The sequence below is a fragment of the Artibeus jamaicensis genome, unplaced genomic scaffold, assembly GCF_021234435.1.
Source record: "Artibeus jamaicensis isolate MK-2021 breed Jamaican fruit bat unplaced genomic scaffold, CSHL_Jam_final scaffold_1019, whole genome shotgun sequence".
Taxonomy (NCBI): Eukaryota; Metazoa; Chordata; class Mammalia; order Chiroptera; family Phyllostomidae; genus Artibeus; species Artibeus jamaicensis.
Window position 1 is genome coordinate 17563387 of NW_026522025.1, and position 1088456 is coordinate 18651842.

At 36.7% G+C, this 1088456-nt stretch overlaps 5 protein-coding genes, 1 long non-coding RNA gene and 3 pseudogenes across 22 annotated transcripts; 4 read left to right on the forward strand and 5 right to left on the reverse strand.

Annotated features, from left to right (window-relative positions):
• The first annotated feature begins 12679 nt into the window (after window positions 1–12679).
• Window positions 12680–503772, forward strand: LRRC7 (leucine rich repeat containing 7). Its single transcript, XM_037145320.2, has 27 exons — window positions 12680–12976; window positions 124155–124252; window positions 194901–195103; window positions 234634–234751; window positions 254492–254570; window positions 264094–264183; window positions 268112–268168; window positions 326035–326098; window positions 361026–361100; window positions 366644–366788; window positions 371517–371589; window positions 387052–387181; window positions 388242–388357; window positions 389756–389825; window positions 392122–392221; window positions 394344–394468; window positions 396496–396744; window positions 401282–401482; window positions 417867–417978; window positions 418193–418373; window positions 420617–422294; window positions 426078–426218; window positions 434656–434775; window positions 456893–457114; window positions 473337–473429; window positions 488846–488920; window positions 503582–503772. Coding segments are annotated over exons 1-27 (4725 nt in total). The 5' UTR covers window positions 12680–12974; the 3' UTR covers window positions 503690–503772.
• A 20237-nt stretch (window positions 503773–524009) lies between these two features.
• On the reverse strand, window positions 524010–565585 carry LRRC40 (leucine rich repeat containing 40). Of its 5 annotated transcripts, none has more exons than XM_037145296.2 (15): window positions 565381–565585; window positions 560129–560310; window positions 558634–558707; window positions 555775–555904; window positions 552555–552678; window positions 550103–550245; window positions 548908–549080; window positions 543142–543229; window positions 542984–543029; window positions 534068–534176; window positions 531183–531290; window positions 530563–530673; window positions 528507–528584; window positions 526833–526958; window positions 524010–525435 (listed from the first exon to the last, which is right to left on the reverse strand). In XM_037145296.2, the coding sequence occupies exons 1-15, from the start codon at window positions 565529–565531 to the stop codon at window positions 525330–525332; spliced, it is 1749 nt and encodes a 582-aa protein (XP_037001191.2). In that variant the 5' UTR covers window positions 565532–565585; the 3' UTR covers window positions 524010–525329. The 5 variants fall into 5 exon arrangements, with proteins under 5 accessions (XP_037001191.2, XP_037001190.2, XP_053511518.1 ...); XM_037145295.2 differs by having other exon boundaries at window positions 526833–527018; XM_053655543.1 differs by lacking the exon at window positions 528507–528584.
• Window positions 565586–565665: 80 nt separating this feature from the next.
• SRSF11 (serine and arginine rich splicing factor 11) lies at window positions 565666–611615 on the forward strand. Of its 9 annotated transcripts, none has more exons than XM_037145300.2 (13): window positions 565666–565771; window positions 580551–580775; window positions 587233–587366; window positions 591159–591268; window positions 592917–593009; window positions 595568–595617; window positions 596811–596938; window positions 600390–600471; window positions 603697–603828; window positions 605607–605696; window positions 609345–609461; window positions 609985–610144; window positions 610249–611615. In XM_037145300.2, exons 2-13 carry the CDS (start codon window positions 580573–580575, stop codon window positions 610444–610446), a joined length of 1497 nt encoding a protein of 498 aa, XP_037001195.2. In that variant the 5' UTR covers window positions 565666–565771; window positions 580551–580572; the 3' UTR covers window positions 610447–611615. The 9 variants fall into 9 exon arrangements, with proteins under 9 accessions (XP_037001195.2, XP_037001196.2, XP_037001194.2 ...); XM_037145301.2 differs by having other exon boundaries at window positions 565675–565771; window positions 580548–580775; XM_037145299.2 differs by lacking the exon at window positions 565666–565771 and having other exon boundaries at window positions 580362–580775.
• Window positions 611102–691569, reverse strand: ANKRD13C (ankyrin repeat domain 13C). 2 transcript variants are annotated; one of them, XM_053655501.1, is made up of 14 exons: window positions 691292–691569; window positions 690567–691068; window positions 672429–672470; window positions 663600–663704; window positions 654196–654281; window positions 653038–653083; window positions 649546–649612; window positions 645317–645461; window positions 638809–638940; window positions 635500–635661; window positions 630041–630120; window positions 628050–628148; window positions 623696–623796; window positions 611102–617968 (listed from the first exon to the last, which is right to left on the reverse strand). In XM_053655501.1, exons 2-14 carry the CDS (start codon window positions 691009–691011, stop codon window positions 617838–617840), a joined length of 1641 nt encoding a protein of 546 aa, XP_053511476.1. In that variant the 5' UTR covers window positions 691012–691068; window positions 691292–691569; the 3' UTR covers window positions 611102–617837. The 2 variants fall into 2 exon arrangements, with proteins under 2 accessions (XP_053511476.1, XP_053511475.1); XM_053655500.1 differs by having other exon boundaries at window positions 691189–691569.
• An 11410-nt stretch (window positions 691570–702979) lies between these two features.
• Window positions 702980–703634, reverse strand: LOC119045301 (high mobility group protein B2-like; annotated as a pseudogene).
• Window positions 703635–709260: 5626 nt separating this feature from the next.
• On the forward strand, window positions 709261–738083 carry CTH (cystathionine gamma-lyase). The gene is made up of 12 exons (XM_037139961.2): window positions 709261–709625; window positions 712563–712644; window positions 715078–715173; window positions 717228–717337; window positions 719803–719934; window positions 723529–723586; window positions 724046–724123; window positions 725227–725379; window positions 728903–729024; window positions 730379–730431; window positions 733684–733822; window positions 734097–738083. The coding sequence occupies exons 1-12, from the start codon at window positions 709458–709460 to the stop codon at window positions 734115–734117; spliced, it is 1212 nt and encodes a 403-aa protein (XP_036995856.2). The 5' UTR covers window positions 709261–709457; the 3' UTR covers window positions 734118–738083.
• A 134849-nt stretch (window positions 738084–872932) lies between these two features.
• LOC119045303 (proline-serine-threonine phosphatase-interacting protein 2-like) lies at window positions 872933–874175 on the forward strand (annotated as a pseudogene).
• Window positions 874176–895905: 21730 nt separating this feature from the next.
• On the reverse strand, window positions 895906–898023 carry LOC119045304 (S-adenosylmethionine decarboxylase proenzyme 1-like; annotated as a pseudogene).
• A 48040-nt stretch (window positions 898024–946063) lies between these two features.
• LOC128625866 (uncharacterized) lies at window positions 946064–1049085 on the reverse strand. 4 transcript variants are annotated; one of them, XR_008389709.1, is made up of 6 exons: window positions 1048934–1049085; window positions 974875–974997; window positions 972084–972139; window positions 949923–950030; window positions 949315–949377; window positions 946064–946899 (listed from the first exon to the last, which is right to left on the reverse strand). It is a non-coding gene; the product is annotated as an uncharacterized LOC128625866 (long non-coding RNA). The 4 variants fall into 4 exon arrangements; XR_008389710.1 differs by having other exon boundaries at window positions 949319–949377; window positions 972084–972142; XR_008389708.1 differs by having other exon boundaries at window positions 972084–972142.
• Between the last annotated feature and the right edge of the window lie 39371 nt (window positions 1049086–1088456).

Consider the following 1088456-nt stretch of genomic DNA (forward strand, 5'->3'; position numbering starts at 1 on the left):
CTAGGGTGCCTAAGAGTGAGGGTAGAGAAAGAACCCAAGTCTTCTATGATGGTGTTGGGATATTAGGCCAATCCTGAGAAATTCTCTCCATCTGAAGCTTGTATTATTTGAGCCAATGACTTTCTTTATTGGATAAACTAATTTGAGTTACATATTCTGATATCTGTAGCCCAAAGCATGCTAAATTCCACAAGATAGCTATTTTTATTATCAAACTTCCGTTAAGTAGAATTTTATAGATCTTCAACCCTCCTCTGTTGTATTCTTGCCATAAGGAATAATTTTCAGGGCAACTGATGTTCATTCTCTTTCATTTCTCTAGGACACCCTCATTACCCATTTCAATGATTGATTCAGGTTTCAGGTAAGGCCTTTTAAAAGTTTTGCTTTATGGTTTCCATAGTAATAAAAATTCATGATGCTACACTAACAGGTAATGTTGTTTATAATTCTTCATGCTTTTACAAATGCACTCTCATATTTTCAGCACTTTTGAAAACTTTATTATAGAGTTTATCATACCAAACCAAGTATAATATTTATGACTACCTAAGAAGCTTATTGTTTTATTCAAAATATGTGCTGTTTATGTTTTGTATATAATATTCCCTATGTGATCAAAATGCTATTATCGATTGACTAAAATATAAACTAACCATATAGTTAATTTGTTTTAAAATAAATACACACAAAGTTCTCATGAATCAATTAGAATGATTTTGATTTCATGTTAGAGAATGCCCAGCTAAAAGTGACGTAAAGTTGTTTTTGTTTTTTCTATGGCAACAAAATATCTGAAGCTATCCTGATTCCAGGATTAATTCAATAGGTGAATAATGTGAAGGTCAACTTGTCAGGGATTCTCCTGGCTTTTCTTTATGGTCCACAAATAAGTGCCATAGTTTTATATGACTTCCTCAACTTATACTATTCAAAGTCAGAAGCAATATATATACTGTATGTTTGTCTCTATCCTTTGTATCAGAAAGGAAGATATTCTCCCAGGAAATCACAGCTGGCCATTCTTTCCAGTTTATGGCAAACCCAAATGGGGCATGGACAAAGTGTCACTGTGATAGACTGGCCATCCTCCCCTTCCTTCCCTTATACTGATGCTCAATATCTGTACAAAATGTGGTATCTCTTAATAAGTAAGAAGAGGATAATGGCTGAGCTTAGGCAATAAACAATATCTCTCTCTTACCACCACCCATATGAAATGCAATTTAACTCTGTTTCCCCCCCCCAAAAAAATCTGCTCCTGCCAAAACCTACTACTGAGTGTTCTGGATAATGAGAGTTATTTTCACCTACTTCTGAGGACAAGTGGGTTGTTATCACAAACCAAGATAGAAAGGGAAGGGCTGGTATGTAAGTAAATCTATACAAATCAGTCACCTGTGATAGAAAAGGTAACCTAATCCAGTGTATTCAACACTTTTTGATTTGATAAATAATGCCTAGTCCTTAAAAATTACACTTCAATATGAAGAAATAGAAATGGCATAAACTTGAAATGAGAGTTCTGGTGAAGAGTAAGTACAGTTATCCTCCTTGGAGAAGTGTCTATTTGGGTCCTTTGCCCATTTTTTAATTGGATTGCTTGTCTTTTTAGCATTGAGTCATATAAATTCTTTATATATTCTGGAGATGGGCCATAGACATATGTAAAGATGCTCAATATCACTAGCCATCAGAGATATGCAAATTAAAATCACAGTGAGATATCACGTCATACCTGTCAGAATGGCTATCATCAATAAATCAAAAAACAAGTGCTGGTGAGGATGTGGAGAAAAGGGAACCCTAGTGCACTGTTGGTGGGAATGCAGACTGGTACAGTCACTGTGGAAAACAATGTGAAATTTCCTCCAAAAAAACTAAAAATGGAACTACCTTTGACTTAGTGATTTTTCTGCTGGGAATATACCCAAAGAATCTAGAATCACCAGTTCAAATGAACTTATTCACCACTACACTCATAGCAGCACTATATACAATAGCCAAGGACTGGAAACAGCCTACGTGCCCATCAGTAAATGGCTGGATTAAAAAACTGTGGTACATTTACAATGGAATGCTATGCAGCAGAAAGAAAGAAGGAACTCCTCCTACCTATTATAACAGCATGGATGGAACTAGAGAGTATTATGCTAAGTGAAATAAGCCAGGCATTGAAAGACAAATACCATGTGATGTCATCTATAAGAGGAATAGTAAACTAATGAACAAAATAGAACCACAGGCATGGAAACATGGAACAGCTGACAGCGATCAAAGGGGAGCAGGGAGGGGAGAAAGGTACAAAGAAGGGGAAGGGACTAGTTCAAGAACATGTATGAATGGCCCACGGACATGGACAACGGTGTAGGAATTGAGTACAGGAGCGGAGTTTGAATGGGGCAGAGGAGGGCAAAGGGAGAAAAATTGAGACAACTGCCAAAAACCCGCCAATATACAGAAAATGTTTAGCAGAACCAGGATTTGAACTTAGACCTTCCTGATTTTAATGCCTTGTCCTTAACCTTGTAACCAGTGTACTTCCTACTGGTTACCTCCAGATGTATCATCTGGAGTTTTGTATTTATTGATAGAAGTATATGTTCTTGGGGCTTGTTATACTTATCTTTCCCAGTATTATCTAGAACTATAAATGCCTTTATAGTATCAAAGATATCAAGTGTTACTGGACATGACATTGGATATGAATGTTAACAACTATATTTCAAGAGGACAATAAAAAAAAGTAAGTAGGATTTAGGACTACTCAGAGATAGCCCAAGGATATGTTTTGTGAGGATAATAATTCTATTGAATTTATTTTAAGCCCCTTTTTATATTTTTTCTTAAATGCTTTTGGTTGCTTGGGTTAATAATAAGAATGTAATTTAAGATACCAAGTCGTTAGTTGACAACACATCTTTTTCAGAACACAAGAAAAAAGGAAGACTCAGTTTCTCCTCTGTTGCATGGTATAGACAGAGTATTACCAAAAATTCCAAGGGAAATGTTTTTATGACAGTTTTATGAGGGTGTTAACAATGATTTCTTTGACAGGCACACTGTTCCCATGTGCAATAATCATAATTAATCTCCACTACCCAGGCTGAGAGCAGGACTGAGACATACTCTCCTATTCTCTGGGATATAAATTCTGATATTGGTATTCTCCACAGTCGCACATATGCGTACTCATCCTTAGTAGTTTAAAATCTGAGCTTTGTTGGGTGCCACTTGGGTTACTATTTGACAGTGGGCAATTTTCAACATAAATTGGTAAGGACTTCAAAATCTTTCCTCCTTAATATAGCCTTTCTGGAAAGGGGTGTATTATTGAGTTTTTGTTTTTGAATTAATTAAATCCTATTGAAGTATTCATTTAGAACTAATTGTGCCCTGCCATAAATTATTATTTACTTGTTCATATGCATGACCCATATATGAGATGACCATTCTTCTAAATCAGCAATTATCAACATTTTTTTTACCTCCTGGCACACATAAATTTCTACAGCATACCAAAACATGTGTTTGTTTTTGTTTTGTTTTGCCAATCTGACCAAAAAAATAGGTATAATTTTGATTCATTCACACTGGATAGCTAATGTGTTGGCTGTTTTTTTTTTAACTCGCCAGTAAGGGAAAAGAGGTCAGTGCCCCTGAATGGTCAGGTAGCACATGTTTTAAAAATTCTTGTGGCACACCAGTTGAAAATCACTGTCCTAAACTGATTTTTGTCTCCCCCATTCTGGAAGCTGGTACATAGCTGTTGGTTCCTTTATTGTTCACTACCAGAAATCTAAGCATCTCCTCAGCTTAGCCCTTTCTGTAAAGATTTGTGTTATGGGGCTGAATCACAGTTTGACATTTGATTCCCATAACCTCATCATCTAATTTTCTTCCCCAAATGATTTCATTTCCAAGGATCTCTTTTATAAATTCTGCAACAAATAGTGTCCAGAATCCTAGTGCCTGCCTCTCTCTTTGAATTCCTGTTCATGTCAGTTGTCAGCATGGCCTCTGCCCACTTTATTTTACAGAATAATAAATCCAGAATGAGCATTACCCTGAACTCTCAAACCCATGTCCATTCCAGTTCTCAGAGAAAAAAATAATAAACTCATTCAGCTACCATGAGTAATCAGATCCTAGAAGACAGGATTATAAATAATTTCCAAGGATTTGTATATATTTTACCTCCTCTTACTGGATTGAACATACTTCAAAGGATTGCATTCTCTATCTGTGTGTCATCCATATCTTTTTAGGTAAATACTTTTTGTGTGTTGTTTGACTCGTTTAGATAGAATAGACCATTTGGGAAAGTAAATTAGTAAAAAAAGAAAATGTCCTTATTTTCAATGCTTCTAGATGAGACTATATTCTTGAGTTTATTTGTTACTGGAATGAGAGAAACCAGTATTTCATTTTTGTTAGGAGTTTTTCAATTAACATCTATGTGAGCTCATTGGACTTAAAGTTTCTGAAAGACAGCTTCATTGTCATGCTGAAAAGTCATGGGAATTTAGAGAGACAAGAGTTGTGTGATTGCTCTGCTGTAAGGGGAGGAAAGAAAGACAAGGATGTGGAAGCAGGAGGAGCCAGGGCACACGTATAGACTCTGCCTATGTTGAAAAGCTTCTCTGTGTTGTACTTTGATTTACCTGCCTGAAAGATAAGTTATGCAAGTTTAAGGCCAAAAAGCTTTGAGCTCTTGGAGTGGCATCATCAGATTCTGGTAGAAATAATGAACTCCTTCCCTGGGGAAAAACATTGCAAGGAGCCAACCTTGTAGATACAAAGAAATGATCAGCACCACACTGGGGCAAGGTAACAGATATTGGCATCAACTATATAGATTGTTGAATAAATATCATCAAGCAAATGAGGTTTTGCTATTTTTCTTATTCTGTAAGAGACTCAAATGACCATGCCAGTCCTTGCCAGTCAGGTAGTGTACTTATATTCTCTATTTTATGTAAAGGGCTTTGTACATAGTAAGTACTCTCTAAATACCATAAACATCATTTTACATGGTAACCATATATTCAGTAGGAGTAGAATTTGAAAACAGAACTCAAAAAGCCTTAAGGAGTCGTTTTTATGGAAATCAGCTAATGACACATAATTTCTAAAACATAGGCATATTAATGACATAAAAACACAATGTTGAGAGTACAAATTAAAAGAAATTTTACTTTAATAATTTTGGTATAGATTATAGCAACAAAGATACTAAACATACATTATGGATTATATAAATCAGCAGTTCAATTTTAAATTAAGGCATGTTCAATGCAATAACTCTGCTACCTATATAAAATTCTGTTTCATTTCCAAGGAAGTGAGATAATCCCTTTAAATTTAATGTCAGCATAAGCATGGAAATATTAAATTAACCACATGTGTACTTAAGATAAATAAAACTATATCTTGACATATTTAGAGATATACAGTATGTAAAGGTTAAATAGCAATGGGAAAATCTTTCTGGTCATTTTAGATATGCATTTAATATTATAAAACACCTTGCTAGTATCTGCATCTGATCCAGTACCTATTATACAGTCTAATGAAAATATACTTTCACTGTTTTAATGGAATAAATAAATTGCATTCATGCTTTTTACATTATCTACTCTCAACATTTTCATAATCTCACCTACTATTTTTAAATGCCTTGTAGTACATAGGGAAACTACTACTGAGGAACAAATACATTTTGATTTTATTTGAAATCAAATATCAAGCTGAAAACAAATGACTGGAACTGAGCTGTATTTAATTTTCTTTTCTTATGAAAGAACAAATACACTAAGCAAGCCAAGCTCAAAGACACTGGTCTATGGCATTTTCAAGCAACAACGCGAAGAAAATGTTATTGAGTCTGAAGATTACACAATGTGAACTGTCAGTGTCTGGTGGGAAGAATAAGGTTATCAAAAATGCTTTGGCTATTTATAAGAAAGGCCAAGTTCCTGTCTGAACACTAAAACATCCCTTTAAATCAGCGGGGTGAAGCGTAGTTTGTTGATGTGTTTTAAATCCAGGAGAATAGCAGAGATTCTCAGATCTGTGACCTTTCTCTTCATAGAGAAGTGAAGAAAAGAAGCTTGGGGTTGGGAGTGTGGGGATATGAAATAAATTGAGAAAACGTCAAGTTTTCCTAGTGTTTTCCTTGTACCACTGTTTCATTGCACTTAACTGAAACCTTATTTTCTGTAGGGAAGACTTTGATTTCTGTATTTTAACCTCATTTCTCATTATTTTCTTGCTGCAAATAAATAGTATCATGAAAATAAAGACAGTCTCATAAAAAGACATGAAATAAAGACTGTTTTGGTAATAAGGTGGTCCATCTGCATTTCCAACTTTCGTAAAAGACATAATGCATTAACTCAATTTAATAAGTATTGCAGATACACAAATCAAATAATGACATGTGCTTGTCTATTAGACTGGGAAGGTTTAGAAGATGATTCGTACCTAGGGTGAGCAGTGATGTGAAAAACAAGAATATTGATACACAATTTTTGGCAACATGATTTAATTTAATATTCAGGGAGGAATTTTGGTACTAGCTATCAAATTTTTGTATATGGATAGTTTTCATACTGTCAGTAATATTTCTCAACATACGTTATACTGTCTTACATTCAGGCCCTCTGCGCATTTTTAAATTGAATTTTGTTTTACTTTTTTTTTGTTGGTGGTAATCTGTATGAATTCCTTACATATTTTGGATGTTAATCTCTTATTAGATGTATCATTGGCAAATATCTTCTTCCATTCAGTAATCTGCCTTTATTTTGCTGATGGTTTGCTTCACCGTACAGAAACTTTTTAGTTTGGTGTAGTCCCATTTATTTTTGCTTTTATTGCCCTTGCCCAATAAAATATATTCAAAAAGATATTGCTAAGACCCGTGTCAAAGAGTTTACCACTTGGGTGTTCTTTGAGAAGTTTTATAGTTTTAGATCTTACACTTAAGTATTGAATTCATTTTTATTTTGTTTTTGTATATGATGTAATAAAGTGGTCTGATTTCATTTTTTTACATGTATCTGTCCAGTTTTCCCAATAGGACTTATTGCAGAGACTGTCTGTACCCCATTGTATATACTTACCTTCTTTACTATAAATTAATTGACCATATAACTAAATATTTATGTTTGGGCTCTCTATTCTATTCCATTAATATTCTATTCCTTTAAGATATATATATATGTGTGTGTGTGTGTGTGTGTGTGTGTGGCAACACCATACTGTTTTGATTATCACAGGTTTGTACTAGAGTTTAATGTCAGGGGGTATGATACCTCCCACTTTGTTCTTTCTCAAGGTTTCTTTGGATATGTGAGGCCTTTTGTGGTTATTTTTTACACTATAATGTGTCAGTGAACTCATTTATATTGTTTTATAAAGATATTTAATTCTTATTAGCTAATCTTTTACTCATATTTTATCTAAGATAACCTCCCTGCTGGAGCACTAGCATAATAAATTTAGTCTGAACCATTTGTAAGAGAGAATTGCCAATACAATATAGCATTAAATAGAACAAGTCTTGTGATTTTACAATATTTTTTCAAGGCATGTGTGGTATCAAAAAAAATTAAAGAAGCTATCATGGATCTAATAGTGCTTAAAATTAATAGTCCCCCTCCCCCCTAGAAGGATGAAGAAAAGTCAAGACATTTTGAAGAAGATAAGGTGCCTTGTTTCCCCACATACCAATATTGATTATGAAACCCCAATAATCTATGACAGATCTCAACTGAGACAGTGTGGAGGAACAGATGGAATCAAACATGCAAGCCAAAAGTTGACCAATTGTCTGGTATATAATAAATGAGGTGGTAGTATGTACAATCAGTTATCTCTTGAGGAGAAAAATGAAAACAGAAACAAAAAGTAATCTCTTACTTCATACCATACACAGAATCAACATCAGATGGTTTAAAGTCTGAAAGGTAAAAAATTAAATTATAAAGCTTTTAGAATATAATATAGAAAAACTACATTTTTGGGGTAGTAAGGTTTTTTCAAACTAAATACAAAGCACATATCATAAATGAAAGTACTGATAAAGTTGATAGTATTAAATAAAAATTATTTTTATAAAAATACACCATATTAAGAGTGAAAACTAAAGTTGAGTTATAACTGACATAAATTAGAGTCTGGGACACACACATATCAAGAAAACCAAGTCTAACAAGGACCAAAATATATAAACTGAGCAATTCATATTGGAAATGGATATATAGATTGTTAATAAACCTATGAAAAGTGCTGAATCTCATAAGTAACAGGAAAATATGTTTTTAAAACATAATGAAATACAATTTCACACTCTTCAGACTGGAACATGAAAATGTCTAATAATTCCAAGTACTGCTAGGATATTGCTCAAGAAAATCTCTTATAAATAATCACAGGAATGTAAACTGTTTAAAAATAATTTGTTATTAAATATGTTTTATAACCCAAGAAACCTACTTTTAGGTGACATATAAATTAGAAAAACTCTCATAATTATACATAAAGAGATATAAACAACATCTTCATTACATGTACCTAGAAAAACAAATATTGTCATCAGAACGTGAATATAGTAAATTCATACAATCAGCTATAATGCAGCAGTAAGAAGTAGTGAACCAGAGTGACACATGAAGATTCTCACAAATAAAATATCATTATTGTTAAAGAATACATACCTCATTATATCACTTATGTAAGGGTGAAATATCCAAAGCAACACAAAAAGATTTTAGCAGTAAAAAGGCATGAAATTTAAAAACATATAAATGTACAAATAATCCAAAATTAAGAATGAGGTTACTTCTGTGGGTTGAGGGGAACAGAAATAGAGGAATAGGGATAAAATCCCAACTTTCTTTCTTAAGGTACAAGGTGGGTACATCAGTATTCATTGTATTTTTTATATCCTAAATATGAAAATTAAAGTTTAGAAATAAAAATTATGGAAATGATTTAAAACCCCTAATAACTATTTATTCTCCTGAGCTACAACAGATTGTTAATCTGAAAGATTAGCTTCATGGCAAAGGCCACCTAAATACTTTGGAGAATCTTGATAAATTTCACTTCCTATTCAGAGCTTCTCCCCCGCTGTTCAAAAGCTATGGCAGTGCAGCAGTTCTGACCCTCAGGGTATGCTGCCGATCCTGTTCTCCCAAGCTATGGGTTCTTCAGACCTGTATCTCCATACACCGAAATGGAACAACGTTTTCTGTTTCCCCAAAGACTAATATCCAATTAAGTCAGTCCTGTTAAGGTTTTAACATTTGATAAAATGAAAATTGTTGTGCTTTCTATACGTAACTTTATTTTATTCAAGATGTGCCACAGAGAAAATAATTTTGAGGCAGAGGTGACATTCTGGGCCTTCAAAGAGAAAACCTAGGAAGAGAGAGAGTTGGCACCTGATTGGTTAATATAACTGTATGTCTTTTTTAAATTTCAAATGAGGTTTGTTCTGCTTATCCTATGAACAGATTATCATCTCAAAAGTTTTAGTAGTGGAAATCAAAGAAATTGATTAACAATTTACAAAATTTTATAAGCTTAATGTGTAGTCATTCACAGACGCAGTCTGAACAGGTAAACTGTTAAAGCTGGTGTGAGCTGATTTTTAAAGTTGTTGCTGTTGGACCTCTGCTTGAATGACAGCCTAGGAATATTTAACAGTCATTTTCTTCAATTTTCAGATAGTCATCTGTATTTCCAGAGGGCTGATGACAGGACAACTTGGAGTTTAGAGGCAGCATCTGTATTTGCATTTCAATGGCTCCATAATTCTATGAAACCATTGAAGTCTCTTCAATATACCTTATTGTTTAAATAGTGAAGATGGCCAAGTTTTGTTCAAGATTCATAAATCTTAGAAAAAAATGAGACCACTGCATCCAATGCCTAATCCATAGAAAATACTCTTCCTCCTTCTCATTTTTATGCTACAATTATGTTTGTTAAAACCCACGGGCACTACATCGCATCTGTACGTATTTAAGATCTTTTATCTTTTTGGATATTTGCGGCCTGAAATCATGGTTCTAAGGTAAGATAAAGCAGAAAGGAGAACATATGTTTTAAAATATATTATAGGAGAATCGTCAATTTTTAAATTAGCATTTTAAAATATACCTTTCTCCCAATTGAATGGAATAAGTTTGTTTTCAGATACAAAAACAAGTCCACTTAACACATGGAAGATAATGCCATTAGTAGTTATGTTGCATGTTTGCAAGGATCTGCAGTAATTCATAACTGGCTGTGACATTAAATGGATTTTTTTTCAATTTAAATATTTTGGTTGAAACAAATTGTCCTGAAGTGACAATATGAAATTCTGAGTTCAAGTGCAGGGCAACTGGGTACCTTTATGAGTTGAGCCTTTCTGCCTTCCTGTAAGTGTGGATGACATTTTCCACCAGACAACTTTAGGAAAGGATGGACTGAAAAAATATGTGTGAAAGTTCTGTGTAAACTGTATGCAGAAGACTTAAGCCTACAATTGCTACAATTGTGCAGTTATTATATCAGATTATATTTTTTAGATTTTTAAATTAGTATCTAAAATTTTTCAATCACTTCACCCTGCTAAGCCACTGAGACGTGACAAAATGTTTACAAAGACAAAACTATGGGTGAAAAATGCAGCTCCGCTGAGGTCAATTCAAGAATTTGCCCTTTTAACAATTTTTTTTATCTCCTTGCCATTTCAGAACCCTTTCTCAGAGATGTTTTAAAATAATCTGGCTTTTCACAATATACTTTCATTCCTTCTTCCGTCCACACAAAAATCATATAAAATACTGGAAGGCTGTCCTTAAAAGTCAGCCGACCTTTATGGCCCAGATAAAATGGGAAATAATCCTCATTCTTTGTACTCAGCAGACTGGGTGTCAATCTCCAATGTCTCTTCCTAGAAAATCCCTAACAGCCAGACAAGATGATTTTTGACCTTGAAGATTTTAGCATTGCAAATCTAAAAATACAAGCAAGTTTACCTTTTTTAGAAATACAAGCATTTTCTTTTTAGAAAACTGTGAGTTTACATCCACCCCAAAGTGGCAATTGGATGCCATGCAATCCGACTGTATTAGCACTGTAGAACTAAAGGGAAAGGTTCTTTCTCTCCCCTAACGAGGAAGCAAAACCTACAGTTTATATTCCGCAAAAGAATGATTCCAATGTAATGAAGCCGTTCTCAAAGAGAGAATTCAGTAAATCGCTTTAGATAATAAAAGTCTAAATATAGTACTAACTTCATCAATATGTTTCTTAACATATTGCTGCTTATGAGAGTTTAAGAGAAGTATATGAGAATATAAAGTGTGTGCTTTAGGGGAGGGAGTATATGAGAGAGAAAGAGAGAGAGAGAGAGAGAGTGTCCATGGCAGGAGGGGCAGTGGTGAAACCACGAAGTGTAGTTGGAAAACCCCACTTGCTTTTTTGCACACTCCCAGAGCAGCAACCTCGACCCACAAAAGAGAAGGGATGGTGAGAGCAGACGCAAAGGTCGCTGCCCTGACTGACGTGAAGCGACCGACCGACCAGCATAGACTTTCTCCTTGGCAGCCAACAACCTGCAGCAGGAAAGGCGGGCGGGGGAGGAAACCCCAAGGAGGCGCTCCTGGCCGCCTCTTTGCTGAGATAGCAGGAGCGGTAGCCTGCGGAGCCACGAGCGCAGCGTCACTGAGCTGGTGCTGGTGCAGGGGCGCTCAGGCAGGCGCAGAGGCTGGGAGCCACTTCTGCCGCCCAGGCGCTGGCGCTGCAGGACTCTGCGCGTGGCGAGCGCCCTGGACCAGTCGGGCAGCGGGAGGAGCGACGGCCGCGCACTGCCGATTGCCGTGCCTCCAGCACCTGTCTCCCGTTCCCCGGGCTACAGAAGGAAGCCAGAGTGCTAGGCCGGCCTGTTGTCCCGTTCTCTAAAAGCAGCCTGTGACAGAGCGGAGAGAAGGCGAGCATTTCCATTCTCCTCGGGACAGGGATATTTCTTCTTGCGTTTCGGGGGAACCCGAGTAGAGGTCAGAGGGGCAAGAGAATCTCAAAAGGGGGCCGGGAGCTTTGAACATGGTCACCCCTCCTGACGCTGGAAAAATCTCCTTGACATTTTTCACACTTTGAAGCAGCTGCAGCTGGTGTCGTCGGAAAAGGGGGTGGGAAGAAAGAGGGGGCGGGGAGAGCGGGGAGACACAGCCAAGAGCCACAAGCAGCGCCTCCTCGCCTGCCAATCCTGGCACCTGTGCGCGGAGCCACTGCACCGAGGAGGACCCCACTCTGGGCGAACCCCAGGCTTAAAGCCACGGACACCCTGCTCCTGGGCAGCGGGTTCTTGCCAGTGGGGATCTGCAGCAGCCCACTCCGGCCACCGCGGTCGCCTGCAGCCGCGGGAGCGCACGGCCCCTCGGAGCCTCCCACTGCACCCTAGTCCCCAGGGATTCTCGCCCAACCGAAGCGCAGCAGCGGGCAGGGGGGTGTTACAGAGTTGGGTGCACGATTCGCCTTTTCTGCTCATCTCTTCTCCGCCCAGGATTTATTGTCTGTGAAGCCTTTTGGGGGTGGGGAGGGAGCTGCGCCTCCGCCACCGCCGCCACCGCTGCGGTCGCTAGCGCGGCGCGCAGGGCAGGCGGAGGCTGGGGAGTGGATGCGCTCCTGCCACCCCCGCTGCCAGCGCTTCGGGCTATCCCTTGGCCGCTTCCCGCCGGAACCGCTCCAGCCGTCCACCTGAAGGACACCGGCATCATGGTCTAACGTGGCACCTTCCTGGAATCCCCTCTTTCTCCTCCTCTCCCTCCTCCTCCTACACCCCTCCTCTGTACCTCCTCCAAGGACCCTCGCGCCCACTCCACTGCGGACCCCCGAACACTTTAAGGAATAACCCTTGGCAGCTGCACGATTCACTCTCTCCGGAACCACATGGGCAGTTTCTCCTGCCGATAATGTGAGTAGGATCATCTTGCTCGGTGACCCAGGGGGCTGCGGGGGGGCCCTCTTCGCTTGTACCCAGGGTGACAGCTCGGGAGGTGTGGGACCCAAGGGGGCCGACGTGGGGCGGGGGTGGGTGTACAAGAGCCTTCAGCGCTTTCCAGAATATGCTCGCGTGGTGGCCCGAGGAGGTGGAGGGGATGTGGAAGGTTGAGGGGCATTTGAAAATGGGGTGCAAGTTGTGTGGGTGCTTGGGAACACCGAGTGGCCTGGGCTGGCGGGAGACCCTGAAAGGTTACATACTGCAAAGGAAATGTAAAGAGCGAATGCTGGGCGCGAATGCTGGGACGGTTGGCCGAGCTGTTAGTCTTAGCTCTTCTTTATTATCATAGGTATCTACTGTAAGCTTTTCCCCACCGAGGTGTCTGACAGTGAAGCACTCTTTTTTGTTCGTGTCACACACACACACACACACACACACACACACACACACACACACACACACTTGTGGCGGGTCTCATTTGCCCCTTTATCTTGAAAGGTGTAGAATTACTGTTTGAAAAATACAATTAGAAGATCTTTATGCCTTTGGGGATTGAAGGGGAAGGGTGGGGTTTGGGGGGCTGGAGAGGAAGAGCAGTATGACAGGCTGGAGGATGGAAAGAAGTGGGGAGCAATGGAGTGAAAGCTTTCCTGGGAGAACCATGTCGCCCTCCCCCTAAACCAGACAACTCCTGCCCACACATCTCCTTTGTGTTGCAGGGCGAAGCTGGTGAGCCTGCACTATTCTCAATCCCACTGGGGGGGCCCCCCTAGACCATCTTGTGTCCTCCTCTTAAAGTCATTAAGGATGCAGGACTAGTTTGGGATCCTCCATGGAAAGAGGGAGGGCAGCACATTAACGTTACGGGAATCATGGCACCCCAGCTCATGGACAATTAGACTGGCTTCCCTAGGTCTCTAGTCTTGCTTGTTTGCAGAGTCAAGAACGAGGATGAGGGGATGGGCATTGTATAGAAGATCTTTAATGCGTGACTTCATAATAAAGGCGATGGCTGCCACATCGCTCCATTATACTACTTCTTGGCCATCAGAGCTGAATAAAGGACCCGCCTCCGCCCTCTCCCTCACTATCTCCTCCCAACCAAGTCACAAAGCCTGTGGGCTGGGCGAGAGGGCGCAGCGCCAGGCAGAGGAGGGAAGGGGTCACTTTCACAACTCCCTGGAATCGGCTTCAGAAAGGAACCATCTGCGACTCCCACGACTCCCACATTCCTTTCGAAGTTCTCCTTCAAAAAGAAGTGGGGGGAGGGGTGGCGATGAGACATAAAGGTCCTCCACCTGCTCTTTTTTATTACTTTCCCAGTACACTTTCAACATATCGAATTTACCTGCAATGGTAACTAGGTCAACACGTCAATGTGTATACCTGTATTCGTTGCAATGTGACTCTCGAGAGACGTAAAACAATCGCATGGGGGGCTTATTTTTACCTGGACAAAATTTCTAAGCACGATAGAGATTTTATAGCGTGGGCGAGAAGTAGCATTCCAGCGAAAGCGGGACACGTGATCTCTCCAGCCGGAGAGATACAGTATTAGGAACTCGATTTTCTTTGTTCCAGGCTGAGCCTATGAGATGCTCAGCATCCCTGTTGCTTAAGTCCTCCTATAAGAGCGAAAAAAAAAATTAAAGTTGCGGGGGTGGGGGAAATAGAAGGTAGAGAAACATGGGTAGATAGCTACCTGTGAAGGACCTGAACCTTCCCTGCTGCCCACCGCTCCTGTTTTACTGCCTAGCTCTCACCCCGCCCCTGGCCCTAGCCAGCTAGCTCCCTGGCCAGGCGGTCCTCCTCTGAGGTGTGCTGGAAAAGTTCTCCAGCCCCTGCACACGTGGGTTCTCCAGCGACTCAGAACCTGCTGTGATTCGCAACAGATTCTGCCACCTCCCAGTGCAAGTGTCACGCCTCCATCCAGGCGTCGCTGAACTGACTTCACAGACTCTGGGAGAACCGCCACAGGATTTTTTTTTTTCTTCCTAAAAACAGTAGAGCAGAGTCAGATCCCTGCTTCTTGGAATCCATTGACCTGGGACAGAATAAGAAACTAGGGATGTAGGAATGCTCTTATTTTTCCTTAAAAATAAGAGTCATAGCATTAAAGTATGTAGAGGGTGATGTTTAACTATGTTTGCATTTGGACCCGCGGGGACAGGTCTCAGGCCTGTGGAAAGTCCTGAGCTGTGATTATAATTTAATGGAGGTAGAACTTGTTGTAGATCCAGAGTTTAATTAGAGTTACCTAACTCGAAGATTTATTTAATTTTTTTTACTCCATATTTTATAAGCCATCTTAATGGGCTGAAGTTTTTTAAATGTGGGCTATTTCTTCCCCGTGCTGCATTGCATCATACTAATTTGTTGTGGTACAGAAAGCAGATTCCATTTTCATGACATGTTATGAAGTGAGAGTTCTTTATACATTTTATTTTTATACTTGACTGTTCAGGAAAAGCTGTGTACTTACCATGGCAACCCTCACATTCTCCGTCACCTGCCCCTGCACATATGCAGCTTCAGAATTAGAAACAACTTCTTAAAGAAATAAACCTGCTTCAATTACAGTAGCCATGTTTTGTTCAGAATTTTAGCACCACTTTAGGCTGGCATTACAATTTTCTTAATTAAAATAACATTGCACTTTCATAAGCTTTTAATTTTTCTGTGTCTAAAAAATACAAATCATAGCTTAAAGTGTTCTTGTACATCTACAGTTTTGTATGCTTTGGATTTTTTTAAATTGCAAAGATATAGTTAGTATTACTATGAATTTTTATCACTTACAGAAAGTCATTAAATGACTGTATTATCCACATAATGGTAATTCTCAGGGATATTTCCTAGATCTCTCTTCTTTTCAGTATTTATTACATGGTAATAATACTCGATATAAAATCCTGGTTTCTTAAATCACAACTTTAAAAGTTCACTTTTCAGAACAGTTGAAAATTTGAAGATAGGTTATATTTTAACTTACATTGACTGTGGCCTCAATATAAGGATGGATCACACATTCCATGATATTAGAGCTTCATTCCATTCCCACATGAACAGAGTACACAGAATAACCACCTAGTGATAAATTACCATCTGGACTCTTATTACATTTTTTCCTTCACATAAATTATTTCATAATTTTTATTTATTTATTTAAAGACTATATACCATTCACTGAGTGAAATGATTATAAAAACCACACCATTAATAAAATACAATATTGTGGAGTATTTTGTTCTCCCCAGTAACGGTAACTGCTTTGTATGGCATCATCCACATTCTGGTTGGGATGAGTCCAGTCAGTCATGTGACTTTTCAACATGACTTTGAAGGCAACATCAATTCAAATCTGTGACACAAAATAGATCTCTAGTCTGCACCAAGCCAATGCACCAGTCAGTAATTCACATCTCCAAGGAAAAATATACTGAAGATGATTCTAGGATCTTGTGAGAAATTTTCACTTTGAATCTCCTTATTCTGGGGTCCACATCGGTATTACAGAGAGCACTTTTAATGCCTCAGAACTAAAAATGGAATTTTAATATAAAAATACAATATTACCATATAGTGTGGCAATTAAATTATTTCTTAGGAAGCACAAGAGCAGAAAGGAGATGCATAGATGGTAGGTTTTGCATATGTGTTAAAATACTGAATCATAGATTGTAAGTGAAATCTCAAGACTAAAAGTAGCACTATAAATCAACAGTGTTTGGAAGATGATGGCCACAAATCCATAATATTTTTCTTTTATGAAGTTTTTAGCTGTGTTCTTTGAATCAAGTTTGCATCATTACAAATGTTCAGGTTTTTATAGAGAATAAATACTCTAGGGAATCGTCCTGAGGTGGTGAAAGGAGAGTAAAGAAAACCTTAGGTACCTCCATGGTTAACATGTGCTCTTAGGCAAGATAAATCAGCCCCTTTTAATGCTATAAAACAGAGGTAGTCATTAATGCTATTTTATAATTCTAGTACATAATAGACGATAGGACAAGGTGGTACATGAAAAGTAGTTTGGGCATTCTGGAAGAGTGCAACATAAACTTTTTGCTACAAGTCAGTTTTCTTATTGTATTTTGTGTATGTGTGTGTGTGTAGTGATGGCACGGTGTATTTTTAATACATGCACTTAAACAGTTAAATATACCTGTTTCTTATCTTGAAATTCGGTGGTTCTGCCAGGAATCTACGAACTCCTGTGATCAAGGCCCATCCCTTGTCACCCTGCCTTTTTTACTTTAGTGCATGAATTGTGACAGTTACAACAACAGCTACCTGTTACTAATCACCTACCATGAGTCAGGTGCTTTGCTTCACAGTGAGCCTTTAAGAATCATTATTGTCACCATTTGAAAGAATTAGAGAACCGAGCTCAGAGACAGCATGTGACAAGTCTATATCACATAGCTAAAAAGTGATAAAGATTCAACCCCAGATTTGGCTCTTGTACCTTTTTCTTCATATCATGTCATCTCCTTCATAGGCACATATTAGTGATTGTTAATGACTGAAACCTGTGGATCAGAAAACTATTTCCCAAAGAATAAAGAAAAATTACCTGTTTTTAAAACTAGCTTTTCAAAGTGAACTACATATTTGGCAATAATGCACCATATTACTTTTGTGACCATCATTTAATATTAGTACAAAATATACTGGTGCTTATCTTCCTGGTATAATTCACTCATGACAGAAACATGTAATAAGCTATCAGACATATTAAAGTATACTAAGGAAGTTTTCAATAAAGCAAGCTTTGAGTCAATAGTTGTCATATCTAGTTTGAAACTATGATGACACATTTGATATATAAGTCTCTGGAGACATACAATATGTGTTATTCAAATTATTAACTATAATAGAAAAATGATCATTTGTCATTCAATGGCATATGGAAAATTATTAAGTAAATTTAAAACACCCAAAGGATGTGTTGTATACCCTCACTTTCATTTTACTTTTCAGTTTGATAAATTACTTAACATCTCTATACAAAATATTACTTTAATACACATGAAAGCAACAGTATATATCAGAACAGAAGTATTGAAACTTACATTAGCACTGACATGATCTTTTTAAATATTTTAACAATGAAGTAGACGCTTACATTGTTTAATTTACTGGCTTCTGAAAGATGCATTTCCTTCAGTCCTGCCAGAATATTTTTGTTCTACATGCAGTTCAACAAGGCTGAGAACATAATGAACATCAGAAGACAGTGATACCATGCCCAGGATAGTAGCAAACAAATTTGTTCAATCAAAACAAGGAAATTGTAAAACACATGTAAATGTGTGTGTGTGGTATATGTGTTCAGATTGAATTAAATTTTGTGCTGTTCGAAGGGCAAAGTGCTGTGAGAACAAGTGAGAAGCTATAGGTTGCAATTATAGGGAAGGGATAGTTGACCTGAAAAGAAAAATACTGAGAGTATAAGTGCTATCACTATTATTATAAGATTTTCATAGGGAAAAAAGAAGGTGGTACTGTGAAATACATAGCTAGCTGAAGAAAAGATGGGGAAAATAGTTGAAAAGGAGCTATTTGAGTTAATTCACCAAGAAAAATATTATAGCTATTTAAGCTATTATCATATTGAAAGAGATAGATACTTTTGTGTAGTGGCAAAATATTTTATGGCTGACTGGCTACATTATCAAATTATTTGGGAATAGAAGGAAAGGCAAGAAATGAATTTTATTGAGACAGTGTCTAAGTGTTATGAAGACATTTGTTGCACTAAAAAGGTGAGTAATGGACACAAAGCTAAAATGTGTCAGCTACATTTAAAGAATTAATGAGACACGAATGGTGTAACTAAAATAATTTGAAAGTGCAAATAATTACACTTCTTGAGTAGTAACTGCTTAAGTGGTCTGCATCTAATGCATTCACTGGTGTGGTTCTTACCATAAGCAAGCATCTCTGGGACAGAGATGTACCTCAAACCTTATATTTTGAACACTGATATCACATTAGTTACTCCTGTCTTATTCTGAGTCAGTGTAATTCAAGACACACCAAAAATTTTCTACCCCTCTTTCCTTCAAGTGTGATTAACTTCTTAAGACAATTATAAAAGTTATTGTAATTAAATTAATTAAATCAAATACCTATTTAAGCTCTCAGTGACTGTTAAATATTAGCAGTGTCCTTAGGGTAATAGCATGTTGTTGAACACGGGGCTGCCCACACACATGGGGCACGTCTGTTTCACAACACGCACGCACACACACACAGCTGTCATCTTACCATTTTAGGAGTTCATAACACTCCCGGGATGCAAAGTTCTTGAGGTCTTGCTTTCCAACGGAGGAAACTGCGCCCAGCTGTTTGCTTTCTTGCGCACACGGGTGCACAGCTGTTAGCAAGAGACACAGGAAGGGAACCAGACCTCTGGAGTCCCAGACTCGGCCAGAGACACCTCAGCCCTGAAACTGACAGCGTCCTTCACACTTGAGCAAATGAAACAGGAAAAAGAACCTTTATCCGATAACTTCAGCTCATGAAGTAGGCCAATGCGATGACCCCACTCCAAATACATTTCGTTTTCATTTCATTTTTACCTGAATTTTGACCTGTGTTTTTATTTGGCCTATGTTTTTTAGAAAATTGCCTTATCTTTTATGTTGATTTGACTGTCTAGGCAGTTTAATACTGTGTCTTGAACATCTATTGCATTCTTATTTTATTTTTTATAAAGATGTCTTAATTTTAGAAAAGCAAAATTAATTTTAGAAAAGCAAAATTAATTTTACAAAGACACCTTAAATTTGGGTACTATACCCTTTGTAATGAAAATCTTCTTTTAAATTATTGAGCTTTTTAGTATAATATCAACTAAATGTTAGGTGATGAAGAACTGTTCGATTCTTTTAAGATAAATGAATTCCCTTGTAAATGTGCTAACTTCATTAAAGAGCAATTAATGAGTTTTCTTACCAAAAAACAAGTGATTTAATATAAACTTATGACTTTCTATAAAACATTGCCTTAAATGTTAATTAGGAAAACATTCTAATCAAGAAAATAAAATATGATACATTTGGAATTTTTAAAACATACTCATTTCAATGGATTTTTTTCCATTACAAAGTTACATTTTGGAGGGTGCTTAAAAATAATAAGTTCTCTCTTACTACTAAATATAGGTTTGAGTATCTGTTATGACTTAGTTCGACTTTATGAGACAAATTCAAAATAAATATTTCTTATTTGATGTTTGTTCTAATGCTGATATTTTGAGCCTACTTTTTTCAGAAACTTCAGTTCCTGGGAAACTCAGAGCAAGATGGTTTTGCCCTAACTGCTAAACATACTAGCAATAATTCTAAAGCATTTTTGAAATTATGTGATCTATTAAAATACATATTTGGTTTATAAACAATGACATATAGAAATATTTATAGACAAAAGTCTTGATTTAAGAAGACATACTACATAGTCAGACATAATAGTCCTCTCTGGGGTGGGTTGGCAGTGGTGGGAGAAAGTGGAGACAACAATAAAAATGTGGAAAAAATGTCTTAGTACAGCAGTAATGTATAAATTTTTTTAAATGATGACTATATTAATCCATTATATAGGGTCCAGTACAAATAATGCCCCCTTTTTTATTACAAAATCTTTTATTATAAAATCATAAGCACGTAATTCTGTAGCATTAACAATATCACACTCAAGCACACCACATGACATTTTAGGTGAAATGTTCAAGTTAAAACTATAAATTATTACACCATATTATTACCCCACCAACCACACTCGAGCAGGCCTTATTTCTGCTGGACCCTGTGTATGAGCACATTAGCTATGCTTTTCACTTGTAGATTGGTTCTTATTCATGCCAGCTTTCAGTGTACTGTTCTGGGACTCGTGGGTGTGATGGAACGGAACATATTTCTGTATCTGTGAACATAATCCCACACACCATTTTACATGACAAAAATCTGAATGTCCTAAGACTAGGTGCTAAAGAGATGACAAGGTTTCAACATTTACCAATCCAGGGTTTGAATTACTTCCATAATAAAACCTGTTTTATCTTTCAAAATATCTCATTTTACTTGTTGGGGTTATTTGGACATAGAAGGAATTAAGAACATTTTGTGTTGCTTCTGTGCTTGCTCGCTTACTTGCTGTTTCCACTTCAACATAGCTAAGGTTTGCTTCCTGCAGACAAAAAGCAAGCTGCTGGAACTCAAAACTGTAGCCTCCAAAGTGGGCTGTCAACCAGGGAAAAGAAGTGCAAAGGTGATGTATTTGTTTTACTTTGGCACAGGAAGAAATGAGTAGAACCGCAACACATTTATCTCATATAAAAATTATAAGAAAATAAGCTTTATTAATACTTAATATATGGATTAACAGAATCACACTCTACATTGAGATTGGGTACATGCTTATTTATGAAAAAATTAGAAAAAGTAGTAAAGCAATGGGTGAAATTGAGAAGGCATTTATCTTAAAGTGTAAAGTGCTGATGAGTAAAAAAAAATAGAACAAGGTTTGTATGTAAACAGTGTTTACACCTGTTTCTCCTAAATATAACTATATATATGTTAAATTCTTAGATCCTTCATGAATTTCACCCTAAATATACTCGCTGAGCAAATCCAAGGGCACTTGTCTTCTATAGAAAGTGACAAGATATATACCTTCTCTGGGGTTTATTAATTAGCATGAACTCAGCCCTGAGGACAGAACATGTTTTTGTGGTGGTTGCTAAGGGTATAAGAGGTCAGTCCCTTTGTCCGCAGTCTTAGGGATGCAGTTGTCACTCCTTTTGGCTCTGTGTGGGACCAGGACAGCCCAAAACCTCAAGGGCACACTTCTTCTTTACATGTGTAAAGTTATCTATAATCTTTCAAATGGAATTGGTTCTTAATCTTTTTTCATGTTCCATGGTAGAATTTATTTGTATAATTATGTGTGAAAAATACCTAAGAATACCAAAAATAAGAAAATTGGATTTGGGTTCTGAGAATATGGATGAATATTTTCTTGACATAACCGTCACTTGCTTTTATTATGTTATTGTTTAATAATGGATAAAATAGTGTCTTTTGATATAGAAGGTACAACAATTTATTGAGAGTCAAGAATTACAGTTTGATGGGTTCACATGATAAAAAGCAATATAATGACTTCAATACTAACAAAAGAAGTCTACAATGCTACTTGAAGAGTTTTATGCTTTTCTGGATTTAAGTGAAGGAAGACACTCTAAAGTGAGTAGAGATCAGTATTAAGTTGATAAATTCTTTTTCGAGTCTTTTGTGGGGTGAAAAAAATATAGAATATGAATATAGTTAAATGAAAGTTTAGAATTCCTTGATTACCCCTTTTCAAAAAAAATCAAACCTTTAAATTGTGTGATTTGTGTGATCACCCAAAGATCAATTTAGTTCATCTTCTCCAGATGTTTCAATTTTTGAATATTCTTTATGTATAGCATCCTTAAGTAATTATTTGTTTACACAGCTGTCCCCAAAACTAACACATACATAGTTACTCACCTGATGTTTTATCCCTAGCAAAGCAGCTCATAGAAGAATGCAGAAAACCATGCACATTATATGAACAAGTAGTTTCACTTATGCTTCTGAATGCTTCTAAGTGACTCTCGTGGCCATCAGTGTGGTTTTCTTCAATTTATTTCTTCTCTTTCCTTCCTGAGAACATCATAAGACTTTACATCCCAGTCCCTTTTTGAAGTTAGGCATGGCTTATGACTTACTTTGGCCCATGTAATTGGAGCAAAAGTGGAGAGTCTCTCCTGTGTAGAAGTATTTATGGTCCAGTGCCCCATCGGCTCTTCCCCTGATGTAGCCATTACAGCAGCCTGCACCACAATGGAGCCCCCATCAGCCTGATCCCTGACCACCTACAGTTGTCCTAGCACACATGCATTCAGCGTGTAGCATGAGCAAGAAATAAGGTGTTTCGTTAAGATTTGGGGAGTGGTGTTTATTACTGAAGGTAACCTAGCCTTTCCTTCCTGTCAAATTCACTGAGTGAAATTCTAGTGAAAGTGGTATCCTGATGTCCAGTTTATGGCATCACAATGACAGGGAAGCTATACATGGCCACGCCTCTAATTTAGATTTTCAGTGTAAAAATGTATTTTATTTTATGACTGATTAAAACTATAATGAATAACAAAGCTATATTTAAAAGACAACAAAGATTGATCTGATCTACTTGATAGCATTTTCTAGGTTTCAAGCACTTTGACTTTTTTCAATTTATAAGCTTGTGTACTCTCATATTCTGACACACAGAAGTGTAAGAACTCTGCTACTACTCTTGTACAATGCAGTAATGACTCTTCTGATTTGTAAAAAAAGGAAACCAGGATGATACATATATTCTCATTCTGTAGATTGTTGCGACAATATTTATAACAAAAGATTCTACCACACCTATGGAAATCAGCAGCATTTTCTCATTTCAATAAATGTTGCTCGAACTAATACATTTATTCATGCATTCTTCGTAATATTTATTGTGCTATTACTCTGTGCCAGGCCCTGTGCCAAGTAAGGCCAATTACAAATCAGCCGGCTGTTTTAATGGTTCTTATAGTCTAAAGGGATAGGCAGACATTTAAACAAATAATCACTCTAGGAGTATATCATTTCAAGTCATGGTAAGTACTAAGAAAGAAGAGACCAAGGCATTGAGCATAGTTATAGTAAACGGTCTGAGCAGGAGAAGTAGAATCTCTGATGAACTGATATTTAAATAAGACCTGTGAGTTGATAGGAATTACCAAGGCAAAGGGAGGGAGCAGCAGAAATCCAGCTGGGCAAATGGCACAAGCAAGGACTGTACGTCCTGAAAAGACGGTGCAGTGAAAGGCATGTCGTTGAAAAAGAGCGAGTGTGGCTGCATATTAGGGAGCAGGGGTGATTGGCGTAATATGAGACAGGCATAAGTCAAACCATCTCAGAATGTTTTGACCCATTTACAAATTAAATATTTTTATAACTTACACGATGTCATTAAATATTTTTAACAGAAGGCAGCCAGAGTGGAAGGAGGGATTTATAAATTAAGAAGTGTTTATAGTGTAGTTCAGTGGACTGAGTGCAGACTGTGAAACAAAGGGTCACCCATTCAATTCCCAGTCAGGGCACATGCCTGGGTTGCAGGCCAGGTCTCCAATGCAGGGACATGCAAGAGGCAACCACACATTGATGTTTCTCTCCCTCTCTTTCTCCCTCCCTTCCACTCTCTAAAAATAAGTAAATAAATAAAAAGAGAAGTATTTACAGTAGGTCAGGCAAGAAATTAAGATTTCGTGCTAGCATTTTGGTAGTGGAAATGAAAAGAGGTGAATGGAACTGAGATATGCTTTGTGGAACCTATTGGATTCATTGTTGAATTGATAGTGGGATAGGACTAACAAGAAAAAAGGAGGTATAAAGGATAATTTCAAGATTTCTGACAGGAACAACTGGATACAGAGAAGTACAATTTATTGTCTGGAGAATCCTGGAGAGGGAGCACAACTATTCAAGTCAAAATAGAGCGGTGATCCTAATATGAAGGAAACTGAATAACTGGTTGACATAGTGATAAAACATGAAGTGGAGACTCATGTCATGAAATTAAACACCACTATATAAAACTACTGGAAATGTAGTGAATACTTTTGTGGGGAAAATAAGACTCTTTTTAAAAAAAACAGTTTTCAATAAACGATAGCAGAGTGTGCATTAGAGTGACTCACTCCATATTACTATCTTCATTTTCTTTTTATTGTTATTGTTGGCATGAAACAAAAACATGAATGCATACCACTCTTTCTGAATACTAAATTCTTCAATTTTTTTTTATTCTTTAAATTTTGGAAAGAACAACCTACTCCCGGTCCTTTCAGATTTGGTTTGCTATGATGGCAGACTGTTGTTAACCAGTGTATAGTTTGTTTTAGCAACCCAGCTCAAGTGCTTCCTAGCCCCATGTTGCCCTGTAGCTACCCAGATACCCATACTGTTGATTTTCCTGGGTAAGGCCACACACATTTGCCATCATCCCCACATGGTCCCTTTTCTAGAGCCTTTTCTAGATCCCTTCACATTTATATCCTGGTGCAGTTCTGTCCATTAGGACACACAGTAAATTACTGTCCAGAGAGTACATATATAAGCAAAGTGATAATCTTTCATTCAAGTACATGTTATCAACTCATTATTTTGGAATTTGTTCAGTTTCAAGTTATCAACAATTAGTGGTTTAACTGACTAAAATAGTTATTTTACCCCTTCTTCCGGTTAGGATTGGCACTGGTAACTAACAATTTCAAAACATCTTAGTGACTTATAACCACAAACATTTATTTCTTACTTACAAATGTGTGAGGCAGCAACAGCTCTGCTTGGCTCTACCTAATCTCACTCCAGCATCCAGGCTGAAGGAGTAATTCTTATCTGGGATGTGTTGTTCTGGTAGAGGGCAGAGGCAAAAGGCCAAACTGACCCACTCAAGTTCAATGAAAGCTTCTTCTCCTACATAAGACACTTTTTGTCCATAGACATTCCATTGACCAGAGCGAGTCACATAACTGCGTGTGGAGTGGCAAAGAAATGGATGGGTACACATCCAAGCTAGTATCAAGGCTCAATGATGCCATTAGGAACTCTAACTTTTTCCAAAGCACTGTCTATATCATGGGTGTGTGTGTGTGTGTGTGTGTGTGTGTGTGTGTGTTTAATTCAGCATAACTGCCATCAAGTGGACTGGCAAAAAAGATAATAGAAGCAGTAAATATGGATTATGAGCTCCCTAGATCGCTCTCTCTTTCTCTCTAAATCTTGGCCAGCATACAGTGTACAGTAGTGTTTAGAATTATATTTTGATTTTTCTTCTTTGATTGAGTTGAAATTCATTTTACCAGTTTTTCATATAAATTACTTCTCTATGTCCTGCTATTTTCCTCGCATAGCTATTTCCCTAGCATAGGTCACTTGGATAAAATAACATTCGTTTTGAAATTGAGGTTAATGGTAATTCAGTTTGTGCATGGGAAAACAATTTCATATCTTTTTAAGTATTGAGGCTTAGTGATAAAATAAAATTTTATTTTTTTATAAAAAGTTAGATGATTTATAGAGGCTTTTTAGATTTTAAGAATGGATGTACTCTGGACCTTTCAAGATAAACATCTACTGACAAAGCAATATTCTCTAGAGCCACTTACAATTTAAAACATTTTATATATTACTTTTTGTTCAGTTCTACTTTATCTAAAACTTTGGATTATAACCATTGTGTATTTCATAAACCTTATCTTCACAAAGTTTTATTTTTTGTTTTATCAAACAAAATCATTAAAACTGGATTATTTCTAATTAAAATAATTTTTTCAAAAGTAAATACATTAAATCACTTATCTTTGGCCTCCTGTGTTCTTCTGAAACCACTTGGACTTCTACTTTGAATGGTAACAAAATCACCACTACATGAGTGTTTTCAAACATTTCTGTAATCATGCAGCACTTTTGTCAAGTAAATAGTACAAAAAGCTTCAACACATAAATCAAAGGCAACAAAGACAGCTATGTTTAAAAATCTTTTTTTTAAGATTTCATTTATTTATTTTTAGAGAGAGGATAAGGGAAGGAGAAAGAAAGGGAGAGAAATATCAATGCGTGGTTGCCTCTTATGCACCCCCATACTGGGGACCTGGCCTGCAACCCAGGCATATGCCCTGACTGAGAATCCAACCAGTGACCCTTTGGTTCACAGCCCATACTCAGTCCACTAAACTACACCAGCCAGGCATGAAAATCGTTGTTTTATATTAAAGAATCATCACACTATATCGCACCTGTTTTATAATCTCACTTCCTATTTTAACAGAAAAAAATTTTGTCCCTAACAGGAGAAATTGTGAGAAAATATAGACATTATTTATTTTCAGCTACAAATTACCAACAAATTTAGAGTTGAGTAAAGTCATTTGAATTGTCTTATGAGAACAGATAGTATTACACTGCATTAGCTTTTTTTTTATTATTATTGGATTGACAGAAGGTGATATTATCCACACAAAGACTTCCAGAGGGTTTCACGTAATCTCACCAATTATCAGTGTGTACTACAGGCTTCTCCAAGACCCAACGGTATTTGGGACTGCCAGTTCTGCCTCTTAATGAGTGTCTTCTATGTCCAGCTAAATAAACTAAATGGTAGAGAAAACACAATGCCAGGATAATCTGAGACAGATGAAATGACTTGTTCATTTTGCTGAATATGGCTCATTAGAATGGCTTTTGTTTCTGTACTTGTCATGGTTTAGGATCACTTACTTCCCTCATCCTAAATATTCTATTGAGGCTGATTACACTTTTTGTGAAAGTGGACTCCAGATTGATCAGTACAAAAGAGCTTTAGAGGTGAAGATGGACAGAATGATTATTTCCTCAAAATTTCATTTCTCTATTCCATTCACAGAAATATTTGAGGGTATTTTGGGGCTTTTCTATTTTAGAAGACATAGAGTTCTTTTATTCTGTTTTTATTCTCTCATTAAGCTTGTAGTTCATTAACTTTTTTAAAATTATATTGATTATGTTATTACAGTTGTTCTAATTTTTCACTCATGCCCCCATCTACCTTGTATTCCCCCACTCCCTCAGGCAAACCACCCACCCTTATTCATGTCTATGGGTCAAGTATGTAAGTTCTTTGCAACTTGCTTTTTTATACTGTACTTTTCATTCTCACGGCTATTCTGTAACTATTTAATTGTACTTCTTAATCCCCTCATCTCTCACCCATTCTTCCACACCACCCCATCGTTGTTTTTTTTTTAATTTCCCAGGGGCTTATTGGCTATTGCAATTTTATTAACATTTATTTGATATCATGCTGTCACAATTTTTTATCTTTTAAGTTTTTATTTTATTCTTTATTTTCATTGTTGTTCAAGTACAGTTTTCTGTCTTTTACTCCCATTTCAGCCCATCCACGCAGGCCTCCCCCACTCCCGCTCATTCCCACCCCTCTAGTTTTTGTCCATGTGTCTTTTATACTTGTTCCTGTAAATCCTTCCCCTTTTCCCCTGAAAATTTCTCCCCTCTCTCTTCTGGACACTGTTAGCCTGTTCTCTATTTCAGTGTCTTTGGTTATATTTTTCTTGTTTGATTGTTTTGTAGTTTAGGTTCCTGTTAAAAGTGAGATCATGTGGTATTTGTCTTTCACCACTTGGCTTATTTCACTTAACATAATGCTTTCCAGTTACATCCATGCTGTCACAAAGGGTAGGAGCTCCTTTTTTTTCCCCGCTGCATAGAATTCCATTGTGTAAATATACCATCATTTTTTGATCCATTCATTTACTGGTGGGCACCTAGGTTGCTTCCGGCACTTGGCTATTGTAAATTGTGCTGCTATGAACATTGGGGTGTATAGGTTCTTTTGGATTTGTGTTTCAAGGTTCTTAGGCAACCCTAGCAGTGGAATTGCCAGGTCAAAATGCAAATCCACTTTTAGTTTTCGGAGAAAATTCCATACTTTTTTCCATAGTGTTTGTACCAGTCTGCAGCCCCACCAACAGTGCACTAGGGTTCACTTTTCTCCATAACCTCTCCAACACTTGTTTGTTGATTTGTTTGTGATGGCCATTCTGACTGGTGTGAAGCGGTATCTCATTGTGGTTTTAATTTGCATCTCTCTGATAGTTAGCAATATTGAGCATCTTTTCATGTGTCTCTGGATCCTCTGTATGCCCTTCTTGGAGAAGTGTCTGTTCAAGTCCTTTGCCCATTTTTTAATTGGGTTGCTTGTTTTCTTAGAGTGGAGTTGTGTAAATTCTTTATATATTTAGAAAATTAAAGCCTTATCTGAGGTATCATTGGCAAATATATTTTCCCATACAGTTGGTTCTCTTTTCACTTTAATACTGTTTTTTTTTTAGCCATGCAAAAGCTTTTCATTTTGATGAGATCCCATTTGTTTAGTCTTTTTTTTATGTCCCTTGCTCTAGGGGATATATCAGTAAAAATGTTGCTGTGTGAAGTATCTGAGATTTTCCTGCCAATGTTCTCCTCTAGGACTTTAATGGTGTCATGGCTTATATTTAAGTCTTTTATCCACCTTGAATTTATTTTGGTGTATGGTATAAGTTGGTGCTCGAGTTTCATTTTTTTGCACATAGCTGTCCAGTTCTCCCAAAACCATTTGTTGAAGAGGCTATTTTTACTCTATTTTATGTTACTGCCCCCTTTGTTGAATATTAATTGATCATAGAGACTTGCGTTTCTTCTGAGCTCTTTGTTGTTTTCCATTGGTCTATGTGCCTGTTTTTATGCCAGTGGCTGTTTTGATTACAGTGGCCTTGTAATACAGTTTGGTATCAGGTATTGTGATCCCTCCCACTTTGCTCTTCTTTCTCAAAATTGCAGCAGCTATTCAGGGTTGTTTAAAGTTCCATATAAATTTTTGAAGTGTTCTATGTCTGTGAAATATGCCATTGGTACTTTAATAGGTATTGCATTGAATCTGTAAATTTGGGGGGGTAGTATGGATATTGTGATGATGTTAATTCTTCTGATCCAAAAACACAGTATATGTTTCCATTTGTTTGTGTCTTCCTTGCTTTCTTTCTTCAGTGTTGTGTAGTTTTCTGCATACAGGTCTTTTACCTCCTTGGTCAGGTTCATTCCTAGGTATTTTATTTTTCTTTTTGCTATATTGAATGGGATTTTTTTCTTGATTTCTGCTTCTGCTGTTTCATTGTTGGTATACAAAAATGCCTTTGATTTCTGAATATTGACTTTGTATCCCGCTATTTTGCCAAGTTCATTTATTAGATCAAGCAGTTTTGGGGTGGAGTCTATAGGATTTTCTATGTACACTACCATGTCATTTGCAAACAATGACAGTTTTGTTTCCTTCTTTCAGATTTGGATGCCTTTATTTCATTTTCTTGTCTGATCGCTGTGGCTAAAACTTCCAATACTATGTTAAATAGAAATGGTGAAAGTGGAGAACCTTGTCTTGTTCCTGATCTTAGCAGAAAAGGTTTTAGTTATTGCCCATTGAGTATAATGTTGGCTGTAGGTCTCTCATATATGGCCGTTATTATGTTGAGGAATGCTCCCTCTATTTTCACTTTGCTGAGTGTTTTTATTATAAATGGGTGCTGTACCTTATCAAATCCTTTTTTTGAATCTATTGATATGATTTGCCTAGGCCAGTCACCTGCAAGGATTGGCTGTGACCACTTACTACCAACCTCCACCCTCTGTTGAGAATCAGCTGTGCAGGGGCAGGGTGGTGGTGCTCTGACGTGGTCTCTAGCTGTCCACTGGGTGCACTGGCCCCTGGGGTTCCCCAGATAGTGCAGGCCAAGATCAGCCCCTACCTGTGTTTTGCTCAGGGCCACCCTGCCTAAGTTATAAAGCAACCTGAGATGGCTGCTACTTGTGCTGGGCTTGGAGATTTCCAGATGAAGCCAAGCTGTGAATTTAGGCTGGCTGCTGCTAGTGCTGTATGTAAGGCTCACTGAGACCAGCTGCTACTTGTTTGAGAGGATTTAGGAAGTTGTGAAGCATAAACCAAAACCATTCATATGGAAAAGCAGCTTGAGTGGACCTTGAGGTGGGTTGGGATGGAGTCTCTCAGGATCACCGAGGTGGGTCAAACAGTGTTAGCCAGGTTGATAGAATCTTAGATATGATATCTGTCTGTCAGCTCTGCTGGGGGAGGGCCCACAAAAGGCTCAATGATCTCTGTTTGCCTTGATGCCAGACACCTCAGCCTTTTTTGAAACACGACTGGTACCCCTCCAGCTGCCTCTCCATCACTGGAACCCAGGAAGAGTGACTTTGAACAGGTGAGTCTGTATATGAGTTCTCTAAGAGGAACTGCTTGGGGCTTCAGCAGCTTCTTTCACCAACTCAATTCCCACTGGATTTTGCAGCCAGCAGTTGGGATGTATGTTCTCGGCACTGGAACTCTGGGCTGAGAGGCCTGGTGTGAGGCTGGGACTTCTTGTTCCCAAGATATCCATCCAGAAATTTTATCCACTGCATGTGGATGTGAGAGCAGCCCATTCTACATTTCCACCCCTCCTATGAGTCTGGATGCATGTGGTTTCTCTGATTCTACAGTTGTCAGACTTCCATGCAATTTGATTTCTGTCAGTTCTGAGTGATGGTTGTTCTATATTTTAGTTGTAATTTTGGTATAGTTGTGCAAAGAGCCGAGCCATGTCTGCATACATTGCCATCTTGACCAGAAGTCCTCGACATGGTGTCCTTATTGTTTCTGTTTGCTATGGCTTATTACGCTCTTGTCTTCTGCTACCCTGATATTAAATTGTTTATTTCATCAAAGATCTGTTAAAATTTTATTTTCTGGCATCTGTGGTTCAGTTAGTGACATGAATATTTAAATTGTAGTCAGACAAAAATTATAGGCTTAAACATTTTTTGTTTCTTTCTTGCTACATTGTTATTTACTTACCCTTGCAATGAAGATGATGATACCCATTCCACACACATGTTGTAATGACTAAATAATTTATGTAAAAAAAAGTATCTAGCACACAAGTGCCCTAGTGATATTTTGGAGATGCAGATCAAATAACCTTATTTTCTCCTATGAAAAAGGGTCTATTGATTGGTCTTTTGTTTGAGGGGAAAGACTGCAATCCATAACTTTTCCTACAAGTCCCTCAAGTCTGGCTGGTGTCCATACTCCAGTTCCACTTCTATATGTTTAAGAAGGTTGGCCGCCTTTAAGTACCTTGAAAACGCCTTGCTTTCTACAACCTCAGAGCCTTTACAGGTGCTGTTCTCATTAGCTGCTGTCTCTACCGGGTGATGCCCATCATGCCCTCCTATTTCACTTCCCGTGGAAAGCCCCTGCTTTCCCATTCTGTTTGGCGCGGTGCTCTACGAAGAGTTCCATACATGCCATTGCATGTGAATTGCTCTACTGATCTAAAACTTTATCTTTCTCATCCTTTGAAATGTTTTATGTTCAACATCTACAAAAATGCTTCAAAGTTAATTTATGTAAAAATAGACTAAATGGAGAAGAAAGGAACTCAGATGTATTGGAAAACTACTATCATTTCAGGAACTCACCTAAGTATGCTGTATGTTTTTTCCTCATGTAATTCTCACCTACTCTGTGAGCAAATATGATTCGTAGAAAAGAAATAGTATACATATGCATCATTAAGGTCTTTGTGCCAAATCAAGAGGAGGAAGGGTAGCATGAAAATTAATTTACACATTAAAAAAGTACATTTTTGTTGGTTAGAGAATTACAAGAAAGATTTATGACAGAAGAAAAATTTCTTGTTGTAGAATATTTTAATCCTTTTATTGCCAAGGATACATTTACCTTTTGTATAGCTCAAGCTAGATAAAATATAAAGCTTTTTAAAAAATGATAAAAATAGTCTATATCATGCACATAATTTATATGTTTATAAATTAAGTTACTATATGAAAATAATTCCTATGACATAAGGAAGTATCTATGATGTCAATTTCCACTGACATCATAAAAACAAAAAGAGAAGCTTTCAAAGAGCCTGGGGGTGTCAAGTATTCGTTGTGGGCGATCACAGCAAATGTTTCTTAGAAGTGCTATATGTGCTAAAACACTTGCAGCCACTTAAATGAGGGCCACTGACCTTGTCAGAATGACATAGCCAGCCGCCAGTGAATTCAGAAGGAACTACATGAACGGTTGCTAAGGAATATAGTCTTCTAAAATTTTTAATTAGCAAACTGTTCCTGTTTATTTTACATATTTTACAGATAATGCCTTTGGTTCCTTTACAGCTCAGATATGGTAAATGTCAGCTAAATAAAAATCGTTGCTCGCAAAAAAAATTACTCTTAAAATGGAAGAATTGTGGATTCTTATAAGAATCTGTGGAGAATAGAGGGTTACTCTAGACATAAGTCTACTACAAAGTAGTGAAGGTACTAAGAGCTGGTCTTATGATGCCCGGCCAGGCTTACTGTTTCCAGTTATATTGATGATAAACCAAAATTCTAAAATAAATTTAAGTTTTTGTCAATTTAAAACACTAACCCGCTTAAAAGGCTTTTCTTTCTTTTACCTCCTTTCCTATGTGTGAGAATTTAATATGTTGTTGTAATTGGTCTTTCTGATGTTAGTCTCCTTCACCCATCTGTCAAATTCATCTTTGTGAATGCCTTTCTAGTAAAATTAATTTTCCTTCTGGGAGATCTCCAATTGCTCCCTGCTGCTTGTAAAAAGTCTTAGTTTCTGCCCTGGCCGGGTGGTTGGAGCATTGTCCCGTGCACCAAAAGGCTGCATATTTGATCCCCAGTCGGGAAGGGAGGTAACAGGTCTGTGTTTCCCTCTCTTTCTCTCTCTCTTCATCCTCCTCCCTGAAATCAATGGACAGGTTTCCTCAAATGAAGATAAAGAGAGAGTCTTAATTTCTGAAGTTAAAGCTTACTAGACTGTAAATTCCACTTACAACTTTCTCAAACTTATTCTTTCTTTCTTCTTGACACAAATATTCCACTGTAGAAACAGCCATGTTCTCCAAAGAGACCAAGCTCCTTCATAAGAGTGCTCTAAAGATTACATAGAATAACAGATATAAAGCAACAAGTAAAGAACCTAGCACTATTTGCTGAGGCTTAATAATTGCTAGTTTGCATATCATTTGAGTTCACACTTCCCTTAAAAGTACATTTGAATTGTACTTCAATTCACTGTGCCCAGGGTCACAGTGAAATATACATTCCATTGATTATGAAAAAACAAATGTGCAAGGAGGTGGTGTAGGCTGTGTGGTCAGGAGCAAGGGCTTCAGCTCCAGCTGGTCTGGAACAAGCTGTAATGCTGTCTCTCCCAAGCTGTGAAACTGTGAACAGATTAGTCTCTCTGAGACTTGGTTTCTGGTGTCTAAAATATGACATGTCTTCCTGTTACAATAGGGTGAAAGAATTAAGTTACATAATGCCATTTACTTACAATAATTCCAATAACCCCTGATAGATGTTATTTTTTACTGTTGTTGAAAAGTTAAATGTCTTACAATATTGTAAGAACTTTGTGCGGGTCCCGTTGGGGACTGGAAATATCGGAGAGAACACTTTGTAAAGCATATAATGGTCTAACCACTGCGCTGCACACCTGAAACTAATAGAAAATAAAATGAATTAAAAAAGATTAAAAAAGGAAGTGTCTTTTCAGGCAAGTAAATGCCAAATGTAGATAGTTTTTATTAAACTATTAATGTAAAAAAATCATTTTTATCTAACTTTATTCTTGGCATTTTGAGTGCTATTTAAGGCTTTAGTGGACACTACATATATACTTGTTCTTTATCTTTCTAAAATCCTGTCCTGTGTCCATTACTAAGAAACAAAATCTAAGATCCTAAAAAATTCCATTTACTGTTAAATCTTGGACCTACGCTTTTCTAAGTTTTGAGGAACAAAAGAGAGACTACTAATTCCTACATGTCCATACCCTTTTAAAAACGATTTTATTTATTTATTTTTAGAAAGAGGGGAAAGGAAGGAGAAGGAGAGGGAGAGAAATATCAATGTGTGGTTACCTCTCACGTGGCCCCCACTGGGGACCTGGCCTGCAACCCAGGCATGTGACCTGACTGGGAATCGAACTGGTGACCCTTTGGTCCACAGCCTACCCTCAGTCCACTGAGCTGCACCAGCCAGGGCTCATGCCCTTTCACAGCTGTGTCTCGGTAATGTCATTTGTAGGACGTATTTAGAATATTTACCTGGAAAATCATACTGTCCATGTTTGTATACCTAGATGCCTGTTTGTTATCTGGGATATTTTGAAGTTTGCATGTGTTAAAATATAGGTATACCATAGAGTACTTTACTGATAGATTGAAAATATTTTCCTTTTTAAATGACTTCTTTTTGATTATTGCTTGCATTGCTTACTCAGCTATCCAGACTTAAAATCTCTTCTTTTTCCTTTTCTTATCAGCATATACTTTTTTTCTACTTTTATGATATCTAATTCCTAAATGGTTTTCAAATTCCTTTGCCCTCATCGGGCCCACTACTGCTCCCCAAGTTCAGGGCCTCTTTATGCCTCCTCATCTCTACTACAGTATTGCCTCACTGGTCCTCACTTCCTCTAAACTCCTCTCTCTCCAGTGCAGTCTCTCTGGGGCTCTTGAAACTGTGAAATACAGATCTACTTAGGACATTTCTCCTGGTTCAAAATCATCTTTGACGTGTGTTTTATATACATACAGTGACTTCTGCTCTAACTCTCCCTCTATATGTTTTTAATTCTCCAACCATGTTAAGCTACTAAAAGCTCTGAAAATGTAACCTTGCCCCAAGCCATATTATGTGCCAGAAATACTGTCAAACTTCTACTCATCCTTTAGGTTGCAGTTCCAAATACCACTTTCTTTGTGAAGCTTTTCTATAACTTTTCCCCTAATTCCATTCCCAAGCAACCTGGCGCTTTCCCTCTCTGTCTTGAGAGTGTTTGTATATACTCTGTCAAAAGGCTAATTATCTTATATTTTTATTGTTTATGTGTCTTTTTCACTAGAATGAGCATATTAATATAAAAATAGCATCTTATTCTTTTCTATACATTCAGCTATTAGCACACAATACCTATTTAATAAACATTGGGAGAATTCAAATATTTATTGAATAGGCACTGTGTATTAATTTGAATAAATGAATAGCAAAAGAATAGGTGAACTAGACAAGAAGTGAACAACTAACATGCAGATACAGGTTACTTATTACTTCATACACAATGTCCTCAGGAATATATTCTAAATTTTCTGTTTCTTTTTGTTATTAGATGTAGATAAAAGAATATTCTAACCATTTAGTTTTTAAAATTGAGAATATTAACATACAATAAGATAAAACCAATGTAGAATAATAAAGTATATCCTTTATCATTGAGTTTTGGTTCCAGCATTACAAGTAATAAATATGAAAGTTGAAGAGACTGAATAATTTTTTGAAGAGTTGGTTTTCCATCTATATAAAGAAAATAATAATATCACCTTACCATTTTGTTATGAGAATGAAACAAGATAGATGGAAATGCTTTATAAAGTATTGAATAGTATCTGTTTTTAATGTAGTATTTTAATAGGTTTAAATGTATACTCACAGTCATAAACTGATGTGCCAAACACAGCTCTTAAAAATCTATTTATATTGGGTTGGCCAAAAAGTTCATTTGTTTTTTTCCATAAGATGTCCTAGTAACACTTAGTTGTCTTTTACTTCATTTGGAACAATTTTGGTAGATCGTATTGTGACAGCTGTCATATCAGTGTGCATTTACAAAAACTTAGAACATTGGTGAATTTTTGTGTAACCACTTTAATATTGAAGTTGGAAGAAAACATGCAAGGTTTTCAGCATATTGGGCTTTATTATTTCTGGAAAGATAAAAACAACTGAAACACACACACGAGAAGTTTGTGCAGTGTGTGGAGAAGGTGCTGTGACTGATCAAACATGTCAGAAGTGGTTTGTGAACGTTTGTGCTATAGATTTCTTGCTGGATGATGCTCCAAGGTCAGGTAGAGCAGTTAAAGTTGATAGCAATCAAATCAATACATTAATTGAGAACCATCAATGTTATACCACACAAGAGATAGCCAACATACTCAAAATATTCAAATCAATAAAGTTATTGGTGAAAATGAAAAATATGCCTTTTATTTTACAGAAAAAAAACTGAGCAGACATTTTGGCCAACTCAATAAGATAGCAAAGTATCTCACAGGGTCTCATTTTGTACTTGTTAAGTTTATATATGTTCAAAAAATTTATCAAATCCTGTTTTGTATAAAACAGTATATCATTCATCTTTGTTCTCCCTGCTGCTGCAGCTGGTGCACACATATGTTTGCACATGTGTGTGTATGAGTGAGAGACACACACACACACTGGTGGGAGGGTACCTGTGCCCCATGCCATTCTCTTTCTCTGCTGAGGCATCTAACCACTGGATCATCTGACCTCCCTATAAGTTGCACTTGATGTTTCTGCGTGTCCCACTTGGACCACTAATCATCATGTGTCTACATTTTAAGTTCTCCGTGTACCCCAACTCCCCATCCCTGCAGCTGCGCCAGTCCTTTCAGCACTTCATGTTTACCTCAGAAACTTTCTCGTCTCACTTGGGTATGCAGGGCTTTATGAGTCATTCCCAAGCCCTGTGTCTGTTGAGACCTCTGTTGCCAATTGTGGATCCGAGGTGTTTTAAGAGGCTTGTAGACTTTCAGGTTCTATTTTGGGAAGAGGAGCACAATCCCTGAAAAGATGCCATTGAAGCTAGTTGGATGTTTCTGTTCTACTCACCCTGAGATTTTAATCCTAATAATGGACCAATTGTTCAGCAGCGATGGTATCCACACTCTAGTTTTGTTCGCTTTGAATCATTCTCTTGTCCTGTATGGGGAAGTGCCTGTTTCGTTTGGAGGCAGTCAAGCAGATATTAAGTCATCAAGCACTCTTGTGCTCTGTGACTGATAGTCCTAATCTATGCTTACTTCTCTTTACTTCATCCTTGATACTTAATGTCCAGCTTTTAAAATTCCAAGAAAACCTCTATCTTAACGAGTGTTTGGCTCTGACTATTGTGCCAGAAAAGGACTTTAACAACTCTATTGGAAATCTAAAGTTGAGTAGTAATTTTTTTGTTCTTAGCTATTTTTACCCTCTCCTTCTGTAATGAAGGCCACGGGTCCCACAGTGGTAAGGGAGACAAAGGTATAGAAAGAAAGTATAGGAAAGAATATTATCCACATTTTCATCTGCCACTTAGATATTTTCACTGTTTAAAATAAATAGTCAATTATATACTAAAGTTTCCAAAAAATAGTTAACAAAGTTGGATTTTTGTGCTGTGGCCCCAGATAGAGTATAAATTGAAGACAAATGCTGTGTTAAGTTTATCTACAAACTGAGGCTAACAATGTCTATCTGAAGTTTTTTGAGTATTAAGTATGACACTATTAATGGAGCACCCAGTAAATTCCTAACACATGGTAGGTCTCAGTAAATGTAGATTCCTATGTTTCCTCTCTTTTGTTATGTTGCATTCTTCCAAAACACTTAATAGAGTCGGTCAGCAGTTGGAATCAGCAAACTAATATATTAATAATAAATGTAAACTATTGCACTATCAGCCAGCTATGGTAGATATTTGCAATCTTTGCAGAAGCCTAAGAACATATGACATTCTGCATACAAGAAGCCTATTGTGTTTCAAAAACGGTCACCAAAAATGGGAACTGAAAAGCCTTTTCTAGGATAAGCGATACGCTAATATAAAATTGACTAGAATGTCATGAAAAGACATGTCTTTGGAGCATTTAGTCACCATGTTCTGTGTTTCTGGTAGTGGGTCCAATTAATTCTGACGATGCCAACCATGGACTAGTTGCCCCGGCCAACCAGTGCTGTTCAACTGTTAAATCATGTCCAGTTCCAGACAGCTCATTAATAAAATGAACTGTCAAATATGAGGCACAAACATCACATAAAGTATATATATGATTTATATAGAAATTTAGTCTCTTTGAATTGTCACTCTTATAGAGATGTAAGGACTGGGAGAAGATGCATGTGAAAACACTTAAAATATAAGGTTCTATAAAATATTATAAATAATAATTTCTATATTATTGCTATTATTACATTAAGTAGTGATTTGAAACTATAGCTATTTTCCTTAAGTATAGGAAATCTTAGCTATACATTTTAATTTTCACAAGATGAGGATGATAATGATATGTTGACATAAGAAAAAAACCTTTAAAAAATCCTATTAAAAACAGCAGGACATAATCATTGATTGTTGATTCTGGTTAGCATACCAGAGAGAGATCCAGTGGCCAGCAATTATAAGAGTTAATTTGATTTACTTTTTGAAAATGTCCAATAATTTCTTCAAAATAAAAAGGCAGAAACAAAAACAGTGGTAACCAATACCCCAAAATGGGGTGTTCAATTATCTCAGAAGAACTTACACTTTATCTACATTTTAGTTACATTTGTTCACACCAGTGTCTGATGTTGCTGAGAAACATTTCTGTTGCCACTTCATAAAAAGGGCAGGAAGCATTTTGGAAGAATAGCAGTTTCTTCATAGATGTCAAGAGGAAAAAATCTCTGCCGAGCAAACATAAATCATATATGCTTTGAAGTAAGGCCATATGATCCTCAAGTAATCTCCCTACAGAAAAGCATAATAAAAACGATAGCTTCCACAATGGATTTACTCTATGAACATTTATAAATCTGATTTTTAGTATTTTGACAACTTCCTCTGACTCCATAGTTTTTTTTAACCCAATATGACCAAGATAAATACAGCGGAACCTTGGTTCTTGAACTTCATTCATTGTGGAAAACCGCTTTGGAAGTTATTTGTTCAAAAACCGAATCTCCTTTGTCTCCTAAGAGACACATGACTGATCATACAGGTATCAGCACAAAAAAGTTGGTGGGCAGAGAATTGAGACCCTAAGTTTTGTTAGGCAACCAAGACATTTTTTCCATGAGAACCAAACTGAAAAACAAGACAACTGAGAACCAAGATTTGGCTGTATTTTCTATTTTCCTCCATTATCTGGAAATTCATAAGAATTCTAATCTGCAAATCAGGAATGACGATCAGGTGGGTACCTAACTCCTCATGCCTTCACCCAATTAGATTATATAGTAATTAGATGAAAAGGGAATGACCATTTTCATTCTTATTAATAAAGCATTAGCAAATTTATCACATCTATCTGTACAGTATCTCCTTAAGGCTGGTCTATAGGCTTACCTCAGTGATACAAAAACTGTCTTCATCTCTCTCAGTGTCCTCATTACTTCTTTTGTTTCCTTTTTAATTTATTTTTTCTCCTTGTTGCCCTGTAAATACTTATTATTAAAATATGTTGATCTAATTATGTTCCCTATGGGCAAAGCATCCCATCAAGTGGTGGGGGTGGACTTAACTCCTAATCTTCACCACCTTATAGTTTAGAAGGGAATAAAGGCAACTACTTTACTTCATGCCAGATGCTACAATAAAGTTGTATGGATTATCTTGCCTCTCACATATTCTCTTTCCTCTCTCTCATCCCTCCCTCACACTCAGGCACATCCACACACCAACACACACACACACACCAACTCACGCTATCTACCATATGTCTTCAGCCTGTAAAAAGCAGATGTTTCAAGTTAATGAAAGTTTGAAATAAAGTTAAATTATTATATAAAATATGCTGATTCAAAAGAACATTAGAACATCACAAAAAGAGATAAAGAATCAAAATTTCTGAGAGCTTGTATTTTATTTTATTTTTTTAAATTTATCTTTAGAAGGAAAGGGAAGGAGAGAGGGAGAGAAATATCAATGTATGGTTGCCTCTTGTGTGTCCTCTGCTGGGAACTGGCCTGCAACCCAGGCATGTGCCCTGACTGGGAATTGAACCACAATCCTTTGGTTCACAGGCCCAAGCTCAATCTGCTGAGCTATACCAGCCAGGGTGAGAGCTTGTATTTTATTTCTAACAAAAGAATAAAAAGAAAAAGAAAGAGCAATGAATATTTTTGGGCTCAAAAAAAAAAAAGCTGACTTTTTGGGAACATTTGTTTTCATAACTTTTGAGTATTTACTTTATAAACACCTGATGCTAACCAAACACCACAGCATTTTTGTTAATCTAGGGGAGCATATTGCCTCATTTGAGTTTAGGACTAGATATATGGCAGTTTTCTGCCTACTAAGATTTTGGCTAAAGCATAGCTGAGCATTTAGGGACACTGCAGGAATGTAAGAACTTACATTGGGAGGAGCTGTGCCAAGCACCTTACTTTTAGATTAAACAATAAGAGCTAATATTTCATGTAGGAGGCATACTTTGATAAATGCCTTACATGTATTTAAGCTTCACATTTCTGGGAGCAAAGAAATGATGTCTTCCCATTTTCACGAATGAGGAAGTTGCACATGTGTGACTGGAGAGCTTGAGTGATCCCAGGGTCTTAAAGGGCAGAGCTAGAATCCAAACCCAGGAATCCTGACACTTAACATCTACCTTTTATTGACTCATAAGGGTTTTAGCTTTGTATTTTTATAAAAATATTTATAATCAATATTTTGTTTTATACTATATATATATGTTTTTCAAATAATCAGGGTTTTTTTCAGAGAATTAAATTTGACTTTGTAGCATGTAGTATGTAAGACAGGCTGAGTAATGAATGAAGCATAAGTGAAAATTTTGTAATTTGCACTACTTCAAAATTTAATTATGCTTAGAATTTTAGTTAATTGAAAAATAATATTTTATTATAAGTAAATTAATAAAAATAAGTTCATAGAAACCCACAGTAGAATCCAAGTGGCTTTAATAGTAAAACTGTATTTGTATATCTAGCAATCCTTTATATTGTTTTGTATTATTTTGGTTTTAGAACAAATTAACAGGTGGTTAAAGGAATATTTCATATTTATTCTTAATCAAATAATAGATATTTAATAAACAGTTTTGACTGATTTTTTTAATGTACTGATAGTTTGAGATGTCTGCAAGAGAGTTGGGTGTGTGAAACATAAAAGATTTTTTCTTTATATTTACTTGCTTTAAAATGTCCTTTATTTGTAAAACCAACTTGAAACCATACCTAAGGACTTCAAAATTTTTTTCAAAGCACAACAGTCCTCATTTCTTTGTACCGTCCTTTGATTTCACTGTTAGGTGTGCATGTTTTACAGTTGAACTTCATCTCTCATCATTTTAGCGTGACTTGGCAAGGCTGGGGTGCAGAATAAGGTGAATCTGACCTGAGCTTAAATCCTTGTTCTGCTCTCTCCCCTCTGTGGAAGCAGAGGCTGGGAACTTCCTACAGCTGTGGGCACACACAGGTGACTCTAAATCCCTTAACACACCCATCCATGGACAACATGTCCAGCCCCTCCGTCATTCATTTGATGGGTGACCTTGGGAAATTTGCTTAAAATCTCCACAGCCCATTTCTCTCCCTTGGAAAATGGGGATAGCAGTACCCTCTGTAGAGAATTATGGTGATCAAATGAAATAATCTACAAAGTGCCTTGTACACTGAACTTGGTAATAAGTGGAAGGAGCTATCAATATGTATATTTCTTATTATCTGTGTAACATTCTGTGAAGTTGGTACACTTCATATCTCCTTCTGAAGGTCACTCAGAATATGCAGACATTTTCCCTATTATCAATAATGTCTAAATCATACCTTTTTTTCTTTATCCCTTTATTGACTAAACTCACTGAAATAATTCATTAGAAGTAAAATTCTTATATGATTGATTATAGACAAATTTATGCTTCTTTATACATTATTTTGTTTAAATAAACACATTGTTTTCCAAAAAGGATTACACTAATTTTTGGTGCTTTCTCTGACCAATTTTATTTAGTAAGCAAGCGTTTCAGAATACAAATAGTAACACGAGAGCAATTACACTCTTTTTCTACCAAGTAACCTCCAGGAAGGCTTTGTTCATGCTGATAATTCTGTTAGGGCTCCTAACGATTCTGAAGCACCTTTGGAATTGCTTTTCTAACCTGCTTCTCATGGCTTGAACCTGAATTCTCCCTCTCCTTAGCGCCTTATATTTTATTCATTGCTCAGTGCTGTTCCTATTCCATCCACACAGGTTTTCCTCCTCGCCTACGATCTCCTTCTCCTGTTATCAATGCTTTAGTGCAGACCCCCATCACCTCTGACCTGAAGTAGTCCAACAGCATGTGACCTGGCCCCTCTGCCACCCATAGTTTTCTTCTGTACGTCACACTGTCTGGTGCTGACAGGAGTCTTATCAACGCCTAGATGTGTTCAAACCCTGCATTTATTATGAAGACTCACTGTGTTGCTTCTCTCCTCAGAGGCTTTGCTATTTGTTTGCCTCACTGACTCCTGCTCAACCTGGAGGAGGTGTTACCTAAACTATGTTAAAGGATGAGGAGGAGTATGACATTTCCTTTTAATATCAACATATATAATCAACAAACAGAAGATGCACTATATCTAAGAGAATTTTGAGTATTTATGGTATACCAGGTGCTATTTTAAACATTTCACATAGATGGATTAATTCACTTAAACCTCACAATTACCTTATGAGATAGGCAGCATCATCTTGTCCTTTTTTTTATGAAGAAAGTAAGGCACCAGAAGATGAATTAACTTGCCTGTCATCTCAGATGGTAATGAAAAGGGCTGGGTTTCCAATCCAGGAAGTCTGGCTTTTAACCACTACTACACCAATAGCTGCCTGTAACTCATATTTTTCCGGTAGTAATTTCTCCACTGCAACTACTACCCTTGCAACATTATTTCCTTTAGCTTGGTTGTCCTGCTCTAATGGTGCATTGGGCATTACCACACATAGTGAAGTTCGGCCAGTGCTGGCTTCAGTGTCAAGTGTGGTGAAAGGGTATAGCTCATTACTCATTTGAAAACAATTAATTCTTCCAGATGGCACTTCACTAATAGGTTATGTTATATTATGAAATCTGTACACATATCACATCACTTGCCTCTTTTGAAAATATTTAACTACAATTATATTCCATTTAATTTCCCAGTGAATTTTCTTTACTACTCAGCTTTTATACTAAAGCATATATTTTTATTTTAAACATTAAGCGACTGCCTACTCTTAGGCTCTGAAACTCTCATAAAGAGTAACGGGTGTGATTTGACGTGAGGATTTACTTACCCTTTACTTCTTAACTCTTCTAGTAACTGTCCTCAGTCACACACACAGGGACAAATCTGTGGGTGTACATCTGTAGAGTAAGGACTGTTCAGGTGCTTTAAAGCAAAGAATTTTTGTTTTCTGGGGAAAGTCCTTCATAATAGTAAGAACACTTAATTTCTGCCAAGCATTATTCTTAGTATTTTATTAGAATACCTCCTTTGCTCTTCACAGAAGCACAGGTGTTACCGTTATTTTTGGATAAAAAAAATAAAAATCCAGAGATGCTAAGTAGCTTACTCAGGACCACACAGCTCATTGGATGGTGAAAAGAGAACAAAAAACCTGGTTATTTGGTTCTAGAGCCCTCACTGGTAACCAAGCAGTCTAGTGGAATGTCCCCGTGCCTGGATTCCCACATAGAAACCCTGGTACTTTGTACTTCACAGAGTTTAATTAAGGCACAAAAGATTGGCACAGAACAAGATACTTGGAATTATGGAGATAAGCCAATAGATGGAAATAACAGTGTCTATGCAAGTGCTTCAGATAACCTGTTTTATAACTAAATGATAGTTGTAAGCACAGTTTCAACTTTTTAAATATGTTTTATTGATTATGCTATTACAGTTGTTCCATTTTTTCCTTCCCTTTATTGCCCCCACCCTGTACCCCTACTCCCTCCAGGATCCCTTCACTTAGTTCATGTCCATAGGTCGAACATGTAAGTGTTTCGTCAGTATTTCCCAATTTGCTTTCACAAACATCATCTTATTTAATCCTCACAAAACTCCATGAAATTGGCACTGTAAGAGTTTTCTAGCCAGATCTTGAATCCAAGGCTTTAATCTACAAATCAAAATTATTCCTAATGTATATTCATTCATTTATTTTCTCATTCATGCAACAAACAGTAATTGAGTAATTCATGTGTGCCAGGAATATTCTAAGAACTTGAGGGAAAAATTACTGAACAGAAGAGTCAAAAATTCTTGTCCTCATGGGGCTTATATTCTGGTTGGAGGAAGGGCAGGCAAGAGGAAAATAAGTGGCAGTTGATGAATATTTAAAAACATTAAAACCATAAATAATTAAAATAAAATAATGAATTTATAGATTACGTCGGAAATAAGTATTTTAATATCAGTAAGTAATGGCCTAGTTAATTAATTCATATTCAGATATACTTTCTTAAGCAGCACATGTTAAATATCTAATTATAATTTTGATATACAAAAGTAGAAGCTTAATTCATAATTATTGAATGAATAAGTTAAAGAATGAATAGGGTAGAGACATGAAGGTGATTAGATTTAGAGAAGGGATCTGCAATTTCTATACTTATTGTGGCTTAACTGACCCATTCATTTGTTTGTTTGACAAATATATAGATTAAGCACCTACTGTATGCCCTAGAGATAAATATATATCAAGAAATACATGGTTCCTTCTGTCAGAATGTTCACAGTTTTTCGAGAAAGATGAAACTGAGTAAGCACTGCAGTTCTGCAGTCAGAGAAAGTGCATAGTGATATGGGAGAAGAACATAGTCATCCGACTGGAATAGGCAGGAGCACTTGTGGGTGGCAGTGACATTTGCTTCCTGAGAAGAAAGGGGGTAGAAGCTGGTCATTGATCAAAAATGGCCATATACAAAGGTCCAGAGACTACAAAAAGTTCATTTGATTATCTAAACTATTGGAATCTATTACCATGTAAAGAGTTGGTGTTCTCCAAGCTTTCAGAAGAAAAAAAAACCTGTCTTTTGCACCTTCCTTTTGCCTTTGTTCCTTTCTACCATATACTATAAATAAAAACTTCCATTAAATGAGATGGGTCCCACTGGCTATAATTTAAGTGATAAATCTAGATTGAATTTCAACCCCAGCATCAAGTGCAGTGTCTTTAGCACCTAGAAAAATTCCTTACCCATAGTAAAAGCTCAGTAAATTGCTGTTGACTGAAAGAGGTTTTTGACTTGAAACCCTGAAGTGGCCAGGGTTTAGAGTGAGTGCAGAGAAGATACTAGAAGCGATGTCTGAGAGACAGTCTGCTTGACTGACTTACCTATTTCAGATGATGTCCATTTATCTTTAACTTCAACCTGGACTGCTGGAATATTAAGTCAAACTGTTAACATCACATAATAAATAACGTACATCAATATGATCACTTATATGCAAAGTCGTCAACTTTGCAAATACTTCTATGACTCAGGGAGCTTATTTAAATCATAGTCATAAAAAACAGGGAGAAAGAAATCAAGGAATCAATCATTTTTTTTATCTGACAGAAAAAAATCACTACAGAATATTTCATGAGGGACTGTTTCCATCCACCAAATGGCACTTATATGTGTGAAGAAATTGATTTGAGGAACAAAATTCTGTTAATGCATCACTTGAATAGATGTAAATCTGAATGTGTCATCCCATCACTAATGCTTACCTGGAAAGATGTTTAGTCACAGTTAACTAAATTATAGCTTTTTAATGAAGTGTGAGCTTTTCCTACTCTGCTACTACAGAGTGTCAAGTTACTAAGCTTCATTTACCTTCAAGCCAGAGACTAAACTCAGGAATATAGCCTATGGTAAAAAGTCAGGGAGTGTGTTTTGATCTGGTTTAAGTATATTAAAATATGAAGGCCTGTCTGGAAAAAGTCCAGCCATTGTTAATATAAGCAAGAACAGTTTGTGTGACATCAGTGTAACCCAACAGCCAACGAGAGTAGACTGGATTGCACAGGCATGAACAACGACAACTTCACTGTGCTGGTCAGTGGGGGTGGTAGATGCCATTGAATGAGCATGTGCACTGTGTGACCATCACATTCAAAATGAGTGAGTAGAGCAACAAACCTGTATGAAATTTTATGTTGAGTTTCAACATTCCTCTATGAAAACTACTGAGATGATTCAGAAGGCCGCAGCTGTGGACTGGTGATTGGCAGCTTCATCACAACAATTTGCCTGCTCATGCATCGGGCATCTTGTACAGAGTTTTTTGGCAAAACATCAAATCACCCAGGTGACTCAGCCCCCCAACAGCCAAGATTTGGAGCACTGCAACTTTTGGTTTTTCCAAAACTAAAATCACCTTTGAAGGGAGAGAAATTTCATATTGTCAGTGAGGTTCAGGAAAATATGATGGGGCAGTTGGAGAACTGTGTGAGGTCCCAACGTGCCTACTTTGAAGGCGACTGAGACATCATTGTCGAATGTGCAATGTTTCTTGTATCTTCTTCAATAAACATCTCTATTTTTCATACTACATGGCTGGATAACTTCTGGACAGACCTCACATGTAGCGATGGCAATATCTTGGTCAAATACAGTAGTGCCATTCTGGGCTGAAAAATCTATGCAAAGGCCTATTGAACAGTAAGTTGATGGCTGGTACAAGGGCAGGCTCATGGTTATTCTCAGAAGTTATCAAATATTATTTCCTTGTTTTAGAATTTTTTCTAAGAATTTCCCAAAAGCTAAGTTTAAATTTTTGAGACATAGACTGTGCTTCCCTGCAAAGAAGTCCTCTTGTTTCCATTAATCAATGGATTGTTCTCTAGCAAGTGATGTGAATAATGATGCTTAACATGGTAAGAAAAATTATGATAACCAATATTATACTTTGTAATTAGAAAATACCTTTCACATTGATATTTATGTCTCTCCATTAAGGTGGATATGATTACTGCTATATAGTAAATATAGAAAATATATAGCCCAGGGGAATAAATCAGACAACTAGGAAATAACCAAGGAGACTTAGTAAAAGGAAATGACAGAGCTCCAAATGAAACCAAATCTTCTCTTCCCATTATAGGTGCCTTTCCACTACCTCAAGAAATGTCTAAGGTAGGCCCACAATACTCACAACAGTCCCTGCATAGCCATAAGGCATGTGTAACAAGGCCCTTAGTGGATCCTGAAACCAGAAATAGTACTGAACCCTATACATGCTGTTTTTTCTATATGTACATACCTATGATAAAGTTCAATTTATACATTAGCCACAATAAGAGGTTATCAACAATAATTAATACTAAAGTAGAACAATTACATCAATATGCTATAATAGAAGATACATAAATGTGGTCTTTCTTTCTCTCTCATAGCCGAGATGTCTACTTAGTGACTAAGAGTGGGTAGTGGATAAAGCATGGATACAATGAACCAGGGGATGGTTTGCATCCAGGGCAAAACAGAGCAGGAAAGTGTGAGACTTCATCATGCTGCTCAGAATAGAGCACAGTTTAAAATGTTATGAATTACTTATTTCTGGAATTTTTCATGTAATATTTTTGGACAAAGGTTGACAGCAAGTACCTAAAACCATGGAAAGTAAAACCACAGACAAGGGGTGAATACCGTACACTATTAGTTAGGGTTCTCCACAGAAATAGAGCCCAAAGGTGTAATATATGTCCTGTGTGTCTCTCATGACAAAGAGAGGGAGGGAGGGAGGGAGGGAGGGAGGGAGGGAGGGAGGGAGGGAGGGAGGGAGGAGAGAGAGGTTGTAGGTTTTATTCATTCTGTTTTCTATTAAAAATAGCAATTTGGATTGGATGAGGTCCACCCACATTATGGAGGGTAATCAATCTGCTTTTTTCAAAGTTACTGATTTAAATGTTTATTTCCTCCAAAAAATACCTTTCAGAATAGCATTTGTCCAAATACCTTGGCACCATAGCCCAGCCCAGTTCACTTAATATTAAGTATCACATAAACCAAGGTGTTTCCAACCAAAATATACAAAAGTATTGGATGCAAGTAATTAACTCAAAGATGTCATTAACGAGTCAATGGTTGAACACTCTACAGATGTCACAGTCCAAGGGTTCCTACTGAACATTATTACTTTGGTCTCACTGGAGGGCTCTTGTTTTCTTTCTTCTACACCCACCTGTTTCAGACTATTTGAGAGTCACCACAGATTTGTTCACACACATTTTTTTACCTGACTTGACATGGCAAATGAAGCATAATAATTGCCTCAGATGTGACTGAAGCTCTAGGAGCAGTCTATATAGAGAAAGCAGAAAAAAGAAAAACAGTCTGTATTGCTTGTTTCTTACATTTAGCTAGTGTATACCTCACAGTGGTGAGGTACAAATGATCTCAGTTTTACAAATGAGGAATCAGAGAAATATAGTCTGAGCTGTATTGGATTATAACTCAAAGTATGAATTTAAAAAGTGATAGGCCTAGGGTAACACAAATAAAATCGAGTGGAAGTAGGGTTCACACCAATTTCTTTTTGGTTTACATGTTCTTTTCATTTTGCTACAAGTGCCAGGAATTCTTGTGTACACCTGAGGAAGAAGACTGGCAATGTTGTTGATCACTTATTTCATTACAATGCTTCTTTAATCGATCTGTGAGAGTATGCACAGGCTAAATTTTCACAGGGAAGTTTATTGCATTCCTTGGGACCTTTTGTTCTCATGAAATAACTTATATAAACTGAAATAGGAGACTTGACAGAATATAGGATGACTGCCAGTCTTTACTTCCTAAGTCATGTTGTGAGTTATTTGTAGGTTTTTTAAAAATCAATATAATAAAACGATAGTAAGTCCTTTGATTATATATGCTTTAGAAATATTGAATGCAGCTTGAAGCCATATCTGACAAAGTAGAAGCAATGTACTACAAATGAAAAGCAGTAAGAGGGGTAGCCTGAGGTCTAGCCGTGGCACTTCCATTTACTTGATTGTGGGGTGTCCACACATGACTAGTCCTTGACCTCTGGACCCTTTCTCTTCCATGCTGGCAAACCCTGATTTTATTTGGGACTCTGCCCTCCCCCCACAAGTCTCCAGGAGGGAAGTATCTATTTCAAGCTTCAAGGTAAATCATGATTGGTCTAGCCCAGTCATGGCCATTCCAATCTCTTCACCAGTTACTGGTTTAGACCCAGTTCTGCCCAATAAGACAGGAAAGGAAGTCTGCAAAAAAGTGTCCTTAGTCTTAAGAAGATACACAGAAAACAAACTGCCTCTTTTATACATGTGCACATTTTCTTATTTGAATATTATATATGAAATCAAGATTATTAAATGTATCCATATTTGACCGCAAAATGAAACAGTCTTAGAGTGAATCTTATTTAGGAACTGGCAGAATGGAGAGATGGAAGCTCCCCAAAACCACCCTACCTCTAAACTTCACCTTATATATCAAGTTAAAACAGTATTATTTATGGTTTAAGGCAATATAAGCTAGGTATCAGTCAAATGTATCCTAAATTATATAATAGACTTTTAATGAAAAAGAATTCACTTTCTTTGTGGTGATTCCATGAATATTGTTTCATTGTTTATTATTGTTGTTTATCCAGACATACTAGAAAAAATAAAATTTAGCACAAATAAACAAACAAACAACCTATTTCAAATTGAAAAAATAATGCATAATTCCAGATTCTACCATTACTGCTCATATGGGCAAGTCATTTAACCTTTCTATGGCTCATTTTTTTAACTGTCAGTGGAAATGGCAATAAACCTATACATAGTAATTAAATATAATAATAGATACAAAGTACTTTAGTATAGTGCTGGACATCTTATCAGCTTTAAATACAGGCTAATTCTCAATAAATGTTTATTAGCTATCTATATTATTCATTTCTACTGCAACTGTTTTTGATTCTGAAAGCTTATAAGCTGAGATACTTTCATCCCATAGAAAACCAAATAAACATAGATATAGCACATATACTATTATACCTTTAAATAATCCTTAGAAGCTCGAAAAATTTAGGTAGTTGTTTCAAATTTCATTGCTAAAAAATGGCAGAGCCCCAAACTCCCCTGTTCTAGTACTTTCTTTGATACCACATGGCTGACTTCTTAGAAGTAACAGAACTGAAGGAGGAAACTGCCTGTCAAAGGCTAACAAAGTGTATGACAAAGTAAAACCTAGAAATGTGGCCATGGAGGAAGAGATCAATGACCTGCACAAAGTGATTGTAAAGACCAAGGTTCAAGGTGTGCAAAAGTACACACCCAAAAGCCCATTCGGGAATCACTGAGTTATAAAAGAGCACGTACATGATCTTTAGAAAAGATCATATTCAATATCTTCTATTAATCTAGTAAGTAAAATATACAATATGGTAGTGTCTAAACACTGCTTATTTACTTTCCAGTTAAATGTAATAGCAAATTACTGAGCTCTATTGAAATTATGCCACAAATATTACTGAGTTATGCACAGCATCTACTGAAATGGGATCATCAGAAAATAATGTATGAGGAGAGACTCCCTAAAACTGGAATTTATGTATAAAAATTGTGTATATATTCTTACATTTTTATACCTCAGTTGCCTTCAAAGTACTTTCCATCCAATGCAATACACCTTTCAAGACATTTTTCCCACTCCTCTAAGCACTTTGAACTTGTCAGTTTTGATGCCTTTTAGTGCTTCTGCTGTTTTTTGTTTCACCTCTTCCACATCAGTCCCTTTGAGGACTTTTTCATCCTGGGAAACAAAAGAAATAAGTTGTGCAGGTCGAGATTGGGTGAATAGGGAGGGTGGGGCATGGGAGTCATGCCATTTTGGGTCAAAAACTGCTGAACACTCATAGTGGTATGAGCAGGTACTCAAATCACCCATCATAAAACAGGCAAATCCATTCAAAGAGTCTTAAAAAAATCACTGAAGCTGAATGCAGCTTCTCAAAACAACACCAGCTGGAACACTGATACCGATGGGTTCCTAGAACACTCACCTAGTTGAGAACACCTGTACTATAAGGGGCCTGCCCTCCAGAAGATAATTCTGGTTTTTTAAGGGGACCCTTTATAAAACTAATCCCATGAATTTTACATTTGTTTCCAGTAATAAATTGTTATTTTAGTATAGAGGATAATACATTGAACTAAATACAAATCTCGGTTTAGTTCCTTTAATAAATTTTATGACCATGAGCAAGTATGTATCTCAGTTTTATTCATAATGTGAGGTCATCGGAATGCGGGAATAAGTCTGCTTCTTTGTCTAAGTTTCTGTGAATATAATCTTTTTTTTAAAAAATCTTTTTTAGAAGTAAAAGTATTTAGATTTATAGAAAAATTGCAAAGATATTTCAGGGAGTTCCCATACACCTTCATGATTATTTTCCCCTTTATCATCTATGTTAATATGGTACATTTTTCACACTTAATTAACCAAGATTGAGACATTATTATTAGTTAAAATAATGTATTCATGTTTCCTTAGTTTTTACCTAATGTCCTCTTCTGTTCTAGGATATTATCCAAAATACCACACTGCATTCAGTCATCCTGTCTCCCTAGCCCCCTATTGGCTGTGGCAGTTTTTCAGATTTTCTTGTTTTTTTAATGACCTTGACAGTTTTGAGGCATACTGGTCTGATATTTTTTAAATGCTCCTCTATGGAGACTTCTGTTATGTTTTTCTTATGATTACCCTAGTGCTACAGGATTTTAGTTGGGGGAAAAAAACAGTGATAATGTGCCAGTATGGATGCCTGCATGTTTTTATACTTTGGGTTCTAATCCAATGCAACTTTGTTTACTTTATTGCCGAGACTATTCCAGCTTTAGCCAATAGGTGTTCTATTATTTGACTAGTGTGTTCCTTTGATATACATCCATATTTTTATCACATCCTTATTTTGTGGTTCTACAGATGCTTTATATATTTGTATATATCCTATATATTTGTATATTTATCTTGTATATTTCCTGACCAGTCCTAGAATCAGCCGATTCTCAAAGGAGCTCTGGTACCTGTTATTAAGTCATGGCATTAGAAACCAAGCTTGGAGCACTAGGTGTGTTCTTGCTGGTGGGGCATCATTGTTTCCAGGCCCTATCAGCTGACAAAGCAAGGAAATACATGTGTGAATACTAACATATATTCCACACAGAAGTTTGTCTGTGTGTAACTATCTATATCGAGATTAAACGAAATGTGAGTTCATACTATTCTCAACTCTAATCCATTACCACATGGATTATTCTACCCTCCTCCTCCTCTTGTTTCTCTATAACCTCCCACTCAGAGACTTGGTTTCCACTGTCCACCATATAGTTACTTAATTGTTCATTCCCACTACACATGTGTAGTAGTTTCAGAATGGTTAAATCATTTCCCCTTATGGGAAACAGCATGACCAACAAGAGAACAGTACTTATGTGCAATTACTTTTGTGTTTAGTGTTATAGACTCCTTTTGTTAGCAAAGTTGCTTAAGTCATTTTCCCCTGCCAATATAGTCTTTTAACATAACAATCTAATCTTCAAACTGCTAATAAATATTTCCAAAACCAAATATTAATACAAAACTATTGCTGAATCAACATAGGAAAATAGAGATATTAGGTTATGCTACTAACTTCTTTTAGACTGTCTTCTTTTGCATTTATTAACAAGAATAAAATGGTTATACATGTCTTTTGAGGACTAAATTATTTTCAAATTTAATATTTGTTAGTTCTATGTATTACTTTTTGCACCTTAAAAAAAACGACTGCTTCCCCGGCTCGTGTAGCTCAGTGGATTGAGCACGGGCCTGGGAACTAAGGGATTGCAGTTCGATTCCCAGTCAGGGCACATGCCTGGGTTGCAGGCCAGTTCCCAGTAGGGGACGCACAAGAGGCCACCACACATTGATATTTCTCTCCCTCTCTCCTTCCCTTCTCCCTTAAAGATAAATGAATAAAATCTTTAAAAAAAACAACTACTGCTTTTGAGAGCTGGATTCAGTTCTATAAAATGGTTCACACATACATTTTCTTTGTACTTTGTTATCAAAATATTACTCAAATTAGAAAATTTCGAAGTACATAGCTCCAATAATGTAGAAATGAGTCTCACATACCTTTCATTTTTATTTCATGGAGAATGTTAAGGAATTAGATGGGAAATTTTGTCAGTAATAGCTCACAAATAAAGAAATTGAGGTTTAGTTAATCCCATGTTCATATGACTTTAAAACCAAAGCAAGAAACAGAACACAGACGTTCTTTCTTTCTCCCTGTTCGATGATAATTTTGACAGCATCTTCCTGCCATCTCCAGATGGATTCACTCTAATACATGTATTTAATATTTTAAAAAATTATAATTGATTGGTGGTACTAAATGACAAAAGCAATATTTTTAGTCATCAGTGCAAGACTGATCATAATGCTTAATATTTAGAACACGGTACACAAAGTCAGCTACAAGAACATAGGGGTGCTTATGTCCTTTTGAATCAGTGCTTTAGGTTCTCTCGGATGTATTCCCAGAAGTGGGTCAAAGGGCAGATATATTTTTAATTTTTTGAGGCATCTCCGTACTGCTTTCCACAGCAGCTGTACTAATCTGCATCCCTCCAGCAGTTTAAAAGGGTTCCCCTTTTTCCACTTCCTCACTATCACATGTTTATTGGTTTATTGATGATAGCCATTCTGACAGGTGTGAGATGATATCTCACTGTGCTTTTAATTTGCATTTCTCTGATGATTGGTGATGTTGTTTCCATCAGTACAGAAGAAAATTTTACCCTTTGTAATGGTATGGATGGACCTGGAGAACATCATGCTAAGGGAAATAAGCCAGTCAGAGAAAAACAAATACCATATTATTTCCTCATATGTGGGATCTAATGAACAAACTGAACTAACAAGCAAAATAGAGACTCGTAGATGGAGACCAGGATGACAGCTGGTGGGGGTGGGGTATTGATCGACAAGGAAAAAGACTTATACATGGACAACAGTGTGGTGATTGTGGCGTGGGGGCGGGGTACAAAGGGAGTAAATAGTAATGGAAAAATACAACAAAATATAAATTAAAAATGAATAAAAAACAAAGCTATAAGAGAGTAACTGTCCTTTAAAATAATGATTTATACAAGTTGTATATCGCTAGATGGTATGATACATGTTGTATTATGTACCTGAACTCTACAAAGCTTTTAAATGAAAAATGTTAATTAAGATGTATATTGATAGAACAGACTAAAATCAATTTTAAAAGCACTGACAGTCATTATCATTTTTATACTTTTGTTCTATGGTATATTCATTTCCCAGGACTGCTGTAACAAATTACCACAAACTGGGTGGCTTAAAACAACCTAAATTTATTCTCTCATTGTTCAGAGACAGGCAATCTGAAATCAAGTTGTTACGTAGCAAGGTTGGTTCCTTCCGGAGTCACTGAAAAAGAAGCAGTCTGCTCTGGGCCTCTTTTCTAAATTCTCGCATCTTAGGCCCAGACAACGGACCCTTAGCAACCTTTGGTTGATCCATGCACCACTCCAGTACCTCTCTCTGTCTGCACATGGGTTCGCCTCCCTCTTTTCTATTTTTCTGATTCTTGAGTATGGACACTCATGATTGGATGCAGGGCCCACCCTAGACTTGCATGATGTTATCTGCAGATCCAAAGACCCTTTTTTTTAGAATAAAATCACATTCAGAGGTGTCAGAATTTAAGACTTGGACATAGCTTTTTGAAGCCATTCCAAAGTCTACTACAGGTATGTAGTTTGGACTATAGAATTCAGATGATTCAGAATAACATCAGTAAACTTGGTTGCTTATATGATTATGGTAGAATTTGGAAATGCTGGTGGCATATGTGATGACTAGAAGAGCTCCATTGATTTGATTGTTAGGAAAAGAGCTTAAATATGTTGAAAATGATTTGATGTGTTATAGTCATTATATTTTATAACTCTTCATCACATAAAACTGTAACCTACACTTATAATGAATTTACATTAATTTTTAAAAAATATATTTTATTAATTATGCCATTACAGTTGTTCTACATCCCCCCTTCATTCCCCTCCACCCTGCATACCCCCTCCCCCACCATTCCCCCCTTTAGTTTGTGACCACATGTCTCAAGTTCTTTAGATTCTATATTTCCCATACTATTCTTGCCCTCCCCCCTATCTATTTTCTACCTACCATCTATGCTACTTATTATCTGTACCTTCTCCCCCCTTCTTCTTCTCCCACTCCCCTGTTGCTAACCCTCCATGTGATCTTCATTTCTATGGTTTGGTCCTGATCTAGCTGCCCTCTTAGTTTGCTTTTGTTTTAGGTGTGGTTGTTAATAACTGTGAGTTTGCTGTCCTTTCACTGTTCATCTTTTTTATCTTCTTTTTCTTAGGTTAAGTCCCTTTAACATTTCATATAATAAGGGCTTGGTGATGATGAACTCCTTGAATTTGATCTTATCTGAGAAGCACTTTATCTGCCCTTCCATTCCAAATGAAAGCTTTGCTGGATAGAGCAATCTTGGATGTAGATCTTTGGATTTCATGACTTGGAATACTTCTTTCCAGCTCCTTCTTGCCTGTAAGGTCTCTTTTGAGAGATTCGCTGACAGTCTGATGGGAACTCCTTTGTGGGTGACTGTCCCCTTATCTCTTGCTGCTTCTAGGATTCTCTCCTTCATTTTAATCTTGGCTAATGTAATTATGATGTGCCTTGGTGTGCTCCTTCCTGGGTCCAACTTCTTTGGGACTCTCTGAGCTTCCTGGATTTCCTGGAAGTCTATTTCCTTTGCCAGATTGGGGAAGTTCTCCTTTATTATTTATTCAAATAAGTTTTCCACTTGTGACTGTTCCTCTTCCCCTTCTGTACCCCTATAATTCAGATGTTGGAGCGTTTAAAGATGTCCTGGAGGTTCCTAAGCCTCTCCTCATTTTTTTGAATTCTTGTTTCTTCATATTTTTCTGTTTGGTCTTTTTTTTCCTCCTTCTGGTCCACTCCTTTGATTTGAGTCCCAGTTTCCTTTTCATTACTATTGGTTTCCTGTGTATTTTCATTCATTTCAATTAGTTTAGCCTTCATATGTTGCTCTAATTTGTGACTAAAATCAACCAGTTCTGTGAACATCCTGATCACCAATGTTTTGAACTGTGTATCTGAAAATTTGGCTATTTCTTCATCATTTAGATTTATTGGCTCTGGGCCTCTGAGTTGTTCTTGAGCCATGTTTCGCCCTGTTCGTGCCTGTTATGTATGAGGAGCAGAGTCTTAGTTGTTCACCAGGGCGGGACCACCCAGGTCGCTGGTTTGTGACACTGTATGTGGGGGTGGGGTCAGAGAGGGACAATGGCGGTTCCCTCTGCCGCTTCCTGCCACTGGGGCCTGCGGGGTCCCTCTCACTGCTTGCTCCATCACCGGTTTATCTGCGCGCGAATGTGTGACCACAATCAGCCCTCACTGGGTCCACCCACTTCTCCACACCTGGGATCCGCCCATGGCTTTTGGTGCATGGGTCAGTCCCGTCAATCTTTCCTGCCCAACCCCGCTCTGCTGCTGGCTCTGCCCCTCTTACCGGTTTGGCTGAAGGGTTTGTTGTTGTCAGACTTCTGTGTAGTTCAATATTTTGTGGTTTGGCTGTGTTTTTGTTGCTAAAACTTTGTTGTTTTTAAACTTAGTTGTGCGAGAAGGTACAATGTTTCCACCTACGCCTCCATCTTGGCGGAAGTCCCAATTTTGATCTTTAATGAAATACCATTTACCAGGTACTTTTAATACATTGTAACTTCTGTTTGACTAATATCTTAATCCAAAAGACTGATGAAAAAATGTTTTTAAGCAAAAAAAAAATGTAGAAATATTTGTTTCATTTATTGGGGCAAAATAGTATGATATAGCTCTATCTTTTTAATGCTTATATAATATCTCTTTCATAATATGTATGTTTCTTCTTTGCTTTTTAAATTAAAATGTATTGTATATTTTTTGGACTACCAGAATACAGATAATGAGTTAGGCAGCATTGTAACCACGCTCCTTGGTAGTTGTTCCACTTACGCTCTTTTCTCTCTGTGCCCTTAGTATTTTATTTCACTCCCAAAACTTTGGTAAGGAAATAAATAAAAATTTTAAAGCATATGAATCATGTAAAATTATAATTAATATCAATTTTTTTAATTGCTTTTTTTCTCCTAACCAAGCTCTTGAATATTTTAAGATTTTCATTTTATTTTAATTTTGTGGACCGAGGGAGACAAATTGTATACCTGGGACTTTTTTAGAAGGTGAATATGACTTCTGGGTTGTTCTTTGTGGTACTTGGCATAGATGGGTGTACAATTCTCAAATTCAGTATCTAAAGTGCTAAGCCTCTCAAAAATTATACAGTTTAATGATTTTATTTTATTTGGCTACATCATTCAGATTCTATCCTAGCCCCCAGAGATGAATACTACAATATTATTTTTGTTCTTCAAAACAAAATATTTTTTTCATTTTAAATAAGTGTTAATAAAAAAATCATGTGATGTTCTGTGTTGCACCTTTAAAATAATTTACAACTCATAAAATCCCCAAGTAATGTCCTCAGTTGGAGAAAGGCAGATGGATTCTAGAAGTCTCCTGTTAAGATCAAAATATTATGTGAAATGTAAAAATATTGTCATTAATGACTTAACTCGATTTAGTGATTTGCTTTATTGGATTAGGTCTAGCAAAGAACATGATCCCAAGAGAATGACTTGCATGATAGATTAGATTTTGATGAAGGGTTATTGTGTCTTTGGCATCACTATTGTTTTATGGGTTTTGCTATAATTATTTTATAAGTAGTTCAAAACCAGCCAATGTGTCTATCACATCCCCGTGGGTGCACTGACATTAGGTGACAGTTGATGGTGCATAGCAGGATGGCTCTAAGAAACTTTCTGCTGTGTTAGAATTTGAGGAATAAGATAAGACAAATTAAAAAGTATCTACTCTGTAAAAGAAAGTTAAACTATTTAGTAGTGATGATATTGCACAACTAAGTTACAAAGCACACATTGTATATATGTAACAAAATATTAAAATTCAGTCATTCAGTAAACATGTAAGAGAAACTTGGTCTTGACAGAAAGCATCAGAGTGATTGGCTGTCTGGGCAGGTGTCTTCCCCTTAGTGAGGATGGCTGTCCCAGCAGAACTGGACTGTTCTATTAAATACATAGAATGCTTCCACAAAGCTATCGACAACTTGCTTTGTGTGAGGCACTTGGACACATACCATAGAGAATGCTGAATTAAAACAGGATGTCTTCTTTAGAAGTTAGGTCTGTTAGCAAGATGCAGTGTATGTACTGGTAAAGCATAACCGAGGTACATGGATAAGTGATATGCGACTCTAGTTCTGATTAAATAGAGACCACTACTGGCTCTGGTGCTGGGGGACAGTCCCTAAAAAGGGAAGGATTTCATGCAGGTCTTGAAAGATGGACAGTATCTCAATAGTCCAATAAGGTAAAGATGTGGCATGAAAATAAATACAGGTCGGAGTGCATGGGTATTTATTTACTTAGAATAAAATCTACTTTGAGTAGAATATAGGGACTTAATGAAAGTTATGACTGGAAAAATAACTTTTCCAGGTTTATGGAATGATCCCCATGCTAGGCCAAAGAACTAGAGTAATATTCCCTAAAAATTAAATTTTCAATCAAACTCAAAGATACTTTTTTATCGTATAAAGAATTTTATTTTTAAAGGAACAAATTGCAGTTGCTTTGAAAATTTTTTAAAATATATGTGTGTGTATTTCTGTGTATAGATCTTAAACTTTCTGAACTGAACTGAGCTAATTTCCTCCCACTGGTTGATGAAAAACTTTATATAAAACAAATAAAAAAATTTTTACATCCACCCACACATTAATAGCTGAGATTTTAACTCAATAAAAACTATTCTGAAAGTCCACAGCATAACTTATTATTTTGATGAGGCACTGTTTTAAACCATGCATACATAGAGCTCCTTCAGAGCTGGTTTGTTACCTAGTCCCTGAGCCTAAGAAATCACCAATTAATTCTCTAATCATGTCTCAAACACATAATATTTGAGAACTCTCAAATGATGAAGGGTTATTTTGTCTTTGGCATCACTATTGTTTTATGGGTTTTGCTATAATTATTTTATAAGTAGTTCAAAACTAGCCAACGTGTCTATCACATCCCCGTGGGTGCACTGACATTAGGTGACAGTTGATGGTGCATGGCAGGGTGGCTCTAAGAAACTTTCTGCTGTGTTAGAATTTGAGGAATAAGATAAGACAAATTAAAAAGTATCTACTCTGTAAAAGAAAGTTAAACTATTTAGCAGTGATGATATTGCTAGTAGTGTTGTATTTGAGAACTCAAATACAACAGTTCAGAGCAAATAGCTGGGGTTCAAGGTAGTAGTATTCTTTTCTCTGTTGTAGGATCTTTTGGGCTTTCTCACTTTGTGTTATTCTTTTTCCAAATCTAAAACCACCATTCCACTGGAGTCCACATCATTTTCTTAATAGTGTAGAAACCTTGGTGATTATTTGGCATGGCACATCTTCATATCACTTGGCATTTGCCAATGTCTGCAAGTTTTTATTCCTTTTTCTCTTTCGTATCTTTATGTCTTCCAGGCTAACGTGAAAGGACATTTAAGGCACCTTTCTTTGGCCACTTCTGCTTTGACCACCACCTCTGCCACAGTCTTCCCTCTTATATTCCAAGTCTCCAAGAGGTTGCGAGCATGGCCCTCTCTCCCAAAGACAGTGGCAGCATTTCCTGTCACCCGTTGTGTCTAGGGCCACATTTGAAATTCTCCTCTGCACTGGCCTGTTTGGCTGCCTGGAGGTGGTCACGGGAGGTGAATGTGTGCTGGAGAAGAACATTCTCCTGCAGAATGTCAGGAGAAGTTCTGCTCTGCCAGGCAGTCCTACAGCACCCTAAAACAACTCAATAAAAATATATCACACTGGCCACCCTGCCAGATTCAGTCCCTGACTTAGTTTCTTTTCAGCTTCTTCCACAAATGCAGTAAATATTTAAGTGCTTTCAATATACTGGACATTTTGCTGAGCGATGGAATCACAGAAGTGAAAAAGACATTAAGAACCTCACCCTCAGAGATTGTAGTATCCTATTAAATATTTTACTTGTATAGGTTTAAAATAAGAACTGAGAGTTTCTCTAAATTGCTATGCATATATTTAACTTTACATAGCAGGAAAGAATAAAAAGTAGCAGAAAATGTGTCCATATAAATACAACATGGTATTTATAACATTAATATTTTTCCATAGGAAAAATTTCCAGATAATGGGGTATTTGATGATTAGCAGAGGCAGCGTGGAAACATTAAGCTTTTTAGTTGTGGTGGGAAATAGTAAGTCTATGAAAACAGAGAAAGGAAAATGGAGGGAGACTTCACAATTTGACCTCGAGCCAACCTTGCTTTAATAAAACTATTACAATGTTGCTGATGTTCTGTATAGTCGGCCTGAGTGTGACATTTTATCCTCTGACTTTTCTAATCTAACCCACTTCTACATCTCCATCATGTTGATTAATTAGAACAATATCAGGAATGATTCAATATGTTAGTTTTTACATTATTTTAGTCTTAGCTAAGAAAAAAATTATTGTATGAAATCAAAAGATTGGGTAAATTTATATCTTAATTTTTTCTGTATGTACCCAGAGAGAGGGACAGAGGCAGATTGAGAGAGAAATATGGCAGAAGAAAACTAAAATTGTAAGAAAGAAAAAATAAAATGATCCTACCACCCAGAAATTAATACTGATTACACTTAATCCTAAATATACCTTGTTAATATGAGTACTATTATAATTTCCATTTTATGGATTCAAGGCATAGATGGTTTAAGTAACTTATAATAATGCTCAGCTGGCAGGTGGCATAGATGTGATTTGAACCTAATTAACTTCAAAGCCCTGTTTTGGGCCAGTGTGAATTGTCTTTGTAAGTTATTGTTTCTAATGGGTGATATATATGTATTTCATTTAACCAATACTCCATTTTTAGATATTCATTTTGTTTTCACTTGTTTTCATATATAATACTCAGTAAACACTGAACATTTTTGGCCACTATTTATATAGAATAATACCTAGAAATAAGAGGTTATTTTCCAAATGACCTGCCAGAATGATTTTCCAGTTACATAAAAAAGTAGAAAGAATGTTAAAGTCAGGCTGAATATACCCCATCAGCCAGCTTCCACAGTGATTATTTCTTTACCTCTCCATGGCTAGTTCCTCTTCTTGAAACAATCTTCCCTTCCCTCACCAACTTCATTTAGTGAATTTTCACTCATCCTCCAGATCTCACCTCAAACATCATCTTTCCATCTGCAAGGGGTGTCTCTCAAACATAGATGCTGAGCACTCGGTGCCTCCCTACTAAACTGATCACAATTTGTTATGTCTGTTGCCTTTTTTGCTTGTCTGTGTCACTGGTGAGGAGGAAAGTACGTTCTGTTCACCATTGTACTCTCAGTCCCTAGCACGCTGACTGGCATAGAGTGGGCCACTCACCTTGAAATATTTACTGCTTAAATGAACACATATTTCCAATGTTGAGCAAAGCAACATTTTTCTAGATTCAGCAAATGTAAGCATCTTGATAACTTCCAAGAGGGTAAATTTCCTGAAACCATTATAATTGATTTTAAGAAGGTGCTCAAGAAGAGGAATTATTCTGAAAAGATGCCTTCCTAGTGTCATTAGGTTATAATTACAGGATAAATGGCAGGGGAAAAAATACCCAAGAGGAAAAGATCATGAAAAACAATTAAGGGTTTTCATTTAAAGCCTAGAAAAATAGTAAGGAATAATGACAAGAAAATATAAGAATATTGGGCTGAGCAAAAGTAGGTTTACAGTTGTTCATGTGGAAAAAACATGCAGGTTATGATCATTATAGCAGCTTTAGTAATGCAAAACAATGTCACAATGTAATTGGGAGCCTATTTTTGCCCACCCCTCTGTTTATCTAATATCAGCAGGTGGAGAGCATTCATCTAGTCATACACCTCATAGCTCTGTTCTTGACAAGTTGGTTCACTTTTTATTCCATGTTAACTGAGAGATATCCATGGATATATCATATGCATACACACACTCTTCACTGGAACATTTTATTGGTTTACATTATCAAGAGCATTTTTAATCACTTCTGTGCCTGCACTGACACATGGGAGGGACACCAGTGTAAAATGAGCATAGCAGAACTAGGTCCTCTTCTTAGAGAACTTTATTGTGAGACAAAGGCAAACACCCAGGAACATAATAATAAACTATTAATATAATACTAAATTTTTCATTATAACCAACAATTTCCAAATCCCACTGTCAACATATTTCAAGCAATACTAAATGCACTTCGAACACGATCCTAATGTATGTGATAACTGTGTATCAGTCTTTACTAAAACTGAATGCAAATCAGCTGGGGCATTTGTTCATTTTTACCTGTCAGCGCTGTAAGCAGATAAAACTGTCATTTGTCCTGGCCTCTGCGGCACCTTGCTATCACTGACCAAACAGCAATTTGGGCTGTGTTCTTTTGTGCAGGAAATAAACAGGAGCAATTTAAATTGCCCTTAGGCAATTTTCATTGTCTTTATTCATGTTCCCTTTCTTGGCACTGATTACTTATCTTGACTCTCCAATTAACTTCTGTGTGACTTGAGGGATACAGAAATTTAACAAGTTGTGTGATCTATCTCATTTGTAAAATGCAACTAATCTACTTATTGTGGCACTGAGTCAAATTCCTAATAGCAGGAGGTAACCCATTACTTGAACGACTAGAAAGAATTTGCCACAAATTTGGAGGCTAGAGATGGGTTTTATAAAATGTCTCTCAGTGTAACACAGGCCATATCCACAATGTATCCCACGAGGTAGGATAAAAACTAACCTAGACTTGATGACCAGCAGGAAAAGTATAATGAGTCCTTAATTAGCCATTACCTAGATTCAACAAGTATTAAAATTTTATTTTAGTCATTTTACTTACTCATACTTTTTGTCTTGTCTTCAGTAAAATGTTTTCAGGCAAAATAAAAAAAGAAAATGAGGTTAAGTGGATTATCTTTATGTCTTTGCAAGAGCCTGGAGGTAGTTTTGGCATAAACTATTTCCATTAAATATAAATATTCTGTACTAGTAATTAGTTTTTCTGCTTTAAAATCATTTGTTAGATTTTATCAAGATAATCCCTTTTATTAAAAAAAAACTTGTAAACACTTCTCTAGCAAATACTGTTAGGTCCCTACTCCCTTGCCACTTGCATCTATAGGTGCTAAACAAATAATTTCTCATTCCCCCAACCTCCCTTGCAGCTAGAGTTGGACTTGTAAAAATAGTTCTGGTCAATGAAACATTAACAGAAGCAGGGGGTGGGAGGGTGTGGGACAGTTCCTGAAATGCTTTTGCTTTTCTAGTAAGAGAAGCAAAAGCTGCTGATACTGTTCCTTCTCCCTTTCTATCTCATTGAAAGAAATTTGCAAATCTGCAGTAGCCATCTTGAGGAAAAAACCAAAATGATAACAAAGAACAAAGAGCTGACTCTCTTGAGCTATTAAACCAATGCAAACAGCTTCCTACTTTCAAAATTCTAATAACACAAGAAAAATAAACCTCTGTTTATTGAAACCACTGTAAGCAGTGGTTAACATTCTTAGAACAAGATGAAAAAGTGTATGTATATATATATATGTATATATATATAAGCAATTATATATTTGTATGCATATACATACGCTAACAAAGGAAGAAATCTGAGAGGTAAGGAATTCCAAAAATCCAATTGTATAAAATGCAGGTTCAGATTCTAGGAGGGCTGTGAGGTAGGTGAAAGCTACACTCTCCTCCCAACACCAAACTGAATTACAGATAAATTAGAGAGCAGTCAAACTCAATGACCAACTGAAGGACAGCTGGGCAGGTATTATAATGAAGGGTTCACAGAAGAAACCCCATGGAGACTGCTGAAATGTGAATGTGGAGAGGGCTGGCCCCTGCACCTACACAGGTCAGCCACTGAGGTCCCCATCCTGAGTCCCTACCTCACACCACCCTCAGGTGCCTCCTTCCCAAGGTCAAGCACTCCTATTCTTACAACATCATCCTGGGAAGTGCACTAACCCAGACTTGCAACTACTGGAGACACTACCTTGCCAAGCATGAGCCCAGCAGAAAGGTCTATGGGCTGCACCCAACAGGTAACTGTGATGTTCTCTTTTTCTGGAGAAGCTCTTGGTGGACACTCAGTCTCTAAGCTGTGTGGCTTTGGAACCAGAGCCAGTCTTGCCCACTTCCTGCAGACTCAGCCAGCACCATCCCCAGTGGAAGACTATTTTGATCTGTCTTCCCATGTCCCTATGGCTCCACACTGCTGAGCTCAGTTCCCCAGGGGGAGCGGGTGATGCTCAGAGCTGGGGCCCTTGGAACATGTCTATCTCCCTTGGAAGCTCTTGTACAGGACTGAGACAGATGCTGTGTTGTGGCTGCAGAGCTAAGGGGACACAAAATGTTTCCCACTTCCTGCAAGCTCAGCCAGAACCAGCCCCAACAAGAGACTCTTTAGTTCTGTCTTCCCAAGTCCTGATGGCTCTACAATGCTGAGCTTGCCCCTGAAGTGGGGATGGCTGGCTGCACCCAACCTGCACCTGCAGTGTGCTCATCCTGGGGGAGTCAGGGTTGGAGACTCTGGCAGAAACTAAGTGTATGGCTCTGGATTAGGAGCCACTTTCCCCCTACTGGGTGCCTCATGACACTATTCCCAAATAGAATACCCACAAGCCCCATTCTCCTGACCCAGGCTTATGGAGGGGGTCTGTAGGTCATGGCCAGCTTGGGCCCACTCTACAGTCTTTCTTTGGAAGGATTCAGAGAAAGACCAAACAACCACAGGGAATGTTGGAGTAGCCAACAGGTGGAGGAGACTTCAGGGAGCCTTGGACCTCTTACAGTTCTGACCCCAACTCAGAATTTGAGGAAACCAGCCTTTGAACATAGCTTTCCCCCTCTCACACATATCTAGGCCCAGTAGACAAAGCCACAAACAGTGAATAGAGTGGTAGCTCCAGACAGGTAGCTCAAGGCCAGTTACACATAACGTCTGACATCAACCTGCACCATAACCCCACCCAAGTAGACTCAGCACCAGCACACCAGAGCTCAACCCAACCAGCTGCACAGGTGGCACACCCAAGTGGTGATTCCAGGAGGCACCGTACCCTGTTGAGAACAACCTTGTCTCCAGGGGCAGCTCCTGCACAGAGACCCGTACACAGTGCTCAAGTTCTGTCCTTACAGTCAGCCAGCCAGATTTTCTTTATTAGATTGTTTTAACCACCCATTGAATTTTAAAAATCTCCATTGATCCATAAGTAATCATTTTCCAGCATCCTGATGCCCGGTGCCCCCTCCTTTCTTTACTCTTTGACCAGAGAAGACAATGATTTTAGCTCCCATGGGGCTGGTCAGAGAATGAGATTTAATCACCAGTTATGTTTTACTGAGATTCCTATTATATGAAGCTATTAATTTGCTGTAATTTAAAATATAAGGCAACATTTAAGTGTGATTATCAAATGAATTACATATTTCTCAAATGGCATTCATGAAAGTAATACCGTGCTAGTGTTGTAAGGTTCACAAAAGTATAAAATTAATACCTGCCTTTAATAAGCTTACAATAAACATTGAATATATTTAAGCTAACCTCAGGGTTATAGTCATAGTGCAGTAAATGAAATTTAATATCAATTTTTAACTACCTAGATAATGGATATTTTTGTAGAAAAATTTAAATCCTTCTTGTTATTATAAAACATATGCCTAACTTTTTACTTATACTATTAAATAATTAATAGATCTGTTAATCCCTGTTAAAATAAAATCTCTAGTACTACAATACCACATATAAGTCTATAACAGCATCCACATCACCAAATATGTAGTTAAGTAAAAATAGTCTATGAAATATGTAGTGAAGCCATCAAGTCCTATGTGTTTGCTTCCTCAACTAGTTCAGGAATCTTTCATGTAAAATTATTATTATAATATAGAAAACTTAATGGGAAAATCTTTTCAAAGGCTTAATAACTTGATACATTCATGAACTTTATAATCAGGGGAAATAATAATTTCAAGCCTAGAAAGACCAATTGAAAATAAATTTTCCTTAAAATACCCCACATTGCTAATGAATAACCAAGGTTAGTTTGGGTTCTGCCTCAAAGATAGGTTGCCAAAAAGTTGAGCTTTGTCAGCTCTTTGGAGAAATGAAATGGCCTGTATTTCAAACTGGAAGGGACACTCTGAGAATGACAAGGTGTGGACAGGGTAGGGGCAAAGAGAGTAACTGAAGAGTTACTCTTGTTTCTGCTCTATAACTCACTCCATTTTCATGCCCCGCGAACTTCCGTGTTCAGAATGCTGCTGGAAGTGAGAGCAGCATGTGTCCATGAAGAAATTCTGTCAGAACACATACCTGACTTGAAATCACTAGGTCATATTTAAATACTGGAAGTCCAGGTCATTCATTGCTCTTGAAAAACTTTAATTTGCATATTACAGTTGCATTTTTAACCCTACATTATTGATCCAAAGCTGTATGACAAAGAAATTCAATTTCTAATCAATAACATAACGAGTAATTTTCTGGTGGCCAGTTTCATCGTTTATGTTCCTATTTTTAAAATACTTTTTACAGCTATGGTAGTTGAATGGATGTCCCAATTATATTGGAATATGCTGGCAGAAGCAAAAGATTAAGGTTCATCCCTCAGCAGGGCTAGGGTGGCATCTAGCATAAATTAAGAGAATATAAATCAAATGCAAATAAGTCAGCAAAAGCAAGAATATTATTTCTTTGAGTTTGGAGAGCACATCTGATTTGCTTATCATGGTATCGCAAGCACCTACTACAATGCCTGGCTGACATTGTAGGTTGACATTGTCACAGTAAGTTGACAATCAATACTTACTGAATCTGTAGTTTAAAAAAAGGTCAGAATTATCTTGGGAGTTTTATTTATAAGAAGAACACACTAGCAATGAGGATATAATGTGGTACAAAATTCTTAGTGATCTGAAAGGTATTTAGTACCTAGAGTCAAAAATCAGAAATACTATGAGTTTATGTGACTGAGTCTATAGGTGGAGGATCTAATTTTGTCTGTGAATCTCAGCCTCTCAGGGTAGCTGACAGCTGTAACATTAAAAAATCTGCAAACCTCTGCAGGTAATTCTAATAAAAATTTATTTCACACTCTTTTCAAAATCCAGTGTGGGTCAATAGAGTGCAGTCTACACAAGCAGTCATTCAGGGATTCAGCCTCCTTGGTTTTTTTAATCTCCTCTCTGTAAATCTTTGAGATTTTCTGCATCAGCCAACAGATGGAGAAAGAGAATGAGGTATTTTTGTACTCAGAAATTGGCACACAATACTTCCACTCAAATTCCCTTGTCTAAAAATAAGTCACAAGTCCATGCCAAAAGGGTATGGAAAATGTACTCCCACTTTGCTCAGGAAGAAGAGGAGAACGGAAATTGGTGAACACTAGCAGTGCATCTTATAGTCCAATCTTCAGACCTCACATATCTGTTTCACTCTTTTTTCCATGATAAGATATGTGCAGTCCTCCTCCAGAGGGGCAGCTCCATGTCCCATCTAGTCACAGGATCCGGGTCAAAGCACAGGGCCAGTGCTTGGGTGATGGGCAGTTACCTCCATGGGATTTGGATGTGGGTCCTTGTGGGCCAGCAGCCCAAAAACTAAGAGAAAAAGTGATGCACTACCTCCTATGTAACAATAATATACAGTGATAAAGCATATTCAGGAAAACAAAATGGAAGTTTGTTTTTATTTAGTTTTGTTTTTTTACTTTTTTTATGGAATTTATTAGGGTGACACTGGTTAACAAAATTCTACACTTTCAGGTCCACAATTCCACAACACATCGTCTGTTCACTCTGTTGTATCTTCACCACCCCAAGTCGAGTCTCCATCCGTCATTGTTTATCCCACCTCTACCTCCCTGCATGAAACTTGTTTTTAGATGGAGAACTAATGAAAGACCCTGGCCTCTAACACTATGAGGGATCACTAGTTAGGATGTGAAGATGTTTACTATAGTGGGGGGTGGAGGGATGTTCCTTAATTAGACTTCAAGTCTACTAAGAACACTCTCATCCCAGACCCCCAGCTCCAGGCTTTGGGAAGTTCTCCCTTTCCCACTGGCCTCCATTGTCCTATCAGCATTGGCGTTGTGCTTACATTGGTGACAGCCTAATATACACAGCTTACTTCTGGCACATGCAAGTACTGGGGCCAGAGAGTTATTTTAAACATCTGACTCCTGGTTTCTTTGGACATACAATTTCCTTAGAAACTTAGTAGGCTTTTGATCTAGTCAACTCTATGTCAGTAACTACACCCAAAGTTCTAGCCCGTACATGCCAGTCTCCCTACTTAATGGTATCTACACTGGGCCATCACACATGGCTGGGGAGACTATCTGGAGTTGATCTTTGCTATAAGGACTAACACTTAGTGGGCTTTTGACTCACGGAGACCATTTTTTTGGTCTTATTTTCTTTGTTTGAAGCCTAGAAATAGTTGTCTTCAATATTCCTTCAAAGATTCAAATTAATGGACATTCCTTTCCCTGTCTTTTCTGTCAAAAAACCTGCCAGTTCTTGTTTAAGCTTATTTCTTTCTCATAATATTCTTCTTAAAAGAGCAGCAATAGCATCCAACATACAAGATCATATTGATTCTTTCTCATTACTTCCCCTAGAGCTATTGGCTTTGTGAGCAGGTGTGTGCTTTCCATGTTATCACTGGTAACAGTTTTACCAAATGTTTGAAAATGCAGAACAGAACTTTGCATCCTCAGAGCTCGGTTTCCTTGACACCTGTGGCTCAAACACCTAGCATTAGTTTAATGGCCCATATTTTGGTTTTTGTCATGGTAACACCCAACTTCAAAGTATCAATTTCTGCATCCACAAGGACATATTGCTGCAACAAATAACTCAACATTGAATAGCTTCAACAATACAAGTTTATTTTTTACTCAGGTCACAGAGCAATGTTCTGAAATTGTGCTCCATGGACTTTTGCAGGGGAGGAGAAGTGACCTATAAAGACAAAACTTTTTTCTTAGTAATTAGTAAACATTTTATACCCCTTTCAGTATGTTGCCATTTGCGCTGATGATTTTAAAAAAGCAATGATGAATAAAACCACTGGCAACTTTGCACAAACCAAAGCAGTGGCATCACACACATGGACAACAGTGTGATAGTTGCTGGGGGAGGGGTGTATAAAGGATTAAATGGTAATGAAAAAATACAATAAAGATTAAATTTAAAATAGCCATAAAAATAAAATAAAAGAACTTTAAAAAATTGTTAAAGTAGTAGTCAACTGTCTTCTTCACTGATGCTCGTTTGCAGTCAAAACATTATCAGTTTCTTTTAAAATATGCACTTCATAAAGAAAGAATACTTATTTCAATAAATCTTAAGTCTTTGAGTGCAAATCTTTTTCATATTGTACATGAAGAAATTCGAATTATGCGTAAAGCACTTCCGCTGCGCACCAGAGTATGACAGGTGTCTCAAGGGAAAGCTCTTGTTTCTGTTGTGTGAATTTCAAGCTGAACTTGACTTATTATTTCCTGGAGTATAATTTCTGCTTGGGAGAACAGACAACTTAGAGTTGGCTATTAGGAAGAATTTTTTCTCAAAAATTAACAAAGTGAGCCAATTATTTCAAAGACAATATTGTCAGTGATTATAGCAAATGTTAAAATTTAAGGTTTTGGGTGAAAAATTAAAATTCTGGAACATGTGTTTGTGTCACTATGAGCTTGAAGGCTTTCCAGTGTAGGAAGACATTTCTGATGAAGTTGGTGGTAACACTGATGTTATATAACAAAATGTTTTAACATTTAGAAATTATGTAAAACGCAATGAATCAATGTTTTCCAAATGACCAATGCTTGGTATTACAAAATTATGTATTGGTAAACCATCCATTTACAGTGTAAGATAGAGCCATGGATTTTAATGTAACAGAATATTAAAAGTCGACTGATATGATTTCAGGTTCTGTTTTGTAACAAAACTTTAAGAAACAAGCTTTTGTGTAGTATCAAAGAAAAAATGTGCAAAATCATCTTAAAATACTCCTCCTTTTTCAACTACTTATGTACATAAGGCTAAATTTCCTTCATTTGCAGAAGCAGATATAAAAATCTTGTTATATTAAGTGGGCATTAAAAAAATTGCAGAAATGTAAAGAATGCTACTCTTGTCACTATTTTTTTGTTTTTGAAATTACAACTATTTTTAATATGGGAAGTTGTTGATAATATTCCTTCCCTCACAAGGATTATTCTCATCATTTCCTATTCACTTCCATTTGATATTTGCTTATTTTGTAAATATGTGTCTTCTTTTTCTCTAATTATTATTTATTGAGCCCTTACTCTGAATTGGCCATGACAAAGTGATTTACTTTCATATTTAAATACTTAAAATAATTCTATGAGGAAGTGTTGCTGTCCCCATTTTACAGAAAAGGAAATCTCAGTGCAAGATAGTAAGGTAACTTACCCAACATCCTCTTATATCAGAATTCACACCTACCCCTGCCTGGTGTGTCTCAGTGGACTGAGTAGTAGCCTGCAAACCAAGGGTCACTGGTTCAATTCCCAGTCAAGGCACATGCCTGGGTTGCAGGCATGGCCCCTAGTGGAAGTGTGCAAGAGGCAACCACACATTGATATTTCTCTACCTCTCTTTCTCTTTCCCTTCCCCTCCCTCTTAAAAAAAATTCACATCTAGATTCATCCAATTTCACTGTGTCTGTTCTTTCCACTTTCATGTACTCTGTTATAGAAAAATATCCCAAATCAAAGTGTCGTCATCTGATTTTATATTATATTCTATTGGATTTTATACGTTTGCTACTCTAACTCAGATTGTTTGGAATGTTAGGATTTTAGGAAATCTTTGGAATTGAACTTAGATCATGTTCTTGACTCAGGTGCATACAGGAGAATTTTCTCACTACAAAATGTCCTGGCTGAAATATCATAGTTGTTTAATAATCACACTCAATCCCTTTACTAGAGAATGTTGCCTATTTTTGTACTCTTAAAGTGTTAGCTTGCAGATTGCCTTGTCAGGTTCTCTGATGTTTATTTGTTAAAAAAAAAAAAAAAAGAGTATGTCTGTCCCAGACTTTCTAACAAGTCTAGTATCAACCTCTCCAGCAATTTCAATCTTTGCAAGAGATAAATTTATCACCACCTCCCTTTTTTATTTGCTGCCATCTTACCTGTTAAGGATCTCATTGCCCTCCTCTATAACTGTTGCAATAAATATGAAACATATTTCACCTGCCTTTTATCTTTCTTTCTACTTGCCTCATTCCAAGTCTTCCCACTCATTGCTGACTGATGGAGTAATCCCTAACATTCAAAGTTAAATACCCCTCAGGTAGCTACTACTGAGTAGCAATTCTGACTTGGATTGTACTGAAAGCCTCTTCCTATGACTTGGCATGTCTTCCCCTACTGCCATGCAATTTTCATGAACACTCACTGGACTGGACCACTTTTTCTCTAACCTCTCTTTCAGCCCAAGCCTTACCTGCCATGCCTTTTCTTTTGTCACCAATGTTCTCTCGATCCTACTTATTCCTAATTAATGCTAATTAATTGATTTTTGAGTGTCTATCTGAGTCCCTAGCTTTTCCCAAACTTTGCCAGATTATTATATATAATCTTTCTTTCTAAGAACTCATTTTCTATTTGCATCTTTCTTAAAGCCTCCATCACGCTACATTCACCTTATCTGTTTGTGTCTTTGGATTCCTCTGAAATAAGACTCAGAAATTCCTTGAACAAAGAAATCTTGCTTTACTCGTCTTGATTTTAATAATGCCTTATGTATAAAACAGTGCTCATTCTGTACAACTGTGTGTCAGTATGCTTTCTGTCCATCAAAATTTACTAATTATCTAATATAGGTGGAATATTCTCTAAGAATTAACATCATATAGAAAGTAGATGATATTCTAAATTATTATTCAGTTGCCACTAATCTTAGGACATAAACTTTACTGTCCACATGTGGACTACACTTTCATTATATTTATTCTCCAAATGACTTGTATACATAAGACTTCTCAATTAGTTTGGGACCATTTCTTACATGTTAGTCTATTCAAAAAGGTCATGAAGAAACACAAATTGTCCTTTTTCTTTAACTTGAAGATAATCCATTATTCTATTTGGTCTTAGTATCTGTGATATAGACTTCAGGAGAGCCCATAGTTAACTCTATAACCAGAAGAGATGATAGATTTATACATTAATATCCAAAGGCATGAAACTTCTAGGAAACACTGGCTCTCATTGAAACGCAAGACCCAATTCACTGTTCAGAATGAAGAGATTCTGAAGAACTGTATGGAAACTCATTTTGAAGTGGACGTAGCAAAAAGAACTACAATGGATTTTTAAGAGGCTAGTGTTTCAGGAGAAAGAACAATACTCTAATCAAATGATTTGCTTATAGGAAATGAGTGTAGGAGAGATCTCCCCAATAATTCCCCATAAGACATCAGGGGCCACAGTGTTATTCAATTTAGGAAGTGAAAGCTGAAAACACTAATTATACTCAAGAATTAGAAGCTTACAGCTCTGTTAGAGGTGATTACTCTTTGTAGATGATAGGTTCAGAACTGGACTCCACTCTTTTCAAGGCTACATCTTGAGTAGTTCTTGGATCCTGATCTGCTCTCTCTGGCAGGAACAAATTGTCTGCTATTCCTGGAAGTGTTCAAGCATCTTTACAAATCAGAGTCCAGGTTTGCTGCCTCTTGGACATTTGAGCTTTTCACCCTTACCTTGACTTTGATCCAGTCAGCAGATAAAACTCTTCCCAACACAACTGGCAGTGGAAATGGACATTTGTTAAGGAACTGCAGCTGAAACTACAGTGATGTGCACTTATAAAACCTTCTGAAGGACAATTTAATTAAATAAAAATTCAATTGACTTAAATCAATACTTTTTGAATTACAGAGTCTAAATGGTACCACAAGGTAATAGATGTACTTTCTGTAGTCCTCAGTGATTTAGAGATAGAGTGGTTATCTACAGCATACATAAGCTCAATCAACTAAGATAAAACCAACAATTCTATCCAAATTCCAAAGATATGTAGTTTTGCTGAAAGAAACAACAGATGTACATGTCTAAGTAGGGCATTTAATTTCTCAGCCTAAATCAGCTACTTTACCAAAAAGTAGTTGATTTAAATATAAAGCTAAGACTTTATATTTGTGTAACTAAAAAACCCATAGCAGTGGATCTTCCCTAAGAGTGGAACACTTAGGTGTAAATTTAAACTTCTATTCTGTAAGAATCAAATGACTTCAAAAAATATAAAAATTGTATTATTTAGAGTCCTTTCGAAACTTACCAAAAAAGGATGGCTGATAATAGAAAGAATGCCTACTTAGAAAGAAAGCTAAAAACACAAAAGAAGCTAGCTACCACATGTATGTTCCCAATCGCATTTCTTTCTTTTTTTTACAGAAGTAATTATTTCATATATTTGGTATTTATCACTACGTGCATGCACTCATATTTAACTATATATGCTTGAATTAAAAACTGTAAATTATTTTTCTTCTTTTTTAATTTTTTTAAATTTAATTATTTTTCAAGTACAGTTTTCTGCCTTTTACTCCATTCCCAGCCCACCCCCCGTGCTACCCACCTCCCTCCCATTTCCACCCGCCATAGCTGTTGTCCATGCGTCCTTTATACTAGCTCCTCTAAAACCCTCCCCTTTATTCCCCCGAAATTCCCTCCCCTCTCCCCTCTGGTCGCTGCCCCCCCCCCGGTTATCCATTTCAGTGTCTTTGTTAAAAACTGTAAATTGTTTTTTATTGTTTTAAACTTGATGTAAAGAGTATATACCAAACATCCTTCCACAGCTTGCTTTTTCTGTTTGACCTTGTGAGTTTTACATTTTTAATCTATGTTCATAAAAAAGATTTCTTTTTTTATTGATGTTCAAGTACAGTTGTTTCCATTTTTCCCTCACCTTTATCCCCCACCCCACTGACCCTCACCTCATTTTTTAATTGGATTATTTATCTTCCAGGTATGGAGTCATTTGAGTTTTTTACATATTTTTGAGATCAAATCTTTTTCTGAGGTATCATTGGCAAATATATTTTCCCATGTGGTTTGTTTCCTTTTCATTTTGCTGTTTTCTTTAGCTGTGCAGAAGCTTTTTACCTTGATGAAGTCCCATTTGTTTATTCTTTCCTTTGTGTCTCTTGTTCTAGGGTAAAAACATTGTTGCATGGAATATCTGAGATTTCCCTGCTTATGTTCTCCTCCAGGACTTTTATGGTGTCCCGACTTATATTTAAGTCTTTTAAGTCAAGTTTACTTTTGTGTATGGTGTAACTTGGTGGTGAAGTTTTTTTTTTTTTTTTTTGCATGTAGCTGTCCAGATCTCCAAACACCATTTATTGAAGAGTCTATTTTTACTCCATTTTATACTTCTGCCCCTTTTGTCAGTTATTTATTGACCATAGCAACATGGGTTCATTTCTGGGCTGTCAGTCTGTTCTATTGATCTGTGTCTATTCTTATGCAAGTACCAGACTGATTTGATTACTGTGGCCTTGTAATATAGTTTGATATCAGGTATTGTGTATTCCATGTACTTTGTTCTTCTTTCTTAAAATTGCTGAGGCTATTTGGGATTGTTTATGGTTCCACATAAATTTTTGAAATGTTCGCTCTATATCTATAAAATATGTCATTGGCATTTTGATAGGAATTGCATTGAATCTGTACATTGCTTTGGGTAGTATGGACATTTTGATGATGTTAATTCTTTCAATTCATGAACATGGTATATTCTTCCATTCATTTGTGTCTTCCTTAAATTCTTTCTTCATTGTTAATTAGTTTTCTGAGTACAGGTCTTTTACCTCTTTGGTTAGGTTTATTACTAGGTGCTTTATTTTTGTTGTTGCTATAGCAAATGAGATATTTTTCCTGATATTTCATTGTTAGTGTGCAAAAATGCCTGCTATTTCTGAACATTGACTTTTTATCCCACTATTTTGCCAAATTCCTTATTAGGTTGACTAGTTTTTTGGTAGATTCTGTAGGGCTTTCTATGTACACTATCATGTCATCTGCAAGCAATGACAGCTTTATTTTCTCCTTTCCAATTTGGATGCTTTTTATTTCTTTATCTTGTCTGATCACTCTGGGTAGGACTTTCTATAATATGTTGAATAGAAGTGGTGAGAGCAGACATCCTTGTCTTGTTCCTGGTCTTAGTGGGAAAGCTTTTAGGTTTTGCCCATTTAATATAATGTAGGCTGTGGGCTCCTTGAATATGGCTTTCATTATGTTGAGGTACGCTTCCTCTACTCCCACTTTGGTGAGTGCTCTCATCATAAATGGGTGCTGTACCTTATCAAATGCCTTTTTTTGCATCTATTGATATGATATGTAATTTTTGTCTTTCCTTTTGTTCATGTGATATGTTTGTTGGTTTGCTAACATTGTACTATCCTTGCATCCCTGGGATATATCCCACTTGATCATGGTGTATGATCTTTCTACTGTATTGTTGTAGATGCGATTTGCCAATATTTTGTTGAAGATTTTAGCATCTGATGTTCATTGGTGATATTGGCCTGTGGTTTTCTTTCTTTGTAGTGTCTTTATCTAGTTTTGGAATTAGAATAATACTGGCTTCATAAAAAGACTTTGGGAGTCTTCCCTCTTCTTGGATTTTTTTGGAATAGTATGAGAAGGATAGAGATTATCTCTTCCTTAAATGTTTTGTAAAATTCCCCTGTGAAACCATCCAGTCCAGGGATTTGTATGCTGGAAGTTTTTTGATTACTGCTTCAATTTCACTAGCAGTCTGTTCAGGCTTTCTGCTTCTTCTTCACTCAGTTTTGAAAAACAATTACGTTATAAATAAGTGACCATTTTTTTCTGTTGATGGACAGATAAGTTGCTTTAATTATTGGTTTATTTATCAATAAAAAGTTATCTCTCTTCTATTATTTAACTATCAAAAGTCAAACAATTTTTTGACATCCAATCTCATAAAGCTAACTCTGTTACTCTAATGAGCATGAACAATGTTTCACTTATATTTTCATGTTTATTTATTAAGTACTTGTTAAATACTATACTTATTTTTCCACTGGATTTTTTGTCTTTTATTAATTTGAAAAATTAATTATGTAATAAAAATAAAACACTTTATCAGATAGGTACAATTGTTATTTTCAATTTATTATTTGATATTTTGGCTTTTATTATTATAACACATATACAACACTGAATGAACTATCACAGACAATATCACTGTAACTAACACACTAGTCAAGAATTGAGGACATTGGTCTCATCCAGGCACCTCCTCATGCCTCACCATCACCACTGTCTTTTTTTTCCTTAAGGAAATTACTAATTTAACTGCTAAGACTATATACGGTTGGTTTTGCCTGTTTTTCAACACCATAGAGTAAGACATACTTTTCTATGCCTTCTTCTTTTAGTCTATATTATATTTATGAAATGCAGTTTATCCATGTTCATTCTTCTATAGTTTCCATAATGTTTTCTATTGTTTAAATATACCTGCCTTTGTTTGTTTGTAATGGTGGTGAATTTTGTGTGTTCCCAGTTATGGCTACTATAAAAATATTTCGGTGAATATCACTTCATTAACTTCCTGGACATGTGCCACTTTTTGGGGGGTACAGACACCTAGTAGTCAAATAGCTTGATCATATGCTATATACATATTCGACTCCAGTAGATAATGCCAAAATGTTTCTCGAAGTTATTGAGCTATTTTCAGTCACTCTAATATTATGCTTCTAAATTTCAGATTCCACTTTATCCCCAAATAGAAAATGTTTAGCCATAAATCTAACAAAATATATATAATGTCTATACAAATAAAACTACAAAATTCTGATGAAATCAGATGTAAGCCAAATAGAGCTATATTCCATGTTTATTGATAGGAAGACTCACTATTGTAAAGATGTCAGTTCTCAAATTAATCTGTACATTCAACACAATCTTCATCAAAATCTCAGCAAATTGTTTTATGAATATTGACAAATTGAATACAAAGTTTATATAAGGATAGCCAACACAAAAATAAAGGACAAGTATGAAGTCAGAGGATTGGCACTACCCGAATTCTAACCTACTATAAAGCTACAGTAATCAGGACACTGTGGTATTGGTCAATGGAAAATAAAAGAGAACCCCAATATAGAGCTACACCAATTTAATTAATTTATTTTTGACAAAGCAACAGTAGGTAGAGCATCTTCAACAAATAGTTCTAGGACAACTGGATATCCACATGCAAAAAAATAAAAGAATCTAGAGTCTGATCTCATACCCTTTGCAAAAATTAACTCAAAGTTCATCATACACCAAAATGTAAATTGAAAACCTATAAAAGTCTCAAAGATAACATAGGATAGAATGTAGATGACTTGGGTTTGGTGATTTCTTTTTAGGTATACCACCAAAAGCATGATCCATAAGAGAAATAGTTTACAAACTGGGCTTCATTAAAAATTTTAAAAATACTTTGTTATGCAAAGGACACTGTCAAGAGAATTAAACACAAACCACAGAATGGAAGATACATTTGCAAAAAGACATATCAATAAATGACTGTTATCAAAAATATACAAAGAACTCTTGAAACTTAACAATAAGAAAATGAATGGCTTGATTAAAAAATAGAAAAAAGATCTTAAAAGACACCTCACAAAAGGACATACAAATGGCAAATAAGTACTTGAAAAGATATTCATCATATACCACTAGGAAATTGCAAATTAAAACAACACCGAGAAACCATGACATATTTTTTAGAAAGGCAAAAATCCAAAATTCTGGCAAACACCAAATGCTGGTGAAGTTGTGAAATAAGAACTCTCATTCATTGTTCATGGGAATGCTAAGTGCTACACCACTTTGGAAGACAGTGTGGCAGTTCCTTACAAAACTATGTTCTTTAACATAGTTAAAGTGATCCAGTAATCACACTCCTTGGTATAAGCACTCAAAAGTTAGAAATGTATGTCCACACAAAAACCTGCACAGAAATCCTAGTTGGTGTAGTTCAGTGAATTGAGTGGGGGCCTGTGAACCAAAGGGTCTCTTGTTGGATTTCCAGTCCAACCCAGCACATGCCTGGGTTGTGGGTCAGGTCCCCGGTAGGGGGCACATGAGAGGTGAACAGACATTGATGTTTCTCTCCCACTCTTTCTCCCTTCCTTCCCCTCTCTCTGAGAATAAAATAAATAAAATCTTTTTAAAAATGGCACAGAGTTGTTTATGACACCATTATTTATAATTGCCAAAACTCGGAAGCAGCTAACATGTAGGTGAATGTATAAATAAACCATGGTATATACAGACATTTGAATACTTACTTTCAGTGTTAAAAATTGAGTTATTTAATCATGACTATACATGGAGGAATTTTAAATGTACATTACTAAGTGAAAGAACTCATATGAAAAAGTTGCATACTATATGAGTCCGCCCATGTGAATGACCTCTAGAAAAGGCAAAAGTGCAGAAACACGGGAAAGATCAGTGGTTGCCAAGCTATGGAGGGTGCAGGAAGAGATGAACAGTCAGAGCACAGAGGATTTTTAGAGCAGCGAAACTATTCTAACTCTCATGTACCACGAGAGTCAATACATAAATGTATTATATATTTGTATTATACATTTATAGATAATACATAATATGTACTAGTATATGTGTTAAATATTTGTCAAAATGCATACATTGTGCAATATCAAGAGTGAATCATAATGTAAAGTATGGACTTTGAGTAATAAGGATGTGTCAACATAGGCTCATCAGTTGCAGCAAATATGCCATTCTGATGTGGGATGTGGATAGTAGAGGACACTGTAGGTAAGAGGAGAGCAAGGAATATATGGGAACTCTGTGTGCTTTCTGCTTAATTTTGCTGTAAACCTAAAAATTCCCTAAAAGATAAAATCTAACTTTGTAAAATCTATTGATTCTTCTCAAAACAGAATTATAAGAAACCATTGGCAACATTTTCAGCTGTATGGGGATTTTGTTTAAATTGCAAATAAAACCACTCATTAAGGTTGGTTGACAGTTTTATGTATTTAGTATAGTATTTTCTTCCAGCAGCAGGTAATTCACACCTTGAATTGTATTATCAGCTGGAAATATCAACTCTTTGTAACCTCACATTAGCACCTCACTCTCTGCAATCTGCCCTTCTCTAAAATCAGTCACTCAGCCCGTCACCTAGTCTTCAAACACATTGAGACTCCAACTCTTATGAGAACTCTACACATTCTATCAATTATGTCAACTTCATTTTGACCTACTTTTAACTACTTAATATGTCATGTTAACTGCTGTCTCTTCAAATATTCTCAATTCTTTTTTCTTTGTTCTTCTTATTCTGACAAGTTTTCTCTTGGCCTTCATTAACTGTGACCGATAGAACCCCATAGAGTCATCCCTTTAGAGTTAATATTTCTATGCATTTTACTAATATTCTGTAGTTCTCATTGTATACACTGGCTATTTCTTATCTTTTTTACTTCCCCCAAATCTAACTTGAGTACATCTTCTCCAATGCTCAGAGACTAAACTACTTTTCTTCTTAAAACTGTGGAGAATATAGACACCATCAGATGTGATTTTTCAATCTCTTGTCATCAATTCTATAATCATGCTCACATGGGTGACCGTCCTGTTCCTGCCTATATCACAGTTCTTAAAAAGTGACTCTTCTGCTCAAGCTTGGGATTCCATTGGCTTCTACCTCCACCTGTTACGCACAGTCTCTGTATTTCAACATCTCTCTATCGTTTCTTGCCCTCCTCACTTCAAATTCCACAAGTATCTCTCACTAAAAACAAACAACTTGCTCTCCATTGCTTTGGCTCCTGTCCCCTTTATCATTGATTTTTCTCTTTCTGTTTGCTTTGAACCTCTTAAAATGGTTATCTACTTTCCTACTGAGGACTTTTTCCCATGTTATGCTATTCCAGACAATAGCAAAATTAGAACATATTTCTGTAGGGCAGATTGCTCTTGATGGGTTATTGGATTTCAGTGCTTAAAGGCTTGATAGTGGACTTCCGCCAAGATGGAGGCATAGGTGGAAACATTGTGCCTTCTCACACAACCAAGTCTAAAAACAACAAAGTTTTAGCAACAAAATACGTAGCAAAACCACAGAAAATTGAACAATACGGGAGTCCAACAACAACCACCCACTCAGCCAGACTGGAACGAACAGATCAAAACATGGCTCAGGAAGAACCCAGAGCCTCAGAACCGATAAATCTAAGCGAACAAGAAATTGCCAACCTATCAGAGGCATAGTTCAAAACACTGGTGATCAGGATGCTCACAGAACTGGTTGATTTTAGACACAAATTAGAAGAACATATGAAGGCTAAACTAATAAAGGGAAATGCACAGGAAAGTAATAGTGATGGAAAGGAGACTGGGACTCAAATCAAGGGAGCAGACCAGAAGGAAGAAAAAAATGACCAAACAGAAAAATATGAAGAAACAAGAATTCAAAAAAATAAGGAGAGGCTTAGGAACTTCCAGGACATCTTTAAACGCTCCAACATCTGAATTATAGGGGTACCAGAAGGGGAAGAGGAGCAGCCACAAGTGGAACACTTATTTGAACAAATTATAAAGGAGAACTTCCCCAATCTGGCAAAGGAAATAGACTTCCAGGAAATCCAGGAAGCTCAGAGAGTCCCAAAGAAGTTGGACCCAGGAAGGAGCACACCAAGGCACATCATCATTGTATTAGCCAAGATGAAAATGAAGGAGAGAATCCTAGAAGCAGCAAGAGATAAGGGGACAGTCACCTACAAAGGAGTTCCCATCACACTGTCAGCTGATTTCTCAAAAGACACCTTACAGGCAAGAAGGGTCTGGAAAGAAGTATTCCAAGTCATGAAATCCAAAGACCTACAACCAAGATTACTCTATCCAGCAAAACTTTCATTTAGAATGGAAGGACAGATAAAGTGCTTCTCAGATAAGATCAAATTCAAGGAGTTCATCATCACCAAGCCCTTATATGAAATGTTAAAGGGACTTATCTAAGAAAAAGAAGTTAAAAAAAGATGAACAATGAAAAGACAGCAAACTCACAGTTATTAACAACCACACCTAAAACAAAAGCAAACTAAAAGGACAGCTAGGTCAGGAGTGGAAACATAGAAAGGAAGATCTCAAGGAGGGTTAGCAACAGGGGAGTGGGAGAAGGAGAAGGGGGGAGAAGGTACAGAAAATAAGTAGCATAGACAGTAGATAGAAAATAGATGGGGGGGCAAGAATAGTATGGGAAATATAGAATCTAAAGAACTTGAGACACATGGTCATAAACTAAAGGGGGTAATGGTAGGGGTGGTGGTTGCAGGGTGGAGGGGAATGAAGGGGGGAATAGAACAACTGTAATGGCATAATCAATAAAAAATTTAAAAAACAAAAACAAACAAACAAAAAAGGAAAATAGGTGGGGGGAGGGCAAGAATAGTAGGGGAAATATGGAATCTAAAGAACTTGAGACATGTGGTCATAAACTAAAGGGGGGGAATGGTGGGGGAGGGGTGTGCAGGGTGGAAGGGAACAGGGGGGGAGTAGAACTGTAATGGCATAATCAATAAAATATATTTTTAAAAAAGAAAAATAAAATAAAGGCTTGATAGTTATAGCCAAACTGCCTTTCAAAAATGCCTTTAACAATTACCAACCCATCAACAGTTCTATTTACTTGTACTTGCCACCATTAATTTGTTATTAATAACTAATTTTGGTTAATCTAAAGGCTGAATATTATACTTTGTTGCTTTAATTTTTTTCAGTTATGATATTGACATCCTCTCAAATATTCATTGACTATTTCTTTTTCTATGAATTATCTATTTATATTTTTAAACCTCTTATCTTTATGTTTCTAGGAGCTATTTATAAATTTGTACGATAAACACATATTTCATATATTTTCCCATTTGTATTATAAATTGACTAATAGTTATATAGCTAAATGTATATCATTTTGTTTACTGGCTCCCGGGTCGCATGCTACAAAAATCATTCCCTTTGAGGCAATTGTCTACATTGTCTTCACTTATCAAAACCCAGTTACACCCTAATCTATTACAGTGTGAGTTTTCTAACTTTATCACTGCACTGTCCTTGTTCTTGCCAAGGTAACCGAAGGCCGCAGTGACTACAACTTCATTAAATTCTCTTTACTGCTGTTTTATATGATACCATATCCTACTTATTTTTGCTCCTTGCTTTCTGACTACCTCTCAATCTTCACCCTTGTTTGACTCAAATTTCTTTGTTAATATTCTTCAGAGTTCTGCCATAGGATCTCATCTCTTCTTATTACACGGAAACTATGTCTTATAGCAGTAATAATCATCTCTGAGTTTGATGTTATGTTGACAATTTGGAGATGAGAATGGTGTTCCTGTACTGCCCAATATCATTGGAGTTAGTCTCTCAGAACTGAAAAGATCCTGCCTGGGCAGTTGCCCTTCTCTCCCTTCTCCATAAGGCCCAGAAAGAGCTTTGCACAAAGAACGATAGTGAAAAAGGGGAGTGAAGCTGCCATTTTTTAATCAACACTTCACTAATACCTATTGTCAGATAACACTCAATAAAGAGTTATCTTTGTTAAATTAGGGAATAGAGCCTTATGTAGATTTCTGCCACCACCTTTTCCTAAAACTATAATCCCTACATTTGTATCTTACCACACTCTGGCTAGCTGCTTGCAAAAGAAACACAGTGAACAGTTTCTCAGTTTGTTCACAACCTATTTCTGACTTCCTCACTTCAACTTGCAGTAGCTAGCTCATATATTCATGTTCACCTTGGATCTGTCTGATCATGCGTGTCTCCGACTCAAGTCACTCTGAAGACTCTCTGTTGACCTGAAGTTAAAATCCAAAACATGAATCATGGGTACAAGACTTTTTGGTTGACCACAGTTCCCAATATAGCATTTTTCCTTTGTTAGTATTTTTTTTTCTTTAAACTAGGTAGTCACTAGATAAACATGGGCAAAACATTTCTCTTTGAGGACTTTTTTCATCTGGGGAAACAAACAAAAAAAATGTCACTCAGAGCAGGATTGGGTGAATAGGGATAGTGAGGCACCGGAGTCATGCTATTTTGGGGAAAAACTGAACACTCAGAGTGGTCTGGGCAGGTGTGCTCATAAATCACCTACCATGAAAGGGGCTAATGTGTTGAAAGAGTCTTTAAAAAAATTCACTGAGGCCAAAAACAGCCTCTCACAACAAGGCCCGCTGGTATACTGATGCAGATGGCTTCCTAGACCACTCACATATAGCACAGGAAGCCTGTACTATAAGGGACCCACCCTACAGAAGATAATTCCATTTTCTGGGGGGGGGGTCCTTCTTCATACATTATTTCCAGAATGGAAATCGACACAAAGAGAATAAGTGACTTGTTAAGGTTACAGGGGTTAAAAGTGAAAACAAAATAACAAAGTATACTTAACCAGTCTTTTTGTAGAGCCTCCTTTAACCACCAAACTTTATTGTCATCCAGTTTTATGTTGATTTTGAGAATTTTTGGATAATACACTATGTGCACTCTGCAAAGATAGTTGAGATAGCCATTTAAAATGTCGTTAGTAGATTTTAAAAAATCTGTTTTCAATATTGCCCCGCTGCCCTGCTGTTTCCACCTATGCTCTGGTCTGAAAAATACCTCTTGGTTCTTGAAGAACATTGCTCTACATATCTAATTTGTGATTCTGTTGAAACTTTGTATCTTTTTTGCTTTCTGGATGAAGGGTGAAGGCAAATCTCACTCTCTTCCAACCTAAGAGTTCTGTTATAAGCTGTGTATTATTACTGCGTTATACCTATAGCATCCAAGTTGTCCTTCTCTCTCTCAGCTTTCTGGCTGTATGCCCATCATTCCTGTGACACCTCTCTTAGGATACTTTGGGATTGTTACAATACAACCACTGGCACTTCAGCCTGTGAGAACATGGCAGGTTATGGTTTTGATGCTTTAGGATGGTCACAGAAGGCCTGTGAATCTAGCAGTGTAGACAGAGACTTGGCTTAAGATTGAGGTAAATATAATAGAAAATCTGACTGGAGAGGAAAACTTAGGGGTGGGGAGGGAGGGTGTCTGACATTCAAGCATTTAACTGTGTTTGCTTTAAGCTGAGTGAATACGATTAATCTTTAATTACTAAAAGACTAAAAGAAAAATATTACAACTACTTTTAATTAATTATGGAAACCATTATGGGGATAATCATTTTTGTGCATTGAATTAATGAGGTAAAGCAGTAATTATAAGAATCTACAATAGATAATAAAGATAAGATAAAAAAGGAGAAATCAGAGCTAATGACATAAGTGTTATAGGTAACCAAATAATGTAACTATATTTTCAATAGAAAATTTGACTAATTTTTTCATCTTTTTTGTCCACTGGATGTACATAATGAAAGTAATTAGAATTTTTATTCTACTGAAATTTATTTTAAAGGAAAGGTGTTAGTGTAATTTTTCCACTTAGCAAAGTGTAATGTTTACTCAAGGAAGACAGCCAAAAATTTGATCATGTGTATGTCCAAGGTTAGCCCTACCCATCCAGTGCCTATGAATCTAAGGTTATTAAAGAAATATCACAATGAGGTACATATCATGTGTTACTCCTGTTTATTTTAAAAACACTATGTCATATGTTGGCTATTGGGAATATTACTGCAATAAATATAGGAGTTTAGATATCTTTCAACACCCTGTTTGTATTTCCTCTGGCTGTATATACCCAGAAGTGAGGTTGCTAGGTAATTTGGTAGTGCCATTTTCAGTTTCTGAGGGACCTCCATACTATTTCCATAGTGGCTGAAACAATTAGCGTTCTCATTAACAGTGTACAAGGTTTCCTTTCTTTCCTTTTTCCCACATGCTTGTTAATATTTATCTCTTATTTCCTTGGTGATAGCCATTTGAACAGGTTATTCACAATAGCCAAGAAATGAAACAACCTAAGTGTTCCTCAGTGGATAAATAGATGAAGAAGATATAGCATGCTCACACACACACAATGGAATATTTTTCACCCCGAGAAAGAAGGAAATCCTGCTATCTGGGGCAACATAGACAGACCTTGAGAGCATTATACTAAGTGAGATAAGTCAGACAGAGAAAGGCAAATACTCTATGATCTCATTATATGTGGAATCTAATAATAGCAAACTCATCAAAACAGAGAGTAGAATAACAGTTACCAGGGCCCGTGGGTGGGGGAACTGGGGAGATGCTGGCCAAAGGGTACACACTTGCAGCTAGAAGATGAGAAAGTGCTGGAAATCTATGTGCAGCATGGTGGTTACAGTCAAGAAAACTGTGTCATATTCTCAAGGTTTGCTAAGAGGCTAGATCTTAAATTTCTCTCTATCAAACACAAATGTTAAATATTGGATGTCATAGTGGTATTAGCTAATGCTAAAGGTGATAATCGTATTGCAATATATAAATGCATCAAATCATACATTGTCTACCTTAAACTTATACAGTGTTATGTGTCCATTATATCACAATAAAAAACAAATATTAAAACATGAATTACATAGAATTATCTAATAGAAGGTATTGGTGTAAATAAGCACAATGTATCAGTCTTAACCATAATCCATGCAGAAAATATTATAACAAGCATCTTTATATGGACTAATTCATCATTTTAAGTGGTAGTCTTTGGGACATATTCATTGAATGAGGAAATAAATGAATGAATGCTGAACCAACTCCATGGTTCAAAAGAACCACAGTGCCAATACAGTACTAGCTATGAAAAACATAGAGTTATTCATTTCTTGAAAAAAGAAAAACCAGATTTGTGTTTACAGGTTGTGCAACCACATTCATGATTCTATTCAATTCTGCTCTGCTTTAAGTGTATTGAATACTTTTTCTGTTCCTGGCATATGACAGTTTCTTCTGTTAGGAACTTGCATTCTTCTTGGGCAAAATGAGAGTGTAAATTTTAGTTAAATTGTTCTCAAATCAAAAATAGAAATGCAATAAACCTACCAAAACTACAGAACCAAAGGATTTTACACACACACTATAGATAGATATAGATATAGATATAGATATAGATATAGATATAGATATAGATATAGATATAGATATAGATATAGATATAGATAGATACGCATGTATAATGGTATATTAGAGACATTTTGTAGGAGGAAGATAGACTGTGGTTATCTAAAGATTTCTAGAATCTTTGAATCATTTGTTTTCTTGTAGCTGTTTAGGAGCTCTAGTACATTGTCAAATACAAATGTTGAATATTTGTGTGTGTATGTAATAACCACAAATATTGAATATATATATTATATTCAATATATATATGTATTCAACTATATATATGATTCTGGCTATGAATAAAATACTTTTGATGTTTACCATCTAGCATATTTACTAGAGGTATTAAATATGTATGTTCCTTGAGTTAGAGAAATTTTGGCATTCCTCGTTCGCTGGCATATAGAAAAGTCAGAGTTGAAATATATCTAAATGTTTTTGCAGCAAGCGAAGTAGCTATATGGTTTTCTCCTTTAATATGTTCATAGGGAAATTACAATAATAGACTGTCTAAAGTTAAACTGACCACGTATTCTTGGAACAGACATATTGATTATAAACGAGATAAATATTTATATCCAAATTGATTTACTTTGCTAATATTTTATTCATGATATTTCAACTATGTTTATGAATAAAATTAGACTCTGATCTTCTTCTCTAATTGCCCTTGTCTTGTTCTTTGATATAAGGCAGCAGTGGCTTTATATTAGTTGAAAACTTTCTTCCCTTCCATTTCACTTCTCCCATTCTCTCACCTTTTCTGCCTCTCTCTCACCTGTTCTCCTTCTTACCTTTATCATGGTTTGTGTAGATTATCCAAGTCACCTAAGCTTAGTGGGAGTTTTGTAGAGGTTTGATTTTGCGTATTGAGGATAGATTTTAAATTACTGGATGAATGTCTTTAATGGTTTTAAATACATTTAGATTTTCTAATTCCTCCTTAAGACTGTTAAATTATATTGTTAATAATCTAGAAGTTTAAAACAGTAAAGGGAGAATAAAATAGCTGGGCAAAACAAAAAACAGATGCCTGTGGTTTGAGGTAGGACAGTTTGTGACCAGATTCCTGGAGTTCGTCCTGCGGGTTTTGGATAGAAGCTGTCTACTTTATGGAGTTGGCATCTTTATCCGAACAGCCTGGGTGGGAGCTGTCACTTTGTTTGGTCTGAAAATCTTTGTCAGACACTTCATGTTCTCAAGGTTTGTCTGCTTCTCAAGAATTCCTTAAAATTTTCATATTGACATCTACAGAGAATGTAGATCTGAGGGGCAATGCTCTAGCCCCTGCTGTGTTTGTGGTTATCAGTACCTGACAATATCCCCCTCACTGTCGTCAGGCAGATTTATTTTCTGATGTCTCTTCCAGAAGATGCTGTCTCTGGGAACATCATCATGATGGTAGAGATTGAAATCCTCTATTTAGACACAACACACAATTAATTTATAAATATGTAATCCATGATTGCCAGGGGAAGAAGATGTTATACATAGTGTGAATTTTTTTATTTGTGAGATAGTAGGTACTATGATTGTCCCTGGTTAGTAATGATAATGGAATTATTAATCAGAAATGAAATCATTTTAGAGTCCTTGTACATTGTTCTTGTATAATACACAAGTATATTCCTGAGAAATATATAATCTTTACAACTGATATTTTTATTTATATCTAATGACATTAGAAGGACTGAATTTCTCTTGATTTGTCATTTATAAAAATTCTAAGTTTGGTAAGTGATACACCCATTTAATTTTGAGTTAATTAAAACTTGGAGAATTTGTCACAATGTTATTTTTACTATCCTTTTACTTGTAATATAAAGAAACAAAAATAATTTAAGTTTAAATGATTTTAATGGTTGTATTATTCTGAGTGGGGACTTGAATTTGGAAAAGACAAAAATCAATAAAGAAGGTTAGTGGAGCAAAATGCTGACATAAGCCATAATATCTACAAAGTAGCAATAGGTGATATTTTAAATAATAAAATTATTTATTGTAAATGAATAAAATTAAATTAAAGTAAGGACTTTTCTTTCAAAAATAAGAAATCAGGAATCAAAAAGTTTAGCGGATTAATACAATATCTTTAGTAATAAAAATAACTTATTTTACCTGAATTGAGAACTTGTACTTTAAAAAAAAAACCCAAATTCTAAATTTATTTTTCTGTGTAATACTTTATAGTAACTGATATATAAATATTTTTATTAGGAATAAATCCACCCTACTGGGCCAGCAGTGTACAAAAATTTATGTAAGATAATTTATATATTTCTTCCAGTTTACTATTTATAGTTTACTATCTATAGGGCAAACCAAAGTTGTCAATCTCAGAGTTTTTGCAAAAATGTCTTTAAATTTGTCTTTTTTATTAATTATAAACATTTCTATTAATATTAAAATATGTGTGTTTAGACATAAACAAGTATATAACCATCCATAGAAATATAGGTAAAATAAAATCAAACTTTAGCTTTGAAAGATAAGTAAATTAATCAAAATATTGAGTAATATATATGTTTATCATATTAATGAATTTAACAGTTTCTTCTAGAAACAGATAAACCATATTTATCATTCTTGTGTATATTTTTATTTCTCTGTATTATACCTAACATTATCTCAGTTATTAATATTAATTACCACTTTTTACCAAAATAATCAGCACTTGTTTTTCTGGACAAAAAGAGAAATAGAAGATAAAAAATCAAGAATTTCTAGCTATATTTTTATGAGCACCTTTTCTTTAGCACTTTAACAAACTTTAAGGGCTGGGGGGAAATAGACATATAATTGTTTAGGGCATTTGCACATACCACTGATTTGTGCTCATTCTATATATGTGTTAAAAGTTCATTTAAAATTGTGCTTAGAGACATGTGCTTTTATAATTATTCTTAGAAATTTTTCAAATAGTCAAAGATCATTTATTGATTAACTTATGTTAATAATAGCCAAAGGTTTTTAGTTGAAAAAAGATGTGGAAGTTATAATTTAAGCCATTCATTAGCACTTCATGGTTGGTAATGTGGCAACATTAAAGAATTCATAACCCTAAACTATTTTAACAGTAGCTAACAGTATTGTTTTACTTAGTTGAACATAATTTTATGTTTTTGAAATTATAAAGCTTTATCAAAACAATAACAATTTACAAGACATATATTAATATAATATTCTTACAAAGTTTGAATCATGAAATATTAAAACAAAATTTTATTTTAGAAAATATGCTGACACTATTTTAATATAGTGATCAAATCAGAGAGATATCGATTTGTAAACTTGAGGGTGACATGGTATTTAATCAGCTCTCAAGATAGAAAGTCGCATATCCTACACAATGCCTAAAAGAAAAAAATAGTAATTCTGCTCCATCAGGGACACAAGGTTTACCTTGATTCATTAAATGTATTAAAAGTGTGTGCAAACTAAATAACTAACAGAGCAGTTAATGACATATTAAATCTAATTTGGGACATTTCTTTCTACAAATAATATGTGATGACAAGGAACACAGATTAACTATGTCACATGAACATTTGAATCCCAGCTTTGCCATTTCCAGTTTAAGGCTTAATTACTTCATGACTTCAGTTTCCTGAGGTTTTATTTAGTCATCTGTTAAATGGCTAAAATAAGGTTGCTAAAAAGTTTATAGTAGTAGGCATAAAATTCCAATGAAATTCCTTGTAAAACAAGTATGATTTAGCTTTTTCTCCTCTCAATAGGTCATATGGTTATGTGTTTATAATCATATACATTATTTTTCTCTATATCACAATAGGAATTGATTTTTTTCTTTGCATTCCCAACCTTTTCATGGCTTTTATTTAACCCTTACTTTATAATTAATTATACTTATAAACAATTACAATTTAGTGGAATTCAACGTTTTGGTTGTCTCCTTAGTCCATATCTTAAACTACACATTGCATTTCCTGACCCTTTTCTTCTATTTTCAGAAGACTTCATAATTTTCTGAAAAGTTTCTGATATTTCCATTTTCTTTCTAGTTTAAAACTTATCCACAAGTCAACATCCTTCTCTTCCTTCTTCTAGAACCAGACAGACCAGTCTTCAATTCAATAAGTAAGGAGAATCATCTGCTCTTTCGCTCCTCTTCCTCTTCCAAAACTCCTCTTATGTGTGGGGCCATCATGGGAGAGAGAAACAAGGGGCTGTTGCTCATCAGGCCCCTACCGAAGACCTGAGCTGACAGTTACCACATGGCATCTTCCGTCAGCGCTCACTGAATGGAGGATGTCCATTTGCCAGTTCTCTTTTGGGACATAGGTATAACTTGTTCTGAGGAGTCTGTACAGGAGGCTTCTTCGTGGCTCTGTTCTTGAATAACAGGAATTTGTATCCAGCTCATTCCCATCCAGCTTTCCTAAAGGTACAGTCCACATTCTTTTGCAGTTCAGTCCCTCTTCCCTAAAAATTTTACTCTTTGCTAGGCTAAGTGGTGGGTACATCTTAACTACCCCAAATTCTCTGTATATTCAACCCTTACTCCAAGATCGTTTGCTCTCCTTATTCAACAGGCTGAAGGAATAATGTCAGATTAGTGAAAACCATTTTACAGAAATCTCAAAATTGTGTGATTGTTTTGGAGTACCCTTCCCCTCGGCCCTACTTGGGAAGAACATTAAGTTGGCCTGTTGGGTATACTCTCTGACTACAGCAAAATTAAATTAAAAATTATTTTTTAAAAAACTACACTTTTTTAAATATTTTTAAATTAAAAAACATATTTAAAAATAACCCATGGATGAAAAAGAAACCACAAACAAAAATTAGAAAATATTTCAACCTGAATGAAAATAAAGATTATCAAAATTTGTGTGATGCAGCTAGCGCAGTGCTTAGAAAAAACTTTTTTCTTTTCAATATTTTACTTTTCCATTGCCCTGTAGTTGGTTTATCTTGTAATATTACCCATGTGTACCTCAAATGAATATGTATTCTGTAGTTGTTGGGTATAGAATTCCGTAAGTGTCAACAAAATTGAGTTGATGGAGAATGATTTTTCACAGCTTCTATATTCTTATTAATTTTCTCTCTACCTATTTAATTACCGAGAAAGAGGTATAGATAGAAATTTGCAAATATGATTGTGGATTTTTTCTGTGTCTTCTGTCAGTTTTTTGCTTCATGTGTTTTGAAGTGTTTTTGTCTAGTGTATGCACATCAAGGATTTTTATGTGTTTCTGATGAATTATCTTGTTTACCATTATGAAAGTCCCTCTTTGTTACTGATTACATTTTGGTCTTGTATTTTACATTTTATGATACTATTCTAGCTCCACCAACTTTCTTATATTTGTAGTTTGTATAATATGCCATTTTCTATTTTTTTACTTTGAATGTACCTGCATTTTTATATTTAGAAGGTATTTTGTAAACAGGTAAAGTTTAACCAGGTGGCTTTACTGGTGAATCCTATCAAGGACTGAAGAAAGTAATGATACTAATATTAAAAATGTTCTCTCAAAAACTGCTGGAGGAGGAAATGCTTTCCAACTAATCTGGGTTCCAAAATCTGATATTATAAGAAAAGTAGAGACTGTCTCACTAAGGAGAGGACACAAAACACTTAAAAATTGTTAGCAAATTGAATCTAGTAATATGTAAAGATGAGAATACACCATAACTGAGGGAAGTTTATCTGAGGCTTAACATTCAAACATCAATGTAATATGATGCTAATAGAACAAACGAGAAAAATCATGACCATCACAAGAGATGCAGAAAAAGCTTTTGACTAAATTTGATTCCTTTTATTCATAAAAATCCTTTGCAGTTCTGGAATAGAAAGGAATTTCCTTCAACTAATAAGGGTATCTGTGAAAATCCACAGCTACTACTTAATAGTTAATTAAGTGAATGCATTCCCCTAAGATAGGAATAAGACAAGCATGTTCACTCCTATAACTTACACTGAGCATTGTGCTAGAGGGTCTCGCCACCGTGGTAAAGTAAGGCATAAACTTCAGAGAAGATGTCAATCCCTTTCTGTATTTACAGATATCATGACTGAGTGTATAGAAAATCTGAGGGAATCTACAAAACTATTGGAAGTATGCAAAGTTAGCAACTTCAAACTATGCACATTTAATATAAAAATCAATTTTGAGAGACTGTCGCATCAGATGTTACAAAATACTTAGTCATATGGAAGGCCTTCACAACGTGGAGGTTCAAGTCTTCAGTTTGCCCTGTCGTTCTATGATGTTTCTATTTATGTGTTCCTTTTGGAATTGCAATGGGTCAAGATACTTGACTCTCAATTTTTTTCTTTTCTCTACTTGTTCAACTTTCTTTATGTTTTTTTTATCATCCTTCACATTTTATATCTCAGGAGAGTGAGGCACAAAGAGCACAAGTGGTCGTCCTGATCTGCAGCCACCGCGGGTCTGAGCTGCAGTTCGAAAGCAGGCCGGCTTGCCTCCAGAGCCCACGGTCTTTGCCTCTGCACTCTCCTACCTCTAGTAGAAAATGTTCTTGTAATAAGCAATTTCATGTTTAATAAAGAAATATATCTTATAAAGAAGAGAAACCACAAAAATATATCACTGCACATTCATAATACTATAATAAAACCAAGATCAGGTTTTACAGACTTCCTACTGTAAAGGTCGACACTGATTTTGATTTAGAACTGTGATAAACACTGATGCCCTAAAATTTTTTTGTAAACATTTAAAATTAAACCTAATGAATTTTTTTCCCCAGATTGCAAAATCCTCAGGGTCAGAGGCTATGTTCTATTAGTTTTAGAACTTAAAGTGGACACTTTGTAATTGTTATTGATGCATCGCTGACATTCTAAGATTCTGGAAATTATATTATTTATTTGCATGATTAAAAATACACACAATAGCTAATTGGGCAACATACTTAGAAGTAGGCTGATAGTTCTACTTCCTTTTTAACATGGAGAAATATGCATAATGCACACCATATGTTTTAAATTTTATTTTTGTAGCTATAACAATAACTTGGGTTGCCGTTAAAGAGCAAGAGCCTCATATATTTATTTTACTTTACTCTTTCTTCCATCTGCTAAGAGGTATTTTTTAAAAAGATATGAGGGTCTTATGAGTATTTTTGCATAGATTTCCACCTGAACCATCGTTTTACATTTTGTCTTTATCTTTTTGGAGTAAAGCAATAAAATAATACAAATAAGCCAATCCATCATATTTGAAGCAGTTATAATAATGTGTGATATATATATATATATATATCACTGAAAATAGCAATGCATAAAAAGAAGATATTAGGGAATTACCCGTATTTGTTTTCATAGTTTCTTGGCATGTTATAAGCTAAATATTGCCCTTCAACTTGAATGTCAATATTTTTTAATTTAGCTGGTAGTCAGTCCTTGATGCAGTATTCGTAAGCATATCACAAATTTGCTAAAAGGAGAAGGGTGAGACATGAGATAGAAATTAATGAACACATTTTGTAAACAGAGGGATTCTTATTGGCTGTTATGCTGCCATAAAGAAACGTGTGTTGAAAACCAGGTCAATCTTGGCGCTCTTCTGCACGGCACTCCTTGACTTCAGCACACATTTCCTGCTTCCACATTATCTAGTCTTCGGTTCTGAAAAATCTATTGTTGAAGAGTTGTGCTGCTGTACCTCTACAGTATTGATTCCTAATCCTGCCACACTGATATATCTGGGATGCTTTTTAAATGATTTGACACCCTCAGAGTCCTTTTTGGTAATTGTGAAATGAAGCTTAATAAGAAATATATAGTCATCTTGAATATTCAGTGAAGGAGAAGAACTCAGAAAATGATATACCGTGAAACATTTTTTAAAAAATTAGTTGGTGAATACTGATTGAAGAGTTATGGCCTGTAAGAATGGAAGAAGAAAACTATAGGGCAGTATTTGGTTGAGATAAAAGGAAAAAACAACAACAGAATAAATGTTATCTGATTTCCCATGTTATTATTTTCTACCACTTTAGTTCCATTATTAGCTTCGAAGATTACCAGTTTAGTCTTAATGTTTAAAGTCAATATTTATTTAGACTTACCACTATATTTTACCAATTTCTTTGCTGAACAATGCATTTTGCATTCTACTTCCCTTACCACATTTAACTTCCTTCTTATAACGCATCCTTTAAAGATTTTTTGAAGCAAAAGAAGCTCCACTTCTTAGTAAAGATGCTTTTCATATTGTTCTAATTCTTGAGAGTTAGAACAGTGCCTGTTAAATTCGAACTGTTCACTTACTTTTCTCAATAATAAAAATATTTTAATTTTATCTACCATTTTTACTCATGAGAAGTCTGCTATCATTCTGATCATTGATTCTAACAGACTCCCTGGTATCTTTTAAGAACTTTATGTTTAATGTTTTGTATTCACACTTCAATATATTTAAGTGTAAATCAGTTTTTATCTCTTTTGCTTTCAGATTGTGGGCTTCTTCAATTTGAAATTCTATAGTTATTTACTTCTGGAAAAATATCTGTAAACTCTTGGCATACTTTGTCCATTTCATTATCTCCTTTTCAAAATACCATTATATACATATTAACTATACACAAGCAACTATGCATGCCTCTTAATATTTCTATTTCTCATATTATTTAGTCTGCATGCTACATATGGGTGACTTTTCAAGATAGTCTTATAATGCAATAGTTTTCTCTTTAGTTGGTTTTATTCTATTGTTTAATTTACTTATGTTATTTACTTATTTCAGTGTTTTGATTTCAGATGTTTTTATTTCCAATGTTGTATTTATTTCAGTCACTTTTAAATTTCTGTTTGCTTCTTTCCCAATTGCACCTGAGGTATAGGGCTAGTACACTAGGTATCATTTAGATATGCACACACATAGACACTTTTGCTTTCTGAGGTCTACTTTTTCTTTCATATTTTTGAACATTCAAAAAACTCTTACTCTACAGCTTCCATGATCTGTCATTCTTGTGGAGCGAATTGTGTCGCTTGTTGTTCTACAGACCTTTCACATGGCAGTTTCGTTCTTCTTGAAATCAATAATTTTATATTTTCAGTCAGAGTAACTTCCCAGGGAAATCCCACTTGTATCACTTGTTCTGAATAATAGATCACTCTTTATAGTTCAATTTTGCATTTATCTCTACCAAAACAACAGAGGAGTCATTATTTTCATATTGGTAAGTATATTGACCAGGTTTAAGATCAAACATGGTTAGAGTAATCCCAACTCCTCTTGATTCACAAGCTTAGTTTATAACTTTTGATTACCCTTTTTCCTACTACCACCCTGAAGGGAAAGCTTGTCACACTCTCAGGCCAAAGTAAAGAGTCACCGTAACCTATTCCATGTCTCATGAGGCTAGCTCTTACAATATTTAATGGCATGCATGATGCTTAATTCTACCTACTAGCCACTGGAATAAGCTCAAGAGAATAAGAAACTTTTCTGCTTTGTTTACCTTGAAGTTCTCAGGAAATAGATCTGTGCCTGGCATATTGTCAATAAATATTTATAAAATACTGAATAAATAAATTCAGGGCAGTCACTGTAATTCACATATTTCTGATGATCAAGGAGGATTTATTAGTATATAATTTTTATAATAAAATGTATTGAACATGATTTCTCTCTAAATTTACATGAAATAGAGTAATATCTACTACTATTTATTCTTCACACATTATAAACTTACTTCCTTTATTTTTCTTCTCACAAAGAAAATACATTTCTGGTTATTCTGGTTTTAGTTTCTAGGATACATGTAATCTTTTCTCTATGCTTTCTTAGTAAAAAAAAAAAAACCAAATAGGGGCTTAAACTAATTTAATGAGAGGGTTGGAAAAGGTCTATCTGGAAAAGAACTGTATTTGCTTATAAAAACATTGTTCATACCCCAGGATTAAGCACATCATCTTTTCATCCCAAATTGGAGTTGATTTTTTTAAGTAATGGGAACAGCTGTTGAACAAATGGTACTGTCTCCCACACTTACTTGCCCGCATTGCTTAGATTTCTTGATCATCAATAGAACCGTGGCTTTCTTCTTCTATATTAAATAAAAATACACTTAAAAAACCTGTTTAAGTCTTAGAAATCACTATTCATATTCACTAAATGATTTTACTGTTCCTTTATATACCTACAGAAATGAACAATATCTGGTTGGCCAAAAAGTTTGTTACTTTTTTTCCATAAAATAAAACATTTTTCATTTTTACCAATAACTTTATTGATTTGGTCATTTTCAATATGCTGGCTATCTTCTGCTATCGGCTTCTAGTGGGCAGAGGCCAGGGGTGATGCTAAACATCTTCCAAAGCATAAAACAGCCCCACAGCAAAGAATTGTTTCACAGAAATGTCTGTAGTACCAAGAAACTTAGCAAACCACTTTTGACATATTTGATCAGTCACAGCACCTTCTCCCTTAAGTGCACAAATCTTTTTTGCACTTCAGTTGCATTTTTACCTGTCTTGAAATAATAAAACATAATATGCCAAAAATGTGTGTTTTCTTCCATGTTTAATATTAAAATGGTTGCACACAAATTTACCAATTTCAATAAATTTTTAAATGCATGCTGGTATGACAGTTAGCACAATGCAATCTAACAAAATTGTTTTGAATGAAGTTAAAGACAACTAAGCACTACTACACAAAAAAAAATCCATAATGGACTTTTTGGCCAACCCAATAAAAACAAGTTTGAGGAAATTCCATCAATTTTAAAAAGAAATAAAAAACACTGGTCACAACCCTCATACAAAATTTGCTTCAGAAAGACTCTCAAACAGTCAGATTTTGACAAATTTGTCTTAAATGTTAATGCAGAGCTTTATCCCCTCAAGGAATTCATTCCTATTTGTTAAATATGCAGCATACTGACTTGTCACAATCTAGATTTTAAAATTCAGTGATTGCTTGAATAATTTTCTCTGAATACAAATGAAAATGCCTTTAGCTAATATGAAAAAAGTTTTAATGCTTAATCTGTAATACTTTTTTTTATGTTTATCTCAAGGAACTTTAGTGATTCAATCAAAAGATTGTGGGTTCCCCACTACATGTTACAACCTATGTGTACGAATCACTAGGCCAATAGAAAACAAAATAGAAAATATGGACCTTGCCCTCGTGGAACTTCCTGTCTAGAAATATAGACTTTATTGTAATGATTGTTCATAGGTTTAAATGAGAATGTATGTAGCATTTAATGTCTTTTTCATTGATATTTGTATTGATAATAAGTTAATACTTGATTAACTTAGTTTATTGAAGAAATAATACTTGAGGTATTATGAGAAGGGAATTGTGTGGTTCTGTGGGAGAATATAAGATAAGCGGAGAGATTTCTCTGAGGATGGCCTAAGAATGAGGCCAGATGTGTAGCATCTGGGCCTATGTCTCCTCAGGGTCAATTTTCACCCTTCCTCTGTCCTGCGCCATGTCTCACAGTGATGACTTTTTAGCTGGTTTGCACCTGGACCTGGTCAATGGAGACCCTAGTTGGAGAAGAGAGAAAGGAGAGACAAGAAAAGAAAGGAAAGGCCAGAGTATTTCTCTTCCGCTCGCTGCCCTGAGGGGCTATGCTAGCAGTAGCTGCATCCCCCCATGCCACGGTTCTATCCCCGATGGTCAGACTTACTGGGCTCCAGCCTCTGTCAGATGAACTGATACGGAAACCCGCTCTCTCCCTGTGTCCAGTGATAGTGCCGACAGAGGCTTCCTGCTCTCTCTAATCTCGGTCCACTGTTGGGCTTCTCAGTCCTCCACCTCCGCTGTAACCAATTTCCCTGCATAAACATTTGAAGTGTTTTTTTTGTTTGGTTACACCTTGAAACACCAGGTAAAAACCAGTGATGAGACATGTTCTAGATAGTGCAAAAAGTACAGAGTATACTGAAAATCTAAAGATGAGAGTGTAGATGGGGTGCAGTTTCTAACCCATCTCCCAAGGCACTTTGGCATATCTAGGTTCATAAAAATAGGTGATGGGTGTCACCTGTCACATCGTTTCTGTGGATTATTCATGTCAGTTCTAGGATTATAGTCTAAGGCCTCCAGCTAACTCATCCCCGAGGCAGTTTGGCACATCTAGATTTATGAAAAAACAAGTGATGAATGTCAACTCTTTCTAATTAGGTGACAAGCCAGAAGTAGCACCTGAATATAACTAAGTTTTGGAATGAACTTAGAGACATAAATCACAACTTTTAAATATTTTATTCATGATGTTCATATATAGTTTCAAATATGTAAATCTACTTAAAGATAAAAATGCTTGACAAAGTTATTTTCTGAGGCAAGTTTAACCTAGTTTACAAATTAGCTATGATACGGATTTAGAAAAAGAAAAGAAAGCATGAAAGTTTGAAATAAAACTAACTTTCTCTGTAATTGAGACCATAATTATGCATTCTTCTGGTCATAATAAAATTTTGACAATCCAACAACACCTGTCAATTCAAAGATTATTTATTTTGCCTCACAACATCTACTAACATTGTTATTTTTATAATTTTTATTGTATTTTTCCATTACCATTTATCTGCCTTATACCCTCTATCCCCACAATCTCACCCTGTTGTCCATGTCCATGAGTCTTTTCCTTTCCGCTCAGTCTCTCTACCTCCTAAGCTCCCCCCATAGCTGTCACCCTGCTCTCTATCTATGAGTTTGTCCCCATTTTTCTTGTTAGTTCAGTCTGCTCATTAAATTACATATATGGGTGAGATCATATGGTATTTGTCATCCTCCAACTGGTTTACTTCATGTAGCATGATATTCTCCAGGTCCATCCATACTGTCACAAAGGGTAAAATTTTCTTCTCTTTTGTGGCTGAGTAGTATTCCATTGTGTAAATGTCCCATAGTTGTCTTATCCACTAATCTACTGCTGGGGACTTGGCCTGTTTCCATATCTTGGTGATCGTAAATAAGGATGTAATGAACATAGGAGTGCTATGTTTGTTTGAATTAGTGTTTGGGTTTCTTTGGATATAATCCCAGAAGTGGGATCATTAGGTCAAAAGGCTGATCCATTTTTAATTTTTTGAACTATCTCTATACTGCTTTCCAGAGGGGCTGCACCAGTCCGCATTCCCACTAACAGTTTAAAAGAGTTCCCCTTTCTCCACATCCTCACCAGCACTTGTTAGTTTGTTGATGTATTGATGATAGCCATTCTGATTGGTGCGAGGTGCTATTTCATTGTGGATTTAATTTGCATGTCTCTGCTGAACATTGAGCATCTTTTCATATGTCTATTGGCCATCTGTGTGTCCTCTTTGTGGAAGTGTCTATTCAGGTATTTGCCCATTTTTAATTGGATTGTTTGGGGAGTTTTTTGGTGTTAAGCTTTATAAGTTCTTTATAAATTTTGGATATTCACCCCTTATTGAATGTATTGGTGAATACAGTCTGCCATTCCACCAGTTGTGTTTTTACTTTGTTGATGGCACAATTCCTATCAAGATTCCAATGACACATTTCACAGAACCAGGACAGAAATATTTCATAAATCTATATGGAACCACAAAAAGCCCCACATAGCAACAATGATTCTGAGAAAAAAGAACAAAGTTGGAGGAATTATGCCAGTTAATATCAAACTGTATGATAAGGCCATAGTAATCACACAGCATGGCACTGGCATAAAAATAGATACTTAGATCAATGAAACAGAATAGAGAGCCTAGAAATAAACCCACACTTTTATAGTCAATTAATCTTTAGCAAGGAAGCAAGTTCATACAATGGGGTAAAGATAGTTTATTCAATAAATGATATTGAGAAAACTGGACAAATATATGCAGAAAAATGAAACTAGACCAACTTCTTACATTACACACAAAATATATTAAAATAAATTCAAAATGGATTAAAGATTAAATATTAGATTCAAAACCATAAAAATCCTAGAAGAAAACATAGGCAGTAAAATCTTGGACATTGCTTGTAGCAATATTTTATCTGATATATCTCCTCAGACAAGGGAAACAAAAGAAAAAATAAACAAATAGGACAAGATCAAGCTAAAATGTTTTTGCACAGCAAAGGATACAAACATTATTTTAAAAAGCAATAGCAGAAAAAATTAATCAGATGATTTATTTAAAAGTCAAAAACACAGGAAAAGCATAGACATGGTACAAAGAACTTCATATTTATCTCAGAAACTATAAGAATATCAAAATAGAGCATCATAAGAAACTTTATAAAAGTATCCAAAAATGTGTAAGTTTTAAACTTGTCACCGGTTTAGTTAGGTTGCTACTTTACTTTCTCTTCTAGTGCATCTTCTTCTTCACCTTACCAAAGAAAACTATTTGGGTACCTTTCAAAGAACATTAGGTAAAATATAAAAATATAAACTGCTGATCCCTTTACCTTTTCTTTACACAAACCCAGGTAAGACAAGATTTATCTTAATTGTGGTTATTCCAATTTAAGTTCCTAACAGATACTTGCTTCCAAAATAAGAATGGTGATAAAAAGAAATAACAGCACATTGAATTGCCTCTTACCCTGCAGCATCTGTGCCAAATAGACCTTAAGATGCACCCCCAACACTGCAGTTATACAGTGATTCTAAGGGAAAAGCCAAGTTACCATTTTTAGTAAAAGGAATCTAATTTTTCAGTTTTAAAACATCATTTCTGAAACCTTGCCCAGTATACTTCTTTTATGCATTATAGTTTCATTTTTAAAACATGATAGCTTCTATTATGCTACAAGAGAAACTGCAAATATTATACTTCTGCGAACGAGTGAGAACAAACTTAAGCCAAGTTAATAGCAAATATGGCAACCTGCCTGCCATTTGTTCACCATTAATAAGTGATAAAGTGCTTTAATAACATATATGGGCTACACTTTCCAGAAATGAAATTAATTTAAAAAATATACATTTTGATAATAAATTTTCAGAATTACTCAAACCAGATAGGCTGGCCAGTGTTTCCCTGTTGCCATTCATCATGATCGAGGTTTTCTACTAAAATGGTGCACTATTCCATATCTCACAGCTAATTGGTCTCATCAAGTCAGTAAGCAGATGAATCCCTGGGGCCACTTGGGCACATTGAGAAAGCTATAAACTTGCTCACATTTCTGTAATGAATTTTTACTGGATAAATATTTAATGGAGTTAAAGAAAAGAACTCACAGACCTTAAATGAATGCTTGAATACATTTATTATTAAAAGACATTTGTATCGGTATTGGGTTATATTCAATTGTGAGTAATATAAATCCCCCCAAACAGACTTAAGCAAGTATGTATTTTATTATTCTGTACTTAGCTCCACTATAAGTAGTAGTATCAGGCTGCAGAAGTAGCTAGGAGATGCCTCTGGGAGCCCAGCCTTCTCCTAGCTGTCTACCCAGACATGTAGATTTTGTTTTGCTTGTTGCCTGCATGTTTCATGTGTCATCTCTGCCATCCTGTCCATGGCACAATCAGGCAGCAAAGAAAGGGCAAGGAAAAAGACACAGAGAAGCTAGCCAAGTCTATAATAAGCATAATGCATTTTAGTTTTAAAAGAATTGCCCAGTTCTCTTCATCAACAGTGTGGGCTTGGAGCTGGAATTTATCATTTATTATTATTATTGTTATTGTTCTTATTTATTGGTAGCATTATTAGTATTTATTATTTGGGCAAGAATGTTCATAATGGCTTTATTTACAATTGTCCCAGTAGAAACAGCACAAATACTCACCAACGCAGAATGGGCAAACCCATTTTGGAATGTTTACACAACTAAAATCAAGTCAGCAATAAAGACGGATTGACTACTTATATAGACGAATCTAAATCAACACACTGAGTTACTGATTGCTACTAGCTATAAAGAGGACTAACTACATAATTTTATTTACATGTAGTTCTAGAACATACAAGGAAAACAGGTGTTGAAAATATCTATTCAGTGATTGCCTGGGGATTGAGAGGGTTGGGGCCAGGAGCAAACTGGGAAGACATAGATGGTATTTTTCTAAATTCTCTTTTAAAGAGCTTTCTGAGAAGGGTCTAGCAACTTTGGCTTACAGAACTTTAGCCTGGAGTGGGTCACTTCAGCACCCTTAGATTCAAAGTAGTTGGGGAAATGGGTGATCGTAACATTTAGGGACCTACTACCTCAAACAAAATTGGGGCTCTATTAGTAAAGAAGAAAAAAAAGTAAGTGACATCAAAAAGAATGCTTCTAGAATTTGAAGCATTCGTAGGACAATAACCACCAAAATAAGAACATTCTTAATCATTTGTCAAGTTTTGAAATTTGGCCGTCAAACACTAAGAAAATCTGAGCTCTTGAATTTATTAGATGGTATATTAACTATCAGGTTGGTCCAATAGCTTTTGTAATGAACTATGTAATAACAGGAACAAAACTGTACACTTCAATAATGCTAACAATGCATGATGAATTATCCTGCAAAGTGTAATACTACAAAGTATTATATAACATTTGTTATATGAGCTTACATCACTAGGGCTGACTAAAGCTGTTAGAAACATTGAGGTTGGTTTAATTCACATTATTTAAAGTGCTAACTCTTTTGTTGACTGATTCATATAAGTTCAGGTGACAGCTCCTGTAAAATAATGCACTGCAGTTTAAATACCAGGCTTTATGTTTTCAAAATCTTATTCCAGCATTTGTCTACTTAACATTCATAAAATTGAGTACCAATTTGTCCCAACCACTTTGGTTGACCATGAGGCTATAGTATGGGATGTGGTTTGGTTACTGCTCTCAGGAGTTGATAGTTTGTCCTAGTAAATGCCAAGAGTAACTCATGGTTTCTAGGACCCACAATTCCGGGGCCACCATTCACGTAATATTCTAAGTGAAAGATGCCACACCCAGGTTGCTATAATGAGAAAGCTCTGTGTAATCCATCTGTGTATTAAGATAACTTCTCACTTTTCCAGAATAATTGAGAAATGAGACTTTTCTCAAGGGGAGAAATGTTACCTTATAATGTTGTTTGGAGAATTATATAGAATAACACATAGGCATTATATAGGCACAACAAATTTTAGTTTTAGAAGAAATATTGTCCAGTGATTTTGGTCAAGATTGTGGGCTCTGGATCCACAGGGCCTGGATTCGAATTCTGACTCCACAGCTTTCTAGGGTAAGATATGTCCTCCTCCATGAATGCTGACTCTTAGGGTTACTGAGAGGATTGAATGAGTTGTGTGACTCCTATAGTCATACATTCTCAGTACCTTTCAGTTATTAGCTTATTAGTAGAAGCTGAATTATTCAGCCTCAGCATTCATTTTATCAAAGGGTAGTCCAAGGACATTTCTCAAACCATTTTATGCACTTTTATTGGTCTTTCTTAATAATATAGAGTAAATATAATTTCAACTTTTCCTCCTATTTAAGCATAATTATTACAAATATTGCTATAATACTATAGTAGAATTGCCTCACACTTATTGTTTGCTCACTGAGTACTCCTGGAAACATATTACATATATAACCTCATTTGATACTCAGAACAAAGTTTGCTGTTAGAAGATTTAGAGGTTTTATTTTGTTTTGTTATTAGCTTCCTTGCATAGTCTTCCCTATAATTTAGAATCTTGAGACTTCTCAATAACTGAATATGTTAAGTAAATATGGATATTTTTAGTACTTTGCAATAAAAAATGCTAATCTCACAGTAGCATTCTAGGCTAATGTTTCTTGTTCTATTTTTCCCAGACAGATAACCCTCAATATAAAGGGAAGCTATGATTCTCACCTATAGTTACCTCTACCCGACCCCAACTGTAGCTATTTGATTTATCTCTTTAGAAAATTATTGCTCTTGGTGTTTAAAAAAATTATAATTGACCAATGCAATAATACTTCATTAAAAATACCTACCCACAGAAAATTATTTAATATCAATATAAAATTCCAAAATTATGGAAGAGATTATTTAAGAGTTAAGCTTTTTTGTTAAAACAGGATTCTAGTGTTTACAAATCTTGCCTGCACTCACATCATAGAGTCAGCCTCCCTGACCTGAGCCCAAAGTGACAGAGGCAAGCTCAGCAAACAGTTCCTCATCTGGCTGAAATCAGACCATAAAACTTCAGTTAATTGAAATATCAATTGCCCTTCAGCACAAAAGATTAATGGAGATGAAATCTATATCATTTTTCTAGGGGTGTCATGGCAAAGTTCCACAGATGAGGTGGCCTAACCAGCAGAAATTTATTTTCTCACAGTTCTGGTGGCTAGAAATTCAAGATCAAGGTGATAGCAGGTTTGAGTTCTACAGAGACTTCTCTCTTTTCGTTTTCAGGTGCCCACTATTTCACTGTGTCCTCATGTGGTCTCTTTTCTGTGTTTAAGCTCCTGGTGTCTCTTTGTGTCTGCAGATTTCCTCTTCTTATAAGGACACCAGTCAAACTGAACTAAGGCCGACCTAACAGCTTGATTTAACTTAATCATCTCCCTAAACACCCTATCTGCAAATGCAGCCACCCTCCGAGGTACTAGGGAATAGGATTTTAACATATGAATTTTTGGGGACATAATTTAGTCCATAACACAGTCTATTTTAAAAAGTTAAGAAAATAGAGATCACTTTTTTTTTACACCTCCTGGTTACTGTGCATTAAACTACAGCTAAAATCCACAAAACAAGAAATAATATGAAATAATATTTATTTACTTTTAGAGAAAGAGGAAAGGAAAGAAAAAGAAAGGGAGAGAAACACCAATGTGAAAGAGAAACATTGGTCATTTGCCTCTTGTATGCGCCGAGCCAGGAACTGAACCTGCAACTCAGGTGTGTGCCCTGACTGTGAATCAAACCTGCGACCTTTCCTTTCCTTGGTGCAACAACATTCAAACAACTGAGCCACACTAATCAGGATAATATACAAGTATTTTTATGTTGTGGTTATACATCATGGTTTTCTGGTAAAGAACATGCTTATTATTTTAACAAGCACAGAGGACAACTTATTTAAGTACAAGGTCTAATAAAAACTTAGTTATATTGATGACTATAACTTAGTTATAGTCATCAATATATAACATCAATATATAACTTAGTTATATTGATGAGACCTATTTCAGATCAGATCACAAATTGACATATGATATCTTATGAATGCTTCTATTTACCTAACTTTTATATTTTTATCAATACCTATTTACATAATGCCAATCAGTATAGAAGAAAATGCCATTCTAGGTCAAAGATTTAGGAATTGTGCCATTCAATGCTAGCAAATATAGATTTTACTCAGTTCTGGCAAAATAGTTGATTGATTATTTTTAGAGACTCCTGTGTAAAATAATATTGCTAAAAGAATAAGAGAATTTTTTGTTTAAAAAGAGCATACATTAAAGAAAGATTGTTTTAGTTGTCATTTTTATCTTCTGTCTTTTCTGGAATTGACCTGGATTTAAAAGGAAAATAACTTTTTCCCTCCTACATCTTTAAATAGATTTTATTAAGAGCACTCAGGATGTGTATTGGTTATTGGCATTTGTTTTGTTCAGGATTTATTGGTGCATGTTTTAGTGCTTGTCCCTTTCATGTTGCCAGGCAGCTGGCTCTCAAAATCAGTTCAATGTACAGAACTTCTGACTGGGCAACACACATGCAAATATAGTCACACATATTGCCCTGGCTGGTGCAGCTCAGTGGATTGAGCACAGGCCTGTGAAGCACGAGGTCACCGGTTCAATTCCCAGTCAGGACACATGCCTGGGTTGTGAGCTGGGTCCCCAGTGGGGGACATGTGAGAGGCAACCACACTGATGTTTCTCTGCCACTCTTTCTCCTTCCCTTCCCCTCTCTCTAAAATAAATATATAAATATATATATATATATATATATATATATATACAAACACACACACACACACACACATATTGACAAGTGTGCTTTTATTCATTTGATATTCACTCAGCTACATTTTGGAATACCTACTGTGTGCCAGGTAATGTGCTAAGCAACTCCCCTTACTTTTTTGTGCATTTTTCCCTGAGCAAGTGTGTCACCAAGCTTCAATTTACCAAGTTAGTCAAGAAAGCCATGCTTTCCCAAAAGATCCTCCTAAATATATGCAGTTCAGTGGTATCCATATATTGGAATTTTACAGAGCAATTATTTTTTAACTGGGATATTTTATTAGACTAGTAACAATAAACTTACTATTTATTATCGCCATCATTTTAGGAGAAAGAACATTTTAATACCAAAAAGATTGCTTAATGCAAACCTCAAAACATTGCTTATTACTCTTATTTCCCTACTGAATATTTTGTCTTCCACAGTCCAAAATTTGGGAACCACTGATCTGGAAAACAGAACAGAGGGAAAGACAGGCAGTAAATGTCAAGAGAACTAATTAAAACCTGTGCATAGAATAGTGCATGCCTTCTCAACATGTAAGTGATTTTCTCATTAAAACATCAAAAAGATTGCTGCTTTTTGATGTATAACATTTGAAAAAATAACATTAAGCTTATTCAGTGTATAATAATAGATAAATGAAAATGAACCTTTTTTTTTAAATAAATTATGATATTATTCACTTCTGGCTTCAGTTTCCTGACAAGATTCCCCGGGTTATTTAACATATCTTGTAGTACAAACATACCCCTCAATATAAAAAGTAGAGCTTCATTAAACAAAAACTTCAGATTCATAGTCAATTATAGATCCAAAAATTAGATACTTGCATTGTAAGTCTGCACGTGTGAGAGAGGCACTGGCTACCCAAATTCACACTGACCTAATTTCTCACCAGTACTTGTATGTTTCCAACAGTGGTAAATATTCCTCACATATACTCTGTGATTAATCTGAATCAGCAAAGCATAATATTTTAAAAGTATAAATACTAGTCAGGAACATTATAACTATTCATTTAAACAACAGTTTATTGTAATCTTAATGGCTCTTTTTTTAATTGATTTTATGTAAAGAATCACTGATGCTTCAGGATATTTCTTATAGGTAGAATTCTTCAGAATAATGTGTAGAACTATACGTGGAACCAGATTAGAAGGCTGCCTACATTGTCTAAGTCGAAAAGTACTATAAAGTTTCCCAAGGACCCCCTTTATCCAGGTGCTATGTACCTGAACTACTGTAAGTTAAATGCATGCATGTTCTCTTTTTTTTGCCTCCTATATATCAGATATAAGATATTTTTAAGGGATAATATTGAATGAATCCACCAGTAAACATTATTGACTAAACCAGCTCTGCAGAGAATCTAGATAGAATAGAGGTAAAGAAAGCATGAGAAACGAGGAAAATGAACTTGAGAAATCTTGTCTAGGTGTAGTTCTGTTGAAATCACCACTTGCTATCACATTAGCTTTCAGGCTGATGGTTCGAGCTAGGTTCACAGATTTATTTATCCTCCATGCCTTTTCATAGAACATTTCTGACAACTAAAATTGTAACCGAACAGAGGTTCAGCTGCCTGCTGCAATGAAAACTGAACTTGTGACACAGATGCTGATGAGAAGAAAAGTAGTTTATTCAAGTGCTGGCTACCGGAGAAGATGGGGGAACTCTTGTCCCAAAGTCCATCTCAACATCTCAGTGCAGGCAAGGGTTTTTTTCTGGAAGCAGTGAGAAAGCAGAACAAAGAAGTCACTGGAGGGGGCTGGGACGTGCAGGCTGTGTTCTCGCTGGTCCCTATATGCAAGGAGATCTTTAATGTCAGCCAAAGTCTGGTTTTTGAGCTGGCCCAGGCCCTGGCAGGCTCCAGGACAGCCTGTGTCTACAATGTACTCACAAAAGGCTCCTAGCAATTTATGGCAGGCAGGACTAACCAGGTCTTGGTTTTAAGGCACACATCTTGTTTCCTGACCTGGGGAAAAGAATTGTTCATTGTATGTCATGTAATCAAAACGGTTATTTTGCCATTCAGAGTAAGAATTCATGTAGGATGTGCAGAATGTAAAGGTTGTGCAGGATGTCATCCCATAGGCTTTGATATGGTTCATTATGGTCACTGTTCTTGAGTTGGTTACCTGGGCTTTTTGAGGGTTGAAATTCTGTTGACTGAGTAGTCTCATTAGCTGGGCCTTGAGGCCAGGCTGCTTCCTAGGGTCACACAGGAACAGACATTCCTGAACTGTAAAGTATACTAACAAGCTTTCAACATGCAAGCTCCAGTTTTTGAGAGAAACATCAGGCTAGAATATATTATTACTTTTGTTCTATAGCTACTCAGACTAATATAAATAGTATATCACATTCATTCCTCATTACAAAATAAATTCCTTCGATTTGTTAATATTAAAAATGATAGAATCCATTGCTTAAAATGTATATAATATTTTTTAATATTTTATTTATTTATTTTTAGAGAGAGGGGAAGGGAAGGAGAAAGAGTGGGAGAGAAAAATCAATGTGTGGTTGCCTCTCATGAGTCCCCTGCTGGGAACTGGCCTGCAACCCAGGCATGTGCCCTGACTAGGAATCGAACCACAATACTCTGGTTCACAGGCCCGAGCTCAATCCACTGAGCTATGCCAGCCAGGGCTAAAATGTATATAATATTTTTACTGATTCTTTACAGTAAACCTTATAACAGCTGTTTTATAACATCACTTCTATACTAATAGCATGGACATTTAAAGGTCCTTACTTGAATCTAAAGTAAATATATATATATATATACACACACATATATATATACACATGCACACACACATATACACATATATATGTATACACACATACATATACGCACACATATATTTGGCAATTGGGGTCAAAAGGGGTTTTAAAGCCTGGACATTTTGGAATTAGAGTAATGTGAATTTGAATTCTACCTCTCCTACTTCCTATTTGTGTCCATCTCCTACAGCTTAGCATTTCTAAGACTCAATTTTCTCAAATATTGAATACAATGGCAATATTTTAAGTAATTCCTATTAGCTTGCTTTTAATTCCTTCTAAAAATACATCATCATTAGAATTGAATTTGTTTGCTTTAAAAAAAATAACTTCTATTACTATCAGCATGAAGCAATAAATACCCTGCAAGTACCTTCCCATGAAAACAACTAAGTAATCTGGATAAAGTATAAACTAATTGACGAGGTGGCTAGAAGATAAGAAAGTAGTTAAAAGCTAAAAAAAAAAGAGAGAGAGAAAGTACTAGAGGGTGGGTAAGAATTGAAACTAGGTCTTACCCTAAGGGCATCTGCTAAACTGTGGGAATCTTGAGATTCTGTTCTGGAAATGGCCAGCCTGTCAGGGCATAAACCTTAGATATTCACTTCAGTAGATACACTACAATCTGGACTTCAAAGATAAAATTTCCAAGAAAAATAAGCTGAGCATATCAAATCACAGAACACACAAAGGAACCAGAAACCATAAGAAGCCTAGCACCATAAATCAAGGGTCAGCAGAAATAAGAAACAGAAGTATCATACCACAGAGTCTTCAGATACTGGAATTTTCTTTTTTTTTAAGATTTTATTTATTTATCTTTAGAGGGGAAGGGGAGGAGAGAGGTAGAGAAATATCGATACATGGTTGCCTCTCATGCGTTCCCTGCTGGGAACTAGCCTGTAACCCAGGCATGTGCCCAGACTAGGAATCAAACCACGATTATTTGGTTCACAGGCCCACACTCAATCCACTGAGCTACACCAGCCAGCTGGAATTTTCCTAAGTGTCTGTGTTTAAGAAATTAGAAAAGAAAAGGAATCTATAAGAATGACCAGGTGGATTTACAGTAACAGTACAAGCAGAAATAAAGAAACCAACAAGGTATAGTAAAGCATCCTGAGGCCAACAACAGCAGGAGGCGTTTTCACTTCTACGTCTTAAGGAACATGGAAGAGAGGTTACAAGAAACCAGAGCCAGTATAATTGCAGCCATAGCAGAGGATCATCTGAGAGGTTCTACAAACTTTAGTAGAAGAATGCAGCTTCTGCTGAGCCACAGCACATTACGGACTCAGTATGGGAAGTAAATAGCTTACCCTGTTGGTAACTTTCACTTGCCCAAACACACCAGATGTCAGAGCCAAGGAGCTCTGTTGATGTGAGTCATAGAGGCTAGTGTGCCAGGACACAGCAGAGTGGAGAAGGGAGGATCAGACAGGCGAAAAGGGGATTCCCAGCCAAAGACATTAAGAGACATTGAGGATAGAGTGCAAAGTCCTAAGTTACATTTAAACATAGGTATAAAAAGAAACAATAAGGCAACACACATATTCAAAGATGAAACGAATGATAACTTTTTGGAACTGCTGAAAGACAATACACCTTCGATCAAAAGGCAAACTACTATAAGAAGAAATTCACAGGTAGACAGTATCATAGTGAGACTGAAGAACACCAAAGATGACAAAAGGTCTTAAAATAACCTAGATAGAAAAGTAAGATTACCTAACAAAGGAGAGCATAACTGATTATGCTCTCCCTTAATTAAATAACTAAAGTCATAACTGATTTCTCTCAACAGCAACCAGGGAGCTACAATTTGGAAGTAACACCTTCAGTGAGCTACCTGTCCACACTTAATTCTCATCTTTCAACGCTATCTTTCAAGAAGAGGTGTAATGTGTAGATATTTTTCAGATACACAACAACTGAGAGGTTTAAAATCTCATGGTTTACTTGAAAGACAATATCAGAGATGAACTTCAGGCAGAGAGAAAGTGATCTAAGCCCAAAGGTCTGAGATGCAAGAAAGACCTAGTGAGCTGGTGTTAAAGAGGTGGGTATATCTAAACACGCCAATCATAATTTCCAAAGTAGAAGTCAAAAAATAGAATGAAACCAGGAAAAAGCTCTCAATTCAAAATAAGGAAAGAAAATAAAAACAGAAACTGTATAAATAGAAATCACAAATAAGATTATGGAAATTATTCTAAATCATTATCAGTAATGTCTGGTGAATGCAAATATAATGTTCTGACTAAAAGCTGGGATAATATTTTATTTACAACAGACATACCTTAACTATGAGGACTTCTCCCAAAACACTAATCCAAAGTTTGGAAAATGACATCCCACACAATTGCTATCCAAGAGAACTCTTGAAACTAAAGAGATTTTAAGGCAAACAGCCTTGTTAGATCTTAAAAGCATTACATAATCACTACACTACATAATAAAAGGTTCATTTCATCATGATGTTATAAATTCTACATAACAGTATAGCCTCAGGTTACAGACAGCAAAACTTTCAGAACTAGGCGCAGAAATAGACAAATTTGCCATTACATGTTGGAAGTATTCACACTTCTTTCACTAATTAATAGATAAACAGAAACAAAAATCAGCAACATTTGGATAATGTACATTTTTTTCAAAACTCATGGACTTTTACAGTCAATAAACAATATATTCTGCAGATAGGTATGTTAAAATTATGTTAAAAATTGGTAAATACCAGGGTAAAAGAAAACACAGAAAAGAAGGATCAGGAGTGTTCGTACAGGAGTGAAATTTGGGGAGAGCTGTTCAAACTGCAGTGTTAAATGTGGTTTTCATAAAAGATATCATTGAAATGGTAACATCTGAGTTCATGACCAAGGTGAAGGCATTCCAGAGAGAGGACCGTGCTGGAATAAAGGCCTGAGGCAGGAGCATGGATACATTCAAGTGGCTTGATGGTGAGGGGAAAAACGGGTTATGAGGAGAGGTAAGAGTAGGCAGAGCACTATGGGCCCCACAGGCCGTTAAAAGGATGTTGGCATTTGCTCTGAGCAAAATGAGAAGTCCTCACAGTGCTGGGCGCAGTGCAGTGACTGGATCTGATTCACGATTTAAAGGGATTCCCTGGCTGCTGAATTGAAAATTCACCACAGGAAAGCAAGGTTGTAGCACAGAGGCAGTGCATGCATGTACACTCTAACATTATTTTAATGGATCACATATTTACTTACCCACAAAAAAAGATAAAGAAAAGGAAGGGAAGAAAAGCAAACCATTCTGGCTGTGTAGTGGGAAAGAAATGGGGAAGAAACGCCAGAGGAGGATTTTTAAGTGTAAGTTGCTATATAATTTGTGATGTGATCCTTTCTTGTGAACCACACATTTTTAGAGAATGCAAAAACATATTTTAAATGCTCCTAGCATGTAATTATGTGATGTCCATTTGAGTAGTTCAGGCTGTTCAGGTACTTACTCATTCAGTCTCAAATAGGAACTTAATTGTGTTTTTCCTGAAACCTATCTTTCTAAGTAAATGTAATCTTGACTTCTTTCTGTAGTAAAAGATACAGCATATTCCATTTTTCTCTCTTATTATAAGATACTAAGAGATCGAAAGTATTTATGTTTTAACACATCCTGGAAATCAGAAATATGATTCTGATTTTTTAGTCGATAAAAATTATTGCCATCCAACAGTACTCACCTGATTAATCATAACAGTTAATTTATTTAAACAAAATGTTGAATATCTTCTGTGCCTCACACCCCATGCCACAACTCTAAAAAAATTTACTAGAAATACAGTGTTCTAAACATTCACAAATCGCATACTGAGAACCATTGGCCTGTGGGCGGTAACTACAGTTGAAAGAGATTCATCAGGGAGAGGAGGCCGTAGAAGCCTAAGGCAAAACTCTGCGTAAGAACTTGGTCTTCATGTCCCTGGATTATAAAGACTATGAAGATTTTTATCTTATATATCACAGTATGTACGTGTATGTATGAACATTTTGGAAAAAATAACATTGACTCATATTTGCCAACTCTATCCATTTTACATTGAGGAAGGAATACATGCTTTTCTTGCCGAATAATTTTAGTTCTTCCACACACTCTTTTCTCTGCATCTGCACAAATGCTTTTTTAGTGGACCCTTCTCTGAGACTTAAGAAAGTTCCAAGTACAAGTGGAATAATCTGGAAATGAGCAGAGCAGTTTCTTTTTTTAGGCATTTGTGCTCAGGTGAGGAGATCAGGAGAAATCAGAAAATTCAGAGGAGAGTCTGGCTTTGCTGCTGACCTTGGGCAAGTGAGCCTCTCGATTCATCTGTAAAATACCAAACCCACAGGCTCTTTCTGAGAAATAAATAATATATACAAAGATGTGGTATAACTATAGATCACATCAGAGCTTTATTGGATATATATTTATTTCTAATGCCATTCAGTCAATCATTTAAAAATGAATATTTAATTACTACTGTGTTCTGTACATTGTACGATAGCCTCTTCTGCCCTCAAGAGATTTTAATGGGGGCTGGGATGATGCGGTGTATGTGTAGTGCCCTGTAACAGGACAGAGAGACAGAGATAACTAGGCAGGCAGACAAAATTACACAAGGCTTTCCAGAGAGGAGATAAATCTGTATCCCGCAGGCATTAGTCTTCTCTTTTCATAAATGTTGACTGAAAATCATGAACCCAAATGTTGACACTAGTGTTTTCCTTTTCCTTTCAAGTCAAAGTGGGTCAGAGGAGAAAAGGGAAAATGGAGAACAGGAGTCAAGCTAGGCTTACACATGTATTAAGTACACATTCAAATTTCTAGATGGCAGGTATTATGTTGCCTTTCTATATTTCACCCAATTCAAAATACAATTTTACAAAAAATAGTTTTTACATGTTATTCAATTTAAGAAAGATAGATAGTTCAGATGTAATGTTTTATTATAACATGAGTGGTAATGATCTTATTAAAGCACCTAGCATTTTTCTGTATTTCTTTGTATCAATTTTATGTTTGCATAATATGTGATTCAACATTTGGATTTTCAAGTATTCTCACCATTCTTTAACTGCTATATTTTTTCCACATTGCCTGTTTTTGCTTCTGAGAGTTATTGATTTCTTATTAAGCCTTCTTTACATTTTTGCCATCCTGTGAATATAATTTATTTTTGCAGGCAAGTGTTTCTATCAATTTACCCAATTAATTTATATAATTTTAAGAGACTTATTTTCTGAATAACTCTGAAGTTAGTGAACTTAAATGATTGCCTTTTTGAGATTTCAGCAGTGAACACATTCATCAATCTGGCATGTAACTCAGTTATTTCTGAAAGGGCCTTCACCAAGGGGAACTTGCTATTTCTTGTATTGACTCAATTAGGCAATAATACCTTCATAAAGATAACATATTGCTGATACAGTATTACTTTGTGTGTGGGTGAAAAACAAACAAAATATATTTTTAAATATATTTAAAAACTAGAAGGTTGTGAATAGTGTGCTTCCTGAATTCATGAGGAGCTTGACTATTTTCCAACTGCTACACACGCTCTTCTCATTTATTTCACTGGCGTTTATGTACAATAATTATTTGTTGCAATGTTATATAGTAAATTATAAACCATATTAAATGAGCACAGCTACCTAAATGAAGGGACTGTTCTCCTTATTTGCAGATTATTCTACTTTCACTTGGCTCATTCCTAAATCTCCGAGAAGGGACTACTGTAATTTATAGATTCTAGATTCTCAAGAAGTCCAGAATGATATGCAGCTGCTTGTAATTCTATTTATTTGATGAAAGGTTAGAACAATGTATTATTGTGTTTGTCATTCCCTAAATGTGTGACTTGGCAATGTAAAAACAAGCTTTTTCCTCTTGGACACAACTGATGACTCTTGTATTCTCGGTAAATCATCACTACCCTTGAAAACCAGGTGCCGAACTCTCTCCCAGCTCCACATCATGTCATGCACCTTGTGTTCTGTTGAACATTTCACTCTCTTTCTAGGCAGTATAAGTATAGTTGAGATGTGATTGCTTTTCACAATGATCTTGCTCTTTAACTTCAGCTTGTCCTTATTAACTATCAGCTCAACATCTTTGGCTGAAATGACTGGGTATTGATTATTTTTATACTGTCATTTGCAGTTTAAATGGGATCTTTATAAACACTTGAGAATACTTTTTTAAAGGTTTTTTTCACATTTTTTATTGCTGTTCAAGTACAGTTGTCTCCATTCCCCCCCAATTCCCCACCCCACCCTAGCTGTTGCCACTTCCCACCCTTGACCCTACCCCTCTTTGGTTTTGTCCATGTAGCCTTTATACATGTTCCCGAAAACCCTTTCTTCTAACACCTATTGTATGCTCACTATGTATGCATCATTCTAGTCTGGGGTTAGGTTCACCGTTCTGAATTCAGGTTCAACTTCCTTTAAAAGAAAACAGCAGATTGGTGATAAAGCAAGAGCAATTTCCACTACTTCTTCCACTCTTTTTCTCTTTTTTTTTTCTTGAAATATAAGCCAAATAAAGAATTTGGAAACTCTGGTGGCATGGGGAAGGCGGAGGTCATTTGGCTTTATAACTTCATAAGGATGGAAGGCCAGGGCGTGCTGCCCCTAGTCTTCTCTTTCTCTGGACAGGGCAGACTGTTAATCATTATTTCCAAAAATAATATAGCAATACTATTCTTCCTTTTTTGTTTTCTTATTAAAGAGAAAGAGAGTGAGAGAGAGAAACATTGATTTGTTGTTCCACTTATTTATACATTCATTGGTTGATTCTTGTATGTGCCCTGGCCAAGGATCTAACCAGCAACCTTGGTGTATTGGGACAATCCTCCAACCAACTGAGCTACTCAGCCAGTACCTTCCATTTTTCATGCGCATACTTAAGCACACTTGTATTTTAATCCCTATTGTTTTCATTTTAGCTTTCCATGAATTATTTCTGTTGAGTTTTTAGACCCACAGAAGCATAAGTCAAAGTGACAATAATTTTATTCAATATTTAAAGATATCTTGTGCATCTGTGACTCACAAGGTAAGAACCCTTCTTACTCTATGAGACACTAGAAAAACTAAAATACTGATAATATTATCTATGCATAGTGGCATTGTATAATTAAAGTTGGAATTTGGGAGCCAAAGGACCAAAGTTCAAGTTCTTACTCTGGCTTTCTTTTGTCACTCTGCATATGCCACTTAGTTTTCAGACTTTTACTTGTCCCCTGTATAAATAGTGATGTACTAATACCTACTTCAGAACTGTCAAGAAAGTGAAATAAATTATAGCAATATATTTTGATGACTGTGGTATGTGATATCCAAGCCCTCAAATGGTTTAGAATCTACATGAGTAAAGGACACATTGAAATAAAGACTAATACTAACTGGAAAGTCACTGGTTACTCTTCCAAAAATTTGATAGATACAATATAGAAGATTCAGAAGGCCAGCACTGAGTATATGTGAGGTGGTTGGAATTGTTTCTGAATAGAACCGGGACTTAAAAATTGGCTTTCGAGGATAGGTAAAATTTGAATATAAAAGTAGAATCTTCCAAATGTCCCTGCCAGGAAGGAGCCAACTTCATTCATTCATTAAATCATTTTTTAAATATTTACAAAGTGTTTACCATAGTCTATGTACTGTGCTGTGTTAACGGACATGGAAGAAGTGGCTATGAAAAGAAAAAAACTGCCTGACTTTCGTCACGTGGTATGCATTCTAATCTTTAGACTCTGACAAATGAAAAGGTAAGTAGCCTCTCTAACAACAGACTAACAGGATGAATTTTAAGATAGTAGTCAACATCTTGTGGCTTTGTACTTAAACAGAAATGCTCCTATATATTTATTGTCAAATTTGAAGGCAACAAATGCTCCTATTTTTTTACCGTATATTTTATTAAGTTTCCTAGTCATATCGATTGCCATTTTAAATATAATGGATTGTGTTTTTTTATAGATATGTAGTTTACTGTGTCCAATTCTGCTTATAATCAAGTTAAATAAAAACTCAATGAAATGCCAGTCTCATTTTTTTAAATGTCTGCATTTGTTCAAGATTATTTAATTAGAAATTATTAAAATATAATTGAATTTTTTACTTTCCTAGAAACTAATAAGTCAAAGATATTTACCCTTTGTAATTTATTTTATATTCACTTAACTGATTAAAAAACCCCTTCTGGAGTCCGAGGAGCCTCCAGAGGACAAAGCAGAAGGGCGTGCAAATACTCAGCTCATTGCCTGGGAAGCAGACCTTCCGTTAGAGCAGCGGCGTCAAACTCATTTTCACTGGGGGCCTCATCAGTCCCGCAGTTGCCTTCAAAGGGCTGAATGTAACTTTAGGACTGTATACATGTAACGACTCCTTAACCAGGGGCAAGGAGCTCTGCGCTGCCTCTGGGTAGAAACAAGGTACCTGGCTGGACAAAACAAGGTGGAGGGCCTGATTCTGCCCATGGGCCTGTGTTTGCCACCTGTGAGTTAGAGGCTTTTCTAAATTTGCTTTTTTCAATCTAATAAATTCATTTAAGTACTATTTATTTATAATTTGGGATGTGCTCACAAAATAGCAAATATAATAATAAGCTCAAGGAGAGGGGAAAAATAGCTTTGGTATCTTTGGTAACTTATAAACAAAACAAGTTGATTTTACTTTTTTACTGATTTATTTGATTTCATTACTTCCCTTGGTTACAATCCTTGTCTACTTGGGAGGGTGCCTGGTCTTTACAGACTTGTATCATCCTAAGGAGAGCAGCCCCCCAATGAACTCCTCTCACCCTTCCCCTCTGAACCCCTTGGCCCTGCAGCAAAGGGAATCTGAGGTGGTCCTGACTTCCGATAAGTCAGGGCTGATAAGTGGTCAGCCCTGATGGCTGGTGGAGAGAGCAATGGCGAGAGGATGCTTTTGAGGGCAAGGCGATGGCCTGTTAGGGAAGTGTTAGGAAGTGGGTGTGGATGATTGAAGGAAAGCACACAGGTTGGGGGTAATGAAAAGACATTATCATTTGGACGGTCGTTGATTAGTTTGACTTCCTAGCTCACACCCCATGACCATATGAACATATATTTGCCTTTGTGGCAGGATTAGGGGAGACTCATTTATTCAAACAACAAATACTTCATGAATGACAAACACTGTGCTAAATTTTCCAATAGAGTAGAGAATAATACTGATACTGTCCCTGCCTTCACAGAGATTACAGTATAAGAGACAGGCAGATGCTAAACAGAAATTCCAGAAGACTAATATATAATCGCAATTTATAATAAAAGCTATGGTGGAAACCTCTGGGCTGCATGATAAGACCATATTTAGGGACCTAATTAGATAAAGGGGTCAAAGTGATCCCTCATTATCTCCAAAAGTGGTACCATTACAAAGACTGGAGGGATGATTAGCGGTTATTCAGACAGAATAGGAGGAGGATCTTTCAAGGGAAAGGGAACAGTGTATGTAGAGGCCCTGGATGGAAAGGAGTTTTAAGTGTGTGTTCAAGGCACTTAGATGTGCTAGGAGAGCTTCATAGTTGAAAACTGTGGTTGCATGAAAAAGCGTGTTTCTGCAAGGAGGCTCTTAGAAGTTACTGTGAGCCAATTCTACAGTGAGGAGTTTAGTTCTCCATTTGTCTGTGAAGACTTTCATATGGAGTACTTTTCCAGGACTTTTCTTGCTTGGTCGTATTGAGTTTCATTCAAAGATCTTCAGTGGAGTTTTATGTGTTTGTGTTAGTCATGTGCTGAATAGGGGCTTCTAGATAGGCTGTGCTGTGTACTGCAGAAGTCAAAAATGGCGATTGAAATTTAAATAAATTTAAATTCAACACAATTTTAAACCCACAAGTTCCATTCCTCTGTCACGCCAGCCACAATTCAAGTGCTCAATAACTGAACATGGCTAGCAGCTACTCTACTGGACAGCACAGATATTAAACATTTACGTCATCATGGAAAGTTCTATTGCACAGGTCACATGGTAGTTAATAACATGAGCTCTGGAGTCAGAAAGTTCTGGATTAAAATCCTCATTTACCTACTATATGATTCTAAACAGTTACTTAACATTTCTGAGCCTTAGGTTAACTCTGGATAGAATAAGAATGTGTAAATAATGTATGCATAAACTTACCTAGCATCTAGCACATAATAGAAATTTTTGGAAAAAACTAGTTATACCTGATATGTCTATTGTTTTAATCCAACTCCGTATCTTCTAGTGACTCCATCCTTCCCCATCTCCCTTCCCCATCTAGTATAAATTTATTTCAAACATACTGTCACCCAAGCTTTATTTTCTTATTCATTAATCCCATTCCCAATTCAACCCACAATTCTACATCAATCCAAATATATTCTCTGATCCAACTGTCTGACAAACCTTACTGAAGGAAATTATTTCATTATTGAGATTATCAGCCTTCTAATGGTCCCTCTCCTATACCTGCAAGTATATATATTTTCAAATGGGTTCCCAAATGTCAGTATTGCGACCAGTGTAAGGCTACTTTAGAAACAACTGATTAATGTTAAAAAATACATCTACCTTGACCTGATCCCAGCCTACAGAATGAAAATCTTTAGTGTTGGAAATGGGAGACTCTATATTTGTTTAAAGCTCCTCAGGCAATTTTTTAACTAAGTTTAGGAGAATCGTGGACACCCTTGCTCATAATCTCTGATAGTTTTTTCAGATTTTTTAATATCAATCTGGCTGCCTCTACTTCTTCCCAGCAGTTGCCACGTAGGCTGCACTTTTCAGAGCTCTTCGATGAGCTGTTAGAGCATCTGTCTTGCCTGTGGTCATCACACCTAATCTCTCCCTGCTGAAACTGTTAACACGCTCCTGTTGGTGTCTTGCCAAATTGAAAGTAGCTGGAATAGCTCCTTTGCTGTGTCCTGGCTGTGCTTCAAGACTTGATCATTGGTCATTTTGTCTGACTATTTAATGCGAACTGTAGATCATCGATGACACTGGGTAAAGGGTTCAAGCAGCCAAACTTGGAATCTCAGGAAGATGGAAGTGCTGCAGTCATATAATAGCACAGACATGAACACCACTCTGTAAAACTTTTAATTAGATCCAGAGTGTTCTCTACTGGGCATAACATTAAGCATTCTAGAGAAAAAAAGGACATTTAATGCTGTTTTAAAATGTTTTCTTCTTTTAGTGTGTGGTATATATAATTTATAGTGAGGTTTTTTTGGCCCCAGTTCTTTTTAGTGGTTCTCAAAAACTTAAAATGTCACAGACAGAAGCAAACATTTCAGTGAAAATAGCTAAATGATCAAAAATCAACATGTCATTAGCAGATCAACATATACACATATATATTTGAGTAGTATTATTATTTTTAAGATAATATTTATTTATTGTTAGAGAAAGGGAGGGAGAGAGGCAACAATGAGTGGTTGCCCCCAAATAGGGACCTGGCCCATAACCTAGGCATGTGTCCTGACTGGGAATCAAACTAGCAACCCTTTGGTCTGCAGTCCCACACTCAATCCACTGAGCCACACTAGCCAGGGCTATTTGTGTAGTTCTATATTTCTATATTTATAATACGTATGCTATTTATATATAAGTACATATTACCATAAATAGTAATATTACATTTAGTAACAATTTCATCAAACTTACATTATGTATTACATAATAGAATTTCAACTATTCAGTCTCCTAGTGGAATTATTTTCGTGACTCTGTGGTTATTCATTATAATTTTTTATTAAATAAAGTCCAGTTTTCATATGTCTTAACATAGTAGACATTTCACATTTTAGTAGATGATTTCATTTTTATTTGGGATCATTGTGATGAATAACAGTGACATTTGCTGTGCTCTTGAATTGTGACAGACACAGTGTAAAGCACTTTACATATATTAACATATTTAGTCATCACAACAATCCTATGAGGTGGCTGTTATCCCTATTTAATTATGAGAAAATTAAGGCACAAAGTACATACTCTTTCCCTAAAGCCATTCTTTAAAAGACAGAATTAGAGCCCTGGCCAGGTGTCTCAGATGGTTGGAGCATCATCCCATAAACCAAAAGGTTGTGGGTTTGATTCCTGTCAGGGCACATCCCTAGGCTGTGGGTTCAATCCCCAGTCAGGGCATGTACAGGAGGCAACCCTTCCATGTTTCCTTTTCACATCGATCTCTCTCTCTCTTTCTCCCTTTCTTTTTTTCTTTCTCTCTCTCAAAGCAATAAAAAACATATCCTTGGGTGAGGACTAAAAAGAAGACAGGATTAGTATCTGAGCCCAGGTTGCCTGATTCCAGAACTTGGGTTCGTCACACTAGGCTATGCTTTATTTCTAACATGACGTAATCTATAGATCTGCTTGTGATCATTCTCAGGGTGCACCCTTTGGGCATGATTCCTGGGTACTTGATTTGGGGATCTTTGCTATTTTCTGAAGCCCCATTAGTACTTTTTATCACTTGTATTTCAAATCTTCTGACAAACCTTCAAACACAGAGAAGTGGAAATTAACTAGACCACTTTTGCTTTCACATGTTTGATTGCCAGAAATATAAAAGGTAAAAGAATAGCTCATCCAAGAGAGAAGTTTACATAGAATTACAACCAGGATAAGTTGCCATTCCTCATCAGAGTATGATCACAATGAGTGAAATTGGTTTCTAAAATTACATTACAATGATATATAGAGATTTGCATGTGAAGGTTATGTTTGCTGTCTTTTACTATTTTGAGCTTATAAATTTGAGCAAATAATCATTAGTTCACTTACATTATTGTTAGATCATCGTGAAAATTCATTTATTTGCTGAAATGTAAATAAAATTGCACATGGAATTAATTCAAGAGTCGCAAATCAGAAAGTTTATAATTTAGTTTATATGGCTAAGCCTCATGGCAAAACTGCAGAGACAGGCCTAGAAGCTTAATTTTCCCCCATATATAGTGTTAAAGCAAATTATGTCATAAACTCTTGGTTTCCTGGTACTGTATTATTATAACCTACAGAGAAATATCTCTGTTTTTCACTCAAAATGAACTTCTGCTGAAAGTAAGTTTTAAGTTATCATTGCACATTGAGAAACATTTTTGCATACTGCATATACACAGACATGAACATAAAAACACACACACTCAGACAAACACTTACTGCATCTCCTACACATAAATGGAGTGATTTCAGGACGTATATTTGAAGAAGTGGATTTAAAAACCAGGGACAATTTCCCACAAAAAATAGTGTTATGTTACTATCCCAGTACAAAGTGTTACTTGTCTCATATTTCACATTATTTTGAACAATGGTTTTATGGGATTCTCCTGTCCTGATTTTCCTCTCTAGACACCTGAAGCACAACTCTGTACCACCAACTTCAGAAGACCCACTATCACAACCCATAACACGTGGTTTTCAAAAGTATACATGCTATCAACCAGCACAGTTATCAAAACCAGTGATATCCCATTAGAATAATTATATAGATATTAAGAAGCCATGTTTATATTATCAAAATGATAAATATCATGGTTTTGTTATGAATTTTCAAATCCTGAGCAACTCAAATCCTGTGTTTTTAAATCTTATTAAAATAAGTACAAGACTATAAGGTTTACTAAAACCAGAAAATACTAATCACAAGGTATATATGCTGTTAAATATGCTAACCCAAGTTGCATTTGATGCTTTAATTATTTCTGGATGCCAGCATTTCTATGTAACTAGTAACTAAGAGTACACTTTATATTAACCAATTTTTTAAGAAGTCACAATTATTGGAACTAGAAAACTCCTCCCAATTTAGTATTATCATGGAAGAAAAGCAGCAATTCCTCTCTTGAAATTGATATTCTAAATGTTGGTGAAATATGTATTCTTTATTTTCTAAAGGGTGGCCTGATTTTTGACAAATTTGTTTACAAGTAATCACTCTTTAGTCAGTAGGTCTCTGCCTTAGTTATCTAGGTTGCTATAACAAAATACAAGCCACTCCGGTGGCTTACATAACAGAAATTTATTTCTCACAGTTCTGAAAGCTGAGAAATCTGAAATCAAGGTACCAGCAGATTTATTTCCTGGTGGGAGCCCCCTTCCTGATTTGTAGATGACTACCTTCCCACTCTGTTCTCATAAGCCAGAGAAAGAGAGAGAGAGAGAATCCAGACTCTGGTCACTTACTGTTCTTCTAAGGACACTAATTCCATCACGAGCATCCTTTTAAACCTGGCTACCTCCCAATGGGTCCACCTCCATATATCATTACACTGGGGCTTAGAGCTTCAATGCATGAAATTACAAGCGGAGAGCACAAACTGTCCATTACGGCCTTTAACTAAAGAATGTGCATATAAGTCTCTACATGGTCTTTTTACATTTTTAAAACTGGAATGTCTTGGAAAAGTCAAGCACTCTTCAGTTTACCATGGTCCCTGCCACTCCCTGTTGTAGTATTCCTTGCTATATACTCAATGATGTAGTATAACAAGCCTCTGTAGAGAATTGAATAGTTGACTATTGCTATAAACCATTTATCTTCTCATAATTTATCAAGATTTTGGTAGTAATATATTCTTTTGGTTATCTTTTACAGGATGGAGAACCTAATAAGGGGAAGGAATCCCCCACAATATCAGAGAAGTCCTTGTAAAGAAGTTCGTGCAGCGCTTCGGAAGAGGCCTGAAGAGGAGTGTAAGTATTTCAATAGAATTAACTATATTCTAGATAGATTTTGGTGAGTAGAATAAAACTAAAGGGTTGACCTTTAAGTAATTAAAAAATAGAGTTACTTAATAAATATTTGTTGAATCAAATTGAATTCATTTTTTAAAACACATGACCACACAGTACACGGATGCATTGTTAAGATGCTCTACTGATAATATGGTGTCCAATGAGACTGGAAAGGGTTGCATAATCTACCACATCTTTCTTAGATAGTCATGTTGTGAATGTTAATGTTTTTCAGGAGTCCTAAGGTTAAAAAATCTTTTTGAAATGTGTTTAAAATATACATTCTCTAGTTTCCTTTGACCATATTGTTCTTTCGGCATTTTTTAAAACTGAAAACTCTTTGAAAACCACTATATGAGACTAAATAACAAATATCTTGTGGTAAATATAAACCCATTTAACAAAGAGAAACATTTGATTCAATGCTATTTAAGAAAACATTTTGCAAGATAGAAGGCATGTTTCCCACCATTAACTCATTTTATTTCATCTTGATATTATCATATATTAGAGTATAAAATTGTCTGTGAAGATTCTATTTAAATATTTCCAATCATTAGCATTTTTTGAAATGTTTGACATAATATTTGCAATTTTAGTTTCCAGGATGACCCATAATACTAACTTTCCTCATGGTAATTGCATATAATTATTTTCAAGGCAGTAAATCACATACCATTCTGACAAAATTTATCTTAATAAATTTTGCTAATGCAATAGGTTCATTGGCATGTACAGTTAGGTAGACTTATAACATTACATTGGCCTTTTAAATTAGTTTGAAGTACACTGTTGTGAGTAAAGACCTAGTACATTAATTCTGGGCACACTCGTGGCAAGTAGACTGTTTTTGTTTTGTTTTGTTTTGTTTTGTTTTGTTTTATTATAAAGTCAATAGTCTACCTGATTTGGTTAGCACTTATATCATTCAATGTATTAGTTTTAGTTGACAAGAGTTATAGCTTCTAACTCTTCAAACAATATGTAATTAAAACTAAAATTTCAAAATGGAAATTGAGTTCATGGATATCTTAAAGTAAAAACTGTAAGATGGAGACCCTTGCATCTTTCACTGGGTTCATAGGAAGGAAAACTTTGGGGTTTCTTCGCTATGCTAGTTCATCACAATCAGCTTAGTCTGGTGTCATTCTGTAGATTTCATTTAAAAATTTAGAAGAAATTTTATAATTAAATCTGTAGTTGATCTTACAGAGTTACTATTCAACATACACAAAGTAATTGTTCAGGCTTCTTGTACTGAGTTGGTGTGGACCAGATGTTCGCCAACGATAGTCTATTGAACAAATCCAGCCTGACACCTGTGTCTGTAATAATACCATCCTGAAACACAGCCATCTCCTTTTTACTCAGGTGTTGCATGGTGTATGGCTGCTCTGGGAGCAGAAGGGCTGCAAAGGGAGAGTTCATTAGTTGTGAGGCAGACTCTATGGCCCACGAAGTCAAAGTCATTTACCTGATTCTTTATGGAAAAAGGTTTTTTAACCCTGGCATCAGCCACTAATTCTTAAAGTGTGTTCTTTGGACCAGCAGCAGCACCAGGGAAGTTGTTAGAAATGCACATTTTAAGGGCTGCAACCCCCATCTACTGAGTGAAAACTTCTGAGAGTCAGGTCCAGTAATATGTGCATTTGGAAGTGAGCCCTACACGAGATTCTGATGCAAACTCAAATTTGAAAACCACCGGCCTGAGTCAAATGACTGGCTAAAGACGATAGTAAATCATCATGGATGCAAAAGACTGAAGATTGTAGGCATATTTCAGAGTTAAGCTTTATCATTACCATCCTAAGGTACATAATATGACTGATGCTTATGTTATAACAAGAAATTCCTCATGAGTCAGATTATGGTGGTCAGGACTACTTCTGAAATATCACTGCAGGAACTCAGCTGGATTGACCTACCGTGTTATAAATACATGGGATGACATCATGGGAAATGAGAAACCAATGAAATATTATTCTCTTCTGGAGAGGTCTTAATTACCCCTTGTTAGTATAATGAACAGTTCTTCTTGTCCTGTTACAGACCAGTGCTGAGTCACTAAAAAATAAGACTTTTTTTTTTAAGATTAGAAGCAGCGTATATTAGTTAATTAAGACATTAACTTTAGAGTCACACAAAAGGGCTTATTCTCTAATGTGACATTTAATGTGACCAGCTACAGGGCTCTCAGTACATTTTTAAACTGAGAATCAGTTTACTTATTTGAAAAATGTTACACCTACCTTGTAGGATTCTTTAGAGACAAAGTTCTTGGCAGAGAACCTGGAACACAGCAAGTTTTCTTTCCTCTCTTTCTTTTCACTTATTATTGTTTTTTTTATTTCAAACTAATCATATGTGTGAGAATAATCAATCGTGTTTCTGATCACAGAAATGAAAAGCCACCGAAATTGCTACCACCATTTTTAGAAACAATAATGCATGGTGAGGAATAGGTTTTAAACAAGTAACATAAGCTGAAATTCTTGCAACATTGTTAGATACTAATGCACATTAGATAGTAATTTGTCTCATACCACAGCATAGGTCTTTCCCAATCATTCTACAAATTCAATATGGGACACAGACAAAGATTTGCTGGTCAGCTCTGATGGAAAATATCACTTAGAGAATCAACATAGAAAGAGAAATGATAATGGTTACGCTTTACTGAGAATAGAAAGGAACCGCCAACTTAGAGGATCTTCCAGATTCAAGGAGAGCTCCCTTGCATTTAGAAATATTGCATCAGGAAGGTTTTACTAAAGAGCATGATCCATACTTCCTTCTTTCATAATACTTTCAATGTGAAGATCGACATTAGGTCATTACATCTATTGTGCATCTAGCAAGGCCAACTTTCAGTACAAATAGTTTCTTGTAAAAGACAGGGATTGAAACATGCTCAAGTTATTTCACATTTAAAAAAATAATAAAAAGTTTGTACTTGAAACCCCACATTCTTGCTCTATTCTCAGGTAAACCTCTCTAAAGAATCACTTATACTCACTCCATTTACTTACCTTACACTCACTCCTCCAAACCCACTCAGCCTGGCTCCTCCCCAGTCACTCTGTGAGACAGCTCTCATTCTCACCACCACTAATCTCTTTACATTGCTGTGTTAGTTTTCTATTTCTGTGTAACAAATTGCCACAAATTTAGTGGCTGGAAGCAGCCATCATTCATTTTCTCACAGTTTCTGTGTGTCAGGAGTCTAGACAGGGCTTAGCTAGGTTCTCTGTCTCAGCGTTGTACCAGGCTGAAGTGTCATTGAAAGCTCAACTGAGAAAGAGTCCATTTTCAAGCATACTTAGGTGATTGGCAGAACTTTTTTTCCTTATAGTTGTATGACCAGGAGCCCTGCTTTTTGCTGACTTCCAGCGGGAGGCCACCTTTAGGTTTCAGAGGCCTCCCGCAGTCCTTGCTTAGGTGTAGCTTCTCAGTATGGCTGCCCACTTCCTTGGGCCAGCAAGGAAACTCTCTCCTCCCTGTCCTTCTTTTTAGGGATTTCACCTGATTAAGCCAGGCTCACCCAACATAATTTACTTTTGATTCATTCACAGCCAGCTGATCTGGAACCCTGACTACACCACCATCTTTTCCATATTCTGTTGGATAAAAGCAGGTCACAGATCCTGCCAATCCAAGTGGAGGGGATTACTAAGGGCTTGAACACTGAGGGTGTGGTGACTATGGGGCCAACTTAGAATTCTGCCTACCACTTGCTAAACCCATCAGGAGTTTTTTTTTTCAATGCTATTTAACTTGTTAGCCAAAATGAACACTGTTGATTGTTTCCTCCTTTTGAAAACCCTCTAATGCCTCCATCACCTTAACACAGTTCTCTCCTGGATTCCTCTGTGTCTCTGGTTATTCTTTTGCATGTAGAACACATTACAATTTCTGAAAACTATTTGAAGTCTTCTCCCAAATATATTGTCTCCATGGACAGCCTCAGTACACCCACAGCATCAGTTATTCCTGTAACCAGATGACTCACAAAGTAATACCTCCAACCTATACATGTCTCCATATATCCAAATAGCTACTTGACACTTTACGCCTATTGGATATTTTATTTGTGCCTCGAACTCACCAAATCCACGATCATTCCCTCAAAGCCTGGGCTTCTTCCAGTGATTTTGGTGTGAGTGTTTGTTAGGTGTTCTTAAGCATTTTGATACAAAAAACATACATCTTGGAGTCATCTTTCATACCTCTTCTCCTTTTTCCTCTGACATTCACTATCATTTCAAAGTCTGTAATTTCAGCTTCTCATTATGTTTTGAACCTGTTCACAGATCATTTCTTCTGCAGAGACTCTAAGATTCTACTGGATATTCCTGTAAGTGGCTTTCCTAGATATTGTTCTGACCGCTTTCATCCTAAAATGGTTCTGTGGGCACTGCTCACTGAAGAAAGACGAAAGCTTTACTATAATTAAAGGATGTGCACAGTCTGGCTCCCACCCACCCCTTCACCTTGATCTTGTGCTCGATTCCCTTGCCCTGTGAATTACAACCACAGGGGGTTCCTATAATTCAGTAATGGGGACACAGTATATATATGTTTTAAATGTTATAGAACCAGAGGAAAAAAATTACCCTGAAAAGGAAGAGTATACTTTTGGAAAATAATAAATTCAGAAACTAGAAGAAAAAGTTATTAAGTTGCTAAAACTTTTCAGTAATCACAAAAAGTAATCACAAAAAGATATATCTAGGAAATAGGTATAAAATAAGCAATACAGAAGAATCAGCAACTTTTTTTCAGGAAAAAAAGAAAGAACTAAAAATGAACATTGATGAAGAAAAGAATTATAAAAAGCCAAACATGAAGAGCAGACTTCAAATCTCCACAGGCGTCAAGAAAACAATTAATACTGTAAACACACCTGGAATTTAAAGAACAAATATTAAAAATCACAAATACAAAGAAAGTATGACCAAACAATAAATACGAAGGGAAATAATGACAATTGTGGAGAAATAAAAAGTGAAAATCCAACCTAAGAATTATAAATGCTTCTAAAAAAGAAATCAGAGCAATTTAAAGGAAAAAATTATCAAAGTCTTAATTGAATATATTTGTCAAAGTTGAAAAATTATGGTGACTCTACTTATCAGTAAAATGAGAGCATACCCAGATACATTCAGACAAGCGTTTTAGAATTACACTATCAGTTCTTTGAAGAATAAGGTTCTATCTTATTTACCATTATGTCAACAACACATAGCATAGTGCCTGGAATCAGGAAGTCTTTAACAAATATTTCAGAAGGAATAAAGAAATTAATTAATTTATTTAAAAAATAAAAGTACACCACAGGGATCTGCTTGAGAGAAAGGGGGTGGAGAGAAAGTACAAAAAAAGGAGAAAAGAAGGAAAGAAAACCAGATAAACAGCAAGACAGAGAGAAAGGAGGGAAGGGAAGGAAGAGGGAGGGAAGGAAAAATGTCTGATTACGAAACAGATAGCATGGTCTCACCTTTCCCCATTTCTCCCTTCAAAATTCATTAAACACCCTGGAAGTTATTCAATAGACCATGATAAAATGCCCTCTGAAAGCTTCAAGAAAGAAGACAGACTGGCTGGGACTTCCAAACTGGAGGAAAGACAACATGACGTGTTCCTTGGGATTTCTTTTCATCTTCCATGAATCCCCGGACTAAGCAACAGAGAGACCTACAACATTACATTGTCAAAAGACATCATCATCACAATCATAATCATAATTATAAAAGTAAGAACAGCCTGTTGTCTCAATCTGCCTACAGCAGCAGAACAATGGGGCCCCGGGACACCCTAGTCTTGCTGTCCACAGCATGCAGATCTGTCTGAAAATGGTGGCAACAATGACATCCTGTGTCTTCATACTTCCACTCAGTGGTTCTGTGCTTTCCCTGAATATAACTCAGCAACATCAGGGAACCCAGAAAAGCACCTTCTTAACCTGGCAGGTGGCACCAGTAGTGTTTGAGCAAGACCTCACCAGTGGCAGAAGAACAAAGCAGACGAACAGTGTTAGCATTACAAGGGATCAGAAACTTTTTTTTCCATTTGAGTGCCAGTGATGGACTGAATGTAAGTCTGTTTAATGGCACAGCTGCTACAAAGTCTGGTAAGCAGGTGTCTTTGGTCCTGGACCCCTAGTGGCCATTGCCATGTGCATTGCTGTGGAATTGCTTAGGCTTATGTAACCACTGTCTTTCTTACTGTTCTAATCTGGAGAATTAACCTCCTCATGTTTCTGACCTCAAAACAGCTGTTGTTAGTTCAAAAATGTGTGCCTTTAGGGACCTAAATAGGATAAGTGTCTGCTCTTTCAAGAAACTTGCTTTCCTCAACATTTGACTGTTCTGGGCATGCCTTGAATAGAATTTTTTCCTGCTCTACTTTTTTTTTTTTTACAGAAGTAAATTAGGCACATTGTGTTTCTTCTCCATCTATGGTTCTACTGCTTTTAGGGTAATGTCGCCAGATAAAATACAAGGCACCTGGTTAATTTAAATTCAGATAAGCAACAAATAATTTTTTTAGTATAGTATGTCTCAGACAATATTTAGGAACATTTATACTAAAAATTATTCATTCTTTACCTGAAATTTAATTTCAACTTTAACTGAGTGTTTCTGTTAGGGTTCTCCAAAAAAAAAAAAGAATATATATTTTAAAGGAAGATCCAACAAAGATGAGACATACTGAAGGAGACATATGTGATTTATTAAAGAATTGGCTCACGTGCTTATGAAGGTGGTAAGTCCAAAATCTGTGGGGTAGGTCAACAGGCTGGAGACCCTGAGAGAAGCCAGTGTTGCAGGACAAGTTCAAATGCCATGTGCTGGCAGGATTCCTTCTTTCTGAGGGAGGTTCTTTTTTATAAAGGCTTTCCACTGATTAGATGAGACCTACCCATATTATGGAGAGCAATCTGCTTTACTCAGTGTTAGCCAATGAAATGCTGACCACATTCAAAAACACCCTCACAGAAAAATTGAAAATAATGCATGGCCACATATTTAATGCACTGGACTGTAGCCCAGTCCATTTGACACAAAATTAACCATCAGAGTTTCTTTATTTTAATTTGTTAAATCTGTCAACACTATTTCAGGGGTCTGACCTAAGTTCCTAAGAGTTTTAGTTGCTCATTTATTTGGTAAATTTCTTCTTTAACAATGTAAAATGAGTACTATTTACTGATACTTTTTATTTTTAGTTTTTTATTGCTTTTGGATGCAAATAGTTATTTTCTAACATATTTACCTAAATTTTTGTCTCCTGTACAAGAGATGTGAAATCAGCAAGTTCTAAGTCTTTCAAAATCCTCCATTATTCAAAAAAGTCATATTTATTCCCATCTTCCTAGATCGGATAACCCTATTTAGGAAGAAACTTGTCATGAAATCTGCATCAGACTGAAGCCTGGATTTGATCTCTTATTGTTCTGCATGCTTTTTCCTATAATATGTCCTATTTAATATACTTTATTTTTGCTGGATCTTTCTTTAAAACACTAATTTTATACATTTCTGGGATGTTTTTAAGGGCAAGGCAATACTTGAACCCTTACCTCTGATGATGTTAGCATTTGAAACTTACCTCAGAATGCTTTAAATATTTTTGTTGGTTTTCTGTCTTCTACCCTTAGATTTGTCCATATTTTTTGATACTTGCTATAGTGTCCCCATTCTTCAAGCTGTATTTCCAAAATGCTATTGCAATGGATTCTTCAAACACAGCTTGAAAAGGCCGCACCACCAATAGTTTCCTGATTCTGGCCTCTCTCAGGGATTCATTCTAGATTGCGCTCTGAAATTCCTTCTCTGCTTTGGTTAGATTTCTTTAGGCTCCAGTCACAACTGTTAGATTTGGTAAAGCTGAAACATTTCTTGCTTTTCTATTCACCTCTGTAGCATTAGTCAGATCTGGATCTGTTCATTTCTTGTTCGTATTTGTTTCTTTCCACCTTCAAGATCCCAAGTTCTATGTCATATCCCATAAAACTCAATATTTCTCCTGGGGAAATCTTTATTTTCCTTCAAAATAAGCAGCCAGTTTTCCTTTATTTTGTTTTTATTTTTTTACTCCTTCTGTTCTGACAATAAAACTGAAGCATGACTCTTTTTAACACCACTCTGATTCCTGCCGGATGCCTTACATAAACTGTTCTAAGAGCCAAGTGCTCCAAACACAGTCTTTGTTACTTCTTTTCATAAGTGTTTAGGCATACAATAATTTCAATGATTTTGTTGTCTTTTTCAATTTTACCGAGGAGAGGGCAGATTCTCTTCAGTGTAAGGGCCCCCTATTTCTTTTCTTTATTTGTTAATCTAATTCACCACTCTTCTCTGGGCACATCCACAAGAAAAGATTTCTGAATTATAAGGCCATGAATAGTGCTTATGGGATTATCCAGCTCAAAGCTCAAGACCATACAGCAGTAATTCAAACACTGTGGCCAGCATCTGTTAAGGTCAGCAGGATCAAGGCAGTGCTGATAAAACAGTCCCATCTGTGCAAAACCAACCATTTGCTTGGAAGTAAATCTGCTGTAAACCATCGTAAACCCACAAGTCAAATCCTGCATGGCCCACTTACTAAAGCTGAAAGCCAATAACCATATGTGCTGCTCCCAACCAAAACTTCTCCAACTGTTACTTGAGTCACCAAAATCTACTTTTTGTCAGTTTATGTTTATGTGATGAAACTGATATTGGAGAATGTGTCTCAGTTGCATGGCTACAATGGTCTTCCTAAGATTAGCCCATGTAACCTCATCCTCTGGCTGCTGTTATACAACTGAGGCCTTGGCAGAAAAAAATCAAATGTTCCCAGGTAAACGCCAATTGATAACTCCTTCTACATCCATGGAAAAGAGAATAGGGCAAGGACTCAGGAAGTTTAGGAAAAATGCTTCCTCATGGAATCCTGAGAAGTAAGAAACAAGACTGAACCCTCCTGCAACACTGCTATGGCATTTATCACCATGAAACAGCTCTTGGGGGTTCAATCTGCCACAACATGTGTTTACATCGATACCTGGAACATCTGTTTCAGAATGAGTGGCCAACCCACTGAGCTGCATCTGATAAAATGTGCATACCCACAAAACATCACAACTCCATTAAGATTGTCCTATGGTAGTTTAATTTAGTTTTTAACCCTCATGACCTTCTTGGACTGATGCCACCTCTCTGGTGCATCACAAAGTTGATCCTCTGCCAAAAACCTTGATCCTGGTTTGGCTTCCAAACCATACAACAGAAAGCACAGGTCTATCCAGAGCTCCCATTGACTAAATCAACGGGAAGCCTCCCAAAAGTTGAGAATCCCTCTGGCTTTTTTTTTTACTCCCCAGGAGTACAAAGAAAAATACACAAAATTTCTAGAACCATTTCTTTCTTTTTTTTATTAATTAATTTTATTTAGTTATTTTTCAAGTACAGTTTTTTGTCTATTTTTCCCATCCCAGCCTCCCCCGCCCCCCACTCCCCACCTCCCTCCCATTTCCACCCCCCATAGTTCTCATCCCTGTGTCCTTCCTATTTGTTCCTCCAAATCCCTCCCCCTTTTTCCCCTTAACTTCCCTTCCTTCTCCCCTCTGGTCACTATCCCCTTGTTCTCTATTTCAGTGTCTTTGTTTTTTTTTTTCTGCTTGCTTGTTTGTTTTGTTGTTTAGCTTCCTGTTAAAGGTGAGATCATATGGTATTTGTCTTTCAGTACCTGGCCTATTTCACTCAGCATAATGCTTTCCAGTTCCATCCATGTTGTTGCAAAAGGTAGTAGCTCCTTCTTTCTCTCTGCAGCATAGAATTCCATTGTGTATATGTACCACAATTTTTGGATCCTCTACAACTAAACTCATTGCGTTCTACTTCTATTCTAGATACCCCTGTATACTTCAGATTTTGAACAACTATATCTCATGACATAACTGAGTACAGCTATATTTTTGTCTACCTGTGTAGGAGGATAATGTCCCCCTGCCCCTGATGTCATCAGCTTACTCTTAGGGAACAGAGAGCCCTGTGTTTGCTTTGAGTCACAAAATATAACCTCAGTTTTCATATTAGACATGGCAGTCCAAATTATTGATTGATGATTTAATCTTCATTAGTGTTTTAAAGGAAGATTGAGTGAAAAATAAAACACAATAAACAAGACATATTACAGGGAAAAAAGCATGCAGAACAGCAAGACATCAAATCCAGGCTTCAGTATGATGCTGAATTCATGACAAATTTCTTCCTCAGTGGGGTTATCCAATCCAGGAAGATGGGAATAAGTATTAATTTTCTGAATAATGGAGAACTTTGAAAGACATAGAACTCTCTGATTTCACATCTCTCATCTGGGTGACAAAATTTAGGTAAATATGTTAAAAAAGCATGTTTGAACTGATGGTGTGTTCATGTGATATGAAATACAGAAAGTCTTTGCAGCAATAATTTATAAAATCTGTTTTTAAGTTCATTTATATTTCTTCATAACAGCTGTCCAAAAAGCAGGCATTCTGTTCTATCTTGTATGAGTTTGAACATCTCAGCATCCACAGCAAAGCTAAATACTTCTGTATTTTTAATCTATTTTATTGATTATGCTATTACAGTTGTCCCATTTTCCCCCATTCATTCCCCTCCACCCTGCACATCCTCTCCCACCCACATCCCCCCCTTTAGTTCATGTCCATGTGTCCCAAGTTCTTTAACTTCTACATTTCCCATACTATTATTGCCCTCCCCCTGTCTATTTTCTACCTACCATCTATGCTACTTATTCTCTGTACCTTTCCCCCCCTCTCCTCCTCCCACTCCCTGTTGGTAACCCTCCATGTGATCTCCATTTCTATGGTTCCACTCCTGATCTAGCTGTCCTCTTAGTTTGCTTTTGTTTTAGGTGTGGTTCTTAATAACTGTGAATTTGCTGTCCTTTCACTGTTCATACTTTTATCTTCTTTTCCTTAGATAAGTCCCTTTAACATTTCATATAAGAAGGGCTTTGTGATGATGAACTCCTCGAATTTGACCTTATCTGAGAAGCATTTTATCTGCCCTTCCATTCTAAATGAAAGCTTTGCTAAATAGAGCAATCTTGGATGTGGGTCCTTGTTTTTCATGACTTGGAATACTTCTTTCTATCACCTTCTTGCCTGTAAGGTCTCTTTTGAGAAATCCACTGACAGTCTGATGGGAACTCCTTTGTAGGTTACTGTTTCCTTAACTCTTGCTGCTTCTAGGATTCTCTCCTTCATTTGAATCTTGGGTAATGTAATTATGATGTGCTTTGGTGTGTTCCTCCTTGGGTTCAACTTCATTGAGACTCTCTGAGCTTCCTGGATTTCCTGGAAGTCTCTCTCCTTTGCCAGATTGGGGAGGTTCTCCTTTATTATTTGTTCAAATAAGTTTTCTACTTGTTGTTCTTCCTCTTCCCCTTCTACAATTTGGTACCCCTATAATTTGGATGTTGGAATGTTTAAAGTTGTCCTGGAGGCTCCTAAGCCTCTCCTCATTTTTTTTGAATTCTTGTTTCTTCATTCTTTTCTGTTTGGTTGTTTCTTTCTTCCTTCTGGTACACTCCATTGATTTAAGTCCCAGTTTTTTTTCCCATTACTATTGGTTCCCTGTGCATTTCCCTTCATTTCACTTAGTGTAGCCTTCATTTTTTCATCTAGTTTGGGACCAAATTCAACCAATTCTGTGAGCATTCTGATCATCAGTATTTTGAACTCTGCATTTGGTAGGTTGGCCATCTCTTCATCATTTAGTTGTATTTTTTCTGGAGCTTTGATCCATTCTTTCATTTTGGCCATTTTTTTCGTTGATGCACCTGTTATGCACTAAGGGGTGGAGCCTTAGGTGTTTACCAGGTCCAGGCAACCCAGTTGCTGGGTCGTGATGCTGTATGTGGGGAGGGGTCCAAGAGGGAATAATGGCACTTGCATCGCTCTCTGTTGGATTTCAGTCCCTTCCGATGCTCCCCCCAAGAAAACTAGGCCTTTCTGGTGCTGATTCTCATGTGGGTGGGCTTGTGTACATTCTAAGACCCTTTGGGTCTCTCTAAAGAATTCTCCTGTGAGGCCGGGAGTCTCTCCCGGCACCTCAACCCCCACAGGTGTTTTTAATTTGTGTTTGAGACTTTATTTCCATGAGCTGGGGCCCTGCATTTTGAGATCTGTCTCGCTCCCCAGTTTTGCCTGGTTTATCTACATGCGACTGTGGGACCACCCAGTCCACCAGTCACCTTGAGGGCCATGCCCCTTTAACAATAGCTGCCTCACTGGGTCTTCCCATTGCCACCCCATGCTCAGGGATCTGCCTGTTGCCACTGCACACCCAGGGTCCACCCACTGCTGTCTTGTGTGCCCAGGGTTTGTCAGCTGCGGCCTTGCAAGCCTGGTGCCACCACTTTTTTTGCTGCAATCCCTCTCCACCTGGCCACCTACCCAACTTCACCCCTTCTACTGGTCTGGATGAATGTGTCTATTTTAACTCCTTGGTTGTTGGACTTGTATACAGTTCAATTTTCTGCCAGTTCCAGTTGTTTTTTGTCTCTAAATTGTTGTTGTCCTTATTTTGGTTGTATGAGGAGGCACAGCATGTCTACCTATGCCTCTATCTTGGCCAAAAGTCCAATACTTTCTCTTTTTTTATTAAATGTGTAGTAAATGTTTATTAAGTTTGTAAATGACATTTAAGTGTTTGAGATTACCTGGTTTACTATTATTCATTTAAGTTCAACAGGTTTTTGTTTTTTTTTTTAATTAAATACTTTTAAATTTTATTGTTGTTCAAATACAGTTTTCCTTTTCAATTTTAAAAGGAAAAATACATGACCTGTGCCATTGGCTGCGTGTTTCAAGAGTGAGTAATGTTTACCCATCGGCTGGAGGGGCAGCGCTCACCGTGCTTAATCAGGAACACATTTTCCCCTGTAGTATCTGAGATGCCACAGGCCTACCAGCTTACTGTCAGGCAAGATAAGATTCATCAGTACACTCATGTTCTTACTCCTCTCTTTTGGAGCCCAGCACTGCAGATGACAGTTAACATGACAGCTTTTGTGATCAGCAACGTTTTTTTCCTGGCACCCTGTGATTAATAATACTTTGGCTAGACAGTATTACCAGGGATAATCCATGGTGGAATAATCATCCCTTCATCATCAGCCACAAAATGATTTTTAAGCTTTTTCGAAGGATTTCTTTTTTCAGATATTTCTCCCCTTTGGCCAAATTCTTCACTAAACTTGTTTTAAAATAAATTGGGAAGGGAAAAAAGGGAGAATAGACTATCAAAGGCTCAATCTTTAATTCTTGACTCAAAGGCCATGTTTACCAACTTTTCAGAACCATAATATATACTAAAGGATACAGTCAAGACAGTGTGGTAGAGAGGTGAATTTAATATATATAAAAGATATAAAAATGATTTTAATTGACTATACAATAATAGCACTTGGGAAAACTGATATTGAGATGGATATTTCTGATAACATGCAAGATGTAGACAGTATTCCAGACACAGTATAATATGTACTTAATAGCTACAATGCCTTTTTGAGTTTAAAAAAAAATCAATGACTCAGAGAAGGGTGAGCAGTTTTATGACTAGCCATTATCCAAGCATGTTTCCCTTTACTAGGATCAATTGCAGTGTTTATTATATAGACATAATTTATATTTCTGGAATTATGTATTATCTACAAAATCATTAAGTGAAGTTCACGAGGTGTCCTGTACCCCGGCTCACCGATCCATCTTCAAGGACTCCAGCCTTCAATTATTTAACACTCTTTAGTTCTTGTGAGATTTAGGAAGACTAAAAACACCAAAACATTTCAATGAATCCTGCCTTGGTTTCACACACCACCTTTCATTTTCACCTTGTTCTGACTTATTTTATTTTGAAAAGTCTCACAAAAAATGAGTCTCTCCTGACATCATTTTTTAAGATAAGTGATTAAAAAACAGATGATTGGCTTTCTCTAATTATTTAATATTTCACAACAAGGGCAAATAAATCTTGTTTCACTTTGTTTCATAAAATTTGATGCTGTGTTTTTATGTTTCGATGTTAAATCTAAGTGTTTTATATAAATTTTTAGAGGGGACTATGAGAATTAGGGAGATGGTTATTTTTATTTTTAAATTGCACTTGTTAGCTAGTTTACCTAAGAATGGGATCACTTTAGAGGTTTTTATGCTATTCCACTAGTTACAATATTTTTCAGACCATAAGGGGCACCCAGGTTTTAGAGGAGGAACATAGAAAAAATTTTTTGAAGCAAAAAATGTGGCAAAATATTTAATAACATAAATAACATAATTATTTCACCAATGTAAATGTAAACAGAACTCAACAGAAGCATTAACAATCATTATTCCTCCCAAATTTGGGGGGGAATTTGCATCTTACCATCCAAAAAATACGGTGTATATGTATATGTATATGTATATATATATATTCTAAGAATAAATTTGAATCTCTAATCTATAAAAATCCTTCAACAGACTACATAATTGTTGCTTAAAATTCTCAGAATTGTGTAAATACACATTTGTGAGAGTGTTTATGTAATATATATACACATAGTAAGTTAACATATATTAACTTTATTTTGAGCCTTGCCATTTAGCTAACATAAAAATATTTATAGTAAAAAGCTATAAATATAAAAGGATAGATATAGGAAGTCATATCTTTGACTTAATCCCTTCTTCATTTTATTGAAATATCTTCCATTTCCTTTTTAAATTTGAAATAGTAAAGGATTTAGTCAGTGTTTACAGATATTCTAGATTACAAGACACATAAATCAACAAATTAAGTACCTTTAGGAATTTTACATAAAATTGATGTTCTTTCTTGAAACAGATTAAGAAAATTTGTGGCCTATACTTTTCTTTTTTTGACTACCTTCCAGGAAGCAACAAACACAGAATTCAAAGCTAAGTCACAGTAAACATATTAATCTTATAATAAGGTTTTTTCTTTTCTTTTTCCTTTTTCTGGTGCTATTTTTTTTTTCTTAAAACTACTTTGTACCTATCTTTTACCATAAGCTTTCTCAAATTCTTCTTTGAAGGAGATAAAGAAAAGAATAGTAAAATAAAATTCTTGGTTTTTTGCACTTTACCTATTAGTTCAGTGAGCATTTATCAAGCGCTTGTTATATGTACAGTTTGCTTTTTTTTTCTAGTTAGGCATTCTACAAATCTCTTCTCATGTTAAGGAATAATCTTGTCTCTTCAGAAAACAAAAATCTCAAAAGAAAAATCAACCAGAGAACCAATTTTTCCAATATACAAATATCTACAACCTTATTTATATTTGACAATTTAGAAAACTTTTACAAATAAACATGCATTAACATGTTTAAGACAAAAAAAGAAATTAAATTACATTTTGTGAGCATTTGAACGTCACTTTGCACATTGTAGAATCACTAAATTGAGTAAATTACCATCATTTTGACTGTAGGCAACTTTGATTTCCCTGTGCCTCCATCTCCTCCTCTATAAAATGGGAAATATGTCACTACTCTATGATTGCTTTTGTGTTGTGAACTCTTAGTGTTATAGAAAACTTTTGTGCAAAGACCGTTCATGGGTATTTGCAATTTTAAATTGATTTTTATTTTATCAAATTAAAATTTTTCACTTAAACCTACTTTTTTAGTATAAAAAAAGCTGAACATACAAATCTTTTTCTATTTATAAATCTGGTACGTTTTCAAAGTCACCTCAAAATGTTATTATTTCAAAACTGTTAATTTTTTACAAAATATTTTCATTTTTAGGCCCTGGCCAAGTAGCTCAGTTGGTTAGAGCATCATCTTGATAGCCAAAATCGCAGATTTGTCTTGGTCAGGCCATATGTGAGAAGCAACCAATGAATTCATCAATAAGTGGAACGGCAGGTTAATGTCTCTTTCTCTCTTTCTCTCTCTCCATCCTCTCTCTCATCGGTAAATAAAATTTCGATTTTCTTCACAAGTTTAAAACATTTTTAATTACACACTTTATATTCTCTTGTAATAAGCAAAACTGCCCCAAAGATTTAAGACACTCTTGGACATCTAATCAGTTAAATATATAAATGTAGTAAATTTTGACTTTTCTTAAGCTTTACAATACCAACTAAACTACATTTTTAAACTAAACCCCACAGCCCAGTAATTCATTTCTCAACAACAATTTCTCATTGCATTTGGAATTCTATGCTGTTATTCCCTAACATGTCAAATTTTTTTAACATTATCGATACTTTTAATATCACTGATAAATTTTTGTTACATTAAGCTCAATATTATGAATAGAAAGTAGTTTTCTTCTGATCTCAATTTTTAATTTATAAACTTTCCCAGAATTAGAAAGACATCTTTACCCACTTTTTCTTACACAACCTATACCATTGCAATTGTAAAATAACCCCAGGCCTTAGCGTTATAACAACTAAGGTTTATTTTTCACATCATTGCATCTGGGATATGTACTGCCTAGGTCTCTGCTCTGCCTTCTTTTTGTTCCAGAATCTAGAAAGAGAAAAAGGGGGCCCATATTTACAATTTACCAAAGAAGGCAAAGCAAAGGCTGGCTTAAAGCTTCCCCTTGGCTTTTATTCTATTATGCAAAGTGCGTCACATGACGTAGGCTAACGTAATTGGGGCAGGAAGCATGGCCCTCCCATAAGAAGAAGAACCCATAGGAGGAACTGACAGTATAAGAAAGTGCTTCAGAATTATTGATCAATCAACACATTTTCATAGCACATGGCCATATCATTACCTAATTATTTCTTGTGTGAATTTTCAACCTAATACTCAGACTGCAGCTCTCTTCCTTCAGTCATTTCTTTACTGCATGACTGAATTCTTATGCTTTGTCAGGCCCTACAATCATGAAAAATGACCTAAGGCTTCAATGCAATAATGTACATGGCAGTTTCCATACATCCTTAGCAAATACAAGTAGGAATACATTGTTTTCGTATCCTCATTTCCAACTTCATCCTTCCTGGTTTCATTTTGCTTGTGTACTTGCGTGTTATTATTCGGGCTCAATCATCTAAAGCAAAATCACTCACCTATGCATGTATAAAGGAATTTTGCTGTTCTATCATCAGTTACTCTGAGTTCCAGTCATATTGGCTTCAGATACAGAGTCTTACACTCACCATCACTAATACCTCTCTGACTATCCCAGAAATTATAATCACAGTCATTTAGCATTTTAGTTTGGAGTTTTTAAAGGCTAGATTACACTATTCTCTCATATAAAATGAATTTTGACAATAAGCAACCTGCAAGTCATTTTCATATATGATTTTAAGCAATATTTCATTTATCTTTTATGAACGTGTGTACTATTTTTTAAAGATGCAAGAATAATCTGCTAGCCAAGTTGTAGAAGGAAAGAAAGTCAGGCAGAGGAGTTTAGACTTAATGATGTAGGAAATAGGAAATAACTGAGGTTTCTGGGAGAGGAAATAGGAAAACAGCATGCTGTCAATCAGTATCAAAGAGTACGTGATTTTACGTCAGATCATCGTGGATTGGAGTCCTGTTACCATCAATATGGCCTTAGTATTCTCTCTGTCACACTACCTGTCTCATAGGGCTGTGCTTCTTTCTACTGATTCAACACATTTTGAATTCCTACTTTGCACTAGATTTTTGATGAAAAAAACAAACTCAGTTCTTGACTATATTATACTCACTGTCTAGGGACAAACCCGGAAAATTACAAAAAAGGGGCAAATTCATAATGAACCATTGTGATAGGAGTTCAGAAAGAAAGAAAACCAAGGTACAGAGAATTTGGAGTTTCTTTCTTTAAATTCAGTATTCAGGGAAGCCTCTCCACAACGGTGACGTTAATGAGGAATGCATGAGAAACGGTTCTGTAAGCTGTTGCACGCCCTTGCGTGTCCTCTGACCCCTTAACATCTGGTACGTGCCTATGACATCTAAGTGCAGGCTCTGTCAGGTCCTCCTGAGAACACTCATTTTTCTTGTGGTCAGTGTACAGGGGGAGTGACGTCTCCAAGTGCAGGTGTCAGTCATTGACAGATGGGCGTGGGACAGTGAGGAACTCACCTTCCTCCCCGACCACTGGCTCACCCTCCGAGTCCCCAGCAGGAGAAAGCTTTGGTTGCCCAGAGTGGTAATTGCTTCATTATACACCCATTACTGGCTTCCTTTCCTTCCCTGATTCACTTCTTTTCTCTTCTACTGTTTTTCCCTAGAATTGCCTGTCCAGTAGAATATTTATTCTCAAATCTTGTCTTAATCAGTTTGTTGCAGGGTAAAATCAACCTCAGGGAAATATCATCTCCAGTCACCTTGGATAATATCTGGAATAAAATACACACTCAGCGAATTTAGTTCTTTTTTTCTCCTTCTTCCCCTGAGTGAAACATGCATGATGAAAAAGTTTTAGGAAGTCATCTGTGGACTATATTACAGTCTTGGAGGAACATAAAGTTAGAGTCCTAGAGGCCACTGAAGAGGCTGACTGTTGCTTGAGAATTGACTAAAGCAATAAAGACCCAGATAGGCCAAGATGAGATGCCAGTACAATTTAGTTACAATGGCTCATTGATGGCTCTTTTGCATCCCTCACCATGTATTATATACTCTGCTGGACCATGTGGTTCTGTGAAGTGGTGGTACAAGAGGGTATATTGGTACCATAAAGATACCCCTGGGTAAAAAACTTATATATACTATTTGACCAATAAAAGTAGGTAGAGAGATGGGCAAAGTGTTCTGTGAAATAGGCCAGAGTTTTCCAAGTGTCCTGCTCTTATCTGTCATACCTGACCTACCAGGTAGCAGTAACAGGGGAAATATACAAGGGCCTTTGATTTACATCAGGACTATCAAAGCCACTATGTATATGATATTGTTCTTTCTTTGTGGAATGCCATTTTAAGGATGTATTTTAACATAACTTTATCTTTCATGCAAAATGTTTTTCTCAGCTACTAACATCTTTAATTAGAATTATTGGAATGACATTGCTTAATAAAATTATGTAGCTTCCAAGTGTGCACTTCTATGATACATCATCTGTATACTGCCTTGTGTGCCCACCACCCGCAGTCAAAAATCCCATTCCATCACCATATACTGACCCCCTTTACCTTTTACTTCCTCCAATCCCTTCCTTCTGGAAACCACCATAGTATTGTCTGAGTTTTTTGTTTGTTTATTTTTATCATGTATTCTTTTGTTGCTTTCAGTTTTATATCTCACATATAAGTAAAATCATATGGTTCTTAACTTTTTCTGTCTGACTTATTTTGCTTAGAATGATGTTTTCAAGGTCCGTCCATCTGTTGCAAATGTCAGTATTTTACATTTTCTTATAGCTGAGTAGTATTCTATTATCAGTGTCCAGCACAAATAAAGCCAATAAGATAAAGAAGATATTTTTTTATCACAAAATATTTTATTACAAAATTGTAAGCATGTAATTCTGTAACATAAAAATATCACACCCAAGGACATCATATGACACTTTAGGTAAAGTGTTCAAATTAAAACTATAAATTATTACTCCCATATTATTGCCCTACCAACCACACTCAAGTGGTGTTACTTTTTCCAAGTGTGATATATATATCACATCACACCTTTATCCAATTATCTATTGAAGGAAAGTTTGGTTGTCTTCCTGTCTTGGCCACCATGAATAATGCTGCAATGAACATAAGAGTACATATCTGTTTTTAATTTGGGGGGCTAGATACCTAGAAGAGGTGTTGCTGGGTCACATGGTAACTCTGTCCTTAACTTTCTGTGGCGCCTCCACAATTTTCCATAGAGGTTGCACCAGTTCACATTTCCACCATCCGTGAATGAGGGTTCCTTTTCTTTACAACCTCTACAACACTCGTTTTTACTTGTCTTTTTGATAATAAACATTCTAACAGGTGTGAGGTGGTACCTCATTAATGTTTTGATTTGCCATTTCCCTAATAGCTAATGAGGTTGAGTATCGCTTTATATATCCGTTTTTAAATGAACGGGACTATATCAAAGTAAAAAGCACAGCAAAAGAAACCACCAACAGAACAAAAAGATAACCAATTGAATGGGAGAAGATATTTGTAAACAGCTCTAACAAAGGGTTAATATTCAAAATATATAAAGAGCTCATCCAAGTCAACACCAAGCAAACAATTCAATTAAGTAATGAGTAGAGAAACTGAACAGACAGTTCTCCCAAGAAGACACACGAATGGCCAACAGATAATATGAAAAGATGCTCAGCTGCTAACCTTTAAAAACATCTGTTTTATTTGGGAATAAAGCCAGTGACGGAGCCAGACTAAAAGGGTGAGGGAGAGGTGGTTAACCAAGACCACTCTGTGTGCAAGTCCTTCCCATACAAGATCAAAGTGACACCTGCAGGCATTATATATATAAATGTTTTATATATATAAATTTTATAAATATATGTTATATATAACATAAAATCAAAGTTAAAACAGTGTGCTTGCTATATAAGTGCATTTTAAAATTAAGTCCTCCTTGTCCTCTTTTCTAACTCATTCTCCACTTCTAAACTAGTCTAATGGACACTCTGAAGCCTCTACTATATCTTGGAAATTTAAAAAATTAACTTTTTACCAGGGCCTACAAAGTTCTATCTATTACCAATCTATTTCTGAGCTATTCTCCTTCATGCTGATTAGGCTCCAGCATACTGGTCATCATTCAGTTCTTCAAAATATGGCACATACCTTAGTGTCTTTTTTGGTGTCGTTCCTTCTCTCTGGAATTTTTCATTGGACACTTACATATAAAGCTTTCTCATTTTTAGGTGCCTACTTAAATGAGCTCTTCCCTGACCACCTTATCTGAGAAGATGTATCAGTTAGCCAGTACTAAGGTAATGCTGCATAACGAGCAACAGCAAAAATGTCAGTGGCATGTAATACAGAGGATTTATTTAGCCCAAATGTCTGAGGACCATTTTGGGGCCTTTCAAGCCAGGCCGGGCCTCACTCAGTGGCTCTGCTAATCTTATCTGTGCTTGTTCATGTCTGTAGGTCAGTTGAAGTTCAGCTAATCTAGGGTGATTCTGCTGTGCAATTCTGTTCCATATATCTCACATCTTCCTACTAGGACCAGCAGGCTACTGCAGACATGTATATTTCATGGCCCTTATACATGACAGAAGTGTAACTATATAAGCAGAAATATTTTGAGGCCTTATGAGGCCTAGACTCCGAACTGGGCTATTATGTTGGCCAAAGCAAGTCATACAGCCAAAACTGAACATCCATGGTACACTACTCCCTTGGAAATATGGCAGGTGGGAAGGGAATGTTTCTCTTTTTTTAATTTTATTTAGTTATTTTTCAAGTACAGTTTTATGTCTATTTCTCCCATCCCAGCCTCCCCTGCCCTGTGCTCCCCACCTCCCTCCCATTTCTACCCCCCTTAGTTCTCGTCCCTGTGTCCTTCCTATTTGTTCCTCCAAATCCCTCCCCTTTTTCCCTTTAAATTCCCTTAACCATAATCTAATTAACTCTGTCATTCCAGTTCATAGTACTGTATTTTCTTCAAAGTGATTTTTGGTGTATTCATTTGTCTAGTGTCTGTCTTGCCCATGAAACTTTGTCTTAGACCAGAAATAAATAATAGACTATACTGTGGCAACAAATGAAAGCCCAAATATCAGAAGTTTAATACAATAAAAGTTTATTACTCTGTCATGTCACAGTTCAGTGCCCCTGGGAGGCCCTCCTCCATTATAGCTCTAGAAACTGGATCCCTGCAGCCTGCTCTGGGGAAGAAAGGATGGAAAGATCAAAAGGATGATATTTTTCAGGGCCAAGCCGAGAAGTGGCTTCTACCACTTTCACCCACCGCTGTCCAAAAGTCAGGCACATGGTCCCGCTCTAGCTGCAGTAGCAGGTGGGGGCACAGAAACCCAGTCTTCTCATGTGTTCGGAAAAAGGAAAATGGTGTGGTGAACACATAGCTTTGTTCCTTCTGAGACTGTGAGGTCTTCAGCGGGAAGCTGAGTCACTAGCTCCACAGTGCCTGGAAAAAAGAAGCTCTTTATGTGTCCAAGGAATGAATGAATGATGCCCTACTCCAAAGTCAGTTTTTCATCCATGAAAAGAGGTAAATGAGACCTACCTAACAAAACCATTTTAAAGAATAAAGAAGTAATCTCTATGATAGAGTTTCACAGGAAAGGTGTACTATTTGAGGGCTTTTCTAAGTTTATGACTTCTATCTCAAAAGTGCATAGGAAATGTTACTGAGTGTGAACTATTGTTTGTGATAATGAGGAAACATTGTTGATTTATGCAGATGTATGTGCAGCTATATAAAGCAAGGCTTTAATTTTCACTTCTTAAGATGATGGTTGAGAGAATATGAACTAAAAAGAATCAAAACAAGACCTGTTTTGACAGCAGAGGTGGAACATCTAGCCCAGAGTCTTCCCCGCAGCGCAGGGCTTCTCTTGCGGGCACTGTCCAGGCCAACAGTTCTATACGTATGTGTCCCTCCCACTCCCTGCAGAGTGTAGGGCATTTGGAGAGGTCAGTAGACGTACAAGGAATAATAAAAGCCTTATGGTGAGTGAGCCCAAGGCTCTGTCATTTTTTTATTCTGTTTTTCTAGTGGCCTCAAGGTAGAACACATACAGAAGAAATTTAAGAAACCTTGCTTTTTCAACAACATATATAAAATACTTGGGGCATCCAAGATACTGACTGATCACTGGGTCAGAAGTCTCTCATGAAACCCCGGGTTGTTCTGAGTGCCCCTCCTCCAGGCTCCCACAGTATATTCTGCACACCTCTGTCATACCATCTCAGATTATATTTAAATTTGCTTTGGATCTTTGTCCCTCAAATATAAGTTTTTCTAGAGATTTATTTTTACTGTATTCCAGATCCCTCACAGGCTGCATACCAAGAAGGTCTTAGTCTCATATAAGGCATTCTGTTTTGCCCTCTAGTTTCTAGGAGGTCTTTGTATCTGGACTTTAAAGCTCTGCCTTTAAATTTAAATGACTTAGAGGACCTACTTTTAAGACAACTTTTGCTTCACCCAGATCTCAAAAATCCAGTGTTGAGTGTATGGTCTTCTGTTTTTTAGAAAGCCCTTTGGCTTTAATTCTTTAGGTTGGCACCTGCATGCATTTTCTGAAGACACTGGTGCCCTTCAGAATATAGTAGATTCTCAGTTGCTAAGGGTGACTGTTGTGAAATTTCTCCTAAAATAATGAGCAGAATATATATTTAAAATTTCCCTCAAGCTTATAATTCAAACTAAATATGTTCTGTATCATAATTCATACTTGGGTTAATGTTTATCAGATTCCCTTGATATACAGTGCCTGTACTTCATTAGCTCTAGAATCTTATAGCTTCAAATAGTCAAGGATTACTAGTAATTATATCATAAAAATGCTAACAGAACATTAACCATCAGACAGAGTTAAAATTTTTAATCAGTGCAATATCTATTTCAAAGGATTCTTGATATTTCAACCCCCCTGATTATTTTTTATTTATGTAGTAGTCAGAAACCTAAATCTAAAACTTTAGTATTATCAGGAATGCCCACTGTGCCCTCTGGATTCAATAAGTGAATTTTAATGAACATTTAAACACGTGCATTAGGCCATCTCATTTACTTATAATTAAGATGGAAAGCCGGAAGCTGTAGGGTTTTGCATCTGGATCTGGCCTGCTCACTGTGCAGCCATAGTTTGAGCCCTGCAACAACACTTGTTAAACATTGCAGCGTCTACAGAGTGATAAACACTGATCAGCAGCATATCTGAACAGGTCCTCGTGCCTGAGAGATCATGTTTTAAGTAGGAATTTATATCTTAAGGACTTTTCATGTGTATTTTGTACTTTTGAGGTGCAGGTAAAAAGGGCAGGTCAAACTGAGGTTAAATACAGCCTGGGTCACAGAAAGATATGCAAAGTGCAGGAAGGAAATAGCTGCAACAGGGAGGGCAAGGCAAGCGAGTGAGAATTAGCATCCCCTAACACATACAATAAGTGGGGTTTGTGTGTGCATGTGTGTGTGTGTGTGTCATTTACATATGATTAAGGACTAAGTGAGGAAGTGGTATTTCAAGAATGTTGACTAGAAACCAGAAGTTTTTAACTGGAAACCAGTCTTAACTGGAAACTGGAAACCAAAAGTACCACAAACCAAGTAGGACCCTAAGCAAGGAAACTTTTTATAAATCTTCCCAATAAGTCTTTTAAAATGGACTTGAATGTGGAGGGCTGGGAACTATACCTTGGATCCTGATAGCACTGACAATGATGCTTGAATATTTTGAAGAAAATATTTTAAGTTACTTAGTAAAAGGGAACCATCAAGGCTAGTATGTTCATCTCTATTATAACCAAAAGGCTCTTTTTCTTCCACTTTAAAATTAGCCTTAAAGAAATAATGTTACCTTAACTAAGTATATTAGATATCTTATAAAAGAAAAATTCAACACCATATATAATGGTCTTCCTCACATTATCTTTCTTTTCTGAATAGTGTACATGTTGCACTATAGCCAGAGCAGGGTCCAGTTCCAGGGACTGCAAAGAACAAAAGCAGGTCTAATGTAACTGATAATCATATAACTACAATTAGTAATATAACTATTATTATAATAGTATAATATAGTATGGTATACTAGATTACAGTATGGCATAGTATAATAGTAATAATATAATAATATAACAATAATAATATTTTATTGTTCTAAATTGAGACATATATTTCTTTCATTATATTCAATGGAGAATCTGCCAAAAAGTGAAGAAGCACTTTTTATTTTCAACAAAATAAGAAAAGATTACTGTAATATATTTTTAGGTATATATCACTTCATGGGTACTGAAATAATATGTTTAGGCTTTCAATTTTACTTATTATAATAAAACAATAAAATAACCAATAACTTTTCCTGTAAGGCACAGGTGGCCAACACAAGACCCATGGGCCAAATCCAGCCCTCCACCTTGTTTTATCTGGCTGGGCACCTTGTTTCTGCCCAGCAACAGCACTGAGCTCTCACTTAATTGTTAAGGAGTAGTTACATTTATACAGTCCTAAAATTACATTTGGCCCTTTGAAGGCAACCTCAAAGCTGAGGTGGCCCCTGGTGAAAATGAGTTTGACACCCCTGCACTAAGGGGAGTGCTTGGCTGTTCACAACTGTTAAAGAACAGAAATTCAGATTTAATTGGCTTTATCAAGCTATTCATAAATCAGGCAACATCCCAGCTAGTAAATAGAGATTTGCTCCACGAAACTGTAAAATATAAAAGGCTTTTATAGGTAAAAACTAGGCAGGACAAAAATGTTATAAGAAAAGAAAGAAAGAGAGAGAGAGAGAGAGAGAGAGAGGGAGGGAGGAAGGAAGGAAGGAAGAAAGAAAAAGAAAACATTGTTTCAGGCAAGGTTAGTTTCCTTTAGGGGAAGGCCAGATCTTATCAGGCACATTGCCTCGACTTCATTTGCAAGGGGGGCTTGGGGATGAAGAGGGCCATGATGAATTACCTCCTCAACACTGACCCCCAAATTCCAGACTGTCCAATTGAGATTGCACTCCTGGAGAAAACTGAAGGTGATTAGGTCAGGTATGAAGTCTAGATTACATGTGATGGCTTTAACACCAATGACTCCATTTGGGGCACGTGTTTTTCTTTAACAGAATTTGTTTTATATTATTTTCCTAAAATATTACTTATGAGACACTTGAATTATTCTTTCAATTTTACAGATAAAAATGTTAAAACAGATAGTAAATAGATAAACAACTTTTCTTATCTAGACCTAGACTATATTAAGTGGTATTTAATAAGACTATATCTTTGTGTATCTACAGAATTCAGAGTAATATACTGTGGACTTAAAGCATTTTATAATGTAACACTGTAATGGAGGTGTGAAAATCACTTTTAATTTTACTATAAAAGTAAAAACAAAAGTATTAAGGGGAATTATACTATAAAATTTAATTTTTATTTTATTTTAATAATGCATTTGTAATCGGAAAATTACTTCAGCTTAAATATGTAATTTGCTAAGCTTTATTTATTCTAAGATTATGTGTTTTATACAAGTAAATAATTGCATCAATTATATACATATTTTCCAGCATTTTAAGTGCTATTTAATATTTTCACTACAGTTTTTATTTTCCAAAATACTCTAGATTCCTAATTTCAAGAGGTGATTTTTGAGTATGTAAGCTTTACTATGTTCAATTGACTTTATTAAGCAGATATTGAATATTTTCTTGGTCCTTTTATGCCTTTTAAAAAAAATTTATTAGAAAATTGCACTGAAATATAACAACTAAGCTTCTGTTTATGACTCCTGAAATACACCAGGCAGTGTCTTGTCTGACTCTGCGCATAGACTAGATGACTTCTCTGCTCCCCTAATAAGTTGAGGCTCCGTACCATAGTCCCAGCCTCCATATGTAATAATTATATAGAGATTCTTAGATTTTATAATTATAAAGGCTTTACATCAAGTATTCAAACAAATCATTTCAAGGTAATTTTTCATTTCTCCTACCAACCATAGTCTGTAAATGCATAAAGTGCAAACTGCAATATTAAATAAATGTGAATACCTGCATTATTCACATGCAAATCACTTTTCTAAAATAAATTTCATTATTACAAACACATATGGATATTTTAGGCTCAATTGTTATAATTATAGTGTATCAAGCATATTATGTTATAAATACACACACATATAAAAGTGCCAGTATCAAAGCAATTTTTTTAAATGATCACTTGGCATTACCAAATCAGCATCAAGGTGTAATAGTAAGGACATAAAACTTTATTTATTCAGAATAATTAGAAGAAATGGCAACTCTGATCTATAAGAATGCAAATTATAAAAATTTTAAAAGAAATTTTGTTTTCATAATTTTTGAAAACAAGGGAAAATACATTTCTCATTTACTATTTAGTTATCAGGAATAAAACAAGGAAAAGCACTATACAAAGAATTTTCCTTGCTGCTATCAAAGTATTGCTTTAGAAAGGAATATTGAACAATAGAATTACCCTTTTGTTCCACACTGAATTTACATATTCACAGCTCAAGTATTTAAAATGTAGTGTTTGTGGAATTCTTCTGATAGGATGTGTAACCTGACTATTAGAAAAGCATCTGATTAAGCTCTTCACAATCAATTCTTGCTTATTATGTTCATTTAGATGTATTTGTCACTTTGTAAGTACAGTTAATTAAAATTTTTTAAATTTTCTTTTTTTTTAAAGGAGCCCGCTACATGAAAAAAATGCAAGTCAAAGTGGTCACAACCTAGAAGTCTGCAGAGACAGGAATAACTAGCAAGTAGATACTATGTTATTTTACTATGCTTAAATATATAGAATTCAGCAGCGTGCTGAGACTCTTACTCTATAATACCAAGTAGTCTTGTAATTTAAAATTTATACTTAGTATTTTTTTATGTTAACTCTGCTATATCACAAAAATAGGAAGGAAAATAATAACTGGATTTCAGGATAGTAATTTTCTGTCAATAATAATGAAATGATTTTGGTCATAAAGATAAATTTAAATATTGTATTCTCTCTCAGGTTTATTGCTAGAGCCCTAATTCAACAACATATTCTTTATAAAAAGAGTAAGACTCTATGCCTTGTGACATATTTAGCCACTACATGAATATATTAATTCCTCTGATAAACCATTAATATAAATTATATTATAATCATGCTTTTAAGACCAGAGTAAATTACATTCACTTTGGAAGATGACATTTCAACATTTCAAGGTGCCATCTAGTGAAATCCAGACACAAAGCAAGAGCTTCCCACTCCTCAGGGCTCACTGACATTTACAAGAAATGAAATCAGGCAGTATTTGGGTGAGTGGAAAAAGGGCTTAAGAATGTGGGAAGGGTAAATACGATTATTCAAATGGCAAGAAACATCTTTGAAAAATCTCATTGTTCCATATTAAAGTAGTTGGAGTTGACTCTTTCTCCTCAAATATATTTTGAAGATTGTAATAGAATCAGAAATGTTAAAGCTAAAAAGATTTTAGAAGGTATTTACACCAAATCTCTTTTGGGTATGGATTAAGGAACTAAGTTTTCAATTAGAAACTTATTTTGCATATTAAAATCTGAGTAACAGTCATAAAACTAGGAGTAAAACTGGCTTCCATTGTTGTTGTTCTAAAAATAAATGAAGATGAAACAAAGAAGCAGAAAGATTCACTGAGTGTCAAGTGTTGCTGAGAAGCCTGGCGGAAGATGACTGAGAGCAAGAGCTTCAGACGTCACAATTAGTCAGTCGTTGGAAACTTAATAAAGATAATCCAGCTTTGGAGGCCAGATGAATTTATGAATCCTTTTCAACATAGTGGCTTTATTTGTTACCTTAGCTCTTTTCTGTATTAACCCGATAGAATTAAGTTGTTCAGATTTATCTTTGTGTAGTTTTATAATTTTTAAAATTCAGACTTACTTATACTCAGAATACTTTTCAGTTGTAATCTCCCTAAAACTTCCCATAATTTGAATAGTTAATTCAATTTAATGTAACTTGGTTAAGGATGTCTTTATTACTGTGTAATCCTTTCAATTATATATGCCCTATTATTATTTCACTTAGCAATCTCATAAATGATTTCCTACAGTAGGCTCACAAATATTCTATTTGCCTCTGTGTTTGGGAAAAATCCACTCCTTTTCCGATTTTTCCCTTTACTTTCACATTACTACCATCCTCAACAAGGCTTCTGACAACAGGTATGTGGGTTTTTCCCCTACAACATACAATTTTCTGTGATAGCATTTGGGCATCTCACAATTTAACTGAATGCTGTCACTACCTACCTGGAGAGAGCATCAGATCTCATAGGTTATGCCCTCAGTCCCACGAGACTGCCCCCACCCACACACACCAGATGGCAATCACCAGCAGCAGACCCCAGGTTCCCCACAACTTGGCTACACATTGGAGGTTCTCGTGACTTCCTCCCCTTGGATTCCATGATTTGCTGGAACAGCTCACGGAACTCTTACTGTACTTATATTTACCCATTTATTAAAAGGCCACATGAGGGATACATAAAGGATACAGTTGAAAAGCCACATGAAGAGATACATAGGACAAGGTCTGGAAGGGTTCTGAGCACAAGAGCTTCTGTCCCCGTGGAGTTAGCGTGTGTCATCTCCCTGGAATATGGACATGTTCACCACCAGGAAGCTCTTTGAATCCTGCACAATTGAGATATGATGGAGGCTTACTGATGTAGGCATGACCAATTTTTAACTCCACTTCCAACTCTCACTTCCTTTCTTGGAGAACAGGGGATAAGGCTGAAAATTCATTTAATCATGGCTTTGTCTTTCCAGTGACCAGCCCCCATCCAGAAGCTATGCAAGAGCCCACCCAGGGCTCTTCTGTCATCTCCAAGAGATTTAGGAGCCCTGTGTCAGGAACTGAAATCAAAGACTAAATATTAGACCAAAAGATTCTGCTAGTGCTCTTATTCACTTAAGATTTTATGAGGGTTTCAGGAGCCCTGTCAAGAACTGGGAGTAGAGATATGTTTTTTCTTTCCTTCCTCCCTTCCTCCCTCCCTCCCTTCCTTTCTTCCTTCTTTTCTTCCTTCCTTCCTTCCTCTCTCTCTCTCTCACAAGTAATAATTTCAAGTAGTACCTGGCACATAGTATTTACTTATAAGTTATTTTTGCATAAATGAATGAATAAATGCTTTTTTCACTTTGAGTTATTCCCACATTCCTCTTAAAGTACTTTTACCAACTTCTTGAAGCAAATACACTCAGAATTATTTGACTACCTTCAAATCCTTAAATAAATAAGACTAAGAGAAAAATAAGAGTAACACTTTTATGTAAGATTTTTCAACCTAATTTTCATTAGTATTATTTTACATTTTTCTTGCCTTAGCTCTATAGACTTAATTTTCATGGCTGCAATTAGGGCATTAATAGCCACCAAATATTTTAAATATTTTATTTAGAAAGAGATTACTCTTAAATCTTTGTACTGCTTTTTTCTTTTTTTTGTCCACAATAAAAATAGCTTTCATGTTTTATTTTATTATATAATTCATGCTCATTGTAAGACTTTCAACCAATACATGAAAGTATAATGAAGAAAGTAAAAACTGCTTGAAAAGCCAGCCAAATGATACTACAATTAACACTTATATTTCTTATAAATTGACCACTTTCTCATGAAAGGTTATGAAAGGTTATTTTTTATTTCTAATGATGAGTCATGCTTAAAGTCTGATCTTTCTGTTCTTAGTACAATTACTAACAGTTTTCTTTTAGTTAATATGTGCATGTATCTCTTAATTGAATTTATTGGAGTAACAATAGTTGGTATGATTATATAGGTTTCAAGTATGCAATTTTGACACATCATCTGTATATTATCTGCATGTTTTTCTTTTTGCATCCTATTTTCAGTCTTCTTGTGTCCTTACACTTATGATTTTATGTAAACATCATATAATAGCCTTTTAAAGAATCTAGTCTAATAATACTGATCTTTTACTTGGAATATTTAGTTCATTTACATTTATAATTATTTACTAATATAGTTGGGTTTATATCTATCATGTTACTATTTATTTTTTCATTCCTTAAAAATATTTATTTATTTATTTTTAGAGTGGGAAGGAGGGAGAAAAACATCAGTGTGTGGTTTCCTTTTACAGACCCTCTACTGGGGACTTGGCCTACAACCCAGTATGTGCCCTGACTGGGAATTGAACCAGAGACCACTTGCTTTGCAGACTGGTACTCAATCCACTGAGCCACGTCAGCCGGGGCTATTTATTTCCCCTTTAAGTCACTTGATTAGGTTTCCTTTTCCCCCTTTGATTGCTTTCTATTGAATTTTGAATTAGTTACTTATAAGTTCTTTGGCTGCTTGCTCTGTTTGCCATACCATATGGATGTGATCTAAGGTAGGGCAGAGAATACTGGAGGATGAGGAGTACAGGCCAGAGGGGGGATAAAGGGGAGAAAAAAATTGGGTAGGAGAAACCACTCCTACCTCCAGCATTCCCCCACCTTAGTTCATGTCCATGGGTGGTACATACAGGTTCTTTGGCTTCTCTATTTCCTATACTGTTCTTAACCACCCACTGTCCATTTTGTACCCACCAATTATGCTTCTTATTGCCTGTACCTTTTCCTCCATTCTCCCATCTCCACCTCCCCACTGATACCCTCCATGTGGTCTCCATTTCTGTGATACTATTCCTGTTCTAGTTGTTTGTTTTTAATTGATCTTACAGTGGTTAGTTAGTCTAGAGATTCCAGTAATCATCCTTGACTTATTACAGTTTAATACAATATATTAAACAAATAACCTCATACTACTTTTAATAATAATCTGATATTAATGGAATCTTAGAAGATTTTAACTCAAGACATTTCTATGATTGTTTTATCCATTTATATTTACCATATAGTTAATTTGGCCACTGTCTTTCATTTTTTCATGGGTATCTGTGTTCCATTTGGGATTTTTCCCCCCAATTTGGGACTCTCTTTAGTATTTCTTTTAGTGCCAGTGTGCTGGGAATAAATTTTCTTAATTTTTATTTCTCTGAATATTCTTTATTTCATCTTTGTTTTTGAACATTATTTTTACTGGATATATTTTACTGGAGGCTTATTCAAAAAAAAGTCCAGTCATTGCTAATATATAACAAGAACAGTTTTTACAACACTGATGTAACCTGGAAGCCAAGTGGAGTGGACTAGAATATGCATGTGTAAACAATTATGACTTCACTGTACTTTTCAGTGGGGGCAGAACATGCCATTGAATGAGCACATGTACTATGTAGCCATCACATTCAAAATGATTGCGCAAGTAGAGCAATGAATCTGCATCAAATTTTGGGTTAAGCTTGAACATTCCTCTGTGAAAACTATTCAAATGATTCAGAAGTTCACAGCTGTGGGACACTGGTGATCGGCGGCATCATTCCAACAATGCACTGGCTCATGCATCACATCATCACGTCTCGTGCAACGCTTTTTGGTGAAACATAACATCCAGGTGACTCAGCTCCCGTATGGCTCATTTTGGAGCCCTGTGCCTTCTGGCTTTTCCCAAAATTAAAATCACCTTTGAAAGAGAAGAGATGTCAGACCATCGATGAGATTCAGTAAAATACAATGGGGCAGCTGATAATGACTGAGAAAACCGTGTGAGGTCCCCCTTGAAGGGGACTGAGGCGTCATTGTCCTGTGTACAATGTTCCTTGTATCTTTGGTAAATGCCTCTATTTTTTATAGCACATGGCTGGATACTGACGCAGATCCCAGCCAGCAGGATCTGTGTGTTATGGTTGCTATGAACAAATACACATGAACTACAGAAGTCCTGGAAAAAGGGAAGGCATGGCCATTGTCTAAGAGAGAGAGAGAAAGGCCCCAGCCCCTGCCTGGACAGACTTTTATTGTTTCCCTGGGTACATTACGTTGAGGATGGTCCTCATTTACTATGTACAGGTTCACTGCAGGTGATTACCTTTTACAGATAACAAAGGAAAGAATGTTGTTAACTACTTGAAAGAGAAGGATGTTGCAGACCAAGGGGAAAAGTGGTTGAACTGGTTACACTTCATACTCGAAAGGTTTAGCACAGATTTTAGGAAGTTACAGTAAGCACTCTCTGCTTCAATTCAGGATAAGGAAGTTTTAGCAAAAGCAAGTCTCATAGCAGTCTAGGTACAATGCCGGCCTTATTCCCCACAAGAAAACCTCTCCATGGTTGTGGTCCTGCATGCCGCTTGCTCCCCACTGGTTTTCCACGTGGAGGCTGAGCTACATTTCCATGCCATGTGAAACAGTTCCCTACAGATACTTTCCAAACAGACCTATTAGACTTTCAACACTTCAAAGATGCCATTTTAGTGTCTTATATATTCCATTTTTTTCTGATATGAAATTCGTCAGTCTTACTGGTGTTATTTTGATAATTGTTTTATTGTTTAAACAATTTTTAAAATCTTTTTTATTCCTTTTTCATTGTTGTTCAAGTAGAGTTTTCTGTCTTTTACTCCCATCCCAGTCCACCCCCTCAGTGCTCCCCACCTCCCTCCTCTTTCCACCCCCCTTAGTTTTTGTCCATGTGTCCTTTATACTTGTTCCTGTAAACCCTTCCCTTTTCCCCCTGGAATTCCATCCACTCTCCCCTCTGGTCACTGTCAGACTGTTCTCAATTTCAGTGAATTTGGTTATATTTTGCTTGCTTGTTTGTTTTGTTATTTAGGTTTTTGTTATAGGTGAGATCATATGGTATTTGTCTTTCACTGCCTGGCTTACTTCACTCAGCATAATGCTCTCCAGTTCCATCCATGCTGTTGCAAAGAGTAGGAGCTCCTTCTTTCTTTCTGCTGCATAGAATTCTACTGTGTAAATGTACCATAGTTTTTTAAGTAAAACCTTTTTTTTAATTATTTTTAATTTTGCTAACATAAACACAATATAAAACTTATAATTTCAACTATATTTAAGTGTACAATTCAGTGGTATTAAATACATTCATACTGTTGTGCAACCATCACAACCATCCATCTTCATAACTCTTTTTATTGTGCAACACTGAATGTCTTACCCACAAAACAACAGCTCTTCATTATCCTTTCCCCCAACCCCTGGCAACCACCATTCTACTTCCTGTCTCTATGAATTTGACTACTCTATAAAGCTCATGTAAATGCAATCATACAGTGTTTGTCCTTTTGTGACTTGCTTATTTTACTTAGCATAATGTCCTCTGGGCTCATCCATATTGCAGCATGTGTACTGAGAATACCTGTTTTTTTAAGGCCAAATAATATTTCTTTTTATCTATATTTGATATCATTTATTAATCAATTGATGGATACATGGTTTGCTTCTACCTTTTAACTATTGTGAATAATGTAGCCACACACATGGGTGTACAAATATCTCTTTGACTATCTGCTTTAAATTCTTTTGGGCATATATCCAGAGTGGAATTGTTTGATTATACAATAATTTCATTTTTTAATTTTTAAACTTATTTTTATTTTAAGTTTCAATTCCAATTGCCATTTGATATTATATTACTTAAAGGTATATAGGATAATGGCTAGACATTTATATAATTTATAAAGTGATTCCCCCTGATAAGTTAGTACCCACCTGGCACCACACGTAGTTATTATAATATTATTTATTATACTCCCAATGCTGTATTTACATCTCTATACTAGTTTGTAACTGCCAGTTTGTACTTCTTAGTCCCTTTACCTTTTCACCTGGTCCCCTTGGCAACCATCACTTTGTTCTCTGTATCTATGAGTCTGTTTCTTTTTTGTTTGTTTCATTTATTCTTTAGATTCCAACACAAATGAAATTACATAGCATCTGTAGTTCTCTGATTTATTTCACTAAGCAAAATACCCTCTTGGTCAATCCATGGTGTTGCAAATAGTAAGATTTCATTCTTTCTTATGGCCAAGTAATATTCTATTGTATAAATGTACCACATCTTTTATCCAATCATCTATCAGTGGATAGTTAGGTTGCTTCCATGGCTTGGCTATTGTAAATCTGCAATGAAAAAAGAGGTGTATATAGCTTTTCAAATTAGTGTTTTGGATTTCTTCATATAAATACTGAGAAGGAGAATTGCTGGGTCATAAGGTATACTTTTAATTTTTTAAGGACTGATTGCCATACTATTTTCAATAGTGACTATGTTCCATTTTACATTTCCACCAGTGATGTACAAACAAACTGAATTTTTCACATCCTAGCCAACACTTGTTAGTTATTTTGCATTTTTCTCATCTGGCTGAGCACTTTCTATCTGGAATTTAGGAACTGAGTTTAATTGTTTAAATCATAGCTGGAACCATAACTTGGAGAGGAAAAGAAGGACAGAAGAGAGGGAAATTAACATTTATTGAGTGACTTTTATGTAGTCCAAGTACATTTATACACACATTTTCTCTCTTGGCCTTTATGATATCTCTGTAAGAGAGATGAGAAACTAAGGGGCCAAGAAGTTAGTTGAGTGACTTTTCCACAGTGACCACAGTTGGTTACTAAAGGGAAAACCAGTATTACAATCTTTTTCTATGTGACTCATAGGACCTTTCTCTTCGTGCTATATTGGCAGGAGGGAAATGTTTGCATGAGAGACATTAGACAGAGAGAACATCATAAAGTTTTATCACCTTAAAATGGAGCGACCCCTTCTTAAAGCAACAACAATAGGACAATGACAATAGCAGTCAGTGTTGATGCTTTGAAGGTGGCGCCTCTGGCAGTAGTATAAAGGGTTGATGGGTGGGGCTCACTGTGCAAGGCAGAAAAAAACAGCTCTCAGGAGCAGCCCAAGAATATCCGGGGAATAATACCGAGTGAGCTCTTGTAACAAAGGACATATATTTGAGCTAAATATGTTGATTCAGGCGATTTTGCCATTAACATGGGAACTTAAGCCAAGGGTATAAATGAGATTTCCCAAGAAAAAGTACAAAGCAAGGTCAGAACAGTTTTGTTGTCAGCACCAACAACAAAACTTAGGTTAATAAAATAAACTACAAAAAAAACATTTAGAGAGGTAAAAATAAGATGAGGGTAAAGTGAATTTACTGAAACAAAAGGGGAAAGGGTGCAAGGAAAAAAATCTGCTCAACAGAGTTAAATAAAAGCTACAAAGAAAACTAAGGGTTCATGGAATCTGGTGGTTGAGACAGTGGAGGGGACATTTGGGAGAACTTCATAGCAGTGTAGATTAAGGAACGGAGTGTGTCTTAGGTTGGGATCATTGGAAACAGACTCAGAAATAAAGATAGGACTGTTGGGAGTGCTAGGTAGAGAGAGAAATTAAACTATAATGAGATTGTAACAGAGGCCTCAGCAGAGCCTCGGGATAGCACTGGGGCTGGCAAAGCCTTGCAGAATTAGGCCAAAGTGAAGCAAGGTGGCTAGGCTGTGAAACCAACATCAACCAATTAGTGGAAGAGTGTAACCTAGGTGAGATAATTTCCTTCAGTTAAAGGCAGGGCCCAGAGAGGGATGCACCTTTGAACTATTAGCAGGCAACCTTCCAGCAACTGGAAGAATGAATGGTTTCTTCCTATAAGGGCTCTGGATTGGAGAGTGACTCACAGCATCCCGGGAGAGGAGGAAATGAATGAGAAAGGCCAGGCTACTATTTTGAATATTTTGCTCTAAGGGACTTTATTATTGCAGCCACTAATCTTCTTTTCCAAATTCTTCCCTACCACCGTCTTCTTGCCAGCTAAGTCCTTTACTGACAGATTTTCTTCATAGATAAATGCTTCATTGACTTGCATGGCCTCCAATTAAATAGTTCTCTTTTCCTTTACCGTTCTTTATTAATTACTGTTCTTACGCTATGTTGGAACAGTAGGGGTAGATATAAGCCTAAGTGGGTTCTATAGCCACCCCCATTAATACATGTTATGTGAAAAATAACCATAGTTTGCAGAATTTCTTTTTCCTAGGTCAATTACCATTAGAAAAGAGGCTGTCCAAGAGAACTCTGAGTTAAGGAGTTTGGAAATTATAAGCAAACACTTGATATATCACTGCAAGTTTTGGACTGTATTGAAGAGTCTGGCTTTACATATTTTGTGTGGGCCTTTACATTTTCTTAGAAGATGCAAAATAAATAGTACAATTAAAAATATGAAATCTTACCACAATCACATGCTCATGAATATAGAAAAAGGTTTAAAAATGCTGTTAATCATTTTGGTGATTATTAATGTATGGCAGCTCTGAGTGTGAGGACAATGTAAAACTAGTTCCCGGGAGAGATTTAAGTCAACATGCACTTATATCATCGTGTCAACCACATTTATCACCCTGCAGCCTGTGATCCCCCAGGTGCTTAAAGCAATGTCAACTGTCCCTAGCAATCATCTGGGATGTGTAAGTACTGGCAATTTCCTTACATTTTTTAAGAATGCATAGGACCATATATATATTTCTCCTTTTAAATTATCAATAGAATAGTTTAATATTTGAGATGTTTTGGCAAAAATATTTTTAGAAACTGAAGTTTCAATACAGGGTCCAATCGAAGTAATGCCTCTTGAGTGTGGTTGGTAGGGTAATCATATGGGTGTAATAATTTATAGTTTTAATTTGAAGATTTTACCCCAAATGTTATATGGTGTGCTTGAGTGTGATATTGGTATGTTACAGAATTGCATGCTTATGATTTTGTAATAAAAAATTTTGTAATAAAAAGGGGTGTTATTTGTACCACACCCTGTATATGAAATTTCCATTTAATACCCACCCACCCCCCAAAAAAAAAACCCTGAAACACGTACAGCTCTATGGAGCTCTCACTAGAGACTTTGAAAAAGACAGATTTGTTCTTGCTTAGAAAATAGCATATAAACACATGCGCGCGCACACAATCAGTCCCATCTGTCAAGTTGCCTGGAGAATGCTTTTAACAAGGAATGAAGCTACATTAACAGCCATAAAATATGCAGCAGGGGAAAGAAGGATAAAGCCATCCTGCAGTTTACTTGCTTCACCTACTGTGCAGTGCTCGCCCTGTGAACAAGACAGATTGGGCAGTTATTACTTCATCAGAATACCTGCCTTTGTAGAGAGGAAGAGAATTGGAAAGAGTGCTGGACTCCAAATTAAAGCTCTTTCCATGATTATTAGCTAAGGAAATGTGAAAACTAATGCCTTTTTCATTTCTACTAGAAAAAAAAACAAAAGTTTTATTTGCAATCAAGGATCTGCAAATCCATTAATATTATTCTAATTTGGCAAGTAAGAGAAGTGAGTTTTAATATACAGTTTTGCAGCTGTGCCTAAGGGAAACAAATTGCTAAAGGGTATGTTTGTAAGCTATATATTGACAATTGTAGAAATTTGCAATTGCTTTACCAAAATGTGAAAACAGCACAAGAAAATGAAATTCTTTTGGAGGATGCTAATGAAAAACTTAATTACTCCTCTTAACCTCCTGTAAAAAAGACTTAATACAAAGAATTAGACACCCTTTTCAAGATAGATTTTTGCTTTGATTGTAATTTTGAAAGGGGTTCACTTTTCTGTCAAATAATGAATGGAAAAACATTATCTAGAACAAAAGCTTCATTGATAAACTTAGTTAAAGTGGTCTCCATCTGTGAATGTTAGCAAATCTATCCAAGGATTCTCTATAGATGAATTTTGAGGGCAAGAGTAACATCAGATTTTCTGAACAGTTTACAAGCCCTTATGAAATAGGAGTGTCACTATTAAAAGGTAGTTGGTTATTAGTAACAATAGGTTATTATTTAGTATTTCCAGGTAACATATGAAAATGTTCTCTATGCCACTCTAAATTTTCTCCATTTACAGGAAAAAAAATGACTACTTTTATGGCCAACTAATTATTTTAAAACATGGTGTTTTACTTGATTTTCTTTATACAAACTATGAAACTAGTCTTCATTTAATGGCTAGAAAAGTGTAATAAAATAGAAGAAAATCTCTCAATACAAATCTATTACAATATGCAAAAATAATTCCAAGTTAGTAGTAATAATAATTAGCCAACTTTAGAAATACTATTTTCTTTAAAAAGGTGTAAAACATAACTTCAATAAAAATATTTTTAATGAGGAAAATATTTAAGACTCTGACAGATAAACTGATTTACTGTTTAACTGATTTCTGACAGAAGACTGATGTACTGTTTTTATACATGAGGACACTTTAAGAAAAAGTGAATAGACACAGATCATGTGGCTACTTAAATGGCAGAACTGGGATTAATATTCATCTCTCCTGACTATTAATCCAAAAGTCTTTCATGGAAATCTGGCAAAATTCCTGATGACACTTGATGTTCCCTGTTAGACATGCAATTAAGGTTATAATTGATCCTTGTTCCACTTCTCTGTGAGCATGCTCTTCTTCAGATTCTATGAGAGGATACATTATTTACCCAGGGACAGAGAAGTGAGTGTGAAAATTAAGTCAGTGAACTCATTTTAAGTTATCTAGTAAACAAGGATAATAACATGATTTGATTATTTGTTGTTTTCTGCTCATGTTTTCCAATTTACATTAACTGAGTACCTAATTCATTTATCTTAGGTACAAATGAATCCAAATTTATTTTTAATTATATTTCTAAGTAATGAAGGGAAAATGTTGTAAATTGACACCTCCCACATCAATTCTTGCAGGCTTCTCCTGAATTTTGTCATTAAATGTCATCCCCAACTTTTTCCTTTTTTAAGTTATTAAAACATTCTTTGCTAGCACTAAAAACCTCTTCAACTGATTTGATAATACTGACCCTATTTTTATGTAGAAAAACACTGTCTTCGCTAAATTGTAACTGAAAGGCATTTAGCTTTACTCTATCAAATTATGCATCTCTTCCCTCAGAAATCATCCATCCTGCTTGCTTACCATTGCTAATTGCTGTGATCTACCCAGCAACCCAGCTAGGCTTAGTGTCTCCTGTTGCTATTTTTTTAATTTAATTATTTTTCAAGTACAGTTTTCTGCCTTTTACTCCCTTCCCAGCCCACCCCCCCCCATCTTTAGGTGGTCACAAACAGGAGTTTTAGTTGTTGATTTGGTGCAATTATTTGTAGCAAGGTACATTGCAAAAGTTGCAGGCTTATATAAAATGGTATAAATAACAGGGCACTAAGGTTGGGAAAGTCATATATGTTTGTCAAAATCCAAGATCCTGCTTAACTGTATTTCGTTCTACATTAATGTTTTATCTTATTACTAAAGCCAAAAAGTCATTGTAGAAGTTATAAAACACATATAATCAAACTGAAGAAAATTTAAATAATTCATAAACTATCAGAGATAACCCCTACTAAGTTTCAGATATATTTAAACAAACACACTTGTCCATGTACACACTCACACCCATGAAAAAATTCTGAATATATAATATGTTAAGATATTTATAAATTCTTAGCAATACATGACAAATATTTTTCTCATTAAATATAATCAGTTTTGAGTTTAAAATAGTAATACATGGGTTTTGCATTTTTATTGCCTCCGAATAAATAAGATCTATATAACCAGAGTAGAGTATAATATAAGCAATATAAACATCTTATCATTATTCATCTACATCATTTTTAAAGGTAGCATTGTATTTTTCATGAGTACATTCTTTCTTTATTTAACTAGTTCTCCATGCCTATATTTTAAGTTATTCTAAATTTTCCTTGCTTTCATAATTATTCATGCAAGACCTTATACACATTCAATTCTGGGTAGATTTTTAAGGGTAGAATTACTGTTCAAGTGAAATGTTTGAATAGCAGTTTTGAACTCTTCACTTCTTTTTTTTTTTTATTTCCTATTCCCTTTAGTAATTTGCTTTGATGCATGAGAAAGATTTTTCATAATTTAGTTTTAGTGCACCATGGACAAAATGACTGATAAATAATCTTTAAAAGTTGTATGGATAAATAATCTTTATTCAATAGCAATATATAGAGAAACATCATGAAAACAGTAAAAATGTCTTTTTTAATTTTAAGAAACATCCATATCTATAAGAAACTAAAAATAGAAAATGGAGTATTCATATTCCTTTCCTAAATTCACCAGTTGTCAACATATAGCCATCTTGGCTTTGTCTCTCTGTCTGTAAGTTACAGACATTATGATGCTTCACTTTTCGATATTTATCTCTAGAGCTCCTAAAATTATCACTGTCTTTTCCATAACTACACAACCATTATCAGGCCCAAGAAAATTTACAGTTACTTCATGATATCATTCACCATATTTAAATTTCTCCAATTGTACCCCGAATGCTTCTCCAAGTTTTAATGTAATCCAATAGTATTTAAATGATGAGCCATTTTAGAACATCAAAAGCCGCTTTTCAAAATCTGCACGACCAGTGTTTAAGTGATGGTTCTCTTCCAGAGGAACAGAGCACCTGAAAGATGAAATTTTCTGTGCAGAACCTCGCAGAAAATTTGGGTGAATTTCAGTGTGAAGGTCCATTTGGTGATCAGAAAGGAGTGTGTGTAGAGGATAAATACAGATTTATAGTTAAACTGTTGTTTGGGTTTGAATCTCCATGTATACACTGCTTTGGGACTTAGTCTCCTTATCTATGGAAAGGGATTAAAGCTTCCAGTTCTTTCAGCTTCTCCTGAGATTCATGGTAGGCCCTCACCTAATTAATGCCGCCACCATGGTTACTATTATCACCGTCATTTTCCTTGCATTGCCTTTGATATGATCAGCTCTTGAATTGACTGGACAATAAAATTGTAAGTAAAGGTTCTGAAAGTGTGACTCTTTGTTATATAAATGAGTTAAAGATAACCTCTATGTTATTGGCCCCAGTGTTGTTTATTTCTTCACAGCAAGCTAGGAGAACCAAACTCAAATTCTCACACATTCAGTTGCTTTAAATAGAGCCTCAAAAGCATAGTTTTTAAGAGCCTACCTGCTTTGCATGGCCCACAAAACTGCATCCAAAATACCCTAGCCAATAGATAATACAAACCCTGCGGCCTTGGAAGAGACCAAATGGCTACTACCCTTTGCAGCTGTCTGACTCGGAGACTCCTGATCTTGCTGATGAGCAATATCAACTAGATATGAAAACCCCTTCTCCAATTTTCCTCTCCCCAAGAGGTCCCTTGCCCTATTACCCTTTGGATGGTGGTCCAATACCACTGTCTCTGGAAGGTCTCTGGTCCCGACTTTCCCTGGCTCAGACCCTGATATTCTTAAACTCGCCAGTCTTATACTTGAGTTCTGGAACAAAGACTAAGAAGTTAAGTCTTTTAGTAAATATTAAGCCTCTTTTGCTTTTTTTTAAGATTGGAAAGAAAAGACAGAAGGGGATTTTTGCTGCGTTTATTTCACAGCTTCACCCCAGGGAATTAGACTGTGGGCTCTTCTTGCACTTGGTCAGCAGGGAACCTGTGTGTGTCAGAAACTGTCTCATTTTATTTCCAGAGGCAAAATATCCACTAGGCTTTCTGAGCACTGTTTTGGGTGCTAACTCAGGGCTAAACTACTCAAGAAGAGCTATCTTTGTCTCGCTGATACCATAGAAGGAAATGTACTGAGTTCTGGTAAGGGATTTTGCACTGGTTCCTTCACGCAGAGAAGAGAATCTTTGAAGAGAAGATGTTTAGAAGAGAATGTTTAGAAGAGAATCTTCCTATCTGAAAGGGACAGTAGTGGGGATAATAGAGCTAGTAACTGGTAGATGTGGAATTTAAAATTTGATGTTATGATTTGGTGGGCCACGTTCTAGACCTCCCATCATCATGCTACTTTAGGTATTACAGAGCTTATAAAATCTGCAACTAAGTATTTCACAGGAAGTCTGATAATAATACAGATTATTTTTTATATTCTGCCAGTTTTTACTTCTTTTTTTTTTACTGTCAATTCATCAAGCATCTTATAAAATTGAAAGCTGGAACTATTTAAAACAAAATGCTTGCTTGAAAAACTTGTCATTATGTGTTTCTTCTATACAAAGTATTAGTTTATCTGTAGGCTGCTGTTTGAGTCAGTTGCTTAGAAATATTGAATAGTACCCTTTTGTGAGCAAGAGGAAAAAAGGCTATTTTTATTCAAAAGCCACACACTGATAGATCTGTTAGTTGTATAATAAAAGGCAAGGCCACCCAGGGATAGTTTATGGGAGAGAAATAAGACTCAGAAAGAACTAAATTGCTTTACTTAGTAAACTATCAGGTATTACAGACTTAACTGTTGGCAGCTTGAAAAGAAAAAATACTTAACTGGATCCTGGATACTAAGTAAAAATAGGCAAGAGTGAGTTCTTGGAGAACTCGTAATAACTTGAAAACAAACAGGACCTAGAAGAAGATGGTCAAGTGACAAATTCCTTCAAGAGAAAAACACAGTTTTTAGATTACTGGGTATAATGCCAAATCCCAATATTGAACAATAAGAGGGTTTGAGAGACACAACTAAAAGCAAAATAGCAGTGTAGAAAGTGGTCACTATAGTAACCAGAGGTAAAATGATGCTGAAGGGAAAGAACACTGTGAGATTAGGTTGAGGTTATGTAGAAAAGCCACAGAGTGAGGAATCAAGTTGCTTTTTATTCCCATCTATTTCCTTCTGACTTGGAAAAGGAAAGAAAAATGGATAAGCACTAACTAGGAAATATCACAATTTAAATGATATAGTTCCCCCTGGCCTTGTTGAGGTTAGCAGAGATCAGGGTGAAGCCAGTAATTAAAGGTGTTAGTGATAGAGGGACAGCCTTGGGCTTTCAGGAGGTGCATTGTAAGTCCAGGAATATAGAAGAAGGAATGCTTTCATGCCACCAAGGCTCAGGGTAGCCCGAGGCTATCTTTCTACTGCCAGGGCTGCTGCAGGATGATTTCAACTGTTCAGTCTCAGAATGAGTGCAACACGAGAGCATAAGGTCAAAATAAGACGAGGAGCACAGATTTAGAAAGTTCATTGATTTGTCTGTAGACTTTTGTGTTCGTTGACTTTTTTCAATATTTACATTTTTATTATGAAGAGGAACCATTTTTTTTCCATAAAAAAAAAGTTTATGGAACATTCACTCTGTGCCAGACACTGCACTAGGTAGGTGCCTGAGGAAGCTCAGTGAGGAAAGGTAAACTTGGATATTATTCTGCAGATTAATGGGAAAGAGGGTGATTTAAACAATTATATTACGTTAGGTGAAAAGTGCTCAGTTCACTGAGCTATGTAGGAGCATGTAGCAGGGGTTCCAAATCTAGTCTTGCCAAATCAAGTATAGAATGCACTCAGTTAAATTTGAATTTAAATATATATATATATATATATATATATATATATATAACTGATTATGCCATTACTGTTGTCCCAATCTATTCCCCTTTGCCTCCCTTTACCTGGTACCCCCATTCCCTCTGGCAGTCACGCACTTAGTTCATGTCCATGGGTCATGCATATAAATTCTTTGACTTTTTCATTTCCTATACTGTTCTTAACATTCACCTGTCTATTTTGAACCTACTAATTTGTACTTCTTAATCCCTGCACCTTTCTCCCCATTCTTCCCCTCCCTCCTCCCAGCTGATAACCCTCCAAATGATTTCCATATCTATGATTCTGTTTCTGTTCTGCTTATTTGCCTATCGTTTTTTAGGTTCAAATGTTGATAGTTGTGAATTTATTGTCAAGTTAATGTTTATAGCTTTAATCATCTTCTTTTTCTTTTCTCTCATTTAAATCACTGACTTCATTTGGGTATTCTTTCAAAATAACATTATTATTAATGTTTATGAATAAGAAAACAATTCCAGCCTGGCAAATTTCTGCTTATAAGTGATAGTTTAAAAACCTGTTCTGTTTTCATAGTTACTAGTGGTGAAGCTTGTTTGGTTGTAGTGATGGGCAGGTTTATTGTGCCAACATTTAATGGGAGAAATACTGTAGTACTGAAAATGTTCTGGGTTCTTCTCAGTCCCTCTTATTTTTTTTACCACTAAGGATATTTGTATGCAAATAATTTTCTTATTCTTTAGGAATTCCTCTTCTTATACAGATTATTTCTCTCACTTGAAATAAAAATGCATTTTTATTCTAAAATATACCTAGTAGCTCTCCCCAAGAAAACCAGATTAAATAAATCTAGTTTTAGTAGGATAATCTGGTAAAATAAATCTTTTACCAGATTATCCTACTCTTTCCTAAAGACCATTCTGGGCTTGTTCTTTTATATAGAAATTCTCCTATTCCCAAACATTTAAGCTCATCGTCCTATATGTAGCTAAAATTTTGTGTCCTTGATACAGTTTTCTTGGTGGTTTGAAAGGGAGGTTACTGCTTTCATATATTTTAGTTTGCCTCCCTGTACAGCTCTCTGAGGTCAGCATTCCTCAAACAACTTTGGTATTTATAATTTGTTCGTGTTGAATCACTTTAACCCTGAAGTGGAAGGAAGGGAGTTATTTTTGTGTCTGTTGGCCATTTGATATTTGAACTTCTTTTTTTTTCTAAAATCTCCAGGATGATGGACAGAGTTTATGGGAAGACTACCAGACAATTACATCCAGTTATATTATTAACAATTTTTGGTGCTAGTATCCCAAGATAGCAGTTTATTTGTTTTTCTTAATTGGAAGTGTTTAATTGACTGTGTGCATATTCAGCTCTCTTTGTGTCTTTTGCATGGACAAAGACACTAGCTAGGCACAGTACAGATCAGAGAGAAGACACAAGTTCTATCCTGCCAGCACCCTCCACAAAAGCAGCCTGTTAGCAAGGGATGATGCCTTAGACTCAGCTTAGAGCAGAGGAAATTTTGTTCATATTGGCCGAGAGCCAGCATCAGTCTGTCCATGCTTTCTGGGAAAAGGTCCACTCAGAGTGCCTGGTCTGCTTCCCTTTTCCAGTTGATCTTCTTCTTTTTCTTAAATAAGTCCTTTAACATTTCATATAATAATGGCTTGGCAATGATGATCACTAAGCTTTAGCTTTACCTTGTTTGGGAATCAGCTTATCTGCCCTCCCATTCTAAATGATAGCTTTGCTGGGTAAAGCAACCTAGGTTGTAGGTCCTCACTTTTCATCACTTTGAAACTTCTGGCCAGTCCCTTCTAGCCTGCAAAGTTTCTTTTGACAAATCAGCTATCAGTCTTATGAGAACTCCTTTGTGGGTAACTAACTGATTTTCTGTGCTGCTTTTAAAAGATTCTCTTTTGTCTTTAACTTTTGGCATTTTAATTATGATGTATCTTGCTGTGGTCCTCTTTGCCTCCATCTTGTTTGGAACTCTCTGTGCTTCCTATACTTGTATGTGTATTTCCTTCACCAAATTAGGGAAGTTTTCTTTCTCTTTCTTTTCTCCTTTTGTCACCCCTATAATTCAAATGTTCTTTAACTTGAAGTTGTCCCAGAGGTTCCTTATTCTATCCTCACTTTTTTGGACTTTTTTTTCTTCTTGCTGTTCTGATTGAATATTTTTTTCTTCTTTATGTTCCAAATCATTGGTTTGATTCTCATCTTCATCCACTCCTCTATTGGTTCCCTGTAAATTTTTCTTTATAACACTTAGTGTAAACTTTATGTATGCCTGGGTCTTTTTCATTCTGTTGAAATACCCAGTGAGTTCCTCAACCATCTTGATAAGCAGTGTTTTGAACTCTGCATCTGATAGATTGCTTGCCTCCATTGTGTTTAATTATTTTTGTTTTTTTTTTCTTTCTTTCATTTGGGCCATACTTCTTTGTCTCTCATTTTCGCAGCCTCCCTGTGTTTGTTTCTATCTATTAGGTAGACTGCTTTAACACTCTATCTTAGTAACATGGCTTATTGTAAAAAAGCATAACCATAAGTTGGATGGTGTGGAGCCTTAGATAATCACCAGGGCAGGGCAGCTGTGTAAACCAGGTTGATGGAGTCTCACATATGGTGGCTCTGCTCTACGGCTCTGTAAGGGGGAGTGTTATAGACCACTCTGCCTGGTTTTAGAAATTATATCTCGATCCCTTGTGGCTAAGGGTGAGAGACGACCCCTGGAATGCGAGCCACAGGAGACAAAGCTTGTCTCTAGTAGCAAATGCTGTCTCAGTTCGTCTCCCTGTCCCCAAAGCTTGGTCGGAAGTCAATGATGGGTAAGACCCCTCACGGCTGGGGGTAACCTAAGCCAGACTCGATCACTTGGCAGGCCTTCATGGAAGGATTCCAGGGGCTGCAACAAAGAGCAATGGACTCTTGCCCCCTGGCTTTGACATAGCTCAAGTCCCTGTGTTCTCTGGGAGAAGTGCTTCCCAGCTCTAATCCCCTTAAGCCTGAATACCTGCTGGGGAGAGGTGTAGCTCCCTGCCTTGCTAGAGCGTGTCCTGGGGAAAAATCTGGCATCACAAAGACCTGTTGATAAACCTGTGAAATCTGCTCTGCTAAGAGTGTTTTCATTCATATGATAAGGGTCCAAGAGGAAATGAGTATGTCTCCCAAAGTTTCTGCAACTCTCTTCCTGACAGACACTGACTCAGACTTTGAAGCCCTCAGATTTCTTTGAAGTGTTATCTACTGTTTGATCCTTGCCGCCCTGTATTCCTGTGTATTACAACCCAATAAAAGACTGTGGAGAAAGATGTTGGGGGCCTTTTTCTCCTCGGAGAAACTGACCATTGCTGGCCTTTGTCTCTCCTGAGAAACTGGCCTCAGCCCACTCCTCCTCCCCCAATCAGATCCAGCATGTCTAAGTCATTATTCATTCACTAGTGTCCATGGCACTGGGGGGACTCGCAAAGAAGTCGCTCCCACAGGGGAGGGCTCAGGAAACGGACTATGGCCATTGCCTGGCATCTTCAGCTTTGCTCAAGAGAAAGCTCTCCGCCAGCATTCACTTTGATGCCAGACACTTCTTTTTGCCTGTGTACCATTGGGGACCCTCCAGCTACTGCCCTGATGCTGAAGTCCAGAGGGAGTGAGTCTGCATAAGTCCTAAGTCCATTTTGGGTCCTGTAAGAGGAAATACCTGAGAAACCCTCAGTTTCTTCCTCTACCTCAACCTCTATTGGTTTTCATAGCCAGAAGCTATGGGGACCTATCTTCCTGGCACTGGAACACTGAGTCGGATGTTCTGGGATCCCTCACTCTCAAAGGTATCCCTCCTGATTTTCATCCACCACATGTAGGCGTGGGACTGCCCATTATGCATCTCCATGTCTCTGCCCTTCCTACCCATCTGGACTAATGTGACTTCTTTAATTCCTTGGTTTTTGGACTTCCATATAGGATAATTTTCTGAGGGTTCTGGGTGATAGTTGTTTTGTATTTTAGTTGTAATTTTTGCTTTGTTGTGCAAGGAGGTGAGCCATGTTTACCTATGCTCCCATCTTGATGAGAGTCCCTATTTTTCTTTCAACTGGTATAGAATTATAGACAGATATCCATTCTACTTTTCCATTTTCGAGGTGGTTTCTCCACTGTGCCAGTCAGTTTAGGAGCCAGGCAATTCCTCAGCTGCTGGGGCTGCTGGGCTTCTTTGACCATCTGGCTCCTGCTCTGCAACAGAAGCTGCTCCAGTGGTTACTGGGCTCACTCAGGAAGCTGAGGCGGTAGAGGATGGAGTAGGCGGAGAGGCAGGAGGAGGGTCTCATGCTTCTGTCAGGCTTGCCATGGGGCTGAATTTTAAATAATTTTTTAGTATAAACTTGTTCAAAATATTTCATGGGATATATTTCTATTATCTATTGTTTATCTGACTTTTAATTTTAACTGGGCACTCTATCTTTTACTGTTTTATTTATTTATTTCTGAATCTGGCAACTCTTGTATTGAATTAATGAAAATTAAGAAAGCTCCACAGATGAGGTGAGATGTAACCTAACACCTGAGGGAATGAATAAGGTCAAGAAAAGACTGGTGAACCAAAAAAAAAGACAAGAGGAAAAGATTCCTAAAAAGAAAGATGCTAGAGACTAGCAGTGAAGATGGAAGTCACCAAAATGAAGAGCAGATGATAACGAATGGTGAGAAAGACATTGACAATGATCAGCTATAGAAATAAAGAATAAAAATAAGCATGAAGAGGAAATGATGAAAAATGTAATACCCAGTTTTTCTAGCCTCCAAAGTTATTCAATAGAAGAGCAAGGTAAAGGTAGTATAACAACTGTGACTAGCTAATCATCAAGTCTTCTTATTGTAACTTGGGTTTATTTATTGATTTATCTACTTAATCTTTTATTATGTTAACTTCTCTTGTCCCTATGTACTTTCTGGCTGCACTTTCTCAAGAGCCCCCTGATTGGTTTTCCAGCCTTCTCCAAATGATTCTTTCCTGAGAAGCAAGAATACAAAGCAGATCTGATCCAATCCTGTCCACACTTAGAACTCTCAGGATATCTCCAGATGAACTTCCATCCTGTTTATTCAGTGTAAATCATTCAATAAGTGATGCTAAGATTTAAAAAGCTGATGGAGATTTTAACAACATTTTAAAGGAGCAAGAACAGAGACTTCCCAGGAGGTTTAAGTAAACACAGTTCATCTCTTCACACTACCACATCAACATTACAACTAACCTGTAGAATCACTCAGAACTGTCAGAAATTAAGTTGAATGGAAGTCTGACAACTACAGAATTAAAGAAACCACAACCATCCAGGCTGGTAGGAGCAGCAGAGACACAGAACAGACTGGTCCCACTTCCATGTACGATAGATAAAACTTAGGCAGGGATACCTTGGGAGTAAGAAGTCCCAGCCCAACACCAGGTCCCCCAGTGCCAGGAAGATAAGTCCCTATAACTTCTGGATGCAAACATCAGTGGGGATTGAGTTGGTGAAAGAAACATCTGGAGTCCCAAGCAGTTCCTCTAATAGAACCCACACATAGACTTACTCAGACTCACTCCCTCTGAGCTTCAGCACCCTGGTAGCAGCTTGAAAGTCACTAGCGACATGCAAGAAAGAACTGAAGCGTCTGGCATCAAGGCAAGAACTACGGAACAGCTTTCACCCAGACATAAGGCCCTCTGACCCTCTTCTGAACCCTCTCACCACAGAGCCACAGAACCAGCAACCAGGAGCTGTATCTGAGACTCCATCGACCTAGCTAACAGTTTGCCCCACCCTGGAAATCCCCTGAGGCTTCCCCCCATCCAATTTATGGACCCACCCAGCAGTTAACAGTGGCTTTTGCAAATGAATGGTTAGTCTTGACTCATGCTTCACAGCTTCCTGAATCCTCTCAAAGAAGCAACAGCCAGCCTAGTGAACTCCCAGCCTCCATACCACTTGCTAAGTGGTCTCACGCCTAGCACTAGCAGCAGCAAACCTAACTTCATAGATTGGCTTCCCCTGGAATCTCCAAGTCCAACATAAGTAGCAGACATCTTCAAATTGCTTTATAGCTCACGAATGGTGGCCCCTGGAAGAACACAGGTGAGGACTGACCTTGGCCTGAACCACCTATGAAAATCCAGAGCCAGCGGAGAGAGCTACAGACAACATCGTAGTACCACTATCCTGCCTCTGCACAGCTGATCCACCACAGAAGGTAGAGGTTGGTGGTCAGTAGCCATAGCCAGTCCTTGTATCCTTGTAGCTGACTGGCATAGGTAAATGCCTCCCATTGACCTGCCAAAAGCAATCATCTCAACTACAAGAGGAAGGTGTACTCAGCTCACTCAAAGGGTGCACCTCTAGGGGTGGCTGTGCCCCTGGACCCTATAGTACAGTCTACCTAATACATAGAAACAAACACAGGGAAGCTGCCAAAGTGAAGAAACATGTTCCAAATGAAAGGACATAGCAAAACTCCAGATAAAGAACAAATCAAAATGAAAATGAGCAATCTGGCAGATGCAGAGTTCAGAACTCTAGTTATAAGATGCTCAAGGAACTTAGTGAAGACCTCAACATCATAAAAAAGATCCAGTCAGAAGTGAAGAGTACACTAATTGAAATAAAGAACAATTTATAAGGAAATGACAGTAGATGGATGAAGCCAACAATCAAATCAATGATTTGGAATATAAGGAAATAAAAAACAACAAGAAGAAAAAAGACTCCAAAAAAATGAGGACAGTGTAAGGAGCCTCTGGTATAAAATCACATCATAAGGGCACCAGAAGAAGAAGAGAAGGAGCAGAAATTAGAAATCTATGTGAAAAAATAATGAAAGAAAATTTTGCTCATTTGGTGAAAAATAGAAATGCAAGTCCAGGAAGAACAGAGTCCCAAACAAGGTGGACACACAGAGGACCACACCAAGACACATAATTAAAATGCCAAAGGCTAAATACAAAAATACCATCTTAAAAGCAGCAAGAGAAAAGCAGTAGTTACTTACAGGGGCATTCCCATAAGACTGAAATTATTTTTCAAAAGAAACTTTGTCGGCTAGAAGGGATTGGCATGAAATATTCAGTCATGAAAAGCAAGGATCTACTGCCAAGATCTCTACACCCAGCAAAGCTATCATTTAGAATCAAAGGGCAGATAAAGAGGTTCTTTGACAAGAAAAAACTAAAGAAGTTCATCATCACCAACCATTATTATATGAAATGTGAAAAGTCTTATTTAAGAAAAAGGTTGCCAGATGAGAAGGGGTTATGTCTGAATGGGTGAAGAGGTGAGGGGATTAAAAAGTACAAATAAGTAGTTACAGAGTAGCCACAGGGATGTAGAGTACAGTATAGGAAATGGAGTAGCTGAAGAACTTATACACACGACCCATGGACATGAACAATGGTTTGGCAACTTCCTGAAGGAATAGAGGGTACTCAGTGGAGGGGGGTAATGAGGGAAAAACCGGGACAACTGTAATAGTATAATCAATACAATATAATTGAAATTTAAAAAATAAAAGACCAAGAACAAAAATATAGAAACTGTATATGGGTTTGTGTGTACTTATATGAGTTTTATGCCATAAATACTCAGAAGAAAAATGGCCTAAAATCCTTACAAATTCTAAATAATTTAAAACAAAGTAGAGCTATGTATATGAAATAATTAGAATCATAAGTTATACACTTTTGGCCAATACTGGAGCAATTTCATTCCAAAATTATTGTTTTCCTTATGAAAAACCAGACATCAAATAGTTTAAGACATTTACTAATGTGCATCAAAATGAAGATTAGAATGCAGGTTTCTTGGTGTTTTAATATAGTATACTTTAATCATGCTATTTTTTACAAGTAATATATAAACAACAGATTATTTCCAGTGAAACAATATCCAAGTCAACAGTAACTTTAGAGACTCATTTTATATTAATAAAATAATTTTATATCAACTTTGATATTTTATTTTGTGTGTGTTTAGTGTTATTAGATGATACGATCATTAGAAGATTTTGTGCCCTGGCCGGTGTAGCTCAATGGATTTAGCGCAAGCTGCGAACCAAAGGGTCACTAGTTTGATTTCCAATCAGAGCACATCCCTGGGTTGCAGGTCAGGTCCCCAGTGGGGGCCACATGAGAGGCAACCACACACAGATGTTTCTCTCCCTCTCTTTCTCCTTTCCTTCCCCCCTTTCTAAAAATAAATAAATAAAACCAATAAAATCTTTTAAAAAAAGATTTTATATATGTATGTATATGTTTATTAATATGAGATACCTCAACAGTGGCTATGAATAATTTTGGAGATTCATTCATTTAATATATTTACCAAATTCTGTACTAGCATGGTCAGCCATTCTTAAATTAAAGCAGAAAAATTGTGACTATTATTTTACAAAGATATGCTATAAATTATTATTTCAAATCTTGGTGACTAAAAATATAATTATAGTAGTCCTTTTAATTTTTATCCATTTTGTTATTGTATGTAGAACATAATTGTAATGTATAAATGACAAAGAATTTTTAAAACTTGATATATATTATTTGTACCTGAATCGAAATAGCATATTTTAGTGTTACAGAAAGCATAGTTGGTGTGTCTGGTCTTGTTTATTTTAAACTTCTAGGATGTTATTTAGGACATAAATGTTACTATAGAAGACATTTCATAAAAGAGATAATTCAAAATTTAGATGATATTGTATGTAAGTTCTAGTAAAGCATGAAAGTTTTTATTTTTTATTTTTTTGCAGTGAAGTTTAAAAATAAATTTGAGTTGTCAGCTAGCTAGGAAAGGATACTTTTAACGTAAAGAATTTTGTAATTGTCTGTGTTGGTCAAGGTCAGTGTCATGCTGAGTCCTCAGAATGAGCTTTGACAACTTACCACAATAAATGCTAGAAAGTGCTCTAAGGACAAAGAAGAGCGTACCTCACGTTCTAAGGAAATTGGAAAAGATTTGCCGAGGGAGTGACATTCATCCTGTCTGGAGGATGAATGATTCAGATTTCCCAAGTTAAAAAATAAAAGAGTGAAGATCATCCCTGGCAGAGAAATGCACTTGCAAGAGCTTGGAAGAATGTAAAGGCATTGTAAATATGTGTTGGGTGGAAGAAGTTGACAGCATTTACACGTTAAGCTATGTAGAAACCAACTAAAAAGCTATTTAAGAAGTCAAAGGAGGAAAAGGCAACAAGATCCCACGCTTCAGCAGTGATTACAGAGACCGTGGGCCACACTTGTAAATCTGACTCATGTGTGAAAGTGGAAAATGATAGAAAATGAGAGTGGAGGATGCTTTCAGAGGTTTAGCTTAGGAGACTAGATGAGCTGTCAATTCATTTAACTGAATGATGGCAGTACATTACAAAGGTCAGATTTGGGGGAGCAAATAATGAGAGGATGCACTAAACGTCGTCACCAGTTTAAAGGACAGTGAAAGTGGTCAATAAGGGAGGTTGTACAGGGGCACAGATTCACTGGGGAAAACGATCTTAGGAGGCTTACCTGAAATATAAACTTTTAACAAGAAAAAATCTTTTGCCTCTTACTCTGATTTTGAGGTTAAATGATTGTAATATTTACTCTATTTCTATTTAAAAGTGAAAAATATCTAAAAATATGATAAATTGCTCTTTAATTTCTGCACTCTGCCCAATTACATGTGTTAGAATCTTTAAAAGACAGACTACTAGTGCTCAGGATCATTCTGAAACAAGCAGGAAAAACTAGTTATTCCAAATACATCCCTTCACTATGATTAGGGAAAATAGTTTAAAATGTAAATAAAATGCTTAATTTAAGAAACTAAAGAAGTTGGTCCACTTATCTGGCATATTCTTTTATTTCAAAGTATCCATCTTTTCCCTACTTTAACATGGAAGTCTCTCAACCTCAATACACATGTGAGCACATGGCAATGTAAATAACGCATTTAATGAATTATTTTCTACTGTCCTTAAAAACTAAGCAGATGGTCCAGGAGAATGATGAATTTATGGTACTTTTTGCTTCAGGTTAGATCTGGCCCTTGGTTCAGAGCCAGTGTAGGTAGACAGTTGTTGCTACTTCATGAGAAATCAGGTGCATTGGGTCTCCACTGATGCTCATTTCTGTACCTTGTTCTGTCCCACATATATCTAGAAAATGTGAAATAGAAAGAAGATTTGTTCTGACAGCATCCATGTGTTAATCTGACTATAATTGCTAGAGGCACAAAGAGCTCTAATGGGATTTATGAAGAGAGTAAAACATTGAATTTATATTACTAAAATAATTATTTGGTCTTTGGCATCCTGTATCAGTAAGAAAAAGAAATAAAATCTAAGGCTTGGTGCAAAAGTTCAAGGTCAGTCAACTGAAGTGCTGTCAGGAGCCATTTCCATTTGAAAGGGTTCATTATTGACAATGGGAAAAAATCTTAGAGATGTTTTTATCCTTATTTATTTATGTTAATTAAATATCATTTCCATGAAACCATACAACCAAATGAGAGCTTGAAGTCTATTAACCTTCCCATATAAAGATGTAACCTTTATATTATCATTTACATTGTTCTCTTCTAAGAGATCAACCAGCTCACAAACCATGGCCAATAGTAAACTTTCCAAAATATCTAGATTATTTCCACATTATGATGGAACTCTACCTGAGAATGAGTCTAACTACCTACATGAGACTGTTCCTAAAACTGAGCAGTTAGAAAGCTATGATACATGATCTTGCCCAAAAGAGGAGAGGAGAGTTTCCAAAGACGATGTGTAAAGGCAAATGATTGGTGAAAAACGAAGTGTTTCTTAGCAGTACATCCTTGAGCTAAGTCCACACAACAAACTGACTTTGTAAGCATAAATCAAGGGAAGATAAAATGAAGGAAGAGATTAAAAACTCCTTAAATTTAACTTTAATGTGTCAAGCTGACAAAGATTGGAAATAAACAGGTAATGTGTTGGCAGTAGTACAAGGAAATGGTCACATATACTCCAGTAGCTATTAGTTGGTGCAGATAACTGAGCAGTTTTACAATATTTATCAAGAAAAGTAAGAAGAGTAAAAGTTTTCAACTATTTCTCACTTAGTAAATGCACAAGAACTTATATTTGAGGTTGTTAAATGAGGCATTAATTATAATTTGGGAAAATGCTGAACTATATAAATTTCTAAAATAAGAAAGACTGGTCAAGTACGTTGGTAGATATATTTACAACACAATGTTTCATGTTTTCAAAAACAGTATCTTTTAAAGAATATTTAATGATATGAGAAAATGTCTACATATGTAGAAAATGTTCCTACTTATAGTGCTAAGTAGAAAAGCACGACACAAACAATACACTTAATCTTAGTAATTTGTGTGCAGTGTGTGTGTGAGTGTATGTGTCTGTTTGTGTTTATAGTGTGACCTCGAGTGATAGGAATTGCTCCACTTTGGCAATGGTGCTTTACATCTAGATGATAAAAATATAGTAAATTTTATTTTCTTTCCCTTTTCTATGTTTTTCAAGTTCTTAATTATAAATATATAATACTTGTATAATCTGAAAAAAATAGCAAATGGAATTTTGAGGGAAAAATTTTGGTTGAGCAGAATTATATGTCCAAAATGTCTAAACAGTTCTTCTCACCTTATTTTTATTTTTTTCTCTCTGGGCTAGTATAAAATTTTATTAGAAATGTATCACTCAGATATATTCTACATGACCTGGTATTTAATAGTGTACTTTCTAAGCCAATATAATTTCTATTTTCACCCTCTCTCAAATGTTCTTCAACTATTTCCATTATCAGTTTAGGATGTCCATAGAGACATATAGTGTCCTCTCTTTTCTATTATAACTGCTTCTTCTGAACAAGATATCCCCATTATTTCCATATAATAATCATCATATTAACTTTTCAAAAATATTTTTGAAATATTATTTAATTCTTTGGGTTCAATTTTTAAATTCAAGTGATTTATATTTACTATGTGTGCTGATGAAATACTTTGAGTCTTTTCTTTTCATGGGTGTTTATTTCTGAAAATTTAGTAGGTCACCTATCTGTTGTATTCTTTTGGTAATGCCACATCTTGATTAAGGGTATATAACTTTATACTTTTGTTGGGCAATTTTATTGCATCTGAAATTTCAGTCTTAAATCTTTGCAACAGGTTGGCAAATCTAAGGCCAAACAAACTTTCCATTTTTGCCTCTGTTCATTAATCCATATAAAAAGATTTTTATATTGTATACCTGCCTTGGATTAGGAATACAAATAAAAGACAGAATTCATGGTCGAATTAAGAACTCATGCTACTCAAGAGATCAACAAGGAAACAGTCATAGTAAGTCTATGCTGGATTGGGCCTTAAGTTCTGTAAATGCTGGAGAAGACACACCTAACTTTTTCTTGGAAGCTAAGGAGGGAGTTATATTAGTTTGCTAGGGCTGCCACCCATAACAAAGTAAAAACTGGGTGAATTAAACAACAGAAATTCATTGCCTCATTAAGTCTGGAGCCTGGAGGTACCAAATCAGGTACTCTCAGTGTTGGATTCTTCTGAGAACTATGAGGGAAAGATTGACTCCAGATCTTTCTCCTTGGCTTGGAGATGGATGTTTCTCCGAGTCCATACACATTGTCCCTCTATGTGCATCTCTCTTCATATGGCCTTCTATGAAAATGGGGCCTTCCTCCAATATGACCTCAGCTTAACTAACTACATCTTCAACAATCCTCTTTCCAAATAAAGCTACATTCTGACATGTGGAAGATTAGGGCTTCAGCATGTGAATTTGGAAAGATACAACTCACCAATAACAGGGACAGTAGAGGAAAATATTTCTACAAAGATAATGTTTAATTAAAAATTCGAAGAAAGAGTAATCCAGGAGAGATGAGCAGGCAAGAAGTTCAGGTGACTAAACAGGGAAGGTAAAGGCCTAAAAGCATGGAAGGTAAGGGGTGAGTGTGGTGTGAGAGGAGACTGAAATCTTGGCAGCTGCTTGTACACCTAGCTCTGCAGGACAGTGGTGCTGATAGTGAAGGCAGCAGGGAGCCCATTGGAATTTGAATTTTGGAAGTAGTTATTCTGGTAGCACTGTGATCTTTGTGAATGGCATTCTGTCTTCTAGCAAAACCCCCCCTTTTAAGGCATGCTCTTCATTTAAAGAGCTCACCTGCCTTCTTTAAAACTTCTTCACTTCTCTTTGCAAAACTTTTACTCTCTGATTTTATTCTATTAATTCTCTCAAATCCTGATGCCTTTCCTCATCTCCTAAATAATTTAATTCAGTAAGAATTTAAATGGAAAAAATGACATCCATGGCATGTATTAATTATAAGATAACAAGATAAGTATTTAAATACTCAGGATATTTTAAATTGTTCTTTGAAATCATACTTGTAATCACATATTGTAGAATAATAATCAAAAAATTCAGAACCCTAACAAAGCTGTTCAGTTTTAACATCAGCCTCTGAGCCAGACACGTTAAGCTTCCATGAGTGCATTCTCCAATGCTTTTAACTTCCTGCCAGCTTTAAACTTGTTAATTGTCCTGTTAACTCTTCTTTCAGCCTCAGGGTGTCATCAAGCAAGGTTATATGTTTCATATAAGCTCTTCAAATCTCTCCAATTATAAAGTAACTACCTAGATTTATACCCAAAGCAACTTAATTGATTAAAAGATCACCACTGCAAACCCTGTTCATTTACGTGAGTTTCAAAATTGCAGCATTTGCTTTAAATATTCAGAAGGTACAAGTACCACCAACAGCAGCACTAATTAAAGTATTAATAATCCTAGCTAATGTTATAAGTTATCCATGGTTATGGTTGAAGAGTAAATATAAAACAGCCTGAAATGGCATTTAAAAATGCTCTAAGTTGCTTATATCAGATTGAAAATATAGGTCTTTCATGATGGCTGGCAAAGGGCACCCTATTGACATTGTGTCACAACACAAAAGGCAAGGAATCCCTGAAATGAGAGCTACCTGGAAGATGCTTTCTCACTAGTTCCTAGTTAATGCACCTACTTAAGTATTTGAAAGAAGATGTGGAGTGAAGTGTTTCACACAGAGTGGACATCTTACAAAAATAAATGTTTACCATCATGTACCTAAATTTTCATTAAATAAAATATTTGATTACACTAGATCTTAATGTACTATACACAACTCTGGTTTGTCAACAAATCATGCTGAATAATTGACCTTTTTCTTAATAACTCGGCCATCGTTAAGAACATAAACCATTATACTACAGATAAAAATATCTCAGGAGATATTAAAGTATAAGATCATTTTATGAGTAATTTATTTAAGGGTGAGAAAAGTGATTAGACTGAGGTCCCAACCAAACCTAAGCTTTTATTAGTTAAATAACCTTTATCTGAATACTTCTGTTCCATTTTCTTATTCTGTCTCTCGGATATTATTCCTGCAACTCACTAATTTAGGTGGTCACCTTTTAAAAGTTAGAATGTCTTAATGCTTCGAAATGTGTTTCTTTATGCTGTTTCTTGCCTGAGGCTCACAACTTGCCTGAAAGAAAAATTCTTTAAGAAACATAATTGTAACAGTTCTTTTTTTCAACTGGAACTTTTTTTCTGAATAGAACTTAGGCTATTAGTAATCAAATCTTGAAAGTCTAATTTCTACTGCCTCTTCCACTATATACATAGTTGCATATTTAAGTCCATAGAGAAAAATTCCAAGAGAATATGTGTGGAAGGGATGAAAATATTAAAATACTGTTAGTCACCTGTGATATAATAAGCAGACATTTTTTTTAATGTTTTTTTTTATATTTTATTTATTTATTTTTAGAGAGAGGGGAAGGGAAGGAGAAAGAGTGGGAGAGAAACATCAATGTGTGGTTGTCTCTCATGAGTCCCCTGCTGGGAACTGGCCTGCAACCCAGGCATGTGCCCTGACTGGGAATCAAACCGCGATACTCTGGTTCGCAGGCCCGCGCTCAATCCACTGAGCTACACCAGCCAGGATAAGCAGACATTTTTGAGTAAAATTATAAATGCTACTAAGTACAAATCTTCTGTCAAGAGGTTTTTTCCAGATTGATTCTGTAATCCCTAGATTGATGTTTTTTAAAGTAGTTAGCTACGATGACAATAATAATGGCAATGAGAAGGGGAAGAAAGACAAAAGAAAGCAACATTTTAAATAGCCTGAAACAGAGAAGGCTTTAAAAAGAAGCCGAGCTTCAATAAATGATCTAAAGTGAAGCCCTATGGACTTTTTAATAGCACAAATTGTGACTCATAGGCAACGACCTAAATAAAGAGTAAAACAGGACATTCTGTTTATCATTCTAGGATGTTCCAATGTCCAGGTTTCTGTAATATCAGTTACTATGAGGTTTTAAGACCTGTAAGTGAATTATGATACACTTCATGGTTTAAAATGATATAATGGGTTTAGTATAGATCAGCAGGATTGGTATGGTTGAAAAATATGGATAAAGAACATGAAGTATTGGGTGTATTATAAGTCAGAGCATAGAACTGGAAATGCATGCTTATAGAAGTAATAGACAAAATAGCTGAAAAATTGAATTGAAGATAGTCTGAATGTCACGCTAAAAGATCTTGTAGACCAGCCTTCCCTAAAACATGTGATTCAGAATACTAATTCTTTGTTACAATGATAAACTAACATTTTCAAATCTTTACCTTTTAAAAAACAGTTTAAGAAACACTGGTTTGAACAAAAATAAGCATATTTCTTTATCACAAGACCTCTCTGAGCCCTTAATATGCTAATACATACTGACAATTTTTTAGAGAAAGATACAACTCAGAAATATGAACTGGGCAATACTGCTCTTGAAAATGTAGACTCAGGGAAGCTTCTAGAACTACAGAATGGACATATATTTTAGGAGATTAGTCAATACATTTAATGTGTATATCAAAATATAAAATGGACAAAACTCTAATTTTTCTTTTATAGCAATTATGGATTTAATTGTACAACATTTTATTCAATATTCATTTTCCTTGCTACCCAGTAAATTCATTAGAGCAGGATCTAGAATTCTTCTACTCATGATAGTTCCCAAAAATATAACCCAGTACCTACCTGCCACCGAGTAGACATTGAATAACTACATGTTGAATAAATGATGGCGTAGGAAAGATATCTGGAAATAGTATACTTCCATATGGGTATATTTTTGGCAGTACCAACAGAATATGATAAGAGTCTGAACCAGATTGAATGAATGGTAAAGAAAGGAATAGGAAGATGTAAGATGCCTACTATGCAAGGAAAGAAAGAAGGAGCAGTAAAGATGACTACAACGTACAGAATTAAGAGAATTAAAACACAGCTAATCAAAACAAGAAATCAATAAGGAAAGCACAGTGTCAAGTACAAAGTAGGAGCTTTTAAAATATTTCCAAGTTCTGCTTTAGGCTAGTTGAGTTGTATTTAAATATAGGTAGCTCATTAAGCAGCAACTGAATTAGGGATGATGGTTTATATTAGAAATCATTCATAGAAAGAGCCTTTTGAAGTCGATAGATGAAAATTCTAGGAAGACTGTGTATAGAGAGACAGAAGCATTGCTGTTCTTAGAAGTAGCTTGTCTAATGGCATAACTTAGAAATATTTGATAAGCTTCTTCTTGGCACCAGGCACCATGCTTTCCTTCCTGATTTCTTTTTTTAAAAATTTTTATTCTATATTTTTCCATTACCATTTATCCTTCTTATACCCTCTTCCCCCAACCCACAGTCGTCACACCGTTATCCATGGCCATGAGTCCTTTTTGTGTTTTACTTGATCCATCCACCTTCTAACACCTGCACCCTCAGCTGTCATCTCGCTCTCTATGAGTCTATTTTGCTTGCAAGTTTAGTTTGTTAATTAGATTCCATATACGAGGGGAATTATATGGTATTTTTCTTTCTCATACTGCCTTATTTCACTTTGCATAATGTCTTCCAGATCCATCTATGCTGTCACAAAGGCTAAAATCCAAATTTTAGCCTTTACATACTTATCCAAAGAGGACTTACAGATGGCCAATAGACATGAAAAGATGCTCAATGTCACTAATTGTCAGAAAAATATAAATTAAAACCATAGCCCTGGCTGGTATAGCTCAGTGGATTGAGCACGGGCCTGGGAACCAAAGGATCACGATTCGATTCCCAGTCAGGGCACATGCCTGGGTTGCAGGCCAGTTCTCAGCAGGGGACACATAAGAGGCAACTATACATTGACATTTCTCTCCCTCTCTCCTTCCCTTTCCTTCTAAAGATAAATAAATAAAATCTTAAAAAAAAACACAGTAAGAGATCACCTCAACCCATCAGAATGGCTATTATCAATAAATCAAAAAACAAGTGCTGGCAAGGATGTGGAGAGAGAGGAATGCTTTTGCACTGTTGGTGGGAATGCAGATCGGTGCAACCACGGTGAAAAGCAGAATGGAGATACCTCAAGAAATTAAAAATGAGTCTTCCTTTTGACCCAGTGTTCCCACTTCTAAGAATACATCCAAAGAAACTAAAAACACTAATTTGAGAGAACATAAGCACCCCTATGTCCATTGCAGCATTATTTATAATTGCCAAAATATGAAAGCAGACCAAGTATCCATCAGTAGATGAGTGGATAAAACAATTATGGGATATTTACACAATGGAATACCACTCATCCATAAAAAAGAAAGACTTCTTGTTTTCATGTCAACACTAAAGAAAAAAATGGATGTATCCTAATGATAATTCACTGATCTTTATTAAAAAAAAACTGGTGTCCATGTATTGATAGCAAATCAAATCATGTAAAATAATTATAGGTTTTTAGATAGTGTAATGGTGAAAAGAAAACAAACCCATGAAATATGAATATTTTTAATTATGATCATTTTAATAGTCAAAATATAAACAAACTTCAGATGCTCCACTTGGAGTTCTAGAATCAACATGCATGTTGTCTTGATAAGGGGGTTTCAGGGACCTACTTGAGGCTGGATAATGGTTTTAAAGATGTTTCTTGAAATAGGACGTGGAGTGAAATTGGCAGTTTTCCATATCCCTGTGGCATATTTAGTGAAGCAAAGGGTTTTCTCAGTGAATAAATTAGAAACATTTGTCATTTGAAAAATTTAAATCTGTGCCAACTAATGAGGAAAGCCAGAGTATTTGTCACAAAAAAATCTTGGAAAGATTGAACTTTCCTTTATCCCCTTATCTTTCAAGGTACGTAATATTATACAAGTATAACATGGATAGACATAGGTACAAAATTCTAAGGGAGGCAAAGGTATCGAAAGTCTAGTATTTTGATACCTGTATTTTTATAGCTTGAGTCAACTATGCAGGCATAATTCTCAAGTGCTTGAAGTTCTTTTTGGTATAAATTATCAATAGAGAAGGATTTGAAGAATGTAGACAGATGAGTCTTCCTTTTACTTCAACTAGGTCAGGCCAGTTGTTAGCAAGCCTTGCTGTTTAAATGCATTTGATTCTGGAAGAATGTCGAAAGGGAGGTTGTTGACTATACACTGTGATTATAGAAAAAAATCCCCTTACCTATTCAATTTATATATACTTTTTTTAAATACATGATTCAGGAGAGAAGGGAATCAATGCATTATTGTGAGTATCCAGGAAAAAAATGCTCTTGTATTTGATTTCAAGGAATTTACTGGAAGGGCCTTAACAGGAAAAGATGAACATTGTTTTGCTTTTGCCCCTTTAAATCTTTTTGAAAAAGTGAAAATCGAAGAATTCCTTTTTTGGTGTGTACTAAAGATATGTAGTAACACAAGAAATCAGAGAGTTTCTGAGTCAAACTCCAAACACTCCTCATGAAACTACATGCCTCTGATGTATAATAGGCAATGGTCATGTTTCAGAAAAAATATATAGGTACTTCTGTGTAGCATGTATGTAATGCATATGTACTTGTGTTTTGTGCTTACACAAGTTCTGAAAAGCTTTCTCAATTCTACTATATTACATTTCCAAGTTTTTAAAATTGTTCTTCAAGTACAATTTTCCGCCTTTTACCCCCATCCCAGCCCACCCCACCAGTCCTCTCCACCTCCCTCCCTTTTCTGCCCTCCTAGTTTTTGTCCATGTGTCCTTTATACTTGTTCCTGAAAACCCTTTCTATTTCCCCCCATTATCCTCTCCCCTCTTCCCTCTGGTCACTTTCAGCCTGTTCTCTATTTCAGTGTATTTGGTTATATTTTGCTTGCTTGTTCATTTTGTTGATTAGGTTCCACTTAAAGGTGAGATCATATTGTATTTGTCTTTCACTGCCTGGCTTATTTCACTTAGCATAATGCTTTCCAGTTCCATCTATGCTGTTGCAAAGGGTAGGAGGTCCTTCTTTTTTTCTGCTGCATAGAATTTCATTGTGTAAATGTACCATAGTTTTTGGACCCATTCATTTACTGCTGGGCACCTAGGTTGCTTCCGGTACTTTACTATTGTAAATTGTGCTGCTATGAACATTGGGGTTGGTGTTTCAAGGTTCTTAGGATATAGTCCTAGCAGTGTAATTGCTAGGTCAAAAGGCAGATCCATTTTTTATATTTCTGAGAAAATTCCATACTGTTTTCCATAGTGGTTGTACCAGTCTGCAATCCCACCAACAGTGAACTAGGGTGCCCTTTTCCCCACAACCTCTCCAACGCTTATTGTTTGTTGCTTTGTTTATGACGACCATTCTGACTGGTGTGAAGTGGTATCTCATTGTGGTTTTAACTCGCATTTCTCTGATAGCTAGTGATATTGAGCATCTTTTCACAGAGGATCCAGAGACACATTTCCAAGTTATTGACATTCAAAAAAGTCTTTAAAACTGATCACTAGGAAAAAGCACAATGTCATTCCCCTCACTGCCAACCCTTCATTCTGTTTTGCATTTATAAAGTATTCTATGTGAATATCACTCTGTCATGTGCATGTTGTGCGTGAGACAGAGAACTGGTAATAAAGTTATGTCTGTAAAAAATCATATGCTAATCTATATACATTGCTATCCATGTAATGCAGGAACTGCTAATGAAAAAACTCAGTGACTCGGGGTAAAGATATGTGAGATTCAATCTCAGGTCTACTCATTATTCTGTGTGACCTTATGTACATCACAGACTTACTAAAGCTTAATTAGTTATGATTAAGATATGAAAAATAAGATATGAATGGCTATTTTTATGAAAAATACCCATGTTAATAGATTATAAATAATTTTGAAATTTTTTGCAAGGACTCTGCAAATAAAAGTTGTAATCTTCTTAGCTCCCATATTTTTAAAGTATCAACTCTGGACCAGAAACTAGAAAAGCATTGGAAATATGAATTGTTGAACAGGCTTAACATTGTCCCTGTCCTCACAAAGGTTTCAATCTAGTAAACAAGATTGATATTGAATTAAGTAATGAAAATGTGATCAAAGGGAATTGCAGTATATAATTGGAACATATGGTCAAGCATCATAACTTGCCCTGATGAATAAGAAGAGGCTATTTTTCCTTCTTAATCTAATTTTTTTAAAGGCAGCAGAGAGGAGCCTATGCAGAGGCAGCCTTATTGCTGAGGGCCTTAGATAAGAAAGATCATGTAGTCTTAGGAATATAAGAGAAGCTATGAATGCAAAAGCACAAAAAGGCATGAGGAGAATGACTGTGGACAGCAGCAGTTAGGCCACAGAACATTGTCATCCTTTGTAGGCCAGAGTGAAAAATTTGGACTTTGCCTAATGTCAGAGGGGAGTCACTGAAGTATTTGTACCAAGAGGGTGACGACATAATATTTGTATCTTTAAAAAGTCACTCCAACTGCACTGTGGAGGAAAAAACACAGAAAGAGAGAAATGGGTATACATGCAAAAGATAATAGTTTGAGCTAGGTTGCTGAGCAGTTGAAATGAATAAAAATAATCTTGATTCAAGAAATGTTTAGGCTATTTAACAGTTAGGACATGGTGACAGATGTGGGAAGTGAACAAACTGGACGAGGCAAGAACAGTGCCAAAGTTTCTATGTCGAGAGACCAGGTGAATGCCATTGCCATTCTCTGAGACTGAGAACACAGGAGGAGGTGGAGGTTTGGGCATAAGAGTAGTTGCTAACATTGCAAATGCTTAAAACTTGAAGACATAATTTAAGTGTTTCAAATGTACTCCATTATTCAATAGATGACTAAACTGATAGAGTTAAAATAATGTGTCCAGAGTCACACAGCCAGGGAGATAGCTCCATAGTCTTGACCATCGTGATGAGCTCCACACCTTCAAGAGCATCACTTTAATGGAAACGATAAGCAAAACAAATCTGAGGAGAGATAAAAATTTTTTTACAAACATCCACTCATCAAAGTTGAATAAAGTGAGAGTTGCAAAAAGTGAATGAGCTTGAAAAAGGAGAGAGTGTATAATTAGATGGGAAGAGCCCTGGGGGGTTGGGGAACTCAAATGCTATAAACCTCAGTCCTTGGTAGAGAAGACGGCGCCTTCTCAAAAGACTGAAATGGAGAAAATGAAGTGCAAGGATAAAGGTCAGAAGAGTGTGAGGTCGGAGGGGCCAATGGAAGAGAGTGTTTCCAAAAGAACAATGTAGTTCTTTGCCAAGTACTCTTAATAGGTCAAGTAACAAGGGATTAAAAGTACGAAAGCAATTAAAGGAAAACTTTCTTTTAAACATGGAAGTTAATCTCCCATCTTCCTTACTTATCTATTCTTACAACCAAGATCCCACTATATCAAAGGAATTTTTAAATACATATGATCACAAGGACAGAGAAAATAGGAAAGAAAACCAAGAGATAAATTTCAACAAATTTTGAGAAGACAGGGAATAAAGATATACTTTATATTCATCTACATATAAAGCACATTATTAGCTACATTATTAGCTGCACAAATGGATTTGAAAATTTATTTATTTCATAGACCTCTTCAGAGTCTTGAAGACAACAGGTACCATGAAAGAACTGAAGAGACTCAGTACTGAAAATAGAAAAACTGACAGGATTTCTCTATACGCAGGACTGCATAGCTATGCCCCAGACAGAAGGGGAGAACATTCTTTGACTTGCTGCCAGATTGCCCTGCAGGGAAGCCTATTATGCATACAAAGCCTCCAATTAGCGTTTTAGAGCTTTGCTCTTCAGTATTGAAGGGCGGCCAGGGATCACTGGGTTTTTTTTTAAACCCCTATCATGTAAGATAAAAATCTAAGTAAACAAACAGAAAATAGAGCTAAAAAATAACACAAGAAGCAGGAGGAAAATATTTAAAGTACATATTTAAAGATATTTAAATATCTTCTGAGAGAACATGAACATGTTACCGTCCCCTGAAATACAAATAGGGCTCTGAAACAGGAGCGTGCATTTAGGAAGCAACAAATAAGTCTGGAAAGTAAAAATGTGCTATTGGATATAGATAAGAGAGTCGATGGATTTAGAAGAAAAAGTTGAGAAAAATCTCTCAGAAGATAGAATAAAAAGGCACAGATATAAAAATACAAGAGGAAAAAATAGTCACAAGAGAGATCTATGAGGTCAGTCTTACATCCATCTAATCAAGATTGCTGGAAAAAGGGAACATGAAAACAATGAAGATTAGGAAATTATAAATTAAATAATAATAGAAAATGTAACATAATTGAAGGGTAAGTGTCTCCAAAGTGAAAAGGCCCATCAAGGATCCTGTACGATGGAATTTTTTTAAAGAGCACACATCAAGATACATTGTCATGAAATTTCAAAAGACTGCAGACAAGATAAAAATTCAAAAATATTCTGGTGGAAGGGAATGTGGGTGTAAAACAGGATTTTGAATAGTAATGGGACTGGATTTCCTAGCAACAGCTTTAAAGACTAGAAATAATAAATTAAAAATCCCTTCAAATACAGAAGGAAAATTATTTCTGACCTGGAAGTATAAATTCAGCCAAACTTTCAATTGCTTATGGGTGAAATAAAGCCATGTTCAGACTTTCAAAGTTCTCAAAAAATGTACCTACCATAGATGCTTTCTCAGTAAGTTATCAAATGTTATATTCCACCATTGGAATCTATATCCCAACAAGTCTAGAAAGCAAAAAAGACATGGTATCCAGAAGATAATAGACATAATATGATAAAGAAATGAAAAAATCACAGAATAATAATGAAGACACCCTCCACAAGTCAGATATTGTCAGGTCTAGAAAAGCAACCAACCCGGACAGGAGCAGGAAGATCCAGTGCTCCCGAAGGATCATTTCAGGGGAAGGGAGATGATTAAAAACCAAATTACGTGTGTTTATGCCAAGAGGACATAGGATATTAAGTTCATGGAAGATACATAGAAAAACCAAGCAAAGAAAACAAGAGCCAATTTTTAAAGAAACAAAGATTCACAAGAAATAAAATGTGATCAAATTACAGTGGTATATATTCATCATAAAATAAATACTATTAATTTAAAAAATATATATGTTACAAGTATGTGAGAATGTATTAGAAAAAAGATAAACTGCCACAGTTTGAACTAGAAATATGTAATTGAAAAATGAAGACTAGTACCATGATCAAGTTATTTTGAAATGTGGGGTAGAAAAAAGCTCTAAAAAGTTGAAAGTTATTATGCATAGGGAGCATAGGTCAGGAACTGAAAAGATAGTCCATGAATTAGATGCCAAAGTTATCAAAGGGTGGAGAGGAGGTTCAAGAGCTGGTAAATGAATGGTATGAGGAAGGGCAGAGAGATGTTACTGCAGGGTAATGAGACCATCAGAGGACAGGTGTTTCACAGGATGAGAGAAGAGTAATAGTTTTTTAAAGAGCAAGGAAGATAATTGCACTTTCCAACCCTAAAGTATTTAAGGTGTTTGAAAGTCATCATGCTCCACTTGTAAAGCCTGTAGGTGAACCAAGCTGCAGTTGAGACTACAATGGGGAGGGAGCATTCAATAAGAGGATGAGGCTCATAGAAGTGGTTGATCATGCAGTAAGGCATAATCCCAGAGTGCGGAGGGAGTAGAGGAAAGGGAATCTGGGCCAAGGAAAATCTTAGCACATCGTGGGGATGAGAGATGAGACAGAAGGGATGCTCAGAAGAGCCTACATTTTAGGTCAGTGAAAGGAAAAACGTTATAAATGAGTAAAATTGCAAAAGTGTTGGTGGGGAGTGAACACTCTGGCCAAAAGCTTCAGGTACAGACCTGGATATTCTGTTTTCTCTTGGTTCATAATAAAAATCTTGTGGTAGTAACAACAGATAGGTATCAAAAATAACCTTGTTTTTCAGCACTAAAGGGTAAGTGCAAGGTGCTGGGCAACAAAAAACATTCCTTACTTACTCATCTGTGGATCGAGAGAGACAAAGTATGCACCTTTAGTTGGCACCACAGTTGGGTGGTCAATGTGGCTACTAGTGACTCAAATTAAAAACCTGGGAATCTCTTAAAACACATTCTTTTCCCCACAGCCTCTCCTTTCACCTGTTTTTTAATCCACCACCAACACTTTGAATCGTGTTTCTTAAATATCCTTCCCATTTATCACTCCTCTCCATCCTCACTGCTACTATTCTAGTCTAAGCCACAACCACTTACCTTTACAACTGCAATAACCTTAACAAATATTTACTAGGTGCCTAATAAATGTCAGATATTTACTAGATGCATTTGTTGGTTGCTTAATATATTCTACACCGCACATGGAGACATGAAAGGCACCAACCTATAATCGGAGTTGCTTCTATATCTCAGCTCCTGTAAATAACATTGCAATAAGTATAGGGGTGTATATATGTTTTTGTATTAGTGTTTTGTATCTCTTCAGACATATTCCAGGAAGTGGAATTGCTGGATTATAGGGTAGTTCTATTTTTAGTTTGTGAGGCTCTTCATGCAGTTTTCTACAGTGGCTGCACCAATTTGCAACGCCCCCCAACAGTGCACAGGGTTTCCTTTTCTCCATTCTCACCAACACTGTGTGTTGATTTATTGATGATGGTCATTCTGAAAAGTGTGAGGTGATATCTCATTGTGGTTTTAATTTGCATTCTTCTCGTGGTGAGTGATATTAAGCATCTTTTCATATGTCTGTTGGCTGTCTGTATGTCCTCTTTGGAGGACTGTCTGTTCTGGTCTTCTGTTCCTTTTACTGGATTGTTTGTGGTTTGGGGCATTGAGTTGTATGAGTTCTTCAAAAACTTTATATATTAACTCCTTATTGTATATACATTAGTCAGTGTCTTCTCCCATTCAGTAGGTTATCTTTACATTTTGTTGATGGTTTCATTTGCTGTGCAAAAATGTTTATTTTGATGGAGACTTTGGATTCTTTTAAATCTTGTGGTAACGTTGTCTCAGCACCCAGGAGCACAGAGGACACCTGTCATGTGGAGATTTATCTTCTGCTCTTAGGGGGAGAGAGCAGTCGGGGTTTTCTTCTTGTGGAATAGTTTCTTAAGTAAATTTAATTAAAAATAATTAACATGCCATTTTGAGGTATCTTGGGATTGCCCGTCCTTGGTCCCAACAGAAGTCACTTATTATATAGGGAAATAGTACAATTAATTAGGAAACTACATGATTAGTGTTCTGAGAATTCAGAGGAAAACACTAAGCATTATTCTTCCTGGGGAGACATTCACAGACACAGTGACCTTTTAGTTGGTATGAAAAGTTTTTCAAGTGAACTATCAGTAGCTGATGTGGTTGTGGCAAAGGGTCCCAAACATGTTCATTTATTCATTCATGCATTAACATGTTCATTTTACATTTGTTGTTGAATGTCTACTATGTGTCAGGCACCAAGACAAATAAATGCAAACAGTGAACAAAACGCAGTGTCTAGCTTCAAGAGGATTATAGTCTGCCAAAATAATGACACAAAAACCAATAGATTTAATGAAGTGTTGTAGGTGCCATTATACGAATCTGTAAGTTTATGGCATTCAGTCAGTTTAACCTAAAGATGTGCCAAGAATGTCACAGGTTTCTACCGTGATTACAAGTTGTTTTTCCCATTAGAAGCACAGGATTCATAAAGATAGGCCCTCATTCTGAAGAACATATTCCAACTCTGACCTGTAGCTCCAACAAAATATAAGCTTCATAAAAACAGAGAATTTGCTCAATTTATCACTGTATCCAGTACCTAGATGGGTGTCTCAAACAGAGTGGCTGTTCAATGAATATATGTTGACCAATGGAATAAATTTGTGGTCAAAAAAGGATGTCATAAACCTTAGGGGTGAAACTTGAATAACTGCAGAAATTGGAGAAAAATATTTTCCAACAATTTCTGGAGGTTTCTGTTCTGCACTGTTATTTGCGTAAAATTAAAACTATATCATAGATCCATGTTTCAAATGAACGTATAATTATGGTAATAGCATTGCACTGAGTCAGGATATATTCTGCCCAGTTCTGCTCTCTGATAATGAGAAGTTTTTAACCTCTCTAAATCCATTTCTTTCTTTTCTTTCTTTCTTTCTCTTTTTTTTGTTTTATTTTGTTTTGTTAAACGAGAATAAAACTATCTCACATACCTCGTAGGGTTGTTTAAGGATTAAATGATGTAACACGTGGGCATGTCCGATATAAACTTTGAGGTATTATGTAATTGTAAAATGTATACCAACATTCAATTTCTAAGTTTTAAATGCTACAAAAATGCCCTCCAAAGGCAGTGGATTAACTATTGCGTTCTCTTCCCCCCGTTTTCCTCTAGTGCAGTGCCTGGAGATGACCACCAAACGGAAAATCATCGGCCGTCTGGTGCCCTGCCGGTGTTTCCGGGGGGAAGAAGAAATCGTCTCCGTTTTAGATTACTCCCACTGCAGCCTTCAGCAGGTGCCGAAAGAGGTCTTTAACTTTGAACGGACATTAGAGGAGCTTTATCTAGATGCCAATCAAATTGAAGAGCTACCCAAGGTAATTTTTGACAGCCTAAAATATACCCTGTAAATGAGTACTTCATAATTTCCAAAAATTTGCATAATGATCATGCAAACTACAGCCCTCTGTTCTGGTGATTAACAAATCACTAAAGTTGGTATAAGTTTCCCCAATAGTCTTATTATCTTTTAATGCCATCTCCTTTGTAACCTCATGTGATATTTTAAGACGCAAACTATGGAAATCATCATTTTTTAGATTATGCCTTGTTATTTTAATTTAAAATGACCTCCGCAGATTGGTAGGTTGAGATCAATAGCTTATTTTTTTTAAAGGAAAAATATGACACCATTTCAGAACTGAAAATTTTGTATGTTGTATGTTCAGTTGGCATTGTTTTAAAACCTTAAATTACATGTTCTAAGAAATACTTTTAACACTCACACACACAGTTAATACTAATCTGGAAAACATTTCTGGTATTTGAAATCTTTGATTATTACAAATACCACTGAAGTTATATGATATACAATTGATAAATACACTGTAGCAAAAATTTTTAACTAATATCAAACTTTGCACACACAGAACCATTATAACTTGGTGCTATACAAAGAAAATGTCTCCCGTATCTTGTTACCTACTGCAGAAAATATCAGATGATAAAAGATTAGTTAAGGCATATGATGGTCACACAGCAGAGAGGTTCAAAATCTAAACCACTAGACCTTAATAATCACTTAAATAAGTGACTCAGATTAATTGATCAGCATGGCATTTTCCTGTGAAAGATTTGCGCAATGGCTAAGAGGGAGAAAATGTCATACAACAGCCAGGAACTAGAAAAAGAATTTTTTTTGTAATAAAACTAAATTCTGTATCAAAATCTAAGTATAGCATGCTAATCAAAACAAATGATGACTCTTTTCACTTAGGGTTATTGATTATGGTGTTTATAAATACTTCAAAGGCAAGAACTATTTGATGTTTACTTCAAAATCCAATGTACTTCTTTTTTGGCAACGGAAATGTGTGGTGCCATCTTAGATCTTTGCTCAGGAGGCTGGGTCAGGCCTAAAATTGCTTTGGCCAGACACACTACCATCTGGGTTGCCCATCCAGTAGAGGCTGGACCAAAACTGGCTTTCTTTTTTCCCACCAGTCTGTGAGCTACTTGAGGGCAGGAATGACACATTTTCCATCTTTGCCTCCCTGAACACACACACGTGCATGGCCACTTCCACACAAGGGTCCCTCAGCTTGTTTGTTGTCACTGCCATGAAGCAATACAGAGAACTGCACCTGCTAGGCGAGTCATTAGCAAAACTACGTAAGGGGGGAATAAACTGTGTAAGGGTAAACGATGTGCCATTTAGCTCTAATTTAGGAAAATAAGCACAGCATTTTGTAGAGAAGGCCAATCTAGGCTTTCTGGATAAAAATAAAGGGCACCCAGTGACATTTGAATGTTAAACTAGAAAGCAGACAATTTTTAAATATAATTATGCTGCAAATATTCCATTGGATATGCTTATGCCAAAAAATAATTTGCTATTTACCTGAAATGTATATTTAATTGAGCATCCTATATTTTCATTTGCTAAATCTGACAGCCCTAGGGCCATCTAGTCACTTAAAGTTTTTTCTAGATTCATGTGACAGATTCTGTAAGATAATAGTAAAGTCATGATTAATTAATAAAGCAATATTTATTTAACATTTGCTACATGGTATTTTAGGCTTTAGGGGAGGGATTGGAAGCAAAATAACAATTTTTGCTCTCAATAATTTGACAACCTAATTACAGAGAAAATGGAAGCATTAGAGGTAAATGCACAGTAATGTGTAATCAGAGCCAAAGAGCCAAATACTGCGGTAGAGATTACGTATAAGCAAAGAGCTCTATTCTTGGAAGAGAGGGGAGAGGCTTTGACCAAAAAGCGAAAAGCATAGATGTGAAAATGAAGGTGGTAGATATGGAAAGGAAGAAGTGGGGAGCAGAGAGCTGTGCAGAGTCAGGAGCTGATGGTACGTGTCTGAGAGTTCCCACTATTCGTAGGTAGAGTAAGGAATGTGGGAGGACCCAGATTATGACAAGCTGTCAGTCATGCCGCCTTGTTTGACTGGATGCATTAGGCAGAAAATGCCATTGGGGAGTTTTAGACATCAAGTCAGTCACTAGAAGCTTAAATAGGCTCTCACCGACAGTAAAATAATGCAAGTGAACAAAAGACATTCCCAACATATTAGACGTATCCTTTCCCAATGTATTAGAAATAAAAATAAATTATTATCTTTTGTTATTGGTGTGCTTTATATATTTCAAAGATCTTTTGCATAATTTCTCAAGGTTTCTAGGATCCCCCCCAATTTAATTCTGTTGTTTTTATAAAGTGGCCTCTACCCTAGTTTCTTCTAAAGTATCTGCTAGTGAGCTAGGATCTAAATTATCCGACATTGGGATGTATCACAATAATGCATGAATACATTTGTGCATTTTAAAGAAATGGGAAATTAAGAAACAAAAAAAATGATGTATCAGTGAGGGTTCATTATGTGGATTTCAGGTAATAGAAAACCCAACCCAAGGTAACTTAAACAGGGAAATAGGACTGATTGGCTCACATAAGTGGAAGAGCCATCAGAACAGGCTCCAGAGTTGGTATGTTTTTAATTGCCTTAGGCGGGATGAACTTTATCCTGGGGCTGGTTCCTCTCACAGTGGCAGACTGGCCACAACAGTTCTAGAGCCTGCTTCTGTGACACCCAAAAAGAAGAACATCTGGCCTCTAACAACTCTCTTTTCCTGAGAAGGACAAGAAAGTGTCTTCCCTAGAATTCCTCAAATAATTTGCCCTTAAGTCTCATTGGCCTTAACTGTGCGTTTGTTTATTGCTGATCCTATCCCTTTGCTATGGGATCCACTGTGGCAAGAAAGACAGCAGCGTTATGATTGCCTTACGTAATGATGGGCTACCTCTATGGAGCTGCGATTATTGGCAACAGTGCTAAGGGAAGGAGTGGAAGGACTGTTGAGATTACCACAGTGAACACTGCAAACAAAATGTTACAAAAGCATTTCACGAGGGACATTTTCTCTTAAGCCAAAATGATGTATAAAATTTTGATGACTTTTAGGCAAAGTATTAAGCCCTTCAGGAATTGAAATCATTAAAGTTAGATTAAATAACATTTTTGCCATCTTATTTTATGGTTTTCTTTGTTTTCCTCTGGCATTGCTAATGCAAAATGACATGCTTTTTACAACTTACAGAAACCCACACGACTTATAATTTAGCACTTTTTGCTTGTTATTTTTGAATTTGGAATTTAAAAATTATAGACAGAGTAATAATATATAATAGGTATATATTATATATCCTATATGCAAAGTAGTATGGGAAGGCAACTGTGAAAAAAAGCAATAAGGAAAAACTGCAGAGAAATTTCTTCAAACTGAAGAGCAACTTTTAAAAAGAAAATATAAATAATCCTTGAAAAGTCAAAAATGTGATCACAGTTGAAAGACATGAAAAGTAAATTTGGTGTATGAGGTCAATTTAAACATATGTAAAAGAGGATTAGACTAAATCTAAAGAACCACACTTTAAAACTTTCTTCCATTTAAAAGTTTTTTCATCCTACTCCAAAAGTATTTTAGAGATTAAGAACCTGAGCTTGGGACCCCAAAATCGTGGAATTAGATTCCTAGTACTTCTATTTAGTTGGAAAGGTATTTTATTTTCTAGAAGCCTCACTGTCTTCATTAGCAAAACTGGAAGAACAATAGCATCACTCCTGTGGTCAGATAGATGATGGGTCAATAGATAGAATATTGGGTGAGATAATGCATGTGGAATACCTGAAATATAAAAGTCTTTAATAATTGGTATTCATCATTCTCTTATCACATTGACCCTCAGTCAAACAAATGTAAGACTCTATACCATCTCCAGATGGTTCTGGGGACTGACTCTCCAACAAAAATGTGTTCTGTCATGACTACTTCATCTCTATCTGAAACCTGCAAAGACAGCTTTAAGGAAATCAGTCCCCTGCCCATGATGGGCAATAGGTTTTTGACCCTAACCACCGCACCAGCACATTTGTAACAAAACCACCACTTCTTCAGAGAATTTCTTTGAACTCACAAAATCACAATATTATATCATTTTTGGGTAGAGCACACCTTGAATGTATTATATACATTTTTGGACAGAGCACACCTTGAAGTTTATTTACCCTGTATTATTACTAATAAGCAAATCCAGGCAAGAAAGGGTAATTAACTTTCCTTAGGCCACATGGGATGTTATATTCTATCCAAAATGATTACAGAAGGCTATGTATTGGTTAGGATACAGTAGGTTCTGCTGTAGTAACAAGTCAAAAATCTCAGTAGAAAACTGAACAGTTTTACATTGAATCCCATGAGAGTTCGCAGGAACCCATAGCTAACAACTAGTTCAACTTCCCACTCAGTGCAGAAATAGCTACTTATTTATATTGCAACAGTCATCCAACATCTTCACAAACATTTCTATTAAGGAAAGAAATCACCAAATAAAAAAGCAGATGGTTGCATTATTGGCAAGTTCTGGTTGTTAGAAAGTTCTGCAACTGTCAATAATGTTTTTCCAGGTCCGTCCATCCACTCATCTGACACTTGGCTAGGTACTGAGGGTCATACAAAGATGATTAAGGCATTCCTTCTCTGGGCAAGAAACCATGCTGCTGGCATTACTGCCTGAATTCTTGAACTTTTTAAAGGAATTCATACAATTTGCCTTAGAGTTCTTTTTTCCCAGAACTAGCTTAGAAGTTTCTTTTGACCATTTTTAAGGACATGCTTTCTAAATGCTGTTTCACCATCTTGGTGACTTTCTGGACCCCTTCTAGTTTTTAACTTGGTTAAACTAGATAAACTTGGTTTATCAGGTTAAATATTATCCCAAGTAGAAGTACCCAGCAAAGAATTAAACAAAACATAATGAATTCTGCACAGAGGTCAGAGTTGGAGATGGATTTAAGAAGTCATTCTCCTAGAGGTAAGAATTAAAATGAGGAGACAAAATAATATCCCTTGGAGAGAAAGGAAGAAGAAAATTGCAGAGAAATAAACGTTAGAATTTATAGAGCAAACATAGTACGAACTTATCCTAGAACTTACTGGAAGTTACTTGTGTTTTCCCCACCAGATGCTGCAACTTTGTAAACAGGGGTAAAATCTGGAAATTCTATTTCATTTGTCTCTGTGGTGAGACAAATGTATATTTCAACTGATTTTGGTCTAGTTCTACAGGAAAAAAAAGATACAGTCCTTACTCTGTAGCACTTTCAAAGCTGATTCTGGTTGTTTCCAATCTTTCAAGACATTTTAAATTAAGGTCGTGAGCACTTCACTTGTAGAGACTTCAGATCAATTGTTTTATACGAGGAAGATGAGGTTCTAGCTTCTTTTAGAGTGCAGTAAATGACTCAGAGGGTCAGAACACAAGTGAGATGTGTGGAGGTCATACAGATATTTTGAAATAATTAACAGGAAAGCCAAAGGAACGAATATTAATTTGAATGTTAAGCTATTTGTTCTTCAAACTTGCTCATTTTCTGGAGGCATATTGATGATATCTCCATTTGGTCTTTGGTTTTGTTACTGGAAGGGACCCAGCTTGCAGTGGGTCTGTCTCAGGTCTCTGCCTGCAGTGAGTGGGACCTGACTTCGTGTAGGAAGGATTTCACAACCTGAGTGCAGGTGATTTTGAGAGTACACTTATTAAGGCTTGGGCAGTGAAACAAAGGAAGGGTGTGGGGTAGAAGAAGTAACAGGAGAAAGCCTAAACGGTGCTCTGCTTTGGCTCCTTAGAAAAGTTATAGGAAAGCAATGTGCCAAGGTGGGGGCTGCTATTAGCTCCCTGGGAGGTGAGGGTCACAGACAGAAGTGAGACAAGGTGGGCTGCTTTTAGCTTACCTGAAAGTCAGAGGAAAATGGGGCCCTGGAGACAGGATCAGGGCTAAGCCCAGGTCCAGCTGACACCTCCCACTGATCTCCTGGCTGCAAGTCTCCTTGGGATCTTTGGAGTTGAGGAGGAAATAAAAAGTTCATGCCAGAGAGGGGACATGGGTGTGCTCTAGAGTGAGCCCACACTGAGTCTGTGTGTGGGAGCTTGTATCTTTTTTTTTCTGTGGGTGAAAATGTTAGGGGAGAGTTTACCAGACTATTCATCAGCTTTCCAAGTGCAGTTTTTATATGCTAACGTGTCAAAGTGAGCGCATAGAGAGGTTTGGGAGTATTCTTTGGTCTATTATACTGTTTTACTTTTATCTTGGGTCTGTCTGGCTTTTAATGGGGTGTTTGTTATTTGTTCCTCTGATTTCATCTGTCCATGGGTTTAGCTGGCACAAATGACATTAATTGAGTCTCTGTTCTCTATCTCCCAGACGAGGGAGATTTAAGCTATGTCCTTGATTAGGGGAGATACGTTCTTGCAATTCACCAGCTGGTTGTAAATTGCTCAAACTGTTTGGTCTTGTTTAATTTTCTTGTCTCACTTTCCCCATTCCACTTGCCCAGGAATTTTCCTAGCTTCTTACTATCCCACCTCAGTTTTTACTCAGCATGACCCAAATCGGTAGATCCCACTCTTCTGGATTACAAAATTCAACAAAGTGTGGGAACTGACATTCTCTTGCTCTTCCTAGATAAAAGTTTTTAAAGTCTCATACAAAACTTTTACTATTTTATTGTAAAAACACATTTTAACAGTCAAATATGGAAAACACTCGTAAACACCAAATACATGGTACTCCTTCACAAGAACAGATAGGTAGTAGGGAAAGAAGGGAAGGGTGTAGTCAAGGAACATGTGTAAAGGACCCACGGACCTGGATGATGGGATGGGGATTGTCTGTGGGGGTCGGTGGGGCAGCGGGAAGCAATGGGGGAGAAGTTGGAACAGCTGTAATAGAACAATAATAAAAATAAAATATAATATAAAAATAGGTAGTAAACCTACATACTTTTTAATGGCAGTTTTACTGACATATTTTTTCACATACTATCAAATCTACCCTCACAAAGTGTACAGTTCCTTGGTTTTATTATATTTACAGAATTTTACACCATCACCACTGGCCCGCAGCATCATGGATGAGATACAAGACAAATTCACACGGGCTACTGAGTCCTGTGGAGGAAAAGGGGCAGCACAACTACTCCCTCAAGGGGGGAAAGCCTCAAAGCCGCTCTCTTAAGAGGAGAGCACACTGACCCTTGCATAGATAGGCTTTTATTGGGTTTAATTTGCACAAGAATATAAGTAAAGTTTATTAATCATTGTCAGGCAGTGGGGATCAAACACTAGATAGCATACAAAGAACTATTAGGACTTCTTCTGAGTCAGGGTCTATCAGCTAAAAGGCTACAAAACTTTGGGAAACAAACTCATTTCCTATTCAGACCTTTATCATTTAACTAAGAGCATTCTTAGCAAAGCAGGCTTCACAGGATTTTACATATCCTCTTCTCAGGCCTGACCCCTGGGGGAGCCTGCCCTTTCCAGCACAGGGCTGCACCACCCTCTGTCATTGTTTCAGGCTTAAGTCAGGCAGAGGAGGCAGATAGCCAAGGAATTCTCAGAGACTTCTGGAGGACTCAGGGGAGTCAGGCTTCATCAAACCCGAGGGACGAGCACCCATCACCCCCTTTTTCCATAGCCCCCCAAGTCCTTCCCTGGGGCCTCCACATGATCATGCCTGTCTTAGATGGTTCCCTCCTTGGGGAATCTTACCCATCATTGGCTAACTGATCAAGCATTGGAAGCCAGTTATAAAAAAAAGGAGCAGAAGCAGCGCTCCTGCCAGGGAGATAAGCTTTGTCTCCTTAGTGGTTTATGGTCTGAAGGTCACCACTCAGCCTTAGCCATGTTGGGGTTACAGCTCCTGAAACCAGGCAGAGCAGTTCCCAACACTCCATGTTTCCTGCTTCTCCAAGCTCCTGGCACTCTCTGTATGAATTTGCCTATTCTGGACATTTCATATAAGTAGAAACACACAACACAGGGTACTTCGTGACTGGCTGCTTTCACTGAGCATAATGTTTTCAAGGTTCAGCCATATTGTGGCGTGTGTTAGTGCTTTATTTCTTTTTATTGCCAAATAATATTTCTCTGTATGGCTATACTATATACTACTTAAAAAATAGGATATAACACTTTTTGACATGTTGAAGGAATCACACTAACTATACTATATCAAACTATAGTATAAGGCCATAGTAATCAAAACAGCATAGTACTAGCATCAAAACAGACACATAAATCAAACAGAACAGAGAGCCCAGAAATAATAAGAGAGCAAGCACATAAAAAAAAAAAAAAAGGTTAAAAAAAAAAAAAAAAAAAAACAAAACCCCATACAACACAAAAAAAAAAAAAAAAAAAAACAAACCAAGAAGAAAAAAACAATGAAAAAAAAAAAAAAAAAAAAAAAAAACAAAAAAAAAAAAAAAAAAGCAGAACAACCAACGAAAAGTATTTGCCAATATACCTGATAAGGTGTTAATACTCAAAATTTATAAAGAACATATAAAACTCACCACTAAAAAAACATACAACCCAACTGAAAAATGAGCAAAGGACCGGAATAGACACTTCTCCACAGAGGACATACAGATGGCCAATAGACATATGAAAAGATGTTCAATGTCACTAAATATCAGAGAAATGCAAATTAAAACCACAATGAGGTGCTATCTCAGACCTATCAGAATGGCTGTCATCAATAAATCAATGAACAATTGCTGGCGAGAATGTGGAAAAAGGAACACTTTTACACTATTGTTGTGAATGCAGATTGCTGTAGCCACTGTGAAAGCAGTATGGAGATACTTTAAAAATTAAAAATAAATCTGCCTTTTGACCCAAAGATCCCACTTCTGGGAATGTATCTGAAGGAACTCAGCACACTAATTCAAAAGAACATAAGCACCCCTATGTTCACTGCAGCATTATTTATAATCATCAAAATATGGAAGCAGCCCAAGTGTCCATCAATAGATAAATAGATAAAACAACTATGGGACATTTACATAATGGAATACTACTCAACCATAAAACAGAAAAAAATTTTACCCTTTGTGATATTATGGATGAACTTGAAGAATATTATGCTAAGTGAAATAAGCCAGTCAAAGAAAGACAAGTACCATATGCTTTCACTCATATGTGGAATCAAGTGAACAGACTGAAATAACAAGGAAAATGGGGACAGACTCATAGATGGAGAGCAGATGACAGCTAGTGGGGGTGGGGAGGTGCATGGGGTGGAGAGATTGAGCCAAAACAAAAAAGGACTCATGGACATGGACAACAGTGTGATGATTGCTGGGGGTAGGATGGTATAAGGGGACTAAATGGTAATGGGAAAAAATACAATAAAGATTAAATTTTAAAAAAGAAATGCAGAGGAATTACTATAAAATGTTATTTTTCTGTGTAATTGTTTTCTCAATACAACTTTATCAGTTTGAGGCCTTGTAGTCCAAACATAAACTTGTAGTGAACATGAAATCGAACTCCAGTACCCAGCTCCTTCCAGTATTTTTTTAATTGATTGTTGAAATTCAATTTTTAAAATATATGTAGTAAAAATGGAAGTAAAATAATAATATTTCACCCAATATAGAATATTGTTAATAAGCTGAAAGAGGCCAGAGAAGATAGCATTCATGTCTATAGCGGCTTTTCCAGGAAGAAAGACATCAGGAAGCCAAGTGCCAGGCAAGGGCTACAGGGAAGCAGCTGCATGGCACTCAGTCCTCATGTTGCCACACACACAGCACTGTGTTCCTAAAAGGTTGATCATCCAATGCCAAAGTAGTCAGGAATTTATCAAAGAGGGATGTTCAGACTGGTGAAAATTTTGTCATGGCTTGCTTCCAGTCACTGGACCATGAATAGCAGAAGTCCTCATTGATTCTTCAGAAAATGAATGAGCAACAAAAGTACACCTGAATTTTGCCAGAAGCCGGCAGGTAAAATAAAGCTCCAAGTTGCTGCCCAGCAAGTGGGCTAGGGCAAGAGTGTGGGAGCAGTTTGTACTGAGCCTTTACATAAAAGCCACACAGGCTCTTTGCTCTTGGCCCCAGACCTTTCCTCGGCCAGCATTCCTTCCACAGGGCCTGCTCTTTCATCTCCTTCTGGTACCTGCTCAAAACCCCCTTCCCAGAGGAGCTTCCCCCTTTATGTTATATAAAATAACGACACCCACCGCCACTGCTACTTATTCCCCCCAAGAAAATTTTACGCTTAATCGTATCTCTAGAGAATTTTCTAGTTCAATTCAATTCTTAGCCAGCATTAAGATACTACCTAAATACTTTGTCATTGCTATAAAATACCAGCATAAACAGCTTCCTGTGATGGTGTTGATTATATTACAAAGGGTAGGACCTCTGACAGGAGCCAGAGGTGAGGAAGGACAGGAAAGGTTGAAGCATATCTGCATAGGACACAAAAATAAAATTCTTTCTTGATGGCATTTTTTAAATTCTATTTTTAATTTTTGATGCTAATTTTGGGTGCTGAGGTGAGAGGGGATAATTTTTGAGGCTCCTCTACAATTTATTACCTAATACAGTATATTCTTTGCATTTTTATTTACTCTCAATCTCTGAGTACTTTATCCATAAAAATTACAGCTGACACATAATATTTTTTCAAAAAAGAAACACTTTCACGGATTCTAGAAGCTGTCAGAAAAAAGCTCGTCATGGAACTTATTTTTACATGTATGGAGGTGGAGAAGGAAATAAGTCCTTCAAAATTCTGTTCAAACTTAATGTTTTGTGATTCACTCATCTGAGATATATTTAACAGAACGAATGATAATGGAAGGAAATGTTCTGACAGTCTAGGGACTCTGGTTACTGGTTCTTTTCACAGAAGCACCACAGAACAGTGTAAGGGGTTCCGAGGAAAGCAGGCTGGACTGCTGTTTAATGCAGTCTGGACACTAACTAGTCATGTGACTTCAGAATCTTAACCCCTTTGAACCTCAGCTTCTGCATCTTCGTAGATGCTAACAAACTGGTTCCTGCTTGTGCGCTATGATTGCAGTGAGGATGAAATAATATAAATTATATAAAAGTCATATAAAGATAGAAAAATGATACATAACTTCTTGGGTTAAGAGAAACAGCTTATTTTGATAAGAGAGGCTATATTTTAAATAAATTTGACTTAATTCTTTAATATAAATTTAGACAAAATAACACTATAATCAAAAAAGTTAAACTGCTAAACAAATAGCTATGAATTTATTTCTTAGTTGTTTTTTTATTGCAGTCCATAAAAACCAAGTGATCGTTTTAGGTAAAGATGGATATTTATTGGAAATATATCTGAAGCTTATAAAATTAATAGGAGCCTGATGAACTTTTTGTAGGAAAAGGGTTAGAACCAGAGAAGCCCTGGATAGTTGCCCAGAATTCACAGAATGGGGCACAATGGGCCACACTCGGCTGCTCTCATACCCCATGTAACTGTGCTGTTTGCGTGAGATGAAAATGCCAAATGCCTCCCAAAATAATACACAGTGAAGGATTCCCTTAAAGAAAGAGCAATGCCTAATGTAAAAAGGGGAAAGGATTCAGAACACAGAAAAAATGTCCTCCAGTATTTTACATATCTTTTGTCTTCAATTGTATTGATTTTTTCTTCTTGTCATTAACTGATACTTGCTACTCAGGATTCAGGATCCCGAGGCCATGTTTTTCTTGGACTTTTAAAATAAATTTATTTGAAATACATGTCACTTGCTCAATTTGTGAGAGATTTTAATATTAATGAGATCAAATTAACCACAGAAGGATTATTTTAAGGTGACAAATTATAAGATGTTAATTCATAATTGTGATTTTAGTTTATTGAAACTTGAATGAGCATGGACTATTTTTTTTCTTTTACTCAAAGGGGATCTTTTGAAGTGAAAGAAACTACTTTATCACCATAGTTACTGATTAAACAATTGTTACAATTGAGAAATATGAAAAGATTTGCTCTAGATTAAAGATGGCCTGAATTTACAAATGTGGAACATAAAAGCTGTCACTTGTTCCATAAAATTGTCTCATATTTTCATCTCACATTAACAGATAATTTCTTAAGTGTTTTTAGTGTAGAAACAATTCTCTATAACCTTGGCATTTTATATAAGTAGTCCAACATACATATCTACGGAGGGCTCTCATAAGATCCTGGGTTTACATAACGGTGGAAAAAATGACCTTCTTCAATTCTATCCCTCCCTCAAAGATATTCAGAATGCATTATTCTGTCCTTCAATGCCAAGGTACAGAAATTATCTGAGTATATAAAACCATGTCCAGAATAAAACTGTCACATAAGTGATACATAAGTAATCCAAATGCGTCTCTGTTTAATCTTTTGCCTGAAGCATTCTCTCCAAATGTATGCTTTTATTGCAATTATTTTGGCATTCCCAGGTAGTTATTCTTTTTCAATAAATAAATCATGGACATGGACTCTCTAGAAGCCCAGGGGAAAGTGAGGTGGAGAACAAATTTGTATCAAAAACATAGTGTATGTGTGGAACAGTTTAGATCATTTTGTCTTACTCGGATTTCCATTTGTGTTTAAAATGTTTTACTGGTCCACAAGTTTGTAGCACCACCAGCTCGGGATTGTGTCAGTGAGAAATGGGGCTTCTGCAGCACTAACATGAGCTGAGCTGCTTTATCTTCCAACTGCGCATTCACTCACCCTATCGTTTATTGCTGATCTTTACCCAAATGTCAACTCTCTTTAAAATCTAAGTTCACTCTAATTTCAGTGAGATTGAAAACTCATTTGCTGACTTCTACTGCCAGGTTTAGGTAAAAATACATCTATTGATCTGTTCACTCATTCAGCAAACATTTTCTTGAGTAACATTTATGTGCAAACACCTGTTCTAGGTGCTAGAGATAAATTAGCCAGCCTGACCAACAAGTTCTTATTCTCACAGAATCTACATTGCTGGAAAGAAGAATGAAAATGATTTTTAAAGGAAAATATTAAGCAATGGCAAATGTCATGGTGAAAAAGAATCGGAGCAATTGCTGGGAGATTACTTTAGTTTGAAAGGACAATAAATGCTTCTCTAAGGAGTAACTTTTTGTGTTGAGGTTCGGATGACAGGGAGGAGTCAGTCATGCATATCTGAGAAAAAGCATATCTGAGAAAAAGCATCCCAGACAGAGGGAATACTCTAGGGTAGGAAGGAGTGTAGCATGTTCAAAGCACAGAAAGAAGGTGGGCATGTAATGAGTGATCAATCAATGAGTGATCTTGAAAGATCAATGCAAGATGCAGTAGTTCTGGGTAATAGTGCGGCGAAACCACGTAAGTTCTGGTCAGCTAGGGAAGACCTTAATATTTTATTATAAGCAAGATGAGGAACCACTGAAACATTTTAAGAGAAAAGGTGCTACAAAATAATTTACGTTTTAAGAACATCTTTCTGGCTGCAGTGTGGAAATACATTGAGGCAAGTCGAGAGTAGAGGCCAGGAGATTAAAGGCTGCAGTAGCTCAGGTGAGAAGCCAGAGGCTTCAACTAAATTGAAGTGAAGAAAAAGGGAAGCATTCCACATCATGCTTTGTAGGCGAGGTTAATGGAATTTGCTAATGGAATGGATTTGGAAGATAATAAATGAGGACCTGAATAGAGATTTAGAAAGAATAGCTATTGCTAGAGGGAGGAAACAAGGAGAGAAAGAGTTGCCATGGATATTTGGAAGAACCCACCTGTTGTTGTCGTGGAAGCTAGAAAAGAAGGAAGCTATTTTAAGAAGAGAGAGTAGTAAACTAAGAGATTGACTTAATGAGACAGGGGGGGACCACTTCAATTGCAAGTAGTGAAGTAATTGGCAACTTTCATGAGAGTAGCAGTGTGGAAACCCAGTGAAACCAGATTGCAGAAGAAATGTGGATATTCACATCACTCTTAAGAGGTTTTGCTGCGAGAGAAAACAGAGAAATACAACAAGCTAAAGAGAAGTTGAAGGTTAAGATAAGTTCTTTTTTTATTTGTCTGTTTTCTGATCAGTGACATGAAAGCACATTTACACAAAGATAAGAATAAATTAGAAGAAAGGGGGAGAAATTAAATGAAGGAAATTGATGGAATAATTATAGGAGCAAAGTCCTGAAGGTCTTTCCTGAAGTCACAGAATGCCTGAAAGGCCACCTTTGAGAGGAGCAGGCACACGTTATCCATTCACTGAGACAGAAGAAAGGTCGGCGCCGATGATGATAGTTGGTAAAACCTGAAAATGTGATGAATATTGAAACTGGGTTTAAATGATAGAGGTCTCAATATGGTAAAGAAGTGCTGGAATCAGTGAGCTAAGGGATGGGAGTGGCAATATTGCAGTGAGCTGAGAGGATGGGTAAATGGGATGCATGAAACTGAGGAATATAATTTACAAAAGGAGTTAAGGACCTTAAATGAATAAATCAGCTATATTTGTAATGTTTCTTTTTGGAGTGGCAGGTAATTGAGAAACAGACACTGGAGCAGTTCTTCTAAAGTCATATTGGCTTATATGCTTGGACACTATACTATGTTAGCTATAGAAAATGAAAAGCTGAAGGCAGGTGAAAGAGTTACTAAGTAAAAAAGGGAAAGGTAGGAAATGCAATAGATATGTACATACTGAGCATCTATCTACAGTGTGCTAGGCACTTCATATGCAATAGTTCCCATGTTCTCAGAACAAATCTGGCAAATAGGTTTTGATATCCTCATTTAAGTTCAAGGGCACTGAAGCACCTAAGGCAAAAGTAATTTAGCAAGGTTTATGCAATTAAAAAATAGCATGATCCTTAGAATACAAATTTCGGCCTATATTACTTCAAATCCCATGTTCTTTTCACTTTACTAATTTGAGGCAAACCTTCTGTAACTTGGCATGTGACTAGACTTAGGATGAGCAGGAGGGAAAAAGAATAAGATTTTCATCCTAGAGAGCTGGGACAATGATACTATTAAAATATATTGGAAATTGTCTATTCAGAGCCTTTGACCATTTTTGAATTGGGGTGTCTTCATGGTGTTGAGCTGTGTAAATTTATGTATTTTGGAGATTAACCCCCTATCTGATGTATTATTGGCAAATATGTTCTCCTATTTCTTTGGTTTTCTTTTCATTTGGTTTATGGTTTCTTTTGCTGAGCAAAAGCTTTTTTGTTTGATGTAATCCCATTTGTTTGTTTGTTTTTCTCTTTGTTTTCCTTGCCCGAGCATAAATGGGGATGGTAAGAGACTTTGCTTGGTGTGATGGGTTCACACTGCAGTGGGCAGATGGTATTTTGTTTAGTTGTACACTTGAAACTTATATGGCTTTATAAACCAATGACAGACACCCCAATCAATTTAATTAAATATATATAATATAAAAAACAAAAACAATAAATTCTGTTTTAGGTGCAAAATATGAGCATCCTCATAAAGACACCAAAAAAAATAGTGAGATATTTGAAACTGAGCCTTATCAGATCAGGACTGGCAATACAATTTACCTTTTATTCAGGAATGAGAAAAATGAGAAACTAACAGCCATGTTTTGTTTGCCTGCCAGTTTTTAAAAAGTGAGCTAGTAGCCAACTTACAACATATTTTACCAAAAAAATCAAGTCCAGATTCATGGACTCTGTTTTTTTTTTTAAGGAAAATCTGGTTGGGTCTGGGTGGCCAACTTGTAACACTTAGGCGAAATAGTGTATCACTGGGCTCCAGAGCAAGCAGCTCTAGTTTGTTCCAGACCCCACCTAGGCTGCCACAGACATGGAAGTTACCCATTCAGCTCCTATAGGAAATTGTGTTTGCAGCCTAATATGCATATGCATTAATCATTTCATGGAAATGTATCTACTATACGCCTGGTACTTTGCTAGTCACTGGGAAAATAGTGACTGAACAGACATACATTGTACAAGTAATTGAATCTAGCATGCTCTCTTTTATAAGAGGAGGGGAAAGCAGTCAGGGTTTCGGAAATATTCAGTGGAGCATCCTGAGGCTTGTCATTGCAACTAAGACTTGAGGATGAGTAAGAGTTCACTAGAAGAGCAGTGAGCGGTTTTGGAAAGATGGAAATGAGGCATATTGAAGGATCTGAAGGAAATTAACTATTGTTTAAATACATCATACAAGAGTGACAATGGGAGAAATGAGACTGGAGAAATCATAAAGACCTTCCATACTAAATCAGAACTTTGAATCTTATCTGGAATATGTGAAAGTTCATTGGGGTACAGCCAGGTCAGGTATGTATTTTAGAAAAATAGTTCTAGCTGCACTAAGAACAGACAAAAAAGGATAAACCCACAGGCAAGAAGACCAGTAGAAAGAGGTGAGAGGATGATGGCCTAGCCCAGGATAGTGACCCTGAGGATGGAACCAAGGACACAGATTAGAGAGGCCATTTGGAGGCCAAATTTACTAGATTTGGTCATTTGTTTGATATCTTGATTCGGTGGGAAAGAGCAAAATGAGTCACAGTTGACTCCCAGGTTTCTACTAGAGAATGTGGAATAAACCAAAAGGCAGAAGGTACAGAATCCAGAAAACCAGAGCTTAGTCAGAGGTGGGCTGGGTAGGAAATGAGTATCTGTGGAAGCCACTTGTGCATCATATTGAAACAGCAAGCTGCCCAGAAGGGGGCCAACTATGTTATATGCGGGCATAAGCTCCTCAGGAAAATGTGCACCTAGCTCTCTATCTGATATGCTTTAGCATCTCAAAATATAAATGCTGGGCATTTCACAGAGCTGTTTTAGCATTTGAAAAAAATAAGGATTAAAATATGCAGAAAACCAGCAGATAAAAATATAGCAACTGCAGGAAAAAAATTTAAGAGGAAAAAAACAAACAGTATGCAAATAAACATTACTGTCAGTGTTAACTACTGATACAACAAAAACTTTGGATGTAAGTATATGGAGAAGATGAAGACAAAGTGATGGTAGAAATGCTACATCTTGTGGTGGTGAGAAATGCTGCAGTTCTTCACATGCCATAATATGCAAGAAATATGCAGTATCTGTAACTGATAAAACAAGAACTAGAAATGCATACGCATTCCCTCGAAATAGAAAATACAAGAAATAACAGCCAGAAAGAGTTGAAAGCAAAAACCACTAGACGAAAGATGAGGGGATGCAAATGAGAAGACAAAGAACTGATGTAATGCTTTTATAAAAACAAAAATTAATTTTAAATAAGAAAAAGAATTAAGCTGAAAGAGAAAAGCAACAATGGTTAACCTTTTGGTAGATCTGACCAAATCTGACCAAATTATGGTACTTCCTTTTGAAAATGGTCTGTAAGACACACTGATAAATTAGATGTCCAATGCTCCAGTAAATTATGAAGTACCATTGGAGCAAAATAAATGCCATAAAAAGTTAAAATGTAAATTTATAAGGTGAGTCAATATTTGCTATCTATTCTTTTCACTAGTTCTTATAATACTAGCTAACTGATTACTACATATTTTACTGTTACTCGTTTTCAGGTTCAGCTCTTAGTACGTGAAGTACTTCTAAATCAGAGGGCATTTTGCTAACACAGCAATGTAGACTCTCTTCTAGAATGAAATCAGCCTTTAGAGAATTAATTGAGAATTACTCTTCTAGTGTATAAAAAAACTTTTTTCTGAAGTTGCTTCATTTTTTAAATTTATTTTGTTTTCCATACATCTACCCTTTCAATTTCTAGAAAAATTTCTCTACAGTATTTATTATTATACTCTAGAGAAATTCCCTAATGGCTGATTTCATTCTAGAAGTAAGTCCAAAATGCTGCATTGTTAGGATGCCTTCTTTGATATAGAACCACTTCATGATACAACTCTTGTATCATGGGACCAGCGACTCCTGCGAAGTCAGGGCACACTCAGCTTGATATAGGAACATGGGTTACATCATTGTAATTACTACGTTGACCTTCCATAGAACTGGCCTGCAGTCACATGTAAAGTCACCATGTAAACATTTGCTTTCGAAATTATGCACAGACCTATAAGGCCATGAATTAGGATCCACTATAGCGCACATGTGGCACATTTTTTATTAAGAATGACAATTTAAAAATTTCTACATGAGAAATGTGGATATGTTATGGAATCAAACGCAAGAGTCATCTGAATTGCAAAGAAAAAAATCACGTTCCTTTCATCCTATTCTGTTGTTAGAGGAACTGTGATAGAAGTTTGAGACCCTAGGCAAAACTTCAGACATAAACTGTTCCTCAGGTAAGGAGAAATAACAGGAAAGGAGGGATGCAAAGGATATGAATAATGTAAGCGCACACTAATTGCCTGCTAGCTAGCACTGCTTAGCTGCAAAGGTCAGCTCCAGAATCCCCCTAGGTGCTCCAGGTGCTGAGATGAGCAGTTATAAGTGAAAAGTTTGGTGTGGCAGAAAGCAGTAGAGCTGTAGAATTTGGATCTCAGATTGGGGAAGGTCTCTAATCACAGTTTCTTTCTTGCTCAGCCGAGAGCATCTACCTCAGAGGACTATTTTTGTCATCTACTGACCTAGTGGCAACTCTTCATTGTTGTAGATTAAAAATGTAAAAGCCTGTAAAGTGTGAGCATGGGGCCTGGCAGAACATAAAACCTTCCACAAATGGTAGCAATTGTTAGCAGCTGAGGTAGTATAAAGAACCCCCAAAAGCTGAGTTTTTCTATAAAATGAGAAATGATAGTCCCACTTTACAAAAAGGAAGTTATAATTTTCTAAATGAAGTGATAGCTAGTCTTCCAAAATTTATGTCAGAATTAATGTTTAATAAAATCCTAGTGATATTTATGTTTTCTATACAAAGAGGCAGCTTGCTGTGTCTGTGATGAGCCCAAACAGCAATAACAGAGTTAAATCTTGACCAGACATTTACGGGGAATGCCAATATTCTCTCTCTCTCTCAAACCTTTTTCCTGCTTGTGGCTTTCCTTCTAGCAGAGTAGCTTTGCTGTTGATTTTTCATTTTGGCATGTGTGAAAATGTGTTTGTTTGTGGTATTTATTGCCTAGAAAGTTACCTTTTCTGTTTTCTTTACATTTTAAGTGGATGAATTAAACGTTTGTTGCCTTTCATTGAAGTGGCAATCAAGATTAATTACGTTGAATATAACCCCCATGGCCCTTAATTGTCTATTTTCTGTCTGTCAATGGCCTTTAATAGGCATAAAGATTATCTTTAGATGTTCAAAATAATTAAGAGTTGACTACATAAAGGCCTGCAATACAACATTCACCATGGGAATTTACCCATTCACATTAATGATGGCTGCCCCTGTCATTGGCTCTGTGGCACCTCCAGCCTGCAGAGAAGTTCTGACTCCCAGGAGAAGGGAAGGACCAGGGCCCACAGGGCTGGGTGCGCAGTATGCTGGCACATGGAAGAACAGTCACAGAAACCAGGGAGTGGAGAGTTCTAAGGAGGGAGGGATGGCATTGTCCAATGGAACAGGGAGCCCAAGTTGCTGCAAAAACTAGATAATCCTTTAGACTGGGTGGTACAGTTTCATTTGTGACTTTTGCAATAACAGTGTTAGGCAAAAGGATGTGAGAGCTTCTTGATCTTCCAGTTTACTAGAGTTATCACTATAGCCGTCCATTCTGATGTTCTCTGCACTGAAGACGTACAAATCTTTTTTCCAGCTAAGCTCTATTCCTCAGTTTTCAAATGCGTACCTGCTTTCTGGATTTACTTGAATATTACACTCAATAGTTTAATTTCCCCTTTGAAACCTGTCTCCTGTACTACATTCTCTGTCTCAGCTGGGTGACTGTCCAGTCCCCATACCAGGACCGTGTCATCCTTTACTCTTACTTCTTTCTCACCTTCCTCGTCAAACCAACTGCCAAGTCCTGTCAACTTTGCCACCTTTTCCCTAAATCTAATCTCACCTCTCCACATTATGAACAGAGCCTTTGTCAGGCCTCGTCCATCTCTTACTGGGCTGATGGAACAGTCTCCTTATTGATATGTCTTAAAACCCCTCCCCCCCAATTGTTCTTCACATATCCAACAGTGGTATTTCCAAATATAATTATGACCAGGCCATAATCTCAGCTAAACTGTTCTCTGTCTTCTGTAATTTACAGTGGGGAAGAGAATGCAACTGAGGCCTCCCACTGCCTGACTACAGCCTACCTCCCCAACACCTTGCTTCTGTTCTAACACAAGGTGTCCAGAAACACAAAACTCTCTCTTGCCCTTAAGCTCAGGCTGTTTCCTCTGCCTCCTACGGTACTTTAAGATTCACCTCAGTTGTCACCTCCTCCCACAAATTTCATTCTTCTCTCACTGGCACAGTTATGGAACTCTCATCTACCCCTCCATATCAACATGTGTACAATTCTACACTTACCAAACCTATGGTAATTATTCTTTCAATACATATTTCTTGAATGCCTATTCTACTCCAGAGAATCCAGGTTGAAGGGGAAAGACAGTAGACACTAATTGCTCAGTAGTATGTGGCTTGTTAAGGGTAGAGCCAGAATTCAAATGTAGGTTTGTCTGATTCCAAATTTTATAGTTTTTCCATTGTGATCAGACGTAGAGGACAGACTCCACTCTTATACTGTAAACTATCTTCTCTTTGGTTACTGACCTGGTCAAAAATGTATGCTAGTATGAAGGCTAGATTATGCTATTCAACCCAATCGTGCACACACCATATTGATTACTCTCTATAGACAGAACTAATACCTTTATAAATAACCAAATGTTTTACCAACTAACAGTTACTAAAAAAGCAACAGGAGAACTCCCAAGGCAACCTGTGCATACCACCCCCCACACACATACACACACCACTGAAGTATAGTAATAAAAAATTTGCCCCAAATGCCTGGCAACAATGAAAATTAAAAGCATTTAAACTTATGCTTTTATATTTAGTTTTCACTTTTCCTATTTTTTTCTTGGTGTTATTAGCTTGTTTCCATCAAGTAAATATGTAAGTTAAAGAATATTTTATTTAAATTTTTTTAGAAATAAAATTGCTATCAGGTAGAATGGGTATGGTAAGATACTATTCCTTGTACATTTAACCCAACAGCTGTTATCCCAATAAAACAGATATATCCACTTCCTTCTAAGATGATGACAAATGCTAAAATAACCTTGCTGTTTCAAAGGGAAAAAATGATTCAAAAATGCCTCTGTACAAACTGTTGCTGAAAAGATCTGTATTTTAAAAACAATAGCAGTGATATTTATTGTTCTCTGGGATAAAATGCCTGGGCGTTTATTGTGGTTGCAATTCTGCTGCAGGGGAAAAAGAGCTCATCCCTGCAGCACATTCAATATTGCTAAAACCCAGTAAAAGGGATTGTAAGCGTGCGTTCTTGTTTCCTACAGCTGCAATCTTTTTTGAGGCCACCAGCACTTGCCCAGCTCCACACCTCCTACACCAGCCCAAAGTTCCACAGCTACTCAGACCTTGAAGAGTTGCTGAACCACAAAACCTTCCTTTCTTTGACTGCCCATATACTACTGATACCAAGTATTAATAATTTCTCCTCCCAATGTCTCCTTCCTCATCCTCCTGACAGTGCTTTAAATAAGTCTGTCATTATTTTTCACCTGGATATTCTCTAATTACCCACCTGTCTCCTTCTGGTAACAGGTACCAGCTGTTACTAAAAGCAAAAATCTGAGTCAGTCACTTCCCTACTCATGAACATGTAAGGGTTGGATGTGACTGTGAAGGAGCACAAAGACTAGTTTGAAAAGCAAATTAACACATCCAGATTGTCTAGGTTAAGGGCAAGTGCTGAGGATGTTTCTTTTGGAATAAAATGTAATGTGAAAAGCATATTTTTATAGTATTTTTACATTGAATTTTCTTTTTTTTTTAATTTATAACCTCTTGTTCATTGTATACTTGAGGAAGGTAATAGTTTATTAGTTCATCCTTGGGTTTTGGCACTTTGCATCACTGAGGAGTTGTTTAATAGGTGCTCAATAACACAAGCAGTCAGGAAAGAAGGGAAATGGGAAAGGGAAAGGGAAAGTGAAGGAAGGAAGGAAGGAAGGAAGGAAGGAAGGAAGGAAGGAAGGAAGGAAGGAAGGAAAGAAAAGTAAATGGATGTCATAAGGAGCTTACAATTTCACCAAATGCATATAAAAAACATTTTTTCTCTACTATTTTTAGTTGATTCATTTTATTTTATTTTATTATTTTATTTTATTTTACTTTATTTTATTTTATTTTACTTTTATTTTATTATTTTATTTTATTGTTGTTCAAGTACAGTTTTCTGTCTTTTACTCCCATCCCAGCTCCCCCCAGGGCTCCCCATCTCCCTCCCATTCCTACCCCCCTTAGTTTTTGTCCTTGTGTCCTTTATACTAGTTCCTATAAATCCTTCCCCTTTCCCCCTGAAATTCCCTCCCCTCTCCCCTCTGGTCACTGTCTGCCTGTTGATTCATTTTTAATTAAGTTCGTTGGGGTGGCACCAGTTAACAGACTATTATACAGGTTACAGGAGCACAATTCTACAACACATCTGTACACTGTATTGTATGTTTACCAACCCAAGTCAAGTCTTTGTCCATCACCAATGATTTCCCCCTAAACCATTCTCCACCAGACTTTTCTTACTGAAGATAATTATCAACACATTAAACTAAAGAATTGAAGACATTTTTTTTATGGGCACAAAATAATTATTTCTCTGAAACATCTTTCAGATTTGGAAACACTATAGCCTGAACACTCTTTCTTTTTTCTTTTTTTAATTTAAACTTTATTGTATTTTTTCCATTACCATTGAGTCCCCTTACACTCTCCTCACCACAGCAATCACCACACTGTTGTCCTTGTCCGTGAGTCCTTTATCCTTTCTGCTCAGTTCCTCCACCCTGTAACCACCCCTGCATCTAGCTGTCATTTGCTCTCCATCTGTGAATCTGTCTCTGTTTTGCTTGTTAGTTCAGTTCATTAGATTCCACATATGAGTGAAATCACATGGGATATGTCTTTCTCTGACTGGCTTATTTCACTTAGCATAATATTCTCCAGGTCCATCTAAGCTGTCGCAAAGGATAGAATTTTCTTATTTTTTATAGCTGAGTCGAATACTACCATGTAAATGTCTGATAGTTGTTTTATCCACTCATCTATCGATAGACACTTGTGCTGCTTCCATATCTTGGCGATTATAAATAACACTGCAATAAACATAAGGGTGCTTCTGTTTTTTCCAAATCAGTGTTTCAGGTTCCTTCAGATATATTCCCAGACGTGGAACTTCTGGGTCAAAAGGCAGATCCATTTTTTATTTTTTGAGGTATCTCCATACTGCTTTCCACAGTGGCTATACCAGTCTGAATTCCTAACAATAGTGTAAAAGTTTCCCCTTTCTTCACATCCTTGTCAGTACTTGTTTTTTTGTTGACTTATTGATAATAGCCATTCTGACAGGCATGAGATGATATATCATTGAGATTTTATTTTGCATTTCTCTGATGATTAGTGATATTGAGCATCTTTTCATATGTCTATTAGCCATTTGTATGTCCTCTTTGGAGAAGTGTCTGTTCCAGTCCCTTGCCCATTTTTTAATTGGGTTGTTTGTTTTTTTTGGTGTTGAGTTTTGTATGTTGTTTGTAAATTTTGGATATTAATCCTTTATCAGATGTATCAGTGAATATGTTCTTCCATTCTCTATGCTGCCCTTTTATTTTGTTGATTTTTTTGTTGTTGTGCAAATACTTTTTAGTTTGATGTAGCCCCATTTATTTATTTATTTTTTGTTTGTTTGTTTATTTCCCTTGCCTGGAGAGATAAATTCAATAAAAATATTCTATAAGCAATGTCTGAGATTTTGCTGTCTATGTTTTATTCCACAATTATGGTTTGGATCTAACATTTAAGTCTTTGATCCATTTTGAATTTATTCTTTGTGTGGTGCATGAATGTGGTCTAGTGTCATTTTTCTGCACATACCTTTCCAATTTCCAGAACACCGTTTATTGAAAAGCTTATTGTTAGCTCATAGTATGTGCTTGCTTTCTCTGTCCAATATTAATGGACTCTAAAAGTGTGAATTTATTTCTGGGCTTTCTATTTTCTTCCATTGATCTTTGTGTCTGTTTTTATGCCAACACTGTGCTGTTTTGATTACTATGGAGTTATAGTATAGTTTGACATTAGGTAGCATGATTCATCCAACTTTGTTCTTTCTCATGATTGCTCCTGCTATGTACGGTCTTTTGTAGTTCCATATAAATTTTTCAAATATTTCTTCCAGTTCCTTGAAATATGTCATTCAAATCTTGATAGGAATTGCATTGGATCTATAGATTGTTTTGGGTAGTATGAACATTGTAATGATGTTAATTCTTTCTCTCTTTAAACATGGTATGTGCTTCCAGTTATTTGTATCTTCTTCAATTTCTTTCTTCAGTGTCTTATAATTTTCCATGTATAGGTCTTTTACATTCTTGGTCAGGTTTATTCCTAAGTATTTTACTTTTTTGAAGCAATTGTTAATGGGATTGTTTTCTTAATTTTCCTTTCTGTTACTTCATTATTGGAATATAAAGATGCAAGTGATTTCTGAATATTAATTTTGTATCTTGCTACTTTGTGGAATTCACTTATCAGTTCTAGTAGCTTCTTGGTGGAATCTTTGGGGTTCTCTATGTATAGTATCATGCCATCTGCAAATAAAGACAGTTTTACTTCTTCCTTTCCAGTCCAGATGTCTTTTATTTTTTCTTCTTGTCTGATTGCTGTGGCTAGGACTTTCAGTACTATGTTGAAACAGAGAGGTGAAAGGGGAAATCCCTATGTTGTTCATGATCTTAAAAGGAATATTTGTAATTTCTGCCCATTGAGTGTGATGCTGGCCATACATTTGTCATATGTGGCCTTTATTGTGTTTAGATGTGTTCCCTCTATTCCTACTTTACTGAAAGTTTTTATTGTGGATGGGTGCTGGATTTTAAAAAGTGCTTTTTCTGCATCTATTGAAATAATCACATGGTCTTCATTCTTCATTTTGATTATGTGATAAATCACATTTATTAATTTGCAAAAGGTGTACCAACCTTGCATTCCTGGAATAAACCCCCCTGATCATGGTGTATGATCATTTTGGTGCATTGTTCTATTCATTTTGCTAATATTCTTTTGAGAATTTTAGCATATATTATCATCAGGAATATTGGCCTATAATTTTCTCTCTTTGTAGTATTTTAATCTGGTTTTGGAATTAGGATAATGTTGGACTCATAAAATGAGTTTTGGATCCTTCCCTCCTCTTGAATTTTATGAAACAGTTTGAGAAGGCAAGGTGTTAGTTCCTCTTGGAATGGTTGATAAAATTCACCTTTGAAGCTATCTGGTCCTAGGCTTTTGTTTGTTGGGAGTTTTTTTTTTTTTATTACTGCTTCAATTTCATTAAGTGTAATCTGTCTATTCAGATTCTCTGATTCTTACTGATTTATTTTTGGAAGATTGTATGTTTCTAAAAATTTATCCATTTTATCCATGTTGTCCAGTTTGTTGACATATAATTGTACATAATATTTTCTTACAATCCTTTGTATTTCTTTGGTGTCCATTGTTATTTCTCCTTTTCCATCTCTGATTTTATTTATTTGGATCCTTTCTCTCTCTCTCCTTCTCTCTCTCTCTGTCTCTGTCTCTCGATGAGTCTGGTTAAAGGTTTGTCAATCTTGTTTATCTTTTCAAAGAACCAGTTCTTACTTCATTGCTCTTTTGTATCATTTTTTACACTCTGTTTCATTTATTTCTGCTGTGATCTTAATCATTTTCTTCCTTATACTTACATTGGCTTTGTGTGTTGTTTTTCCTTCAAGTTCCATTAAGTGTGAAGTCAGATTTTTTATTTGAGCTTTTTGTTGTTTTTTGAGATAGGCCCATAATGTGACTAATTTCCCTTTTAGGATTGCTTTCCCAGCGTCCCACAAATTTTGGATTGTTGTGTTTTCATTTTCACTTGTTTCAAGGTATCTTTTGATTTCTTACTTGATCTTGTCCACCTATTCATTGTTTAATAACATGTTATTTAGCTTGCATTTGTTTGTATGTTTTTCAGGTTTCTTCTTGTGATTGATTTCTAGTTTCGTAGCATTGTAGTTAGAGAAGATGCTTGATATGATTTCACTCTTCTTAAATTTGAGACTTGTTTTGTGTCCTAACATGTGGTCTATCCTAGAAAATGTTCCATGTGCACTTGAAAAGTATGTATATTCTGCTGCTTTGGTGTGAAATGCTCTGAGGATATTAATTAAATCCACTTGATCTAGTGTATTCTTTAAGGCCACTGCCTCCATGTTGATTTTCTGCCTGGAAGATTCATCCATTGAATTCAATGGGGTGTTAAAATTCCCAACTGTGACTATATTTCTGTTGATCTCTCCCTTTATGTCCATAAAGATTTGTTTTACATATTTAGGTGCTCCTATGTTGGGTATGTAAAGGTTTACTAGGGTTATATCCTTTTGTTGTATTGTTGCCTTTATCATTATGTAGTGTCCTTCTTTATCTCCTGCTATAGCCTTGTTTTTAAAGTCTATTTTGTCACATATAAGTACTGCCAATCTAGCTTTTTTTTCTTTTTCCATTTGCATAAAGTGTCTTTTTCCAACCCTTTACTTTTACTCGGTGTGTATCTTTTTATCTGAGATCTGTCTCTTAGAGGCAGCATATATATGGCTCTTGTTTTCTTATCCATTCCACTACCCTATGTCTTTTGGTTGGTACCTTTAGGCCATTTACATTTAAGGTAATTATTGATAGATATGTATGTATTGCCATTTTGCCATTTTATTGTTAGATGGTTTTTCTCTGCTTTCTTCTTCTTCTTTCTTCTTCTTGTAAGCCCTTGTTACAGTACTGGTTTGGTGTTAACAAACTCCTTTAGGTTTTCCTTGTCTGGGAATCTCCTTATTTCTTCTTCAATTTTAAATGATAGGCTGGCTGAGTAGCCTTGGTTGTAGGTGCTTGCTTTTCATCACCTTGAATATTTTCTATCATTCCCTTCTGGCCTGAAATGTTTCTAATGAGTAATCAGATGAGAGTCTAATTGGTGCGCCCTTGTAGGTAACTACCTGCTTTTCTCTTGTGGCTGTTAGAATTCTCTCCTTACCTTTAAGCCTTGTCATTTGAATTATGATGTGTTTCAGTGTAGACCTCTTTGGATACAATTTATTTGGGACCCTCTGAACTTCCTGGATTTTCTGTCTTTCACCAGATTAGAAAAATTTTCAGTCATTATTTCTTCAAATAGATTCTCGATCCCTTGCTCGCTCTCTTCTCCTTCTGGTATTCCCATGGTGTGGATGTTGTTATGCTTCATGTTGTCCAAGATGTTTCTTAAGCTCTCCTCATTTTTTAAAACTTTTTTCTTTTTGCTGCTTTGCCTGAGTGTTTTTTTCTACCTTGTCTTCTAAAATACTGATTTGATCCTCTGATTCATCTACCCTACTGTTTATTCTTTCCAGAGTATTATTTACTTCAGATATTCTTTTCTGTATTTCTGACTGGTCCTTTTTCATGGTTTCTGTATTTTTTTTCCTGCCGTTGAGTGTCCTTTTAATCATTACTCTAAACCCCTTATCTGATAAATTGCTTCCCTCCATTTTAACTAGTTCTTATGGAGAATTCTCTTGTTATCTTGGGGAAAATTCTTCTGTTCACTTGGGGTCTGTTTCTTTGTCTTACTATTTGGCTGCCTCTTTGTATTTTCCATCTTAGATTTTAAACTAATCAGATGTTAATCCACTCAGTTGTTAATCTAATCAAACTGAAAACAGCAGTCAGGTTTTAGCAATTAAGGCTGGGGCAGAGTAATTCCTATAGGCAGGATTATTGCTTCCCATCAGACTAATGCCACTTGGAGAGGAGTGCTCTGCCTGAGAAAGATGGCTCCTACAGTACGGGTAATGGCTCAGCACAGGGAACCTGATAGCTGTTACTTTGTTCTCTATCCAGAGCCACCAGCCCCAGACTGGGTATCTCCTCTGGTATCTCTAGTCTACTCTATCTTCCTTCTGCCAGAGCCCAGGGTAAGAGGCTGCAAATGAAATTTGGTGCATTGGACCTTTAAGAGGCTCTCTGCATCTTCAAGCATCTCTTGCTGGCAAACAGAAACGCTGCTGCTTTTCACAGCTGGAGGTTATCTGGGTTCATTTTCAGCTCTGGTAATATAGGCTGGGGAGCCCAGCTTGGGGTTTAGACCCCACACTTCTCAGGTGGAACACCTCTGGCTGCTGAAATATCCCTCTGAAACTTCAGCTGCCACCCATGAGAGCCCAGCCACCCTTTTTGCACCTCATCCACACTCCCTACCAGTCTTGTGATGAAGTGGTTCCTTCTGTATGTCCTTGGTTATAAGGCATCCCTACAGCTAGTGTTGAGTTGGTTATTATGCTTTCTCTACAATTTAGTTGTAATTCTAGATTGGTCCTCTGAACAGGTTAGTGTAGCTTCCATTCACTCCTGTGCCATATTGGATCCTCCCCTGAACACTTTCAAAGGGATTCAAAGGAGAAACTTCTAGGAAACCAGCCATTCAGTAATGCCAACTAATTAAACAACCAGTTCTTTTCCCTGGTGGAATCCACTTGTGCCAACATATGGCATCAATAACCCTCTCATTGAATATTTATGATTTTATTTGAAACATTTCAGGAAAACAGTTTATCTTTTTAAAATTCACAAGCAACTAACACTTTTTTAAATTTATGATACAAAAATAAACAGCTGCTTTATTTTTTTCTGAGGAACTGTTTTAATATACAGTTAGTCACATTCATGACATTTTTATTGTGTCCTTGATTTTCCAAGCTGGAGTACAAAGGTGATAATGAAATGCTAATTTGAAATATAATAGTTTGCATTTGTATAACCCTTCAGGATTGGTAAAGTGCTAAAACATATACTCTCATTTAATTCTAATTTATGTCCTTGGTGTCAGTAGCCATTAATCCCTTAATCCCCCTGGGACCATAAGGACAGGCTCAAGGTTCCCTTTTTTATTCACTCTCCCCTACCAGGAAGCTTCCAGCTGTTGTCACTTGTCACTGTTATCTTTCCAAAGCTCTGATCAGATCGTGCAGAGGGAGCAATGTGCTGCAGCGGAAATGGCTTGAATCAAACAAAACTCAATGTGAATGCTGGCTCTGGCACTTCCTAGGTACATGACCTTGTAAAACTTAACTTCCTGAGTTTTCTCACCTGCAAAGTAGGGGTAATAATACCCTCATTGAAACATTGTTGCAAGAACTATAGATGATATATTTTAAAATCTGGTTTAGTGCCTTGCACATATACATGAGCACTTCAACAAATGACTGTCTAGTTATTTGTCACCACCCTGCATAAGAATGTTCATGAAACAACAATTACTTACTGAGAAAGTACCATGTGTTAGGTATTGCATTATACACTGAAGATGCTGCAGTGACTAGAAAGCTTAGTCTAATGATCCCAAAACAGAGACATCCAGACTTCAATAGAGGTAAATACAGAATATTAAGAAAGTACAGGAATGCAGTGTGTAAACCAATTTTAAGTTGTGACCTTAAATTTGGGCAGACCTGAGTTTGGAGAAGGAGTTAAAGAGGAGATGGGATAGGGAAGGGTGGGGAAAAGCTTTAGCTGGAAACCTGGCATTTACAAAAGCAGCACAGAGCTTGGTCAGTGCAGAAACTAGAAGGCACTGAGTGTGGCTAGAGATATGGTAATGCAGAAAGGTGGAGGGGAAGGAATGAGGAAGAGCTGGAGAATGACAAGATGAGAGACTGGAGAGGTGAAGGGAATTGAAAGCCATGTTAAGAAATTTGAATTTTGTCTTAAAGAGAGCAGAGATCTCTTGAAAAAGTATAAGCAGGAAATAAACCTGATCACATTTGCTTTTGCTTTTTTAGAAGTGACATTTCGTGACCTGTCATGAAGTCCTTAATCTAGCCTACATAACCATACATGGGCTTTTAGTTATTTGCAATTTCCTTGAAATTGGATGCAAATTTATGTGTATGTGTGCACATGTATGTATGTCTGTGCACTTTTCCAGAGATAGCATCCATAAGTCTGACTCAAAAATGAATAAAAATCATCATCTGAACGTTTCCTGCAGGATGAAACCCAGACTCTTTCATATTCAGGCTAAAACCTTCATTTTATAGTCCCTTCCACAAAGTTTAGAATAGAGCCACCTCTAATTTTTTGCCATTGGTAATATTCCTCTTAGTCTTTTCCTAGTATAGCTCTCCGGACTGGTCAACCCTTACCTTCTGCTCACAGAACTCCCCCTCTCTGAAAGCCTGGCTAAGCTGTTTCTTCCTTCTCCACCATTCTCTCATTTATCTTCCCCTTTTTCTCTAGCTGAAGCACATTTCACAGTCATAAAGTTCAAATGACCCAGCTGGAATGAGAAATGGACAAGAGACCAGGCCACTAGAAATAGAAAGTCCAGAGACTGACCCGTACTTACATGGCAATCAGATGCACAACAGAACTCATCTTGAAAACCAGTGGGGAGGCGATAGGCTGCTTTTAAAATCGTGCTAAAGCAACTGGTCCTCTATAAAGGGAAAAGAAAAGATTCATACCTCATATCATTCTCAAAAATAAGTTCTAAATGAGTAAAATTAAAGCATTAAAACTTTCAGGAGGGAAAAAATGGAGACCATCTGCACATATGAAAACTAAGACATAAATTTGATTACTGTAAATGTCTTTTTATTGAAACATACCATAAAAAGAATTGAATGTCGAGCCATATATTGAGACTGTTACCAAACAAGAGGTCCAAGGGAGGGGCAATACAATATTTGGCCCACCTAGGAATGCCCAAAACTGCTATACAACAGGGGCCCCTCCCAAAAACAAAATACTAAAATCTACTGGGCCCTTCTGTCCGCCGCCAATTGGAAAGACATCTCTTAATGCCAGAGATTTGTGAAAAGGAAACAAAATGTTTATTTAATGCTACTCAGGCCTAATGCCACCACTAAAATATCAAAGTCCTTTAGGGTATACACCTACACCCACACAGCGCTCCCCTTCTCCCACTGTCCCAACTCTGGGTACCGTAAATCAGGAAAAGAGCACACGTCTGTATTGCAGGCCGCTGGCACCGTCAGCTGTGTCACTGTGCAGGATCTCGAGTTAATCCAAAGTACTGTGGTACCCTCTCATGGTCCACTGGCAAGAGTCCTTTGTACCCAGTTCCAGTCAAAGTCTCTGTTGCTTTTCAGGCCCCGCGGCCAAAGGGGGCACCCCAAAGCTGCGTGGGCCTCTTCTACCAAAGCTGCAGGAGTCCGCACTCCACTAAAAGCATGTGGCTGTCTTCTTCACCTGGCTGCAGGGATCTCCATTCTGGCAAAGCTGCGTGGTTTTTCCCTTTCACCTGGGAAAGAGGGGGTCCGCACCCTGCCAAAACCACGTGGCTCCCTCTTTCCAGGCCACGCGGCCAAACGGGGCACCCCAAAGCCACGTGGCTCTCCCTCTCACCTGGGCAGTTATCCCCTCATGTCCCAGAGCCAGTCTTTTCCAAGCTCTCACACAGGCCTTCTTACTCAGGGACGCAGCCCCTAGTTACATTCTGAGTCTAAACCCTTCTCCCTCAGGAGTCCAGACCTTAGTTACATCCTCCTGAGTCCCTGGCTACTCCCTTCTCCCTGGCTCCAAACTTGGCCATAGCTATTTAGCATATCTATGAAACCAGTTAAAGGTTATAGATATGTTAAATAACCATTCCAGAGGTTAGCTGCAAAACTGTTGCTATGCAAAACAGCTCTCAGTGGCCTGGCTCCATTCGTTTCTTCCCCCTGGGGGGAGGTGTGAGGACATCTTATATGTCTCTCCATTATTCTTATACACTTTGAATTCTGGACACTATTCCAAATCTTTTTGGGGCCCCCCTGGCTGCACCCTGTATCAATTCAACTGTAAAGGAATTAGTTACAAAATATGTGACAAAATCTTTCAAATGAATAATACAAAAAAAGTTCAGTTTTTTTTAGATATTTTGTTAAAAGGTGTTATTGTTTTACATACCACAAATTGAAAAAAAAATTAAATAGTCTGAAAAGATCTAATTTTGGAAATTGTACAAAGAAATAAGTATTCTACTCTCTGTTGATGGGAATTTAAATTGTTATAGCCACATTGGAAAACTATTTTACTATTCTGTAAATCTGAACATATGCGTACCTCTTCAAAGAAACTTTTGCATTATGTGCACTAGCAGATGTATATAATAATATTTGTAGCAGCACTGTTCATATTAGAAAAAAATTGAAATCAACCCAAAAGTCTGTGAACATTAGAAAATATAGGAAAATTGTGCCATGTGAAGTATAAAGTGGTAAAAATGAATAGATCTTATGCATATATATCAACATGAAATAATGTTAACAACATAACATTCAATGAGGTCAACTCGCAAAAGAAAGCAAAGAGTATTATTTCATTTACATATGGACAAACAGACAAATCTAAATATATGTTTTTCAGATTACTAGACCTGTGGTAGACATAAATAAATGAGGCAATTTTATTAACTCCAGACATCAGTTGCCTCTCAATGAGTCAGGCAGGACAAAGTAAAGGGACATGAGTAGAAAAGACATACAGTAGCTTTCTTAAACTGGAATAAGAAGTATGGGTCTTTGTTTTATTATTACACATTATAAAAGAATATGTATATTCTTTTATTATTACACATATGTAAAAGAATATAGAAATTATGTATACTCTTGTTATTTGTATATTTCACCATAAAAATTTTGACAAAACAAAACCAATCACAAGATGAATGCAATGACCCACAAAAGACATGGTTTCTCTGCTTAAAGAGCTTCTAGTCTGGGGCTTGTTTCAGATCTCTGTCCTTTCTGCTCTATATGCTATTGTAAAGGACTCTCTTTATTATTTCTTCTTTCTGTATTATGTTACATTTTTTCTGTCTTCTTAAGCTGCATGATTAATGCATTCATTTTTTTCTTTTTCTTTTTTTTCTTCTATTTTTCTTTTTTTCTCTTTTTATTGCCTTCTGCCCTGCACCCTCCCTCCCACCAGCATCACCCCCCTTGGTTCATTTCCCTGGGTAGTATATATAGGTTCTTTGGCTTTTCCATTTCCTATACTGTTCTTAACCTCCCCTGGTCTATTTTATATGTAGCATTTATGCTTCTTATTCCCTGTACCTTTTCCCCCCATTCTCCTCCCTCCCCTTCCCCACTGATAACCCTCCATGAGATCTCCATTTTTGTGATTCTGTTCCTGTTCTTGTTGTTTGCTTAGTTTATTTTTGTTTCTGTTTTTGTTTTAGGTTCAGTTGTTGGTATTTGTGAGCTCATTATCATCTTCTTTTTATATTTTTGATCAACTTTTTTTTCTTAGATAAGATCCCTTAACATTTCATATAATCGGGACTGGGTAATGATGAACTCCTTAAACTTGACCTTATCTGGGAAGCACTTTATCTACCCTTCCATTCTAAATAATAGCTTAGCTCTGTAGGAGACCATTCTGCGTGGCATGGGCCCAACTCCCACTGGGAGATGCACAGGACCCACGCCCACCGATAGGTTCTCCCATGGGGGATCAGGCCTGCTATGTACCTAGACTTCTTTGAGTCTTGCTTTATGCTAAAAACTCCCTCACCCAGATTTGTGGCAAACATTTACTGCAAAGTAACTTCCTAAAAACCATGCTAAACCTTCCAAGGATCAGTGTAACTGGTTCAACCACTCGCCTTTTCATTTGCAAATATCCCTCTTCTGTGATGTGATTACCAGCATCCTCTCCTTTGTTTTCTGTAAAAGGTAATCACCTAAAGGAAACCTGTGCATAGTAAATGAGGATCATCATGTAATATGCTGAGAAACCCAATAAAGGCCAGTCATGACAAGGACCGAGGTTTTTGCTCCCATTGAGAGAAAAGCCAGGCCCGCCCTTTTCCTCCACAGGACTCAGTAGTCCATGTGACTATCTCATTTCATCCATAATGACCCAGACAATGTGGACTGGTGTCCACATCATTGCTGGTTAAAGCAATCTTAGATGTAGATCCTTGCCTTTCATGACTTCGAATACATCTTTCCAGCCCTTTCTTGCTTGCAAACCTTTTGAGAAATCACCTGATGGTCTTATGGGAACTCCTTTGCGGGTAACTCTCTCCTTTTCTCTTACTTCTTTTAAGATTCTCTCTTATCTTTAATCTTGGATAATATAATTATGATGTGCCTTGGTGTATGCTTCCTTGGATACAAATTCTTCTGGACTCTCTGGGCTTTCTGGACTTCCTGGAAGTCTATTTCCTTTGCCAGACTCAAGAAGTTCTCCTTCATTATTTGTTCAAATGAGTTTCCGATTTCTTGCTCTTCCTCTTCTCCTAGCACCCCTAAGACTTGCATATTGGAGCATTTAAAGTAGTCCTGGACATACCTAAGCTTCTCCTCATTTTTTTGAATTCTTGTTTCTTCATTCTGTTCCAGTTGAATGTTTATTTCTTCCTTCTGCTCCAACTTGATTTGAGCTCTGGTTACCTTCCCATCACTGTTGGTTCCCTGTATATTTTTCTTTATTTCACTTTGCATAGCCTTCACTTTTTCCTCTAACCATTTAACAGGTTTGAGGTGATAATTACATTGTGATTTTTATTTGCATTTCCCAGATGATTAGTGATATTGAGCATCTTTTCATGTACCTGTTGTATGTCTTCTTTGGAAAAGTATCTATTTAAATCCTTTGCCCCTTTTTCATTCAGAGTGTTTGTTTTTGTTTTTACTGTTGAGTTGCATTAGTTCTTTCAAATATTAACCCCTAATCAGATAGTTTGCAAATATTTTGTCCCTACCCCTTAGGTTGCATTTTTGTTCTTTTGATTATTTCTTTTGCTGTGCACAAACTTTTTAGTTTTATGTAGCCCCACTTGCTTATTTTTGCATTTATTGCTATAGTATGTGTGTCATATCCAAACGGTTTTTTACCAACGTCCATGTCAATGAACTTTTCCCTTGTTTTCTAGTAGTTCTACAGTTTGGGGTCCTCTACTTGTTCTTAATCTATTGTGAGTTGGTTTTTATGAGTGTAATAAGATAAGGTCCTATCTTATTGTTTATGTAGTTATTCACTTCTTGCAACACCATGTATTGAAAAAGCTGTCCTTGACCCCATTGCATCTTTTTGGCTCCTTCTTAAATATTTTTTGACAGTAAATGAGTGGGTTTATTTTTGGACACTCAATTCTGTTCCATTAATTTATGTCTATTTTTATGTCATTCATACTCTTTTGATTTACATTGATTTTTAACCCCACAATTAGACATTTTATTATTGTTTTATATAGTTGATATTGTTTAGATTTAGCCACACATTTTCATTTTTTTTAATTTTTAAATTTTTTTGTGGTTCCTTCTTGCAACTCAGACCTCTCTGCAAAAGTATGCATTCCCCACTGGCTCCTTTTGCAAAGCTATTTCCCACATAGACCCCATCTCCTTATGGGGTGGGCTCTAAACCAGTATCCCACTCTGTGCAGACCCCAGGCAGTCTTCTATCCTTCCCCTTGGGAAAAAAATGCATATCGTCCCATTCATCTATCAGGCACCAACAGATACCAGCAAAGCAAAAGCTAAAAACAGACCTACTTAACCCTGTGTTAAGATGTGTTACTTAAGATGTGTTACTATCTTGTTATTCTGGTATTTTAGAAATTTCTGTAACTTTACAGCCAGAGCTCAACTATCCATTAAAGGTGTGTGCATGTTTAGTTTTGTTGCATTGGAAGGTTTCTCTCTGCCTGTTTAGTCTACCATACTGCTGCAAACAGAAATTGGCAATATCTTCTATATTCTTATCTTAAATATGACCAGCATCACATCATTGGTATTCCATAATTTTAAATGTATGTAGATGTAGACGCCAAGAACCAAGATCCATGTCTCTTCATACTATCAAACTAGTTTGACTTATACATGTACTGAATTGAGAGTACATGCTACAAGAAAAGTACACTATTACCCCTATTTTGTCTTCATCTTCTCACTTGTGGCGGCTCCTGAGTGATCCACTTTTCATTACCTGTTCCAGGAATACTTTCATGGGTCATCCTCACTGCCATCATGAACATAAGCTAGTACAGGCATGCTACATGTGTCTTTTTATCATACCTGATATTTACCTTGGTGTAGATTTTTCACTCTATTTAATTTATTGTCTAAATATTAACTTGTAAGAATCTGAGCTTAGTTGCTATGTCTTGTTCACTTCATGTCACTTGCACTTGGCATAGTGTCTAGCTTGTAGGAAGTATCAATTAATAGTTTTCCATGAATGAATGCACAGTTCATTTTATTTTTTCCAATAGATAAATTTTATTGCATTTCAAAAATATCAGAAATCGGTTTTTAGAATATACATTTTTGCCTCAAAATATGTTTTTGCTTCCAACCTTCAGGCCTTTCTCTTTATGTCAGCTCTCTTAGAAAACATCTAACCATTATTTTTTTGAGTCAGTATTTAAATTGAATACTCTTCACAAACCAAGTTATGTCAGAGTTAAATTGCTTTCATTAGCCCAAGAAAAAACTTTCATACAAAAATACTTTAAGACTCAAAACAATTTCATTGTTTTTGAAATGCAAAATGTCATTAGCAAATCAAAGGCAGGATAACTATATCTATTAACAGTCTTATTCTAATTAGCTATTAATTATATTTGCTATTTCATACTATGTTGAAGAATTACAGCTATTTCATAATCATCCGTGATTTCATTTTCATTCAAAGCTTGAATCTTGAAGGAATCATTAAAATGTCTTTTTAATTTATTTCATTATATAGACATCATGACTCATATTTAAAAAGTCACCACTGTTTTATGAAATTAGATTTCACTTAAATTGTTTACCTCTCTGAAACTTCCAATTCAATAAAGTCCCATTTTCAGCTGGAAATTAGCACTCTACCCATTTTCCCTGTACATATCTATTTATTAAAATATATTTTTAAGTATATACTATATATAGTAAGACACTGAGCTTGTTACTTTGGTATACACAAAGATGAAACAGGTTGCTACCAAGATGAATTAGATATGATTTGTACCTTCAAAGACTTATCATCTAGAGAAGTAAAAAATAAATTATATGAACCTCTGTATCTGTGTATATAAATATTAGTAATGGCTAACAGTTATCAACTCTTACTGTGTGCCAATCACAGTTTTACATTTTTTAAAGATTTTATTTATTTATCTTTAGAGGGGAAGGGAAGGAGAGAGGGAGAGAAATATCAATGTGTGGTTGCCTCTCGTGCGTCCCCTACTGGAAACTGGCCTGCAACCCAGGCATGTGCCCTGACTGGGAATTGAACCACAATCCTTTGGTTTGCAGGCCCACGCTCAGTCCACTGAGCTACACCAGCCAGGGCCACAGTTTTACATTTTCATAAGTAATTCATTTCATCAAATCAAGGCCATTGATTATAAGACACACCATTATTGTTGTTGCACTAAGAAACAATCCCTAAAAATTCTAAGCTACTCTTGATTATAAGATGCATCCCCAAAGTATAGATATTAATATGTAAAAAAATGCAGAGCTTTAAATTGATGAAATGCAATAACTTATTTAATATTCTCAATAACCCTTCAGGTTAGGTAATGTTATTGTTACCATTTTACTGATGAGGAAATTAATGGGGTTCAAATACATTAAGCAATTTACTCAAGACAATACAGCCAGTGAGTCGATGAGTGGGGATTGAACCCACATCAGTCTGGTTCCGAATGGCAGGCTGTGAGACTCTGTACCAGGGAGGTCTCACATGTTCTATGTAATAGGGTGCTCATGAGTTTCCATATCTTTTATTCTTGACATGGTTTTATTTAAAGTTAGAGAAGAATACAGGAATATCTTTTTAAAAGATATTCTCTCTATTCCTGAGAGAAACTCAGAATTTAGTTGAGAGGAGATTTGAATTTTAAAAAACTTCTGTTTTGAAATTTATTTGCCTACATTTGGCCTAACATGGTTATGGTAATAAGACTAAAGAATAACTAGTTTACCTTACCAAGAGCAGTCACAAGGCAATTGATCTTATCTTTTTAATCTATGAATTTATACAGTTACATTGCCTGTAGATGTAATGATCCTTACAGAATATTATAGAGGGGACAAAAATTCAGTGAACTTTCACAATGAGTGTAAACATTTCTTTTTTCAATTTTTAACCAAAGATTGGCCGTTAATAGACACTATCTATTAAATTTTCACTTTTTAACTTTTATTTAAAATGATAACAACATTCTGTATAGCATGTTGAAATTCTAGCAAGGAGCCACAAATAACTAACCAAAAGCAAGAAACTGTATATTTAATCTTAAGTGGCAACTACTACAATCCATTTTTTTAAAAGAAACAAATGAGTTAAGACACGACAACTATATATTACATTGTTTCTGCCTATAAGTAATGAATTACACATAAGAACGAGCAGCAGTTAGATGTACTCTGGGCCAATTGCATAGTCATGGATACCAGAGAATTCATCTGTGAAAATTTAGCAAAACAAAATTAGAAATGTCACACTGAAAGGATCTCATTAAGATAATTCTTCCAGAAGTGAATAAAAATTCTGTCCCAGCTGTTCATGTCCTGAGTAGTCAACATGAGATGGACATATTTAAAAAACCTTGTTCCCCAGAATATGGTACTGTGAACACCTACATCACAGAGTGCTTGTTACAAATACAGATTAGACCTTCATCCCAGACCCACTCTACCAGTACAACTTTGGGGAGAGATCAAGAATTCACATTTTAAACAAGCACCTCCACCCACCAGGAATTATAAGCATGAAGGATTTGAGAACCATTGGTTTAATACTCCGCATTTCCCCACTAAGTACTTTGTACTATGTATGGACTGATGGCAGATGTTAATGAATTATTTGTGATTTTTTTCACCAAACATCAGAGACTAAATGTTTCAGTTCCTAGATATTTATCAGCAGTGTAGGGAGACACAAAAGAAATGTGAGCTCATGTACTCAAATGTATATCAGTTCCTGCATATTATATAAATGGTGTGCACCACGATGAAATCAAAGTGCGTACCACTTTCTGAAATCTAACATGGTGGCAGGAAAAGAGAATTGAGGTAATCCTAGTAGCTGTGAAAATAGAAAGAAAAGGACAACTCAGAACATTAATTCAAAAAAGAAACTCCATAGGGACAGTGACAAATTTAATATTAATAGTAAACAGAAGGCAAAAAAGTAGAATACCTTGGGTGTTCAGCCTGGGCACAGAGAATGATGAGCATGGACATGGGGATGGAAAGTGTTCTGAAAACAATCGAGTACTGGAAGCAAGAAGGTGAGTGTTTGTGGTTGGCTCTTTCACCGCCACATTTATAACAGTGAATTGAATTTTGTTACTGAATTTACATATAAATGGATTTAACCAAATTAATATCTAATTAATTTTTTTTGCAGCAATTGTTCAACTGTCAAGCTCTACGAAAACTAAGCATTCCTGACAATGACCTTTCAAACCTGCCAACCACTATTGCTAGTTTAGTTAATCTTAAAGAACTCGACATCAGTAAAAATGGTAAGATTTTATCTCATGTCTAATTTTTAGCAAAAATATGCTTTAATGTTTGCTCTTAGCAAATGATATGCTTTTAAAATTTTATTGTAACTCTAAGTTAATTTTATTAGAAAGTTAAATCTTATAAGTCTCAGATAGAAAACCTCTCTCCCTTTCTTCTACTATTGTGTTTGATTTCCCTCTACATTCAAATGTGTTATTTAATCTTTTTAAGAATATTTTACGGCTTTTACACTGTTTATTTTCCTCATTTTCAGAAAGTGTGGTAGAGGGCTAATTGTGTTTTATATAAACATAGAAAACAAAGATCTTTTGTTCAAAATATTATAATTGAGTTGAGATATGCTTGATATTGAATATAGTGCCTATAATTAACAAGATGATCTTGTGAACTTCAAAATTTGTTAAGAGGGTAACTTATGTTAAGTGTTCTTAACACACATACAAAAAGTAAAAAACAAAAGAGGGAAACAAAAAACCAACAAGGGGACACAAGGAAACTCCAGGAGTTGTTGGATATGTCTATTAACTTGATTGTAGTGATGCTACCATGTCTAAACTCATCAAATTACACATATTAAACATGTGCAGCTCTTTGTGTATCAATTATATCTCAATAAACTGTTAATAAAGAAAAGAAAAAAGGAAAAAAAATAATTATGTACCCTACAAAAACAGAAGTTAGTTAAGATTGGCTTGACATTCTAAGTAAACACGGCGGTTAATTTAATCTGTTTTATTAAGGACAACCAGAAAAATCTCATGATTACATTAAATGTGATGTTTCTAAGAAATCCTGGACCATCCTGTTAAAATTAAGATCTTGCTGTTATTATCCACTAGAAGCAGAACCTATTTCTGTTTCTGGTTTTATTTTCTTAATAACGTTTATGAGAAACTGACATACTATATATTTAAATCAATTATGTATTGTCTGGGCTCCTCTTACTAGAATTAAAATTCAGTGGTGTCTCAATTTCGTTGGTTTCATTGCTGGTGTACCTGTATTGCCTAAACCAGTGTGTGGCACACTGTAGGAACTCAACAGTTATTGAATGAATTCATTCATGAGTTCATTAGTGAATGGGTCTTCTAGGTGAACATGAAATACTTGTTAAAATGTACTAGTGTGAATTGCTAGTAAGATTTCTTCAATAAGTCTATGGGAGTCAGAGAGAAGTACAGTGTCACAGGAGAGGTAAGACTAACATCTATAAATAATCAGTGAATATCATAAAACATTATAAAAGGAAGTGTTTAATTATATAGCACAAATTACAATTGCAAATTCTTAGGTAATAGAATGATTAATTAAGCCTGCTTTATAATGAGAGAAGAGTTCAAGAAAAAGATGTAACCTGAGGATTTCCATGAAGCATAGCAGCCTCTGAATAAAGGAGAGCATTTGTTAGAAGGCAACAATATGAATACAAACAGGGAGTACACACATACATTCTTCTATAACAACTTGACTTACTACTCAGAGGGGTTTCAGGAAAACAATTTTGAAAGGACTATATGCAGACTTATAGAACAGCAGCTGGGTTTAGGCCCTTTGAAAGATGACATGAAGTCTACCTTTATTATTTTAAGATAAGATTTATAGGCCACATACTTATATGGATTGGCATTTCTGTACTTTATTAACAATTAATACTGCTTATTTCTTTAAATACATTTACATATGAAAAGCTATTTTCAAATTATAATCTCTGAGAAATATAGTATGGCCAATGGACCGCATCAACTGCCCTTCAGGAAGGTTTGTCTGTGGGGTCCAAATAAATAACAATCTCTCTTAAAGAAGATCAGAAAGAATTCATCACCAAATATGAACATAAAGCTCTTGATAAATATGAGATTTTTGAGAAAAAAGTCTGTGAGCATCCTTAAAAGTTTTGTACTATTTAGGGACTTTTAATTATGTTCATTGTCTCTATATTCTGGAAATGTTTATGCAAAAAGACATGCAAGACAAGGCAAGCCACTTTGCAAGTTAGTATGCTACAGGTTCGGTGAGCATGATGATATATGAGCTATTGCTAGAAGTTACACAAACACTAAGATATTTCAACACATCACCCCTTTCAGAAATCATACCTAAAAAAGATGTCACTGCATTCTGAGGCAGAGACCTTGAGGAATAGTTCCTTGAGGAACTATTTAAGGAGCCTAAAACATCCTTTGGGAATCTGTCAGGTGAAGAAGGGACAGCTAACAGAAAATAGGGGCATTTAACAGTTAACAAGGTTGGAATATCCCTGGAGAAAAGAGTCAAGACTAAAGAGAATATCGATGTCAGTATTAGTATTTAGAGACAAAAAATAGAATGGATACTTTTAAATAGATACTCATTTAAGTACTACTCCATCTGGTAAAAAAATTGCCTGAAATGTACTTAAAGTTGATGAATGACACCTTGCAATGAACTAATGCACTTGGAGGCTGAGTTTAAACCTGATCTTGGTTGTCCATGTGGCCTCCAATCTTTACTTTTCATTTCCAGTTCTTCCACCAAACTCATCAAACCACCCCACTCTGCTTTTTCCTCATTATCTGGTTCTCTCTTAATGTAACTATTTCTACATAGGAATTCAATGCAAAAATCCATTCTTTCCTCTGACCATCATATGCATTTGGTTACCAAATTCTGCCAAATAGAACTTTAAAATATGTCAAGTCTCTTTTCTTCTCTCCATTGCCATGCAATAGTAATTTAGCCTCTTTCTGTCTCCTAGACTCCTTAAATAGCCTCCCAAGTGGTTTCCCCATATGCACTATTGCCACCACCATTCCCAATCCTATCCTCCTCAAAGTAGCTTTAGCAATCTTTTTGAATTACAAATATTACTAGGTTATACTTACTTAAGATACTTCAGTTGATCTAGGATCGAGTGTAGACTCCCTAACACAGCATTAAAAGTCCCCACGATTGTCCTCCACATATACTTCCATTCCATCTGCCCATCTCATCAAAGATGATGTGCACTTTTTGACTTCATGGTCTAGATACTCAAATATTTAATGCTATTTTGCCATCTCTATGACTCTATATTATTTTCTCTGCCTAAAACATCTTTCATACATATTCTATCTGGTTCAATCTTACTCATCATCCAAAACTCAATTTAGTATTAAAAACATTTAGCACTTAGGAATTTCACCAAGATGGAGGCATAGGTGGAAACACTGTGCCTTCTCTCACAGCCAAGTTTAAAGAAAACAAAGTTTTAGCAACAAAAACACAGCCAAACCACAGAAAATTGAACTACACAGAAGTCTGACAACAACTAACCCTTCAGCCAAACCGGTAAGAGGGACAGAGCCAGCAGCAGAGTGGGGTCGGGCAGGAAAGATCCACCAGACCTACCCCGGGCCAGTGACCCAGGTATGACGGCAGCCGTGGGTGGATCCCAGGTGTGGAGAAGCAGACAGACCCACTGAGGGCTCAAGGTGGTAGACCCACTGGTCACACATTCATGTGCAGATACACTAGTAAAGGAGCAAGCAGTGAGACGAACCACTGCAGGCCCCAGCAGTGGGAAGCAGCAGAGGGGACAGCTATTGTCCCTCTCTGACCCCACCCCCACATACAGTGTCACAAACCAGCGACCTGAGTGGCCCCACCCTGGTGAACATCTAAGGCTCCGCTCCTCATATATAACAGGCATGAACAGATCAAAACATGGCTCAAGAACAACTCAGAGCCCCAGAGCCAATAAATCTAAGCGACAAAGAAATTGCCAAACTTTCAGATGCACAGTTCGAAACGCTGGTGTTCAGGATGCTCACAGAACTTGTTGATTTTAGTCAAAAATTAGAGGAACATATGAAGGCTAAACTAATTGAAATGAAGGGAAATGCACAGGAAACAAATAGTAATGGAAAGGAAACAGACTCAAATCAAAGGAGTGGACCAGAAGGAAGAAAAAATGACCAGACAGAAAAGAATGAAGAAACAAGAATTCAAAAAAATGAGGGAGACTTAAGAAACTTCAGGACATCTTTAAATGTTCCAACATCCGAATTATAGGGGTACCAGAAGAGTAAGAGGAACAGCCACAAGTGCAAAACTTATTTGAACAAATAATAAAGGAGAACTTCCCCAATCTGGCAAAGGAAACAGACTTCCAGGAAATCCAGGAAGCTCAGAGAGTCCCAAAGAAGTTGGACCCAAGAAGGAGCACACCAAGGCACATCATAATTATATTAGCCAAGATTAAAATGAAGGCAAAAATCCTAGAAGCAGCTAGAGATAAGGGGACAGTCACCTACAAAGGAGTTCCCATCAGATTGTCAGCGGATTTCTCAAAAGAGACCTTACAGGCAAGACGGGGCTGGAAAGAAGTATTCCAAGTCATGAAATCCCAAGACCTACATCCAAGATTACTCTATCCAGTAAAGCTTTCATTTAGAATGCAAGGGCAGATAAAGTGCTTCTCAGATAAGATCAAATTCAAGGAGTTCATCATCACCAAGCCCTTATTATATGAAATGTTAAAGGAGCTTATCTAAGAAAAAGAAGATAAAAAAGATGAACAGTGAAAAGACAGCAAACTCACAGTTATTAACGACCACACCTAAAACAAAAGCAAAGTAAGAGGACAGCTAGATCCCGAGCGAACCACAGAAATGAAGATCACATGGAGGGTTAGCAACAGGGGAGTGGGAGGAGAAGGGGAAGAAGGTACAGAAAATAAGTAGCATAGATGCTAGGTGGAAAATACATAGGGGGGAGGGCAAGAATAGTATGAGAAATATAGATTCTAAAGAACTTGAGACACATGGTAATAAAGTAGGGGGGAATGGTGGGCAAGGGGTGTGCAGGGTGGAGGGGAATGAAGGGGGAAATAGAACAACTGTAACGGCATAATCAATAAAACATATTTTTTTAAATGGAGAAAAAAGAAATAATCAGAAAAAAAACATTTAGCACTTAGTTATATTCAAATATTTTTGTAGTCTTCATTTTAAGCTATTAAACATTTTAACATAAAGAAAATGAGACTAATATGCCCACCATGAGATTAAAGTGTTAACATTTATTAAAGATATCATGCTCCAGTACTTTTTAAAAAGCAAATAGAACATTCCAGAAACTTGTAAATTCTCATTCTCAACTCTTCCCATTTCCTCCCTCTCAGAGTTAGTGTGTTTAAATTTTCAATGAAGTTCTAATACATTGTGTACATTGTTCTACAAGTTTATGATTCCACATTATGTTCTGAAATTTGTCCGTGCTGTTCAGTGTGGATCTAATTGTCCAAGCAGAGTACCATGTGCCCACTGCTTCATATCTCTGCCAACACTGGAGGTTATTATGTATTTTAATTTTTGGCCAATTAGATGAAAGGCAGCTAGATATTTAAATTTATATTTCCCTAATTACTAGAGGAGTTGACTTTTTCCAATTTCTTCTTATTGGCAAGTGTAAAGTATCTTGCTCTACAAAATTCTTTTTTGGTCAATTTTTATGTAGGATTGTTCGTTGTGCATGTGGACACTAGTCACTTGGTTAAATGGGTTACAGATATCTTCTCCCAATTTGTTACTTATCTTCTTACTTTGCTTGAGATGCCATTTGCATAGAGAAGTTGCCATTTTTATGTACTAAAATGTATCATTTTTTTCTTTATAGTCTGTATTTTCATAACTTATTCAAGAATTTTTCCTACTCTAATGTCATAAAAAATATTGTCTATATCGTATTCCAAACCTATTAGTTTTTCTTTCTAAATTTAGGCCTTCAGTTCATTTGAAAAATATTTTTTACTCTACAGGATCAAAATTCTATATAAATAGATGATTGTTTCAGCAACATTTATCAAATAGCCTATTGTTTCCCCCCTAATTTATAATTCTACCTCACTTGCATATAATAAACATTTTCCCCAAGTCTCCATTCTACACCATTGGCTTATTGGCCTGTTCGTGTACCAGTAGCACACTGTTCTACTCTCTAAAACTTAATATTGTTTTAATACCTGATAATACAAGTACTTTTTTTTTCTTTACAAATGTGTGTTGCTGTTCTTGGTATTCAATTCTTCCATACAAATTTTAGGTTTAACTTATTGTGGCTCACAAACAATCTGTTGGATTTTTTTAATTGGCTTAAATTTAAAGATTAATTTGGGAAGAATTTATATCTTTGTGAGAATATTACAATCCATAAACATGGTATTTAGATTTGTTTCTTTATGTATTATCATTTTTTAGACAATTTTCATGAGTTTATTTGAGCCAAGTTGATGATATATTCCAGGGAGCAAGATCTCAAATGCTATTATATACCTTTATTTGGGTCTTATTTTGTGTCTTTCAATCAAGTCTTTTATTTCCTCTAAGAAAGTCTTGTATATATTTTATTAGAGTTATCTCTAAGTTGCTAGTTATAGATTGCATTATTTTTTTAAAGTATTTTATCTAAATTTAGTTGATGCTATGTAGGAATATTACTCATTTTGATATCTTCATCTTACATTCAGCCACAGTGCTAATTATAAGTTCTAATATATAACCAGAAGATTCTTTTGAATTTTTCTAAATAAAATCACATCAACTGAATAAGACCATTTATTTTTCTTTTCCACCATTATAAATATATATCTTCTTGAGTATCTTTTCCATAAGCTATAATTTTCTGGGAAGTCATTTGGTACATAAGACAGGCAGTCAATTTCAATGTCAAGCATTGCCCTTAGGCCTCTCTTATGTGTTTTATAAATCTCTACCATATTTGTGGTAATGACATATTTGTCATTTGTTCTCCTAATATAGTTGAATTATGCCGTCTATCTTTTTTTTAATTATTATCCATCCTGCAGAGGTTTTCCTACTCGACTAATTGTTTAAATAATACTCTTTTGGCTTATTAGTCTCTCGGTTGGTTGGTTGTTGGTTTATTTTCCAGTTATAAATTTCTACTTTATTACTTCCTACTGTAGCTATTTTATAATGTCTCTTCTACTTCTAATGTTACTTTTTTAGTATTTGAAGATATTTATAGCTTTTGTGGCCATCAAATTTTTTTGTGATGTGTTGCAGGCTACACTATCTAGATGGCGCTAATTCTTACTACTCATTGACTTTCACATCATGGCCAAGTATACAGTCAATTTTTAAAACACATTTGAGTTTCTTGTAATATGAATACATGTTCTCTGATTATTGGGTATGAGCTCAGAATCTACTAATTATTTATTTTATTCCCCATTCCATTATAAGCTTTTTAAGGACAAATACTATTTCTTAAGAATTTTTGCATACTTGGAATATTGAAAGCACTCAATGCTTGGAATATTTACCTACTTGGAACACTGAACACACCTAATGAACTGTAAAGAAATGAACTGGAAAATGAGATTTCAATCTGTTGTATTCAATAAAGCTTCTACTCTTTCATAAAGATTTTATTCACCTATTTTAACAATAAGTACATTAACCTTTATCTTTTTAAAAAATTTCAATTTCCTGAACTGTTATTTTATATAAAGTTATATATTTATTTATGCTGCATATAAATTACCCTTCCTCTCTAAAGTCTCTCTGTTCTCCAAGTTACATGAAGTAATTCATGGGGGAATGCATCAGTTTTCCATACCAATGGACCTTTTGTCCTTTATTCCTCAGATCTTAATTCAGTAGTAAAATAAAAATCCATGTCTATCTGAGATGAATGCACTTTACATGCGTGGTCTCTGAATAAATAGTTTCTGCCTGTTTATAGAGCTGTTTCAGGGTCATAATGGAGTAAATTGTTTTATATGAGAAAGCAAATAATGAATGATAAGGTTTAAATTAGTCAGTGATTCAGTTTTAAGTATGATTGTTGATTTATCATAGTTCAGAGAGACTATGACACTATAGTTAAAGGATTTTAATGAGAATGAATTAATGAAAAAGCCTTTCTTAATTCTGCAGCAATTAAGTGATTTTTCTCTCATCCTCTAAAACTTAATTCTATACAAGAATAGATTTTAAAAACATCATAGTGGACAAAATTACTATTTTTAATAAAAGGCGATCAGAATTGAAGGCATTATTATGTGTTTTTCCATCTTGCCAATTATTCCTTCCCTTCCCCAAATGCATGCAAAACACTGAAGACAAACAATATCCTCACTTTCAAATAAGAAGAGGGAGTTTCTTTCCAATACATTTGAGAAAATAGATAGGAGTACTCAGTGAAATGATAAAAATATTCAAAATGTTGAACGTTTTAAGAATAGAGATCCTGGTGACAGATGATAGGTAATACACAAATACATACATAGAGATACAGATGAGATAGAGACAGAGATAGAGGGAAATAGAGGTGGAGATAGATACATGAGATCAGTCGGTCCAGAAGGTATCCAGCCATGTAATATGAAAAATAGGGACATTTATTAAAGAAGATACAAGAACATTGTACATAGGACAATGATTCCTCAGTCCCCTTCAAAGTAGGCACCTTGGGACCTCACACAGTTCTCCCAATCCCCATCAGCTGCCCCTTTGTATTTTTCTGAATCTCATTGATGGTCTGAAATCTCTTCCTTTTGAAAGGTGATTTTAGTTTTGAGAAAAGCCAGAAGTCACAGGGCACCAAATCTGGGCTATAGGGGGCCGAGTCACCTGGGTGACCTGATGTTTTGCCAAAGAATGCTTCTCAAAATGTGATGCATGAGAGGGCGTGTTGTCATAATGCCGTTGCCAGTCACCACTTGCCCATTACTGTGGCCTTCTGGATCATCCAGATAGTTTCCAGGGAGGAATGTTCAAGCTTAATGAAAAATTTGACACATTTTCATTTGCTCTACTCACTCAGTCATTTTGAATGTGACAACCACACCGTACACATGCTAACTCAGCAGCGTCAACTGCCCTCACTAACTAGTACAATGAAGTCATCATTGTTCACACATGTGTATTCTAATCCACTCTCCTTGACTACCAGGTTACATCAGTGTGTTACAAACCATTTTCATTATATGAACAATGGCTGGACTTTTTCCAGAGAGACCTCATAAATAGATAGGTATTAATATAGATGATATATGATATAGATATATCACCAGATACATCTATTCATAGGGAAGTCTATTTTGGGATGCCTTTGGTGGGCTGGGGAGAAAATGTCACCATGAATTTGTTCTCAATTAGCAATAAATGTGCTTTTTGGTGTTTGACAAAGCATCACTATTTATTTAGAGTAAAGCTTATTATCTCACCCTATTAAATGCCTAACTTTTAGCACCCTTAATATGTTACTTATCTGAAAATCACTAACACTTCACTCACTGTAAGACTACTTTACCTTTCTAGAGAATCTACTTCTGTCCAAGTTTGTAGAGTTACAACAACCTTGGATTGACTCCCTCTATTACTGTTACTGATGGCAACATAGACCAAGTCTGTTCTATTGCCACCTTCTCAGTCTTGTGCCAGGACTTTTCACTCTTTCCAATGTCTTCATCAGGAAATCCAATTAACAAGTAATGCATTACTCACACTTACTCCATGGGGTACAGAGTTTACAATCAGGCCATGTATTTAAATGTAAGGAAGAAATAAATTGCTCCTACCCCCTCATCCTTCTGAAGTCTGTTGAAGTCTGTCACCTAGACTGATAAACTTCCCTAGAGTCACAGCAGAGCCTTTTCTGAGCTGAGTGACTAAGCCGTATTCCATGTCCCTGTCAATCCTAGAAGATTGTAAGAGAACAAAATGATAGCATTGTGAGCCCTCTCTCTACTAGGCCATACTCCCTCCCAGCTTCAGTATAAACTCCTTGAAAGCAAAATGAGCACTGCAGCACATTAGCTATGCCGTTTCTAGAGCCACAACAGCCACTATCAAATCATAGGCATAGTAAGTGCTCAATAAAGTAGCTGAATGATAAGGGAAATGAACTCATTAGTCAAATATGAAATAAGGTTACATAACAGTTCATTTCACATAATAGTGATTCGATGTTTGTTGTTGAAGCAGAGAAGGAATCAGATATCATTTTATTTCATTTTGGCAAAGTCAGATTCATTCCTCTGTTAGTGAACTTGTTGGTCAAGTTCATAAAGTCTTTATGGAGTTATTCATAAAGACTTCTCAAAATTTTCTCTAGATATAGGCCTAAGGAGAATCAGTTGAATAACTCTCCCAAATAATTGATCACTTTACCTGCATTTTTTGGTTTATAATGGTACTGAAATATGCAGAATCTTGTCGATGACCTTTAGTTCTTTTTGCTTAGGTTCCTACTGAGTTCTTGGCTCCCTTCACTAGAGTGCTCAAAGGTAAAGCCCACCAGTCCAGTCTGTTTGTTCTCTCTCTCCCCTCTCCCTCTTTAAGATATGACTGACCTGTACAGTTTCTACCCAATTTGCTAACATATCGCTGGATGCTTTTGCTTCCTCCTATATAACAGATTCCCTCTCTGAAACACCCCTCTAATCAGCACTGTTATGCTATTAATACAGTATACTATTGGAACTTAATATACCATTATTCAATAGTATATTTTCCCATATACCAAATATTTTGGGGGAATGTGGGCTTATACACAAAATAATTTTTCAAAATAAAATTATAGCTTATTCTTTTAAACATCAAAAAGTTTTTATTTTATTTGAATCATTCTGAATGGAAATTATTCAAATAATGTTTCATATCACATATCATTTTCATTATAAATTAATGCAATTAATGCAATTTAACTTTTCCAGGTTGACTTGAGATCAGTATAAGCTGTGTTTTTGACATTTTTTGATATGTGTAGTTGCTTGCCACTATACAAAATTGATTGGTGTCATTGAAGAATTCTGATGTTAATAGTTTTTTCATCACTGCCTTTATTATCAGACCATCCATTATAATTCAGACTGACACCCTGCCTATTTTGAATAACTCTCCTTTCTAATTATTCCTTCTAATAGCTGTGTGTTGGACTCATATATAAAAAGAATATAAAGATTCTGAACTTGACTTATGACACTTGTTGACAGTATGATAAATTTAGAAATAAAGAACTTTATTACCTGAGCATTTCACTCAAAGTTCCAGAATATTCATACTATCTGAACTTTGACCAACTGATTATAGAACAAATGCAGATCACAGTGCCCCATGCAGAATGCTACATGGTCAGTTTTCAGCATGCATCAAACTCAAAGTTTCAGAATGTTGGAGTTATTTGTATTTGACTTGCAGAGTATGCAGGAAACAAATGTAATATATAGTGCCTTCTGATAAATGCTGCATTGCCAACCTTGAGTAACTAAAATTTACACCTGAAAGTAGTTTTAATTCTTGATTTGTTGGAGTCAGCTTAATGTAGGTAAAATATGATAGTGTTCAGAATAAGGTTGGCCTGGTTTCGGATCCTGGCTAACCTCTGAGCCTCAGTTTCTTTATCAGTTAAGAGGGAATAATAAACCACATTATAAAATAGTTGAGAAGATGAAATGAAGCAAAGTGCTTATAATATTTTTTCAACAAATTCCATTCTTTCTGCTCCTAAATCTAATTCAATTTAATAAATATATAAATAACTGCCTGCTTTCTCTGAACTAAAAAATAATATGAAAATTGGTATCACAATGAAAATATCACATGAAAGTCTCATGTATTTCCTCCTTTTTATACAAAATATAACATTATTTTTTATTTCAGAATATAGCACATATCATAGGATAAATGATTGAAGCTGATACCTGTGAAATTCAGAAAATGAGCATTCCCAAATGTACTATCCATAACTATTATCAAATGTACTGATTTATATAAAAATTTATAGCTAAAAAACATAAATTTGAGTGCATTTAATAGGACACTAAGTCATTCAAAAGTTTATATTTGTAGGAAGTCTTTTATATTATATTTGTATGTAGATAGTTACCTTTTCCATCTTAGAAAATGTAATTTGAATCTAAAGCCTTTGTACTAAAAGCAAATATTTCTGTTTGTAAAGTGTTTTTAGTTCATTGCTTCAAGGTTTGATGCAAAAATATAATTAAATGCAATTTAACAAGCACTTGCTAAATTACCATTGTTTTCCTAGGACTGACCCAGATAACATCAGGAACACCAAGAAATTGAATGTCAACTGACGAGTCTTGCTTTCTGACTCCATCCTATCTTTTTAGAACATCTCCTCTTAGACAACTCCAACCACCATTTGACCCCATCAGAGCCACCCATCTGTTAAAGCCCCCACCTCAGGAATTCTTCCCTCCTTGATGTTTTCTCTGCTTTTTTTGCACGGCTTAAATTTCATGGTCAATTATCAAATAGCACCGCCCCCACCCAGACACCCTTGTTTTTCTCTCATGTCACTGTTTATGCTCAGTAAAATCACAATCATGGCTGAATCCAACTTTCTACCTATTACTGAAAGGATCTGGAAAAAAACCCTCAATGTCACTGCTTGATATCACTTTAAGTTCACGAGTACAATATCAAAGCACAGTCTTAATGCTTCCCAACTGCTTGAATCCATTGACTTTCCTCTTCTGGTGACCACTCCACATGTTTTCCTCCATCTACAAACCTTCCACACCTCCTCTGCCATCTTCATGTCTACTGATCCTACTCCACGGAGAATATTAAAGGTCTCAAAAGATTTCCACAGACTATCACCAGCATGTCTACTCACCTACCAGCATGTGCACTCATATTCTCCGTTTCCTGCCTGTCAGTGCAGATGAATTATCCCTGTTCCTTTCTGAAGCCGTTAACTCCACTAGATAACCATTCTTCTTGCATACCCACCGACATAACTCTAGTAATTCTCCTCAGTCTCTACTACATCAAGATTTTCCTCTCCATTATTTTCCTCTCTATTCCTTTCCTCTATTTTCCTCTCTCCTGTTTGTTATCATCATCACACATACACATGCTGTTATTCTGCTATTCCAAAAAAAAACTTGTTCCCTCTTACCTTAATAATTCCCTAATCCCTTACAACAAAAGGTTCAGGTGGAGTTGTCTGTATTCTCTATCTACAATTTCTCTTCTTCCAGTCTTTATTCCTACTAGTCCACTAAAATCATTTCAGTCAAGTTCACAATGATCTCCTCATACTAAATCCAAAGGAAATTTTGGGTCATCTTACATGACCTATCAGCATCACTTGAAACAGATAATCACTTCTTCCTACTGGATACATTTTCTTCATTTGATTTCTAAGACTCAATATAATTTTTTTCCTTCCCATCTCACTGATTGATCTTGTTCAGTCTCCTATGTTTATTCTTCCTCTTCTCTCCACTCCCATTTCAGAGTGCTTCATGATTCAGTTCTTGATCTTCTTTGTTTTGTTTTTTTATTGTTTATACCCATGTCATTGGTGCTCATGATTTGTCTCATGGTTTAAATACTATTTATATAATAATGAATCCCTAATTTTAAATTTATATTTTACCAGGTGTTTCCAATTTTTTTTGCATCTCTGGGCCACACTGGAAGAAGAAGAGTTATGTTGGGCAACACATTAAATACACAAACACTAATGAAAACTTATGAGCAAAAAAAAGGTTTTAAGTAAATTTACGACTTTGTGTTGGACTGCATTCATAGCTATCATGGGCCACATGCAGTTTGGGCATGCTGCTTTCCTAAACTCCAGGTTCATATCCAAACACCTACCTGACATCTCCCTTTTCAATCTAACAGATATCTCAAATTATGCATGTTCAAACGTGAACTCCTCTCCAAAACTCAATTTCACATATTCCTTCTCCCATCTAAGTTAAAGACAAACCATTCACATTGCTCAGGATGGAAAACCTGGAGTCATTCTTTATTTCCATTTTTCTTCCACACTTTACACCCAATCCATCAGGAAATCCTAATTGGTCTTGCATTCAAAACTCATTTAGATTCCATTCACTTCTCATTCCTTCCACTGCTCCCACCCAGATTCAGGCCACTTTTTTACACAGTATGTTCACACCCTCTTCATGATTTACTACAATAGCCTCTAATTGGTCTCCCCCTTAAAAAAGCCACCCTATTCAGGAACCAGAGTGATGATCCTCTCAAATTATTAATCAGACCATTTTATACTTATGTCTTTCAATGTCTCTCTATTTTATTCAGAGTAAAAACCATAGTTTTTTTAATGGCCTCCAAGGCACTAAATGAGTTGACACCCCCACCTTCTCTGCCACACATACCACTATTACCTCTCAACAAATTTTTTTCTACTATCATCTTTCTCACTGTGTTCTAGCAACACTGGGCCCCTTGCTATTCTTAGAATACACCAGGCACACTTAAGCTTTAGCAGAGTTGTTCAACCCACTGCCCACAGAATCCTATGAATATAGTCTAACACAAAATTGTAAATTATGCATGGACCTTTTTTTCTCTCATTCTAGTGTTTGTGTATATAATGTGTGGCCCAAGACAACTCTTCTTCCAGTGTGGCCCAGAGATGCCAGAAGTTTGGACACCTCTGCTTTATAGCATTTCAATTGTTCATTCGCTCCTCCTGAAATAGTCTTACTTTCCAACCTCAGATGCAGACATCTGTGTCCCTCTCTCTTTCACTTTCTTCAAGTCTGTGCTCAAATGCCATCTTCCCAATCAGCCAGGCTTACCCTAGCCAACTTAGTTACAGTTGAAATTCCCAGGCATTTCTGATTCATTTTTATTCTGCTTTAATTACCTTTTCCTGCAGCATATTTCATTGTGAAAATACTGTAATTTTATATACTATATACATATATGTTGATTTATCTGTATAATTTATTATATGTATTCCTTTGCTACAATATATGCTACACAAACAAGGAGCACATATACACTTTTCACATGGTATTTTCAGTGTTTAATACAGTTCTTAACACAGTGTAGGAACTGTATTAAATATTCATTGAATATGAGATCTGTTCAGAAGGCATCCAGCCATTCAAGATGAAAAATAAAGACATTTATTGAAAAAGATACAAGAAACATTGTTCATAGGACAATGACACTTAAGTTCCCTTCAAAATAGGCACCTTGGGACTTCACACAGTTCTCCAATTGCTGTCAGCTGCCCCTTCATGAATCTCATCCACAGTTTTAAATTCTGCATCAATCAAATGACTGATCTGATATTTTACCAAAAAACTCTGCATGAGACATGACGAATGATTGGGTGCATTGTCATGATGGAGCTTCCAATCGCCACCTGCCCATTGCTGTGGCCTTCTGAATCATTCTACTAGTTTCCATGAAGGAATGTTCAAGCTTAACGCAAAATTGGATACAGATTTGTTGCTCTACTTGCTCAGTGATTTTGAATGTGATATTCATACAGTGCACATGCTCACTCAGCAGCACCCACCACCCCCACTGCCCAACACAGTGAAGTCATCATCATTCACACATGTGCATTACAGTCCACTCTCCTTGGCTGCCAGGTTACATCAATGTGGCAAAAATTGTTCTCATATCAACAATGGATGGACTTGTTCTAGACAGACTTTGTATATTAATGACTTCCCTGTAGAGACCTAATAATTAAAGTTAGCTGCTCAAATATAAGAGAACCATATAAGACAAATGATAAAGCAGTGATTCCTCAATATATAACCACATATTGTGTTTCATTGTTAACTTTTATTTCATGCAGAATACATTTTAAAATGCTAAACATTAAGAAAAGAGACCCATATATAGTCAAATAGTGTAATAATTTTTCATGCAAATGATAGAATTTAAATGTATTTATATGGATGATATCAAGATTCAGGATTTAGATGAGAGAGAGTGGATGGAAACTGGTAAAAATTATAACACATTAAATTAATATATTCGGCAAATGAGATTAAAAGACAACATATGTATTATAGAAATGTCTTACACCAAGCTCTGCCTTTCAAGGACCTTCTATTCATGATCATAGGTATCAATGTTGCTATTGCTAACGCTATTCCTGGGCCCATGTTTGATTAAGGACAAAATTATTTGGTACATTTAATTTCCACATTTACCTATTGCATTGGGAAAAATATTTTTCACACTTTAATATCAGCTTGTAAAACCTAACAAGATTTTAAATGACCCTTTAATTTGGCTTTTATATTTATATCAACAATATTCTTTTACAGTTACATAAAGTTGAACACTATGTTAATTATGTATTTCAAAATCTATCTGTCAGGCTTGTTTGTCTGCATCAGTAACAAGCAGCGTAGTCCAAGTGAAAACAATTGACTGAATATACTAAACCCTTAGCCATGACTTTCAACTTTTCTCATGCTAGGCAGGAAAATTTCATATTGGAGTGATTTCAGAATTCTTCTGAATAACCTTTTTGTTTTATTATTCGAAGACATTGTGTTTCAGAGCACCAGACAGACCAATCTCAAAGACTGGTTAATGAAAGTGTGGGTTCTATAATAAAATCTGACATCATTTTAATAGAAGTAACATAATGGAGTTCAGAGGAACAAGAGATATGGTGATAAAAAATAGAATTAATCCCATTTCATCTATAAACATTTGTTAAGTATTTAAATGAGTCACTTAATTCATGTGAATGCATGGTTTTTTATCCATAAAATGAAAATAATATTGCCTAATATATCTTCCTCACAGGATTATTAGGAGAATTAAATTATTTTACACACTGACATAAAGAAGTCTAAGTTACCTTTCCTCCTATTAATACATGAATTTTATCTAGTATTTATTAGATACTAAAATTAGAATCATGCCAAAGATGATACTAACTGCTTTACATTAATATCATCTAATACTCAGAACAGACCTTCAAATTAGGCAAGAAGTAAGTGAGTGATACACGAATATTATAATGTTTGCCAGAGATAACATGACTAGTTAAGTGATAATACAGGGATTTGGTCACCCTTCTAACCTGTGCTTTTAACTACTGTGCTATCCTGTCTCTCCAGTTTAGATGCATTATAAGTTGAGATAATGCTCTAAGAATTCTTTCTAAATTCTAAGTCCCATGTATTAGTATTTATGGCAGTTCCCTTGGCATATATTTTTCCAAATGTGTTTCAACTTTCATAAGCAAACTAAGTTAGCTATAATGACCTCAGCAAAAATATAAAAATATTGGCCCTGGCTGGTGTGAGTCAGTGAATTGAGTGCCAGCCTGCAAACCACAGGTTCACCAGTTAAATTCCCAATCAGGGCACATGCCTGGGTGGCAGGCCAGTAGGAGGTGCATGAGAAGCAACCACATACTGATGTTTCTCTTCCTCTTTTTTCTTCCCTTCTCCTCTCTCTAAAAATAAATAAATAAGAAATTGTTAAAGAATAAAAGTATTGCTCAATACAGCTATGTATAACATATAAATATATTTATAAACATGCATATTCATACATTGAATATTTTTTATAATTTACTCCACATCTGCAAGAACATTTATGTCAGCTATTATATTCACTAGTTTTGGGGATATTCTTTCAGCACACTAATTTATACTTCTTTGCTGTGTTTTTCTAAGTAGATAAATTTTACAAATTTATACCTCAAGTTAGCTCATTTTGACTTGATTGTTGGTTCCTTTTTGACTAGTAACCTCTGCATCTATTTATTTCTAATAATTATAGGGAACATTTTATGCAGCACTTTCTGCCAATTACTTTACCTGATTTATCTTTTTCAATCCTCACTGCAACTCTCTGATGAAACCATTCATATAATCACCATTTTTAAAAACATTTTACTTATTTATTTTTAGACAGAGGAGTAGGGAGGGAGAGGGAAAGAAACATCAATGTATGGTTGCCTCTCATGCATCCCCCATTGGGGATCTGGCCCTCAACCCAGGCATGTGCCCTGACTGCGAATCAAACCAGCTACCCTTTGGTTTGCAGGCTGGCGCTCCATCCACTGAGCCACACCAGCCTAGGCTTATCACCATTTTTTTAAAGTACAGGGCATTGTACTTTTTTAAATGTCCTAAGGAAACTAAGACATTGTACACAGACATGACTTGCCTAAGGTTACCTAACCCATAGTGATAAAGTTGGGATTCATCTCAATCTGGTAGTCTATGCTCTGAACTATTTTAAGTTGAAACTATGAACAGCATAATAAACATAATGCAAGTTTAAAAAAATAATGTAGTAACATTTTCAACACAGCATGGAATTCCATTTTCAGTAGAAGATGAGGAGATACAGTCTTAATATTATGTTTTATTTTGCTCTGCTTTTGTACCTTGGTTTAAACATAATTTCAGGAAATATCGTTCTAAGGCCATGTGGGCAGAAGACTTCAGGCACACCAGTGTGTAATGAGCCCAGATTGGAAACTGAAGAGAAAAGGCTTGAAAAGGGGAAGAAGAAGACTTATACCCCAGTTAGTTGCAGAGATCCAAAGTAGATATGAATACTAAGGAGAAATGTTAAAAACTGTTGAAGGACTAGCTTATTGACTTCTCCACCATTTGGTTATTGTCTCACTAATGAGAAAAGCTCTAGGTGTATGGCTTTCCAAAGAAGAGAATCATTCTTTCTCATTCAATTCACACATAAGGGAACTCCTAAAATTCCTTGGGTGCTTATTAACAAGGCAAAATACTTTAACAATAATTTTAGGATGGCATAGTTTCTGATGAACTTTCACAGAGGGAAGAATGGCATGAGAAATGCCCCCATGCCCTCTTTTGTACCCATATTTTATACTGAATAAATGAGGCACTGACTCACTGGGCTTCCAGGTCCTGTGGTCATGGCAGTCTAAGTCAACTGAATCTAGGAAGGGAGAGGGTTTTCTTTCTTAACTATTGATAGAGAGAACTTCAGCTAAATCCTGACACAAAATGTCTCTCCACCTTCTGTCAGATACAAGGTTTTGGCAGGACTAGTATTTCATGGAAAGTTTTTATATCCTTAATAACAGTTGCAAAAATTGAGAGCGGGTAGTATGGCAGACATGTAGGAATCGCTTCATATAACCGTTTCCTCTTCTAACTCTTGCAGGGGCTACTATACTTGATTTATTTGTGTCCACTGATTGAAATGTCCCTCTGCATCTATTATTTCTGATGCTCATATTTGGGACTAGGTTTTGTGGCTCAATGATTTTCATTAAAAAAAACTTGTGCTCTTCTGTCATATAGCCAACAGCACAGCTGTGCCAGCAGATGAGCAGCTCTCCAAGGGCAATTCTCTGGGCTGGCTGCCTCAGAGCCTCCGGAGAGAACTGTGAAGGGCTGCTCACCTCTGCAGCTTTCAGGCAGAGGCAGAGCTGCACTCTATACCAGCAGGGAAGAATTGAAAAGATTTGTTAGAGTCCAATATTAGTTCAGGAGTAACTGTCGGCTTTGAGATTTGTCCTTAGTTATTTTTCAGATGTATGCATGCAATCTCCCCAATCTTATAAAATAAAGGGAGCAAAGATTTTATCTTGTTTCCTTATATCTGCTGATTTCTCCTCTCTCCATTTACAGCACTATAATAACTAAATAAACCCAAACTATTTTTAGGTATTTAGATATGTAAAGAGACAACATCTGTCTTATGCCAAATATGCTATTGTCCTCAATTTTACACCCAATTTCCAGTTATTACTATTATAAAATATTTAATGTTCTCTTTTTTAAATATATATATATGATATGTGGCAAATATATACCATTATTATTTTTACTTAATGATAACACCAGCAGTGTTTATACTGTGTATTTAATTAATCATTCTTAATGTTAAAATTATAACTTAGAGAAATCTTACTGGAACATTCTCATGGTTTTTTTGTTTGTTGTTCTTTTGTTTTTTACATTTTAGGTGTTCAAGAATTTCCAGAAAACATAAAGTGCTGTAAGTGTTTAACAATTATTGAAGCCAGTGTCAATCCCATTTCTAAGTAAGTATGAGTGATTTTATTGTATTTATGTTATGTTTCCAATGGCATAATGCACCAAAATAAATAATTCACAGAATAAATTAATTATAAATGCTGTATTTAAAACTCAATTCAATAGAATGATGGGAAAGGAATAATCAAATCAGAATAGTTCAACAAAAGATGGTTAAAAGCATTTCTGAGTAACAGGAAGGCCTCACTGGTGCAAGCTGGCATTACTTTGCAGCGAACTGTGCCATTATGTTTCTGTGGTCCTCAGGCAGCATAATGTGGAAGGGCACCAAAACTAAGGAAAGAGTTATTGGTTATGGTCGATGGGGAAGTAGCATTGAGAATCTATCTGATGAAAGTTCAAGAAAGTACGAGAGTTTAAGGTGTCAATAAGTGTGTGAAAATAGCTAATTATCTACTTCAAGCTGGAAAAGGAATTAACCATGACCAGGAAAATAAAAAGATAGTATTTGTGTACCAGAGATTATAGGAAGAGCAAAAAGACAATTCTTTGAGGCTAGCAGAATGGGAGAAATGGAGAGGAAACATGCTGTGATCAGACATGGGGTATTTGTAGTTCATGATTTGTTATTAGAGAAATGCCATGGAAAAAGAGACTCAGCAAGTGACCATGTTGGCAAATTAGTTACTTCATAGTGATAGAGTATAGTGTGGATCAAATAGGTCAAGAAACCACGAAGTGAATGGAGCGGATGGGCCATGAACCTCAATGTTAAAGTCACTCAGCAATGGAAGTGAACTTAACATCTAGAAAGGTTGTTGACAGTTGTAGTAATATTTGGAAGAGATTGAAACAAATCTGTGAAATTGGCATGCAGATAATGAGTGTCATAGTAAGGCTGGCATTTTAATTATACAAAAACTGAAAGTAGGATCTGAGAAAACTTCCTCAGACCTTTGTCCACATGTTGTTGCAGAGACAGAGAAACTAAAGACCATTGGGAAGTCATTTAGTGAAGGAAGTGTTTTTAAAAGACCAAAGGAAGTTTATCAAAGGAAATTTTAAGGGAAAATGTTCACAAGTTGAGGTGAGGAAAGGGAGTAATGAGGATGCTTTCTCAATGGACCATGAGAAGTGGGTGGAGATGAGAATAGTAGTAAAATAGAATGTCAAAGGAGATTGAAGTTTAGAGAAAAATCTTTACACCAGTGATTTATTAGAGTTTCCATAGTTTCTCATCTTTCTCAGAATGTGGTACTATTAGGTTTTTTTATTCTTTTTTGCTATTTAGCCAGTCTAGTAGATGTGGTATCTCATGGTGGTATCTCACAGTAGTTTTAATTTACATTTTTTAATGTCCAAGTAACATCTTTCCATGTACTTATTTACAATCTGTATTACTTCTTAAGTAAAAGTTCAAAGTTCAAATCTTTTATTTACATTGACTTGTCTTTTTATTATTGATTTATTAGAATTGCTTATATATTCTGGCTAAAAGTCCTTTATCAGATATCTGTTTGCAAATAATTGCTCCTATTCTGTGACTTATCTTTGCATTTTCTAGATAGTAGTTTTTAAAAAGAAGTTTTAAATTTTAAAGTCCTAGTTATACAATTATTAATGGCTTATGCTTCTTTCTCTTAGTAATCTTCATATTCATAAATATTCATAAATTCATAAAGATTTTCTCCTATGTTTTCCTCTGGAACTGTTGTAGTTTAGGTTTTACACTTAGATCTGTGACCATTTAAAGCTGAATTTTATATATGGGAAAGTGTGAGGGTCCTATTTTGGTTTTCAGCCTGTTGGTTGGTCTGCATATGATTTCCAATTGTTCTGGTACCATTTGGTGAGAAGATTATCTTTTCTTCGTAAAATCACCTAGTACCTTTCTGTAAATCTATTGATCATATGTGTTTGGTTCCATTTCTCAAATCTCTGTTTTGTGCATTGATTTTATTTTATATGCCATCTTCTTACATCAGTTTTATACACTCCATTGCTCTAGTGGCACAATGCTTCATACAATCGGGGAATGTGAGTCCTTTAACTCCGTTCCTCTTTACCAAAATATTTGGGATATTCTGTGCCCTTTGCTTTCCATATATATTTTATAATTAGTTTGCCGATGGGTACAAAAATTTAAAAAATTCTTTCTGGGATTTTGATAGGGGTTGCACTGAGTCTTTAAGATCAGAGGGGGCAGAATTGTCTCAGAAATATTGAGTATGCCTATACCTGTGTGTAGTTCACCTCCATGCTTCTTTAGATCTTTAAAAATATTTTATCAATAGTTTATAGATTTCAGCATACAAATCTGGTATATTTTTATTCCAAATATTTTGTGTTTTGTGCAAATGCAAATGATTTTTCCATTATTCAATTGTATATTGCTGTTATATTGTAATACAACTGATTTTTTTAAAATATGGACTTTACGTCCTGCCTCCTCACTATATTGACTCATTAGTTCTAGTAGATATTTTGTAGATTTGGAGTGATTTTCTAGGTAGTCTATCATGTAACCTGTGAATAAAGACAGTTTTATTTTATTCTTTTACATCCATAGGCCTTTTATTTATTTATTTTTCTTGCTTTATTTGTCCTGGCTAAGACCTCCTATACAATGTCGAATAGAAGAGGTGAAAAGAGACGTCATCACCTTGTTTGCTGACTTAAGGAGGAAGCATTCAGACTCCCACTGGTCTGTGTCACTGTCACTTGTTGTTTTTTCCACACACTGTTCATCAGGGTGGGGAAATTTTCATAACCATCCCTCACGTTTAAAGCCCTCCTCAGCAAGATCCTCAAAGTTTCCATTTTTACTCCTCATTCTTCTCAAGGAAATCTAGGCTTTTCTCTCTAATGCTTTTCAACAATTTTTCAGTCTCTAACCACTGCCTGGTTCCAAAGCCACTCCACATATTAAGGCATTTATGAAGCAGAATCCCAATTCCAGACACCAAAATATGTGTTCGCTTTCTAATACTGTGTAAGAAATTACCATAAACTTGCTAATTTATTGAGTTTCTGTGAGTCAGACATCGGGCCAGGGTTGAGCTGGGCTCCCTGCTTCAGAGTTCGATCAGGTTGAAATAAAAGCATTAGTCAAGCTGTGTTCTTATCAGGAGGCTCAAGTGGAGAACAATTCACTTTCAAAGTCACTTAGGCTATTGGCAGAATTCCTGTACTTGTTACTATAAAGTGAGAAGCCCAGCTTTTTGCTGGCTGTCAGCTGGAGGCCGCTTTGGAATCCCAGAAGCTGGTACTGTTTCCAGCCACGCGACTCTCTGCACAGACCGTTTATAACATAGCAGCTTGTTTTTGAAGGCCAGCAGCTGAATCAAGTGAGTCTTCTGGTAAGATGAAGTCAAATAATGTAAAGTTATGGGAGTGACATCTCATCGTATTCACCAAATTCCATTGATCAGAAGGAAGTCACAAATCCTACCATACTCAGAGGGAGGAGATTATACAAGGGCATGAACATCAAGAAATAAAGGTCACAGGGGGCTACCTTAGAATCTCTCCACCATGTCTTGATATCTGGTTTACTGAGCCTTTTCATTGTCAGTGGATGTTGCATGATTTCAAAGCTTCTTATTTAAAAAATCTATTGACACAATGATATGATTTTTCTTTTTCAATTTAATGATATGTTAAGTTATACTGATCGATTTTTGAGCGTCAATTTAACTTTGCTTTCCAAGTATAAATTCTACTTGGTCATGAATTCTTACTCTTTTTATAAATTGATGCCTTTGATTTGCTAATATTTTGTAAAGGATTTTTTCATCTATATTTATGAGACATATCACTTTCACTTTGAATTTCTTTTCTTGTAGTGTGTTAGCCTGATTTTGGTATCAGGGCAAAACTGGCCTCATAGAAATAATTGGGTTATATTCCTTTCTATTTTTTATAAAAGTTTTATAGAATTGGAATTATTTATTCTTTAAATATTGGTAGAATTTGCCAATGCAGCTATCTGGACATAGATATTTCTTTATGGAAAAGTTTTTCATTACAAATTTAATTTTCTTAATAGCTGGAAGGCTATTCAAATTACCTATTTGTTTTTCTTGAGTGATCATTTGTAGTGCGTGCTTTTCAGGAATTTGCACATTTCATGTAAGTTTTCAACTTTATTGACATCTCCTTTTTCATAGCATCTTTTATTAACCCTTTCTTATCTATGGGTCCTCTAGTGGTGTTCTTTTTCATTTCTGGTAATGTGCATCTTCTTCCTTTTTCCTCCTTTTTTTTCTTTCTTTCCTTTTTGAAATTTGTCAGTTGACTAGATATTTAGCAATTTTATTGCTCTTTAAAAAAAGACTTAGGTTTCCTTGATTCTTTTAATCTGCTGCTTTCTGTTCACTTTATTTGACCCAAGCAATGTACAAAGAAGTCAAAAAACTATGGAATATAAAAGTTATAGTTTTGAGTGTTTCATCTCAGTTTTAGCTTTAGATGTGAATTTTATAGGATAGTCTTAATGCCTTAACTAAGTCATTGGTAAAAATTACCAGGTAAGTGTGAAAATAACAATTACTCATTTAAAAAAAAACATGGACCAACATTTATTGAGAGAGAACCTGTCATGTCTCAGGCTATTAGATACACTATTTTATTTTCATCTTCACAGCCATCTTAAAAAAAAAGACAGGTAAATCTTACCTACATGCTTTTTTACAAGTTAGTGTTTAAGTCCCTAGGTCCCTTTTACTATATTTCACCAATTCTAAAAGAGCATATTGATGTTGATTTAAGTTAATAGATATATTTTTTAATTTTTAAATATTTATAATGCTTACCAATGAGAAAATTGCAAGTAAATTGTGGCCCATCTACTGAACGGATACAAATATGTAAAGAGAAGCACCTGGCTGTTTACCGTCATCCCAGTTTACAACCCTTGATGTGGCCTGATTAACAACAGTTCCCTGTTAGCTTTCAAAAATGTCCTAACTTGAATGATAGATCATGTAGTCACTCTGGTTATACAATTAAATAGAAAGATAATTACAAAGTAAAGGGAGAAATCATGATACAATTCTGCAGTGATGTTAGAACAATTAATTGGAAATTAGATTAGAAATACATGAAATGGTAATGATGGTTGTGTTAAGGTAGAATTACAAGCAGTATTTTATCTTTATGTTCCAAACCTTCTGTAATATTGTTATATTAATTTTACAAATTTAAGTTGTATAAATTTCAAGAGTTAGATGTAAAATATCTTTCTAGTATGGTAGATCATTTTACATTAGTTTCTTAAACATAACATATAAAACCTATAATTTAATGTGGTCTAACCATTGTAGTGGAGTTCAAATGCTTGTAGTATGTTTTTATTTAACTTCTAAAGTAAATGGAATTAAAAAGAAAATGTTAAAACATGAATATCTGTAGCTTATCTTAAGTTGCCTATTCCAACAGTAAAATTGGCATTAATAAAAAATATTTAAATTAGTGGCATAGTTAATATTGAAATATCAGAATAAAAACAATACTGTACCATGTAAAGGAAATATAATTGTTTCCATTTACTGAGTTCTTACTGTGGGGCAGGTCATCATTTAATTATTGGAACAACTCTGGAAGTGGATGTTAGCCTCAACATTTTAAAAAGAAAAATCTGAGTCTCACAAGGACTAGCAAAGGTCACAGGGATAATAATTGAAAGAACTGTTATTAAAACCAGGCCTTTTGACATCAATGCTCATGTGCTCAACCACTAAGCCATATGGTGTCTGATTCTATTATCCTTTCCTTGTTATGGTTTAATATACTACTTTTAAGTTAAAAAATTAATAAAATGGAAGTATTATCTTAGCAGAGAATTATTTACATTTATAATGCATGTATTCTTTGAATTTTTTAATATGTCAGGCAAGTGTAAACAACTGCCAGTTATTCTAAGAGTGTAAGACCATTTCATTGTTGAGAGCCCCTGAACTTGGTGGAAAATGTTGGATTTCACTGAATGGCTTAGAGGAGGGTAAAGGCAACCCATGACTTACATCTTCATCCAGTTTACTTCTGTTGCTGGGGAATATCTTTTTCCTTGCTGCTCCTTCAATACTCCTCTGGAAATTGCGATATTAACAAATGGAACCATTTTCTTCATAATAATCTGTAACTTTGTACCATAAAATTAGGAATAAATAAAATTGAGTATCTTTTTTTAATGGACATACTGTCTTCATGTGTTTTTCAAATAATATGTTTCAATGTATAAAACTAAATCATTGAGGAGATTATAAAATTCTTTGTCTTCAAGGAATTTATAATTTACCCAGGAATAGAAAATACTCCACACTTGTACAAAGAATAATTGTTGTAAGCGTGTTGCTAAATCTATGAATAGAATTTTATGGGAAAGTAAGGAAGAAGACATTAATTGTGAACCTAAGTGCAAAGTAACCATCCAATAAATTCTTGTTAAAGTGAATTGAAATAAAAAACACACATGTTGTTAAATAAGACATACTGTATAAATATATTCTTTAAGTCTGTACTTAAAAAATAGAATGGTTCAATATAAAAATGTCAACTCATCTTTGTTTATAACCAGGCTGAAAAAAAATGCCTTACTTTGTATTCTGGTTTCTCACATAATTTATTTTTGGCAGTCCAATTTTGCTGTTGGAATCTGCACAATGTGGTCACCTCTTAAATCTTCAAAGAAATGTCGTATGTAAGAAGCCAGATTTTCTTGTGCCAGAGAAGCAGCAATTGTGCCAGAGAAGCAGCAATTAAGAAATGTATTTTTGATCAAAGAAGTAGTACAATGTAATACCATTTAGTGCATAGATATGCAGAATAGTAGACTAAGGGAAACTGGATAATTCAAATTGGATCTACACCTAGAAAATTAGTATTTTAAACTCTTTTTAATTATTAATGGTTACAATGTTAAAGTAAATTATTGCATCAAAGGTTGTAACATTTGTCTCATTTACATGTATTAATCTTCTTTTCTAAAAAGTCATAAATGATTCCTTCTTTTAAATGAGTAATCAAAAAGACATTGAAGGAAGATAGTATTTAAGTGTGGATTGTAATATATTCAACATCTCTACCATTATCATAAAAACTATCATTGTATAAGGATATGAGCTCTAATGTATTATAGCAAAGAAAAATATAGAGAACTACAATGATCACCCCTAGATTTTTTTATCTTACAAGATAAAGTTCAAACCTTTGAGTCAAATATTTAATACTCTCTAAACCCTGTCTTCTGCTGAAATTCTCAAATCTTAACCCCTATTCTCTCGTACATACTTTCTCTAGAGCTCATCTTCTCTTGGTCACCTATCTCAGGTGACTTCTTACCCCTATGTTATAAAAGCCTTCACTCTTACCAACCTCCTTTGTCTTTCTCTTCTACTTTCATGAATCCTACCTTCCCTTTAGAACCGATGTATGAAAACCCTTTATGAAACCATATACAAACAATTCAACTCCAAAATACATACTAGATTAAGATAGTTGCAGCAAAAAAAATAATTACTGGTAATATGTAGTTAGGATCCTAAGAATGTGTAAAAATTTTTTATAAATTATTATAAAAGTATTCATAGTCTTTTTAGTCTTTTTTCCCTAAAAGCAAATGTTTAGAAGAGAATTCAAGCAGTATATTTATGAGATGGTCTCCGGAAATACTTGTAGAGGGTTGTTATGAAGCTATTTACTAGTATGGATCATTAGCCTTTAATCTCTATGGGGAACTCTGGCAAACAGTGCAAAGCACCGGTGAGGGAGCTGAGCTGGTGATCCACCTGCTGGTCATTAGTCGAGGGCTGTTCCTGAGGGACATCAATCTCACGTAACCAGGGATGTAACTTAATCTCTTGTATAAAGGGATATATGTTCAAAATATTCACAGAAGTCCTGTTTATTACAGAAAACAAATAAGACAATAGAAACAACTGCAATGTTCTTTAGAAGGTGCATAATAAATGAATTGTGGTATATTCATACAGTAGAATACTATTTTATGGTGATCAGTCATCCATATCAAAAAGGCTAAATTTCACTAATAATGCCAATTTTTGAAAGTGTCAAAATGGTCATAGTACAATTTGATTTATATGGCATCCAAAAAAACATGCCACTTTTTAAAAAGGATTTAAGCTGGTGTAGTAAAAATTTTTTTAAAGCAGAATAGTAAACATCATTCAGGAATTTTTGGAGTAAATACAAAATGTAGTCAGGGAGGGGTACCCAGAGGGTTTTAAAAGTACCAGTGTTTTTATTAAATTTATTGTGGGTACATATATACTCTTTTGTAGACATAAAACATTTAACAACCAAAGATTGGGCAAGAAAGATGGAAAACTATGGAGTAAAACTCAGATATAATGTCTCAGCAGCAGGAGAAGCAGAAGAGGGGGTGTACTAGGGGCCAAAAAGGAGAAAGCAATTAGTGATGGCAACTGTTGCTGGGTAGCGTGGGATGCGACGTGAAATGAAGTTAGTGGAATTGGGACTTAAGAGCTCATTGGAGGCTATAGTAACTGCAGTTTCGGTAATAGAGCTGGGGCATGGGCCAGGAAACAGTGGCTTGAAGGCAAGCAAAAGGCTGTGTGGCTAGGTGGCTGTTCAAATCATCTGGTCAGTAAATGCAAGGAGGGAGCTAGGTCATAATATGAAAGGAGGGCAAATCTGAACACACTATTTAGAAGTTTGTAAAAGAGCATAGTCTTGTCTGGACCATAGATAAAGGCATTCAGATGTTTAAATAGAAATTTAATTATAGAAAAAAAAGTCCACACCCTTCTAGGCAAAAGTGTCATGGAAAATCTTTGAATTAAATCTAATTGCTGAAAAAGATTTAAATATTTCAAATAATTACTTTATGTAACTGGTAAAATTTCCTCAAAGAATATTTTCTTAATTCTTGTAATGATTCTGAAAACCTTTAGGATTCTGTCTATTATTGTTTCAATGATTTTGCTCATTTTCAGTGAATAAGAATTGGACCAACTTGATTATAACAAATATGCATGATGAACCTGCTTTAAAGAAATTATCAGCTAAGGAGACAAAATACTCCTTTTTCATATAGGGCAGCCTTAGCCATCATTGTAACAAATTGCAGACAGATTTTAATGATTAACTTAAAGAGTAAGTAGCCATCCTTGTGACACCTTTGCCTCAATATATGTGAATATCTATTGAGAAATATATGTGAATATCTATTGAGAAAGAGTATTCAATTAAAAATTAAAAAACATTGCATATGACTTGAAATTCCTGATTTAAAAAATCCTGCAAGTGTGCATCAGCCAGGGCAACAGTGAGTGATGTTGCTGACTTTGGCAGGGACATTAATCTCAGCCTAGTGGAGCAGTGTGGAGGTGGGTGAGTGCCATCTATTTTAATAGCAGGCAAAATTTTCAAGCTGTAACAACATGCTCAATAAATTCTCCCATTACTGTAATACCAAAGGAGAGTTGAAACATGCATTGCACTTCTATTTTTTCCCCTTAGAGATATATATTTTTGTTCTGTTTCTATGGCAACATCGATGCAATGACTAAACCTTTAACTTCTTTCTAGACTCCCTGATGGCTTCACACAGCTTCTAAACCTGACCCAGCTTTACCTGAATGACGCCTTTCTTGAATTTCTTCCAGCCAATTTTGGAAGGTAAGAATAAGAAATTTAAATGATTCAATTTTATTTCACTTTAAGTAGGAACTTTTCCAGAGCCAGTAGGTGAATGAAGCTTTAAGAGTAAGCATTGTGATAAACCTCATTATCACTCAGTAACTGAGGCAATGTTAACTTATGCAGCGTAGCGCAAGAAAATAAAGTAAAATTAGGTCATTAACAATCAAAGTAATGAGTTAAATATTAAAAATATTAAAATATCTGGAAAAGTACATGTGATTATTTATGGCTCTTCAGTCAGAAGATGCCCTGGTAGCATAGGAATAAAAGAAAATATCATAGATGGATAAATAGATATGAGTACATCAATACTTCTCAAATAAAATAACATCAGAAAATATTTAACAATTAAGGAAAAATAATAAACTGTAGAATATTTTCACCATATGTAGGAAACAAATTATATCCTTAAGTATATGGAATTCTCACAATTGAATATGAAGACAAAAATCTCATTAGAAAACAAGTGAGCAAATAACACATACAAGTAGTTCATAATAAAGTACAAATTGCCAATGAATGCATGAAATATGCTTATCCTCACAAAGAGGAAAATAATACAAATTAAAATGATAATAAAGTGCCGTCATGTTCTAGCACATTACAGAAACTGTGTCTAGCAAATGAGGGAAGAGGCAACCTCACATACTGCTGATGAGATTGCAGGATGATATAAACTTCCTGCAGGGTACAAAAATTTAAAGGTTTTAAAAATATTTAAAACCATTGCTTCTCTAATTCATTCCCAGAAATGTATCACATCATCATCAAATGCCACACTAGGATTTATGGGCAAGGATGTTTATCATTATTTACAATAATGATAAAAAGTGGAAGCATGCATCCATCTAGCACATCAGTTAACTATATTATGGTATATCCATATCACAATATGTAGAGATTTATAATGTTGTATAGAGAAATATGTTTTTAATTCCTATGATAAGTTATGTTTAGGAAAATATTATAACAAAATATATAAACTATGCTCCAAATATGAATATAAAATATGCATGAAATAAAAGACTGGTTCCTTCAGAATGATATTAAGGAAATTTTTATTTTCATCATTATATTTATAATCTTTTCCATGTATTCCTCAATAAATTGTTATATTCCTTCAATTTTTTAAAGATAAAGTTGACATACAGCACTATATAAGTTTAAGGTGTACAGCACAATCACTTGACTTCAATGTCTTGTGAAATGTTTACCACAATGCATTTAATTTGCAATCATCACTTCATAGTTACAAAGAAAGCTTTTTCCCTAGGAGATGAACTTTCAAGATTAACTCTCTTAGCAACTTTCAAATATATGACACAGCAGTGTTGAACAGTTATCACATTGAATGTTACATCCCAGTACTTGTTTATTTTATAACTAGAAGGTTGTACCTTCTACCTGCCTGTCAAGCAACTTCACCTAATCTATTCTGCACCTCCGGTAATCACAAATCTAATCTCTTTTTCTATGAGTTTTTTTCCTTGTGGGAATTTTATTTTATTACACATGTAAGTAAAGTCATGCCATATTTCTCTGTCCAGCTTATTTTACTCAGCATAATACCCTCAGGCTCCATCCATGTTATCACAAGTGATAGTATTTTCTTATTTTTTATTGATGAATAGTATTTCATTATACACATTTATATTTTATTTGCCCATTAATCTGTTAGTGGAGAATTAGGTTGCTTTCATGTCCTGGCTATTGCAAAATCAAAATATATATCTTAAAATTTGAGACAATTTATGTTTATTGTCAACTGCATTTTTTTAGTGATCACCTTTGAAAATATTGAAATAATAGACTGAGTATAACTTGACACCTATCTGTTAGCAGAAGCTAGTGAAGACATGTAGCAGTCCCCAACTGCTAGAGAGTGTATCAATATTCCCCAAATCCCCTTACTTTTGCAGATCATGTTACAGCACCTTATATTTAGACAGTTGTTAAAATTCACAGATCTTCAAAAGAGCATTTACCTAGCTTCTAAATGAATTAACACTTCATTCATTCATTCATTCATTCATTCATTCATTCATCTAAATTAACATTGCCCTTCTGGTAGTGACCACAACACTACAAGTGTGCTTTTGATTTATCAGATTAGAAAATGCTTAGCCCTGACTGGTGTGACTCAGTTGGCTGAGCGTAACTCTGCAAAGCAAAAAGCTGTGGGTTGATTCCTGGTCAGGGCACATGCCTGGGCTGCTGGTTTGATCCCCAGCCCATTAATATACAAGAGGCAATCAATAGGTATTTCTCTCTCACATCAATTTTCTCTCCTTTTTCCCTCCCTTCCCCTCTTTCTAAAAATATACAAACAAAATCTTTAAAACTAAAAAGTAAATGTTTAATTGTCACCTGAAGACACACTTTTTGCCTTGAATTTATGTCAGTTCTCTTTTAGCAGTCCTAGTATGAGGGAAGAGATTTGGCAAATAGGAAACAATACCAAAACCAAAACCACCTGAAATTAGAACTTAATTTTGTTCAATTAAAATATGCTCTATTCATTATTGTAAACTAAAAAGTTTTTAACCTTCAGCCGGATAGTTTGTCAAAAGGATGCAGAAAATCCCTTTCAAAACCTGAGATTTGATGCTCCTAAAAGCCAAAATAAATCACAAAATATTATCACCCTACCACAATGTTGAAAATCTCTGAAACGTGTTTAAGAAATCTCTATTAGCAGTATATCCCATACCCTGAATAACTGAATCACTTTACTTCGTATGCAGATTAAGAGGTCTAAGATTAAAATTAAATTAGAAACTTTATGGGAGTCAAAATAAAAAAAAAAGAAAGAGGCCTAGATGAATATCCAGAAGCAGAGTAAATAAGGGCAATTGTAGGTGAAATAGTTTAAATTGTGGGTTATTCCCTAAACACTAAGAATTCAGAGAATTCGTTTGATGTGTGTTCTAAGGTAGTTTCAACTTAATACATTGTAAAGCTCAGCAATAGACATTAGTACAAGAGTGTCCTAGACTATAGACTTTAACAAGTCATTAAGTGTGAAATGCATTCCTAACCACACATGTCACACAGCACCAGAAACAGTGAACACCTTATTCTCTTCACAGGATTTCTCCAACCCCAGTACTGTCACCGGACAGATGATTTTTAGTGCAGAGCCACATCATAAATGTCAAGATATTCATCTTTGAGTCAGTAAAATGTAGCATATTAGACCTCTTTTCCACTGTCCAATTATTGGCAGTAGTAATATATAGCACAAATGAAAACGTATGATGTGCCCAGTACTATGCTTTACACATGTGACATATTTAATACTCAAAACCTATACATTTTGGTGCTGTTATCACATACTCATTATTGATGAATTTGCTTAAGTTAGGGGGAATTAATTAATTTGCCCAGTGTCTCACGGACAGAGTATGGGAGTCTGGATTTCATCCAGATCTATCTGGCCCTAAACCCCAAGCTCTTAATCACTACTCTAGATTATCTGCTTTACAAGTTCATTCACAGTCTTTCAAGGAAAGTATTGCCGTGTTCCAGTGAACATGATAGCACTTGGAATTCAGTAGATATTCAATAATCTTTGAATGTATACAATGAAACAATAGTGAACATATTTTTATAAAACATGAAATGCAGAAGACTGAACCCAATGATATCTTTGAAAAATATTTATTCTTAGGAAATTTTGATTTTACAAATTATTTGTCAAATTTGATTTGACAAATGCTGTTTGTTTTGTCTAATGTTGATATGACTCTGTTCACAATCAACTTGTGAAATTCTTTAAAATCTGTAACCATGGTGTATAATGTTGGCCATAGTTGTTTAGACAATATAGTGATTATTGACTATAACATAATAATATTGTCTTGTAGAAACAATTAAGAAGCAATTTTTAAATTTATTTCTACAGACTTGTCAAATTGCGGATTTTGGAGTTAAGAGAAAATCACTTGAAAACACTACCAAAGTAAGTGACTGTGCATTTTCTAAATTCTGAATTGTAATTTTTTCTAATAGTAGGGAAAAAATGACTACTATCATTTGGCTATGCTTTGGCATTTTGATTGAGTAAATTTTTCTATATTTTTCATAAAGACTGAAAAGTACAGTACACTAAAAGAAATTAAAATTAAGTAAAAATGTATCCTGCCTTATAAAATCATATAATCATTAGGTAGGAAGAGTTCGTTCAAGGTTCATGTCATGTTGAACTTACACACCAGGAAATTACCACACTAAAACTTAGAAAATTGATATTTTTAGGCTCAAAAACAACAGTTTCAAAAGATTCAACCTCATAAGATGCTTCATTTTTCAAGTTAATTTATGGGTTGTGATAGTTTTTAGTTTTTAAATCAGTACTATACAAAAATATTACATTAAAGTTACTAACTTTTTTCTACAGATTCTACAATGGTTTGGAGAACATTTATATTTGTAAATTCTTTCAAACTGTTCCTTTTCATTCATCTTTTTAAAATTTGGTTTCTATAAAAGCAGGATATTTTATGTAAAAGTTAATACCTAAAATTTTATGCAATGTTTAGTATAATGCAATGCTTCTTTTACCCTGCTTTGAGCTATTCATGTTTATTAAAAGAATTTTGTGTTGTTAAAAAATATTTTCAAAAGTCAAAATTATTCAAAATGGAGGTGTTTTTACTGAAATAGATTAACATGACTTGTGTATGTTACAATTAAAGTACAGAAAGTACCATGTTGCTATTATTACCTTCCGACTGTATTACAGGAAAATATTGAGTACAGTGATTGATTTTTCAAAAATCAGTAAGACTTAGAAACTTTTCCTCTGCTGAACGAAAACTCAATTTTATTTTTTACTTCTTAAATCTTTTTGCTAAGCAAACTGGACTGAATTTTATCTACTTTTTTCAGCCAGTATTTTAACAAAATACCTTCATGTACATTTTATGTATGCTATTATATATAATTTTGTCAGTTCAATACAAAACTTTCAGTAATGATATGGATTTCACTATATATATACACATAAAGATAAATATATATATATACATAAAGAGATATATATATATATATATACATAAAGATAAAACATAGATTCATTCCTCCATAAGTAGAAGACAAAGAGAGAACATGAAAAAGAGAAAATATCCCTACATCTGGAGACCCTGAACTTTAAAGAGGCATCTCTAATCCACAGCATTATGCATAGGTCTGATACAAGACACCCTTCCAGGCTGGGGGCACAGATGAGAGAATGATGGAGCATTTGCCCGGTTCAGCATCGATCTCCTGTAAATGGAGCTTGTGCCTTCATCTCCATGCACAGTGCTTTAAATGTTACATTTAAAGCAGAATAAAAATATGGTTATGCAGAAACTAAACCATGGTGAAAAGCAGGTGTCCCCAATATATACACTTAGATCAAGGAGAAAAGATCGAGTGTGGGGAGGAGAATCCTTTTTTTTCTGCTCTCAGATAATGGTTTTGGTGTGAAATATAAAATAAATCTAACATAGGTTGTCATGTTTTTAAATATATGTCTAAAAAAGTAAAATTTAAATATAAATTAAAGTCTGACTGCATATAGCATTTATGGAATTTATGTCAGATAGCTGTGTGAACAGTTCAGAGTAATGAGTAATGAGTAATGAGTAATGCTCATAATGGGTGCATGGCTATTCTGTAGGCTTTGAGATAGTGGTCTAGTATTAAACAATTAAAGTAAGTAGAATAATATACATTCAATTATTTTTTGGCCTGAAAAACATCATAAAGATGTATAGAAATGGCTCTGACTAGTGTGGCTCAGTGGATTGGGCAGGGTCTCACAAAGCAAGAAATCACCTGTTCAATTCCTGGTTAGAGCACATGCCTGGGTTGCATGCTAGGTCCCCAGGTGGGGGCGTGCAAGGGGGAACTGATCATTGTTTCCCTCATACATCACTATTTCTCTCCCTCTTTCTCCCTCCTTTCCCTTCTCTCTAAAAAGAAATAAGTGAAATCTTTAAAAAAAAAAAAGATGTGTAGAAATGGCACTGGGTCTCCTTGATAGAGTTAATATGTGTATAACTTGTATAGTTGTTACAGTTTTCACATTTAAAAACATTTTCAAAGTTATTTTCAATCTAGTGTGTTCATTTTTTAACTTACAGACAAGATCTAAAGAACCAAAACCAGCATAAAATATGCAGACCTGTATCTTAGTTTTTAGTGTCTATAAAATGAGAATTACAGAACAAAGTTCTGTCTTGAATAAAAGTAAACTATGTTTTCAATAAGTATTATACACAGTACTTTCTGATCACTAATCTGGACCTATAACTGAGAGATATACGAGAGTGTTCTACTCCTCTTTACTTTGTATGTCCAATAAAAATTTTTAAAAATGGAGTTTTAGGAAAAACAATTTAGTTTTATAGTAATTACTCCAAGAAGAGAGAGCTCACAATTTCCTCAGGGATACAACTAAGACGCAAATCTTCAGTGGGTTCTCAGTGATTTTCTCTTCTTTCTGTCTTCTGTTTTAAAATATATGTGCCTGACAATCTCTGCAAGAGGTAAAAATGTGAAAGAATTATGATATGTCATCTATTCAAATATGTATCTCTTAAGTAAACTGATAGAGACATTTTGATATGTGTAGATTCTAGAACATATTCTTTTAGTTATTAAGTAGAAGTTAGCATTATAAAATTTTATACTATTTTTGTGATCATCCTCTAGGTATATCAATGAGTGAGAAAATTAATTTTTTCATATATACATTTGCTTAAAGTCATTGAAATAATTTGTCTTGATTATGAGTAATAATTAAGGACTTTGAACATCTGAAGAAACTAGATAGCCAAAAAGGAAAACCTTTAGATTTCAAGATACAATATTTTTTCATAGCAGAATTATTCTCTCAATTACCGTATGTTTTTTTAGGGCAAGTGAGAAATGAGTTTCTTCCCATTTTGACGCTTTTGCACTAACAATTTCTCTAATTCTCTCATACCACAAATCATTGCATGACTAGATCTTCCTTACTCTCCCAAGGGTGTCCAGCCTTTCACCCATGGGCTCCATGCAGCCCAGGATGGCCATGAATGAGGCCCAATACAAAATCATAAACTTACTTAAAACCTTTTTTTTTTGCCTATCAGTTTTTGTTAGTGTTTTTGTATTTAATGTGTGGTCCCAGACAACTCTTCTTCTTCCATCATGGCCCAGAGACACCAAAAACCTGGACACCTCTTCAGATGCTGCCGCCCCAGAGGCTCTCCCCGATCACATCCTATAAGGTTGTCTGTCCCCTCTGAGGCCATATACCATCTCACTCTTGCATTTGATCTCCTTCATAGCATTTATGGTTCTCTGCATTATTTTTACTCTATTTACCTGGAGATGATCTTTTTAGGAGCACCTAAGTTCCATTAAGGACATGGTTTTCTTTTTTCTTTTATGTCACTGATAAATCTCTAGAGCCTGTAGCAGTGCCTGGGCTATTGTGAGCACTCAACTCAATAAATAAACAAAAGTGCACTCAACTCAAATAGGAAATATCTGTCATGTGACCTCAAAATTTTATAAGTTGATTTTTTTCCCCATAGAAAATTATATGGAATAACAAATATTATAATCAGATGAGTCTTTGGTGAGCATCAGATAGAAGAGGACAAAGATAAATAATAGGGGTTGCCCAATGGCAGGCAGATGAGGCTTGAATTCCAGACTTACACACACACACACACACACACACACATGCTCTCGATCTCTCTCTCTCAAGATATACATAATAGCTAAGGCAGGACAAGAGAAGAAAGTAATTTCAAATTAATTAAATTAATATTTATAACAAGTAATGAAAATGCAAAAGTGGTATAACATATTTCTTTTTTGTCATTAAAATGTGGTACAAAATAGACAGGGGGAGGTTAAGAATAGTATGGGAAAGGGAGAAGCCAAAGAACTTATATGTACAACTCATGGACTTGAACTAAAGTGGGGGAATGATGATGGGAGGGGGTGTACAGGGCAGAGGAAAAAAAGAAGAGAAAAAAAATGGGACAACTGTAATAGCATAATCAATAAAATATATTTTAAAATATTTTTAAAATGTGATACATTTAATCAAGGAACATAATGTATGTCAAGATAAAAAGAAAGGCATAGATATAGTATTTTTTAATGAAATTTAAAAACCATTTTCATAAATGGTTTTCCAGAAATTTAGGAACCATTTCTACGGACGTAACATAACAACATACAGAGTCTAGCAAAAATAACACCTGCCTGAGTGTGGTTGGGGAGGCGCATGAATGTCTCACATGAGACGGACAGCAATTTGAACATTTCACTTAAAATGTCATATGATGTGCTTAAGTGTGATAGTGTTATGTAACAGAATTACATGCTCATGATTTTTAATAAAAAAAGGACATTATCTGTTTTGGACACTGTATAAATGGTTAGTAATAATGGTGTGTTTTACCTTTAATTTTTTTTCATATTTATGAGAAAAAATTAAGGTGTTCTCTAACACCTTATTTAAAATAGGGCTGTTCATTATAATATGTATGGCTATGACTTTGTTTAAAAAAAGGTAAATTTGATTTTATATAACTATCTGTGATGATTTTGAAAATATGAATTAATATGAAAAATAAACACAGATTAAGCTCATCTTAATGTTTGTATTTGTCCTGCCTTATGAGTGTACAAGGCTTATGAAGCGTGATTCCTCAATCTGCTGCCACAATACACTGACTAAGAGGAGTATTTCAGACTGTGTCAGGAGAATTACTGGGGTAATACCAAAATGTAGAATAAACCCTGATGAACAAATCTGAAGGGGAAAACTAGACGAATTTGGTGCATAAGGAACTCTTAAAAGCTGTTGGAAGAAAGAATTTAGAGTGGAGATTTTAAACTTGAAGTGGTATCAGTAACTTCTTTTGGATCATAAATGCTTCTGAGAAAGGGAAAAAAGGGCTGTGGAATCTAGAAAAGTATTATTTCTAAAATTCCAACTGTGTGTATTTCCAATATATTCATGGCCTATTTTTATTTTCCTCTGACAGTAGATTATTTTGCATTTTATGTAAAGTAACATAAAAATATATAGCATACTATGAAAGAGTACAAGGAAAAGACCCTGTCAGTTTTAAAGTACCAAAGTTTTTCAAATAAATAACTTTAACGATATAAATGTTTCTAGTATGTTTTCTCAAAAGAGAATATTTTATTGAGCTTGATTTTACTTGGTTCATAAATAGAATTATATTTCAGTATCATCTATGAAATCTCTGTAGAAAAAAATTATTAAGGAATAAAGAAAAATATTCCCAAGTAAGTACATAAATAATACTCTAAAGCTACTAAACTATGTATGCTTGAAAACTAGAACATAGTGTATCCATAATATGTGATTGTATTCCTTACGCATCATTGTTTTTATTTAGTGATTTCCCTCTGAAAACAAAGGTTCAGAAACTCTACAGTACCCCCCTTCTCTGAATGCCTAAGGACCCATACATAACACTCATATTCAAAGGTGTCAGAACATTACACCTTATCTAGACATGCCCTAAGAAAAAAAGACCCCCTTAAATTATAAATATAAATTAAAACCTGAGCTACCATAAAGTACCACTGATGGAAGACATTGGATCACAAAAGTCAAGAAATAAAACTATGGAAAACAGTATGGAATTTTCTCAGAAAAATACAAATCGACCTGCCTTTTGACCCAGCAATTCCACTGCTAGGATTATATCCCAAGAATCCTAAAACATCAATATCAAAGAACCCATGCACCACAATGTTCATAGCAGCACAATTTACAATAGCCAAGAGTTGGAAGCAACCTAGGTGCCCATCAGTAAATGAATGGATCAAAAAATTGTGGTACATATACACAATGGAATTCTATGCAGCAGAGAGAAAGAAGGAGCTCCTACCCTTTGCAACAACATGGATGGAACTGGAAAGTATTATGCTGAGTGAAATAAGGCAGGTGTTGAAAGACAAATACCATATGATCTCACCTTTAACAGGAACCTAAACAACAAAACAAGCAAGCAAGCAGAATAAAACCAAAGACAGTGAAATAGAGAACAGGGGGACAGGGACCAGAGGGGAGAGGGAAGGGAAGTTAAGGGGGAAAAGAGGGAGGGATTTGGAGGAACAAATAGGAAGGACACAGGGACGAAAACTAAGGAGGGTGGAAATGGGAGGGAGGTGGGGAGCAAGGGGCAGGGGAGGCTCGGATGGGAGAAATAGACAAAAAAACTGTACTTGAAAAATAACTAAATAAAATTTTAAAAAAAAGAAAGAAAACTGAAAGAGTATTTCAGATTGAAGAATACTAGAGAGACATAACTAAAAACAGTGATTCTGAATTGGTTCTTTTGCGCACACACGCACACACATATTTATATATATATAATGAGCAAGTAGCAGAACTTGCATGGACTCAGAATTGGATGGCAGCCATGTATCAATGTTAATTTCCTAATTTGGATGCTTGCATTTTGGTTTGGTCAGAGTATGTTTTTGCTTGTAGCAAATGCACACCGAACTATTTGTGCATCCCCAACATAGGATGATGGGGCACCAGGGTTGCAGTGTACTCTCAAATGTTTCAGAAAAGTTATATGTATAGTACTTTGGAACTTTTTGTAATTTTATGATTGTTTAGACATAAAAAGTTCTAAGATTTTCAAACATAAACTCTTAAAAGTTAAAAAAGCACTATCTCATGGAGGAAATTATCAACTTCATTTCTGAAACATTTATAGAGGTCAAGGGGAGAGTTTGCATTTATGTACTAAAATGCTTAATTATTTATAAAAATGAGTATTTGTACACATGTGGATAATATGTATCCTGTATATTTATTTTTTCCTGCCTGAATGATAATAAATATGCTACATCTATAATTTATCACTCAGATTTCTATTCATTTGCAACAATTTTTTAATATTTTATATTAGTTCATTTATTTTTTTAAGTAAGATTATAGGCAGACTTACAAAAACATAATGTAGTTGTTACATTTTCCTTTTTGAAACCTCTCTTTCTTTGCTATCTATTTTACTATCAGTTATCATTGTCAGCATAGTGAAGAAAAATTCAAAAATAAGATGTCTTCTGAACTAGACAGGTGGGACTAAGTTATTTTTTGTTCTCATTTCAGTGATTCTATTAAAGAATTTATTTCATTTGGCATTACTTTAATAAAATATATCAATAAGTTCCATGGTTCTATTGTAACAAAAAAATTCTATTATCAGGTGCAGCTTATAAAGTAGGTTTTTGATGTTAACTCTGTTTTTTGTAACTATAGTACATAATGCTGCAATGTTTTTTTATAATCATATTACCTTATGCTTTTACCAATGTATACTGATTTATAAGGCATGGTGTTCTGCTAAACCCATGGTACCATCCATTCTGGGTTATTGTTACTAAAAGTGAAAAATTAACAAGCTAGTTAACCAGGGGTAATCATATTTGTGACCTCTGGTTGTAAAGAATTGCACTTAGAACTATATATACTCTTTTTTTTCTTTTTAATATATTTTCTTGATTATGCCATTACAGTTGTCCTATTTCCCCCCTTCATTCCCCTCTACCCTGCACACCTCCTCCCCCACTATTCCCCCCCTTTAGTTTATGTCCATGTATCACAAGTTCTTTAGACTCTATATTTCCCACACTACTCTTTCCCTCCCCCTATCTATTTTCTACCTACCGTCTATGCTACTTATTCTCTGTACCTACTCCCCCCTTCCTATACTCTTTACTTCTTCTTACCTAGTCTTATACTTTAAATTCAAATGAAATGAGTGATAGTTATGTTATATTTAAAACCATTCTATAAATTATAATGCACTATAATAATATAAGTATTAGAGTCCCTTCTAAAATATCAAACATACACTTTCCAAAGAGTCACAAAAGGAAAGGCTAAAGCTGTCTCTCTTATAAACTAATTGTATTCCTTCTTAGCTTACTTTCGACATAAAATTACAGCTAAGAATAGTATGGTTAGCTAAGGCTGAGTCACCTGGGAGGAGCCATAATGTACTTGAATGGGTATAAACTTTGCAGTCAAATCAACCTGGATTTGTATTCAGGCTCTTGCTGCTTGTTTATGAATTATTTAATTTATCGGAACTTCAGTGTCATTATTTTTACAGAATACTGGCTGATCATTACCTCCTTTAAACTATAAATTATAGTTTGGGTCATAGTTGAGAAAGTGAACTTTGTGATTATTTAGTACCAGGAAAATATTTAAACAAAAGAAGTACATGAGGTCTGTCCAGAAGGTATCCAGCCATGTAATATGAAAAATAGAGACATTTATTGTAGAAGATACAAGATACAAGAAACATTGTACTTTGGGACCTCACACAGTTCTCCCAATTGCCATCTGCTGCCCCATTGGATTTTTCTGAATCTCATTCATGGTCTGAAATCTCTTCCCTTTCAAAGGTGATTTTAGTTTTGGAAAAAGCCAGAAGTCACAAGCTACCAAATCTTGGATGTAAGATGGCTGAGTCACTAGGATGATTTGATGTTTTGCCAAAAAATGCTGCACCAGATGTGATACCTGAGTTGGCCACGTTGTCATGATGAAGCTGCCAATCAGCACTTGCCCATAGCTGTGGCCTTCTGGATCATCCAAATAGTTTCTGTGCAGGAATGTTCAAGCTTCATATAAAATTTGATGTACATTTGATGTTCTACTTGCTCAGTCATTTAGAATGTGACAGCCACACAGTACACATGCTCACTCAAAGGGGACTAGTGCCCCCACTGACTAATACAGTGAACTCATCATTGTTCATGCATGTGCATTCCAGTCCACTCTGCTTGGCTGCCAGATTACATGGATGTGGCAAAAACTGTCTTTGTTATGTCAACAATGACTTGACTTTTTCCACACAAACCTCGTATTTTGGCATTCTGGAAACTTGAGTATATGCTGGAAAAGATTGGCATGAGTGATATATATTTTATTTTTTCTCAGAAAAATCTTTTTATTAGAAAGTGATAGGAAGTATCTTTTAGTATTTTGTTGCTTTAGTATATTTGTATGCTTTTGTTTTAGGTGTGGTTGTTAATAACTGCATACAAATTTCTTAATAGCACATTCTTAGCAGTAGTGGGCCCTCAATAGGTGTTGGTGAATTGATTTTTCTCTAGAACCCTTTTATAGTATAGGCAGTTGCCAGCTTAGGATGGTTTGACTTACAGTTGTTCTTGGTTTTTTTTCACTTTACTATGGTGCAAAAAACCCTTCTCATCCAGCAGAAACTGTACTTTGAATTTTAAATTTTAATCTATTCCTTGGCCAGCAATATGCAGTTCCATATTCTTTTACAATGTAGGGCAGTGACAGCAAGAAGATTTTGCCCAATTGGAAGCTAATGGAAGTGTTCTGAGCATGTGTAAGGTAGGCTAAGCTAAGCTGTGATGTCCCGTAAGTTAAGTGTATTGAGTGCCTTTTCAGCTTATGATAGTATCAATTAACAATGAGCTTATTAGGACATAACCACATCGTTATGGTTATGGTTAGAAGAAGCATCTGTATTTTCTGATAAGTACAGAAAAAATTGAACTTCAGGATGTTTTATTCCAGCATTTTAAGGTTTCTCCACCATTCATGTTTTGATTTTTACTTTTTAAAAGGACTCTTGATGAGTAAACAATAGACTACTTTGTCATTGAGAGTTGGCTCAATAATAAACACTAAAACAAATGAAATATATCTAACCCTACATAAATGTTCTGTTTTCTTGTGTCTCCACTTTCCTTTCTACTCAAGTCAGGGTTAATTCAAGTCTTTCAATATGCAAAATACATAATAAAAGAGACTTGATTTTCTGTTGAACAGATGCAAGGGGAATGAATATTAGTAATTGCTATAGTTTTTGACAGTTTTTGTGATATTTAATATCAGGGCCTGAACAATATTAAAAATAAAAATTCACTAGATTGTTCATTAGATTCTACATATGAGTAAATCATATGGTATTTGTCTTTCTCTGACTTGCATATTTCACTTAGTATAATGAACAAACTGAACTAACAAGCAAAATAGAGACAGACTCATAGATGGAGAGCAGGATGAGAGCTACGGCTGCGAGAGGTTAGAGGGTGGAGGGATTGAGGAAACAGGACACATGGACATGGACAGCAGTGTGGTGATTGTAGGGGAGAGGAGGTTATAAAAAGACTAAATGGTAATGACAAAAACAATAAAAAATAAAAATAATTAATAATAAAAAATAAAAGTTAACTTCATGACATTAATCTCTTCTAATGTATATTTTACATTTATTTTTTAGTTAAATGAGATTTTGGTTTATCCTTTCTTGGCTTTTAAAAATTATTATTTCTTCCCTGTCATATTCCTAATTTTATTATGTTTAGTTTTACATTATTTACACTCTAAAAGATCTCTAATCCTTATTTAACTATGCTGTATTTCTATTAATTTTTCCTTTCTATTTAAACACTTTAAAAAATATTTTTAAAAACCTTCTGTTAACAGTAAATAATAGCAATATTTTTCCAGTTATAAATGCCCTATAATTTTCTAATAAGAAATAAAATTAACCAGATTAAAATGCTATAACTTTCATCAAGCATTAGCTTTTTAGTTTATGTTTGTTCTAAAAAGTTAGGTTAAAAATATTATGCTGCCTGAACTGGTTAAAAGTAAGAATAACACATTCTCTATAAAGGAATATTCAGTGACATTTTAGACAAATTACTTACATTAAAATGTTATTAAGGCTATTGACTCTTCTGATTGTTGTAAAACATTTCTAAATTAAACAAATTTCTAACACTAGAACTTTACTTTGATTAAAAGTCTCATGCAATTTCTAAAAGCAAAAGGAAAAGAATTTCTTATACTAAATAGAATCTTTAAAAGCATCTCTAATTATTATAATCAATTAAATGGATACACATTTAAATATATACTTATGTGCTTTAGTTTTGTTAAAAGAAGATTCATTATGTAGGGATCTATTTAAGAGAGAATATAAAATTTTTAAATGTGAGCTTCCCTTTGCTTATATAAACTCCAAATCACTAAACAAGACATTCAGTCTGACCCCTACCTTCCCTCCAATCACTCCCCTACTTAACTCACTAAATATGACTTGTAGGTTTGTATCTCTGTGCACCTACTGATAAGTTCTTACTACACAGGACTTTGTATCACATATGACTTTCTTATAAACCAGTTTAATAATAACTACATGTACCTAGTGTGTGTGCCTACTGTGACAGACACCATTCTAGGTGTGAGAGGATATGACAAATGAACACGAATTCTCTCTTCTTCATTGACTTTCAAGCCTGGCAGAAGGAGACAAACCATTAACACATAAACAAATAAGTGATAGGTAATTGTTCTAAAGGAAACAGGATGATGTCATAGAAAATGGTTAAGTTTGGCAGGGTTGTTTGACTGATTGGTTGGTAGAGATTTTGGTTTTTCTAATTGTTTTGATTTGGGAGCTAGACTGGCTCAGGAAGAACTTTGTGAAAGGTGGCATTTTCATAGTCAAGTAAGATGGGGACAGAAAACTGAGCACTGACATCAGTGGTATATAGGTCACTGATAGGAGCTTGATAAACGTATTTCAGTGATGCATTAGGTACAGCCTCATTGGAGTGGTGGAGAGAGGAGAGATTAGCAAAAGAAGATAATAAGATAAAAAAATAGAAATAGGTAAATAACTTCAGACAACGAAGGTACAATGATAACATGAGAGACAGAGCAATATTCTGAAAGCCCAGCTTCCAGTCACCCCAAAATTTAGCAAACATTCCCTGAGCACTCACCTAGGGGGGCAGGATTGCATTGCCATAACATCCGTAAACACAAAAACTAAAAGTGAGTTGAAGTATGACATTTAACAAGAAGAAACTAAGTATACGCAACACCTTCATGAAGTTTAGCTGCAGAGCGGAACCACGAGAAGGCAGCCATTAACTGGATGAAAATGTGGTGTGGAAAGGATTTTTTTTAAGATGGATGATGCTAAAGCATCCTTGCAAGCTGATGGTAATAATCTGGTTTAAAAAAAAAGGGAATTAATGATGCAAGAGAGGAGGGAAACAGTTACAAGAGCAAATTCTTGAGGAGATGAGGGGGCGAGAGGCAGAGCACACATGGAGGAGGTGGCCATGGAGGCAAGGGTCCCTTTGACATGAAAACATAAGGGTCCTGGGCAAAATGGAGATAGACAGAGATTGGTGGCCTGGGTGTGGAAACAGGAAAACCTTCTCAACTAATTGTTTTTCTCTGTGAAGCCTGAAGAAGAATCATTAGTGGAGAGTAAGTAGGGGATGCTGAAGATTGAGGAAATTAGAGAAAGTGAGAAAGGGCAGTTCTCTTAGACAGAGAGAGCGAATGTATTAGGGTGGTGTCCTGGAATTGTCTGACAATGTTGAACATCCATTAGAAATTTAACCTCATATGTTTGAAAGATATCCATTCAGCCACGTGAGCAGTCTTCTTCAGAGAGTCAGTTACATTGCTGGGTTTTGCCAAGCATGCCAATGGAGAAGGGGGGGGCAAGAAAACTTTGGCTTTTACAGGTGCTTGACTGGGGTATGGGACTACAGAGTCTAACACAGGCGTGGGGTGACTGAGGAAAGAGGAGAAATGTTTCATTTTGTCCTTCTCTCCTTTTTGATGCACTATGAATTCTTAAAGTACAATCCAAATGTCACTTTGTAAAGTATCTCCTGACACTTCAGGAACAAGTCAATTATCCTTACTCTGCTACCCTAGCATTTTGTATATTCCTCTATGATGGCCTTTATCACATTGTGCTGGATTTTTTTATGTATCAGTTTCCCCAAGAAAACTGAAAATTTTCAAAAGAAAGAACACTCTCTTCTTTATTCACCTTCATATTGATAACAACATGAGGCATAAAGAAGGTTTTCAAAGAACATTTGCTAAAGGAAGGCAGGTGGTTCTTTAGTGCCTAGAGAAATGCCAAGCAATGGTAGGCACCTGATGAGAACTTGATTGATTGTGAGGAACAGAAATAAATAGGAAGTTAAGCTCTGTGATAATTTCTCATTAAGCAATTTGTCCACTGCAGTTGCCTCTTGATTATTGAAAAGTTAACTCAAGCATAAAGGCAGTGTTTTTCTATCTTCTCATTTCACTTGCATCCTTTCGGCCGTTCTATTCTTTGTTAGCCTTTAAGAGAGTATATACTACAGAGGTCAAAAGGGTGTCGCTATCTTGCAGGGGTCTTTTTAATGTTGGAAATATAAATACATGGCTTAAACTGACACTTTTAGTTATACATTCTCTTTATTTTCTTGGGTTAGTTAATAAATATGCCATTTATTTTAATTAAAAAGTAAATATCTATTTTAGATACATTCTTTGACTATGTGTATTGATAAGAAAATGTTGTATTTTCACATAGAATGAATTTCCCTGACATCATGTAAAATTAAAATATATTCTAAAGAAGGGAATAATGAAGAACAGTGAATTGTGAGGCAACATGGCCTCTTCTAAGCTGCCAAATACTGTTGCCAGGGAAGCAGACCATGAAAACACTGTATTTGGATATCTATAATGCAATTATGATTCGCTGTAGACGTGTTTTAGTAAAGTCTCCGAGCTTCCTGAAGGCCTTCTGCCTGGAAATGTTTACAAAATCTTTAAATCTTCCCTAATGCCCAAGTGCAGCTTCTGCACATTCCCTGATGACACTGCTCTCATAAAAAAACCCCACCAACCATGAATAGGTGGTACGCAGCGTGTTCTACTGCTGTACTGAAGGAAGGAGCATTTAGTGGTTGGTGATCTCTCTGAAACTGTCAAATAATGGAATTCTGTTCTACTAAAGTTATCACTAAGAAATTAGTGTTTTATATTTTCATTTAGATATAATTCTGGATAGGAATTTTAGCACTTAAAAAAATTATTCAGACTGTCCTAGAAAGAAGTATATCAAAAGAGTCTAATCCAAGATAAAGGCAGAACCAAATCTCAGTAAATTGTGGGAGAAAAAGTCAATGAAAAATATGAATTTAATTGATTTGGGCAGTGGATAGCTGTTACCTTTAATAGTAACAATCAGAAACCTGAAATTCTTGCTTCAGCCAAAATTCAGTAATTTATATAACACAGTCATTCCTCACTATATCGCGGTTCACTTATTGCTGCTTCACTGTATCATGGGTTTTTAAAATATATCTAATTCTGTATCACGAAGTTTTTGCTATATCGCGGGATTTTGCAGTATAGAATTTTATATGTTGTTAAAATTATGTAGGTTTAAGAGTATAGAAAGTGTTTAAGAGCATATGAAGTGTTTATAATAGTGCGGGAAAGGTTAATAAGAGAGTGGAAAAGGTTAATAAGAGGTGTGGAAAGGATTTATAAAGCCTTAAAATATATATGAATAATAAAAAATATATAACGCCATTACTTCGAGGATTTTCACGTATCACGGTGGTTTCTGGAACCTAACTCCTGCCATAGGTGAGGGATCATTGTATTTTGTATATTTTTATCAAATATAATGAATAACATTCAATATTGGTTTATAAGTCAAATTTACTCCTTTAAAAAACTTGGCAAACACCCTGTCTGGTGTGGCTCGATGAATTCAGTGCCAGCCTGTGAGCCAAATAGTTGCCCATTGGATTCCCAGTTAGGCACATGCCTGGGTTGTGGACCAGGTCCCCGGTAGGGGGGGTGTCCCCGGTAGGGGGGGTGTGAGGCAACCACACATTGACCTTTCTTTCCCTCTCCTTCTCCCTCCTTTCCCCTCTGTTTAAAAATAAATAAAAAAATATTGTTTAAAAAATCTGGCAGACATTCCATTGACAAGGTTTTGAATAGATGATACAAAATTCCATGAAATGAACTGACTTTGTTTTCTATTTCTATTCTACCTGCAAAATAAGTACCAAATAAGTAAAGCAGCATAATTTTAACTCTGGCCTATTTTTAAGTTGAGAACTTGGATACAAGCATAACAAATATGATTAACTTTCTTAAAATATCTTCTATTGTTTTCTGACATTTTTTCTATCTGTATTTTGAAACAAATGCACTGACTTCTCCCTTTGGTATTACTAAATAAGATGAAATGAGAATATTAATTTTTGATATATCATAAATTCTTTTTAACTATAATCTGATGCAATGAAAATCCAGAAATCTTTATTAATCTCATGTAGAATAAGATTATTGCTTGAAAGGTATGTAATAAAAAGTAGATAATACTTTGGAAAAAGAAACAGCTTTTAGGTGAGCTGCTCAATGGTTAAATAGCCTAGTGCATGGTTGGTGGGATTGCAGACTGGTGCAACCACTATGGAAAACAGTGTGGAATTTCCTCAGAAAACTAAAAATAGAACTGCCTTTTGACCCAGCATTTCTACTACTAGGATTATATCTTAAGAGCCCTGAAACACCAATCCAAAAAAACCCATTCACCCCTATGTTCATAGCAGCACAATTTACAATAGCCAAGTGCTGGAAGCAACCTAAGTGCCCATCAGTAAATGAATGGATCAAAAAAACAATGATACATTTACACAATGGAATTCTATGCAGCAAAAAGAAAGAAGGAGCTCCTACCCTTTGCAACAGCATAGATGGAACTGGAAAGCATTATGCTAAGTGAAATAAGCCAGGTAGTGAAAGATAAATACCATATGAGCTCACCTTTAACAGGAACCTAATCAGCAAAATGAACAAGCAAGCAAAATATAACCAAAGACACTGAAATAGAAAACAGGCTGACAGTGACCAGAGGGGAGAGGGGAGAGAATAATGGGGGAAAAGGGTGAAGGGTTTACAGGAACAAGTATAAAAGACCTATGGACAATAACAAGGGGGTGGAACCAGGAGAAGGAGGTGGGAAGGGCTGCAGTGGTGGGGAAGGTTGGGGGGGTGGTGAGGGGGAAAGGCAGATAACTGTACTTGAACAACAATAAAAAATTAATTTAAAAATGGTTACATAGCAAAAATTTTTTAACATTTAAAATCCCATGCAAATTTCCAAAATACCCCATTATTTTAGAAAATCAAAAATTCTATTGGTAATGTATTTTTTTAGTTCCACAAAATAAAATCTAGATTATTTTCTTCTTAACCCACCCTGTGGTTCCCTGGCTGCTTCGGGAGCAGGAAGGGTATCACGGCCAAGTGGTGGGGGGCTTGGGCAACCTGAATTCAAATCTCTCGCACTTATGTGCTTGATAGCAAGTGACTAAGCCTCTTTGAAATTCAGTTTTCCGATAATATATTTAGGCATTATAACTAATACAATATGTATACAGTGGTGTTTGCACATATTTGATGCATGATAAATGAAAATGATTCCTATGCTTGCAGGAGGGAACAAAAAAGAAGTCAAAGGAAGTTTCCTGGGGGGGGGGATTCAAAATACTGCCGTAGTCTTTGCTCAAAATAAAAAGAAATTCGAAAAGGAGGAGGCCATGCCCAGGCAGGCTACTCCAATAATACAATGCCAAAAGTCTTCTGATGTTTTCTTTTCTCTTTTCCCTTCATGCTTTGTGTTGGGAATTTTAAGAGAGCCTCTGGGTGCCAAGTTTAGCAATTTTGCTCTTCCTGCTTTGTCTACTGGCCTCACAATGGCAGTTACCCAGCAAGGTGCAGATAACAACTGCTCAGAAAGCCAAAGTGCTGGTATGAGACTCACCTGCCCTGCCCACTAAACCATAAGCCATAAGATATTTACACCAAATCACCATGATGGAGGGGCCCGTTTAGGATTTTCTGAGTTATCTGACCTATGGTTCCTGAAGAACTATCCTCTGAGTCCTTTTACCCTATTTATCCTAGTAACCTTGCATTCTGCCTTGCACAAAGTTGAACACCAATCCATAATGGTTGAATAAGTGAAGGAATGAAGAAATAAATGCCATTTGTTATCTCAGAAAGAATACTGGAAACCAGAAGGCCCAAGGACACATATATATCATAACTGTAACAAGAGGCCATATAATGTGTTGCACCACAGTGCAACACCATACTCTGAATGAGATATCGTGTGTCCCATATTCTCATGCTGAACTATGGCAAACTTATGCAAGTCAAAACTTAAGCAAAACCTTAGGTAGATATATGGGTTATTAATGTGACTGAAGAAAAATGTATTTATAGAAACAATGTTTCTATAAATATCAAAGTATTATTTTTTGTTTATACAATGAAAAATGAAGATCTGTGTATTTTTAATATTAGCTACTATTTATTATTTTATGATACTTTTAAGGTCAAATAGTCAACTTTCTTTGTTATTTTTATACTTGCTTGGTGATAAATATAATATGTCTTATACCAGGGTTTAGGTCTGTTATGTTTTCACAGTGTTCTTGGCTTAAATAAAACAATGTAATTTCCTAAATACCCATTAAGATCATATAAAGATTAATTCAAAACCATTAGATTGATTCTGGACAATTTAGAAAAGTTGTTTTTAATCAGAATGTTGTAGAACACAAGAACCCCATCAATATTTCACAAGCATGCTAATTCCAGTTAACTTATGTTATTTTTGCTATGACTGAACATTCTTATCATTATGGCAGTGAGTGTAAGGCAGAACATTGTCCCTGACTGGAGACTATGGTACTGGGTAGAATGAGACACAATTTCTGTAAATAAGAGGCCAATACCAAGAAAAGATGGCATATCTATCGAAACAGGGGATAATTTTTCTCCTGAATATACTGTAGTTCAGGTGAAGGCAGCAAACAGCCAAAAAGGACATAAAGATGAATAAAGAAGATTTTAATGTTATGGATGCTTTCATAAATAGTGTGCGATGTTATTAAACTCTCATAGCTATTGCATTAAATTATTGCTGACTTGTTTAGTGTTGCCATGAATCTTTTAATACATTAAGTATACCACCATAACATATGGTATAAGAACAGCTGCAGAGAACACAAAAAATAAGATTTTCTGCCTAAAACAATCCATTGGAATTTATAAAAATTTAAAAAGTAGTTCCATATGTTTGACTTCATTTAATAATTCACTCCTTTCCTGCTGCACCTGTTTTCTTATGAGAAAAGTTCAATAGGTTATTACCGGTGACAAGGAAAATATTTATAGCAAAGTTTTTTTTCTTGATTTTGTGACATGATGAGAACAGGGTCATTTGATGACTGTACCACCCATAGCTTTGAAGAAGCAAGATAACTTACTGTTGATTTTTATAAGAAGACTAAATGTTTCTTTTTTCCAATCAAAACACACATAAAGAACAGTTTAGACAAGTTTCTATGTCAATATCCAACAAAGAACCCCTTTAGTCAGAAATTGAAAAGGTAAAATTTGGATTGCATTTATATCCCAACAGGTGTATAATAGAAAATGGCACTAGTGAGACAATTAAAGACAACCTTTCTTTTCTATCACAATCTGGAAGAGGGTAAAGTGGAAGGAAATGGTTTGTGCAATTATGAATTGCACTCTTAAACCTGGGTGACTGACTGATCAAGAAAATGATGTCGCTATTCATAAACAAAAATAGACTCTTCTTCTCCCCTCAGAAAGATTTTCCTGGATCATCCCAAACCCAAATTTGTTTTCTCATATACAGCCCATAATTGTGTGTCCTGAGAATGGGTCAGTTTATACCATCTGTGTACATGAGGATTACACTAATAAATGTAGCAGAATTGAGAGTTATGGTAATTTTCAACAACTAGATGAAAATAACTTTAAGTACTTTTTAATAATTCACAATAAATGCATGTATTATGACTCCTGCATTATACAGATTGAAATTTACTCAATAACTTTCCTATTATGTTATATCATTATCACATACCAATATAATATATTTACTATATATATGTTGTCAAAATTATCATGATATCAGTTATGATTCCCAAACCCATATGCTATTTACAGATAGCAATTTGAATATTCTGTCCTCTCTTTTTGGTTAGTAAAGGCTTTTATTATAACTTGAGTGAAGAATTTGTATTCCCCTTTGTTTTGCTCTGGTGGCAATGAGGGTTAATGACTTCTGATATTATCTCTTCTGACACGTGTAATATAATCATTTTGGAAAAAGCTTTTCTTAGCTAAATTATAAAAATTTAAATGTTAACAGTCTTTCTCTAAATGTTATATTTTTGTAAAGAGCTAGCAAAGTTGAGAGAAGAATAAAGAAGCCAAAACACTGGAAATTTTTTCCTCAAATTGACAGATGCTCATTTTGACCCATTTTTAAATCAAGAAAAAGCTTTCCTAGAGAATGTACTCCAATTAGTTAGATTTTAATAAATGTTAATATTTAAATAAACTGTATTAATCTTCCTTTATTACAGTTAAATATATTAAGTGAAATTGAACTAAATGATGTGAGAAGACATTTATACTGAATATATCCATTTCTCCCACAGTCAAATTATGAGTTCAATTCTTTTTTCCCAGTGGTTTCCACAATTCACAGAATTTGATTCATCATCCTAGTTCTCTTTTATTTTCCTTTGTTTATGTGACATCATTTCTCTATAGGGTTTTTAAATTGTTTTTTTAACTTTAAAAGACTCGTTAGATGACATACATAATCTTTCTTGGATTATATTTTAATAAATAGTTGACTATCAGTGTATTGGGGGGGTCCCTTTTTGTTTCATATTACTCTGGAGAATGTCTTGCTACCTAGAATAATCAAAGCTATTCTATCTTGCCAATTTATAATCTTATATCTATTTTCCATTTAAAAATAGTTAAGAGCCCTGGCCAGTATGGCTCGGTTGTGGCTTCCAGTACACTGGGTTTGGGGGATTTGGTCCCCTGTTGGGTCTCATACCTGGGTTGTAAGTTTGATCCCTGGGTGGAACACATATGTGAGGCGATCAATCCATGTTTTCCTCTCACATCAATGTCTCTCTCTCTCTCTCTCTCTATCTATCTATCTCCCTTTCTCTCTCTCTCTCTCACTTCTTTTCTCTACAAAAAAAATTATGCTTGCTACTTAAACTGTTTGTCTGCCTATAATTTCTTCAGCAGCTATAGTAGCATGGTATCCATCACTTCACACTATTTTATACCTGCCAGCATTATACTAACTTGATTTATATCTACCAACATATTTAATCTACATGGTATCACTTTAATATAGATATCATTATCAGTTTAATTTTATAGATGAGGAAAATAAAACTTAAGGATATTGAAAAACTTGCTCAATATTGCCCAACTCTAGAGGTAAATTTACATTTCAAAGATAGTTCATCTGACTAAAAATGTTAGTAGAAATACCTAATAGCCACAGTTATAGTATTTTCTCACCATACAATTACATACACTTGGAAATCTGAGCCCCAATATACTACTAAAATGAAGAAAGATATTTGCAAGATGGCTGGAGTCAGATTTTTCTAGAAAAACAACACTGATGATAGAAACTGAAATAAATATTTCATTCCCAATAGAAATACAAATTAAGTAACATTTAGAAATAAGTTATTTAACAAGACAGGCATAATGCTTCCAAAAGAAATCAATGAATTATTATTGAAGGCCATAAAAGATGATCTGCATAAATGAAAAGATAAAATCATTTGTTACATGGAAATACTTAATATCATAAAAATCTTACTCCCCAAATTACTCATTAATTAAACACAGTATATATTTAACCTACTTTGAATTAAAATTATAAAGGATTTTAACTGGACAAAATAATCTTAAAATGTATATGGGAAAAAAAAGAATTATGGATAACAGAATTTATGGAGCTGTTAAGGGACAGCAGCAGAGGAGGTGGAGGTTATATTCACTTTCTCCCAGAACCAAACTGGAATTACACCTTAAATGTAGAACAATCAACCTAAATAACCAACTGAAGACTGGTTGAACGGAAATTCTAAAACCAAGGATTTACCAAAGAAAACACATCAAGACTGGTAGGAAAGACAGAGTTGTGAAAAGGGATTGTCCTGCTCCCACAGGCTGAGGTCTGAGATTCTGGTGGGATATCTCAGCTGTCAAGGTTCCCCCTAAAAAGTCTGGGGTCTCAACCCCATGGCAGGCTCCACAGCCAAGAATGCCAGAGCTGGGAATAGGTACCCATATAACATCTGGCTTGAGTTTCAGTGGGGATTCTGTTCACCAGGGAGAAATGCTAGAAACACAGGTACCCTTTTAAAGGGTCATCAAACAAAATTGCATTCACAACTGCTCACCCAGGACTTCAGCAGAGGGAGGACAGAGCAGACTAGAACCCTGTGAGGAGAGCCTGAGGTTTATGGCTCCATGGAGCGATCTGAAGGAACAGCCTCCAGGAGCCTGTGCTGAGTCCTTCTCTCACATTGCAGACACCATCTTTCTTGGGTGAAACACTCCCCTCTATATGGTATCAGCCTGGGGGAAAGGATTAGCCCCACCCTCTGGTCACCCTGTTGCCCCACCGTACAGAGCTAATGCCATGTTGGGGTCAGCTGCCTGGAACTGGGGTGTTGCGGTCCAGACAGACTCAGAGGGTATCCGTTCCTGAGTCGTGTGGCTCTGACAGGGGGCCTTTTTCCTCACCATCCATGACCCTGACCTAAGACTTTCCCTCATGGAAATCCACTAGCCCCACCCCCTGAACTTGAAGCAGCCCTACAATCCCAGCTCCTGGTGGCCCTTCCCTGCTGAATTTAGGCACTCCAGGAGATCTGGGAAGAATCCAGGACAGTTTGAGTCATGTGGCTCTGGGGCCATTCCCGTCACCTTTCCATGAGTCTGGCCTGCACCTTCCCCTCACTGAGATCTACTAACACCACCCTCCAGATGCCCCACAGTCCTGCCCAGCTGAGGTTGGGCTTTCCAGGAGGTCCAGGCAGAATCTAGGAGCAAAATACAAAATCAGAAATCTTAGTGTTTATAAGGATCTTAAATATGACAAGATGGGCACATTACATATCAGTGGAAGGGGTGCACTATTTAATTAATATCATTGGTACAACTGGGGACTCATGTGAAATAAAAGGGAATTAGTCTCTAGCTTATTCAACATACAAAAACTGTTGGTGATTACCTAACTTATAAGGTTTACTGCAGCAGTGTTTGGAGTGATCAAAACAACAAAATAGGAAAATAAAAGTTAACACAGTAAATAAATAATGTTGATACCATAAAGCCATTAAAATGATGATTTTTTACAAGCTATTACTGAAAGAAAAAAGATTCCAAAAACTGCATATAATATAATTTTATTTTTATAAAACAAATAATTCCACAACCCTTTCTCTTTGTATGTGATTAGATAAACATCTAGAAAAATAAAATAAGCAATGTGGTTATATATTTGGGTCACCTGAGGCTGGAGTGGGAGTGAGAAGATAAAAGAATAGAGTGAAGAGGAGGAAATATGCAAAAAGTAAATAACTTAAAAAAGTTTAAACTATGTGGAAAAATATAAGTAGCAATCATATTTATAAATTTTGAAAAGTTATATTTTGTTTATATGCATATGTAAAGCATTCTCAAGTAGCAAAAGTTAGGAAGGACTGACAAGGACTTACTTCAGTTGTTATCAGCAATTTATGAGTCATCTTCAACAGTGTTGATGCATTTCTAAGTTCCTACAGCATGTTCTTTAAACAAGTTCAGGAATGGAATTCTTAACTAATATTCAATGGACACAACTTAATATGACCTTGTGTCAACACATTGCTTTAGAAAAATGAGAGTGTCAGTAAAAATCTAGCAAGGCTGACTTGACAATTGCCAATGCTCCTTAATGGACTTTGACTCCTGAAATGTAAGATTCGATCTACATGGCGAGTCCTGCTGGACATGACCGGCAACTTAACCAGTCAATTTTATACAGAGCTAAGAGTAGAAAGCAGATTAAAGAGGAGGAACCCCAGCAAACAGGCTGGATAAAAGCCAAGTACATCCATGAAGGTAGAAAATCAAACTCAAGGAAAATAAAACTTAAGTTTGGTACTATAGAACGAAAAAAAGTAGGCAGGATCCAACTGTCAATGGAAGTAGCCATGTTATAATAGGCTGATGGAGAAGCTTAATTTTAGATGAGAGATACTTTGTTTGTGCCTTTATATCGGGCAGTGCCTATGTGGGGTGGAGCTGAAAGCCACAGGTGTTCTTTCAGTTCAAAGACAAGTGGCTACCAAGTCCTACCCACACTTGATAAAATTAGTTGATGAAGTCTAGCTTTCTGGCACTTTTATTTAAAAGTTATCTGACATGTAAAATAGGTTTATCAGGTTGAATTCCTTATAGTTAAGTGTTTTTATTGAGATAATATTTCAGGGTGAAGTTGCAGCAGCTCTGTATTTATGCAGCAGGACAGTCTCTGGCATGTCTGTGCATAAGAGACAGGTTCTATCTCAGAGGGTCATTCTTCAGTACAATACCTTCCAAAATTAACTGAAAAAGTACCCTCAGTAAAGAAGTCTATTTTTCTCCCTTCTACTTTATGCTGTAAAGGGAGATGTCTCCAGCCCAAGACGTATCCAAAGATATTTGTAGTGTATTACACCGGTCTGAGCCACAGCCTTAAGTCTAGTTAGAATATGGAAAAATGGTGGTACATTCTTATATATGACACATACATTATTTTATTGGGAAAAAAGCAGTGAATGAAATCTCCGAAATTTTGAGACTCTTAATAGGAGTGAAGCTATTTTTACAAGAAAGCATAAATTAAAACAGTGTTGAAGTATGATAATAAAGAAGGCAAGGGAAACTAAAGCAAATAAACAAATGGGATGTCATCAAACTAAAAAGGTTTTGCACAGCAAAGGAAGTCGCCAACAAAATAAAAAAACTCCACAGAATGGGACAACATATTAGCCAGTACATCTGATAAGGGGTTAATATCCAAAATTTATAAAGCACTTTTAAAACTCAACACCAAAAAAAAAAATCCAAACCCAATTTAAAAATGGACAAGAGATCTGAATAGATCCTTCTCCAAAGACATACAGATGACCAATAAATATATGAAAAAATGCTCAATGTCACTAATTGCCAGAGAAATGTAAACTAAAACCACAATGAGATAGTATCTCACACCTGTCAGAATGGCTGTCATCAATAAATCAGCAAACAAGTGCTCATAAGGATGCAGAGAAAGGGGAACCCTTTTGCACTGTTGCTGGGAATGCAGACTGGTACAACCACTCTGAAAGCAGGATAGAGATACTTCAAAAAGTTAAAAATGAATCTGCCTTTTGACCCAAAGATCCCACTGCTGAGAATATATCTGAAGAAACCCAAAATACTAATTCAAAAGAACATAAGGACCCCTGTGTTCATTGCAGCATTATTTATAATCACCAAGATATAGAAGTAGCCCAAGTGTCCATCAGTAGATGAGTGGACAAAACAACTATGGGACATTTACACAATAGAATTCTACTCAGCTGTAAAAAAGAAGAAAATTTTACCCTTTGTGACACAACAGATGGACCTGGAGAACATTATGCTGAGTGAAATAAGCCAGTCAGAGAAAAGACAAATACCATATGATTTCATTCATCTGTGAAATCTAATGAACAAACTGAACAAACAAACAAAACAGAGACAGACTCATAGATGGAGAACAGATGACAGCTGATGGGAGAGGGGAAGTTAGGGGTGGTGAGATTGAGCAAAAAGGAAAAAGAACTCATGGACATGAACAATAGTGTGGTGGTGATTGCTGGAAGGAGGAAGGTATAAAGGGACTAAATGGTAATGAAAAAATGCAATCAAGATTCAATAAAAAACAAAAACAAACAAAGAATGCAATAGAAGAGTCCAGACTTCCAGATTTCTGCCTCAAAACAGTCCTGTTTAAGCTTACCGATAATTAATAATCATGTTACAATTTGATGACCACATTAACAGAAAATTCGGAAACAGAGCAGAGTCTATTGGACCTGAATAACACAGGGTATTGGGGAGACTTTCAGCAAATGTAGTCAACCAGAGATAGTGTCAGTTAAGAAGTTTCACTTGGATAACACTATTGCAACCATCCTTTAGCAGTGTGGTCTATATCCTTCCTGTTTTTAAACAGAATCTTAGAGGTAAATTACCATCCACATATTGCAGTGCATCACAAGTGTCTTAAAGTCAACAGTTCCAGTGCTGACCTCATTGTTTGTCACTATCTGTAGTTTTTCCAGTATTCCCAAGCTTATTAGAAATAAGAGAAATAACATTTTCCAGATCCTGTGAATCATCCTAGCCCTATTTCTTACTCCTGCATCCAATCAGTCAACAAATTCTGTCAAATCTGTCTAATTTGCTTATTCATTTTCTTTGTCTGGAAACTTTTGCTCTCAGATCCATCCATGGCTGGCTCCTTTTTTATCTCCCAAATCTTCAACCAAATATCCATTGTCCTAAAATTCTTTGATGACCTAGAGACTCCCACTCCAGCACTTTCCAAATACCTTATTTTAATTTATTTGTAACACTGATTATTATTGCAAATTCTCTTATTACTTGTTTCTCCCTTTCCTAAAATTTCTCCATGAGAACAACAATCTTGCCTACCTTGTTCATCTGTATCTTCACTGCCTACTGTATTGCCAAATTCATAATATAAATTTAATATAAATGTATTTTTAATGATTTTATTTATTTTTAGAGAGAGGGGAAGGGAGGGGGAAAGAGAGAGAGAAACATCAATGTGTGGTGTCCTCTCTCGTAGCCCCCACTGGGGACCTGGCCCGCAACCCAAGCATGTGCCCTGACTGGGAATCAAACTGGCGACCCTTTGGTTTGCAGCCCATGCTCAATCCACTGAGCTACACCAGCCAGGGCTGAATATATATTTTTAATTATACAATCTATTCCACAAATACTTCCTAAGCAGTTGTGTGCCAGTCACTGTGCTATGCATAGGAGATACAATAGTGGGCCAAATAAACCCTATCTTCTATTCATGGAACTTCTATTTCATGAAAAATCCAGAACTAAATGCAAAATTCAACTATGAGTCGTTACTTTCAAATCCATTTTCTCTCTTAATCTCCATTATCATTGCTTTAGTTTGGGTTATCATCATTTCATACGTCAACTATTAAAATGATCTATTTTCCTGCCTCCATTCTTGCCACCCTCTACCCTTGTTTTTTAAAATTAAAGTGCAGATCATAAGTAATTTATATCTTAAATATCTTAACAAATTCAATGACCTTTAAGAAAAAAAACTGCACTCCTTAAGATAATGCCTCTTCATGACCTGCCCCTCCACCATCTGTCTTGCTCTCCTCACCACTTCTTTCCCCTCCTCACACTCGGGGCCCCAGTCACCTGAATCACACTTTTACTTCCGGGCCTTTGTGCACGTGGTTCCTGCTGCCTGGTACCTCTTTGCTTCCTTTTTGGTGAACCACTTTGCTTATCCTTTCTGACTCAGTGGAGATAACTTCTTCAAGAAATTTTTTCTGAACCCACTCAGACTGTCTCAGTCATCCCTTTTCTGTGTTTCCTTAGAAAAATATTATACATATAATTTATATGTATTATTTATCAATGTATTGTTTATAGATTATATATTAATTATATATAATTTATATATCATGATTCATATGCTATAATTATTTATTTCCTTGCTTGTTTCCCCCACAAGCCTAGGATTTTCTTTAGGACAAACCGTCTTGCATATTTCTATACCCATTGCCTAGAGCAGTAACCAGTTTGTAGAATAAATGGAGGGATGGTTGGATGGAAAAATGGATGGATGAATTCATGTGACAAAATTAAAAGTGTAGGTTGACATTCAGCACAGCCTCAAACATATACTGTTAAGAATGTGTGCAAAAACATATTGGCCGGAACAGAAGCCTAGTGAAGCTCATTCTGGATCTTCCAAGCACTGTAGCAGGCAGCACTCAGTAATTTACTCACTAAATGTATTATTCCCTCTTTGTTGATGTTAAGAAAAGAACATCGATTATCCATAGCCCTGTGCTGAAGTGTGGGAAGAAAAGGCAACATGGCCATTACATCATCAGACTGGAAGACAGTTTACAGGCTTTCCACCACCGATGAAACACTGCTTAAACATAGAGTGTTCACATCCTCTCGTCTTCAATGAGGAACTTTGTAACCAAAGGAGAAAAGCTGCAGTTACAATCTTTTTGTCACTGGACACATGGAATCATGGAGGCAATATCATAACACATGTTAGAGAAACCATGTTAGACTAAGACTTACTAATGAATGTACAGAAACCATTACTGCCCTTGGAAAGTTGACTATGTTTTCTAGAGAAGAGAAGTTTGAAGGCTCAAAGAGAAGCCGCTTCTGGAGAAACTGTGTATACATTTGCAACAAGAAAATTGCTTGCTGCAGTTAGCCAATATCAACAGAATGAGTATAGATCAAAAGTATCAAAATGAGGTGATTTTACCAGAAGGAAAGTGCTTCCACTGTATGCCCAACAAATTAGATAAAAATAACTTCCCTCATCTGGAAAGGGTAACTTAAGCACCAATGCAAGTACCAATACTTACATAGTAGCTATTGCCCTAGTAAAGGTGTCAGTCAACTATCTGCAAAATATCTGTGTAATCTTAAGCAAATATTTGTTAAATACCTGCTGTGTTTCAGGCACTAGGCTGCACGAAGCTTAACCATCAGAAGGAAAAACAAAAGGTAAAGGTAACTAGTGGAATGAAGCCATAGTAAACTTTTGAGTTAATACTAGCTCTGATAGCTTCTGATAGCCAAGGAATTAAGGTCCTCCAGAGCATCAAAATAAGTGAGCAACTGAAGATAGTTCCTTTTGTATAGACGACAGAGAGAGAGAGCTACAGAACGCAGTACCACTCACTTTAAAAGTGGCCTGAAAATCAGCCTGCAAGCACAGTAACCTTAGGTTCAGCAGTAATGAGTGAAAACATAGCTCCTAGGTTCTACTGCCAGGTGGAAAAGAACAGTTAGTGTGGATGGAATGTTTGCAAAGGAGCAATTGAGCCTAAATGAACCTCATCTAACTCTTACTCGTGAGTGGATTTGCAGCTGTCAAAATGGCAGGTTCTCAAATGGCAAAAAAAGAAAAAGAAAAAAACCCCTCTAAATAAACTCAACAGGAAGCTTTCCTTAGGTCTATTACTGTTTCTGTAAGATCTGAAAATGGGGGAAAAACTGGAGTGCGGAGAACCAGCAATGTAGGACCCAGCAATGTGAGACCCACCGCAGCAGGCTGGAGGTTAGGGAGGTGCGTCTTCTCATTCTCCCAAAGTAAACTCAAAGAACTTTCAGAAATTAGGATGAAAGGGCATCCAGACTTGTCAGGCTTGGAGCTTCTGATTTCAAGGGTGTTCATTTTCTATTATACTTCTTACTATAATTTTGTCTGAAGAATGTATATGTTACCAGCTGTTCCATATAACAAATACATTAAAACATTCTTAAAAATTATAATAATAAAAATAAAAACTGAAAAAAAAGAAAAAATTATAATAATAACCATTCCTGATACTGGTGTTTTGCAAAGCAAAGTTTGTTTTCAATTAGCTCCCAAATTAATTCCATAGCACTAAATATCAATTCTGCATTAGTGCTCCTTTGGTAATTATTGCTTACCATCAAGGCTCCATTAGTTCCCATGTTTGAAGTGATGAATATGTACCTTTACTGATTACTGCTTGTGATTTAATGAGTTATTCTTAGAATAATAATGTTTTTAGCAATATGTTTATTGTTTTTCAACTAACCCTTGAAACATTTATATATATTTAAACTCACAGTAGGAGAGCTGAGCCACATTTGTCAGACCTGCTGGGACTCTGGTATAAATAAACGAGTAAAGGCTCTATTATAAAGAAGTTTACAAAGTTATCATACGTTTCCATGCCAAAGGAATTCAGAAGTGTAAAAATAAACTTTATTGCAGTTTATATTATGAATGTATTATGTTATTTATTTTATTAGTTCCTCTTTCTCTTTTAATAGTCTGCCTACTGAAACCTAGATTGAACATTTTGCTAACATAGATATTTAGACCCACTAGCAATTTATACTTTTTATTGTTTGCTCTTACGTGTTTATGTGGCTGAGTGCATGCTCATCTGGAGATGCATTAAGCCTCATAAACACGTAAGTAAACAGTCACAGGATAGTTCTTCATGACGCACTAGTATAAAATGGAAAAATCCTTCTGACTTCCTCAAAGGGTTGCAAGAAGGATTGAATAAAATTATATTTATATCACCCATTACAATGACATGAGAAAAGGTTGAACCATGGTTTGGAAAAACATTAAGCTGAGGAGTGATATGAACAAATTTGCATCTTTAACAATTACAGTGACAGTTATGAAGCATATTTGAGGAAGATGTGACTGAGAAGTCCAGAGATGGATTTAGAGACCTCTTCAGTACCCATAGATCATGTGAGCCAGTTCAAGTTAACAACAGTGAAGTTCAGTGAAGAGGAAAGACACAAAATGTCCTTAGAAGATAAAAGTCAAACACTTCAGTAAAGGATCACATTTGAATTAGGAACAGTTGAAGAAAAATAAAAGTCAGGATGACCCACTTGTTGCTGGGAAAATTTGGGAGAATTCCAATTTGGGTTCTAATTGCAAATTTGGGAGAATTTTTGAATTGCTATAGACGGATACAGAAGAAGGTTTAGGAGATTTGGGAAGGGTGGGACAGGTACTAAGTGAAAATACTGAATTTAGTTTTGAACCAATAAAATTTTCATAAAATACTATTGTAGTGAGGCCCAACTGATAAACAAATCATGACAAGTCAACTGACAAAAGACCACAAAAGAAGTCTAGAATTAGAAGTTTGGGAATCACAACATGCACTTAAGCCCAGGGCAGTCTACTAGAGCTTCTGAATTTCTAGTCGTAAAAGAATAATTATGTTCATTGAGGTCATACCATGGCAAATATATTTTGAAGTCATTAATATTATATTTGTAATGTTGAAAATGTTCAAAGAATAATGTCAAGTCAAATAAACACAGAATGTAAAATAGCTTGTACAGTAAAATCTCACTTGTGGAAAAATCAGTCTTAAAAGACTAGAAGGAAAAGCACTAAAAAATTATTTAATACCATGGTTATATTGGGGTTAAAGTTTATAGTGATCCCCTGCTTCCATGTATCTATATTTCACAACTTTTATTTGTGTATTACTTAAAAATCAATTTAGGGTAAAGAATAGCTTCCTAGAAAGATAATTATTAAGCAGAATCTAAAGGACTGGTTAGAGATCAGCCAGGTAAAGAGAATAGTAGTAGCAAAGGTACGAAGATGAGGAATGCAGTGTGTACAGGGAAGTCTATGCAGTTGAGGGTTGTTGAAACATAGCATGATGACCCAGAGTGTTCGAAGGAACCAGATAGAAAGGCATGGTAGCTCTGTGGCCACTTATTCTGTTGAGACTCTATTCCATGTATTCTGAGCAAATGTTAAAGAAATATACACAAGGTAATATGTTCATTAGCTAGGGCCACCATAACAAAGTATGACAGACTGGTGACTTAAACAACCGACATTTATTTCCTCACAACTCTGGAAGCTTGAAGTCCAAGGTCAGTGTTTCACCAGGGTTGGTTTCTTCTAAGGTCTCTCCCCTGGACTTGTGGATAGCTGTCTTCTCCCTGTGTCTTCGCAAGACTTCCCTCTGGGGATCTTTGCCCTAATCACCTCTCCTCATAAAAATACCAGCACTATTAGATTAAGGTTCACTCTAATGACCTCATTTTAACTTACGCATCCCTTTAGAGACCATATTTCCCAATACAATCACATCAGGATTAACTGGGGTTTAAGACTTCAACATGTAATTTTTTGTGGTGGTGGGGGGGGGAGACCTAATTCAGCCCATACCAGACTGTAATGTGGTTATATTTCCTTTGGTAACCATGTTGAATATGAATTCGAAGGAGAAAAGATGAATTGATAGTCTATTGTAATAGCCTAGACAAAATAATCACAATGTTCTGTAAAACTGTAACTAAATCAATGGATTTAAAATAAATGTAAAAAAACATCCAGAGACAGGAGCTAGGTTAATGGGACAACAATGAGTTTGATTTTAGGAGATTCTATTCAGTGCCTAGAATACAGTTAGATATAGGAATCTGAAGCTCTGAGATACCTGACTGAGCTGGAACTCTAGATATGGACATTGGTAGTACATTATTTGAAACTATGGGGACAGATTCTTGTGTATTGAGTGATGGGGACGATGCACCTGGAAAGAAAAACCAGTGTTTACAGAACAGGCAGAGAATAAGCCCATGAAGGAAATAATAAACTGCAAGGGAAAGCAGAAGAGTATCTTATCATAAAATCTGAGCAAGTAATTATTCCCTTCAGCTGAGCTTTGATGAAGGGAATAATTAACAGTCAAAGCCAGCTAAGACACCCCAAAGATAAAGACTAAGAAATGTTAGTTGGATTTGGAGTGAGAAAAACTGTATATCGATACTTAACAATTCCTTGAACTTTTACGTGTGAGGGTATGGATTAAACCACTGTAAAGCAAGCATTATATTTCATTTCGAGCTTCACTCAACAGACTGAGGGGAAGTGTCATTGTGTCTGTTTTACCAATTAAAAAAATAATGGTTAAGGAAAGTCAAATTACTGCCTTAAGGTCAAAAGACTGCCACAGAGGTGGAAGTCAGTTCTAGATTTCTTTCTGTGTCACCAAAAACTAGCATGATTAACCACTAGTAATACTACCCTAAGAGCAAAACCATTTCATTAAGTTGGAGCAGCTAGAGATCCAGAGAGCATCAGGTTGATGAGTGAATGCTTGGTGAGAATGATAGACTGCTTTTTCCTAAGGGAAAGCAAGAAGAGCAGAGAGCAACTCACCTTGCTCTTCATTTTCTCATGCATTGCCTGGCACACAATGCATGCTCAGTGAATTTTAGTTCAGTGAATAAGAAATAAGTGTTCATTTGAGCTATGCATAATAAGGTATATGTATTTAGGGGTGGAAGGAGGTGTAGAAGAGGTGTAGATTGTACACAACCCACAAGGAAGAAACCAGTGAAGAACACTGAAGAAGGAAGGGAGGAAAACTTAAGAAGCTAGATCCTTCCTGGAAAAGGTTGATGAGGCCTGGGATCAAGTGCACAAGAATTTGACCTGATTAGGCGAATAAATACCTTATTTAAGGTTGAACAAAGAGTGAGGTATAGAAATAAATGTGTCAGCACGTGTGGCAAGTTACTTCATCTCCCATCAATCCCCTTCGTATTAAAGAATACGAAGAATATCAAAGAATTCCTTTATCAAAGAATATTTCACTATTCCCCATTTGTTATTTGTTTTAAAATTTTAAATATACAATTTCCTATGCCTACCACTCCCTCATTCATTTGCTGTCAGGTAATCTGTTATTGAAAATAAAGACTCAGATCACAGATTAGCTCAGAATTTTTTGAATTCTCTGAACAGAATCTGTCGCTCCCTCCTTGTTACATCTTTTAACCCAATCCCTGTGTAGTGACTTGGAGGCTACACCCTTCCACTTATTTTCTAAGCTCTTTGAAATGCCCTGGCATATCAACAAAATATTTTGAAAGTTATAAGGTGTTTTTAGAGCAAATGAATTTCCATGTTGACTTAGCTTAAACACTTTTGCAATTATTTAATTCAGCCTTTTATATACAAAATAATACGTATAATTAAAATTTACTAGTCAGCTAAAACGATTCTGTCAGATGACTGCGCTTTAATAATAAAAGCACATTCTTAACTGAGTTTTAATAACCTCATACTGAAAATGACACAGATTGGAAAAACTTACACAATGTATTTAAAGGACAAAATATTACTTGTCAGTATAAAGATTTATCTATTGATGACCTTGGTATTGAAATAAAACTATTTGTACTTGAGCCCTATCTTCAAAGCCAAATTCCACGTTGCAATACTTTCAGCTTTCAGGTGGTGTTGACTTTTGGCTGGTTCGGTAGTGCAATGAGAATAGCGACTGCTCTCCTCTATTTTGTTAGAAAAATCCTTTCTTGAATAATATGTATGCTCTATGAGAAGGTAAAATGGTAAGGCAGAGAGATCTGAGACAGAACACTAAGGTTTCATTGTTTTGAATTCACCAGCTAGCCAGTTGTTTATTTCAAATTCTTCAAGAAAAATACAAAGTGCACATTGTATTCAACTGGAACCTGAACTTGAACTAGGTAGCATTATCTGTATCTAATTTATGCAATGTGGTAGGATGTACAACATATAATATCCTTTGTAATATATGTGCATGTGGTTATTTCTCTTACATTGCTAAAATAATAATGTGGATATAATAAATATGTACTGGGAGACTTATGATAATGTTGTGAAATAGCCATATTGATTTGTAAATAAATACCTTTTTTAAAGGACTACTTAATAATGGAACAAAAAATAAATAAAACTAAAATTCTAGCAAAATATGAAACAAAATATTGTCACAAAGAATTTATATATGTATTGCCTGTCAATTAAACATGCATATAGGTAGTTTTTGTTCAAATAATCTATGTTCAAATACCTACTTTTAGAGTACTTACCAAGTTTTTCTAATGTAATTAATAATCACATTAGAATGGGTTTGAGGAGTCTACTTTTTGCCTTCTACTGTGAAAATATGTAAAATTAACATGCACTAATTTCCGCTGTATGCAGATATTCTAATGTAAAATTATATTTTTTTATTTTTAATTGAAAATATTGAAGTCTTGTTGATGGGGGAAAGAGAAAATTCTAATGCAGCTAAGGTATTGAATCATCATTTAATATTATATATAACATAATTGCATTTATCTCAGATACCATAATTTGCTGTTTTGCTATTTAAGCATATCAAATTTTTTAATCATTGTATGTTAGTGAAATTATAGCATTTAATTAATTTGAGTATAATGTAGTACATCAGGGACAAGTGTAATAGCATAAACAATAAAATATAATTTTAAAAGTGTAGCATATCAAAAGTTGTAAATAATATATATATATATATCATTGGTGTCTTCTCTGGAAAAAATGGAGAGCAAAATTAAAGACGAGTAATAATAATATCATGATTAATTGATTCCATATAGTTTCTGCTGAAAAATTATGTTCAGTGAGAATCTGTCATTATAATTTGTGATTGTACATCACTTTACAGTCTACCCAATATAAGGAATTCATGTGCACAGCTGTATAAATGACTGTCATAAAAATGCCAATGTTGTGAATAAAAATATGGTTACTTAACTGATTTAATTCAAAATAGCCATGGTGTATTAATTTGAGCTACTGCTGTGTTTCCAGATACAGTGACTATATTGTAAATGATTTTGGTCTAATATATACATTAGCATTTTTCATCCAAGTCAATGATTTTGTAAATGTTTCAAAGCACAAATTATACATATTTAATTAAAATATGAAGATACTGGGCAAAAATTTCTGTTTAAATATTTTATTAAGAATAAATGGGAAGAATGATTTTTTCCAATCCAAAACATTCTTCCAGTCAAAATTATTTTCATGTAATAAAATGTACTCCTCTAAATGTCCACTCACATTTATGTCTCTCGCTGGTTTCTCTCAGTGATGTCTTCACAAATAAGAGCTTTTTTCAAACTTGATGCAGATTAAGCTTCATTGTTCTACATATGATGGGAACTGATATACTTGAGAAAAAATTATTTAACAGAATAATAAAATTCATAAACCAAATTCTGTTATTTTCAGAAAGAAAAAGGAACACTGAAATTCAGAGTAAAATACCAATGGATTCATTTATATTCTGCCTTAAACAGCATGCATTGGTAATGCTTGTTATTGTAGAGAATTAATTTAAATGAGCAGAAATAACCTTGGAAATGGAAGTTTAAGCAAGTTATTCTTTTTTTGAAAAATGGTTTGTCATTCAGTAATCTTTATATGAATATTTTGCTTCCTCCTTTCAGGAAGTGTGCATGTTTTTAGTCATCTGGTCCAATTCCACTCAGTTTAACTTTTGATTTCTATGATATCTAATATTTTTCCTAATCCTAGATCCATGTACCTCTTTACAAAAATCCTGCTTAAAACCTATTTCTATGGAATAGTGTTAAAACAAGCAAATATCCCACCTCCCTGTTCCGCACACCCGTTGGTAATTATTTTAGTCACCTTCTACATGAGGAGTTCCATCTTTTGGGCATTGAAATTGATTTTTCTCATCTTAGCATCTGAAGATCCAGAGTGTGCCCCTTGCCCAATCGCCTGAGACTATACAGTGACACCTACAACAGAGGATGTGGAGGCAGCAGCTTTTCGGTCACCAGAAATGGCAGCAGCATCAGGAGCATCAGCACGAATAGACTTTGTAGAGGTAGTTCTCCCAAACCATCTTATGAAACCAAACATTTTTGGCCTGCTGCCTGCTGATGGGGGCTGCCTTCTTACTGCCTAGTGCTATGCAAAATGTTTGGTCTTTGTTAAAGTTTAACAATGACGTTTCTAACTAATATAGAGAAACGTGATTTTTTTTCCAAATGTGTTCAGTTGCCTAAAGTTTCAGTGAATATGAATTTTTATCAGTCTCAGAAAAAACATTTACATCCATATTTTGACAAGTATATTTCCCGATTACATAAAGCTGCTGTCATATATATTTTTGTGTAAATATTTTTAATATATGCAAATAATCCATCATGTTAAAGGTCATCCTAAATACAGTAAGCGAGAGAATTTCTTTAGTTAGTTTTCTTCAGAGACTGAACACGGTAGCCCAGACTTCTATGGTACTCACTAATGATATTTTGTTGTGAACTTATTTTGCAAAGTGAAAGATTATTCCCACATGTCCTCAAGTCAAAATATGAAAATCCAGTGACTGATTGATATTTTGTACCCTTTTATTTTATGTATTTAATGTGAAACAATTATTTTGTAGCTATCAGACACATTTGCCAATTAACTGCCTTGGCTTTATCTGTACAGTTCAGTGACTTACAGCATTTCAATTTGCATGTGAAATGAGTGTCTGTAATGATGTTTTTGCAAAATAAATAACAGTCAACATAATGGGTAACTTTACTTCTAAAACTTTATGTGTATTGCTTAGAAATAGGATATGTTTCATCTCAAAATTTACACGAGTTCGAAATTCAGCACATACAGATCTTCATGTTGATGCAGTACAGCAAGCCCATCGGTCACCCCATCTTAATTCCCATTAAGAACATGCCAAGATACAAAGAATTCACACTAGTTTTATCAGAACTATTGCTTTATTCAATATAATTTGAAGGTTCTTTTTATAAACCAAATATGAGCAGGCTATGTTAAACTTAACAGCTTTCCTTCCTTTGGGGTTTTTTTTTCTGTTTCCTTTTGTTATTTAGGAAATTATAAGCTGTTACGACTTTTTAAATAATATCTACACTATGAAGATGAAATGTACTTTTAAAAATATTTCTACTTTATTTTAACGCATTGTAATTATGTAGAATATATAAAATAATGAAACTATATTCTAAAATGCTGAGCCATTTGTAAAAAGCACACATACATCTGAAAGTGGATGTTGGGGTGTTTTTTGAGTTCTAGTTGTGTAAATGCTGATTTTTCCACAAGTACTTATGCAGATCTCTGTAAAAGTTCATAAATCTACTTAACTGAGCATGTACAACATTGTTTTTAGTTGTGCATGCCATATGCTGTCTTCTATCATTTTCACATACATTGCATATATCCCTAGAAACTATGACAAATGCATATTGATATATAGGAAGACAAAAGTAAATCTCTAATTCATCTTTAAAATAAATTGTGCTATTTTAATGTAGTTTTATGTGTTTTAACCAGGTCTTTCAAAAACTATTTTAGAGATTATTGAAAACATCCTGCATGAAAGTAGCTTTAATGATTAAAGATATACTGCTGTTTTGCCTTTATAAAGTTCCAGTTAAGAAACTGGACTTTTCATTGTTAAGCTTTTAGAGTCTCATAGAGCTGCAAGTACACTCTGAAGTAACATGCAGTCCTTCTGTTGTATAATCGTCTTGTTGGCACGACCTTACTGCAGTAGCCATGTTGCATTTGTGGCGTTATGATAATATATTGTTGTTGAAAGCTTGTATATGTAGGATGAAGGAATTTTTCTCAAGACAACAATTTAACAAGTGACTTATCAAAGCCGGAGTGGTTTAAACTGCAACAGCAGGAGTGATTACAGAAGTAACAACTTAAATACAACTGAATATAATACTTGATTCATTTTTGTTCATTGTCAATGCTATGTGCCACTTTTAGTGTTCTAGTGTAAATGAGTGTAAATGCATTCACAATGCTTATGCCACTCTAAAGCTTGCCTTTTTTTAAGAGGAGTCACTCACACCATTTAACAAAAATGTGAAGTGTTCATTTTAGAGTTACATATTTGTTAACCTTTATATATATATTTTAAACTCGATAAATCAGTGAAAGGAAAAATGTGTTTATATGCATTTGTGGTTATTGAAATAATAATAATATCCTATGGAGCAGACTTTTAGAAATATACTCTATTTATTATACATTTATGAGTATAAAAAAGAATTTGACTAAATATAATCAATGATAAAGAGAACAATGGAAACACCCTTAAGAAGGCAGCACAACATACACTTCCCCGTTCTCCAGGACGCCCAGTACGATGGGGCTCTTCCGTCCCCCATAAAGTGTCAACTCCTAGGAACCAACCAGGGCCACCATGAGAATAATGTACTGAGCTGCTCTTCAACGTCTTATTGAGACCTCATTAAGTCAGTTTTAATGGCCTGTAAGGAGTACCTCAGAAAATAGGGTACATCCTCCTTGTGTTTCTCAGAAGTTACAGGTTCCTGCAGGTTTATTAAGAATCTCATACACTCTCACATCCTATTTTTTGTTCATATTAAATTTTACCAATTAGGGTTTTAGTTGTTTTGTATTTTTTTTAAATCAAGTGAACATTTCCTGAAGCAAAACTGGCAGATCTAAATTTCATCACCAAAAAATATATAATTATTCTATCAATTTTTAGTCAAAAACAAAATTGAAAGAATTCATGTTAGGTGTTGTTTTATATTGTTTGCTCCTGCCATTAGCAATCAATACAAAGTTGATAAAAACCAGTAGTCTATATTTATTGGCATAAAAGCAAACAGTATTAGTATGGCAGTGTTATAACACTGGATGTCATTACAATAAAATAAGTTTTCAGAACAATGGGGTTAGAATGTGGAAACTACACATTTACTCCAAATCTCACTGAAATAAGAATCTTCTGTCAAACCAGCAATTGCCACGGTCCTCCCCCACACCCACCTTGCTTTGATTTCAGCTGTATGGCACATACAGATATATCATTGAAATCCGAACTCTTAGTCACCTCTTCTGCTTGGGCAAATTTTGGAGAGAATACCAATATTTAATTCATTTCAGTTCATTAACTATTTGTTGAGGGCCTACTGATGGTCAAGCATCGTGATTAACCTCACAGACTCCAGGACAACAGAGCCCCAGCCATTAGGCAGATGGCAGTGTGGTGAAGAAGACAGACACATGCAAAGCATTACATGCAATGCAGCATGTTACGTGGGATTGAGTGAATAATAGAGAGAAGTAGTTAATCCTGTTGGCAAAGTACTTGTAAAAATTTGCAAAGGAAGTGAAGCCTGAGGTGGTCTTTTGAACAAAAAACTGGATTGAACAAGTGGGCAGAAGTCTTGCTTAAGGTGGAAATGTCACAGATATTAAATGCATTACACAGATGCATGAGGAAGGAGTCACTGTGAGGTAGAGGGACATCACGAAGGGCCTTAGGTGCCATGGTTGGGGTTCATTTTGTGAGCAAGGCTGAGGTTTTAATGAAAGGATGGTAAACAGAGAAATGGTAAGTTAGACCTGTGAGTGATGGGATAAAATTTAAGTAAGGATTCAAAGCCACCCTGCCCTCTAAGGAAGAAAAGAACAAAAGCCACTTAGGCTTTTTAACAGCATTATTGAAGTGTATACTAAATAACATAAAATTCACCCATGTTAAGTGTATAATTCAATAATTTTTGGCAAATTTATGGAGTTTCGCAATCATCGCTACAATGCAGTTTTGAACACTTCTGTCACCCCCAGCTAAAATCCCTTGTGCTCATTCACAATAAATCCTCAGCCCCACCCCAACCCCAGACAACCAGTAGCCTGTTTTCTCTACTATAAATGTGCCTTTTCTGAACATTTTACATAAATGGGATCTTATATTTTACAGTCTTTTGTGTCTGGCTTCTTTCACTTAGCAACCTACATGTAACAGCCAGAAACTGGAAGACAACAATTCAAATATCCATCAAGAAGTGAAAGAAACCAGACAAAAAAAGAAAATATACTCAATGAAAATAAACATTTAGGTTGCTAAGTGAAAGAAGCTAGACTCAGAAGAAACTGCTAACTAGAAACTGCTAACTAGATTATAAAATATACAATATAATAATTCTGGAAAATTTGAACTAATCTATAGTGACAGAAAGCAGAGAAATAGTTGTCTGGCTGGGGACTGGGTTAGCAGTGCCAGGAGAAAATGATTTCAGGCAATGGATATAGTCATTATCTTGATCATAATGATGCTTTTATTGGTGTGTAAGTCAAAACTTATCAAATTATACACTTCATATGAAGTCTATTAGATGTCAGTTATACTCCAATAAAGCTGTTTTCCAAAAAATGGAGGTTTGAGTATTTACCTTATAAATATTAGCAAAAATTTCCTTAATTCAACGTGTATTCAAACCTATACAAAATACCATCACATATCCCCAAACGTCAGTTAAGTTTGGGTGGATTCTGCTCAGTTATGCCGCCAGTAATCAAGAACAAGGCTCCTGAGTCATGCTGCTGCGGTTCAAATTCATCCTCCTTATCTTACTAGTTTTGTGACTTTGGACAAGTTATTCTTTTATGTTTCAATTTTCTTCTTTGTAAAGTTAAGAAAATAATATTACCTACTTCAAATAATGTGAGGGCTATATGAGCTATTATATGTAAAGAATTTAGAGCTCAGTAAATATTAGCAATTACATTACCTATTAGAGTTAAGATACTGGTGCCCATATTAGCTAAAATCAAATAGGCAGTATTTCTTGGAAAACTGATTTAGTTAGGTTTATTTTTCTTTATTGATCCAACCATTATCCTGGGATACAAAACTTTGCTGGAATAAGTTCTATTCTGCTTTTCAAACCTCATCTCTTGACATGCACAAGCCAATATTACATCCAGCACAAGTTAATCTCCTAGTCCTTTACATAATTCATCAGTCTCTCACATCTCTCTGCTTTCACATGTGACTTTTTGACTTAGAATATCTCTTCTACACACAAAAAAATCATTGAAAGGATCAATTATATCTTTAAAATATTCACCACATCATACAGTGCTAAACACATTGTAAGTTTTTTTTTTAAGTTGGGCAAATTTTCCTTGATTCAAATTTTTATTCTCTTATTAAGTTTTCTGCCACTAATGTTATCTACATTTATTTCTTGTCCTGACCCCTAGGCCCAGTGTTAACTGGATATACTGTTTTCTCTTTCTGCTAGAATTACTAAAACTAGGATGACTTTTTATAGATCTTCATCTCAATACATCTATAGTTACTTCTCCCTTTTAATTCTCTTTGTTTCTGTCTTCCTTTACAATTATAAGTACCCATATAAATCTGTTGATGAAGACAACAATAACAAGAATGATATTCTTTGCTTTTTCCTAAACATTTCTCCAATTTCTTTATATTTTTCCCTACAGAACAAAATGTATGTTAATTGTGTACATCACATAAAAAGGCTTGATTTTCAACTCTGATAAATTTTGTACTAAAAATATAAATTTAGAAATCTCTCAACATAAATGCTTTTATATTAGAAGCTAGCTAGTATGTGTATTTGCTGTATCAAGAAATACTGAAAGTACATTGTTCAGTTATTATTGTATAGAAACACCCTGAACACCATGGTAATGGCTATATAAAGTGATTTATATTTCAAAGTTTTACCAGTTTGTGTGAAACCCTTCTGCAAAACATCAACTTATAATGAAAATTACAATTCTAAACATTTGTCCTCAAGAAGAAATGTAATATAAATAAGTAGCATAAGCTGACACAAAAATCAGTGCATTGCCTGTAGCACTAAAGGTACTATTTATATTGTAGCAAATAGCATTAAAGTTCTTATTAGCTGAACGAGAAATATCTTTTATGCATTCCTTCCCAGGTTAATATGCAGATTTTAAAAATACTGTTGAAAGCACTTTATGATGAGCCTTGAAAATTTAATGCATGCTAGCAAATGAAAAAAACACTTTCATTTTAAAGCATTGGACAAATAGAAGAGATGAAGACATTGAAACATAAACTAAAGGCAGCAATGAATGTCTTACATTATTACAAATAAACTGACATTTTCATAGCCTTCTGAAATTCATCGGTTATCTCAATTTATCATCATGTGGACTGAAAGCTTGATCTACAATTCCAGAATTCCATATATAACTTGAAATATTTTTAAATGAAAGGCACTTCAAAAACAGTCAATTATTGTCATATGTAACAAATATCTATAATCTATAAAAGATATTCATAAAATTTTATGCCTAACCAAGTGCTTTGGAGGTAAACCAATCAATGAGCACCATTAGCATAATATGAAGTTGCTAAACTTAAAAGACTTTAATCCATAGGCAAAGCAGTGAAGTCAGTACATTATGGAACACTAGAGAGAAGAATGAGTTTGAATCCAGGTCCTACCATTTTCTGTCAGAGTAATCTGTGAAATTGCCCAGTTTTTCTGAGACTCCATTTCCTCATTGGTGAAAACATGACAGCAAATACCTTGCACAGCTGTTGCCAGGCTTAATGAAATAGTGTTGTGGGTAAAGAGATGCATGTCCACTAAATTAATATTAGTTTCCCTTCATCATCAGGAAATGTGAAATCACATACAGGCTAAGTCAGTCTTGTTTAATGATTGTTTTATTAAAGGGGAAGACAAAGATCAAGGTGTAATGCCTATGAATTCGTGTGTCTTCGGATCCATCCAAGTACCAGCTTCTAAAAAAAGATTTAAAAATATGTTTTATGTTGCATTTGAACACATCACTTGCTTTATTTATGAGATCTTGCTCTAACATTTATTTTCTCTTATTTGAATTTTTAATTCCTGCCTTAAATACCAACTCCTCCTTGTTACTCACATAGTAAAGAATTTTTAATAGCTCACAGCTATTTCCAAACTCCTCAATCTACCCTTCCACTTTTACTTTCACTACTCAATTTAACTTATTCCAACTATCAGCAAAATCAGCTCATTCCTTGCTCCATAGGGCTTGTAGATGACTGGTCAGAAGTTTCTGATTTAGGTAGTATCAAATACTAACAGAAGAAATAGAGGAGGCTTGGGAAGAGGACTAACTTTGTTTTCAACATGATAAATTGGAAGGTTGGGAGGGATAGTCAAACAAGCTCTTCGGTAAGCAAACAACAAAAAAAGTTAGACCTGACACTTAGAAGGGAATCTGAAACTGTGGAGTTGGATTTCAGCACCAAGTGCATGAAGTTGCATGGAGAGATTATATAGAATATTGTTCCAGTATCAACAGGCTCTTAGCTAATTACTCAATAACCAACACTATGATTTAAGCTAAAAAAAGACATTAATGAGAGGACATTGAACAAATGAAAGAATTGATAATTAAGACAAAAAGTAAAACTATGAAAACAATTTTGTTAAAAAGAACAGCATGGTATAATACCATTGTTGCCACCCCTGAACACTGGATGTTACAGTTCAAACCGACATCCTGCAAACACTGGGTACTGACCACGGCTGCTGGTCAAATAGTAACTATTACAGGCTTTCAAAGCCTTAGGGCCTGTATCACAGCTACTCTGCCATTGTAGGACAGAAGCCACCAAAGACAACATATAAACAACTGAGCATGATTGTTTTGATAAAACTTTATTAATGGATGCTGAAATTTGAATTTAATACCATTTTTATGTTATAAAACATTCTTTTTTGTTTTTTCAACTATTTAAAGATAGAAAAGCCATTCCTAATGTATAGATTATATTAAAAAAAAAGTCCATGGACCAGATTTGGCCCATAGGGCATAAGTTTGAAAACCCCTGGTATAATTAAGAAGCAGTATTTCTTAATTTAATTTTTATCTTTCAGTTACACTTTACATTCAATATTACTTTGTATTAATTTCAGATATACAGCATAATGATTAAACAATGTGCCTCCCTGATTTTAAGTACCCATGTGGTACAATACATAGTTATTACAAAATTATTGACTATATTCTCTATGTTATATTTTACATCCCTGTGACTATAAGAAGATTTGTACAAGAAGAAATATTATTGATGGTTCTATTGCCTGTGAACTGATGTGTACAGATAAGCACCAGTGGTGTAAATGGGTGCAGAATAACACATAGTGTGGATTTAGAAGAGAAGTCACCACAATAGAGCACTATCTCTAGGTCGTTATTGTAAAACTCAGAGAATCTACATGTAACTTAATAGCTCTTATATTGGAAAACAGTGACAGGCCCTACCTACTATTTCATTGAGTTCTGGGACATGGTGCTTTACACAAATATGGTTAAGAGTTTTTCTTCAAAGCTTTTTCCTTCAGTATTTTGCCATTTTCACTGACATATAATTGACATTCACCACTCTAAGTTTAAGGTATGCAGCCTAATAGTTTGACTTACATATATCATGAAATAATTACTTCAATAAGTTTAGTAAGCATCATCAGCTCATATAAATGAAATGGAAAGAAAAACAAAAAACAAAAGGATTCCCTTGTGATGAGAACTCATAGAATTGACTCTCTTAACAACTTTCATATATATCATACAGCGGTGCCAACTGTAGTCATCATGTTATACATTATGTCCCTTTAATAGATTTTTAAAGAGTATTTTCCACTAGTCAGCTTCAGATAACATTTATTACATACAATCCAATAGGTTTGGTGTTTTGTTGACCTATAAAAATTGACAATTTTTGATAACCTAGCAATTTTTTCAAGAGGTGAAATCGTAACAAATATTTCTCATGAAACTATTTCTCGTAAAAGTACAATTATTCTCTATTGTAATTTCTTTCAGCTCTGAGGAGTCCTCTGATATATATTTCAAAAAGCCAAGTTTAGTTCCATGACCTCTGAAGCTACATCCACCAGAGAATGACCCCTACTAGAGAACCTTATTTATTTAAGATCCTATAAATAACTCATATGACTAAATTATAATATATAGAGATGTTTTTCAGGAAATAAAACCAGAAAGGTAATATAGTGTCAAATTATAAAATTTATTGAATACAATGTTAAAGAATTTGGAGCTTTTTCTGAAATAATTTGATCTGAGCTGAGAAATGACATAATTTGGGGGTTTACTCTAGGGACCATGGTAAGTATAGATTGGAAAGAGGTGAAAGTACAGGCAGGCAGACTATTGGGGGCGCTGTTACAGAGGCTTGGATTACCATAGTCCAAGAAGTAAGAAGGGTTAACCTAAGAAGTAAGTAAACTAAGAATGAGAGGGGCTAAGAGACTCTTTACCTCTAGATCCCTAGTTGTAATATTATCTGATGGGAAGCCATCTCTAAAATTTGGGTCAGGAGGAGAGAATGAAAAGAAAACTATATATATTCAAAACATACAACAGAGGTAGAATAAACAGGTACTTACAATTAACAAATATGGACGGTGATCAAAATAAAGATTTAGAACGGCTTCCAAGTTTCTATTTTATGCTATAGGGAGAAGCGCACTAACATTCATCGACACAGGGAATAGAGAAGTAAGAGGCAAGTTCTTTGTACTATTGCTTTAGTAGGACATTCAATCCTTCCTTTCCTTCTAGAAAAAGTGGGCTCCATCTTCTTATTATGGCAATGCTGGCTCCTCCATTGGTGGAGGTGAATGACTTGGTGCTTATTTATAGTGTGAAGGTTCAGCACAGTTTGATGGGTGGAACATTATAGCCTGACAGGTGAATAATTAATTATTCTCTGAACCAGTGTTCTCCATCAGTGAATTGCTCTTGAAAAAGAACTTCCTCTCTTTCCCTTGGACATTAATGTTAAGAAAGCAAAGAACTCCTCTGATCCTCATCATGCTGTCAAAAAAATTTTGAGAAAATACTCTGTTATTTCCAGAACATGTCAAATACTGGGTGGATGCTCATGCATTTTCTTTTCTTGGAATTCCTTTTCTGCCTTCTTTATCTAGTGAACTCTTTCTTTTCCCTAAAGTTTAATTCCAGTGTTATCTGATATGAAACCATCTCCTGGTCAAGCCTTGAGTAAATGGTTCCCAAAGCAGTCTGCCATCTTCTGGGCAGCATGAAGCCCAATCATCATGAATGAATACATTCATTTCATAATGATTGAATTACTAATTTTTCTGATATTGTAAGCTCCACTGGAGCAGGGACAATGACTGTTTTGTCAATCCTTGAATTGCTGTCACACACATAATAAAAACCTCATAGTGCATCCATTGTTACTGTTAATTGTAAGCCTTTGACAGCTCCTCGCGGTGGTGAGGCACCTTGAGGCAGCAACCACAACTTAATCCCAGCCCTCAGCCCAGCATCTAAGTTGTGCTCAATATGTATTAGTTACATTAATGAATGAATTATTTGATTCATTAATTAGAAGACTTAATTTACAGAGAATTTGTAAAATGAACTATCAGTGTAGTACAAAAGTCAAAGAATTTAGATCATTAACTTGCTATTTTGTCCACAGTGATAAAAATAATTTAAAGACTTTTCCTTCTCTTTGGACAATTAGCTTTTTTGTCACTTTGACAAAAAGTTCATCTTTTCTCAATAAAAATCAGGTTCAGAAATATACTTTTTCTTGAGATTATATTGAGAAGCAATCATTGAATGTATGACTATTTTAAAACAAGATTTACTTTATGTAAGTATAATTATCATGAGAAATAATGCAATTAGACTTCAGTGTCTTTTATAGTTCTTTAAAATGAGTTTTCATGATAAGGCACATTTCACAATGGTCTCATTTAAAGTAGATTTCTTATTCATTGTTATGTCTGTTGTATAGTCCGTTATTTCTGATAGTTATCTTACTAGATTTGATTTCACAACTTTGAAGTGCTGATTGTTATAATCATATTTTACCATGATAATCTTCATACCAAATTATAGCCATAGAAAAAAATTAGTTTTAGTTAAAGCCAACCAGAAAGATATCTTAAGTCAAATTTGTTCTTAAATTGCTATTTCAAATGAACATATGGAGCCAAAAGTACACACCACTCCAACTTTTAAATAAAACCTAATTATATTTCTATGTAATGATAGAACTATCAAAAATATATCAGTAATGTATTATCAGTAACTATCAGAACTATCAGTAAAATATATCAGTAACATTTCAAATGGTAAGAGAAGAATCTGTAGCAATAACTCTATATAAAAAATATATAGTTGAGTCTGAAGCAGATATTATTGTGAGGAGAAACTGAATTTAGGGAAAAAAAAAGATTTGTTTCCGAAACTCTAAAGTAATAGAAGTAAAAGAAACCAAATGTATATAGGATCACAGTCATGGTTTCTGCAAAGCAGAGATCAGAAATCATACCAAAATGTACACAATCAATGATTTTTGCAAATGAACTTTTAAAGAAGTTACATGTAAGAAAGAAAAAACATGAGCCACTCTGAAATCTAAGAGAATTATAGAAAGGTTTTTTAATTATAATTAACATAAAAAACTATGCAAAAATTTTTTATGTATTTTCCATTTCTTTAAAAATTATTTAAAATACCTTTGCACTTAATTTAAATAGTAAGATATTAATTTCTTTGTTAACTTAGTAGTGTTGACTAGCCAAGATCAAAAGTGTTAGAATTACTTCTTTTATTTATTTTATATTTTTTGCTTAAAATTTACTAAAACTCAAATTATCAAGTCAGGATTTTTTTATTTAAAAAATGCGTGAGGTATTAGCCTCTTTTGGGACTTAAAAGACCCCCAGTTCTGCTTTAGCCTGCCACCAACAAACTGTGTGACACACTCTCATAGGTACCTCATAGTGTAGTAGAATGAGTGTGTTTGGAAGGATGCTTTTGGCTATGAGAAGCAGATTTTTCAGTAAAAGTGACTTTTTAAATAATAGATACATTGTTGCCTATAACAATCTCCAATGTAATTGTTCCAGAGTTTGTTTGGGTAGCCTAACAATTTTATCAAAAGCCTGGGCTTCTCCTGTTTTTCTACACTGCTATCCACAGTATGTTGGCTTTCATCCTTGGACCTGTTACCTCATGGTTGCATAGTGTCCACTGCAACTCCAGACATCACGTTCCCATCCATCCATGGAAACAAAAACCAAAAAATATGTCTCCTCCCTCTTTTAAATCAAGGAAGAAGTTTTTTTCTCTGAATCTCCCCCAGTAGATTCCTCTTTCTATTCCAGTGGCCAGAACTGAATCATATGTTCATGTCCCAGCTGTAAAAAAAAAAAAAGGTTTGCCTAGTGATTATCTGGCATTTTCAGTTTCTGATGCAGGGCAGGCACTGCTGCCAAGGAAGGAAGGGGAGGAAAATGACAGTTACAGTTGCCTGGGAAGCCAGCCAGGCTACTTTTCAGAGGCCTTTATCCTCTAATGTTCAAATTCAATGACATGTTAGTCACAGAGTTGTCGAAGCATTATACATTAGTTAAAGTATTAACAATATAAGGCTAAATCTACATAGAAGTGTATGATTTGATATTCGGAAAGCTCAATGTGGCAGGTAATATGTTTTTATAGGGTGTATGAGAGGAAACAATGTGCTTGAAATACCTCGTGCACATGCCTGTATGTTAGAGGCTCTTAGAAAAAAAGTTCTCGTCTGTTGTTCTCTGCTCGGTTATCTAAAAAGTTTTTAAATCCTATTTTATTGATTATGTTATTACAGTTGTCCTGATTTTCCCCTTCTGCCCCCTCCACCCAGCATCCCCTACTCCCTCAGGCAGTCCCCCACCATTGACATGTCCATGGGTCATGCGTGTAAGTTTGGCTACTGCATTTCCTGTACTGCACTTTACATCCCCATGGCTACTCTGTAACTACCTATTTGTACTTCTTAATCCCTTCACCTCTTCACCCGTTCTTCTCCTTCCCACTCCCATCTGGCAACCATTGGTTACTAACTTCTTTTCTCATGTTGCTTTTAAGAGTTTCTCTTTATCTTTAGCTTTTGGCCTTTTAATTATGATGTGTCTGGATTTGCATCCATCGTAACTGGGACTCTCTGTGCTCCCTGAACTTGCATGTCTATTTCCTTCACCAAATTAAGGAAGTTTTCTTTCACTATTTTTTTAGATAGATTTTCAATTTCTTGCTCTTTCTCTTCTCCTTCTGGCACACCTACGAAGCAAATGTTGGACCTCTTAAGTTGTTGAAATCCTCACTAAGTTCCTTGAGCATCCTTATAACCGAGTGTTTTGAACTCTGCATCTGATAGATTGCTTACCTCCATTTCGTTTAGCTCTTTTTTTGAAGTTTTTATTTGTTCTTTCATTTGAGCCATGTGTCTTTGTCTCATTTTGGCAGCCTCCCTGTGTTTGTTTCTACATATTAGAGGTGCTTTGACTCCATATCTTGGTATTGTGGCCTAATGTAGTAGGTGTCCTGTAGGGTCTGGCACATCCCCCCCTATCACCCAAGCTGGGTGCTCGAGATATGCCCTTTGTGTGGTCTGAGTACACCCTCCTCTTATAGTTGAGCCTCGACTGTTGTTGGCAGATCAAGGGGAAGGATTTAGCCAGGCCAGTCAGCTGCAAGGACTGGCTGTGACGACCGACCACCAATCTCTGCCCTCCATGGAGGATCAGCTATGCAGGGGCAGGGTAGTGGTGCTCTGACATGTTCTGTACCTGTCCACTGGGTGCCCTGGCCCTGGGGCTTCCCGGGTAGTACAGGTCAAAGTCAGCTTCCACCTGCGTTTTGCCCAGGGCACCCTGCCTGAGCTGTAAAACAATCTGAGATGATTGTTACTTGTGCTGGGCTTGGAGATTTTCAGGTGAAACCAAGCTGTGGTTCTAATATGGCTGCTACTAGGACTCACTGAAGGCAGCTGTTGCTTATTTGATAGTATTTAGGAGCCAAGACCACCCATTCTTATGGAAAAGAAGCTTGGGTGGTCCCGTAAATTGAGTGAGGCAGATCTGGGGATCTCCAACACCAGTCACACAGTGTTAGCAAGGGTGATGGAGACTCAGATATGGCACCAGCATACCAGCTCTCTGTGGGGAGTGTTTAGAAAAGGTACAATGGCCTCTGCTCACCTTGATGCCAGACACTTCAGCTTCTCCCTGTACACCTTGGTACCTTTCATGTTCCTACCCCGGTGCTGAAGCTCAGAGGAAATGAGTCTGATTAGATGAATCCATGTGTGGATTCTTTAAAAAGGAACTGCTTGGGACTCCAGAATTTCCTTCCACTGACTCAATCCTCCCAGACTTTTGCAGCCAGAAGTTGAAGGTACTTATCTTCCTGGCACTGGAAACCTGGGCTGTGGGGCCTAGTGTGGGGCTGGCACTCCTCAATCCTAAGATATCCCTACAGTTTCTTTAATTTCAGTTATCCAGCTTCCATTCCATTTGATTTATGACATTCCTGAATGATGGTTGTTCTATATTTTTTTAATATATTTTATTGATTATGCCATTACAGTTGTCTCATTCCCCCACTTCATTCCCCTCCACCCTGCACACCCCTCCCACCCACATCCCCCCCTTTAGTTCATGTCCATGTGTCATAAGTTCTTTAGCTTCTACATTTCCCACACTACTCTTGCCTGTTCCCTTTTTTTCTCTCCACTGTCTATGGTACTTATTCTCTGTACCCTCTCTCCTTTTCTCCTTCTCCCACTCCCCTGTTGCTTACTCTCCATGTGATCTCCATTTCTGTGGCTCCAATCCTGTGTTAGGTGCCCACTTAGTTTGCTTTTGTTTTAGGTGTGGTTGTTAATAACTGTGAGTTTGCTATCCTTTCACTGTTCATATTTTTATCTTCTTGTCCTTAGATAAGTCCCTTTAACATTTCATATAGTAAGGGCTTGGTGATGATGAACTCCTTCAACTTGACCTTATCTCAGAAGCACTTTATCTGCCCTTCCATTCTAAATGATAGCTTTGCTGGATAGAGCAATCTTGGATGTGGGTCCTTGCCTTTCATGACTTGGAATACTTCTTTCCAGCCCCTTCTTGCCTGGAAGGTCTCTTTTGAGAAATCAGCTGACAGTCTGATGGGAACTCCTTTGTAGGTAACTGTATCCTTATCTCTTGCTGCTTCTAGGATTCTCTCCTTCATTTTAATCTTGGCTAATATAATGATGATGTGCCTTGGTGTGTTCTTCCTTGGGTCCACCTTCTTTGGGATTATCTGAGTTTCCTGGACTTCCTAGAATTCTATTGCCTTTGCCAGATTGGGGAAGTTCTCCTTCATTCTTTGTTCAAATAAGTTTTCCACTTGTTACTCTTCCTCTTCTTCTTCTGGTACCCCTATAATTCTCATGTTGGAACGTTTAAAGATGTCCTGAAGGTTCCTAAGCCTCTCCTCATTTTTTTTTAATTCTTGTTTCTTTGTTTTTTTCTGTTTGATTGTTTCTTCCTTCTTTCTGGTCCACTCCCTTGACTTGAGCCCCAGTTTTCTTTCCATCCATATTGGTTCCCTGTGCATTTTCCTTCATTTCATTTAGTGTAGCCTTTATTTTTTTCATCTAATTTGTGACCAAAATCAACCAGTTCTGTGAGCATCCTGATCATCAGTGTTTTGAACTGTGTATCTGATATGTTGGCTATCTCTTTGTCGCTTAGAAGTATTGGCTCTGGGGCTTTGACTTGTTCTTCTGATTGAGTCATTTCTGGTCAGGTTGCACCTGTTACATATAAGTGGTGGAGCCTCAGGTGTTCACCAGGGTGGGGCAACCCAGTTGCTGAGTTGTGACTGCCAGGACCCCTCTCCACTGGCCACCGACTCCACCTCTCTAACCAGTCTAGTTGAATGGTTGTTGGGCTTCCACACAGTTCAATTTTCTATCTTTTCTGGTTTTGTTTTTGTTCCTAAATCTTTGTTGTCCTTAATTTTGGTTGTGGGAGGAGACACAGTATTTCCACCTACCCCTCCATCTTAGCCAGAAGTCTATATTTTAGTTGTAATTTTGATGTGGTTGTGTGAAGAGGTGAGATATGTCTGCCTACTCCATTATTTTGACTGGAAGTCTTGTAAAAGTTTTAAAATAGCTTAACTCTAAGTATTTTTTCAGTACTATTCAAAATGACTGTATGAGTGTGTAGCGTATGTTGCAACATAGTCTAGTGAAAATGAGCATCTTCATAGCTGGTTATGTCCCTCATAACCTTTTGATTACACTACTGCAGAGTGAGCTCTGAGCCTCATCCTGAGCAATACAGCATTACAGAGATAATGGGCATAGTTCCCAGTTGCATTGTGCCTTTCCCCCCACAAAGAGCCCAGAAAACATTACAAATGTATCTGGGTATGTTGTCTTGAGATAAGAAAGCACAATAATTTTTGGCCAGTGGGAAAATTTATGTACAGAATAAATGAATGATTGCTTCTGGTTATAAACCCAAGAATTCTAGAGAGAGAAACATGAAATTCAGGCTCCTCTTCAATCTAATTAGACCTTACATTAGAAGGAAGTAGTGCAGAATTTGTCTTAGATCCCATTGCTATTCTTGAGATTCTGTTTTTCACTTCAATCTGTGCCACTGAACAAGTATGCCTTACTATATAAACTAGAAGTATTCTTGAGAGAGTACTTGTGAGGTTATTTCTTCATACAGAATCACTTTTTTCATGCTGTGCATTAAATTAGAGATAAGTAATTAGGGGTCTTTTTTTTCCATAAGACATAACAAGATCAGTTTAAACCTTTAAAATGTTAAATTTTTTAAAGAGAAGAGCATCCCCAAAGCAAAACTCAAAATATGTGACAAAATATATATTTAAATGTTTATCATGATAATTTAAATACTGTAAAAAGTAACATTTTGGGAAACATTAACATACTTGTCTAAAAATTGTCTTTCTAATATTTGTTGACAAAGTACTAGCTGTTTATGTTGGTTGTGTATCCTTATGGAAGATTCCAGGAAGCCAGTTCAGCTTTTTGTTGTTATTCTGAGAAAGAAATTGAAGTGAAATGGAGCACATAAAAATCATAGCTATGACATTGATTTAAGGTACAGTAATAAGTGAAATTTTTATATAAAACATTTTGTCATAGAAATTGTTGTATCTGCCATTGGGCACTGGATTTTTTTATTTTTCCTGGTGTGTAAAGATGATAAGTTTATGCTTCTTCAACATGAGGTATGCCAGCAGCTGCATCTTTAAAGAATTCCTAGGCATTCTAATGTTTAGTATCTGTGCTATTAAGAGCAATTTGTTTCACCCTGGCTGGTGTGGCTCAGTGGATTGAGTGCTGGCCTGTGGACTGAAAGATTGCTGATTCACTTCCTGGTCGGGGGACATACCCGGGTTCTAAGCTGGCTCCCTGGTTGGGGGCGTGAAACAGGAACCAGTCAACGTATCTCTTGCACATCGATGTTTCTCTGCCTGTCCTTCCCCCCCATCCCTCTAAAAATAAATTAAAATCTTTAAAAAAGAATAATGTGTTTCAAAAAACTTCTAATATGAGATTTGCTTAATAAGAGATTGTTAACAAGGAAAGAACATGAAAATGTGGTAAAATTGACAGGTCTAAATTATAAAATGTAAATGTTCATTAAACATAGGGCACAGGTTAAGCAAAGTGGAAACATAGTGAGTGTACTCTAACTTTCACTAAGAGAAAGGCATCAGACAAAAACAGCAGAAAGGAGTTTTCCGATCCTTGTGCCATGTAGTCACTAATTAGAGAGAGTGTTTGAGCACATTTAAAAGACAAGTTAAAAGTTGGAATGCATGAGCCCATAATGCATAAGCTCATGCCCAACATTTGCAGAATCCTGTGAGAGTCAGCAAACCCAAGTCACTGCACAGGGAATTTATGAGCGAACAACACTCCTGCCAAGTCTGTGTGTCTTCAGAGGTAATTGTGTATTTAAATACATAAAACCTCCTACTCTCATAAAAGGACAATCACAGATTATATAATTTTATCAAAGTAACAGATGAACCTAGATATAGCATTATTTTCCATCTTTGTTCCAACTCGAATCTTTTTTCAGATTTGTAATTGGATAAATGTTACAAAGTAATAGCATGCTCTTAAGGACTTAATATTCATAAATGCACTCAAATGACAGTATTTTTAAAATGTCCCTGGATTCCAATAGCCTGTGCCCTAAAAATGAGAGTTTCCAATAGTATATAAATAGTTATCTCGTAGCAATTCCCTAATAAGTATCCTCAATTTATCTGTTCTTAATTTATCTGTCATGTATATATTTAAGGGTTTGAAAATGCAAAGATTCTTATGGGCCAATCTTATATCTTAAACCCATAAAATCATCTATCTGCATGTAAGATTTTAAGGCCTCATATGACCCAGAGGTTGGGAAACTATGACTTGTGGGGCAAACCTGGCATATCTTTTTTTGTAAGGAAAGCTTTATTGGGTCATAGCCATGATTGTTTGTTAGCCTATTTTTAGCTACAGTAGTGTCTGTGCCTCCTTTTGTCCTACGATGGCAGAACTGAGTAACTGAGACAGAGATCACCTGGACAGCAGAACCTGAGACACTTTCTACCTGGCTATTTACAGTAAAAGTGTGCTGAGTCCCCTTATAGACCAGAGTGAGTGGTAGAGCACATACTTTCCAGAAAAACATTCCGATTTAGTCAATGATTAAGGCAAACAAATCAGGCCAGACTTAGATGGAGACGATTCTATGTCAGCTCTGTCACTAACTTTCTGTGTGTGACCTGGAGCAAGTCGCCAATTCTCTTCTCCCTAGGAAATGACCGTGTTCCTTTACTGAGGCTGTAGTGAAGAAATGCCAAAGAGCAAAAACCAACATAGCCTTTAAGGGGAATGTAAAAGTCAGGCCACGGTGTCACGTCCAAAGCAGTCAAAAACACAAGGAGAGCCTGAAGTGGATATTGGGAGCTGAGGTGACCTGAAATTCTCACAGGTCAGAACTTCAAGCAGACAAATGAGTGTGATTTGATGACATTTAAATATTCTTTTTTTGTGTGGTTTTTTTTAATATTAAATTTTATTTAGTTACTTTTCAAGTACATTTTTTTTTCTCTTCCCCCCCCCCGCCCGGTCTCCCCCCTCCCTCCCATTCCCCCACCCCAGTCCTCATCTCTGTGTCTTTCATACTTGTTCCTCAAAAATATTCTTAATAAGATATTGAAATATACTTAGGCCTGTGTTTTCATGACTTAAGTATGTAGGCGATTTCACAGACTGGAACAAATAAGAACTTAATATTTCATCATCTTCAAAAATATTTTTTTCAAAGTGTGGTCCTAGTCTAAGAAATGTACTATAGGAGAGATAAGAAAAATATTCTTGGTCCTATAAACAAGATGCTGTCTGAGTTATTTCATGTTAGAGCATCACAATGAATGTTTCTATATTTGATCTGAGAAGTCATGCCAATAAGAAATCTAACATCTTTTCAGCAAGCCTTGCCAAAATGTACTGGCCACATGAATTTCTTTTAAAATAAAACAACATCTCTAAGTCCTTAGAAGAACTTAGGAAACTCTGCCTTAGACCATTTCTTAAGTTCTTTTCAACTCTGAAAGCCTTCCCTAAGTATTGCAATAGCTAACTCTGACAGCACTTCCTTGTGCAGGGCAGCACAAGTGCTTTACCTGTACTGCTGTATCCCAATTGTCCTCCAATGTGGGGGCTCTTAATAGCATCCCCGTTTTCCATACAAGAAAACTAAGGTGAAAAGGTGTCCTTTAATTTGTTCCAGGTCAACAGCTAGTGGACGGTAGAATAAGGATTTAGACACAGATAGTCTGGATCCTTCACCACTCCGCATCCATAGTTTTCTTGCTATATTTCAGACATCCAGACCAAAAAAAAATCCCTAAACATTTCACTGAATATTTCTTTTATTATTTGAATTTTTTAAAGGCATGTTGTTGGAAATATCAGAAAGTCAACTTAATGTAAGATTTAAGTATCCAGAAACTGGTGAACCTCAAGCGATCTGCCATTACCTGCCATGCATAATCCACAATACTTGAGCGAATGTATATTCATCACAGGGTTCCTTAAAACAGGCCTATCAGGATACCTCCTTGGCAACTTTTAATGAATTATAGATGGCTGATAGAAATTAAGTGGTGCATCTTTGTAAATATTCTAGAATTCAAGCCTCTCACTGGTAAAGAATCATCCGTGTCTGTATGAATGTCTTCATTAAACACAAATTGAGAAGCTACTGATTTTGCGAGTCAGACTGGCAAATTACTGGCTCTCATGGTGCTTAGATAAAGCAGGGGAAATGATTAGTTAACAAAAAAACATATGACTATACCCATAGAACATGTTAAGAAGAAAATGAAACAGGGTTAAAAATATATAAAGTGGAGGCAGAAAGGGGCTTTCCTTTGGGTAGTGAGGACGGACAATCTGAGGAGGAGACAGGAGCAGGGATGAGAAGGTACCAGCTCTGAAACTCATATGAGAGCATGAGAGGCAGGAGAGACAGCACCAGTAACAGTAGCAATCACAGAAATTCAATAAATTTCTACAACTTTACATATAATATGATGATGGATTGGTGAACTTCATTTAATATGACAAATTTGATTAGAATTTCCATTAGATAAGTGGGTAAACTTACAACTCAGCAAGATACTGGGTTCAGCTAGATAGGAATCAAATTTTCAGCATTACTGACTGAGAATGTGGCCCAAGCTTGTGACCAAGTCTTAATATTTGCTCACTGACCTATGAGGTGAATGTGTCTTCAAGGCTGGTCATTGGCAAAGGGGAAATCACATCAGTTGGCTCCACAGAAACACAGGACCCAGGCTCACACGTACTTATTGTAAGGAAGAAGGTACAAAGTCAAAAGAGTACCTCTCTCCAGCACACTGGCCTGAATTACATAAGGAGAGGCCACGTGGGGACCCACCTAGTATAGAAAGGAAGTAAACAAATGGAGGTAAGAAATTCACCCTCCTTTCTCAGTAATCACCCCATCTCAGGGCACATCCGAAAATGTCTGGAAACATTTCAGTTGTAAAAAGTGGGGAGGGTGCTGCTGACCCCTGGTGGGTAGAGGCCTTAATGCCACTAACTACCTTCAATGGGCAAGATCACCATGTCCCGGAGGGCCCCTCATCCAGCATGAGGATAAGACAGTGGCGTGTCTTGCAACAAATTCTAATGGGAATTTTTAGAGTTACTGTGGACCAAAATCTTTTACTTCCTTTGAGAATACATGTTAACACTACTTTTTTTTATCATTTTTATTGTTTCTTTTTATATGTGTAAACATCTGATTCATAGAGCAAGATTCTGCAAAACCCAGCTGAAATGTCACCTCTTCTTGAACTTTTTCCTAATCACTGGACTGCTATGTGTTCCTTTTTTTGAGCTCCTACGGCAATCTATGCATACCTTTATCCCAGCACTTATCACCCTGTGAAGTATTTATTCATTTAAAGGTCTTTCCCACATAGAAAATCACTTTTTCAGAGTACAGAGTATGGGGGATGTGGTCAGCATTCTACAAAGCTCACAACAATCCCCTACATCAAAGAAGTAACCAGTCAGAGTGTCAATAGTTCCAAGGTTGGGGAGCCCTGAGTCCCAGAAATCTTTGGAAGGCAGTGTCCCCATGGTAACTGAAGAAAACACAAACTGAGTGAGTGAATGAATGCTCAAAAAGGGCACTACTGTCATAAAAATGCTGTGAGTTCTATTTTATTCTTCTGACAAAGCTTTACCAACTCGTGTCCTGATAAAATTAAAAACTATTACAAACGTTCGTAAAAGGAACATTTTTTCGACAATTTGACAGAGTGATTATAGATTAGCAACTAGCACATAAACAAAACAAGCAAAGGCTGTGTTACTGGCTAAGGTGCCTCTAAACTTTGGCAGCAACTATTGCCCAAGGTTTTGCAATTGTTCAAAGCATACAAGCCAAAATATTTAGGTGACAGTGAGCACAGTACAACTGTTTGTTCATAACAGAAGTTCATGTAAGAATGTAGAACATGACAAGACTGGTGATGCTATTGTGTTTATAGTGTGGAGATTTTTTAAAGATTTTATGTGTTTATTTTTAAAGAGAGGGGAAGGAAGGGAGGAAGAGAGGAAGGAGAAACATCGATTGGTTGCCTCTCCCCTGAGCCCTAACCGAGGACCGGCCTGCAACCCAGGCATGACCTTTTGCTTTGCAGGGCAACACCCAGCCAACTGAGCCTCACCCATCAGGGCTTCCTGTGGAGGTTTAGAATGCCTTGCTAGAAATTGGGTTATCCATTGATTCCCAAACCTGTGATGACTCTTAAAAACATAGTTGTTGGGGCTTCAACTATACCTCCTACTGGTGTATATGTTTAACAAGCTTCCCAAGTTTTGATCAAACAGGCAACCCTGTATTCCAACTAGACTGGCATTTGGGAACGTGGTAAACTACTAAAGGTCTTCAGGTGACATTTTGCATACATTACTGTTATTTGCAGCTTTATTCTTGCTGAAAAATGCCCCCGTTTTTATACACTATACAACCAGGTAAATCTAATGGAGGGTGAAATGTCTTCTGGAATAATGTGTCATTCATTGCCTTACAATAGTATTTTTTTCCATCTATTATAGGTCAATGCACAAACTGGCCCAGTTGGAAAGACTTGACCTAGGCAATAATGAGTTCAGTGAGCTGGTAAGCAAATGTATTTTCTCAACCTGATAAATACACCCCAGGAGATATTTTTTGCTCTGTCGTTGTAGCCCCAGGTATTTAATCAACACATTTGCCATTCATTTTCTAAATAGAAAAACAAAATAAAATCTGGTGAATAAAGTAATTGTTTGACTCAATAGTAAGCCCCAGAGAACTGGATAATACTAGGATTCACCAAGTACAGGGGCATAAGCAGATGCAGATTGACAGTTTTGACTGTCAACTATGTGGCAGACACCATGTTCGGTGTGTTACAAATGTTATCTCATTTCATTCTGCTTTGACATGTTGCTGTGTTAACTTTATGGAAATGATCTCAGAGTGGTCACCAACTTAAATGCTTTACTGTGATTGAACAGGAATTAATCCAAGACTTAGCTCAGAGTATGTACCTTGAAGACTTTCCGCCTTGGAGGTTTCTTAGTAGAGAAAAGAAGTTAATCATCTTCAATTGCTAATTGTACTGAAAATGTCTTTCCTGGGAACACATATTACCACCTCACTGCCATCAAAATTGACTGAATTCCGCCTGCTCCCTTCAGGCTTTTCTTTCAAATTTGCCTGAAGACAAAAATCTCAAATGCAAATTAGAAAGCACATACCCCTTTACAAGTATATCCAGCTTTCTTTATTTAGAAGTCTTCCACTTGAACATCTTCAAATTTCAAAAACCAAATTCATCTAAAATGCATTTTATCTCTTTTTTTTAATTAAAGCATTTAAGTAATCAGCTTTTCTGTTTTAGCTATGTTGCTAGCGATGTGACTGTGTGTAAACTGAACAACCTCTCTACGCCTCCTTTTCCTCTTATGTAAAAGGGAGGTTAGAACAGTTCCTCTCTTACAGGGCTTGTGAAAGAATAAATGAGATAATGTAGGTATAGCCCTGGAAAAAGTAATTCCCATTAAATGCCCATGCACAGGGTGATGGTGTAATTTACACTGCATCTTGAGTATTCAAAGAAATTAACTTCTTCTACTTTGATCATAACTAATCTGGTTGTTATCCCACCATTTGCTAGCTTTTTACTGAAGGTAAAAACTGACTTTTATTTCTCTGTGATTAAAAGTTTAATCTGCTTCAAAAACTAACACGGTCCCTTTAGGTTGTACTCATCTTCCTTGCATAAAGGTTCTGTCTCTCGTGGGTCCTCTCGCCTCCCCTGCTTCTCTCCTTACAATGTAATTTGTGAAAAAGCAAAGGAAGCTGTGAGTCTTTCTGGCGTGAGAACAAGGGACTCCCTGGCCAGGCTACTTTTCAGGAGCTCACTGGCAGCACCTGCTGGTCTCTGGGCTGCTGTCTGCAACTGGTCCAGCCTCCTGTGTTAAATCTGCAGTTCTGCAGTTTGGGGGCTCAGGCAATATTCCCTGGGAGCACTGGCCATCTCCCTCTTGCTGGCATTGCCACCACTCAGCTCTCACTGGTTGTAGATACATGAGTCTCTGCCCTGGCCTCCTTCCAGCACCAGGTTTGGCAGTCCATTCCTTGGTTTCTGTTGCAAAGGTTCTTCACCAACCATAACCCCTATGGTGGCACTATGACCAGTACACATAGGCTGTTAGTGTCTACAAGATGTGCAAAATGAGAGAAGCCAAGTACAATGTTCAGAGCCTGCCTCTGACTCTGCATCATACTACCAAGTTTGCCCCGCTTTGTATGCACCCAGCGCTGTGATAGGGCAGCCAGCAAGGTGGCCTCAACTGGAAATTATAAGGAGAGCACCCAGTACATAATCTAATGCACATCTGGCTTTTTTAACAGTAGATAAATATTAATGCACCGAGAGATTAGTAAGAATGGTAAATAACAGATGGCGGCAAAACTGGTTAATGCTGATAGTTTTAAAATTAGTTGTTAAGCTGTTGATGCTTCTCTGAAGAGATGTAGCTGAAAAAACATAGACAGTGGATTAAAACACCTGGAACTTGATTCCATCTCTGGCTAGCTGGGTACCTTTGCGTTTGTAGCTCACTCTCTATCCTCAGCATCTTCTTTAGTAAAATAAGGGTATCAATGTGACCAACTCCATAGGCTTTTGGAGGGGATTTTATGCAACAGACTCAATAATAAGCATTTAATACACAAGATCCAGCCCAAATAACACACCTTTTTATTACAAAACCTTTTATTACAAAATCATAAGCAAGTAATTCTGTAACATAACAATACCACATTCAAGCACATCACATGACATTTCAGCTGAAATATTCAAATTAAATCTATAAATTATCACACCCATGTTATTACCCTACCAACCACACTTATCAGGTATTATTTCTGCTGGGCCCTGTATGTTTAAATTAATTTTGGTTCTGTAGGTATATATATCATTTTGCAAACTTTTTATTTGGATAGTTTGTGAATCATTATTGTACTATAAATATTTGGATCAACAAAAATGAATGGGGTATATTTAGCTTTTGAAAATAGACTTACTAGAAATAAAATTAAAATGCATATATTTTAACTTATCCTATATGGTATCTAAGAAATCATCTGAGCAGAAACTTTTTTTTTAATTTTTGAACTCTCAATAGTCCATACTAGTCACAAAATAGTCTCTTTTTAATTTTTTTCATTTACCTTAGGACACTTAATTTGATACTTCACAGTTATTTGGAGTGCTGGGGGGAGCACAATTATGGGACTTTATATTTCTAATGTTACTCACTTTTAATCAAATGTCTAGCTTATATTAGTCATATGTATGGCACTAGCTATTGTTTCTCTGACAATACAACCTTTAATGAGAAAATAAGAGAATGTGCTCTGGTAAGAGACTTCTAGAAATAATGTCATATGGAAGAAATAGAATTAGATTCTATTCTGCAACTAGATATTGATGCCTAGGAGATTACTGTTAGATGATTCATTTTGTGTAACATGGTAAAGAGACAGATGTGGAGAGAAGATGACAATAAGTTAATTTTTTTAAATCTTAGAATATGAAAACCTAATAAAAAGAACAAAAATGTGTTGCTTAAGAATCAATATAAATATCCCAAATGAGATTTAAAGTTGAAATATCTATTTTAAAATGCCTTCATTATAATGAAAAATTCTAAACAGAAGGCATTATCTTATCTTTCTAACAGGAGTAACCACCAGAAAATACTGGGAAAAGTTCTGAGAACACAGTAGATTCTTAAAGTCTTTTTTAATTGCTTCTTTCACTTCCTACTTTTATTAATATAAAATTTAAAATGTTTATTTTTCAAATTTTAGAAAGTTAAAAGAAGTATAAAATAATAGTAAAAGTCATCCACAATTTTATCGCCTTATGTCATCATTGTTATTTTCTGGTATATTCTTCTTGCCCTTCCCCCTCCCCATTTTCTTTTTATGAGATCAAATGTGTATTATTTGGAGCCAGGTCAGAGATGCTACACTATTAGATTGATTTGTGCAGTTAAATACCATCTATCATTAAACATCATCTGTGTACTCAGGGTAGAACAGCCTTCTAACTGTCACCTAATGACCTGGAACTTCCCAAAGTCACAGAAAGGTCAGGGCTGCTGAAACAGATTCAGTCATTGTCCCGGGGCCCAGAGCCCTATGGGAGGTGTTTATTTCTGCTAGATCAATATCTACCCAGTGCACTAAGAATCCCTATGGGTCCTGAACAGTGGAAGAAAAACCAGGGTGCTACAATGGAGCTGATTGAGCAACAGAGTTTGGAGAATAAGGGGATCAATAGGTGGACCCAGAAACAGCTCCCAGCATTTTTCCTCCCCTCTCTGCACTAGAAAAGAGAGGACCTTGGCATGCAGGAAAGTGTCCTGCAACAGTGCTGTGGGACCCTTCATCAAAAGAGTCAGTCAGGAGAAGCAGAATAAGAAAGTTTTCTGCAAGCTAGAAAAAGAGAAGATCTGAGTCCAGGGCAATGAGTAGCAGATTGCAATGTGGTCTGTGTACAGTTTAGAGTACAGCCATGTACGAGAGGGGGCGACAACGTGCTGACAACAGAGTGGCAATAGACAGTGGGAGAGGGAGACAGAGAGGACAGTGGTCAGCGGAGGACCATCTCCTCATTATGTTCTGTGGGAAGTTCTCTTGTCTCCTCCGCCTCCCTCCCCACCACAAAGGGAGAAATTGCTGCAGAAGAAGTTCCCAGGACAGGCCAGACTTCTTGATCTCCTGCGAGGGAAGTCAGAGAAATGAGATTTGAAATTTCACTGTAGCTCTGGCATAATACATACTGGTTGTATGTTTTTATAGAGATGTTTCTATTTACCAAATTTAAATTAGAGTATGAAATCTATTTTATATTAATACATGATTATCAAAATCAAATAATTAGAGTCTTTATAAGCATTATTAATTATAAGCTTTCTCCACAGCTGAATTAGAAAGACTATCAAATAATCACCAAAAAATAAATAGTGAATTAAAACTCAAATTTATGAGAAAATAATAAAATCAAAGAGGCTTGAAATTGTATTATATAAAATTTGATACATTTAAAATAATATACTTATTGCATAATTAAGTGACAAAGCAATAAAATGTATCCCTATGAATACCATCCATCCTTACAGCTACCTGTACACTCTGACTTAATTTTGCCCCACTCCCAGAGGTGACCACAGTCCTGAATTTTGTTTAACTTTCCCTATATTTACATGCATCTCTAAATAGTATATTATTTCACTCTGCTTGTCCATAAGCTTTGTACAATATGACTATACTACCACTTATTTACCTTTTATTTTCTTCATGGATAATAATTTTTGCCCAGTTATTTTTATTACGTTGCTGCTATGAATATTCCTATAAGGGCACATTTGCAAGTTTATCTAAGGCGTGTATTTAGAAGTAGAATTTTCTGGTCATAAATTGTGTACATATGCAACTTCAAAAATAATGCTTTTCCCCCAACCCCACCCCACCCCAAAACGTAGCTGCACTCATTTGCCAGCAATGTGTGAGCTTTCTCGTGCTTCACATCCTCACCCACACTCACCCACACTTGACACTGTCGGACTTCTCGTCTGTGCCCATATCATGACTGTACCTATTGTGAACTTAATGTGCCTATCTCTGATTTCTAATGCAGTTGATGATTTTCCCTCTTTGGGGCAAGTTGAATTTCCTTTCCTGTGAAATACCTGTTTATGTATTTTTGCACATTTTTCTATTGGTTTATTTTTCCCACAGATTTATGGGGGTCTTTTATATAGTCTAGACACTAATCTTTTGTTGGCTATATGTATTACAAATGTTTTTTTCCCAGTCTCTATACTCTTTGTACTTTTTTCATGTTGTATTTTGACAACTAGAAGTTCTTAATTGAAATATAATAAAATATGTACTTTAAAAATATCTAGCATATTTTTGGGCTTGCTCAACAAGCAAGCAAAATACAACCAGAGACATTGAAATAAAGAACAAACTGACAGTAACCAAAGAGTAGTAGGGAGAGGGATAGCAGGGGATAATAGGGGAAGGGCCACAAGGAACATGTATGAAGCCCACATGGACAAAGCCAAAGGGGGTGGGTTCCAGAGTGGAAGGTAGGCATGGGTAGGGTGGTGGGGGAGGGGGGTGACAATGGAGACCATTATACTTGAACAGCAATTAAAAGAGAGAAGTTTTTGCCTCCCCAAAGTCAAACAGATCTTTTCATATATCTTCTTCTAGATGTTTGAAGTTTTCATTATTACTGTCAACTTTATATCCATCTGGATTTAATTATTTTACAGTGTATGCATTCTATTTTCCTTAACATATTCTCAGTGTTACAAGCAACACTCATTAAGCAGTCCTTCCTTTTCACCTGAAAAGTGAAAATATAAGTGTCGCCTCTTAACATAGGATTTTCACATAGTCAGAGGTTACTTTCTTCACTGGCCAGTTTACTATCTAGGTACCAAAACTACAGTCTTAATTATCAAAAACAATTCATTTTTGATATCTGACAGGATAAGTCTCTCCAACTTAGACACCTGGCCATTTATTTTTTTATATGTATTTTAGAATTAGTTTAGTAAGTTCTTCAAAAATAAAAAATGTTCTTGTAATTTGATTAGAAATGCATTGATATTATAAGATCATATAAATCCATTTGGATTGGATTGAAAATGAAAAAACATTTTTAAGATACTGATTTTCACTGGGCATTTATATGACATATATTTAATACCTTTCAGCTAAGTTTTACAATTTTCTTCAAAAAAGTTTTACTTATTTTTAGTTACTATCTCTAAGCACCTATATTTTTGTTGCATTATCAACGTACTTTTTCAAAAGTCAGTCTCCAACTGTTTTGTTGCAGGTACACAGTAATCTACTTGATTTTTTTTTTTACTTACAACCTACTCAAGTCTCTTAGTAATATGAATAATTGCCCACAAATTCTTAGTTTTCCATGTAGTGAATCAAATTGTCTGTGAATAATTGAATAGAAGCAATGTTATTGTCTGATTTCTGATTTTAATGGAAATGCATTCATGTTTTGTTATTAAGATTATTTTTTACTACTAGTTTGAATAGATACCCTTTATTAGGTTCTGAATATACCTTCCTATTTCTAAATTACTAAGACAATTTATCGTCAGGAAATGCCAAACTCTATAAAAAGCTTTTTCTTGCTTTATTGAGGAAGTGACATTTTCCCCCTTCAATCAATCAAGGCTGTGAATACATAGAGACAGTTTCTCATGTGAAACCCCCTGTGAATCCCTGAAATAGATCCAACATGATCACGTTATGACGATGATCATAACCTTCTATATAAACTGTATTCAGTTCAATCCTGTCTGGGATTTTTTAAAATCCTCACTCATATGTGAGATTTGTATACATTATCCCTGTGCAGTTTATCTGTAAATTTATGTTTCTCATCAGTTATGGAAAGTTATCAGTTCTTATCTTTTTAAATGTCTCCTTTTACCTGTATGTTCCGCCTTCCTACTGTAATGTGGATTAAATATGAGCATAAGTATGATGTCATCAATGATTTGAAAATGCTACTTTATTAATTATTTTGTTTTTTCTGAAAAAGTAATTAGATAAGGGGCAATTTTTTAATATTTATTTTGTATCCTTAAAAAACATATTTTGGACTCTACCTGAAATATTTGTTCTTCAGAATTTGAAGCATAAGGGTGGCATTATTTTAAGGTATTTTCAACTCTTTGAACTGTCTAATATACCAATTATGAACAGATATTTCTAAATTATAGGCCACTCAAATTCTACATTGAAGAACAAAACATAAATTTTAGTAAACAAATACCTGAATGATAGCAACAAAAACATTAAAATAGTAAAAAAGTTATTTCATGTATTAAAAAACATTTAATCTTTTAAAACACAATGCAAAAATGGATTGAATTTTAAAGTTCAGAGAATTCTTCAGGAAATGAGTAGTATCATTTTAACTGGCTCATTTTTGAGATAGTATGTCAAATAGACTTTCTAAAACATTTTGTAAATTCAGCCATCTGTGGACTATATAAAAGGATATATATTTTATAAAACTCCTTTATAGAAAAGCCTAAATTCTTTACACCTCACCATTTAAGTTTAGTAAGATCACACATCACAATAAGAACTTCTAATCTCAATATTCAACATAAATTAATTTGTGTTGACATTTTTCACTTTATTTTATAGAGTAAACAAAAAAAATTCAAACAGATAAAGAATGGAGAAATTCTGTAAAGAAATACCAACAGTTGTACAGAATATATGCTTGGGTTATGCAAATAACACAACTGTGATTTTATAGGAATTTAGAACTATTGAATACTTATGCTAATGTTTTAACTTGTAATTAAAATTAATTTAAATGTAATTAAAGGGTTTAATTTAAGATTTAAATGCACTCTACTAAAAGCATAGCCCCCAGTGGTTTCAGCTCGCTAGTTTGCCCAAGGCGCACTCATTTTCAACTAGAATACCTAGGATGCATATATACCTGAGGCAAAGCCCTTTATTTACATACACAGTAATTTTCCTCATAAGTAATTACAGCATAGGTTTCCCACACTTTATTACGCAAACTTTGTCAATTATTCTTTAAGTAAAGCTTATAAAAAGAATACAGTAATAAAATACAGTTTTTCATCTTAACTGGCCACCCCAATTTAAGAAATATATTTGAAACATCATAATTATTAACTCCTCCACTTATTGCATTTGGAAAACTACTAAGGATGTATATTGTGGGTGGATATCACAGCTGTTGGCAAGTGTTATTAATGTACCAAGAAATACTTGAGAAATAAAACTTACTTTTAAAATTATTACAGGCACATTAATTTCTGTATCAGTAGGTCCAGTCAGGAGGTGGAAACTATATCAATTATTTCACAAAGAAAATTTTAGTATAAAGAACAGTTAATTGTCTATTAGAGAACTAAAAGGGCAAAAAGGAGGCACTGAAGGATTACAGAGGTAACAACTCCAGGAAGTAGCAAAAACCTCTAGGGCAGGGAGCGGAAAGGGAAGAAGGTATTGCAAGGAATTAGGGAATCCTAAACTGCGTCTCGGACCTCTAAAGAGGGCCCCAGCCTGCCGTGGTGGTGTCTCTTAGGGGGCCTGAGAAGGCTGGTTCTAGTTGTGTGGGAAAACTGCAGACTACCCACAACCGTTTAGCTGCAGTGTGGCGTCACTGCAGGGAGGACTGTTGCCCTTAGCATTACCGTTGCGATGCTACCAGGACAAGGAAGTAAAAGAAGGAGTAAGTACCATCTTTCCCTCTGGCCCCCTGTCTCTCCCACACACCCAATTGTCAGTGGCTCACACAGCGACCGATCAAGAAAAGGAATCTTAACCTCAGAATTATCACACCAAATAAAGAAGAGTGGGCCCACAGCTGAAAGGCAATAGCTTAAACATTTTTAAAAATTTTTTTAAGTTTATTTTTGCCAACTCAACTTTCAGTATCAGTTTTTCCAGAAAGCTTTTCCTGTATCTTGCAGAGTACCAGGTTCCCAATTAACACTTGATAATTTTTTTTGAGTGACTGATGGAGAATGATTGGGCTTTAAAAGTGAACAGTTCAACAAATTCTCAGCATCAGAATTATGCCTGAAAAGCAATCACTCTATAATCACCTCTTTTGATAAACTAATTTTTATTCACTCTGAGACATATTTGCGAACAAGTTTCTCCCTGACACTTAAAAGTACAAAAGTTGTACCTGTGACCAATAAGTAAATATGACTGTATTTCTACTAACTCTGTAATATCAAAGGAATCCTTGATGAGTCATTCAACAGAATGTATTCTCTGACTGAAAATAATTTGGAGGCTTTTTTCCCCCACAGGAAGATCAAGTTGTGGTATCCCCTTTTATAAGTGCAACTTCTGTTGACTTAGGGTTTTAATAAGCGATCTCCAATGTCACACATAAATAAAGAAACTCATTTCTTGCTCTTGAACTCTCCCTTTCACAGCAATAAAAGGAGTCATCTTTGTCTTTGTTTTCAAAGGAAGCAGCTGTTCCCTCACTGCTATTTCTTATTGCTTCAGTATCATAACTGGGCACTGCACGTAAAATTAATTAGCTCTGTTTGCCTTCCGATAAATAAATTTTTCCAAGAATGGCATACACCTCAGTGTCAAGTACCATACTTTGGTGAGTCTGTCAACAGTTGCTACCAGAGAAATTAAAGAAAAGAAGAAATGCTTCCTAATTGAAGCAGGCTAAACTACATTAGAGTACAAGTTTAAAAATTAAGACTTCACCAAGAAAATAGGAGAATATTCAATCATGGAGTAAAACCGAAGAGAATATTCTTCAGTTGTGAACAGGGATTGTGAATCACCCCAAAAAACTAACAAAAATTATACTTAATAGTCAAATTCAAACCTAAATCTTCTCTTCCTGACTTATACATTGAATTGGTAATATCTGGATACATTATTGAATTACTAGAAGTAAAAAAAGTTACTTGAGTTCAGGTTTCACAACGAACCAAAACTGAAAGAATGAAAATGCTAAAGAGAAATAGAAAAGGGGATAAAGTGTGTGTGTGTGTGTGTGTGTGTGTGTGTGTGTGTGTGTGTGTGTGTAATTAAATTAGAGTGGCCAGAGAAGCTTCATTCAGATGGTGAAATTCTAATAAAAACCTAAAGAAAACGAGGGAGGGAACCATGCAAATATCTGGGCAAAAGATTGTTCTAGACAGAGGAAACAGGAAAAACACAAACACTGAAGATGAGAGCAAGCATAACATGTGGACATCGAGACCAGAATAGATGCAATAGCTTGAGGAGAGTAGGTGGTAAGTATTTGAGAGGAGTCTGGGGTCGGGTGGGGAGTAGAGATAGGAGCCTGTAAGACATGTTAAAGATTTGGGCTTTTCTCCTAAATAAAATGAAGCCCATCGGAAGCTTTTGAGCAAGCTTCAGAGCCCATGGTCTGACTGACATTGTTACATTACGGTGCACTGTGTTGCAGTATGTTACACTACATGATGCTAGATTGCCAGAATCACTTTGACTGCTGTGTTGAGAGTAGCTGGAAAGTGGGGCAGGGTGAGTTAAAGAGACCAATTAGGATGTTATTGCAATAATACAGACAGGACATGATAGTGTCCTGGTTTGGGGTAGTAACTGACGTGGTAAGGAGTTGATTTCTGGGTAAACTTTAAAGATACAGGCCAGAAGTAGGATCTGAACTTGTCAGTTAGGGGATACCCTCTTTCAAATAATAATACAAAGTTAGGAATACAGAATTAAGTACAAAAGTGAATGTTTACTAAAGATGAGAAAACTATGAATTTCAAATTACAAATTAAAAGTAATAAAATGCAGTTTTGGAAATCTGATAAATGCTATTAACATCATTAAATCCAGGAAAATCACGTAACACGTGTTTGTCTTCATTTTGGCTTCATGCCCTTTGACAGTCTTTTCACATGATAAACACTTTGTAATATTTTCAATGGAGATAGTAGAAAATAATCCAATCTTTTCTCTGCCATGGATTTTATTACTGATAGTTCAGAAACATTCATTTGAGCTTTACAATTTTTCATTATTACACCTTATAAAATTTTAGGATGTTGCCAAATTTGGGAAAACCAATGGTTCAATACATTTTTAAGCTTGTTTCTCCTCCTCCACATAATACCTCTAGTGCTGGGAACCAGTGGACCTGTTCATGTCTCAGGATGTCCCCTGGCCCTGTTCCTTCATGTCCTGATGGCCGGGGCAGTTGGCCTGATGAGCAAAGAGCGTGTTTCTGGATGCCATTTCTATACTAGATGGCTAGCAACAAGTTAACTGTATGCAGACATGACGGCAGACTATATAAATGTATACCCCTAAACTACAACAAAGGCATTCCATGCAACCTCCTTATAGCCAGGACACCAAAATGCCTGTGAACTGAGGGAAGTTACAATAGAGAGGAACTCAGCATAGAAACTATAGTTAAAATATTTTACTTTCACTCAGCATCGCAGGCCTAGACCTATACCTGTACTCCTATTGCTGAACTATAAAAAATGACCACAAATTTAGTGGCTTAAAACAATACAAATTTGTTATCTACAGTTCTGGATGGCAGAAGCTCTAAAATCAGGCTGTCACAGTGGCTTTGTTCCGTATGTCGGTTTTATGGGAGAATCTGTTCCCTACTGTTTCCAGCTGCAAGAGGTGACCTGCCATCCTTGGCGGCTGGCCTCTCTGTCACAGCACCTGTCTCTGTCATTACATCTCTTGCTCTGACTCAACTTCCCTCATCACATCTCTGCCTTTTTTACCCTCCTGCTTCCCTCTTAGAAGAACCTTTATGATTGTATTGGGGACACTCCCCCAGATAATGCGGGATAATCTCTCTGGACAAGATCCTTAACTTATAAACAAATTTTCTTTTGTCATGTAAGGTAACATATTGACAGGTTCTGGGGATCGGGAGACTGACAGCTTTGGAAGTTCATTACTCAGCCTGCCATAGTCTGGCCTCTGCCCCCAAAGATTCATGTCTGATCCACATGAAAATGTGCTCCTCCCAACTCCAATTCCCCAAAAGTCTCATCCATTAAAACAGCAATTCAAGTACAAAAATCTAATCTAAATTTCATCAGCTGAAAGTCCCAAATTTCATCATCTAAAGCATCTAAATTATTTATAGGTAAAGTTGTGAGTATAATCCATCCTAGGACAAAATCCCTCTCATCCATAGACCTGTGAAAGTAGGAAACAGTTCATCTGCTTCCAAAACACAATTGTGCAATAGGCATAGAATAGTTATGGGCTTTCCCAGACAAAAGAGAAAAGCAATGGGTGGACCAAAGCAGTTTATAGCCAGGACCAATTTCAAAATCCAGCCATGCGAACTCCATTAAGTTTCAGGCCTTGGAATAACACCTGTGGCTCAAGACGAAGATATTATTGCTCTGCGCCTGTGGCTTCTGAGTCATCCATCCTTTTCCACAGAGGAGAGCAATTCAAGGAGGAAACTAATTTTTGCCAGCTGAGTGTATCTATCAACCTGTTTCCTACCAAAAGAACTTCAGAAGTCTGGCAGTCTTATTTTGTCCACTCCCTGTCCCTTTCAGTCTATGCTGGTGGTGTCTCAGTTGCTACAACTGTCTTAAGAGCCTTGTGGACATCCCATGTACATCTTGAGGATTTCTCTGCTGCACAAGAGGTTCCTCCACAGAGCTTTCCTGGTTAATTCCATCTCTACTCCTGGCTTCTTTTAAGATGTCTGACAAGTCTCTTGAAACACATACCTAACCTCTCCAGAGCTTTGTATAAATGAATGAATGATCTGACCTTTTAGTCATTAACAGTCACTAAGAAAAGGTTATTCAGGCATACCCTTCATTTGCTTTCCTGGCAGCAATTCTCCTAATTTTATAATCTGTTATACTCTGGAAAGGATGAATATTCCTCAAATCAAGTCCTAGTACTTTTTGCTCAACAGTTCTCTCAATTTAACTTTTTTCTTCATAGAAACCAGGCCACACCTTGGAAACTGGACTTGAAAATCTCTTCTTTCCGAATGTTCTATGTATTATGGAAGTGGGGTTTTAAAATCACTTACTATTTCTTATTATCATCTAATTCTCCCTCCAAGTCTTTTAATGTTTGCTTTATATTGTATATTTGGATTTTGTAATACTATACAATATTTATAATTATTATAGCTTCTTTTTTAATATTAATTTATTTATTTATGTTTAGAGGGGAAGGAGAGGGGAAGAGAAACATCAATGTATGGTTGCCTCTAGTGCATCCCCTGCTGGGAACTGGCCTGCAGGGAACTGGCTTGCAACCCAGGCATGTGCCCTGACTGGGAATTGAACCGTGATCCTCTGGTTCACAGACCTGTGCTCAATCCACTGAGCTACGCCAGCCAGGGCAATAGTTTCTTGATTAATTGACCATTTTATCATTGAGTCATTTTCTTGTCCTTGGGTAACATTTAAAGTGTATTTGGTCTGATATATGTATGGCTGTCCCTATTCTCTTCTGGTTATCATTTTCATGAAATATCTTTTCCTCTCCTTTCACTCTCAGCTATCTGCGTAGTTAAATCTAAATTGAGTCTCTGTAAACAGCATACAGTTGGGTTGTATTTTTTAACCATTCAGTCAAAAAAAGGGAGAAGAAGAAGAAAAACACAACAGACAAGAATCTATGTCTTTTAATTGGGAAGTTTAATCCATTTTCATTTAAAGTAGTTATTGATCTTGAATAACTTACCATTTTATTAAATGTTTTCTGTTTGCTTTGTAGCCCTTTTATCTTTTTCCTCTGGCTGTTTTCCTTTGCATTTTATTGATTTTTTAAATTGAATTTATTTAGGTGACACTGGTTAATAAAATTATATAGGTGTCAGGTGTACAGTTCTATAATACATCATCTATATATTGTATTGTGTGTTCACCACCTCAAGTCAAGTCTCTGTGAATTGCCATTTATGCCCTGTATATCTTCTTCCACCTCTCCCGCTTTCCTCTCTCTCTGGTAATCACCAGGCTGTTGTTTGTGTCTATAAGGTTTTCTTTGGTTTTTGTTTAATCCCATCACCTTTTTCACCCAGCCCCCAACCTACCCCCCCCCCGTGATAGCTGGCAGTCTGTTCTTTATCTATGAGTCTGTTTCTGTTTTGTTTGTTAGTTTGTTTTGTTCATTGAATTCCACATATAAGTGAAATCATATGGTCCTTGTCTTTCTCTGACGGACTCATTTCATTTAGCATGAAAATCTAAGTCCATCCATCCATCTTCTCACAAAGGGTAAGATTTCCTTCCCTTTTTTTAAATATAGCCACATAGTACACCATTGTGTAAATGAAGCACAACATTTTTAGCCATTCATCTACTGATGGGTATTTGGGTTGCTTCCATAGCTTGGCATACAATTGAAAGATACCTACCTTTTCTATTTTTTACAAATTCACTCTGTACAGTGGAAGACCTTTACCAATCCAGCTAGAGATTCTGGGGATAAGAGATGTAGTTTTAAAGAGAAAGACCAGGAGTCCTACTCTGGGAATCTGAAGCTTGACATGTGCATTACATATCCAAGTGGAAATGTCAAGAAGGCTGTTAATGATGAGTCAGGGCAGAAGTACAGATAAATACATTTAATAAATATAAGTACAGATATGCAAAAAATTTAAAACCATGTGACTAGACGTGATTACCAAAGGAAAGAGTATAAACAAAACATAATAGCAACAATTTATATAAACTATAATTGTTTCCAATAAATACAAGTAGAATAGGTCTGGTGAAATAAGGAAGATGCTTGGTGCCCAATATCCTCCTTCTACTTCCTGTGACTTCACAAAACACTATTCTACAGTCTGTACTAACACACTCAACAACCGGGTGATATTGTAGAAGGCAGAATTCCAAGATTACCCCCAAGATCTGTATCCCCTGGAATACAGGTGTCTCTTCCCAGGTATTCAGTCAAACACAAAGTGCTACTGCAAAGTGACTTTGCAGGTGTAATTACAGTCCCAAGTCAGCTGGCCTTAAATAGAGAGATTACCCTGGGTGAACTGATCTAATTAGGTTATCTGTTAAAAGACAATGGACTCTCCTTAATTAAAGAGACTGGAAGTGTGAGAGGGTTCATGGAAGGAGCTCTATTTCAAGGAACGTAGGACTTCTAGGACCTGAAAGTGACCCAGCAAGGAAGCACCTGACAGCCAGGGAGGAAACAGAGACCCTCCGACCCTAAGGAGCTGAATCCTGCCACATCCACAAGGGCTTGCAGGGGGACTACAGACTCTAGGTGATAATGCCATCTAGCCAACACCACAATTTTGACCTTTGAAACCCAAAACAGAGAACATAATCACACCTGACATCTGACGTATAGAACTCTGAGTGTTAGTTTAAGGTACTAAGTTCTCAGTTATTTGTTATGCAGCGTTAGAAAACTAATACAGCTATATTTTCCTGTTTTGCAAAGATTAGAACACATTGGATAATTGAAAGGATTGGCAAGACTCCCAAGAACACATTCATTTAAGGCTTTCAGTAGAACTAAGTGATACAGTAGAGCAGTAAAAAGAGAATGCAAGCAAACACCAGGGCCTGAGAGCCTTCCAAGTACAACTTTCTAAGGTCCTTCTTATTCACGCAAGGATGGGCTTCATCTCTGCATAAAACCACCGAGATTTGTATGATGAATCCTAGTTTCAGAGCACTCCCTAACAGTTCCCAGAAGAGTCTTTCATGCCCTTTGTGCACATGGCCAAGCCAGGCTATCTAACTAGTGGTGACAGTATTACTCCAGCCCACCCCAACCCAAAAAGCCCTAAGTGCCACCAGGACAGTTTCAAATTTTAAATACTACTTTATAAATCCTTAATTGGCCACTGCCCTTATCTTGACCAACAGTCAGTGCCAGACTTATAGAATTTCCCAGAGAGAAGTTTAGAAGTTTACATTACAACTGTAAACTCAGTCTCTGCATACAGTTCTGTTTCCCTTCCCTTACTTCACTCTCCCCGAGGCCCCAAACAGGACACTGCATATTGGCTATGGTGAGTGAGCAAGTAGGTAGGGGAATAAGCAAGTATCATTTGGGGCCTTCAGAAAAGGTGCATGACAGCAGAGGGCCCTTCTCTGGGTGATAAACCTCCATTTCACAGTCTGCTGTCCATGCCTGGATAATCAATGATGTGGTTCGCTACCTGCAGTGAGGCACTCTGGCTAAGTTCCTGAGTCTGAAGAGTGCCTCTCAACATGTTGTCTCATCTAGCCATACTCAGGGCATTTTTAGGGGCTAAAGCTATACTTACCAACAAGATGTAGAGGAAGAATTACCAATGATGATAAATATATTATAGAATTTCACTGCTGTTTTGGTTGTGCCAAACTGAAGTTAGCTGGAACACTGCCTTCTGTTCTATCTGACCCTACCACTCATGATAGAGGCCAATTAGAAGCAGCTCTTTATTGAGCAGTTGCAGTTAGTGAGCTAACTCTAAGTGCTAATTCCTGGCTATCTAGAAGTACTCTAATTGTTCCTTATGGACTAACTAGGGCCTGTTTTGCTCCCAGTCCCTGCTTTCAAGTCTGGAAATTTTCTTTAAATTGTTAAACTGTTTATACTGCTCTTTAGTTCTAATACAGAAATGTAAAAAGAAAAAGAGAGAAAAGTCTTCTTTAGCCACCTCCCAGTCCCATTCTTCATAAGAAAACACAGTGTAATGTAGGTCTGCCATTTCTTTTTCTATTCATTTGCAAACATACATCTGTTTATGTATCTGTTTTCCTTAAGGCTAGATCTTGGACATCCTTGTTTACTTTTAAAAGTTATAAATGGTCTCCTACTGTAGACTTTGTATTATTTATTTAATCTAGAATGTACTGACAGACATTTATGTTTTTTCCAATGTTTTGCTATCTGAATGATGCAATGACTAATGTTTGACACATACATCCATGCAAATATTTGTAAAGAATGGCTTCTCAGAAGTAGAATTTCTGGATCATTGAATGTGCATATTTTATTTTAATAGATACTACAAATTATTTTCTCAAAAGCAGTATTATTTTATAAAACTTTTGGAACTCATTCCAGAAACCAAGCAATTCTCACTTCCCAGAGGGACACATTTCTGTTTGTATTAAGTCACAGGTTATTGGCATTGATTTTTTTTACAAATATAATTGAATCTATTTTGTATCTTCCTTCTATAAAATCCTCTAAGTCTCTCTTTCTGAGTCTTCTTAGTTTTACCTTTTCCTGTTTATTAGCAGCAGCATTTTCCCCTTTCATTTGTTTTCAGTTTGTTCTTGTTTTGTCATTTCAATGGAACTTGGAGAGAGGTGCAAGATAGACCCATTCTGACTTCTGAATCAGCTTGCCGTCCAACACTATATGTTCATGCTGTGTTGCCATAGGTGCTCTGCAAGGACTGAAGACACAAAGATGAATGAGACATAAATTGTACCTGTCATAAATTGAAGCCTAACAATAGTTATGCAAATGAAAACACCACAATTAACAGATGGAGAGATACATAATAAGAGACCTGAAGAGTAACTTTAGAGGGAAAGGTAGAGAAGTTTACAGTGAGGAATGGCTTGAAAGATAAGTAGGGGAGAAAGAAGAGCTGGTAGCTATAGAGGGATGATGTAAAAGAGTAGGCTTGGAGAGCTTGGAATAATTAGATATGGCTGGGTGCAATTCTTTTATAAGGTAAAGGGAGACAAGGTTGGAAAAATATACTATAGCAAGAGCATTAGTCTGTTTTTATTTTATTGTTTTTCAATTACAGTTGTCTGCATTTACCCCCCACCACTCCTCCCTCCACCCCAAACATCCCCACCTCCCTCTCTTTCTTCCAAACCCTGCTCTTAGTTTTGTCCATGTGTCCTTTATAGTTGTTCCTGAAAACCCTTCTCCCCTCCCCGCAATATCCCCTCCCACCTCCCCTCTGGTTACTGTCATTTGAATGTCATGTTAAAACATTTCTATTTATCTCATGAATAACAGAGCCTGTAGAATTTTAAGCAGGAGAATAATATATTCAAAACTACATTTTAAACATTACTTCTGATATGAAGGATAAATTCACCACTCAATCAAAAATGTTTATTGCTAACATATTATGTGTCAGGAGCTAGAAGTTCAATAGAAATAGATTAAAAAGTTAGAAGTGAAAGTTATTATAATAGATCCAGAAACATTAAAAAAGCCAGAACTAAGAAATGATGACAGAAGAAATGAAGGGGGAAAAAAGGGTGATTTCAGAAATAAAGAACATGAAATGGTAAGGGAAATGTAAAAGGGAGAAAGAATCAGGTATGTCGGTTTTAGTTGTAATTAGGATGATTTCATGGGTAACGTTGTTATGAATTGAAGTTTGAGGAATATAGGAAGAGGAGAGAGTTGAGTGGGAAAAGGTAGATGCTCTGAACACATTGGGTTTCCATTGTCTGTGGAACAGATGGCAGAAATGCCTAAAAGGTAGAAATACAGATCTGGATGCTCGTACGTGTGACTGGGCTGAGACAGGGGTGTGAGAACCACTGGCACGGAAAGGGACAACGCAGTACTAGAGGCAAATGTACAGAATCAGAAAGGAAATTGTGGCAAATCACGCCCAATAGGGAAAAGTTTTACAAACTTGATATTGTTGTTATCAGAACAAATGAACAAAAGTACTAGATTTGATTCGAATTTAAGTTTCACAAAATAAAAAAATAAACAAGTTGTCCCTATTGTTCAGCATTGTATTCCAGAACCTAGAATATTTTTAAACATCCACTAGGTTTTCAGTAAATATTCATGCCTTGCCTGAATATTTATTATTTATCCTAGACATATGTATTTGTTACAGGGGTGCATGAGGGTTATGGTGTTTCCTGATGAAATCTCTCACAACCATCTTCAATAATCAGTGGAGCTCGGAGAGAGATGTGTGTGCCAGTCCTTTAATTCTAAAAAAAAAAAAGGTTTCTTCCTTAAATTTGTTGTTCAAATAAAATCACAATGGTCATTACATTTTAAATTTTAAAACAGTGGATTTTACAGAATACTATTATTTTCCATTCCAGATGCACATTTTATATTATGTTAATAAGACAGTAATATAAGTTTCAGAAAATACTTATAGTTAATGTAGAGAAAATAAAAAAGAAATCTGCATCTGTAGTAAAGTTCCCAATGGGCTAGAACTGCATTTTTTATTTCTCGGCTCCTCCAATATACTCACAGCGTGACCGCTGTCATTGTCAATGGTGACAGTCTTCTCACAGGTAACATGGGGCCAGCAGAGTGGAGAAGAGCCCAGTGGTGCACGGTCCTCCTGTATGCCTTGGAAGCCCTCCTTTTGAGAACAAAAATAATCTCTCTTAATCAGTCAACAGAAATTGTTTTGAACTCCTGCTGTGTGCCAGGCATTGCACTACATTCTGGGGAACTTATAAAGGTATGAAATGGGCCAGTACCTTTAAAACAAGAATAAACTGGTTGGAGGGAATAGGGTATAAAAAGTAGTATAAAGTGTCAAATGCAGTGTCCAAGGAATAAGTGCTACTCTGAGGTCAATTGTCAAGGTCTCTTACATTCTGTCCCAGTTTACCTGTCAAAAATGTCTACCTAAATCCACAACTGTAATAAAAGGAAAATCATCCTTCTCATATCCTTCACTAGGCCAAATTTTGCTGCTTGCTCTTCTCCATACTTGGAGCTTGTGTTCCTGCTTTATATCCTTGTTTGTACTTATGCTTCCTTCTGAAAGAGCTTTGATTTCCCCCATCCTCATCTCTGTACTCTATTAGTTTGTATGTCTTATACATTCCCAAGACCCAGCTCAAATGCAGTGATTTCTCAAACATTCCCTGATGGTACCATTAGAAATGGCCTTCCCTTCATACAAATATTTCTATGAACAGATCTCCATTTCACACATAACTTTACTGTGTCACAGTTGTCCCTATCCATGTAGGTGCATAATCACAACACACAAGAGTCCCTTCTCCCTCCCCTACTGCTTGGTGAATATTGTCCATAAAGGGATTTGAATCTCTAGGAGCCAGTAAAGCTAACTTGTGGTTTCAGCGCATCTAGTACTATTGACTCTTTCCATCCTCTGTGGTCCAGGAAACCATCTCACAAGCCTTTCTGGTTTTTAAAGTAATAATTACATAATATTTGATGTATGTTGTGAGTAATCACCTACCCTAACTAGGATGTGAGCTCCTCGAGGCAAATAATCAGTGCATTCATCTTAGTCACCCCTCTGTCCAAGCTGTGTACATTAAGGAAGATTTCTAAAATTACCATCAACACTTGCTAAAAATTTAGGTTTCTGGGTCATACTCAGAAAATCCGATTCAGTGAGTTTCAAATGAAGCCAAGGAACCTATATTTTTTTAAGTTCCCAGATGACTCTTTTTTTTTAATATTTTATTTATTTATTTTTAGAGAGAGGGGAAGGGAAGGAGAAAGAGTGGAATAGAAACATCAATGTGTGGTTGCCTCTCATGTGTCCCCTACTGGGGATCTGGCCTGCAACCCAGGCATGTGCCCTGACTGGGAATCAAACCAGCAACACTTTGCTTCACAGGCCCGTGCTCAATCCACTGATCTACACCAGCCAGGGCTCCCCAGATGATTCTTAACCACAATAATTTGAAAATGGTCACCAGTTAATAAATATGTGTGAATGAATGCTGGCTTTTAGTCTCTCTCGAACTATTGCATTATTAGAAAAAGACATGTGACTACCTATATTAAGTATATGGCCTAGCTATTTGAATATAGTAGATTTTCAACCACTGTGGAACTGATGTATGTTAATGGGATGACTAATGACTGGTGTAATTTTAAAAAGCTCTCCTGAGGGCACAGAATTTACTGGGCCTTGAAGAATGAGTTTGATTTGAATAGGTGTGGAATAGAGAGAGCGTCCTGGCCAGGATCCTCATAGGAATGAGTGCAGATGGGGAAACACAAGTAGGGAGAGGGTTGATGATTAGATTAGTTTAACAAAAGGAAAGATTCTCAGGGCAGAGGAATGAGAAATGAGGCTGCCTCCCCACTGTATAAAACAAACCTTTTTGAGCGGAACTCTCATTTTCATTTTAATTTAATAAAAACAAAAATAAGTGGTTTTGATGTGATTAATTACCAACGAGGGAGCTACAGTGCTGACTTGGCGAGTGTCCACCTTCACGACATGTGTAGAAGAACAAAATTTAGTACAGAATTAACCTGCCCAAGCATCTGCTCACAACTCCATATGACAAAGAAAAAAATAGACCAAAGCATATGTTACACATTGAAGTCTTGGCAACTTTTTTTCATATCATGTTGGTAGTGATTCACATTTTTAGCAAAATTCTTTACCGACTCACTAATGTGAATTTGAATATTAAATAACCATAGTAATGATAAAGCAAGTTCTGTGCATGAAGGACATATTAACTTGTTACCAAAAGGATAATATTTGCAGATAAAATGTACTCCTTTGGTCTCATGGTATAGCCAGCATCGACCTATACATCTGTAATTTATCCACCTGGGACATTATTTCACTCATCATCTGGCATAGTTATTAGAAATTTACTAATAGATCGCAAAGCACTTTACACAAAATGTAATGGTAAACCACCATATACATGTCACAGATTGAAAGATTTATTCTTACCTGGAAGAGAGGCTGATATGGAATGTTTAATTTAAACAAGTTACCATTTATTCATTCATTTATTCAACAACTCCTGGATGAATGACTGAATGTGGCTGTGTGGCTTTGTTTTATTCTCTATTATATCCTCCATACTAACCACTGTGTTTGATATATGTTCAGTGGTCCATAATATTATTAGATGAACACATTTATTGATTGCTCTGTCAGCCTCTCACATACAAAAGTAAAACGAAAACTAGAGATAGTCCCTCCCCTCATGGAATTTATAGTCTAGCGAGGAAATCAAATAATAGTCAAGTACAGTCAGAAATGTAAAATTCCAGCCATGACAAGTGTTGAAGAGATTTTAAAGAAGTTCAGCCCAATGCTTTCCTAAAGGAGAAACCTAAAGATTTTGAATTGAAATGTAAAAGATGAGTGGAAGCTAACCAGGCTAAGAGAAGGAAGAAGGGCACTGTAGGCAGAAGGGGGGCAGAAAGGAGTATGATGAGCACACAGGGACTATAACATAGATTGAGAGGGAGTTGCAAAAATGTGGGTGGAATTTAAGTAGTTAATGTGAAAGTATGTAAAGACAATCTTAGGGAGCTCTAGAATTACAATTATTAAACAAAGTTATATAGGTAAAGAAATATCCCATTTAAAGTTGCTACCATACAAATTGGTTTGAGTTATCACCTCAAAACTCATTGCTTACTTGTAATATAAAAGAAAATGTGTCTGATGAAACAAGAAATTTTTACAGTGAAAAGAAAAAACAATTGAGCATGTAATTTCAAATGACATAACCCTGATCTTTGTAGATTGCACCAATAAATATAATTTTACTAAATTACACAGTAGTAATTAGTCCTCATATAGAGGTTAATAAAAGAATCAACACAGTATCATAAGGATAATTTGAGTGTACTGATGTAGAACTATATTGACAGATTAATATACCCTAACAAACTGTTCATTCAACTGCTGTATAAAACTAATAGAAAATATATAATTTATTGATGTAGTTCAATGTGATAGAATTTGTGCAGTGAAAAATAAACCTGAGACTTTTAAAGACCTTCAAAGGAAATATGAAAACAATGAAATGTCAAAATCTGACCAAAGAAGTAATTGATTAATTTATTCTCTCACTAGTCACTATGGTATTTTTGCAACAGCTAAGCACTGGGGATTCAGAAATGCAAGCTCTGCTCCCATTGCCAGATAAATTAATTTTCACTGCATTAAACAAATACAATCCACTAATGTAATAATCAAGTAGTAATACAATGAGAATTTTCCTAGTATTTGTAGAAAATAAAACTAATATTGCACAGAAGTTCTTATGTATATCTTAGTAGTTTTATTAAAAACATTTCTCACTAATCCACCTTAGGGTTTGACTAACAGTGGTAAATAAAACATTGTGATTCAGCCTTGGCTGGTGTGGCTCAGTGGATTGGATACCATCCTGTGAACCAAAGGGTCCCTGGTTCAATTTCTAGTCGGGGTGCATGCCTGGATTGTGGGCCAGGTCCCCAGTTGAGGGCATGTAAGAGGTAACTGGTCAATTTATCTCTCACACATTGATGTTCTGTTTCCCTCCCTTCCCATCTCTCTAAAAATAAATAAATAAAATCTTTTTTAAATTTTTCTTTAAAAAATGACTCAGATTTGGTTTTTTAAATGAAATATCTATATTGAAAAATATCTGATACAGAAGAAAAAGAATAGTTTTAGATATTTTCAGAGATTAGCTCATAGAAATGTGCACATTGTAGAATATGATGTACCTAAAAGTATATGAATGTGTTTTCAACATTGTAAAATTTAATAAAAGAGAATTAGTATAGCATTGAAAATATATAGGTAATGATAATTATAATTTGCACTAATGAACACCCATACATCAACCAAAGATTCCAGAATTTAAAATTGCATTGGTAACTGAACAATTTTTGACTGTCTTGAAAATACCTACAACCATAAAATTTCCTTTAATCAACTTTAATGTAAGTTTTTCATTTCCACATTTAATATTGTTTTTCTTCCCTGATTTGCTTTATTGTGTAACAATAGCAGCTAAGTATAACTCCTGTAGCCATGTTTTAGGGACCCCCGCTTCAAAGGGAGGTGACAGTGACTCTCACAAGGACAGTTTTCAGTGACACATCAGAATGGCTTGCAGGGTGAGTTAAAGACAAGAAAGCAAAAATCAATAATGGGCAAACTTTCTAAAGTGTCTCTGTGAAAAAGAGCAAACAAATGGAAGAATAACTAGAAGAGGCAATAAAATGGTACTTTTTTTAAAGATGAGAGAAACTAGGACTTGTTTGCTTGCTGCTGGAGGTGACCTGGAAGAGACTGATGTGTGTGGAAAGGGGATAACTCCAGGCCTGGATCCCAGCAAAGACAAGCAGAGATGGAAGAGATGTGATCTGGAGCTCAAATGAGCAGTAAGGGAACACGAATTTGGGAGAGCCAGTGGTAGTTAACTAAAGAGAACCACAAAAGTGACTACAAAACATATAAACATATTGCACTAAATCAAAATTTAATGTATCCCCCACTCAACTTCAACTGAGCAAGATCCCAGATGTATCACATTATACTCAAGGAAGCATGATTGAGGGAAAGTTTATGCAGCAAACAGCAATCTTAACCAATTCTACTTAAAATATATTCCTTTGCAAATATTTCTGACCATGCATGGGAGATGCCTGAAGCTTAAACTTAATACCTTTAGATTAAATCAATCTCTGCTTGTTTGTTTAGGGTAAGTTATGAGTTGGGGTAAGAGGAGAATACTCTTGACATGGAAGAAGTACTATGAAATAGTCTCAGAAGTTTGAAAAACAGCTTGACTAGCAGAATTCAATCCCCATCTCAAGTATCTGTCCTAAATTTAAAATGAGAGCAGTCAGCCAAACTGATTTTTTTCAACAAATCTTTGTGCAGTAGAAGAAAAGGCAGAAGGATTGATTCAACCCAGGTTAAGTTCACATAGGCAATGCGACACAAGGAAAGAGGGCAAATATTCTGAGTGATGCTTGTAAGGAACTGTCTATGATGATAGAGTGTTTAGCATTAATCCCAGTAAGGCAAGAAAGATAGATGAAAAAAGATAAATGGAGCATATCCCTGACTGTATATTAAGAACTGTTGCAGGAACTAGAATACATGAACTGGAGGTATAGGAAGTGACAGTCATTGGGATATTTGCAATTGAGATTTCAGCAGTGATACTGGTATTTGTAAAGGCAAAGCTTAATTGGGATCTTGAGAGTTAACTACTGAGATTGCCAGAGGACGGCAATGATTATGGATGTGGATTGCATATTTTTGTTCAACTCAGATGGAATTTGTGAAGCACTAGCATGTACAAGATAGCAAGGAAGAAGTTGGTGATACAGGGTAAACAAGATTCAGTTTCCTGCTTCCAGGAACTCATAGTATATAATATGTCAAACGCTATTGGTAGGAATAGCAACGCAGAAGAAAGGATTCCTCACCCAACTAAGGACCAGGAGAACAGGTTTAGCACATTTACAAAAGCCAAATTGCAGGCTAAAGTTTGATGCCTTTAAGATCAGCAAAGAGTTGGGTTGTCCGTTTGGCTCCAGTTTGAAAGGAGGGATAGTCAAAGAAGAGACTAAAAAAGTAAGCAGGGTGAGATAAGAGTTTTTTATTGTACAGTAGAGGCATCATGGCTTTATAATCTTTAGATAATAGAAAGAATGTTTTCAGGCAGGAGTGGACATGATGAAATGTGTAGACAGAGAATGGAGAAAGGAAGTGACTGCATATTTTTGATGAAAGAAGGCAAGAGGGCCAATTTGAATTATGAGATGACAGTATATGTGTTATACAGTTTTCACCCTTCAATTTGGATTTAGACAGTCATCAAAGTTTGCAATCTAGGTGGACAGTAGTACATTAAAGTTGAAATCATGAAGCAGAGTTTCTTTCTTTGTCCAATTGTTAACATTTTGTAGGATCCAGCCTAGGAAACATAAAACACCAGAATGTAATCTCCATAAGGACTCGTTTGTTTTGTTCACAGTCTTTTTCCAGTACCTGGTGCTTAATAAACTCTTAATAAGTACTAATTAATGAAATTGCTGAAGGAATTAAAGTCTACCTTTAACATCTGATCTCTGTTATTGTCATTGTCATTCTAAGGGAGCATTGTGCTAAGTGGGAACCACTTATCCCTTTTCTCCGAAATACTCCTCTCCTTTTGAACGTTACTCATTATATCTTATAAAACTTGAACATCGGGCTTTCACTATCCACTGTATATCAGCCATATAATTTGAGGCCCAGTATTTTGCTTCATTGTGCCTGAATGTCCTTGTCTGTAAGGTGGAGCTAATAGCTAACCTTCATTAAGCAGTGAACACTGGCACTTAGAACCAGGCAGTGTTTTAAGCACCTTAAATGTGTTAACATTATTCCCCTATATAGGCAATACTATTGTTGTCCACTTATTATTAATGAGGAGCCCAAACCAAGGTCTTACAACTATTAAACAAAGCTCAAATCTGAACTCAGTCTGAAACCATGCTCTTAACCACTCTACTCCGCTTACTGTCTGTCCAACACTAGTACATGCCTCATTGATAATTGTGAAGATTCTAGAATAATTTATGTAAAAGCACTTTCAAAGTCCCTTATTGTAGTAAATGCTCAAAGGACTTAGCTTATGTCCTGTGTTTTTTTTTTTAAACAAACAACTCTGCCCTTTAAAAAAAAGATTTCATTTATTTATTTTTAGAGAGGAGAAGGGAGGAAGAAAGTGAGAGTGCATCAGTGTGCGGTTGCCTCTCTCACACCCCCTACTGGGGACCTGGCACACAACCCAGGCATGTGTCCTAACTGGGAATCAAACCTTGACTTTTTCATTTGCAGTCCAGCACTCAATCCACTGAGCCACACCAGCCAAGGCCTATGTTGTTATTTTGTTTTATTTTTTATTATTTATATATTCTTAGGGAGTTATATGTTGATTTGCCAGAATAGTTACTATCTCCTACAGGAAATTAGATTATTTTATTTTAGACAGATCTAACATGGAAAAAGCCACTTCTTGTATGATGCTTACTTATACCTACCATCCTACAACTTACCTCATTGATTCTGAATTAGGGACAAAGATAAGAAAAATCCATTCTTTCTTCCTTACAACAACCCTCAGATATCCAAAGATGGGTGTTTTCAACACCTATATCTTCCATTCTCCAGCCTAAATAGTTTGAGTTATTTTAGCCATTTCTCCTATGGCATGGTTTTCAGATACTCCAAATAATCTCTGGCTTGTTAAAGACAGCTTTATACTTGGGCACCTGAAATACTGTAGTCCATATGTGGGCTAATGGCTGCAGATAGATCAAGAAATTGACAAAAACATTTTGAGACAGCTTTGTCATAGCCTGATTTAAATTCCCGGAGATCATTATAATGCCTTCTTTGCATGGGTATGTAGTATTTCTTTATTAAGTGAATGTGTTTATAAATGAATGAATGAATGAATACTGGGCTTACTCTTGAATTAAATCCCCAATTTTTTTTCACATCTACTTCTGCTTCTGATTTATGCTTGTATGCCTTGGGGGAGATAGGGCAGGATTTTACATTTGTCCCTATTAAACTTTATGTTGTTAAAACTATCAAGTCTTTGAACATTTTCAGGTCATTTTAAATACTAATTCAAACATTTCATGTATTGCCTCTCCCTTAAGACATCAGTAACCTACAGATTTTTTCCTTTGTGCCCTCATATACTCATCTGAGTATTTAAATGGAATATCTTATACTCACATTCATATTAAAATATTCATAAGAGCTTATGCTGAGAGTGTTTTAACTAATTATAAATTAATCACATTTACTCAGCAGTGCATTTTAATAACTGTCACTAAGAATACTTATTTATTTTTATTCAATAATTTCTAAAATATAAAATTTTTCAATATTACCCAAGTGGAATAATTAAATTTAAAACAGACTTAGAATTTTATGAATATTTCAGTGGCATCTGAAATAAAATTGAACTATGTAAAATTACTGTAAACTGGAAATAGGCACAGACCCCATGGAGCTAACCTTTTTATCATCAAAGAAATCGACTGAGGAAGTTAAACAGTCTCAAGGCATGTACAACAAAAAAATTAAGAGAATAAGCAGGTAGACTTGTCTCAAGAACTGAACTCTCACAACTAATTTCAATTGTGTACTATGAAATCAATGAATAAAAGATTTTTCAGGTATGAGAGCTAAAGGGCTAATAATAAGTCAAGTGTATTAAGAAATGAAAGATTTAAAGAAAAATTGGAAAGTTTAAAAAATGTTTTATGATATTTTGTCCATTACTATTTAACCCCCTTTTCACCCCTACCTTCTGCAAATCACCACACTGTTATCCATGTCCATGAGTCCTTTTTCCTTTTTGCTCATTCTACCTTCTCCCCCTTACCCCCCAGCCCTTAGCCATCATCCTGTTCTCTATCTTTGAGTCTCTCTATTTTGCTTATTAATTAAGGTTGTTCATTACATTCCACATGTGAGTGAAATCATATGTTGTTTGTCTTTTCTCTGACTGGCTTATTTCACTAAGCATAATGTTCTTCAGGTTCATCCATGCTGTTGTAGGGTAAAATTTTCTTTTTATGGCCAAGTATTATTCTATTATGTAAATGTTCCATATTTGTTTTATCCACTCAACTACTAATGGGCACTTGGGCTGCTTCCATATCTTGGTGATTGTAAATAACACTGCCATGAACATACGGTTGTTTGTGTTCTTTTGAATTAGTGTTTTGGGTTCCTTTGGATACATTACCAAAAGCAGGATTGCAAGATCAAAAGGCAGATCCATTTTTAATTTTTTGAGGTATCTCCCAGGACAATTACTACTTTCAATTTGGCATGTATCTATTCTATATTTCATTATTTTTACTGCATGTATATGTATTTATAAATATATGTGTTTTTTCAAATTTGTGCTATAAGAATTGCCTATAACTATTTTTTCAATCAATATTATTTGAAAGATCTATCCATCTTCATAAAAATATAGATAACTCATTTTTATTATTGTATACTATACTAACATATGCTTTTATTATTATTTGGTGATCTATTCTTTATACTCTTATTTAGATCATAACCAACTTTTAATGTTATTATTCTACAATGAAATATTCTACAGTAAAATTTTTCTATATTTTAGGTCATTATAGTAGAATAGTTGTCTAAAAGTAGATTCAAACATTTTTCAAGATATGAGATACATATTTGAAAATGTTTTTATAAAAGACAACACTTACTTATATTCCCCAAAGTAGTTAATGTGCATGCTTAGCTCAAAGAACCTTCATAAGCATTAAATGCATCAAGCCATTCTTGAGTTAATTCATTCATTTTTAATGGAAATAATTGACTTTGAGATAAAATTAGGTAGCATGAATAAATGCTATTTATGTGTTAGGTTGGATGTAAGCCATCTAGTTGAATTCCAAGATCCAGTTTAATATTGTCTATTAATCATGACATGCCATTTCATCATCTTTATGTTGTGGTTTTTCTTTCAGAAAGGTTATGTATTGATCTGCTAAATGTATTTTGTCTCTGCTATTATTAGGAAGTTGCTGAAATTTCTTCTTTTTTTCTTATATTTTATTATAATGTCCAGTAATAAAAATACTGTCTTTTTTTTTTTTAGAAAGCCAGCATATGGTTTATTTTCTTTATGGGGCATTTGTGGTCACCAGCATTCTTCATTATTGCAGAATTTTAATTTTAATCTGTAACATGATGGAATGTTACATTTGGAACCAGAAGAACTGAGAAAGAATCCTAGCTGCAGTTATTAAAACTTTATCAAATCATTCTCATTTTTCCTCAGGAAATGATTATCAGATTCTTCATTCATAAAGTAGAATATTTGTCAATATTCTACTATATCAATAAAGTAGACTATTATTACCTTATTATGGTATTAAATAAGTCAAAATGAGATATTTTGAAATAAAGGAGGGTTAGTTATCACTTTCCAAATAGTGATGGATATTGTGGGTCCCCAGCAGAACCCAGTGTTAGAGATATTTTAGATGTGCAAACGTTCAGCTGTACCTGCCACTTTGTCTGACACAGTGAAGGGAGCAAGATATACACTACATCAAAGTCTACCCAAACCATGAGAGATCATTCAAGGCCTTATGTTCCATAGCATCTATACACAAAGACTTCATACTACATGAGGTTACAACCTGAATTTTGTCATTGCCTAGAATCCCTTCAGAAATCTTCAACACCCAGCCTCTGCTCTCTCATTCTAATTTTTCAATTCATCTGGTTCTTTCAAGCCCTTGCCCTTAGTGCAGCCCCCTCTGACCTCATGGAAACCGGAACTCTCTTGTTTCTTCTGTTTTTTTCCTAGACTGTCAGTTCCCAACAGGCTTCCCAGAAAGTTAAAATAATTATCATTGATGGAGCTCTTTTGATTACTCTTGGCTTTTTCTTTAATTCCTATTAAAGGAATTAAAGAATATACCATAGTCTGCAAGTGTTGTATGTATACAAAATGTTTGTCCCTTTCTGCGCAACAGATTACTCCCTACTTCATCAAGAAAATTTGAGATCGCCAGACATGCTCTCAATTTCCAGCCCCCTCTCCACACACACGTAGTGCCCTTCTACCCCCACACCGTCCTTAACAGCTTCCCTTGAGTCTCAGTGAATGAGGTGTCTCACTTCCATTCAAGGCCAGTCCCTTCTCCCATATCAGTTCCATGTTTTTTTGTTAATTTTTGGAATTTACTCCATTAATTTTCTAATATTTTCTGTGTCTTTAGCCTGTCACTCTTTGAGAGCATTTTTCTATGAGCCTTCTTTTCCCTTGACTTCATTTCTTCCTAGCCCTCAACTTCTTTCCTCTCATTCAAACTTGACAAAGAATGTTCTATCTGCATTGTCCCCATTTACTTGCCCCTTGTTTATCTTCAACCCAATATAATATAGTTATCACATAAAATTGTTATTACTAAGGTTATTAGTCTCCTACTATTTCCAGAATTGAGTATCTTCAGTCTGTTATTTCACTGGACACCTCTCCTGTGTATGACACTCTGGTTCACTTTCTTATTTTTAACACAACTCTCTTTGTTGGATTCTAGTAACCCCTTTCTCTCCAGGACTCCATATCTTCTCGCCTTCTGTAGGTGCTTCTCCTGTTTTTAGCTCTCAAGTGTTAGTGTTCACCTGCACTTTTGATTTCTTTTGCATTCCCCACAGGGAACTTATCCACATGGGTTTCTCCTTTCACAAAATTCATGTCATATCCTGAGCTCGGATCTATCCTCCAAGCTTCAGATTTTAATAGCCAACTGATTCCTTGACATCTCTAACCATGTCTCACAGGAACCTAAAGCTAATCATGATGTAAACTGAATTCAGTCTCTCCCATATATCTGCTTCTACCATGACATTCTACATCTTCCTTGGTGCACATGCCTGAAACTGGGAGACATGCATGACCCACTCTCTCACTCCCACATCCAGTTGCCAAGTCTAACCATTTTCATCATTTAAATATTTCCTAAATCCAACTTCCTCTCTTTGGTCATCTTTTTTATTACTAGCCCCAATACGTCTTCCTTTTTTTCTTTTTCCACCAGCATAAAGTGACATATAAAATAGCAATCTGCCAAATCACTTCCTATTAAAAATCCTTTAGTGGTATTCCTTCACCCACACAACAGAATCTTATCTCCCTCCCAAAACACAAGGCTTTCATAGACCCCATCTGTAGCCTCATTTTCTACTACCTGTGGGGGCAACTTTTCTCACAAGTTCCCGAGTCTGCCACGGATGAAAGTAAACAAGACATGACATGATCTGCTTGGGGAAGAGAGGTGGCCGATCCTTCAAGAGGGAAGAGCCGTGAGCAGTGGCCAGTTCCTCCAGGGGGATGGGGGGAAGGCCTGAGTCCCCTCCTTCAGGGGCTTTTATTGGGTTGCAATACACAGGAATACAGGGCAGCAAGGATCAAACAGTAGATAACATTTCAAAGAAATCTGAGGGCTTAGTCTGGGTCAGTGTTTGTCAGAAAGGGAGTTTTGTAGAAATTTTGGAAGATATACTCATTTCCTGCTCAGACCCTTATCTGAGTGAATGAAAGCACTCTTAGCAGAGCAGATTTCACAGGTTTTTCAGGAATTCTTTGTAATGCCAGATTTTTCCCTGGGACATGCTCTAGCAAGACAAGGAGCTGCACCCCTCTTCATCAGATATTTAGGCTTAAGGGGATTAGAGTCAGGAAGCACTTATCCCAGAGGACATGGGGACTCGGGCTATGTCACATTGCTGGAGGGCAAGAGTCTATTGTTCCCTCTTTGTTGCAGCCCCGCCCCCCGCCCCAAGTCCTTCCATGAAGGCCTCCCAAGTGGTGAATCTGGCTGAGGTTGCTCCCGCTGTGAGAATACTTACCTGTCATGGAATTCCAACCAAGCTTTGGAAGCAGGGATTGGAAATTGAGGCAGCATTTGCTACCAGAGACAAGTTTTGTCTCTTGTAGCTCCCATTCCGGAGGTCACTCACAGTCTTAGCCACTGGGGGGGGGGGAGGGCAGTTAGGATTACAATTCCTGAAACCAGGCATAGCAGTCCAAAACAACTACCAATTTTGTTTCAGACTTAATACTCCAGTAAAGCAAATGGCCTGTTGCCATTACTACATCATGTTATTTCTCACCATCCTGCTTCTGGCTAAAATGGGCTTCCTCTCCTCTCCTCTCTTCTCTTCTGACCAATTCCTTCTCATTTTAGCTCCATGAGTCCTTGTCAAGCTTCCCTCATTACTAGGGCACACAGGTCCCCCTTCTTTGTAGTCCTCTAACATCAGGTTTATGCTCTTTGTATGTTTGCTCCAAAAATAAACCATGAGCTTCTTGAGGGCAAAGACTACACTGTGCATTATAATTCCAGTCTGAAAATAAGAAAATATTTCATAAGTACAATACTTAATGAATAAAAGAATAAGTTACATAAGTGCTGCATATGTATTTTCAACATTTTTTAAATATGGTGACACTGTATGACAGGGACAGTAGCACTCACCAAGTATTCCATGAACTCCTCCTACATTTCCTGGTCTGTTTTGAACTTAGGTCAAGGTCATATCAATTGTTCTTTCTAGACAATGAGGTATATGCAAACATGATATGTGTCGCGTTTAGCCTGAGGTCTCTAAGAGCAGAAGATAGTTTTCCACACACTGTCTTCTCTGCTTTGCCTGAACAATAAGTCTCTTTTTGTATTGTTGTTCATGTATGATTATCTCCATTTTTTCCCCTACCAATCCCCCTCACCCCACAATAAGTCCTGAGATGGTGGTAACACAAGATCATGGATCAAAAACCCACACTGGATTTGTAGTGGGAGTGGGAAGCAAACTGGTTGTGTTAAATCCTTTAGATTTCAAGGCTAATGCATTACCACAGCATAATAGAGTCTATCCTGGATCATGCTCATTGTTCCAAGCTTGTAGACTATCTCCATCTTGTTATAATTAGTTGTGTTAAACTTACCCAGTATGCAACTCTGTTTCTTCTCCTAAAGTCTGCATGATGCCTAAGCCTAGGAGAAGCTGCAGCCTGGGACTGATGTCTTCCCATTGTCCTGATAGTTGCTAGGCAGCCCTCTGCCTCAAAGCCTCCGCTGTCAGAATGTGTTTCCTACACTTGATTTATGTATTCTATCTTTGCCCAGTTTAACTTACAGGTGGAGTGGGTCACTGCCTGTTCTCTATGATCATAGTGACAGTGGGAATATTTCCCTACACAAAGAAATCCCCAGATTTACTCGTGCCTCTTATTCCACAGTGGAATGCCATGCTCAGCTTTACATTTTGATCCTTGTTATAAAGGAAATTTCTCCCAGAAATAGTCCCGTGTTCCACTGGAGTTGCAGGCTAACAACATCTAGGAATGTCTCCACAGTTGTCCTGGAAGTCTCTGAAGCCCTCCTAATGCATTGCAGATGTGTGTATAACTCCTGCTGATCCACAAGTACCAATATTTAATCATAACATGGTACAATTCTACTCTTTTCTGTTAGTATAATATAAAATACATTGGCTTTCTTAATTAGGTCTCAAATATTATTAAACTGCAGTCCTGTCTTATTTCAGTGATGATTCTTCTACTTGGAAGAGACAAAAATATCTCACTTCAGATATATTTTCATTTCAGGCTAATATGACAACATATGAATCCATCTTTTAATTCAAACAGGCTGCCTCATTTACTGCATGCCTGAAGATCCCAGGGCTGTACCCTTCCTGTTTTGAATCCAGCAGGGAACACCAAGTATCTTTTCCCATTCAAAGAATTCTCTGCTCTGGATGGATCCTGTTCCATCCTTGAGCCATGACCAGGTGAATACAAGGCACTAATTAGTTTAGGTTTTAGCCACTCCTCTGAAGCAGTAAATAGGAATCAACTTCAAGGGCAGCAAGTAGCCTTAGAGCTGGGGAAGAGATTATTTCTGCAGAGAAATTAGTATAATGTCATCACAGATCCAGAAATGATGCTGGCAACAATAGCAGCCTCTATGCTCTCTCTAGAGTCTGCTGCTCAGAAGACAGAATTTAGTTACATAATTAACAAGTTTCCTTATGTGTTCTGTGTTAACCTCAATCATATTCTCTCTCTTTTCTCCAAACTCCTCTACAGTATTCTTTTCTCCCATCTGCTGTTTCAAGGCAAGACCAAAGTTTGAATAACTGTGGATCCTGCACTGTGCCTTTCCATAGTAGGCATCCTCACTATTCAACAAATGATTATTTATTGAGTAAAAAAAATGAAGGGATAAGAAATGAGTTGGTCTTATTCACACTATTATCACATCATGGTATGTAATTCCTGGTGGGGTTTGTGTAAGGCACTAATACACACACATGATAAAAACCTACTGTGTGCCACATACTATGGCAAACAGTGGGGCTGTGAAGATGCAGTGCTTTTAAAGCATACATTATTCTGCCCTTTGGAAGCTTATACTCCCGTAAAGAAGTTGGACCAGTATAAAATAGGGAGTGCATTTTGATTTTTTGCTTTTGTTCTGATCATTTCCAGATCAATTCTAGGTTGACTACCTAAGGGAGCACCAGTTTTGCTGCAGGTTTGTTAAATTTGGAATTTCTTAGAGGACTGACACTCAATCCCCAAATATAAGTTTCAGAGCCAAGAAATTATGCCTTATATTGTGATTAGAAAAGACTAATTTTATTTTCTTCTCTCCTTTTTCTTCACCTCTCTTCCAGCCTGAAGTTCTGGATCAAATACAAAATTTAAGGGAGTTGTGGATGGATAATAATGCATTGCAAGTGCTACCTGGGGTATGTAAGTTTTTTATTATGCCATGTTGTCTAGCATCTGTGTTATATGTTAATTGTAATGATGATCATCTTAAATCTCAGTGTTTGCATTTCACAGTAACAGATTTATTAGGAGTGTTCAGTTACCAAGTGTTTTTCACTATTTCTTTTTGAGTATTTTATACACCTTTTGTGGCTCTTACAGATACATAAAATATATGAGAGATTTTTCTTGTTCTCTTAGGAGTATATTTGTCATCTCTTTCTACTTTTACTATTATTTTAAAGGCTGAAAATTTTATATTGTGAAAAAAAGAAATGCTATATATAATACCTAGTCTTTCTTTTACAAAACCAACCTTATTCTTATAGGTAATTAGACAATGGTTTCTGAGCATATTGTGAAATCCCTTTTATATAATAAAATCTCTCTTAGTTCAGACAATATTTAGTAAAAACTATTTGAATTTATGAAAATGGCAAAGATCATAAGATATTAAAAACAGAAAGTAAAATTAGAGTGAAAATATTTCTTCAATTAAGGGGCTGTTCGGTATCTCCTGAGCAGTAGGTTTACCAGCCAACCCATTTAGTGTGACTATGCCTGCTTTTTCCACCCAGTGAGAGGACTTTTCATAAAACGCTGCCTCTTGCTACTCATAAAACATGCATTCCCATATGCATGTGTATGCAACACACACACACACACAGCAGCCACAAGGCTCCCACTGGTAACAGCCAATGCCAAACTTCTTGCATTAGGCTGCAGCCAGGACGGCTGAATTTGTAATACTTCTTCTGCTGCTGAGATTTCAGTGTGTGTTCCCAAGGCCAGTTTTATTCCTCTCTTGAACTGACATTAAAATTTTCTTTAAATGGTTACAAAAGCAACAGGAGCAAGAAGCTTATTCTCATTAGAACAAGTGGGAGGCCACATAAAAAAAGAAAGCTGTCAAAAGATTAACGAAAAATTATTTTCTTATAAAAAATAGATTTCTGCCATCATTGCAGACACAAACCAGAAAAGCATACACATCTACTATTTATTGATTTATTCAAAAAACATTTAGAAATATACCTGTATGAACCAGAAACTGTGCTACTATCAGGGCTACAAAGACAGTGTATTCAGTGATCTTGAATATATTTGTTTGAGGAGCTCACACATAATAGGAGAGAGATCTAGACTCCACTACACATAGTGGAGCCTGATTTGTGCCATATTGACGTTATGCACAAATCCTGGGCAACACAGGTGGGACCCTCATCAATGCCCTGTGCAAGATTGAGGAATCAGAATGTGTGGTCGGAAAAGTTAATACCTACTACTTCAATATATTTTTTATTCAAAACCACACAGCATTTATCACAGGCTAGGCATTTAAGCGTTTTATCAATATTGACTCATTGAATCCTCATAATAACTATGAAATTGCATTTTTATCATCCCCATGTTAGAGATGAGGAAACTGAGACAGAAAGAGCAAGTAACTGAGTAAATGGCCCCAGGTCACACAACCAGTAAATGGTGGAACTGTAATTCAATCTCACAGCAGAGGCTGTTGTTCACAATTATGTTCAATGTTATGCTCCAAAATGTTGTCATTATAGAATCTGTAGGAGGTACAAATGAAAGTTAGGTTTATCCTACTTTTCACGATCATTACATTCCCCAAATCCAATCTCTCACATCGACTCAGACCTCAAGTTCCTTAGTAATCTTATTTTTGAAATGGCAAGGTGGTATGAAATCTGTAAAACAAATACCGCTGCCTAGTTTGTCTGTTTCAATAGTAGATTTTCCTCACATATTGAGAACTTTAAACAGATTTCTTACTTTACTGAATATACTTGAATTTCAGATTTTGCTGTGTACCTCATGGGAATACCCCGCAACTCCCCATCATAACCAGGCATGGCTTCTGAATGTCAGTGCTCACAATAGTTGTTATACAATTAGCTAGAAACACATGACTTTGAAACACTAATCTTGAATGTGGTCTTCAGCCTGTATCTATCAGTTTCACAGAATGACTAATCTTAAATATTTAGTGTCATAAGACAGGAATAAAAGCAAGTTTATTTTATTATTAGTTGATGCATCATAATACATAAAGTTAATATACTTTCTTAAAAACTTTGGAAGCCTGGGCTATTTTCCACTCTATTTTTTATATCAGAGACAAAAATAGATAATGATCAAATATTAGTCTTCTACATAACTCTGTTTAGTGACAATCCCTCTAAGATCAATCAACCAAAATATCACTAAACAATACATTGAATCCACATTCATTTTTAAAGAACTTCAGTATCTTCTTTTGCTTGTGACGGCTTTTGCTCCTCTCATTTGCTCTCCACTGTTCACCTATAGAAAGAACCCCCAGGTTCTGAGGGATGCTGGAGGGACATTCAATATCTTCACGGACTCTGAGTTATTGGGACTTAAAGACCTTTATCACTCTAGGATACTATTGCTTTATAAGGTCCTTGAGAGTGAAGGTTTAGAAAAACTAAACATAAACACCGAAGACTTATTTTATTTCCAAAAAAAAGATGTTTAGAAACTTCAAACCAAAATATTGAGTTGTACTGGAGATAGCAATGAAGGAAGCTTCAGAGAAGAAAGTCCATCATGATAAAGGGACAAGAAAAGAGATACGCACACACATAAACACATATATCATTTTTTCTTGCTCACCAGAAAAGAAGAATGAGATAAGGCAACATAATGGTTCCTTGCAGGGGAAAGCTATAGGTAAAGTGACAGTGTTTTTCCAAGTGACATATTGCTAGGCATGGAGAGAAACTCAGCCCTCTGGCTTGACTCACCCAAAGTACTCAGTTCCTGGCCTGGCAACTATTAACTTTCCTCCAAGACTTAGATCATGCTGTTTGCCCATATGGGGAGCAGGGCTAGAGCTGTGTGACGGGTGGATCAAGGAGTTAGAAGGCAGAACTATCAATATATTCAATAGGCTTTGTAGTGTGTAATCCAATAAAAGTTAGTTTAAAGTTTAGCTCTACTCCATATTAATGAGGTAACCTTGGGATATTACTTGTAGTAGCTGCTGTCATGCATCAGCCTCCTAGAATGAAGAACTTACTCTATTCCCCCAGCTTCTAGGAAGGCTGCACGCAGCTTTCCACCCTCTTCAGGAATTGCCTCAGCTGGAGAGGACCTCCTCACCCGAGTCACAACCCATTTCTGGGAGGCCTCCATCCAATGACCAGTCAATGTGGGCGTATAAAAGCCTGGCCCTTCACCCCCACTCTAGACAACTCTAAGGCAACCCCAACTTCAGTGCTTCTTAAAGGGTCAGCTGAAAAGTTCCTCAACACGTGATCACAGACCAATTTTTTCATCTGCCCAATGCTACTTTCTTCCTTACCTCTTTCCACTGGTACTGACCCTAAGAACTCTCTCTCATAAATTATTTGCCTCTGCTTTCCAGGGAACCCAATGGGTGACATTATATAACTGCTAAGCTTTGATGTGTGTGAAAGTGCAGATTCTAATTCATGTCTGGAGTGGGTCTGAGAGTCCAAATTACTGACAAGCTCCCAGGTGCTGCTGGCCTGCCAAATGCATTTTGAGGAGCAAGAATATAAAGTATTAGATCAAATAATAAATATAATTAGCACAGTGCCAACTGTGTGCTTGTGTGTGTAATAAATTTATTTGTTTATTATTTGGTTAGTTCTACTTTGTCAAATAGTAGAGACAATATAGTAAAGTGTACACTAGTAGAGACCAGAGAAACAGATGAACCACTGAACACTGGTATGTGTGGGACATTTATTTGCAAGACGTGCCCTTAAAGAAAAGGAAAATTAAGACTTTCATCTTGTTCTAAGTCCTACAGTCCATTGTCTCAACTAAGTGATTACTGTTCACTCCTTACCCAAGGTGTGACTTGATTCCTCCCCCATCCTCAGCAATCAGTTACTAATTCAGTCTTTCTATAGCTGAATTTTTCTTGTGCCCACCCCTTCTTCATCCTCACTTCTGCTGCATTAATGCAGGTTCCTCTCATCTCCTCAGCTCAGCTGCTTCCAAATCTTTCTAATAGGTCACCCTGACTCCAATCACAAATCTCCTTTTTACAATACCCTGAAGTTATTATTTCAAAGCACAAATCTGGTCGTGTCATTTTTCCATCTGCAGAGTCTTGAACGGCTTTCCTTGCCTATTTTATGGAGTTCCTATCTCCCCAGTACCATGTGAGGCCTTTTAACAGCTGGCTTCCTACAGTCCTAACTTCATCACTATGTTCTGTCACTTTGAATCTCCTCCCCCTCTCCAAACACTCCATGCTTCTTCACACTCCTGGGGAGTGTGTGTGCTTGTGTGCTATTCCCTCTCCCAGGTACGGGCTCTCCTTTTCCTGACAGGCAGCGGCTTCTAGGCAACGTGCGCCCTGTATTTCTATGGCATTCCCTGCATGCTTGTTTTTATTGTACATATTGTAGGGTATTATAATAATTTGTTTATTTGACATTTTCCTTCACTACCATGAGCTGCTTCAGGATAAAGACTGTATCATGACAAGTCTCTCCCCGTACTTAGCTGACTTATGATTGTTCTCCAGCATGTGACAAAAGCCCTGAGACACAGTAGATGCTGAAAAAAACTGTGGAATAAACAAAATATGGAAACTGCTCAGTCCAAATCACAATGGAAAACCTTTCTTATGCATTTGAAATTTTAAGAATCAACATGTCAACAGATGCTGCTTTGGTAGCAACTTTACACTTATTTATTTAATTCAGTGGCAACTTCGAGATTCTTGCTGTATTTATTTTTAACTGCTGTATTGAGATATAATTTGCAGACCATAAAATTCACCCATTTAAAGTATTCAATTCAGTGGTTTGTAGAACACTCACATAGCTGTGCGGCCATCACCAAAATTTAGTTTTAGAATATTTCCATTACCTCTAAAAGAAACCGAGAATCCAGTAGCAGTCACATCCTCGCCCCACCCTCCCCCTCAGCCTCCAGCAATCCCAATCTACTTTCTATAAATTTGTCTATTCTGGGCATGTCACATGAATGGAATCACACAGTAGGTGGTCTTTCGTGACTGGCATTTTTCACTGCATAAGTTATCAAGGTTTATACATTTTGTAGCATGTGCTGGTACTTTTTTTTATTGATAAACTGTATTCCAACATGCAGATATACTGCATTTTATTTATCCATTCATCAATTAATGGATACTGGCATTGTGTCCACTTTTTGGCTATTGTGAAAAGTAGTGCTTTGAACATTTGTGTGTTTGTGTAGACATTCTTGAATATTTACTTAGGGATTCCTGGGTCATAGGCAAACTCTACTTTAACATTTTGAAGAACTATCAAACTGTTTTCCAAAGTGGCTGCACCGTTTGACATTCCAGCTGGCAATGGAGGAGAATTACGGTTTCTCCACACTCTTGGCAGCGCTTATTATTGTTGTCATTTCTTTTAAAGTTAATTTAATAGTGCTGTGGCTTTTACAGCTTTTAAAATGTCTTTTGAAAGTTTGTCAACTAACCCTGAGTTTATGCAATGTCATCAAGTCTATAGGGAAGTTAAAGATGTTGGTGTACCTGGATATGTCCAAAAACAGAATAGAAACGGTTGACATGGACATTTCCGGATGCGAAGCCCTGGAGGACCTCTTACTGTCGTCCAATATGTTGCAACAGTTGCCAGACTCTATAGGTGAGAATATATTTTGTCATAATGTTTGCCAAATATTCTGTTTTCTTTCTTGGCAGGATAGTTTGTTTTAGATGTAGGCAATATGCCGTTAGCTTAACATTAATAAATTAGCAAGTTATTAGTATGATATTAATAATTAGCATTATTCAAGATGATAAAACAGTATTTTACCAATATCTTGAAATTAAATGGTAACTCTAGTTGTCAAATTTAAGAAGGCTCTCCTATTACAATGATCTTACTAAACCGATATACCTAAATTGTTTTCGTATCTCCTAAGTTGTAAACAGTTATTGTAAGGAGTATACATCTTAGCTTTAGAGTAATTTGATAACCACACATGTCTCCTTTTATTAGTATAGAATTACAGTAGCTTCACATAGTGTTGCTGTATTCTATCTTTAATATTCTTATAACATTGCTATGACCTACAAACAACATAAAAATGTAAAATAATATAAAATATCTCACAGTTCTTTTAAAAAGATACATTTTCCTTTACATGCTGAGATTCATGAGGGAAGATAGTTTGTCTTTTAGTATATATTAAACACTCAATCCATTTTTATTATAAATTTTATATGAATAAAATGATAAAAGAATCTAACTTAAAAAATGACCAAACCTTTTTGTGTAGCTATCTTGCTATTATTATTTATGAGTGTACTCATCAGGTAGGGTAATCATTAGGTTACTTAACTTTAGAATAAAGTTTTTTATACTCTGAATTTAATGTGTCATATGTCCTGGAACTTGTTAATATGTTGGAAAATCAAGTCACTACCTAGGAAGCCTAAATGAAGGGAAGATAGAAGACAAGTCAGTATCCTAAATTATTCTTCAATATTCTATTACTTCCATTTCCAGGCTAACAAAGAACGTAATTTTAACAAAACAAGCTAGCTTTTCTTTATAAATTTGATGACTTTTTTGATTTATATAATCACATTTTATAACCGTATTTCTCTAATTTTCTCTGCCATAAAACTAATCTGAGAGCTTTACTAAACATTTCCACATTTCTGACCTCTTTCTTAGAAAATTCTGATTCAGTAAAGTTTGTGATAAACTCTCTAATCTGTTACTTAAACATCCTGGATTAAATTTATTATCAAGTAAGTTTAGGAAACACTGTCTCGTGCAAGAGAAGGTGAGAAAGTATAAAGCTGAAAGGAGCATCCTGCGGTCAAGATGACCAACTGGTCACTCCTGCCCAAACACCACTCCATACCTCTTCAAATGCATAGTGAGAGTACACAGTTTACTTACGGTCATTACTGCTTATCAATACCAAGAACTATACTAGTCTATGGTAAGTGCCCCTTGAATATTTAGTAAATAAAGTGAGTTAGCCATACACAAGAAGAATGAACACCTACCTGAACCTGAGATACAATAAAAGCACACCAGTGACCCCAGGCCTGATGGACCCCAGGCAGCAAACAGTGGCAGCTTTCAGTTTCTTTCCTTGCAGGGAAGGGGAAGAAAAAAAAGACCTTCAGCATAACAAGGGAACTGGAATTTATAGGAGATTGAGAAGGAGACCTCTTTTCTGTGAAGAGAAGCTGCACAAACCTATAACTAGTATGTGGAGCTAGGATGGAAGGCAAGAATATATACAGATTCACTGGTGAAAAATGTAGCAAAGTCACAGGCTGGTTTGGACTAGGCTTGCAATATCCAGTGGGATGAGAGCACCATGTTTCTAATATAGGACCTGGTTCTGAATCCAGAAAGGTGAGGACCAGGTAGAAGGAATCATAAAAGTGCCAGACAGGAGTGAGCAAAGATAATGAGACTACATTCAGCCTCTCAGATGAGCATATAAACAAACAAACAAAGTTAAAGCTAATATCGTTATGGCAATCAAATATTCAAATAAGCAGGAATATTTGCTCAAACCAAAATTATCAAGCAATGTAAAAAAAGTTTTTAAGTATGTGTAGATGTTCAAATAGATAAAAGGAAGAATAATATTTGTAAAATTAATAATTTCTAAAACAAAAGCAGGAGCTATGACTAAGAACAAGAATTATTTTAAAGAATAACCAATTAGAAGTCATGGAAATAAAAATGTCACATAGTGAAACAAAGTATGATATAGTGTTCATTTAAAGCATCTTCCTTTAAGAAAGCAGGCTAAGGTATTAGCCTGCTGGTCTGGGGAGGTCAGCTTCGTAGTCCAGTTACCTGAGTTCAGGTTCTTGTGTTTCTGCCTTACTGGCTATGTGACTTTAGACTAGTTCATTTTGAGGATTAAATGAATTAATCTCTGTAAAATTGTGTGGAATGGTACCTGAAACATAATAGGTACTAAATCAATATTAGTTATTATAATGATTATCATAATCTTAGATTTAATGAAGGTACAGCTATTTGGCTTGCAAAATTCTATTACATATATGTACCTTTCATGTAAATATTAGCTTATTTAATAAATTACATTAATATTGAATACACTTGCTGCTAAATATATATTTATAGCTAAAATCATAGTAAAAAGCCTCCTTTTTCTTTCTCTTCAGTACTTCCAAATTTGGAATATAGGAGAAAGAGATTGGGGACTGAAGAAGGGTGCAAGTATAAGGAAGGAATGTGAAATACTTTTGATTCCCAGAAGTAGATAAGGAGAGTCCATGCAGATATGATATGGAAATTCAGGGAAGGAAATATCTACCAGAGGAAAATAATGAGCAACAATGACAATGGGGCCACTGACCTCATTACAATCCAAGGTCATTCTCATTCCTACAGAAGCTCCATAATCTGTCCAAAGAGCACCCCTAGGATGGAATACATGAGTAATAAAGTAGCCACATCACAAATGAGTGAGATTCCTTTAAATTCACAGACACAGAACTGAGCAGGGAGACTAACTTGCTTCAATTTTTAAACATGTAGAAACTTTTGTCAATTGTTGAGCCACTGCCCTAATTCTTCAGAAAAATATGTTAATCAACCTTTTGGCCATAGTTCCTAACCTGCATCATGATTTCCTCACGAGGGCATCAGACCTGGGGACTGTGATTTTCTTAAAAGAATGCTCTGGGGCCTCGCTGGCTTCATCATGGAGTTTGCTCAGCTCTCTTCCAACAGCTCAAAACTTCTTGTGACCTAGTCAAGTGATAGTGAGACTGTCAACCCTCCCGTAACTCCACTGGTACACAGGGGCAGTAGTTTGATCAGAGCTACCAAATCACACCAAATTTACCTATAATTCATGGTCCCCTGTTTTCCTTTCATAACTGATGAACAAGCTCAGGAGTTCTTTTACACTTCCAAGGCTGATATTTAACATACAAGCCAGAGAAGTTAGGGTGACTCAGTCCCCTAACATAGATGAATGCATGGCTGTGGGTGTTCAGACTTTAGATACATGACCTCTGGCAGATGCTACTGTTCTCAGCAGTGTGTCCTGGGGTCACAAGCTGATGTAGTTAAACTCTAAAATTTGAGGGTATTTTCTCACAGCAGTGTGACAGTAGTAACATTTCTCTCCCTCAGAGAAGGTATTGTGAGTGCTTCTGAAGGATATGTAACTGAGGATCCCCAAATTTAAAGTCCAACAACAGCTTTATCTCAGAATCTTTGTGACTTACTCTGTGCCTTTAAGGAATCCTTAAAATACATGAGGTGGGTGGGCATCATCTATAGCACTGCTTCTCAAAGCACAGTCACAACACACTGCGTGTACAAGATATTTTGCAGGCACACTCAAGAATGCCATGATGACTTTACACAGTTACATTGCTAGATTAGTATATTAAAAGCTCCTAGAAAAACTTCATTAAAAATCTATTTAATTTTGTTTTATTTGGAATTTCTCACATTGACCATGAAACCTACTATATCCATCAGAACAAGCTTCCTGCAAAACAAGTAGTCTGTGATATATGTATATGCATATTTCCAATGTAAAACAAAAATTAGCCAACTATTAATGCTTTGCCCTTGGATTTTGGCTGCTTAAGCCATATTGATAGTATAGGTTATGCTATGGAAGGTTAGAGGAGGCTCTTCAATTACTATGCGGCCAATGTTTATTAGAACCCTGGGAGTACAGTAAGAGGTGAGGGCGTGGAGGGCATAAATCAGACAGTAAAGATAAATAGTTGGACCTTCGGTTCTTGGCAAGTTCTGCATAGTATATTAACAATTGTAAGTTTTTGTGCTTACCACTGATCCAAGTCAAGGATTTATGGTAACAAAAAAAGTACGACATCATATGTTATAATATTCCAAGTCCATAATTATAACCCCTGTGTTGTAATTCCTCAGTACCCATTTGTTAATTATTAGGCTTAATTCAGATTTGTTTTCAATTTGTATCACAACAGGAATGTTAGTTATTAGTGCTTACAAGTTAATTAAATATTAAATCACAGCTGGCTTGAAAGATTTCATCTGGTCAATTTTCTGCATAATAGAAAATGGAATGTGGCAGTGTTACTGTCATCTCACATTTCTATGGAGCCCTATGTTTTGCTTACTTGTCTGCACTGATGCACTTGAACTCCCATTCACATAAGTAAATTTTTTGCAACTGTAAAGTCAAAACTAGACTACACACAAATATCAGTTTGTAGTGTAACAGAGGGCTATATATAGTGTAAACAGAGCACAGCCAGTGTAACAAAAATTTATCACATGTGATTTTTAAATTTCTTTTATAGTGCATTTCCCACCAAAAATCTGTTTCTATGTATTAATAAAACTTCTCTGTTTCAGGACTGTTGAAAAAACTAACTACTCTGAAAGTAGATGATAATCAACTTACATTGCTACCGAACACAATTGGAAAGTAAGTGCCAATGTTTCATACCAACAAGCTTCTCTAAATCCAGAAACAAAAGGATTGGTTAAGTTTGATTTCAAAACATTTTCCACTAGAGATACTAATCATCTTGTTCATATGTAAACTTACTGTAGATCATATTTTATTTAGTTATATATTTGAATATATCTTAATTTAGTTTTATACCTTAATATCATGTTGATACTCAACTATGTAAAATCATGAAAAGCATTTGACCATGACTCTTCCACAAGCAAAGTGATAACCTAGGCCTTCAATTATACTCTTGCCTGTAATTTTCCGCTTTATTAATTTGATGTTTTGACTGAGTAGGAGCTCTAAAGTCACTTGAATGTGTCCTACAAAATAAAATCAATTTAATCTGCATTGTGTATACACTGCCATTACATAATTAGTAATAATTTATATTTATAGAAGTTTAGTATATTTTTAGAAGCTAAAGAGATAACCATCTGTTTTAGCTTGCATTTTTAAAAGCTCCAGGATGGAAGGTCGTTATTGCCTTTTAAGGATAAAATATATTTTATTTATTTGAGAGCAATTTATATATAATTTTATGTTGACTGTAATCTTTGGTTCTCAATTCAGTATTTCACTGAAATGTTTATTTACAGTTGATGTAAAGTGAGACATCAGTAAGGTGTCTTCATTCTGAAATTGTGTAAGACCATTAGATAGGGATTTTGCTGTGCATCTCAGTGTGAAGAATTACATACATGTGTAATGAACAGACTTGGGTATATTTGGGGTGGGGAGCTTTTACTTAAAAACAGATTTATTGGGTATAATTGACATGCAACAAACTGCACATATTTAAAGTCTACAATTTGATAAGTTTTGACATAGAGACAAAGCAATGAAACCATCGCCACAGTCAAGACAGGAAAAATACCCTTCAATCCTAAAGATTTTCTGCTGCCTTTTCCTCTCCTGCTTCTTTACTCCAAGTTGGCAAGTAACCATTGATATAAAAAACTTCACTTTCCAGGAGTGGAATAAGTGGGCTAAATTTACATTCTAATGTTCACACTTTGGAGAGTAGTAAAAGTCTCAATCACTTTTCAATATTTTAATGTCCTCGCCATACTACATGTTTCATTCTCACAGTTACTTCCATTTTATTTAATATAGAGACAAATTAACCTTCTTTAGAGATACACAAAAGAAAATATCTGTATCAGTTTGATGCTTTAAAAAATTCTTCCTACCCTGGCTGGTGTAGCTCAGTGGATTGAGTGTGGGCCTGCAAACCAAAGGATCTCAGTTCAATTCCCAGTCAGGGCACATGCCTGGGTTGCAGGCCAGTCCCCATCAGGGGACGCATGAGAGGCAACCATACATTGATATTTCTCTTCCTCTCTCCTTCCCTTCCCCTCTAAAGATAAATAAATAAAAATGTTTTAATAAAAAAATAATAATAAATAAAAAATAAAATTTTCTTCCTATTTAATTATATTCTTAAAGACTAATCTTAGCTTTTTAGATCAATACTGAAATTCTTATATAATTTATATATATTAATAACTCTATGAAAACAAGTTAAAGAAGTTTGATAATCTAAAAGCAAAGAAAATTGACTTTTTTAGTATACAAGTAAATTGTATGGTAGGTTATTTACATACTTAGTTTTCTTTTCATTTTAATTTTTAAAAATTGATAAATTTTCCCTTAAAATATTAAAAAAATGGGCCTGAGCCCAATTTAAAAGTTGATTACTGGTTTAGAGGGATAAAGATGAATACTCTTATAAAATCTCATTTTTTACATTTGCAGTGCCATAATCATCCTCTGATTATTATTTCAAGAAAAATAAAAGGGAGCCCTGGCTGGTGTAGCTCAGTGGATTGAGCGCGGGTCTGCAAACCAGACAATCACAGTTCGATTCCCAGTCAGGGCACATGCCAGAGTTGCAGGCAGGTTCCCTGCAGGCCATTTCCCAGCAGGGGATGCACCAAAGGCAACCATACATTGATGTTTCTCTCCCTCTCTCCTTCCCTTCCCCTCTAAAGATAAATGAATAAAATCTTTAAAAAAAAAAGGGGGGAAAAAAGAAAAGAAAAGAAAAGAAAAGGGAAGTGTTCGAGGAAAGGCCTAATCACAGAAGTAGGACATTTTTACAAAGCAGCAGGAAGTATATGGGAAATCTTTTTCTTTTCTGCTCAGTTGTTCTGTGAACCAAACAGCTCTAAAAAAAAAAGAAAAAGAACTGGCAAACTATAATTATTTAGACTTGGGTATTTGGCATCCATTTGGGCAAAAAATGATCAAAGTGAGCTTGACAGTTCAAGAAAACAACTGACAATACTTGTTGCCAGCAACAAAATTAGAGCTATTAAGCAAAAGTTAGAGTTTTAGAAAATTCTGTCACTCTCAACTTGGCAGCTTCCCAATTCTTACAGGCTTTTTTGATAAGACTGATGTGATATTAATGAATGTTGTTTGTTAATACTATATTATAAAATGTGTCAACATTTGGAAAATCTGTATAATTCAGTGAAGCAACATTTTCCAAACAACCAATGCATGAGTTATAAAATTAGACATGAGTGATCGACCCATTGAAAGTTCAAAATAGATCAGTTCTTTAATGTATAGACCAAAGATTTTAATGTATTGGTAAATAAAGTAAGAAAAATTCATTAGTATACCTTCAGATTACAAATGGCAATTATCCTATAAGAAACTGCCACTTGTTGAGTTTTGGTATAAAAGCAAAAAATAATCACAATATTCTTAAAAAGCTTTTAAGTTTGTCCCCCTTTTCTAACTGGATTTCTGTGTGAGGCTCAATTTTGTTTTTTTACGCAATTCAATAAAAACTGTATTCGGTCCAGCAGATTGAATACATAAGCAGATAAGAGAATCCTGTTGCAGACTTCTGGCCAAGATGGAGGCGTAGGTAGATACATTTTGTCTCCCCACACAACTCAAAGGACAACAACAAATTTAAAAACAAAAAAATAACTGGAACTGCCAGAAAATCTAGCTGTATGGAAGTCTGACAACCAAGGAGCTAAAGAAGAAACCTTCATCCAAACTAGCAGGAGGGGCAGAGACAGGCAGCCAGGGCAGAGAGGACATGGCAAGACAGTGGACTGCCAACTGGGAGAGACAGTGGCTGGAGGAGCAGGCAATCCCACATTTGTGTGTGTATAAACCAGGAAGAACAACTGGGGAGCAAGACAGACTGCACAACCCAGGGTTCCAGCTCAGGGAAATAAAGCCTCAGAACCTCTTACTGAAAAAACCTGTGGGGGTTGAGGTGGCAGGAGAAACTCCAAGCCTCACAGGAGAGTTTGTTGGAGAGACCCACAGGGTCCTAGAATGTACACAAACCCACACACTCAGGAATCAGCACCGGAAAGGCCCAATTTGCTTGTGTGTAGCAGGGGAAGTGACTGGAAGCCAGCAGAGAGCTAAGCAAGTGGCATTGTTCCCTCTCAGACCTCACCCCCACAGACAACACCACAACATAGCAAAGTAGGTTGTCCTGCCTGGCAAATACCTGGCAAGCACATACCTGGCGAGGGGGCACCACCCCTTATGATGTAACAGAAACATTGAGACAAAAAAAAAATAGGGTTCAAATGAAAGAATAGATCAAAGCACCAGAAAAAAACCCAACTAAGTAATGAGATAGCCAACCTATCACATGCAGAGTTCAAAACACTAGTAATCAAGATGCCCACAGAAATGGTTAAGTATGCTGATAAAATAGAGGAAAAGGTGAAATAAAGGAGAATGTACAGGGAACCAACAGTGAAGGGAAGGAAACTGGGACTTAAATCAACAATTTGGAGCAGAAGGAAGAAATAAACATTCAACCAGAACAAAATGAAAAAAAAACAAGAGTCAAAAAAACTGAGGAGAGGCTTAGGAACCTCCAGGACAGATGTCCCAATATCCAAATCATAGAAGTGCCAGAAGGAGAAGAGCAAGAAATTGAAGACTTATTTGAAAACATAATGAAGGAGAACTTCCCTAATCTGGCAAAGGAGATAGAATTCTAGGAAGAATAGGAAGCTCAGAGAGTCCCAAAGAAGTTGAGCCCAAGGGAGCACACACCAAGGCACATCATGACTGTATTACCCAAGATTAAAGATAAGGAGAGAATCTTAAAAGCAGCAAAAGAAAAGGAGACAGTTACCTACCAAGGAGTTCCCATAAGACTATAAACTGATTTTTCAAAAGAAAACTTGCAGGCAAGAAGGGGCTGGAAAGAAGTATCCCAAGTCATGAAAAGAAAAGCTATCATTTAGAATTACTATATCATTTAAGATATAGTACTTCCCAGAGGAGGTCAAGTTAAAGGAGTTCATCATCACCAAGCCCTTATTATATGAAATGTTAGCAGGACTTATCTAAGAAAAAGATCAGCAGTACAAACAGTAAAATGACAACAAACTCACAACTATCAACAATGGAACCTAAAACAACAAAAACAAAAATGAACTAAGCAAACAACTAGAATAGGAACAGATTCACAGAAATAGAGATCACATGGAGGGTTATCAGCAGGGAGGGGTGCAGAAAAACGGGGGAAAAAGGTAGAGGGATAAGCACAAATGGTAGGTACAAAGTAGACAGGGGGAGGTTAAGAATAGTACAGGAAATGGAGAAGCCAAAGAACTTATATGTATGACCCATGGACATGAGCTAAGGTGAGAGAATGATGGTGGGTGGGGGGTACAGGGCAGAGGGGAATAAAGGGGAAAAAAATGGGATAACTGTAATAACATAGTCAATAAAATATATTTAAAAAATAAGGAATTAGAAAAAAAGAGAATTCTGTTGCTTTCTATTGAGTGAAACATTGAAGAGATTTGCAAAAATAAAAATAATGTCATTGTTCTCACTGTTTTGGGAAAATATAGCTACTTTTATAAAAATATGTTATTTATATTAACATGTCATTGTTTTTATTGTTATTTAAACACAAAAAATAAATAATTATTTTAAAAATTATTATTTTAATTTATAATGTGGTAGATACCAATAGATATAAACCATATAAACAAAAATTCTTGAGTTACCAGTAATTTTTTTAAATATAAGGGGGTCTTAAGGCCAAAAAAAATCTGAAGATTTCTTTTCTATATCACAACATGGATTAGATAATAAAATTATAACAACTATTATCTCATTTATGTTCCCATTTAAACATAGCACTTGTATAGAAATGTTTTGTATTTGCACATATGACAAAAATAGACTAAATTTCTAAAATTTTGTGGTACATCTTAAAAGTAATCTGCCTGAGCAAAGATAATAGTTATTAATATTATTATTATAATTATGGCTTTGTTTTACTTAGAAAATTCAGAATTGATAGATCAGAGGTTTAGTTTGAGGGCTAGAGTTGACAATTTTTTTGACTCTATTAAATTGCAACTCAGATCAGTTGCAGAGAGTGTTTGGTAAATCATCAAATGCTCTGCATTTCATTGTGCGACACTACCTAAGACTCTGAGTGCCACAATCCTAACAGTGTTACAACCAGCTGCAGTGACCAGAAGTACTCTCATTCTGCACGTAGACTGTTTCCATACGTTACATTTGTCTTTGGCATTTTTTAAAGATGCTATTTATTTATTTTTAGAGAGAGTGGAAGGGAGAAAGAAAGAGAGGTAGAGAAACATCAACGTGTGAGAGAAACATCGATGGTTGCTTCTTAGCCCACAACTTAAACATGTGTCCTGACTGGGAATCGAACCGGTGACCCTTTCATTTGCAAAGCCACACTCAATCCACTGAGCCACATTAGCCAAGGCTGTCTTTGGTAATTTTTAATAGTCCATATATTAAAAACTACTGGAAGAATTCATTTTTCAACATTTTTGACAGGTGACATAGATCCTATGACTTTTGTGCCAATGACTTCTAAAATTATTTACATTTGTAGTTGAATCTTAATTTGTGCTTGTGCGTACCAGGTGCTCTAACAATTACATGTGCACTGAAAATAATAATAAACAACTTTTTGTGTGTGTTCACATTGGACCAGACACTATGTTTGGTGCTTCGTAAGTCTTCTTATGCAGTTAAAGGCCCATTAGTACTATTCAGTGCGTATTTGTTATCTCCCCATCAACAAATACAGAAACTTAGGCTAAGAGAAGTTACCAGGTTTCAAAGCTATGCTGTCAGTTGAACTGTATATGATGCCTCTTGATATATGTGATAGTTGAGTCACATACTTTGTAATATTTGGAAATTTAATGGGCCGCATTGCTCTAGAGGCAAAAGATGTTTCATAGGAAAAGAAACTGCACCCTGAACCTTCTTTCTCATAATTTCATTGTCGTGAACAAAAAGCAATAAAACCTCAAAACTCTGGATATTTTAAAAGTCATTTCCTCATAGTGGTCAAACAGAAAGACAACTGGCCTGGGAATGAGAACATCTAAGTAGTTATGCAAAGCTAAATAAGTCCCTTCTCTTTGGTGCATGAGCCCCGAGGGAACCTGCAAGGAGCACTGGCTTGGGAGTCAAACAACATGGGTGTGAATCTTGGCTCACCACCTGCTGTGTGAACTTGAACAAGTTACTTAATCTCCTCATTTATTCTTCCACCTAGACCTAAAATTTTCTAATTCTTTAATCCAGATGTTTAGTCTATATCATGTCAACACCCTAAATGGAAAATTCCAGTAGTCTACGTGCAAGACTGCTGTGATAACAAGAAAATAAATAGACGTTCTTGTAGGTACCTGAATGCTAAGAGCTGTGCTTCTCTCTTTTCCCTAAGACTGGAAGAATATGCAAGAAACTGGAAATGTACATGGCTTTGGAGAAAAGAATTTGGGGGCCAGGACATAGAGTTAATAGGAAGACTCCTTTTATAATACACGCTGTGTACTTTTTAAATCTTGTTCCATGTAGTATTATTTTAATAAAAAAAATTAAAGACAAGTCACACACACAAATTCTTCATTGGATAAAACCCAAATTACTTTGCACTAAAATTCAGCTTTTCAATATTCTACTGGTGGTTCTCATCTGTATTCCCCGATCAGCAGTATCATCTTTAACTGGGAACTTGTTACAAATGCAAATTCTTAGAGATAACGCAGATCCATTCACTGAATCAGAAACTCTGGATATTGGGCCAGCACAATAAAGTCTGAGAACCACTATCTCGACTCAGCTTACTTTTATAGTTGTCAGCTAAGTATTCCCTCAAACCCTACTCCACTGTATCTGCATTAGAGTTGCCCGAGATGTGGTTCTAAAATGAAGCTGCTTTAGTTTTAGGTGTGGTTGTTAATAACTGTGAGTTTGTTGTCCTTTCACTGTTCATGTTTCTTTAACTTCTTTTTCTTCGATAAGTCCCTTTAACATTTCATATAATAACTAAAAGGACAGCTAGATCAGGAGTGGAAACATACAAATGAAGATCTCAAGGAGGGTTAGCAACAGGGGAGTGGGAGGAGGAGAAGGGAGGAGAAGCGGGGAGAAGGTACAGAAAATAAATAGCATAGACAGTAGATAGAAAATAGATGGGGGGCAAGAATAGCATGGGAAATATAGAATCTAAAGAACTTGAGACACATGGACATAAACTAAAGGGGGGGTAATGGTGGGGATGGGGGGGCAGGGTGGAGGGGAATGAAGGGGGGGAATAGAACAACTGTAACAGCATAATCAATAAAAAATTTAAAAAATAAAATAAAACAAAAATAAAAAAATTGCAAGGAAAAAAATAAAAATAAAAATAAATAAAATGAAGCTGCTTTAGAGAAGTTAACCAAGCAGTTTGTTATTTTGGCTCTGGTGCCAGACCTTCTGGGTTCAAAACCGGGCTTTTTGGTGTGGTTTTAGGTAGCGTAGAGCTCTAGATCTCTCCCCAGTAAAATGAAAACTAATAATAATGCGTACCTCAGGAGAATATCGTGAGGATTAAATTTTTTATTTATTTTCATCTGTATGAGGATAGTAGTATAACATGAATGAAACACCCAGTTCTTAAAAATGCTTAGTACTTTTTTACAAATACAATAATAATACATTCTCTTAGTCTGCTCAGACTAACAAAGTTAAGAAACAGAAAGTTAGGAAACCTTTCAGTACCCTAACTTGAAGCACATGGAATCTTTCTTAAAAGGTCTTTTGCAATGAGTGAAACTATTTTCTACTCATCGGTTATAGATATGTTCATTAAATACTTTTAAACAGTATTTTGCATTAGGATATACTTTTGTCCTATAATAAAAAATTTTACAGATTTTCTTTTTAAAAATCTATTTAATTTTCCAAACAGTCCAAAGACAGGCAAAGGTTAATAATAATTGCTTTGGAAAGAAGAAAACATTGGGTCAAATGAAAAGTATAACAACCAGCCCGCAGTGTCCACATCATTAAGGATAAAATGAGACTTTCATCCGGACCACCGAGTCCAGTGGGGAAAAAGGGCGGGAATGACTTTTCTCTCAAGGGGAGCAAAAACCCCTGACCCTTGCTGTGACCAGCCTTTATCCAGGTTCTCAGCACATTACGTGATAGTCCTCATTTACTATGCACAGGTTCACTTTAGGTGATTACCTTTTACAGAAAACAAAGGGGAGGATGCTGCTAATCACATCACAGAAGAGGGATATTTGCGAATGAAAAGGCAAGAGTGGTTGAACCAGTTACACTGATCCTAGGAAGGTTTAGCACGGTTTTTAGGAAGTTACTTTGCAGTAAATGTTTGCCACAAATCCGGGTGAGGGAGTTTTTAGCAAAAAGCAAGACTCAAAGTGGCCTAGGTACATAGCAGGCCTGATCCCCCACAGGAGATCAATGGGCGTGGGCCCTTTGCATCTCTCAGTGGGAGCTGGGCACACGCCACACAAAACTGTCTCCTACAACTATACAGTAATGATAAATCTGCTCATTATAATCAGATATTTCACAGACAAACTCTCTAAATGATTAACTATTCCTAACAGATACTATTTCCACCACAATTTGACTGAATTTGGCATAGACTAAAATTTAGTATAACGACTGAGTGACTTTTATTTAGTAAACACTATAAAGAAAATTAGTCTAAATTTTGTTTGTTTGCACTGTTTAGAAGCAGCCCAAATAATTCATCTGATATTAATGAGAAAATTAGGGATGGAATCTTAAACTTGATTCCTAGCCTAAATTAAATATAATTGATTCTATAATGTCTGAAAATAAGAATAATGGCAAAGCTACTTAATATTTTCTATGTGCTCATTTAAGTGTTTTACATATATTAACTCCTTTGCATGTATTTAGTCCTTACCACACATAGTTAAGTACCGACATCACCCCCTTTTTCCCAGTGAAGAAACTGAGGCACAGAGAAATTAAGCAACTGGTGAGGACATTGCCACTAGCAATGGCTAGAATCCAGACTTCACCCCAGCTGGCTAGCTGCATTTAGCCTATTAACCCCTAGGTTTTATAAGCAGGCACATTTAAGCAGTAGCTTGTAATTTCCAAACATGTTTTATATCTCTCTCTCTCTTAAAAAAATATTTTATTTATTTTTAGAGAGAGGGGAAGGGAAGGAGAAAGAGTGAGAGAGAAACATCAATGTGTGGTTACCTCTCACGTGTCCCCTACTGGGAACCTGGCCTGCAACCCAGGCATGTGCCCTGACTGGGAATTGAACTGGAGACCCTGTGCTTCACAGGCCTGTGCTCAATCCACTGAGCTACACCAGCCAGGGCTATATCTCTCTCTTTAATTATTATATGCCTTTCAACTAAATCTTTGCTAATACAATTAGTTTTTCATAACCATCAGAAATATGTCTAGTTATGTCTTACTAATAAATGCTAGTAATTTTATATTTCATCTACTGGAAAGTTTTACTTACATGAAACAACCCATTTTAAAAAGCAGATATCACAGTATAACCTCTAAATGTTTCAGAAACAGATTGTTCCAAAAAACTTGAGGGTCTTTCTATCTCATAATAGGTCATCTTAATGGAGTGCCATGTCTACACCAGCAGCTTAGCATATATTGAATCCTCACGAAACTACATGTTAGGCATTACCAATCAATTTTATACATGAGAAACATAGATCAATTGTCAACTTCACTCATTTATTAAGTGGCCACACTAACATTGGAACCCAAGCCTGTCTGAATATTTTCCAATAATGTAATCACATTACTACTATTAAGAGTTAAAAGTAAACTAAAAAATCGAAGCTCAAAGTCATTTATTTTTATGTGTATTAGCATCTACATTAATAGAACATATAATGGTTTTTTTAATGTTCATAAATGATGTTAAAGTGAAATTATAGATTATCTGTGTAATATATTCACATTTTCTCTCCCCTATTAGCTATGTAACTGAGGGTTAATGAGACAGTAAGATTTTCCCAACCAAGACTAATAATTCATGAAGACTAAATTAAAGTAGAGAAAAATGTAGAGAATATTTTTAGAAAATTAAATCTATTGTTTAATTTCAAACATTACTACCTCCAGTTCTGTGACTTGTACCAATATGTGAAGTAACACGAAGCCTTACTGAATGTGTTCACAACTCTTACGATAATTAGATGGATTTTAGCTGTTACTGACATGTCATGTGACTATGTGTGTATTTAAATGTTACGCTTAAAATATTTGAAAGGGCTTTATTTAAAGCCTTGTGACTCAGCATGTGGTCCCAGGAATGGAAGCATCCACATCACCGAGAACAACGATTTTCAACCAAGATGCTGGAAGAATTCTTACAACCTGACTGTTCAGTCAGGGGCACGGACCTCTTTTCCCATAGCAGCCAAAAAACAATAGCAATCTGGTGTGGATGAATCGAAACTATACCTCTTTTTTTTTTGTCAGATCAGGAAAAAAATTTTTTTGTGTGCCACAGAATTTTAGGAATTAGTTTATGGGTGCCATGAAATGAAAGAGTTGAAAATCGCTGATTTAATCTTATTACACATGCTGGATCTGGGCACCCCCCCAAATAACTGAATATGAATCTGCATTTTAGAAAGTTCTTCTGGTGATTCCTATGTACACTAAAGTTTGGGAAGCATCACTTTAAAGTACCTTACACTTCCTTGGCAGCTTTTATTCTCTTTGAACTGTACGATTATAGACTACAGATAGACCTGCAAAGAAAAAAAAAGGTAATTTTGGTCTTTTTTTTGCACAAAGTATGATGAACTCATTTTTATTTATTAAGATATAATTGACATGAAACATATTAGTTTCAGGTGTATAAAAATAATGATTGAATATTTGTATATATCACACAGTGATCACTGCAATAAATCCAGTTAACATCCATCACTGTACATAATTAGAATTTTTTCTTGTGATTGGACCTTCAGATATACAACATAGTAGTTGTTATGTTATACATTGCATCCACAAGACTTAATGATTGTATAAGTGGAAATTTGTACCTTTAGACCACCTTCATGCATTTTGCCCACCTCCCAGCCTCCATCTCTGGGAGCCATTAGTCTGTTCTCTGCTCAGATTGGTTGGTTTGTTTTTAGATTCCACAGATAAGTGACATTACAGTATCGTCTCTCTCTGTCTGAGTTTTTTCACTTACTTGGTCTGTGCCAGTGATAATCTGAGTAAATGTAATACAACTTGTACTCATATAGATCTGGTATTAAAACATGTTGGGTGATTTTAACAAGATACCTTCACTAAAGTCAGTCGAAATGTTAAATTATGAATTTGAATCTTTGGAAATTCAGAAATCATTAAAGAATATGTGTTTTGTATCTAATAGCTTTTATCTATCCCAGAGATATAAAATACTTTCAGGCTATAAGTTATGAATTCAGTATATCCATAGTACAGTAAAAATGTTGTCTTATTCATGCAGGAAGCTCTCATTTTGCACAGTAGTGGGAAACTGAAAAACAACCATGCTTCAAGTTGAAACTGCAAAGCAGACATAACCAATGAGGAAAATTATGATTATTCTGACAAAGGTCTTTAAAAACCTTTTTCAAACCATTAAATACTTTTACTGTTGGTTATAAATGTATAGGAAAATGGAAAAATAGTAAAACCAATATTTATTTAGTATACTGTCAGTGTAAACATTAGTAACATCAAGAACTACGGTGTTTACTTTGTAAAAAGTGAAGCTTGTCTAGATCGAACAGTGTTTATCTTCTTTGCATCGTGTGAGTCATAACTAGAGTGAACACTCTTTTCTATGTGTCAGTGGACTGCCGGACTCCTTTTTCAGCTTGGATCAGCACCAAACTCGTGCTTTCAATGTCATGAAACATCTCTGCGAGGGTCTGTAATGTGAAGGGGATTGCCAGCATCCCTTCCTCTGGAACATCATCATTTTCATCACAACCAATTCCTCATTTCTGTCAGCTGGTTTGCCTTCACTAACCTCTGCTGGCAGCATAGCTACAGTCTCTCTGATAGTGGCAGGCAAATTTCAATAGTCAGCTATTTCTTCCATAATTCTACTTATGTTTGGTTCACATCCTGCAGTTATATTGCACAGTGCGCTAAAAGTCTCTGCTATGCTGCACCTATGTTACTTGCTGTTCCTTCCTGCCACAATGCTTAATGTTTTGCAGTTGTATGCTTTATGTCATGTTTCTTTCAGGACATAACTAAAGTTAATGCATGTTTCCCAGTTGTAGCACTGATAGCTTATTCAAAAATTTTTGTAAGATAATAGGCTTTCAAAGTTAAAATAACTCCTTGGTCCATTAGTTGGATTAATAAAGTTGTTCCTGGTGATAAAAAGCAAATTTTCATTTTTATTTAAATCCCCCAAAGAATTAGGATGACCAAGAATATTATCCAACAGTAGCAGTGCTTTAAATATTAAATTATTGTGCCTGTCTGTAGTCTCCCTCTGCTGCTGATTGACAAGGAAGCAACATAACTGTGTGATTACTGTGTGTGTGTGAACTGAGTAGTGGATGTGCTGAGACAGATCACTGACAGACTTTGAAACAAAAAGATTCAGAGTAATCACCGATCATGACCCTCATCTCTCATTTACATTGTGATTTGTGAACTGAAGAGTTAACAGTGAAGTTTATATTTTATCAAGTTACTCAAAGTTAGTATACTGAGGAAACTGAAATTTGAGCCATGAGGACATTATTTAATGAAAGCATAATAACTGAAATCTGTGCATATCAGAACTACACAAAGTAAGGACTGTCTTACTGTGATTCAAGACTAAGACATGTTTTTATGAAAGAAAAAAATAAGATACTTAAATTATATTTTTAATTGTTTAATTTGACATGTGTGGAGGATACATCTAAAAAATTTATTTTTAAAAAATCCCTGGTACTTTTATGACCACTCACTGAGTACATAACTCCGAACTACTGATAGAAACATATTTTAATCAATTCTACTGCATATATTAAGTGGATTATGTGTAAAATACTGTGCTAGACCTTTTTTTAGAAACAAAACCATTATAGTTTTCCCCAATACATTGATTCTTGTATCCACCAACACATATACACACACACACACACACAGTCACACAGCCATCCACACCTGGCACCAAGTGACATGACCAGCCCTGCACATGGGGACTTCAAAGGATTTACAGACATATTTACCCGGGTTCACTAATAACTAAGAAAATACATATCCTGAGAATGTATTTTATGGCAGGTACTGTGCTAAATTTTTTAGTTACAATGGTTTGTGAAATACTCAGAACAACTACATAAGGCAAGAATTCTTAGAATCCTCATTGCAAATGTGAAGAAACTAAAGCTTACAGAAAAGTTAGATAACTAACTGGTCTATGTAAAAGAAAAAAATTTTCACTTAAGCAATACTTACCAAAAAGATGATATTCAAAGTTGAATATTGTGTTCACCACATCTTGTTCTAACCATTTGAGGTTGTTAAGGGTCAAACAGTGAGTTACCTTGATCAGGATCAGGCTGGACCTAACTGAATTAATTCTTTTTTGACCCAAGGATAATGGGGCTTGATTTACTTAACTCTACCTAGACTTGTGAACTCATTTTACCCTCTACATGATGCAAATTATGCTAGTAATCCCTAATTAGCATAACCCACTATTAGCACCCCATTTTGGCGCTGAATTCCATGACCCCTCAGAGCTCTACTCAGAGAATTTCTTCCCTAGTATGTTCCCTTACCTAGCAGGTAAATTAAATCAGCTTTGATTATTGAGCTGTGGTTTTTATTTTATTTTTTGATACACAAGATAATATATCTAGTAACTAACAGTTTGAGCACAAATCCATTCTGAGCAACTGAAAACCCATAGGCTTCATTTCTGTGTAACTAAATGATGGGAGTCAATGGCTGTCAAACTAGCTAGTTTCAAGATATAAAAAAAGAAGCTGATTTTACAGTCTAGCCCAGCTAACTCTAATTCATTCTTCTCTTTATCAGGGTGAAATTTCCCCTTTGGGGTTCCTTCCTCTTACTGTAGTGACAGTGTAATACCATTAACAACATCGATGACAACTTAGATACAGCTGGTGCTAACTCTGGGCCAGCCCCTATTTCTTTTCCAGTTATCTCAAACCAGCCATCCAAATGTCTTTGTTCTCTCGTGATAACTTGAATGTGCATTCATACAATTCCTTCCTGTGGACCTGTGGTCAAGCTGGCTAAGTATGGAGCAATAGTGTCAAACTGGAGAACTGTAACCAAAGGCAGCAGCCATTATTTGTATTTCCATTACTTGTCATGGGAGAGTGGCCTGGTGTTGCTGGATTTTTCTCTTTTTTAAGAGGTACCAAAAGTCTGGATCATTCTGTGGAGTTTACCACTTTTTAAGGAGCTATGTAAGTCAAATGAAGCACATCAGCAGGTTGCTATGAGCCCTGAGCCCTGTTGGTAGACTTGGCTCCAGAGGCAAACCGAGGCAAACCGAGGCAAAGTGGAAAAGCATAGTCTACATTTAGGTTCAGCTTCCTTACTGTGTGAGGCCTTGGACAAGTTACTTCACCTCTTTAAGCTGCCATTTCCTTATATGTAAAATGAATTTTAAAATAATAGGTATAGAATTATTTTAAAGTAATAGATATAGAATAAGTTATTTATATTCCCAAAATGCTTAGTAAAGCACCTAGCATTTAATCCATATTTTGTTCTTGCTGTCGGCCCCTTTTACTCTCCCTTTCTTGGACCCACTCACTATGCCTTCGCACCTACTCATTCCAGCTAAATGTGTTCATTCCAAGGTCACACATTATGAACATCTGACTATAAATGACACCTGTGTTGGGTTAAAACAAACAAAACTTTTGAAAGTGAGAAAAAGAAACTATATTTTACCAAATGGAACCATTTATTAAATGGTATTGAATCACTTGGCTAAATTGGCAAAATAAATTTATATAAATTATGAAGTTGTTTGATAAATACCTCTTGCTGAATCTGGATATGTGACTTTTTCAAAACTTTTTTGCCATCTGACATTTTAGTGTCTAACTAATGTATTTATCTTTCCAGTTTATCTTTATTAGAAGAATTCGACTGTAGCTGTAATGAACTGGAGTCTCTACCTTCTACTATTGGCTACCTTCATAGTCTTCGAACATTAGCAGTGGATGAGAATTTTCTTCCAGAATTACCCAGAGAAGTGAGGAATGAATTTGTTTCTATTCATTAATCTTTAATGATTCTGTTTTAGGATTAAATCTTGACAGATGCAAAGGCAGTGTAGTATCATGAGCTTTGAATATCTCTCTCTCTCCCTCTCTCTCTCTCTCCATATATATGTATATATATATATATATATATACCATCTATGTATATATTTGCTAATCAGTCTTTCCGAAATGACAAGTAAAAAGTTTTTATATTCAACCCACAAAGTACATTGGACTTAAACATGGTTTGCAAAGAAAAGTAATAAAATATTGTAAATGAGTTAATGCTGAGAAATGATTTTAAGAATTTAATGTATATAGTTTTCTTTTAAGAAGACTAATAGATATCCTTTTGAAACAATTATATTTTCATTCCTAAAGTGACAGATTTTTAATGTAAGTTTTTTAAAGTATCATGTCACATAAAAATATTATCTTAGCTTCAGGATACACCAAGAGGTTCTGTCAGCTTTCATCTCTAGATAGAATTTTTATTTATAAATGTCAAGGAAAAACTGTGACATACACTTTCAATTTAACATTTCCTATAAAACATTTCCATAATAAGGGAACAATAATTCATATATCATTATTTTAGAACCAAAAATTCTGAGCAAAAATCACAAATACCATTGTAATATGAAATAAAACTAATTTTGCCAAAGAAATATCAATAATACTTCATTTTTAATATGTTTAATCTGTTGTAAACATAAATGTATTAGTATTGATTTGGGTGGACAAAAACAACATGATAGGAAAAACAATGAAGTTACATATTCTAGTAAAAAATTATAAAGAAAATTCTTCCTTCCTAATACATAAAAAAAATGAGATGTATGTTTTCTCAATAGCTAAAGAAATATACATAAAATAATACCCATATTTCAAAAAGGTAGATTACAAAAAGTAAAATAATACACATAAGAGAATGGTAAAAGTGATAGGAAATCTTTAATTCAATTGTTTTATAAATTATAAAAATTAATATAAAAATATAGTTTTCACTGTGATTCTTTACATTTGTTTTGTTGATGTTGTTACCTGTAGATCGGAAGCTGTAAGAATGTAACAGTTATGTCTCTACGCTCCAATAAACTGGAATTTCTCCCTGAAGAGATTGGACAGATGCAGAAACTAAGAGTCTTAAATTTGAGTGACAACAGGTATTTCTGCAATATATCACAATCACATATTAATTAGTTACTAAGAGCAAATTACTTTTAAAAATCATTTTGAAAACAAATTCTGTGTGTGTGTGTGTGTGTGTGTGTGTGTGTGAAGTATATGGAATGCAAATATCATGTAACTATGCAAATATTTCTTTAGAATATGCAGCAGCTACATTATTTTTAAAGAGATACTTTAAAAAGAGATTCTTCAAAATTTTAATATTTATTTATATTAAAAATATGTATTACATATTTAAATTATGTAAAATGTATATGCCAGAATTTATACATCCTCCCATGCACTGAAAGCATAATAGTATGAAGACATGAAAAATAGTTGAAATAAAAACCTACAAAATTTATTAATGAAATATGTGCATAGATATGTATCCATGCAGACACATGTGTTTTCATGTATACTTTTATGCCTCCAGTAAATTACTTGGGCAATGTGTATATGGTCAACACCAGAGTGCTGGTGAAAATATTGCCAAGAAGTTAATCCTAAATAGTACTAAGGTTTGTAAAGTATGATAAAGATAACTAAATGGTCATTCAGTCATGTTCAGAGCTGGACAAAAATAAAAAATAAAAGAAAGAAAGGACATGACAAAAGTGTTATACAGGTAGATGGTAAAAAGAAAATTTAAAATTGCAATTCATCTTTGTTTTTACCACAATTTTCCAAAAATAGGAAAGGATAAAAAAAATATTGACTGAAGGTAACTAAGAAGATAAGTGAGTATGGAATAGAATGCTTGAACTATTTATTTTTAATGAGTTTCAGTCAGATTGATGATGATATGATAAAGTAAGACACTTTGCAACAAAACTGCCAAGATTAGTTTTTATGGAATCATGAAGAATATTCAAATTCTGAAAGTTAAATGTGGGGGTTCTCATTTGTATGTTGGTTTAAGAAAAAAATAATGTTAATTTCAAAAACCATTCACTTAGTAGCTCAGTAGTATTCCCATGTAAGAGAATAAAACTTTTTATGAAAAGGATTGCAATTTTATTTTTGTCAGGATTGAAAAGAAGCTTCATAGCTTGGTGCAACAAGAGTAAGTCATGTCAAATCAACCTTGTTTCCTGTTTCGACTGGGTTTCTAGACAGGAAAATAAGGAAAATTCATTGAATATGGTGCCCAATATTCAGCAAGACATTTTTCAAAATTTTCTAACTATACTCTTGTGGGTAAGATTAGAAATAGGTCATGGAGCTATCATAGGAAGATCAAGTCCCACAGGATTCAATTACAGCCCCCCGATGGAACCATAATTTTCACCTGGAGGGAGGGTTTCATGGGAACTCTGATTTCTATGGAGGGTTTCCATAGAAATCTCTCCATCTTTACCCATGCTATTTTTAGAATCTTCTTGTTTTTGCAGATTGAAGAATTTACCATTCTCATTTACCAAACTTAAGGAGCTTGCAGCTTTGTGGCTTTCTGACAATCAGGTAACAACTTTTATTACCTGATTTATTTTGTTTATTAAGATGAACTATAATCAAAACTTTGAATTACTAACTTTTTAAACCAAAGATACCTGATCATTGGTGTATAATATAGGTTTTTTATCCCATGGAGGAGAGATTTTTATAAAGCTAGTGATTTAAATATGTATTTTATTGTTTCAGACAAAACAGAACTATGATTCTCAACCTCTTTAAATACTTCAATTTAGCATCTACTTCATTCTCAGATATCTAATAGACAAAATGATCATTTTTGTGAATTTTTAGCTCTACGTGGTACATATGTGTCCTTAGAGGACACACTTTAATTATACTTCTGAAGGTAAAGAATAAAAAGTTATCACCACAATCCCCACAAGAGGGAATTATTATCCTTCATGTTCCTTTTTTCTCATAGTTTTAATTATAATTAACTTAATTCTTAAACTTTATTAAATAAATTTGCAAGTTTGAAGTTATCTTTTGTAACTATCATGACTATATCCTGTAGAAATGTTCTGATATTATTTCTTTTCTGATGAAATTAGATTATAATTGAATCAGTAATTGAGTGTTAATAATTCATATTATTAACTGGAAAGTAACGAGAAACAGTTGAAGACATCTGATTTGCCACCAGAAGAACTGATAATAGACATTTTTTGTAATTGTTAGTTCTCTCTCACCCTTTGCTTATAATCCTGAAATTTTTAAACACATATCCCAAAATATAAATAGCCAAATGAAAACAAACCATGTTGAATTTGGTTTTTCACCATTTCCTTAGCAAGCAAGTGGCATTGTTCAGATTTCTAGATAACGGGCTACTATTGTAAAAAATTAAAATAAACCTCTGTGAAATGTAAAATGTAAGTATAAGAATAATGCTTGTATTTCTACAGTTACTATAGCACTTGCTTCTACCTGAGTAAATTAGATTGTCACTCAAATTCATATCTTATCAATGAATGATAGATTTTGCAAGGCATAAGTATATCATTATAAATAAAGCATTTCTGGAATTAATGTGAATTATGCTAATGCAACAGTCTATTTAGTCTTGCCTTTGGAAAAAAAATTCCCTAATATCAATTTATTATTCTTGTGGAAGAATAAATAGAACAGTGACTAAATCACTTAAGTTTTATTTAGAACAGTGATTTAATGTGTTTCTGACTCAGTTTTATGAGGCAAATCGGTATCCCAAATCCCTTTGTGTTTCATTCCTATTAATAAATGTCATAAAATAAGCCAATTTTTAAAACATTACAGAAAATAATTATCTCAAATATATCTCCATATATAGTATATAATATCAGAGTTCTAGGAACCCTTTCACAATAGTATTTTTGAAATCAAATTAATTAATAGAGAATGAAATATTACCATCCAGGGGTAAATACATTGTGATATCACAGATACAAGTATAGTTGCTTATCTGTATGTGGACCCTGTCTTTGATTACAAAAATAGCCCTTAAATATAAATGCTTGTGCTTTAACCTAATTAAATGCATAGATTATCTTTTTTTACCTTTTATTGAATAAACCTTTTATTGTGGTTCTATTACAGTTGTCCCATTTTCTCCAGGTTGCTCCCCACTGCCCCTCCCAGTCCTGCTCCCACAGCCAGTCCCTACCCTGTTGTCCATGTCCATGGGTCATTCATGCCTGTACCTTGATTAGCCCCTTCTTTCCACCCTTATCCCCCTCCTTACTCCCCACTGGTTTTTGTCAGTCTGTCCCTTGTTTCCACACCTCTTATTCTATTTTGCTCATTCGTATGTTTTGTTCATTAGTTTCCCCTTACAGGTGACATCATAACGGTTTTTGTCTTGTACCACCTGACTTATTTCACTTTTTGCATAGCATAAAGTTGATAGCAAATTCCGTTTCTTATATTTGGGTAACACCTTGTGGAAATGAATGGGCATATAGAACCATACCGAAACTTTACTTAGTTGAAATCATTTAACACATTTTTAAAGGTCTCTTTAGGGTTAAAACTGATATTGTTCAGTGATGATAAATAATTTTGTGAAAGAGTATGCTAGAGAAAAAGAAAATTTCATTATAAAGACCTTACAATTTGAGAATATTCTATAGCAATAATCTTATTTCATGTTATACTTCCTAATTTCATTACTTTTTCCCATTGCTCTTCTTTTAAATTTTCATTCAGCTTGGTGAGTTCAGACTATTGACTGTTATCATGCATAAAACAAATATTCTTCATATTTTCTAGCTTACTGATCTAATTTATGGTTTGGGGGTTTTGTTTTGTTTTGTTTTGCTTCCAGTCCAAAGCCCTTATCCCTTTACAAACTGAAGCGCATCCAGAAACAAAGCAAAGAGTGTTGACAAACTACATGTTTCCCCAGCAACCTCGTGGTGACGAAGGTAAGTTGTTGGTAGAAATTTCTCCTATACATCTATAATTATGGACAAAGAGATTCATTTTGTGCTGATCTCTGACCAGGGATAATGACACATGGGCAAGCCTATAAAGATAATTACCAGACAGACATGAATCATTTAGAGGTTAACTATAAGTATGAATCTGATCTTCACACTACAGTATTCTAAGTAAAAGTCCAAAAACGTAATTCTTCCTCATTATGTTAGGAACATTGACTTTTAGGATCAACTTCTTCTCCTGAAGGATCACAAGGCACAGGTCAATATAACCAAAAGTGGTCCTCAGCTCATTCAAATGAGCTAAAAAGAGTTAGATATAAAAGAACATTCAAAGTGTTCACTAATTTCATGAATGAAATTTAGACATTTAGTCCAGTGATCCCAGACCTCAAATTATTTCATGTTAAGAGTCAACCATAATAAAATGACTTGCAAATAATGACTCAACTTTCTTTTTCAAGTTGAGTTTCCCCTAAACAGCATTAGCAACTATAACAATAGTTTTTGAAAAAACTAAACCTTTTTCTATAATTAAATCTTCTATCATATGATCACATTACTCATCAAATGTTTTTAAAAGTTTGTCCTTTGCTATTTGGAACCCAGCAGAAGCTTTCATGCACATTTTCTAGTCTTACAGTCACAGTAATCTTTAGAAGAGTAAACTCACTTTAATCCACCCATGAATTAAATCCACCCCATCCACTTGAATGACTCCGACTTTTAAAGAAAATTACTTCCATATGTATTTTTTTATTTTCATGGATAACTATAATAAAGATCTTTAGTCTTTGATTTATAAATGTAAATGAATCATTTGGGGATGTTTTGAGTATTTTTATTGAAATTGGACTTACAGAATAAGAAAAAGGAAGAGTTGTTTTTATATGCATTTTTCAGACTTCAATAAAATTAATATTTTGAATCTATGATAAGTATGTATATACATAAGGTACAAGCCAGCTCCCATGTAAGAACTTTTTATTCATCTATCTTTACTTATATTTATATTTTAATATCCCCAGATTATCAAAATATTTCTTTTAAAAAAGGTATAGAGAAAAATAAAAATGTTTTATATTTATTGGTTATTTCTGAAGCCCAGTTTCACAGATTAAATCTCTAACTTGTTCCTAGGGAGTGAGGTAAATATGGTTAGGTAAAGTGATGTTAAGGAATTAGCTTTGTTTTGGTTTGGTTTCCTTTGCAAAGAAGAGTTGGTATTAAAAAATTTCTTGACCTTTAGTCACCTCAACCCTCTGGTTTTTAAGGCAGATGTGTATTAAATGAATTTTCAGAATCCCTTCCAACAAATAAGGAAATATTATCAATAGCCAACATTTTGATGCAAAGATTCATAAGCCATTTATTTTCACTGTTAATTTGAGACATATTTAGACTGAGACCTTCATGTTGAAGATTAAATTATCCACATATCTGTTAACCCTAAAAATGAACTGTCTTCTATTATTTCTGCCCCCAACACACATGTGGGTGCACACACACAAAAGGGTGTGATCTTAGACAATTTGCAAAACCATTGTCATATAGTAGCTTCTATAAAATACTGCAGAGGTTGGTAGTTACAGATATGGGCTGGTAATTATGCAGATGTGAATGGCTGCAGAGAAGCTGCATGACTTTGAGCAAGTCTTAAAACTCAGCCATAGTCTCCTCGTTAGTAAATTGATGGTGATGTTAGTACTACCATTGTGCTATTATGAAGATTAAAAGAGACAATATTTTTTTAAATGTTTAATACAGCTCTGTATTATTTCTGGCCTATGAAGAGCTCACTCTTTGCACTGGAAAACATCCCAATCTCAATATATAATTAATGTATACTTAGAAAAGCTGAATTTGTGTCAAGTTGTTAAAAGACCATGTAACAAATATCAGGGGAATTTCATTCCCTCTTTCTTCCTTTTCTTCATTCTTTCTTCCTTTCTCTCTTTATTTTCTTTTTTTTCTTTATGTTTCCCTTTTTATAAATGTTTATATTTGTTTGTAGTATTTACCACCACTGTTTGCCAAGTGTACTAACCACTGTTAACACTATATGTAAAAAAAAATAAAGCAATAATGTTTTGGAATCTAACTACAGATTTCCAGTCAGACAGTGACAGCTTTAACCCTACACTGTGGGAAGAACAGAGACAACAACGCATGACTGTTGCCTTTGAATTTGAAGACAAAAAGGAAGATGACGATAATGATGGGAAAGTTAAGGTGATCTTTTAATTTTTGTTTTCTTCTTTCTTCTCATTATTTTTGCTTGTTCGGTGTCATTATTTGAATAGACTCTGGGACAAACTGAGTGATCTCTGCTAGAAGGTCAGATACGTCTTTAAGTGTCATGGTGGTACCACCTTTCATGTGTAGCAAGATGGTAATTGTGGAAGTATTGCTGTGCTTGAGAATGAGACTGATGCCCCAGTTCTGACTGAGCACTTTCGATAGGCCACCCCATCTTACAGAATAACATGAAAGAGATTCAAGGTGAGAAAAAGCCAGGGAAAAAAGCAAACAAATCTGAGTGATGGGCTTTACCTAAGCATTTTATGTATCTTTTGAAACACTGAAAGGCTTTTCTTTTCACCACTGAGCAAAGCAGCATGCGGACTTTATGAGGCCAAAATTATACATTTTATTGAAGAACCAATGGCGTCATTTATTACATTGGCATTAAAGTCTCTGAAAGATTCTATGTTCCTGGGATATTTGAAAAGAATTTATGAGTTTTCTTAAATGTGAGGACAAGTTTTAAAGGAGGTAAGGGCTAATAGCAGGTGATGTTCCTTAGAGAAAATAATTTTAATTGTTTAACTCTAAAGCATTCTTTTAAAAAATCTTTTATTGGAACTAATAACAAGTAACAAGGCTGAATTTTAAAACCTATATTTTTATTAATTAAAATATGAAATACTAGGATTCCTATAGATTTTATCAATATCGGATCTTTGTGTTATTATTATAGCAACGTCTTGAATCTCTTATTAATTTTGATGGTATTATTTGTGTATGTTTTTTATCCTGGGTACTAATAGCTCTCACTCTTAGTAATTAATCTCCTAAGTAATTGTATGCGCATTCTTTTAATAAACCTAGATTGTATGATGTGTTCTTTTCTCTTCTCTCTGTCCCGCATTTTCTGAACTTCTTTCATAAGCCAACATACTTTAGAACCTTACTAGAATTAGACAGTAAGTAATTGATAATGCATATCTATATCACTGTAGAGAACCCAAAAGGGATTCCCAAGTCAAGATGATAATTTTGCTTTAAAAATTGGATTAAAAGTGTTTCTGGATAGCTGATTAGTGCTATCGGACAATGAGAGACATTTTTATTGTGAATTCCTAGAAAAAAAACAATGCTAAACTAAAACAACCTTTAGAACATTTTTTAAGGATTTCATATGTTAAATCCAGAACTAATGAATGGTGCATTGTGTGCTGGGCCTTTGATTCATTCTTTTGCTTCATTAAATGTAAAAAACTACATACTTCTTCCTAAAAATCTATAGTCAAAAACCCAATGGAAAAGAATGTATTTAATATACTTGTATATGTGTCAATAAAAACATAAAATGTGATAAATGCGAACAACTATTTAGAAGCCCTGTTTGTATGTTATGTGATCAGATTTGTTTATAATCACTATAGGTGCATTATACTTCAGAGTAAATTTTTCTCTATGTTTACTTATATTTGGTTGATTTATATTGTGGTTAAGCCATATGTGTTTCCCAAATCTCAAACTACTTGGCTTCAGCTCATTTGAATATTCCAAAGCCATAGGCTATCGGAAAAATTAAAATACAAACAAACTTCTAAATAAATCATCATGAAAATATGATGAGTGGAATATACTGAAATCTGAAACTGAATTAATCACACTTTTCTGGTTCATTACACATACTTTAAATATAGCACAATTTTAGTTTAATTTTCACAAAACTTAAAAAAGAACCAGTGATATATGCCATCAACTTCCAAATAGACTACAGTGTAATGCCCTACTTATAGTGTGTGTAGAGCAGTATAAATGCTGCATTGTGTGAAGAAATTGTGACATTTTAGCTTCATATGATATTGGTATGGTTTTATTATGTAGAGTTAAAACTAATTTTCTGATGGTTGTTTTAAATGCATTACCAAGAGTGGAAAAAAATCAAGAGTAGAAAAATGATAAAGTGAAAGTGTTGCTACAGCGCTCCTCTTTCTCCCAGAAAATGGAGATTCCTTCTCCCACAGGATCACTCCTGCCAAGCCCCCTGGGAAAGGGGCCAGCGTGGGATTACTCTGCAACCTGCCAGACTGTCTGGCGATTGCTGCACACCATGGGCCAGGTGTGATCAGCAGATCCAAGATATGCCCGTCCCCCAGAATGACCCACAGCTGGCATGGGGTTGTATAAGTGGCCTCCAGCAGGAAAGGAGCATGTGCACTCCATTGCCAGTTGCAGCACAATCCACCACTCTTCCCTCTCTAAGTGGCAGACAGGTAGGCCTAGGTGTTGGGGTAGGAGAATCTCCCCTATAGAGGCACCCTTGGAACAGTGGTTTATGGGGTATGTCCTGCATGATTTGGGATAAGAAATGTTGATTACAGAAACTTACCGATTGCCAGTGTTTGATCCCAATTTAATTTTTGTTCATTGACATTGGCAATGGGGTGGGAACACTTGAGTCAGAGGGGAGGGAACCTCATAACGAAGTGCCTAATAGTGGGATATCTGGCATGGTTTTTAAATCGGGTGCTTCATTTTTATTATGTTTTTTTAATATTTTTTAATTTAAAGTGTGGGAATACCAATAGTCAAGCAGAATGTTGATGACACTGTTGATAAATTCTAAATTACCTGACACATACACACATTTTTTAAAAATATTAATTCTGGGAAAGATTAAATATCTAAACTTAATTCTCAAAATAGCATGGGATTTGAATTGAGATTTGCTGAGAGTAAACTTTAAGCACAAAGATGGCATCTATCAAAAAGTACCAATTTCCCTTTAAGGCACAGATGAGAATTCCTGTAAGAGAAGATTGGTTTGTGAGTTGTGGCAAGTAGGGTTTCTTTTACCTTTGAGGGTTGGGTTTGTAAGAGTTTAAGGGGGAAAAACAAGTCTTAATGGGATGTGAAAAAAACACGGCATTTTTTTGGTAAACTTTGTCATCCACATGTAATGGACCAGATTCTTATTCTGTCTTATATTCTTTCTACAATATAAGGCAAGCTGAAAGTGCATTTTCCTAATGAAAACTGCTATACATTTCCTTTGTGTGTAAAATGTTCCATTTAACTTCTAATATAAGTACTTAACAATCAATAATCAAAGCATTAACTATTATTTCTCTTACTGGAATTTACAATCAAATTAAATTAAAATGTAATCATTACATAAGAAAACCACAGCTCTGTATAAAGTCAAAATATCACTTCTAAATACCCTAATTATGAGCACTAATTCTTTTTTCATTGCTGAATTTTGGGGAGTCTCCAACATCTTGCAGCTGCTATTTGCATTTACTGCACTGGTTTAGATCTGAGATGTAGAGAATATTGTGAAACATTTCTATTTCCAAAAAGTAAAATAAATAGCATTTCAGTAAATATCTTGCATTTTAATAAAATGTTTATGTGAAATGAGCAAATACTTTATGGTGAGTGATATACACAACATTTGGTAAGAACATAATTGACAGATTTTTTCCAACTACATGTATAATAAATAAATTTATATATATTTTCATCCCATGTTAGAATAAGAGAATATTTTTAGCCTATATATATATAAATATGTAGAAATTACTTTTGTATTTGGGCATTAGTGAGTTATTAATACAATTTAATTGTTATAAAAATTGAAATCATCTAATTTAACTCAATAAAATTTACCTTTTACACTTATGGTATTTCTTTCACAAGATGGCACAAATATGTCCTGTACCTATAACAGAGAATAGCTCTGAGCCGAGTAACACTTATGTAGCATAGACTTAGGAGTCAAAGAGCTGAGTTTGAATTTGGGCATTGCCACACTATTAGCTGTGTGACCTGGGGCAAGTAACCTATACTGTCTGAGTCCCTGAGTTATTTTTCCCCCATAAAATGGCAATATGCTTGAATGGGTCATAAGATTTAGTTATAATCATAAAGTATTAATTATTATTAATTGTTAATTATTTAAAGGTGTGTGGTAAATAATGAATAAGTATTACTATATCAATAACTAATACTAAAATAAATGCCTCTATAGAACATTTTGCATGGTACCTGATACATGGCAAATGCTGAAGAAATCATAGTTGTGGCTGCATACAATCTGAAGAACAATTTAGTTACAGGTATTGTGGTTAGACATGTATAGTAGAATCTAGAGTGCTAAAGGAATCCAGATTTTAAATTATATAAGTAGAATACGATATTAGAAATAGTATCTAATTCTGCATAAAATCCATAAATTTTCAAAGGACTATCACATATATTATTTCATTTTAGCTCTCCATTAACACAAGTGGGTGGGAGAGAGATCATCACTCCCATGTGATGTCAGTGGAAAACTGATAGCTAGTCTAGGTAACCCTGGCTTCTATTTAGGTCTTCGGACTCCAAGTCCAGTAAGTTCCACTGAGAGACTAGTAAACGGGAAGAAAGGAGCAAATTGTCTGGGTGGAACAAATCCAAGTTTTATGAGACCTGAAGTTTCCAGTTTTAAGAGGGGCCTCTTTAAGACAAAAATATAAAATAACCACGCAAACACATAAATAGGGCTTCTCACAAGGCTTTAGAAAGAACACATGCAAGTGACAAGCCCCAAAGCTTGAGCTTCATTTGCTGTAGATTTAAAATTTTTTACAGAGATAAAATATCCAAACCTATTCTGGTGATGTGACCACAGTATCACACTGATTTGCTTATAAACTAAACAGAAAATATTGGTACTATAGCCATTAGCAAATAGTCCTGTAATTGTGTCAGATGGGACACAGGATCTATAAAAAAAGAGATTATTCAGTGAAGTACTTAATTCAATTAAAGAACACTTCACATTCTTGCCTTTGATTTAATTAGAAGCACAATGTTAGCATTGAGGATACTTTAAGGTACATAGAATTTTAATTTAATGACCTACTTGAAAATAGTTTCCATTCATATTCCACTGGTAATTAAAAATTAAAACATGTTTTTAATTGGCATAACAGTCATACCATTCTGTAATTTACATTTTTAAATGTAGAGTTTGACTTTTAGTCCTTTAATATCAAGTACTTTGAAACAAGTTCAACAATATAATTTAAAGCATAGATTTAATTTGTGATTAACATTTCTACCACAATTCAAACAGCGTATCCAATATGCATGCATTCAAATGGACCTTGTCTAATATGGAATCATTCTTTTCACGTTTATTGAAGAATGCATTGTAAATTAAGTACCCTTACATATATTTATATTATACTTTAACAACTTACACTTTTTCTGTAAAGTCCAAATTTTTCTTGGGTTATATTTTTGTAACATTATTTCTATATGCTATTAATTTCATCCTTATTTATTTGGGAGTATGAAAGATTAAATTATATTTAAACATTATTTACACTAGCAAAAGTATCTGGTTTTTCATTAGCTTTCCAAAAATTTATGGGAAAAGAATTTTATATTTTTGGTATGGAAAGGAATATTAGAAATCATCTAGGGAAATCCAATAGCAGTATTTGAGGCAGAAAATGAGCCACAAGAAAGATGAAACACTAGAATGACAAAGTTGGTGGATTTGCTAAAACTGCAGATGAGCAAAAGTGTTTGAGTTCATATTCATAATCCTCCAATCTATACCACCACCACAGTCTCTTACATCCCATGAATTACATGGGTGTGTGGGGAGGGGGATGTGTGTGCCCTTCCCTCTTTCTTTCTCTCTTCCTCATTCCCACACTTCTTAAGCTTGTCTTCCACCTGCTCCTCCTCAACCTCTTCCCCACAAACACTTTCCGAAGACACATACTTTCCACAATGACATAAGCCATTCCATTTTGTAAAGTTGGTTCTACTCAGATGCAAAAAGTCACGATTTTTTAACAAGTCTGGCCAAGTAAATCTGACCCTTAGTTTCCTCCCATTCCTTTTGAATCAGCAATAACAATTTGTATCTATTCTATTTAAGTAATATTATAAGTACTGTGATGTTTGAATATTCCATATGGAATATCTCATATTTTCTGTCTAAATTAAATGGGAAAAATAATCATTAACAATCATTAACATACACATGACACACCAGAAAGCAGTTCAAGAATGGAAATAACTATCTGGATAGACATAAGCCAAAATGTATATATTTACCTAGAATATCTTAGAAAATGTTCACAATTATTTAATTTCTCTTTATTGTAACATATTACATAAAAAGCACATTACTTTATTAGGTTAAAGATTAAATTTAAAGCCACCCTGAAATATATTCTCTTAAATATTAATGAGAGTTAGCTACCCTACCTTTTGATGTAACATGCTAGTTAACATAGAGCTGATATTTTGGTAGCAGATATTGTCACCTCCTGATTTTTTTAAGGATAATTCATTCCACTTGTAAATCTTTTGGGGTCTCTTCCATCACCTGCACTAATATTTCAAATATATTTTAACATCAAAATAATGATATAAATAATTAAGTCAAGGAAAGAAAGAGCCTCTGAAACATAAAAGCAGCTAATAACTACAATGAAATTTTTCAGAGATTACCAGTCACTTAAGTGTTGGATGTACTGCTATTTCAACCATTATAGGGTAGGTCTAAAGATAGGATATAATCCCAAAATCGGGCTTAATCTGCAAGGGTAGGTAGGGATGGGAAGTCCCACATGCACAGTGGGAGACAAACACTAACTCTTCTATTCTATGGAGCAATTTCTCAGCCAGCACCACACTCACTATACTGCATTTGCTTATGATACCACATGAAAAATGGAGTAGTTTTGTGAACATGCTTGCTGAAGGTATTTCTATGTTAAATTTCTTTTTATAAACTTCTAGGTTGAAATAAACCTAAAACGATATCCAACTCCTTACCCAGAGGATTTAAAGAATATGGTAAAATCTGTTCAAAATCTGGTGGGTAAGCCAAGCCATGGAGTGCGTGTTGAGAATTCAAATCCAACTGCTAACACGGAGCAAACTGTGAAAGAGAAATATGAACACAAGTGGCCTGTAGCCCCAAAGGAGATTACAATGGAGGTATTTCAAGGTTATTGGTAATTGCCAGTGTGGTTTGGATTTTTTTTAATAACTAAATGATATGTTATATTTTTAAACTGAATAATTTTACTTAAAAAGTACAGTTTATTTCCCAAAGTATAAATGCAGTCTCTCTACTATTTCAAACTATGAGGGCTGCATTTAATGAATCACAGAGAGATGGATGATACCTTCATGGCCTAAAATCATTACTACAGCTCCAAAAGTTCCAATACACACAGAAAAAATAATTTGCTCACCCAGCTAGCCCCAGCCAGTACATTCATTATATCATTTTCATGATATCCTTTTGGCAACACCAAACTTTTATTGTATGAGTCATTAGAAGTGGCTAACTGAATATATTTTTATTCTGTAAATCTCAGTAAAATTCAGATTCAGAGGCAAAATTTTTTTAATGTTTTTGTGTTTTGGTTGCACTCTTTCTAAGGAAACACTACTATTAACAACAAAATAAGAGGAGATGAATTAGAAATTCAGCGTTTTTCAATTTAATAATGTGAGCTTCATTTGTATGTTTGAGAATGAGTTATATATTCATCCCTACCAATTTTTTTTGGTCTGAAAAGAATTCAACTACATGTATGCCACCTCCGCACTATCTCATCAACTCTTCCAATTATTTGCTTATCACCTTTTGTCTTCGTGAGAAACATAATTGGTATGAAAATATCTAGAAGTTGCTATAACTGCTTCTCTAAAATTTATATTGGCAAAACTCTTTTACAAATCTGCATTTCAGAGCATCAATTTGTTGCACTGATTAAACACCAACTGTATATTTAGCACTGTGCTAAACCCTGTTGGAGAGAGAGAAGAAATACAAGATGTGTGCATAGTTTCCGCACTCATTTAGGACCTAGCCAGGTCAACTTAACACATTTGAAGTAATTGGGAAATATATGAAATACGATTACAAGGTTGGTTGTGTAATGGGGAATATAATACTCTAAGAAACTAGAGAGATAAGCAATCATTGCCTATTGGTTAAAAAGTTACTTGAGGCAGTTTAATGTTGAATTATATATTAATGATTGGGTGGTTATTTTAAAGTCAAAAAAAGAGGATGGTATTCCAGGCCAAGGGAAAAGCTTGAGCAAAATTAAGCACAGTGTGCAGGCCTGTCAGTGCAGATTCCATTCCAGCCAGCCCAGAGGAAAGGCATGCATACAGGTATGTAGGGAAGAAAATTTAAGTAAACATGCATTTTTGTTGCCCTTTTCTCTTTGCTTATAAAATAAGTATTATTTACTTTTCCTTTCCAAAACATTACAGCTATGCTATAGTAGAGCAACATACGTTTCTTTAATGTCTGAGATATTGCAATAGTACAAAAAAGGCAGAAAAACAACTGACAGGTGCATAGTAAAAACATACTTTGTATTTAAATCCCATGTAATCAGTTTAACATCAAAATAACTGTGAGATCATGATAATTCATAAACTGAGTAATTTTACTAAAAGAGATTCTAAAATACATCCTTGTATTGCTTAATACAAGGATGCAATAGGTAAGGTAAGAAAAAGATCGCTTTGGTCAAGAATTTAATAATCATCTTAGTGGAGGAAATGGATCTTAAAATTGTCTCACAAGTACTCCAAGCTTAACAAATCCATAAATAAACTGAATGGTTCTTCCCTCACTTGCTTCTGCACCTGTATTCCTGATCTCAACTGGCACCATTATTATCTACTTCTTTACTGAAGCTAGAAATTTGGGTGGTATTCTGATTCCTTTTCCCCACTTTTACCCACTCCTTCCCCTTCCAAACAATCACCAAAGCCTATACATTTGCAGCTGTTTTTCCTGGATCTTTTGAGGTCCTCAACTCTGTCTTGCATTAGTGTAAAAACTGTCTACTTGGCTCACCTTGTCCTCAGCTCCCTCCTGGCCTTACCAATAATCTTTCTAGCACAAATCTAATTTTGCTGTCCTGTCTAAAGTTCTTTATTTATTTGTTAATTTTTAGTTACATTCATTGAGATGACATTGGTTAGTAAGATCATATAGGTTTCAAGTGTACATTTCATCTGTATATTACATTGTATACCCACCACCCAAAGTTAAATCATCTTCCATCACCATATATTTGGCCCTTTTAAAAAATCTAGGATGGCTTCTTATTGCCTAAGTGTCTTAATTAGCTGCACTAGCAAAGCTCTGCAGAGAGAATATTGAAGTTCAACGTTCAGCTTTATATTTATTTCTGATCCACTCCTTTTTTTCACTAGTAACTTCAATACTTTTCTTGTTTTTTATTGTTATTATATTACAGTTACTCCAATTTTTCCCCTTTGCCCTCCTCCACCCATCCCATGCCCTGCTCCCACCGTTAATTCCCACCCTATTGTCCATGTCCATAGGTCATTCATACATGTCCTTTGACTAGTCCCTTCCCCTTCTTCCCACCATTATCCCCTCCCCCCACCCCTCTGGTCACTGTCAGTCTGTTCTATTTTTCCATGCCCCTGGTTATATTTTGTTCATTAGTTTATTTTGTTTATTAGATTCCTCTTATAGGTGAGATCATATGGTATTTACCTTTCACTGACTGGCTTGTTTCACATAACATAATATTTCCCAGTTTCATCCATGGTGTCACAAAAGGTAAAGCTCCTTCTTTCTTTCTGCTGTGTAGTATTCCTTTGTTTAAATAGACCACAATTCTTTGATGCACTCATTTACTGATGGGCAATTAGGCTGTTTCCAGCACTTGGGTATTGTAAATAGAGCTGCTATGAACATAGGGGTGTGTAAGTGCTTTTGAACTGGTGATTCAGGATTCTTATGGTATATTCCCAGCAGAGAAATCACTGGGCCAAAAGGCAGTTTCATTTCTAGTTTTTTGAGGAAATTCCATACTGTTTTCCACAATGTCTGCACCAGTCTGCATTCCCACCAACAGTGCACCAGGGTTCTCTTTTATCCACAGCCTCATCAGCACTTATTGTTTGTTGATTTTTTAATGATGGTCATTCTGACCAGTGTGAGGTGATACCTCATTGTGGTTTTAATTTGCTTCTCTCTGACAGCTAGTGATGTCGAGCATCTTTTAATATGTCTTCTCCTTGGAGAAGTGTCTATTCAGGTCTTTGGCCCATCTTTTAATTGGATTATTTGTCTTCCTAGTGTTTACATATTTTGGATATCAAATTCTTATCCAGTGTATCATGGACAAATGCGTTCTCCCATGTGGTCCACTCACTTTTCATTTTGATGGTTTCTTTAACTGTGCAGAATCTTTTATTTTGATGTAGTCCCATTTGTTTATTTTTTTCCTTTATTTCCCTTGCCCTAGGAGACATATTGGCAAAAATATTGTCACATGGGATATCTGAAATTTTACTGCCTATGTATTTCTCTAGGACTTCTATGGTATCATGACATATTTAAATCTTTTATCCAATTTTAGTTTATTCTGGTGTATGGTATAAGTTGGTGGTCTGGTTTCATTTTTTTGCATGTGCTAGTCTAGTTCTCCAGACATCATTTATTGAAGAGGCTATTTTTACATCATTGTATGCTCATGCCCCCTTTGTCAAATATTAATTGACCATGGAAACATTGTTTTATTTCTAGGACGTCTATTTTGTTCCATTGATCTATGTGTCTGTTCTTAAGCCAGTAGCAGATTGTTTTGATGGCACTGGCCTTGTAATATAGTTTGATATCCGGTATTGTGATCCCTTTTACTTTGTTCTTCTTTCTGAAGATTGCTGAGGCTATTTAGGGTCTCTTTTGGTTTCATATAAGTTTTTGAAATATTTGTTCTAGATCTGTGAAATATGCCATTGGTATTTTAATAGGAATTTTGTTGAATTTATAGATTGCTTTGGGTAGTAGAGACATTTTAATTATGTTAATTCTTTCAATACATGAGCACGGTACATGCTTTCATTCATTAGCATCTTCCTCATTTCCTTTCTTCAGTATTCTATAAGTTTCCTGAGTATAGGTCTTTTACCTCCTTGGTTAATTTTAATCCTAGGTACTTTATTTATCTGCTGCTGTAGCAAATGGGATATTTTTCCTAGTTCCTGTTTCTGATATTTTATTGTTGGTATAAAAAGATGCCTTCAATTTTCTAAGTATTGACTGTATCTCACTATTTTTCCAATTCATTATTAGGTCGAGTAGTTTTTTGGTGGAGACTATAAGGTTTTCTACGTTCACTATCATGTTGCCAGCAAATAATGACAGTTTTACTTCCTCCTTTCCAATCTGCATGCCTTTCATTTCTATTTCTTGTCTGATCACTGTGGCTAGAACTTCCAGTACTATGTTGAATAAGAGTGGTGAAAGTAGACAAACTTATCTTGTTCTAAACTTAGGGGGAAAGTTTTCAGTTTTTGCCCATTGAGTATAATGTTGGCTGTAGGTTCCAGGCACATTGCCCTTATTATGTTGAGGAATGCTCTCTCTATTCCCACCTTTCTGGGTGTTTTTATCATAAACGAGTGCTGGGTTTTATTAAATACTTATTCCGCATCTATTGATAGGATCATGTGATTTTTGTCTTTCATTTTGTTTATGTGGTGTATTACATTTATTTATTTGCAAATATTGCATCATCCTTGCATCCCTGGGATGAATCCCACTTTATTATAGTGTATGGCCTTTTTAATATATTGCTGAACCTGCATTGCCAATATTTTGTTGAAGATTTAAGGATCTGTGTTCACCAGAGACATTAGCCTGTGGTTTTCTTTTTTCGTTGTGTCTTTACAGTTTTGGAATTAGGATGATACTGTCCTCATAAAAAGTTTGGAAATCTTCCCTCTTAAGTTTTTGAGGATAGTTTGAGAAAGGTAGGAGTTAGTTCTTTTTGAAATGTTTGGTAAAACTCACCTGTGAAGCCATCCAGTCCAGGGCTTTTGTGAGCAGGGCATTTTTTGATTACCGCTTCAATTTCACTAGTTGTTACCAGTCTAGTCAGGCTTTCTGCTTCTTCTTGATTCAGTTTTAGAAGATTGTATGTTTCTGGAAATTTTTCCATTTTGCTTAGGTTGTCCAATTTCTTGGCATATAGTTGTTCATAGTAATTTCTTACAATCCTTTGTATTTCTGCAGTATCATTTATAACTTCTCTTTCATTTCTGATTTTACTTGTTTGGTTCCTCTGTCTTATTTTCTTGATGAATCTGGTTAAAGGACTGTCAATTTATCTTTTCAAAGTACCAGCTCCTGGATTTATTGATCCTTTGAATAGCTTTTTTTAGTCTCTATGACATTTAATTCTTCTCTGACCTTGATGATTTTCTTCCTTCTACTTGCTCTGGGCTTTGTTTGTTGTCGTTTTTTAGCTCTTGTAGACAGAGTTCAGTTGTTTATTTGAAATTTTTCTATCTTCTTTAAGCAGAACTCTATTGCTATGAACTTCCCTCTCAGGACTGCCTTCACTATGTCCCATAGGTTTTGGGTTGTTATATGTTCATTTTCATTTGTTTCCTGAAACTTTTTTATTTATTCCTTGATGTCATTGTTAATCCATTTATTATTTAATAACATGGTATTCAGTCTCCATGTATTTAAATGTGTTTAGGTTTTTTCCTTGAGGTTAATTTCCAGTTTCAATCCACAGTGGTTTGAGCACATGCTTAATATGATTTCAATTTTCTTGAATTTGTTGAAGCTTGTTTTGTGTGCTACATGGTTTGTCTTTGAAAATGTTCCATGTGCATTTGAAAAAAAATGAATATTTTGCTTCTTTGAGATGAAAGGTTCTATATATATCAGTGAAGTCCATTCAATCTAGAGTGTTGTGCAGTGCCACAATATCCTTGTTGATTCTTTGTTTGGAAGACCCATCTGTTGTTGGCAATGAGGTGTTAAAATCCCCAACAATGACTGTGTTGCTGTTGATATCTTTCTTTTTTAATTCTGTAGCTGTCAGATTCCCATTCAACTTATGATGGTTCTGAGCTATGGTTGTTCTATATTTTAGTTGTAATTTTGATGTGTTTGTGGGAGGAAGCGAGCCAAGTCTGCCTACACTGCTATCTTGACTAGAAGTGTATCTTTTGATATCTTTCTTGAAGTCCTCCGAGATTTTCCTTATATGTTTAGGTGCTCCTATGTTGGGTGCATATGTGTTTATAAGGGTTATATTCTCTTGTTGAACTAATCCTTTTAGTATTATGTGGTCACCTTCTTTTTCTCTTTTATGTCCTTTGTTTTGAAGTCCATTTTGTCTAATATAAGTATTGCTACCTGAACTTTTTTTTCCTGTCCATTTGGTTGGAATATTTTTTTCCATCCCTTAACTTTCAGCCTGTGTATATCTTCTGTTCTGAGGTGGGTCTCTTATAGACAGCATATATGTGAGTCATGTTTTCTTATCCATTCAGCTACCATATGTCTTCTGATTATAGCATTTAATCCATTTGCTTTTAAGGTTATTATTGATAGATGATTATTCATCGCCATTTTTTCTATACCTGTGTAACCTATTTTCTCTCTCTCTCTCTTTCTTTTTCTTCTTCTTCTCCTTCTCTTCCTCCTTCTTCTTTTCCTTCTTCTTTTCTTCCTTCTAGCAGTTCCACTAGCATCTCTTGCAATGCTGTGTTGGTTGAGATATACTCTTTTAGCTTTCTTTTGGCCTAGGAAACTCTTTATTTCACCTTCTGTTTAAATGGGAACCTTGCTGGAACCAGTAGTCTTGGTGCAGGCCCATGCTTTTCATTACTTGGAATATTTCATGTCAATTTATTCTAGCTTATAGTGTTTCTCTTGAGAAATCAGCCATCAGCCTTATTGGAGCTCCCTAGTATGTTACTGGCTGTGTCTCGCTTGCTTTCTTTAAAATGCTCTTTTTGTCTTTAAATTTTGCCATTTTAGTTAGTGTGTGTTATGGAGTGGGCCCCTTCTAATTCATCTTGATTGGGACCCTCTGTGCTTCCTGAACTTGTGTGACTTTTTCCATCACCAAGTTAGGGAATTTTTCTGTCACTATTTTTTCAAACACGTTTTCTACTGCTGACTTCTTTTCTTCTCCTTCTGGTATTCACATGATACAAATATTGTTATGTTTCATGTTGTCCTGAAGATCCCTTAAACTATCCTCATTTCTTTTGAGTCTTATATTTTGTTTTGTTTTATTACTCTGACTTGGTATTTTTTCCTACTTTTTCTTACAGATCACTGATTTGGTCTTCTGCTTAATCTAGCCTGATTTTAATTCTTTCTAGTGTATTCTTCATTTCAGATATTGCATTCTTCATTTATTCCTGGTTCTTAGTCACAGTTTCTGTGTTCTTTTTCATGCTACTGTAGTTCTCACTAAGTTCTTTATAGCTTTCATGAACTTCATTGTAATTCTCATTGAGTTCCTTGAACATCCTTAGAACCATCATTTTGAACTCTATATCTGATAGACTGCTTGCCTCAATTTCATTTAGCTCTTTTTCTAGGGATTTCTCCTTTCCTTTCAGTTGTGGGTTATTTCTTTGTCTCCCTATTTTAGGTAACATTTTTTGTTTCTGTGTTTTAGGTAGCTCTGCTTTGACTGCCTGTCTTCATGCAACGGGCTTCTATTGGACTCAGTAGTGCAGTCTCTTTAATCTCCTGACCTTTATGCTTAAAGATGCCCTTTATTCAGTTCATGTGGATTCTCTTCTTGTATTTGGGCTTTGATATTGATGGCTCATTGATTGGTGGGTCCTCCCCTTTGGCTGTCTGAGTAGGAGTCACAACCCCTACCACATCTTGTATGCTGTTGTGCAGGTGCTGGTTAATAAAGTAATACCACCTAGAAAGCCAAAACCACACAAGCAATATCAACTGCAAATAAGCAAAGATTAATAAAGGTTGAAAGAGATTAAGAATATCATAAGATAGAAAAAAGAATATGAAATGACTAAAGGAGAAAAAATGATTTTGAGAGAGAAGAGGGAGCAGAAATAATAAGAGTGGGGGATAGAAACAAGGTGAAGAAAGGGAGACAATAAAATTTAAATCATAAGTAAAAGAAGGAAGGATGATGGCAAAATGAAGAAAAGGGAAGAGTATAAATGAGGTTTGAAATAAAATTACAAATATTGTAAACCAATAGGAAAAAATTACAGAAAAACTACAATGAGGTCGATAATGAACTATGAGCAAAGATTAATAGAGGTAGAAAAAGAATAAGAATATTACAATGAAGAGAAAAGAGAACATGAGATGTCTACAGTAATGTTATTTGGGAGGATAGAGGGGAAAGAAATAATAAGATTAAGGAATAGAATCCAGGCTAAGAGTAAGGAAAAAATAAAATCCAAACTCAAATAAGGAAGTGAAGGAGGAAGGCAAAATGGAGTAAGACAGGGAGAGAGTAACCTATGACATTTGGAATAAAAAAAAATAGTGAACAAATTGAAGGGAAAAGAGCAATAACCACAATATCCATGCCAAACAAGCCATAATTTATAAAGGTGTAAAAAAATAAGAATATTATAAAAAAGAGAAAAAGAATGAGAGCTGACTAAAGGAAGGAAGAATGATTTTGAGAGGGTAGAGGGAGGAGAAATAGTAAGAGTAGGGAATAGGAACAAGGTGTAGAGAGGAAGTAAATAAAATTTACAATGAAAATAAGAAAGGTCAGGAAGGAGACAAGATGGAGTAAGACAAAGGAAGCATACAAAGTGACATTTGAAATAAAAATAAGATTAAAAATATGTAAAAATCTAAATAAAAAGAATAAAAAATAAAAGATAAAAATAGTGAGTTAGTTGGAATACATTTAAAGAAAATGAAGAAATGTTAAAGGACCACAGGAGAGTAAAAATAATGCAAATTCTGGAAAAGAATGAGGTGGAATTTATCTCAGCAGTTTCACATTTGCCTTCTGTCTTCTCTTTGGGGATCCACCTCTGGCTTTGTATCAGCTGAAGGTCCAGGGGTGGATCATCTAACTTCTGGCAGCACCGCATGTACCATTTTCACCTGCCTCTAGAGGGGCCTTCTATTGCAATCAGGATGACAAGCCCCCTGGTTCTCCCCCGGGAGGTGCTGTTCAATCTTCTGGGAAAACTGTAGTTGTGTGTTCCCCCGCCCCTGTGCCACCTATCTTGGTCCATCCTAGCTTGTTTCCAATAATGTATAGTTTCTGATTAACTAGCTGTCTGTTTCAAGGAAGGGGCTAATCTGTCTAAGAAGATCAGTTCTTTCCTGTTTGGTGCTGTTGGCAGCTCTGTGTGAGAGACAAGGCTAAGCAGAGCTCTGATTTCCCTTTGCTGCCCCAATTTGTGATCTCCCTATCTTGTGGGCCTCAGTGGAATAGGACCCTAGAAACTAGTGCATTTTGTTTTTCTGAGAGAAGTTCAAAATGAGTCTATTTGGAGTTTCTATTGCCTTCCTCCTGCAGATATGCACCCTGCAGGGGATTCTTGAGCCTGTCCTGCCAAGCTTCCCCATTGAATATGGTACCTGCAATTCTGCAGGAGGTCAGGGCTGGATACAACCTTCCCTTCCCAGAGGTTTGAATTCTGTTGGGGAAGGGGGGGGGGTGGCCTGGCTGTAAATAATCTGAAGCACTCAATTATTGCCCATCTAATTCCCAGCCCACTGCTCTCACAGTAGACGCAGTCCCAAACTCTCTGTTTTGCATAACCCCTGGCTTGCTAGCTGCACTGGGGTAGGGCCAGGAATCCCTTTACTGTGCAATTTTCTGCTCTCCCTGCCCAGCTGTATTCAGTGGGGGCAAACCACACATTCAGTCTTGTTCCTTTGTTGGCAGGGCAGCTGCACACAGAGTCCCTGCCCTGCACACTTCAGTTCCCCTTTTGAAAAGTCTCTCTGTGGCACACCCACTGCAGCACCAAGTCACTGTCTGGCTTTCCAAGCTTTCCCTCTCCAAAAAGCCAGAAGTCTCTCAGGGGTATGGCTGACCGCATCCTGCCTCCACCCAACTCAGGTACAGATTAGAGTCCCTCTCTCTCTCTCTGGCACTCTCCAAGTTGGCATTTGGCACTGCAGCTATGGACATGCTACTTGCTATGTGTGTGTATCCTGGATCTCCCTGACCTCCCACATCCTTCCGCATCACTCTTGGAAAGAGTTTATGGACTCCCTGCTCGGGACTGGGGTCCCTGCCCTAGGAGGGGAGGGAGCCACGAAGCTGCAATTTCTAACCAATCTCTGCTGCTACAGGCACCACACACAAGGTATTTCCCCTTGGACTTCTAAAGTTTCTTTACCACTCATTGTGAAGTGTCTTCTGTACTCCTCGTCTCAAAACTTCATATCAGCCAAGATTTCATTGATTGTTCATGTTATTTGTCAGAAAATCAGCGGAGAATCCTAGTTAGGGCAAAAGCAAGTGGCTGAGCTTCCACTATTTGACCACCATCTTCAAACCCCCACTTCAATACCTTTTCTCAAGTCGAGTTTCTAGATCAGTAATGTCCAACCTATGGCTTGTGGGCTGCATGTGGCCCAGGGTGGCTATGAATGCAGCCCAATACAAAATCATAAATTTACTTAAAATACTGTTTTTTGTGTGATTACCTGTTGCAATGTGTTTAATGTGTGGCCCAAGACAACCTTCTTCTTCCAGTGTGGCCTAGAGACACCAAAAGGTTGGAGACCCTGTCTAGATCTTTTCCCAACTTTTAGCAATCTAAGAACAAGGAGAGACTATAGCTCACAGTATCATCTTTTCTTTTGAAATCATCGTACCCAAATTATGGTGCTATACTCCATCTTTTCAGCTTCCAGATAACAAAAAAGATAATCAGGCATCTAACTAATCAGTGTATATTAAGCATTTTCATTATTTGTTTCTCCCTTGTATACCATTTTTGAGTGATTATTTAGTTCATACTGTCAAGAATTTGGAGGAGGGTATCACACATACATGGCATATTTATCTATGTGGTTAAATATGGAAATCCAAGGGGGAAAAAAACAAACTGAGGTAGGCAGAACCAGAGGCAGAAAACAGAAAAAAAGTAGATTACAAATATACAGCAGGAAAAAGGGAAATGCAGCAGGAAATAGGGAAAAGGAAAGGTCAACATTTATTGATCACTTTCTATTTACAAATGCTATGCCTAGAGTTTTAGCTATGCTAAACAGAGAATACAGCCGGTAAAGCCACATGAATAAGGAGGACAAGAAGATATGAACGTTATCTTCTGCTCTCATTGTTCTTTATGCATGCTTTGTGGGGTTTATGTTTGCTTTTTCTTCACTGTCTGACTGCATTCAAAATGCTATAACAGAAACCACAGGCTGGGTGGCTTATAAGCAAAGCACATTTATTTCTCACAGTACTGAGGCTGATAAGTCCAAGACCAAGACACCAGCAGGTGTAATGTCTGGTGAGGGCTTGCTTTCTGGTTCGAAGATGGCCATCTTCTCTCTGTGACTTCACATGAGGGAAGGAGCCAGGGAGCCTGCTATGGTCTCATTTATAAGAGTGCTGATCTCATTCATGAAGGCTCTACCTTTACTAATCACCTACTAAAGACCTCACTTCCAAATACCATCACATATATTTTCAAATGAATTTTGAGGGGATACACAAACTCAATCTGTAGCACCAGCTCTTTTCATGGCTAGAACGTCCTCATCTTTTCATTTTTAGCTCAACAATTATTACCTCAACAGAAATGCCTTCCTTGATCTGTAGGAACCTTTGAGCACCCTGCTTATTTGCATTAAATATAATTAAAACATTTAGGATTATTTTATTTATTAGCTTCAGACATGAAGGCAGGCACCATGTCTATCTTGTCCATTGCCTGCCCAAGGTCTAATCTAGCACAGTGCCTACTATAGAGTAAGGGCACAATAAATATCTGTTGAATAAGCGAATGACTGATATTGCCTAGTGTTGTAGCTCTGGTAACATGTCTGTCTTTTCACCCATAGGAAATTTATTGAGGGCAAAGGCAATTTTTCTGACTTTTTTTTGAGTCAGTGATTGGGTGTTGGCTACCATAACTGTCCAAATTGTATCACCTTTTTGTTGAATAGAACAAAAAGTTATATTTTATTGTTGTATTTTAACAACAATCTACTATTTGGCCAATAAAATAAAATCTTCTTAACTCTGATGATATAATACATCATATTATGTAATTAATACATTGATATAGGGTTATGAGTAAAGGTAAAAATATTACGATGGAGAGTATTGTGGAGTAAGAAAGGCAGGGGAGGAGGAGGTAAAGAAGAAAGGTGAATGGTACAGTGAATAAAGCCGTGACCTAAGTATAGGCTAGAGGTTCCTGGCTTCTTGGTATGCAGATGCCTTTAGTGATTTAATAATTTTGATTAAGGACCCTAGACCAAAAGAAATACCTGACAGTTCCATTTTTTAAGTAATTAGGTTCAAACAACATAGTATGTATCTATGCCCTACTTAGTGGTCATTGGAAAATAATGCATATAAATTAAAAGCAAACAGTATTTTTATTTCATTTTTAAATAATCAAAACTACATATTAAAGGAATGTGTGCACCTGCTGAATACCACCTACCTTCCCAAATCTTAGAATCAAATAGATACTGCCACTCTAATTTCTGTTTTACATTTATTTTCAGGGGGCACTTGTTTGATCACAGCAACCACCAAAAACTCAGCTTCACAAACATTATCATCAAAAGGAATGTGCAATCTCATGTTGAAACTGAGAGCTACCTGGATGGAGGTAGCAGTTCACACAGTATCTGAGTTATGTCAGTATTGTTTTGCTTCCTCAAATATTCAAAACGACCTATGTATCCCTGTGAATTAACAAGAGCACCATAGGTGTCTCAGAGCACAGTTTGAGAACAAGGGGTTCTTTGAAGTCTAGCAGACACTAAATCAAATATTGACTTTACCTTGTTTTCAACTGTGTGACCTTGACAAGTCACTGAAACCTTTCTCAGCCTTGATTTCTTTATCTTAATAATACAGATAATATTGTATGATTTCTCGATTTTTCATAACTTTGCACACAAGCATCTGTGTTGAGTTGAATTATAACTGCTTTTTTGTATTTGGAGAGAGTACAACTCTTGAACTTGAAACTTAAAAAAAATAGAGATAACAATAACACTCAAAGTTTTGTAGAAATGAAAACAAGTATTTACATACATACATAACAATCTTTTTTGACACAGAGGAAAGATATAGTAAGTGATGATCTCCTTCTCCATGAGAAAATGACATATTAATCTTGCTCCACCCTCTTTCCATCCTGCTGTGAGTCACTGCCTTGCATTACAGAAAACTCACTGGATACCTGTTTGCCATGTCACATTCCCAAAGATTCTGTACTTTTCCTCTGTTAGGAAACTCAGTCTAGTTGTTTTTTTTTTTTTTCCTGTAGAGGAACCATATCTTTCTCCTGTTAACAGAAAATAGCCAATTACCCTTGAAATGTCCTTAGAAACTTTTATTAATACCAGGCCTATTCTCTCAAAAGTTCACACACAAAAGTTTTTTTTCCCCTTGGGCTTCTTCCTTCAGCTCCCTTTCACACAGCAATAGCAGCCAAGGATTAGTTTGAATGGTACCTTCCATTCAAAAAAATAATTGTACCTTTTTGTTCCCCTCCACTTCTGTTTCCTCACCAGGAGGAAATAATGGGACCCCCATTAACCCATTAAATTCTATTTCCTACCAAGAACTTCACCCACATTTCCAACATGAACTTAATTCCTCTAGCCTCTCTGGAATTTATAGAGAAAAAGTTAATAATTTATGTTTTTCTGATGGACAGTTAACTTTGTTTTGTGAGGTGCGCTTGAGAAATGAGCCTTTCTTAGGGTATACAACATCTCATACACAGCAGCACACAGAAGATCGTCCTTCAAGTAAGACGGATCCCAGTTCAGTTCCTGGCTCTACCACTTTTGAGGGTTGTGACTTGAATTTACGATTTTACATCCTTGAGCCATCATTTTCTTATCTATAAAACAAAGGTGATAATAATAAATAACTTTAAAATTTTAAATAATAAAAACAATGTTATTTAAATGATTAACAGGGATAATATAAAATGTTTAGCATAGTAGCACAGTAGCAGACATGTAATAGTTTCTCTATAACTGATGCCCATCATCATCATTATCATTATAATCATTGTCATCATCATCATTTGTACATAAACTTGAGAGAGTCTAACTGGATCAGTAAAATCCATTATTCTTGTTTCGATAGTGTTATTCTCGTAGGTGATGGGCCATGCAGAGCTCCAGTCACAATTTTGGGGTACAAGTGTGAAAGTTTGATCCAAACATACCAGATAACTAGATTATTGAATGTCTAAGGCATAAGGAGAAAGATTAGTGAAACCCTTAATTATATTTACATCCCTGTGTTATACAACTATTTGGTTTGTTATTTTGATTAAAACAAAGTGCCTATACTTCAATACTAAGTGTCATAAGAATATTTTAATATTTTTTCAAAAAATAAGTTCTATTCATATCTGTAGAATATTGTACTAGACAGAAATTTGCACAATTTCTTATTATCAATTATCTTTATTTTATTGATAAGCTGAATACGGTATCGAGAGGTACGTTGACTTGCCCAAGGTAACCTGAATAATAAATAGTAAAACAGGAATGAAATAGAAATATGCCACCTTGTAACTGAAATTTTTTCGAAAGTCAACATATTTTATACCTTTCATGGTACCATTTAGCAAAAACTTGCATCTGCTTCTACTTACATATTTCTCCAAAGATCTGTAAACTTTTATTCTCTGTTCTGCTGACTTAAAACTTTATCATAAGCTTCTTATGCTAAACCTTTTAAATAATTTTTCAAAATCTACAGAAACACAGACTTTTCTCTTATCTCCATCAATCCCACTCGATTTCTTATCTCTCTTCAAATCAGACACTGCATTTTAAGTTTCTCACCTTCTCACAGCTGAGTTCACCAGGAAACACACAATGTAAGGGGAGCTCCTTGGACTGGAGCCCAGTAGAGCGATGCCTCCATACTGGACCTCTGTCTGTCTGTGCGAACCCAGGCCTTTCTGAGTCTCAGGATCCACTGCTAGGAAATGAAATGGTTGGACTAGATGGTCATTTAGTCTTCTACTACTGAAATATTCTTTAAAAACAAAAAAAGTATGAGATATACCCAGGTTTTTCATAGGCAAACATTCCTATATAAACCTAACCAAAAACAACCCAAAAAATTGAACTTAAGCCAAGAGTTAAAAAAATGGATGTTTCTCAGCAATACCCAAAGACCTACCTAAGCCTATCACTATGGGGACCTCAGTCCCCCATTTATAGCAACAGCTTCTATCTGATCATAATTAATAGATTAGTTATCAGGCAGGACCTATTTCATTTTTCATATTTTTGTCCTCAAGTATTTTCTTTCTCTGATTTAGTAAAATATGTCAAAATGTGTTACATTAATGTTCTAAACTAACAAGTACTAATAAATTTAAAAATACTGAAAATTCTTTTTTGAATTCAAATTAATCTAAAGATTAAGGGACAAAATACGTAAAGATAAAAGATAACCGCTGCACATGAATCTCCATCAGTACATACATAGACAAGCCATTTTTATATCTAGAAAAAAGTGAGAATTTTATATCTAGAAAACAAAAGTTATATTTTTGCCTTCCCTAATGCTCTACCACTACTGGCTACCTGGAAATAATACTTTAAATTATAAAAGTTTAAAATGTATGGGTTTTTTACATGTTAATTTGTCATGATCAAGTTCTATTCTTATGCTGTAGCTCAATTCATTCAATGAATTTAGAATAAAGACTTAGCAGGCTAGACCAATCACAAGAACACTAAAAATGTTACGAAGAAAGCATAATACAATGAAAGAAATGGAGTCACTTGGGAAACAGCAGTAATTAAAAGGGAGATTGGTGGTCAAAGCAGGACTTATAGAACCCAGTTTTGCATTAATATGGCTAAGGATTTTAAAAATCCAATTAATCAGTGATATACTTTCTTTATAGAACTCTCAAGAGAGCTCCCCACTTAGAACTTCTGCATGTGCTTATATTATATATATGGATGTATCATATTACTGATATATGCCTTATCATAATTCAGTCTTGTGTTATTATGATTTATATCTCATCTCTCCAACTAGAGTGTAAATTCCCAGAGGCATGGGTGATTATTTTGTCTGCCTTTGCAAACTCTACAGTTCTTTGCACAGGGTCAGGCATTTAAACAGCATTCAACAAGTGTCTGATGAACAAAGGTAATCATTTAAATTAGAAAAAAATTAGGGCTTACCTCAGAGACATATATGATTCACTTCTCCCAATGTCCAGTGGTTAAAATTTTAGAGCCCCATCTTTAAATCTGAACCAAATAAAGATATTCCCATCTTGGTTAACCATTGTTTAAATGTTTACTTTCCTTGTTCTATATTATTATATCTCTCAGGATTCTTTTGTTCATCCAGCTAATGAAATGAGGATTGGGGAGCTTCACCCTTCATTAGCTGAGACCCCTCTGTACCCACCCAAACTTGTTCTGCTAGGGAAGGACAAAAAAGGTAACATTGTAAACCTGACGTGGAAAATGTGCCCCAAATGCATGTGCATGATGAATCACCAGTTGTCAATTACGATAGACTATAGTCTATGCAAATGTTTTACAATTATGTATTTCTAACATCAACCAATATGCTATATTTTTCATACTTACTTTTCGGTGTCTATAATTGTTAGTGTTCAGAGCATTATAATATTTTCCCCTTTACATTTCAGAATCAACTGATGAGTCTGAAGTTGACAAAACTCACTGTCTGAATAACAGTGTTTCCTCAGGCACTTACTCAGACTACTCGCCTTCCCAGGCTTCCTCAGGATCCTCTAACACCCGGGTTAAAGTGGGGTCCTTGCAGACAACAGCTAAAGATGCAGTACACAATTCTTTGTGGGGTAACAGGTATGTTTAGAATTCCCTCTTTTCTGTTCCCAAATGCTTATTTTCGGCAACCTTTAAAAGTGAGTTTGTCTTAACTTTGGAATTGTATCAGCATATGAGTGACATAGAAGACAGAAGGGGCAGGTAAGCCAATGTAGTTCCCTGGGGTTTCCAAGAGCACTTGAATCCAATTTTATAAAACAAAACCATTGTTTAAGGGAGCGATGGTAGGAAATTAACAGGTTGAGATTGTAGGACAAGAAAATTTTTATTTATTTTTAAATATATTTTATTGATTATGCCATTACAGTTGTCCCATTCCCCCCCCCCCCTTATTCTTCTCTACCCTGCACACCCCCTCCCATTTGCATCCCCCTCTTTTGGTTCATGTCCATGGGTCATACATATAAGTTCTTTGGCTTCTACATTTCCTGTACTATTCTTAACCTCCCCCTATCTGTTTTCTACCTACCACTTATGCTGCTTATTCTCTGCACCCTTTCCCCCTCTCTTCCCATCCCACTCCCCCACTGATAACCCTCCATGTGATCTCCTTTTCTGTGGTTCCATTTCTGTTCTAGTTGTTTGCTTAGTTTGGTTTTGGTTGGTTTTTTTAGGTTTCGCTGTTAATAGGTGTGAGTTTGTTGTCATTGTATATTCATATTTTTTATCTTCTTTTTCTTAGATAAGTTCCTTTAACATTTCATATAATAAGGGCTGGTGATGATGAACTCCTTTAACTTGATCTTATCTGGGAAATACTATATCTGCCCTTCTATTATAAATTAAAGCTTTGCTGGATAGAGTCATCTTGGATATAGGTCCTTGTTTTTCATGACTTTAATACTTCTTTCTAGCCCCTGGACAAGAAAAATTTTTAAATCCAAAATTGTTTTCCCAATACTTACATATGCATGTAGGCTTTTCACCTTTCAAAATGATGTTACGGATTAAAGTAAAATGCACGTAAAGCCCTCAAATTCCTAGTACAAAGTAAATATTCAGTAAACTTTTTATCAGTATCATTATCATCATTTTATTAGCACCTGGAAAAGTTAGAATATAACTAAAAGTATTTAATCTTTCCGAAGTGGATCCTACTCTATAATATTTTCATTTTACAGGTGAAAAAACAAAAGCCACAGACCACAGTAAAGTGACTCAGTGAAGTAGTATTTGCTTAGTTTCGATTCCCTTGTTTTGTAACTTGTTGCTATGTTTTACACTACAAATAGCAAATAAAAGTCATCAGGTCATACAGGTAGTCAATTACTTTTATCCATATTTTACTGATAATATCACCACTGTTGGAAATAAACTCTCTTGTAAATAACTTTAGTCATTGATGCCCAATATAATATTAATGCAACTAATTTATAAATTAATTATTTGTGATACAAGCTAAGGTTAATTTAGCTACTTTTTTTAATTAGCAAAAGCACTTAAAAGTCTTATTATTGTACAAATTGTTTAGAATAAATTTAGAAAAATGAGCATCTTCTAGACATACTGTGGTTCTGTGTGAACACATCAATTACCAAAAGTCATTATGATATGATATGATATGAATATAACATAACATAATACAATTTACATTCTAGAAAAAGATTCATGAGTATATTCCCTGTGCAATGGGTTTATTGTTTTCAATACTTGGCCTTCAAATATATATATATATATATATATATATATATATATATACACACCAAGCATTTATAAGAAAGACTCTTAACCAGTAATCTGGAAATGTGCTAAATCAGAAATTTCAGGGATAGGGACCAAGAGTCAAGTGATTCTCATCATTAGACAGGACCCAATTATTATATAGATCTAATATAATATTATATATAGATCTAATTATTATATAGATCTACAAGACCATTACTGAAGATCTATATAGTTCATTCATTCAGTCATTCATTCATTCAACAAATATATTTTTAATACCTACTCTATGCCAGCCACTGGGCCTGAAGGCAAAAAAATCTCCCCCCTTATGAGTTTATATTTTAGCAGAGGACACAAGATAATACACAATGAATAACATAATAGGTAAATATAGATAATTTGCTATAAGTTAATGATTAGTAGAAGAAATTGGAGCTAGGTAAAGGGTGGAATTTTGGGACCTGAAATAGCAACGCTGCCTTAATCGTAAGTGAGGTATGGGTGAATGATCAGTTAGGACAGTAGCCTTCTTGGCTGTTTCCTCTCTTTCTGGCAAAAACCCATTTTCATATTTTGTCTCCCCATTGTTTTCACAGAATTGCACAATCTTTCCCTCAACCTCTTGATGCAAAGCCATTACTCAGCCAGCGGGAGGCTGTTCCCCCAGGGAATCTACCACAGCGTCCTGACCGGCTGCCAATAAGTGACACTTTCACTGACAACTGGACTGATGGCTCCCATTACGATAACACGGGGTTTGTGGCAGAGGAAGCCACAGGCGAGAATGCCAACAGTAATGCTCTCTTAAGTTCAAAGTCTAGAAACCCACCTTCTCACGGACGCAGGCCTTTGATTAGGCAGGACAGGATTGTCGGCGTTCCCCTAGAACTCGAGCAGTCCACAAACAGACACACGCCAGAAACAGAAGTGCCTCCTTCCAATCCTTGGCAGAACTGGACCAGGACCCCTAGTCCTTTCGAAGACAGGACCGCTTTCCCTTCCAAATTAGAGACAACCCCTACCACCAGTCCCTTGCCTGAAAGGAAAGAACATATAAAAGAATCTGTTGAAATACCTAGTCCTTTTTCTCCAGGAGTGCCGTGGGACTATCACGATTCCAACCCCAACAGGAGTCTCAGTAACGTCTTTTCTCAAATCCACTGCCGCCCAGAATCTTCTAAAGGCATTTCCATGAGCAAAAGCACAGAGAGGCTTTCCCCACTAATGAAAGATATCAAGTCCAACAAATTCAAAAAGTCACAGAGTATCGATGAAATTGACATTGGCACATACAAGGTTTATAATATTCCGTTAGAAAACTATGCTTCTGGAAGCGATCACCTAGGAAGCCATGAACGGCCAGATAAAATGCTGGCACCAGAACACGGGATGTCCAGCATGTCCCGAAGCCAGTCAGTCCCAATGCTGGATGACGAGATGCTCACTTACGGAGGTAGTAAAGGGCCACAACAACAAAAAGCTTCCATGACAAAAAAAGTCTATCAGTTTGACCAAAGCTTCAATCCCCAAGGAGCCGTAGAAGTTAAAGCCGAAAAGAGGATACCTCCCCCTTTTCAACACAATTCTGAATACATGCAACAGCCTGGCAAAACCATCGCCAAGGATTTGGTCAGTCCTAGAGCTTACAGAGGATACCCACCAATGGAGCAAATGTTTTCATTTTCTCAGCCGTCCGTTAATGAGGATGCTGTGGTGAATGCCCAGTACGCAAGCCAAGCGGGCAGGGCAGGCTTCTTGAGAAGAGCTGACTCCCTGGTGAGCTCCACAGAAATGGCCATGTTTAGGAGGGTCAGTGAACCTCATGAGCTGCCTCCAAGTGATAGGTACGGCAGACCTCCATATAGGGGAGGTCTGGATCGCCAAAGCAGCGTTTCAGTGACTGAGTCCCAGTTCCTGAAAAGGAATGGCAGGTATGAAGATGAACACCCTTCATATCAAGAAGTGAAAGCTCAGGCTGGAAGTTTTCCAGTTAAAAACCTTACACAGAGGAGGCCACTGTCTGCAAGAAGCTACAGTACAGAGAGTTACGGTGCCTCCCAAACCAGGCCAGTTTCAGCTAGGCCTACTATGGCAGCTCTTTTGGAAAAAATACCATCTGACTATAACTTGGGTAACTATGGTGACAAGCCATCAGATAACAGTGATATAAAGACGAGGCCTACTCCTGTGAAGGGAGAGGAGAGCTGTGGTAAAATGCCTGCAGACTGGAGACAACAGCTGCTTAGACATATAGAAGCTAGAAGGTTAGACAGGGTATGTTTGGCATTTCTCTGTAAGAATATCCCTCGTGCCTTTAGTTTTGCTTTATTGGCATTTCTAAGTACATGGAGTGAAGCATGAACTACATGAATGAGTAGATGATCAGCATTTTATTTATCTTTATATTGTGGGGAATTGATCATAATACCGTTTCATGGATATTGTTTAATGCTCTTTGAGAGTCCATAACCTGTAGGTGAGTTACTTATCAAATCCAGCCTAAATATTATTAGTAAGAAAGAATTTCACTTTACTATATGGAATGGTGCTTCAATTGCTTTCTAGCCATTAAGGCAAAATGCCTCTCTTAGGGCACAAAACTGTTCTCTAGTGACCTAAACAGTATGGTTTTTACTGAATCGATAAAAAGTGAATATTTTGCCCCTTTCTGCACAGACCCACTTTTATTAAAGTCAGGTCTAATTTGTTTATAAAATTTGCATATAGTTACCACTATGGGACTGCTAAAGTTATTACTTCAAATGAGCAATAATCTTCCCAGCAAGAAACAGAAAAATAAAATAAGCAGAGATTGAATGCTCTCCTACACATTGTTTTATTCTATAAAATCCTGCCATTTAGAATTCCAGTCTTTATATAGAAAGAAATGTTTAAATTAAAATCATACTACAGACAACACTAATAGATAATGTCTTTATGAAGACTGCAAATATATAAATTAGTGCGTGTATTGCAGCAAAAGAAAAAGGAAATTAATACCAATTCAGATAAAAACTGAGTCACAATAAAGCATGGAATGCATATTTATTGAGGAGTATAAAATGTACAAGCCTAGAATTATTTTTCTTGCTTATTAATTTCTCTCTAAGAGAAGTCTATTCTTTCATTTCCTCAAATGATGATCAGTGACCATCATTACCGTGTGTCCTTGTAGAGAGCTATGTGTGCTCCTCATTGACCTTAGAGTCTTAAAGCTCCTTCTTCTGAAAATAGGGCCTTTTCTTATTTTGTAGATTTTAAAGCTCAGTGTCAATTGGGAATCTGATTAATAATAAGTCATTAGAATGTTTCACTCAATAGTTTTATTATTTTATTTGGTGTCCTGCTAAAAGCGCACATCACTACATTTATTATATATTTCTTTAATATTGAATTTTGTGTTTTCAGGTATACTCTCTCTAAATAATTATATTGTTTGTAGGTCGTGTCTACATGACAAGGAAACAATTATTTTTAGGGACACAGTGAACTAATAAAAGTGGGTGTGGGTGTTACCTTCTCAATGTGAAAATTGGTTCTGCCTTGCCAAATATTTCATTGGAATGTCTGCTTCAAATAGGTGTGCTCAGTTCCATTGAAGGGAGACTCATCAAAGCCTCATGACTGGCTGTCAGTGGGAGACACCTGGTCGGTTGTCACCATGCCTTACCTCAAGTTATACCCTTTATGTAGACAGATAAATTGGTGGCCAAAACTATTTGGGCCCAAATAATACAGTACAGTTTGAGAGTTCTGGCCTCATGTAGACACGACCACACGTAACAGGGTAAGATGAACTAGTCAAGAAAGGTCATCAGAAGCTTTTTGAAGCACAGGTACAATGACTAGTAATTTGAGGCAACAAAGGAGTGAGTGGAAACAAAGTATACAAAAGAAAAGACAGATTCCGAATCCTTGGTGCCATCATTTATATACTGGTTTCCTAGAGAGTTTCTCTCCTCTGATCAAAGCTACTGAAAAGTAAGTGACTCCTCTGATTGGAGCAGGAAATTGGAGGGAGGAAGATAAGCCTGTGGGATGGCAGTTTGAGCTCCAAAAGTCTGGAGACCCAGCCTGTCCCAGGTCCAGATCAATGAAAGTAAACACATGTATTTTCCATTGCTGTAACAGCACCTCCCTTTTTAATTAGCCTCCATGTATCCCTTATTTGGTTATAATTTTCTTACTCTTTCATTTCTCAGAGCAATTTCATGTATGTTCAATAGTGTCTCATTTAATTCTAAGACATTAAATTACCTTAGAGTATTGCTTCAGGCCATTGGATCCTGGAAGTTCTTCCTCTTGTTTTCCCCAAGTCACATTTCCTTCCCCTTCTCAATAGAGTTACTGAGCTATTCAGGCTATATCTTACTTAAAAATTCCCAGCTACTCAACAGGATGAATTCATGGTACTGAAGCACAGACTTATTATGTAAAACTAGTTTTGACATAACTGCATAACTGAACATTTTGTCCAAAGTCAGACTACATCAGACTTTACCAGGTGTGCTTTCCTCCTGGTAAAATTTAGTTGAGCAATTTGAACCCAGGAAATCAAACTGTTGCACTGGAAACTAGGACGTATTTGTCCATTCCTCATAAAAGGGACCTGGACACCAGATAAGCTTAACAACCCAGCAGAGTGGGTTCAAGGTCTTGTTCGGTGGTTGAAGAGGCAGCTCCAAGTACTACCCTTGATTAAAGATGCTTATTTTCTCCTCTAGTTTAACCTCAAGGCTCAAGCTTCCCCCCACAGAGCCCCACTGTGACTGAGAGAACTTGAAACATGACTCCATGAGTCCGAGACTGCTACTCATCTATAGGAGCAGATAAAGCACTAGACTGGAGTGATTTTCAACCTCAAGAAATCATTCAAGTGCTAAATTGAACTGATCAGTGTTCTTTTCAGTTTTGGTAGATAAAGCACTCCATCAGGAGACTAATAAATAGTCTTCCAGTTGAGTTAAGTGAAACTTTGATGCTAAAAATCATTACTTTGCAAATAATGCCCTAGAGCAGAATAGGTATATACTATTAATGTTCAGTAATATTCAGTTTTTTTAAGTATACTAAGTTAATTTTTGTAGAATTTTTTTCAAAGAGGATTACTTAAAGGACCAAATGCTAAATTATTACATTTCTATGATACATGAAAAGTGGAGATTGTACTGATAAAATCTATTTGATGACCAGGATTCAAAGTGTCTTAATTTTTAAATGAAGTTCTATAGAAAATTTTAACTCTCAGACACTTGGAATAACTTTAGAAGGTTAGCCACAATTAAAATATCACCAGTTTCCTGTAGCTATTTAGGTACATTTTATACACAGCATTAATAGTTCAAATCATAATTCCTTTAGTTTCATTCTGAAATTTCTCTAATTTAAATGTACTTTTAAGAAACAAAAAAAATAGGTTAAAATGTTTGGGTCCTCATATAACATATTTGACTGGTTTAACTAAATTAATCGGTAAATTCAATCAGCCAGTGGTCAGATTGAATGAGGTTTTGGCCAGCTTTTTTTCTGAGTTGCTGTGATGAAGCCTATAGACAGAAATAAGGAAACCGATTTTGGCTTTAACATCACAGTGCATTAGTTTTAAGGCAGAATTAGAAGCTAGTATTTCTCTTTTGTATGAGATGACCTCATAATGTGAAAGAGTCCATGAGGTTTGCAGCTGACAAAATCTGACAGACTTCACTGTTTAAGCTTTTTTTAATCAATAAACTACCACAGATAAAAAAAACATTTGTCCCAACTCACTCCTACCATGACATATAAGAGAGAGACTTTATGCCTTTGTGTGAGCAGCAGATGTAAAACAGAATGTATCTTTGCTTTTTCGTCTTTTCTGTAGTTTTGGATGGTACTCATTATGTGCATAACTAACACTGTTTACTGTATGCTTCTGTCTGACCGAGTGCATGTTTTAAAAAAGAAAGTTACTGTTTGCTCGCTTAAAGTTAAATGTTATAAATTTAAACATGTTCATGTAACGATCAGTTTGTTGAGCATGTGTTCACACCCTGTCACATGATTATTTCCTCTACTCAGAACGCTGCTTACAAACACAACACAGTTAACCTTGGCATGCTGCCCTATGGAGGTATTTCAGCAATGCATGCAGGCAGAAGCATGACTTTAAACTTGCAGACTAAGTCTAAATTTGATCTACAAGAACTACCTCTTCAGAAAGTAAGTATGGATTGCCCTACATGTGTCAGCATACCAAAGCCAATTAATGTTGTTTGCTCACTTAATGTGTTTAGGCTGTACATTCAGCCCTGCTGAGGGACTCTCAGGAGTCCATAAAGCACAAGGGCCAATAATGTAGAGCCTGAACTCCTCTTAGCTGCTAAATGAGTATTTGTAGCCAGATGGATTATCAGGTTCCTGCTTTACAGCTTTGCTTTTTGGATTGAGCAGGTACATGGCTTTTTGTGTTGCTTTAAGGCTCATTTTTCATATTATTCATTTTCTTTTTCTTATTTTTTTCACGTTTATTTTTGAGACATCCCTATCTTCTCTTGCTGGTGCATTCTAAAATAGAGCTAGAAATTATCATTCGGTTCCTACTGATTTCTTTGGGAAAGAGAGAGTCCTAAATTAGAATGGAAATTAAGTGGTCAACACTTCAAAATGCTTTTTCAGCCCATTTTCTTCACAGGAAATATTACACAGAAGTAAAACATGAGAAACAACTTTGTGACTTCACAAGCAAATTGTTACTCATCCTAGGCTAATTTGAAAGTAGCAAGTTCACGTAATTTTGAGAGACAATGTAGGCTCATTTGAAAGATAATACACTGTAATTAGAAACATTTCCATTGTGAAAGGAACATTTCTGCTTGTTTTATTCAGTCAAAACTTAGAATGCACATTTATTTTACCTGTTTAAATTGATTAATGCCTTCTGTCTTGGTTACATTTTGATGGAAACTAATGAGTCATTTTTACACAATGTGTCATTATGACTTTATTATTAATATAGTCATTAGCCTAGCAATTTTTTATGAAAAAAAGCAATGCAAAGTGGGGAAAACAGAATGAAAGTAGCCTCCAAACACTTCTCTCTCTTAGTAAAATTAATGACTATATGGAACAAACTCAACAAACCCCCATCCCAGAAAAATGAGGGTCAAAAGACCTCAAATTCATGTTTTATTGTCAAATTAGTCTTAATTACAATCCCTAACTCTGGATTGTTTGTTTCCCACTGTGACTAGAGAAATGAAGTCAAACACACATTTCTATTCACAGCTTTATCATTACTTTGAAAAAATGTAACTAAGTGAAGAACATTTGAATGTTGTTTTCTCCTGTCCTCAGTCTTCTGTTGGAGGACCAGGGGTGTGTGGGTAACTTTCTCTCCAGGGAGAAAAACAAGGCCACACTTTGTGATGTTTGCCAATGTCAGTGAAATAAACTCGCTACAGCCAGTTTCAAAGCACTAATTTAACATCACAGAAAGCAGACAGGGACTTAAATATAGATGGTTCTTGTGAGTTAATGCGTGTTAGTTTCAATACACTACTATCAGCAAGACCCTTTTTGCCAGAGCCCCAACTTTAAGGGAACCTGTTTTTCATGTTCTGTTAGGTGCCCAGGGCCCTCATCCTCTGCCCTGACAAAGCCTATTTTCAAAAAGGCCTTGAAACTTATTAGCACAAAGTAATAGATGAGATATCACAATTTTAATAGGCAGCTTTCCTGGAGGTGCCTATTAATTAATAGACAATTAGTAGAAATCAAATCATTTAACTAAAAAGATGGAATTTCAAAATTCAGTGAGATTAGAGAGGTCTTGGTGTGAAGGAAGCTATTCCTTGAATTCCTTGAAATTATACCTCATTTTGCTAATTTTTAGCCCTATTTACTCTTAGATCAATCAATAGAATTATACAGATATATTCAAAGTCTGAAAATGGTAATATACTTTGAAGCACTCTTTCTGAATATCTAACTATCTCCAGGTATAATTTAGGCATCTCTGTATTGCTATATTAATTTTCTGATGTTGTTTGGGGGTACCCTAGACAATGGATTCACGAATAATTACTGTAGCTTTAAGATGATTTCTGATAGAAATATTTCAGAGTTATGACATGTAAAGACTCTTCAGCCTTCTTCAACTGGACACAGGGATGACCTAAACAAATTGTCTTTGGAAGTCACCGTAAACTGCAAACCAAGAATAATTCATCTATTGAAAGACTCCATCTGAAAATGAATTATCATCAATACTGTATTAGCCACACAAAAAGAAAAAGAAAGAAACGGAGAAGGTAGGGGATAGAAAATGAACAGTCAGGGCAACTATTCTGTCACCACCAAAATACGTTATGACCCAAAATTATCAGTGTAAATCCTCTAAACTTTAGGCCTTTAGGCACCTGGGGCAACCTGGGTAGTGGTTGGTGCTTACTCAATTTTGAGACTAGTTCAGCCTCTGCTTCCTCCCATGAATTCCAGTCTAATTCTCCTCCCCTTCACCTTGCGTGCAGCTAGGTCTGTTCTGCAGTGCTTCTTTAATTAGAAAATTTGTCTGGTTTTTCTGCGAGGCTTCCTGTCACCCTGTCCTCAGAGGCAGCCTCTCAGAGTCCTCCTCCTGAGTGGGGAGGACTCTGACCCGCTGAGTGTTGCTGCTGACCGGTCCCAGGCTTGAGGCTGTTTCCCTGAACTCTTCTTCCCTACAGGAAAGGAGATAGACAAAATTGACTTACAAAGGCATAAAAATCCATTACAACACTTTTGTCTTGCTAATTAAGACAATAAAAATTAATATCATATATTTACAATTTCTTTGCAGCCCCTAAATGTTTGTTAGCCACGAAATTTCCACCGAAATGCAAAATAAGAACAATTTATAAATACACATTTTCAGCACATAAAACTGAAAAAGCTGTTCATTCTCCCATGGAAATCTGGAGCTGTCTTTTTATTCATAAAATTCCTGAATGATAATACTGGCCATCTTTAGTGAATTGCTATGGCAAATGACTCTGGGGCACCCTGGAAAGAATGAATGAATGAATGAAGAATGAATGAAGCCTCCTAAGGAATCCAAAGTAACGTTTTCATCTTAAGCAAGGGAAATGAATTTGTAGCATGCTTTTATGCAGTGGTGCCCTTTGGAAGGATCGTTCAGGGGCTGAAATCTAGACTCTTTTTCCACACTCTCTGCTTGCCAAGCCTCACCTTTTACAAGTAGAAGAAGCAGTTTTTGTATTTCCTCTGTCACCCTGAGACTTTTTGGAAGTTATACATCCAGGGAGGGGGACTTCTGTGATTCCTGCATTCCCCAACCCCTCCATTTTGGTAATTAACAGAAAGGCACTATTTGTGTGAGTTGAGATCCTGACTCAGCACATTATTTCTTTTGATTTGCATTTTTTTTTAGTTTACCAAAACATACCTAGTTATTTTTTGTCAACTTTTTTAAAACAAATTTGTACTAAACTACTCAAGAGATATAATTACTTGTGAATGAAGATTGAAAAACATTGTACTTGATAAAGTATTTACACAGCATTTACTTGAACTGAAAGGGAAGATTTTCCCAGATTTTACTATGTGTTTTGAATATTTCTAATGTTTTCATATTTATTACATTCCAGGTTGAGTATTATACACTTTTCATGGATTACAAGCTAAATATAGGCCTTTCTATTCTATAAATAGTAAATTACATTTTCTAATTAGAAAATTACACTTTCTAATGTAATTTTATAAAACTACTTAAGATATTTTTTAAAGTGAATAAATCAATGAAAAATTGTTTAATAAATTTAATTTTCTTTAATGTTTTTACAATATTTATTGATGATTTTCCCAATTTTCTAAAAAATTAATGGTACTTACATTTGGAATATTTAAGACATAAATCAAGTATTAAATTATAAAACTTTCATATTTTCTATCCATTCATTCATTTACTCATTTATCATTTATTCACTGCCTCTCCAAAAAGCATTTAAGGCAACTTTCTATGATGTTATTAATGGCTCCATGTGCTTCTTCGGATGTGTTCTGTTATAACTGAACTTAGCTCTTGTCTTGAAATTTTATGTGATCAGAGAGAAATATAACACAGGCGACCCTTGAACAACACAGGTGTGACAAGAACAGATCCACTTACTGTGGATGTTTTTCAATAAATTACTATAAATGTATTTGCTCTTCCTTATGATTTTCTCACTAACATTTTATTTACCCCAGTTTACTTGATTATACAAATATAATATATAATACATATAACATATAAAATACGTGTTAATCAACTGCTTGTGTTATTAGTAAATCAACTGCAAGCCATTAGTAATTAAGTTTGGGGGGGTTAAAGGTTATATGTGGTTGGCAGACCTAATTCCATGTTGTTCAAGGGTCAACTGTATTGCAGAATGTCAGTTCCAACTTCCATTTTTATTATCCAGATTAATGGTAGAATAAATAAATATTCTGATAGAAGTAGAATGAAGAATAGGATTTATTGAGAATCTACTATGTACCCGGTACCATGACATACTTTAAATATGTTTTGTCACATAACCCTCATAAAAAGCCTCACAGGAAGTATTTATCTTTATTGTATAGATGAGAAATCTGAGGCTCATGTGTCACAGAAAAGAAGTCACCTGAATTTTTACCATTTTACTATTGTAACCTCTGCACCCAGCATAGTGGCAGCTGAATTTGAATCTGACTCTGTTTGGCACCTACTGTTTCTGCTATATGATGATGCCTTCTCAAATATTTGTAAAACCTGACAGTTCCTTAGACCATAACTCATAACAGTTGATAAAACTCTTGTATATACCCTGTTATCTCACATCTACTTCATAACAATCCAGATAAGTAGATATCATAGGACCCAAATCACTTTCCATTTGCTACAGGTAGATGCTTTCTTAGCTGAGTTTAATAAATGTCTTTTCTTAGTGGATCTATGCAAACAGTGCCAATATTTTATCTGCATTTATTTTCTCTAGTTCCTAGGATCACATACTTGATGCAATTTTTTTTTTTCTGAAAGCAAAGCAAGATTTCTTTAGCACTTTCAGGGCAGTCTATGCCTATAGCTTTTATTGACCTTGCTGCATTTACTATTGGCTACCTATCCTCAAGAAGGATTCTCTTAACTTTCTAATAATGCAAAATGTTTTTATCTTCTAAACTATATATATTTTCATAGACAATAGTAAAAATTACCAAAATAATGTTAGTATTCAAACACATGCTACTTCATCATTATAATAAAATGCTGATTTAAAAATCATCAACATCACCTCACCATCTTCAGACTGAACTTTGTGATATAATAATTTAGATTCAAGGTTGGCATATATTTGCCAAACTTTTTTGAAAAATACGCAGGAAAAGAATAATATAGCAATAATTTCACTGGACATACTTTGGGGAAAATTATTTTAATGCATTTTTAATGTAAGGTAATGCTTTTCATGAACTATATGATTACTAAACAAAATCGACCCTCAAGTTTTTAAGGGATACATCCCCAAAACTTTGCAAAGTGCCAAACTCTACTCCGCACTTACATAATTCCCTGACAAAAAGTAGTAGTGAATTTCCCAAGCTTGGATCACACCCATCAATTAGCAGGCAAGAACAAACCAGTGGATCAGCTAAGTTCATTTACTCTTAGTTGTGAATCTGTGTTCACGTATGGATATACATACACACACATGCATGCACATACTCATATATAGGCTTGTACACACACAGAAATATTTAGAGAAGCACATAAACACGCATATTCATGAACCTTTGTGCCTCATCAAAATTGGAGATTACTTCTTCCATTAGATACATGTGATCACTCACAGCCATCAGAATCACAAATGTTAAATCTACAAATGTCCATAGCAGTCTATGGGACCCGCATCTACTCAACAAAACTTTTACTAGCATTACTGAATTTCTTAAATAATATTTGTTATTTTACACTAAATTACATTGACCATTTTCTCTATTGTTTTGAAATATTACAAAATTATAAGAGAGAGAAGGGGGCAGGTGATGATTTTCCATGTCTTTTATATATAATTGGTTGTGTGTGGTGGGGATATAAAGATTTATTTTTAATCTTTAAAGTCTCTAAATAAAACATCTAGAATGTGGTACTAAAAATAATTAAGTGAATTATTTAAACTCAATTTGGTTATTTTCTCTGAAATAATAAATTTCAACAGCGACAATTTCGTTACTGTTTTTTACATTTTTTACTTGCACCTTTTAACCATTTATAAAATTTTAACAACTGAGCACTCCATTTAGACACAGTTCAGTCGCACTTTATCAAAAGCACGATTTTTTAATAGCTGTGCTTCTTTAGGGAAAGAATGTGAACCTACCATGCAATTCTCTTTTGGTTTTTGGTTTCCCCTCCCAAATATTAATAAATTGTTTCTGAGGTCTATTTCTACAAACTTAAGTCATCTTACTTAAAAACAAAAAGACCAAAACAGTCTTGAAATGAATAAAGAAAACAGTTTTCAGGCAACTTCTTTAATTTTGCTGTCTAGTGAAAGTATTGTTTTTGTATCTGCATATTTATGTTTCTGTTGGCCATAATATAAACAGATTGGTACAGCTGCTGATCCTAACTGTAAAAAGAAAGAGAATAATCCCCAAACTAATGAAGGTCCTATAACATGATATTAGGAATTCAACTGAAGAGTGTTAGCCTTTTTTCTTCCACTGGAAATAATTTTGCAATTCTCAGTTGCTCTGTGGGACTAGGAGTCATGTCTGGCCAACTAAACCAAGTTTAGTGCAGAAAACAGAGATGAGAGTGATATGGAGAGAAAAAGATACCTATGTTGAAGTCTGGCCACTTCTCAAAATTCTGTGTTGCACTAACCTAGCTGGATGGGCTCATTTATTATCCATCCCACTTGAATGGCAAAGAAACCAAGCCAGAAAAAAAAACATGGACCAGTAATGCCTACCCTGAATAATATTTTAACTGCTTAGTCTTAATAATTTCAATTGTTATATTTTAATATCTAGAAAAATTGTGTGTGGGCATATGCAAGCATAATAATCGGGAAGAGGTAAAGACTAGAAAATTAATGCATCAAGACAGGCAGATAGACTTTGCATAGTTATTTGTTTACTTTCAAGTAACATGTACTTTAAATGTGTTATCTACATTTGATTTTCAAAGAAACACAAGAAAATTTATTCCTAGTTAACCCAAGAGCTTAATTCAATACCTTCGTTCTCTTTTTTTTCACACTTTCTGATAGGCTCATGAAAAAGATATTCACATGGCCAAAGTATAAGAAGAAAACTGAGTTATCTTCTTACTTTTTACTATATCCATTAGACCACAGGAAAACGTCATCTAATATCATGCTAAATCTTATTTTCAAACAGTTCCAAACAATACTTTTTTTTAAAAATGCATGTAGTCAGAACATAGATAGGATGATTACATGTCTTCTGAAGGAGAAGAACGAATACTATTCCATATCATCAGATAAAGCCTGGCAAGATTTTCATGTCTACCATGTTACGAGAGAGTAGTAGTCTAATTCTCCCATTCTCGGTTTAGAGGACAGCATCTCACACAGAGTAGAGCTGCGCATACATGCTCTAACCTGGCTTTATTTATCTGCAGTGATCCTCCAAAACAGCTGCATAAAATGGGTAAGAAGCACTAAACATAATATCTTACTCATAAGAATTCTCCAGGAAATCAAGTAGTTAGTACCTGTGTATCCTGTAGGTTAAGGAAAGAGATAGCATTTGTGAAAACTTAATGAGTTTACACAAGAAAAATATCCCACTACTATATCCCTCCATGGTGTGTGATTACTTGCTATTACTCAGCTCAGACTATGAAGGGCCTCCCAAATATCTAATATTAATAATAATAAAGGCAGGGGAATTATTATCTGTTAAACATAATAAGTAGTAAATCAGTGAAAATATTATATATATAAAGATTTTAAACTTCAATGCATTAGTGACCTATATAAATAAATTTAGAATTAAAGTCATGATTTACTTATACTGTGATTCTAATAGTAGAATATGTTTAATGTTGTTTTTATTTTTTCCTCAAATCTGTCTGTAGATAATGTCATATAACCATGAATCTTATGTTATGTGAGTGTTAACATAGTAATATTTTGAATTGGGGCAAGACATATGCTCCCAGAATATGTACAGCCTTACAGGATTTACTTCAGGCTATGGCTTAGAATATTGGAAGTTACATACTGTGTTTATATGGTTTTTACTTATATTCTAAATGAAAATATGACACTAAAATATTGAGCAAGTTTTAAATGTTGTGGTCTTTATCACTTCATTAATTTTATTATGACTTCTTTTATTCAGGTACTGTAAATAATCTAAACTTTTCTTTAAAATTCAATACGTAATTCTAAGATTGTTATTTTAGTTGATTTCTCACTGCTTCCAAAAAGCTGTCAATTTAGAATTTTTTACCGAGTAAAAAGTATATAATAATACTTTCAGTTCAGCATATATGTTTTTCTGTAATTAAACAAAATTATTTTCACCATAATCATTAGGGACTCTTCAGAAAACTATGATAAATTTTATTACATCACTAAAGAATGCCATCCCATTTTTGCAATAGACCCCGTCCCAGCAAAGCAACATTTTAGACAATGGACAAGAAGAAGTATCTCCGAGCGGCCAATGGAATCCTTATCCTCTTGGAAGGCGGGATGTACCTCCAGACACCATTACTAAAAAGGTAACCAATTTTAAGTTAATGACAAACCATGACCTTGCATATCCATTATAATATGTAATCCAAAATATACATCTTAACAGCATTTCTAATTTTGTGATAAATTTAGGCTAAATATTCTCTCATTATGAGGAGACTGGTTAATGGTAAGTGCATTGAAAAGGATGAAAAATGAACATTGCCAAATGCTCAGAGCTGGTGATAAATATTTACAAACAACATTCTGCTACCTCTCTGCAGAACTAGCACCTGTTACTAGGGCCTGACACCCATTTTCGAATTGCAAGTACAAGTACAGGAAGGTGTGTAACATATACTTCTGACCATCTTGGCTTTGGTATTATGGTATAGTGGCCAATTTGCATAAAATAAAATTTGACTACAAAAAAAGAGATTTGCATTTTAAAGTTGTAGCCATTCATTGATCCAGTAGTCATTCATTTAATAAACACTTAGTGAGCCCAGTAACACTATGTTTTGAGCAGTTGCTGGATGCTGGGGAACAAAACTTAGTAAGACATAGTGTTGTACCTCTAGGATATTTTCATCGAATGAGGTAGGCTGGGTGGTATTTAGGTAATTAGGAGACTACAAGTTAAGTTGTCATAAAGAGCATAAAAAATACTCTGAGAGAAGATAATTGCAAGACATATGAGGGACAAGGCATTACTTTTCCAGAGTCTATTTTTAAACTCCTACAAATCAATAAGAAAAGATATACAATACAATAAATATTCTTAAAAATTGTAACCAGAGGGAAGGTGGAAGGGGATAATAAGGGGAAAGAGGGGAAGGGTTTTCAGGAACAGCCGTAAAGGACACATGGACAAAACCAAGTGAGGGGAGGAGAGAATCAGTGGAGGGAAGTGAGGATGGCTGGGGTTGGGGGGAGTGGAGGGGGTAAATGCAGACAACTCTACCTGAACAACAATAAAATAATTTTTATAAAATTATTAAAATTTGAAAATAATTATTCAATTCAATTTATTTTCAAATAATTAAAAATTATTTCAATTTTTAATTTTTAAAGATTGAAAAATTATTTTTTTATTCTCTTAAAAAATTGAATCTTTTTATCAAGAAAATGCAAAAAAAAGATGCTATTTTATATTTGCTAGACTTGGAAAAATTAAGTCTGAAAAATTGAAGTTGTTTGCAAATATAAGAGCAAATGAAACTTTTTTATACTGTCTTATGGGAATAAAAAGCACAATCACTTTGGTAACAAATTATCTTATAAAGCTAAACATGCACATACCCTACACTCCAATTTCCTTCATACGATATTATTCTAGAAAAACTCCTGTACATGTCATTTAGGATACTTGTAATATTTAGAATATTAAACCCAATGTCTACCACATGAAAATTTTTGTACACATGAAATCGTGTACATAAATTCTGTTACACAAAGGAATATTTTACAGCCATGGAAATTAGTTAAATATATTTATGATAATTTGTATAAATTTTTAAAATGTGATTTAAGTAAAAAATGAATTTCAGAAGATGGTACATATCAAAAATACCATATTTATAAATCTCAAAAATAAGCATAATTAAAATGTATTGTTCAAACATAAAGTACAGTAGCGGGAAAACTACTTTTACAAGGAAATGGTTAATAAAAAATAGGAGTACTGTCTAAAAGGGAAGCTGGGGGCAGGATGAGGGAGGAAGCTGGTATTATGGGTACTATTCTATTTCTTAGGTTGAATTGTGCTTTTTACACTCTGGTTCTTAAGTTCATGAGTGTTCATTTTATAATTGTGCTTCAAAACTTACATACACACTACCTAACCACATACTTTCTTTGTAACCCAGGTGGTTTTATTCTTGATGATGTTTTCAGTGCCATATATATTACACACACACGTATATATACACACACATATATATACATATATATAATCATTTACCCCAAATAATTGCTAACACCTTGATATTTAGGTGTTACACATGTCACTACTCTGCCTATTGAGCAATACTCAGCACTGCAGAGAACTGTAATATAGTGCAATTGGTGCTGTGATGGTGGATACTGTGCTGTGAGGGCACCTGTTTAATAAAGCAGCTAAAAGAAGTTAGGAAAGAAGAGTGGTGTAAAATAAAGCTGGAAGGATAAGCATAAGCCAAATCACGCTGAGCTGCATTGTGAAGGAAATGAGAAGGGAAACATTAAACTATTTTAAATAGGGCAAAGACATGATTAAATTTCCCTTTGAAAAGCACTGATAGCTTTTCAGAGAATAAATTAGAGAGGAGAGAGACTAGAGGCAACTGAACCGGTTAAGAAACTTCTATCGTAATCTGGGGGAGAATACATGGAAGCAATGGGTGGTAGAGAGAAATGCATAGATTCAATATATTCTTAGACTGTGTGTAGGACATAAGAGATAAATGATAGCTCCAAGGCTGATAACCAGGTTTCTAATTGGGGCAAGTGAATGATGATATGCACCCAGGTAGGAAATAGAAAGAGTAATATGTGGAAGTGGAGGAGGAAGGGAACTTAAGTTTTAATGTTCTGATCTGTTGTATTGTTGGGGTATTATGTGGAAATGCTTAGTGGATATTTGTATTCATTTACCTGAAGTTCAGGAGAGAACTCTTAACTGGAAATATAAACTTAGCAATCATCACACTGAGCCATGAGTAAGACAGATGGATGACACTGAACTCCACAGAGCACCAATATGTAAGAGATGTCCTTAGGGAGAAGAGAGAAGGAATAACTGAAGATTTTTTCAGTAGGGTTCTTTCCATTGCAAGTTATAAAAAATTCAAGGGAAACAGCCTTGAATATTAAGGAAATAGTTAGCTAATATAAGAAGCAGTAAAAATGTAGGGTAAGGCTCACATTTCATTTTTAGTTATATAATTTTAAACTTAGTATTTTTCCCTTCTCATCTTCCACTTATACTATTGGCTTTATCCTAAAATTAGTTCCCCTCAGTACAGAGTAAATAGAAAACTCAAGAAAGCAGTATCCTTTTGAACAAAAAGAGAGGATTACAGTGGAACCTGGAAGGGGATTTTTAAGATGGCAGACACTTGATCGTATTTAAAGGTTGAAGAAGCCTTTGGTGAAGAGGAGATTGAAAATCTCAGACAGGAAAGGAGGGAAATCTGCTTTTTTATGAGGACAGAGGAGAGGATGAAACTGATGACTGGAAATTAAAGGGGTACCACTCAGTGCTCAGGGCAGATTGCCTGATCACAGGAGGAAACCATGCAGGTGCACATACACAGCTGCAAAGGACAATTGTAATTCTCCCATACAAGGAAAAGCTTTATTCATTTATCATCAACACTCAAGATGGAACTAAGAGGTGTTGACATTGTGCATCCATACATCCATTTTACGTGAAATCTACTTTCACAGTCCATAATATTACATTTAATTATTTTATCAATACAAATCATGATGATCACTTTTTTGCTTCTTTATGTGCTTTCAAAAAGAACCCCATGCAAACCTACACTGATTAAATATTTGTGGGCTAGTGAATCTTCTTAAAGTTTAGAATAATTGATCTTTATGAAAATTTTATTAACTTCCTATACTTCTTGTCAAATGTGAAATAATATGTCTTTAAAATTTTATCACGTCTTGATTGTGTAAACTCATTTGTAAATTCTTCCTACTATCATAATAAGCATTTTTGACTACCCCATGTTATAGTTCTGAGATTTTAGAACCTAGTAAAATATATGTCTACCACAGAGAGCAGAGAGAAAAAAGAATGTGTTAAATATTCAAATTTAGTTTTTATTATATATTTATTAAATATATCAACTTAATATTCAGTGAGAATTAACCTAAGGAAATGAAAATGGCAATGGAATTATTCTCCTGGGCTCCAGGATTTACCAAAATAGGTGTGAAAATTATACTGTTATTAATTGGGTTTATATTATATTCTATAATAAATTTTTTTAATCAACCTTACTTTTGTAGTTGTCATGAAGTGTGTAGCCATTGGGCTAGACATGATAAGAGTAAAAAATTAGAACTTGAGCTATGAATGGAAGGGAGACTCAAAGGAGAATGAGTGGTGAAGAAGTCTTAGCTAGCACCTCATTTCAGTCTCTTCTCAAAGTCTCTGCAGATTTTCTTAATCGTTATCTCTGTCCCTAGAGATACTACTATGCTACTCCTGTGATATATCTACTACGGAGCACTAGGACCGTGATACTGCTATGATCAGAAACTACTGTGACACTGCAGAGATGCAGTGAGAAATCCTTTGTAGAGAGGCTTTGATTGAACTTGTGGCTCTCTGTTCTGGCTCTCACAGCTCTTTGATTTAACTAATATCAGTAATACTCATGGCTATAACTAGTGTACTTCAAGTACCACAGTAGAACAAATGTAGGCACCCTTCAAGCTGTGGATCCAGAAATTAAGACATTAGAGGTAAAGCATTTATCAGAAAGAATTTTGCTACTGTATCTGTCATAGGCCTGTGTAAAAAGGGGGTTAATCCACTGGCAAAATGTTGAGCATGTTAAATCATGACTTTTCTTTTTTTAAAGTTTAATAGAATATGGTAGTTTTTTTAAAACTTTCTCTCATTGTGTCAGTTTCCCAAATTTCAAATTCTGATTTCCATTTATTGAAAAAGTCTGGGAATCACTGCTAGAAGAACATGTCACAGCTATGTAAATCTCACCCCGAATTCCAGGCAGTACTGGAGCACTTTAAGAACTGCTATTACATCCTTGCAATGGCAGAAAACTAGTGCTTTCAGAGGGAGTATGTGTATTTTAGGGTCCTATCACACCCCTGCCTTCGCTGCTGCAATCTATTGGATAATGTTGCAGTCGCCATGGTAAGAGCTATTATGTACCATGTATTAAACATCACTTTCTGCCAGGCATTATGTTAATGCGTTCTTCTTCCAGACCTTACAACCACCATATTAGGTAAGGCGTGCTGTTATTATTCATCTTATAAAAGAAAAGACTGTGTTTAGGTTTTCTCAGAGACTTCAAGTTTAGGTTAAATTATTTGCCAAGATCACACAGGTGACTAAATATTTTAGATTATTCTCCCATATGTAACAGAAAAGTGTATAAAGGTTATAGTATAGAATAAAAATGAAAGTCAGAAATTATATAATTTGATATAATCCTCCATAGAAATGACAAGGCTGCTTTTCCCTTATTCTGAACCGACAATATCTTTTAAAAGTATTGAGAGTTTTAAATAGGTTACGTATCTCTGAGATTTAAAATCGAAGGCCAGTGTTTTAAGGATATGATAAAGTGTTGGAGCAGAAAACCACTACAGCAAAAAAGTTAAAGTGAGTGACGCAGTAAAAAAAATGAAACCAAATATTACCAAAAAGTAAATCTGAAAATTCTTTAAATGTAGAGACTGGACATGAGAAGGTCTCTTTTAGCTTCAGCTCTTCAGCAGGACTCTTCTCTCCCCAAATGTCTGCTCTTCCAGTGTAAGAGCAGTGAGGGTAGTAAAGATGGGTATCGAGGGTCAGCATCAGGAGGGACACAGTTGAAGGGAAAGTATTAAAAATGCAACTCATTTAGTCCTGGCCCACCAACTTGCCCCTTAGTCTGAATTTGCCCATGGTTTTTTCCCATCAACAATGCCAGCTGAGCCATTCAGTGCTCGGGGATTGCCGTGGCTTGTCATCTCTGAGGTATGCTTAGGAACTCATTAGGGGAAACAAAAAGAAATTATGTGTGTTTTTTGGTCATTTTCATGTTTTTTTTATTCTTACTTTCACAGGCCCCCAAATTGGTAGTTTTGCTTTTTTAAACCACATTAAAATTTTTTTTTAATTTTTAAGTTTCTGCATTATCTCTTATTCCTTATTTTGGCATTTATCATATTTCTTAGTATCATGCATTTTACTGTTTGTTTTTGTACATATTTAGGAGGATAAGGCCTAAAATATCTTTTGAAAAATCTTAATTTGCTTTGCTTTTGACTATATGACCACATCATTGTTTCTGTTTTAAAATAGCTGAATCAAATTACTTCTGGAATTGATTTTTCACTTGGAAACAGAAGCCAGTCTATTATAGAACTTTTTAGGGAGTAAAAATAAACTGAAACAATTTTTAAATGAGAAGTAAATGTATGAAGGTACTATATTTAAAAATCAGCCTAACCTATATATTTAATAATTTTTTTAAATTATTTTATTGTTATGTTGTAAACCTTTTTCTGAAAATATAATCAAGGTTTAGTTATAGAAATAAGTTTTCTCAAAACCTCTTGTCATTAAAAACAAATGTTGCTATCAGTAATATACGTGGAACTGAAATAAAAATAGCTACAGCCCTGGCCTGCATGGCTCAAGTGGTTGGAGAGCCATCTCGTACACAAAGCATTGGGGTTCAGTTCCCAGTCAGAGCACACACCTAGGCTGTAGGTGCGATTCCTGGTTGGGGATCATATAGACAGCAACCAGTCAATGTTTCTCCCTCACACTAACATCTCTCCCTTCCTCTCTCTCTCTCTCCCCCTTCCTCTTTCTCTAATATTAATAAATATATTTTTAATTTTTAAAAAATTGCTACATTTCTTGGCTTTTGCAATTTAACTGGGACTATGCTTTTGGAATCTCTTACACCAAGAGGTGGAGGGGAGAGTGGATGCAGCTCACTCACAGAGGAATAGAGGAAAGTCTGGAATAAATAAAAAAGAGAGGTGAACATGTAAATGTTGAAAAGTGTTAGGATGGTAGAAAGTAGAGTAAATATCAAGGCCGTATTGAGCAAGTCAAGATGTAGAAGAAGCAGATATGAAAATTCACTGGGTAAACCTTACATACAAGAGATAAGAGCAAAATAAAAATGCTTCTTATTTCCATCAACAGCATCAAAGTCAAGAATATCTGTTGTCATTTAAAGTAAAAAATGAAATAAAAAATAAAATAAAAAATAAATAAAATAAAAATAAAAAAATAAAGTAAAAAATGATTTTGGTTGTCAGTGCCATAGCTAAACTCTCCTTTTGTGCAGAAGGAAATGTGTCAGGTAGTTAACTTTTGCCTCAGGCTTTGTATTTTTTTCCTCCCAAAGCAATATACACTATTACCAGGGAAGAACCCCGAGGAGTAATGCCTCAATTTTTAGTCCATAAGCAAATGAGAACAATCTTCTCTATCACTGTGAGTGATGCCAAGCACAATCCTGGCTCCCTCTTCTCTGATTCTCTTGCCTACACCTCATTTTTCTCCACTGATAAGAGCAAATTTTACTCTGGTTAGAGTAAATTTTTCTTCTGCTAGACTGGGCCATCACTGAACTTCAAAAGCAGATTGGAATCCTTTATACTGAGTAATTTTGAATGCAAACATTTTTCTGAACCTTAGGAGAGAGATCTTTCTTAGTCAGTGGACAGGTGGAGACTCTCCTTGCTTCCCCCATCCTCTTCACATCACCCCCACTCATGTTGGTGTCACTTACAGCACTTTGTACTGAGCAACATAGAGACTCCCTAATATCCATGGTACTGACATAGTCTCCAGAAGATTCTGAGCTTCAGGAAGAAGTAGCAGACAAATGTATTCATTGTTAGTGGTTTTTGCCCCTAAACAAGAAATGAATCATTGAACAGGAATATTTGATGAAGTCATACAATTATAGATTTTTATTGTTTATTTAGATATTTTATTGATTATGCTATTATACTTACCCCAGCTTTCCCCCTTTCCCCCCCTCCACCTGGTACCCCCATTCCCTCCAGCAGTCACTCCCTTAGTTCATGTCCATGGGTCATGCATGTAAGTTGTTTGGCTATTCCATTTTCTATACTGTTCTTAAAATCCCCCTGTTTATTCTGAACCTAGCAATTTGTACTTCTTAATCCCTGTACCTTTTCTCCCATTCTCCCCCTGACCCCTCCCAGCTGATAACCCTCCAAATGATTTCCATATTTGCGATTTTGTTTCTGTTCTGCTTGTTTGCTTAGTTGGCTTTTTTTAGATTCAATTGTCAATCATTGTGCATTTATTGCTATTTTAATGTTGATAGTTTTGATCTTTTTCTTAAATAAGTTCCTTTAACATTTCATATAATATTGGCTTGGTGATGATGAACTCCCTTAGCTTTACTTTGTCTTGGAAGCACTTTATCTGCCCTTCCATTCTAAATGATAGTTTTGCAGAGTAGCGTAATCTAGGTTGCAGGCCCTTGCTTTTATCAGTTTGAATATTTCTTGCCAGTCTCTTCTTGCCTGTGACATTTCTTTTGAGAAATCAGCTGACAAGCCCTTTTGGAGGAGATGCCTGAGAATCCTGCAGTTTCTTCTGCCACCCCAACTTCCACTGGTTTTCACAGCCAGAAGTTATGGGGACTTAACCTTCCTGAAATTGGAACCCTGGGCTGGGTGGTATGATGAGGCACTGAGATTCCTCACTCCTGAGTTATCCCTTCCAATTTTCAGCCACCACAGGTTAGCATGGAACCATCCATGTTTCTGTGTCTCCATTTCTCCACCCTCCTACTCGTCTCGATGAATATGACTTTTTCAATTCCTTGGTTGTCAGACTTCCATACAGCTCGATTTTTCTGATGATTCTAAGTTGTGGGTTTCATTCACCTCCAGTCCCAGCACAACTGATGCTTCTCTTTTATGTCCGTGTTTGTATTACTCCCTTCCTCTCTTTCAGTCTGGATGGATGTGGTTTCTTTAATTCCATAATTGTCAGACTTCCATTCAGCTTGATTTTAATGGTTCTGAGTGATGGTTGCTTTATATTTTAGGTGTAGTTTTGATGTGGTTGTGCAAAAATACAAGCCATGTTTACCTGTGCCACCACAGGTAAACAAAAAATCTTTTAGCATAATTTGTTGTCCCCAGAGGGATATTTCTTACACAAATATCTGTAAAGTTTTTTCTCTTAAACAAAAGCCACTTTTTTCAGGGGACATAAGTTTTAAAAGGGGGTGGAACAGTGGGAAGACAGCAGATGTGCTCAATTAAAAAAAAACCTGTCTCCCCAGCAGGACTTCGAAAATTACTCTCTTGATCTATATTAATGCAACTCTACTTTCCTTGGAGGTATCCAGAAACAATCCGAAACTGATCATCTGTGCAAATTGTTAAGTACCCACTCCTTAATTTTCCCATTAGGTTGAGAAAAGGACTTTTAAGCAACAGTTTCAGTGACATCAGTTGCATGGGAGGTGAACATATCCATCATCACAAATATCCCTTCATGTTAGGAAGGTTTAGGAGCAGGAGAGGGAGGTAGGTGAAAGTTATACCTTATGTGACTTTTGTGCTACGAATCAATTATTGTTGACATTGTCAGTCATCTGCCAAACACATTTTAGAGGCTCTTTGAAATTTCTCATGCTTATATTTAGTGACTATATTAAGATACCCACTAATTTTCCCTGCCTAACAAATATATGCCTCTGTCTATACTAGACTAGCTTCAACATGGTGTTTTTAGAATAAATAACAGTTATTGTTTCAAAATGAAATAAAAATGCACTATCTGTGGTTATACAAGTTAAAATGTATAGAACAATCCAAAGGACAACTATAGAAATTATAAATTAAGGGCTCAGATATAGTCCTTAGAATTTCAAGTTATATCCCTTTTATGTTCCCAGTATCAGAACTGTAATTCACATTAATTAATTGTACTCTTTTTAAAACATAAGTTATTGTTTTTTTTATCATGTTACCTTTTCCAATAAGTCGATGCAGCCATGTCATTTGCTATGCTAGAGAAATAAGAATGTATGCATCGATTAGATTTAATGCCTCCCATAATTGCAAATTATTGATGTAAAAGAAAGAAAGCTAAATGTAATCAGGCTCTTGTTAAACAAAAAATAATTGCCAAAGCAAGAGGACATGGCCTATAGGAATTCAAAAATTTCATGAAAATGGGACCCTTGAGAGTTAGTTTCAAGTACTTAGTAAGAGTAGTTATATCAGGAAGAGGGGTCTGAAGAAATTAATGAAATAATTTCCCCTATTTAATGATCCATTTCAAATATTTACTTCATTAATCTGAACATCTGGAATGATGCATTTTTAATCCATTCATTTTAGTATTATTGAACTTATAGATAATTTTTTAACTTACTCTATTTTATTATACAATTAAATTTGTTCTCAAAAATAATGGAGATGGGGGTGGGCTGGAATGGGAGTAAAAGACAGAATACTGTAGTTGAAAAATAATTAAATAAAAAATTAAAAATAAAGAAATATGAATGAATCAATATATACATTAAAATTTCCTTTGCAAAATATTAAAATAAAAGTGCCTTTATATTTTTCAAAAAAAAAAATAATGGAAGCCCTGGCTGGTGAAGCTCAGTGGATTGAGTGCAGGCCTGCGAACCAGACAATTGCAGTTCGATTCCCAGTCAGGGTACATGCCTGGGTTGCAGGCCAGTTCCCTGCAGGCCAGTTCCCAGCAGGGGATGCACAAAGGGCAACCATACATTGATGTTTCTCTCCCTCTCTCCTTCCCTTCTCCTCTAAAGATAAATAAACTTTAAAAAAATTTTTTTTAATTTTTTTTAAATAATGGAGATAAGAGGTTGTGGAAATGTAAATGGAAAATTTCTTCTCCAACATAAAGCTGTTTGTGACAGCTGAACAAAATATCGGTTAGTTTTACAGTCACTTTTTAATTGAATTCTCTACCTAATACAACGTTAATTATTTAACTAACAAAGTACATCCCTTTATTGGCTACTAACAGTGCAACAATACAGCTATCTCCAGTAGCGAAGGACTTCACTGTCACAAGTCAGGAAACTGTTCTAATCCATACTGGCTCTAAATTATTTCCTTAATAAAAGTGCAAACCTCAACAGTGTCTATCAAAAGGCTATTGAGTCAGAGATAGAATAAAAACATGCCACAAGCTAAAGCAATAGAAAGAGTGTCAGATTAAAACGATTTATTTCATCAATTCTTGACATAGGTATTCCTTAAAACTATTGTACTTCAGAAAATTGAGATAACTCAATCACACTTATATTATCTTCACTTTGGAAGAAATCTAAAAGCCAAAGCAACTGCAGAACTGGTCCAATACAATAAAAGTATCTGTGACTGATGTGTAATATGAAGACTTCAACATCGTGACAACTGGCATATAATTGAGGATTGTTGCCAAACAGTTGCCACATACAGGATGTCAAAATGATAAGATTCTGTTTCCTGCCACTTGATTTGTATCTGACTTACTCTATTATCTATGGTTGTTATAGATAATATTGTTATTGTTAATATCTTCCTTTTTATTTTATTTTAAGAAAGTTTAAGTCAGCATCAGCACAAAACAAATTATAGGGAGAAAAATGTAAACTATATATCTAATTTCACCATTTTGATTTGGATCCTCCACTTTTTTCCTTCTGGCTAATAATTTCTAGTTCCATATCTATGCTTTAGAAGTTGACATTTATCCCTGGCTGGTGTAGCTCGGTGGATTGAGTGCGAGCCTGCAAACCAAAAGATTGCAGTTTGATTCTTAGTCAGGGCACATGCCTGGGTTGCAAGCCAGTTCCCAGCAGAGGACACATGAGAGGCAACCATACATTGCTATTTCTCTCCCTCTCTCCTTCCCTTCTCCTCTAAAGATAAATAAATAAAATCTTTAAAAAAAAAAGAAGTTGACATTTAATCATAGACAAATGACCTCATAGAGATTCAATAAACCAGAAGTAACTGTCCACATGCCAGCCAGCTGCCATCCTGAGGCATATGTGCGGAGGGGAAAACCTTATTGCCTCCCTTTTCTTATCTGTCATTTGAGGCACTGAAGTATATCACCAGTATTTGACTTTTGAAGATTTAAGATCAGCAAATATTTTAAATGCCCCCTTCCCAAATACTGCACTGTGCCAGCAGATAAAGGGTCACCGAATCCCCAGGGCAGATGAGAACAACTTCTGCTCCTCTCTTTCAAACTTCAGAGCTCCCTTCCATGTTCTGCTCAAGTTTGTCCTCTAAACCTAAATGGGAGAAAGAGATTTTTGGCATCAAAACTGGCCTAACTAAATACAAATAAAACAAGAAGAAAAAAACCAAGCTTAATCATTTGGCTGTTAGAGTCATAAAACAACATATACAATTCATATTTGGCACTGTAAAGATGCTTAATATACATACCCTCCCATCATCTTCACAAGAACGTGAGATTGAGGAACACAAGGTTGAAGCCCAGTGCGTCTGGTTCCACAGCCTGTTCTGACCACTGCATTGTCCTATGAACATATTATATCCCTCCCACCCCACACAACCAAAAAAAAAATCAGAAAACATTATAGCATAGCCCTGTTGCAACAGGAAATGATCCTCAATATCAGAAATATATTCGCTTGTATATGTAGCTAGTACCTTTTGGCACAGCTTGGTATTGTTTCTCGTGTTTCATGGCTCAAAAGGCAGAGGGGAGCCCTGGCACCCATCATACATATTAAAAGAATTTTTGAGTCCTCTTCAGCTGATTTTCTGGGACCTACAAAAGTCAAACATTTTACATATTTCTAAAAGGGCTTGTTTTCCAAGTCTGTTTTCTTTAATCTGAAATGTTGACAGGTTCTTTATTTACCTTTACAAATCTGAGAAGGAATGGTACAGATTATTCTACCACACTGAATTCAGTTCCTTTTATTAATTTTATTCCTCAAGAAATCAGGGCATCAGACTTCCTGGTTATATCCTCTAAAGTCTCTACTGATCTCTCCCGTTTGGTGGTCTCCATTTTCCACAAAATAACCTAAGTCCTGTCACCAAAACCTCTAGTAAAAGTGATAAAACTACACTGAATATTGAAGCAGGCCCTGCAAAATAATGACGCTAATACAGAAAAACTAAACTATGTCCTAAGCTACAGAAAAAAATATCATCTCAATGTTTTTTTTTTATTTCTTAAGATCCTACTTTTTTTTTTCTTTTCAACAGGAGTACAGGAGAAACTGTGAACCTTCACTTTTCATTGAATGGCTGTTCAGTATATTAAACTCTGCTGTTCAGTTTCTCCTCTGGGACAGTGAAGCACAGGCTCGTAGAGAGGCGCTGAACATTTATCACAGCACCTATCACATAGCTGTTTAAATAATGGTACCTACTAGAGTATTTATTATTTTAGGTAAAAATGTAGAAGTTATTGACAAACAAAAAACTTTATTTAGCTTTGTTCCTAATAACACATTGTTAATGAGACCAAGGTCATACATCAGCATCTCTTTTGAGTGACTTTAACGCAAACACAGACTATACTCTTCACCTGGACAGTTGTCTTGAAAACATATGCAATGATGGGGATAGAGGTACCTAGGGGAGAAAATGAAGGTGAATCACAGCAACCTAAAATGTTAGCCATATTAATGAGGAGTGAGTAGTCTCAGCTCTACTTATGGCAGAATTCATTTCTTAAAAAATCTGTGTATGAGTTGCCATCTCTCTCTTTTTCTCTCTCTGTCTCTCTCTAAAAAAAAAAAAAAGCCACTTCACAAAATCAGAAACAAATCCATGATTTACTGCATGCCAGCAACTAACTTGTAAGGCACAGTGTCTCTGAGTAAGATAGAATTTAGGGAAGCACGGAGTTCATGTATTGATATTTTCAGAAGTTGGAATATTTAGGAGTTCATTGACCTTGAACTAGGGAAACATGGTTATTTGAGTGAGACTGTTGCTGAATGCCTAACTTTCAGGTGCCTTTCTAAAGCAACCTGTCATTGATTAATTACAAGTTTAAAACAAGTTCTAATGGGTGGTTATTTATTGCTATGGCCAAAGGACAGTCAGACCTTTACTCAACACATAAGAACTTTTTGTTTTCATTGCCATTTTACAGCACTTACTGTGGACCAGTAATATGTGCAACATATTACATTATCTGTTTTAATCCTCATAATATTCTGTGAATCACTTATTATTATCTACAGTTTTCATGTGATAAGCAAAGGGCTTTTTTAGCTTGCATAGATTGCATAACTAAAAAGTGACAGAACAAAGAATAAAACCCAGATTCATTTGACACCAAAGACTGTTATCTGTACTGCCTCTATTAAATTTTTAAATTAACTCCTGGCATTTCTATAACCCTTCACTTCTATAATTTTGTGACTTCAAGAATGTCATACAAATAGAATTATACAATGTCATCCAGTAACCTTTTGCCACTGGCTTTTTTTTTTTTTTTTACTCAGCACACTTCTCTGGGGAGTCATCCAGGTTGTTGTGTATTAGTAGTTTCTTCTTTTTTCTTGTTTACTAGTATTCTAAAGTATGGATGTATCACAATTTTTTTAACCACTCACCCATTGAAAGAATCCTAGAATTCAAGTTTGGGGCTGTTATAAAAAAATTTGCTCTAAAAATTCATGGGCAGGATAAATGCCCAGTAATGTAATTGCTGGATCATATGGTACTTGTATGTTTATTAATTTTTAAGGAACTGCCAAATATGTTTTCAGAGTCATTATACCATTTTTCATTTCCTTCAGCTGACTATGAGTGATCCAATTTCTAGTCATTCATTGTCGGCGTTTGTCGTTCCAATGCTTTATTTTAGTCATTCTGGTGTATAGTAATATCTCACTTGGATTTTATTTTGTGTTTCTTGAATAGCTAACAATGTTGAAAATCTTTTCGTGTGCTTATTTGCTGCCATTTGTGTATCCCCTTGGGTGAAATATCTCTTCATGTCCTTTGACCATTATTCTAAATGAATTGTTTAATTTCTTACTGTTAAGTTTTGAGGGGGTTTACATATATTCTAGATAATATCCTTTGTCAAATGTGTATTTTGCTAATATTTCTTCAAACTCTGTAGCTTATTTTTATCCTCCTAACATTTTAAATCTATGGCCTATTTTGAGTTAATTTTCATATAAGATATGACATAGGTCAAGGTTCATTTATTTTGCCCACAGATTGCAAATGGTTGTGCCAGCATCATTTGTGGAAAAAATTGTCTCTCATCCGCTGAATTGCTTCTGCACCTTTACCAAAAAGTCATTTGGCCTTTTTCCCTGTGGGCCTATTTATGGGTTCCCTGGTCCATTCCATTTATCGGTCTGTCTGTCCTTTTGCCAATACTATACATAATAATCTTGAAATCAGGCTGATTCTTCTCACCTTATTCTCCTTTTTCAAAATTGTGTTAGCTATTCTAGCTTCATTGTCATTCAATATAAAGTTTAGAATATTATTTATAAACATAAAACAGCTTTGTGGGGTTTTTATTGGAATTTATTAAATTTGTGTATCAATTTGAAAAAATTTACATTTTTACTGTGTTAAGTCTTCCAATCCATAAATATGTCTCTTCATTTATTTAAATCTTTGATATCTTTCTTCAGCATTGTGTAGTTTTCAGCATATAAATCTTGTACAAGCTTTGTTTGATTTATGCCTAAGTATTTTACTTGTCCTGAGTGCCTGTGCATGGTATTGCATTTAAATTTCAGTGTCTACACGTTCACTGCTAACATACATAAATACTCTTGTTCTTGTATCTTGTGACCTTGCTGAATTCACTTTTTCTAGGAAAATTTTTGCTGAATCTTTAGGGTGTTCTGTGTAGACAATTATGTAATCTGTAGATAAGGACATTTGATTTCTTCCTCTCCATCTGTATGCTTTTATTTCCTTCTCTTGCCTTATTCTACTGAGTAGAACTTCCAGCATTATGCTCAGTAAGAGTGGTGAGTATGGACGTCCGTTCCTTGTTCTTGATCTTAGGGAAGGAAGAAGCATTCCTTTTTTCCAATAAGTTACAAGTTAGCTCTAAGTTTTTTGTAAATATTTTATTAAGTTAAGGAAGCTCTTCATTTCTATATTTCTGAGTTTTTATCACAAACAGATGGTGATTTTTTTAAATATACTCTGCTTTCATTGATATGATCACATGATTTTTTTTCTGCAGCCCATTAATATGGTTCAGTACATTTGTTGATTTTCAAGTATTGAACATGCTTTGTATTACTGAAATAAATGCCACTTGGTCATGGTATATAATTCTTTTTATATATTGCTGAATTCTATTTGCCAATATTTTGTTAAAGATTTCTATATTTATATTCATTAATGGTATTGCTCTATAGTTTTCTTTTACTTTCTTTTTTTTTTTTCAGTCCTTATCTGGTATTATTGGGATGATACCACTGGTTTCATAAAACACACTGTGATGTGCCCCCTCCTCTTCTATTATTTGGAGAGAGTATGTAAAATTGGTGTTAATTCTTATTTAAATGGTTGGTAGAGTTCTGGTCCTGGGGATATCTTTTCTGGGAGATTTTTTATTACAGATTCCAACTTTGACAGTTGCACTGTTTTTCAAATGATCTATTTCATATTGGGTGAGTTATGGTGGTTTGTGCTTTTCAAGGAAGTGGCTCATTTCATATAGGTTGTCAAATTTGTGTGTAGAGTTATTTTACTATTACCTTTTTATCTTTATGATGTCTGCAGGATATGTAGCAATATCCCATCTTTATTCATAATTTTGGTAATTTGTGTGTGTGTGTGTTTTCTTATTCAGTCTTGATTGAACTGTGTTGCTCTTATGATCCTTTTTTAAAAAACAGCTCTTGGTTTCTTTTATCTTTTCTGTTATTTATTTTCAATTTCTTTGATTTTTGCTCTTATTATTTCCTTCTCTGTGCTTGCTCAGGTTTTATTTGGCTTCTCATTCTGTAAGCTCCTGAGATAAGATTTTAATTATTGATTCAAGGTTTCTCTTCTTTTAGTATATGCATTTAGTGCTATTAATTTCCGTCTCAACATTGCTTTAGCTATGTTACACAAATTTTGATGTTGTATTTTCATTTACATTAAGTTCAATGTATTGTGTTATTTCCCTCAAGACTTTCTTCTTTGACCCATGGGTTATTTAAAACTGTTGCTTAGTTACCAAGTGTTTGCATATTTTTCTTTTATCCTTCTGTCATTTATTTCTAGTTTGATTCCATTATGGTCGAAGAACATTTTATGTGTGATTTCAATTGTTTAAATTTGTTTAGATTTGTTTTCCAGTTCAGGATATGGTCTGTCTAAGGAAATATTTAGTAAGACTCATAGATGGAGAGCAGATGACAGCTAGTGGGAGTGGAGGGTTAGGGGGTAGAAGGATTGAGCAAAAAGGAAAAAGGACTCATGGACATGAAGAACAGTGTGGTGATTGCTGGGGGAAAGCAGGTGTCAAAGGACTAAATGATAATGGAAAAAATTTAATAAAGATTAAATTAAAATAAAATATGTAAATATTCTGTAGGAACTTGAAGAAAATGTGTATTATACTGCTGTCAGGTAGAATGCTCTCTAGGTGATCTATTGGTTGATAGCATTGTTGACTTTTTTTTACATTGTGGCTAATTTGTAGTCTAGTGCTTCTATCAATGTTGAGAAAGGAGTGTTGAAATCTCTAATTATAACTGTGGATTTATCCATTTATCTTTCAGTTTTCTCAATTGTGCTTTACATCTATATATTTGCATCTCTCTTGTTTGTTGTGTACATATTTAGGATTGCTATAACTTCTTGGTGGATTGACCCATTTTTATTATATAAAATCCCTTATCTCTAGCATATTTTCTTTGCTCTAAAATCTACTTTGTCTAGTGTTAATATAGTCACTTCTCTTTTCCTTACATTAATTTTTTGCATGATATATATTGTTGACCCTTTTCATTTCTACCTGTATAGTTATATTTGAGTTATTTCTTGTAGTCTGCATATAGTTCAGTGACATTCCTTAATCCACTCTGTCACAATCTCTTTTAATTTGTGTATTTAATCTCTTTGCATTTCAGAATTTACACATCAAGGTTTGTTTTAATTTAATTTTTGCATTTTGTTTCTTCTCTCTCTCTCCACTCTGGTGTGTGTATGTGTGTGTGTGGCGTGTGCATTATTTGGGTGACTTGCTTCTTCAGTTCCAAGTCTGGCATACATGACACAAAAATTAAACTCAATGAATTCCACCATGTTTTTACTTGGTCTCCAGGTCCCTAGCTGATCTGCTTTCTTCTGTCTACTCTTCAGAGTTTTCTTATATTTATTTACATATAATATCCAGGGGGGGGTATTTTTCTTAATGGAGAGAATAAGAGAAACTGTGTCTACTCAATCTGCTCAGAAGTGGAACTCCTACTGTCACAATTTTTAAAGTGTAACCTGAATGTTAAAAAGAATATGCAGAATACATGGTGTAGATAGAAAGTGATAGATCTTTTTGTTGTTTAACATAAAATTACTGAAACTGACTCACTTCAATAAGTGCTGCTGATATCTTGAAACTGATTACTGAATTATCCTTTATGGTGATTCTGTGTTGTTACAATTGCTCCCAAACATTTTTAGAACTCATTTGGAATAAATTTTACAAAAAGATTGTGTCCATTTTCATATTCTCGGTGGTATAAATTGTCATCCTTGGAAGTCATGTTTGCTTTTTTTGAAGCAACCCCAAATAGTTAAAAAGTCGAGACAGGTAGTAGTAAAACAGTTGACCAAACAGGGTAATACACTTCTCAGTCTCACACTCTTTTCTGGGAGAATTATATGAACCAAAGTATTGTTGTAATGAGAAAGACATTTCTTTTATATCTTACAAAATCTCCCAAACACTTTAAATTTTCATAATAAACTTTGCTCACTGTAGGATGAATTTTGCAGAAGAGTAGCAAATCAACATTCCTTTTCTGTGGTGTTGACATTAATGTTTCCTTGGGTCCTACAGATATTAGAGTTTTTCCCTGTAAAGTTTGACAATCTGTTTTTGGGTCAACTTGAAAACACTATTCCATCACTATTCTCCTCAAATATATGTTATTTTGTCCAACCTCCCCTTGAAAGTTCAAAACAAATGTCAAATCTTCTCTATTTCTCTTTATCATTCAAGACATGTAGCTCAGACTTTACAGAGAAACCTTCTTGTTCAAATTCCCCTCCTGTATGAGTCAGTATTCTCTAGCTAACCCTCTGTTTGAATAAATCCAGACTCTGACATTTTCTACATTTTCATCAGTCTTTTGTACTTCACCATGAGCATCCTTATTACCTTGCTTGACCCTTTGTGCCCATCAAAAATCTTCCTCATTGCAGTCCCCCACACCATAATTGTTCTTTTAGATATCGTGTGTCCTTTATGTTTGCTTAACTTCACACAAAATCTGGTGTTAATTCCTTGCTTTCTCCAGCTGTCATTACCCATCCACTGCAGCCTGTAGCCCAGTGAAAGGACTGCTGCTGATGCGAACAGAATTCTTTTAACAGCATATTACTTCTAAGCTCCTATATGTTTGGCCAAGCCATACAGAACATGAACTTCATAATCATGGGAAGATTACTAAATACACAAAGCATCAGCCTGTTTGCTTCAGTAGAAAGCCCTAAGCCACATGCATAGTATCTAAAATAGATGATAGACCTAATTCAATGAGTAGGAATGGCTCTTTGGCAAACTGAAGAGCTGATGAAGATATTTAGTACGTTCTACCTCAACAACCTGATCCTTTCATTCCTTGCCATGACTCCTTTTCAATGCACTATGATAGTCATAGTCAGACAGCCTTGGTTCAAACCCCAGTCCTGCCAGTTTACCAGTTAGCAAATGACTTGGGAGAATTATTTAATCTCTACAAGCTTTAGTTTCCTCCTCAGTAAAACCAGAGAATAATAATTATCTCTAATGCTGTTATAGTGGTTAAAGAACACAATACATGTAAATTTTAGTGCTTTGTTTGGTACCTACTGTTTGGAAGGCAGCTGGTATATATTAAATGCCAGTTACTATACCAGTCATGAAAGATGGCAAGTAAGCTAGGGTTCTTGCCATTTAGTTCCATATTGTAGCATAATTCTGAGCTCAAACTGTCCCATGAGAAGAAAAAACTAAAGCAGAAAAATAAATCTAAAGGCCTTTACCATTCTGCAATATATAGAATTAGCTTTAGACCCTTGGATAGACCATTAATAGAATATTCTAACCGATGAAGTGATTGTTAAGTAGTCATTATTGATTTTCTCATGCAGATTACTCTTTATAGAACTCTGGTTTTGTTCTGTATCCTTCTAAGCTTTTCTGGGTATTAGAATCCCTTGCTCGTCTATGTGATCACTTTCCATTAAACTGCCCGTCTTTCGCTTCCCCACTGACTCAAGCACTGACTGAAGAGCTGGGAATATTATGCCAGTAGAGGTGAGAAGCAGGTATAAATGTGAAATCAATGGACTCTTCAGTAGCCAGAAAGCCAGCCTTAGTCAGCCTCTATAGCCCCAGCCATCAAACTGCAGGAATCATTTTCTCTAACAACCCATCATGCCAATGAATTCGTCCCGAGCATAACAGTTCAAAATGTGATACTGTGCTTATCATGGACTTTCTCTCCTCCCAAACAAGAGAACGTGAAGTTTCATAGAGATAGGAGAGAATTCAATTTGCAGTAAGGAAAAACTTGACCAGAAGGGTGTTCAATTTTCTAGAATTGCTGATAAGGAAATAGATAAAATAGAGAAATAGACATTTGCCCTTTACATGGTTATCTCAGTTGGGGTTATGATGTTATATCTTTGTGATCTGGTTAATTGTGTTGGACACTGCTGGATTGTTAACTGACATGCTTTTTTGCATGTTTTCCTCAGTTTCTCATGACTAAAGTATTTTTGCTGTTTTTGAATGTAAAAACTGCACATGATCCTAAGACAAAAAGTTAGACACCTAAAAAATTTAATCAAATGGTTATTTACTTTGCCCTACACATGGCCGAATAATAATTTTGAGTATTTTCTTTACTGAAATTACCTCTTATTTGGAATCAAGCAATATGCCTTTCATCTTCAATTTTTTCCCATGATCACTGTCATTTCCTGATGTCTCTGATTTGTTCCTCTTAAAAACTCTTTAAAAATCAAAATTAATCTCTTCGTTGAATATTTATTTAATAATTATTCCTTTATTTCTCTAACCTGATTTTTCATAGTAATCAAAATCTTGATTAGTCAGGAAAATTCACAGGCTTTCTTAGCTAATGAATTCTAATGTGAAGTTCATTTTTGAATTTTAAATTAACTTACCTTTAAAAGATCAACAAAAAGGAAAGTGAATTCAGGAAGTAAACTCTCAGGACCTCCTGTAGTAGTGGGTGAAGTACCAAGCACAGCACTACTAATGATGAGCATTGACTTCCTGTGTTAGATTTTCTGTTAAGCTACACTTAATTTTAAAAGACGTATTTTATATTACCAGCTCACAAACAGAACTGCTTGCTTGGTAGAAAAGATGTCAGGTAGAATGAGTGAAGGAGCCAGAAAGGTGAGAAAATAGGAGTGAACAAAGGAGCAAGGTGTGGGGGTGAGGGGGTTGCACTACCTCGTTTGAGGGTGGGAGGCCACAGTGAGCTTGCCTTCTCTCCTCCATAACTGCCTTTAAGAATTAAGAAACGATTGTTGTAATTGTAGAGGTGCCAAGGAATCCCTGAAAGCCCATCTTGAGACGACCTGCATATGGAACTCGCTTTGAAGACCTTCCCCGATCTAGTGCTTCCCCAGGCTATTGATATTCACAGGAATCTACTACGTGATTAATTTTCAATGTAACTAACTTAAAGATTCCCAAATGATGCTCTTGATTTGCAAACGCAGAAAATTTATAAACACTGATTATATTCATGTGAGCAATCTCACTAAGCACTTGTGGCATAAAAGAAAGTATGTAATTTAATTCTTCTGTTTCAGAATTAACAATCAGGTTGTACCATTTCCTCTTGAAGTTTCCTATGTTAACATCTCTCTCCCTGGTATTTTTCAAAATGAAATGCCATATAGAACTTCATTTGATTTTTAAGTTGTGACTTCTTTTTCCTCTTAAAATTTCTTAGACAATTTTGTTCTTTTAGAACGGAAGTTAAAATAAATTTTGGCAAACCACCAGACAGCTATAAATGTATTTAATGCAACCTTGCTCCAACATTAAGATTTTCACAAGGCAGAGTAGGCAGAACCTTGCTGTTTTTCATTATCTTTTCCAGCCGTGGCTGCAAGCCCAAATTGATGCCACTTGACCAGAGAGAAATTCTATACATATTTGCTCCTTTAATCACATCCTGTCAACACCACGAATCTTCATCTGACAGGTTATCTTCTCCACAGGCAGGCAGCCATATCCAGACCTTGATGGGGTCCCAAAGCCTTCAGCATCGGAGCCGTGAGCAGCAGCCATACGAGGGAAATATAAACAAAGTGACCATCCAGCAGTTTCAGTCACCATTGCCTATTCAGATCCCCTCTACACAGGCCACCCGGGGACCTCAGCCTGGACGGTGCTTAATTCAAACTAAAGGGCAAAGGAGTATGGACGGATATCCAGAGCAGGTGAGAGGAGTTTTCACAATCGAGGAGTTTTCAGGAAATGTTCGGGGAAGTCCAACGAATCCACGGTTTGTCTTCCCTTATTAAAATAGTCTGGGACACATTAATGCTATCGCCGTGTTGAATACAGGTTCTTTTGTGGGGATTTTATGATTATTTTAAGGGGTTAAGCACAACAATGTGTAGGAATTGACCATTGGTAAAATGCCCATTTTACACAAGGAGAAACTGATGGATCTGAAAAGGTTTTTGGGTTTATCGTGCACTCTCTCCTTACCACTCCCCACTCCGGTTCAGCCCCATGGCAGGGCTTCAGCCTGGGACAAAGGCTTCAAGTAGACGAGGTGTGGTCACCAAGGCCTCCGGGGAACCGGGCAGTGTGAGAAGTAAACTGTGTGTTCCTCTCCGTTTGTGAGAAGATTTTGTGAAGGTCCTGTCTTCTGATGGTTGAATACTACAGAGATAAAAAGCTTTCCGTGAAGAAAATGATAAACAACAGTTAGAAGGGAAACTTTTCTGAAATGCTCTGAAAGCTGCTGATAAATGCCATGGAGCATGAGCAATGGCTGCTCCGCTGACCCCACTAAAATTAGAGTTTGCTTTTCCCTTAGAAGGACCAGTCTTCCTTCAGAACAGAACTGACAGAAGAAAAGAACAGAACAGAATAGAACTACTGAATAAGATCTCAGCTATTGAGTGATATTGTGCTCAGAAAGTAAGACATTAAGATCTTAATACTTATAAAATTAATTTTTCTTTCATTCTTCAGGCAATTAGGCAAAGCTGACTTTGCCCACTGACTTCACTAAATCCTTAATATGGTGTATAAAGGTTTCACTTTATTACTAAATCAAAGCTTCACATATTTCCACCTTATTTTCTGAACAAATCAGACAAGATTATCTTCATGTTCAAGTTGTTTTCCTTTCTATTGCTATGAGCCACTTATTATTTGGATCCCTGATCTGGACATTGCCTCTATTTCTTAATACCCTTCTTGAAGCTGAGATTATGTATGAATTATTCTAAGAATCATAGATATTTTAAAGATAACTTTTTCTGTCCTGCCTTTATCTAGGCCAAGTGTTAGATTTACAGTAAAATAAATCAGACAGGTGCCTTTAATGAGGTAATGATGTGAGGTTTTTAATTTTCCAGAGATTCTAAAAAGTTAATGAAGTTTTAAATTATGCTTTACTAAAGGCATCTAGAAGGTTAAAATTGTTCATATATCCTCCCTTGCAAATATTGTAACCTCAATTCAGTTCTCCGACTTAGTTATTTCTAATAGCAACTACGTGTTTTTTCTCTGAAAATCAATGCATTTAAAAATTCACTGAGATCAATGCCCTCTATTTTTACCTACTATGAATAGTATATTTAGTTATTAGCATGCACTTATCCTGAACACTCTAAATTTAAAGTCTGTTTTACATTCTCTCTAATAACACATAAATTGTATAGTTTTACTAATGAGTGGATTACTAAATTTTACTTTTTACATGCTTATTAAATTTAAAACATGTTTCAGAAACTGTACTTAGAGTTACTTGCCAGTGTTTTGACTCCTCATTCTAAAAACATAAGGTGCTATTGAGTTGTATTAGTTCTTTGTATATTTTAGAGATTAAATCCTTGTCAGATATATCATTGGTAAAATGTTTTCCCAAACTATGGGTTCCTTATGTATTTTGCTGATGGTTTCCTGAGCTGCACAGAAGCTTTCTGTTTGATGCAGTCCCTTTTGTCTATTTTCTGCTTTGTTTCCAGGGACTAAGGAGATATAGCAGCAAAAACATTGTACATTTAATATCTGAGATTTTACTCCCTGTATTTTATTCTAGGATTTTTACGGCTTCACAACTTACATTTAAGTCTTTATCCATTTTGAGTTTATTTTTTTGTATGGTAAGTTGGTGATCTAGTTTCATTTTTTTTTCATATACCAGTTCACTTTCCCCAACACCATTTATGAAGATACTGTTTTTGCTCTACTGCAGACTCTTGCCACGGTTGTCAAATAGCAATTGTTCACACAGGTGTGGGTTTATTCCTGGGCTCTCTGTTCTGTCCCATTGATCTATGTGTCTGTTCTTGTGTCAGTAGCAGGCTGCTTTTATTACGTGGCCTCATAGTATAGTTTGATACAGGAGTTGTGATACCTCCAGCTTTGTTCTTCTTTTATAAGATTTCTGAGATTATTTGGGATCTTTTGGTTCCATATAAATTTTTGGAGTATTTGTTCTAGTTCTGTGAAGTATGCCATCGGTATTTTAATAGGAATTGTGTTGAATGTATAAATTTCTTTGGGCAGAATAGCCATTTTAATGATGTTAATTATTCCAGTCCATGATCACAGTGCATGCCTCCACTTACTTGTTTCTTCCTCAATTTCTTTCTTCAGTGGCCTATAGTTTTCAGAGTACAAATCTTTTACTTCCTTGGTTAAATTTATCCTTAGGTGTCTTGTTTTTTGTTGCAGTAGAAAATGGGACTGTTTTCTTCATTTCCCTTTCTGATAGCCCATTACTGATGTATAAAAATGCCATTCATTTCTGGTATTAATTTTGTATCCTGCTACTTTGACAAATTTATTTATTAGGTGTAGTAGTTTTTGGTGGAGTCTTTAGGGTTTTCTATATATAATATCAGACAAACAAGCCAATTAAGAAATGGGCAAAAACCCTGAATAGATACTTCTCCAAGGAGAACATGCAGAATGTCCATAGACATATGAAAAAGTGTTCAACATTACTAATCATCAAAGAAGTGCAAATTAAAACTGCAATGAGATATCACTTCTCACCTGTCAGAATGTTCATAATTAATAAATCAACAAACAAGCGCTAGCAAGGATGAGGGAAAAAGCAAACCTTAATACACTGTTGGTGGGAATGCAGATTGGTACAGCCAATGTGGAAAATAGTATGGAACTTCCTTAAAAAACTAAAAATTGAACTGCCTTTTGACTGCATGATTTCACTGCTGGGAATATACCTAAGAATCCTGAAACACCAATTCAAAAGAGCCAATGCTCCCCAATGTTCATAGTGGTGCTATTTATAATAGCCAAGTGCTGGAAACAGCCTAAGTGTCCACCAATAAATGAGTGGATCAAAAACTGTGGTACATTTACACAATGGACTACTATGCAGCAAAAAAAAAAGGAACTCCTACCCTTCGTGCCAGCATGGGTGGGACTGGAGAGCATTGTGCTAAATGAAACAAGCTACTCAGTGAAAGACAAATACCATATAATCTCACCTACAAAAGGAATCTAATGAACACAATAAACCAATGGACAAAAGAGTAACAGAAGCTTAGATACATGAAACAGACTGACAGTTACCAGAAAGAGGAGGGTGGGGGAGGCGGGCATGGGATAAAAGATGGCATAAGTGACCAAAGAACACTTGTGCACAACCCATGGACATGGACAACAATATGTGTTAGGCTTGAGGTGGGGAAATGACTGGCCGAGTGGAAGTGGAGAAAAGGAAAAACAAGTGGGAAAAGTATAACAACATAAATGAAAAACTAAAAATAAAATAAAAATATCAGATGCCTTCCAGTGAGAAGTAAAAACTTAAACACTTAATAGTCATGTGAAGGAAGAGACTGAAGTATGAAAAAGCCCTATGCAGAGAAGAGTACTACACTCAGTTTAATGCTCTACTGTCGCCAATTTTTCTTTTTTGAAAGATGTTATTTATTTTATTTTTAAAGAGAGGGGAAATCAGGGAGAAAGAAAGGGAGTGAAACATCAATGACAGAGAGAAACATTGATTGGTTGCCTCTCACACTCCCCACCTCCAGGGTCCTGGCCCCACAAACCAGGCATGAAGCCTGACCAGGAGTTGAACTGGCAACATATTGGTTTGTGGACAACACCCAACCCACTGAACCACACCAGCCATGAGCATCAGCTTTTAATTCTTAAAAACTGTTGAACTAGGAGCCTCACATTTTCATTTTGTACCAGGCTTAACTAGTTATATAACTGGTCTTGCTTATACATACTATTTCATTGAATCATCACAAGAATCTTATTTCCTTTCTATAAATGAATAATCCAGGTACAGAGAAAATAAGTAACTTGTGAAAGATTGGTCAAGCTGTAATTTTAACCTAGGTTTATCTGACCCACAAGCCGAGTTCTGTGTACCAGTCTAACTATTAAATTAACACATAATCTCAGATGCTTACCTGCTATGGCCTCGGTATTCTATTCTGTTAAATCATATTAATTAAACATGCTTCAGCTACAATTCATAAGTATAGAACTGCTGTAAGACAGAGTGCTGACTTGAACTCACATGAGTACTTCTAATGCTTTGAAAAGCAAAAAGTACTGAACAAATGGAAAGTTTTATTAACAAAAGCATACTTCTTTATCCTTTAATGTGACCTAGAGAACTAATGTATTTCTAATCAAATTAAAATACATTCTGCTTAGCAATAAAAATATATACATTTGGACCCTCTATAATTGTATTAACCACTGTCATCCCAATGAATGTAATTTAATTTTTTAATTGCTATCACTAATGATATTGAATGAATTAAAATGAATGCAATTTTTTTACCTAGCCAGAAGACTTAACTTTGTTTAGCTCTTAAGAAATATGTCATGAGAACCTTAGGTCAAGAGGGCAGCATAGGCAGACATGGCTCACCTCTTCGAACAACCACATTAAAATTACAACTCTAATATAGAATGACCATCACTCAGAACCATTAAAAATTGAGTTAAATGGAAATCTGACGATCGTAGAATTAAAGATACTACATTCATCCAGACTACTATGAGGGGCACAGATGTGGGTGCCTCACCAACATGTGTGGATATAAATTTGGGAAGAATATCTCAGGAGTGAGGAGTCCCAGTCCCACACCAGGACCCCCAGACCAGGGTTGCAGTACCAAGAAGATAAGCTCACAACTTCTGGCTGCAGAAAAACAGCAGGGCTTGAGTCAGTGGAAGAAATTGCAACAGCCACAAGCAATTCTTCTTAAAGAACCCACACACAGACTCACCTACTCAGCCTCACTTCCTCTGAGCTCCAGTATCAGGGTAGCAGCTACAAAGGCACCAGGGGAATACAGGGAGGAACTGAAGTGTCTAGCACTGAGGCAAGAAGAGGCGACTGTTCCTTTTCTAAATCCTCCCCCCACAAGGCCAGCAAGCTGGTACCATATAAAGGCTACAACAACCTGGCCAACACTTTTTGACCTGGCTTGGATTCCCCACAGACTCCCCCCAACTCAAGATGCTTTTCCACATGAATGGCTGGTCCCAGCTCATGCTTCATAACTTCCTACATCCTTGCAAACAAACAATAGCAGACCTCTGTGAGCCCCAGGACTAGCACTAACAACAGCCAGAACAGATTCATAGCTTGGCTTCACCTGGGAATCTCCAAGCCCAGCACAAGTAGCAACCATCTCATATTGCTTTATAACTCAGGCAGGGTGGCCCCAGGCAAACACCGGTGGGGGCTGACCTTGACCTGTACCACCCAGGAAACCCCAGGGCCAGCACACCCAGTGGACACATACAGACCGCATCAGAGCACCACCACCATTTTGCCCCTGCACAGTGATACACCACAGAGGGCAGAGATTGGTGCTAAGTGGTCATAGCCAGTCCTTGCAGCTGACTGACCTGGGTAAATTCTTCCCATTGATCTGCCAACAGCAACCAAGTCTCAACTAGAAGGGGAGGGTGTACTCATCCCACACAAAGCGTACACCTCAAGTACCCAGTTAGGGTGATAATGGGGCTGTGCCACTGGACCCTACAGGACATCTACTACATTAGAACATGCTACCAAGACACGGAGTCAAAGCAGTTCTACCTAATACATAGAAACAAACACATGGATGCTTCCAAAATAAGTAGACAAAGAAACATGGCCCAAAATGAAACAACAAAACAAAACTCCAGAAAAAGAGCTAAATGAAATGGAAATCTCTCAGACACAGAGATCAAAACACTGGGTACAAGGATGCTCAAGAAAATTAGTGAGGACTTCAACAGCATAAGAAAGACCCAGTCAGAAATGAAGGACACACTAATTGAAATAAAGAAAAATTTACAGAGAATAAACTGTAGAGTGAATAAAGCCGAGAAACAAATCAATGACTTCGAACCTAAGGAAGCACAAAAGAACCAATCAGAACCATAAGAAGAAAAAATAATACAAAATAGTGAGGAGAGAGTAAGCAACCTCTGAGACAACTTCAAGTGTTCCAACATTTGGAATAGGGGTGTCAGAAGGAGAAGAGAAGGAACAAGAAATTGTAAATCTGTTTGAAAAAATAATGAAAGAAAACTTCCCTAATTCAGTGAAAGAAATAGACATGCAAGTCCAGGAAGCACAGAGAGACCCCAACAAGATGGATGCAAAGAGGCCCAATCCAAGAAACATCATAATTTAAATGCCAAAGGTTAAAGATAAAGAGAATCTTAAAAGCAGCAAGCGAAAAGAAGTTAGTTACTTACAGAAGAGTTCCCATAAAGCTTCCAGCAGTTCTCAAAAGAAACTTTGAAAGCTAGAAGGGATTGGTAAGACATATTCAAAGTCATGAAAAGCAGGGACCTATAGCCAAGACGGTTCTACCCAGCAAAGCTATCATTTAGAATTGAAGGACAGGTAAAGAGCTTCCCAGACAAGAAAAAAACTAAAAGAATTCATCATCATCAAAGCATTATTATATGAAATATTAAAGGAACTTATTTCAGAAAAAGAAGATCCAAACTATGAACAATAAAATGGCAAAAAAATACAGATCTATTAACAATTGATCTAAAAAACAAACTAAGCAAACAAGAAAAACAGAGACAGAATCATGGATACAGAGAGCATTTTGATGGTTGCCAGATGAGAGGTGTTGTGGAGAAATGGGTGAAGAGGTGAACGACTTAAGAAGTACAAATAGGTAGTTACAGAATAGCCATGGGGATGTAGAGTATAGTATAGGAAATGGAGTAGCCAAAGAACTTATATGCATGAACCATGGACATGAACACTGGTGGGGAGATTGCCTGAGGTGTACAGGGTGCTGGATGGAGGTGGGTAAAGGGGAAAAAATTAGGACAACTATAATAGCATAATCAATAAAATATCATTAAAAAAAGAAATATATAGTAAATTTTGTTGTTCCTTTCAATGATGAAACCAAGTCAATTTTCAAACTACCCATCACACTAAAATGACAAAATAACCAAGAATTCTAATTTAATGCATTTATCTTTACACATTTATTTTTTCACAGACATTCAGTATGAAGTCTGTTATGAAATAAAATATATAGACTACAGGTTTTATGATAAATGAAATAAGTCAGAGAATGACACACATACCATATGGTTTCACTTATATGTGGAACCTAAAAAAACAAAACAAATGGACAAATAAAACAAAACAAAAACAGAACATCACAGAAACAGAGATAAACGGATGGTTTTAGGAGGAACAGGAAATAGATGAAAAAGGTGACGAGAATATGGTTAATGATATTGTTATAAGTTTGCATGGTGACAGATGATTAAAACACAGTGTAGTGATCATTTCTGAGGTGTATAAATGTTGAATCAAATTGTACACCTAACATTACCATAATATTATAACAATTATACTTAAATTTTAAAATGTTTTAACTATAAATAAAATATGTAGAAGTGATTTTTAAACTATAAAGTATTACCCAGATTTAAGGTATTAATTTTTATAGACTAGATTTCTAATATTGGATGTTCTTTTTAACAAATTATCTATTACACATAACTATGTGCATGTCATTTGAAGTTCATTATAATGGGATTTTACTTAGAAGAGGTATTTTAATGCATAAACCATTTTGATCTTTAGTGAACATTATAGAAGATAAAAATCAAAGTTGTGTTAGGTAATAAACTAAAGAAAGCCAGAAAGTAAAGGTTTGATTCCCATTCTACATAAAAAAAACTCTTAGCCATCTGAAATAAGCCAGTCAGAAAAAGACAAACACCATATGATTTCACTGTGTGGACTCTAAGAACAAACTGAACTAGCAAGCAAAACAGACTCATACATGGAGAACAGATGACAGCTAGTGGGAGGGGGGAAGGTTAGAGGGGGGTGGGTTGAGCAAAGAAGAAAAAGGACTCATGGACATGGACAACAGAGTGATTTCTGGGGTGGAGGTGTAAAAAGGGACTAACTGGTAATGGAAAAATATAATAAAAATTATATATTAAAAAACAAAATAAATTTAAAAGCTAAAAAAACACCTCTTAGCCATCATATTCATGGTATCATCACTGTCTTTGATTCTCAGTCCAAATGAAGAAACTTAAAAATTTTATTCACCTTATTATCCATTTTACATTATAATAATATTTTATATCAGTTTTTCTCAACCAGTTCAAGAGATTTACAATCCATTCAAGAGATTTAAAACATACTGATGCCTTGACCTCATCCCTAAAGAAACTGATTTTATTAGTCTGCATTCCCATTACCTTGGTAATGGGAATTTTTTAAACTCTTCAGGTGATTTTACTGTGTAGCCTAAGCAAAAAACAATATTAAGGATATTCTATAGCTCAACAATTTACCAGCTGAGTAATATATTATCATCATTACTATTTAAAGTATACATAATTTGCCCACAGCTTTTAATATTCTTAAAAGAATCTAACATTAACTTGGCTTTTCTCTTTTGCAAATGTATAATCCAAGGCAAAGTACATTTATATACACATGGATACTAGTGCAGTAATAGGAAAGTAAAACATCAGCATGATGGTTCAAATGGCTCAAATGGCTCAAAACCCTTTTACGTATTAACTGACTTCATCTAATCAATAATGCTGATAGGCATAACAGCTTCTGCTTTATTGACTAAAAATCCAAGATTCAGAGAAGTTAACAATCTAGAAGTTGAGCTGGAATTAGAACCCAGTTTCATCAGTCCACAACTCTATGACATCATTCTATACAGCCAAACACAGAGGTCAAGAGTAAGCCCATGTTGGAAGAGTAAAACAATGGAAAAATGTACCCACGAGTCCATGTCTGCCCTAGACAAGAGTTCATACCAACTAACTTGCCTAACATATCAGGATGGCCAGAGCTCCATAGCTGTCTCCTGCCAGTTCTGTGACTATGCATTCAAACTAAAGTTTGTACCTGAAGGAGAATTTATAAGCTTACATTAAATTTACATTAAATCAGCCTCTGTGTACTATACAAAGTGATCTGCATCTATCATATTCAAGGGAGGGGGGGACTAAAGCTCCTTAACCTTCCTGGGGGGGAATACTTTAGTCCACTCCAGGAGAAATAACTTTAATACTTAACAATGTGAGGGAGAGGGGGCCAGGAGGAGGTAGAAGAGGTAAAGGAAGGATAAATGGTGATGAAAGATTTGACTTTGGTGGTAAATGCACAATGCAATATATAGATGATGCATTATAGAACTATACATTTGGAACTTATTTACTTTTATTAACCAATGTTACCTCAATAAATTAAATTAAAAAATTTTAAAGAAATAAAAAGTCATATGTGAAGTAGATGCAGCAGTTGGCTAAGAGACATAATTTCAGACATTTCTTTAGATCAGATGCTCTGGTCAGCTGCCTGAAGGGCTCACAAGGGCTCCAGGTCAGGCTTTCATCTACCGAGGACAAGTGAAGAAAACTACATTATTCTGAGGGTTTGATGTATGAAGAAAAACTTTAAAAGATTTGTTTTATTTAAATTATAATTTTTAATTAACAGGCCATAATTTAATAAAGATGATTAAAAATAGATATTAAAATGACTAATGTATGTAATTTACTCACTGATTTTAGGAACAACCCAATGCCTTATCCTGCTCCACATAAAGTATGGCTATTTATAAATATTTTCCCATAAAATTTTACTGCTCAGTCACCAAAGTAATGATGCAACTCTGAAATTACAATTCATAGCTTGACACAAATAATGTGTAATTCGATACCACAAATTGTACAAAGTGACTTTATAAATCCTGTGCAGTTGAATTCTATAACATTGCCGTTGGAATCAAAAGGCCTCTTCCAGGATTCCACTAAATATACACATGCTCTTGTTGTTTCCTTACATGGAAAACAACAGGAAATTAAGTGAATAATCTTTAGACTTTATTTACAGACTAAAAAAGCATTTGAGTTTTTATTTCCTAGATACAGTCAGCTAATTTTTTTGAAAAATCTAGAAAATGTTACATCAGAAAATTTTACTTATCAACTTTTATATTAGTATGTCTTTTCAGAAGATTTAATTAGATTTTGAGTAGGACTGGAATCTTTAATTCACAAGAAAAAAGGTATGGAAACAGAAGGATCAAAAATGTTATTCTTGATCATTATCATTTATATTTTTTATAATTATTACATTTTTGAGTCCGTTATACAAGCTCATTAGAAATTTTGGAAATGCAGAGAATTTTTATATGGATTTTGTGTGTCTATGCAATGCACAGGTGAATTACACCTCCCAACACACACACACATGCACGCTCACCCAATGTTTGTGTGCACACACAGTGCTTGTGTGCACACACATACATAGAATGCTACTGTTCCCTTTGTTCTTGCTCCTGGGTTTTAGAGCAGAGCAAGACCCAGTTAGATCACTACATGCCAGAGAGACTGTAGACGATGATCTCGCAGGGCCTCACTGCTGCATAACAACCTGTTTTGTCATCAACTTCTCTAAGATAAACCCAGTGTTTTGTCAGAGCAAGATTAGCACAAGCCAGATATTAAGTGAAGTCAAATGATGAAAGCAGACTCTGAAAGATGCAAAGGCACCACTGACTGCCAGAATGTTGCTTATATCCTCAGCCGGATATTTCACAAATTGTTTTCAATATCTTAATAGAAAATTGAAATGCTGATTCTCATTAAATAAGCTATTAGCCTTCTATACATAACTTTTTGCTAAAACGCAGCTCCTCTTTGTTACAGACTGTTTCTTGACTGTGAGCTATTCTCTCCTCTTATGTGTCATGGCTCCTTTGGGCTTTACCAGGCAGGTGGAACTCCTTATGTGTGAGATGAATACTTTCTCCAACATGCTTTATGGTACACAACAGTCACAACACAACCTATTAGCCATACCATAGCTTCAGATAAGAAGTTATGGTTGTTTGTCACATTTACAAAACCACAGTGTCATCTTTACTATTTCTAATATTGAAACATATATTGAAAGGCCACAAGGAAGAGCTGGATTGTGGCAGCAGCGAAGGAGCAGAGTTGGGGGAGAGGAGGCAGAGGGGGCAAGGAGAGCTGAGAGGAAACCTGTGCTGGGGGTGCTGGCAGAGCAGTTGGTTCTGATGGAATTGTCAGGAATTGTTGGGTCAGACTTTTCCTTAAAATGTAAAAATAGATGCAAGTCTTTGGGAATGGACACCAAGAGGTCCATTCTGTAAGTGGAGAGCTATGCCTTTTCTGGAGAGTAAGAAGACACTCCTGGGACCAGTGTTATATTTGAAGAAAAGTTGAACATGTGGATACAAAAGGTAACAATAAAACATTGCTAAAATGTAAGTAACATACAATGAAGAAGCTCAGCATGACAAGAAAAGAAAGAAGGAGTGCCCTGGCTGATGTAGCTCAGTGGATAGAGCATGGGCCTGCAAACCAAACAACCGTGGTTCGATTCCCAGTCAGGGCACATACCTGGGTTTCAGGCCAGTTCCCAGCAGGGGACACAGGAGAGGCAACCATACATTGATGTTTCTCTCCCTCTCTCCTTCCCTTCCCCTCTACAGATAAATAAATTAAAAAATTTTTTAAAGGAAGGAAGGAGAAGAAAACATAGGTTAGTTCACCTAGTTCTCTGAAACTAGGTGATTCCATGTTGACTTTGACAGTGGCACATTGCAACCAGGACCTTTTTTGTACTTTGCAGTGATAACTACACGTAATATGGTAGTTATTTCACTTAGCATAATGTTTCATGGAGCACCCTGAATAAGTATATTATTCAAAAGTAGTTGGCCAGGTAGCTCACTTGGTGAGAGTGTCATCCACATATGCCAAGGTTGTGGGTTCCATCCCCAGTCAGGGCACATAGAAAGATCAATCCACGAACCCATAAATAAGTGGGACAACAAATTGTTCTCTCCCTCTCTCTCTCTCCCCCCTTCTTCTCTCTCTCCTCCATTCCTCTCTCTCTCTAAAATCAATCAATAAAAAACCTTTTTTTAAAGAAAAGTACCAAACACAGATTTAAAATTCAGTTGACATGTAGCAAAGGGCACTGAAGACATGTAAGAAATCTCTATTTGCTTTGCATTGAAAATAGTCATGAGATTCTTATTAGAGGGGAGAAGGAATGTGAGCTGAATCCGGAACACAGAGGACTTGTGCGAGGTTAGATGGTGAGATAATAGAGTAACCAACCTACGTGCCTATCAGTAAATGAGTGGATCAAAACACTGTGGTACATTTACACAATGGAATTCTATGCAGCAGAAAGAAAGAAGGAGCTCCTGCCCTTCACAACAACATGGATGGAAGTGGAAAACATTGTGCTAAGTGAAATAAGCCAGGTGGTGAAAGACAAATACCATATGATCTCACCTATAAGTGGAACCTAATCAACAAAACAAACAGGCAAGCAAAATAGAAGCAGAGACATTGAAATAAAGAACAAACTGACAGTAACTAGAGAGGAGGAGGGTGAGGGATGATAGGGGAAGGGTCATCAAAGAACATGTATAAAGGACCCATGGACAAAGCCAAAGGGGGTAGGCTCAAGGATGGGGGGGGGCAGGGGTGTGGTGGGGTGGAAATGGAGCAACTGTACTTGAACAACAACAGAAAAGGAAAGAAAATAGTCATGAGGACCTTGTCAAGAAAATTGACATGATTTGGAACCCCTAGAGAAATCAGCAGTCTTCTTCTTTTTTATTATTAAAATTCTTTGTAAGTGGGGAAGATATGATGATAGCAGTTTCTGCATTCTCAACACATAACCCCAGAGGATCTCCTGGAAACTTTTGGCAGCTACAACAGTTTTGCCAAGAAACTTGCAGCTGAAAGAAGTTGGCTTTATATGTGAGGGAGGAACTGGGACCACAGTTGCTATTCCTGGGTCTAGTTGTTAATTAGCGTTCATTTACCCTTCTCCAATTGCTGAACATCTCAGACCAGACTTTAGACCAGTGCTTCCTGTACCCGTAGCAGGCACATATTTGTAGAGATGAACAAATAATCACTTGATGGTTTAAAAGCTCACTGCTCAAAGACATATTTGAAACTCTTGTGAATATGACTCTAGTGATGAATACTCATGGCTTAATAGATTTATTGTCTTTTAAAGAATAAATATGTGAAGGTACATTAATCATGAGGAAATTAATTATATCAACTACATATAACTATATAGCAAATCTTTCTTTTTATCACTTATATTCCCAATCTATCTTTTTTTAGGCACTCTGAAAGTAACAGGAAGAAGGAGGTACTTGAAGTTCTAGAATGAACTTGAGAAGGGGATAATATCATATAAACTTAGCTAGCATTTAGATACTCTCATTAAAAGAAATTATAGAATTCCTCTCCTATAATTGTTACTAATCTGATATATCTTTGTGAAGATTTAGACATTATGTTTAACCACATAAATTAGTAACTGATTAAATAAATATGTATATGTATGTATGTATGTACATTTATGTGTGTGTATATATGGGGGGAAGAGGGACAGAGGCAGTTCTTAATGTACGTGGCACATATGAAATTTATTTCCCTTAGATTTATAGTGCCTTCCAGATTGACAATAATATAAAATAGACATAGTCAGTACCTTACAAGAGGACTAGAAAGTATTCTCAACAATTTACCTTGTAAATAAAATCTGTTACATGTGTTATCTTTCAGGTTTCATAATGGTCTGGGGAAAGCCAGGGCACATATACCTTCTATATATTATATTATGCAATATAAAAGTTTACATTAGAAAGAAATAATGTATATCTTAAGTATTTAATTAGAAATGCACAGATATATGGGAAAACACAAAGGTAAAATGTTTAAATAATGTAAGTTTCTCTTCCATTTCTCTTCTCTTCTCCCATTTTCCAATTAACCAGTAAAAACAAAACAAAACAAAAGGACTACAAAGTAAAATGGTGTATTGAATAAAGCTAAAATATTCCTCAAAGCTACATCAAGTTATTATAAATTCATATCCACAGATTGTGAACTTTATAAATACAAAAGTATTATAAGCTGTCCTTTCTATCACCCTACAATAACCAGCTTTAACAAATCTAACTTAATTAAAAGAAAAGTTGTAATTAAACATATCTTTTAAATAAAAATATGGGAGAGTACTTATGGCAACTGTAGTTTCCCATAATTTAGAACTATTCATTACTGACTCTACTACAAAAATTACATTAGTGGATAATTTTTGCCTTTGTGTTGCAAGTGAACTATGTAATATTTAAATATTCTGTTCACTATTATGAAATACGACAGTGAATTAAGAATAGTTCCTTTAAATGGCCAAACCTAATTTACCCCATGCCCAAAGACTCACAATAGATGCCGATTAAATCAGGAATAGAACTCAAATTTGCCCTGAATTATCTAAGAAGTAGGGAGTAAAGGTACTTGAAAATAAAAACATAGATACTGTCCGTCAGGGGAGATAACTATGATCATGAAAATAAAAATATAGACAGCATTTTGGGCACGTGCATTTGCCAACAAGCAAATTAATAGGCGAGGCAAGATTATTGAGGAAAATATTAAGTTACTTAAAAAAGCAAATATTTCCAATCATCTTTAAGATATTTTCCAGTATATGTTTATATGAATACAAATATATTTCTTTAGATATTTTTTCTTAAGTCTATATTAGTCTTTTTCCTGCTAATCTCTAGTAACACATGGTTCACCTAGTCTCAGTACTTGCTCCATACTTCAAAGTTATGAAAGTGTTTTCTTTATTTACATAACCAAAGTATATACTACCTCTGTTTTAAGTCCTTCAGTCATCTGGGGTCACCCCCATCTCATTATACATAGAAATCTGGCATTTTCCCCCACACACATGATCATCAAGAATTCCTAAGTTTTCCTTGGTCATTCCTGACACTGATTTCCCTTCCATGAAATTCTTGACCTACATTCTTTGTGTCCACTCTTATCATGTCTAGCATAGTAGACATGGTCTACTTTACTATGGTCTTACCTCAAGGTGGACATCACTTTCCCAAGTACTACAAAGCACAAGGACCCTGTGTTTACCAGACTTTCACTGAAGATCCGGGGCCTGGGGAGGTAATATAGCATGGGGTATTAGACTATTAGCCCTCCAGTCCTAAATATTTTTTACTATTCCCTGTTATTCTTGACTTCTTTTTTTTTTCAGTGTTCTCTTTCTTCCAAGACTTCTAACTGACTCTCCAGAAGCTGCTGCTAAATCCAAAATACATTTTACTGAGTATTTCATTGGTCCTTTGTTTCACCCTCACTCAACTTATGGCCAAAAGTTCTCCCCTTTCTCAAAGTGAAACTGCACTATATCTAAACAATAGAATTATCTACCAAGGAGATGAATTGTACTACTCACCCGGGATGCAGTAGCAACTTATTTAAATAGCCATATTTTTCTTCACTCTGCATTTTCAAACTTTCTTTTACTTATTTATAAATTTATTTCAAATTAGTCAGAATATAGGTACATTTAAAGTAGAGAATTTAAATCATTTACAATCTTTTTAATATAAGGCTTTTAACTTATAAAAACTGCTTATCAAAATTTAGTTCTGCACACAGTAATGATAATACTAGGCCCGGCTGTGAGTGGATGAGCGGGCCGGGACCAAGGTTTCACGACGGCCAGTTTGTGGCTTCCCCCGCCCCAAGAAACATCTCCCCCTCCAAAAAAAAAAAAAAAAAAAAAAATAAATACTAATGTCTGCTTGCCAGGTAATTTCAAGCTAGATTCAATCATAACTGATGCGTATAGAAACACTTCATATGTTGTCAGAGTTTATACTGCGTTTTGTGTACCAAGTCAACACAGACTAACCCCAAAAATGTAAGTGAAGTGTTCATTGTTTCCTGGGATGCAGTATTCGAAGATGTTTAGGGTTTTTTAAATTTATTTAATTATTGTTCAAGTACAAAGATGTTTTAGTTTTGATGTGTATTTGATTACCTCTTTATGTCTTTTTTACATAGTTTTGTGTGAGAATAGAAAAAAATCCTGGCCTTGGATTTAGTATCAGTGGTGGAATTAGCGGACAAGGAAACCCATTTAAACCTTCTGACAAGGTAAGAAGTAAATATCTTATTGACCATTTTAATTAGAAAAACAGTCTTTTACTGCAGAATAAAAATTGTTGAAAAAATTTAAGTGTTTTTACTGTGCTTTAATAAGCCAGCTATCTATGAAGTCAATTAGAAACTTTCTCAGCACTGGGAAAAAGAATTCACTGCAATGCTTGACAGATCCTAAGAACATAAAAATAAATTTAAGCATTCTCTTTGAAAAGAAAATTGTTTTTGACCATTTGTTTTGTTCACAACCATATGTATTTGTAAAGAAAGCTATTCATGTAATTTCTGATAAGCTGTTTTCAAACCTTTACTTAAAGAACACTTCTTTGGGAGGAAAATACTTCCTCATAGGAATGGAATGATTAAATTATGATTCAGTGCCAGGGCCAGCTGACTGACATCACTTCAATTCATCATGTTTGTAAAGTATTTCACCAATAGAACTGTAGAACTGTAAACCACAGAAAATAAGTCTTGCATGAGAAAGTCAGAGGTAGCGGTGGCGGAGGAATCGGGTCCTTCCCTCGGGCCCGCCCAGCTGTCAAACCACGGGGGAGGTTTTGCCCGCCACCTCCAACTCTGACCTCAGCCTTGGCCTGAGCATTCAACATGCCGCCGTGCTCATCTCTGGACTGCCTGGTCCCATTGTGGGCCACCTGACTTTTTATTTTTAAAAAAGAAAATTTACCCTGAGCCACATAACCGTCCCTGCTACCACCACTGTTTAATATGCTCAATTTTGAACCAACTAGTAATTACAATGTGATAATAATTGAAACTATCTGCTTTGGACGTAATCAAATGTAATTGCATTAAGTGACATCAGAAACTTTAGGATGATGAAGAAAGACAGAAATTAGATATGAAAACCACCTCTACAGGCTATCTCTTTATACATCACACTCTTTATACATCACAACCGGGTACAGATCCTTCCTATTCACCATTGAAACGATAACCCACACATCAACTTCTGATCTTAAAACCTGCCTGAAAAAACTTTAGTACCTTTACTCTGGAAATTTCTATAACCTGGAACAGACACCATATCCCTGATCTTCTTCCACCTCTTCCCAATTTTGTTCCCTACAGTTTCCATTCCATGCTCTGCTTCCTTTCCTTTCTGGAGAAAAGGAAGGGAGGACCTAGCAAAAAGGAAAAAGAACTGATGGGAATGGACAACAGTGGGGTGACTGTGGTGGGGAGGGAGGATCATCTGGGGGACTAAATAACAATGGGAAAAATACAATAAAAATGTAAGAGAAAAAAAAAAGAAGGGAGGAAGAAGTTGGACTAAAAGTAGGGATTATTCACACTATACACATTAAGGTGGAAGGAAGTAAAAAGAAATCCTCAGCCATAGATGGAAGCCCCTTTGGTCAACCAATCTGAGCAACTATTTATAAATAAGGAATGTGTGCAAGGCAGAAAAGTCTGTGCACTAACCATCCACTTGGTAGATTTAAAATATTCATGTTTGGTAAGACTAAGTATTTACTGAATTTGAATAAGTAATTATCTTAAGATAAAAGTAGGGAAGTTCAAATTTATTAGAAACATATGATGGTATTTTTTAAAAACTGAAATCATTATATCTTATTCATCTTGACCCTTTTTGTCTCTGGTTTTACATCTCCTCTGTAAGTTCTTTCAATGACAAGTTAGTGACCTTATCATCGTTAAGACAGTTGAAATTCAAAAGACATGTTTTTCTCTCCTTTCTCACGAGCATATACATTTTTTTATTATATTGTTGGAAGTCATGGGGTAACAGTTTTAAATCAAGGATGAACAAATTGCTAAATTGTCAAGTGTCTAAATGCTATTGCTTTTCTACTGTCATTTCCAACTGAAGGAGAAGGTAAATGTGAGGCCTGCAAATAATTGCCTGTAATTCTTCCACTATAATGAATAGGAACACTTTATAACTATTACTTTAATTTCTCATTTGTAACATTTTGATAACTCTAGTTAGACTGAACTATTTCTGTGATTTTATAATTTGTTCTTTTGGCTAAATGAAACAGATATAGAGTTTGAATCATACAATAATGTGCCCATTGAAAGATTTGCCCTCAAAAGCACTTTTCTTTGACTGATTACTCTCTAAAACACTTCGCAATGTGAAAAGTGAACCTCTATTATTGCAAAATTGATTGAAGTAATTAAAAGTTCCAAATCTATAGAAGACTCTCAAAACTGCTCTTAATTTATTGACCACTTTTGGTGTCATGCCAAACATCAGAATTTCATCCACTTCCAAGGAAAGGGATTAATCTCTCAGAATTCAATTACATTTCTCTAACCCCAGTGCCCCATTCTTGTCATGGATGCATAAAATTTAGAGCAGAACCTGGTGCCTATACCAACCCCAAAATATCAAACGATTAAAAAATGAGCTTTAAAAATACTTCTTTTCAGTGTTGAGAAGCATTGTTTTTTCATGAGTTGGCTAATTTACAGCTGAGGGTGAGAAAAGCAAATTAAACAGATGTTTAAATTCAGCAGATACTGAGTGGGAGGTGGATACTTTGTAAGAAGCCCTAGCCATGCAAAAGCTTAAATTTAATATGATACATTCTCCCTTCCAATAAACAAGTGATGGATTGGAAATATCCTCAGCAGCACACTGTATTATTTTACTTACTGTTCATGAATGTTTGAATGTTTTATACTGCTACTCAAAATTCTAAGTATCCATGATATCTGAATGTCTTAGAGGCAATAAGGACTTTCTGTACTAACATGGCCAATGGATTTATTCCATTCTCTGCATTATGATTGATGGCAATCACTGTTCTAGCCAAATTCCAAGGATCATCATGAGAAAGCATCCAATTGACTACCTGACATACATCCAAATAAGGAAAGCATGAATTTTTCATTTCAAAAGGCTGGGAGTGTAGGACTGTGGCAAAAGCAAGCTGTGTTGTTCAGCCTGACAGAAGTTCAATTCATATTCTGGGGTAGCATAAGGTTCTTGCAGAAAACTCTTGGGGACAGCCCAGAAGTTAACTGAGACTTCAGGGAGAACTCAGGATTAAGAAGCCAATATGGGCACTGGTTGGTGCCAGACATTGAGTGTTTACACTAGCATCTGATCTTGCAAACTTAACTCTTCTGGAAGGCCCCAAAGTAGTCCTAATCAACTGTTGTCTCCTCTAATTAAACAGATGAAGTGCAGTTTTCCTGTGTCCTATATCATTGTCTGAACAATGGTTAGTAGTTGAGCAACCCAGTTCACTCATCATGCAGTTCACTACATTGGGTTCACCGCCAGGTGAAAACTGCTTTTACATATGTGAGAAAAGAAAGCTGTAGAAAACTGGGCAAAACTGGCCCTGCCTAATGCTCGCCTCTGCCCTCTCACAGAAGTAGATGGAAGCCATGGTTGAGTTTATTATGACAGAGAAATATTGTTGTCAAAATGGCAAGGTGCTAAGGAGAGGTGAAAGATTTCGATCCAACAAATATGATGATAATAATTGAAGTAATAAAAATAATAGCCTTTTATTAAATATCTACAATGTGCTGCTTATTGTATTAGATTCTTCATATACATGAAGTTATCTGATCCTCATAACAACTGGTGTTAGTTGAATATTATTATTCCCCACTTTTCTGAGGCTCAGTGGGGTTAATTAAGTTGCACAAGGTCATTTAGCTGATCTGTGGCAGACAAGATTTGAACCCAAATTGATCTGACTCCAGATCCTTTTCTCTTAATAAGCTCTATGATACACACCCCATCTGCAAATGCCACTCAGCAGAAGAGCCACATGACAAATTTATACCCTGTAGAGTTGAAATTAATACGATATTCTAATATTGAAAGTATTACAAAGCTCTCTAATTAGTCTTGGTCTAGATATTTGCTTCAACAAGTCCTTGGAAGTCAGCATGTATTCTCTATTGAACCTAGATAATTACAAGCATACTGTACACAGTGGATTACTAAGCAATTAGAAAACCTTTGGACTGAGGTATCATTACAGTGTGTTTCTGCCAATGGAACAAATCACAATAACCTTTGTCTGTATGTAAATGTTCATAAAGTAATATTTCATGACTGCAAAGAGCCAGTAATTTACCAAAACAATTTTCATGTTGTATTGGTGAATTGGATGTTGTTAGAAAGAAGAACTTGGATTAATGGATGAGTAAAATAGTGACTTCATAAAGTAGCACGAGACCCTGAAAATTAATGAATTTTTACTAATGCATTTATATAGTTCTTCATTCAGGAGCTAATATATCCCTCCTTGTCTCATTTGCAGAGATAGGACTAAGCTCCTAGAGTTTAAATATATTAATGAAAACTCATAGCCCCTTTCTCTATGTGTTCTAAATGTATAGCACTGAACAGTCCCATGAACAATTATCTAGTCATAGGATCACAATGAAAGCTACATCATGGATATTCTCAAAACACTTGACAGCAGGAAGTATACATACTTGGCTATTGGGATCAAAGAATCACATATTCTCCATAGTTTTATTATAAACACTCATACTCAGCAAATGCCAGAGAGCCAACTTGTGTTTCCACTGGTTTGAGCAATCTACATGTAGATAGAGAAACAAAAGAAGAAACAGCCCTGGCTGGTGTGGCTCAGTAGATTGAGTGCCGGTCTGCAAACCAAAGGGTCGCTGGTTCAATTCCCAGCCAGACCACGTGCCTGGGTTGTAGGCCAGGTTCCCAGTTGGAGGTGTGCCAGAGGCAACCAATCAATGTATCTCCCAGACATCAATGTTTCTCTCCCTCTCTTTCACCCTTCCATCCCCTCTTTCTAAATAAATAAATAAATAACATCTTTTAAAAAAAGAAATAATAGAAGAAGTAAATCGATGTTCTTTTTTTAGGTGGCTTACAATGTCTATGGCACAGGTAAAATTCCAAGCCAAGGAAGAATATTGGAGGCATGTCAAACACAAAATATAATCTCCAATAAACTCTAAATAAATATTTTGTAATTTCACAGTAAATTACTGTATTTTCTTCTACATAACTTCTAAAATATTCACTCCAGATGCCAAAATGGCCTGCAAAGGACTGAAGCTTATTCTTTATACCCCACCTTTCACCCCTAAAAAAGGGGGGATTTTTTTTCTGTGTGAAGATGCATATGGCATCAAATAAAAATATTTTTACACTTAACATTAAGAAGAGGAAAAGGGTAAGATGTGCATAATCAAAGCCTTTACTTGACACCTCTTCCACAGGTAACAATGCCCAGAGCCATGCTGGGTAGGGCACATTCGAAAACCCATGAGAATAATGTTCCAGGTTTGCTCAGCCTCATGACATTGGGTGAATCATAAAGAAAAGGTTGGTTGCAAAAGATATGCTCTTGACTTATGAAAAAGGGACATGCCATATGTCTATTTCCTGCCATGGATTCTCCATGAATATAAAAATCAAGAATAGCACACATTCATCTAGAACTCTACACAGCCTGTAATTTACATTTACTATATAAATATTAAATAACATAAAACACATTTCCTTCATCTTAACTACTACTAGATCAATATAATTTATTTTATATATTTCTAAAATCACTTTATAATATAATTTATATTTCTCTGCTATCCTTAATTCTACTTCAAGTGATGATGTAATGCAAAGTCATTTGGAGAGTCTATGAATTATGTGAAAACAACACTGAATTGAGGGATAAATGTAATACTCTTTATGCACTGTTTGGACTAAATTTAGAGAGGGATTGAAACAGATATTTTTTGATATATAAAACTAATTTTTAAAAATAAATAATAAGCATAAATTTTTTACAACACAATAGATTATTTTACAATCCAATTGTTTATTCCAGTTGCATCTTAACCACCTTGCGATTTGAAGTTCAGAATGCCATTTGGTTTTTAAGGACAGTAAAAGTGACATTTTTTAAAATAACAAAATATTTTTGCCCATTCTGTCTTTGTCTTGTATGTTGAGGAAAATACACCCCAAGTCTATGCAGAAACATTGATTAGAATGTAGTCTTCACAATCTCCTATTAGTAAGATTCCTACAGGTACTACAACTTATACAAATCTTTTTAAAACATCATGGCAATGTGCTTTAGCCAATTGGATAATACTGGTACCTAGACATTATAGTATAAAGAAGACATGGATTTCAGTTTATGAAAGAATGTAATAAAATATAACAACACAAGCTTGGTCCTTTAGGATACTATCACTGGGTTATTCAAGTAAAAAATTAAGATGATTAAAAAGTATCATTTTAAGTACCATTGACTGAGACAGTTTAATTCAGAAAAATTTTAGAAAATCACTCAAATTGAGATTGCTATCACTTTGTGACAATTTGTAATCCTTATCAAAGTATTTTTAATAATGTTAAAGCCCAAGTGCATAGCCAGCTGCAGTAGTTGCTGCAGTTATATATTATTTATGTTCTATTTGCTGCATCATCTTAGCCTTTTATGAAAGAACAAAATAAGCAGAACAAGCAGAAAGAAAATGGTGTGGGAAAGGACTGACAGACTTCTAAAGTTTGTTGCTATCCATTGGGAAAATGTCATGTATTTCTCGATCAAAATATGAAAGCACTTAAAGTTAGTTCATATATAGTACCTTATGTAATAATTAACAAGAATTGGCAGGTCCACCAGTGAGAGAAGGTTATTGCTGAGAATCAAGAAGATCTTTGGGAAGTGTGTAAAATCTTTCATATTCCACTTACAAAGTCGCTACCACATGTTTTAAGTGGTATGCCAGGGACCTCATAGTATGTCTAACTTCTTTCTTAAAAAGGTTATAACCAACTAGAATTCTTGAGAAAACCCACATTAATAGAACAAAAACAATAAAAATGAATAAATATAAAGAAATGGCTGCTCGGTTTCTGCCTGCGGCAATAATGGTCAACTATTTTTTATTTACCCATATAACATTTAGGATGTAGCCACTTTTTTCCCATCTGCCCCCAAAGTTGTTCTATGTGAGGAGAGAAGCAAGTGCATTTTATCTCCTGACTCTGACTTCCAAAGAATCACCTGTAGGCAAAGTATAGAATCTACACCTTCCTACCAAGCAAGAAGATGCAGCAGAGCTTCCATTTTTATAGTTTGTATTTGTCTAAAGGCTTTCGTCGATGCAGAGCCTGTGACAGCAGCTTTCCTCGATGCAGAGACTGCAACAGGGGGATTTTCATGCAAGTGGGCAATTAAAATGGCTCTCAGGTGACATCTGTCTCTAAGGGGCTGAGGCAAGTAGGACAGGGCAGAGGAAGAAACTAAGCAAAGATGTGGGTCTAATGGAAGCCTGATGATACAGGATGCTCTGGAGCACGATGGTACTACAGAATTGTCTCGCCTTGAGGAGGGAAGCACCTGTTTTTACCTGGGTATCAGTCAGTCATTGGCTGTAAACCTCTCCGAGGCAGAAGGGTATAGCCTTCCAAGTATTTCCCAATAAGGAGCCTCCAGACTGTGGATAATTTTCCAGAGAAGTGTCAGATGTGAGCTTGGACAGCACCTGCAGGATGAGAGCACCAGTGTGATGAAGAGAATCTGGGCAGGTCAGTGAATGTGTCCACAACGATATCATAAAAACAATAGTTTTTTTCATCTTTTAAACAAAAAGTACTTTAGTACCAGAGATTCTGACTTGCTTCCATCTGTGAGAGCTACTATCCTTGAGCCTGAGTGCTTTCAACTACAGCATCAAAACGAGAGGGGTTGCTAAAGCAACTGGTACTTCAGTGTAGACTACATCAATTTGGAGGGGGGGTGCAGTGAGACCCATTTAAATCTGCTTTTAAATCCTTGTAATTTTCCTGATTATTTTTTTCTTGTTTTAAAAAAAAGGCAGCTATGCTCTACAGAGTCCTAGTCTCTCAAAGAGATAGTAGTCACTAATGAACCAAATCCTTGTTCTGTTGTAGCTAAAAGTGGTTTAAAAAACTAGATATCAGTCAAAAGAGCAAGGGAGTTTGATGTGGACACCCATCAATGAAGAAAAAGCCATGTCAAAACAGATAGGAAGAATCTAAGACATAAAAAGGAAACCAGAGTAACCACAAAATACTTATCTTGAGACATTGATCTCTTTTGGGTGTGTGAAGAAATCATGAGAACTCTTAAGTTCTGTGAATTCAAACTTCAACCTTCCCTATTATCATTTGAATAAGTTAAGCAAGAGGCACAAACAGATGAAAATAGATTTCTAGGAAAGACTGGAACAGCGAGTTTATCTGAAGGTCCTATAACTGTTCTGGAAAGTTACTCTAGTTAATTAGAATTTAGAGTCAGTTATTGTTTTTTTAAAAAGCACACAGACACACAATGTATATATAAAGATAAGGATTATGTTTTAGTGGTATATAGGCTAGATAACCAGATTATATATATATATATATATAAAGATAAGTCTAGAGTTAGATTAACCAGTCTGTGTATTTTAACAGTTTAGGATTACTGTATAAGATACAATGTGCTAACCATTAAATAAAGACAGGTTAAAGTTAAAATATTCATCATTTGACTAAACATAGCTTACAACAAAACAATTTTTTCATTTCAAAACATTATTTTAGCACAAATGACAGTAAAGTTTTGACTTGGATTTTTTAATTCATCATTTCTAAATGGTGCAGATAATGTCAAAAAATTATACCATCGAAAGGGCTTTGAAGAAACCTGAAGAATGATACTCATCAAGCTGATTACTGATACTATTTTAAGAACAGCCAGGAAGAAGAATCCACAACCACCTACAGTTCCCCACTCCTGTTTTCAGTAGTCTCCACTATTTTAGGCTGTACGAAGCTGAGCAGGAAGGCTATGTAAGGATTCTGGCAGAATCGGCAAACTGTGTAAAATTCAGCAACCAGTTGAGGTCTCATATTAAATATAAGCGTTAAAGAATATTTCTTTAATTGTTTCCCAAAGAGATAAGAAATCTGGAAATACAGTGGATAAAGGAGTCTGATTTACTTTTAGATTTACTTTTAAAAGAAAATATAAAAATTTTATAAGAGAAACCTTTTTTAAATTCAAGAATTTCACCAAGAAATACACAGGAAGCCATTTTACTTTCACCCACAATAGACAGACATAGCAGCGATGGTTAATTTTTAGATCATAATTGCAATACTGGAACTACTAATCAAAGAAAAATTATCATGTAACCAAAACCAAACACAATTTTAACTTTTACATTCAAATTCCCCTAAAGATAACAACCCAGGATGACCAGCCTCAAACTGTAAAAAATCATCTATTAGGCAACTTGTTATTTTAACAGAAATCTCATATGAAAGGGAATAAACTGCTTGTTTTCAAAATGCTTTTAGCAAATCAAAAAAATAGTATCTTTGAAAAGATGCTTCCTTCTCCCTCCTGAATATACCTTTACAATGACCTAAAAGCACAATGCAAGTCTAAGGGGCAAGCAATGTGCATTTCTGCTGTTAGGATCATCTACCGGCATTATATTGCCACTCAGATATTTGTGAGCACACAGTACTATTTATGGGTTTCATTAGTCTCCTTGTTGTACTAAATATTTTACAAATGTAACCAAGTAATTCCTATTATACTATTTATTTAAAAATCTGTGGTAGTGAGAAATTCCTTTAAACATAGGTTCATAAGATTTTTTTGAAATGTTAAAAGCACTTTGGTCAGCCTGAGAATTTTATTTCTAAATTTCTTTCTTTTGAGGCTCAGATCTGGTAGGTTTCTAAAGCAATTCCCCTTTGCGTTCATCTGTTACGGAGTTTACATCAAAGCATCATACTCAGCTGCCAATGCCCCTTTTTCTTTCTCCTTTCTTCCTTCCCTCTCTCTCCCTCACCCCTCAACTCTTTGGCCCTGGGACAAATCCCTTCTCTTGTTGCATATAAATTCCTCACTTTTTACAGTGGAAAATTGTTCAAAGCCCAAGGTTTGACACTTAGCAATTAATCTTGAATTATTTCGGCATCACACTTTTGATCCATAGAGAGAAAAACTACTGATCATACCTTTATCCTTGATGCGTCAACTCTTGTAATAATCACAAGGACTAAGTAAAACGTCTACTGTGTATGTGCAGTAGCACTTGTAGAAGCTGCAACACAGTTTCATGTTAAGCTTGCTCAACTCATAAAAATATTATTTGCCACATTTTCAGCAAAAAAAAAAAAGTTTCTCTTCAGAAACTATTGAATCTGTGGCTGTTGTTATTTCTGAGTCAGTTTTTCTTCCAGATATACTCTTTGAACTTTCATAATTGTATGAAAGCATGAAATACTATATTTAATATTTAACCAATGTGTTTTGAATTGTAATTTAATAGTATGCTATTTTTATTTGAGATCTGGCCTTCCTAATAACCAGTCCTTTAACATCGGTGAAAGTCAAGACTTTTCAGAATTTTAAAGAAAAACAGATTTCATAAATTGAAGTGCAGTCCCCTTAAGACGAGTTCTATTTTGGCGTCTCCATTTACCGTAGCTGAGACTGTCACAGTCACTCACCTTCCTCATTAAGAAGTCATAGATAGAGAGTTTCTTTCTCCTCTAAAGTTAGAATGTTAAATGTTGGCCTTGTAGACGAACTTTCCAAGCCCTTTAAAGTTTATGTCCAGCGGTTGTATATGCTAAGTAGCCAGCAAGACAAGGTCAGATCTCAACAGCATAAGAAACCTCCCTTTTTCAAAACTACTTGTGACAAGTAAAACTTTTTAAAGCTTCATTATCAGTGCCTTTGGAAAAACATTTATGACTTGTATAAAGACTAGTTTAAAAATGGGGAAGAAATATGAAATGACAATAGGTCACACCTCTTAGTAGCATTCAGCCGCCCCTCTCTAGATTAACTTTGGTTAATGGGGGTCCCGCTGTGATATGTGAGCCGTGGGGTCTTGTCTGTCTCCAGCACACCCAGATGTTGGTGTTTGAGAGCGAAGGCTCCTATGCCTTAGATAGAGCCCGCAGCACTTACCTTGTTGCTCTGTTGTGAGACGCCCTCTGGAGGTGGTGTTAAGGAAAAACCACATGCTGTCAAGCCACTGAAGAAGCTGAGAGCTGGTCCTGAGGTATCAGACATTACAAAACACACTCAGTGATGCCCTTAAACCATTACTAGATTCCAGCAGCCACAACTATAAAGAGCTGGTGCTCCAGACTTGGAGCTACCACAAAGGAAGTCGCCCCTGGAAATGATCAGGAACCTGCAGAAGGCCATCTAGTTGGGACCCATGTCCACTACTGAGAGTGAACAGTGGTTGGAGTCATTACCACTGAGAGCCACCCCTCGGAAAGCCACAGATGAGATAGGAGAGACGTTACAACCCTCTTCACATCCTTTCCCTAAACAAGAGATACAAGTACTCTTACCGGCTGGAAATTCAAGGAAACAATAACAAATGTTGGCCTGTCGATATACTCCAGCTTAAGAGCAAAGAAGGATTTCCTGACGATAAATCTGGTACAGTTGGAGACCCAGCTCTCAGTGTGGGCTTTGCTGGATAAACAGCCTGTGGATTATAGGCCAAACTCCAGATTGCCAATAATTATAACATTTATTGACACTGCTTAAGTGCCATCCACCGTTCTAGATATTTTGTGTATAGTCACTCACTTAATATAATGGGTGAGACATATATCATTATTTTATCCATTTTACTGATGAGAGAAGTACAGTACATGAAATTGAATTCGTTTGCCTAAGGTCACCTGTTTATAAACAATGAACACAGACAGTATAACGGCAGAGTTACGCTCTTATCTACTTCTTATATCATGTGCTAGAAAAAATGCACCCACTGAAAGACAGCCAATCAAAATTGGCTATCAGCCTGTGAATATGTTCCATTACATGACAAAGGGAACTTTGCAGAGAGATAATTAAAGACTCTCAGATGAGGATGATTACCCAGGTGGCCTCAATCTAATCACATGAAATGCGGACACTTCCTCAAAGCTGGAAAAGACAAGAAACAGATTCTTCTCTGGATAGTTCCTTCTCCAGAAAATATTGTAGTTACCCTGCCCGAACATTTGTTTTAGCCCAGTGACACCTGTATTGGGTTTCTAACCTACAAAACTCATTAGATAATAAATTTATGATGTTTTAAGCCACTAAATTTGTGGTAATTACTTACAACAGCATTAAAAAAAAGAAAAACAAATATACACCACCTCATTGATAGAGTATGGTTTCACTATAATCTTAAGGTATGTAGATTGTTTCACTGGTTTTGGATGTACTGCATGGTAGTTTGTCCCACATTTAGCATTCTAACACATGTTACCAGAAACTGAACATGTTTTTGTTTTTGCCTGTGTGGTTACAAGATTGATCAGATTCCGTGATTTGGGTCTTTGATATGTACAATATGGCTTACCGCTTTATGGAAGTTAAGAGATAGTTTTTTTCCTAAACAGTAGGAAGTTACTGTTCTAATTTTCAGAATATGAAGAGTCCGATGATTCTTCATCAAATTCTGTCATCACTGCAAAGTATTCTTGGAAGACTCAGAATAAAATGAATTTGTTAAAAGGGCGTTACAATGTTACATTTGCTACAATGAGCCCTTTTCAAAGCAGTGTCAAAGTTTTCATATTTCTCATCAGTATTCATTATAATGGAGATCACAAAATGGGTGCAGAATTATTAGTCTCTTTCATTGCACAGTGTTCATGTACAGCGAAAAATCAGGACACTGGCCTTTGCAAAGAAAAAGAGATTAAAATCAGAAAGACAAAAATCATTCAAAAGCCTTAAATGAATAAATTTTGTAAAGATCTGAAATGTTAAGTGAAAATAAACAGAAATATTTCACTTATGGTCTTTGTTAATCTGTTACACAGGTGCGCACACACACAAAGTTACAGGTTTAGATGAGAAGCACTAAGTTTACGGATCAGCAAATGAGATGATTTTTTAAATAATAGACAAGGATATTAAAATAGTGTCTTCTATTTTATTAATAGTTCCTAAGAATTAAATAAATAGAAGCTATATTGAGATCTAATTCATATACCATAAAATTGTACATCCTTTTAAAGTGTACAATTAAGTGGTTTTTGCGGAATTGTGCAACCATTACCACTCTCTGATTCCAGAACATTTTTATTACCTCAACTGAAGTTCTGTGCACATTGTCACTCCCAAGTTCCCTGTTCCCTGGCCTTTAGCAAATACAAATCTGCTTTCCTTTTCTATGCATTTGCCTATTCTTGACATTTTATATAAATGGAATCATATAATATATGTCCTTTTGACGCAGGCACTGGCTTGCAGTGCCCGCAGCATCATGGATGAGATATGAGACAAATTCACATGGACTACCAAGTCCTGTGGAGGAAAAGGGGTGCACGGCTACTCCCTCAAACGGGGAGCTGCTCAGAGTGGCCTAGCAACTCTCTCAGGGGGAGAGCGTGCTGACCCTTCCCTCGACAGGCTTTTATTGGGTTTAATTTGCACAGGAATATAGGTACAGCTCATTAATTATTGTCAGGCAGTAAGGATCAGACAGTAGATGGCATACAAAGAACTATTAGGGCTTCTTCTGAGCCAAGGTCTATCAGCTAAAAAGCTACAAAACTTTGGGAAACAAACTCATTTCCTGCTTGAGCCTTTATCATTTAACTAAGAGCATTCTTAGCAAAGCAGGCTTCACAGGATTTTACATATCCCTTCTCAGGCCTGATCACCCCAGGAGCCCGCCATTCCCAGCACAGGGCTGTACCACCCTCTGTCATTGTTTCAGGCTTAAGTCAGGCAGAGGAGGCAAATAGCCAAGGAATTCTCGGAGACTTCTCACAGACAGACCAAGGACTCAGGCTTCATCAAAGCCGAGGGACAAGGGTCCATCACCCCCTTTCTCCATAGCCCCCCAAGTCCTTCCCTGGGGCCTCCATGAGATCATGACTGTCTTAAGTCATTCCCCCCTTGGGGAATCTTACCCGTCATTGGTTAACTGATCAAGCACTGGAGGCCAGTTATAGATGAAGTAAAAGGAGCAGAAGCGGTGCTCCTGCCAGGGAGATAAGTTTTGTCTCCTTAGTGGCTCATGGTCCGAAGGTCACCACTCAGCCTTAGCCATGGGGGGTTACAGCTCCTGAAACCAGGCAGGGCAGTTCCCAACAGCCTTTGTGAATGGCTTCTTTCACTTAGCATAATGTTTCCAGGGTTCATCCATATTATCAGAATGTCATTTCTTTCTACTGCCAAATAATATTTCATTGAATAGATGTACACATTTTTTATTTATTCATCAGTTCATTCTTCTGATCTAGTCGCCATCATGCTTAAAATACTTCAGTAGCTCCTCCAAACTGATAAGCACGGCTGTTAAAGACCCATCTTAATCTGGCCCCAATGTGCTTTTTAGCTTGATCTTCCCCTGCTCCCAACTCCATGCATTGACACCCTTCCTTCTACCACCATGCCAGTCACAGTAGAACTATTTGCAGTTTCCTAGGTGCAGCAGGCACTTCCACTCTTGTATGTGTCACCCTGCTGTAGGGAACACCCTTCCCTTTATTCTTGTGGATGCCTTCTATTTGTCCTTCATGATTCAGCTGCCAAGTATCTCCTCCTTTCAGAAGCCCCATCAAACGAAGGATAAGCTGGGTGCAATTTTTTGATAATTTATTATAATTCTGTCATAACACTTGTCATGCTGTTTTGTAATTGGTGGTTTTCTTGACTTTTTGTCCATTATATTGTGAGCTCACTGAAGCCAGAAGCTATGTTTTGTATATCTCTATTACATTAGCCATCAATCAAGGCCTAATGTGTGATAGACATTCAATAAATGTGTTTTCTTTTATATATATGATCAAAGAAATTTACTTGACTCTTTTATAAACCAAATTAATCAATCTGGGGTTTTATAACTATTTGGATATACACTTTATATTTAAAGCTCATGTTGAAGCTTTCTTAGGTTTAATTTGTTTATATGCATTATATATTAAAATTCTCAATAACATACAAAGTAACATTCATTAAAATAAATCAGTATTCATATGTAATTCTAGTAAAGCTTTTAAAGTGCACATTGAATTTACAATATATCAAATAGGAGACATTTTCAGTGCAGGGTAACTTGACAGTTTGGTTAATATCATATTAACCATAACAAATGTATGTTAATGCAATATTTCAAATGACTAAAAAAGGAAATTAGGAATGCGCAATGAAATTAATTTATAAACCATAAGTATACTTTAAAAGCAAGATGCAATTTTTTATGCAAGATGTTGTTTTTCTTAAAATTGACTTGAGAGTTGGGGCCTTGCTCAAGGTACTATAATAAAAGTGAAGTTTACATGTATAAATTGTTTTTCATTGTTTTTACTGTATTCTGTATGAATGAAAAGTTTGTAAGTAGGCCTAATTCTTGATAATAGCATCCTAACCTCTGTTACTTCTGACCTATAGGGTATCTTTGTTACTAGGGTTCAACCTGATGGACCAGCATCCAACCTGCTGCAGCCCGGCGATAAGATCCTTCAGGTAAGACAGACAAAAAGCAACGTATTCAAATGCTAACAAGAAACAAATATGTAACTGTGCTATTAAGTTGAATGACTTGAATTAAGTGATTCAAGTCATTGAGTTATATAAGTCCTTAAATTTTTTTAATTGTTGTTCAAGTACAATTGTCTCCATTTTCACCACCCCACCACCCCACCCCACCTATCCCTGCCTTCTTAAATTCCTTATTTACCTTTACTGTTCTGAGGTTAAGAAACAGGTTAGAAGCTAGTTCAGTCTGTTAGAATCCTACATCCCCAGTACCCAACACATGGTATCCATTCTGCACTTTTTTGTTTAAATGAATGATTTTATTTGGTAATGAAAGAAAACCTAATACACATAAAGAATCTATGTACAAATATCAAGTATATGCAAGAGAAATGAAGTACCTAAATAGGTTATGTGTGTGACTTCAGAGAGGGGGGAGGTCCATATTTAATTTCTCAACAGTAAGCTCACTTCAAGCTGGGCATATCAGAAAAGGATCACTCTAGTAAACAGTAAAGTAATTACTTGGCACAACCTCACTCATTTTGCTTTCTTTGCCCTTCTTCTCTACTAATTCACTTCCCATATACAAGGTGCTTAATCATTTCCTATATCACAAGGAAAGGCTCTTAAGTATCATCTCTTTAAGATTCAGTATTTTGACTTATGATCCCAGGAATTTCCTGGTATATGGCTATGTGGATCTATCTGACACTGCAGATATTTGATCATTTGGAACAATTAAGAAATGGTTCAACATAATTTACTGAAGACTCAGGGACACTGTAAAGGAGGGTGGGTGGGAAAGGAACCTTCTAGTCACACAGGCTATGCAAACACAGTTACAAAAATGCAGAAGCCCCACTCAAGTCAGCTCTGAGATCTATCTCCTGCTTACTGAACTCTGACCTCAGAAAGTCCTAGAAAGTCTCTATATAGCCCAACATGTATGCGTGTATATTTGTCTGAACATTTTATTCCCAGAAATATTTTTAAGTATCAAGATCATGAAAACTCAAGTTTCAGAAGTGACAATTCTCTGAAAAGACCCAGGGCTGCCCCATCCCAGAGTGGTCTCTCAGCAGAAATGCCGTTTGGCAGGTCTGAGCCCATTCCACCAGGCGGAAGTCCTGCAAAACCAGCGACTGGTCTTTTGAGTTAAAACATGGAAACCAAAAAGACACATAAAATATTCTAGAAATTTTCTTTAATGCTTTATTATGAAAGTTCTTTATTTTTGAATCTCTTAACTAGACCTGTGAACAGCAAAGCTCCCTAACACTTGGTAAATGCTGCTGTTTAGCAAAGGAAATGGGTAGTTTTCTTCTCTACTGAATTTCAGAAAAATTATTTTGCATCTCAGAGGCTAAAAAAAAAAATGGCAGTGTGTTAATCTCAGATTTCTGACCTATTAGAATGCCAGGCTGGGTACAGTAGCTTTCAATAGCTTGAGACAAGTTTGGGGCATTGCCTTAATTCAAGACAGAGGGGGCTAAAGAGAGAATTTTCTTTCCAGACTCAGAAAAGAAATACATACAAGTGGATATAAAATGTTATATTTACCTAAAAATATAAAGAGACCGAGATAAGGGTAGAGATATCCTATGTAGGGGAAAGGAGAATTGAACGAGCTATAAGGTGAGAATTCTTTTTTCTGGCTATGGACACTAGGAGAGTTATATGTGGGGACATGGGGCTTAAGTGTTCATAGTCCCTGAGAGGTATATAAGAACAGCAAAGTGCTCAGAGGAATAAAGTCCTGACGCAAGAGGTGGGAAGGAATCAAAAGCCTGATCAGTTGAAAGCCAAAAACACTGCAGAAGAGCTGCATTGGGATGTCTCTTCACAAGTGACTACTGAAAATGGAGATTTTTATTTTTACTGCAGAACTCATTTGGATCTAGTGCAATACAATCAAAGTCCATTTTCAGTAAAAGAAAAATGCACATAGACCTTAATCAGATAAATTACTATATTTACAGTTTCATTCTTTCTAGTTAAAAAGCACAAGTGGCCAATTATACTTTCTGGAGAAATAAGAATGACTAATTCTAACCTGAAATAATTGCCAAAATCAGCTGCTAAGAGGGGAAATTATATTTTTGTCTATTTATAATACTACTGGTTCTTAGTTTAAAGAACACTGGGAAAGAGTGGATTTATATCACTGAGTTATATCTGTCATTTACAAGATCACTAAAACATGTCCTCACTGAAGCAAATTTATTTACAAGCCTTAATGACAATATACAACCTGGATAGTCAGAGTAAAAGGCAAAAAAAATCAATGAATGAGCCCCTCAAGTGATGTCTACTGGATTTTATCTAACACAATAGCAAATAACAAAAGAAATAATAAATAGCAAAAGAAATATACCTTTCCCAATTCTCCCCTAAACTCAGAATTTATTAGATAAGTCATCTCTTTTACTGTGACTCTTTTTTACCCACTATATTCTTCTTCTGTTACTATGAGATTACAAACATGTTATTTGAATTACATGAAAATGTGTGCATTAAAGCATAATGCTGATTAAAACATTTTGAGTTAATAAAACATATTCATATGCTTTTTCTGTCATTTTACTATTCATCTTCCCAGAATAAATACTCTATAAGTAATGAGCATATTCAAGTGACTTCCTGTGTTGAGTAAGCCTTTTGCTTTAAGACAGCATGGTAAAAGGAAAGAGCACCATCCTTGGAGAATTGACTCCTCACAGCCTCACTTTCTGTGAAGTTGAACTACAATCTATGGGTCAGACAGAACAAGTGAAAGCACATGGATCACAAAAAAAATGTTATTAGACTGAACCATGTGAATTTGCTAATACTTGACCATTTTTGAAGTGGCAATTATGTTGGCTTAACATTGTAGTTTCTTTTTTCTAATGTTCTTTCTCATGCTAAAAAGTTCAGTGTAATTTATTATACATTTTACAATTCAAAATATATTTAACTATAGAAAATCTATTAATTAAAGTTACTCTGTTGAAGAGATTAATAGACTTAAAATATATATTGTACTTGATAGTTGACCTAATTCACAATCATAGCCTAAAGCCCACTTGCAAATACATCATATTCTATTGTACCACAGTAGGCAACCCCTAGCCTCTTCATGTACCTACTCCCCTTTCCCCAAATAAGACTCGACTATGGCAGAAGAGAAATCAAATGATTTCCAGATAATTAATGTCATCTAGATATTACCAGTCATCAAAACAGATTTTTCAAATATAAGGTATATAAATACGCTACAAAATTTTTGTAGTCTCTTCTACCTTACCATAATTTTTTAAGAGTTTTGAAATTGTAATCCCAAATGTCTTCCTGGTCTATTGCTATACTTGTAAAATATTAAAATAGGATAATCTAAGAGATGATAACTCAAACAAACCAGATATTTCCCTTTTTTCCTAGTCTTAAAAAACCTCAGCCCTACAATTCACATAGACAATTCAAGATACTATTCGCAACAAACAAGTCTACCAAGTTTTCAGTCAGTTCTTGGTAGGTTGTTGGGCTCAGAACATCATAACGAGGCCAAAATCATGGGGTTTGATGGCTACCAGGCCTATTACTACTGCTCCATTCCACAACTACTGACAAATCCACTCCACATCCTAATTAGTGTCTCATAAAGGGAAGTCATGTGCCCTCGGCGAGCTCACATCAGGAAGACAAGATTAATGCATGCAGTCCTATCAGAAAATGGATCAAGTACTTGATTTTGTGATGTCACTCACAGGTGTCGGAGCAGTGTTTAAACAATGAACTGATTATTGTAAGAGGGTGTGTCTTGTAATGCCACTGAGAGGGGGTCACTCTCATAAGCACAAATCCAAGATGCTGCCCCCTCCTTCTCTCATCTCCTCCAGTGACTAGGGCGTGAGTGGGAGAGAAAGGCCTGTGTGCCAAGGAACACTGGGAATTACTCAGTCTCTGAGTATGGTGGGAATAGAGAACAGAGGTCCCTCTTGATGGAGCAGGATTTGCTCCAGGCTTACCAAAGAGGGAAGAAGCAGAACGAGTAAAAGGAGGAATACCTGTGGGCTAGATGGCATCAGTCTTGAGGGGCAGAGGTAGGAGGCTTATGCCAGAACTGATGAGTATGAAATTCAAAGGAGAGAATACTGGGGAGGGAGATCCCAGGCATGAAGGAAGAAACCCCTGGGGTTTTCAAGTTTCTCATGGCATTGGAGACTTCAAACATGGAAATGGACTGGAGTGGGGATAGGGTTGGGAGGGAGATAGTCTTAGCTTTCAAGGCTAAGAATGTGAGAAGTGTAGACCCCGCCCCAGGAGGTCTAAATGAAATGTCCGTGGATGGTGGGACCTGCTGTGTGCAGATCCACGATGCTGTGTCCGTGTACAACCACTGAATCAGACCTTCCTTCTATGAAGGGAAGTTTGATGCCTCTTTTAACGACCAGTAGGTGTGGTTGGCTGCTAATTATATTACCTTATTTAGCTAAAGCTTATTTACTCACCCACCTCAGCTAACAGGAACCAAAAACATAAACCAGACAACAAACAAAATATTTCTGAGAAGCCATAATTAATGCCACAAAGTCCATGCACTAAATCTCAGGCCTTTTGCTCACTTTATTTCACAATCAGTTCTCCAGACAACCAAGGAGAAAGCCTCTGAGTTCAGGCACATTACCAGGAGGAAGACATCATAGCTGACAACTTCACTGGCCAGGAAGAGGGAGAACCTTCTTATTATAAACAAAAACCAAAGTCAAATAGCACAGCAGACCGGAGCGGCTCAGACAGAACAGTGTTTCACAGTGGCATCTCTTAAGATATCTTAAAAAAAAATACTTCCTTAGTCAAATAAATTTCTATGCCTCATTTAAGGATTTCACAATGTGATAAACTTATTAGGAACCTGAGAAATCTTACAAACGTATATTCCCCCAACATATTTAACCATGCAGCCTCCTCACTAACAACCTCAAATAACCACGTCCACAAACACACTTTGGGAAATGTTTCTTGCAGAAGCAACTGACTGGGCCCACGGCTCTATTCCAGAGTGTTGTAGCTCCTAAATACCATTATGAGACAAGAATGAGTTAAAATGCATTCATTTCTTTTAATTAAAAAAAATTCTCTCCCCAAAAGCTATAAAAAGTAAAGAGTAAGAATTTTCTGTTATGGTAAAAATGAAGTATGGGACTTTTAAAGAATATACTTAAGGTATCTGGAAATGTCACTAAAGAATTTCCCAATTTTTGAACAGGCCCAGTAAGTTAGTACTTTTCTATATTTGATCTTATTTGGTGGTTGAAAATAAAAAATAACAGGAAGGTTGGGGGAGTGGCTCAGAAAGAGGGGGTGCCATAGTCATGGGACTCTTAATGTTCAGGTAAATTATCGCCTATAATAATATAATACATTTGAGGAATAGGATTTTTTTTTAAATACAGTTTGATTAGAAGATAACCAAAAAACTAAGTTTAAGTAATATATATGGTTTTATACGCCAAAGTTTCACTTCATATCTTTATGCATTTAATTTTATTCATAATCTATAAATTCAGCACAGATTACTAAAAAAAGTTGAGAAATATTATACTTTTTGCAAATCAAAATATAATGTGGTAATTATTAAGTAAAACATGAAAACCAGTAAAGACAAGTTCATTGGGCTGTCTCTCACTCCATAATGTGGCTGAAATTAAAATATTAATGCCCTGGCTGATATGGCTCAGTTGTTTGGAGCTTCATCCCATGACAGAAAGGTTGCAGGTTCAAGCCCCAGTCTGGGAACATATAGGAAGCAACCAACTGATGCTCTTCCTCACATCAGTATTCCTCTCTCTCCCTTCCTATCTCTCTATAAACAATGAAAAAATAACCTCAGCTGAGGATAAAAATAAAAATAATAATAATAAATCATCTATGCTCTCTCAATATGTCATGCAACAAACCTGCAAGATATCCACTGTTGGCAGAGATTAAATAACTTCTTAGAGTTTCTTCTATTATACAATGCAGATGCTACTGTAGTAAATGTTACTGATAGCATCATAGTCATCATATTTTTCATTTATATATTTGGAAAATACACATTAAGTGCCCACTACATGCAAAGTATCATATCAAGCAACGTGAACAATGCAAAGGGGAGTATAACAAAGTTCCTGCCTTTGCAGACCCTCGTCCAAAATCACAAAGAGAAGAAAGTGAAGGAGGAAGAGTGGCAGGGAAGAGCTATCAAACAGTTAATAAAAAACGAACTCCTAGTCTGTCTTCTTTTAAGACCAAGTTCTTCTCCAAAACAGGCACCAAAACAAAGAGCCCTCTGAAAATGAGAGGCTGAATTTGCAGTTATTCTTTTCCTGGCAAAAGTAAAAAGAATAAAATGTAGCTCCTTGGGGTCTCCTTTGCAAACAAAGGTAGAGAATTCATTTGTTAGAGATGTTCATTCAATGTGTTTGATAAGAAGAAAACAGCCATTCTAAAATCAGCGCAAATAAACAAGTACATATCTTTATTATCAGTTCTACAGATGAATTTCTATACAAATGATTCAAAGTCTTCAATTGAGTTTATGCTATCTTGCTGTGTCTTTTTCCAGCCTGAATTCATAAAACATTCAAGCTCTACTTGTGTGCACTTAAGACAGAAATTCTTAGCCGTGTTTTATCTATGAAGATTTTTTAATGCTACAGCAAATGCACTAAAACTGAAAACTTTCAAACATTTAAAAAGTGCAATGTAAATTTTTCATGTGAGTTTTCTAAGACTTTAAGGCCTATAGTTCAGATTTTTGATAGAAAGGGAAAAATTTTAAATGTTGCCAAATCAACATAGTACTGATAATGCAGCCTGCTGAGTCCTAAATTTATCCCAATATTTAATGAGAATATTCCACCAGGTTAAAATTCCTAAATGAGAATTAATTCCAGCTAGTTAACATGAAACATAACTGTAATTATCTAAGACTCCCACTGTTTCTGATAATGCCTCGCTGTCAGAATTAGACAACATGAAAGTCTGCCCTTATAGGTCCAATGTGGTGGCTGTGTTTTTAGTTGTTCCTCATCTCAAGAGCGATAGGCATTTGGAGTATAAGCTATTAATGCATTAATGTATATCTAATGTATAAAATACATGTGCACTGACGCTTTAAATAGTTTTCCCCTTGATTGTGAGTTTAAACCAAACAAAAAATACATGTCCATGTCTCTAACACCATATCTTTTTTGGATTCTAAAAAGAGTCATTCTATCCTTATTTGCATAATGTCACCAGTGCTGTGGCCAAGCTTTCTCAGAGACTCTTTTTAAGTTTATAGGTCTGAATAATAAGAATAGAACAGATTCCTAAGAGAATTACAGCATCATCTAGAGAATATGTGCAATATAAACATCCATAATTTATTCACTTAATAAAACATTGACCAGAAGGAAATCAAAGATAAATCCAGGAAGAATCAAGAGGATGAAATCCACAAACTCAGAGTGTTTTACAGAAAACTGATGAACTGTAATCGCAAAGCTCTGCTTTTTGTTGGAATTACAAATATTATTTTCATTACCCCTCCATCTTTTCATGTCTAAATCATGGAAAAGGGCAACTAAAACACATTTTTAGCAAAGATGACAAGGGGAATCAAAATAAAGAAGGATGTCTTCTAGAAATAAAAAAGTGTTACTGTTGTAGTAAAGTGTGTTCCTTTACATTTCAAATCAGCTGAAGCCAGAAACCTACTAATTACATGTTCTTAAAAGATACAATTTTCAGAATATCTGTTCTTTCCTGGATTGTTTTCTTATTAACTTTACTTCAATTTAATAAGCCATTCATTTATTTCTTATTTTTTATTACTCGCAATTTCCTCAAAATCACACACATTGTATTACAATCCATGATAGACTGTGTTTATACAAAACATGTATGTAGTCAAATGTGACAATATATTTTAAATTTTTATTAATTTAGCATGTATTCTTCAACTTATCTTTTGCATTGTAATATACATATATTCAAAGTGTCAAATGCATAAATGTAAAGTATATGCATTTATTTTTTTCAATAATCATGGACTTACACTCTGCAGTTAATACTGCCTAGTATGAGCCTTTATTTCCTCAGCTCTTCTATCCACACATGTGAAACAACCACAAACCTTTACTGGCTGCAGTGTTGTGATTTTTCTGGTCTTCACAGTAATTGGAAAAGCCCTACACATACGCAGTAACACAATTCTGATTCCCTGTCGGAACTGCTCAAGATGAAAGCCAGACACCCATTTTCATTTCAACAAACAATATAGATTCACTTCACTCTTCTGTCTTAAGAACGGAAGAAGAAAGTTCTCTAGAACTAGGATTCTTCTATTCAAACCCCTCTTTGAACGCCCTCTGTCATTGTCTATCCTGGAATCAAATCCAACATAATATTCCATATCAAGAAATAGCTGAGTTTGGCCCCTGCTGGTGTAACTCAGTGGACTGAGTGCGGGCCTGCGAACTGAAGGGTTACCAGTTCAATTCCCAGTCAGGGCACATGCCTGGGTTGTGGACCAGGTCCCCAGTAGGGGGCATGTGAGAGGCAACCGCACACTGATGTTTCCCTCTCTTTCTCCTTCCCTTCCCCTCTCTCCAAAAATAAATTAATTAAATCTTTAAAAAAAAAAAAAACAGATCCCTTTTACAAAAAGGAAAAAAATAAATACCTGAATTAATATTAAACAGTAAATTCATTTAATAGGCTTAAAACATTTTTTAATTTTTATTTTTTTAATATATTTTGATTATGCCATTACAGTTGTCCTATTCCCTCCTTCATTCCCCTCCACTCTGCACACCCCCTTTCCTCCACATCCTCCCCTTTAGTTCATGTCCATGTGTCATAAGTTCTTTAGCTTCTACATTTCCCACACTACTCTTGCCCTCCCCCTGTCTATTTTCTCCCCACTGTCTATGCTACTTATTCTCTGTACCTTCTCCCCCCTTCTCCTTCTCCCACTCCCCTGTTGCTAACCCTCCATGTGATCTCGGTTTCTATGGTTCTGCTCCTAATCTAGCTGTCTGCTTAGTTTGCTTTTGTTTTAGGTGTGGTTGTTGATAACTGTGAGTTTGCTGTCCTTTCACTGTTCATATTTTTATCTTCTTTTCCTTAGATAAGTCCCTTTAACATTTCATATAACAAGGGCTTGGTAATGATGAACTCCTTGAATTTGACCTTATCTGAGAAGCACTTTATCTGCCCTTCCACTCTAAATTAAAGCTTTGCTGGATAGAGCAATCTTGGATGTGGGTCCTTGCCTTTCATGACTTGGAATATTTCTTTCCAGCCCCTTCTTGCCTGGAAGGTCTCTTTTGAGAAATCAGCTGACAGTCTGATGGGAACTCCTTTGTAGGTGACTGTTCCCTTAGCTCTTGCTGCTTATAGGATTCTCTTCTTCATTTTAATCTTGGCTAATATAATGATGATGTGCCTTGGTGTGTTCCTCCTTGGGTCCAACTTCTTTGGGACTCTCTGAGCTTCCTGGATTTCCTGGAAGTCTATTTCCTTTGCCAGACTGGGGAAGTTCTTCTTTATTATTTGTTCAAATAAGGTTTCCACTCATGGCTGTTCCTCTTCCCCTTCTCGTACCCCTATAATTCGAATGTTGAAGCGTTTAAAGATGTCCTGGAGGTTCCTAAGCCTCTCCTAATTTTTCTGAATTCTTGTTTCTTCATATTTTTCTGTTTGGTCATTTCTTTCTTCCTTCTCATCCACTCCATTGATTTGAGTCCCAGTTTCCTTCCCATCACTATTGGTTTTCTGTGCATTTCCCTTCATTTCACTTAGTGTAGCCTTCATTTGTTCATCTAATTTGTGACTAAAATCAACCAGTTCTGTGAGCATCGTGATCACCAGTGTTTTGAACTGTGCATCCAATAGGTTGACTATCTCTTTGTCACTTAGAAGTATTGGCTCTGAGGCTTTGAGCTGTTCTACTTCTTGAGCCATAATGCTTTGGTCTGTTTGCGCTTGTTACATATGAGGGGCAGAGCCTTAGGTGCTCATCAGGGTGGGGTGACCCAGTTGCTGGGTGGTGACGCTGTATGTGGGGGCGGGGTCAGAGAGGGGCAATGGCACTTGTTCCATGCTCTCTCTCAAATCTCTGTCCCCTCTGCTGCTTCCCGCAAGCAAACTGGTGCTGGTTCCCATGTGGGTGGGTTGTGCACCCTCTGGGACCCTGTGGGTCTTTCCAAAGAACTCTCTGTGAGCTTGGGAGCTTCTCCTGGCACCTCGACCCCCCAAAGTTTTTCCAATTGGTGCTTTTTGGCTTTATTTCCCGGTGCTAGGGCCCTGGTTTTTGCGGTCTGTCTCATTGCTCGCTCCTTTGCCTGGCTTATCTGCAAGCGAATGTGTGGCCCTGGTCAGCCAGCTGCCTTGTGCCCTCACTGGGTCTGCCTGTTGCCACCCCACACCTGGGATCTACCAACCACCACCTGCACGCCCGAGTCAGTCTGGCCACTTTTTCCTGCACGACCCCTCCCGCCAGCCGCTGACTCTGCCCCTCTTACCCATCTGGCTGAATGGTTCATTGTTGTTGGACTTCCATACAGTTCAATTTTCTGTCTGTTTTGGTTGCATTTTTGTTACTAAATCTTTGTTGTCTTTAAACTTGGTTGTGCGAGGAGGGACAGTGTTTCCATCTACGCCTCCATCTTGGCCAGAAGTCCTGATCTTTACATTTTCATCTTTTAAAAAAAGTTAGGCTTTACTAAACAAGAAACAAAGGTCCCTCCCTCTGACATTTTGTTCTACTACTCTCAGGGCTTAATGAAAATCATATTTCTTAACTCAAGACAGCAATAGTGAGATAATATTAATAGTGGGAGCTAAGTATTGGTTGATTGGGTAGTGTGCCAGGCCCTGTCCTACCCATGTGACATATATCCATTTATGTCACATGTCATACCTTTCTAAAGTGATAGGCTTTCTGATCTTTCAGAGTCCTATTGTTTTGAAACCATTCCCAGGCAGTCTGTAGTAGTGGTCTTTTAAACAGGCCTCCAGAGGTTCACCAACATGCTGGCTCAGAGCCAGAACATTTTAGGAGGACTGGAATTACAGATAGAGTCCCCGTGTTTATCTGGCTCAGTAATCTAATTTACCAATCTGCATATTTCCTTCTGGGAAATCAGCTCTATGTTTGTGTTTCCAACCTTCATGTCTACTTAAAAAGCATTAAAACTAAAAGCTGAGGCTTTAAAGTTATAATAAAAGCTAACTTATACAAAGGGTCTCCCTCACCTTGAATTGAAACCTCAACTGTGGTTCTGGACATCTTGAAGCCTGGTTCATTGGAAACAGACCAGGTTTCAAGGCCAGAATTAACCTGGATATGCCTTTTCCCCCCTCTTTCCTCAGTGGTACAGAAAGTTAGGTTAAACTGGGGCCACTAGAAAGTACTTGGTTCTCTAGGATTTCCTGCTTTATGAGCACTGTACCTGATCCCCTTCAGAATGACTCTTTCTGACTCTCCACCTGCCTGGATTTTTTAGGAACTCAGGTTTCCCATTCCCTCCCTTCAATGCATTGGTCCCCATAAGTCTCCCTGTCCTTTAAGCTAGGCCATCAGCCAAATTTCTGCCATCCTTGGGAAGCTATTAGGACCTGTTTCACCTCTCCTCCCTCACTTCAGATCAATTTTCCTGGGTGCCCAGGTCAATAGCAAACACCACCTTTTCATTCTGCTCTATGTGTCCAACACTGCCTGGACCCATCCCTGCTCCACTAGTCAGATTTCCCTTCTTTCACATGCTCCCTTTAAATTTATTTTCTGATAAATCTCTCGGCATTTCATGTGGTTAATACCAAGCTGCAATGCAATCTTACTTCTGTGGCTAATTCTGCCAGTCTGACCTCCTTGCTGAGCTCCAACCTCTTACCTCTGAATCTGTAATCAACATTTTGGTGGCATGCGTCGCCAGTACCACAACCTCCATCTTCTTCACAACCAATCTTTCCTGTTCTGCCAGGGTTTTCATTTTCTGCTCAGGGCATCGCAATTTGACTTTTGTTTGTTTCTTATTCCTTTGTTTAATCAAGTGCCAAATTTACAGATTCTACCCTAAAAGTTTCCTCCTTTTGAATCAATTTCCTCTCAAGTTTCCTGGCACTGCCCAAGCAGATATTCTCCTTTTGAGAGAGAAGGCTCACAAATGGGTACAACTCAAGCTAGAGTTAAAACTACGAGAGTGAGAGATTCAGCTCTTCTGTAAATCAGCTCTTCTAATTTAGCACTAAATATTATTTCTACTAGTATTTTTGAAATAAATTAATTGTGGTAGGAATCTGAAATACAGCTTTGCAACCACTTAAAGAACAGGATTATGTTAGGAGGTGATATAGTAACAATTTTAATGATGTTAGTGTTCATTCTTTTATCATGATCAAGGAAATGTCAGTTCAAATCACTGAAGCAATTGTAGTCTTATTATTTCAGTGGTGTCTCGAGAGAAACAATAATAAAAACCGTGGTCGGAAGGTGTTGGCAAGCAAACCAGTCTCTGGGTGGAATCCCCACTCCACCCCTCACCTTGGACCCTGGCTCTCTCGTCCTTTCACTCTGTCTCCCTACAAGAGCTCTGCCTAAATGTTTTCTGCATTGAGCTTTCTCTCTTCCTTTTGAAGAAAAGGACCTGTGAGTTAACTTATCCTCCACATTAGCTTATTGTTACGGTTGCTTCTTGTGCTAAAGTCTAGGGTCTAAACTCACAGGTATTATTATTTTTAATTCTCACAGAAGTGATGATATACATCACCTTAAAACTCTTTTTGCTGCATGGACGGTTGCAGAATATACTTGAAATATCCACCTGTTCCCATGACAGAGTGTTGAGTTCATTGGAATTCTAGGTGTTGAGTTTACAGATAGATAAGTCAGAGTACTCCCAAAGTTTTTTTAAGATCTGATATTCAAGAATTCCATTATTAAAGTTAAATTTTAATTTCAAAATTAAGGCATACCTCTAGGTCAAATTTAAGGCATTCAGGTAGTTTGTATAACCTTTAAAAGTAATGTGGGATAAACATACAGGATTAGGAAAAAGAAGGTTTACGGTTATGAGTGTGATTATTTATTTCTTATTGTATTATTTTCCATACCAACAACTGTAAACCTACTTTTGCTCCACCCTGTATATTTCACCCAAGTTTGCTACTTTCCTGATGTCAGAAACAGGATAAGAGTAAAAAAGCCGCATGTACCATATGATACTCTGTTTTTCACATCACCATCTGATCAAAGTAACATCAAATGAAACCCAGTTGTGTGGTTAAAACTCCCAGAGTTTTACTCAGCTACTATGTCCTGCCACTGAAACAGCCAGTGGCAACTTTAATGGGCATGTTCATTAAGTAATTCTTATTAAAGAACATATATAGAGAGAAGAAGATTCTTTCACTTAAAATAAATTTGTATACAGATTTCCATGCATTTACATTTTTGTTTCCTAGTATTTTCCTTATTCGTAGATGTGGTATACTTTTTAAAAATCAGTACTTTAGGGCGATGTTTATCACATCATTAGCCAACCAACTTTGAAGAACTAGTGATAAAATATAAATAAGCAGACAATGTTTGCCTAAGTTCCAAAGATTATTCAGTGTTGCTAGAGGTGTGCTGCTGTTCTAACTTCAAAAAAGCCAATGGAGTGAAGTAGCTTGAGTGGTTATTTGAAATATTAATTATATTTTCAGAAGCATAAAAAAAGTAAAATCTCAAGGGAAATGAGTGCCCCAAATTAGTATCTTTCAACTGAAAATTGAAAAGCCCAACCAATTAACTGGCTTTATTACCTGTACTTTGCCAAGCAGCCAATTGGGCTGACTCTTCCAAATCAGCTGAGGCTCAGGCCACAAGGAAGGCTGTGTTTTACCTCGGCCTTCATTTGCATCATTTGAGGACCTTGCCTAAAGGTAGCAGGCATGTCCACTGTTCCTAATGTCAGTGTGCTCTATCCCTGAGGGATGGATCGCTTAGCTGCATTGGGTGGGATTGAGAACCACTGGTTGTAGATTATGAATATGCTTGCATTTAGCAATGTGGGAAATAAAAAATGATGTCTTTGACATAAAAATATACAGACTAAGACCTTTCAAATGAGACAGAATAAGATATAACTATCCTATCAATGCCCAGCCATGTTTTGGGTGACTTAAATATTTAACCATGCTGGTGAGTTTGTATCAACAAGATAGTGGTCTTGTTGATACAAGTAATTTGTAGCAACAAGACAGTGGTCTTTTGGACACTTCAGAACCGTCTCAACTAAGTTCCTGCAAAAACAAAACAAATCAGAACAACAAAACTGAACTGCTGTATTTCTCAAGTGCATCTGTTTTTCACCAGTGTATCTCTATAATTAGCACAGTGACTAAGGACACACTAGGGCAGTCCTAGGTAGGACATACTAGGTATTTGATAACTATTGGTTGAATTAATAAACTGAGTTGAAGCTGGATGAAACTAATTCATTATTTCCATAGTTGCAATTCTACTGTGAATTTTTAAACTGATAACTTTTGGTTGCTCAAAATTCCCTTGAATTGTATGATTAGAAACTATGATGAAGTGATAAACAAGTATCTTGCATTGATTGTCCTGTTTTATTTGCATGTTTACAGGCAAATGGACATAGTTTTGTACATATGGAACATGAAAAAGCTGTATTACTACTGAAGAGTTTCCAGAACACAGTAGACCTAGTTATTCAACGTGAGCTTACTGTCTAAATATTTTTTATAAATAGTGAAGATACGTCTAGCCAGACCTAATGTTCAAAAATAAATTTATACATAGAAACAAATTTTGCCAATTGCTGGACCAATGGCAAATATTAGTGCCAAATGTATTATACTATATGTTAGCACTGATCATCCTTAAAATTGTTAACTATATAAATATGATGTTCATGTGGTTATGTATTAGTTTTAATTGTCAGCCTCTGGCTGTGCATTGGTGCAGTTTTGTTTTTGTTTTTGTTTTTTTTTTAACCACATAAGTTTCTTCTCCAAGTGGATTTCGTATGATTTCAGAAGCACGGAAGCACACACACGCTCTTTACAAATTCTGCTCTCCATCAGAAGCACTGCCTCAACGTTGTATATGCCTTTATATAGAAGAGACAAAAATATTAAAAATTGTAATTCCCATAAAATATTTCTAGCACAAGATATATGTTGGCATATACACAAAAAGAATACAGAGCAAAACAATATTTTCATAAACTAAACATCTGGGATTGAGAAAGAAAATATATCTTAAAATAAGACTTTACTATATTGAATCTTTTTCCATAAAATTACATGATAATGCCTTATGAAAGTTACTGTACATATGGTATAAAGTGTTTATATTTGGTTCCATATTCATTTGCTAAATTCTCATAACAGAGTGAAATACTTCATAAATTAGCCATTTATCTCTGGGACCTGAATAAAAATAGAACAAACTATTCAATGCCTTTAGCTAATGGCAGTACACGCAGCGTCAAACGACAGACTAAAGGTCATTACAGAGAAACCTTTTCACCACAAACTGAAGCAGTGAGTGATGGGTGGCAGGAGAGGTATTGCTTTGTTTCTTTCAAGTTTATATTGATTATAAACTGTAGCCCTGTGATTTCTTTACTTGTAAATGTGGAATTTATTTGTGTGTTGCTCTATCTAATTTGCTACTTTTAAATAATTTTAAACGAGTTTTGGGGACTGATAAAATTTATTATTGAGAAAGACTGCTGTTAGAAAGTTATGGTGGGAAATTTTAAAACTTTGGTATTTAAATATGAAACTTCAAATATAATTTCTCAGAGCTATAGCCTACCTGTATTATTCATTTCAGTGCCTGTTTTTTGTGGAAGGAAATAGAGAAAGTACTTTTGCGTCAAAAAAGTTTCAAAGTATATAAAATCCTGGACTTTGTCTCAATGGAGAGAATGACAAGCATAGCTTTTGTTATTTTTACATTAGAACTGTTTCCCTCAATAAGTGATCTTTTCGTTTTATAATCCTTTAAACACACTTTATTTTATGTGTCAGTCATTAGTTTGATTAAAATACTAATTTGGAATTTCAGAATAATATTCTGGAGTTGGTCGTAGGAATTCTCTCTCATATAACTTTTTTTAAGTATATATAATAAATTTACATACTAGTATCTCAAGTACTCTAGTAGGATTTTCACAGTCGTATCCCATACTAATGTCACTGAAGCTCTGAGAATAATATTTGTAAGTTAAATGTTTTATGGGGACATTGAAAATATTGTATTTTTGTAGGGTCTATTAAAATGAATGTCACTTATTAGAAGTATAGTGGTATTTTTTTGGCAGTAGAATTTGTCACTTGAAGGCAAATGATACTTCACTTTATAGATGATGCACTAATTTTGATGTTGCTTTATGTCAGGGTGACATTATACCATGATTTTATAGAGTTTGACATTTAACAAATGATTAAATGATTGGCCTATTTAATGTTTCCCAGAAGTAACTTTTAAATGCATTTTAATATATTTACAGTTTCTGATGAGAAATGTTTTTCAAGAGCCTAATTTTCTTTGTCAAAAACTTGTGCCAAACCACCATATCCAGCTGCGATTTTAGGATGATCATCATTAATCAAGATACGAGATCTCTCTGGCCTCACAAGATGACTCAAAGAAAAAACAAACTGAAGGGTGTAGTTTGGTGGCAGTGAAGCAATCAAGTCATCGCATCAGTTTTGTTTAATCTTTCAGTGTAGATACAGGGCCTCCCAAGCCTTTTTTCTTACACCAGGTTTGCACATCAACCCCAGGGATTCAGGAGATGCTTCTGAGGCACAAAGCTGAGAGGACTGTGACCTTAAACCATCTCTGCCACTGCTGATGTGACAGCATTGTCTTAGCCAATGCTTTAATCCTTCCTGTTCTGCCATTCAGAGATGAGGAAAAGAGCAAAGGAACCCATAACCAACCAGAAGAGAAATTTGATTACCAAAGCCCCCCTTGTCAATTGCACTGCCAAGCTGCATACTGAGAAAAGGCAGGTAATAACAAAAAAGAGACATTTTTTTTTTAGGTTGACTGAATTAAAAAAAAACGCTATGCATTTAAGGGGGGAGGGGATCTAATTGATTCCACAGGTGACCAAAACCAATAACACATTGATTTTTGAGTACTGACTTTTCTTTTGGCATAACTGGGGTTACCAGCTGAAATAAAAATCTGGTTTATGTTAATGAAAACAAAAACCCAAAAAAGATTAAGGGTGTTCCTTTAAAAAAAAGTCAACAAGGAGTGAAGTTTATAATGGCTCCCAGAGAACCTACCTCTTTGTCTTGGGTTTGTATCAGAATCCTGCTGCCGAGGGAGCCAACAGGATGGATCAGTAAGACGACGAGGGGGGAGGAGAAAAGTCAGAGGTGGGAAGAACCAGCACTGAAAATCATTAGTAGAATTGCTGCAGATTTTGCCGGCCAACTAGGTATTAATGGACAATTTTTAAAACTATTTACATGGCTTATAATATGTTGTCACAAAAGCTCTCTTACCATAATTCCATATCACCTAAAGAAACATAATAATTTCAAAATATCAATATACTTTTGACAAAGATTAATCACAGCATGACTCCAAATATTTACATCATGCTATTTTATTGCTCATGGAAACCTATAAAATGTATGTGTGTCCCAGTTCATTAGAATTGTAATTATATGGAATTAAACAATTCTGGTTGTCTCTGGGCCTTACCTTGGACCACCACCTTGGAAAGCAGTTTTAAATAGGGGATGACAAATCTTGTTTTTATTAAAAACAATTTTTTGTCTTGAAGATGATTACACACATATCACTAATATAATTGCTTATTTAAGCTAGGACTGAAATATATTTTACCCGAAGAGCTAAAAAGAGAATATTCAGAGGGAGGAAAACACTGAAGAAATTGGATTTATAGATTCAAATATTAAGTGAAAAGTATCTGGATTTACCAAAATGATTGGATGAAGGAAGCCAGAAACGCATTTTACCTTGAATCATAAAATCTATTTAGCATCTCCACCATGATTTAAAGCTTTGAAAAGAAGTGTGTGTTTGCTAACTTGTCTTTCCGCCGGCTGTTCACACTGTCCACAACCAGGGTCTGCCCCTTGCTGGCACACAGATGAAGAACGTCTGTTCTGATGAACACCCTCTTATCCTGAGGCAGCAGTACAGCGTCACCAGATGAAAATCCACACTGGGATAGGACCACCCGCTTTAACGGCCTTTGGTAATTTTAATCAGACATGTTTGACTGACTCTTGATATGCCAACCTAACAGCAGATTTATTGAAACTCTGGGTCAGTAAAAAGAGATGCCAATAATTAAATCCAGTAAGTGAAGAAGATGGGTCCTTCATCTGGTACAAGAAGAGCAGGGTTGAAGTTCCAGTAAAGTTTCTCTCACAGAAATGCTAGATCTCTCTGAGGCTTAATAAAATGTTCCAACACCGGGTTGGTGATGTGCCCTCTTTGCCGTTGCAGTTACCATGTCATCTAGGAGTTAGAAGGAAATCTTCGGATTTGAGCTCACTTGCATGAACTTTTCTCTTTAGCAATACAACTGACTTTTATTTAAAAAAAAAAAAGAGAATCCTGCCTTGGCCCAGAATATTTTCCCATTTCAGCAAGACCACCCCTAAGTATACTCATACATCGTACCAAGAAGAGAGAATGTGAACTGTGGAAAAATGGGTGAGCACTCTAGAAAACATGTGGGTTAATGTTACAGGGGATATTGGGTGTTGACTCTCCTACGCACCCTTTGAGCTCCATTTAATCCAAACTATTCAGAGAATATACAGGGTCTGGCACAAATAACGCCCCCGATTTTTATTACAAAATTTTGTATTACAAAATCATAAGCATGTAATTCTGTAACCTCACAATATCACACTCAAGCCCACCATATGGCATTTTAGGTGAAATGTTCAAATTAAAACTATAAATTATTCTCCCCTTGTTATTACCCTACCAACCACACTCAAGCAGGCCTTACTTCTGCTGGACCCTGTATTTGCCACAACATCCCACTATATAAAAGCAAGGCAGAAGCGACCATGTTTTCTGGTTATATGCTTAACCTTCTGGGTTTTTGTGTTTCTTGTGTATGAAACTGGCCTCTCTTCATTGCTGCTGTTGCTGCTACAGCTCCAACTCCCCCTGGTATTCCAAAGACAGTGGGGTGGCTGTTTCTATCCTGCTGACACAAGGATAAGAGGCCCCTGTAGAGTTCTAGCTGTTGGAGACCCTTGAGTGACTGACAGTCCCAGCTTCCAGTTTGGGAGAAACTGTCCTGGGTGCTCAAGGAGCCTGGAATCATAGCTCTAACCAAGCAGAGCACCCATCATGTCTCTGCCAACAGCAGACAAGCCTGTGCACAAGGGCAAGGGTGGCAATGCCTTAGGTAGAACTTCAATTCCACTTCTGATTTTTAAATGTTGGATTTTAACTGAGGACCTTCTCTGAGCCTCCTCTTAGCTGTTATTGGGACAGATTCCAAACTTCTTCCACCTTGACACTGTCTGCAACAGAAGGTTTGGAAAAACTCTATCATGGAGGTATACATCGCAAACTTCTACTTTAGAGAATTTGGAGATTTCCGATAAATGAAGTGAAAAGTCCACTCTAAGATTTGGCTTAAAAGAATAAATGAAAATCTAACAATATTGAATCACCTGGGTTTTTAACTATGTGACTATCATAATCTTCCCTGAAAGCAGTTCTATGGGAAGTAAGAGAGAAAAAAAGTGAGGGAGGAGAAATAATTCACTGGTCCCAAATTTAGAGGCGTCCCATCACCTGGTGGTTTCCCCAGGTGGGTTCTGCTGCAGGACCGTCAGCTCATGCTCTGTGACAACCTCTTGGGCACTAGCCTGGCAGTACGGCAGCCACAGATGAGGAGGATCTCACTGCAGCTACCCCAGTACTTCCCCAAATTATGCTGGGCTGCAAGACACTTTTGGGGGGCCTCATTTTGTTCATGGAAGCACCTCAGACAGTGGGAGGTTGTAAAATCCTTGCAGTGTTTATGTACAAAGCACTGAGACCCTGTGGCCATCCTCAGTCTGGGGTTGAGGGTAGTGCAGGTCTGTCCCAAAGAAAAGAAAGCCATGGATCAAATTTCCACAGGTGTGACTTTCCAATGTAGCATAATCCCCCCCAAAACAAACCCCAAAAGCTCTTCTTTTTTTCATTCTTTAAGCCAGCATAATTTTCGATGCATGTACAAATGGATGTTCAGGTAAAAATTAAATGGGTCCACAAATCTTTCTCTAATTTTGAAAGTACCTGTTTTTTTTAATGATAGTTAAAACTATCACTGTTGCAGAATTATATTGTTTGTGCCAGTGTTTTTCTTCTTTAAAATACCATGATGAGCAAGCAGCTACGAATAGTCAAGCATCTCTATACCTAGAGTAATATACCTTAGTAGAGACTTTTCATCAGCCAACTGCGTGTTTCCTCCACAGGAAAATAATCAATGTAGCTGAATCTCAGATGCCTAAGGTATGCCATTCATAAATTCGAAACACCTGGGGCATTTCATTGAAGAATATAACAAAAACATTAAATGCAAAGTTTATAAATATTTCTTGAGCATCAACTATGTACCAGGCACTTCAAGGGATATCACATGGTCTCCTCTGCACAGAATCTCACAAGCAAGTGGGAAGATGGGAGAACTTCCAGATCAAAGACAATCCAAGACGATGTGGTGAGTTCCTCTGTCCTGGCCTTCCACTCATGCACTGCGAAAGGAAGCAGCATCTTTCATCAAATCTGTTTTGGGGTAGAGCATGGTCGATCCATTTGGAGGTACAGGTAGGTCTCCCTACCAGGTCCCGTGGCCTTTGGGAGTCCACTAGGAATGTTTGCTGGGATTTGGGGCAATATTTGATAGGCTAGTAGATACCTCACTGCACAAGATAAGTAGCAACCAGTGTCTCTTGAGTCTCTAAGACAGAATTTTGCCAGTTTGTTCTAAAGAAAAAAGAGAATATCATGAAAAATTATGTCCCTCGACCTGGCCCAGTACTGTGTCTTTATGGCCCTGACATGATGGGAAAAAGAGAGGTAGTCAACCCTTTAAAAGACATGGGTGTGTGCCTGCAGCGATTCTTCTATGTTGAGTGTCCCCATGAAGTGCCTCCTGTGACCACTGCCTCTTGTAGACTATCAGGAAACACGGAAGTCCCTAAGATCCAATATTAAAATGACCCACTCGGAAATGCCGTGAGGTGAATAGTCGTTCAGGTGGTTGCATTTTATGTTAATGCACTTCACTTCCTTCAGTGGGGGTGAAGAACATTTTCGCTGCATGCTGTTCAGCCCAGCTCATGAAAACACTTGTTTGCGTGCATTTGGTCACACATAGCCACATACCACAGACATTTCTTTCTTCTTCCAAGGAAATTCTGATCCTCTGAACCTAGGAACTGCTTGGTGTTTTTCTTCACTCTATACCTACTCCATGTTTTAGACACCTGGAAATCCTTATTTTCCCTGAGCTTTTCAACCTCAGCCTTTGCCCACAGAGGTTCCCTACTGGAAGGTCTTCCTCTCCCCCTTCCCTCTTTATCAAAATTATATGCAAATTTCAAGGTCCAGCTCTAACATCACCATCACCATAGAACTGTCCCTAATCTTGTCCTCTCTGGTATAGCTCAGTGGATTGAGCGCAGGCCTGGGAAGCAAAGGGTCGATTCCCAGTCAGGGCACATGCCTGGGTTGTGGACCAGGTCCCCAGTAGGGGGCGTGTGAGAGGCAACCACACATTGATGTTTCTGTCTTTCTCCCTCCCTTCCCTTCTGTCTAAAAACAAATAAAATCTTTTTAAAAACCTGTCCCTAATCTTAACTGGAAGAAAGTTCTCTTCCTGAGTACCATTATATTATTTTTTCCATATTTAATAGCACTTATCACATTCCACCTGAGGTCATAGTTATTTGTAATTTGTTCTTCCTCTCCTTTCAAATGCAAGCTCCTTGAGAGCTTGAAAGCAAGGATTGACAATACTCAAAAGAGCCAATCCCAATAGAAGAGCTTCCAGGGGTCATATCTGGTGTTGCTTACTGTGTGTCCTCAGTGTCAGAGTGTCCAAAGCATAATAGGTATTCAGGAAGTATTTGTAGAATGATTAAATGGATGAAATGCACTTAATAAATGTTGCATTAAACAGGAAGTCAATGTTCAATTTAACCATAAGCCAAAAAACCTTTCAGTTTCACCATGTGTTTACCATTCCGAGTTTGTTTTAAATTCTCCCTTTTAACCCAATCCCCCTCCCTTCCCAGCATTTTTTTTTTCTAAGACCTTTTAGGCTCTTAGTGCTGTTTTAGGCTGTTGTGTTTAATTTCCTTTTTGTGTGTTCTAAGGACCTTAATACCATCCAAAAAGTTTGAGAAGTGTCTTTTGTTTATTTAATCGAAGTAGGTCATATCTATGCTTATGATTTGTTTGGGTTTTGCTTCTCTTCTGGGAAGAAGTCATGCGTGTAGATGTCAGAAACGTCTCCGAGAAGTCAATGTCTGCGGCTGACCTTGCAGGGCCGCGGTCTGGTCTTCCAGGCATCCTAGAGCTCATCGGCCCAGCTCCCCTGTTTTACCAAAGGCCCAAAGGTTGGAGATGTGAGGGGAAAGTAGGAGACAACAAATGTGGACCACTTTTTAAGGTTCTTCTTCCTGTACCTTGAGACTTGGTAGAGTCCTTCACCAAAGCTATTTTTTTTTAATTTGGAGATGTGTGGAATAGTAAAGGCGGTTGTGATCAGAGGGCGCTGGGAAAGGTAGTTGGGAAGAGAAAGTCCCAACCCTATTTTAGCTCTCAAGTTAATAAAACTGCTGCCTTATGCTGCCTGTTCTAGAAAAAACGAAAAACCTGTGTGCAGAGTACTTTGGCCACAGTTCAGCATGACGATGTGTGCACACGGCATTTCAGCAGCATCCTCCCATGGACAGACGGGACCACCGGCAGCCCTAAAGTGAGAATGCCACCTACTCCAGCCAAAAGTATACAATTAACATGGTTAACTATTTAGATAAATCACGGAAAACCTGGGTTATCTTGATCAAAGCCACCTGTCCCTCCCAAACTTTTATAGAGGTCAGTATCTGCCCTGTTGATTTCAAAGTTGAAGGAACACTATGTATGTATATGACTATTAGCATTTATTTCATCAGATACCTCCCTTGTCAGGGCAAAAAATGGAATCCAGACCTTGAAAAACAGCATCTGAGTGGAGAGAGCCCTTGGTTGGTAACCTCCAAATCTCAGTTCTTTTATTACCTCATAGGATCTTGCTTTTCTTGCTAAGAAAGTGCAAGAAAAGCACTTCTTTCTTAGCTTTCTTTCAAAAATATTAACCATATTTTTCTATTGCAGTTTTGTAGCAAATTGACTACAGAAGTGAAGTAATCCCAGACAAATCTATTTGTCATATACTATTTTACTTATACTGATAATACAAGTTACTCCATCTGCTTCTGCCTTTTAATTTCTTTGAGAAGAACTTGCAATGGTGGCTTCTTTGCATGAAAGAAAGTTTCCTGGAAGGAAACTTCCATTATCATTCTCTTCCATAGTTCTGGCACCGAGAGCTCTCCAAAGGTTACACTTCAGCCCAGTGTCTACATAGTCGTATGAGGAAAAGAGTGCCAATGTCTGAACAGAAATGAAGTGAAAATGAAAATAGTAATTAAAAGGCTGACATTATTTTAGAGTACTAAGTGGGTAAGAGTATTTTAGAATCACATGTCATATTAAGAGTAGACTGGTTGAAGGAGAGAAGAGAATAAGCTATTAATAGAGTAAGAATGAGAGAGCAATAAGAAGGGAGATGAAGGACTGATAAAGAGGAACAGAGGAAAACCAGAGTCCAATTCTGACACATTGTTTAGTCTGTCGGTGGTCTTGCCCCTCCTTCAGATGCTCCAGAATTCTCTTCCTCCTCCCCCTCCCCACCCCTTCCTGGTCACTAGAGTGATGACCTTTCAGCAATTCTTAGTTTCTGGCCTCTTTCCTACTCTCTCCAAAAGTGGAAAGAATTTAAAGTGAAAATAAGGTATATATTACAAACTCATTTTATTCCATTGCTATTTATTTCTAGAAACTATTTTTGAAATGGGCGCTTTTTAGTCATGCAATTCCTAAAAGAAAATCACTAAATGTTATAGAAAAGATTACCAGAGAAATTTTCTGAAATAAAAGACAATACCAGACTGTATAGCCATGGGTAAAAATTCTGTGGGGAAATGAGAAATATTATTGTTCTATTATAAGAAAGAAAATGACCCTGAGGGAATCTTTCTACCTTCAGGGGAGAATTAATGCTAGTTTTTAAATTCCTCCAGAGTAAAGTTATAACTTCCTTCACTAAGTCACCCTTATAAAGCAACAAATCATATATTGTATCCCAATAAGATCCTCCTTTTAAATTGCTGGCCAAAAATTTTATTTTTTTTCCGTAAGATGGCTCTAGTGGCACTTAGCTGTCTCTAACTTCATTTAAAACCATTTTCGCTAAACTGCATTGTGACAGCTGTCATATCAGCATGCATTTTTTAAAAATTATCAAAATTGGTGAGCTTTTGTATAGCCATTTTAATATTGAAGATGGAGGAAAATAAGCGATATTTTCATCATATTCTTTATTATTTCAAGAAAGGTAAAAATGCACCTGAAGTTCAAAAGAAAAAATAGATTTGCACAGAGTATGGAGATGGTGCTGTGACTGATCAAACGTGTCAAAGGTGGTTTGCGAGGTTTTGTGCTGAAGATTTCACACGGGATGATGCTCCACCATCAGGTAGACCAGTTGAAGTTGATATCAAATCCAGACATTAACTGAGAATAATTAATGTTATACCATGTGGGAAATAGCTGACATACTCAAAATATCCAAATCAATAAAGTTATTGGTAAAAGTGAAAATGTGTCTTTTATTTTACGGAAAAAAAACTCACAAATTTCTGGCCAACCACATACCATCTTCATATAAAGTTGCACAGATTCCCATACTTTTTAGGAACATGTCTACAGTTAGGAATAAGTGCCACTAGATGGCGCCTGTGTACACATATTTTATATCTAAGTCATAACAATACTCTAGCTGGATGACCACACTCTGGACAATCTATTTTCATACCTGTTCTACTGGAACCGAAAATAGCTGGCATTCATGCTGCCTGTCACTACCAGAACTGAAAAGCAGAGACAGTGATTGAATATTTATTGACACTTTATTCAGATGGCTGGCGATCTGAGAAGACAGTGGATTTGTACCTAACAGACTGTCTTACATTCCATTTCAAACCAACCCTTTTTATAAGGAGAAGAGAAGTGTAGGTAAGGGGTTTGGAATTCAGGGAAAAGGTCAATCAGATTAAAAAACTGCAGCATTCTTTCATTTGTTGACTGGTGATTCTTTATCTGTGTCCTTGGGGAAGTAGAGCACAATAGTATCTCAGATAGCATGCTTACAGCCCCCGGGGGCACAAAGGTGGAGCTGCTTGTGGTCTCCTCGAGTCAGGCCGGGTCACACCTTCAGTTCCTGAAACAATAGCTTTTACATGCATTAGTTACTACACTTATTGACTATTACCTGAAACTAAAATTTTCCAACTCTTGAGTCCCCCATCATTCTTAATAAAACTAGTAATAAATATATTAACACCCCCTCCATACTCTTGAGAGAACTAATTTGAAACAATGCTCTAAATTTAAACAATATAAGAAAAGAATATTTAAGAGCTTTTAGCTTATTTTAAGCATGTCTGTATTTTTTTTACAAAACCTTTCAGGTTTTATCAACCACTTCCAGGACCCAATCATAGAGACAAAGAGAGAATCTGCCCTCTCTCTGAGCCTTGGGTGAACCTGTGCTGTAACGTCCGATGGTCCTAATTGTTCAATTTAATGATTACATCTGCCAATTGAATAGTTCTCTAACTTTCTTGTGCTTTCCACATATTTTGTGCCAGTTGGTCATTGTTTTAAATCGCCTTCTTTCCAATATGCTCATTCCCAATATGTGGGGAGATAGTGTCTACAAATTATTTAAAATATATTTTTAAGTGAGCTCTCCAAAATGTACACACTGGGGACTAAGCCGGCCTTGCAAAGCCTTCCTTACGCAATTCTAAAACCAGTCCAATCTGAACCTGTGTGTATAACTTTAATTTTGGCTGTGACTAGGCATCTGGCATAAACTCCTAATTTTTCATTTTATCTATGTGTACAAGAAATTAGCATAATACTATAATTAGATTTTCCCTTATTATAAAGTAAATAGGAACATATTTCAAAATATATGCCATAACGTCATCAGCAGATTCGGAGGGTAGTTAGCAGTTCCCCCCACCTCCCCTCCTTCCAGTAGGTGTCTGGGCATGGAAGGTGCAGAGTCCCTGGCAGCTTCTGTGATTTGTGTCCTGAAGCTATTTGGGTTCTTACATATTTGGAACTTCCTGACCACCAATAGATGGATCACTCATTAAAAAGCCAAAAGTTTCTGTTTACAGCTTCAAAACTAAATACATTCTTGCCCTTACAGCTTAATTTAGCCAGCACCCCTTGTTTGGGCCTCTCCTTTGCAAATTCCACCAAAGCCCTACTTATTTGAGGGTTTCTGGTGATTCTCTGCCAACCCTTTAATCTTTTTTTCTCCCAGCCCCAAGCAAAAGTAGAGAGAACAAGGTGTTCTTTCCCAGAGTCTTTGCAAAACTATTTAAATCCTCTGGTGCTTTCCTTCAAAGGAAAGTTCCCTTCAGGCCGCCTGATCCCCAGCTACTAATACAGTGTGGGCTTTCTTAGCTAAATCCGTTCAATCTTCTTTGGCGGTTGTTTTATAACTGCTTTGTGGCCTCAGACTGATGGCTTTAGTGTGCAGTCTTGGGTATTCCTACCAAGGCTGCTTCCTCTCTTCTCAGTGAAGGTAAATGTCTCCTGAACACACCTCAGTTGTACAGCGTGGCCGCATGTCTCGGAACAGAGGCAGCAGGGCTCACCACCACTTCATTCTTGTGAGCACAGCTCTTGGCTTTTTTATTTGCCTGCTTCCTATTTCAAAATTGTTTTTCAACCCTTTTCAAGGCTTCAACAAGCCTTTCATGATGGTGTTAGTTGTAGCATCGGGAACTAAGTATTAGAATGGAAATTAGGAAGAATCTGTACCGAGAATGATGAAAAAACTTACTTTTTGAAAGTTATTCATATACTCCAATAGTGTTTTTGCTTTGTTACTGCTGGCGGCACCTCTAGATTTTTGCTATCGACTATTACCTTTTTTTCCTTTTTTCTTCTCTTGTCATATATAATTTCATTTTGTGTTCCTGGGAGCAACCTGCAAGTCAGTGCTTCCCACCTGGCAGCCAGGACAGTGCCCCCTAGGGCTGAGGTTCATTGAAACAATTCATGTTTGAAGCCCCGTAGACTTCAGCATGGGGCTGGTGGCTTCTCACTCTCACTTGGAGCCTGAAGAGGCCTTATCTGTTGTACCCACCTGTACCTCATTATGCAGAACAAATGTGACTTTTTTTCTACCTGTGCCATTATGCAAAGAGGGTGGGAAGCTCTGCTTTTAGGTACCACAAATGGGAAGGTCACCAATGCTGGGTTGGCGAGTGGGGCGCTCAGCGGTGAGAAACGGTTACCTGCAATGCCTGGAGCTCTTTGAAACACTCTCAGCTCTCTTCCCTACCCACCTGGATGCTGGTTGCCCACTGTGTCACTCCCTGCAAAAATAAGGAGTGACTGCCGTCCTCAAGACTCCACTTAACTTCTTCTGGTGTTTACTAACCAGAGAATTCACCTGTAAAAGAAGTTGTAGCTAGTGGGTAAGAATGATCTCCACATTTGATTTTTTCCTTGATGTTATCATTAGACAAACTGTTCCCAACTTTTAATGCTTGTCTTCCTTCTGTTTGTTTTAAATTATCCATCTTTGGTAGCCAGTCTTCATCCATAATTCTCCAGTCATACTTGTGGCGCCCAACTTAGCAACCAGTGTTTCGTACTTGTTAGAATCACAGTCTCGTTAGGATCAGACAGATTCTCTAGCAGGAGATCGTTCTGATGTATTCTTTATAAAACCATGAATGTTGCTACTAAATACTACAGATCTATGTGCGCATTCTCTGGATGAGTTGGATGAGTTCCAACTCCTCTCTCTCTCTCTCTCTCATACACACACAATCAGAAACACATTTGCACATATTTACCAAAAATGATAATTACTATCCCAGTGAACTAGGGGCATAGATAATCATAAAGTACTAAAAGGTTAGAGAACAGGTCTTCTTTTCTTTTTAAAATGTTCCATAAAATCTCCAACACGCTTATCCACACCCCCCACAACTATACCTAGTGAGAGTATTCACACAGGCCTGTATGTGGGTTTGCATAGATCTAGCTTAAAAGAGATATTTAATTCTCCCCCAAGTTTTCCTCCGGACTGTCCTCAGATCTGTTTTCTAGCCAACCTATGTGTTTATTCTTTTAAAAAATTATCAGTAATTAGAAAAATTCCCTTTTTTCTCATTGTACATATAATTGAATCAACAAATGTTAACAACCAAGGGATTTTGGGGACAGTAGGAGATATAAATATAAAAACCCAGGGTCCCTCCCCTCAAGATTCACAGTCTACTAGGGAGAGACACATACAAAGTCTAATAAATGCTACTGTGTGGGAACAAAATGCGAAGGACGTGCAGAGAACAGTGTCATCACTCTCTCCCAGTCTAATACGACAGCAACTGCTTCCTTTCAGCTTTATTGTTTATAATGTGAATAAAGACTTTTTTTCTATTCCCTTAGGAAAGCAGGCTCCTCCTATTCCTCATGTATGTTCTTTTCCAAAAAGAGCACAGTCTCAGGTGACAGTGATAATGTAAATACCTGCAGTGTCATCTAGAATGAACCATATCAGAGAAGGATAGTCACTAAGTTCGCTAAGTTCTCACTTTCCAATTTCCTTTGACTTTGTCCTTCCAAGAGGTTGCCCCTTAGAGGTCAAAGTCAGAGGGGGCTGCGGGAATCCAGGGCAGGGCATTGAGCTACTCTTCTGCTACAAGAGATCTGAAAAAGACAGTAGAACAGTTTACCCTTTCGTTTCTATTGAAATCTTTGCTTCACAATAATTCATGCTTGTTTTAAACACCTAAGAAAAGTGTACATAGTTCTGGTGGACTTGCATATTCTAAATACTTATGCACATATACACAAGGAAAAACAGCACTCTTTCCTGTTAACAAACCCTCCCCACCCCCCACCCCCGAGTAGGGGGTGCTTTGTGTTTAAGAACAGAAAAGGACCCATTAGAACTCAGTGAGAAATGCAACGTGAACAACACCTATGACGAGATTTTCTAGGAAGTTCAAAACTGAAGAGTGCCTGGACTGCGCAGGTGCAGTCGTGCCATTTAGATGAAGAGCTGAAAGAGCCCTGCGATGTCTCCCCAGGCCCTCCTCCAAGGGTCCTCCAGAGTCGACAGTTTGAGCTGCCCTGGCAACACCTCTCAGCGCAGAAAAGAGCCAGCCATCTCAAGGCCCACAAGTCATTCTGAGGGAAGAATCTCTTCGGGGATTACACTGGCCAAAGAAATGGCAGATACGGTTTTAGAGCCAGCACGGTCCTCGAATTTTTGTTTGCTCTTTAAGGTTAAAATTACGGGTTTTTGGTTTTTTGTTTTTTACTCAAGTTAGGATTAGCCTAAAGGTGGGACAACAGCTATATAAAAACAGTGGGTTCGAAATTATGAGTTTAACCAGAGACTGGAAAATCAGCCGCCATTGGTGATGAAGGTGGATTTTACCTTGGAGCAATTTAGTGACTTTGTGCATCAACTTAGCAAATGTGAGCTTATTAAAATGACTTTTATGGATGGCGGAGCATGCTGACATTTGGAGTTGAAATTGTGCTTCTTAAATACTTAGTCACAGGGCTCCTAACCTCCAAGTCTACTTTGGGAATGCAGTGGAAGATAAGCTGGGACTGTCTGTGCATATTCAGTGCCCAACATAAAAAAACACCATTTTTTCACTATAAAGTTGAACTGTTGGTTTATTTAACACCTCATCTTAATCCCAAAATAACATTGGTTTGCGTTTGTTTTTCTTTGGGGGCAGGTAGCTCTTAGTTTTTATTTTTTATTTTTGTTTTTAATAATAATTGTATATACTTAAGGTATAGATATGCATAGTAAAAGGATTGCTACCATCTCATCTCCTCAGATATCTACCTTGTGTTGTGTGTGCGCGTGTGTGTGTGTGGAGAGGGGGTGGTCACTGATACTTGAAAACTGGCTCTCTAGGAGGGGTCAAATCAGGTCACCTATCGTGTGACCTGCCCTCATCTCCTCAGGGCAACTGCATTTCAATGTGGACCAAAGGCTGAAGTCACAGAAATGAGGCATCGATCATAGGATCTCAGATCCTATAGATCTCAGATCATAGAATCTCAGAAAATTCTTAGTTTTGGGGGAAGCTTAGGGGACAGGACAGGGGTGACCTCCCTGGAGCCTCTGAATGTAAAATGTGTAGTCTGTCTTTCTCATGGCTGAAATCTCAAGTCCTTGTTACAGATTGTCCTGGAATCCTAGAGTCTGGTTTGATCAGTTTATCAACTCTAGCATGATAGAGGCAGATACGCAGGGAGGACTTGCATCAGCTGAACTGGGTTATTTCTTTAATGAAAAACTAAATTCCAGGTTACTTACAACTGCTGCCTTGCTGAGGGAGTTGTAGTAGGTATTTTTATTTTTATTTTTAATACTTGGGAAGATGTTTCAAGCAATAATATATTAGGTGTGCAATACTTTGGTCAGGTAGTGCGTGCTGGCGTTGGCCGGGGTAAGGATGGTTACAGCAGACTGCCTTTAGTTATCAAGCCGAGACAGATGTGCCTCTCAACCGGCCCCTTCTGACCAGATGGTTAATTTACTGTTTGAGCTGGAGTTCAACCTCAGCAGGAGTGGAACTGGATTTCACAGGGTTCCCCTCGTCCAAACTAAAGCACGCTTACCGCTTTCTCTCCGTATTCCCCAAATCTCAGCCTCCAGGACCGGTTACTGGCAAGTCGTTTTACCAATTTTCATTGGTCTGGCCACATGAGGAACATCCTGTTTCTTTAAATCCCCAATGTTCAAATTATTATGTAGAACCAACTCCCTATCAATTTTCTCCACATTTAATCCTCAGCTTCTTGTCATATTTTCATTTTTCTGCATTGGTTCCCATGGTAACAAGTCTGTTGGCAGAGCAAGTGTGACTCTGCTTTTAGCCTTCGGCACATTACGAAACCCTTCTAGTGATCCTCAAGTATCATTATAAAAGGGCAGGAAGAGACTAATTTGTTAGCTAATGTCTTTCATCTCTTTCCCTACCACTGCATTTACCCCCATCCCCAAACTAGCCGCGCTAACCCAAAAGACGGCTTTCAAGGATACTGTCCAGAATCCCTTCACCTATTGATAAAACCTTTCAAACGAACTTCCTATCCACCTACAGATGGAAGGACTGAATGTTTTGGTTTAGAATTCCTCTTCTAGGTGTCAGTGATTTCACTGACATGAACGCATATTCAGTGCAATGCCCCAGCTGACAATGGCCAGTTGGGGGCAGCCTAGAGCAGCAATTTACACTCATTTCTCTATAAAATAGCCCCCGATTGTATCTTAGATGTAATACAGTCTAGGGCGTATTCATGCCCTGAATTGAGCCTTAAAGACAGTGGAGACATTTGAACACATCTTCTCCCAATCAATAGTTAAGTGGCACAGGAGGCAAAGCCAAAGAGTCATCACAGAGAACCGAGCTCCTGAAGATGAGGAAAACTTATTCAAACAATGTAGAGAAGAGGACATTGCAGCTGGTGGTTGGGTGGGAGCAAGGAAGATTCACCCATTTGGGAGAATTCAGGATCCAACTATGGAAAAGGTAAGAAGCCCACTGAAAGCTGAGGAAACTGCACAGAGAAAGAGGAGTTTTTGAGAGAACTGTTTGAAGAAAGGGAGCCTGCAAATGAAAGGACAGCTTCACGCAGACTTTGGCCCGACTCTCTAACACGTTTTTCCCAGTAATGATTTCCTTAAGGGTTTTGTGGCCTGGCATTAAGTTATATGCCTAACAACCCCAAGTCTCCTACAACCTCAATACTCAGAAAAAGTAGGAACCGTTCATCAGAAAGTAAACAGTCCTCATATTCAAATGCGCTTTTATTTTCTGCAAAGGTTAATGAATTCGGGGGAATGAAAATAGTTGTTAGACATAAAATGTGGGTATCTCAGTTATAGTTAAGAAAATGATCAAAGGTAAATTATTCCTTTTTGTTGGGTCTTATAAAGTATGTGATACTTAAGCACACTGAAGTTTTAATTAGCTAATTATATTGTACAAAGATATTTTTTGGCCCTTTAAAGGTTATTTTCCTACATTAAGAAATTTTTTCTTATATGAAAAACTTTATTGTGACTCAGGTTTTGTCTCTGTAGAGACGTGCGTACACAGCTGTTTCCCTTTGTGCACTTATTTTGCACAGGTGATGAGGTTAAATAATGCCCAGGTATGCAGGTCAGCTGATCTTTATAAGAGCTGAAGAAGAGCATTTGATGGACAAAAGAAATCACATTATATTTTTTTGCATCTTTCCATCCCTCTTCTCCTTCCTCAGCACTCTGCTGAAGAACATCTATTTAGTCAGGAAAACTTAAGTAATATTTTTCAGAAAGTCTTTAGGAAAACCAAGATGAAACTCTCAGGCAGATAGAACATAAAGCTGTTCTCCTATTTGTTAGAATGATCATTTATTTTCACAGTGTGGTGCTGAAATAGATTTATTTTTAATATTTTGAGTCTTTCCACTCAGAGAAGCCTTATTGGCCTGGAATGTATAAAAGGCATCTGTTCAGGGCAGTAAGGAATGTCGTATGCTAAATTTTACTCCAGGATTTCTAATTTTAGCTTTGATGAGGAACGTTGTCAATGGAATGTAAGAGATGTTTTAATACTGCTGTATGATGTTTAGGCATTTCCCTTCAACATCCTCAACTACATTTTCCTCCTTGAAAATGCAAGCCTTACTATTTTGTTTGGAATGAAGAGAAAGGTAACTGATAGATAAACCTGATATCTTTGTCCCAAGAGCCAACCAAGTTTCTCCTTGTATTCAATGTATAGAGGACCTAAAGGAAGCTTACAATGACACTGTCTTCATATGGAAGTAGAATTTCTTTCCTAGTTATCAGAGGTAAATCTATTTAATTCTACCTGTAAACGTCAAAGGCCATCTCAAAAAACCTTGCAGAAGTGAGATTTGCAAGTACTGTAGTTTCATTTTCCCCATTTTATAGCCACCCAAGGGCACCCCCAGCACACAAACGTAGGTAAGTAAACCATAAGGTGAGCTATGGTCTCTTTCTGTTCAGAGACAAAATGTTAAATTAACAGCAGCAGTTCTAAACAGAGATTGACTTTTAATTGGTTTGTAAAGAATAAGTAAAAGGGTTTTATGGTTTTAGTAGCCACACAAAATACTCTCTCTTTCCCATACTATTTGACAATTACTTTTGACCTCAGTTATTTGGGGGCATAATCCTTTTATTACTAATATAAATAAGTTCTAACTCCACATATTTCTTTAATATTTTTCTAAATGCTAAGAACATGTACATACACATTTTCATTTGAGGTCATATAATTTGGGTAGTGAAATATTTCTCTTCTGTAAGTTAAAGCAGAAGTCCTACACAGTGATGTGATGACATTAAGCCAATATTTTAGCAAAATGAGGAATCTCTCTACACACACCCCTTTTAGACCGCGGACTTCACTGCCGTATGTGCAGCACAACAGTGACATCTTAAGGCCAAGTGACCACAGCTCCTTTAGCCAGAGAAAGAACTTGAATTGGGATTTTACAGAAATTCCATGATATTATCAAGTAGTTTTCAAGTTTACAATTTGCAACTGACAGATCTTTATAAGTGCTTCTTAATTTTCTTTTCCAGTCTTTGTGGACATTTTAATGTGCACTAGTAAATGCTGACATTTGACATAGACGTATTGTACACTAATGCATGTATTTCACTGCATACTTTACTGACACTCCCCTTGTAAAGCTTTTATAGAAGAAACAACAAGCCACAGCAGTATAGCAAAAGAGGCTTAATCTTTATAAATTGGGGCCTTTTCTGTCTCTTTGCTAGCCTAGGTGGCCGCATACAAATTCGAGTGGGAGGGGGCAGGAAACACCTCTTAATATTTAAGGTTTTCTATGTGGGTGAACTCTTGCCAATTCAAAACTAATTGCTTACTTTAATAAAAAAATTTTACCATTTTATATAAAAATTAAATCGCAAGATGTTTAATTGAAATGGCTGTATTGTAATTAATATTTTGAGATAATTGTGACTTGGGGCTTAAATTATATATAAAAATTGTCATTTTTGTGTTAAAATTACTGTATCACAATTAACAGTACTTTTTAGTTGAAGTACATATTGATGTATATAAAACTGAATAGAGACATATTTACTACTTTATTAACATAGATTGTGAATGTACTGAATGGATTTTTTGCAGTATGAGACCATATGACCTTGAAAGCTGCTTCATTTTATGTGCAAAGAAGTCCTCTGAATCTCTATTTTAAACTTACTGAATCAGTGAAATAGTTAATTTGCAAATGCTAGCTGTATCCTCCAGTTTTATGTATTGACACTAATCTATAAAGGTGTACAATGTGATTAGAATGCATTTTGAAGATGCTTTCTGTACAGATACAAAACACAGGGACTAAAATAATGCTGTGCAGTGTATAGCAGAGCCATTTTTCGGCTTTGGTGTACTCAACTTTTTCAGTATTTAAAACAAGTGTTTTGAATAACATAAGTCTCTTTATTGTATAAATAATAAAATGTCACCTTATTGTACAGTGTCTTTTGTTTAATGTCAAAGCAAGATTTTTCTTAGTCAACCAGAATTGTAGTATGAAAAAAGCATGTTTGTTTTAAAGAAAAACACAGGCACTGAATTAATATTTGCAAATGTAACTTTTACTACAAACATGTACTATTTATCTTTATTAGCAATGATTTTTTCCATAATATGAGCATGCCTCAATCATCCAAAAGGTATCTATCTATCTATCTATCCATCCCATCTATCTATGTGAGTTAATATACATCCTATTGATTGGTTACTTAATTGAATCACATGGTAACTTTTATAATGACTGATCAGCCTAGCCTACTCCACATGTTTCTGGTGTAAATAAAAATGTTTATATTTGATATTTATTAAATGAAGTTCACCTGTAACAACTTCCCTTTTATAAAATTACCACATGACAAGTTTAGTCTTATGAACATTACAAGCAAATTTAAAAATTAAGGCCCTGGAATTTTAAAAAAATGCACAAGGGTGGATTACAATACACCACAGATGAGATTATATATACAAATATCTGCTTAGTAAGTATTTAAACAAAGTACATTTCGAGATTTCTATGCAGTACACATTATTAGTTATGCTCTGTTGCTAACATCTATAGAATTAACAAAATCAGGTCTTCAGTACTTTTTTATAAAAAGAACAAGAAGTATTTTTACACTGGTAAGACTGAGGGAAAAATATGCACATCCAGTCTCTTTAAACTTCTTGAATCTAGAAAAACCAAATTATTGTATGTAAACGTAATACAAAGACATCATTTAAAAAACCTTGTCAAGTTTTAAATTCAAAATCGTGAGAGTAATTATAACAACACTTTTATTATTTTCTCCACCAACAACTGTCTTGTGTAGCATTTCTGTGACCTTAGAAACCATGACAAAATGATTTCATAAAACATGGGGTAAAGGCTAGAAATATTTCAACTAGATTAAAACAAAAACAATACTGTGATGTTAATTTTAACCTTATGCTGAACCCAACTACATCACAAAAATCCTATCATCAGTAATTGAAAAGTTTGATTTTTTTTAAAAGGCAAAAGAACAAATTCAAGTCAATTTTACATCAAATAAAAAGATCAAAATTGGATGGTCATACTCAAGTCAGTGGTCACATTATATGTAACACAAACAAATGGGGGGACCACTTCTACAAACATGCTTTGTCATAAAAGCATTAAACTACATTAAATAAAAATTCAGTTTTAAACAAACCGTCTTCTATGTTATAAGGGAATGAAAATGAGTAGGATAAATCTTGTGCAAAACATTCAGACCATATGTATGTACACTGCACATGTTATCACCACTACAAATGTACACAACACCTTAGAAAATGTTAATTATCAATGTAAGAATTCTAAGAATTCACATGATCAGAATTATAAAACAACTCCAATTTAAGTAGGAATTCGGTCTCTCAAATATTCCAGAACAGCAGCTGTGCCTCTCATTAATATGGCTGCCCGAGGAACGCGGAATGGATTTCCATCTAGTAGTAACGTTCTAAACAAAAGAGAGAAATTAAGGATTTTAACATTTTCCATTAAGGAGGCTTTTCTTCTAATTTCACTTATAATCTTATGAATAAGATGTGTGTGTGTTATTTTCCATTTGTCCATTTCAAATCTAGGCACTTGAATGGTTAGAATTAGAACAGCAATAATAACCTACCATGTGAAAGGTTCTGTGCTAAGTAATTTAAGTTCACTGACTCTCAGTTATCTTAACCCTATAATGTAGGTACCATTAATATTCCTATTTTAGAGATAAGAAAATACAAGTTCAGGGAGGTAAGAAAGACTTGTCCAAGGTCACACAGCTGCTATTAAAGGGAGGAGCTGTGATCTGAACTGTAATTTAACCCATCTTTTTCTCTGTCGCATAACCATATACTAAATGCCTGATTTATACAAGTTGGGGCAAAAATAGGTTTACAGTTGTGAGTGCCCAAAACAGTTTATTTATTATTATTATTTATTATTGTATTATTTTCCCTATGAACATCTGCAAGCCTGCTCTGCCCCACCCTGTATTTACACAAGTGTGGAATGCGCATGCTGACAAGCACTATCCCAGGGGCTAAAATGTGATCAGTATGTCCCCCTCCTCCTTGGGAAATACTGACAGGTCTGCCCTCTCCTACCTTTGACCAGATACACATATACAAATCTATTTACTTGTTCTGAAATGAAGTTCAATTTAAAATTTAAGGGCCTGTTAATTTGTTTCTTTAATAATTAAGAAATGTCTTAAATTATAAGATAAATTTTTATATTAATTTTAATAACTTAAGTGTTTATGTAAACAAAAGTCAAAGGATTCACACCATACATATCATACCTAAATTATATCTTCAAATACTTTCATGAGCCTTGGGAATTTTTTAAAAGATTGATTTTTCTTAATTTATAGAAGTTAATTACAGTCAATCCTCATTATTCAGACTCTACATCTGCAGATTTGCCTACTCACTAAAACTTGTTTGTACCCCAAAATCAAGACAGCTGGCACTTTCAAGGTCATTCTTTAACACACATAGAGCAGCAAAAACCCTGAGTGACTGGATAGGCACATTCTCCACTGAGGTCGATCGAACAGGTGACGCTGCCTTCTTATTTTATTCAGCTCCCACACACTGTAAACAAGGGTCCTGTCCCTGGTCTTCTTAGTGTGACATTTTTGCATATTTGTACTTTTGGTAATTTCACTGTTTGAAATGGCCTGCAAGTGTAGTGCTCAAGTGCTCTCTAGTTTTCTTAAACAAGAAGGCTGTGATAGGCCTTCAGTTTGGGCTGAAGATACTCCTGCTAGAGTATCTCAACAGAAAAACAAAACAACCAAATGGCACTTCAAAAAATCAGTCAAATAAATGAAAAAACTTAGTACAATGGGGTAGTTACCTTAAGTTCACACAATTACCAAGCTCTGGTGGAATTTGTAGAAGGTCATTATTTTGAAGGTCCAGTGTAATCAGATTTTCCATTGTCTTCAATTTTTCAGGGTCCACAGATCCAACCTGATTATTACTAATCAAAATTGTTTCAAGTGTAGAAATGTGATACAAAACTTCAGGTAGTATTTTGAACCTACATAAATATATTGTAATCAGAGGCAAAATCATTCATTCCAATAGATGATCTTAAGTTTGATATTCTGAGATAAAGCTTTCTTTAGTGTAAGTTACTTTAGATTTGGTTTAAGTCTTATATTCAAATTTGCCAGAAAATAAGGAATATGTATTTTTGGAAACCTTGAAATATATGTTAGGTGGACAGATTTACGACAATTCCTATTTATTGTATAAAATCAAAAGTTGAGAGTAAATTCTCCAATACTTTCCTTTCCACATTTAAGAGACAAGCAAATCTTCCTGAGATCCTGTATAGAATGTCTCCATGTAGGTATTCTTTGAGAGTTCACTTGTATTTCTTATGAAAGAGAATCACTGCCAAACTTAAGTAAAAATTCAAGATACCTATTTGTTTTGAATGAAGTTTCAAAAACAAGTGCATTTTCGGTTCCTGAAAAGGATGATAAACTAGCATAGGCTATCAGCTACCACATCCAAAGCAACCCTGAAGACGTCCCAAGGGAGATAAGAAAGCCAATGGCTCTCAGAGCCATTAACACAAATCCCCAAGGACCTCTTGGTGCAACAGCAAAGGCTAAGCTGAAGGCAGCTCTGTAGTTCCAGAGGGACAGGGGCATCAATAACCAGGAGTACAGCTGGACCAAACTGCCTCCAGTTAGTCCCTTCTCTTCTTTCTCACCAACCCACAAACAAGTTACTTTAAAAAGATGTGGCTCAACTGTTAATATAGAAGTTAAGGTTAACTTTCGCCACTTCCCCAAACACATTACCTGACAATGCAATTGACAACTCAACAGATAATTCAATAGAGAAATGACAGTTCAACAGAGAAATGGCAGTTCAACTCACAAGTAAAAATTAGGAAAGATCTGAGAAGTGCATATATTTTTAAATCATGAGAACAATATAACCTACACACAAGAAGCAAAAGATAATGGGACAGGACAAAAATTTAAATAGGCAGCATTTTAATATCACTATGCCTTAGCTTCTTCATTCGTCAATGAGGTATTATAGTAACAGCACGAAACTTATACTCTTGTAAGGCCATATTCAACTCCTTGGAATGTTCCAAACACAGCATGTTCTCACATGGTTGTGCCTTAGTACACACTATTTGCTCTACCTGGGATGACTTGTCCCTGTGGTCTGGCAAATATCTGCCTATTTTTCCTCTATCTTGGTTATAATGCTATCTCCTTTACCTTCCAGTGATTTCAGGGACACCTTTCTGCATTATGCTTCAATTGTAGCAACTATAATTACTTAAACAATTAAAAGGAACAAAAAGCTAATGTCAATTGTGAAAACTCAAAGCAAGCAACATCACTTTCAATTCTAAGCAGAAATGAGTGAAAATGAACCAAGATATTTAAAGAAAGTAAAAATATAGGGCTTTTTGTCTGGCTCTTTTAGTTGTTTTCTCTAGTTAGACCCACAAATTTTAAAGAAATAATAGTCACAGATTTGCCTGTTCTCTTACCTATTAAAGGAAAGATTGATTGTTTGTAGTCTTATCAATGATTGCATTTCTTCAGGCAAAGAATTTAAAAAATTGTTTCTAAATTGGAAAGAAAAAGATGATTTACAAAAAAGTTTTGTTCAGCTTTAATATATAATTTAAGTGTTGATCAAACAAAAAATTCTGTAGCTCTGTCAATCTTTGATCTGATCTCATTAAAGCTGAGTCCTGAGAATGCTAAATCAGTCAGCTGCCTCAAGAATTTGGTTAGTGTACCAAATCCTAATACCAATACCCAACCAATCAATAATACAATGACCTCTTTAACAGTAGAATAAACACTGTAAATTATTCCCTTATGTCTTTCAAATTAAACTCAGCAATACTTCTCATGGTCAGGACCCTTTAGATCATGCCTATAAATAGTACATTATTTGATACCACAGATATTTCACTGGTGTTAATACATACATATCTTGTATGCAGAATTGAAATTCTACTCCAAAAAATTGAAATATTATATGAAAAAATAAAACAGGACAGAAAAAAGATACTATATGTTTAAAAATGTGTAACTTTCTACTACATAGGTATTACGCAAGTCCATCTCTACCCTAAGCTTAGAAGTACAATTTGCAGTGACTTTTTTTTTAGATTGTATGTGAACAAACCATGGTAGTAAACAGAATCTCATTTACTGGTGGAAGGATCAGGAAACGATGTTACAAGAAAGGTTAACAAAAAGGTGGGATTCCAGAAGCTGTATACCTACCTATAGTAGAAAGTATCTATGAGAAAATTATATCCAACTAGATGGCTACATATTATAATTGAATAATTTTCTCTAACTTATTATTTCTTTACATTCAGAAGTCAAGTCTAGTATTTAAGAGTTGTATTTTCTACACCTCAACCTATGTTTTGTTTTCTCTGTACTTCTTCTCCAGTCATTGCCTTTATTAAGTTGTATGGAATAACCTATTGCTGGTTTCTATATTTTTCAAGAAATGCTTATAAATACTGGTATCAGACATAAAAGCATATTTTAGTCACTTAACTAGAAATTTCCAGATATGGTTGCAGATGAAGGCATACACACATGCACACAGTCCACTGAAGAATGGGACAAAAAGAAATAAAGACATCAGCAACAGGGACATGAACTCATCTCTTTGCTGTTAATACTGAACTAAAATGTGGTTTAATACTGTTTTGCCAGTGTAACTGCCACCCCCCCCCAAATAGAAGCAAGTCTACATTTAGTAGGAGCAAAGTAAAGTAGATTTGCTTTAATCCCATAAAAAAAAAGTTTGTTTCTACAGGAAAAATAAAACAGACATAACTTAGCACATTGTTATTTGACTACTGTTTGAGCAGAACAAGAGGAACTACAAATAAACTAAAAAACACACCAAGCATCAATACATGAGCAGTAGGAAGCCTAGGCAGTAGACACATAATTTAGGATAAAGTTTTAAAGCCCATGCAATAAATGACTGTCTAGCCCTGAGACATGTAAAACTATGAGATATGTGATGCTTCTGATCCTGTCACATCAACTTCGAACATTTTTCAACTTCCTATTACCTCTGCAGAACGTTAAGTAGTTTCTTTTGTTTTTGTTACCACTCATAGTGTTCCTCTTATTTCTGGCCCTGCATTTTTAATGTAATATTTTGGAACCAAATAGTTTCTTTTTAAGAGAAGCCATGCTACGTCAGCATAGAGTTGACAGTTTTATGCTATTTGCTTCCAGAAAAAGAACAATGTGAAGCAAACACTTTCCTTGTGTTATTTGCAATTCTACACGAGCATGAATCTATCAAAGAATGTGTTAATATTTTCTAGTACTTTAAATAATTTTGTCATATCACCTGTAAATTGTCTATAAATGATAGATTTGATTAAAATACTTCCTAAATGCTTAATTTTGAAGTTATCCTAAAATATTTTTACTAAACGAAACACCAATTTCCATACTTACTTAGAAAAATATGAGGGGAAGAGCAAAAGTTAGGTAAACTCAAAGACAAGTTATAATAAAAAAAAGTGAAGCATGAATCTCATCAATACATACCTGAGATCTAAAAAAGTCAATTTTTGAAACATACATAATTCCAAGGATATAAAGGAAAGCTTATTAAAACTGAGATTGACATCAGAAGCCATGTCCTTCAGTTCCAAAATCCTGAAACAAAAATAATTCTAAAATGTTAGCACTTGAATTCAGAACCTCAAAACTATAAGCAGACCATAGAAGGTAGAAAGAACCCTACATTACATTATATTTGCTAATTATATTTTCTGTAACTTTTACATTTCTCACAAAAATTTCAATCAGTTTGGATGTGTAACTGATCAAAATGATTTCTAAAAACAGCCTTAATATTATCTGTCCCAGAATTTTACTTTGCCTTAAATGTATGTTGAAGTTTAAGAATCCATTTATTTTATATTTAAACCAATTATGAACAAAGATCAAATCTATGCAATTCTATACTGTACTTTGTTAATGGTTTGAATCCGTAAAATAAATTATTTGAAAATATATTCTGTAACATAAGTATTATTCATACAAGGAATTTTACATATAATTTCAAATTTAAGAACTATGAAAAATAATTTTTTAAGTAAGATGCAAACAAAACTTACAACGAAGCACTACTTAAGAGAAATGGCATCATGAATAGTTCTTACCGTTTTGGAATTTCACTTAGCTGATTCTTACTGAAGTTAATAGAAGTTATAATGTTGCTTTTTACTGCATCGAACACTTCATCAGGAATCAAAGTTGTTTGTTTATCACTAAAAAAATATTTCAAATCTGCATCATTCTTAGTGGTCCAGAAAAATACTATTACTTCCCACTTTTAAATAATTATAAAGATTTATAGAAATCATAAAAATTTTGAAGGTAGTTTATTTAGTTCTATAAAGAATGCCATAAAAACCTGCCCACCCACAAATGTTAGCTGTCAGGCATTCAGACACATACTGCGTCACTACACACTGCACCTCCCGAGCATTTGCATATTCAGTGTGAATGAAAATGAGATACATTTTCAGAGTCTAAGATGTCTAGAAGTCATATAGTAAGTGGACTGTAATATACTAAATGGATTCCTCTATCTCAGAGTAGAATTAAATCTGTAATTTTAAAATCTGTTTTGCCCCTTTTGTTAAAAATCTCTCTAATAGGGGTTATCTGTGAACTTTCTTTAGGTAAATAGTTAACTGCAAGAAAAGAATTATTTTTAAAAGTCCAACATATACTAAACTAGGTTCTCATAATCTCACACAATTTCTCTTTCCTTTAGAGTATGACAAAGTAGACAGCAGCGGCCTTGGTTCTGCCACTAATGAGCTCTGTCATTTATCTTTCCCGAACCTCAGTTCTGGGAAATTATCATCTAAAGAGTTATTCATTGTTATTTATGCCAGATCTCTTGTAAATGGAAATTTCCTTTTCAGTAAGACTAACATTTTCATTAAGATTTTTAATAAAATATAAATTTAACCTTAAATGAAAGTATAGAACTCTGACATTTGCTTTAATGATTTGTTGGTTATAATTAGCCATTATCCTTATGTTCTTTCTTAATAATTTTTAATGCCTAATACATCATCCACTTAAAAACATCCTTGATGGAATGTCCACTGAATGACTGTATGTACAAGGAAACAATATCACATGTGTAATATGGGAGAACTGCTTAAGAAAATCATTGTAATACAGATAGAATAAAAGAGACCTTAAATTTCACACACATTATGCCTATTACTTTTTCTGCTTTTGGGCCTCATTTTCTGCTGTGCAAATGCAGCATTTTTATCTTTTCAATCAGCAATGCTCAAGTCATGGAAAACTGATTTATTCTAATCAAACTTTGAAGATTCATGCTATTTTTTAAAATTTAGTTGAAGGCATTTATGCCTTAAAATTGAGAATTAAATTGTATCTTAAATAGTATACTCCTTTCCAATTACAGTCTCTTAGGAAAGCAAATTACAATAAACTTAAAAACTAAATAATCTAAGACATATCATCATTAATTGCTATATTTATTATGCTTTAGTGATATCTGTACCTTTAAAAAGTGGGAATAGTTATCCCAAATAAAATTGTATCGCTACTACTTTATAGATTGTTTGGAGGATTAAAAGCAATAGCAACCCTGGCTGGCGTAGCTCAGTGGACTGAGCACAGGCCTGTGAACCAAAAGATCGCGGTTCAATTCCCCATCAGGACACATGCCTGGGTTGCAGGCCAGTTCCCAGCAGGGGATGCACGAGAAGCAACCATACATTGATATTTCTCTCCCTTACTCCTTCCCTTTCCTTCTAAAGATAAATCAATAAAATTAAAAAAAAATTTTTTATTTAAAAAAAGCAATAGCATATGTCAAGTACTTAGCACAGAGTCTAGCACAGAACAGAGATTGAATGGTGCCCATTCAGGGCAGAGAGACGGTCTGTCTCCTCATTCAGTGTCCTATGATATCTAACACAGAATTTGATATCTAGTAGGCTCCAAAAACATCTACTAAATAAATGAGTATATTATGTGGAAGATTAAACATGCAAAGTTGCCATACTATGCTATGAGAGAAGAGAAGCACAAATATTAAGTGTTACAATGTCAAACATGGAAGCTGGCTTAGAGTAGTGATTTCTATTTACCTCTATGAGTGGCAGACAAGAGGTGAGAGCAATGTAAATGAAACACAACAAATCTGAAAAGGAGAGTGTATACTAACTGCTGACCAGGTGGTTCCTAGTGACACATAAGGAAAAGAGGCCAGAATACTGAAGCTAGCTGTGTGGATAATGGAACACATCTGGTCACTTATATGATTTGAGTCTATATTCGCTTGTATTTTCATTATAATGCCAAACCAATCACTGCAATAAGTCTGACAGTATTGGTTATTTGTATCATTGTTGCCTTCGTAGTGAAAGAACACTTGAAAACCACTCCCAATCTCTGCGTAGGTATCTTCCTTCCCCAATCGAATATACTTCCAAAATATACAAAAATAATTTTTAGGCTTCTGTCTCATTTTACATACCAACATTGTCATCATTTCAGATTTAATATATGTACACATTATTACACTTGCATTCAGATATAGTAACAGGATACAGACTCTTAAGCTTTGCCTGCTTGGGGTGTTTATTAACTAAATTATATTTATTTCTTATTTACCAATATGGACCCCACTATCACCAATATAAAATCCTCTCTGGATGATGAAGTCAGAAAATTTTATTACCAACCAATACTGTCACTCTCTTATTTTTTTACAACAGCAAAATGTTGTTTATCATAAAAATTTTACTATTAATAATTATCAATTTATGTCAAGAACAACAAACACAAAACACCTAAGGAATGGACACTTAAGTTCAATGTATTTTTCATATACTTCTATCTCATCATTGTTTTTACAAGTGCTATTATTCTAAATCAAGTATACTAATGCACTCTGATGAACTGAATTCTTCCTCACCAACTGTCCTTTTTCAGAAGGATTATTTTTAAAAGTTTTCAACATGTTATGTTTAAAAAATGAGTTCCATACCTGTAGTCTAATATTTTTAATGTGATGATGGCATGCACATTGACCCTGGACTCACTTGGCAGTGTCATGGCAGTCTCAATAACAGAGTCACTTTGGCTAGGCCCATCATCTGAGGAAAAAAAAGTTATATGAAGCCAGTATGTATAGTATGAAGTAATTTTTAAAAGCACGAAAATACACTGGAAATAGTATATGTGATTTACTGATATATTATTGGTGAGAATGTCTTCAGTTGTATGTTTTATTTCCAATAACTCACATCTAAGTTTGAATTTAATATTTAATTAATAAAAAACAGATAAAGTTACTACAATATGGCTTCAAAGTCTATTAATAATCATTTCATAAGAAAACTGAAGTAGGAAAGAACCTTCAAAGAATAACTTCGGAACTGTCTGCCTGGTTTCAGAAGCTGAAATTCTGCAGACAGGTGAAAAGGCCTCACGGCTAGGGGACCTTGGGACCATAAGCCATTAAGGAGACCAAACTTATCCTCCCAGGGGGTGCACAGCCTCTGCCCCCTTTACTTCACCCTGCTTGGTCCCTGGAGGATGGCTGCATAGTCAATGACAGGTAAAATTTCTCAAGGAAGAAACAACCTAAGACAGGCACAGTTGATAAGGGGCCAGAAAGTAAAGAGGACTTGGGGGACTGTGGAAGAGAGACAAAAGACTCACCCCTCAGCTTTATCATAGCCTGAGTTCTCATTCTATCTGTAAAACATCTCCTAATCTCTTGGCTGCCTTACTTCCCCAACCTGATTCAAGCCTGAAACAATGCTGAAGGGAAGTACAGCCCTGTGCAAGAACAAGTGGTTCCCAGAGTGGGGGCAATCAGGCCTAAGAAAGAATGCATAAAGTTCAGTGAAACCTGCTTTGCTAAGAATGTCCTCAATTTAAATGTTAAGGGTCCAAGCACAAAATACATTTGTTCCCCAAGGTTTTACAGCCAGTTGGTGTCACCCTGTCTACTGGAATCTGACTCAAAAGGACCCCCGTGATCCCAGAAATATTATCTGTAAACCATACCTCCTTTCTTTGATATGCATTCCTATGCAAGCTAAACTTAATAAAAGCCCATTGAGAGAGAAGCTAAAGACCTTTCTCCTCCAAAAGACTGGTCAGCCTTTCCTCCCCAAGCAGATCATATCTTGTTAGACTTATTCTCATCCACGGTGGCCAGGGGAGTTCTGAAGGTGGAGCCCCCCCAAAAATAACTAAAATGTCTCAGAAGAAACAACAAGAAATCATTCCTCTTTCCTCTAAGCAAAATATAAGTAATATTGTCCATTAGAAGAAATATGTTAACAACAACAAAAACGAAAGAATTACTTCCCACAAATGTCTAACAGATACATATATGCCTATCTTTTCACTTTAGGACACAGTGAAGCTGATTATCCCCAATCATTTAAAGTCTGGCAATTTGCATAGTCCAGAAAGTTTTTAATTTTTATACAAATTAGGATTTTTTTTTTAGCAAATGCAAGACTTTATTTTCAACAGACACATTCTAACATGTGTGCTTACTCCCACATCCACACACAATCAGCCTCTCACTAATCTCCAGAGACTGCAAGTCCCTAGCAGAATCCCAGCTGACTTCTTTGTAGAAATTAAGTTGATTCTCACATTAGTATGGGCTTGCAAGAAATCCAGGACAGCCAAATTAAGCCTAAGAAAAAGAACAGAGTAGGAGGAATTACACCTCCTGACTGCAAAACTTTACTACAAAGCAACAGTAATCAAGATAGTGTGGTATTGGCACAGAACAGACACAGAGATCAATGGAATAAAATGAAGAGTCCAGAATGCACCCAATATTTATGGTCAGCTGATTTTCAACAAGGATGGCAAGACCATTTAATGAGAAAAGGATAGTCGTTTCAACAAATTGTGCAGGAAAACTGGGTAGCAGTGTGAAAAGAATTAAACAACTCGTATCTCACACCACATACAAAAATTAAAATAGATCAAAGACATAAATGTAAGAGCCGAACTATAAAACTAAGAAAAATATATAGGGGCAAATCTTAATAAAATAAGATTCTGTGAAGAATTTTTAGATATGAAACAAAAACATAAACAAATAAAGAAAAAAACAGATAAACTGACTTCATCAAAATTCAAAACGACTTTGCAGTGTTCCAAAGGACACTATCAAGAAAATGAAGACAACCCAGAGGGCTAGAAAATATTTGCAAATCATATATCTGACAAGAGATTTATATCTAGACTATATAAACAACCATTACAATTCAATAATAAAAAGATAAATAATCTAATTAAAAATCAAGCAAAGGAGACGAACAGACATTTCTCAAAGATGTACAAATGGCCGATAAGCACATGAAATGATGTTTAATATCGTTAGTAATCAGGAAAATGCTAAACAAATCTACAATGAGATACTTCACACTCAATAGGATGTCTAGAATTTGAAAGTCAGAATCAAAACCTTCATAAAACCCTCAAAAGGTAGCTCGGTTGATTGGAACTTCATCTTGATACACCAAGGGGACATATAATAAGCAACCAATGAATGTATAAATTAAATGGAGAAACAAATCAATGGGTCTGTCTCTCTCTTCCTGTATCACTACAACCAATTACAAAAACCTCACACAAAGCTGATGAAAATAAAAAGTTATGCAGCTGTTTTGTAAAACAGTCTGGTGGGTCTTCAAATAAAGTTACTGTATGACTCTGCAATTTTACGCCAAGATATAAATGCAAGAGATGAAAATATATATGTTCACACTGAAATTTGTAAATATGCTGCCAGTGGAAATGGGGTTCTTGTTGTGTGGCAAGAAAAGCTTTTCAGTGACCACGAATGGGAGGATGAGGTGTAGTGGTTAAGATTTACTGGGGTAGAAAGAAATGACTGCCCAGGTGCCCAGAGTCTGTATCTCATTCACAGTTAGGTGGTTCGGCTACATCCACTATGGAAGAAATCTAGCTTTGTCTTTATCAAGCCCCAAATAAAGACCAGGATCCAGAAATTGTGCCATTGGTTCAGTCCATGCCGAAGCTCAGTGCAGTTCAGTCTCTGTTCCCATCCAGCTAGTTTAGTTTCTGTTCCTGGCTGCAGCTGTGCTGTTGAACCCAGATCCCTGTTTGGGCTGACAGGGATGCAAGGTCCACGTAGCTCTCGGACACACATTTAGGAGCCCTGCTTGGAGCCCAGGTTTGGGCCCCCAGAGCTGCTAGGCCCACAAGGCTGCTATGGAAAGAGCAGGTGCAAGCACATTAAGTGCACAAAGGAAGCGACAAACCTGTATTACCAACAGAAGCCTTTGTTAAGCTTTGATTACCTCAGACTTTCAGAATGACTAATCTTTCCCAATCCTTCAAGGGCTTATGTTGGGTCCTCCCCCAACCAATCCATTTCCCAGATCTTTGCTGGCTAGTGCTGAGACTTCCCCCAACCAATCTGGTCTTTTTCCAGATTAGACATCACCCCTTTTCGGTCGCCATCTTGGCTCCTACTATGCGCGTCTCAAAGTTTTGCTGGGATCATCTGCCTTGTACTGTGCCTGTGCTCACCAGCCCTGCACCACTTGTCTTCTGTTGGTCAAGAACCCAGCAGAGTAATTTCTCCTTTTGTTTTTATTTCTCCTTCGTTAATCCAGGCTAACAGCCACCTACTCGAGGTGGTTGGAAAGCTGGTCGTTCTCAGTATATGGGGAGAGGATCCCCTGGGCAGAACAGTGGGGTTGCCATATCTTATAACCTAGTTAACCAACCAGCTTTGCCCCCTTCTCTTTTATTAATTATCTAGCTACATACACCAACAAATACACAAATTTAACAGAAATCATACAATGTCTGCTTTCAGGTAACAATATAATTAAACAATATTGGTAATAAAACAACTGGAAAATTCTAAAATACAAAAAGATTAAACGACACCTCTCTTTTTGTTAATCTTCACCTGAAGATATGTTTATAGATTTTTAGAGGAAGACAGAGAGAGAGGGAGAAACATTGATCATTTGCCTCCCATATGTGCCCCAACCAGAGAATGAGCCCACAACCTAGATATGTGCCCTGACTGGGGATCAAACCTGCAACATTTTGGTGTATGGGATGATGCTCCAATCAACTGAGCCACCCGGCCATGGCAACAAATTTCATGGCTCAAAGAGGAAATCTAAAGAGAAAATTTAAATATTCTCAACTGTATGAAAATTAACACACAACTTAATGAAATTTGTTGGATGAAGTGAAAGTAGTGTTTAGGCAGAAATTTATAGGACTGAATGCATATACTAGAAAAGAAGATACCACATTTTTAGGACTATAAGAAACACCGGACCATAAGAAGCACCTAGGTTTTACAGGAGGAAAATGAAAATTTTTGAAGCAAAAGATGTGGTAAAATAGGACTTCCTGCCAAGATAGAGGCACAGGTAGACACACTGCGCCTCCTCGCACAATCAAAAGAAGGACAACAACAATTAAAAAAAAACCAACCAGAAAATTGAACTGACTGAAAATTGAACTGCATGGAAGTCCGACAACCAAGGAGTTAAAGAAGAAACATTCATCCAGACCGGTAGGATGGGGTGGAGATGGGCATCCAAGGCAGAGAGGCCTCGCAGCAAAGCAGCGGTTGGCGGACCCAGTGAGGCGGTAGATTGTGGAACAGGGCATGGCACGCAAGGCGGCTGGCAGACCAGGAGGTCCCACATTTGTACACAGATAAACCAGGCAAAACCGGGAAATGAGACAGACTGTGCAACCCAGGGTCCCAGCACTGGGGAAATAAAGCCTCAAAACACCAACTGAAAACACCTATTGGTTGAGGTGCCAGGAGAGACTTCCAGCCTCACAGGAGAGTTCACTGGAGAGACCCATAGGGTCCTAGAACATACACAAGCCCACCCACCCAGGAGCCAGCATCAGAAGAATCCAATTTGCTTGTAGGAAGTGGGGGAAGTGACTGACATCCAGCAGAGAGCAGAGTAAGCACCACTGTTCCCTCTCGGACCCCTCCCCCATATATGGCATCACAATGCAGTAACATGGGTTGCCCTACCCTGGTGAACACCCAAGGCCCCTCCCTCACTATGTAACAGGCATGTCAAGACAAAAAAGATGGCCCAAACAAAAGAACAGATCAAAGCTCCAGAAAAAATATAACTAAGCAATGAAGAGACAGCCAACCTATCAGATGCACAGTTCAAAACACTGCTGATCAGGATGCTAACAGAACTGATTGAATTTGGTCGCAAATTAGATGAAAAAATGAAGGCTACACTAAGTGAAATAAAGGAAAATGTACAGGGAACCAATAGTGATGGGAAGGAAACTGGGACTCAAATCAATGGAGTGGACCAGAAGGAAGAAAGAAACATTAAATCAGAAAAGAATGAAGAAACAAGAATTCAAAGAAACAAGGAGAGGCTTAGGAACCTTCAAGACATCTTTAAATGTTCCAACATCGAATTATAGGGGTACCAGAAGGAGAAGGGGAAGAGCAACAAGTGGAAAACTTATTTGAACAAATAATGAAGAACCTCCCCAATCTGGCAAAGGGAATAGACTTCCAGGAAGTCCAGGGACTCCCAAAGAACTTGGACCCAAAGAGGAACACACCAAGGCACATCATCATTCCATTAGTCAAGATTAAAATGAAGGAGAGCATTCTAGAAGCAGCAAGAGCTAAGGGAACAGTCACCTACAAAGGAGTTCCCATCAGACTGTCAGCTGATTTCTCAAAAGAGACCTTACAGGCAAGAAGGGGCTGGAAAGAAGTATTCCAAGTCATGAAAGGCAGGGACCTACATCCAAGATTGCTCTATCCAGCAAAACTTTCATTTAGAATGGAAGGGCAGATAAAGTGCTTCTCAGATAAGGTCAAGTCCAAGGAGTTCATCATCACCAAGCCCTTATTATATAAAATGTTAAAGAGACTTATCTAAGAAAAAGAAGATAAAAAACATGTACAGTAAAATGATAGCAAACTCACAATCATCAACAACCACACCTAAAACAAAAACAAAAAAACTAAGCAAACAACTAGAACAGGAACACAACCACAGAAATGGAGATCGCATGGAGGGTTATCGACAGTGGAGAGGGAGGGGGACAGAGAGGGAAAAAAGTACAGAAAATAAGTAGCATAGACGGTAGGTAGAAAATAGACAGGGGGAAGGCAAGAACAGTATGGGAAATGTAGAAGCCAAAGAACTTATAAGTATGACACATGGACATGAACTAAAGGAGGGGAATGTAGGTGGGAAGGGGTGTGCAGAGTGGAGGGGAGTGAAGAGGGAAAATGGGACAACTGTAATAGCATAATCAATAAAATATATATTTTTTTAAATGTGGCAAAATATATAATAACCTGTGACCCCATTCCACCGCCCCCACCCCCACAGGGAGCCAGGTAAGCTACACTGGGACTATAAGACGCACTCCCCCTTTCCCCCCAAATTTGGGGGGAAAGTATGTTTTATAGTCCAAAAACAGGAGATCTAAAAATCAACAATCTAAATTTCCACCTTAGGAAATCAGAAAAAGAGGAGCAAATCAAATCCAAAGTAAAAAAGAAGAGAAAATAAGAATTCAAGCAGAAATTGATAAAATTGAAAACACAAAATCCATAGAGAAAATGTTGGTTCTTTGTGAAAAAGACTGATAAATTGATATGCCTCTAAGCCAGGCTAAGAAAGAGACAGTACATTAATCACTAATATCAGAAGTGAAAGAGGGGATACCACTACAGATCTCAAGACATGAAAAAAATAAAAAAATAGTAAAAACTCTATGCCCACAAATTTGATAATTTAGATGAAACAGACCAATACTTTGAAAGACACAATCTGCTGAACTTATACAAGAAGACACAGAAAACTCCAAAGGCCTTATTAACAAAATTGAATCAAATTCAATAACCTTCCAAAACAGAAAGCACCAGGTCTAGGTAGTTTCAGTGGTAAATTCTCCAAACATTTGAAGAATAAAATTATACTAATTTTAAAAGATAGAAGCAGAGGTAATACTTTCTAATTCATTTTAAGAGGCCATAATTATCCCTAAAAAGGATATAAGAAAACCAGAAAGCTATATCTCTCATAAACATACTTGTAAATCATCAACAAAATACTTGTATGGTGCTAAAAATATGAGTATTTTCTCCCCACCTTCTAAGTTTTTCTAGCTGGGTCAATTATCAAATTACTAGAGACAGATTAATAGAAGAAAATAATAGTATTAATACACGTACATGGCAAATTCATATAGGCATGGAAATGCCAAAGACAGGCAACACTGGGTATATAAGACATTTTGGACAAACGAGAAAAGCAGGCAACAACGGGTGTTAGATTTCGGAAGTGAGAATGGGCAACTTACAGGTAGTTGAGGGAGAGCAGAACATATATGGAAGGAAAATCTTTGCTAGGCAACTCAAAAACAATGAGGTACACAAAGTGTATCCCACTGGAGTCACCCTAACTAATCCTAGGGTGAAGATGCTTAAGGTGATTAAGCTGGGCTCTCTTCCTAAAACAGATTTCTCTGAATCTCCTGGGCAGGAGAGGGGTGATTATGACATATTCATTTTGGTTTAAAAATTTAAAAAAGGACCATTCTGGTTAATGATACTGACAATGGGAGAGGCTATATGGGAAATCTCTGTACCTTTCTCTCAATTTGTTGTAAACCTTAAAATACTCTTAAAAAAAACAAGGCTTGCCCTGGCTGGGTGGCTCAGTTGGTTGAAGTACCATCCATACACCAAAAGGTCGTAGGTTTGATCCCCAGTCAGGGTAAACACTTAGGTTGCAGGTTCAATCCCAATCATGGAGTGTACTGAAGGCAACCAATGAAATGTTTGTCTATCGTATCAGTTGATCCTGGTCTAGGTCTCTCTCATCAGTAAACATATCTTTAGGTGAGAATTTTTTTAAAAATTAAGTCTTAACATATCAGAATAAATAAATTTTCCTGGAGGAGAAAACATACCTGGGGAAGAAAGAAAACTTTTTGGCAGGAAATAAGTAAGTTATTAAAATAGTTAGAAAACTATTTTAATAACTTAAACAGTAAGGCAAAAAATGGCAATTACTAAAGTATATAATTATTTATTTAACATATACTGACTGGCCATATGTGCTAAGCTAGACTGTGAAAGCAACAGAGTTCTGAGCATAATTAACAGCTGCTATACTTAGCCAAAACATCCTAGAGTGGCTTGGTGGTGTTTGCGGAAACATACTCATAAAACTAACTAATGTTCTTGCTCTGATCTTGATGCTCTAGTGTACACTACAATGACAGACATTAAATAAAAACTGGTATCGCAATTTTAATGCAGCATTAAAAATTAAATTTATAGTATCATTTTCTATTTTGGTAAATGTTCATGCTAAATAAACATCCTGAAAATTTTGTTTTGTCTTCATTTTTTGTCAGAACTTATCAAATGCAGTATATATTCAAATACAAGTTAATATACTCCCCAGTTATATTATATATACCCAGTTGTATTATTACATGTAATAATATATTATACCACACATAAAGCTATATTATACCACATATGCAAGTATATATGTATATCCATGTGCATATATATAAAACCCATATATTATACCATAAAAGTCTAATTTTCCTTTTTTCAAAGTTAAAGCACTTGTGCTTATTGAATCTTTGCCATATTTTCTAAATGGTACACTATAACACAGAAATCAACATATTAAAGACATTATTATTATTAATTCAAGAATGTTCTTAGAATTTCAAAATACTTATGGCCTTATATGGATTCAGAATTAGAGCCACACCTACCAGTAACCATTTTCTATAATTATTTATACCCAAAATATATGTAAACCTATGCACTATTAACACTTTATTACCTTTCATATTATCCTTAAAAATACAGAAGAAAATGAAAAAGTACCTTTAATCTTGCTTCGTAGATATTTTAAGACTTCTTGGGTTCCTTTCTGAAAAGGTAGAAAGACATATTCACTAACACATACCTTGATGCTTTACACATCAATACGAATGTATGAACTTGAAACTTAAAAACTGAATCTGGTTTCTAAATATGCTTACATTTATTATTTCTCTTCGAATGGTTCTCATAGGATTTCCTTCTAGTGCCAGCAATTTCAAATGAAGTTTTCCCAATGAGTAGGGCAGACTACAAAAGATTAAATTGATTTCAGGGAAAATATTAAGGGTATATACAGTTCAACCAAGTAGTTGATTATATCAGTAATAACATTATAACACTAACATTGTAGGCCTACATTACTTGGGTATTCTTTGACATCAAAAAATACCCAAGTAATGTAGGCCTACAATATTTTTCTTTGAGGTAAATGCTTAATATGTAAAAGGGAAACCAGATTTGTTTGCCGTTGTCACATTATTATCGTTAAAACAGAATATGAGCAATAAAACATTTGCTAAATTGTATCCAGTGCTAAAAAGTAGTAAATGTTCAATATATAAATTTGAATGAATCAGTGATTCAAAACAGCCATCCTCATTGATACTAAATGGTTTGATTTTCCCTTTAAGCAAATAAATAAAATTCTTCCTAAATAAAAAATAACAGACAAAAATATAAAACTAAATTTTAATCACGCAATTCATATTTTCATTTAATAAGAAAAGGCATTTTTATCTTTGTCACACAAAAAGATACCCTGTTGAGACTGGGTATCCAATCTCACAATTAAGCATCTACAATATACTAGGCACTGCTTGGTGTAAGGCAGCAATTTCAATCGGTATGCTGCAAGGGTTTTTAAAACATGCAATACCCAACCATTCAGGGGCACTGACCTCTTTTCCCTTATACTGTCAAATAAAAAAAATACCAACAGTCAATACAGATTAAAAAATGACAAGAGCCATTACAACAATAACCATGGGTGTAAATGAATCAAAATTATTCCACTTTTTTTGTCAGATCAGCAAAAAATATTTTTGATGTGCCACAAAATTTGAGTAATTAGTTTATATGTGCCATGAGGTAAAAAAGGTTGAAATCGCTGGTGTAAGGATATCAAGATTGTTGCCCTTAAAGAGTTCTCAGTTCAACAAAAAAAAAAGACACATACACAGCTAATTAAAATATAGTAAGGAGGAATTATCTTATGTTGCTGGTGAGCATAATAGCACAGCCACTCTGGAAAGCAGAGTCTTATAAAGTTAAACATACACTTGCCAAACAACTAAGCAATCCCACCCCTACAGATTTACCTAGGAGAAATGAAAATAATGTCTAAACAAAGACTTTTACATGAACATCCACAATAGCCAATAAACTGAAAATAATTCAAATGTCCATCAACTAACCAGTGAAGAGATGAATAAATTGTAGTATAGCTATATAGTGGATTAACATTCAGTAATAAAAATGAGCTGCTGATACACATAATTACGTGAATGAATTGCAAAAGCCTTATGCTACATGAAAGAAGACAAACACAAAACTATATACTGTGTGATAAAAAAAGGCAAAACTACCGTGAAAAGCACAACAGTAATTGCTAGAGGTTGGGGTATTAAAAGAGGATTGCAAAGGGTATGAGGGAACTTTAGGGAGATAAAGAAGTTCTATCTATATGACTAACGACGTTTATACAAACATACAGTCGTCAAAACTCATCAAATTGTATGCTTAAATTAGTGAATTTTATTGTACTAAATTATATATCAATATATATATATATATATATATATATATATACGTGTATAAGACAAATGCTAAACTAGTTGCTACAAAAGATGCAGAAATTAGTATTGAGGATGGTAAACACACAATACAATTTACAGTTGACGTATTATAGAATTTTACACCTGAAACCTATATAATCTTATTAAAGTCACCCCAATAAATTCAATAAAAAGGAAAAAATATTTAAAAAAAGAAAAAGAAAAAAATTAGCAAGGGTAGCAAGGGGGTAGAAGGAAGTAGCAAAGCCAAAAAAGTAAAATGGGATTCCATCAGTCAGGCAGGAAAAGGGCATTCTCAGGTAAAGAAAGAAAACCACCAGTACATTTACAGATCAGTGTAGTCTGGGAACAGCATACTTGTAGGAGAGAAAGATGGTATATAGAGAGAATAAAGCCTGACTGTGAGATGCCCCTATATTTTATGCTAAAAAGACTGGATTTTATTTTTCAAGACAGTGATGCCCAATTGCTGGAAATCCAGAGGCATACAAATCTCCTAGGAATTGTTTAAAACAAAAACCAAAACAATTCTACAATCCCATCATTCCAGATTCTGATTCATTAGTGCCTCGGATTCTCTACAGCAGCCCCCCATTATCCTCAGTTTCACTTTCCACCATTTTAGTTATCCATAATCAACTGGGTAAAAATATTAAATGGAAATTACCAGAAATAAACAATTCATAAGTTTAAACTGTGTGCTGTACTGAGTAGCATGATGAAATCTCAGACAGTCTAACTCATTCCCTCCTGGAGGAGAATCATCATCGCTTTGCCCAGTGGATCCATGTTGAATATGCCACCTGCTCACTAATCACTTGGTAGCCACCTGGGTGATCAGATCAACTCTCGTGGTTTCAGCACGCCTGTGTTCAAGTAACCTTATTTTACTTAATAATGGCCCCAAGGGCATTCACATAACTTTATTAGAGGATATTGTTATAACTGCTCTATTTTTATTTTATGTTGTTAACCTTTTAATGTACTTAATTTATACTTCATCATATGTATGTATGTATGTATAAGAAAAAAACCCTATAAAAAGAATTAGGCACTATCCCTTGTTTCAGGCATCCACTGGGGATCTGGGAAGATAAGGGGAGAACTACTAGCATTTTGGTTTTTTTTTTAACTCTTAGAGCTTCTGAGTGCTTTTGATGCATAGCCATATTTGGTAACCAGTGCTCTTAATGATGTAGAACCGTCAAAGCTTTTTAGTAGAAGGATGCCCTGTTAATTTGTATTTTAGAAAACACACTCTGGTAGCTATGTAAAGGATCAGTATTTTGGTAAGAAGACATTCTGGAGAGGTACAAAATGAATGGATTGTCTAAGCAGAAAGTATGGGGTTAGAGGTAAGGAAGGAAACTAATATTTTTAAGTGCCATTATGTCGTAGGCCCTGTGATTTTATATGCACACACACTCTTTACATCCAAAGCTCTAAAAACAAGAACATATATACCAGAAATATTTCTACCAATTGCTTTATTTAATATTATTTATTAAAATTTTTGTTTTAAATATTTGCTTTCCACTGCTTTTATGCAGTGGCCAAAATAAAGAACTTCCATGTGGGAAAATTTATATATCAACATTTATAAGAGGCAAGATATTTTTTCATTCACTAGTCATAAAATAAAGCACTTTTAGGGACATTCAGGTCACTTACTGTCAAAAATGTAAGTAAAAAGTGTCACTCTCCAAGTATTCAAATCTATGGCCATGACATACCATATGCAATATGTACATTGTGAAAACAATTCTGATTATTAAAAATACTTATTTGTTGGGAACCTCCCTGCCCAGTTTCAGAAGCTGTAATCCCCCTTTGGCTAAGGCTGAGTAAAGGACCTTGGGAACCATAAGCCACTTAGGAGACAAAGCTTATCTTCCTTGTACAGGCACCACCTCTGCCCCCTTTCTCTTCACCCTGCTTGGCTCCCGGGAGGATGACTGGTTAGCCAATGATGGGTAAGATTCCTCAAAAGAGGGATGACTTAAGACAGGCATGGTCTTGAAGGGGCACTCAGGGAAGGACTTGGAAGGCTATAGAAAGAGGGGGTGGACCCTCGCCCCCTGGCTTTGACAGAGCCTGAGTCCTCATTCTGTCTGAAAGAAGTCTCCTAATCTCTTGGCTGCCTTACCTCCCAGCCTGACTTAAGCCTGAAACAATACTGAAGGTGGGTGCAGCCCTGTGCTGGAAAGGGCGGGTTCCCTAGGGCAGATCGTCCTAAGAAAGAATGCATAAAATCCCATGAAACCTACTTTGCTAATACTCTCAATTTAAATGATAAGGATCCAAGCCTGAAATGAGTTTGTTTCCCCAAAGTTTTATGGCTCTTTACCTATCTGACCCTGACTCAGAATAAGACCTCAGAGTTCTTTGAATGTTATCTATTGTTTAATCATTTCTGCCTGACAATGACTGATGAGCTTTAAGTACACACCCAGTACTCCTGTGCAAATCAAATCCAATAAAAGTCTGTCCAGGCAAGGGTCCAGGGCTCTCCCCTTGAGAGAGTGGCTGCATCATCCCTTTTCCTCTACGGGACTCCACAGTCCATGTGAATTTGTGTGGTCTCATCCATAATGCCACGGACCCCAGGAGCTGAGATCCAAGTTATTAAAATATACCCAGAAGAAAGTCTGCCCTGCCCAACCATCCACTTTCTATGAATAACAAACCATGTTTCTGACATCCAAACACAAAACCTCAGACATCTAACTGGTACATAATCCTAAATGGAAGTCATATTTTTAGTATCTGTAAACATTTTTCCATCTCTAAATACAGGATGTGGCAAAAGCAGATTTACAGTTGTCTGTATGGAAAATAATACATTATTCAATGATAATACAAGAATAAACTCTGTTTTGCTTACTCACAATTAACTGTAAACCTACTTTGCCCCATCCTATATTATGGTTCTATAACATTTTATGATTCTTCCGTACTCTCCTCTTCCCATCTCCAACACAGGCAATAAATTGGTAAATACTACTTATTCTAACACATCACACCTCTCACATCTTTCCTCTTCTTTCCATTCCCACTGTCAAGTACAGTGCAGGTCCTTATTACAGAAGTCTACAAAGTTGTCAATACAGTGAACTGGATATATGAAGTGTTCCTTAATGTTAAACTTAGTACATTAATCTAATTATTTAGATTTCCAACTTACAAAACCACTTGTATCCAATGTACCTTCCCCATTACCACCAATTTATTTTTTAATGAGATTACAATCAAGTTGGTTCTGTCATTAACCTTTCAATAGCTTCCCACCTCTTAACTAAAGAAAATGGCTCTTCACAGGTATTTCAAGGACCTCTTTCTTCCACGTGGCCCAACTTCTCTTTCAAGTCCTAAATTCTTACAGTCTCCCTACTTGCACCCTATTCACCAGTTCAGTTTAATTCCTTGCTGTTTGTTCTCTGATACATCTCTACAATTTTCGGAATTTTCAAAGCTTTGTACAGTTTCCTCCTGCCAAGTGTTTCATTCTGACCTGGTTACCTGCGCACCTGAAAATCACGGTCATCCTTTAAGAATCACATGGTGGCACTACAATGAAGCATGACCATGAAAGTGAGTATATTTGTACCGTTTGTGCTCTAGGCAATTAACTGGCCTCACCCTAGTCCTAGTTCTAAAGATCATCTAAACATATTAATTCTCTCACAAAGTCTACCCTGATACCTCTCAGGTAAGTTGTATTTCCTATATCTCCTTCCAGGCCCCAAAGTATTTTGCATCTCTCCCATGGCTTTCCATTAACAAATTTGATGAATATTAGTATTTATCAGGCACTTTATGTGTATCCAAGCACTGATCTATAAGTTAGAGTAGTGAAAAAAACAGATAAAAATGCAGCCTTTTGATAGTTTACATTCTAATAATAGGTCAGAGTAACTTGTGAAAGGGTCTCATTCTATTAGCATATTAAGTATGCTGTCAAGGACAAAATCTTACTACTCTTTGTGAGTCTGTACATAATACTTCCTTAATAAGTATTTATTGAATTTAATTCAGAAAAAAATCTCTACATGCTTTTTCACAAATACTTAAACTAATGAATTATAACCAAATATAAACATAATTTCTTATGCATTTGGTTTTAAAACTTACCTACTAATATCGTTGTTGCTCAGGTCAAGCCTTTCCAATGATTGCAGCAGTGTAATTTCATCTGGGACAGATTTTAGCTTGTTATCCCGCAGGTCTAGCACAAGGATAGCATTCAGATGCTTAAGATGCTCTGCCCCTAACATCTCAATTTGGTTTTCACCTACATGTAATTCCTATAAAACCAAAGGTTAATCATGTATATTTCTGTGTTCAATGTTATGCTACATAATGAAAATAAAATTGAAATCTTAATTTCAAATCACTGAAAAACACATGGTAATACATAACTTTCTAATCACAAAGGTGCTTAAATTTTCAATTACTCAGCCATCTTATAGCTAAAGAAAAATGGCAATAAAAATTTTCTTGTAATTTAAAAATAATTAAAGGTTTAAGCTGATACAAAGTTAAATGTTTATAAAATCAAAGAAGAGATATGATTTAGTGGTTACACTTAGAGAACTGAATTATACTGATGGAAGATCAAAATTTTAAAATAAATCAGGGTAAGTTAAAAAAGTCACATTACAATCAGTTTGTTATTCAACATTTTCATTAGTGATTATTATACATATTGATTTCCCATTAACAGAATCTATAATTATCAGAGGAAAATTAATCTTATAAATTATAACTTTCAGTCCTTTTTAACACGGCCAGCATCCTACATAAAGGAAACTTTTTTTAACACTAATGCATAGAAGTATAAATAAAGGAAAGCAAAGTATGGCAAATTGAAAAGACAATGCTAATGCTAAATAATTAAAACCAAAAGAAAGTAAGTAATTTCAAACAGACCTGATTACAATGAGGTAAACATGAGAAGTGTTAACTTATTATACAATAGGTACATATTTCTTCCTGGTATTCTGGTATTCCAGGTCTCCCACAACACTGCCCCAACTTACCACTTCAGCCTCATCATCTAGTGCTTCTCCAGTTGTAAACTACACACCAGATAAAATGGGCAAGTTTCTATTTTTGAAGTTGATTATTTCTTTTTTTTAAAGAATTCATTACTGATAATACCATTAATATATTAAGTCATACTAAAATTTGGAAAACTATTGATAGAGGAAAAACATAGCATATGTAACTAATACATATTTTCAATGTAAAACAAGATTAAAAACTTCATTTTCATTATTAACCTTTGGGAAAATATGTAGCTATTTAATAATCAACTAAATAGTACCTTTAATAATTTACAAGAAGGAAATGCTGGTAAAAAACGTAATTTATTCCTCTGCAAATAAAGCAATTCTAGTGATTCCATGCCAGCCAATTCAGGAGGTATAGTTTCCAAAAGATTTGAATTACAATCCAAGTGCTTTAATCCTGTAATACACATTTAATAAAAAATAAAATTATTTTAATAGAAAAAATATTTGTAATTATATGTACATTCAAAAAATGTATGTAATCATGCGAACTTCTGTACCTGTGCTGTTATATACTGCTATAATAATCAAGAACCCTAGAATACCACTGAATTAAATAAATATAAACTAAATTTTTTTCATTTAATTAAAATTAAAGAGAACTGATACTAAAATCAATGCTTAATAATGGTCCACATCATTTTTGTAACATTTAAAAAAACAAAATACTTTGGCCCTGGCCAGGTAGCTCAGTTGGTCAGAGCCTTGTCCTGATACACCAAGGTTATGGGTTTGATGCCCAGTCAGAGCATATACAAGAATCAAGCAATGTATGCATAAATAAACAACAAATTGATGTATGTTTATTTATTGATGTTGTTTAAACAATGCAATCAACCTAGAAGAAATTGTGACCTGAGTCTGTTGCTAAAAGAAACTTTGAGGGCTTTGCAGATGGAGCTGTGTCTATTATAAAGGATACTGTCTCTGGGCAAGTCCATGGGCTTGAATGTGGATGATGACAATGTGGAGAAATTGGTGGAGGATCAAAATACTGAGCTGACCACTGAGGAACTCCCAGAGCTTCAGAGGGAGCAGCAACACTGAGGTGGAGGGAAGGGAGGATATTCCTGCTTCATTAATTAAGGAAATGCTTGGGAGATGAGGAGAAATGCAAAGTTTTATTGAGAAATAGCACCCTGACAAAACAGCAGCAAAGGATGCAATAAAGTTATTGAATGACAATGCAATGTTTCACTTCAGGCAAGTGTTAAAATGCAGGCAAAAACAAACATCACTGGACAGGTTTTTAGTGAGACAGAGGTCCAGGGAGCCTGAAGCAAGTTCTAGTGGTACGGAGAGACAAGAGAGAAAGATGCCCAGAACAACAGCTACCTCATGTGTTTTCATGGACGAGGACTCCCCTTCAAAACAGTAATACCCCTCCACCCTCCTCTGCAAATTTAGGTATCAGTAGTTCTCAACATTACAGGTAAGTTCAAGTATGCATGTAAATTTTCATTTTTTACTATACATTTCACTTCCTTTTTGTTAGATTTTCATTTATATTTCATGTTCTTTTTCTTTTTAAAGTATATATAGATTAAACAGTACATTAGACATATACTCTATATAAGAAAGGTTAAAAAGGTAACTATTTGGGGGTCTGGAATGTATTACTTCAATTTATGTTACTTCTAATGGGAAAAAATGATTTGGTTTTCAAACAAATCACTTCTCAAACAGCCTTCTGGAATGAATTAAGTTCAAGAACCAAGGTCCCACTGTACCTTTACTGAAAAATGGCAAAGGGAAGCAAACTTAACTATTGCAATCACAAGTAAAGCCTTCCCCAAAATGTCAATTTGATTTATGTGGATTTAACTTATGAATTACTATTTAAAATGACAAATAACTATTAATCTAAAGTAAAATATACAATTTTACAAATTCACCTCAAAATGATCCATAACCAACTGTACAACATCACTTCTGTAACTTCATTTACAAAAGGGACACTTAAAAAAAGATTTATGGATGATTAGGAAAATAAAACTAGGTAAGGTAAAATCTAGAGATAACACACTTTGCGGTATCAACCAAAAAATAATAATAGTTTACCTTTAAACAAAGAGAAAAAAATCAGTTTAATGATTTTGGACTCCAAATCAAAAACTGTAAGATTATTAAGTATGCTTATTTAAAAGGTACTAAAATGTACCTGAAATATTTTTACCTCTTAATATTAGTTCTACAGTACTTTAAATATGATGGTTCAATGGAAAGCTATAATAGAAGCACTAAATTTTAATGCTTTTTAAAAAAAGGGACTCCTAGTTTAGGCCAAACTAGACTCTCCTGTCATTATTAATTATGAAGCAGGAGGAGGCTACAGCTATGGCATAACTATATGGCATAGGTAGAACATCTATGAAAAGGGAATAACCTCTTAGTGAATGCTAAATGAATGAATAAAAATACAGCATAGCTCAAAACCTTAATTTCTCAGGTATAATATTTTATCACAATTTATAATATTTTCTTTTCTTCTTTTTCATATGAGAAAGTATCTTTTTGGTGTTAGTTATTTAGGAATTTGCTAGATAGTAATGGTGTAGAGGAAACCTGACTAGTTGTTACTGTTTGCATTTATCACCATAAAACCTATTATCTTACTTCTCTGCAACTAACTGTATTAAAGTTTATTTTTCTAAATGCAAGTTGCACCAACTTCAAATTTACGTATTTTTGAAAATAGAGATTTACTTTTCATTCCACTTATTTCTGCTGGCAAATTCTTCAGTTGATTACTGGAAAGATTGAGTCGTACCAGACTGAAGAGAGAAGAAAAACTAACAGGAACAGTTGTGAGATGATTATTCGAAAGATCCTTTAAAAACAGAAAAACAGAATGAATAAATGAACATGTAAATAAATAAATAAACAGTCCCTAAAGGGTATTTCAAATCTTTGCAAGAATTAAAACATAAGCAAAAAAAAACCTATTTCAGAAGTGATATGTTTTATAACCCTCATTCACTGACAATTTCACAAACCATTCACTATCTCAATATTCTGTGGGCCCACTATATGCTTAATAGTGTAGCAAAGAATGAATTCTGACTTCAGAAGTTTATACAAGGGTACTATTACTACTAAGTCATACTATATTATGTATCCTGCTTTCAATTTCTAAAAAACTGATTTGTTTATCCAATATTTCTTGAATACCTTTTGATAAATAGGGCAAACTGTATGAGCAAATAGTAATATGAAACAAAAAATAACTGTGTAAGACAGAAAAATTCTTAAAAGAAAAAAAACCCTGAAAATATGGCCATTTTAATTTTTGAGGGAAAAATAGTCACTCATGATTTTCTGCTGACCTCAGCAAGCCTTCTCTGACTAAGTCCAGAAGTCCACGACACTACTATTCATTCCAAGTTGCCTAATTAACCTTTATACGTCAATATTTAAGTCATTGTTTTGTTTTTTCTTTAAACAGTTATGAGGACTTTTTTCAAAACACTCCCTTTAAAAGAAAATGTTATAAACCAGATAATTCTTCTCATAATATTTGATTTCAGTGTAAGTGCTTCACCAGCTATCAGCAAACTGTTAAGTAGGGCCAGTAGTAACAATGAATAGAAAAAAAAGGAACTGCTCTTATATTAAACTACTACACTCTATAATTCTAAATAAATTACGATACAAAAAGGTAAAAATTCTACATCAGCATTTTGAAAACACACTGTTATATTGTAAATAACATTATCATAATCTACAACACACAACGTAATAACCTATAATTCCAATACTCTAAATTCTAAGAATCAACAAATTAATAATAAATAAATATTGTATAATATTAAAAGTTACTGACACTAAATGCAATGTAGTATTCTGGATTGGGTCCTAGAATAAAAAAAAAGGACATTAGTGGGAAAATCTTCATAAAATCTGCACTTTAGTTAGTATATTAATTTCTTACTTTTTACAAATGTCCCATAGTTATGTAAAATGTTAAGACTGAGAAAACCTGGGTGCAGGGAGTATGGAAACTCTGTACTATCTTTACATTTCCATAAATCATAAGTTATCCCAAAATAAAAAGCTTGTAATAAAAGTTTCTACTAGAGAAAAGATACTAACTCACAAATTCATTTTACATAATCCAAATCAACAAATTACTAACAAATTATTGTAGTTAATAATTAAATTAGATATAAACTATAAGCAGATTATATATAATCAGTATTTATGCTGCCAATTCTTCAATAAATATTTATTTAGTACCATTATGCAAAATAGTTTTAAATAACTAAGAAATATTACTAGTATTACAGATGCATATATTTTTTATTCATTTATTTATTTTTAAAATCCTCACCCAGGGATATGTTCACCGATTTTTAAAGAGGAATGGAGGGGGAGACAGAAGGGGAGGGAGGAGAGGTAGGTGGGGAGTCGGGGGAGAGAGAGGGAGAAGCATCAATGTGGGAGAAAACCACCGGTTGATTGGTTGCCCTCCCCACAGCCAGGTATAGAACCACAACCCAGGTATGTGTCCTGACCTGGACCCAACCAACCTGCAACCTTTTGGTGCTTTGGATGACTCGCCAATGAACTAAGCCACTCTGCCAGGACCAGATGCTTATACTTTTAACGTTTTAATATACTATTGCTCACATTATGATCTATTTGATACTGAGTCCTTAAGATCGTAACTCTAAACTGAAATATTCTTTCATTATACTACTATAATCTAGGAACCCATAAAGAGAAACAACTGGGAACTGCTCTAGCTAATCCGAAGGTTTCCTTTCTACTACAGAATCTTTGTTTTAACAAATAATTCAATTACTATATTTACCATTAAATTGTATAAGAAAATCTGATGGTCCCTCCTTTGCCATTCATTTTATCTACCTATGCCTTTTTACTTTCCAAGCCTTATCTCCAATCTAATCCGATGGACAGATACACTGAAGAAAGGGTTTAGGAAAGCACGTATTCTGATTTCAAAAACTAGAGCAAATAAAGGGAAATATGAAGAAGGATATATTTACAGAAAAAAATAAGTAAAAGAAGTATTTTTCCTTTAATGAAAAATAAACTTTCAGGCTAAAATGATGTGAGTTTTTCAAACACGTAACAAGAAAAAGAACAAGAATATAATATTAAATAACTATGTGGAGTGAAGGTTTTTAGAATATCTGATCTCATACAGCTAAAGTCTTTCAGAGAGGATATCTTACAGTGGAATGTTACTCCTTCAGTGGTCAAGAGGGGAAAAAAGACACACTTTGGAATCAAACTGGCTAATGTTGAAAGCCCAAATTCCTTATTTACTGGTTGAATGACCACCAATAAGTTACTTCTTTTTCAAAAGCCTAGTTTCTTATCTGTATTAGGGGATAAAACTACCTATCTTGCCATATGTAAAGTTTACAACAAAGTGCCTACTATTTTTATAATATGATTAAAATAATATTTATATTGCTTTACAATTATCTCTAAGATGTGACAGAGATGTAGCCATTCTGAAAAAGAGAAGAAATCCCAGGCCTTAAAGAGAATGATTAGCTGGGGGGTGTTCAGTGGGGGCACTCAGAGGACAGGAGGGCTACAGAGCCCATCAAGGAGATGGTGGAATGGCTATAGAAAGGGGAACTGGTACAGGCTAAAGACACTTTTCCTTGAATTTGCTAAACCATAAAAGCATCTGAATAACAAAATGTTCCTCATCACCTCTTTCCCAAACTCTATTCCTAAATTAAAATACTAGGTGATTTCATAAGAAACACAGAAAAAATAAATTTACAATGACTAATTTAATGATCTAATTAAAACTCAGTTTCTTGTAACCTATTCAAATAATCGGCTGCCCATTTTCTCAAGATTTCAATCATATTTTCAAATTATCAGCCTAATGAAAAATCCTATCAGCCACAAATTATATAAAAATTGGAAAATCACAACTCACCAAATCTTCTAAATTGAAAAGTTGTTCAAATCCCTCAGGTAGGCAAGTTAGTTCATTATGCTGGAGATACAGGCCCTTCAGGTTTCTTAGATTTGTAATTTCTTCAGGGAGTTGTTTCAGTTTGTTATGGCTATTAATTAATAAAATAAATACTGAATAATTTGTTGACAACATATTAAATATTTATAAAGATTTTTTATTCTAACCAACTACCTGAAATCCGTAAAAATATACAATATGGTTACTAATTTTAAAGTTATCAAACTCCATTTTAAACTTCATACTCATTAAAAGAACAATCTAAAGCAATCATATTGAGGGTTTCAAAGGAAAGCAACAAAGAAATAAAGGTTTTTAACCAAATAAATATTTGTAAATTTTTATAATCAACACTTAATCTTACATTTAATGTAAAAGGGATACACTGGACTCAGTATTTTATATGGTATCTGAGTTTTAGAATTCCGACAAGGATGTGCACACATACACTGCAATGGAATCTCACATGGGGGTTATGTTTTAAACTTTGCACTCCAGACTAAAATAGCTATTTCTGTCCGAAGGCCTGTGGTGTCCATTTGAATGTAATATGAAACTCCACTCGTCTTTGTACTTAGTTTTGACTTTTCAGCTTAGTCCTTCTACAGAGATATTCAATTTACTGGTTTACAAAAAGTCCCAAGTCACTGAGGATGATACACACCCTGATAATTTAGGAGTTGATTTAACTTGTTCCCAGATTTATCTCAACTATTCATTTAGGAATGCCACTCTATTTTCATGCCATATATAATTATTTAACAAATAATGGAGAAATGTAAATGTAAAGGGGGTAACTAACAATGACCCTTAAGTTACATTAAAAAAAAAAAGTTGGAACAAAAACGCCAAACATGTGTTATAAATAAGAACTAACAATTGTCAAAAGCTGGTTACTATTGTTTTATTTAATTTAAATCTCTATATATTTGATAGTGATCTAGTTGGGCAGAGTTGAAATTCTAGCTATACAAGTCCTGTCCAGAAAGTATCCAGCCATGCACTATGAAAGACATTTATTGAAGATATAAGATACAGGAAATATTGTACTTAAGACAATGATGCCTCTGTCCCCTTTAAGTGGGCACCTTGGGACCTCATACAGTTCTCCCAATTGCCATCAGCTGCCCCATTGTATTTTCCTGAATCTCACCGACAGTCTGAAATCTCTTCCCTTTCAAAGGTGATTTTAGTTTTGGGAAAAGTCATAAGTCACAGGGCATCCTACATTGGAGCTGTCACTTGGGTGATTTGATGTTTCACAAAAAAATTCTGCACCAGACCATGATGCATGAGCAGATATATTGTCGTGATGAAGCTGTCAATCACCAGTTGCCCACAGCAGTGGTCTTCTGAATCATCCAAATAGTTTCCACAGAGGAATGTTCAAGTTCAATGTAAAATTTGATGCAGACCCTCAGTCATTTTGAATGCGACAGCCACACAAAACTCACTCAATGGTGTCTACCACCCCCATTGACTAGTACAGTGAAGTCATCGTTGTTCACACATGCACATTCCAGTCTATTCTTCTTGGCTGCCAGGTAACACTGATGCCAGGCAAACCATTCTCGTTATATTAACAATGGCTGGACTTTTCCCGGACAGACCTTGTATACTTCCTCCATTTCAGCTCTTTTTTCCTCCATTCTAATGTTCATGCCCATTGGAAGCCAAAGCTAAAGTAACACACACTCCTTTCTCCCTTACCTCTTCCTCTCAACTCTCCCTATGTTGCTTTTACAGGCCACATCAATGCCTTTGACTTATAAGGGGAAGTTCTAATGCAGTTCTAAACAATTAGCACCTTTTCTGTGTAGAGATATTTTTCTTGATCTATGGTGATTTTTAGTTTTTTACCAGATGAGGACTATTATTTGAGATTCTGGTTTTCCTCAAACCAGTAATATACCTTCATAAAACAGAGTCTTGGCTGTGCTATGTTAAATAGATCCATAATTCTGTTTTACAAACCATAGTTTTCAAATGTTTTGAATACTTAAACCTTTGTTTATTCTCCTAAATAAAATCATTCCTAACTCATTTCCCTCTAGTCTGTGTGTATATAAGGAAGTTATTCTTTCTTGAAAGTCTGGATGTGTAATGAAGAGCCACCGAGCTTCCCATATACCTATCAATGAGTAGCAGAAGCCTATCATTAGAACCCTAGGAATCCTCAGAAAACATTAAATACCATTAATACCAAAACTATAAAATGTTTCATCATTAACAAAAGAAAAACTATTCAATTTCTTCCTCTTTCTTAATACCTATTCTTTAGAATAGCGACATAACTTAAAATTTGAGACATCAACACAGAGGTTTCTAAAATAACTTTGTCAAATTCTTTCATAAAAATAAAACAAAAATACTTTTTTAGCTCTGGCTCAAGTGTCTCAGTTGGTTGGAACATCAACCATGGACCAAAAGGTCACGGGTTCAATTCCCAGTCAGTGCACATACCCAGGCTGTGGGTCCAATCCCCTGCTGGGGCATGTGTAGGAAGGAAACCAATTGATGTTTCTCATATCGATGTTCTCTCTCACATCTCTCTCCCCCTCACCCCCTCACTAAAATACAATGGAAAAAAATCTCCTTGGGTGAGGATTAAAAAACAAAAAGTATTTTTAAAAAATCAACTGGTCTTAAACTTGTAAAACCAAAAAACACGTAGGCAATTCTTAAAAAGAAAACAAAACTGAGAATTAAAATTACCAGTCTTATTCTACTTTAACCACTTTCTGATTTAATACAAAAATACTTTCTAGTGTTAGAAATAATTTTTAAAGAATATTAGAAATAAGTAAGTTTAAATTTTACCTGACATTAAGTTTCTGAAGATTTTCTAATTCTCTTATAGCAGAAGGAAGGGATGTCAGCTGATTGTCATGTATCTAAAAGTTATTAAAAGAGTCAATATCTTAGTCTTTTAGTTAACTATATATTAGCTTTTTCATTGTATACAATTCTTCAACAATAATCCCATTCTTCTAATTGAATAGCATCAAATTGGGTATTGGTAATTTGCTCTGTGTATAGAAGAGGAAAAGGAGTTTGAAATGAATCAAATTGCTGTTCAGATATCATGAAGGTATGTCATCACTATTAAATATTATAATTAAAAACCTTCACTTCACTGAGTGGAATTTCAATCTCAAATAAGACATGGGAGAGTTAGAAACTAACAACAGCCTTCGATGGCATGATTTATGTCAACATATACAAAAACTAATGAGAAGGGAGTAAGAGACTTCTCTCATGTTCTCAAAGAATCACATTGTTTTCACAGTACCAGAGATCTTACAGAACACCTAAGCCAATCCATTCACTTTGAAAATGAAGAAAATAAAAACTTCTCTAGAAATTTGACTAGATCTAACTTTTTAGACAGGAATTGGAAGATATTTGATGTTCCTAAGTAAAGAACGTCAGAAGTGTGTAGATTGTGAAATAAACTATGCACACTTTATCATACGACATGGCAACTACAGACTAAAACACAGTCCCTGAATACATACAAAAAATTTAAGTTTAATAATTGAAGTCAATGTTAAAGGAAAGTTAAATTAATTGTAAGTACAGTTGACCCTTGAACAACATGGGTTTGAACTTCACAGTTCTTCTTATTCAAGGATTTTTTTTTTCCAGTAAGTACTGTAAATGTATTTTCTCTTATGATTTTCTAAATAACATTTTCTTTTCTCTAGCTTAATTTATTGTAAGAATACAATATGTAATACATATAATATGCACAATATATGTTAACCTGCTATTTATGTTATGGGTAAGGCTTCTGGTCAAAAGTAGGCTATTAGTAATTAAACTTTTGGGGAGTCAAAAGTCATACATGAATTTTTCAAATGTGCAGGGGGTTACTGGCCCTACCCCCTGCACTGTTCAAGAAACAACTACAGTTGCTTTAACATTTAGAATAATAATGATATTAAAATAATAGCAATAGAAAAATATGAGTATCAGGAACCCTTGTTAAAAATCCATTCTATTTGTAGGCATTAACTCATTTAATTCTAAGAACAATGTTTATAAATAGGTAGTAGTGCCAGTCCTGGTTTATAGATGTGGCAACTTGAGGAAGAAAGAGGTAATTTCCCAAGTTTACACAGCTGTCAAGTGACAGTCAAAATTTGAAGGCTGATGTTCTGACTCTACACTCCTAAACACTATGTTATGCCTAAAAATAATGTTATCTTTCTTGTATTTTACCAATTGAAATGGGTTTTCTGCTTATTAAAGCCTAAATTTAGCTTTAGAATCTCTTCAACTAATGACCCATGTTTATAAACAGTCAACTTACATCAAGAACAGTGAGTGCAGGCAGGAGGCGGAGGTCGTCTGTAAGTGACTGAAGTTTATTGTTGGATATGATTAATTTGGTCAAATCTGTCTGCTCCCACCATCGCTCAGTAGCACTGAATGAAAGATTCTGATTAGCTTCCTCAGGAATATCCACGTTTATTCTCCAGACACACTGAGGCACTATTGCCACCACAACCAGACCAAAACATAAAAGGGACAGATAACAAGCAGTTAGATTCTAAGTGACAAATTTTTATAATAGCTAATCAGTTTACCTACTGAAAAGCAACTGCTAAACAATAAAAAACTTCAAATAATTCAAATAGCAATGAATTCTAACTAGATTGGAGAAAAAGTTTATTTTATTAAAAAACGACATGTGATGTGTATTTTACATAACGATCTCACTTTTATTTTCATTCAATTTTATTTACTATATATGTACTCTGCACAACACCGAATGGTACATATATACCAGACAAAGAAGGGGTTCTACCATTATGCCAGCAGAATAACAGAGGCATGAAAGTCAACATTTATAAGGTAATGTTATAAATTTTATAACAGAAGTATATGCCGAGTGTCAGAAAGCACTGATAATAATAGTACCTAATAATATTAATAATATTTACAATTACCAGGTAAATTTCTAACATATTCATTTAAACTTTATAACAACTCTGTGAGGTAGGTGCTATAACTATTTTCATTTCACAGATGACAAAAATAGGACACAGAGAGAATTATAATTTATCCAGTATTATACAGCTAATAAATAGTAGAGATGGGATTCAAACCCTGATAAAGCTATATTGGCTTGTCTCTCATTGAATATTTGGAAGGCCTATCTGACTCTGGTAGCTGTTCTCTACTTCACCCGATATACTCATCAGAAATGATAACATATGGCCACACAAAGACTGTATCTGAAAGCTCCTGAGAATTTTATTCATGATAGTCCAAAGTTAGAAAAAACTCAAATGTCTATCAATAGATGAATGAACTATTTGACAATAAAAAGGATGAGCATGGAAATAAAACTAAAATAAGCAAAAGAAGCCTAAAGCAAACAAACAAACAAATCATCACAAGTGTATAATTCCATTTAAATGAAATTCTGGAAGAGGCTAATCTATATTGACAAAAAACAAGTCAATCACTAGTTGTGTGAAACATTGGGGTTAGAATGACAGCAAAGGGGCATAAGAGAACATCTCAAGTTTTAGAAAGTTCTGTAATTTGATTGTGGTTACACAATTGTGTATATTTGCCAAAACTCATTGAACTGTGCACTTAAAATGGATGCATATACTGTTGTAAATTATACCCCAATAAGGTTAACTCTCGTAAAAAAAGATGCCAATTTTTAAAATACAGATAATGTAATATACGAAAGTAATCTTACATATGTATGTACAGAAAAACCGCTACATAAGTAAATATCCACATATATGTATACATGAAAAAGAAGAGAAAGTCTTGAAATAAAACATAAATTATTTAACAAGTGCAATTCTTAAAAAATAAATTTGAATAAAGCTCATGTTAAATGCTTATATGACTATAAATTGTTTGAAGTGTCATGGTACCTAGTACAATACCTGGGAGAAACACAGAGAGTACGTATACAAGAAATGCTCTTTAAATGAGTATGTGGCACTCCCCATAGCACACAAATGCTTTCACATTTATTATTTCATATACTTCACATAAAATACTTCTCATGGTGTCTCATACATATTGATGGAAATCTGAAAGAAGCTATGTTTGATAATCTCTTCTGAACATAATTCATAATTTTAGGTGATAATATTTAGGAGTAATGAGGGGACTTTTTAAAAAATTAGTATATTTTAAAAAACACAACCATGTGTAGGCCAGTACAAGCAACAATTTAGTAAAAGTTTATTAGAAAAGAGAGTAATAATAATTTTCTGCAATTATGTTGATTATGTCAAAAATGCTTCTGTAGATTTTTATCTACATTTCCTATAGCTTAGATTTTAAGAATCATAACCAACAGGCCACTGTACCATTTCTGTGTGTCATTTATTATTGGACCATCAGTTATTAAACAGAGACATGTAAAAAGATAATAAAGGACAAAGATGCTGAACAATAAGAAAACAAACAATCCAATTTAAAAATGAACAAAAGTCTTGGCTGGCGTGACTCAGCAGATTGAGCCCCAGCCTGCAAATCAAGAGGTCACCTATTCCATTCCCAGTCAGGGCACATGCCTGGGTTGTGGACCAGGTCCCCAGGAGGGGGTGCACGAGAGGCAACCACACATTGATGTTTCCCTTTCTCCCTCCCTTCCCCTCTCTTTAAAAATAAATTCATTAAATTTTATTTTTTTAAGAAAAATTTAAAAAATAAAAATGAACAAAACATCTAAATAGGCACCTGACCAAAGAAGATATAAAGATGGCAAATGAACATAAGAAAACATGACACACATGTTATTAAGGAACAACCAATTAAAACAACAATGAGATACTGATAAACACCAGTTAGAATAAACACCAAAAACCAGAAGATACCAAATGATTGCAAAGATGTACAGCAACATGGACTTTCATTCATTGCTGGTAGGAAGACCGTCAGACAATTTTCTACAAAAATAAGCATAGTCTTACCATGTGATCCAGCAACAGTTCTCTTAGGTTTATACCCAAATGAATTGAAAACATGTCCACACAAAAACCTGCATACAAATAATGGCTTCATTCATAACCATTAAAAACTGAAAAACCACCATGGTGTCCTTCAAAAGGCGAAATGAATAAATAAAATTGTACATACATACCATACAATATTATTCAGTGATAAAAAGAAATGAGCTAACAATTCACAAAAAGAAATGGACGAAACTAAAATTCATATTGCTTAGTGAAAAAAGCCAGTCTGTAAAAGCTACATACTCTGATTCCAATTATATGACATTTTGGAAAAGACAAAACCACAGAAGGAGTAGAAAGCCTGATGGCTGCCACAGCTCCAAGGGGAAGCAGAGTAAGAGATGAATAGGTAGAGCTCAGGGTATTTTTAGGGAATGAAACTATTCCAAATGATACTGTAATGGTGGATACAAGGCATTATGCATTTATCAAAACTCAGAGCAGTACAACACTAAGTGAACAGTAATACAAACTATGGGGGAAAAATTTTTGTTTTTGTCATTCTTCAAATACAGGATTCTGAAGAGATGGGAGGTGTTATCTAGACATTGCATACTTTGAGTAAGATTTCAAAAGTTTTTTTTTTATGCTGTCCTAAGAAGTTTATGCTGAATCTTGAGCATTACGAGGAGTCATTAAATGTTTTGAGTGACATAAGATGATCTGTATTTTGGAAAGATAACTCTTGGTAATGACACTGATTAGAGTGTGAGACTTAAAACTAGAAATCCAGGAAACCCCTTAGGAGGCTATAGACATTATAACAGCAATAGGCAATTTTTTACTGTGCACTCTTTATGTACCAGTCACTTTACTTGTGTTATCTCATTTAAACCTTAGTAGGTCCAATTATTATTATTACCACATTATTAACGAGAAAATAAGGCACAGCAAGATTAAACATCTCAAAGTTACATTACGAAAGACAAGGAGATAAGGAGCATGGCCCCACATAAGGGACTATAAATAGTTCAGAATTAGTAGTTTGGGTATTTAAGCTTTACTGACCAGAGGAAATTGAAGGCTAAAGCTAGATAAACACCTCCTATATTATGACAACAAAAATTCCTTTTCGACATATAAACTACAAGTACCATGTGCCTCTCTCATTTATATCTTTTATTTCCTATGAAATATTGTACATTCACTTCTTTGACATCATATATTAAGTACCTAGTATGTGTCACATATCGTGTTAGGTTCTGTTTATACAATAATAACCTAAAGCACACTGATCCATGTCATTACGGAACTAAGAACCAAAATTCATTTGCACCCTAAAACTTTAACAGACTAAATCTGGATCTGATCAATAAGGACATTCCAACACACCAATTTGTTATTTGGAAATATTTATTCACTTGCCTACTCCTTGCACAAATGTTTAACAATAATGTACTAGGTACCAAGTATAATTTTGGGTGCTAGGAATACAATAAAAAATACTAAGCTCCTTGACCTCACAAAATTAACTAGTGAGAGGGCAAGGAAGTCAACAAACAAACAAACAAACAAATATTATAGATTCTGAGAGTGAATTTTAAAGCCGTTTAAAAATTAAACAGGTAAGAGGACAGAGTGTTAGAAATGGTATTTACAGATAAGGTAGTTAGGAAGGGCCTCTCTGATGTGTGACCTCTGTGCAGCCTTACAGGAAGCAAAGGATATACAGAGGAAAATGTTGAAAACCAAGTGCAATACATACCTGTAGTTTTATAATACTTATGTTCCCACTGATTAAAAGATTTATCGTGTAAAGCAGAGATTTTATGTCATATATCCTTTCATTCACTCAGCAAGCATTTGCTTGATCTACTCCATACATGGCACAATAAAAAAGCAACCATTAGAAGGAAAATTGAAGTTTTTAATCCAAGATAGCCTAAAACCTGACTACATATTGAGGAAAAGATTACAGAAGGAATGCTGTATTCTTTCTTTCCCCACTTCCCACTCCCTTCCTTATACAACCGATAGAAGAGCATCTGGCTATTATTAATTCATGGTATCCATATCTGTGCTTGTTCATCTTTATTAGGTTTATCAGGGTGGACTCAAATTCACACTGTATGGCACCCATCTGGATCCACATTTAGGAAATATGTTCATTATTAGTTTTATCTAAGACTCGGCCCAGTTGCACAAAGAAGTGTCTTGTGAGCATTCACTGAGTTCACAAACAAGGTGATAGAATACAGAATGTTAGATCAAATTAAGAGGCGGAAAATGAGGGCCAAAGAAACAAAATATATGCTACTTTGATAAGCTAATTCAAACCACATTATGTTGTTCATCCCACAGACTGTGGAAAGCCCTGAAGTCGACCCTCTAAATTTTGGCCACATTCCCACCAAGGTCCCTTCACCAGACACTCCAGGAGCGAAAGTAGCCACCGAAGCGGGCGGACCGAGCCGATGGGAATGTGATGAGACGGAGCCCCAACGAAAGCAAGGGGATCCCGGCCAGAAGCCTGAGGCAAAGGTAGCCAAAGCCAGGCCAGAGGAACGGGAGGGTCCCGGAACGAGTGCTTCCTGACAGGATGCAAATCGGGTCGTACCCCGGATCTTACCTTCGCTGAGGTTCCGACCCGACAGGTTTAGCTGGCCGCTCTTCCTTGCCGCCTTTAACAGGCCCTGGGGTACTGAGGCAGAGCAGTCTCTCCTTTCACTTCTGAAACCTATTCGGGTGTCTTGCTCCGCGCCGCGCCGCAGACGCGACATTTTTAAACGCTCCAGGCCCGCGGCGGATCCCCGCCCGTGACGTCGAAAGGCCGCGCCGCCGTGCGGCCCCGCCCCTGCCGGGGGCGCGCGCAGTGTGTGCTGGGCTCGCGGCCTGGCGCGGGGCTTTCTTTCTCGGAGGCGCGGCTCAGATGTCGTCACTGTCCGTGACTGGAGCTGGAGGACGGAGAAGCCCTTCCCGTTGCCGGTGCTGGCCTTGTGTCTTGGAAGTACTTAGCTCAAGTAAGTGTGTTTAACCGGCCAACGAAGGCCTGGCGGGTGTGGCACATGACGTGTGTGCAGTGTTACTGCGACTCCGTCTTTCTCCTCCGTGCTGTCGCCGGGGCCAGGGTGTCGAGGAAGAATAACCTCTTCCTTCTCCCGGCCCGGACTGAACAGGGGCCTTGACTAAAACTTGAGACCTGGGCGCGGTCTGCAGCCGATCTGGAACCCAGCCCGTGTATGTCGCTGGTCTTGGTGGGGCCAGGCGTTCGCCCGGCATAGAAAATAAAACGGACTTCTGTTCTTCTGGACTAGACTCCGATTCCTCGGATTAGTTTATCTGGCTTGTTGTATTGAGTTTATAGCCCAGCATGGAAGGTGGTGTGAGATGCAAGGGTTGGCAACAGGAAGCGAAGGGAAAAAATGCTTAATGAACGTCCACCGGACGGTTTAGGGAGACGAGTAGAGACGTGAACTTTACTATAGTGAAAATAGCTTGGACTTTGGAGCCCCAGAGATAGCAGTTCGAATCCCAGCTGCTTCGGTATCCTACACACTATGTAACTTTAGGCGACGTACCCCTTTTAAAGCTCACTCCCTTTATTTTTTGTTAATTAATTTAGGGATAAATTGTACCTCATTTGGTTTTTAAAATAAATAAGCGAGTCCTGGCCTGTTTGGCTCAGGTCAGGCGTGTTGGTCGCTCTGCAAAGGGAAAGGTGGCTTGTTGCCTTCCGGGTCAAGGCACAAGCCTAGGTTGTGGTTGGGTCCCGCGTGGGAGGGACGACAATGATGTTTCTCTCGCGAATTGATGTTTCCCCGTCCCCTCTCTTTAAAGATAAATAAAATCTTGAAAAAAAATAAAGTAAGAGAAACTTAAGTTCTAAATCTGGAGCGTTTGGTAAAGAAAGGGATTCCGGTTCAAAATAGGAAATGAAAATTTTAAGTCGGTTTTCCTGGAAAGTTAGTTTCTGTGTGAAATGTACAGCTTTATTGATTCATTAAACAAATAATTAAGAATCACCATCTCTAGTAGTGTCCCGGGTGCTAGGCTTTTCTTTTGCCTGGAGTGATTTTGTTTTAAAGAGCATCTACTGGGAAATAGCCTCCTAAGCCCTCATCAACTCAGCTGGGGATCGGTAGGATATTTGAAAGGTACGATGACAGATTCTGCAACACACACACTTTTGTCTGAGTCCTGGTTCTTGCTACCTGTAAAATTAGATTTTTAACCCCCTCTCGCTTTTTTTTTTTTTCGGTTTTAGTTTTGTACACTAAAAATGAACATCAGAAAAGTACCAGTAGTTATACTAACAAGCAAAAAAAGAGTAGGTTTTAAAGCAAGGACCATGTCTGTTTTTGCAAGGTCACTAATGGGGTCCTCCTCCTCCTCCCAGTTTGCCTTGACAATACTGATTATTGCCCTTCCATAGCCCTTACTGAGTGCCAGGGTCATTGCTAATAACCTCTTTTGTTTTCTCTTATTTAGCACAGTGACCAATTTTGCAGATGAAGAAATTGAGGCTAAAAGGGATTAACAAACTTGCCTGAGGTCACAAGTTTCAATAAATTATGACGATAAATTTGAACGTAGATCTTTCTCCAAAACCTTTCTTATTAATCATGATTTGCCTAGTGGCTTTTATTCCATCACATTCAACTTGCTTTTTATCCTGGATCTATTTGAAGGGACCTAGAATTATGTTTTAAGAGCTTTATTTATTAGAGAAAACCCTGTCTCTCTTTTGTAGGATTTAACAGCTTACCTTTGGAGGATGAATTTGTTAATTTATAGTGCCTCGACTTGTTAAATATTTCATAATAATATTTAATTATAGTAAAGATTTCTCCTAGTCTGTACCCATAATAAATACACTGTGTGTTGTACCCGTGTAGCAAATGCACATGAAGGTGAAAATTATTTCTTCATGCAATTTGGAAAATTACCTGTTTATTTCAAATTGATTGAAACTGAAAGCTTAACTTGAATTGAGCTTCTTTATGAGAGAGTATATTTCTTTTTTTCTTTTTCAATGTGTGGTTGCCTTTCGTGCATCCCCTGCTGGGAACTGGCCTGCAGGGAACCGGCCTGCAGGGAACCGGCCTGCAACCCAGGCATGTGCCTTGACTGGGAATCCAACCGCACTCCTGTGGTTCTCAGGCCCTCGCTCAATCCACTGAGCTACACCAGCCAGGGCGAGAGTATATTTCTATATAATTATATTTGTGGGGATTAGCTTTTTACAGCAATTACATTAGTTTAGGAAGAATGCATTACAAATTTTTAAAAAACTCAACCCTTTTTCAACATGAGCACTTAAGCAAAAGTATTTGCTTATTTTTTAAAAACTGGATTAAAATAATTTGAAATGGATGTTTCCTCAACAGGAAATGGAGACTACTGCATAGCTACTTTTTGGCGACAGAATTTTTCTAGCTACATTTTATTCATTTTATTAAAGTAATGGAAGATTTCACTCGTCTAGCTGCCTTGCTAAATTAAAACTGAAAGTAAAAGACCAGAATACATTGAGCCTAAGAATTACATCAGCCAAAAAAATGCTGTTTTGTTTCATAAGAGAAAATAAGACTATTATCAAAGTAAGTGTAGCTTATCTTCACCATTAAAATTTAATAACATCTTCAAACTGGAATATACAGATCATGTATCACAGAAATCTACACTTGAAACCTATATAATCTTATTAAACAATGTCATCCCAGTAAATTTGATTTAAAAAATTAATGACATTTCAAACATGGCTGTGTTACAAACGTTGTTATATGTTAGATTTTTTGTTTGTTTTGATTAAAGCTAAAAGGCATAATTCATAAGATGGATTTATTGAGACAAACAGGGAAATTCTGTTAAATGAAAATGGCATTAATTTGTGTAACATTTTCCAAGATGTTTGTTTAAAAAACATCAAATAAGCAAAGCGAATTTGCAGATATCTCTGGGGACTTTCTTTTTGTGTAAAGTAACAGATTTAGTTTTAGCTTTGAATTGCTATTTATCTTTCAGAATATTGCCTTATCTGTGAGAACTATTTTATGATAAAGTTGTTTATTGAGGGAACATTTTACTTTTTAATGCTGCCATGGTTGATTATTCATATGTTGCTTGTTAAATGTTTTGAGTTGAAATTTTTATATCCTCGTATACCTATTACTCAAAGTTTTCTTTCTGTTTGTCTCTTACACTATCAATAGGTTTCTTTAAATTATCAAAATTATGTTAGACACTGGCTCTTCATGTTTTAAACACCATGTTTAAAGGTGTTTGTTATATGTCTTTTAAATTCTTTTTAAAAATTCAGTTTGCAATTTCACATTTGCTTTCCATTCAGGTCTATAACTGCCAACATTTAAAAGTAATAAAAAAAAGATTCTATGTTATTTCTTTGAAGGCAGTACATATGTTGCATTTTTAGTCATAGTTTCAAATGTGGCTTTGAATTGTAATTTGTTATTGGAGTTGTTTGTGGCTTTTTTTGATGGAGACAGTGCATTTTATTTTAAATTATTTGTTTGTATATTTTTTGTTCCCAGTTCTTCTCTTTCTTATTTTTCAATTATAAAGTAATGAACTTGCTCTAGGAGATTTTATTTTTAAGATTTTATTCATTTATTTTTAGAAAGGAGGAGGGAGGGAAAAAGAAAGAGAAAAATATCAAGGTGTGGTTGCCTCTTGCCCCCTGCCACCCACCAGAGACCTGACCCCCACCCCAGGCATGTGCCCTGCCTGGGAATCAAACCTGCAACTCTCTGGTTCACAGGCCAGCACTCAATCCATTGAGCCACACTAACCAGTGTAGGAGATTTAGTATTTGATTCAAATGTTGGGTGATATAATTATCTCTACTTTCAGTACTAAAGAATTTTTGTCTACCAGCTTTAGGAAAATATTTTCATTTCCTCTTATAAAAAGACTTTTATGTACTAGTGTTTTTCATGGGAAGAAAGGTGGAACAACTACTTAAATACTAGTTTTCTTTACATTCTAATTACTTTTAGTTTTCTTTTGTGGTTAATTTTCTTTTTATTGAAAAAAGAAGCTGAAATTCGGGTGAACAAAGCACTCCTATTTATGTCATTAAATTAAAACTATTGTGTCATTTATTGGTTTTTCTCCAATCGGCTTAAAATATTTCCCATTATTCCCAAGGATTCTTACTCCTAACCTTTAATGGCTGTTTTCTTCCTCGTTTTTCAAAATTACTATGCTCTGTGACCTAAAGTCTTAATTTGAATATTAATTGTATAGGATTTATGAATTTGTTTGCTTTGAAATGGTAAAGTAATACAGAGAGAAAATTAGGGTTGCCAAACCCTAGGAGGGTGTGCTTCATAGTAGCATTCTTTGTTAAACCACTGCCAAATAAATCTGTTTAAAAATTAGTTTAATTAAAAATGTGACTTTATGTAACCCTCTGCCAACAGCTCTGTTGTATTGGATTAAGCTCGCAACTTCATTTGCTCAGTACTCCGAAGAAAGCACGACATAAATGATTATATTGATACATGGCAAAAACTGTTCTAGATGAGGAAAGCTCCTCAGCAGTTTTAATAAAGACAAAATATGGTCCCAGAGACTTTATTTTTAGTGTCAGCTTATATTGATAAGGGAGGAAAATGAGGATAATTTGGTAGTTTATTGACAATCACAATACGATTTTTAATTTAACAATTTTGATACTCAAATTTCAAATTGGAATATTTATACTCACAATTACAATTAATATAAATGCCAGTTTAACTTTTCTACATCAGTTTTTTTTAATCCTTTAAAATATCACAATTATATAATTAGAAAGACACTGTCATTGGGGTGTTAAAATACTCATGAATATTTAAATACTTGGTCTCTACAATGCAAATCTGTGAACCCAGGTGCACTCTTCATAGTTCCAAAGATTCATGTTTTGCACTCATCACTAAATTTATCTACAGTTAATATAGCTTTGATATTTTTTCATTTTAGAGGTGCTGACCTTTTTGCTTTTCTTTTAACTCCTTATGCCTAGAAAGTTGCCTTTGCACTATCTCTTCCCTCCTTCAAAATTGTTATTTGATCAATGCCTCCATGCTTTAGACTTCAGTGTGAGCTAATTGTGGCTTGAAACTAACCTTAGTTCATAGTTTCAAGTGACTGGGGTGGCAAATTAGGAAAAAGAAACATTATGGCCTTTAGCTTTAGTGTGTGTCAGGAATTCATATTGTTCATATACTTAGGAATATTTTCCTTGTTTTTCTAATCTGTGCTCTTTGGTCATTTTCTAGTCTTGCTGAGACCTGTGTCACAGTACTTTTCGTTAAGATTAATCAAATATATGTGTACTTGCTTTCCTTTGAAAGTAAGAATAATACTCTTGCTTTGAAGATGTAGAAAATTGAAGCCTTTCTAGAAAGAGTTTGCCATGTAACATTTGTATTTTGTCAGAAAAAGAATGTTTTGTTTAGCCGTCCATCTGTGTATGCTATTGGTAAAGTACTACATTAGGACCAAAATGAATGTGAAAATTTGAAATCTGTGTCATGTTTCCATTGCAACAGACTTAAAGGAGAACGGGCATCTAATAATAGTATATTTCACACGTTTACTACCACTTAACAGTTTACAAAGGTTTTTTTGTTTTTTTTTTTGCATTTGACAATAATTCTCCAAGGTAAGATGAAAGTGTTGTTAATTTTCATCCATTGAAAAGATGAAGTTGCAAACAGACTTTGTGGTAATGGTGTATACCATTTGTTGAGTGCCTGTATGCCAGGCCCTGTGCTAGGTGCTTCCTATCCGTAATATTTAAAACCTTGTAACCATTAAATGGAATCATTATTCTCATTTTCCATATAAGCAGATTGGGGCTCACATGGCTAATTATAGGCAGCACTTACTTAGCTGACAACATGCATAGGAGAGTGGAATGGGAGACTTCTACTCTGGTACACTCATATAACTATATACTCGTTTAACCTTTTGCATTTATTTATAATAAATTTTTACTATGCCACAAAAAACCTGTGTTAAAATATGGGGTCTTAAATAAGGAATCTATTTATATATTTACTCTTCTGATTTATATTTTTCACGTGAATGATGAAGGTACTAGCCTTACATGTGAATTAGTCCAAGGTACTAGCCTACAGTAATGTTATAAAATGGAACCCAGTTGAGGTAACCATTCATTTGTGGGTAGTTAATGTTTATCTTTACTAATCATTTGCATTAGTATTCTTACTTCAACCTCATAACAACTCAGTGAGGTAAGCATTATAGTTTCATTTTTCATAGGAGGAAATTAAACCACAAAGTAATGAACTAAATGTCACGATTATTCTAATTGGTGATAAATTCCCTCAGTTTGATTCTAGACCTACATTCTTTTTCTTTTTTCTTTTATAATTTTTATTTAATTTTTTTAAGTTGCAGTTTACATTCAATATCATTTTGTGTTAGTTTCTGGTGTACAACATATTGGTTAGGCAATCATATCTCCCTAGTATTTCCAGTACACAACTGGCATCATGCATAGTTATTAAAATATTTTTTGACTGTATTTTCCATGCTTTACCTTATATCCCTGTGACTATTTTGTAACTACCAACTTGTACTTTTAGTCCCGTTACCCTTTTTGCCTAGTCTGGCAACTGTCTAAGTATCTGTGCATCTGTTTCTTTTTTGTTTATTTATATTGTTCTTTAGATTTCATGTATAAGTGAAATCGTGTAGTATTTTTCTCTGACTTCCCTTAGCATAATGCCCTGTAGGTCTATTCATGCTTTTCACAAATGGTATGATTTTGTTCTTTTTAATGTATAGACCTCCATTCTTTATGAGTTGAGGTGCCTTTAGTTGTTGTGAGGATTATAAAAAGCATTTTAAAAGCATTCAATTAATGTAGATTCTCTTGTTACTGAGTTGAGTATACTTTTGGGTTTTTACCAGTTTTATGACTCTTTAGAATTAATTTTATAGCAGAGGTGGGAAGGGAATTCAAACAGTACAAATGTTTAACTCCTTGATTAGAAAAAATTAATGTTAAAATGCTTGAAGCTGTCGACGTAAAGATACATATCATGCTACTGGATTTTGTTCAGCTGATTTTTTAAGATTTTTAAAAAATTGGTGAAGCCTTGTCTCAGTTGAGACTCCAAAAAAATCTTACATAGCATAAGGAATAATACTGAGTGGTCAGTATTTGGAGCTTCTTCATCCATATATTTCTGTTGACCCCATTCAATCAAAAAAAGCCAAACATCTGTACAAATAACTTGACCGATTTTCCAAGCATATGCATTATAGCAGAAAATACTGTGCATATGGATATAGGCAATAGTATCTTAATGCTCAAACTACTACTTTTTTCTCTATATTAATCATAAAAATAAGGCTTTTGAAAATGAGCACGTACAGATTTTTGCCTACAACTTCAAGGTACTCACATATGCTGTGCTGCCAATTTTAAAATGTAGGTCTAAAATCCCTGCTAATAATAGCCAGTATAAGTTGAACAATATGAAGCAAACATTTGAAAATAATCATTTGAAAGTAGCTTTTATTCTGTCTCAAGTGTGTGTCCATTCATCCCTCCGTTCATCCATTCCCTAATGCTAACTCATTCTTTAGTCTCCCCTTTTTTTTAGAGATGGAGCAGAAGAAAGGGTGGCATTGGATTTACAATTCTGATTTTAAAAGATATTCGTATTTGTAGAATTATCAAATTTATCAAACTAGGAGTAGAATAGAAATACAATTATCTAACTTGTGGATTTATAGATACAAATTAAGATAGATCTGCAGATAAATTTTCTTTTAAGATTTTTATTTTTAGAGAGAGGGGAAGGGAAGGAGAGACAGAGGGAGAGAAGCATCAATGTGTGATTACCTCTTGTGTGCCCCCTACTGGAACCTGGTCTGCAACGCAGGCATGTGTCCTGACTGGGAATCGAACCGGGTACCCTGTAGTTCACAAGCTGGCACTCAACCACTGAGCCACACCAACCAGGGCTGGAGATAGGTTTTTTTAAGTTACAGATTTGTAAGCAGTAATTTATTTCCTAGGTGTTTCTTATTGCTTTCTATAGCCAAATACTTTAAAAGTTTCTCTCAATTAAATTTTCCTGTAAATCAAACAAGTGTATTCCTCTCCTCATTCATCCAGCCTTTGTTGAACAGATTATGTGAGACATTGGTAAAATTTCTAGCACATAGATGATACTCAAGTTTTGGTCAAATGCTGAGTTACTTCCAATGTAGTATTGTTGGGCATTGGAAACACAAAGATTAGTACATTGCCTTTCCTGTCTTCAAAAAGTGTGTTTGCTAGAGGGAAGGATCTGCTTAACAACTAATTTGATAACAGGCTTGTTGCTTTTACAGATATGCAAGGTAGTGTCGATTTGAAAGACTCCACCATCTTTTCCATTAGTGGGTAAGAAGGTGTTTAACAATAACAGAAGTGACTTGACTTAGCCAACTAGGAACTTGGTGTCCACCACGTAGAGTGATAGAGTATGTCTGTGCCTATACTGTCTTTCAATTGGGTAACTTCTATCTAAGTACATGAAGGTTTTTTTCCTTAGAAATGTCTTCCCTGCAAGTGTTTTTTTGTTGTTGTTGTTTTATTGAGATATAATTGGCATATAACACTATATAAGTTTCAGATGTACAACATAGTGATTTGACTTACAAATATTGTGAAATGATTGCCGTAAGTTTAGTTACCATCATCTCATACAGAAACAAAAATTTTTTTAAAACATTTTTTCCTTGTGATGAGGACAGTTAGGATTTACTCTTTTAATAACTTTCATAATGTTAAGTATAGTCATAACGTTGTACACTACATTCCCAGTAGTCATTTATCTTATACCTAGAAGTTTGTACCTGTTGATCACCTTCTTCCAATTCCTTCTCTCTTCCCCTCTTCCTCTGGTAACTACACATCTGATCTTTTTTTTTCTCCTATGAATGTGTTTGGGTTTTTTTAGATTCCATAGTGAGGTCATATAGTACTTGTCTTTCTTTGTCTGGTTTATTTCACTTAGCATAATGCCCTGAAGCTCTTTCCATTTTCATATTTTTGCAGAAGACAGGATTAACTTGTTTTTATCGAATACTATTCTATTATATATTACATATATATATGATATATATATTTATACATCACAACTTCTTAATCCATTCATCCATGGACATAGAGCTGCAGGTTGCTTCTGTGTCTTAACTAATGAAACCAGAAAAGTTGGAGTTCGTGCTTCCTGTTACTACCAGAACCAATAAGTTAGAGATGAGAATTGAATTTTAATGGGTGCTTTATTCAGATGTCAGCGATCTGAGAAAATTGCAGGTTATTTACTCGTATAAACTGTCTTAACATCTTACCTCAAGCCAACCATCTTTATAAGGAGAGGAAACAATTGGTAAGGGGTTTGGGAAAAAGGGTTAATCAGATAAGAGTATCAGTCTGGCAGAGATTTCCTACATCTTTATCTGCATCATGGAAGTTCCCTCCTTGACACACAATGGCTCAGATACCATATTTATTGCTTGCAGACCAACCCCCTACCGCAGGGCACAAAGGTTGTTGAATTACTTGTCAGCCTCCTGGAGTCACATAGGTCATGTGTTCCAGTTTGGAATAATAGCTTTTCACATGCATTAATCACTTAAGCCTACCAACTATGACTGAAGCAAAATCACATCACCATAGTTTTTTCATTTCCTTCAGATATATTCCCAGAAATAGGATTGTTGGATCTTGTAGTGATTTGATTGTTAATTTTTTGAGGAGCCTGCATATTGTTTTCCATTGTGCCTGTACCAATTTACAATCCCACCAGTAGTGCACAAGGATTCCTCTTTATCCACATCCTCCCCAGCGTTTGTTACCTATTGTCTTTTTTATGCAAGCCACTCTAACAGGCATGAGGTGATAGCATTGTGGTTTGAATTTGCATTTTTCTAAAGATTAGGGATGCAGAACATCTTTTTCTGTAACTGTTAGCCATTCATATATCTGTTTTAAACAAATGTCTATTCAGGTCCTTTGCCCATTTTTTAATTGGATTATTTGCTTTTTCCTGTTGAGTTATATGACTTCCCTATTCATATTAGATATTAACCCCTTTTCAGATATATAGTTTGTAAATATCTTTTTCCATTCCATAGGTTGTCTTTGCATTTTTTGATGGTTTCCTTTGCTGTGCAGAAGCTTTTTAATTTATGTAGTCCCACTTGTTAATTTTTTAAATTATTTGTAAAAGATTTTATTTGTTTTTAGAGAGAGGGGAAGGGAAGGAGAAGAGAGGGAGAGAAACACCAGTGTGTGGTTGCCTCTCATGTACCCCCTCCCCCCCACCTGGGACATGTCCCAAAACCCAGGCACGTGCCATAAATGGGAATCAAACCAGCGATCCTTTGGTTTGCAGGCTGACACTCAATCCACTGAACCACACCAGCCAGAGCCCCACTTGTTTATTTTTAATTTTATTGTTTGTGTTTTTGAAACCAGAAAAGTCAGCGTTTGTGCTGTTTATTACTACCAAACCAGTAAGTAGAGTCAAGGATTGAATCCTTATGGTGTAATATAGCAATCTAATTTCATTCTTTTATACATGAGATCTTTTAGCAGTTTGAGACTAGAAAGATCTAAATTTGTTATGACAGAGGGTTGCTATTGTTTTTGAGGTTTTGCTTAAAGCATGATTTTCTAATACTCTTTGACAGACTTCTTGCCAGTATTAAGCATCAGTTTAAATTTTCTTAGTGTGCTGGTGGTGGTTCCCCACCAGTGAGCTTTAGGGTCCCATTATGGGGATCCTGTGAATTATTTTCTGTATTTTAAAAGCATATCAGCAATTATGTAGTATAAAATGTATATACAAGCCAAATATAACTATATAGGCCAAAAGGACAATACTTTTTGCTTTGGATTACAAATAACATTAACCCTGGTAATATTTATCATTTAGCTGTAACCGGAAGCTTGCCCTAACCCATTCCCAAAAATGAGCTATGACCCTTCCCTATACTTACATTTTTCACATGATACTGACAGGTAGGATCGTCATTAAGTCTCTGTAAAAAATAAACTGGAAAGCATTCATTCAAAAGGAATGGTTCTCCTACTTTTCTTCAAACCTGATCATACCCTCTGGGCCTTTCTCTCTGTCCCCCCTTTTTTTTTACATTTTATTTATTTATTTTTAGAGAGAGTTCCGAGAAGTTTCCCATACTAGGCCTGATATTTTATGAGATCAGGGACAATGCCTGTGCTTTCTCTGCATATTACCAAATGACTAGGAAAAATCCTAGACTATAATAGCAGGTGCATAGTATTTGAAAGAATTTCCAAGTTTTTAAGCAGTGTCTTATGATCCTGGAGTTAAAGTGAATAAGACAGACATGATACCTGTCTCTAAATTCTGTACTTCTTAGAGTCTTGGTTAATTGGAATCCTGAAGAAATCTGAAGTGATTTAAAACTAGTATAGATTGGATAAATTTGTTATTAGCTTTGAAATATTTGCTACTTGCTTTCAGCCATTTCATTTCTATGGAAAACAGACAATAGTATGCAAAACATTTAATTACTTAATCTACTTATTAAATCCTAGAAGGATCTTAAGAATATGATTCACCTCCTCAGTCAGCTCCTAACTGAAGTAGTTTCTTAGCAGTGAAGCGAAATTTCCTCAAATCATGCTTAGTAAATGACAGGGTAGTATTTTAAGCCAACCTTCTGGCTCTAAGTCCAATATTTTTTTCTAGCTGCTTGGTGATTTGAAATAAAATATTAAAAAATAATCTATATTAGAATAAAATTTTTCTGCTTTGTTTCTTCCTGTAGAAGCATCATCTATCTGTATGTTCAATAAGTTATTATATACAAAACTGACTTATGATTATTTAAAAGGTTTTATCACAGGACTATTTTTTTGGTTTCAATGTGTAATTATGAAAATGTCAAACATACAAAAACGTGTAGAGTAATGTAAAAGATTTTTGTATCTCTACCACAGAGAATAAAAAGATTCATGCATTGTGCATGAATCTTGCCCTTGAGATATTTTTCCTTTTATCACACAACATTGTGGCATGCATGTTGGCACATAGTAGGCACTCCTACTAAGAATTGAACTTGTCTGTCATATGGCAAAACTAGAACAATTTAGTAACAACCTTCATTCAAGGGGAACAGCGCATGGAATGATGAGTATACTGCCTCACAAGCAGTAGGGCATTCTTCCCAAAGGGTTTTGGACAAGAGCGAGTTTTAGACTATTAGGAAAGGCAATGTGGAAATGGTGTGACTGGCCAGGAGATAGGCAATTTTCTTCTTAGGCTTTAGCAGGTCTTATTTACTAGGACAGCAATTTTCAAACTGTATGCCTCAAAAAACTTTAAAATATATATTACCTGAATACTTAAGGGCACTGACCTCTTTTAACTTAGATTGTCAAATAAAGAAATTACAACAGCCAGTACAATAGCCATCTGGTGTGAGTGAATCACATTTACACTTCTTTTTGCCTAATCATCATTTTCTAATGTGCCATAGAATTTTAGTGATTAGTTTATATGTGCCATGAGATGAAAAAGATTGAAATTCTCTGTTCTAGGTTAAGGTAAGCCCCCTAGAGTTTATTTGGAGGATTTTGATTGGTAATTTCCTTAACAGGTGTTTCTTCGGAAATGTAGGCTGACTGACTTAGATTTCTGATGTGGCCGGGCCCCTGGGGCAACTTCCATTCTGTAGGACCCCATACACAATTAATTTGATCAAATTGTTAAGAATCTGTAATTGACATTTATGTATATCATTCTCAAAATGAGAGAATAAATTAGACATTTTTATATTCACAGATATACATTTACGACTAATACACAATTAGTTGTAATTTATAATTTTCCTAAGGCTTACATTCACCAACTCATCCTTCTTTTGTATAAGAGCTAGCAGGAGTGACTTAGCTGATAAGTAAACTAGCCAGTTGGCTCTACATCAGATCTATGTAATTTAGTGTTCTGATCTCTCACAAATTATACTCTTGACTGCATTATTCCATAACAGAATTTTCTAATGGAAATATTTCATAAGGCCTCAGGTTTTGACCTCCAAAAATATTCAGGATCAGATAAATTATTTACCAATTCTCATGGAATAAGTGGCTGTGTATTAAGGCATATTTATGTGTGTGTTCAACACATTTATTGGTCATTAATTATGTGACAGACATTGTACTAGGTCCTAAAATGACCCAGAAAATTCATGGGTTTGTGGGTAAGGAGGGATGCATGTCAATTACAAGGTCTGTCCAGAGGTATCCAGCCATGTAATATGAATAGAGATATTCACTGAAGATACAACATGGTACATAGGACAATGATACCTCAGTCCCCTTCAAAGTAGACACCTTAGGACTGCACACAGTTCTCTCAGTTGTCATCAGCAATTCCATTGTATTTTCCTGAATCTCATCGAAAGTCTGAAATCCCCTCCCTTTCAGAGGTGCCTTTATGTTTGAGAAAAGCCAGAAGTCACAGGGTGGAAAAGCTGGGCTGTAGTGGAACTGAATCTCCTGAGCGATTCAATGTTTCACCAAAACACCACAAGCATCCATCCTCCAAATCGAGAAGATGTTCAACTAAAAAGATTTGTTTCCGATCAAAGGGGGCACCCCTCTCCTTTAAAAGCTCATATTCACACATCCATCCACTCCCTTCCAAATGAAACCCTCCCAATATTAACAACACTTTCCTTATTAATTCACTATCCCTAGTTAAGCAACTGCTTGCACAAGTTGTGACAGTAATGGAAGAAAGGCCCTACCCAAAATGGCAGTTAGGTAAGAGGGAAGTCGTTAGTAACAGTGACATGAAAGATTTTGTCAGGTTTGGGGAACTGCAAGTCATTGAATAACTGGATGAAAGTAAAATTTAGATGAGGTTGAAAAATTAAGCAAGTACATTTGTATAGTCAAAAGCTTCAAAAAGTTTTAAGGAATAATGTGTGTGTAAAGCAAAATTTTCTGCAGTGTTCATATCTTGTATTTGAATGTATTTAGATACTGTACAATGTGCTTTGAAAGTAGCTTACAAAGCACTAGGAAGTGTAACATTAAAAAAGATATTTTTGAAGGTTTACTGACAAAGCAAATTATAAAATTTATTGTTACCAGAGTGTATGTAAAGATTGAGAAAATTCTATGATAGTGAAGAGGAAAATCTTGGTAGGTAGGGTGGAAATTTCATTAGTAACTACACAAATCTGTAGTGATTCTTTGTATAAAAAATATCTTGGGCATTTTTAATAAGAATGGTTACCAAAATGAACTTTTTTTTTGCAGGGTTGTAAATATTGCCTTTTTAAAAAAGTGATGCCTTCCATTTGTCTTTAAAAAAACAAACAAACAAACCAGAAACAAAAGCGCGGTAGTGAAAAGGGATGACGTTATTTTCCTAGACTGTGGAGTGTCTGGCGGTCCTGGCTGCTGGCGAGTTTAGCTAGGTCTGTGTGGGGCGGAGCCAGTGCCTACGCGCCAGTCACCGCAAGGCCTTGTGGGTAGCTCAGCCCCCAGTGACGTGTTGGAGGCGGGGTGTGGGTGGCCGTTTATTTTCTCTTGGTCTCCAACTCTACCGCGCGCTCTCTCCTTCACCCTCAGCCAGCGGAGGGGTAGAGAAACGGCGGCGGAGGCAGCAGCAGCTTTAAAGGACACCGTCTTGTCTCCTCTTCCACGAACCGGTTCTCTTTCCCTTCCCTCTCACTGTCTGTTGTGTGTTTGATGTGTTAAAGCAGGAGCGAGATCGCGAGCTGCGCCATGAGCAATACTACCGTTGTCCCCAGCACTGCGGGCCCAGGCCCCAGCGGCGGGCCGGGTGGCGGAGGCGGCGGCGGCGTCGGAGGTGGCGGCACGGAGGTAATCCAGGTGACTAATGTCTCCCCGAGCGCTAGCTCTGAGCAGATGCGGACCCTCTTCGGTTTCCTAGGCAAGATCGACGAACTGCGCCTCTTCCCGCCGGAGTGAGTATCGTCCACCATCATTTTTGCTAACTCCGCCCCAGCCCGGGGCCTAACCACAACATTTCCTAGGCCCGTGCAGCTGTAGTGAGGCTGGCTGTTGCATTACTTCGGAAAGAGTCTGCATATTGTGCCTACTGATACAGAGGCAGGGCCAGGGTTTTTAGGATGTAGAGACGCTCTTAATCTCAGACTTTTTTTCCAACTTAAATTGTGCCAACGTGGTCGTTCCTCGGGCCATTAAAGTAACGTACCTGCATTTTATGTGTTCTGGTTAATCAAATGTTTCTGATTTGGGAGCTCTTTGGGAAGAAACAAAATTGTTCATTTCAGTGTAAATTTATTATTTAACTTTCTAGTCGGTGGTTCACTTATCGCTAAGTATTGTTCCGTGATATTGGCCTAGTGAATACAGAGTTAATGCTGTTTGGCAAACAGTAAATTCAGTGAACCAGAGTACTTAATTTTAATGACAAAAACGACTAATAGCTGAAAGCTAAAGTTAACTTTTGTTTAAATAATGTATATATTTATGATATTTTACCATTAAAAATTTTTAACTTAGAATATGGCTTTTTGTTTTTATCTTGTCCCACATTTTTTTATTTTTTAATCTCATAAATGTTAAATGACTGAATTATAAAGAAGTAATTTAAAGAAGCTATGAAGTTAGATAAGATGATAAAGAGTAAAACAAACATTAGAAATGAAACAATCATGCATTCTTTCAGAAGAGTGAAAATTCAAATGTTACTGCCGGTATATTCTCCCACCCCCCATAGTTTAATGTTGTCACTTAAGTACTAAACAGGAAATAGCGATCTGCTGTTTGGGTGGGTGTAATAAATCATTACTATATGCACTACATTGGTACACCAATATAATTAATAGAAGTTGATGATTTCATCACTCTTTAAAATATTTTTAAATGATTCTTAGTGGTTTCAAATTGTATCTTTAATTTTTAGGGGAATGTACATGGGGTAAGACTTTTAATTATTTGCATGAAGTGTACAGTTCTGGAAACATGTATTTATATTAGTTATTTTGAATAGAAACTTGATTTGTTTTGGTAATGAAGGACAAATAGCTTTCATAATATGAACATACAGAACTAGTTGTTTTGCTGTTACTTTTTCTCACACCATATCCCTTATTATACTGTTAATAAAATCAATAAACAGTAAATGGCAGGAAATGGGTGACACATTTGATTATAGTAATCATGTTGTGGTTCAAAGTATTTGAGATACTGGAATTATTTACAAAATAATTCTTTCTAGTCCCAGAAGTTGTTAAGAATTTAGTTACAGTTGCTGATCTCGAAGGACTTTATTTTGAAGATTGCTCTTTTTGTAATTCATTGTTTAAAAAGATGACAGAGGTACAGACAGCTTTCTGGTTCATCTTTTCCTATCATGGCTTTTATGTTTTATAATTAAAGGAGTAGTTTCATCATGTAACCAGGATAGTTGATATGTACCAGATAGCATGGTTTGGGGATACTGTACATTAAGAAGACTTTATTGGAAGGAGTTATGTATTGACACGTTTTTGCTCTTTGAGTCCTTCATATATGTTCCCATATATACAGACTATTTTATTTTCTCTTCTGAAAATGTACGCAGTTACAATATGGTAGATACTATATTATTACCTTAGTAGTCTTCCTGAATTGAAGAGTACTTGTTTAGATATCTGCTTTTGCTAAATTTAAATCTCAGTAGCTAATCTGCTTTTGCTAAATTTAAATCTCAGTAGCTAATCTGACAGCACAATTTGGAAACACTTTATTGACACTTTAAGCTTGTTACAGTTTTCTTCGATATCTTGCTGGTGATAATGTGCTGTGGAGTCCTAGTAGTCCAAGAGGGTTCATCATTTCAAAACTTGGCTCTTAAAGATTAAATGGCTGGATTTACATAAAATTGTGACTTATAAACACATTTGGCCATGATATTTTTTTTAGAGTATTTTTTTTCCACCCCTGAAGGCATTCATTTGCACCTGGAACTCTTTTGTTCTAGATGTGGCCATGACACACTTATTTCATTTTACTGCAGAAATGCCACCTAATCAGAGAATTGTTTGCTGATTACCCTATATAAAAATATATCTTCCCTGCTCCTGTATTCTCTGTTCAACTCAACTACACTGTTTTTCTCTATAGCACCAATCAGCAAGTTAAGTTTAACTCTTCCTCGTCCAGAATGTAAGGCCCTTGGGGTCTTCAGTATTAAGAATGTGGCATTTTAATGTACATACATGACTGAGCCCATGCCCAGAGGGGTGGGGAGGTGAGAATCTTGAGATCTGTATATTGGCAAACATTTTAGTAACAGTGTCCTCAAGAAGGTTGCTCTTTGTTTCATTACTGAATCCATGTATTTCTTGGTTCTTTTAAACCAGAAGATGCTGTCCTATAGTTTTACCCAGTTATCAAACTGTCTTCACAACAAATAATATTCTAATCCTCTCTTCAGTGTGATAGCCCTGCAGCCATTGAAAGTATCCATCACCGTTTCCTCCAGTTGTTGTCTTTTTAAAAGAAAAATATTTACTTTAATTCTAGTTCCTAAAATGCTTGTTGGAAATTCAGCATTGTTTGTATGTCTATTATATGCTAGATGCTTTCCTATTTTATCTTATTCAGCCCTCACAAACCCAGATGGAGAAAGTATCTTACCCCATTTTACAAATGGAGTAAGATAGAATTTAGAATTTCATGTAGGTGGTTTTGTATGCCCAAAGTACTCTACCAGTGTCAGATCTATTATTTGGAACTTCAATTTTATTGTTCAGTATTGCTTGATCATGATTTTCTTAAGAGGAAGTTAAAAGTCACATGACTGATAGTGTGACACATCAAGTTGGATATAATTGGATTATTTATTTGTTTGTTTATTTATAGCGGGGGCAGGGAAGGAGGGAGAAGGAGAAGAGGGAAACATCCATTGGTCATTGGTTGCCTTTGAACTGGAGTGTAGTCCGCAACCCAGGTGTGTGTGCCCTGACTGGGGAATAGAACTGGTGACCTTTCAGTTTGCAGGCTGGCAGGCTAGCACTCAATCCACTGATCCACAGCAGCCAGGGCAGTCATGATTTTTTTCCTTTTTTATTTAACCCAGCAATTGTGAGTGGAATTAACTTTTTTACAGTTAGTGGGTGTTCTTCAAGTGTTTGGTTTTAGTGGGATTTCATGATGGGAAATATAACTGAAGTGTTGATAGGATAATAATCCCAGGAAAATGTATCCCAAAGTTATACAGTAAAGGCTACTGTAACATTGCAAGTATACTTAAATTTATTATTTAAATAAATTATTTAAATTATTTTAGTGATTAAAAATACTTTAATCATCAAATGATTAACTTAGTATTGTTAGGTAAGGAAGAGAACTTAGTTTGCCTTGAAGGAAAAAATTTAAATGCAGCATTTTTCTGTATTTCTTCAAAACCGACAACACAATGAGGAAGAGGGCATATAAGGTCAACGGGGTCAAGTTTTCAGGCAGATGTTACCATTCTCACATACCTGCTATTTGGGGTATCTTAGGAGATGATTTTGTTTATAAGCTCAAAGTTCTCTACTCAAATGGTTTAGCACAGCATTAAGGTGGGAGTTGAAAGAGTGGTGTCAGTGGCCTGAATTAGAAGTTCTCAGTGGATAAAAATATTAACTACACATCTTGTAAAAGAATCAGAGTCTATATAAAAGGGATTCTAAGATTCAGTGGCCTTGATGGGAAACATCTAAATTTTCTGTATGCATCCTAGAAGATTGTCAACCCTTAGGAGGACACTTGAAGAAACCATTAGACACAGTTCTACCACTCTAGGTAAAGGGCAGAGCATCACACAGAGCTCGCTTCATCTTTTTCCTTAGTTCTTTTCACTGTCTTGCCTCATTTATATTCTTAAAGATAAGGAGTAAAGACAACTACATTTTTAGATGTAGTAGCCCTACATTAGAAGGGCTACTTGCACAGAATACAGTATGAATGTTAAATTCAAGCATCCATTTTCTATCTTAATATGTGTCTCTTATTAATTAATTTTAATTGAGAAATTGTAAGAATATAATTGTGGGGTCACATACCAATGGTTTTAAGATGACCATATAGCCCTGGCTGGTGTAGCTCAGTGGATTGAGCGCGGGCCTGCGAACCAGACAAGCACGGTTCGATTCCCAATCAGGGCACATACCCAGGTTGCAGACCGGTTCCCTGCAGGCCAGTTCCCAGCAGGGGACGCACGAAAGACAACCATACATTGATGTTTCTCTCCCTCGCTCCTTCCCTTCCCCTCTAAAGATAAACAAATAAAATCTTTAAAAAAAAAAAAAGATGACCATATAAAGTGGGAAGAGATGGATTATTTGCCTTTTTCAGTTTTCTTACTGTGACTGTCTTTTCCATGGTATTTAAATTATTCATATTTTACCTCACCACCACTTGCAGGTTTGGTATAGCCCAGGTAATAATGGTAGCTTTCCTATGATCAGTGGGTAGAAAAAATATTAATCATTTAAGTATTGCCAAGTAAGTGGAAATATATTGTAAGCATGTAGGCAGTACTTTCTAATTTCTTTTTAAAGAACTGTTCATTATCCTTATGTTCTTCATAAGGATTATGAAATGACAACTTGAGTGTCATTTTTTTCCTTTAGTCAATGACAGTGTTGAAGAGATGGTAAAGGTCTTTTCTTTTTTTTTTTTTTTTTTATTTAAGAAATTTAAGTGCATACTACGTTCCAAGGCATTATGTTAGTGTTAAGACTATCAAATGATAGCATTTAAAGTGCTTTTTAATTTAGTGCTAAGAATGTGGATGTCAGAAAGGAATACAAAGTGCTATAATAGTTTTAGTACTAAAACTGCTGGAATTGCATTCTTTCCACTGCTCTGGATGTCATATTGTTAAATTTTTCACCAGTAGTTTTTTGCATTAAAAATCATTGTTATATCTACTTTAAAAAATAGTTTCCTTTCAAAAACATTAGCAGTAAACCTTTAGAATAAGATGTTTTAAATAGCCTGTCTGTATATTGCCAACTTTGCTTTGAACCTAACTTGGGATGTGTGCTTAGTATCTAAGAGGCATTTACCTAAATGCCTTTAGGTAAACTTGTAAATACTAACAGGTTTAAGATCTGAGGTTAATAGCTTTGTGTTAGTCTTCATTATAAGTAATAAGTTTTTATTTTCATGTCAGTGCACAAATTAGTGGGGGGAGCATCGTTTTTGCAGCAAGTACTTCTCTCTGAAAATATCCAGGGTGACCAAGTCTGATGTAAATACATTTTTATGTTCGCTTGAAGTCCAGTTTATTAGAAAGATTCACAATAAGCCTCATTTAATAACTTTCAAAGATACTATAGGATTTTCCTTTTCATTATTGTGTCTTAGGATATAATTGGCTTATAAGTAAAGCAGGATTCTTTACCCTGGGTGCATATATTTAAAATTGCCAGAGAGAATTAAAATAAAGGAAAAAGGGTTTTAATTTTAAGTAAGTTTACGATTTTGTGTTGGGCCTCATTCATAGCTATCCTGGACTGCATGGGGTCCATGGGCCATGGGTTTGATACCCCTGGTGGAGTAGAGAGCCCAGGTTTTTTGTTGTTGTTGTTGTTTTTCCCTCCAGGGGTGATTCTAATGTGTAATTGGGGATGGTGTGATTACTACCGTTGGTAATGCATTGGTTTTAAAATGACTTTTGGTTTGGGATTAGGAATCAGCCCCTGCCTTTACTTGCTCTTTGCATTTCATGGAATTTTTTGTGGTAGAAATTTGAACTACCTTATGTTGTAAAAAAAAAAAAAAAAAACTAAAAATGTGCGCCTTTTTAAATTTATCTTACCAGCTACCACCAGTACATCATCACTTATTTTATCTAAGAGCAATTTGCTGAGGGAAGTGACTCCTTTGCTTATTGAGATTTTGCACAATGGTAATACTAGGGGTGTAGAGTACTGTCCCCATGAATGCTTAAATTTTTTGTTTCTCTGCTGTAGGTATAGGATAGGGTATTTATTTAGTATGTGGGTCAGGAAAACTCAGTTGTCAACTAGATGTACTTTACCACAATATTCTTTTGTTCCTGAATTGGAAAATTCTGGTTTTTTACTCTGAAGAGTTTTCTAAGCCAAGACTACTTACTTGTTACCTGTATCTGAACATAACTAGTATTGGTATTAGTTTCAAAATGTTGACACTTGTGTAGTCTGTTTAAACTCTGAAATTTTAGTTTTAGACTTTGTAACTTGGTAAACTGTAAAATCACCAGTGGTTGTATATATGCTTTGCTACATGGTTTTAATGGATTTTTTAAACTAATTAATAAGTACTTGAGCTGCCTGTTTTGTTTTCAAAATGTAGGTGTGGGTTTATGAATCATATGTATGTGTTTCAGCCTGATACTCTCTTTCTCTATTTTTATGTTATATATTTATTTTTCAGTGATTCACCTTTGCCAGTCTCATCCCGTGTGTGCTTTGTTAAATTCCATGATCCGGACTCAGCAGTTGTGGCACAGCATCTGACAAACACTGTATTCGTTGACAGAGCATTGATAGTCGTACCATATGCAGAAGGTTTGTGCTTTGTTTAACTATCTGTGTGGGCATCCTATGATGACCATCTACCTCAGTATAGTTTTAGAGTGAGCGCTAGTAGCATGTTAAAAATATAAGCAATTAACATTTTGAAACCCTTGCTATACTGTGGTCCATATTTTAAGTTGCTGCAAGATTTTTTAATTCTAAAAATCAGAAATCAGATGTTTTTATAAGATAGTTAACCTTTCCATTCTTTTAAAACATTTTTAAGTTCTTTAAAACCATAACCTAATTGTAATTCCTTAAGATACATCTATTTAGTAAATGTTGAGTTTTATTAAGAAGTACTGAAGGTGAATGGACACAGGAACCTTCAAATCAATGTAAAATGTTATTTCTGTTTTTGAATAAATGACTAGGTTTCATTTTCTTAGTTCTTTTTCTCATTGATAACTTTAATATATTTTATATATATGTATATATCCTACATTGAATTCCAGTATACCAAGGGTTGCAATGATTTTGGTTTGTATGAAAGTTCAAGATTTCCTATAGTTTAGGTGCCAGATGGGCACTGGGTGTTTTGTTTTTATTGCCAGATTTTCTTGTTCATTCTTGCTATATTTTCTAGAATATCTCTAAATAATAAATTCTTCTCTCTGTTATTTGTGTGTGTGATTTTTGTAGTGGAGAAGGCAAATGCAAAACTCTTCCAGATGACTGAAAAACAGTGGGTCCTCTGCAGCTACAGGGGATTCTAGACATTAACTAAAGGCCAGCAAGCACTCAAGTCCCCCAAGTGTTTTCCTGGTGTAACCATTTGTTAACTACATTTTCTCTCTTTTTACATTTTAGGCTGTTAAAGTAATTTGACAGAAATAATGAGCAGGGTTTTTGGATCTAAAAAAGCCACTGTGACAAGACAGCACTATTTAATTCCATTTTGTAAAATTTTCTAAGCCATATTTTATAATTTCTTTGTTCCCAATGTATTGCTACTTTATTTTCTTTTTGGTAACTAAATTTTGACAAAGAAATAAGTGAAATGGGAAATTACTGGATTTTAATTAAGTTAATAATTACTAGTCTTTAAGTTAATTTACAGCATTAAGTTAATGCTGATGAAGTTTTAAATGCTTTCCCTTTCCTTAATGTATTGGTCAGTGGAAGCAGAATCTTGATGCTGTGAATTTTAGATGTTATCTCAGATCTTTGAGTACCAGTGTGAACATTTACACCATACCTTGTACAAGTTGTGAAATGTCTAATCCTTAAGACTTAGAAAAATTGCCTTTGCGGTTGTCTAAAGAAATTAAGTTGTGTTATAGGTGGGTTGAAGGCATGCTGTATAATATAGTACATCTATCTCTGATATTAAAGTGTGTGAACTCAATTTTAAGGTTTTAAAAATATATATATATATGCTGATAAACATTTGATTTAGTGTGTTTTGATTAAGCAGTTCCTTTTATATCAGTGTGCTATTGTAGGATAAGACTTATCACCAAGAGAAAATTTACAGAATTCAAATTTAGGATAAGTAAATACAGATAGTTTTTGGAACAAGGGTCAAATCATGTGAGTAATATGCTAAACATTAGCCTTTAAATGTAAAGAATTCTTATTGGCAAAGTATTATATCATAGTACCCAAGCCCTGAACATAATACAGTATATCATATAATTGGCATTCATCAATATTTTTAGACCGTGGTAATTTTTCTGGATCTGTTTTGAAAGTGAAATATTTAGAAGTGTATATAGAATTGCCAAAATATTTAGTTCTGAAATTTATTTTTTGGTGTATTTAATTAATGGTATGGTATGCTGTATTAATGTTATCTCCACTAAATAACTGATGTACTTAATCCATTTGTCACCATTCACCCTAGTTTTAGCTCTTACACTTTGGTGTTGGTTCTCCGTCATGTTTTAGAACAATAGACACAGTCTACGGTAAGGAATAAATAGTCTTGATTGGTAAAACTGAGATAGCTGGATTTGGAAGGAACTCTTTAATAGTAATGGATTTGGGGGGTATTTAGGTTCCTTGGTTAATGTTTGTTTCTTTTGTCTGTTTCTTTTTCTTTCATTTCTACACATTCATGCAGTATTTCATGGTTCTATCAAAGCAGCAGTAAAAAAAATACTCTTGACGCATGAAAATTAACTGGTGAGGGGCCTCATTGCTATTTTTAAATTGTAGTTTTATTTTTAAATAGTCTTTTTTTAATCAGAGGATCAGATGCATGACTTTTTTTTGTAATGGATGCAGATCTTCTATCAGGTGTCTCACAATAAACTCAAGAGGATTTTAGTTTGCCAGAAATGTTGCATATGCACTAATTTGAGTAAGATGTTGATATTTAATATTATCCTCTTGAGACATAATTTTGCATGCAAGATTATCCCATAATCTTTGTAGGTTTGTTAATATTGATGCATTAATGCCCTATATCTAAATGATCTTCTCCCTCCCCCTCCCTCCATAACTCTTGGTATCTAAATTGATGACAGCTCTGACACAAGCAAGATAACAGTGCTGTGTAGTGTACATTTGTTGATATTATCGGCACTTCTCAGTATAGGTGGAAGGAACCATTACCTTTATTTAACAGTGGTTTTTCTTTTTTGTTGTTGTGTTTTACAGTTCTTTTCCCTGGTTCAGCCTGAACTATATACCAGGCCCTGCTGAAAATACCACCCAACAGTTTTCTTCTGCAGCTTATCCAGTTTCTCTTAAGTGCCCTGTACATATTGTATGTTTTATGATGAGATGCAGTTTCTTAATATGTATTACAGAAATACTACTGGTATTTGCAAATATGTAGTTTAATTGTATTATTGAACTCTCATTTTGGGGGCTTGGGCACATTAACAGATTAATCCATTTGTATAGGGCTTTTGCTGTTGGATAGAATTTAAATTGTCTACATAAATATTTGTCTTAGGACCCTTAGATTTTTATCTGAATACACAGATTAGGCTTTAAAAACAGACATACATGTTGTTTTTGGCTTTAGGAGTTCGGCTAAGTTAGCTTTTGAACTCACACCGTATAGTAGCATTTTTTGGTATGGTTAGCATGGCACATGTTGGAACATAAAGCATTTTACTATACAGGTAAGGAATGTGCCATGTTGTTTTACCTATTCTCTCTCTCTCTCTCTATCTCTCACTACTCACACACATCCAGTGTGTATTCAGAGACCTTCAGAAACATTCATTTTCATGAGTCAGCAAAAGCCCTACACTTGATTCCAACAGAATATTTCCTTTTACATACTTTCTTCTCTTAATTTTTACAAAATTTGTATAGTAGGTGTAAAAGAAAATCATAGTAACTGTACCATATTATTAACCCCTAAATCAAACTTTTTTTGTCTTGTGTATCTTGATTTTTCTGTGTGCTTTATAGTGAAGCAGCCGACACGAGTCGTTGTTCATAAAACAGCTTTTGAAAGTTGAGAGCACACCCCTGGAGAACCGACTGTGCTTGCTTACGTTTGGTTCATGACTTAAAAATCGAGTACAGGTGATGAAATCTTGGCAGTGTTAACAAAAAAGTAGTGTGTATTGTGCTATTTTTTTTTACTCTAGAAACTTAACCATTTGTAGAGAAAAAAGGAAACAAATTTTCACACATTGAAGTTTCTTTCTGACATAAAATTAATGATAAATAATCATAGAAATCAAGCTTTATGTTTTAGCGAACATAAGTACTTTCAACAAACTCAGGTGGTGTATCAGGGAGACATTTTCTGGGTGTTTTTGTGTGTTTTCTGTCTTGCAAACGTGTGTGTTCTAATGCAAGGTTGTTTCTCTGCAGGAGTTATTCCTGATGAGACTAAGGCTTTGTCTCTGTTGGCACCAGCTAATGCAGTGGCAGGTCTTCTGCCAGGTGGTGGACTCCTGCCTACTCCTAACCCACTTACCCAGGTACTAGCTCTGTTGATAGCTTAAAGGATAGAAAAGAGCACAGAATTGTGGGTAAACCTGAACATATATGAGTTTTTAAGGCATTGTTGCAATTGTAGTCTGTAGCATGATGTGTCACATGTAGAATGTTGTAAAAGGCTATGTTGCAATCATAAATACTAAATAGTTCTTAGAGATTTTCATTTTAAGAAAGAACATTGTGAAAATCACAAATATCTGTTGTATTGGTTTTGCCACCAACTCTCAAAGTGACCCAATAATATGAAAAAATCTCATGTAGCATAAGACTTCTGTTGAACATGCTCTTTAAAAGGCTTGGACCAGGAAAAAAAATAAAGGTGAAATTCAATTTTTTCCTTTTCCAGTGCATTTTGTTCTTTGTTCTTACTTTAAGGTTTTAATTAAGTAGGTGGCATGAAATAAAAATGAATTCGTGGATATGTTTCATATGGGGAAGATAAAATATTCAAGTTGAAGAAAATTTTACTGGCTAATGTTTCTACCCTGATAATGCTATAAAAAGTTGATTTTAGAGCCAAAAGTTTCTTTAAATACCATGTATTACAGCCGTTAAGAAAGATTGTAGCTGGTCAGGGTATTCAGAGGTAAAGCAAATGATGGAGCCTCGACTAGAAAACTTCATGATATTCCTTCATTAAATCATTTTGCCTAAGTGGTTTAGTTAACTATTAAATGAACTGCATGGTATAGAAAGACTGAGATCATGAATTCCCAGCTTTTTTAGTATGACTTTGGTTGTTTGTCACTTATGAAATGCAGATCTGGGAAGTTTGTAGATATCTCTGATGTACAAAATTATGTAATAACTGAAATACCTTATATAATGGTATTAATACAGAACTGAGTATATAGCTAACTACAGAAATTTAGAACCTTATATTTATTAAAAATTGAAACTAAAAATTTCAATTGAAATTGAAACACTTTCAGTATAGTGCTTATAGAGAAGGTCAGACTGCCCTCGGGGCTGTAAGATTTTGCATGGTTTGTGTCTTAAATTATTACTATTTTTTTTAAGATTTAGTTTATTTTTAGAGAGGGAGAGAAACACCAGTGTGCAAGAAAAACAGTTGGCTGCCTCAGGTACCCCCAACTGGGGACCTGGCCTGCAACTCAAGCATGCGTTCGACCAAAAGGGACATGACCCCCAGGTCCCACCCACTCTCCCTATTCCACTGAAGGCTCCCCAGGCGATGACTTTTTTTGTTTACCTGGACAAAGTCCTTAAAGGGAAACATTTTGCTAGTGCTCATAAGGTGAAACAAAAAACAGCAGAAGCACTAAAAGATATCAAAATTGATGAGTTCAAAAACTCCTTTGAGCGGTGGACAAATCTCTATAGGTATATTGCATCAAGTGGAGAGTACTTTGAAAGTGACTAAAGTTTAAACATGAGAATAAATACACAATTTTTTATAAATAAATTCTGGGGTTTTTTATGTGTTCCTATTTTCAACCTACAGTGGTATAACCAAGTAGGTGTAATAGCAGTCACATAGCCTACAAACTTGAACTAATTATTTGCCCTTTAGAAGGAAGAATAAGTTGACAACCTCCCCACACACACACACACACAAAATGCAAAGAAAAATGAAATTTTAAATAAATAAAATTTGTCATTTCACAGATTGGCGCTGTTCCATTGGCTGCCTTGGGAGCTCCTACTCTTGATCCTGCCCTTGCTGCACTTGGGCTTCCTGGAGCAAATTTGAATTCACAGGTATAATTTAATACCCTTCACCATTTGAGCTAATTCTTTTTTTTCTTTCTTAATATATTTTATTGAATATGCCATTACAGTTGAACCATTTCCCTCCCTTCATTCCCCTCCACCCTGCAGACCTCCATCCTCACCATTCCTCCCCTTTTAGTTTATGTCCACGTGTCTCAAGTTCTTTAGATTCTATATTTCCCATACTATTCTTGCCCTTCTCCCTATTTTCTACCTACTGTCTATGCTACTTATTTTCTGTACCTTCTCCCCCCTCTCCTCCTCCCACTCCCCTGTTGCTAACCCTCCATGTGATCTCCATTTCTGTGGTTCCACTCCTGATCTAGCTGTCCTCTTAGTTTGCTTTTGTTTTAGGTGTGGTTCTTAATAACTGTGAGTTTGCTGTCCTGTCACTGTTCATATTTTTTTTCATCTTATATTTCTTAGGTAAGTCCCTTTAACATTTCATATAATAAGGGCTTGGTGATGATGAACTCCTTCAACTTGACCTTATCTGAAGAAGCACTTTATCTGCCCTTCCATTCTAAATGAAAGCATTGCTGGATAGATCGATCTTGGTTATAGGTCTTTGGTTTTCATGACTTGGAATACTTCTTTCCAGCCCCTTCTTGCCTATAAGGTCTCTTTTGAGAAATCAGCTGACAGTCTGATGGGAACTCCTTTGTAGGTAGCTCTCTCCTTTTGTCTTACTACTTCTAGGACTCTCTCCTTATCTTTATAATCTTGGTAAATGTAATTATGTTGGGCCTTGGTGTTGTTCCTCTTTGGAAGTAACTTCTTTGGGACTTGCTGGAAGTCTATTTCCCTCGGCATATTGGGGAAGTTCTCCTTCATTATTTGTTCCAATAAGTTTTCCACTTGTTTCTTTTCCTCTTCCCCTTCTGGTACCCATATAATTCGGATGTTGGAATGTTTAAAGATGTCTTGGAGGTTACTAAGCCCCTCTCCTCATTGTTTTGAATTCTTGTTTCTTCATTCTTTTCTGTTTGGTCACTTTTTTCTTACTTCTGGTCCACTCCCTTGATTTGAGTCCCAGTTTCCTTTCCATCACTATTGGTTTCCTTTGCATTTCCCTTCATTTCAATTAGTTTAGCCTTCATATGTTCCTCTAATTCGTGACTAAAATTAACCAGTTCTGTGAGCATCCTGATCAGCAGTGTTTTGAACTGTGCATCTGATCGGTTGGCTATCTCTTGGTCACTCTGGGGCTTTGAACTGTTTTTCTTGAGCCATTATTATGTTTTGGTCTCTTCCCGCCTGTTATGTATGAGGGGCAGAGCCTTAGGTGTTCACCAGAGCGGGGCAACCCTGTTGCTGGGTTGTGGCACTGTATGTGCGGGTGGGGTCAGAGAGGGGCAGTGGTGTTTTTTCTGTTCTCTGTCAGATTTTGGTTCCCTCTGCTACTTCCCGCAAGCAAACCGGGTCCCCCTGGTGCTGGCTCCCAGGTGTGTGGGCCTGTGTACCCTCCAGGACCCCGTGAGTCTCTCCAACAAACTCTCTGTGAGTCTGGGAGCTTTTCCTGGCACCTTGACCCCGAAAAGTTTTTGCAATTGGTGCTTTTAGGCTTTAATTCCCATCGCTGGGGCCCTAGCCTGCATGGTCTTTCTCACTGCTTGCTCCTTCACCTGGTTTATCTGAGTGTGCATGTGTGACCATGGTCAGCCAGCCGCCTTGCGCCCCCACTGGGTCCACCTGTTGTCACCCCACACCTGGGATCTGCCAACCGCCTATGCACCTGGGTCAGTCTGGCCACTTTTTCCTGCAGGACCCTGCTCCTCCAGTCGCTGACTCCGCCCCTCTTACCGGTCTGGATGAATGGTTCATTGTTGTCGGACTTCCGTACAGTTCAGTTTTCTGTGTTTTGGTTGCGTTTTTGTTACCAAAACTTTGTTGTCTTTAAACTTGGTTGTGTGAGGAGGTACAGTATTTCCACCTACACCTCCATCTTGGCTGGAAGTCTGAGCTCATTCTTATAATTAAAAATTTAATTTTATTAACTTACTGTTCATTTCAAGAGCAGGATAGAAATGATTGTGGGGTAGTATTAATTTTTTCTCACATACTCTTGTTAAGAGACTTAATGTTATGAAGTCTTTGTTTTTGTTATTTATTTGCTTGGAAATTTTGTTTCCATTGTAATGTGACCAACTTTTTTAAGGAATCCCTACATTGTGAAAAATTTTCATTTATTGTCTAAGCACTTTGAATTTGGTTTTGGGGTTTTTTAAAGTGGCATTACTTTCCCTCAGAAAGTCTTAAATAATCATCAGGTAATTGTCCTGTAAAATCGAGAGTATTTGTTCTTATGATCTTCATATTTAACTTGCTAAAGTATCAGTACTATAGCCAGTAACGTTTATGTGGCTACTAGAAAACTTAGTATGACACTTGGTTGGCATTGTATTTCCATTGTCATTGATTTGCCTCAAATGTTACTTTTTGTAGGTCTGCCAAGTTGTCTCAGGAGTTTCAGCATCCTAAAAAAATAAAATAGCAATCATTGTTACTTTAGTATTCTCACTGTTGTTCCATTTTTGTTTTTGCAGTCTCTTGCAGCAGATCAGTTGCTGAAGCTTATGAGTACCGTGGATCCCAAGTAAGGGTTTTTTCCTTTGTTTCCAGTGATGATGTGGATATAGTGTGTGTCTGGAGAATAGTTACTTTTTGATAGCTATAAAGATAATTATGTCAAGATGCACTATACGTAATTCATTTCTCTAGGAACAAGGAGAAAAACCCTTGTTTCTAAGATGGTAAGTCCATCTGTAAAGGGATTTATTGTAATTTGAGTCTTTCAAAATAATTATAAATATATTGAAATAACGGGAAAATAGCTTAAAAATTATCTTTAGTTGATTCATTAGAAATATTATATGTATTGAATCCCTACTATAAGCTTGTAATCTTATAGTATTTATACTCTAGTCACTATATTATTTAGTATAGTGAAGCATGTGGATCCAACTAGAGGAAGTACAAAGGTGCTGTGGAAACATTACAAGGACAGGAACTTAGTTTGAAGATCAGAGAAGCTAATTCCTAGCACATGATTAGGAGTTACGAGACAGGAGAGAGGGAAATAGCCTAGAGCCAAGGAGTGACATAGGGCATAATGACCAGCATCTTTAGGTGCTTTGAAAAGTTCTCTACATGCTGTAACTGTTACATTTCCTACTTAGTGGACATATAAGAAAGTCATAGTCATTTTAATTGATAATTTCTTAGTATTTTAAATTTGAACTGAGTGCTTGTTCTTCTTGGTGAAAGTCACTATCAATAAGTGGGAGAGTATAGGAAGGACAGAATCATTTTACTGTAGTAGTTAGTGGATTCTTTTCTTCAAAGTTATTAGATAAAATCCAATTATATGCCTGTCACCCGGTTTATAAAATATCATTGATAAAGTTGAAATTCCCCGTGTACCCATTTTTATTTACACTTCCCCCTTTCTCCACAAATAACTATTAACTTAAATTTGGTGTCTAATTTTTTTCTCAAATGTACAATATAAATATAAACCCTTAAAGGTGCATCTTAGCTTCTTCGATCAGGAATTTTATGTACTTTGGCCACTGCCCATTTTGGATATCGTGAGTCTTTAAAATGTAGGAGCCATTAAATGTTCAAAGGGGTACTGTATGGTGTGTTTCACCAAAAAAAAATGGATCCTCCCCTTCTTTTTGCAAGGAATATCTTACTAAAATGTTATATGAAGCACTTACATATTTATTTGAAATGCTGTTGTGCATTTTAAAATATTCCTGGTCTCAGTTCTTGGTTCTGTTTCAGGTTGAATCATGTAGCTGCTGGTCTTGTTTCACCAAGTCTGAAATCAGATACCTCTAGTAAAGAAATAGAGGAAGCCATGAAGAGAGTTCGAGAAGCACAGTCCCTAATTTCTGCTGCCATAGAACCAGGTAAAATATGTTGATGCACTCATATAGGATTCTTAAATTATATGATTGTGGGCAGAAATGATTATTGCACCCAGCCCAGGTAGCTCAGTGGGTTGGGGTGTTGTCTTATGCACCAAAAAGGTGGCAGGTTCAATTCCCCATCAGAGCACCCGGCCCCCAATCATGGCCTGTACAGAAGGCAGCCAGTTGAATATTGGACAAATTAATACAGGTGCTTTATGTGAATTATGCCATTTAATTAATAAAATACTAATTACCTGAAAGTCACATGTCAAACACTAGGAGCTTTTAGATACACCACTGGATCTCTGGCTCCAAAGCTAGAACACCGTGCTGCAGCTGTTTTCAGTGAAAACTTACAACTGGAATGACCTAAAGTGGTTTTTCTTATGATTTTTTTCCCCCAGGACTTTCTATTAATTATTAATAACAGCATTAAGAATAACATGGGCCCTGGCTGGTATAGCTCAGTGGATTGAGCACGGGCCTGTGAAGCAGAGGGTCACAGGTTCAATTTCCAGTCAGGGCACATGCCTGGGTTGCAGGCCAAGTCCCCAGCAGGGGACACATGAGAGGCAACCATATGTTAATGTTTCTCTCCCTCTCTCCTTCCCTTCCCGTCCCATCTCTCTAAAAATAAATAAATAAAATATTTTTTAAAAAAATAATAACATGGATTCTGTTAATGGAAAAATGGTCTGAAAGTAAAGGAGGAACTGATTCTCACTTTGATGATTGTCCATAAAGGCAATGTTTTTATTTCGCTTGTTACATCCTAAGTTAATTTCTAGATATATCTCTTACACTTACACAGTTGGAAATTGGTGAGGAAGAAGAGAGTGAGCTTCCTGAAATCCAGTTTCTTCACAGAAGTATAGTGAGAAGTATAGTGAATGAATGACTTTCCAAATGCTAGGCCCAAATATTGAGCCTGTTTATCAACCACTTTGATACAAATACACATGAATTTATTTATTTAGCAAAGACTCATTAAGTGGTGAAGAAAGAAGGAACATTTTTGGTAAACCTAGAGTTTAAAATGTGTATTTATTATTAAACATTTGTTTTGTAGTTGAGTGTTGGTTGGGGAGCTGTTATTAATACATAAACATGAAAAATTAAAATTTGAATGTTGGGGAAATGTTATATTGGGAAAGTAAACCTAGTGGTGGAAAAGGGATTCCTTATTTCTAAACCTGAAGAATAAAGGGTGAGAAATTTAATCTTTTTCTTTCTTTTTTTATATCTATATATATTTCTTTATTTGCTTTATTTTTAATATATTTTATTGATTATGCTATTATAATGCCTTGGTTTTTTCTCCCCTATATTCCCCTCCTCCCTCTACCCACCCTTCCCACCATCATTCCCCCACCTTAGTTCATGTCTGTGGGTCGTACATACAAGTTCTTTGGCTTCTCCATTTCCCATACTATTCTTAACCTGCCCCTGTCTATTTTCTTCGTACTATTTATGCTTCTTATTTCCTGTGCCTTTTCCCCGTTACCCTCTTACCCTCAGATAACCCTCCATGTCTGTGATCCTGTTCCTGTTCTAGTTGTTTGCTTCGTTCATTTTTATTTTTGTTATTTTAGGTTCCATTGTTGATAGCTGTGAGTTGTCATTTTGCTATTTATATTTTTTATCTTCTTTTTCTTAGATAAGTCCCTTTAACATTTCAGGTAGTAAGGGCTTAGGGATGACGAACTCCTTTAACTTGATCTTATCTGGGAAGCACTTTTATCTGCCCTTCCATTCTAAATGAAAGCTTTGCTGGCTAGAGCAATCTTGGATGTATGTCCTTGCCTTTCACAACTTCACATACTACTTTCCAGCTCCTTCTTGCTTGTAATGTTTTTGTTTGTTTGTTGTTTTGAGAAAATCAGCTGAGAGTCTTAAGGGAACTCATTTGTAGGCAACTATCTCCTTGTCTCATACTGCTTTTAAGAGTCTCTTCTTATCTTTAATCTTGGGTGATATAATTCTGATGTGCTTTGGTGTGTACTTCCTTGGGTCCAAGTTCTTTGGGGCTCTCTGAGCTTCCTGAACTTCCTGAAAGTTTATTTCCCTTTGACAGATTAGGGAAGTTCTCCGTCATTATGTTTTCAAATAAGTTTTCAGTTTCTTGGTCCTTCTTTTCTCCTCTGGCACCCCTATGATTTGGGTGTTGGAACATTTAAAGTTGTCCCAGAGGTTCCTAGGCCTCCCCACATTTTGTTATGGTTGAATGTTTGTGCCTTCCTTCTGCTCCAGATTGTTGATTTGAGTCCTGGTTTCCTTCCCTTCACTATTGGTTCCTTGTACATTTTCCTTTATTTCACTTTGGGTAGCCTTCATTTGTTCCTTCATTTTGCAACCAAGCTCAATTAGTTCTTTGAGCATCCTGATTACGAGTGTTTTGAACCATGCGTCTAATAGATTGACTATCTTTTTGTCACTTGTATTTTTTCTGGAGCTTTCATCTGTTCTTTCATTTGGGCCTTATTTTTTTGTCTTGGCTCACTTGTTATATAGTAAGGGGAGGAGCCTTAGGTATTTGCCAGGGTGGGGCAACCTGTGTAGTAGCTGCATTGTGGTGCTGTATGTGGGGGAGGGACCCAAGAGGGAACAGTGCTTCTTGCTCAGCTCTTAGCTGGCTTTCAGTCACTTCCACCGCTACCCACAAGCAAACAAATTGGGCTCTTGTACTAATTCCCAGGTGGGCAGGTTTGTGTACATTCTAGGACTCTGTGAGTCTCTCCAACAAACTATCCTGTGAGGCTGCTGCCTCAATCCCCACAAGTGTTTTCAGTCGTTGACTTTGAGGCTTTATTTCTCTGTACTGGAACCCTGGGTTGCGCAGTCGGTCTCTCGCTCCAGTTCTTCTTGGTTTATCTGCACACAAGTGTGGGACTACCATTTGCTGCCTCAACCTGCCCCAGTCCTCCAGCTGCCACCTTGCCCCACATGTCCTCTCCATTCCAGGTGCCCATCTCCCCCCCTCCTACCCATCTGGATGTGAATGTTTCTTCTTTAAACTCCTTGGTTGTCAGATATCCATACAGTTTAATTTTCTCACAGTTCCGGTTATTTTGTTGTTGTTTTAAAAATCTGTTGTCCTTTTGGTTGTGCAAGGAGGCAAAGTGTAGCCTCCAAGATGGAGCCATAGGGCCAGCAAGATAACGTTTTTCATATATTATTTTATGGACAACACTTGGTAGCTTCCTAAGTCTAAACATGAAATCTGCAATTTGACTAGCTGAAAATCAGAAGTCTAATTTGGATCTTCCAAAACCCAGTGTAAGTTTTCAGTAAATTTCAACATTTTGATTGTAAAATGATCACTTGAAATGTTCGAGTATTATATGTAACACTGAAAATTAAGATAAAGAAATTGTTAGATAAATTCCTGAGTGGAAGTAATCTATTTGGTGATTTTAAAATCTGGGATTTTATTTTCTTTTAAATCCAGACAAAAAAGAAGAAAAACGAAGGCACTCAAGATCGAGATCACGCTCTAGGAGAAGGAGGACTCCCTCATCTTCTAGGCACAGGTTAGATTGATTGCTTTTGGTATTCAGTTGTGCCTTAGACAAAGGTCATATCTACATGTCACATCCTTCTTAATTTGCTGCCTCAGTTTGTCTAGCAGCTCCTGGTTAAACTGTTTGTTAGCAAAGTGTTTGAATAAGTGTTCTCACATATATAAAATGGAAAAAGGGTATGGGCTAATATAGAAGATTGATACTTTAAACCCCAGAATATTCAGGTGTAGGAGGAAGGTGCTGGGGCTTAGGCACTAACCTGAATTAGTGCTGTGAGAAAAACTGCACTTCAAACTTTTGAATTCTAGTTTTGGCTTTTCACTGGCCTCTCCTAAGATTTAAGTTGGAAGGTCATCATGTAGCCTGCACATTATCCCTCTAATACATGAATATTTATTTGCAAATCACACAAGTGATTTGTGTACTGTTATTTTGAGGGGTTTTTGTTTTTATATTAGGTGTACTGATAGTATAATGTTATCCTGCCAAGAGTAAGACTAAGTTTATTCTCTTTTCCACGTGATATTTTGTATAAATTTATAAGGTTCTTTAGACTAGTGGCTCTCAGCCTTGCTGGTATTAGGACCTTTATACTTAATAGAAAGTTTGAGAACCCTAAATAGTGTTTACATTGGTTATAGGTATTTATGTAAGCCATAATTAAAATTTAAAGCTACCACTTAAAAATGACAGTAAACTCACTCATATTCACACAGCTTTGAAACTAAACTTTTAAAGAAAATTAGAAGAGTGGCTTTGTTTTACTTTTTTGCAAATGTCTTTGATGTTTACCATATGGACAGGATTTTACACTCAACTTACTACAGTATATTTTGGTTATTACGTAGAGAAAATGGCTTCACGTGAACATAGCTAGAAAAGACAAGTTATTTTATAGTCTTCAGGTAAATTGTAATCACTGCTCTTTGGTTAGCAATAAAATTTGACAAGTGATAGTTTCTTAAAAGACAGTTGCAATGGGGAATTTGAAACCATAAAGGAACCTCTCATACAGTGTTACATGAAGATCTATTGATCTTCCTTAACACTTTGAATGGATCTTTCTTCCCAACATACTTTTGCAAAATTGTGCATTGGTGGTTTGCAAGATAGTAACTCATTGCTTTATGCAAGTTTTCAAATGTTGACACATTTTTGCTATAACAAAAAAAAATTGACATTTAGTGCTACCACCACCAAACTCATCAGAAAATGAGGTCCATTCACAATAGTGGGTTCAAGTTTTCCAAAATTTTCTCTTTGAAAACTCAGATTTTTATTATTGGCAACAAATTGAGGTTTTTCCCTGGAAATGATAGTATTCATTCATTTTTCAAGAAAGTGGCTGCCAAATACCCAAGTCTGAACAACCATAGTTTACCAGTTCTTTTAAGTAAAGGTGATGTTTCATGGACAAGACAGATTAAGCTCAAAATTTGGTCCAAAATTGCCTCCTTTGTTAGAGCCATTAAAGTTTAGTATCAGGAGTGATCCATCTATACTTGCCATTTTACTTGTACAGGATATTGCTCAAGGGACTAGATTTAATATTAACTACTCAACAATAAATAATAAAACTGCTTTAGTAGGACTTGTGACAAGTTACATAATACGTGTTAATGCTTTATCAAAGACATCCCTTGTGGAAATGTTTTTGTTTTTTCTTTTACCTCAAGTGCTTACTACAAGTGGCAGTGAAGAATGCAGTGTCTGCTAAGGCAGTTCAGTTGCCATTAACTTAGTTTGTGATAAGGAATTGCCAGTACTTTCACACCACCATTGCTATTGTACCATTAACGCAAATGTCAACACAGTGAAAAAAAGGCAAATATTTCTGTTATTTTGAAAATAATTTTGACTTCATGGACCCCGTAACATTATCAGGTCAGTTCTTGGCCAGTATCTTTGTCTAGGCAGCTGCTATAGTAGAAATTCTGTAGACTGGGTGGCTTATACACAGTTCTGGAGGCTGAGAAGTCCAAGATCAAAGTATTGGCAAATTTGGTGTCTTGTGAGGACCTACTTATTTATAGTGGGCCATCTTTTTGCTGTGTCCTCAAATGGTAATGAGCAAAGGGTCTCTAAGCTCTCTTTCAAAAGGACATTACTTCTACTCATGGAAAGCTACACCCTCTTTACCTAGTCACCTCCAAAAGATCTCACCTTAAATTATCACTTTGGGGATTGGGTGTTGTATACAAATTTTAGGAGGGACATTCATTCCATAGCAAAATACTAACAGTGATTGGCCTATCGGGCTTATCTATCTTATTTTGTGTTACCACCTTCCTTCAGCTTATCTTATTCTTAAAGGTGTCTTTTATAAACCCAAGACAGGATCATGTTACAACTCTTAAACCTCGAGAAGTTCCCTGTTGGTCTCAAGGTGTTAAATAAAACCAGTAAGGAATTCAGGGTTTTTTACTTAATCAGTCTAACTTTTCTTTTCACACCTGTTATTTACCACCCCAAAACAGTTAACTACAGTACTGCTTGCCTGAACATAACCTCTTCTTTATGCTTTCAAGTTTTTGCACACTTTTTCATATCTTTACCTAATACTTTCTCATATCCACCTGAGGAAGTCCTTTTTCTTTGTTCAAAATACTGACTTTTGTGAAGTGTTGATACTACTAAGAATTCTAGTCTTCTAGGTCATTGTTCTCATAGCTTTTTTTTTTTTTTTTGGTTCTTTACTAGTGCTTTTTCTTATTTTTGTTTTTTTTTTTTTAATTCCTCACTTGAGGATATATATTGGTTTTGAGGAGAGAGGGAGACTGACATCAATCAGTTGCTTCTTGTGTCCACCCCAACTAAGGATCAAACCCACAACCTTTTGGCATATATATATTAAATGTTTGGTAAGTGATAGATTTAACCTGCAATAGTAAGGAATCAAATAAGAACATTCTGAAATGCTACATAATGTGAAAGGTGTATCTTTTTTTGTTTTGTTTTTTCCTCTAGCAGTATTTTTTTTTTAAGTTCAGTATTGTAGTTTCATTGGGTATAAGAATAGTTTGACAGGTTGAACAAAAGGTATTACATAAATCTAGGGTAGCAAAAATGTTCATTGCATGGAATAAAGAGTGGCAGCACCTGGAAGGAAATGATCCTCATTTCTTGATGGTTAGTTCATATATCTGATGAGTCTTACCTGATGCTATATGAAATAGTCACAAACAGGACTAGTCTTTTTACATTTACCTATATATATTGGCTTTCTTTCATTAGGCGGTCAAGAAGCAGATCGAGAAGGAGATCACATTCTAAGTCAAGAAGTAGGCGACGATCCAAAAGTCCAAGACGGAGAAGATCTCATTCCAGAGAGAGAGGTAGAAGGTCAAGGAGCACATCAAAAACCAGGTACACAGACAGTTAATAAATACTGGGTGAGACATTTTAGAGTTCCCAAGACCCCAAATACTATGCTACTTAATGACAAGAGGTGTTAATGGGAAAGAAACTTCATAAAGTTTGATGAGGCTAACAGGATGCATTTGGGATCCCTATTTGTATTATTACATTAAATTTATATTGTTATAGTAAGTCACATTTGTATTCTAGTTTCCTTTGTAAACCTGAGGTTTCTACTTATAGCTGAAAACCTAGGTAAGATTTCTTTGTAGTAAGACAGCTAAGAATTCCTGCTACCTTCATTTCCTCTTTGCACTCAGCCACCACTAAGGATCGGTTTAGTGCTACCAGCCATTCCTCATGGGATGCCAAAGAGTTTATCATAGTCAACCATGCTTTAATTATCTTTATACATGTCATCATAAGTACTTTTAAAAATATTTATTAAAATTCATTATATGCCAGAAACTAAATCATAGTTAGACTTTTATCCCATGATTTGGGACCAGTAGAGAGTTAAAGTGAGGATTTATTTAAAAAACAAATATCTCCACCCTAACATTTTAACTTTTAACATGAATTCAAAAATCAGGTGTTTTTTTTTTAAGGCAAAAACCTTTTAAATTGGTATGTGTAGCCTTGAGTAACAAATACCAAACCAGTCTTTGAAACCTTTTAAATTGGTATGTGTAGCCTTGAGTAACAAATACCAAACCAGTCTTTGAAACCGCTTTATAGTGGCAAGAGAGCTCTGTCACTGGAAAAATGCCTAGTTGCTTTTTTCCTCTATATAGTTGTCACACATAGTTTCACAACAGTCCTATACCTCTTCCTAAAATTTTTGCCTTTTTTTTCTAGAAGCAGTTTTTTATACTACTTCACCAATTTATGTATTTAATTATGTAATAAAGGACAACAGGGGCCAACAAAATTTATTCTTGGTAAACATTATTCAGCTAGAACCATAAATTCCAGGATAGCTTTGCTGAATGTTCATTGTGTAACAGGGTTTTTAGTCATGTTTTACAGAGTGGGTCATCTCTTAATTCAGTCAAACAAATAAGCTTCCTTAATAAAGCATCTATCATATAAAGAGGAATTAGTCATTATTTTCCTCACCTAGCTTTATACCAGTAAAAGGATGAATGTACATAAGAAGTGATTGTTAGTGATGTTGAAAGGCTCATTTGAGAAGTGACTTATTAGTATTAATTTGAGATAGATTTGATTGGATCCAGTGAGTGAGGCATGGTTTCAGGTAGAGAATGTTGTTAGACTTAGCATGAATTATTGAAATAACAAGTGTTTTGGTGTAAGAAGACCAGGAAATGAGGTTAAAAAAAAAGAAGACAAATGAACAGGAAGATTTATTGTCCACACCTAGGCATTTGGGCCTGATCCAGAGGACATAGAGCAATGGTAGGTTAGGAAACAAATCAGTTGAGAGAAAGGATGGTTGAAGGAAGAACCTAGAGATAATTATTAAAACTGTGGGTGTTTATGCCAGACAACCAAGAAATTCTTCAATACCCTTTATCATTATCTCATCGGTCTACTTTGTTCTATTGGAGAAAAGTTTTATGTAGAAAATAGGATTTTTCAAAAATAATTTTTTACCTCAAATAATGCCCCTCGGATTACATTTCTATATAGTATTTATTAGAATAACATTCATACTTTAAAAATGGAATTAGGTCTCACAGTATTTTTGTTTTTATTTGTAGCACTGTATAAATTGATATTAATTGAAATTTCTAATGCATTCATAAATTTTGTTCATTCATTAGAGACAAAAAGAAAGAAGACAAAGAAAAGAAACGTTCCAAAACACCACCAAAAAGTTATAGCACAGCCAGACGGTCCAGAAGTGCAAGCAGGTAAGACATTGTGAATTCTTGCCATTTTTTTAAAAACTTTGTTTGCAAGGATATACTGCAATATACAATATACTATGAACATTAAATGTTTTGCAGTATCTTCAGGAGTGGGAAAAAGTTGGTTTACACCTGTGAGTGAGCAAAACACAGTTTATTCTTGTATTATTTCCTAATTGTTATTTTCTGTATGAACAACTGTAAACTTACTTTTGCCCATCCCTGTACATGCTTTATTATTAACAATTTTTAGAGACAGTTTGTGAAGAATAACCTAAAGTTCATCTTGTTATTAATATTTATGATGTGTAGAGTATATTTGAAATAACATAGAATTCAACAGAGGTCAGTTTTTATGTTTGCTATATTCATTTCACATCCTGATTTGAATCATTACGTTAAATTTATTGAGTATGTCATACTTAAAACATCAACATGTTACTACTCAAGAACTTCCCCCCATATGTAGTGGTTTATTGATAAAACAATGGGAAACAGTTATCATTTGTATCATTTTTAGAGTTGTATTTCTGTCTTTTACCTGCCATAGTGTGAAGATTTAATGTTGCACACTTTACTCCACAGGAATATGTTTTTCACACTGAACATTGGAATTTATATGAAATTAGTGAAGGCTGGCCATACTTAATTTCATTGTCTTCCAAACTACACATTTTGCTGCAGTGTTTGTTTTCTCACCTTGTTTATTAAATGCTAAGAGATTCATTCTAGTACAAAAATTAATTCAGAATGTTGAATAACCTAAATGTAAAACCCGAAACTGAAACTGAGAAGAAAACACTGAAGTAAATCTTGATGACCTGATTTGGCAGTGATTTTTCTACATATGGCTTTGAAGGTATAAGCAACAAAAGGTAAAAATTGTGGAGGTCATCAAAATGAAAAACTTTTGTGTTTTTAAGAATACTATCAAGAAAATAGCCCTGGCTGGTGTAGCTCAGTGGATTGAGCATGGGCCTGCGAACCAGACAATCGCGGTTCGATTCCCAGTCAGGGCACATGCCAGGGTTGCAGGCAGGTTCCCTGCAGGCCAGTTCCCAGCAGGGGACGCACGAAAGGCAACCATACATTGATGTTTCTCTCCCTCTCTCCTTCCCTTCCCCTCTAAAGATAAATAAATAAAATCTTAAAAAAAAAAAAAAGAAAATAAAGACAACCCAGATTGCTAGAAAATAGTAAATTATATATCTGAAAAAGGGACTCATATCTAGAAAATGTAAAGTATCATTATTTATAACTCAATCATAGAAATACAACCCAGTTTTAAAAATTGACAGTTCTCCAGGGAACCGTCCAATATGCAAGTGTCCAATAAACATGAAAAGGTATACATTAGTCATCAGGGAAAGGCAAGTCAAAACCACTTCTTGCCCTGACTGGAGTGGCTCAGTGGATTGAGTGCTGACCAGTGAACCAAAGGATTACCAATTCTTTTCCTAGTCAGGAGCATTCAGGAGGCAGCCACACATTGATGTTTCTTTTCTTCTTTCTCCCTCCCTTTTCCTCTTCATACCCAGTAGGATGGTTATAATAAAAAAAGCAGATGATAACTTGTGTTGGTGAGGATATGGAGAGCCTGAGACTGTATGTTGCTGATGTGAATGTAAAATGGTGCAACTACTTTGGAAAACAGTTGGCACTCCCTAAAAAGTTAAATACAGTTGTTTGACACAGCAGTTTCACTTCTAGGGATATACCCAAGAGAAAAGAAAACATTGCACACAAAACCCTGTACATCAAATTTTCATAGCAGTATTATTCCTAATAACCAAAAAGTCAACCCAAATGTTCGTTAACATGGGTAAACAAAGTGTTATATCTATACAATGAAGTATCAAGCAATAGGAAAGAAGAAAGTACTAATGGATGTTAAATAGGGATGAACCTTGAGAACTGGCCAGATGACAAAAGTCAGTCACAGAGAACCATAAATTATATGATTCCATTTATACAAAATGTCCAGAATATGTAAGTTTATAAAGACAGAAAGTAGATTAATGGTTGGGATGTGATAGCCAAAGTGTATGGGCTTCCTTTTCATGGTGAGGAATATTTTCCTAAAAGGTAAATACAGCTGTCCCCCAGGTAGGTTCTGGGATCCCCTATGGATACCAAAATCTTAGAAAGCTCAATATCCTTATAGTAAATGGTATCAAATAATGCATATAGTTAGCCCTCTGCATCTTTGAGTGTGAAATGTGCAGATGTGGAGGACTAACTATTTAAAAAAGAAAACGAAACCTGATAAGATGCTCAAGAAAATGCCAAGCTAAGTGTAAACGGCAGGTGACAGAAGGCTGTGAAAGATTGGATGTGCTTGCTGAGCTATGTGCATGTTTCTTAGCTTAAAAACTGAATGCTTTCTCTTTTTTTCCTATCGCATCATTTAATGTACTTATTGTTCATAAGCACCTTCCCCTGCATAATTATTGGATCATCTAAAATTGTGGCATATTCTGTGAGATCTTATTGAATACCTTACTATGTGTTTGCAGTTGTGCTTCTCTGTCAAGGGACATACAAATATAAAACATCTCTTCCATCTAGGAAATTCAGGGTATCTGTTCATTACACAAAAAAGTTACAAAAAGTATGAGGTATACAGCCCTGACAAACACAATAAATGTTTGATAGATGAAGTTGTGTGTAATGTTTCCAGGACCTGGGGTGGGGATTATGGCAGGGTGGGTTTTCACACAGTGCTGTGAAGTTTTAAAGGGAGGGGGCTCCTATAGAAACTAGACAAATGAAAGTATGGGGTTTTACTTTTATTTTGACCAGGTTGATAGTCTCAAATATGGCGCCTGCCTGCTGGCTTTGTGGGGAGAGGGCTCAGAAAAGGGACCATGGCCTCTGTCTACATTTCTGCCTGAGAAAACACTGTCCTCAGCTATCACCTTGATGCCAGACACTTTAGTTCCTCCTTGTGTACCACTGGTGCCTTTCAAGTTGCTACCCTGGCGCTAGAGCTTAGAGGGAATGAGGAAGTAGTGGGCCTCATTGCACCCATCTTGTTTGGGACTCTGTGCTTCCTGGACAGAGTAAGGCTGTATATGGATTCTTTAAGAGGAACTGCCCGGGACTCCAGAAGTTTCTTCCACTGACTCAATCCCTGCTGGTTTTTGCAGCCAGAAGTTATAGGGACTTACCTTCCTGGCATTGGAAGAACCCTGGGCTGTGGAGCCTGGTATGAGCTGGGACTCCTCACTCCTCAGACATCCCTCCAAATTTTTATTTACCATATGTGGGTGTGGAACCAGCCTGTTCCACATCCCCACTCCTCCTACCAGTCTGGGTGGATGTAGTTTCTTTTGTTTCATAATCGTCAGGCTGCCATTCAACTTGATATCTGACAGTTTTGAGTGAGAGTTCTGTATTGTAGTTGTAATCTTGATGTTGATAATATAATGTCTTTAAGAAGAACTGCTGGAAATTAGGGGTCTTGAGGGCATTAAAGGAAAGGCACAGAGTGTGATTAAAAATTGTGCTTTATTATTATTAATTTGAATCTTTGGCTCAAAATAGTACTTGAAAACGGGCGTTTCATTATCACAACCCTGTTGTCAGAGATTCTAATGGAGCTCTATCATAGACCCATCTGTTGTGATGTGTCTGCATTTTAAAGTCTAGCTTGTACATTTGTGGTTGTAGAGAGAGACGACGACGAAGAAGTCGCAGTGGCACAAGGTCTCCTAAAAAGCCTAGGTCTCCGAAAAGAAAACTGTCTCGCTCACCCTCCCCTAGGAGGTAAGAATGTTAATGGTTTAGATCTATTCTTTCTATTTTTCAGATATTTACTTTTGAGAAAAATACTTATGAATGTGCTTTTATTTTCCTTTTATGACTTGAGACTGAATTATAATAAACACTGCTGAGGATTGGGCATTTTAGACCTGTTACCAAATTAATCTTGCTGTTCATAGCATGTATCCCGTGTTTTTAAAATGTATGTGTGCCATCCTCTTAATTTTTAACTGATTGATTTTAAGAATAGGAACAGGGAGAAACCTTGATTTCTGTTGTTGTTCCACTTAATTGTGCATTTATTGGTTAATTCTTGTATGTGCCCTTATCCGGGATCAAACCCTCAACCTTGGCATATTGGGACAGTGCTCTGAACATCTGAGCTACCCGGCTAGGGCTCTGATATCTTCTTTACACCATGTGAACTGGGTCAAGCTCAGCATCTAAACAAGTTTAAACTTAATGCTATGCTTGCAGGCAAAACTTCCAAGTGTATCCTTTAAAGCGTCTTTTTTTTTTTTTTGAGAACATTTTACTGTTATTCTAGGCATAAAAAAGAGAAGAAGAAAGATAAAGACAAAGAAAGAGGCAGAGATGAAAGAGAACGATCAACAAGCAAAAAGAAGAAAAGTAAAGAAAAGGAAAAGGATCGGGAAAGAAAATCCGAGAGTGACAAAGATGTAAAAGTATGTCTACAAACTAATTTATTTTGGTGTTTTGGGTGGTGCTAATACTTTAAGAAGTGATTTTTCTGTGAAGACGTTTACTTTTATTATTCTCCTTGGCAAAGCAGGTTACACGGGATTACGATGAAGAGGAACAAGGGTATGACAGCGAGAAAGAGAAGAAAGAGGAGAAAAAACCAACAGAAACAGGTTCCCCTAAAACAAAAGAATGTTCTGTGGAAAAGGGAACTGGTGACGCACTAAGAGAATCCAAAGTGAACGGGGATGATCATCATGAGGAAGACATGGATATGAGTGACTGAAGGTAGCTTCCTTGGGAGTCCAGCTGTACACATGCGTCAGTGTCATTCCTTTGTGATTTCTTAATGCTGTATTTGTTCATCTCAAACCTTAGATGTATACAGCTCTGAACTACAAATGGTTATAAAGCTCCTGATGTTCATACTATTTACATCCAAAAGCTTTTAGAAAATGAGACATGGGTAACCAGTCCTTGACATGGTGAAATCTGATTGAGTAACCACACAGTTGTACTATTCTGGTGCCGCTTTGTAACAAAGATGAAAAGCTGCATGCATCTACAGCAGGCATGGATTGTTTTAGTTGTATGATCTCCTTTAAGTAAGTTCACTTATAGTATTTCTAGAATTTGATTCATTGCCGTAATAGAGCCATGTAGGGAATGCACTGATTGCATGTTAATGTGGCAGGAATATCCTAATGTCATTAAAACTTCTCCAACATGATGGATCTACTTATGGTCTTGTTTGTTGGCATGACAAATTAACATCCTTATAGTTACATCTGGAAATAAGTATTTGAATAGATAATCCTTTAAGCCTTGTGGCTGAATTTTTGTGGCTTTTGTTTAACTTCGAAAGGTTATATTATGCACTAACCTTTTTTGATGGCTGCTTCGGCTTTCATTACAGAAACAAGATTTCAAAAGAAACTGTCTTTGGCAGTGAGTAAATAGCATATTTTGAAGTAGAGTTGTATACTTTTTCATACGGTGTTTCGGAATTTTTTTCCTGAAATAATTTATTTTACACCTATATCAGTGAAAGCTGTCCAGAGTCCATCTATAAAGGAAAATTATCTCTCGTCCTGATTTTCAATTTTCCACTTTTATTAATTTGTTTTAATATGTGTTGGAAAAAAGGGGTAGTGCATTTTAAATTGACCTTCATATGCTTTTAAAATGTACTTGATAATGTACTTTTTATTTGAGCTCAAGTTGTATAAAACCAGTAAATTTGTGTTAGTGTTACTGCAGTAGTAATCCTATGCCCACAGTGATTCCATGTTAAATGCATAGTAGTATGGCAACTGTTCTCTTAGTTACAGGAGTTTCAAGCTTCACTTTTGTGCAGTAAAAACAAGAGTAGGCTACAGTCTGTGCCACGTTGATGTACAGTTTCTGAAATTGTTTTACAAGACTTTGATAATAAAACCCTTAAATTTATGTTCATTTTCCTGTAAAACTGTATTTGTATTTATTTACAAGTTATTGAATGTATGACATTTACCTCATTTCATTTTACAAATTCCCCTTTCAATCTACATACTTACATATGATAAAAAGCTATTACTGTAGTGATTAGTTGCCATCAAAATTGTCAAAGTTGATTTAGTATCTATCTAAAACAGTCTCTTAGTGTACAGTCCTCATATTTTGGGTGTAAGGATTCAGTAAAGCAAAGAACTTCAGGATAAATGAATGATCCCACCTGTATCTAGTAAATTTATATTTTCAGTGAGATAATCTGCCTTTATTAAAACAGTGTAGCAACTGTCAATGGTGTGTACTGACTGTACAGTACTGAATAGTATATTCATCTATGACACGAGTAGGACTAGAGTAGCTGGGGTTTGGGGGAAAATGAAACTTGGAAGTATAGTTTTTATCCAAGTTTGGTAATTTTTTAACTTTTAAAATTGAAATGCCATATAGAAAAGCAGTGTTGTTTTTACAGTTTGTAGTAACTTTTTAAAGATTTTATCAAAAGGAATTTTGTCTAAAAAGTTCTAGTAATGATCCTAATAATCATTTTAAAACAGTTGATAGCAAATGACATTTACTTAAACTTAGGAATCTTTTTTAGTAAATAAAGGTTGAACCATAATGATGTTGCCATTTTTATAAAGCAAAAACAAGTAAAACCTAATATTACTCAGTCTTTCCTCACTTTTGATCAATGAATACAAATATACTTTTCAAAAGGGATTAAGAAATTTTTGGCTATAAAATAGTGCCACTGATCCAAGATACCATAGTGAAGGGAATCCATACTTAAGGTTCTTTTTCTGTGAACATTTTATGCACAAGACTAGAGTTGGACAGGCACAGGCCTTCACAAGATAATCAGCTGAGGTCAAGTGAACACTGCCTCTACACTTGAGTTTTGCTCTGTATTTAGTAGTAACCGATTAAAAAATAAAGGTGGTTTTGTTAGAAAAAGTGTTTGTCCTATTTGCTTAATTCCTTCAGGAGTGAATAAAAGGTAGTGACTGTGTAAGAGTCTGGTCATGAGATTCAGTTTTATTTACAGGCGGGGAGACCTGCATTATGTTCATTTTCCTAATTATAAAACAGGATTGGTACCTACCTTGCAATGTAGTTGGTAGTTAGGAATTAAAATGTGGGGGCCTGTGTTGCCTGGGTCAATAAAAATGGTACCTGCTATGGAGCTTTTCAAAATAAGAGTAATTGGAGGGTAATTGGAGGTAATGATTTTAGCCAAAGCAATACGATAAATGTTACACAGCTAAGACTAAAAAGGCCATGTTACCCCTTTTCATTTTTGTAAAGATGAGTTTCAGTAAGTTTCTAGGCAGTGATTACAGTATATTTGTGTGGAAGATAGGTTGATGTTGGGTACTTACAAACAAGGCTTCTACTGGAACAGTACAAACTAATTTTACCAGAAGTTGCAGCTTAACAGTTAAATTCAGGTATGGCTACTATAGGGACTTCACAAGCCAACTTTTCCTCTGGCAGACAGTACCACCATCCTCATTTGGGCTCAAGATTAACAGGCTTAGGATCAATGCTGCTTCAAGATTGACAGACATCTTTTAAACAACTTGAGATTTGTTCCTTTTTGTCTCAAATTTAGCTGATGCATTTCATTCCTGTGATAGCGATAATACTTATCTAATCAAGTACATACAGTTGCGTTTACTTTGGTGAAGAATGGATGTAATGGAAATGCTATTGGTACTTCTAAGAAACACCCAGAATGTCTCTTCCTAAAGCTTTATTAGTAAAAGTAGTTTCTAAATGAGATTAATTCTAGAGTTGTAGATTTTTGAGTCTTTTACTGTTTGCTACCATTTTCACTGTATGAATTCATTTAGGAATTCTTGGCAAAAAGAATATACTAATTACCAGCAATCTAAGAATTCACAGAATAAGGACATCATTTTCAACTGATGTTCCTCAAAAATAATTTAGGAAGTGACATGTTCACGTTCTTTTCAAAATGTCACTTAGGTTATTTCCCCAGTGCACCATCACTAAACCAGTGGCACAAATTAGTTATGATGTCTTTTTCTTAAAAGCTAGTTAGCTAAATAAAGTATGATTTATGCATAAAAAATCAAAGGCCTAGAGTCACAAAAAATGGAATGTTACAATTCTCTTGCTTTAAAAATCAAGTTTGGGAACACAAGCCTGTAGATTAAAAGCACTTCTGACCAGTCAGCATTCAATCAAAGAAACAACAAAAAGGTTTGGTACAGGTCATTTGACCTTAAATATGGGAGCTGGTTAAGTGGTCTCAAAGCTGTTTATAGTCTTTGCATGATACTGGAGATTGAAGCCAACAGGCATTTGGGAAGGGAAGATGGAGAGGTAAGTTGGAACCACATGCACAAGCTGGAACCAAGGATGGGCTGAATCTCAGGTCTGGTCTCATTGTTTCTGACCTGGGTGACAAAGCAGAAGCCAGGACCCTTCGAAGCCAGGACCCTTCGTCACGAAACTAAGCACACATACCTAGCCCATAAGTCAGAGGCTGAAGGAGGAGATGAAGTGCTGAGTAACTGCAGACCTGGGTTCCACCTCTTCCCAAAGGGGCCAGCAGATAAGCCACAACGTGTGTAAGTTACAAAATTTCGGCTTCACCTCTCTAAAACTCCACCAACTCATTTCCATTCAAGCACCCCAGTCAGTCACTGTTAGCCACCTTTAGGGACCAAGAATACTATGAAATGTATAGATAAGTGGTGGGTTTTATTTTTTTGTTGTTTTAGTCATTTTCACCTGCAAAACATGATCAAATTCAGGAATGCCTGCCAAGTACCCTTCTTTAAAACCCTTAGGAGATTTTGCTTATGTATTGGCAGGTGCTGTTGCACAAGTGAAATCGTAGCTGTACCACAGGTGCCATTATGACCATAAGTACTATTCTAAAATGAGCTTATAATTTTAGTTCATTACTAGGTAGCACTGTAAAAAGGATCACGTGACCTGAAAATGCAATTTAATGCTTCAGATGACATTTTTAGATGGCAATCTAAGATCTTACTATTGCCCCAGATTTCTGACAAAAGGCTTTGCAAAAGTAGTTTGTTCATTCACAGTATGCAAATGGTCAACTTTTAGCAAGATTAATTTTGCTATCTTTACAAGTGGTGTACTGGGGCAGGTTTCACCATCAGTTTCCAGTTTCCATATAGAGCAACTTTGGTAAGGCTGCATTTTGTTCATTTGAGAAAACATGGTTAAGATACCTTTTGCTCAAGTTAACAGCAGAGGTATACTGTGTTCCATACTAAGCAATACTTCTCTCAATTTTAAAGGCAGGGCTTCAAATTCACCTGATTTCCTAACTGCAACTTTCTCAATCATGCTGACTGCAAATAACAGTAACATAAATGAGCAAAAGGAAGCACCCTTAATTCAATCGGAAAATATTTACTGCAGCCCTTTTCCGTGCCCTTGAAACAGGATAGGATCACTGCTGTCGAGTTAGTGAAAACTAGGGTGAAGGGGTTGCTAAGTGATCATTACTCACTCCCCGATCTCAAGGTGGGAGTTATAAACTGCACGAACAACATAAACACCCATTTCTATTAGTATGAGTGGGGCTCAATACCAGTGCTAAGAAGAAACAAACCAAATTGTTTTTCAGCTTCTGTCTGCTCTTCTCTAAAATGTGTTCATTTCCAGACCACCATATGTTCCTGGATTCACAATAATCAGAGCACCTACTTTATGCCTCCTTTTTATGAATTCTGACAATTCCCTATGAGTATCTACAGACTGAAGCAGATTGTCTGTAGGGAATTATTTAAGACAAGAATCACATCTCCTTTGGATACTGGTGGCAGGAATGTCGAGCATTTCAAAATAGCCATTTAAGGTGATCAATTTCATAGTCCCCCAAGATTAAACCTTTCTTCAGTCAGAAGGCATATACAATTTTAAGGACCTACATCACAAAATTTAGCGCTTCATGTGGAATTATTAAAATATATGGTGTTTTCCTTCCTTGAAACACAGCTTCACTGATTAACTGGATTAAAAGGCACATTTTGAAAAGTCTAATGTGAAAAGTTTATTTGCATTAATAACTTCCTTGTTTTTACCATCATAAGAGATACTGACATTTGTTTGTCCTTTATGATCAAATAAAAGACATTTGGAATGGATCATCTCTTTATACTATTCTTTATGAAAGAAAAAGATAAGAGTTAAAAACAAAATCGAAGTGCAAAAGTTTTCAGTAGTTTTCCTATCTCCAGTGTACCCCAGCAAAATATTCACAGCTTTCAGGACATTGACAAATTCCAAGTTGCAATTTACCATGTTTTTTTCCTCCCACTAAGTTGCCTGCACTAATTTTTAAAAATCTATAGTTTATTCCTGAAAGTGTATCATTCTCACAAAGTAAGAGAGCCTAAAAGTGACAGTGATGACAGTGATGACTGCCGATCAGTGTCTCAAACCTCACATAATCACTGACAGGGTAATTCAATCTCTAAGTCACTTGATTTATAAGCATTCCCAAAATAATTGGGATCAACTTGTATTCAATAAACCTAGTCTGGGTTTACCAATTCTTTCCACAAAACTCAACAGACCCACATCAGGTAGTAAGTAATTGGTCTTTGAATTTTTAACTATGATTATTTTTCTTCATTATAAAATATATTTAATACAATGTCAAAATATGCAATGTAATATGTTATCAGCATGTAAGATGCAGCTTTAAAGATGTTTATTATAAAAATCTTATGATTGATGCTTTGGATTTGTAAATAATCTTTTCAATAAAGGTTTCTAAATTCTTTCAAATTATTTAAAATCCTGGAAAAAGTTTAAACTACTGGTCACTCTAAAAAACCTGACAAATGCATTCTGACACAAAATCAGGATACATTTTAAAATCATCTCTTAGGCTAACTTCTTTAATACAACATAACATATTATGACTGTTATACATTACTCTCCCTAATTTATTTTCATTCTTGGACCACTAAACCATCTTGGAACAAACATGAAAAAATTTTAAGTGCAAAAATGAGTAATGCATGATTTTAACACTTTGAAGAAAATTAAAACCAATAAATATTTTGTGATTTAAAAAAATAAACAGTAGGAATTATCGATCTTGTGTACATTTCTGGAATTCAACTTATAACAAATATAATTCTGTTAGCATATAAAAATGTTTTTACCTAACTTTGAAAGCATTAAATATGTAGGGATGTCCAAAATGTGGGTTGTTGCTTAAAACTGACACGCATCCTTATTCCACTAAAAACAAAACAATCAGAATGATATGTACTTATTAGGAACAAGTTTAAAATTTTGGAATTCTTTTAAAGTGCTGAGATTTGGAAAAGGACTATCTTTAAGCATGCTGACCATACCCTATTATGAACACAAAAAAAGACTTTAAAACTCAAGTTTAGAGAAAAAAATAGAAGTTCTATGAAAGGAAGATTAGTAACAAACATTTTCCATTGAAGAAAGAATTCAGGTAAAAACAAATAGCACCACAATGAATTGCACTAAGGTGCTAAAGGAGGTACCTTATTCCCTGCAGAGTGAACGCTCCTTCTGAAATGTATTGCAACATATATATGCAATTGTTTAATGGGTACCATTTGGTTCATTCATCTACAGAAAATTGCATTCCTTTCTAGTTCATTATATTGAACAAACATTCAAATTACTGAACTATACATAAAGTTACATAGTTTACATTTTATGAAAACAAAGTTTGAAGGAATATTTATAAATGTCACCTTGAATATAAGATGACAAGTGTAAAAGGACTCCATATCTCTTAAGACATTTAATTTATGTTAATGGTCCAGGAGTGTTTTAAATATAACTATAGATATATTTATATGCATATATATTTCAACAAGAAGTGTAAAAATTTTAAAAACAAATCACAGCACTCATAGCTGTTTTACATAAGAAGTACTTAGGGTCATTAAGGTGTCAAACTATTACACTATAATATGTATATTTTTAAAAAGACTGAAAATGGCACATCAGGAAACTAGCTGAGATTCTTCTTAGAGGCCCATTTCATATCGTATTACTGATGTGTCAATTCCTGTAATTCCCTTTTCTTCACTGAAAGTACGTGTCCCTTCCACTCTGCTTCGCTTGTGAGGTCTCTGCACTCTCTTGCCTTCCTTGGTTAGGTGGCATCATTTTCCACGTCAGTTAAAGATCAGGAAAACGGCTCGGGTCTTCCTTGTAGTCATCAGGTATAGTAAAGATGGAGCCATCAAATTCGTCATATCGAAACTCCTGAAAAGTCACAGTGGCTGTGATCGTAGGAAACACAGGTATATCTAGAGGACAATCAATGATAACATGGTAAAATGAAATGTTAATCTACTTAAGCACTACAGAATACTATTAGAGATATCTATACTCCTTTAATATAAAAAAAAATTATCCAAGCACCAGACCAATTCTAACATGTTTATTACTGAGTGTGTGTGTCTGGGGGAAGGATTTGGCTATTTGGTGAGGAGGAAAAAAAAACACAAAGCATCAAGAATTACGTCAAAATTTCAAGGTCCAACTGCTTCCCAATCTTCTCCAAGAGTTCAGTGGTTGTGACAGAAACCAAATGGCCCACAAAGCCTAAATATATACTATATTTCAGAAAAGGTTTTAGTCATTGACTATACAACTGTAAATAAAAGAAAAACATCATGTATTTATGAAGATTACATTTTGGTTGGGAGACAGAGATAACAAATAAGCAAAAAAGTAATTGTGCCCACCACATATCTAGAAAAACTAAAGCATGGCAGGGAGATAGGGAGTCCCAGTGTTTGAGGGTAAGAGTTCTTAAAGAGGGTGCTCAAAGAAAAACTTAATAAAGCGGCCTTTCAGCAAAGACCAAACATAAGAATATCCCACAGTTGCCGGAAGGAAGAAAATTCCTTCCAGGAAAAAATTTTACAAGAAGAAAATTCCTAGAATAAGTACAAAAGCCCTAAAAAGAAAGTGGTTTATTCTGGGAACAGCTAGGAGACCCATGTGGCTTCAGCCACGTGAGTCCGTGGAAGATTAGCAGCAGATGAAATCAGAAGGAAAAAAAAGCACCGGGTCCAGGAAAAGTATTTGGCTTTCTCTCTGGATGAAATGGGAAGCCAATGGATGATGTGAGCAGAGTAGTAACATATTATGGCTTAAGTTTTAGCAGATAAAAAAATGTAGCATAACCAGAAAGTCCATGAGTGTGGTATGCCTCTCCACTTGTTTAAATCTTCCATTACTTCCACCAGTTTGTATCATTTTCAGCATACAAATACTGCACATTTTTCCTAGATTTACACCTAAATATTTCCTTTTTTTTCCTGACCAATTATAAATATCATTAATTTTTAATTCTGGTGTCTATGTGTTCATGTTAACAAAGAAAAATACGACTGATTATTGTTTGTACCCTGCCATTTTGTTAAACTCACTTATTAATTTTTTTGGTAGAATCTTGGGATTTCCACTTATTGAATTATGTCATTTGCAAAGGCAGAAAGCTTTCTTTCTTCCTTCCTTCCTGCTCTGAATACCTGTTTTCCCCTTTATTCCTTCCTGCAATTGCTATACTTTTGGTTTCTGTAAGCCTGCGGTGATATCCTGTTTCATTCCTTGTATTGGTATTTTGTGTTTTTTCTCTTTTATCATTTTGCTAATAATCTGTTGATTTTTATTGGTCTTTTCAAAGAACCTGCTCTTTGCTTCACAGGCTTAGTCAATATGTTTTCAGTTTTCTCTTTCAGTTATTTCTATGCTCCATTATTTCCTTCCTTCTGGTTGCTTTGGGTTTATTTTGGTCTTCTTTTTCTAAGTTCTTGAGGTAGGACCTTAAATTTTTTACACTTTATTTTTTTAAATCCTTGTCCAAGGACATATTTTTTTTATTGATTTTAGAGAGAGGGGAAAAAAACACTGATGTGAGAGAGAAACATCCACCAGTCATCTCCTGTATGCACCCCGACTGGGACCAAACCAGAAACCCCGGTATCTGCCCTAACCAGGAATTGAACCTGGACCTTTCTGTGAACAGAAAAATGCTCCAACCAACTGAGCCACATACCCCAGGGCCCATTTTTTCCCCTTTTCCTAATGTATATCCATCAGGTACTATAAATTTCCCTCTCAGCACTGCTTTAGCTATATCCCACAAATTTTGATATGTTCCAATTTTATTATTTTCACTTAGTTCAACAGATTCCTTTATTTTACTTTAGGCTTCATTTCTGATTTACAAACTACTTAGGAGAATGTTCTTTAGTTTCCAAGTGTTTGGAGATGCTCATGTTATTTTTCTATCACTAATATCTAATTTGATTCTACTGTGAAAGACTGTCAGTTCTTCTACAATGATTGAAGTTTGTCTTACGGCCCCAGGATAGAGCCCATGTAGGCATATGTTTCCATGGACACTTGAAGAGTGTGCACTCCCATGTATAAGGGAGCCATGGACAAAGCCAACGGGGTTGGGGATGGGATGAATGTGGGGGGTGGGGGTGGGGCGGGGAAGAGTGGTGGGAGAAATAAGGACAACTGCAGTGGACTAAAAGTAAAAATAAATAAAGTAAAAGAATAAATTAATTAAAAGAAAAAAAAGAACGTGTATTCTGCTGATGTTGGGTAGACTGTTCTATAAATGCTTTTGGTGTATGTTGTTGTATGGTTATTCTACATCCTTGGTAATTTTCTGTCTAGTTATATCAACTATTAAAAAAAAAGGGTGCTGAAGTCATTTATAAGTCTTTAAATTTTCCTTTTATTTTTTTTTTTCATCTATCCTACAGATCTTCTGTTTGGTGTATATAAATTTAGAATTGCTTTTCTTCTTTGTGCATAGACCATTTTATCATTAAATAATACCCCTCTCTGTCTCTGGTAATTTTCTTTGCTCTGAAATCTACTCTATGTAATAATACAGCTAGTCCTGTTACCCTTTCATACTTCCTTTCCATTTCTCTTTCACATTCTATTTGCCTATATCATTATATTTGCAGCGTTTCTTAAAGACAGCATATAATTCAATCTTATTTTTAAATCCATTTTGTCAATTTCTATCTTTTAAAGTCTCTTTAACTATTTACATTTAATGAAAATATCTACATATTAAGATTTAAGCCTGCCATTTTTATTTTCTTTCCTTTTTCTTTTTTCACTTTCTTGCCTTTCTGTAGGTTACTTGTAGAAAATGAGAGGCTTAGGAAACTCCAGGACAACTTTAAATGTTCCATTCCAACATCCAAATCATAGGGGTTCCAGAAGGAAGAAAGACGGAATAAGAAATTGAAAACTTATTTGAAAACATAATAGAGAACTTCCCTAATCTGGCAAAGGAAATAGACTTTCAGAAAGGCCAGGAAGCTCATAGGGTCCCAAAGAACTTGGACCCAAGGACCCACACACCAAGGCACATCATAATTATATCACCCAAGATTAAAGATAAGGAGAGAATCTTAAAAGCAGTAAGAGAAAAGGAGAGAGTTACCTACAAAGGAGTTCCCGTAAGACTCTCAGCTCATTTCTCAAAAGAAACCTTACAGGCAAGAAGGGGCTGGAAAGAAGTAAGTGAAGTCATGAAAGGCAAGGATCTACATCCAAGATTACTCTATCCAGCAAAGCTTTCATTTAGACTAGAAGGGCAGATAAAGTGCTTCCCAGATAAGGTTAAGTTAAAGGAGTTCATCATTCCCAAGCCCTTACTATATAAAATGTTAAAGGGAGTTATCTAAGAAAAAGAAGAAGATCAAAATAGGAATAGCAAAATGACAACAAACTATCAAAAACGGAACCTAAAAACAACAAAAACAAAAATGAACTAAGCATACAACTAGAACAAGAACAGAATCACAAAAATGGAGATCACATGGAGGGTTATCTGCAGGGAATGGAGGGGGCGTGGGGGGGAAAGGCACAGGGAATAAGTAGCATAAATGGTAGGTATAAAATAGACAGGGGCAGGTTAATAGTACAGGAAATATAGCAGCCAAAGAACTTGTACATATGACCCATAGACATAAACTAAGGGGAGGATGTGGGTGGGAGGGGATATGCAGTGCAGAGGGGAATAAAGGGGGGAAAGTGGGACAATAGCATAATCTATAAAATATATTTTTAAAAAATGTTGGGCTACAGCTCTGGCTGATGTTCCTCAATGGACTGAACACCAGCCTGTGGACCAGAAGGTCACCTGTTTGATTCCCAGTAGGGCACATGCCTGGGTTGCAAGCCAGGTCCCAGTTGTGGGCATGTGAGAGGGGCAGATCAATGTATCTTTCACTCATTGGTCTCTCTCCTTTCCCCTCTCTCTAAATAGTAAAATAAAATCTTAAAAAAAAAAAAAAAAAAAGAACGGGCTGTATCAGAGAAATTCCTTCAAAGAAGTACTGTAGGCTTCTTCCCTTTCCATATAATCAAAATATTTATTATATATATATATTGAACATGGGGTCTGAAAAGTATGAGAATCTCATATATTCCTTTACTGCTCTCTATTATAGTTTGTCACTGTGCCTCTTAAAGTACCTAGAAAGGAGGAGTCCAACATTTGAACCATTTTCAAGCTACAGAAAATTACAGTGGGATTTTATGCTTCTGCAGAAATGCTCACATAACAGTTGCTATCCATACGTCAAACACACAGCTCTTTATTGCTTTAGTTTTCTAACCATTTCTTCAAGTAGACATTAAGGTGTCAAGCAGACATCCCAGTGCTTTTTTAAGGGAATCTAGTGACATTTTGAAAACATGCTTTCAAATCCATTTTAGTCCACAAAATGCTTTGCAACTTTGGTAAGAGTAGGTCATTTAACTTTTAGCAATGAAAGCATTATTTCTGAGAATAAAGCATTTTGGCCTAATTATTCTGAGATGCAGTTAATATTGAATGAAGCAAGATAAAACATATCTGAGGGATTATATAAAGCTTACATTTACTATATGCTTATTTTTATCCCCCAGTAGAATGTAAACACCAGGAGGCAGGGATTTTTAGTCTCACATCCCTAAGAAAGCACCTGTCACACAAGCGCCCATTGAATGTCTGACAGCTGGACTGACGGGTGATACTGAATACTCTCTAAAGTTTAAAGGAATGTTAAATATAAGCCTAAACTCCAAAAGAACCTTTTAAACAATCTCTTGTTGCCAGTTTTCTGACAGTTAAGAAGATAAATATGTACAAAAAGAGAGATACTATTTCTAAAGATCACTGCTTAAGATAAAATTAAGTTTAAATATTTGAAAACAGAGTGAATGAGTATCATTTTATGTATAAATAGTGACTGTTATGTTGACTCTGGAAACACTTTCACTATTCAGAAATTCAGAGTCTCCTAAAATCTAGTCTCCATAGTTCACATTAAAGACATTATCACAGTGCATCATTAAGTTTACCCACACCCTCTTGTATGAAGTATCTGATACACCATACATTTAATTTAAATCAAGTAGAATTTTCCCTGGCTGGTGTAACTCAGTGGATTGAGCGTGGGCTTTTAAACCAAAGGATAACGGTTCAATTCCCAGTCAGGGCACATGCCTGGGTTGCAGGCCAGTTCCCAGCAGGGGATGCACCAGAGGCAACCATACATTGATATTTCTCTTCCTCTCTCCTTCCCTTCCCCCTCTAAAGATAAATAAATAAAATCTTTATAAATAAATAAAGTAGAATTAGAACCCTCATTAGGCACTTTATATATTTTGACAGAAGATGATTATCAAAACATGTAATTACCAAAATTTAAAAAATTGTTAACTAGGAAATCCATTCTCTTTCAAAGCATATATCTTTTCTTTTTTCCTTAAAGGGAGAGAAACATCAACGTCTGGTTGCTTCTTATGTGGGCCCCCACTGGGGACCTGGCCCAACCCAGGCATGTGCCCTGACTGGGAATCAAACCAGGGATCATTTGGTTCACAGCCTGCACTCAATCCACTGAGGTATGCCAGCCAGGCACATATATCTTATTATAAATGTTAGTAAACAATTCCATATTTCTAATAAATATGAAAATTATAAGCAATTTTTCTCTTACCTAGTTTTACAGGAAAGCCTGGAGGAAGCTTCATCTGAACAAATTCTCTAAGCTTGTTAAAGTGCTTGAAGGGAGCTATTACTTCCAAAACATTCAATATTCTGAAAAATGGAAGAAGAAAAAATGTTTTCAAGTGGATTTCTTTACGTCCTTCCGTTGTTTTATAACCACAAGCTTCAAACTTAGACATTATCACTAACTTCAACATAATAAGGATGACCAAATGATACCTCCTTCTTTCTCTTGAAATTTTTGTTTTTATTATTCTTTCTACCATGTCAAAGTTATAACTTCTACATTTTATTGTGCAGCCATAATTTCCACAGTTGCTTGACTTTAGGTCTATATTTAAATAAATTCAAGGCTTATTACACCCATCTTCTTCCTAAAGTTTATACATTCCCATGTTCTTTAATTTGCTCCACTACTGGGGTATCTAAATTTCACTGTCGATTTTTTGTGTGTGAAGAGATTTTATGTGCTTAGTATTCCTTGATTTCTTGCAGATTTAATAAGCGAGTATCTTTTCTGCATTCTGAAAAAGAAATTTGGCTGGTGTAAAATTTCAGTTTATACTTCTTTCCCTCTGAACTATTTCATAATATCTCCTAACATTCAGTACTGCATTATACTGTAGCTTCTCCTTTCATCTTTTGGTTTAATGGATTTCATTTTCAAATAATATTACTTTCTTTCAAAACAGGCACATGGCTGCTAAATTTCTTGAATTCTTTTTTAATTGCCTTGATATGTAAATAATATCTTAGCTAGGTATGCTATCAGATCACACTTTCTTTGTCTTAGAAATGTTAATGCCTGAATGACATTAAACTTCTTCATGAAAATTAAAGTCACATAGTTTCATTGGATAATTACTGTTACTTATCGTTCTCATCAATTTTTCTTAAAGCCTAACATTATGCTACAGATTCCATTTTCCTTACAGAGAAATTTTCGTTTTTCATATTTAGAATGCTATTTTGGTTGCATTTTGGAGGCTTTCTAGGTAAGTGGAACACCAAGGATCCTTATGTTGAACTGTCTTTGTCCCCCATAAATAAATAGTATTCCTCTAATTACTCTGACCTCTTCTTTCACTGCACTCACTATGAATATCAAAATTTATTTTTTTTGCTACAACTATTCTATTTACTGTTGTTACTAAGGATCTGCTTTGCAATAGTCCTATTTATGCTTAATTTATTCCCTTAGCTTTACAATCACTTTTTTATTTCATTTTATTATCTCATTTAGAGTGGTCCACTTTATTCATTTCATTCTTTTAATGCTTTTCGATAGCACTTACAAAGAATTTTCTTCTTTCTTTCACCTATGTTTTATTCTAGAAAGATTTTTTTGGTCTGGCTTTTACATGCTATTTTCCTTACTTTACTTTTCTCAGGGGAAATCATTATAAATGATGCATTTATAGGTACTAATACATCCATTTTTTCCCACATGTTAGCATCTCTGAAATTGGGATAATTCCTAAAATTGATAGCATCCTATTATTGACCACATTTCTTCTGTATTGGAATGTAGATCTGGTACCTGTTTTAGTTAACTGGGCCCAAAATACGGCAATAATGCAGATTTGTGTGGCTCACCCCCTTCTACGTCTCCCAGGAACTGTCTGGCTCCACCTCTGATCTGTGGCCTGAGCACTGCAGAGTGAGCTCCATTTATTTACTTTTCTCTGGTTTGGCTATTGGAGACTATAAGAAATATATAGACTTTGTAGATAAAAGTAGGTCCCACTCTTTTCTATGATAATTTGTTTTAATGTATTAGGCCAGACTGGTAGAGAAGCAACTATGAAAAGAGAATAGCCCGGGGCTTTAATTCATTCCCTACTTTAGTGAGGAGCCTGAAGTTTCCGTTCTATCAGAGTAAACTATAGCTACCTTTCTCCCATTCCACCCACTTTTTCCAAAATTGAATTTTGTTTAAAGATCTAATGTGTTTTAATTAAGTGATTCATGGATCAGGTAGCACCCCATCTAGTACTTTACTTTAAAAGGTGCTCCAAAATGAATTTTTTTAATGAGCATCTGATGAGTACAACTTTGAGAGATATCCACTGAAATATTGTTTATAACAATGACAAACTACAATCAAAATGTTTATCAGTGGTGGGGTTGATAAAATAAATGACAATACACCAATACTGCAAAATACTAAGAAAAAGATACACTGAAAAGTAACTATAGGAAGTACAAGATACACTCACTTTTAAAAGAAAAAAAATCACAGAACAAAATGTAGACTATGCCAATTTTATAAAAATGCAAAAATACACAGAAAAAGGCTAGATAAAAATAAACAATTCACCTATTAACTCTTAGTAAGGTGAAACTATAATTTCTCTTCTACACTGCTGTTAGTTTTTTAAAAAAACTAAGTACTTAAGTATTTTTCGTATATTTGATTGATTATGCCATTGCAGTTGTTCTATTTCCCCCCTTCATTCCCCTCCACCCTGCACACCCCTCCCCTACCATTCCCCCCCTTTAGTTTATGACCACATGTCTCAAGTTCTTTAGATTCTCAAGTTCTTTAGATTTCCCATACTATTCTTACCCTCCCCCTATCTATTTTCTGCCTACTGTCTATGTTACTTATTTTCTGTACCTTCTCCCCCCTTCTCCCACTCCCCTGTTGCTAACCCTTTATGTCATCTTCATTTCTATGGTTCGCTCCTGATCTAGCTGTCCTCATAGTTTGCTTTTGTTTTAGGTGTGGTTCTTAATAAATGTGAGTTTGTTGTCCTTTCACTGTTCATGTTTTTTTAACTTCCTTTTCTTAGATAAGTCCCTTTAACATTTCATATAATAAGGGCTTGATGATGATGAACTCCTTCAACTTGACCTTATCTGAAGAAGCACTTTATCTGCCCTTCCATTCTAAATGAAAGCTTTGTTGGATAGATGAATCTTGGTTGTAGGTCTTTGGTTTTCATGACTTGGAATACTTCTTTCCAGCCCCTTCTTGCCTATAAGGTCTCTTTTGAGAAATCAGCTGACAGTCTGATGGGAACTCCTTTGTAGGTGACTGTCCCCTTATCTCTTGCTGCTTTTAGGATTCTCTCCTTCATTTTAATCTTGGCTAATATAATGATGATGTGCCTTGGTGTGTTCCTTCTTGGGTCTAACTTCTTTGGGACTGTCTGAGCTTCCTGGACTTCCTGGAAGTCTATTTCCTTTGCCAGAATTGGGAAGTTCTCTTTTATTATTTGGTCAAATAAGGTTTCCACTCGTGGCTGTTCCTCTTCCCCTTCTGGTACCCCTATAAATTGGATGTTGGGGTGTTTAAAGATGTCCTGGAGGTTCCTTAGCCTCTCCTCATTTTTTTGAATTCTTGTTTCTTCATTCTTTTCTGTTTGGTCATTTTTTTCTTCCTTCTGGTCCACTCCCTTGATTTGATTCCCAGTTTCCTTTTCATCACTATTGGTTTCCTGTGCATTTCCCTTCGTTTCAATTAGTTTAGCCTTCATATATTCCTCTAATTTGTGGCTAAAATCAACCAGTTCTGTGAGCATCCTGATCACCAGTGTTTTGAACTGTGCCTCTGATAGGTTGGCAATTTCTTTGTCACTTAGATTTATGGGCTCTGGGGCTCTGAGTTCTTCAAGCCATGTTTTGATCTGTTTGCACCTGTTAGGTAGGAGGAGAGGAGCCTTAGTTGTTCACCAGGGCAGGGCCACCCAGGTTGCTGGTTTGTGATGCTGTATGTGGGGACGGGGTCAGAGAGGGAGCAATAGCGGTCCTCTCTGCTCCTTCCCACCCTGGGGCCTGCCTGATCCATGTCAATGCTCACTCCTTTGCTAGTTTATCTGCGCACAAATGTGTGACCACAGTCAGCCGGCCGCCTTTCACCTTCACTGGGTCCGCCCTTCGCTACCCCACACCTGGGATTCGCCCTTGGCTGCCTGGGTCCGGGGAACTTTTTTGCTCCACTGCTGGCTCCATCCCTCTTACCGGTTCGTTGTTGTTGGACTTCTGTATAGTTCAATTTTCTGTGGTTTGGCTGCATTTATTGTTGCTAAAACTTTGTTGTTTTTAGATTTGGTTGTGCGAGGAGGTAAAGTGTTTCTACCTACGCCCCCATCTTGGCAGAAGTCTAAAGTATTAATTTTATAATTAAAAATTATTCAAACACTTATCTGGTTAAAACAATAACAATGTTAATATTTGGTGAACTAGAAAATTTCTAGAAGGGCGCACACACTATCAAAACAATGGCTCTTTGCTTTTGCATTTCAAAGGCCTTAAATGAACTTAGATGCAAATATTATTACAGCCTTTAGGATTTAATAACTTCTTTCATAAACTTGTATGATTAAAAACAAACTTACGATTGAATTCCCAGGGGAAATTCCTGGCTCATGGCTATCGTGGCTTTAAATGTTTTCTTACTTTCTTTGCATACCAGTTCTCTACCAAGATGAGGAGCTCTAAAAGGGAAAAATATACATATTAGTGAAGATTTTCCATGTGCTATCATCTTCCTAAGAAGAATCTGTCCTCTTACAGTGACACTTAATTTGCTTACTCTAAGCATAGCGATAAATTACCATATTTTGCCTTGTATAATACACACCTTTTTGCCCAAATTTTTGAGTGAAAAATAAGGATGCACATTATACATGGGTAGTGCTGATTCCATATCTCTATTAAATGTTTTTAATTCTTTTATTTATGCTTATGCATTTAAAGTATAACTTTAGAAAGCAGTAATGATATCCACATGCAAAATAATACCCTGGAATACAATAATTGATTTTGTTTCTAAATATAAATAAATAAAAATTGAATTAAAAAATTTAAATGGAAGATTTTTTCCCCTGAAAGTCTGGGCCAAAAACATGGATAAGCATTATACATGAGAGCAATTATACACAGTAAAACACAGTAACATTATACTAAAGAGAAATGAGAAATGTGTGAGAAATAAGGGTAACAAAGTGTGACAGTTCAAAAAAATGACCATAACTCAATAAATTTTACATTGGATATGATGCTGTTAGTCACTTTTAGGAACGAAGCAAATCACAAAATAATTTTAGAATATCATTGTGTCTCTGGAATCACAATTCAATCTCTCTTATTGTCCACAGTTCTCAGCACACTTCGCAGAAATGATGTGAAGAATAAAAATTCTATATTAATTATAGAATACCGTACACTGAAAACATTTTGGAGAAGTTAGAAAAGTATAATAAACCTTTCAACATAAAAAATAATAGTAATCATTACAACTTCTTCCTAAGCATAGGGATAGGTAGTATTTTATTGTCTTCCAAAAGAAAATAATATTTTTTTATAAAGGATTGTACTTTACACAGTTGGCCAGGAAAAAAAACCTTTTTATTTATTGATTCATTCAAAATATTTATCATTCATCATTCTTTTATTCAACAAGTATATGTGGAATACAAACTATGTGCTAGTAATAACATTAGCAAATGTGTTATTTACGAATGGTAAGCAGCAGTCTGGCATAAGCTAAAACAGAGGGGTAACGACAGGAGATGAGTTTGGAAAAACAAAAAGTAGATGAATAGTGAATGTCTTTACATACCACACTAAAGATCCAAGATAATAACAGAATATAAAAAATCACTGTAAAGTGAACTCCAATAAGGAGCGTTACTGGGCAATTCCTCATATTTCCTCAGAACGTGTCCTATAGGCTTTCTAGAGCAGGTAAATTGGTAGCAGGGATGTAAAAAGAAAACTATAACTTAGTCAAAGAGTGCACATAATTGAGGATACTTTACGCTTATCATGACTAATCCATAATTTTCCTTTTTTTTTGTTAAGGGAAGGGAGGAAGAAAAAGAGGACGAGAGACATCAATGTCCCAACCTGGGACCAGGCCCACAACCCAGCCCCGAGTGGGAATCGAACCAGAGACCCTTTGGTTTGCAGGGCAGCGCTCATCCACTGAGCCATACCTGCCAGGGCCATAACTTCTTTTTCATCCTTACTCAAGGATATGTTTTATTTCAGAGAGACAGGAAGCATGACAGAGACAGAGAAACATCAATGTGAGAAACAATAATCGGTTGACACCCCTAAGCGCCCCAACCAGGGACTGAACCACAACCTAGGTGTGTGCCTTGGTCAGAAGCAGCAACCTTTTGGTGTGTGGGATGATGCGCTAACCAACACCACCTGGTCAGAGCATCTATATTTTTAAAGGTAAAATACTTGCTCCAGACAAAAGGGCTAATAATTCACTCTCAAACAATTTTTTTACCTAAATATTCATGTTTTTACAAATTATTCTTTTTAAAAACCAAAGAATACAAAATAAACAAAATAAAATGAAACAGCCACTTACTTTCCATTTTCAGCAGATATATATTCTTCCCATGTAATGGTGTTCTGAGGAGGAGGGGTAAGGGACTGTCTTCGAACCGGCTGTCAAAAAGAAAAAAAGAAAGAGTGAGAGGGAGGGAAACAGAGACACACAGTGAGAGACACAGAGAGAGGGAGACAGACAAGGAGGGAGGAAAAGAAATGACAGTTTAAAAAATATAAAAACATACAATAAACTGTTTAAACTACTAAACTGTTTCATCTATTTATATAATGCTTCGAGAATTTACTTCCAAGATAGTTCCATTATGATTTAAGCTCTATCAGTAATGCTTATTATCAGCTTTTAAAATTTCAAACATGAAAATAAATTATCGAGTAATAAAACCCATTCATTCAATGTTTTAATCTTCTAAAATGTTCCTGGCATTAGACTCCAATAATGAACATGGTAACTACAGAGAAAGTAAAAACTAACCTTGACTTGAACGGGCTTACAATTCAAAGAAAAAAAAAAAAGACATAAAGAGTTCATCAAAAATACAAAATATGATATGATCAAAGGCCAAATGAACTTACATAAAAAATAGTGCAGGAGTTTAGAAAAGAGAGCAATCTTCTATGGATAATGAATTCAGACTAGGGGACTGGGCTCATATTTACATGAAAGCAAAACACAGGTAGACTGTTTGATCAACAACTCTGATAAAAGGTCATGTCAGATTTCAAAACTTACACCTTGTCTTTGCTGAATATGAATTTAGATCACTCTCAAGAGCAAGAACAGCTTGGGTTAAGCCTCACAGAATCAAAACCCATCTTTGCTATTTCTAGCTTTTTGACTTGAGAGATGAATGTCTTTAAATCTCATTTTCCTTTCTGTACAATGGACCAATGACACTCATTAGATCACTGTAATAATTATTTGAGATGATAAATGGAAAATACTTAACACAACGCCCGTGCTTACCACACCAATGTTTTAAATCAACATAAGTAAAACAAAAACTTGTTGAGGGTGCACATAAAATCAGTGTTTAACCTACAGAAGCTGCATTAGAGTTTATACCACTATATTTGGATTAGGCGCTGGAGGATTACTTGCAACTCTCCAATATAATGTTTTGTTATAATCATCACCAATTAAAATACATGCACTTGAGTAAATAACCAATGTTTATGTGACTTGCAAGTCCATAGCAAGTCAAGCAGTATCAATTTTCACACCCAATTTATTTTTATATTACCAACTGTGACCAAGCAGCCATTAATTTTTAATATTAGTATATATTTTTTAAACTTTAAGATTTTAAATACAGCTCACTATTAAAATGGGATTGTCTCCTGAATTTGATAGAGCCCTCCCTTTACTTTTTTGACCACCTATTTTTTTTTAAAGATTTTTATTTATTTTATCTTTAGAGGGGAAGGGAAGGAGAGAGGGAGAGAAACATCAATGTATGGTTGCCTTTCGTGCATCCCCTGCTGGGAACTGACCTGCAGGGAACTGGCCTGCAACCCAGGAATATGCCCTGACTGGGAATCGAACCTCAATTCTCTGGTTCACAGGCCTGTGCTCAATCCACTGAGCTACACCAGCCAGGGCTTTTGACCACCTATTTTTTAACTATGCATGTTCATTTATGTGTATCTTTCCTAAAATGCTTATTATTTAAGTTTAAAAGAACTGTATTTCAAAAATTATCTATAAAATGCATAGAAATGTATCTTTTCTTCCTTAATGCCCACTGTCAAATATAATTAAACTGGTATCAGGTACATGCTGCTTTCCCTATGTTTATAAATTCCATGTCTAGGAGAGAAAAAAAACAGCTATTTGTATCTTTTTTTCTAATCAGACTTATCAGTTCTGTTGTGATGTTCTTTCATACTGCACCTGGCCACACTCAACAAAATAAAATTATATGTATAGATGAACATCTGATAGAATTAGTATTTTCTTTAAATTTACTCTATTTATAAATTGAACTCTAAAACAAGTTGATTATAATTCATCAGTTCTTCCCTATCAAATGTCCAAACAATATATGAGATATATCAGGTCTATACAGAAGGTATCCAGCCATCTAATATGAAAAATAGAGACATTTATTGAAGATACAAGATACAAGAAACACTGTACATAGGACAATGATGCCTCAGTCCCCTTCCAAGTAGGCACCTTGGGACCTCACACAGTTCTCCCAACTGCCATCAGTTGCCCTGTCATATTTTCCTGAATCTCACCAACAGTCTGAAATCTCTTCCGTTTCAAAGGTGATTTTTACTTTTGGGAAAAGTCAGGAGTTGCAGGGCACCAAATCTGAGCTGTAAGGAGGCTGAGTCACCTGGGTGATTAATGTTTCCCCAAAACACTCTGCACAAGAAATGATGCATGAGAGGGCACTGATGAAGCTGCCAATCACCAGTTGCCCTCAATCACTGAGGCCTTCTGAATCATCCAAATAGTTTCCAGGGAGGAATGTTCAAGCTTATTGCAAATTTAATGCAGATTCATTGCTCTACTTGCTCAGTCATTTTGAATGTGATGGCCACACAGTACACATGTTCACTCAACCATGTCTACAGCCCCCACTGACTAGTACAGTGAGGTCGTCATTATTCAAGCATGTGCATTCCAGTCCACTCTCCTTGGCTACCAGTTTATATCAGTGTCATACAAACCATTCCCCCTTCTATTAACAATGGCTGGGCCTTTTCTGGACAGACCTCATACAGATGGCAAATAAGCACATGAAAAGATGATCATTCAACCTCATTATGCATTCTACATATATGAACCTACAATTACCTCAAAATAAAAAGTTGAGTAAACAAAAACCAAGCAGGCTTTTATGTAGAAACTGATTGATGCATAGATTTAATACCATACTAATCATAATCCTACCAAGTGTTCTATTTTTTGTAGAATTGACAAGTTAATTAAAATATTCATAAAAAATTGTAAAGTTTGCCCTTGGCCTGGTAGTTCAAGTGGTTAGAACATTGTCCGGTGGACCAAAAGGTTGCGGGTTCGATCCCAAATCAAAGTGTGTGCAGAAGGCAACCAATCAATGTTTCTCTTCTCTTTCTCTCTCCCTTCCTCCTTTCCTTTATTCCTTCCCTCTCTCTCTTCCTCTCCCCTTTCTCTCTCTAAAATTAATAAAAACATATCCTCAGGTGTAGATTTAAAAAAGCCATAAAGTTCAAGGGGCTATGATTCACATGGGAACTGTTTTATTTGCTTTCTTACCAGAAGTCAAAAATCTTAATTATTTTATTTAATTCGTATCACTTTGTTGTATTATATAGCTATCCAAAATTAAACTATGTCTTAATTTCAATGTGCAAAACTATAGTTTATTAAAATACCATTTAAAGACCACTTTAACGATTCAAGTGCACCAAGTCACAATCTCTGCCCTAAAGAAAATTAAGTAATATACTGTAAATTTAAATATAGATAAATCAGAAAATCAGAGACAATCAGCAGATGGTCCATGAAATGGTATTCTATAAGGTTTTTGTTCCATGTACTCATCCCCAAATGGTTTGCTGACAAAATTAAGCAAAGGCAGCAATAACTAGCACATCAAAATCATTTTTAAAAAATAAATTTTAATAAAAGTTAAATAACAGTATAAGTTTGAAGAAACAGACTTTTTAAAATTTTTTTAAGATTTTTATTTATTCATCCTTAGAGGGGAAGGGAGGGAGAGAAATATCAATGTATGGTTGCCCCTTGTGTGTCCCCTGCTGGGAACTGGCCCACAACCCAGGCATGTACCCTGACTGGGAATCAAACCTCAACCCTTTGGTTCCACAGGCCCACACTCAATCCACTGAGCTACACCAACCAGGGCAGAAATAGCCTTTTGTCTGGTCAACAACGTGTAAGGGAGGCAGCTTTGTCAAAAACTGAGTTCAGCATTTCCTCTCCCAATTCATTTCTATTTTTGAACATGCCATATCCTTTATCTCGTAGTGATCAAGATATCATTAAATACCAGGTGGCTTCTGAAAAATTAAGTCTGGTGAAGCTCTACTCAATCCTAAAGCCTAAAAAAAAATGAGGAGCACAAAGAGGATCTGGCAGGAAGGGTACAGGATCACGCTAAACTAGCATGATCACAAATTTAACTTAAACATTTAATGGGGATTCTCAAACACTTTACATCTTGTGCTTATTACATTGAACCATGGCTGATTCACTCAATACACGAACTTTCTAAACATTAAAACATTTTCCTGGCATACACACACAGTGTTACCATGAATTAATTGGAACCTGGCATATTATTCTGAAAAGTCTGCCTATCCCTAAAACATTAATCTGGCACAATACCATAGGGGGAGACTAAGCATTCAAGAAATTCAAGCCTCCTCATAGTACCTTTTAATCTTTTTACATCATGATTTATATTTTATACCACAAACCAGAACTTATACATATACATATTTATAAAATACATACTCCTTGACACTTGTTGCATAAAGTAATAATGACCCCTACTGCATGTGATATGCTTTGGTTTTTCTCTACTATATTTAGATTTGAATTTAAAAAGTGTAGTCACAAACCACTAAAATTGATTTCATCATCTACTAGGAGGTCTCTGTCCTGCACTTTGAGAAACACTTCCCTAAAATTTAGTAAAATGTTAACATTTGAGGAATCTTAGTGAAGGATATCCAAAAATTGTTTGAACTATTTGAGGACTTCCTGTAAATCTAAAATTGTCAAAATAAAAAATAAATTTAAGAACCCAGGCCTTGACTGGGTGGCTCAGTTGGTTAGAGCATCACCCTCATACACCACATTGCAGGTTCGATCTCCAGTCAGGCACATATAAGAATCAACCTATGAATGCATAAATAATGGAACAACAGACCGAAGTTTCTCTCTCTTAATTCTCTCTCTCTCTCTCAAATCAATAAATTTAAAAAGTGTTTTAAAAAGAAGCCACCCCCCTCTTTCATCGTATTAGGGAATAAGACTGTGGAGGCAGTGAACACATCTCACACACCTTCGTGTTTCCCGAGTTCCCCTTCCCTTTCTCTACTGTCACACAAGTATCTGTACACAGCATGCTTTCAAACACACGCCGAGTAAGATGTTATGGGAAGTTACAGGCTAGAAATGATTCAAAAGTTAGTGGGCCTTTACTTAGGCCTTCAAAGCTGTCGAGTATTTCACTTGAGGAAGTAGAAAAAGAATATATATATATATACAAAGGGACATAGATTAAAAATTAACACTGGGTTTCACGCTTATAAAATGATATAATCTATTTGTTAGTGAAGCTTCAAAGACCAAGCTCAGATTCACAAAAATAAATCCCTCAAGGCCATATCAAAATAAATAAATAAAAGGTGTATATAGCCAACAAAACCTACAAGTGTACTTACATAAACCCACTAAATGCCAGGAATGAAGTCTGCCCCCTCTCTCCTTAGAACATTATAAATTAGAAATTATACCTCAAAATTCTGTTCCATTATGTTTCCACCTTTACTCAAGCTCTCCATAATGGCCTTATTTCGAAGAATATCTTCTTCACTGAGATGTTCTCTTCTTTTTCTTGATTCTAAAACAAGTCCATTTACCAGATAAAAGTCGGCCAGAAAGTTTCCTACTCTTTCCTAAAACATAATCAAATATTCAAAATAATAAAAAATTTTGCCTTACATTTTAAAATGTCTTACATTTTTAAAGTTTCAAAGTAATACACATACCTATATACCTATTTTGCCATAACATGTAACATTAAGGTATAAATACATATTCCTTTAGCACCTGAAATTATCTCAATATCCTATGTAATCTCTTGGATTAATATATAAAATTACATGTTTTAAATTGGCAAAGAAAATTTAAAACACACTGATATATAGCAGTTAGTCTAAATAAAAATACCACATAGTATTCCTTTAGATCTACTCCCAAGTAGCACAAAGCATCTGAAAACTTCAGCTGATGGTCAAACATTATGATAACAAGGAGGAGTCAGGATAATTACTGTTCCCATTTTATATAGAAAAGAAAGTGGACTACAAAGAAACAGTCTAAGTCACATAGAAGTCTCTAGTACAGCTAGAATTATTCGCCTGCTCCAATACTCTATTCTCTAACAGGATAAAACCTTAAGTTACAGTTGCTTGCTGCTTTCAACAAAGAGAGAACAGAGCAGTCTAGCTTACCAATACAGTACAACTGTCTACATTCAGAACTGGGGACAGGGAAACTCAAGAGGTATAAGGGACATCAAGAAGAGACCTGTTACTTCCTTTCAAAGAGGTCCTTCTTCAACATCAACCTTTACTCTTTTAACAGACCCAACACGTGGTCAGAGTTTGAAATGCCTTAGTTCTAAACAACATGATGGAAAATAAGCTTCCCATTTCTACCTGCATGCAAATCACTTGGTCTCCCTCTTACTACTGTTTCCTAGCATTCCAAAACTATGTGTTTACAGTTGCTTCCATGTCCACCTTGCTTTTGGTGGCCTCTTTCCCAGCCACCAGAAAGCAAAGCATTCTGCACTTGTTTCTACTTACAAAATGGGAACCATAAACATTACTGACTCCCTCCTAACCTATCAAAGATTTAAGAAGATCACCTAGATGCTGTTCAAGAGCTTTGAGCTACTTGCAGTAGCACTAGAAGAATAATAGCAGCTTCAATTTTCATCTTCTCTTGAAGTGATCCATCTAACGCTGCCCAGAAGAACAGAGTACAAACAAGACTTTAAACCAAAAAATGGATTGCAGTGTAGGCTCTCACAACTGGAAACCCTATCATGCTATTTGTTGCCAAATAGACTTAGAGAGGCAAGTTGAAGAATCTAGACCTCAGAGTGAGGATTTTTCTGTGGCTATGAAATGCTCAGATGATAAGTAGTTATTTTTGAAATCTTATAAAGAAAAAGCATTTATTTAAAAGTATACCATAACAATAAAAATTTTAAGTGTGTAGTTCCCATAATTCAGCCATTTTATTGCTTGGTACCTGTAACAGACACTGCCATGGAATATACAAGAATGGTAAATACAACATCATTCATAGTGGCAGAAAACTGGACACGAATGTGTGTCCATTCATCTAAATGTCCAAAAATAAGAGACTGGATAGATAAATTACAATATACCCAAACTATGGACTACTATGCGGTTGTTAAAGAGAATGAAGTAGTAATACTAATAAGAAAAAGCTCCTAAGACATACAAAAGAGTGGGGAAGGATGGTTTCGCAAAAAATAGATATGATACTTTATGAAAAAATAAATAACAACTAAGGCTATATATTACTATGGATGTGTATTTATGGAAAGCATTAAAAAAAGGTCTGAAGGACATACAAATGGATAACCTTGCAGAGAAGGGTTTGTGAGTAGTGGTCAAGCTTTATGTGCAGGTTGTGTAATGGTTAATTTTATGTCAACTTGGCAAAACTATGGTGCCCAATCGTTTGCTCAAACACCAGTCTAGCTGCTTCAGTGAAGTTATTTTTTAGATGTAATTATCACATAAGTCAGTAGACTGGGAATACAGCAGGTTACCTTTCATAATGTGGATAGGCCTCATCTAATCAACTGCACACCTTAAACGTAAACCCTGTTTCCCAAAGGAAAGGCAATCCTGCCTCAAGACAACAAAATAAAAACCATGCCTGAGATTCCAGCCTGAAGATTTCGGACTCCAGATTACATCAACTCTTCCCGGGATTCCAGCCTGCTAGACTGCTCTACAGATCTCAGACTTGTCCTTCATTCACATGAACCAATTCCTTAAAATCAACCAATCTCTCCCTACCCCTCTCTCCTTCTCTTTAAATATCTACCTATATATCTATATTTCTATATAGGAGATCCCTATATCTCTATACCTATGTCTATATAGGTAGATATTTAGAGAGAGAGAGAGATCTCCTATTGTTTTGTTTCTCAGAGAACCCTGACACTAGTACAGGCTGTTTTTGTTTTTCTAATAACATTATATTTGTTTCTCCTGTGTATAAGATAAAATAATATTTAAAAGCAGTAAGTCCTGGCCCTTATCTGATCTGGTTACTTATTCTTGACTTTAAAATTTTATAAAATGCTTCTCCATGTGTCTAATTTTAAAATTTTTTGAATATATTTTGAGCATTCTGATGTAACTTCTTGCTGACAGGTAAAATGGTAATTATGGAAAACCTTTATAATTTACAAAGGGGAAACCACCACTAAGATTTAATTTAATGAGGCTGCTGTAGAAATGTAAGCATATTTAATTTTAGTCATATATATAGAATACTGAAAATCAGATACTGGATAAATAAGTAGTTTAGAAGTCTAAAAGTAGAAAGAAAAAAAGGTCAAGGGAAATGAATTCGAAAGGGGAACCCTCTTTGTGGTCTTCCTGAGGAATAAATCACTAGAAATATAACGAAACCATAACAAGGCAGCTAACAAGAATCTTTGCCAACATAGAATTCAAATGAGTTAGGGGTGAAGAAGAGTAAAAGGGGACTAAATGGTAATGGAAAAATATATAATTAAAAAGAAAATGAAAAAAAGAAAAAAAAAGAATTCAAATGAACTAAACTTTCTCTCCTGGCTTCTATAAGAATACTTTCTAACCATGACAATTATAAGTAACCAACCATTATAATTCCCTATGTGGATTCAAAAAGGAGACAATAAACTACTTGAAGACAATTAATTCTTCCTGTATTTCCATCACACATTATTTTGGCAGCATTAAATACTAAACAATTTTTAAAGTTTCAAAATCTAGATTTGTACATACTGTTTTATCCTCCCGAAAAAGCCATCCTGTTTGGGCACGTGTGAAAGAAATTGACTTGGTTGATAGGGTTGCAGAGTAAATATCGCTACTCATTAAAATGTCAACCTCTTCTTCTGTTTCCATCTCTGATTCCTGAGGTGGGGGTAAAAGTTAAATATAAAAATCTACGTTTTCAAAGGTTATTAAGCATGACATGAAAATAACAAAATATTCTAAAAACAGTTACAGATTTTTAAACTATATATATCCAACTAAATTAGAATTATGACTAACTATGAATCTATAAATACAGGACACATGAAATATGGTACTGTTATGTATATTATTACAAACATGTAATGGAAACAATACTAGATAACCCATTACAGAAATATAGAGTATATATAGCGATTTAAAAGATTAATTAAAGAATTAAGTTGATAAGTCTAAGGCAAAATGCTCATATGAAGGTTTCATTTTGTTTCAACACAGATGAATCTTACTTTAGTTATTTTCTATCCAAACACCCACTACTATCATTTGAGCCTTTCTTTCCCAACAGTTCTAAGTGAAAGGGGAAAAAAGGGGGGGAGAGACAGAAGGAATGAAAGAGAGGGAGGGAGAGAAAGCAGTCCAGAAGGAATCTTCTCTCTATTTCTTGTAGGAAAAAATAAAGAAGAAATCCATAAATATCAACCTATGATTTCTAAACTTAAGTAGCTTTATTTCTGCATATTCTCCAGTGCTGACACACAGTAAGTGATCAAAAATACTTTTTAAATGAGGAAAAAAAGAAAGCTTGTGCTTGCTTCAGAGACATAAGACCAACGGTCAGGTACAGTAGGGTAACTGAGCAGGTGTAAGATGAGGTTCTATTCTTCAATAGGCCAAGAGTCTCTGATACTTAGGACCAAAGAGTTTTGTTTTGTTTTGAAACAAAGAAGTTGCTCTTTTGTAAGACACACCTACATTTATTTTTTTTAAGATTTATTTACTTCTTTAGAGAGAGAAGAATGGAGGGAAAAAAAGAGAGAGAAAAATATCAATGTGCAAGAGATACATCAATTGGTTGCCTTTTGCATGCCCACAACTGAAGACCTGACCTGCAACCCAGGAATGTGCCCTGACTGGGCATTGAACCAGTAACCTTTTGGTTTGCAGGCTCAACCCACTGAGCTACACCAGCCAAGGAAGGACCAAGGAGTCTTAAGGAGAGAAAAAAAAGAAGAAGAAAAAGTCAGAATCTAGACAGTTGAGTAGAGAATGGGTTTACAAGGCTAGAGGTTCTATTTCTTATGCTTTCTGATTTCTATATTACCAAGAGACCCATTTTCTAGGCTTCACTACCAAATTTTCACCCAGATATAGTTCACTTCTTTTATTTTTTTAATCCTCATCTAAGAATATTAAGTTTTTGTTTGTTTGTTTTAAAGAGAAGAAGAAAGAGAGAGAAAGACATCAACTGAGACAGAAACATCAATCAGTTGCCTCTCATTTATGCCCAGACCAGGGTTTGAACCCACAACCCACGTGTGTGCCCTGACCAGAAATCAGACCCTCAAACTTCTGTTATATTGGACAATACTCCAACCAACTGAGCAATCAGCAAGGGCAGAAAAAAACAGCAATACCTTGGGACTGAGATAGTAACATTTCCTTCACCCTTACTTACAAGTGAGAAGTGGGAAACCCTTGACATTAATGCTAAGGTAAAAATGTATTGCTGGTAACCCAACCTAATTCTGCAAACAACTTTCTAAAGGAAAATCTGGGCTGGTATAGGCTGTACAGAACTGTCGGACATCCTTCAAATATATTATGAATCAAATAGGATTTTATTTATTAGCTTGGGAACAACACTACATACAACACTGTTAAAGAAATTTGCCTTCAGTTTCAAACACCTTATTTTTAAATGAATTTTTAAAATAGAACTTCTATAAATCATAAACTGATCATTACCTAACCACATCATTGAAAAAAGACCTGCTGTTCATTACATTCATTCAACAAACATTTATTGAACAGTTATTACTCATATGTGCACATTAGAACAAGTATTTCCTGCCTTAAAGATTATTGCTCAAAATCCAGCTTTTCTGTAATTTTTAGGATAAAATACACACATATACATGTTATAGACCACTCTGCCTGATTTTAGGAATTGTATCTCTACCCCTTGTGGCTAAGGGCGAGAGACGACCTTTGGAATGCCAGCCACAGGAGACAAAGCCTGTCTCTGGTAGCAAACACTGCCTCAGTTCCTCTCCCTGCCCCCAAAGCTTGGTTGGGAATCAATGATGGGTAAGACCCCTCACAGCGGGGGGCAACTAAGCCAGACTTGATCACTTGGGAGGCCTTCATGGAAGGACTGGGGGGAAGGGAGGGCCTGCAACAGGGAGCAATGGACTCTCACTTCCCCACCCCACTTTGACAAAGCTCAAGTCCCCAGGTTCTCTGGGAGAAGTGCTTCCTGGCTCTAATCCCCTTAAGCCTGAATACCTGTTGGGGAGAGGTGCAGCTCCTTGCCTTGCTAGAGTGTGTCCTGGGGAAAATCTGGCATCACAAAGATTTCCTGATAAACCTGTGAAATCTGCTCTACTAAGAGTGTTTTCATTCATATAAGGGTTCGAGCAGGAAACCCTAAAACTCTGTTCCTGGCAGACTCTGACTCAGACTAAGCCCTCAGATTTCTTTGAAATGTTATCTACTGTTTGCTCCTTGCCACCCTGTATTCCTGTGTATTACAACCCAATAAAAGACCCTGGAAGAAGGGGCTCGAGGCCTTTTTCTCCTCGGAGAAACTGGCTGCTGCTGGCCTTTTCCCCCTGTGAAACTGGCCACTGCTCACTTCTCCTCCCCAAGCAGATCACATCATGTCTCGGTCATGATTACTCTTCATCCATGGCATTTGGGGGGGACTTTCGAGGAAGTTGCCCCCACATATACATACCATAAATACTGGTCCTTTGGTGATCTCGTCAATAGTATAACATCAGCTAATATTAACTCTACTAGCCTTAATCTCTGGCTTCTCTTTCAGTACCATATGTCCAACCTACCTATGCCTAGTTAGCTATGCTGTTCTCATTTAATATGCAATGTCAAATTATTTAATAAATATGAGTCTAGAATAAACGTCAGCAAACTATGGCCGGCAGGGCAAATCTAGTCCACTACATGTTTTCACAAAGTTTTCTTGGAATATAGCTATAATTATTCAGGTACATATTGACAACGACTGCTTTTATGCTAATTACAGCAGAGTTGAATAGTTGCGATGTGCAAATATATCTAAATATCTAAAATATTTATTATCTCTATCTTACAGAAAGAGTTTGCCAAACTCTGGTATAGAATGTATTGATGCTGTATTTGGAACCAGAAAATACTAAAGGAACCCCATAACCTTGAGGAGCTTAACCCAATAGAGGAAGAAAGCCACCTAAACAAATATAACAGAATCAGCTCTATGGCACCAGACTCAGTGGGAACAGAAAGAAAACAATGCTCAGGGGAGGAAGTGACACCTAGCTGGAGCCCCACAGCTGTAAGGGTGCAAGAAAAGAGGCATGCCAGGAAGTAAAGCAATGTGAACAAAGAAATGAAGTGCTAAATAAATAGCCTGGTACATCTGAAAAACTTTCAGAGTTTGGTACTAAGGTATCTAAAACAGCAAAGTAAAAAAAAAAGGTTCCAAAAATGAGCAAACACCAGATCACAGAAGGAACCATATCATGCTAAGAAATTTGGATTTCACTCTTTAGGTATAAGAAACTTTTAAAATGTCCTTAAAGAAGGCAGGGTTTCATAAATTTGTTTTCAATGTTCGATCTGTCTCCAGCATATCAGATAATTCAGATGCAGACAAGAAGGGGGCCAGGAAAGTCATGTAGGAGATTCATGATAGTTGGTTGAAAGATTATACCTAAATTAAGGTACTGCCCTGACCAGTGTGGCTCAGTGGGTTGGGCGTCCCACAAAGGGAAAGGCTGCAGTTTTGATGCCCAGTCAGGGTACATGCCTGGGTTGCGGATTCAGTCCCCAGATGGGCTGCATGAGAGAGGCAGACAATGAATGTTTCTCTCATTAATATTTCTCTCCCTCCCTCTCCCCCCCTTCCTCTCTCTCTAAAAACAAATAAAACCAAAAAATTTTTAATTAATTATTTAAGGCATTGGTAGTATGAATTCAAAAAGGATGCTTATAAAACATAGGAAAACAGAAATAACCACACATGTTCTCTAGTTAAGAAACACAGAGTATATGAAAAAAATGTCAAAAGTAACTCCCAGTTTTCTGGTTGAAGAGAGAATGATGTCATTCACCAAAAGAAGGAAAATGGAAGAAAGGGCAGGCAGACGGGAAAATAATGAATTTAGTTTTAGATGAGCTAAATTATGAAGTTACCTGGGAGAAATTCATGATATCCCACTAGACATTTCAATACATAGGTCTCCACCCAGCAGATCTATCTGGGATACAAATACATACTTTGTATGGGAACAGAAGAGAGTATTCTGCCAGTTTGTAAAAATGAAAACTACACCAGACACAAATGAAAATTCTAGGGCTGAGTACAAAAAAAAAGAAGAGGCAAAGGAGAATAACATAGAGGGGGTGGAGAACAACTGACCAAATCACAAGGAAAAGTCAAATCACAAGGAAAACAAAATTTTAGGAATTGAGTTATCAATAAAAGCAAACACTTCAGAGAAGTCTAATAAAGAAAGGATTGAAACAAGTGCACAGATGCAGCAATGGACTCAAAATGAGCATCATCCAAAACCCCAAATCTATTTCCTGTCCCCTAATTCTATCAGTGGAAACACCATCATTCCATTCTTCAGGATAGAATCACTACACTCACCCTTAAATCCTTCCAATTCCTAACTCACTCAATCTTTTAGCAAGTCCAATTACTTCATTCTTGGACATGCAAGCCATAATTTCTCGTTTTTAATTATTCACTACCCCTTCCAAGTCAAGATCCTATCACCTCTCAACTGTATAACCATAACAACTTCTCACATAATTTCCCAGCCTCCAGTCCTTACTTTATCCCAATTTATCCTGCATACTAGCTGTGCGATCTCACAAATGGCATTTAACATCCATCTATAAGCTTCAATTTTCTCATGTGTAAAATGAAGATAATAAAAGTATTTGCTTTGATGGGTTATTTTAAGAATTTAATGAGAAGTATTTTTTAATTAATGTACTTAAATAATAGTTCCAATATGCTGTCAATTAATGCTTAAAGTAATACAAATATAGGATAGTAATTGATAAACTATCAATACAGTACCACTATCCATAGCCCCTAACAGTGTCTAGTATTCATTAGGTCCTTGATAAATGTTTAAGAAAGGAAGAGAGGGGAGGAGGGAAAGTGAAAGAAATACATGTGATTAATTCACTTATATTACTTTTGGATTATATCAATACCTTGTTTAAGAAATCTATGACTCTGTTACCAACTACATCAGATTCTGTTATCTTATCTTATCTGGCTTTTAAGGCCTTCCATAGCCATGTTCCCATACTCAATAAGTGAAACCTTCACTACAGTCAGATAGATCTCTTCTCTGTTTCCCCAAAAGACCATTCTTACTCCCACTTCCCTGACTTTACTCACCCTGTGTGCTCCACAAGGAATACTTTCTCCTCTTCCCATCTAAATCTTCATTGTTCAGTGCCAGTTAGGAAACTACTTTTCAATAGTACACGTACAAGGTAACTAAGGTCTCATCAATAGATATGGTAGTAGGAAGGTCTAATCTAAGAGATGTTGAGGAAGGAACCATAAGATGCGGTGAATGACAATATGGGGAATTAAAGTGGAGAAAAATAAATACAAAGTTAAAAAAGCAACAGTGTCGAAATAAATGTTGACTAAAAAAAAAAATGTAGAACTATCAATGATAAAGAGATACCAGGAAAGCTTTCTCTTTCCAGTATCTCTAAAAGCAGGAAAAGGAGCATTCAGGGAACAAAGGATAAGGATAATGGTGCATGTGGTTTTCACTGATGGTTGTGGAGGCAATACCAACATGGATTTATGATCTGACAGAAGGAAGGTAATTTTGTACTCTAAGAAGGAAAAGATAAAAGAAAGGTAGCCAAAGAGTCAGAAAAAGTAAGAGTACAGACAGAAAATCAAAAGAGGTATTCCTATTAAGGAGACAGAGATGGTCAGCAACACTTTAAAAGAAGCTAAGGTAGCAAGATAATAAATGGTAAAAGGGTCAGCAAAGGTTCAACATATGAGAACTAAGGGAAAATGAAGTTCATTTAACTAACAGGTCATCACTGAATTATGAGCATCAGACTCAACTGACTGGTCAAGATGACAACCAGATGATAACTCTTTTTTTCAATTTTTACTAGTATGAAAATGAAAGCGCTAGCGTTGAACCATTCCAATTATGCCTTATGCCTTTTACAACAACTACACTGAAGCATGGTTGCATACAAAGACATTTTTAAAAAACCAGGTAGAGGAATATTTTTACAAAAACATGCTCACCTCATGGTGTATTCGCTGATAAACTTTTTGTTCATTGTCTAATACTACAAAAGATTCAGAGGGTGCTGCATCCCCATTAAAAATGAAGCTTAAATCCCCTCGTTGGCACTTCATGTCAGTAAAGTCTATGAGAGTAGTGTCAAGCCTGTGAAAGATGGTTAGATGAGAAATTCTGACAAATAAATTTCAATAAAACTACATGACAGTTAAACAAGTTTTGTTCCTTCTAAAATCAAACCAAGATGCTAATACACTATTTCCACGTCAAATTTAGAGATAAAAGCTAAATTTAAAATATCTTATTTTTAAGAAAAAACGCCAAAAGAATATTTAAATATATTCCATTTTATCTATATTTCATTTTTCTGAATACATAGTTCATTAACCCATCAAGAAGACTGTTTCCCCAGTGTTGAAGTATTTCCCTAAAGGTACCCTTGTTCCTTACCATTTCCACAAAAGTTACAACTGGAAAGGGGAGAAAAAGACCTAATATTCTTTGGTCCCTTTAAGACCATGTTACTGGTTCAGCAGGGCATGTAAAAGAGGTAAAGCAATGGATGTACCACATTCTTGGACTAAGGAATGTGTGTCCAGTCTTCTACACCTATGCCTTATACCTAACCATCAGCTATGAAAACCTGCTTCATCCTTCCACTTGATAACCCATTTAACTTCAAATTCTTGACTTCCCAGATTCAATTAGCATCCTCTTTTCCAACACCTCCACAGCCTGAAAATGTTATGGGCCATTCCTGTGTCAAAACCTCATAGATTCACACTCCTGTGTGTACTGTGCTCTTTGGTAACCAAAACCTGGCATGGTCTACCCCAATGAGTTAGTCCCAAATAAATTCCACACATCAGTAGTTATTGAAATTAGGGAGAATACTGGAATGGAAAAGTTCCCGAGTTCCCTGAAGTCCTTCAATCTGTGGTGGCTTTGTAGAAGATCACATCAGGACCCCTCTCACTAGCTGCTCAAAACATGGTCCTTAGTCTAAGAAATGGGTTGACACATGTATTACAAGATTCTGATCATATCCAAGTAAACACATTTAAGTCTTTGTGAGAGATCCACCCTGGCTACTGAGTTTCTAATTCAATTATAAGAATTTTTTACTTTGTAGATTTATTAGTTTTCACCTAGGTAAAGAGGCAAAGTGAATGGGCATTCTTGATTTCCGCTGAAAAAGCTGAGAAATAGAACATAATTTCACATGCTGCATCAAAAGAAACACTAGAATTATATCAGTAAAACCATAAATTTTGAAAGTGAAAGTGATATTATTAATAATTTTACCAGGACAACAGGGATGAACCAGAGCAAATAGGGAAATTTGATAACCCTATGTGTAACAGGCTCTTTTCTCAGCCATATTATATGTGTATATATATCCCTCAGAATGAAATCAGAAAGCACTGAAAAAATCAAGTCACCAACTCTGGCAGGGGTGAACCCTGTTTGCTGCTTTGTGGCTGTATTCCAGCTCCTGGTCTGCTTCTGGTGGTCTGCTTTGTACTCCTAGTGCCTTCACTACTAAACTGTCCTGTCATTGCTTATACATGGGTCATGAGAGAGAATAATGCCAGTGAAAGGGGCTTACGCTCAACCTTCATAAGGCATGGACTACTGGCAGTATCAAAAAAACCCATCATTTTATGTATATGCCCTATTTGGACTCCAAACTTCAACTACCAGGGAAATATACACCCCACATTAAAAAAAATAAACAAAAATAAATGTTTTAAAAGGGGCCAGAAGAGTCTTCTGCCTCCATTCCATTCTTGCCCACCCTGGATGAGGGTGGTAGTGAACTGTAAGGGTCAAGGGTGGAAACGGTGAGAAAAGGGGCAACGGCAGACTGACGTTTAAGCTACTGTACGTAGTCATACCTAAGATCGATCCAGTCCATTTTTGTTTCATCTGTGTTTCTGTAACTTGAATTGAAATTAGAGTATCTAATACATAATCTTCAATATCCCTGACATATTAGATTGCCTGTTACATATCACACATGGTTCACAATGATAAAATTTCTCAGGATGGTATTTTAATGACTTAACTTGTCCTTGGCTTTAAGCCTAGGAACCTAAATATTTTTAATTTTTGCCAAGTAACAGCTATAAAAAAATTATTTCTACAAATGAAAAGACTGAAATACAAAATATTTCCTGAGATAAAAACATAAAAACTTGGAAAATGTGAAATAACACTGCACAAGGAAATACAGCCTTCTCTTGAAACAGGAAAAGCCTGGAAAGGCAAAGTCTGCAATCACCATTTCAGTCAGTGGGTACAGATCACCTAAAATTATTAATATTAATAGTAAAAATGTTTATTTAGTATTCCCAACAATACGGCTGCTCACACTTTCCTATTTTTACTAAAGTATTACTCTCTTCTTGACACCAGAGAAGGTATATTACATGAGCAGATGGCCACCATGAGATCTAGTAAACTGAAAAAATTCCTTTGAACACAGTTTAAAATTCAGATTTGAAGTGATGTTAAAAAAAAAACCATCCCATGACACTTAAATTTGAAAGTTTTTATTCAACGCTAACAGATTTCATTAAGTCAGCTCTTGTCACTTATGCAAAAAACCTTTACCAAACATCCTAAAATCCAGCCTCTCCATGAGCGTGGTATACTTTGGTAGTGAGAGCTTTAGCATCAGCTGCTAGTAAGCCCTAGGTGTGAGTGACTTGTTACATTACAGTAGCTTCCGCTCAGGCTCTTATTAACCATTTGTCGTTTTGTTTATTATCTATCCTTATTATGTAGTATTCATCATAAAATTTACTTCCAAAAGTCAAATATGAATGTGAAAGAATTTTTTAAAGAAAGTTGTACCTTTTTTCCTATTTCTAAAAATAAAACAAAACTAAAACTAACCTTTTAAAGTAGCACACGAAAGAAAATATTATTCTTCCAAATTATCTACTACCTTTGGCCAGCGCCTATATTAAACATTTTTAAATTGACAAATAATTTTTTGATAAATCTATAATATACTGCTAACAACTGGCTGCTGAATTAAATCTACATCAGTATCAAATCCTTTCCCAGTTTCTCTTCTACGTTTTTCTGTATTTTCCCAGGCTTCTATAATTACCATAAATTAAATGTCCACAAGGACTTTCATAATTAGAAACATCTGAGGTTATTTTTAAAGCCCAAAACCACAGAAACATCTTATTTAGCCAAATTCTACTGCTTGAGAATAATTACCTGAGAACTTGTTTCAAACTAAAGGTTATCTCTTCACTAGAAATCAACATATTACATAATAAATTTTATAAAAAATTGATTTTAAAAAATTTCTGCCTGTGACATGGTGAGAAAGGACAAGAAGTCAGATCCTGGCTCAGCTATTAATTGGCAATACGGTCTTTTAAAAATCACTTCAGTTCTCTGAACTTTCTCATCTATAAAACAGTTTACATGAAATAATATTTCACAACATTTCCAGTTCTAGACCCTCATATGTTCAAATTGATATTCTGAAAATATATAAACACATAGATATATATGTTATATATATAACTTGTAGATATACCAATAGACATATACATGTACATATAAGTTAGCACATTCACTAGCATTATATATAGCTTCCATATACTTAATTTGTAAATATATCTATATTAACATAAGGCTAAAGATATAGGGAATGATATAAGTAAAATGCTAAAATGAATAAAATAAATAGATTTCCCATAAGATCTAACTAACCATCAATCTTATTTTAAAAGGAAACAGAAGAAAATTAAAATTAGCCTTAAAGAGTTAACTAGAATAGATATAAATGCTTAAATAGATGAATGAAAATTCTCATGGATGGGTTGACAGGAAGAGAAGGGTATGTATGAGAGGGATGGAGAAAAAAGGACAAGAGTTAAGGTGTTCCTATGTGTCCCTTATTCCTTAAAAAGCCAGGATCATAGAGATGACCATCTTAAATCTTTTTAGTATTACATCATGATCTCCACTGTTTGCCTTCTAGATACTCTGTAGTTGAATAAGAACAATACCTTTGTTTCAGTCAAGATTTTATGCCTTTAGTTATCTGTAGTATGTCTCAAATGAGATAAAATATTATGAATGTATTTATAGCATGTTTAAGTTATAAAATGCTACATCCAAATGTAAGCTATTACTACAGAAAAGCTTCCTCTAAATCTCAATTTTTCTGTTACTCAGAAAAAAAATTAAGTCACCTTACCTGATATTGATACCTTGTTTGTATATTTTACAAGCATCAGAAGGCAGAATTCGGGAAAGTAAAGGCACTGTGTTTTTAAAAAATAAAAGATAAAATTAACCATCTAAAGTTCTGAAACATTACAAATTTTTTCATTAGAAGAGTAATGCAAACATTTTAGAAACTTACCAAAATTATAATAATTTTCTTTAAAATAGTATTTTACCACTTAATATATAAAGCAAGTTTGAGCAACTTCAAGTATCTATCATTTAATTGTGTTTGCTACATAGTTCACCACATTCCCCACCACCTTCCTTGCCCACCCACCCACACAGTTAGCAGAGTTGATATAATGCTACTTGTGGGTACCGAATTTTGCCATCTATAATACACTCCTGTATATAATGTGCACTCACAATTTTGGTCTAAACTTTCAGGAAAAAAATCTCCAGTTCTAACTCTTAATTCGTTTTATTTATATTTAGATACTTATTTTTTGTATTAAAGAGGAATTTTAGCATTTAGTTTGGAACATATTATGGTACAAGAAATTTTATGTAACAATTAATTACAAAACACAAGTACAGGTACAAGGTATTTCAGGTACTACCCATGTATAATGCACATTCTCATTTTTCCCTCAAAAATTTGGGCAAAAACATATGCATTATACACGGCAAAATATGGCACATATTCCAGGATATTATAGATGAGAAAAACAATGCCCTATGCTAACTAACCCCACCTGAAGGGTAACTAGATGTACCTGAATCCTAGCTGATCCTTTAAACATAATGCGATTAATAGAAAGTGTACAAGAGAAAGAGACATTTTTAAAGCTAAATAACTGAATTTGAGTTTGAATCTTAAATATTACTTAAGCATTCTGTACCTCAGTTTCAAAATTTATACAATGGAATCATACTCTTTACCTATAGATGTCTACATTCCAGTGTTGCTCACATTCCTATCACAGCTATCTTTTGATAGCCTTTTATTACTTATTATCTACTATGTTGAGGGAGACAGGTAAGAGTCATTCTATGGATGATTGTTTTTTTGTGTGAAAATTGAACAATTAAGCTGTCTATATTTTAAGTTATCTCTATATAATCTGAGAGTCTGACACTGTATTTCAAAGGTAGCATAAATCACTGAGCTGAAAAATAGTCTCTAAATTTAAATTTTGGTTTTGCTATCACTTACTCCCTGATTTTAATTAATATTTGTAAAACTAATGTTTTCTATCCACACTATGTAAATAACAATTCCAAATATATACGGTGGTATGGGTATTCTACAGATTAAAAGATAAATTTTTTAAACTATCAGTTTTTCTGTTGAAAAGTGTTGTATGCGTAATTCTAAATTTGAAGTAATTATTATGATACTATAATTACTTAACATTTTACAATATATATAGGGCTTCCTTCAAAAACATGATTGCATTTCATACTCACCAAAACAAAAATATACAACAGATGAGGCAATCATTCTCCCTCCTTTAACCAAGTCCAAGGCTATTTTCAGCCAAACACTGAATATAACACAAGATGAGGAGGAGAGTGTGTGTACTCCACTACCTCTAAATTAAACTTATCCCTGGGGTCTCAGTATTTCTTAGATTCCCTTACTTCTGGGTGGCCCTTTTTTTTTTTACTGGTTTTGACAATAAGAAGAAACATGCCTAAACTCTAGAATAAAGCTTGATAATCAAATCCAATAATAGAAATTATCCAGTTTTTTAATCTAAAGTGTCTAAACTAAATCTAGCCGCCAGGTGCTAGTTTTGACATGAAATCAGAAAAATCTTTATCAGCAATTAAACAAATATGCTGACTTTTTTGTGTCAAAGTCAAGTTCTCAAAGAATCAATACTTTCAGTAAGTACCTCAGTGGCTGCAACATGAATTTGATTATACATTTATAATATGTTTATAACTACAGATATATGTACAATCTCAGAAATGATTGTTCATTTCTAATTCTTCATACAACTGAAATGTTACTTTTAAAATATTTTAAAACATTTCACTCAGCAAGATAAATTGACTCTTTCCGAATTTAAACCACCAATATTTAAGAAAATCAGTTAAAGAACCAATATACTCAAGGAACCACCTTACTTTAAAATCACAAAAGAAGATGGGGGTCTACGCAGAGGATAAAAAATAGGGTGAAAAAAATGCATTCAGGCTTCAGAATCCAAATAAGAATCCAATTTGACTTGAAGCTCTTTTATTAAACAAAGCTACTCCAAATCTCTTTTTTTCTCAGTGGTATGGTACACCAGGATTTCTGAATGACATATAAAGCATAAAGGCAAGACAGGCCTATAAGAATAATAAAATTACGCATAATTTTGATGGAGCCAAAACTAGCCTGACGTGCTAAAGTTGTAACAATTTTGGAGAGAACTAATTTTATTTAAGGATTAAAACTCTGTATTTAGAGATTAAACAAACTTGAAAAACGTTACTCATCCACGTTGCTGTTAAAATAAAGTACTTCCTTATCAACTAATATGTAAGATGCCTGTGATATATTAGTAAAAATGACAAATTGCATAATGACACAGTATGAGTCCAAAAAAAACTAATACTTAGTACATACATATATATATTTATACACACACACATTTGTAAACACTGCAAATGGTTTGAAAGTATTAGCATGAAATGTTAACAGTGGTTTCTACAGTTGTCAATATCTGATTTACTTTTATAATTACTTTATGATTTATTTTTACAATTATTTTAGGCATAAATATTACTGAGCATTCAAATCCTTATATAGTTCTATCATAAAAATTAATTCAGATGCTTAAAAAATGCATGGAAGCTCATTATATCCCAACCTATATATAGATTACATTAAGTAAAATTTTTTGTAACAAAATTTAGTTGTTTTGATAATTGTTTAGCAAGTAAAGGTCACAAGATAAAACTTCTTATTTAGACAATGGGGAAAAAGAAACCTACCAAGGTAAAATCAATGACTGTAAAATAGCTAGAAATTAAAGTCTTTCAGAATAACAGAAACAGGGTGCAACCAAACAGTATATTAAAACAGAGGATATAAGGATACAGTAAAAGTGGCAAAAATGATTCAGTTATTTTTGCAAAATCAAATGTTCACAAAATTTTGCACATTCAGGGAACCAACTATTATATTTCAAACTTCCTTAAATTCATTAATCTAATAATCTCATAATTACACTTCCCTTCCCTCTGAAAATTCCTTATATTAAATTAGTATAATACTTAAACCTGTACTTTATTTCTTAAAAACTGAGACTTTTTAATCTTAAAAATAAGAATTATAAAAGTTACTAATAAGGCTGAGGTCATTAAATACCAGTGCTTTACTACCATTACATTCAATGTGATAAAAAACACTAATTTTCCTTAGGGCAAGTATCAATTTTTTCAATATTTCTATATAGTAGTTATTTTTACACTCATAATTCTGCACATCTACAGATTTTAATAAAACATAGCATACTCTTACCCCAGCTTTGAAAATCCCAGTGAAGTTCTAGATAAAAGTCACCTAGCTGAGAAATGAAATATGAATAATTACTGAATGTACCTCTAGTTAACAGCTGTTATCTCTACTTAACATTTTGCTTTATGAAAAAATTTGTTATCATTAAAGGTCTATAAACAAGAACAGAAAATTTTCAATGTTTAGAGTTAAAGAAAAAGATGTTTATTACTTAAAATAAAATATCAGAATAGCACACATTACAACTTTTATCTACACAGGAAAATATGTACCACTGTGAGTTTTATAACAACATTTTAATTGCATAGAAACATACCTGAAACTGACAGACATTTAAATTTGCATCAGTAAATATGCCATTTCTCAGCCTAACTGAAATATCAATTAGTATTATTGTGAAAGTAGTTAATAACTTTAGAGGGTTATAAAAATGATTTCCAAAATGATTATTTGTGTAGCCTCATAATGGTCTAAAACAAATGACCCAGCCCTGGCTGGTGTAGCTCAGTGAATGGAGCACCAGCCCATGAACCAAAGGGTCACTGACTGAAATTCCCAGTCAGGGGACATGCCTGGGTTGCAGGCCAGGTCTCCAACAAGGGGCACATGAGAGACAACTGCACATTGATGTTTCTCTCCCTCTTTTTTTCCCCTCCCATCCTTTCTCTAAAACAAATAATAAAATGTTTTTTAAAAATACAGAATAGCAGAAAATCAATCTTTCTGTGCAAGCACCCTCAACTCTTACTATCATGAGGTAGAACACAAAAAAGTTTTGTCATCTAAGGAAGCTGCAAACTGCTTCTGCTAGGAGTAGCAGCTTTGGCTCTTAGAGATTTTCTAAACCAAAGAAGAAAGAAATTTTATGGCCATTAGTTATGTCCCACCTCCTTTTTTTATTGTTGTTGTTTTTAGGGCTCTCATCTAATGTATTGCAAGCAGTTCTTCTTTATCTACTTTCCTAGGTCAAAGTAAATGGTGCTTCCCATAAGAGTATAATCAGAGTATTGGTTATGTTATTATTTATTTTAAGCAGGATTTTTTTACCATGCTTTAACCCTTACTAATTAGTGAGAAATTCAACCGTATTTTTAAAAATGCTTTAAAACTACACTTATAATTATTTTGGGGGTGCAAAATCAACAAAGAAATATAGCTTACCTCTTTCAGAGCTTTTAATAATCGAGGTCGTTTTTCTTCAACACTTTCCCTGGATTGCTGCTTAAGCTTCCTTAAAAGAGCTGTAACTAAGATTTAAATTTTAAAATATTAATTTAAAATAGATTTCACACTGCTAGAAAATACCACTGGCTTTTATACAGATATACTGAAAGATGTAGACATTGTGAATATGTTAGCAAGTAAGTTTAATAAAACTGTTATGGTTCCAAAGGAAAATTGAGACAAAATACCTCAACATCAATTTATATTCAATCACTCTATTTTCCTAATTTTTAGTTTTTATTTTCAGTACGAATTTAGGTTATGTACTGACTGAGCCAAGATTTACCGACCTCAATCAGATGCCACAATATCCTGTAGTAATACCAATCTAAAATATCTCAAACACAGCAGATCTCAAAAATCCCACTGAATACCACTTTTCTGAAAACATAATTATCTACAATTGTTACTAGGTATACCTGTTCTTTTTTCACTAGAGGTTGTATTCTCACCTATTACTAATATAAAAAAAATGTATAAAAATAAATCCTATTCTATCTATGAAAATGACTTCTGAATCTAATGAAACCTGAAGACCTCCTTAATGTTTTCTCGACAGTTGAGATTGAGATTTCCACAGAGATTGAGATGTATTAAACATGTTAAACATAAACCCCAGCTTTACTACTTATTAGTTGTGTGTTAACTTGAACAACTTACTATATTTCTCCAAACTTAAGTGTCTTTTTTTTAATTTGTCAAATAAGAACAAAGTCAAATCTACTATGCAGAGCCACTGTCAACCTCAATATAAATTCCTTACTAGTATACCTACAATTAAGTAAATATAATTTTTACCTATTAGAATAAAGATCTAAAATTAACTAGCAAAAATCAGCCAATCCCTAACATTTATTAAAATAAGTGAAAATATTACACTGATGAATCAGTGTAATATTACACTGATTTTACATATTCTGTGTAATATTACACAGAATCTCTAATGAATTAAGACTAGAAAAAATAAGAAAATAGAAAAATATGCAATGAGGTGTAAAAAAATGTATGCTCGTATATCAACACATGCAGATTTCCTCCTTGTTCTGACATATTTTTTCATATACATATATAAAGAAATACCATTTTTTCTCTTTTACAGTATGCATTCTTATAGAGTATTTCAAGCCTATGTAGAATACAGACAGAAGCAGAATGGAAAAAATGAGGAAGAAAGGAAAGCAGGAAGGAATGGAGGAAGGAAGGAAACAAAGGAAAGGAAGGGAAAGAAAGAAAAGGAAGAGGAAGAAGGAAAGAAAGAGAGAAACAAACAAATAGAAAGAAAACAGTAGTGAAAGCTTGGACAAGATTTGTTTTTTCTGCATAGGCCAAATTAGTAAAAGGTCAAAGAAGAATTCTGAAGAACAGTAAAATTTATTCTTACTTTTAACCACAGGTCTAACAATAAATAACTCCAATATAGTTTAAAAAGCCAAAAACCATAGAACAATGCTTAAATTACTGAAGGTCTTTCAGAACAGAAGAGGCAGGGACCTAGAAGTCAGAGAACATGAGGCCTAGTCTCATTTATAAACTAGCTCTGTGAACTAGGTCAGTAGATCCCAAATATAAGTCTACATTTCAGTGCCCAATTGTTCGAGTTTCCAGTGATATGCAGCAAAAACAAAAAAAAACTGAGAACAAGGATGGGTTTTTTTTTCTTTATAAATTACATATTATTTCAATTCAAGAACTATTCTTTCTACTATTTTTGGTTCAAAATGTCTTTTTTTTTAAATAACATCACAGAAGAAAAGTTTTATTTTTAAGTTCTTTTTTAAAAATATATTTTATTGATTATGCCATTACAGTTGTCCTATTCCCCCCCTTCATTCCCCTCCACCCTGCACACCCATCTCCCACCATTCCCCCCTTTAGTTTATATCCATGTGTCAACAAGTTCTTTAGATTCTATATTTCCCATACTATTCTTGCCCTACCCCCTATCTATTTTCTACCTACCGTCTATGCTACTTATCTGTACCTTCTCCCCCCTTTTCCTTCTCCCACTACCCTGTTGCTAACCCTCCACGTGATCTCCATTTCTATGGTTCTGCTCCTGATCTAGCTGTCCTCTTAGTTTGCTTTTGTTTTAGGTGTGGTTCTTAATAACTGTGAGTTTGCTGTCCTTTCACTGTTCATATTTTAATCTTTTTCTTAGGTAAGTCCCTTTAACATTTCATATAATAAGGGCTTGGTGATGATGAACTCCTTCAACTTGACCTTATCTGAAGAAGCACTTTATCTGTCCTTCCATTCATTCTAAATGAAAAGCTTTGCTGGATAAAGCAATCTTGGATGTGGGTCTTTGGGTTTCATGACTTGGAATACCTCTTTCCAGCCCATTCTTGCCTGTAAGGTCTCTTTTGAGAAATCAGCTGACAGTCTGATGGGAACTCCTTTATAGGTGACTATCTCCTTATCTCTTGCTGCTTCTAGGATTCTCTCCTTCATTTTAATCTTGGGTACTGTAATGATGATGTGCCTTGGTGTGTTCCTTCTTGGGTCCAACTTCTTTGGGACTCTCTGAGCTTCCTGGATTTCCTGGAAGTCTATTTCCTTTGCCAGATTGGGGAACTTCTCCTTTTTTTTTTTTTTTTTTAAATTTTATTTATTTATCTTTAGAGAGGAAGGGAAGGAGAGAGGGAGAGAAAGAAACATCAATGTATGGTTGCCTTTCGTGCATCCCCTGCTGGAACTGGCCTGCAGGGAACCGGCCTGCAACCTTGGTATGTGCCCTGACTGGGAATCGAACCGCGATTGTCTGGTTCACAGGCCCGCGCTCAATCCACTGAGCTACACCAGCCAGGGCGGAACTTCTCCTTTATCATTTGTTCAAATAAATTTTCCATTCGTGGCTGTTCCTCTTCCCCTTCTGGTACCCATATAATTTGGATGTTGGAATGTTTAAAGATGTCCTGGAGGTTCCTAAGCCTCTCCTCGTTTTTTTGAATTCTTGTTTCTTCATTCTTTTCTGTTTGGTCATTTTTTTTTTCCTTTTGGTCCACTCTCTCGATTTGAGCCCCAATTTCCTTTCCATTACTATTGGTTTCCTGTGCATTTCCCTTCATTTCACTTAGTTTAGCCTTCATTTGTTCCTCTAATTTGTGACTAAAATTAACCAATCCTGTGAGCGTCCTGATCACCAGTGTTTTGAACTGTGCATCTGATAGGTTGGCTATCTCTTGGTCGCTTAGAGTTATTTGGCTCTGGGGCTTTGAGCTGTTCTTGAGCCATAATGTTTTGGTCTGTTCGCACCGGTTATGTATGAGGGGCGGAGCCTTGTGTTCATCAGGGCAGGGCCACCCAGGTTGTGGGTTTGTCACGCTGTATGTGAGAGCGGGGTCCGAGAGGGGCAATGGTGTTTGTTTTGCTCTCTCTCAGATTTTTGTCCCCTCTGCCGCTTCCTACAAGCAAATTGGGCCCTTCTGGTGCTGGTTCCCAGGTGTGTGGGTTTGTGCACCCTCCAGGACCCTGTAGGTCTCTCCAACAAACCCTCTGTGAGCCTGGGAGCTTCTCCCAGCATCTTGACCCCAAAAGTCTTTCCAATTGGTGCTTTCAGGCTCTAATTCTCATCACTGGGGCCCTGGCCTGAGCGGTCTGTCTCACTTCTTGGTCCTTTCGCTTGGTTTATCTGCGCATGAATGTGTGACTGTGGTCAGCCAGCCGCCTTGTGCCCTCACTGGGTCTGCCCGTTGCCACCCCACGCCTGTGCTCCTGCACTTCTGAGTTCCTGTGTCGGTCCAGTTGATCTTTCCTGCCCAATCCCGCTCCACCGCTCCACTGCTGACTCTGCCCCTCTTACTGGTCTGGATGAACAGTTCGCTGTTGTCAGACTTCTGTGCAGTTCAATTTTCTGTGTTTTGGCTGTGTTTTTCTTACTAAAATTTTGTTGTCTTTAAACTTGGTTTAAACCAACCTTTAAACTTGGTTGTGCAAGAAGGCACAATGTTTCCACCTACGCCTCCATCTTCGCCAGAAGTCTATTTTTAAGTTCTTATATGCTAAAATAAAAAATGTTATTAGCTATTCTGCGTTAATCCTCAAATAATTTTTTTTTCTGGTCTGTGAAATGCAAATAGTCTGAGAATCACTGACCTAGATAATCATTAAAATTCTTTACAGATTCAAATTTATATGAATCTGGTTAACCTTCATGTTTGTTATAATTTAACTCTAATATCAGGGATCTATTACCCAAATACAGTAGCTTTTCTTCCTCACTATAAGCTCAAATACTTCAATAAATATTTATTCAATCTCTCTTGCCTTTGTGTTGAAATGGACCTCTGCCTGAATGCAAAAAATGAAAAGAATTCAATCCTTAGACTGAATGTATAAATGAAAAAAATTCAATCCCTAGATTGAAACAGTATCTTAATGTACAGCAGGAGCCATAACTTTTTATCAACTAAATCTATTGTTTTGTAACTGACTGAAGGCACTTTGTAAATAACACAAAATGACATAAAAATTATCAAGCATTATTAAAAAGGTAGCAAGAACAACAATATATGGCACAGTAATATATGCAAAAGAGATTCTTATTCTTTGAGACTTGACATTTAAAAAATTATTTCAACTCAAACTTTCTTATGGAAGCAGAAATAAACATTCAGAATGAATTATTCAAAATCACCAGTATGTTTTTGTGGTCTCACTATTTGTATTTCCATATTGTGAGAATCCTAACATTGATAATGAAGATAAAATTAGCTTTAGGGAATTTGGATGGTATTAAATAGAATTCATACAAAAACTCAAATGAAAAACTCCACTAAACCACAATTAATTTAACATTTTCTTTCCTTCTCCCATATAAAGTATTTTTAAAGTTTTCAGTTTATTATTCCTAAAGCTTCTGAAACTACTCCCTACTGCTCCAAGCATTACTTAAACCTGTGTCTTCCATCCTCCACTTCCTTCTATACTCCAGTCTAATTATTTCCCACTTCTTACTTGGACAGTTTTTTCTAGATGTATCACATATCACTCAAACTCACCAAGCTTAACATCTAATTAATTCAATCCCAGAATGTTATTCCTGCTATATTCCATACATCAATTAATGAGATCACCACTAATCCATATTTAAGATCTTGGAATTTAATCTTTCTAGTACTACCAGGACTTAAACTAAGAAAAAGAACTGGCAATGGGTGATTATTTTTCTAATCTTTCTCTTCTCTCAATATAGTATCTCTTCTTTAAATCAAGATTACCACACTTGATCTAAAGATTTTTTTTCCTAAAAACCTATTGCCTCCTGCACAATGAAAAAGTCTTGAGGTTTTTTAGGGAGGGGGTGGAGGGATTGAGAAAAAAGGAAAAAGGAATCATGGATATGGACAACACTGTGGTGACTGCAAGGGGGAGGAGGGTATAAGGGGGCTTAAATGTAATGAGAAAATATTTTTTAAATAAAATAAAAATATTTTTCTTCTTTTAATGCTCACTGGAAAAAAAAAGTCTTGGGTTTTATCCAATAATCTCAATCACTGCTTTGAAGTCTTCTGGAATTTTGCAGTGACTAGAGATGGAGATCAAAACCTTGAATACCATATAAAGGAGATCTCAGTGTATCCGCTTTATCACTACAATTTCATCTCCCAAAACTACTCTTCATCCCTTGACCCATGTTTGCCTTGTAGTTTAGCAAGCCACACTGAAGTACAGTTCTCTAAAATAAGTTTTGTTATTTTTCACATTTCCAGGCTTTCTATATATTCTGCTCCTGTGGGCTAGATAGAAAGTCTTTACCCACATTATTAAATCCTATAATCTGTTGAGAGTCCACTCAACCCACACCTTGCAAAAAACCAGAATTACTTTCTCCCTCCACTGTTTCGCCCTATCACTTTATATATGGTTTGGAATGCTACCGAATATTTATTGTTCTCTCTCCCCAAACTACAATGAGTTCCTCAGTGTCAAAGCTAATGGTGCATCCCACTATGTTTCAGATATATCTGGTAGATACTTGGAAAACACAACTCTGTTCTAATGAAGCTTACTTCATTAGAAGTAATGGGGGTGATGGTAGAGTTCTGAAATACTGTATGAGCAGAGAAGGCTCCCTTCTACTGGAGTTGAGATGTGAAAAATTCTAAGTTGGGGTAGAAGGCAAAGGATGTGTGACTATGACAAACTCAAAGGCTAGCAATGCTGACACAGGGAAAGCCATGCAGAAAGAACAAGATAAAGAAGATGAAAAAGCGACATTATCATTCTGGATCTTATAAACGAAGTTAGAGATTTTGATCTTCATTCTAAGTAGAGAAATGTTTAAAGGGTTATTTTATTTTATTTAATATCAAAGAGTAATATGACCAGAAAAAGAAACTAAAGAATACTTATAATAAAATATTAATAGTGGTTATCTCTGGGTAAAATTCTTTCTCTATAATTTTGTAATTTTCTATAATTAATATCATTACTTTCTTATAAGAAAAAATAAAGTTTTCAACAACTCAGAAGAGTTATGGTAAACAAAAATCCTAATTAATTTACAAAAATATTTTCATTCCTGTTAAATAGTGTCAAATTTTGTTTGCTGTTCTTGTTCATTTCCTCATTAATTCACTAAACAAATATATGTGCCAGATTCTGTCTGGAATCCAGATATAAAAGGATGAATAGCCTCTATAGGACTTGAGTGTTTACAAAGCTTGTATCATCAGGATGCAGAGTAGGGAACACACATTGTTAAATAACTAATTAGAAGTCTGCTGAGGACTGCAAAGGAAAAGCATGACCCGTTTCAAAATATATGAAAAGGAGAGGTTAATCCACTCCAGAAGTTGAGGAAAGACTTCTTCCAGGAAGAAATACAAAGTTGAAACCCAAATCAAAAACAGTGCCAGTTCTGGACAAGACTGCAAGCCAATATGCACTGCTGTCTCTTGGCCTCTAAACTAACCTTTCATGTACTACAAAAATAAGACAGAGGCTAAGCCTTGCCTGGTGTAGATCAGTGGATTGAGCACGGGCCTGCGAACCAAACAACTGTGGTTCGATTCCCAGCCAGGGCACATGCTTGGGTTACAAGCCAGTTCCCAGCAGGGGACGCATGAGAGGCAACCATACATTGATATTTCTCTCCCTCTCTCCTTCCCTTCCCCTCTAAGGATAAATAAATAAAATCTTTAAAAAAAAATTTAAAAAAAAAAGACAGAGGCTGATATAATTCCTAAAACTACCATAATATACATATCATAATGTAATTCTGTACAAACTATGCAACTCCTGGAAAGACACCTAGGTCTCAGTGCAGATAAGAAACCAGCAGTCCAGGTCAGAGGAAAGCTGAAGAGAGCCGTAAGTTATAAAGAGACTTTTATATTGTATCTCTATCTCTCCCTGATAATGGCCTGGGCTGATTGGTGTTCATCAGGTAAACGTTATAAGGCAGAAAAGCAACATAATCTTGAAATGTTATTAATTTTAAAAGAAATAATTTTAAACATTCTCTGACAAGAAATTTAGCATTAGCTCATTATTCTGTAGCATAAAACTATTAGCAGATATCAGACCAAAAAGACAAACAGGTCACAGAATTTTCACTAATAATTTATATACTATGCCCACAAAATTTTTATGTAACATAAGCTAAATAATCAAAAGCTTAAATCATAGTAATTTAAAAAATTTCAAAGTACAGACATGTTTAACACCAGTATAAATACATCCACATTAGTATTTCTAAATATTTATCATAAGGATTATTGAATTAATAGTCCTTTAAGTTAGTAATATTTCCCTTTCATGTGATGATACTAGAAATATAAGCCTAAATAATTATGGACACACAATTATATAAATGATTGGCAATGGAATACTATTTAAAATGCGTATCTAAGATATCACTCTATAGAAATCACTTTAAAAACAGGCCTTAACTATTATACTACATGCCTCAATTTTCACATTAGAATTTTTATTAAATATCCAGTAACTGATTTTCCTAGAAAACTCCTGCTTACTGGCCTTCCCACAGATTATGAATTACTCAAGAGTAGAAACATGTCTTCATTCTCTCATCTTATTATATGCACATGCTTTACAGTAAGGACAAAGTAAATATTCACTAATGCTGAGAATTTCCCTGAAAGTCACAAAAGTCTCATCTCAAGGTGGGTCAGATATCCAGGAACCCATCTGGTTTCCTCTCCACTCTGCTGTTTACACATATTAAAGCAAGTCTCTTCAGACCAACTGCTGCAACTCTGAACTCACTCTCAGTTTCTCAGAGCTGTATATATTTTATCATTTCCCTGAAATAATTCCAGAGTTAGTATAGTTTCTTGCTCTCATAGGGTCTCTTAATGTTTGTCCAGAAACACAACTCTCAATGAACAACAATATACATACACTCCTTTAGTTGTTAAAATATCCCAATTTTTTTCTCACATTAAATCTTAAGCCCAAACAAATTTAACTTCACCATTAAAAGTTGCCCAAAGTGTTCAGAAACTCCACAAAGATGTAATATGTGGATTACACATAAAGCTAAAACATAAGAAAAAGCCCATAAGAGCCCAAAACTTAGCATCAAAAATAAAATTAAATCCATGTAACATCCCAGGAATGTCTAATGTTATGCTTTTCTTTATTAAAACTACCAAAAATTTTTATAGTTCCTTCTACAAAGCTAAAGTAGTCGTTTTCTGCCTCAAATTATGAAAAGACAGTATTACCAGAAAGATAATATTCTCATTCATCCAGATTCAAATTTTACAAAATTTTCAATTATTGAGAAGTGTTTGACCTGTGTTTTCCCCCTAACTTCATATAAGACCTGTATATGAAGTCAGGGGAAAAAAAAATAGGCACTGGAGGAAAGAAAGTGGAATAATTGAGCACTCTATATATTGTGAAAAATGTCATGTAACATTTTTTGGAAATTCTCTCAAGACTAAAATGAAGGCTGACTTGTTCCTCACTTTCAGTAATTAAAGCAGATAGACAATTGTTATTAAAACACTAATTATTTTCAGTTCAAATTACTCTTCCAAAAAAATTAAGCAGTTGCCAGAAAGAACCGTCAGGTCTCAATGTGTTTTTATTTAAAAAGTCCTTCATTCTAAATGAATTTTTACAAAATTGAAGAGTACCAGTAGGGCTGAATCCTATAAAAAGAGAGAAAATAATAAACGTACTTTTAAATATAATTCCTCAATTATTTTTGTGTATTACCCAGTGATCGAGTTACTAATAATGCATACATAAGTTTATAAATAACTGAAAACTTTGCATACTGCGAGAAGTTACAGTAAATGAAAAGTATTCCAAATGCATGACTCTGTATGCTTAGACTAGCGAGCAACGGTATTTATTTTGCTTACTCATCTGTCTATCTCCATAGCTGATGGCTTCTGCCAGCGGGCTCCATCCCTGAGCATTTTTCACCTTGACCGGAGCATTGTGAGCCAAAAGTAAATGAGCACATTCTGAAACACAAAGGGGTAGTAATATCAAACATCATGCAATTTTTAGAATCTCAATATGAAGGTTACATAAAAATTCAAGAAACCAAATATAAATGACCTATAAAATAATACTGTACTATGGAGAACTAAGTAACTTTTAAAATTCCTAGATATGTAAAACCAGGTTATTTCATATCCTATGATTCAAGAATATCCATTCTAAAAATAAATTGGATCTCTCTTCAAAGAAAGGATTATATCCCCTAATAATTGTTCTCAAGAGTCTTTTTAAGAATGTTTTCTACTCTAAAAGATAACCCAAAAACCTCAAGAGTAATTTACATAAACAAAAGAAACTTGATTGTGTGTAATGTCAAATGAAAATTTCATGTATCTCAGAAAAATGTGTTTTCAAACAGAATATTTCTATAAACCTTTATTCAAAAAAATTTACAATTCTTTTAGTTTAGAAAAAAAGGGCAATAATCTGTTTATGATTACAAGGATAAACCTAGACAGTGTTTCTAGTAATCAAAAGAAGTCTAAGATATAAACCCTTCTATAGGTTGAGAAAACTTCTGTAAAAATTAAAAATGAGAAGTATATTAACAGGCAAAAACATTCAAAACTGAGACTAAGGGAAATTTAGGATGGTTATAAAACCTAAATGTCCTAAATGAATGACTTATTTATTCAATTGGCCATTCAGCAAATATTTAACAAGTACCTATTAAACGCTATTTCTAAGTACCAGGTCCCGGTTATAAGCAATAGAAAGAGAAGGTCTTGCTACCAAAGAGCTTCTATCCTATGTTAGAAGCCAGTAAGTAAACTAGTAAATTTAAAAAAAAAAAATCAGGTAAGTTCTCTGAAGCAAATAAGGATGCTAGACATTGTAATGAGGGGGAACTGGTAGGGAGAACAGCAGTGTAATTAGTAATAAAAGGAATTCCTATAATGGCAGAAAATTTTATTAGAATAAAGTAAAAAACAGAAATTTCACATGGATGTTTGGAAAGTCTACTAGTATTATATAAAATGTATGTACAAGAATTTGTTTTTTGTAAGATTTTATTTATTTTTGGAGAGAGGGGAAGGAAAGGAGAAAGAGAGGGTGAGAAACATTAATGTGTGGTTGCTTCTCACACACCCTGTCTGTACTGGGGACCTGGCCTGCAACCTAGGCATGTGCCCTGATTTGGAATCAAACCAGCCACCCTTTGGTTCACAGGTTCTCACTCAATCTACCGGGCTACACCAGCCAGGGCAAGAATGTTTATTTTAGCATTGTTTATTATGACAAATATACTAGAAACTAAGTGAATATCCACCACAGGATAATGACTGACTAAAGCATAATGCATCTACATTATTAAAGTAATATGCAGCCATTTTTAAAGAACAGTCATATCAAAAGGACAAAGAAGCCAGCTTAAATAGTTAGCCACTGACCAAATTAAGGAAAAAAAGAATGGATATGCATAACACATTAAACAAAAAATAACTGATATGCCCAAGTGACAGCAAAATATAAGAGAGGGCAAATGACCATCATATGACTCAGCAATCCCACTTCTGGGTATTTATCCAAAGAAATCCAAAACACTACTTCAAAAAGATCTATGTACCCCTATGTTCACTTCCGTGTTACTCAGAATAGCTAAGATATGGAACCACACTACGTGCCCACTGACAGGCAAATCAATAAAGATGTGGTACATATACACAATGGAATATTAATGAGCCGTGAAAAAGAATGAAATTTTACCATTTAAAAAAATATGAATGGGCCTAGAGGGTAGTATGCTAAGTGAAATAAGTCAGACAGAGAAAGATAAATATCATATGATTGCATTTAAAAACACAAAATAATGGACAAATAAAACAGAAACAAACTCATAAATATAAGGAACAAATTGACAGTCACCAGATGAGATGGGGTTCAGGGGAATGAGAAAAAAGGATTAAGAAATATAAATTATCAGTTATAAAAATAGTCATAGGGATGTAAACTACAGTATAGGGAGTATAGACAATAATATTGTAATAACTATGTATGGTGCCAGATAAGTACTAAGTACTAGACTTATTGGGGTGAGCACTTTGTATATTAATGTCTAATTACTACACTGTATGCTTGAAACTAATATAATATTGTATGTGAACTATAATTTAAAAATACATTTAAAAAATCAGAAAGCTAAAAAAAACTAACCCCCAATGTAATAACTGATTTAGGAGAAGGTCCTCAAATGAATGCTAAAGCCACTGGGTAAAAAGCTACATGCTAGAAAACAGGCTAGTCGCATGATACCAACATGTCACCCCAAGATTCACAAATTATAAAGAGAAAAAATGTTGCTTTAAAGTGGAGCTATTAGAGATCATCTCTTAAACAAGTGAACAAACTTAGTGGCATTGATAGTTGAGATACTGGATATTACATGTTTCCTAATGTGATGCAATGTAATAAAATTTATAACATCACCTACGCTTTCCAAAAATGTTTAACCTGAATTTAATTAAGCCTCCATAGCTAATTTTCAATTTACAAAAAAGACAGAAAATTTTTTAAAAGTTAAAAAAATATCATGAGAAAATAATCACATAAATCCAAGATGAGGGACATTCTACAAATTAACTGGTCAAAGACTCTTCAGATAGGTACAAAGGAGGAAGAAAAAAGCTAGGCAAACTTTTCTAGATTAAAATAAAGAAACATATCAAATAAATGCAATTAGTAACCCCTAATCGTGTTTTGGTTCAATATAAAACACATTTACAGACACTTTGGAAACTGAAAAAATCAAATCCTAATTAGATATCAGGTACTGTAACAATATTATTAATTTTCTTAGGTGTGATGATGATGTCGCAGTTACGAAGAATATCCCTAGAGGACGCATGCTGAACTATTTGGTGGTAAATTGTCATTATATAACGATAATATATGTAACATGCTAAGAGTAAAGAGAAAGATAAGGTAAATATGATAAAATGTAAACAATTACTGAAGCTAGGTGGAGAGTATTTTAATATTCATTGTAACAATCTTTAAGTTTTTCTGTACATTTGAAATTTTTCATAATAAAGTGTTAAAAGAAAAAAGGAATATAAAAATTTTTTAAAGGAATGAATTTAAGCTATCCCAACAGACTTAAAGGAATGTCCACATTGTATTGCTAAATGATAACACAAAAGTGTATGACAATCTCAGTTTTTATTTTTATTTTTTTTAAATCACAGCAAACTTTTTTTTTTAAAGATTTTATTTATTTATTTTTATAGGGGAAGGGAAGGAGAGAGGGAGAGAAACATCAATGTATGGTTGCCTTTCGTGCATCCTCTGCTGGGAACTGGCCTGCAGGGAACCGGCCTGCAACCCAGACATGTGCCCTGACTGGGAATCTGAACCGCGATCGTGTGGTTCACAGGCCCGCGCTCAATCCACTGAGCTACACCAGCCAGGCACACAACCTCAGTTTTTAAAAGGAAAACAAAAACTACCATATTTTGCTGTGTATAATGTGCACTTTTTTTCCAAATTTTTGAGGGAAACATACAATACACATGGGTAGTACTAATTCCATATCTATATAAATGTTTTTAATTCTTTTATTTAGGCTTATGCATGGAAAGTGTAACTCTAGAAAGCATTAACAATATCTGTATACAAAATAATACACTGGAATACAATAATTGCTTTTATATATAAATAAAAATTGAATTAAACAATTAAAATGGTCCCCAGCTGGTGTGGCTCAGTGTATTGAGTGCCAGTCTGCAAACCGAATAGTTTGATTCCCAGTCAGGACACATGCCTGGGTGTGGGCTAGGTCCCCAGGTGAGGGTGTGCGAGAGGCAACTGCTTGATGTATCATCTCTTGCATGTTGATGTTTCTCTCCCTCTCTTTCTCCCTCTATTCCCCTCTCTCTAAGAATAAATAAATAAAATCTTCTTAAAAAATTTAAATGAAAGATTTTTTTCCTGAAAGTTTGGGCAAAAAGTGTGGGTGTGCATTATACATGGAAGCGCATTACGCACAGCAAAATACTGTACATATATGAGTGTATGTTTAAATAACACACATATTTGTATATAATAGTTCATAAGCATGGAGAAAAGTACAGAATAATATCCAACAGGTTAACATGGGGTTACCATGTTTATTGGAAGACAAGGGTTAATAAGGAGAGAAAATGATAAAGAATTTTTATGAACAAATAAATAAAATGGACCTTCCCCTAAGAAACCTGCCATGGAGTTTTATATACATATGTGTGTATGTGTGCACATATAAAGAAGTTAGGGAAGCACAAACATGAATAGATATCTACAAACTTATAAAAGTATGTTATGATAAACATTCCAGTGAAAAGAAAAACATGGCAAAATACTGTATGTAGTGATTTAACTTCAGTAAAAAACAAACTAAGCCTCTATACATATGTTATATGAAGGAGGGTGTGCAAGGAAACTCATTAGGCTATTAATGTTAATTACAATCAGTAAAAACAAGTAGAAAATATGCTTTTATACAAGGGGTAGGCAGAAGGTTTATAGCTGTTTGTATAGAAAAAGACATGTAGGTTATGATAATTACAATAGCTTTATTAACTAACTCTGTGTTAGGTATACTCACAACTGTAAGCCAACTTTTGCCCACCCTGTACACCTTTGTTCTGTGCTAGTTCAATTGTTTCAATGAGCATTTATTAATAACTTAAAAATCATTAAAGAAAGATTTTAATTTAATAATATTAGTAAGTAAATCCTGGCTGGTACCAACTTGTGAACCAAAAGATTTGATCCCCAGTCAGAGCATATGCCTGGGTTGTTGGTCAGGTCCCCTGATTGGGAATATGCAAAAGGCAACCAATCGATTTCTCTCACACACCGATGTGTCTCTCCCTCCCTTCCCTTCTCTCTAAAAATAAATAAATAAATAAATCTGGGGGGAGATGGGGACAACTGTAATTGAACAACAATAATTTTTTTTAAAAAAGCAAAAAAATTAAATCAAACAACAAAAAAATATGAATAAGCCACATGCACAACAAGTATCTAAAGCTGTATCTCAACAATGTAAATTAAGGTATAGAATTTGTATGGTTTATATATATGCTAGACATGTCAACTATGTTTTCTGATACATCACAGATCCTGCTGAACTGGTGCCCTTCACCAGTCACAGTTCAATTGACACAGAAATGAGCAACGAAGGAGCAGTCAGATAATCACAGATATGCCAATGACCTATAACATACTTTCATACACTAAATAGAAAACTGGATCAATCAAATGCCTTCTCTCTATAATTTAAAAAAATGAATAAAAAAGCAAGTTAGTTAATAACCAGGCACTAAGGATTAAAGAATGCATGAATGTTGCACAAAGAAGTTAAAACTTGAGTAATATGGACAAAATGAAATCATGAGGAACAGAAGTCACATATAAATTAAGTAAAAGTTATAAAGGTGATAAAATATAAAGAGAGTGGATGGCATAAACAGAATAACTGGAAACAAAACACAACATCCAGAGAGACCCTTATGAGAGTTAGAATAACCCTAGACTTATCTGAGAAAAAAAAATTTTAATTGCACATTCAAAAAAGACTGAGAATGAGTTAAAAGTTGCAGCACCTGGTCTGCAGAATGTATCTCTGATGTCTAACCAAAAATATAAGAACTAAAGATTAGTTTTCTATTTCATCTCTAAAGATGCCTGAAAACTTCCGTAAGTATAATCCATTTTAACTAAAATCCATACTTCAAAAACTTCCCTGCCAGCACAGCCAACATGATCAATGGACCCAGAAGTTCAGAAAAATCAGACTTTGAAGGTAAAAAAATAAATTATTCTGTAGGATGAGTGAGAGAAGTAAATAAAAGTGTGAAAGTCCTATGACAGTCCTCTCTTAAACTCAATCAATAAATACTATTTGACTGCCCTAGGAATTTATTCTGTGCTACAAACAAATATAAAAACAGAGAATGACCCCTCGACAATGAAATTACAAAAGGTATAATGTGTCTCTAAAGGAGAAAATAAAAGTGCACAGACTGAAGAACAGTATGATGCAAAATTAATTTACAGATTAATATAGATGTTTAACCTTCTAATACGCATTTCCATTTCACTCTTGTGCAACCAAATGCCAAAAAATATTAAAAGGTGATAACAACAAAAGCAAAAAAGTGTACAAGTGAAAAAATACAAATGGATAAATGTAAGTGGATATTAATTGCTGAACATAGTCTATTATGAGAAGGACTCAGAAAGAGCAAATACCAACATTATTTGTAGATCATGAATCATCTGTTTCCCAAAATACATTCTGCAGAATCCTAGTGTGTCAAGAGACTTGTGAAAAAGAGCAAACATCAAATAACTGTGGGGAACAGCGACTCTATCCAACACCTGTGCCAACAACTCAGAGGGTCATGATGCAGATTAACATATCAAAGTTATAAGAAGGCCCATAATAAAGAAAACTGCTTAATATTTATTAACTCACTATTTTCCAAATTGGTAAGATCTGGAGACACTTTCACTGGAAATATCAATATCCCATGAAACTAATGTTCTATGAAACACATTTTCTATAGGCTGATATATGATGAAGCATAACAATTTCTCCATCTAATGTTAGAACACTTAGACATGGGATGGAAGATATGCTTCATTTCACATTCAAATCCTGGAAATCCATACTTACTATTAAAGTGCAAAATGTAAGACAGTAATCAGTCTTGGTGTCTAATTAATTATGTCTGCCATGAAAACTGGAGGAAAGCATGATGTCAGCTAACTTAGATATACATCATATTTTTTTTTAATGGTTCTCAGTGAAAAGAGAACAAGACAGTTCAGCATGATAGGAATCTAAGCTCTAGAGTAAGATATCCAAGTTCAAGTCAAAATTCTGCTACTTTACTCTGGAAAAGGCGCTTAACTTCTCAGAGCTAAGTGCTTTTCATCTATAAAACTGGGTTAATGGTTGTGATGTTAATGAGTATATAAGTGCAAGAACTAAAAAAACCCACCTAGCATATTGTAAATGATGGCTACAGTTCAGTTATTTTCTAAAGTTCTGCTGCAATGTCCTTTGGAAAAAGCCTAAATTTTTATTGGACAATTTTAGTCAACTATATCTGATACATGTTCATCAGTGTAACCATACTAGAGATGACCATCATGGCCTGCCCTACCCACACAACTGTTAAACTAAACAGTCTTCCTCTATTTCTGATTCCCTCTCCTAGCTCCGACTCTCACCCTAGGCCAGCCTAGCTAGAGCTAATTTCACAGAAGTATATGCCCCAAATAATTCATGAGTTTGCCAGTCATTCACCCCGTGGCTTGGATTGAGATAAACTAAATTAATCAAACATTTTGCTCACAAATTCAGGAACCTAAGAAACTAAACTAGCTGATGGTGAACACTGAAACCAGAAAGTCATGAAGGTTTAGGATTCTAGAACAGTTATTTTGGGTTAAGTTCAATTTCCGTTTTCACTGAATAATAAATCAAGAAAAAAGAGAACATTACATACATATACAAAAAATACATTATACACCATAAGAGACAGATCAACGACAGATGGATAAAAGAAGGAAGAAAGGAAAGAAGGGAGGGAGGGAGGGAGGGAGGGAGGGAGGAAGGTTGATTCCCTCAAATTGTCTTGGTTATGCTTTTCCTGAGATGAAGCTAGTCACCATATCTTGAATTTCTAAAATAGGTAGCCTCTTCATGAATCTCTTTACTTTTCAGTTACCCAAGTTAATCTGTTCCTTGCAGGAAGGAAAAAAACCCATCATAACTAAATAAAAATAATAAAAATTTGAGTCAATAATTTATACATAATTAAAATCAAAATTAAATTGTCCTGCAAACCATATGCTTCACTTGAACATATGAACTTAAAAACTGAACTAGCAGAATTATTTTTCTCAACAAATTCTGGTAATATCTTTGGAATTAGCATATATTATGGGATCAAATGTTTATACCAACAACTACATGACACTATATAACAATAATAAATGTTCATAATAATAGATTTAGATCATCAAAAAAAGAATTAAATGTTAATAAGCCTGTTTAAAAAAATCAAGAGTGTATGATATTTTAAAAATTTAGCAAATACATCTAAAAGGTTGCCCATCAGCTACCTGGAATCCTCCCCTTTCAGAATTACTGAGAATCCAGATAACTAAAATTTTATGGCATCTTGGAATAGCCTTATCAAGTATACCTTTTAAATCACCCATCTATGAGTTGCTTTTGTTTAATTAAAGAATAAACAATTAAAGTATTAGTTCTTTATAATCATCTACCATACCAAAGGCTAGACTTAAGAGTTTTGATATACAAAACAATCCATGTTAAAGATCCTTTAAAAACTCTAAATATTGAAGTATTATAATAATTAATAAACCTTAATATATGAAAATAAATCTCTTGAAATTACAAAATATTGCTTGATAAAATAACCAAGAAAAAAATAGTTTCAAATGGCAAAAAGGTTAACACAAGATTTCAACTAACTAGAAAAAATTTACTGTAGAAAATGAAGGAATACTGTTTATTTTTAATATACTGAATCCTAAGTTCAATTAGCAAGTAAAATAATCAGGTTAATTTTATAAAACTCAAAAGACAAAATTCACGTAAAAAATTTAAAACTGACTATACACAAGTGCCACTGAACATTAAAAAGAAGAAAATATTTACTAACCTTTATTTCCTAACATCACAGCAAGATGTAAAGGAGTGTTTCCTAAAATTAAAAAGAAATTAAATTAGCGTAAAAACATAGGAAAGCATGTATTTAAAAGTGGATTCAGCTCCTTCATAAATTTCACCTACAGATTTTAAGTAAAGTGTGACTGGAAAATGATCCTGCTGATATGGCAAATTCAAAGTCAGAGGATGCCATAGTTTCTGAACATAATGCATCCAACTCTTCTTCCCTCTGCCAACCCAGGCCCACCCATCCCCCCAAAAATACCCATTATGCTTTGGGGATTTCTTTTCCAGATTTCAAGTTTCCTTTGCTGCTAATTTCTCTATCATATTGTTCCTTGTCCATTCAGCAAACAATTTAAATACCTACTATAAACTCATTCTTGCCCTGGCCGGTATGGCTCAGTTGGTTGGAGCGTCCTCCCACAAACCAAAAAGTCACGGGTTCGATTCCAGTCAGGGAGAACATACCCAGGTGACAGATCTGATCCCTGGGCAGGGAGCATACAAGAGGGCAACCAATCAATGTTTCTCTCTCACATAGATGTCTGTCTGTCTATCTATCTCACTTTCTCTCCCTCTCTCAAAACAATGAAAAAATGTCCTGGGATGAAGATTTTAAAATACTCAGTCTTGGGGATAAGTATCAGTAAGACCCTATCCCATCCTCGAGTTGTCAAGAGTCTTCTGTGAGAGACTGATATGAACATAAATCATTATTGTATTATTTATTAGAATAGAAGGGAGTGTAGCATGATAATGGAACATGGGGCAGAGCACCTAATTTTGCTTATCCATATTTATATTATCTGTAAATAATATCTTAACATGCTACATATATCATTGTTGCTGTACCATTTGAAAATTAGATGTAGACATAATGACAGTTTACCACCAAATACTTCATTATTTCTTAACAGACTTAAAGATGATCAGTATTATAACAAAACTGAACAACATGAGTGATAACAAGGGAGAAACAATAAGAGAAACAGACCCACCGGAGCCTCATTTATTGTTATTATTAGACAGAAATTTTAAGTAAAAATATTTATGTTCTTGGAGAAAGACAAATTTGAATGTTTTATCAGAGAACTGGAAACTAAAAATTTAAATCACATATTTAAAAAAACAAATAGAAAATCTGTAATAGAAAAATAGAACTAAAATCACAGTTTAGATCATGAAGACAGAAAGAGAAATTTTTTAAAAAGGGGTTAATTGACCCTCAGGAGAGAAGAGATGGGGCTAAAGCTATATTTGTAAAGGTAACAGCTGAGTATTTTCTAAAATTGATGAAAGACACAAATTTAGAGATTTTAGAATTCTAACCCAAGCAGACTTAAAAAAAAAAAAAGGAATCCACTTTGGAGTGAAATGACTGAACATTAAAAACAAAACTCTTCAGTGCAGCCAGAAAAGAGCAGTCACATTACTTTCAAAGAGTAGTACGAAGTCCTATAGCTAACCTCCTAACAAAAGAGGAATCCATAAGACCAAATAGAATGCTGAATAACAGCCAATCAAGAACTTTACACCTAGTTGAATAGACATTCCCAAACAAAAACTGAGAATTCATTTATCAGATGTATCATTAAAAGAAATACTGAAAGATGTGTTTCAATAGAAGAAACATGATTCTGCTGAAAGGTTAGAGATGTAGAAAGGAATGAAGAGCAACAAAAATGGTAAGTACACTCAAACAAATATTGATTCTATAAGGTAAAATAAAAACTTATGGGACTAGGTAACATTGATATCTAGATAAAGGGAATGAAGTCAGTGTTCTGAGTTAATTGCATAACTCTGAAGAGGAGTAATGTACTACCTAATATTTAACATTAGTTTGTGATAAATCAAGGTTGTGTATTGTAAACTCTAGAGCTGTGCTAATGGAAATACAATGCAAGCCACATATTTAACTGTAAATTTTATAAAAGCCACATGAAGAAAATAAAAAGAAATCAATAAAGCTAATGTTAATAAGAGTTAACCCAGTATACCCAAAACATTTCAGCATGCTGATCAATGTAAAATATTATTGAAATATTTTATATTCTTGGTTTTCATACAAAGTTTTCAAAATATCACTACGGCACAGTCAATTTAGACTAGTCACATTTCAAATGCTTAACAATCACATATGACTACTGTATGAGACAGTGCATCTCTAGGATAACTATGAAAAGAATGGTAAAGTAAAAATATTTTTTTTTCATTTCACAGATGAAAAAACCTACAAAGAATAATGAAATCATCAATCTAAAAGAATGTAAGAAAATAGTCAATCTAGAAGAGAGTAAGAAAGAAAGAAAAAAGGAACCGAGACCAGAAGAACAAAGAGAAAACATAAAACGGGGTAGATTTAAATGCCAGTATATCCGCAAGTATACTATATGAAACTAGAGTAAGTGCTCCAGCTAAAAGGTAAATATTTTTATCTTTTGATATAAAAAAATATATGAAAAAAACACTTCTCTACATGTAGTTGGAAAAACTTTGAAATATAATGATATGTAATAATAGCTGATTGTAGCAGGATTAAAATATATATTTTATTCAAACATATATCAAAAAATTATTATAGTTTTAACATAATAAGTTATCTTAATATAGTTATAACATAACAATAGGTTTCAAAGCAGAACACATTATCTGAGGTAGATATACTTATTAATAAAAAATTGCTTAATGAACCAAGAAAATATAAAGATCTGATTTGTACTTAATAGCATAGCTTGAGCCCTGGCTGGTGTGACTCAGTGGATTGAGTGCCGGCCTGCAAATCAAAGGGTCGCCAGTTCGATTTCCAGTCAGGGCACATGCCTGGGTTGCGGGCCAGACCCCAGAATGAGGTGCACCAGAGGCAGCCACACACTGATGTTTCCCTCCATCTATTCCTCCTTCCATTCCCCTCTCTCTGAAAGTAAGTAAAAGTCTTAAAAAATAATAATAGAGCTTGCAAACACATCACACAGAAACTGCAGTAATCATATAAAACATGTTCTTTTCAATATAGAGAAAGCATTTACAAAAACTGACCAGATTTCACCATGTAACAAATAAATCTCAACATGTTTAAAGGACTGAAATTATATTGTCTGTTCCCTGGTCATGGAGCAATTAAGCTAGAAATTATTAATAAAAAAATAAAAGATACATTAGGAAAAAAGCTGAAAAACCAATAATCTAAGAAGCCATTTCAAGAAATTGGAAAAAGAACAACTTAAATTGCTTAATTTTTCAATTTGAGTTTATTTTACCAAAATACAACGGAAAAAAATAAAAGCAGGAATTATTAGAGAAACATTAAGTAGCAACATACTAAAACTTTGTTTTTGAAAAAATGCATAAAATAAACCTCAGACTGATCAAAAGAAAAAAGAAAACACAACAAGCATGAATAAGAGGAGCATCTATATAAATTCCAATGTTATTAATGTAAGAGGATATTGTGAACAGAACATATGCCAATGAGTAACTTAAATGACATGGACAGAATCCTGGAAAAATTTGTCTGAATGAACACAAATTAGAAAACTTAAGTACTCTTGCCTTTAAAGACAGTGAACTGATAATAAAAGTGTTCACTCAAAGGAACCTCCAGGGCTATCTGGTTTTACAAGTGTATTCTTCTAACCGTTTAGGAAAAAGCACCCAAACTTTTCCAGTTACATTACATAAACATGGAAACATTTGAGTTTGCAACCCTTGCCTACAGTAATGCCTGTTGTATTTTAATTATTAGGTCTCTATTACTACTGATATTTTTAAGGCTGGTTGCTACACTGAGAGCTTTTTCTCATGACTTTATTCACAAATGCTTATTGACTCTTATGAATGTTGTGTATGCAATGCACTTGTTATACAAAAATTAACCAAATAAGTATGTAGTCATCCTGAGGGTGACATCTAATGAAGATGACAAATGTTTACACAAAATTAAAAGTAGTTTTGTGTGAAAAGTGCTGCATTAGATAGGTACAGAGGGCTTTGGGGGAGAGTCCGATTGCCTAGGACAGATCAAAGAAGGCTTCACTAAAGTGATGTTTTGTTTTGAAAGGTATTAATATGCCAGACAGATGGGGAAGGAATATTGATGAAGGATTAACAAAATGTGTGTAAAAGCACAAGAATATAGCTTAATGGAGAATATGGTATGCAGTTCTGATAGAAAATAGAATAAGGAAGAAAACATAAGAAAGGTAATGACCTATCTAGAACGTTTTAAACCATGTTAAAGATACAATACGGAGTGCTTCCAGTCTTTTGAGTGGAAGTGTAACATGGTCAAGTTTTTGTTTTAAAATTACTATCTAAGTATTGAGAAGAGATTGAAATGGGGCAAGACTGAAGACAGAGAGACTGTTAGAAGGTTTTTGCAATAGGTATTGAGCTAAGTGAAAGCTGAAACTGGAGAAGAGGCAACAGGAATTAAGAGTAAGTCAGTAAAGGTTTTGGTTTTGGCAGCATTGATGCTGAGCTTGTTTTTGGCACTAATATGTCAACAAGGCTGTTTACTTTTTCTGACTAATTTCTGGTCTTGATAGCCAAAGAATGTGAATGCAAAGTTATGAAATTTAGTTCCCTATTTAAAAAAGAAAGAAGATGATCTTATTCTACACCAGTCAGATTTGAAATTGATACTTATACATGTGGATTTCTTTCTTGCTTGTTTTTCTTTTTTGGCACTGATCAAAAACAAATAGTTTAGAATAACATGTTGCTGTTTTAAGTGCAACAGAGAAAACACGTACTATCAACAGATTCACACAGGAGTTAGCATTTTGAGACAGAAAAAACTTTTCCTTTGTAACTAGCCTTTTTCTTACTTGAGTTATATTTTACCTATAACTTTATATTAGTTTCAAGTCTACAATGATTCAATGTGTATATATTGCTAAATGCACTATAATAAATCTAGATAACATCACCATCCATAATTACAAAATTTTCTTGTGTTGAGAACTTTTAATATGTTAGCAACTTTCAAATATGCAATAGAACAGACTGCTGTACATTATGTCTCCGTGGCTTATTTATTTTGTGATTGGAAGTTTGTACCTCTGACTCCCGTCTCCCATTTTGCTACCCACCCCCGCCCCAGTCCCTACTTCTGGCAACCATCAATCTCTTCCCTGTATCTATGAGCTTGGGTTTGTTTGTTTAGGCTTTATATTAAGTGAGATGATACAGTATTTGTCTTACTGTCTGACTTGTTTAGCATAATGCTCTATGGTCCATACACTTTGCCACATGTCAAGATTTTCTTTTTTCATGGGTTAATGATAGTCCATTCTATATAATATTCTAACATATACCACATTTTCTTTATCCATGCATCTGTCAATAGACACTGAAATTGTCTCCACACTTTGGCTATTTTAAATAATGCTGCAATGAGTATGGGGGTGTATCTTTTCAAGTTACTGTTTTTGTTTTCTTTGGATAAATACCCAGAAATGGAACTGCTGGACTAGATGGTAGTTCTATTCTCAATTTTTTGAGAAACATCTACACTATATGTTCCACAGTGGCTATACCAATTTATATTCTCATCAACAGTACACAGGGGTTTCCTTTTCTCTGCATTCTCACCAGCGTTTGTTATTTGTATCTTTTTGATCACAGCCATTCTAACAGATGTGAAGTGGTATCTCCATGTGATTCTGACTTTAATTTCCCTTACAATTAGTTATGTTGAGCATCAATCGTTTCAGTTACCTGTTGGCCATCTGTGTATCTTCTATGGAAAAATGCCTGTTCAGATTCTCTATCCATTTTTTCGGATTTTATTCATTTTTAGACAGAAGGGAACGCAGGGAGAGAAACACTGATCAGTTGCCTCCTGTACATGCCTGGTCCAGGGACTGCCCCCACAACCCAGGCATGTGCCCTGACCAGGAACTTAACTGGCAACCTTTCATTTTGTGGGACCATGGCCAACCGAGCCATGCTGGTCAAGACCAGTGTCCATTTTAATCAGTTTTTCTTTTACTATTGAATTATATGAGTTCTTCAGACATTTTGGATATTAACCCTTTATCAGATATGACTTGAAAATATTTTCTCCCACTCCATAGGCTGCCTTTTCATTTTGTTGATGGTTTCCCTTACTGTGCAGGAGCTTTTTAGTTTGATATAGTTACACTCATTTATTTTTGTTTTGTTGCCATAATGCTTTTAGTTTCAAATTCTAAAAATTATCACCAAAATTGATGTCAAGGAGCTTACTGCTGATGTTTTATTCTATGACTTTTAGAGGGTCAAGTCTCATATTCAAGTCTCTAATCCATTTTGATTTAGTTTTTGTGTACTGTGTAAGATAGTGATTTAGTCATTCCCTTGCATGTGGCTGTCCATTTTCCTACCATCATTTTTTTTAAGAGACTGTCCTTTCCCCATTGTATATTCTTGGTTCCTTTGCCATACAGTGATTGACTATAAACGAATGTGCTTATTTCTGGGCTCTCTATTGTGTTCCATTGAACTATGTGTGAACTATGTGTGTGTTTTTGTGTCCATATCATAGTGTGTTGACTACTATAACATTGTAATATATTTTGAAATTAGAAAGCATGCCATCTCCAATTTTGTTCTTTCTCAGGATTGCTTTGGGTATTCAGGGTCTTTTACATGTGATTTCCTTTCCCTTGTTTTATGCTGAAGACTTTGAAGGCACTGAATAGTTTACTAAGCTGACTCACAGATGGTCCCTAAATGGGTATTAGTGGATGATTATGTTTAAAGTTGTTCTTAAGCATTTTCATTTAGTGTTTGAATTGAACATGATGTTAGTCAACAGTAGAAAAATCTGAAGAAAAATCTATTGAAATTACTTAACCTTACAGGATTTTGGTATGTTTCTGTTTGGTTTTTTGGGGGGAGTTGGGGGAAAATAGAAAATTCACTGACCTAGTTCTGTTGTTTTTTTTAAAGCTTTTGTTTAGTGTTTTGTAAGATACATATGTGATTTAAACATGGTGAGACAGAGAAATCAGTTTTAATGACTTCATATATAAAAATACTTGCAGTGAAAAATGTTTTCTTCATTACATATTCCATTTGAATTATATATATCAACAACGCCATTCTAAAACCAGAACAGTTTTTTATTGGTCTTATCATTTTCATTCTTACCCATGTAAATTTTCTAACATTATGATATAGTATTTTTATAAAATAACTAACTCAATTCTAAAGGACGTGAAATTTGGGGGGGGGGGGAGAATTGAAGCTTGTCTTTTTGGAAAATAGCTTATACCAGTAACTTTTGGTAACAATGTCTTTTCTGGGACATACTTTAATCATTAAAGCTGAGGTGTCCAACCTGCAGTCCACAGGTTGCACGCAGCTCAGGATACCTATAAATGTGGCCCAACACAGAAACATGTATTTACTTAAAACACTGTGAGATTTTTTTGTTATTACATGTTGCAATGCATTTAATGTGTGGCCCAAGACACCTCTTCTTCTCCAACTGTGGCCCAGAGACGAAAAGGCTTGGACACCTATGAAATTATATCAGGACTTCTGGCCAAGGTGGTGGCATAAGCAGACATGGCTCACCTCTTCACACAACCACATCAAAATTACAACTAAAATGTAGAACTACCATCACTCAGAACAGTCGGAAATCTAGTTTAATGGAAGTGTGACAACTACAGTATCAAAGAAACTACATCCATCCAGACTCAGCCACAAGTTGGTGCCATATCTGAGACTCCATCAACCTGGCTAACAACACTTCTTGACCCACCTTGGAGATCCCCACAGACACCGCCCCACCCAACTTACAGGGCCACCCAAGCTGCTTTTCCATATGAATGGTTGGTCTTGGCCCAGAATGCACTACTTTCTAAATTCTATCAAACAAGCTCCTTAGTGAGCTCCAGGCCCTTCACTAGCAGCAGCAATCCTACATTCACAGTTTGGCTTTGCATGGAAATCTCCAAGCCAAACATAAGTAGGAGACATCTCACATTGCTTTACAACTCAGGCACAGTAGCCCGGGGAGCTGACCTTGGCATGCACTACCCAGGAAAACACAGGACTAGGGTACCCAGCTCCAGATCACATCAGAGCACCACCACCCTGCCCTTACACAGCTGATCCTCCACAGAGAGTGGAAGTTGGGAGTAAGTGGTCACAGTCAATCCTTGCATCTGTCTGGCCTGGGTAAACCCCTCCCATTGATCTGCCAACAGCATCCAAGGCTCAACTACAAAAGGAGGGTGTACTCAGCCCATCTGAAGGGCTCACAAGATGAATCCCAAACAAGATGGATGTGAAGAGGCCCACTCCAAGACACATCATAATTAACATACCAAAGGCTAAAGATAAAGTAGGAATCTTAAAAGTAACAGGAGTAAAGAAGTTAGTTATCTACAGGGGAGTTCCCATAAGACTGTAGTGATTTCTCAAAAGAAACTTTGCTGGCTAGAAGAGATTGGCAAGAAATATTCAAAGTCATGAAAAACAGGGACCTACAGCCAAGATTGCTCTACTCAGCAAAGCTATCACTTAGAATTGAAGGGCAAATAAAGAGCTTCCCAGACAAGAAAAAACTAAAGGAGTTCATCATCACCAAATCATTATGATATGAAATGTTAAAGGGATTTATTTAAGAAAAAAAATGAGTAAAATGGCAATAAATACACATCAACAACTGAATCTAGAAAACAAACTAAGCAAACAATAACAGAGGCAGAATCATGAATACAGAGAGCGTTCTGATGGTTGCCAGATGGAATGGGTGTGTGAGGGGATGGGTAAAGAGGTGAGGTGATTAAGAAGTACACATAGGTAGTTACAGAATAGTCATGGGGATGTAAAGTACATTACAGGAAATGGAGTTGCCAAAGAACATATATGTATGATCCATGTACACTAACAATGGTGGGAGGGAGTGGGGGAATGCTGGGTGGAGTGGGGGGCAGCCGGGGTGGGGAATCAGGACAACTGTAACAGTATAACCAACAAAATATAATTTTAAAAAATAGAAAAAATAAAACATATTAAAAAGCTTACCACCTAAAAAAAATGTATCATAGTGGTTCCATATTTCAACTATGTAAGTTCTAAGGTGTGAAAACTGAGGAGTACTGTCTATTGCTTTGTAAAATGTGCACTTTTTGCCCAAGTTTTTGAGGAAAAAATAAGGATGCACATTATACATGTATAATGTTAAAGCGTGGGTATTATGCACAGGAGCACACTATACATGGCAAAATACAGTATATTGCCAGGCACTAATGAAAACTTTGTACTTCAAAATTTTATTTCTGAAGCCATAATGTGAATTATATCCCAAAGTCTGCCAGTTTCTTGTTCCTAACAGTTAAGAGATAGATTTTTACTGTAATCATTTGGTTTTTGATAAAATTACTTATAGATACAATCTAAATTTAGTGAATTTCTTTGTGCCTCGTAAATTTTACATAAAATACTATCCTGCTGTTTTTGGCAACAATTTTCATTCTCTTCTGACTTTATTGAGGAAAAGAGGTATGTGTGTACAAAGCATCTTTGAAGGTTTTGTCCAGCTACAAGATTGGGGTAAATCATATATTATACAAATATCTTCAATAAAGCAATCAAATCTTTTTTTTATCTCTATAAAAGACAATAATTATAACATAAAACAAAATAGATTATGATAGGTGCTAAGTAAAATAACAAAAAGCTAAGATTGGAAATAATAAAGGCAGACATACTCTTTGATACTTCAGTTAGAAAAATCTCTCCAAAAAGATGTTTAAAATAAGATCTAAAAATAGGAACTAAGAAATAAAGAGAAAAGAACACATTCCAGACAAAGGCCAGAAATAACTTGGACATATATTCACAGAAGTGAAAGAAAACAAGGCCAGACGCAGAAAAAAGGAGAGGTTTGTACAAAATTATATCAGAGAAGTAAAAGGGCCAAATCATGAAAGATTAAGATCATGAAAGATTACGAAAGAGTAAGATTGTAACTCTTACTGTAGTTACAACTACAGAAATATGAATTTACTTTTAAAGCAGATATGGCACTACAGGATCTTGAGCAGGGATATGACATAATATGACACCCATACATTTTAAGATCACACTTGTTACTACATAGAGAATGAAGTATAAAAAATCACGTTTGGTAATACCACCAATCTGGACAGAACAGTCTAAATACTGGGAAACTGTCAAGCTTAGAGTGACAGAGACCTTTCCCAAATGCCAATTTTCATTTCAGAGTTTAATTTTTTTCACTGGCAATAAATACAATCAATTATATTCCCTGACGGCACAGCCTCACTTCATTCATTTTCCAGAAAATGTCTGCAAAATATATAAATTGAAATAAGCATAGTTTGTCTGTAAACTGTTTTTTTTTTTTTTCAGGTAAAGATGGGGTTCCGTGACAAAAGCAGCCAGTTTGGCTTGTAACTCAAACAACTCAACAACTATTTTCCTTTATTCTCTCTTCAGTATGCAGAATAACATCATGCATAATCCATATCATGCCAAAGAACATAAAAAAGATATGTACTTGAGACTAAGACAGTAAAATTAATGATTTCTAGAACTCCATCGATAACATTAAGAAAAATGGCTTTATTTTTTTATTGATTGATTTTAGAGAGAGACAGGAAGAGGGAGACAGGGGGATGGAAGGGGGGGAGAGAGAGATGGAGAAATCGATTTGTTGTTTCACTTATTTATGCATTCATTAGTTGATTCTTGTATGTGCCCTGACCAGGGATTGAACCTGCAACCTTGGCATATGGGGATGATGCTTTAACCAACTAAGCTACGTGGTCAGGGTGAAAAATGGCCTTTTTAAAAACTGCAAGTACATGACTGTGAATAATACAATGTCTACTAGCAGTTTGGTTCCTTAAATCATGCTAAGGTTCCAACGATTTTATCTGCTACTGCTTTTGTGCCACGAGCAAAAATGTCAACACAGCGAGAAAGGCAAGCAATGACTCTGTATTATTACTAAAATAGTTTTGACCCTAACTAGGGAGCAAAGCAGGAAATTACAAGTACTAGAATCAACATAGCTCCAGCTTCTACAGATACCTTCAAGTCCCATCCAATTAAGCAATGAGAGAACTTTTGGATTATCTCTCATAAATCGTACTGTCCTAGACACTAAAACTCATACCAGCACATATTACATCCAATCCATCTTCAATTCCAAACCAACTCTACCTTCTCACTATTCCCATAGCTACCCTCACTTGTTCAAATAGCATGTTAAACTCACCCTGGCCAAGTTTCTGCATCACAAAGCAGCCAGAGTGAACCTTTTAAAATCAGTACTATTCCTCTGCTCAAAATGTGTCCTATGTTGCTCAGATAAAAGCCAAAATCCTTAATAATGGTCTGCGAAAGTTTTACCTCTCAAATCTCCTATCTCCTACTGATCTACCCCTTGTTCCAGCCACGTTAGCCTTCTTCCTATTCCTTCAACGTGGTAACTTTGCATTTGCATTCCTTGAACATGGTAACTTTGCCTGAAACTCTGTTCTGGCAGATACCTCTGCTCCCTAACTTTCTTTGGATAATTGCTTAAATTTATTTTATCACTGATGTCTTCTCTGAACCTGACCTCAATGAAATAATTACTACCTCCCCTCTCCTCTCTGTTCTCATCCTGCTTTATTTTACTCTGTATTTATCATTACCATATATGTACAGCTTTGTTTATTATTTATCTTCCCCCTATTAAAATGTACGCTGCATGAGAGCAGGAACTTTGTTTCATTTACTGCTGTACAGCCAGTACCTAAAACACTGTTTAGCACGTCTTGGGAGCTCAGTATATATCTGTTATATGAAAGAATAAATGAACAAAGAAAATTTAAAAATAAGATAAAGAACCGCCAGAATAGTGTTAAAATCTGTTTTTACTTTGCAAAAACAATTCCACCCCAGGACAAAGCAGGTCTACACAAGATTCTCTATGAAAGCTACCAGAGGATAGATATGCATAAGATGACATGCAAGACTGCACACATGCTTTTATAGAATTCAGTGCAGTAAGAGAGAGCATGCATTAACATACCTGATAGAAATCTACCACTAAGAATCCAAATGCACTGAACTCAGTTACACTAGTAACAAACTACAGAAAACTTATAGGAGAGTCGAATAAACCTACTCCTGTAGCAGACTGACAGTATAAATTCAAGTATAAGATGAATCTCAAGTGAAGTCCTATCTAAACCTCAAAAACAAAAAAAAAAATGTCTTTTGTCGGAAGATACTTAACATCAAAAATGGCAGCAAGATGCTGCTATTAATAGCTATTATTATTATCTCAACATGGATGGAACTGAAAAGCATTATGCTGAGTGAAATAAGCCAGGTGTTGAAAGACAAATACCATATGATCTCACCTTTAACAGGAAGCTAAACAACAAAACAAACAAGCAACAAAATAAAAACAAAGACACTGAAATAGAGAACAAGGGGACAGGACAGCAACCAGAGGGGAGAGGGGAGGGAATTTGAGGGGGGAAAAAAGGGGAGGGATTTGGAGGAACAAGTATAAAGGACACAGGGACAATAACTAAGGGGGATGGAAATGGGAGGGAGGTGGGGAGCACGGGGCGGGCTAGGATGGGATGGGAGAAACAGACAGAAAACTATACTTGAAAAATAACTAAATTTAAAAAAATATCACCATAAAAAATAACTATTATTATCTGAGGGCCTCATATTATTATATGAGCCCTCTGAGTAAAATATTTCCAATGCAGTCTCCCATTGAATATTATAATGTTCCAATACATTGTCCCAGTATCTTATATATTGTTCCAATATAATATTTCAATGTATTGTTCCAATATCTACAATAATGTTCCAATAGTATGTTCCAATATCTACTTACTTCAGCAGTTTAGTAAATACTATAATTTCATAAAAAACAGTTTTTACAGAAGCATGGTCTCAAACTCAAATCTGATTCCAAATATAGAGATGACCTGCTAGTTGTGCAAATAATCTTCACAATTTCAGTAAGAGTGACAGGCTTAAGAGCTGAAATTCAACTAAACCACAAAATTAAACTCTGCATATCCTGACAGCATCATTCATAATGTTCAATTAGAAAAAAAACCTTGTCTCTTTTTCCTAACGCAATTTTTATATGCTTCAGTCTTGCTCTAAAACTGATCTTCCATTTCACTTCCAATGAAATAAATGGTATATGAACAACAACATAGTGTCTATCAGCCTAGCCCCCAACCAATTTTTGAGAAACTACTTATTTTCTAGAATCCGAAGCGTCCTTACAACTACACTGTATTCTGCATTAGATTTCTGTGACTTGACAGTGATAGTACCTTGGGGCAAGCAATGCTCAATTCTCCAGTAAGCCCTCCAGATTTCTCCTGCCTCACTGAGGATGCCCAGGACATATCACTGCCATTAACTGCTCATTTCTGCTTCCTTTTTGCCCAACGTGGAAGGTCAGAATTCCTACTCGTATGGTAGCTCAGTTCAGGAAATTACAGATTTCCCCCTCCCTCTTATGAGGTAGCTCTGTAGATGTGTTCATATTACAATTCTAATCGGTAGGTCACATTCTGTGGTGCTAATGATGACGCCATCAGGAAACAGAACCCCTTAATCCACTGACCATCCTACTCTGTTGGAGATGCACATGGAGGAAGAGGTGGAAGGTCATATCATATGGTCATCAAAATCAACTGAATCAACCCAACAGGTCAGCAGAGTAACAGGCTTCACCACATCACCCACGTATCCAGTGAAGGTGTGTAATGGATTATCTTGGGTCTCCAGAAACCACTTTTTTTCTAAGGGAAAAAGTAAGGCCTGCCTTTCAAAACCAAAGTTCAGAAAAGACTACAAAATACAGGAACAGATATATAGGAACTAATGTTCTTTTAAAGATGTGCCGTCATTATAACCCTCATGGCTATAATTGTTCACCAAAGGCTTAGTTCAAGACTTTTTTTGCTGTGCAAAGTTTAGCTTTATAGTCACTCTTCAAACAGACATATTATATATTATTCCCCTGCATCACCTATCATGAAGATTTTACTGACAAAAACAGTTAAAATCAAAAAGAATTTTAGCATATAGAGAGTAGAATATACCATATGAATACCAGATTATCCTAATGCCTCAATTTTCAAACATACATTTTTTAATCTTTCAAAATTAAGATGTTTTAAAATCCCCGCTTGAAGAAATCTGCCATATACCAGGCAGAGAGAGATTACACATGAAATCATTTCCTTATCACTTCAATGAGTTACCTGCATTAGCAGGAATACTCTGAATTGAATTTTAACTTAAATTTGAAGTTTATAATCACAGTGTGAAATGGCTTCAAGAAGATTACACAACTCAGTAAAAATAAACATTAACTGTGTATAGAGAAGATGGATTGTCCCGTGCCAGGTAATGTAATTAAATTCAGTAGAAATTGCCACATCTCTCAGAATAGATCGGAAATTGTTCAAAATCTAGAAAAGACTGGTTTGAGCAATTTATATATCAACAACTTTCATCACTGTGGCAACTAAAAGCTTCTGACTAATGGCCAAAAGAAGCTGCTTCACTTCTAAGAATATTTAACACAAGAGAAAAAACAAAATTACATGTTTAACAAATTGAAAGTGCTGTCAAAATCAAGAAAATCTTCCATATGCTTCACAAACATTCTCAATTCTAAAACTGAGGAAGTAAAAATCATGATGCTTTGTTTAACTACAGTGGCTAAAAGTGACCCAAAAAAAATCTTAGTCGTCAATGTGAAAAAAGGCTTAGACTTAAACCTTAATTCTATGCAAGAGAAAAAGGTGCTATATAACTAAGGACATACCAAAGATACAAAGTTTAATAAGTTTGTGTACATTTACTGTAATGGATCTTTTTACCCACTCCAAAAAAGCTGTTACTAAATATAAATCACAATCATCTAACAAATATGAACACAGTATACAAGATGTTACGGGTGTTACTATATTTAACTTATATTTCAAAAGATGTGTTTGGATCCAAATTCAGTATTCTTCAAAATAATTGATGGTTCAGAAAAGTAATTCATACTCAACCAACATTTTACCACAAAACAAAAAGCTTTGTCCTTGTTCCTATTCAACTTGACAATAAAAAGAAAAAACTGGATTTTCACTCTAAGAAGATGATTAAGATTTTCATTGACTTATTCAACACACACATAGTACTGTACTTTGCCATGTATAATGTACACTTTTTTTGCCCAAGTTTTTGAGGGAAAAATAAGGATGCACATTATACATGGGTATAATGATTACACACCATGGGTATAATAATGGGTATAATAACCCTGTGCATAATGCCCACGGAAATGTGGGTGTGCACTATACACAGCCCAATATTGTATGCACTGTATTCTGGGACCATTCTAAGCACTTTATAAAAATGTTATACGAAGAATGGATACAGAAGTTAGAAATGTTTATCTGAAGACAAGGAGAACATGATAGCTCTTGTCAAATATCTAACCAGCTATCACGTGAGCGAGAGAGCCCATTTATCTTGCCATTAAATAAAAAAGACACAGAATAAACAAGAGAGAGACATGGGCTCTGCGGAAAAACTCTGAGAGCTCTCCAATGGCAGAATCTCTCTACAAAACTAAATGGGAAAATATGTATTAAAGAACTTTGCTGTAAACTATCACAGACACATTAGAATTGACTTCTTTGCAATATAATGGGTTCTGATCAATAGAAATGTTTACAAAGATGTTGATCATGGGCTTTAGAGTCATAGCTATTAGTTTATTTCCCATCTTTACAACCTATCCTAAATATGTAACTTTAGAAAAGTTTCCTTATAATAGGATAAAACTAACTGCTTTGCAGGGTTATTGTAAGAATTAAATGTGATAATGTATGTAAATACCATAGTGCTAACACACTCAATAAATTGTACCTACAATTTAGATACAATTTAAATGTGTGGAAGGAATCTCTACAGTGAATATAAAACTACGATACGATGTGGCATGACTCTACGGCTCTGCTATGCACCAGGATGAGTACTCTTTTGTAATTTGAAAGAAAAAGTATTCTAAAAATATAAAGTATCCAGGTTACTAAAGATCATGACTAAAAGTAACAATATAATGGGGAAATTATGCAGCTACTGGGAAAGGGTTTAAAGAAGTAGCACATTAAATACAAGCTGCTCTTCCTAGCAGACCTTACAGCAGGAAACGAGAATGTACATTGCAGGGGAAAAAACAATTACCCTTTCCACATGTATGTGAACCTTGGTTACATTCATCAAAAATAATCAACAATATAAGGGTAGCTAAGTACAATGCAAAATTTGGTAAATCGAGGCAATTTAAGAAGTGAATTTCAGTGGACTAAGGAAAAGAGTTTAGGGATACTTAGGATTCCAATTACTTTGAACATAATTTGTATTTTAACAAACCAACTCCTAAATGTTGTGTTACAGAATACTGAAGCCCCATAATACTGCCACTCAGTATTATTTATTATCACTCAAGAAAATCAGTTCTAATATACCACACTATCATACTTGGTCATATTTGTCTGTCTCTTATTTGGGAAAAAAAACTATCCCTCAAAAAAAATCAGGGACATTTCTTTCAAAGGCAATGGCCATTAAAATAAAACATAGTTATTATGAAGTCCAAATGTGAAAAAGTTCTTAATAATTTAATAACCTGAAGCCACGCTATATTTCCCACTAAAAGCTCTCCTCCAAACAGTTAAAATATAATTACTACCAACAAATAATAATATGCTTGTTAGAACAGTAGTAAAATAATTCTATAAATTAAAGGTAGGAATAAAAACTGGGTGCAGTTTTCAGGAAAATTGGGGGGGATTTGATTTATGATAAATGACAGCTAGTGATATTATTACAATACCATTAAATTCAGAATACAATCACAGTTGTTAGAAAATTATACAACCAACAGAATTCCTACCTTACCTCACTTTTTGCCCTTATTTTAAACAAAAAGCCTAGAGTCTGATGGAATTAATAAAGCTTATTCCACAAGTGTTTCATTAATTTGTTATGTTATTTTCAGCAAAGAGTTCCGAGTGTTCCAACTGAATATGAAAAGGTCATGTTCAGTTAAAAGCAGAGCTAGTGACATTATTTGCCAACTACACAGTTTAAATGGCCTATCAATGAAATGTTGAAAATATCAGCGTTTCCATCTGCTTTCATAGAAAATTGACTGTTTTTTTTAAAAGTTAACCTAATCGCAGTGTTTTTAGAACTAAAAAAAAAAGCAGAAAAAAATATCGGTTGATGAATTAAGGTAAGTCAAAAAGTAGAAATATATAGTCCTCGAATAACAAATGATACTATATTCGTCATACAGTCTATGAGGAAGTTACTATGAAAAACCACAGTACTATTTTTAGTTGCAGTCATTAAAATGAAACATACTATTAGCGATTGCCTATGTAAAACAAGCAAAAAGCTCAAAACTCTACTCCCACAAGATTTTAGCTACCCAGAAGTCACTTTATTTGCTCTAAATACCAACAAATTTAAACTGTGTGGCTTTCAGAAATCAAAACATTCTATATGCCACCTTAAATGCAAAGTGTGGACACTTTATATCAAACTAAGTTTCCTTAAAGCGTTAAATAAACAACTACTACTTCGAAACAGACAACCTGGCAAGCAGGAATCACAACCAGTTGCAGTCAAGTTGGAATAACTAATGAAGGCAGGTAGTCAATATGTGAGTCCAAATTCAAGATCCCAACGTGAGAGATGGGGAGAGAAAGAAATGTAGTTCCATAAACAAAGGAAGAGAACCAGGAAGGATAAGAAGCAACCTAATATTTCTCATAATCAAGAATCAACACACATTGAAGGCCTGTCTCAAACACAAACAAAACAGCTTCTCACTAGAAACTTTGATGTGGGCAAGGAGGAAACATTCCTTTGCACCCACAACCAATCCCCTGACCAATGGCATGCTATTAGTGAATCCATCGTGATTTATGGGCATTTAGCCCGGATGATAAGCAAAGGAAAGAAAGGTTTGTTTGAGAAGAGCCTATAATTCCAGAGGCGCACCCTCGGCTCGGGGAAGGAAAGGTGGAGAGGGGCGAGCACTCCTCACCGTGATTATCTTTCTGCCCGATATTGTGCGTGCGGATGAGAGAGGACAGTCTCCTTACATCCCCCTTGAAGACGCACTCGTGCACTGGGTAGTGTGCGGGGCAAATGCCTCCATCTGCGGCGACGGCAATGGGGTTGGTGCCCGCTAGGAGAGTCTGGGACTGGGAGGTGGTAGTTACAGAGGAATTATGCAGCTGCAGGGCCGGCGCGCCGGGTGGATTGGAGGAGGACGGAGCTGTCTTCAGTTGGAGCCGGTGATGATGGTTACTGAAGATCTTATGACAGGCTTTGCCGCCCTTGCCGCTGCCGCTCGTGCCGATCCTGCCTCCGGTAAAGGTGCCGCCGAGAGCAGCCGCCGCTTCCTCATCCCCAGTCTCCAGCAAGTCCCCCTCTTCTTTGCTGGGCTTGTGGTCCCTCCGCAGTGAGCGGATCTTCTCTCCAGTCATCGCCGCCAGGGGCAGAAAGGGGGTCCGGGGGGCTCACCGCCGGCGACGGAGTAGGCGCTGCGGCGGCACAGGGCGATTAGAGCGGTGGCCAGGAGCCTCCAGCGCAGCATGAACTCCCACAGAGCCCCAGAGCCCGGGACAAACGCATCTCCCGGAGGAAAAAGAGGCGGCTCTCACCTAGGTACGAAGAAACGCGCGCTCGCTGGGGGGAGCTAGTGCTAAGGTACCCACGACACCACGATCCCGGCCCCCGCCGCTCCAGTAGCCACGACCGCCTCACCCCGAAAAACAGGGCACAGCCATCTTCCTCTGCCTTCTCTCGCGAGAGCTCCCCCGGGAGTGAGGGCGGGGGGGGGGGGAGAAAACACCGCGATAGGTGAGCAGCAGGCTCCTCCCCCGCACTTCCTATTCCCAAAGAGTGGAGGAGTGCCGGCAACTTGGAAGTATCGTGTTTCCGCCTCCAGCTGGAATTCCTGAGCGAGAACACCGGGACCCGTCACTCCCTGTGGTCGCGCTGCGGAAGTGGACGTTCAAAAACCTTAGCCTGCGTTTGAATATTTGATGCATCTTATAAACAATGACTTAAACCTTCCGACCTCTAGGTTTCCAACAAATGAGTGCAAATTGACGTCCTTGTACACAGGATGTGATGTCACTGAGACGCACAAGATATTCATTCAATAAACATTTACTAAACATCTACTTCGTGCCATACACTGAGCTAGTAGATTTATAAAACGCTACCCCTGGCTCGAAGGAGCTCAGTAAAAAGAGATAGTCAAACAATTGGGTTCTACATTTAACTACCGAGAAATGAAGTGGATGCGGGGAGCTAGCTTGCAATAGCTTGCACAAAAAAAAAAAAAAAAAAAAAAAAAAGGCAAACTTTAATGTTGGAATGTCAGGAAAGTAACCATAAAAGACTTTTGGGGCTGAACTTGGAAAAAAAGACTATTCAGCAGAAGGGAAGAGAGGAGGTCACTCAAATATTTGTTGATGAATCAGTTTCCGGCAGGCATCAGAGCTTAAGAATGTGGAGTGGGCACTGAAGGATGGCAAATACAATTGTGTAATTGGAATACCATTGAACTAGTTCATGGCCAATCTTGACTCAGCGTAACGTACTGAAGGAACATAAATTTGACATCCATAATGCCTTGACAAAATAAAGTTGTGGGGAGCTGGAGTGGAGGGAAGTAAAATGTCCTGAATATCTTACCCATTTATCTCTCCAACGTCCCATTTATTCTGACATCTGCTTCTCTCAAATTGATTGTACCTTAAGTTTGATTACCACCGACATCCCTGCCCCATCCTACCCACTCCGCAAAAGAACTGGACTCTTTTCATCCTCTCCTACCATTCAGGTTTTCACCTCCCACCTTCTTTCAAACCTATTTAAATCAATCTTCCTTTCTTCCTTGTCTTTCTTTTTCGGTGCAGGGCGGGGGTCGTTCCAGTTATGTTCAGGCATTACCCAGTCAGCACCTCAAAGGATCCTACTCAGAAAACATGAGACTGAACACTTATACATATCTAATAGATATATACAAGAACATTTTGTCCTTCCACAATAGCCAATATTTATTGTTAACTCTAAACCAGGCAGTATGCTTTTATATTATCTCCTTGTGATAAGTGTAATTTTTAATCTTCATTTGACAGTTGAAAAAACTTGTCCAATGCCTCAAAACTGGAATTCAACGCAGTCAAGTATGATTTCAGGGCTACAGGAATAAGAAGGGGTCAGATCATGCAGGATTTTGTATGTGATCTTAAGAGTTTAGACTTATCCAAAAAGAAATGGATAGACTTTTAGGGATGGTAAACAGGAATAGCATGATGAATGTGCCTTTTAGAGAAGTCACTCACTTATACTTTTGTAAAGTGTGTATTGAGAATAGATTACAAGGGGGCTACTCTAGAGACAGGGAAAGTGAGAGAATAATGCATAAATCAAAAGTAACAATATGTTAATATTTGATTGTAAAAATCCAGACAATATATGTATCACACAGTGTTAACAGTGGTTATCTCTGAAAGATGGAATTGTTAATCACATACTCCCTGCATTGCTTAAATGTCTTTTTACAAAGAGAATTACAATTTATTAAGCAGAAAAATAATATATTGATTTTTAATGAACTGTGCAGTAATTGAGGTAACGAGAGATTATGAGATCATGAACCAAATGAGTCTACCATTATATCTGTAAAGTCTCACTGGATCCAGAATTTACAAGTACTTTTTTAGTGGTTGCCACTTGTGGAGAAGTGTGGAAACTCCTTTAAGTGTCTTTCTAATAAAATCAAATGCGACAAACATCAAAAATAGTATTCAGCCTTTACTTTTAAGAGCTCCACATTCTCTAGGGAAAATGGTATGGAAATATAAGATTAAAAAAACATCGTGAAAAATACGAGAATTGAAATTACATGAGATCCTGATATAATATGGGAGAGAAAATTATTAATTATATCTGGAGGAAGTGAAAGTCAGATGTTCAGGAAATCTCTCCGGAGAAAATAGTGTCCAGGTGAGGTTTTAAAGAATGTATCAGAGTTGGCCAACTGGGCAAGGGACAGGGATGTTATAGGAAGTAGCATATCATTCGCTGAGAGCTTCCCATGTGTCAGGCAGGGTGCCAGGCAAGTTTCAATAACAATTTGATTTACTCCCCACAACAAGTCTATGAGGTACTTACTGTCCCTATTTTACAGATGAGGCAGCTGAGGCACAGTAAGTGATCATTCAGCTGATGGGTAAAGAGAAAAGTATATATAAATACAGCATGACATTGAGAATCATTAGAGCATAGTACATGACAGGGAAAGTGATGGTAAATGAGACTAGCAAGAAAAGACAAAAAGCTGAGCTAGACTACAAAAAACAACTGTATGAACTTGGACTATATATGCTAATATGAGGGAGGAACAAACTTTCCTCTTCCCTCAAGGTTCTTCTGGCTGGTTTAATAAATCACATAGACATGAGATAGGTTAGCAAGAGAAAATAACCATATTTAATGCCTGCACATACGAGTCAGAGATGCCACAGGCATGAGGGGTTCAGAGATAGAAAGGGTTATTGAGGTATACATGACATCCAGAGCTAGGGATAACGTAGGGTCCCTTAGGGACTTCAAAAGGTCATTGTAAGATGATAAGAAACGCAAACTTTTAATAAATAGAAATTTCCCTTGCCCTATAGATAGCTTAAAAGATGTTATCTCTAATAATCTCTTATGAGCAAGAACTCCAATTCAAATTCTTCTAGATAGTTAAGGAGGGCAGGCAGAAGTTCCTCTTGAGTCTGAGGTTACAGTTGCCTTTAGCTCAAAACAATCTGCATGCCACAGAGCCATGTCTTGAGATGGCTGCTGCTGGACCCCACACTACGCAATGGAGAGTTTGCAGAGAATTTTACCTGTGCACCAAAAGTTTAAGGGTTTGTTCCTGGTCAGAGCACATACCTAGGTTGCAAGTTCGGTCCCTGATCAGGGCACGTATGGGAGGCCACCAAGTGACGTTTCTCTCTCACACCAATGTTTCTCTCTCTCTCTCTCAAAAGAAAATCAATAAATATATTTTTAAAACACTTTTTAAAAACAGATCACACTTAATCACCATAATGTATAGTCAACCCATGTCCCAAAGATATGAGATTTTGCCAGTCATTTCAGCTTCACTTCCTACCACAATGTCAAATTCATTCTTCACTCTAAACAAAGCAATCTGCTGACAGTCCCTTCTCTCGCACGTCTCTCTGTACCTTTGCACATGCTGTTTCATGTGTCCCATACTGATTTCTATTTCATTCACCTCGATACCTCCTTCAGTCTGTCTCAAATTTGTTCAGATTTTATCTCTTCTTAGCATTGGAGTTTGTTTTTTTATTTTTGAACTTGATATAAAATTCAAGGAACTAAGAAATTACATCAAACTGATAGGGAATCAAGAGTTAAAGATTTTAGCCTTAATTATAGTTAATAGACTTAAGTGATCAATGCCCAGGGAAAGCTGTTATTCCAGGAACTGGAATGCAGACCACGTGACTCCAGGAGGTAAATCATTATGCCCCAGGGTATCTGAGCTATTGTGTTCCAAGGAGGGAACCTAGATGGAAAATCACCCCTGAGGAGCTGCAATTCCTTTCTGATTAATTTTTTTCCAAACCCCTTATCTACCCTTGCTTCTCCTTATGGAAAGGTTGGCTTAAGATATTAGGCCAGTTTTGGAGGACATGTAACTGGCCTCCTCAGATTTCTGGCATCTGAATAAATTGTGTATTCAACCTTTTTCTCTTTTTATTGGTTCTGGTAGTGACAGGAAGCATGAATGCCAACTTTTCCAGTTTCAAAGCTAAACTACTACATAAAAGTCAGCACATCCTATTTTGACTATAGGCCATAAACCACATAGTACTAGCAATAGTTATGACTTTGCCACCAAAAGAAACCACAGATATTTTTGTATCACATTACAATTGCTGCAGATAACTCAAAATGTGATTTACATTCATCACTACCTCAAAATTATGAGTTACCTCAATAACTATACCAATCATTAGGTCTTGTTCTTTAAGAAGTTAATAAAGAAGCACATATTTCACTATATCTCAAATTTATTTTAAAATATTTCAATAGTTTTTTAATACACCATAGTTTCATCGAATCCAAAGTATTGTATGCCTTTAAGAGCACTGTTCTGAAATCAGGGCCCTAGGCTTCACCATACTGCCAAAGAGCTCCAAACAACGTTACTATCTCCTTCTTAGGAGTCTTTAATGGTACCTTCCCTTCCCACCCTTCTCTCCTATCAAACATCTATCATTCTGAGTAAGGCGTGCCTCCTTGGCCCTCTTTCCAATTTTCCATCTTAAGTTTTGCATCCCTCTTTGATATTCTTGTCTGCCTCCTTAACTAGTCCTTTGACCTAGTTGAGAACCGGAACTATGTGTATCACTACCATATGCACAGTGCCTTACAGATAGTGAAGTAGTGAGTACTTAATATCAATAATAAACAGTTGTATAATTAATCAAACATTAGAACATAAAACCCTAAAGTATCTACAATGTACCAAGACAACTATGAACTAAGTGACAAGATGCTAAATGAATTTAAATAGTCCCAATCTGACTACACTGAAGTTTACTACTACTCTTCTTGGATGCTTATGTGAGGCCCAAGAGGAACTATATCACTTGAATTTTTTTCATTTACAAATACCCTAATTCAATTGACCCTGGCCTAAATTAAGGGTATTTATTGACTTACATAAGGGGAAGGTGAGGGGATATGTTTTCAAAGGTGACCCCCTCCAAACCACATGTGAGTTTCTCAGCAACTCTCAGCGAGCCTCTCCGTTTGGAGCATCCTCTGAAGGCCAGCCTCACTCAAGCACACAAGACGGCAGCCAGCAGCAAGAGGGACTCTGTGTCTCCCTCCTGATCCAGAAGGAAGACCCAAGACCACAAGTTCGGTGCTAGGCATCCATGAGAGGACCCTATCCAAACCTTGTGCAGGAGCATGGGATTGGCTCGCTCCTGAGATGCTTGAAATAGATCCCTGAGGCAGAGGTTACCCTGATCAGCTTTGCCCAAGGAACACTCATTTCTGAGCCTGTGGGGTGTGGGGCCACGCCCTAAAAAGTACAGAACTATTTCATAATGAGAATGAGGTGAGAACAATGGAGAAACAAAGACATGAGAGGTCAGGAAAGGTACTGCACCCAGACATTTAAAACTAAAATAAAACAACTCAACTATATACCTCGATTGCTGAATTTACTAGGAAACATGCTGATCTTATAGGCTTCACTTATTAATTTCCCTCCTGGTGTGACAAAGAAACCAGATAATGATCTGTTTGCTTTGAATAGCTGAAAGAAGTATGATAAGTATGTCTTTCAATTTTTTCTAATGAGGATTTTGTCTTATTATTCACTAATACCCAACAACAATAGAGGATTAAGCCTGGTTCTAAGAATGAATATTTCTGCAGAAATATATGTATTTGTATTAACTTTAGACAAAGCACCTAATCCCTATCCTTGTGTCTTCATTTAATAAAAATGATAGTATCACAGTATGAAATATAGAGTGTACTGCACAAAATAATAAAATCTCACTGGTTATACTTTATAAATGTGTCAACAACCTTAAAATTAAGATAGGCAGCTGATAATCTTACTCAATCCTTCTTACATTGTCCACTAATATATTTCTTTTTAAAGATTTTTATTGTTTTTAAATTTTTTATTTATTTATTTTTTAGCAAGAGGGGAAGGAAAGGAGAAAGAAAAGGAGAGAAACATCCATCTGTCTCTCCCATGCTCCCAACTGGGGACCTGGCCTGCAAACCACACATGTGTCCTGACTGGGAATCAAACCAGCAACACTTTGGTTCCCAAGCCAGAGCTTAATCCACTGAGCCACACCATCCAGAGCTGTGTACTGATATATTTTTAATATAAACATTAGGGCAGATTTAATCTCCACCTTTTTTTCTTTTCTTCTGAAGGTTTGTATTTCATATTTTTTAATCTTTTTTTAAATTTAATTATTGTTCAAGTACAGTTTTCTGTCTTTTACTCCCATCCCAGCCCCCCCCCAGTGCTTCCCACCTCCCTCCCATTTCCACCCTCCTTGGTTGTTGTCCATGGGTCCTTTATGTATTTCATATTTTCACAATAATCTAGACTAGGGTGTCCTATACTCCATACTGTTTGAGCTAGGCCTAGGAGAATTTTAGGTGGAGAGTTGATACAGCCTGTCCAGCTAATGAAATCATCCTGTGGAACATCCCTTGACAACACTGCTGCCAGTGCACGGCCAGGCGAAAATTACAAACCACATAAATCAATACCTTCTCCACACATTTCACATCCATCTCCCCAGCTCTCAATGTTTTCCTGTTTTCTCTAAAGCTGCACACTTCCTTTCTCAGAGGCAATGCTGGTCACTTTCCTGTCCTTTTACTATTTTTTTTTATCAGTGATTATTAGCGAGTTAGTCAGATTTCTATTAAGTAAGCAGAGAAAATCAGAGAGACGGGTTGCCAAGGAAACCCAGAACCAGAAGGGCTATGGAAGCTCCACCAGCAAGCGATTCCTCTGAGACAGATAACACACAGACTTATGGAGGGTAGGGAAGCAGGAGGAAGGGAAGATGCCAGGAGCATAATAAGTACAAGTTATGAGAAGAAAGGGAAAAGACAAAACACAACATTTACAAATGAAATGATTTTGAGATCTCCAACAAAGGCTTGGAACAAAAGATGGAACACATATGTGAATGGGTTTTTCAATGAAAGAAGGGGTTAAAACACAATAGGAAGATACGTAAGAGATAAAATGGAATAGATGGATAAAGGTTGCTACTCAACATGTGCAAGAGGGAACTTGTCTCCATCAGCAACCTCGGAGGCAAAATCTGTATATCACTTTCATTATTTTTAGCTCCTTGCTCCCCCTTAGCCCCACATTAATCCAGTACCCAAAATTTGACCTTTATAACTCTGATATACCTCTAAAATTGATCTCTCGATTTTGCACTGGCCATACTTGAGTTCAGGCTATTATCGCTTGAAACTGCCTCTAAACTATTGTGTTTCTATCTACAAATTTCCATTAATGCATGTCTATGCAGAGCAACCACATCCACTCACCCCTTGAATTGCCAGATTTATCAAATACAATGATAAAACACTTAGTTAAATTTGAATTTCAAGTTAAACAACTTTTCATTTTATTTTCCCATGACAGTTGACATCCAATATTTTACTAGTCTCAGATATGCAGCATAGTGGTTAGACAATTACATACTTTACAAAAGGATCCCCCAATATTTCAACTACCCACCCGGCACCACGTATGGTTACTACAACATTATTGACAATACTTTCTGTGCTGTACTTTACAGCCTGATATCTATTTTGTAACTACCAGTTTGTACTTCCTAATCCTTTCACTTTTTTCACCCAGTCCCTAGCCACCCGTCTACTATTTGGCAGCCCTAAGCAGATTAAACAACTTTTAATATAAGTATGTCCCAAATATTATATGAGACAACATAGCAAGTATTGCAAATACCCACTCAATATTTGGGGCATACTTATACTAAAAAATATTGGTTTTTAATCTGAAATTCCAATTTAATTGGTCATTTCGTATTTCATCTAGCAATATTATTAACACTTTGACCATTTGTGTTATTTAAAGTTAACGTATATAGTTAAAGTACAAAACCAAATGTTTAAGAATAGTAATGCCAAATTCAGGATAATGGTTTCTATGGAATATAAAGAAGAAACATATTGTTAGTTAGGCATACATCAAGAAGATCAAGCCCTGGCTGGTGTAGCTCAGTGGATCTCGCTTTGATTCCCAGTCAGGGCACATGCCTGGGTTGCAGGCCAGTTCTCTGCAGGCCAGTTCCCAGCAGGAGACGCACTAGAAGCAACCATACATTGATGTTTATCTCCCTCTCCCCTTCCCCTCTAAAAATAAATAAATAAAATCTTAAAAAAAAAAAAAAGAAGATCAAAGAACATCAAGAAGACAAAAATTATGACTACAGAAAAAAAATCAGAACTTTAACTTAGACAATGAAGACACTGAAATTGTTAAAGATTTTACTTATCTTGGTTAGGTCATCAATTCAAATGAGACTGTGGCCAAGAAATCAAGAGAAACTCAGAAATATGGAAAAATTAGAAAATGTCATAAAGATCAAAGATGTGTCATTAGAGACCAAGGCTAAGATTATCCCCGCCCTCATATTCCTCTTTAGTGAGTACAGATGTGAAAAGTTAGTGAAGAGGCTGATAGGGAAAAAAATGGATTCATTTGAAGAATGGTGTTGGGATGTTCACCATCCCAGGTCAAGTCTCCTTCCACTACTATTTATCCCCTCTTTGTCGCCTTCTGCCTCCTCCCACCCCTCTTTTTCTCTGGTCATCATTATGCTGTTGTCTGGGCCTATGAGTTTTGTGTGTCCTTTGTCCCTTAACCCTTTTCACCACATCCAGCAACATCCTCCCTTTTAGGAGCTCTCAGTCTGTTCTCTGTATCTATAAGTCTGTTTCTATTTTGTTTGTTTATTTTGTTCATTAGGTTGCACATATAAGTGAAACCATATGGCATTTATCTTTCTCTGACTGGAGAATATTAGCTTAATATTCTCCAGGTCCATCCATGTTGTTGGTAAAGGTAAGATTTCCTTCTTTTTACTACCACAACTTTTTTATCCACTAATCTACTGATGGACACTTACCTGGGCCACTTCCAAATCTTGGCTATTGTAAATATCACTGCAATACAATACACAGATGATGTAGCATGGAATTATACACCTGAAACCTATATAATTTTATTAACCAATGTCACCCCAATAAATTAAGTTAAAAAATTAAACCTAAAGAAGACAACTCACACGATTTTCAATGTAATTATTTTTCTATCTTTTTCAAGTTTCTTCAATGGGAGTCTACTATTTTAATATTTTTTATTATTTCCTCTTTTTTTATTGTTCATGTATAGTCGTCTCCATTTTCCCACCACCACTTTCCCCCACAATTCACCCTCACTTCCCACCCTCAATCCTTTCCCTCTTTGGCTTTGTCCATGTGTCCTTTATACATGATCCTCAACAGCCCTTTTCCTTTCTGCCCCTGTCTTTACCCTGTCCCCTCCCCTCTGGTTCCTGTTAGTTTGTTCTTTATTTCCAAGTCTCTGGTTCTATTTTGCTTGCTTGTTTATTTTGTTGATTAACTTCCATTAATAGGTGAGATAATATGGTATCTGTCTTTCACCATCTGGCTTACTTCACTCAGCATAATGCTCTCCAGTTCCATCCATGCTGTTGTGAGGGGTAGTAGCTCCTTCTTTCCTTCTGCTGTATAGAATTCCATTGTGTAAATGTACCATAGTTTTTTGATGCACTCATTTACTAATGAGCACCTAGATTGCTTCCAGCACTTGGCTATTGTAAATTGTGCTGCTATGAACATTGGGGTGAATAAGTTCTTTTGAATTAATGTTTCAGGATTTTTGGGGTATAATCCCAGCAGTGGAACTGGTAGGTCAAAAGGCAGTTCCATTTTTAGCTTTCTGAGGAAATTCCATAGTTTTCCACAGTGACTGTAGCCGTCTGCCTAGTACATTGTTGTACCAGTCTACCCACCAACAATGTACTAAGGTGTCCTTTTCTCCACAACCTCACCAGCACCTATTGTTTGTTGATTTGTTTATGATAGCCATTCTGACTGTTGTGAAGTGGTATCTCACTGTGGCTTTATTTTTAACTCTTTGACGGCTAGTGATGTTGAGCATCCTTTCATTTGTCTCTGGGCCCTCCGTATGTCCTCCTTGGAGAGGTGTCTATTCAGGTCCTTTGCCCATTTTTTAGTTGGGTTGTTCGTCTTCCTGGAGTGGAGTCCTGTGAGTTCTTTATACACTTTGGAGATCAAACCCTTTTCCAAATTATCATTTGCAAATATATTTTCCCATGTGGATTATTCCCTTTTCATGTTGCTGATGTTCTCTTTAGCATGCAGGGGCTTTTTATGTTGAGGAAGTCTCATTTGCTTATTCTTTCCTTTATGTCCCTTACTCTAGGAGGCATATCAGTGAAAATATTGTTGTGCGGAATATCTGAGATTTTCCTACCTATATTTTCCTCTAGGACTTTTATGGTATTATGAGTTATATTTAAGTCTTTCATCAATCTTGAGTTTATTTTTGTGTATGGTATATTTGTAGCATTTTTAAAGATCTTTATTTATTCATTTTTAGACAGCGGGGAAAGGAGAAACAGAGGGAAACATCAATGCGTGGCCTCTTGCAGGCCCCTCAGTGGGGACCTGGCCTGCAAACCAGGCATGTGTCCTGACTGGGAATAAAAGCAGTGACCCTTTGATTCTCACACTGGCACTTAATTCACTGAGCCATACCTGCCAATGCTATTAGTAAAATTAAATTTATCCAATAGCATTTTAAAACAATGTTTTAGACAATCAGTTGTCTGTTTAATCTTTGGTTTCCCAATAGAAACCTAACTCAATACAATAAGAATATTTTTTAACATGCATAATTTCATTATAATTTTTTAATGTTTTTGATAAACAATTGCCATTTATTTAATATTTATCAAACATGCCTGGTTGGTGTAGCTCAGTGGATTGAGCATGGGCCTGCAAACCAAAAGATCGCGGTTCGATTCCCTGTCAGGGCACATGCCTGGGTTGCAGACCAGTTCCCAACAGGGACCAGTTCCCAGCAGGGGATGCACCAGAAGCAACCATACATTGATATTTCTCTCCCTCTCTCCTTCCCTTCCCTTCTAAAGATAAATAAATAAAAATTTTAAATTAAAAAAAAACATGTATTTACCACTCATTTGTAGGACATGTGAAAGAAAGAGTTCCCATGCTAATAAAAGAATAAAAAAATAAACATGTTACATATAATGATGGATAAAATTTCACGAAGATTAAAATTTAGGGAAGTTGCAATAGATGGGTGAGAAGAAACAGGACTATGCACTTTGTTTTGATTTCCCTTTCCCATGACTTTTGTATCTTCATTACAAATTTTTTTTAAAAAACAAAATGCAGCATTCAAAAAACCCCAAATTTACTACTGATATTAAGTTCTATGAGGGTTTGTGTGTGTGTGTGTGTGTGTGCGTATGGTAATACACAAATCAAGAAATTAAAACAAACATTAAATATTTAGAAACATTTAATACCTGAAACCTTAAAATCTAACTGCATGTAGTAGCTCCTCAAAAATCTACAACCTCCATTTTGGAAAAAAAAAATCCCTCTACAATCTTATCAGCTATATAATAATCTGTACAGTTTTTATACTGAAGCCAATATTGAGTTGCACTTGAATTCACATTCTTAGCATAACAGTTGCCTGATGACTCACATGCTCCACATGCATCATTACAGGATGGCCTTTTATTCTTCATCTTCATATTTTTCCTCTCTCATATCATCTTCCTCTTCTTTCTCCTCCTCCTCTTCTGGTTCTTTCTTCTTCTTTGAGCTTGTTGTTCTGCCTGGGCTGGCTTTCTCCCACTTCGGTTTTGTCGTTGGCATGGTGTAGAGCAATATCCTTTTCATATTTCTAATTTATTGAATATAAAAATTTATATTTTATACAACTTTTCTTTCATATGGTGCTTATCTTTGGCTAACTGTTCAGATGATATTTCACACCCCTTTTTTTTTTTTTTTTCAGTATCCCCAGTAAATGAACCAGGGTGTTCACTTTTAATCTTTGGGCAATGTTCAGAACAAAACCGGAAGACAGAGAAAGGGCTTTTAGGAGCATTGGGATCTTTTATTCTTTCCTTTCTTATCACCTCTGGGAGGAACATAGTTTTTCATTTGCCCGTAGTAGCAAACTTGGTCACTCTTTGATTATATCTTCAAACTTTGACTTTTCCTTTGCAGACATGGTCTTCCACGTCTCAAAACATTTCTTAGAGAATTCGAAAAAGTTGACAGAAAATTCTAGGTGATTTTTGTTGTGCTCTTCCTGGATGGTTTGCATGAGGAAGGCATGCAAGGACAGCTTGCCTCTTGGCTTGTTGGGGTCTCCTTTAGTCATGGTGACAGGCAATGTCTACCTGGTGGTAGGTTTTCCTCAAAGTCCCACCGAGATACTTCCCTCACTGGGCTCTGGAGTGAACTGCCAATATGAGTATTATAACTCACTGGAGAAAGCACTGACCCTTTTAACATACACCTGTGCTATAGCTATAAATCTGACACTATCTATATGACTTTAGGAAATATTTTTTATTTCTTCTGAGCCAAATTCACTCATATGTTTGTTGTTGTTAAATACAGGATCAGATTTGCAAGATTTGTTTTAGGTCTAAAAATGTTATGATCTACATAGACGGAGAGTGAACTGGTGGTTGTCAGAGGGGAGGGGGTTTGGTGAAAGAGATGAAGGAATTAAGGAGTACAAATGAATAGTTACAAAATAGTCACAGAGATGTAAGAAAAGCATATGGAAAATAGTAATTAATTGTGTGATAACTATGTTGGTGCTGGCTGGGGTACTGGAAATAGGGAAACATCAGGTAAAGTACATGATTTCCTAACCACTAAGCTGTACACCTGAAACCAATACAAAATAAAATTGAAAAGAAAAAGAGAATGAAAAATGGTTATTGGAGGAGAGTGCTATGGATACCCTGGACCACCAGAAGCATAGAGTGTTCTAGAGTAAATTATGCCTGGAACACTGCTGGAAGCAAAAAGGACAAAACTGGAGTTGCCCTACTGCAGGCACGTCATGAGAATGTCAGGGTTCTTTGGAAATGACAACGATGCCGGAAAAAACAGGCCCCAGGAAAAGAGGAAGACTTAATAGGAGATGGATTGACTGCACAGAAGATGCCATAGATGAGTCTACAGGGTCTGGGTAGGGTTGTTGAGGACAGGACATCACTCTTTTATAGGGTCCCTAGGACTGAGTGCTGACTCGATGGCATATAAGACACACAGAGATACATAAGGAATTCTGTCCTATGCGTGTTTGTAGTAAGTATGTATTTTTAATATTTGCTTTTTAGGTTTTCCCTTTTTAAAATATTTGTTTCCCCTTTTCTTTATTTTTTAAAAACATCTTATTGATTATGCTATTACACTTGTCTCAATTTTTCTCCCTTTGCTGCCTCCACCCAGCACTCCCTACTCCTTAAGGCAATAACCTCATCATCTTTCATGTCCAAGGGTCATGCATATGTTTCTTGCATACTACATTTCCTACTGTACTTTACTTCCCCATGGCTATTCTGTAACTATCTGTATTTATAATCCCCTCATCTCATCACCCATTCCCCCCCACACCCCTCCATCTGTTAACCATCAAAATACTCTACTTATCCATGATTCTCTCTGTGTTTTTGAGAACTCCTTGAAACAGAAAGTTGGCATTTGTGCTTCCTGTCATTACCGGAACCAGTAAATAGAGACAAGGATTTAACCTTGATTAAGATGCTTTATTTCAGATGCTGGAGATATGAGATTATGCTAGGTTATGTACCTTCAAAAACTGTCTTAACTTTTCATCTCAAGCCAACCTTTTTTATAAGGAGAAGAATGGGTAGACAAGAAATTTAGGGAAAAAGTTAGTGGGATAAGAGTTGCAATCCAGCCAGCAATTTTCCTAGTATTTCTTTTTCTGCTCATCAACAATTCTTTATCTGGTTCCCTCCCTGACACACAATGGCTTGGATACCATCTCTATTGATTGCAGACCCCTTGGGGCACAAAGATTGAATTGCTTGTTGACCTTCTAGAGTCAAGTAGGTCATCCATTCCAGTTCCTAGAATAACGGCTTTCCACGGGCATTAATCATTTAGGCCTATCAGCTATAGATAAGACTAAAATCTTTAACTCTCTAGTTCCCCCATTACCATAATCTGAGTTTTCTTGTTGCGGGTTTTGTTTTTCTGCATCTAGTATAACATTTATATACTAGAAGGAAGACCTATAGTATTACACTAGTAACACTGATTAGGAATGGAAAGTTCCCAATACTAGAAATGGAATAGTCTGAGTCTTTTGGTTGGCAAACATGCCTGCCAACCAATGAAGCCTTCACACATACCACTATAATATTTTCTTAAACTAATAATATCTTTTTCTCCTTCATCTACTATCATTTGCACCTATGATAAGTTAAAGACTCTCCAGATAAATAAAGACTCTCTACTATTTCATGATTCGCTGAGACAGAGAGTACTGAAACATGGAGAATTACTCCTCTTAAAATATATTCTCTATGATATAAAATTGTCAGCAAACACTGGCTGGTATGGCTCAGTTGGCTGGTTGTCATCCTGAAAACTGAAAGATTGCCATTTCAATTTCCAGCCATTCCACACGCCTATGTTGCAGGATCCATCGTCAGTCAGGGCATGTGCAAGAGGCAACAAACTGATTGATGCTTCTCTCTCACATTGATGTTTCTCTCCATCTCTTTCTCCCTCCCTTCCTCTCTCTATAGAATCAATAAAAGAAAAATAAATAAATAAAAATAAAACTGTCAGCAAGAAAGTCAAGAGATTTTCAATTGCTGTATTACCAGTTAAACAAGAGTATTGAACAATGTCTTGATAGTTCAAATTACCTATAACTCTTATACCTAATCTCTGTAGTGATTTATGAGCTGTGGGTAAAAATATATCACCCACTTTCTCCACTGGGCTACATAATCTATGTGTAGTATACCTCTGCAAATATAGTGACTATCCAAAAGTAGCTTGCGAACCAAAGTGCTACCCACTCAGTCTAATTGCCCCATACCCTTTCTCTGGCCTGCCATGAGCTTCTAAAGACCTATTTTTGAGAACTGTCAAGTATTTCTGTTCTCCTCACTTTACAGAGGATGGAAGTGAGATTTACGGACGTTCAGAAAATCTAGTCCTCAAGGTCACAAAGGTAGCAGGTTGAGTTTCAGATTCAAGCATTCTGGCTCCAAAACTCGGGTGCTTAACCATTATTCGGAAATGCCCGAGTCACTACTTTGTTACGTTTTTCAGTCATTTGTGGATCCTTTTGTATCACTGTGGAATGCAGCTTCATGATTTCTGGGTTCCTTTCTCCTCTTGAATGTCTGAAGCTCTGCTCTGTTCTCAGATAAGATACCCACTGTATATGTTAGCATGAGCGTGTCACTTGTCTTTTTTGCACCTTATCTTCAAAACAAAGCAATTGTGCTAGAAGCTCACTCCTCAATGTCTCTCTTGATATTAAATTTAATAATTCTCTCAATGGTACTTAGACTTTTATTCTCAAAATATACCACTTTTGTTGAAACCTCTCACAGAAACCTTAGCCTATAAAGGAATTGGTTGAGAGGTCCCGTGGGAGAAGCTCTCAAACACTAAGCTGTCACCAGGGACCTACAGTCAGAACTCTATTTTATAACATAGCCCTATGGTTAGAACAGCCACCTCCTTAACTTCCTCTTTTCCTCCATTAAGAACTTCCTTCATCTTTGCGCAGACAAACTACACGTGGCTCACCATAGCTGCCTGAGCACAGGATTGCAATTCTTTGTTTTTCTTGTGCAAATCTTTATGGTGACAGAATACTTAGTTGACTTTTTTATGGCTGGCATTTCCAATTATGTCATATCAAACCAGATTCAGTTTCTTCTTGTTATTTTTAAAAGTCGTTTTCATGGGCAAGTGAAAGCAGGTGTCATAACTGATATCTGAAGGGCTTTGGCCCAATGTAGTGATCTACAAAACCCACAGATCAGGGACTTGTGCTGTAAAGTCTTCTTCTGTGCCCCAAATTCCCTTCTCCTAATTTCATTGGCAAAAGTCTGATGAAAAGCAAAGCTTTTTTTTTTGAGGTAAAACAAAATCATTGCCTATGTTTATGCTTGATATTAATGACATATGAACATTGATGTTCATAAAATTTTTATGTTCTTAAAATTTTTGTTATTATTAGTGTTGACATAAGCATTGCTTCCACATTGCTTTGAAGTTCTCAGAAATTAGAGATCACAACACACCAGCTCATATAAGCCTTCTGCTTCTTGGTCATTCTGCAGACTTGACCGACCAGTCTCATGAATGGATAATTAAGCTGTTTTCCGTTACTTTGCTATTAAAAATGGCAAAAATAGGTATAAAGAACATCCTTGCTCACCTTCACATACACGTAGAAATACATCTGAAGGAGAAAGTTCTACAAGTAAAATTGCTGAGTCCTAAGAATCCTTAATATATGACTATGCTACCATCTAATAAAGTTTATGAAATTTATGAGAGTAAAAAAGAGCATTTATATTGGTGCCATCTTTTAAAGGATCCTTTATTACGATAACACTAAATAAAATGTCCATATTTATGCAACTCAGAGTTTGTCCACAAATATTACAAGGTAAACTCATTAGGACTGTTTTAGACCCTTTTGGTGCCTAAGCATCATATCATATAAACATACCCATGTACAGTTATATATCACTCTTGAGATAAGTTGTGGTTGACAGCATGTAAGATTTTTAACAGAAGAGTATCGGTTTAATGTATATTAATGTATACTAGTGTTTTGGAATCCATCCTTTTTTCCCCTAGGTGAAAACATTTTGCCTTGCCTCTAAGAGCTTGCTGACAATTTGCCCTTGAAGCTAGTTTGAAAAGTTAATTACCTCAGTCCTTCCTGTAAAATTTTAAGAACTATTTATTTTTTCTTCTCTTTTTTCTTAACTAGTTTAACAAGATTTCGGACCTTTAGCCAAGGCTTTGCAGCAAGAGAAATATTCCTGAATTCCCTAGTCCTAGAAAATATTCACAACAGTAAATAGGTCAAGTCTGTATTGTCTAGGGAACAAGGAGATTTTTGTTGTTTTAAAAGAGCAATCCTGTGAGAGCAGGCTTTGGCTGCAGGTGAGTGGTGAACATAGTGACAAAGGACTGTTTCCTTTTTCCTACAAGAATGTTGCTGTCAATTGTGTGTCTTTGAAAGCGATTTTTGATAAGGATTTGAGGCTCCAGTAAGTTTTGCGAAGCCAGACTATTTCGCCAGGGAGTTTTTCTGGGTACTTCAAAAGAAGATAACAATGCTGGAAAAGGGGGTCAAATTTGAATAGCTGTTAGGAGGCTGTCAGAAATATGCTTGGAGACCCTTTCTTTTGTTTCACTCATGGCAAGTACTGGGTCATTACGGAATTTACAGTGTACCTTGAAAGGCTCGGTTTAGCCTTTGGCTAAAGAAAATCCAAGCTACAAACTCGACAGATTTGGCCACGGTTTCTGTAAGCAATTCCAACTACAACGCTGGCGTCCACCAGCGTCACCCTCAGGACAGAGGGTGCAGGGGCTAGGGGGTTGGGTGGTGGGGAGTTCAAGGGCAAAGGCTGCAGTGAGAGGAGGCTATTTGTGTGGCCTATATGCAGATTACTGGATTTCAACATTAAGCCAGCTTTTCTCTACGTTTCCCGCGAACCTCTGGTCTGACGTCAAACAAACGCCAGACGGGTTCACTAAAACAAACAAGGCCGCTTCCTCAGGTGTGGGACTACGGAATTTTGTTTGCAGGGACAAATAACTTGGGAACGTAGTCTGTCGCAACGAGGTACAAGCTACACCGGGAAGGGCGGGCCGGCGACGCTCCAAGCGACGCCTCCAATTTCAGCCTATGAGAAGCGGGCACCGCGTCAGGCTTTTCACTCATTGGGTCGTGCTGGCTCCGCCCCGAAAGGATCCCGGTCTTCGCGGCCGCTCCAGTCTCAGCCCGAGTCTCAGCGTCCGGCTGTCGTCCGCTGGCTTCCCGCAGCCCGCGTTCCTTTAGCTGCCTTCCGCCTGTTTCTTCTGAGTCTCTTTCAAGCCCTCACGCACCAGGTTTCCTAGTTTTATTATTCTCGTTCTCTTTCTCTCTCCTTCTTCGCAGCTTAGCATGCAGAAAAAAGACCTCTCCCCTCACGGTTTCCTGCCTAGCTTCCAACATTTCGCCACGCAAGCCATCCATGCGGGCCAGGAACCAGAGCAATGGAACTTCCGAGCTGTAGTGACCCCCATCACCTTGTCCACCACGTTCAAACAAGGGGCTCCCGGCAAGCACTCGGTGAGCTGGGACTCTCTGGGGCGGTCCAGGGTTGGGCGGGAAAAGAGATGGTTTACAAATTGAAAAGGCACCCAAGTAATTTGTAAAGTGGCAAACACATCAGGAAGGCAGCCGGAAGGATGTTTGCTTCACCTTGCAATAAAGCTTTTTATTGGATGGTCCAATGGTCATATTTCTTTTGATGAGCAGGACTAGAAGGAACAGTCTGTCCAACTTGCCATCTAGATCTGGACTGAAATTTATGTGATTCTGGCAAATCTGCAGTTCATAACTGAGGGCCATAACTTCCTTGATTACTTTTAGTAATAACAATGATAAAAATACAGGGAGTCAGATAAAAATTAAGGGTTTCATAACTCAGAATCAAAATAATTCCCAAAGCTGTATCCAATTATTAATACTTGCTATGTGCTAAGTACATACTTACCTGTGCTATATCAAGTGTATTACATGTGTTGTCACAGATAATCCTGACCACAGCCCTAGTTTGAACTAGGTTCTCATTGTTCTTATGAAAACACTGAGATTTAAATACAAGTAGCCCAAGGCCACAGGTCTAATAAGTGGTGAAACTGGAATTCCAGCCCTGTTCTGGAACCCTGCTTTCTACTTTGTGCTTTACTTCAGTAATGCTAACAATAATCTAAATCATCGCATCATTTAAGCAGTGTGGCTCAGTGATTAAAAAGCACTGATCATATGGTCAAGCCTTCACTAGATGTGAATTCTGACACGACCTCTTCTGAGCTGGGTGACCTTGAGCAAAGTTGCTTAACCTATTCAAGCCTAGGGTTGATTCTGTGTAAATGGGGTTAATAATAGTACCTACCACATAAGTTGTTGAAATGTATGTGAAACTGCATGGTGCATTATAAGTGCTCAGTAGTTTGGTACTGCATAGTGCTCACATTTACAATTTTTTCATTTGATCCTCAAAACAACCCGGTTAGAGGTAGGACAGGGATTACACACTTTTTATAGAAAAGGAACCGACCCAGAGTCATAGATAAATGATCCATAAGGCATATGAGAGAGCCCTCTTTGTTAATCACATACCTTTTCCCATTTGTATAGCATGCTTGATAGATCTTGGAGTATTGAAAGTTTCTGAGGTTCAGAAAAAAGTTAGGTAAATGAAATTTGTAGGTCCTAAACCTTGATTAAACTTTAAAAACCTCTTTTGAATGTATGTTATATTAAGCTGAAGAAAATTCTTTTAGACTTAACCCTTTGTTTTGTCAGGTAGAGTTCTAAGGGCATTTCTACAATTGTTTTAGGCTACTTCTAGCTACTGTATTTTGAAGTTGGTATACACACACATACTGTCTTCCAAGCATGCGGCTTGTTCCTAGTGCAGGGTTCTGTGAATGTGTGGCTGCTGGAGCTTCGTCACCAAATTTAACCATGTAGCTATGGTATGAATCAATGTTTTCAGAGAGCCAGCAGGGATGCTAAAATCCATAAACTCCTCTTAATACCCTTACAAAATAAGAGCACTAAAGAGAATTTGAGGAGCTGAATGAAAAGCATCTAATTCTCCAGTTCCATTTGGAAAGTTATTGAAGGGGCCAGAGGTTAGGAATATGCCTCTAAAATATACTTCTCCCCCAGCCCCCCTGCCGCGCTCTTCCCCCCCCCCCCCCCCGCCGCAACAAAATTTCATCTCTACAGTGAATATTTGCAGAAGCATGGGGTATCTTTCTGTGTCAGTAGCCACATGAATTCAAACAGTTTTTTTTTTTTCCTATCTGGTGAGTACAACTGCAGGTCACATCAGGTAGATGATGGTGTGGAGAGATGAGACTATCTGGAGCCCTATAAAATACATCTACTCAGTTTGTCAAAAACAAACAAACACACACACTAAACAACAAAACAAAATATATTCTGGGAGCTCCTGATTAGGAAATGAAGGTGTAAAGCATGGTTGTGTTTTGTTATGTGCTGTAGTAGGCGGGGCAATTGTGGGGGGAGGCTGGAGGTGAGGGACTGGAGGGCAGAAAATGATAGGATTTTTCCTCAATGTATAAATTCTGGGTTTGAGTTCTGGCTGTGACTCTCCCTATAAGATCTGGCTTTACTTTCCTCAAAACAGACCACGAGGATTAAATAAATGACTGGATGAACACAGTCAGCATGGTGCCACACAAGTAAACATCACAATGCAAAATTTTAAAAAGTAATGTGTGGAGCTGCTTTGCCAAGGATGACTCTTTTTTGAGTCACTTCTGTAGAGAACAATCTGATCCTTGAGCATTTGTAGAATCCATTCATAGTTTCTGTTAGAAACTAAATGGAACTTGCATCACTTCTTAGGAAATGAAATACAGGTTAGAATTAGCTTAGCTCTTGTCTCAGATGAGTCCCTTTTCTTGATGTCCCCAGGTTAGTGGGTAAGAAGGTAAGTCTAACATAATAATAATGCTAGTAGTAAGGTATTTTATACCCATTTGCAGATATTGAGATTGACTCTGGGAGATGTTAAGTAACTTACCTTTTGGCATGTAGTTCCTAAGTGACAGATAATTCTAATTCAGCCCTGGCTGGTGTAGCTCAGTGGTTTGGGCGTGGGCCTGCAAACCAAAGAATCATGGTTCAATTCCCATTCAGGGCACATGCCTGGGTTGCAGGCCAGTTCCCAGCAGGGGACGCACAAGAGGCAACCATACATTGATATTTCTCTCCCTCTCTCCTTCCCTTCCCCTCTAAAGATAAATATTTAAAATCTTAAAAAAAAAAAAATTCTAATTCGGTTTGGCTGACTTCAGAGCCTCTCCATACCACTGCACTGTTATGCTTTTAATGGCAAGACATGTCATAAATAAATAATAAAAATTCACTGTAGTAGAATGAACCCATAGTTGTGCAGTAGTCTCTGTTATGACCTTGATAATAAATGTAAATTTCTTAGAATGAACTCTGACTTCTTTTCTTCAGGGTTTTGAATATAGCCGTTCTGGAAACCCCACGAGGAATTGCTTGGAAAAAGCTGTGGCAGCACTGGATGGGGCTAAGTACAGTAAGTGATTTCCAATTCAAAGTTTGTGAAGTCTGGAATCTATTCTTATATGTATGGATAAAACCCCAGAAGCACCGAGTGTAGTACTGGAATGAAAAAAGGATGAGATAGTTCAGAAGTATTATTTTATTAAAACGCTGAATTATTTGCCCAAGGTCCCACAACTGGTAAACTATGCATGTGTATAATTATTAGGTAAAAATAAATATGAATAGAGGCAAAAAGGCAGAATTTTCCATTTGGTATTCATGTAGATATTCTCCTCTGAACCTGTCAGTATAAACAGATAAAAATTAACTAAGTTTTACAACACTATTTATGAGAATATAAGCTTTCTTATATTCTGGTTCATTTACCTGATTATTTGTGCCTAAGAATAGCAGCAAGATACATTTGCACTAGGCAGGTGGCATTGATAGTGTGCTTTGAGAGGTTAGGGGTTAATCCTTGAATGTTGTATTTTTTTTGTAAGGGAGTGGATTGCTACTAAATCATTTTGTATGTTTTATATAAGTAATACTAAATGAGCCAAAATAGTGAATAGAAAATAAGAGTCTTAGGAATTTCCTCACAGCAGGAGTGTAGGAATTAGAAGTGTTAATAGTGTGAGTTACTGGGTTTGGGATTTGGGGAAGGGGGTTAGTTTTCCTTTGGATGAGATTAAACACAAAACTGCTGAAATTCAGTGCTGTGTGGGGAACACTGCCTTGTGCAGTGGGTATGTAGACTAAGTGTTCACATGTCAGACACTTTTTTTGAGTGAGATCTAGAAAACATGGTTATTTTCAACTGGGTTTTGAAGTCTAGCCTTTTATGTGAATGATTTATTGGACGACAGATCTGCATAGTACAAAACCGCAATTCTAACCTACAATTTTCTGAGATTTCACAATAATTTTATTTTTCAAGTTAATTAAATTATCCCATCTGCCAGTCACAGGTGATTTTTGTTTGTTTCTTCAAGATTTTGTTTATTTATTTTTAGACAGAGGGGAGGGGTGGGAGAGAGGGAGAGAAATATCAATATGTGGTTGCATCTTGTGCACCCCCTAGTGGGGACCTGGCCTGCAACCCAGGCATGTGCCCTGACTGGGAAAAGAACCAGCAACCCTTTGGTTCATAGGCTGGTGCTCAATCCACTGAGCCACACCAGCCAGGTCCATCACAGGTGATTTTTTTAATATCAAGGTGTTCTATCAATATTTTTTACTGTGTTCAATGTGCACAATGCCAGTTATTTTTATTATGTTTGTTCAACATGAGATCACTTTTGTTTAAAAGGATTCCACATTTGCCTTGGCTGGTGTAGCTCAGTGGATTGAGGGTGAGCTTGTGAACCCTGTAAGGGATCACAGTTTGATTCCCAGTCAGGGCACATGCCTGGGTTGCAGGCCGGTTCCCAGGAGGGTATGCATGAGAGCCAACCATACATTGATATTTCTCTCCCTCTCTCCTTCCCTTCCCCTCTAAAGATAAATGAATAAAATCTTTTAAAAAATATTAAAAAGTTAAAAGATTCCACATTAAAAATTAAAAATAAAATTTATTAAATTTATCAGATATACCTCAGGTCTGATTTTGAGTTCTGTTAAATGATTTGCTCAATTTTATATCTATATAGTTGAACCATATCTTAGCTCTATTCCTCAAGTTTGAAATTTCTTTAGAGCCTGATATGTTTAGACTGTAATTTAAATGGCAGTTGGTCTTTTATCTCAGAATTTTTAATTTATTTTTAGAGAGAGGGGAAGGGAAGGAGAAAGAGTGGGAGAGAAACATCAGTGTGTGGTTGCCTCTCATGTGTCCCCTGCTGGGGACGTGGCCTGCAACCCAGGCATGTGCCCTGACTGGGAATCGAACCAGTGACCCTTTGCTTCACAGGCCCGTGCTCAATCCACTGAGCTATACTGGCCAGGGCTTATCTTTGAATTTCATTAAAAAAATTACTTACTTAGGCCCTGGCTGGTGTAGCTCAGTGGATTGAGCACGGGCCTGCGAACAAGACAATCGCAGTTAGATTCCCAGCCAGGGCACATGCCTGGGTTGCAGCCCAGTTCCCTGCAGGCCAGTTCCCAGCAGGGGATGCATGAAAGGCAACCATACATTGACGTTTCTCTCCCTCTCTCCTTCCCTTCCCCTCTAAGGATAAATAAATAAAATCTTAAAAAAAAAATTACTTAAAGTGTTTCAGAGAAATGTTTCAACCAAAGCAAGATTTTATATATATCTAAATTTTATTATATAGATATTTTGTCTTTGAAGTGGAAAAAGGGCTCTGTAATGGTATTCATCAGGTGACTTCTGGTGACTCCTCAGTGATGACTGTCCTATTAGTAGAGAGAGGGACATAAAGTAATGCAAGTGAATACTGTAGGTGTTTTTTTACCTATTGGCCTGACCTTTTGGTGTACTCTAACTTGGTTTTTATTTTAGGTTTGGCCTTTGCTTCAGGTTTAGCAGCCACTGTGACTATTGCCCATCTCTTAAAAGCAGGAGACGAAATCATTTGTGTAGATGATGTATATGGAGGTAGGTGACCTCTCGAATTTGTGTTGTGTTAACTGGTATTTAAAGATAATAAAGTGGGTCCTTAATGATATTAACCATGTTGCCAAGATTATTGATTATTTATTATCTTTTGAAACTATATAATAGATACCTCCAAGTTGTCTCAGACTGGGTCAAAAAGGAGCGTCAATGCTTAGGACCATGCTCTGGAACAGCGTATAGAAGAGACTGAATAATAATACTTTTAGTTAAGCTGTTGGAATGAGGATGTAGGGCTTGATCAACTTTTAGACATATTCTGCTCTAGGGAAGACAGTGTTTAAAGGGAGAATGTTCTAGTATAATTTAAATTTGGTTACCAGCATTGAAGATTAACCGTTGCAACCCAGGTCACTCTCAAAATAGCTTAACTCTACCCATCCTTTTACCCTTTCCCCCTTTTGGTTTTAGGGAATGTTTTGAAAATCTTTTGAAAGTTATGTACCCCTTCCTCCAAAAAGTTTATTTAAGATGACATCCAACGTTTATCATTTTAATTTTAGGGTCAAGGGGGCCAACCCCTTGAAGCAGGTCACTTGATCCAAATTTAAGAACTTTCATTCTAAGGAGTTTAAATGCTAGTTAAAGTGGCGAGTGGGTAGGTAAAGAAGACAGATTGCCCTACCTTTAAGCAAGACTCATTTTTGTGTTTAAAACAATAATAATATTTTTTTTTTGCAAATGTACGTGTATATTCCTAATGCTTCCAAATAATTAAAATGTGATTTGTAGAATATTATTACCCTATTTGAATAAAGACTTAAATCTGTCAGGGACTCACAGATCAGAAATTACGAAGGGCTGTATGTTTTATCTTAGGTCTCTATTATAGTTTGTTGAATTAAAATGGTAAAATCTCAAACCTTTTGTTACTTTTATAATGCATTATAAAAACCTCGTGGCGAAAACAGCACAAAATCTTGAAACTTGCTGTTGATTTGTAACAATTGTTTATACTAGTTTTCAATCTTGTGCTATTTAACTTCAGTCTCTATATAACATTAGAAATTCAGTGTAGAAGTTCAGAGTGTTTGTTCTTGCTTAACTATTAATAATAGCAGTTTTCCCTTTAAATTTTGCACACATAAAAATCAAACTCCATAAAAGAAATTATACTAAGATGAATGATTTATCTTCTTTCACTATAAACTGTAGTTTGATTTATATCATTTTTCTATGAAAGCTTTCAGAACCCTGTAACAAAAATATTGAGAAAGTACAAAGAATAATGACTATTTTTTTTTCTATTACCCAAGTATAATCAGATTAAGATTCATTTTGAACAATTCATTGACCTTGGTCCATTTATTTTAGATTTGAGTAATAGGAAGACATTGTTTTTTTTTTTTTAAGAATTTTATTTATTTGTCTTTTAGAGGGAAGGGAAGGAGAGAGGGAGAGAAATATCAATGTATGGTTGCCTCTCGTGCGTCCCCTGCTGGGAACTGGCCTGCAACCCAGGCATGTGCTATGACTGGGAATTGAACCACGATCCTTTTGTTTGCAGGCCTGCACTCAATCCACTGAGTTACACCAGCCAGGGCTGTGTTATTTGGCTCTTGAACTTTTTTTTTAAAAAGCCGAGCCTTATATTCTTTATAATATATAATAGCCAAACTATTTAACCAAAGTAGAATTGCTCTTAATTGTATTTGTCTTTGCCATTGACACTTCCTTATATTTTTAAGGTGATTTTATCTATAAGGTATAATCATTACAGTTATTTTTTAAAAATATTTTATTTGTTTATTTTTAGAGAGAGGGGAAAGGAGGGAGAAAGAGCAGAGAAATGTCAATGATACGTGAGGGAAACGTGGATCCATTGTCTCTTGTGTATGCCTAACTGGGGATCTGGCCTACAACTCAGGCATGTGCCCTGACTGGGAATCAAACCAGCGACCTTTCAGTTTGTAGGCTGGCACTCAGTCCACTGAGCCACAACCAGCCAGGGCTCACTAACATTCTTAATGATTATAAGGAATGAATATTCTTAACACAGTGTCCTTTACATTTCATCTGATTCTCTTCTGCCTCAGGTACAAACAGGTACTTCAATAAGGTGGCATCTGAATTTGGATTAAAGATTTCTTTTGTGGATTGTTCTGAAACCAAACTACTAGAGGAAGCTATTACACCAAAAACCAAGGTACTCAGTTTTCAGTTTTGTCTTTTTCCCTGTGATGCTTTGTTTTCATTATTTCTGTTTCACAGGGGACATAATTTTTTGAATAACAAATTTTATTAGAAGCCATTGGGAACCATCAACAGGAATAAAATAGGTCTGGTGTCTCCTTATTACAGCATAATGATCAGGCACATAAATTTCAGAGTGGGTTTCGAAGTCTAATTCTGCATTGTAGTTGGTGTGTGATTACTGGCAAAGAATTTAAACAAAGTCTCAGTTTCTTCATTTACAAAATGGGGATAACTGTACCTGCTTTACAGAAAGGTGGTTGTGTGAATTAAATGAGATAAAGCATATGAAATGCTTAGTATAGTTCCCAGTACATAGTAACTGTTAAAAAATTTTGTTAGCAGAAGCACACAATTCTTAACTGCATTCCCAAGCTAGTATTGGTAAAAGAAGTCATCACAGAAATTGGGTTACAGAAAAGGAAGCTTGCCAAGCCCCCTGAACCCTAAGTATAGTGGCTTTTTAAGGGTTCTATGGGATACTTCAGCGAAATAATAGAAGTAAAGAATGGACCACTAGCAATCTTTAGCCTCCATCCTGAGAAGCTTGTATGCCACCGGAAGGTGTTTTGTGCCTCAGTGAATGGCATGTGTGATATTCTTTCTTGGGACCTCATTTAAATTCTGCATGGGTGAGAGAAGGACCAGTTCTTTTGTAAGTCAGCCCTTTCCAACTTTTTGCTAATGATTAAAAGCTTTCATTTGTACTCAAGATCATATTGCAGCGACTGCTAAAAAGTGAAAATTCTTTTCACACAAATATGTTGAAGATTAACACCAAGGTGAAGTTTGAATGAATAAGGTTTATTTTCAAAGAGACTTTTTTTTTTAAAATCTTTCTTGGGAGAAAAGATACTTGTTAAAATAGTTGGTATGTCTTTCTAAGGAAGGAAAGCAAATAGTGAGCATATTAATTCTTGTCAACAGAACTTTATGTAATGTCGCTTTAGCGACTTGAAATATTTTTCCACTTGAAAAAGTAGATTTTTTGCGTGTGAATCTACTTTGTATTTATTTACTTGTTTTTATTTTAATTGTTATTATTACTTTTAACAGTAATAATAGAGAGGGGAAGGGTGGGGGAAAGAGGGGGAGAGAAACATTGATATGTGAAAGAAACATCAGTGGTTTGTCTCTCACCACCCCCAACCAGGTACTTGGCCTGAAACCCAGGCATGTGCCCCGACCAGGAATTGAACTGGTGACCTTTTGGTTTTCAGGCTGACACCCAACCCACTGAGCCACGCCAATCAGGGCTAATTATTATTATTATTATGTTTAATAATGAGTGGGAATAATAAATATTGACCCAGAAATAATTTTTATAGATTCTTTAAATAATTAAATTTTTTACAATATATATTACTTTAACTACCTTATTTTTTCCCACAGTAAATCCTAGAGTTTTTGCCCATATATATGTAATAAAAAAAGAAATATTAACTCATAGGAAGAAATCAATAGATAATGTCATTCATTCAATACAGTGCCACCTTGTTTAACACATAGAATTCTTTTTTTCTTTTTCAATAGCGATCCAGCATCCACTGTGTGCCTGAATTGAGCTGGAGTTTGCAGTATAGAGATATGTGATACTCTCTTTTTCTTAAGTGAGCTGTAGCCAGATTTTGTGTTGTGTATGTGTTGCTTCTCTTCTTTACTCTAAAACCCAAGTTCTTCAAGTCCTGGGCACTCATTTTATAATTTCTAGTGCATCTGGCATTATTTAAGTTAGTATTAAGGATATTTTTGGCATCATAGAGATAGTTCTCTTTTTAAAAATTCTAGGTAATAAAAATACCTTAGACAATAAATGTTTTCTTTGACAATAGAATTTGCACACACTGAATTATGTCTTTTGAAGACACCCTCTTTTGTTATGTAAAATAATTACAATAATTAATTTGCATAGTCTTATACTTTTATGCATATTATCTCATTTGATCCTTACAACATCTCTCTCAGGTAAATATGACCAACCCCATTGTATAGACCAAGAGTTTGAGGACTAAAGAGGGCAAGTTACTTAGCTGTGACCTCTCAGAAATTTATGGGGCTCAGATTCAGCTTGGAACCTTTCAACTTCATCATCCAGGCTCTCTCTCTTTTTTTTAAAAATATTTATTTGTTTTTGGAGAGAGGGGAAGGAAAGGAGAAAGAGTGGGAGAGAAACATCAATGTGTGGTTGCCTCTCATGTGTCCCCTAGTCGGGACCTAGCCTGCAACCCAGGCATGTGCCCTGACTAGGAATCGAACCAGCAGCCCTTTGCTTCACAGGCCCTTGCCCAATCCACTGAGCTACACCAGCCAGGGCCATCCAGGCTCTCTTGATATGTCCTCTCAGACAGTTACAAGGTATGGGATGTATGTTTGTATGGTGTTTTTCATAACCTCTTGTCATTTACTGAATTATTTTAGCTTGTTTGGGTTGAAACCCCCACAAACCCTTGCTTGAAGATGATTGACATTGAAGCCTGTGCACATATTGTCCATAAGCACGGAGACATTATTTTGGTTGTGGACAACACTTTTATGTCGGCATATTTCCAGGTAAATGCAAATAAAATTGTTGGATGATTGGTAGACTACACAGACAGCTGTAATCAGGTTGAAAAGATACTGACCAATGGTAGAAAAGACCCAATTATAATTCTAATGTCTCATCAATAACTATGGTTAGATTTTATGAGTGTGAAATTGATTTTAATGTGAACAGGTCCTTCTTTTTCTTAGGTTAATATCTTGTATGGGACTTTGTTTTAAATGTTGTCTTCATTAAAGCTTTTAGGCTTTCTTACAATGTGTAAACTCTGCAAAGATGTGGCCTTATTGTGTGATTGTATCTGTCAGTGCCTTGCACATATAGAGACTTGATTGTTTATGTGCTGGTTACAAGTTGGTAATATTATTTTTTTCAGTCATCCCTAATCTGATTTTATCTGACCAGCCTTCCAAATGAAGGGAAAAGAAAGTCTGTGTGACATCACAGTGTATGTCACACATAGTACTTCTTCATTTCTCTCCCTTCTTTCTAAGTTTCTCTTCCCTCAGCACCTATATATTATGCATGACCCTTTCTGCATAGCCCTTTGCCTTATTTGTATTACAAATTTCTACTGTGTGTTTCACATTGTAGCTATAGGTATTTAGAGTGCTCCTTTTAAACTATCTTTTTTCCCCCAACTATGCCTCTACATACATCTCTCCCCACCCCCAAAGCTTCCCATTTATTTTCATTTCTCTCCTTTTTTCCAGATTCTTCTTCCTCTGTTCTATTTTGCTGCTTTTTGTAGATAGTCTTGGGATCTCTGTAACCGAATTGTTGTCTGCCCCACCCCCTCCTCCGTTCCTTCTCTGTCCTCTGAGCTGCCTAACTTTGCTTCCTTTCCTCCTTAGGAGTCACCTTCTCCCTGCTCTTTCCTTCCTGCCTGTATGTACGTTGTGCTCCTTCTTATTAAACTTCCTGTAGTTCACCTTCATTACAGAGTTCCTGAAACCTGCGTTCATTTTGTTCAGCTCTTCAGTTAGGCCCGTGTTTACAAGCTCAGTTGTTTACATTTCCCTCCTGATGTTTCCTGGTGTGTGAAGTCCACTCAGGCGTCTGCCTCTGGGTTACTGGCTGCTGACTTTCTGGCAATTTTTAAGCTTGTTCTTCACCTTCCTTCATTTTATTCAGAAGGCATTACAATGTTTTGTTCTCCTTCCCTAAAATACTCTTCCTGGCTAAATTGCATCCAGATAGCTTCATGGGCCACTTATCTTCATGATATATGTGGTTGTCCCTTGGTATCCAGGGGGATTGGTTTCAAGAACCCCTATGGGTACCAAAATCCACAGATGCTCAAGTACTTTATATTAATGGCGTAATATTTGTATATAACTCATGTACTTCCTCTTGTATACTTTAATTCATCTCTAGATCATTTAAAATACCTAATACAATGAAAACATCATGTAAGTAGTTGTTATACTGTATTGTTTAGGGAATAATGGCAAGAAAAAAAAGTCTGTACATGTTCAGTACAGATGCAACCAATTTAGGCCTAACTACATAGTACCTGTCAGCAACAGTGTAACTTTTTTTCCAAAACATTTTCCATCCGTGGTTGGTTGAATCTGTGGGTGTGGACCGCTGCAATAGTGTTGACTGTATCTTGAGCTGCTTCTTGTATCATCTTGTAACAGAAAACCTAACAAGGTAGCCTGTTTCTGAATGAAACTCTCCTAGCATTATCTGTTTGTCACAGGTGATTTTCATTCTTAGATTCTTTGTCTCAGTTTCTTAGCCCATGTACCACTGACTGTAGGCCAGTTGATAGAGCATAGGATTGAACAGGCTGAGATACAGTGAGTCTTGTAAGAGATGGCATGAATTGTTATAGCTTGTTACTCATCAGGCTTGGCCCTTTTTCTCCTATTACCATTATTAAATAGGTCCAGTTTCTCTACCTTTCTGAAGCCCACATCACATTGCTCATGACAGGGATGACAATTTGCTTTATTTCAATCTGGATTTATTCCAGTTGAATTAATCAGAGTCACATGGTTTCTAGGCAAAAGATTCCACAAAGTACATCTTTTGAAATGGTCCTCTCACTGTTTTATCTTCATTAAAACTGGATATATTCTCTTTCCTGCCTGACTTTTGTCTTCTGGATCTTCTGTGTCACAAAAGGCAAAATGGGCAGAGTCACGAGCATAAAGTTTCAGAGTAGAGCCTCTGGATTCAGGTAATTGTGGCGTGAGTCCTGGCTCTACCAGTTTTTTAAAGATCTGAGTAATCTGTTTTATTTTTCTTTGTTCCTTTTCCTCATCTGTACAATTAGAGTCATAAAAGTACTGACTTTATTGAGTTACATGAGATATAGTATCTGGTACAAATAATGCTTCTTTTTTATTACAAAACCTTTAAAGTTTATTTACTTATTTATTTATTTACTTATTTACTTATTTATTTAGAGAAATAGGGGAAGGGAGGGAGAAAGAAAGGGAGAGAGACAATGATATGAGAGAGATACATCTATCGGTTGCCTCTCATGTGCCCCAAACTGGGGGCCTGGCCTGCAGTCCAGGCATCCACTGGGAATCGAACAGGCAACTTTTCGATTCCCAGGCTGGCACTCAATCCACTGAGCCACACCAGCCAGGGATATAAAATCTTTTATTACAAAATCATAAGCATGTAATTCTGTAACATAGCAATATCACACTCAAACACACCATATGACGTTTTAGGTGAAATATTCAAATTACTGTCCATCTCGTGTGAGACATTCATGTGCCCTACCAACCACACTCAGGCAACCGTTACTTCTGCTGGACCCTGCATTTTGCGCAGTGCTTCGGTGGCTTATGTGAAATATTTCACATGTTCTTGGCACATAATGAGATCAGCAGAGGTTAATTCTTTCGACCATAGAGTTTACAGAATATTTGTCCTGGAAGAGACCTTAGACATCATCTAGTTTGACTCCATCACTTATTTTAAAGAAAATATAAATGGAAAGATGTTGATAGTATATTGTTTAGTGATGAGGTGATTGCAGCAAAGACATATTAAGACCAAAGGATTAATCTGTAGGACTATCGAGTAAGGAAAAACCATCCAATTAAATTTCTTTATAAGTGAATAGACTTGGCAAAACTAGTATAATAAAAGAGTAATTAAGAGTCAAGGTCATGGCAAACCAAGTGCATAAGCACAACATATATTGTCAAGTTTTAATGATTAGAAATCTAAGAGATTAGTATTATCTTACTTGACATAACAGTTGGTGAATGTTTATTTTATATGATTACTGAATCATAAGAATGCCAACATTTCTGCTGCAGGTAATAAATTTAAGGGCAGTCAGCAACTCTCTAAAGAAACAGTTTCAGAAGACCTGCTGACCTTAGTTTATCTGCTGTTCCTAAAAAATTTGTGCCATTGGATTGACTGTTGGGTCCAGTACTTTATATTTTTATTTGGGGGGCGGGGGTGGTGGAAAGGGAATGATTATATCAGAGATCCTGGAAAATTTTAAGGTGTCATATTTTTTAAAAATTAGAATAAGAATCGTAGTTATAATGGTAAATAGGCAAGTAATGAAGCATATTTTCAAGCGACTTCTTATTTAAAATATAAATATTTGTTCTTTTCAGCGACCTTTGGCTCTGGGAGCTGATATTTGTATGTATTCAGCAACAAAATACATGAATGGTAAGATATGCAGAATCTGTACTTTGAATGTTCTCTTCTTCCAGGGCTCAATGAAAGCAGCAGAGGGCTTGACATTTTGATCTTTTTCTTCTATTATTATTCATGTTTTCTGTGATGCTTATAGAAGTAAAAAATTATACTTTGATTAAATAAAAGATTTTATTTATGGCAAACAAAACTGTGCTCATGATTTATAAGCAGAAATTAAAATTTACTATAAGAGATTATACTTTTATCCTGCTTACAGCTTAAAAAGAAATATTTACTTTTTATATGATTTTTAGTTGATTATTTTAAGTATAACTTTTGCTATTGTCTGATTGTATAAAATTTATTTAAACTTATTCTATAGGGTTTTTTTTTCCAGACTCTTTTCAAGTGAAAGTCATATTTTAGGAATTATAAATTGGAAAAAAAAAAAACCTTACATTGTTTTTAACAGGTTTTGTTTTGTTTTAGGCCACAGTGATGTTGTAATGGGCTTAGTGTCTGTTAATTCTGAAAGCCTCCATGATAGGCTTCGATTCTTACAAAATTGTAAGTATTAAAAGGTCTGGATTATTTTATGTTCTCTGAGGGGCTATATTTAATATTTGTGTTTCCACTAAATATTGTGAAATGATAGCATTCTAGTAATTTGGAAAGAAATGACAAATAGAGGTAAAAAATTAGTGGGAAAATTGGGTTATAAGGATATGGCTAAATCGTAACGGGGCTTTACTTTACAACATGACACACAGGATGAGTTTTGTTATTTTTCAAATCCATGTTAATTTTTATTATAATGTACAGACCAAGTGAATTTTTAGTTTCAAGACTTAATGTGGATATTTTCTTAAAAAAACAAACATTTGGCACAATGGTTTTGTTATACTATATTTTTATATCTGGAATTGTATTGAATTTTAAATAGCCCTTGAGATATAAACTTGTGCTTTTCAACAGATGTCTGTGCATCACTTCCTGTTTAGATTTTTTAGTTATTTCAGTATAGATAGGAGTTATTTAGAGAGACTTTGATTAATTATTCCAGTTTGACAGACACATAAGATACATAATTAGGGATACAAATGCCCTTCTAGGAATCAGTATTAGAATAACAAACGGAGGGAAAACCAAACTTTTTGCTTGGTAGGTTTCATGTATTACAAAAAAGTAGGCGTGTGCTCCATATCCTGGCAGCCTGTAAAGTCACAGGCTGCTTTAGACAGAAGCTAAATGCAATGTCAGTAGAATTTCAGTAATTAAAGGAGCTGAGCGGCTTTTTTCCCTCTATATCGTAATACTTTTTCAAAGAAATACAATTTTCAGCTATGTGCAGTATGTCATCTTATTTCATAGAAAGGACTATTTATGTTCACCTCTGAAAAGTTACTGTATTTATACATAGGTTTAAGATATTCATTTTCCCTCTCATTTTAAAGCCCATTTCTCTAAGCATAATTTATGCTTCATTGCCATGCTTCTGATTTACTATATTAATCCCTCTCCTCTCCCCCCCCCCCCCCCAAAAAAAAAAGGAAAGCTCAAGCATTGGGTTTTGTAGCTGGCTTCCCAGAGACACTATAATGAAAAAGAGGGGTCGGAGGATTTTGTGGGTTCTTACCTTCACGCTAGCCCAGCATATGTTTATTTTTCAGCTCTTGGAGCAGTCCCCTCTCCTTTTGACTGTTACCTCTGCAGTCGAGGCCTGAAGACTCTACAAATTCGAATGCAGAAACATTTTGAAAATGGAATGGCGGTTGCCCAGTTTCTGGAATCAAATCCTCTGGTAGAAAAGGTCATTTATCCTGGTATGTTAATCTGATTTCTAAGCACATATTCTTGGGATTGTAAGGATTATCCTAAGCATCCCGTCTCTGTAACATTTATTTTCGAGTTAGGGGCCTCATATATTTTTATGCTGTTCACTAACAGTGGAACACTGCCGTGGGCCAGGCTCTGTGATGGGCCTGGTGGTGAAGAAGGTACACCTGGTCTCTGGCCTTGTGCTGCCTGTAGCATAGTGGATGCTTGGATGTTAAGAAATTGGTCTTATGCATTAGGTTAGCAATTTTCAACCTATTTCATCTCATGGCACAGATAAACTAATTACTAAAATTCTGCAGCACACCAAAAAATACATCTTTTGCCAATCTGACAAAAAATAGGTACAATTTTGATTCATTCACATTGGATGGCTATTGTTGTATTGGCTGTTGTCATTTTTTATTTGACAGTCTAAGGGAAAAAGAGGTCAGTGCCTCTGACTAAATAATCAGGTACAGGTAAAGCATGTTTAAAAAATTCTTGGAACAACACTGGTTGGAAATCGTTACATCAGATGTTCCTGTGTTGGTCTTTAGCTTGCCGGTTTGTTGTACCTATTTCAGGATTGCAACATTGTAGTTTTCAGTTGATTTGCATGTAACCTTGCTAGTCTGCTATTCTGCATTAGCTCTTTTATTTTATTTGATTTAGGTTGGAACATGATACATCTCAATTTGTGACTTGACACTTAGTACCAAAATTCCCCCAAAGCTCTCTTACTTCCTTTTCAAATTCCTTCACATATCACAACCTGTAGAAACGCTCATGTGGAATTACCAGACTTACATGTTACTGTTTGAATTTATTTTACCAGTCTTTTAAACTGTGGTGGTCTAAAGTAAATAGTTACTTTAATATCTTTTAGGTATGTAGCCACATGATCTTGGGTATACAGGAGAAATAAGCCTGATCCCTACCTTCAAATAATTTGAATAAATAAGCCAAGACAGAAATACAGGACAGGGCAAAAGTAGTTTTACAGCAGTGAGTTTCATGTAGTTTTACATGAAACAGTTTATTCTTTTTTTTTTTTGATGTATTATTAGTTTTTTTTTCCTTCTTTTCTTTTTTTATTGATTATGCCATTACATTTGCTCTATTCCCCCCTCCCTTCCCCTCCACCCTGCATACCCCTCCCCCACCATTTCCCCCTTTAGTTCATGAACATGTGTCTCAATTTCTTTAGATTCTGTATTTCCCCTACTATTCTTACCCTCCCCCTATGTATTTTCTATCTACTGTCTATGCTACTTATTTTCTGTACCTTCTCCCCCCTTCCCCTCCTCCCACTCCCCTATTGCTAACCCTCCCTGAGATCTTCATTTCTATGGTTCTGCTCCTGATCTAGCTATCCTCTTAGTTTGCTTTTGTTTTAGGTGTGGTTCTTAATAACTGTGAGTTTGCTGTCCTTTCACTGTTCATCTTTTTTATCTTCTTTTTCTTAGGTAAGTCCCTTTAACATTTCATATAATAAGGGCTTGGTGATGATGAACTCCTTGAATTTGGTCTTATCTGAGAAGCACTTTATCTGTCCTTCCATTCTAAATGAAAGTTTTGCTGGGTAGAGCAATCTTGGTTGTAGATCTTTGGTTTTCATGACTTGGAATACCTCTTTCCAGCCCCTTCTTGCCTGTAAGGTCTCTTTTAAGAAATCAGCTGACAGTCTGATGGGAACTCCTTTGTAGGTGACTGTCCCCTTAGCTCTTGCTGCTTCTAAGATTCTCTCCTTCATTTTAATCTTGGCTAATGTAATTATTATGTGCCTTGGTGTGTTCCTTCTTGAGTCCAACTTCTTTGGGACTCTCTGAGCTTCCTGGATTTCTCGGAAGTCTATTTCCTTTGCCATCTTGGGGAAATTCTCCTTTATTACTTGTTCAAATAATTTTTCAACTGGTGGTTGTGCCTTTCCCCCCTTCTGGTACCCCTATAATTCGGATGTTGGAACGTTTAAAGATGTCCTGGAGGTTCCTAATCTTCTCCTCATTTTTCTGAATTCTTATTTCTTCATTCCTTTCTGCTTGATCATTTTTTTCTTCCTTCTGGTTCTCTCCCTTGATTTGAGTCCCAATTTTCTTTCCATTACTATTGGAATCTTTTGTATCCCCATTCATTTCAATTAATTTAGCTTCCATATGTTTCTCTAATTTGTGGCTAAAGTCAACCAGTTCTGTAAGGATCCTTATAACCAGTGTTTTGAACTGTGCATCTGAAAGACTGGCTATTTCTTCATCACTTAGGTCTATCGGTTCTGGGGCTCTGAGTTGTCCTAGAGCCATTTTTGGTCTGTTCGCGCTGTTAAGTGAGCGGAGCAAAGCCTTAGTTGTTTACCAGGACGGGGCGACCCAGGTCGCTGGTTTGTGACGCTGTGTGTGGGGGCGGGGTCAGAGAGGGAGTAATGGCGTTCCTCTCCGTTAGCGCAGCGTTTCCAGTCACTCCGCACGCCTGGGGTTTATCCGATCGGAATTGCGCGAGCCTGCTGCCCCGCGCCGGCTTCCCTTCTCACTGGCTTCTCCCCACGTAAATGCGCGCGACCGACCAACCAATCGCCGCGCCTTTTCCCTGTGCGCTCCGGCAGCCAGCTGGCTGGCGATCAGCGCCCTCGGTTGCCTGCGCGCACCGCACACCGCCCCGGGAATTTTTTCTTGCTAACCTGCTCCGCTGCTGGCCTCGCTCCTCGTACCGGTCCAGCCGAGTATCTAGTTGTCCTTTGGACTCCGTATTGTCGATTTTCCGTGTGGCTTGGTTGTGACTGCTGTTAAAAATAGTTGTTCTTAGATTTGGTTGTGCACAGAGGCGAGGTGGATCCTCCATCTACGTCTCCATCTTGGCGGAAGTCCCGAAACAGTTTATTCTTATCATTTCATAATTATTGTACTACTTTCCATATGAACAACTGTAAACCTTCTTTTGCCTCCCCCTGTACATAGGAGATTAAATACCCTATATGTACCATAGGTAAAGAGGTGTATATTTTGAATGAAGGAAAGGAAGAACGTTTGGGCTGTGACCTGAAGAATAGGTAACACTTGTTAACAAGGCTTGGACAAGGCACTTCAGATTCATTTATTAAATACTAATTGCCAGCTGTGGATCAAGTTTTGTACTAGGAACTGGAATCCAATGATCAACAAACCATTGATTTCTCATGGAACTAGGCTGGTGAATATGACAGATATTAAGACAAGCAGAAGGATATCATTGACAAGAGGTAGGGCAGTCAGTGTGGAGAATGTCCTGGGTTATAGAACAGCAGGAGAAAAGGTCCTGAGATGAAAACAGCGTTTGGTACGGCTGGCGAAAAGGAAGCCGGTGTGGCCAGAGTGTGCAGAGGTAGGAAAGACAGGTCCTAAGGAAGCTAGAACTGAGACAGGAGCCAGAACTGGCAGCTGGCTGTGACCATCATGCAAAGCTCATCATTAGGCTTATTTGTAGCTTACTTAAACAAGCAGTGATTTTTTCCTTGTTTTGAAATTACATGTTTGATTCTAAACTGAGGCTTTCTCACAGGGCTGCCCTCTCACCCCCAGTACGAGCTGGCCCTGCGCCAGTGCACTGGGTGCCCCGGGATGATCACCTTTTACATTAAGGGCACTCTTCAGCACGCCGAGACTTTCCTCAAAAACCTGAAGGTAAACTGTCTTCTTTTTCCATTTAAAGTCGTTTTTACTTACCAGTTACAGTTGGCATGCATTATTATATTAGTTTCTGGTGTACACCCCAGTGATTAGATATTACATAACCTACAAAGTGGTCAAACCAATTAACCTCTCACCCATCTGACACCATACATAGTAATTAGAATATTATTGACTATATTCCCTGTGCCGTACTTCAGATTTCCATGACTCTTCTGTAGCAACCAATTGGTTTTTAAATTGTTGAGGAAAGACATAGCAGTTCATTATCTCTAAATTAATGGTTTGGAACCTGCAGGTCACACCCACCAATCTCTCCATCATGATGTGAATTGGGTTAGAAAATGACTTTGGTATGATAGCAGATACCTGACTCTGTTAACTTATTTAACTCTCCAGATACTGCTCTCAGTTTGAGAGAGATAGAATGTTCTAGTGCATTGGTTTCAAATTTATTCAAAAGTAAACCTCCTTTCCAAAGGAGAATATTATATGAGACCTCAAAGTAGTGTGTTTTTAGTGTAATGCACTTGTCTATGCTGAAATCTAGCCTAAGAATGGCTTTCCACACCCTGTGTCTCCCTAGCCACATCTGCCTGGGGTGAGGGAAGGGAGGTGTGGTCTAAATTTCACAGTGGCAGGAAGTTCTCAGGCGCCCTGGGAGAGAGAGAGGTCTGTGTAACCGTGCAGTGAGGTTGCACTGACCTCATGCAGTGAACTCTGAGTGTTAAGTACTCTGGGTCTAAAGAATAGGATGCTATCAGGTGAGTCAAAGCCCCGCCGGTGTCTAAAATTTGTTTGCTTCTAAAATCAGAAAGATAGTAGTGTATATTTATTGAATATGGCTGTGAGAGAAATGTTGAAATAATGGTAAAATTCTATGATACTCTTAACACTAAATACAAAAACTGAGTTCTTTTTTTCTTCTATTCTGGGGGGAGTTAAATGGATATATTAACTTAATAAGTGATACATACCAATGAGTAAGTGTTTAGACACTCAGATATTTCTACTTAAAGGGTAACCACAGAGGTAGGTCTCAAATGTAGCAATTCTGAAGTTTTAGAACTCATGTTCAGGATCACTTAATGACAGGGCAAAATGAGGAAGGTATAGGAGATTTGCCTTTATGATTTTTTAATGTTTTAAAAGTTTACACATGATATGTCTAATTAATGAAATCATTGTTACGGATTTTATTCTCATTTTTTCTCTTTCTTGCCCAATTTACAGTTTCTTCATAATCGCTATGTTCCATCCTCTGTTCCAGGGCCATTTTGTGAAAAACATTTATTTTTATATTTTTTATTGTAGTGGAAAATCTAAATTAATATTTTCTTTTCCATAGTTATTTACTCTGGCTGAGAGCTTGGGTGGATATGAGAGTCTTGCTGAGCTTCCGTAAGTGTATTTTTCTTTCTCTTCCTATTTTAACTTTGATGTTAGCTTTAATGATCATTTGGAAAAGGAGTATGATAATACCAGGAGTAGTTCGAGATACCTAATGATCAGGACAGTATGGTACTATCTGATCAGAACAGATTCTAACTCCACAGAATGGAGATACAGATGAAAACTGAAGGAGGCTGCTGATCTGTGTCCTCCCAAATTTTGCTTCTGTCCCTGTTCTGTCTGAAGGAGATTCCAGCAGTAGTTGAATGGTAGGCTTTCTGGTCTTTGGCCCAGGGCTACTTGTTTTGTCCCATTCCGCCCTAGCAGGGAGGTTGGAGACTGTGCTGGAAGGGCTGAGTTCAAGGCTCCCTGGCAAACGGGAATGTGCCTCTGATGAAACCCCTCCATGCCTTGATTGTCAGAGGAGAGCACAACCAGATATCCTCACATATGTTTCCTTTCTGTTCAACCTTGAATGGCTCCATGTAGCAAGGTAAACCCCAAATCCACTTACTCCTGGACCTTCACCATCTGACCCAATCTGTTAATTTAGTTTTATTAAAGCACCAGAGGATATGGGAATATGAAGCCGCCTAAGACTAGACAGTACAGCGCGTTATTTTACAGACAGGCAAATATATTCAGAAAGTTTTGCCGACGATTACTCAAGTGTCACATGGGTGCATGTTAACAGCTTCACTCTTGAGGCTTTGCAGTGAGGGGAGTTAAAAGCAGCCTGGATCTGGATTTGAGGTCTGTTCTATCAACTACTTAAACTTCGAGCCTCAGTTTTTTTTTAATCTGTAAAATGCACTTAATTAAACTAATGATTATTATGTATTGAGTACTTGTCCCATCAAGCACTCCTGAATTATGTCCCGGCTTCATTATATGTTACTGTGACCATACATTATAATTATTGCAGGGGGTAAATCAACAGCATTACCTAATAATTTTTTTAAAGATTTTGTTTATTTATTTTTAGAGAGAGGGGAAGAGAGGGAGAAAGAGAGGAAGGGAAACATCCATGTGTGAGAGAAATATCAACTGGTTGCCTCTCACATGCCCCCACTAGGGACCTGGCCTGCAACCCGAGCATGTGTGGGGATTGAACCAGTGACTTTTCAGTTTGTGCACCAGTACTCACCTGCCCTGAGCCACACCAGTCAGGCCACCTAATAATCTCTAACTGTACTAAATGCACATGCTATGTTTTTGTGTTTTCATTTCTATAAACATTTTCTGGAATAACTATGTTCTGGAAGCATTGTGTGGAGAGATTATGGAAATTTGGGCACATTTTCTGCCATCTCACAGTAGTTTACCATTTCTGGGGGGAGTTGGGAAACTTCACAAAGTTAACAACAATATGATACCCAAATAATGATTCAAATAACTAAGATAACTTCAATAGGTTTATGTTAGTCTTTCAAGGAAATGCCTGCTAGCAAGTCTGGATGCACAAGAGGGCACACTCAGTATAGGAAATTGCATTATTTTTCATAGTAATGAACTGTGTGTTACTTTAAGGCCAGTTTTTAAAATAAACCTCTCCTGATTTGTTTAGGGATTTGGGTTAAAGTTACTTGGTCCTCAGGAGCTCCAGCGAGGCCATAACCCCGATGCCGGTAGACAAATGAATTTAGGTCAGAGCTTGTCTGTTCTATCACCCTCCTTCTTTGTCTCCCAACTTGGCTGCAACTAGTGCAGCATTGCAATAAGGGAGGGAGGAAGCTGGTCTCCCAGCCTGAAAACATGTATTAATTTTGTGACCTTAGAAAATCTACCTACCCTCTTCTCAACCTCAGTTTTCTCAATTGTAAAATCTGGATAATACTGGGCCCAGCTCTTAGGGTTGTTGTGAGAACATGAGGAAAAATAATTCCTAAGCTAATGTCTTGATTCATATTAAGTGCCCAATAAAATGTTGACTACATGGGTTATTTTTTTAGCCACTTCCTACATTACTACATTCCAAGTACATTCCATGTACTTGCAAGTGCTTGTTATATGTTCCTTTTATTAATGTGACAAACTTTTGAGATGGATGTTATATACAATTTTCATCCTTTAAAAGTGAATTAATGCACATAAATGGCCTAGAGTACCTCTCTCACATTAAACACCCAACAAGTGATGGCTGCTGTTATGCCGGAGAAGGAAGTTTACTGTGAGGATGGGTAACTTTCACAAGTCCACACAGCCAGTATGTGGAGGGGCTGAGGTTCGTATCCAAGTCATGTGGTCTCAGGGGCCTAAGTTGTCTCTACCTGTGCAAGCTTTTTAAAGGGATTAAGAGCCTGAAAAGGCCGAACCTTTCAAGGAGGATGTTTGTGTGTAAAACTTTATTAGAGTGATCAAATAAATCCATTTATTTTGACCGTGACTGAGATTTTCTTTCCATGGGTCTGAAGTGAGATGGGAGAAAGCAGCTTCGGTGTTGATTTTGCTGGTCGCGTGCAGGGACGGGCTGAGTGTTGGTGGCAATGCATGTGTCAGGGCTCGGAAAGACTGTGAGCTCCCCTGTGACACCTCAGCCCACAGAGATTTCTCCCTCCTCTGAACTCTGACAGTCCTTGTTATTATACGGATTTGGCATTTGCTGTTAACTATTCCGTTTTGTGAATTATTATAGTCTTTAGCTCTTGTTTTGTCGTCTAAGGTAAAGAAAATGTCTCATTCTTCTTAGTTTCCCAATTCCATTGTGCCTGACCCATGGTAGGGTCTCTACTTTTACACCTGGGTCATGTGCCGGAATTCCTAATGCACACTGGCTGTTCCTAGTGACCTTGGGTTGCCTTTTCCAGATCTGCCTCAGAAGGCCCAATTCTGGATTGATTCATTGATTCAGAGGAAATTAATTCTGGCCAGCTTTTGGCCTAAGAGGCCCCTGGTAAGTCCAGCTAGTTGGTCATGGGGTATACGATTTCTGACCAAGGCCTCATTCAGGCAACGTGTTAACATGCACACCCAACGGGCTGTCTTTCCCTCCTGCATGGGGTACCTGGCTGGCACCGTCAGTGGACTGAAGTGTACCTTACTGATGGTGTAAAAACGATAAAAGATTTTGGATTTCAGTTAAAATAATGACTAGAAAAAACAATAGTAACAATTTCTTTATTTTTTGTGGAAAATTATAGGTACATGAAAAATTTGATACTTAAAGTAGAAACAATTTTAAGATAATGCAACTTAGGAGACAGAAATATGCCTCCACTGATATAATATAGTGATCGAAAATTTGCTCACTTTTCTTTCCAGGGCAATTATGACCCATGCATCAGTGCCTAAGAGCCAAAGAGATATACTTGGGATTAGTGACACGCTGATTCGACTCTCTGTGGGCTTGGAGGATAAAGAAGACCTATTGGAAGATATAGAACAAGCTTTGAAGGCAGCAGTAAGTTTTAGTACTTTAATGAGTGGATGTGTATGTGTGTATGAGGGTGTGTGCTTAAACTTGGGGGCGGGGGTCACTATATTTATAAAGAGAGGGTTCATAATGAATGCTTAAAGGTGTTCTCTTCCTACAATAAACACTGTATATGTATGCAGGGAACTCAGTCAAAGTCCAGATTTAAAAGGTGATAGTATTCAGGAAAGTCCTTAGAGAGGAGGTGAAGTTATTGCCAGCATGTTTAACAACCTACTTTTCTTGTGCACTGTTATTACAGCATCCTCCCAATGCACATTGAGCCTAGCACGTTGAACTACCGTGAGAAGTTGCTTCCTGAGGGATCATCAAATCAGAATAATTGAAGGGACCATGAATGAACTTTTGCAGAATTTTCAAGTAAAAAATTTAAGGCACCTCATTACCTTTCACAGCTATAATCCTCCAGGGATCATCCTTGTTGAAAACAGTTTCCTCTTTCCCTTACTGTCATTGACAGGTGAATTCTGTTAGTATTTTTTTGTTAATTTTGGTATCCATTTGCCTCTTAAAGAGGTAAAATTTGGGTTGCTTTTGGGGATTGTGCTCTTTTTTTCTCATAGCTTAAGATTTATATTGATCATGTTTACAGTATGGTGATACTGTTAACTTTTGGTGATTTATATTGATCATGTTTACAGAATGGTGATAATTCACTTTTGGTGTTTTCTCAAGAATTTAAATTATTAAATGAATGTTTTTAAATCAAGTGTGGTTTTTCATAGTGTTGAAGATGGCTCTTCAAGCAGTGGTTTGCTCCTAATTGTGATAAGCCAAAAATCAAATGCTTGTAAAGTCTATCATGAAATTCTACCGATTTAAGGTTGTGTTGCACTATTCAAAAAGATAATTCTAATTATTAAATGCATTCTATTGGGATATTTCTACATCATGGAAATTAATTTGTATTCTTGGGCCATTTTAAAGATTTTTATTTATTTTTAGACATAGGGGAAGGGAAACTGGAGGGAAACACCAGACTATTGGTTCTTTCTTGCACACCTAAAGCAGGGGACCTGGTCTGTAACCCAGTCATGTGCCTCAGCTGGGATTTGAACTGGCTACCTTTCAGTTTGTGGGGTGACGGCCAACCCACTGATTCATAAGTCAGGACCAGGGCCCTTTTAATTCTCAGTTCTTAGAGGTCTCAGCCTCCCCCATGTAAGTTAATTTTTATAAATTCAATTGTATAACTATTATACTCAAACAGTGTTTGCAAATATAGCTGTAAATAGTAGGTCAAAACCCACTTTTGTAGAGAGAAATCATGCCTTTTAGGTTTTTTTCTGAAACAGATGTAAGGCTAAAGGAAGAAATTCTTAATACAGAATCTTATAGTTTAAGTGCATAGCAAATTATTGTCAATAACTCATAGGTCAAATAATTCCATTTTTAAAGTTGTTTTATACTAAAAGCTTTCAGTGATTTGTTTGCTATTACTATTTGTTTCAGTTTTTAAAAGACCATATTGAACTTGATTAGTAATAGTGCTGCATAAGAGGGGAATTCATACTAATGCACATTCTGAATTATGTGCATTGCCCACACTCTGAATTGTATCTGGAGAGTGTAGAAGTTCTGTCTATAGGTAGCAGCATTTGAAGCAGATCATAATCTCACAGTGGTTTCTGGTGGGCCTGATTCCTTGCCATCTATGGACCTTAGGGCTGTGGAAATAAACAAAGACCAGCCAAATGAGAGGAGTAGAGGCATTTATTCTGAGCTTGTAAGGAAGCAGCTACTTTTACTTGTGTTTTGGCAGCGACTCAAAGGCAAGCAGAATATAAGGAATTACAGAAATGGTAATATCTGTTGATATGGATGAGAAACTAAAACTTCCCTGTTTAAAACTATCAGATGGCTCTCAAATGGGTAACATTAAATCACTGTTAGAAACGCTAAAAAAAAAAAAACCCCAAAAACAAACCACTAAACCCGAAAGGCAGACAGAGGAGTGGAAAAGCTATTGTGTAAAAAATGGAAGGCTTCAGATACACCCCAATCGGACTTCTGCTGGCATTCGGGAAGTTGTAGGCAGGCTAATCTGAGGAGGGGCATCCTGTGTGATTGGTTACGAATGCATATTTGGCTTTTTAGCATTGATGGCTGATCCTTGTTCAAAAGCAAGAACAAAACTTAGGAAAGCTGTCAATTATTAATCAAGTCCTGGCCCTTCGGGGCTGATTGTTATGAAAGTGATTTAGCTTCCTAGATTGTCACTAGAGATAGCAATAGGTTTCTAGTAAGCCTGATCTCTAAAAGGCTGGCTTCCTGGGTTGTTTATTGTAGATGAAGGTGTTGGTTTTCTGAGTAGGTTGCTTTAGACTGTGGGTCAAAGTTCTGGTTTTATTCATGGTCTATCCATTGTCCATTTGCATATCCAGTCTCAGAGGTTCTGGTGAGCACTAAGTAGCTACTACTCTGTTAGTGTTCTCCAGAGAAACAGAACCAGTAGGATATATGTGTAGATGTATGTATATTCAATACATACAACACATGTATATATATGTGTGTATATATGTACACACATATATATATAGAGAGAGAGATTGATTTTAAGGAATTGGCCTGTGACTAAGGGCTGGTAAGCTGAAATCTATGGGGAAGGCTGAAAATTCATGTAAGAGTTGTTGTAGTCTAAGGCAGAATTGCTTTGAGAAGCGTTAAGCTTTTAAGGCCTTCAATTGATTAGATGAGGCCCAAACACACTATACAGACTTGTCTCCTTTACTCAAAGTCTACTGATTTAAGTGTTAATCATATCCAAGTGATGCCTTCATAGCAACATCTAGACTGGTGCTTGAACAAATAGCTAGGATACCATCGCCTAGCTAAGGTGATGACATAAAAAGTTAACCATCACAACCATGTTCTTGGCACTGCTCCTTACTGCCTGAGAAGGCACCATTATGTTTATTAGGATTTATGAAATTTATCCACAGCTTTTGGTTATCTTCAAGTATGTCTCTCTCCGTTAGCATAGTTCACACAAAGGTGATGATGAGGCTTTTAAGCATGGCACCACCCACTTACAGTGCATCTGCCTTTGTGGAGGGAACATAACTGGACTGCCATGTTCTAGGCAGGTTATATGAAGTTACAGGATGCTATTTTTTTTTTTTAATATTTTATTTATTTACCTTTTAGAGGGGAAGGGAAGGAGAGAGGGAGAGAAACATCAATGTATGGTTGCCTTTTGTGCGTCCCCTGCTGGGAGCTGGCCTGCAGGGAACTGGTCTGCAACCCAGGCATATGCCCTGACTGGGAATCGAACCTCGATTGTCTGGTTCGCAGGCCCGTGCTCAATCCACTGAGCTACACCAGCCAGGGCAGGATGCTATTTTAATGGAGTTGCTTTTTATGGCTCTTTTTCAAAATTTCATTCTACCTTTGCATTTTACTCTGGGTACTGTTGAAATTCTGAGTGAAATTAATATCTTACACCAAAGTCAGCGTTTATTATTTTAAGTAACACACAGCATCATGTTTTTTTTATACAGAGAGGTGACATTAAGAGAAAACCTTATGGAGCCAGGAAAGTACAACAGGCTCATTTTTCTGGTGACTCAATTTGTGCATGTATTTTTTTATACCTGAGGTAATTAATTTATAGCTGACTTCTAGCCACTTTCCAAGTTAAGTGGGGCTGTACTCTTCCTTGTACTTTTTTGTTAGTTTTTTAGTGACTACTATTATAAGCAAAGTGGAAAAGATGTTCCATTATTTTGGAATTTTGTGCCAAAACTACTAACTCTGAGATGTAAGGGGCAAAATACAAATGTAACAATAAAATTTAGAATATTATTTTGTTGATATTAAAACATCTTTAAAAAATTTTTAACAACAGAGTAGGTTAAATGACCTGAATTCCACAGAGAACCAAGGGAACAGTTGGGAACTACAAATTTATTTTACACAAAGATGGAAATGAATGCCCTATATTTTTATGACATGAAAGTAATATGACTACTTTATTATTCAGGTGGACCTGAGGACAATTTCAGGGAAAAGGAAATAAAGCTTATAAAATGCACTTCAGAAATAAAAGAGAGCAAAAATGTTTCACAAAAAATCTCTCTTAGGTCAACATCAAGAAAAATTTAAAAGGTGGTAAACATGATTAAATTAAAAGCCATCAAGAGATAACAAAAGTATTATTATTCAAAATGAGAAACCTTGTCTTAGAAATGATCCAAAGGCAAGTAAGGAATAAAAAAAACTTTTTCTATCATGGACTCTGTTTGCTTCATAATATAACTACAAACTAAGGAAAAAACACAGTAAAAATATAATAACTTTTAGGATAGAAATAGAAAATTAAAGAAAAGATTGTTATTTGTTTATTTTTAATATTCACTTTTGATTCAATATTGACTTGCAGCTACCAAGATCAATTCAAATTTGTTCCCTTGAGAACTATCAGATGCTGCAAAAGCTCTTGGTCTTTCCAGGAATGTGCCTCCCACAGAGGACATGCAGCCTAACACTGGGGATTAGAGACTTCTGAGTTCATTACTAGTTTTACTACACTTTCTATCTTGTTTCTTCAATTAGAAAAAGGTCTAGACCGAATTTCTTTTTAATTGGCTCAATGTTCTCATACCAACCTGTTGAATAGGAAGGTTCAAATATAATCCATCCTCTACAGAGAAGGAAAGGAAGATTCTGAGTGGTCATGTGATTTCACCACATCACACAGCTAATAAAAATGCCTGGCAAACCCAGGCGTAGAACTTGAGCCTTCTGCTCTCTCATTTCATTGTTCCAGTGCACCGTTCTTAGTCTGGAACAGAGAATTTTTAAGCAGATTAGAAAGCTGCTTTCTTAAAATTGTGTGAGTTATTATGTGATCAAGGCCATCATAATGAAAACCCTATTTTCTAGTTTGGAAAGGGAATGAGATAGCGACTGTATAAGATGAAGATATGTTTTATTTAAATGGCTTATTTTATTTTGAAGGATAATCCCGCAAAGTCCAGTCTTGGTCTGTTCCTCAAGGGTTGGCCTCTCACATAAATATCCTAGAATAGAGGCAAGGAGGAGGGCCTTTCACAGTTCTGTATTGTTCAGTCACTGGCCATGGGCTGGGGCAGGGAAGGTGGGGGTGGTTGGAGGGAATCTGGGGACCCCCACCTGGTGAACTCGATCTAGCTAGCTGATGGCAATTTTTCTGGAGAAGCGTGGATGAGTGCCCTGACCTGGTAAAGGGGACCCGGTGCCAACGTAGCATCTGCTGTGTGCTACAGCATTCGCTGCAAGTAACAGTCTGTGCCTCGTCCATTTACAGCTAACAACCGCCAAGCTAATCCAAAAAATTAAACATGGTTACAGTGTAATTATTAGACTATGATGAAATTCCTTCCTACCTCCCTCCTTTCTTTCCTTCCTTTCTTCCTTCCTTCACATTGTTTTCTTTTTGCAAAAGTGATTTTGCTCTAGAGAATTAGGAATTTGCAGAGAGATTTAAAAAAAAAAAAAAGGGCTTCCATTACAGAAAAATGGAAACGAAATTTTCTTAGTTCAGAACCCAGCACAGGTGCTCCAGCTATGTTTTGAGCAACATTATTTAAATGCTGCAAGCTTCGATATCTTTCATGTTAAGTAAAATGAGATAACAATGTTTGTGTCTTCGAGTTGTTAAGAGAATTAGTGACATGCAGTGCATCCAAAGAACTCATGCAGCAGGTACCCGGTCATTGTTAGCTGTCCCTGTGGCTCAGTAATACACATTGGGAAATTTCTGTCTATGCCTTCAACTTCTTTCTCTTAATTATACATACAGTGTTTTGAATATTGGAATCAGGACAAGTAAAAACTACCCATCCAACTTCTGTTGTGTTTTAATTTAGAGCACTCTGCTGTTGTCACTTGGTAGAACTCTGGTTATCCTGCTTGAAGGAAAATGGGATGTGGTTTTCATTTTAGCTCACCACAAGCTGCTTCAACCAACTGGTGTGAGGATTTTTTTTTAGTTGAGTATGAGAAAGAATGCCAGAGGATCTGGCTGGCCCATACATGGTGGCTAATACAATGATCTCAGGGTATTTTGAAGATATAAAGCAAGTTTGAAAGTTTCATCACCACCAAAAAGCAGTAATGATAATTGTAATATGGTAGAAAAGTGTGAAACGGTTCTTGTTTTAAAGGAACCAAAGAGGGAAATTAACTGTTATAAATTCTTCATTATGGACGAGCTTTTAGCATGGGAAAAATATTAAAATACAGGAATCCTCTTGCCTTTTTGATTCTTGAAAATTCAATAGCTTTTTTAAAAGGCAAAATAACCAAGTTGCAATGAGTGATTTGGTGAAGCAATCTGAGAGACCGCCTCTTGTTTTGGCCACCTGGCACCCGTTTGACCTTCAGGCAGCGTATACCCTGTGGGAAGCTTCCCCACCTCTATTATCCATCACTGGTCTTGCGGGGAGCTCTAGTGGGGAGCTCAGATTAAACCTAAACTAATCAACCCACCTGTCTCCTTGCCACGGTGATGGTTCTAGGCAAACACCTGGTCTAAGCCAGACCAGTTTCAGTGAATCCAAGAACTGTAATGAGAATAACCAGAAAACGCATTTTCATTCCCTTTTATTTGAGTCTGGAAGTATGTAAGGTGGAGCTGCTGCAGCCACCTCTGCACCACAAGGGCAACACCTGCCTGTGAACGTAAAACTATGGAGAAACATCTCTGAGACAAGGACAGAAAGGGGGCCCTGGTGATGTCTTTAGGATGTGGGTCTAGTTATCTTGGAGGCCAGATCTATGAGAGCACACATCAGTTACACAAGCCAGTACATTTCTTCTCTTTCTCCTACTGCCTCCTCCACCTCTTTTTTTTTTTTTTAGTTAAACCAGTTTTTCTTTTGTTGTCTTGTTACTGCTACTCTTATTAGCTTAAAGTGTCCCATCTGATATTAAAGAAAAAATTTACTTATAGTGAGTAATGAAATTTTACTTATCTTTACATTTTTGTTTTTACAAGTTATACATAAAAAATATTACCATACAGGCTTAATATTGTGTTAAGGTTCTCCAGAGTAACAAAACAAATAGGGTGTGTGTGTGTGTGTGTGTGTGTGTGTGTGTGTGTGTATGTGTGTGAGAGAGAGTCTCACTGGACTAAAATCAAGAAATGATCAGTCAGGCTATGTTCTCTCTGAAGGATCTAGGGGAGAATCTATTTCCTTCCTGTCCAGAACAGTGTGAGTCCCTCTCTTGCTTTAGATTTCTCCTCTTCTATTTATTATTATTTTTTTTTACCATATCTCTCTGATTTAGTTAAAAAAGATTCTTTACTTTTAAGAGATCATATGATTAGGTTGAACTTGAATAATCCCAAATGATCTCCTATCTGAAGGCCCTTGACCTTAATCATGTCTGCAAAGTTCCTTTTAAGGTGTAAAGTTACATCATCACGGGTTCTGAAGATTAGGACAAGAACATCTTTGATAGAGGGGCAGCATTATTCTGCCTCCCATAAACTTCCCATTTTACCATTTTCTTATTTTATGGAAATTCATAATAAACAAAAACAAGGCAGGAAATTTGTAGAGGCAGCACCTTGGTTTCCTGTGTTTAGACACAAATTTTAAAATAGCGAGTCTGAAACAATAAGCTTGCTCTTTTAATTTGGATGCCAGAGGCCAGATTTTCTAAATTCATGGAACAAATAGCTACATATGGAGAGGAAAAATTAGAACCTTCAGATTTGGATAGTCCTCCATTCACAGTCTGCTGGAAGAATGTGTTATTAGCAATATAAAAGGGGAGAAAAATAGTTCTAATCACAGTTTTAATATAATGACAACCATGTGCTGCTTAATGATGAAGATACATTCTAAGAAATGCATCATTAGGCGATTTCATCATGCAGACATCATAGACTATATTTACACACACCTAGATGGTAGTCTACTACACACCTAGGCTATCTGGTACAGCCTACTGCTCCTAGGTTACAAACCTGTACAGCATGTCGCTGTACAAAACAGCAAGAGATGAAATCGAGCACAAGAGAAAATGATGCCATCAAGAGATATTGGAAACATGATATGTGTGGGGTTGCTGCTGGTGTAACGTGGTATACTGTTTTACAGCACAATTTTTCTGTAAGTGGAAAGAGTACGCTATAAAATAACAATAAAAGTATATTATATTAAATACATAAACTGGTAACATAGTCACTTATTGTCATTATCAAGTATTATGTACTGCGTCCAGTTGTATGTGCTGTGCTTTACGACCAGCAGTGCCATCGTTTTGTTTACACCCTCCTGACCACAGACACATGAGTAATGCCTGCACCTGGATGTTACAGCATCACTGAGTTTTCAGCTCCACTATCATCTCAGGGACCACTGCTGTATACGTGGTCCATCATCATGTGCACATGACTGTTTACGAACTATAATTATATTAACTTGCAAGATCACATATTTTGTAAAGCTGTGGATTATTTTTAACATACTATCTCTAGAGTACATTAAACTTTTTTTCAAATACAGAATAGGGTTATGAGTATGGATGTTGTTGGAACCACATGACTTGAATTTTGAATCCTGGTATATTTTCCACAAGCAACTTTAGGCAAATTGCTTAGGCTCTATTTCTTCATCGCTAAAACAGGGATAATAATGGCGCCTACTTCCCAGGATTATTTTGAAAAATAACTGATACAATACTTAGTGGTAAAGTGCTTGGCACTATGTCTGACATGCAACCAAGACAGTCCCTAAATAGTGACAGTTAGTACTAGCAACAATTATATTGTTGCTTCAAAAAAATTGACAGAACAGCTCATGATTGAAAGAGCCCATTGTTTTGAGAAGGGACTTGAAAGTGGTCACATAGCCACTTATGGTGGATCCAAGACCAGAGCCCATCTCCTGCTCTGTCTAGAACTCTGTTCTTGTTTCCGAGTCTCCACTGAGGCTGCGTAAGCAGTGACATAGATTCTTTTCTCTCCCAGTTTTAGGGAAAATCTGTAGGAGAGAAGTGTGCATCTTGTCTTAACATGCCCCAAATCAGTTATAGCCAAATTTGACTACCTTTTTGCTTTGCTATTGCAAAAAATACTTCAAAACCCATTTCTCTTCTGACTTTTCACTTTTTCAAACTTTTCACTTCAAAAACTTCAAATGTTTCTGAAGTTGCTGGAAATTGTGATAATCTGTTTTCTTGATTATTTGTTTTTTTTTAAAAGGTGTATCAATAATCCTTGGTAAACCTTCAAGTACTTCTAGTCTAATGCCCAGAGTTTCATTAACACAGTATCAGAAACAGGAAGTTGGCTCAGAGCAGAAATGGTAAACAATAATCCTTGGTAATCCTTTGTTCATCATTCTTAACAAAAATGTCCCTAACTTCAGAGAAAACAACTCACCGATGAGACATTTTTCACTGAAGTTCTCAGCAGTCATATGCAACAAGATTATAGAGTCCGTGAGTTTGTGTCTAGATAAACATATACTCCTCAGTTGCCAGGAGAGATTACTTTAGAAATCTCTTTTTTCTTTTTCCTTGTTTTAATCATTTCTCCCAGATAATTGATTTAAGAGATCATATTTGATATATAAAAGGGAAAGTCAAATAACTAATATTCACAAGTCTACCAAATTGATTTATACAAAGTAATTATAACAAATATTAATCCCCTTTGTACCCATTCCCTCAAAAAATGTCTATGACAGTGATCTGTAAATGCAAGGTAATATACCAATGTCATATTCCCTTTACTTTTCTTAATTCTCACTTTTATTCCCTCAAACCCAAGTTTTATCAATACCTTGGATATTTTTGTTTAATTTGTTTACCCAGCGTTAGTTCTACCTTTCACACATGTCTCATCATTCATGAGGCTAGCCCAGACTTGCTAACTGAGCAGTGGCAGGGTTCTAAATAGAAGCACAAAATGCCTCTTCAGAGCTTGGCCCAGAATTGACATAGCATCACTTTCAATGCATCCTAGTGACCAAAGCAAATTACAAGGGTAGCCCACATTCAAGGAGTGAAGGAGTGGAGAAATAAGACTCCACCCTTTTCATGGGATGAGCTAAAAGTCACATTACAAGGGGTACGGATACAGGGAATGGGTAAATGATTGGGGGCCTTTGGCAATTAATATGTTACAATCATCGAGGGCGTTATTGCTAGAGTGTCCTCTGAGCAATAGATAGTTTTCTCTGGAATGTATTAGGCACCATCACCGGTCAGGGTAGAGCTTATTAAGATATAATGAGGAGGGATAGTAAATAAATCTTTCCAACACAGACAGGCCTAACAGGTAAGTTCCCAAAAGGAGACTAACATATGGTACTGTGAGCCTTAAGGAACAAAAGACACCTACTAAGAAAGTCTCCTGGTGGACAACTGGGCACCAGTTTTTAAAAACAGAGCCTAGCAACTACTTCTGCACAGGGGCGTCTCACACAAACTACTTCTGGGGGCATCTCTGTGCTAGGCTGCCTGCCTCTGCACTGAGCTGCCTGCCTGCACTTTCCTGCCACCTGAGCCACCCCTTCGAAGGAGTTCCTGGACCATGCTTTCAACCCATAGGACTGAGGCTTTCCACTGCCAACTGAAGTTGTGCAGTTCTGACCAATCAGAGTGTCTCTATTATGACCAATCAGACACCAGGGGTGGGAACTGCTGTCTATATAAGACAGCTCCCTTAGCGTACGAGGGGCACACTTTCCACCAAAGACTGTTTCCTGAGTTGGAGGGGGAACACCAAAGACCACAGGGCTGCCTGGTCCTCACTGGCCGCTGTAGAAGCCTCACTGCTGTGCTGTTTTCACAGCCTCGCCACTTTAAAACTGAACTGTTCTGTGGCCTGCTGTTCTGACAGCTGTGCTGTATAGTAGCGTGGAGCTGTTGCATAGAAGTACCGTGTTCATAACCATGCTGTATTACTGTTGAGCTCTTTGCACTAAGTAAAGTTTCCTTTTTCACCACACCCCAAAATGGGGGTTGAATTCCTGTTGGTATTTGGATTGGTGCCAGTGACCATCAGTTGATGGCATGTATTTATAATTCAGATTCTATTTTTTAGGAAAAACTTACTTGTATTACGAGTGTCTTGACACTGGTACCAGTCTTTCTACAACCACTCCATCAATGGAGAAAACCAGCATTGTGAAAAATGACCACTAATTATAAATTCTCTATAAACCAACAAACACCAAATTCATTCTGTATTACTTAAAAAAGTATTAATTAAATATTTAAGCTAACAAAATGTACTCTACTTGTGACTTCATCTCCTGTACTTTGAAATGATGCCTATATATAGAACATGAAATAAGGCATCATTCAGATAGAATTCGGGGCCCTCCATTTTTATTTGTTTTTATCCTGAAAAAGCTTCACCCTATTTATTTCAGAGATTTGTTGTTGTGACTTTCCTGGTCCTCTCCCACTTCCAATTCCTTTGACAGTTTCTTGCCTGGTGTTTTTCAACTAATTCTCTTCTAAGACCTAAAGAAATAAATATATATTTACTAATTTCTTTGCCTGACAAACTCTGATTGTTTTGTGAACATCATCTAAAACACTATGATTGCTTCTGAGAACATATTCATAGTGGAAAAGCTAGGGGCGAGTGAATAGTGAATTTTGGGTGTAATGTAGTGAATAAGAAATGGGTTTATAAAACACAAAATAGTGATTTTTTTATGAGTAGTCAGTTTTGGCTTCTACACTGATTTTAATGAACGTTTTTGGTGTTGAGGATGAGCTTCTTCCCTCGGAGCACAGTTTCCTCTCCTGATCGGACCCGCGGTAAAAAGAGCATCTGGTGTTGCTGCTGCCACTCAAAGGGAAGTCACATTGTGCCTTAGTAATTTTTGCTTTTGCCGAGGATTTTTGCTTTTTGCTGGAGAATCACAATTGATGTGGGAGAAAATCTATTTGACAGTTTACTGAGGAGATACATTATTACTGCCGTTGATAAGGGTAGTGACTCATGAAGAAGAGAGAAATGCTTTTGAACTATTTTTGTAAAAATCACATTTTGTGTGCTTTCTTTATCCCAAAAGAACTCCCTTAAACATTTCTTGAAGGTGTAGGAAGGAAAAGACCCACCTAACCTGTCTTGTATATTTCTGTAATTAAGATCACATTTATATCCTCTGGACATGCATTATCATTTGGTCTTCTTTTGTTTTGTATCCCAGAATCTATTTGGAGAGTGAGTGATGGTGGGAAGCTAAAATGACCATTTGTCCTGGGGAGGTTTTATTCAAAAAGGGTTTGGAATTTAAACTTTCAATGCTGTTTCAAAATGTAACAGTGACATCTACACAGAACTGAATATTTAAAATAAGCCATGTTTTTATAACCTTATACTTTTGCACTTCTTTACTTTTTAATACACTAAGAGCCTCACAACTGAAATATCGCTTCATCTGCAAGAAGCACTGCTTTTCTTTGAATCAGAATTTTTGTTCCTTGTCTTTATTGTTATCTGTGAACTAATCCATCCTTTACAAGCCTGCTCAAGCCATTCCCCTCTAAGACATCTCCAGTCTTTTTAGCTGGAAATAATTTTTCTCCTCTGCGATCCCATATTACTTGGATTACATACATTTCATAGTGTCATTCTAACTGTAGGCCTTAGGTGGGCAAGGGCCTTGTCTTTTTCTAAATACCTATTAAGGTATTTAGAAATTAAAAAATAATTGTCTTTAAATGAAGATCTGTGATTACTCTGTTTCATGAGAGGTATCTTTTATTAATTTAATTCTCTCTCTCTATCTCTTCATTTCTCTCTGTTTCTCTCCATCTGTTTTTCCTTTCTCTTCCTCACTTTCCTCTGTCCCAGGGCCAGCTGGAACTAAAATTAGGGCCAAATGCTTACATGATACAAAGCCAGTTTTCCTGAGCTCGGAGTATTTTTTAGAGTAGAATGTGAGATTCGTCAAGCATAAATCAGTCTTTGCGGAATCAGGTTAGGTATACTATCTATTTTCAAATATTTCAATTATCATGGCCTCTCTAATATCAGTCTGAGTCAGGTTGAAAGCACAGGAGATTTCTGCTGAAGTAGAAAACTATACCTCCAGACATACTCTGGGCTACTTGCAATGTGCTTAGTGACATCTTTTATTTTTTATCCTCACCCAAGACACTTTCTTTTCATCGCTTTTAGAGAGCGAGGAAGGGAGAGTAGAAGAGGGGGAGAGAAACATCAGTGTGAGAGAGAAGCATCGGACGGCTGCCTCCCACATGCACCCGCAAAGGGTGTTGGATGTGAAACCTGGGTACCTGCCCTGACCAGGAATCGAGCCACAACCCTTTGATTACAGGACCACACTTCAACCCAATGAGCCACAACAGCCAGCCTAGGTCAGTGACATCTTCACTACAGTGGCAGACAAAAACATTACCTGGAGTTCTTAACAGTCAACAAGCAGACGTATAATTACACTCTTGATTATAGTTGGCAACATCACTACCAAATGTTTTCATTCAGGTTATCTTTAGAATTTTTATTTCTCTACCTTTACTCACCTTTTTGGGGTCTGTCTTTAGTCAGCAAAGATGCCTCTAGGAAATTTGAATTGCAGAGTGTATTGATCCTAAGTTGGGTTCCTTAAGACAGTAACTTTAGCACATAAGCCAGCTCTTGGTTATATAGCTGACATTTCCTCAGGCTCTCCAAGGGCCAAAATAGTAAGTATTTGGGTGAATTTTTCACCTCCAGAGCGGATAGCCATTTCCCTTTGGACAAACAAGTTAATTTTCCTTGCAGAAACCTGAAAAAGCTTTAAGAATTATAGATATCAGATAATTGAGAATTTTCATGGAGTGGTATGTATAGGGGCTCAAAGTGGGCGTTATTTACCTGTCTGTGAAAGGCGCAGTTAGATTAACCTGGCCTCTTCACCCATGCGGGCTCATTAGGTCCTTATACCTCTTCATTCCTGCAGGACCCTGGAGATTTCGTCTCTGGAGAAAGTGAAAAGCCAAGGGTTTTATAGAAACAGAATGTCGACTAGATTTGTTGGATCAACATTTGCTGATCCTGAAATTGGTGGCTAAGGAGCACTAGATATGTGAGTAAAGCTTTCAACATGAGATGTCAAGACAAAACAACAGAAAACAAGAAAATCATGGAGGAAGCAGAGGTAATGCAGAGAACAGCAAAGACACCAAAAAATTACAGACATTATCTTTAGATAGATAATAAAACTATGTCATTCATAATAACAAAATTATATCGAATAAAATAACTTTATTTCTTGAGGTTTAACATCCTATTACCATGAATTCTAGAATAAATAGAAAGGAATTATCAATTAGATATTACTGGGAAATTCTCTAGAGTCAAAAACCTGTGACTCCAGATTGAAAAAGTCCACCAAATTTCTAGCACAAAAAATAATGACAGACTTTTTCAATGGCTAATCATCATGGCATTTCAATACCAGAAAACAAACAAACAAACAAAAAGAGCTCAAATTTTCTACAGAGAAAATAGCTTACTTTCAAAGGATGGTATCCAAAAATAGCATAATATCAGACATCTCAACAGGAATTTGAAAGTTAAAAGATATATTTTATATATAACAGATTATTAATTAGGTTTTATAGTGTGACAAAACCATTGTCTGATATGTAAAATCCCAAACCTTCATCTCCTGTATCTTCTTCCTAAAGAAGATACTGAAAAATATATCTTCAACAAAATAAGGGAGTCAACCAAGGCAAAAAATATATAAGATTTTGGATTTAGGAACCAGCAGATCCAAACCAAAAGAGGTAAAGGAAATTTTTAAGATGCCAGTGAAAGGGACCCTCAGATAATGGATGACTGGAGTAATAGCCTGCATTGGAGCAGGATGTCATGGGTTAGCAGTGGGGCCATCTACGGCAAAACATATGGAACTGAGAAGTTATCTGGCAGTATTGATTGAATTAAAAATTTTATTGCAAGGCATTTTATAGAGCTGCTGGAGTGTGTTGAAAATAAAACAAAAATATGAGGCTATCACCAACTTCTGGAAACAAATTTATAAAGGGAGTAAATGTAATCATAATACTTACAGTGACTCAGCAGTGGTGAATAATTGTAACAATGAAACTTCTGAATTTGGGTTTAAATGAGAGAGAGATAGAGAGAATAAGAACATAATAATTGGCAGAAGTAGAAGGCACAGAAAGTGAGTAAAATCATTTACCATATTAGAGTGTTAGTAACCTTTAAAGATATGAGGTAAGAGACAGTGAGACATACATGCTGTTTAAAGTTTTGAAAGCTCCCAGGAAAACCTGATAAGAACATTGAAGAAGTAAAGGGAAGGAGCCAAACATAGAAAAAAAATTAACTATAAAGAAACTTAAAACTGCAAACAGGACAAGAAAAGTGGCAGGCTAGATTAGAATGAATTAAAACAATCTATTGGGGTGTTGTAGACCACTCTGCCATGGTTTTAGGAATTGTATCTTGATCCCTTGTGGCTAAGGGTGAGAGATGACCTTTGGAATACCAGCTGCAGGAGACAAAGCTTGTCTCTGGTAGCAAATGCTGCCTCAGTTCCTCTCCCTGCCCCCAAAGCTTGGTCGGAAGTCAATGACGGGTAAGACCCCTCACAGTGGGGGGCAACCTAAGCCAGACTTGATCACTTGGGAGGACTTCATGGAAGGACTCGGAGGGCTGCAACAAAGAGCAATGGACTCTCACCCCCCCTGCTTTGACATAGCCCAAGTCCCCATGTTCTCTGGGAGAAGCTCTTCCTGGCTCTAATACCCTTAAGCCTGAATACCTATTGGGGAGAGGTGCAGCTCCTTACCTTGCTAGAGCATGCCCTGGGGAAAAATCTGGCATCACAAAGACCTGCTGATAAACCTGTGAAATCTGCTCTGCTAAGAGTGCTTTCAGTCATATGATAAGGGTCCAAGAGGAAATGAATATGTCTCCCAAAGTTTCTGCAACTCTCTTCCTGACAGACACTGACTCAGACTCTGAAGCCCTCAGATATCTTTGAAATGTTATCTACTGTTTGATCCTTGCCTCCCTGTATTCCTGTATATTACAACCTAATAAAAGCCCTGGAGCAGGGGGCTCTGGGCCTTTTTCTCCTCGGAGAAACTGGCCGCTGCTGGCCTTTGTCTCCCCTGAGAAACTGGCCACAGCCCACTTCTTCTCCCCAAGCAGATCACGTCATGTCTTGGTCATTATTCATTCACGCGTGTCCGTGGCACCCGGGGGACTCTCGAAGAAGTCACCCCCACATTGGGGAAAATGTCTGTGTATAGTTAATTCCTGCTGATTTCAAATTCGTTCCACTTAAAAGAAATGGTGGTAGAAATTTAACAATTATTCTTAGAATTCTAGGAATAATTCCCAGATCCTAGAATCCTAAGATTCCTAGATCCTAGAAATCCTTTCAGATTTTATCATTTGTTCTTTAAGAATACTTCACATTAAAATAATGTATTTTAAGTCTATTGCATTAAATAAAATAGTGTATATTATATTTTGTTTTATAACCAGGAGTTACCATATTTTGTCATATATAATGCTCACTTTTTGTCCAAAATTTTGAGAGAAAAATAAGGATGTATATTACACATGGGTAGTACTACTTCTATAGCTATATAAATGTTTTCAATTTTTTATTTATGCCCATGCATTGAAAGTGTAACTCTAGGAAGCAATAATGATATCCATATGCAAAATAATACCTTGGAAAATGATAATTGATTTTGTTTCTAAATAAAAATAAATAAATAATTCAATTAAAAATTAAAACAAAAGATTTTTTTCTGAAAGTTTGGGCCAAAAACATGAGTGCACATTATGCACGGGAGTGTATTTATTATACACAGCAAAATACAGTATTATATGAAGAACCAAGTAGTTACACAATAGTAGTGTTGAAGGCTGCACAAGTTACTATTTTGCTCATTTTATTAGTTGCTTATTCAATCTTAGCACTGTCTTTCAATTGCAAGTTGTACAATTGCTATTGGGTCACTATTGAGTAAATGGCATGCCAACACCAAGGACAGCTCTTTATGAAGCAGTTTAATTGACATATTCCCCCTTTCCCCTCACAGACTGAACCAGGAACTGTTTCTGGGAGTAGAAATGAAGTGCTGTCCAGTGTGCATGTCTAGATGGCTGGAGGGGGCCGTGAGATCTGTGTGTGCTAGTCTGCAAACTGGAGATAATTACTCCAGACGGGGAAGGGCTTTAAAGTGGCTGCGTGAAGTTGATGACAGGCATTTTGAAGCACTCACCTGAAAGGCCTCCTTCCTTCCATAGGGCTACTGCTCAGAGGGGATGTTCATGTAGGATCGTGTCTTTCCTGTGGAATTGGACCGTGGAGTTCTATGCTGTGCTCTCCTGGGTCACCACATTTCACCGAACATTAAACAAAGTCTGCTTTTAGGAGCACATAACTGCTTTTCCGTAGCTTCCCTCAGAACTAAGACTTGTTAAAATGAATTACTTTTTAAGAAACTTGCCATAGTTAAACCCATAAGAGCCTTGGGAGCAAGCTGAATTTAGGATGCTGCTGTTACGCAAGTGACTGCTGAAATGCTAAAAAATGAAGCAGACACCAAGAGCCAGAGGCTCCCCTAGATAGGGAAAGGGTTCTGGGAGCAAAACAGTTCTACAGTTTGGTTTGTGAGTGTCGGAAACATGCTCTCTTCTGAAAGTTAAGAGGTTTGGGGGAAATAAATAAAATCCTAAATTATGTAGGCTTGTGCTCCGTAAGAGACTATGGGGAGTCCTGGTTTACACTTGGGGTACATTTCATGTGGAAGCAGTATGTGATCATCTAATACAAGGGACCTCAAACCCCGGGTCTTGGCCGGTACCAGTAAACAGCCTAGTAAACTGGCCGGCAAGCAAAGTTCACCTGATCTCCGCCTCCTGTCTACCCCTGACCCCCACCTCCCACCCCAGGTCTTCCACAAAATTGGTCTGTTGTGCCAAGCATTCGGTGCAAACTGGGACATAAGTTCAATTTATTAATATATATTTGTAAAATGGAATTAATTTCTGCAATGATCTCTCCTACACATGAGTTAGGTAACACTTTCTGGGGCCAAGAGACCAAAGAAAGAGGCTTACATATGAGGTGCTTCTTGGGAGGCTGCAAGACACTGTGGATATCCTCCGAGCCAGGTGGCAGGCATCCGGGGCGCCGGGGAGGTGCAGGACAGTTTCTGAGGACATTAACAGGAAGCCATCTCTTTGCTGGCCCAGATCTAACGGGATCCAACAGGAGGGTCTGGCAGCGGTCACGGTCACAGTCATGTCATAAAACAATTGTTCTTCGACATCACAATTCTTAACTTTATACATTTTCTTATCTCAGGAAACTTCCTACTGGGGCTTGAACAACTTCTCTGGCTTTAAAGCCTTTTTGCTGAGACTGTGCCTTCTGAAACCATATGACTCATGTCTTGTTCCCTTCTATGAGCCATTCCATTTTTCCCTACTCCCCTGATTCGTTTAGCACTACAAAGCAGGGTTTCTCCTTGACCAAACTCTTGAAGATAGACTTTTCAAGAAGTCCTCCTAGTCCATAGTTTCAAATTATGTTCCCGTTCCTGCATAGTAGTTATTTAACTGTCTCTGTCTTTACTAGGCTTGTCATTTGGGATAGGAAAAAATAGTTCCTGTTTATTGGGATCTGATTATATTCTAATAACCTTGCTCCTTATCTCAGATTACCATAAAGTAGTGCACTCCTCCAAAGCTTCTGTGAAATATTAGATCCTTTGGTGTTATTTAATGTTATGTGGAAAATGCTCTCCTTGATCCAGCAAATTTGAAACATACTATATTGAAGTTAAAGAGGCTTCGCTCCTCCTGCAGAAAATCTTTGTTTTTGATAAGCAGAGATGCTTTGTCAGTTTCCAAGAGAAGTAAGTCCATAGTTAGCATGTGTTGAACCATGGGAGTCGCACTCCATCTTCCCCTTTGACCCTTCTTCACTCCAATGCCAAGGAGCATCAATCATGTCTAATTTTTTAAGGAAAACACTTCCGAATAATCTAAATTATTATCACATATTACTTTTTGAAATTGAAATAGGCTTTAAATACAAGAGAATTATGCAAGGCAGGCTCTTATCTGATTGAAACCACATAGCCAGGAATCCTGTACTATTTTGTTATCTCCATCTGGGGACTTATACAAATAAAAAAATGACTTGCTGGGAATAAAGAAATTCACAATTTTGTAACAAAAAGTGTTTACCCCATGTACTTACATATAACAGACTTTAAAGGATTCCCAGTGATTGCAGAAATAATCCAACCCCCTTCACTAAGGATCTAGTGATGTCCATTATCTATTGTAGCAGAGAAATAGTTTCCATTCTTTCCCTATCTTTATTCTGTTCTGTATGTCCCACGTGGGTCTTGTCTCACATAACATAATCTCTCAGTTTCCTGCTGTAGGGCTCCTGTGACCAAGCCAGTCTGGTTACGCACTTACTCAAAGTGCAGTCTTCAAGTGTCAGGGCTGTATGAACAGTCTTTTACGCACGGATATGCCTTCTTCTAATATTTTCAGCACACCTCTGGCTGCCTTTAATTTACATTAATGTATAAAAGTGATTTTCTGATGTTACGAGTTCCTATTCCACATGCTGTATTTATGGGGGATTTATTTTAAATTTGCTTTGGTGAATTCTGCTTAGATTCTGAGTCAAAAATTGTCCCTGCTGCTCCTGTGTAAAGTCACTGATGTCATGAGATTAAAAAGTCTTGCCACCAATAGTTCCATAGTTTTCCTTAAATCTATTCAGTCTTTAGATTAATTTATCAAACATGTAATGAAATCCTCAGATGTGTTATGTCTGTACTAGGCATGAAAGGAATAAAGATAAATAAAACATTTTGGGTTCAGTATTGTGTAGTTATAGGTAAGTATTGTCTCTTTTTTTCAAGTGTGGTTGCTAGATCACTTAAGGAAAAAAAACATGGACACATCTGATGACAATTTATAGACCAAATGAGAAAAGATATGATTTGGAAACTTTGATTTCAACAATATTTATCATAGTTTAAATTTTATATTTGATGGGCTGTCATATTCATATAATTACATTGATGAAAGATACTCTGTTAAGAAAAGGGACTTTCCTGTGACTGGCATTTGCTCCCAGTAAACATCATGTTGAACTACAATACTGACCAGGCTATATTACCTAGGCTAAAGGCTGTGTGCTCTTTAATTTTGAGAGATATTGCCCAACCATCTTCTGTGGATGTTGTGTATTAATATGTACTCACACTGGCAAACAATGGAAGTGCCTCTTTCCCTAACATGTGCCAACACAGGACTTATTAAATTTTTTATCATTTGATAGATGAAAAATGCTATCTCATTATAGTTTTAATATTCATATAGTGAAGATGTTCCCAAATGTTTAAGAATCATTTACTTCTCCCTTTATACTAGCTTTCTTTCCTATTTTCCTGTTAGGTGAGAAACACCTTGGCCAAAATTTTCTGTCCAATTAATGGCTTTATCTTTCTGCATTCACACCAAACAGCAACAATAAATATAGATTTATAGAGTCAGGTGATTTATTTTTAAGATGAAAGGGCCAAGACGTGAATTTCAGCATATGGGTGATTTATATTTTTATTATAAATTTTTAACCCTGGTAAAATGGATAAATTATATTTCACAATGATTTCTTTTTATGCTATAAAATGACAGAATTATTCAGTATTGTATCTATTGTCAAATATTTTTACAGGGACATAAAATATTTTAGAGGGATATAAACATTTTATAATTTTATCTTCTATGATGCTATAATTGAAGATTAAATAGATAAAATAGTTTTGCTTTTCTGCCATTATCTCATACTTCGTAACTGACAGACTTCATTGCCCAAAGCTCTTTGGCAACCAAACAAATATACAAATAATGTCTCCAGGTCAAAGTAAATCAAATTGAGCTCCTGAGCCAATTATCCAGATCTGTCCACCTGCTGCTTGCTCTCCCTGCCAGATCTGGGCAATGGATCCAGTTACCCTAAAGGCAGGAGCAAGAATTCCATTTGTTGATTCACTGCATAAAGATCAGTACACCCCAAACACCCCATGCCTTTGAGTCTGCTAACCAAGGGCCTTGATTACACTAGTGGCTTTCACACTGAAATAAGAGGCCATTGCGTAGTAGTTAGGCATGCCTTTAAGGCAACGAACAGTATGTACTTCTGAGAGGAATACACAGTGCTTTGAACACAAAAGACAGATACGTGTATAAATATTTGATTTAGCAAGAAAGTTTTTGAAAGCAGGTAATCATTTCAAAATGTTCATTTAGTAAACATTTTAAGGTGTAAATGCACATTTAATTCATCAATCTTTTGTGGAGAGCCAATGCCTTTTCTTCATTTATTTAATAAATATTTATCAAACTCTTAACTATCACAAGGGTTAGAGATAAAAGGATAAGTACGATAACAATCACCACCCATATAGGCGTGCGTAGGAGTGCAGTGGGAGTGTGTGGGGTCTGAGAATGCTCCTGCAGACTCCCGATGACAGCGAACATCACTGAACCCCAGCTTTTTGTTTGTGTCCGCCCTCCCTTCCTCCTTTTCCTCAAATACTTAAATAATCCCTCTAATAACCAGGCTCCCCGAGAGTTGAGGCTACTGTGATAAACAAGGCATAATTATTGTTTCAATGGAATGTCTAAATTTGGGAACACAGACAGCTATTGATAAATGAGTAATTACAATGTATATAATATTTAGATACATACTAGAGGTGTAAATGATGTATTAGGAGAGTTCTTTAGAGGAAGTGATTTCTTGTGTTTGGAAGAGTTAGGGAGGTCTTTGTAGAGAAGGTACTATTGAATTGAGCTTTGGACAGTTCAGAAAATTTGTAAGGAAGAGAAGAGGTCTAAAAAACTGTCTCCTCAAAGTGGAATTTCCTAAAAGTTTTGTACTTCAGCAGACAGTAATTGGACACTTTCTTGTGCCAGGTGCTATGTAATAGAGGAGAAATTTAGAAAACAAATCACGGTTAAATGAAGCAATTCTTTTAAATAAAATTTTAAAGCATTTTATTTATTTATTTTTAGAGAGAGGAGAAGGGAAGGAGAAAGAGAGGAAGAGAAACATCAGTGTGTGGTTGCCTCTTGCATGCACCCTACTGGGGACTTGGCCTGCAACCCAGGCATGTGCCCTGACTGGGAATCAAACCAGTGACCCTTTCCTTCACAGTCCAATGTGCGATCCACTGATCCAAATCAGCCAAGGCTAACGTTTTATTCTTTAAATTATGTTTCTCCTTCTTCCTCTTCTTGTTCTTCTTCCTCCTCCTTCTTCCCCCTCCCTTCACCTTTCGTTCTCCCCTCCTCCTCCTCCTCCTTCTTTCTTCTTCCTCTTCTTCCTCCTCCTCCTTCTTCTTTTTCTTCCTTCTTCTTCTTTTCTTCTTCTTCTTCTTCTTCTTCTTCTTCTTCTTCTTCTTCTTCTTCTTCTTCTTCTTCTTCCTCCTCCTCCTCCTCCTCCTCCTCCTCCTCCTTCTACCTCTCCTCCTCCTTCTTAAAGCAGGCCCTTTAATGTGGGAAGCCCCATTCCACAGAGTTCTCCTGGTCTAGGATGAAATGAGTCATACCAGACACAATCTGTCCTGGCAGAAAAGGGGGTGGTGATTCCCTCTAGTGGAGAATGCCCTGAGCCCTTCTCTGAAAGAGCTTTTATTTGGTTCGTCATGTGTAGGGGTATACAGCAAGCATGCATAGCTCATCAATTGATGTCCAAAGGCTATACTTAGAAAAAACAGATATTATCTATAGGTAACCACTGAGGAAACACAGAAATCTGCCTCAGGTTAGGGTGTGTTAGATATGCTGATGCCAGAAGGTTGTTAAGGCGGGGTTCATGAGATCTAGGAGTTCACTCCCTTAGGCTTTGAATTTAAATATCTGGTTTACACCAACAGGGTTATACAAAGCAAAGCAAGCTTAAAAAGATACAATATATTCTTCAGACCTGATTTCCCACAGGAACCTTCAGTGCTAGTATCAGGTAGTGCCTGTCACCCGTATACCCAATGTTCCGGTGGAGACTTACAGGCATGGCCTTGCTCTAGAGGGGCTACAGTTTCCGATACCACACAGAGTGGTCCCCAACACTTTAACATATTTTGTAATGCTAGTTTGGTGGTAACAAACTCCTTTAGCTTTTCCTTGTCTGGAAAGCTCTTTATTTCTCTTTCCATTTTAAATGATAGTTTTGCTGGGTAAAGTAGTCTCAGTTGTACATTCTTGCTTTTCATTATTTTGAGTGTTTCATGCCAGTGCCTTCTGGCCTGAAATTTTCTGTTGAGAAATCAGCTTACAGTCTTATGGGAGCTCCCTTGTAGGTAACTAACTATCTTTCTCTTGTGCCTTTTAAGATTCTCTCTGTCTTTAATTTTTGCCATTTTAATTATGCTGAATCTCCATGTGGTTCATCTTGTTTTGGACTTTCTGTGCTTTCTGGACTTGTGTGTATTTTTCCTTCACCAAGTTGGAAAGTTTTTAGCAATTGTTTCTTCAAATAGGTTCTCAATCTCCTGCTTTCTCTGTTCTCCTTCTGGTATCCCTAGGATACGAATGTTGTTATTCTTGGTGTTGTCCCAGAGGCCCCTTAGACTTTCTTCATTTTTTAAATTCTTTTTTTCCCTTTGCTGCTCTGCTTGGGTGTTTTCTGTTGTCTTCTAAATTGCCGATTCAATCCTCTGCTTCATTTAACTTGCTGTTGTTTCCTTCTAGTTTACTCTTCATTTCAGATATTGTGTTCTTCATTTCTGACTACGTTTTTAAAATGACTTCTATGTCTTTTTTAATGTTTGCTGTCTCTTTAAGTTTTCGCTGAGATCATCCATTCTTCCCGTAAGGTCCTTGAGCATCCTTATAACCATTGTTTTGAACTTTACATCTGGTATATTTAATTTAATTTTTTTCTGGGGATTTCTTTTGTTCTTTAATTTGGGCCATCTTTCTTTGTCTCTCCATTTTGTCTGCCTTTTGTGTGTTTGTTTCTATGTATCAGGCAGATTTGCTATGACTCCCAAACATGTATGGAGGTTTTATGTTTGAGGTGTCTTGATGGGCTTAGCGGTGCAATCTTCCCGATTACCTGAGCCAGGTGCTCCAGGAATGTCTGTCGTATGGGTTTGTGCACTCCTGTTGTAGTTGAGTCTTGAATGCTGTTGACTTGTTCATGCATGGGGTTAACCCTCGAGTGGCTGACTATAAGAACAGACCTTGATCACAGTATATGAATTGCTGTGTAGGGGCTGCACCGGGAGGTGGAGTAATTTCCAGCAGGTTCTGTTGCCTGCTGGGATCTCCTTTTGGGTATGCTGTTTTTGTGGTTAGTTGGGTAGAGCTCTGGTGTGGTCTGAAGCTCACCACTGGTTGTGTGGTTCTGGGTCCAGTTGGGCAGGGTTCTGGTGCAGATTGATGTCAGACACATTGGGCTACCTGTCTGGAGTTACAATGCAATTTGCTGTTTGTGGTTGCTGCTGCCATGTGTGTGTGCTTGTGTGTGTGTGTGAAGGGCCAACCTGTGAACATAGGTTGGCTTCTTCCAGCTTTGAGCAGGGGGCAGATCAGTACAAGGTCCATGACACCCTGAGGTCTGCCTCCACTTGTTAGCCAATTTTCCCGCCTCTGAGCCTGCCTGGTCTTCCTCAAGACCTTTCTGTAGGAAGACTATACAGTGGGCCCCGTTTGGTTGCAATTCACAGACGCTTCCATGAGGTGCAAGCTTGAAAGTGTGGAGTGAACAGCATTAGGAGGATGACACTAGTGGGCCTCCTGCTTGGGGGCAGCACAGTCAGGCACTCAGTGGGGGAAAGGGACCCCTTCTCTAGAGCCATACTTGTCAGCCTCTGCCTTAGTTTCCAACTTTAGCTCCCTCAGAAGGAGTGCACTGCAGGTTCAGGTTGGCTGCAGATGGCTGGCCCCTCTGCAGAAGCAAGTTCAGCAGGACTGGGCCTCCAGGGTTTGGTAGGATAGGTCAAATGAGTCTCCTGTAGGTGTAGCGGCATGCAGTGAGCTCAAAGGGCAGCTAAGAATGGCCCCCTGCACTGGAGCCAAACAGCTCAATGCCCATCTGATCCTGGACTAGAGCCTCCCAGGGAGATGCACTCTCCCTGGTCCCAGCTCTGCTCAGCACTCTGATCTCACTGTGGGACTGAGCTCAGCAGGAAAGGACCAACAGGAGTCAAAGGATAGCCCAAGTGAATCCTCAGGCAAGTGTGGGGGTGGCTGTATGTGTGAAGGGGGAAAGAATGGTCCTGTTCCAAAGCTATATAGCTCAATTATTTTCTGAGTCTTTGCCAAGGTCATCTCCAGAAAAAGAGTGCACAGAAGGACCCTGTTGGATGCAGCCAGCAAACCTTCCTGCAGGACTTGAGCTCTGCAGAGTGGTATCATCAGTGGTTGGAGGATGGGCCAGTGTGTTCCATAGGCTTGTGCTGTAAGAATAGGAATGCTTGATCCTGGGAAGGTGGTGACTGCGTTTCCAGTAGATTCCCTTGTGTCTCAAGAGCACTGAATCCCCACTGATTTTCACTACCAGATTCTATGCAGGCTCCTCTTTCTGACTCTGGTGCTCTGGGTTGGGGATCCAGGTGTGGGAAGTAGACTGCACTTCTCTCAAGGGGGACTTTTGCAGCCAAAACATCCTTCCGGATTCTCAGCCAGCACACATGGGTGTGGGGGCCAGTCCTTTCTGTGTCTTTGCCCTTCTTACCAGTCTCTATGTGGCTTCTTCTATAAATCCTTGGTTATAATTCTTCTGTTCAGCTAGCATTTAGTTGGATATTCGGGTTCATTGCTCTATAATTTAGCTATAGGTCCGGTTTGGTGTTAAGAGGTAGTGAGTATAGTTTCCATTTAACTCTGCAACCATCTTGGAGTCTTGCATTAGTACTCGGTAGTGGTATTCTTTAATTTCAAGTAGGTTACTGGGAGAAATGCAGTGACCTATAGAATATGCAGTTATATATTTTCTATCTTCAAGGAAACTTATAGAATGGGTATAAAATGGTGGCTTAATCAACACAAAACTGAGTTTAGTTATTAAGATAATTCAATTTTCTGTTACAAACATTTATTATAAATTAAATGAAGTTATCTTTAACAAATATATAAGTTTTGTTTATCACAAGATTTAAAATCAGATTAAATTTCTGGGAAATTGTACAAAAATTTGTTGTTAAAACAGTTACATAGATTTTCACCTTGTCATTAAATATCAATAAACGTAGGTAAGAATTATCAACATGGTAACATCCATGGGTGGTAGAGGGACTGAGGATGAGGCATAAGACTTTTTGAAGAAAACTTATAAGCCAGGTTTCAGGAATCCTCACTCAATGGCACATATTTTGAATAGAAAGCCCAGATCTTCTGTTAATTCTGTTCGTCCCTGAGAAAACACTGGCTCTTTCTGGCTTTAGTTGCTGAACTATGACTACCTTTTTTTGGGTACATTAGTAAGATTTATGACTGAATCCAATTAGGCCTTTTCTTCTCTCTTTTTTCTTTTCTTTCTGTTCTCCAAAAAGAAAGGTTGTTGTCAAAGAGTTCTCTGGACTAAACTAGTTAGAGTAGATTATGGTTCCAACTCTCAATGAATAATTACTCTCTGGTTATCTATTCCAAGGTTATAAATTTTGGCTATTATTAATATTACCTTTCTAATACGTGCGGCAGTACTGTAATTATTCCTATCATTACTATTTCAGGAGATAAGAGAGTTCATAGAATGACTTGCCCAAATGTCAAAGTCATGTCAGCAGTAGAACTTGAACCTCATGGCTTTCTGATTCTCATAACGAGTTGACATTCAGGAGGCTGAGATCCATCCCAAAATGGGGATTAGACCACCCGCTGCTTCCCCTCCAAACAACATAATGCAGGGGAATGAAATAAAGTAGTATTTAATTCTGCCTATTTAAGTCTTTTAGGGAAGACATGATTGAAAACAAACGAGTTTATTTAATTTTATAGTTTTACTCTTTGCAGGTTCATGCTGGACAAACAGTTGAGAAGGCAGGTTTCATATAAACAGAAGTCCTGATCAGTCACACTCTTCATTTTCTTTTCTTTCCAGTCCAGTTCTGGTTCTTGCCTAGCGTTGCTGTCAGGCTGCTGCGGAGCCAGAGCGAGGGGCGGGAAGCCGGGCTACGTTCCAGTGAGAGGGTCTTTTCTGGGTCACTTTCACACACTTTTATACACTGAAAACAAGAATCTTTCTGACAGAACAAGAAGACTGGTTAATGTCTTGTCTTCAGACAGGCTCATCGTTTTCCACCGGAAAAGACATAGTTGGGGTCATTAATATGTTCTCTTTGTATTTAGTCATCTGGTCACTTTTGTCAAAGTTAATCCTCTGAGATGCTAAGAAAAGTGAAGGCAAAGTTTCTTTTTTTTTCTAATGCGATCAGGTTTTACCACCTCTGCTTAGAATGTCTTTATTCATTTCTCTAAACATAGCTCAAATCCCCAAATCCAATAATAGATAACTTGCTGACATTTAAATATAAAAGAAACACACTTATTTCACCACGTGAAGTTACAATTGGGTGATAATTTGTATGTTAGTGACTATAATTTGTATGTCTGGCCTTTTCACACAGTTGAATTTTTGGAAAACCGTAGCAACTGTGTGGGTGTTTTCTACTGCTCCATGTTTTGAAAATATATGTCATTTAAGTAAGATATAAATTAGTGAGGGTTTTAAGTAAAAATCCGAAATGACCTAACTCACATATTTTGAGAGACTCCATGACATTGTAGAGGACAGGAAGCAACCAAATGGCCTGTCACTCACGCAAGATCCAGCTCTGTTTCTGGCCATCTCCACCATTCCAGTTTTTTCTTTCCTACCAGCTCCCTATTTTAAGAAATGTTGCTTTGCAATATACTTCATGAGTTAACTGGATTGCTAACTACTTAAAAAATAGACATGAAAGGATCAAATAGTTTTTCTGATCAAACAGTGAAGGACCTGTATTGCTTAGCAATGAAAATGGAACCAGACGCCCCACTGTGTGCTCCGGATACTGGATACAGAAATCACTACAACAGAACTTTGTTCTTTAAGAAGGCCTTATCTCACAAAAGATAAATCTTTAAAATCATTTATTTATTTATTTATTTATGTATTTATTTATTTATAGAGAGCGGGGTCAGGGAGGGAGAAAGTAAGGAAAGCATCTACCTGTGAGAGAAGCTTCAATTGGTTGCCTCCTGCATGTACCCCAACCAGGGACAGGGCTGGCAACCCAGGCAAGTACCTTGAGCTGGAATCAAACCAGCAACCTGTTGGTTCACAGGCTGGCACTAAATCCACTAAGCCACACCAGCCAGGGCAAAAAAAGATAATTCTGAGACAGTGTGGTTTGTGTCATGTGAGAAGTATGCCGAGCCCTGAGGAGGGACCCTGACTCAGCTTAGGCTACAGGGATGTTTTGGTAAAGATTTGTCAGAGGTGATGGAGCATGAACTTCATTATTATTTTTGAGCCGATTCTTAAAGGATCAGTAAAATTTAGATATATAAGAATATAGGGAAAAAATAAATGTGCTAATGATCAATTAAATATTGATCTAAATGTTATTTAAACTTATAGGAACACATAAGTTTTTCTACATAACCCAAAGGATCCTTGTTACTACTCTACATGGGATTGGAAGGATTTTTTGTAGGAAATATCTTTATTTTTTGAACTTCATTTTATTGGACCATATTGCAAGGAGGAAAATATCCTCAGAATGGTAAGGTTAGAAACTTTTTACTGAAATACTAGATTAAGAAACTTATGTTGTATTTTGTTGAATTTGGAATTTAGTGTTTAGATGGCTTGCTGGGCAAAGTTAAAATGGATGGAACTTGTGACAGATGGTGAACAACTACAAGATACTCTTCATCTCTACTCAGACAGCGAAACTGGTTGGATGAATCACCAAAGACTAACTGAGTCACCAAGGTGCAAACACTTTCTCACCAGATCTTGAAGATGCGCATGCTGCAAGGGGCTCAGGGAATTAACTCCATTAAAGATTTATCCCAAAGGGAAGTAGTGAGTAGTGATTAAAAGTAGGGCAGAAAGTGCCATCTAGTGGTTCTTGAAAGAAATGTACAAATGTACTTTCTAAAATGAACTGGAATTTTGTTTTCTGAGTTTATGCCCTACCTGCTTGGTTTTTTGAGTCGCAAGCAATCCAAACAGTCTATATATGACAAAATATTTACAGTTTTAAACTTGAAGGTGGCAAGAAAAGAGAAACCGTCAGGTGACCTCAGGTGATGAGAGTTTACGGAAACGATATATATCTGAGAAAGGAGATACAGGAAACTGAATTCCTGACCCAAACAGTCAGTTCTCTTAGAGAAACGGAACAATGGCTCCTTGTCCGAAAACTTCAGCCATTCTAGAGATCTGAGAGTCACTTTGTTCCTCTTGTTATCATGTCAGAGGCAGGGGTCACTGTCCCGTTCTCAGCCACCAGGAGCACAATAGCAGTTAGATACCTCTTCTCTGGGCAAGAGATCCAAGATTTCCTGCTGAAGAAACTGAGCAGTGCCCTAGAAAAGATCGGTCTGTGTGAATGCTCACTCCCTGCCCAGTCACCCCAAAGCGACAGATGCCAGTCTTTGTCTCGCCTCTGTGCTTTGGCAAACTTTTGTGTGCATTAGGATCACCTGGAGGGTTTGTAAAAATATTTCTTGGCCCCATCCTATCTTCAGAGTTTCTGATTCACTAAGGATGGTGTAAAGCCAGAGAATTTGCTCTTTTAGCATGTTCCCAGGTGATGCGGAGGACCGTGTTTTGAGAAGCACTGATATACACAGTCTCTTCAAATCAGCCTTTTCAAGGCCTCTTTTAGAAATATGAACAGGCGAAAACTCAATATTACTCGTTTTTTTTCTTTTTGTGGTGATGGCGCAGTTTCAACAATGAAAGAGAAACAGACAGAAATATGGAGAGAAACATAAGATACTTAAAAATAATTTTGAAAAAGTATCTCATGCATTCATTCATACATAAACAAATATTTACTGAGTGCCAAACATGTGCCAGGAACTGTCCTAGGATATGGTAGTGATATAGCAGTGATACAGTCTTCAGAGGTTTGAAGAAAAATGAGTTTCAAAAAAAAAAGAAAAAAGAAAGAAAGAAAAATGACTTTCGACCAAGTATTCTATAGTAGTCAAATTATAATTCCAGTGAAGGGGTACATACTGTTAGGCATGCAAAAGTGTATCTCCCCTGTATGATTTTTATTTCTCAATGAAGTTTGATGAGAACATATTTTAGTACAATGAGGATACAAGTGGACGGGAGGAGGAATGGACCCAGAAGCCCAGTCTGAGAAAACCCACAGAAGGACGGTCGTGGGAGAGTTCTGACACAGCCTGTTTTGCAGCAGGAAGATGAAGTCGCTGAGGCAAAGGTCTCTGGGAAAAATAGGGATTTCATAGGGGATCTGCTCTGCTGAACTTAAAAAAATAGGTTACTATAAAAATTAAAATTTTAAAGGAAAAAAAACAGTGAGAGAATGCTAGGAAATCTGTACAGGAAAGAAAATGTAATCACTGTAAAGTTCTTGGCTTTACAAATTCCTGACAGCGTAAACAGAGGTTAACAATTTTAACAATAACTTTATATGACTGTGTTGGGAGAAAGATGGAGAATAGGTGGATGGTGGGAGAAGAGATTGAAATGCCCATACACTATAGTAGTCTATAAATAAAAGGTAAACTAGCTAAATAAAAAAATAGCAGACTAAAAATATTTTGAGATTTGATGTGAAGTACTAAAATAAAAGTGAAGGGACTTAAATGTTTCCTCTTAGAGAGTAAGATGAACAGGTGTGGAGAGATAAAATATAATATACAGTTGCTTTTCTTTATGAGACTTTTGATCCTGTTTTATTTTTAAGCTATATTCACATACTACTTTGACAAAGATTACCTTAGAAAATGTAAAGCAAGCTGTAGGTAGAATTAATTTCACTTTAGGGTTTTTCTTGTATTAGAAAAATCTGTCTTCATTCTTATTTTAATTAATTGAAAGGGAAGAGTTTGTCGTTCCGAACAGAGAAGATACAACATTTATAAGTGTAGCACAATTATCTTGTCTTCAATCAGATCAGTCATAGAAAAACAAAGTTATAAAGATAGTATTGGGGTCTATTAGATTCTTGCTATAATATGCCCTGCCAGAGTCTAGTCCATGTTTATCCATTCAACAAATATTTATTGTGACTGTTTCGTACCCAGCATTGTAAAACTAACAAAATTTGTTGTTATTATTATTATTAAAATGTCACTCTACCCACGTGAGTATATTTTCAGCCAGGAAAACAGAAACTGAAGAGAACTGTCACCCTCTTGGTAAGGGTCACTTCAGGGTCTTTAGTCAGGAGAAGGCAGATGGGAGGATGGTTTGCTTGAACTGGCAAGAGAAGCACAGTGGGGAGACTTCCGCTAAGATAGAGGTGTAGGTGGAAGCACTGCGCCTTCTCGCACAACCAAGTTTAAAAACAACAAAGTTTTAGCAACAAAAACGCAGCCAAACCACAAAAAGTTGAACTATATGGAAGTCTGAGAACAATGAATGCTTCAGCCAAACTGGTAAGAGGGGCAGAGCCAGCAGCAGAGTGAGATCGGGCAGGAAAGATCCATTGGACCAACCCAGGTGCACCAGCAGCCATGGGTGGATCCCAGGTGTGGAGAAGCAGGCGGACCCACTGAGGGCGCAAGGCGGTGGACCCACTGAGGGCTGATTGGGGTCACACATTCGCGCGCAGATAAATCGGTGGAGGAACGAGCAGTGAGAAGGACCGTGCAGGCCCCAGAGAAGCAGCAGAGGGGACTGCTCCCTGACCCCGCCCTCACATACAGCATCACAAACCAGTGACCTGGGTGGCCCTGCCCTGGTAAACAACTAAGGCTCTGCTCCTCATACCTAACAGGCACGAACAGATCAAAACATGGCTCAAGAACAACTCAGAGCCCCAGAGCTGATAAATCTAAGCGATGAAGAGATAGCCAAACTTTCAGATGCACAGTTCAAAACACTGGTGATCAGGATGCTCACAGAACTGGCTGAATTTAGTCACAAATTAGAGGAACATATGAAGGCTAAGCTAATTGAAATGAATGGAAAATACACAGGAAACCAATAGTAATGGAAAGGAAACTGGGAATCAAATCAAAGGAGTGGACCAGAAGGAGGAAAAAATGACCAAACAGAAAAGAGTGAAGAAACAAGAATTCAAAAAAAAAAATGAGGAGAGGCTTAGGAACCTCCAGGACATCTTTAAACGTTCCAACATCCGAATTATAGGGGCACCAGAAGGGGAAGAGGAACAGCCACGAGTGGAAAACTTATCTGAACAAACAATAAAGGAGAATTTCCCTAATCTGGCAAAGGAAATAGACTTCCAGGAAATCCAGGAAGCTCAGAAGAGTCCCTAAGAAGTTGGATCCAAGAAGGAACGCACCAAGGTACATCATAATTACATTACCCAAGATTAAAATGAAGGAGAGAATCCTGGAAACAGCAAGAGATAAGGGGACAGTTACCTACAAAAGACTTCCCATCAGACTGTCAGCTGATTTCTCAGAAGAGACCTTACAGGCAAGAATGGGCTGGAAAGAAGTATTCCAAGTCATGAAATCCAAGGACCCACATCCAAGACTGCTCTATCCAGCAAAGCTTTCATTTAGAATGGAAGGGCAGATAAAGTGCTTCTCAGATAAGGTCAAGTTGAATGAGTTCATCATCACCACACCCTTATTATATGAAATGTTAAAGGGACTTACCTAAGAAAAAGAAGATAAAAAATATGAGCAGTGAAAGGACAGCAAACTCACAGTTATTAAGAACCACACCTAAAACAAAAGCAAACTAAGAGGGCAGCAAGATCAGGAGCAGAACCATAGAAATGAAGATCACGTGGAGGGTTAGCAACAGGGGAGTGGGAGAAGGAGAAGGGGGGAGAAGGTACAGAAAATAAGTAGCATAAACGGTAGGTAGAAAATAGGGGGGAGGGCAAGAATAGTATGGGAAATATAGAATCTAAAGAATTTGAGACACGTGGTCATAAACTAAAGGGGGGGAATGGTGGGGGAAGGGGTGTTGCAGGGTGGAGGGGAATGAAGGGGGAAATAGAACAACTGTAATGGCATAATTAATAAAATATATTTTAAAAAAAGCACAGTGGGTTTGGGCATCTAATTTTTTCTTAGGTTCATCTGAGTCTATTCAGATTTTCTGCTCCACTGAGAGGCAGTGACTCAAAGTCACGCTGAAATTCTGTAACCCGAGGGTGAACGTGGGGCTGACCACCAAAAATCAGTATTCATCCAACTGCCCGGAGCACTGGCCTTTGACTAGATCCTCAGGAGCACATGGTAGCAAGCCTTGTGTTAAGAAAAATTTCAAAATGGTTTGGCAGAATTTGCTTGTCCCTGTGAAACGGCTCTTTGAAAAATAAGTGGCAGTCAGTTTTCTGTCCTTACAGCTGTCGTGGCCACATGTTCCTTCTTTGTTTGCTTAGGCATGGTTGAAATTAAGCACTTCTTTGTCTGAGAGATCATTCTTGTATTAATTATTCTTCCTATTGTCTCCCGTCCATCTAGAATCTGCCTCTAGTACTGCAACTAATAACAACCGGAGGTGCAAAACTCAAGTAAGCTACATGAGGATATCAGTTTCTTACCCAGACACAGAAGACAGCCTGCCCTTGTGGTGAGGCTTGTGCATTGCAGACCCATCTGGCTTGGTGTTAATGCTATGGAGTGATCAGTGTCAGCCCTGATTATTTACATATGTTTGTGATCAAATAGTTTAAAATACTGCATATTTAAAAAGCCATTCAAACTAATTGTAGAACATTTCAAAGGAAAACATTTTAAGGACAGTTGTGTGATTAATAACCCTGCTGCAAACAGTGATATTTCGTTTTCTGAAAATCTTGGAATATCTAGTGATAATTTGTAAGGCACTTTTAAGGCTTTAATAAGTAAATAATATCTTTTTATGGTAAATATAAAACCACTTATAAAATGCATAGTAAAATACCTTTCCAGTATCAAAGTCAATATCTATAATTTTCATTGCTTACCAGGAGTTACTGAGTTTTGAATTTTTCTTTAATTTTCTAGTCAATTCATTTAAATGATGATTTGACCTTTCCTTCCTCCATTTTGTGGTTGCTTGACATTTTTTTAAATTTTAAATCTGTTTGTTAGCTGCTTTGTTTTTAAAATTCTATGTAGGTATAGCATTATTTTACAAGGTGTGTTCTAACTATCCGGTCAGGGTGCATCGTACCAGATTTTAGAGACACTGAGATGATATATAAGGTAGAGCTCCGGTTGCCAAGACGCTCTCAGTACTTCCTACCAGAGACGTTTTACAGGAGCCAGCACAGTGGCATAAGCCCCCTCTAGTGGAAGGGTTCAGCACTTGCCATGTATTAGCGTGAAAGCTTGCTAAACCTCTTCTCCTCTTTGTAACATAAGAACAATAGTACCCTCATAAGGATGCTTTGAGGCAGTGTGTTTCCCAAACTTGGCTGATTATAAGAATCACATGAAACACTTGAAAAAAAAATACATATTCCTGCACCCCTCCCTTGAAATCTCTGATTCGGTAGATTGGAGGCAGGGCCTGGCATGCTATATTTTTAATAAGTATTGTAGGTAATTTTTATAATCAATGCTTTGGAAACACCCTCCTAAGACAGTGATTCTCAAAGTGATTTCTGGACTCTTTTTCTGACCAGCTGAATCAGAAACTCTGGGGCTAGCAATCTGTATTTTCAAAAATCTTCTTGGTGATTTTATATCCACTGAAGTTTGAGAACCAACCAAATTAACTCTAATGATTAATAATAACACAAAGAGCCCTGGCTGGTGTAGCTCAGTGGATTGAGCACTGGCTGTGAACCAAAGTGTTCCTGGTTTGATTCCCAGTCAGGGCACATGCCTGGGTTTTGGGCCGGTCCCCCATTGGGGGGGTATGTGAGAGGCAACCACACACTGATGTTTCTCTCCCTCTCTTTCCCCTTCCCATCTCCTCTCTCTAAAAATAAATAAAAAAATTTTTTTAAAAATAACAAAAAAGATCAGCACATCATCTCATAAAACCATGAGTCAATTGATTTTTCAGTTTCCGTCATCTGCGTACTTTTGTCAGGTGTTGGTTTATATGCAAAATGGGAATGATCCTGAAACTGCCTCACAGCTTAAGATCTAGATTGATTTCTTTGTTTCCATCACCATTTATCCCCCTGTACCTTCTTTCACCTCTATGTGTCCCCCTGCCCTCTCCCACTCCCCCTGGCAATCACTGCACTGTTATCTGTGTCTATGGGTTCTTAGGTTCTAGAGTTAGGTGAGAATTCCTTCTAGACAAGGCTGGTGGCAGATGACATGGCCGACTTACTGACTCTTTTGTTTAATTAAACTCATATCTATTGGGTAGCAAACTGTGCATGAAAACCTTTGAGATAGTTCCTCCCATCAAAAACTGCACACTCAAGTTGATGGGGCAAGAAATAGGCATGTGATGTTTGACCGTAAGTCATTTAGCTTTCTTTGTTTCTATTACCACAGACGCATTCACGTAATCTTCAAATTCTACTCATTCTACCTCTGTGACATTTTTCTTGTGTTTCTCTCCGCTTGCTCATCACTTTCCTACACAGCCCTTTTTCTCTCAGAGCCTCTTTGGGACTTCCTGCCCTAAGAATTTCCTTCCTCTCATAACTGGCTTGCTGGTTGTGATGAAAAGATAGTATCCAGATGTCTTCACACTGCACTCAGAGCAATCTTCCAAAAAGGCAAGTCCTACTTCACTTTCCTTTTTGAAACCTCAAGGACTTCTCATTATGATAAAGTATAAACTGTGTTACTTTTCCTGAAAGGTCTGTGTAATATCAATCCTTTTGTCCTGGTCTCTTGTCAGGCTGGAGGGCTGGCCTTGGGCCAAAGATTATGACATTGGAATGGCAAGGCCTGTATATCAAGAGAGGCCTAATCTGCAGGATGGGCTGTGCCAAAAAATTTAGACATGGAGGAAAGTTTTAATAAGCATTGCTCAGGTATACACTCTGACTTCAGGTGATCAGTACATTTTTAATATAATCCTTACCTGTGAATGGGACATCTGAGCAGGAATATCATCTCATCCCTTTCAGGGGAGAAGACTGGCAGGAGATGGAGACAGGTGCAGACCCAGGAGGCTGGGATCAGGGAAAGATGTTAGTTAGGCTCTGGATACCTGGGTTTATATGCAAGGAAACTGAGCCAGAAGGGAGATCTGCTTAGTGGATAAGTACTTTGGATGGAGCTCATCCATTTATACAAAGAACAGGGTTCAGAATTATTTCTGACTGCAAGGACCATTGGATTGCAGCATATATTTCTCATGCTTTGCTCAGGATTAAGGCAAGTCATTAGACCCTGCAGGAGTGAGGTCACCTTCTGGGAGAACATGGGAAAGCTCTTGAGTGATTTATAAGGCAGTATATAATGAAATTCTCAAATAACAAATGCAGATAACATCTCTTATGGAAATCAGCAAGGGTAAGTTGCTGAGACCACCTTATAGGGACAACAGTTTCTTTGAGAAAGCCAGACAGGAATGTAGGAGTCTTATAAAGTGGATCAGCCCTCTGGCTGCTGTGACTCAGTGGATTGAGTGAGCACTGGCCTGCAAATCAAAGGGTCACCAGTTCGATTGCCAGTCTAGGGCATATGCCTGGGTTTTGGGCCAGGTTCTCTGTAGGGGGCACGTGAGAGGCAACCACACATTGATGTTTCTCTCCCTCTTTCTCTCTCCCTTCCCCTCTCTAAAAATAAATAAATAAAATATTAAAAAAGAAAGTGGATCTGATTTTTAATGATGGAATAGAATAGTAATATAACAAAATGGATAATCTGTATAATAGATATTACAGCTAAACTATATTAAATGCTAATTGCGTGAAAGGCATGATTTGGTTAATAGAGCATGATCCTTCTTAATTTTCACAATGGCACCTATTTTACTAGTAGAGAAACTGAGCGCCAAAGATGTTAAGTGACTTATTAAAGAGCACTTATTATAGAGTGATAAGAGAACTGCCTTTGGTTACTGTAGCAAATTGCTCTTTTTTCATGAAACAGACACAGCCCCGTAGGTGGAGAAGACAGTGAAGGGGGAAACCCCAGCAGTTTGCGAGCTCTTTCTCTTTCTGAGGAATGACTTTGAGTGGCATGCTAGGGGCTGGGGTGCAGCCTGGTTGGATGCCCATGCCCTTCCTAGTTCATAGGAACTGAGAGGATGTCAGAGTGATTACCAGTGAGAACCAAAGGGCTGCGTACTCACTCATCAGGTGACGGCACGTGGAAAATGCTTTCCTGGGTTCTGCAAAGATCAGGAATGCAGAAAAATCTGTCACCCCAAATTAAACACCGTTTTCTTCTTTTGCACTTTAAGTGCTTTTCTACCACCAGGTTAGTATAACTAGCCTACCCATTATGAAATAATTAACCTGATTAAAATCCTCAGTACATCATATAAGGTAATCATAGGAACCATTTTAGTTTAGGAAACAGTGAAGATTTATTTCCAACTCAAGCACAGACTTTTCAGTTCCTTCAAAATCCAGCAACCTTTTTGCTACTCTATAATGGTAATGAATTCTTAAAAATTATATTTATCTGTATGGTAAAAATGGAAATATTCTAAGGTAGAACAGAATACATAATCAAAATCTGAAAATAGAGATAAACATTGAAGAGTTTATTATAGTTTGACTTTTCTCTCCTGACATCCACATCTCCTTCTGGAAAGATTATGCTGGGAATGATTTTTAACATTTGCAACTGGGTGCTTGGAAATACACAGCTTACCTGAATGCATTAAATAAAGTTCTCTGAAACTCCGCACTATTTTTAAGCCAACCTATAATTTTTGTGCTCCCAGAGATTCAGAACATAACAGTAAATTTTCTGTACAGCTCATTTTCCACAAGAAGAAATCTACTAAGGAGTCTGTGTTAAAAATAAAACTTAAGATGATTCAAAATACTGAGAATCACAGAGCAATGCTTGCTTACTGATTTAGGAAGAGATTTATATGATTGCCTTGGTTAATTGATCTTTCTGAAAAATGAAAATAGGTTCACAATTCATTTTTGACAAGATTCAATGCACAATCATTGGAGCACTTCAGATTACATGAAAAACTGAAGATGAAAATATTCCATTTATAGACACCACTGCTGTTAAGATTAGGGGAAATGTGTGCTTGGGGTACCCGTTTACCTTTTGCTTTCCTCCTTTTTTCTTGCCTAGAACACAGGCCTGAGGTCACGAGGTGCCGCGGGCACCCAAGGTCTGCAGAGTCAGAATAGTGAAGTGCAGAGAGAAACTACCTGGCACTTGGGTGACACTGTTGAGCCCTTGTCAGTTCTGAACTGCTGACCCCCAGAGTTCTTGTTGGCCAGCCACATAAACCCCCAGGTTATTTAAGTAACTGTTAGTTGGGGTTTCTGCTGCCTGCAGATGAAGTCATTCCTAAACGATACTAAATCTATGTTAATATTTCCCCAAAGATTAGTTGTGTCCAAAAAGTTTATTGAGTAATCCATATTCCCTTTCCCTATTTTATTTTTTAATTTTAACGTTTATTGTTTATGCTGTACAGTTGTTCCCACTTTTTCTCCCTTCCCCCACCTCGGCCCAGCCCCTCCCTAAGCCAATCCCCACACTGTTGTCTGAGTCCAAGGGTTGGGCACAAACGTTCTTTGGTTATCTCTTCACCATCTCTCATCCCATCACCCCCCACTCCTTTCTGGCGGTTGTCAGTCTGTTTTACGTCTCTATGCTTCTGTTGCTATTTTGTTCATTGGTTTGTTGTGTTCATTAGATTCCGCGTGTAAGTGACATCATGTGGTATTTGTCTTTCAATGACTGGCTTAATTCACTTCGCATAATTTTCTCCAGGTCCATCCATGCTGTTGCAAAATGTAAGAGTTTTTTCTTTTTTTACTGCTATATAGTATTATTTCATTGTGTACATATATGGAAGTTTTTTTGTCCACTCCTGTACTGATGGGCACTTAGGCTGTTTCCAAATCATGGTTATTGTAAATAGCACTGCTATAAATATAGGAGTGCATATATATTCTTTTGTATTGGTGTTCTGGGACCCTTGGTGTGTATTACCAGAAGTGGAATCACTGGGTCGAAAGGCAGTTCCATTTTAAGTTTTTGAGGAAACTCCATACTGTTTTTCACAGTGGCTGCACCAATCTGCTTTCCTATCAAGAGTGTACTAGGGTTCCCTTTTCTCCACATCCTCTCCAACACTTGTTGTTTGTTGATGTATTGATGATGGCCATTCTGACAGGTGTGAAGCAATATCTCATGGAGGTTTTAATTTGCATTTCTCTGATGATTATTTTGCATTTCTCTGAGGATCATCTCTGTTGAGCATTTTTTCCTATGTCTATGGGTGCTCTGTAGGTACTCTTTGGAAAAATGTTTATTCATGTGTTTTGCCATTTTTAATCGGGTTGTTTGACTTCCTTGCATTGAATTGTATTAGTTCTTTGTATATTTTGGAGAGTGAACCCTTGTCACGTATATTGTTGTACAGCAAAAATGTTCTCCCATACAGTGGATTCTCTATTCGTCTTGCTGTTGGTTTCTTTAGTTGTACAGAAGCTATGCTATAAGGCCACTGTAATAAGAACAGCCCAGTACTGCCACAAGAACAGACAAACAGATCGATGGAACAGAATAGAGAGCACAGTAGTAAATCCACACCTGTATGAGCAACTGATCTCTGACAAAGGAGGCAAGAGCATACAATGGAATGAAGACAGTCTGTTCAATAAATGGTGTTGGGAAAACTGGACTGGTACATGCAGTAAATGAAACTAGACCACCAATTTATACTATACACAAAAATAAACTCAAAACGGATAAAAGGCTCAAATGTAAGTTGTGAAACCATAAGAATCCTAGAAGAAAACATAGGGAGTAAAATCTCAGATATGTAACATAGAAATGTTTTTGACGAGAAATCTCCTAAGACACTGGAAACAAAGCAGAAAATAAACAAATGGGACTACATCAAAGTAAAAAGCTTCTGTGCAGCTAAAGCAATCACTTTCCCTATTTTTAAACACACTTTTGATCACGTACCAATTCCTACATGTGGAAATACCTGTTCCATATACATCATTTCTTTTTCTCTACATCTATCATCTGTTTAGTCCAGTGACACTCCTTTTTTACTTTATGCTGCCTTTCTTTCAAGAATTACAAGTATGCATTTTGTTTTGTAACCACAATTGCTACAGTTGTTTGCTTTGCATTCTATGTTAGACACTTCCCATTTGTCCTCCCCTGTGACTTACCCATTTACCTGTTATTTTGGATGATTTTTGGGGGGGAGATGGTTCAGCAGTGTTATTTTTTACAATAAAATTTTCAAGAAGGGTATGGTGATATGGGCCCCAAAGCTGATCTGTGCTTTTCCCCTTGCTGTGTGTTTTGCAGTGACCTTAGGTAAAAACCTGTCTTGCACTATCTGACTTTCAGAACACAACCGTTACCACACATTCCCCAGGGCCACTCCGTTCCTTTGAACAGAAACTTGGCACACTATGTATTTTACCATAAAACCTAGCACCAAATTTTCATGTTTCTAATAATGGCCATGTTCTCCCAGGAACCAAGATTCAAAATTTGGGACTCCTACCTTTCCGTTCCCCTACACTTAACACTTTAGAAACCCCCAAATTTATCACTGTAATGTTCTCACAGACAAATTTCACTTCTTTTATACTACCATGCTTCTGTTTCTGACATTCTTTTCACATCTTCTCTTTTATTTTTAGTTTCCTCATCTATACATCTGTAGATTTTGTATGTACTTGTTCACTTATTTTCCTAAGTAGAGGTACATCTCTCTTTTGCTTAGCAGGCTCATGCTGGCTGTTTCCCTTTTGCCCCTCCACATCCACTCCCTTCCTTTCTCTGACTAGTCTGTGTCCTGGAAGATCAACCTGTATGGGCTGCATCAGTGAGCTTCCTGGCTTCCGGCTTCCAGTTGGGTTTAGCCAGTAGGGGGCACTAGCAAGAGATTGGAGGGGCAAACCACAAGGTGAGTATGTATTCCCCTGGCTCTCTTCTTGCTCCCCCATAGGTTGCCTGTCTTCCTCCACAGAAGGCCTTGCCTCGTGTCAAGGGATACTTATGGCTACTCTCTGTAGGTTCCATTAACGTCTTCTTCCACTTCTCCCTTCAGGACCAGTAATGGTGGTAAATCCCCCCACTGTTGTTGGCAGGGTGTTATTTACCATCTCTTGCTGGTGTCCCCTACTCATCAAATTCTACACATTGATTCCATTTACACATGGTATTTGCTTCAGACCCAGATTGGTACAAATCTTAAAATGCCTTTTCATTACCTACTAAAATAAGTACAGACTTCCCAGCCCCGAGCTGAACATCAACATTGAGGCTACTCTTAATTCATCCCTACATCGATTCTTTGCTCCAGTTAAACTGGTTTAGGCCTAATTCCCTGAATAGACCTAAAACAGTACATTGTGTCTTCTTGCTTGGAACATCCTCTTTCTCTAATTTCAACTGTCGAAGACTTGTAACCATATTTTCATAGTTTAACTCAAATGTCACATTTTCCATGCCTCACTGAGCTCCCTGGTTAACACTTGCATATTCCCTTGTCTTTTGATGCTTTTATTTCCCCTCGGCTTATAAGTATTAATGCATTTGTTGTTCCTACTATTTTGTAACTTCTTTGGGAGCAGGGAATGATTTTTGTCCCTGTAATATTTTTCTGCACTGTCAGTGTTCGATAAATATGCAGGGGGTGATGGTAAATTGCATTGGTTAAAGTTAAGATTCAGATTATTTTAAGGTAGAACCAGTGACTCAAATAGATAGAATATTTTACAGTTCAGGTATTATATCATGATAACAGAGAAAAACAACTTTTGCTGACATGGAGATAGATAACAGAAAAGTCAGGAGTATCTTTTTCATCATTCATTTAAAAATTTTTGAATTTCTACTTTCCTAAGCACTAAAAATGTCTTAGTTCTGCCTAGCAACATGGTATTAATACTTTAAAAAATTAGAAAACTAGAAAAAAATAATTTATGATCAGTTCCTCAGTTAGATATTTAGGTGATTTTCATAGAAGCATGACTTAATGTCAAGAGTTAGCCCGGGCTGGTGTGGCTCAGTGGATTGAGTACCAGCCTGCAAGTCAAAAGGTTGCCAGTTCAATTCCTAGTCAGGGCACGCATCCGGGTTGCTGGCTGGGTTCCCAGTTGTAGGGTGTGCTAGAGGCAACCACACACTGATGTTTCTCTCCCTCTCTTTCTCTCTCCCTCCCCCTCTGTCTAACAATAAATACATAAGATCTTTTTAAAAAGTTACCAAGAAGTTAACAAAAATACAATAATTTCTTCATTGTATAACATGACACCAATAGCAATGTAGCTGAGGATTTTCCCGTGTTCCCAGAAATATATCATAATTTATAAGAGGAATATCTACATTTAGTTTTGTTTTTGAGAATTAGCAGAGACAGAAGAGCCAGCTGTTAGATTAAAAAAAATGCCACTGGGAATATTCATGATGGCATATTAATTTATTGACATTTTTATGTTATACATTGAGGATTCTTTTGTTTATCTGCTTGATAAACAAAAATGGATTCTTGGGAGATTGAAGATCTTTTCCAGTGAATAAGAAAAGAAAAATAGTAAAGAGCATTCTCATCTGTTATACTATCTTCCAGACCTATTTCTTTTTTTTTATAGCCATTATTTAAAAGCTTTTTTTTGGATATTAAGCATATTAAGGCAATAACTGTCTCTCAGTCTTTGTACACACTGGACAAAATGAAACCTGATGGGCACATTGTAGTAGAAATCTTCCTGCATATGGTTGGGATAGTTCTTTTTTAAAAATTTTTATTTTATTGATTATGCCATTACAGTTGTTCTATTCCCCCCTTCATTCCCCTCCACACTGCATACCCCTTCCCCACCATCCCCTCCTTTAGTTTATGACCACGTGTCTCAAGTTCTTTATTTTTTTATTTATTTATTTTTATTTATTTATTTTTCGAAAGAGGGGAAGGGAAGGAGAAAGAGTGGGAGAGAAATATCAATGTATGGTTGCCTCTCATGAGTCCCCTGCTGGGAACTGGCCTGCAACCCAGGCATGTGCCCTGACTGGGAATCGAACCGCGATACTCTGGTTCACAGGCCCGTGCTCAATCCACTGAGCTATGCCAGCCAGGGCTTCTCAAGTTCTTTAGATTCTATATTTCCCCTACTATTCTTACCCTCCCCACATCCATTTTCTACCTACAATCTATGCTACTTATTTTCTGTACCTTCTCCCCCCTTCTCCTTCTCCCACTCCCCTGTTGCTAATCCTCCACGTGATCTTCATTTCTATGATTCACTCCTGATCCAGCTGTCCTCTTAATTTGCTTTTTGTTTTAGGTGTGGTTCTTAATAACTGTGAGTTTGCTGTCCTTTCACTGTTCATCTTTTCTATCTTCTTTTTCTTAGGTAAGTCCCTTTAACATTTCATATAATAATGGCTTGGTGGTGATGAACCCCTTGAACTTGATCTTATCTGAGAAGCACTTGATCTGTCCTTCCATTCTAAATGAAAGCTTTGCTGGATAGATCAATCTTGGTTGTAGGTCTTTGGATTTCATGACTTGGAATACCTCTTTCCAGCCCCTTCTTGCCTGTAAGGTCTCTTTTGAGAAATCCACTGACAGTCTGATGGGAACTCCTTTGTAGGTGACGGTCCCCTTATCTCTTGTTGCTTCTAGGATTCTCTCCTTCATTTTTAATCTTGGGTAATGTAATTATGATGTGCCTTGGTGTGTTCCTTCTTGGGTCCAACTTCTTAGGGACTCTCTGAGCTTCCTGGATTTCCTGGAACTCTATTTCCTTTGCCAGATTAGGGAAATTCTCCTTTATTATTTGTTTAAATAAGTTTTCCACTCATGGCTGTTCCTCTTCCCCTTCTGGTACCCCTATAATTCGGATGTTGGCACATTTAAAGATGTCCTGGAAGTTCCTAAGTCTCTCCTCATTTTTTGGAATTCCTGTTTCTTCATATTTTTCTGTTTGGTCATTTTTTCCTTCCTTCTGGTTCACTCCCTTGATTTGAGTCCCAGTTTCCTTTTCATCACTATTGGTTTCCTGTGCATTTCCCTTCATTTCAATTAGTTTAGCCTTCATATGTTCCTCTAATTTGTGACTAAAATCAACCAGTTCTGTGAGCATCCTGATCACCAGTGTTTTGAACTGTGCATCTGAAAGTTTTGCTATTTCTTGGTCTCCTAGAGTTATGGGCTCTGGGGCTTTGAGATCTTCTTGAGCCATTTTTGGTCTGTTCGTGCCTGTTAAGTTTGCGGAGCGGAGCCTTAGGGGCGGGGCGGGGCTACCAGGGTTACCTGGGCAGGGTCGCTCAGGTCGCTGGGTTGTGACGCAGTATGTGGGGACAGGGTCAGAGCGGGGAAATGGCGGTCCTCTCTGCTGCCTCCCGACGCTGGTGCCTGCTCGATCCCGTCTCACTGCCCACTCTCTTGCAGGTCTATCTGCGCAGGAATGCACCACCACAGTCAACCTGCCACACTGCCGGTGGCTTACTGGGTCGCTCACTGGGTCCGCCCTTTGCAACCTCACACCTGGGATCTGCGCAAGCCTGAGTCTGTCTGACCGAGTTTTCCTGTGCAACCCCGCTCCACCAGCTACTGGCTTTGCCCCTCTTACCGGTCAGGCTGAAGAATTCGTTGTTATCAGACTTCCGAAAAGTTCAATTTTCTGTGTTCTGGCTGTATTTTCTGTTGCTAATATTTTGTTGTCTCTAAACTTGGTTGTGTGAGAAAGCACGATGTCTTCACCTATGCTTCCATCTTGGTGGAAGTCTCCAAAAGTATTTCTTTTTGGTGGTTTTACTCTGTGATATTGCTTATTTATTTATTTATTTATTTATTTATTATTATTTTTTTAAAGAAAAGCAAACTGTGGTATTATGTTCTTGAAGAAAGAAAGGGCCAGTGCAAACAGAACTGTTGCAAAACAAAGATCCTTATTTGGTTACAAAAATCTCAAAATGAAGATACAAGTATTTATTCACTATATACAAAAGCATACCATTATATTTTTCAGGTTCTTATGCTTGTGAACTTTGATGAGTTAAATTCCAAGTGTGGGAAGCCTGGAGGACCAGAAGAGCAGAGTTTCCTGAGCGGCATAACTGAAACGTTTTGCTCACTCACTCATTTCGAGTTTGAGAACTACTTCTGCGTTCTTGGGTCCTGAATTGTTGTTGCAGCTTGGTCTGAGCCCTCTCAACTGTTGTAGATACTTCAGCATCCCCATCTGAGTAATTGAAATAAAAATTAATGAGCCCACTTCAGGGAAGGAGTTAACTTTTTCTTCTGTGGCTTATTACCTTTAATAAGTTTTATAGAATGATTGATACAGGGTGCAGCCAGGAGGGCCCCCCAAAAAAAGATTTAGAAAGGTGTCCAGAATTCAAAGTGTATAGGAATATTGGAGAGACATATAAGATGTCCTCATCGCCCCCCCCCCCCAGGGGGAAGGGATGAATGGAGCCAGGCCATTGAGAGCTATTTTGCATAGCAACAGTTTTGGAGCTAACCTCTGGAGGAATGGTTATTTAACATATCTATAACCTTTAACTGGTTTCATAGATATGTTAAATAGCAGTGGCCAAGTTTGGAGCCAGGGGGAAGAAGAAAGCAGCTTGGGGCCAGAGGGATGGAACTGAGGGGACTCAAGATGGAACTAGCAGGGACTGAGGATGGAACTTGGGGGACTCAGGATGAAAACTAGGGGCTGCTCTCCGTAGTGAGAAGGGCTTGGACTCAGGATGTAACTAGGGGCTGCGCTCCGGAGTGAGAAGGCCTGTGTGGGAGCTTGGAAAAGACTGGCTCCGAGACATGAAGGGTCCCCGCTTGGCCAGATGGAGAGAGAGCCACGCGGTTTCAGCAGAGTGAGGACCCCCCTGTTGGTGAGGTGAAAGAGGGAGCCACGTGGTTTTGGCAGGGTGTGAACCCCCTCTTTCCCAGGTGAAAGGGAAGAACCACGCAGCTTTGCCAGAATGGAGATCCCTGCAGCCAGGTGAAGAAGAAAGCCACATGCTTTTGGTGGAGTGCGGACTCCTGCAGCTTTGGTAGAAGAGGCCCACGCGGCTTTGGGGTGCCCCCTTTGGCTGCAGGGCCTGAAAAGCAACAGAGACTTTGACTGGAACTGGGTACAAAGGACTCTTGCCAGTGGACCATGAGAGGGTACCCCAGTACTTTGGATTAACTCGAGATCCTGCCTGCACAGTGACACAGCTGACGGTGCCAGCGGCCTGCAACACAGACGTGTGCTCTTTTCCTGATTTACGGTACCTGGAGTTGGGACAGTGGGAGAAGGGAGTGCTGTGTGGGTGTAGGTGTATACCCTAAAGGACTTTGATATTTTAGTGGTGGCATTAGGCCTGAATAACATTAAATAAACATTTTGTTTCCTTTTCACAAATCTCTGGCATTAAGAGATGTGTTTCCAATTGGCGGCGGACAGAAGGGCCCAGTAGATTTTAGTATTTTGGTTTTTGGGAGGGGCCCCTGTTGTACAGCAGTTTTGGGCATCCCTAGGTGGGCCAAATATTGTATTGCCCCTCCCTCGGACCACCTCCTCTTGTTCGGTAACATGATGAACTTTATTTTTTATGATTATACAATATGGAAATAACAAAAATATAAGGGGCTACAAAGCAGTAGGTATTCCAAATGAATTTCCATGTTTAAGATTTTTAATGTTTCCACCAAGACTTTGAAAATCCAGAACACATTGAAGAAACCTTGATCCCAAAGGGGAGATTGTGTTTTTCACTCCCTGAAACCAAACCAAACAACAGCAGAAAACCAGTTGAAGAAGCTTCAAATATTTTCCTTTGAAAATAGTGGTATAAGTTTAGTATTTGCTGTCTTTTACTCCTTTATTTCTCTGAAAGATGGTGCTGAGGTCTGTGTTGACTGACTCACCTGTGTCTTTGGGAGTGAAGTGAATGGTTAACTCTGGTGGACAAAGAAGAAATAGTTGAATTTAGCTTCAAACATTATTTGGCTCTAAACCTTGCAACTTCCTCTTCCTTGTGGTTAAGTAATAGCACCGATGCCTGTCTGTTTCTGCCGGAATCGCTTCATGAAAGTTCTTATGTGTTTGTGTTACAAGTGTTATAGGAAAATGAAGCGACCAGACACTGAGGGATTCTGGAGTACGAGGTTTATTTCTTAACGTGCATGGGCCCAGAGGAGTCAGTCTCCAAATTCTGAGCCCCGAACAAAGGATTCTTGGGGGGTTATATAGCTTAGGGGTCTTCCTGTCTACAGTGACAAACGTGGGATACAGAAGCAGAATGTGATAATTGTTCTATCAGCAGGGGTGCTAGTTCCAGTCCTCACTATCTGGCCACCCGCCCTCCCAGATGGCCCCATCATTCTCCCTAGGGCGCCTGGGGCCTGGGCAAATAAAGGTTAAACAGAGGTTTTTCAAAGTTTCCCATATCACAAGCTTTATGTTTGCTTAACTAGAGATTCCCCAATAAAGTTTAATATATGATATATATTATAAGTAAAATAAAGCAGAGAACTTTCTACCTTAGCTGAGTCAAATAGTTCAGGTTTGTCCTTAATGCTTATTTCTTTAACAAAATTTGACAATCCAATTTTTTCATTTTAATCTGATTTTTGACATTGTTTGAATATTAGATTCCCACTATGAGATGTGACTTAGTGTATAAAAGGGACCTTTAATTTTCATTATACTGTGAGATTTTTTTCTTTACAACATGCAAGTTAGAATTGTTTTTTTCTCACAACTTCTTTAAATTTTTTCTTCAGAAAAATAAAGCATGCATATCAGATTTATAATATAATTCTCTGCATATAGTATGGAAATGCTATTATAGATTAAGAATCTGAGGTTCTTAATATGGAATTAATTTATTTAATTTGTGTTTATTCTTAATCTCTTCACCTTTTTCCACCTCCGCCCCAACAGCTGTCAGTCTGTTCTGTGTATCTATGCTCTGTTTCCAGTTTGTTTGTTAAATTACTTTGTTGATTAAATTCTACATGTAAGTGAGGTCGTATGGGGTTTGCCGTTCCCTGACTGGCTTCTTTCACTTAGAAAAAAAAAGTACACACACACACACACACACACACACACACACACACGACTATATAGAGATCTATCTATCTATCTATCTATCTATCTATCTATCTATCTATCTATTATCTATTGAGAGAGAAAGAGAGAGAGATTGAGACTTAGTAGACCTGAGAAAGTCTTAGGTTCTTGATGAGGGACACCACAGAGGCAACAGTTACGTCCAGAAGAGGAGAGACCAGGCGGGCCATGCGGCTGCCTCAGTGAGTGTGCGGACCAAGGATGTCTGCTGAGCACCGAGACTGGAAGTCACTAGGGGGCAGCAGAGCACCGGGCCCAGGATTGGAGGAGGAGAGTAAGCTGCCTTCCCTTCACAACCAACCTCCCACTGGCCACCACTGCTCCTTAGGAAAAGCAGAAAATCACAATTTGTAAATTAGTTAAGTTCAACATGGAAAGACTGAATTTACTGTTAAAGTAATAAAATTCTGTTTTCTGCTTTCACATTTAGCATGCAGCACACCAACTCCCAGAATACTAGAAGGTCTAATCCCTTAATAAACCCCTTGTTTTGTTTGGCTCCTGGCAGTGCTGTTTCTCTAACTGAACTGTTACAGAAATTGGTGTTGGACATGGTGGGTCCAGAGGAAGAGAACCTTAAGGATTGGTATTCTTAATTGGTTCTGGATTATCTGGAATTGGTTCTTGGATGTGATTACATTTAAAGGCAGTAACAACCTTGTTTCCGTTGGTAAAAAGGACACTTGTTTTTCATGGCACGTGGTAGCAAAACAGTTACTTAAATAATCATCTGTAGACACCTATAATTCAAACTCTATGCAAGGTGGAGGTTTCTAATAGGCAGTGATGGAAGGTTTCCGGTCCTAACCCAGACCGCGAGTGGGGAAGTAAAAGTCTGAACTCATAATTTTCTTCTACCAAGTTCTCCAGGTCACTTAGTACCCATCAAATCACTCCAATATACTTCTTCTTAGGTTAAGCAACAATCCTGTTTTGCCCAGCACTGAGGGGTCTCCTGGAACACAAAAACTGGGAAGACCCGGGCAAACCAGAAGGAGATTGTATTCACTAAAGTGTTCCATCACAGCATTCACTTGATCACAGAAATTAGTTTCTTCAAAGATTTAGAATATATAGGAATGAGGATTTCTACCACAACTCTGTTCAGTTCACCTGTTTGGCCTGTTGAGAAGGCAGGCAGATCTTGGAGAATAAGAGTGAATTATTTTGAACTTAGTCTGGTAGTGACTTTAATTGCCACTGATTTTCCATATGAGATTTTGTGGCTGGAAAAAAAGCAACACATTTTTTGGCACTTGGTAATTATTAACCTAGTGAATGCTTTGTTCCTCTATACTAGTTAATAAAATTGTTATTAAAAAACAGTTTGCTTTGAGTTGACGCCTTCACTCCCCTGCCTTGACTACCTATATCACCTGCCTGGCATTTTACCATTGTCAGGATGTGTCAGTCAGGGTTCTTCTGAGAAAGAGCGCCAGGAGCATATACAGGCACTCCTTGTCTCACTGTGTTTCCCTTGGTTGCACTTCACAGATACTGGTGTGTGTGTGTGTGTGTGTGTGTGTGTGCTTTTATGACTTGAAGGCTTATGGCAATCCTGCAACAAGCACTTCTGTCAACACCCTTTTTTCCCCCAGCATTTGCTCACTTTGTATCTTTGTATCACACTTTGGTATGTTATTTTATTTTATTTTTTAAAAAGATTTTATTTATTTATTTTTAGAGAGGGGAAGGGAAGGAGGAGGACAGGGAAAGAAACATCAGTGTGTGGTTGCCTCTCACACACCCCCTACTGGGAACCTGGCCTGCAACTCAGGCATGTGCCCTGATTGGGAATTGAACCTGCAACCCTTTGGTTTGCAGGCTGGTGCTCAATCCACTGAACCACACCAGCCATGGCAATTTTCCCAATATTTTATACTTTTTTCATTATTATATTTGTTATGGTGTCTGTGATCAGTGATATTCCATGTTACTACTATAACTGTTTTGGGGTGCCACAAACTGTGCCCATATAAGACGGTGCACTCAACTGATAACTGTTGTATATTCTGACTGCTCCACCAACTGCCCATTCCCCCATCTCTCTTCCTCTCCTATTCCCTGAGACACAACGCTAAACAAAAACAACCCTACAATGGTTTTTAATGTGCAAGTGAGAGGGTAAGTCACATTGCTTTCACTTCAAATCAGAAGCTAGAAATAATGAGACTTAATAAGGAAGGCATGTCTACAGCCCTCACGGGAAAGCTAAGCCTCTTGTGCCAGGCAGCCAAGTTGTGAATGAAAAGGAAAAATTCTTGAAAGAAATATGAAAGTGCTATTTGTGTGTGAACATGATACAGGGTGCAGCCAAGGGGGGGCCCCCAAAAAAAAGATTTGGAATGGTGTTCAGAATTCAAAGTGTATAGAAATATTGGAGAGACCTATAAGATGTCCTCACCCCTTCCCCCCTGGGGGAAGGGATGAATGGAGCCAGGGCCATTGAGAGCTGTTTTGCATAGCAACAATTTTGCAGCTACCCTCTGTAATGGTTATTTAACATATCTATAACCTTTAACTGGTTTCATAGATATGTTAAATAGCTGTGGCTGAGTTTTGAGCCAGGGAGAAGGGAGTGGCTTGTACCCAGGATGTAACTAGAGGGGCTGCCCTCCTGAGATGGATAGTGCCTGTGTGAGCGATTTGGAAAAGATGGGCTCCAGGACATGAGGGGATAACTGCCCAGATGAGGAGAGGGCCATGTGGTTTAGGGCAGAGTGAGGACCCCTGCAGTCATGTAGGGGAGAGCCACGCAGTTTCAGGAAAGTAAAGGACCCCCTCTTGGTGAGGTGAAAGAGGGAGCCACGTGGTTTTGGCAGAGTGCAGACCCCCTCTTTCCCAGGTGGAAGGGAAGAACCACGCAGCTTTGCCAGAATGGAGATCCCTGCAGCCAGGTGAAGAAGAAAGCCACATGCTTTTGGTGGAGTGCGAACCCCTGCAGCTTTGGTAGAAGAGGCCCACGCGGCTTTGGGGTGCCCCCTTTGGCCGCGTGGCCTGGAAAGCAGGAGAGACTTTGACTGGAACTGGGTACAAAGGACTCTTGCCAGTGGACCATGAGAGGGTACCACAGTACTTTGGATTAACTCGAGATCCTGCCTGACACACCTGACGGTGCCAGCGGCCTGAAACACAGACGTGTGCTCTTTTCCTGATTTACGGTACCCGGAGTTGGGACAGTGGGAGAAGGGAGCGCTGTGTGGGTGTAGGAGTATACCCTAAAGGACTTCAATATTTTAGTGGAGGCATTAAGCCTAAATAGCATTAAATAAACATTTTGTTTCCTTTTCACAAATCTCTGGCATTGAGAGATGTCTTTCCAATTGGCGGTGGACAGAAGAGCCCAGTAGATATTAATATTCTGTTCTTGGGAGGGGCCCTCTTGTTATGTAGCAGTTTTTGGCATCCCTAGGTGGGCCAAATATTGCCCCCCCCTTGGACCTCTTGTTTGGTAACAAACACACAAATAATAAGAAAGCAACACAGTCTGCTGACGTGGAGAGAGATTTAGTGGTTTGGACAGACGATGAAACCAACCACAACACTTCCTTACACCAAACCCTAATCCAAAGTGAGGCCCTCCTGTCTTCAATTCTATAAAAGGCTAAGAGAGGCAAGGAAGCTGCAGGAGAAAAGTTTGAAGCTAGAAGAGGTTGGTTTGTGAGATTTAAGGAAAGAAGCCATTTCTACCCTGACTGGTGTGGCTCATTGCTTGAGCATTGTCCTGCAAAGTCAAAGGTCACTGGTTAGATTCCTGGTCGGGCACATGTCTGGGCTGCAGGCACACTCCCCTGTTGGAGAGTGTGCGGGAGGCAGCTGATCATTGCTTCTCTTTCATATTGATGTTTCTCTCCCTTTCCTTCTCCCTCCCTTCCCCTCTATGTCTCTAAGAGAATGAAAGTGAGAGAGAGAGAGAGAGAGAGAGAGAGAGAGAGAAGGAGAGAAAGAAAGACAAAGAAAGAAGTCATTTCCATAACATAAAAATGCAAGGTGAAGCAGCAAGTGCTGGTGTAGAACTTGTAGCAAGTTCTTTGGGAGATCTAGTTAAGATAATAAAGGTGCTATACTAAACACCAGCTTTTCGATGTAGACAATAAAGTCTTATATTGGGAGAAAATGCCATCTAGGACTTTCATAGCTGGAGAGGAAAAGGCAATGTCTGGCTTCAAAGTTTCAAAGGACAGGCTGACTCTTTTGTTAGGGGCTTTGCAGCTGGTGACTTTGGGCTGAAACCAATGCTCATTTATCATTCCCCAAATCCTAGGGCCCTTAAGAATTATGCTAAATCCACTCTGCCTATTCTCTATAAATGGAATAACAAAGCCAGGATGACAGCACATTTGTTTACGACATGGTTTATTGAATATTTTAAGTCTACTGCTGAGACTTCCTGCTTAGGAAAAAAGATTCCTTTCCAAGTATTTCTGCTCATTGATAATGCACCTGGGTGCCCAAGAGCTCTGATGGAGGTACACATCAAGAGGAATACTGTTTTTCAGGCCTGCTAACACAACATTTATTTTGTAGCCCACGAATCAAAGGGTATTCGAATTTTAAGTCTTATTACTTAAAAATACATTTTGTGAGGCTATAGATAGTGATCCCTCTGATGCATCTGGGCAAAGTATATTGAAAAAGTTCTGAAAAGACTTAAGGATTCACCATTTTGGATGCCATTAAGAACATTCATGATTTATGGGAGGAAGTCAGAATGTCAACATTAACAGAAATTAACTCAAACCTTATGGATGACTTTGAAGGTTTCAAGACTTCAGTGGAGGAAGTAAGTAAAGATGCAGTGGAAATAGCAAGAGAAGTGGAATTAGAAGTGGAGCCTGGAAGTAGGACTGAATTATTGCAGCCTCATAGTAAAAATTTATTGGGTAAGAAGTTGCATGTTATGGATGAGCAAAGAGACTGGTTTCTTGAGATGGAATCTACTCCTGATGAAGATGCTGTGAAGACTGTTGAAATGACAACAAAGGATTTAGAATATGCCATCAACTTAGTTGATAAAATGGTGGCAGGGGTTGAGAGGGTTGACTCAAATTCTGAAAGGATTTCTATTGTGGGTCGCATGCTATCCAACAGCATCGCACACTACAGAGACTGGGAGAGGACCAGTCTTCTCTGGTACAGAGACATTGGGAGAAGACCAACAAAAAGAGTATGACTCCCTGAAGACTCAGATAATGGTTAGTGGTTTTTGAGCAATAAAGTATTTTTAAATTCAGATATGTACATTTTTTAGACATAATGCTGTTACCCACTTAATAGATTAAGCATAACATTTATATGTACTAGGAAACCAGGAAATTCATGTGACTAGCTTTATTGCAATATTTGCTTTATTGTGGTGGTCTGAAACCAAACCCTCATTATCTCTGAGATATGTCTATACACAACATAGGAAGAGGCACATAATTATGGAGGCTGAGAAGTCACACGATCAGCCATTTGCAAGCTGCAGACCCAGGAAAGCAGGCCAGTATAATTCTAGTCCAAATCTGAAGGCCTGTGAACCAGAGGGAGCTGATGGTGTAAGTTCTGGTCCAATGGCAGAAGAGAACCATGTCTCAGCCCAAGCAAGCTGGTACTCAGAAAGTGAAAAAGAGCAAATTTTTCCTCTGCCTTTTTGTTTTGTTTTATTTTATTTTATTTGAAAGCTGTCAATTGATTGGATGAAGTCCACTCACATTCGGGAAGGCCATCTCTATTGAGTTCACTGATTCAAATGCTAATCTTACCCAGAACCATCTTCGGAGACACATCCTTAAACACTGTTTAACCTGGGCACTCCTTGGCCCAGTCAAATTGACCTATAAATTTAACCATACTGCACAGGGTTTAACACATTGTTTTTGTAAATGGCCACGTATTTACGCCACATATAGTCTCTTTTCCTCCCCATGATTGTTGTCATTTTTTTTGTCATTTTTCTCCTCCTCTGGTTCTCCTTTCCTACCTTCCTTTTTTTCCAAGTATTTGAAAATGATAAAACCATTCCTTATTCTCAGTCTTGAAGATTCCCTAAGAACAGCTCAAATAAATTATGGCCTGCTACTTAAAGCAAGAAAGCCCACAAATCTGAAAGAAACTTACACCTGATGCAAAGCAGGGACCCAGTGGGGCACAATGGACCCCTGCTTGTACCCGGCACCGGGTCCAACTCTGCAGGTCCTGGGTGGGATTTTTTGGGATCCTGCTGACTACTTCCAAGCGTGGAGAAATTTTATGAGTTTATTTGAATGAAACCGATGAAGTCTTCCAGGGAGCAAGTTCTCAAATGCTCCAGAGAATAACAGTTTTGCAGTTGTTTTTTTTTTGCAGTTGAAATTAAGGAGGGAACATGAAAAAAGATTGCATGGAGGTGGGCGAAGGCAAAGTGGGAATTAGATTACAGGATAATTAACAAGGTGATGTGCTCTCTTGAGGGTGCTTACAGTTTATTTCAAAGGTATGTTAACCTAGATGCACAGAAATAATGAACAGGGCCTGCTTAAGGCAAAGATTAACTTCCGAATAAAAAAGTATATGCCTAATGCTTCACTACTCACCCTGACCGCCCAGTTAAGAATTTATGATCAGATCGCCCTGTGGAGTTACTTTCCACAGAATCCCCCCCCCGCTTTTTTTGTCCACAGTAACAATATAACCCTTTGGCCAATGACTATTAGACTGTGATGGCACTAAAACGGAAATCATTGTATTTGACCAGTACTTTCCAGTATTGTACCGGTTAATTGAACAAATATTCATTGAAGACCTACCAGGTACGAAGCACTGTGTTTAGAGAATTTAGAGCTATAATGACAAAGATTCTTTCCTTGAGCAAATTTTAATCAGGCTCTTTAGAGCTCTTTGTCAGCTAGGCCTCGACTTTTGGACTTCTGGGTCTGTCTTTGCATCATCCCAGGTTTAGCAAGACCACTGCTGAATCAGTTTAACCAGAGTCCCCTCTCCTCGGTATCTGATTACCCTCAGCACCTGATTGGGTCCCTCATCCCCCACCATCCTCCACTGATGTCTGATTGCTCTGGTCTGCCTTCAGCAAGAATTCTGTTAGGTCAGGTTAGCCAGAACTCCTCATACCACTGATTGTTTCTTTTTAGTAATTTTCTGCTTAGTGATTGCCCCACTCCCACATACCCTACTCTTTTGCTATAAATTCCCACTTTTCTATGTTGTATTCAGAGTTGAGTTCAAGCTCTCTTTTTCACTGTAAACCCCACTGTGGTGGTCCCTACCCTATCATGAGAGTTCTCCTGAACAAATTTTACCAAATGTCATGAATGATTTTTGTTCTTAAAAATGTCTAGGGATAACACAGACTTTATTTTTACAGAGATTACTACCTGGCAAATAAACTTTAAACAAATAATTGAAAAACAAAAGGAATGGCAGTTGTGATATTGTTCCAAAGGAAAAGTTACATTATAGGGATACTGGTAAGTAAGTTACTCCTATCCAATCAGTGAACTCTTAGCCAGGTGGGGGGAGAGAGTGCAGTCCATGGGGTTGGGAAGGGAGCTTGGATGGAGGGAGAAAGAGTTTTACCATGTGGGTTGCTGAAGGTTCCTACACCACAATCAATTCCTTCCCAAATTTCTCAGCTGTTTTAACTAAAGAGTCAAATTTCCCATAACAGAAGGTAATGTAGGAAAGGTTAACTTGAATATGATGGTTGTATTCTTTAGCGATTCTCTAATTTGGTATGAGAACTTATTGAATTGCAAAGCTTATTAAATATGCCAGTTGCCAGTTTCAAGGCCTCTTTCCAGAGATTCTGTTAGGGGCTAGGAAAATGCATTTCTGTCAAGAATGCCAGATGATTCCGAGGTAGGCAGCCTCAGCATCATCTATATTTTTGATAAGAACTGATCAAAACAGAAACCAAAGGTGTTATATTGGTATTTGCTCCTGAACTTTCCAAGATGGAAAGCAACAGCCACCTTTAGGATCCTATTTTTAAGGAAGTTTAAACCACCATTTATTACTTTAGAGACATCAATTATCCTTTCATCCCCCCTCTCTCCACTACTAAGCCAGGGCTTCCCACCTTAGACCTTTTAAAGAAAGTTTGGTCTTTGTAGTCTTCCTCGTCTTCAGCTTCAGTGCACCCTGTTACTTCTTATCCTCACGCTGACCTTATGAGGTATGCTTGGATATTCCTGCAACTACTTTCTTGCCTTGATTGATGCTGTTTTTCCTTTTTTAGTCACAATTTTTGCTGAATGCTGGCTCTTCCAAAATATTACCCAAACAACTCACTGAGAAGACAAGGCTGAGTTTATTCTCACCACGGTGAGAAGCGGCACCGTGTCAGCATCTCCCCGAGTCTCAGAGGGAGGAAGACAAAGTTGGAAGATTTACGAGAGTTTTGAAGTCCAGTTAAATCCTGGACTTCCAATACAAAAGCTTGATTTAAATGGGCAAGAGTTGTGGTGTAATAGTTTTACATCAGTGGATTTTGAGGAAGTAAATTCGGAGTCTGGGGATGTAAACTCTCATTTGTGTTTTGATTTGAGTTTATGAATCTTTTGTAAAATGTTTGGAATGAGCAAAAGAGTTATTTGTAAATTATGTCTTCCTGGGCAAGAGTTTCTGGAACAGTCAAGTTAGGAATAATAAAGTCATGTAGAGGTAGACAGTCAGATGTGTGGGTGAAAATAATTTTGGCTCTGATTATTTAAAAAATAAAAATAATTTTAATTGTACATATTTTAATTTTTTGGGGTTAATTTTACTGGCATTAATAAAAATGTACATTCTTCCCCTCCTCCAAGAAAAGTTTCAAGTTTGCTATATTCCCTGGGTTCTTTTTTTAAAAAAATTTATTTATTTATTTTTAGAGAGAGGGGAGAGAAGGAGAGAAACATTGACTGGTTGCCTCTTGCATGCATGCCTCCAGCTGGTGACCTGGACCACAACCCAGGCATGTGCCCTGACTGGGAATTGAACCAGCAACCTTTTGGTTCACAGGCCAGCACTCAATCCACCAAGTCACACCAGCCAGAGCTCTGTGGGTTCTTTTATGATTGAGAATGTTTATTGCTTCTTTAATGTGGAAAACATTTTGGTGGAATATAATGTCCTTAGAGGACACTTTTTTCTTTCAGAAAGAAATATGAAAAAAGGTTTCTAACATTTTTCCTATGTACACTTGGATATAGAAGTTAGAGAGAAATATTTTTTAGTAAGATTATATCCGTTATGGTACAATGAGTGAGTGGCCAGAGGGAAAATAAAGGCAGGGCCTGCACCATTGCAATCTAATAAAGAACTTAAAACAGGAGGCTAAAAGCAAAGGCACCTGTTGACTTGGTCATCCTGAGCCTGGTTTGACAAGGCTGCCAGGTAGTCTGAACAACATAAGCAAAAGTATGATAGTGTGTGGGGAAAGCCTTTGAAGTCTGTGTCTATCGTCTCCACTAGCTGGGAAAAGGAAAACCTTGAGATTGTGTATTTATCCCAAAGCCTGGAAGGGGGAAAAAGGAGGGGTCTACAGTGCCTGAAGAAAAGCCCATAAAACAACTTTGATTAATTGCCTGCCTCCTGTCTCATATACAAAATGAACAAATAGAGTCTGGGGCAAGATAAGGATTCAGGCTAACAGATTTTTTATACCTACATTTGGGTAGTCATGTCTCCCTAGGGATAGCTGGCACCACCTTTACATCAATTAATATGTAACTTCTTCACCCTCACCCTGCCAAACTTATAAGTCCCCAGAACAAAGGAGTCACTCTCTTGGCTGTTTTTGACACATGGTGGGTGCGGCCTGGGTACCCGGCCTCTGGCCACCCTGCTTTTTGCCATACCTGCTTTTGCTTCCTCACTAGAACTTAGCATTAATAAACTTTGCATGCATTCCTGTAGGCTCTCTGATCTGTAATTCTTTACTGTGTTGGCGAGAAGAACTGTGTTTCTGGTAACACATCCATTACTTTTTATTTTTTATTTTATTTAATTTATTTTAGTATTTTATTTTATTTCATATTTTATTGTTGTTCAAGTACAGTTGTTTGCCTTTCACCCCACTCCACTCCCCTTACCCCAGCCACCTCCACCTTCCTCCCCTGATTCCACCTCCCCTTGGTTTTGTCCATGTGCTCTTTATGGTTGTTCCTGAAAACCCTTCACCCTTTCCCCCCCATTATCCCCTCCCACCTCTCCTCTGGTTACTGTCTGTTCTTTCAGTATCTCTTGGTTATGTTTTTCTTGCTTGTTTGTTTTGTTGATTAGGTTTCACTTAAAGGTGAGATCATGTGGTGTCTGTCTTTTACCACCTGGCTTATTTCACTTAGCAGAATGCTCTCCAGTTCTATCCTTGCTGTCCAGAAGGAAAGAAGGGTAGGAGCTCCTTTCCTTCTGCTGTGTAGTATTTCATTGTGTAAATGTACCATAGATTTTTGATCCACTCATTTACTGATGAGCACCTAGGTTGCTTCCAGGACTTGGCTGTTGTAAATTGTGCTGCTCTGAACACTGGGGTGCATAGGTTCTTTTGGATTGGTGTTTCAGGGTTCTTAGGATATAATCCCAGCAATGGAATTGCTGGGCCAAAAGGCAGTTCCATTTTTAGTTTTCTGAGGAAATTCCACACTGTTTTCCATAGTGGCTGCACCAGTCTGCATTCCTACCAACAATGCAGCAGGATTCCCTTTTCTACACATCCTCTCCAACACTGGTTGTTTGTTGATTTGTTTATGATGGCCATTCTCACTGGTGTGAAGTGATATCTCATTATGGTTTTAATTCGCATCTCTCTGATGGCTAGCAATGCTGAGCATCTTTTCATATGTCTCGGGACCCTTTGTATGTCCTCTTTGGAGAAGTATATTTTTATTGACTATGCTATTGCATTTGTTCCATTTTCCCCCTTTATTCCCTTCAGCCCTGCACCGCTCACCCTCCAACATTCTCTCCCCCTGCTTAGTTCATGTCCATAGGTCATACATATAAGTTCTTTGGCTTCTCCATTTCCTATACTATTCTTAACCTCCTCTTACCTATTTTGTATCTACCAATTACATCTCATATTCCTTGTACTCTTTCCCCCATTCTCCCCCTTCCTCCTCCTCTCTGATAACCTTCCATGTGATCTCCATTTCTGGGATTCTGTTCCTATTCTAGTTGTTTACTTAGTTTGTTTTTATTTTTGCTTTTGTTTTCAGGTTCAGTTGTTGATAGTTATGACTTTGTTGTCATTTTACTGTTCATATTTTTATTATCTTTTTCTTAGATAAATCCCTTTAAAATTTCATATAATAAGGGTTGGTGATGATGAACTCTTTTAACTTGACCTTATCTGGGAAGCACTTTATCTGCTCTTCCATTCTAAATGAATGCTCTGCTGGATAGAGTAATCTTGGATGTAGGTCCTTACCTTTCATGACTTGGAATGCTTCTTTCCAGCCCCTTCTTGCCTGTAAGGTTTCTTTTGAGAAATCACCTGAGAGTCTTTTGAAGGTAACTACCTCCTTTTCTCTTGCTGCTTTTAAGATTCTCTCCTTATCTTTTATCTTGGGTAATGTAATTATGATGTACCTTGGTGTGTGCTTCCTTGTGTCCAACTTCTTTGGGATTCTCTGAGCTTCTTGGACTTCTGGGAAGTCTATTTCCTTTGCCAGATTGGGAAAGTTCTCCATTATTTTTAAAATAAATTTTCAATTTCTTGCATTTCCTCTTCCCCTTCTGGCACCCCTATAATTCAGATGTTGTAATGTTTAAAGTTGTCCTGGAGGTTCCTAAGCCTCTCCTCATTTTTTTGAATTCTTGTTTCTTCATTCTGTTCTGGTTCAATATTTATTTCTTCCTTCTGCTCCAAATTGCTGATATGAGTCCTGGGTCCCTTCCCTCAACTGTTGTTTTTCTTTATTTCACTTTGCATACCCTTCATTTTTTCCTCTGTTTTGCAACCAACTCAACCATTTCTATGAGCATTCTGCTTACCAGTGTTTTGAACTCTGCATGTGATAGGTTGGCTAGCTCTTTATCACTTAGTTCTATTTTTGAGGTTTGATCTGTTCTTTCATTTGGGCTATATTTTATTCCTCTAAGTGCACCTGTTACATTGTAAGGAGAGGAGCCTTAGGTTTTCACCAGGACATGGCAACTCACTTTGCTGTGTTGTGGTGCTGTATGTGGGGGATGGTCCAAGAGGAAACAATACCACTTGCTCTGCTCTCAGCAGCTTTCAGTTACTTCCTTTGATACCGACAAGCAAATTGGGCCCTTCTGGTGCTTATTCCTGGGTGGGTGGGTTTGTGTATATTCTAGGATCCTATGAGTTTCTCCAGTAAACTCTCTTGTGAGTCTGGGAGTTTCTCGTGCTGCTGCAACTCCCACCAATTTTTATAGCCAGAGGTTTTGAGGCTTTCTTTTTCTCTGCTGGAATCCTGAGTTGAGCAGTCAGTCTTGTTCCCCAGTTGTTCCTCCTGGTTTATCTGCGTGCAAATGTGGGACCACCTAGTCCTCCAGCTGCTGCCTCACCCAGTCTTCCAGCCATCACCTCGCTGTGTGCCCTTTCCACCCCAGCTGCCTGTCTTCGTCCCTCCTACCAGTCTGAATGAGTGTTTCTTCTTTAACTCCTTGGTTGTTGGACTTCCATACAATTCGATTTTCTAGCAGTTCTGGTTACGTTTTGTTTTTCAATTGGTTGTTGTCCTTCTTTGGGTTGTGCAAGGAGGCAAAGTATATCTACCTACCATCCACTACTTTTTATATTAAAAATTTAAGTTCATACAATTTTAAAGGAAGAAAAAGAAGTGGATGAAACAAAAGGAATTGCTAAATTGAACATGTACACATTTATCAAAAAATAGATATTACTTTGTAAAAAATGCTTTTAAGATTAACAATATAAGGTTATGAAAAAAGTCTTTGGATTAATTTTTTTCTCACAGATTTAAAAAAATGGTTTTTATTATTTAACTATTGTGATAAATGTGTATATTTGTTCTTTTATATTCACCCCTTAGCTCTTCTTTCCTCCTGCTAATTTTAATAAATATTTTATTTATTTATCTTTAGAGAGGAAGGGAAGGAGAGGAGAGAAATATCAATGTGTGGTTGCCTCTCATGAGTCCCCTGCTGGGAACTGGCCTGCAACCTAGGCATGTGCCCTGACTGGGAATCGAACCGCGAATGTGTGGTTCGCTGGCCCGCGCTCAATCCACTGAGCTACACCAGCCAGGGCTCCTCCTGCTAATTTTTTAGTTAAGTTGTCATTTTTATGTTTTCAAACTTACAACACTCAGTGCTGTTCTGGGACCAGTCTTGCCACCAGTTGTTTCAGCACAACTTCTCTATGTAAGAATATTTTAATTTTGATTTATCTCTTGGTTGGATTTCACAACCTAATAAATTTTCTTTCCAAAAATACTGTGTTCCTAATCTTTTGCATATGTGAAGACATCTATTACTTTTATCTTTGAAGTACAATTTGGCAGTGTATTAACTTCTTAGTTTACATTCAAGACTCTGTAGACATAGGGTTTTTTTCCTTCAAAACTTACTCCACTGTTTTTTATTGTTTTTCTTCTTTAGTTCTGTGTTTTAGCTTTAAAACAGTTTCCATTGTTTTTCAAAACTGAATATCATTGAGCTATCTGAGGCTAGCTTGATTTTTTTCCTTATAGGTGGCTTGTGGTATTAGACAGAAATCTCCAGGGAAACCAAACAAATAGAAGGTAGTATGTATATTAAGAGATAAGAGACTGACTGACAGAATGATGGAGGTTGAGAGGTCCCAAGATTTGCAGTCAGCAATCTGGAAACCTAAGGGAGCTGATGGTATAATTTCAGTCCAAATCCAAAGGCCTGAGAATCAGATGCGTCAACTGATGCAAGTTCTCATCCAAAGACAGAATAAAATTGATGTTCCAGCTCAATTAGTTCCCTGGGGAAGTTCCCTCTTGGTCTTTTTGTTCTAATCAGGTCTTCAGTTGATTGGATGAAGGCCATTTACATTAGATTGGGCAACCTGCATCACTCATCTACTGATTTGAGTGTTAATCTTATCCAGAAACAACCCCCCCCCCCAGACACCCATAGTGACATTGGACCACATGTTTGGGCACCCCATGGTCCAGTTAGGTTGACACAAAAGTACTCATCACATGCGTGTTCTCCTTTTGGGGACTGAAGTATTATTTCTTTGTTTTTGAAATTCAGTAACAACTGGGTAATATTTTATGTTCATTTTCACTTGAGCAATTTTATCAACAGTCCTCAGAAGCTGTTACTACTTTCCCTATCCCCACCATACAATATTTGTCAAAAAGAAAAATGTGTAGAAACTTTTGAACTGAAAGATAGTAATATTAGTGGGAATGAGGGATATGTAAATTGTGACCAGCATTTTATAATTTTGCCACTTATTTAATGAATGGTATCTATTCTCCCTTTGCTAGACTCATTTCTATGTGAACTCAGCAGATAAGGTCCCTGCTTTCAAGGAGCATTTAATTTATTGCACAATCCATAGCTAATTGCTCACATTTATTAATTATGTGCACAGCTCATCTGTCTTATTCATGGATGCTATTATCTTTTTATATATTAGACAAATTTCCATGTGGCATACCGCCCTGTAATGGAGGAGTCAGAATGCAAATTAGTGGACATCCTTGCAGCTACCACAAACATGTAACACAAGCTTCAGTGAATGTAAATACCAGTGTGAGAGTTTGATGTGGAAATGAGAGAGGAGGAAAGTATGGTTTAAGACAAGAACCATTCAAATATTTCTCATGATTCTATCAAAAGTTTGGGCAGGGCAGAATAATGATGATTTGTCTCAGCTCCATGACGTCAGGAGCCTCAGCTAGGATGCCTTTACTTTTGGCTTTAAAGCAAAAGTAAATAGAATGGTTAGGGATTGGTATACTGAGGGTGGCTTCTTTACTGATATCTCTGGACATGGTCCTTTTTCATGTGGTCTTTGTTCTCTCCTTTGGGGACACTCCACGGGGCCTCTGTTTCTAGTTACTCAACCTTCTTAGATGCCACTTAGGGTCCTAAGAGCATAAAGCAGAAGCTGTCAGACCTTAAAACCTATGCTAAGAAATCCTAAATCATCATTTGATCTGTATTTTATAGGTCAAAGTAGTTCTCCTTTGAATGAACTTAGTTTATAAATGATTTGGACTTTGAAAATGCAACTTAAAAGAATCTTAAAGCCATGTGTTGGCTCCCCTCTCACCCCAAAATCATTTAATCATTTTTTTTCAGAAAGTTCTTGCTTATTTTTCACTGTTAATGTTAGAATCTAAAATATAGTTTAAAAATTCCTGTAGATGTAAGTGTAGATATTTTTGGAAACCAAAAATATCATTTAAAAATTATTGTAAAAAGTTCTTTTTAAAAAGTCCAATCTCATGGTTAAGAGTGGAATTTCTGGGACTAGGATGTTAAGCTCAAATCCCCCTTGACCTCTTACTGGCTGTGCTAACTGGAATAAATTACTTAGCTTCTCAGTGCCTCAATTATTTTAAATGTAAGATGGAGATATTAATAGTCCTTTCCTTACAGAATTGTGAAGGCTAAATGAATTCATACATGTAAAATCTTATAATATCTCATCTACATTAAATGCCCAACTTTAGGTATTATTATTATTATATAAACTACCAATCCAATAGAACGTAGCAAAGGACAAAAAAGAAAATGGTAGGAATAGGACCTGTATGATAGTACGTATAAAGAATCAATAAATGTGTATTGCTTAATATTTGCTGTTAAAAGACATAATCATAGATTATAAGTATTGGCAAGGATGTGGAGAGAGGGGAACACTTTTGCAGTATTGGTAGGATACAGACTGGTGCAGCCACTGTGGAAAGCAGTATGAAGAGACCTCAAAAAAGGATCTGCCTTTTGACCCAGTGATTCTACTTCTGGGAATATATTCAAAGGAACCCAAATTACTGATTCAAAAGACCATAAGCATCCCTATATTCATTGCAGCATTATTTACAATTGCCAAAATATAGAAGCAGTCCACATGTCCATCAGTAGATGAGTGGATAAAACAACTATGGGATATTTACACAATGCAATACTGCTCAGTTGTACAAAAGAAGAAAATTTTACCCTTTGCAACAGCATGGATGGACCTGGAGAACATTATGCTAAGTGAAGTAAGCCAGTCAGAGAAAGAAAAATACCATATGATTTCACTCATATGTGGAATCTAATGAACAACCTGAACTAACAAGCAAAAATAGAGACAGACTTGTAGATAAAGGGATAAGAGCTGATGGGGGAGGTTTGGGGGCTGGAGGGGTCGAGCAGAGAGAAAAAGAACTCATGGACAGCAGTGTCATGATTGCAGGGGAAGCGTCTAAGGGGGTGAAATGGTAACAGAAAATACAATAAAATTAAAAAAATGAATATTAGTATCTATTTAGAATTGCATGACAATGAAAGTTCTATTCATCAAGTTGCTTTAAAAAGTACATAGAGGTTCATTGATTGTTTAATTTGAAAATAATTCAAATTATTTAAGAATCATCTTAGAAAGCTAAAGAAAATGAAAGGAAATAGAAAAGGTAAGAAGAGAAATGAACAAAATAAGAAGAGGAAGATCAACAAAAGTAAAAGCTGTTTTTTAAAATTAAGATCTAGGCCATACTTATAAAATTTTGTATGTATGAACTATTTTCTCCTGATTGCTTTGTCATGCAGACAAGGAAGGGAGAGATGCACAATCGAACAGAAGGACTTCAGAATTTTTAATGAATTTTTGGCCTATGTTATCATGTCATCTAATCATACAAATGTCTTCCTTTCTTTACTTTCTATTGTGAATTTACATTCTGAGAAATAAAATATTTTTCCCTTTGGATTCTACATGGTTTATGAAGCAAATAAATTTTCTAATGAATTTTCTCAAGTGTGCTAGTCCCACTACAAACTCAAAGCAAAATATTTAAGAAAAAATTAAATATAAATTTAGATATAAAAATTTAAGGCAAAAATAGTTATATATTAAAAAGTGAAGTAGAAAGTGCATGTGGCAGAAATAAAATTTTTACCTAGTGTGCATTTAAGCATATTTAGAATGCTTCAGACATACCTACAAGAATTGGTGGGATGTACTTAGTAAATAAAAAAATGCTTTTTCTAAAATTTCAGGGTTTAGGTTTTGTTTTGTTATGCCTTAATATTTTGTACCTACACCTGTTCTTTGTAAGGGGCCAAGCCCTTTACATTATCTAGAATGGTGCCATCTATTTTGTTGTTAGGTACTAACAGGAGTTGTTTGTGTTATAGATTTATTTAATCTAGTTGATATGCTAATAAATTCTAGGAGAAAAATGAATATTGAAATAGTTACATTTATATAACTGGAATTATTGTCATTTTCTCCTCTATGAAACCTTATTTCCCTAGTTCAAATTGTTCAAAATAGTTCACCGTTGATTGCTGTAACCAAATAAATTTTGCTGTCAGAGAATTACCTGGAACCCTTATTTAACTTGATCATTTGGACTTTAAAGCAGAAGGGTTCATTATTTTCTCTCTTCGACATGCCTCACAGTTGAGGAAAAGTTAGTATTAATCTATAATAAGAATATTTTATTCTTTCTCAACTCAAAACTTGTACCCCGTTTCTTTTGTTAGAATTAAAACTGCTTTCATGATTTGTATATTTCCAGTCTCATGAATTTGTTAGACTTCCATTTTATTTTCAAGAACAAGCTATGTACCCTTCAGATTACATTAGTGTAAAATTTCTAGTCATTGCTAGCAATTACTAGTATAAAATTTGCTAGTCATTGTCAAAGGAAAGGAAGAGAATGAGAAGTTTAGTAGATGTTTATTAAACATCTAATACATGCTCATTGTGGTGAGGGAAAAAGAACCATAAGACATGTCTTTGCTTATTTCATTCAAAACTGACATGAGTAATTCATTGTTTAAATTAATGGTTCAAAATTTAAGTGCTCTTTCGAACATTTCAACTTTTGTCTATCAGGAGAATTATCAACATTAAAAGATTGGACTTTGGTTCATTCACCCAACTAGTGGTCCATAATCCAAATCTGACTTACAAACCTGGTCATGTCTTCTTTTTATGTTGTTTTTAAGTCCCCCTTTTTTGGAGCTAATAGTTAGAAGTCAGCAAATTTTATATAAAGTAACTGGATTCTAAACATAATCTGGAAACACTGGATCTGAACTTCTGCAGAGCTCTGGGTAGTAGGTGCCCCCTTACAGAAAGTGGGTTCTTTCCTATTTGCCACAGACGCAAGCACTCGCAATTGGCTTTCCAGTTCTCAGCCAAATGCCAGTTGCTATTTATCATTGTGCTTGCATTCCTAGTGTTCCCATAGTTTAAAACTATTTGTCTACACCATGTCTTAAAAGTGGGAAAATAAAAATAGACCCAAAGGTCAATGCATATAAAGAAAAGTGGGAGAAATCACATTTCACTATAAATGTGAAAAAATACTCAGCAATCAAAATATGTGTCTTACATCAATATTTTCACTAATTTATGTTATGTTTCTGGTGACACAGTTTATGACTTTAGCTTTAAAGCAAAATTAAATAGTCACAGACACTGAAGAATTAACAAAAAGGAACAAGGACTAGGGTTCCCAAATTCTCTTTGATTCAGTCTAATCCTTTAGGGTCACCCACATTTTTGGAATAAAAATCATGAATTTAATGGGATCATTGAGCAACTTAATTTGTGAAGAATTAATGTGTAAAAGTGGGCCCTTCTATTATTACTTTATGTTTAAAATATTTATATATTCTTCTTTTTCAAATTTAATAAAATAAATTTTACGTATATTTTATAACATTCAGTTATAAATCAGTAGTTACTTATCAATATACCTCCCTTTCTTCTCTTTACTAACAGAAGACCTATTCTTTTGAAGTATCAATAAAACCATGAAAAATACTCATCTTCCCTTGCCACTGGGAGTAGCTATATGACTTAGACAGTGAGATGTCAGTGCAGTTCTACTGGATGGGGCACCTGAGAAAGCTGTCTTTTATTGGTTATTATTAACTACAACTTCAGTTGGCATACTCCTTTTTAAAAAAATCATCACCAGAGGATATGTTCATTGATTTTTGAGAGAGAAAAGGGGAGAAAGAGTGAAATATTCATGTGAGAGCAAAACATTGACTGGTTGCCTCCTGTACACACCGTGATCAGAGATCAAACCTGCAACCCAGGTGTGTATTCTGATTGGGAATTGAACCTCAACCTTTTGGTGTATGGGACGATGCTCCAAACAACTGAGCTACCCAGCCAATACATTTTTTTGGTATTTTACCCTAAACCTTCTCCCTGCCTAAAATATTTATGCAGTTTCTGAAGATGGAGTAGCCACTTCATGACCATAAGGACAAAAGTGAAGTGCTCAAGTTGAGTAGAAGAAAGTTAGATGTAACCAGAGTCCTTTATGCATTTATAAAGTTACCATGGCTACTTCTAGGCTGTCTACTTTTGTACTTCTAGTTATTGAAAAAAATTTTCTCTATTTAGGTACACTTCTATAATCAGATTTCTGATATATGCATTGAAATGCAACCCATAACTCACCAAGCACCTAGAACCTGGAAGTGGTGGCCACAATGACAGATCCTGACTAGCAGTAGGAGTAAAATTTTGTAAAACAAACTCCTCAGAGGAAAATAAAAAAATCTAAGTCTAAATCTGACCTATCTGCAGACTAGTGTGGCAAGCTTATTCCTGTTAACCTGGAAATGTTTCAGTCTTGAAATGAAAAATTCTACATCCTGGGCAAACCAGAGAATTGGGTACTTTACTGTAAGCAAAGGTAGAAGGACGTACATTTTTAGAAAGGGAGACATTCTTTACCTCAACTTGCAGTCTGCATTGACCGAGAGATTTTCAAGAAAAGAAATGCCAACTACTTCTTTAACCGTCACCAAAGCCAATGCAGGCAAAGTTGCACTCTTGGCGAGAGGTCATACAAAGATCCAAGGTGTCTGCTAAATTTAGGTCTCTCCTACGATATCTCAAGATAATGTCTACACAAGATCTTTATTTGGGATTTTTCTACAAAGGATTGAAGCACAGCAATACATATTTTTCTGAGGGAATGCTGTTCTGAAGATACACAAACTTAGCAAGCAACGGTCTGTGATTATTTAACCCACAAGATTGTCAGTAAACTCTTTGAACATACATGGAGTTCAGGAGGGCTATGAAAACCACTCGGCTCTGGGTAAGACATTCTCCATGATGTCTCACTTACTGCCCTAGAGGGTAATAAACAAAGAGAATCCTTGTAGGAGCAGAAGTAAGATCTGTAGTGGGCCATGGATAGGGAGAAGGCCTAGAGCTGCACTGTCCGAAGCAACTATAGTCATTAACTACATGCGGCTGTTGAACACTTGAAATGAGATTCCGCGGTGAGATGTGGTGTAAATGTAAAATGTACACTTGTACTGAGCCCAAAGACTTAATATGTAAAAAAAAGAGTGTAAAATATATATTCAATACTTTTCCCACAGTGAGTATAAGTTGAAGTAAGAGTTTGGGTATATGGAGTTAAAGAAAATGTATTATTAAAATGAATTTCACTGAAGTGTTTTCAGTGATGTTAGAAAAATGGTGGGATAGGCAGACCCGTCCTACATTTATGAGAAGTCCAGAATCCAGCTAAGAAACTGCAGCATCCCAGACAAACAGAGAACTGGAAACAGCTGCATTGAAATGGATAACAAGAGCAATTCTAATTTATTTGCATCATCCCTTCTCCTGAAGTGGCACTGCTCAGAGCTGTGAGAGATGGATTCAGCCTGAGCCTGTGACTTCTACAGTTGGGCGTGTGGGGGGTTGGGTGGGGTAGGGGAACAGTGGACCATGGACCTGTTCTTCCTGCCGTTCACTGTGGGCCCCAGGGAGCTGCTTTGTCTTGCCTCATGCTGAGGGCTGAAGAAATCCACACTGTTCAGGTGTCTTGAACAAATAGGAGCAAAGGAAAAGGGGAGGGAGACTCCCTGAAGCCAACACAGATTTGCAAGATTGGGAAAAGACACAGAATTGAACCTTCTCCCCCAGTGAGGGAGGAGTAGAGGATGTCTCTCAGTACACTCCCTGAAGGGCTTTTCTGTCTTGCTCCACACGGAGAGCTGTATGAACTGGCCTGTGACTCTTGGTGCAGCTAAGAACAAAGTAGCCGGGGCAAGTGGCTTCCTGCACCTGGCCTGGCTCTGTGAGATTGAGGAAAGGAACAGAAAATAAAGCTTTTTTTCCCAGGAGAGGAGGAAAGGAGTGGACACCAGAGGAAGCAAGAGATTATAAACTCTTGAAAATAAAAAAAAGAGATTATAGATTCCAGGGCAGCTAGGTACAAAGGGCCAGAATTTAGCCATGTTGACAGGTGAAGGTCTTTCGCCCAGTCCACTGAGTCTTGAGAGAGGTCTTGATCTCTCCAAACGTGCAAATATCAAAGTAATCCTACAGGAATATGAAGAATCAGGAAAAGATGACACTATCAAAGGAATAAAAGAAATCTCTAGTAACTGACCCTAAACGAATAGCCTGACAAAGAATTCAAAATAATTATCTTAAAGAAGCTTTGTCCCTTTGAGCTGCTATAACAAAATACTCTAGAATGGGTAGCTTACACCAGGTATATTGACTTGATCTCCATACATAGTTTTTTAAAATGCAGAATTCCATTTGGAATTAGATTATGAGGTAAGAAAATTAAATCTCTGGCTTTTGAAAACTGTTACTTCCCTGCTCTGTAAAACTGGTTACCAAAATGTCATGATGCTAAGCACAAGAAATATGCAATTGGTAAAAAATTGGAGAGATTAGATTAAAAGGGAAGCATGTGCATGTAATTAAGGAGAAAGATATCTTGAAGGCTAATAAAAAAGAAAGATGGTACAGGCTATATTTATCTACTTTTCATCAGGGTTTATGAATCTGAATGATTTTGTACTATCAAGATATATTGTAAAAGTTTCTGGAAAGTCTTGTACTCAGGAACATACTTTATTGCTAATCACCTTTGTCTTATACTTTTACAGTCATATCTGATTTGAAGAAAACATTATTCATCTGATTCTGGTTCATTTCTACTTTACTTAACAACTTACTTTTTTATTTGCAACAAAATCTCTGAAATAGAGGGTTCAGGAACACCTAAATTTAGTTTTTCCTTGCCTCTTGTAATAAAAAATGCTGGAAATCAGAGTCCAAAAGCCCTAAATAAGAAGTTGTAATTGCTATTTGTCGGTGCCTCTTTAAGTTAGCTAATATATAAAGTTGATACCCAGAGTCAACAACTTAGACTGGGGTCACTCTTCTGATAAATTCTTTGTGGAAGATTGTAAGATAAATTTTTGCAGAATCAAGAAATTTAATTTTGGAACTTTTGGTTAAAATGGTGGCATAGATAAACATGGCTCACTTCCTCATACAACTGCATCAAAATTACAACAAAATTAAAACTATAAAACAACCATCATTCAGAACCATCAGAAATTGAGTTGAATGGAACTGCAGAATTAAAGAAACCACATCCATTCAGACTGGTAGGGCAGGTGAAGATGTGGAATGGCTTGTTCTATACCCATGTGTGGTGGATAAAAATTTGAGAGGGATATCTCAGGACTGAGGAGTCCCAGGCTAACACCAGGCTCCCCTGCCAGGGCTCCGTGGTGCCAGGAAGATAAGTCCCCATAACTTTTGGCTGCAAAAACTAGCTGAGACTGAGTCGGTGGAAGAAACTGATGGATCCTCATGAAGTTCTTCTTAAAGAATCCACACACGGTCTTACTCAGACTCATTCCCTCTGAGCTCCTGGACTGGGATAGTAGCTCGAAAGGCACCAGTGGCATTCAGAGAGGAACAGAAGTATCTGGCATCAAGGTGAGAGCTGGGGGCAGCTTTCTTCCTAATGGAAAGGCAGGTAGAGGCCTTGTTCCTTTACTGAACCCTCCTCCTACAGAGCCGCAGAGTTGGCAGGCAGGTGCTGTATCTGAGACTCCATCAATCTGGCTAAAACTGTTTGCCCCACCCTGGAGATCTCCTGACACTCTTCCAACCCAGCTTATGGGCTCACCCAAGCTGTTCACAGTGGCTTTTTCACATGAATGCCTGGTCTTGGCTCATGCTTCGCAACTTCCTAAATCCTCTCAAACGAGCAACAGTCAGCCTCCTGAGACCCTAGTCTTCTGGACCTCTTGCTAAATGGCCCCAGGCCCAGCACTAGCAGCAGCCAGTTTAGGTTCACAGCTTGGCTTCACCTGGAAATTTCCAAGCCCAGCACAACTAGCAGCCATCTCAGATTGCTTTACAGCTCAGGCAGGCTCGCCTGGGCAAAACATAGGTGGGGGCTGATCTTGATCTGCACCACTCTCTCTTTTTTCTCAAGAGAAACTTGCTGGCTAGAAGGGATTGGCAAGAAATATTCAAAGTCATGAAAAGCAGGACCTACAGCCAGGATTACTCTATCCAGCAAAGCTATCATTTTGAATACAAGGGCACGTAAAGAGCTTCCCAGACCACCCCCCCAAATAAAACAAAACAAAAAACAACACCATAAAAAAAAACAAACAACAAAACAAAAAACTAAAGGACTTCATTATCACCAAACCATTATTATATGAAATGTTAAAGGAACTTATTTAAATACACGTCTACCAACAATTGAATTTAAAAAACAAATTACGCAAACAAGAAGAACAGAGAGCGTTTTTGAAGGTTGCCAGGTTGGAGGGAGGTGTGTGGGAATGGGTGAAGAGGTAAGGGGATTAAGAGGTACAAATAGATAGTTACAGAACAGCCATGGGGCTGTAAAGTCTAGGAAGTAGAGTAGGCAAAGAATTTATAGACATGACCTATAGACATGAACAATGGTGTGTGTTGGGGGGCACCCGAGGGAGTGGGTGGTGCTGGGTGGAGGAGAGCAAAAGGGGAAAAATTGGGACAACTGTAGTAGCCTAATCAATATAACCAAAGACACTGAAATAGAGAACAGACTGACGGGGGCCAGAGGAGAGAGGGGACGGACTTCTAGGGGGAAAGGGGAAGGATTCATAGGAACAAGTATAAAGGACACATGGACAAAAACTAAGGGGGGTGGAAATGGGAGGGAGGTGGGGAGCACTGGGGAGGGGCTGGGATGGGAGTAAAAGACAGAATACTGTACTTGAACAACAATTAAATAAACTAAAAAAATAGAATTAATGTAAAATGAAATATATAAAATAAAATAAAAGCACCAACTGTGGGGCCCCATGGAAAAAAAATGTTAATTTTGGGGGTGGAGAGATCAAGTGAAAAGGAAAGAAAAGACTCATGGACATGGACAATAGTATGGTGTTTGCCAGGGGGAGGGGAGTTGAGGGAATAAATGGTAATGGAAGCATATACAATAAAAATAAATTTAAAAAGAAATTTAATTTTTATAGTCTGAAAGTTTTTTTAGAGTTGCTTCAATTCAGCAAGTGGTTTATTGAGTACCAACAAGGGCCTGGGCTCTTTTGTGAATAAGAAAATTATAGTAGTCACATTCCCAACTCTCAAATGATATCAGGGTTTATTGGGTAGGTCAGACAAAGTAAAAGATCTTAGGATCAGAAAGGTAGACTTACCTGGCAGTGAGCACTACATAGATCTTGTGGGTTAATCAGTGGGGATAAATCAAACAGGGCCAGACAGAGGCCTTGTTGTGTGTGTGTGTGATTTCATTAGGCTTTAAGATATAGTATATGCATAAAAGTGTTTGCATATACTATATGCATATATGCATACTATATGCATAAAAGTGGCCAGAGTTGGTGGCTTACCAGGGAGCTTTGAATAGAGAGTTAGAACATTGGTATGATGCAGCAATGTCATAGATATTTGGGCAAGACGTTCATGTGCAAGGCAGGTCTGTGGAAGATTTGTGTTTGGGAAATACGACTTTAATCTCTTCCTTTCTCTGTCTCTCAGACATAACCTTTTCCCAGGACTGGTGACTACTTTGTACCACTGCCCTTGTTGCATCATATACCTTTTCTCTTTTTTGCTCTTGTCATCTTGCATTCCTTTATAGACAGCTAAATAAGTAATCTTTTTAAGATATCTTGGCTTGGTAGATACTTTAAAAATAATTTAACCTTTGGAAGTGCTGCTTGACTGTTATAAAAATTAATTAAATGTCCTGGAAGAAAAAGCTTTACAGAAGATTGAAAATGCATCTAGTTTTCTAATATCATTTAACTTTTCTGTTTTCAAAATATATAAAATAAAAATGGACCCTTAGGGTACAATTTTGAAAGAATGTAGAGAGATTCTGAAAACACACATGACGTTAAAGTTCTCCAGGCTCTGAGTAATAGAATGTACATATTTACATGCAAAATTGAGACCTTGTAAATAAAATTTATTTTATCTTCTTACTTATACAGAGCAAATTCATATCAAGTTGAAATGGACAATTTCCTGTTTTGCAAAATAGTAATAGTCAGAAGAGTTAGTCATAGTCAGAAGAGGCTGAGGTAGGGAATAGTTTGCATTATTTATATGACTCCCAGTTGTTTAGCTACAAGTAGTTTTACAAATCCCTTCGTTGTAGAAATAGTGTCAGGTGGTGCCTCATGGTTTCAATCTGCAGTTCTGGGAGCCCATAAATAATGAGAGCAGGAAAATTTAGGAAACTGGCCAAGAATATAAAAGGAGCCCTGGTTTTCTTTGTCTTTTTTTAAATGATGAATCATAGTACATGTATTTTTAAATTCAATTGTTTTAGGATTGCAAGTCTAGCTAGGATAGATTTCAAGACACAAACTATATACAAAAACAAATACATAGGCACATCTTTTTTTAAAATAAATTTTATTTATTTATTTTAGACATAGGGGAAGGGAGGGAGAAAGAAAGGGAGAAAAATATCAGTGTGTGTTTGCCTCTTGCACACTCCCTACTGGGGACCTGACCTGGCTTGCAATCCATTCATGTGTCCTGACTGGGAATTGAACTAGCAACCCTTTGGTTTGCATGCTGGGGCTCAATCCACTAAGCCACACCAGCGAGGGCTTATTATTTCATAAGTTTTTATTTTGAACCCCTCTTTTGCCTGCTGGCAAAGGCTAACCCTTGGTTAATGCAATCATTTCAGGCATACCTGCCCTGCTACACATTTTTTCCATATTGCATCTAAGTTCCAAAGAGCTTATGGGGACTTGAGGAGGATTTCATCTCATCCTTGGTTACTGTCATTTACCCACTATGACATTAATTGAGATGTACATTATTTTTTTCTACTTTTAGTAATTGGTTTGTATATGTTACTACTCTATACCACTGTTTGAATCACTTGGCCTCTGTACCTCACTTTGTATACCAAACCCCCTTGGCTATGCTCCTGGACCACAATGATACAGGGGGAATCCCTCCATCTCAATGAGCCTCACAGGCATCTTATCTGCTCTTCTCCTACCGTATTGCAGAAAGGTAACGCAGCTGCCTCTGCTTTATATGAAAACAGAGAACACAGACCCTCTCTCCTCTCAGAGTCCTGGGTTTCTATGCCTCTCAGTCTTCAGCCTCTAAGTGCTCTTTCTAGAGAACCCAGTGCACGTAGACTTTTTGCCTTCATTGTCTTCCTTCTTCCTCCCACTGCTCACACCTCCACTGTCAAAGGAAGTCTTTGTCTAGCCTGGAGGCGATGTGAGTGACTTTGTTTTTTCTTTTCAATCTATTATTTATAGCATACATTTTGATGTTTTTAAAAGCTCAGATCTTGGAATATCAGAAACTCAAACCCTTGAACATGAAATGTCTTGGGTTTTGAAACTCAAAAGCCATGTCTCTGCCTTTTCTACCTATTCGTCACTGTCCCCAAGACCCTGCATCATTTTACTCGTTTGTCTCAGGAAGAATCACAGGGAAATGGAGTTAATATATCAAAATACATATAATCACAGTTGTGTTATTAGGACTATTTGTGAAAATGTAGAAAAATATTTATTTTTGTTGTTGAACATCTCATTTTTGAGAACTGGGAAGAGTCTTACTCAGAACTAACAAGTCAGCCTGCTGCAGTCTCATGAATGATGATAGAATACACAAGACTCCTGAGTCAGAGACAAAGGTTAATTTATTACTCATAGATACAGTATGAGCCAGGATAACAATCAACATATTTATGTCATTTCCAGAGCCCCAATTCCCACCAGCGATTGGCAGATGACACCTGTAAAAAGAGTGGGTTGTGTTATAGAAAAGGAATCTTCAGTTTAGGAAATATGAATAACCCCAAAACTTAGTAGCTTAAAATAACAACATTTATTATTTTACAGTGTTTGTAGGTCAGCAATCTGGGCACAGGTTAACTCAGGGACAAGATTGCAATAAAGGTGTCAGCTGAGTTGGCAGTCTTTTCTGAAGCTTAACTGGGGAAGGCTCTGTTTCCAAGTCACACAAATGGTTATTGGTAGGATTTAGTTTCTCACAGGCTTTTGAGCTGAGGCTGACCCCACATGGCTGCTTGGTTCATCAGAGAGCAAAAGAGCACCAGCAAGAGAGGGGCAGAAAGACAGAGTCTCAGTCTTTGATGACTTAATCTTGGAAGAGATGTATCATTATTTTTACTGTATTCTATTTATTAGAAGCAAGTCTCTAAATTGTAGCTCACACACACGGGCAAAGGATTATACAGAGAGGGAAGCCCAGAAGGCCGGAGATGCCTGGGAACCATTTTAGGAGCAGCCCTACCACAGGTACATTTATGGATTTACTTATAAAGATATAACGGTGCAGAGAAGTTTGCAAAGCATCTGAATAAACGGAAAGAACCTTTGACATCAGACTAGGGACATGGGTTCTCACTTAAGCTCCAGGTTAAGTTAGTTGAGCAGTCTACCTGAATTCCATGGGTCTCACTTACTTTATTGGTAAAGAGAGTATGTTGACAAAGATGCTTTGAGAACTCTCTTCTTACTCTATAAAAGATGGCCCAAATCAGTTTTCCAAATGTTTCTAGGAAATAAAGTAGTGGAATAATAAAATAAAAGAGTAATAATACCTTTGTCACCCATTTTTATGACACACAAGCTTTTAAATTTGATTTACTTTAATTTTTTCAATATCCAGCTTTTCTAATTGAATGCTATTGTTCAGATTGCTCTGTGAGGTCTTTGGGGGACACCAACAAAGCTAGAAGCATCCCCCTTGGCAAGGCTTTTGCTACGCCTTTGAGGCTGCTTCAGTGAAGCCCTGACCCTTTCTGACTGGTCTCCTGGCAGTATCTGCTCAATAGCGTTTTTATTAGGAGGCTTTATTGAACATTCTCTGTCTGTAGAGCTTGGAGGCCTGTTTATGGCTGTGCCATTTTTTTTTTAAGGTGAAAAAGTTTCCCTCATTGGAGAAGAGAGAAAAGAGTATCAAGGGAAAGAAGTTAAGCTGAAAGTATTGAAAATCTCAATTGTTTCTTTTTTCTTTCATAAAAATAACCCAAAGTAAAACTATTGGTAAGCTATTCCATTTTCACTTAGACAGGGGCTTGTGATGGTTAAATTTGTTTTTCTATTATAGCCGGTACAATATTCAATGAAGAAAATATGACAAATTCAAGCTGTTAGATATTTTAAAAAAATTAATAGTTACTAAATAACCATTACAAAACACCTCAAAGTTCATTAACATATAGAGTAACTATCACTTATTGTTACATATGCTCCAAATAATCATCAATGATATTTTAATGTGTTTGGAATTGTTCATAATATTTTTAGACCCTAAGCTTATAAAAATGAATGAAACATGGTCTCTGTTTTCAAGATGTTGGTAGTCTAGGGGAGAAAATAGATATACACATATATTATTAAAAATAAGGATGATAAATTTATCAAAGAAAATATGTATCAAATGTTCTAGAAGCATGAAGGAGGGACACCTAGTTCAGTTTAGTTGGGGTGGAGTTAGTTGTCAGAGAATATTTCTTAGAGGTCATGCAGGAGTGAACTTATTTATTTATTATTAAAAATGTTTTTTTTTTATCCTCAACTGAGGACATTTTTTTCATTGCTTTTAAAAAGAGAAGAAAGCAGAGAGGAAAGGAGAGAGAGACATGGAAGTGAGAGAGAAGTATCCATTTGTTGTCTTCCATACACACCAAGACTGGGAATCTGACACCCTACCTAGGTATGTGCTCTGACTGGGAATCAAACCTGCAACCTTTCAGTTATGGGATGCCATTCTAACCAACTGAGCTACACTGGGCAGAGCCTTATTTATTTATTTAAAATTCATTTTAAAATTTATTTTTCAATTATAATTGATGTTCACTACTATTTTATACTAGTTTCAGGTGTATAGCATAGTGGTTAAACAATTACGTAAGTTATGAAGTGATCTACTCTATAATTCAAGTACTCAGTTGGCACACTACATAATTATTAAAGTATTATTGACTACATTTCCAATGTTGTGCTTTACATTTCCATAACTATTTTGTATCAATTTGTACTTCTTAATCTCTTCATCTTTTTCACCCATCTCTCCAAATTCCCTTTCATCTGGCAATCAGTTCATTCTCTGCATCTATGAGTGTGTTTCTGTTTTCTTCGTTGGTTTATTTTGTTATTTAGATTCCACATATAAGTGAAATCATATGGTATTTGTCTTTCTCTGTCTGACTTATTTTACTTAGTATAATACTCACTAGTTCCATCCATGCTTTTGCAAAGAGTAAGATGTTATTCTTTTTTATGGCCAAGTAATATTCTATTTTATGTATGTACTACCTCTTTTATCTGTTGGTCATATTGATGGGCACATGGGTTGCTTCTACATCTTGGCTATTGTAAATAATGCTTTAATGAACATAGGTGTATATATGTGCTTTCAAATTAATGTATTGTGCTTTTTCTTTTTTATTAAAAAAATTTGAACCATATTTTATTGATTATGCTATTACAGTTGTTCTGATATTTCCCTTTCTTTCCCCCTCCACCCAACACCCCCACTGACTCAAGCAATCCTCCTACCATTGTTTGTGTCCATGGGTCATGCATATAAGTTCTTTTGCTACTCCATTTCCTATATTGTACTTTGCATCCCCATGGCTATTCTGTAACTACCTATTTGTACTTCTTAATCCCTTCACCTCTTCCCCCATCCTCCTACCCTTCCCTCCCATCAGGCAACCATCAAGATGCTCTCTGTATCCATGATTCTGTCACTGTTCTTGCTTGCTTTGTTTTTTAGATTCAGTTGTTGGTAGATATGTATTTATTACCATTTTATTGTTCATAGTTTGCATTTTCTTTTTCTTAAATAAGTTCCTTATGATGATGAACTGATGGTGAACTCCTTTAGTTTTTTCTTGTCTGGGAGGCTCTTTATCTGCTCTTCAATTCTAAATAATAGCTTTGCTGGAAAAAGCAATCTTGGTTGTAGGTCCCTGCTTTTCATGACTTTGAGTATGTCTTGCCAATCTCTTCTAACCTGCAAAGTTTCTTTTGAGAAATAAGCTAACAATCAGATGGGGACTCCCCTATAGGTAACTAACTTCTGTTCTCTTGCTGCTTTTAAGATTCTCCCTTGTTCTGTAATCTCTGGCATTTTAATTGTGATGTGTCTTGAAGTGGGTCTCTTTGCATCCAACTTGTTTGGAACTCTCTGTGCTTCCTAGACTTCCATTTCCTTCACCAATTAGGGAAGTTTTCTTTCATTATTTTTTCAAATAGATTTCCAATTTCTTGCTCTTTCTCTTCTCTTTATGTCACCGCATATGATGCAGATGTTGGACCTCTTGAAGTTGTCCCAGAGGCTGTATACTACCCTCATTTTTTGCTTGCTTTTTCCTTCTTGTTGTTCTGATTGGTTGTGTTTTTCTTACATGTGTTCCAAATCACTGATCTGATTCTCAGCTTCATCCACTCTATTGTTGTTTTCCTGTAAATTGTTCTTTATTTCAATTAGTGTATCCTTCATTTCTGACTGGGTCTTTTTGTGCTGGTGAGGTCATCACTAAGTTCCTTCAGCATTTCTATAAACCATGTTTTGAACTCTGCATCTGATAGATAATCTCTGTTTCCTTTAGCTCTTTTTCTGGAGTTTTGATCTCTTCTTTCATTTGGGCCATATTTCTTTATCTCTTCATTTTAGTAGCCTTCTGGTATTTGTTTGTATGTATTAGGTAAACATGCTTTGACTGTGTCTTGGAAGTGGGGCCTAATGTAGTAGTTATTGCATAGGGTCCAGTGGTACAGCCTTTCTCATCACCCAAGGTGGGTACTCGAGGTGCATTCTTCATGTCGGTTAAGTACATCCTCCTCTTGTAGTTGAGCCTTGGTTGCTGTTGGCAGATCAATGGGAGGGATTTACCCAGGCCAATCACCTGCAAGGACTGGCTGTGACCACTGACTAACAAACTCTGCCCTCCGTGGAGGATCAGCTGTTCAGAGGTAGGGTGATGGTTCTCTGATGTGGTCTGTAGCAGTCCACTGGGTGCCTTATGCTTTCCTGGATGGTGTCAGCCAAGGTCTGTTCCCATCTGAGTTTTTCCCAGGGTCACCCTGCCTGAGTTATAAAGCAATCTGAGATGGCTGTTACTTGTGCTAGGGTTGGAGATTTGCAGGCAAAGCTAAGCTGTGAATCTAGCCTGGCTGCTGCTAGTGCCAGTCCTGGGGCTCACTGAGGCCAATTGTTGCTTGTTTAATAGCATTTAGAAAGTTGTGCATCCTAAGTCAAGACCAGCCATTCATATGGAAAAGCTTGGGTGAGCCAGTAAGTTGGAGCAATGTCTCTGGGGATCTTCAAGGAGTATCAAACAGTGTTAGCCAAGTCGATGGAGTCTCAGATATGGCACCTGCTTGCTGGTTCTGTGGCTCTGTGGGGCCGGGAGGTTTAGAAAAGGGACAATGGCCTCTGCTTGCCTTGATGCCAGACAATTCAGTTTTTCCCAGAATGCCACTGGTGCCTTTCAAGGTTCTATCCCAGTGCTGGAGTTCAGAGGGAGTGAGTCTGAATAGGCGAGTGGGTATGTGGGTTCTTTAAGAGGAACTGTTTGGGGCTCTAGAGGTTTCTTCCACTGACTCAATCTCTGCTGGATTTTGCAGCTGGAAGTTTTATGGACTTATCTTCCTAGCACGGAAACCCTGGGCTGGGATGCATGGTATGAATCTGGGACTCCTTGCTCCCAAGATATCTGTCCCGAATTTTTATCTACCACACTTGGATGTGGGACCGGCCCGTTTTATGCCTACACCCCTCCTACCAGCCTGGGTGGTGGATGTGGTTTCTTTAATTTTGAAGTTGTCATGCTCTGGTGTCTCTTCAGATCGTATACATATTTCACCTTTCAATTTTGAACCTGTCAGACTTCCACTCAACTCAATTTCTGATGGTTCTAAGTGATGATTGTTCTATATTTTAATTGTAATTTTGATGTAGTTGTACAAAGAGGCAAGCCATGTCTGCCTATGCCGCCATTGTGACTGGAAGTACCTGTTTTTTTTTCCAGTACATGTTCAGAAGTGGAACTGCTGGGTCACAATGTAGTTCTACTTTTAATTTTGGGGGGAACCTTCATGCTGCTTTCCATAGTGGCGGTTACATTTCCCACCAACAGTCCACAATGGTTCCCTTTTCTCAATATCCTTTCCAATACTTGTTTTTTATTGATTTATTGATGACAATAGGCATTCTGATAGGTGTGAAGTGATTTAATTTGCATTTCCCTGATGCTTAGTGATGGTGAGCATCTTTTCATATGTCTATGGGCCAGCTGTATGTCTCTTTAGAAAAGTGATTATTTTGGTCTGCCCATTTTTTAACAGATTATTTATTGTTTAGTTGTATGAGTTCTTTATACCTTTTGGAAATTAACCCTTTATCAGATATTATGGCAAAATCTTTCAGGAGTGAACTTTAAATGATGAATCTTAAATGATTAATTTTGAATTAGGAGAATGAGGATGGAAGATGGTGGGTCTGAACTGTTACAGATGCACAGATTTTTTTTCCTGTTTTCTTTTTTCCTTTTTTTCAGGGCGGGGGCATAGATACCACCCTCACTCTGGGACTCTGTCAGGTGGGGAAGGTGCCATCAAGGCTCTGGGTACCCCACCTCTACGACTCCAAGCACCTCGCTTTCATGGCTCTGGAAGGTTGCTGTATGGACTCTTGAAACGGAGGCAATGTCCTCCCTGCTCCTTAGAAATGGAGGAGGCAGCCCTGATTTTTTTCTGAATCACCTTTCAGGGTGTTCTTCCCTGTGATTGTGAAGAATACCCACATTAGCAGCTGAATAGCTCTATGATATTTTCCTGTAGGATCCAAGAAGTCTAATAGTTTTCCTTCAGTTCATCCTCTCTCTGTCCTCTTCAGTTCAAACTGGCAGTGTTTCTGCTCAGGGCAGGGGCTGATAGCCATGCTAATAATCTCTTTATTAAATGACTGTCCGCACCCTTAGTGTCCTCTTCTGAACACATTTTCTCATTTTTTATGCAATATGGGCAAGCTGAGAATTCTCCAAATTTTTAGGTTCTGCTTCCTTTTTACCTAATAATTTATTTTTCAATTTGTCACCGAACAGCAATTGGAGTCTTGCTGCCCACCATCACTCTCTAGGCAAATTCCAGAGGCAAAGTTTTGATGATAAAGGAAAGGAGTATTTATTTAAATGCTACACAGTTTTTGAGTAACAGCTTTCCACATGCATTAGTCAGTTAAGCCTATCAATTAAGGTGAAACTCTAACTCTTTATAGCTTTACTCACTTAAGTCTATCAATTAAGGCTAAACTTTATAACACCCGAGTTCTATCATTCCCCCCTGTTAGTTTTAAATGATCTCATTTCTATATGATTAGTTTACAAACCAAAACAACATAAGATACAAAAGCTGCACAATTTTTCGCAGAATGGCAGGTTCCTGTCTCAGAGCTCGTCCCCTCTAGAACAGCCAAAGAAAAATAACATTGCCACCCTCTGCCAGGCCAGCCCGATCCTGGGCTGAACCCAGAATTCCTTCCCATCCAAAATACTGTCCATGGGGAAATGCAGGCAGCTGCAGCACAATCATCCAAGCATCCTGGAGGAAGAGAGCCAGAGAGCCTGAGAGCCAGTCTCTGTCCTTTTATTTTAAATCTTCTGGCCTGTAATTCCAGGGACTATGGAGGCAGTCAGCTTCTCAGCCATTCCTGTCCTGAACTGTTTACACTGCCTTGGGCAACCTCCTCCAATGGCCTGTTCCTCGTCTTCCCCAGTGATCTGATCAGATCTCTCTTTATCAAATTCATTTACCTCTTCTCACACTTTGCTGTAAGCAATCAGGAAGAACCAAGCCACTCCTTTAATACTTTGTTTAGGTATTTCCTCAGCTAAATATTCAATTTCATCACTTGCAACACAATTCAACACAATTCTTTGCCACTTTACAACAAGTATCACCTTTTCTATAGTTTCCAATAACATGTTCTTCATTTCCAGACCTCACCAGAATGACCTCTACCATCCATATTTTTACCAACATCCTGATGATAATTATTTATGTATTCTCTAAAATAAAAAAGCTTTTTCGACAGCTGTGTTGCTGTCAGGCCTGACAGGGCCACGGTATTTGGGCAGACAGAAGAATATTCACGGAGCTGTTGGCATGTCTGACATGCCTTTATTCATGGGTGGGTGAGCCACGCACACTGCAAACTACACATCTCCCTGCATGTCTCTGTATGGCACACTGCATGTCACCTGTCGCCTTTCGTGGCACCCAGCAGGGAGTCCCTAGCTGCTTAAGTACTAGAATACAGACAAAGCCGGAAGGTTGCCAACAGATCTTATGCAACAGAGCTTCGTACTATGCATGCCAGCCCACTAAAGGCTATGGGAACTATTTATCAGACTCAGTCTCAAGGCTATGAGAATACCACTTATCAGGCCCATTCAAGGTTATGCAAACACTGCTTCCTTTAATAACTCAGACTGCCTCCACTTACCCTATAACAGCTCTTCTCTATTTTTCTTGAGTTCTTGTCAGAATCACCTTTAATAATCCCTTCATAGAAATCTTGGCTTTTTGTAGTATGCATATCAAAAATTCTCTAGTGTCTACCCATTACCCAGTTCTGAAGCTTCTTCTACTCATTTAGGTATTTATTAGAACAGCACCCCCACTCAGCACCAAGTTTCTGTATTGGTGAACTTGGAATACTCTAACAAAACACTATAAACTAGATGTTTTGAACAACAGACATTTATTTCTCACAGTTATGGAGGCCGGGAAGTCCAAGATCAAGACACTGGAAGATTCTATTCCTGGTAAAAACTGAAAACCTGCTTCCTAGCTTGCAGATGGCCATCTTCTTGCCCTGTTCTTACACTCGAGAGATTTAGAGCTCTGGTTTCTCTTCCTCTCTATACAAGATCACTAATTCCATCATGGGGCCTCACCCTCATGACCTCATCTCAACATCATTACCTCTCAAAAGCCTCCACCTCCAAATACCTTCCTACTGGGGTCACAGCTTCAACATATAAATTTTAGAGAAATGCCAACATTCAGTTTATAATGGATGGCTTTCATGGGAGATAATTTTAGAGGTAATAGAATGAGAAGTGCTCAGATCTTGTCTTCTAAATATTGTGCTATCCTTCACAGAAAGGAAACAGGGCTCTTTGAGGAAATGGATCATTCTAGGTTTGGGAAGTAAAGAAACCAAACTGTGCCTGAAATATCTGTGCCAGAAAGCACATAAGTGTCCAAAGAACAAAGTATATACATCAAATAGACAATTGAATGAAACATCAGATTCAGAACTAGGTCAATGCAACAGAACAGAATGCAGAATTAAACATACAAATATACCCAAGTAATTTTTGACAAAGGTTGTGGCTGTAAAAGGGCATCATGATGGATCCTTCTGGTGATAAAAATGTTTTCTGTATGGGCTGCATCAACACCCATATCTTGGTTGTGATACTAAATTATAGTTTTACAGGATATCACAACAGGAGGAAACTAGGTAAAGGGTACAAGTTATCTCTGCATTATTTCTTACAACTGTGTATGAATGTACCTTTATCTCAAAATAGAAATTTTAATTTAAAAATAAATGATAGATTCCCATTCTTAAGGTTTTATTTCCCTGAAACCACACTTAGTGCCAATGATCATAGCAGTCAGGGGTCCATAAAGGAAGTAGAGGCATTATAAGTGTCATACCTTTTGACCACCATTTCCACAGCAGAAGATGCTTTTGAGGCTGCCATCTCGAAGAACAGTGTGTTGGTGAGACCATCTGGACTGTGTGCGTGTGACTGAACCCAGTTGAGGCCTCTATATAAACTTTTAAGTTTCTGGCAACCTCAAATGTAAGTTCCTTTGCTTATTAAACCTGCCACTACCAATCCAGAATGTCCTGCCTCTTTCCTCAGTCTCTCTTGCCCTTTATGTGTGGAAGTCAGGTTGAGATTTCATTCAGGAAACTTCCTAGTTTGTGAACCAGCACAGATCATGTATGGCTTTGGATACCAGATGAAGGAATTACACAAGTCTTTTGTGGATGGATATGACAAAATCTCGATGATGATTTAGGAAGACTAATCTTGTTGTACACAGAGGTGAAAGAAGTCCAAATCAAGAATTATTTTAGGAGGCTGCTGAAATAACTGAGCTCAAAGTCAAAATTAATAATAAAAGAATGAAAAGATAAACATAAGCGAGTCTGTGAAGGAATAACAGGAGGATAGGAGAACTAATCAAATATTCTGTGGGTTGGGTAAAGGGAAAGGAGAAGTCAATGTCAGCTTCTAGATTTGGAATTTGGGAGACTAAAAAATGTATCAACTGGAAATCTTGAGGAGGGTTTAAGGAAAAAAGAATAGTATTATTATAAAATGTGGCATTTGACAAGTGACAGTAAAATAAAATAACGCTGAATATAATGGTGGCTTTCTCTTCTCTCTGCTTTAAAAGTTTTGCTTTAAAGACCATATGTTAAAACAAAAGTGGAGACTAATAGAAACAGTTTGAATGTTTTTGTTTTTGCTGACAGTGACAGAATTTTTAGTTTCTGTTGCTTTTCTGCAACTGAGTTGGTAAAAGAAAATAAAGTCAATGAAAATCACAATGCAACCAGTGAAATTCGGCTAGCTTGGAAGATAAATTGAGGTAAACACTTTGTTGCTAAGACAAATTAAAGGATAAGTGGAAAGAACAAATATAACTATCTTTAGGATCCATATTAGGATATACTAGAGCATTTCTGGGTATTGTTTAGGGGATGCTAACATCATATCAATTTGATTTATTTAATCAATATTTATTTAAGTTTAATTGAGCTATGATTGACATATATCATTGTGTAAGGCCAAGGTAAACAACAAGCTGACTTGATACACTGACATATTACAATATGATCACCACCTTAGAATTGGCTAACACTTTTGTCACATCTCATGATTATCATCTCTTTTTTTTGTGTGGCAGGAATAATTGAGATCTAGCCTCTCAACAACCTTGAAATTTATGGTATAGTACATTGTCTATAATCACTTTGTTGTACATTAGATCTCCAGGACAGACATATCTATGTGTCTACTGGTTGCATGTTTATACCCTTAACAACATCTCCCCAGTTCCCTCAACCCTCAGCCCTGGTAGCCACCATTCTATTCTCTGTTCTTATAAATTGGGCTTTTTTGTATTCCTTACACACCTAATGTCATGCAGTATTTGTAACGTCTGGTTTATCTCAGCACAATGCCTTTATGATTCATCCATGTTGCCGCAAATGACAAAATTTTCCTCTTTCTCATGGCTGAGTAATATTCTATTTTATATATGTACCACATCTTTGTATATTTGCCCTTAGGTTGACATTTAGGTTGTTTCCATATTGTGGCTAACATAAATAATGCTGCAATTAACACGAGAGAGCACATACATCTTCAATATCCTGTTTTTATTCCTCTGGATATGTACCTAAGAGTGGAATGACTAGATAATGGTACTTTCATTTTTAATTTTTGAGGGACAGTTTTTCATAGTGTCCATACTAATTTAAATTCCCACCAGCAATACCCATGGTGCTTCCTTTTCTCCACAGCCTCTCCTACACTTATCTCTTATCTCTTAATGATAGCCATGCTAACAAGTATGAGGTGATACCTCATTGTGGTTTTCATTTCCATTTCCTTGATAATTAGTAATATTGAGAATTTTTTCAGGTGCACGTTGGCTATTGGATGTTTCTTAGAAAAATGTCTACTTGCTTTCTCTTCCCACTTTTAAATTAAATTGTTTGCTTTTTCTTATTGAGGCATATGATTTCTTTATGTATTTTAGATATTGACACTTACCTGCAAATATTTTCTCCCACTCTCTAAGTTGCCTTTTCATTCTGCTGATTTGTTTCTTTTGCTGTGTAGGAACTTTTAGTTTGACATAGTTCCACTTGTTGATTTTTGCTTTTGTTGCTTGTTATTTTTGTGTCATATGCACAGAAATCATTGCCAAGACCAATGTCAAAGAACTACTTCCCTACTTTTAATTTTAGGAATATTATGGTGTCAGCTCTTATTTAAATCTTTAATTTATTTTGAGTAATCAACATTTATTGAACACACTTTTTCTTAAATACCAAGCAGAGCTGTATGAGCACAGAGATGAGTAAAACAGGATCCTTCTCATCAAGGGACTTTTTATACTCCTGGGCAAGACAAACACAATTCATGATAGGTGATAATGATGCTAGGGAGATGCTAGAGAGGTTCAGGGGAGTTCAGTGTTCTATTCATAGAAGATGTCCAGGGCAGCTGTGCCCAAGACCAGTGTTGAGGGATGAATAAGGGTGAGTCAGTTGAAGAGAGATGGAAAGGAAAACTGCATTAACAAGGCATCGAGGCGAGAAATAGATGGTATTCAACCTTCAGCATCACGCTTCATCCCTTAACCTTGCTTATTTCTTCCCTTCCCACAACCTCTTACTTCAAGACACCATGATAGAAATGATTATCTGTTTTATTTTCTTAGGATTTCAGGAGCCATGAGCATATATATAATTTCTAAGGTCAAAGCTTTTCTAGGATGATATGAGAAATCTGCTAAAGCTAGGAAGTCCAGTGACTCTGCCCCCATGCTTCTCAGGTCTGCTTACTTTCTGTTATGTGACCTCAATCCTGGGCAGCGGCAGGATTACGGTGAAGCTTTGGGCCTTCAGATCATCTCAGTGGTATTTAAAAGCAAAGCTTTTTCCCCTGGAATCTAGGATGTAGACATTTTGAATAATGTTTGTGTATATTTTATAATAACAAAAATGGCCACAGTTTTTTCTTGAATTACATGGAACTGTCTTTTTTCAATAAAAATAATTGCTGATATATCTGTGTCTTTTTTAAAGGCCATGGTCATATTTCTATGACCACTACAGTTTTCCTTTAGAACAGTCATTCTGGAAACAATATCAAATGCAGTAAGCTGATGGTGTGGCAACACATAACCTTAGTTTCTTTTGTTGCAAGTTTTTAATTTGGTAAGCATTGAAGATGCGAAAATTCTTTCAAGACTTTGTCAGATGTTCCTGGAAGGTGAAATGCTTGTACAACACTTGCAGAGTCCCAGTTTTGGTGCCTTTGGGCTACCATAGTAGAATACCACAGAATGGGTGGCTTATAAACAACAGCAATTTATTTCTCACAATTCTGGAGAGGCTGAGAAGTCCAAGATCAAAGTTCTGGCACATTCGATGTCTGGTGAGAGCCTGTCTCCTGGTTCACAGACAGCCAGTGGTATTTTTGCTATGTCCTCACATGGTGGAAGGGGTGAGAGACCTCAGTAGGGCCCCTTTCATAAGGGCACAAATCTTATTCATGAGGCTTCTGTCCTCATGACCCAATTGTCTTTCTAAGGTGCCACAACCAAATACCATCACACTGCCAATTAGATTCCAATATATGAATTTTTTTTTGGTGGGGGAGCACACAGACATTTAGTCTATAGCAATCTCTTTTCAGGTCCTTAGTTAGGGGTAGGCAGTAGGCTTGAGGTTTTGTATAATATCACTAATACTTCTTTGCACATAGTGGATTATCAATGAGAAAATGAATGAATGAAACTCTTATAAGTAAATTGGAATGTGTATGTTTGTGTATTTTCAATAGCTTCTTTTAAAAAATATTTTGTTGTATTTTTCTATTACTATTTATCCTCGCTATACCCTTTTCCACCTCCACCCCCATCACCTACTGTTGTCTCTGTCCATGAGTTTTTCCTCTTTTATTTTTCTGTTTTGCTTGATCCCTCCACTCCTCCAGTTCCCCCCAGAGCTCTCAGCTTGCTCTCCATCTATGAGTCTGCCCCTATTTTCCTTGTTAGTTCAGTTTGTTCATTAGATTCCACAAATGAGTGAAATCACATGGTAGTTGTCTTTCTCTCACTGGCTTATTTCAATTAGCATAATACTCTCCAGGTCCATCCATACTGTTGCAAAGAATAAAATTTTCTTCTCCTTCTCCTTCTTCCTCTTCTTTACAAATGAGCAGTATTCCATTGTATAAATGTTCCATAGTTGTTTTATCTGCTCATCTACTGATGGACACCTGGGCAGCTTCTAAATCTTGGCTATTGTAAGTAATGCTGCAATAGATGTAAGGGTACATATATTCTTTCTAATTAGTGTTTTGGGTTTCTTTGGATAAATTCCCAGAAGTGAAATCTCTAGGTCATAAGGCAGTTTCATTTTTAATTTTTTGAGGTAACTCCATACTGCTTTTCATAGTGGCTGCTCCAATCTGCATTTCCCTTTCTCCTCATCCTTGCCAGCAATTTTTGTTTGTTAAATTATTGATGGTAGTCATTCTGACAAGAGTGAGATGGTATCTCATTGTGTTTTTATATTTTATATTTTAAAATTATTTTATTGTTGTTCAGTTGTAGTTGTCTGCATTTTCAATTTGCATCTCTCTAATGGTACATGACATTGAGCATCTTTTAACAGCTTTCTAACTGGCCTTTACATCTCTGTCTTTGTGCCTCTGTAACCAATTTTAAATAAGCACCCAGAGTGATCCTGTTACCCATAAAAAGAAGTCATATCTTGCCCGTCTTTGGTTTACCCTTTATGGCTGCCCATCTCACTCAGTGGAAAAGCCAAACTCCTGAAGCTACAGGCACTGCGCAGTCTAGCCATTGTTACCTCTTTGACTTTATGTCCCATGACCCTCACCTGAGTCCCTCTCCTCTAACCACATTGGGTTTCTTGCTGTTTCCCAAAGAAGTGAGGCGTGCTCCTCCCTCAGGGCATTTGCACTTGCTCTTCCATCTGCTTGAAATGCTCTTCCTGCCCAAATATGTAGACTCCCTCTCTCCTTTTAATCTTTTTTGAAATGTCAGCTTCTCAATGGGGCCTTGCTGACCGTTCTGTTTGTAGTCAGAGTCTGTCCCACTCCTCACCTCCCACCCATGGCCATCCCTTTTTATCATCATCTAACACACTATATATTGACTATTGTTTACTGTCTATCTCTTTTCTAATATCTCCTTCACCTAATAGAATGTAACTCTGTGGAGGCAGAGATTTTAATATATTTTGTTCACTAATTTACTCTCCTTTGCCCAAAACATTCATGGTACATAAATACGATCTCAAGAAATATTGGTTCAGTGAATGACAAAGTAAAGCCTTAAATAAGATTGCTAGATGTGTTAAAACAACTTTTAAATGTTCGCAAGCAAATTCTCCGTCTGAGACTTTTATTTTCCCTGTCTTCTTCAAAGCCTAGGGCAGTGCAGAATACTTGAAGAAAGAAAAGGAATTGAGATGAGTCATTGTTTAGCTAGGTGGTTTAAATTAGACCAATTAAATAAAGGAAAATTTGTTAATTTCATGTATTATAACTCAAAAGTCTGGAAATCATTTGTCTAAAAGGTTGAAATATTTTTTAAAAGCCTGTACACTTTTTACTTTTCAAGATCAACACTCTTTGATCTTGATCTGTTGCACTGAGTGTGTTTGCTCATATGCCAGTCTTTACGTATTTTATGAATTAAAAAAATTTAGACAATACTGTCCTAATTTTTAAACTCTTTTTTATATCATGGACTTTAGCTCATGGTAGTTTGGGGGTTTTCAAAAAATTCTTTCCAACATATCCCCTGTAAGTAAATGTAATGTACTACTAAGAAGCTGAAAGGATGCATGCTTTATATATGCATTTATTCAATAAATACTTCATTATGACTATATTCATTTAAGAAGTAGTTACACAGACTTCACTATGTGATTGGCACAACTTTCAGTGCTCAAATTCAGCACCGGAACAGGAAACAAATCTCCTTTATTTCATGCTTCATAATAAACTACATAGAATTTGGAGTTTTATACCTTTAAGGGGATGTAGAGATATAGTAAAATCCACCAATTTTACAACCAAATAAACCAATGCCAGCAAGTTTAAGTAATTTTTCACAAGGTTGCCCAGTTAATGTCAGAACATGAATTAGAAGCTATTTTGATGATTTGTACTAGTACTCCATTGGATCAACAGTTCTTGCTCTGAATATAGGAAAATACTAAATATCTTTGTATAAGTATCCTGGGATCTTCTGCCTTTCCTAGGGCATAACATAAAGGCTAAATTTCAGACATTTATATTTGGGACAGCTGTGTAATTTGTTGTTATTTTTGTTATGGTTTTTATCCATCTGTTTTACAATCTGTTCTTACAGCCTAGGCCAATTACCATGATGGAAATCTTCGTCATGAATTCTGAGTCATATTGGTTGTCTACTATCTGATTAACATTGAGCCTAATTTATTCCAGGATTTTGTTGGCTGTCCCTTGTACAGTTGGTTATTTCTTTAGAACTGGTAATTTATTTCACCATAAAAATGCCCAGAATATGAGGTAGTCCTTCAGCCTGCAGAATGAGGCAATTCAAGGTTAAGGAGTAGCTTTTAATTCAGGTATCCTGAATAATTCTCCTAGAAAACAAATGTAAAAGAGAACTCTGGGGGACTTAATTTTTAATAATCTAGCACATTAGTAACCATCTTGGTACATCCTTTCAGTCCTGCCAGAAACTCTGAGAACTGGATTTGGCAGGGGAAGAAGCAAATGGAATGATTCAGGGCTTCAGCACTGCATTGTAGGAAAACCTGAGAGAGCTAATATTCCACAATTCATTATAGTTTCAGGGGTAAATATGAGAGGCCAGAAAATTGATATTTTTGTTCCTTGAAGGCAGTGGATGATTTAATTTTATATCCTACTTAAGTTCACCTTTGGGCATATTTTATTAGAAAAAAGTTGGGTCATGCATTAACCTTTATTAATACATAATGAAACAAGTAGTACTTCCTTTCTAAAGACCTTTTACAGGAACACTAGTAAATGTTAGAAAAAAGACCTGTGTAAGTGGCTATATTGTCACTTGGAATGAACTAAGGTCATCAAAATGATCTTTTGCTGGGTGATAATTGGTGTTACAGACTAAATCAAATGAAGGATGACTTTGTCAAGCATCAATTTCCACCTTCTCATTTCTTTCCTTTTTATTGTTGACACGATTACAGATAACCTCCATTTCCCTTCGCCCACCCTCAGCCAGCACTGGCCCCACCCTGGCCTCACTATAGCTGGCCTTTTTCTTGTCCTTGATCACCTTTCTTTGTACCTGGAAACAATGCATGAGTAAAACTGCAACTTAGAGGAAGACTGGATCTAACTGCCGGAAGTTGTCTTTCAGTGAGACCTCAGGGTATTTCTTTGACCATGGTCCTCCCTGGACTTTATTAGCATTCTCTCTGGGGACTGACGCAGAAATCTCTTTTTGTGACTTTCTTATTCAAAGAAGCTAAAGGAGCTGATAAGCCAGAAGGTAGCTATTTAGCCCTTGATTGTTAACGATGAGGAAAAGTATATTAGAGTGATTTGATATTAATTTTTTAAAGTGTATTTTTCTTACATAATCTTGTTTAGGAAAATAATAGTGACCATAAGGTAAGAATTTAGTAGCCTCTCCCCCTAGAGTGAATTTACGTGTTTTTTTAAGAATAATATGTGATAGTAAATATAAAGTGCTCAGCAAAATTTTTGGCAATAGCAAATTAGACTACATTTATCATAGATTTATTAGACTAGTCCTTGAGGAAACTAAGTTTATCATCATATTCCAATTAGTTTCAATGAACAAATATTTGTTATTTTATAATACCATTCTGAAAAAACTTCAGCAGAATACAAAGAAATTCGTAGTACTTGTTAATTTATCAAGTATATCATAAATGAATACAAAATTTAGGTTCATTTTTTATATTAACTATTAAAAAACAAATGTTAATACATAAACATGCTGAGTCTCCTTTCTATTCCTGACTCGTTCTTCATCACCTCCTTTTAGCCTACTCTTCCCACCTCTACCGCCAACTTGCTCCTCCCAGATGCAACTCATCTAACATATTTTGTGTGTCTCTACTAGAATGTCTGGTCTGGGCTAGTGGAGAGAACAAGTACTCCAGTGGCGCTGTATCTACAAGTTGCTTTAGCCCGGGCAGCAGACCTGTGAGTGAAGCTGCTTCAGATCTTGGCCCCCGACTGCCAACTCAACCCCCGGTATTCTGCTCTTTCCAGAATCAACAAACCTGTATCCCCGACCCACAGATTTCATGAATGTGATGAAATGACTATTTTACACAGCTAAGTGTTGAAGTAGTTTGTTATGCTGCAGTAGGATTTGCATAGTATGTTTTAATATCTGTTAAAGCAAGACCTTAATCATTATTGTTTTTCAGAAAGTTTCTGATTAGTCTTGCTGTCTTGTCACATACATTTCAGAAACATTGTAGTCCTCCTGAAGCCCCATGTTTTTTAACTATCATTACCACTAATATACATATACAAATATTATATGTAATTTTCTTAGGTTGGCTTAAAAATGATAAAATACTATAATATTGGAAGCTTTTCTGTTCAAAAACAGGACACATATATTTCTTTTCATAAAATTTTAAAAGTGTCCCATAGTAAAATTAAACATTTTCAATGATCTAAATCTTACATATTATTCGTTAAGGGTATTCTTAAGTGTTTTATCTCTTTTTGAACTTTATTTTTTATTGTTGACACTATTACAGATGACACCATTTTCCCCTCCCCTTTGCCCCCTCCACCCAGCCCCCCCCCCCCCCCGCCCCTGCCATCACCACAAAGAACATAGGCACATCTTGGTATGTCTGGCTATCACTTCGCCTTCTTTCAGCCAGTTCCCTCTACCCCCTTCCCTCTGACAGCTACTAGTCTGTTTCAGTATCTTTTTATTATTATTTTCAGTTATATATATATTCTTCCATTTATTTCTAATTATTTATTTATATATTTTAAAACCATTAATTTTTACAAAATGTGGCAGGATCTAGCTTAATGCTTTTTGTCATTGCTTCTAATGGATTTTCTTCTTTAATTTAATTCAATTTAATTTTTAAAAAATATTCTTTTTATTTTATTTTTAGACAGAGAGGAAGGGAAGGAGAAAGAGAGTGAAACATCAGTGTGTGGTTGCCTCTTGCATGCCCCTCCCTGGGGACCTGGCCCACAACCTAGGCTTGTGCAGGCAGAACAAAACCGGCAACCCTTTGGTTCACAGCCTGCGCTCAATCCACTGAGCTATACCAGCCAGGGCTTCTAATGGATTTTTAATTGATTCTCAATTTATCTAAAATAATGTTAAAAAAGTATCTCCTCTTATCAAGAATTTTGTATTTCTTATATTTTAAAATTGGGAATACCTTGTATATGCTGAATTTTATCAATGCCTTTTTTACATTTCTAGAGATGACCACATAAATTTTCTCCTTGGGTCTATTAACACATTGAGTTATATTTAAAGATTTTTTTATCTTCATGCATTTATTCATCAACTTTGTACATATTTATTTAAAGTGCAAACCACTGTTCTAGGTACTGGAGATACTGCAGTGTTAGGAAGTCTAGAAATAAATTTATTGAGACACAAATCTCACTTGGTTGTGGAAAATTATTCTTTAATATATTGCTGGGTTTTACTTGACAATGTTTCATTTAGAATTTTTGAGGTAATTACCCAGAGGAGATTAGTCTGTAGTTTTTTTATTTTTGTACTCTTTTTCTTGGGTTTTGGTGTTAATATTAATCTGGCTTAAAAAATTTGAGAACATCATTCTATTTATTTTCCAAGGGGTTCTTCCTGCCTCCCTCTCTGAATATCTGCTTGTTTACCTATATTTTCCTCTTCTTTTCCTCCTTTTCTTTCATCCTTCCCTTCTTCTTCTCTTTCACTTTTTTAACTTATTTTTTCTCCTTTCTCTCATTCTTTTCCTATAGCCTTGGCTTTTATTTCTACTTCTAGACTCAGCAACTGCTATGAGTGAGACTCTCATAATTAAGCTACATAATATATTCCTAAAATAAAACACCTGTACAAAGAGACAATTAAAGGTAAGCAAAGAAGGAAGAACAAAACCAATTAGAAAATATATACCAATCATCTTGGCTGAGTTAATTATCACAAGGAGGAACTAACATTAATTTTTAGTTTTTGAGTCTGACAATTGTTTACCTCTGGGAATTGATCTGAAAGTTAATTACATATTTATTCAAATATATACTTTTGTGTGTGTGTGAGAGAGAGAGAGAGAGAAAGGGAGAGAGAGAAAAGGGAGGGAGAGAGAGGGAGAGGAATATGGATGCGAGGAAGAAACATTGATTAGTTGCCTCTCGTATGCCCCTGGTTGGGGACCTAACAACTGCCTTGGCATGTGCCTGGACTGGGAATTAAACCTGCAACATTTTGGTCCACAGGATAATGCTACAACCAACTGATCCACACTGGCTAGGGCTGAAAGACACACTTATTTAAATGAATTCTCTGGAATCAACCTGTCTTTCAATAGGGGAGCACTGTGAGTTCTGTAACAATAGAAATGATGTAATATATTCCATACAGTGTGCTAATACATATAGTGATATAGGACAATATTTAAGACAGCTTATTACGTGAAAAAGAGCAGACTGCAAAACACATATTTTTGCTTACATTAAAAATACTATTGACTGAATGGATGTGTGGGGGAATAAAAGCATGCGTATATGTATGTATCAATATGTTTATTTTTTTCTTGCTAGAGTCTGAGAAAATCTCCAAAACTTTTCAGAATTAGAAAAATTTAATTATGTATTTCACAGTATCTGTGGCTCTGAAATTCCATGTTGCTTCTTGGGATTAAAGACTGTAGCATGTAGCAGTGAAAATAGCATGTAATTTTTTTTCCTGAACACACTTCAAAACTGTATTTTTGAGTCTCCCATGAAGTTAGTTTGGGGCCATGGAATATGGGCAGTAGTGATTTAAACTACTTCTTCACTGTGATCTTTAAGGAAGGCTATTTATTCCAGCTTCCTCTTCATGGCAACCACAGGGTTCACAGTGTTCCTAATGGCCTGCGTAAGCAGCGGGACTTCCTGGATCATCTTTTGGAAGAGAGTTAATCAACCCGCATGAATGTGAGCAAAAAATGAACTTTCAGTGTGTTATGAAAATGAGGTTATGGGGTTATTTGTTGCTCTAGCATAGCCGAGTTTATCCTGAACAAGATGTATTGAGAAGGTTTCTTTTAGAATTAAGAACTCCCTAGCCAAATTTGTTTGATAGGAGAAAGGCTATAGAAGCCAACAAAAGAGAGTCAGCAGAAAGGAGATTTAGATAAAATTATTCTGCTTTAGAAATTCTGAGAACTTGAGATTGGATTTATGGCTTCTCTTTAAAAATTTAAAAAAAAATACTTATTTATTTATATTTAGATGGGAAGGGAAGGAGAGAGGGAGAGAAACATCAAAGTATGGTTGCCTTCTCATGAGTCCCCTGCTGGGAACTGGCCTGCAACCCAGGCATGTGCCCTAACTGGGAATCAAACTGTGATCGTGTGGTTCGCAGGCCCGCGCTCAATCCACTGAGCTACACCAGCCAGGTAAAAATTTTTTTATTGTTATTCTATTATAGTTGTCCCAATTTTTCCCCTTTGCCCTCCTCCACCCAGCCCACTCGCCACCCCCACAGTCCATCCCCACCCTGTTGTCCATGTCCATGGGTCATTCATACATGTTCTTTGACTAGTCCCTTCCCCTTCTTTCCCCCATTATCCAGATTTATGGCTTCTTAAGGGAGAAATTTTGCCTGGAACATATCTGAATTTCCAGAGTTGCCAAGAGAATAGATTTTAAGTATGAAGCCATCAGACTTCCCCAGAGGGTCCTTCTTTATGCCCTCTAAGACTAGACTTGGAGATGTTTTGAGATGTTAGATGTGTCTCTGAAGAGCTAACTTGGAGGAAAAAAAGCATTTAAGATTTGTTATGTGAAACATGGGCAAGTTTTAAATTTTCCCTTTATTATGACAATTTCTGATTATAAATTTAAGTGAACTACTTAAAATAAAAAGATAAAATATTTTAAAATTCCCAACAATTATAAAAAACAATTATATATGCAAATAAGACAATAAATCCTGAACAAGCTCTTAATTTGAATACGAACTGTCTAGATATTATAATGCAACCAATACACTGAGCTTCATATGTCTGAAGATATCAGAGAGTCAAGGGAAAAAGTGTGATGATAAAAAAGAGGTAAAGGAGGAGAGAAATGGAATAAGGTTAAGGTATCACTGGATAATCAGACTATGTATGTTTCAGTTATGTGCTAAGCCATTGAGCCAAGAGCACATAATTTTAATAATAATGATAACAATAACAATGTGCATATATATACTTTCCCATTTTCTCTCCTTTTCCCTTTCAGAGGGTAATTAATGTTCTTTAATCTACAATAAGTATAATGCTTAGTCTTTTTTTCCCCATGCCCTCTCTGGAATGCTTTTCTAGCACATGTACCTGCCTCACAATTCCCGATTTTGCTGTGTGGGCTTCCCTCTTGCACCACCAATTACTGACTTGCACTTGTGATATGTTCACATTACCTTTATGAAGTGATATGTTTACATTACCTTTATGAAAAATCAAGGGCAGATGGAAAACGCTAAAATTACTCTTTTAGCGTTTCCAAGAGTAGTACATTTAATTGTGTGAATATATATTTATTGCTCTACTGAAGGGTTAGTGCAATTTCAAGTGGGAATTAAAATGTAGGAGCAAAATTATTAAATTCCTAGATAATTTGGTTTATTCCAAATAAAAGTCTTTTAAAATATCTAAAAATTTAGGCCTTTCAAAAAGAGATGTGTATCAATAGTCCTTTACTTTTAATTTGGACTTTCTCTCTGGTCTGGTGAGGTGAAAAGAAGATAGCTACTTTAAGTATATCTGAAACTCCGCCCTTTCTCTTGAGGAAATTACTCTCCTCCAATAGGAAAGCTGTGCCCATCACCACCCAGGTATGTGACACAGTATTGAAGAAGAATCTGAAGCTTCAGTGTGATGCTTTTTGTTTCTAAACTTCCCATGAGTGGTAGATGGTGGGAAGAAGTGGGTTCTCTAGTCTTATAGGGAAGAGTGGGCTTGGTGCTCCAATATTGAGCACACTTTCAATATTCTCACCAGCAAAGACTTTGTTTGAAGACCTGCTGGGCTCTTTAATCAGACAACCCATTAAAGCAAATGTGTCTTTCAAGGGTGGTAAATGAAAATTGCCAGGATCGTTTCAGAAAAATCCATGTTGAGAAAAGAGTTATATTTTTTAATTTTCAAGGAACTTGCTGTGCCCTTGGAGTAGCTGGACCTTATTTTGGTGCAAGGTGTCTGGGTTTTTTTCCTGCCTGCACCTAAAAAGCCTACCAGAATCGTGAAAGAGCTACACTGAGTCTGAATGTTAGCTGCTTATGCAACAGCAACTGCAATAACCTTCCCACCAGAACAAAGAAACATTCGTGGCCCCAGTTAACTCCTTTGCTGACCATTAGGGATGCACCAATTTACTGTTTCTTACCAGTGGATGGTTGTGTACCTTTACCTCAGGATTTCACAAGCAGTTTGTGTTTTTTCAAAAATATGTAATTAATAAATTGCAATAAAACAAAATACATCAGAACAAAAAGAACAAAGAGTTATTGAGCTCTGTGTATCATACTGTCTTAATTGTAACTCAATAAATTCCTTTCCAAAGTAAGTTAAAATAAACTGGAAGAAAACATACTGATCATCTGGTCTAATCACATAATTTTATGCATGAGAAAATTGAAGCTGAGAAGAGTAAAGGACTTTAGGTGACTGAGATAATTGTAGGTTCAAGCCTGAAATGCAGATATCCTGATGTGCATTTCATCTTCCTTCCTTCCTTCCTTCCTTCCTTCCTTCCTTCCTTCCTTCCTTCCTTCCTTCCTTCCTTCCTTCCTTCCTTCCTTCCCTCCCTCCCTCCCTCCCTCCCTCTCTCCCTCCTTCTCTCCCTTCTTCCCTTCCTCCCTCCCTTCATCAATTTTTCTTTTTTCTTATCTATGATAACATACTGCTTCCTCAGGTGTCTGATAGACCTAAAAAAATGGAAACTCTCAGATTAAGTTCTTTCTTAGCACAACTTTATGTTCACAGGCTATTGTGTTTTTTAGCACCACTCTAAAAACCCAAAGCACAGTAACTTTTAAGAGATTATTCCAAGGGAAGCTGATGCCAATACAGTATTAAAATGAGTAAAGTTGAATGAGCAAAATTTAGCCCAAACACGTCTATCAACCAGAGTCCTTTCCTCTCTGATTCTGGAAACACACCCACAATATAGTGGACCAACTACAGGGGGTGATGAAGGATGTACTGGCAGTAGTGCGGACATGATAGCCTGTAAACCATATTGCTTTTTTCCTTAGGAGATCTCTCTTCACACCAGGCCCATGCCTTTTTTTGTGCATGGCCCATTCTGTATCCTTACAGCAGTGCAATAAACCTGAAAAATTATGTTGGAGTTTTGGGTGAGGAGGATCCTGACTTAAGCCAAGGAATTTAGTTCTTTTTCAATTGCCCTTTCCATTCAAATTTATTTGTATTCTGCTAACATCATGCTTTATTTCCAGATTTAGTGGCTAGTAACACTCAGTAGGAGTTGATTAATTAGATGAGTGTGAATAGGGAATGAAACATCTACCATTTGGCTAAGTTTAGCTAGAGCATGATACAAATGAGGTCATGGATGTGAGTTTATACTGGACAAGAGCCAGATAGTTACTAAAAATATTGTCTCATGACCCTGTAACCTCCCCTTAAACCTAGGCAGCTGGTTTGCATGCATTGGTGCAACAGAGAAAAATCCCGCCATTATTAACAGCTCAGAGAATGGGAACGGTGGTGACTAGCACTATTGCATATCAAAGCCAACTCCATTTATTTTGTCTTCCGCACATGAGAGAACATTACTTCTCAAGGGTAGTTGTGAGGATTAAATGAATTAATGTGTGAGAAAACTTCTAAAATAGTAATTAGGAAAATTTTTGCTAACTGCCTTTGAAAACAAGCAAGTTTGCCACGATACTGACATTTTGGCAGAGATTTGTTGGAAAGGATTCAAGAATTAGAAGAGCTGTCAGACCACAAGGACTTTAAAGTTCCATCTCACCATGAGATTCTATTATTTTGGCTCTCTTTTTTCAAAGACAAAGTAAGGTACGGAATAAGTGATTTGCCATATGGCCATCTCTTACTCATCTTTTAGGATTCAGTTGAAATATCATTTTTTGAAAGAGGACTCCTTAAATACCACTTCCCTAGTCCATGTTCTCGCTCACATAGCACATTACTGCTTGTATCAGAGCAGTTGTACCTCTATGTTTATTTTTTGATGACTTATTTAACACCATTATTTTGAACTAGATTACAAACTATATGAAGACAAAAACCAAGTATTTTTCATACATAATAAATACATAGCCACTCTATCTTATTGTGGTGATCATTTGCAATATAAACAAATATCAAATCATGATTTACACCTGAAACTAATTTAATGTTATGTGTCAGTTAACATAAAAATAAAATTTAAAAATTGTTAATTGTTCCCCATTTATGTGTGACACATCCTAGTCCCAAAAGGCATGATTTGTCAACAAATACAATTTTAGATTGCCATGTGTTTGGAAAAACAAGCAAAGATTAAAGTGTACATTAAGTCTTACCTACATGTTGCAGAACCAAAAGTAGGGAAAAATTGTGTTTATTTGGTTTATTTTGTTAAAAATTTTATACTTTGTTTTATAAAGAACTAGTGGAATTATCTATTAATTTATTATAATTTTATTTTTATTGGAAAGATTAATTAATATAAAGTTTTCACATCTGGCTAAGCATTTCCATTTCTACCATCACACTTCTATCATTATTCTTGGCAATTTCAATACCAACAAAAATATCTCACTTGCAGCTATCCTAGACCAGTTTTTTCCAGACTTCAGATTGTGACGTGTAAGTGGTGCTTGAACTATATTTAGTAGCTAAAACTTTAAGATGGGAATGGAATAGCATTTAAACTATCAGAATGTATTTAAGGATAAGTATTGTTTTGTGAAAATATGTACATGGGTACTAAATATCTATGGAACATTGCTTTATTTTTCTTTTCTTCTTTTTTTAGAGAGAGAGGAAGGGAGAGAGAGAGAGAGAGAGAGAGAGAGGGAAAGAAACATCAATGCATGGTTGCCTCTCACGTGCCCTGATCATGGGACCTGGCCCACCCCCCAGGCATATGCCCTGACTGGGAGTCAACCAACAACCCTTTTGGTTAGCAGGCTGGCATTCAGTCCAGTTAGTCACACCAGCCAGGGCTGATACATTCCTTTCTTTCTGAAAAGTGTGGTCTAAAAAGTTTGTGCAATAATACTATAGATATCACCATTATTAGTAATGGCAGCCCCTCTGGAATCTCAATTTTAAACAGCTTTCTTCCTAACTCCTTTATGGTAACAAGTCTACCTGAATGTATTACCCCATAGAACTGAAACTCATTGACTCCAATACATCTTACTCCAATGCATCTTACTGTTTCCTAGGAAACACCAGTGTTTCCTACTTCTCACTTTTCTCCTTGTCCAGGTTAGACTCCATGATCTATCACATTCATTGCAATCGACCTCAACTCCCACGTGACCTTCTTTTTTCCCATCTCACTTAACTGGCAAAACTAGTTATCTGTCTATTCCACACGGAATGTGGTTGCAGTTCCGGTGACACGCCTTTGCAAATTGGTCTCATTTTGCATTCATGACTACAAGTCTCAAGTTAAGGTCTTGGCCCTACAATCCCTTGTTGCCTCTTTAACTATCCAGCCATCTTAGTTTCCTAATCAATATCCTTTCCAATTCGGAGGTGTTTTCACACTTTCTCACTCCATTAGCCTCCAATATCCCAAGGAAATAAGAACCACCATGAAACAACTAAATTATCTGTCCAGCAAATTTCACTGCACTTTCCTTTTTACCCATGTGCTCTTTTTTTTCCTCCCATGACTGTGGATTGCTCCCAGTGTTACCTAAAGCCAAACCACCTACTTGCCACGGACATATTTCTAGTGAATTTCCCGTGCTTGCTCTTCATTTCTCTGCTTTGTAGTCACAGACAGATCCTAATATTCTAGCTGGAATTTTAAAATTTTCATTCTTTATGCTTTGTGTCTTTCTGGGTAAAACAGCAAGAGGACTGAGTAAGTAGAGGAAGCATGAGTGGTGCTCCGCGGGGCACAATAACAGCCTGTCACCAGCAGCCAGGTGCAGCCCAGTGTCATTCTGTGCCTTGGGAGGCTCCGTATAGGGGTGCAGAGTAAAGAATGGAGTGGGGGTTGGAATCCACTTGTACTTCTTAAACGTTCTGAGACTTGGCCCTGCATCTGTATTATGATTGCATAACATGCTTTCCTAGTAAAATTGTCGGGCATCTGTGGGAAAGTATAACAAGATTCTTCTCCTTGCCCTACAGCTCCCATTGTGCCTTTAAAATATAATCAGCCCTTCCACTCCTTCCCACAGTTATTATCCTGCTGTAGAATGCAGGGAGAGTTTAAAGGTCTTTTCTCACTGGGACCTTGAAGTACTCATTTGTAGAGTTTATGGGAAAGAGGAGCCTCTGTTTTCAGTCTCTTCTGATTCATGTCTTTTCGTTTCCCGACCTTTCCAAAAATGACCTTTTAGAAGCAGTAATTATTGGGAGTGGGGAATAATATGGGCAACTCAAACTTTTACCATATTCTGCCACAAAATTGACCTCACAGTCATCCCTCAAAAGACTTCTTAATGATAGGTTTATCTTCCTAGGAAAAGCCATGGCGTCCAGAATTCCTTGCGAAGCATTGTTGAGAAAAATCTGCATTGTATCTCATCTCCTTCAGTATGTATTAATGATATTTTAGGTTTATATTTTAAAAAATCTTTTAAAGTGCTTACTCATCTGTGATTGCCTTTCATTCTGGAAATCACTTATGAGTTAAATAACAGAGTCAATGCAAAGTAATTATGTTTAGATAATATTGACTTAGTTGAGTGAGGAGGGAGATGTTCCAGAGTGTTTTCTAATGAGAGGATATGACATATGAAGACCGGGAAGCAAAGAGCACTTACAGGCCGTCAAGGAGCTAAACAGTGTAACTAGGGGTAGTGAAACAGAGGAAGCAGAGACTTGCAGACTGGCCTCCAAACAGCGAAGAGGATAGAAAAATCTTATTAGGCGTGGTAAGATGTCTATCTCATGTACATTCAGAAAGAAAATGTTGAATGACCTCATCAATTATCTCACTTTAACTTTAAAAATGATCTAATTCAATGATCTCACTTGAACTTTGAGAAAACTAGAGTCCAAGAGACTACATAATTTTTAAAAGCCACAAGTCAAATTCAAAGCAGAGCTGGGACTAAAATTTAGATCATATTTATGATCAAGTGCTGACTTCCTTATGCTATTGGGTTGGTTTAATTTAGTGGTCTTCAATATTTCTTATTGTTGCCAGCTTATTTGAATAACCTGGGCGTTTAATAGAACAATAGAGAGCTGAGCTCAGACGCAGAGATTTCATTAAATTGGTTTGGGATAGAGCCTGGGCATTAATTAGCATATTTTAAAAGCTCCCTGAGAGATTCTTAAAAAAAAACCTTAAAACAAAAAAGGTTTTTATTTATTTATTTTCAGAAAGAAGGGAAGGGAGGGGAAAGAGAGGGAGAGAAACACTGATGTGTGGGAGAAACATGGCTCATTTGCATCTCCCACACACCCCAGCCAGGGACTGGGCCCACAACCTGGGAATATGCCCGGACCAGAAATTGAACAGGTGACTTTTTGCTTTGTGGGACAAAAGTTCATTTGGTTGGCATGGCTCAACCAACAGAGCCATGCCAGTCACGGCTGAGATGCTTTTTCAATTTAATTTTATTTTTCAATTACATTTGAAATTCAATATTATTTTATTAGTTTCAGATATACAGCAGAGTAGTTAGACAATAATATACTTTACAAAGTGTTCCCCCCTAATACTTCTAGTACCCATCTGGCACCATACATAGTTCTTACAATATTATTGACTACATAAAGTACACTGTATTTTGCCATCTGTCACTATTTTGTAGCTATCAATTTGTACTTCTTAATCGCTTCATCTTTTTCACTGGGTCCCCTAACCACCATCCCATCTGGCGACTAGTTTTTTTCTTTGCATCTATTTTTTTCTTAGCCTGTTTCTGTTTTTCTGTTGGTTTATTTTGTTCTTTAGATTTTGTATAAATGAAATTATATTAATTGCCTTTCTCTGCTGACTTATTTCATTTAGCATAACACTTTCTATGTCCATTCATGTTGTTGTAAATGGCAAGATTTAATTTTTCATGACTATTAGTCTATTTTGTATATGTACCACCACTTTTTAATCCACTCATTTACCACCGGGCACTTGGTTGCTTCCATAGCTTGGCAATTGTAAATAGTGCTGCAATGAATATAGGGGGGCATGTATTCTTTTGAATTAGTGTTTTGGGTTCCTTCCAATATATAACCAAAAGTGGAATTGCTGGTTCATAAAATAGTTCTATTTTTAATTTTTTGAGGAATATTCATACTGTTTTCCACAGTGGCTGTACCAAGTGCACAAGGGTTCCCCTTTCTCCATATCCTTGCTAACACTTGTTTTTTGTGGACTTACTAGTGATAGACATTCTGACGAGCATGAGATGTTATCTCATTATGATTTAAGTTTGAATTTCTCTGATAATTAGTGACATTAAGCATACTTTCAAATGTCTAAAGACCATCTGTATGTTCTCTTTGGAGAAATGTTTATTCAAATCCTTGGTCCATTTTTTTTAATAGAACTGTTTGTTTTTTGGTGTTTGGTTGTATGAGTTCTTTATAAATTTGGGATATTAAACCCTTATTGGATTATTATTGCTGCATATCTTCTCTCATTCAGGAGGTTCTTTTTTTTTCATTTTGTTGATGGTTTTCTTTGTTGTGCAAAAACTTTTTAGTTTGATGTAGTCCCATTTATTTATTTTTTCTTTTGTTTCTCTTGCCTGAAAAGATGTACCAGAAAAAAATATTGCTAACACATATGTCAGAGATTTTACTGCCTATGTTTTCTTTTAGTAGTTTGTGGTTTCAAGAGTCTTACATTTAAGTGTTTAATCCATTTTGAGTTTATTGTAGTATATTGTGTAAGGCGGTGGTCTGGTCTTTTTTCTTCCTTCCTTCCTTCCTTCCTTCCTTCCTTCCTTCCTTCCTTCCTTCCTTCCTTCCTTCCTTCCTTCCTTCCTTCCTTCCTTCCTTCCTTTCTTTTTCTTTTTCTTTCTTTTGCTTATATCTATCCAATTTTCCCAACACTATTTATTGAATGGACTGTTTTTACCTCATTGTATGTTCTTGTTTCTTTCGTCAGACATTAATTCAATATAAGTATGAATTTATTTCTGGGCTCTCTGTTGTGTTTCATTGATCTATGTTTGTTTTATGCCAGTATCAAGCTATTTTGATTACTATAACCTTGTAGTATAACTTTTAAAAAATATTTTATTGATTATGCCATTATAGTTGTTCTATTTTCCCCCCTTCATTCCCCTCCACCCTGCACACCCCTCCCCCACTATTCCCCCCTTTAGTTTATGACCACATGTCTCAAGTTCTTTAGATTCTATATTTCTCCTACTATTCTTGCCCTACCCCCTATGTATTTTCTACCTACCATCTATGCTACTTGTTTTCTGTACCTTCTCCCTCCTTCTCTCCTGTTGCTAACCCTCCATGTGGATTAAACCCTTCATTTCTCTGGTTCTGCTTCTGATCTAGCTGTCCTCTTAGTTTGCTTTTGTTTTAGGTGTGGTTCTTAATAACTGTGAATTTGCTGTCCTTTCACTGTTCATATTTTTCATCTTCTTTTTCTTAGATAAGTCCTTTTAACATTTCATATAATAAGGTGTGGTGATGATGAACTCCTTGAATGTGACCTTATATGAGAAGCACTTTATCTGTCCTTCCATTCTAAATGAAAGCTTCACTGGATAGATCAATCTTGGATGGAGGTTTTTGGATTTCATGACTTGGAATACTTCTTTCTAGCCCCTTCTTGCCTGTAAGGTCTCTTCTGAGAAATCAGCTGACAGTCTGATGGGAACTCCTTTGTAGGTGACTGTCCCCTTATCTCTTGCTGCTTCTAGGATTCTCTCCTTCATTTTAATCTTGGCTAATGTAATTATGATGTGCCTTGGTGTGTTCCTTCTTGGATCCAACTTTCCTGCCTGACCCTGCTTGGGTCTTAATAACTTACAGTTATTAAGAACCACACCTAAAACAAAAGCAAACTAAGACTCTCTGAGCTTCCTGGATTTCCTGGAAGTCTATTTCCTTTGCCAGATTGGGAAAGTTCTCCTTTATTATTTGTTCAAATAAGTTTTCCACTTGTAGCTGTTCCTCTTCCCCTCTGATACCCCTATAATTCAGATGTTGGAGCATTTAAAGATGTCTTGGAGGTTCCTAAGCCTCTCCTCATTTTTTTGAATTCTTGTTTCTTTATTCTTTTCTGTTTGGTCATTTTTTTCTTCCTTCTGGTCCACTCTCTTTTTTTTTTCCCCCACCCCCCCATCTACTCTCTTGATTTGAGTCCCAGTTTCCTCTCCATCACTATTGGTTTCCTGTGCATTTCCCTTCATTTCAATTAGTTTAGCCTTCATTTGTTCCTCTAATTTGTGACTAAAATCAACCAGTTCTGTGAGCATCCTGATCACCAGTGTTTTGAATTGTGCATCTGATAGGTTGGCAGTTTCTTGGTGGCTTAGAGTTATTGGCTCCAGGGGTTTAAGTTCTTCTTGAGCCATGTTTTGGTCTGTTCAAGCCTGCTATGTATGAGGAGGGGAGCCTTAGGTGTTCACCAGGGCAGGGCCACCCAGGTTGCTAGTTTGTGATGCTGTATGTGGGGGCGGGGTCAGAGGGGGAGCAATAGCAGTTCCCTCTGCTGCTTCCTGCCACTGGGGCCTGTGAGGTCTGTCTCACTGCTTGCTCCTTCACTGGTTTATCTGCGTGTGAATGTGTGACTGCAGTCAGCCAGCCGTCTTGTGCCTTCACTGAGTCCGCCCGTCACTACCCCACACCTGGGATCGGCCCTCAGCTACCTGCACAGCTGGGTTGGTGGATCTTTCCTGCCTGACCCTGCTCCGCTCTTGGCTCCGCCCACTTAACGGTCTAGCTGAGTGGTTTGTTGTTGTTGGACTGCCATATTGTTCAAATTTCTGTGGTTTGGCTGCGTTTTTTGCTGCTAAAACTTTATTGTCTTTAAATTTAGTTGTGCGAGAAGGAACAGTGTTTTCACCTACGCCTCCCTCTTGGTGGAAGTCCCCTTGTAGTATAACTTGATATTAGATAACATGATACCTTCAACTTTGTTCTTGTTTCTCAAAATTGCTATGGTTATTTGGCATATTTTTAGTTCCATAGAAATTTTTGGATTATTTGTTTTAGTTCTATAAAATATTCCATTAGTATTTTGATAAGAATTGCATTGAATCTATAGGTTGCTTTGTGTAATATGGACAATTTAATGATGTTTATTTTTTCAATCCATGAAAACAGTATATGCTTCCATTATTTGTATCTTCAATTTCTTTTTTCTGTGTCTATAAATTTTTGAGTGCAGTTCTTTTCCCTCATTGGTTAAATTTATTCTTAGGTATTTTATTTTATTTTATTTTTTATTCACTGGTAGATAGAATTTTCTTAGTTTTCCTTTCTGATAGTTTATTATTAGTGTATAAAAATGCAACCAATTTCTGGGTATGTATTTTGTATCCTACTACATTACTGAATTCATTTATCAATTCTAGTAGAATTTTTGGTGGAATCCCTAGGGTTCTTTGTATATAGTATCATGTTATCTGCAAATACTGAGAATTTTGTTCCTTTTTTTCCAATTTGGATGCCTTTTATGTTTTCTTCTTGTCTGATTGCTGTGGCTAGAACTTCCAGTAGTATGTTGGATAAGAGTGGTGGAAGTGGACATTCTTGTCTTGTTCCTGAGCTTAAGAAAAATGCCTTTAGTTTTTTTCCATTGAGTATGATGTTGATTGTGGGTTTGTAATCTATGGCCTTTATTATGTTGAGGTACGTTTCCTCTATTCCCACTTTACTAAGAGTTTTTATCATAAATGAATGCTGGATTTTGTCAAATGCTTTTTTTTTGCACCTATTGATGTGATCATGTAATTTTTGTCTTTATTTTGTTTATTAATTAATTTGTGGGTATTGTATTAACCTCGCATCCCAACAATAAATCCTACTTGTTATGGTGTATGATCTTTTAAATATATTGTTGCATTCAGTTTGCTAATATTTTGTTGAAGATTTTGCATGTATATTCATTAAACATGTTGGCCTACAATTTTCTTTCTTTGTAGTGCCTTTATGTGGTTTTGGAATTAGGTTGATGCTGGCCTTGTAAAATGAGCTTGGGAGTCTTCTCTCTTCTTGAAATTTTTGAAATAGTTTGAGAAGGACAGGTATTAATTCTTTGAATTTTTGGAAAATTTCACCTGTGAAGCCGTCTGGTCCAGGACTTCTGTTTACTGGGAATTTTTGTTTTTTGATTACTAATTTAGTTTTGTTGTTTATAATTGGTCTGCTCAAAAGTTCTGTTTATTTTTGACTCAGCTTTGAAAAATTGTATATTTCTGGAAATTTATCCATTTCTTCTAGATTGTCTAATTGTTGGTATATAGTTGTTTGTAATAGTTTCTTATAATTCTTTGTATGGCTGTGATGTAGTCACTCCTTTTTTATTTGTGATTATATTTATTTGGGTCTTCTCTCTCTTTTTCTTTTATTTTTTTCATAGTTCAAGTTTTACAAGACAGTACTTGTTTTTATTTATTTACTTATTCATTTTTTGGCAGTTGATATTATTTTTATTGTTATTATCATCAGGTCAGACATCACCATAGATAGATTTGAAGAACAAAGAATGAAGAAAATGACACCCAGCATGGGAAATAAAAGGATGGCAAAGAAAAATTTGGGGGCCTCAGGTGAGGCAAACTATGGACTTTGAAAACTGATGGGGGAAAGGACGTTTGAGGAGAGGTACAGAGAGCTGAAGAGCCCTGTATGATCTCATTTCCTAACCACGGGCTCAGCATTGAAAAACCCTTTGTATAATATGGAGACTTTTTAGCTATTTGTCTAGGTTTAAACTGTTTTGGAGTTTGGGCTTTATCCTGCAAATACTGTATAACCTACTAATACTCTATAACCATACTTGACCTTTTTATAATATTTATTTATTTATTCATTTTTTATTAAATTTATTGGGGCGACATTGGTTAATATCATACAGGATTTAAGTATACGTTTCTATGAAATGTCATCTGTATGTAGCATTGTGTGCCCACCACCCAAAGTCAAATCATTTTCTGTCACCATATATTGGGTCCCATTTACCCTTTACTACCCCACCCCTGCCTTCTGGTAACCACCATACTGTAGTCTGTGTCTATGAATTTCAGTTTTATATCCCATATGTAAGTGAAATTATAATATTCTTAGCTTTTTCTGACTGACTTATTTTGCTTAGCATAATATTGTCAAGGTCCATCCATGTTGCAAATGGCAGTATTTTATATTTTCTTATGGCTGAGCACTATTTCATAGTAAATACATCACATCTTTTTTATCCAATCCTCTATTGAAGGACACCTTGGTTGTCTTCTTGTCTTGGCACTGGGAATAATGCTGCAATAAATCTCTTTTTTTAGAGATTTATTGGTTAAGAGTTTATCAATTTTGTTTATCATTTCAAGGAACTCATTCTTGGTTTTACTGATGCTTTGCACTTTTTTAGACTTTATTTTGTTTATTTGTGCTCTGAAATTTATTATTTTCTTTCTTCTACACAGTTTTTTTTTTCTTTTTCTAGTTCATTTAGGTGTAAGGTAAGATTGTTTATTTGAGATTTTCTTGTGTGTGTGTTTTTTTAGGCAGGCCTGTATTATTATGAGTTTCCCTCTTAAGACTGCTTTTGTGGAACCCCATGGATTATGAGTTGTTGTGTTTTATTTTCATTTGTCTTAAGGTATCTATTGATTTCTGTCTTGATCTCATTTTTTATCCATTCATTATTTAGTAACATGTTGTTTACCCTTCATGTATTTGAGTGTTTTTCATTTTTGTAATCGATTTCTAGTTTCATATCATTGTAGTTGGAGAAGATACTTGATATAATTTTGATCTTAAATTTACTGAGACTTGTTTTGTGTCCTAACAAGGGATCTATCCTGGACAAAGTTCCATATACACTTGAAGGGAATGTATATTCTGCTGCTTTGGGGTGAAACGTTTTGACTGACTTAATATTTCTCTAAGTGTGCCTCATCAACCATTACTTCATTCTAGAAAGAAATCCTTTGGTTCAATATCAATATTTGAAGCCAAAGGGAGATATATATATATATGGAGATCTTTTATCTTCACACAGATTTTCCCAAGCATGGATATGGACTGAATTTTTTACCTTGGTCAGAGACCTTGTATAAGAAGAACCAAAAGATGGTGGAATACACATGACATGAATATCATCAACAATTACACCTTTACCTCAGTATTTTGTACTAAACTTGAATGTAACATTATCACATTATTTAACGTAACAACCCAGGTAGAGTTGGATGATGTCTATTATTTTAATTATATATCAGTTTTAGAATAAACAAAAATGGTGCTTAAAAAACAAGGCCAAAGTTATTATCTACCTGTATTTACTGGCTTCGTATGTGAAGCCCTGAAAATATGAAAGCTGTTTTTCCTGGGTATTTGCCTTCAGTATTATTTGAAGATGTTGCTCCTTTATTTATCTTCCTTCCTCCGTCCTTGCTTTTCTTCTTCCCACCCCTTTCCCTCACTCTGTTTCTTTCTCTCTTTGTTTTTACTGTGTAAAATTATGTTTGTATATCCTATATATACTATCTTTTTTGTCATTCTCTATATTTGATTTCTGGAACTTTTAATCTTCAATATAAAATCTTTTCATTCCTTTCTTATGTAGTTATCCTGAAATTATTCCTGCGGAGTATTCAAAAGTCCTGTTAACTACACAAGGATTTTAAATAATACTGTTTTACTTCAGTCTTGATTTCAGATTTTCTTGATTTATTGTTTACTAGTTTGTGTTAATTTTGTCTTTGAATTCATTAATTATAACTGCTATCACTTCATTTTTCTTGTAGGAATGACTACCCTAGGAATCCATAATCTTGTGTTGGAATAGAAAATACCCTATTCCTTAGAAAAAAAGATGCAAAAATGAGGCTGTGATTCCCAAAGCAGGCCTGGCAGGTCACTAAGAGAGTATATAGAGGAGACAGAGTTAAATCAGAAAATGCTCTATTCTTGAAACATGTTTGTACTTGGAGTTTGCTCATTCTATGTGGTAGATAATGGATTCTCCCTCTGGCTTCCACCAGGTAAACAACTTTTCTTTTTAAAGATTTTAAATTTCTGTCTGCCCTTAGCTCAAAACATTTTCATTGATGCCAATATTTATGGTCCCTCAGTTTTCTAGAATATGTAATTTGAAAGAAGACAATAATCGATATATTTTCAAGAGCTATGTAGGATAAAGGCAATGTGATGTCTTAAACTTATCTCTAAGGCCTACCTTTAAAAATAATTTAAAAAATTTCAATTAAACCCTTTTTTTTCTAGTACAGCATTGTTAAATCTTTTCATACCTTTGACTATCTCCAAACACAATACGATCACTACCTATATTTTTAAAAGTGGTTTAGAGAGAACATTTTAGAAGAGATAAGATATATTATATTGCTTCTGCAACCTTCACCCTTTGTCCTTGGCAGCGGGGGTGTGAATGTTCATTACTCTTATGGAATTTTATGATCTTTTACCCATAAACATTTGTATTCCTTGGGTATTATAAAAGGAAGAAAGTCAGTAATGAAAATGTTGTTTTAATTGAAAAAATTTACATATCCATAACCCATGTACAAAAATATTCATATACATGGCTTAATTTGCAGATCATTTCAAGGTCTAAATTTGAGCACTTTTATATATTTGAGGCCCAAAGTACTGGCCCTCTTATATTTCCCTCCCCACCACCATAAATTCTTTCCCTAAGCACTGAGGATCAGAGTTCCTTAAGCACATTGGCATTTGGATCTTTCACCCACGTTCAGATGCATAATAAAATGAGATATGTACAATAAGTCACCTAAGAGAGGCAAAAACTATTCTAGAATCATAGATGGGGAGGTAGTTATACTATATGAGTAGGCAAGTATAGACTGTATAGTTATAACATTCTTAATCCCGGGACAGCCATGATTCCAGAGGTCTGGTGCCTAAGTGGGAACCCCATGCTTCATTAGTCAGATTGAAACCATCCAAATTTTTTGACAAAACTATGAGTAGTGCTTTATGTCTTTTTTATTTCCATTTTCAAAGTACTCCAAAATTTCTTAGGCAGGTTAGTAGTTTATTTATAGATATTAAATTGAAAAAAAGTTAAAATACCTAAGAAAGGTATAATTTAGGACCTAGTTAAAATCTGGCATGTATCTCTTCATTTTATTAGGTCTGAAATAATTTTAAGAACACCAAAGGATAGAGAATGAAGATTTTCTATTTTTCTTTATACTATTCAGTAACTTATAATATATTTTAAACTATTAGGTATCATTCACACTACTTCTCAGCCCTCTGATGGTAAGCTTTCTATACCAACCACCTGAGAAATTTTGGAATCCCCAAGATGAAGAAGGTAGGGGTGGATTTTGACTAAACCCACTACCAAGGCTCATGGGCTTGACAGGACAATGCTTCAGAGAGGAGAAAGTGTTCTGTGGGCTTCCATAACTCCCTTAGTATAGTTATGAAATCTATAGCCATTATGATCTCTGTGGCAGAGAGTGCTAATTATTCTTGTTTTAACTTTCCCTTCTTCCTTTTGGTTATGGATTCTCCTTAGTCAAGTTGGTGGAGCAGCTAGACACTACATTGTTAAAGCTTTCCTTTACCTACATGTAGCCACGTTATGTCTAGTGGGATGAGAGTGTGAGTGGAAATTCCATACCATATTCTTAAAGCTGCGTTTCCTCTGTTTCTCTTTTTCTGCTCCATAGGTTAGAATACAAATGGGGTGGTGGTGAGCCAGCCATGACCACACAGGTGAGGGAAACAACTTAAAAGAACCTATAAAATAATATGTAGAATTATTAATAACAACAAATGCGTCTGAGTCATTAATGGTTTTGCAAGTAGAAGTCCATCTTAGGTGGATAAATATAAAGATAGATGATGATCTCTCTTGGATCATCTACCAATCTCTGGAATGTTATGAAATAGAGACATTCTTATTTTGTTTGAACCACTGTATTTTGGATCATTTTTTCCCTGCAACTTAGCAATAATAAAACTGATATAAATATCATGGGAGAGGGGAGAGAATTTCAGGGGAAAAGGGGAAGGAGTCACAGGAACAAGTATAAAGGACACATGGACAAAAACTGAGGGGGGTGGAAATGGGAGGGAGGTGGGGAGCCTTGGGGGGTGGGCTGGGATGGGAGTAAAAGACAGAAAATTTTACTTGAACAATAATTAAATAAAAAAATACAAAAATAAAAATAAATAAAATATATATCATTGAGACTTTTAAAAACACTCATTTGAGATTCTAGGGAACATATTTCTTCCCATGCACCTTCCTTATTCTCTTTCTGATTCTAGGAAGCTAATCTGCTATAAACCAGATTTGTAGGAAGTCGGGCTCCTATCTCTAGTAATCCAGGAAGCAAAACAATAAATTCTGTGACAACAGACCATAATGACTAGGACTTCACTGAGAACTTCTCTCACTTTTCAACTAATTTCTAACTTACTGCAAACCAGAGAAAGCCAAATATGCACTTCTAACCCATCACAGGGAATGTTTCACTTCTAGTTCACCCCTCTACATTTCTTCTTGCCCACAAAGCTCCAATAGGGACATACCTGAAGCTGTCTCTCCTCACAACAAAGCTTTCCAACACGGCCTGCCTTTGAGTCTCTAGTGAAACACAAGTGACAGTGGCTGACTCCCTTACTATAACAAGTTCTGCATTAATAGCTATTTATTGTTTGTTCCCATTTGATTGGTCTTTGTTTATCTCTGCAAGAGGCTTACCAAATCATGCTCTAAAATAAATTTTACAATCACTGCTGTTTTTTTCTTTCCCAAGAGAGAGAAATTTTTAGCCAAGCTTATAAAAAACTTCTGAAGAGGTATTTTCCAAGGGTTTTTTGAATGTCCTTGAAATAATTCCTGGAACCTCAGGATTCTTCTGAGTCCTGATCCAATCACAGTTCCAGCTTCCAGGACTTAAGTCAGCAGTGATGAGAGTGAGCTCTCTGGAATCACAGTGGGGACTTTGCATTGCCTGTTCATGTCTGCAGTGTTGCTGATCAGGGCAACTTTCACTAAAAAATGTCCTTCGGTACAACAAAACTACATCTCTAGAGCCATAGGCTACGTGTACATAGCACCCAGTCAAGTGGGAATTTGGCATGGTACTGTTCATTTGATCAATACAGACGGACAACAGGATAATTGAAGCGAAATTATACCCTTGTTTCTAAGGATCCAGATCCAGAAGCATGCCCTTTAGCCTGTGTCTTAATTTATAAAACGACCTCATAGAATTATTGAGATCAAATGATACAATAGGTACATCTAACCCCTAATAAATGTTCAATATTTCATATTATATGGCTGGATACTTTCTGGATAGAACTTGTACTATATTACACATATATACGGTAGTGTATATTTGTGAAAATGTATATATAGACACATAAACACCTAAAATCAAATGGAAGAAAATGTGAATATAATCCATAAATGTAAGTTTTTTTTAACTTAAAATGATTACCTTCTGTACGTTTTCCAGGTTGTTTTTGTTGTTTTGACTTGAAAAAGAGTGTCAGATATAAATTATTTTTAAACCTTCAAAAAATTTTCCTTCTATTCAAAGGAATAGAAGAAGGCAAGGCCCAGGGACACTGAGACAAGAGTTTTTATTAGGGGAAAGAAAGGGGCTCTGTTGTAGGAATTCCTGGGCCACCAGGGGGCAGCAACAGGCGCTCAGATAAGTGCAAAAGCCAACAGGGTTCAGAAACGAAAGATCAGTATCTACAGAAGGATCTAGAATGGATCTTAATCCCACACTATTTATTGCCCAAGGTTCTCACAGCTGTCTTCTGGACCCTCTGCAAATAATGGTTGAGATTTAGAGCTCCAACAAACCATTGCCTTATTCCGTTTATTTATTATATTTTAAATTACGAAGTGAAAATACTATCTTGAATCCCACCTTATTCTTTTGACTTTTTATCTATCAAATCTCTTCCTTAAAATAAACACATTACCAGGTGTAAAAGCAGTAAATATATTCAATTACCTGGTCCTGAGGTAGGGTACTGTCTTTCTGGAGACACCCAAACGACTAATTTCCCACCAAAGTTAAAATAAAGAAATAAAAGCTGAAAACATTCTTCAGGCTCAGAGAGAACCAAGCTTGGTAGTAGCCCTTGTGTTGTCAAGGTTTCCAGAGCTACCATGGCAGCTGACCTTCAAAAACATCCTCTCTTGCTGTTAACTGATGGCCATTTGTGCTCCTCACAAGTGAAATGGTTTTTGGAGGATTGCTTTCCCACCTGGCCCAGCTCCAAGCTGGTGAAGGATACCACTGCGCCTCAATATTTCTCAGTTCTTGTCCTTACCACTAACACCAGTTCGTTGCTATGCAGCTGATGGTTCCCTGTCATTTACCAAAGACCTGATAACAGATTCCCAGGTAGTCACATGCCCGATAACGTGCGCAGGTGTGTGCGTATGTTTGTTATACCAGATGCTGGGTAATATATTTCAACCTTCTCCAGCAGCCAGGTGTTAAATGGACTTATTTAAGGTTTTTATAAATGGGTAGAGGCAAATATTGCATGGATTTTTCTGGTCCTAAAAAAGAAGGTGATCACAGTGCTAATTAAGAAGTATCTTAGAAGCAGTTCTTAGAAATTATCATAGGGAAACAGATGATATGCATTAAAGTTATTACCAATGCTAGGATTGTTTTGGCTGATAATAGAATGTAATAGGAGTGCGACCTTTGCATAATAGATCAAGTTCACAGCAAATCAGTTTTTACAAGTTGCTATCATTAGAGGAGTCGATTTGTTTGTTCTCGGTCCTGTAGGAAAGGTAAAATTGTAGTTACTCCAGAAGAAAGCAATAAAAACATTAGAGTCCGTCAACATTAGAACAGAAGCTGCACCATTTCTATCTTCCTGAGACGGAAACTGTGGAACAAATAACTAACGCTGTGGTGTAAAGGCCGGTGTCAGTACTATTTATGTCTAAGCTATTTAATACTCATTATGAATACTTTTAATCCTAAAAAATGGTTCTGGTAAAAAATGTATAATATTGCATGTGCCATCAAAAATAAGCAAATATAGTTCTATATGGCCAAAGTTAAAAGGCAGGGGATGGCAGGTCTAACACTTGCAGTGATTGAAGGAGTTAGGGGCCTGGTGGTTCCAGACACGGGAGTAGTTGATTGTGCTGGATAAAAGCAACTTTATGTCTTAGGGAAACAACTTTCTACTGAAACAACTTTTGCCACGTCTTTCTTATTACTAACTCACTATCAGAGCAGTGTTGATATAGGCTTAGGGAAGAAGGAAACATCTCACTGAATTCTTCAAGTATTCAGGTGATGATTGAAAAGAAGAGATAGACAAAGGAAAAATTAGGGTTTGGGTTTAAATCAGCAGAAAGTAGAAGTCATACTGGAGGGTAAAACTCCCATCTCTGTCCCTGGTTTTAACTCAGCCAGGAAAACTCTTTGTCCCCAATGAGCATATTTCTTCCTAGTTTAAGGTTGCTGTTAGTAGTATTTTTGGAGACTTAGAGATGCTAATAAAGAATACAGTAAGCCATGCACGAATGGGGAAATTTTAATCATACTTCCCTCCACCGTCTTCCAAGGGTGGAATAACTAAGTGGTCTTTGAATTTAGGAACAAACTATTTGTAACAATAAAAGTTTAGTTTTGTACTGATCATTGAAAAAGCCAAAGGAAAAAAAAAAAAGCCATGGCTGGCAAAACCGAGCATTTTATTGTATTCTTTTTGTATCAGTTCTGTTCATCATAGTTTTCCACTCATTCTTTACCTTAAGTAAGGTGTCAAAATTTAATAGAACACTGTTTCCTCATCTGTAAAACGAGGGTGTCTAACAACCACTGTTTCTTCAGCTCTAACTTTGATGTGCCCGCCACAGATAATATTTTCTCCACTTATATCTCTTAGGTAATCCTTCAAATTTTTAGAGAGAAAACATATATAAATAAAGTAATAAAATATTATTTTATAAATAAAATTTTATTATTAACTAAATGAATAAACACTTGGAAAATATTTTTTGAAAAATTTAGAAAACTTAAGGATGGGGAAGTATAAATTTCATTTATGTGGAGATACATAACTGACATCTTTTGAATGAATAAATGAGTCTACCAGTTGGTAAGACATGCTGCATTTCCTGTTCTGATATTTGGTATACAACCATAGATTCTTCTAAGAAGACAAAAAGGAAGAGTCAGATTCAAGCTATGGGCATTTTATTCCCCAGAAACAGCGTGCAGAAGGAAAAGCTAAGAGCAGGACTGAAATAATTTGGAAAATAATCCTGGGAAACAGGTTCTGTAATTATATGAGGGTCAAATTTCAGAATGATTTGACAATTCAAGAATAGTTATAGGGACACACAAGTTGTAGGAAGGTTTTAGATTACAAAAAGTAAGTGCTTGTGATAATGACTCTGGCATAGCTCTGGGAGACAAAAACTGGGTGTGTGGTATTAGCAATTGTTTCTGCTTATGATTTTTTTAGAAAGAAGGCAGCCCTACTAGAAAGAATGTACTCTGCTCCCCTAGGAAGTCATATCTTACTAGTATCTTTAAATCAAATGTTCTTTTTTTATTTTTTATCTTCATTGAATTTTTAAAATATCTATCTATGTTTGTTTTTTTTATTGTATTTTTTATATCACCTTTTAGTCCCCTTATACTCCCCTCCCCTCAGCAATCACCACACTGTTGTCCATGTCCATGAGCCCTTTTTCCTTTTTGCTCGATCCCTCCACCCACTAACCTCCCTCTTTTAGTTGTCATCCTGTTCTCCATCTATGAGTCTGTCCTCATTTTCCTTGTTATTCATTTTGTTCATTACACTCCACATATGAGTGAAATAATATGGTATTTATCTTTCTATGACTGGCTTATTTCACTTGGTACAATATTCTCTAAGTCCATTCATTCTGTTGTGAAAGGTAAAATTTTTCTTCTTTTTTATGGCTGAGTAGTATTCCACTGTGTAAATGTCCCCTAGTTGTTTTATCCACTCATCTATTGATGGACACTTGAACTGCTTCCATATCTTAGCAACTGTAAATAACACTGCAATGAACACAGGGGTGCTTATGTTCTTTCAAATTAGTGTTTTGGGTTTCTTCAGATATATTGCCAGAAGTGGGATGGCTGGGTCGAAACGCAGATCCATTTTATAAAAAATAAATAAAAATAAGTAAAAATCAATCAAATTTCTTAAACTATGGTTTATGGATACTCTAACTGATATATCATTAGGTAAGGAAAATCCACATGAATGTACTGAAATTATATACAAATGTATATATGCATTTTTTTATGGAGAAAAAAAATCAATAGGTTCAATATGTTGGTAAATATATTTATGACCCTTCAAAGTTCAAGGAACCCCATATGATTCTTTGGGAAGTTCTGATCTTTAGTTTCTAAGGATGCTTTTTGATCTGAATATATCCCAAAAGTTGGTAAATGGAAGAAATGTCAGAAAGTTTGAAATCACAAACTTAAGGAAATGTAGCTTGCCCCAACTATGTAAGAGAACGTCAAAGGAAAGACCAGACTACAACTGGGACTCAAAGACACCATTCAGGAAAGAAGTTTGCAGAGAGTCAAACATAACAAAACTGTAAAATACTTTCCTGGACTAGTGCGCAGAGTTCTGGAACTCAGGTATGACTTCACAAGGCTCTTTCAGGCACTCATTTCAAACTGCATTTGCTTCCTTATCTGTGAAATGGGGACACTGCTGTACTATTAGTCCGACTTCACCAGTGAGAAATTCCATGTGAGTAGTTTTTTCAGATAAATGGAGCATACTACTTTCAGCCCTAATTAATGTATATTTTACCCATTTATAATAATACACTTTCTAAATATTTTATCTTCTGAAGTCAACTAAACTAAATAATAATAAGAACAATAGCTAATATTTATTGGCTGCTTACTGTGTTCCAGGTACTTTTCTAAGCATTTTATGTATTTTATGTCACATAGCCTTAACAATAACCCTATCAGATGGTCCTCTTATTATCTGTGGGGACGCTGAGGCACAGTGACAAGATAACTGACCTAAGGCTGTATGAGCAGGGAAGTATTGGATCTGGGATTAAAATTCAGGGCTTAGCTCCAGAGCTGAGCTCTCAGCCACAAGGCCAGAATGAACACCAGCTCAATTCTCTGTGGCCCCTCGAGGCTTTCATGATCTCAGTGCTACTGAGGAGTAGAGCATTATTTATGACAAAATTAAAGAGCTCAGATTGCTGTGTAGATTTATTCTTTTTCTTTATAGTATTTTGGCATCCTCCTTGGTGTCTGACTTCATCTGTAATGTCTCATTGCTGGCACTTTGCCCGACTACAGCTGGGTCACCCTTGCTTACTTCTGCTCTTCTCATTAGCATCTTTAGGGAGCTGGCAAACTGCAAGGTTCGTAACTGAAGTTTAAGTAAAAAGGTTCTAAATGAGCATCTGAGGTCGCTCCTATGAGAAAGGTGCCTCATAGACCCTTTTATATGAAGACTCCCTAAAGAACTTCAAAGGGACTGCCTCACAGATCCTTCTCATTAAATAGCAGGATTTTTCAGAATCATAAAGATGTTATTTTACAGAAGCTTCACAGGAAACCTGACATGGAGAGAAATTATCATAAAGATTTTTGGGTATAATTTTTTGCATAATATAGTTAGTAAAATTCATATATATATTTTAATATATTTTATTAATTATGCCATTACAGTTCTTCTATTTCCCCCCTTCATTCCCCTCCACCCTGCATACCCCCTCCCCCACTATTCCCCCCTTTAGTTTATGACCACGTGTCTCAAGTTCTTTAGGTTCTACATTTCCCATACTATTCTTGCCCTCCCCCTATCTATTTTCTATCTATGTTTTATGCTACTTATTTTCTGTACCTTCTCCCCTCTTCTCCTTCTCCCAATCCCCTGTTGCTAACCCTCCATGTGATCTTCATTTCTATGGTTATTTTAAAAGTCCCTAATATTAAAAGAAATCTATCAGTTTGGACTGATATAAGAGCAGGGTTGTATATTTTAACTCTGTATTCTTAGTGCTTGTGAAGCATGCTACACATGTAATTAGTATTTGCCATATTGACTAATAAGTGAATACATTCATGACTTAATTATATATGTACATATATACATATGTAATTAATTCACAGTTAAAATGCAGCAATTGCTAACAATAGTTTTGTACTTTTTGGTGATTTGCTGTCTGGGAATCAAATATACTAAGTTAAAAAGTAAATTAGCTCACAGAATCGTAAATTAGCTTCTTCAGGGACTGTGTGTTTGTGATACATGTGTGTCCAGAGGAAGGGAAGGGTGAGAGGGATGGAGATAAAATAGTAGGAAGGAAGGAAACTGTAAAAATGAAGAGAGAAAATGGAAAGGCATATGTGCTTTTTGTGCAAAAGATTTTTATATAACCTCATGATTTTTTAATATGATATGTGAGGTGCATACATTCTGGGAAACTGGCTGAAAGTGTATTCTTTTTGGTATTACAGAAAGACACAATTGTTTGGTGCCTGCAAAATTATACATGAATTGAGATTTAGCTGCCTCTGACTTTGACTAGTTTGTTGTACAAATGAAATCAGATGGCTTTACTTGGGACTGACTCATTAGTCCTTCATCCTTCTTTGTTAATGTTCTCCAAATTTAATAGTGGTGTTGTGTAATCTGTAATACTGCTATTATCAGACAGACTTAGAAGAGGACATTTAATGCTGTGTTCTGGATACACAGAGAACTATATTTTTTCTATTTGGGTGCCAAAGGGGTTTTCTAATTATCTTGGATGGTGCTGTGACTCATTACAGCTCTTCTGTACAAGGACAGGATAAAGAATCAGTGCCAAGAACCGGTCTAAATTGGAGTCACACTCCAAGGTATACCAGTTATAAAAGAAGGCTGCAACTTCAATTGAAATGTCCTATCACTCCTTCAAGGCACAGCAAATTTCACCCTGACTCACCAGCCTCCACCGAGTCGTTTTCCCAGCTCCCAACTCCGAACTCCATTAGTGCGTATTAGCTTTTGCTCTGCGTTGATACCATCAACCATCTGTCCTGGATTATTGTGTATCTCTCTAGATATGAGATACCCTTCTCCAGTGAATCTGTTACCCACAGTGGGCAGGGACAATTATTATTATTGTACATTTAGAATTAAAAAGATCATTAGAAAATGAGGTGGATCATTCAGATTTGAAGTTTTCCAGGGAAATTTAATTGTGAGGAGCTTTGTGTCTTCTCACATGTCTCCCCATAATCAACAGAGGCGTTCAACGTAAGTTTGAAGGCTGGACTCATCATATAACAAAATCAACTACTCTGAGTGTTTTAAAGCTTCACAATCAGTTTTGTTTATGAGAGTATCTTTATATCCCTAGTACTATCCAAACTTCAACTAAATGCTAAGAGCTTTATGTATGTTATCTTGGATATGACTTTATATAAGTCTATATTATTCAAACAGGGATATGAATATTTCCTGGGATTTAAAAACCACAAAATAAATATGGGATAAATAATTGCAAAAAAAATGAAAGCCAGATAACTAAAGAGAAATAAATCTTAGATTCACATAAAAATTTGTATGGAAATGTTTATAAAGGATTTTTATTCTCAATCACCAAAACAGCTAACAACTCAACTGATCATGGATAATCAAACTGTGGGACATCCACACAATAGAACACTATTCAGCACACAAAGAACAAACTACTGATTCATGTGACAGTAATGGAAAAACTCAAATGCCTTGTGTTAAATGAAATAAACCAGATTCAAGACTTCATGGTATACATACCCACATATATGACATTTTTAAAAAGGCAAAGTTTAAGAACAAAGAATGGACCAGTAGTTTCTGGGAGGTGAAAGGCAGAAAGTATTGATTGCAAAGAAGGCCCTTTTGAGGCTGATGGACCTGTCTTACATGTTGATTGTGGTGTGGTTATGTGACTACATACATTTAGCAGTAATCATCAAACAGACACCAAGAAGAGTGACTTTTACTGCATATTAAATAAAATTGTTTTAAATGCCAAGAAGTCAGTGTAAGTAGAATGTTATAAAAATTGTACTTTTGGTATAATAATTTGTCACCCCTTCTTTTCCCCTAAAGTCATTTAGCTCTTTATTTCCAAAGCCAAAATTTGTTCATAGCTTTTTATCTAATAACCCTATACTGAAGAATTTACCCTAAGAAAATCATAAAAAATATGGGAAACCTATATGCATATAGATGTTTCCTTTTTAAAAAAATATTTTTTTATTTATTTTTAGAGAGAGGGGAAGGAAGAGAGAAAGGGAGGGAGAGAAACATCAATGTGTAGTTGCCTGTCACATGCCCCTACTGGGGACCCGGCCTGCAGCCCAGGCATTTTCCTTTGGTTCGCAGGCCAGAACCCAATCTACTGAGCCACACCAGCCAGGGTTACATTTCCTTTATAATGGGTTAAAATGTTGCTTTATTGCTTTTATTTGTGCTTATCCATTAGCTAATAAATTTATATATTTTTCACATGTTTAATAACCCGTTCTGTGGGAAAGAATAAGATTACTGTCCTTCAGTGGTTGAAGAGTTAGCAGACCTTCTGTTCTTCCCCTTCAATAAACACACAAAGCCATCCATTTCTGTGAAATGATTGGAAATAGCTTGGGATTTAGTCAAATTTTTACTGTTGTTGCTGTAGATAAACACATTGAAATTAAAAAAAATATGGTTAGTAGGAAAGCTATTTAATGGGATTTTAGCTTAAGAGTCTTTCAGTACATTTCATAATTGAAAGTTCGTCCTAAGCTTTTTGTTCCCTCAATTCAGTCTGGACCCTTGAATGTGAGAATATGGGGCACTAAAATCTTAAGTTTTCTGCATTCTTTGTCCTTGAGAGCTTAAAATCTTGAACTCTACCCAAACTTTTCATTTTTTCAAAAGTACATTTAATTTTAGCAATATGTGCCTTTTAGTTCATGAAGCTTTTAAACTCTCCATTAGATAATGCAAAATAAGTTTTGGAGCATTAAAAAGAGATGAATTCAACTTCAAAATGTTTTCTTGAAAATAGCTACATATTAAAAAAATAAATTGGGAAGTGCTGCTAAAAATGAGGTAGGATGAGGCGAGAAGGCAGAAATTCACGGGTGAGAAAATCATCTGGAATGACAACAAAAAAGCTCCATACGGTGCTTCCTCATTTACTGACTCGGTCACCAAATGTTTGTGCACATCTATGCACAGGCACTGCTCTGTGCACAGTGATTTAGTTGAGAGCATAGTGGACAAAAGTACCTCCTCTCATGTTGCTCACATTCGAACTTATTCAGAAATTGGAACAGATAAATCTTAGTTCATCCTCAGGTGCTTTCTAAATATACACGGTCTTGTGTAGTATAGTTAATGATTTGGATACAACATTAAAATGTGAATTATACCACATTTTTCTAATTAATCTCTCTTCTACTTCCTGAGAAGGCTTTTCCTGTCTTTAAAACTTTGCCTTTTCCTTTACATTTTCAGTAGGTAACCTTGCTTCTGATGTCATTGAAAAAATAAAAGCAATCTGAAGAAAGCTTCCTTTTTTTTTTTTACTACCAAATCCACAAGCTGTATGCTTCTGAGTTTATATCCACTGAGTTCCTTCCTGTTGTATTTTGGGAGCAGTCAGTGTGCCTGTCCGGAGTCAAATCCATCCCCTTGGGCATTAGACCCAGTCCTCTCTGCCTGTTCGTGGAGTTTACTTTTATAATTATCCAAGGACATTCCTACATCATGAAATTTCCCCATCAATATAAAAACATAACATCTCCAATTCTTAAACAAAAAACTCTCCCAAGATACCAGGTCTCTTTCTAGGTACCATCCCTTGGTTTCTCCTTTTATAGAAAAGTTTCTGAATGAATTGTTAATAGCGGCTATCTCTCTTGCCTTGCAATTGCTAGTTTAATCACTTCAAACATCATTCCCTTCAAACAACTCTTATGAAGTTTACCAAAGACCTCCGTATTACTGAAGTCAATGTCGACATTCAGTCCTTATTTCAAGAGCATCTGATAGAGTTTTCCTTTCTCTTTCCTGAACAAGACCCCCTGCCCTTCCCCCACCTCCCTGGCCTTTTTTAACTTGGCTTTGGAGTTTTCCCACATGAATTCCCTCAGGGATCACTACCACTCACCATCCTTTGCTCTATTATCTTTCTCTTCCCTGGTGTACTTCAAATATTAGAAAACCCAGGATTCAGTCATCAGATCTCTTATTTTCTTTCATATATTTACAGCCTAGATGACCTCATCTCACGACTTTAATAGTATTTACATGCTAATTATATCCAAATTATGTCTGTAGCCCAGAATGTTCCCTAAACTACTGTTAATGTCTTATAGGATATCTCTCAGGCATATCACATTTAAATTGTCTAGAAAATAAATTTCTGATTTCTCATATTCCTCCAATTCTACTTCTGTGGTATTCCCCATTGTAATAAATGGCATTTCATTCACTGAGTTGCTCAAAATTCTTGGAATCATCTGTCATTCCTCTCTTTTTTTTTATGCCCCAGACTCAGTTAGAAAATGATGTCTCAAAGCTGACCATTTCTTAACTCTTGAAGTCCAAGTCACCCCTATCTCTTGATCGAACACCTGCCTCCTAACTGGTCTCCCTGCTTCTACCATCAGATCATGTCACTCTCTGGCTCTAACTATCCAATGGCTCCCCATAACATCTAAACTAAAATCTAAAAACTTTACCATAACCTACAGTTACCTGCATGAACTTCATGCTACCTTTACAACCTGGAATCCACAAACAACATGTTTTATTTGACAGGTCATTCTTAATAAGAAATTCTGAAAAAAATACCATAAAAATTAAAGAAATAGCATGAGCCAGTTGTCACAGCAAAAGCTAGAATTTTGGAGTCAGGTAAATCTAGGTCCAAATTCTAATTTTGTTAGTTAGCTGTATAAATGACTTCTTTGGACTTCTCTTTCCTCACTGGTAAAATGACAAGGGTAATACATAGCTTATGTGATTGGATGAAGTAACGTAGACTAAACCACTACTACTCAGCAAAGATGAATAAAATGTTAATTTGCTTTATGTTTTTCTTGGCATTATAAGATAAACTTAAAAAATATATGCTTTTTAGCTTTACATATATGTATATATTTGGTCAATTACATATATGTAATGTCCATGTATACATAAAATATGATAAAACATGATAAACATTATAGGCAGTATTGTTAACTGGGGAGCTTATTGGCCCCTCAACCATGTGATTTATGCTTGCATGAAGTTGCTTATGTGCTTGATTTTCATCTATGCATTTGTTCATTCATTCAACATGTATTTATTGAATCACCCTGCCAATGAGGCAGGAAGTGTGAACGTATGAATGGCCACACTGCAAAGAAACCTGTTCTCCTCAAGCAACATGACTCCCATTAGGGCTGGTCATTTCCTCAGAAGCTGGGGAGGGATCAATGCCATTTAAGAAGCCGTACGGGGGTTGAGTATAGCTCTCTGCCGTACCATGGGGAAGTTAGGGCAACTGACATTTTTGTTGTCGGCAGCCTGAATGATCAAGAATGCTTATACACTAAAGTAATCCTAAGCCTGATTTTTCAACATTTAAAAATATTATATAAACATGTAGCGAAATTTTATACAACTGCTATGTGAGGAACACATTGAATTTTGTGGTGATAGGTTATGTGGTGAACTGAGTTTACATCCCGAGTGATTGATGAGTGTGTCTTATAAACCTGAGCAACAAAAGTGCATGTGTGTGTGTAGAGGGAGATAGATGTCCGAGGCACTGTGGAAGTGTAGGTATAATGGGTTTATTTTTTGGCTGTTGATTATAGGGCAGGACACATTCTGGAAAGAGGAGTTACTAGGCATATGGAAGTCTTAAAAATTATTGCATCACTTGTGGGAAGCGGACAACATGCTTTCCGTTTTCTGTTTCCCCACCATGTTGAAGAAAAAAATCTTTGACCTGATTTATAATGTTTGTTCATGACCATGACAATTATGGTTCATGACATTAAAAATAAACTGTTTCTTTTTAGCCTCATTATTCTGGTAATACAAAAATTAAGAAATGCTGTGGATACAAAAATTAAAAGAGCACTAGCTCTTTTATAGTGTGCTGGGTTGGGGCTAAGGGGAGGGGTAGAATTACATCAATAAGCAAATACAATATGCTCTTTTAAATGGTATCAATGTCTGTATATGCTAAAGAATGAGCATAAAGATGGGAGTGGCCATTTTTACCTGGTTTGTAAGTTAAGGTTCAATAAGAAAAACAAAAGCTGTTTATTCCATGTATTGTAGTTTTAGAAAATTAAGTCAAGGAACTGGAGATTATATTTTTGGAAGAAATGGGGAACTATAATTTATTAAAGCTGCTACAGATGTTCTTAGCCAGAGTCACCAAAGTGTGTGGGTTTTTGGAATTCACTGGGAAGACTTTATAATTTTCCACAATCTCTGGGGAACTCCTATCAACTATCCCACCCACAGCAGTAGAGGAGCAAGGAAATTGCCGTCAATCTCAGATTTTAGGAGGCATCAGATGCAGCCGCCTTCAGTGAAGAGTGCCCTCTCTTTCTGTTGCAACTTTAAAATTTTGTGTGAGGACCTGCAATTGGTAGACTCCAAAACACAACTATTTACAGAAAGGGATCCTGAGTTATGTACTTCCAGGCTTATGCAGTACAAAAAGTATAATTACATAGATGAATAAGCAATAATAGATTATCAGTTACCAGGCATCTTTAAAAAATGAAAAATTCCAGAATTAAGACGTATATATATTATTTTGAAATCATCAAATAAATTAAGTCAGAGATTGGATATAGCTAAATAAATAATTAAGAAACTTGGTGATGCAGATGAAGAAATTTTCCATAATGCAGTGCAGAAAGATAAGGAGCTAGAAAATATGAATGAAAAAAGGATCAAACCCCTCCTTCCCTTCCCCCTTAAAGATAAATAAATAAAATATTAAAAAAAAATAAGGATACATGGTGGACAGAATGAGAACATTTTAGTAGAATACAGATGATCCATTCAAACTGGGTAATTGCAGGAATTTAAGAAAAGGGACTATTTATAGAATGTGCATGCAGTGAAGTCAAGAAAGGAAAATGAGGAGGGCTGTAGATAAAGGGTACTGGGGTTAGGAATAGACAGAGCTTTGAGGTTAGGTTATTAGATAAGTCATCCATGGGGTTGAAACTGCTGATGAATTGAGATTGAGAGGAAGACTTTGAGAGGAAGAATAAAGAAAAGAAAGCACACAATGAGTGAGAGTTTTGGAGTCTGGAATGTTGACTTTATTTTACTGCCCAAGATGACGCAGATACAGGGCATAATAGAATCAGTTGACTATTTTTGATTCAAGGGACCTGAGCAAGATGGGGGCCAAGTTGTCAATCAGTTGACATTTCACAGGCCTGTGCAGGTCACCGTATCACGTGCTTTGTTAATATTCAAATGGTATGTTTCAGAGCAGCTGACCTGGAGTGCCGAAGCGCCAGCCAGCATTATGGGACTAAATAAAGAGCAGTCTAGGCTTTTACCCGAGTGTATTAACTGAGGTACAATATTTTATGGGGTCAATGCTTTACTTGGAATCACAGAAGAAATTTGGGGAGGAGTTGCCCCTTATGATTTGTAGGATTTACCAAATTGCTGTTTTCTTACCTCCCAGTGCTGTCCCATCAATGCACTGTGCCCAGGACCTGGGCACTTTGAGTAATAAAAGTGGTGATGACTGGAAAAGGAGGTTGTCCTGATAGAAACCTACTGCACAGAATAAAGAGATCACTGACAGTAAGTCTTCCTTTTGGTGTGTTAAGGCCTCTGCCTCTGTGATGAGAAGGAGGGAAGCGGAGCCAAATACACACTTTAAGTTGGAACAAAGAGAGCCCCAGAGGGCCATTACTCAGGGTAAAGATATCCTGATGGCTTTTTGGCTTTGATTTATACTTTTTTTTATCCCATATACAAACCAAATTTCTAGTCATAGGGAAAAATGAGTTTTAGCTCCAAGCACAAAACACAATTTTTTAATGCTGGGACTGGTGTGAAACATATCTCTTGGATATGGTGTCCTTTTACAATATACACCATGAACAACTATTCATGGAATTGTTCTCCTACACTGTTGTCAATCGATTTGGGAACTGAATAACATTCCTTTGTGCAAGAGGCAAAGTAACTGAGATTACCAAAGGGATATAGTAATAACACTGTCCCAATCCTCGCCCCTATCCACAGACTGTTTTTACATCAGCCCCTACTGATGAAATGCCCAAAACACACTGTTATATCACAAAGGAATTGTCAAAGAACATGCATAAAGGACCAATGGACAAAGACAAAGGGGGGAAGGATGGAGGGTGGGAGGAGGGGGTGGGTGGGGGAGAGTGGTGGTGGGAAAATGGACACAACTGCAAAGTACAATTAAAAAAAAGAAAAAAATTGCTAACTTCAAATATTTAGAAATGATTCTAATATAACGTGATTAACATTTGAGGATTATTGTTAAATTTTCTGGCTTCCCACCTTCCCATTCAATGCAAACTAACATTTCTTACAGTTTTTCCAAGTAGAACTGGATTTCTACAGATTCCTCTTCAGACTCATAATCTGGTCTTGTTTGCTACTCACATTAGCCAAGTTTTTCATTTCCTGCACGAGGTCTCCGTGATGTGTTCCACTTTTAATTATTCCAAAAGAGACAGCTCTAACATGGTGTGCTAAAAATGAACCTGTTTTTGGTTACTGCCAATGTCTATTTTCATAACACTCATCTTTCTGCAGTGGTCATTCCTGTTCTAGCTCATCACTGTGTAAGTTGCTGGGACCTGTGGGCTGCAACCTTGTACCAGTTCAGGTCTTTGAGTATTTCACTTTTTAAACAATTAGAGTTGTTTGCCTTAGGGTGTAGGTGAGTCCTGGGTGCTTTGATCCACCAAGATCTGTGTGTGTGTTGTGGTGGTATGTGAATCATCCCTCTCACCTTGCCTACTTTTCTCTGAATCTCACTAATTTGCCTTGACTCTCTTTCCTTAGAGTAAATTCTTCCCCTGGACACTTCTTTGCATCTTCTGTAAATAGGTCTCTGGTATCCTGTTTGAATTTCTGTCTATCTTTAGGGACAGGAGCTGCTTGGCATCAGGCTCTCTCTGCCAGACCTGAGTATGGGTGAGAGGTTTTGAGGGGCTGAGAGGCACTGGGGTCCCTTTAACATGGACCCAACAGCCCAAGAGTTGGAGGCCTGTGAACACTTGGGAACTCAATTCTCAGACTTGGGTTGATCCTTAGGCCTCATTCCTCGTGCATTCTGCCAGCTGGCTCTACCCAGCTCAGCCCTGCTACCATCTTGAGGCCATTGCTCTCTGATTTCGGATGAGATTGGGTGCATTCAGGGTGGTATGGCTGTAGACTGCTCTCTGATTTCGTAGGGCAGAGGGGTATGGAGGAATTTCCACCAGCAGCCAGAGGGCATTTGCTAAAGAGGTGAGGGCAGGGCTTCTGTTGTGCCACCTGCCAACTCCAGCACCTCTGGAAAATCTCCACTCTGAACATGATTTCTGAAAGCAGCTTATGTAATTAAAGGTTTAATGACATAGAAAAAACTGTCTTTGTTCCTCAAATACCAAATGTGCTGTTTCGTGCTTAAGACCTTCGCACTTGCTACTTTATTTCCTTCTGGTCCCTGTTCAAAGATTGCCTTCTCAGAGAAATCTTCCCTGACCACTTTATCTGCAGTAGCACCCATTACTCTCTAGTCACTCTTACTCAGCAGGGTGGCTCTATATTACTCATGACTTCCCCCAATATTTTGCTCATCTTCTCCTCATTTTAAGTATTTCTCATATTGTGAGTCCAGTACAGACTCCAATTTTCCTAGTGTAGAATTTTAGGAAGTTGAGACTCTCCAGCTTCTTTTGATAATGAAGCGCAGATACCAACCATTAGGTGGAAAGTTGTGACTTGGAAGACAGCTTTGAGGTGCACAGGCTGAACATGGGCATTCACTGTGTTAACAACGAGTGTCAGCAGGAACCAGGAGCTCCCGGGGGGTGGGGTGGGGTGGCAGGGCCAAAAGCAGCCCTCCTGGCTGGGGCAAAGGTCAGCGGCTGTAAGAGCAGCAGAGCAGCTTCCTCTGAGGTTACTACGTGGGATAGTTCTAGGGGTTGTTGTTTTGTGAGCTTTTTATTAGCCCTTAAATTCCTTCTTGCTGAGACAGCTAGTGGATTCTATTGGCTGTATATAAGACTTTGACAGGTAGTGTGCATTTAATTTTTTTCTATTGGCATTGCACACATTATTTGCTTGATTGTCTACCAGAATGTACATCCAGTATCTGTAATAGTACCTGGTCCATAGTAGGTGCTCAGAAAATATTGAATGGCTAGAAAAAATGGGCTAAACATGACAGGATCTTTTTTGGTCTTTAGGTAGTTTAGTCATTGGTATTAGTTGTCTCTTGTTGCATCATTACCCCAAATCTTCGAGCCTTAAAACAGCAAACATTTATTATCTCACTGAGACAAGAAGTCCAACACTGCCTCTTCTATCACATTCTATTCATGGAATCACTAAGTACCACCCACACTTAAGGGGAGGGGAGATTTGGGCTCCACTTGTTGAAAAGTATCAAATAATTTTTAGACACATTTTAAAATCACTGCATCATTAAAGCATAGAATAAAAAGAAAAAAGAAATCTGTAGGCCTGTTTCTTACCTCTTTCTTGTAGTACCACGATCTTACTTCCTTGGTAATTATATCCTAGTACTACCTGGAAAAGCAATATGCCCGTCTAAAACTCCATATTTTCACTTCTTTGAGGTTTGATTTGGTCATGCGATAAAGTTCTGGGAGGTTGCTGAACCAGCGAGATGTGTATTCTTTTCACACTTCTGCCCTTCTCTCTTTTCTGCTCTTTGTAACGGGAACATGATGGTGGGCTCTCTACATATCCTGGACCATGAGCAATCTTAGGAATGAAATACATAAGGCACAACAATAGAAGGGATTTGATTGTGGAATCAGCAAGCAGTCCTGGACTGAATCCTGTCTTGCTTAAGTTGATACTGCTTTCATTGCCTGTATGCTTGGGCAAGTCATTCAATTGGTCTTGCGTTTACTCTCTTTCTTGGGAAATTGTCTGCCCTACCCCACAGCAAGTCACTGTCAGAGCTTAAAGTAAAGGCTTCAACCCCAGTCCAGGTCTGCTTCTCTTCCGTCACATAGATTCTGTGGATTCAGAAGAAAGAAGTTCTTTTCTGGTCACCATGGAAAAGCCAGAAATTACTGAAATTTTCTTTCATTTCATTAAGTATAAGGGGCTTTGGATCATAGCAAACTTAGGAAAGCCTCATTATTGCCTTGCTAATTTTATTTGTAAGTTAGATGACTGTCTCTCAGCAGGAAAGATGTTGCTTGTTTTGTTTTCACTTGCTGGTTATCTGCTGAGCTCAAGCTCTTATTCTTCACTCTGTAGCTCACTGAGACTTTCTGAAAGCCCTTACATTCAAAGTTATCTCTTATAGCCCTTTCTAAACTATAGAAAACTCTCTGTAATGACAAGAGTATATTGTTAAAACATTTAAAATGAGGAAATCAAGGCCTGGAATATTACCCAGGGCTACAGAGTATAAAAATGATTGAGTTTGGACCCACACCAGGCTCAGAATGACCCCAGAGGTAGTGTTCTTTCCAATTTACTTGGTTTTTAACTTCACTGAAATTTGCTGGAGACATTTAGTTACAGTAGAAAATATAAATATGGAATGAAAATTACAATGTAATTGCCAAATTGGCTGGCTTCAACATGCACAGCCTTGGGAATCCATCTGTCTACATTTTTTTCTTAATAAAATTTATTGAAATCAGATCAGCAAATTGATGCTAGTGTGGGCCATCAGCCAGGATATGGGAATCACTTTATGAAATGGAATCTCATGTTAAAATGGTATTTGTTACAGTAGGATTCTTCCAGAGGGTTATGTTTCAGAGGAAAAGCTCAGTGATGAACAGTTAGACCTTGCCCACATCTCCGCTCACCTCATCCTCAGGTCGTTTCAGATGGGCCGCAGCACCACTGTGAGCCCCGAGGGTGCAAAGTGCAGTGAAGACTCGGAGGGTGGGAAGGAGGAGGATGGAAGAGAGAGGGCTGGGAGGAGCATTCATACGTGTTTCCACCCAGCACAGTGTTTTCTTCACTGAATTAATACTATCTTCCGCCTTCACATACCCTGATTGGCTAGGTTTTCTTAACCACATTTTATAAATGGGGAAATGGATGTTCAGAGAGGTTAAGGTCAATAAAGTCACAGAAGCAGAACACAATCAGGTTAAAAGTTGAATTCAGAGTTGTCTGATTCCCAAATTGATGTTCTTTGCAGTATTTCATGTTACTTCTTCATTGCACTAATATTTAACAGAATCATGTTTTTTGTTTGTAAAATCATATATTTTTATCTTTATAGTTTGTATGGATTCTCCTATTTACTCTCATAATAATCTCATAATATAGTTGTCATTGTTAATTTCCTGTCAGTTAGCTAAATCACAATACTCAGCTATTTGGTCAAATATTATTCTAGATGTTTCTATGAAGATATTTTATAAATGATATTAGCATTTAAATCAGTAAACTTTGGGTAAAGCGGATTAGTGTTCATAATATGGGTGGGCCTTATCCAATCAGTTGAAGACCTTAATTTTAAAAGACTGATCTGCCCAGGGCAAGGGGGAGCTCCACCAGCAGACTGCCTTTGGGCTTGAACTGCAACTCTTCCCTGGGACACCATCCTGCTTGCCTAACCTGCGGATTTTGGACTTGCCGAGTTGCCACATTCATCCGAGAGCTCTCTTTCTCTCTTTCTCTTTCCACACATGCATCCTATCGGTTCTGTTTCTCTGGACAGCTCTAACTAATACGGTGGTAATTATTATTCCTTTTGTGGACGAGTAAACAGGTTCACAGAGGCTTAATAATTTGCCTCCTAAACTGGTGAACTACTCACAATCACATTGCTAAAACTGGAGGACCTGGTACTCCAATTCATCTTGGACTACCAGGTATTCAAAGTCATTTTATTTTATTTTTTAAAGATTTTATTTATTTATTTTCAGAAAGAGAAGGGAAGGAAAGGAGAAAGAGAGGAAGAGAAACGTCAATGTGTGGTTGCCTCTCGTGTGGCCTATAACCTGCTGGGGGCCTGGCCTGTAACCCAGGCACATGCTCTGACTGGGATCAAAATCATTTTATTTGTCTTCAAGCTTATTTTTTTCTATTTGCTTAGAAATTATTATATAAAAATGAATGCATAGTCAAAGTCAGTGTTTTAGTCTCTATGGATGCTTTAACAAATTACCACAAACTTGGTGCCTCAGAACAACACACATTTATTCTCTGATAGTTCTGGGGGGTCAGAAGCCTGAAATAAGTTCCATTGGGCAGAAGTCTGGTTGCAAAGCTTGTTGGAGGCTCTGAGGAGACAACTCATTTCCTTGACTTTTTAGCTTCCACTGTCTGCCTGTATTTCTTGGCTTGTGACCTCTTTCTCCACCCTCTGCTTCCGTCATCGCCTTGCCTTTCCTGCATCTGCAGTCAAGTCTTCCTCTGCCTCCCTTTTAGGACACCTGTGGTTGCATTTAGGACTTTCTTGAATAATCCAGAATAGTCTCCAATCTCAAGATCCTAAATGAAATCATACCTGCAAAGTCTCTTTAGCTTTATAAAATAACATTCACAGGTTCTGGAGATTATTAGGCTATAGGTATATTTGGAGGCCATGATTCAGCCTACCACACTCAGATTTGTCTTTTTCTTTTAAAATATTTTAATTTTTTCTTTCAATTATTTATTTATTTATTTCAATTTATTTATTTTTCAATTATAATACTGCCATGCAGTATTATATTAGTTTTAGGTGTACAACATAGTAGTTAGACATTTATACACCTTACAAAGCAAGCACCCTGATAAGTCTGTCTTATATTTTATATAATACATCATTTAGTTTGATTATACTTTCTATTTAAGAGAATGACCAAAATGTTCAGACTGAGCTAGCAACAGAAGCAGAACTTGATCCTCAGGCTGTTTAATTAGTTCCCAGATGACTGAAAACAGACTGTAAATCCAATGCATCGATATAGGAAAACTGGCTCTATTTTTGTGGGTCTTTATTTACCCACACGTATGCAGCTCTCATGCCCACCGAGCAAGATTTTTGGTGTCGACAGCTTATTCTTTCCTCTTTATCCTCTTCCTGTGACTTTGGCAGTCAGGCCTCAGCCAGGCTGAATGGGAGAGTGGCAACGAAGCTTGAGCCCTGTGGTCAGACCCACATTTCAATTCCAAATGTCCCACTGAGTACGTGGCGTCCTTGAACTTAAAAGTTTTAACTCTCTGTCTGCAGAATGCGGATAATATCTCCTGCACATAGAGGTCAGCTGGATTAAAGGCAAGCAGAGCATATTGTTACCACCCACTCTTTTTGACATCCCCTGGGCAACCATTAGCCTTTCGACATATTGCTAAGCCTACTAGAGTGACAAACAGAATAAAATGTGCCAGAAGTTCCACGTGTTCAAGCCGGCCTGATCGTGCTGCTCTCCTGTGCCCAGATAATCCCCATACGACTGAAGCTGGGTTAGAGGGTTTCGACAAAATGTTCGTGGTGAACCTGCGATTGCCTCTCTGACAGCCATTCTCCTTTTCCTCTTGGCTAAGAAACTGCAGTGTTGTCCTGACAATAGTTGGGCCCGTGCAGCCTGCAGAGGCTGGTGCCTGACTGGTCTAGGCCAGTTGATACCATTACGTCCTCTTTGGCAGGGCAGTGTTAATTCGGGTGGCTGTGTGATTTATTTCTGGTGGATGAGACATCAGGGATATTCTGATAAAACTCAGGGAAAGATTTCTTTTGCTGATTCTCTTAACCTCTAATTCATCCCTCTGGAGAAGAAGGGAAAGACCCATACCCAGAGGGATGGGCATGGGTGGGGACACGGACACCGGACAGATGACATTGCCAGAAATGTATTCGTCATGCATACACTCGCAGCCCAGGGAGGAGGAGGACATGGTGCCATGCAGGGCCTCATGGGGCTTACAGTCCCAACAGAGCAAACAACCAGAAGCTTTGGGGGGCAGGCTTTGGGGTATCAAGGGAAGGAGGAGCACCCTGGTTCCTGTGAAAAGATGTGATTGGATTATTTGACTAATTCCGTTGGCTATCAGGGAACTGAAATCCACTATTCAAGGGTAAGCAGGAAGTGTGCTGGTCACCCTGATACGTAGGGTAGTTTGGCCCAAGGATCTTATCTGTGGAAATGTGTGCAGAGGGGACTTTTAGTTAGGCCATGGGAGTTAAGCTTGACATTTCACCAGATGTCAAGCCAGCACATAATATTGTCTTAATTTTAGGCCATATGAGGAGAGAGGACAGTTTTCTTTTCTTTGCATATTGTCATGTGTGAACGTGATAGTTATAGTTAGAAGCATAACATTAATTTTGCAACCAGGAATGGAAGGAAGCATTGCAGATATTTCAACACTGGTGGAAAACAAAGGGAAGAGAAGAAGCCTGGGTTCCGGATGGCTTCTTTGAAGCTGTTGAACTTTCCCTGAAATGTTCCAGTACCTGACTTCTTTTATATGACAATAAAACCCTATTGTTGAAGCACTTTTAGTCTGTTCTTCTGTCCCTTATCACATTGCTGAAGCATCCTGATGTGGAAGGCTGGATGCTCCTACTGTCTGCCAGGAACAAGTCCCTGTGATTTCATGTGTAATGTCTGTTCTGCGACTATCATGGTTATTGTCTTGTATTTATTGTAGTTATACTACTTATGAGTGTGGTGCCAAGTCCAAGTTGGGCCAGAGTAAAGGACTAGAAAAATCAGAGAGAAAACTCCGATGGGAAGCTACTTAGTCCCTTAGCCCCCTGCCCATATAAAAAGGAGCATCTGGCTTTCATTTTATTCTTAAGTAGAATTTACACAAAATTTGTTGCTTCTGAGTTCTTTGTCAGTTCCTAAAGTACAAATTTGCCCTCAGGCTTTCTGATAAGTGACTTGCAAGAAGATGGAGCTGCCCTATAACTTATTTTTTTTTTACTGTGCAATTCATGAAAAAGTCTATACTTAACAAAAAGGTACCTATCTTACAAATATGATAAAATAAACCAAAAACCAAATAAGGAGCATATCCTAGAATAATGAAGAATACTAAGGACATTACTTTCTGATTTCTATGTTCCTTGCATCTGTATATCTAATAACAACAAAATAATAAAAAAGAGAAAATAACATTATACTTTTCTTTTGGAGAAAAGTAAAATAATCTGGTTAAAATGATATTACCAACTGATTTTACTTATTTAAACCTTTACTCAAATTGTTTCTGAGATATTAAATATTTTATGCTGTTATTTTGAAAACTACTTATATTAAATATTGCATAATAAAATATTTAAATATCCTTCTAGTAAATTCTCAGTAAAATCCTAAGAAAATTCAACAACATATCAGTTTCAAGTGTTGGAATATGGTTTTCAAAACACTCATAGTGCAATAACAAGCAAAATAGAGGCAAACTCAGATAGAGATCAGGAGAACAGCTAAGAGGGAGAGGTTAGGGGATGGAGGGACTGAGCAAAAAGGAAAAGGGATGCATGGGTGTGGTGGACAACAGTGTGGAGACTGTGGCAGAGGGGGGGCTGTAAGGGGACTAAATGGCAATGGAAAAATATAATAAAATCATTTAAAAATACTTATGATATCTTTTCTAGTAATTCAATTAAAGTTAGTAGATTTTGGAGACTGATTAAATCTCATGAATTTATACTTAATAGAAAAAAGTTTATGATTTCAAAATGATCAAACACATTCAACTGAGTTCAACCAATTCAAGAACTATGTTAGGCTAAGAAAGGACAGTTTTTCCTAATCCTGCTGACTTTCCATTTTTTCAAAGGTCCTAGAAGGTGAGACATCCAGGAGTCTCTGAAGGCCGCTTATCACATTTGACTCTCATGCAAAGCCAGAGGGCATCCCCCTTTGACAGGGTTATACTTGTGAACAGGTCTAATGAGCAGCTCTCAGCTTCCTTGGCTGCTCTCCTTCACTTGGTCTCTAGGTGGCGAGGAGCAGTGGATGAAGGGCCTTAAGTGCCATGCTGAAGAGCTCTTACTCAGTTATGAAGGTAATTGGGAGCTCATTAAAGATTTACTCCAGAGGCTGATATGATTCCATTAGTTTTACATTAGGACTGCCCTGACGAAGGATATCTGATGGGGGAATGGAAGCTGGAGATACTGTGGAGGTAGTTACCATGGTCGGGAGAGATAGAAAGAAGACCTGAGTTCAGGCAGAGCCACTGCAGATGTCGAGATAAAATGGAAAGATCCCAAAGGAATATGTTAGCAAATAGAAAGGAAAATGGAACAGTGAGGGAGGATGAGACAAAACAATGTTATCTACTGTCAAGTTAAATGGACTCTAAGCGGCAGGGTTTTCCTATAATTGAAGGACAGCGATGCAGAGCATGGGCCACAGGCTCCAGCACTGATTTGGCTTCTCAAAAGATAACATACTCCACCCTGGCTGGTATAGCTCAGTGGCTTGAGCACAGGCCTGCAAACCAAAGGATGGAGGTTCGATTCCCAGTCAGGGCACATGCCTGGGTTGCAGGCCAGTTCCCAGCAGAGGACACATGAGAGGCAACCATACACTGATATTTCTGTCCCTCTCTCCTTCCCTTCCCCTCTAAAAATAAATAAATAAAATCCTTAAAAAGAAAAAAAGGTAACATACGCTAAGAATTTTTGTTTTATTTCATTTTTCATTTTTTGCCTTTCCATTTTAAGCTCTTTTTTTCGGAGAGTGGTGGTGCTGAGGTAAATGACCCCTGATTACATATATATATATATATATATATATATATATATATATATATATAATATATATATATATATATGTAACGTGAAAGAAGAGATCATTTTCGCTTCCTTAAGGCCCTCACTGGGCGTCCCCACTGGCAAACCAAAGCTTCCCAGTTTCAGTTCCGGGTCAGGGCACATGCTGGGCGGCTTGTGTGTGGGGTCGGGGTGGGGGTGGGTGTGGGGGTGGGTGTGTGGGGGAGTCCCTGGTTAGGGGCAAGCCAGAAGTAACCAATCAATGTGTTTCTCTCTCACACATCATGTTCTTTCCCCCTCTCTTTCTTCCTTCCTTCCCCTCTCTCTAAAAAATAAAGCTCACTTAAGGGACTCCACAAACTTTAAAAATAATGAATAACATTTTCTTTATTAAAGATGTTAGGAGGAGCATCAAGCCTAATCTGAAGGATTTTAACTTCGAGTAGAAATTTCTAAATAAAACTGAAAAATTATAGGAGGTAGTATATTACAATACCAGTTACAACCTGAAAAACTAAAATGTTAATATACACAATTTATCAATAATTTGTCAATAATTACTTATGAATATGTATAACTTCCTTATGAATACCTTCAATTTGCAAGCATAGCATGAATAAAAAATTATAACTGTGTTGGCAGCCAAAATTAAAACGATTTGTTATCTGAGATTGAGAGAGCTACATTCAAGAAGATAAACTGTTTAACTAATAAATCAAAAAATGCTTACAACCCAAATGATGGTTTCTGAAATGATAGAGACTAAACCCTTTAAAATATTAATTTCTCCTGGCCAGCAGGGAGAAATGAATTGGCCATGACCGGCAGGCTTCCCCACGCATGCGCGATTGCTGCTCTGATCTCTGCACATGCTGAAGCGCTGGCCATGACCCACTCACTGTTCAAGGGGAACTTCTGGAGTCCATACAAGCTCAGCACCATTGGCTAGGACAGCAGCATCCAACATCTGAACAATGGCTGTAGGAAATGCAGAGAGTTTGAAGACTTTTTTTAAAAGAAAGGGCATCAGTTGAAGAGAAATATGGCAAAGATCTGCTCAGCCTCTGTAGGAAGAAACCATGTGGACAGCTTGAGATCAATACCCTGAAGCTGACTCTTGGAAGTCTTCAAGCCTCAAGTAGACAATGTGGCACAATATTACAGTCAGATTGCATGTAATCCAAGAGAAGAGGCGAGGAAGATAGGATAACTCAGGGAAAAGCAAAAGCTAGAATGGAAAAAGACAGAGCCTACCATTGATGCTGTCCATAAAAAAAAGAGCTTACAATTCAAGAAAAGTTGTGAAAGGAGAACTATGAGCAGAAATGCTGAGACGAAGATGACCAGAGCAGGTTGTCTACCCAAATGCAACCTGGTAAACCCGAAGCAACAAGAAAAGCTTTTTATGAAATTGGCAACCTTGAAGACAGCAGCAGACTCCATAGGACACAATATATACTACATATCAATATGCTGAATAAAAAGACACTGAAATACAGAACAGGCAGACAGGGATCAGAGGGGAGAGGGAGGGAATTTCAGGGGAAAAAGGGGAAGGATTTACAGGAACAAGTATAAAGGACACATGGACAAAAACTAAGGGGGTGGAAATGGGAAGGAGGTAGGGAGCATTGGGGGTGTGGGCTGCGATGGGAGTAAAAGACAGAAAACTGTACTCGAACAATAATTGAATAAAAAATGCATAAAATTAAAAAAATATGCTGGATAAAGTCCAAGAATGGCGGCAGAGTGAACACACCAAGGCCTGCAAGGTATTTGTAGCTCAAGAATATGAACAAACTTCTATCATATTACATTGTAGTTGCACATCAATCAGCTGTTGCAACAGTGCATCACTGGTGATGATATGTATGAAGAAATCCATAGAGTTTAGAAATGTGCACCATTGAGAAGTACACTGAATACTTTTAAAGTCAATGAAAAATCGGACAGACTCTACCAACACCCATCACATATGTGAATTCCTGCCATTCCCAGAAGAATGCAGCTCCACCAGGAAAGGCTACAAGGTGAACTTGGTAAGGAGAGGACCTTTGTCTATTCCTAAGAGTTGACCAGATGACCCAGGATATCCTCTGGGTGGTTACTAAAGTTTGATCTACCAGTAACACCAATGGCAGGGAAAGAGGCACTCAGAGCAGCCAGATCTGTAGAAGTTGTGTCAATCATGAAGACACTGATATGAATTTTTGCTGTAATTTTTTGTTATTTTTAAATTTATGGTAGACATTTAGTTTAAGTTGGTAGAGTGCTACAGTTTCCAAAAGAAGTTTACAAATTGGCTGGGACTCTAGAGTGACCCATCAGTTACTGACGTTGTGAATGAATTGTGTTTGCCACCTGATCCAGATACAGCCTCTGGATTTGGAGTAGTCACCCATGTGGGACGGGGAACAGGGATGTCTGGAGAGGAGTCTGGGCCATCAACCTGCACAAGAAGCTCCTTTGCCTTTGGGGCAGCATGTGATGGCATTTCCACAGTGACACGCACTCTCACTAATACAAGATTTGAAATTACCTTCCTTTTTGGCTAAAGAACTTAGAGGCCATCTGATTGCACTTTCTATTTTACAGAAACAAGACCCAGAAGTGTGAAATCAATTTCTTTCCTGTTGTCCCAGCAGGGTCTGGACAGAACCAGAACCAGAGGGTGAGCTCATTCCACATCACCATTCTTCCGACCCTTCCTGAGGCTGTGATGCTCATGTTGAAATTTAAGACACCAAATATTTTTGCTGGCATCTTTTAAACTGGGAAAATTACCAAGGTTTAAAATGTCAGATGTATTTTTATATGGCTTACTGTGTGTACTGCGCTACACAGCAATGTATTCAATTCAATAAAGAAGCATCCGTTGTAAAACATACCATTATTTTACATACCACTAAGAAAGTCGGATGGGGGAGAGTTAATAGTTAACTTGTGACAGTTAGCGGTCAAGGCAATTTGAATTTCAGACATTAAAGTGTGCAAAAAAAAAGTACATTCTAGAGTCAATGAAATATAGTATTTTGACTCTATTACTGAGGAGAAATTTAGAGTTTCAAAGCCAGTCCTCAGTCCTGGGTCTTCCCAGAGAATCTTATCCTTGCTAGATACTGGAATCTTTAAAGTGTTACCCTTACCTGTTCACAAAAATTGGCGTCTTTTTTGTCACATACAAATAGTAGGAAGATTATGTACCTTTTATACAACATTAGCACATGGAGAAAGTGGTTCAATTTAATGACAAATTAAAATAGACTGGTACTTACTCAGTATATCATAAAATTCTGTTGCCACAGAACAAATATTTTCCTCTATTGTTCTGTATAATAGCTTTCCCAGCACTACAGGCAAATTGATTGAAAGAAGATTGATTGTTTCCCTTTTTTTTAATGTAAGGTGCTATCAAAAGTAGCATCTTCTTGTCATGACAGGGAACTGGCAACAATTGGATATCCCTTTGAAAATTGAATTTTGCAAAGGACCATTGACTTCCCCAAATTGAACAGTGTCAGGAAATTTTCCTTTGAACACGGAACACTCTAAGTGCTTTATTCATTGTTGGCAATTCCTTAGGGATTTCAGTTTTTTCTGTAGTAGTCAGTGTGATTGGTGTAAAAGTGTTTTATTAATTGAAAATGTTTTTATTTTAATTGATCTTTCAGTTCGATATGGAGTAAAATAGAGGTTCTCAGTGAAAAAAAACTAAAATAAAATATTTATTTCTTTAAATCAGCAACTTTGGCAATGTCTGCAACAGAGCAAAGTGTCGTCAACTTCATAATGAGATTGTTGTGAAAATTTTCAAAGAGCATATAAATTTATTTAAGATATAAATGATGTCCAATGACATTTAGAAGTGAATGGGAGAAGGGGGATCCCTGCTGGGAAATCAAATACTGACTGTTATTTAAAATTCTAGGAGAGCAGGGAATTGGGCACAAATTCAAGATGACGTTTGACTACTGTAGAAATGACTGACTATACTTATTAACTGAGATACATGTTGCTCATATTATACCATGAAGTAAATGGAACATATGCCCAGAGAACCAGGCTCCTCATGCCTGCTTTGGCATTTCTTAGCTGTGTGACACCTTCAGCAAGTTATTCCTTTTTTAAGCCTCAGTTTCTCCACCTGTAAAATAGGCTGCAGTTAGTTCTAACCTTGCAAGATCATCACTAGCATGAGAAAGAGAGTACAAAAAGAACCCTGTGGGATGTTAGCACTTGTTCAATGGTGGCTCTTCTTATTAAGCTGTAATTACAATGTTAAAACCAGGTGCCAGACTTAGAAAAATCATTTTGGTAATTCTCTAATCATATTTTTTACATAAATCTGTGGAATATACATGTTTTCCTAAGAATTTCAAAAAAGATGCAAATGAACAAAATGCTTTAAAAATCAATCCACTCCAAAGAATTCATCTAAGAGAACATTAGAATGCTATACTTTTACTTGATAATTATTAACAACGTTTATGTATCTTAAAATATCTATACAAGCCCAGTATAAAAGTCTGACTAGTTCAGCATAATCTCAATGTTACTTTATTTGTAAGAGCAACATGAGATAAATGTCGATGACTTTAAATTGCATTTATGCATCTTTTCATTGAACTGCATGTACAAAAGTAAATATGCTATTATTTAGGTAATAGAATTGAGCAGAGTGAATCATTAGAATCAATAATGATGAGGAGGATATTCAGGGCACTGTTGCAAATACGGTCAGGCACATTGAACTACATTCCCTAAATGCATTCTGTAATTGCTGAAGGGATTACTTTACTGTCTGGAAACAACTACTGATAGGCCCATAAATTTCTACCTATGATTTATGTTCTCGATGGAAATATTTTTCAAAAAAATTGAATTTCCTTGACATTTACAGAAATTTATCTTATATTCTATCTTCTCATTTTGGCTCAAACCCAGTTACTTACTTGCATAGTACTCGTGGCCCTCAGAGTCATGCATATTTAAATATGCATAAGTTTGGTAATAAATTTTCCCACTTTAAACTTTTTGATTTAAAGATTTAGCTTTAGGACATTAGCACAGTTAATCTTATACTTATTTGCCATAATCTTCTAAGTCTATGTGAAAACAGCAAAGCAAGAAAGGGTCACAGAATTAGAAATTACTATCATCTTTTTTCACTGACTAGCTGTGACACCTTGGTAATATTTTTTTCACCTGTAGAAATGGAGATAGCATTGCCCATCTCATGGGCCTTGTATAACGAGTTGCACACACACGCACACACACTTGCCTAGTGACTGATACAACGTAGGCAAGCAATAGATATCAATTTCTTTCCTTCTTTGCGGACCTTTTGAAACTTAGCTGACTTAATAGTTATAGGTAACTTAAATGTCTGGATTAGGAGTGACTAAAAAGATTGTTTTAATTGTAGATGACTGGGCTTATTAAGACAATTACCTTGTGTGCCAAGCCTCAGTGGTAGGGACAATTTAAGCAAAAAAGCAAAACTGAGCAAACTTATTCTCAACCATAAGTTATTATTATTAAATGTTATCCAATGGACTAGATGGAAAAAATATTTTACTTACCTGTCTAAAGAGATAATATTATTGATTAGTTAATGACCATACCAATCTTATATATTTCCATGTTGAATTTGAACTTTTTGGACAGATTCAAAGTGATCCTTTTCTCCTGAAATGGAGAATCCACTCTTTTTTGTATATCCCTTGCCTAAGGGTAATTCTCAAGTAAATTAGCAAAGTAATGCTGATCAAAGGGTTGAGAAAAATTAACATGGGAATAGCCTCTTGGACACTGTGAGAAATATTTTAAAATCCCAGACCTAGTGTCTCTGTTCCAGCTGATTTGAGACATTTCATAGGCATTTCTTATAAAAAGTTACAAGGCTTCCACTGAGTACTTACCTAATATGAATAGAACAGGGGCTCCTATTTGAGAAATTATATGTGTGTGTGAGTGTAATTATATATATAAGTGTGTATATCTATCTAGCTGTCTATATATATACACATATACTTTTATAGTCTTTCTGTATGTAGGTAGGAGGGTTATCAGAAGTCAGAAAAAAGTCAGATTTTTAACATGTTCGCAATGAAACATAACTTCACAAGTTATATGTAAATATGGAAAGAATATGACAGAGGACCCAACCCCCCTGGAATTTATTTATACAAAATTGTGTATTTATTCTTACATGTTTAAATTTCAGTCACCCTCAAAATACTCTCCATTTGATGCAATACACCTACTGAGACATTCTTGTCCACTGCTCAGAACAGTTTTTAACTTGCTGATTCTGATGTCTTTTAGTATTTCTGCTGTTTTTTTGTTTCACCTCTTCCATATCAGCAAAACATTTCCTTTTGAGGATTTTTATCTTCTGGGGAAACAACAAAAAAAAAAGTCAATGGGGGTAAGGTCGGATGACTAGAGAGGGTGGGGCATGGGAATCATACAATTTTTGGTCAAAAACTGCTGTATACTCAGCACAATGTGGGCAGGGGTGCTCATAAATCACCCATCATGAAATGGGCAAATATGTTGAAATAGTGTTTAAAAAAATTTACGAAGCCGAACACAGCCTCTCAGAACAATGCCAGTTGGTACACTGATTTAGATGGGTTCCTGGGACACACTACTTGTGGGGAAGCCTGTACTACAAAGGGCCTGACCTTCGGAAGATATTCCAGTTTCTGGGGTTCCCCCCCTGTGCATTCACTCACAAATATTTATTAAACATTTTCTGTGTTCGAGGAATTTTCTAAGCACCAGGGATATTACAATGAATAAAGCAAACAAAATTCTCTGGCTTCATGGTTTATCTTCTAGTGACAGAAAGAAGAACATGGGATAAATTAGTAAATTAAATACTAAGTTTGATGGTAATCAAACTTACCATCAAACACCATGGTGTTTCCCCAGACACCATGGAGAGAAATTTCAAGCAGGGAGGGAAGCAGAGTATTGGAATCAGAGGCTCACATTTTGATAGCATGATTGGGGAAGATCTTAGTGAGAAGGAAATGTTAGCACAAAGACTTGATAGAGGTTAGTGAGCCTGATGAATATCTGAGGGGAAAAACAATCCAGGAAGAGGAACAGCAAATTCAAAACCAAGGAAGAGTTGGTTAGAAGTGAAATCAGAGAAGAAATGAGGAGTAGGGAGTTATGAGTTAGGAAGAGTCTCATAAGTTGTCATAAGGGGATGGGAAGACAATAAAGAATTTGCAGAGTAACATGATCTGGATTTTGTAGGAACAGAATGACCTGTGTTGTTAAAACTAGCACTGATCATAGTGGGTATAATGATTAATATTAATATGACCACTTGAATAGGCCACAGAGTACCAGCCTAAATATTTGGTCAAACATTGTTCTGAGTGTTTCTATGAAAGTGTTTTTGGGTGAATTCAACATTAAATTGACAGACTGAGTGAAACAGATTGACCTCTGTAGTGTGGGTGGGCCTCATCTAATCATTTGAAGACGTGGATAGATCAAAAGACTGATTCTTTTTCAAATAAGAGGGCATTTTTAGTACCTGGCTTTCTTTGAGCGGGGGCATTGGTGTTTTTCTTGCTTTGAAATAAAACTAAAATGTCAGTTCTTTCTGGGGCTTGAGCCTTCTGACATTTAGACTGGAACTACATCATTACCTTTCCTGGTAGTTAGGCCCTCGGACCTGGACTAGAACTACACCATGGCTCTCCAGGGTCTCCAGATTGCTGAAAGCAAATATTGGAACTTGTCAGCATCCATAATTCATGAACCAGTTCTTTTTAATAAATCAAGCTCTATTTCTGTCTATTTCTATATCTCTGTATTAATTAATCAATCAATCAATCAATTTATCTATTTATCATCTATCTATCTCTGTTTATACCTGTATCATCTATTGGTCCTGCTTCTCTGTGGAATCCTGACTAATACAATGAGCAAGGAAGGATAAAAATCTTTTAAATTAGGGCAGAGCTATTGTAATAATGTAGGTAAGACTTGATGGTGGCTTGGACCAGGGATGAATCTCTGAAATAGGAGAAAAGGGTGTGTTCTGGGTATATTTTAAAGGCAGAATCAATAGAATTTGTCAGTGGGTTGGATTTGTATTATCAGAAAAAGAGAGGAATCAATATGATTACTTCAAGGTTTTGAAAAAACAACTTTACAAAGATAGGAGAGAATGCAGAAGGAACAGGTTTGGGACTCAGGAATTTACTGTTGAACATTCTGAGTCTGACACACTCAAGTCTAGCTGTCCACTTGACATATGAAGTTGGGATTCGGAGAGAAGTCTCATTTGGAGACATAAATTTAGGAATTTTAACACATAGATACAAATTAAGTTATAAGAATGAATGAGATCACTATGTTCATGAGTGTAAGTAGAGATGGTACTTATTAAAGATGCTACAAAGGGACTGACTATTAGGACATTGGGTAGATAAGAAGTAACTAGCAAAAGAGACTGGGAATGATCAGTTAGTAATGAGGAAGAAAAATGGTGAGTACTCTATCCAGGAATTAAGTGAAAAGGTGTTTCATAGAGGAAAGAGGAAGCACAGAATACATACTATTCTGAGTCTAGTGAGAAAACATCAGGCTTGCTGTGACCAGTGTGGCTCAGTAGGTTGAGTGTTTTCCAGTAGTGAAATGAAAGGTTGCTTGTCCAACTCCTTGTCAGGGTACATGTCTGAGTTGTGGGTTGGGTCCCAATTGGGGCATATATGAGAGGCAACTGACTGATGTTTCTCTCCCTTCCTTTATTCACTCCACTAACTTCTCTCTAAAATTAGATAAATAAAATATTTTTAAATGTTTTATTTATTATGCAATTACAGTTGTCCTTATATCATCCCCATGCCCTCCACCACCAATCACCCCCACTACCTCAGGCAATTCCCACACAATTGTTCATGTCCATGGGTCATACATACAAGTTCTTTGGCTATTCCATTTCCTATACTGTACTTTACATCCCCACGGCTATTCTGTAACTACCTATGTGTACTTATTAATCCCCTCACCTCCTCACCCTTTCCCTTACCCCACACTCCCATCTAGCAACCAGCAAAACATTCTCTGTGTCCATGATTCTGTCTCTGTTCTTCTTGTTTGCTTAGTTGTTTTTTAGATTCAGTTGTTGATAGGTATGTATTTATCACCATTTTGTTGCTCATAGTTTTTATCTTTCATTCTTGAATAAATCCCTTTACCATTTCATATAATAATGATTTGTTGATGATGAACTCCTTTAGTTTTGGTTGTTTGGGAAGCTCTTTATTGGTCCTTCATTTCTAAATGATAGCTTTGTTGAGAGCACTCATGGCTTTGGGTCCCTGCTTTTCATGACTTTGAGTATTTCTTGGCAATCCCTCCTAGCCTGCAGCTTCTTTTGAGAAATCATCTGACTGTCTGATGGGGACTCCCATGTAGGTAACTAAGTGCTTCTCTCTTGCTGTTTTTAAGATTCTCTCTTTTTCTTTAACTATTTTAATTATGATATGTCTTGGAGTGGGCCTTTTTGTATCCATCTGGTTTGGGACACTCTGTCCTTCCTGGACTTACATGTCTATTTCCTTGACCAAATTAGGAAAGTTTTCTTTCATTATTTTTTCAAATAGATTTCCAATTTCTTGCTCTTTCTCTTCTGTTTATGTCACCCCTATGATGCAAATGTTGAAATGCTTGAAGTTGTCCCACAGACTGCTTTACAGTATCCTCATTTTTTTGGATTCTTTTTTCTTGTTGTTCTGATTGGTTGTTTTTGGCTTCCTTATGTTCCAAATCATTTGTTTGGTTCTTTGCTTTATTCACTCTGCTGTTGTTTCCCTGTAAGTTGTTCTTTAATTCAATTAGTATATCCTTCATTTCTGTCTGCATCTTTTTTATGCTATTGAGGTCCTCACTAAGTTTCTTGAGCATCCAGTGTTTGGAACTCTGCATCTGATAGATTGCTTATTTCCACTTCATTTAGCTCTTTTTCTGGAGTTTTGATCTGTTCTTTCATTTAGGCCATGGTTTATTTTTTTTTATCTCTTCATTTTGACAGCCTCCCTGTGCTTGTTTCTATGTGTTAGGCAGAGCTACTATAACTCCCTGTTTTGGTATCATGGCCTAATGTAGTAGGTGTCCTGAAAGATACAGTGGTGCAGCCTCACCTATCCCCCAAGCCGAGTACCTGAGATGTGCCTTTTGTGTGGGCTGTACATCCTCCTCTGACAGTTGAGCCTTGGTTGCTGTTGGGAGGGATTTACCCAAGCCAGTTAGTTGCAAGGATTGGCTGTGACCACTGACCACCAACCTCTGCTCTCTGTGGAGGATCTGCTGTGCAGGGAAAGGGTGGTGGTGCTCCTACAGTGTCTGTAGCTGTCCACTGGGTGTGCAAGCCCTGGGCTTTCCCAGGTGGTGCAGACCAAGGTCAGCCCTCACCTATGTTGTGTCCGGGGCCATTGTGTCTGAGATATTGAGCAATCTGAAAATGCTGCTACTTGTGCTGGGCTTTGAGATTTTCGGGCAAAGCCATGCTGTAAATCTAGGCTGGCTGCTGTTAGTGCCAACCTAGTGCCACTTAGCAAGTGGTACAGGCACTAGGGCCTCACTGAGGCCAGCTGTTGCTTGTTTAAAAGGATTTAGAAAGTTGTGAAGCTTGAACCAAGACCAGTCATTCATATGGTGAAGCTACTGTTAACAACTTCTGGGAGGGAGAAAGCCTCAGGGGATCTCCAGGGTGGGCATACAATGTTAGCTAGCTTGAGGGAGTTTCAGATATATCATCCACCTGCCAGCTCTGTGGCTCTGCCTGACTTTTGTCTGGCAGACACTTTCCAGTCACTTCAGTTCCTCCTTGTATGCCACTTGTGCCTTTAAAATTGCTACCTGGGTGCTAGATCTCAGAGAGAGTGAGTCTATGTATGTTTATGTGTGGGCTCTTTAAAAGGAACTGTTTGTGATGCCAGAAGTTTCTTCCACCAACTCAATCCCTGCTGGTTTTTGCAGATGGAAGTTGTGGGGACTTATCTTCCTTGCACTGGTACCCTGGGCTGAAGGTCCTGGTGTGGGGCTGGGACTCCTCACTCCCGAGAAAACCCTCTCGGATTTTTATCCATCACATGTGTATGTGTGGCCAGCCCATTCTACATCTCTGCCCCTCCTACCAGTCTGGATGGATATAGTATGGTTTCTTTAATTTTGTAGTTGTCAAACTTCCATTCAACCTGATTTCTACCAGTTCTGAGTATGTGTTCTAAATTTAGTTGTAATTTTATTGTGGTTGCGATGAGTCGTGTTTACCTAAACTCCCATCTTGACTGGCAGTAAAGAAGAGACTTAAAGTCTTAAAAAAGGAAAACTTTAATCCTTATTTCTCTGCCATTCATCTACTGCTAAAAATATTAATAAAAGTAGTAAAAGGGGAAGATTATGCATTCTTTAATGAAAATTCTCCAACCTTTAGCAAGTAATATGCCAGAACATATTAAGACAAGGTTCACAAAATATTTAAAATGGCATGCGAGGTACCTCTTTTGTATAAAAAGGAAAGAATTTCATCTTCAAATAAGGTTTATAATAATAGATTTTTTTTTATTTCAGAACATAGGAAGACCCTTTCCTGTGTTAATGTATTTAAGGAACCTCTAAGATATTAGAGTATAGATAATGTCACATGCAATGTTTCTCAAACTTAGCTATCAAAATTCTTTTTTATTATAAAACATTGAGGGGCTAATTAACCAGAATACAAAACTTTGTTTCCTTAAAAAAACATTTTATGTAAGTTTCCTCTGGCTCCTTAGAGAACTTCCTTCATAAAGCTTTGCTTAAAACTTCATGTTCTTAGATTTTACCAAGCAGTAACATAACAATCATGTACTCATATGAAGAATGGCTCTCCTATTTTAAAGACATAACTGCCTCTGAAGGGATTCATTAGTCATTCAATGTACTGTTTTCAAAAACACTCATTTAAAAAGTTCTCTCAGAAGTCAGAGTCATAAAAGTGTTCCTCTTAGTCTCCTGTTTTTGGAACCGTGATGGTCTAAGTATTTGGATCTCACCGAAAATAACTAAAACTCATGAGAAGAGGTGCAAGACAACTAAAGGACATGGGTGTGCTCATAAGAAAGTAAGTGAATTCTCGAACTGGTGACCATGCAGAGGCAAACACTTAGATAAGTAGACTGAATCCTGAGCTGGCTTTTACCTTAAGAACACTTGCAACAGCAGATGAACTTGGATTTTATTTAACTAGACATCATATTTGTAAAACATTAAGACCCCCAAAGGTCTTCACTCTCAATAACATGATGAAATAGGAATATCTACCTCCCAGGAAACTGCAAAGCTTATCAGTGATCTCAGACCTTGCACAGAGTGGGGAAGACACGCTGTTGAGAATTTGGAAACATGAGTTGGCCATATGTGTATCTGTAGCACAAAATTATAATATCTATGTGACTCCTAGAAAACTTCACCTCAGAAATGAAATTAAATTGATTATAAACTTGTGCATCAACAGCTAGGCAGACACAAATAAAAATTCTCTTGGAAAGAATCCACTCTTACCCCAGTCTGCAAAAATCCCCACAACCAGTTCAAAGTAAAGAAGAAATAAGCATGAAAGGTCAAAGGCAACAAAACTCAACAAAAACAAATGAGCTTATAAACAGATAGGAAAGGACTTCAGATAAGAAAATTATTAGACATAGGCTTGAAATTATTATCTTTCAAAGGAGAAAATCAAGCATGAAAATATGTGAAGCAAGTAAGAAATTATAAAAAATCATTGATCAGATTAGATAAAGAAACTAAATAACATATCAAGTAAACTTCAACTACTGGTGGCACTTGGGTCTGATGGGAACTGACATCGGACTGAAGGGCTCCATTTGCTTGCCGGCATCAAAACCCAATAAGACATGAGCAGAAGTTTGCAGCCAAGAAAGTAAGGGTTTATTAAGGAGATGGCGTCATGCCTGGAGTAATAGAAAGAAAATGCTCAAAGCCCTGACTCCCCGATGGCTTCCAGGGGATGATTATACAGGGAAAATAGAGAAATCATGGTGACTAGGAGCTAGGGCTGTGGTCTCTACAGATTGGCTGGTGCCAGGGTCGGGTGTAACTGATCACTGCACCCGGTCCTGATGCCAGCCACGCAGTTGTTCTACCCAGCTTCTCAAGGATTCGTTCTGTGGATCCTTCTGCTTTCCTGGGTCCAGAGCTAAAACACAGCTGAGACCAAGATGTTGTCTAGTTTGGTGGAAAACTCTGTCTTCATGGTCAGTAGACTCAGGAGTTTTTTTTTAAGACTGCTGGATGTTGACCAGAACCTCACTGTCCTGAGGGCTTAATGATTAAGTAGGAGAGAGGGAGTTGGGTGAGTCAGGACACCTAGGTAAGGTCAGTTTGAGCCAAGGGGAAAAATCAAAATTAAAAGCCAGATTAAAGAAAATAAGGTTTCTGTGTGGTTACAGAATGTTGGAAAAGAAGTTATATTAGGTAATCAAATAAAGGGTCCAAACTCATGCCAGTTTTTATATTTGTTCTGAATTCAGTATCACCTGTATGTGCCCCTTTCCGATTAGTTACATTGTTACACATATTTTTCTCTTTCCTTACACCATTTGTTTTCTTACCATCTTCAGTGAAACTGCTTATGGCCATTAGCTTGTGAAGGGTCCGTGGAAAGCGATGTAGCAGTTTTGAAGACTGTTTACCTTGTAGCTGGCATGTGGTTCGGCAAGGACTCTGTGGAAGGTCTAGGCAACTAGAACCACTGCAGCGGAGTGATGCAGGTCAGGGCATTGGTCTTCTATTCTCGCTTATCTCCCTTTTTTTCGTGATTATCCAGGTACATTCTTTATCCTCTGTGCCTTATTTTCATTTCTTTCTCCATCTAGTCAGTTCTTGGTAAAGCACTTTGATGAAAGTGAAGAGAAAATTACTTCATTGTGGACTAGAAAGAGGTGACGTACTTTTGCATAGGCAGTGGTGAAAAAAGATCAGACAAGTTGGGTGCAGGCTTTAGAAGAATTAGATATTGCTGTGGGGTGTTGAAAATCAATCAGGAGGGATCTAAGATGTACAATTAGTGCAGGAAAAGAATAGCATGAACTTTACTAAATGAGCTCAGACAGATGACAAATCTATTTGTCACTGTTATTAAAATAACTCTTGTAAAAGAAGTTTAGTTATGTGTATGTTTGATTTTTAAAACATTATCAGAAGAAGGTAAAATATAGAAGTCACATATTATATTTTATATTAATTAATGGATTTTTTATACTATGAACCAAATGACATTCCTTTCAAAATCACTTTAGAACAGGTTATAAAGGTCTATTCTGTAATATTAGCATTTGTTTAAATCCTTCATAGTATTGTAAAGTAGTTCTGAATTTTAAAAACATTCTAAAATTATATTCATGAAGATTTTTAGATTATTGGTGTATCTGCCAGAATCCACAGGCAGAGAACATGCACTCAGAGGTGTTAATAAAGAAGCTATTTACAGAGGGAGATAGAGGTAAGAGAACCCGTTAGGAATGGTGAAATGCCTGGGAATTAGGGGAAGCTATTTACCAAGTCCTGAAAGGATAAGGGAAATTGATAGGGTCATGAAAGAAGGGAACTATGTCCACAGAATGTAACTGTTGCCAAAATCCAGGTCAGGCAGGGAGTACACGGGGTGAGTAAACACCACAACTTCTCTCTTCTCACTTTCTGATCTCTGGCTAGCTCCTTCTATCAAGTGAACCACACCAGAAGCCAGTGGGTATGAGAACCCAAGTGACGAGTTCATAGAAGTCACCGTGCTTGGGCACGGAGCAGAGCACAGAAGAGCAGAGAACAGACGTGTGATGGGGAGACGGCAAGCGCAGTTAACCAAGATAAACAATTTCAGTAGCTGGGTTTTCTTTTCTAGTCTATCAACATGATGAAGATTAGTTTTTTTAAAAAAATTGTTACCATATCTCTAAGACAATTGTTTTAACCACAGTGCATATTTCAGATTCATCTGTGAAGATTTAAAGTATTATATATGTCTGAGGTTCCCTCTCCAGAGATCTTAAACAAGAGTCAGGAATCTGAATTTTTACATTTTGCAACGGCATGGAAGGACTTATAGAACATTATGCTAAGTGAAATAAGCCAGTTAGAGAAAGACAAGAACCATAGGATTTCACTTATATGAGGAATCTAATGAACAAACTGAACTAACAAGTGAAATAAATAGAAACAGACTCCTAGATACAGAGAACAGACTGACAGCTGTCAGAGGCGGGGTGGGGTGGAGGGCTGGGTGAAAAAGCTGAAGGGATTAAGCAAACAGAAAATATCTCATGGACACAGGCAACAGTGTGGTGATTACCAGAGGGAAAAAGTGTTGAAGGGTAGGTAGAAGAGGGTAAAGGAGGGATAAATGGTGATAGAAGGAGATGATTTGGAGTGGTGGACACACAGTAAGAGATACTGTTGATATATTATAGAATTGTACATCTGAAGACTATGTAATTTAGTTAACCAATGTCACCCCAATAAATTCAATAAAATTAAAAGTTGTTCAGGTTATTTGGATGTTCATTCAAGGTTGAGAATCTTAGATCTGAGAGTACTGAATTATACAAGTCCAGTATAAAGTCATTACCCACAGTAATTTAATCATATCATAAGCCACTGAAATGCTTCCTACATTGTTAGTCCATTTAGGAAAATGAAAACCACCTTATATCTTTCAAACCAAAGGAAGTTAAGGAAAGAGTTGTACAGGTCACAGATGGATGAGAAGGCAAATGGATAATGAGGCAACCCAGAGATCTGCCAAGCAAAAAGCCACTGGTACATCTGGGTTTGGAGTTTCAGTGGGAGAACCGAAGGTCATTTAGCTGGAACTAGAGCAATGGTGAAGGTTGCCTCTTAGAGGGTGGGCTATCAAGGAAAAGGCTCTCAGAATATGGAGGAGACATGACTGCTCTCAGAGACTTACAGGAAGGATAAAAAGATAGGTAGAAATACCCCAGCTTTTACTCTGTAGTCGTCCTCCAACTCTGTTAATTCCTTCCATTGGATGAATTTACCAGGAAGCCAGAGAAAAGGAAGCCCATCAAACCAGGTATGTCAAGAGGAAGGCAAAGGAAGGAAGGACAAAGCAAGGTCAAGAGGAAGGACAAGGGCATTTGGTCATCATACTTGTCATCAAATTTTAAGGATACTGATAAAAGCCATCTGAGCTTGAAGGGTTCCTCTGAGGCAGCTCTGTCCTGCCACGGTCTTGCTTTTGAGGGAGTAAGTGCTCCAAAGACTCTGGATATCTAGATATGAAGGAAGAGAAGTTTATTAGTCAATCAACATTTGAGTGGGACCATACTAGCCCTGAAGATAACAACCCTGATTTATATTGTTGAAGAAAAAAATCACAGGGTAATTGGATTAAAAAAAAACAGCTTGTAGCTAAGGCTATGAATAGAGCAAGTATTTCTGAAGTCTGCATGTTTGAGGGACAAGTTACACAGAGTGAGAACAAGCCTAATGGTTTAGGCCTTGGGTCTCCTAGGGTGGGGTAAGTGTGAGTAGCATGTTCTCCTCCCATTTGCTCTCACCCCGTGTTAGCCAAGCGGTCTAGATATCAACCATTGATACTTATGAAATTATCTTATACTGGAGAATTGAGAAGACTTCAACCCCCTTGTACAAGTATTAATGATTCTGATTTAAAAAATCAGGGATGGAATTAATTCTGAATTCTATGGAGAAAATTAAAATACAAACTCTCCTTATGTGGAAAAAATTTCTTCAAAAAGTACTTGTGACTATAGCCCTTCTCCTGCCCCTTCACACACATAAAGTACAAGCCATATTGAAGTGGGCCTGTAAGTAGAGGATCCAGAAGAATCACAGGCTGTTTGTGATTCTTTTAATAATATTAGTATAATTGCAGAAAAGAATTTTTTGAAAAAGCTGATGATTCTTGCTTCCTATATGAGTTCTATGATGACTCAATTTAACAAATATTTTTGAGTATCTCACATATAGGAAGCATTGTGCTCAGTCTGATAGTTGAGCTAGATAAAGCTATTTCCCTTAAGTAGCCCACAAAAATAGGGAGACAAGGTAAATACATAAGAAAATTTAATAAAGTATTAAGCAAAATTTAATATCTTCTGCATGACAGCAACCCAGGGGTCTTCTACCTCAAAATTTCAAAAGAAGCAGAAAGCACATTCAGCTGATATCACTGAGAAGTTTGCATTTGAGATCTGAAGGCATGGTAGAATCTGATTGCTGTAGTTGTGGAGTGGAGGTTGGTCTAGATTTCAGGAGAAACAGAAGTGAGAAAGTAAGGGGTACCCTGGCATCAAGGAGTAGGTCTATGTGACTGCAGTATAGAGAATACAAAAGGTTCAAGTGAGCAGGAAAAGGGGGAAGAAATTTGATGAGGAAGGATGCTGATGTGTGCTGGATTGAGAAAGTTATCAATAATTCATTTTAGAGAGATACTAAAGGCAAAGTGAAGGTGTGATAAAATAAGGGTGATACCTCAGAAAGACGAATCTGGCAGCATTTTCAAGGATGGGCTGGAGGAGGAAAGTCCAGTTGGTAAGTCAGTGTGAAAGTCTGGACTTGAGATCATCAGGTCCTGAACAGATACGACAGAAATGGGAATGAAGAGAAGGGGTGTTACAGAGGAAGCATCTACAGGACTAGCAGCTGGTTGTCTAGGGGAAGCAACTGAGAATTAAAATTAATTTTCAGGTATCAAGCTGGGTCAGAGAGTGCTGTTGCTGTTAAGATAAATGCAAGAAAGTGCCTTGGAGACTGATGATCTCAGGCTGGATATTGAAATTGAAGTGCAAATGCACTATCACATCCCTCCAAAGTTAGCACGGAGGCAAGTGAAAAGCATCTGCCTTTAGCAGAACGGAAAGGACTGTAGCTATACATTTGGAAGTCATTTGCATTGATATGATGGTTAACACCACCAGAAGATGGCATCCTTTTAAAAGAGTGTGTGTAGAAAGAAAAAGCTGTAGAACTGTTAGGGTAAAATGCATCTACATCTGCAGCATGCAAAGAGGAACAGGAGTCAAGAACGCATTTAGAAGAGAAATTGCCAAGCAGGGAGAAAGAGAATAGGTACAACACGACAGAGTCACAATTCAACTCAAATCAATGCAGTGAAATAACAAATGTTTATTATTGCTGCCTCTTACTGGGAGGCAGCTCCCAGTAAGACAGCATGTTAAGTACCTGGAATACCACAATAAATAAGGCAGCTCTTTCACTGCCTTCTTACAGGTTATAGTGCAGCAGGAGAAATAAACAACTACAGCTGCAATTATAATACAACATGACAAATGTTCTGTTGATTATTAGAGCCACATGTCCTTACCTCTCTATGCCTCAAGATCATTATCTATAAAGTGAGAATAATAATAGTGCCTATTCAGATGATGTGAAGAGTCAATACTTGTAAGGCATTTTGAACAGTACCAAGCACAAAGAAACTACTCAATAAATGTTGGCTTTTGTCAATATGATAAGGGTTACAGGTTGCATACCAGGTGGCTAGGATGGTCATGGAAGGCATCCCAATGGAATGGAATTCAGTAGGAATAGAAGAAAAGAGTCCACAGGAATTGCTTTAATTAGAAAAAAAATAATACAAGAAGACTTGAAGGTGAGAGATCCTCAAGCCAAGAGAGGAAAGATGCATTTGTTATTTCACTGCATTGATTTGAGTTGAATTGTGACTCTGTTGTGTTGTACCTATTCTCTTTCTCCCTGCTTGGCAGTTTCTCTCCTAAATGCGTTCTTGACTCCTGTTCCTCTTTGCATGCTGCAAATGTAGATGCATTTTGCCCTAACAGTTCTACAGCGTTCTCTTTCTACACACACTCTTTCAAAAGGATGTCATCTTCTAGTAGTGTTAACCATATCAATTCAAATGACTTCCAAATGTATAGCTATAGTCCTTTCCATTCTGCTAAAGGCAGATGCCTTTCACTTGCCTCCATGCTAACTTTGGAGGGATGTGATAGTGCATTTGCACTTCAATTTCAATATCCAGCCTGAGATCATCAGTCTCCAAGGCACTTTCTTACATTTATCTTAACAGCAGCATTTATCTTGGCTTGAGGTGTGTTCCTGAAGCCAAGAGAGGAAAACTTCGAGGAGGAAGTGTGGAATAGGATTAAATGCTACAGAGAGTATAAGGATGGTGAAGGTGAGAAAGACCTTTGGATTTACTCATTAGGAAGCCACAGTGTTATAGGCTGAATTGTCTTCTCAAAATTCATACGTTGAAACCCTAACCCTCCTCCGTATCTTAGAATGTGATTGTGTTTGGAGATAGGACCTTTAAAGAGGCAATTAAGTTAAAACAAGGCCATTAAGGTGGGCACTAATTCAATGTGACTGGCGTCCTTAGAGAAGGAGGAAATTTGGACACAAAAGGGAAACACCAGGGACGTGCACACATTAAAGAAAGATGAGAGCTATGCTAGGAGACAGGAGGAGACAGCCATCTGCAAGCCAGGGAGAGAGGCCTCAGAAGAAGCCAGATCTGCTGAAACCTTGATATTGGACTTGTAACCTCTAGAACTGTGAGAAAAATTCTGTTATTTAAGTTTGTGGTATTTTGTTACAGCAACCCTAGCAAACTAATACACACTTTTACTTTTGAAGAGTTTAGGTAAGCCAGAATGCAATGAGTTAATAATGAGTGGGTGGCAAAGGAATAGAAGCTATTAGAAAAGTAAGCTCCAAAAGTTCCAACTCTTGAAATTCAGAAATAAGACCACTTACACATTCTACTAAAGGCTCAAAGAATATTTAGCAATTATTCAGCAGTGTGAACTGTGCAAGGTGAAGAATTCCCATTTTGTAACGGTTCACTATCTAACTGGTGTTCGTGCCATCCTCCAACATGAAGCTGCTTCTCCTCATCGTGAACTTCATGCCTTCAGGTCTTGCCCAGTGTTTTTACTGTTGTCACCCCGATTTCGATCATGTGACTGTCTCTGGAACAGAGTCCCTCACTGCTCCACAGCATTCTCGATTCCACTCATCTTTCAAGATCTGTTCGAGTTCTTCCTTGCTTAATGGAGATTTATCAGTCTACTCTAATTAGAACGAATCTGTTTTTCATGATTCCCCATAGTGCCTATAGTCTATTGCTCCAGAATTGGATGAAAATCATTAGCCTTGGACTTGGACAGGCTTTGGCTCAAATTTCAGTTCTTTTATTTGATAGCCATTCCACTTTGGGTAAATTATGTAAGTTTTTTGAAATTTTATTTTATTCTCATGAAATGGTGATTTTTAGGGAGAGGCAAAGGGAGGGAGAAAAGGAGGGTGAGAAACATTGATGTGCAAGAGAAACATCAATCAGTTGCCTCTCATATGCTGTGGACCTGGCCCATAACCCAGGAATCTGCTCTGACTGGGAATTGAACTGGCAGCCTTCTGGTTTGCAGGCTGGTGCTGCACCAGGGCTGCGGACCAGCCAGAGCTGAACTTTTATTTTTTCTTGCTGTAGTAAATAAGTATTAGGATTGTGTTAATGTTCAAATCAGATTATATACTGCAAGTACGTAGCACATAGTTGATGACCTAAAGGTTGTTCTCTTGGTTAGAAGGGAAAAAGGCTTTACCTCTAATTAAGTAAAAATGAGTTTATTCTAAGGACACAAGGATGTCTCAAAATAATCCAGGACAAACTAAACAACCAGGTGGCAGAGTCAGTGGGAACTGAGGTAGCCTGAAGACCAGCACTTTCCCTCCCATCTTTGTCATTCTGTCGCATGGCTTCCCCCTTTCCTCTCTGCGGCTACTCTGACCTCCCACTCCTAGCCAGCTCTCTTGGAGTCTCTTTCCTCCTAACCATAGCTCAGGTATGATGACTCCAGCTCAAACTCTAGATTAGCCATCAGCCGAAGCACCCAAATCACAGGTAATGTTTTTCTTTGTCCTTTCAGTTCAAATTCCTCAAGGGGAGGATCTGATGGACTCAGTTTCTCTTCAGTCCTTTTCCACTCATTTGTTACTTTGTTGCTTTGTAGTCTGCTCCTTACCATAGGGAGCAAGAAATGAAGCAGATCCCCTAAGAGAGATACTGGTGGTGGGGAGGGCTGGAGAGCAGGTTCCACAAAATATTCTAGTCAAATGTTTCTTACTCCTAACAATTTTGCATTGATTATATTCTATTACTTGTTTTTTATACTTGTTTGTGCAGAATGATTATACCTTTTTGTGAGCAAAGATGTTTATAATGTATACCACATAATGCCTTTCATAGTGTTAATATTTATTCACCAACATTCATCAGATATTTATTAGATACTTATATGTTACGAACTATTACTAAGTATATGGTAATGAATCACATAAATGCAATTTTTGACCTCATAATATTTACATTCTGAAAATTTTATTTCTATATATGATCCTATTCAGGCACAGGGAATTGGAAGAGTTGTAATAATTTTATGTAATCATCATCTTCAGAATGAAGCCATTCCTGGCCACCTAATTTAAAAACACAACCACTGCCGCTGTTCTGCCCATTCAATTTTCTTTTACTGTTGTATTTTTCTCCCTGGCACTGCATAATCACATCGTGCATTATATTTATGAACCTTGTCTGTTGTCTCCATTACTAGACTAAACACATGACAAAAAAGATTTTTATTCCTTTTCTTCACTCTTTTTTTAGCACTGATATTTATTTAAAACATGAAGAAATGAAGAAATGAGTGAATTATTATATAGGATGTGGCAAAAGTAGCTTTACATTGGTGAGTACACAAAATAATTTATTCTTGCATTATTATTTATTAATTATTGTATTATTTTCCATACAAACAACTGTAAACCTATTTTTTGGCCCCACTCTGTACTTACTTTTCATTATCGAGTGCTAGGCACTATTAGCTATTTTTATACAGATTGGTTTACTTACTCTTCCAAATAACTCGATGAGGGATTTATTATGGGGACCAACATTTCATATATTGAAAAACTGAACGTAAAAGGACTGAGATTCTTGCTCACGTTTACACAGCCAGAAGTGCAGAGACAAACTAGGATTCAGGCCTGTCTGACTGCAGAGCTCATGTTCTTCACCACTGAACTAGACACACCTTGTGAATAGAGTACCGGTATCCAGAAATAAAGACGGGTCTACGCTGGTCCATGCCTCCCTGTAGTATTCACTTCTTTGATGATAGTGGAGATTTAAAGTAGGTTTTTGACTGAGGAAGCAATCTAAATGGCTTGCTGTGCTAGAGCATCCCTGGCTCCATATCATTCCCCTGAATGATAAGAATCACAAGAATCTGGGCTGGATTCTTGGCAAGATGTCCTTAAATGCATATAGGATGTAAACTGGAGGAAAATGAGAAGATTAAGATAAGAAGGCACCACAGACATACAACATAGTCATTCATAGATCCCTGAATTACCATACCAATTCTCAGTCTACAGGCATATCCAAATGTCTTTTCTCTAAAAAAGAAGAACTCTTCATTGATGTGATGATTAATTCCAACATCTCTGCTCTTCAGGAATTGGTGGGAAGAGGGAGGCAAGAGCTATGGCAGGGAAATACGCCACAGGATATAGATCGCTTAGAGAAGGGATTGCCAGCGTGCTGAGGGATACTGGATACATGGGGAAGCAAAAATAAGAAAATAGGTGAGGTAGATCACTCAGGGAATGAGAAGGCTCATCCCCTTTCTTGAAAGGGTTGCAGATACCTTTTTCTTTCCTCTTCAATGGTACTGCAAATAGTCATCATGGTTCCTTTGTAAACACTGGAATGCATTTAATCTATTTTGCTCTAGCATTTAAAGTTGTTCATTCATCCTTTATTCTTTTTTTTTTTTTTTTAATGAGGAGCTACTTTTATTTACTGGAGAGCACAGAATGGCATACAGTTCTCATGCAGTTCTGCCAGTATGTTCTAATATTAATCTGTCTTTCTTGCTAATCAACAGTTAAAGTTGATTTTCATCACTATCTTCCAAAAGAGCCAATGCCAATAAAAAAAGAAGCCAAACTCCCTTGATCTTAAAAGAAATTTAAGCTCAGGGCCCACCCTTCCTCCTCCCCTGGGGTATACTGTAAACCTACAGTGTAACAGTGGTACTACTTTATTGGGGTAGGGTTGGGAGGGGAGACACCATGGTGAGGAACACAATCAATTAAAAGAATATAAGTTCAGGAAGCAATAATGTTAAAATAGTAATACATGAAATGGATAACTACAACCACTTTCTTAAGAGACTCAACTCATGGGAGAAAAACTTTAATTGCTATTGTAGGGAACATCTGTATGAAGTAGCAACTGGTTTCAATAACATTAGCAGAGAATACATTAAAAAAATTGGAGGTAACGCAATATAATATCCTGTCAGCATTTTAGTAGAACAGTCCCAGATGGTTTGGCTGAGGCCAACACCTAGGGCGGCCAAAAGCACTGTCTATGGGAATTTTGAGTGATACCTGGAGAAATATTACACAGTGTGTAAACCGAATGGAATTGTTGTCATGAGTGCTATAAAGTTTCATATAGTAAAAGTTTTTTTTTTCTATGTGCATTTCAATTTCACAGCAAGAGAGGCATAGGAAACCTAAACACAGAAGAGAACATTCATTCGAGATATCTAACTCCTTGATATAATGCATACAATTCAATATGGTTGCCCTATCATTGCACCTGGAGCTTTCTTCCAGCTACCAGGTGGTGCTTATGGAGAGAACAGCCCCCTGTGAATACCTAAGAAGCAGTCACTACCGTCTTCTATGCATGCTTTCTTTTTGTGTTTTTTTCTTAATTTTTCTTAATCAACTCTGCTGTTGTTGCTACTTCTCAGCAAAGCTGGTAAAAGTGAAGTTGTCCTCATTGAACATGTAGCATCCACCAACGCAAGCAACAAATGGTCGGAAACTTTCAGGAGTTTAAGATGAAACTTTATTGGCCAAAGCTTTACCTGCGCAGGGGCGAACTCTCGAGGTGTCCGAGAACATGGTACCCAGAGGCTGCAAATGAGAGTTGCCCTGGCGCTTACAGCCTAGGGTTTTTATTGGGGTGAGCAAGCAAGCAAATACAGAAGCAGATGTAGCCGTTAGCGATTGGCTATCTGGAGGGAACACACATGGCTATGCTTTCTGCTTGCAGCAGTGGATACTTTTCTGCAAAGACAAGGTCATGCACAGGCGGTTATCTTGTTCAGCACTCTTTGTACTTTCTGTATTTTCTATCTTCCTTGCTGAGTCTGGAGCCTGCCTCGGGTTCCTTGTTCCTCTTGGCTACTTTTATCTAATTCCGGGCCTAACAAACACAGCACTCTAGCAATCAGGACGTTTAAAACCTTCAGCCTCCTGGGTGAAGACAGCACTGTCCCATGCTTAGAGCTCTGGTTTACGAACAAGGTGGTCACAAGCTTTCCTGGCTTGGGAACTTCCACAACTTTCCTAATCAGGCCATCGTAGGAGTTCTGAGTGAAGTTTGTTTAGAAGCTAATATAAAGAAATTCTAGTTCTGGAGTGATGTGAATAGTCCAGTAAGTTCCATCCAATTTCATGCCATTCATTGAATTCCCACAAGGATTAAACACTGTGGCCTCAAAGACAGGACCTGGTATCAGGTCACAAATTCCATTCTCATGATGACATCCTTTGCAGTAACACCATCTGCCATGTAAATCTGGTCCATCACTGCTGGGTTGAGTTCCCTCATGGGAATGGCCAGGATTTGACCTGGCTGACTGATCAAAAGTATAAAAGTATCAACTGGGAAATCTAAAGTACACAGGTATCAACAATCAGAATTTATATGTCCTGTACAATATACTGCTCCTTTTGTAGAAACTGAGTTAAGAGACTACTTCTTCCTGGAAATTTTGGTGCAGGTATTCTTAGTGAGAAGGCTTCACGAAGTTCTTACGAGAATAAAAGAGGCTTTGGAATGCGCCAGTCCCGCTGTGATTCTCTAGTAACTTTCGGCAGTAGAACCAGTGGGGTCAGCACGAGGGCACGTCCTCAACGCAGAGGCACCTCTCCGGAGACAAACCTGCTGCTCCAGGTGAGTGCCTGAGTTTCCTGCTTGTCAGCCTTTGTCCCACTTACGACTGAGCATTGCACATGGACAGAGTACGTCCCGTTTGGATCTTGGGATTGTGTGAAGATTCTCAAATCTTCGGTTTGCCTCAGGTTGCTCCCTGGAGAACCAAACCTCCCGTGGCTTCTCAGTGAGATAGTGAACAGCCAACAAACAGCAAATCAACTGAATTAAATATCTTCTTCTACCATTGCTGTGGATTGTTGCAGCTGTTACTAAAGTTCAGGTTCCTTTTTTAGCTATAATTTCTTCTATTTTTTTAAAAAAAGGATTAATAATTTTTTTCCTGCTTGTGTGTGTGTGTGAGCAAAAGTCAAAACTGAGTCTCTGTTCAAAGAGACTCTTGTAGTCCGCTCTTTCCCCAGTGCTAGCTGATGTCACCAACCAAACAGGAGAAGCTTCAGCTTTTGTTCTTAACAGAACCATAGAATCGTAGAGCTGAACAAAAATTAAAGTTATCTACCCAGGCTTTTTCTTTTTTAATTTAGGACATCATAATTCTACGCAGATGTAAAATCACTGGAGGAAGAGATCTACACTATCTCTTAGTATTCTTCTTTTTTTTTAACTATTAACCTATAATAAATAGTTGGTGCCCTGGATTGGATTTCTTATAAGTATTGGTCTAGGGTGTTTGTAACAGACAAGAATATTTATCTTTTAAATGAAAAAACAAGTAAAAAAATTACTTTGCTTTGGGGACAATATTAAGGAAGCAGATAAACCTGCAAATTGTGCCGCTGAGTCGGAGTCAGGGCCCTCGGGAGCTGCGGATGCAGCCACGGAGATTCTGAGGAGCCTCCTGTCATCAACCAGGACAGGAGACGGGGTTGGCAATACATAGTCAAATCCTTAAAGCTTTTATCCAAGATAATTGTGTGTGTGGGGGATAAAAACAGAGAAAAGCAACAAGAATATAGTATAGCCCTTAAAATAAGCTGTAAAATGTAAAAGAGATTAAAGGGAGCAGTGTGTGGTAGCATAAATAAAATATGTAAAAATACTGAAATGATTATTTTATATCTGACAGCATGATGCCAAAATAACACTGTGGCAATGATGACTGTGGCAATGATGACTGTGGCTGAAATTATTTTCTGATGACAGAACAGGACAAATGAGTACAAACCACAAACATGTCAAGGCTAGGTAAATAAATGTTCTTGACTAATGCACTTGAAAACCAACTAAATCCAGAAATAGTAGCTTCCAGTCTTGCTGTATTTATAGCTTTCCTCCTTTTTGTCTTTTAATTCCAAATCTCAATAGCCTTCCAGGAATAGAGTTGTATACAATAGCTAAGTGTCTTCTTAGAATTTCCCACTTTTTAAATTATGGAATCATAATAAAAGTTTCATCTTTATGAACTTTGTATAGATGTTCTGTAGTGGATGCTGCAAAAATGATAGTTTGGTTGAAAGAAGTTAAAAAAAAGGTGTACTCTGCTTTATGTTTCATGCTTCAGCTAAGAAGAGATGAAAGGACAGGTCAAGGAGAGCAATCCCAATCTTTTGCTTTCTATCATGTATATGGGTCAAAGAAGGCACACTCTGCCGGGCCAAGGTTGGGTGGAGAAAAAGCAGCTCCAGGTAGAGGTAATTTGAATGGGCAGAAATATGATATTCAGAGACAGCGGAAGTCAGCAGTCCACCCAGGAAACTAAACTACTGTGGATCTTAGAAGATACAAGGTGTGGAGATAGGAAGTTTTCTGAGACCTCAGAGGCGGCACTAGAGGAATCACTCTGCAGATGTAGCTCAGTTCCTTTGTCTTTCTTTCTTTATCTCTCCTTGCCTCTCCATTTCCCTTTCTTTTTGGAGACTTCTATGAAATTTTATCAGAAAATTATTACAGCAACTTGTTTACCTAAGGAAACATTTCTCAATATATAGTGTTTATGTCAGTAGAAAAATGGAAACACTGGCCATGGATTCAGATGGTATTAAATTAGAAATCTACTTTTTGTTTCGCTCTGTAGGATGATAAAGAAGAAAGAATGTTTTCAAGTACATCAAAAATGGACAGCCAGCAGACACACAATTGTATAATCAGATCTGAAGTACATATTCATTTATCTAATCAACAGATATTTGTTGAATATCTAATATGTGGTAAGAAAGTATGTGTTCCCCCAAACGCAGGCCCTTCACAGAAGCACTGTGATATTTATGTATATTATTTGCACATGGTAGCTTACTGTGACATCTTTTTAAGAACATAAATGTGTGTAATATTTAGCCCACAATGAACGACTGTTGAATTAGGCTGTATTATAAAACTGACATGCCATGTTGGTTATATTTTGGACAATTCTCTTACATAGCACATTTGTTTTCCAGATTAAATTTGCTAGCATTTTCCTGTTTCCTCAAAACGAACCACACGTGCATCTTGCTGGCAACTGCCGGAGATTAAAAATTAAGACAAGTTTTCAGGAAATTTTTTGGCTTACTGAATGACATACTGTCTTAATCTCTTGAATATTTTCTTGATGTTTTTGCCCTTCTTTTCATGATTTTCTATATAAACCACTTGAATGCTGAAGACAGTTTCCTCTACCATAAAGAATGGAGGGAACTGGATTGATCTGAGACTTAGGCATGATGACGTGAAAGAAAAGGGGCAAAAAGTCTATCATTTAAAGGCAACTGAACCAGAAACCAAGCAGCGTGAGTTCTAATCCAAACTCTGGGGCCAAGTTAGGGGATGGAGGGATTGAGCACAAAGGAAAAAGGACTCACGGACATGGACAACAGTGTGGTGATTGCGGGGGAAGGGGAGTCTAAGGGGACTAAATGGCAATGGAATAAATACAATAGAATATTTTAAAAAATAAAACAAAAACTGAATATGATACAGATTCCAGGTTTGTTTTATTTATTTGTTATTTTTTTTCACTTTTGCGCCCTTGTCCACACCACTTACCTTCTTTGGGCCTTTCTTTTCTTGTTTGTATAATAAGAATAATCAGTTATTTACCATCTTTCCAGATTGTTTTGAGAATTAAAATACATATCTAAAGTTTGAAAAAATTAAGTTCTAAAGCTAGCTAAAAACTTATGGTATATTCTATTATTTATTCATTAGTAATTTTTTCCTCATGGCATGTATGTATTAAATCCAATTTTACCCTTTGGGGCCATAGGTTCAGAGGATGCCTGGGTCTCTTCTTAGCCCAGGGAATGAATCTTAATTGTCCTAAGGCATTGGTTTCATTCTGCTTGTCTGTGATTGATTTAAGAATAACCAGCTGAATCACTTCTGTCCAGTAAACTTAGAGGGAAGTCTCTCTGAGGCACTCTTGAACAAAGGGAGAGGGCGGAAGTCGGGGACATTCCTTTCTTCTGCCTGTGGAGTTTGTACTGTGGGATGCGATGCCCAGAGCTGCTGAAATCCTCTTGTAACCAAGAGGGCATGTGCTCACGGACAAAGATCAGTGTACGGGTGATGCTCAATCCCTGATGCCTATGAGCTGCTAAATTCAGCAACTCAGGAGCTTCTCTACCCCTGAACTCCCTGTTAATAGAATTTCTTATTGTTTAAGAAACTGACTTGTGTGTTTTAATTTAATTTTTTATTGATTTATTGGGGTGACATTGGTTCACAAAACTTTAAAGGTTTCAGGTGTAGAAGACAAAAAAACATCTGTGCACTGTGTTGTGCAGCTATCATCATAAACAAAGTCTCTTTCCCTCCCCATTCACGCCACCTTTGCCCACCTCCACCTACCACCCACCCTACTGTCCCTGTCTACGTGATACACACATGTAGATGAATATACTTATGACATATATTTTGCATAATCCCTTTTCCTTCTGTCATCCAGCCCCCTCCTCCTCCCCGTTGACAGCTGTTGTCCGTTTGTTCTCTGTATCTATGAGTCTGTTTCTATTTTGTTCATTAGTTTATTTTGTCCATTAGATTCCACATATGAGTGGAATCATATGGTACTTGTCTTTCTCTGACTGGCTTATTTCATTTAGCATAATATTCTCCAGGTCCACCCACACTGTTGCAAAAGGTAAGATTTTCTTTTCTTTCTGTTTTTTTTTTTTTTTTAGTGGCTGAGTAATATTCCATTGTGTAAATTTACCACAGCTTTTTTATCTACACATTTAATGATTGGGCTGTTTCCAGATCTTGGCTATGATAAATACTGTTGCAGGAAATGTAGGGAGGCATATATTCTGGATTAGTGTTTTCTGTTTCTTCAGATACATTCCCAGAAATGAGATTACTGGCTTGTGTGGTTTTTTTAATAGTAGCTGGAATCATTCTAGCTGATAAATAGTTACTACTTCAAAGTGCTTCCTCAGTTTCAAAAACCACATTTACTAATTCCTCAAAGCCTATTTTGTTGAACCAAAGTGAAAGTTTAAATTATTATTCAACAAAATAATTCAGGAGTCCAAGTTTTATTTTAGCAATAGCAGTGTAAGGATTCTATTTTTGCTTTTCCTTGGACTATGTAGATAAATTAAGAATGTTATAAAGAAGACATGCAGAAGTGAGAACAAAGTATACTTCTTTCCAAAGTTGTTACTATTATAATACCGTCAGAGTGTGTGAGGAAAGAGGACCTCATAGCCATTAAATACACATGAACTGTTTTAAATAGTGATGAGCCGATGGTGACTGGATAGGTTTTCTTTTAAACGTTCAGAATTTCCCAATATAAACAGTTTAACTTCATTGCATTCTAATCTTTTAAGAAGAGTATCTAAATTTAAGATGTAATCCAGCAAACATAATTTAAACTGTTAAATTTAAATTTTGGTTTCAGGAAGATCTTTGTTTGGCCCTGGTTGGTGTGGCTCAGTGGATTGAGCACCAGCCTCCAAACTGAAAGATCACTGGTTCAATACTTGGTTGGGGCACATGCCTGGGTTGCAGGCCAGGTCCCTGGGTTGAGGGCATGCAAGAGGCAAGTGAGAGGCAAGCGACTGGTGTTTTTTTCCTAGGCATGAGCTCCAACAAGGAGCACATGTTTCCCATATCAATGTTTCCCTCCCTCTCCTCCCTCTTTTCTCCTTTCTGTAAAAAATAAATAAAATCTTTAAAAAAATCTTTGTTTTGCATGTCATTGTAAAATTTTTGGAATATGAAAATATGATATGAAAATATAAAAGAAATTAACAATACACTCATAAATTAACAGGGCGCTTATGGAAAATGGATCTGACCTAATAACCAAGCTGTTCTGGAGGTTAGTCAGAGTTTTGATATTAGTTTAATAAAAGGTAACAATTCCTAAAAGGTATAACATTTGATTTCATAATATAATTTTTTTCATAATTTAAATGAGAAGGCTCAAATGATATGAGCCACTTTCCCAATATTGCACACTAGTATTTAAAAGATTAAAAAAATAAAAAAATAAAAAATAAAAAAAAGATAATGTGTGCTGCCATCAATAATTCTAAAATCTGTGCGTTCTTTCTGGATCAGAAAATCTGAGAGATGAGTGAAATGATTAAGAAAATGGTCTTTGAAATCATAACATTTTTGATTCAAATTTGTACTCTGTCATTTACTATGTCACCTTGAACAAACCCACATACCATTCCTTACCCCTTAGTTTTGCACCCGTAAAATGGAAGCAAAGTAGGAGTGTATAAAGACATCCACCGCATAGGGTTTGGAGAGCAAATGAAATGATTATGTAAGGGCCTTGGCATGGTGGCTAGCTCATTGGATGTGCCAAAGAAATGTGAGTTATTGTAGACAAAAAATACAAACTCCCTTTTGTTTATGTAAAACATTAAATTTTCTGAATGATTTGTGTCATGCACCCCAGTGAATTTTTGAAACAAATGAGAGGAAAATAGGACATATTGATATCAGCATTTTATAAAAGATGGAAAAGAGGAGATTGTCAATGAGACTGAGATCATTCTAGGTTCATTTGTTCAGTATTTGTTTAACAAATATTTATTTGGCCCACTCTGGGCCATACTCTGAGAAAGACATCACAAGATACATTATAATGAAAGAACCCAAACAAGAACTGTCCCTTTGTACTGTTGGGAACTGCCCTGCCTGTATCAGAAGCTGTAACCCACCCCCCCCCCCCCCCATGGCTAAGGCTGAGTGAGGGACCTTGGGACCACAAGCCACTAAGGAGACAAAGCTTATCTCCCTGGCAGGAGCGCTGCCTCTGCTCCTTTTACTTCACCCTGCCTGGCCCCCAATGCTTGGTTGGTTAGCCAATGATGGGTAAGATTCCTCAAGGGAGGGACAACCTAAGACAGGCATGATGATGGGGGACCTCAGGAAATGACTTGGGGGGCTACAGAAAAGGGGGTGATGGACCCTCACCCCTCAGCTTTGACATAGCCCGAGTCCTCATTCTGTCTGCAAGACGTCTCCTAATCTCTTGGCTGCCTTACTTCCCTTGCATGATTTAAGCCTGAAACAATGCCTTAAGCCTGAAAATGCCTGTGGTGGGTGCAGCCCTATGCTGGAAAGGGCGAGTTCCCTAGGGTGATCAGGCCTAAGAAGGAATGCATAAAATCCTGTGAAGCCCACTTTGCTAATACCCTCAATTTAAATGATGAGGGTCCAAGTCTGAAATGAGTTTGTTTCCCCCAAATTTTATGGCCCTTTAACTATCTGACCCTGACTCAAAATATGCCCTCAGATTTTATTGAATGTTATCTATTTAATCATGTCTTCCTGACAATGATTAATGAGCTTTATTCCTGTGCTAATTGAACCCAATAAAAGCTTGTCAAGGCAAGGGTCTTTCCTCTTGAGAGAGTGGCCGTGCTGTCCCTTTTCCTCCACAGGACTTGGTAGTCTGTGTAAATGTCTCGTCTCATCCATAACACCATGGACACTGTAGGCTGGGGTCCACATCACTGTACATCTGTTATCTTTGTCACCTGGCTTCCAGGTCCCATTCCCCCTTCTGGTATTAACAATTTCTTTCCTGGGGAACCTACCTCTCCACCATTGTTTGCAAACTGGTGGTGCCAAAGGAAATGACATAGTGCAAGGCAATCTATCTCACCTGCCTTAGTTTCAGAAACTCTTGGGATAGACAAAAGGCTAAAAATAACTGCAGCTTATTAACCTGATGACACTGTCTATTAGCTCATGTAAAGGCACTCAGAGCTGCTCTAACTTTTATCTTGAGTATCTGATGCTGCTAGGTAGATAGCATTCCATAATAGATTTTCTTTTTGCTTAGGTTAACCAATGTCAGATCATATTGCTTTCATTCAGAGAAACTTAACTGATAGAATGTTTGAAAGTGCGACAGTTCATTCCTAGGAGTCTTAGAATCCATATCCTAGGAAAATATTGTTATAATATACACAATGTGGCAGACAAAAGATTGTTCTATGTTGGTGTTACTTTGTACCTATCTCCACCTATTTCATCTCCACACCTATCACATCTCCACCTATTCTCCTAGAGCTCTGGATCATATTCTCTCTGAAGGCATTAGCTCATGCCTTCAGAATTTTAGGTGAGTTAAGTAAACTAGAGCAGAAGAAAAGTGGAATCCTAGATAATACAAACCTATTTAAGCTGTCTTAGACCTTGTAAATAAAGTACCATGTTAATTGATATTTTATTTTTAAAGATCTTATTTATTTATTTTTAGAGAGAGGGACAGGGAGGGAGAGAGGGAGAGAAATATCACTGTGTGGTTGCCTCTCTCAAACCCCCAACTGAGGACCTGGCCCACAACACAGCCACATGCCCTGACTGGGGATTGAACCAGTGACCCTTTGGTTAACAGGCAGGCACTTGATCTGCTGAGTCACACCAGCCAGGGCTAGTTGAAATTTAAAAAAATTCTGATAAAATCCAGTGAGTTTTCTATGTAATAAATCTCAAATTTTAAAAAAGTTTAATTTTCACAAATGTAAACAAAGATTAATTGCTCTATAGCCAACACATAGTCAACAGAATGGGTTTTAAACCAGTGGGTATACTGTTGTAAGCCAACCAATCGGGGCCAGCATTTTGCTTCTGAAAGTCAGCCATTCAAGATTTCCTCCAATGTTGGGAATTGCCCTGCCTGGTTTCAGAAGCTGTAACCCCACCATGGCTAAGGCTGAGTGGTGACCTTCGGACCATAAGCCAATAAGGAGACAAAGCTTATCTCCCTGGCAGGGGCACTGCCTCTGCTCCTTTTACTTCACCCTGCCTGGCCCCCAATGCATGATCAGTTAGCCAATGACAGGTAAGTTTCCTCAAGGGAGGAATGACCTAAGACAGGCAGAATCATGGGGAGCCCCCAGGGAAGGACTTGGGGGGCTATAGCAAAATGGGGTGATGGACCTTCACCTCTTGGCTTTGACATAACCTGAGTCCTCATTTTGTCTGCAAGAAATCTCCTAAAGTCTTGGCTGCCTTACTTCCTCTGCCTGACTTAAGCCTGAAACAATGACAGAGGACGGTGCAGCCCTGTGGAAAAGGGCAGGTTCCCCAGGGTGATCAGGCCAAGAAAGAATACAAATCCTGTAAAACCTGCTTTGCTAAGAATGCTCTCAATTAAATGATAGGGATCCAAGCAGGAAATGAGTTTGTTTTCCAAAGTTTTGTAGCCCTTTAGCTAACAGACCCTGACTCAGAATAAGCCTTAGTAGTTCTTCGTATGCTGTCTATTATTTGATACTTACCGCCTGACAATGATTAATGAGCTTTACCTCTATTTTTGTGCAAGTTGAAAGACAATAAAAGCTTGTCAAAGCAAGGGTCAGGGCTCTCTCTCTCCTTGAGAGAGCAGCAGTGCCATCCCTTTTCCTCCACAGGACTTGGTAGTCTGTGTGAATGTCTCCTCTCATTCATAACAATGAGGACACTGCGGGCCAGTGTACGAGTCACTCCAATAAACACCTTTCTGAGTTTCCACCAATCAACAACAGCCTTATCTCCCAGCAATCAGGCTTCTACATGCCTCTAGAAGTCTCTAAGAACTACTTGCTTTCCCCCAATTTTATGGATCAGCAGAGCCCAACCTGCATCACCCTCTCTTGACATAATAAGTGATACAGTTAGCTTTGTCTTTTATTTCAGATAATGAGTGATGATCTCATTGGCTTTTGACTATTGTACCAAATGGTAGAATGAAGCAACGAACAAATTCCATCTGATTTCAGAGCCTAAACTCTTACCCAGCACACTGTCCTGCCTTTCTTCCTTTCACGACACTTATTGTCCAGGTACTCTTCTCTGTAAGAGTTTAGCATCTGGGAAAATTCAACTCTTGGATTGTTATTTAATTTTGCATATCTTATCTATTCAGCTAACTTGTAAGATCAGTTGCGTCTTGACACAATTTCACGTTCCCAGTGGTGGCTAATTTATCCATTATTCACTTATTAACTTAAAAGTTATTCAAAGAAGTACTTAATATTGCCAGGCACCATAATAGTGATGAAATTAGGAAGTTTTAGCTCTCAAGGGTTGGAAGCTTAACTGCAATGCGAAATGTGCCACCGTGTATACAGGGGGCAGTGGACCTGAGAGGAAAGAGTGCCCACATTTGTCTTTAGCATTGTGGGCACTCGATAATGAACTGCCAAAAGATATACTTGTGTATTAGTTCTTTGGAGCAATTATTTTGGAGCAGAGGAAAAAAGTCCCCAAATAAGCTAAAACTCTTCAAATGTCAAACACTGAATCAGGAATTGCATTAACCCAAATCTGAGTTATGTGGGAAGAGGCCACCTTATAAATAGGGAGTTTCTATTTCTATTGTTATAAAAATTTAGTTTTTATTTTTTTAATCAAGTGCAGTTATAATTTTCTAATACAGAATATTACACTATTTAGATAAATGATGAAAAAGATTGATAAAATATAGAAAAAATACTTTCACCATGTTTAGTGAAACAAGAGCTAGTTTAATAAGGAGTCAGAAATTTACAGTGATCCTCAAGTTACATGTATACTTTCTTTTTATTTTTGGTGCAAGTTTTTTTTCTGTATTATTTCCCACTCCTTTTCCTTGGTATGTTATAAAATGTAAATTATTGATGTAATTGCTGAAATGAAAGTTTTTTTCCACATACAAAAAAAAATTCTAGTTTATACAGAAGATATCTCCTCTAGACCCAGAAACAATGTTTTCATTTAGGCTTGATTAACGAGTGGACACTGACTTGGATTTCGGTACTTTTTGCCTTTCCCAAACAACTATGACCTTTTCAGATAACTTTTGTGGTTGAGCCAAGAACTCAGGTCCACTGGATGATGCTGCAGGGAGAGCTGGATTCTCTTTGTCGGCTAGTGCTTTCTCGATCTGCTTTGGGGTAATGTGTTAGCTTGTGTGATATCTACTGAGTTACAATGACCTGTGACCTTGGCTAATAAAAAGACAGTAAGCACATTCCAAAAGGTTTAAAACATCACTTGGAACATGAGTTCCAATTGCAAATACTGCTTCCTTTTCATTCCTTTCTTCCTTAAGGAACCCTTGTTATTTCACAACCCTTCCTCGCCCCTCTCCTTACACCAACACCTTTTGGAGTTTCTAAGTAAACATTCACTTTAATGTTCCGAATATAGATTTCTTCCCTTTATCCAGAATGTGACTATTTATAGGCCCAACACCAGAAGCTAACTGATCACTGGGATCAGATAAAATTACTCTTATGCTATTAAAAAGAACACTGGCTATCATCCTTGCCATAATGGAGTTTACACTAGTGGGGAAAGGCAAAGAACAAATAAACCAATAAAATTTATACTGTGCCAGATGGCGATAATAGCTATAGAAAAAACAGCAGAAAAGGGTGATAAGAAGAGGAGCGAGTGATGCTATTTCAGTAAAGTTCCTCCTAAGCAAGGGGCTATGAGGAGAATTCCAGATGGAGTAATAGTGAATGGAGAGCACAGGCGGGCTTGTCCTGTCTGAGGAATAACAAGAAGGCCAGTGTGCTGAGAGCAGTAATCAAAAGAGCAAAGCCATAGGATGAGGATCAAGAGAAGCCAGATGACCTCTGATGTCTGACCTACCAGTTGATACCTTTACAGCAATCTCAGTGCCTCTTTTGAAGAAGTCCATTAACCCATGCACCCTCCCATTCACCCATCCATCCATTTTTCACAGTACCTTTCTCTCTACCAAGAAAAAAACATGATAGTAAGGGCCCTGGCTGGTGTGGCTCAGTGCAGGCTGGATTGAGTGCAGGCTGCAAACCAAAGGATCATGGGTTTGATTTCCAGTCAAGGCACATGCCTGGGTTGCAGGCCAAGTCCACAGTGGGGGACACATGAGAGGCAACCACACACTGATGTTGTTCTCCCTCTCTTTCTCCCTCCCTTCCCCCTTCTCTAAAAATAAATAAAATCTTAAAAAATGTTTAAACAGCAAGTTTATAACCACCTTGAAGCTGAATGCACTTCCATCTAAGCCTCAGGCCTTAAAACACTTGACTTAAAAAAAAATAATACTAAGGGAGAAGAAGGAAAGTAAAGGGAAGAAAAACATTTTAAAAGACAAATAGAGCAGGAAGAAAGAAAGAATAACAGGATGTTGAAATGGAGAAACACTGAACCTGGATTCCGGATGTACTTTCTTTCTTTTTTTGTTTTTAATGTTATTTAGTTATTTCTTTTTCAGATCCATCACTCCCTGGCTATGTGACCAGAAACATATTTATTGAGGTAACATTGGTTAATAACATTATACAAATTTCAGGTGTGCAACAGTATAATGATATCTGTTTACTTATTGAGTGCTCACCATGAAAAGTCCAGTTTCCTCCCATTACCATATGTCGACCCCCTTTACTCAATTCACCTCTCCACCACCCCCTCTTCCTCCAGTAACCATCATTCTGTGGCCTATCTATGAGTTTTTTTTATGTTAGTTTGTTTGTTTTATGTTAGCTTGTTTGCCCATAGATGGATGAATGGATAAAGAGAATGTGATATAGCTGTAATGAAATACTACTCATAAAAAAACATGCAATATAGTAATTTGTGACAACATGATGGATCTTGAGGATATTATACTAAGTCAAATAACTCAGACAGAAAAGGACAAAAATCTTATTATTTCACTCATATGTGGAATATAAAAAAAGTAAACACACCAAACAAAACAAAAATTCATGATACACCCTGCTGTGTGGTTCTGTGCATGATTTTCTTTTATCTTACAATAACTCTGTACATGACTTAACCACAGTTTTTGTTCTTATTCATGTTTAAATGAGATGGGGTTTTTAAAAATCTCAGAGGATAAATGTTGGTCAATAGTTTTTATAGCTTTGCAGTTATAGAACTATCTCTTATTAATATGAACTATTCAAATATATGACCTACTCTCTGTGATCTACCTTCTCTGTTCTCCTTGTTTACTTTTATCTGGATCTTTTCTTTCATTTGATCCTATTGTCTCCATTCTGCTCAATTTACCTTCTACTGCCAGAGGATTCTCCTGGAGGCCAATCTTTGTCCTACAAGGGCGCTTCAGTTGTTTTATTTCCTAGTTTCCTAAGGCATAAATTGACCTGCATAGTCTGAACCTCTGCCATCACTTAGCACTCACCACAGTTCAGAGCCCATGAAGCCAGTACCTGTTTTGGTGTTGTTCTAAACATGGACCACTGAGCTTTCAGAAAGGACGCTCTTATTATGGGTCTTTGAGAAATTCAGTACTGAGTCCTGCAGTTCTCCCAGCTGTCGGAAATCTCTTTGTCTACTCTGTGCTTCCTCCCACACAGTTGCCAGTACTATGGGAGGCTCGCGATAGCCAGCTTAACCTCAATACCCCAAGTTTTAAGATTTATAGAGGTACTTTTTGTTTAGTTTTGATGTAGATTTTGGCTGAATGTTTTTTTATTCTAGTCTCCTTTTCTGTTTTTTTTTAAGGGGAATTTGGAAAGTCAAAAACTATGCTGTATCTTCCTACAATCTTCCTTTGAACTCGTCCCCACCCCAAATTTCCTTGTAATAGTTTTAAAGGTTGGCCTTTCTGTATATAGTTATTTACTCCACCTGACTTTCATTTTGCTGCAGAATATCAGATTTAAGTTCTTTTTTTCATTTATATAATTCCCCCCACATATATGCATTTTTTCTTCCTCTGAGTTGGGGACCAAATCTCTCACAAATTTCATAAAACCTTGGTTCTGTTATGAGACCTGTATTCCATAGTTCTATTCTTATACCAAGATTACTTTTTTTAATTGCCACAGTAGTTACATTTCTTGATAACTTGGCATTGTAAGTCTTCCCCACTCCTTTTCCCAGTTCTTTTTTTATTGTTGTTGTTCAAACTGTCCTTGTCTATTCTTTTTTACCTCATCACAGAAATGTTATTATCAATCAGCTTGATAATTTTATGAAAACTATTTTTGGATTTATAGAGACCTAACTTTTTAAACCATGTGAATTCTTTTTACCCATGCATATAGTATATCACCATTTATTCACGGATCTAATATACATTAAACTGGATTACAATAGCTTTCTGAACTCTCTCGTTAGTTTTCACAGATTCACTGTAGAGCCTCTTATATGCTCTTTGTAGATAATATTATCTAGAAGGAATGATTTGTTTCTTTACTTTCCAAACCTTATATATATATATTTTATTCCATTGTGGCTACAGCTTCCATTTCAAAGTTTAGTAAGTGGTAGTGTGAAGAGCATTCTCATCTTACAACTGCTACTTTTACCGTAAAGTATGACACTAACTCTACTTTTTTGGAAATGTTTCTTATAAGATTAACAATATTTTTCCCCTAGATTCCTGAGACTTTTATTTTGGGTAAGTATTCAATTTTATTGAAGGCCCTTCTTAAACATTTTAGCATTTTCCACCATGTGTTTCATTTTATTTTAACCTGCTCATGTGATAAGAGTTTTTCCCCACAAGCATTATGCGTTTAAGCTACCTTGCTTGTGATATATATTATGATTTAAATGCCACATAACACAAACTTAGAAATAATTCTTTTGGCAGTTGGTTCCTTTCCTTCACAAATGTTCTCAAACAGGGGTGGAATGAAGTACTCATCTTCTTGGAGGAACAGGTGGTATTGAAGGAAAGGTGAGAAAAAATGGAATATTAGCAAGCAACTCCATCTTGGAAATCAGGGAAGGAAAAGGTGGATTCCTGTAGCTCAGTATTCTTTAAGCCTGAACTTACAGGTTACTGCCATTGTGCTAGAAATCACAACTAACCACCATGTAATACCAGACCATGTGTCAGTTTTATGAGACTCATTTTTTCACTCTATTTACTGCATACACAACTTATTTTCCCTCCCTCCCTCCCTCCCTTCCTTCCGATTTTAGAAAAAGGAGAAGGGAGGGAGAAAGTGAGGGAGAGAAATATTGACATGAGAGAGAAACATTGATTGGTTGCCTTCTGTAAATGCCCCAAATGGGGACTGAACCTGAAACCCAGGCATGTGCCCTGTTACCAAACAGAAATATGGTTTTGCGGCCCCACTGTCCCTGGGCAAACTCCAGAAGCAGAGGTTTAGTGAAAAAAAAAAAAAAAAAAAAGGGTCATTTACTCTGAAGTTGCACAATTTGGAAGAGCAGCGGGCTGCTGCCTCAGAGCCCATCACTTCTGAACACCCAGATAAAAACCCTGCTGTACTCTGCCAGACCAATCCAAGGCTGCATCTGGAGTTCCTTCTCTCATTTAAAAACACCTTCTTACACAAGAATAAATTCAAAGTGGATCAAAGACTTAAATGTTAGACCAGAAACCATAAAAATCCTAGAAGAAAACATGGCTGCTTGGCCACATAGTTTCAAGGGCCGCCTGGTCTGTAAGCACTCTGGCCACCAACAAGGCGAGCAAAGGGAAGGAGAAGGCATGCGTTTCTCCCTTTCCTCCATTTAAATCTCCTGGCACAAGATTTTATATGCTCTAGAACAGTCAAGCTCTCCATCCAATCCCATTCTTTTCCCAGGTTAGACTGGCAGGTAGCACCTTCCCCTCCTGCCATGTTCTGGAAAGGAGTAGGAGGGCTTTTCCCTCCATCAGTCACATAGCCAGCCTCACGCAGACTCCCTGCAAGGCATCCTCCAATGGAGTCTCTGCCCCGGGTTAAGGAAGTCTGTTGTTATGCCCCAGGAGGCTTCCTGCGCTACCTCAGGGGTTTCCTGTGGCCCACCCCTCACTATTGACAATGCTCTGGTCTTGTGACCAGGAATCAAACTGGAAAATTTTTGGTTTGTGGAATGACCCTCAGCCAAATGAGCCACACAGGCTAGTGCTGCTGAACACACAGTTGTTCTAAGAGAGATTCGCTGAAGCAGTGACCTGAAATTTAAATTGACTAAGTCTCACTTTGGAGCTTTGCAGAAGTGGAAATGTTGGTTTAATGTTAGCATATTCCCAAGCCAAGGCTAAAAGATTTAAGCTACATCCTCGAAAGAGACAACAGTGAGCTTAAAAATCTTTTAAAAATTAAATTTATTGGGGTGGCATTGGCTAATAAGATTTTATAGGTCTAAAATGTACATTTCTATTTCAATATTTTCACCTAGTCAATAAGAGTGAATGTCAAAAGAAACTGAATTAGGGTAGTGTCTTTCTTCATGGGGCTATTTTTTCAAATTTATTTAAAAGAGCAACCATTAAAATAGGGGCACGTGGATAAAGAGGTTGTATTAGTCAGAGTTCTTCAGAAAAAGAGAAGCAATAGAATACATGTTTGGGGGTTGCAGGGTGGAGGGAGAAAGAGAAAGAGAATGAATGAGGGAGAGAGACTAAATTTATTATGAGGAAGAATTGCCTCACATGGTTATAGAGGCAAGAAATCCCATGACTTGCCATCTGCCATCTGGAGACCCAAGAAAGCTGGTGTTGTAATTCTGGTCTAAGTTTAAGGAGTGAGAACCAAGGGAGCTGATGGTGCAACTCCCAGCCCAAGAGCAGGAAAGGATATGAGATATCTCAGTTCAAGCAGGCTGGCAAAAGGAAAGAGGGATGAATTCTTTTCTTTCTCCACTTTTTGCTGTATTCAGGCTCTCAAGGGACTGAACGATGCCTACCGACTCTGGAGCGGGCAATGTACTTCGTCCACCAACTCAGTTGTTGATCTCATCCAGAAACACCCTCACAGACACACCTAGAAATTATGTTTAATGTGGATGCGCTGTGGTGCCCTCAAATTGGCATAAAATTTGGCTTTCAAGTAAGTAACTATAATTTCCAGTTTTCTAATTCTGTTTCACTGGGTGCATTAGGAGATATTTGGAAATATATTAAAATGGATTAAAACATGCCCTTTAGAATCACAAATCCTTGGACTATAATTCTAGCTATATCTTGGGCAAATTACACTACCTCTATAAGACTGATTTTGTTCACATTAAAGTAATAGTCTTTATTTCATGAGATTATTGAAATGATTAATTACAGTGCCTGACACAAGGAAAGTGAATAAATAAACAAACAATAACCCTCCTTATTACAGAATATTGTTCAAAGCTTTAGGTTAGCATTTAATGATTATAAGCTACTTCTTTTAGTTTTATCTCTTTGTTCAACTATTTTTTCTATGTATTTTTTACTCTGGAAAAACCTACTAAAATTGTCTCTGTTCTCTGAACAAATCTTTTTCTACCTTTCACATTGATTTTACCTACATGAAGCCTTTTTGTCTGCTTCATTGGATTGATATCTCTAAATTTAAAAGAACCTGTTTTTTTTAAAGTATTGATATTCCTTGCTAAAACATGGTAAAAAGACTGTCACATCTTGGTGCCTGATTAGTATCAGGACTATTTTTACTTCTCCTGTCATTGCCAAATGCAAGACTTATTTTCTTTTTACTTTACTAAGTATTTTTCCCCAAGACTAGTTAAATCATTTTAAAAATTATGATTCTCTAAATTGAAGAAATACACATTGTTATATAAAATTAGTTTTGCCTGCAGAGTTTATGAAATAACGATAATGGCCTCTTCAATTTCAATTATAACCAGGAGATATGGATGAGAGGAGTAAAATCTCTCAGTGAAAATGAAAATGAATCTTCAGTGACATTAATAGAATCAAATCCCCTAGTAACATTGTGGCAGGCAGTTAGACGGACGTGAGCAGAGCAAGGACGATGGGCCAGGCACAGAAGGTGACCAGGGCAGAGAGCACCGCGTACCAACCAACTGGCAAAACTGGGAGAACAAGGACCTTACCCCCAGCGTGACTTTTCATCTCCTAGCACATTGCTGGTCATGCAGTTTAGACCCCTCTGACCTCGCATATGCCTGGTCACGTGGTTGGGACAGTCCCCTGACCTCTCTTCCCCTGGCATGTTGCTACTTCTGTAGTGATAGTTGCCTTTAGAGGAGGAACAAGGGCCAGAGAATAGCCTCATATGACTCCCATACAAGCCCTTGCACAACAAGGCCTGTAAGCATTAAGCCCTAGAGATAACATCCAGGTCTCAGTTGTGTTTCAGCTCCAGGCCCAGAAAAGCAGCAGAACCTGAGAGCAAAACCAGACGAAGCTGTGGCTGACAGCTGTGGAGACTAATGACCTCCAAAGGACACAAATCCCACCCTTAAAATCCACCTTGCCCTCCCCCCACACACATGCAAATGTCTTTCCTGACCTGGTCCCCCCAGGCACATTTTTCTTGTTAATCTCTTCTTTCCTGAGCCCATTTCTTTTATGACTCACTTCTTTCTCTGTGACTTTCTAAATAAACTTTTTCTTACAGTTTGGGTCTTGACTGTGAATTCTTCCTTAGCTGCAACTCAAGTACCGAGGTTGCTGAACTGAGGTCCGGTCACCGGTAACATTCTGGAGGTGTTTCACTGCCAACAATATTATATTACCTGTTCAGGATTTAATTAAAAATGTAATATGAGTTCATTAAGAAGTATATTTGTATTTACACATTCTCCAAGTGATGGTTGACTATTGTTTTAAATGAGGTAAATAAAGTTAATGAAATATATATTCTTTGTAAATTGTTTCAGCTAGACTTGAGGTCTCACATTTTGATAGAATTGTGTCTTTCCAAGGTTGGGTATATTGTGTCCATCCTTATATTGAGTCCAGGTTCTTATTTTTAGTATAAGAACATAATGCTATACATTTCCACCAAGAATTGCTTTAGTTGAAACTCACAACTATAATTATTGATTTTTAAAATTTTTGTTCATTTCAACATATTCTTTAGTTTCCTTTGTGACTTCTTCCATAATGTGTGGCTTATTTAGATGGATGTTGTTCAATTTCCAAGTATTTGGGAGATTTCCTGACATCTTTCTGGCATTAATTTCTGCTTTATTACTATTATAATCAGAAAATATATTTTGTAAGATTTACATTCTTCTAAATTTGTTGAGATTTTATTTATTCCCCCAATATGGTCTACCATGGTGAATATTCTATGTGTATTTGAAAAGAATGAGTATTCTGTTGCCTTTGGGTGGTAAATTCTATAAAGGCTAGTTAGGTCTACTTAATTCTTTTTTTTAAATATTTCTTTATTTAAATTTTTATTTATTTATCTTTAGAGGGGAAAGGAAGGAGAGAGGGAGAGAACTGGCCTGCAACCCAGGCATGTGCCCTGACTGGGAATCGAACCGTGGTTGCTTGGTTCCCAGGCCCGCACTCAATCCACTGAGCTACACCAGCCAGGGCTTTACTTAATTCTTAGTATTATTCAGATGTTCCATATCCTTTCTGATTTTTCATCTTCCTATTTTATCAGTTATTTAAAAAAGACTACTGATATTTCTAGGTATAAACATTGATTTCTCTATTTCTTCTTTCATTCTATTAGTATTTGAGTCACATAGTTTAAAACTGTTATTGGGTGCATAAATATAAAATTAATGACTTCTTGGTGAACTAAGCACTTTATCATTATGCAAACTTCTCTTTATCCTTAGTAATATTCTTTGTTCTGGTTTGTACATTGATATCAATATAGTTACTCTACCTTTCTATTGATTTGTGTGTGCATGCTATATATTTTATATGTTTTAACTTGTAATCTAAGTATTTATATTTAACATTAGGTTCCTTTATAGAGAGCAGGTTTATTTTTTATACAATCATGCAATGTTTGGTTTTAATTTTTGTGTTTAAAACCTATGTATAACAAGTATTGTTGTGGTGTCATTCATTAGTATCTACCATGCTGCTAAATTTTCATCTATTTTTGTTTTTTTCTTCTGTTTTGGCTTACATTTGAATCCTGTGTTTTTAAAGATTATTTAAAATTTTTCTTTAGTATTGGCTTATTTACCTTCTTATTTTAATTTATTGTATTGGTTACTTTAAGGTTTTTTTATATAAGGGTGTGCAAAACAGATTTATAGTTGTTTTTAAGGAAAATAATACAGTAATAAATAAATAATAATACAAGAATAAAGTGTCCTATGTACTCACAACTATACATCTACCTTTGCCCACCCCTGTATGTACAAGGTCGGTCCAGAAAAAGTCCAGCCATTGTTAATATCATGAGAACAGTTTGCACGACCTGGGAGCTAAAGAGAGTGGACTGGAATGCACATCCCTGAACAATGATAACTTCATTGTACTAGTCAGCAGGGGCAGTAGATGTCTTTGAGTGAGCATATGTACTGTGTGGCTGTTGCATTCAAAATGGCTGACTAGAGCAATGAATCTCTGCCAAATTTTGCATTAAGTTTCAATATTCCTCCACAGAAACTATTCAAATAATTCAGAAGACCACAGCTATTGGCAACTGGTGATTGGCAGCTTCATCACAACAATGTGTCTGGTCATGCATCCATCTGGTACAAAGGTTTTTTTTTGCAAAATATCAAACCACCCAGGGGACTAGCCACCCTAGAGCCCAGATTTGGTGCCCTGCAACTTCTGGCTTTTCCCCAAACTAAAATTCCCTTTAAAAGGGAAGAGATTTCAGACCATTGATGAGATTCAGGAAAATCCAATGGGGTAGCCGATGGAGATTGGGAGAACTGTGTGAAGTGCTAAGGTGCCTACTTTGAAAGGACTGAGATGCCATTGTCCTAAGAACTGTTCTTTTATGGTGCATCTTCTTCAATATATGTCTCCATTTTTCTTATTACATGGCTGGATACCTTCTGCATAGACCTCGCATCTTTAATTGTAGTCTGCCTTCAAGTAATAGTATTCCTCTTTAGGCTCAGAATAAGAATTTATGACAGTATACTCACAATATTTCCTGTCCTCCTTTTATGCTATTGTCACATCTATTTTGACTTTATATGTGTCATAAGCCCACAATACATTGCTTATGATTTTTACTTTAGATAGTCAATACTTTTACAGAGATGGAAAACATGTCTTTCAAAATTACCTTCATTTTAACCATTTCCTGTGGTCCCTATTTATTTGTATAGATCAAAGCCCGTCTGGTGTCATAATTATTTTTCCTAAAAAATGTCCTTTTACATTTCTTGTAGTTTATCTGCCATTAATGAATTCTCTTAGCTCTTGTTTGTTAGAAAACCTGTTTATTTTTTTATAATGATAGTGTCATGAGATACATGGTTGACAGTTATTGTCTTTTAGCACTTCAAAAATGTCACTGTATTTTCACATGACAAACAAAGTTTCTGTCAAGATAGCTGGTATATTTCTTATCTTTGTTTTTTTCTATGTAGTGTGGCCTTTTCTCTGAATAATTTTAATATTTCCTCAATAACTTTCGTGCTCAGCATTTTGAGTATCATTTGTCAGGTGTGCTAATTTTATTTTATTAATTTGTTAAATCCTTTTTGGGATTTTTATGACCCTCCAGGTCATGTGGTTTGATATCTTTAATCTTTTTGAAGAATTTGTCAGCCATTTTATCTTCAAGTATTTCTTTAATGCCTCTCTCTCTCTCTTTCTCTGTCTTGTCTTCTGGAGTTACCATTATATGTATATTAGACTCTGTGATAGTGTCCCAAAACTTCTTAGATGCTCTGTTCTGCTTTTTCTTTCTATTCCTTTCTCTGCGTGTTTGTGTTTCAGTTTGAATGATACCTAGTGACCATCCTTGGTTATGTTAAGTCTATTGATAAGCCAATTGAAGGCATTCTTAATCTCCGTAACTGTGATATTTTTTTCTCTTAGCACTTCTATTTGACTTTTTATTATTCTTTATATTTCCTTTCTACTCATGCTGAAATTTCTTACTTGATGCATGTTGTCCATTCCTCTCATTAGATAACATATAAATCATAGTTATTTTAAGTAGCCTCTCTAATAGATACGCTAAATAAGTTATCTCTGAGTCTCATTTTATTGATTAATTTGTCTTTAACAATGGATTATTTTTTTCTAGCCTTTTGTGTTTCTCAAAATTTTGTATTGAGTATTGAACATAGTGTGTAGACGAGCAGAGACGGAGGTTACTCATACTCATGACTGACCATGGGTGCACTCCTTTTATTGCTGGGGCCATTTGTGTGGGATATTGAGTCCACATAGTCAGGACAGTAGTTGAGTTTGTGTTTTATTGCTGCTAAGGCTATGTGCAGTGAACCGCCAGCTTTGAATTTCTTTATCATTACCTTGTTCATATCATGGGGTAGTTTTTCAGGGCCTTGATCTCAATGTTCTCGTTTTACCATAAGTTTTAGCCTTTCCCTGGTTCCTCTCCATACTCTCTTGTCCCTCCCGCCATGGTAGGCTGCTGTTGATTGTTTTTTGGTGTTGGCCTGGTGGGGAGAGCAGGGCAGTTCTCAGCTGTCCTGGGTAAATCTCTGGCAAGGCAGTTCCCAGTTTATGTTTGGAAGTTAAATATCTTGTTTCCAACACTCAAGTGAGTGTAAGAGGCCAGAAGTTCAGCATCCGGTTTTCATCTATTTGCTCGTTTCTTCTGTTCTTGTTATGATATTCTGTTATAATTCAAAGATCATTCCTCCCTGCAAACTTCCTTCAGGCTTCTGTGAGAGTGAAGGAGGTACAGTCGTTTAGTTAATCTGAGGAGAGAAAGAGAGAGGACTTAACTTCTCCAAGCCAATTTTCAAAAATCCTCTCATTTTAGGCATTTTCTCTCCACTTTTCTGTGCCAACAGTTTCTGAGACTTGGGGGACATTTTGAATTGTAAGTCAGGTGTTTGGCAGGGTTCCTCATGTTTTTCTTTTCGGGTCGGGTTTCAGCATCCATACATTTGTTATTGTAGGCCTGTCTTCCTTTTCCCCTGATTTTGTGTGTTTATATCTTAAGCCTAGTCAAGTTATTATATATTTTAATGGATTTTGGGGAGGGAGCCAGAGGAAATGGATGTGTTTCATCCAGGATATATACAAAGAAATCCTGTGCCTGGCAGTCTTAAAGTGCTTCTCATTTTCACTTCTTATCAAGTTCCTCTATATGCAAATAAACTTCAGGGAGAGCCCAGATAGCTCCATTAACATGGCCAGAAATAGATAAAATGATGAACTTATCTAAAGTATGCAGCTTATATTGTAGCTTGGGATTCATAGGTTTTTCATGCCTTATTTTCTTATTAAGATTTTTATGTACCTTGATGGGAAAGTTTATGTCTCATGTATTTTTACAATACCTCTAACATCTTGTCTATTTCCTTAATTTCCATTATTTTAAGCTTTTTTATGTACTGAGCTAGGCTAAAATCCCAGTCAGAAAGTCCTATAAGTTTTATAGAGATATTGTGCTATACAGAGATTATTCTTTGTTTTGCATTTACTTGAGGTTTATTATTTTTTTTACAAAAATGCTATCTGTTTATTAACATGAGATAAATCTATTTTTAGTGAGCTCTTAAACCTAAACACATATTAAAACATACTTTTTAATGTTATTTTAGAGTGAGGTTAAGTAGTTTTATTAATAAAAAACTGTCTCCTTTATTCTGTTTTCTCATAAACGTGTCAAAAAGTAATGTTAAGAAGTTGCAGAGGTTTCTGATTAGAAATTTTCAAAGTGGGGATAGACACATGGGGTCCAGATCACTTTTATTATCTCATTTATATTTATTTAGTGAGCAGCAATTAAATACCCTAGACGAATTTAAAGAGCAGAAGTTTCTATCATGACCCTAGTGGTTGCTTAAAACTTCATATCTCTTATCACTACAGCAAAAACACTAAATGTATAGGCTTATTCTCATTAATTTTTAGGGAACACCCTGGAAATTGGAATGAAAAGTTTTTTAAGGAGCTATATTTCACGATTCTGAGGCTCAAAATCAAAATACTCTTGCTGCTAATTAAGTTTGTTTTGCTCTTATTTTAGCACTGAGATTTTGACCTGAAGCTCCAGTCTAGGTCTTGGTAACTTCCCCAAAACCACATGATCAGTATCTTACTTCTCCCCGCCCCATCACTTTTTATTGCCCTAAGCTATGAAAAACAACATTTAGGTCTTGGGACCCTAAACCGAAACAGGTTCCTTATACCCTGCTATTAGATTTTCTTGATATCAACTGCTTTTCTGAAATCTGAGGACTTGAGTTTTGCTTCACATTTTCCTTTCACTTTACTCTGACCGTGACCAGGACATTGACTTGCAATTTATGACCCTGCCCATGCTAACTATTGCTCCTCTGCTGGTATCTTATTGTTGAGTTTTGTCTTCTTAGGTTTTGCAAATAGATCTGTCTCTCAGTTCAGCGGTTCAGCCTATATTATGAATTCTGTAATCATGTCTGGTCATTCCATGAGACAAAGCAATTGTTACTCTTTAGGGACTTTTAATCAGGTTGAGTAAATAGAATATATGCATAAAAATGTGAATAATAAGATGAACTGGAATAATGTCACAGCTTATCTAGAATTTCCAAAAATGTTTTGCACAAAAGCTAAATCACCTAATAATGCATTTTCCTGTCATTACATGATGCACGACTGTATTTATGCCAAAAATATGTTGACAACACTGATCCAAAGACCTAGTTCACTTCTTTGTCAATTTATATCTTCAAATTAGTGAAGTTTTCAGCCATTGTTTCTTCAAATATTTTTTTCCTGCCATTTTCTATCTTTTTTCCTTCTGGAACCCGCATAATGGGTATGTTGGTTTGTTTGATGGTGTCCTGTGGGTCCTTTAAGTTCTGTTTACTTTTCCATATTCTTTTTTTCTCACTGCTCCCAAGACATAATAATTTCAGTTGTCTAAATTCAAGTTTTGTAATTTTTTCCTGCCTGTTCATACATGCTCTTAAACCTTTCTACTAGACTTTTCATTTTCAGTTATTGTACTTTTCTAGGATTTCAGTCTGGTTCCTTTTCACAGTTTACATCTGCATGATATTCTCATTGTCATATATCACTTTCTTAATTTATTTTTGTTATTTCTCCATGTTTTTCTTTAGCTCTTTGAGCATATTTAAAACAGTTATTTTAAAGTCTTTCCTACTATTGTTGATATTTGATCTGGGCTTCCTGAGGATGATTTTCATTAATAAATTATTTGCCTTTGAGTGGGCCATACTTTCTTGTTTCTGTTATGGTTTGTATTTTTGGTGAAAGTGGGACATTGGAATATTGTAATGTAGTTGCCCTGGAAGTCAGATTCTCCCCATTCTCAGAGTTTGCTTTTTTTTTTTGGTTGCTGAAAGCTGCAGCAGTCCATTTGTTTAGTGACTTTTTCAAACTCTTTTGCCAAGATTGTATTCCTCCCTGTTGGTAAGTAAGTTTCTATTCCTTTAGTTTGTGTCCTAATCTTTTGACACAGATTTCTTTAAATGCTAAGAAATAGAAAACAAAACAAGAAAGCAGCTCTTCCAGTTCATGCGGACCGAGTCTGCTGGTGCCCTCCAACGCTGAGGCGGGCTTTCAGTGAGCCTGGGGATCACTCCGCTGAAAGCCTGGAGTCTTTTCTGAGCATATGTCTTACCCTGGGGAAGTACACGACTTTTAAAATTTTCCATGAATACTTCTTTTTTATTTTATTAAATTTATTGGAGTGATATTGGTTAAAGGGGTCATATAGGTTTCAGGTGTACATTTCTATGATACATGGCCTATACGTTGCATTTCATCAAATAATCTTCCGTCACCAGGTACTTGGCCCCTTTTACCCTTTACTACTTTCCCACTCCCTTTCCTCTGGTAACCACTATGCTGCTGTCTGTCTGTGTCTATGAGTTTCAGTTTTATATTCCACATATGAGTGAGAACATATGGTTCTTTGCTTTTTCTGACTAACATTTGGTTTAGTATAATATTCTCAAGGTCCATCCATGTAGTTGCAAATGGTGGTATTTCATCTTTTTTATGGCTGAGTAGTATTCCATAGTATATATGTGCCACATCTTTTTTATCCAGTCCTTTGTTAAAGGACTGGTTGTCTCCATGTCTTGGCCCCCAGGAATAATGGTGCAATACACATAGGAGCACATATATCATTGTGAATATGTGTTTTGAGTTTTTCAGGTAGGTACCCAGAAAAGAGATTGCTGAGTCATATGGTAACTCTGTTTTTAGTTTTTTGAGGAATAGCCATACAGTTTTCCATAGTGGCTGTACCAGTTTACATTCCCACCAGCAGTGAATGAGGGTTCCCTGTTCTCCACAACCTCTCCAACACTTGTTATTACTTGTTGGTAATGGCCATTCTAACAGGCGTGAGGTGGTATCTCATTGTAGTTTTGATTCGCATTTCCCCAGTAGCTAGTGAAGTTCAACATTTTCCATATATCTGATGACCTAAACAATTCTTTTGAATATCCTAATTTCCCAATAAATTTTCCCTAGCTCTTTCTCCTGGACTTTAGGCGACAATTGTACATCTGTAATGTATTCTTTTGTGCTAGGTGTCTGCACATTGTTAGTTTTCCCTGCAGCATTTTCAAGGAATGACCACTGCTTTTGAAGACTGAGTTCTGAGATAAGCAAAACTGAAATAAGTGCTTTGTGTCAGTACTTCAGGCAGCCCTCAGACACCTTAGACAACACCTACACAATAATTTGCAAGTAAGGTCTGCTCTACTCCCTCCAGCATCAGAAACCAGGGTCCCATCCTGATAATACAAACTACTACCACTTCAAGATTGCCATCAACCAGGCAGCAGTTGGAGCAAGGGCAAGCAACAATGCCACAAGCATTCCTACTGCTTTAAAGTTGCCTTTTTATTGGTTCAGCATTTGCTGGTTTGCTATAAAACTTTCACTGTTTTCTAGAATAATGACAAACATACTTTTGATGACTTCTGCTTGTCTTTTGATTATTTTAAGGGTACTAGAACTTGGGGCTGGCTATTCCACAATTTTTTAAGAGTATTAATCAAAAATCAGTAAATGTAAGGAAAGACACAATACTGAACGGCTTTTTCCAAATCTCAAAAACCTTTATTATAAAAGAAGGGAATAAGGACAACCTGTTTTAGTTCTAAGGACTTGCCACAGCATAAATCATGATACATACTCATGAATGATTGGGTAACAGTGAGAAGACCAATTAGATTGAACTGACGGGTTTATACAATGAAGTATTGGGGGTGGGGGTTGGAATGTTGTAGATGGGAAGCCTTGTTACAAGTATGGTTACATGGCAGAGGCTTGCCAAGCTTGTGTTTTAGAGAAAGAATCTGGAAATATTATACAGGATAGAAATCAGGATAGAGAAAGTAGAGGCAAATCATACACAGTTGTGATGTTCCATTCTATTTAATGTTCTAGTACATAAGAGTCATGGTGGTAAGAGAAAATATCAATGTTACCGAAACATTCCCAGCAGAACTAACAAAGGCCTGCAACACTGACTGTGGAATTTAGGTATGAAATATTAAAGATATTAAAGGAAAGTGGATGACTTTCTTTTTGAAGTGAATTGTTTATCTAACCCCACCAAACACATGAAAACCTAATTCCATTTGCTGTCACTGTTCTATTTATATTAAATGACTTGAAGAATAAAGTAAGGCATCTTACACAACTAGCTCCTTTTCTTCCAACAAAGCCTATTGAATCCAAGATTGTCAGACATAAGTCAAGTCATTATAGATGGAAATGTGAGCTATATTGTTAAGACTCTGACTTATTTCATTTATTGGCAGCTTTTCAAAAGGGCAGACGGACACGGAGAAGTCTGAAGGTTTGCTCGTGTTTCTTCCCCTTGTGCAGTCTAGTCCTCTCTCTTTTGGTTCCTGTCAGATTGGTTCCAGGCAGACAGCATACAGTCAGATTTATCATGTGTTTAGAGAAAAGCTCTTGTTGGATTTTTTAGCCTTGAAAAACATTGTAGTTTGTTTTGAGCTTTTGATCTCAGATCAGTTAAACCCATGAAGGATGAGTACAGAAAACAGGTCCAGAAGTAATTTTGATGGGGTTCCTAAACTTTCCATTTTTGCTACAGAGAAGATAAAAATGACGCATCTCTAATTTAATAAAAGTGTAAGGGAACTGAGATATCTGCTGAAGAAAGACGAGCATTTCCATTTAAGTTGGCCACTTCAGAATGTTCAGATGAAAATGAATACACTTCAGTTCTGGGCTCTGTCATGGTTGAAACTTCTCTGTTGTCTCTAAAATGGAATGCGTACTCTGTTTCTATAGAAGGGTAATGCACTGGTTTAACAAGCTGGATACAGAAGACACCAAGAGCAAAATGCTAGTAAACTTGGTACCTCCTTTAGTCACTTAGAGACAGAGTATATTACTTATATTTGGAATATGCTCAATGTCAAGCATTTTGATAGGTGCATACAAACATACTTTTCCTATTTTAATCTCATAACATATCTGCAAATATTATTATTACTAATTTTACACATGGAGAAATATTCCCATATCATTTAGTAAGGAATCCAAATCCATGTTTATCCATTTCTAAAATCTTTCCATTAACAAGAAGTGACAGAACATGGTGTGTGAGAGCGTCGTCTCTACCAGCTGCTAGCTGTGGGTCCTGGGAAAGAGTTCCCTTCGCTCGAGGTAAATAGAACTGTGGTTCTCAGCAGACTATTTAGGTTCAGAGTAAAAGCCCAAGGTTACTTCTGTAAGCTTCTTAGATCCTGTGGGAAATCTGAATGAGAGGACCTGGGAAAATTTCCCAGCTGACCCCACATTTCCATACATGTCAGGAAGCAGTCAGTACCTGACAAAACGTGGGTTAAAAATAAATCCCAGTGGTGATGGCAGAGCTGAAGTTCCATTAACACAGCCATACAGAGGCGACACTGACATCTTTGAATTGGTAAGCTAAGCCCACGATTGTTTGTTCTTTCAGCTGCCTGAGAACCCCAAAGAAATTTTGTCTCAGGGCATACTTACTTATAAGTTGACGTTTGACCTTTACTTCCCTTCTTTTCTAGTTTCCATCTTGTAAGAACTTGTGCCGGATTCAAAGCCGGAACCACTTGCATGACTGCCATGCACAAGGATGGTCTCAAAAAGAAACTTTTGGGGACTTTTTGAAGGGGGAGTTTTATTTAAAGCAATTAGTAATTTACTTTAATTCATCATAGCACTTTCTTTCAAGTAATATCAAGTTACTTGAAAGAGATGACTTTCCCATAGATTCTGAAGAAACTGGAACAGATCAGTTGGGGGCTGGTGATTCTCGTCGGTGACATTGATGATAAAATGGACCCTGACACAGAAGAAGGTTATGAAAAGAAGCTTATGAAGGTTATGAAGGTTATGAAGGACCCTTCATAGGTCCTTCATAGGACCCTAACCTATGAAGAAGGTTATAGAACAGATCTATACTCTGTTTGGAACCAGAGTATAAGCAAAAACAGTAAAGCCAAATTTTAGCATCTCAGTTTCATAAAGAGTTTAGGTTTGATTTAGCAGAACACTGGAAAGCAAGAAAACGTGTCACATACACTTTCACCAGATTAAGGATGTTGAGTTATGTTACTAATGCGTGACACTTTAATTTTGTTAAACAGTATCTGCCAAAATAAACTGCATTTCTTATAACTTAAAAATATATGTATATATATGTAGTTATATATAACTATATATAACTATATAACTATATATAACTATATATATGTAGTTATATATAACTACATATATATACATAATAGTTTATTGAGTATAGTCAAACCTACTCTTTTGGCAGCAATAAAATTTTTTGAAAAAATAAAATGTTGCAAGTAAAAAAAAAAATATATATATATAAACACACCCTAAGATTTATTCAAGATCGCAGGGAGAGCATCACCAGAGGAGGAATCAAAATTAAAATCATGTTTAAGGAGGCAGCAAGCTTAAACCTAAGAAGATAGTGTTGAAGGTTAATTTTAAAAAGTTAGGTTTGGATGAAAATAGGAAGGTTAGAAGCTATGGGATAACAAGAGTAAGACAATGTCAGAAGAATAAATTGGGACAAGTTGAAGCTGTGGGAATGAGAGAGTGATTAGGTTGTAATTTTCATGTACAATCTGGGGGCCGTGGTGTTGATTATTGAATGAAATTCTACAGGAATTTGCTTTACTGTTGTATCACATGGAATGAATATCAAACGGCTTCTCTGGGTGAATTCTATTTATGACTTTCTTGAACCTTTTCTTGTTGTTGTTTTAACCTTGAAGTATAATGGACCTGCATATAAATAAAATATCTTGATAATTATTACTTTTCCTCTGTAAGAAATACGTGCGAATGAACTAGGAAGTGTAAAGTCATAATTTGGTATCTAACATTAGAAAAACCATGATGTATTATTTCTCTTCCCTCTGAAAATAGAGAGATGCAGAACTGCGTTGTACTCTGGGCTGAAAGATGCCACAGAAATGCGGAGAACCAGCCGATATTTCCATAGCCTTGTGCTGTGTTGTCCTCAGAATGCAAGGCGGAAAGCTGAAGTTGGAGCTTATTGCAACTGTGCTTTTCTAATCCATGAATAACTTCAGTGAAATTTAAATAGCATAAATAACTTGAATAAGAAAGACACATAATGTGACCAAATAGCAAGTGGGGTTCTACTGCCTGCTGCCCAATAGGCAAACTCTGGAGGCAGATGTTTGTTGAAAAAGGACAGAGGTCGTTTATTCCAAGGCTGCACAATTTGGGAAAAATGACAGGATTCTGCCCCAGAACCCATTCCTTATAAAACACTCAAAGAAAAATAACCCCACTACCCTTTACCAGATTAATTCAAGGCTGTGCCTGGAATTCCTTCTCCCATTTAAAATACCATCCTTTGGGAAATGCAGGTGGCTGCAGCACAATCATCCAGATGGCCTAGCTGGTTCCAGGTGGCAGTGTAGGTTCAGGCACTTTTTTGGAGTCTGTGTGCTCATGGGAGTCCTACTTGTTGTGTGCTGTCTTTTCCTCTGCTCTGGTCCTCCCGCCTACCACCCGACCCTCTCACCATCAGCTCTCCAGTGTGCCCTTGAGTCCAGCTGAGCAGGACCACGCAGTGCAGCTCCAATCACTGGAGCTGCTGCTGCCTCTTATGCTGGGAAGGGCCCGGGAATACTGCCAGACCATGTGGTCTCCAGGGCCCACTGGCCCCCGGAACCCTCAGGCCCTGACTGGGCTAGTGAGGGTAACCAGAAGGGGTGAGACTCTGCCCGCCTCCATTTAAACCCTTGGCCCCCAAATCCTATGCATTCTGGAAGCAGGTGGGCTTTCTAGCCAATACCATGTAGACTGGTAGGTCTACACTTCCCCCTGACCACTGTGACAAACTCCACAGTACATGTGTGCTGTGAACTCTTCAGCCCATGCATGCTCTGTGCGGGCTTTCTCCTACTGTCTCAGGGGCCACGCTAGTGTGTTTACCCCTACCCAGGGGTCGGGAAATCTACCATGTGCTGGCTGTGGTTTCAGTCCTGCTGCCTCCAACATTTCCCAACCCTTCCATCTCTAAGGAACACAGGCTCTCCCATGCCACATCGGGGCCCCTCTTCTCTCCCAGGAACACTTGCCAGGTTCCCCCTAGCAATAATAGCATCAAATATCAATATATTCCATAATAACAAAGGAACATGAAACTGCCAACTTTTGCCTGGACAGATGTAATTTCTCATGTCCATCCTAGTGGAAAAGTAGAATCAGAATTATGGTTTACTGAGCTAAAGAAGAGCCTGACTCATGGGTTATGGCCATGATTCACTGCTGAACTGTAGCTCTTCCTTCAAGCATGACCCAGTCCGGTTCAGCACTAATTCACTCAGCAGTCACATTTACAACTGAAGTGCAGATGGAGGGGAAAGACACAGTGCCTCCAGGAAATCAGGTGATTTGAGCTGTAAGCAGTTCCTGTTACCTGGCTCAAAGAAAAGTAGTAACCACAGATGTTAAATATAAAAATTTAGTTACAATTTTAGATTGCCAGTCAGGAAGTGGAGAAGGTCCCTGGCTATACACCTCTGCATAATGTAAAGAGATACATAGGTTATTAACCATATAATACCTAGTCTATGACTTTGAATTTATAATAAATGGTTTTTTTAAAAAGACAGTGAGGGGTTTCCCGCACCTCCATAACTTGTCTGGTGAAATATATGGAATGTTGCTCCAAGTTGAATTGCTTCTTAAATAGCGAGATCTGGGAAATAGTCACGACTACTCTGTATCTCCGCTGCAGTATTAAGGCACAGACTATCCGAGTTCCAGGGCATCTGGCCTCAGCTTGCTGGCCTGGTGTTACAGCAAGAGGAGCCTGCACTACTTCAGCCCTTTCATCCGAATGCTCCAGTGAGAGCTTTTCATGAGGAAGTCATTTTTTCTCTTACGGTCACTTAGCAATGATCACTCAGTGTATAAACCAATATTTGTATGTATCTGTCACAAATGCTCAACTCTATTCCGGAATATATCAAAGGAAACTTGGGAAATACACATGTGCTGTGGGGTTATAAAGCCTCTATAAAAGAGTGGTCAGTGTCTGTATCTCGGGGAATCGTAAAATACCTCTTTCCTTCCTCCCCTATAATGAACTCATTGCTGTTTTCTTGCCCTGCTTTACAAGAAACTAAGATTGTATGTATTTTACACAAAGCTGAGTATTGGGCTAAAGACGACATGAGGAAGAGAAGTGGGCAATTTCTAATCTTCGTTGCTAAGAAAATACAATAATATGGTTGTCTGTGGAGTCACAGTCAAAAGTGATTCCCTGCTTTGCCACTTATAATGGTATAATCTTTGGAAAAGTACTTGGCTTTTCTAAATGTCCGTTTTCTGGCCTGAAAAATAAAATTTAAAAAAGCTTCTACATCTTAAAGTTGCTGTGAGGGTTAAATGAACAAATGTGCGCCGAACACATTGCACATTACCTCCTTAATTTTGAAATTCCTTTGTGAACAGAAATTGTTACTGTTATTTCTCATTCTATAGATGAGGAAACTGAGTCATAGAGAAATAATTAAAATTAAAGTTAATTGAAATTCCCAAGGCCATGCTGTTAAAAGTACAGGACACGGCGTTCACACCCACTCTGCCTGACTCCAGGTCCGCTGCGGGGAACTCCGTGCTCCGCGTTTCTAGTGAGAAGAGATTGAAGTCCCCGCCAGAGCTCTGTTACATAATCTTTGTATTAGTGATATACACAATTTGACCTCATGTAATTGTATGGAAACTCGTCTCCAGTTTTTATACTATGCTACAACTTCAGCCATTTTAAATGAAAACTTTGATTATTTTAAAATCACAGATTTATTTCCAGCCAAGATGGAGGAGTAGGTAGAAATACTTTGCTTCCTTACACAGCCAACAGAAGGATAACAACCAATTTAAAAATCAAAAAACAACCGGAACTGCCAGAAAAATCAAACTGCATAAAAGTCCAAGAAAAAACTGGTTCACGCAGACTGGTAGGAGGGATGGGCAGAGACCGGTAACCAGGGCAACATGGCAAGACAGTGCTGGTAGACAGAGGTTCCATTTTTGTATATGGATAAGCCAGGAGGAACTAGGGAGTGAGTCAAACCATGCTACCCAGGGTCCCATTGGGGGAAATAAAGCCTCAAAAACTCTGTCTATACAAACCTGTGGGGGATTTGGAGGCAGGAGAAACTCCCAGTCTCTCAGGAAAGTCCACTGGAGAGGTCTATGGGGTCCTAGAATGTACACAAGTCCACACACCTGGGAATCGTCACCACAAGGGCCCAATTTGCTTGTGGGTAGTGGGGGAAGTGACAAAGTGGGGCATGAGCCAAGCATGATATAAATGGCATCGTTCCCTCTCTGACCCCAGCCCCACACACAGGACAATGCAGCAAAATGGATTATCCTGACCTGGTGAATACCTAAGGCTCCGCCCCTTACAACATAACAGGTGCACTGAGACAAAGAACTATGACCCAAATGAAAGAATAGATCAAAACTCCAGAAAAGAACTAAATGATGAAGAGATAGCCAACCTATCAGATGCAAAGTTCAAAACACTGGTAATTAGGATGCTCGCAGAAATTATTGAGTTTGGTTGCAAAATGAAGGAAGAAATGAAGACTATACAAAGTGAAATAAAGGAAAATATACAGGGAACCAACAGTGAAGGGAGGATAAACCAGGGCTTGAATCAACAATTTGGAATAAAGGAAAAATTAAACATTCAACCAGAACAGAATAAAGGAACAAGAATTCAAAAAAATGAGAAGAAGAATTTCTGGGACAACTTTAAATGTTCCAACATCTGAATCTTCTCCTTCTGGCATACCAGAAGAGTGAAAAATTGAAAACTTATTTGAACAAATAATGAAAGAAAACTTCCCCAGTCTGGTGAAGGAACTAGCCATGTAAGTCCAGAACACTCAGAAAATCCCAAAGGAGTTGGATCCAAGAAGAAACACACCAAGGCACATCATAATTACATTGTCCAAGATTAAAGTTAAGGGGGGAATCTTAAAAGCAGCAAGAGAAAAGGAGTTAACTATAAAGGAGTTCCCATAAGACTATAGGCTGATTTCTCAAAAGAAATCTTACAGGCAAGGAGGGGCTGGAAAGAAGTACTCAAAGACATGAAAGGCAAGGACCTACATCCAAGATTACTCTACCCAGCAAAGCTCTCATTTAGAATGGAAGGGCAGATAAAGCGCTTCCCAGATAAGGTCAAATTAAAGGAGTTCATCATCACCAAATTCTTATTATTTGAAATGTTAAAGGGACTTATCTGAGAAAAAGGAGGACATGAAAAACTATGTAGAGTAAAATGAAAATAAGCTCACAACTATCAACAACTGAACCTAAAAAACAAAAATGAACAAAGCAAATGCCTAGAACAGGAACAGAATCACAGAAATGGAGATCACATGGAGGGTTATCAGAGGGGAAGTGGAGGGGTAGAATGGGGGAAAAGGTATAGGGAATAAGAAGCGTAATTGGTAGGTACAAAAAAGACAGGGAGAAGTTAAGAATAGTATAGAGAATGGAGAAGCCAATGAACTTATATATACAACCCATGGACATGAACTAAGGATGAGGAATGATAGTGGAATGGGGAGTATACAGGGCAGAGAATGACACAGGAGAGGAAAAATTGGGACAACCGTAATAGCATAATCCATAAAATACACTTAAAAATAAAATTGTGTCAAAATAAAAATGACAAAAGAGAAAAAAATCATAGATCTATAAATCTTCACAAGTGTTATTACAGTTCTATAGCTAACAGACACATTCTGAAAGATAATGTAGTTGCAGTGAAGGTTCTGGAGCCCAGGATGGGAAGAGAAAATTAGAAAATGAGTTTCTCTCTGAGTGTCCTGTAGTTACACACAAATTCACAAATGCTAATCCAGCTGCTACCTATTTGAATTTGCTAATAAAGTTTTAACCTTCCCTCAAGCTAATACCAGAAAATTCAAACCAAAAATAAAATTAGCCCTGCTGGAACTGGGAGTTTAGTAGCTTAGTCTAGTGGGTCTCAACTTTTTGAGATCAGGACTTCTTCATGCTCTTAAAAAATATCGGGGACCCAAGGTATATATTATGGGTATCACACATCTATTTTTTTGTATATTACATATCTACTGCTGTGTTCCATATTAAAATTAATATTTGAAATTTTTTATTTGAAAATAACAATAAACCCACCATCTGTTAATGTAAATCAATGTCAACATAAATATTTTAATGAAAATAACTATATTCCAAAAAATCAGTAAGGAGAGTAGCGTTGTTCAGCATTTTTGCAAATCTCTTTGATAAATTAATAGAAGAGAGTTATATGCTTGTATTTGCTTCTGCATTCAATTTGTTATGTCATAGTATTTTATATGGACTTTGCAAAACAACGCTGCTCACTCATGAGAGATGAGAGAGAAAGGAGCAAAAACATTTTAGAATTATTGTTAAGACAGTTTTTTTGACATTACGGATCCCCTGAGTAGGGCCTTCCTGAGGTCCCTAGACCGTACTTGAGAATCACTACCTTGGCCAATAAACTTGATGCCAACAACTGATGTTGTTGGTCTGATTGATAGTACAGTAATATTCATGGTTGATATCATTTAAGCTTTAAAAATGGCTATTTAGTAGCATAAGTAGAGATTTAGATCTGTAAGTTCTAAAACTTTCACATAAACTGCGGGAAGGTCAGGGACCTTTGTCACTATGGGTTTTTGTTCAGTTAGAACCTCATCTGACTACTGCCGTAAGCCGTTTAACAGACAGTGCTTGTTGGGAGATTCAACTAGGTATTCCTTTCCAGCGTTCCCAGTGTCCAGCCTCGACAGATCCACCAGGCATCCAGTGTGCAAACAAGCCTGTGGGAGCCCAGCTGCTTTCTGTTCTGGACGCTCCCAGACAGTTCAAATCCCCTTACTTTTTCCTACTCATTATTTGAAGCATGTGGCCTGTGACAATTGGGAGACAAGCGAACTCTTTCTCAAAGCTTCGTCTGTCACAGACTGTGTATTTTGGCAGCCTGCTTGAGAGCACATAGCCTGGCTTTCCAACCAGTGTGAAAGTCCCACAGATTCTCCGGCACTCTTCCTCTCCTCCTTCCCATCATATTTGTTATGGTTACTATGGTTACATTGTTAGAGCTCAAAGTGGGCCAGACCGCCCAGAACTGTTTTCTAATCACCTCTCCTCAGAGCACTACCTGCTTTCTTCCACTCTACTTGATTTTCTTTCATCCTTTGCCCAAGGATTAGCTTAATTGCCTGTCATTTCTTGTGATTACCTATTTTGTGATTACCTCATTTCAAAAGATTTTTCTCTACAGGAGAGAAATGTAAATCGATGATTCTAGTTAAGAAAGAAGATAGAATGGATTCCTGTCACCCAACCTTTTTCATGTGAGAACACTGCAAGACAGAGAAACAGGAGGAGTCTGCTGTAGCTTCGCAGACTCTGAACGGCTGCCCAGCAGGACTAGGGGTCCAGGTCTTTGGACACTTTAAACCTTGTGTGGCTCACCAGGGCACAGCTGCACACTGGGGAGGGGAAAGGGGGAGCTCTGCTATAAAAAAGCATATGAGAGGACCACAGAATAAGGAGAATGAAATATGGTCCCTGAGAGCAAAGAATTCACAATTTCTTTGAGAAACATTTACGGAGCATCTTCTATAATCAAGGCACTGTAACAGGTACTGTGGGCACATAGCAGGTTTGTATTAGTCCATGTATGTGGTTTTGCCATGAAGAAAAACACTGATGTGTATTGACAGCATTGTAACACACAGCAACATTTTAAACTTGCAAGTATTCAAAAAGCAACTGTTACGTACTTCTCTGCCAGATTAAAGTTCCACATTTAGGTTGCTTTATTTTATTGTACACTTTTAGTTTTTCCAATAGCCTCATTAAAAAGTAAGCACTTAGTCTAAACCTATTTCTCTGTTGTCAGGAAAACAAAGTTTCTTGGATACTGACAACCTAAGAGGCGTCATATTGGTGCGCGACACGTACTATTTTAACCTTACATCCCATCATCTCAAATCAGAACACTTACACCATTTGAAAAATGAGAAGATTTTGATTACAGAAAAGTAATAAGTAATGGGAAAATGCCCAGCATTCCAGCAGAGGCTTTTCTGACTTCAAAGCTGATCCACTTCAACAATAACACACACAGGGTTTGAAATGTACCTCTGTTCATCTTCATCTTGACTTAATGAAACACGGAGAGTAGATTGTTGACACCTGAACTGATGTGCCTCCTTTTTTTAAAAGATTTTATTTATTTATCTTTAGAAGGGAAGGGAAGTAGAGAAGGAGAGAAATATCAATGTATGGTTGCCTCTCGTGCATCCCCTGCTGGGAACTGGCCTGCAACCCAGGCATGTGCCCTGACTGGGAATGGAACTGTGGCTCTTTAGTTTGCAGGCCCTCACTCAAGCCACTGAGCTACACCAGCCAGGGCTGATGTTCCTTCTTTATATACTTCACAGATCAATAGACATACACCCTGTTACACATATTAAGAATATAAGTTGTAATGATACTGTGCTTTAAAAATATAAAAATATCAATTGTGCAAATTCATGTTTTTGATATGAGAGGTATACATCAAAAACTGCTCAGTTTTTTATCAACAAATATTTTCAGGATCACAATAAAATGAAAATCTCCTGCCAGAAATATTAAGTCACATATTGGCTCTCAAACAACTTTAATGGATTTTGGTTGAACACCTGTTTTATGGAAGACTTGGAGCTCTGCAATGAAAGGGACTCGGACTAATCCAGGACAAGTGTTCCTCAAATATTAACATGCAAGTTCTGATTCAGTAGACCTGCGATAAGATCTGAGATTCTGCACATCCACCAAGCTCATAGGTAAGGCCAAAACATCACTTGTGAGGTTCTGGGTGAAAAGTAAAGATCAAGTTCTAGGACATGCCAACCAAAGTGTGGTTCATAGACCAGGAATTGTCGGTGAACTGTTTGTTACTGGTCTACAGTGGGTTAAGTACAGAAGTTGAAAATAAGCATTTGGAAACTCTTATAACATTTTGACAGTGATATTATATTTGTTAAATATAATAATAATGATGAAACAGGAACTTGTATGTTGTGTGTCTTTGTTTTTTAGTTTTATTTTTGTAGTAACTTACTTTTATTATATTTTACAAAAAATATCAGTCTTTGAAAGACTGGGATGGGAGTAAAAGACAGAAAACTGTACTTGAACAACAATTAAATAAGTAAACTAATTTTAAAAAATTAAAACAATAAAAAAGAAAGATTGAAGATTATGTACATACATATATTTTCATCAGAAATGACTGACAGCAGTGGTCTACGAGCCCCTGGCTCTTGAAACTGATCATAAAATTGTAGAAATACAACAAGCAACCATAAATGCCAGACAAAATCTAATGAACACTGTACAAGAAATAAAGTGTTTTGAGGATTCAGAGAAGTGAAAGGAAATAGAAGGAGTAGCATTTACCCAGCACCTGCGTAATGCCATACACAGTGCTAAGTCCTTAACATTAAGCCCACAAAAAGCCAAAATGAAGAAATTGAAGATCAAGGAGATTAAATAACTAATTTAAGATCAAGAGGTAGCAACCAGAATTAAAACCTAGTTTTAACATACATCTGTGAATTGTGGATCCTCACATTTTTTAACACCCTTCTCTATTCTGCTGTGATTCCCACAGTGAGACTCACCTTCCCAAAGTAAACTGCGTATACTTCCTTGCCAGCCTTCATCACTCTGCGGATGTAGGCATGTGGTTGAGGTTTTGTATCGTGAGGACTGGAGAGGCTGGAGACTGAAGACATGGACACAAGACGAAGGATAGTGCAGAAGACACTGTTGGTATCTGAGGTTGAATTTAGGTTGAACTGTGTTCTCCCCACCTACCCAAATTTATATGTTTAAGTTCTAACCTCCAGTACCTCCTAATATCTTATTTGGAAACTAGGTCATTACAAATGTAATTAATATTAGGTCATACTGGATTAGGATGGGTCGCTAATCCAACACAATTGGTGGCCTTATGACAAGGAGAAATTTTGACACAGACACATACACAAGGAGAACGTCTTGTGAAAACGAAGGCAGAGACCATGGTGACACAGTAGGAATCAAGGGACATCAAAGATAGCACACCACTGGGAACTATGAAAGAGGCAAGGGACAGCTCTTCCCTCACTGCTCTCAGGAGGAACTGACCCTGATGACAGCTTAATCTCACACTTCCAGCCTCCAAAGCTGTAAAAGCAATAAATGTTTGTTGTTCAGCCCAAGGTTGTTCATGTTTTCTAGAAGAAATTGTTGAGCCATCAAATTGTAAAAGTTCACTTGGTGTGGAGCAGAATTAAAAAAGAAATTCATTTAGGAATGTCATAATAAAATGGCAAAACATCAAAGATAATGAGAAAGATTGTTGAAATAATCAGAAAAGAAAGAAGAGAGCTTGTGAGTTTAATCCTGGGATGACTCATAGAGCTTGAGAAAGGGGTGGAACCAATAGTAAAGGGGCACCTCCTGTCAGAGTGTGAGCAATGCCTGCATCTCCAGCTCACTTGGTTAGAGTCAGGCTATGCAGTAGCTGGAGAAGCTCTTGTTTAGCCATAGAAAGCAAGTGCAGGACTAGAAATCAAGAGAGGTCAGGTGTGTGCACACATGTGTGCTTGTGAGAGGAGACTTGTCCCTTTCATATTTGTTTTTCCTCTCCTGCGTATGTTGGAAAGAAAAGAGCTCCACATATCAGTATATATTTAATTCAGTCTAATCTATATTAAATATCTTATCTAAGTAAGCTCATAAGTGCAAAGCTAAGTAAGACATAGTTTCTTCCACTATTCATAAATAATTTTGTCTGTCATGCTATTTATTACAATTGTATGAACAAAATACAATTTTTGAAGGCAATGTATTCAGGTTAAGTACCCCATTCATCTATCTCTAGGATTTAAGGATATTTGTTAAAACATTTCTTGGAACTTTGATAAATGCCTTTTTATCCTGTATTAGTAAGATGGCTTAAAAAGGACATAGATAAAGTGAATCCACATGATTCTTATTTAGGTATCAATGTTATTGCTTTATATTTTTTGGCAATAATTTAAGGAGGCAAAGTATGAGCTATAAACTGAATATATTTGAGTTTCCTATAAAACTTCAATATTAAGGCATTACTCAGTTTACTTTCAGTGTCTGAATTTTGTGATTCCAAATTAAGCTGGAACCACTGTAGAGGATGTCAAGTATTTGTTCTCATCAATAATACATTGGTACCAAAAAGAAGAGTGATGATGATAATCTCAGGATTTTCTTTAGAATATCTTCATACATTACTGCTCATGCTTTTATTGTTTATCCTTTCTCTGATTTGTTTTTATAGATTATTATATCTATTTCAGTGGGAGGTTTTTCTCAAGTACCAGTAATTGACTAATCAATATCTTATATATCAAAGAAAGGTTTCCTGAAGAGGAAACATCTTTTATTCTTGAATGCTTTTTTATTATTGTTGGTAACAATATAGTTCTAAGTGCTCAGAGAGATGTGTGGTTATTTTCTCCCTCAATGCCAAACAGTATTTCCTGATTACAGCCTCAACAAATAAATGCTAGTACATGATAATAATAAAAGTAAAAAAAAAAAGGCCTAATTTATTCTGAGATCTGCAGTCTCCAACCAGTCCTATTTAGTGCCAATAAAACTAAATGGTGCTTGTAATTTACAATAGGGGTTATTAATAATGGTATTTCTAAAAGGGGGAGTGGAGGAATGCTAAGCATTTTATTCCCGTAAAGAAGACAATGAAAATGAAAGGTAAGGTAATGTAACAGTTTAATTAAGTATGGCTATTTCACTTTTATTTTCTTCCAGCATTAAAAGGATCCAAGCTATGAGGAAGGAGGTAAGGAGAGGAGGAGAAAGGAGAGACTAGCTATGATGGGATAGCATCACTATGATTGCCAACATAAAAGAATACAGATGATGTAAAACATTTGTTTTCTCCCAAAATTTATTGCAATGACTGTTTGTGAGTAGCTAGTAATCTCTTTGAAATCTGGTCTCCATCTTCGTTTCCCCCCCTTCTCTCCTACCTTGCATCTTCCCTTTGGTCTTTTCTACTTTTGTGCCCTTCCCCTCATTATCTAATCCATGGTCTCAGTTCTGCCCCGAGGTGAGCTCCTGGTGCCACTGTGGAAAGGCAATAGCAGGTATTTACTGACCAACTAGGCTCATGTTTTTCAATCTTAAGGGAGAAACATCTATAAGAAAGGCTGTATTTCTTTTGCTCTACTGACTATATTTCCCAAGCAGAGTTTTCATAGGATACTATGCTCACAAAGTCTCTTGCCTTTTCTTTTTCTTATCATAGATGAAAAATAGGGGGAAATAAGACAGGGCTGGAAATCGAAGGGGAGCAGAAAACCCACTGTGTGTACAATACGAGCTAATCTCGTGAGGGTGGTAACTTTGAGTTCTCTAAAACTGTACTTCTCAAATTTTAATTTGCATAACAATTACCTGAGATCTTATTAGCAGATTTTGATTTTAGAGTGAGGCTTGAGATTCTGCATTTTTAATAAGTACTTTGAATGGTCAGTATCTAAAGAAAAATCTTTTTATTTTGCACCCCTGCTTTAAGACTTATTGGAAACATTATTAGGTAAGGGAAATTGCAAGATGATTTTGGAGTCAGCTAGAACTGGATTTAAAATCTGGCTTCACTAATTTCTTAAGAGACATTGGGTGAGAATTTTTTTAAAGTATAACCTCTCAAACATCAATATCATCTGAAATATGGGGATGATAATAACTGTTTTAGAGGATTGCTATAAGAATTAAACTGAGTTTCTTTTCTTTCTTTTTTTTTTTTTGCATAGCATTTAAGTGTGGGGTTTAGACTATTCCCTATCCTTTTCCCATTTCAAATGTCTCAAAATGGACTGTCACAATTCAGATCTATTTCAAACTTTACCTGCCTTTTGACAGCGGAAGCCATCTATACCCATACAGCTTCCTATTTATAGTAACATGATTTTACTTTTCAGCCTCTGCATTAACCTAAATTTGTTGTTACAGCAAATCTTTGCCCAGGAAGATGAAGTTGCAAATAACTGTTGTTTATTTCAGAACTTTCTGAATTTATTTATCTGAACAATTTATTTATTCTCATTAGATAAATAGCCTCTTAGAATAGATCACTCACTGGGCTAATCAAATAATTGTTTACTTTTCCAAGACTTTCTTCAAAGCTTTCCCCTTACTTTATCCATTCATCTTACACAATTACATTATGAATGTATTCAGAACCCCTCACTGAAAGACATGCCTTGAACTTGCCCCCCAAACTTTACAAAATGCCACTTTGACTCTCCCAATCTGAGATGCTACTAAAATTCTGTCAAGGTCATAAGTGCTTCCCTTTATTGCAATAAGCAATAAACTTGTTTTTTGCTTGACCAAGCAGGTTATTTTGCTGTTCTCCTCAGAGTTGGGAATCAATAATCCTGTCTATAAAAACTATTATCTAGACAAATGTAATTAATGACCTGTTATCTTTCCCAAGGTATTATGTTTTGTCTTAAGTCTGTGTTGTCTTACAATCAATTCCTTTTTTCCTAGAGTATCATTTCCTTGTCTTTTACTTAACATTTACAACTTAAGCTAAATGTTGCTCTCTACATGAAATTTTTACTGAAACACTTGGTCTGGCAACATATGTTACTCATGCTTCCACGCACCATTAACAGTTAGAAGACAGCATTTCTATACATCCTAATGTTTTCTGATTGGTTGGCTACACATTTTACTTTCCCCCAGACAGTGCACTCCTTGAATGCAGGGATTGTGCCTTATCTGGCTGGATATCATGCCTTGAAGAATGAAAGAAGTTTATTACTTGATCAGTACATGTTTGTTGAATGTTAAGGAAAATTTAGCTTAGCTATTTAGAGGAAGAAGGGGAATAATGAAATATTTGTCAAAAAAAACTTGGAGTTTTTTTTATAAGAATATCCTTTGCCTCCTCAATTGTATTTTTCTTTTTGTCCTAGGTAACCCTAAAAAGTGTTAACTTCAGAAGTAGGGGCTTTCTGAGCCAACAAAACAGGACCCTGTTGATGTTTCTTGCCTCTGTCAAAAAGGTAATTTCTCATTTCCCTTCCATCTAGTAATTACTGATGATAATTATGAGCCTGCTGCTGGCCCAGCCTTTCCACTAAAATAGCAGATGACTTTTTTTCCCTTCAGGAAAATTTTATCTCCTTTGGCATCAATCTAGATATAAATGTTGTCAGTTTCATGATCTGAAATAAAGGGTGAGCATTTTGTTTCGCCGAATCAGAGCTGGTAGAAGAGCCATATTTTATGATGCTGTGAAATTCATGACACAATGATGGCTAATATAAACAAAGCCTGACATAGTTATGTGTCTTTAAATATTATATACCCCTTATGCATGACACGTGCTTTATGGATAGCTACCACTAATCCAATACTTGAGCTATTAAAGGTAGATTTATACCATAGCAATTGAATTTTTTTATTTTCATCTTAACTGAATTCTTAAAGTTCCAAAACACTGTCAGAGTTCATGGCTAACAGGTTTTGACTAAGGCTAAATTAATGTTTGCAGCATTGAGACATTTCTTAGACAATAGTAAGTTAAGACATCAGAGAAGGTGTTAAGGAGAAAAATAAAGCAAAATCTAGAGAGTACTTATGACCAACAGTAAGCATGGATTGACAGTCTACATTAGCAAAGTAAACTTTCTGAAAAGAGTGCAAATGTGTACGTATCATATATCTCAGATATGATATGATATGTATATTTTGGATCATTTGGAAGTATAATTAGTTAATAAATATCCTTAGTGTTCAATAGTGAGTCTCAGCTATTTTCATACCTCTCTCTGGCTGCCATTTAAAGATGAAAGAAATAACCTTCCCTATGAGGTAGTTAGCCCTTTGAGTATTCATGTGACATTTGTTCTGTATCATGACGACAATAAGCATTATAACATATTTATGTCAAGCCCACTGACTCTGGTTGTATGCATCTGGGGTTGATCATATTTTTCAGGAATGTGGGTAGTAATCATAATAGCTTATCAGAAGTGTGTTCTAATTTTTACCTTTAACACGTATGACCTGTGTGATCCTTAAATAACACTGTGAAGTAGTAATATACCCATTTTATAGATGAGCTGGAGGATCAGCCAGAAGAAGTGACTTTTTGAGGTCACACAGTTGGTGAAGGAGGAGCTAATGCCAGAACTGAGAACCGCTTTATTGCAGAAACAGTCCCTTTTGTTCTACAATACACAGATCCCAGTTAATATATTTTAAAATGATTACAGGAGAGATGTTACAGACCCTTCACATAGAATCTGATCAATGCTCATTTGGAGGAAAGTGAACTATATAGCATTAGTTTTAATTGCATTCTGCATTTCAGAACAGTAATCATGATTAGAAATTAAAAGATTGAGTTCAGATTGATTTTTTTTGTCTTTGTAGCAACCAGCAAAGCTTTAAAAAGCCCGTGGAAGGGCTTTTATTAGACTTGTCTTGATGTCTCCATACTGGAGTATCAAAGACAAACCTAGTACTCAGTGTGATGTTAATTATATTGGGTTCAAATTCAGTGCTTTTTCTATGGATGTTTCTACACTTTATGAGCAGAGTGTGAGAGCAAATAGTAAATACCCATATGTGGCATAACACAAATAATTGATGATATGGAACAATAGTTTATAAGCATTAGCGTGTTCCAGGCCTTATGATGAGTGTCTGTTTTATATATACTGCTTCAATGAATGTTTATAACAACCCTACATCCATATTATGGGTGTGGAAACAGTCTCACGAGAGTTAAGACATTTGCCTCAATTCACACAAGTGTTGGATTGCTGAGTTAGGATTTGAACCCTGGTCTGCCTGATTTCAAAGTTCTTTGCACACCAAAGTAACTGCTTTTCTCTTATCACACCACGGAGCCTCAGAAGTAGGAAGGAACACATGGGGACGTTCTGATGGAGGGAAGATAACTGAGTGAAAAGAAAAGAGATTGGCAGGAAAAGAGAGCTGATGGCATGTTGGAATTATATGAGAACAGAAATCAAGAAGATATGGCTTCTGGTGCAGGCTCTGTCTGGTGTAAATTAGCAGGACTTTAGAGACCTGACATACCCATTCTATTGTTTAATTTCCTTGTCTGTAAAGGTGGGGGCTGGATTTAATGAATAGTTTCTACGCAAGCTCTAGGATTTCCAGAGATTCAAAGAGTGATGTGCTTTCTAAGAGGGCAGCACAACACAAAAAAATCAAGGCGCCTAAATATCACAAAAGGGTATATAACTCTACCAAATACATTTTTGTACGAACTTAACAAACTTTTACTGTGCACTTGCTATATGCCATGAATTTACTAGGTGCACAGTAAATTGGATACACGGCTATAGTGGAAAACACAGTCCCCACACCCCTCAAAAAGGTCATCGTTTCAAAGGACAAAGCAGATTATTAAAATGACCACATCAATAAACACTTAAATGCAAATTGTGATAAGTACTAGTATTACATTTGAGGATACTCTCCTGTTTTCAGGAGCTACTATAAAGGATACAACCAAGGGGGAGGATGCAAGCAAGGGAGGGAAGGGGGTTTGGCTGGGGTGGGGGAGAACAGTGGGGGGGAAATGCAGACAACTGTAAATGAACAACAATCAAATAATGTTTAAAAAAGAAAAAAATTTAGGATACTGAGAAACCATAACTCATGATCTAATTTCAAATAATATGGGCATCAAAGATGTCTTTTAGGAAGCAATACTTAAACCAAGACCTGAAGTTGACTAGGAAGCAGGCAGAAGAGTGGGAAAATAGTCCAGGCAGGCAAAAATATGTGAATCCAGGAGGTGAAAACGAAATTGGCCTGTGAGAGAAACATACCAGACCCACCTGATGTACCTGCCAGATTCACTTGGACCCATGTGCTCCCCTCCTCACTTTGTCTTGGTGGCTGCTGTATTGGAGACCCAGAGCATGTCCTAACCCTCATCCTCTCCCAGGGTCAGGCCAAGCTTTGACAAGGCCTGCATCATGCTAACACAGCAGTTGTATGAGGAAGTGTTTGAAATGTCAAGGAGAAACTGACTATAATTCTAGCAACTTTGCTAGAGCATACAAAAATGGAACTGATTCAAGTAATCTTAGAAAATTAGCAAAACCCTGATATGTAAACTTAACAAAAAACCCAAACCAACCCAAAACAAAAAACAATGACAAAAACGACCCATACTTATGAGTGGAAATACAAAGCTACATTATAAGATGCTAGTAAATAGATTCCCAAAGGAATAATTACTCAAAGAACAAGCAGAACTTATTTCTCATATACAAAAATTATTACCAGAAATTTATTATTGTGATGTCTTTAGCACTAGGTTAAAGGGAAAAAGCCACAGAATTATTTCAACTCATCTGCAGTCCTTCTTAAGCCTGAGACGAAAAAAAGAGAGGAGAGGCTATGGCTGCATCTGTGCCTGCCAACAGCAGGAGAAAGATGTGCATCGAGAGAGAGCTGCCTTTTCAACAAGCAGGGCAAACTGTGAGCAAAGCCGTGTCTTTCTTGGGGACCAAAGGAGAACTCCAGGAAAAGAAACTTTTGAGAAGACTAGCTGGAGGGTGACCATTGAGCTTCAAAGAAGCTCAGTCAGGTGACCACTGAGATCCCAAAGGGTTGAGACGGACTTGCTTATAAGAGACTACCAAGAGTGGAGTCACTGCTTGTACCAAACGGATGGAGAAGAGACCTTCAGGGGCACATCTCCAGGGAACCTCTAAAGAATCCCACGAACAAACTGACAGTGACCAGAGGGGAGGAGGGAGAGGAAAAGAAGGGGAAGGGACAAGCAGAGGAACATGAATAAAACACTCACGGGCACAGACAATGGGGGTATATTGACTGTGGGAGTGGGAGCATAGGGTAGGGGTGAGCAATGGGGGAAAAGGCGAGACATCTGTAACTGAACAACAATAAATTTTTTTAAAGAGAGAAAAAATAAAATAAAATATCAGATATTTTTTAAAAAGAATTCAATTAAAGAGCAGTCCAGCTTTGGGCATTGGTCACTTCCAGGGGCCTCGAATGCTGGGTTGCAATTGTTTGGGGTGCTTTTGACTGTGCTTTTTTTCCTTCTCTTTCATTGTTTCTTTCTTTTGGACCATCCCTGGAAGGGGTGAGCAACAGCAGCCAGCAAGCAGATAGAGAGGCAGAAGGAAGAGGTAAAGAACAATGTAGGCCATTGCAGTTAAAGGAAGGCCCTACCCAATTAGGTACAGATCTTTCCTTTGAATGATTATGAAAAAATTGATACAATATTAAAGCAGAATTATCTAATTCAAACTATAATATTTAATGCCTGAAAGTTACAAGAGAGAAATCTTATTAGCTAAAAAATGACCCCGGAAGCTATTTGGGGACCTGACATTTCATATAGGAGTAAGGAGGGAAAGGACCGCAAATCAAGGTTAGCAGAGCATAGTGAGAAAGATAAAATTATTTTCATAATTACACTCAACCAGATCTAACTTGTTCATAAAACCTTATAGATAATTTTCAGGGTTATTTTCACTACAAACATTCATTTTACTTCCTAAATTTCACAGCTAACCTTGCCTGTCTGTAAGAGATACTGAATTTAACTATTTATTTTAAAACATAAAAAAATTGTACAAACATATTACTATTATCTTGAAAATGCTTTTCTTAAAACATTTTAAAATTTTCTTTTAGGTATTTAAGTTTCAGGTATTGCCTTTAGGCTAATACCAAATTCACAATTTTTATCCCATTTTACTTGTTTTCTCTCTTGAGTTCAGGATAAATTTAAAAATAAAACAAGAAATGGCCGATAGAAACCCAGTACCACTGAGGCTGACAGAATCTGTCCTTCTCAGCCGCCTAGCAGAAGAGGGCACAGAGAAGTGTGTGTGTTTAGTATTATACTTCTAACTAGCAGTGAACAATATCACTTCTGCATGTATTTACCGTTCGAAGTAAGTCACGTGGCCATGCCTAATTCCAGGGAGTCATATGCCCAGAAGTAATAATAAATGGGAAATCTTGGTGACTAGTTAGAATGTCTTCCACAAACAAGAACTTAAACAGTCCCATTGTTTTTACTTGGTTTGATCCACAGGCTTTCATATTTTCCACTACCTATAATCTTGCTCCCCATTTTCACTCTGGGTTGATGCCTAGGACGTGATGCATTCTAGGTCTCGAGGGGTCCAGGCTGCATCTAAACCTGGATTTTCCTTCTCTTGATCTTCTTGTTTCTCTTTCAGCCCTGGAAAACCCTGGGAGCTTTCCTGATACCACAGTCTACATCCTTGCCTGAACACAGTCCTCTCTATTCTATAATTTATGCTCAAGTCAGTCCTCCAAGTTTTTCTCTGTTTCTTAAGGGAAAAAAGTTTTGGATTCTGAAACCTCTTTTTCAGTAAAGATTTCAAGACTGCTTGAAATGTGCTTAGAAAGAAGTCCAATTTGAAACCCAAACCTGAGTAATGATCCCTTTGTTCTAAGCAAGAACTGAATTCTCCCTGAAGAAAATAAATGTTATTCTTTTTGATGTTTGAGAAGTTACAAGACCACAAGATTTAGAGGAAACTGAGAGGACATCAGATAATATTTTTAAAAAGTTATTTTGCTGTACCTATCTTCCTTACTGAGCTACAAGATTCACGAAGGCAGGAACCAAATTGTTTGCCTTGACGTTGCTGAGCCAAATACTACTTGAATAAATGAAGCCGTGAATAAAAGAATTAGTAGGTCACTAAGATAGTTACTTACACAAGTGCAAGTAGGTTAGTAATTTTGGATAAAAGAGGGAACATATGTAAATTTACAATATGATTTAAGGTTCCAAATTAGTCTTACAAAATAGAAGAGTAACTAAGTGTGGCCTGGATGAGCAGGAAGCTCACTCAGGTGAAGAAAATACTTGGGCTTCACGGAAGCCTGATTGGGGCACCGAAGGCAAGTCCACAGAGGAGATTCTTTTGAGTGAATGTCATGAGTGTATGTTTGTGATATAGTCTTGTCCGTAAGTCAGCCAGGCAGCTGCTCAGCTAGCTGTCTGCTGAGCAGCCCAGTACCAATAATAGACAAGAGTCTCACACAGTAACTGTACTATTCACTCAGCTTTTATTGAATGCAGGTTCACTCAGAGTAGAACATCAACACACATTAATATGCTACTCACACTCTAACAGTCTAAGAGAAATATAACACATATACACAGCAATCAATGCGAGATAATGAACCTGAGTCCCAGAGTCTCGGTCTGCAGGTCCAGGAGACAGCACGGTGGGCAAGGGGGTTGTCAGCATCTTGCAAGGAAGGGCCTCCGGAGCCAGGTGGGCAGCAGGGCAGTTGAAGTCCTCAGTCCAGCAGGGCAGAGACTCTGGTGGCCAATGCCAAGGGAAATCAGCATGCCATAGAGCAGCACTCTGCTGTGTTGAGCTTGGCTGTCTTAGCAGTGGTCTAGAACTTGCCTTAGTTATACCTTGAAATACCTTGAAAGTGATGTGCTCCACCATTCTAAGTCTTTTTTGATAAATGTCTTGGCACTCCTGCTGGCAAGTAGGGAATTTGCCAAGAAGCCTGTCTATTGGTGGTCCCATTCTGCAGACATGTCTATTCTGATCACATGTGCAGGTATCTTAGGTGTGTCTCCTTGCCATGTGTCTATTCCGACCATGTGGGCAGATATGTCACCTTGCCAGATGTGTCCGCTCTAACTTAGGTAGTTTATTTCTTGAATCAAAGTGTCATGGTTGACAGACAGCCATTTTGGTTGACATGAGTGACTCCACTTTGTTTTATATACTTTATGCTATCTTCGTCAGACCAATGCCATTTTATTGGTCCAACTCTCCACAGTGAGACCCAGCAGGAACCACTGACATAGCTTCTGGCCAAGCACTGGGAATTTCTCCTAGTTTCCTTGAGTGGGAAGGCTCTGAAAAACAAAAAGAGCAGCTTGCCTGGGAGGAGCCACATACAGAGATGGACTCTTCCTGCCATGAACCATGCAAGGCTGGCTGCAGGGTAGGGGTGGGTGTGGAGTCCTTTCTCAGTTTAAGGGCCACAGGGCAGTGGAAGAAGAACACACAGGCATGGATGAGGAAGTGGTAATGACTCAGACAGCAGCTCTGTTGACCCCACAGCACTTTTGAGGTCAAGAATCGGGTCTTATTCATTTTGGATCAAAATCCACCAGGGACTGTACAGGTAATGCAGAGAGATTTGGATTCCTCCAGTGACGAGTTCAGGGGCCAGGGGTCATCAAGATTATTATCCATGCTAAAGCCTGAGGAACTTTAGAAATAAACATCACACGTTGGGGCTCATTGCTACATCCTAGCAAATCTCTCTCACACGGAAAGATTCAGATGAACAGGGCAGTCTGCTTGTGAAAGGAAGATTCTATAAAACTCTCTGGAGGCATGTTTTATGAAATGACACTGGAACTCTTCACAGATTTGGAATGAATTTCCTGGAATTCCTCTCTTATCAGCCAGGAGGCAGGCCAAAAGCATTAAAACCTTGATGGCATGAAACTGGAAATGTCCAAAATCAGCATGGTGACACTTAACTTTTCCATCCATAATTACATGAAACTGACTTAATTGACTGACTTAATTGACTTAAGTCAGTTTCATGAAACTGACTGAAACTGACTTAATGGCCCAAAATATACCATTCTGTACTGTGATATCATTGGTGAAAACTGTTCAGAATTTGAAATCAGAAGTTTCTTTGTGTCTAAATGATCACAGGCTTTAAGGTAAAAAATCTCCCAGCTGGTTCCAATCATAAAACTTTTCTCTCTGGTTCCCAGAAGCCTACACTTCATGAAATAAATGGCCTATTTATTTCATGATTATCTATGGAAAGTTAAGCCCTGTTTTTATGCATGCTAAGTTCCTCTTTATGAAATTATCAGTAATATAAAAAGCAATTATATAAAATCAAATTATAAAAAATGATTGCATTCAATACATTTTTAATCTATAACTTTTGTTATTTCTTTAAAAGAAAAAAGTGCTGGAAATGTCTAAAATATATTAGAATACAATTTTTAAAGGCTGATCAAACAATTGTATCACAAGTAACTAACTGTAGAGGTTAGTATGCTCCAGTTCCTTTGTAATAAGGTTGCCAGTTTTAGCAAATGTGTATCTGACATGATACACATGAAGCCTGGTCACTGGGGGTGCCCCGATGATTTTTTTTAAGTCCACCTTCAGAGGTCAGGATAAATCTGGAATATACTTATCTTTAAAATAATTATTCAGCTCTTCTTCCAGCCTGCACCAAGCCATGGGCATCTCTTGGGACAGGCACAAGTGCCCAAGACCAGGGACAAGAGAAGGCCCTACCACAAGAACAAAAAGCATGAGCTGGGGTGCCCTGCTGCCCACACAGAGATTGGCCCTGCCGCATACACACAGTTTGTGTGTGCCAAGGTGACAGGAGGTGCTGAGCCTTGAAGCTGGACATGGGCAACTTCTCCTGGGGCACAGAGTGTTATGTGTGCAAACCAAGGATTACTGATGCCGTCCACAATGCATCCAATAATAAACTGGTTGGTACCAAGACCGTAATGAAGAACTGATCATGCTTGTTGACAGCACACTGTACTGACGGTGGTTTGAATCCCACTAGGCATTGCGCCTGGGCTGCAAGAAGGAGGGCCAGGCTGACTTCTGAGGAGGAAGAGATTTTAAACAAAAAACAAAGAAAACTCAGAAGAAATATGATGCAAGGAGAAAGAATGCCGAAATCATCAGTCTTCTAGAGGAGCAGTTCCAGCAGGGCAAGCTTCTTGCAGGCATCACTTCAAAGCCAGGCAAGTGGGGCCAGGCAGATGGCTGTGTGCTAGAAGGCAAGGAGCTGGAGTTCCAGCTGAGGAAAATTGAGGCCCAGAAAGGCAAAGAAATCTTCTTTCCCCCTTTCTTTAAAGCTCATGTTAAAATAAACAAAACGGTCATGTAATAAAGGTGTTTATTCTTGGGTAAAAAAAATATCCGTTGCTTATCATAAATTCAAATTTAACTGGGCATCCTGTACCTCATCTGGCAACATTACTTTGGAGGAACTGGCTGCTTGCCATGACACTAAAGTACTATTGTGATTTTTCATTCTGCATTATACTTAGGTCATTAGGCTTACTTACTCACAAGAGAGAAAAGCAAATTAAATTAGGCAGCAAAATATCACCGAATGTGATTACCCTGGACTTTTGCTCTCTTGGTATTTTCTTTTGCATAACGCTGAAATCTGTACTGGTTGAAGAAAATAATTTGTTGTGAAGTATTTTGGGGTGGAGTAGCTCAGGGTTTTGTTAATGGAACTATTTTGGAAGACATACCTACCGCCTGGCAAAGCTCCACTAACCAGCACAGTTCTTCATTCTAGTGTCTGAATGTCCCCTCTGAAAGAGAAGAGACAGCTTAGGCTTACTGCCACTTATGTCTTGGAAGTTTAGAGTTTTGCATCTTTATAGAACCCAGGCCCATACTTAGGGACAGGAATTAATGTTCTCATTACATCAATAGGCTCAGGGAATTCAGATCAATTTAGTAATCCCTCACATATTTATGGTGAAAGCAAGTATAAATTACAGGCTTGAATTCTTAAAGAGTAGGGAAAACTAGAGGTTTGAGTTATATTTGTTTGGTTTTATTATTCATAGTAATGAAAGACAGTGTATTCAACACTTAGTATGCTATGGGCACGGGACAAATGACCTAGAGTCATCATTTTCCTTACCCTCACAACTTTACCGTCAGATAGGTATTATTAGCTCCTGTTTATAAATAAGATTTAATCTTTCATCCCTGGTTTATGAAACTCACACATAAAGCTTAATTTTAAACCAAGTTCTGATGTTAAAACTTACATTTTAACCACCACACTGTATTTCTTACAATTGGTGTGCTGATTTTGCTTTAGAACCTGCACAATAATTCCTTTTACCTTCACTCCAAGTCATAATTCCTTTCCCCAGATGTCAGGCATATTGAAGCTTTTATCCCTTGGAACCTGGACAAGCAGACCAGACACATTCTTCTGGGAAACTGGAACCTAGAGAATATTTTTCTATGTGAGATGAATCACAGTTCACGTCCATTGATGGGTCCACAAGTGTAACTCTGCAGATAACTAAGTTTCTGTCATCTGACATTTTCCACCTCAAGGCCAAATTCCTTAAGAAGTGCTCATGTAGGCCCAGCTTGGCCCACCCATTGCCACAGATGATTTGATCTGAATCATACTCCCAGGAGGAATATTACAATGATATGTGAAAATCACAAGTCCAAGGTCAGAAGTTGAAGGGAAGGGGCAGTAATGAGAGTAATCTCAAAAAATAAGATCAGCATATAGAGTAGCTGCTTTTCCTCAAGCAAACAGGTGGAATTCAAAAACTCTCCCTTCAATCTCAAGGAGGGTTAGCAACAGTGGAGTGGGAGGAGGAGAAGGGGGGAGAAGTTACAGAAAATAAGTAGCATAGACAGTAGATAGAAAATAGATGGGGGGCAAGAATAGTATGGGAAACATAAAATCTAAAGAACTTGAGACACATGGTCATAAACTAAAGGGGGGTAATGGTGGGGACAAGGGGGTAGGGTGGAGGGCAATGAAGGAGGGGAATAGAACAACTGTAATGGCATAATCAATTAAAAAAATAAAAACAAAAAACAAAAAACCCCCAAAACTCTCCCTTCAGTAACATCTGAATAATCTAAATTGGGAAACTGACACACAAGGGAATTCACATGTTGTAGAGCATAGCGATCTGATGTACAGCACTTCATTTTTTTGGGGGGGGGGGCAGGGGATACTATTGTCCTTCAATAATCAGGAAAATAAAGATGAAGGAAGGCACAAAATGCAAGTACAATTTGTGCGTTAGTTTCCCTCTAGGTTGCTGTTTGCACTCTGTTCACCCTGGGCATTATTGTATCAAGAAGGAAGCTATAACCTTTTGCAGGATCCCTCCCATGCCCAGTTTTGATTGTTGCATTAAATGTTACCCTGGAGGCTGAGAGATTCATACCTCTTTTGCTTGTCTGTAAACTTTGGCCACAATTGCTGTAATTGGACTAACTCATGAAATAGGGGAAGTAGTTCATTGACATCATGATTTTATAGTCCTCCGAGGAAGCCTATTAGGTAAATCAATGTTATTTTTTTCATCATTTTGTAAATGCAGAGACAGAGGCAAGTTTATCTCTCTTAATAAACTCTCAAAATAGAGCCAAGTATTTCCTAAAGGCAATGCATGCTATGTTGAAAAAACGTAGAACTGGGAGTCAGAAGATTTATTGAAGTTTAAGCTCTGTTATTACCCGCCTGTATGATCTTAGTGCTTAACCTTACTGAGCTTCTCTTTCCTTCTCTGCAAAATGAAGCAGCTGAATGGTAAACCTCAGCCATTCCATCTAGCTATAGCATTTAATGATGCTTGTGCAAGGGAGAGCCATTTACAATAGTTCATTGTTTTTAATTAAATCATTTTTATTATTATTCGATTATAGTTGTCCTCATTTTCTTCCTTTGCCCTCTTCTGCCCATCCTCTGCCCCACTGTCACAGTCGATTAACACACCATTGTCTATGCCTGTGGGTCATTCATACAAGTTCTTTCTGTTAAACCAACACTTTGTGCCCAACCCTGTGCAGCAGCAGGTGCTACCAGACTTCTGATGCAAGAAATGACTAAGGCCTCTAGTCCACTGTTTGTATGTGGTTTTGACAACTTTCCTCTGTCATTTTAAAAGTGCTAATCATTACAAGTGAATTTATAATAACTTTGTATAAAAAGATTTTGAAAAGTTCACATAAGCCTTTGGACTTAATTGAAGATATTAAGGTGTCTGAACACCTGGTCTATACCTTGAACATACAGATGGTAAGAGTTCAATTAATATTCAATGAATTAATTAAACTAAGAGTTATCACTGAGATAAGAGTTTTACCTTTGATTAAGTTTACACAGATTATGTTAAGTGAAGTCAGTCAGTGAAAGACAAATTCCATATGATCTCACTTATAAGAGGTGAGCAAACCTAATGAACAAAGTAAACTAATGAACAAAATAGAACCACAGGCATAGAAACAGAGAATAGACTGGAAGGAACCACAGAGAAGGAGGGAGAGGGATAATGGTGGAAAGAAGGGGGAGGGACTACACGAAGAACATGTATGAGTGACCCATGCACATAGACAACAGTGTGGAAATTGACTGTGGGAGTGGGAGGTAGGATGAGCAGAGGAGGGCAAAGGGGAAAAATTGGGACAATTATAATAGAACAACAATAAAAATGATTTTAAACATTTAAATAAACAATTACAAAGAAAAAAATTTACAAATATGAGAGCATCTTCATGTTTGGTGATATCATCCATATTCTATAGGAATTTGAGATATACTAATATTGGTATATTATATTTGCATGATGTTTTATGGTTTGTACCTCCCTTTCATTTACATTGCCCTGTTATATCCTTTCATCTTTTCAGGAGAAAACTGAAGTTCCAAGAGCCTAATTATGTGCCTAAGTCTCTTCAGTTATAGGTGGCAGGAGAGTATAAAAATACAATTCTTCATTCTTTTCCACCACACAGGTATGCTTCTCTCAAAGTTTCCACTTGTCTCTAAGATAATACATAAAAAGTTCAAGGCAGAGCAAAGGATGTGCAATAAAATGGGTTTTTCCCCGTTCTTATCCTGTGGGAAGGCAGGAAAAACACCCCTTTGAGTGGGATGATTTTTCAACAAACCTCGAATGGCTTACTGAAGGTCACACACTGTGTCAGGCTTGGAGGGAATAGTGTGAGCAGGACACAGTCTTTGCTTTAATTTGCTTACTTTCTACTGCAAAAGACAGCTTAGCGAACAGGGAATACTTTCAGCAATGTAGTACCACTAGGAGAGATACTTCCTGAGAGTTAAACAGAGATACCAACCCAGTCTTGAGAGAGTCAGAGACTAGCCAAGAATGTAACCAACCAGGTTGAAATTTGGCTTTAACCAGGCTGGATGGTTTAAAATGTGTCTACAAAATTTTTGACATTTGCTTCAAAATACAGGGTTTAATTTTCCTCTCCTGAGCATAGGCTACACTTAGTGACTTATTTTTAAATAAAAGAATATGGCTGAAGTGATGATGCTTCTCTCTAAGACGAGGTCATAAAGGACAACTGGATTCTGCTTTGCTCTCTTGAGTCACTTCCTTTCTGGAAATCAGTTGGTGTGTTGCTAGGACACTCAGACAGCCATGTGCAGAGGCCCACATGACAAGGAGCTGAGGTCTTTTGATGTGGGCACTGGCCTGCAGTGCCCACAGCGCCATGGATAAGATATGAGACAAATTCACATGGACTACTGAGTCCTGTGGATGAAAAGGGGTGGCATGGCTACTCCCTCAAGGAGGGAGTACCTCAAAGTGGCCTAGCCACTCTCTCAAGGGGAGAGTGTGCTGACCCTGGCTGAGACAGGCTTTTATTGGGTTTAATTTGCACAGGAATACAGGTACAGCTCATTAATCATTTTCAGGCAGTAAGGATCAAATAGTAGATAGCATACAAAGAACTATTAGGGCTTTTCCTGAGTCAGGGTCTATCAGCTAAAAGGCTACAAAACTTTGGGAAACAAACTCATTTCTTGCTTGGGCCTTTATCATTTAACTAAGAGCATTCTTAGCAAAGCAGACTTCGCAGGATTTTACATATTCTTTCTTAGGCCTAATCACCCAGGGAGCCCGCCATTCCCAGCACAGGGCTACACAGCCCTCTGTCATTGTTTCAGGCTTAAGTCAGGCAGAGGAGGCAGACAGCCAAGGAATTTTCGGAGACTTCTCTTAGACTCAGGGGAGTCAGGTTTCATCACAGCCTAGGGGTGAGGGTCCATCATGCCCTTTCTCCATAGCACCCCTCTAGTCCTTCCTTGGGGCCCCCTGTCATCATGCCTGTCTTAGGTCATCCCTCCCTTGAGGAATCTTAACCATCACTGGCTAACCGGCCAAGCACTGGGGGCCAGGCAGGGTGAAGTAAAAGGAGCAGAGATGGTGCCCCTACGGGGAGATAAGCTTTATCTCCTTAGTGGCTTATGGTCGGAAGGTAGCTCACTCAGCCTTAGCCATGGGGAGATTACAGCTTCTGAAACCAGGCAGGGCAGTTCTCAACAGTCTTTGCCAGTAGGTGAGGAACAGAGACTGCTGCTGTCTTGGAAGTGGATTCTCCATTCCAAGGCAAGTCATCAGGTGACAGCAGCCATGGCCAACAGCTTGACTGTAAACTCATGAGAGACCCTGAGCCAGAACCTCCCAAGTGAGCTCTTTCCAGTTTCCTGACTCATAGAAATTGTGAGATAATAAACATTTGTTGTTTTAAGCTGCTAAATTTGGCTAATTTGTTATACTGCAGTAGATAACTATATGCAGCCTATGGGGGTGGTGGTGAAAGTGTTCTAGGTCAAGGTAAGAGCATGTGCTGAGGTTGGGAAGAGAGAACACAGTGTGTTTGAAGAAATAGAGCAGGTAAGCACAAAGGGAGCCTGAATTTGGGGCAGAAAGAGCTGCGGAGGTGATAGTAAGGTAAGCATATCATGAAAGTTTTTATAGAACATGAAAAAAAGTTAGGAGTTCTTCCTGTGGCTTGTAACATTTACTAAACCCTTAACATGGTATAATTGGCATAAAACAAATGACCTTTTTATCTTACTTTTCCACTTTCTATAATAACATAATTTTTCTTTGGCTAAAATTATATTTTAATATATTATTTTATATATTTTAAAAATATATTATTTTAAAATTATTTTAAATATTATTTTTAATTGATTATGCCATTACAGTTGTTTTATTTCCCTGCCTTCATTCCCCTCCACCCTGCACACGCTCTCCCCACCATTTCCCCCTTTAGTTTATGACCACGTCTCAAGTTCTTTTCTTATTGTTTTTTCCTTTTTTAAAATTGATTATGCCATTACATTTGTTCTATTTCCCCCCTCCATTCCCCTCCACCCTGCACACCCCTCCCTCACCATTCCCCCCCTTTAGTTCATGAACACGTGTCTCAAGTTCTTTAGATTCTATATTTCCCATACTATTCTTACCCTCCCCCTGTCTATTTTCTATCTACTGTCTATGCTACTTATTTTCTGTAGCTTCTCCCCTCTTCTCCTCCTCCCACTCCCCTGTTGCTAACCCTCCAGGTGATCTTCATTTCTATTGTTCACTCCTGATCTACCTGTCCTCTTAATTTGCTTTTGTTCTAGGTGTGGTTGTTGATAACTGTGAGTTTGCTATCCTTTCACTGTTCATATTTTTATCTTCTTTTTCTTAGGTAAGTCCCTTTAACATTTCATACAATAAGGGCTTGGTGATGATGAACTCCTTGAATTTGGTTTTATCTGAGAAGCACTTTATCTGTCCTTCCATTCTAAATGAAAACTTTGCTGGATAGAGCAATCTTGGTTGTAGGTCTTTGGTTTTCATGACTTGGAATACTTCTTTCCAGCCCCTTCTTGCCTGTAAGGTCTCTTTTGAGAAATCTGCTGACAGTCTGATGGGAACTCCTTTGTAGGTGACAGTCCCCTTATCTCTTGCTGCTTTTAGGATTCTCTCCTTCATTTTAATCTTGGGTAATGTAATTATGATGTGCCTTGGTGTGTTCCTTCTTGGGTCCAGCTTTTTTGAGACTCTCTGAGCTTCCTGGATTTCCTGGAAGTCTATTTCCTTTGCCAGAATGGGGAAGTTCTCTTTTATCATTTGTTCGAATAAGGTTTCCACTCGTGACTGTTCCTCTTCCCCTTCTGGTACCCCTATAATTCGAATGTTGGAATGTTTAAAGATGTCCTGGAGGTTCCTAAGCCTCTCCTCCTTTTTTTGAATTCTTGATTCTTCATCCTTTTCTGTTTGGTAATTTTTTTTCTTCCTTTTGATCTGTTCCCTTGATTTGAGTCCCAGTTTCCTTTCCATTACTATTGGTTTCCTGTGCATTTCCATTCATTTCAATTAGTTTAGCCTTCATATGTTCCTCTAATTTATGACTAAAATCAACCAGTTCTGTGAGCATCCTGATCACCAGTGTTTTGAACTGTGCATCTGAAAGTTTGGCTATTTCTTCATCACTTAGATTTATTGGCTCTGGGGCTCTGAGTTGTTCTTGAGCCATGTTTTGATCTGTTTTTGCCTGTTATGTATGAGGAGAGGTGCCTTAGATGATCACCAGGGCGAGGCTACCCAGGTTGCTGGTTTGTGATGCTGTATGTGGGGGTGGGGTCAGAGAGGGAGCAATGGCGGTCCTCTCTGCTCTCCCAGTCCACCTCACCGCTCACCTCCACCTGTTTATCTGAGTGCAAATGTGTGAGCCTGTAGCCCTGCACCGCATGGTCTCAATGCTCACCTCTTCACTGGTTTATCCGTGTGCAAATTCATGACCAACCGCAGATAGCCAGCTGTGCTGTGCCTTCCCTGCTTTCGCCCGTAGCTACCTCGCACCTGGGATCTGTGCCTTCAGCTGCCTGCGCACTGCCCCGGTTGGGGATCTTTTTTGCCCGACCGGCTCCATTGCTGGCTTCCCCCCTCTCAATGGTTTAACTGAGCTGTTCATTATTTTTGGACTCCGTATTGTTGATTTTCTGTGTGGCTTGGTTGCGTTTATTGTTGTTAAAACTTCATTGTTTTTAGATTTGGTTGTGTGAGGACGCAAAGTGTTTCCACCTACGCCTCCATCTTGGCAGAATCTCAAGTTCTTTAGATTCTATATTTTCCCTACTATTCTTGCCCTCCCCTTACCTATTTTCTACCTACCATCTATGCTACTTATTTTCTGTACTTTCTCCCCCCTTATTATTAATAAAATCCTAATCACTGTATAAGTGCCCAGCAAAGTAAAAGCCACAAATTCCATGGGCCCTGGAATAGAGGAGTTAATGATCAGTAGAGTATATTGCTCTTCTGCCAGGGCTTGGAAGGAAGTGACCAGCGGCTTCACTGGGGAATCTCCTTTGAAATCTTACACATTCCACACCTCACTGAAGTGCTGGACTGAAGGAAGGAGGAGGGGAGTGCAGGCTTACTCTGCTAATGAACTATAGTTTAAATCAGGGGTGTCAAATTCATTTTCACTGGGGGCCACATCAACCTCACAATTGTCTTCAAAGGGACGAATGTAATTTTAGGACTGTATAATTGTAACTACTTCTTAATAGTTAAGTGAGAGCTGAGCACTGCCACCAGGTAGAAACAAGGTGCCGGGCTGGATATAACAAGATGGAGGGCCAGATTTGGCCCCCTGGGCCTTGTGTTTGCCACCTGTAGTTTAAATGATAGTTCATTTTGGCACATTCTTGCTTGTAATCCCAGGGAGAGTGGTCTTAGATTGCTCTAGCTTTGGGTCATTTTGCCATCATAGCTACTGTGTGGAATGCTATCACAATATCAAAATAATGTGTGAGGGATCACATGAATGGGCATTACTCCTGCCCACATCTCAAGCTTGTCTTTGCATTTGTCTGATCTGTACTTTTGTGCCTTTAACTTGGGACATCTGATGATAATTTGGTTACTAGTTTAAATATGTGTTTTCTCCTGGGCATTTCCATCAAGTGTTGCTTGTTTAAAAGGTAGTGTATGTGGAAGCTCCCAGTTAAGTGCCTCAGTCTTAGGCATGCAGTGTGTTAGTGAATGCAAGCCTGGCAGTGAAGTTGGAAAGTGCATCCCAGCCTTGAGAGTGCAACTGCCCCCTAATTTCTGCCAATTATCATCCAGAGAAGCAGGTCTTAATAACTCCAGATCTTCCAGGTTTTCCACAGAAGCCAGCAATCCAAATTTTCATGTGATATCTCCTGCCTTTTAATTGCTTAAACTGTGAATTCAGTTTGTTAGATACTGTGCATGCTAACACTGAGCAAGCAAAGAACAAATAAACCAAAATAAAAATATACATGGGGGGTGCATGCCGCTCATGGTTTGCTATCTCTATATACACAATATAACAGCTCTGCCTCCTTAAAAGTCATCTTGCAAAATCAAACAGAGTGTTCTAACTAAAACAATTCTGTCTGCTATTCTTACTCTGTTCCCCCTTACTTAGTTTCAAGCTCCTGCATGCAGTCTATGAGGACACTTTAGGATCTGTCCTTTGCTTCCTCCTCTGGTTTTCTATCTTACCATTTCCTTAATTGTCAGTTGATCATATGTCCACTTTGCTTAGAAAACTTCAGGCTTATGGATGTTGTTTGAGGGTTTTGTATTTGTCCAGGATTTTCCATGTATTCAAATAAACTGGGGTGGATCTACTTAAGGTGGTACTTCCAGGTTTTGGCATGTCTTACCTAGAGAAGATGAGTTGCTTGTACATCAAACAGAGTTCTCTCTATAATATGTGGCTTAATCTGAGAGATGATCAATGATAAACATCTTCTTTGCCTAGGCCTTTCCAAGCATAACAAAAATACCATCTTCCTTCCAAAGAGGTGAGGCAGAATATTTGTTAATAAACCAAAAATGATGGCAAAGGTAGTTCACACTTTTGTGTATCAGAGGGTAAAGGGGAAGTATTTAACGTTGCCAACCACCTGTACTGTCTTGGAAGCTGGTTAAATGCAGACATTTATACTATTTATATAACATTGCAAGAATAATTATTTTCTTATGGTTTGTAACATTTAGATAATCAATTGTCAGTGTTTCTTCAATATACATAGATATATCTTATTTTAAATTTTGAAAGAATTTTGTTTTTAAAAATATGGCCATTATTGAATATATCTATGTTGTAGGGCCACTAATATAATGATGATGATAATAATAATAATAAATAATAATAATAATAATAACAACAACAATTTATGTCAATATCTAAATGTTTTTAACTTACATGATTTAAATTATTTTTGCATTCCTTTTCACTTTCTCAAAAGTGACCCACTTTGGACAATAAATTATGTGGTCTCCTGCATTCTAGCCATTCAAAACAGCTGGTCATCAGCTCAGTACACCAAACTGTTTCTCTAAGCCTTTGCTCATGCAAGTTCCTCACTGTGGCACTGCACCATATCTACTTCCATAACATCTTTACCTCCTCTCAAAGTTTAATTTATACTCATCATTTAATAATTACTATGGATCAGCATATATTTGTACATGTGGCAAAGAAATTTTACATGACTATAAAGTACTATGATCTAGCCAATTATATTTGTTTAACATTCAACCAAAGCAAAATTTAATTTGGAGATCATGATCTTCAGAAGAATTCCTATTATAATAATCTGTATAGGGGACTATTTTCCAAATTGATTTCAGGTTACTGATGCCTATATTCTGCCTCACTTAAATTTGTGTTCTCACAGTGTTAGTAGATATCTGCTTAATAACCATCTATGATACAAAAGAAAGAATACATAAATGGATATGGAAAAAAAGAAGTGATCCAACTTCCTCTTAGCTCCACATTAATCTTTTGGCTATTTTCCCCCAAAATAGAAACAGAGAGCAATGGATTTCATTCCGACCTCACACGAGGAGGATGTTTCACCACCCACACATTCCTATTTCTAGCCTAGTATGTACTCCATAAGGGCTGTGGGCACCATTGACCTCTGCATCTCATAATAGTGCTGCTCAGAATAGCACAACGCCATGCTCATCCTTTCTGTCCCCTCAGGATACAGTTCAATTTCCTGGCTGTTATTCACCAAAGTTGTGTTTTCCTTTCGGTTGGTACTAGAAAGTAGAATGGAATTTTTAGTTTGCATTTTGCGTTACCAGCTCAGCAATATGGAACATAAAAGACTTCTGTCTGACATCTCTCTTTAGGATTAGAAAACCCAACGCTGGGGCTTCAGCTAGGAAGCAGAAAGGATAAGGCTCTAAAATTGTTTTGTCCTTCGTCAACAACATATGGCAGGAATTGACTCTGGAGAAAATAAGAACATCAATCAGGGACAATGCAATTGCAGCAGACTGTTATGGCTCAGTTAGAGACATCACCATAATATGAGTTGCCAGTGTTTTGCAGTCACTTTCTCATGGATGAAGCTCAGAAAATGTGAGCACTAGCTGTTTACATGAAAAATTAATGATGGTGCTGGGGGAAGTTTCCAAAATACATATCCATGGATCAGTTGTATAAAAAATACCCTTTATGCAGACTTGGTGGCAACTACTGGTAAGAGTTTTTCTGAGCTTAATAGAAAGAAAAGATGTTGAATACATGTGCCATTAAAATAGAAATTAAACCCTTTAAAATCAAAGAGACAAGCGTCTGATGAGAATGCTAAAATCATCAGGCAGGTTTTATGTCATTTTCTGTAAGTCAATGATTTCAGCTCTCTCAAGATCCACTGTGTACACAAAGCCTGCCTTTGCTGGAAATGAGACGTGAGATCAGCGTTTATAATCATAGAGGGGTCTCTATGGAAATGCCACCCTATTTCTTTAAATTATGAATGAAAAAACAAAGTTAAGATATATCCAGCTCTATTCAAAAAATTTAAAATCATGCTATTAAAACATTAGAAGTAGAGCAACAATATGAATGTACTTAGTGTCACCAACTTGTATATTTAAAAAAGAGAGAGAGAGAGAGTTAGAAACAGAATGGAGACATTAGTTTGTAGTACCAGCCCTTATCTTACAGAGGAAGAAAATCAGTCTCTTGGAGGTTACATTTAACTGGCTGGATGGAAAGGCTGGAGAAGTGTAAGTGGTGGTGGGCTAGCCAAAGCTTTCACCTAGTGGTAGGGAAAAACTCCCTCACCAAAAATGTTTTGATTATATCCTACAAATCACGTTAGTTCAAATGCCCATGACATATTTGTTGAGCACTTACTATGAAGTGCCTGGGCACCAGGCGGTGGCTTTGGTAGGAGTGAAATGATGCCAGTTCAGCTGTAATTGTAGACACAGTCATCTCTTCTGCAGTTAATGGCAGTTCCTCCGATTGCAAATGCCAAAGCCACACACAGTTATTGCATTATTGCAGTAGCATTTTATCTTTTACTATTAATTTATTAGCAAGGGATAAAAATATTGGGAAATCTTTAGTCCTTACTGTTCAAGTCATGTAAGAAAGCCTCACCATACACACAGTAGAGATAAGCTTCAACAGAGAAGGGAAGTAATTATGAAACATTTTTGACATAATTTGTATCTTGTAAGTATTAGAACTTCATTTATTTATTTATCATTTACAGAGGGTCTATTATGTACCAGACACCTCTTAAAATTTTAGATACATAGTTCCATAGATGTGAGAAAGACCAAATTCCTGTATTTAAAAAAATCCATAGTTCAGTCCAAATGTGTATAGGTGAAGGAACATGAAGAACCGTACACTTCTCTGTAAAGATTCTGTTTTATTTGGCTTAAACAAACTTAAAAAAAAATTAAACTTTGTTGCCAAAATAACTGATCTTTTCACAATTAAAAGTTCTTTCAGAACCATTGATTAGGGTAGAAATTGAATGCCAGCTCATGAACTGCTCACCGAGGGGAAGAAGCGCGGATCAAATTAGTAAAGCAGCTCCCAGCTCAGTTTTGACTGGAAGTGTCTATTTCGAGGTTTTCACATGGGTCACAGGTTAGTGGGAAGAGCTTCTGCATGATGATTTTTTCTCTTTTAGATATATCATTGTTCTCAGATATGTTTATTCAGATTTTCCTGGTCTGGGGTGAGCTCTAGACATTGGGATTAAAAAAAAAGTCTTCCCAGGTGATTCTGGCATGCCCATATTAAGAACTGCTGGCATATCATTGTTTCTCAGAGAGTTATACTCATTATTCAGATCAATTTAGATGGTGCTTGATAATTTTAAATTTTAATAATTATGGTTTTTACATGTATATGAGAAAAATATATAAGTAGTTTTGTATATATGAATACACTAAACAATAAGTAATATTGTTTAGTATAAGTAAAAGATTATAAAAAGTAGGTTAGTTCAATATAGGTTATCTAGCTATGTATAGATCTGTCAGTACCTGTATGTATCTATCCATCTATCTATCATCTATCATCTATCTATCTGTCTACCATCTATAAGGGTATACTTGGCAAAGGTCATAAAAGTAGGATATAAATGGTTAAATTTTAGAAAACCCTGGGATAAATTATAAGAAAGAGAGAATATGAAGGACCAAGATTTTTTTCCTGATAAGATTAATGATGATGAGATGGAAGGCAAATAGTTTAAGGAAGAAAAGTGTTATTTTTCAAGTATTCTTTGTCAACTGTGCTTGGATCAAGATATTTTAGAAAATGAAAAAAATGTGGTAGGATTGACATTCTTTTGTGTAAACAAAGCAGCCTCACTGCTCCTCGACTGGGTAGATTGCCAACACTTTTCTCTGTAGAAATGGACTGGATTAGGTTGGCCATGAGTCAGACATACTCAGGCACTAATTGCTACTTGTGAGCATGGATATAATCTGTAGTGTTATAGCAAAGGGGACAAAAAAGTAATCCCCAAGAAGTAAATGCTGCATAAAGTCAATGTGGGTGAGAGCTCTTTTTATTAGTTCCATAGATGTCACACTGTCTTCTCTAAGAACAGTGGCTTGGCATATGGTAAGTAGTTTTGTGATTTTTGACACGGTGAGATCAATAATGGCAGGGAGATTATTGTTTGAAATCCCAAAAGGTAATTGATTGATACTGGTTAACCAGAAAAGTAAGAGTGACACAATAGTTTTATCTTCCATGGCAAGATTAATTGGACAATAGCGATGGCTGGAGGAACACAATGAGGACCATTCTGAGGATGAGCCTGTCTCATCAACACCTTGATGAGTCAGTGAGACCAGTCCAGGATGCTGCATAGAGTGGCAGTATCGATGTCATATCTTTCATTTCTGAAAATGGTTAGTCTATTGTTTGAGGATATTTTATCCAGCATAATGATACTGATCAGAGTGAAACTTGGCAATAAAACTAATAAATGATGCTGCAAGGAGGATAAGTTTGTCACTGCACTGGACAAGATATAGCTTACTTAGATTAGTGCTGTCTCTTTTTGCTGTCATAGTCTGTGAACTTCTGACTTTCAGTCTTGCACTTTGTCCTTGAAGTCAGTGTTTCCTTATTCCTTAATCTATCTGCTGACTAAATGAGACAAGTTTGGAAATGAAATTGTTTTAGGGAGCAGTCTCTGCAGCTTCCTGCTCTTGAACATTAATTGAAATTAATATAACAATAAAGAGGTTAAGTGATTGACCCAGGTCTCTCAGTGGGTATACTCATCTTAGTTGTCCGTTTTCCAAGAGAACTTGGGTATTTTGTCTGGGAGGAGAGCCAGGTACCACAGCCAAATGACTCTTGATCCTACTATAAATCACAAGAGTTACCTTGTTGCTGAGTACATATTTTGTGTTTATTAACCTTAGCTATCATAAAGAGCTGACATGCTGGCAAGAAAAAATATTTACATCTTTTCTCCATTAAGATAGGTCTCTTAAGAAGTTTCCACATTGGAACTTAGTGTACCAGCTATACTGGTGTTCAAAGACATCATTTATCTTTTCTCAACATCTCTCTTTTTTCTTTTTCATTAATTAATTAATTCATCCAAAAATAGTATGAATCCATTATGAGCCAGGTAATTTGTTAGATTCCAGCAATATAACATTGAACAAATTAATATAATTTCCCCTGAAGGATCATATATTCTTATTTCAAACAAATATGTTTAATCACACAAGAAATGTAAAATTATAGGGAATTAAAGGGAACAATGGAAAAACTCAGGAGAGGTGGAAGGTGGGACATCAAAGATGGCTTCCTGGGAAAAGTAACATCTTGGCCGAATCATGAAACCTAAAAAGGAGTAATTCAGGTGAAGACAGACCCTGGGATATGAGCATGTGGAGGAAGAGGAGGGACAAAGGTCTGAGGATAAGGAAGAACATGTCACTCAAGGAGCTGAAAATGTTCACTATGTGTAGTGTACAGGAGTGGAGTTAAAAAAATCTGATTGGAGATTACACCTGACATCACATAATAAAGCATTTTGAGACCATTTTAATGGTATAAAACTAATCTCGAGAAGAAGGAGGAGATGTGAAGAGCTCTAAACTTGCTCTGATATCATCAGAATCACATTTTAGAAAGATTTTACTCTCTTCTATTTTTCTTTCTTAACAGGTATATACATATTATGGAATGTATGAAGGTAGATTGAACTTTTTCAGGTGATTGTTCTATGGAAAAATTTGAAAACTACTAAGTAAACTCTAGTGGAAAATACGTAAGTCATAAGTAGGGTGCTTGGCACCCAAAGTACCAATCTTGTAGACAAGATATCATTGACATTCCTCACTTGTCTACAAGATCTATTGTTAAGTGGAGCAAGGAAAGAACTCAGTATATCTTGCCCTGATGAATTTTGTCTATGAGTCGTAATGACAGAAATCAAACTCAACCTAGCTTAGGTAGGAGTGGAAATTTATCATTTCATCTGTTGGAGAGACTGGAATGATGGGAAACATTTGACTTATCTTCCTGCTGGTTGACTTTATGTCTCAAGTACTGTCATCTACGAGGAAGGAGAGAACTGCTGGCTCTGCTGGTGTCTTAGATTAGATTCTCCAGAAGCAGACCCTGAAAGTGATTTGGGAAGTATTCCTGGGGATATCTGACAAGGGAGTTGAGACTGGGGCCAGGAAAGGGAAGGAGCCTAGGCAAAGGTAGAAGGGTGTGGAATGAAGCAGAGCCCCACAGAGGGAAATGTTGGCTCAGTCCCTCAGGGGGACTCTGAAAATGGAGTAGATTTCCCCTCAGCGTTGTTCTGATCATCGGGTACCTACTAGTTGTTAGTTAAGTGTTACTTCCAGGGAAATGTACATTTCCAGGCTCATCCCCACACCTCTTTCAACAGTTTTTGTTTTTCTGTTTTATTTTTTAAATCTCAGACTCAAGTCTGATTGACAAGATTGGGGTCACATGTCTACCCTTTCTTTCCATCACTATGGCAGGAGATGATGGTAAAATGTGTTTGGCCTGGTTTAAGACATATGCCAGAATGAGAGTATATATAAGTGGAAAGGGGATACTGGGCCAAGAAATCCTATGAATGTTTACTAAACTTCCCACTGATGGTCTCCTTTGAGTCTCATATTTTTATCTGAATGCAATATAGAAGTTAGCTCGCTGAGGCCAAAGTCCAGGAAAACTAATACAAATCACTGTTGCACTAGTCTGGATTCCTGGTTGCAAAAATCTATAACTAGATCTGCTTAATTTATGCCAAAAGAGTTCATAGCTCACAGAAACATAAAAAGCCTAGAGAACTATGATTAAGAGGAACTAAGAGAGACCATAAGGGCCAATGATGTCCTGACACAAAAATGGTCTGGGAATCATAAAGGGGTGTTGTATCTTATCAAATGTTTTTCTGCATCTATTGATAAGATCACATGATTTTTGTCCTTTATTTTGTTAATATGGTGTGTTACCTTGATCAACTTGTGTATGTTATGTAAACCATCTTTGTACTCCTGGAATTAACCCAACTTGATCATGATATATTATTTTTTAATGTGTTGTTTTATTTGATTTGCTAGGATTAAAAAAAAGATTTTATTTATTTATCTTTAGAGGGAAAGGGAAGGAGAGAGGGAGAGAAATGTCAATATATGGTTTCCTCTCATGCGTCCCCTGCTGGGAACTGGCCTGCCACCCAGGCATGTGCCCTGACTGGGAATTGAACTATGATCCTTTGGTTTGCAAGCCTGCGCTCAATCCACTGAGCTACACCAGCCAGGGCTCATTTGCTAGGATTTTTAAAAAGGATTTTTATCTCTGTGTTTATCAGAGATATTGGTTTGTAGTTTTCCTTTCTGTGTTATCCTTACCAGGTATTGGTATCAGGGTTATCTTGGCTTTATAAAATGTGTTAGGAAGTATTGCCCCTTTTTTAATTTTGGAGGAAAAGTTTGAGGAGGAGAGTAAAGTGAACCGGACACCTTTCAATTTGCAGTACAATGCCCAATACACTGAGCCACACCAGTCGTGGCAGATGACATGATTCTTTATATAGAAACCCTGAAGCCTCCATAAAAAACAACAATAACAAACTACCAGAAACAATAAACAAATACAGTAAAGTTGAAGGATACAAAATCCGCTGTCTTTTTATATACTAACAGTAAAATTTCAGAGAAAGAAATGAAAAAACAATTTGTTTTACAATTACAGCAAAAAAGAACAAAGTACCTGGGAATAAATTTAAAGAACGTAAAGAAACTACATACTGAAAACTACAAAGCATATTAAAATAGATTGAAAAAGACACAATGAAATAGAAAGATATTCCATGTTTATGGATTGAAAGAACCAACATAGTTAAAGTGTCTGTATTACCCAAGGCAATATACAGATTTAATGCAGTCCCCATCAAAATCCCAATGACACTTCTTAAAGAAATAGGACAAAACTCATCAGATTTGTATAAAATTGCAGAGGACCCCAAATGAACAAAGCAATCCTGAGGACAAATAATGAATTTGGAGGTATCATACTACCTGAATTCAAATTATATTACAGAGCAATGGTAGTCAAATCAGCATGATGTTGACAGAAAAACAGACACACAGATCACTGGAACAGAATTGAGAGTCCAGAAATAAAACCACATGCATATTGGCCAGTAATTTTTGACAAAAGAGCTAAAACACAATGGAGAGAAGAAATCCTCTTCAGTAAAATGGTACTGAGAAAATTGGATAGTCACATGCAAAAGAATTAAACTAGATTATAGTTTACCCCCAGGTACAAAAATTAATTCAAAATGGATCAAAGATCTAAATATAAGATCTGAAACAATAAATTACATAGAGAAAAACACAGGTACTAAACTTATGGGCCTTGATCTTACAGATGATTTTATGAATTTGAGCATAAAGGCAAGGGAATAAAGGCAAAAATAAATAAATAGGGCTACATCAAACTAAAAATATTCTGGAAAAAAGAAATAAAACACCTGCCATCAAAGCAAAAAGAGAACAAACCAGATGAAAGAAGATATTTGCAAGCAACAGTTTTGACAAAGGGTTAATATCCAAAAAGTTAAAGAAGTTGTACTCAACACTGGATAAACAGACAGTCCAATTTAAAAATGGGCAGAGGACCTGAAAAGACACTTCTCCCACGAAGACATACAAATGGCCAACAAATACATGAAAAGATGCTCAACTTTGCTAGCTATTGAGGAAATGCAAATCAAAACTACAAGATATACCACCGTACACTGGTTAGAATGTCTATCATCAACATGTAAGTTAATAAGTGTTGGAGAGGTTGTGGAGAAAAAAAGAAGCCTCATTCACCGATGGTGGGAATGTAAGCTGGTGCAGCCACTATGGAAAGCAGTGTGACAGTTCCTCAAAAAATTAAGAATAGAGTTACCATATGATCCAGCAATCCATCTTCTGGGTACTTAACCTAAAACTTAGAAAACAGTTATTTTCAAGATGTAGGTACCCCTATGTTTATTGGAGCATTATGCATGGTGGCCAAGACAAGGAAACAATCACAGGGTCCCTTGATAGATAATTGAATAGAGAAGTGTGGCACATATGTACAATGCAATACTACTCAGCCATAAGAAAAGATGAAACATTGCCATTTGTGACAACATGGATGGACCTTGAGGATATCATGCTAAGTGAAGTAAGTGAGTCAGAAAAAGCTAAGAACAGTATGTTCTCACTCATATGTGGGATATAAAACTGGAACTCACAGACACAGACAACAGTATGGTAGTTGCCAGAAGAAAGGGGGTGGAAGTTAGTAAAGGGTAAAGGAGGCCAAATATATGGTGATGGTAGATGATTTGACTTTGCATGTAGGTATAAAATGCAATACATAGGTCATGTGTCATAGAAATGTACACTCGAAACTTGTATAATTTTATTAACCTACATCACCTCAATAAAGTTAATTAAAAAAAACAATGGTCTGACAAGTGCAGTCACCATGACATACCTCCTTGGCAGACGCATGCCACTGGTAGCTTTCCTCTTCTACAGTCCTAACTGACCCTGCATCACAAGAAATGTATCAGTATATGTATTATTTAAGTATCCCTGTGAGAGGCATAGATAGGGGGCATGTAACCTGGGAGATAACAACAAATGCATATACCAGCTCATACTCTGGAGTTCTCAACTTGAGAAAGATGCTTGAGAACTCTTGACAAATGCATTTTATTTTCACTAGCTATACTTTTTCCTGGTCTGTGAAATTATGATTCTAGGGTATGTGCAGGTTATGAAGATGCAGTATATTGTAGTTGGTATGTCTTAACATACCCAAATGTCATGAAACATCCAAGGAGTCACTGAGGGAGCAATGAATTATGTATTTTCTTGCCTGGAAGTCTGTTTTATCGACCAACAGACATTTCTGGAGTTCTGAGCCCCATTCTCCCACCCCATGATAAACATACTTTGCCTACCTATAGTATACATTGCAGAACTTGAAAAACAAAATCATACTGTGTCTCTCTGCAGAGACTGAAAAAAGCACAGGTGCTCAGCAGGTCTGGACTGTTTATTGCCATCACAATCACAAGATTGTGATGGCAATAAAATTGGGGTCAGAAGCCACAGCTGGCCCTTTTGTCTATATATTTTCTCCTTCAGAAACACAGGTCTGGTTTACTATTTTCAGTATCCTACATTCACTTTCTTCCTTTGACTGTCCTTGGCTCCCCTCCACTTCACTCTCCTTGATTCATCACCTCCTCCAACAATGCTTCAGCTAACATTTTCAGGCAGTGGACTCTCAGACCTCTATGCCCATATCTGGGCTGCTGTATTTCCATATCAGGTAACAGCACTGCTTCCTCTTTCATGCCGGAAACCTGAATGTCATCTTTGACAACATCAGCCTCTCACCAGATTCTTAAACAGTCCGAACTTGAAGAGGTGTAAACATAAAGCAGTTTCAGGTTTTTTTCAGAATCTCTGCCTTCAATGGTACTAAATTAAATCTTCCTTTCCCACTTCTTAAGAACATCTTGGGAAGATTCTATACCTTTTGGGGTTTTGTTTTTGTTTTTTTTCCCAAACCACAGTGTCATTCGATTTAAAACTCAAATCCAAACCCTGGCTGGTGTAGCTCAGTGGATTGAGTGCCAGCCTGCGTGTGAACCAAAGGGTTGCTGGTTCAATTCTCAGTTAGGGTGCATGCCTGGATTGCAGGCTGGGTCCCCAGTAGGGGAACAAGAGAGGCAAACACATATTGATGTTTCCCTCTCTTTCCCCCTCCCTTCCCCTCTATCTAAAATAAATAAATGGATTAAAAAAAAAGAACCACAACTTCTGCCAAGATGGAGGCATTGTGCCTTCTCACACAACCAAGTTTAAAAACAACAAAGTTTTAGCAACAAAAACACAGCCAAACCACAGAAAATTGAACTATACGGAAGTCTGACAACAACAAACCCTTCAGCCATACTGGTAAGAGGGGCAGAGCCAGCAGCAGAGCAGGGTCAGGCAGGAAAGATCCACCAGACCGACCCGGGCCCACGACCCAGGTACGCCAGCAGCCATGGGTGGATCCCAGGTGTGGAGAAGCGGGCGGACCCACTGAAGGCACAAGGTGGTAGATCCACTTAGGGCTGACCACAGTCACACATTTGCACGCAGATAAACCGGTGAAGAAGTGAGCAGTGAGACCAACCTCCGCAGGCCCCAGGGGCAGGAAGTGGCAAAGGGGACCACCATTGTCCCTCTCTGACCCAGCCCCCACATAAGCATCACAAACCAGCAACCTGGGTGGCCCCGCCCTGGTGAACAACTAAGGTTCCACTCCTCATATGTAACAGGCACAAACAGATCAAAACATGGCTCAAGAACAACTCAGAGCCCCAGAGCCAATAAATCTAAGTGATGAAGAAATATCCAAACTTTCAGATGCACAGTTCAAAACACTGGTGATCAGGATGCTCACAGAACTGGTTGATTTTAGTCATAAATTAGAGGAACATATGAAGGCTAAACTAATTGAAATGAAGGGAAATGCACAGGAAACCAATAGTAATGGAAAGGAAACCAATAGTAATGGAAAGGAAACTCAAATCAAAGGAGTGGACCAGAAGGAGGAAAAAAATGACCAAACAGAAAAGGATGAAGAAACAAGAATTCAAAAAAAGGGGGAGAGGCTTAGGAACCTTCAGGACATCTTTAAATGTTCCAACATCCAAATTATAGGGGTACCAGAAGGGGAAGAGGAACAGCCACCAGTGGAAAACTTATTTGAACAAATCATAAAGGAGAACTTTCCCAATTTGGCAAAGGAAATAGACTTCCAGGAAATCCAGGAAGCTCAGAGAGTCTCAAAGAAGTTGGACCCAAGGACACCAAAGCACATCATCATTATATTAGCCAAGATTAAAATGAAGGAGAGAATCCTAGAAGCAGCAAGAGATAAGGGAACTGTCACCAACAAAGGAGTTCCCAATAGACTGTCAGCAGATTTCTCAAAAGAGACCTTACAGGCAAGAAGGGGCTGGAAAGAAGTATTCCAAGTCATGAAAGCCAAAGACCTACATCCAAGATTGCTGTAATCAGCAAAGCTTTCATTTAGAATGGAAGGGCAGATAAAATGCTTCGCAGATAAGATCAAGTTCAAGGAGTTCATCATCACCAAGCCCTTATTATATGAAATGTTAAAGGGACTTACCTAAGAAAAAGAAGATAAAAAAGATGAACAATGCAAAGGACAGCAAACTCATAGTTATTAACAACCACACCTAAAACAAAAGCAAACTAAGAGAACAGCAAGATCAGGAGCAGAACCATAGAAATGAAGATCACAAGGAGGTTTAGCAACAGGGGAGTGGGAGAAGGAGAAGGGGGAGAAGGTACAGAAAATAAGTAGCATAGACAGTAGATAGAAAATAGATGGGGGGAGGGCAAGAATAGTATGGGAAATATAGAATCTAGAGAACTTGAGACATGTGGTCATAAACTAAAGGGGGGAGTTGTGGGGGAGGGGTTGTGCTGGGCTGAAGGGAATGAAGGGGGGGAATAGAACAACTGTAATGGCATAATCAATAAAATATATTTTTAAAAAACAACCCTCCCCCACAAAACTCCAATCTGAGACCTAGCCTTGTGCTTGATAACCTGGCCCCTGTCTACTTCCCTAAAACCTCTCTTTCCAGACCCCAATTCCAGTGGAATGATCCAGAATACTAGTCCTCTGTTTCCCGGAAATTTGCTGTGTTCAGTGTCTCCAACCTTTGCACATGTCTTCACTCTTAGGTGAATTGTATCTCTTAAAGTCTACCTTTTTAGTTCCCACTCCACCACAGCAGTCTCCATGAAGGCTTCTTGCCAATGCTGTAATCCTTCTCTTACTATTCTGGCAAAGTTGCTCACTGCTCCTTATTTTCTTCCCATTTAGTGGGTGAACCCACTTCAAATATTATACTTGGATAGTGTATTGCAATGTATTCATTTAAATATGTTTTCCTCGGTGGGTTGTGAATTGTGTGTATTGGGAATCTTGGACTCTGAGGAGCCTACTATAATAAATAGTTTTCAAAAATTTGGCCATAGATGCTACTATTGGCAAGATTAGTCTGCTGCTGTCACTTTGTTTTTATTTATCTCTGTTTCTTCATTTATATGTATATTGTTCCTCAATATCTGCAGGGGATAAGTTCCAGGGCCCCCCACAGATACCAAAGCCTGCAGATGCTCAAGTCACTTGTATAAAATAGCACATAACCCATACATATCCTCTTGTATACTTTAGATAATCTCTAAACTACTTCTGATACTGAATACATTGTAAATGCTATGTAAATAGTTGTTAGACTGAATTGTTTACAACAATGAAAAGAAATAGAAGTCTATACACATTCAGTTTAAATGCAATTATGGTAGGCCTACTGCTTGTATAGTACATGTCAGCAGCAGCATAACATTTAAATATATATATATATTTTTTTTTCATCCACCCTTGGTTCAATACATGGATGCTGAACCAATGGATTTGGAGGGCTGACTGTGTAACTTGCCATATTACTTCCAAGCATGTAGACAGGAAACTTATGACCTTGAACAAAAAGAGATAAAGATGATAAGGATGTAAATAAATTTTTAGAAAAAAATACCTTTTGTTTTTCATGACTGATGGTTTCAATTTTCTACACGAAGTCGGTGAGTTTATCTGCTGAGATAGAACAGAGGGAGATTAGGAAAAGAAATTAAAAGTGTAGTAAAGAACAAAAATAGATTCTTAGAAAAATTAGACAAAGAAATTTGTTCTAAAATACATTGGAGAACATACATTCTCAGTGATAAAAGTTCCTGGTATTATAATTTTTTTCCTTAGAATTCTTTGGCATTCCAGGTGTAAGGATGAAGAAAGCAGGTAAAGGGACTGACCCAGAGCTGGTGTTTTGCCGAGTGGGTGTGAGGGGAGAAAAGTGGTGCTTGTAAAATGCAGATGCTGATGGAAAAAGTGTTCATGTAATCATGTGACTGGGAGGGCGGAGGGCAAGAGGACTCTGCTTACTAACATCATTTAGGCTTGTTTTCAGCTATGAGTGAAAGAAAACATTGCCAACAGTGGGTAAACAAATTGGCTTTGGTTTCACCACAGAACAAGGGAAACGGATATGGTCCAATGCTGCCATTGGTTCAGCGCCTCAATATTGTAAAAGTTTTGGCTATCTCCTCTATGGTTCTTTAGCTTTTCCCTCATGGGTATGAAATGGCTTCTAGAGCTCCAGGCGTAATACTTGCATCCCAAACAGTAACCAGAGGGAAGCTTGGCCACAACTCGCAGTTGTCTCATTATGTTTTTAGAAAAATAATTGCTTCCCCAGAAGCCTTTTCTCTCCAGAAGATACTGCTTATGCCTCATTTATCAGAACTGGCGTGCAGAGCCACCACTGGATGCAAAGTAGATGGGAGAAGCAGTAAAAGTCAAACTGTCCTACACAGGAGGGGGGCAAGGAAAAAGAAAGAAATATGTTAATGAAGCAAGGATGTCTTTCAAACCCACTTTTCATATAATCTTAGCAAAACATTTAAAAGCATGGATTCTGAAGTCAGAGTGCTGAGTTCTAATACTAGGTCCACCACATCCTATCTGTGTGAATCCAGGAAATTAATAAAATGATCCCTTAATGCTTCAGTGTCCTCACCTACAAACAAATAATAAAAGTCTCTCATAGGATTATGTGATGCCCAAAGATGTCAGCTTGTGTTTAGAACAGTACCTGACATATGACAAGCACTATGTAAGTTCACATCTGATTTTATCGTCGTTCCTACCAAAACCCTCATTGAGAAGGCTGCAGAAAGTAGGGAAAGTAGGGGCCAGTGAGAAGCAGCAAGGCCAATTGGAAGTAGCAAAACGGAGAAATTAAAAAGATTGTCTTTTTCTCCCTTCATCTTCTCTTTCATTCCTGTCCATAACTTTCTCAGAGTTCCGCTGCCACCTAGACAGACATCCACCACCCTCACATTGCACCAATCAGCCTACAAATAATTTTTTAAATCCTCACCTGAGGATATAGTTATTGATTTGAGAGAGAGAAAGAGAGGCAGAGACAGAGAGATAGAAATGAGAGAGAAAAAGAGAGAGATTCATGGTCTCCTGTATGGGTCCCAAACAGGGAGGGACCCTCAACCTAGGCATGTGTCTTTTTTTTTTTTAAAGATTTTATTTATTTATATTTAGAGGGGAAGGGAAGGAGAGAGAGGGAGAGAAACATCAATGTATGGTTGCCTTTTGTGCATCCCCTGCTGGGAATTGGCCTGCAGGGAACCCGGCTTGCAGCCCAGGTATGTGCCCTGACTGGGAATCGAACCGCGATTGTCTGGCTCGCAGGCCCGCGCTCAATCCACTGAGCTACAACAGCCAGGGCTCTAGGCATGTGTCTTGATTGGTATTCAAACGCACAACTTTTGGTGTATGGGATGGTGCTCCAACCAACAGAACTACCCAGCTAGGGCTGCAGATTTTTAAAAGTGTGTTTAATGTGTTCGGGGGCGGGAAAGAATGGTAAATAAACCCTGCTGTGATGATGCTTATCATTCAGTTGGAAAAGTGTTAAAAATACAATTAGAGAATTAATTGTAGTTCCTATGTGTCAAAAAAAAAATCAGCGTTCCATGAGTACATCCTAATCTTAGAGGCCAGAGAAGACTTGCCAAAGGAAGTGACATTCATGCTATGGCCCAAAGTTTGCAGAGGACTTAGTCAGGTAGAGAAGCGGGTTGGGACTGTACAGGGGAGTGGAGAGTTTCATGGGAACAGCAAGTGCAAAGACCTAGAGGGGGACGAGGGTTGTGTTTGAGAAGCTATGGGCCTCTGTCTTTCCTTTTTATCCCATTGAAATGTCTCTGTCAGGTGGTTCCCACTTCTTTTGCACTGTATCCATCACTATAAGTTAACAGGTAGTTAAACCCTAACTGCCCGGGCCATCTGCAACTTCACAATTCCCCTTTCCCAGTTTCCCCGAAGCAAAAAAAGACACCAATAAGTTGATATACACTGAAGTGTTACCTAGATATACCAATGCTTATTTCATAAAGAGTGACTTCTCAATAAGTGGGGATTTAGGTTTTCCAAATGGGAATTTCTTTTGCTGTGGGGAATTGGAGAGGTTATTTATGCCCAATAAAAATCACTTCATCTGAAGGTAAATTTGTAATTAATTATATCATGCATTTTGTCAGCAATAATGACATGTTGAACTTTATAATTTACTATTGCTGGAACATAATCATTCTTTATTCATGAACAGAATTAAGCATTTATAATATTTCCTTTTCCTGAAAATCAAAACTTTGAAACCCTGCTTGGAAATACAGATTTTAACCTTAGGACTTGACTGCATTAAATACAAAAGCAGAATTTTTTCTTTTCTTTATCCCCAAGCTTTAACTTACAATCAGATCCTCCTGCTGAACCACTTGCTTGCTTAGCTGCAATGTCCTTTTCTCTCTGCTCCGTAGCTCCCATGTAGCTGGTGAGTGCTGGGAGCTGACGCCTGCTGTCACTTTTATTTGCTCCTGTTGGAGAAAGACAGGTTTCAAATCTTGTAATGTCATGTCTGACCATAAATACATGATGCAAAAGCCACTTTTCTGAGTATCAAAAGGTTACAGAGAGCCTCGAGGACTCTAAGTAGCCAATGTGGATTCTTCAAGATGAACTCATTAAATTAACATGGAATGCAGAAGCATCTGTCAATATTATGCATGTTGTCTTTGACTGGATTAATAAAAAATTCATAAGTGTTCCACTTCAATTGTCTTTGCAAATTTAAGTCTCCTTTAAATGATTGTATTTTTTGTTTGTGTGGTTTACAGCTAAGCTGTTGTAATTATTTAGCTCCACTCCAGGCTATCAGCTTGCACTTCCTATTCATGACAGTTTATCCAATTGTTTCTGCTTTACTACAATTATCTGTCTTTCTTATAATGTATGTATTTGTGAGTTTATTTATATCTTGGCTTATTTCAAAATGATTTTGACACAGTTTAATAGATTGAATAGATTAATTGCTAGACTTTGTGATCATTTGGGTTGTTAAAAGGCTATTTAAAAACTTTCAATATTTTTGCTTGAAAAATGTAAATATTCCCTTCTGATTTAAAAAAATGTTTAATTCTTGCTAAAAATATGGCTTATTCAATAAGTTGGTTACATGTGATGCTGAGATGCAAGTCTGATTCAAAATGCAAAAGTCTATAACTGTTATCAAGGAAACCAACTGTCTCTTTTGTTGACTAGCTACTGGGGTACAAATTTGCTTCTTGAGAAATCTCTAACTGGAAGCTCATAGTCACACGGTCTGTCGGGGATGTGAATGTTTGTCCAATAGCCATAACTTCTTTTGTGGCAGCTGAGGCCAGACGCGTGCAACAGAAAGTCATTTCTCCAAGTGCATATAAAGAGTGTTGAGACATTTAAGCCCTGCTGGGATTAGCAGATATTCTAGAGACACTTGATTTAAATTGGTTTCATTTAAAAAGCAAATAGAATTGGCAATAGAGATAATCTGCAAGGAGCATTTTAACAGCAAATGACTGGGGACTGCATTTAAACAACAGCTTTTAAATATCCAGTGATGATAGTCAAACTTCTTATTAAAGCAGAATAAGAAAATTTAAAATCAACACATTACTGAATCATATCTAGATGTTTGTATTCATAAGTCCTAGATTAATGACAACAATGCCCAAATTGTAAACTACATGTTCTTTTCCCCACTAACCACATCAGAGGTAAGTTCAATTGATACAATTTTTCATTTGTTCAAGGAAATTTTATTGAGCCTCTAATATGGTCAGAAATCACTTGAATCATCATGGATATAGAACATAGTCTCTGTCCTGAAAGAGTTTACCAAGGTCCAGTGGTATAAATAGTCAAAATCTCAACCCTCCAAATGCATTGAGGTATATGCTATAACAAAGATATGAATGAGACATTATGAAAATATAAAGAAGCAGCAAGCTCTGAATGGTGTGGCTCAGTTGGTTGGGCATCGTACCACAAAGTGAAAGGTCTCTGATTCAATTCCTGGTCAGGACATATGCCAGGGTTTCAGGTTTGGTACCCAGTTACGGGGTGCATATGAGAAGCAATAGATTTATGTCTCTCTCTCTCACTGATGTTTTCTCCCTTTCTTTCTTCTTCCCTTCCCCTCTCTCTAAAAAGGAATAAACAAAATCCTTTAAAAAGAAGCAACAAAAAATAAAGGCACCTAGCTGTACCCAGGAGGAGGAAAAGAAGGACTTACAAAAATCTCATTAGAGGAGGCAACACCTCTGTTGAAATTAGAATAAGAATTTAAAAACTAGAGGAGCAAAGACAGAAAGGACATACTCCAAAACTACTTTTCATCTACTATTTGTTCTTGACATTACATATTAATTAATAACCATATATTAAAATAGACTATAAAGCAGCAATATATCAACAAATGTAGTATTTGATCAATTGTAAGAATTGGATCAAAGTTCAAAAGAAATGGCCCAGAAACTTTCTTATTGTACATAATTATATTTCTAAATTTAACATATGTTAAATGAAGTATTACAAACCAATGGGAGATGAAATAGATTATTAGATAAATTCTGTTAGAGAAAATATTTGGGGATAAAAAAACAAGATGATTTTTCCTATTATAACATATGCCAGAATTAATTCTAGATTAATGGAAACATTTGATATATAAATGAAATCATTAAAAAAACCTAGAAAATATGAATAATTTTTAACTCTTTCTAATGTGATAAAATATGATGATATATATTAATATACCGTACTTGATAAAAATCTCTATGTACAAAAGTATAATATTTAAAAGCAAATAACAAATTGGGAAAATTTCAGCAAAAATATGGCACAGTTTCATATACTTGTTATAAAAAAAATCCCAGTCCAATAAGAAAATCTAATATTCTAATAGGGTGGACAAAGAGAATGAGAACAATTTTTTTTATAAAATGAAGCATTTATAACTATTAAATACATGAAAAAATAGAGAACTTCTGGAAAGGCAGTGTTTTATAAGCTTGTGCTACAATAACAAAATACCATAGACTGTGTGGCTTAAACAACATTTATTTATCACACTTCTTGAGCCTGGAAAGTTCAAGATCAAGATGACACCATGGTCAGATTCTGGTAAGAATCCTCTTCCTTGCTGGTAGATGGCCGGCTTCTCATTGTGTCTTCATATGGTGAAAAGAGGAAAAGGAAGCAACTATCTGATGTCAATTCTTATAAGGCTACTAATCCTAAAATGGGGTCTCTACCCTCACAAACTCATCTAAATTTAATCGTCTCCCAAAGCCCAAACCTTAAAATACCATCACACTAGGGGCTAAGGCTTCAGCATATAAATTTGGGAGCCACACAAAAATTTACATAAAGACCATTGAAATTTATTCTTTGAGAAAATTAATAAGAACAGTGGTAAAAAATATTGAAATCAACTTTTAAAAAACTCTGTAAATTAACCAAAAGCTTGCAACGATGTGAAGAGAACTTAAAAACAACAGACTTTTGATAAGAACAGTGAGCTCTGTAGTGTATCAACTTGCCCTATTCCCATGTCCCTTTTCTTAGCTTCTTAGTAGCTTTGAAAATCAACAGCCTCAGAGATGTGGTACCCATGAAAACCAGTCACCTAGCAGACATTGGAAGACATACAAATAGTTTGGAACTCCCCCAACAGCTTTCAGAGAATTATCATTAGATCACCTGAATGGTAGCTTCCTGGGAAAGTCCATCTGCGAACCTAGTCCTTCTTTGACCTGACTCAAGTCTCTCTCAGTAAGGCTATCATTGTCCCCAGGGCAGTTATATAAAATGGTCAGCAACAATTGTTACAGCTGCATAAGTGGTAATACTTCTAGGAACAAACAAAAATTGACTAAAATATTTAGAAAGAAAATCTGGTGAATGGAAAGCACATAGGGGTTTTTGAAAAGCTTTGACTTATTTCTAGGGATGTAGAATGCCATCCCAAACACACATGCAATGTTATGTGAGTGCCCAGGTTCTATTCTTACCTCTTGCTAATCTTGAGGCTCTTCAAAAAGCTGGAAGTCAAGGCTAAGGCAGAGCTGTAAACTACCAAAGTGTTGAAGAGAGAACATAACAACCAAAAGAGCACCTGAGGAAAGGCTGGGAAACTTACTTGTTCAACAGATTAAAGAAAATCTGTCTAATTATTAGATGAGCACAATAAAAATTAAGCAGAGACTAGAGCAGCAATGCAATGCAAAGAACCTAAACTTTATGGACAGTCAGAAAAGTCAGAAAACAAAAACTCAGTAGAAACAACAATAATAACAGCTACAATGAGAACCAGTGAAAAGGAGGATTAGTGTGATTTCATAAGTTGCTACATTACATATTTAAAATATTGAGTTGTCAACAAAAAATTATGAGACATGCAAAGAAACAAATTATGGTTCATACATGGGGGAAAAGCTAACAATATAAAGTGTCCCTTCGTAAACCAAGATGTGGAATTTACTTGAAAAACTTTAAATAATATATTGTAAGTATGCACAAAGAACTTAAAGAAATCATGTCTGAAGAACTAAAGGAAAGTCTCAGAACCATATCTCAGCAAACAGACAATATTAACAAAGAGACTGAAATTATAAAGTGAAAACAAAAGTTCTAAAGTTGAAAACTATAATAATAAAGGAAAAATTTTGTAAAGAGGCTCAACAACAGACTCAAGTTGGCAGAAAAACAAAACAAAACATTTAACTTGAAGATCATTAAATTGAGATTATTCTCTCTGAGGAACAGGAAAAAAGAAAAAGAAATATTAACAGACATCAAAGACTTGTGGCACACCATCAACATAAACAGCACACACATAATGAGAGTTCCAGAAGAAAAGGAGAGAAAGGGGCAGAAGAAGTATTTGAAGACATAATGACTGAAAACCTTCCAAATTTGATGAAATAAACTTGTTTACATATCCAGAATCTCAAGAAATTCCAAGAAGCACTTCATATCCAGACACATCATAATCAATGTTGAAAGACAAAGACAAAGAGAGAATTTAGAGAGCATCAGAGAGAAGTATCTCATCACATACAAGGGATATTCTAATAAGAGTAACAGCTGATTTCTACCAGAAACTATGGAAGTCAGAACAGAGGGCTGACATATTCAAACTACTAAAAGAAAAAACTGTCAAGAATTCTATATCCAACTATTCTTTGAAAATGAAGAATTTAAGAAATTCCCCAAAAAACAGAAGCTAAAAAAAGTTATTATTAGCAGGCCTGTTTTATAAGAAATACTAATGGAAACCCTTAAGATGAAGTAAAAGGACAGTAATTTGAAACTACATGAAAAAATAAATAGCACCGGTAAAGGTAATTTAATATTGTAGCTAAAAGACAGCTGCACAAAGCAATAATTATAGAACGGTGTTCATTGGCTTATAGTATACACAGATATGATCTGCATGGCAATAATAACACAGAGGAGGGGAAGGGAATGGAAATATATTGGAACAGTGTTTTTCATACTACTGAAATTAAGTTGGGATTAATCCAAACTATACTGTTTTCAGTTGAGATGTTCATTTCAATGCCCAGGTGAACAATTAAGAAAATAATTTTAAAAATGTATTTAAAGAAACAACAAGGGATTATAATCTACTGGTTAAACACTTCTTTGACATTGGTTAATATTGAGAAGAGACCTTAGAGGCAAGAAGGGGCTGGAAAGAAGTATTCCAAGTCATGAAAGCCAAAGACCTACATCCAAGATTAATCTATCCAGCAAAACTTTCACTTAGAATGGAAGGACAGATCAAGTGCCTCTCAGATAAGGTCAAGTTCAAGGAGTTCATCATCACCAAGCCCTTATTGTATGAAATGTTAAAGGGACTTACCTAAGAAAAAGAAGATAAAAAAGATGAACAGTGAAAGGACAGCAAACTCACAGTTATTAACAACCACACCTAAAACAAAAGCAAAGTAAGAGGACAGCTAGATCAGGAGCAGAACCATAGAAATGAAGATCACATAGAGGGTTAGCAACAGGGGAGTGGGAGAAGGAGAAGGGGGGAGAAGGTACAGAAAATAAGTAGCATAGATGGTAGAAAATAGGGGGAGGGCAAGAATAGTATGGGAAATATAGAATCTAAAGAACTTGAGACACGTGGTCATTAACTAAAGGAGAGGAGTGGTGGGGGAGGGGAATGAAGGGGAAAATAGAACAACTGTAATGGCATAGTCAATAAAATATATTAAAAAAAGAAAAGCTAATTCTAAAATTAATAGAGAAGACTAAAGTAATAAAAGTCAAGATTTATTTGGAAATAAGTTGGGCTACCAGATATCAAGATTTATTATAAATTTACAGAAATTAAAATAGGTATGTATTAATGTAAGATCATAACAGTGTGGTACTGGCAAAAGAACAGACACATGGATCAATGGAATAGAATAATGAGTTCAGAAATAAGCTCATGTTAATATCTGACAAAGGGGGAAAGGTGTAAAACAGAGTCAAAATAGCCTCTTCAATAAATGGTGCTGGGAGATGTGGACAGGTACTCACAAAAAGATGAAACTAGACCACCAACTTGCACCATACACCAAAATAAACTCAAGATGGATAAAAGACTTAACTGTAAGTTGTGACACCAGGAAAGTCCTAAAGGAAAACGTAGGCAGTAAAATGTCAGATATCCCATGTAGCAATCTTTGCTGATGTAAGTCCTAGAGCAAAGAATATAAAGAAAATAATAAACAAATGGGACAACAACAAATTAAAAAGCTTCTGCATGACCAAAGAAAACATCGGCAAAATGAAAAGGGAACCAGCCATATGGGAAAACATATTTGCCAGTGATACCTCAGACAAGGGTTTGATTTCTAAAATATATAAAGAACTCACATGGCTCTACTCCAGGAAGACAAACAATTCAATTAGAAAATGGGCAAAGAACCTGAACAGATACTTCGCCAAGTAGGACATACGGAGGGCACATAGACATAAGAAAGAATGCTTAACATCACTAGCCATCAGAGAGATGCAAATTAAAACTTCAATGAGATACCACTTCAAATGGATCAGAATGGCCATCATTAACAAATCAATAAACAACAAGTGCTGGCAAGGTTCTGGAGAAAAGGGAACCCTGGTATAGTGTTGGTGGGAATGCAGAATGGTAAAGCTGCCATAGAGTACAGTATGGAATTTCTTCAGAAAACTAAAGATGGAACTGCTTTTCAAACCAGTTCCTGCTTCTGGGATTATACCCTAAGAATCCTGAAACACCAATTCAAAAGAACCTATGCACCCCAATGTTTATAGCAGCACAATTTACAATAGCCAAGAGCTGGAAGCAACCTTAGGTGCCCATCAGTAAATGAATGGATCACAAATCCATGGTACATTTACAAAATGGAATACTATGCAGTAGAAAGAAAGAAGGAGCTCCTACCATTCCCAACAGCATGGATGGAACTGTAGAGCATTATTTTAAGTGAAATAAGCCAGGGGGTAAAAGACAAATACCATATGCTCTCACCCCTAAGGGGAACCTAATGAACAAAACGAACAAATGGGCAAAACAGAACCAGAGACATAGAAATAAGGAACAAACTGACAGTGACCAGGGAGAAGGAGAGAGAGGGGTAACAGGGGAAGAAAGGGGAGGTGTCTAATCAAGAAACATGTATAAAAGACTCAGGACAATGGACCAAAGTATAGGAATTGATTGAGGGAGCAGGGGGTTAGCAGGGCAGGGGATAGCATCGGGGGAAAAATTGGGACAACTCTAATTGAACAACAATTAAATGAAATAAAAAAGTAATACTATTCTGGCTTAAAAATATAATATAACCTCTAATCTACATAACTTAAATGTAAATTATGTATATATATCTACATATATATAAAAAAGATAGACATTGTGTTATAAAACAGTGGAAAAAGCATAGCAAATTAAAAATACATGATGGGTCAGTGGAGTTCCTTAGAAAAAGTAAAATTAAGTTTAAGCTGCACCCAAAAATGAACTTCAGAGAGATTAAAGCCTTAAATATGAAAAAAATTCTTTTAGAAGAAAAAAATAGGAAAATATATGTTGCCACATGATAGGGAAGTCATTCTTAGATATCACACAGAAACAAGCCATATGAGAAAATTGACAATATATTGAAATTAAAATTTAAAAATTAATATGCCAAAAGATGTACAAAGTTAAAAGAAGAACTGCAAATCTGGGAGTAGATAGTTGCAATATGTGATTGCCAATATCTGATTATTTCCCAGGGTATATGAAGAAATGAAAATCAATTTTTGAAAGAAATAATTATGTGTGCCCTTTAATATTATTTTTTCCTCACCCAGAGCTTCTCTAAGCATCTGCACTAGAAGAAATAATTCTTAAATTCTTAAATCCAACTCTTTAAAGATTAATTAATATTTGTATGCCATTTTTTAGAAACACTATTATTGACAATTCATCCTACTCCTTAGAATATGGAATATGAATATTTTTTATTACATGCAGATGCCAGAAAAATGCAAGTTTTAATTATGGTAGATCTAGATCCTTTCTGTCAGAAGATTTATGTGGTACATAAATATATCTTCCATGTGTTGTGACTAACTTAATTGTCTTTATCATGGTACTGTTATCCTTCTGCCAGTGGGTTTAATTATATTGCATTATGATTGGTAATTAAACAGGACAAAATATCATTACATCATTAGTTGGTTTTATAAGGCCTTTGAATATTTTCCTAAGAGTTCTTGTATATGTTATAAGCTATCATTCTATGATCAGTGCTCCTAGAATAATTTCTGGTCACTGAATTGTCAGGTTACATATATGTTCACCAATTACTTGGAATTTATGGATGACTGCCATTTTGTATCCCTCTTAGTCTTAAACTTATTTTGTTTTCAGTGGAAGTACCAAAAACCCTAAACCAACAACCCACAAACTCATTTTGACTGAATTTTCTGTGATTGTGCAATTAAGAGAAAAATGTTATTTGCGGTCTGTTGAGTTATGCCTTCCAATGAATCTTGAAACTTACAGGACAGGGCATCTTGTGAATATTTCTATGGTGTCATGACATAAGAGTTGAATCATGCTGATTTAAAAATACTCTGAAACTGTACTTGTTACCACAGTCTGGTAGGTGTACAACTGTGGAGAAAGTATGCACTGTTCAGCAAAGCCACCTCACAGTTGTGTACCTTCACTTCTCATGCTGAAACTTGTTCCTCCCTCCATGTTGGGGCTCGTAGTTCAAATTTATCCTACTTTTTAAAAAATCAAATCCTACTTTTTAAGAGAGTGTGGAATCTATTCCCCACAGCTCCACAGTAACTGTTTTGTATGATGAGTCATTTAAATCTCACAACAACCTTGTAAATAGGTTCTGTCATCATAGTTTTACAGATTAAGCAAACTGGGAATTAAATAGGTATTTTGCTTAAGAGAAGCCTGGCATGTCTGGTGTTTAAACATGTTCTTTCTGATTCCAAAGCTATTAGCCATTTCTTTTGTACTGTTGACTCTCAAGAGGTTGTTGACATCAGATGTCCCTCCTATGTCTACTCTGTAAGCATCGAGTTTATTCATAATATAGAGATGTGGATGTTGCATCCAGCAAGTATGTCTGTGGAAGCTCTCCACCCCTCAGGGAACAGTGAGGGTAAAATTTTAACATCCCCCTTCTTGATTTAGAGGTTGAGAAGGGCAGGTATCATTCTTGGAGAGTGGATATTTAAAAAGAACTTCTCCAAGTGGAAGGAAGCTGAGAGTAAACTAAAGGAGAATATCTTTTAGTATTCACAAAATTATGAGAATTCAGTTACATATTTAGATCAGCTTTTTGAAGTGTTTGTTTCTTTCATTATTCACTAGCCTTCAGTGAAGATTTATTTAAATATGTCAATCTTGTCTAAGCTTTGCTACAGGGTATTATAAGAAGAGTACTACTATTAAGTTTAAGTCAGAATATTAAGAGGAACTCCAAAATAACCACTCAGCCTTCCCCTACCTAATCCACTTATCACTTAAGCAGACTTTGCCATAAGCTTGCTCATAGAATTAGATTTCTAATGATTGTGTCCCATTGCTTAGAAGAAAAGATATTTTTCCTTTATTTTTTAAATTGTGAAATAATTTTAGATTTACCAAAGAGTTGCAAAGGTAGTATAGAGAGTTCTCATACACAATATTGGAAGACCACCATATATCTCTCTTCCCAATTACCTCACTATTTACTTCTCTGAAGGGTAAGTTTGAGACAGATGTCGTTGTTGTACAACACAACAGTGTCTTGTTCCCTTTTTAACATGTCTTCAGGTAGTAGCTGCTTTCTTCCTTGCTAACTGCTTCATACACTATTAAGGTCTCTGGAGGAGGGCTTTTCATGTCTAGGGGCAAGCCCACAGTCCTCCAGCTGCTCTCTCTACAAGGAGATGAATGAGCTAGTTCACATTAGGTGGTATAGAGTAGAAAAGTCCATTTTGACCATTTACTGGGGTTAAAAGTTATCTCGAGATCCACAGTTTCACCAATTTCTTATTTTTATCTTTCATACTGTTTAGGATGCAGAGGACAATGGGCATAATTAGCACCTTGCAGAACCTCCAACAGAGGTTACTTAGGTGTATGGGTTTTGGCATGGTTTCATTAAAATATGACCTAAATTACCCAGCAAGTCTACTCTAGGATTATATCCTAGGAACCCTGAAACACCAATCCAAAAGAACCTATATGCCCCAATGTTCACAGCTGCATAATAGCCAAGTGCTGGACGCATCCAAGGTACCCATCACTAAATGAATCACAAAACTATGGTACATTTACACAATGACATTCTATGCAGCAGAAAGAAGGAAAGAGCTCCTACTCTTTGTGACAGCATGGATGGAACTGGAAAGCATTATGCTAATTGAAATAAGCCAGGCAGTGAAAGACAAATACCATATGATCTCACCTTTAACAGGTAACTAATCAACAAAACAAACAAACAAGCAAAAAAATAACCAAAGACACTGAAATTGAGAATAGGCAGACAGTGACCAGAGGGAACAGGGGAGGGAATTCCAGAGGAAAAGGGGAAAGGTTTACAATAAAGGACACATGGACAATAAAAAATGGGAGGGTGGAAATGGGAGGAAAGTGGGGAGGACTGGGCGGGGGGGCGGTTAGGCTTGAATGGGAGTAACAGGCAGAAAACTGTACTTGAACAATTAAAATAAAATTTTAGAGAATGACCTAAATTACTAAAAATTTTCTTTTAAAGTCAAAAAATAAAGCTCCACCATATCATCAAAATTCTTCATGCAACAATTTAGTAATCATATCAGTATATATGTGTACACGTATATACATAGCCTAATACATATGTATGTGTTTGCCTATGTATATACATGTGTGTATACACAGGCACAATTATATGTGTGTTTGTATATAAACATCACATATGTGATATATATGTATATATACATATATATTGTACATAGTCTAGCCTGTATGTCGTATATTGGTATAGGGTAGGTTGTACTGCCCTAATGAACAACCTCAAAATCTGGCTTGATCTAATCAAAACTCATTTCCTCCTCAAATTACACATGCTTTGCTTGGTAAGTTGGAGCTCAACTTCACAGTCACTCAGGAACCGAGGCCACTGGGTGCTGACTATGCTGTGGCTGCACCACCTAGAAAATCAGTTCTTGCAGTCACTCAGCGTGGGAAAGGAGAGCCCGGGTACTTAAATGTGAGATGTCCATAGCCTCAGCCACACATAACTTTCACTCACAATTTATTGGCCAGAGTTAGTCACAAATAGTTTAATCAACTTCGAGGAAACCAGTAATTACATCCTCTAAATTTGCAGAAGTGGGCAAGAAACAGTGTTGGTGAAAATTATGTATAATGTCTACCACATGGAAAAAAAACTTTCTATTTGAAAAAAAGGTGTGATTCTCTGCGTTAAGTAACATTAGGAGCTGTAACAAACAACTCCAAATTCCAGTGACTTAACACAATAAAAGTTTACCATTTGTGCATTTGACAGTATAATGCAGGGACTCAGATGGGGAGTTCAAGGTCTAACATTTTGTGATGTATAATAAACACTGAAAATGATAGGAACAAAGAGGAAGTTTTATTTTAGTTCTAGATTCATGGTCAATTCAAATTCTTTGTACCACAAGGTTTGATCTCTTAATAAGTGAAGTGAGCAGCCCTCTGAAGGGGATTGCTCGGCCATTAACTTCCTTAGTGCTCTAAAGTGCTGCAGATTCCTTTTGGGGTGGGGTAGAAAATAGCATCTGGACACATAAACAGCTTTTTGAGAAAATAACTTAGTCATCCTGGCTTACAAAATAGAGCAAGACCTGTCATTAAAAAGGGTAATTTAGAGTTTTATAAGAAATTTTTATCTTCTCAGCTTTCCTTCTTTCCTATCTTCTATCTTTCTTGCCTTATATTTATTTTTAAAACTTTACGCCACTCCAGCACATAAAATTTGCCACTGACTGCATTTGTGGGCATTTGATATTTCCTGTGTCCTTGATTTAAATGGTCCAGTACCTCAGCATCAACAGCTTGGGGTTTGGAGCAATTTGTCCTTCCTCTAGTCTAGTTTAGTACTTTTAAGGTTTGTAAATAAACAAAGTCTAGTTTAGTACTTTTAAGGTTTATAAGTAACTTACAGTTTCAAAATGAACCAAGATCTTTAAAACTTCACAAATGATTCATTTGAAATTATGTGGGGTCAATTAAATATGCCATAGAGCTCAGGAAAATATACACACATCTCTCAGAGCTACATTATCTCATCATTAAGAATTAGGGAGAGAATCCTGGACTCATGGGAGGAATCCTTGGTTTATGTTCTGAGTCAGACATTAATGACTTCTGTGACCTTGGGCAAGAGCTGACTCCTAGATAACTCTCAGCTGTAACAGTCTGTGAGCTGTTAACTAGATTGGCTGCAGCCACCTGTACAGTGGCCTTATGGCTTCTGGGTTTCTATCATGTAACCAGAGCCATGCATCTGAAATATTGACCATATCTGGATTCGTATTTTTAATTGCCTCTCCAGCTGGTGCATTTAATAGCTGTGCCAATGTTCAGTGTCTAAAATCGCCTGATGGCGGACTGTAGGTCGACTCTCCTCTCAGCGCTATACATTCGCATCCCTGTGGTTAACTGAGGGGTAGACATCAGGGTAGCTGATCAGGAATAGACCCTGGAGACTCCATCTGATAGTCTGTTTATACAAATGACCTGTGTCCAGGCAGAAGAAAAGATGCCTGAATGCAATAATATTCTAGTAGAAGTAAAAAAAAAGGCCACTATAACTAATAGCAAACAAAGGTAATGAAAAGATAAAATAAAAGTGCACTCATAAATTTAAGCACTAAGTGCAATACATGGCCAGTTCAATTATTTGGTATCATATGACTTGATGTCCTAATATGTTAGATGGACCTAATAAGAGAAACGCAACTAAATGCCAAAGATGGTATATTCTTTTTAATTTCTTCTTTCATTTTTATTTATTTGTTCATTTATAGTTGTCCCACATTTTCACATTTTTCCCCATTGTTCTCCCTTGCCCTGCCCACCTCTCTTCCCGTAGTCAATCTCCATCCCATTGTCTGTGTCCATGGGTCCTCTACACATGTTCTTGAGTTGTCTCTTCCCCTTCTTTCCTTTGTAATCCTCCTCCCCTCTGGTCACTGTCATTTTGCTCTTTATTTCCATGTCTCTGTTTTTATTTTGTTTGTTTTGTTCATTAGGTTCCCCTTAGGGGTGAGATCATATAGTATTTGTCTTTTACCCCCTGGCTTATTTCACTTAGCACAACACTCTCCAGTTCCATCCATGTTGTTGGGAAAGGTAGGAGCTCCTTCTTTCTTTCTGCTATATAGTATTCCCTTGTGTAAATGTACCATAGATTTTTGATCCATTCATTTACCGATGGGCACCTAGGTTGCTTCCAGCTCTTGGCTGTTGTAAATTGTGCTGCTATAAACATTGGGGTGCATAGGTTCTTTTGAATTGGTGTTTCAGGATTCTTAGGGTATCATCCCAGAAGCAGGGTCACTGGATTGAAAGGCAGTTTCATCTTTAGTTTTCTGAAGAAATTCCGTACTGTGTTCTATGGCAGCTTCACCAGTCTGCATTCCCACCAACACTGTACCAGGGTTCCCTTTTCTCCAGTACTTTGCCAGCACTTGTTGTTTATTGATTTGTTAATGATGGCCATTCTGACTGGTGTGAAGTAGTATCTCATCATGTTTTTTTCTGGTGCGTTTTCTGATTCTCTGGTATCAACCAACTGTGGATTAAGACCACATTATCTGACTTCTATTAAGAAATCGTTTACATCCTTTGTAAAATTCTGGGTATTGGATTAATTTTTCTAAAAGTTGCTTTTAGCACTAACCACTTGGTACATTTCTCATTCTACCATGATTTCTACCCTGCAATTAACCACAGGGACATGAGTGTTACTTCAGTGATCAGAGTTTTGGAAGCAAACAGCTCTTCATCTCTTCCATTTGATTTAGAACCCATGCATAGGGCCACCCCTCTTAGGCCATCCATACTTTACAGTATACTGCAGAGTTTGTGATCTTATATTCTGATTTCTCCTTCTCAACCTCCAGATGATTTTTAACACAACTTCAGCTGAATAATCTCCAATGGTAAAACATGAATCAGCTTGCTTGTTCCATCATTGCATCCCCAGTTGCAGCCTGATGTAAAGAACTCAGAATGAATCATGAATAAGTTGGTGGTTTTGTCTGCCACCTGGGAGCTCTCTCTCTACAGTGAAGCATTTGTATTTTGAGCACTTATGACTGTTGCACAAATTAAAGAATCTTTCTGAGGACATAAATTATTTACTAGAATGATTGACTTAATTGTTTGTCCTCACGTTGTTTGGAAAATTATTGCATATTTCCTTTACCCTGTGTCTTAAGATAAGTGAAAATGTTAATGATGAGGTAGAATATAAACAGTTTCAGTGCTTTTCTGGGGCATATTTCTTCAGTGCAAACTGTGACATCCTTAACTGTGTTCGTACCCAAAGACAAGAATAAGATGTGCTTAGTTCATATACGCATTATTACGAGGCAAGATCAGATGCTAGTGTCATATAAAGCCTTTGCACAATGCCTCATTGTCCAAGCATATATCAATGACACTTTGAGTATACCTAACTGAGCACAGATGTTGTGTAAAATCAGATTAACTTGTCTTAAAGTGTTTGGTATAGAGAGATCTCAGGGAAAAGGCCATCATTTTAACTGCTAGAAATTGTGGGGTAGAGGTCAGGTGATAAGAAAGCATATCTGAATTCTAAATCCCTTGACAAAAATTTACTATGATTTCTGTAAACTTTCATCCCTATATTTAAAACACGCATTTGTTCCTTTTTGTCTTATACCTCACAGTTTGTGTCCCTCCAAATAACTTAACTATGAAGCTATTCTTCATTTTGGATTTGACTTTATAAAAATTTTCTGAGTATGATATCATCTCTTGAGTGTTAAAATCATGTTGTGCTCTCTTAAGACTGTACTAAATAATTCTTTCTTGACATTGTATAGAGCGGAAAATTCTAAGGATAAAGGAGAAATTCTCAGAAGGAGCTCACTCGGTTGTGTCTTTTCACTTGGGTTAGTTAGATAGGATCACTCCACGAAAACAAATGCCAACCAATGTCCTACTCAGCCAAACTCAAAATAACATGGGTAACAAGGTGTGACTGTCCAGTAATGAGGTGCAACTGCATTTTATTATATTGTTATTTTATTACAAAAATGATGAACATCATTTCAGTGGTAATTTAAATATCATATTTAAACTTTAAATATCACATTTAAACTTTAAATGACTCAGTGAGCATAAATATTCACTGTGATTTCATCAAAGTTCTTAGGCTATAGTTAATATTCTTCATATTTTCTTAACCTTCTGGGTGCATAACATTAGTTAAACATAGAAAAAATCCTAAGCCAGTAGTATGTTTTGTAGTAATACTCAGAAAGAAGAAGATGATAATGGATCTTTGCCGAAGTCTGGGTAATCCCCAGTCCTCTTGAAAAGTTGCATTCTATTTTAACCATTTTTTCATCCATTCCATTATACTTTTTATACTTCCTACATTCCAGGCTCTGAGGATGTGGAGGTGAAAAAGAAAAGCATGGTTGTTCAGGGCACAATTCATGTCTGGGGAATTCTTCAGTCTGATTTAGTATGAAATGCCTGCATGCATTCATTCAGAAATACAAGGTGGGGCAAAAGTATGTTTACAGTTGTAAGTACCAAAAAAAACAGAGCTTATTTTTATATTATTTATTAATTATTGTATTATTTCCCATACAAAAAACTGTAAACCTACTTCTGTTCCACCTTGTATTTATTGTGCCCTAATGGCATACCAAGAAACAGGTGCTCAGGGTATGTCAGTGAATTAAATAAAGATGTTAGCCTATATGGAGTATACATTCTAGTGAAGAAAGGCAGAGAATAAACAATAAAAAATTAAAATTAAATTTTATAAAGTTCTAGAAGATGAAACTGTGTTAAAAGAAAAGCAGAGGATTGTGGTGAGAAGAGTCAGTAGTACAGGAATGGGGAAGCAATGAGGAAGGACATGTATATACACTGCAATTCTAAATGAGGTCTTCAGAATAAGCTGCAATGAGAAGGAGACATTGAGCAAAGAGCTTCAGGAGGTAAAAGAGTCAGCTCATGTGCATAACTGGGAGAAGATTCATGGAAAGGGAACAACCAGATTCACTGTGTTAAGGCAGGAAAGTGTCTGCTATGTTTGAACAATAACAAGGATGGTTAGTGTGGATGGGGGAATTGATTCCCAATCTGAGCATGTGAATGTCTTCCAACACCCAACCCAAACTTGGGTGGGTGATGAAAAAGGAGCCAATAAATACTCATCATCTGCCATTTGCCTGGCACCTTATATCCTCTTATTTCATCTATACATTAATCTTTTGAGGTTGCTGTTATAATCACCACTTTACAAATTGAATAACATCTAGGTAGGTTATAAGACCAAGGCTACAAAGCTATTTAGGTAATGGGGCTAAGACCTGATCCCTTCAAATCTTGAACTCTTTCAGTATACCATCCAATCTCACTAATATTCATTATTTTGAGGTTCAATTTGTAAACAAGAAGCCAGAAATATCGAAGGATTACTAAAGGATTAGTACGAAGGATTAGTACGTAGTGTCATATTGGCTAACAGGGCTGGAAGTGACTGTGTCTTCCACATGTTTACTTTCGTTTGCCTGTTTCCCAGAACTACTTTCCCTGTTTATTAGGAGGAGAAATTGTTGAAGGTGACCTAGGTACAGATCATAGACATCAGGAGTTGCAGACAACTATTTAAAACAATGCACCAAAGAGAGCCATATGACCAGTCTCTGTGTCCCAATTGGTGTCACCTTTAGGTCACATTCCTGAGCAGTCATGTGATAACACCTGCTTCTTCTTTCCAGCATGTAACAGCTGGAGAATTCTGGGAGCAGTCAGCTGAGACACCCAATAACAAAACCCCTGCCAGCAGTCCCCTCTGATTTTAAAGGTTTAGATCTACCTACAATAACCTTGTGCTTTAATCCCACCTGCATGAAATGTGGATATTTATGCTATGAATTTTTATTCCTGATCAGTCTGAGATTTGTAATTCTTTTTTCCCTGAAGACACACATTTTCTGCTTTCTGATACATTCTTTTACTACCTGTACTTGATATTCTCTCTAATTATGCTAAAAAATAATTAAAAATTTAAGGTTACAGTTTGCTGCACACAAACACGTATTTAGTCAGTCATGCTCTATCTTGCTTCAGATAAAATATGTAAAATATCTGTGTAAAATGTAACGCAACAAGACCAAAGTTGAATCCACTGACTGATTGTGGAGGTTTATAGATGAAAGCAGTGGTAGGCATATTCATGGAAAAAATAGAAAAAATACAACCAGAGTTTAGAGGGCATGGGAGAGAAAGGATCCTGGGCCCACACAATTAACTTCCTGCCTTAAGTTTGTGCTGCTGTGGCAAAGAGATGGAAAACCCAGTAACCTAGGAAAAAATTAGGCCTCCTTCTGGTCAATTTCGCTATAGCATTACAAACAAAAGAAATATGAACCCAACTCTGAATAGGTCTTCAAAAATGACTGTATAATCTCCCCAAAGTACAACACAACTAGATTGTGGCGTAAGTATTGCGCACATACCTTTTCAATGTATTCATGGCTGAGGTGGCAGTAAGAAAAATCTCTAGTGGCAATGGAAAAAGAAAAAGGAGGAAAATAGGAGAAAGAAGAAAAAGGAGGAAACAAGGAGAAGAATGAGCTGAAACTGGAATAGTGAACAATGAATGACAGGCAAATGGGTTAACCAGGGTTACCTGGCAGCTAATGCCCTGATGGTGCTGAGATGCAGACATGGAGCCTAGAGTCTGTTGCAAAGTGCAGAAGTACAACCTGAAACTTTCATATGAAGTCAAGATCCTCAGAGTGAGCTCAAGTGGTTACAGGTCATTAGCAACCCTGCCTCTAGGTAGAAGACATAAACCACCTTGGGTAGAAAGCTTCCCCTTCCTGGGCATCTGAACCACACTGTTTAGAAACCTCTGACTCCTAATGAGTTATGATTCGGTTTAATGAAAGAATCCATCCTGTAAGGAGAATGGTAAAACCCATCTGGTGTTTTTCAGAGAAATACCTGAATTTTAATACCTTGTACATAATTGTGACCAAGATTTAAAGTCCAAAATGATCAGAAAAGCTAAGTTCACAAAATCTTTGCTAAAATTTTGCCACAGCAAAAATGTTGGCATAGATACACATGGGGGAAACTCTTATATGTGTAGGCATAAGATGCATGTACCCTTTGATCCAGCACCATCAGTCCTAGATATTTACCTTAGAGAAACTCATGCAGATGTATATAAACATGTACACAGGAGCTTTTTTTCACAGTGCTGCTTATCACAGTGAAATAAAAAAATTCTCCCTCAGTAGGGGCCTGACGAACAAATTATGCTTTCTCTAAACCATGAAATACTGTATAGTTGTTAAAATTAATGATCTAGAGCTCATGTTTTAATATAGATAAATCTCAAATAACATAATTTTTAGTGAAGAAAGCCAAGTAGCAAATAATTCATATAATATAAAAACATATATGTTAATACTCTAAACTCAGACACAACAATAGTATACAAATTTAATGCATACATGTAGTAAAAGCACAAAAATATGCATGACAATAGAACATACCAACTTCTGGATAGGGGTTATTTTTGAGGTTGGGAATAGGAGAGAAAGTGAAATGAAATGAGTTGGGAGGTAGAGTGTTTTTGTGATTTTTCTTCCATTTGCGAAAGGAAAGTTGAGGAACTTCAGCGATGTGATCTTGGCAGCAAGGTAGGTTTTTAATATTCCAAGTCCTCATGAAAAGCAAACAAATCAATCAAGATAGCAAATGAGAAATTGATCTGACCACATCTAAATACAATTAGAAGGAAGACATTTCTATAAACTTTAGATTAGGAGCACAAATGATAAATCACCTATAGTTGTAGAACAAGAACATGATCGAAGTTGCATGGCAGGAATACTGAAAAATTAATGGGGACAACCTACATACTCCACAAACCCAGGGTTCAAAAAATTTACTAGCAAACATCCACTTCTAAGGGAAAAGGACCCTATGTATTTTGGGTGGAAGCTTGGGAAGACATATCTGAGAATGACCATTGAAACTGACAAAAGTCCCCAGAGTCTTCCATATGCAAATGTAGTTTAAAAACTATATGCAGGCATGAATAAATTAAAGTTCTGAGCTAATTTTAATTTATAGTTAAATGAACATACAATTAAGCCACTAGTGAACTTCATTTATAAGTTAAATGACAAAGCAAGGAGCTAAACAGGGAAATCCAGATTGTGAAATGTTATATAGGGAAACTAATCCAATTTCTACAAGACAATGTCTGGAGGAAAGGGGGAAAAGACTTTTCTGAATCATAAAGTATTTAGGAGACGTAATTAAATTAAAATGGGGATCTTGTTTAGAACCTGATTAAAACGAACCAATAAAAATATTTTTGAGGATTGAGCACAGGCCTGTGAACCAAACAACTGTGGTTCGATTCCTAATCAGGGCACTTGCCAGGTTGCAGGCCAGTTCCCAGTGGGGGATGCAGGAGAGGCAACCATACATTGATATTTCTCTCCCTCTCTCCTTCCCTTCCCCTCTAAAGATAAATAAATAAAATCTTTAAAAAATATTTTTGAGATGCCCTGGCTGGGTGGCTCAGTGGGTTGGAGCATCAAGTCCTGTACACCAAAAGGTATGTGTTCACCATCGGACCAGTGCACATAACTGGGTTTTGTGTTTGATCCTTGCATCAGGCACCTACAGGAGACAACTAATTGATGTTTCTCTCTCACATCAACATCTCTTTCTCTCTATCCCCTTTCCTCCCTCTCTAAAATCAATAAAAATATCCTCAAGTGAAAATTTAAAAATATTAAAATAAAAAATATATATTTGTTAAAAATTTTTGAGACATTTTATAGACTTGATTTTTGACTAGATATGAGGTTATACCAAAGCTATATTGCCAATTTTATTCTAAGTGATAATGACATTGTGATTTTGTAAGAAAATGTTCATAATTTTTAGATACCCATACTGAATTATATAAGCATAAAATTATGCTGCCTGATAACTGCTATAAAATATACCAAAAAGGAAGGAAGGGAAAAGTTGTTTTAAAAACAGGTTAAGTTTATACAAAGATACAATAATCAAAACAGTGTTCTATTGGCATAAAAACAGGCATATAGACCAATGGAATAAAATTAAGATCCCAGAAATAAACCATTGTGCATATGGTTAAATGATCTTCAAAAAAAGTGCTGAGACCACACAATGGGGGAAATAATCCTTTTAACAAATGGTATTGGGATAACTGTATATCCACGTGCAAAAGAATAAACTTGGGCTCTTACTGCATATCATATACAGGAAATTAACTAAAAAATGAATTAAAGACCTAAACATAAGACCAAAAACTATAAAACTGCTAGAAAAGGACACAGGGGAGAAGCTTCATGACATTAGATTTGGCAATGATTTCTTAAAGTGACACCAAAAGCAAAGAAGCAAAAGTGAACAAACTATAAGAAATCAAGAAACTTTTGTGCATCAACACAGGCAACCTTCAAATGTGAGAAAATATTTGTAAATCACAAATCTGACAAGGGGTTACAACCAAAATATATAGAGGACTCCTATAACAAAAATGACAACCAAAAACCAACTGGATTTAAAAATGGGAAAAATAACTTCCAGCCAAGATGGAGATGTAGGTAGACACACTGTGCCTCCTTGCACAACGAAAATAAGGACCACAACAATTTAGAAACAAAAAAATGACTAGTACTGACAGAAAATTTAACTGTATGGAAGTGTGACAACCAATGAGTTAAAGAAGAAACATTCATCCAGACCAGTAGAAGTGGAGTTGGGCAGTTGGATGAAGAGAACTCCAGGCAAAGCAGCAGCTGGCAGACCCAGCGAGGTGGTGGATTGTGGAGGTGCACAGTGCACAGCACGGCTGGCTAATGGGGTGATTCCACATTCACACACAGACAAACCAGGTGAAATAGGGGAGCAAGACAGACTGAGCAACCCAGGGTCTCAGGGCCAGGAAATAAAGCCTCAAAACACTGACTGCAAACACCTGTGGGGGATGAGGTGCCAGGAGAAGCTCCCAGCCTCACAGGAGAGTTTGTTAGAGAGACCCACAGTGGCCTAGAACATATACAATCCCACCCACACAAGAATCAGTGCCAGAAGGGCCCAATTTGCTTGTGGGAAGCAGCAGAAGGAACTGAAATCCAGCAGAGAGAGAAGCAAGCACCTCTGTTTCTCCTCAGACCCTCTCCACACACGAACCAAACCCTCACAAAGCATATTGCCGACACCCCCGACCAAAGCCAAAGAAACAAACAAAACCAAGAATTTGGTCCCAAATTAGATGAACAAATGAAGGCTACACTAAGTGAAATAAAGGAAAATACACAGTGAACCAATAGGAATGAAAAGAAAACTGGCACTCAAATCAATGGAGTGAAAAAGAAGGAAGAAAGAAACAACCAAACAGAAAAGAAGGAAGAGACAAGACTTCAAAAAAAATGAGGAGAGGCTTAGCAACTTCCAGTACACCTTTAAACATTCCAACATTTGAATTATAGGAGTATCAGAAGGGGAAGAGGAAGAGCAACAAGTGGAAAACTTATTTGAACAAATCATAAAGGAGAACTTCCCAAATCTGGCAAGGAAATAGACTTCCAGGAAGTCCAGGAAGCTCAGAGAGTCCCAAAGAAGATGAACCCAAGGAGGAACACATCAAGGCACATCATCATTATATTAGCCAAGATGAAAATGAAGAAGAGAATCCTAGAAGCAGCAAGAGATAAGGGGACAGTCACCTACAAAGGAGTTCCCATCAGACTGTCAGCTGATTTCTCAAAAGAGACCTTACAGGCAAGAAGGGGCTGGAAAGAGGTATTCCAAGTCATGAAAGGCAAGAACATACATCCAAGATTGTTCTATCTAGCAAAGCTTTCATTTAGAATGGAAGGGCAGATAAAGTGCTTCTCAGATAAGGTCAAGTTCAAGGAGTTCATCATCACCAAGCCCTTATTATATGAAATGTTAAAGAGACTTATCTAAGAAAAACAAGATAAAAAACATATATAGTAAAATTACAGCAAACTGACAATTATGAACAACCACACCTGAAACAAAAACAAAAATAAACTAAGCAAACAACTAGAACAGAAACAGAACCATAGAAATGGAGATCACATGGAGGGTTAGCAACAGGGCAGTGGGAGAAGGAGAGAGGGGGAAAGGTAGAGAGAATGAGTAGCATAGATGGTAGGTAGAAAATAGACAGGGGGAAGGCAAGAATAGTATGGGAAATAGTATAAGGTGAAGAACTTATAAGTATGACATGAACTAAAGGATGAGAATGTGGGTGGGAGAGGATGTGCAGGGTAGAGGGGAGTGAAGGGGGAAAATGGGACAACTATAATAGCATAATCAATAAAATATATTTTAAAAATTAAAAAAATATTGTAAAAAGGGAAAAACTTTAACGAGCATGTCCCCAAAAAAGATGGCCAACAAGCATATAAAAATACCCAGCTTCATCAGTTTTATAGAAATCAAAATCAAAGCTACAATGTAATATTACCTTACACCCACTAAGATGGCTACTATCATAAAAACAGAAAATTACAAGTGTTGGTGAGAATGTGGATATAGTGGAAGACTTGCACACTGTTGATACAAATGTAGAACACGGCAGCCACTATAAAAATCACTATAAAAATAGTACAGAGGTTCCTCAAAAAATTAAAAATACAACCACCATACAATCCAACAATCCCAGTTATTTGTATAGATATTTGAAATGAAAGAAGAATCTCAGAGATATATTTGTAAAACCATATTTATTGAAGCAGTATTTATAGTAACCAAGATGTTCATCAGCCAATGAATGTGTAAAAAATGTAGTAAATACATACATTTGAAAAGTACTCAGTGTTGGAGATTTCTGCCAAGATGGAGGCATAGGTAGAAACACTTTGCCTTCTCCCACAACCAACTCTAAAAATAATAAAGTTTTATCAACAATAAATACAGCTAAATCACAGAAAATTGAACAATATGGGAGTCTGACAACAACAATGAAACACTCAGCTAGACCGGGAAGAGGGGTGGAACCAGTGGTGGAGCGGGTTGGGCAGAAAAGATCCCTGGAGCCAGGCAGCCAAGGGCAAATCCCAGGTGTGGGGTAGCGAAGGGCAGACCCAGTGAAGGCGCAAGGCAGCCGGCTGACTGCAGTCACACATTTGCACGCAGATAAACCAGTGAAGGAGCGAGCAGTGAGGCAGACGGCACAGGCCCCAGTGGTGGGAAGGAGCAGAGGGGACCGCTATTGCTCCCTCTCTGACTCTGCCCCCACATACAGTGTCACAAACCAGTGACCTGGGTGGCCCCATCCTGGTGAACACCTAAGGCTCTGCTCCTCATACCTAACAGACATGAACAGATCAAAACATGGCCCAAGAACAACTCAGAACCCCAGAGCCCATAAATCTAAGCAACAAAAAAATTGCCAACCTATCAGAGGCACAGTTCAAAACACTGGTGATCAGGATGCTCACAGAACTGGTTGATTTTAGCTACAAATTAGAGGAACATATGAAGGCGAAACTAATTGAAATGAAGGGAAATGCACAGGAAACCAATAGTGATGGAAAGGAATCTGGGACTCAAATCAAGGGAGCAGACCAGAAGGAAGGAAAAAATGACCAAACAGAAAAATAGAAGAAACAAGAATTCAAAAAAATTAGGAGAAGCTTAGGAACCTTCAGGACATCTTTAAATGCTCCAAGATCCAAATTATAGGGGTACCAGAAGGGGAAGAGGAACAGCCACCAGTGGAAAAAGCTTATTTGAACAAATAATAAAGGAAAACTTCCCCATTCTGGCAAAGGAAATAGACTTCTAGAAAATCCAGGAAGCTCAGAGAGTCCCAAAGAAGTTGGACCCAAGAAGGAACACACCAAGGCACATCATCATTATATTAGCCAAGATTAAAATGAAGGAGAGAATCCTAGAAGCAGCAAGAGATAAGGGGACAGTCACCTACAAAGGAGTTCCCATCAGACTGTCAGCTGATTTCTCAAAAGAGACCTTACAGGCAAGAAGGGGCTGGAAAGAAGTATTCTAAGTCATGAAATCCAAAGACCTACATCCAAGATTGCTGTAATCAGCAAAGTTTTCATTTAGAATGGAAGGACAGATCAAGTGCTTCTCAGATAAGATCAAGTTCAAGGAGTTCATCATCACCAAACCCTTATTATATGAAATGTTAAAGGGACTTACCTAAGAAAAAGAAGATAAAAAAGATGAACAATGCAAAGGACAGCAAACTCATAGTTATTAACAACCACACCTAAAACAAAAGCAAACTAAGAAGACAGCTAGATCAGGAGCGAATCCATAGAAATAAAGATCATACAAAGGCTTAGCAACAGGGGAGTGGGAGAAGGAGAAGGGGGGAGAAGGTACAGAAAATAAGTAGCATAGAACATAGATAGAAAATAGATAGGGGGAGGGCAAGAATAGTATGGGAAATATAGAATCTAAAGAACTTGAGACATGTGGTCATAAAGTAAAGGGGCGATGGTGGGGGAGGGGTGTGCAGGGTGGAGGGGAATGAAGGAGGGAAAATAGAACAACTGTAATGGCATAATCAATAAAATATATTTTTTAAAAAAGAAAAGTACTCAGAGTTAAAAACGAAGGACATCCTGTCACATGCTACAATGTGGATGAACCTTGAGTACAGTATGCAAATGTAATAATCCAGTTATAAAAGGGCAAATGCTGGTGGTTTCATTTATATCATGCATCTATAATACACGATATTATACATGATACAATCATGTGTATGATGTATCATAGAAACAGAAAGCTTAATTATAGTTTTCAGGAGCTGAAGGAAGGAGAAAATCTTCAAAGTGCATCAAATTTATGATTACAGATAACACTACTGAGTTACAGACTTAAAAATGGTTAAGACGGTAAATTTTGTTATGTGTTTTTACCACTACTTAAAAATAAATTAAAAATAAGTTACATGAATGTGACAAAATTTTGGTAATTGTTTTATTTTGACAATTGGTATATTCTGTGCTTTTTAAAAAATTTGTAAGTATGTCAAAACTTTCTTAATTTTTTTAAGAAAAGAGGAAATCTGTAGCTATGTGTCATAGTAGTAGCATTTGTTCATTTGGTGGGCTGTGATGGGCATTTTCATGAGTTTGGAATATTTCATGATTGAGGAAAAGAATGGCTATGCAAATCAGGAACGTCGGAGCTTAACCTAATTTGAGTCTGTGAATCCCAGTTCCAAATCAGCACGAGAAAGAGAATCCTGCACCAGTCCTGTGCATTGTACAGGGCCACATGGAGGAGGGAGGTAGAATTGGTTCCCTTGGGAGTAATCTAGGCTTTGTAGGAATTCTGAAAATATCTACTATAGATTGGAAGGGCAGGAAGGATTTTTTATTGTAGATGAGAAAATCAGACACAGATAGGTAATAAGGCCTGGGTATAATTGGCTATCACAGTTTTATGTCACTGTCTAGTTGTGCCACTGATAGATTCTGAGACTCTGATGATGGTTCCTTTTCACTCTTCTGAAACAGAAAGAAATGCTTACAGACTTCCAAGGTATCTGCTGCAATGCTCTGACAGTTAAATATAATAAACATTTTTTTCTTTAGGAAATAATAAAAATATCAGTTATTGTCATGACCCAAACAAGATGACTTATAAGCTTTTACACAGTGTTATTATTAAAGACACACAAAAAAGAAGAAAGTGATAATACCATCAATATCTAAACAGAAATGAATTTCCTAAATAAAATAGGTCACAAATCACTATTAAAAAAACAATCACTGGGGAAACATTGTATAATTTTACACCAACCTTTATTGTGTATTTATATTTTCTCATAATTAGAAGTTTCTAAATTTGACCTTCAATGACTTTTTAAAAGCTTATTATTTACTGCTTATTTTAAAATAATTATAGATTTATAAGAAGTAGAAAAACTAAAATTTTCTGAGTAATTTTCCTCCACTTTCTCTCAATGGCTTCCTCTTGGATTAATTATAGTACATCACAAAATTTAAGTTGGTACAGTGTTGTGTATAGATCTATATTATTTTATCACATGTGTAGATTACTGTAACAATTACTGCAATCAAGATAGAGAATTCTTTCCTCACCAGAAAGATCTACTGGTGTTGAAATCAAATGTAGAAAATTTGCATCTCTTTAAATCCCTTTACTTTCTTTCATTTATAACATAATTGTCTTAAACATTTCCTTTACATACATTTCCTCATCCACATCAGAGAATACCATACTTTTTTTCAACCATTAAACAAAATTTAGAACACTCAAGAGAAGGAAAGTCTTTTGTATTTACCCACAGATTTTCTTTCTTCTTTTTATTGTTCTCCAACTCCTTCTTTAATCATATCTTTTCTTCTATTCAAAGACTTCCCTTAGCCATTATTTTAGTTTATGTTCTACTGTTGAGAGATTCTATTTTCATTCATCTGCAAATGTCTTTTTCCTCTACATTTCAATCCAATATCAATGTTTCTTCTCTGAGTATTTATAATTCCCCTTTGGAATATTACCTCCATTGCCTTCATCATATTTACTCATTTGTTTAAGTAAATTTTAAAATTGCTAACCAGTATCATTGCAAAAAACAAACTTATTAGCTAGAAGTCAATAATTGTTTAAGGTTTTTTAAGAATACAATGACATGCAATGAAATGCATAATTCTTACGTGTACAATTTGCTTTTTAAAATCATTATATTTATTTATTTTTAGACATGGGGGAAGGGAGGGAGAAAAAAAGTGAGAGAAACATCAATGTGTGGTTGCCTCTCATGAGCCCCCCTACGGGGAGGCTGGCACTCAATCCACTGAGCCGCACCAGCTAGGGGACAATTGGATGTTTTTGACAAGTACATATACCTGTGCAACCTGCAACCAGTTCTGCTAAGCACGTGGGGAAAAAAAAACAAAACATTGAAAAGTAGTCAAGGGTATGCTCAAGGAGCTGGTTAAAATGGTTGACCAGAGAATTTTAGTGGTAAGGAGAGGAGTAAGGACATGTAGGGGTTGGGGGAGGAGGCACAAGGAAAAGGAGATAAAAATCAGTGAATTTGAGGTTTATGTGGAGTTAAAGGAGAATATGGGACATTTTATAATGCATTGTCATATTGCTCACTGTGACAGCATACTGACTAACGCAATAGTGTTTATTGTTAAAATATGAAAATATATTGAGTTTATTTGATTTGGAATAACCCTAAAGGTCTCTTTTCCCTAGGTACAGCTTGCTTTCTTGAGGCCACTTGTAGATTGGTTTATGCATTTATAAATTGCTCCTTACATCTGCTGACATTAATAAAAATGTGTGAAAAAGAGAGAGAACACAAAACTTGTTTTATTGCTGCTATTATTTAGTTTAGATGGCAATTCAGCAAGTCTTCTAAAAAGATGCCCTTCAGCTTTTCAATTTTAATGAACAAATGCATCACCTTCTAACGGGAGAATGTTGGTCCTGAAAGTCAGTGGAAACATTGTTTTGCTGCAACTTTAACATGATGTAAGGTATGCACATATTCATAGTCTCGGTTTTATTTGTGTAATTTATATCATCCACATGAAAATCCCTTCACAAATAATCCATGACCATAGTAGCTGTTATACTAGAAGAAAACAGTCACGTTCAATCCAGTTTGTTGCTGACAACTTCAGCTGATGTATTCTCTTTATTGCTGTATTAAACACAATTTTTTATTTTTACTACAGTATGCTGGGGTTGAAGATTGCCATCTAAAACAATGAATAGTACAAGAATAGATGGTCTATTTTCTCAGCAGATTTTGAACTCAGCAACCCTTGAAAGTTCCTTGAACCCCTTTTTGGTTCACATCCCCACCAGTGAAATGGGGTTACAGAGGCAGTGACTTACTGAGGGATTTCTACAAATTATAACTTCTTTTTCTTTCCCTTTTCTGTGCAATATGGTTTTTGCTCATTTCACTGCTCTTTAGTATCAACTCCAGAAAGTATATAGAAAAAAGGGAACAAAAGTGAAATAAATGCATTATTTTTAAACATTTTTTACATTTACCAGTAATTATAATTAAGATATATGCAAACTTAAAAGATTGAAAATGATCACTTTTTTTAAGACAAAATTTCTAAAATTCAATTATACACTAAAGCTTCTTTTCTGTAGATGTATTTCTTCTACTATTAATACATACATTTGACATTGGACCTCAGCATAGAAAGGGGGAGACATAGCGAAAGGGGTGAGGGTCCTAAAAACCCCAGGGCTTGTGGGGTTAGAAAGACAATGTTTACCAGTGACTTGAGGGAGTTTATTTAATTTTTTTGAACCTCACATTTTATATCAAAAAATTGAAGACAACAAAATCTATCCGAAAAAGATTGTGATGAGAATTAGAACTGAAATATAAAGTGTTTAATGTTCCTGGTGATAAAGAAGGGATATAAAATATCCTTCTCATGATGTCCTGAAGTGAAGGAGCCTGTGTCCTATCTGTATCTGAATAGACCGAGCCAACTTTTTGCTTTTTCAACAGTAAAAGAGAAATACCTGTTTTTAGTTATTTCACAGAGTTACTAACAGAACAAAACAGTAATGAAGCTACCTTTACTTATTGAAAAATGCTATAGAAATAAATAAAATTACTGTTAAAGTTTTGCTAAAGTATTAAAATGATTAGTTTATTTGCATTTGGTATTTGAATAGAGTGGCTTAGGTTGAAACTTTAATAGATTACTAGATGTCAGTCATACCCAGATGATCAGTCTTGGTGTTTCCCTACACTGCCTGTTGGTGTTGATGAGGATAACCACCAGAGTTGGTGCGAGCAGAACCGAGACCTCTGTGAGGTCTTGTTGCTGCCTCTCGCTGTTCCTGGCCTACCACACATCGCTCACTGGGTGAGACACTTGTATTCTAATGCTGAATTCTCATACATCCTCTTGCTGGGTAATTCCATAAATTACTTCTCAGAAAAAGCACTGAGGGTGCTGAGGAGTTAACTCAGCCTGAGAGAATTCAATTGATCCTGTCGTGGTACTTCATAGAGGAAGAGATAGTTGAGCTTAACAGGCACCTGAGAAGCTTGAGGCTATTCCAGTCACAAGGAACAGCAAAAGTATAAGGTATCATAAGACAGATATGTTAAGGGAAAAGCAAGATAATTATTAAATGAGTCTCTAAATATTTATGCAAGAACCCAAGAAGTATATTTTGAAGAGTTTTTGGCTTGTAAAAATTGCAGAATCACTCTGTTCAGAATAGGTTGGCCTATTCTAAATTTTACTTGAGTCAAAAATTCTTAAGAATACATTTCTACTTTTCTGGTATTAGCATTAGCAGGCTCACCACTGACATTCACATTTTAATAATTGTTATAAGCTGTAAGTGTTGACCACCTGTGACTAACCACAGATTCTTATTACTTTGGTTATTTTGCCTGTGTGTCTTTAAATAAATTTCTATACTTTTCCAGAAATTTCAGACTATTTGCTTTTCAGTAACAAATAGAATTCAGTAAAAAGATAACTGGCTCAAACAGCACTAACTCATCCTGGCTGGTGTGGCTCAGTGGATTGAGTGCCAACCTAGGAACCAAAGTGTCACCCGTTAGATTCCTAGTCAAGGCACATGCCTGGGTTGCCAGCCAGGTCCCTAGTAAGGGGCACATAAGAGACAACCACACACTGATGTTTCTTTCTTTCTCTTTCTCCCTCCTTTCCCTTTCTCTAAAAATAAGTAAACATAATCCTTTTTTAAAAATAGCACTGACAGAAATAGCACAGGCTTAATGTGAACTAATGCACTGAGAATCTTTACAGTTCCATAAGTAATCTCCTTATGGTATCTGCTGTTTGCTATAGGTTCTCTCAGAATACTTATTGCTCATAAAGCTTATTTTATTTTTTCATACCTAGAGCAAAAACTTTCCCATTTCCTAACATTTTTTATGCTCTTGTGGAATCCTTTGATTAAATTCATGCTTGTGTAAGCTTGGAAGGTATTTAATAACACATCTGCTTCCTTCCTTCTTCCCAGCCCTGAGCAAGCTGGGCCTTGAGGAGAGGAGTAACGTCTCACCCATCTAGTGTTTCTGGTATCTGGCACTTAGTAGGTGTGCAATCAATGAGAAATAGGTGACAGAGAGTAAGTGAGTGAAATTGGTAAAAGCCCCAGTGATTTGAGGACCTTGATATTGGCCAGGGTGAGTTTGGTAAGAAGTAAAATTTAATTCTTTAAGAAAAGAGATTACTTGAAATGTATATATATATTTAATTTTAATTAATTTTATTTAGTTATTTTTCAAGTACAGTTTTTTGTCTATTTCTCCCATCCTAGCCTCCCCCGACCCTTGCTCCCCACCTCCCTCCCATTTCCACCCCCCTTAGTTCTCGTCCCTGTGTCCTTCCTATTTGTTTCTCCAAATCCCTCCCCCTTTTTCCCCTTAACTTCCCTTCCTACTCCCCTCTGGTTACTGTCCCCTTGTTCTCTATTTCAGTGTCTTTGTTTTTTGTTTTTTTTTTTCTGCTTGCTTGTTTGTTTTGTTATTTAGCTTCCTGTTAAAGGTGAGATCATATGGTATTTGTCTTTCAGCACCTGGCCTATTTCACTCAGCATAATGATTTCCAGTTCCATCCATGTTGTTGCAAAGGGTAGTAGCTCCTTCTTTCTCTCTGCAGCATAGAATTCCATTGTGTATATGTACCACAATTTTTTGATCCATTCACTTACTGATGGGCACCTAGGTTGCTTCCAACTCTTGGCTATTGTAAATTGTGCTGCTATGAACATTGTGGTGCATAGGTTCTTTGATATTGATGTTTTAGGATTCTTAGGATATAATCCTAGCAGTGGAATTGCTGGGTCAAAAGGCAGGTCGATTTTTATTTTTCTGAGAAAATTCCACACTGTTTTCCATAATGGTTGTACCAGTCTGCAATCCCACCAACAGTGAACTAAGGACCCCTTTTGAAATGTATATATTTTAAGAAGCCAAAAATAATCCCCCATGAGTTTGTAGAGTAATACAATGAAAACAAATGGACATTGTTTTTCAAAGTAAATTACATTACTGATGAGCTGTTTGGAGACCATGATTTAAATTTACAGTCAAAGTAGTTTTCTGATACTTCACTCCATTGTTGGAAAGACTTATTCCCCAAATCACCAGCAAAGCTGCACACTGCAGGGCCCTTCCATAAGGGAGTCCCATTACCACTGCAGAGAGCAAATCAGATAATATTTATTCATTCTGGAAATATTAATTATATACCTACTGTGTCCTAGGCAATAAAGATATGATGTTAAATAATTCTTGTGCTGACACTATCGGGCTGAAATCACTGGGTGATTTCATTACAGCATAATAATGGGCTACAGGGCATTGAGGGAGGAGCTGCAACCCTGGACTTAGATGGACCCAGGAATGTTTTCCATGAAATATTCAAGATGTGACTTGAAGGAACGGTGAGAGCTCTCCAGTAAAAAAGGAGGGTTTTCCAGACCATAAGAAAGAAAAAAAATGTTCGAGGTATAAAGGGCATATTTCAATAAAAGGAAGGTTGAATATGAAAGGAGAAAAAGTGAAAGGAATGAAGAAAGAAGGCAAGGAGAGGGTGAAAGTGAAACAGGAAAGGTTACAATAGGAAAGATGAGACGTCTTTGTAAGCAATTTCTATTACTCTGTATTGGACTCTCTCCTAAAGGGAATAGTAGTTAATAGCATAGCTTTCACCTGGAGAATGACATGATAGATGGGCCACTTTGTGAAATGTGCTTAGAAAGATGGAAGGAGGGCCATTTTGGAGGTTTGGGCATCAGTGGAGGCAGGGAGGTTGGTAAGAATTAGAGATCTGAGAACATAGATGTAACATCAAGAAAAACTAGTGGCACATTAGTTGAAAAAGGTGGAGCCACGCCTAATGCCAGTGTTTTCTGGCTTACATGGAAAGATGGTGTGACATTCTTTCATCGATGTAAGATTGTGTGGGGCAGGGGAAGCTGATTTAGGGTGATGGCAATGAATTCACTTTTAGGCTGATGAGTTTGGGCATCTGGGAAACATTGTGATAGCCAGATTCAGTTGGCAGGAGGAGACAGAAAAAAATAAAGCACAGGAATGCAATCTGAGCTGGGGATAGAGATTTGAAGCATATTAACAAGATGGTAAGTTGACCTATGTGTTGACACTGAAAAATCTAAAATGAAAGAAATACTGAAATTCTCCACTAAAAGTTAACCTAAGATATAAAAACAACTTTAAAAAATACCTTTTTTGAAGAGTGATTATTACAAGGTCTGTCCAGAATGTATCTAGCCATGTGCTATGAAAAATAGAGACATTTATTGACAAAGATACAAGATACAAAAAACATTGTACGTAGGACAATGACACCTCAGCGCTATTCCAAGTAGGCACATTGGGACCTCAGACAGTTCTCCCAGTCACCATCAGTTGCCTGTCATATTTTCCTGAATCTCATTGACAGTCTAAAACCTCTTCCCTTTCAAAGGTGATTTTAGTTTTAGGTAAAGCCAGAAGTCACAGGGTGTCAAATGTGGGCTGTGGAGGTGCTGAGTTACCTGGGTGATTTGATGTTTTACAAAAAAACTCTGCACGAGATGTGATACATGAGAGGCCATGTAGTCACGATGAAGCTGCCAATCACCAGTTTCCCGTAGCTGTGACCTTCTGAAACATCTAAATAGTTTCTGCAGAGGAATGTTTAAGCTTAAGGCAAAATTTGATGCAGATTCATTGCTCTATTCATTCAGTCATTTTGAATGCGACAGCCACACAGTACACATGCTCACTCAGTGTCATCTACCACCCCCACTGACTAGTACAGTGAAGTCATCCTTGTTTACACATGCGCATTCCAGTCCACTCTCCTCAGCTGCCAAGTTATACCAGTGTTGCACAAACTGTTCTCATTATATTAACTATGGCTGGGCTTTTTGCCAGACAGACCTCATACAAAAGATTGACGCATTTTTCTTGGGAAATATACAGCAAATCAAGCTGCAAAGGTAAATTTATTACATAAATGAGTTACATTTACAGCTGATTGTCATGGATTTACTTGCTAATAGAGGTTTTTGTTTTTGTTTTTGTGTTACCAGTTATAGCTAGAATAAAAATCCCTCCCCACCATATTCATCTTTGTATAATATGTGCTCTGGAACAGCTCAATACAGTTAGGGACTTTAGTTCAGAACATTGTCAGGATTGAAACAGCAAAGTATGACATCTCCTACAAATTAAGATGCCTTGCCCAGTATCCTCAGGATGCCTTGGCTCTGTATGATTTGTTCCTCCATTGATCATGTCTCCAGAGAATATAGATGTGCAATAATCGAGATGTAACTGAGTTAGAGGACTCTACTGCTGGAAGAAAACTTAGAATCTACCAAAGTCAACCTCGCTCAAAAATCATATAACTTGGAAAAATCATTAAGGCCTTTGGGACAATATCTTGGACTCTGGGTTAAGATCTATTGTGGGTTGTGAAATCACTTTGGTAAGTTGCAACTTGAGTGTTTTAAAAAACTGAAGTAGATTAAAGTAAGATAGATTACAAAATAAAACAGCAAAGCACATCACACACAGAACAAGTGAATATTATGTGGAAAAACAAGCATGGATGCAAATGGAGAAGAAAGCATTTTGGTAACAATATCAACTTGAGTAAAGGTGGGGAAATAAGAAAAAATAAGGAATGTGGGGGGAATATCAAGCAGTTCATAATGTTTATTGTTGAGTAGATGATTTATGGGAGATAAAATTGAACCATTATCAGAGCCCATATTATATTGGGTCATGAAAAACAACTAAGGAATTAATATGTCATTAAGTAGGCAATAGAGAATCATGGAAGTTTTCTGCGAAGGAAATCATCATTAGAAAGTTCAATCCTAGAGGTCTGTGGAGGGTCATTCTGTACACAAATTGGGTACCATACACAGCAATACATCAGACACAAGGAACAAAATGTAGGTGTGCCAAATTTCTTCCTGACTCTGGGCTTTGTGTATGCTGTTTTCTCTGCTGGGTGCTACCTGCCACAGCTTCTACCATCTTATTTTAGTTATCTAAAGTAAGACTTTTAGTCTTTCATATATCAGAGAAATTTCCTGTCTAAAGGAAAGTTCCTGACCTTCAAGACTAGATTAACTTTCTCCAGTTACCACAACAGAGCCCACATAAGGGGTATCCGGGAGCATCCAGCTCAGGAGATCAAGGAGTCTGCTTCAGAGCCCCACAGGTCTCCTACTACAGAAGGCCACCCCATGAAGACAGGCAGTCAAAGTAGATCAATCTAATACGTAGAATCAGAAAAAGAGTCACCTAAAATGAGGATACAAAGAAAAAATGCAATTGAAAGGAAAGGAAGAATCCCCAGAAAGAGTGTTCAATGAGGTTGAGGCAAGCAACCTATCAGACATAGAGTTCAAAGTAATGGTTATAAGGATGCTCAAGGAAGTCAGTGACAACTACACGGAACTTATGGGACCTACAAGGAACTTAGTGAGAATTACGTCAGCAAGAAAAAGGACAGAGAGACTATGAATAAGAACCAGAAGGAAATGAAGGATACGATATCTGAAATGAAGAATACACTAGAAGGAATTAAAAGCAGGCTAGATGAAGCAGAAAATCAATCAAATCAGTGAGTTGGAAGATGAGGTAGAAAAAAAACCCAGACAGAGCAACAAAATAAAAAAAAAAAAAACCTCAAAAAGAATGAAGATAGTTTAAGGGAGCTGTGGGACAACATTAAGCATGACAATATTTTCCTATTATATATATCGCACTTATGATCAAATAACTAATGTTATATAACACTTACTATATGCCAGGCACAAAGTGTTTGGTATACATTAACCTGACAGCAACTTTATAAGGCTGTCTATTATCTATCATCATCCCATTTAACAGATGAGAAAACTAAGACTAGAGATAAATAACTTGCACAAGTTCACTCTGATAAGTGGCAGAGCTGGGATTTGTTTCTACTTTCTTAATTATTTGGCTAAACTGCTATTCAAGCCTGGAGCAAGGTACAGTTGGGCAGGCAGTTCATCACAAAATGGCATAATAATAGATGCACATACTTGGTCCAGAGTAGCTCTTGGAAGAAAGTGGTTATCTATCCAAAAGGGAGAGTCAAGGAAGGCTCACTGGGAGGAAGTGACATGGAACTGAGCTCTGAGGGGTAAATTGGAGTTTCCCATGTGGGAAGAGTGATGGGGAGAGTATTCTAGGTGGCAGCATTTCAAGGCAGGAAAGTATAAAACAGCATAATATTCTGAAAGACCTGCAACCTGTTTAGAACTTCTAGAGAATTTCTGAAAGCAGAAGAGACAAATGAGGCTAGAGAAATTAGTAGGAGAGGTTCCTGTACCACCTATAAGGAGCCGAGACCTGAGTGTGAAGGTTGTAGGGAACATGGAAGCATTTTAAGCAGGAGGGGTGGATTAGCAAATGATGCAAGATCAGACCTGCTTATTAAAAATACCACCTTGGAAGACCTCCGGCCAAAATGGAGGCATAGGTAGATACACTGTGCCTCCTTGCACAACCAAAATATGGACAACAACAATTTAGAAACAAAATAACAACCAGAAATGACAGAAAATTGAACTGTATGGAAGTCAGACAACCAAGGAGATAGACACATTCATCCGGACGGGTAAGCAGGGCAGAGTCTGGTAGCTGGCAGAGAGGGGTCAAGGCACAAAAAGCGGTAGCTCCAAGCATACAAGGCACCCTGGGCACACAAGACGGCAGCGGGCAGACCCTGGGTGCGCAGTGGCAACAGGCAGACCCAGCGAGGTGGTGATTGTGAAGTGGGGCACTGCATGCAAGGCAGCTAGCTGACTAGGTGGTCCCACATTTGCGCTCAGATAAACCAGGCAAAACTGGGGAGTTAGACAGACTGTGCATCCCGGGGTCCCAGTGCCAAGAAGCAAAGCCTCAAAACACCAATTGAAAACACTTATGGGGGGTTGAGGTGCTGAGAGAGACTCCCAGCCTCACAGGAGAGTTTGTTGGAGAGACCCACAGGGTCCTAGAATGTATACAAGCCCACCCACACGGAATCAGCACCAGAAGGGCCCAGTTTGCTTGGGGGAAGCGGTAGAAGGAACTGAAATCTGGCAGAGAGTGGAGCAAGCACCATTGTTCCCTCTCAGACACCTTCCCTGCATGCAATGTCACAACCCAGCAACTGGGTTGCCCCACCCTGGCGAACACCTAAGGCTCTGCCCCTCATACATAACAGGTGCGACAAGACAAAAAAAAATGGCCCAAACAGAAGAACAGATCAAAGCTCCACAGAAAATACAACTAAGGAACAAAGAGATAGTCAACATATCAGATACACAGTTCAAAGCACTGGCGATCAGGATGCTCACAGAATTGGTTGAATTTGGTCCCAAATTAGATTAAAAAATGAAGGCTACACTAAGTAAAATAAAGGAAAATGCACAGGGAAATAATAGTGATGGGTAGGAAACTGGGACTCAAATCAATGAAGTGGACCAAAAGGAAAAAAGAAACAACCAAACAGAAAAGAATGAAGAAACAAGACTTCGGAAAAATGAGGGGAGGCTTAGGAAGCTCCAGGACATCTTTAAACACTCCAACATCTGCATTATTGGGGTACCAGAAGGGGAAGAGGAAGAGCAACAAGTGGAAAACTTATTTGAACAAATAGTGAAGGAGAACTTCTTCAATCTGGCAAAGGCAATAGACTTCCAGGAAGTCCAGGAAGCTCAGAGAGTCCCAAAGAAGTTGGACCCAAGAAGGAACACACTAAGGCACATCATCATTATATTAGCCAAGATTAAAATGAAGGAGAGAATCCTAGAAGCAGTGAGAAATAAGGAGACAGTTACCTACAAAGGAGTTCCCATCAGACTGTCAGCTGATTTCTCAAAAGAGACCTTACAGGCAAGAAGGGGCTGGAAAGAAGTATTCCAAGTCATGAAAAGCAAGGACCTACATCCAAGATTGCTGTATCCAGCAAAGCTTTCATTTAAAATGGAAGGGCAGATAAAGTGCTTCTCAGATAAGGTCAAGTTCAAGGAGTTCGTCATCACCAAGCCCTTATTATATGAAATGTTAAAGGGACTTACCTAAGAAAAAGAAGATAAAAAAGATGAACAATGAAAGGACAGCAAACTCACAGTTATTAACAACCACACCTAAAACAAAAGCAAACTAAGAGGACAGCTAGATCAGGAGCGGAACCATAGAAATGAAGATCACATGGAGGGTTAGCAACAGGGGAGTGGGAAGAGGAGAGAGAGGGAAAAGGTACAGAGATTAAGTAGCATAGATGGCAGACAGAAAATAGATAGGGGGAGAGCAAGAATAGTATGGGAAATCTAGAAGCTAAAGAACTTCGGACACACGGACATGAACTAAAGGGGGAATGTGGATGGGAGGGGTATGCAGGGTAGAAGGGAATGAAGGGGGGAAATGGGACAACTGTAATAGCATAATCAATAAAATAGATTAAAAAAAAGAAATACCATTGTAGCAGTCACAAAGCAGGATGGACTGAGGAGGAGAGCTAGCAGCAGAGAGAGATTAGGAAGCCACTGCCAAGAGATTATAAAGGACTGAATTAAGGCAGTAAACACAGAAAGAATAGGACTTTATAAGTGTGACATAACTTCAAGAGGTACTGGACATTGGGGAAAGAAAGGGAGTAAGTTGGAGTCCTTTTAAGGGATTTGACTTATAAAAACCAGGCCACTGAAGGGTGGGTGAGACACCATCCAGGGGAGGAGAGGCCTTCAGAGGGTAAAGATGGTGGGTTCCATTTGGAATATCCCTACCCAATTAGGAATACCCCGACTTTCTGGGTAAAAAGTGATGTACCCGATAATGTGAAGTTCCCCCTGAGTAAAACATTTGAAGCTTGCAAGTGGAAGCCATGGGTATGCATGAAGTCACCAAGAGGAAACAAAGCAAATATCAGAGGGCTGAGTACAGTGTTTTGTGTGGGGTGATCCCAGCCAGGATGGTTAAGAAGAAGAGGACTCAGTGGAGGAAAGTAAAAGCATGAACAGAGTGGCCAGATGACACTGGCCAGTGCTGTGTCAAACAATGGAGGCAGAATCTTCCTCCCTGTCTCCCATCCCTCCACAGCGCCTCAGGTAGGCTTATTCCTACACATTTGTTCTTCAGAGTTCAAGTCAAGTGCTTCCCATTTTGTGAAGGTTTCCTTACCAGCTTCTTTCAATGCAAATGCCTCTTTTCCTTTGCTGCCAAATGCTACTTGTGTGTAACTTGTAATGTATAGAAATCATCCCTTCACATCTGTCTGAATGTCTGTCATAATGCAATTGACTTGTAAGCACCTTGAGGGATAGAACAGTATTTTATTTCATACCACATTGTCTCTAGAATACGCTTAGTAAATGCTGAATGGAACTCTTTGGGAAACACTGGGTACCATTTAGACTCCCTCAGAAAGGGCCACTGCAAAATCTACCTTGTTCCAATCCTGTTGGATGCTCCTGGAATGTGCAGCTTCTTGCACTTCTGCAAATAACCCGAGTTGACCTCTGTTCCTGGAAGGCTCATCTCCTATTAATTGCCATGTTCTAGTCTTTCAGAGCCCAATCTCGCGTTCTAGGAAGCCTTTTATACTGCCAGCCCAGACATCAATCATGATCAAAACCCCCAGGGTCCAGCATTTAATCACCCCTCTTAGAAAGGAACTCTCTCTTATGCACGGTTTATGGGGGGAGGTGCACTGACCACACACTATTATTCTGATGTGTCCATCTCTGTGTCTCGTATCCTAAGTTGTGAGCTTCTTGAGTGAAAAATCAATGTTTTAAAGATCTGGGGTTCCAGCAGCTGTCGCAGAAGCCAGCACGCGGACGGTACCTGGGAAATGAAGGAGGAATTGGATGGTTCCCATCTTCTAGCCATCAAGTGGGCTACCACTAGAGGGCACCAGCAGCTCTACAGACTTCAGGTGTTCTCTCAGCCTGTTGCAAGGTCCGGGCTCTTGGTAAAGGCACCAGAACTCAAACCCAGCTTCTGTATTTCCCCACAGGCAGCAGGACACAAGGTGGATCCTCTTATTTCTGGCTCTGCTGTGAGTGCCATTACAGATTGCTAACTACTTTCTCTGCCTCCATGCTCTCTAACTTACATGTTCTCCTTATTTCATCAGGTGCACCTAGAAACAGTTCTACCCAAGTGACCTCTTAGCATATTGTACAAAGCCCTGTGCATTGCCCAACCTGACTTGAAACTGTATGTCTGCCACTGGTCCTGGTCCTCCAATACCTTGGCCATACCAAACGCTTTTGCCGTGTGCTAAATAGACGCTACTCGCACACATCACATGCTTTTAGCTCACACTGTTTGCTCGTCCCGCAGTGCCCTTCTCCACCTCTCAGACTTCCACTTGTCATGCAGGACTCTTACATTCCACTTGGTGGAGAATTTTCCAACCATTCAGGCAGATGTTGCTATTCTGTCTTCTGTGCATTTTAAGAAGGTGCCTTTAATTTATTACACTATTTATATTTTTTATTTGCTTATTCCTTTCCACCAGTTTTATATTTTCTCCGCAAAGGGTAGGTATCACAATTCAGAATCTGTAGGTTTTCCCCCTGTAATTAAAATAGCTGGAAAGATAGAGGACATTTCATTGTCATAGATATGCCCACAAGGCCAGGCTAAACCCTGGAAAAGCTCTCCCAGCTTGGGTGGCAAGAGAGTAGCTTCTAGGTACATTATTCTGCAAATTAACAAATCCCTTGAGTGGTTCAAGATTGTCTCTGTTTAGGCTGCAAATAAGTAGCATTTATGTCATGGTCTTCCCTTTCTTGTCTGTAATAGACTTTACTAAATACTGTGACAGGCAGGAGCCGGTGGGCCCTCAAGTTTAATTGTATTTGCCATTTGGGCCCTAGAATTTAAAAGTCAAACTCCTGAGCAAAACATATATCATACCTTAGATATACTGTGACACTCTCACAATCAAACTTTGGCTCTCCCTTGCCATGTCCCCATGTGTTTTCTAATATTTCCACTATACCACTTATAATTGTTTGACTTGTCTGTGTTTTCTCTTTGAGACCATGCACTCCCTGATGATAGAGTCTACGGTTTCCTGTCTCCATAACTCCAGCACTTCACCCGGGGTCTGACACAGCAAGCATTCATTAAATATTTTGAATGAATGGCTACACATTTTATTCACTCATTCAACAGACACCAATGGCTAAATTATCCATCCTTGGAGTTTGTGTGGTTTACCTTTTTTTGTAGCAGAGTTCCCTGGAGGAGGGCACAGAGTAAGAAACAAGTGGAATTTAAACGTCCCAGGAGGTGTCAGTAGGGAAGCCTGTCTACAGGCGGCAGAATCACAGCCACCAAGGCTGTGCTCTGAATAACTTTATTTCCAGTGAGGCAAGGCTGCCCCAAACAAGGCAGACCCCTTCCAGGACAGATGGAGAGAACCGTAAGGACTTCTAGAATAAGAAGCCACATGGAAGACAAAGTGGAAGCCTTATCTTACAAAATAGAATCTTTAGAGGAAACTCATGCTTGAGTTCTCATTATCAGGAGAAAAGCTAAACCTCAAGAGCTCAGAAACCCTGAGTCATAGCTGTGCCATAGCCATTCAGAGGGGCAGAAATAGCATGCCACCGCACTTGTGGGTGATTGGCACCACAGGAAGCAGCTCAGGTGGTGCAGGACTGAGTGAGCAAAGCTGGGGGGTGGCTGTGACAGGGTTTTGAGATGGGGCTGACAATAGGGACTGTCCGCCTATGTGTTTGTTGTGCAAGGTTCAAGTCAAAAGCTCAAGGAATGTTTGTTGAAATGTTAAATAAGATTTTTGTACCATAGGCCACTGGGCAACAGACCTGAACTGAGACCAGTGATTAGTTCCAAGTGATTTGGGCAGGTTAGAGGAGGAATGAGGAGACCCTGAGGTCACACTAAGATTTCTAACGTGAATGCAAACCTGATTTCCTACCAAATCGCCGGAGGCTTATCTGACCTGAAGTTGACTCTTCTGCCAAATCTTTATGTGAGGCCACTCCATTTAAAAGTGCTATTTTAGCTTATCAAAAATTAAAGTATGTTCCTCCTTCCCACATTCCATTTGAGAAGTATATCTGTCATATTAAGATACTTTTATCAAGTTTACCAGCCTGCTTGTCAAGTTTGTTTCAGTTGGTCACCCAGAGAATTAAAAATATCTTTACCCTCGGCTGTGGTCATGTTGGAGGAAGGGAGGAGAAGGTTGCTAGTTGACTTTTTAAAAGTTATTGCCATATTAAGCTCTTTGAATTGCTTTTGTTGTTCTTCCCGTAATTTTGAGGTTTGTTAGACTTGATGCTCTGAATGGGTGTGGCCCCATGTTGGTCAAGTTGTCAGAGATAGTTGGTGTTTTTCTTGGCCACATCATCTTGTTCTTCCTGCAAGGGACAGTGGTATTTCTTTTGGAGAACTAGTAATTTATTTTTATCTTGTAAACAGTGTGCAGAACTGATGACGTTTCCCTCTTTGCAGGGCTTGTGTTCGTGCAATGGCTGAAAGCTTTCTGTCAAAATTTTGTCTCGCTTATAGTGGACTCATTTTTTCAAACTAAACAAAAGTAACAACCATTAATGAACATTTGTTATGGTCCAGGCACTGAATCTTAGTCTCTAATTAATGATCACTACTTAGAGTAACTTATGAATTAATTTCTATTTTTATCTCATTTTTAAGACGAGAGAACTGAGACTTAGAGAAATTAAGTAAGGTACCCAAGGGTTACTAGCCCTAGCTCTATATCTTGTCAAAGTCTGAGTAGCAGGCATGACATTCGGACCACAAACACAGGTACATGAGAAATATCTAGTTTATAAAATTGTTGTCTAAGCCTTTTGCTGGGGTGGTGTAAAACTCAATCACAGTCACTGTTGGTACTCACCACACCATGAAGTTGTGCTGAGGTCCTAGAGTTAGTTGTAGGTAGTGCCACGTCATCTGAGAGGCAGCCGCTGGTCATTGGTCCAACAGAGATTCTTCTTGTTCAGGAGGGTGTGATCTGATCCCCCTGACCTGGCTACTCGCCTGCTCCATCTCACTTTGAGGCAATGGACCTTTGGCAGAGGTTAGAACTCCAGTGCCTAGGGTACCACTCTTCTGCTACATCAAAGAGTCCCACTGTCATGTGCCACCTCCCTGGAGTGTTATTTTTACTACTGAGCAGTTCGTGGAACTTGACTTTAATCCCCTGTTTGGTCTGGGAGACATGGCTCCCTCTTTCCAAGTTTCTCAAAGTTACTCCCTTTACCCGCATCCTCAGGATAATAGTAGCTTAGTTTCTTCAAGAACTTCTTACTTTTGCAGGACACAAAGAACCCTTTGCTTTACGCATCTTCTGTTTCCAGCCAACAAAAGTCCCAGAGACCAGCAACTGCTTAAGTTCCAGCTGTGAGGTAGGGAAATATGGGAAGAATAAAGGAAAGCTGGTGTTCTCATAAAGTATTCTGCCATGTGTCTCCTTCTAGTTTTACCAGATGGGTTGGTCTGAGGGGTGTGGGTTCACTGGTGAGGTGTAATGAGTTGAGACGGTGGTATCCTTCCCTTGCAAGTCTATTTTATATAGAACCTGATGCCTGGAGCAGTTGTTCTTCTAAATCCCTGGTGTATTTTTATCTTGTGGACACCAAGTCATATAACAAACTACATTTCTTTTTCTGCAGGTCCGTCAGAGACATTTTGATCAGATGTGTGTCTGCATACTCTGATATTCCTAAGAAATGTTTTCTGTGCTGAGACTTTTTAAATAGTAATATTTGTTTTTAAACCACTTCACACTATCATATAAATGAAGACATGGGAGAGGGTTAGCCTGATGAAAGTGGTCTCCAATTCAGCGTTTAAATTTTTTTTTAACATTTCTCTTTCTTTAACTACCTAGATTCCAGATTTTTGTTTGATGGAGAAATATGGTGTTGCTACTAAGTAAAACTTGTAAGACATAGATATGTAGGTATAGATATCGATATAGACAGATATATTGATAAAGGTATATATTGATAAATATATAGATATATCTCTATCTTTCCTTGCGCTTGTTTTTTCCTCTGTGGGACCGAGGAAAACAGAGCTGCCAGCCAATCCAAGGAGGCCGAGAACTGCGCTGGGGGCCAACCTGCTAGACAGAAGCAGAGCACAGTGTGCGTCTGCACACGCTCACACCTCCTGAGCCCCAAGGCAGCTCCACAGACTTAATCTTCCCCACCCTTCAGAACTGGGGAATTGAATTTACTTCCACTTAAGTTCCATTAGGTTGCTATGTTCCCCAAGGTCACACAATACGTATTTACTAAATTGCATGTTGCCCGGTGTTATCTCTTTTCTGATTTTCTCCCCTGGTCCTCTGGCTGGGTCCTTTCTTTCAAAATCATATTTTCCCAGAGTCTACCATTATTGTCTCATTCGTTCCCAGTGTCGGGCCTCTTTGTGTTTTAGTATCATCTTTCGTGCTTGTTTCTCTGTGCCTCGGTCTTACGGGTCTTACCTTGCGGCTTCTCTCTGAATCTGTCCCTTTCTGTTTTCTTTCTCTGAGACCCTCTGTTCCTTTATTGCTCCTTTGCCCCTCTCTGTCTGTCTCTTTCTTACACACAGTTTTCTGTATTTGTGTTTGTTCCCTTCCAGAATTCTCATTTTAAAAAATCACCTGCATTTTTAAAAGAAATTAAACACAACTGAAGATTTTTATGATTTCTCAGAACAATTCACTTTACACAGCATTTTCAGTCTCCAAATACAGGACCTTGAAGAAAGTAGATTTGTCTCTGTTAACCACAATACATTGTAAGTCATGTAGAGTGAATGGGTCTACTTCTCCGTTCTCTATTTGCACTGTATCCAGACAGGATTGCATTTTTCTGCCCCTTCTGACACAAATCCAGTGACATTTCACCAAGAGACTATTAACCTAGAGGGAATGCCAACTTGTCCCTTCCCCTAATGTTCTGAATCCCGTTACAGCAATTTGGCTCCAGATCTTGGCACAAAAACACTTGTTTGGTTGCATAAAGTTCTTGGAGACTGACACTCTCTGTCTTCTGTGCCTCGAATTTTTAAAGAATTATATTTTATTGATTATGGAATTACAGTTGTCCTGGTTTTACCCTCTTTGCCTCCCTCCACCTAGCATCTCCCACAACCCCCCCACCATTGTTCATGTCCATGGGTCACACATACAAGTTCTTTGGCTACTCCATTTCCTATACTGTACTTGACATCCCCTCGGCCATTCTGTAACTACCTATCTGACTTCTTAATCCCCTCACCTCTTCACCCATTCCCTCACACCTGCCACGCAACTGGCAACCATCAAAATGCTCTCTGTATTCATGATTCTGTCTCTGTTCTTCTTGTTTGCTTAGTTTATTTTTTGGCTTCAATTGTTGATAGATATGTATTTTTTGCTCTATTATTGTTCATATTTTTTATCTTCTTTTTCTTAAATAAGTGCCTTTGACATTTCATATAATAATGGTTTGGTGATGATGAACTCCTTTAGTTTTTTCTTGTCTAGGAAGCTCTTTACCTGCCCTCTGATTCTAAATGATAGCTTTTCTGGGTAAAGCAATCTTGGTTGTAGGTCCTTGCTCTTCATGGATATGGATATTTCTTGCAAATTCCTTCTAGCCTGAAAAGTTTCTTTTGGGAAATCAGTTGCCAGTCTTACGGGAACTCTGCTGTAACTAATTTTTTTTCTTTGGCTGCTTTTAAGATTCTCGCTTTATCTTTAACCTTTGACATTTTAACGTGTCTTGGAGTGGGCCTCTTTGCATCCATCTTGTTTGGGACTCTCTCTGCTTCTTGGATTTGCATGTCTGTTTCCTTCACCAATTAGGAAAGTTTTCTTTCATTATTTGTTCAAATAGATTTGCAGTTTCTTGCTCTTTGTCTTTTCCTTCTGGCACTTCCATCATGTGAATGCTGGACCTCCTGAAGTTGTCCCAGAGGCTGCTTACACTATCCTCAGTTACTTTACTTTTTTATTCTTGTTGTTCTGTTTGTTTTTGCTTCCTTATGTTCCAAATCATTGATTTGATTCTCAGCTTCATCCACCCTCCTATTGATTTCCTGTAATTGTTCTTTATTTCAATTAGTGTATTATTCACTTCTGACTGGGTCTTTTTTTATGCTGCTGAGGTCCTCACTAATTTCTTTGAGCATCCTTAAAAACCATGTTTTGAACTATACAGCTGATAAATTGCTTTTCTCCATTTCAATTAGCTCTTTTTCTGGAGTTTTGAACTATTCTTTCATTTGGGCCATGTTTCTTTGTCTCCTTGATTTGGCAGCCTCCCTGTGTTTCTTTATATGTATTAAGTAGCACTGCTTTGACTCCATGTCTTTGTTGTGTGGCCTAATGTAATTTGTGGGGTTCTATAGAGTCCAATGGCACAGCCTCCCCTTTCACCCTAGGTATGTACTGGAGGTACACCCTTTGTGTGGGCTGAGTACCCCCTCCTCTTGTAGTTTTGCCCTGGCTACTGTTGGAAGATCAATGAGAGGTATTTACCCAGGCCAGTCAGTTATAAGGATTGACTGTGAACACTTACTACCAGCCTCTGTCTTCTGTAGAGGATCAGCTATGCAGGCGCAGAGTGGTGGTATTCTGACGTCCTGTGTAGCTCTCCACTGGGTGTGCTGGCCCTGGGATTTTGTGGGTGGTGCAGGCAAAGATGAGCCCCCACCTCTACCCTGCCTGTACTATAAGGCCTGGGGCTACCCTGCCTGAACTATAAAGCAATCTGAGATAGCTTCTACTTGTGCTAGCCTTGGAGATTCCCAGGCAAAGCCCAGCTGTGAATCTAGGGTGGCTGCTACTAGTGCTGGGACTGGGACTCACTGAGGCCAGCTGTTGCTTATTTGAGAGGATTTAGGAAGTTGTGAGGCATGAGCCAAGACCAGACATTCATACGGAACAGCAGCTTGGGTGGGCATATAAGTTGGGTGGGTGAGGCACAGTCACTAGGGATCTCCATGGCTGATCAAACAGTGGTAGCCAGTTTGATAGAGTCTCAGATATGGCACCACCTTGCTGGTTTGGTGAGGGGAGGGTTTAGAAAGGGGACAATGGCCTCTACTCAATTTGATGCCAGATATCTCAGTTTCTCCCTGTGTGCCACTAATGCCTTTCAAGATGCTACCCCACTGCTGGAGCTCAGAGGGAGTGAGTCTGAGTAGGTGAGTCCATGTGTGGGTTCTTTAAGAGGAACTGCTTGGGGCTCCAGAAGTTTCTTCCACCGACTCAATCCCTGCTGGTTTTTGTAGCCAGAAGTTATAGGACTTATCTCCCTGGCACTGGAACCCTGGGGTAGTGGGCCTGATGTGGTGCTGGGGCTCCTTGCTCCTGAGACCTGTCTCCTGAATTTTTATCCACCACATGTGGGTGAGGAACCAGCCATTCCATTTCTGTGCCCCTCCTACCAATCTGGATGAAAATGGTTTCTTAAATTCTGTAGTTGTCAGATTTCCATTCAGTTCGATTTCTGAAAGTTCTGAGTGATGGTTGTTCTATGCTTTAGCTGTAATTTTGATGTGGTTGTATGAAGAAGTGAGCCATGTCTGCCTATACTACCACCTTGATCAGAAGCCCTTGCCTCAAATTTTAAATGAGAGATTGGTTTGCATTGCTTTCCTGCAGTCAATTTTGTTGAAGATCTGAAGGATGTGGTCAACCCCTTCTGGGGTTTGAGCCAGTATACGGTATTGTCTTGAGCACTGATAGGAATCCTCTAAATATCGTTTGTGCCTAGAAAAGTAACAAACTAATTGTTATGTAAGAGGATGTATGGAGGATGAAACTTAAAGGATCCATGGGATGGATGGACTATAAACAAGGCCTCTACTCTTTTGTTTAAGAGAAGAACTGAATTTTTTTCTCTAAGCTCTCATTATTTATATACCTACATGTGATGAACACTTTATGCAAAATATCCTTTACTCCTTAGAGAGCAGCCCTGTAACTTGATATGATGACCCCCATATTGCAGATGAAAACCTGATACTAAGAGAAGTTAAATGACTTGACAAAGATTATATAAAATAGCAGAGTTGAAATTTCTTATATGTATATCAGTACTTTTATGTTCTTGAGGGCATTTTTATGTCCAGAAAAAAGCTATTCAAGGTTATTTGGGTACAAAATTTGTATTTAGTTTATTTGAAACCCTTGTGCTCCTTAAGCTTGTATGTTAGTTTATAAATTTTATCAATATATTCATAATTACTTTTAAGGAAGATTTTACTACTTAATTAAATTTCTTGATTATTTAGCCACATTTATTAATGTATTTGTATTTCTTTTTTAAGTACATCAGTAAAGACGCTTAAACTTCCCAAGAATTTAGATAACTCTTTTAAATCAAATAAATTAAATTTACAGATATGGTGAACTTTAGGTTCTCTTAACTGTTCCAAGTATGATTTCAATCTGAAATTATAAGTCTAAAACAATGACTCAGTTATCATTTTAACTTGGAATTACCTGTTATTCTAATCAGCCTAAGTTTTTTAAACACTACAAAATAAGTACAAATATTTGAACACAAATTTTGGCACTGTGCCATTTATATTTTAAATTTTTATATATTTTGTCAGCATTAAAAGATAAGGACACAATATATCATCTCCAATAATTTTGATGTCATTTTCTTAAGTAATTTTGGGGGATGTCTTCTGAGTTTACTGAGGTTTCTTGAAGATTAGAGTTACTCTCATGTATGAGCAGTTCCCATATATATGTATATACTAAATTTGGCTGTTTTCTCTTGGGAAAAAAGTTAATTAGCAATCAGAAATGCCTGGAAACTTATCTACAGTGCTGTCAGACACACAGCCCTGTTTACCTAACTCATTGTTCTCTGCAGCAGACTGCATTCCATGGTGGCCTCCAAGATTTCTGCTGCCTGGAATACACAACCTGTGTAGTCATTGCTCCTCCAGTGTGGGTAAAACTTATGAACCTGATGGGCTGTTCCTACTTTAATCATTATGATGTATGGCAAAAGGGATTTCCCAAATGTAATGAATTTCCAGATGTAAAGAATTTGAGTAAGTGAAATGAAAATCAATGCCTGGGGTGGTTCTGACCTAGTCAGATGAGCCTTGAAAAAGACAAAAACCATGGCAGCATCTTTCTGCTGGCTTTGAAAGAGAACCATCAACCTTCGGATAAGATCACAGCCCTGGATGGCACCTTAATTTCAGTCCGATGAGACCTTGAGCAGAGGATCCAGTTAACTCAGATGCAGACTCCCCCCAAAGGAATGATGAGGCTATAAATTTGTTTTGCTTTAAGTTGCAAAACTTATGGTAACTTGGTACAAAGCAGTAAAATAGTAATATACTGTCTAACTGGGGTGGTCTTTTCACCTGTGTTCTTCAAATCCAAGTTATACATTCCTAATGCTTCTGTCCATTCATGGGAAATCTTAAACCCCTTCAGGCTGCTACATTCCTCAATAGAGTTTTCCATCATTTGCTGGCTGAGATACTTAAATGTCTTCCTACCAACAGAAAGCTCCTTTTTGTTTGTTGTATTCTTTCTGTATTGGGGCAGAAACTCATCTAGATATTACAAAGACATCCCCTTAAATTTTGTATATCTTTCATTATTTTGTCTAACTATTCCCATGACATTTTTTCTGAAAACACCAGAGCCCAAATCTGTCTGATTCTATAGTCAGACTCTTCCTATTCCTCCCTTTAGTAGCCAAGGATGAGCTAAGTTTTTATGAAAGTTTTGAGCACTGAAATGATACTGGGATCTGATTATCCTGCATTATCCCGAGAGCATTATAAAATTTCTCTGGCTTTTGCTCCTGCAATAGTAATTGTATTCTAACATCATCTTTCACTCAGTCCATCAAAAATGTGTAATATGATGTCTCTCAAATAATTTTAAGTCCACTTGTGCATGTGTTGGGAACTTCTCTGCCTGGTTTCAGGAGTTGTAACTGCCCACCCCCCCATGGCTAAGATTGAGTGAGTGACCTCCTGAATGAGAGCCGCTTAGGAGACAAAGCTTGTCTCTCACAGCAAATGCTGCTTCTGCTTCATCCCCTTACCTCCAATGCATGGTCAGTTAGTCCATGACAGGTACGACCGCTCAGAGGAAGGGCAACCTAAGCCAGACACGATCACTTGGGAGGCAATCATGGAAGGACTTGGGGAGCTGCAACAAAGAGAGAGTGATGGACCTTCGCCTCCCCCCAGCTATTTTGACATAGCCTGAGTCCCCATGTTCTCTGAGAGAAGTACTTCCTGGCTCTAATCCACTTAAGCCCAAAAACCTGTGATGGAGGAGGCGGTGCAGCCCCTTGCCAGCTAGAGTGGAATCCGGGGTGATCAGGCATAAGAAAGAATTCCTAAAGTCCTGTGAAGCCTGCTTTGCTAAGAGTGCTTTCATTCATATGTTAAGGGTCCAAGCAGGAAGTGAGTATGTCTCCCAAAGGTTTTGCATCCCCCTTGCCTGACAGACACTGACTCAGACTAAGCCCTCAGATTTCTTTGAAATGTTATCTACTGTTTGATGCTTGCCACCTGTATTCCTGTGTATTACAACCCAATGAAAGCCCTTGAGGAAGGGGCTCTTGGCCTTTCTCCTCTGAGAGATTGGCCACCTCTCCTCCCCAAGCAGATCATGTCTTGGTAGTGTTACTTTCATCTGTGGTGGATGGGGGGGGGACTTTCTGGCAAAGTTGTCCCCACATGCATGTATTTATTAAGCTTTTTAAAATAATACAATAACTGATCCAGGTGTTGATAATATTCTGAGACATACAAAGAATAAAAGATACAATTAACTATCCATAAGACCTTATAACCCAGTTAAAAACAAGATAAACATGCAAAAATGTAATAATTTGTATAGAAAATAATATAGGCTAAGTGATACATTTTAAGTTATATGACTGGTATAGATGCAGGTAAATTTAAAAACTTCATGTAACAAGTAAGATTTAAGCTTATTCATCCACTCACTCATTCAACAAACATGCATTTAGAAACTTTGATGTGTCAGGCACTGTGTTAAGCTCTGAGAGTGAAGAATAAGTCATAGTCACCTACTTCATCAAGCTCACATTCTAGCTAAGAAAACAAAAGCATAACAACAGTATGAAGACGCACTATAATAAATGCTGCTATAATGGTATATACAATATGCAGTGCAAGCCAAGTGGAGAGAGGGAGTGTGCTGCTAATGAAGACGGGTGGAAACAAATGGTGAGGAAGCCTTCAAAGAGATGATATGTTTGCTGAGCTTGATAGTTAAAATACCCCTATTTGGCTAACCACTTTCTATGTGCTGAGAATTGCCCTAAGCCTTTTACACTAATAAATCCCATATAATTCTCACGACAACTTCAAGTGATCAGGAATACAACCATGGGAAGGAATTCCAGAAGAGGACTCCAAAGTTATCCTACCACATCTCATCATCTTTACCACTGCTCCAATCAAGTGATTTTCATCTCTCTCACTCTCAGACTTTTGCATAAGGCTTTAAACTGGTCTCTCTGCTTCTGCCATTGCCATAGAGCTGGTCTGTTTGCAATCTTTTAAAAACACAAATCAGATAAAGTCAGCACTCAACAAACTTTTCAACAGCTCCCCATTTCACTTGCTATAAAACCCAAAATTCTTGACTTCCGCCAAGATGGAGGCATAGGTGGAAGCACTGCGCCTTCTCATACAACCAAGTTTAAAAACAACAAAGTTTTAGCAATAAAATCGCAGCCAAACCACAGAAAATTGAACTACACAGAAGTCTGAAAACAACAAACTCTTCAGCCAAACCGGTAAGAGGGGCAGAGCCGGCAGCAGAGCGGGATCGTGCAGGAAAGATCCACCGGACCTACCCAGGTGCGCAACCCAGGCGCGCCAGCAGCCGTAGGTGGATCCCAGGTGTGGAGTAGTGGGCCGACCCACTGAGTACGCAAGGCGGTGGACCCACTGAGGGCTGACCACAGTCACACACTCGAGCGCAGATAAACCGGTGAAGGAGCGAAGCGGTGAGACAGACCGTGCAGGCCCCAGTGGCGGAAAGTGGCAGAGGGGACCACCATTGTCCCTCTCTGACCCCGCCCCGACACACAGCGTCACAAACCAGCGACCTAGGTGGCCCCGCCCTGGTGAACACCTCTTTCTACGTGACAGGAACAAACAGATCAAAACATGGCTCAAAAACTCAGAGCCCCAGAGCCAATAAATCTATGCGAACAAGAAATAGCCAAACTTTCAGATGCACAGTTCAAAACACTGGTGATCAGGATGCTCACAGAACTGGTTGGTTATAGTCACAAATTAGAGGAACATATGAAGGCTAAACTAATTGAAATGAATGGAAATGCACAGGAAACCAATAGTAATGGAAAGGAAACTGGGACTCAAATCAAAGGAGTGGACCAGAAGGAGGAAAAAAATGACCAAACAGAAGAGGATGAAGAAACAAGAATTCAAAAAAATGAGGAGAGGCTTAGGAACCTTCAGGACATCTTTAAACGTTCCAACATCCAAATTATAGGGGTACCAGAAGGGGAAGAGGAACAGCCACCAGTGGAAAAAGCTTATTTGAACAAATAATAAAGGAGAACTTTCCCAATCTGGCAAAGGAAATAGACTTCCAGGAAATCCAGGAAGCTCAGAGAGTCCCAAAGAAGTTGGACCCAAGAAGGAACACACCAAGGCACATCATAATTATATTAGCCAAGATTAAAATGAAGAAGAGAATCCTAGAAGCAGCAAGAGCTAAGGGGACAGTCACCTACAAAGGAGTTCCCATCAGACTGTCAGCTGATTTCTCAAAAGAGACCTTACAGGCAAGAAGGGGCTGGAAAGAAGTATTCCAAGTCATGAAATCTAAAGCCCTACAACCAAGATTGATCTATCCAGCAAAGCTTTCATTTAGAATGAAAGGGCAGATAAAGTGCTTCTCAGATAAGATCAAATTCAAGGAGTTCATCATCACCAAGCCCTTATTATATGAAATGTTAAAGGGACTTACCTAAGAAAAAGAAGACAAAAAAGATGAACAGTGAAAGGACAGCAAACTCACAGTTATTAAGAACCACACCTAAAACAAAAGCAAACTAAGAGGACAGCTAAATCAGGAGCAGAACCATAGAAATGAAGATCACAGGGAGGGTTAGCAACAGGGGAATGGGAGAAGGAGAAGGGGGGAGAAGGTACAGAAAATAAGTAGCATAGATGGTAGGTAGAAGATAGATAGGGGGCAGGGCAAGAATAGTATGGGAAATATAGAATCTAAAGAACTTGAGACACATGGTCGTACACTAAAGGGGGGGAATGGTGGGGGAGGGGATGTGCAGGGTGGAGGGGAATGAAGGGGGAAATAGAACTGTAATGGCATAATCAATAAAATATATTAAAAAAACAAAACAAAAACCCCAAGATTCTTAACTGAGCTTTCAAAATCCTACATGGTTTCCCTCTGAGCTCCTCCATGACTTTATTTTCTACCACTGTCTCCTGAATTCATCATACTACAGCCATTTCTTCTCTTTGCTTCTCTCAAATACACCAAGAATGCCCCCTTGCTAATGCCCATGCTTGGAACTCCGTCTCCCAGATATCAACTGGCCTCACTTCCTCATTCCTTCAGGTCTCTGGTTTAAATGTCATCTCAGAGAAGCTTTCCTTTGATGAGCTTGTGGAAAGCACAGCCCTCTCTCCTATCCACACTCACATCACTCTCTAGGTCCCTGTCCTGCTTCACTTTTCATCATGACACTTGTCGAATATTTTCCGTCTCTCTAACTAAAATAAAGGTCTAATGAGAACAGGAACTTTCTTACTCTAAACCCAATGCACAGCACAAAGCCCAGCACATGCTAGAGTCTCAATAAAACTTTGTTGAATTCTTCAGTCATTAGTGAATGAAATGCCTTGCTGTGATTAATACTCTGGGTGTGTGGCAGAGCTGGGTCTTGGATACAAATGTGTCTGAATCCAGAGTCAAAGTTTTTAAATACTTCTCCATACTACTGAGGAGGAAGAGGAAGAATGACTTGACCCTGGGGAAAGCAGGAGCATAGGGGATGTGAGAACGACTGCTCTGAAGATGAAACTGGGAAGATAGTTGGGACAGATAATGAAGAATCTGGAAGTCTTGAAAAAGCTTGAGAAGGCTTGGTGTTAAGAGCCCCTTTCATGCTAATGGTGAGAGAGTGCTTCAGAGCATCCAAGATGGGGAAAGGGCATCTATATAAGTGCTAGTGACACTTCAGGTCTTTTTTTCATTTCCATTACAATTCTACAGGACAAGCAACCTAAAGGGGACCAAGTAGAGAATTCAGCAAATATATTCCTTCCTGGCACTTTTCACACATGACTTGGTATAGAGGTGTTTTTTGATGCTAATGCTTCAGTTTATGGTTGGCTTTGTTCTCGAAGATATTGTGTGTATCATTCTCCACGTAGTTGGTCATAATTATTATAATTATTTTTTAGCCCAAATGTGTATATATTATCCCTGTTGAACGGTATCTGTGTGTGTGTGTGTGTGTGTGTGTGTGTGGTGAGGTAGGAGAGGCAGAAGGTGAGTCTCTTATTTCTAAATCCAAGAATCTACCTGAGGTCGGCTTCCTTTCAATTCAATTTCAGGTTCTCTATATGATAGATTTTATCATTCTTGATACTTATTTTCCAGTGAAGTATATATGTAAATTCTCTCTGTTTTTAAATTTCCAAACTTTTGATATCGTCTCTGTGGAACATTAGAAAATATAAAGATTTTTAAAATCTGTTTTATATGTGAGTTGCCTGATTTATATAATTTTCTAACTGGGTGGTTATGTTAGGCTTCATAATATGCTAAAACTCATATTTAAACACAAACTATTGACTAGTATATAAACAAGAACAGGGAAATATTTTTTCTGCAGCTATGTTTGGACAAAAGATTTTATTTGGAACTCTCCAAGTAACTCAAAACAAGGGCGAAAAGAGGCATCTTCAAATCAGTTTATTCTGACTGGAAAGCAATGAAGCAACCGTACTATCTTTATCTCTCATTAGGGAAGTAATCAAAGCATGCAAAGCTGTGGGTGTTGGCTCTGTTACAGTTAGAAGAACTGTACCGTGTATGCTGGCAATCAGTGCCCTGGCTTTTCTCCAAGCTGCATTTCTGGGAGGCAGAGAACAGCCCCAACAAGCCTCCTGACTGAGTAGGAAAAGCAGCAGGCATGGTTGTATGGCAGGAGACGTCTCACAGGCAAGAAGAGCATCAAGGAAAGAGGCTCTTAGGATCTCAGGCAGATCCAAAGCCTGTGAGAAAGGACCACTTATAGAAATCATAACAGATTTCTAGAGAAAAGTCACAGAGAGGGGTCGGGAAGTTCAGGAGCACCAATGTGTATCTGTGTTGATTCTCATTTCCCAGTCAACCTACCAGACTTATATTTATTGAAGATGCTGGGAAAGAGATACATGCTGGTCTTCAGGAAGAAACTAGACCTTGATTTGTGTACTTGAGGATTTTTTTCCTGGTAGAAAGACAATGCAGAGCATAGGATATAGCATAATGTTATTTACCCATATATCTGTGTGAATGAAAAAAGATACTTCTTCCTCAGGGATCCCTTCCCTTTCCTCTGCCTGGCATCCTTGTGCTTCTAAGAGCAGCACGCTTACAAGTCACCTACTCTCTGGGACAGAGTGGGCCATAGTGCACTGCCTGGAAGGCTTGTTAGAAAATTCAGTGCTTGACAGCCACTGAATTTATCTGGTGTTAAAGAAGTGTTTTCTCCCCTTTCCTTGCCATCTTGGCTTAGATTTACATGCACTGACCTACTAGAGCTAGATAAACACGAAATCATACCCCAGCAACATGTAAATTAACTCCAAAACATCTAAATCCAGTACAGCAAAATAATTTCCACTTAAGGTTGTGTTCCATCAAGTCGATTTATGCATTATGCTCTGTTAATAATAAATATAATTATTTTATTTCTCTGTTGGACAAGTTTAGTTTGAACATGCAAAGACAATTATTTTACTTTTCTATTTATACTTAAAGATGAACATGGCTCACATTCAAAAAACTAAGTGACCATGAAAAAATAAAACAAGGATCATGATGCCAATTAAACAATTCAGTCAGTGTTCAGATTAGGTTTCTAGTTTAGGCTACCATAGAATTCTTTAAGGTTTATGGCTTATATGTGTTTTCCTGAAGTGGTCATATGTTGTACGATTTCTATAGTAGCAGTCACGATGGTGACTTTGTAAAACCTTGAGCTAAAAAGGAAGACCGTCAGACCGAAAGCTTGGAAGACCTGTGTGCCTGGGAGCATCGCTCTTTCAGCAGCTTTCCTTGGGCGAGTTTGTTTTCTTTACTCTAAGGAATTCCATTCCGCTTTAATTAATTAATACCATTGCTTTTTTCCTGTCCTTCATCCCCAAATGTCTCTCTTGACTTGTACTGTCTGAACTAATTTACCTGAAATTGCTCATTAAATATGCATGAATCTTTCTCCATTTTCAGGAACTTCATCTGATTTGTTCTACCATTTCAATTTGGCTCAATTCAACAATTACTTCCTGACAGGTGGTATACAGACCGCCAGAAAAGGCCCTCGGGGGCCCCGCGACGCTGAGTGAAACGTGGACCCTGCACTCAGTGCACATTCAACAGATAGGAGCAACAGTCGTGATGACAACCGGCATTTACTGAGCACTCACTTTGTGCCAAGCACTTGGTGCATTTCCTCTTTTAACCCTTACTTGTGACAGCCCTGTGATACAAGTATTCTATCATCACTTTGCCAGTGAGAATACTCAGGCTTGTAGAGAGTATAGGGTCTTTTTAAGATCAGAAATGCAGCAAGTGGTAGATTTTATATTTAACATGATCCCTCCAAATCAATCTTCTAACCTGTATGAAAGACTGGAGGATAAGAGAAATAAACCTAAAAAAGTCGGAACACAAAATGTTTGCCCATTAACTCATGCTACAATCCATGTTGAGTACCACCTTTTCCAGGCTTCCTCCTGCACACATTATCTTGGTAAATGGCACTACCATCCACCTAGTCTTTTCCTAGCCAATTTATTTTACCAGTTTTATCACATACATACCTATCCTCACAGGCACTATTGTTTCATGCCCTAACAGGCTGGTCTCCTCTTGGGGCTATGAGAGAAAATTGTTTTTTTATCACAGTCCTACTAATAATCTTTCAATCACTCATTCTTCTTAGGACAAAGCTCAATGTCCTTAGCCTGGCCTAAACAGTCCTTCAGAATGAGGCTCTTGTTTTTCTCTCTAGTTTTACTTCTGGAGGTATCTTCAGGAGAACCCAATTATATATCCAAAAAAAAGTTTTTGTCTTGTTTTGATTCTTCCTTACCTAATTATAAACTCTCTTACTTTCTTTGTATGTTTTTTTTTTTTTGCACACTATCCTCTCTGGAGCATGCTCCTTTGCTACAGTGAATTCTACTCATCTTTATCTTCTCCAGGTTGGGCTTCCCTGACTCACCCCCTACCTGGTTGGATTAAGTGGTACCCCTTTCGATTTCACAAGGTATTGTTATAAAACCTACCCTGCTCCATGTTTGTCTGTTTATGAGACTAGACAATGAGCTTTTAGAAAGCAGGGAACTATCACTCATCACACAGGAACTCAATTAGTGACTGTTTAATGAAAGAATAAAGGAACTATAATCCAAAACTTATTTATATCTGATTTTGGAATGTATTTCCTGTAATTCTCATTTCATATAAACACATTCATCCACAACTGGATATGACATCCTCGGACTTACTGTTAGATATTAATAAAGCAGCCAGAAACATTTCAATGACTTTTAAAGGCTTAACACTTCTAACACTGCTCACTCCCTCACGCCTTGCTACTCTTTGTAGAGGTTCTCTTGCTCACTGATAAAAAGTGAATATTAAGAAAAAACAATAAACAAGCAAAAGTTCCTCCAGTTTTCAAATATGAAGACAACTAACGATCTCTGCAGCTGCTTGAGGGCATGGAAACAAGGTTGATTCCATAATAAATTCACATATCTGCTACGGTTTAAATAGGACACCCCCCAGGGCTGGAACTGTGCTCTTGATCCATTATGTTTATTTTAGAACTTGTAGACTCCCTAGCATTCTTTTTCTCTAAAAATAATAATCATAAAAATAGCATGGTCTTCTTTACAACCTTACCCATAGCCCAAGGAAAGGAAGATTACAAAATTATGCCAGTGTGAGATCATCAACTGAGATCCCACAAGGTCCTAACAATGTTTGGCAAATGCTTTATATGATATGAAGGACCAAGTAAAAGAAACATATTCCATGAGTCTTAGTAAAAGACATTTGAGATTGCACTGCAAAGTGAAAATGCAAAAAAGTCAACATAACCTTTGTTGTAAAATCCCACTCATCTGGGATGGGAAAATTCAAAATAGGTCTGAGCCCTTTTTAAAAGGGCTTCCTCTACACTAGCAACTTATTTATTTATAATCAATCTATGAATAAGTATTTGGGAGCACTCTAGGGTGAAATACACAGAGGTGAGGTAGTAAAGCACATACAGGGGATTACAGGGGAAAAATGACTGGAGGCAGACAGACCTGCCTTTCAGTCCCAATTCTGTCACTTACTAGCTGTTGCTCTGAAGCATATTCCTGAACCTGTCTAAGTCTGTGTTTCTTCATCTGTAAACATCACAGGTTTGTTCTGGGGTTTAAACAAGATATGTATTCAAAGTGCTCAGCACAGTGCCTGACACAGAGTAGAGGTTTAGTAAGCAGTGGCCACCACCTGCTGACATCTATTTAACATGGTGGACCCCAAGTATAACCACCTCAGGTAAGTGCATAGAGAAAGACCCCAAGTACAACCACCTCAGATAAGTGCATAGAGAAAGACTGTTAGAAGTGAAAGTATGTCTACAGTGTTCATATACTCATATAAATCATACCAGGCCCTCTAAGCACAAACATGACCCTGCTCTCTGTCTTTCTCTTCCACTAATGGTAACCTCTATAATAGTAAAACGTTCTTTAGTTTACCTTTGCATCTTTCCAGCAAATAACATAATACCAGACCCACAGATGATCTTGAAATGTATATTAAATAGTATTTTATCTATGTGCTTTTTGTGGTTAGATGATTGGCTCCTGACAGCAAACACAAAGTTCACTGCTTCATTTTTCCTCTATCACTACTGAGTACAAACTAGAGCTAAGCTAAGAACAAAAACAAAACAACTCAGATTGGATGCAGCTTATTAGTTCCAAATCCAAACTTTCCCAGATCATTGTCTTTCTCATGCGGTGTGAGGAGAGCTACTCATTATGTGCCAGGCACCTTACATTATCATACTTAATTTCCATAGTAATCCACATGAGATAGAGACTGGTTTCCTGCTTGTACAGAGGGAAGCTGGGGCTCAGAGAAACTAATACTCTTGTCTAGTCACACAGCGAAGTAAGTGGCACCACTGAGATGTCAGTCTAGAGCAGCCTGATGCCTTCTCCATGGCACGTGGTCTCTTGTTTCTGCTGTGGAACAGAGATGTGAAGAAAGGTGTCTCGACAAGGCCCAAGTGCTGGAATCGTAGCCTAGGGTCTTGGTCGCTCTGCTGAGCACATGATTGATGGCATTGTAGCAGCCTGTCTATGGCATTGTAATTTCCTCATGAGCCACCTCATCATCAATTTCTCCAACATGTATCTGCCTCATCTTGTTAGATGACAAGATCATAGAGAGAAACCATTATTTTAATTGGAATCCATCTCCTTAAGTACATTTGTCAGCGTTCATGCAGGAATGTGAAATACCTTTACTAAAAACTCTACCCCGAATATCAAGACTTTTCTGTGAATGGATAGGGTTTTGTTATTCAAGATGTTGAAATGAGTCAGAAAAAATTTCTTTGAAAACTCCTGCCAAAACGAAATTCTCCAAATGTTTCAGTACATTTGGAGAATGTACATTTGTTTTGGGTGAAAAAAGTGAAGTGTTTAAGCAAAGAAAAAAAATACACAGACAACAGTATGGTGATTACTAGAGGGAAAGGGGGTGAGGGGAGGAAGAAGAGGGTGATGGGGAGATAAAGGGTGATGGAAGGAGACTTGAATTTGGGTGGTGAGCACACAATATAGTGTACAGATGATGTATCATAGAATCATACACCTAAAACCTATATAACTTTATTAACCAATGTTACCACAATAAATTCAACGTAAATTTAAAAATAAATAAATTATTTTTAAAAAAGTATATTTGTGTTGGGAATAAAAGCAACAAGGAAAGTTCATTTATTCGTATCATCCCTTAAATTTTATTATATCTTCTACATTCCTCAAATCCTATTTAATATTTCTTTAATCCAACAATTTCATTCTTCAAATAAAAAATGTTAATCTATATTTAGCAGTAAAATAGATGCACATCTTTTGCCTTATTCTAAAATAAAATTATGTATGCCAAGGAGCACATTTTGCTTCTGGTCAGAATGGAAGCAACTTTTTGAAGGGCTTGATACATTTGATTTCTTACACAGTTTTGTGATATTCATCAGTTTAACTCTGTTAAATACCAAATGGCAATTTTAGCCTGAAAGTCTGCCAGAAACATACATTCAATTCCCAGTTTCTTATGAGACCTTGAGCAGCTTGACATTTCAGTGTTCTTCTGGGGTTGTCTGCCATGACACTTATTTGCTTATATTCTACTCTTGTCGAAGGCAAACTCATCATTTCTTTCAAATAATGTGTTGCATAATTACTCAATGCAGAGATGAAAATAAGATTTTTTAAAAGTTAGGTGCTAGCATAAAGCACAATTCCTGTGGCATTTGGATGAAGTGCCATCCTTAGGCAAATGTACGTTAAGATTACTCTGCTTCTTGAAAGTCCTCCTCTCATACCACCCCTAGCCCTGCCAGAGATACGCTAATCCTTACAACTACCTGTGGAACACATGCTATAAATTCCATTCTATAAATGGTAAAACTGAGACTCAAGAAGTGTAAATGTTGTACTCTAGATCATGCAGCTATGAAGTAACAGAGGTCGAATTACCTCACCCAACCTTTTCACCCACAGGATGACTCTTAATAGTCCCTTATTCTTCTCTTATAAAGGTTTTCTCTTGGTATCTCAGCTCTGACTACTTTCACAGCACCAGTAGTGAGAGAATAGAATTCTGAAAAAATGAAATGACATGCAGGAGAAATGACCAAATAACATGTAGGCCATGATCTTTACCCATCCTCTTGAATTTTCCCAAAATTGTTTCACAATTGAAATGATCTACCCTCTCTGTGTATACATCTTTCTAGGCAAGTCAACTGCTGGACATGAATACCAACTCTAAGAATCTAAGGTCCATGTCGTTAGTATTCTGAAGGTGCAAGCAAACTTGTCCCTGCCCCCAAATAAGAGAAGAGTGGTCCTAGAATTCAGCTGGTTGCTTATGACCAATCATTACCTTTGAATAGGTTTACTCCTCTTCTATGCAATCTCAAAATCATTTGCACAAAATCCAATGTAAGGCCAATTAAGTCAACATCGCTTTATAAACCAGGTTGGGCAACGGAAAGCTAAAATTTGAATTTCAGGGGCTACAAAAATGTTTTAGAATGCTCTGCTCAATTCCTGGAGTGATATTTCATAAAAACAAGTTGCATAGAAACAGCCCATACCACACATGAGCAAGAAAATGGGAAAGGAACTAGGTCACACATAATTTCAGAATCAGAGGTATGTCAACTGAACAGTGCAACCTCTGGTTAGTCTGTTTTGTCTGCATATAGAAGGGGTTTCATCAGTTGTCAAGCAGTTGTACTCGGCCAAGTGTACCAAGGAAACATTTTCCATAGATCCCCACTGGTCTGTGACAAAATCCTGCTCAACCCAGAGAAAGTCTAGAAAGTAAAAGCAATGCAGTCTCTGCTCTCATGTTGTTTGGTGTAAGGGTACAGCTGTTCTTTTTGGGAAAGGCAGCCCTTTGCAGTGAGATGATAACATTCCTAAAATTTCTGATGCCAAAATATCTTTTTTTAATGAAAGGATGAAAATAGTAGGCTGCAGGGTTTTTTTTTTAATGTTCTTCCTTAACTAAATTGTGTGTTATGGGTTGGATTTCATCCCACCAAAAGATGTTGAAGTCTTAATCCCCAGTTCCTGTGACTATGACCTTATTTGGAAATAGTTTTTCCAGATGATGAAGTTAAGATGAATGCATTGGAGGGAGCCCTACCCAATGATTGTTTCTTTATAAAAGAAGGAAGTTTGGACACAAGGAAATTTGAACAAAGGGAAGATGGAGTAGAGACATTGGGAGAATACCATCTACAAGGCAAAGAGTGCTAAAGAATGACAGCAAACCACCAGAGACTAAGAGAAGTATAGACCTCTCCCATAGACCTCAGAAAAAACAAATGTGCTGACACCTTGATCTCAGACTTCTAGCCTCTAGAATTGTGAGTCCGAAAATATCTATTGCTTAAGCCTTCTAGTTTGTGGTAATTTTTAATGGCACCTCTAGAAAAGTAACATGGACAACCTAAGTTAATTCCTTGTTTTTATTTTGGTTTGCTCTCTGTGATTTTACTAGTTCTTAAGATCCCCAAATCTGGAAGCATTATACTGAATGATCTTAAAGTTCCATCCAACCCTGAGTTTTCATGATATTTTACACCGTGGAACCCCCTTTTTAAGTTTTCTGATTAACCATCAGTGTGTCTGTAGGATCAGAGCCTTCCCAATTTTCTTTGAAATGGCAGAGTATAAGAAGGAGCAACATTTAGGTGTTTCAGAGCCAAACCTGAGAAATATCTCACTGCATGGCTGGAAACCCTAAACATGGTTGTTGAATATTTTCCCCTGAAGTGTGAATAGAAGAAAAACTCCAGGCACTCTTGATAGAGAATATAAGGACCAAACACTTCTCTGACCATGGGCCTGATAAGGGTACATGTTTCTCATAAGGTTAGAAATGAGTTCTCAAAAGTCTGTGGAACACCTACTTCCTTTTCTAGTTGGTTCATCAAACAGCCTTCCTCCCTCATTGGTCTTGGGAACTCTTTCTGCTTTCCTTTCTCCTCCTCCTAGGCAAGCTACACAAGAGGTGATTAGAGACAGTGAGAGATGTTTTTCCACATTGTACTTGAATTCACTGGCAAGTGCCATATTTCCATTGCTCAGATGGGTTTGAAAATATCTAACTGGGCATTCACCCACTCATTTATTAGTTCATACATTTATTTAATAAATAGTAAAAAAAAAGGAGACCCAGGGATATTAGTTCCTCTTGTGTATTAAGTTTTTCACAAAATGACTCTATATAATAAGAAACTATACCTCATTTCATACATGAGAACCCTTGAGCTCAAAAAATTGAACTTGTCTATGATCCCAACAGCGGACGAATGCAACAGCTTGACTTCATTTCAATTGTAGCTCCACTGTATTAAGCTGCCTGCTCATAAAACACACTAAACTGGTATATACACACTGTTGTATCATGAGACATGTCCCTCATTCAGGAGTTCTTTTCTCCCAGGCCCTCCTTGCTTCCAGGCAGAGTCCCTCACCTCAGAAAACCTGGTTAAAATCTAACCTGCTTCAGGAAACCTGTCAGACTTCCTGGTTTCCATCTTTAGCCAGCCCTTCAGCACTTAGGTTTTAAATTGTGCAGCTTCTGTTTGTCTGTTTTTCATTTATTGAAATGCTGTGTTGTTTTTGATGCCAGTGTGTTTTTGTCTTTGATTTTTACCGCCCTGAGAGATCACCAGCTCTTCTAAGGAAACTACTGCATCTCCTAGTCTGGTCCTAACTCTGCTGCTAAGGAGCTGTACAAACTTGGTTGTATCACTGAATCTATTTGAACCTCCACGCCCTCATTGATGTGAAAAGGGGGGTAGTAGTAAGATGCTGTCTGTGGACATTTCTTACCCTGATGGTGTCTCCTAAGCATCTCAGTCCTGGGATCTTACAAGTGCCCAGTTGAGGCTGTGGCCAGGCTCACTCGTGTGGGAGATACTCTGGTCTCATTAAAGCCTGCTGGGAAGCCTAGGCTAACCCTACTGAGGTATAGACTCAGGCAACCCACACTGCTGCCAGTGTTGGTCCTCCTATACTCCCTTTCTCCCCTTAACTTGACGTGCAGCCATAAATACAGCTCCAGACCAAGATGGCAGAGTATTCTTCACGTCCTTGTCATCTTTATAGACACCATTTTCTCTCCCTAAAATTTACACTTTAAGCCTCCTTGGTCAGTCCCTACTCCTCTAAAACTTGATGGTCATTCCTTAACTCCTGAGTGAAGCCTTCTCTGACTGGCAGTCTGCCATCAGAGTCTGTGAACTGCTATAACTTACTCAAATATTTACCCCTCTGCCTTTTAACTTTATCATAAATAAAAAAACAAGTATACTGGTGTGGTTATGAGCATAGTGTCTTTTGATTTATGACTACTTAGGTTTATAATATCGTTGTGCCACTTAGTAGCTATGTGTCTTGGGCAATTATTTCTCTGTGCCTCAGTTTTCTTGTCTGTCAAATGAGGATATTAGTAGTACATATCTCCTGGAGTGTTATTGAGGATTAAATGAGTTAATGCATGAAAGCACATAGAATAGTGAATATATTATATAGTTAACACCAGACAATTATACCATCTATTGTTCCCTTTTCCCTATAGAACTTGACATGAAATGAGATCTGTTTTATTATAGCACTATTATAAATGTCTTAAAATCTCCATTTCTTTCAGTCTCTTAACTGTCTCTCTTTTCATCATCCACTTCTCATCTCTACTTTCTCTCTCCTTGAATTGTCTGATATAATAATCTTCACCTTTCTTAGCCTGATACGTAAAGACAGTTCTAAGAATTGGACCATTCCTGTATGAAAGGACAGGGTTGGGTTTGTTGCTGAAAAGGTTAAAAGATAGAATATAAGTGCAAATTCCCAAGGATGAGTAAGGCCCAGTAAGAGCATGTGGACTTATTGAAAGAGTGTTTACTAAACACCTGCTCTGTACATACCATGTGGTGCTGGATACTGGGGATACGGCCTTTGCCTTCATGTTGTTTGCTATCTAGTGGGGAACCCAGAGAATTATACCCATAATTGGGATGCAATGTGATTAGTTGTGATGAAGAGAGGAAACCAGATGCAATGGTAAGCCACAGTATATATAAAACAGTTATAGCAGGAGAAGGCTTCCTGAAGGAAATGGCACCCATACTGAGTCTCAAAGGGTAAGTGGAAGTTGATGAGACTTGGAAGAGGATAAGTGTCTCATAGGCTAAAGGATAATCACATGAGAGAAGACAGATACCTGGAGGGTTACTCTGCTTTGGAGCCAGTACAAGCAGTTCTGAGGGGTTGGAGGGTAGGAAGAGATAAGCACAGGCCAGATTAGAAAGGGTTTGGTTTTTATGCTTGTGCCTGGACATTATCCTGCAGACAACTGGGAATTTAAGAGTTTTAGTCAGGGAACTAACAGGGCCTAATCTGAGTTTATACTAGCAGTGGTGTAAAGGATAAGTTGCAGTGAGCTGGGATAGAAACAAAAACCACGTTGTAAGGTTATTTCAATAACCCTGTGAAAAACTGCTATGGACCTAAACTGAAGGATGTAGATGAAAGGCTGGAGAAGAAAAACAAAGTTGAAAAAGTAACCTGGGAGAGAAAATACATAAAGTCCACACTAATCATTTTGGGGGGTGTAATTGTACTACATCTTTCAATGTTCTGTTTTACACTCTTCCACATTTTGACAAACTTTCTAGATGCAGTGCCTGCAATGGTGGGAGTTTTAAGTACATTTGAAGTGATCTTTGAGCAGTAGGGACTTTGAGGACACCTCCCCCATGGCTCAGTGGCAGCCACATCTCCCATGGAGGTGTAGCCTTGGGTTGCAAAAATAACCTGCAGCTACCAATTTTCTCCCTAATTTTCTTTAGCATGTTTCCTTAGCCACAAAGCCTGTTTCAGATTAACTTTAATTTTATGTCTTATCTGACAGACCTCTGTCCCTATGTCTCTTTTGGATCATTGCCAGACCCCAAGGCCCTATCACGGACAATAAGTATTTCCTTCCCTGTGGGCGGGCAGGCTGCTGGCACTGATGGGGAGGAGGGTGTTCTCTGCTATGTGTTCAACATGGCTGGGCCTTGAAGGATGGCTGCCTTGTATTGCTCTGAGTGTCGGCCTCTTTTCTGTGCAGCAATCAATGACTGTCCACAGCTTTAACTGTCTGATGGGAAATGTAGATCGAACAACCAGACACTACTTGAAAGTGCTATTATGTATGTTTTGTTGATAATTTTATATTGCAATTGTATGTAAGTGATGAATTGAGGGAGGAAAGAGACTGAACACAATGTGGTAAGTATTTCTCTTTAAGATTCTGTTTGTCTCTTGTCTGAGACACAAAATGTAATGTATGTGGTTTGGTGCATATATTAATATAGGAATTGCCTTGCAGCTCTGCATTTCTATTTTAAGGCACTAGAAGAGGAGTGAAAAATGCAAGCATAGCCTTCAGAGGACCCCTGCCATAGGGAATTTTTGTACTACATGAAGAATGTCAGGCTTGTACTAGGAGGTGATCGGAATACATAACCAAATAGATCCTGTATAAACCTCTTCAAGCCCAAGTGACAAGGTGGTAGTAATCTGGACTTGATTGTATTGATATTTGACTATTTATCACAAGTGTATTTTGGACCAGTGGAAAAAACAAATAGAAATAATATAGACACACTGTAAAAGTATGTACCAGGAATTATAGTTTTGTGAGTCTTGCATGGATTCTTCTTGAGAGAAATAGTGACTTATGGATGACACCAATGCCTTAACCCTCTGGGAAAAGATTTACAAATCCTTTCTGGGATGTTTCTGGAGATCACACTCTAAGTTTAGAGGCTTACATGCTACAGCTGAAACTCAGGACACTGGAATATGTTGGTTTTTGAAGAAGATTGCTTTTAGAGTGTGGTGGCCTTCTGTCTTGTTATGTAAACCCCTATAGACCTGAATGAAGTTTAAATCCCCAAGTAGGCAGGGGAGAACAGCAGTCTTCATTATTGCTATAGGACGGATGTGTGTCATCCAGAGCAGGAATTGGAAATGTGTCGATTTCAACCAAGAGTTTTTTTGAACTCCTCTAGATGTTTTCTTGGAAAAAAAATAAAGATAGGTTATTTCAATAAAATGTCATCACAAAACTGAGTAGGCATAACACTTGGAAAGAGAAATCAGAGATTTCCATTGTCTGTTGATGTTTTGCCAACTCCCAAGACAGATATTTGCTTTCACTAATTTATCTCCCTTTTTTGACTACCTATTATGTGCCAGACACTGTGCTGGCACCGTCACAGAGATGAATGACAGGCAGTTTCTACCTAAAAGAATTTATGGTCCAGGAAGGATGTGGATATGTCCATTCAATATAGGAGAGTCTGAGAAAAGTGTTCACTTCAAAAGGAAAATTTTTTTTTTTAAAAATCATGGAGGAAAGTGTGCACCTACCACACACGACACTGGCAATGTTCAGGAAATGGGACAATATTCAATCTATTGTTGACACTTTCTGAAGCCTAATGTTGGATTTTGAATTCAAGACTGAAAATGGATTTAGCCACAAAAAGGATGAGAAAAAGGAAAAAAAAAACCAGATATATGAAACTCCAAAAAGGTAACACCCAGTCAAAGCACAGAACTGAGATCTGAGGAGAGAATGGAGATCTACCCAAACCCTATACGCCCTCCATTCCCTCACACGGTGTTAACTATGGTAAGATAATGGGAGGAATGGCAGTTACCATCCAGAGTAAAGCTATAGACTCACCATCAAATACAATGATCACCACATGAGAAAAAGTACTTTCACAGAATAAAATTCTAGAACATATATCAACTAACCACCACAAAAATTTACCAAATTAAAAAAGGGAAATGAGGGGCCAATAAATTAAATTTCTAAATAATAATAATAATAGTAATAATAATAATAATAACATGCCCAAGCAGAGACTAAGACATATGTTTTGGTAGAATTTGCACCACTGAAAGGAGAGTAAGTCACCAGGGTCCTTACTTAGCTGCCCCACACAGCAATAGACTGGAGGAACCTGAAAGCAGTGCTCAGTCATTCCCTGCGGGTCACCAAGCTGTTTCCAGAACTCACCATGTGTTCTACAGTGGGTGGTACAACAATGAACGTCACCATCTATATCCTGAAGATATAACCAAAACAAAGCTCAATCTAGTGGAAAAGCAAACAAATGCTCAACTAAGAGAGGGGATCCCCAAAATCAAAATTATCTCCCAGATAATTTTGAAAGGGAAAGCCACTTATGGTACAGGTTTCTCCTGCTAAATGAGTGTTCTAGGAACCCATCTGTATCAGTATACCAGCTGATGTTGTTGTGAGAGGCTACGTTAGGCTTCAGTGAATTTTTTGAAGACTCTTTCAATTTGTTTACCCTCTTCATGATGGATGATTTATGAGTGCACCTGCCCACACTGCACTGAGTGTTCCGAAGTTTTTTACCCAAAACACCATGATCCCTGGGCCCTATCCTCCATATTCACTTGATTTCACCTCAAGTGATTTCTTTTGTTGTTATTGTTTTCCCAGATGAAAAAAGTTCTCTAAGGGAAATGTTTTGCCATGTAGAAGAGATAAAACAAAAAATAATAGAAGCACTAAAAGCTATCAAAATTGATGAGTTCAAAAACTGTTTCGAGAACTGGAAAAAAGTCTCAATAGGTATGTTGCATCAGACGGAGAGTACTTTGGAGGTGACTGAAGTTTAGATATGTAAGAACAAATACACAATTTTTTATACATAAATTCCAGGTTTTTGGGGGGTCCCCCCTCATGCAATGGTCAAATTCAGCCTACAGTATGCACTAGAATCAAAGGTAGAAAGCCAAGAAATATAGCAGGATGGAAAGAAAAGAACAAGGGTTGTTCTTTTTAATATTTAGTAAATATTTCACCGAAGAGGATGAAAACCAGTGATGAAATCCAGAAAAAGAGGGAAGGTAAGCAACAGGTATGGCATACATGAGGAAACAGAGGTAGAAGTTAGTGGGGAATACTCAGGAAATGGAAGAAAGTTCTGTGTAGTTTTTTAGGGAATGAAGCAGAGCTGGATGTGGACTGGAGACCTTATTTATCATATGATGTGGACCCCAACTTGTGGGGTCCACCACATTGTGGATGAGGCACGAGAAATTCACATGGACTACTAAGTCCTGTAGAAGAAAAGGGACAGCATGGCTTTTCTCTCAAGGGGATAAAAAGCCTCGGCCTCCGCCATGACAGGTCTTTATTTCTTTTCTTTTTTCCACACATTACATGATGGTCCTCATTTACTATGCACAGGTTCTCTTTATGTGGTTACTTTTTACAGAAAACAAAAGAGCCAATGCCACTAATCACATCACAGAAGAAGAATATTTGCAAATGAAAAGGGAAAAGTGGTTACACTCATTCAATCAGTTACAGTCATTCTTGGAAGTTTTAGCATGGATTTTAGGAAGTTACTTTGCAGTAAATGTTTTCTGCCTCAATTCAGGGTGAGAAAGTTTTGGCAAAAGCAAGTCTCAAGGTGGCCTAGGTACATTTGCAGACCTGATTCCCCACAGGAGAATCTATCCGTGGGCATGGGTCCTGTGCATCAGACCTTGCTTTCCACTGGGAGCTGGGCCCATTCCATGCAGAATGGTCTCCTACAACCATATAAAAGTATTTGGCACTTAAATTTACTGTCAAGTACCAGTTTATAAAACAGAGGGTGGCATATTGATTTTAAAGAAAGAGAAATACTTATAATATCTGCAGAATGTTGAATGGTGCACCCCCCAAAAAATATGTCCATATTCTAATTTCTGAAACTTATGAGTATCACTTTATTTGGGAAAAAATGGTTTTTGCAGATGTCATTAAGTTAAATATTTTAATATGAGAAAATTATACTGGGTTATTTGGGTAGCTCTAAACCCAGTGAAAATACCCTTATAAGAGAAAGCTGGAGGGATATCTGCAACAGACATAGAAGAGGAAGTGACAGGAAGACAAAGGCATAAATGAGTGTTGTGGCTGCAAGCCAAGACACACCAGGAATGCCAACAGCCATTAGAAGCTGGAACAGGAGTCTCAGACCCTTCGGTGGTGCATTGGCACCTTAATTTCAGATTTCTAATCTCCAGAAGTCAGAGAGAATAATTTTCTGTTACTTTAAATCACCAAGCTTGTGATAACTTGTTATTGAAACTCTGGAAAACTAATACAACATTTCCAAATTTGTCATTACAAATAAAATACTTTAGCTAACAAAGTACAGTGCCTTTCAATTTATAAATCCATTTTATACACATTGTTTTATCTTATTTTTATGGTAAAACAGTAAGGTAGTATTATTATTTTCCCCATTTTACTGTTGAATCTAAGCTCCAAAGAAACAAAATCACTTTTCTTAAGGTGTCAAAATTCCATCTTCAACTCTATTTCTACTACTAACCTTTATTGTTTTAGTAATGAATTGTGGTCCTCACAGCCACTCTTTCTGTCTATACACACAAAGCTGATAGCTTCAAAGGGCATCCAACTAACTCTAGGACAGGAGAGGAGGAAACAGGGGCAGTATTCCAAAAGGAACCAAGATGAGGACATTCTAAATAAGGGCAAAAACAGTATGGTGGCCCTCTTCAAATTTTCTTGGGCTTCAGCTATTACTCTCTAATATCAACTAAGATTTTAAAATTCCTTGAGTCTCTGTTTCATATTCTGTAAAATGGGCATGATAATACCTGACTGGTTTAAGGATTATGCAAACTATGCATTAAAAAAAAACAATTTTGAAAACTCTAAGAATGTTGCTTAAATGTTGGGCATAATTATGAGAGTGGAGTGATGCTCTGGTGGAGATCTGATAGTACATTGGTATCAGCTGGGGAGATTTTAAAGCTTGCTGAGGTCTAGATTGTTCCCCAGAATTATTAAACCAGAATATCTTAGAGTGAGCCTGGGCATCAATATTTTAAAAAATCATCTTAAATTTCTCTGACATATACTGCCAGTTCTGAGAGTCCTTGCTGGAGGGAGAAAAGGTAAGTTCTACAGTCAAATTATCTGGGCATACATTTTGTATAACTTTATAAATTGTGTGATCTTACACCAGTTACTTAATGTCTTCAAAGCTGTTTCCTTAGCTTTAAAATAGGTAAGGAGGTGCTTACCTCTTAATGCTCTTATTAGGGTTGAATTAAATGTGTGTATAAATGGGATAATCAGTTCAGGTTAGTTTGACTTCCACTACCCCTTTTACATTAATAAAGTCAGTAGAAAGCCAAAAGGAAAGAAAGGGAGGAGAGAGCTTCATTTAGCACATGACGTGCATTGCCAAAAATTAGCTCCAAGTTGCATTTCTCAAACTGAAGTGAAGCCAAATGGAGATGTGGCCCTTGTGTTATGAATGCAGACACCAATAAATGCAATCATTGTATAGAACTGGTATCTTATAAACTTAATAGGCTCCCAGAGGTTATAATAATTCACATTAACTGTGAAGCCAAGTGTTACCTCATTAACTGATGTCCTAGGAAAGTACTAAATGTTTCCTGTGCTTGGCAAGTCAAAATAGATTAGAGTCACAAGACAGCATTTTTTTTTGTCAAGGACATTTATGGTCATTGAGTGTTTAGTCACCTGTATTGACCAAATGTCACTCTGCGTACCAATAATGGAGATGTTGAAAAATTGGTAACAAGAGGGGGTAAGAGTCACAGCTTCTGGGGTTATTTTTATTTAAGTTATAGACAATCTTTTTTACATTGCAAGGCATGTCAGTGTCTGATGTGACATTTTTATCTCTATTCTCTAAGTCTGAAAGACTCAGAGCCACTGAATCTCAGAAAGGTGCTTCTTTCGCTAGAAATGTACAGTTTCAGCACACACTTATAAAGCCTTAAAATATTGTATGCCATAATTGGATGTAGTGTAACAACCTTGGGGATGCCTACTTTTCGTTTGTAATCGTAGCTAAAAATAGAATGCTAAGTTTCTGTAAGAACCTGTTCAAGAAATGTTGATTGCCAGAGGTTATTTCTGTCAGACTAAACTTAAATTCAAGCACAATGCAGCATATTGTAAATTTATTAGACATTTGTTTATTAAGTAAACAGTATTGTACTGGTTTTGGCTACCTGCTCAAAAAGTAAGTCCAACCCTGGCAGGGAGAGGCATGCACAGCGAGAGCCCAGATCTTCCTTTCTAACCCTGTTCCCCAATAGAAGGAACCAGGACTTCTCAGAGAAGATGTTGATTCTAGCACTGGGCCAGGAAATATGTAAAATGAGCCTGGAACATTTTGGAGTGGCAGAAGGTGAGAAAGAATTAAAAAACCAAAACAAAACACAATCGTGAGAGATGCACATGGGACACAGCCGCCAACTGAAAGAGCTCCCGATGGCCAAAGAAGAAATATTTTAAGCAGCAAAATAAATAATGTCAGATTGTAACCCAAAGCATAAAACAAATATCCATAAGTCTATACTGATATAATCAAATAATTGAATAAATAAATAAATGAAGGAGAACAGACAAATGTCCCATAGAGAAGAATTCCAAGTACATAGATCCTTCGCCCTCAAAGAAGTGGCGCATAACTCCCCACTCCTTAAATGTGGACTTTGTATAATGACTTTCTCCCAGAGTGCAGTATAGAAAGGAGAAAAAATGTATATTAGAGTTATCCAGAGAAAAAGGTTAAATAAAATAGATACATATAGAAATAGATCTATATCACTGTATAAAAGGATGTCTATTACAGGAATTGGTTCACGTTGTTATAAAGGTAAAGTCTAACAATCTGCCATCTGCAAACTGGAGAACCAGGAAAGCTGGTAATATAATTCAGCCCCAGGCTGAAGGCCTGAGAACCAGCGGGGCCAATGGTGTAACTCCAAAGGCCTGAGAACTGGGAGCCTGCTGGTATAATCCTGGAGTCCAAAGGCTGCAAAACCACAAGGTCTCATGTCCAAGAGCAGAAGAAGGCACATGTCCCAGCTCAAAAAGGGAGAGAGAATTTTCCCTTCTGCCTGTTTCTTCTGTTTGGGCTCTGAACAGAATGGATGATGCTCACCCACACTGGCGCTAGCAGGTCTTTACTCAGTCTAATGATTGAAATGCTGATCTCTTCTGGAAACAGCTTCACAGACACACACATAAATAATGTTTTACCAGCTATCTAAACATCCTTTTAGCCCAGTCAAACTGATGCATAAAATTAACCATCACAAAGAATAGCTTCACAGTTACAAATGCTACCTCAGTAAGCTGAACAAGGTCAACAACAACAGTGATAAATCATGTTGATAGAATGTGCTCTTAACATGGTGTTATGAAAATGGCATTTCACTTCTGTGGTCTTTCTCCTAGAAACCCATATTCCCAGTTCAATCGTGAGTAAAATGTCAGATAATTCCTAACAGAGGAAAATTCTGCAAAAGTCCTCACTAATACGCTTAAAACCTGTCAGCATTCTCAGAAACAAGGAACATTTTGAAAAACAGTCACAGTCTAAAGCAACTTAAGGAGAAATGTTGACTAGATATAATGTGATATTGTAGGTGAGATTCTGGAACAGAAACAGGGCTGTGGGTCAAAACGAAGGAAATCTGAATAAAGTATGGATTTCATTTAACAATAAAATATCAGTATCAGTTCATTAATTGTAACAACTGGGCCATACTAATTCAAAGCTATTAGTAACAGGAGAAACTGAGAGTGAGGTATGGAAACTCTCTGTACTATCTTCACAATATTTCTGTAAATGTAAAACTGTTCTAAAAGATGAAATTTATATAAGACCACATAATTTGTTCATTCTTGCAGTGAGCAAGAATTGATTGAGCATGTACTATATACCTGGTACCTTGGTAGGTACTGTGGTTAGAAAGATATATAAGATAGAAAGGAAAAAAGAGGATGAGGAAGGGTAGATACTGTCATTAATTTAATGTTGTATATGTCCTGGAAATTATGCTTTCAGGATGTTAAAACCTAGAAAAAAGAGATAATAATATAAACAAATAATTAAAATACAACAATTAAAATAAGTAGAGAACATCAGAATTATTTTAAATGTTTAGTCATAAGTAAGTAATTAAACACAGAAGAATTAAATAAAAGATTAAAATACATAGCTATATAAAAGAAATTTTTTTCAGAAAAAATATCATAAACTAAAAATGTATAAATATGAAAATGAAACAGAATTTCCAAGTCACTTGACAAAAGGCTGATTTTCTTCTTATAGAGAAAATTTTGATAAATCACTAGAAAAGAAACCAACAACCAGGAAGAAAAGTGAACAAAGCATGTAAAAAATGGATTGCCTATAGATTTTTCATACTGAAACAATGGCTGTCACACATGTGAAAAATATATATGAAACTTCACAATAAAGAAATGCATATAAAACAACAAGGTCCCATTTTCAAAAAGCCAAGATTAGTAAAGACCAAATATTAGATAATACACTGAAATAGTACAGATGCATAAAGACAGCCGTCTTACCTATCGTTTGTGGTAATGTGAAGTGAAGAGTTAGTAATATTGTAGCAGAAGCTGTTGGCATCTCGGCTGTACCTCCATGCCACTATATTTCGGTGTGTGATGGCCTGATTCCAAATGTCCTAAACACCTACTAACATGGGTTGGGATATGAGAAGAAGGGCATGCACTGGCTCATGAACTATCTTTAGAATATGAGAGATGATAGGAGAGTGGGAATTATAAGGAGAGTGAAGTTGGCTAGTGGCTGTTAGTGTTATAAGTATATTGAGAAAAACAAAATGACAGGCTCAGTTATCACTGAGAACCTGATGTGAAAGCCAGAAAGTTTCAAAAAACTGTTTATCATTCAAAAAGAAGCTCCCAGTTTGCTGTGGGACCTACTAGAAACTAAGTTTGATCATAGGACATCAAGGGTCTATATCACCGGAGCTGCTTATCGTGAGCTGGTTATTGGCTGATCCTTCAGATCCTTAGGTGGGATGGGCACAGCAGTGACCCATCAAACAAATGGTACATTTGTGATCAAGCATAAGCATGTCTGGAGGAAACAAGTAACTAAATTCCATAAACTAGCAACTCAGTAAGCCAAATGTCTCTCCCTCAGGTCATACGTATGACTTCACAAAGGGTTCCCTTAACTAGTTGTCAGAAAACAATAAAACCCAGGTCAAAGATGAATTGGCTCAATATATCTCATGAGCTAAAAATAGACTGCTATGCCACATAGCTCCATGCAAGAGGGGTCATGAAAGACAGTAATGATGGAGAAATTCTCACTACTATGCGCAAAACTTTGAGTATTAAAATGTTTCTGAATATGTGTAGATGGTTGGTATGGGGCAGGTTCAACTGTAGGTAACAGATGCTGTTGGTACTCTAACCATATCCCTTTCTCCCTTGCCTATTAGTGCCTGCTGGCCAGGCTTCCAAAAGTCAGCACTGGCATTTCTTTCCTCCTCTGACCAATAAGACCCGCTGTATCCACCTGTGAAATAGGCCAGAAATGTGGGGGTCTTAATACCTCCCAGGCAGTGGAATACGGGGGAACAATTAAGGAGTGATCTTGAGGGGAGAAGTGTTTATAACTGAGGTTTTAAAGCATTGCCAACACGTTGTGATGACAAAATCATCCTGCTCCCAGGATTGTACAGTGGTTGTTAGACTCCTCCATCAAGGCAAAAGTCTGTACCAATAGCCAGCCCCCTCACCCTCTGACTAGTGAGTAGCTCTGAGACTGATGTCAATACTGGCTCCTACAGTTTCCTACAGTTTCAGCAGGACTGAACTTCAAGTACCCAAAGTGGTGATGGGCTTGATAGTACATTTACTGTAGGCTACATTACCTTCCCTGTATGACTCTCCCACTCCCCTATTCAGTTTTGCTTCACCATCTAAATAAACTATTTGTATTTGAATCCTTATGTCAGAATCTGCTTTTAAAGGAACCTAATTAAGATGGATATCTGTAAAAATTGTAAATGCACATACCCTTTGCCCCAGGAATTACACCCAAGATTTATCAACTCAAACATGTGCTTAAAGACTTATGGTCTTTATAATAATAGTAGTAAATGCCATTGAGTGTTTACTATATATTAGACATTAAAGGTCTTTTCAGGAAGCTCACTCAACCTTCAGAAAAGCCCTATGAAATTATTATCAAATTCCCATTTTACATATTAAGAAACTGAAGCATACAGAGGTTAATTAACTTGATTAAAGCTATAAGAGCTAGTAGTACAAAACCAGGGTTCAAACCCAGGAAATGCAATGTCAAGGCCCATTATTTTATTTACTCTGTATAAATATATAAACAAGATTATTACTGCACATCATTTGTAATGGCTAGAAATAGTTCAAATGTCCATCACAGGAGGATGATTAAGTAAATCATGGTATATCTTATTAAAATATTTAGAGCTATTAAGAATAATAAAGTTTATACTAATATAGAAAGAAGACCAAAATATTGCTACGTAAAACAAACAGACAAGGTGCAGAGTTGGGAATCGCCTGCCTGGTTTCAGAAGCTGTAACCCTCCATGGCTAATGCTGAGTGAGTAACCTTCAGACCATAAGCCACTAAAGAGACAAAGCTTATCTCCTTGGCAGGGGTGCTGCCTCTTCCCCTTTTACTTCACCCTTTCTGGCCCCCAGTGCATGATTGATTAGCCAATGACAGGTAAGATTCCTCAAGGGAGGGACAACCTAAGACAGGCATGATTACAGGGGCCCCAGGGAAGGACTTGGGGGGCTATAAGAAAAGGGGATGATGGACTCTTACCCCTTGGCTTTCCAAGGCCTGAGTCCTCATTCTGTCTGCAAGAAGTCTCCTAATCTTTTGACTGCCTTACTTCCCCTGCCTGACTTAAGACTGAAACAATGACAGAGGGTGGTGTAGCCTCGTGCTAGAAAGGGTGGTTCCCCCCCCAGCAATCAGGCCTAAGAAAGAATACATAAAATCCTGTGAAATCTGCTTTGCTAAGAATGCTCTCAATTAAATGATAAGGGTCTGAGTAGGAAATTAGTTTGCTTCCCAAAGTTTTGTAGCCCCTTAGCTAACAGACCCTGAGTCAGAATAAGCCCTCACAGTTTTGTATGTTATCTATTGCTTGATTCTTACTGCCTGACAAAGATTAATGGGCTTTACCTGTATTCTTGTGCAAAATGAACCAAATAAAAGCCCACTGAGGAAAAGGCTCTTGTCTCTTCTCCTTTGAGAGATCGGCCACAGTTCCTCCCCAAGCAGATCATGTCTTGGTAGACTTATTTTCATCAGTGGTGGCTGGGGTCCTGTGGGTGGAGCACCCCCACAGTGCAGAACACTGCGTTTGACAGGCTTCCAAAATTGCAAGAACATGAAGAGCTATGTGCACTTGTTTCTCGGCATGTCAGTTCTCATAGGAATAGCTATTGCTTTAGGAAGAGCCTGTGTGAAGCACAAGAGGTATGCCATTGTAAACCAGATTTTGACTGTTTTAATTCTTTAACATAAGTATATATTACGCTTTTTTAAAAAATTTATTTATTTACTTTTAGAGAGAGAGGAAGGGAAGTAGAAAAAGAGGGAGAGAAACATCACTGTGTGGTTGCCTGTCGTGCACCACCTATGAGTGACCTGACCTGCAACCCAAGAATCAAACTAGGAATTAGTGCTCTAACTAGGAATCAAACCAGCAACTCTTTGGTCTGCAGGTCTGCACTCAATCCACTGAGCTACACCAGCCAGGGCTATATCACACTTTTTAAAAAATTAATTAACTTATTTTTTAAAAATATATTTTATTAATTATGCCATTACAGTTGTTCTATTTCCCCCCTTCATTCCCCTCCACCCTGCACACCCCTCCACCATTTTCCCCCTTTAGTTTATGACCACATGTCTCAAGTTCTTTAGATTCTATATTTCCCATACTATTCTTGCCCTCCCCCTATCTATTTTCTACCTACCATCTATGCTACTTATTTTCTGTACCTTCTCCCCCCTTCTCTTTCTCCCACTCCCCTGTTGCTAACCCTCCATGTGATCTTCATTTCTATGGTTCTGCTCCTGATTTAGCTGTCCTCTTAGTTTGCTTTTGTTTTAGATGTGGTTGTTAATAACTGTGAGTTTGTTGTCCTTTCACTGTCCATCTTTTTTGTCTTCTTTTTCTTAGGTAAGTCCCTTTAACATTTCATATAATAAGGGCTTGGTGATAATGAACTTCTTGAATTTGATCTTATCTGAGAAGCACTTTATCTGTCCTTCCATTTTAAATGAAAGCTTTGCTGGATAGATCAATCAATCTTGGATGTAGGTCTTTGGATTTCATGACTTGGAATACTTCTTTCCAGCCCCTTCTTGCCTGTAAGGTCTCTTTGGAGAAATCAGCTGACAGTCTGATGGGAACTCCTTTGTAGGTGACTGTCCCCTTATCTCTTGCTGCTTCTAGGATTCTCTCCTTCATTTTAATCTTGGATAATGTCATTATGATGTGCCTTGGTGTGTTCCTTCTTGGGTCCAACTTCTTTGGGACTCTCTGAGCTTCCTGGATTTCCTGGAAGTCTATTTCCTTTGCCAGATTGGGGAAGTTCTCCTTTATTTTTTGTTTAAATAAGGTTTCCACTCATGGCTATTCCTCTCCCCCTTCTGGTACCCCTATAATTCGGGTGTTGGAACGTTTAAAGATGTCCTGGAGATTCCTAAGCCTCTCCTCATTTTTTGAATTCTTGATACTTCATCCTTTTCTGTTCGGTTATTTTTTTCCTCCTTCTGGTCCACTCCTTTGATTTGAGTTCCAGTTTCCTTTTCATTACTATTGGTTTCCTGTGTATTTCCCTTCATTTCAATTAGTTTAGCCTTCATATGTTCCTCTAATTTGTGACTAAAATCAACCAGTTCTGTGAGCATCCTGATCACCAGTGTTTTGAACTGTGCATCTGAAAGTTTGGCTATTTCTTCATCGGCTCTGGGGCTCTGAGTTGTTCTTGAGCCATGCTTTGGTCTGTTTGTGCCTGTTACTTATGAGGAGCGGAGCCTTAGTTTTCACCAGGGCAGGGCCACCCAGGTCACTGGTTTGTGATGCTGTATGTGGGGGTGTGGTCAGAGAGGGACAATGGTGGTTTCCTCTGCCGCTTCCCCACCACTGGGGCCTGTGGGGTCTGTCTCACTACTAGCTCCTTCACCGGTTTATCTGCGTGCAAATGTGTGACTGTGATCAGCCCTCAGTGGGTCCAATACCTTGCGCTCTCAGTGGGTCTGCCTGCTTTTCCACACCTGGAATCTGCCCATGGCTGCTGGCGCACCTGGGTCGCACGCCTGGGTTCGGTCTAGTGGATCTTTCCTGCCTGACCCTGCTGTGCTGCTGGCTCTGTCCCTCTTACCGGTTTGGCTGAAGGGTTTGCTGTTGTCAGACTTCCATGAAGTTCAATTTTCTGTGTTTTGGATGTGTTTTTGTTGTTAAAACTTTGTTGTTTTTAAACTTAGTTGTACGAGAAGGCACAGTGCTTCCACCTACGCCTCCATCTTGGTGGAAGTCTCTATATCACACTTTTAATACTCTTTAGTATTGATTACACAATACTAGAGTATTATGTAATCAATATATATATGAACTGACATGGGATCACAGAGGAAGAGCACAACATTCTGCCTGAAAGAGTTTCAGAAGGCTCCATAAAAGGTGCTCACAAATGGGTAAATAGAGAAGATGATTACTCCTGACAGACCGTATTTGAAGGTCCATAAGTGTGGACACTCACAGGATGTTGGATAACTACGCAGTTTAATTGTATAATTGACAGGAAATGAAACTGGAAAGAGATTAGTATCAGATGGTCTGTAGATACATTAATTCACAAGTGAAATAAAATATTCAGGTTCACCAATAGCTACTCAACAAAGATGTTTAGTTGTAGACTTAAAAAAGCTTTGAATGTCATATGTGCCACATACTTTATTACAAGGAAAAAATATCTTATGTTAAAGAAGGCTTCTGTAAAGAGTATTAATTTTTTTATTCTCTCTTTAATGCAGAAGGTTTGGTAAGGAAATATATCCATTAAGAATCAGAAGGTTCAGCCATAAAAAAATGAAATTTTACCTTTTTGACAGCAGGGATGGACCTGGAGAGCAGTATGCTAAGAGAAATAAGTCAGAGAAAGAAAAAGACCATGTGATTTTACTTACATGTGGAATCCAATGAACAAAATAAGGAAACAAACACAATAGGAATAGACACATAGGTACAAAGAACAGACTGACAGTGATCAGAGGGGAGAGGTTGGGGAGGCTGGGTGAAAATGTAATGTGAACGGATTAAGCAGCATGAATTGGCAGTTACAGAGTAGTCGCAGGGGTGTGAATATCATCAATAATGTTATGATGAATACCTGTGGGGCCAGGTGGGTGCTTAAAGCTGCCAGGGGACCACTCTGTAAAGTGTGTGATTTTTCTGGCTGCTTTATTGCACATCTGAAACTTGTACAGAATGATATTGAATGTGAACCACAGTCGAAAATTTTTAAAAACTTAAAAATAGGCTAGAATATTTTTAAAAATCAGAGGACTGAAGTGCCCAGTTTATCACTTATCAACTGTGAATACAATCTCTTCATCTATAAACATATTAAAATAGGACAGCTTCACAGAATTAGTGTGAGAATCATTTGAGATAATTCATGTAAAGGAATTAATATACTGCCTGGCTTTTTAGCAGGCACTCAATAATTACTACCTATTATTATTAGTAAGTGCTAATAAATAACAACTTCAACATGATTGCAATCTAACTGATATTGTAAGGAACTAAAAATAGTACAAGGGAAGCATTTCTCCAGGAAAATAAGGGTCTGCAGTTTTTATCCTAAAGAATACCCCACACTCAAAATTATCGCCTTTGCCTTTTGCACTGCCAAACTCTTGTGCTTTGCCTACAGCCACATGACTGACTGATAGTGTCACAGCTGTGGGATCTGACAGCTCATCTTCAACATGTGCCATGTCCACCAGTGACCCCCAGGATCCTGAATGATGGCTAGAAGTGTTTGACTGTGGTTTTGAACAAAAATACCTTAAAGATTCAGAACATGTTTGCCCAGAGAAATACAAGGATCTAAAAGACATTAGACTTAATTATATCTTTTTAAAAATACTTCAGCCATCCTGTCTGCTGAGAATGCTTATAAACAGGCCACACTTACAAAACAGAAGAAGCAAATCAAACAAGTTTTGGTTTTTAAAAAGCCATAAATAGTGCATTGACAGTAGCATCCTAACTGGCTATCACCAAAGCCACCAAAAATTATGTCCAAGATGTAACATTAATGATTCTAAATTGCAACCCGACTGTGCTTAAGCTGAACAAAATACCAGGCTGGTAGAACAATAGAGAGACAATCAAACCAGCTAGGTTAGAGGCACTGGTATCTAACCACTTAGACTTTATTACTCACTGTACTTGTTTTTTTTAATTTATTGATTTGAGAAAGAGAAAGAGAGAGAGACATTGATTTGTTGTTCCACTTACGCATTCATTGTTTGATTCTTGCATGTGCCCTGACCAGGGATTGAACCAGCAGCCTTGGTGTTGGGACAACACTCTAACTAACTAAGCTGCCCCACCAGGCCTCGCTGGAGTCGTCTTAACAGAATAAAAACAAAGACACTGAAATAGAGAACAAGTGGGCAGTGACCAGAGGGGAGAGGGAAGGGAATTTAAGGGGAAAAAGGGGGAGGGATTTTGAGGAACAAGTATGAAAGACACAGGGATGAAGACTGGGGGGGGGGGGAATGGGAGGGAGGGGGGAGACCGGGCGGGGGGGTGGGGTGGGATGGGAGAAATAGATTAAAAAAAATGTGCTTGAAAAGTACCTAAATAAAATTTAATTAAAAAAATTAAAAAAAATACCTATCTTCTAACTTTTCTGTCGTACTCAGTCACACATACTCATGAAATTTCTCCCACCGTCAAACACATGTTCCCACAGATTACCTTCATCTCTCTTTCATTAAGAAAAATTCATGGAGAAAAAGAGACTCCTTACTTTTTGTAGCAGAACTATACATTTTTTAATACATTCATGATCCTAAATCTTCACTATGATGATCAGAGAAAAGAAGCATTTCTTAGGAAATAAATTATAGTAATATCGAAAATTGCTCTGATGTTTAATTGTAAACTGAACACATTGTGCAGACTCAAAGAAATATTGGTGTACCTGGCTGGCCACAGATGAAAGAACTCAGAGTTTTAGTGATTTGGGGTGTTTCTTTGGAGAGAACATAATTACAAATGCTACACAATCATACGCCATTTTCCCATCTTCTGAGCATTTACACAGCTTTGAACTCTGATTACAGGATCCAGGGGACACTTTTTTCCTCAATGTAATACCTAGCTCCTTCCACCTGATAACAGAAAAACAAAATAGAAAATGTTTCTGGCCTTTCATCTTTAAAAACTATAACATAATCAACATCTTATTTATTGGATTGGTTTAAGAGGAATTTTGTAGATGTTTATATTTTGTGTGTTAGGGATTTCTAGAGTCTGTATTCCTTAATGGTGGCAATGCTATATTTTAGCTGGTACCTGAGAGCATAGTTAAAAGATGAAATCTCCTGGCTTCTGTAAGTTGTGGTCACGTAGCTCAGTTCAAGAGGATGTCAGCAGAAGTGAGTGTTGAGAGTCCTGTGCATGCCTGTAAAAGAAACAATTTGACTTCCACTTCTCTCCGCTTTTTCCCACTGGCTATCGTGTGGACATAATGAAAGGAGCTGGAAAAGTTATGTTAAGTGACAAGACAAAAGCTTCACATAGAGAATTTCAGAGCAAGAAGCTAGTGGGAGGCTGATAGTAGTAGGATATGTTTTTTTTCTGAATTTTGTATCACAGTAAAGCCAGCTTTATAGAATGAGTTGGGAAGCATCCTATGGTCTTCATATTGTGTTTAATTAACTTCAGTATTTTGTTTAATCACTGCTAGTTTGTCCTTTGTTACTGTTGAAACACCTGTGTTCTGTCTAATATTATGTGTTTGCAGGGGAAGGGATTGATGGATATGGCTGTGACTAATACAGAGAATTTACACATCCTTCAAAGATGAATTATATTTATTGAATATTTGGAGTTAATGGAAGCCACTGCACCTCCATTACCTGTGATCTGGAGTTGATAACATTCTCATTTCCTTGTCATTGAATTATTTGGGTTTGCTTGAGATAACATGGGCAGATCATTTGGCACAATGCCAGAACATAGTCAGATTGCAATAAATAGTAGTCATTTTTTCTTGTTGTTATTCTTAACCTCATTATTATCATCATTGATATCATCATAACTACTAATTTTATAATTTCCATAACTTAATGATGAAAATATTGGGCGTTTGCCATTAGAAAATGCTACATCTCTGGCTCCTCACTATTAGAACTCCCAAGGCAGGTATTCTGCAAGGGAACACTGTGATCACAGCTCTGATACGTCTGGTGGACCCTCAGACAAAAATTACTACTCAGCCAAGGTACGGCACCTAGAGAACCAATAATATTGTGCTTGAACAGAGGCTTTTTAAATTTGTCGATATATTGGGTAATAGTTTTATAGACATTAACTAACTGGAATGCTTTTTCTCAAATATATGAGACCCTTCTGTTTTAAAGAGCAGAGAGAGGTAATATTCACTGAAAATTAATACAATAGAATAAACACTGGGCTCAAGATTAGGACCCCTGAGGTGAAGGCCCAGTTTTGGCATTGACAAGCTATATTCAGCCTTTCAGTCAAAAAAATATGTATTGAGCTCCCAGTATGTGTTAGGAACCTATGAGAAAGTGTCCATGGTGGGAAAGACAGGATGGCCTTGATATTTATTGACATCATTTGGGCCTCTTTGGAGCCTCTGTCCATTCTGTCTATCTTGCAGACTTAGTGTATGAAGCATATACATAAAAGCATAAGCAATTTGCTTTCCTAAGGAAGAACCACAGAACTGTGCAAATGATCCTCACAGGTAAATTAATTTCAACCTCAGATTTTGAATTGTTATTTTGTGTTGCAGACTATGTTTCCCCACTAGCCTATGAACTCTAGAAAGGAGAGGAACTGTCTTACACATCTTTGTGTTCTGGTTTGTGATAATTTCCATGTGCTTGCTGAAAAAAATGAGTTAATGAACATACAAATGAATGGAGAGTTTGGAAAAGAAGTGGTTAAGTGGTTAAGAATCATGAATTCTTTAAAAGAGAGTGTTATTATAAAATAACTGAACAAAGAGATGAGGGTACGAGTGTAGTGTATTGGTTAAGAACACTGATTTGGGGGTCAGACTGTATCAGTTTAGACAGTTCCGAGAGTCTGATTACCTTCTGCCAGCTTGGTAACAATCACTAAAATCAGAATAAACTTAACAGTTATTCTGTGTTAGCAGATGTGTTAGCAATTATTGAGAGCCACAAATACAGTTGTTCATTCACCCAATTCCTGCCAAAAGTCAAAGCCAACCTAATTTGGGAGCTGCTTGCTTTGTTCCCAAACAAGAATTTACCTTTTTTCTCAACCATCTTAAATACTTTGATTATGCATTGATGATTCTGGACTTGAGTCATAGGAACTAAGGATCAGAAGTCTCAAACCTGATGTGGCTTTACTCAAACTTGGCAAGCAATTTGGGACAAGTCTCTTCAAAACTCTGGGCATCTGTATCTTCAGCCAGAACAAGAAAACATTAGCATAGATAGTCCTGTGCCCTCTGAGAGCGCAGGACTGGCATGCTAATTATATGGCTGAGTTTTAAACATGAATAAATAGGCTTCCAAGTTGTAGTGCGTTTCTTACTGTAGTTTCTGAAGCAAATGATATCTAATACACAGGTAGATGTCCCTTCCAAATACATAGAATACTCATACTCAAACACATTGAAGTGGAGACTTAGGGCAAGTTGCTATTACATTTAAGCCTAAAATATCCATGTCTAGAAAATATGCATAGTTTCTTGGACATTTATCCAGAGGTACAGATGGTGGCTGTGGTTTTCAGTAAGTAGAATAACATCACAAATTCTAGGCCGCTCCCTAGGCTCATTAGGAATGACATTACATTTGCTTCATGTAGGCCATCTGTAAAACGGGTTCCACAACACTCTTTGCATCCCCCCCAGCCCTGCCAGGCATATAGCAATTTAATAAATCTCTAACAATTTGAACCACAGCCTTAACTCTGCCCTAGAATATAGTCTGCAGAGATCTAAATCAATCCAAACAGATCCCGAGTTCTGAAGTGGTGACAAAGTAATAATCTTGCCTGTTCTTTCATTTCTTAAAAAGAAATTTTCTGGTCTGTACGTTTAGGTGACAGCCTTTCGGGTCATGATATAAATGGTCTCTTCCTTAATTGTTCCTAGTGCTTAGGCCTCATCATGGAACACTTTTCCCTCCTGTAATCTGAGAGGAGGCAAAATATTTAGAAATGCAGCTGGTCAGCAAACACAGGGAGTGAAAAACCCATCTTAAAGAGCATATTTACCTAGGCAGCACACCATTTAGATTTTAAGCGACTGTCTATTTGTATGATTTAAATGGCTAGGTAATACTTTGATTCAGGCATCAAATCATTCACCTGCCATATCATTCACAGTGACTAAAATCCAGGCAGTTAAATAGACATTTATAATCTGCTTCTCCTGAAGAACAAAAAAGCTTTCCTTTTTTTATTTTGAGTTTTGCTGTAGCTGGGGGATAAAAGAAGATGGACATAGGACATAGTTTTAGACTCTGAATCTGCATTTAATGGAAATACTATTTTATACTCTGTGTAGTAGAGAGGAAAATAATTAGAAGCTAGAAAAGTTTTGTTTGTAATGTTTAAGACTTTTTTTGATTAAAAAGAATTATAGAGGATTCAGCGGAGCACCCAGTTATCACAGTCACAAAGTAATTATTAAATATCTCACCAAAAGTTTTGAGTTCCACTGACCTAAGGTGATAAGATGTGTCTGCACCAGTGAGGAAGGAGCCCTGCCTGGGCCTTGCTGGGGCAGAGCTGGCTCCATCACTTCCTTGTGCTTTGCAGAAGTGCTGTCGATTGTGGCAATTCCTAGGGCTGAGAACCTGATTAATCCCGACAATTGGCTCAATTTCTCTGTTGTTTAGGAACTGCCCCAAATTTCTCAAACAAATGTGAGGTGAATGTTCAAGAAAGAGATCAAGCCTCTGGAGAAACTTTAGAGATTTGTCGTTCATTTTCTTCTAAGCTCATCATCCATGCCTGTGCTGCCTTTTGATCCATTTAGTGTATTTTTTGTTTTGTTTTGTTTTTAATTTTTTTATTTAGTTATTTTTCAAGTACAGTTTTTTGTCTATTTCTCCCATCCCAGCCCACCCCGCCCTGTGCTCCCCACCTCCCTCCCATTCCCCCCCCCCAGTTATTATCCCTGTGTCCTTTATACTTGTTCCTCCAAATCCCTCCCCCTTTTTTCCCCCTTAAATTCCCTCCCCTCTCCCCTCTGGTTACTGTCCCCTTGTTCTCTATTTCAGTGTCGTTGTTTTTATTTTGCTTGCTTGTTTGTTTTGTTGTTTAGCTTCCTATTAAAAGTGAGATCATATGGTATTTGTCTTTCAACACCTGGCCTATTTCACTCAGCATAATGCTTTCCAGTTCCATCCATGTTGTTGCAAAGGGTAGGAGCTCCTTCTTTCTCTCTGCTACATAGAATTCCATTGTGTATATGTACCACAATTTTTTGATCCATTCATTTACTGACGGGCACCTAGGTTGCTTCCAACTCTTGGCTATTGTAAATTGTGCTGCTGTGAACATTGTGGTGCATAGGTTCTTTGAAATTGATGTTTTAGGGTTCTTAGGATATAATCCTAGCAGTGGAATTGCTGGGTCAAAAGGCAGGTTGATTTTTATTTTCCTGAGAAAATTCCATACTGTTTTCCATAATGGTTGTACCAGTCTGCAATCCCACCAACAGTGAACTAAGGACCCCTTTTCCCCACAACCTCTCCAACATTTGTTGTTTGTTGCTTTTTTTATGATAGCCATTCTGACCTGTGTAAAGTGGTATCTCATTATGGTTTTAATTTGCATCTCTCTGATAGCTAGCGATGTTGAGCATTTCTTCATGTGTCTTTGGATCTTCTGTATGTCCTCCTTGGGGAAGTGTCTGTTCAAGTCTTTTCCCCATTTTTTAAATGGGTTAGTTGTCTTCTTAGAGTGGAGTCATGTAAGTTCTTTGTATATTTTGGAGATTAAACCTTTGTCTGAGGTATCATTGGCAAATATGTTTTCCCATACAGTTGGTTGTCTTTTTAATTTAATACTGTTTTCCTTAGCCACGCAGAAGCTTTTTATTTTGATGAGATCCCATTTGTTCATTCTTTCCTTTATATTCTTTGCTCTAGGGGACATATCAGTAAAAATGTTGCTGTGTGAAATATCTGAGATTTTCCTGCCAATGTTCTCCTCTAGGACTTTAATGGTGTCACGGCTTATATTTAAGTCTTTTATCCACCTTGAATTTATTTTGGTGTATGGTGTAAGTTGGTGCTCAAGTTTCATTTTTTTTTCAGGTAGCTGTTCAGTTCTCCAACACCATTTGTTAAAGAGGCTATCTTTACTCCATTTTTATGTTACTGCCCCCTTTGTCGAATATTAATTGACTGTAGAGAGTTGGGTTGATTTCTGGGCTCTCTGTTCTGTTCCATTGGTCTATGTGCCTGTTTTTATGCCAGTACCAGGCTGTTTTGATGACAGTGGCCTTGTAATACAGTTTGATATCAGGTATTGTGATCCCTCCTACTTTGTTCTTCTTTCTCAAAAGTGCAGCTGCTATTCGGAGTCGTTTATGGTTCCATATAAATTTTTGAAGTGTTTGTTCTATGTCTGTGAAATATGCCATTGGTACTTTAATAGGTATTGCATTGAATCTGTATATTGCTTTGGGTAGTATGGACATTTTGATGATGTTAATTCTTCCAATCCATGAACAAGGTATATGTTTCCATTTGTTTGTGTCTTCCCTGATTTCTTTCTTCAGTGCTGTGTAGTTTTCTGCATACAGGTCTTTAACCTCCTTAGTTAAGTTTATTCCCAGATATTTTATTTTTGTTTTTGCTATATTGAATGAGATTTTTTCCTTTATTTCTGCTTCTGCTAATTCATTGTTGGTATACAAAAATGCCTTTGATTTCTGCATATTGACTTTGTAACCCACTGTTTTGCCAAATTCATTAATTAGTTTGAGTAGTTTTTGGGTAGAGTCTATAGGATTTTTCATGTACACTATCATGTCATCTGCAAACAGTGACACCTTTGTTTCCTCCTTTCCTATTTAGATGTCTTTTATTTCCTTTTCTTGCCTGATCACTGTGGCTAAAACTTCCAACACTATATTGAATAGAAGTGGTGAAAGTGGACATCCTTGTTTTGTTCCTGATCTTAGTGGAAAAGCTTTTAGTTTTTGCCCATTGAGTATGATGTTGGCTGTAGGTCTCTCATATATGGCCTTTATTATATTGAGGAATGCTCCCTCTATTCCCACTTTGCTGAGTGTTTTTATCATAAATGGGTGTTGTACCTTATCAAAAGCTTTTTCCGCGTCTATTGATATGATCATGTGGTTTTTGTCTTTGCTTTTGTTTATGTGATGTTCTTAATGGCAGCCTTCTCAATGGGCTGGAGAAAATGGAAGACTGAAGAGATTTCTACTCTTCCTGTGACTTAGCTGCTCAGGACTCCACGTCCAGGTCTCACTGCCACTGGGCAGGGCTTCAAAATAATTTTGAGCAGGGTTTTACTTTGTCGAGGTCCTGCTTGCTAAAAAGACACCAATTTGAACCACTGTATTAATAATTAAGTATGATTTACTTTGTTACTCTCCCATACTACATTTGCATGTTGACATACAATATTAATACTGGCCTGGCACAGAATAATATGAGAATTTTAGATATAGATATAAGACCAAGGATTGAGACTGCCTTTCGATTAAGAAAGCCTTTTCCAACAACCCTAGTCAAGAGGGGAAGACACATATAGGAATACGAAAAAAAGTACTGCCTCTCTTTCTTAATAGGAATATGAACTTAGTTTCTTCATAGATATAAAACAAGGATAATGGCACCACTTCAAATAGTTATTTTAATAATTGAATGAAATAACTTGTGAAAGAACATGGCACATCCTAAAAAGAAAGTAAATGTTAGTTCCTGTCCTCCCTTTTGAAACAGGAATCCTGAATTTGCCATTTGTGGTTCACACTTTATTATGGACCATTAACCGTGGTCAGATGCAGCAAGACAAGAAGTGCTAAAGGAGAAACGAAGAATTCTGGTGAGTTGTATATGTGATTGGCTTTACACATATTCTAACAAAACTAACTCTTACAAATAAACTGGTGGTAGACAAGACTATTTAAGAAGCTGGTTAAGTTAAGTTACATGGATTGATGTTTTTAAAATGCTTCACTTGCTGTTTTAATCTGACACTAGTTCATTCAATCATTCATTTAAATTGTAAATAAACATGACATGCTCGGTATATATTTTTGAAAAATGAGTGTAAGAAATTTTACTAAGAATTATTATGTTGTAAATACTAAGTACAATCAATGAAAAAAAAAAGAAAACTGTTGCCCTCAAAGAGCTTGATTAGTAACAGATAGGGAAATGTCCAGAAAACCTTGCCGCTGCCCTGCATGCACAAAGGAGGAGTGTCACGTATGTGTGGCTGTGTGTGCACTCAGTGGGTGTGCACACACTGTGTTGCACTCAGTGTGTCAATGCCCAGAATATCGTTTCTTTGTCACAAAATCTGGGTCATCACTTGTTTTATCTGGTTTCTTGCTAACAACAAATATCTGTGCAGGCTTCAGGTGAAGGATCTGCCTAGTCTTTAAGTCCAAGCTATTGTTCTAATTTCTGAATTCTTCCCCAGCCAGGAAACTAGTTGGGAAAAGAAAGATACCCCCAAGGGTAGTTTTTGGGTCTCTGATGAATAATCCTATGTCTGTCAAAAAGAACATTCATTACATGTAGGACCCAGTACATCTATTCACAACTGTGGAGAGAGAAAAGGAGCTGTGAGATTAGAAACTCCAGCACAACAAACTCACACTGAGCTGACCTGCAGTGCATGTGTGTTGAGTAGTTCTTGCTGGCAAAATATTTTTCTACCTGGACCAAGGGCTGCTTTTGCTCATAAGGTTTAGTTTGTTTTGCGGTAGGGGTAAAATATTGAAAACTATCTACTGACTTCCTGTGTCTGTGACACATGCATGGCAAGTTCTGTCCTGTGTCTGCAGTCATGGGAAGCTGTAGTCAGCAGTGATTTCAACACATGCCAGTACGTGTCTGAGTAGACTTGTCCATGCTTGGAAGCCTGAGGTATGTTTGGGCCGACCATGCTCCCACAACCACTTCAGTGCCGTTGGTGTCCCCCGTGAGCTCTGCCTGGGTGCTGCAGGTGCTAACAATTGGTAAAGATGCCCTGGAAATCTACCTGCTTCTTCCACATTCCGGAGCAGTGATGACATGCTGAGAGAGCTTTGCACGGGAGGGTTTTACCCTCCTTATCTCTACCAGCATCTTCTCAAACCATCCCAAATAAATGAAGAAGAAATAATGTTTTCTAGGTAAATGCAAATTCAGAAAACAAAACAAAAATTCAACTGATCTCCTAGCCCCTCACCCCTACTAGTAGGAGTGTTATACTTAACCTGCTACTGGGTTGACATTCTGGAGTCACCACTGTTGTGACAGGGTGAGACTGTGGTGAAAAACATAGTGCATGGTGTAAAAATGGTGCCTGCATCATATGGTAACTTCAGATATTAAGTTAATAAGGCATGTATAATTATAGTTTTTTTGGTGCATATGAAATATTCTGTAAAAACTCTCCATTATTAGTGTTATAAAAACAATCATAATTTTTACTATTTTTATTGTCAACATCATAGTTCTTTTCCAGTCAAAATGTTTCTATGATAACCATTAGCCTATTAAAATAATCCAAACTCCAATGTCCTTTATAGTCTGCCTCTCATTTACCGTTCTTTCTGGCTTCATCTGCTACATGCTGCCCCGCATCCTGGCTGACTCACCATTTCCCAGATCATGGGTTTACCGCTTCAACCTGGCTGTTCCTGCATCTTTATATATTCTTTAAAACTGTATCTACCTAGAAAAGGTCTAGTCAATCTCTATACATTAGCATTAAGGGCATCTCCTTTGTGAGGATTACCCTAACCCCAATCCTGCATAAAAAGTAGTCATTATTGAGTTATTATCATTTATAAATGGTTTTAAATGAGATTTTAAGAACTTCTAGCTACTGATTATATATTTTTGTTTCATTTTTGGTGGCTACTGCAGATCAAGGGATGTGTTAAATGCTAAATAAATATTTGTTGAATGCGTAGAGTGTTGAAAAGTAAAGAATGCTCTGAATTTATTATCTCATTTGATCCTATCAAATCTCCTTGGAGGAAGAAACCAGGGCCAAATGGAGCAGTATAATGATTAAAAACACAGGTTCTAGAGAAGGATGATAAATGACTTGTGTCCATAGGACCTTGAGCCAGTTGTATAATCTCTTTGATCCTCATTTTCTAAAGTTGGGATAACAGTTACCTATTATTAAATGAGATGGTCCATGTAAACTGCATATCACTGTGCCTGACACATAATAATAAGCAATAGCTCTTTTAATTATTATACACATTATCAGGGAAATTGAGTGATTTATGCAAGATCACATGGCTAGTCAAAGACAGCCAAATCTTGGTCTGGGGCATGAGACAAGTGACCATGTCTTGGTCATGAGGCAAATCTTGGTCTGTCTGATTCCGAGTCAGTTAACCTGTTTTAATGCAATCTTCTCTTTCTAGGAATGCTAATAAAGAGAACATGAGTTAGAGACTAAAGAGAATTTTCCATTGTTTTGCTATGGTGTTAGTGCATCTTAGATGAAGATAAAGAGCAAATACAGTTTTGGCTTTCTTGATTAATTCTACACTAAAACATGTATTTTGATATTCAGTCTGTAGAACACCACTGATTAAGTGTTATTGTAAAACACTATTACCTTGAATTTATGTAATGCTTTTCCCCCAGAGAATGCAAAACTTTCTTGTGATACTTCATTTATCTTCTCAGCTATGGAACATGGTATCGCTGCCATTTTACATTTGCTCATTCATTGAGTAAGTATTTCATTTTTTGCCTACTACGTGTTACCACTGTGCTGGGTATTAGATACAAAAGTGAATGAGGCAGCAATCCTGCTCTTGACTATGAAATTTAGATGAGGAGACTGGCATGAAACAAGTAACCACTACTCCACCTGATAAGCACTATCACACTGATACCTATGCAATGGAGGTTGTAGCAGCAGAAGCACAAAGCTTGCTGAGGAACAATGAAAATAAAAGAAGGAATTTGGAGCTGGGTCTGGAAGTAACATTTTATTGTATAAACCAGTGATCTCCAAACATTTTTGATCATGCATTTCTATTTAGAAAAAAAATAGTGTTGTGGGCACTCACCCTTGATATATCTTCAATATATTTTAAAATAAAGTATGTGCTTGTATAGCTGCTAATATATTATGTTTTAAATGTTGCCTATTCTATAATACAGCAATTCCACTGCCAGGTGTATCCCTGAAAATTTAAAATTTACACTGAGAGAATTTTCAATACTACTAGTAGAATGTCCATATTTGCTAAACTTGGAAAGAATCCAAATATCCATCAACGAGAGAGTGGATGAATAACTTTTGATACATTTTCACAGTGGAATATTCTTCCTCAGTAAAAATTAATGAGCTCTAGCTTCATGAAACACTATGAATGAATCTTTTAAATGTAACACTGAGTGAAAAGCAAGTCATAAAGACCAAATATGGTATGGTACCACTTTTGAAAGCTCAAGAATATACAAACTAAATAATATACTATATTGAAATGAATACATATGCTAAGAACCTATGAAAAGTAAGTACATTATAAAAATAAACTTTAATTTGGGTGGGGCAGGTCAGTGGAAGCGGAAGGACGGGAGAGGTGATAATGAAGGTGAGTGGGAGTCTGAACAGTTTCTAACATGCAAGTCAGTGAGTTCACAAGCACTTATTTTATTATTATACTCTATAACTTGTATATATGCCATATACTTTGGTATATATCAAATATCGCATAATAAAAAAGAGTAAATATATTTAGAAATGCCAACATTTTTTCCCTGAACCTTACTGTTGTTGTCCCTGAGAACTATGAAATTAAGCAATGGAGTTACTGATATTTTTCTAGTAGGGGAATGAAATTCCCATATTCCGGTTTTAAAAAGATTTTTAAATCAACATTGTAGAGCATGGACAATGCATGTGGGAGATCTTAAGGTTCTGACCCAACACAGTGGCTTTGGCAACAAATTATACAGAGTGGGTCTGGGGGCTGTTTAAGAAGTAGCACTAACAGGAATTGGTGATATGCCAGGGAGATGACAGTCATTTAATATGAACATTAGGTTTTGGATAGAACAGCCAATGCCATTAACCAAGATAGAGGACACAGTAAAAGAAGCACACTTATGGGGTATAATGTTAGAGAGGACAGTGTCCTATATCTGAGAGTTCAAAGCATCTAAATAACATGAAAGTGAGGTTATCCAGCAATAGTTAGAAATGCTTTCTGGAGCTCAGGAGAATGGTGGGCTCTGGAAATAAGGACACAGATGTCACCAACACACCAGTAACCAAGACCACAGAAGTAGATAAGATTGTTCCAAAAAAGAGCATGCGAAAAAAAAAAAGAACCATGAAGAGGGCTACACTGCATTCCCAGAGGCTGTCCCCGTGAAGGAGGCTGAAGAGAAACTCTCAAGGGTACAGAAGAGCAACGGGAAAGAATGGGAAAGCAAGCGGTATCAAATTGTTTCTGAAACAGAGAGGCTTTGCAAAACTCAAACCTGTAAACTGGATGTCTTAGCACCTTTGTGGGACACCTGTCCACTGATGATTTTCAAAGGGTGTACCAAGAATGCTGCAGCTACTTGGGATGATTAGAGAGATACTATTCTTCATTCCACTAATATGAAGTAACTTTTATCTATCAGGCAGCATCTACAGTTCTGTTCTTTTAGTGCTTAAGGACTAGTTTATAGTTCCAAAATTAGTTATGAAATATTTTCTGTCAGTAATGAGGGAACAAATTCATTATCATTATATATCCATCACACAAAAGGATATGGCGCTGGGCCAGAGACTATTGACAATGGAATGATAGTTGCTCTCTCTGCCACAAGGAACTTACAATATTTAACCCCCCAAATCTCTCAGGAATTAATTATAGCTCTGGTTTATGGCATAAAAATGACTTCCCAGAGGAAGAGACATTTGAGGCCAGCCTGTAAGGGCCATAATTTTTAAAATAAATTAAATTTGTAAAAAAAGAAAAAGAAAAAGAACAACCCCAACATTCTGTTATAAAATGATTCAAAAATCACTTCATTATATAGAAATTTCAAATTATGGATTATATTGGCAAACATCTGACTTGGAATACTAATATAGTCGGATGTATTGTGAAAAATGTGGGTAGGTATACACTAGATACTGGCTGCTCTTGGAAAGGAAGGAACTGGAACTAGGAAAAACTATATTTTTCTTTACATCATTCTCTGTTGTTTGGCTTACTGCAACTGAATGGACTAACATTACTTACAATTCAAAAACACTACTCAGTAGAAAAATTTAGAAATTCACATTGCTTCATTGTTTTTCTTTTATTTCATTCTAAGAATTTATAGATACCGTTTTTTTGTTTTTTTTTTTTTTTTTTTTTTACTAGGGTAGTGACAGACTAGGATCTAGGGAGACCAAGTCTAACATTGGATTAAACAAAATACCTGCCAGTTGCTTTGAAGTAAGAAAGCCCAGACCACAGATTTTTCAGCCTTTCATTCCTCAGGAAGGCCGCCAAGCAGAGCTTTGTAAATTGGCCATTTATATGATTTTTTGTTTGGCTGTAGAAAACATATGACTCTTTTGGCATTTTTAATGACTAATCCAAAGTTACAAAATAAAGTAGCAATAAAGATTAATAGATGCAGCTGTGCTCTGGTTCTGTACTTTCCATCTGAAACCCACTCTTGGAGGCGTTTTCCCCATTTACCTCCAAACTGTAAAAGTGTGTAGTTCTCATCCATTGTCCTGCTATCACATCTTAACATGAGTTTATTTTTAAAAAGCACTTTGAAAGGCACTTGGCAATGTTTTTAAAAAGTCTAATTAGTGGTTCTTGTTCTGACGGCCTTCTTTTTAACTGCAATTGACATGCCTTAACGGAATGAGCCTAGGTACAGTATGTCAACTTTGGTCTATCATTTGCGTAAAACATCAGCTGTGTAGATGGGAAGACAAGGAAAAATAAAGTAATTAGCAATAAAATGGGTAATAACTGAAAAGCCTAGTAAAATATTGACCAAATAGTTCACCTTGTTTTTGGTTGCCCTGGTTAATCAAACACTTGGCAACACACTTTACTCTGGACAAAATAGCATTGCTTTCACCCCAAACCAGGCTTCTCCAAGCAGGATGTATGGCAGACTGGTGACCTGGGGAATGGATGGGATGATAATAAATAGATTACCAAATTCCCAAAAGTTCACAAGAAAGGGCTCTTAGCTATTCCTTAAATTACTGATTACCCTGGGGAGAAATAAATAATACCTTCAACTTGTAATTTTATCTCCAGTGCTTTATTTGATTTTTAAAATATCCAGCAGAAAGAGAAAAATAAAAATATTTGCAATACTTCTACCAATGGGGGATATTAGTTAATTAAATGAATAAATAAAATATGGGCAAATAATCTAATGTTCTAAGAACAAATAAGATTAACTCTTCTTGGTGGGGGGTGCAGACAGGGGGCAGGTGGAGTGATGGGGAGAAAATGCAGACAACTGTAATTGACAACAACAAAGTAATTTTTTAAAAAAGAAAACAAACTCTTCTAAGCAACTCAAGATGGAAGAAACCATTCCTGAACTATTACTCAAAAAATGTAAGTCTCTTATTCCTTTAAAATGTGCTTCCACCTATAGAGCACTATTTTATGTCTCTTGATTTTCAGATCTAAATTAAAGCACTTATATCCAAAAATAAAGCTAACAGTTTTCAACTAAGTTAAGAGTTCCGTTTCCAGTGTATTTCAAGCAATACCAATAGATATTGGCCTCACGGCTCCTGAAATGGAGGGCCCACACCTACAAGAATGCTGGCTGGGAGTGGGAATGGGGTGGCTGATGCTGGGGCATAGATGAACCAGGCTACACTGTGTTGACCCAGATTCACCCACGGTAGGCTCAGCCCCTGGGCTAGCCTCGGCCACCTCAGTGAGTTTCTGTGACTTAGTACAAACCTGTCATGATCTTGCCCTTACCTGAGTTTTAGCTTCTTCTTCTTCATGTCTAAATAATAACTCACATGTTCATTCACACTCCCACATCCCACTTCTCATCTTCTTATATTATACTTTAGGCACACTCTTTGAAGTTTCCTAAGGAAATTTAGTTTCATTCCTTCTTCACCTAGAATGCTCCTATGCCTCCTCCAGTCTCCAAGGCAGCCAGCCTTCCGAAGTCCTGCTTTTCTTCAAAGGAGATTTAGCTCAAATATCTTCCCTGGGAAGACCTTGCAGATCCTCCTTCTATATACACATGCTGATGCACACACACATACACACATATGATTCTAGACCCAAGGTAGAATCAGGGACTCCCTCAGTCATGTTATATGTTTATTATACTATATTATATTAATCTTTTAATATTATATCCCCATAATACTGCAGTTATTTGCTAACATGTCTGTCTCTTCCTTGACTAGATCCTAAGCTCCTGAAGGACAAGAGCTTCACCTTCTCTGTATCTCTGATACTTACCATCATGCATGGTACATAGTAATGGTTTGGTAAGTGATTGAGGGATGAATGAATTAACTTAATCTCATCCTTCAAGATCCATGTTAGTTTGCCTTGCCTAATATAAGCCTTGCAAATTTATGCAAGATAGAAATAAGCTTGGTCCTTTCGGAGTTTTCGTTACTCTCTGTTTCTCATTTGTGGTTGCTATCGCCGACTTGCCTGGATTTTAATGGCAGCTTCCCTACCATCTAGCCTATCAGAAAAAGATGATGCCTTCTTCTATTATCTTCCCCCACATAATACTGCGCTGAAATAAATGTATATATTTGCAGTATTTTTCTCTAATAAATATCATCAAATAATGTAATGTTTTCTGCAGGGTAGAGATGATCTCAGATTCAGTTTTATTTCCCTGGGCCCATCACATATTGGGTGCCAAATAAACAGGTGCTTAGAACATAAAAAGAGAAAATGACTATTTGAGAAGCTAAGATCTTTTACTTTGTTCATCTGTTGGCAACAATCTGGCCCTTGAGCAAACACTGGGAGTGAAAATAGTTACAATCACACAGTTTTAATAGATAGCTTCACTGTACACTTTTCCTTCCACTGCTGAGGCATCTGTGGAAATAATGACTCTGGAAGAGATAATGGCAGGTTTTTAATTAAGAAGTTAGGGAAGCACTAACTTTTTGATTTGCTGCCATATCCCTTAAAATGGTCCCAACACTACAAGCAGTTGGAAGTAGGTGAGGCAGTCTCTTTTATGGTAGTTGACTGAGAAGTTGAAGTATACTTCAAGCACTGAAATCAATAGCCACATGGAAGAATGGGATAGCTCTAGTACCGTGAATAAAATCTTCAAAGATCTCATTGTTCTCCCAGCGCTAATAATGGCTCCCCTTATTGAAAACTTTTATGTGTCAGCCTTGTGCTAATCTCTTTGTACATGTTCTCATTTAATTATCTCAACAGTCCTGTAGACCAAGTATCATTACCTTCTTTCTACGGGGGAGAAAGCTGAGGCTCAGAAATGGTCATCAATTTACCCAACAGTATGTACCTATACTGCCTTATCACAGGAGGTAATTTCATTCTGATTGAAAATCAGGGTGATAAAAGTCTTTGACTTTCTCTCAGGGCCATATTGTGTCTAGTAACTGAACCATACATGTCTCTGTGACCTAAAAACAGAATTGTATTACCTAGTTCATCAGAAGGACAGATAAAACTTAGAAAACTTAATTCTTTTCAAATGCAAGCAAAAGTTTACTTAGAATCACAGAGGAAGAAGTGAGCCATACAAGAAATGGGCTCAGGACACAAGTTACAGAGGCAAAAGAAGGGCCCTTGGAAATTAGGAGGAAGTGAGGGGCGAGGAAAATGGGTAAGGAGGCGGAGAAAGGCCCAGGTGTGCTCTGTAAAAAGGGCCACAGAAAACTTAATTCTTAATGACCTGAAAAGGGGGACATGTTAGGCCACACACTAACCTATCCCCAAGGCAAAGTGATCTCAACCAACAACTTCACCCAAGGCTTTTACCAAAGTTAACCAACAAAATTTGGTTTTTGAGTTCCATTTCTTTTTTTCTTTTATAGTCATGTGTCTGAATAATACACGTGAGTACTATACTTCATTGTGAAGATGTTGCACCATAAATAAAATGCGTATCTGAAAGCGACTGGCTTCACTTCAAGAATTCAGCTACTTATGCTGAGGAACATAAGTTTGGCAAAGCTGAGCTTGTTTTAATCTTCTACATCCTCTGACTCCATAGTTCACATTAACTCTCTTTATGCTTGAGACAGTCAGTCTCTCCCTGATTAGTTCCCATGTCAGCAAAAGTGGCTGACTCATCATCAGCATAGCTCTAAAAACATGGGACTATATTGTATAAATGCTTGAGGAGCAACTGTAAAATAAATTAGATATCTCTGTAGGCAATAAATGCAATATTTGTTTCCAGAGAACTTGCCTATATCAATGTGAAGATATCTAAATGTTATATAAGGTGATTTATCATTTGAATTATGAAGAGGATGCTTTCTGAAATATTCTCCAGGCTGCCTTTCCTGAAAGAAGCTGCCATAACAACAGGAGCAATAAAACTTTCACAAGAAACAGTTTGTTAAACATATTACAAGCCATAACACCAGCTGTCAAAATGATTACTTCCTCAAATTGACTCCCTCTAAACCTAGTAGTTCTAAACCTTCTATTCTTAGTTCTTTAAGATACATTTTGATCACCAGATCCAAACATAACCATCTTGTACTAAATATCATTGAGTTACACGTGGTTTATAGTTTAAACTAGAGACAGAGGGGGAAGACTATGTTCACTGGGAGCCCACCAAGATGCCTTGATCCCAAAGTCAAGTGTAAGAAAATATCTAATGGATTTGAGGTTAATAATTAAACAAATCTTTGGAACAAATCTTTGGATTTGAGGATGATAAGTAAAATAAATTTTTGGAAGCATATTAAAAGCAAAAATGATCCTTGGCAGAGTAGCTGGGTTGGAGCATTGTCCTGATGCACTAAGGTTGCTGGTTCAAGGCCTTGAAGGGTACATGCAGGAATCAACCAATGAATGCATGAAGAAGTGGAACAACAAATCAATGTCTCTCTCTCTCAAGTCAATAAATTTAAAAAAAATTAAAAGCAGAAATGATTAATAAGAGGTCATGAGAGCTCATTTCAAAAATTTCTCACTGTGACGTTATAGATCTTTTTTGTGTACATGTGTAATATATAAGGATTCTAAATATTCCAATATTTCCTCCACTAATTCTCATCTAGGTAACTAATTTAGATGAAATGAGAATATTCCCCTTTTTTGCTTCCTCTTTCTGCTCAGTTTTATAAACAGAAACAATAAATATATCATTCTGTTTTGGGGGATGCTTCTAACCTAAATTATTACTAGAACCCAGAGTTTTGACTAATAGGAAGTTTCATTTATGTTGATCTAATTGATTTTTTAATATTGTATATGACAACTCAATATGGAAGTTCTATGTACAACACATTTTTTCGTAGTGTTTCAGTTAATTTTATTGTGTTTGATTTTACGTAATGCAATATTTTACAAAGACTTGGGACCATTTAAAAATACTTTGTGTGAGTCATTATTCTTGAATTAAGGATACCAATAAATATAATGTTTCTAGCCTTTGGGAAGTACATATTATATCTACTCAGATACCAGCTATGATATTGATAAGTTCAGTGGTCTATGGGAGCAAAGAGGTGGGGTGGAAAGTGGTAACTACCAAGAATTAAAAAATGATTCTACTTAAGAGATCTTAGAGTTCACCGGGTTGATAAAACTACAAGGCAAACTAAGAAAAGGGAATAATGCAGAGTCACAAAGACACATGGTCTTTTCAAGGAGAAGTGAGATGTGCAGCATATTGGGGTTAAGATGTGTAAGCATCACATTTTTTTAGAACAGACTGATGCATAATGAGAAAAAATAAAGAATTTATAAATAGTAATGATTGATATGAACTCAAGTCACATGGGAGGGCTCCGCCACACATACACATACACAACGTGAGATAGAGGTATGTTTCAGAAGATACCTGAGCTCTGGATACGTGTTCTGAAAGAGTGCAGCCAGGGCCAGGGTCACTTACATCACTTGGGAACTTGTTAGAAATGCAAATTCTTGGAACTGACACTAGGATCTCTGGGTGAAGCCAAGCAACCTGGGTTTTGACAAGTCCTTCAGGTGATTCTAGTACATGCCATAATCACTGGTGTAGATGAAGAAGGTATGGGTTCCAGGTGCAATAAATGACATAGGCAAAGGCACTGAGGTTGAGTGAGATCAGTGGAGTTGGGTGAACTGGCACAGCAATATTTCATTCACTAATGATTTAATTTATTAATTCACTAGTTAGTAAAAAAAACTTTAAGAAATATAGAATACTAATCCTAGATGATGTCCCTTCACTAATAATTTGATTCTGTAGATAACTCCAGAATTCAAGACATCTAAAATCTGGATACTACAGAAAGTAGAAGAAAAGTTGCCTGTGCGGATAAGATTGGATTGAGTATCTGACAGAGAAATTTTAAATTGCAATGCAAAATGGAAGAGCCTTAGCAGGTTCTTCAATTGGCCAGTAACATAAATACAACAGGACTTGGGGAAGTTGGAACTGAAAACATTGTAACGAAAGAGCACAGAGGTTGTTTAGATGTTTTTAGGTGTCCTTCACTGTAAAGGCATGCTTGTTTGTAGTAAGGCCTATGTTATTTGAATAGTGTCAGGAAGGACTCCACCGTGTAAGTATATATAATTTACACTTAGCATAGCCTTAAAATTCTTTCGCTTGTAGAATGATTCTTTTGTTTTTTTCTCTCATTGATCCTCTGGGAGAATAAACACTGTATCAGTTAAAATTTAGGAAAGGAAGAAATTGACAGCTGGCTGAAAGCAATGTCCCAGTGGGAGGGAGCAACAGCAAAATATATAAATAGCCTCAAAGGGTAAGAAGGTCCTGCCCAGTTTTGCACATTTAATAGGGCAATTTGGCCCAGAACAAAGCGGGTGCCATTTTAAAATATAAGGAACTTGGGATTAGAGACTGCAGCTGGTCTCAATAGAAGGTAGAGAAGAATAGTATGATTATAAACATGGTGAGTTTGGGGTGAAGAGAGGCAGCAAGTGTAAATCACTTGTGGTAATAGGAAATTCAGGACTGGGAATGGGTATAAGCTGATGCAGTTTGTTTTTATTGTCAATAAAGATGCTTATAACTCAGTGTTTTGATAGACCATGTAATGTTTCTCCATAAGCTATTTGATGAATGTCTCCCAGTTGGTGTGAAATATAATTTAGTGTCTGTAATCCTAACAGCTTAAGTCAGTAGTATAATGCAATGTGTATTTTATGTCAGTACGATAGATTTGCTAAGCAATAAAGCAGAACTTCCAAGGGTACAATGGTCATACCCAAAGTCCTTCATGGCTGGTGGCTTCAAGATGGTGTGATTTGTAACATTATGTCTTAGACACTCTAGACTGGGTCATCAGAGAATAAAGCACAGGCCACACTTTACTTACACACACTCCCAAGTATACATTGAAAGCTTGAAGAAAAATAACAACTCTTCCTTATGTAAGATTTTTTATTCATCATTGCACATTTTTCTGCTTCGCAGACATTATTGTTATCTTCTTAGATGCTGGCACAGAAAAGAACCAGAAGAAGCCTTTCTTTTTTCTCTCTCTCTCTCTCCCATTTTCTCAAGCTTCTTAGGTAAGATTCTCCACTGGCCTGCTCCTTCCAGCAATTTTCTAAAATCACGCTACTTGGTGCAGATAAAAATCTAAAGTTGTTGATCATTGTCCTAATATGTTCCACCTAATCTTTCAGGCAATTTCCTCATGTTACATGATTTATTTCTGGCAATAATTGAATGGGTCTCTATTTTTTTTCTGTTCAAAAATGAGATTTAGCAACCCGCCCAGGGTCACTTGCTACTTAGTAAAAGGGGGACTTGGAGAAAGTGTGTGGAGCAGGGACATTTCCAAGAAGCTTACTTAGAACCAGAGGAAAACAAAGCAGCAGCAAGTTTTCCACTGACCCTGAGATTTAACTAACAATCCCTTTTCCTCCTGCCTTCAATAGCTTTTTCCATTCTGCATCAGTAAGCCAAGGACGTGTGCACGGAACTAGAGCCAGATTTGAGAGCAGTTAGCCTTCAATGCCATTCACTGTTTTGTTCAGAAACTCTTGCCTGGAACCCTTGGCTTCCTTATACTTTCTTTTTGTCTCCTGTATTCTGGCCGCAGCCTACCTTCCTCAGGTATCACCCTGACTAAATTTTAACCTATACCCAATCTCTTCATTGACAAAATATACCTACAGCATTTTAATATGTATGGAGTTTGTCTCAACTAGATGATAAAAGATAGCTATTAAGTTGTTGATAGTTATGCAATCTAATACAGTCATGTATAAAAAGCTAATTCAGGAAACTTGGTAAGTTTTTCCAATCCTTGCATCTGTATTTGTGAATCTGCTAACATAAAAGTTAAGATAATTAAGATAGTGAAGCCATTCGTCATAGCGATGACATTTTCAAAGAATATTTCCTCTGAGTAGTATGCTGTGCAGAAAACATTTTTTTTTATTTTACCAATTGTAAAACTGTGTTTTAATTAACCAGATTATACTGATATAGAGGGATATTGTTGTTTATATATTAGGGTTCCTTACCAAGAATCCAAGTCTCAACATTAGGAGCTTTGAAAATCCTTTGAAATTATCTTGTATGTACATTAATTTTGAATTTGTGTGAGAGGAGAGTCCTAAATTTCATCAATATTCTCAAAGAGGTCAGTGAATGCCTGTGTCACCCACCAGAAAACCAGTGGAGAGCTAAGAGCCTAGAGGAATACTAAAGTGCACGGTCTCTGGTAGTTACAAAATGGCTATGGGCTATAAAGTACAGCATGTGAAACATGGTCAGTACTGTTGTAATGAATATGTATGGTGCCAGGTGGGTATTGGAAATATTGGGGGGAACACTTTGTAAAGTATGTGATTGCCTAACCACTATGCTGTATACCTGAGATTAACATAAAATGGGGGTGAATACAAACTGTAATGAAAAAAAAAACATTTTAAAATTAAAGAAAAAGAAAAAAGTGAACATAGTCTCCCAAGTTTAAAGGCTTTATTTGGTTACTATATTAAGCAGTATTTTCTTTTCTTAAAATACATTTCTTTTCTCCCAACCCTATCCCATTCATGGGCTTCCCTGTGTGTTTTCCCTACCTTTGTCAAGTCCTGCGTATTTTTATATATATCTGTTTGTCAGTTGTGGTTAAGATATTAAATTCTTCATTTTACAGTTTTCGTGATGCACTGTAGCATACCGTATTTCCTATAATTAAAAAAACAAGCTTCCCTACATCTACAAAGACTTTTAAATAATTTATATGAAAACTTATATGCCATTTATACTGATAGCCAAAATGAAGAATAAAAGATATAAACAACCGGATAGAGCAGAGAGGAAAAAAATCTCTCAGGAACTAGGGAGGAGATGCATACCTAGTAGTTCTGCGGTTTTGGCAGCCAAGGCGAAACAGAAACATGAATGATTACATAGCTCTCCATATTTGATAATAAAAAGCAAACCTATTTTTCAGAAGAGGAAATTTTCTGGCACTAACTTCTATGAAGAATACTTCCCAGGCCTCCTGCACATTGTTGAAACTCCTCTCAAGAACTGCATCAGCCTCTCTTCCCTTCAACCCTCTCCCTTTCTTTCACATTAGTAAACACTGAACTGGATTGTAAATTATCACCAGTTTTCAGAACACTTTCCCGTAGGTTCACGGATACCTCTAAGATCAAAATTGCTCAACTCGTGTTCCTAATTAAGGATTCTTGGCCACCTTTCCTTGATAGATAAAGAGATATTTCACGTGGGGAAATGGCCTAGTAAAAATGCATTTGGGAAATGTTATTAGTCACAGCATAATATTTCACGTGTCCTGTTTGCTTATTACTCATCATATGCATCTTTTTTTACAATTAGGAAGTACCAGTCATATCAAGAGTGAGCTAGCTAGAGACTTCCTAAAATGTGTACCTTCAAGGATGTTGATCAAGAAGATGTGTATCAATACATTTTGATGTCAGACAATCAGTTGGGAATTGACATTCTACTATGAAACAGAAGAAAAAACTTGTATCGCAACCCCATAAAAGACCGCCCTGTCTTTACCCAAAACCGGTTGGCTAGAAATTTGCAATCTCTAACCCTCTTTCATGTGCCTGCTAAGTTTAGTTTACATAAATCATCTCTTGGCCACCTAGCTCAAGACACTGAATGCATTAGGCAGAATGTCTAAAGTGTTCCCCCTTCAGTGATGCCCTGCCTACATCCCCTGCAAATATAGGGATCCCATGATTATGTTATATGACCCAGTAAATCATGAGACAGAGAGATTATCCAGATGGGCAGCCTTCTCTAATAACACACTTTGTAGCAGAGCACTTTCTCTAACTAGTGTCAGAAGAAATCAGAGAGATTTGAAGTATAAAAAGGATTCAGCATGCTATAGCTGGTTTGGAGATAGATGGAATCAAGTGAGAAGGAATGCAGGTTCTGTTAAGGAGCTGAGAGGGGCCCCATCTAAGAGCCAGTAAAGAATCAGGACCTCAGTCCTACAATAACAAGGAACAGAAACCTGCCAATAACAGAACGAACCCGGGAAAGGACCTTGAACACAAGATGAAAATGTTGTCAACTGATATCTTGATTTCAGCCTCGTAAGACCTTGAACAAAGAATCCAGCCACATTATCCTAGATTTTCAACCTACAGAAATGTGAGATATTGAATGGGTATTGCTTGAAGCACCTAAATTTGTGGTAATTTGTTATAAGCAATAAAAATTAATACATTGAGGCTTATGCATCCTCTCACTGAAGTCTAATCTCACGCCTTTGAACTATGTTTAAAATACATTGATTTCTAATATATTTACTTATTTATTTTTATATTTATTTATTTTAGTTTTTAATGTATTTTATTGATTATATTATTACAGTTGACCCAGTTTCCCCTGTTTGTTCCCCTCCACCCAGCACCCCCCACTCCCTGAGGCAATTCCTACACCATTGTTATTGTCCACAGGTCCTAGGAAGGAGGAGGAAGAGGAAGAGGAAGAAGGGAAAGAGAAGTAGCAAGGCAGCTCTAATGCCAATTGATTTTCATTTCCTCATTTCAATTCCATGTGAGGTCCTGCTGCACTCCCTCCTCTTGGGTTCTATGAGCTCCTTACAACAAATTCTACTTTGGCTTAGAAATGGATTTCTGTTATTTGCAACAAAAGGGATCCTTGCTTGAATCACTTGGATAGTATAGTTGTCATCTGTAATTTTTATCACTCAATTTATTCTCCCATATTTTATCAATAACACTTTAATCATTCTTTTTGGAGCCACTTGTCTTTATTCTAGTTAATAAGTTCACTAGTGCCCACCCCAGTAATTAGGTCAAGAAGGGAAATAATAATCCAAACTGGGCTGATAGCTCCGTTAGCAATATTTGTTGGAACTATGGAAAGGTTGTGAGAAGTTGAAGCAGTTTTTTCTACACTGAGATTGCTTAACTAGTAAGTATGACAGCCGGCAGCTGCGGGTGGTCATCTTGCCACTATGAACAGAGAACCTTCCTGGAAATTGAACCAACATGAAGGCAGAACAAAAGACAGGAAAAAACCCCACATACATTCTTCATACATCGTTTGAGCATCAAGATCCAACTGTGTATAAAGCCCTAAACTCTTCAATTATTTCATCAATAAACATCTCTTTTTAAAGCCAGTTTAAGGTGAGCTTTTTTAATATTTCTAACCAAAATATTCAGATAAGCATGGATATTTTTTCTTGAGTTGGTGAAGTGAAGTTGGTGAAGTTTTATTATGTATACCTAGTACCAAATGCTTAGCACCGTGTGAAAATCTAGTAGTTGCTCAAGGAACATCTACTGATACTGAATGAAGAAGACAAATGCTACCTAGCATGTCACATTTTTAAATATGCCTTTTTACAGTCTTACCTCTTCATTAGAATATTCTGCTAGATCAGTGCCTCATCATCAGTGGATTTTAGTTAGAGAAATTAGAGGAAAAGCGTTCTTATGCCCTGACTGGTGTGACTCGGTGGATTGAGTGCTGGCCTGTGAATTAAAGGGTTGCTGGTTCAATTCCCAGTCAAGGCACATGCCTGGGTTGCAGGCCAGGTCCCCAGTAGGGGGTGCATGAGAGGCAGTTGATCATTGTTTTTCTTTCATATTGATGTTTCCTTCCCTCTGTTTTTCCCTTCCTTCCCCTCTGTCTAAAAGTAAAATATTTTTAAAAGAGTTCTTATAAGAGTCTTTGCTATTTCTTGCCACCATACACAATCAGTTACAGCACTTGTCCTCTAAATGCCCAATTCTACATAGTTTTTCCTTCTCCATTCCACTGCTACCATCTTAATGTGAACTCCCCATATGAGTCAGTGTAATAGCCTCTTGATGGATCTCCGTGTCTCTAGACTCTTCTCTAATCCATTTAACACGCTGTAGTGAGAAACATTTATGTAATCATGGTTTCTGGCTGTGATTCTTATACAAATTAGCAATTTTCTATATATATGGAAACTATCACTGTGCATGGCATATTGATTAAAATTAAAATCCCTACTACTATGAAGTGAGCACAATAATATTAACAGGTACTTCTTATATTTCTTGGTACTAACCATATACTTGGTACTTTATCTAACTTAAACTTTACATTAACAAGTTGAGGTACATTGAAAGGTGAAGAACCCAAAGCTCAGAAAACTTAAAAAACTGGACTAAAGTCACATAGTTAGCTAGTAGCTGAGATCACGTTCAAACCCAGGGTGGCTCACTTCAAAGTATTTACTTAATTTCCTTGTGTTTACCTATTACATCTCTCTACATTGTAATTCTTGTATTTCCTGAGCTGAAAAACAGACTAAATGTGACCACTTTTAACTTGGAGAAATTCATAACAGTAAGGCACAGAAGATTCCAGAAAATGCCCCAATACTCTCCTGCAGAGACTTCACTTACTGTCATTCTTACAGGTTTGCAGTTTTGTAAAAAGTAACACATGAGAGATTTCACGCTTGGAACTATGGGATGTGACCTCTACTATGAAATGCCTGCTCTCAAATTCAGATCGAGTCTCTACCCACCTGGGCTGTGTCTATGCATATGAAATCCAGAGAAAGTTACACTAACAAACTAACCTGGGATGTTTTCCAAGGACTCAAAGTCATGGGACGAAATATCTCAGACAACCTAATTTGACTTGATTTGGTACAGGTAAATGTTTTTTTTTTTTAACAAAATGTTGACATTCTCATGTATGGTGAGACTGAGCAGATCTAGCTATATATTGTTTTATTTGTTTTGTGTCTAATTAAAAAACTCACAAAACAGCACTTTCTTCTTCACAGAAAAAGCTATATTTATCTTTTAAAATACCTGATTTATGGAAGTACAGGAAGAAAACCTGTAGTAGCCATTTGAAAATCTCATCTCATGATATAATTGTAACACCTATTTCTTATCATGGAGAAGTGTTTACTGGTGCAGATGAATGCAGTATGGTTCTTTATATTCTGACCTAAAAACTCTGTCAAAAGTCCACCATTGTTGATTCCTCCAAAGATAGAGAGAGCTAAGTATTATTGAATTTTGATGGAAATTAATTCAGTAATGGATACAAAGCTAAAGATTTTAAGTATCCAGCTGACACTGGAAAGGGTTTTAGGCAAAGGAGATTCTGAAATGCGTGTCAAATACTCCATGATTTCCATTGAGATAGTAGCCAATATAGGATGACAGAGATAAAGATGAATCTTAGGGTCTTGTTGATATCTGCTCTCCCTAGTACTCTCATGAGCAGAGATTTTGAGGTCTCTCATTTGCAGAATCAGGAACCTCTGTCTGATGGTACCAGCTCACACATATCACCTATGGGGTGTCCAGCCTTTTGGTGTCTCTGGGCCCCCTGGAAGAAGAAGAGTTGTCTTCAGCCACACATTGGACACACAAACGCTAATGAACACTGGTGAGCAAAACAAGGTTTTAAGTAAATTTATCATTTTGTGTTGGGCCACATTCATAGCCATCCTGGGTTGCATGCAGCCCATGGGCTATGGGTTGACGTCTAAATTGGGCCACAGGCAGGGGCTCTGGACTCATACCAGCTATACTTGAGTCCTAGCTCCATGTATTTATTACCTGAATGAATTTGTGCAAGTTATTCAGTCTCCCCTTGTATTTGCCAAATACTTGCCTAGCAATTAACCTGATCTCAGCATTATCTGAGACTTTTTATAGTCTTTTTTTGCTTATTTTATTTCTTTTAACTTTTATTTTTAATTTTAATTGAATGTATTGAGGGGACACTGGTTGGCAACACCATACAAGTTTCAGGTGCACAATTCTACAACATGTCATCTGTACACTGTATTTTGTGTGTTCACCACCCAGAGTCAAGTCTCCTTCCATCGCCATTTATCCCCCTTTATACTCTTAATAACCCCAAAAGATTGTTATCACTCTCAGTGTGTAAATCATCTTGGTCACAGAGAAAGTAAATTTCCTGGGACCAGGGGTAACAGAGCCAATGGGAGCCAGCAGTCAGGCCCAGGCAGTTTGGGTCTGCAGTCCAAGCTGTTTACCACTAAACTGGCCCGGCTAACTTGTGGCCGCTATCATCCTCCTCATGGCTGTATGTGGCTTGATTGTGCTAACACACACAAAACATCCTGCAATAATAGGCATATATCTACGGTCAGTCTGCGGGGTCTGGAATTAGTCTGTTGAGGGGAAGCTAGCATGTCTGGTAGACCCCGAGTTTCATGGAGTTCCCTGAACAGTCCCTCCAATGGGCACTGGGTGCAACGTGGCCCTTCTGCATCCGTTTTCCCGTTTGACATTCCTGTTTCCACTGGGACTGTGGCCCAGACCTGAATGACCTCCAGTCTGTTTGGCTGGGTTCTGACTGTTTGTGCCCCAGGAATCAGGTGTGCATGGTCACAGGTCTGGTGTTCCAGGTTTAGCTACGCCTTACTTTCACTTGTTGACTTGCCCCTGCATGTCCTTGGGCAGGTTTATGTTATTCCAGGTACAACTACATAAGATCTTTGGTGACCTGAAGTAGCCTGGCAAATTAGAAATGAAATAGACTCAAGGGTCCAAGACCTGGGTTTGAATCTTCGCTTCCACAATATGTTCTTAGGAAAGTTAGTTACCTGCTTTGTGACTTAGTTTTCTCATTGGTAAAAATGGAAATAAAAATTTATATTCTCAGGGTCATTGTTAGAAATAACATGATAACATATGCGGCTATTTCTAGCAATGTGTTTAAGCTAAGAGATGACCAAAAATTTTTCTTTCTCTCGCTTTCTAAAAGTAGGGGCTCCTAGTCTGGTAAAATAACTCAAGGTAACCTTTGCATTGAACAATACACACAGGTTCTCATTGGCATAGACTGGGGGCGCTGAGCTTCAGGTGGCCTTGTTGGGATTCATCAAAGCTGATGGGATCACACATTGCTTACATCACTGTCGAGCACTTGCAACTAAAATAAGCAGCACTTTAGTGTTTAGAATGCATTACACTTCATGTTTGTTTACCTATGTATATGTTCTAAATATTTATATTTACAATCCTATGATTTGTTTTGTTTTGATAAGGTTCCTGATCGTCTGTGCTTGGGAATCTAAGAAATGAATTATTCAAACAAAGTCCAAATAATCAAAACAAAACATAAATGCCACAGAACACAAACAGATTTTATCAGGGCTGTGAACATAGTGAGTCTAAGGGAATAATAAGGTTTTCCTATAATGCCTGGGAAAGAGCCTGCCTGGGTCACACTCCACTGCTGGCGGATTTGGCGGCAGGGCGGGGGCAGGGGCAGTTACAGTTACTGCTGCCATCCAAAACCAACACTCCCTGCAAAATTGAGCACGAACTTTGAACTTTCCATGTTGTCATTAATCTGAAAATAGCTACTTACTAATTTACAGTTGTTTTGTGATATTTAAAGAAAGTGGAGGGACAATCTAATCACTTAGACTGGTTACTGGCACAGCTCCCCGTGTAATTGGTTGAGCAAGTGTGTGTGATTATTCTTTATGTACTTGGTTCTTTGTACAAGATATTTTTAAATTATAGAGACACAGATAATCATGTTTTATTGAAGCAGGGCTTGCATGGATTGAGGAGAAAAAGTGATCAGCAGTATTTAATCTGAATTGCAAATAATTCCTCCAGTTAGTTTACATACTTGGTTTAACTAAGATAGTGAGTTCTAGGTTCAAGTGCCTAAAAATTAAGGTGAATATTCTGATCTTGGTCAAAATAGGATCTATTGAATGAAATTTGGGAAATCTTTGTTATAGTGACTGAATTTTCAGGATAATATTGCAACTATGGGTATATTATAAAAGCTAAGTTTTGCCCTGGCTGGCATAGCTCAGTGGATTGAGTGTGGGCCTGTGAACCACACGATTGTGGTTCAATTCCCAGTCAGGGCACATGCCTGGGTTGCAGGCCAGTTCCTGGAAGGGGACTCATGAGAGGCAACCATACATTGATGTTTCTCTCCTTCTCTCCTTCCTCTCTAAAGATAAATAAATAAAATCTTTAAAAAATAAAATAAAAGCTAAGTTTTCTCTCCTTTTTCTTACCAGTCTGAAACATGTGCACCAGGTTCAAATCTCAAGCCTTAAGCAAAAATATCAGAAGGGGCCCTTATATTTTTGTCATACAGACAAGACACTTTCTGCAGAGACTTTGACTTCAATCTCCACACACAAACTGAGAGACAGGGAGACCCGGGAAAAAGAATAAAGATCATTGTGTAATATTTATTTAAATATATTAGTGCTAACATATTTTAGTTCTAGGAAGTATCTTCCATGGGACTGCTGCAACTTTGGCATTTCTTTGCTACAATTCAGCCTTGTATTTAAGTGCCCCTAACTGTTAGGCCAGAGTCGCTCAAGAAACACAGCAAGCTAAGGAGAACAGGGTTTATTAGCGGGGAACAAGAAGGAAAGTGGAGCCAACCAAGGGAGGTTGGACTCGCTCGGTTGTTCTTAGGTCACGGTTTTTAAACACAAAAATCTGTGAAGGGTATCAGAGTTTGATTGGCTAGAGCTGGTTGCTGGGTGCAGTTAAACCTGCATCCTGTTATGTCAGGTAGGCCGACCCCAGACCCTAATGGTCATCTGTTTTTCCTGGGTACGGTCTGCAGGCAGCTTGCCACAGTATCATTTTCTAGCCTGGTGATTTTCCATTCCTCCTGGGCCTGCCTAGGTCTATCACTAACCAAATAGGGGCCGGGTGTGAATTAAAGTAAGGACCAGAGCCTAGGTGGGAGTGTGCTGCTCTTGACCTTTCGGCCCACTCCTGACCTTGCAGCCTGCTCCCACCTAAGTTCTTGCAGTGAATGTTTCCCTTTCCCAAATGTTTCCTCTACCAGGGGTGTTCAACCTGCAGTCCATGGGCCGCGTGCATCCCAGGATGGCTATGAATGTGTCCCAACACAAAATCACATATTTACTTAAAACACTACGAATTTTTTTTTGTGATTATGTGTCACGATGTAGTTAATGTGTGGGCCAAGACAACTCTTCTTCTTCCAGTGAGGCCCAGAGATGCCAAAAGGTTGGACACCCCTACACAGATATTGTAAAAAATAAAAAAGGATGAGTTAGAGCATGCCTCTCAAAGGCTCTGCTAGTATTACAATACTTTCTTTGAGTTAAGTATCAGATTAGATTCAAACATAGTCTATACCTCATTCACAGAGCTCCTCCATCCTCTCTTCATGTGTTGGGGAAAGCCATTGAGAAAAAAGAGTTTAGCGCTGGGGAGGGAGTGGGTGTGCGCATGCCTACAGATAAAGATGCCTCTAGGTAGGTGCTCTTACGAAACCTTTGGAACAGTTGAAGTCCCTGGGGTTAATACCTCTTCCTTTAAGTTTGGTATTTCATAATTTCCTATGTGCAAAATACTGTCTCACATTCTCCCTGTGCCCTAGATCACTTTCTGATGTTGAACAAAATGAACAGTCAGGCACCAGTCAGTTAGCCCCACATCTCTGAGTTGTCCAAAGAGATTGAGCCCCTCCTCTCAAAGTGTCCCACAGCACCAGAGAATTCTTGACACTCGATTGGGAAGGAAAGGATATTTCAGACAAAAAGAATGGCAAGCTTAAAGTTAGAGTCAAGAGAGTACAACAGTTCAGAAAAGTACAGTTCACAGTAAGGAGGAATGCTGAAATCAGATAAATGGTAAAGGTCATGATGGATTTGGTAAGCTTGGCAAAAGAGTCTGGAAAGGAATGACATGCATCATTAACTGAAAAGAAAAAAATGTCAAGGACGTTTGTACTAAGACTTAGTTCACTAAAGAGTGGTGTAGTCATTGCTGCATTCCAATCTAGGCTGGTCGTATTTTGGGTAGGTGGTCATCTGTGGAGAGAAACACTGGTGGCACAGACAGTGAGCATCCGGATACGCCAGAGCAGTGCTGTTCACAGAACTTCCTCTACTGTCAGTAACCATTAGCCACATGTGGCTATTGAGAACTTGAAATAAGACCCCAGCAAAGGATGCTAATTGGCCTAAGAGAAGTAAATAGTGAAGGAAGAACAGAGATAGATGTGTTAGGGATTAAATGCTAGGAAACAGTGGGCAGAACTCCCAAATCTATTCTGCAAATCTAGAGCAATATTAAGAAGAAGTCCAGTTACCACAGAGCACAGCAAATCTACAAAATAAATATGTCAAAGTTCAGAGGCATATTCCAGCACAGTCTGGCAAGAGTTGAGAAGCAGGGCAGCCTTGTAGAAGAGTCAGAAAAATTCTCTTGGAACTGATGCAAAGTTGTTTTAGAACTATAAGGTGTTCCCCATACGTTTATCTTCATTGGTCTTAAAGGAGAAACAGACTGAAGTAAACACCCTACTGTCTGTGGGAAAACAAACCAGAAGACACCATAGGTATCTTTCCCCTTGTGCATCTAGAACTCTTGACTGTCCACTGGTTAATATTTCCCAGCCCAGAATGAGAACTATTTATAAAGGAATATTAGCCCATTACTTTGAGGGGTTCCTTTCTGATTTTTACATATTTTTAGATTATACTTTACATTCATTATTAGTTTTAGGTCTACAGCATAGTAATTAGATAATCATATAATTTACAAAGTGTTCCCCCTAATATTTCCACAACCCACCAGCATCATAGATACTTACTACAATATTATCGACTACATTTCCTATGCTGTACTTTATACCCTCATGATTACTTAGTAACTACCAATCTGTACTTCTCAATCTCTTTATCTTTTTCATGTTCCCCAACCCTCCTCCCCTCTGTCAACCATCAGTTTTTTTCTCTGTATCTATGAGTCTGTTTCTGTATTGTTATTTAGATTCCACATATAAGTGAATCATATGGTATTTGTCTTTTTCTGACTGGCTTACTTCACTTAGCATAATAATCTCTAGATACATCAATGTAGTCGCAAATGGTAA

Excerpts from the sequence above, each read along its gene's own strand:
- ANKRD13C (XM_053655501.1), bottom strand. The coding sequence starts at position 691,011 with ATGACTGGAGAGAAGATCCGCTCACTGCGGAGGGACCACAAGCCCAGC. Across the intron at positions 638,941-645,316 it reads ATCAGCGAATACACCATGAG|GAATCAGAGATGGAAACAGA; the intron begins GTGAGCATGTTT and ends CCCCCACCTCAG. Across the intron at positions 617,969-623,695 it reads AGGCTTTCCTGTAAAACTAG|ATATACCTGTGTTTCCTACG; the intron begins GTAAGAGAAAAA and ends ATTGTCCTCTAG.
- SRSF11 (XM_037145300.2), top strand. The coding sequence starts at position 580,573 with ATGAGCAATACTACCGTTGTCCCCAGCACTGCGGGCCCAGGCCCCAGC. Across the intron at positions 580,776-587,232 it reads CTGCGCCTCTTCCCGCCGGA|TGATTCACCTTTGCCAGTCT; the intron begins GTGAGTATCGTC and ends TTTATTTTTCAG. Across the intron at positions 609,462-609,984 it reads CGCTCACCCTCCCCTAGGAG|AACATTTTACTGTTATTCTA; the intron begins GTAAGAATGTTA and ends TTTTTTTTTGAG.
- LRRC40 (XM_037145295.2), bottom strand. The coding sequence starts at position 565,531 with ATGTCGCGTCTGCGGCGCGGCGCGGAGCAAGACACCCGAATAGGTTTC. Across the intron at positions 550,246-552,554 it reads AGAAATAAGTGGAATGAAAA|GATTAAAGCACTTGGATTGT; the intron begins GTAAATCTCTAT and ends TGTGTATTACAG. Across the intron at positions 534,177-542,983 it reads TCTACGAAGCAAGATTAAAG|ATGATGGGCCTAGCCAAAGT; the intron begins GTACTTTTTCAT and ends TTTTTTCCTCAG.
- CTH (XM_037139961.2), top strand. The coding sequence starts at position 709,458 with ATGCAGAAAAAAGACCTCTCCCCTCACGGTTTCCTGCCTAGCTTCCAA. Across the intron at positions 723,587-724,045 it reads AGCAACAAAATACATGAATG|GCCACAGTGATGTTGTAATG; the intron begins GTAAGATATGCA and ends GTTTTGTTTTAG. Across the intron at positions 730,432-733,683 it reads GAGAGTCTTGCTGAGCTTCC|GGCAATTATGACCCATGCAT; the intron begins GTAAGTGTATTT and ends TTTTCTTTCCAG.
- LRRC7 (XM_037145320.2), top strand. Across the intron at positions 418,374-420,616 it reads AATTCTTTGTGGGGTAACAG|AATTGCACAATCTTTCCCTC; the intron begins GTATGTTTAGAA and ends TTGTTTTCACAG. Across the intron at positions 434,776-456,892 it reads CAGACACCATTACTAAAAAG|GCAGGCAGCCATATCCAGAC; the intron begins GTAACCAATTTT and ends TCTTCTCCACAG.